The sequence below is a fragment of the Canis lupus genome, chromosome 8, assembly GCF_048164855.1.
Source record: "Canis lupus baileyi chromosome 8, mCanLup2.hap1, whole genome shotgun sequence".
Classification (NCBI taxonomy): Eukaryota; Metazoa; Chordata; class Mammalia; order Carnivora; family Canidae; genus Canis; species Canis lupus.
Window position 1 is genome coordinate 23,475,784 of NC_132845.1, and position 1,153,433 is coordinate 24,629,216.

Below are 1,153,433 nucleotides of genomic sequence, written 5' to 3' on the forward strand. Positions count from 1 at the left end.
GGTTCCAGTTCATGATAGCAATGTAGGAAGATCCTGAACTCACCTCCTCCCACAGAATACCACCTATGGAACAATCCCTCTTTAAAAAACCCAAAGTGTAGCTGAGTGATGACTACATTTTGGGCAAACGAGGAGAAAATCGCACTGAAGCGGATAGGAAAGCCTGGCACAGAATCTCACCATAAATCCCTCCATCCTCAGCATGTTGACTTACAACCAGAAGAAAACTCAAAGCCTGGAAAATTCAAAGCCTCCTCACCCCCAGAGACCAAGGGTTTGCACCCTCTAATCCGGTAACTTAACTTGTAAGACCTACACCTGAGAGATGGACCCCCAAAACATCAAACTCACCCAGCCCCAGACTTAGGTCAGAGGCAGCCAACTGCACCCAGGCTTAAATAAAGCTCATATTAAAGCATCTGCCTGAAGGCAAGATTTTATTTTATTTTATTTTATTTTATTTTATTTTATTTATTTTATTTATTTTTAAGATTTATTTATTCATGAGAGACACACAGAAAGAGGCGGAGTCACAGGCAGAAGGTGAAGCAGGCTCCCTCCCAGGAGCCCGTTGCAGGACTTGATCCAAAGACCTTCAGATCACGACCCTAGACAAAGGCAAAAGCTCAATCATTGAACCACCCAGGCACCCCTGAAGGGCAGGCATCTAATTTACACACACATGTAGGTGCCTGCTGGAAAATTCTCTGGGATGGACTTTAGTAGGTACCCCGTTTGCCCTACCCCCTTTCCAGGATCCAGAGCAGCAGCATCTCCTGGAAGTGTGCTTTACTGTGGCTGCAGCCCAGGGGCTGTCTTGGCCACCTGGCTTGGAAGCCAGGGCAGCTTGTGCTCCCATTGGATTATAGAAAGGAGCTCATACCCCTTTCTGGTATCTCAAGTTTTGCAGCTGCTGCCATGGGTCACTTCTGTTTTACCTGGCTCTGGCAGCCAACGGGCGTATGCTTGTGGGTCCTACAGGACTGTAACTGAGGAAGAAAGGCTTCTTAAACAGTACTACCCCCAGGGCACAGCAAGAGGTGACAGACCCAAGAGCTTGGTCTTTCTGTGAAGGAGGACTATGAAATAGCTAATGATCATAGTTGCAGCCTGAGGGGAAGGAGGTTTCTAATTAAACACCCATCTAGGCATAGATTATAATTGTTTCCACAGATTCTATCTCCAAGCTCTCCCTGTGCTGTGCTCCAAAGTACCAGTGTCTCCTGGAGGGAGGCTTTACATGCATCTGTTGCCTTAGTTTTTTTTTTTTTTTTTTTTTTTAAGATTTTATTTATTTATTCATGAAAGACACACAGAGACACACAGGCAGAGGGAGAAGCAGGCCCCATGCAAGGAGCCCGATGTGGGATCCCGGGTCTCCAGGATCACACCTCGGGCTGCAGGCGGCGCTAAACCGCTGTGCCACCGGGGCTGCCCTGTTGCCTTAGTTTTTATGACTGCCCTAGTTCTTATGACTGCTACCCAGGGAATACCACCTGATTGCTTAGCTTTGGTAGCCATGGGAGCTTGCATTTCGAGTCCCATAGGACTGTGGCAATCAGAGACCATTCTTGGTAGGCTACTACCCCCAAGGCCCTGCAAAGGCAGCAGAGTCTCTGTGTTGACATGTCTTATTTCCCTGGTCCATTCAGCTCTTGGAATACTTGGTTAATTCTCTTTCTAGCAGACTTTGGTCAGGACTCCTTGATAGACCCTTTACAGGTTTCCTACATTTGAATCATAGAAATTGGAGTATGGGGCTCTGATGTCTTCTCTGCAAGAAGGCACTAGGTTTCTTACAGGGACTGTGTCATCTCCTCCCTAATGACCAGCTCTACACACCAATGAAAGAAACAGAATTTGTTAAGACAAAAAAAAAAAAAAAAAAAGTCCCTTATTCCAGAGTGATGGGTGTCTACTCATCCTATATTTGCATAACTAAGAGGGTTACTCAAGTGACCCTTCTCCAGTCCAAGAAGCTCAAGTTCTATCAAGTTTAAAAAGGCAGAAATAAAAATAGTGAAGGGTAGATATCCTGTAATATTAGCAAAGGAAAAGAAAAGGTAAGAGGAGAACAGGAGAGACTGTGGTGAGGAAACTGGACATTTTATAGAAATGAGTGATCAATAATTTCATCTGTATCAGGTTACGTAAGTGAAGACTGAAAAGGACTCACTGGATTTGGATTCTGAGTCATTGTTGGTAGACACATGATTGCATTGGATTGAAGAATGAATGAGAAGTGAAGTAGAGACTGTTAAGTCTGCACTTTCCTTATAAGAACCTTGGCTGTGAAAGCAAAATGAGAGAGGATAACTGCATATGTGTGTATGTGTGTGTAGGGGGTGATCTTGGAGGTAAGCTTTCTCAGAACAAGGGTGGCTTCGAGGAATTGCAGTCTCATTTGTATTATCTGCTTCTTTAGGAATTTTGAGTTAACGGAGCCCTGCTGTTTCTTGTTGCAGAATCCCATCCAGGCTACATAACATTTAGTCATCATGTTTCCTTCAGCTCCTCTTCACTGTGAGGATTTTTCAGACTTTCTTAGTTTTAGATGACCTTGACAGTTTTGGTTGTTGTTGTTTTTTTTTTTAGTAGGCTCCATGCCCTCCGTGGGGCTTGAACTCACAACCCTGAGATCAAGAGTTGCGTGCTTTACTGACTGAGCCAGCCAGGCTCCCCATGACCTTGGCATTTTGAGGAGTATTAGGTATTTTTTGTGTAATATCCCTCAACTGGGATTTGTCTGGTGCTCTTCTCATGATTAGACTGAGGTTATGGCTTCTGGGAGGAAGACCTCAGAAAGTTATTTTAATCATATGACTAATCGCAATTGATGTTAAGCTTGATCACCTGGCTAAGGCAGTATTTGTCAAATTTCTCCACTGTAAAGTTACTTCCCTCCCTCCCCTTCTGTACTGTCATCTTTGGATAGAAGGCACTATGCAAAACCAACACTTAAGAAGTCAGGAGCTAGCTTCTATCTCCTCGAGTATTTACATAAATTATTTGGAATTTTCTGAACAGGAACTTTGTCTCTACTCTCCTGGATAAGTCAATTTTTAGTCCCCCTATGAAAGACTCAATGACTTCATGCCTTGCTTACTGAGATTAAACTCGTAGGATAAATTTCATCCAGGAAGTCAGCTATTTGATTCATATTTTTCAATACAAATTAACATGCTGACAGTAGCAGAAATTGAGAGCACTGAAGAGCCTCACAAAAATAATATTGAGAATGTTCACATATTTCTTTTGCTAGCGTTAACATTTCCATAGGCCAAGAAAAAAGTCATTTAATGGGAATGACCTGTAACTGATTTGAATAACATGAAGTTGAAATACCGAATCAACACTTTTGTCAGTTTTAATTTTCTAGTTTCTGAATCCATAAGACTTTTAAAAAATTAAAGTTATTGAGTTTCATATCCTGATAATTAGCACTGATAATGAAAGAGAAATTACTGAATAAAACTTGTTGTGTTAAGCAGCCATAATTTATCTAGGCTCTACCACTTACTAGTTGGTTGTGTGACCTACTGCAACTTAACTTCTGTAAGCAAACCTCCATTTCCTCACCTATAAATTAGAAAAAGAATAATGCCTACATAACAAATATTTGAGGATTAAGTGGGAAAAGATACATATATTTTAATTAAATTCCAGTTAACATACAGTGTAATATTAGTTTTGTAATATTAGTTTCAAGTGTACAATATATTGATTCGACACCTCCATACAACACCTGGTGCTCATTACAAGTGTACTCCTTAATCTCCATCACGTATTTCACCGATTCCCCCACCCACCAACCTCCCTTCTGATAATCATCAGTTTGTTCTCTACAGTCAAGAGTCTGTTTCGTGGTTTGCCTCTCACTTTCTCCCATCCTCCACCTTTGATCATTTGTTTCTTAAATTCCACATATAAGTGAAGATAATATATTTTAAAATGTATCTGTAACCTATAAAGTACACAGGCTCTGGTCGTGACACTCAACAAGGGTGCTTTGCTGTAGCCAGTGTGTTTATGCCTAATGTTAATTAGAGACTGGTCGGGGGCCAAGCTGCATCAGTGTTAAGTGCTTGGGACATCACTTCTGCTAGCTTCCTGGGAGACACACAGAGAGTCAGCTTCCTCCTGGCCCTCACAGCCAATTAATTTATGTACTATTGGAACTAGCACTGCATCTGGGCCTTACTACATATGAGTAACTAAGATGCCTCGATGCCTGGAGATATGGAGGTGAGGAGCCAGGGGTTCACCCTGATGGATTTTGAAAGGCACACCTTGTTCTTGCAGAAGATGTTCTTGCTATGCCTGAATCAGCAAGTCATGCTGGGAAGCCCTTCCTGGTGTAAGCACATATAGGTAGGCAGATATGCCCTTATTCATGCTTGTGGTTCTGTGGCTTCCGTCTGTTAATGTGAACAGTTCAGGCAGTAGAATAATTAATATTCAGTAAAGATAGTCTCATTCCTTTCCTTGATTTCCTTTTGTTAAAATGTTATCCACAGCAATGAACACAGGGGGCAAACTACTCCCTGAATAATGTCCTTCCTGAGTGTAAGCAAGTTAGACATCATAGAAAGTTATCAAACATTCCAACCCATATTTAATACTGAGGTAAGAAATAGCTGCTCCAGGTAATTATCCGACACCGGTAAACAAACAAACAAAAATATTCAGGAGGCTCTCCTCATATACATTATTAATTGAAGGCAGTTTATCGAATCAATTCCACTTCTGCTGGAAAAATAACGTACTGCTTTTGGAAGAAATACTTAATAATATCGTAATTTCCCAATCACATTCCATGTTTTGTTTTTCCAAGTCAGCATTTTCATTAGAGTATTTTTAATTTATAGAATTGTATTGATTACCTAAGATGGAATATATAGTTTTTTAAATAATTTCAAATCATTTATTAATATATATTTCAAAGGTCATCACTTTGGGGGGGGAAGTAATCATATATTCTATTTTGGTATTAAAATTTGAAATCAATAGTCTATAAGGAAAAACAGGACACTTCAGCCTCCTTCTTATTGCCTAATGTTAAAGAGCTGACTTCCATTTCAAGGATATATTCTGGGGTAAGAATGAGAACTCTGCAGAATTTGGCGGGTTTCCCTCCCTCCGAGTCACAAGTCTTGTGGTAAAAAAGGTATCTTCAGATGGTTTCTGGAGATAAGGTTTTTAGCATCAACTTATTTCTTCTATTTTATCCATGAATATTTTATAGTTGAAAAAAAATTCTTGGGCAGCCCGGGTGGCTCAGCGGTTTAGCGCCGCCTTCGGCCCAGGGCGTGATCCTGGTGTCCTGGGATCGAGTCCCACGTCGGGCTCCCTGTGAGGAGCCTGCTCCTTCCTCTGCCTGTGTCTCTGCCTCTCTCTCTCTCTCTCTCTGTGTCTCTCATGAATAAATAAAATCTTAAAAAAAAATTCTTACCACTGAGCAAAACTGTTGTAATTTTAAGCTTATCGCTTGAATCCTACTAAATCTGAATTCTACTAAATAAATGACATATTACCAAAGAAACTGGGGGTGGAACTGGCCAGGAAAGCGACCAGATTTCCTTACGCATCGTATGACTCACGCAATATGTGGATGGCTTTAATTTGTGCAGAAGCCACGAATTTTCAAACCAGCGAAGTTCTTCGAAATGGTCTTGTAATCTGCATCTTTTACAGTCGGGGAAATAAACGGGAGTTCTCAGAGGTAGGCAGGCAGCTTGCAGGGAAACAGCTGTTCCGAGGGAAACCCAGTAGGTTTGTGGTCCTGTGTTTTCGGTTTTTGTTTTAAAGATTTTATTTATGTATTTGAGGGAGAGTGGGCGGCGAGGGAGAGAGGAAGGGAATCAGCAGCGGACCGCCTGAGCACCGCGCCCCGGGCGGGCGGGGCTCCAGCTCCTGACCTCGAGGTCACAGGCTGAGGGGCCCACGCCTGAGGGGCCTGCGCCCTGTGCCCTGCGCTCTGTGCGCGCAGCTCGCTCTCCCCGCCGCGAGCTGCTGAGGGCAAAGGGCGGGCGCCCCTCGGCGGCGGGCCTGGATTCCGACACCCCCGAAGCCCCTACTCACCGCGCTTTTCCCAGCACAGACATTCCTGTGATAAAAAATATAATTTATGAATTAGGCACAAGAAGAGAGGTGACTAATAATAAGATGGAGCAGTTATAACGCGGGAGCCGCAAGAAAAGTGGCGCGCCTGCGACTCACCCTCAGGACCCTCCTGTGCCGGACTCACCGCGCCGGCGCCCACGGGACACGCGCGGCCGCCGCGCCGGGGGGTGGAGCCGGGGAGTGACGTCAGCGCGGACGCAGCGTCAGGTGACTCTGGACCGTCTGCTGATTCGTCAGGAGGAGGACCGCGTGCTTCCCGACCCAGGCTGGCCTGGGAGAGCGAAACTGCCGAGGGGAAACCGCAGGTAGGGGAGGCTGCTGTGGTTTCACGCCGCAGGTGCAGGTGGCTCCCGGCGGCGGGGCGGGCTGCGCCACCCGGTGCGGCTCAGACTCTGCTCCAGGGATGTGGGAAGTGCTGTCTTATCCAGTAAAATGCGTGCATGTAGGGGATCCCCGGGTGGCCCAGCGGTTTAGCGCCGCCTCCAGCCCGGGGCGTGATCCTGGGGTCTTGGGATCGAGCCCTGCATCGGGCCCTGTATCGGGCTCCTGCATGGAGCCTGCTTCTCCCTCTGCCTCTCTCCCTCTCTGTGTCTCTCATGAATAAATAAATAAAATCTCTTTAAAAAATGCGCGCATGTATTAAAACTGTGAGTTGTGACGGTAGTGACGGTAGTGTGCTCTTTGTTGCACGGGATGCAGTCCCAAAAGAACTGGCGAAGGCAAAGACGGTGGTGGTAGGATCCCGGGACGTCCCACACAGTTGCAGGAGGAGCTGCACTGCCAAGTCAGGGTAAAGCTCCAGAACAATCTGAACAGAGCTGAACGCTGCTAGGGCTCCAATGCCGCCCCCGCCCCCACACCCCGAAGCTTTCACTTTGAACTTCTGAGGATGGTGGGGTAAGGGTGTCAGCTGACGAGAACTGGTTCTAAACTCAGGTTGGGCTGCTTGCAGCTCCAAAATCAGCATTGGAGAGACAAGTGATAGTGGGAAAGAAAAGGTTGCTCTGTTCAGGAAGCTGGCAGCCGGAGAAGGTGGTGGACTAACATCTCAAAGACCATATTCTCTGTCCAGGGGAAGCCAGAGGGGTTTAAAGGGGAAGGCATGGGAAAAGGAGGGGAGCTACTGCAGGAGAAGCAGGTGCTCGCTCAGGCGGTTAGGTGTGTGTTGACACGACCGCGAACAGAGTTGGTGGCATCCGTGACAGCTGTCTTTGAATGTAGTCAGGCCTTATCTTCTGGAATAGTTTGGTCCTTCACTCCTTAAGGCCAGTGGTCTGCAAATCTCCAGGAAAATGAGTTAGTTGTGCTACAGACCAAGAGATTTAGGTCAGCAAGCAAGGAGCACATAAGCTTGAAGCAAGTTAACCCGTAAGGCTAGTTTGAGTGCTGGGGTGCCTGGCTGGCTCAGCCAGTAGAGCATGAGACTCTTGATCTCAGGGTTATAGGTTTGAGCCCTACATTAGGTGTAGAGATTACTTAAAAATTAAAACCTGGGCAACCTGGGTGGCTCAGTGGTTTGGTGCCGCCTTTGGTCCAGAGCATGATCCCGGAGACCTGGGATGGAGTCCCACGTCCGGCTCCCTGTGAGGAGCCTGCTTCTCCCTCTCTGCCTGTGTCTCTGCCTCTCTCTCTCTCTCTCTCTCTCTGTGTGTGTCTCATGAGTAAGTGAGTGAAATCTTAAAAAATAAATAAATAAAACCTTAAAAAAAAAAAAAGACTAGCTGGAGTGGTGTTCAGGGGTAGAGGCAGGGGAAGAAGTTACTACACAAAGGTCAAGAACTTTGGGGATCAGTCTAAACTAAGTTCAAATTCAGCTTTGCAAACATAACATAAGACATGTTATTTAATGGATCTGAACTGATAAAAGTCAGTTCAATGGTAACTTTCAGACTTTTTGGGGAGAATTACATGTAATGGTACACATAAGGCACTTAGCATAACACTGGCCTATAGTAACTACTCAATAAATAGTATTATTGTTACCATACACTTAAGATTCTTTCCTGATTGCTCTTTCATCTCCCCTGACTGAAAAACCAACACACAAAAATTGCAAAGATCAGCTTTAAGAGCATCTAAGATGCCATCAGTTGTAAGATAAGACATTATTTTATGTACCATTAAAAATAAAATATGGGGGGTCCCTGGGTGGCACAGGGGTTTGGCGCCTGCCTTTGGCCCAGGGCGCGATCCTGGAGACCCGGGATCGAATCCCACATCGGGCTTCCGGTGCATGGAGCCTGCTTCTCCCTCTGCCTGTGTCTCTGCCTCTCTCTCTGTGACTATCATAAATAAATAAACATTTAAAAAAAATAAATAAATAAAAATAAAATAAAATATGCTGCCAATTATACTATGGCTCATTCTCTTATCACTTGGAATTTTTAATGCTTCTTGAAAAAGCTTCTTTAGGCCATTTGGATGTTCATTATCAAATACTACTGTTGTGCATACATAAAAAGGAAGATATAAGCAAAAAATTGGTTAAAATATTCCTGAAACTCCCTCACATTCTGTGTCTGACAGCTGTGAATCTACGTATCAACTCACAGCGTGTCTATGTTTTTTCACATATATCATCCTTTATTCCATCAAGAGCATCCTTGAGACAGCATTTCTTTTAAATAAGTCATTCCACTAATGCTAGGATTCTAGATTTTCTCCAAATTACTAATGCCCACTCTGCCATTCTGCAAGTTTTGAGTCTGCTGCTTTCATGATCTCACCAGAATCATGTGATCAAGGAAAACATCCAGGTTAATGCATGTGCAAGCCATGTTGATGTCTGCTGTCTGGTCAATGGCCAATGCAAGGTGCCATCCATGGTAGAAAAATTCCCAGCTTCAGAGTTGTTAAAATGTGAAAATACGTGCATCTAAGGATTGATGTACAAATGGTAGACCGCCCACATCATTACAGATCTCTCACTTAGAAAAGAAGTCACCATAAAATTATTTGAAATAGTTTAGCACATTAAAAAGTATTTGAATAACCCCTCTTTAATCTGTATAAAATGAAGTATGCTTGTACCAATCATATTCCCCCCCCCCTTTCTTTTTTACATCAACAGGAAATGGTAGGCTAAAAACAACTGGTCCTAAATGAAGGAATGGTTTTCTTCAGTTCTGTTAAAATCCTACTCACACAGACAAGTTGGTGCCATTTGAAGATACTTGAGACCTGCAGCCTTTTATTGCCAGGATTTGTTATTATAACATAAAAATCACACAGCAGCAAGGCTTAAGGAATTTTAAAAGAACAACTTCCTTCAGTGTTCAAGTTGAGGACATCAGCTCAAAATCAGAAAAAAAAAAAAAAGGAATCTAATAAAAGTATTATGAACTTACTAATCTGTCTCTTCCCCCCAGTACTCTTTTTTTTTAATTGAGATATCCTCTATATAAAATAAAATGCATAGGTCTAAAAAGGTACAGTTAAGTGTCATAAACTCCTATAACTACCACCTCAATCAAGAAATAGAACATTTCCATCATGACAAAAAAATTCTCATCTCCTGGGCCCCCTTCAATATAATGTGGTCTTTTAACTTAAAACATGGGCCAACAACATATTGAAGTATCAAAAAAAAAAAAAAAAGAAGAAGAAAGAAAGAAAGAAAGAAAGAAAGAAAGAAAGAAAGAAAGAAAGAAAGAAAGAAAGAAACTTCTTAAGTGATTATGAGTTACAAGGTGAAAAATCTGTTTTATAACAATTTTAATTACTGTCGCTGTGTTATAGTATATATAACTACCTTGTCCTCAAGTGATTTTGTTATTTTTAAAATGATTAATATTAACCTGAATAGTAAATAAAATGTACACCCTAGTCACACACACTCACACAGGTGGAAATATGATATATTTTTTAGCCAGGCTGCATCAGGTACCATGTGGTGTCCTATTTCAGGTTAGGACATAAGCACTATATAGATTTACCTACCACATGACTTCCAGACTTAGCCCAACAGTCTTTAAACTTTATATTGTGTATTAGCTGTACTAATTACCTAAAATCTGTTTTTTCTTTGTATATAATAAAGTGAAGAGGCAACTGTGGAAGATTATTACTGAAATGTAAAAAGTTACTGTAAAGGTGACAACTTCCTTCTCCCTTTCACTCCCCTGTACGAAATCCTGGGGCTTTAGTAGGACTAATTCACTACTTTTTGCCCATTTGTACTTTCTTCATTACTCGGAATGTGATTCCAGGAAAGATATGGGTAATAATCTGCTTGCTTAATGTTGATGTGTATTAACATGTTCAAGGGTAATAAAATCTGGTCAGAATCAGAGTAAAGGTAATAAGAAAAAATGAATCACAGTCAATTTACTTTGACACTATAACTATGGGTTCACTCATTCTTGATTTATTCTACAAATATTGAGTTCCTTTTATATGCCAGTCACTCACTGTGCTAATGTTGGAGGTACAACCAAAGATAGAATAATCAAACCAGAACTGAAGACAGTTTTGGACCGAATGGGGGCTCATAAGTTGTCCACCCAGCAAGGAGTCAATCACTGTCCAAAAAGCTAGGACAAACCCAATGTCTATTACTCATCTCATGAAAGTCATACTCTACTGGGGTTATAGACACATAAGTAACTACAATACAGCTTGACAAGTGTGTAAATATGTTAAGTGGTGGGGAAATATAGGCAGGGTCCTCAACTCAGATTCAGATGGCAGGGTGGGATTCAGAGCTAAAGAATGAGTAAGAATTCACCAGGTAGGGCAGCCCAGGTGGCTCAGCGGTTTGGCGCCGCCTTCAGCCCAGGGCCTGATCCTGGAGACCTGGGATCGAATCCCACGTCGGGCTCCCTGCGTGGAGCCTGTTTCTCCCTCTGCCTGTGTCTCTGCCTCTCTCTCCCTCTTATGAGTGAATAAATAAAATCTTAAAAATAAAAAAAGAATTCACCAGGTAAAGAGCTGGGAAAGTATCTTATAAGAAAGGAGAAGGAGATGGGAGAGAGTATTTGGTAATATGATCCCAATAGTAGCAACTCGGGCCATGCCTCTTGAAGTATATATAATGTTCCTTTTAAAACAAATGAAGCCATCAGTGAAGAAATTACTGGCCAATCAAGCTTTCAAAGGGCCATGAGAATCACATAAATATAGCAGGATTTTATCTGAGACAACAGACCAAGTATTCCAGCTCAACCTTTCTATTCTAAAATAGTTTTTATATTCCTAGGGAAAGACAGAGACCCTTCTAAGTGATAAAAGTGCCACAAAGGAATTTTTTTTTTCTGTTTTCTTGGCTTGATTTTTCTCTTCACTGAAAACAGAATGAGACAAAAAATGAAAACAACAGGGAAATACAGAGAGCCTATCACAAAGGGACTATTGTCTTGATCCGGATTCTGTTAGAAAAACTGGCAAACCAGTGCTTCACTGTTCCAATTGCTGGGAAACACATCATCATCGTTATGAAATTCTTGGGATACAGGAAAGCAATTTCATCTACTTCCACGATTTCAACAGGCTGCTGATTACCAAATCAGCAAGACATTGTATGAAGAGTTTATAAACTTGAGTTTCCCCGACTACACTGCAACTTCCATCTGTGTCAAAAACCACAGTTTCCCCAGGGTCTGGTGTAATAGCTGGCACATAGTAAGGTGCTCAATAAATGCTTGTCGAATGAAAGTAGAGATTTATCTTTCCAGCCATCTTTTACTCCAGCTTTCCTCCTTGTACCCTGTGATGAGGAAACTCAAACATGATGGTCAAACCAGAATTCCTTGGCCTTCTCTGACAGCCCTCTGTTCATTTGGCAGAACATTTACCACCTGGCCCCAGGAAAGGCTAATGCCTTTCCCAAACTGGATTTGAAGCTTCTGAGGGATGGTGACTGTATCTTACTCAGTCATGGAATGCCTGAGATCTCATAAAGTCACTAGGATAAAGTAGGTGTTCCATAACTCTGCTGAATATGGCATTGTATGAAGAGTTTATAAACTTTGCAGTGAGTTTATTTGTATCAATAAATATTCAATGAATTCCAAATTCACTAGACACTGTCTTAGATGAGGAAGATATGGAGGTGAACAAGACTGATAAGGCCCCTGACTTCACAGAAGTTAAAATTCTAGTGGAGACAGACAATAAACTAGTCTGATTCTGTTTTTGATGTTTGACTGCTGACAACTTTCAACCTTCAGCCCTCCCTTTTCCCTTCTGCTCCACCTCTGGACAAGTGGGTAAGAAAGTCTGGGCACTCCCTCCCTTGCTCAGATCACAGAAATCCCAGTGAAGCCCAGGAGAATTCTAACCCCGGCACTATTCACAAACCACAATGAACACCAGAGCCATTTGTCCCAGACTCCAGTCAGGCCATTTTGAATTGCCCTATTCTTTCCAGAAAGCCTCAGCATGTGAGCAATAAACCCTTTTGGACCTTTCTGATACACGTGTGTCCTCATCACTCTGGACATCTGAACCACTTTGGTGGTGCTGGTGGAGGACTGATCCTGTTTTCTGTGGGGCAACCACAAGATACATGTAAACAAACAGTGATTTCAGGTAATGGTAAATGTTATGGGAAAAATAAAACAGGGCGAGACAAAGAGTGACGGGTAGTGGCAGTCAAGGGATGGGGCAAGGGTGAGCTCTTCGACAGAATTATGTATGTGACAACTTAATCTCTTGACTAAAACTATACTCAATGTAATGGAGACTGCCAGATGCCTCCTAATGTTTGCTCTTTCTCCATAATGGGAAAGGAATAATAATAATATTTCATTTCTTCCTCCAATATTAGCTGGGTATGCCGCCTCCCAGAATAAAAATACTGTTTTCTAACCCTCTGTTAGCTGGGAGTGGGCATGGGACTAAATTCTAGTCAATGGCATTGGCCTGAGTCCCATTCTCCTGACCAGATGTATAGACTTGGTGGCTGGAGTTCTAGTGACCACCCCGGAGCCTGGCAGGACAATGGGGATCTAAACTTACACAGCAAGCCACAGAGGGGAAGGATCATACATTTCAGGGCACCCCAACTCTGCCTGCCTCCTTCCTCTTTTTTTTCTTTTTTTAAAGATTTTACTTATTTATTCATGAGAGACACACACAGAGAGAGGCAGAGACACAGGCAGAGGGAGAAGCAGGCTCCATGCAGGGATCCCGACATGGGACTTGATCCTGGGTCTCCAGGATCACACCCTGGGCTGAAGGCGGCGCTAAACCGCTGAGCCACCAGGGCTGCCCTGCCTCCTTCCTCTTAAATCTCTAAGACAAAACCCCATGTATCTTGTTAAAAGTGCTGCAGTGTTGGGTTTTGTGCTTTTTGCACCTGAACGAATCCTAAGCCATACATTTGTTGAACATACCACTTTTGAACCTGTTATCTTCTATCTCTTAATACCTCTCACTGACTCTGTTGTCTCTATTTAGTCCTGCTTCTTTTCTTCTTTTCCTTTCCTTCCTATTTTCCCCTTTATTTCTGTTCTTTTCTCCTTATTGAACACTATGCAAAACTCAAATATCTTGATGTATTCTCTATTGAATATGTTTTAAAAAGTAACTTATAAAAAAAAATAAATAAAAAAAAATAAAAATAAAAAGTAACTTATAAAGAATGTAAAATATACAAAGTAGACAGAATAAAACACCAAATCCTTCTGCCTCACCGCTTATTAATCTATGGTCGACTCAGCCACATCCACACTCCAGCCTCTTGTTTTGTTTTTCCCTGCATTATTTTGAGGCAAATCTCAGATCTCATATTATTAACAAATAAAGTTCCAGGTCTCTCTATTGCTTAAAAAGCAGGTGAAGCAATATCTTTCTTCTAGAAGTAAAGCCAAAATTTTAACTCATGTTTTTCTTCACCTCATAAAACTCATCCTTTTCATATTATCTTCTGAACTGTTCACCTTCCTATCTCCCCACTTTTTGCCCCTCCTCCATTCCTTTTTCCTTCCTCATTCCCTTCCTCCCTCCCTCTTTCTGTATCTAATACAATTTTTGCCTAAAGTGCCCCCCCCAAAATTTTTTTAAAGGAAATCCAGGTCTAATTTTCCCAGTCATAGATGTGGTTCTTTGATGTACCTACCTCTTTGGATTTTCAACCACTGAGAATCTATTTTGCCAAAATGGGAGAGTTTCCTCATTTATAGTTTCTTCATGAGTCTGAAGCAAAGGAGTTTTAAAGTTACATAGTACCCAAAGTACCTTCCCCCATCCCATAATAAAAACTAGCTATACTAGTAGTACATTGTGAGAAAATATAATTAATAAAAGGAATCCAGTTAGAGTAATAACAAAAATTAAGTGTTGGATGTTATTTTAATTATATAAACTCTAAAACCCTACTGATACTAAAGACTTGTTTTTATAATATTGATAAGGGATTGAACTTTTATGCCATTGGACCTGGGCCATGTGGATGTTTTCCCACAATGCAGGCTGGAACTGTTTTGATATCACTCATGCATAAGAATCAAGCATGTTTCTCATAGGCAGAATGTAACTAATCTTTTGGAGTGAGTACAAATTATTTGAACTTCAAGCAGATCTTGCCACCACATGGTATGATTACTGAGTCACTCACTGTCAAATTCTCATAGGTTTTATTTGCTTTTATTTTGTTATCTTGATGAAAAATCAATTTATGACTTTCACACTGAAACAGAATAAAGAAAACAATGACCGAGCAACACAACTGTCTTTATGCACCTTTGGAAATGTACTATGTTCCTGAACATTGCAAACATATTTCTCCTCTGGGAAGTTGTGGGAGGTACGTGCTACTTCAGCACTCATTGCTTTCACCTATTACATTGACCTTCACATCAGTAAGGTGTGGTCAAAGAACTTGGAATTGTTGCTCATTGTGTTTACTTGCCTAACCCTAAACTAAAGTCTTTGAGAACAAGGGCTTGTTGCTTTCATCTCTGTATCTCAAAACACTCAGCTTGTAGGGTTAGAACAATCAACAGTCAGTGTGTGCCCAAGAACATTTTATGAAATGAGTAAATAGAGAAACTCTTTGGGTAAAACCAGTAGCACAGCTTATTGAAGTTCAGGTTGATTTAGCAAGGTGGTATTTAATGCCTCTTTTGTTCTTTACTCTTAGTGGTTCTCTCTTTAAATTCCAGTTAGTTAACATACAGTGTTATATTAATTTCAGGTATATAATACTCTTAGTAGTTTTTTTTTTAACTTATAGTCTTAACATGATCATTTTCCTTATTATGTCCCAGTACTTCAGTATTCTTAGCTTTTTTGATATGATACTAGTATCCAGCCAACCTCTTCTAATACTCTTAAAATTGTGTGTTCTCACTTCTATGCCCAAATGGGGTTTGACTTACATTTTCAGACACAGAGTAAGTATTTACGTCTACATACTACTCATGATAAAGTAAGTAAAAATGTTTTCTCAGAAAAGCTAAAAGAACTATTTTCTGAGCTGGTGGTTTAACTAGAGGTGAGATATTTAAAACTTCTCCTTATGGTCTTGGGAAAACAACTGTTTAGCAAGCTGCATGTATAAATAATATTCTAGCAAATCATACACTGTTTGAGAGAGGAGAAGTAGAGAGAGGAAGAGAAAGAGACTGTGCTCTAACTAGACATTCATCCACACGTCTAGACATTCATTCCACATTTAAATATTTAGAATTTTTAGTAGCCTGTGAATACAAGAAAATTTATTACATTAAGGTAGGCTTTAGATATTTGACATGTAGCTGATATTTTCATAGTGTGAGAAATATCAAGCTGACATTATGCTTCTTCTGTGATGATTACTTCCAAATGTCAGAGAGTAGAAACTTATTCATGGGATTTCAGGGCCTTAGGATAGTGTCAATTTAAAAGACATTCACATCGACTTCTTTTTTATTTAAACATGCTAAATGGAGGATGAAAAGCAGGTTGAAAAATCAACAGAGAAAGGAAGAGCAAAGAAGAAACCTATTGACAAGAAAATTTTAAATAGATTGATGTACTCTTACATCAATTTAATGGAATCCTAGCTGACAGGAGGCTTTGTGATTGCCTACTAATATTTCTGACAACTGGAGCCTTGCTGTTCATTTCATTTCGCTCATATCACTTATGTTGAACTTGGGAAATTAAAAATAAGATATGAACTATTTGACTTTTTGTAGACTGTCTTTAATAAGTCAAATAACTAATATTTGTATTTTCCTACTGATTTTGGACTTCAAACTAAAATCAAGTAATTTTCAATTAAAAATTTATTCTTTTGTTCACCGTACTCCTTTGTAGCTAATTATGGACCTATTGAACTGCTGCTATTTTGGAAATAAGTCAAAGAAATTTAAAAAATTATTATTAAACAAATTGGCCACATCAGAGATAATTATGGGCTTAAATAAACTTTTGTCTTTCCAATTTTGTGCACAGCAGTGCTCTTAATTACTTGGGGTCACTGAAATCCCATGGCATCCTGAGAAAAGCATTTTTCCTGCAGTCTATCTGGTTAGACTGCCTATCTGGTTTTTCAGAAGCCAGCATGTTTTCCTTCTTAAAAATCCCTCTTTAGGGACAGTGGGAATGATGTTGAGGATGGTAACATGGATTCAGGATCTTTACATTTATTTATTTATTTTTAAAGATGTTATTTATTTATTCATGAGAGACATAGAGAGAGGCAGAGACACAGGCAGAGGGAGAAGCAGGAGAAGCAGGTTCACCACTGGGGAGCCTGATGCAGGACTTGATCCTAGGACTGTGGGATCACGACCTGAGTGTAAGGCAGACGCTCAACCACTGAGCCACCTAGGAATCCCTGGATTCAGGATCTTAAAATCAGCCTTTCAAAAAGAAAAAAAGATTTTATTTATTCATAGAGACACAGAGAGAGAGAGAGAGGCAGAGGGAGAAGCAGGCTCCATGCTGGGAGCCCGACATGGGACTCGATCCCAGGTCTCCAGGATCACACCCGGGGCTGCAAGCGGCACTAAACTGCTGAGCCACCCAGGCTGCCCAAAATCAGCCCTTTTAGATGTGACTTCTGTAGGTCAATGACAGGAGTCACTGTGTAGCCATCTAAGTTTTCTCATTTATCTTACAAACTTTTTCCTGATACAAAGAAAAATTGTGGGACCTCGAGGAGCTAGACCAGTACTTCTTGGGGCTGCAAAATTTTAAATTGTTACGTAGAAAAACAAAAGGACAAGCCAAACATGCTGACTGATAGGACTATCACAGAGGATCATTGTAATCTTGTTCACTAAATCAAAGCTGGAACAGAATGGATGGATAATTCTGTTACCCTATTGATGGATGTTGCTCAAATTCTTAGATGGAAGCACTGGATTCAAGGACGATCCTTCCATTATTAAGCTTTGAGAGTCCCACTGTTTTGTATGCATCGAATGTCACAAAATGGGTAATATTGAAAAGCTGGAGTTTGCTGCCTTTACACCCTTGCATCCTCAAAGGCCAAAGAGTTTGGGCTGTCGGCAGGGGACAAACGGGGAAGATCAAGACTTTGCTCCCAGCACCCTGGCGCACAGCTCCCCACAAGACCCCAGTAACGTCCTTAGAACGGCAGGACCTGCAGGTCTCTGCTTTTGCTGGGTCAGGAGCAAGAAGTCCCAGAGATCCGGCTCGGGTCCGAGTCCCAGCGCCAGTCACAGCTCGGGGTGCTCCACACTGCGAGAGTCACTCCCAGCTTCACCAAGGACAGGGCGTCTCCTGCCCCGTTAACTGCGAGGTCCCCAACACCTAGGTCAGTTCTGAGCTGGGCCTCGGCTCACTTCCTCACGGGTCACTCTCCTGCTTGTTTCCTCTTCCTAGCCCGCAGGTTCCTTTCGCGCAGTCTGTCCTCCACCCCCGGGGGGGGGGGGGGGGGGGGGATGTGGGGGAGGATGTGTGTGTGGGGAGGAGGTGGGGGGGCAGGGGGAGGAGGTGGGGGGAGGAGGTGGGGGGGCAGGGGGAGGAGGTGGGGGGAGGAGGTGGGGGGGCGGGGGGAGGAGGTGGGGGGGCAAGGCCAAGATCCGGCGGGAATGGTGCGTTCAAAGCCTGCGCTAAGGTTAGGAGGTTTCAGACTTTGCAGGGAGCCTCCTTGTTCGGTCAGAAAGCAAACGGGTGCGCTGCACGGTCGCCTCCGGCCTCCGGGAAAAGTCTCCCCAAAGAGATGGAGCCTGGCGTCCAGAGTCAGCAAGCAGGAGCTCCTGGAAGGACGTCTGGAGCCTCCGTCCCCTCTGGGCCCGGCGCGCCGGGGAGACTCGGGGCACCCCCTAGTGGCCGCCGGGCCGCGCCGCTCCGGGCGGGTTGGGGAGAAGGCGGCGGCGGCAGGGGCGGGGCATCGGGGCGGGGCGGGGGCGGGGCATCGAGGCGGTGGGCGGGGCATCGAGGCGGTGGGCGGGGCGCCGGGGGCGGGGCGCCGGGGGCGGGGCGCCGGGGGCGGGGCACCGGGGCGGGGCACCGGGGCGGGGCACCGGGGCGGCCATGGCGGAGCCCGCGCGGGAGGAGCTCTCGGCCCTGGCCGCGATTTTCTGCGGGCCGGACGAGTGGGAAGTGCTGAGCCGCTCAGGTGACTGCCCCGCGCCGCAGGGCCCGGGCGTCCTTCCCCTCGGCCCCGGGACTGGGCGGACTGCAGGTCCACGACGGGAGCCCTCCTCCCACGCTCGCGGGGGGCGCGCGGCGGGGCCGGGCCGCGGGAGGCGGCGGGAGAGCGAGGCGACCGGGCGGGGCGGGGGGGCGGCCTGCTGCTCCCGGAGCCCCGCCCCGCCCCCCCCGCCCCCCCGCGGCCGTGATGCCTGCAGGGCGCACCGTGCACAGCGGCCTGCCCGCCCCCCGGGTTGGAACCCAGCCGCCCCGAGTTGCGTTTCGCCCTCCGTAGCTCGGCCGGGCGCCCTCTGTAGGTGTCCGGGGCGCGGTTCTCGGTCTCCGAGGGCGGCGCCCCCGCGAGTCACGGGCCCAGCACCCCGCTCCGCTCCGCTCCCGGGACCGTGCGTCTGCGGTCTGCGCGGCGCCCGCGGCGAGCCTCTGCTCCGTGACGTTTCCGGGGGGCTGCGCCTCTGGCGTCCTCTGCTCCGCCGAAAGGCCCTTGAGCTCCCGGGTCCGGATGCCCCGCAAACGCCCGTGCCCTCTAGGGGCTTACCGTCTAGCGGGCTTCTTTTGGCTCTTTTTTCAATGATAGTTAAAAGGTATTCTGGCCCTGCCTGTGACTTCCAGTAAGTAAAAACCAGGACTGCAGGTGATGGAAAAACGTGCGGTGATGCAGATAATTTTCCATTTTCACTTAGTTCTTAAATATGTTATGTAAACTTTTTGCAACGGGATTTAGCCTTTTGTTATTTTATTTATTTACTTATTATTTATTCATGAGAGACAGAGACACAGGCAGAGGGAGAAGCAGGCTCCACGCAGGGAGCCCGACGTGGGACTCGATCTCGGGTCTCCAGGATCGCGCCCTGGGCTGAAGGCCGCGCTAACCACTGGACCACCCGGGGCTGCCCTAGCCTTACGTTATGTTTCAGCAACTATTGAAATTGCCTTTTGACCATCCGTTGGTTGACCTTTAAGAAAGTAGTCTAAAAAATGTTCTGGGTGTTGTGAGAAAACTGTCTAGGACTTAGGTGGGTTTCATGGTATCATTTGGTTGCTTATTCACACAGGAAGCCAGATTTGGACCTTTTCATTGGTTCTTTCTTGCATCACCTGTGGTCATGTGACCACTGTTTTGTTCCAGACACTGCCAGCCAGTTCCAGTAATGGAGCTGTTTCTTTTTCACTGCCTAGCCTGTCAAATTGCCCTTGACAATCCATAGGAAAGAATTTATTTTTAGTGTTTTCTTGTCACCCCTCTTCTGATTGGATAGCATTCATAATTCTTCATCATCTTATTCACTGTCTCCATGTCTTTCTTTACTGATAATTACTTCTGCCTGAAGGCAGGCTATTTGGGAGATCATCAGTTTTTCTAAATTCTTTCATAACGGCTCAATTGGAATGTCTCGGAAAATTGCATGATTTCCCATTACACCTTAAAGAGGACGGAGTGGTAGTGAGCTGGGTCAGGAGTACATCGCTCAGCCTAAGATACTACTGAGGGGTCAGAGAAAAACCTAAACAAGTAACCCTAGAAAGAAAGAGAGCAGTTTCTTAATAGCGAGAACACTGTGGACCCTTTATCTGCTGTTAAATTGAGCGTGACTTTCAAGCCATGCCTCCTAATTAATTTAATTCAGCGTTCTGGCATCAATAAGTAATTGAATTATAAAAGAATTCAGTGTAACAACTTAGGACATTTTGTTGCTGAAAGGTTCATTGGAGAATAGAACAATTCAGTGATTGAAATAGGGTTGTTTGATGTTCACAACTGGGAATTAAGGGTAAGGTAAGGCCTTCTTTAATAGACCACAATAAACATACAGTGGGCTACTGGCTGCCATTCTCTGGGTCACTGTCGGCCTGGGGTGGAGGATAGGAAATTGATACCAGAACATTCTTAACACCATCAGTTCCTTTCTGGCCTCCCCACAAATAATGCATCTCCTTGTTCCTCCTGGAATCAGGAGAATATTGTGGGATATTGTAGGTTGGATTGTATTTCTGGTTTGAGGTTGCCCAGGAAGGGTTAGGCTGCCTGCCCAAAGGTCAGCTATTAAGGCCATAAGATTGAAGAGGCTGACTAATTAGAATCAGAGTTGGGCTAATTTGTGCTGGGAACTAAGCACATGGCCTCTTTACAATGGTTATAGTAAGCTTATAGTAAGAGGCATCCAGTATAACTGTCTCTTATGGGTACAAATTATGCAACCCCCCACACTGCTATCTACTAGGAAAGGCTGTGGGGTAGACCAAATCCAAAATATTTTACCCCCCCTCATACAGTGCAGTCAGGCCAGGTGCCAGGTTTAATGAGGTCACCTTCCATGTACCTGATACTTCATATGTATCTTACTTGATGAGGAGTACTCTTAGCTTTGTTTTATAGAGAAGTTAACAGATGCTCAGGCTGGTTAAGTAACCACCAGGAACAGAATGTATGGACCTTTGTACTGTATCATACTCCTTGATAGAGATGGGGCTGTTGTGTGAGGAAAAGAATTCTTAGCAAGGAAAACACTTGTGAAAGAGCATTAATGATCACTCAGAGAAAGGAGATGGGTATCACCCAACTTCTATTCAGAGTAATTCTGAAGGGGAGTGTGTGGACATGCTTACATATGCACACCTATCAGATGAAATTGATATTGTTATAAATCCTCACTTCCTTGATGAGGGAGTTGGGGGGGGTGTCACAGGTTATATTGCTGTAGTCAGTGCTCATTATCTGTGGAGTTGTATTTCTGGAAATTATCTTGCAGATCAAAAAGTTGTAAAATGGAAGGCATATAAGACTAAATATCATATAGTGTGTTTGCACAGTAGCTTCAGAGTGAGTTTTTGTATTCTGCTAACACTCATGTTCAGATTGGATTGGGCCCTCTTGCAAAATCAATCATGACTGTCACCCACTGACCCCTCTAAATCTGCTCAGCTCTGTTTCCTGCTGATTGTCAGTACTGTGCTCACCTGTGTAAAACCAATTCAGCCTTGAACTTGACTTCTAACGGATCGAATTGTCACTTTTTGCTTTACTTATTTTTAGTTTTCCTTTTGCTTTTTTTCCTCTAACCGCATTTTAAACACATATAAAAATCCAGCCATAACATAGAAACCAGCATGAGTGGATGCATACTCATGGTGAGCTGCCCGGGAGCAAGAGGAAAGAAAGCCCTATGCAAAAAAGTACAAGAGGGGATTGGGGCTTCTTCATGATTTTTTGAGCAAAGGCTTACTCTGATGATATCTAAACATTGCGAAAAACAAAACACAGAAAGCCCTAAAAAACAACAAAAAACCCAAAACCCAAACAAAACCCAAAAACACACAAGTAAAAGGAAAGTCCGTTGTATATGGTTTCTTAATGGATGCTAAATGAATCTTGAAGAATATGTTCTATTAAATTGTTTACATTTTCCAATATCTTCTGTTAATTGGAGAGCATTTATTAAGTTCCTCTTGTGTGACCATGAAGTAGGGGAAATCCTTAAAAATAACATTGCTGTGGAATTGGGGGTTCAGTTCAGTTTTTCTAGTTTGAATTTTTGTTGTGTGGAGTGTGGTTAAGTGTGTAATTTCTTTCATATACTTGCAAGGAAGAATAAGGTTTGAAACCTATTTTAGTTAGTGTTTTATTTATGAGTTTAATGCACTTATTATAAGGCAGAGTGACTTAAAAAAAAAAAAAAAACTAGGGAATTTATATGTGAATTTCAACCAGAAGCAAGATCTTTTGGTAAGATCTTTAGATTAAAATAATCTTGGAACTTATGAAATTTTAGTTTTCTAGGGCAAACAAGTTTTCTGGGGCTTAGATGTTTATTGACAAAGATGAATTTGTTAAGCTTAATGAGTTTTTTGAGGTCGGCGGGGGTGGGCAAAGATTAGCATTAGATTTAGAGCATGATTACTTTTGTTAATCACTCTTTCTAAGCCAATAATCTTAAAGCAGATAGAGGCAACTTTGTTTTTTGTGTGTGTGTGTGTGTTTTTTTTAATGAAAAAATCAGATTGACAGTGCATGTGGTTACATGAAAAATTCTGATGTGAGAAAGAGCCAGTTTAGTTGCATGTACAAACTAAGGCAGATATGAAATGGAAGCGTAATATACATACTTCTAGAGTTTTAGGGAGAAAATGAGTTTTTAAAAGAATGTATAGTTTTATTACCACATTAAATATCAGCAGAATGGGGTACGTTATTAGGCTTTTCATTTTCCTATAGAAATAGCATTATTTTTTGTAACGTTAGTTTGTAGCCTGTGTGTGTGTGTGTGTGTTGTGAAGGGGAAATGGGCAGAGAATCACTGTCTCGAAGACCAATTAGGAAGAATGTTAATCCTTCCCAATTCTTGAAAGAATCAAAGCAATTTTTCTTCTAAACATATAACTAATAATTTTGCAATTTTATTTTTTTTTAATTTTTATTTATTTATGATAGTCGCACAGAGAGAGAGAGAGAGAGAGAGGGGCAGAGACATAGGCAGAGGGAGAAGCAGGCTCCATGCACCGGGAGCCCAATGTGGGACTCGATCCCGGGTCTCCAGGATCGCGCCCTGGGCCAAAGGCAGGCGCCAAACCACTGCGCCACCCAGGGATCCCTAATTTTGCAATTTTCTAAGGCAAAAGTAAGGATCTCCCATTGATTTTTCTTTCTCTCTCTCTCTCTCTCTCTCTTTTTTTTTTTTTTTTTTTTTTTTGAGAGAGAGTGCAAGTGTGAGGGAAGGGAAAGGGAGAATGAGAATCCCAAGCAGGCTCCATACCCAGCATGAAGCTCAATGGGGAACTTGATCTCACCACCCCGAGATGATGACTTGAGCCAAAATACAGAGCTGGACACCCAACCAACTGAGCCACCCATGTGCCCCTCTCCCTTGTTTTCTATTTGTAGACTAGGACCAGAAAATTACTAAGAGAGAAAAATGATAATTGGCAAGAAATTGAAAGCCAGCTCAATAGCCTTTTCATACTTTCTCCCTGGACTGCCTGTTTCTGTCAGCTTGTTATCTGCACTGGGGAGGACCAGGTGGATACTTGAATGGCAGAGACTGGAAAACACTGTGGGTTTCAGGGTTTTGATCAGAAAGGGAGTCTTGCTTGAAGGGAAAAGTTTCCACTGTATTAGTTTCCTGTGGCTGCTATATCCAATTTCCAAAAATGTGGTGGCCTAAAATAACATGTATTTTCTCTCTTGTAGTCCTGAAGGTCAGAAACCTGAAATTGGTTCCACTGGGCTGAAAGCCAGTGGTCAGCAAGGCTGTGTTGCCCCTGGGGGCTCTGGGGGAGAATCTACTTCTTTGCCTTTTCCAGCTTCTAGAGCTGCATTTCTTGCACCCTTTTGCTCATGGTCCTTCTCTGTCTTCAAAGCTTGCAGCATAGCTTCTGACTTCAGAGATTACATTACTTTTTGTAGCACAGTCTCCCTCTGCCTTGCTCTTATAAGGACACTTGTGATTACATTTAGGGCCCATCTCAGAATCATTAACCTAATCACATCTGCAAAAGGCCCTTTTGCTGTGTTCTGGGGATTAGGACATCGTTGGGCCTTTATTTAGCTTACCACAGGTAGCAAGGACTTGTGCACCTGTGAGCCCCATAGTTACAAACTAGCTCTCAGAGCTGTAGAGCCATAAAATTGAAGTTTCTTATAACTTGTAAAATTGTTTCTTGGCTGTTATCTAAAAAGAAAATTGAGATATTCCAGTGGTGAAGAAAATAGTTCATTTGTTTCAGCCATAATACTTCTGATCTGAAAGTACCAGAAAATAAGTTCAAAGTACCATGGGAATCTCATAAGACAGATTTTAAAGAGGTGATGTTTGTTGAATGATGAATGTATAACAATACATTGGAGAAAGTGGGCTCCCTAAAGGATTTTTGGAGAGTTTATTCAGCCTAATGGTCATACGTTGTCTGTAGGTATATTTCTAATGCCCATTTCACAGTGAAATGTACTAATCTAACTTACATATAGGGGCCCTGTTTAATAATAAAATATTTTAAAAAATAAGGAACTGGATAGAAGAAAGAAGGGTTTTGAGAAACATGATGGATTGTAGAGGAGTGCACTAAGTAAGTTAGGTTTGGAAAATTTTTCTTTATACAGTACCCATTTTACTTCTGTAAACACATTTCAGTTGTATCATGTTAATATGGCCTTTAAAGTATGATGGTCACTGTGTTTCTGGATGGTGTCTTAAAATAGTGCTTTGCAGCTGATACTGAAGAGTCTGTTAAAAACACAACAACAAAAACCTTTTCATAGCAGATGTGTTTGGTCCTGTGAATCAATGTCTGTAAGAACAGCTTTTATATAAATGGAATCAGATGGCTAGAAAGCCATTTTGATGTTCTGTTTGGTTCTTTCAAGGGGGACACATTCAGGTTCCAGTTGTTGAGGCTGTTGAGCAGCAATCCAGGTATGAAAATGAGAAAGGTTTGCCTGCCTCTCTTGTGAAGGAGAATGGAACAAGGGCTTGTGGAGAAAGAAGTAGGGGTAGAGAGAGGCAAGTTAGCTTCAAAGAGATTCGTCTGCACCCAGTTCTGTTCTACTCTGCTCTTCTGATCTGTGTGCTTCTGCCCCCTGCAGAATGAATCAGCCTGACGTTTTATCAACTTTTTGAAAAGTGGGGTGAAGTGGTGTGGAACACATCAGAGGGGTGAAGTCGAGCAAATCTGAAAGAGAGCAGTGTTTCATCTCCTATCCTGTGTGTGCTTTCCCCCTCCTCCTCATGGAGCCAGAAAGGGCTGAATTGATGTCAGCCCCATTTTAGTTCATCTTGTTACCTTCATGTTACACTGATACTAATATATTTGAAGTAGAAAAGAGTGGGGCCAGGCAGTTACTGTCTCATGCACAGTCATCAGTTTCTCTGGCCCTGCAATCACACAGCATTCCAGTGTTTGCTTTGACTTGGATTTGCCACAAAATGACCTTCCTTAGATGTACTGTATAACTTTTAATTACTGATTGTATTTTTTGCAACACTCTGAACATTATTGTGAGTTCATTAAGAGTTTCCAGAATTAGAACTAAGTGTGGGTAGAAAAAAATTTTGTGATGAGAAATCGAGGGTCCCTGGGTGGGTTAGTCGGTTGTCTACCTTCAACTCAGGTCATGATCCCAGAGTCCTGGGATTGAACCCCTCGTTGAGCTTCCTGCTCAATAGGGAGTCTGCTTCTCCCTCTGCTCCTCACCCAGCTTGTGCTCTCTCTCTTGTTCTCTCTTTCAAGTAAATAAATAAAATCTTGAGAGAGAGAGAGAGAGAAAGCCTTCTGGTAAACCTGAATAGAAATGGGGCAAAAGTGCAAATGCTAAAGAAGCCCTGAGTGCTGGTATTTAGAAGCCCATGAATATGGGTAAGATTGAAGGAGATCTGTAAATCACGGCTCTCTTGGTATTATGTGTCTATTTGTAAGATATCTCCAGTTTTGTCATGAATTCTAAATTTTCATTGAAAACAAAAATCTTAACTTCTTGGTGTGCCATTCAAACTGAATTATGTATAGCTAATCATTATTTTTCGATGCTTTCCAGAAACAGATGGGACGGTATTCAGAATTCTCACAAAAGCCGAAGGACTTACGGGTGCGGATGTCCCTTTAGAATTGGTGTTCCATTTGCCGGTCAATTACCCTTCGTGTCTACCTGGTATCTCAGTTCACTCCAAACACTTGACCCGGGCCCAGTCCATGACTGTGAAAGAGAAATTACTTAAGCAAGCAGAGAACCTTTTGTCGGAACCTATGATTCACGAGTTGGTTCTTTGGATTCAGCAGAATCTCAGGCACATCCTCAACCAACTAGAAACTGGAAGTGGCAGTGAAAAGTGTACTTTTGCAACAGGCATGACCGTGGATGATGGACTGTGGATAACTCTTTTGCATTTAGATCACATGAGAGCAAAGACCAAGTATGTCAAAACTGTTGAGAAGTGGGCTTCCGATTTAAAGCTGACAGGAAGACTGATGTTCATGGGTAAAATAATACTGATTTTACTGCAAGGAGACAGAAGCAATATCAAGGTGCCAAAAATTTTAACATTGAATATGAATTTGGCTATTTTCTGTAAAATGGTGTGTCTATAAGTGTGTTTTGTGACCATGGGACAAATTAATCATTAAGATGTTAATGGATCTCTATTTTTTAAAGAATGTCTCTAACTTCTAATTATGACTACAAACCTGCAAAGCTTGAAGAATAAGTGGATATTTAAAAAATTATTCCACGTGATGAAAGTGATAGATCATAAGAAAATCTCTGTGGTGCATGAATGTTTGTTTCTGTAATTAGCTTTGAGCCTCAACTTTATAAATGTGCACTAAAAGTTCGTGCATATTTAGATTTTATTCCTCAAGAACAGCAAAGTATATCTTTTTATGAGTAGTATGTAAAAGTTTTAACTTTTTGTCAGTTAAAAACACATTCTGATGCTTTAATTTGGCTTCCATAATACCTGGAAAGAGGAGCTGGTTCCCCCTAACCAGGATTTAGTGTTAGTGGAAGTAGCATCATTAAGGCTGTCAGCTTGTCACCTCCTACCTAACTTTTGCTTTCCACCTGACTTGTCTCAGCAGCTGCTTTCAAAATCATCATCTTCAGATTCTCCAAGTTTGCATTCTCCACTCATCTAACCTGTTTTCTGTGGGACCAGACGAGGAAAGCTGCTTATTATATTTTAAATCTTGAAAGCACTACAAATCACTTAATAGGTTTTATGCTTTCAGATGGGTTGGGTCAAGAATACTTACAATTGAATTTATTCAAAACAGATTTAGCTTGCACAACCTATAATCTGAAAGATTTGTAGAATAACTAGCTTTTTCAGGATGGGCGCTTATCACAATACTTATTTGGCATTTGGTTAACCAGCTTAGTGTTGGGGTTATAGCTCTAGATGCCACAAATAATTAAAGTTTAAATCTTAGTTTGAGGTCTGACCAAAGTACCAGATATGCAAGGTGATTTATAGCGTATGTATAAAACTTGACATTTCGGGTAAACTACTGGCTAACAAAATGAATACAAATTAATTTCCTTGTTCATATTTCCCTGAAAGGCTCAGACTTTTCTTTAGGCCAGCTCAGGAATGGTAGGCTAAGTGCAGCTGTTTTGCAGATGTTGTTACTCAGATTGGATCCATCAGTTAATTAACAAGTATTTATTCATATGACTAGAACTTTGCTAATGTAGAGAAATTATACTTTTTATTTTTATTTATTTTATTTTTTAAAAATTTATTTATTCATAAAGACACAGAGAAAGAGAGAGGCAGAGGGAGAAGCAGGCTCCATGCAGGAAGCCCGATGTGGGTCTCGATCCCGGGACTCCAGGATCACGCCCTGGGCTGAAGGCAGATGCTCAACCGCTGAGCCACCCAGGCATCCCGAAATTACACTTTTTAAAGAGTTTTTTAAAAAAAGATTTTATTTATTTATTCATGAGAGACACAGAGAGAGAAGCAGAAGCATAGGCAGAGGGAGAAGCAGGCTCCCTGTGGAAAACCCAATGCAGGACTTTATCCCAGGACCCCCGGATCATGCCCTGAGCCAAAGGCAGATGCTCAACCACTGAGCGACCCAGGCATCCCTAATGTGTTTTCTTTTTTATGAGCTTTCCCTAAAATACTATTTAATGTAAATATCTTGGTTAGATTTTTAAAGATTGTATATCAGGATTGAGAATTGGAGGTACAAATTATAGATACCATCCAATTTGAATGGTAAGTGCTGTGTGCCTATTATCTTTTTTCAGGCACAGAAATAGTAATAATACTGCCAGTAGATGTACTATTTTTTTTTTAAGATTTTTATTCATTTATTCATGAGAGACACAGAGAGAGAGGCAGAGACACAGGCAGAGGGAGAAGCAGGCTACATGCAAGGAGCCCGATGTGGAACTCGATCCTAGGACTCCAGGATCACGCCCTGGGCCGAAGGCAAGAGCCAAACCACTGAGCTACCCAGGGATCCCCTGGCTGTACTATTAATTGTGCCATAGCACTCTGTGCCAGCCTGTCCTCTGAGTGCTTTGCATGTATTAACTCATTTAATCATCACAGCTTCCCATAAGGTGGGTGCCGTTCTGAGTACTGTTTTATGGATTAGGTTCCTGAGGCACAGAGGGCTTAGATAACCAGCCTGGAATCAGATTCAGGAGGCCACGCAGTCCAGATTTAAACCTGTGTAGTTTGATGGCCTCCTTCAACTAGCACATTCTTCTGCCTAGAATAGAAAGACACTGTAGCCCTCTTCCTGCTTGATTCAGAGAGTACTCCAGGCAGGAAAATAACCCTGCAGGCCCATGGCTCCTTTAAAACTAGGACTTGGAGATTCAGAGTAAGATATGTATCTAATGTACTGATTTATCATTTAGGAGTACCTGATTCTTCAGAAAACCTCCAAAGTAGATGTGGACTCAAGTGGAAAGAAATGCAAAGAGAAAATGATTAGTGTACTGTTTGAAACAAAAGTACAGACAGAACACAAAAGGTATAATTTAGTACGATTGCAGATGGAAAAGTAACTGAATCGATAATTATACTCTGACAAATCTAGGCATATTCATGAGTTTCTCTTGTATAATGCAGGTTTCTGGCATTTGAAGTCAAAGAGTATTCATCGTTGGATGAGTTACAAAAGGAATTTGAAACTGCAGGACTTAAGAAGCTTTTCTCCGAATTTGTTCTCGGGCTGGTAAAATGAAATGGAAGACAGGAATCTTTTAGTAAGACAGCAGTGGTTTTTTATTTTGTTTTGTTTTGTGTTTTACATTGGATTTTGGGAATGGCTAATTGAAATCCTTGTAAGGGAACAATTTTAAAGTTTCTCTGAAGCAAAATAATAGACACCGTTCTAACTTTGGGAACAAAGGCCCATTTTGTTTATGGACTATTAAACAGTAAAAACACCCAAGTATCCTAATTTTTGCCAGTAAAGGCTAGGTTCAATAGAAGGAGCGTTATTTGAAAGATAAATATAAAATGATGATGGTAAATGAGCTCTTGTGATTATATAGAGGATTTGTTTGGAACTGTGCAATTTTCTGGCCAATTTTCTTGTAATTAAATGAATTTTTTTAAAAATTTGTTTTCATGTTTACTTTTTTCATGTTTATATTTTTAGCTTTTGATCACGATTTTCCTCCATTCAGCTTATTATGTCTAATGTTTTAAGTTGAATGTTAAGAAAAATACAACACTGATTTCTTTGTGAAAGTGCATCAACTGTTAGTTTAAATACAAACCAAAAAAGTTCTATAGAACTTGATTTTTGGTCACTTTCTTTGGGGTCAGCTATAGGACTAGAGAGCTAATTTAAATAATAATACTTATAATAATAAATATTTATTATTATAAATATAATTTTTAAATTATTATTGTGGGAGGGACACAGAGGGAGAGGGAGAGAAAGAATCCTAAAGCAGGCTTCATGCCTAGCGTTTGTTTTTTTTTTTTTTTTTTATAATGAATAAATTTATTGTCTTACAAAAATCATTGTCTAGAAATATGGGAATACAAGAAAAAAGATATTTGCAGTCAGGTGTCTGGTGGTCAACAGCCAGTACAATTCATAAAGGGGGAAAACCAAAGATTCCAAACCCACGTGACAAATTCTTCCTAACAAATGTTAAAGCTTTTAACCCAAAAGGTTTGTGTTTTCAAGCACATTGCAAAGGATCAAGGATTTATAATTAACACTGATTCATTGTCACTGAATGTTTATAGTACCACTTCGACTAGAGAGGTACATGATACGAAGCACAGTTGAATTTGTTACAGAGGGGCTTGATGTTACTACTAATATCATGATCTGAGCCGAAATCGAGTCAGATGCTTAACCAACTGAGCCACCAGGTTCCCCTTAAAATAATTTTTGGAAAAACTTACCTTCTGATTTTACAAGGGAAGAAATGTTTTACATAAAATGAACTTGACTTGTTGGATGGAGGAAATGATATAGAGATTACTATTTTTTCTTTCTTTTTTTTATTTGAGAGAGAGAGAGTGAGCACAAATGGGGAGGAGGGGCAGAGGGAGAGGAAGAAGCATTCTCCCCGCTGAGCAGGGAACCTGATGTGGGGCTCCATCCCAGGACCCTGGGATCATGATCTGAGCCAAAGGCAGATGCATAACCGACTGAGCCACCCAGAGACCCTTAGATACTATTTTTTATTTCTTAGGAAATATGTTGAAGTATGATATCTTAAAATATATTTATTACAACCTAAGGAAGAAAGAAGCCATAAAATAAAAGCTTGTATTACAATCTGTAACAAAAATGTAAGGAGACATTTATGTTTGAGAAAGGGTATTTGTGTTCATAAAATCAATTGTGCTTCCAAAATAAAGGGCCAAGTGATGGAGGAAAGGCTATGCAAATCGCTTTCACTGCATTTATGAAGTACAATGAGGTCATTATAAAATCATAACTGATGGGAGACATAAGTGAGGAAATGTTGCAGCATGCTGGTAGTGTTTCTTGACTGTGCTGCTCTGGGGCCACAGTGGCTCAATCTGATTGTCTCACTTTCAGGCACCCTTATAATTTAATTATATCTACCTATTGATCATTTTATGGGGTTCTACTGAGGGAGATTTTTGGTTCATTTTACCTCATTCCAGAGTGTTAATGATTTTTTTCTTGGAGAACTGATAAATGAAGTTGGGTTGTTCTATGGGAATAGCATATGGCAAGGAGAATCTAGGCTACTAGTATGCTAAACTGAAAATAGGCTTGAAAATTTGGGGCTGGTCATTATTACCATTTCATTTAATTTACTAAACAGGGAGATTAAAAATTATTGCCATCAAGGCTGTAACAGTAGAAAAGAAGGAGGAGGCTGATCTGAATTTTATCACAACAGAACTGCTAGTCCTTTATTTATTTTATCTTGAATCTTCTCTGCTCAGATGTTTTCCACAGCATACTTTGTGGTTCTCCTCCAAACTTTCATCTTCAGATTTGATCCTGTACCCCTAGAGAAAAACTTGAATCAGGCAAAATTGAATGTTGGTAGTGACTTTCTCCAAATTAATTAAATTTCTGTTTGCTAAAATTATGTTTAAAAAGTATTGTTATGATTACTTTCTTGGATGAATACATCTGAGTCTTTCACAAATATACATATCAATGCAAAACTAAACTTGACAGAGACTTACATAAATTTAATTTGACCATCTCTGAATAAAAGATAATTTAAAATTATCAAAAAGTCTGTAAGAGTCTCTTTGGTATTTTATTAACTTTAGAGGGAGAGAATTGTTTTCATTGATATTTTTGCTTCAAACTCTCATGGTTTCTTTTCAGCTTGAGGAACTTATGAAAAGATAACTAGAACTTCTGGAAGATAGAAGAGGTGAGGCCAAAGGCTGGGACTCCTGAAGGATTATCATAAGAGTAAGACCGAAGTGTAAATAAACTAATTGTCCTAATACTACAGCTAAATGTTGATGATTCTGTTAGGTCCAGGAAGTCTTAAACTTTGATTTTGGATTAAGGTAATCCATAATTCTAATGCCCCCATATCCTCCACATCTTTGGAGGAAGGTAACATTATTCTAGGTGTCAAATTTTATCTGTGAGTAATTTTAAAATTCAATATCAAGCGAATAATCAGATATAATTGGACTCATGAAGAGAAGATACTATCAGTAAGAAACAACAGAAACAATAGACAATAGAAACAGACCCATGAGGACTCTACATGCTGAAATTATTAGACCTAGATCATGAAACAGTTATGCTTAGTATGTTTCAGTAGATAAAAGCCAAACTTGGAGCTGTTATTAGAAACTGTAAGAGGTGACATGGTATACTTATATTTGCAAAACAACAAAACAAAAAACAGAGATTCTGAAACTGAAAAATATAAAAATTAAAGGGATGGTTAATTACTTAAAGTCCATTTAGGAAATCAGAAACCAGCAAAGGTATTTCAGTGAATTTAATGCAGGAATTGGTTAGAAGGCTGGAAAAGCAAAAGGGAAAACGAATGACACTGTATGACAGGAAAACAAAAAAAAAGAGGGATGGGTGATTTCCTTAGAGTTCAGAAATTGCCAAAAGTATGTACCTGTTGCTGCACTTTAAAAACTGTTGTAATTGGTCCCAGATCTGCTAAAATGATACTCCCTGGACCAGAGCTAAAACTGTTTATAGGTACTATCCCTGGGCTGTTGAAGTTGCCACTTGCTACCACTGTAGCAAATACCAGCAACTATCACATCACAGTGCTGGAATCTGTGCTGTCTTCAGATTTCTCAGCAGTTACTCCTATTGACCAAACCCAACAGGAATTCAGCTGGCAAAGAAGTGTGGGAAATGTAGTTTGAATATTCCAACCCAGAAGAACCACAGAATATAGAAGGATGGGTGTGTGTGTGTGTGAAGTGAGAGGGGAAACACTTGAGTGCCTGTAGCAAGTAACCAGCACAATTTTCCCTTTTAGCTATTAAACATTCTCATATACTCCCTACTCATATTTAACTTTCTGTACAACTATAATTTTATGCTTTCATCTATGCAGATTTAACTATCTTTTTGTGTGCAAAGAGATTTTCACCTTTTTCCCCCAAAGGGGAAAAATAAAGTCCCATCAGTTATTATTATACACACTGCTAGTTCAGTCACAAATCCCACCTGAATAGTCTGTAACCTGAAATGAAACCATAAAAGTGTGCCAACACCAACATCTCCTATATGACTTGAGGGAAGGAAAGGGATGGACTTAAGGGAAGAGGGAAGAAGAAATAGTTAATATATACAAAGATATACAGAACATGCAATGAATAAAATTTTCATGTGTACTTTGGTACTTATTTCTATGCCTGACCATAAAGCTGCAGCTGATATTTATAACTTCTTCTTCTACTCCATTTTTCTTTGCTCATGGTCAGTACTTTCACTGGTTAAGGCTCTCTACCTACTAGGGTAGCCAAAGCTTCATTCTGGAAAGATCTAAGTCCTCAATAGTTGAGTTGCTTATTAATTTTGACTATTGGTCAAGAAATATTAAGAGGCAACCCAGAGAATTCCTGGACTCCTAACATAGTTCTTGTTGACCTCATTGTGTATCAGTAAGCCAATTTTGCTGTAATTATCTGGATCAATCACCACAGCCATTATGGGAACCTCTTTCTTTGCTTTTGGTTTAGTGTCATGAGGAGCCTAATATATGCAAGTGTCAGTCAACTTCTAATTCATTTGAATCATTTTGTGTGCCCTGGTAGAAATATTCTTTTCATGGGAACTAAGACTGCCAAACCAGTATAGCCCAAGTTTACATAAATGAGAATAAAAAAAAATCCGTGAGTGGATTGTTAAATATAATATGGACAGAAATCCATCCTCTTGTTTCCTTGATTTCTAGACCCTTGTATTCTGGTAGTGGGAGAAACACATCTTGTATTGATCACTGATTCAAAGTACTTCTTTATCTTGTATGATAGCACTTCAGCCTTTCAAAATCTTGTCTCCCAGCTGGCCAAATAACTGAGTCTTTTGTAGATGATTATTCTATCAAGCAAGCCACTTCTGGGTGATTTGGTACATGGAAAGACCTATGAATTTCATAGTCACAAGCCCATTGCTACATTTCTTTTGTAGTGAAATGAATTTCTCATTGTGCTCTCACAATGTCTATAATACTGTGATTGGTAGTATTACAGGAAGGGACTTCTGATTCATATCCAAGATAAGTATTTTTTTTTTAAACTCTATTGAGCATTTTATTTAGAGGGAGGTGGTTTTTTGTTTAATTTTATTTATTTATTTATGATAGTCAGAGAGAGAGAGAGAGAGAGAGAGAGAGGCAGAGACACAGGCAGAGGGATAAGCAGGCTCCATGCACCAGGAGCCCGATGTGGGATTTGATCCTGGGTCTCCAGGATCGCGCCCCAGGCCAAAGGCAGGCGCCAAACCACTGCGCCACCCAGGGATCCCCAAGATAAGTATTTTTATGAAGACAAATTGCTGGCCCTTCCAGTAGAGAAGAGGTCCAACGTGATTAGCCACTAGGCAGCTAGTATCTCCTAGGAAATGAGGCCCTACTGGTGATTCAGCATTGATCTCTGTTCGTAGCAGGTTAGGCACTCAACAGTGATAACAGCAAGGTCAATATTGGTAAGAGAAATTTTGTGTTGCTGAGCCCATGTATAGCTTCTATCCCTGCTGCCATATTTGCTTTGTAGAAGAACCCACTGAGCAACCACTGGGATGCTTAGGGAAAGAGGGTAACTGATGTCTATAGGATGAGTCAGCCTGTCCATTTGATCAATGAAGGCTTTCTCCACAGTGGTTGCCCTTTGATAAACATCACATGGGACACAAATATCCTCATATTTTGTGCTTGTCCTGAGGGGTCCATTCACATGTCTCTGCTTCAGATCTTGTCATTAGTCTTCTGATCTCATTCTTTCAAAGTGACTGAGTCCCTGGCCAATTCATTAGCCACTGCCCATGAAACACTGTAGATCTACACCATGGACATTTCCTTACCTAGACAAAGCAGACAACCAGAAGTACTGCTCAAAGTTCTGCCCCCTGAAAAGATTTTTTTTCACTTTCACCTTTCAGAGACACTCTAGACTGGAATGGTAATTGCTGAAGCATGTTGTGATGAACCAACTATATACCAGGCCTGAGTTCTTTCTTTCTCTGTTAACAAGTTATAGGTACTCCCCATGACAGGAAGAAGAAGCTGTGCAGTAGTTGCTAGAGGCATCTGAGCCACTGGATCATGTAGCTTGCCTGTGCCTTCAGGATCTGCTTCAGCTTGATCTTGTACAGGTCACTTCATTGTACATACTAAATTTAGGATTTCGTGGATGAAATAATACCCAGTTCATGCTATAGTCAATGAGCACAGTTAAGTGTTCAGTCTCATCTAAGATCCAGGAGTAAGGTAGGAGTTCTTTTTCAAGGGAAAGGTAATTATACATAAAAGAGAGCATGGCTTTGATTTAAAACCCTAAGTTACACTGTGCTTGTGAGGGGCTGTATATGGCATCACCACAGGCCATAATTATGTTGAGCTTCATTGGGTCTTCTGGGTTGCAAAGTCCATGTAAGTAAAGCAGCTTGTACTGTAGTTTGGATCTATAACCTTTTCTTGCTCTGGGACCCACTCAAAACAGGCAATTCCAAGGGTTATTCATCCAATGGGGCAGAAAATCACATTCCAATGCAAAATATATTGCCTCCAGAATCCAAAGATGCCTAAGAAGCATTATACTTTAATGGTAGAAGTACAGGGGGAGGCAACTTGGGATATCCTGGGATATACCTGGAAACACTGGAGCCCTAAAAACCTCATCATGCTGTTGGGCTTCTGAATTTTTATGGGTTTTTATCTCCTTCTTTTTGATAAGGTACTTAGAGCACTGACTACTTTATTTTCACCAGGTCTCATTAGCATGCTCAGAGGGATGTTAAAATGAATGAAGTCCTTGAATACCAACTTATGGTATCAGTAAAATATAGTCATGAAGTCAAAGTGTCAGGCTGTACTTGGTATAGGCAAAACCAAACTGCTTCTAGTAGGCTTTACAAACTGATATCGAGAAAAAGCATTTACCAGAACCAGAGCTGGATACCAAGTACCCAGGGCTATGTTGAGTTGCTGCAGGATAAGACCACATCTGGAATAACAATTATAATTGGAGTCAATTACCTACCTGAATTTGATATTCTACAGCCATTCTCTGAGACCCATCTGCCTCTGCCAAGCCCAATCGGTGAGTTAAATGGGATGTTATAGGAATCGCACTTGGAAAGGACAGAACATGGTCCTGGAACAATTGAGTACCTATATGGAGAAAAAGAAAATTAAATTTTGCTCCTACTTAACATCATAACCAAGATTAATTCCAGATGGATTAGAGACCAAAATGTGAACAGCGAAAATATTTTAGAAGAAAACACGGAAGCATATTTTCTTGATGTTCAGATCATGGTGTTAAACAGGACACAGAAACAACATCTTGATGGGAAAGATTGGTAAATTGGACTCATTAAAATAAAACACTACTGTTCATCATTAAAGCTATCATTAAAGATAACAGAAAGGCAAGCCACAGAATGGGCAAAGGCCTTTAACATTTAATTGATACAGGTCTCATTTTCATAATATTGATAAGAAATACAACCCGATAGAATGGGCAAAAGAATCTTGAATAGGTACTTCATAACCAAAATTATCCAAATGGATCAAAAAGTATGCAAAAGTGCTCAATGTCATTAGTAATCAGGGGAAATGCAAATTAAAACCATAATGATACCACTTGGCACCTACTAGAAGAGCTAAAACTTAAAAGATGGATAATAACAAGAGTGGACAAAGAAGTGAAGCAATGTGAACACTGACACACCTTTGGCAGGAGTATAAATTGACCTGACTACTTTGAACAAACAGCTTGATATAATCTAGATAAACTGACAATTCCATATCCCAGCATTTCTGCTCATAGATATATACTTCACAGAAACATGCTCATAAATGTGTGAGGTTACCCATACAAGAATGTCCATAATAATATCATTTTTAATAGCCCAAATGAAGCAATTCAAACATCCATTAACACAGAATGGATAAGTAAGTTGTGGTATACTCATGCAATGGAACACAATAGAGCAAACTAAGTGAATGAAGTATAACCATGTAGAACAACATGGATTCATTTTTAAAAAGCAATGTTGCACAAATGAAGTAAACAAAAGAATATGTGCCATATGACTTTAAAAGTTCAAAAGCAGGCTAATGACAGTTACAGATGCATACTGAAAGACAAACAAAGCAGTGGTTATAATAGAAGTCAGCATGACAGTCACCTATAGGGGGAAACCATGGGATTGTGGTTGGCGTTGCACCTAAAGTTTTTTTTTTTGTTGTTATTTTTGCAGGGGGAGATGGCTGTGTTTTACTTCCTGACCAGGTGCTCATTTCTCAGACATTTCATTATAGTAATTCATTAGGCTCTACACTTACTTTATTGTATATTTCTATATTTTTTCTTCTGTAAAAGTAGGCTTACTTTTAAAAAAAATGCCAGAGTTCTTACAATATTTTTAGTAAATAAGAAAAATATTGAAAGTACTTCTTAGATCTTTGTAATTAGTAGCAATTTCTCCAATCTTAAAGCTTGGCTCAGCCACATACAAAATTTGGAAGGTAGGTGCAGAAGGATAGGCTATTTTAAGTAGAGTCGTTAGGGAAATCTCTAAGGGGATGGCATTTGAAGCAATATTGAATGAAAGCGACCAAACCTGGGAAAAGTAGGCAGAGAATTCCAGGCAGCAAGAATTCTAAGTGAAGAACCCCTGAGGCCTGAAGGCACACAGACTGTTTGAAATGGATTCAACTGAGTGGAGATTGATTCTGAGACAGAAGCGGTACATCTCCCTGTCTTAGCATGCCCAATGATCTCTGTCTTCAGTTATGCTAACTTTATGAGACTTATTAGGCTTGTTAGCATTATTTTTGACCCCTTAATAAGGTATTTTCCACTTATTTTTATACAAAAGGGAAAATACAACATGCAAATACTTGTACAAAGAGAGCTACATAACTTGAAGATATTAACAGTTTTGAAATTGGGGTACGATAGCTTAATTTGTCTGTCATTTGGTGCACCACTATCTGAAATTGATAAATGATAAATGAAAAAATTGCTACTAATCAAGTTTCACTACTATACTGCATAGGGCAGAAAAATGAATTTGAAATAAACAGATTAAAACTAGGTGCAATCCCCTCATATCATGAAAAGCAGACAAAAACATCTAAAGATTGCAAAACTGCCAGTGACTTACAAAAATGATCCAGGAACAAGAAAAGTTGGGGAGTGAACTCTTCATTTTTGATCACTTTGTCGTTTCAGCTAATCTAATGCCTAAGTCAGTTTGCTTTCCACCGTTTGGTTTTGGACTAGGTTGCTTTTTTCCAAACAACCTGCATCATAGTTTTAATTTCTTCAGATCACCTGGAGTGATGTTTCTTTATTCCTTCCGTTCCTCTTGGATTAGTCAGGGTTCTCCAGAGAAACAGAGCCAACTCCTTATTTTAAGGAGTTGGAGGCTGGCAAACTCAAAATTTGTGGAATGGGACAGCAGGCTGGAGTCTCAGTAAGGGCGGATGTTGTCATTTACGTCGAAGGCTGTCAGTGTGAAGCCGTGGCGCAGAGCCAGTGATGCAGCTGCAGTCCGCAGGCAGGCCGCTGGCCGAGCCCTCTCTTGCTTGGGGGAGGTCCTTCTTTTGTTCTATTCACATTTTCAACTGATTGGATGAGGTCCACCCACATTATAAAGAGCAATCTGCTTTCCCAAAGTCCACTGATTTAAATGCAAACCTCACCCTGAAACACCCTCACAGGACCATCCAGAATGATGTTTGGCCAAATACGCGAACAACATGGCTCAGCCAAGTTGACACATACAATTAGCCATCACACTTCTCAAGAAGCCATCCGTAGCTTTGCTTTCAGAGGCAAGGAATGTGGCTTTCAGTTGGTAGCCGCTTACCCCACTCTGGTGTCTTCTTACCATATACCAAAGCTACAAAACATTAAAGACTGAAAGGAATCTGTAATAACATTGGTAAGAAAGATACCATTTACAAAACAAGTTAACAACTTGACAAACTGTACTTTTCTTTGGCCTGAATAGCTCCTCTTGAGTCAGAACTGACCCCAGTAATAAATTCCACAAAAAGCTACATTTCTACCAGCCTAGGAGTATAAAAAATGTAGACTCAAAGATGTGTATTGATTTTTTTAAAAATGTGAACTCACCTGTTTTGGGACAGCTTTCTAGAGCTCTAAACTTGTGTTTGCTCAGTTCATTGCTATAAAGTGTTATTAGAAGGGAATTCTAGAGTGGTACTCCTTTCTATGTGAACTCCAACCTAGTTTTTTTTTTTTTTTTCCTGATGTGTCTGACAATCCTGTTTTTCCATCACTGAGGAACTGTTAGCCTCTGCTAATCTTCAGCAATAGACCGTACATGCAAGCAGGAAAGCTATGCTGTAAAGTGGTAGTGATTTCCAGATTTCCATGCATGGAGTTTTTCACTTCTTTATTACTTGGGAATTTTATCCATTTGTGTATCTTCTCTCTGTAGCCGTGGTTCAAGTTTACACCTCAGGTCCTGGCTTTGCTCCTGAACTCTACACACCTGTTTCTAACTGCCTGATATTACAACCTAAATGTCCTGCCAACATCTTAAATCCACTAGGATTAAAACAAATGATCCCTTTTTGTTCTTGTTGATATTGTTACCAAAACTGTCACTTGACTCCCAGGATTAATCTTGGATTTTCCATTGACTTTTTCCTCACTTCTTTGTATCCAAATAGCTGCCAAGTCTAGTTCCTACTGAATCTTATATTCTCATATCTTTTCCATTTTCATGGACACACTGTATGCCAGGTTCTTATTTTTTCTGGTGAGGACTATTGGAAGTCTCCAACCTAATATTCTCATCTCTGTTCTCCCCCTGACCCATCCTATGTATTAATAATCCTTCATGTAAAACTTAGGGTCAGATGTGTTTCAGATTGCAGATTTTTCATTTCAGTTGTTGGAGTTTTAGAAAGGTAGGTAATGTGGAGAAGATACTTTATATTACAGAGTCCCCTAATGGATACTGGGGCAATGTCCTGTAGTCAGATCTTGTTTTTCTTCAGTGAAATATATGGATATTCACCTTAAGTAGGTAAATAAAAAATATAAGTGATCTTGTATTGTTCAAGTTAAACTTTAACACCAAATGAGTTCAAATAAGATTGGCTTTTGCCTCCAAATAAAGTATCAAAAAGGAACCAAAACAATGTCCTACACTTTTTATTTTTAGAACTTTTGCTTTTGGAATTATGGAAAAGGCCTGGTAGATCTGGAACTAGATAAATCTTCCTCAAATAACACTATCATTCCTGTTTCTCACTGGGTTAGTTGTAAACTCTTCACTCTATTTCAAATGCCTTCTCAGTTTGACCACAAAGCATTGTTTCCTGGTTTTATCTTTTACATATCCTTTTGACCTACCTAAACTGGTTAAATACTTCTTTTTTTTCCCCTTCTGCATATACTCAGGTTCATCCTTCTTCCTGAAATGTTCTTTCTTGTTTTCCATTCTTCTGCCAACTATCTATTGATCTGTTTTTCTGTTTTCAGAATGTTTCTTTCTATAAATGGTTTGATCCCCATTCTGGGATCAGTAATTGTTCTTTGGTCTAAATTCTTTTAGCCAGCTTCAATTTTTCCATATGTGAAATGAGAATAATCCTACTTCTTTTTTTTTTAAAGATTTTATTTATTTATTCATAGACACACAGAGAGAGGCAGAGACACAGGCAGAGGGAGAAACAGGCTCCATGCAGGGAGCCCGATGTGGGACTTGATCCCAGGTCTTCCAGGATCACACCCCAGGCTGCAGGCGGTGCCAAACCGCTGAGCCACCGGGGCTGCCCAATAATCCTACTTCTGTACCCCTTAGACTTGTCAGTGGATTAAATAATGTTACAAACGCACCTAGCATGGTGTTAGACCCATAGTAGAACTCAGTTGAGGTCCTTTTCTTCTGCTTTTTCTCCTTGCTTTTTCTTCGTATATTCTGTACTTTATGTTATAGGGGGGGGGTTTGTTTATTTTTTAACATTCTATTTATTTATTCATGAGAGACACAGAGACACAGAGAGAGGCAGAGACACAGGTAGAGGGAGAAGCAGGCTCCATGCAGGGAGCCTGACGTGGGACTCCATCCCAGGTCTCCAGGATCACGCCCCGGGCTAAAGGTGGCACTAAACCACTGAGCCACCTGGGCTGCCCTACGATATAGTTTTAAATGTACTTTTGTTGTTCTCACTATTAGATCAGAAGTTTTCAGAGGGTAGAAACTTGCTTATTAGAAGCTCAGTAAATATTGAGTTATATGAAATGAATACAAACAGTGTCACTAGAGATATTTCAACTCCACCTTTGGGTTCTGGAAAGACTGATTTGTGTCTCTACAAATATACATTTAAAAGCTCAGAAGAAAAACAAACCTATGACCCCAGTACCCACCTTGATGTTTAGTGTCGTAATTTCTGTTTCAGGAGAGTTCTGAATGTCCAGAGCCCTTGTGAAGGAGACCACCCAGATCATGGGAAGCCTCAGGGCCTGGAGGGTACACTTCTGGTATACTAACAGCCAGTCATTGGGACGCCTTTCCAGAAACTGGTGGGTGGGCTAAGACAGGTCTTTCTCACTATTGAGATATAGTGCTCACATGTATGGAGCCTGGATTGTGGGAGAGCGCAGGTTCAGTTCCTATGTATGCTGTTTCTTGAGGCTCCCTGGGGTATCCCTAGGCCTCCTCAGGGAGGGGGAGGTTTCTCATCACCACCTTTGCTTCTGTGCACTTGGTCCTTTCAGGTTGGTTCTGCTTATCTTTCGTGCTTTCTCCCAAAATATCTCCTCTAAAACCCCTTTCAGTGCCTCAGTCCTACCCTCTCTGGCCCGGAGAATATTATGTCACCTGGAGAGAGAAGAGCTACTGGTGGTAGAGGTCACTTGGTGTTTATCTAATTTCCATTCTAACTTCCTTTCTTAGTAAATTTTTCTTAATAATTTTCTAAGTGATTTCTTAGTAATTTTTACCTCGATACATTACTACCTAGAATAAAAACTGTATTTTGCAGCTCCCCTTGAAGCTAGTTATGGCCATAAGACTAAATCCGGGGCAAGAGAAAGTGCTGTGTGACTTCCAGGAAGGCTCTTCAAGGCACTGACTCACTCTGAGCGCCACCTTGGCCTTTCCTCCCTTTCCTGCCTGGAATGTAGACACAGTGTTGGAAAGGCCAGCAGCAATCTTGGATTACGAGGAGAGTTTGAGGGTAAAAATGGAGCAGAAAATAGGAGCTACCTTCAGAATGCTTTTTTAATGTGAAAGAATGTATCTTTTTGGCTTTCGGCCACATTTTAAGTTTTCTATCATATGCCATCCAATCCAGCCCAGATGGATCTGAATTTTGAGACCTAGTAAAATAATAGAAGCTAAAATGTTACTGTGAATTAGTCTAAATCCATTAGTTATGGTTTCAGTCTGTTGCCTGGAGTTCTTAGAAACCTAGATTTTCCCAATTTGATGTAAGATTGCAAAACAGGTGGTCTAAGAATTTCATTCTTTTCTTTCCCTGTGTTCAGTTTCAACAGCCATTTCCTTCCTTAGAGGAGGTGGGAAGCCTGAGCTGTTTGCGCTAGGGAAAGGATACAAGAACATGCAAGGGGAAATGTCTGTGGGAAATACCATCCACATCATATCCTATAGAGAAATATTCTCTGGCTGTTTTCAGGGAAATATCACCTCAGCACATTCATAGTTTATGTTTCCATGTTTCTAATAAAGTATACATCAATTTGGTGTGTTTTCCTTTTTGTTATCATCTTTCTGTTTCCCAGAATTATTACTAATAATTGCTGGAAATTTGCATGGTGCTAATATCTCCAGGTGAACTAAATGACTTAAGCTTTTTGCTTGGAGTTTTCCAGAAGACACAGATGCCTATGAAAGTAGCACACAGGGGGAAAAATGGATAGAAATCTGCAAATTTAATTTTTGCTCACTTCTTCGTTTTCTTTAAGCCCACGACTGGATTTATATCATTAGCCCACACAAATGTGAATTCCTGAGAAATCCAAGTAGAAAGAGAATAGAGAGAAGGGAAGAATGTATTTGATTTCTTTATGGCTAGAGCTTTGTTCTAGGCCCTCAAGTATGAAGTTCTTTATGTCTATTTATTTATCATCCATGCATATCTGTGCACAAACCCACTCTCCATGCACCAGGGAACATCTCAGTTAACTTGGATGAATAAGGCTCCCCATGATCCAAAGGTCAGTTCATTTATTAACAAGGCTCTTGCGGAAATACTTTAGAGATGAAAACCTTTTAAAGATGTTTTGCACTCATCTGATGAACAGAATGGATAGAACAAGATCTAAGCTCATTGCCTGGGGGTTGTCACTAACAGCCAGGACTCCACCTTCCTGCTGTATGAGAAAGTCCAGGCTGGTCTGTGAGGTGAATGAGCCTCAGCTTCTATTTCTACTGCATGGACCCTATTGCCTTCACATTCCAGCAAGTGTTGGTTCCACCTTTTTCTTTCTGCTATTTCTGCTCCATTTCCCCTCTTTTTCCTACTTACCATTTCTGATGCTTACCTTAATTTCTGCCGTTGCAGAGATTGACTGCTTATTGATTTTTTTCCTCTCCCACCTCCCCTCTTTTTTTTCTTTTTTGCCTTTCCCTCCTTTGCTGTCTCTTTTCTCCCTTTCTTACCACTTCTGAATTTTATGACATTAGGGTAGCAGGGCTTAGCTTTTCGAACCATCCTCATCCAATGAGACTGACTGCCAATCACAACATGTCTTCTTAAACTTCATCTCTTTTGTCTTTTTGTTATTCCCATTCATACTCACAACTGTAGACTTTACAAATTCTTTTTGGGTTCCTAGTTTGTTCCAGAAGATTGACAGGGTTTGACTGCTTGACTAGGGTATCATGTATGTAGAAGTCCTAGACCTTAAAACTAGGAAGTACTAAAAAGATAGTTTAATCTGGTTCCTTTTTTTTTTTTTAAGCAAGGTACTACTAGGAATTTACCCCAAAGATACAAATGTAGTGATCCAAAGAGATACATGCACACTGATGTTTATAGTAACATAGCAACATCCACAATAGACAAACTATGGAAAGAGCCCAGATGTCCATGAATAAAGAACATGTGGTTACACACACACACACACACACAAGCACTGGAATATTACTTAGCCATCCAAAATAATGAAATCTTGCCACTTGCAACAACATGGTCGGAACTAGAGGATATTATACTAAGTGAAGTAAGTCAATCAGAGAAAGTTATCATATGATCTCACTCATATGTGGAATTTAAGAAACAGAAGAGCATAGAGGAAGGCAGGGAAATCAGAGAAGGAGACAAACCATAAGAGACAATCATAGGAAACAAACTGAGGGTTGCTGGTGAGGAAGGGGTGAAGGAAGGGTGTAACTGGGTGTGGACATTAAGGAGGGCACATGATGTAATGACCACTGGGTATTATATAAGACTGGGGAATCACTGACCTCTGCCTCTGAAACTAGTAACACATTGTGTGTTAATTGAATTAAAAAATAAATTTGGCATAAAAAATAAAATTGTAATAAAAATAAATTCAGGCATAAAACATCTGAAAAAAAAAAAAAGCAGGGTACTGAAGTAACTTACCCAAGAGCATTCATACATCTGGTAGCAAAACCAGGACTAAGACATAGGCCTATACATCTTCATTTGGAAGAGAATTATGTTAGCTCCTTAGTCCTATATATAATGCAATGATACCTCCAGGAGCCAAGCTAACAATTATTGCCCAGTAGCTACAGTCTCCAGGGAAATACCTGCTCCATTCTTTTCAGGCACTTTAGAGAGGAGAGAAACTCTTCTTTATTCCTGATTTGTAAAATTATCCCTAAATGTATACTCTTTTATATATGGTAAGTTCATAGGGTTTCTTCACAAATCAAAGCTGTTTTCTTATGATTGCAATTATTTATGTATGAATAGAACATATGTGACCCAACGCCTGAAACTTGCTTCATACACATTGAATGTTTTAAATAGTTAAATGACTCTTTTTAGTTGGGAGTAAGCACTCTGAGTATCACAGAGTCTTTATTTAAAAAAGAAAAACTTCAAAACATTTGCTGTCAGAGAAATGAGTATATGACAAAAACTTTTTACATTGCATTTGTGTATCTCACCTTCTCTAGAAAAGTAGAATCTGAGACTTAGACAGAAACGTAGCATTTTAGTTCAACTCCTTATCCAGTGCAGGAATTTTAAAAAGTAATAACATAACTGACAGACACCCAACGTCTGCTTGAAAACCTCCAGAGACTGGTATCACCCTTATGAGGCAGCTGTTATTGTTACTGGACAGCACAAGTGGATAAAAAGTTTCTTCTTGCATTGAATCAGAATCTGCCTTCCTTAACTCCCAGCCTTTTATCCTAGTTCTGGCCTCTGGAGCAACACAGAATTAGTATACAATTCTCTCCCTGACAGCCCTTCAAATATTTGAAAGCAGATATTATACCTTTTCTTATTCTTTGCTTCCCAAGTTGCTTGAATAATTTATCAAAAATTATAGCTTCTCCTATTCACCTGGACATTTGCCTTTCATTACATCCTAATTGGTCAAAGTCCCTCTTAAAATGTGGCACCTGGAATTGAATTCTATATTATAGATGTGGTATAACTAGCTAGAAATCCAATAGAACTGTCATGGGTAGTGATCTGTGGGTAGTAATTTCTCACAGAAGCATCCTAAGTCCCTGAAAAGAAGGTGGCTTGTATGAAAATACTCAGTAAACTTTAAAGTGCTTGATAAATGAATAGCTTTGTTACATTCCATTTAAAAATACAAAAAATAATCAAAGGGATTTTTCCCCCCCTGTCATTAACAATGTTGATTTCAACCTTTGCATCTACAGAGTTAGCAAAAAAGCTGGTATTTTTTTCCTTGGTAGAAGTGTGAAAACAATTTTAAACTCAACTATCATGTTGTGGTACTGGTTGAACAAGTTTTAAATCGAATCTTTTTTGGAAAATGATTATTTTTTAAAAGTGTTTGATAAATGGAATTTTAAACCTGTGTATACTGATTCAATGAAACAAAAGCAAAATCTCCTATTGACAAGGCATTTTAATAAGTAGAACCATTTTCACAAAGTAAAGTTTTAAATACGTAATCTGTATTTCTTCCATTTTAAAAAATAAATTTTAAATTTCCATTCCAAACCATGCTTTTGAAAATTTTGAGTAAAGTGGTTTATGGTTTAATATTGTCATCTAACTATTCATTTTCATTTGCTTATTGAGTATTGATTATATGTTAAGAACTTGAAAAAGACATTAATAAATTATTTAACCTTCTTTCTTTGCTAACTTTAGAAGAGTTTTAGAAAGAATAACTTTTTACCTAAAAATCTGGACATGAATTTACATCTTAACATTCTAAGGGTTTAATGCACTGCTAAATGGAATAATCTCAAAATTAACTGTAGCTAATGTAAATATGTATAGGATAAATGTGTATAAATATAAATGCAAAATATAAATATGAAACCCAAATGGGATAAAGGTAATGATGGGGAGCCCAACACACTCCCTGGCACATAGCAGATTCTTAATCAATATTGGCCTCATGAATACTGCCTGTTAGGGGAGGATTATTCATAATCAGGCAGTGAGGCTGGTGTGACAGCTGGAGGTTGAGTCCTACAGATTGATGTGCCATTGCTCAAATGAGTAAGACACATTAGAGACTGTACTGCATTTTAACCTCATATCTCTTTTGTGGGGACATTATTTCTTGGTTAAGAGAAATTACTACATTTTCTAAAACATGACAATGTTGTGGTGGTTATAGTTTGATTTGCAACATATACCAAATACTCTAAAGAGCATAAATTACTTAAAAATATATAAATGCTCAGAATAAAAATCAGTTGTTCTGTCTGTCCATACTAAAAAGTTTATTTAAGAAAATAACCCAGTAAATCACTTCCAAGGATTACAGTATTCTGCTAGTATTCTGAAAAATCAGAATTCTGGAAAATTATCCATTTGTTAGTATACTTTTAAAAAATGTGTATAATTTAATTTAACTTAATTTTTTTTTTTTTTTTTTTTTTTTTTTTTTACAATCCTGGTGACTGAGGTTATGTAAATTGGCAAGGGACTGCTTTGTAAAATTGGATTTGGAGTCACATAATTTAAATTTATATCACTAGGTCCAAAATTTCTCTTTCTGTTGGATTTTCTTTCTTTTTAATAATAATAAAAATACAAATAGGTGATCCTTTCTAGAGAAAGACTGTGTTCTTTTTTTATTTTGTGCACTTAATCTTTCAAAGCTAGGTATTATTTGGTTAAACATACAATTTATATTTACACATAGACCGAAGAAAATAAATATTCTAATAGCATCTGATTGTCATTGTTTTTGGCTATATGGATACGTGGGCTTTTATATCAATATTAGTGTTTTCTACACTTCATAGTATTTTCCTCCAGCAATGAACTGCCTCTGCTGAGAAGGTAAAAAAAAAACCTTGCTTATAAAATGAGGCCATTTTGCATATTAATGAGGAGGTCTTTGAACTCTAAGAATAAAATCCGTTAATGCTTTGGGTATGGAACAATTATGCATTCAAGGACTTTGATTTTATGCTAATAATGCGACAAGCTTTACATTTTTCTTTGTTTTGTTTGCATTCCCTAAAGATAATTTAATGCAAATAATCCATCCATATACAGCATAGAGCGTGTCGGATGGTTTCCCTATAGTTAAGATTGTATCAGCGCTCCCATTATAAATCTCTATTACCCATGGTTTATAATTTAATTGAAAAAACCCACTGCAGGCAGAAACTCAACACTTAGGGTTTCAGGCTAAAAGCAATATTTCTCTTTTAAAAATTGCCTTCTCTCTTTAATTTCATAGTTAATGGAAATGTAAGAAGGATCATCCTGGAGCTGATTTTGAACAAAGCCAAACAGATCATTGTCTATAACTAAAATAATTTCTAAATAAAAGTAGTTGATATCTTATCATTGGCCTAATACTACAACATTTAACCAAACGAGAAAAGACAACAATGGAATCTGCTTATCCTTTCTCTACACACACAAAAAAATACAAACAAGGAGAACAAGAAAATTCTGTAACACCAGGTATCTATAAAATATATGTTTGACAATACAGTATGAGGCATAACATTTTTATTTGGTTTCAAACTGCACGCTTTACTCCTTTCAGTGGATCTGGGCAAAGGCTGTGGAATCTGATTTTTGTCAGACTGAGCTAGGAAGAGGGCACAGGGTGGAGAGCTGTGTGCTCTGGAATTCTTTACTTTGTCTGCCATATAAATCTTACCTTAAGTTTATGCTTCAATTATCTTGACAGGATTCAGGGGTTAATTAACAGGCACAGCATTTAAACCTGCTTACACGGAAGAAATGAAAAGATCAGTTTTTAGACACTTGGTGGTTTTGTCATCAGCTTTTGAACCCAAATCCGTAGTGTAGAAAGGTTAACCTGCCTGCCAGGTAATATGCAATCTCCAATCAAGACTTCCCTGTAGTTTTATCAACCCAGTGAGACAAAGAAACTGTGAGTTAGTTAGAATGAGATGTTCTCTCTTTCCTGCAACCCATCAACCTTTTCCTATTCAATTCCTAGTTGTAATGCTGCTTGTGAGATCCATGCCATGATTACTTAACCCTAAGCAGACATTAGAAACTTGCTTAAAGATGATCTGGTCTGTCTACACAGTGCATTGTGCTTCTAAATCAGTTGCCTTTGAGATCCTAAGGACAATTATTGAGGACAATAACACAAACTCCTATCTTACAGCACTTAGCAGTGCATGAAGGGCTTCAATAAAGTTAATAGACTGCTTGGAAGTAGAGAAAGCAGAAGCTAAGAGATTAAGTGGTGGTTAGCGCTCACATTCCATCTGTCTACTACTCGTTCTTCTGTGGCCCAGTGGCTCCTTAGGGGAACTCATGTTTTTAACTTTGAGAAATAGAGTCTAGTGACACCACGATCTAGAGAATCCCCTGTACTTACCTGACATCTATTGTCAGAGACCATAGGGAATTCACACAATTCCTGAGTCCAATTCTTAAAATATTGTATATTAGCTCGGATTCATAAATAAAAAACTTAGAGCCTAAATAAGATTCATACATATCTAAGCTACATACCAAGCTGGTGATGAAATAAAAGGAAGTCATGGATTTACTGTTCCATCTCTCTGATTGAAATTATTTTTAATGTTGATATTTTGATTATATTAGAAACATCGTTTGAGTATAAAGGTTATGAGAAATTATTTTCTGAACACACATGATTATACAGTCTTAAGAGATTTTTGAGAAAATAGTAGATAACTATTTTCCTAGGAAGATATAAATGTAGTACTGGTATAATGAAGCAGGGAACACAGGAGAAAACTCCCTAGGGTTGCTGTGAATCTGGCAGTCTGTATTTATTATGTATAGTGAAGAGCAGACTAGCTTCTGATATTTACGAACTGATTCAAAGTTTTTTAGTTTGCGTTATAAGAATTTTAATGGATCATTCTTTACTTCCCCCACTTTTTTTTTTTTTGCCTTAGAATGCAAGGCAAACAAACAAACAAACAAGGAGGTCTTGTCATGTAGGATTTACTCCCAAACTTTTTATAATAAAAAAAGTTTTCTGACCCCCCCTAGGTGTTGTGAATGATGTGTGATCTTGCTTTCAATAATTTATCTTAACATTTTATGTGAGTGAATGGCCACTCCATGTGCCACTGAGAACCAATAACCTCATCTCCTTCTCCTACTCTGTCCTGAGCAGGTGTCATTATTTGGTGCACTTGTACTTTACCTCCCACTCAAGTCTAACCAGGCCAAACCCTGCCTAGCTTCCCAGATCAGGTCAGTCTAGGTGGTATGGCCACAGACATATTTTGGTTCTTCATTGCTCTCCATCCCCCCAAGATGAACTTGTGTGTGGTCTTCTATTTTCTTGCATTGAAATACTCTTGATTGGGCCACTGGAGACCTCCTAGTGGCAGCATCCAATAATCTTTAGGCATTACCTGGATAGGTAGTGAAAAGTCCTTGACGGACAATGTATTTGGGATTTAGACCACAGTTGGCAAAACTTTTTCTGTAAAAAACCAGATAGTAAATAGTTAGGCTTCTCGGGCCACATGATCTCTCTCTCACCTCTACTCTGCCAATGCGGTGCTAAAGCAGTCACCAAGAAGATGTAAGTAAATGGGCAAGACTCTCTTCCAATAAAACATTATTGATGGACACTGAGATTTGAATTTCGCATAATTTTTAGTGTCATAAAATATTCTTTTCCTTTGTGTCCACAGCTAAAAACTGGAAAAATCATTCCCAGCTCGTGGGCCATAGAAAAACAGGTGGCAGGTGGGATTTGGCTCACAGGTTATAGCATGCAGACCTCTTCTTTAAACAGACCTAAGTTTACATAGCAGCTCTATTAGGTACAGGCTTTGTGTCCTTGGATAAATTAGATTACTTCTCTGAGTTTCAGTTTTGTGAGCATTAAATTTGATAATGTCTGCAAATTATATAGAGAAGGAATTCTTAGTTATAGGTGTTCTGTAAATTGTCAATATAAAAGTAATACAAATTTTAATTAATCACTAATTAGTGATTAACTTAACCTGACAGGTCTTCCTGAGTTAATGTTGTTGGCCTCTCTTTTTTTTCTCAAAATGGAAACAGATTTCTTATCATGATTAAAAGTAACACATGTTATTTTAAAAAATAAAGTAATATGGAGTGCCTGGGTGGCTCAGTTGGTTAAGCATCCAGCTCTTGATCTCAGCTCAGGTTTTTTTCCCTTTTTAATATTTATTTATTTATTTATTTATTTATTTATTTATTTATTTATTTATGAGAAAGCATGCACATGGTTGGAGGGGGGCAAAGAGAATCTCCAGCAGGCTCCCCACTGAGTGCAGAGCCCCACCTGGGCTTGATCCTGCGCCCCTGAGATCATGTGATCATAACCTGGGATGAGACAAAGAGTTGGATGCTTGACAGACTCAGCCATCCAGGTGCCCCTCAGCTCAGGTCTCGATCTCAGGGTTGTGAATTCAAGCCCTGGGTAAAAGCTCCATGCCGGGCATGGAGACTATTATTAAAAAAAAAAAAAAAAAGAATAATATGGAAAATACAGAGATAAACACAATAGTAAGAGAATAAGATCAACATAGGATTAACTCCACAATAATCCTCTAATACAGGCACCATCACCTCTTTTATTTCATATACGAGGAAACTGGGACTTGGAGGTGTTAAGTAATTTGTCCAAGGTTATCATTTATATAATATTTATTTGCCTTTTTATCGTCCAAAAGAAAATTTCTCTGTATGGGAGATTGTGTTTCTTCTATTCCAAACATGTGGTTGTGGTGGAGTGGTGGCTAATCAAAATTCTCATGTCATTTGGCCACAGAGTACAGCATTTGTACCAGAAAGGGCCAATCATCATGCCCTGGTCCTCTGGCTTACCATATGATTCCATCATGGTTGGCCATGTGATCCAGGCTTGTCCAAGCAGTGGCATTTTCTGGAAGAATTTCAACTGAAGCACCAGGGAAACTCTTTTCTCTCTGGCCTGTGGCTCAAAGAATATAGTTTTATCATTGCATTTGGCCATTGATTGAATTTATGGGAACCGCTGGCCTGAGAGAATAAAGCCAAGCAGAGGGAGTAGAGTTGGTAGTCTCAGGGAGGAGAGCAAGAGTGAATGGAGGGAAGAGAGAGAAAAACCTGATGAGGTTTGAGTCCCTGGATCTGGGTATTTCTGAAGGCAGACCTATCCCCCAGCTTCTCCATGGTTCGATGGTATGAGTCTTGATTAAAACTATCTTCTTCAAGTCAGTTTGATTTTCCTGTTTTCTTTATTTGCAGTAAAAAAAAAAAAAATACTGATTGAGCAGCTAGAGTCAGGATGCAAACCTACAATCTGGAGCTTCCTTCTTAACCCTCCTTGGAGACAACCTCTGCTAATGCTTTGATATTTTTCTCATCGTTTCTTTTTAATGACTAAATAAATACTATGGTATACGTAAATATTTAAATTTGTGATATATGCTGCCAAATTGTCAGTCATTCGGTTTGACTTTACTGATTTACATTTTCCTAACACTTATGAGTTAGATATCTTATGTTGTGCCTCTGGGGGTGCCCTCTACCCTTTTCTACTCTGTTTTGTGCTCTGAGAGGCTGACCTGGGAGTATAGGTCCCTTGCCTTCGGGCTTATGTTTGGGCTGGGTTGTCTGGGATGGGGGGTACCCGCAGAAGATAAGAAAGTAGGATGTTAAGAGGTACTACTTCTCCTGGCTCTCTTTGTGACTTTACTGAGGGCCAGTTGCCTTCCCAGACCTAAGGTTACATTCCTCTCTGCTCAGCTCTGTTTTTCTGCTTCTAGCCTTAGAGACTGCCCTCTGCCTTGTGAGTTCCCTCTACCCTACTTGACACCCTTATGAATAACCCTTTTATTAAATGCTCTTCAAATTACCCAATTTGAGTGTGTTCTTAATTTCCTGTCTGGACTCTGAGTAATACTACTCGGATAAGGGTGTCTTTTCCTTCCACATTTCATGTCAACATAGGGTATTGCCCACGTTTTTAATCATTTCAATTCTCATAAAAGGGAAAATGGTATCTTGTTTTAATTTATATTTTTTTGATTATTATTGAGTTTGAACATCTGTTCATATGTTAATTGGCTATTTGCATATTTCTCTTAATTGCTTATTAATATTCTTTGCCCATTTTTCTTTTGGGTGATCTCTCTCTTTTAAATTCCTATTATGAGTGGAATATTTTTTCCTATTATATTTTCCAACTGATTGTTAGTATAAGTGAAAATTATTGCTTTTATATTTTGTTATTCCTTTAAACTCTGTTAGTTTTAATAGATGTTCATTGATTCCTTTAGATTTTCTAATATCATTTACAAAGAATGACAATGCTCTCTGTGCCCTTCTAATATATGTCACATTTCTTTATCTCATTTTACTATAGTGACTAGATCCTCCAGAACACTCTTGGACAACAGGGGTGTCAGTAGGAATCTTTGTCTTATTACTGACTGTAACTCTGCTTTTCTTTTTAAAAATATTTTATTTATTTATTCATGAGAGACACAGAGAGAGAGGCAGAGACATAGGCAGAGGGAGAAGCAAGCTCCCGGAGGGGAGCCTGATGTGGGACTCGATCCAGGACCCTGAAATCACAACCTGAGCCAAAGGCAGGTGCTCAACCATTGAGCCACCCAGGCGCCCCTTTTCCCAGAGTGTGTTTCATAGAACACAAACACTGACAGATACCCCTTGAGAAAAGTTTAGACTGATGTGGGATGCACTACATATGTCCCAAATGCACATGAGCATGTTAAAGGCTCTAAGTCATCATCGACGTTGTTGTTGTTGTTTTGGTCTTTGCCTAATATAGCTCCAGTACTGAATTTTATGTACTACATTATCAGCTTGGTAATTTGCATAGGTCCTGGAGGACTAAAATACAAACAACATATTTTGTAATAATATAGTCAAACCACTGTGGTTTTATGCAAAAACTCTGAGTTATTCTAAGGCTTCTTTATTATGTCTCTTCTCAATGCATATTAGTGTAGAAACATAAGCCACTGTATTTTGAATGTAAGAGATTATATGAATCATCCACAACTTCGGTATGTTTTACTCTCAAAAGAAACAGTGGAGATTAAAAAACTAACAAATGGAAGGATGGGTGTCAGGAAATCTAGCTGGTCTCTCCTCCTCTCTTTCTTTGTTTTATGCACACACTCACACAACCAACCAACCAACCCACAAACCAACCAACCAACAGACCTCAAGTTACCATTTTCTTTCATGTACAGGCTTCTTTATTAACCTTGTATCCCTTCTTTCCAATACTGTTCCATCATTCCTTCCTGCCTCCTCTCCTTTCTTCCAGGGAGAGTGCATGTGTGTATGTGCATGTGTGTGAGAATTTGTTGTCTCCAAGAATATCTCCACTATCCCTCTTTTCCCCTTGCAAAAATCTGTTAAAAATTACTGTTATCATCATTGAAGAAAATCAAGTGAATATGAGAGAATACTTGCAACCAGAAAAGAAAAAAAGCACTCATTTTTTAAGCTCACCTCCACTGCATAATTAATACATGTTATGTTTTCACATGAAATTAAGACCTGATACAGAATTGGTGACAACAACCTCCAAAGACCTTGAAAAAGCTCAGAAGTCCCCTTCAGAATTCTCACAAATGTCTCATCTACATTTGCTTTCTCTTCCAATTAAGTCTATTATTCCCAGAGCATTTAAGAATAATAAACTATCTTTTATTCAATTTAACTTTCCATTTGCTTTAATTACTAGTATTGAAACAGTTTTGCTTTCTGCTATATTTCATTGCAAGTCTTTCAGCTACACTATAAAGCTAAATTAAGGCTTTTATAAATTTTTTTAAGGATGAACCTGATTCTTATTTATTGCTTCTAGGGTAATATTCATCTTAAGTTTTAAAAAACTGACATGTAAGTAAACTCTTAGAAAATAACTCACTCATAAATTGGCAATTTCCTGTGTGGTGAAAAAAAAATATGGATTCCTATTTTTACAAAATCTCTTTAGTTAGTTCAATCAGGCCATTCTTATCAGTGTGAATTTAAATCATATTTCAAGGTTAATTTAGATTTACAGAAATTTGGTCTTACCTCAACTTAATTGCTATGTTATTATTTTAGTCATCTGTTTATTTTTCATTTTTAGTAGAATTTCTTTGATTTCTGAAGTCAGAATTCCCATCTTTAAAAGAATAGATCCTTGATTTTATGTTAAATGAAATGGCATTCCGATTTTTGAAGGGGTGTGCATGGTAGTGGGTGGTATTTGGGAAAATGCCTTTTTCATTAAATAGACCTATAAGAAGAAAAATTCATTATTGCTAATGAACGCAGGGATTTTACTTGAAGTAGTCAACTGGTCTGGTACAAAATGCACATTGCATTATGAACCATAACATTGTGAGGTTTGTAATATAAGAACTGCTAATATATTTTGAATATCACAAAGACTGTGTTTCTTCCCCGGAGCACGCTCTTTGTTATACCCTGCCTCTCATATTCTTATCTTTTTCATGAGTAGTGAATCTCAATAAAATCTATGGATTGTGTTATGTTTAAAGGCTATTTACTGAACCAATATTTTCACAGATAAGATCAATAATATATGTGTAAACCTTTGAAATTTAGATTGGAGAGGAACTGCCTAATAAAACTCTGGTACTGAATTTTATGCAACATCTTACCAGCCTTTTAATTTTATATTCAGGTCCCGAAGGATCAGAAGACAAACTGAACACATCTGCAATTATCTGGATTTAGCCTCGATGGTTTTATGCAAAAACTCTGAATGCATTTAAGGTTTATGTATTGTGAAGACACTATGTAATGGTTACTCATTTCATTTCTTTGTTAAGAACCTTTGTCTAATGTTAAAATTTTGAATGAAAAGTTTTATGTTTATACCTATTTAGTTGGACCATTAGTTCAAGATATAAACTAAGGAAGTGCTATAGTTTTAAAGTATGTTTCATTCAGTGATTTTTTTTATAGAGTTGGTATCTAATGCTGTATTTGTAAGGCCATCAGTTATCAAACCACGTAAGTGTTAAATTCCTTTTGAAGCTTTCAAGAGGTATTTTAATTAAGTTTTCAAAATTGCTTTTGGATCATCTTCACAATTCTTTAGTGCTTTATTTCCATTAACAAAATAGTAATTAAAATTAAATTTTAAAGGAAATAACCACAGTAGGTCATACTTTTATTAACTTGAGATAGATAATGAACCTGTCCTATATAAAGACTGAGCTAAATCTGCTGAGAGGCTGGGGATAGTATATTTTAATTAAGGTAATCCTTGTTTGCATCTAACAAACAGCATTGCCACTTAGAAATTTAAGATCTTAGTGATGCATATTAGTACATTACCTCAACAATCTAATAGGGATTTAATACTTGTGTTTTAAAGAGCAATTTGTCATAAATTAAGAGCATTTGCATAGTAAATTTCAAGGATGTTATTCTTTGCAGAGTTTTCTATAATTAAGTAATGCATTAAACATTAAAATTTTATAATTTTTGTAGTACTAGGAAAGCTTGCTTTGTTATTAAACTGAGCCTTATTTTCAGCTGCACATAACCCTATGGAAAAGTCCAGCCTTAATAAAGACATAATGAATGTACTGTCACTAAGATTTCTTTCCCTCTTAAATCTTGAGTGAAGGCTTATGTGTTTAAAGGATGTTTTATCATGCAAAATGCAGCTCTGAAGATGTCTATTTACTTGGATGGAGAGTATTTAATGATTTAAAAAGTAGGCCAAAGAGACTTACCCCAACCACACTGCTAAATAGTTGTAAGTTACATCATATATAAATTAAGTGTTTTGTAATTGGGGGTATGCGTAGAATCTTTCTTTAGTCAGTTAAGTGTTTACAGTATTCATATCTACTTTAGTTAAAGGAATTAAAAAGACCATTTTAATTAAGAATGGCAACTTTATTCTCAAGTTTCCTTTTATTTTGATGGTTAACAAGGTATTTTAGCATTTGCATTTTATTGATCCAGAGAGAAGAATTTTATAAAATATAGTTTAGGATAAGGCTCAGCAGCCTGGTTCAGATGGATTTTTGACTTGTGATGAGAGTCACTTAGACATTTTTACCTGGGGATAATCTTAGGATATGAAGGGATGTGTTCTTCAGAGAAGGCATTCATACTTTATTCAGTTTATCTTAGATTGCTTCCTTCTCATTATCTTCTCCCATAAACTACCTGATTTCCTTTGTTTTTTTTCCAAACAGAAGAAAGGATCTGGACTCTGCCACCAGGAGCTACTGAGTTCATTGGCTTGAGCTTGTAGTAATTTTTTTTTTTTAAGTTTCCCCTTGGCAGGGAACACAAGTGTTTATTCAACATTCATTCAGTGAATGTCTTCTATCAGAGGACTATTTCAGGTTATATGGGTGTGACATTATGTGACTTATGATTTTTAACTCAGTACTGCATCAGTTCTAACAATAATTATAAACTATTTAGATTCTTAGTTTTATTGTATGTTGGAGCCAGTATGGAAGGTGATGTTTTACTGTTCTCGTAATTTAGATGCTGTCAATATATCATCATCATCATCAATATATAATTAGCTAGAAGAGTCTAATAGTAATGTGTTATAAGAAGTAATAGTAATGAAAGAAGATATTCCAATTCTTCCTTTTATTATAAGGGCAGGTTGAAGTGTAAATTATAGGTACCTGATGATAGTAGGTTGTAAGTTCAAATCTCAAAATTGTAATTATTGGCTGGGTGACCTTGGGCCTGAATTTCTACACTTGTACATTAGAATGTACAAATTCCATTCAGTTTCAGATCCCTCTTTCCTCAACTTTAAAAGACTATATTAACTTGAAATGTCTAGTGGTTTCATAGATAACATTTGTGGTGAAGATTCCTTCTTGTCCATCCAATTGCCCATCTGTACCCCCTCAGTATTTAAGAGTTGAAAAACTAAAGCCGAGAAAGAAAAAATATTTGACTGAGAGAAAACACTAAATAATTTAAAAATAAAAATGAATCGTGGTTGCAGATCAACTCATCCAGGCCACTCAGTCTTCAGGATGAATTGAGTGTTGCCATGGGGGTGGAGTGCTGAGTTTGTTTGTTTGTTTTTTAATTCAATTAGCTGACAACACATAGTGCTTGGTTTACCACTGGGATTTAGGAAGGAATTGCCAAACTGTCTGTGATGGCAAATAATCTATAACCTAAGGGCTTAGATGAAAACTACTTTCAGGCTGTTTTGTTATTGAGGTTGCACTGTATTAGATGCTCAGCAAAACCTGGTGATTCGAAGCTGGTCAGTGAAGATACTGAATTGTAGATGACCAAATCTCCACTGTGTTGTAGATGTAAGAGCTGGAGATACCATCCAACACTATTCAGCACTTTCTATGTCAGGCACGAAACATTCACATTTACTAACCTATTTAATTATCACTACCACCTCATGAGATTAGTATTGTTACCACCCCCATTTTACTTATGAGGAAAGTGAAGCACAAAGAAAGGAACATTGTCCATGCAAGGAAGCCAAAGGACTGGGAAGCTCATGTAGGCAATCTGATACCATAGCCTAACTGTTAAACACTTTGCTATTCTTGCTACTTATATTTTGTGGGCTCTCTAAGGAGAATTGGTACAAAGGTATGTATGGGGCCCAGATCTTTCCTTCTGTGATTGTTTTTAGGTTTGAAGTAGCTCTAACAGAGGACCCACATGGGAAAGGGTCTGAGAGAAGAGCGGCAGAATAGAAAGTAGTCATGTCACAGGGCTTTGGAGGTAGGAGATGCGACTTATATATATATATATATATATATATATATATATATATATATATATATATTTATTTATTTATTTAAAAGTGTGTGAGAGAGAGAGAGAGAATGTGTGTGTATGAGCGGGAGGGGCAGAGAGAGAGGGAGAGAGAATTTCAAGTAGACTCTGTACTGAGCAAGGAGCTGCCACGGGGCTCAATCCCAGGACTCTGAGATCATGACCTGAGCAGAAACCAAGAGTCTGATGCTTAGCTTAACAGCCTGCATCACCCAAGTGCCCTAGGAGATATGGCTTTTCACATTGCTTTACAACTCCCCAGGATGACCTCAGGTGAGCTACTGAAGCTCTCTTTATTTCCTGCTCTGTAAAGTAGTGATGCCAATGTCTATATGATGGGATTGTTGTCCCATGTCACCCATGTGACAGATGGCTGGTTCAGGACAAGGGCATTATCCACAGTAGTATTGTTAGTATTGTTAGGAGTTACCCGCTTATTATACTTAAAGAAATAAGGGATTGCAGTTGTACTCATTTGCCCGAAGTGTTGCTGTTCCTAAAGTCTGCCTCATTTTTGTTAGTCTTGGTGGCCTTTGTTTCTATGATATGGGTTTCTATGATATGGGTTTTACAATTGTACTTTTAAATAAATATAACTTTCCTGTCTGGTGCATCTATTTTTCCACATGACGGTAATAAACATTTGCATGAGATTGTAGGTTCACTGCAAAAATCCAAGATATTTTTATGAGACACTTATTTGCAGTTAATGTTTATGATAACACTTTGTGGGGATTAGTAGTGGTTAGATTGATTTTGGAAGAACAATCCTAACATAGTATGTTTTCATCTAGAAAGAGGAGAGGGAGTTTTATTTTTTCATTTCAGTAAATACAGAGTATCCAGATGTGCCAGATACTGTGCCTGGGTAGATTGAATACATTTCATTTTAAGAAATCACTGAGCAATTGATGGAAACTCATTGTTATGCTGTGTTGAGGTGGATCGTGATCCCAAGCAGGGAGGAAAATGTGCCAGCAGTTGAGAGGGAGGATGACCAGAATGGACCATATATTTTACTGCATATGATGTAACTACAACAATATGAGTAAAATCCAAACCCAAGTCATGTTGTCTTAGAATCTCCCTGTATTTATAAAATGTTTGAATATGTTGACTATTTTGGACTTTTTTCTATTATATCTAAATATAATTTGTATTATGCATAGATTACATGATCACTGGTATATTTTGCCTTACTCATAACATCATTTTATACTCACTTGGTATGATCAGCATACAGATAGGAGTTTATCTTTGAAGATAAATTATTAATTATTTTCATATATGTAACAAAGACATAAATCCTTCCCTTTTAGGAATTTGGAGTTTAAACTAGACAGTATTAAGACCAAAACACTCTTTAGTATCAAACAGGTACCTACACTGAGTAAAACATTTTGTATTTCCAGAAATGTCACTTACCTACCTTAATCAGCATGTATGCTTGTAATTTGTGCTTCTGTTTCTGCAAAAACAGAAAGAACTAATGATTCAGTCCTAATGGGGAAAGAGCAAAGATGTCACAAAATCATACAGTTCTTTAAATTAGTTTTTTTTCCATACTTCTTATTAGGATTATGCTCTTTATCTATGATTGCTGCTCTAAAATATGAACCTTTAAAAAATATGAATTCATTGCACCATCGGCCGGAGCTCTGTGATCTGCCCAATTACAGCATTCTGAATGTTTAGACATTATTGGGAATCCCCAGCGGGTCTACCTAAATTCCCTGAAGAGAAAGAAAATTTCCAATCATTGTTTCCCCTTCCTGCTTTTGTTCCCAGAGAGAACAGACCTGCTCATCAAGAGCAAACCCATGGAGGTGAGAGATCAGTGAAAGCTGAGGACAAGGCAGCCGAGTTCTGCTTTGTTGAGCAGGAGTGAGCCCTACAGCCTCCATGAGGTGTCTCGCTGTCTGCAGAGGATTTGTGTGAACTGTCAGTTGAAAGCATTGACAGTGTTCCATTAGTAATGAATTATGGGAGTAATTTCATTAATTTCTTTACCTCAGTTAGTACATGTTAGTCTAAGTTGCTCAACCAAACATCAAAAGAACCACTGCAATGTAACCTTTTAGTCTTTCACTGTGTAACCAGGAACAGCAAAGAAATAAATTAGCGTAACATTCCTTTTAAAAAAATGACTAGAGATAAGCAGTGGACATAATTTTTCCTGTTTTTAATTTAATAGCAGGTTTATGGTTTTATGCAAAACCATTCACATTACATTTGACCCTCTGGGAGCTGCCTGTTTTTTTTTTCTTCTGTGGGTATAATTTTGAGTCTTTAATAATCTGTTGTTAAATCCAGTCTGAGTTTGATTAATGAATTGTGATGAGCCAGTGCATTAATTTGCAGGTTTGGTCTAATGCCCTAAAAGGCTGCTTTGTTGTGGATGTTATTAACGCTAAACTCCTCAGGAGGAGCCATGGGATGGCAGTATGCCCCAAATAATGGACAAGCTACATCTTCGGGAAATCCCAATGGGGGAACTATAGCTCTAGAAGTGACTATGGAGCTATGGTTTTGAAGGAGAAAATCCTGATTGAGTTTAATTTCCTAGAACAGGGGACTGCAGAGCCCAAGGGTTCTCTGGATGGAATTCAGGGGAGCCTGTGGATTTAGATAATAAAAAAATTCTTTACTTTCATTAAGCTTTAACTGAAATTTCACATTCTATTCAATTATAAATAAGCAGCAGACCACAGAATTATTAATAGTATCTGTGACTTTGTCATCAATAAAAAATCACAGATATTTTTATGACTTATTATGGGGTTACAAGTAGCTCAACATGCCATTTGTGCTTATCACTGCTTCAAAATTATAGTTGTTATTAGGACAGATGCTAGATCTGGTTATTTCAGATATATATGAAAATTTTTTAAATGATAACAAATTTTTAAAATGATAACCATGTTTCAATATAATTGGTTGCATTTGTATTCTTATTTTAGACATTTAAATACATGATTCTGAGAAGGGGTCTATGGTCCCCAAATGGTTAAGGATTCCCCTTTCTAGAGCAGCTTTTGTCTGTGCTGCCATCTTTCTCTGGTAAATTGATACTTTACCTCTTCCTCAGAGCTCTATTTTCAGGAACAGGTCTAAGGTTCAGATGTGTTACCCGTGTGGCCAGATGATAGCAGTGACTTTGTGGTGCTAATGTTACCAACTTCTCATTCATTCATTCATTCATTCATTCATTCATTCATTCATTCATAAAGATTTTATTTATTCATGAGAGACACAAAGACAGAGAGAGAAGCAGAGACACAGGCAGAGGGAGAAGCAGGCTCCATGCAAGGAGCCTGATGTGGGACTCCATCCTGGGTCTCCGCCCTGGGCTGAAGGTGGCGCTGAACTGCTGAGCCACCGGGACTGCCCCCGACTTCTCATTTATTCCCCTACTTTCCTCCTCCTTGGCTCCTGAAAGCTTTGGACTGTTTATTTTATTCACTGTTAGTTTCCCAACCAGATATTATACTCTTTGACACATAGTAGGCACTTAGAAAATATTTAATGAATTATAGTTTAGGTGGAAATACATATATTGTCCCATTTGAATGAATCGGGTTTTAAAATCATTTTTTAAAGTGAAAAAAAATCTGATCACACTCTAAAGAGTTTATTGCATTATAAAAGGTATTTACAAGGCATTAGGGATGTTTATAGGAACTAATATTAACCAGTTTATTGTCCAGCAGTTCAGCTTATCAGAGAACTGTAGACTCTCACAACTGATTTTTAAAAGGTATTGTTATCACTAAACAAAGAGAACTGGAATTCTCCAAAGGCAAATATAGCTGCAAAGAGATAAGAAAATTAGATTAAGGAAAGAGATTAACATGTGTGTTGGGAGTGTGTATAAATTGTGGATGTGTTTTTGTGTGTCTGTGTGTGTAAAGAGACCCAGGCCACATGAGGGTCTTTAGAGCTGTAAGTTGCCTTGGAGATTATTTTTCAATTTAATTTAACAAGTAGTGAAACTGAAGCACAAAGAGGTTAAATGATCAGTGACCTCCTAATTGCTAAATCCAATAAAGCCTTCCCAGACCTTATCTTACTTGACCATGCTCTTGCATTTTATGTTGTTTACCTTTTACTTTTTCTGAAAGTCTGCACATATGCTGTTTGTGCCACTCAGAATGCCTTCCTTCCCTGCAACTTCCTATCTCTGCCCCCTACCCTTCTTCCAGAAGAACACATTGTTCACACCCATCTGGTCTCCATTCTTCAAGCAGAGCTTTGCTTTCTCTAGTTCTGTGGGTTTTTTTTTTTTTTTTTCATTCTTGCCATCCCTAAGTAGCCTTTTTAGACATTAAAAAAACCTTTCCCCATTCTCTCCTCCACTAACGTCTGGTGTAATTTTAGAATCACAGATACACTATAGATCTGTTTATATCCTGTAGCTTTTTGCGGAGTTACAAACCATTATATTATCTAAGATATTCTCACCTCCAAGAACCAATTTCGCCTCTCTGGGGGGTTGGATCCTCCCTGCTGAAAACGCATACTCGTATGGAATTCAAACGTTGTCCCCAGACCTTGGATTCAAAAGATGTTGTAAAGGGCACCAACTTCTAGTCATTTTGCTAACAGAAATTTCAATCTTTCCTATAGGATATCTTCCCTCCCCTAACTTTGCAGGAGTGTTTACCAATTCTGTATGAAAGTAGGTTTTGTTCTGTCTGCCTGTTTCTATCTATGGGAGGAACTGGGAACACAGTCATTATTTGAAGGATGGAATGGAAAAGAATTGTTCTCCATTTCATCTTTGCTCATAATGGTCAAACCCAGTGAAATGTGGCTGGTGGGTAGTGAATTTCAGAACTCTCTTGTTGCTGCCACAACTGCTTAGTGAGTGAGAAGATGGTCGCCTTCACTGTTCTTGATGCTGGCAGTAGATGCCCATATTTACTGGCCTTTGCCTAGGTCTCTGGTAGAATAATTGTTCGGTCAAGTGTCCTTTTTGTGGTGGTAATAACTCTTTTAACTCCCATCTTACACAATTATGTTCTCTGGGGTGCATCTGAGACATCAGGTCAACTCTGCAATTTTCTGAGTGTCCCACGGTCTCTATGTCCTCCACATTTGGCCCATGCTGGTCCATCATCCTGGAACTTTCTTCTCCTTTTCCACTAGGTAACTCTATTCTCAGTTACAATATTACAATCATTTCTTTCAGGAAGCTCCTCATATGCTTCTCCACAGTCTATGTGTGATATCCTAGTGCAAGCTTCCATGGTATCCTGTATTCCTAGAATTATTATATATAGACTGCTTGTTTTTCTGTATATCACATTATCATTTAGCCTCCTTACATGTAGAAGCATGAGGGTTATCAGACTTAGCAAATAAAAATACAAGATGCCTAGTTAAATTTGATTTTCAGGTAAATAATAAATAATTTTTAGTGTAATTATGCCCCATAATTGAATATTTGCATATGGGGCATACATATTTGAATATGGGACAGACATATACTAAGAATTATTCATTATTTATATACCATTCTGATGTAACTCACCATCCTGTTTTACCTGGCAGTCCCAAGAACATGTCATATTTTTTACTGTATTCCTGGAGCCTAGCACAGGTCCAATCTATTGGAGACAATCTATAAATCCTTATGTATGGGATAAATTTATTCTAGAAGCGGGTGATAGAGCAGTGAACAAAACAAAAGTCTTTGCCTTCTTGGAGATTATATTCTGGTAGGTGAATATAAATAATAAATAAATAAGTGAAATACATAGTATGTCAGTGTTGGTAAGAGCTATGGAGGAAAATGAAGCAGAAAAGAGGATAATAACATGTCTAACATAGGACTGATTTTTTTTTTCAAACTTGAGGTATGTTCATTCTTTCTCATTTCAGCTGTTGGCAACTCCATTTTTACAGTTGTTTAGATCAAACCCCTGGAAAGTCATCCTTCCTCTTTCTGTTACACTCTTAATCCAATATGTTAGGAAATATTATTTGTTCTACCTTCAAAATACATCCTGAATCTGATCACTTGTTCCCATCTTTCCTAAAAAGTCATTGGTCTAAACCACTATCAACTTCCACTTGGATTATTGCAATAATATCACTTCTTCTGCCTTTGTCTCTGTATGTCCCATTTTCAACATAGCAATAGAAAAAGATTTATTTAAATGTAACTCAGATCATGTCATTCCTTTCTTCAAAACATTCCAGTGGCTCCCTGTTTCCCTCATTTTAAAAGCCAGGGTCCTTAAGTGATCTTCATGCATCTTCATGATTTGGCCCCATTATCTCTTTGATTTTACTTCTTGCAACTCTTTCTCCCTGGGGTGAGCCACCAACAATCTCAGTTTGCCCTGGATGCCCTGAAAGTCACACATCCTAGGAAACTCTTGTGTCCCTGGCAAACTTGGACAGTTTCTCACTCTATCCACACCTCTAGCCGTATGTGCCTTTTTACTGTCCCTTCAACATACCAGGCACACTCCCATCTCTGACTTTTTCACTTCCTCTCCATGTTTTGAACATTCTTGTCCCTATATCTAAGTCACTAATTCCCTTCTTTTTCAAAAAATTTTGTTTGAATGTCATTCCTCTCAATAAAGCTTGCTCTGAACATCCTATATATAGTTTAAATTCCGTTTGCATGCCCTCCAAACAGCCTGACAAATGCTCCTTGACCTGCCACAATTTTATTTCCAAAGGATTTATCTACCTCCAACACACAGTATAATTAGGGTATCTATGCTTACCGTTTGTCTCTTCCTTCTAGAATCTAGGCCCCATGAAGGCAAGAAGCTTTGTTGTGTTTACTTATTTGTCCTGAACACCTAGGAACCTGGCTCCCATGGGCACTGGATAAATATCTGGTGAATTGAACTGAAATGGGATTGGAAGCTGTCGGTAATGGAAGGCAGTGCAATGATAAGGGTCAGGGATGAAGGTGATATTTACGCAGAGATTGAAGAAGTGAGAGAATGAGCCATGTGCATCTAGGTGAAGAAGCTCTCATTTCACTTACAATAGAAACCAAATAATGGTCATGACTGTGTCTCTACATCATCTGGATTGCCATCCCAACACCTACTTCATCTCCTGTCCCCCACATGTTAACCATGAGTATCTAGCCTTACTGCCTCCTTGCTCTTTGCACAACATGACAGGCACATTCCTGCCCAGTGACGTTTGTATTCATTCTTCCATCTGCCTGGAACCAGTGGAATTCTTAACCCATGTTAAACTTAACCCAGGTTAAGTTTAACTTTGAACTTTAACTTACTTTGAACTTTAACTTTGAACTTTAACTTTGAAGTTTAACTTTAACTTTTTAGTTAAAAAGTTTAACTTTTTTTTTTTTAAGAAAAATGTGAGATTTATTTTATTTTTTTTGGGATTTATTTTAAAAGAGTACCTTTTACTGTGCTTTAGTTTTCCCACGTGTGAAGTACTTTACGCAAGATACCTATAGACAAAACTTTACATTTTCTTTAAAGAAGCTGGTCTTATGTTATGTTCTCAAAACGCCAACAGCCCATTCCAAAGCTGGTGCCTTCTTGCAGTGGCCAGTTCAACTTTCACATCTGGGAGATCCAAGGTGGGGCAGAAGGCAGTCCTGGAGGGAAGCCTTTAAGGTACCACCTTTTGATACTGCGGCAGGCTGGAGTTCTGCAAGGTGGGACTTTAGAGCTCCCTGAATCCCCTAAATCACAAATGCAGGAAGACACTCTGATAGTCTGTACCCTCTTCTTTCAAAGTTAAACTTAACATGGGTTAAGTTTAACATGGGTTAAGAATTCCACTGGTTCCAGGCAGATGGAAGAATGAATACAAACGTCACTGGGCAGGAATGTGCCTGTCATGTTGTGCAAAGAGCAAGGAGGCAGTAAGGCTAGATACTCATGGTCAACATGTGGGGGACAGGAGATGAAGTAGGTGTTGGGATGGCAATCCAGATGATGTAGAGACACAGTCATGACCATTATTTGGTTTCTATTGTAAGTGAAATGAGAAGTCGATTGGACAATTTTGTGGAGAGTGGTGACATACTGTGATTCAGCTTTAACAGCTTACCTTAATGACTGTGTTGACAATCCGCTATAGGAAGCCAAGGCAGAAAAAGGAAGACTAGATATGAAATGGAAATGAATCAAGAAAGAGATGATGTTGGTTTATACAAGATTAGCAGCTGGAGGTAGTGAGAAATGACCAGATTCTGGATAAATTTTGAATTGAAGCTGACAGGTAATGTTGATGATCTGGATGTGAGGTGTGAGAAAAAGAAGAGTCAGGAATAATTTCTGATTTTCTTAAAGTAAATTTTTCCTTGCAGTATACAGAAACATGCTCAAATCGTTTAAGTGTAGAGCATTGTGAATCTTTCTTAAAGGGACAATACTCATGTAATCACCTGCTCCAGCAGGACATAGAACATTACCAGCCCCTGTTTATGCAGCTTCTCAGCCATCATCTGTCCTTGAATAACCATTGTCACTGAGTTAAGTGCAGCTTAACCCACGTTCACAAGTTTTGATGTTATGTTTTCATTATCATTTAGTTAAAAATATTTTCTTTTTTCTTTTTAAAATTTTTTTAAAAGATTATGTATGTATGTATGTATTTATTTATTCATGAGAGACACAGAGAGAGAGAGAGAGGCAGAGACACAGGTAGAGGGAAAAGCAAGCTCCATGCAGGGAGCCTGACATGGGACTCAATCCCCGGTCTCCAGGATTAGGTCCTGGGCTGAAGGCGGCGCTAAACCGCTGAGCCACCCGGGCTGCCCCAAATATTTTCTAACTTCTATTCTGACTTCTTCTTTGACAATTTCCAAATATTTGGTGGATGTTCTAGTTTTCATCTGGTTACTGATTTCTTGCTTAATTCCACTGATTCCAAGAATACATTAATGGTTTCAAAATTTTGAAATTTTAGGGAACTTGGGAACTCATTTTATGGCCCAGTATGTGGTCAGTTTTGGTAAATATCTCATGTTCCCTTATTACATGGAGAATTTCATATATGCCAATTAAATCAAGTTTATTAATATATTATTTAGTCTGATTATTCAATGAATAATTTTCAAAGTTTGTTGAAATCTCATACTATAATTGTGGGCTTATCGCTTTCTATACTTAGTATTTAGTAATGTTAATTTTTGCTTTACTTTTTAGGAGACTGTGGATTTAAATTGTCATATCTTTCTAGTAGATTAACTTTTTTTTACTATTTAAAATGTTCTTTTATTGTCAAATAAATCAAAAGAGATAATGTATCACACATATATACTTTAAAGAATAATAGAAGAAGAAGTAGAAGAAGAATAGAAGAATACTCTGTGAATCCACAACACAGCTTAAAGATACCCCTGTTCATTTATATTTTTTACCTAGTTCTCTCTCACACCACTATCCTGGATTTTTAAAAAAGATATATTTGTTTATTTGAGAGAGAGAGCAAGAATGAGAATGAGAGAGAGAGAAAGAGAAAGCACATGAGTAGGGGGAGGGGCAGAGGGATAGAATCTTCAAGCAGACTCCCTGCTGAGCTACAAGCAAGACTTGGGGCTTCATCTCATAACCCATGAGATCATGACCTGAGCCAAAACCAAGAGTCAGCACTCAACTGAACCACCCAGGCATCCCTATCCTGGATTTTTTGTTAGTTGTTCTTACTATTAAAAAGAGTCAGCATAATTATAAGCATCTCTAAATTATTGTTTAGTTTTATTATTTTTCATCTCCACATTTTGGCAGATTAACTTTTAAATATCACTATGAAATATCCTTTTTTATGTTTAATGATAGTGTTTACAGATGTGCTTATTTAGCAATGTACAGTTGAATTTTTATTTTTTCATTTAGTTGAACAAACTTTTTCTTTCAGTTCAAGTATTTAGTCCATTTACATTTAATGTAAGTAAGTGTAAGGATGTATTTGGGATTATATATACTGGATATAACAGCATGTATCTTTAGTTAATAGAGTCTAATACAAATCGCCACTTATTAGACAATGCTAGGATTTAATAAAATATTAATTCCATTTATCCCTTTTGGCTATAAGAGTTACTGCTCTTATGCATTTTAATCATGTATGTATTTTAAACTTCATAGTATATTATTTTTGCTTTGTACTCAACAGTCATTTATATTTATACTCATATTTACCTTTCTATTGCTTTTCATTCCTTCCTGAATCTCTGTCTTTCCATCTGGGATCATGTTCCTCCTGTCTAAAAATCCCTTCAGTATTTCTTTTAGTATGGGTCTGCTGACAACAAAGCCTCTTTTTTTTTTTTTTTATCCCTTTGTATTTGAAGGATGTTTTCACTGTGTATAGACTACTAAGTTGTCAACATTTCTTTCAGGACTTAAGATGTCATTCCATTTTCTTCTGGCTTCCAAGGTTTTTATTCAGAACTTGGTTGTCAATTGTCATTGACAATTACCATTGCCATGGTAGCTCCTTTGAAGGTAATATATTTTTTCATCTGGCTGTTCTTATGGCTTACTTTTTGTCTTTGCCATTTGGCAGTTTTACTATGATATGACTAGTAGCTTATTTATCCTGCTTGGAGTTTGATATCTTTCATCTCTTTTAGAAAATTCTCAAACATTATGTCTTCAAACATTGCTTTGGCCCCTATTCCTTCTCAAATGCACTTCTGGATACCCAGTTACACTTACATTACACTTTTGCCATCAACCATATATCTCTTGTACTGTTTTCTATATTTCCATTCTTTTTTTTTTATTGGACTGAATATTTTCTACTGAGCTATCTTAAAGTACTAATCCTCTTTTTACCTGTGTTAAATCTGCTTTTAAACCCTTCTGTTGACTTCTTAATTAAAAAAAAATATATTTACTTGTTCATGAGAGACACAGAGAGAGGGGGGCAGAGACATAGGCAGAGGGAGAAGTAGGCTCCATGCAGGGAACCCAATGTGGAACTCGATCCTGGGTCTCCAGGATCACACCCTGAGCCAAAGGCAGACGCTCAACTGCTCACCCACCTAGGCATCCTGACCTCTTAACTTTAATTATTGTATCTTTCAGTTCCAGAATTTCCACTTGATTATTTTTTAATGGATTCCATTTTTCTAGTGAAGCTATCTTGTAATCTATTTTTTGAATATATTTATCCATGTTTGATAACTTTAATATCTGAATTATCTATGGCACTATTTCTAATGTCTTGCTTTTTCTTTTTTTCTGATTTCTTGGTATGTTGGCTAATATTTTATTGAATGCCAGACACTTTGTATGAAAAATTGTAAAGGCTTTGGATGATGCTATTTTTCTCTAGAGAGGGTTAACTTTATACAATGGTAGGCAGCTGGAATAAGAGCAGAGCAACTCCAATCCAATCAGTGTATGACTGAAAATAATTGGGTTCAGAGCTTGTAAGGTTCTAGAGTCATCTGCTTGGGCTCACTTGGAGGCTGGGTAATCCTGACAAGTTCTTAATATTTCTATTCATCACTTTTTTCACTGATAATACAGGGAAAATAATAGTACTTTCCTCACAGGGTGGTTAAGAAAATTAAATGAGTTCATATATGAAAAGTACTTAGTACCATAGGAAGTGCTCAGTGAATCTTTGTTAGTGTAACTGTTAATTCTTGCCCTGATCAAACAAATGTCCAAGGCCAAGATCTTCTTCCATTCCTGCATTTAACAAATATTAATTGGAATGACCACTGATGGAACTCAATATGTGGAGAAAGATTAGACCTTGTTGGAGGATAGGATCTAGAAATAGGATGGAAAAATAAAACACTTAAAAGCTTTTGCTATGTTGATAATAGAGTCAAAAGATATAAGGTAAGCATCTCAGTGGTGGTCCATTGTTATTCCAGAGTACTCCCTACATGTAATTCAGTTAGTTCCCATAATGATAAATGGAGTTTCAAAGTGCAAGTCTTCTACTGTGGAGGTGATTTTAAAGATTAGTCAAGTTCTTATTTGTTGTTTCTCCAGTGGGAGTGAGTGGTGGTTAGAGAAAGCAAGGCTCAGGAAGAAGGAGTAAATAGTTTTTAACATTTTCCCCATTCTCTCTCCTGGACTTCATTTTACTTCCTTCTGGAGTGGTGCATTTTTGATGTAGGCTCCAGGTAAGATGTTCTATAGATCATGAATTAGACATAATTTCATTACAGAATTTCCCACTGTCCCAATGTTTCTTCTTCACTTTTATAAGAGTCATCCTAGTAGGATCATTCTAGTTTGATCAGATTCAAGGTACATGATTATGCCACAGCACTGTACATGAAGCAATCTGTGTTTTGACTGGTGATAAATTGATAATCACCTAGCTGGCTCAGCCAGTCCACAGAGAGGCAGTTAATATTGTGAAACTTCAATAAAGTCGGCTGTCAATGCGATAGATATTACAGGTGAACTCCTTGATCTCTCATTGTAATCCCTTGAATCTCTGTTATCCATCACTCTATAATACATTTGTTTAGGAGGAAAATAAGCTTCTAAAATCTCACCATCAAAGTAAGTCTACACAATAACATTTCTAAATCTGACACACAAGTCTCAACAACACTGACAGAACACTATTTAGCTATCAAATTCAGTGAGGTGATGTAAATTTACAGAAGGAGGGCAAGAGATTGAAAAAGTGTTCCCCTTTGTTTTCTTGGACAATAAAAAAGTTTTAGAAAAATATTCTTTTCCACTTCGCTTATCAATCACCCTTTGAGTAACAAGTCTAGGAATTAAATTCTGAAGTTTTCCTACTACTAGGTGTTACACAGTACAAAGAGTGAGTATTGGATTATGAAAGGTACAGCTTTATTCTTATGAATGGAAGCAAAACTCTAAAGAAGCAAAAAATATCAACAGATGTTTTTTTATTTAGGAAAAAGGATTAAATTCTTTTTTGTTTTAGTTATCTTGTACTTGGTCATTGTCAAAATGAGTTATCACCTCAGTAATTCTTCCCAGAGAATTTTTATCCCACAAAGGCCAAAACTCAAGGGTAAAACCAGCCATGACTCCACTTAGTATTTCTAGGTTGTTACCTTTTACGAAGAAGACATTTACTCTTCCCATGGTGTATTTTGAATTTATGTGAACATTCTAATGAATGATCTTATTGTGTGCGGTTTAGTCTCCCGAGGAAAGAATTTTCTTCTATTTAATCTCAGGAAATAGGATCAGCTCTGCCAAAGTATTATAGAGCCCAAGGAAACACTTCCTGTATTTAAATTAAGCAGCTTTAAAGTTGCTTAAAGGAGTCTTACTAATTAGAATTCCAGTGGAGAAAGCTTGGGAAGGTTTCAGAATGCTGTATCTGAATCCACTTCCCTTCCACTCCTGGTGGGAATTTTGAAGGGATTTCACATAGTTTCCCTAGGAGGTCAATTACAGACCTACTTTCCCCAATAATTTTTGAATTCATTATCCTCAAATATCAAATACACAAAGGCAAATATACTCTTTAAGCCATAGTGTGAGACATAGTGATTGAATCAAAGGTTTCATATTAGAAAAAAATTTGATTTTCTTCATTTTTATTCAGAATAGGCTGGGAGAAGTGTGGAATCAAATGCTTCTGAGGATATAGACTTCATGGCAGCAAGCTCCTTGAAGACAGGGACATGTATGGTACATCGTAACTATAGTCAGGCAACATACATGATAGTTTGTGCAAAAGTTAATCAGTGATTAAACGTACTGATTTATATTGCTTGGAAAAAGACTTCTCCCTTAGGTATTCTAGAGCAGCCTGATAGTTTTGGAAGAGATGGATCATACCAAGATGTGTTTCAAGCAACCTTTAGTGTGTTTTACTTGCAGTTTATCTCACCCTAGTTGGACTTCCCTGGTGGCAGTAGAATATTGCTAACTAATAAGATGTTTGCTTTGGTTTTGGACCCTATCATAACCAAGTTTATTAAAAGGCTGGAAAGCAAGGGAGGCAAGCATGAGATTAATTTTCTTTTTTACATATGATACATTATTATTTCCAAAAAGAAAGTTATATCTAACATTGTAATTAAAGCAGATTTTCATTGACTTATTGGAGGCATTGTATACTATTTTTAATCATAGTAATCAGTAAGTTGAAATGTTCAGAAAAGAAGTAGTAATAATAGCTAATATTTATTGACTACTTAGATGAGCCACGTTCTTAACCTTTAGGAACAGTGTTTTCCCAAATGGGGTCACATTTTCCATTTTTTATTCAACAACAAATTTGCCGATTGTATTTTAGGCCCATCTTAATTTCTTTCAATTCTAGGTTTGTAGAACTATGTTAATTTTCATGGTCATGTTAAAGGTTTTGGATCTTTTAATAACATTTCATGAGATGCTTCTAAAGACCTGACAGAAAATTCTGTGTCCCATTTACTTTGTGTCTTTAAGCCACATTCAGTTCTCCATTCTGGGACATCTTCAGTCATTGGACTCTGAGGAATTTGAAGAGCTCACCAAGGCGCTTCATTTTGTTAAATGCTCCCAGTGAGCCTTCCTGTGTTATGTGGAATTTCATTAATTTGGAACTCAATGTCATTGCATTCAGACAAGGCCAGTCTAGAGGGCAGAATTTTGGAGGAATTCATGGAAAGGAGGATGCTGGAATATTCAAAGGAGGAACAGAGAGGTAATATACCAATATTGTTATTTACCACACAGGAGGATGAGCTTCACGGGATTTTTTAAACCATTTTAAACCTCTTGAGATATATATAGATATAGATATAGATAGATAGATAGATAGATAGATAGATAGATAGATAGATAGATAAATTTGTTGGATTTGGGAAAGACATATGATTCCTGCATCATAACACACAGTGACAAAGTTGTGAGCAGATAGACAAGAGAGCAGAAAAACTCTCTCACTACTCTCTGAGGTTGGTGCATAGTAAGCTTCCAATTAACTTTGGTTGAGTTGATGAAAGAAATTGCTATGAAGGCAGATTTCTTAGGATACTAGACTAGAAGTCTTGGAACAAGATTCTCAAGATGGAATGGTCTTTGAGAGAGAGATCAATAGGCTGCCATGCCCTCAGCCTACATTTGTCTCTCTCTATTTTTCTCGGTTGAACAGGGATTTGCTTTTCCTTGCTTTAGGAATTACCCCATTGGGACAAGCAGTGGTTGAGTTATATGATGGGAAAGAAGGGTTATCAAGTTTATTGGTTTAAATTCTCACTTTTTGAAAGCAAAATTACTGGAATTACTTTAGATATCAGTTCTAAGTTTCATAAAGTTAAGCTTATTGAGTTTGGGGGCATTATTGCCAGTGAGTCTGGACTGTGTATGGAAAAATTAAGTCATTCCTTAAAAAATTATGCATAGCACTTTATTGTACATGGGAGCCTCATGGATTTTTAAAAATTTATTTTCAATAATTTTTAATCTAATTTGATTAAAACACATAAATTAGCTATATCCTCCAGTGAATTAGGAAACCCATAATACCGTTTACTTGGGACTAAGATAATCCCCAGTATACCTATCTGCTTCTTGGGTCATACTGCATCCAGTCATGCTGGAATACTAGTGGGACATCAGAGCTCTACCAAAGAATCAGAAACTACAACTGGGGATCCAAACAGAAATGCTCAGGTGGTCTCAGTAACAGAGTTCTTGGCATGCAAAAGATGTTCAATAAACATTTATCGAGAGAATAAAACTGAGGAAACTGCTAAACGTATGGTGGAGGTAAGGAGGTTTCTGGTAACATTATAAAGCATAGCAAAAGTAAACAGTTACTTCACGCAGGAAACCATAGCATAGAGGGATTGAGGTGAGTGGACTAGATGCCATGGATCTAGTTCAGCCTCTGCTACAAACTTGTGTATGTGAACAAGATATTTTAACTTCTATAGGCCTCAGTTTCCTCTCTGTAATAGGAAGTGATTTCCAAACTCAGGTTTTCCTTTTTCAAACTCAGTTTTCTGATAATATACACAATAAGAAAAGTAGACCCTCTTGGATTGAATCAAGGAAGGAAGACTGTAGCCCTGCCTGCTCGGTCACCTCCCAGGCGCCCCCAGCACACAGTTTGAAAGCGATTGGACTTCATCTGTGAGGTGCTCTCCCACCATGACATTTGTGGGCACTGTTCATAACCAGTGTTATAAGCAGCTGTGTGGAGGCCAGTGGAGGGCACCGACATATTTTGAAAAGTACTACTTCAGAGGGTCTTCTTCTCCCCTCAAACCAGCCACTGTGGTCTCTAAGTCCATTGATGGCATCACAGCCTACATTGTCTCCTCCACCTGAACCCCGGGAATTATCCAAGACTGCCCCCTCAGTGCCTATATCCATGAAGTCACCACCTGCTCTCAGTTTTCACCTGTGAATATTTCTGAAACCTACCATTTCTTCTCCAGCCACCTCCAGGATTCAAGTCTTTATCCTTCGTCTCTGGACAATCACAAAATACCCTGACTGATCTTTGGACCTTTAGTGTCAGTCCATCCCCATCTGTGTCACTCCTTAACCTAAGTCTTTTCATTGCCCTCCATGGCCTGCAGGACAACCCCAATCTTCTTCAGAAGGCAGGTGGGCTCTCCATGACTGGCCCTACCCAGCCTCTGCTCTCATTTGCCATCTTGTACTTTTTGCTCTGGCAGCATCAAAGTGCCCAAAGTTCTTCAGATATACTGTGTAGTTTTACACCTTCACCCTTGGGTCCTAGTGATTCTCCTCCTGTCTTGCCCTCTACCTTTCTTTCCTTTTTTTAAGATTTTATTTATTCATGAGAGACACAGAGAGAGAAGCAGAGACACAGGCAGAAGGAGAAGCAGGCTTCCTCTGCAGAACCTGATGCAGGACTCGAACCCAGGACCTCAGTATCATGACCTGAGCCAAAGGCAGACGCTCAACCACTGAGCTACCCAGGTGCCCCAGTCCTCTACCTTTCTTTTCTGCAACTCCTTTATCATCTTTCTTTAAGACTTTGTGCAAGTCTTATCCCTAGAGAAGGCCAGCTAAGGGCCCCGCTGTGTCTGTTAGGACTCTGCTTGCTGCTACCACATTCTATTAAAATTATCCAGATAGATACAGTTCCTCCACTAGATTGTAACTCATTGGAGACCAGTATTATTTCTTTTTATACTTCTTACTCCCCCGTGTCAAATACAGTGCCCATGAGCTTCACAGTAAGCAACCTGTCATGGGATTATCTGGTCTCAACACATCAGCTCACTGATTGGTTTCCCATGAGATTAGTCAAAAGATCTAAGTGAACTCAGGGGCAAGGGAAAGGCTAATGCAAAGTATAATACTTTTAAAATTAAAAAAATTAAAAATTTTAATATAAATGCTATTCTAGTATTTATCATAAAGCTATGTAAAGCTTTAGAGGTTCTATTTGCTTTTCATTTTAATAAACTGCATCATTTAAGAAGAGAAAAGTCAAAATACACAAGTTAAAGACGGTGAGTAAATTTACTCAAGTAAACCTTCAGATATTTTGAGTAAATTGTTCCTTTGTCTTAGCATGAGCCTCATGGAGGGGGAATGCCCCCAACCCTGGCACCCTTGAGAATCAAGAAAGCAAGCTTCTTGAGTATATAATTCTCTCTTTCCTTGTCTAGGACCAGGCCACCTCTGGCCTATAAAAAACAACCTCTCTGCAGGGATGCAGCCCTAAAGGCACAGGGTGTAGCAACAAAACCCTCACGTTATGCTGAGAGGAAGGTGATTGCCCTCTAGGCAGATGGCACCGTAGGAAGGGAAGCTGGATTTGAGCGCCTCCACCAGGCACCTTTACGAGGGGTGCAGATTTACCTTGCCGAGTGCAAAGAGCCACTTGTTTCCTCCTTGTCCTCAAATGATAATCTGTGGCTGCCAACTCAGTAGGAATAGTCATGGTCTCTCTGAAGACCATTTTGGTAGGTTTTCTTGTGAAGTCTAGCTTGCCATTTTGATGGGGCGAGATAGTGGCATTCTGTGGTGCTTTCTGAGCTGTGACCCAGAGAAATCCCTTCTCTGCATAGAATTGTCATTTTGTATAGCTCATTTTGCTAAGTGACAAAGCTGATTCTGTCACAACAGGAGCCAAACAAAATGGTGATCGCTGGCTCATGCGTGAGGGATCTCTTCGTTTCCACACACCCTGTGGTAAGCATTATTCACGAGCACTTAATTGTTGGTCTTCATGCATAAAATGAATGTGATATTTGAGACAGATGTTTATTGTTTGTTACATATATCTATATTTTTTCAAAACTCCAGCTACTGAAATTGGCCAAAATTACCATGACAAAGCACAGATTTTGTACATTTGGGGTTGTACTCTGATCTGTGACCTGTAGGAACAGCATGCAGGTGTTGGCGATATACACATGGACAGACTTTTCTTTTTATTGACAGGAGGGATAGAGTTTCTTGAACAACTGTGCTTAGGCTGAAACAACTGCTGAGTTCCACCAGGGGCTGCTGTTGAACTTCTAAAAAAAAATCATATTTTGGAGAAGAAAGGGGGTGGTGGTGGATGGGGAGGGAGGGATGGGAAGAGGGGAAGAGGAATAGAAAAAAAATCTTGGAAGAAAACCTGACATTTCTGTCTAAGGTGGAGGAGCATGCTTTGCTGATGCCACACGTGGAATGTTTCGGAAGTGTCAGTAATAAATACTTCTATCAGAAATCTCCTCATTCTATATCTCTGCATATTATACCCCAAGGAGAGTCATACAAAGACATAGCTGTCAGGGTCTAATTTTGGATCTGAAAACTATGGCGGTTGTCAGGCATCATTTCCCATGTGTGATATTTATCTCCTCTCACAAACAAACTGAGTGCAGGGTTTTTAATTAATTTCCAAGTGTCTCCCATGATAATTTCCCCCCTAATATATTAATACGATGATTTAAACCTTCATTCAGAGGCAGACTTTTGGTTGGAAATCACTAAAGGCTTAGATGGTGTTTAGTATTATCAATAAGTTACACGTTCGTTGGTTTGCAGGGAATCAATAAAGTTGCCCTTTCCTCATTTTTATTTTTAGAGGCATCAGTGGGATTGTATCTCTTTTAAGTATATTAAGGAAATCATGAGTGAGCTGATTTTGTTATTTTTCTTCTTGTGATTGGAGGCAGTTCTTAGGCTGTTCCTCCTAATGCTTGTGGTAGAGTTACTTTAAGAAAAGTTCTTGATTTGATGAGAAGGGAGTGAATTTTCTTCTGTAAAGTATTTCCTTCAGAGAAACTTGATTTTTTTTAAATAAAGGAACCAGAAATAGACCATGGAAAGGGGCATATCCCTGAAATGTACAAATCAATTGAGGACAGCAAGTGAATTCACCTCTTATTTCCCTGCCCAATCTCTCTCTCTCAATAGAAAATGGGGAATAAAAAGCATAACATCATAAAAATTCTAAGGACAGGAGTAGGATGGAGTTATAGTGTATGTTTCTTAAACAGCATATTTTTTAAATAAATGAAAATAAAACTTGTGTCTTCCATAGGAAGTCACATTTGGTAGAATTTTATTTATTTTGGGGCAATGCTTATATCTTTATTATTATTATTATTATACTCTTAGCTAAAAGGTTGCCCCAAATTTCACAAAGATTTTTTTCTCAATTCACCTTTAAGATATTTGATTACTGGGGTGATAGGGCAGTCCTTCAAGAAATATTTATTTTTCTCCGAAAAGGACATTCAAACACCATTGGAAATCATGACAATAAAAGGTAAAGTCCAAAATACTTATATACAGCTTCTAATTATTGGCAATCAAATATTAAATTCCTGGAAATGCCTGAAACTCTTTCTTATAGGACTGCAGCTTACATTTGTTACTTTTTTCTGTGTGAGGATTTATTTCTCTCCTCTCTCCCAACTCCCAGCACCTGCTATACAACTGCTTTCCCTAGGTCCCTTAGGAAAATTTAATAACCAAATACCTATCCAGTGAGAAAAGAATTTTTTAAGGTTCAATTGCTCTGTTAATAATTTGTATTTTTTTTTCTGTCTTGCAGTTTCTATGTAAGCACCACGAAAATCAACCTTTTAAGCACAGATTGATTCTGACAGTTTTTATTTTACGTGATTTCCAAGAATTGGTATAGAGATGCCTCTTAATTGAAATAGTTCTCCTTTTTGGCTTTTATTTTATTGTCCTTTACTTCTTGACATCTTGTACATTAAATCAGAGGCTGTTTTAGAGACATGAAATGACAGCTTTTTCAGAGCGCGATTCTGGATCCTGATAGATCTGCACTTCTCAAAGCAGACAGGCTGCTCTCCACAGCCTCTGAGAAGCTTCCTGCGCGATGGGCACGTCACCTGGAAACACAACCATAAACTGCAGGTTAATCACCAAGGACCGACTCGTGTCAATTCCCCACTGCCCTGCTTCCCATCTGAGAGGAATAAAGCCAAGAACTATTTTTTTTCTTTGCTATTTAATTTAACAGAATCTGGGCTCAACTTTAGTTGGAAATTATATTTCCTCTAGACCACAATGGAAAGGCTACTCACATAATTTAGTAGCTGTGTTGTAAAGAAAAATCAAAGCATCCTCATGGAATATTTTCCCCGATTGCATCTTCCTATGATGAGAGAACACATAAAGTGAATGAGATGTGACACAGGCATGAACAGAGAACCCATTTGTTACACTGAAATTGCGAGAAAAATGCTATTTGTGTTACTATGATGTTTTGGAGTTAGAAAAGGGTTATTTGGGAAAAAATGTGTATCTATATCAGAGTCAGTAGGAATAAAAATGAGACAGGATGCAAATATATGATAGCACAGGAAAGCACAGCTCCACAGACCAGACCAGTCCTGTTCGAGGTAGCAGGCAAACAACGGAAACGCTAACAAGATGAGCATTCTGGATTTGTTTTTCAGTTCTACCTAACTCTTTGTAACTTTACAATGCAAGATTCAGAAATTGGAGCCAATTACCATAATATGTGGTGGTTTGGTGGGAGCATGTTCTACATCAGACAGTTAAAAGGTTTTATTGCTATTAGGAGCATGTTAATGCCCTTGATAATGTCTCTACTTGCTTTGTAATGTCTCTCGTTGAAGTATAGAATTCTTTTATCTTCTTATTACATTATGCAAAAACTTGAATTGAAAAGATATTTGCAGGAACATTTAAAGTAGTGCATCAATCAGCTTCAAAGAAGAGAAAATGTTCTCGGAATAGCTTATAAAAGGATAACTGTCAGTTTTATTTTGGATGAACAAAGGCGGCAACGTAAAAAGCACTTTATTGTAAAAGCATACTGTGCAATTCAATAAATATGCCATATAAATATAAAAGAGAAGAAAGTTCATAATTATCTGATGACTTAAATGTAATTTAAGTAATACTTTTAAAATGCATCTAACAGTGAAGTACTCTTTTTCTTTTGGGTTCCGAGTTCTAGCCTCTAAGCCCCCATTAGGTGATAACTTAACTCTCTCTCTCTCTCTCTTTCTGATAACATAAGGACTTGAATGGATTAGTCATGGTCCTGTTTTTAATATATCTCAGAATGATACAGAAAAGAGTATGTGTGTGGAAAGCATTAGCAAAAATTTTAACAACCACTTAATGGTGCAAGCTTTTCAAAATGATTTGTTCTTGTCTGCCCGGTTTTCAATTGTTTCTCATCCTGTCATTGCTGCCATAAGACAATTTTGAATTTGAATGTAACTGTATTGTCACTTGAAATAGCATTTCCAAGTGTTTTGTGTTTGTTAGGTAAATCTATTAGCATTGTGATTGCCGGACTTTCTAAATCAGAGGTGGTTGTTACTTTGTTACTTTCTACATAAGGATATTTGCACTCTTCCTTATAACTAGAAAAAAATATATATATAACTAGAATATATATATATATATATGTATACACACACAATTTTAGAAAGTTGACTTTTAACTGTAAATGTTAAATATATAACCTTATTTTCAAGTGTGTTTCTCAGGTAATAAACTTTAGCCTGATAAATGCTCCATAGATGACTCTTTTTGACAAGGTTTAAAAATCTACACTGTGAACTGTCTATTAAAGAATATATTCAGATCCAGCACATGGAAAACATATGTAAATTTTCAGGATAGGAAAAAAGAATCTACAGAACTCTTTTTTTCCATAATTTCTGTTTCTACACATATCTATGTGTAGGACATAGGCATGGACAGTTAACTCCCTAGCACATAGAAGGCACTTGATAAATATTTGTTGATTAAGGTTAAAATATAAAAAGAAAAATACCCCAATCAGTAAAAATCTGTCTTCTGTCTTGTAACCTGACAAAGAGATACTAATCTCTTATTAAACACAGAAATCGGCATTTTTCCCAGACTCAGGCCTTTTTAAGATTCAGAAAAACTTCATTTGAAGTCAAATAACCAGGCTAATTCACTCCCCCACACTGTTGTCACTTATAAAATTATATTAATGTTCATAACATTTCTAAAAAATAATCTTCATTTATTTTAAAGTTGTAAATATGGCTGGCACCTTGTAATAAAAAATCAATTCATAACTTTATTTGTAACATCATTTTGATAGCGACTTATTTCTCATCACTATTGTACATGACGCCTAATTCATTAAAATAATGTTCTCATTTCAGTGGGTTTCATCCAGACTCTGTAGAAAACAGTCCTCCGTCTGCTGCTACTCTCTGATATACCCCATTTTCTCATCCCTCCTTTCTCTCGGCCTGTTTGGGAACACTCTCATTTTGAAAGTACAAGGAAAATTATCTCATAAAAGAAATTTAATAACAACAGAACTTCTGAGATTTCAAAAACGTAGAATTTTTAAGTTATTGAACTATGGGAAAAGCTGTAATTTATAACCAGCAAGTTAGTATGTTGTACACATCTGTGTACTGTTTCAGAAAATAAAGGTTGTTACTATAGCAACTGCCACATAATATGGAACATACGTTATTTGTGAGATGCCAGGCTTCGTGTTAAAAAAAAAAAAACAACAATTCCCTCCTCATGGCTGCTCATGGATGTTTCAAGGATTTCCACCTTTTCCTTTACTATTGTAAAGGATTCTCATTTTAATATTCTGTTATTTTAAATATTTTTCTTATTTTCAGTTTCTTATACTTTCGGAGTTTGTTGGTTAAATTAAAAGTTTGCAAAGTACTGCCAGATTTGGTGATCACTATTGAGACGTTCTTTCAATCTTTTGATTTTTACGAAATTGTAGTTAATTTTTTACATAGAGCAATAAGGGTATGATAAGAACACATATAGCTACTGTGAATACACAGTTGATACGCCTAGTAACATTTTATTTGGGTTGGCCCTCTCAGGATTTTATAATTCTGTATTGTACAACCATTGTTGTACAACCCCTTTTTAAAAATAAAAATGTCACAATGTATGTATCTACTTTATGGATATCATATTTCATCTGAAAATGTGTATGCCATACTTAATTTCATTTGAAACAACTGTTTAGACAGCGCTGATCATTTTTATAATGCGAAAACTTAACTCCTTTGTGAAGGGTAGATTTCCAGTCTTTCTTGGTAAGTGGTGTGTCAAAGAATAGGAAAGTTGACAAAAATTCTTAAATTTCAATTTTGGGAGAGACCTTTTTAGTTTTTATAGGCAGACTAATGAATTAGTAAAAGAGACAAGGTAATAATGCAACACAGGGGTTCCTTTGATATGGCGGGACAAGGCACCAGAATGTCCGACTGGTTTGAAATAAAAGTCTGAAAACAACTTGACACTTGGAACAACAGTTTTTGACTCTTGTTGGGTCCTCTTTGTGGTAGAGACTTTTGATATGTAAATGCGTCTGATATGATTGAATTTCTTGTGCATGGTGACTTTTTTAGTCCAGATTTAATATATAATTACAATCATTGACATATTTTGTCAGCTTAGAGGTTCTTGGGGAGCAGTATCTGAGTTTTCCTTTGTGCTAGAGGGGATGCTAGGTCCTAGTTCTCCTTAGACACAACTAACTCTGTATCTTCAGAATGTTCTCTGTCATCAAAAAATACTATTATCAACCCTAAAAACAAAACACTTCTTCTGGTGAAAATGGCAGAATGCATAATACCTTTCTTTTGTCGAAAAAAAAAATCCCAACTTGATGGTTTAATCAATAAACATTTATTAACCATCTACCGTGTGCCTGGCACAGTTTGGGGAATATAAAGATGAATAAGAGCTTCCTTGTCTCCAGGGGACTCACGAATCTAGTCAGGGAGAGAATCGAGTCATTAACCAGCCCAGGGAGGTCCATGCTGGGACCTAGTTCTCTCCGGGCCTCCAGCCAACAACAGCGACTCGACAGCAGAACAATAACAGCCAACATCTATTGAACACTTACTTTTTGACAGATACCTCAGGTGCATTTGTAATTTAATCCACAGTAGTGGTCTGAGGGTTTTACTGACAAGAAACTGAGTCTGAGAGCGTTGGAGTCACTTGCCTGCCATTACCCAGCTGAGTTGGGATTCTCATGCCTGTTACACCTGAGACCATACATCTTGACTCCTTGTCCCATCTGCACTGATAGCATCTTCATCCGCGGCACCTTCCTCTCTCACTGGGCTCAGCAGAGTCTGTCTAATTGGCGTCCCTGCTGCCACTTGGCCCCTGCAGCCTCCTCTCCACACAGCTCCCAGGATGGAGAACACGAATCAGATCAGCATCTCCCTTGCCTGGACTCCTCCAGGGGTTTCTATCACATGTGGGAAATCCAGGGTTGTAGTGTCCTGCAGTTTGCTGCCTGCCAGCACCCCTTAAACTCAGTTCCTACTGCTTCCACCCAGCTTGTTCACTTGGCTTCAGACCAGAGGTCGGCACACGTTCTGTAAAGGGCCAGCCAGTAAATCTTACAGGTTTTACAGGCCATACAGTCACTGTGGCAACTACCTACTCAGCTCTGCTATTATAGCTCGAAAGCTGCTGGAGGCGAAAGAATGAACAAGGCTGTGTTCTAATAAAACTTTATTTACATAAACAGGTAGCGGGCTGGATTTGGCCCCCACACCATAGTTTGCTGACCATTGTTTGGACTTGCTATCCTTCCTTTTGTTCCCCTAGTATGTCAAGTCTTCCTACCTTAGGGTCCCACCCTCTGTTCCCAATCTTCCCTGAGCTGCCTCTTCCTGGCTCTTAGCCCCCACTGTGAATGAGAGGCTTTAATTTGGCTGCCATATTTAAGTAGCCCTCTCAACCCCATCTCCACCATATCACCTGTTTTATTGCCTTTATTGCTCTTAAATAGGCAAGATCCCATTAATTTGTTTTCTTTTTTTTTTCCAATTAGTTTGTTTTCTTACTTGTTTGTTATCTGTGCCCTCCTCTCTAAGAGAGCTCTCTGTGAGGAGGAATCACAGTGGCCTTGTTCATTGTGGTATTGCCACTGACTAGAGCAGAACCTGAGGCATAGAATAGATGCCTAGTAAATACTTGCTGTTGAAGTACAAGCCTGTCTGAAACCAAAGCTTGTGCTTTTAATGATGTCTCAGTATTTCCTTTCTGTAAAAAATAAAGTCACACCAATGATAATTTGAGGACCGCTGGAGGACCTCTGTACCCTGGCAAAACCCATATCACAAGTATTTCTGGTTGACCTAGGGAATATTTCCACAGGCATGTGGATAAGTGTGATGCCACACCCTGTGGCGTCCACTGAGTACTGACCCTTCTTATGCTACCATCACTGCCCTTGCTGACACAGTTACCACGTCTACTGGGTAGCTTCTACTTCAACCAGGCTCCTCTGTCACTTACAATGCTCTGCACTTACTGGACATCTTGGATGTCTTGTGACATCATCTCTGGGTACCACAAAGGCCACACTGTGACAGCCACTGCTCCTGATGGTCACTTTGCTGTCTCTGCTGAGACTCAGTCTCTTTGAGAGCAGCTGCCTCTGTCAAGCACCGGAACCCTTCTGCTTCCAGTCCCCTTAGATGCCCCCACTTCTAAGTGCCCTGCTGCTTCTAATCAATGGTGTAGTTGGGAAGAACACCTATTTTGTGTTTTCCCTCAACTTAGTGGTTCCAAGTTAGTGCTGCATGTGCCCTAAGGCCTTCCAGCATTTTCAGTTTTTTACTTAACTCTCGTCTCTCTTCCTAAGTATAATAGCTGATACTTATTATATGATGCTTATTGTGTGACAGGCACTGTTGGGGAGCTTTGTATTCATTAACTTGTATAATTCTCATGACAGAACCATGAGGCAGGAATGCTATTATTACCATCTCCACTGAAGCTAAAGAGGTTAACTGACTCACTCAAGGCAACTAGTATGTAATAGAATCAAAATTTGAATGCAGGCACTGAGCTTTAGAATTCACACTCTCAATCCCAGTCAATATGACCTGGAAATGTATCCACGGGTCGAGGCTGGGGACAGGGGCAGGAGGCCAACCCCACACTATACTCCAATCCTTCCTTCCCCTGTCATCCTGGGGCTTGTGACCTACTCAGTGACCCCTCTCAGTGTCCCATGTGCACAATTCCTGGGTGCACACCATTGTTTTCTAGATCTGTGCACATACATCTGACTATAGGCTCAAGGGAGAACTGCTCTCCCCACACCCTTGTCGAATCAGGTGCTAAAGAAGATGCTTGAAATGTGTCTGTAACACAAAAAAGGAATCATGAACTCCTCAGGGAAGGAAGTGAATTTGAACTGGATTCTGAAAGATGAATATGATGTTGCCATTCAGAGACTTTGGATAAAAGGGCATAACCAGACCAAGCACAGACTGCGTGATGTATAAGGGACCAGGCAAAGGCATGGTGAGAGGTAATATAGGGAAAAGAGAGTGGGGTGGGTCTTGAAGGGGGCTTGATTCATGCTAGGAACTTTGGACATTAATTTGTAGGCAAGGATGGGGGTGGAAGGATGGCAGAAATAGCAGCAGCTTTAACACCTGAGTGCAGGAGAGAAGAGCTCCTGCTTATTTGTTCCCGTTGAGTGGAAGGTTTCAACATACGGTTTAAAGTCCACTTGAAGTCCGCTTGGTCTATGAACTAACTTTTATAACATTGATTGGGACGAGACTGTATCTGCATGGTTCTAATGTGAACTAAGTACTTGCAATGCCCTTTATCAAAATCAGTTCCATTTTGCTCATTCCTGTGATAAAGCTTCCTCTCATGCCTGTCCCACCTCTGCCTCGGCAAGGGTGGAGGTGATTCCTGAGTATTCTTTTCTTTTCTTTTCTTTTCTTTTCTTTTCTTTTCTTTTCTTTTCTTTTCTTTTCTTTTCTTTTCTTTTCTTCTTTTCTTTTCTTTTCTTTTCTTTCTTTTCTTTTCTTCTTCTTTTCTTTTCTTTTCGTTTCTTTCTTTCTTTTCTCTTTTCTTTCTTTTCTTTCTTTCTTTCTTTCTTTCTTTCTTTCTTTCTTTCTTTCTTTCTTTTCTTTTCTTTCAGATTTTACTTATCTGTTTGAGACAGAGAGAGAGAGAGTGAGAACGAGCTGGGGGAGAGTGAGAGGGAGAAGCAGACTCCCTGCTGAGTGTGGAGCCTGACACCGGGTTTGATCCCAGGACTCTGAGCTCATGACCTGAGCTGAAGGCAACTGGAGTCACTCAGGCACCCCTGAGTATTCTATTCTACTAGTATGGCCCCAAGAAGTTCTAGAATTACTGCTATAGAGGACTTCAACCATGTGGATGATGTCACACCTGATTGCCTTGAATGGCTTTATCCAGGTTAACCAGTCTTCTGGGGATCTACGTGGAATCTCCCAGCCACCTTCCTGCTGTGAAGGTTATGAAAGCATTAATTCTTAGTCTACAAGGCTGCCTGTTTCGCATGGTCATCTTTAATGACTTTGGAGACTCTTCAGTTTTCATGGACACCTAATTAGGCAGTTATTTGCACTTCATTTTACTTACTCTCATGACTCCCTTCTAACTGGCACACTAATGAAGTTCCTCTGTGACATCACAATGCTCCAACTGATGAAGTATGTCTTCCCTTTGGGAATCAAACGCCCATTTAAAATTAATGAGTCTCTGGTACCCAAACTACTTGTGAATTTTGTCAGCTCTAATATCTAATATTTGTAAGAAATATTTAGACTTGCCTGACTCTTGTCAGAACTGAGATCTTAGTTCTTTGGCAAATTTACATAAAACTGTAGGGAGAGTGACACAATCAATCTGATCTGCTCTATGTGTCCCTTCCACCCCACGAGAAGCAGTGGGTAGGGAGAATGGGAAACGATTTCCAAGGTCCCAGATGAGCAGGGTATAACTTAATGAGCCTTTTGAGGAATTAAAAAGAAATAATCAGTCTGAAGAAACATCACCATTCTTATAGTTGCTCTATTTTCCCAGTGTCAATCCAGGAACATGGATTTTTCTATTCCCCTGGTTTTCCAAGTTTTAGAAACAAGAGAAATGTTTTATTTAAAAAATGAAATAAAAAAAAAGAAATCTTCAGTGATTCCCATATATAAAACAGGTAACAATGGAGTTGCAGTGGTCCAAGGTGATGGTGGAGTCCCAATAGTTTGTCACATATTGCTTTTTGCCTTACCCTGCTGCTCCTTACCCCTTCCTCCAGCTACTGCAGAGCTCTGAAGGATTTGAAGTGAATACTCCTGCCTCTCTTCCATCCATTTATTCTAACATTTGCTCTAGGAGGTATAGCTCATATGGAAAAGGGTTTAAACAGATATTTTAGGAATAGTTTATTTTTCTCTTCATAGTGAGTGAATTACTCTGGATTTCCCTTGATTACCATTTGAAATGGCATGACTTCTTTAAAATACTACAAATAACACCAAAATATAGTGGTTCTCCAAAGCATCCCTCCTATAGGTCTTTGTTTTCTTCCAGTCCACTTATTATTCTTATATCACATTTATTACTTTTCCCACCAATGCGGGGTGGGTGGGGAAAGGATCCATTTACTTCAGTACTAATTATTGCTCTATTTTCAATGTTGGGGGCAAGAGAATCATACAAAATATATATCCTAGGACCATATATAAGTAAAAACCAACTTAGGGCTATTTTTAGACTAGCCTTTTTGGAGAACTGGGATTATAATACTTTAAAGTCATCTATACTTCAAACTCAGAAGAAAAGACAAAACACTTTATATAAAGACAATAAATAATGAAATAAAATGGATTTCGAGTCCATTCCATTGGTGAAAGACAGGAGGAAGGGGGCACCTTCGTATTGTAGTTGGTTGAGCCTCGGGCTCTTGGTTTTAGCTGAGGTCCTGATCTTAGGCTCCTGAGATCCATTCGATCATTGTGTTCCCACTAGCTCAGCTGGTCACATTAGGGCGAGATTGGGGTGATGCTAACCATCAGATGAGGGAGGGCCACCCACAAAAGAGACCCTGGATGGAGTCCCAGAGGTGGAAGCAGGCCAGCCATCCTCTTCTCTCCTGCTGCATGCACTCCACACATGCACTCCTTTCTCCCTCCTGTTCCTTCCCTGCCCTCCTGCTTTCTTCCTGCATTTTTTAACCTTTATTTCTGAGAGAGAGAGAGAGAGAGAGAGTAAGAGAGAGAGAGAGAGCATGAGTGGAGGAAGGGCAGGTGGAGAGGAAATCAAGCAGACTCCAACTGAGCACAGAGCCCCACACAACCCATACCGTGTCTACAACTTGGCTCCAGCTCTTCTTTATCCCTGCCTCTCTCGGCTTCTTATGAGGTGCTTTCTGGAAAAATTCCTGTATCTTCCTGAGAGTCCCTGCTCCGAATCGACTCCCTGCATTCAAGGAAAATCACTGTGCTGTGGTGCTTTTTTTCTTTTTGAGAAATATTTTCCATGCATACAGGAGAAAAGTAAAGATTAATATGGTTTGTTCTTTCTTGAGGTTTTAATTTTCTTTGAAAATTTTTGTGAGAAAGGACTTTCTTTTTAAAATTAAGAACTAGGCTCTGGTGGAGAAGTGATTTTCTATCATAGCGTTTCTTAAACTAAGTCATTTCTACACCTCTTTCATGACTTTGCTATGCCTGAATACCATCTGTGGTATCTTTTTCAACATTTTTCTTTAAATCAATTTAAAAGTCAATAATTTTAAGTAATAGAGTTGGTGAAATCAAGAGCTTGATGTGATGTTATATTTTAAAAAGCAGATAACAATGAAAATATTTGGATATGAGGCAATTAAAATTATCCCCCCAGTGGCAAATGTTCAACCATTTGGGAAATACCATTCATTCTAGTGAATGGTCTGCTTCTAGCTTATGACTTTGAATATAAACTTAGGGTCTGGCATAATATTCTACAGCAAGAAGAAAATGAAATGGTAAAGCTGGTAGATTGGGAGGTTGCCAGGAGCCTATAGGTCACAGTATAAAATTTATTAAGATCCTGGAATTTTTTTCAATATAAATAAAATGTATGTGTATTGAACATAAATAAAATATACACATGTATATGTATTTTTCAACTCGTACCCTAGTTTTGAGTGATAAAGTCATTCCAAGTCTGTGGCACAGAAGGTGACTAAGCACGAGAGCATCGTTTAGGTAAATTTCCTTGTTAGTTTCAGCCAGTCACGTAGCAGCGCATTGTCCCAAAGGTGGTGTGATGGCCCTCTCATTGTCCTGTATCTGTTATTCCATAAATAGACAGGGTTTCTGTAATTTTTTTAAAAAAATCATATTACTTATTAATACTCGCAATCAATGGGACACCTTCATAATTTCTCAGGAAAGAGATACAATAAGGTTAAATTTTTCTGTTTGCCATAGAATTTCCCTTTCTGATTCCAGGGCAAATAGAACAAAGGATCGTTTTTTTATAATTTTTTTTTCCAAGAGTATGTTCTGGTGTCTCATTATTTTGAGATTGCTGTGAAACCTAGGATCAAAAACATAGAAAGGTATAGTTAATTGTGTACTTCATAGTAATAGCGTTTTTTTCCTGTTCATGTGTCTTTTCACACGCATTTTTTTCTTCTGAGAAAGACTGAATGGAGTAATTTTCTCCCTTTTCTCTCTTTTTCAAAACTATCGATGTGATACAATGCATGTTATATAATAATCACAGTTGTCATGACTTTGGGAAGCAGGGTTTCAAGTACACATGCTGTACAAAGTATTTTATGAAAATTTTGATTCTCATGTTTGAGGATAATAAAAGGATTCCTTTGCTTCTTAGAAAGAAACCCCGAAAACAAACGAACAAACGGACTCAGTACTCGGACACCTAGCCGAGCGTGCGTCTGGGAAGAATGACATGCCTTCAGCATGAAGTAGCTACAAGGAAAAGACATGTAATTAAGGAGGGGAAAAAAAATCAGAAACCAGAGCCATTAAAGAGACTGTGATATGAGGAACACATTGTACAGGAGATGTGACCACAGATCTCAGATCTGAAAGCTGAAAGGAAATGAAACTAGTTAAAATTCCACTTGCTCCTTCACTCCACAAGAGAAATAACATTCCTGTTCGATGCCACTTGCCACTTCAGTTTTAGAAACAATTAAAAGATGCAAATATTTGTGGATTGCTGAGTGTGTTGTAATCCTGTTTTGAAAACAAACAGTGCCTCGTACCTCAGGTTCTCATTGCTGGTTGTGTCGGGATTCAGGGGTTAGAGCAAACCCTTCGGAATGAGTTCACCACTGCTACTCAGACAAAGGGATGCAACTCTGAGGCTGTGTTCTGTTCGCCTGCAAGCTGTTGCCTATGCCAAATGAGCATTTTAAAAACCATTCAAATTAAGTCGAAAATTTGTAATTATATTTTCCCTTTTAATTGTAACTTATGCAAATGTTATATTCCAGCTGTACAAATAATTTTCGCTTCAGACTACAACATCCACATTACATCTAGCATGTAACACCCTGATACAAGATTCTTCGCAAGCTGTAGTTGCAGATTTAGAAGGCTGGAGTTGGCGCTGTTAGTTATGGCTTTCATTGCTGCTACCCTGCAGTTAAGTATAGATTGCAAAGTGGCAATAGAGAAGAGAGACACCTTTGCTATAATTTGCTGGAGACAATTTATGAATAGAGCACGGAGAGAGAGAGAATAGGAAGGCAAACAAACAAACAAAAAAGCACCAAGTCTAAGAAACCTGGATGTTTGGTAAGTGGATATTGTATCCTTGCTGTAATGGATGAATCGGGCTTGCAGCACATTAGTTACAGGAAGAGGCTGCCTGTGACTCATTTGTTAATTGTCATGCATTTTAAACCACTTAGTGCAAACAGAAATTGAATATTTTCCATTTTCAATGGAAATTTCACTTGGGGAAATCATGTACAGAACCATTAAAATTTTTAACCGAGAGTGAAAGAAGCGTGGATTGTTTTAAGCACACACACACCCCCACACCCACCCATACACACACAAACACACATATGGGATCACACATATGTGAGAAATAAAAAAGAAAAATTCCCCCCAAATGCAGCATACTGTTCTGATTACTGAAGTGATTTCTTTACATAAGTTTGGGAAGGTTTTCATCTTCTTGGTGGGCAAACATGTAGAACCTTGATTTACTTCAATCCAGTTGACCATTGATCAGTTTTTGTGTTTAACTGTTCTGGAAGCAATGGAAGAGATGGAAGAAGGAAATTTTCTTCACATCCTCAAGTTATTCACAACCTCGTTGATAAACAAGGAAAACTCATGAAATGAGATGGACTATAATAAACGATACTGTGTGTTTAGAGAACTAGTGGAGAGATCAACACTTCATTTCTCAGTGGGGCAAACAGCTCTGGTGTGGCTTAGTGATTTGTTCAAGGTCGCATCTAATCGTCGTGAAAACATGTTTCAAACTTAGGTCTAACTTCTGTGTCCTTTGTTACTGTTTTTTTTTCCATCATTAAGGCATCTGTTAATTGAAAGCTGTACAACTAAAGAATCTATTTGCTAAATATGGGTCCTTCCTATACTTGCCCATGAAATGAGCTTCGACTCAGTTGGAAATAGTATAGGTTTTAAAATACTTTCAGAGGTCCTAGATAGAGATTGGAAGGTTTTGTTGATCTCTAATTAGCTCTGATTGTTAAGATTGATTTTTAAACTGGGAAAATCCAAGATAAAGATCCCATAGCCCTGAAAAGTATGCTGTAAATCCATACGCTTTAGGTCAAAGAGCAAATGATTAAAAGTCCTAATTGATTCTTGTGTAAAAGGGCAGTGCAAGGAAATGATAAAAAAGAATGTCCATGAACAAAAACCCTGGTTGTGTGTATCATTAGCCTGGGAATGTTAGTGGCTTAAGCCTCATTATTACTGCTCTTGGCACAGTCTCTTATAGAGGCAGCTGTGATGATGGCTATACCTTACTTGTGTAAAGCCTGGGGACTAATGTCTACAAAAAGGGCTGGTGATGTGTTGATGGGTTGGTGTGTTGCATGGTGTGTTACCTGCATACTATAGGCAAGTATGGATATGCTTAATTCTTTATACACTGATTCGTCATTCAACAGTTCATGTATTTACTGAAACATCCATCATGCATTTATGAGGCAGGTACCACGTGGCAGGCAATACTATGTTTAACACTGGGAATACCGACCGGCAAAGTAAAAATTAAATAATTATTTAATGAATATCCTCTACATGTAAGCTGCAGTCTGCTGGAACCAGAAATTCTTGACATCTGGTCTCGGCTCTCATCCAGAAAGTCAGTTGTGCTGCCCATGTCCAAAGCCAGGTTAGTATTCCTAGATCTCTCAGCATCTCCCATCTAGTCAAACTGAGTGTAGATCCATAGATGTAAACTCTTCCTCTTGCCCTTACCAGAAGAGTAGTTTTCACGCCTAATCTACTGAAGAGATCCAGCATCTTCTGTAGTAGAATTGTGTGTAAAAGCATGGACTTCAGAGTTAGATGTATATGGCTGTTTCCACTACTCACAAGATGAATGTCCTTACCATATATTTAGTTTTTGCATCAGTAAAATGAGTGTAATCTGGAAAGTTTGCAGTGAGGATTAAGTTTAAATAAAGTAATGCTTGACACTTAATAAGGCCTGACAAATGGCGGCTAACCAGTAGCATTTTGCTAACATTTATTCTTCTCTCAATATTCATTTCCATTTGCAAGTGATGTCTCTTGCCTGCCATGTATTAGTTTCATGTGCCCATGACATTTTGCTGTGTGAGTAGTAACTTAGACATCTGGAGTTTGCCAGAATTTTCTGGCTCCCTTTGACTACTTTGATGGGCTGCTAATTGCTTGATTTTCTAGTGGTAATCATGAGTGGGGCTGCTGAGCTCATCTATGTATACTTTCTGGAGGGCATCTGGAAGTGCAACCTAGAAGAATGCTAACTTATGCGGGCTTCCTTCCATAGGATTACAGTGATTTCTGGGATGTAAATTGCTTCAGAGTTCCTAGGTCTGTTCTCCCCCTCCTCTCCCCAACCTTCATTTTCTACTTTCGTTTCTCTCTCTTTTCCTCCTCTTTCCATCTAGTCTTTGAGACATTTACAAATACACATTAACTCCACAGTTTCTGACTAGGGCATTATCTTTATTAACGTTTGCAATTTGTGTAGATTATAGATCTTTCATGACCCGCAATGCCCCAGGATATGCCACTGCCATTTATTTGTATAGTCTTCTACTTTGATGAAATGCAGATAAATTGAAAAATCTGCCAAGAATCATTGTCCTCAGGATATTGGGAAACAAGCACTTCCATAGTTAATTGTGTGTGTGTGTTTAATCGTGGCCTAATAAATTGGTTTTTCTTTTTTATGCCTTTACATTCGCTCTCAGAAAAATCTCAGAATATTAACATTTTTTGCTTTGCATGTGGCCAACTGTTTATCCTCAGAGTACATGCCAAACTGGGGAGAGCAAACAATAAAATCAGGTGGAGGAGGCAGAGATTTTTTGTAAGTAGGAAGTAGGAGAAATTCTTTTCCTTTAAGCCTTGAAACCCTATGAGCTGAGGTAAGGAAAATTCACAAGCATTGTGATAGCAGCCCAGTGGACTAGGATTCACAACATGTTTTCCCCATCTTGCTAACTTTTTTTTTTTTTTTCTGGGCAAGAGGTCTCTATCTAGAGCTTCTCAGTCTTTAGGGCACAAAAGAATCACTGGAGAGGCTATTAAACATGCTGAGTCCCAAAGATTCTGAATCATTGGATGAATCGGGGCCTGGCAGCCTGTATCTAAAACCATGATGATGCACGGGGTCTGTTTTACTCTTTCCTTTGGTTTCTAATCTTGGCTCTGCCCATTTTTGCAGGCTTGGCTAAGAAGCCCTGTGCAAGAGGAGGTGCCTGGCAAAACAGATGCAGCCGTGTCAGAGCTGTTTATTCAGAGCTCCCAGCACTGCCTAATGCACAGTGCCATCAGGTTGTTGCTCAGGGAGACACCTATGATTCCATTAATTATTTAGGGATCCAAAGTAGCCACCATTAATGAATTTGAATGTATTACAATGATCCTAATCAGAGTAACAGATGCAAAATGACAATATGATACACACAATTTTCCCCCAGCGAGTTACACACTATTAAGGTCTGTTGCAGTCAATGAATCCAGATGCTTCCACACTCTTACTGACCATGAAAGATCCTGGTTTCATTACATGAGAGAAAATAAGTTCATCCTGTCATCTTGCAGCGTTAAAGCGGGATCCAATTCAGCAGCTGGTAAGGCATCATAAGTTGGTTTGCAATAATCCTGCTTCCATTTCAGGATTGACTGAGTGGAGGAATTCTATTGCATCTGGGCTTATCATTCCCTTTACATTATTTTTATGCTTTCCCAGATGAGATGGTTTACTCTAGCTAAGAACGCCTCCGATGGACTAAACAAGTTTTATACACATACTGAGTGAGAAAAAAGTGAACTATTTTTATCGAGGGTAAATTCATTAAAATCAGAGTAACAAAACCAAAGTCAACTGTGATAAAATGGGAAGCATAAAGCTTCTCAAGAGTATCTCTCGAATAATGTTGTCAGACTTCTGGTGTGCACGAGGCTGTGCATGACAGCACTTCCCCCCTTCTTGTCTTAGGGATCATACAAAAGGAAAAGAAAAAAAACAGAAAAGGAAGAGCCTCTGTCGTTTTCAACCAGGAGACAAATATAAACCACAGACTCTGCAACACCTGTGAGAACTGCCAAGAGAAGCTGAAACTGTGTAGTAGCTGTGGAGGACGAAACAAAAAGAAGCACCCCAGATGGTGGTGAGACATCCCAGGGATGGCGAATGCAGGGAATGCCAGCATAAATACTCTTCCTGAAGGGGGAGGGCTCTCTTGAAGTGCTAATGTTAACAAAATTGTTCAGGAATTCAGGTTAGCAGGGCTGGTGCTGGAGTGCTTCTCTCCTGCTTTGGCTCCAAGAAATATAGTCAAGGGCTGAACAAAGAATCCAAAGACACGAGACGTATGTGCTTGCAATAGCCTAGTTCTAGGGCAGCAGAGAAGGAGAATGAAGCCTGGAAGGTCACCATGGCCCCTCCCCAGTAAAAGATCCTCTTGAAAATAGTTGATTTGGGAAATTATAACTCATTCACTGATGATAAGTTAAAGAAAAAGGCATTGGTAGGAAGATCCTAGAATGAAAAAACATGGGAAAAAGCAACAAAACTAACCAGCAGATGGAGAGCACTCCCAAGTAGATAAAAATCTTGTCCTAACAATTTTCCATGAATTAAAATTTAAAAAAATACTCAATGAAGCAATTACCCTGATGAATGAAGACCACAAAGCAGAAATAGAAGAACACAGAAGGGAGATGGGGAGTCAATGGAAAACATGAAAGATGAGCTGAAATGCAGAATTACTTTGCTGAGTCCTCATGGGTAATAACTGACAAATTATTTTATTTAAAGCTGAGAGAGAAAGTAACAAAGGTGAAATGCTTATTTAGCAGTACAAAGGTAACAAACAGAAAAATAATAATATACCATTGGGGGGGGGGCGGGGAGACAGAAATGAGGAGTCGGACAAAGAAAGAAATTAAAAACAGCAGAGGTGACTTATCTGGAGGCCTCATCTGAATGGCTGGGGACTGGAAACATCTGGGAGATTCTTTACTCACATGGTTGGTTCATGGGCTGATATGATCCAAGGCTGGGTTCAGCTGGGACTTGACCAGAGCCCCAAGGTGTGATATCTCCACGTTGCCTGAGCTTGCTAACAGCATGGCAACTTCAGGATCACCAGACTTCTTACATTGGCAATCCAAGAGCAAATGTTCCCAGAAACAGGAGAAAGCTGCACAGCCCTTTATGAGCCAGCCCCAGAGTCACGTAGCATCACTTCTGGTGTGACGTAGCCGCAGGCCCACCCAGGCTCAAGAACGGAGGCACAGACCTCACTTCTCTAGAGGAAGGAGTGTCAAAGAATTTGTGCTCACATTTTAAATCTGCTACAGTGTTAGAGGGTTCAAATTTCAGTCTAAAAAAGCAGTTATGGATATTTGTGTACTCAATAATATAGGAAAAAATTAATACTTCCTTAAAGTGATAAAATATATTTGGCTCAGTAGAAATTCCAGAATCAAGTTGAATGGCAAATAATAGATTCATTCCTTTTAAGTACAAGAAAAAGTTAAGAACGTCTGCTATTGTTAATATTACTTGACATTACTTGTGAAGTACTAGCCAAAGCAGGTCCCTGAAAGGGAGGATATAAAGCTACCATTATTTGTAGATAATATATAATATTTTACCTGGATTTCCCAAGAGAATTAATTGAACCCCCCCCCCAAATAGAGAATTCAGTAATTAGTGGGAACATAACTAGTACAAAGAAATTAATAGCTGTCATATACAAACAGAAGATAGGATGGAAAAATTACCCTATATAATAGCAACTCATAATACTAAATACCTAAGAATACATGTTAAAATGATCTATTTAAACAATAATAAACATTACAACAAACTTTATTTTTTTTTGAAGATTTTACTTATTCATGAGAGACACACAGAGAGAGAGAGAGAGGCAGAGACACAGGCAGAGGGAGAAGCAGGCTCCATGCAGGGAGCCCGACGTGGGACTTGATCTCGGGGTTCCAGGATCACATCCTGGGTGGAAGGCAGCGCTAAACCACTGAGCCATCCGGGCTGCCCTACAACAAACTTTAAAACACTCCTCAGGAACTCAAAACAAGTCTGCTGGAAAACCTTAACAAGTTGATAGAAATACTTAATATCATAAAGATGTCATTTTTGTCTAAGTTAATTCTAATCAAAATAAGAATTTTGTTTTTGAAACTAGATAGTTCAATTTCAAAGTTCACACTAAAAATTAAGAATAGCCAACAAAACTCTGAGAAGGAAGAACAATAGTGGTGGTGGTAGGAGGGAAACGAGACAGGTGCTGCCATATAGCAAAACATATTTTAAAGCCTAAGTAGATGAAACAGTGTGGTAGGTAAATGAATAGAAATAGATTAATGAAACAAAGCAGACCCCAATATGTATGAGAATTATTCAAAAATTAGTGTTGGGCCAGCTGTATAGATATCTGAAAAAAAAGTTAGATTTTTCTCAACCATTCTGGTGGAATACATTCCAAATGGATAAAAAATTTAAGTTAGGAAAGGAAGTCTTGACAGTACTAGAAGAAAAGATGAGGACAAAGGGAAATCCCTTAAGTTCTTAGAACAGAAAATCTTTCTGATTATAACATGAAATCTAAAAGAAAAGCATGATAAATTTGACTACACTAAAAAAAACTTTTGCACGTATAAAACAACATAATCAGGGTCAAAAGACAACAGAAGTTGCAAAATTTTTCAACTTCTAAAGGATTAATCACTCTTATATATGAGTAAGAAATGGGTAAGAAACAGGCCAATGATATAGTCAAAAATGGAAAAAGGATATATGTAGACTAAAGAAAAAGAAATCCCAATGGCTCTTCAATATATAAAAACATTCTAGAATTTGTGCACGGAAAAATGCAAATTAAATCTGCTCTGAGATGACATTTTTAAACCTATCAGACTGGCAAAAATCCATATGTTTGATGACACACCATGTTGATGAAGTCGTAGGGAATCTCATCAATTGCTGGTGTTAGATGAATACAAATGTAATTTCTATTTGATTCTCATCTCAATGGCCAAGAAAAGAAACTCTATACTTTTCTCTTGATTTATTTATTTATTTTTTTAGTATTTTGAAGCCAGTTAAATTCTCAAGTTTTTATTAGCTCTTCTGTATTATGACAAATTGCTAACTTAGTCCTTAATACCAGAGTTGATTAAAACCCTAGACAGTGGAGTAAATATGACCTTTGCAAGTTCCTTAACTACTCTGGCTTCAGTTTCCTCATTTAGGAAATGGACATGGTAACCACTTTGTAAGTTTGTATTGAGAATTAGCAAGAGTTTTGACGCACAATAAGGATGAAATGAATACTAGCTAATAATATTATTTTTTATATATATGTATATATTTTTTTGAAGTTCGATTTGCCAAGTCAGTTATATAGTATAATACCAAGTGCTCATCCCATCAAGTGCCCGCCTTAGTGCCCGTCACCCAGTCACCCCATCCCCCCGCCCACCTCCCCTTCCACTTGTTCATTTCCCAGAGTTAGGAGTCTCTCATTTCAAACCGTGTATAGACACGAAAGAGTGAAGTTTTTTGAGGGGGGCAGGGTTTGAAATCTTACCAAAAATACCACTTAGAAGAGTTTTTTATTAATATAGACAAGGCTTTTTAAAAAGTTATTATATAAAAATTTTATGTGTAGTAATCCTCACATTTAAACAGCTATGGTAGAAAACATATGGAATGATAAAAATATTATTCTACTCCTCCTTAGCTGCCATTCTACCAATGGGTTATGTTGTGACTGGATAGACTAGAGGAAATGAATATTTTTCTATTAGATACCTTTTCTCTCTACCATTTTCAATCTCATCCTCTTCTCTCTTCCCTTTGGTCAAAAAAATCAATGTTCATGTCTTCCATGCCTTGGACAATATCCTCCCTTCTTCTCATTGTCTCATGGAGCTGTCTTTCTTTCCGACCTCACAAGCAAACTTTTTGGTAGAGTGTACTACCTTTGCCACAGGACCATCCCCTTATTTCTTGCTGCCCACTTTCTAGATCTCCTCTTCACACTCCAACTGCATCTGTGGACTCTCAGGACACAACCACCCAGTGACCGAATCAAAAACTCTTGGGGTTATCTTTATTCCAGATTACACCTGCAGTTAGCAGTTGATTATCCTTCTTTTGGTGCACACTTCATTGTCCTACTTCTCCCACCCTACTGCCCACTTCTTTCCAGTCTTTTTCTGGCTTTGCTTTCTTTTCATTTCTCATTCATCAGCCTATGCACATCCCAAAGTTTGCTCCTTATCTTTCTGTTCTTTTTGCCATTTTTTTCCTCAGAGATTTTACTCAGTCTCATCATTTCAACCCCTGAAACACTATAGAATATTCTCCACAAGAAATCAGCCTCTCTCTCCAAAACTATAAACCCTCCAAGTTAGAGGCAGGGAGAAGCACTTAAAAAACTTTCTTTCTTTTTAAGATTTTATTTATTTCTTTGACAGGGAGAGAGAAAGAGCACAAGCAGAGGGAGAGGTAGGCAGAGGGAGAAGGAGAAACAGACTCCCTGCTGAGCAGAGAGCCCGATGCAGGGCTCCTAGGACCCTGGAATCATGGCCTGAGCTGAAGGCAGATACTTAATCAACTGAGCCACCCTGGCACCCAAAAGGCAACTTTCTTTTGAGGTAGGGTAGATGTATACCTGTCCCTGACTCTTGTTCCTCTTTCCCGGTCTTTCTTCTCTTAAGTTTTCTCTAAATGTTTTCTTCTTCTTTAATCATATCCATAACTGGGTTTTTCCATGATAGGGGGAATTTTCAAGAAAAGATATTTGCAAAATTCCAAAAAGAAAAAAAAAAGAGAAAAATTATAGAAACTTTGTATGGCATAAGAAAAATCAATTTTAAAAGGACAAATTTCCCAATTTGATATTATATAAAAGAAGTATAGCCTTATTCAGATAGCTAGCCTTGGTTGAGATGGTGAGAACTGGCATTAAGACAGGAGAGAGGAGGGATCCCTGAGTGGCTCAGCGGTTTGGCGCCTGCCTTTGGCCCAGGGCGCGATCCTGGAGACCCGGGATAGAATCCCACATCGGGCTCCCGGTGCATGGAGCCTGCTTCTCCCTCTGCCTATGTCTCTGCCTCTCTCTCTCTCTCTCTCTCTCTCTCTCATGAATAAATAAATAAAATATTAAAAAAAAAAAAAAGACAGGAGAGAGGAAATAGTGAAGTAAGGGTGGGTTTGTGAGCTCTCTGTTGGGAGCAAAGCAAGGCTGTGATTGATTTGCTATGCCAGTGAGGGCAAAGGAGGAGTTGAAGGTGACTCCAACGTGACTCACTTGGGCAACTAAGTGAATGGTGATGATATTAATCAAAATGCAGGCCACGGTAAAAGCAACTCACTCTGCAGGGAGGACAATGCATTTGATTTAGGACATCTAGAGCTTAGGCTATCAGAAAGGTCTTTAGAAATATGAGTCTAGGGGTGATGTTACTAAAATATGTTTTTTAATTTTTTCCTTCTTGGGAGTAGAAGATCTCATTCATTTTCATAGCTTCAACTATTGTCTACTTGATGGTGATTCCTGTGGCAGTCATTAGCGCTGATTGTCCAATATTTGGGTTTCTGCTTCCCAGACATATGGAAGGATGCCCTTGTAGCTTTTTTGAAATTAGTTGTGATCATGTGGCTTGCTTTGCTAATAAAATCCAAGAAGTGACATGTGTAACTTCAGTGTGGAAACTTAAGAGACAATATGTTATTTTCCACATTTTCTCCTCAGTGCAAAGGGATGTTGAAAATACTTTCCAAGGCATAGCCTTCCTCAGCCAGGGGCCCTAGTGAGTATGACACAGAATGCTTGGGCATGTTGTGATTTTGGAAAATAAACCTTTGTGATTATAAACTGGCTGTTTGTTACCACACTGCAGCCTACCATTCCAACTAATAAAATTCCTAAATCTTTATCTCCAACCACTCCTCTACTCAGTGATCATAAATCTACTAATTTTTCAGAGCAGACCTCATTTTTTATCCTTTCAAAAAGGGTCAGTTACGAAATGTAAAAGTGGATGTGACTTGCTTTTTATATACCTTTATAAGATCTTAGAACACTGGCTTTAAAACTCTTTCAACTGTGATATATAGGAAGAAATAATTTTACTTTAGGACCTAGTAGACACATTAATTAGAAACAAAAACTTCATGAAACAATACTCAGTGTTACTATGTGTAAAGCAGTTTATTCTAGTTTATTTCACTTTAAAAACACTTATTGCAAGCCCCTAAGTAGATGTTATGACCCAGGAATGGATCTTCACCCATAGTTTGCAAAGCCCTGACTTAGGATATAAGCCTTGGGGTTGGAATATTCTAACTCCAGTCTTGCCTCCTCCACTTGTTAGTACTGCTGTGCAACATCCAGTAAGATGGACAACCAGTTAGCCTCAGTGATGTCTTCTATAAGGTGGGATCCTAATTTCTATGTAATCACTTATTTAATAATTAAATTGGATTAAATGAGAACACATATATATATGTAAGCATTTTGAATAGATATTCAAATATATAAATCACATTGTGTATATGTGTGTGTGTATATATATATATATATATATATATATATATATATAAATTTAAATTGCCAGGCATATTTCCCGAGACATTCTAAGTGGTCAGAGGCCCAAATCTTATTTTTGGTTGGGAAGATATATCCTGGCAAGACTGAAAGATCTGAGGATTCAAATTCTCAGGAGCCGTGGAGAGACACTTATATCCCTTGCTGACATATCTAACCCCCCTGGTCTACCTGTTGCCATGGCCCTTTGACCTCCCCTGTGTAGGCTCACTTAACACTTTCCTTTTTGCAAGTGCGGCTTGGGCTCCCTGTGGCCGTGGGGCTAGGGACCAGGGTTTGTAGCATCCTTGCGAATACTCCGCTCTTATGACCATATCATTCTTTTCTCAGCCTTCTTTTTGCCAGTCTCAGTGCCTTTGTTATGAAAGAACACCTCCTTGCCTCAGGACCTAGCTCAAATTATTAACCCTGGTACCAATCATCAACATCTTGTGTGGCTTTTTGATGGCCTGGTTGTCTCATGTCCCCACATGAATATCAGCTCATAGAAGTTGTTCACTAGGTGTTTACCGATGGGGTCTTCCTGTAATACTCTTTAGCTCCTATTTGTTTTCCTGGACACTGCCTATTAATCTTCTAGGTCTCTGCTTAAAAATCACTTCCTCTGTGTGCTCCTATCTTGAGCTCCCAAGGTCCCACTTTGTTTTCTTATCTTTTAATACTTTCCAAACAAGTATGAAATTCCTTGTTTGATTGGCTGCCTTTCCTGCTGGAGTACAAGTTTTAAGAGGGCAGCAGGTGTTCTGAGTGGTTATAACCTAGGGACCAACCACAGTACTTTTTATTAAAGAGCATTTTAATATTTATCATTCAAGATCAGATATCACATACTTGAATATCTGTATGGATGAGACAGTTCACATATGTGAGGCATGTCGGCGGGTAGCATTTGGGGAAGTGAAGATTGCAGGCCTTACCTAAAGGGATAGCTCATACTTTACATCAACAGAATGTTACCCAGAGGAAGTAGCCTCTCTTTGCTAAAAATATGCATTTTCTTCTCAAATTTGAAATCTCCTAGGTTTTAAATATTGGCAACTAAGGTTTTTCTAGGTAAAGCAAACAAACAAACACAATCAAACAAACAAAACCCCTATAGGCTACTAATTAACAATTTTATACCATATATAATGAATATATGCATATATTTAAAAAATATATTTTGGGGGCACCTGGATGGCTCAGTTGGCTAAATATCTGACTTTTGATTTTGGCTCAAATCATGATCTCAGGGTTGTGAGATCAAGCCCCATGTCTGGCTCCTCACTGGGTGTGGAGCCTGCTTAAGATTCTTTTTTTTTTTTTTAAAGATTTTATTTATTTATTCATGAGAGACACACAGAGGCAGAGACACAGGCAGAGGGAGAAGCAGGCTCCATGCAGGGAGCCTATGTGGGACTCGATCCCAGGTCTCCAGGATCACACCCCGGGCTGAAGGTGGCGCTAAACCCCTGAGCCACCCGGGCTGCCCTCTGCTTAAGATTCTCTCTCCTCTCTCCTCTCCTTCCACCCCTCACCCATCTCTCTCTTTCTCTCTCCCTGTCTTAAAAACCATATATATGTATTTTTTTAATCTGATTTTTAAAACTTCTTGGTGAGCATCTTTCTTATCAATCTTACGTGTAATTTTCAGTTCCTTTATTTGTCAGGTGGGGATAATAAGATATTATTTCATAGGATGTTGTGAAGATTAAGTGAAATTGTGCATGCAAAGCTCAGAGAGCAAAGCTAGGCCTACAGAAGGAAATCCATGAATGGGGTTGCTCTTCCCGCTCTTATTCAGTCTTCATGTCAGAGGATCAGTAACTCGAGAGTGGCTAAAGAGGGTGTGTGTGTTTCCTGTGAGCTCTGTGAAGTGTTAATAGATAGCAGGGTGGAGGGGGTTCTATGGGCAAATAAATTTGGAGATTGTGACCTGAACCAATTTAAGTGCATATCTTTACAAAAGACTTCTTAGAGACTTTAATATGCTAATGTGCCTCCTGACTTTTCAAAAAGGAAATAGAGATGCAATATTCCTTAAATTTAATTGACCTGAATGAGTGTCTTATGAAGCACACTCTGTAAAATGCTGAATCCTAATGCCTGAATCCACTGGAGTCTGGCTTTAAGGTTTCCTTGGCTGTAGTGGTCTGAGCCCAGGAAACTAGCTTCCACAGTGTGGGCCTGTGTTGCCCAGTTGCCTACTTCACTAGCCACCATGGGGTTGGCACTCGTAGTTCTACAGAGTAGGAAATTCCGGGGCCCCACAACAACTTCATTGATCCTGCAATGCTTTTGTAGCAAAGCCATAAACAAATGTACCCACTGAACAGCAGTAAGCTGATGCGGCCTAACGAAGCCACTCCTCTTGCTAGCATTGATTTTATCTTTAACTAGCTATTCTCCCAGAAGAACCAAAGGAGGCGATTTTATTTCTGTTGATTCCATTCTTGAGATCGTTATGTTGATTATGTGTATTCTCTTTTTTCGTGTAGATGTTTGAAATTTCCCTAGGAAACATTTTCTTCTGCCTGAGATTGCATAGAGCATCATTTTAACACATAGTAAATGTTGCTGAGTAGAAAAATGCATGCATTACCACGTATTTTTGCAAAGTAAGAGGTTTATATCTTTGTAATTATTTTCAATGTGTGTTTATTGATTTTTATAATACAGGGATATTAACTTGAAAGGGAACAAATTACATACAACAAATTAAGCACTTGCATGGATTAGAAAATGGAGGTAGTGCACTCAAGGCATGACTAATCCAAGAGTGTTGCACGATAGAAGAACTGCGTGGTTTCACATCGCATCTGGGAGAGTTTCATCCAGCCACTTGTCTGAAAGGATCTTTAACTGGAATGCAGGTGCAGGATGGCATGCATTTATGGAGTCATAGTATTGTAGAACTAGAAGAGGACCTTATCTAGGGAAACTGAGGACAAGATGAGTTAAGACCCATACACAAGACCCGTATCACAGAATATTGGAGACATGGCCAGAGTGAGAACCTACGTTCATGGACCCTGGCCATATGTTGACCTCCCAACCACATATCATGTCTCCCCAAGGCCCCGTGTTACCATTTATAAGTTCTGCATCCTTGGGCAAGTAACTCTTTCCTCATTTATAAAATAAGAGCAATACCTGACTGATGGGGTAATGTGCATGGGCACAGCACTAGGTTTAGCACAAATTGATGCCCTTTAAATAACAATTCATTCATTCATTTGAGATGGATTTATTGAGTCTCTACTAAGTTTCAGGCATTAGTTTCTGGAGAATAGATTTTTCCTTCCAGTATGGATTTTTACTGTAAGTTTTTTTTTTTTTAAGATTTTATTTATTCATGAGAGACACACAGAGAGGCAGAGACATAGGCAGAAGGAGAAGCAGGATCTCTGGGGGGAGCCTGATGCGGGACTTGATCCCAAGACCCCGGGGATCACGACCTGAGCCGAAGGCAGATGCTCAACCACTGAGCCAGGTGGTTGAGGTGTCCCTATTATAAATTTTAACATTACTTTGGCACATTTTTAAGTATGCAGGCATAATATTTCATGTTTGAGTAAAAAAACTACAAAGAGGATAAACTTAATAATCCCCAAATTCTAAAATCCAAAGACTTGTAATATGGTCTTAGAACTCACTAAAGTTGCTGTGTAAACTACCTTATTAATGTCATTAATATTGCCATCCCCTGATGTCTTTTTTAAGAGGACAATGATAAGTGACTCTCCCCCTCCTAAATAATGCATCAAAAGTTTCAGGAAGGTGGGAGTGCATCTATCCCAGCGGTGTAGTGCTTTCAAATGATGGAGTGGCCAAAAGGGTTTAGGTATCTCTTACTTGTCCTGTATCACAGGATTTTCCTTTCAACTAGTTTTCTTCCCAGTTCAGTGACCTTGTTTGATTTTTAGGTGAAGGCTTTGGGAAAGGTGATTTCAAAATGGGGGATAAAAATTCATCAGGATCTTAGAAACCTTCAGTTCATGGTGCCCATACCCTGGGTCTACTTCTCTGTAGAGGTTGGAGTTGAGTTTGTAGAAATAGAAGACATGGTGAGTAGCGGTCATGTGGGTCACCCATCTTTTGTTTGTCGGTGTTGGGCACCTCCACCAAAGATTTTCTTAGATCTGCTAGCAGTTTTTTAGAACTCAAAGGCGCGGTTGGAAGGAGTAGGGTGTGGGAAACAGTAATAGGTTTATTTGAACATCCTCTTCAGCAGGACCTGATGTGTCCTTTAATTTCAGATGAGTCCAAGACGTATCTTGGCTAGGGGAAGTTCTGCTCCAGGACTATAAAACACTGGGTGGGAGTCCTTGGAATTGCCTCACAGTTTCAGACTGAGAACTGGGGGGTTTCAAGCAGACCTCATCTACTCTTTAGGGGAATGTCATCTTTAGATGTCTCTGGTTAATTCCATTTTGGTTGATTACCTTTCTTTGTTCTAAATGCTGCAGAAATGGTGTTGGTTTCTAGAACATTTTTTTAAAGTTGTTTTAAGGAAGTGTCAAGTTTTTAATGAGTTGGCCAGATTTATTCTTCAGTTCATATTTGGCAACCCTGGTATTACAATAAAGTTTTCCACTTTCATAGTCAGTAATTATACGTTGGTACTTACTGTCACCTGACTCCTAGGTATGTTTTCCTTCCTTTCATCAAATATGAAAATACATTCTCTAAATTTTATTATATTTCCTCAAATTGTTTTTTTTAATGATTTTATTTATTTATTTATTTATTTATTTATTTATTTATTTATTTGAGGGAGAGAGCATGCACACACACATGAGCAGGATGGGGAGAGGGGCATAGGAAGAGGGAGACAGAGAATCTCAAGCTGACTACTCGCTGAGCCCAGAGCCCAACATGGGACTTGATCCCTCAGCCCTGAGATCAGGACCTGAGCTGAAAATAAAAGTCGGACGCTCAACTGACTGAGCTACCTAGGTGCCCCATTGCCTCAAATCTTAAATATTATATTGGTAAATATGATGTTTCTACAGGATAGTCTCAAACTTACAGATTATTTCTTCCCTATAAGTTTATTTTTTTAAATGCCTATTTGCATCTCAGAAAGCACTTTTCCCAATGAAATATCATAAATATTATGTTTTCCATACAATTCTTTTCATCTACAATGCACCTGAAATACATATATTTATATTGAAAAGTAGAGAAGAACACAATTACTGAAATAGGAAGTAAGACTAAAAAATGTAATGATGAAAAAAGAAACCAATATTTATTTTAATTGCTACATGTTGGGGAAAACAATTTTACTTAGCAGAGAATTTTTAAAACTTTGGAAAAGCACCTGAAAGGAGTTTTCAGGATCATTACAAGGGTTTGTTACATGGGCTTTTTAATACATCAGCTTTTGTTTTTTTAATTTTTTGGTACAAGTTGTACTGGTAACATTATTCCTACATAACCTCAGCTATGACCAGGTCAACTCTTTGGCTTCAGATATAAATTTAAGAGGTGGGGTGTGATAGGAATCAGTAAAAGAATTCCTGTTGAGCCTTGAATGTCCAGAACAGGATGTACATCAAGATTTAAAAATAGGGTGACTTCTGGGTGGCTTAGTGGTTGGGCGTCTGCCTTTGGCTCAGGGCGTGATCCTGGAGAGCCGGGATCGAGTCCTACATCGGGCTCTCTGCAGGGAGCCTGCTTCTCCCTCCGCCTGTGTCTCTGCCTCTCTCTCTTCGCGTCTGTCATGAATAAATAAATACAATCTTAAAAAAAAAAAAAGAATTAGAAATAGGGCTGCTACGGACTGATTGTATCTCCTTCCCCCTGCCTCCCTCACCCCGCTCCGTCCATTCTTATGTCGAAGCCCTAAACTCCAATATCATGGCATTTAGAGATGGGGCCTTTGGGCAATACTAAGGTTTAGATGAGGTCATGATTCTTTACTGTGATATTCATATTTGGAATTTGAAGCTTTATGTTTTGTTCTGGGTTTTTTTTTTTTTTTCAAGCAAAACCCATGGCTTTTAAATTTCTCTATTTTTTACATTAGAACATTATGAAATAGTTTTCAGGATCCCATAATAGGACACTGTGTGATGTGCAGTTCTTTTGTTTAATGGTATTTCTAAGCTTTGGTTGCTCTCTCTGAATAACTTTCATATTTGGAGCTTAAATGAGGCATCACAGAATCTTATGTCTAATAAGATTGTCTAATAAACTAGCCTTATTTAATTAATTTAATAAACCAGCTATTTGTATTACAAGAAAAGAAGTCAAAGCCATGGAATATTCATTGTAGTCAAATGTGAATATGTTGAATCCAGGACAAGATGTTGCTGAAACATATCCTTCCCACACCTCCCCCGCGGTTTTGAAGGGGAGTGACGTGGATGGGTTTTTCAGAATTTTTTCTCAACATTTTACAGATGTTCCCAAATGTCTTTTGCTGCTATAACACATGAATGCTTTTTTCCATTTGTCTCCTGAGGTTCTTTTAAGGATCAAGTGAGATAATGCTCTTGTAAGCACCTTGTAAATGGTCAAGTTCCATGCATGTGTTAATTCTTCTCTGCCTGGCTACTTAGATACAATGGCTCTGCTCAAACAAATGCAGTGAGGGCAACTTCCAGGACCACGAGCTACAGCTCTGCACTCTTTCCTGCTACACTCCTGGGCTTACTTCTTAGTGAATGCTAAATGCATGTGGCAGGATCCTGACCCCAAATCATTACAATGGATAGACTGTGCGCGCAGAGCTTAAACTATACGTGTGCTTGCTGCAACATGATGGATATAACTGCTTGCTGAGAATTTGATTTATTTTCCAATAGTTTAGCATCCCTCTGCTTTTATCTGATATGACTATTTTACAAGCGTGTGTACCAAGCATGGCTTCAAAATTGCAGGTTATGAAATACAGAAAATGGAACAATTGCCGTGCATAGCAGAAATCTTCCTGTTCAGTCTGTGTGCTGTATATTTTAAAGTAAGATGGACTGCTGAATGGTGATGGGGGCTGGCCTTGGGCTTCATCATTTTTCCCCCTACAGGTAAAAGGAAATGCAAGACTTTCTTCTTCATTTTCAACTTCATATTGTTAGTTGGTTTTTCACAGGTTGGTTTGTGATGATGGGTTTTTGCCTTATCATTTGTTGGCATAATAAAAATGACATGATGATGGGGAAGAGAGCAGCTCCCTTTTAGGATGGAACAGAGCAGCCGATACCAGCGATGAAAACGTAGCAGGCTGATGGGGATGCCTCCCCCTTTCCCATTTCACCGCAACCCAAATCTCTCTTTTTTCAATAATACACTTGCTCACTGAGAAATGCCCATCAGAAACTCACTGCTATTATGGATGTGCATATGTTTGTGTGTAGAATAGGCTAGCTAGTTGGCAGGCTGTGCAGCTGATGTACCAGAATAGGGACACAGTTCCTAGCAGGACAGCTTGCTTCGTTGGAGGTTGTATTTATTTCAGGGTTCTTACCTCAAATATCCCTCCTTTCCCCTCGGTCAAAATTGAGTCTGGGTTGTGAGTAATTGGCATCTAAGAACAGAGCAAATCGAGAGCTGGTTCGACTCTGATAACACCTCTAGTCTGCTGGAGGTTTCCTTTAGGTCAGCTGTGCGGAAGGGATTGCCGGGCGGTGTGAGACCCTGATTGGCATCATTCGGACGAGACTTAGGCAGAAGCCAAGCGTGACAGACCTGAGGAACGTGTGCTGGTGTAGCAGGGGGAAGGTACTGTGGTGATGAAGCGTGCACCTGCTCATTGGTTGTATCCGGGATGTCAGTCATCTGGGATCTCTCATCTGGCCTGAGTCTTCACCTTGCATAAAAATGCTTGCTGAAACCTCGGATTCAGACCTATGAACGGCTCCCACTTTCATGGTGAGAAAGCATCCCGTCAAGTTACATTCCTTCTATGCCTTGGCACGCCCGAGTTTTTCCATTCTGAGGACATTAGTATCTCTTTCCATTGCTCTGCTGTTTTCTTGGATGATTGATCACTTGATTACTTTAAGTAAGTTAAGTCTATACAGAGAACGAGCAGTTATTTTGGAGGAGCAGATAGTTTCCTATTTCTTTTTGATAATAGTTTCTTAAGTGGCTTTTTATATAAAATACATGCTTAAACTTTATTGAGCATTTACTATGTTTCAGGCAATATGCCAAGTCTTTTACATGGTCCTCGTAGATGCAATGATTATCCCCATTTACAGAAAGGAAACGTGGCCATAGAAAGGTTAAGTGACTTGTCTAAGGTCACACGCTGTGAATGGTACTAGAGGGATTTAAATCCAAGCATTTTGAACTCGGGGTCTGAGTTCTTAACCCCTACTTGATGCTCTTCAGCATGGCATTTTTCAGGCACAACAAATATTTGGCGAATGCTTCCAATTATACTAGATTCTGATTTAGGTTTGAGAGTTATACCTAAAGTAGGTCAAATATCTCATGGAATTGTCATTCTAGTGATATGGGGGAGGTCAGACATCAAACAAACAAACAAACAAGATAATTTTAAATAGGAATAAGAAAATATAAAAAGCCAGGATCAGGTACTTGAGTGACTGGTGGAAACGAGAATGAGTAGATAGGGTGGTTAGAGAAGATATTTCTCAGGAGGCGGCATTTGAACTTGGACCAAAATGAGAAGAAGCCAGACACACAACTTTTGTGGGCAAAAGGCGCTAACTGCAAAGGCAGGGGCCATGTGACGGGAACACACGTGCTGTGCTCAAACACCACCAAGCAGGTCACTGGGTGTACTGAGTGGAGGGGAAGCACTGAGAGATAAGCTGGAGATGAGCAGCAACAGATCTCTCTGTGGCATAAAAGTGTCTTCAGGCATACGCATGGCGTGTCCCCCGGCTCTGGATGCTGCATTTGGCATTTGATGCGATGCTTAGCTGCTGTGACTCCCCCGGCCCCACGCAGTTTCCCTTCTCTGCGGCTTGGCCTTTGCTTCTCCTCCTGGGACATCTTTTCCCAAAGTTTGACCCTGGCCAGCTTTCATTCTTCCCTTAACACTCGGCTCGGGTCCTCAGCTGTGGTGGATCTTCTCCCGTTGGGCCTGAGTTTTGCTCCTCCTCTGGATTTCCCTTCATTTCTGTCTAAATACTGAGCATGCCTTTATAGTTGTTCATTTACACGCTACTCTGAAAGAATAAGAGCTACCTGAGGGCAAAGAGCATGTCTTGCTCATCCTTGTATCTCCACTGGCCAGGCCTGTGTGTGACTTACACGAGGTAATAAATACGTGGTGAACTGACCTGAAGGCAAATGAAAGTGAAGAATCACAACATCCCAGGGTGAATGGAAGCCTAGCTAATTCAGTGGCGCTTGGAGTTACCAGACATGGACGTGTTCGATATGTTTGCTATTCTATCCCTGCTCCATTCTAAGCATTGGCTAGGGGTTCCCAGCTTCTTCATAAGGAGACATGACCTAGTCATTATGGCTAGTGTCCCATGGGCATCATCTCATTTAATTGTCACAACAACCAATGGGAAAGCCACTCTTACTTTTGCATTTGACTCTTGGGGTAACTGAGGATGAAGGAGATTTGGCAGTTTCCCCAAGGATGCGCAGCCATCTAGAGGTGGTGCTGGGGTTCAAGCTGAACTTAGACTCCCAAGCTCATTCTGTTGACCCTGACACAGTGGAGCCATTTCAGGCAAAAGCTGATTCAGCTGGTGTTTTCATCATGTGTGGCCTGATGGCTCTGGAGTCCCCTGCGATCACCCAGAGGATTTAAATGGGGGCAAAGTTGCTCAACAGCATCCATCACTTTGAAGGACAAAGGATTCTGGCCCCTTGGTCCTCACTTCCCGGCAGCCGGATGACCATCCTCCTGGATCGCTGCACATGCTCTGTGCATTTCTGCCTCAGTGGTCCTGCTCGGAGTGCTTCTCTTTCACATGCCTTCCCCAATTCCCTCCTCCTCCAAGGCTTTGCTCACTGGTGGCTTGAACTTCATGTGGCAGAGATAATTAATACTAACAACAGTCTAAAAAGAGCTAGCATTTACAGACGGCCTCATACATGTCAGACATCATCTCATTTAATGGGGCAGTGCTTTGGGAGGCTGGAGGTTGGACTGTGTTGCAGAGATGGGAAAAACGCAGGGAGCTGAGCTACAGGAATAGGACTATAATATGGCAGAGGGTTTTTTTCTCCTCTTCTCTCCACTCTCTTGTTGTGTCTCTCCTCCCTCTCTCCTCCCTCCCTTCCTCCCTTTCCTTTTTTCTCCTTCTCTCTTCCCTTTTTCCCTTTCTTCTCTCTTTCCCTCCCTCCCTCCCTCCCTTCTCCTCTTCTTATCTCTCTCTCTTCTTTCTCTACTAAGCACCACTGCGCTTTTCTGTAGCTAATAGTTAGTTCCCTGCTAGCATTTGGGATTCCTTTCCCCACGTTGGGTGCAGCCTTGGTGAGACTGTCAGTCAAGGGGCCTTCCACCCCTTCCCCCATGCTGTCACGGGCTCCAGCCTGCCAGTGATGTGTGACCCAGTCTGGGCCAATCAGTTTTTCTCTTGAGACACTAAACCATGGCGGAACGGTACCTGGATGGAAAAGCAGCTGGAGATGATTTATCCGAGCTGTGCCCTGTCAGGATATCAATCTGCTGCTGCTGCCTCAATTCCTGGAGCAACCTTTACTTTTGCCCCTTCTGCATCAGTTCTTAAGCTACTCTTTCAGTTCTGTGAGCCACACTCTAGCTTTGTGATAAATCCCCTTTTTGGTTGAGCTAGCCAGGGTGAAGTTCAATAATTTGTAACCAAAGAATCCCATCAGATATGAGTAGCAACACTGATGTCCATCCCATAGAGTGTGACAGACCTTCCTGGATCATCTTGAGCACCCCAGGATATCTCTTCCTTCAGAACTGCTTAAGGTACCTGGACCTATTCCCCATAATTGCCAAGTCTATTTCCTGTCAATGTAAGCTTTGGATCTCTTAATAACCGTTCAACATGTATATAATTGGAATCCCATTTTCATTCTTTTTTATTCAATAAGTGGTGGACATTGGGACTCATCCCTCCCCACCCTCCTCACCCACCCTGCCGAGCTCGGGGCCTAAACTCTCCTATAAGGAGGCATAACGTCTGCAGCAAACTGCAGTGTTTCTTTCTGCTTCCCCCAATTTTATACAGTGAGACTTCCTGGCTTCTCAGCTGAGGTTTGATCTTTGCTCTCATGCTGCTGTATATCAGAATCTGTTTTGACATGGCTGGTTTCAGATGTCTATTCCGTAGGCCTGAATTTAAAATTCTGTTAGTTATTGGATAGCTGAGTTGGCCTGTGGTCTGGTTGACCCACCAACAGTAAAGAGGGGATTTACATTAAAAGAATATTAGATTTAGATGATCATCAAGGACAACTTGGAGGAGAAAAGAAAGGAACCACAAAAAAGCCTTATTCTGCAGCCCGAGGGTGAGGAAGGTGAGTTGGAAAAGGAAGAAGAGTTTTCTATTTGGTTTTCTAGGAATGGTGGTGGGCTTTGGGGCTGGCTGTACGATCGTGGCCCCCAACAAGGAGAGTCTATCCTTTTCTAGCACGGCTAGGCGGTATACACTGTTTCCTTCCTCTCTTTACCAAAAGGTTCTGCAGAAATCTCCAGAACACTGAGTGTGGGACCCCTGACTAATTCTAGGGTCAGCGGGAAATGAGTAAGAGCTTGTGGGTGGGCTGATTGTCCATCTTCATTCACCTCCCTGTAGGGAGTTATTGTCTTTGTCCAGTACTTGCTCACTTTTTTTTTTTTCTGGCAACAACAACTTGACATCATTTGGGAACAGTTCACAGTTTATGTGGTTCGGTCTGAAACCTCACTATCAGCTCCTGGGTGGGCTCATGCTCTGGCCATTTTACCCTTGTGGGTCATGGCAATGATGTACAATCCTAAGACTTTCTTCTAAACTTCTTGGAAGAGTCCTTCTAAGTAGGTTATGGGATGCTAGAAAATGGATATGGAGCTGCTGGCAGCCTGCGTGGGGATGGCATTGAAAGAGGCAGCTCTCTGACGACAGTGTCGGAGCACGTGAAGCCAGCCTTTCCAGTCCTTGCAGCTTTTCACTGACATCAACCTATACATTTCCTTTTTGTCTCAAGCATTTTGGTTCCTAACAGATCCACCTACCAGGACTCCTAATTAACTTCAGGATCATTGCAGGGCACAGAACAGAAGGCCAGTAAATTCCAGAGACAGGAACTCTCCCAGCCTCCAAAGCGCGTCTTGTATCTTTCACTATGCAGCTCCAGTGGAGAATAGTCAGGGAAGGGATGAAATGACTCCTCTGTCAACTTGAACTAAAATAGAAAAGATCTGTGCAGGTGATGGAGGTGACAGCCCCTGCAGAAATGTCCCCATGGTGTGGGAGGAGCTTCAGGGCTTGGATTATCACAGCGGAGAAATACCTAGATTGTCAACAACAGTTGTATGAAGGAAAAGAAAAACATCTCTTTTCTCCCTCTCCCAGGTACTTCCTTTAAAATTTTTTTTGGATGTTGCAAATATTGCAAAATATTTATTGCAAAAAATAATCTGGGAGAACTTAAACTACCAAGAACAGGTTTTCCCACCAAACAGTAGGCAGCGGAGTTTCCGTAAGATCACATACTTTTATTTGGGCGGCTAAGAATGACCAGAAGCTAGCCTCGGAGGCAGTGATGCCCCCTTCTCAGTTATCACTGGTAGCGCTCCCTGTCCTTCCTTGATGAGGTCTCCCGGATCATGACCAGCCTCTCCAGAACCAGGGTCACTGTGTCCCGCAGAGTGAGTGCTCCAGAATATGACATCATTTGATTTATCCTAAGAAATCAACTTGTCACAAACCTAAATTCTTGTTGGTTGACTAGAGCGACAAACTGTAGAGCACTTCTTTGTAGTCCTTGATTTCCTCTGGACTCACAACATCAAAGAAGCACAGAGAAGTTTGACTGAAAGTTGAGTCACCTAGAGAGGCGTCTGAAGCCTGGATGAAAATGAAGATATAACCAAGAAAATGGAAATGCAGAGAAAGCCTGGCATGGAGGTGTACAGAGCCAGACGTGCTGACTGTGAGCGAAATGGAAAACATCAGGATGTTATTGGTGAGAGAAGATAATGGAGAAGGGGAAAAGCTCCAGGGAAATAAGACTTGACTTGCTTTCAGAACTCCTCTGGTGCTGGGGGTTGATTGGCTAAGGTCAGTCTAACACCTTGATGACATTTAAAGTAAGTGGCAGTTGTAGCTTTCTTAGGGGAGAGGAAAACAGGAGAGTGTACTGATTCTGTGGAGTTGTCTTAGGCAACTGCTAACTAACATTATATATTTAAAATGGGATGATGTTTAGATTTAGGAGTTAGGCAAAAGCAAGTGGGAGCCTTTCCTATGCCACGATTTCCCGTCACTTATTAACTCCTCTACACTTCTGGCATTAACTTAGCCTGTTTTTAAATTCACATCTATGTGTACGTATTTGCACAAATTTGCATTAGTCAAGGTGCTGTGATTAAAAATTAGTGGATTTTTCTTTTGGTCCTCGCGGCTCTACTTCAGGTGGAGGAGTGTAGCTCTAAAGTGGCAGCAAGGCACTGTGTGTAGAGGACCCTCTTGTAGTCACCATTTCATGGAAGCAGGGGATGAAACAGAATGGATTTGGGGGTGGGAATAAGCTGAATCTCAATACTGATTGGACCTAATTATTAGATACGTGATAACTTGGACAAATGACTTCTCAGAGTTTCCTCAAGTGTAAGGCAGGGATAATTATGTCTTTCTTCCAAGATTAAATGAGATGATGTATGCGCATCCCTAGCAAGGCTGCCAACTTGGACACAGACTGTGATGTGAATGGTGCCTTCCAGAGTTGTGCAGTGAAATTCCTGTCCCCACACCCTCCAGGTAAACAGAAGACAACTTGAACTATCATCCTTTGGATTGAGGCAAGATCAATGTCTTTTTCACATTTCCTGGGATTCTCTGGGGTACAGTTGGTGGGGACTCACATTTGTCTGTTTGTCTCTTGCTTTCAATTCTGGTTCCTGCTAAGATGTGGTTTGCCATCTTGTTTTCCACAGCTGCTGTTGCAGATGTAGTCCTTTCTCCTTCTTTTCCTAAAGATAATACCACACTCCTCCAGATTTTACTGAAGGTTTGGATAATGGAGCAGAGCCACAGCATGGAATAGGAAATATACTCCAAATAAAATATTTGTTTTTACCGGTCTTAAACTCCCATTCTGGCTCAGGAAATTCCTATTTGCTGTCTTGTTTCTTCAACTTTGGTAGCCCCTCATCTCTTGGGGTCCACTCCCATAGTCTCTTCCACCTCTATTCAGATGTTCATATTTCCAGGTCTCCTAAATCCCCATCTCCACATCTGCCACTGGAAAGCAGAAGCATTTCCTCACTCGCTTATGTAGTGCATTTAATTTAATTCCTTCATTTTACATGAGGCTCTAGAGTCCACTATTGTTGAATCTAAAAATGCAACTAGGAATCTATCTGTCCTGTAATGAACACCTGTCCCTCCTGTACTATGTGAAAGAGCTGTAGTCCTTTTTTTGGTAAAACAGTAATTGTTCTTCCACTCATTACAACTGCAAAATACTAAACCTATAGTAGATGCTCAGCAAACGAAAGCTAAGCTAGAATGAAAACAATAATACTAACAATAAAAACAAGACAGATACGGAGTTTGTCTCTAGTCTCTAGAATGTGCGGCTCCTATGCTAACATTGAGGGAAGGTTGCTGGATTCTGGGGTCGGTAGAAGAGGAGTTCATTCAACCACCTGGCACTGTTCCACATCTCAGTAAACAAAATGTCCTCAGATAAGATGTTCACATGGCTCAAGTTTGAGTCTTTGTGTTACTCACGGCACAGACGATACCTAGCCGACTATCCCAAAAGTGATTTAAGAGGGTAGTATTAGCAAATGAGGGAAATTCTGCAAGTATTCTGGATCTCAGATGTATAAAGACCAGCTACATGTAGAATTGGTCTGAACAATGTGGAGGGTGGACTTTATCCCTTCCTTCAGGTTTTTGGTGGAATTCACCTTCTCGTGGAGTAGGCCTTCCCTGGCCATGCTTTCTGATCTGCAACCCCCTCTCCTCAACGTTCCCTCTGCCCATTTTTCTTCTTTATTTTCCTCCAATGCACTCATCACCACTTGACAAGCTGTAGTTAGTATTTGTGCTGCCCTGTGTCTCTCTATTTCCATGCTAGTATGTAAGTGCCACATGGGGTGTGATTTTATTCATTGCTGGGTCCTGGAGCCTCGCACAGAGCCAGGCATATTGTGATCTCAATACATGTTTGTTGACTCCTTGACTGAGAAACTGGAGATGATAACAATGTCCTATTCTCCTATGTGCTTCTTTACTTTTTACAGAGAGCTTTCACACACGTCATCTTGCTTCACCGACTTGAGGGGACAAAAAAGGAAGGGAGGCTAGCATGGTGATGTGAGTTCCTGGGTCATCGGGCTTATAAATAGTCAGCCTGGGGGCTTGAACCCTTCTCTTCTGACTCCAAATCTCAATGTATACCAAGTCACAGAAGTGAAAGTGTTGTTTGCATAAAACATAACAAATACTTTGGGGTAGAAAGAGTGATGGAGGCATTTTGGGCTAAGCATCCCACAGCATCTCTGTTGTCCCATTATCCTAGTCTGAAATGCTTGGCTGAGTGGGTCTTGCCTGCCAAAGTGAGGCCAGGTACCATATACATCATAATGGCATCACACCAGCTGCAGTCTCAAATGTTGAGGCTCCATGCCAAGTTTAACAAAACCAAACCAGACTCACTGTAGGCCTTTCATGAATATATCTTCACTAGCCCAACCGCATGGGGGTGGGGGGCACAGGAAAGAGCAAACCCCTGAGAGAGGTTGGGCTTAGGGGCTCATGTTCATAATAATAAAGACATTTGTCAAAAGATTTACAGTCACCACATTTCTTTAACATTTACCATCGGATTTGATTTAAAAAATTTTTAAAGAAAGTCTCTTGATTAAAAAGGGAGGCAGACATGAATTTGTCTGCTTTACAGATGAGGAAGCTGAGGTCTGGACAGATTGTGCAATTAGTCTAATGCTAGATGATTCGTAAGGGACAGAATTGAATTTTCAACTCAGTTTTGAAGCTAAGAATGATCGGTTCTTCTTTTTATGACAGAGTGTTTCTCAAGGTTTAGCATAAATAAGAATCACATGGAGAGTCCAAATACCCCCACATATTTTGATTTGGTAGGTCTGGGTGACATCCAAGAATTTGCATTTCTTTGAATCTCCTAGGTGATGCTGATGCTGCTGATCTGCTGATTACACTCTGAGTAGCATTGACATAGACATTAGAGCAAACTTTACAATTTCCTATGCAATTAGGCTTTCTTCTAGCCACCTCCCTACCTCCCTCGTATTACACATTTGACAGAATTTCCTGCTGCACCCTCCTTGCTTACTCTACTCCAAGGAGCTGGCCCCACTGTTTTTGAATACTCCATGCATGATCCTACCTCAGGGTCTTTGCACTTGCTCTCTCTTCCACCTGGAATTCTTTTTATCCCTAGATGGCCATGGAAACTCACACTTTCTCTTCCTTGACCTGCTTAGATGTTACCTTTGCAGTGACATTTTCATGACCACTCCCACCCCTCACACTCTGTATCTATTACTTTCCATATTGTTTATCATCTTGTAATACATCAGGCAATTACTTATATAATTTGTTCATTGTTTATCTACCCATTCCTTTGTAAGAGTGTCAACTCTGAGGATGGATCTTCATCTTTTCACTACTATATCTCCAGCATGTAGGACAGTGCTTGCCATAGAGCAGGTCCTTAAAAAGTAGTTTCTGAAGGAATGGGGAGAAGGAGGGAAAGAGGGAGCAAAATCAAGGACTCTGCCATCTTGTAAACTCAGAATTTTTTTTGTTTGCTTACATGAGAAAATAAGAATATATTTTCAAACCTTTAATATATTTATTTAATTTTGAGGAGTTAAAAATTGCAGAAAATCATAAGGAAATGATCCAGGTATATATCACAATGAACAATTATTGCCATTTTGTTAGACTTACTTCAATATTTAATACAATAATAAATTGTATTAATGCAATACAAAAATAAATACAATAAATAAAATACATACAATACAATAAGTAAAACTGTGAAGTCCGCATGCCTGTGGTCTCATTCTCCTCCTTAGCTCCCCAGAAAAAAAAACTCTGGCTGAAGATTGAGTTTTTCTTCTAGTCAGTGCCGAGATCTATCTATATGCAGCATTATACACCTCAAAACTCACAACTTGATGTGAAAAGAAAGTTGCCAAATGAATTTTTAGAGTATAATGGACTTAATTGAAACACACACCCACAATAAAGTACTATATATTGTTCAGCCATTAGGTTAAAACTTCTTTAAGTAGAAGAGAGCACGTGAATTAAGTTTCAGAAAGCTCAGTGCTATTTAAGAATAACTCTCCATAAAGGAAATCTTTATAATGGAGGGAAAATAATGATCTACTGCTAATGTTTAAGATAATGACACTTTGATTTTACATGTTCTGTTAAGTTTGTGAGGATTTTTAAAAACTTTATGGTGATAAGATCTAGAGAAATACTAACATAGATGGGTTTGATTTTATTCATTGATATAATTGTACAGTTGCAAGAAGCCCTTGGAATGAATTAGATGCATGATTGATTAATGATTAACTTCATTCATTCTGGTGCATGGTACTTGGGGATAAAGCTTTCCATACTATGTTTGTTTGCAGAACTCTATTTAGCAAGCCTTTGGTCTTGGTGACTATATAAATTGGCAATTACATGCACTTTAAACAGAGGAATATTGTGTTGAATTAAATTGTACAGTGGTTTGGCTTGAACTTGGTTCATGCTAGCAAGTCTTCTGCTTATTAAATCTGTGCAGTAGCTATAAAATCTTTATATTATCTGAAGAGTTTTACTCTTTTACAAAACAAGCACATTATCAGATGGTTTCTCAGAATGTGAAAAGAATAAGAAATTAAAATGTATTTGAATTGTGAATCACATTTGATAGCATATGTTCTTTTCTCTTTGCTTCATTTACGCATAGGGCTCAGTACTCAGGTCTGAGGGCTGCTGTCAAAGTATCCCTCCTGTCCCAGGAAGGAGGAAGATGGCTCAAGGACTCTGGGGTTTTGCTCAATGCTGCCTCCTGCAGGCAGGAAATATTTCTTTGCATGTTCATATTTTTCTTTAAATTTCCCAAGATTGCATTCAGTTCTGAAATATTTTCATTTAAAATATACATATATTTAAAATTATTAATTAAATTAATTCAGTTTTCTACCCCCAAATCTTGACACAAAATAGATATTCCAAAGAAGATGAATCCTGTTTATCCTGGCATATTTAGTACTCTTTTGTGGGTGTGTGTTTCAACGATTTTCCTGGTTGACAAGGAACACTGGGGTGATAAACTGTGAAGTATTATGTTAAGTTTGAGGAAAAACTGTATTGTCATTGTTTATAATCTTCATTGCTTAATTAATTAATTATGCTTGGTTATCTTACTGGCAACAGATTTGAGATTTTCTTTTAAGCCATTTTTTTCCTCTATCTGCCTTGGTTGTCCAGTTATAAAATGGAATGAGAAAAATACTATGGGTTCCTTAGATTGAGGCAAACACACACAAAATTATATGAGCAATAGCTAACATTCACTGCATGTTGACCATGTGTCAGGCACTCTTCAATGGTTTGGTGTGCTGCCTGTGGATTTGTTTTTTCTGTTCCATGTGGCAGCCACTTTTATCATGTTCATGTTTGGAGTAAGAGTCCACAGTACTAGGAGGTCAGGAGATCACTTATTACAGTACAGATTTTTTCAGAAATTCTCATAATTGTGATCAAATAAGTTTTGGAAGTCCTCCTTATTATATGATACTGGAGAATCACAATGACAATATAATCTAAGCCCTGAAAAGTGTTGCAGTGGAAAAAAGAAAACAAAAATAGTCTTCCCTTAATTTTGTTTAATCGAAAATTTCCTAAAATAATTTGATCCCGGGGTCACTTTCCCTTGCTCCCTCCTGCAGAACAGCATTACTATATCCTAGAATTAGTGTCCTCAGAACAAACTTGGAGAACTAGCTGACACAGCTTCATGGATCTGATGAGGGACATGGGACCTCTGTGACTGGGGACAGGAATTCTTAATCATGATACTCCAAAAACTGAGGGAGCAGTTTGCTGGATCTTTGGCATCATTCTTTGGAGGGAAAGATAGTTAATTCAACACATATGAGAATCTATCCATGAATTAATGATAGCTGAGAATTAGTGGACATTTTTCAATTTAATCAAATAAACGTCGAGCACTTCCTATGTGCCAGATACTATTCTAGATGTTTGGAATATAACAATGAGTAAAACAGACATGTATCCCTGCCCTTATGGAGGAGATAAGCAATAAACAAAATAATTAAGTAAATTACCTATTACATGAGAAATAGAATTATCTAAAACCTAACTTTTTAGGTTTCTGATAAAATGCTTCCAGAATACTTCAGTAGATGAGAGCTGAAGAAGAGCAAGGGTAAAACAACCAGAAGATCCATCCCAGAGTAAGCAAAAATGGCATGCACTGTCCAGAGAGTAACAAAAAGCTGGTCTGCTTCTAATGATTACCATAGATTGGTACTTTTAAACAATGCCAGTGTTAGAATAGTCTTCCTAGAGAAAGCCTTTTTGTTGATCTAAGTACTAAACAATTATTTTGATTACTGTTCAGTGTCAATATACATATAAGCACAGAGGAGCACACATTCACTACCTATTCTTTAATAAACATTGTATTGCACATGAAGATTAATGCAGATAATTCCTATTTGTAAAGTGTCCTCCCCTGCCATCCTGAACAAGTAAACGCAGAATTATTAGGGTGTATTCAGGTGCAGTACATGACTTCTATCCCCAGCTCAGTATACGGGCTTGTGTGCAAATAGTAGGTTTGATGTAAACAACAAGAGCTCTGAGCAATTGTTAAGACAAAGATATAGAACTGAGGTTGTATCAATTCTGTCTTTCTTTATGACCACTTGAGGATATTATCTGTGTTTGCAATTTAAAACACCGAAACAGAGCGTGAAAAGGGATGCCCAAAAGTGGCATGGTTTTGCTAAGTGAAAACTTTAGCTCATACATGAGATACTCTAGTGCATTTGAATAGTATCTTTAAAATAGAAATTTGTCTTTTTGAAAATTCTTATTTGTTTATTTTTTATTGCATGGTGATCCAAAGTGTTCAGGGAAGGATCCTGTGCTTTGTTCTCAGTCATGGACTGACAGGAAATCCAGGTCACCTCCCGAGGGCCAGGTGATTGGAAGGTGTGGGTTGCCAGCCCTGCCCCTCACCTGCAGATGCACCATCACTGTGCTCAGGATGATTTCCAGTGCCCCCCTCATTTTAAGAAAATTCTTGTTATTTGTCATTAACTCTAATTTATTCACTTTTGAGGGAAATATTACGTGGGTATAGCTTTTTCTCTTTTTTTTCCAAAAATACATAAACGTGATGAAAGTTATTAACCCTTTAATTTCATTCATTTTTTGGCATTGTGATATTTATTTTATTTTTTTCTTTGTTCATTGTTAAATTGTATTACAGGCATGTATATGTATACAAAGATCAATGAAAGAAAAGGTTCAGAGTTTTTGATTCTCCTCTGGTCATTATTATTATTAATTTCATGATTATTCCTAAAACTAATTCTATTGTAGGGAGGAGAGAGAAAAAAATGATCTGCTCTGAGTGTTCAATATACTTTGTTATGTCACTGCACTTGAATGAGATTAAGGTCCCCTTTTGGGAAGTTAGATTTATCTGCTCAGCTAATCATCTGTCTTGTGACAGGCCTAATAACTTTTAACCAGACATCCTTTATTGTACCTAGTGTAACAATATTATCTAACCCCTTTCCCCTGTTGGAAATGTGTCTCACAAGAGAGAAATCTTGGAATTGGCTTTCTCCAGAGCCTTTTCCCTTGTGGGAGGTTTGAAATAACACTTGGGCCGGAGTTTACAACTAAGTAGTCTAAAAAGTATCTTTACATTTGTTTAATAAGACCTATTGTTAAAAAACAGCAAACAAATAAACAAACAAACAAAACAACCCAAAACAGAGAAGGGTAGGAGCATTGGCAGTGTGGGTGGAGGGTTGGCAGATTTCAGTTTAGGGCAGAGTGGTTAGAGCAGGTAACATTTAAGCAGAGATGTGAAAGAAGCGAGGGAGTTTGTCTTGTAAGTATCTGCAGGAAGAGCATCCCAAATAGAGGGAGTCACATGTGCTAATGCCATGTGACTGGCATTGCTGGGTAGCTTGAGAGAAAAGTGAGAGGCTGGCGTGGCTGGCATGGAAGGAGGGAGGGGTTTGGTAGAGATGTGGCTGGGGGGCCTTGTGGGCCACTGTCCTGCCTCTTCTCAGATGTTGTTCCTTGTTTAAGATCCTGTTTACTGCCTTGTGTTTTTCCTTCACTCCTGAGATGGTTTCTTCATTTAAATTCACATAGAGTTTTAGTCGCACCTTTTAATTTGTCCTAAATCATTGGTTTCTAGTCGTAGTCACCTTTCCTGGACTTTTGGCTGCCTAAGGGCACACCTATACTTTATCCTCCTTGTGATCTCACTCAGTCACTTGTCCATTGGAAATTTATTGAACATTTACTATGTGCCAGGAAGTGTGTTAGGCCCCTATTAAAGAGTATAATCTTGAAAGTTATGTTGCCCCAAAGTATGCCATCCCAAAACATGCTAATTTGGCATATTGATTGTACTGGGCTGTAGGTACTTGGCATATTGATTGTACTGAGTTTCTCGGAACATCCCTTTTCTGCCCAAAGACAGATTCATCCAAAAAGAACTCAGTTGTCATTAATGGCCTCTAAAGAGTTTCATCAACCAGAAAGGATTGCTTCTTGTCATGGGAGAGGAGACTGGGTGTTAACACCACACCCAAACAAACTTTGTCACAAAGAATCACACCTCCTATCTATTTTTCTGAGGGTCTGTTCATCTTCCCTAAAAACCATTTACTGTGCTCTAAGTTGCCTATAACCTCCCTTTTCCTTTCCCTGTTAGGATGATTTTTAAGCCTGAATTCTAAGCTACTTCTTTGAGTTACTCATTTTCCCCTTTGTGTCTCCCATGTCACATACCCCATGTTTACATGTTAATCAATGTTAATCAATACCTATTTGTTTTCTGTTATTAATCTGTTTTTTATTGGAGGAGTTTCAGCCAAAAACTCAGTGAGGCAGAGGGAAAATTATTTTTCCTTCCCTACAACCTTCTACTCTCAAGGAACTCATCATTTACCGGAAGACATATGAGTAAAACAAGTATTACAGCACAATATAAAAGGTATCATTGGAACATAGACAGGGCATCTAATGAGGGAACTAGAAAAGGGACAATTGTGATCAGGGTAGACTCTTAGGAGGAGATGATGATTGAACTGCACCTAGAGTCCATGGGGAACTCTCTCTTATTGAGATTGTGTTTTGAGGTAACTCTTTTGCAGTATAAGGATGCGGGTGGGGGAGGGAAGCTGCAGCCTTTTTGCTTTTGAATAAGGCTATTTTAAACTGTCAAAGACCTTTGTGAGCAGTTCAGGCTACTGCAGCCTTGAGTCCCCTTACTGGGAGGGACATAGTTACCAGCCTCAGCCCTTTCTTGGCTCAGTCCTTTCTTTTCTGGTTGGAATGTCCTTTTCTATTCAGCAGTCTGACTCTAATAACTTAGGGTGCTTTATTTCAGGGGACACACCATCCCAATAGTTTTGGAATGTCTTTGGTTCACAGTGAGATTTTTGTTCTAAAGGTAAGAAAGAATTTTGAGCCACATCTCATGAATATTCACAACCTTCCTGTGAAGCTAATAGCCAACTTAAAGTCATTTGAATGTAATGTTTTACTTTTATAGATGGGGAAAATGGAGGCACAGGTTGGGTAGATGCTTTTGCTAAGGTCCCCTGATAAGCTGATGACTGAGGTGGGAGCAGATTGGCAGATTCATAACTTGGGGGTCATTGTCCATCAGTCTGTGCTAGCTGGCCTGGAGCCAAAAACCTTGACTTGCAATAACTGCAATTCTAGACTTCTGTGTTTAAAATACAGAAAAGTAATGATGCATTAATTTGCATTACATGATTTGCATTACATAAAAAAGCAACATGTTTGCTTTTTTATGTATATGTGCATGTGTGTGCAGGTTTTTTGTTCTTGTTTTTGTTCTGTTTTGTTTTTTGGAGTGAAAAAAGAGGTCTCTGTTCTTGTAACATGCTTGACTTGGAGACACTACACTGAGGGCATTCATTTGAATGCCTGTATAATTACCCTATTCAGTGCTTTGAAAGTATTTATTTTGTCTTAATATTCAATCACCCATCACCCATAACACCTTCCTGCCAACAATAGGAAGTTACTTACTGTGTCATATATCTTAAAGTCCTTTGAAAATATTAACTTATTCTTCACTCTTCAGCTTTAAGGAAGATGATGGTATTGCTTATTTTCTTACGATCAGGGAAGCAAACCTTTGTAACTGAAACAGCCTGCCCCTAGTGCTCAGTGAAGAGCCTGGATAGTGCTTTGTAAGACCCAGGATGGTGTCCCTTCTGTGATAAAACATGTCACGGTAGAGTTCTCCAGTTTGTTGTAACTAAAAGGCTGTAACATGAAAAAACCAGGGGAAGACAAGAGTAGAGAATTATCTTCACTCTCCTTACTTGCTGGATGGTCTCTGCCTGGATTGAAACTCCTCTTATCCCTTGTAGGAACAAGATCTTGTCCAGGCTGACCTTTAAAAAATGCACTGTTTGGGGGAGAGAAGGTTTTATCTAGGATGGTCTTCAAAGTGTTATTGAGCAGGGTAAATTGATCTGATGAGAAAAAGATCTCCCAGTCAAGGGACATTATTTAAATGCCACCCAGGAGTTACACTCTTTAAATTTGAATTCAGCTTCTCTTGAGCTCTCTGACATGGGTACTCAAGAAATATCTGTAGATTTATTCATTTCTTTGGGTTAAGTGATTGCCCTCTCGATTTGGCCTCTTTAAAATGCAGGCTCCCTGGAGAGATCCCACATTAAGCTGTTAATATTTACACCTTAGCGACAGTAGATTTATAACATTCTTCTTCTCTGATGAGGGGCCATTCAAGCAGCAAAGGAGGACTGAATTGATTCTTGCAGTGAGAGGTGTTGAAAATGGGGGAAAACATTTAGTTTCTCCCCCAGTTTAGGGGCTGGGAGTAGTGGTGTGTGTAAAATGAGTGGATTGCTAGGTGCACTGATGCGGAAGTTGAATGCTGGGACTCTGAGCCTTGGAACATGAGACTAAGAGGCATAAGGGGAGAGAAAGAACTAGAACTAAGTAAGAGATGCTGTTTAGTCTGGGTCCTCTTAGGAGCAGATGCCAGGCTGGATTGGACAAACCAAAGATCGGTCAGAGGAAATGTTTATGAGGGCATGTGGGAGATCCAGCAGAACATGAGGCTGGTCTGCCCTCAGTGAATGAGAAAAGGAAATAAAGTTGGGTGGAAGAGTCTTAGGCCACTGGGGAGCCTATCAGGGAGTCCAGGAGTGGCCCTGCTTTAGCATCCCTGCTACAGTCAGTTGTGAGCTGCGAACAGGCAGTGGTAAGCATGGCTTCCGTGTGAATGCAGTGATGGATTTCAGAGAGCAGCCACTGGACTGTCACTCATTTTTGCATGTTGCCAGCAGCAGCAGAGATCTGAGGGGTGCATTATCATGGTCAGGGAAAGCTGCTTGGAGCTCTTCCTGGGTGCAGGCCATATGGTGTGGGGTGGAGCTGCCAGGGTCACAGCCTGCATTTGGAGTGGCCAAAAGGGAAATAAAGGGAAAACAGAGATCTCTGAACACATACACATGCTATTGTAGGATGCAATGCTGTGAGTGAATAGAATGCCAGTGCATGATCATTGGTCCAACTTTTAGCTCTGCTGCTTGTTGGCTGCATGGCCTTGAGAAAGATACTTCAGATTTTCTGTTTGCTCAATCCTTTGAGTTTTAAAATGTGCTTAAATATGCTTTTGAGATGACAAGAGCATGTTTGTAGAACCATCATTTGGTATATTTTGGAAGATGTCCCTTCATATGTAGGCATCTGTGCGGTCAGGCTGGCTGAGAACTCTAACATGTGAACAAGTTCATTTTCTGTATCAGCGTGCCTTAGGGTTGATTTGGTTTGGGATCACATGGAAATTTAGCAGAAGCCATCCTATTGGGTGACTAGTTCTTTTGACACAGGTTCATGGTATCTTCTAACATGTCAGGATGACCAAGTTGTCCCTGTAAGAGGAGTAGCATGGGGTAACAAAAAAGAGCAAGAATCAAAAGGTAATGACAAGTCATTTGCGTAAAATACTTCACAGTTTTTAAGGTACTTTTGCAAAAATTGGGCTTCAAGGTGTGATAGGTAATAGCATTCCATGCCACAGATATGAAAACTGAAGTGCAGGACGTCTCGATCTGCATAACAATGTCTGTGTTATGCATGCCTTGAAGGGCACATGAAGAAAGCCGGAATCATTACGAACACCCTCCCTGAAGCAAGGTAGTGTACTTTGCAGCACTTCAAGGGAATCACAGGCTTGAGGCTTGGTGTGGAGACAGAACACAATATTCTTTGGGGCTAGTCACCGGACCTGACCCTGAGGTTAGTGTATTCCCAAAATTTGCTTTGGAGGAAGCTAAAAAAGATAACAGTATGGAATACTACCTAATGTGGTTGTAAGCAGATTTGAAGGGCTTTTAAAGAGCTATTTCTTAGCAAATAAGGATAATGGCTATGCCAATCATTTGCACATTTGCTTTCAACTTTATTCCCTGCCCTTCTAAACCCTGACCTACATTGGAGGAAACTACTTTTCCCTGACTCCTGTGCCTATTAACTTGTAAAGAGGTTTTGATGCAGGCAGGTTGGTTCCGAAGACCCAGAGGGGGTCCCCCAGGACCAGCCAAGAGGGTCCTTGACTTCACACAGAATAGAAATCAAACACGAGCCAGCAGGAGATGAGAGCAGAGTTTATTAAAGACATAGAGATGGAGGCACCTGGGTGGCTCAGTCGGCTAAGCATCTGCCTTCAGCTCAGGTCATGATCCCAGGGTCCTGGGATGAAGTCCCACATCAGGCTCTCTGTTGAGCTTCTGTGTCTCCCTCTGCAGCTCCCCCTGGTTGTGCTCTCTCACTCTCTGTGTGTCAAATAAATAAATAAAATCTTAAAAAAAAAAGACATAGAGACAGCAGATACAAATGGACCATCATCCTTTCTGAGTTTTGGGAGACTTGGAAAAGAAAGGAGCATGAGTCTTATCTTTTTTGTGGACTGGGGGTTTTTACTGATGACTGTAGTCTGGTGCACATGTCCAGAACTGGTCAGAATGAGGACAAGGTCCAGCTGTTCATCATAAATCATTTATTCTCTGAGGCCAGGGGTCTTGGCATCGAGATGTTTAATAGTGGTCTGGAATACACATATAATAGCTTCGCAGGTCATTCTCACCTGGTCCTTCCTCAGAAGTTAGCTGTTCTAGAGGAACCATTAACTCCTTGTCACTTACCAGGAGGACAGACGCTATTTGCATTCTGAGGTGTGTGTAGAGTGGAGTGCAGGTGCAGGTCCTAGCAAGAACACAAGGTGGATAAGAAGCAAAGGGGAAAAAACACAGCTTTTTCTCTCATGAGGTCCCTTTGGCTTCCCTGTCTCATGGTTATTATGATTATTTACTCTGACTTGCTGCCAGGTGAACTGGGGAGACCCTGGGCCCTGGGCCCTCGACCCAGCCATGACCCAGGGAGACATGGAAGGTTATTGGGCTTGTAACGAGAATAAATTCAAGGAGAGACAGACAGACAGCACAGTGGACAAGTGACACAAGTGGAATAGCTTATTAAAGTGAAAATTACACTCTCGGTAGATGTGAGAGCAAATAAGCAAAAGAGAGAGAAAGAGTGAGAGAGAGAGGCATGCCCTGGGGATTGGGTTTCTGTCTTCTATTGACAGTTGTTAATTAGGCAGAAGAATATTCATTGCTTGCTTGGAAGCTTTTATGCTTTTTCTTCCTAATTTGGTCAGGGGTTTCCTGTCATAGCATCCGCCATCTTGGTCCTGTCTGATTTGAACTTGGGTTCCTGTGGGGTGCTGCCAAGATAGGCTTCTGACCTACCCGTAGCTGGCCATGACTTTCCCATAGCTGACCTCCAGGTACTCTGTTAGAACCTAACTAGCCACTTACTCTAACAGATTTACAGATGAGCAAGGAGACATCTGAAGTACTGAGGTATGATGCAATCAGTCCAAGGTCAAACAGCTAGCTAGGAGCTGGGCTGGGCTTTAAAGCTGGGTGCTCACATCGACTCTATGTTGCAGTGCCTCTTTATGACAGCCTCAAGGAGCTTCCCACCTGCCACTCAAGGGTTTGGACTTGTCCTTTAGAGGTAACATGGGCAAACTTGGAACTGTACGCTTCCTTTATAGTTTGTAACTTTGTTTCATTTCTTTTCCTTTTTCTTAACGTCTCACTTTTAAAAATTAATTAATTAATTAGTTAATTAATTAATTTAGAGATTGTGAACAGGGAGAGGGGCACAAGAAGAGGGAGAGAGAGAACCTCAGGCTGGCTCCATGTTGAGCAAGGAGCTGACTAGGGCCTCGATCCCATGACCCTGTGATCATGACTTGAGCCAAAATCAGGAGTCCCATGCTCAACCAACTGAGCCACCCAGGCACCCCTGTTTCATTTTTTATTTAAAAAGCAGTTTGGGGAGCGACTAGGTGGCTCAGTTGATTGAGCATCAGACTCTTGAGTTTGGCCCTGGGTCATGATCTCAGAGTCATGGGATCTAGCCCTGTGTTGGGCTCAATGGGGAGTCTGCTTGAGATTCTCTCTCTCCTTCTCCCTCTGCCCCTCCTCCTGCTTGTGTGCTCTTTCTCTCAATAAAATAAGTCTTAAAAAATAAAAAGCAATTTGAAGCCCTGGCAGAGATTTCAGAAATAATAAAAATAGAGGAAGAAAAAAAAATCACACCTAATAATACCTTCATCTAGCAATTGTTATCAATACTTGGGTAATTTTTTATTCCAGTATTTTTTCCTATGGAACAAAATACCTTTGAAACTGTTTTTATATAATTTGGAGAGAAAGTTGTCTATGATCAGGGATTATGTCTTGCAAATACAAGCATGTGAAAAGAGAAACTAATATATAATAAAAATGTTGTGCTCTATTGACTACATTGCCCTGAAAGTTGCTCGCATGAGGCACTATAGATATTTGGCCAGGTAGACCTAAGGTTAAAGAGGAAGTGTAAAATCAGCAAAACACGGGCTCTGTGCATACCCTGGAAATGTGCCTACTAAATCTTATTCAGTGTGTGTCAGACTCCTTACATTTCGGTTTTCCCAGAAGATGACTTTGGGATGAAATATTGGAGCTCTTTCAACTGGAACAAAACATTCTCTATTTGTTATACCAATAATGCTTTAACTTCTTGCATTTTACTAGTGCTCTCCACCTGAATTCTCCCTATCCACCTAAAAAAGCAAAACCCAGCAATAATTCAAACCCCTGAGGTACATTATGAAAAACATGTGCAGCAGAATGGCTGCATGCTAAGGTACGCACCAGGGATGAAATCCTGAGTTTTATTTCCTGAACTATCTCTGCTACTCTGTCATGCGGTGGGTGGTTCACTCCACTTTTTGCCATGCTTCAGTGTTTCCAATCAAAGAGAGGCAAGCAGATGACATATCTGGCAGGTTCTTTTGTCAAGGCATTGTGGGAATGTGGAGGATTATAGGAGGAACACTGTTTGATGCTTGTTGTGCCCTATATCAGGTTGGACTCGGGTTCTGTGTCCCAAAAATGAGCTACGAGAGGCTGTCTCTTGGGATGCTTTTGTGAGTTTAAAGGTTTGACTGGAGGTTCTCCCCAAATTACAAAGGTTTGTACCCATTTATCAGTCTTGAAGACTTCTTTGGAGCCGTCATTGTGCATAGGTAGATTTTCTTTATGTCTTGCAGTTTTTAGCTTCCTCCATGATTGCCCCGTTTACTCTGCTCCCTCCCCAAGGACTATCTCAACAATTACTTTGATGTAAGATGTGAGAAAAAAAATGTGATAAAGGTGGTTGGATGCACCTGCCTGGATGGGGTATGAATGGATTCTAACCAGTGACATAGGGAAATGGTAGAGCTGGTGAATGTTCCATTGGGAGGAAGAGAAGGAAAAAAGGAAAATGAAGGGGACCAGGGCCCAAAGGCATCATAGAAAACTGCAGGCGAGAGTCAGAGGCAATTCCTTGACCTGGACATAATCAAAAGAGACTGATGAAGATTGCCGTATGCTCTGTTCCAAGAGGCTGCTTAATTGAAATGATGAGATCAGGACTGGAAAAAAGAAAGAATCAGCTGCAGTCTCTTTGTGGCAAATAAAGATCCTATGAGGAAACGCAGTTAAGCCTGGGATCAAGGAATTGGAACAAGGAAAGGTCTTGATTCCAGCTTTTACTGTGTTGGCTCACTGCAATCTCTGGCACTAATAAGATCTCTGGCGGGGATATACATGCAAATAAAATGACTCTATCATTTCTGGGGGGCAGCGGAGGTAGAAACAGAAACCTGGTACTTTGTAAGACCGTAGGATAATCAAACAAGAATGTTCCTCAGGATGGTCCATCTGAACATATGAAACATTTTTTAAAACTACCATTTTTCCTGTTTTCCTGGAGATTTTTCATAATTTCATGTTCAGTTTTGTTGTGTATTTGTATCTCTTTTGTCTGTTTATAGTTTTTTTTTCATAAATAAGCGTTCCTTGGTGATGGTGTTGCATACTGATGTGTTATGCCCAGCACAATGGACACCTACTGTTTGGGACACTGAGAATGCCCTTTCTTCGATTCCCCTCACACTGTAAGGAGAACCTTACAGTAGAGACGGGACAGAAGAGGAAACCCATTTCCCCTTCCTCCTGTGCTCCTTGTGGAGAAGATTCATCCTACCAGAACTGTGTCATGAGCAAGAAATAAACTTTCATCATGTTAAATCACAGAGACATATAGGAGCTATCAGTTGCCAGTAATTAGTATTACCCTAACTTTAAATATCTTCTTTTTTGGGAAGTGCTTTTCTTCTCCATGCCTGTAGGCAAAGTCATGTTCTTAAAGTTGCCAGCTCATCCCTGCCCCCAGATAGACTTTATTGATTCAAAGGTGGCATCTGACCCAAACTGAGCCAACTAGTATCCTATCCCAGGTTTTAAGAAATCAAACCAAGAAAAATAGGTCTTCTCTAGTGGTGGAGGATGTTAAGTCAAAAATCATCAGGAGTAGGGCACCTTGGAGGCTCAGTCATTGAGAATCTGCCTTTGGCTCAGGTCTTGATCCTAAGGTCCTGGGATTGAGTCCTGCTTCGGGCTCCCCACCTGTTTCTCCTCTGCCTATGTCTCTGCCTCTCTCTCTGTCTCTCTCATGAATAAATAAATAAAATCTTTAAAAAAATCCAAACCATCAGGAGTGAATGTAAGGGAAAATGAACCAGAGAAAGCCAGAGAGAAGAAGAGGGCAACGGGGAGATGTATAGGGGAGATGGAAAGAAAAAGAGAGAGACTTCTTTTTGAGCCTGTGAATCCTCTTGAACTTTGTTTACCTTACATCTCCATCCTTTCCATGATTTAGATGTGGTGTTCTCTACTGTTTTTTCAATACATTCTCATTTGTTGCCCAAGCTAGTTTAGGTTGGTTTCTGCGATTTGCGACCAAAACTATAGTGGCCAACACATGTCATAGATGATTGTTTATTGAATTGTAATAAAATGTTAAGGTTTATTATAATAGATGCCCAGAGAATCAATCTCCAATGAGTGTTTAAATGCTCACAAAAATCACAAATAGGCATGTGTTTCTCCCACCTGCTGTGCTCTGCTCTGTGTATTCCTGTTCTCTGAAAACCCAGCTCGGCTGTCAGTCTCCTTCTTGGGGAGGGTTTTAAGCTGTTACCGAGGAGTGAATAGTTGATAGGGAGGGAGAACAGGGACTTTCAGCAGCCCAGTGACAGAGAAGGCGTGGGCAAAGGAATAGGGCAGTGAGAACAAGCAAGGATCAAAGCCGAGATTTTGCTGTGTTGGAGAGTAGAGAGAAGAACAACCCTCAAGTATTTCTGTGAGGTAAATATTTGTGATTTCAGCCCCATTTTGTTTTGAAGGTAAAGGGCTCACAACATGCTGGATACCAAGGAGGGGTCACACTGTAATTTATTCCAGCCAAGAGAAAAGCTGTAGCTATTCTTAGGTATCTGTAATAACCCATTTCTGTAGCACGGGAGGTTCAGCTCAGGACAGGGGGCCACCCGGATATACCTCAAATGTTTCTGCTAGAATTCAAATAATCACATTTGAAGACACTATACTGCTTCACATCAGGGGTGAGAAGTGTATGTGCAAAATAGTGTAAGCTCTGAAGGGCTGGGAGGAGTAGCTCCCCGGCAATGCCGAGGAGGGCCATAATGAGGAGTGTCTTCCTGCTGAGAAGCACCAGGATGCGTTTATTGATTGGAGGTGAATGCAGTGAATGTAAAGTTGGAGAGTTTTGCAGTTTAATCTGACATCTGTCATTCCTGGAAGAATGAACAGTTCAAAGTAAAACCTTATCCATATTGATGTGTGAGAAGAACTCCGGGTCAGGAAAAAACAGGGCCCTGGAGATCAGCACCGGGAGAGCCAGGACAGCACACCTGCCCTTCCGGTAGCTGCAACTTGCCCACCAAGCCAATTGCCCTGTTGGAAAGCAGCTAATAGAATGCCTGGCGCAAAACGGAGATTCCAGAAATGTTGGTTCTCTTCTCCTTTCCAAGAGTAGGGGAAGCTTTGAAAGCAGATTCCTGACTTCCAGAGAGGAGAAATGGGTTGGAAAAACACAGATACGTTGTTCTGATGCGCAGAGAAGTTGAGTTTCCATTCTGGGAGAGGAATTTGGAGGGGGGTGTGTGGGAGGTGAGGAGGAAGTGAGCATAGGGCGGTTGCATTATTTGTTTTAACCCTCAGCTTTCTTTGCAGGAAGTGGAGAGGCTACACAGACCCAGGCTCCCACGAACCCCCTGTGCCCCCTGGTTTTCGGCAATGTCGCTCTTTGGCCCAGCAGCCCAAGCCCCGGCCCAGGCATCCCGGCCCTGTTAGGTGCAGCTGGTCTCGGGCCCGTCTCAGGTAAGTAACGGGCACGTTGGGCTGCAATTTCTATTCCTGAATAGGCCTCCTATCTCAGAGTCATGCTTCAACAAACACTCAATTAAAAGGAAAAAACCTCTGGGTGATGGAAGGCACCCTATTACTGAGAAGCAGGGAATGTTTACTGAAGAAAGAGACTTCTCTCTAGTTACTAGTAGCCTAGCGAAGATTTATGAGCCAGTTTGTCCCACAGCAATCAAACTTGAAATGTGAAGTCTAAACTGGTGCGTTTTTTAATCAACAAAACAAACTAGGTCATGAGAGTTGCTTAGAATTAGGAATTAGGCAAAGCAGTGGAGTGTTAAGACTGTGTGGCCAAGGAGCTAGGCCTGAGGTGGTTGTGGGAGAAAAATTCACCCATTTTAGCATCAGACACCTACAAATGAGAGGTCGATATATATATATATATATATATATATATATATATATATATATATATATATATAATACCCACCCACAGCTCACAACCAGCTGAAAACATACATTTTTCTCTTTGGAATACAGGAGTAATCAGAATTTATTCATGAGGGCTGACTCTGAGAGTTCGGTGTCCAAGGGCAGTCCTGTCTGATTGATACCACTCAAATAGCAACATTGAAGAAATGTAGTTAGAGAGACGGCAATTTAAAGGCTGTAAAAAAAGTTACAGGCAAAGCTAGTGGAACATTCCATACTGATTTCTGACGTGGGATACTCCACAGCCCTGAATTGCAGTTGCTTCTCAGTTTGGTTTTCCAGAGATGGAGTATCTGAAAGGGAAGGGAGGAGGAAATGTGGCTTTCAGGTGTGTTAAATACACCACAGTTAACTTTTTTTCCCCCTGGAGTGCTCTTTGTGGTAAATTAGAGTTCTGGTATCTAAGACTCTGGAATGTTAACAAACCATGGTCACTTCTCTCACATGTGTTACTTTGAAAAAAAAAAAAAAAAAAAAAAACGTTGTCTTCCCTCAAGCAGGATTTCATGACTAGGGACTCTAGAGCAATCCTCTCTCCTTGGCCCCAAAGAGGGCTCTCCAAACAGAAAGTTGCCTGCATGTCACTGTGCATGTTTCTGAACAAGACATTCTCTTCACTGCTGTGTCTCAAGAGATCCAACACTGCCTGTGGCATGCCCTCTAAAAAAGGCTTAGGGGTTAAGAAATTAAAAAAAAAAAAATGGAGGTGGGTGGGTGGGAATTAAAACATTAAAATTGGTTCAGTCACTTTAAAATTATCAACATGTTTTCTCATTTAGCCAAAGCCAAAACAAAGTGACCTGCCACTGGTGGCTGTGCTAAAAATAAGGAGCCCACACACTACGCCCTTTGAGCAAGCAGGTCACGCAGCAGGAGATTTCTGTGGGGTGAAGCCTGGGAGATGAAGGGAAAGAGTCACGGAGGAGCTGAAAGCTGCACAACCGCAGTGAACCAGAGATGTAGGAATCCATGGTGAAGTTGCCAACTGAAAATTAAAATTGTCTTTTCAGAAGGCCTGGATGGGGGGCCACAACTGGGGAGTTACTACAGTAACAGAGAACACATCATCCTCATCCTTGTCTCTCCCGCTGACCTTGGATCACCCAGCAGTGCCACACTGGGTGCTGTGTTCCAGAGATAAGATGGAGAACACCCCCCCGCCCCACCACATTTCTCTCCTTAGGGGGCTTATGGTTTAAGGGAGAAGAAAGATAGACCCAAGTAAATAGCACCCAAAATAATTCCAGAGTGCAATGAAGTGCTATAGAGAAAACAATCAAAAGTCTGAGTTAGGGCATCCCATGAGGGATATGACTTTCATAAAGGCAGCAGGCTGTGGTCCTGGAGAGACTGACATACAAGCAGATATGCTGTAAGGAGGAGGGAGATTGCCGAATTTGCTGGGGTAGAGGTTGGCAAAGTATTGAAAAAAGGCAGTGTAGTTGGAGGACGGTATGCCTCTGGAATAATAAAACAAAATGGAATGAAAAGAAAAGAAAACCCAACTGTGGCCACAAGTTCCATTTTGGTCACTTCCCTTCTATCATCATAGTTCCCCTCACACTCCCTAGGCTTCCATTGGAAAGCCCTTTCAAGGAATCTGGCTTCTTTCAATTATGATTAATAGAAACCCAACCCAAACTAACTTGGGCAGTAAAGGGAGTTACTGAATTGTTAGGCAAGTCAGGGTGCAGCTGACTCCACGGGTGGCTGGAACCTGGGGGTAAGGGTCAATGGGGCTCCCTTTCTTATTCTCTCACATGAATCTCCTTCGTTTCCCTCCAGCAGACAGGCGTATCCCACAGATGACCAGGAAGTAATGTTTCCAATAGCAGCCTGAGAGTACCTACTTGTACTCTTCCCAGATTTGCCACCACAGAGGAAAGGGGGTGGTCTTCTCTTAGTTCCAGGTGACTTACTCTTGGGGAAGGCCCTGCTTTCCTTGGCTTAGGTCACATTCCTCCAAGGAGATGGGATGCTGTGAGGAGCAGACTGGGAGAAAGAGTATCTCCTCTACAGATGTGAGATGTGTACATGTTTGTATGATGCTCACATATGAGTATGTATGAATATGTGTGAGAAAGTGTAATCTGGGTATGTGAGTATGTATGTGTGTGTCAGTGCATTTTGAGAATACTTGGGTGTGTGTATGAGTATATGGGAGAGTTTGCTCTCCGGGAGCAATTCATATGCATGTTTGTAAATGAGTCTGTGTGAATGGGAGTTTGTGTATGTGATTGTGTATGTGTATGGGAGTACATATATGTGTGAATTTGTGAAGCTATATGTATATGTACATGTTATAAGTGTAATTGTGTCCCACCCCCAACTCCCTCAAATTCATACATTGAAGTCCTAAATACCAGTGCCTCAGAATGTGACCTTATTTGGAGATAGGGTCTTTATAACCAAATGAAAATGAGGTTATTAGGGTGGGCCCTAATCCAGTATGACCAGTATCCTTATAAAATGGGAAACTTTTGACTCAGTGACACTCAAAGAAGGAAGATACTGTGAAGAGATCCAGGGGGAAGATGGCCATCTCTAAGCCAGAAACAGATTCTTCCTCACAGACCACAGAAAGAGGTCTTCCCACACCTTGATTTCCAGCTTTTAGTTTCTAGAACTTGGAGACAATGTATTGCTGTTGTTTAAGTCACAGTCGTTTAAGTCTGTGGTGCTTAGTTATGGCAGCCCTAGCAAACTAATATGTGAGTATGTGTATGACTATGAGCATCTGAGTATCAGTGTGTGTGTGTGTGTGTGTGTGTGTGTGTGTGTGTAGATGGAGAGTTGACTCCAGTCACAAATCAAAAGGTATCCATAATGCCTCCTCCTATTCTTTGCTTATCTAATCCTACTCACATTTGACAGCACATCACAAATCCCCTTCCCCTTTGGCATCCTTCACAGGTTCTCATTTCTCTAGAAGCAGTGCATACTGCCCATCTACTAGTTGTGGTGAGTCATGGTAACCTTGAGGGAAAGAACCTTCCTTATTCATCGTTGAGTCCCTATATTTGCCATAGGACCCTGGACACAGTAGTTACTCAAATAATATTAATTTTGTTACTTAACCTTTTATTTGAAATTTTTACTGTGAAATAAGACAAATATAGAAAAATGTGCAAAACAAGACTTTATAGCCCAATGCCTGATCACAGAGTGATATCTATGTCACTACTGTATGGGATGAAAGACAGAGTACTGCCAGCATTCTAAGGGCCCCTCCCCTGCCACGTGCCCTCTTCTAGAAGTTTATCTTCCATTCCCCTAATGGAACCTTATTCCCCTGATTTTTATGATAGTTGCTCTGTTAGTTTTCTTTATAGTTCAACCACCTGAACTTGCACCCTAAATATCATAGTTGAATTTGTTTGGCCTGCAGTGAAGAGGTGTTAACCTCACCAGTAGTCAAGAAAATGCAAATTAAAAACATGATGTCATAATAGGACATACATAGCGATCTGGTGAAAACTAAAATGACTGGTAGTAGCCACAGAGAGATTAAAGACAGGAACTTGAAACATGGCTGAGAATGTTTATATATTCTCTGTTTATATATATAAACACTTTAGAAAAGTTTGGCATTTCCTCAACTTGAACTTCTGTAGGCCCTCCCTATGACTCCATAATTCCCAACAGAATTGCATGCACACATGTATTGAAGACATGCCTATAAATATTCGTGGCAACATACTTGGTAATAATGATGTGATGAGAAAAATGCATTTTCTTTTTTGTTTGGCACAACCCGATTACTAGTGAAGTTAAGTACCTTCTCATGGTTATTGGTCATCAATGTCATGGATTCTTTGATTGATCTCAAGTCTGCAGAGATTCCTGTTAGATATCCAAGTGGAGATGTCATGCAGGGAGTTGAATGTATGTGGATTATGGGAGAAGCCAGAGGATGCAGATTTGCACTTGGGCCATAGCACGTAGATAGTACTGAAAGCAAGAGAAGAGGAAGATCATTTGAGGGATAGAAGTGTTGATAGATAGAGAAGAGGTCTGAGGACTGTGCCTCAGTAGGAGTGAGGAAGCCAGTAAATGAAAATGGGAGGTGCCAGGGAGATAAGACGAAAACCAGAAACATATGATGTTCAAAGTACAGGGGAAAAAATGTTCCCGGAACAAGAGTGATGAATTATAAAATGATGCAGGAAAGCCAAATTAGATGAAGACCAAGACAAGACTCTCAAGTTCGGCAATACCAAGCTCATTGGAGACCTTAAAAGGAGTGGATTTGGTGTCTTGGAAGGAATATTAACCTGAGTGGAAGGGGTTTGAGAAAGAATAGGAAGTGAGAAATTGGGTATCAAGAGAATGCACGCTCTTTGAAATAATTTTGCTGTGGACAGGAGCCGAGAGATGGAGAGTGGCATTAACAGGACCAGGAGGAAGATGTGGGGCCAAGGGAGGGCTTCTTTTTCCAGAAGGAAACTATTTCAGTATGTTTGCTGATGTATGTGACCTGGTAGGCAGCCAAACATGCTTACTCAGGAGAGACTGGAAATAATTGCTGTGCCAAAGTCCTTGAACAGGCAGGAGGGGATGAGTCCATTGCATAAGGGGAGGAGGAGGTCTCTGATAGGACATACAGTTCAGTGACCACTATAGGAGGGCGGGTGAAATGTGCACACAGCAGGAGATAGGATGTAAAATTGGCTGCAGGTTGAGAATGTTCTCTTCCGAGTGTCTCTTTTTTCTCAGTAAAATAAGAAATGAAGTTATCACCTGAGAGAAGAATGCATAGGATGTGTTGGAGCTTTAAGTGAGGAAGAATGTGTGAGATATACTTGTCTCAGAGAGCAGGAGGATGAATTGACTAAGACAGTAAGCTGGAATTCCTGATTAATGTTGAGGGCATAGCTGACGTTTCTGGTCACGATTTTAAAGTGGGCTTAGTTAGAAGGGTTATAGTTTTGCTCTAACATTTAGTGTTGGTTTGGGTGTCAGCATGGAGCCGGCAGAAAGCTGAATTTAGCTAGGATTGCCATTTTGTCGGCTGAATACCTGGTGGGAAAGATGAGCAGGAGAGCTGGGAGATTTCATGGGGGAGGGGGGGTGGATTTTAAACATGGACCATAGAATTTAAGCTGCAGCATGGAAGGAAGTGAGAGCCTGATGAATGTACAAGAGTGATGAGACCAATGATTTGGATATCCTAAGGGAGACAAAGCATTTTTGGAGTTGCAGTAAAAAAAAATATTGAGCTGGAAAGATCATCAGTTATAATTAGCAAAGAGATGTCTGAAACCTAAAATTGGAGGTGAAAATTATTGGTGATGAAAAGAAAGATGGTGGGGTCATGAAAGTGAGTGGCAGAGGTGGGATACAGGATAATTCCAATGGCTGGTAAAAAAAAAAAATCAAGAATCTATGTGGCTATTGAACCCACTAAAAAATATTACAGAGGGATCCCTGGGTGGCGCAGCGGTTTAGCGCCTGCCTTTGGCCCAGGGCACGATCCTGGAGACCCGGGATCGAATCCCACGTCAGGCTCCTGGTGCATGGAGCCTGCTTCTCCCTCTGCCTGTGTCTCTGCCTCTCTCTCTCTCTCTGTGTGACTATCATAAATAAATAAAAAAATAAAAAATAAAAAAATATTACAGAAACGGAAGTGAAGAGAAAGAGAGTGAGCAAACAAAAGATTCTTTCAGTTGGCAGAGAGGAAAGTAGATCATTGCAATGAGAAGTGTAGAGTAGTGAAGCTGAAGTTTGCAAGGCAGAATCAGAAATATTTATCTGGATATGGTAATGAGAAATGAGATCTACCCCTTCCTTCAAGATAAATCAGAGAACAGATAACCACCACTGGAAGGAGCTGCAGAGAAAGCAGTACCTCTAGGATCTACTTGAGATAACCAGCTGGAGTGAGAAAGTAATATATTAAGGGAAGTCTTGACAGGCCATGACTTCTGGAAGACCCAAGGGAAGGGTCTGGGCAGTGATAAGGGAAAGGAGAGTGGGTTATATTGAGGAAAGGATAGAGACTACTCTTTGGGGCCAAGAAGACTCCTAAGGAAGGAGTGGATAATTAATTTTAAGCAGAGTCTCCTTGAACTGGCCTCTCTGTCAATGAGCAGTGGTCTGGAGGGGAAGTGGTGCATGAGTGTCCCACCAGGGCTCACTTCAAACCTGCTGTAAGTAGGTCCAGGCCAGGGGCGGGGGATTTTAACTTTTCAATCCTGCTAGTGAGATGTCAAGGCTGGGAGAGGGGCCAATCTTCCCCCATACAAAGTAATCTCATTGACACAGGGAGAAATAAATCATCTAGGTAAAGAAGGCTCTGGGTCAGCATACTTACTGATTTTTGTTTGCTGATCTCAGAAGAAAATACTAGGGCAAGGTCTTCTGTTGAAAAAAATTGTTTAAATCATAAGCAGATGAAAATGCTTTGACACTCAAAGAATATTCTCGTCTTAGATGTTTTTAGCAGCTTATATTTAACCAGCTATAATTCTTTTTAAGCACCATTTTGTTCAATCTTTTGAAACTGAAGATTAGTCTTTCAATGAGAAATCTGCATTTCATTGTAAAGATGGAACACAATGCCTTTGGCTCACTTAGTCTGTGGAGAAGCAAGCTTATTTTGGTAATATATCTTTAGCATATTGTAAAACAGTGATTGTAGCAAATTTATTTCAGGCAAGACAGACTGAGACACACACATGTATGGCTCAAGAGCCACGAGAGCTATAACCTTCATTTCCCATATTTCAAGTAATAAAATCCCAGAAGTGACGTTGGTCATCTTTGATTTCAAGTTGGGTGTCTGTGATGAAAGAACCAGTGCGGGGGTGGGGGAAGGAATTCACAATGCGAGATTATTGTAGTTAGAGTCAGCAGCAGATCTCTGTGGTATAGAGATGTTTCTTTACTTCCTACTTCCTTTGGGAAAATATAATATCTTAAGAATTTTCCCATTAGACCAGACCAGTGGTCATTTCTGCCTCAGGTTCTAAATATTGTACCTTAGTAGCAATGGTATGTATGGGAAAAGGTTCATGTCCTCTCCATGGCCTTGGCCTCATTCCCAGTCAATTTTCTGACAAAGAAGCATGGATAATTACATCCACCATCAGCCATGTAGCCCTGACGATTTGACCATCATTAAGCGACTTTGAATCTGTTCTCTTTGTACATTCCTGCTGCCCTTGTCCTAACTCAGGCCCTCGCTGTCTTTCAGCTGTCTAATTACTGTAACTGGAAAAAAAGTGGGTACGATGACTTCAGTTTGGATCAGTTATAAGCCTTTTTGAGAGGGTGGGGTTTGAATTAGTTATTCAAAAATAGTCAGAATTTTGGAAGGATATTCTAGGTGAGGCAGAAGTTTCAAGCAAAGGAATCAGGATGAGGAAGCACAGGGCCCATTCGGAAGGTGCTGAGCTGAGCAATTGACCTGAATTTCCCGTTAAGGAAGGTGAGATAGAAAGCTGGGTCAGGGCGGGATTTGACTGAACCCTGATTACCCAGTGGAGGAGACTGGGCTGCATATGGAGAGTTGAGAACCATTGCCCTCCTTTATTTTTGGTAAGAATGAGCTAAGTTTTAGCTCTCTGATGTCTTAGATCACCCTGAGGAAGAAATTGGGGCAGGCCTTAGAGAGGATGGTGGTTACAGTAAAAACCTCTCCTGGAAGAGAATCCTGCAAATAGTACCAATGGGGAGAGGGGACAGCAGCACCAGCTATTGTGCCTCTTAGTGCCTGTGGGAAGACACTTAGAAGTCAAGAGAGAACACTGCCTCTATTCGCCACCAGTGGGACTTTGGAATATTTTTTTTGTTATAATGAACTTTTTGTTGTAATTGCTGTAGAAAGATCTGGCCCGAGGACTCAATTTTGCTGCAATAAAATGTCATAATTTTTAAAAGCCCAAGCCTGATAGAAGCCTAAGTGGAAATGCAAGCTCTAACAGAAGTTCTAATTTTGCCCAGAAATAGGACAGCAACCAATCTCTACAAAAAAAGACTTTATGCTAATGAAGAAGATTGCTTTACAAGGTGAAGATGGCCAGTGGCACATTCAAAATGCTAAAATATAAAATCCCATTACCCACTTTACTATTTTCAGTATTGTGCCTAGTACCAAGCCTGATGGAGAATAGATAGATGCTTGAAAGAATGAGTATGAAATGTTATGGGCTTGGGAAGTGGTACTTAGAATATTTACTTGGTTTACAATTATCTTTTTATTGTCATGTACTAAGACTATAAAGTAGAAATAAAATAAAACAAAGAACACCCCACCATCTCCTCCAACTCTAGACCACAATGAGGAATAATTTGACTAAGAATCCATAAAGCAAACAGATTCCGGAAACTTGATTCTGGCAGAATTATCATAAATTTGTTGAAGGCATCATAGCAAGAAGCAAAGACAAGATACTATGATATATTCTGAGTTCGTAGGAGAATGTGGTTCTTGGTTACCACACAGTTCAATTTGATTTTAAAAATGCAAATGTTACAGCAGAGTGATTTGCATCTCACTGTTGGCCTTCCCTAGAACCTATTATCTTTCTGAGTTTCAAAGTCTTTTCGCTCTTGACAACGTTAATAGGATATACAAGGTCCAACCTTAGATCAGTATTTTGGCAGTGGATCAGGACTGAATCAGGGTAGAATTTCATATATTAGCAGCTACAGGCATTTGGGGTTTAAGGGTTTTACCCTAAAGTCACAATATACCCATGAAGAAATGGGGTTTGGGATATGAAACCAAATAGAGATGGTTCTCAGGCTGTAAATACTGTGTTGCTTGCAGGGCCCACAGTATTATAACAACATCCAGCAAAGCCAAAGGGCTGTACATAAAGGTTTGGTTCGACAAGGAACAGAGGCTCCTCTTTAGAAGGCTCAACTTGAACCTGCTAAAGTCTGATTGAAAGACAAAAGGCAACAGGGCTAAGTTGGGAGAATTTTCTCCCTTCAGTGCTTGGGAGAAAAAACTACTCATGCCCTCCAGCATACTGGAGAATGGAATTAAAAAAAAAAAACAACCCGAATTTGTAGTTACAAAAAGAAGTTGAAACTATATTGTCGTAGAAGGTATGCTGGGATTCTTCTCCTGGGAGAGAACGCTCCTACTTAGGTGAGGGGTGTACCTGGGATTACAGGTTGAAGGTGCAAAATGAGAAGAAACCTTTATCTGGTGGTTTCTTTATATCTCCTCCAGTGAATTCTGGCTTTCGATCAGAAAGAGAGGATGGATTTTCTTGCCTTACAGCTTCCGGGGAGACATGCTGTGGGAATCTCTCTGCTTCGAAATAATTCGTGGATGTTTTGTGAAACCTTTTGACCTGGCTGGGAGCCTGGGGCTTTTGAGCATTCAAGAATAATAGGCAGCATTGAAAAGGAGTGGATAGAATGTTTTATTAACTGTAGCTATTTTTATTAACTGGAGTCAGGGGAATATCAGAAAGGATCAAAATTTAGGAATTCTTTGAAAGCCTTTATTTTACATTGGTTTTATTTTACATTGCTTCGATGCTTTACTCCATGGTATAACAGACACTGCATTTTCTGCCCTAACAAATGAGAGGGCCAGGATGAAGCTTTGAATTTTTTATTTGTTGTTGAAAGTGGGGGGAACGTGGAGTGGAAGCGAGATAGAGGGAAAGGCGAAGAGGTAACGGACTTTTTTGAGAGCTGTTTCTTTCCTCCAAAGTTTCTACTGTTCAGAATAATGTTTCAGTGCCATTTATTTCTCTTTCCTAGTCATATTCACGTTGTTGTAAGTTTTATCTGTGTTTCAGCAAGTAAATTTTGAGGGTCAGCTATGTATTAAGTGTGTGCTGAGTGTGTAAGGATTTAGAAATAAGTAGTATAGAGCCTGGGTTCATGGTCTCTTGGTTAAGCTTCATTATCTGCCAATTGTAGGTTTATTACCTTCCTCACCCTTTGTCTCTCAATTCCCACACTCCAAGCCTGATCTTTGTTCTTACCACAGGAAACTGATAGCAATTCTGGTTATAAGCAATAGAAGCAAATGCTGGCTAATTTAAGCAAAAAAGAGAGGTATGAAAGTTGCTCATGAGATCAAAGAAGCAGGTTTGGAATACACAGGAGACATATAGGTCCAGAAGTTCTGGACAAAAGCAACCATCCAACTGTCTTGTTAGGGCGAAGGCCTACCTCAATAACAAAAGATTTCTAAGTATTTTACTATAATTCTCATGATTCAAACTCTAGGAAGGGAGCACTTGATTGGCCATTTAGGGTATTATGACTGCTCCTTTGGGGATAATGGAGCCTCTTGATAGACACAATGTACTGGGAGAGAAGTAGCTTGTCAAAAATTGGAATCTCTTACTAAATTAAGATGGAATAGATGCTGAGCAGTCAAAAAGCTAACAAAAACACGACATTAGAATAAGGTAGACCAGAGACTCTCTCCCCTAATTCCAACCTGTGTTAGGTTCTGACCTGGGTCACAGAAGTATAGGGCCTTGGAAAAGGATGATGCTAAATCAAGGAATAGGGGGAAAGCTGAACCCATCTTCTACTCCTTCACCCCTATCCCCATGAGAGACCATATCTACCCAGAGGAAGAGGCATTATCTCTAGAAATTGGAAAAGAGAATTCCTTGGTGGAGAGTCAGATGGTCTCTGACAAGGAAATGCACATTCTCAGTTTGAGGCACCATTTGTGGAGTGGGCCATACCCTGGAGAGGCAGCAAGCCAGGTATGCTGGGGCTGACCCAAGATCAAAGGGATTTCTGCTCTTCTGAAGTTGGATAGGTACAATTTAGAATAGTCCACAGTGCTAATGGACAGTACATCCCAAATCTTTTCTTCTGGAGCATATCTGGCTTTCCTACTCAGAATCCAGACAGATCATTCTGTGGCAATAGCTCCCATCTGGCCCATATCCAGATATGGTCTCTGAGGTGACTATTCCTGGGCTTCCAATCCTATTTCAGTGGGATGAACATCCCACACCTTCCCCTCACCATAGTCAATGATCCTGACTACCATGTAGAGATCAAGACAGAACCTGAAAGAAAATTTTGATATTTATGTGGTCTTAGCATTAAAAAATCCACTGATGGAGTAGTTCTAGGCTTGAAAGCCAAGTTTCCCAGGAATGGAGCCTCGTGCCTGCTTTATCTCTCTGTAACTGCCTCTAGACTCCTTAGAGACTGAATTTTCTGCTGTAATCTTCAGATTTTTATGGGTCACTGGTGCCTGCTTATAAAGACCCTCCAGTGGATATAATCTACTTGATTGGATCAATTGGTTGAATTTATTTTATACATATTTAGTGTGCATGTACAATGGAGAAATCCTGGGTTGAGTGAATTAAGGGTCATAGAAAACAGGGAGTAAGGATGGACAGTCAAGTTTGTGGCCCAGCTTCCATGGCCTATTGTAAGGGAAAACCATGGCACAAAAATAAATAAGGATATATATATATATATTATATATATATATAATATATATATATATATATAATGTGTAGAGCTTAAGTGACAAACTATACCATGCTGGGGTGAGCTATATTAAGACATTGTATAAACAACATGAATATTGGGGTTCATCCATGGTGCTTATGTCAGAAGAGGTTTGGTTAGAGAGGGATGAATGGGCTGTTTTTGAAGTAGTATAGCAAGAACTATAATGTTTTAAAAAATATATTTTGACTAAAACTCACAATAAAAAATACATTTTATCCTGGGATACAAATACCCCTCCACACTTTCCCACATACTCCTGGGACAAAAGTTTTATAAAATATACCTATTCTTCTATGTGTGATACACTCTGGTATTTTTCTAGTCTATTCAATTATACTCCATTCTACACTTGCCCATTTAATTTTCTAAAAAAATGCTGATTGTGAACCATTAGGCTGAATTCAGGGCCAACTAAAGGATCACAACATATAACCTGATAAGTGTTGCAAAGCAGTTGAATAAAGGTTCTGGAACCTTTTGACCCAGGTTCCAAGCTTGAGTCTTCTATTTCCTAATTGCCCTGAGTAACTTGATGTATTAGTCAATTTGGGTTGCCATAGCAAAATATCATAGACTGAATGGCTTACACAATAGATATTTAGTTTCTCACCTTTCTGGAGGAAATCTGTGATCAGGGCGCTAGCATGGTTGAGTTCCAGGGAGAACACATGGCTGCTGTATGGCTATGTTCTCACATGACCTTTTCTTGTGTATGTACACACACACACACACACACACACACACACACAACTCTCTCTCTCCCTCTTCTTGTAAGGCCACCAATCCTATTGGACTCTTATGATCTCATTTAACCTTAATAAACTCTTAAAAGCCCTATCTTTAAATTCAGTCATATTAAAGGTTAGGGCTTCAATATCTGAATTTTAGAGGAATATAATTCAGTCCATAACTCTTGAATGAGTTATTTAACCTCTCTACATCTCAATTTATCAGTAAAATGAGGGTAATAATACAGTGTGTATACTGTTCATTCATTAGCAGTATTTATTGTTTACCCAATATGTGCCAACCCCTGGACTAGAGAATAAAAAAGCAGAGAAAAATCCTCACCCTATAGAACTGCTGTAACAAATGAAATGATTGTAAAGTGCTTAGTAAAATGTAGTGCTCAACAAACATTAGTTGTTGTCATTGATAATTGGTACAAGACATACCTGGTTGAACTTGAATCCATCTCCTGGATGTAGAGGAGGTATCTCCTCTGTCGTGTTATGAGTGAGAGGCTGTATACTGTTGTTAATGTGGGTTCAATAAGCCTATCTGCATGGCTTGAATATGCCCTTCTGTGTATTCTTCACTCCACCCGGAGAGTGAGGCCCAGCTCTGTGGGGAACTAGTCTGTATCAAGATAAATGGCATGATTTTTCCATAACTAAGATGGATAGGAATCATAGGGCCTCATAATAGAGATGGATAGATAGACATAAACACAGCTCTAATGCATCAGATCAAGGCTATAATAAAGTTATGAACAAAGAGCTGTGGGAGCACAGAAAAAAAGAGACCAGTTCCGCTTGAGGGTGGGAAAGTCTTCTCAGAAAAGTAAGATTTGAGGTTTTCCCTCTTAATTTTCAGGTAAAAATTTAAAGGGCTGGTGAGGTTGTTTTATGCAGAGGAAAAAGCATGGACAAAGATGCATGCACATACCAGGGGAAGGACAAAGACCCCAGGGTGGCTGGAGCAAAGTCTGAATTCTGTCTTAGGAGATACAAAACCAAACTATCAGGGGTTTGAAGCAGTGAAGTGTCCAGCAGTTGGGAAGAAAGTGGCAGGCCTTTTAGCTCGGAGGCTGTTGTGATTCAGGAGAGAGATGATGAGAGTTGAGCAGGTGGTAGTGAGACGGGAGTGGGCACATGGCGGAGACATCTATGAAGTTGAAATCATGGGTCTCATTGACTTATCGGATGTGGTGGAGAAAGTTGGAGTCAAGATGACTTGAAGATCTTTCACGTTGGCATTCAGTGGGACCATAATCTGGACAGGAAGTATAGATGTAAGAATAAATTTGGGGAAAGAATGGGTTCATGCTGGACATGTTGGGTTTGAGTTCTCTAGACGGTTTGTGTAAGCAATAACTTCGTGGTAAGAAGAGAAATAACCAGACTGATTAATGGTAGGGTGCTCAGCTTCAATTAGCTGCTGATAAACTTGTTAATCCAACTTCTGAAAAAAATCTTCTCGGAAAAAGTTGAGTTTGAAAACTAATTTGAATGTCTGGCTGTGACTGCATTGCCAACAGACTGGGAGGCTAGAGCCTGACGAGTTGCCTGTTTCTGATGGTGCATACACTGTGTCTTTATTTAGAACCTCTTACCAGTATCAATTAAACCCCAGTTAAATTTGACATTTCTTAACCTTGCATTGGATCAAATTCATTGCTACAGCAGTACCCATATGGCACAGAGACAGTTGTAGACATCAGTTCATTGCCTATGTAGAGATATTGGCCTAGTGCCAACCAGTAATCACTGCTTTTTGTTAATAGACATGTTTGCTTTGCAGTCATTTCTATACTCAGGGCTCTGGATTAATTAGATTGAAATCTGTCATCCATCTAAGAAACCACAAGAACTCATTCTCTGTACTTCCAAGGGAAAGAGAACAGCAGATTTTGGCAAATTTTAAAAAATGTGTTTGCTTGTTTCCATAAGAACTTAGCAGACTATCTAAATAACCAGTGCATAAGAAATTGTTGATAATTAATAAGGAGCATAGAGTGGGTTGGGGAGTTGAAGAGATGAGCCCTCAAATGAATCAAGGTGAGATTATTCTCCGGATGTGAATTAGCTGACTTTTTAAAAAGCATATTTTGTTTTGGTATCTGCTTCCCTGAAAGTTGACAGACAGATTTTGTTTGGGTGTGCAGATTTACAAAGAGAGCCCCCACAACCCCCCTCCACCCAGCCATCAGGTCAAAGGTTTGTTCGAGTTGAAGAAATAGCCACCAGGTTTCTTTGCACTCAAGTTTGAGTGGGAAGAGAGGTGACCTTCCAGGTGATTCTGCAGCAGAATCCTGCTGTAACTCTGCCTTTGGGGTCTACAGCACTGGAGCTGCCTCAGGCTGAGATCCCTTTACCTTGAGCCCCTTCCGCTACAACGCTAATGAAATCCCCTTAGACATACCTTATGCTAACTTCTTCTCTGAAGTCAATATTTCCAGACCCAGTCTCTCTAACAGATAGTGTTTATTGTTTCTTGCGTGGAAGCAGATAAAGATTCAAGTAGTATCCCAGAATTTCCACCCTGTGTATATGAGTAATTTAGCCTAGTGCCTGATACAAGTTTGTTGAATGAATGGAAGAAGGAGGTAGAAAGCATCTTTCTATGATGCCTCTGTAATCTGAATTAGAAAAGGCCCCAATTTGCCATGTACATTTGGCTTCTTAATTTAGAGAACTGATCTACGCCATCCAGGATTTTTTTTAAAAAAAGGTAATTAGCCTGTTATTTAGATGACCCAGTTTGTTGCAAACACAAATCTTGCATTTCTAGCAACTCTCCATTCATTTTTTTCAACTACCACTTTATATTTATTGCTCACTCATTATCGGGTCACCATCTAGCTGTAGTGGGTACTCAGAGACTGGCAGGTTGAACTTGATGGGTCTTTGCCCACTTTCCTCAAACAGCGTAAACAGTCTGAGGTCCACATTGTCAGGGAGTTCTTCTAGGGACCCCAGTCTGTTTACCAGCCCTGATCACTGCTTCCCAACTTCCCCAGGGAGAAAGGAGGATCTCCGTTTATTTGCTCAATATCATATGCGACCTTAGTTGTGGTGTGAAGTTACAAGTGAAATTGGCTACGGGAGAAAAGCAGTAGATGTAGGACGGACGAGGCAGAGGCAGAGCAGAGGGGAGGAAAAATGATCAAAGACTTCATGCTTAAGAGAAGACAGGACAAAGATGACTTGGGTGCTGATCCCCAAAGGGGTCTCAGGGCCCGAAGATGCCTGCAGTGTGTCAGGGAAGGGAAGTAGAGCCAGGTGAGCAGGATCCTAATAGTTGGGTGTCTGTGGCTGCACCTTATTTCGAGTTAATTGATTGTCATAGACACAAGGGCGCACAGCCAAGTGGTACTCACCAAAGGCTGTGGGAGCAGTGCTCATTGGGGCAAGCTTCTGAGCTAGGGCAGTGGCAGTGTGCGGGTCTGTCACTGTCCCTGGCATTTCAGGGCACCACGCGGAGGTCTGGCAGGGCCAGGGGAGACTGTGCTTTGTGAGACGTACCAGCTGCTTAGGCAGGGAAGCCCTGGGCCCTCCCTTGACAGAATCAGTGGTGTGGATGTGACCGTGATGTGATGCAGCAGAGCTCTGGCTCCCGGTCTGTCTTGCCAGTTCAGTATTAGTGGTAGAGGGAGAACCAGGCCCTCCCCTGTGGGAGCAGGAAACAAGAGTTCCAAGCCTTGCAGGCGGAGATGTGTATCAGGGCAATCCAGGGGAAGGATTCAGCACACCCGTCTCTCCGATGCTAGTCTCTCCCTCGGCATATTGTGTGTGAGTCCAAGCTTGGGGCTGACCTGGATTGTCTTGGAGCTTCTTTCCTAGGAGGCCAGAATGAAGAGGATCAGTCCTGAGCAGTTTAACGCTTACTGCTCACCAGCTGATCCAGGCCTTGTCTTTGTAAGTTATCCGCATGTTCTAGGAAAGACAGAGACACAGAAATCATAGAAACCACCTTTTACTGAATGCCTACGATGTTCCAGACACCTTTGAACAAATTTCATTTATTTGTGAATAAGATCAGTAATTGATTTCACCCAACGTACAATACAGTAGCATTAAAGGTAAGGAGACTGAGATGATCAGAGATTAAGTATCTGGTTCAAGATCATTGAGCTGATCAACGACAGAGCTGGGACTTCTACTCAGAGAGCAAACTTCCATGCGCTCTGCTATTTCGCCTCATCAACTCTAGTGGCTTCTGTCCCGAGACTACAGCATCGGATTGTATGTTCTGGTTGTTCTGTTTTTGGGGAGAATCCTGACAGTTATGAAGCTTGGTAATAGATATCACATTAGGAATGTACTGGTATGCTATGTGAAATATAGAAAATACAGAAAACAAGCAAGTTACTTATTTAACCATTTTCACAAGCTCTTTCTCTGTGTTGGCTCTGTGCTAAACAGACTTTCCGTCTGCCTGCTTATCCCTTTGGTAGTTATTTTTAAATTTTAACATGAATACTTAACTTAAAAGTCCAAAACTAATCAACATCTTGTGAGCCTCCTGAATAGCATATGGAACTGAAAAAAAAATTTTACTGTTGGACTTTGCCTTCCTTGTTCCCACATAATTGTTACCTATATTTTCAATCTGTCGTGTTTTTAACTATCCAATATTAATCTTTTCAATTCTATTTCAGTCAGTGCTTATTTAGAATTACCAAACAATTTGCCCATTTCTTTGCTCACCCTTGTTTCTTGCAACACACTCATTTTTTAAAAAATTTTATTTATTTATTCATAGAGACAGAGAGAGAGGCAGAGACACAGGCAGAAGGAGAAGCAGGCATCATACAGAGAGCCTGACGTGGGACTCAATCCAGGGTCTCCAGGATCACACCCTGGGCTTCAGGCGCCGCTAAACCACTACACCACAAGGGCTGCCCCAACACACTCATTTTCCCTGGGTTTGACTTCCCTCTTAGGGAGGGACACCCTTTTGTCATTCTTTTACCAAAAAACCTTTTTCTTAGTCTTGATCTGAAATGCTTTCTTTGAGAGGCACCTGGGTGGCTAAGTGGCTGAGTGTCTGCCTTTGGCTCAAGTCATGATCCCAGAGTCCTGGGATCGAGTCCCACATCAGGCTCCCTGTGGGGAGCCTGCTTCTCCCTCTGCCTGTGTCTCTCTCTCTCTGTCTCTCATGAATAAACAAATTAAAGAAAATTTTAAAAAATGAAGTGCTTTCTTTGATCTTAATACTTAATGATAATTAGGCTGGATGTAAATTTTCTAAATTGACAGTTATTTTCTCTCAATAATTGTTCCCCAGCTTCTTAGAGATATAATTGACATATAACATTGTGTAAGTTTAAGGTGTCTGATGTGATGCTTTGGTATGCATATCTATTGGGAAGCCATTACCATAAATAATTAGTTAACACATCTATTGCTCTCATTTTTGTGGATATGGTGAGGATGTTTAAAATGTACCTTCTCGACAACTTTCATACACACAGTACAGCATGGCTAACTGTAGTCGCTGTGCCATATATTACATCCTCATAACTTACTTATCTCCCCACAACCACTCTTCTACCAACCCTAGGCAACTACTACTCTCTATCACTATAGAATACTTTGTATTTTTTCCCTACAGTTTCGTATAAATACGATTATCCAATACATACTCCTTTTGTCTGGGTTCTTCCATTCAGCAAAATAATTTTGAGATCCATCCATGTTTTTTGAGTGTGTCAATAAATTATCAATTTTTTGTTGCTGAGTAGTATTCCACTGCATGGTGTGATAGGTAGTTTTATGTATTGACTTGGATCAGAGGATGCCCAGAAATCTGGTGGGACATTATTTCTGGATATGTCTGTAAGTGTGTTCCAGAAGAGATTAGCATTTGAACTGGTGGGCTCAGTAAAGAGCCCTTCCCAATGTGGGTGGTGTTATCCTGTCTTCTGAGGGTGTGAATAGAACAGACATGTGGAGGGAGGAGCTATCTCCCTCTTTTCTTCATAGCCTCATTGTTTGAGCTGGAGCATCTCATCTTTTGCCCTCATCTTCTCCTGGCTGGTTTGGCTTTCAGGCTTTGGACTGATTTTGCAGACTGTGCAATTTCTCTGTCTCCACAACTGTGAAAGCAATTTCTTCATAATAAATCTCTTTTTATATTCTATTGGTTCTGTTTCTCTGGAATCCTAACAAAATAATAATCCTAACTAAAGCATTTATATATGTCACAATTTATTTATCCATTCATCTGTTGATGAACATCTTTGTTGTTTCCAATTTTTGGCTGTTACAAATGCAAGTGATATGTCATTTGTATACTAGCTTTTGTATGGAAATATGACCACATTTGGGTAAATACCCATGAGTGGAATCTCTGAGTCATCTGGTAGATGTGTTTAATATTTTAAGAAACTGCTTAGTTGTTTTTTAGTGGTAGTACCACTTTTCTGACCAACCATAAGTATATGAGGGTTCTAGTCCTTAAAATTCTCACCAATGTTTGGTATGGTCAGTGATCTTAATTTTGGACATTCTAATAGGTATAGTTGTACCTCACTGGGTTTTAATTTGCATTTCTTCAATGACTGATGGTTATAAACATTTTTTCATGCGCTTATTTGCTATTCTTATTTCTTTGGTAATATGTCTATCCAAACTTTGTATCCATTTTTAAAATTGGGTTGTTTGTTTTCTTATTATTTCTGTAAAGGATTCTTTTTGTATTCTGGATACAAGTTCTTTAACACATATGTGTTTTGCAAATATTTTCTTCCTGTCTTTACCTTGTGTTTTCATTCCTTTAACAGTGTCTTTTGAAAAGCAGATGTTCTTACTTTTGATGAAATCAGTTTATTAATATATTCCTTCATGGATCATTCTTTTTGTGCTCTATCAATGAAATCTTTTCCTAACTCAAGATCACAAACATTTGTTATCCTCTAGAAATTATATGGTCTTGATTTTACATTAAGATATAGGATTCATTTTTGATTAACTTTTGCATATTATGTAAGGGATAGTTGGAAATTATTTTTTTGCATAATGATATTCAATTAATTCCAATGACATTTATTAAAAAGACTCATTTTTCTTTTTATTTTTTATTTTTTATTTTTTTTTTTTTTTATTTATTTATGATAGTCACAGAGAGAGAGAGAGAGAGGCAGAGACACAGGCAGAGGGAGAAGCAGGCTCCATGCACTGGGAGCCTGACGTGGGATTCGATCCCGGGTCTCCAGGATCGCGCCCTGGGCTAAAGGCAGGCGCTAAACCACTGCGCCACCCAGGGATCCCTAAAAAGACTCATTTTTCTAATTGATTGCTTTTGTTCCTTTGTCAAAAATAAATTGATCCTATATAGAACACCTTGGATGGATCTTAAGAGAATTTTTTTTTATCTTAAGAGAATTTTATGCTCAGTGAAAAAGCTCAAAATATTACACACTGTATGAATACATTTATATAATACTTTTGAAATAAAAGAATTATAGAAATGGAGAAATCATTAGTGGTTCTCAGAGGTTAGAAAACAAAAGATGGAGAGAGTAATTGTGGCTATTAAGGGGTACCAAGAGGGAGCCTTAGTGATGGAACAGAGCTGTCACTTGAATGTGGTGTGATTCCATGAAGATATGCATGGGATCAAACTGCATAGAACTATATATACTCACACAAATGAGATTGTAAAACTCAGGATATCTAAATGAGCCCTGTGGATTGTATCAATGGCAATTTCCTGTTTGTGATATTGCACTCTAGTTTGCAAGTTGTTCCCGTTGCAGGAGGTTGAATGGAAGGCTCACAGGATCTCCCTGTGTATTTTCTTCAACTTTTTGGGAATCCATAACAATTTCAAAATAAGATTTTTAAAAAAAATCAAGTTCCCATATGCATATGGGTTTATTTCTGTGCTCTCAATTCTGTCCTATTGATTTATTCGTTATCTTGAGGCCAATGCCAGACTGTTTTATTTTATAATAAATTTTGAAGTCATTTAGTGTAAATCCTCTAATTTTATTCTTATTTTCAGAATTGTCTGATATTATATTTCTTCTGCATTTCTATGTGAATGTTAGAATTAGCTTTTTAGTTTCTACAAAAAAATCTTGCTGAATTTACTGAGTTTGTACTAAAATCTCTAGATCAATTTGGGTAAAATTGATATTGTTTAACATATTCAATTATAACATGACATATCTCTCCATTTGTTTAGATCTTTAATTACTCTAAGCAATGTTCTAATGCTTTCACTGTATAGGCTTTACATATATTTTGTCAGATTTATTCCTAAGTATTGCATTCTTTTGATGTTATTAAAATTATATTACCTTAAAAATATTAATTTCTGGTAGTTCATCATTAGTATACAGAAATACAATTGATTATTTACCTTGATCTTATATCCTACAACCTTGTAAAATTCCATTATTAGGTGTAATGGCTTTTAATTTATTTTTTATGTTTTTAAAGGTTTATTTATTCATGTAAGAGGGAGAGAACATGCGCACTAGTAGGAGAAAGAGCAGAGGGAGAGAATTCCTAAGCAGACTCCCTGCTGAGCATGGAGCCCAACATGGGGCTCAAATCCATAACCCATGAAATCACAAACTGAGCTGAAACCAAGGGTTGGATGCCCAACTGACTGAGCCACCCAGACACCCCAGTTTTAACAGCCTTTAAAATACTGCCTTGGGTTTTCTACATGGACAATTGTGTTCTCTAGGAGTAGAGACAATTTTGATTTTTTCCATTCTAATGTCAATGTCTTTTTTTTTTCCTCCCTTGCCTTATTGAGCTTTTTATAACCTTAAATGACTAGAGTGCAATATCACAAACAGGAAATTGCCATTGATACAATCCACAGGGCTCATTTAGATATCCCGAATTTTACAATCTCATTTGTGTGAGTATATATAGTTCTATGCAGTTTGATCCCATGCATATCTTCATGGAACCACACCACACTCAAGTGACAGCTCTGTTCCGTCACCAAGGCTCCCTCTTGCTACCCCTTAATAGCCACAATTACTCTCTCCACCTTTTGTTTTTCTAACCTCTGAGAACCACTGATTTCTCCATTTATAACCTTAAAAATAAATCAGAAATGACTGTTGGATTTTGTCAAATGCATTTTCTTCATCTGTTTAAATGACTGTATAGTTTTTTTTTCTTTAGTCTGTTGATATGGTGAAGTACATTGATTGATTTTCCTGTGTTAAACCACCCTTGCATGCTGGGGTAAATCCCATTGGTCACAACATATTATCCTTTAAATATACTGTTAGATTGGCTTTTATAAAATTTTGTTAAGAATTGCAGCTATGGGGGCGCCTGGATAGCTCAGTCCATTGAGTGTCTGCCTTCAGCTCAGGTCATGATCTCCGGGTCTTGGGACTAAGCCCCATATTGGGCTCCCTGCTCAGTGGAGAGCCTGCTTCTCCCTCTCCCTCTGCCTGCTGCTCTGCCTACCTATGCTCTCTCTCTGTCAAATAAATAAATAAAATATTTTTTAAAAAATAAAATAATTGCAGCTATATTCATGAGTAGATGAGTAGGTTTTTTTTCTTTTTGTTTGTTTGTTTTCTTCTCATGGTATCCTTGTCTGTTTTTTTTTATAAGAGTAATATGATAAAATGAGATAGGAAGTATTGTCTCCTCCTCAATTTTCTGGATGAGTATGTATAGAATTGGTATTTTTTCCTCCTTTAATACTTGGTATAACTTACCAATGAAACCTTCTGGGCCTGGAGTTTTCATTGTGGGAAGATTTTTAACTATAAATTAAATTTCTTGAACATATATAAGACTGTTTAGGTTATCCATTTTTTTCCTCAATAAACTTTAGTAGTCCATATTCTTAAGAAATCTGTACATTTTGGATGCCTGGGTGGCTCAGCAGTTAAGCATCTGCCTTTGGCTCAGGGCGAGATCCTGGTTTCCGAGGATCGAGTCCCACATCAGGCTCCCTGCATGGAGCCTGCTTCTCCCTCTGCCTCTCTATCTCTCTGTGTCTCCCATGAATAAATAAAATCTTAAAAAAAAAAAAAAGAAATCTGTCCATTTTATTGAAGCTGACAATTTTATTGGCATAAAAAAGCATACTTAAAATTGCAACTTTTGTTTATTTTTCAAAGCAGTTGATTTAGTATTTACAGTGTACATCTGTAACTTATCATAGTCTATCTTGTGATATTATACTAATCATGTAATAACATAAGAACCTTACAGCAGTAGACTTCCTCTTCTTCCCTCCCAGACATTGTGCTTTTGTCGTCATAATTTTACCTCTACATGGAGGAGTTAATTCTTGTTTAATGCTCCAAGTTTTTTCTCTTCATCTCATTTTTTTCTTACACACATGGATTTCTTTTCTTTTTTAGTTGGAATAGATATTTAAAATTTAATTAAGCTATTCTGTAGTTTATAGTAAGTGGGGATTGTCCATATCAGCACAAGCAACCATGTTGTTGGAAGGTCCTCAAAGAGCTTACAGTCTGATGGGAGAAACCAATAATAAATATAATTATAATTATTAGGTACAATGATGATATATTCTATGGAGAAATTATGGCAGGAGGGCTTCCTAACTTAGTCTTGGAAGTCTCTAAGGAAAGGACTTTTAAGCTGATACCCGAAGGGTGGTGAATAGTGATTGCATAGAAGAGATGACCTTGGAGTAGAGAAATTGTATTTCAGGTATTGAAGGGAATGTGTACAAACTTGCGTTCAGGGAGTGGATAGAAAATTAGCATGTTGATCAAGAGATAAATAAGTGAGAAATGATAATTTAAGAATTTTGAAAATTTCAATTTTAATTGTTAACTATTAGTGGTGAAGGGTTGGGACTTGGGGGAAAAAAAAAGAAGATTAAGGAAGAATAAGATGTGAAGTGCAAAGAGAAATATGCTGACCAGGAGTGGAAGCTGTTAACCCTGACCGGTGTACTATAGCTCAGATAGCCAGCTATTCATTACTTTATGCGTTTTTTTTTCACTTAACATTTATTGCATGTCTGTGCAACAGGAGCTGTGCTTTTGATATAATCTAAGAACAGGTATATAATTAAATGGTTAAAATGTTTGATAAGGAGAAAAATAATTTATTAATTTAGGTGTTAAAGTTGGCACCTTTTTGGATTATTTCTTTTTAATTCTTAGATTTTGGACTTAAAGGTAAGGGGTGTGGGAGCTCACAGTATTGAAGGCACATTTGAGAGAGTCCGGCTGTCAGCCCCACAGAGTGAAGGTAGGAAGGAGACAGTGAAGAAAATCATGTTCATGTTTAAGAGCTGTGGAGCCCGGGACAAAGCAAAATGTATTTCCATCTCCCTTATGCTTTCTATGCAAGTGAAATTTGGTTAAAAGAAGCACAGAAGGCATTCTTGATCAACAGGTATAGGAGGATCAAGGAGAGCACTTGGTGAATCCCAGAGGGGCCAGAAATAGATCTTGTGAATGGAAGATGGGGGAATTAGGTTCTTTTTTTCAGGCTGAGATCTTAGCTACCAGATACCAGTTCTTCATCTGTACCTCTTTTTGCTGTGGCAATGAATCCCTTCAAAATGCAGGACCTGGGGAATCACACCAATGAATCAGCTTCCGGTGATTGCTCTGCATAAGGTTGTGAGTGTCAGAAGGTAAAAGGGGGTGTAAGGGGAGAATAGTGGTAGGGTTTGGCCTTAGTGATGGGATGTGGTCTTGGAGATGAGTGTGATTAAGAATACCTATTAAGGCAGATAATCACTCTTTCTTTGAATTTGTTCAAATGACTCCTCCATATGACATCATAGACTCATTGAGATGGTCAAAACATAATATGTACTGGTGTTCATAATGAGAGTAGCAGCTTTTCTCTACTTTGGAATTTGTGCTTTATCTACTATTTTCTTAGGGTTTGATTGCCATAAAACTAAAGAAAAGTCTTCAGTAGATTTTACCGATGTGAAAAAAATGTGTATCCCTCCCTCCAAGTAAGTGGGGTGTGTGTGTGTGTGTGTGTGTGTGTGCGTGCATGTGTGCACGTACACACGTGATTGCCTCCCCTTATCATCATAGAGGGACAAAGTATTGTGTTTTGCAGAACCAGATGGGGAAACTGGGCTGATTGTGTGTTTGGATACTTGTGTCTGGAAGTTATAAGCCAGAACTAATTAGCAACACTTGCGGTTGCTGTGACAGGAACAAGTTTTATGGCTGCACAGTGAGGAGAAAATTTGCAGATACAGGCTCTGCTTGCTGGGAAACCATGTTCATGTCTGCACAGAGTATTTTTGTGAGGTTCTCCCTATACAGAACAGCATCTCCTATCAACATTTTAAGACTGAATATTTCTCACATGCAACGTGACTTGCTGCTTGTCTTATTAAATGCTGCAGGCCTGAAGGTTCCCATAGATTATGTCCATGGCCTGCCCTGGTGATATATGTGTAAATTACTATGCTCCAAACTCATTTTCTGGCCTGTTGTTGTCCTATAGAGGTTTTTAGTTTCTGCCACAAATAAAGGATCGATGGCTTACACAGTGTGCAGTGTTGCTGAGAATGAGAACCATGTCCCAGAATCTATGGTTGGCCAATGGTGTCCAATGTATGAAATATGTTCTAAGAGGTTCCCACCATGACACTGAGTATAAAAATATTTCCATAAGGACAAGATTTAATAACCATTTCAGATACCACTTAAAGGCCGCAAGGGAATTTGGCTTTAATGGGGCTGAGTGTGTGTGACTAATGTACTCAGACACCGTGGCCAGGAACTCGGGTGTTCAGAGCACAAGTGTAACTAGCTTAAGACCATATATATTTAATCATCAATTGTGTCAGTTATTCCTACCCTAAGTTCTGGGAAGTTAACTGCTTACAAATACATAGGATGGTAACCAGATTGTTCAATATGACAGAAACGGCACAAACCTACCAGTGCGTCTGGGAGAAATGATGTGACACGTGCGCACACATACATATACGCGTGCAGGTACCTATGTATGTATATATGGAGGTAGGTAGGGGTGGGAGAAAGAAATGCCAGTGGTTTTAAAGATTGTGAGGACTTTCTCTGGCTATCAATAGCATAGCCTTTCTTTATGTATGGATATAACATTATGATTCAACCAAAAGAAAGAGGTATTTAAAGTGAATACAGAAAACACTGTAATTATTTTTTCTTGATTAGAACAATAGAGCCAGATAAGCAGCTGAGAGATCAGAGCCCAGAGATCTACAGTGCATGGGAGACCTTGAAGAGGGTGTGGACTGGTTCAGCAGTCACGCTGAGTCCAGTGCTGGCCTGAGGTGGGTCTAGACAGTGACACAGGGGCAACAGTAACTAAAGAGGTCAGTAAGGACCCTAAAGCATATGTGACTAGTGGAGATGTGGCCGACACTGTGTTCTTTAAAACTAGACGCCGGTTTGATATCAGAGAACCGATTTAAAAAAATAAAATCATGTGTTGGGATGCTTGGGTGGCTCAGCGGTTGAGCGTCTGTCTGCCTTTGGCTCAGGGCGTGATCCCAGGATCCGGGATCCGGGATCTGGGATCAAGTACCACATTGGGCTCCTTGTGGGGAGCCTGCTTCTCTCTCTGCCTGTGTCTCTGCCTCTCTGTGTCTCTCATAAACAAATAAATAAAATCATTTAAAAATTTAAAAAATTTAAAAAATCATGTGTTATAAGACTCTCCCTTGATCATTTTCCCAGTGGTTGCAACTCATTTCTTTCCTCTATCTTCTTTCCATCTCAGGTCTGAGATAGAGAATGTTGAGATTTCAGCCATCAGCAGTAGAATTCCAATCAGGAAACTTTGCTTAGAGGGCTTGGAGACCTAAGGCAAAGGCAAATGACTAGAGAAAAAGGTTCTCTTAGAGCAAATAAACAGCCTAGTTTCCCTGGAGGCTCCCTGTCTCAAGCTCCATGGTTGGCTGCTGTCACCTTGACTGTCTTCCCCAAACCTCTACCTCATCCCTTCCCTGTTTTCATCAATAGTTGACACCAATTAGTGGAGAAAATAGAAGCCATCAAGTATAAACTCCCATAATTTCTTTGTTCTTTGTTCTAACTCCATCCATCCTTATCTTGCCTCTTGACATGGATTGGAAAAGCTAAAGTCACCCTACCCCATGTCCTGTTGATCTGCTCCGTTCAGTCCTCAGACTATGACATCCACTCTCCTGAAACTGGCTGGCCACTGTCACCAGTGACCTTATTTATAGATGCAAAAACCAATGGCTATTGTTTAGATCTCTTATTTTGTAACATTTCAGATGATTGATCATATTCTCATTTTCAAAATGTCTCTTTTGCATTGGATTTCATGGAGCTATTTTCTTCTTATTCACCTACCTCTTACTTTTGATTAATCCTTTTTAATTTTTTCTTCCTTTGAATGCTTTTAAATATCAGCATATTCAGCAATTTATTAATTACAAGGGAGAAAGAATAATTTCAGTGGAGAAGCCTAGCAGATACCAACTTAATTAAGTGATCAAAGAGAACATCAGTAATGAGACAAATCAAGATTGTGTGCCCCTTGATAGGACGCAATGAGAAGAACACAGCATCACTTCTGTGATATTCCTGTCAAAGATGTATAACCTTTTTCATGAGAAACATCAGAAAAATCTAAATTGAGGATTATTTACTAAATAACTGGCCCACAGTCTTCAAAAATGCCAAGGTCACAAGAGTCAAGAAAAGACTGAGTAGATTTTCCAGAATGAAGGAGGTAGGTGAGACATGACAGCTAAATACCCTGTGTGATTCTGAACTGCATCCATCTGATCTAGAAGACGTTATGAGGACAACTGATGGAACTTGAAGGGGATTCTGAGGATTAGATATTAGTAATGTATCAGTGTTAATGTCTTAATTTTTGTGGTTATGCAAGGGAATGTGTTGGAAACACACAGTAAAGTTTTTAAGGATGTTGGAGCATCAGGCCAGCAACTTAACTCTAAAATCATTCAAGGAAAAAGTTCTTTATATTTGCAACTTTTCTATAAGTTTCTGTTTTTTTCCAATTTAAATAGAATCATATAAAAAACATAACCTGTGGTTTGAATCAGATCTAGATCTAAAAACAGAGAAGAGGCTGATGAGAAATGTGGAGCACATGGGATGGGGCAAGACTGCTTAAATTTGAGTTGTAATAATTACATACTGAGAAAAATGCAGAAGGAATCTTAGTGACTTGACCCTGTATCCAACCATTGAGAATCAACAGAAAATCAAAAAGAAGGAAAAAGAAATAAATCCATACAAAACATGATCATGCAAGAAAGCCAGAACTAGGACTTTACCTTTTCACTGGCAATAACTAGAGATGGACATCTCTATCTCTTTCTCTTCTATCTCTATCCTTATGTTTCTGTGTCTATTTTTTCCTCCCCCAACTTTTTATTATTTTCTAAAATCTAATGTTAAAAAGACTCTTTACTGTGTATGTAAAAACCACATTCTTGAACTGTGGAGATTTGGCTGGTCATCCAATTACAATTTAAGTGTCTGAAATGATACTCTTCTTTTTGTTTTTTAGGAAATTATAAGTTACTTAAACATATTTCCTAAGGGGGCCTAAAATAGAGACAGTTTCCCGTCTAAGTCTATTGAGCAGAGCAAGTCTTTTAAACTCGCATCCCCCAGAGATTGTTCCCGTTCTTGATGGTCAGACAAGACTTAAGCTTGTCTTTCAGAGAGTGGGCCTGTAGTCTTCTTGCCTTATGAAGACCACTTTTTTTACTTAAAATGAGAATGCAGCCTTCTTGTGTCATATATGGCCTTAGGTCATATTGGTTCATTTCTGCTGAATGGATGTCTGCAGACACACAATTATATTTATCCAGCTATCATGTATCTATGTATTTATTTAAATTTCACACTGACAAATGGTCATAGTAAAAAAAGAAAGAAGAAAGAAAGAAAGAAAGAAAAAGAAAAGGAACAGACATAAACAAAACAACCAAATCATCTGAAATCCCATTCAGAGAAAACCACTGTGCACTTTTTTGTGCATCCTTTTAGACAATTTCCTGGGCAAATATATACATGCATATATATTTGTGTGTGTATGTATGTATGTTTATGTGTTAACAAAATAAGATTATACCAGAGTACTGCTCTGTAACCTTTTTTCTCACTTAATAGTATTATGTGATTACCTTCCTCTCTTAGTAATTGTAGACCTATATATTTTTTAACGTCTGCCTAATATTTCATTGTGCAGTGTTCCACACCATTAAATGCCTATAGTAGTTTCAGTTTTTGCTATTATAAACTTTAGGTCAATAGATATACATATATATTTGTGTATTTGTTTTATTATTTTCTTTGGATAAATTCCTAGAAGTAGGATTTCTGAGTCAGTGGTTTTGGGATGCTTTCAGTATATATTGCCAGATGGCACTCCAGAAAGGTTATATCAATGTATATGCCTGCCAACAACTTATGAAAAGTTTTTTTGAGGAATAAATTGTACAGAGTAAAGTGCACAAACCTGAAGTGTGTTGCCCAGTTTTTTAAAATGTATATATTTGTGTTAACCTCCATTCAGATCAAGTTATAGAACATTCCCATTACCCTAGAAAGTTCCCCTTTGAGGCAATCACTATCCTGAGTTTTGCTGTCATTGATTAGTTTTGTTCTCGAATGTCATATAAATGGAATCATATAATATATACTTTTGTGTGTCTGGATTCTTTTGCTCAACATTGTATTGTGGAGATTTATTTCTATTTTTGTCCATATCAGTGTAGTAGTCCCCTTTATTTGTAGGAGACACCTAGTGGATGCCTGAAACTTCAGGGAGTATTAAACCTCATATATTGTTTTTTCTTATTCATACCTATGTGTAATAAAGTCTAATTTATAAATTAGGCAGAGTAAGAGATAATCACCGATAACCAAGAATAAAACAGAACAATTATAATAATATACTGTAATAGAAGTTATGTGAATGTGATCTCTCTTCCTCTCTAAGATATTTCATTGTACTGTATTTTCCCTTCTTGTGATGATCCAAGATGATAAAATGCCTACAAGATGAAGTGAGGTGAATGTGTGACTCACTGTTAGGCTACTATTGGCCGGCTGACAGTACCTCAGAAGGAGCATCACCTGTTTCCAGACCACAGTTTACCAGGACAACTGAAACTGTAGAAAGTAAATCCAAGGATAAGGGGGACTGCTACATTCCCCTTCCACGCTTTAACAATTTTTTAAAAGATTTATTTATTCAGAAGGGGGTGGGGGCAGAGACACAGGCAGAGGGAGAAGCAGGCTCCATGCAGGGAGCCTGATGTGGGACTCAATCCCGGGTCTCCAGGATCACACCCCTGGCTGCAGGAGGCGCTAAACCACTGCGCCACCGGGGCTGCTCCCCTTGCACACTTTAAAAAAAATTCTAGCGTAGGGTACTTGGGTGGCTCAGTGGTTGAGTGTTTGCCTTTGGCTCAGGTCCTGACCACTCCCCGCACCCCCTCCCCGGTCCTGGGATTAAGTTCCATAACAGGCTTATCCCTCTGCTTTCTCTCTGCCTCTGTGTGTCTCTCATGAATAAATAAATAAAATCTTTAAAAAAAAAAATCTAGGGTAGTATTTCATTATATAAATGTTTAGATTTTAAATTTTTAATCCATTCTCCTTCTGAGGGATGTTGTGTTTGTGTTGTTTCAAATTTGAGGCTATTATGAATAAAGTTGCTGTGAGCTTGCTTTACATATTTTTTTGTGAACATATTCATTTGTTTCTACCGGGTATATGTTAAATAGTGGAATTGCTGGGGCCATGGGGTAGGTAGTTATTTAGCCTTGTTGGCTACTGGCAAGCAGTTTTCTATAGTTACTGAGACGGTTTACACTCCCATCAGCAATGTATTAAACATTCCAGTTGCTCTACATCCTCTTCAACACCTGGAAGTCCTTTTCTGGTCATCTATAGCCTTCACTGTTAAATATATGACGGGAAACATTGATTTCCTCCCCATCTTGGTTTAGATGCTTAATCCAGCTCTTACTAAAGAATTACTCATTCATTCCTTAATTCTTGTATTTAGTTAATAAATATTTATGAAGCAATTTTTATGTGCCTGGTAGTGTATTAAGCCTCGTGGATACAAAGATGAGTAAGAATAAGCTCTTAAGAAACTCATAGCCTAACAGAAAAGACACATAGAAGCACCCAATTAAAGTATGTGATGAATGCCACGGCATAAGCATTGCTTGCACAGAGGCACGTGGTCATGCAGAGAAGGAATAACTCAGGAATGAGAGAGGGGATGGCAAAGGACACCCTTGCGGTTCCAGTTCCACCCAAGAAGGGATAGTGATATGTAACATTAGCCAACACACATTGTTCTAGATACGATGACAAGTCCTTTACAGGTCATACCCTAGTTAGTCTTCAGTGGGGGTTATACTCTTAACTATGCTCGTTGACGGTTGAGTCAACTGAGGCACCCGGAAGTGAGGCAACGTGTCCATAGCCACACGACTACCAAGTGTGGAAGCTGGGATTTGAGCCCAGGAAGTCCGACTCTAGAGCAAACACTGGACCCCTGCCTAGATGGCGTGTAGGGCGACGGCGGGAAGGCATTGCAGGCCCTGAACAGGCCGTCGTGCGAGGCAGGAAGATGCAGCCCGGCAAATTCGAGAAACCTCCAGCGACAGACTCAGGCAACGTGGGAATGGGAGCGGGAAGAGACCCGGGATGAAAGCCGGCAGAGGCCGGATCTGGGGAGAAGGAAAACTAGAAGTTGCGTGAAGGCTTTTCACTGGGAGTCGCCAGTCCCTCTGCCCCATCCCCCAACTCCAAACAATATTTAAAACATTCCACCGTGCCGTGGAGCCAGCCAGGTGGGCACGCTCGCCAAACGAGTGAGCACTCCAGGGGCCGGATGGAGCGGAAAGCCCTGCGTGAACGTGGACCCGCAGCGCCCCCTGCCGGCTGCCGGCGCTGTCCTGCAACCGTGGGCGGAGGGTGGTGGCCCTCGGGTGGGCGGGGCCCTGCTCCTGTGCCCGTCGGGTGGGGGCCGCCCTCAGTTGGGGGTTGCGGCCCTCAGGTGGGCGGGGCCATGTCCTGTGCCCGTCCGCGGGGTTTGGAGGCCCTCGGGTGGGCGGGGCCGTGGTCCGGAGCCGGTCCGCGGGGCTGGCGGCCCTCAGGTGGGCGGGGCCATGTCCTGTGCCCGTCCTCGGGGGCGGCGGCCCTCGGGTGGGCGGGGCCGTGTCCTGTGCCCGTCCGCGAGACCGGCGGCCCTCAGGTGGGCGGGGCCGTGGTCCGGAGCCGGTCCGCGGGGCTGGCGGCCCTCAGGTGGGCGGGGCCGTGGTCCGGAGCCGGTCCGCGGGGTTTGGCGGCCCTCGGGTGGGCGGGGCCGTGTTCTGTGCCCGTCCGCGGGGGCGGCGGCCCTCAGGTGGGCGGGGCCGTGGTCCGGAGCCGGTCCGCGGGGCTGGCGGCCCTCAGGTGGGCGGGGCCATGTCCTGTGCCCGTCCTCGGGGGCGGCCGCCCTCGGGTGGGCGGGGCCGTGGTCCGGAGCCGGTCCGCGGGGTTTGGCGGCCCTCGGGTGGGCGGGGCCGTGTCCTGTGCCCGTCCGCGGGGGCGGCGGCCCTCAGGTGGGCGGGGCCGTGGTCCGGAGCCGGTCCGCGGGGTTTGGCGGCCCTCGGGTGGGCGGGGCCGTGTCCTGTGCCCGTCCGCGGGGGCGGCGGCCCTCAGGTGGGCGGGGCCGTGGTCCGGAGCCGGTCCGCGGGGTTTGGCGGCCCTCGGGTGGGCGGGGCCGTGTCCTGTGCCCGTCCGCGGGGTTTGGCGGCTCTCGGGTGGGCGGGGCCGTGGTCCGGAGCCGGTCCGCGGGGTTTGGCGGCCCTCGGGTGGGCGGGGCCGTGGTCTGGAGCCCGTCCGCGGAGGCGGCGGCCCTCGGGTGGGCGGGGCCGTGTCCTGTGCCCGTCCGCGGGGGTCCAGGCATAATAGGAGAAAACGCCCACGACGCTCCGATGTGCAGTGCGATGGGCGACGCCAGATTTTGCTAAAATGGGATTAAGTTAAAAAACGCACACTGTGAAGCATTTGTCTGGTTAAATAATTTAACAGGTCTTACATTCCTGCTTCAGTCGGTTTGAACAGAAATGCTTCTCCTGGGGCTTCTCCTTGCGAACATCATCAGACTAATCATGTGGAAGCCTGCCTGGTGCCAGTTGGACGGGGGGAGAGCGGGTGGGTGCCTGGTGGTCCTGGTGATGATGGGAAAGGAGGCAAGGCAAAGTAGACCTTTGGGGAAAATGCAAACTTTTCTTGCCCGCGGAGTGTGTGTGTTAGTATTCAGAGACTGTTGGCGCATTGTTTGCTGCTCCAGCTTTCTCAGCAGAATGCGCGGCAGATGGCTTACATTTGCATTAGCCTTCTGGAGAAGGGATTCGCTACCAACAACATAAGCTGTAGCTTTTCTTTTCAGAATTTACAACAAATTGGCCAGAATGGCAATTTAAAAAAAAAAAAAAAAACATTAGCATCACTATTTCCACATTCCCTTTCTGAATAGGGTAAATGATTCCCTCTCCAACTGTGTCATTTGCACTTTTTTCCCCCCAAATGTTTATTAAAATGATTTAGGTATTTCATTATGCAAAATGACTTTTATCAAAAGACCTTTCTTTTTGCCCCACAGTCACCCATAATTTCTTTTGTCACTCTATAACAGAGTGGAGTTATGTGAAGCTAGGACATATTATTTGTTCTAGTCTGTATTGGATAATTTATTACATTAAGAAACCAATAATTTTCAAATATAATCAGATTTAAGTTTTTAATAAGATTCATCTTCCCATTCACACTTGCTTAATTTAAGGATATTAAATCTGCTCAGGAACGAGCTGCCTCTCAAAGCCTTGTGTGCCCATTAAAGGGCTTTATTCCTGATGTGTTAATAGGATTTAATTACATTACCGTCTTCATGCAGAGTCACAGTGCAATAGTTAACTGTGATAAGCCAAGCAAACAACAGCCTGAAAAGGAAGTGGTGGATGGTAGTTGGTTTATCGGCTTAGAAAATCAAGACGATTATTATTTTAAAATTGATGGTTGCATGCATTTGCATCATGTTTGGTTCAAATGCTGGAGAGAACAAACTTTCTCTTTTCCTTTAAAAAGAAAATCACTTAAAAGGCCACCCACATAAAAGGTGAACAATAAACACTTAACAGAAACTACTTAATTGCCATTTATCTTTTGAATTGCAATGAGATTTTTACTATCGACTATAAAGAGATTTGTTTCAACAATTTACCCTGCTATTCTTTTGTCTTTTTGCCTATCACATCCGTGATTTGGGGTTTGGAATAATAGCTGTGTTCATTGTTAAAAAGTAACGATTTTAAAATTGCTCTTTTATCCTGTCTTAAACTTTTTTCCCCCACTTGCTCCTGCCCTTATCCCCTGCACCACTTCCTGGGTCCCCCCAATTAGTGTAATGACAGATAGCAGAGCTTTGGGATTCTGTGGCCTGACAAGAGGAGGCATCTGGATACATCCCTCAGTAAATCTTGTCAATTTCTCCATCAAGATCATTTGCATTGATTGGAAGTGTTGACTTCTGTGAATTTCCGTTTCATGTGAACTTGACAGAACTCAGTACTTTTGCTCATCACAGATGCCTGTGAAATAGAAGAATGATTTTTTTAGAGCATTCCAATGAATTAAAAAAAAAAAAAGAAAAAGTAAAAGAACCCAGCAATATGTTATCTGGTTGAACTTTTCACTTCCAGAGTGATTGACAACTTCTGCACATTTTCATGAGACATCACAGACCTGGCAAACAAAATTTGAGATGGTATACAGTCTTGTTTTACTCTGTTAAAAGTCATTATGTAGGTAGGTAGGGGGAAAAAAAAGGTATGAAAAGGCACCGGAGCTAATTTTTTTAAGCAGTAACTTTCTACCTCGGTCTGTCAGGAAGATGTTTCTGATGCCACTTTCTTCCCTGAGCTGTGCTGGTGGGAGGTGGAGAGAATGGGAAGAGAGCTATGCCCACACCATTGTTCTGCTTCTCTCAGAACCATCCACTTTCATCTCTTCTATGTATTGGGGTTTTGTATACATTTTTAAAGCAGCTCCACTTTTCAAAAACAGTTTGAAAATCGAAGAACACCACTTTCCGTTCGGCCCATTTATTTAACATTCCTTCAAATGTCCATTCCCGCATGTCCCTACCATGTTCTCAGACCCTGCGCTCTACAGCGAGAATACAAGAGTGGGCGAGGAATCTCTCAGCTTCAAACTCCTATAACTACGTTAGAACCAAGCTGGAGGGAGGGCAGATATGAATGCAGAATGCTCCACGATTCCTAGCTAGACAACAGAGTTTCTGCCATTCTAGCGGATAGCCCTCAATAAAATATTAATGCAGCTCATTTACATAGTTAATTATAAACACGCTTAACATTTTCTCAGAGTTCGCATGTAGTGAAACTAGTTTGAATGAATCCATAAGAGGACAATGAATAGCTGTCCACGCTCACTCAGCTTTCAGAAACTATGAGCAAATACTGTCAAAAGGCTCTCTCTGTGACCTGGTGGTTACTGGAAGACTACGTTGTCATCATTTTGAAAGTTGGAGACAGGGACGCCTGGGTGGCTCAGTTGGCTAAGTGTCTGCTTTCGGTTAGAGTGTGATCCCAGGGTCCTGGGATGGAGCCCCACATCTGGCTCCCTGCTCAGCGGGGAGTCTGCTTCTCCCTCTCCCTCTGCCCCTCCTCCTGCTTGCGCTCTCTTTCTCTCTCTCTGTCAAATAAAAATCAGTTAGTTAATTAATTAGATCGTTTTAAAAATAAAAAGAAAGTTAGAGGCAGACCCCACAGGACAAAGGGCACGTAGAGTCTGAGGCTGGCGTCCAGGTTCAGAGCTGCACCTTTTTCCTACCCCGTGTTCCTCCGTGTTGAGTACCGCCTGACCATTGTTCACATCCTAACATCTATTTGGGTGATTACCCTCCAGAATTTTACCCCCAGCTTTCAATCATGCTTTTCTTTCTTCTTTTCATCTTCATTTCCCTGGAGCTTCCTTTTAGTGTTGTAGTCCCTCGGTCACTCCTACTACGTTCAAGTAGCTTCTCTTCTAGAGTTTCTCATAGCCAGGGTGCATGTGCGTGCACCCACATATCGCACCCTGATAAAGGGGTAAAGAGAGGCCATGTCATGTGCGGCCGGTGAGAAGCTGTTGGGTGTGGCTGAGGTGCAGGGCGGTAGGGGAGAAAGGGCTGGAAGATGGCCCTGGGCCAGCCCCGGCAGTGGAGAGCAGGTGCATTGGCCTGCAGGCAGGAGAGAATTCTGGATTCACAGTATGAGAACAGGAGCTAAGCTGTACCTCGATTTTCAGAATAGGCATAGTTCCAGAAAAGTAAAGTGAAGTTCTCAATCTCTCTAAATAGTATTTCATTAAAAACAGTAGAGTCATTTCTTTGGAGAGAAATTTGACCTTGGTGTATTAAAAAAGGATCTTTAAAAGTCTGTTGGGGCGCCTGGGTGGCTCAGTGGTTGAGCGTCTGACTTCAGCTCAGGTTGTGATCCCAGGATCCTGGGATATAAGTCCTGCATTAGACTCACCGCAGAGAGCCTCCGTCTCCCTCTGCCTGTGTCTCTGCCTCTCTCTGTGTCTCTCATGAATAAATAAATAAAATCTTAAAAAAAAAAAGTCTATTGATAGCCACTTGTCCTTTTCTTCTTCAAGGCCCAGTTCTGTGCAAATCTCCAAACTTTTCTCAGCGTTGTTTGTTTCCCCTGAAACTTTGTGGTGCTAGTCAGGTGCCATCTTTGTAATTTTAAATATTTTAAAATAGTATTTAAGAAAACGATTTTAAAAAATTATCCCAAACCTATAAATTAGACTATGAGTATAACCGCATAACCATTCTTGAGTTTTTTTTTTTCTGAGAGAGTGTGCTGTTTTTTTTTTCTTTTTTAAAGATTTTATTTATTTATTCATGAGAGACACACAGAGAGAGACAGAGACAGAGGCAGTGGGAGAGGCAGGCTCCCTGCAGGGAGCCTGATGCGGGACTTGATCCCAGGACTCCAGGATCACGCCCTGAGCTGAAGGCAGACGCTCAACCGCTGAGCCACCCAGGTGCACCTGAGAGGGTGTACTGTCGATCGACTTTGTTATCTACTATTAATTAAGGGCTAGAATTATGTGAAGTTATATGTTGACTCTTAGAGTTGTATCTAGATATTTTAAAAAATATTTTATTTATTTGTCGGAGAGAGAAAGAGAGAGACAGAGAGCACAAGCAGGGGGAGCTGCAGGCAGAGGGAGAAGTAGACTCCCCGCTGAGCAGGGAGCCAGATGCAGGATTCCTGGGATCATGACCTGAACTGAAGGCAGATGCTCAACCGCTGAGCCACCTAGGCCTCCCTGTATCTAGATGTTTGGGTGGAAATCATTTTTGGTAGGCAGATAAGGTAACCATGAAGGTTTTGGGTTAGTGCCTTCTAGGACACTAACCAGTTCTGTATCTAATTTAACAAATTTATTTTAACAGTTCCTTATTAAATTTCCTATAAGTACCCAGCTCCACAAGTGCTCTGTCACCTTCTTACTGTTTTCCTCATTAGCTTATGAGCTCAATGAATCCTTTTACATGGATTTATTCTATTTTGTATGAGAGTCATGTTTTTGGCTTTTTGGCAGAACAGTATGCTTTGATAATATAATCATAAATACTTTATAGGCTTTAAAAGACTAAAATACTAAAATACTACATGCTTGTATACCATCAGTGCCATCAGAGCTGGTTGACGAGTCTTACACTATGATAGCTTTGATTCATTTTGATCTAAAATCATACACTATGATAGTTGGATCATTCTCTTAGGTTAGTAGATATCTTTGTATAGTATTTGTTTTTTTACCTCCCAAATCCAAACCTTTCAAAAGGATGGGAATTTGTTATTACCGAGGATATGTGGGAAAACGGCAGTGATATAGGATCTGAGGGAAGTTATAAAATAGGACAGTCTTAAATGCTTTCTTTAAAGGTGGCATTTGGGAATACATCTACAGCTTTCTAGACAACTATTCAGGGTTTAGTTCAATTCAACTAACTTTTATTGAGCATTTACCCTGGACCAGGCACTGTGAATGGGCCTGGGAATATAAAGATGAATGGGTTATAGTTGTGGGCTTCAGATATTTATAGCAGTATGTGATAAGGTGTATATATATACATTAATACCTAGAGATGGAACTAATCTGTGCTTCTTTCCAGGATAAATTGGTGTTCCTCAAGCTAGGGAATTGGGGGAAGCAAATGTCCAAGTGCAGTATTAAGGAGCTTGACATATATGGGGAATTGAATGTGATTAGCATTAGTGGAGCATAAAGTTCAAGGTGAAGAGATGAGAGGTAAGAGGGGTAAACTAAGAAGGAGCTGGCCCACCGATGACTTAGGAAGGACTTTTGAACAATGTTTTACCTCCTACTGTTGCTTTAACAAATCACCACAAATTCAGTGGCCGAGAGCAACAGATATATTCTCTTACAGCCTGGGGGTAAGAAGTTCAGACTTCCTAAGATGGGTTTGCAGGCCACCACCAACCCTGTAGTCTCCAGGGAAGAATCTGTGTCCTTACCTTTTCTGGCTTCTAGAGGCTGCCGCCCAACCCCCATCATTCCAATGCCCGGTTCAGTTGTCATGTTACCTTCTCTGACTCTGGGCCTCCTGCTTCCCTCTTGTGATTACCTTGGGCCTGCCTGGATAATTCAGGATAATCTCCCCATGTCAAGATCCTTAACTTAATCACATCTGCAAAGTCCCTTTTGCCTTGTGAAGTCAAGATATCAGAGACTGGGATGCGGGCATCTTTGAGAGGCCACTACTCAGCCTGCTACAAACAGTGTGTCATAGTTTTCAGAAAACTGTTTGAAGATCGTGAACAGATGATACACTGATCTAAGTGGTTCTCAAATTTTAGTGTGCGTGAAAACCAACTGGGGTGTTTATTAAAAATGCTGGTGATTCAGATTCACTATTTCTGGGGTGGGTCTGGCAGCTGCATTCCTAACAAGCATCCAGGTGATTCTGATGCAAATGGCTTCCGAATTATTCCTTGGGAGATGCAGTTCTGATGGCTGGATGGATAATGGACTAGAAAGAAAAAGAACAGCAAGACCTGCGGATAGACTAATGTGGTAACACACAGTAGAAGGTGAATACATTGTTAATGATTAACAAAATCCTTTCCAAACCCCTGGGAGACAGTGTAGTATGTTCGTTAAGGGGCATATGTGATGGAGTCAGACAGATCTAGTTCCATCGCTTACACCTGTCACCATGGCAAGTTACTTCATTTAAGTCTCAATTTCTTTATCTGAAAATGGAAATGATAATATCTATCTTTATGGTGGTTTTGAGGATTAAATATGATGTGTCAGAAAAAGCACTTGGCACAGTGCCTGGCAAACAGTAAGCACTCACAAATAATGGCTATTGTGTTAAGTATCATTATATTTAAAGGACAGATGTTATTTTTTAGGAAAATGCTCAATTTGATTCTAAAGTGAATGTAGACTATCTATGGACTGTTCATCTGTTACACCCTTACCTAAATTTCTACGGAAAACAGAAGAAAAACAGTAACAACAAAACCCAGGAAGAACCCCTGTGAACACAGAGTCGGCCCAACTTGCTTTTAAATTTATAAGCTATTCCTCAGGACATATTCCTTTCTGGCTCTGCAGATCCTGTTTTCTGGCACTTTGCAGGCCTGAAGGTGATGATCGGTCTAAAGGCACAGGATGTAGAAACAGCAGAGGCAAAGCATCAAATGCAACAGAGATGGAGTAGCCCCTAGGAGATACCACTTGTTAGAACACACATGTAGAAATAGTGGAAAATTCCACCTGCCAAAATATCGGAAGCAAAGAAACTTGATAAAATAGGATTCAGCTCAGACACTCTCCTGCTTGCAAACTTGCGGAGAATTTTAGGAACTTTCAGAGAAATAAGAACACAGTTTATCTCAGAAGAAAGATGTTCCAGCTGTGCCAGCTGGGTGACTTTACTGGTCACACATAGGCATTACAAAAATGGGAATAGAATGTTCCTCTGTGGCTATGAATACCTGGATTGAGGAATAAGATTTTTAGCACTAATCCGTGATCCAGTAGAGGAGCTTCCATATTCTGGTTCAAATGGGCTCCCTGTTTTATTAAGTGATGAAAAATTGTCCTTAAGAGAGTTTCTGTAATAATGAGGTAAACACATTTGCCTGCTGAATAAGGTCGTTGGGGGTTCAGATTGTGTCAGCGTGTGGAGGTGAGACAGGAGCGAAGTGAAGCCACTGGTGGCAGATGGTGGCACCTCTGTTCCTTCATTCTTGCAGTCAACCCTACAGATCAAGAATAGTGGGCATCACTGGGGCAGAATGGGTAAGAATGGGAAAGTGTGCAAGAAAACCCTGTAGATGCGTGCACTTAGCTTGGGCTGATGTTGATAGCCCACTTGGCAAAACATTGTTAGTTAGCCGAGCAAAGTGATCACCTCTGCCAGAGTCCAAGGGAATGTTTACCTCACTTAAAATAAAAAATTGCTTTCAGGTGTGAACTATCTGTAACCATTTGAATAATTGCCACGCTGCCTATTGACAACCGTGCTTAGCTAGTCATTAAACTTAGTCCTTAAAGGGCCAGCACTTGCCATTTTTTTTTGTTAATGCAGTTTCGAGACTGCATTTTGAACCATATTAAAGCTATTTTTGGAAAAATATTTCATAGTTCCATTTGAAATAATGTGATTGTACTGAATTGTCTCATTTTACAGGTGAAAAAAGTTGAAGAACTGACAACCTGCTCAAGATCCTATTTTGATCTTGATTCTATCAAGACCTCAAACTTTAGTTTGAGAGTAGTAGTAGTACCCCAGACAGGAAAAGGGAGACAATCCAAACAACATATTTTCTAGTAGAGAGCATGTCAGGACTTCAGCCAGGAACATCTATGAGTTAACATCGTTAAACCGTAGCAGAAATGGGGCTATACCTGTCTTTAATTGTCCAGTAAATGCTCCTCAAAGATTTTAAGGTACCATTCATGGTATTGAGCTTAGAAAAGACATCCAGAAAGAGAACATTCACCAAGATGTATTCTTAGTGAAAGGAGGGTACATTACAGTTTGGCAAATATGACCAACTGGCTCCTTGGGATTTCTGTTTCTGGTGAGTAGATTATCTCAGCCTTTAAGCAACCTTCTCTCTCTACCTCTGATGTTGCTTCTTGATATTTCTCTGTGCATTTACACTTCACCACAGGGCAGAGAAGGAAGATAAGGTGGAAATCAGTATTCATCATGGGTTAAACCTCTAATTGCAGCTCTTAGGGTGACTGGAGGAAGGGGTAAAACGAGGTCTGGGAGTTATTTGTTGCTCTGTGTCCTTGTTCCCAAACCCAGTGCTATCCATCAACTGTCCTTGGCTTGGCAAGGCCCCCAGAAGTGTAGCTGAGCTGATCTGAAATGTAAGTCAGACAAAGATGAGATGTCTCTTTTTTGACTTAAAAGTATTTTCCACTGGAAAATTGAATTCACACTGTAAAGGAAAAAATGTTTTAAACAGACTTAGTAATATTGTTTTAACTTGGCAAATGTTCTTGTGTGTGTATATGTACATACTTGTAACATGTTCTCTAAATATACTTTTAGTGATTTATGGGAACAGATAGAGATGATATCCAGATAGTCTTGTGTGGACAAATAGGCGTAAGACTTCAATTTTGGCCACCACTGCCCACTGCTGATTTTCCCCCTAATTAAGACTTTGATGGGAGTCAAGAATTAGCTGAACAGTATTTTTACTTCTAGAACTGGGAGGTACCTGCTGATCTTCGGTAAAGTCTCGCCTTCTTGTATCATTTTCCGTGGACAGGTGATGCCAAGGTTAGTTAATTTAAGTTGTTTGACAGTACTGTTACGAGGAGTTTGATGAGAAAAACAACAAACTCCGGATTGTCTAAACTGCCTGGAAAATAGCCCTCTTCTTTCCTTCCGCTGTTCCCTCCTTCCTTCTCCTCCTTCTTCCATAGACATTTAAGTATCTACTAAATGCCAAACGTGTACTGTGCACTGGTGATGCAATAATAAATAAGATAAATATGATTTCTGTCACCCTGGCATTTGCAGAAATTGATTATTTTATGTGCATAAGTGATTAATTAAATGAAATTATGACGTATGCTCTCAGGGGTTCTGGGGAGAATATAAGAGGGCAGAGCAGGGTCCTCCTATCTGGTCTTGGGGAGTCCTAAGAGATTTATGTTGTCACAAAGGAAGTGACATTTAAACTAGGTCTTAACAGAAGAGAAGGAATCTAGGTGAAGCTCTGCGGTGGCTGGCCAGACAGGCTGTGTGCAAGGAAGAGAGAGGCTGAGGGGTAAGGAATGGCCTATGCAGTCTCTGAGGTGGGAGAAAGTTTGAGGCGTCCAAGGAATGGAAATGGTGCAAAGATAGCGAGCAGGAGAGGACAGGCTGATGGAGTGGGGGGCGGGGGTCAGAGGCGCCTGAGCATGGTGGCTTTCTGCTCAGGTCCACTACACAGGCCTAGAGGATCTCGGGAGCTCTGGGGAGTCATGGAGGCCTCACACCAGACAGTGACAGCGCCTCTTGCTCTTAGAGCTGGGCCTGCTGCTCTGTGGAGAATGAATACGGAGACAGGCGGAAGAGAATTTAGGGGACCAGACAGGAAGCTCTTTAATTGCAGAGGGTGAGAGGGCACTGGCCAAAGAGGGTGGTGGTGAAGGTAGATAAAAAGGGAGTGACTGAATGCAAAATCCAGCTGGGCCCTGTGATTGCTCGAGTGGGTGCGTGAGGCTGGGTGGGTGCCCAGGACAACTCCAGCCTTGGTCCAGCATCCTGTCTTTGGACCTGAATGATCTCAGAGAACATCTGTTTCGTTGTCTCCTGCCTTACCCGCCTTCCTCTTTGTGGAAATAAGGAGTGGGGCGCCTTAGAGTTCTTTGGACAACCCCCTGTCCTGGCCACCTTCCTTGCTCTGACAGGGCACAGATGCCATCGTGGCCTCTTCATCTGGGGTTTCAACCATCCCTGGTCAGCTTCCTTGGCACCAGCTCTTTTACTTTCTCCTCTACCAGCATTTTCCCTCCTGCGTCCCCCTTCGTTAGTCTGGAGGCATCTGTTACACAGCTCTTCAATTTGGGCCATTTAAGTAGTGAATCCTCCAGGGGCCACATGTGCCTATTTGACCCCTTGCCTTGGGTCAGCCCCTTTGATTTCTTTCCTCCTCTTTTTCTGTGTCCTCCCCACATGGATACACCTTGCCTACAAAAGAGTGCATGCGTGTATCCCACTTTGGCCCACGGTCGTGGCCTTTCTCAGCAAACTTGTCTGGATTTACAGATTTTATTTATTCATTCATGAAAGACACACAGAGGGAGGCAGAGGGAGAAGCAGACTCCCTGCAGGGAGCCTGCTGTGGGACCCCATCCCAGGACTCTGGATCACGGCCTGAGCCAAAAGCAGACGCTCAACCACTGAGCCACCCAGGTGCCCCAGAAATCTATAGTTTTGAGGCATCCTTGTAAGGAATTGTTTTATAAAATGAACAATCCTTCTGCCCTAATCATTGGATTTCCCACTCTGCCCTGCCTCATCTCTTCCTCTGTCTGGAGTGTGAAGGCTCTGTGTCCCATGCTGGGATGTGTGGGAGAATCAATCACGGGTCTGGGTCCACAGGAAGCTGAGGGCTTAGTGCCGGCTCTGGTAGGGCAGCCCCACCATGTCCTGCACCTCCATGTTGGTAAGCTTGGCTCAGCATCTGAGGCATCAGGACAACACTGTCCCCAGCGGTTGTTGGTGGCATGCTTGCCAGCTTGGTGTTGGCAGAGAATCGAGGTGGCCGCAGAATGAGAGAGGGAGAAGTGGACACCAAACTTTAGGACACATGTGAGATACATGCAGAGAAATCCCAGAACCATCTGGAAGGAATTTGAGGAGTAAGTAGGAGTGGGTGGGGGCCGAGTCCAAGAGGTGCTGTTTGCTGACTGACACTACCCAATGGATGGGCCCAGGACACATGGTTTGTGGAAGACAAAATTACCAGTGGAAGAATAGTGAGCACAGACCAGATTATGCTCTAAAGACTTTCCAGGGTGGCATTTCTCAAATGGGATTCTGTGGTCAGTGTGGGTTCTGACTCTTTTGAGCTGGTGGTGGTTGGGGCAGGGGTGTTGCAATTTCACATTTTGGATGAGGTGCCAGATGATGCCAGTACTGCTGGTCCTTAGGCCTCACTTTGAGTAGTAAGGATCTAGTTAAAAAAGATAAATGGTATGTAGGGCGACTTGGTGGAAATCTTAGATCCGAAGCCTTAGATAGTAGAAACTTTAAGAGATTGCTTCTCATTTTTAAAAAATTAATTAATTAATTAATATTTTTCTTTTACTTATTTATAGGTTTTTAATTTTTTAAATAAATTAAATTCAGTTAATGGACATATAATGTATTTTTGTTTTCAGAGGTAGAGGTCAGTGATTCATCAGTCTGTTATTACAGCGCTGTGGGATACCAGAGTGTTTAGCCTTGGAGCTCATCTGGTCTGAACTTCAGATCTACCATTCAGGGGCTGCATGGCCTTTGGGAGTTATCTAAGCTTGTAAGGCCTTGGTCTCACCATCTGTAAAATGGCAACCTCCTCATAGTACTTATCTCATAGGGGTTGTTAGTTATATTATTCACTTTGAAGAATCTGGGTTGACTAGATTGAAGTTGGTATCTTCGCTGCAGGACTTTTCAGGACCCTTAATTTGCAAAAGTGATACTCCAAGAAGGAGATATGATAAGTGACATTTCCCAAACTGATTTGACTGTTGAATTTCTGATTTTCTTGGAGCATTTGGTGGGCCTCTGGAGCCCCCGTCTTAGGAGAATTGACTTGGTGGCAGACAAAAAGATGAGTTCACTTGGGAAAGACTGCGGCTGGGGCAATTCTCTGGGACCTGAGTCTGGAGGAAAGGGGTGCAGCCAAATGTCCGGATATTGAGTCATTGAAGCAGTGGTGTGGGGTAGAGAGGAAGAAGTGGTCAGAAAAAAAAATACTCTGAGGTTGAAACAGGCTGGAGGCTTAGAAAAGAGGGTTAGGAAGAAGGAAGAGTCATGTAAGATTCTTTCCCACCTAGAGAGAAACAGAAGGCCAGGGGGGAGTGCCATGTGTTTAATTTTCCATCCTGATTTAAATTCTGCTGCTTGTTGCCCACAAACTAACAGCATGCCTCTTGAGTCTCTAGGGCATTTTACAGTAAAGCCACATATTTTCTGAAGCTGGGTCAAGATTGAGCATATGAAATTCCTCAAGTGTGAAATTCCACTTAACCCCATTAATGCTTATAACCCTGAGTAGGTATTGTTTATAATTCACTTCTAGTTAACCAGTGGATATTTACATTTGCCAAATCTTTTCAGTTCTATCTCAAACTAAGTTTATTTTAGGGGAGAAAATTTGCCTTCCTGTCAAAAAGCTGAGAAGAACCAGCCTCCCCCTCCCACTCCTGTGGTTTGCACATTTAGCTGTAACTCGTGTTTGTGTGTGTGTGTGTGTGTGTGTGTGGTATTCTGAATTCCATAATACTTAGAATACTCAAACCTTCATTTATAAGAGCCTCTACAGTTTATCAAAGGTTTTGACATAATGATCTCATTTTATTTTGACAAACCATGAAATGGGTATTATTTAGCATATCTGTTTTTTTTCCCCTTACAAGGCAAAGAAAGTGGGGATGGGATACAGTTTCATAGGCTGATCTATAGATACTTTCCTGCCCCTGGGAATGTTCTACAGCTTTTATACAAAGCTTTCATACTTGGTTGGTACTGAAAATACCAAAGCAATTATTTGAATTACAAGGATAAACCCATTTATGTGTAAGTGCAGTTACTGAACCATGCTCCCAGTGTAAAAAGCCTAGTTGAAATGCAGCTGGAATCGTGTTAGCCCCCTCATTCCTGCTCCCAAATCAAATTGTATACAGTAGCTTCATTTAACACCCCACCCTCCCTTGCAAAACACACACATAAAAACACATGCTGATATTAAAGTCACACGAATCAGCATTCACTTTGGGTTTAAAAAAATTTTTAATGGCCTTTGACTTTCTCTAAAGTAATTACTCTAGTTAATATTTTAGAATCACTTGATAAAAGTCCAAGATATAAATCTTTTTGAGTGCCATTCAAGTGCACTCTAGGATGAATATGAAGCTCTACATTTTCTGCAGATAGGGAACTCTTCTGGCCACCACCTAGATTTTAATTAGTGAAAGTCTCTCATCCCACTTTACAACACTGGTTTTGAATTCAAGCTTTCAGATTTTGTTTAACAGTTAGCAGTAAAGGCTACCACTGGCGGCACATTTGCTCTGCGTTGAATCCTCAGAGTTCTTTTGTGAAGCCAGGATTCGTGCTCCATTTTCAGAAGAAGAAACTGTGGTGTGGAAGACTAAGAGGAGGAGTCCATTTCCACCTACCCCAGAGCCTGGGTCCCCACTGGCTTGTGGGGCTTACAAAGGTGGTTTGAGATTTTGTTTAGAGAGTTCATGTTACCTAGAAACTCGGAAATATTGCAAAGCATCCGATTTAACTTCCACTCTTCATAGTCTGTTTTTTTGTCTCATACAAAGGGAATGAGGAAAAAAAACAAGTGATGAGTTTTTGGCAATAATTTCATCTTTTAGTTTTAATGAGGCTGTGGCTTTTGATATGTAAACATAGTGGATGAATATTCACATTTAACAGCCAGGGTGTGGAATTGAAGGAAACTGTTGCTGGGATATATGTATAGGCAAGCACTGAGGTGTCCTGCCCAGATCACCTGTGAGGCTGGTGAGCGCATTTCCCACCTTTGAGAATGGGCTCCTTATGCTTACAGCATCCCCTTCTCAAGAGAAGCACTATCTGCCTCACCCTAAAGTCTCTCGCTCATCTCCAGGTTGGGCTGATACTGAGTATCTCATAAGTGATGAAGATCTTTGTCTGCTCAAGACTGTCCTACTTTTTACTTTTAATGCTGAATGTCCCATGTCTCTCTGTAAACCTCTTAATCCAAGGCAAACCAAGGCAAACCTCTTAATCCAAGGCAAATCCAAGGGAGATTGGTCAGCCCTTTGTCCCAAGGGGCCCCTCAACTCTGTGATGCAGTGAATGGGCCAGAGCTCACTGGGCTGAAGCTGATCTCCAAGCAAGATCCATTCTTAGAAAAGAGGTTGCAGAGCTCCATCACCCTTTTAGCCATGTGAAGTCACAGTGAGAAGATGGCTGTCTCTGAACCAAGAAGTGGCTTTTCACCACATATCAAATCTGCTGGCTTGGACCTTAGACTTCCTGACCTCCAGAAATATGAGAAATACATGTCTGTTGTTTATAAGCCACCCCATTTCTGGTATTTTTGTTATAGCAGCCCAAAGAAACTAAGACACATGTCAAACCAGTAACATTTTTATTTGAATTCTCAGCTGATGCTCAGGTGTGAAGTGAAAAATGGGTGTATGTCTCCATATATTTACAAACCTGGCTCAGTGTTCTAATCATAATTAAACTGTGGTTCATGTCAAGGAGTATTTCTGACTTGCAGAATGTAATGTAACGTGAGCCTCTCTGCATGTGTGAGGCTGTGGTGTATGTGTTTGTGTATGTGCTCTCACAGTGAGGCTCCGTTCGTCTTCCATGTTCTGAGGATGAGCAGGGTAATCCTCAGCTGGGGAGAACAGAGTGTCTGCAGCATTATGGAGGCAGCATGACAGGCTCACACCGTGGCTAGGAATCCTGCTTGCAGTCAGACTCAGATCCTGGCTCTGCTGCATGATCCAGAGCTGCATAATCTTGGGAAGTTGCTTAACTCTTTGGAACCTGTTGGCCCATCGTAAAATGGGACTAAATGTAGTATTTAGGATTCAATATAGCAACACATAGTGCCTTGTTGATGGTGAGTACTCTATAAATATTTGCTATTATGATTTTTCTTGTGGTAGGATAGTTGGCTGAATTTGTTTTATGCCCAATTTTGGAGTATTTTATGTAGATAACCTTACGAAGCACACTACTACTTTCCCCACCTTATACTTACATAAGGCTTTTGTTTCCCAGCAGGCTTTAAATGGGGTATCTCATCTGAAGTTTATAGCCACTCTATATAAAGTCATCAGAAAGGCATTTTAATCCCCTTGGTCAAGGCTACAGAGGTGACTTTCAGAAGTTCATATCTCCCACTCACTGGTGTTGCTTCCTAAGGTAAAATGGGCTTGTCTAAAAGAAGGAATGTTTCTTTTTCATCTGAGAACAATGAGTACAGCAATTTCTCAGGTTTTTCAGAACCTTCTGAACCCAAATTAATCCACACTATTCCTCTGAAAGGAACAAAGGCGAAAAATACATGCTCTCGTATTCATAAGGATTGCCAGTGCTCTTTTTTTTTTAATTAAATGAGGATGGATACCTTCACTCATCCACCCTCTTTTTAATTTCCTATGTTCAATTTGATTAAGATGTGTTTCTTGAAGATATGTGCTATCTGGTTCTTGTTGTATAAAAAGTTTAATATCTTTCCCCCTTTTATTGGACTAGTAAGGCATTTGACATTAAAAATAATAGCTTTGAATTTTCCTGTTGCTATCTGGATTCAGTAGGGGGAATATTAAGAATAGATGGGAAAATTCATTTAGTTCTTTCTCTGAAGGGTCCTTTCAAAGCATTATACTTAACATGATCTACTCTATAATCCACAGATGCACAGAATAAATAAAATAGAATGATAATATAAGTTCCTTAGTGTCTAATCCAGGAAATGAATGTTTGTTAAAGAAATATGTCTAGCAATCTTTTGAAAAGTCACTGAAAACTTATTTCTTCCCTTTGTGTTTAGCTGAAGTGAGCATGTGAATTTATTTCCAAGTAGGGGAATTGCAAGAGAACTTAAAAAAAAAATTCTGTTTTACTATTTAAACCTACCAAATTAGCACAATCTCGGAGGTGTGTTTTATTGTTCCACCCCAAGTCTTTGTTTTCAGACAAACACAAAGACTTGGTTTTGGACAGGACTTCTAATATCTAGAGACTGGGGGAAGGAAGGATGATAAACAGGTTGAGAGTCTTGCACTAAAGTACACCAGTGTGCTGATAAGACTTGCAGCCATGCTGGAGTCAAAGGTATTTGAGTAGAAACTCTCGAGTTGAAGCCAATATGTGGAGGGCTTTCAAACATGAAGGGTGGCCCACTAAGTCTGCATGTTTTATTCCGTATTGGCTTATAATAGCTCAGTTGTCCTAAAGGATTTAGGGCTCCAAATAGAATAACAACCTCTAGGTTTAAATCTTGATTTCTTTAGTATGAACTTTACTCTTTGTGCATCATTTTTTGTGTGTGAGTGTGATAGCCAGCTTCCAAGACCGCCTCTGATGATCCCTAACTTCTCATATTGACACCCACATGTAATCACCTTTCATATTTACCAGTTGGTCTGTGTAACTAATAAAATGTGCAGAGATGATGGTGTGTTACTTCTGAGATTAGGTTATAGAATACCAAAACCTCCATTTTAGTGGCTCTTGCACTTTAGAACACTTGTTCTGGGGGAAGCCAGCAGCAGTGTTGTGAACTACCTTACGAACTCATGTGGGAAAGACCTGAGGTCCTCTGTTAAAAGTCAAGTGAGTGAGCTTCGAAGTGGATCCTCTAGCCTCAGACAAATCTTCTCATGATTGCAGCCCCAACCAACATCTTAACTGCAACCTCATGAGATTCTAGGTCAGAACTCTGTAGTTAAGCTGCCACTGGATTTCTGACCCTCCTAAACTATATGAACTAATACATTTGCTGTTTTAAGTTGCTATGTTTGGGGGATAATTTATTATGCAGTAATAGATAACTAATAGAGTTTTCTTATTGACAAAGTGGGAATAATAATGATAATAGTCCTGGTACCTGCCAAGGTACTAAGTGACACAGCATATATAAATGGCACAGAGTTAAATGTTCAAAAAATAGTGGTAGCTGTTGTTACTAGCACTCCTGAGTTGACCATTTGACTCTTCTCTGATCTAGAAATAGTGTGTAAACTGTTAAGTGCTGGGACTTTTTCTAGTGCCACTCTTTGGATCTCCTTTGAGCAAATTTTCTTGTCTCTTTTTTAGCCAGTCCCGCCCTGCCTCATCACTGCTTCTAGTGGAGGGATAGGATTCAGCCAACTTATTAAATAGCATTTGTTGAGTCCCTGCCTTGGTGTGTCCCAGATGCTGGGTGAAATCAGCTTGGAAAATCAGCCCTGAGAACAAGAAGGGTGCTTTGGAGTGAGACATTTGAAATTAACTTTTCTTTTTTGACAACTTCTTCCATCTTGAGAGAAGATGGAGAATAGGTTGGACAATGGAAGGGATATGAGTGTTGAATAGAGTCGAGGTAATGATTCTAAATTTATTTTTTAGTAAAAATGCAAGAAAGCTTTTTGATTCTTTTATAGTTTATTTTAATTTGTTTTAGTGTGAGTATATATTTGTAACACAGTGATTATATAGAACTGATTTTCTTCTCCTAGGGAAGGAAAACAAAGCTACTCTCAAGTATTTACAAGAGAGGCGCCCCGGCTCTTTCGGGAAAGTCTTCTTGGTTCTAACTTCTAGTCCAGGAATTGTAGGAGAGGAAAGAGGCACCTACCTGGTGGGTCAGTATGAGAGAATAGACCTTGGCAATCAGTGAGAGAAATAAATGTCACACATGGATATCACAGACTGTTCTCACAGCCCAGTTCCTTTAGCATTCACAGTTGTATATGCTATGGATGGATCAATACCCTTTGATAAATGTGTTATTTTCCTCCATAGTTAAAGATTTTGGTCTAAAATGGTCTTTGCTGTGAGAGGTGTGGAAGATAATCAAAATAACTTCTCTCACAGTGGGGTAAACTGACCCACTGAACAATTATTTATCTCAAGATAGATAAAACCAAAAGCCAAGTTCTTAGCTTCCACAGTAATCTACAAATTGATACTGTTTCATTGTTATTGGTGTTGGTATTTTTAAATCAATGCAGCAAGCATCCAATGAATGCCACGGGTTGTGTAAATAATAGATTTGTTTTTGTGAAAGTGGTATCATTTTTAATTAGTTTACTTCAATTGAATATATTCAGATGAATCACTTAGATGTCTATGAATCTTTTAATTCCCTTTAGTCATCAAATCTTTGGATACCAAAGGTGTGCTGGAATAGTCTATGGGTTAAAAAAGAGCAGTAGATTTATCAAGGCTAGACCTATAGGGAAGAGATGTAAAATAGTAACCCAAGGAGGCAGAGTGGTTCTCTAACCTTTGTGTGGAGCTGTTGATGGAGCTAGAGCTTGATTGTTTGTTCTTGGAACAGTCTCAGCTATGTTTCAGTACAGCCTAAAGGCTCCTGCTTCCTTTCTCTTTTTCTGAGTCACTGCCCAGTTATTAGGAAGACATATGCCTTGGGGCCCAGGTCAAACAGGAATGAGAAGTGTGAACCTTTCACTTGTGTTAATCAGAGAACTGTAAATTTAATTGCTCCTAAATCATGCTGTGCTATAGCATATTAATTTGCTAACTATAAGTTGAATGTTATTTGAGAAATGGTTCTTGTTCTATCAGTACTTTTCCAGGTTATTTTAATTAACCAATTTTTTTCACTTAATGCAGTGGGCCACACTTTTCAAAGCATATTTACATATAATGCTTGACTGAATCTCATACAACATCTTTGTCCATATAGTTGTGCGTGTACTTTAGGGTATTTCTGAAAAGTCCCCGTCATTGTGATGATGCATTTAAATTTCTTTTCAGGGACTTTCACATGAAATGATCTGGCAAACGGGCTTGTACTCTTGAATAAATTACCAAGAGTGCTACCTCAAGTGGTTCCTCGACAGGGCAGATAAAGGGCAAATGTTTCTTATAGAATAACTAGCAACTTCTAGAAATCACTGATGAAATAATTGAATTAAATAAAATCAGAAGTGGAAGAGAAGACATTACAACCGACACCACAGAAATAGGAAGGATTTTCAGAGACTACTACGAACAATTTTACACCAGCAAATTGGACAAACTATAAGAAATGGATGGATTCCTAGAAACAAACAACCTACTATCAGTTACTCTGATACACCACATTAACAAAATGAAGGATAAAAATCATATGATCATCTCAATAGATGTAGAAGAGCATTGGACAAAATTAGACATCCTTTCATGATAAAAATTCTCATCATGATAAAAACTCTCAACAAAGTGGGTATGGAGAGAACATACCTCAACATAATAAAGGCCATATATGACAAGCCCATTGCTAACATCATACTCAATGGTGAAAAATTGAAAGCCTTTCCTATAAGATCAGGAACAAGTCAAGGTTGTCAACTCTTACCACTTTTATTGAACATAGAAATGAAAATTTTAGGCAGAGCTATTAGGCAAGAAATAGAGCATCCAAACTGGAAAGGAAGATATAAAGTTGAGTCTATTTGTAGATGGCATAATATTTAATATAGGAAACCTGAAAGATGCCACAAAAACTGTAAGAACCAATAAACAAATGCAGTAAAGTTGCAGGATATGAAATTGGTACACAAAAATCAATTGTATTTCCATACACTAAAAACAAACTATCAAAAAGAGAAACTAAGTAAATAATCCCATTTACAATAGCATCAAAAAGAATAAAATACCTAGGAATAAATTTAACTAAGGAAGTAAAAGACCTGTATACTGAAAACTATAAGACATTGACAAAATTTGATAAAATTAAGGAAGTTTACTTCTTTGTCTAAGAACTCTTTTTTTTAAAGATTTTATTTATTTGAAAGAAAGAACATGCACGTGACAGAGGAGAGGGAGAAGGAAGTTTACTTCTTTGTCTAAGAACTTTTTTTTTAAAGATTTTATTTATTTATTTGAAAGAAAGAACATGCACGTGACAGGGGAGAGGGAGAGCATGGCTGAGCAGGGAGCCCAATGTGGGACTTGATCCCAGGACCCTGAGATCAAATTGAAGAAGACATGAATAAATGGAAAAAGCATATGTGCTCATGGGTTGGAATAATTAATATTATTAAAATGCCCATACTACTTAAAGCAATCTACAGATTTAATGCAATCTTTTTTTAATGCAATCTTTATTAATATTTCAATGGCATTTTTCAGAGATAGAGCAAGCAATTCTAAAATCTTTATGGAAAAATTAAAATAAAATAAAATCTTTATGGAACCACAGAAGACCCCAATAGCCAAAGCAATCTGGAGAATGAGCAAAGCTAGAGGCATCACATTTCCTGATTTCAAACTATATTACAAAATTATAGTAATCAAAACAGTGTGATACTGAGATAAAAATAGACACATAGATCAATGGAATTAAATAGAGAGCCCAGAAATAAACTCACACATATATGATCAATTAGTTTATTATCAAGGAGCCAAAAATATACAATGAGAAAAGGACAGTCTCTTCAATAAATGGTGTTGGGAAAACTGGACAGCCATATGCAAAAGTATGACACTGGACCACTATCTTGCGCAGTGTTCAAAAATCAACTCAAAATGGTTTAAAGATTTGAATATAAGACCTGAAACAATAGAACTCCCAGAAGAAAACATAGGGGTTAAGCTTCTTAACATTGTCTCATTTAAAAAACTGATTAATAGAATCTCTTTAATTATTGTGAATATGAAACTATTAATGGTTACATGTGTTTTGAAAATCTTCTCTCATTTGTTACTTGTATATTCACTTTTGTAATGGTGTATTTGATAAATAGAGTTCTTAATTTTAATGTGGTCAAATTTATTAATATTTGTTATGGTAATGCCTTTTGTATCCTACTTAAGGAATATTTATCTATCCAAAGGTCATAGAGATGTTCTTTACTTTTTCCTTCCAGAAGATTTATTATTTTGTCTTTTCATATTTATATCCATGATAAATCTAGAATTAATTTTTTTGTGTATGGCATATAGTAGAGGTTAAGTGTTTCTAAAGTGGATATTTGACCCAAAGTCATTTACTAAAAAGAATATCTTTATCTTACGGTGTCTGTGGTACCAAACTGGGTTGTTAGTTAGGCAACTTTATATGTATGGTTAGATTTCTGGACTCTCTTCTGTTCCAACAATCTGTTTTTCTATTTTTGTACCCAATACCACACTGTCTTAATGTACCCTTAAGAATAAGTCCTGGTATCTGGGAGAGCAGTCCTAACTTTTCTTCTTTTTCTAAGATATCTTTGCTAGTTTTGGTTCATTGCATTTCACATAAAAGTTGAAATTTTCTTGTCAATTTCCATGAAATGTATCTTTTGGTAATTATACTGAGTTTGCATTAAATCCATATATAAATTTAAGGAGAATTATCACGATGTTGGATTAATTAATTCATTAATATGGTAAATGGTTTCATTTGTTTAGGTCTTCTTCAAATTTACCAAGTAATGTTTTATAGTTTTCTGTGTAGTAGTCTTATAGATCTTTTATTAGATTTACTCATATTTATTATATTTTTATAACATTATAAGTTTTATTCTTAATATGCCATTTTCAAACTGTTTTTGACTAACATATAAATAAAACTGTTTTTAAAATATTAAACTTTATCCAGGAAACCTGATACATTTATTTATTAATCCTAATAATTTACTTATACGTTCTTTATTAAAACAGAATAATATCATCTGCAAAATAATGAGAATTTTATACATTTTTTCCAATCCTATTGTTTTTTGTTTCCCTTTCTTACCTTAATGTACTGTCTAGGCCTTCAATCAATAGTGAATAGAAGTAATATTAGAGGTTTTCATATCTCATTCCTAATGTTGGGGAAAGTTTTCAACATCTAATATTTAAGTATCACATTTATTTGTTCACTGTGAGCTTTGATAAAATTACGGAAGTTTACTTCTTTGTCTAAGAATTTTTTAAAAAGATTTTATTTATTTATTTGCAAGAGAGAACATGCATGTGACAGGGGAGAGGCAGAGGAAGAAGCAAACTCCTGGCTGAGCAGGGAGCCCAATGTTGATCCCAGGACCCTGAGATCATGACAGGCACTGAAGTCAGATACTTCGACTGAACCACCCAGCTGCCTCTAAGACCTTTTTAAGAATAACTGTGAGTGAATTATGAATTTTATCAAACTTTTTCTGCATCTATCAAGTAATCTTATGATTTTCTCCTTTATTTCATTAATCTGGTTAACTACATTATTTTACATATCTATTGTAAATGGCATATACTTAAAAAAAATTAGCCTTTTTTTGTTCTTCAATTGGAACATTTATTCCCTAAATGTATGACGTGATTTCTAATATACTACATTTTTTCCTTTTTTTTTTTTTTTTTTTTTTTTTAGACTGAGAGAGAGAGAGCGTGTGCATGCACACATACACAACATATGCCCGTGAGCATGGGGAGGGGCAGAGGGAGAGGGAGAGAGAGAATCTTAAGCAGGTTCCATGCCCAGCATAGAGCCTGACTGGGCTCAATCTCAACACCCTGATATTATTATCTGAGCTGAAATTAAGAGTTGGACACAACCAACTAAGCCACCCAGGCACCCCTCAAATATAAATTTAAATCAATAATTAACATTTTTTTGGTCTCCCTGTTCTATGTATTTTTTCTCCTTTCTTATCTTTCTTTGTTTTTTTTTTCTTTTTTTATCTTCTTTTGGATTTATTATTTTTATTATTCCTTTTCTACCTCTATGCATGCAGTAGTAATATTAATATACTTTTTCTTTTATTGGTTCTTCTAGAGATTGCAAGGGTGTATTGTGTGAAATATGTCTACCATCTGATATTTCCTATTCTCCTGTGTCATTCTTTGTTGTGTTTAAAACTCCAAAAATGTTTACTGAAATGGTAGAAAAAAATCCTGATGTTGATAGCACAGTTAAAATCTAAAATGGGCATGTAGCTGCCTTCTTAATGCATGCTGGAATGTTCTCAGCCTACATCTCCTAAATGCCAGATAGCAAGGGAGAAAACGTGGTAGCCATCCCCACCATCACCATCACCATCACCCCCACTGTGTGGGCCCTTGGTCTCAACTATGATACCTGGGCCTCCTTGGCTCTGCTGTCCTGTTCCATCCCTCTCTGTCAAGGTAATATTTATAATAAAGGCAAACAGAATTATTGCTATTTTCCTGACAAAGATTTCACTCTTTTTGCCTTATTCTCACATATTTTCATTGGTGTAGCTCTGCATCTTTGCCTTTCACTTTTGAAAACGGTCATTTTTTATTATTTTCGATGTTTCCAAAAGTTATAAAAATGCCCTCAGGTGTTGAAATGAACTCTTAGGAAAGAAGTCAAAACAGTCTCCTCAGGCAGTTTGGTCAGACATATTTTATTTGGCCCACAGAGTATTTTTCAACATTATTTGAATTTTCCTGTTTTCTGTGAGCCATGCAGTCTCCATCCTCCCTGTTGCCTTAAGCCCACCTTCCAATATCACGTTATCCTTTTCTGGTCCCAAACATTTGGCAAGGTGTCTTATAAGAAACTGGCCTTGCTCCTGCACTCTTGCAGTGAGAGATTTGTCTCTTCAGCAGGACCAGAACCAACCTAAAACATTCTGAAAAGGACAATTTGATTTCTCTATGGTATTTTCTTAAAGAGAATCTGAAGATATATTACTGAAACACTGCATCTCCCCCACCCCTCCACTTGAGTGATGTTCATCTTTGCTCATGAAGATCTACGATGAATCCACTGGAGTGGGGACATGAATAGAGCTGTTAAAGTCACCTCCTTCGAGAGGTCTTTTCCATTCATATCCTGCAGGGTAGTTTCTCTTGTTACTCGGCTTCTCACCCCCCAGTTTCTTTCCTTCAAGTTTATTTATGACATTTGGTAGTTGTTTTACTTCATTATTTGCTTACTTGCTTGTCTGTCATTCCTTCTGGACCTGACAGTCCTCTCAGGTGTACGCTGTTGTGTCCTTGGCAGAGTAGCCGTGCTTTGCAAGAGGAGACACTCAGTAATGTTTGGCTTAAGTAATGAATGAAAACATGCTGGTGAGGCTGGCGTTCAGCCCCATGGTAATTTCCCCATTGGTGGCTGTGAGGAAAGCAATGAGAAATCTCTTAAAAATGAACCTTGCTATCTTTCCTGGGGAAGATATCTCTGTACGGCGTGCGTGGTATAAACAATAAGAAAATTGATTAGCTCACACACCTGGAAGTAGAGAGGTAGGGGAGGGATTTCAATGTTAGTAACTGATGATCTTATAAAAATCCAGATTCTCTCTGCAGCTCTGCTCTGTTGTCCTGTGCTCGGGCAGGAGCTCCTGGTGGATACAGAGCATAGGACTGGGAGTCCATGCTTTGTCTTTCACATCTGACTCTGTGTGTGTGTGTGTGTGTGTGTGTGTGTGTGTGTGTGTGACAGAGAGAGAGAGAGAGAGAGAGAGAGAAAGAGAGAGAGGAAGAGAGGAAGAGAGAGAGGAAGAGAGAGAGAGAGTGCATGCTAACCTCTTCCCTAGCCACTTAACAAAAGGCTTTTTCTTTCCTTTTAGCTCCATTGGACCAAATTGGGTCCCATGCCCATGTCTGAACCAATAATCCCCTCTGGCCTTTATTCAAATATCATCTTCTCAGTCAGATCTCCTCTGGCCAAGCACAACCCAACTTTGTGGCTTCATTCTGTCTAACTCACCATCATCTAACTTGTTATGCCTTTTACTTAACTTTTCCTTTGCTTCTTGTTTGTAATCTCCATAAGTGCAGAAATTTTGTATGTTCGATTTCCTGTGTTATATTCTTTGTCTAGAACAGTACATGACTTAGAAGTCATCTAATAAATATTTTTTTATTGAATTAGCAAATGAAGATGGCCAGGGGGATTTCATGGGACCGTTGGCTTTAGCCTTTTTTTTTTTTCTTTCTAGCAGCTTAATTGAAGTGTGATTCCCATACCATACAATTCACCAATCTGAAGTGTACAATTCACTGATTTTTTAGTATCTTCACAGAGTTGTGCATCCTTCACCACATTAGAACATTTTCATTACCCCCATAAGCAACTCCCATTCCTTTAGCCATTATCCCCTACTTCTTTCATTACCCTCAGCCTTAGGTAGCCACAGATCTGCCCTCTGCCTCTATAGATTTGTCTATTCTGGATGTTTCATGTAAGTGGAATCACACAATACATGATCATCCGTGACCAGTGTCTTTCTCTTACCATATTTTTAAGTTTCATCCATGTTATGTAGCCCATGTCAGTATTTTCTTTCTTCTTGTTGCCAAATAACATTCCAGAGCATGGATATATTGCACTGTATTTATTCATCTATCAGTTGATGCACTAGCTTTGGTTCTTAAACCAGTCACTATGGCGGGGGTGGGGGGACGGGTTTGCCGTGATTGATTTATAGCAATCACAGCCCCTCTTCCTTGTGTCAGTTCCTCCAACTGAAGCACTCCCTCGAATAAGGGGAGGGACATCATGGATGCTGGCGGTCAACCATCAGCAGATTGGTATCATGTCATACAAAGTTTCTTCTTTTTTCCTTCTGTCTGCATTGTCATATTTTCCTCCTTCCCGTCATTATTATTGCTTTACATTGGAGGGTCAATGGCTTGTGGCATCAAAACCATAGTAAGACAGAAGGTCAGCTGGCAACAGGGTGAATCATATTAGCTCTGTCTTCAGTTTAATTTTTTCATGAAAAATTTCTCATTTTTCAATGGACACTGAGGTGTTACTCTAGAGGACTGCAATAAAAAAATATCACCATTCACCTAGGATGTAAAATATTTTCCCAAGGCAGTCTCTTCTTAATTTCCTGTGTTCTGTCTATTGGAAGGCTCGCTGGTGCAAAGCCAATATGAGCTATGCTATATTTCAAACAAATGCCTTTTTGTTCTGGGGGACTGGGCATTCTTTTTTTCTTTTCCAAGTAATTAACTCAGTCAGGGAAAAATATCAAAAGTCATTTTGTCCATTTTTGTTTCCCTTTTCCTCTCTGGTCAAGGTTGGAACATTCTTCTCATCAAGAATATATCCAAAGACAACTTTGTGTAGCCAGGAAGGACATTGTCCACACTTTTTAATTCAGTGGCAGAGGCTTTGGGAAAACAGCAGGCTACTTGTAGTCCAAGCAAAAAGGTGTAAATGGCTTTATTGAAAATCAATATGCTCTTGTGAAGTGCTGCTCATTTCTGAGTTCTTCACCATTTGTCGTTTTGCACCGATGAGAGTTGGAAGGAGGTTTACAGCTGTGGGTCTCTGAGTTTGAAGTTTGATTTTTTTTTTCCTGTGTTTTCTACCATGAACATAAGGTTAAAGGATCATTTGGTGTTTTATTTCTTTACTCTTTGGAAGAAGAGATGTGTGCTTTTTTTTTTCCTCTTTGATCACAGGGGTCGACGAATTCCCTCCCACGAAGGAATATGGCTGTCATTCACAATGTGGTCTCCAAAGTAAGGTCAAATTTGGACAGACTTTGGACGGGTGTTTAGGGTTTCTTAAAAATTCTCTCAGGATGCTGTAGAAACTCTCCTTCATCCCAGAGAGTGAAAAGATGAGGCACTGAGTTCAGTCAGTACAGGAAGGCAAATGTCTTCATACTTTGTCATGAGTTCTCAGGTCCCTAAATTAGGTTTAATTGTGACCATTACTATAAGAACACAAACTGATTTTAATTGGTCACAGTTTTGGCGAAAGATTAGCCATGAGATGAGATTTATCAAAATTTATGTGCTCGTTGCGGTTAACATGGCAGCATCTGAGAAAGATCAGGGTCATTTGTAATGACTTCATTTGATTTGTACAGATTTCGATGACTTACAACATTTCTCCTGTGCTGAGAAACTAGATATTTCCTCATAAATTTCCAAAGACCCTTTAAAAAGTTTAACCTTCGTTTTAAGCCTAGAGATAACATAAATCTGAACAGTGAGGTATGGGTGACGGTAGCTGTGTCATAGCAAGGTCTTAATGAAATAGAGCCTAAGAGGGGTCCATAGGAGAGAGGACTGGAGGGTATGCCCTTGGACAATTTCTTAATGAATCAATGTCCAAGGGTCACTTTATTTATTTATTTATTTATTTATTTATTTAATGCCTTGCATGGTATTTGATGCATTTAATTTGAGACCTGAACTCAGTGGGATTTACGGAGAGAATGACACGTGACACAAAATAATTTGAGAACAAATTGTTTGAAAGAGGACAAAGTGTTTTACTTTTTGCTATTTTGAGCCAGGAATGGGGGTGAGGACAAGCCCAGGGGCAGTTAAATAGCTTTGTTTCTTAGCTTCACATTTTTTCCCTATAAAATTCCTACCTACCCCTAAGCAAATAATATTATCTTTGGCCTCATTTGCTACATCCCTTACTCAGACTGGTGCCTTCCTTTCTTTACAGTAACTTCTGAAACCTTTAAGCAATCCCAACAGGGCTTGCTATGTTCCTAGAGGAGGGCTCTTACTACAAAGTATCACTAATATTCCATACTGTAACTTAAACATTGCCTGCTGTACAATTTGATTAGTAGTTAATTAGGATTCTGTTTAATTTGATCAGAACCTCTGGAATTAAATCATTTTATATTAAAAAATCATAAAATTTCATTGTTCCAAGAAAAGATTATTAGAATGCCAATCAGATGGTTAGAAAAAAATTGTCATCAAATAATAAGACTAATTTTATAAACGAGTTGGAAAACAGCCAGAGAAGCTAGCCTAAGTTTGTTCTCAAAGTGTGTCCCCAGGGAACTTAGAGCCAGCAAAAATCTTCCTAATGGTTCTATGGGCTGACCTCTGATAGCTCAGATGGTTGTAATAAAACAGATGCTACAAGTTTGTTGTTACATGGATTGAAAATTTACTTGTGATATTTAGTAAAATAAAGCCTGAGTGTAACCACCATTGTTTTGACTCATTTAATGATGTTATTCATTTACTTACTTGTATGTGCATACCTTTATATCTCTGGTGATTCTTTAGGTGACATAAACTATATTACTCTTGAAAGATCTTCTGGAATATACTCTATTTTGCAAAGTTGAATCATTTATCTGGTAGTGTTTGGGCAACCAGATCATTTCTTTTCTTCTTGTCTGTCAGATTATAGGTGAGAGTTGATGCCATTTATTTAAGGTATATTGAGAGGAAATGGCATTGCAGGCATCTGTTAGTAAGATTTTTTTTTTTAATTTTTTTTTTTTATTTACTTATGATAGTCACAGAGAGAGAGAGAGAGAGAGGCAGAGACACAGGCAGAGGGAGAAGCAGGCTCCATGCACTGGGAGCCCGATGTGGGATTCGATCCCGGGTCTCCAGGATCGCGCCCTAGGCCGAAGGCAGGCGCCAAACCGCTGCGCCACCTAGGGATCCCTGTTAGTAAGATTTTAAAATAGTTTCCTGGGACGTTTGACTCATCTCAGTCTGGGTTGACCAGGTGAGAAGAGGCAAAAGGACAGCTAGCACCGGCCAGTGCGTTTGGTTGTCCCAGTTACACATAACTGAATGTCTCTATGGTGAGGGGACATGATCATGAATTTACTTTTTGTTTTCACAAAATATGACTAATTTTGGACATTTAAATACATATTATATGTTATTAAATAAATGAGGAATACCACATGGAGTTTTAAAAAAAATGATGAAGAAACTTCTAACTACTGAACAGTTTATTTGAGCATGTGGTCTAATACGCTACATTCAGTTTTCTTATGGAATTTCACAGAGCTAGCCAGTTTTGCTTATTCTCTACTGTATTGTGTTTTTGTTTGTTTGATTGGTTAGTTGTTCTCATAAACAAACCTTTTATCTCAGATGAAGGCCCCTATTAATCTAACTTTCTTTCAGAGAGATATTTTTCTATTGCTTCAATTCTCTCTTGCAAAACCTGATAGGTTTCCTCCACCTCTCAAAGACCATGTTTTGTTTCCTTTGTTATTTTTTGCCAAAATTTCACTTAAGGAAAAGAAAAATGAAGTGGATATTTTTTCACAGATATAAAAAGAGATCTTGGAAATTCTGTAGATCATTATTGTTAAGAAATATTGTTACTAGAATGTGTAATATTGTGGCTTTTGTGGAGAATGTATCTGTCCCACTGTCAGGTCCTGGAGATTATAAGGAAAAACACTCACTTATTGCCTCAATAGAGGAAGATTACTGGAAGGATATATCAATAGCTTGAGTATAAAAGAAGTTTTCTCCTGTATCAATTTTCCTGGACTCTGTAATATGCAGTTAGTTTCTTAAATACTAATAATATATCAATAACAGTGTGAAAATGTTAATAGCTAACATTTATTGAGAAGTTACTAGGTGGTACACATGTTATAGGGATTTGTAATCAAATCTTCAAAGCGGTTCTGTAAGTTAGGTATACTATCTTCATTTTACATATGAAATGTTGACTTGGAGAAGTTAAATAATTATCCAGAGTCACACTATTTTTAAGTGGGCTGGGACTACAGATAGATAGAATCCAGACCTTCAGCTATATTGTGTATGGGGTTCATATACATTTATAAATGGTTAAAATCTCATCCATTGGCTTAAAAATCTAAATGTAATGATCTTTTTTCCATCCTCATCTCTTCTGCGATTCCCAATCCCTCCAAACTGGTTAAGTCCTCTTATTAGTTTCTTTATAATTACCTGGAGTTTTCTTAATGCACATGTGAACAAATATAAATATAATATTCCCTCACTTTTTAAAACACCAATTGTAGCGTTTATACAAAAGACTGTGCATGTTTGTCTGTATCTTGTAGAGCCTAGCCCTTAACTCTCTTACTCTCTCCACCTTTCATGACCAGAATCTCTAAACTGTTTAAACTCTGTCTACACCAACCACCTGATTGATTGGTTTAAGCAATGGAAAGCCTGGTAGGGCAGAGTCTATGCCAGCCTTCTCAAAAGTGGCTGTCCCTCCTAATGTTCGGGCCAAACATGATTATCTTAATGGATTCCTCCACTGAGGCTGAGACTGACTCTATCTCTAGTGAGTGAGCAGCAGTGAGTTGGAAATGCTGCTCAGAAACTAAATGTAAATGACATAGGTACAGGCTTCCCTGGTTTCTCCGTATGTCCTTTTAGTATTTTATATATATATATATATATATATATATATATAGTTATAGTTATAGTTATAGTTATAGTTATATTTTAGAGAAGTTTTAAGTTCACAGAAAACATTGAGCAGAATGTACAGAGGGTTGCTGTAGACCCTCATCCCCATACATAACCTCCTCCACTATCAACATCCTATACCACAGTGGTACATTTTTTACATTAAGTTAGATTTTTTTTTTGCTTGCTTTTATAATATACTAACTCCTGAACAAGACTTATATTTAGTTGACAGTATATTGAAAGCATTTAGTTTCCTCAGGGCTCCATGTTGTCCAGGCACAGTAGTGAGTGAGAGGAGGATAAGCAGAAGTACTAAAGGCAAGTAAAGCATGGTGGTGAGTGCTCTCAGAAGCCCAAGTCAAGTTGGGAAATCAGACCACATACATAAACTGACTGGGGAATTCACTTCCTGAGAAAAAGTACATTAATAAGTGGAAAGTAATACCCCATAAAAGGCACATTTACTACTTCAGTAATATAGATCTTGAGATCATGTATGCATGGACTGGGTTGAAATTTACCTTCTATACCACTTAAGATAAAGGGTAGTACCAAGGGTGTAAATCAGTTTATGGAGGCCACACTTAGTCTATTTAAGGCAGTGAATCATTTTCTAGTATTTCCCAAACTACTTTAGCATCAACCACTTCAATGGCAACAATACGCTAGTAATTATTATAAATGGTTCTTAGTCATTTATTAAAACAGGCCCAATGAGAGCTTTACTTAACAATATTTGGCCTTTAGTCAACATTCTTTTTTTTTTTTTTTTTTTTTAGTCAGCATTTTTTGAACTACTTCTTTGTGACCACAAGAGGCAGCATGAGGCCGTGAAAAGAACATGGGTTCTGGTGTCAGACTGGCTTTTTTTTTTTTTTTAAGATTTTATTTATTTATTCATGAGAGACACAGAGGGAGGGAGAGAGGCAGAGACATAAGCAGAGGGAGAAGCAGGCTCCTTGCAGGAAGCCTGATGTGGGACTCAATCTCGGAACTCCGGGATCATGACCTGAGCTGAAGGCAGATGCTCAACCACTGAGCCACCCAAGCGTCCCATTTTTTTATTTTTTTACTTTTTTTGTACCTTAATCATATACTAGCCTGTGAGCTTGACCACATGACTTTGTCTTTCAAAGCTTAAGCACTTTATAATGTCGATGTGAGGGTGGATGAGACAACTCATTTCAAGTGCCCTGCAAGGTGACCAGAACATGGTGGGTTCAGCATGAATATATAACCTCTTTGTTCAAAAAATTGGAGAAACCAGACTCTCTTTATCAAACAAGATTTCCAGATCTTAACCATAAGGGAATATAACAAAATGACCTTAAAAATATACATATTATAATTGCAGTTGATCCACCCTCAAGTTATTGTAAATCACTGAGATTTTACTGTAGAATTGAATTCAGTGGGGTTGATGAAGAGCAATTAACTAATTGGGCATGTAGATAGGAAGGCCGTAAGAATCTGCTACATTTTTAGGCCTCGGATGACTCCTTGGGTACAGATATTCCCCATTTAAACATTCAGAGCCATTGTCAACAGCTTAGGCACTGCAGGGCTGCTATGTAGTAGTCCCTCTTGGGAAGCAACCTGTGGATCACCTGACTCTTGGATGATGTGTTTGTCTTTCAGCAGACAGGCAGTGGGGCCAGTTACTGATTACCCCCAGTGAAAGAAAGATACTTGTCCAGGAAGCAGTTGCCAAATCACTAGCCAAGCTTTTCTGTACTTGGAACATTTTATCCACACACTGCTTCCAATGTAGCCTATCTTCTAAAGAGATTTCTGTCCTTAGTTTTGGAGATAGGATTTCATTCTACCCTGCAGTCCCATTTTTTGACTGGTGGTCTTAAGAGGGTTATTACTTTGTTGGCTAAAGAGCACTAAAATTTTATGACATGCCATATGGAACTAAAGAATTAAGGAGGTGACTCCTTTGTATGGTATTATTAATTCTGATTGTCACCCATCTCCTGCTTTCAGCCATTTCTCTGGCCTCTGGATGAGGTATGTACCAGTGGTCTGAAATAATACTGTTTTGGCTTCCAAAAGCTGTAATTTCCCTGAGATGGCAGTTGTGGTAGAGCACTTTTTCTCTCTTTCCAATTTCCTGGATACATCCACACATGGAATTGAAATGGCCTCTCTCTACCTGCTGTGTGCATAGGACCTCTACACCTGTTCAGTCATGAAACCACTAATGAGGCCTCTCCTGTCCTATTCAGGATTTTGACGGAATATGAAATCTCATTACCCAGAGTCAATGAATGACATCTGTTCCCCATCCCCCTCCCAAAACCATCATTTCAGCTGCTTGGTGCTGTGAAAAAGATGTGCCGCTCAGAGAGAGAATTAGAGTCCAGAAAAGAAAGTCTTCCTTCTCTGTCAGCAACAGGGTGGATAGAGCTTTCTAGTGTTCTGGTTCCTATTTAGACCTTTGTCCTAAGAGAATTAACATAATGGAAAATTTCATTATTACAGGCTTTAAAAAAATTCTGACTATTTGCTTCTGAAACAAATCAAAACCAGGAAATATGAGGTTTTCCTGTTAAGGAAGATGTGGAAAGTATTAACCTGAAATCCAGCTCAGCGACTAAATGATTAAATTGATTAAATGTTAAGTTGTTTTTAAATGGGTATGAATACAAAGGTTATTTATATAATTTGGCCTCTCACAGATCCTTCTTTTAGGAAGAGGAGAGCTATAAATAAATAGACATGAATATAAAAAGTATATATATATACCATAAAGTTTTTTATTTGGGGGCTATTCATGCAGAGTGACCTATATGTAAGACAAAATCAACATAAAATACTGTACAATTAATTTATCCAAAATATTTCATTGTTTTCATTCATTATTCATTTATGAAAGTGGCCACTAAGTATTTATTAAACATCTATTATGTGCCAGGCATTATAATTGCTGCTGTGGATACAAAGATGAATAAAAGCTCAATGTTTAGAAAAGGAGATAAGATAAAGTTAATCATTATAGTCTTTGTGGGCTAAGTCCTACAGCTGATGGATTGGAGGAGTGGGATCATCCCTCCCTGGGGTGTGAAGGCCTGAGAGGGGTGGAATTGCTAGCTGGGTCTTAGGGGGCCAGGAGGACACAGGCAGGAAGACATTCAAGGCAGAGGGAGCGTGTACATGTGGGAAGGCAAGCAGGTAGGAAAAGGCATCCCAGGTTTGGAGTCTTACAAATACTTTGACCGATGGGAGACTATGCTCTAAGAGAAATGATGCTGGACAGATTCTTTCAGGGTCACATCACGGAGGGCCTTTGAGGCCAGTAGAAAGTTGGTGCTTTTTGCTGCGAGAGGAATTTTATTCTACTTTGTCAGGAGGAGACTCTCAATAAAAGTTTATTGAGCAAAGCTGAATTGCACTGAAGATTTTTTAATTTTTTATTTGTTTTGCAAAACTGTTATGTGCACATGGTAACAACCGAGCTATAATTGATTGCTTTATCATAAAACAAGCCTGCAATTCTACTCCTTCCCTCCCCAGATAAGGTCTCACTTCCCAGAGGCAAGCTCTTTCTCCTCTCGTCCTCCCCCTCCTCTTCTTCTTTCTCCTTCAGGCAGTTTTTGCCATATTTTAGATAAGATGTTTAGCTTTTATTTCTTGTTTGATCAATCTTAGGTAACACTTAGTGATGCCAGAGGTAAAATATGATGATTTAATTCACGTTTTTATGTCCCTTACTCTTTCTCTTTTGCTCTGAGTTAGATTCTCAAGGTCGTGATTATTTTTATTTCTTCCATTAATTACCATCATAACTTTGAATAACACACTCACATCTCTCGCTCTTGTTCAGGCAGATTTGGGAGTGTCTTTTGATTCACCACTTTATACAATGGTTACCTTTCCCCTATGCTTTCCTCCCCGCTTCTTCTCAGCTTTGCTTGCTCCGTCTTTGTTAGCTGCTCCTCTTTTATGTTTGCTTTGTCAAGGTGGTCAAGGTTGATGTCTTGCACTGCGAGTCCCTGTGAACGTCAACCACGTTAGTCAATAATGACAGGTGGCCGTGTGCTAGGACACTACTTTGATCTCTGTGAGCCCTGTGTTGTAAGTTAAGCCAGGCGATGCAGACTATTCTTAGTGTTAAGATCAAAGGCAAATGGATTCCTCTTGCTTTCATTCCATCAATTGCTTGAAGATGATTCATTTTCCTTGATAGTCGGAGTCTCACTTCTGTGTGCACTTTGTGTTGTTTTCCGGGAGTTCTATTGGCTTTGTATTGTTCTGGCACGGTTCTCACTGAAGGTAGCTTCAATTTCTTCTTTAAATTCTTAATGTTGCCTTCAATCCTCTTGAGAGATCATTCTAATATTTCTGGAATCCTCTCTCCTACAAGCCTCCTCTCTTCTACTGGAGCCTGGACTGGTGGCTTCCTGGGTGCACTGCACAGCCGCCTGCTGGGAGCTCTTCGAGTTGCTCCCCTGCGCTGCACCACTGTTTCCTGGTTCCTATGTCATCCTCTGGTTTGTATCCTTGTTTTGCTGGAAACTCTCCCCAAAATAACCTTCCTCTCATTTTTAAGTCTCTTCAGTCTTTATTCTCCAGTCCCTTTTCCATCCCCTTCTACTCAGGCAACAATTTTTATGTACTCATCATGCATCTTTTTTTGTGTGTATACGTTCTTGCAAAACGTTCTTTTGTTTGCATACTTGTTCTTTTTTTTTTTTTTTTTTTTTTTCATTTAGGTAAACAGCATTGTATTACTTTGCTGGTCATTTTGCCTGTTTCTTCTCAGACCCATTTCCTGAATTTTTCTTGCTGGGTTCTGTATCACACACCAGGGCATGACCTACACAAAGCACGTTTCCCACACATGCCTGGCTTTGGTTGGGTTTTGAAGAAAGCACTGGGGTGAGCTTTGAGGAAAGGAGGAAGGGAAAGGGTGGTGGATTCTCCTCCTCACCTCTGCCTCGTGGTGACTTGCACAGTGGCTTCACCTACTGCTGTGCTGCCAGCACCAACCAGGTGGCCCTGGCTTCCAAGCTCTAGTAGCATCCTCCTGACATCTTTTCCCTTTATTCCTCCAACACATGCGTCCTGGTGGGGGAAATTTTGCCTTCAAAGAAGCTAAAATGGTTCTTAAGGGAGGGGAATCTTACTTTGTTTTTTTTATATACACTGCATAAAGAGATATACAATGTATCATGATGGGGGGATGATTAGGGAAAATCAACCTAAAAAAATCTTCTCAGAGGAATGATAATGAAAAAGAAACACCACAGCAGTTGTTGATTTGTGCTTTGCCTTGTATTCCTCTGTCTTTCCTTTCAGCCCTTCTAAAATCTTCTTAGTTTTCCATATTAAATGCCATCTATTTAACTACCTGGCTTAAGTTCTGCTTTCTTGGAAGATCCTTACTGTCATAATTATATATTTAATTTTTTCCTCACATTTCCCCCCACTAAGCATTGTATCTGGTAGATTCGTCTATGTTGTTACATACATCTAACCCATTGCTTCTGATTTCTGTACAGTATTCTGTGGTGTTCCTCTGCTATGGTTAACATAACCTCTCTCTTATTATAGATGTTCAGATTGCTTCCAGTTCCCTGCTCTACAGAAAAGCTACACCAAGCATCATCATATACAAACCGCTAAGGACCCGTGAGAACTACTTGGAAGTGAAGATTCATGAGGGGAACTGCTGAGTCATGAGTAAAGTCATTCTGATTGCCAGATTGTTTTCCAGAAAGCCTGCATCATTGTATATTTTTACCCACTTTATAATTTTTGCCAGTCAAAAGATATGAAATGGTATCTCCTTGATATCTTAGTTTGAATTTCTCTATTTATGGTTTTTTAAAAAACCACTCTTCAAAAAAAAATCACTCTTCATTATATTTGTTGGTCTTTTGGGTTTCCTCTTTTGCAAATCGCCTATTTGGGTTTGCTTATTTTTCTTAGTGTGGTTGTTGTTCTTTTTCTTGTTATTTTGTAGGTGTTCCTTAAATATTCTGAGTAGTGACTGGTTTAGACATAGATAGGTATCTCAATCTTTCATGTGTCTGTTGACTTTTCAATGGTTTCAAATGGTAAATTGAACTTAAATTTTGAATGTAATGAAATTATGAAATTCTTTTTAGTTTTATTGTTCATGTTTTTTAGTTTATTGTTCCCTACAGAAGTAGGGATGAGATACAAGGGAAAACCTTGTAAAGAAAGAGTTTTAAATAAAACTCCCAAATTCCTTTTCAGCCTCTAAACAGTGAAGATACTTTCCCACATTTTTGCCTAAGTTTATGGTTTTCTTTCATTTTTAAGCCTTTAATTTACCTGGAATATATCTTTGTATGGAGTTTTAGGTAGGGATCAACAATTATTTTCTGCATAATGAGGTCATTGCCCCAGCATCATCTACTGAACACAATAGATGTCTCCATGCTATCTATTCTGTTTAATATTTTTATTAGTCTCTTCTTGCGTGAATACAACATGATTTGGATTACTATGATTTCATAGCATTCCTTAGGGAAACTTTCCCCTCCTTACATCTCATTTTGTTAAGGCCTATTTAGTTATTCATGATGTTTATTCTTTTTTTTGTAAATATTAGAGTATATCTATCAAGTTCCTCACAAAAATCCAAACTGGCATTTTGATTGGAATTATACTGAAGAAAAATAAATTTTTGAGTCTTCACCTGCCCTCAAACTTAATCGATAATTTGGCTTGGTACAGAACTCTTGGTTGAAGATAATTTTCCTTGAAAACTTGGAAAGCATTGGTCCATTGGTTTCTAGTGTCTGCTATATTGGTGAAAAGGTGTCCCTTACAGGTAACTTGTTTTGTTCTCTGGCAGCTTTCTGTTATATTCAGGTTTTGATATTTCACAATGATGTGTTTAGATATAGATTTTAAAAAATTCATCATGCTAGACATTTTGTTTGTACTTTTAATCTGAAGACACGTGTCTTGCTTTAGCCCTGGGAAATTCTCATATTTTTTTCAGTAATTTCCTTCTTTTCAAATTTTTTTTGTTTTCTCATTATGGAATGTTTATTGATTGGATGATTGTAGTCTGAGTTTTTCAAGAAATATTTTTCATGTCTTTGTCCTTTTGCTTCAATTTTAGGAAATTTGACTTTATTTTCTAGTTTTCTTTTAACAGTTTCAAGAATGATCTTAAATGTCCAATATCTTAAATTATAACTTTCACTACTTATTCCTTTGTCATAGCATCCTAATTTTGTTTTATGACTGTCATAGCTTTTTTACTCTTCTTGTCTATGGTAATTAGACTTCAAAAATTATCTTTTTTTTCTGTGATTTCTTGAGGTCAGTTTTTCTATTTCTCCTTCATACTTCTGGTTCTCCTCAGTTTTTAGTTATCAATGGTCATCACTTCATCTTTAAGAAAGTAAGATTGGAAGTTGTGATTAATTTCCTCTCCATGATAGAGGTAATGTCATTATTTATTTTATTTATTATTTTATGATGGGCCGAAGGAAGCACCTCATAGCCATGGGCTCCCTAATGTCAAGTAAGAAGGTCTTTGCTCTGGGAAACCAGAAAACATGCTGCAACTATTTGCTATTCCCATCTGTGCAATATCTTTAGAGATCTAATGGCTTTTGATCTAGGAGAAAATGGTCTCTGTCTATATTCTTCGTTAGTTGGGGAGGTGATAGCTTGCATTTTTATGAATAGAAGTTACCTTGTACATGGTTTTAGAAGCTCCCCAATGAAGACTGTGTCCATGTTCATGGGAAACAGATGGCACCCTCGATATGAAATAATTAGAGGAGGGATCCCTGGGTGGCGCAGCGGTTTGGCGCCTGCCTTTGGCCCAGGGCGCGATCCTGGAGACCCGGGATCGAATCCCACATCGGGCTCCCGGTGCATGGAGCCTGCTTCTCCCTCTGCCTGTGTCTCTGCCTCTCTCTCTCTCTCTGTGACTATCATAAATAAAAAAAAAAAAAAAAAAGAAATAATTAGAGGAGGTTTACTTACCAAGGGACTGTATGCTATAATATGAGTATAAGGAAAGTATAAGAAATGATGCAATAACTCAGTGTCTTAGTAGCACCTGAGTAGTTTCCATGCTAATGTACCAAGAAGGGGGGGAAGTTTTTGTAGAGCCAGGTTTGAATGGAGCAGTGACTTTTGATGGACAGATAACAAGCATCTGTCAGAAACCTTGTAAAGAAAGAGTCACCACCATTGTCCTTTCCATCTCTTTCAAGTGCTCCATTAGCTCAACCCAGGTGAAAGCAAGAGAGCATGTGAACCAGTTAATATGTTCCATCCAGATGATTTCCCAGGGCTGAGACTAAGGTGAAGAAGGACAGAAAGAGGTCTGTCAGGGCAACTGAAAAATAACGCAATAGGTCTACATTTTGAAGCTTACCTGTGGCTTCCATATATTTTGAGATGGCTTGGAACCTGAGGCTGCTTTTGTTTGTATACTGGAGATAGAAATGAATTAAGAGGCCTTCTAGCTTTGGGTGAATTTGATGCCACTATTTATTAACATGCCACAGAGGTAACCCATAGTGAGAGTATAGCAGGGTGAACCTAGTTGGACTTCAGGCCCTAAGTCCTGAAGTTGAACAAATATAGTTATTTAACCTGGTGAGATACATGACAGAAGTAGGGATGAGATATTTCTAGACACTAAAATGCAAATTGTTAGTGACTTTATTTCAGTAACTGGTAAGGAAATTTTAGGAAGCTGTGATGAGGAGATACATGGGCATTTGAAACATTTTAGCATTTAGAATTTTGAAGTTCCTAAGTCCAGGTTCTGCTTTGAGTTCTCTTGCCTAGAAAGCAGAACTTCAATGCAACTCCTTCTTCTCAGCCCTGGTCTGGTTGCAGTCTCTGGATTTTGAGCCCAGAGGATTTCTGAGATTAACACTCATATCTGAGGTTTGTCAGTTCAATGTTTGGACTGTTGTTGGCTCACTTCACTCTTCAAGTGCACATAGATGGCAACTTCTCAGATCATTGGGAAATAGGAAATGTTTTGTACCCTAATTCCATGACCCTGGAATAATGTGATGTTGAAGGCCTGAGGATGGAATCCTTTTGAAATTGATTGTCCTGATTTTCTCACACTCTAAAATGATGGAGTATGCAAAGACATAAATATTTTTTCTTTTTAAAAAAGATTTCATATATTTATTTGAGAGAGAGAAAGCACTTGCATGAGTGAGAGAGAGAGAGCATGCACCAGAGGGTGAGGGGCAGAGGGAGAAGCAGACTCCCCACTGGGGAGCCTGCATGGAACTGGTTGGATCCCAGGACTGGAGCTGAAGGCACATGCTTAACCGACTGAACTTCTCAAGTGCTCCAAAAATCTAAACGCATACTTCTTCCAGGATTCTTTTTCTCCATACCATTTGAAGGACTTTGTTTGATATATATATATATATATATATATATATATATATATATATATATATATGATAAAATATAATAAACCACTGCCACCTTTTCCTCTTTTCAATACCTTAGATTTGCTACATCATTTTCTTGGAGTTGTAATCTCCATGTGGGTACACAGAGATACTGCTCTGGTACTCTGCATGCTAAAAAGCACCCGTGCTTTAGAAAATTGGTTACTTAGTTTTCTTGTTGATACAGACCCTCCATGTCTGAGCTTGAGGTTAACAGACAGTAGGGAAAAAACGAAGCACCTTCCTAATTTCTTTCAGGCTATCGGGGGTACTCTGCTGGTAAACTTTAGAAGTTTTTTTTTTTTTCCCTAGGAAATTATCCACTATATTAAACTGGGAACAAAATAATCTGCTATGATTCCTTCAATTTTCTTTAGATCTGAGCTACTTTTCTCCTTTTATTTCTTATTTTGTATATTTACTTGATTTTACTGTTTTCTTAGAATTGATAATAATTTGTCTGTTTTTTGGTGTTTTTACCCAGTTTAAAATTTTTTCCTCTATTTTTTCCTCTTTAAATTCATTCATTTTTTCCTAATTTTTATTCTTTATATTGTTCTGCTTTTTAAAGGCTTATATTGAATTTTAAATTTGAATGCATAGTTTTCACATTTCCTCTTTTTCTTTCTGTATTCAGTGGTACTTGAGGTTGCTATCTTTCCTCTGAATTCTATTTTAGCTATTTTCCATAGGTTATCATGTGTTGGATTTTTATTATAATTATTTTCTAAGTATTCTTGAGTTTCTGTTTGAATTTTCTCTAGTATCATCAAGATACTTAAAATTAAAAAAAAAAATTTAACTTAGGTAATCTCTGTACCCAATATGGGGCTTGAACTCATGACCCCAAGATCAAGAGTCACATATTCTTCTGACTGAGCCAGCTAGGCCCCCCAAGAATATTTTATTAAAAGATTGAGAAAGGCAACATAAGGGAATTGTTTTAAATGACAATATTCTAAATAATCAAACTTGAGAAAATTTAAGTTCTTAGTGATGAAAGTCAATGACAATGTGTGAGAGTTGAAGTGATTTCTTCATCAATAGCAAACTGCCTTTCCATGTGGACTTAGAGCCAGCTAAGGCTGGAAGATTCTACTAGGACAACTAAAAGAAGAACTGGAGGGCAAGTTTAGAGAAAACTAAAAAGAAAAACCTTGTTGATGTGTCAGTACCTTAAGACAGTATCCCATCTCCTCAAGCCCTTAGGATTTCTGAATGTTTGACCCACACAGAGCAGCTCTTGACTACATCATGGGACTCTGAGAGCTCATGCATTACACTGCAAATTCCCTGAGGCCAGATATTGTCCTTTGCAGTAATCGTCCTAGTGTTCACTTGACTTTTTTGTACTACAGCTGATCATGGTTTGTGAGACCAAAGTTGTACCAACACTAAACAATTGAATGCCATTAAATGTATTTCAAAAATAAGTAAAACTTTTAGAAGGCATCTGTTTTGAATCTAACTTAGATTAATTGACATACACATCTGCTCTGGATCAATCACTGGTTTTAAGTATTTGGGAAATACTGCCTCCCTGTTATATACACTGATGCAGATTTTTCTCAAATGTCATAGTATTCAAAAGTGAGTTTTTAAAAAGTTTTCAAAGTGTTCCTTACTTTGAAATTATGTCTTCTGTACTTGTATATTCCTTTGTTTGTTTTTCTCAGGTCTCAGGAAAATGCTTGTGTTATTGTCTGACCTTTCCACAATTTATGGCAGTGCTTCATGGTGTTCTTTTCTGGGCTTGGTCTTCTCTCAGTATATAGATATCTGTATCACACTCAGAATGCTTCCTGGATCTGCCTGCTTGGGCTACAGAAGTAGGGGCAGTCATTGCTCTGGGTGTTTAGAAGGCAATGCAAGTGCAGACTGAATGTACCACAAGCACATACAAAGATAATTTATTGCACATTCATTTATATGAAGACGCATGCATAATGTTTAAAAATCCATAGTGGGCAAAACCACTGCATTTAGTGATTATTGCATCTCTTTCTCAATCAATAATAATAATTAATAATAGCAACAACAGCAATAACACTAATATAGCAATTATTATTTATGGAGTACTTAACTCTGCATCAGATATTGTTCTTAGCACTTTCCATGGACTGACTCACTAAATCTTCACCTCCATTGTATGATATAGCAACTTTTACTTTCCCCATTTTGCAGAAAAAGGAACTAATACACAGAGAGGTTAAATTCCCTAGGTCCCTGAACCAGTAAGTGGCAACTATGGAATTCAAACCCCAAGCAGTACAATTTATAGCCCTCAAATGTTACTATTACAAATTGCTGTGCTTTTTTTTTTCTTTTTTTTTGGATCTCAAAGAAAACTCTTTAATTTAACTTAATTTTCTTTTATCCCACTAGAGTTGACATATAGCATTATATTAGTTTCAGGTACACAATATAGTGATTCCACAATTCTTTACATTACTCAGTGCTCATCACAACAATTACCCCTTAGCCTATTTCCCCATCCCCCAATACACCTCCCCTCTGATAACTCTCAGTTTGTTCTCTGTAGTGAAGAGTCTGGTTTTGGTTTGTCTCTCTTTTTCTTTGTTCATTTGTTTTTTTTTTCTTAAATTCCACATATGAGTGAAATCATATGGTGTTTGTCTTTCTTTGACTGACTTATTTCACTTAGCACTATGCCCTCTAGATCCATCTATGTTGTTGCAATGGCAAGATTTCATCCTTTTTTTATGGCTAATTAATGTTTCACTACATATTTAGTAATATATATATTACATGTAACATATGTGATATTAGATGTAGTAATATATATATTACATTAGATGTATATGTATATTACATCTTCTCTATCCGTTAATCTATCAATGGATACTTAGGTTGCTTCCATATATTGGCTATTGTAAATAATGTTGCTGTAAACATAGGGGTGCATATATCTTTTCCAATTAGTGTTTTTATTTTCTCTAGGTATATATTCAGTAGTGGAATTACAAGATCATATGGTAGTTCTTGTTTTAATTTTTTGGGGTACCTCCATGATGTTTTTCACAATGGTTGTACCAGTTTCCATTCCCACCAACAGTGCACAGGTTTCCTTTTTCTTTACATCCCTGCCAAACACTTGCTGTTTCTTCTCTTTTTTGATTTTGGCCATTGTGACAAGTGTGAGGTGATATCTCATCATGATTTTGATTCACATTTCCTTGATGATTAGTGATGTTGAAAATATTTTTATGTGTCTGTTGTCTATCTGGATGTCTTCTTTGGAGAAATGTCTGTTTATGTCTTCTGCCCATTTTTTAATTGGATTGTTTTCTTGGTATTGAGTTGTATAAATTATTTATATATTTTGGATATTAACCTTTTATTGGATATGTCATTTGCAAATATCTTCTCTCATTCAGTGGGTTCTCTTTTAGTTTTATTGATTGTCTCCTTTGCTGTGCTGAAAATTTTATTTTGACATAGTCCCAATAGTTTAATTTTGCTTTTGTGTTCTTTGCCTTAGGAGACATATCTAGAAAAATGTTGCTATAGCTGATGTCAGAGAAAATATTGACTATGCTTTTATCTAAGATTTTTATGGTTTCATGTCTCACATTTAAATCTTTAACCTATTTTTAGTTTATTTTTGCATATGGTGTAAGAAAATGGTTCAGTTTCATTCTTTTGCATGTAGCTGAACAGTTTTCCCAACACCATTTGTTTAAGTGTTTGTCCTATGGAAATAGGACATGCCTATTTTTTGGTCATAGATTAATTGACCATATAAGCATGGGTTTATTTCTGGGTTCTGTATTTTTTTCCATTCATCTATGTGTTTATTTTTGGGCCAGTGTCATACTGTTCTGATTACTACAGCTTTGTAATACATCTTGAAATCTGGGATTATGATACTTTCAGTTTTGTTCATTTTTAAGATAGTTTTGGCCATTTGGTATCTTTTGTGATTCCATACAGATTTTAGGATGGTTTGTTCTAGTTATGTGAAAAATGCTGGTAGTATTTTGGTAGGGATCGCATTAAATGTCTAGACTGCTTTGGATAGTATGGACATTTTAACAATAGTAGTTCTCCCAATCCATGAGCATAGAATATCTTTCCATTTGCTTATGTCATCTTCAGTTACTTTCATCAGTGTTTTATCATTTTCACAGTACAGGTCTTTTACCTCCTTGGATAAGTTTACTTCTAGGTATTTTATTATTTTGGGTATAATTATAAATGGAATTGTTTTCATAATTTTTCTTTCTGCTTCTTTACTATTAGTGTATAGAAATGGAACAGATTTCTGTATATTGATTTTGTATCCTGTGACCTTACTGAATTAGTTTATCAGTTCCAGGAATTTTTTTTTTTTTTTTTTTTGGTGGAGTCCTTAGGGTTTTCTATATTTAGTATCATGTCATCTGTAAATAGTGAAAGTTTTGCTTCTTCCTTACCAATTTTGATGCCTTTTTTTTTCTTTTTCCTTGTCCAATTGCTATGGCTAAGACTTCCTATACTATGTTCAATAAAAGTGATGAGAGTGGACATCCTTGTCTTGTTTCTAACTTGAGGTGAAAAGCTCTCAGTTTTTCCTCATTGAGGATGATGTTAGCTATGGGTTTCACAAATGGCCTTTATTATGTTGAGGTATAGTCCCTCTAAATCTACTTTGTTGAGGAGTCTTATCATGAATGGATATTGGATTTGTGAAGTGCTTTTTCTGCATCTATTGAAATGATCATATGATTTTTATCTTTTCTGTTGTTGATGTGATGTATTGCACTGATTGATTTGCAAATATTGAACCACCCTTGCATCCCAGGAATAAATCCCACTTGATCATGGTGAATGATTTTTTTTAATATATTGTTGGATTTGGTTTGCTAATACTTTGTTGAGGATTTTTGCATTGCTGTTTATCTATATATTTTTGCTTTTTACACAAAAGTATTGCTTAAGTAAATATCTTTTCAGTGGCTTAGACATCACTAACAACAACAACCTTCAGTGAAATGAAACAATAGGGGTCAACTATTTAGTCCAATATTTTTTGTTTTCACATTAGAAATTGGAGGGCCAGAGGATTGGAACAGCAGAATCACAGAATTAGAAATGGATAGAACCAGGTTGTGAATTCAGATCTTCTGCCTCCCAGGGCAAATTATCTTTTCAATGATGTTATATTGTCTCTTCTTGGTTTTTATCACACATTGCCTTATCTAGGCAGTGGGAAATTTTGCTATTCTTATTTTTAGTTTCTAGTTGTGCAAAAAAGGATTAGGGACATAATATTTGTTGAGCATCTGTTATGTACTGGCTCTGTAATAATTCTGAGATGCAGATGCTACTATACTCTTTATCCAACTGAGGAAGCTGAGGCTCAATGATGTTAAAAAACTTACCCCAAATCCTAGAAATAGTAAGTGCTATTTTGAATTCTTATTCATTTAGCTTTGGAATTGACAGTCTTTATACTCACTAGGCTGCCCCCTGGTTAAGGACTTCAGAGTGCAAAGACTTCATCAACTATGTATTTTTAGCTCTAGCTATTTATCCATTTTTTCCTACTGCAAAGATCCTTGTGGCTTTTGGAGATGTGCTCTCATCCAATTTTGCAAATATGCCTGCTTTGTCTATCAGTGATGTGGTGAAAGATGAGGTTTATAGATCTCTTTGTCTTTCTGACTGATGTACCTCCTAAAGAAATCCTCCACTAGCGAGAAGCTCTTTCATTTGTAATTGCTTCTTAGGTAAGACTATCAGAGATCTCTCCCTAGCTGCAATATCTGAGTTATAAATTGTCTGCATTCTGTCTTGCTGGGATTTTGTGGTTTAATTTTTCCATGCTACTTAACAGGGAGCTGCATTTATGGTCACAAGAGCAGTTGACTAATGTTTAGCTGTCTTGAACCAGCTTGCACTCTTGATTATCTAGTATCCCAGAAAAAGGGTTTGTATCCAAGATAATCCTTCCTCTGGCTTGTTTTCTTTCTGTGTTTTGACCTCCCCAGAAGCAGAAGAGAGTCACTTTGCATCTTAGAAAAAGCAGAAGAAAAAAAAAAGAAAAAGCAGAGGAGGAGAAGGATTTTTGAATTGCCAAGTAGGATAGTATCTCTCACTCAACATTTTTCTTGTTGTGTGTGAGAAATTCTCTCACTACAGTCTTTGTTGGTGGATCACAGACTTCAAATGCATGGAATCTCATATCTGACAATCTCAAAGTCAATCCAGTGCATTAAGTAGTTTAATAAAAATGAGGTAGATTCACTGTGAAATGTCTGTAAAGATTTGGTGAGAAATTCTGATTTTGTTGTGGTGGCTGTTGCTCCAGCCATTAAAATACCTGGTGAGGCTAATGGTGCTTGTTCTTCATCTTTATTGATACTCTCTCTTTGATTCTTTATGAAATCTGTTCTGGAAGTCTGATGCAAAAAAGCACAGTGACCTCCTTTTTAACTCCAATGATTATGGTGGCAGTGGAGAGCTTGAGTAGGGACGGCTTAAATGATGAGGCAAAGGGTGAAAGCCTAGACCTAGTCCATTGATTTCCTTATTTCTCTCATTTATCCATTATCCATAAGGCCAGTGGTAGTCAATCAAGCAACAAGAGGGGGTCCCAGTCTTGTTTAATCTTCCTCATAAAAGCAATTAATTATAGGAGATGAGGAAGTAGCAGAGCTTATATGCTGTCTCTGGGTTCTGTTGCATCTAGCTGTCCTCAGTACCAAAAGGCCATTTCCACCTGAAGGACCCGTGCAGTTCTTTACAATGTACCATTATAGCAGAACTGCTTTCCTACTGCATGACAACCCAGATTAACATAATCTAATCCTAATGGGCCACACCATTTTCAACTTGCCAAATATGTTTAAAGTATATTTCTCAACAGCACTGTCATACCCAGTCAATCAGATAATCCATTTACCCACTCGCTCCTGACTGAAGGAAAGGTCATATGTCTGTCTTCTAATGCAAAAGAGAATTGTTACAGGCTGAGTCCTATTGTAGTGTGTTTCAAATGCCTTTGGCTACCTGAGTAGCCTTCAACTTGACTAAGCTCATGATAGGGGTGAAACTACAAAAAAAAAAACAGACAAAACAAAAACAAAAATGTTTCCACTCTTTGATGAAGGGCATTACTACAGCCTTTGTTTAGAAAAAGATGATTGTTATCCATGTTCAGGAAGTCTCTGTGAGTTGTTCAATGTGACATGGCAATAATCAAGAATGCGATGTGATGAAATATTGGAAAAGTAATTAGATTTTCCTCAGTTCATTGTTTAATTAGAGGGCAGGTTAAAGTCCAAAGTAATGAAATTAAAATCTAACCATGGTTAAGACTGTGATTTTTTTTTTTTTTTTTTTTGCTCAGTGCCACCAGAGTACTTAGCACCAAGGGAACATATGAGGAATCATAGGCCCTGAGGCTAGGAGTATAAGGCTTTAGGTAGAATTTGACAGGGTTTGATCTGAAACAGGGGAGGCTAAGAACGAATCTGCAAGATGCCAGAACATAAGTATAAATCCTTTGTAAAAAAAAAAAAAAAAGAAGAATATTAATGTATAGAAGTCCCAATTTGCTTAGCTTCCAGGTTATTCAAATTATGTTGATAAGACTAATGAAAGGTTACTTTTCCTTTCTTAATATAGTTCTTTAGGAGATGGGCCCATTTGTGGGAAATATGAACTTGCTAGTCACAGCAGTAGCTATGGCACCATTGGCAAATAATGAAATGTGTATAGATTAGAGAAAACCACAAGTTCAGCATGACAATTCTCAAAAGTCCCAGGACTGAGTCCATTACATTCTTAACAGAAGAATAAAAAAATAGAAGAAATACACTTTTACATGCACACATTTATAGATATGAATATACCATAGGATGGAGAGCCATAAATTATTAGCCCCTTTTCTGCCTGGATACCAAGAAAAGGTACATTTCAAGAGGATAGTTTCCTCAGGCAACCTTCCCATTCTCCCCTGGGTGGGCATTTTGATCTGGCAGTGACCAGCCAATGCTGAAAGCCCAAGAGAGCTTTTGTCTTTCTGGGAGGAAGTGGGCTTCAATATTTGGCTTCTTACCAGAGAAGACCTATATACAAAAGGAATAGCTACATTGGCCTGACAGGGCCAAATTAGACAGCACACACAGTTTTATGTCTCCAATATGGTCTGGGGTTGGTTTACTCAAGTGTTCACTTTTCCTTCTTCCATAGGTTTCTTCTCCTATAAAGATATAGGGAAACAGAGGGGTTATTTCATACCTGCTCCTAAATTGCCCACCCCATCATCATGTATTCCTTCTGTCCCTCAAGGTCTCCAGGCCCACCCACTCCTGCAGTTGTCCCTGACTGAAATTCCTGCTGGAATCTACCATGGTATTGGTATTTACCATGCCTCCCTACATGAGATGTAACTCCCTTGGCGAGACATCAAAGCAATGAGAATATGGCCAACCATGCTTCCTTTGCCTGCTCATCTCTTGTTTCTGCAGGACTGTTTCACAGGGTTGCAAGATACATGATTAACTACAGGGAATTTTAGGGTAGGAGGTCTATTTAAGCTGGGCTTGAATATGACCTTTCCCATATCATATTTCACGGAAAACCCATCTTTAAAAGAGAATTCTCTTGCTGGTCCCCAGCAACAAAGTTATTGGTTATTGGTTATTGGTCCCCAATAACAAAGTTATTAATTTTGTACTGTTTCTTTCTTTTTTTTTTTTAATTTTGTACTGTTTCTAAGTCAGCCATTTCAGCAAGAGTGTGTCCTTTTTCTAATCTCCACCACGTGACTCTCCATGCATCTTCCATCCGCAGAGATGGATCTTAATCTCCATCCCTAGTTCTTAAATGTGAATAACTCAGTTTGGACTAACAGTCCTCAGAAAGATCCTCCCGCTCTCACTCACAGCTCTGTATCTATAGAACTCTGAGTCTGTGTAGACAATCCAGAGTAGACTTGAGCATCCAACCTGGTCACCTAGGAGTTTGTCTTGTGGGTGGAGATGGAAACATATTTCTTTATTTTTCTCAAAATTCAAACTGTTGGAACATGTGTTCATACAGACAGATAGACAGACAGATATGCACACATACACACTTCCCAAGGACAACTATTAATTCTCAGAGATGGTATGGTTGAAACTCACAGCAAGAAATACTTTCCCACCTGCCCTAGTTTGTACCAACTAGTAGGGGTGTTCTGACGATGGTACCCCTTGCTTTCTTGTATGGCATAATGGGAGTTTAAGCTCCTGTTCTTTTTCTCTTCTCTCACATTCAAACTGTGTTTCTTTTGATCCAAAAGGAATAGAACAAAGAGCCTGCCCTGAGCCACGTATGTCTTGTGGTTGCTCGTCTAGCTGCAGGTAGAGCAAGAACCCATCAGGAGCCTTAGGAGGGCTCATTAAATGCTTAGCCCAAGTCATCTCCCATCCCAGGATGTGCCAAGGGAAGGGGGGGGGATGGGGGAGTGAGGTGTGCTCACATGGGGGTTTGCTCTTCCAGTCTCTTGAGTAAATGTTGACATCATCTCTTAAAGCATATGACACAAAGCATATCACATTTTAACCTCTGTCAACTCACTTTCCATTTAAAGCACATTTTATAAGATCAGTGGCAAATCTGCTATTTTACTTGATTTTTAAAATTCCCTTCTAGGTTGGCTGACTTGCTCCTTCTCACACTTACTGAGCTTAAATGTCACCTTTTCAGAGAGATCTTCTCTGACTACACATCTGAAAGTGGTTCTGTGTGTACCTTCCACTATAGTAGCCTGTTTATTTCTTTCATTGCTCTTGTATTTATGTATTTACCTGTTTGTTACTTGTTCTTCCTTTCTAGAATGAAAATTCCTTGAGGACAGGGCAGCATTTCGCTTCACCATTGTCAACATACCCAACATACAGCACATATTAGACAACCAATAAAATGTTGCTAATATGACAGAGCAGAACAGGATGGAGGTAAAGAGAGTGTCTCTGAGACATGTTGCCTGGGTATGAATCCTGGCTCTCCCCCTTCCTAGATATGTTCTATTCTTCTGGAAACTCAATGACTAGTGGAGCTCCCAATTCACAGATGCTGTTTCTGGGGTATTTCTCTGTGCCTCAATTTCCTCATTCATAGAACAGATAATAATAGGGCCCACATCAATGATGGAGCTACTGGGAGCATTCACAGTGAAACATAAAAGTACATGAAAAGTGAAGCAGATTAAATACTATTTGAGTTTGCTAGTATTTCTGAGTGATTTTATTTACATTGATCAAAAAGTGTATTCAGTGTCCTATGTGGCAGGCCCTATGCCAGCATAACCAATATGCTGAACAAGCATTCTTATGAGATGTAATCAGTAGGCACTTCTAGTTTTCCTGCTACTATTCCTTGAAATTTTTTAGCTATGGATGTTGTTTTCCTGCTACAGAGTAAAAACTCTGGCAAACTCCATGACTTTTGTAATCTTAGTTCCAAGACTAGAATGCTTGGTCCAATTAAAAAAACCTAACTCGGTTTTGAAGTAAACATTCTCCTTTTCCTCAGCTTGTGGTGGCTAGCGACCTGCCTTGTTACAGACTACAGTATACTTTCTTCTTTTTCTTTTTTTTCTTTCCCAAGTTACTAGTTGTGGGTTCTGACCCTTTACTCTTGGAGCACAAAGAGGCAGGTAGGAAAAGTGAGAATGGAAAGTTCTTACTTGACCGGTACTATCATAAGACAGTCTTGCATTTTCTGGCTCAGTTATTCAAAGCTGAGTCCCTTGGACTGGTTTCCATTGATTTTTAGGAGCGTCTCTGCTGGAATCTTGGAACTATAACCTTAAGAAGTACATTTTCTCCTGATAGCCAATATCTAGCTTTCTAGGCTTTCTGTGTAGATAAGACTCTCTCTATTGGCATCCTTTACCCTTGCCAAGGTGGTCCTCTTGGGGAGCACTTAAACTGGCTCCAGGCTATATCCCCCCATGTGGGAAACACTCATGTATTCGTTGCCTAGCCATTGGTGGGGGGGCACTTACTTCTCAAAGACAGCAGTCTATTGCACCTTAGCACCACCTTAGGCTGATAAGCACAGCCTCTCATTTCCGGATTCTTCGGATATGCATCAGGACCAGTCTCCTAAGCCTTGCACCAGGAGCATGTATACACATCAAGGCCTCCTTTCAATGGTTGAGTTAAAGCCCCTCTCACTAGGCTCGAGCTGAGAGATCACACAGTCCCTCTACCACCTTTGGAGGAAGGGAGAACATCAAACTCCAAAGTTTTCCCAAAGAATAACTTCTCATTCATCTTTTCAACTCCACTTTCTTGATGCACTGATATTCTCCTTGAGAGTTCTGGAGTTGTCTGTTTTTTGGCACCTGTTGTGGACTGAATTGTGTCCTCCCCACTGACCCAAAGTCATGTTGAAGTCCTAACCTCCAATGTGACTGTATTTGGAGATAGGGCCTTTAAAGAGATAATTAAGGTTAAATGAGATCATGAGGCTAGAGCCCTAATCCAACAGAACTGGTGTCCTTATGAAAAGAGAAAGAGATGCCAGGACTTTTTCCCCCTTGCTTCATGTACACAGAGGAAAGGCTTCGTAGGGACACAGTGAGGACACAGTAGAAGGTTGCCATCTACAAGATAGGAGAAGAGGTCTTGCCAGAAGCTAATGCTGATGGCACCTTGATCTTGAACATCTATCCTCCAGAACAGTGAGAAAATAAATTTCTCTTATTTAAGCCACCCAGCCTCTGGTATTCTGTTATGGCAGCATGAGCCGATTAATACAGCCCCACTTTGAAATTTCTGTGAGCTGCTATCTCATTCTGGCATTTTCCATCATATCATAGAGCCTCTTGAAAACTTCCCACATAACAATCACTATACCAGGAGCTGGGAACACAAAGTAAGCTGTAGCCCAGGCCTTTGGAAAGCTCCTGGTCTAGTGGAACTTCCAACTCATGGGCCCAGTTTCTGTCTGACATACATCAGACTTAATGGTCTCCCCACCTCTCTGTCTCTGATTATTGATGCACATACATTTTATTTTTCCTTGTGTTTTATTCTCCATGCTATTCTTGGCTTCTTCTTTCTCTCATCTTCCTTTTTGTTTTCCATCCTTTTCTTTCTCCTTCTTTACCTCCTTTCCTCCTTTCACACATGTGCCATGTATGTCATTACCAGGCTCAGAAATATCTGTTGATTTTATTATGTTTGTCCTTTTTATTCTTCCTTCTCAGCTTCTAAACAAATGGGCTACTTTGTTCCTACAACAATTTTGTTTTCTATAATAATTATCTCTTGATTATTCCAGTCTGACTTTTGTCCTCAATATTTGAAAGCTGTGTATTTTTTCAACCTTTGAAAGCTGCCTATTTTTTTTAGTTCTGTAAATATCTACATATAATTATTTGATGTCACAAAAACAAAGATCTGTACACTTCCTTCTAGTATACCTATTTACCTTGGCTTTTCTTTGGTAGTTCTTGATAAATTTGGTTTTGGGGATGCCCCTCCTCAAGGGCAGAGGAATACTTGCTTATTTTTATATCCAACTTGAACATCACAACAAAGCACCTGGTAAATATTTGGAATGGCTCAGTAAATGGATGCAAAGCTTACATTTGCACTATCTTTGTTATCCATTTATTTGTTAGCTCTTCTCAGCCATTTTATTGGGTTCTTATTATGTGCCAAATATTCTTCTGTGTAGTAGGGATCCAGAATAGCAGTAGTTCTTGTTTATATGGAGTGTATATTCTAATGGGAGGGGGAAAGGACATAGAAAAATAATTTAAAAATACTAATTTCAGATTGTTATCAATGTTATGAAAGAAAGAAAGTAGGAGGTTGTTACAGGGAGTGACCAGGAGAGAGAGAATTGGTAGGCTATTTTTGTTAGGTAGTCAAGGCAATTACTCTGGAGTGATTCCATCTAACCCAAGATTCATTTTGACCAGAAGAAATAAGCCATAGGAAGATTTGGAGAAAGAAAATTCTAAGTAGAATACATTGTTTATGCAACATTTGAAGTGAGATAAATCTCAGTATATTCAAAGAATAGAAGAAGAGCCAGCATGACTGGATTTTAATGAGGGAGAAAGATAAGCTCATTCAAGTCAGAGGCCAAATCATACAGGGCATTGAAGACAGTGTAAGAGGTTTGGGTGTTGTTCTAAGAAGGATAGAGAACCACTGGAAAATTTCAGACGACGGGGGAGGAGCATGATCTGATTAATATTTTAAAAGGTTTCTTTGGTAATCAGAAAAAACAATTAGGAGGCTATTGTATATTTCTGTGAGCTGCTATCTCATTGAAAGTTGAGCTCTCACTTCATGAGGTGAGAGATAAATGTGTCTTGGGCTAGGGTAGAGGGAATGGTAATGGAGATAAATGATGCATTTCAGATATTCTATGGGGTTAGATTACTGGACTTGATAATTTGATATAAAAGGTGATGAGAAAAAGAGGTTAAGGGTGAATCGTAGGTTTTGGCTTAGAAGCTGGGTTCATGATAATGCCATTTCTGAAACAAGGAAGCCTAAAAGAGGAGCAAGTTTAGGGGAGAAAATTAGGAGCTCTGCTTAGACACATTAAGGTTGACATTCTATTAGGCATTGATGTGGAAATGTCACCTAGGCCTTTGGATAGCTGATTAGAGTTTAAGGGAGATACTTGTACCAGAGATCTCCCTTGGAAGTCATCAGTATATGGATGGTATTTGAAGCCATAGGACTGGATGAGATCTCAATGGTGTAAGGGAAGATAGAAAGGAGAGAATTGCATTCAGTTATGGGACATGCCAGGGTTCAGAAGGAAGCCGAGGATGATGAATTGCAAATGAGACCAAGGGGACACCTGTGTTTAGTAGGAAAACCAAGATATCATAATGTCATAATGTCAAAAATGACAAAAGAAGAGTTTTTCAATGAGGTGGTGGTTGAGAAGTTGAGGTGAATGAGGTCAGAAATATAACCATTGTATTTGGTAACATGGAGTTCACTAGTGACTTGAAAAAAGCAGTTACTGTGCCATGGAAGTCTGATTAGGGTGAGGTGAAGAGACATTGGGGGTTAAGGAAGTAAAGATAGTCACTATTATTACTATTAATGTTTTGCTGTGAAATGGTGGCAGTAGCTGAACAGGCACATGGAAAGTTTTTGTTATTCAGTATGGGAGATTTGCAGTGCTCCTGGTAAAATATATATGTTTTTTGGAGCAAGAGATAGATTGGTGGTAGGAAAAAGATGTTATTATGTCTCCTGATCTCTTTATTATTCTTTTCTTCTAAATATTTCTCACACCTTGAATACGTAGTTATCTCTTTTACAATGATAACTATGACATATACCTCTCTTTTTTTTCCAGATCCTTAAGACTTTTTCTATTGCTTTTTTTTTTTGGTAAAGATTTTTTATTTATTCATTTGAGAGAGCACTTGTGCATGAGCAGGGGGCGGTGCAGATGGAGAGAGAGAAACAGGCTCCCTGCTCAGCAGGGAGCGGATGTGGGGCTTTATCTCAGGACTCTGGGATCATGACCCGAGCTGAAGGCAGAGGCTTAACCAACTGAGCCACCTAGGCACCCCAAGACTTCTTCTATTTCTCATGGCAAGCCACAGGACTTTTTTTTTTTTTTTAATTCATAGAGACAGAGAGAGAGAGGCAGAGACACAGGCAGAGGGAGAAGCAGGCATCATACAGAGAGCCTGACGTGGGAGTCCATCCAGAGCCTCCAGGATCACGCCCTGGGCTGCAGCGGCGCTAAACCACTGAGCCATGGGGGCTGCCCAAACCACAGGACTTTTCAAGGAAATATTTTTCTGCATGTTGGTTCATTTCCTCACAGTCAGCTTTGGGGCCGTAGAGCTTTGGGCCGAAAGATGTGATTCCATGTCCTTTTGGGACTGAGCTTACATCTGAGGCTGGAAGAATATTTTGACAATTGAATGCTGTTGGTTTCTGTCCATAAAATCCCGTTGGGCTAGTCATTACTGTGCCAAGCGACTCAGAGTTTCAAAAGGGGAGACTGTTGTCTGATTTTTTTTTTAAATGTAGGGATGTGCAAAGAATGGAATGCAATAGTACGATTTTCACAGCATCCATAGCTTGAGTATGAGAAATGTCTTAAAAGTCTATTTTCAAAAGAGGAACCTATTTTTGAGAGGACTTAAGGTTAGTGAGTTTTTCATATATTTGGAATAAAAGAAATGTCCTAATGGACTGGTGAGTAGTACCGTGGTTTATCCTGAGCAAGCCAAGGTGAATAGGTATTAATCTATTCTCTGCAGAACTGGGTTTTGTGCAGCAAATTGGAATTACCCGGGTTCCTCTCGACAGTCTGTGCAACATGAAAAGTCAGTATAGAAAATCCTTATTGACTTGATGATATGGCTGTGTGATGAAAGCAGTAATCATGTTTAGAACAGCTATGAAACAAAATGCAATCCTCACGCTCGCTCACTGCCTGTGATAGGATTATATTCTGATTGACTGAAAATGTGGTCAGCAGGAGGATCATTTGGCAGCAGAAGAGGCCGATTTTTCTGATGATCCAGAAATCAGATTTTGATTCTGATGATTACATATTTGGCTTACAGTCTTCTCACTCCTAAAGAATGCTACCAAGGTCAGTCTGTCTTATATACTTTAGAGAATGAATGAATAATGGTTTATTATAACAACAAATAAGTCAACTTAAGCCTTGTGACTCACTGCTGTTATCCTTCACCAAGCAAATTCAGCCCTCCTGTCTGGATGGGTAGTATGAGATTTACAGATGCTAGAGAACTGCTGTTTGGTTTTCATATTTGAGGAAAGAGTATAGACATTTATTTTTGAGTGGAATTTAATTTGAGAATATGACAAATATTGAAATACGTAGGGAATAGTCTTTTAAAATAAATTTCTGATATGATTCTTTAACTTGAAATTTAAATTGAGAATTTTTTATTGTAAATGTAGTATGTTTGAGTTGAAAATCAAACAGTATAGCAAAGTATAAAATAGAAGTCCCAGGCAAGCTCCAAGCCCAGCCCTACTTCCCAGAGAGAACCACTGTGAATTGCTTCTTGTGCAGAGTGCTAACTCTATGTTCAGTATTGTGCTAAGCAATTTACATGTCTATTTTGTTTAGTTTTCACAGCACTAGGTAAAGTACATAGTGTTATTCTCACCTTCAATATGTAGAGGTACAGAGTGGTCGAGTATTTCCACTTAAGGTCTTGAAGGTTTATGAGTAGGAAACCTGGTTGCAACGTAGGCTGTGTATTTTCAGACATCATGCCTTTATGATCAAGGATTATACTACATATTCTGCTCTGAAGTGATCAGCTGCCCCTGATCATTTACTATTTCCTAGTCATCTTTCTATAAAGATAGATGTAGATCCATCTTGTTCCTTCTCACATTGCATAATAGTCCATGGTATATTCATGTTATAATGCATTTATCAAAATCTCTATTGAAGGTTGTTCTCAGTGTTTTTGCTACTACAAATATCCTTCTACAGATACCTTTACACACATATCAATTATTTTTGTAGGGTAAATCCTTATAGTGAAATTTATTGGTCAAAGAGTATAGTATTTATAACTTGGATTAATATTGCCATAGTGGCCTCCAAAAAGTTTGTACTACTTTGTAATCTTGCCAACAGTGTATGAGATTCAAGATCAAGTATTATAAAACTATTAAAAAGCATTGTTAATCTATAAAATATGGTATCTCATTTTTGTTTTAATTTCATTTACTATGAGTGATATTGAACATCTTTTCATATATTTACTGATCATTAATATTTTCAGCTGTTGGTTTATGTCATTTCCCAATTTTTCTGTTGGATTATTTTTTCATATAAACAGTCTGTTATATGTATTATAATCTTTTTCCAAGTTTACAATTTTTATTTTGACTTTTTTTGTTTAAAGATTCCATTCATCTATTCACGAGAGACACAGAGAGAGAGAAGCAGGCACCATGCAGGGAACCTGATGTGGGACTCGATCCCGGGACTCCAGGATCACGCCCTGGGCCAAAGGCAGGCGCTAAACTGCTGAGCCACCCAGGGATCCCCTTATTTTGGCTTCCGTCAAAAAAAAAAAAAAAACTTTTTAGGATTTATGCATTAAAATTTAGCAATCTTTTTATGGCTATGGGCTTTATTTCATGTTTAGAATGGCCTTTACTCTTCTTGAATAATAATAAAAGAAGGTTATTCACATAGGTATTATTTTAGTATTTTTGTGCTTTCTTATTTATCTATTTGAGTTTTTGTTCCATCTGCAACTTATTTTTGTATAAGCAGTAATTTAATTTTGCAGATGGCTATTTAACTGATTCAATATTAAATATTAAATATTTGCACAATGTTTATTTATCTAGTTTATCCAATAAACATACTATTTAATATGCTATTTATTATTTACCTTACCATGTATCAAGTATCTATATTTATTAGGTCTGATTATACTAGCGTCAATGGCAAACTTTCTACTTAGCATAGCTTTACAATATATTTTCATATCTGATAAAGCTATAACTGCTCGTTCTCTCTGTTCTCACATGTTTATTTTTGCAGATGAACTTCTGTATCATTTTATCAACTTGAAAAAATATTTCTAGATTAATTTAAGGGGAACTGATATTTTTATAATACTCTTTTCCTATCCAAGAGTAATATATATTTTCTATTTATTCAAATCCTTTAAGTCTCTCAGGAGTCTTTTATGGTTGCTTTAAGCAGGTCCTGCTTATTTCATATTACTGGAATTCTAATTCTTAATGATAATCATAATATGGATCTTGTGGCAATGATCCACTTTGTTTCCCTTCTCTCTCTTGTGTTCTCCACTTAGTTGTCTCTCTTCTGTCCCATTTTCCCACTCTTCTGGCTCCCTATTTCTTGGTCTTCCCATCTGCTCTTCCTATTGCTTGTTTAGCTCAGAGGGAGGACATACTGCAATGGTAGAGAGATAGTAACAGACATTGATAATCTGTTTTTCTCTGACCATTGGCTTCCTGCAAAAGAAAGAAACTGTTCCTTTCTATGTTTCTTTTCCTTACTCCTTCAAATATGTTGAAGAATAAGAAATTGTTTTTTACCAGTGTTAAGGGAAATTTGGGGTTGGGGTATTTTGCAAAGTGTGGTCCAGGAAATTCCAGAAAAAAAAAAAAAACACCAGAGATGCTTGGTAAATTATAGCTCCCTCAGCCCATCCTGAGACCTGCAGAATCAGAATCTTTAGATGCAATGCCTAGAAATCTGCATCTTGAATAAGTACCTCAAGTTGGGGCTTCTTAAACTGAAATGTGCATGGGAATCCTGTTATAGTGCAGATGCTGATTCAGTGGGGTTGGGGTAGGGCTGAGATTCTGCATTTCTGACCAGCTCTCAGGTGCAACTGTTCTAGCCATACCTTGAATAGCAAGGCTATAGAAATTTTTTTTGCTCCTTAAATATGACAATCTTTGAATTACCTGGAATAGGGTGCTAAGGAAAGAAAGAAGACTTTCTCTTTAAAAAAAAAAACAAAAAAAACAAAAAACAGTCCTTTTGAATGTACATTCCCGTGTTGAATGTAGAACCCTGCCCCTGCTTCTTTTTCTCTGCTTCAAAAAGTTTGACTTATTTATCATGTCCACGTGATGGTTTAGTTTACCTTGATTCCTGAGCAAGTTCTAACAAAGGCAAAGGCTGTGGAAGATCTGGTACCCTTTCCCCTTCCATCTGGACAAACTGAGCTGGTGTGGGAAGTGCAGTGTGATTAGAGGGCCCCTGGCATTGGGATATTACTAGAATATTATATAGACTACATCTAATAAGCAGAATCACTAAAGGAAGACTAAGAGTCTCTTTTCATCTGTACTACTGACCATGAGGATGAAAACCTGAATGACCCATGCAGTTCTCTCTTCTATGGCTTTTGTCAGCCTTCAATGCCCTTCATCCTCCCACAGGCCTTGCCAGCACTGTTTTGTTATTGGCATCCCATATTTGAGATGGCTGGCCCATCCTACTGGGTTAGCAAATCTATATTCAGAGAATATCACTTGTTTTTAAAAAGATTTATTTACTTATTTTAGAGAAAGAGAGAGCATGATTATGGGGGAAGAACAGAGGGAGAGAATCTCAGGCAGACTCCACGCTGAGCAGGGAGCCTGATGCAGGGCATATTCCAAGGACCCTGAGATCATGACCTGAGCCAAAGGCAGATGCTTAACTCCCTGAGCCATCCAGGCACCCCTATAACTTTTTGTTCTTATATAGCACTTCGGTTTGTTTGGAGGCCACATCTGCCATCTTGCCCTCCATAAACTTTATGCTAACATTGTAAGTAAACAAGCTAATAATGCTCTCTTCAGCATTAAAAACTCCGTCCTGGGTATTAGCAGGGCTGCTGAATATGACTATGTATTGTGCAACTCCAGAGGATGTGATTCACATTTGCAAATAGCACTCCTGAGGTTCTTTGATATGGTGGCTCTGACTCTAAGATGTTTGTAAAGATCATGGAATTGGGAGGCTAATCTTTGTAGTAGGGGAATATTGGTTAGAGAAAAGATAATGGAAAGGAAAGGAACATATTGAGGCTACCCAAGTTTTTTTGAGGAAAGAGAGTATGTCCTCCCTTACAAATGGCCACAAAAATTGAGAACAAATGATAAGATTGTGTTAGGACTCTTATACAAAACAACAGAAACATAAATCAAGCCAATTTAGATAAAAGGGGAATTTATTGGCCTATGTAATCCAAGAAGGGATTGAGTAATGAAATGTGGGGAGAGCAGTGATACAGCTAGACCCAAAAACTATTGTAACCAGGGATTCAAATGCTTTTAACATTCTTCTTTTGTCTCTGAATGTTGGCTTTATTCTCTCTTAGAAGGCTACCTTCCAATGTGCAGTAGAAAACATGGCCTGCTGATAGCTCCTGAGTTTTACATTTTAAATTCTCCTTTCCTAGACACTGATTCTCTTTCTTGGTTCCAGTGTGCAAAATCCAAAGGGAAGGCTCTGGTTGGCCCGGCTTGGACCAACTGACTGTGGCCAGGTAGGGAGGCTCATTGAAAAAAATGGCAGCTCTCCCATAGTAATCACATAGTTAAAGTGGAGTTAGGTTTGGAAAAATCCCCAGAGGAAGGAATGTCTGCTGGGCAGGCTAAAGAGTAAATGTCCACTATGAAGCTCATTTGCCCTTCTACGTACACTGTAATCGCTGGGGATCGCTATAGACCACATGAAACCCCATCCATATTCAGTAAGAATGTAGCTCTCTTCCGGCCTGTGGTTCCACTAAAGGCTTTGCCCTAATGTTGTTAGAAGGGGCAGCTGTATCACAGCAATAGTTGCTTATTTATTCACTGTAGTGACAGTTACATTTCATGGAGCAGCTGTTGAAGCCAAAAATGTTCAGCAAGGGCAAAATGTGATAAAAGCTCAATGCAATTTGCTTGTGCATTATTAAGTTTTAATTTTTGGTTCAGGAATAAATTTTGTTTTCTGTAGCTATTTGCAACTTGTTTCTATAGCTGAAAAAGAAATGAATTACTCCCATTCCACCAATTAAACTGCTAGAAAACCCTCTTGGATTTAAGACCTGAATTAACTTTGAGTTGAAACACAGGCAAAGTAGAGTTTATTTGAGGATGGAAGTAGGGTCCCACTTGTGCTAGGCAATGAGTTTACGATGGAGTTCACCTTTCTGCATCACTGTATCATTACCTGTAAGATGAGAAGAGAATTAACACGTTCCTTATGGATCAAATGAAGTAATGAATGCATGGCACTTTGGATGTGCAGCACTCAATGTTAGCTAATGTCACTATATTGTTAATGCAACATTTTGTGTTAAATGAGCAATTCTTGAGTCAATAATTTTTATTTACAAATTCAAAAAGTAAGGTTTATTATAAAGCTACATTAGATAATATGGGCACAAAGGGCCTGAGATGAAGTATAGGGAAGCCTCAAATAGACAGGAATCAAAGATGGAAATAATCTCTTTTCCCGGGGCTATGTGGTTTCTTAACCTTCATTCTCTGTTTCTTTCCCATTCTCTTCTCCTCAGATCAGCTGCTTCTCTCTATTCATGTTTGCTGCTCTCATGACACATACTAGAACTTGCTCATGGCTTTGGTTTGGCACCAACTCCAACCTCACACCTACGTGGTTCTTAGTTCCAGAGCCCATCACAACTTGATGCATTTTCTGTGTCTTAGATTCATGTTAGAGAGGAGCTGACCAGTCCAGGCCTTGGATGAAAGGTTCCATCTTGGGATATCTCCTGAGCTGTGATCAAAGGGCAGAGCTGTTGAGTCTAACTACCTGGGACTGCCCCTTCAACAAGGGCTAAGGGCCAGGTAATTGCCAGAGAGGAGACTGTGGGCAAGAAAGATGTCTGAGACCATATATATTACAAATGGTTATGAGTGAAATGGTGAGTTCCTAAGGTCCTTCTGATGATAAATCATAAGAATGGGATTGTTTAGTGCTCTGGGGTTACCATGCTGCAAAGAGTGCCAAACACAGTGGTCTAGAGGTTGGTGCCAAGCCAGTCTCTAGACATAAACATCTAGGGTAGTTACATTAAAGGATGATCATTCAGGAGAATAGCTCTTTAACGTGTTTGAACCTCATTTTCATGTAGTAAGGTGACAAGGTCTACCTTATAGGGTATTAGGATTCAGTGAGAACAGACATCTTATATCTAATCCAAGACACTTGGAACCTAGTAGGTGCTCAATAAATGTTATTTTTCTTCTTTTTTATTTCCCTTCAACTTATGCATTGCCCACTGTGAAAATACATCCATCTAAAGGAGACAGTTGAAATGATTTTCCTATTTTGTTGTACTTGAAAATAAATTTAATTATTTGTAGGTAATTGATTTAAGTAATGTCTAGCCAAACAGCTTACTAGATTTTTCCTGTTTCAGATGGTAAAAGGAAAATCAGAGCCACTTAATACTTTTTATTGATTTCTTGAGATAAATGCTGGCGTGATTTTGCAAATACTGTTTGTGTATTGAATTTGTAATAACAGACTATTTCAGGAGTCTCTCCTGGCACGCAGCTCTCTCTTTGTAAGAGAGTGGTGGTATCTTTCAGATGCAGCCCATCTGGAGGGGCAAATGTTTCCTAGGCTGCTTCCTGACCTCATTCAAGACACCTAGTTCTTTTACTTTTCAAGCCCCCTGATAATGTGCTGTCTTCTGGGCCAAGGGGCCTTACTTCTCTGTGCAATTCCGCTCTTAATCCTCTCTTCCCCTTCCTCTGTGCCCTTCCGTCTGCTGAATTTTTCACCTCTCCCTGAGGCCACGAAGTACTTACCCTTGCCCTCATCTTAGGAAAGTCCTCTCAAGCCTGCTTCCTTTTCCAGCTACTCCTATTTCTTTCCTTCTCTGCCAAACTTCCACAAAGCATGGCATGGGCTGATTTCTCTTGTTTTTTTCATGCCTCGGTCACTCTCGAACTGACTGAGCACAATTTTCTCTCCCATCCACTCTACAGATTGTGCTCTCCAAAGCCATTAATGGCCATCTAGTGCTAAATCCTATAACATCCTAATATTGTTACCATCTCTTTCTTGCTGAGATTTGCCACTTCCTTGGATTCTATGACACAAGACTTCACTGCTTATTTTTCTACCTCTAAGTAGACCTCTTTTTCTGCTTGCCACCTCATATTCTATCTCTTCTTTTATAGAAATTGACATAATTTTTTAGCCTGTTTATCTAGTATGTGTCGCCACTAGACTATAAGCTAGTCTATAAGGCACAGCCCATGCCTATCTTGTTCACCATTGCCACCCACTGATATTACCTTTCTCCTGCTCTCTGAAAACCTGTTTGTCTTCTCCCCCTTACCGGCTCTGTCTACCCAGGCACTGAGGCCAATTTTACCTCCAAGGCATCTCTCAACTTGATCTGTCCTTTCCCATTTGTATTGCACAGCTTGAAGCCCTCACCATGGTTCAGCAGAGGCAGCTGAGGAATGAGTTGGTACGTTGCTATCCCTGCTTCCAGCCTGTTCTCATGCCCCTCCCTCCCTTGCACTGCTATCAAATTGACCTTCCTAAAAGCATAGCTTGGGTCATCTCACACCCTGTTGTAGACTTCCAATTCTTCATAATAGGTTATTGAATCAAGACTTGATTTTTTTTTTAAGATTTTATTTATTTATGTGTGTGTGAGAGAGAGATAGTGAGAGTGAGCACAAGCAGGGAAGAGAGGGAGAAGCAGCCTCCCTGCTAAGCATGTGGGTCTCAATCCCAGGACCCTGGGATCATGACCTGAGCCAAAGGCAGACATTTAACTGACTGAGCCACCCAGGTGCCCCTCAAGTCTGTATTCCTTTCCCTGCTTATGCCAATCTCAGTTTACCTCTGATGCTTTCTCTCCTGCTGCTCCCCATCCTGCCGACTTGTGTGTACATGAGAAACTGGGCTGTGGTGAGGCTGCCAGGGAGGAGTGATGGAGCCACCTGACACTTCTCTGCACTGGTGTCCATGCCATTCTAAGAGCTCCAGGATGCACCTACTCAATTGGGAAGGTAAGAAACTTAAATAGTATCTGTAGGACAAATTACAGAAAAACAATAGCTAAGCACAAGCAATATACTGTTTTATTCAACTTGGAACAAATACACTTGACTCTGATGGCAAGATTAAACCTAAATGTCTCAAGATAGAAAGAGACATTAAAGAATGGTGATTGAGCACACAGCCTCTGAAGCTAAACTGACTGGATTTGAGAAGCAGTTCTGCCATTTATTAGCCATGGGACTCTAAGCAAGACACTTAAGACCTCTGTGACTCAGTTTCCCCATATGTTATATGGGGATGATGGAATTGTGAAAATTACATAAGTAAATACATATAAGATGTTAAGAAGAGTATCTGGCACACAGTAAGCCCTATATAATTTTTAGGTATTAGTGGTGTTGATTCAACAAATACTCATCAAATATAGGGCATTATATAACTAACTACTGGTAGAAGTAGGAGGAAGAAAAGGGGGAAGGAGAAGGTGAAAGTGGGAAGAGAAAAGCCTAGGATAATCCTGACTTGCACAGTGAAATGGATACCGTTTACTAAGGGAAACGTAGAAAGAGTCACCAGGAGCAGAACCCTACGTGTTTAAGCTTTATGTTATAATTTCCACTGGTTTATTCTTAGACCTTTTCTAGTTGAAAAGGTCATTACTTTTCAGAATAGGGAACACACAAATATATATTATTTTAAAATAGCTTTAAGGACCAAGAAGAGCGTATCTTTAAGTAGATGAGAACAAGCTTTCAGAGATGGGAAGAAGGAAAGGTTTGGGTCCCATATTCCTTTTCCATACAATCCCCAAGAGAAACCATTGGTGAAATCAGGAAATGCTGCCAGAAGAGAACATGATAATGGGCTGCTCACTCTGCTTTCTTGAAGTAAGGTATGGAAGTGAGCACCTGCTTTCCCCCTTTCTCCACAGGCCCAGCCGGGATCACGGTCTAAGTCTGAGCTGCCCAGTCTTTTCTTTTTAAGTTAAAGCAACTGATGTTTAAAGAAAATTGAGGGCAGCCGGGGTGGCTCAGCGGTTTAGCATCGCCTTCAGCCCAGGGCGTGATCCTAAAGACCTGGGATCGTGTCCTGCGTCAGGCTCCCTGCATGGAGCCTGCTTCTCTCTCTGCCTGTGTCTCTGCCTCTCTCTCTCTCTCTCTCTCTCTGTGTCTCCCATGAATAAATAAATAAAGTCTTAAAAAAAAAGAAAATTGATATGATGATAATGGCAGATATGGGAAGTTTATATTGTTATTCGTGATGATAGCCATCACTTCCTCAGCACTTATGTGCCAAGTATTATAGCAGATATCATAGTACTTAATATGTATTAGTTAAGTAGGTGGAATTTAATTTATTCATAGAATATTAGGGCAAGATGGGGCCTCCCTCTCATTTTGCAGATTATCAAACTGGGGCCTCCAAGGAGGTGCAGGAGCATGCCTAAGGTCACAGCACCATACTGTGACTAACAAGCTGGCAGTACAACAAGGCTGACGAATATCCAACTGGACACTCTGAAACCACTCTGATTCCTCAATTTTTCTTCAGATATTGACAAAAACAAGTAATTTCTACACCGTGTGTCTTTGCCTCACAACTTCACTAACTCTGTACCTGACAGTCTTTTAAAAAGACAGAGTATAATCTTCAGAAACAGCAGCATGTCCTTTTGAACCCAACCCACTTAGGTTTTTGAAACACATGAACATTGCATGGAGCTGAATTATTCCTTTTTTTTTTCATTTGCTCCTTTTAATACCCCATTTAAAATAATTTAAATAGGAAAATTGTGATAGCATTTTGTCCGTGTGTATATGCGTGTGTGTTGGAAAGGAATTGACCTAAAGTTTCTCCCTCCTGAAACAATCCACTTGCTGCGCTCTGTGAGCACACACCTTGCCTCGCACTAAAGTTAGACACAAGAATCCCGGGGCTGGAGGTGGGGAGGGGAGGCCGCTGCCCTCCCGCGGGCTCTGGGTCCGCGCTCTCCCGGCCTCGCAGGCTCTGCGCCCTGCTTCTTGCAAACCCAGATGCTCTGGGCCCGGCTCGGCTCTGCCTAACATCTGATTTGAAACACTGCGCCGAAGCCATCTGCTGTACTTGGGGAATAAAGGCGTGGGGGCGAGCAGCTCTTTTTGCAAATGTGCCCAAATAGGGCAATCATGGGACGGACGGGGTGGGACGGGGGTGCCTGGTGGGTGCGGGCCCGCGCGGCCCCCGCGACTCTCCCGGAGCCGGGCCGCCCCACCCAGCCCCTGGGCCTCTTGCGGGCGCCTGACCAGCCGCCTAGCGGCTCTGGCCTCTGACCAAGCTGAGCCTTCTCCCCGGAAGCGAGGATGCGGAAGCTCAGAAACAGACTGCGGCGGTGGTGGTGGTGGGGGGGGGTGGCCCCTCTTGGAGGCGCTGAGCGCTCAGCACCCTGGCGCCCCGCGGGCCCCCACAGCTGGGAGGCTCGTTCCCCCTCCCCGTGGGCCCACTGCCAGCCCCGGGACCTCGGTGGGCTGTGCGCGGTTTCACCCAACACCTGCAGACCCAGCTCCGGCTGCTTGCAGCGCCCACGTCGTCGCTCTGGGTGCTGGCGGCGGGCCGGGGAGAGGCCCGGGAGAGGCCGGGGAGAGGATGGGGAGAGGCCGGGGAGAGGATGGGGAGAGGCCGGGGAGAGGATGGGGAGAGGCCTGGGAGAGGCCGGAGAGAGGCCCAGGAGAGGCCGCGGAGAGGACGGAGAGAGGCCGGAGAGAGGCCCGGGAGAGGCCCGGGAGAGGCCGGGGAGAGGCCGGGGAGAGGCCGGGGAGAGGATGGGGAGAGGCTGAAGAGAGGCCCAGGAGAGGCCGGAGAGAGGCCAGGGAGAGGCCTGGGAGAGGCCCGGGAGAGGCTGGGGAGAGGCTGGGGAGAGGCTGGGGAGAGGCTGGGGAGAGGATGGGGAGAGGCCTGGGAGAGGCCCAGGAGAGGCCCGGGAGAGGCCGGAGAGAGGCCGGAGAGAGGCCCGGGAGAGGCCCGGGAGAGGCCGGAGAGAGGCCGGAGAGAGGCCCGGGAGAGGCCCGGGAGAGGCCGGGGAGAGGCCGGGGAGAGGATGGGGAGAGGATGGGCAGAGGATGGGCAGAGGATGGGGAGAGGCCTGGGAGAGGCCGGAGAGAGGCCTGGGAGAGGATGGGGAGAGGCCGGGGAGGCGGCACGACCGGGTCCCGCCGCCGCCCTCGGGGCGCCCCCCCCCCCCCCCCGAGGCCGGGTCTGTGCACGGCCCAGGCTGTGGGGTTGGGGCTTGAGTGCGAGTTTTCCACGCCTCGGCTCCCGCTTGGTCAGCCCCCGGGCAGAGCGCACGGGTCCCCCCGCGACGAAAGCGTCTCGCGGGCCCCTCCCCCCTGGGTCTGGCCCCCACCCCAGCCCCCCGCGATGACTGCACCCGGCTCCCCTGCCTGTTTCCCTCAGTCTCGCTCAGGAGGGAGTGTTTGCTGATTTTTTTTTTTTTTTTTGGTAACCATTCTACAGACGTGCAATGCTCCCACAGTTTTTCACACAATCTGGGAAGTTCATATATTCTTCTCTAATCTTTGAAGACACCGATGGTCAATTTAGAACTTTAAAATCCCCAAATCTCAAGTCAAGAAAAAAGTTTTTCTTCTAAAAATACCCCATTAATCAATCTCTCAGGACATTTAAGCCTTCCCACCTCCCTCCATGGGCTAAGAAAGGACAATCACAAGAGTAAAAACTAAAGCTACTTTGGGCTGACCCTGGAGTTTTCTTGCTATAGAATAGCAAGAATAGATTAAAAATGCTTATGTTAATGGGTTTACATTGAGGGCCTCCTCCTCTGGCAGGAGTGCCCTGCGGAATTGTCCTTTGTTTTTGTATAAGTGGAGAAAAAATTCATTCCTCTCCTTCAAAGACCCCCACAGTGATGTTCAACTTAATAAATGGAAATAATACCACTAACGACTATTATTTACTGACTACCACTGTGGGCCAGACCCTTTATGAAAGCTGCCTTCAATCCCACAGCATCCGTTCAAGCCATTAGCATCATCCCCATTTTGAAAAATAGAAAATCGAGGCTCCAGGTGACATGAATTGATTAAGCTCATACAGCTGAAGTGTAACGGGGTTGGAATTTGAACTCAGCTTTCTCTGAACCTCAATCTCCTGATCTCTATTAATGTCTTTCTCTAGTATTAATTGCATTCTCTGCGAGGACTAAAAGTGTCGAGCACATTGTAGTTGGGAGACACTGGTAATTAGGGCAGTAGGGGTAGTGATCACAGCATTTGCTTATTAATTACGGAGCCACAGCTCACTAACAGCAGGAGCCGTTATATGCATGATCATCCTTAGTTCTCACGACAACTCTAGAGCCTGTCTTCTTCGACCTTTAAGTCACCCTAGCACAGTGATACACTTTGGAGTCCCTGCTAAGTGTCAGAACACGGTGCAGTCATCTACCAACATTGCCCGAGACCAGGCACCAGGACACACCGCCTTCATGCCTGACCGGCTTCTGCTTGGTTCTAGTCACTCAGTCCCAGCTCCAAAGAACATCCTTCTTCACTTTCAACCCTGCTTCTCTCTTTATGATTTATTAACTGTTATTGTTTGTCTCAACCCCAAAGACTTTGGTTGCCACACCGTCTGATGTTATTTGACAGATCTGCTAGGACAGCCCACCCAGAATCAAATTAAATTGGAAGGTCAGCTCAGCTGGGAAGTTGTCAGGGAGGAGGCCCCATCCAGACTCAGCTTAAACTGGCAGGTCAGCTGGGTCATTTCCTATATTGTCAATAATTTAGAGCGCTAGAATATCCTTGGGGTCTGAACTATCCCTGGAAATTTGAAAAGATGGAGAAAAATGACATTTCTGGAGCTCCTCTCAGGAACAATACTGTCTATATTATAAGAAAAACACAGAGAAGCTGGTTTGGAGGGAAGGTGCTAAGACACCCAAGGTAAATTCTTGAGTATTAATGGTTGGCAAGTGCTAAACTGCTAAGAAAAAAGGGGAGATGGAATTTGGTAGACAGAAGTTGTTCTTTCTCATCGCAGCCCTCAACATCTCCAGTAGATATTGTTGAACAGATATTAAAAAAAATACATAACAATACCTGATTAAAGACCACCGAATTGTTAGCTTGCTAGGTATCCAGGATGTCTTGGTCTGATGCTGACTCCACCAGTCCCAGAGCCTAGTGGTAGAACTAGGCTCATTGGCTACTCCTCAAGTGTCAAGCTCCTTTCTACTCTTGTGAAGTCAATTTAGACTGGTATATAGGTATTGTCATCATCATCACATTTTCGGGTGAGGTATTCTGAGAGGTTAAGTAAAATACGCAAGGTTTTTCATCCAGGAAAGAGTGATGGCTTCTAAAACTACACCTTGAAAGGCAAACCAACACTACTCAAAAAATCTAACAGTGGTCATGGAGGACTGGAACTGGTCTTCCATGTTTCCTGTGAAATGGGCTACTTCTGCATTTCTTTCTAGAATGTTTTTTTCATAAAAGCATCCTAACTAATGCCCAGAGAAAGTGAATTCTATTACTACTTGTTCTAGAACAGGTTCTCAAGGAATAATAATGAGCACATATGTATCTATGGTGACCACATTTAAGGGATGTTGTCGTATTTTTTCTCAATAGGCCGCTGCCATCATGCTTTCATCTGACCGAGAGTAATGTTGGGTTCCCTTGGTTCAGGAGCATTTCCATTAAAGTGTCCGCAGAGTTCTTTTCTCTAGGACCAGACAGCTGAGAGAGGAGGAAATCAAGATGACCTAGGAAATAAACCCTATATAGTACAGCAAGAGCGAACTTAAGTTTGAATATATCCTCAAAATTCAAACCATATTCAGGCATCCCTGTGGTGTGAGAGTTCTGATGCATTCCCACTGGAGCATTCTAGAAGCTCTAAATTGGAGGTGGTTTGGGGATGGTGATGCCCTTCTTCAGCCACTTTTTTTCTCTCTCCTCTGTGGCTGCGGCTCATTCACACGCACCCCACAGCTGCCTGGGCTGGAGGCAGCGTCCTGGGACCTCCTCTAGCAGCGCTGGTCCTGGTTGTTAGACAAGTGCCACCCGCTGAAATTGTTCGGGGAGAAGCCTATGGCCCCGCCAGACTGTGGGGCTGCTTGTGAAGTCACGGACCCACTGAGGCAATGTCACTCCCAGCTTGTCATTCTTTACCCAGAGAGTAAAGCGTGTCTGGAGCTGCTAGAACTGGAGGGGATGGGTGTCTCTCTTTGTTCCAATGGTTTAAAATGAACCAAGAGTAATAATCTGGGGAAGATTCTTTAAAAAATAAAAGCAAGAAAGAAAAGGGAAGGAAAGAAGAAAAAAGTCAGGAGGAGGCTAAAAAAAGCGGACCCAGGCCTTCCACCCTTGCTGCATCCGATGGGCTCTGTCATTATCCCGTCTTGTGTACTGGGGTTCTTATTCTGAATATGATTTTGATTGAAAAAAGGAGTCTACAACCAAGGGGAACAAATTAAAAACCATTCGTCTCGTTCAATCTCTTCGTTACACAGATGAGTAAAATGTGGTCTAAGCAGGTTTGAATAGCTAGGGAATATTGGAAATACCGCATATTGTCTTCTTTTTGGGGGAATTAGGAAAACACGTTGTGGGTTATTAACGATGACCTACTGTGACTGAGCTACGTTAAGGTTAGGTACAACCTATATCCGTACAGTCTTTTCAGAAAATGTTGCTCCCATCCCATGGCAGGAGTGCTCAATTCCCTCGTGCGGGTGAGAAAAATTTCTTGGGAATAATAATATCTTCTCCCTTCGAAGTGCTTCCTGTATTGCAAAGTTGCTGCCATATGGTTCCTATAAAGGTTCTGCCAAGATTCCCGTGGTTCTCACAAGAGCTTCTATCTCCTCTGTTCTTTTAATCTCCTGCTGCGGGCGGCAGACATGGGGGAGACAGACGAGCTGCAGAGGGAAGTCGATGAAATGAAATGAAAGCCCTACAACTGTGTTGGTGTCAGTGTAGACGCGCCCCCCCACCCTCGTTTTGCTCGCAGAGGTGGGTGTGAGAACCCATGGGAGCGTCTGGAAGAGATCCTGTGCAAGTCATTCTGCCCAGAGCTGGAGGAGAAGCAAAAGGCAAGTGTCAAGTCTCTGGAAGGCCTGGGGTGGGGGAGTAGGGGTGCAGGGGGCTTGGGGGTGGCCTTCCAAGGGGAAGAAGCTTCCTGGGATTTTTACTTCCTAGAGGAAAGAGAGCGGTGGCTGGAGGCTGGTCTGCATTTGTAAAACAACGTGACAACGTAGGGAAAGACACCACCATTCCTGGTATCTGTTCTGGCAGGCAGAGGAGAACCGGGCTTGGGGCCCATGTGGCGACTGGGGTTTCCTCCTTATAGGATTGCTTGCAGTCCCTTCTGCTTCTTGGTGAGCTGTGTTATGCTTGCTAGGTTGGGTGTGGAGTCATTTGTATACCCGTGTGTGCACTGGGTTGTTTTTTTTTTTTTAATCTTTAATAATAACTTACGTGGATCATCTGTTTCTATTTGGCTATCACTGTTCAAAGGAGGGGAGATGAAAGCAGAATTTGGGTGTCTGCGACTCAATGCAAAAATTAGGCTAAAGCAATAAAATCTCTAGTCCAGGCTCGCTGAGCCCCAATGGGGCTCAGGGTTCCGACCTAATGTCACTTCCTTCCCAGCTGTCCATGACGTGGACTCGGCCAGAGGAGGCTTGCCACACGTGTCGGGGAGCGGAGGGGTGAAGCAAAGGTCGCCAGGGAAGAGCCTGCACGCGGGTCTGTGGGTGTAAGTCCTGCGGGGGATCTGTGCCCACCTTGGCGAGTGGTTTTCACCGCGCTCCTATCCGAGGATCCCGCTCCTGCACCTGCTCGAAGTGTCGTGTCTCTGATGCCGCTGGTGGGCCTGGGGCTTCTGCTGGGTTGGACTGAGAGGGGGAATGGCTCTCCCTCCCCCCTGCCCCCCTCTCCCCTATTTGAATGGCCTTGCGTGCTTGGAGAGGAGGTAATTAAATACATCCTTGAAGGATCCGGAAAGCAATAACACTCCTCTCCTTGCCTGGTGCTGGGGGAGTGCAATCCCTTAAACCACCAGGTTGGCTTGTCCAATGAGTTATTGTTTTTCAAAATATAGCCTGAACGGCATCCTTTATAATTAAGGCTCCTGGCTTTCAGTTTAAAGTGATATTTGCCAGTAAAAGCCTGCCAAAAAATAAATAAATAAAAGCAGGCTTACCGTTAAATATTGATTTAAGCTTGGAGACTGGCTCCAAATTTTGTTATACCAGTCTTGATCTCCGTGGCCTCTGGGCATCTGTTTCAATTTGGTCAAATTGAAATGGGGAGGGACAGTGCCAGGCTAACAGCAAGGTGATCCAATATAGTAGGATGAGTTGTATTTGATGAAAAAGAGCCAGGCAGAGTCATCTACAGATCCCGGGGACAGGTGAACTGGGCTCAGATAAAATAAGAGCTGATGGGCATCTTAACTCATCCCCTGGGCTGACCTGAGCCAGTGCTGAGTTTTCTGAAATGTAAAAAAGGTGGAGTAATCTTTGGAGGGGGGGAGCAGTATGTGTTGTTTGTTTTGTGTGGTTGTTGTTGTTATTGTTGTTGTTGTTTGTGTTTCTGCATATCCTGCTAAATGCAGGCTTCTCCTCCAACTGGGCATTTTGCTCATGATCCTTTCATGTCACTGGCAGGGACGTTAAAAAAGCCCAAATACAAAACTTTTTCCCGTGAACTGAATTTCTCGCTCCCTAACTGGAGGTTTTCTTCTATCCCGGAAAAAGGGAAGGTCCTCAGAAGAATCTTCTTCTCCGGAATGTATTTACTTGAGACTTGTTATTATCCACCTCCGTCTGTGACAAGAGAAGGCAAACAGGATAGAGGAGGGTTAAAAGTTCCTGAACAAAAGGACTTTTGATGCAACTGAGCTCTATGGGTGCAAAGTGCCCGAGATCCATTCGTTTTGACAACCTCAGTTATCCCGGTGCCTCTCATCATCTGTAAAGTTAACAAGGGCTGATAAGACACGATGAGGCAGGGTACTGGTTTGTATTTCCAGCCTCATAAATATTTCACAATACCATTTTCTTACAATCAGATACATTAGTTTGCCGAGTGTGGATGCTGCTGCATGTTCACTCAGTGGCTGGTGCCTGACAAAAGCTCTGCTTTTAAACCAGCACATCTGGGGCCTCGAGGTGCACACTGCTTGCCACTGTACCTGGCTTTCAAATGCGTGTTCTAATTCGGGTGAGAGAGTTGGTGTTTGACCTCTAGAAACCGCGGCTGTCTACCTTGAAAAATATATTGTTATGCTCTACAGGCAAAAAAAAAAAAAAAGAAGAAAAAAAAAAAGAAAAATTCCATCTTAGCCAGGTTCTCCTATTCTTTCTCCTTCTCCAGCCCTGCGATGCCCTTGCGTTTCTTTGTACTTCACACTGTGGACAGTAGAAACAGGAGCCAAGGGGTGAATTTAATTTGGAACAGACCTCTGTCTTGGTGGAACCGCCTCGAACACAGCAACCTGCAGCTTCCTGAGGCCGGGCCTCAGCCGGGGCTCTCACAGGCTCCAGAAACGAAGTCCAGCCTCCACGCGTGTCAGAGCCCACCCAGCTGCCACCACCAGCCACAGTGGTGTGGGCTCCCGAGGCAGCCGGGGAGCGACGCTTCTCTCCCTGATGTAATCAAACTGAGTGCACGGATATCACTTGATTAACAGCTGCAGTATTAATTTCCCTTTTTGGTTGCTTGACTCACAGCGAGAATCATGTCAAGGCAGCAGAGAAGCAATTAAATTGATTTTAATCTTTGTCAGAGAAGATAACATGCCTCTTTCTCTTCTCATTTAAATAATTAAAGTTTCAGTAGGTATTATTTCTGGCTTTAAAGAAATTGGTATCTTAATGTAATAGAATCCTTGTAATTATATACTTAATGGTTCTTAATAAGTTAATCATGGTTTTTCATTTAAAATGTATTTTTTACTTATTAAATTTTTTTGTTATAGTATCTGCTTTTAAGGAGAAGGGGGAGACACAAAGAGCGATAGATATAAAACAGTTCTGTCATTTCTCATTATTAATTCTTTCAACAGCCATCTCCTCCTCCTTTTGTGGTGCGTTGGACTTAAGTTTGAAGCAATATTTTTACATTTCAGTGCATTTAAAAGAAGCCCACTTCTTTTAATGACAACATATTTAATTTTAATGATGATGGAGTTTTTGGCTTCTGTGAAAATTTCCTTATAGAGCCATCCTATGTATTTCAATTGTGTGGAGGCCTTGAAACTTAACATTTCATTAAGGCTTTAGAGAAATGTTGAGAAAATATTGCGAGTGGTTTCGTTCCTCTTTGGTATTCAGTCACACGTTATACAGTTATTTTACTCCTCACTCCAATATTGTGAAATGTCTTGTAAAGAAAATAGGGGTAGAAGTCACAGATCGAGTGGCCCTCCTCATTAGATGCTGCATTTCAGCTGTAATGCATGTGTAGCCCCCAGGATATTGAACATTACACAATTTAACTGTCATCGACCCCCGTCGCTACCACTGGGATGAGTGACTTCTCAAACAGAGGAAGTGTTATCCCAGAGAGATACTAGTTCTCCCTTCAGACCCCCAATCAAGAAATGAATTTTTTTTTTTTTTTTTCAAAAAAAGGTTTAAAAACCACCTCCTCTTTCAGGATGGTGAATGCTGATCGAGGAGAGAGAGACCATGGGCCCTCGACCAGAAACATCGAGATTAGGGAGATGCAAAGCCAGCATCCTAGAGCTGGCCCCTGTACCCCAAGTTTTGGAGGGATGTAGTCTTCTGTAGAAATTAATTGATAAAGAAGGAGTTCGTCACTTGGTATTTTGAAAGAGAGTTTCTACAAGCTTATATACTATAAATTGCCAAGTGGCACTGCCTCTAGGTGGACAGATTACAAAAGACCCTCTTCCTCCCAGTATGGCCAGCACAGGATAGGCTGGATTCCAGTCCTTACTCTTACCACTCCCCCACTCCCACCAAGCTGGGTGCTTCTCTGTAGTGCACAATCTGCACAACTGTACATGGTTTGAAAACATGTGTAAGCAAGAACTAATAGCTTCTGAAACACACTCTGAAGCAAGGATTGAATAGATCAATGCTGATGGCAAAAAAGGTGAGCAGTATAGACAGACAGAAGTATCACAGAGACTGCAAAAAGAATGCTCTAGACCAGCCCATAGTAGACATTTCTTGGCCAGGCTGATTGAGGATTATCACTGGTTACTTAGGACTTGGAAACTTAGAAACACGGTGAATATCCTTTCTAGTTTGTTATAGCATCTGTATATGCATTTCCTGTTATAGAGTGTAATTCAGTCGTTCCTATTTAATCTTGAGGCTGTTAATCCCTATATGACTGTTACATTGAAGATTCCAAAGCTCAGAATATTCAAAACCAGCATTCTTTTGAATGAAAGGATGGTTACACAAACATTGAGACGTGGAAGGGAGTTGGGGGGAAAAGGGAAGGCACATGTCATTCCAGGCAGAAGAAATCAGTTAGGCAAGGGTGTGGAGGTGCATTAAGAGTATATGGATTCTTTTAGGAAGTGTTATTTTGCACCTGATTAAATCTGAGTGTCCCTGGAGATACCGAGCTGATTATGGTACATTCCCTGCCCCGGAGGAGCTAGAAGTATTTTGACATCTACCCTATTTGATCTTCACAGAAATTCCATAAATTAAGTAGCAAAGATCTTATCAACTGAAAATCACTGGGGAAGATATTGGAGCCTAAAAAAGTACCCAGCACTTATGGTTACACACCTAATTCTAGGTAAGCTGGGACTGAAACCCAGCCTCCCACTCACCAGGGTGCGTCTTTCAAGTAGATCATTCAACTAGACCTGTCCAGGGTGGGTCTTTCAACTAGAGGGGAATAGCTGTTTCCTCCCTCCTGAGGATAGGCAGCAAACTTTTTCTAAGCATTGTTGTGATTATGATTATGATTATGATTTATCAGGCAGTAAGACAGAAGGAGGAGACTATCATCAGGTCCATTCACTTCTCTTTACTAGTAGTGAAAATTAAAGAAAAAATTCTTGTAAAGGGAGTTAGCAGGAGTAAATGCAGTAAAAAGTATATGTGTGAACAGAATAAAGTTGATTAAAGAGTCTTGAGTATTGCATGTCTTTAAGGCAATATTATTTATTATTATAATAAATAATAATTTATTATTTAAAAAATAAATATTTTTTATTTAAAAATAGAGTTAAAAAATAACTACTGATCATGATGAACCCTGATTCATGTATACAATTGTTGAATCAATATATTGTATAGCTGGATCTAATATAATACTGTATGTTAACTATACTGAAATTAAACTTAAAAATTTAATAAAAAAATGAACTTATCCTGCCAAATGAATCTCTTGCAAACAAACATATACCCCCTTCAAGAACACTGACCACAAGGCATATTTCTAACGGGATACTACCCCTGTTCAGGGGTCTGTCTTATTTACTCTTTTGCCCCTAGTCCCTAGCATAATGTCTGGGCTGCAGAATTCATTCATTCATTTAACAGATATTTATTGAGCACCTACTATATGGCAAATACTACTCTAGGAACTTAGGACAAGCAGTGAACAAAATGGATAACTAATGGATACACCAATAAAGCATTTATTCTGGTGAGATAATTTAATATTTACACAGTATGTCAACAACCAAGATGTATTATGAGGAAAATCAAACAGGGAACGGGGTAACAATTAGATGTGATTCAATTGAGTGTTGGGGGGACCTCTTTGAGGAAGTAATATTTGAAATGATATCTGTATATCAAGATTCAAACGTAAGAAAAAGCTTGATGAGTCTTTGAGATGGAAGGAAGGACAGTGTGGCTTGAACCTGGATGGGAGAAGGGGTGCAGGGATGAATGGGAGGAGTTCAAGGTGGTCATGTCAAAGAGTAGGGTGAGGGAGTTAGGCAATATCAGAAGCTGATTCATGCTTCTGGGGTGTTGGAAACACCATGTGACAAAATTTCTTTAAAACTTCATCAACATTAAAAACGTTTGTGCTCCAAAGGACACCACGAAGAAAGTGAAAAGATAGTCTAATGGGAAAAAATATTGGCAAATCATATATCCCATAAGGGACTTATATCCAGAATATAATAAAGAACTAATCAGAATATATAAAGAACTTGTACAACTCAATAATAAAAAGACAAATAACTCAATTAAAAATTAGGCATTTCTTAATTATGTTTTTTTTTTTTAAGATTTTATTAGAGAGAGAGTGAGAGAGATCACAGAAGGAGAGGAAGAGAGAGAAGCAGACTCACTGCTGAGCAGGGAGCTTGATGCAGGGCTCAATCTAAGGACCCTGGGATCATGACCTAAACTGAAGGCAGATGCTTAAGTGACTGAGCCACCCAGGTGCCCCTCAAAATAGGTATTTCTCCAAGGAAAGTATACAAATGGCCAATAAGCAAGTGAAAAGATGGTTGGCATCATTAATCACCAGAGAAATGCAAATCAGAATCATGAAATAGCCCTTCATATCTACTAGGATGGCTAGAATAAAAAAGTCAGATAATAACAAGTGTTGGCAAGAATGTAGAGAAATCAGGATCCTCATAAGCTTCTGGGAATGTAAATAGGAGCATAAAGTAGTATAGCCATTTTGGAAAACAGTCTGGCAGTTTTTCAAATGATGAAACACAGTTATCATATAGCCTAACAATTTTATTCTTAGGTATATAGCCAAAAGAAATGAAAGCATATGTCCACATAAAAACTTGCACTCAAATGTCTATAGTGGCATTATTTATAATAGCCAAAAGGTAGAAACAACTCAAATGTCCAGTTTGTCCAACTGACAGATGAATAAACAAAATGTGGTATATTCATACAATGAATTTTAATTTCACCATAAGAAAGAATGAAGCATTGACATGCTACAACATGGATGAGCCTTGAAATTATGCTAAGTGAAAGAAGACAGTCATGAAAGACCACATAGTATATAATGCATTCGTATTAAATTTCCACAACAGGGAAGTCTGTAGAAACTATAAGTAGATTAGTAGATGCCTAGAGGATGGGAGAATGGGAAGATACAGGAGGGATAACTAAAGGGTACAGGATTTCTTTTTGAGGTGATGAAAATATTCCCAAACTCATTATGGAGATGGCTGCACTTATCTATGAATATACTAAAAACCATTGAATTATGTGCACCTGAAATGAATGAATCATATGGTTTGTGAATTATATCTCAATAAAGCTGTTAAAAAAACCACTAAAACAATAACAAGAAAACAACTCAAAGGCCTAGGGATACACTTCACACTCACTGGGAGTTTCAGGCTTTTTAGATAGAATTTACTAGCGTGGATTAGAATATCTTTGTGCCCAAGGGACAATGATTAATGAAGCTATTCTTAGAATGCAAAGTTTTCCTTTCTAAAATACTGGAAAGGAGCAACACCTTGAACACCACAGGAAACCCATAAATATCTAATTTGCACCACTGCATGATAAAAGCAGCTTGCTTCTTCCACTCATTAGCAACACTCAAAAATATAGTCTAGCTTTTTGCCTGCTAAAAGTATATTTACATTTCCTTTTTGCATCAACTACATAAAGCCGGTTTATTCCCATGGTTTCTCTGCAGCTCTGGTCCACTTAAACTGTGTTTGGAAAGCTGGCAGAGAGAGCGCTGTTTTGGGACAAACACAGTGGTGAAAAGTGCAAGTGTTGTATGAGAAGTCATTTAAATTAATGCATTTGAAATCATGGATTTTTAAATGAATTAAATTTGGAAGCTGTTTCAGTTTTCTAGATGACAGGAAGTCAGCCATTGTATTCTACTGTGAGTAACAAGCTCTTTATCCTGCAGATGATAATTGCTTGCAGAGGCAAATTTTAGGTTCCTTAAGATAGGAAAAATCTTAGTCATCTTTGTACTTTCTACACATCAGTGCTTTTGTACCTAATATGTGTTTAGTAAAATTTTTAATTGAATTTGAATGAATAGATTACTAGGGTTTGAGAATAAGATCAAGAAATTTTTTCAGTGATTGAAACGATTAAAATTTGAACATATGATGGATGCTTTAGCCATATTAGGTCTGACTCAACCTGGGAGCTAGGTTATAAATATAATGCTATTGGAGCCAGGGAGTATCCAACTGCTAATCAGGAAGCTCTGGTAGTGATGGTGCTATTGTAAGTTTGACATAAAAAGAAAATGGAAAGTGAGACTTTCCCTGCAGGTTTTAGCCCAGCCTAGGAAAGTAGGACACTCCATCTGGTAGATACAAGCATTCAGTTCAGTGGACTGAGACTCTCTGTGGCAGAAGAGTTCACCAGGCTTTGCCACAGCCTACATGAGTTATCTAATTTTCTCTTTCACTATGAGACAGAGTTTCCAGGAGTTGGAATAAATGGGGTTGTATATTTGCCAGTCTTAGGAATCAAACTCCTCTCTTCCCTTTCTCTTGCCTCAATGTTGGCCAATAACAAGGGACTTCTCATGTGTGCAAAGCCTTTTGGCTTCCCTTTGAAAAAAAAATTAACGGTGATTCCAATCAGTTTCTCTCTAACCTTTTCTCTTTCATGCCATCTAGCAGACCAGGGCCTCTTTTCTCATCTTCCCTCTATCCATTCAGGTTACATGGATGAGTCTGAAATGTTCAAATCTCCTAAATGCATTTTTAAATGTAGGAGATGTGCTTTGAAATCCTAGGTGTAGGATACTGATGCCATCTTTACCACACATATGGCTCTTAGCACTTTACAGCTCAATTTTCTGCTTAAAAGGGTGCCGCTTTTAAACTAGCAAATACAGCAAGTGACTAATTAGCCAAATTAATGAGGGCTTGTTTACTCGAAGTCCCCAGTGCCCTTGGAACTTGGGATGTTTCATTATTACAATCTGCAAGTGGTTTCCTCCAATTAATTTTTAACATACGGCTCTTGCCTCTTCTCAGTAATATGTAATATCCTAATACTTCAGAGGAGCTTGCAAGCATTAACTCATTATTCCTCATAAGGGACTATTGGAAAACCAAAACAAAAAAGGAATCATAGTGCTTTTTTTGTCAAGACTGCTTTTTGGTATACTTTATTACAAAGTCTATAGGTCTAAAGCAAAATTAGTAAAGGGCAATTATTAAGGCCCATTGTCAGAAAAGGATGGAAAGGAAGAAACATATGTAAATATGAAAGAAATTTCTCTTCGACACAGAATAAATGATAAATAAGCTAAAAATAGTCATTCCTCTTACAGATCCTTGTCTTCTAACTGGAAATAAACTCAAATCTAATTGGGCATGTGAAAGCATGTATTTGGATGCACATTCAAAAGTGATATATGCATCTAGTTACATATAAAGAAAGAAGTGAGATGAACATCTAGAGCACATTCAGAAGTAATCTGTGCATCTAGAGCATTTACAGAAGTGAGGTCTGCATCTAGAACACATTCAGAAGTGAGGTGCGTGAGTGATGTCACAAGAGGAGTGAAGTAGAAAGCTCTAAGAATTGGTCCCTCCACTGAAGCAGCCATTAAACTGGTAAAGTCAGATAGAATCATGTTTTTCAGAACTCCAGAATCTAATAATAATAAAAAACAACAACCGGGGGAGAGCTTAAAGAAGAAAAAGATTGCAAAATTTCAGCATTTAGGGAAATCTCTGTGATATCACTGCTGAGAATGAAACAGATTTTAGGGATCACACATAACAAAGAATACAGTCACTGCAAAAGAAATTGTTTGGAAAAAGTCACTTAACAAATGGATGACTGAAAGCCTTAATAATCAATAATAGCAAACCCTGAAAGGAGAGAAAATATGATTTCCAGAGTTACTACATTGTAATGCCAAAATGTTAACAAAATCTTCAACAAAAATTACAAGGCATACAAAGACACAGGAAAGTATAGCTACTCACAGGAAAAAAATAAATTGACCAAGAACAGCTCTGAGCCAGCTCAGACATTAAACTTACTACACAAAAACTTTACATCTAGACATCTAAGTGAAATTATGGATAAAGAACTAAAGGAAACCAGCAAAACAATGAAGAAATAAAGAATATCAGTGAAAACAGAGACATTTTATAAAGAAATCAAATAGAAAGTCTGAAGCTGAAAAGTACAATAGCTGAAATCAAACATTTTCTAGAGAGATTTAGCAGTAGATCCAACCAGGCAAAGGAAAGAAATAGCAAACTTGAAGATAGGACAATTGAAATTGAGTCTAAGGGCAGGAAGAGAAAAAATAATGGAGAAAAATGACACAACCTAAAGGATTTGTGGGACTCTATCAGCTGTATAAACATATACATTATAGGAATTGCAGAGGATAAAGAGAGAGAGGAAGGGGAAGAAGTAATATTGAAGAAATAATGACTGAGAACTTTCCAAATTAGATGAAATACATGAATCTACACATCCAAGAATTTCAACAAACCTCAAGTAGGATAAACTTCAAAGAAATCCACATGAAGACATCTTATTACCAAACTCTCAAAAGCTAAACACAGAGAGAATCTTGAGAGCAGCAAGATAAAAGTGATTCATCATAGACAAATGATCCTTAATAAAGTTAACAGCTGACTTCATGTCAGAAAAGCATGGAGGGCAAAAGGCAATGGGTGACATGTTCAATGTGCTGATAAACAAAAAAAAGCCAAATAAAAATTCTATAACTGGAAAAATTGCTCCTCAAAAATGAAAAAGAAATTTAGACATTTCCCAATAAACAAAAGCTGGAAGAGCTCATCGCTAGTAGACGTACTCTATAAGAAATACTAAGCAGAGTCCTTAAGACCAGAATGAAAGGAAACTAGACAGTGAGTCGAGTCCATGTGAAGAAATGGAAAACTTTGGTAAAAGTAACTTACATAGGTAAATACAAAAGATACTAGTATTATTATATTTTGGGTTTGTAACTTTTAATTTTCCTGTATGATTTAAAAAACAAATGCATAAGATGTTCATTATAATCTATGTTAATGAGGACACAGTATATAAATATGTAATTTGTGATAATTAGAGTATAAAGGGAGAGGGAAATACAGGAGTAGAGTTTTGGGTATTAAAGCTACTAAAGCTTAGTTGGTATCAATCTAAACAAGATTGTTATAAACAGTCTTATAGATTTAGCATATTGATTGTAATGCCCATGATAATCACTAAGAAAATAACTTAAAAATGTACAGGAAAGGAAATGAGTAGGGAATCCAAATGTTACACTAGGGAAAAAAAAAAAAAGAATCAATCACAAAAGAAAGCAGTGTCAGAGGAACTAAAGAACAAAAAAGATATAACAAATAAAGAAAACAAATGGCAGAAGTAGTTCTTTCTTATTAGCAATCATTTTAATATAAATGGATTAAATATACCAATTAAAAGACAGACTATCAAAATAGATTAAAAAATTGTTCAACTATATTCTGCCTACAACAAAAGGTAGAAGTGGGGTGTGCCTCTAGAGCACATTCATAGTGAGGTGCACATGTAGAACGTGAATAGAACCAAGGTCCATCCCTAATAGCATATGCAGAAGTGAAGTGAGCATCTCCAGTCCATTCAGAAGGGAGATAATTGGCATTCATGATTAAATTCTAATTTATTCAAGATTATCATTTCCATTTTTACCTAAAACTTAAAAGAAATTAATCATTCTATTTTTGTATTTTGACAAATGATAATCTTATATATTCAGGTATTGAGTTTGGAATGAGTTTTAAAAAGAAAGGGAAAGGGATTTTTTTGATCACCAACTACAAGATAATAGTTCTAAAACATGACAATAAGGTTGGGATAACTTGCATTTGAGTCAATGGAGATTTCACAAAAAGGCATATTTGGCATCTTGAAATTTGTGGAAACATTAAGAGCAGGAGAAAAAAATTCAGCATGTGTACATGCCAGTTATTTACTTAGGATATAGAGAGAATGGGTTTTGAGGTTGTGTTTGATGAAAGATAGCCTGGTTGGTTGACTTGGTGAGGAAAAAGAATATTCCAGGTCAGGGAGGAGGTAAAATGCACGTTGAACAGAAAGTGGCTTTGAAGGCTAAGAAAACAAAGGAAACAATGAGTCCAAACCTTCCTTGAAGCAGCTGATAAATGCAGGTTCTTAGGAAAAGAAACAACAATTTCATCCTTAAATAAGTATAATATTTCAAGTATCATTCTTGACACAGAGAAAGATAGCAATGGACTATTAGTGGCCTCATATCTTTCTCTCCTCCAACCATTGGATGTATTATTTTTTAAAGATCTTCTCTTCTTAAAACACTCTGATAACTGGCTTTCCATTGATAAGAGTATAAAGTTCAAACTTCTTGGCTTGAATTCAAGGCCTCCCACAATCAGGCTCTTATCTGCCTTTCCACCCTTTCATTTTTTAATCTTCTACCTTCTCAGGTGGTAATTTAGCTAGATGACACAGGCTCTACATATTTTTGATAAATCCCCTGTTTTAAAAAACTAGGTATTTGGATCTTATGATTATATGAAGACAGAGGTAACTAAGAACATTCTGAGCCTTTCCCATACTCTCATCTGCAAGAAATGGGTTTTGGCTTTGCCTGCAGTTTCTTTTCCTTTCTTGCCTCTTGAGGCATGTTCTGCTATTGCCAGGCCAGATTCCTGGGGATTCATGATGCAAAATTAGAAAGATAGGTGGGGAAGGTAGAACAATCAGAGTGTTCAGACAAGACATGGAAGAGGAGATATTTTTATTTATTTTTTAAAAATTTTAAGATTTCATTTATGAGAGAGAGAGACAAAGAGAGAAGAGGAGAGAGGGCACATAAGCAGGGGAGAGGGAGAAGCTGGCTCCCCATTGAGCAAGGAGACCAATGCAGGGCTCAAGCCCAGGACCCTGGGATCATGACCTGAGCTGAAAGCAGAGGCTTAACCAATTGAGCTACCCAGGTGCCCCAGGGAGAAGATATTTTTAGTCTCAAGGACAGCTGCATGAGGAGTGTTCCAGGTTATGAAAAAAAATAAATGGGAGAAGAAAGTAAGGTTTTAAAAAACATAACTATGAATTGTAATTCTTCAACTGTAATCCAAAAGGATTGAGTGATTTCAAAATTACTCGGTGTTGAACCGCGTTTTGCTGTGTGCACTAGACTGAATCACATGGCTTCTGGCTTCAATAGGCTTACATGTATGACAGTCAAGTTCTGGAAACTAGTGAACATTAGGTGGAATTTGGATTAAAGGCACTGGTCCTTTTCCAATCCTATTTCTGAGACTCAAGTTTTTGTTTATTTATAGTTCTTTCAAAGTCATCTTTCAAGACTTAGCTCTAACATGACCTTCTTTGTGAAAGCTTTTCCTGATATTCTTCATTTCCTAATGGAATGGAATCCCTATCCTTCGGGTCTTTCTTCTCCTTTAGATAGATTTCTCTCACTTCAACTATGAAACTAAATTTATTTGTCTGTCTTACTAACTGTGAGTTCTTTGAGGGCAGACACTACCTTTGTATCTTTGGATCCTAGCATGGCACCTGGCACTTAGGCGTTTAGGGCACACTTGTTGACTAAGCAGCTTATTAGCCATTGTTCCTGCTAATTGTTTCTCCCCACTTCCATGCCTACATATCACTGACTGATGAGTATTCCTGAAGAACAGGATATACACAATGGCTCCACACTGTTAAAATGAGAGTTCAAATTCATTAGTGTAGCATTCAAAATTCTTGATAATCTGACTTTAAATTATTTTTAAGGCTTCTTCTCCCTTTTGAACCTCTTTGTTCTATCCAAATTGGATCACTTGTATAGTTTTTTTTTTTTTTCAAAATGGTTCTTTGTAGTGTGAAGGAAGAACTTTATAAAATATCCCAGCGCATTCCCTGCCAGCCTCAGAATTTGTACTTACAGTTGTTATAGTAAAGAGAGCTGGGACAAAAGGACAGGAGACAAAAGATGACACAGGAAAATGTAAGTTATTGTGAATGTTCCAATTTCTATGTTAGGCAATGGGATCACTGGTGTTTATATATTTTAAATAAGCAAGCAAGCAAACAAACAAATAAACAATAGCCGCATAGACCAATGATGAAAGTATGCCATAAAAATCAAGAGTAGGATGGATCCAATTCCATGAATTTGAAATAAACAGAAGGGTAGCTGGAGTTTGTAGGGTAATGAGGAAGAAGACTACAAGTAACATACCTAAAACTGACTGTCCCTTCTCTCACATGTCTGAGATTCTTTCTGCTTTCTCCCTGACACCTTCATTTGTGAAACAGTCACAAATAATAGTGGACAATTTTTTTAAAAAAATTTTGTGTCTAGGTACCAATATAGAAAAGATATTTAAATTTTATGCTGAGAATTTCTCCATGACTTTTTGTAGACAGTCGTACAAAGCTTTAGTATGCCTAAGTATAACCTGGAATTTTTTCTTAGTTTGACATTTTGAATTTCTGTACCAGCTTCCTAGAGGTTCTGATTCATTAGGTTTGGTTGTATGATCCAAGAATATCATTTTAAGTAATTTTTCTTGTGTCATTTTGATGCAGATGATCCAAGAAAAATATGTAATTATATGACTTTGGTCAGGCTTTTTTTTTTTTTTTTTTTTGACTATCGGGTGGAGCCAGACTTCTCAGTGGTGTAGAAATGTACAAAGACCCCGAAGACAGTTAAGAAGAACATCAGAAATGGTTAGAGTAATGGAAGGATTGATTTGAGGCATTTACCAGGTTTAAAGGATCTAAACGTGTCTAATCCTTAAAGCCTAGCTCAGTAACAACTAATGGGAGATGTGATAATGCTCTACAAATATTTGAATGGCGTAAACATCAAAGATGGAGAGAAATTACTTAGCTTGTTAGAAGAGAGTATGATTAAGAGTAACTAAAAATGACCTCTGGGCTGAATCTAGGATTAGCTTTATGGAAGTAAAGTGATTAGATTTCAGGGTAGACTTAACAGAAGTGATAAATCAATAGAGATAAATGTGAAGAAAAATTGATCTGTAAATAAGTTGATCTCACTTTTATTTAAAAGCTGGGAATGAGAGCTCCCAAATTTCCTCTAGTGTCCATTTCTTTTTTTAGTATCCATCTGGCCCTGTCTCCCATCTGCTTTCATGTTTGGCCTTGATAAATTTTGAGTTGTCCTTTTTCTTTTTTCTGGGGACATCACAATGATAGCCACACTTGATTTGACAGACAGTTGCAGGAGTCGCTTTCTTGCAATAAATACTTGTTTGTTTGTTTAGAGGTAGGGAGGGGCAGAGGGAGAGAGAGAGAGAGAGAGAGAGAGAGAGAGAGAGAGAGAATCTTAAGCAGCCTCCATGCCCAGCGTGGATCTCACAACCCTGAGATCATGACCTGAACCAAAATAAAGAGTCAGATGATTAACTGACTGAGCCACCCCAGGCACCCGTGATAAATATTTATTAATCATTTACTGTAAGTCTAGGCACTAGGTAACAAGAAAAACAGAGGCTTTAGGGAGCTTATATCCTAGAGGATTACTGATTATTATGTACTGAATGTTTTTGTCTCCCCAACATGTGTATCTTGAAATTGTGACCCCCCATCACTTTGCAGGCTTAAGATATGGGGCTTTTGGGAGGTGATTAGGTTGTAAAGATGGAGCCCTCATGAATGGGATTAGTGCTCTTACATAAGAGACCCCAGGAGCTCTTTAGCCCTCTTTCTCCGTACCATTTGAAGACACAGTGAGAAGTTGGCAGTCTCCAACCAGGAAGCACACTTTCACCAGACACCAAATCTATAGGTTCCAGCCTCTAGCATGTTAAGAAATAAATGTCTGGCTTTTAAACCAACAAATCCATAAGACTTTTGTTATAGCAGCTTGAAGCAAAACACTGATGATGCCCCACTTGATATGTTTCTAGCTGGAAGTGGTTGAGTTCTTTCTCCATTTCTGTTACACGGAGAGAACACAATAGCTCTCGGTTGTAGCTAACCCTATAAGACAGGTAGCTGGGAGAAAAACCATTAGAACAGAACAGAATATGAGCCTTCCTTCCTTCCTTCCTTCCTTCCTTCCTTCCTTCCTTCCTTCCTTCCTTCCTTCCTTCCTTCCTTCCTTCCTTCCTTTCTCTTTCATTCTTTTTCTAAAAAAATTGTATCATATTATCTAAACAAAAAAAATCCCATGTCTGTTTACACGTTTCTACCACCCCTCATCCCCCATCTATTGCAACCACTTATTCTGTTCTTTGAATCTATAAGCTTGACTTTTTTAAAAAAGATTTTATTTATTTATTCATGAGAGACACACACAGAGAGGCAGAGACACAGGCAGGGAGAAGCAGTCTCCCTGTGGGGAGCCCAATATGGAACTCCATCCCGGGATCCTGGGATCATGCCCTGAGCCGAAGGCAGATGCTCAACCACTGAGCCACCCAGGTGTCCCTTGATTTATTTTTTAATATTCCATGTAGTAGAGATCAAATCGTATGTCTTTCTTTATCTGGCTTATTTTGCTTAGCATAATGTCCTTAAGGTCCATCCATGTTGTTGCAGATGGTGATATTTTATCTTTTTTATGGCTGAATAATATTCCAATGTATATATACCACAATTTATTTATCTAGTCATGCATCCATGGACACTCAGGCTGTTTCCATATCTTGGCTATTTTAAATAATGTTGCCATGAACATGGGGGTGCATATATCTTTCTCAATTAGTGTTTTTGTTTTCTTTGGATAAATACCCAGAAGTAGATATTACAGTAGCTCTATTTTTAATTTTTTGAGAAACCTCTGTATTGTTTCCCACAGTGATTGCACCAATTTACATTTCCATCATAGTGCACGTTCTTTCCATTCTTGCCATTGTTTGTTGTTTTTTGTCTTTTTCATACTAGCTAGTCCAACAGGTGTGAGGTGATATTTCATTGTGGTTTTGATTTACATTTCCTTGATGATTAATGATGTTGAGCATCTTTTCATTTACTTGTTGGCCATCTATATGTCTTCAGAAAATTTCTACTAGATCTTTTACTTTTTTATTGGATTATTTGTGGGTTTTGCTATTAAATTGTATGAGTTCTTTGTATGTTTTGGATATTGTCCCCTTACCAGATGGATGATTGGCAACTATTTTCTCCCATTTAGTATGTTGCCTCTTCATTTTGTTGATGGTTTTCTCTGCTGTGCAGAAGTTTTTTAGTTTGATGTAGTCCCACTTGTTTGCTATTGTTGGTTTTACTTTTGATGTCAGAAAAACAAAAAAAAACAAAAAAAACCATCACCAAGACCTATATCAAGGAGCTCACTGACTAGGTTTTCTTCTAAGCATTTTATGTGTTCAGGTCTCATGTTCAAGTCTTTAATCCCTTTTCAGTTAATTTTTGTGTGTGGATTAAGGTAGTGGTCCAGCTTCATCTTTTACATGTGGCTGTCCACTTATCCCATCACCATTTATTAAAGAGCCTATCCTTTCTCCACTGTATATTCTTGGCTCCTTGGTCATATATTAATTGACCACATATGTGTAGGTTTATTTCTGGGTTCTTTTTTCTATTGATCTATGTGTCTGCTTTTATGCCAATACCATACCTTTTTTGTTACTATAGCTTTGTAACATAGTTTGAAATCAGAGAGTATAATGCATCCAGCTTTATTATTCTTTCTCAAGATTGCCTTGGCTATTCTGGGTCTTTTGTGGATCCATACAAATTTTAGGATTGTTCTATTTCTGTAAGAAAAAAAATGCCATTGGAATTTTGATAGGTATTGCACTGAATCTGTATATTGCTTTGAGTAGTTTGGACATTTTGACAATAGTACTTCTTTCAATCTATGAGTATAGAATATCTTCCAATTTAATTATGTCTTCTTTGTTTTTTTTCACCTAATGCCTTATGGTTTCCAATATACAGGTCTTTCACCTCTTTGGTTAAGTTTATTTCTAAGTATTTATTCTTTTTGCAACTGTAAATGGGATGGGTTTCTTAATTTATCTTCCTGTAGCTTGCTATTTGTGTAAAGAAATGCAACAGATTTTTGTGTATTGATATTGTATCCTGTAACTTTACTGAGTTAATTTATTAGTTGTAACATGGTTTTGATGGAGTCTTCAGGGTCTTCTATATACAACGTCATGCCATCTGCAAATAGTGACAGTTTTATCTCTTCCTTTCTAATATAGATGCCTTTTATTTGTTTTTCTTGCCTAATTGCTCTGGCTAGACATGGAGTAAGAGATGACTTTAAGGTAAAGTGGTGAACTTATTACCACTTCCCATCCTTCCTTCCCCCCAAAAAGGGACTATACTTTCTTCTTCTAGACTTTCTCTCCTTTCCATCTTAGACTGAAATTGTTCTTTTGTGATTAGCTCTTTTAAGGCTGGTATTCAGTTAAAATCAAAACACAAACATTTACTTAATCTTATCTATTTTTAAATGTTCTGGGGGGAAGGGCAGGACAGACAGATGAGAGATTTGGGCAGGGGTTTGTTGTGGGCTACACCACACATATCCATTCTCAGAAGTGTCCTGTGATTTAATCCAGGCAACCACTCCATTGGGTTTCATTTGGGTTATTCTAGTATGGCTTCTGCCTTGCTAACCTGAATCCAGTGAGACTTAAAGCTCTGGGGCAGGGACAGAGCCTTCTCGTTCTTTGGTAATTCCTTGCTAGGCTGATATTTAAAGGCTCTGATGCTTTTCACACATTATTTCCTTTAATTTTCAATACAATTCCATGGAGTACCTACCTCTCCCAGCTAGGTGAGAACACAGAACACTTACAGTCTTGTCTTCTCTGATCTCTGAGTTTTTTCCCTTCTTATAGGCAGATATAGCACAGGCCTAGTTATTGGACCCCAGGATTTATAAAGAAGTTTTTTTAAAAAAAATATGTTTTCAGGACTCCTGAGTGGCTCAGTGGTTGGGTGCCTACCTTTGGCTCAGGTTGTGATCCTGGGATCTGGGATCAAGTCCTGCATCAGGCTCCTTGCAAGGAGACTGCTTTTCCTTCTGCCTATGTCTCTGCCTCTCTCTCTCAGTCTGTGTCTCTCATGAATAAATAAATAAATCTTAAAAAATTAATTTAATTTAATTTAAAAATATGTTTCTGGGTTGAAGTTAGAATTGTGATCATCTCAATTGGATGAAAATACTCAGCTGCCCTCTGTGAAGAGGACACATGCAGATATTTCAGAGTGATTAATGAATTGTGGAGAGCCTTCCGAAGGATCATTGTCTCTGAATATTTTTATAAACTGCTAGCAGAGATTAACTATTGTCCTTTTCTAGGGAAAAGTCTAGAACTGTCTGTTGATTATGGTAGCCACTAGCCCTATGTGGTTATCAAGCAATTGAAATTCATCTAGTCTGAATTGAGATGTACACTAAGTATGAAATACCAGATTTAGAAAACTTAGTAGGAAAAAAGAATGTAAGATATTTAATCATTAATAAATTCTTATATTAATTTCAAGTAGAAATTATATTTTGGATACATTGGGTTAAAACATATTATTACAATTAAGCTTGCTTGTTTCTTTTTACTATTTAAAAATGTGGCCCCCAGAAAGTTTAAAATCACATATGTGCTTGCATATATTTCCATTGGACAGCGCTGGGCTAGAAGAAAGATATCTAGAAATATGTGCTTCTAATTAAGCACACCTTACATTTTTACACCTTTTTTTTTCTGCTGGGACTGCTTATATCTACCATTTAAACAAGCTTAGAATTAAACTGCCACCTTTGCTTTAAAAACATCTGGCATGTAACACCAAGACACAATTATTTTTCTGCTGCAGCCATGTTGCCATAGGAGCAAAGTTATGGTGTAATAAAGAACAACTTGAGCTAATAACTTGTATATGAAAATAGTTACATCTTCATTGTGAGAACCACGAGGCACCCATACTGTTTCATTGCACACACAAATCCCTTTTATAATGATGCTTTTTCATTCATTTGGCATGCTTTTATTATTATTAATACAACAGTGAAAACTCTATATATATCAGGGTAAAAGCATCTATTTTGGATAATCAAACCTATAAATCTTGTGGCTGCTCAGATATAGCCAATTAACTCCCCTTCCTCAGAACTGCAGTATACCAGATGGTGCAAAAAGGGTGGCCACATACTTTTTGCAGTGCTTTTGACTGAGTGACATAGTCACAAAAGCCATGGAAACTAGTGGGGAGGGACAAGTGTGTCAGTTGCCAAAGACGCACATTTTAAGCTCTGATAAGAAATGTTTCTATTTCTTAAAATGTTGACATCTTCATTAGCTAAGTAGATTAACAGAATCCTTCATGGTGCACTGGCAGGGCCTTTATACCTCTGATATTCTATTGTTTGAGATTTTTAAAAAAATAAATAAACAATGGGTAATACTTTATAAAGAACTCAGGTCATATTTCATAGCTATTCCGTGATATTGCTTTATTTCTTTGCTTATAACACCAGGTGATATTATTGTTTTATATTTGGGGGGTGGTGAGAAAGAGAAGTAGTCTGTATATAAAATGTAGTGCATGCAGTAGGTAAAGTAGGATTGTCATTGGTGATGCTCTTTTATTTTCATGAACTATTTTTTATATCTATATAAAAATTCCTGGTTACCATGTTTAAATGATTTGATTGACACTACCTAAATATTTATTGAATTAACCAGTTATATCACCAAGGTAAAATACACACTTTGAAATTTCAAAGATTAGGGAATCATGCTTCATGATCACATGAATTTTGACTATGTGTGTATATGAGTGTGTTTTTCCTGGGTTCAATCATTTAGGATATCTTGGATCTAGGTTTTATTGAATTAAAATTTGTCCCATGATTCTAATGTTTTTTTCTTAAGCTGTGTTTTTAGATAGCAGTTGCTTCTGAATTATTTGGAGCTTTTAATGGCAGACTTTTGAAGGGCTTAGACACAGTTTAAAAACTGAATAAAAATAGACTGAGAAAACTTTCATATTTGTACACTTCTCATTCAATATTGTTTCTTGCCTCCAAATCTCCAAAAATATTTCAGATTTCGGTTTCTGTTTGAGTTGTTCATCATTCCTACAAACTATATAGCTGACCTTTTCATAGATTTGATTTTGGATAAAAATGATGACTTAGAAGATATTTCACCAAGTGAAACCCTGCCAAGACTTGATAAGTGGGGTTCAAAAAACCCAATCCTATAAAGTGAAGGTCTAAGATGTTGTGAGGTTAACAAAATGAGGGGGTGAGCCATTCAGCTGGCTGCCACAAAGTTCCTGGGATTTGGGGGTGAGGGATCCAAATCTGTCTGCATCCCAGAGGCAGTGTGACCACCTAGCAATGGTTGTCCTCTGGCTTGAGTATTAGTGGCATTTGATCCAGCATCCTCTACAAGGCTGGTAATTCTACGACAGCAGCAGCAATTCCAGGAGTCTCCTGGTTAATTTGTGCCCATTTCATTGGTCTCATCTGTGGTGACTGAGCCAGAAGAACCCCAGGGACCAGAGATCCACTCTCTTCTGACTCTCAAGAAGACGCTGCCTGCCACTTTCAAGAAACTTCCCCTTCCCTTTTACATTCCTGTTCCATTCCTTCCTTCTCCATATAAGAACTCTGGTCCACCCACCAGATCTGAGAATAGGTTAAGACAGAGAGAAGGAGTCAATTACCCAAATCTTTGTCATTGCTGGGCCTGTTCGTGTGGGGTTGTGCTGCAATTTTGTTATGTTCAATGGGATACCATTAGGAATGAATTTGACAAAAGCTGCATCCTTCACTTACATGAGCAGTTTTAGATTTTAGTTCCCATATATTTTTAACTGCTGCCTCTAGATGATTATTACACACGTAGATTTTACTTATTTTAAAATTTTGGTTATATATTTAGCTGAGGAATGTTACCTTCATTAGGGCATGCAGATAGTGTTTTACTAAATTTCCGTTTTGTCCCCAAAAATGACTGTTTGAAACATTCCCCTCCAGCTTTGATTGGTATGAATGGGAATTAAGGGCTATTCATGTCATGATCACAGATGAAATAATATCTACTTTTTAAATGTAAGGTAAATCTAATGTGAAGGAGCCCTTCTGCTTTCTTAAATACCTACGGCATTTGATTTGAAACAATTGTACTGCATTTGCAAAACACACACAAAAATATACTGCGTTTGAGTCTTATCTCCTCTACTAGAATATGAAACATTATTCTTAATGACCTGATCCGATTCATCTTTATATATCTCACATTGCACACAGTAGGCTTTTAATAAATATTTTAAAAAGCAAAGAACATGCACATACACATGTACTTGTAAAATATTCTTCAAAAGACAAACACTAGAGACAAGGCATTAATCATTGCTTTTCAATGTCCTTCAGCTTGAGTGTATAAACAACTGGGAATGAAAGCTGTTAAATATTATGTAATCACACATAGCACATATGCGGCATGGAGAGCCAAAATGTTTTCCAACCTCCTTTGTAACTTAACTTATTTGAATATCTGATCTAGGCATTAGAGATTGAAATCAGCTGATTTCTTGGTGCTGTAAAAGAAATTGAGCTGTAGCCACAGCCTTAATAAGTTTTCATTCCGGCTGAATGATCCTATCCAGAGAGACAGCTTGCTTTTGATGGGAAGTTTACCCAATTCTCAGTAATTAAAACCTCCTATACTCCAGACAAAACTTTGGAAAGTTCTCAAAGAAATTCAAACACTTTGAGGTGCTGTGGGAAGGTCACCTTATATAGCAAGCCACTTAAGGTATGTGGGTTCTTGTTCCACAGTGAGGAACAAAAGGTAGTGATTTTGCTTAGTCTCTTCTTCCAAGAAGATTTAGGCAGTCACACAATGCTCAACAAGACAGAATCTTTTCTTAGAGCTAATGAAATTGTCTCTCCAAGTCCCAATTGTGTAATCATCATGAATTTAATTTTATGCCTGGATCCTTAGCTTGAGAGTGATGGAGAAAATATGCTACTCGGCTGTGCGGGGAGGAGGACGCTTTAGGAGTTGAAATGTGATTCCAAGCCTGGGTCCAGAGATGGGCTGCAAAAGAACACAGAATCCATCCATATCTTATGCAGAATTATTTGTGGATATGCATATATGCATTTTTGGGTGGATGCACAGCTTTTATCAGATTCTCAAAGGAGTTCAAGGCTAGCCTCAAAAGTAGAACTGCTAATTCAACGGACTCAGCAGGTTCATTCTGATGATTTGACAAATTTAAGAAGTAATGTCTCCAGGACACCTGGATGATTATAACAAACTCCTTGTGGATATTTTGACTAATCTAGAAAATAGGTAACATTAGGGCCTTTGTGTATAGTCATGCTCATTTAGAATAGTGCTCAGATCATGACTGTCATGAGCAAAGCCTTAGAGGGGGCAACCATCTGGGGAGTAAAGTTGGGTGGGAAAAGAGAAAATTTATGTGGACAGTCAAAAAAATGGAATACGGTCAGAGAATAGTATCTAGGGTAGTAGAGGGTCTAGAAATTATGGAACAGGTTAAGCACAACAGAGCAGAGAACATTTAGAAACAAAAAAGCTTTGCCTGAGGGAGGGAAAACATGAGAGCCATCTTCAAACATGGCGAAAGAGAAGCTGGAAGGTTTTTACTCTGGGTGTCAGAGAGGAAAAATCCAGGCAAGGGTGGGATTTGTAGGTTTGGAATAAGCATAAAAAAGCTCTCCTATTAGAACCCTTTAACTGAGATGCCCTGCGGGAATGAATGTGCTGAAGGAGGTTGGACAGTCATCTGCAGGCAATGTGTAGAAGGGACTCTTGGGGTCAGGAGACTTGCACTGGATGATTTCCAGATTCATTAGTTCACTGCCAAGTCCTCATCTCTACTTGGATGTCTGGAAGCCATCTTAAACTCATATCGACATCAAATTTATGCATTTCCTCTTCAAACCTGACCTTCTCTAGTTCTCTTTTTTTCATTTTATGGAGATTTATTTTGTTTTATTTTGGTTTTTTTAATTAAAAAATCAAGTTTTTATTATTTCCAGTATAGTTAACACATATTAGTGTCAGGTATATGACATGGTGATTCAAGAATTCTATACATTACTCAGTGCTCATCATGATAAATGAACTCTTGGTCTCCTTCACCAATTTCACCTATCCCCCTCACCCACCTCCCCTCTAATGACCATCAGTTTGTTCTCTATAGCTAAGAGTTTGGTTTTCGGTTTGTCTCTTTTTTTCTTCTTACGTTTGTTTTGTTTCTTCAATTCTACATGTGAGTGAAATCATAGGGTATTTGTCTTTCTCTAACTGACTTATTTCACCTAGTCTTATACCCTCTGGATCCATCCATCTTGCTGCAAATGACAAGACTTCATTCTTTTTATAGCTGAATAATATTCCATATATACCACATCTTCTCTATCCATTCATCTATCAGTGGACATTTGGGCTGCTTCAATATCTTGACTATTGTAAATAATGCTGCAGCAAACATAGGGGTGCATTTGTTTTTTCAAATCAGTGTTTTTGTATTCTTTTTTACCAAGTAGGAGAATTACTAGATCATATAGTAATTCTACTTTTAATTTTTTGAGGACCCTCCATACTGTTTTCACAGTGGAATGGCTGCACCAGTTTGCATTGTCATCAACAGTGCATAAGAGTTCATTTTTCTCTACATCCTCACCAAGTCTTCTTGTTTCTTGTGGTTTTGGTTTGCACTTCCCTGATGATGAGTGATTTTGACCATCTTTTCACTCTAGTTCTCTGTCTTAATGAATGATACCACCATCCACTCAGTTATGCATGCCAGAAACCTTTCTATTATCTCTCCTGCAATCCTCATTTCTGACCCTCACCAAGTCCCATTCATTTACCTCCTTTATCTCAAAACTGATCCCTTTGTTTTATTCCTATTGCCACTCCTGTATCATGCCACTAACATCTCTTCCAGGCCACTGCAGTAGCCTGCCTAGGGCTTTGTATGAATCCTTCCTTGCCCTTTCAGCCATTTTTCATACTTAGCCAGCATGGTCTTATAAAAAATCTGATTAAGTTCCTTCTCCAACCAACTCTCTCCTCTAGTTACTTCTTAACATGACAGTGACTTCCTACTGCTCTTTCTGGCCACAGAACCTGTGTACATGCAGTTTCCTCTGCGTGGGATGCTCTTCTCCACCCCTATGCCTCACCCTGTCTATACTCCTTTACTACTTACTATCTACTTTTTTTTTTTTTTCCAGAATTCAGTTCACCCATGACCTGTTCAGTTCATTTTCTGACCTTCCTATTAGGCAATTCTCTCACTGTACCTCTCATGGCAGCATGCTTTTCACAACATCTTCCACAAGTACCATTTGTTAGAGTGAGTCTTTGATTGACATTGTCTTCCCCAACAGACAGAATTTCTGTGGAGTTGGGGACTGTATATTTTTGTTGACACAGAGGTAATAGGTGCTCAGTAAGTAACTCTGGAATTTTATAATTCTGGTCCTGGAACTTGGGGATAGGGCTAATGTAGAGGAGCACTGAGTGAGCCAAGGCTTGGGGAAGGGGCCATGAAGAGTAGTAGTAGTCGAAGAAGCTGATGGCAAAACTGGCCCACTTCCCAGATTCATGGGGGCTCCTCAATAATAGCAGCCTCAGAATGATTATGATTCTAGTAATTCTTGAATCTGCTCTTTGATCCCTGATCCCATCAGGGGTTTAGTGCTATGGAAGGTGAGACCTTTCCTGTTACCCTGTTAACATACAGTGCAGCCCCACGTGGCCCCATTTAAGTTCTCCCAGACCCCAAGAAGAGAGGGTCTTTTGGCTGCCCTGGGTGTAGCCCTGAAAGATTCCCCTGGCCCAGCCCCACACGTCTGTTCCTCTTTTGATTGCTTGCCCCAGCCCAAGGCTTCTTTCTGCTACACATCTTCTTAGAGTCTTAGATTTCCTGTAGGCAAAACTTCCAGCCAGTGGTCTAGCCTGGTGGTCAGGACCCAGAATCATCCTGCCAGAGCCTATCACCAGCCCCTCTCCATTTCACTATATACCTTAGCCAGATGAAGATCCATGGCCATCCTTTCAAGTCAGCTCATATAAGGTGCTCATTCTGAGAAACATATTCCATTTAGACTTTGTTAATAAACAGGGACTTGAATGGGAGACTGGATCACTGGAGGCCACTGGGGGTACTGAGGTACACCGAGTTCCATTTGTTTTTTGAATGTTACTGTAGGATAGTAACAATTATGGTGAACTGCAGTCCCATTATTCATATCTTATTTTTGGGTTTAAAGTGAATCTTTCCCCAAATTTCACAATGCAGTGAAAATCTAGTACAGCACACTGGAAGTCATTCAATAGAATCTGTTGCTCACGTTGGAATGCTGGGAATTTTGGATTACATCACTCAGAAATGAAATGCCAGCCCTAGGGCAAGATTCCAAAGGCTCCGCTCTCTTAGAGGAGACTTTAGGGGAGTTTATTCCTCCCCTGCTGGCTGCATTTTCCCTTGCATCTGGTCTGATGGAATAATTGGCTTTGTCCTTGGAGAAGTAGGAATTTGACCAATAAAGGAGCATCTTTTGCTTCTCTGGGAGATCAGAGATGGTTCTTTGGAGTGAGGAGGAGCTCTGGTGTGGGTAGGACATAGCTATAATGCTGAGGCTCTAGGGTGATGTTCTCTTAACAACAGACCTGGAGACAGTGGTTTAAGTCAAGTAGTTCATTTAGGAGGCCATCCCAGGACATTCTATGAGGCAAGAAAGAAAAGTGAAAAAAGAGTCAGTACTGTGGACCCCTGGGGCTCAATCCCACTGGAGAGCCCCGAGACCCTGTAGACCGTCCTGTAACCTCTGACTCCTGCCCCTCTGCAGCTGAACCTCCCCCAGGCTGGCACACCCATGCGCACTTGCCTTCCATATCTTTGTGTGTGTCTAGGGCAAGACAACTGTAACACAGCAGCTGACAGAGACGGGATGTCTCACTGGGATGACATAACCTGGGCCCATGCTTCGGACCTCAGACTCTGTGGCAGGGGCAGTAACAGAGGAAGCAGGTGGGAGGACAGATTGGACTTAGGTGATGCTCTCAGGCAATGCTAAAGCGAAGGTCATGAATGGAGATGGAGCTTTGTCTCTCCAGCTCACTGCCATCATCTTGCTCCCGGGCACCAGGGAGGGGCTTGTGGCCTGGGGCCTCTTCCACACACCCCATCAGGTTGTACTTTTTGTAACTTTGCTCTTTATGGCCCTGATATTCCCTTTAGATTCCCGGAACTACCAGGTAGCCAGGGAACAAAGAATGGGTGATAAGGGTAGAAGCTGTTTTGTGCTTTACCACAAGCCTGCATCTGCCCTGCTGGGCATGGTCCTGCCTGTACTGAGCTCCCGGAGTTGACCTAATTGCATTTTATCCAGGGAGTTCCGGGCAAGAAAACAGGCATATGCTCGGCTGGATTCTGGTTTACCCATGTAGCAGGTCAGCTAACAGAGTTTATTCAAGCTCCTTAATAAATTTGTACTAACAACTACTTCCTCCTAAAATTTGGACTAGGAATCAAACCAGCTTCAAGTGGGCCTTGTCAGCAATGTTCATTTTTCTTGTTGCTGTGGGTTAAGTGTACAAGGTGAATCAAGGGGGTGGAATTGGCCACATTAGTTTCATCTGGACGGCCTTTATACTTTCCCCCCCTCTGGCCTCACACCTTGCCTCTCTCTTCATGTGCCTCCCTTCGCTCCATCCTTCATTTAGTGATCATTTCAAAGAAAATATTGCAAAAAAAGTGCTGACACATAAAGCTGGAATTCCGTGTCACTCCTCTCGCTCCACCAAAAATTCGGCTGCTCAATTCACTTAAAATTCAGCTAATAGCAAGTCAGCCCCCCACACAGAAGAATATAAAAATATTTCTCGACCCAGCTTTCATTCAGGTGAGTAACATAGGGTGGAATGGTCTTGAAAACTGGACAGAAATTCGAGTCATAAAAGCCAACCATGATTTTGCTTGTGTAATATGGCCTTCTAAATTTCAGTCCTTCTGACTGGCTTCATTTTAAGTAGCTGAGAAAAATAGAATCTGCCAAAAATGGTTTCCAGTGTTCAAAGTCAACCGAGACCGAGCCGGTGTTCAGTAATTACAGCTTCGCAATTTCTAGGAGATTCCGTCCCCACCAGACCTGCCATCTCATGTCCCCATTTGTAACATTGTTCATTATATTCAACCTGCTGCCATCACTCTAGAGCTTTCAAAGGTATTCTGGGGGCTATCTTGCTGTAGGACACGGATAATGAAATAGTTAGATGTGACTTGTATTATAATCGCCTCACCTAACCCCCATTTAGCTTGAAAAGTAGACTTAATAAAAGCAGGAGTGAAAGGCACTTTATGTTTTTAATAAGGAGTCTCATATGGTATTACCTGCTGTTTTTCATTGTGTGTCTCGTCTCGTGGTTTTCCTTTGAGATACATGACAGAAGAGAGCCAAGCACATCTCTTAATCTTAAAGCACTTTAAGAATCTATTGCAGTAATCTACCAAAATCGATCAATAACTTCAAGCTAACAGGGCTGATTTCTAAAGTACATATGTGTACTTATGGAGACAGGCTCATTCGTTCGCTAGCAAGTAAGGGCCATCTTCTGTCCAAGAAACGAGAGGATTCCACTGTATAATAATTTAATGTTCTGTTTGCAAAAGGTAATTATAAAACTCTCATTCCATCTCCTGCTCTGATGGGCTCAGGATGAATTTAAAATGGATTAAGAAGAAATGGATAAGACGTTCTGTATTGCTGAACTCTGCCCGGTGTCATGATATGCAAACAGTGAGCAGAGCGCGGAAACTACTAAATACACACCGAAGAGATGACAGGCTCAAATGCGAGAACGCCTGGATCTGCCGGAGGAAAGGGTTCCTAAAAATAGTGCTCACGATTTACAGAAGAGAAAATCTAGCTGTGGTGTAAAAATCTTTGAAGGCAGAGCTGCTTGGAGCTGGATGCTATAAACATATTCATGATGTTATGTTTGGAGAGGCATCTATTTTCTATGCATTAATCTCAGATGAGAAAGGGTAACGGCGTCTATGGGCCTGTAGTATGTGCTGGATAAAGGATGGGATGAACCTTTGCCACTAATGAGCTCTGGGACATGCAGCAAGCACAATACTTCTTTAGGCCTTACCTATAAAATGGGTCTGTTAAACTAATTCCTGGAGCTGTGCTGTGCTAAATGATGTGGGCAGACTGAATATTCAGGAGTTTTCTTAATTCTCGTCTATTTATATGATGCAAAATGGATGGTTAAAATCTTGGGACCACATTTCTCTAAAGCTGTTTGCATCTCCCCTTTTCTTCTATGTCATTATGAGTTTTAAAATCAGAAAATGAAGTATGCTCTTTGTAACAGGCCAATAATATAGAGATGTAGAAAGAAAAGGATTCAAACTGACTGTCCCTCCCAAATCTTCTTCTAGAACCACTTTCTTTTCTTTTCTTTTTTTTTTTAAAAACGTTTTATTTATTTATTCATGAGAGACACACACACAGAGAGAGAGAGAGAGAGAGAGAGAGGCAGAGACACAGGCAGAGGGAGAAGCAGGTTCCATGCGGGGAGCCGGAAGTGGAACTGGATCCTGGACTCCAGGATCATGCCCTGAGCCTAAGGCAGACGCTCAATCATTGATTAGCCCAGGCATCCCTAGAACCACCCTCTTTTACTCCACCTAAGGTAGTCAGTGATAACAGCTTAATATATATTATTCCATTGTTTTCACAGTGCTTTTAATATATGCTCATATGTAGGTTGTTCTTTAAATACTTTCTTTGATTAAAACGACATCATTGTTCTTGAAGATTAATTTATTTATTTGAAAGAGTGTGAGAGAGAGGAATAAGCATGCATGAGTGGGGGGGGGGGGAGTGAGCAAAAAAATCTTCAAGCCGACTCTGCTCGGAGCATGGAGCCCAACTCAGGGCTTGATTCCAGGATGCTGAGATCATGACCCGACCAAAATCAAGAGTTGGCCACTTAAACAACTGAGCCACCCAGGCATCCCTCATTCTTCTTTTAGTAAGGTATCATGGACATTTTTCTAGGTTAAGGGTAGGAAACTATGGTGCACAGGCCAAATCTGGCCATATTAAAGAAAAAGTTTGCCAACTCTTTTCAATATATGCAGTTCCATCTCCTTGCTTTTAGAAGGTTGCATAATATTCCATAGAATGGCTATGCATCATCGATTCAACTTGACTGGCTCAGGTAGTCGAAAAGTACAGAGGATTATATAGAGGCTTCAGGTCCTGTTAGATCCAGGGACTGAAATGATGTATTCAGGAGTCTGTCTCCCTCTGGTCCGAATGTCAGCTTTCTTCTCTTGTAATCTCAATGCTCAGACAGTCTTTCCTCGTTTAGTTTTGACAAAATGGACATCCTCAGTTCCAGTCTTAAACCTCATTCTATGGTGGTAAGAGAGCTTTTCTTTCCTGGTAGTTTTATCAGAAATCCTGGGTAGGACTTTCATGGGCCTGGTTGTTCAGCCCTGAACCAGGCTCTATGGCCAGGGGCCAGTATTCCATTGGCCAAGCATGGAGCACATACTCTTCTCTGGGTCCTGGAGTGTGAGGCTAGCTTTACCAAAACAAATAGAGTGAAAATGAACAAAGTGTGGTTGTCCAAAGGATAACTGGGGTACCATTGTTGAAAGAAGAGAGTGAATACCAGGAGCTTGAGAAAACAAATGCCCGCTATAAGCACAGATTCCCCACAGTCCTTTGCTGGGTTGGATTTTGTACTTTTAAGATTTCATTGACCACTGCAAGAGAAGTTTCCAGAAAGTTTGTTTTGGTTAATCATAGTCTCATCAGTGATCCTTAGAGTGTTGTGTTTTCTGTATTGTTACTTGCACTGGTTATTACACCAAAAAGTTTTTTTTATTGATGTTTAGAAAAGGTATCTCATCATTTAAATTTGTGTTCCAATGACTACTAGTGAAATTGGGTATCTTTTAAAAATAACCCTATTATTTGTGACATGTGTTTATTTTTATATGGAATGTTATTTTTACACCCTTTGCCCATTTTTCTATTGTTGCTTATCTTAACATATATGTAGAAGCTCTGAGTATATTAGGGATATGAATCTTTTGTCCATCATGTATGTTGGAAAAATGTTTTTTCATCAATTATCTCTTGACCTGATTTATGGCATCTTTTACTATATTTAGAAAAGTATATGTTAAGTTCTGTGAAGGAGTCTTTCCAAATGTAGAAATCAATCTCAAGGCCTGAGAGAGTTGAGTGAAACTACTATTCAAAGTTATGTTCATCTCTATAAACACATTTAAAATGCTCATATTCAGAAGTTACATGATGTAGGGCACAGAAATAGAGCACCACTTAGCTTGCTCTATTTGCTGTGTGATGTTCAGAAAGAGATCTGGGCTCAGATACTCAGTCCCTTTTACCCACATGGGGTCATCTGTGCCTGGCCTGCTCATCTCTTCCTTAATCCACTAACAGAAGCCAAGGAATGTTTTTGCTTAAAATTAAAGACTGGAGATCTCTCAGCTCTCATTCAGATTTTCAGTCCAAAGAAACAACTTCTAATTATGTAACATTTTTGCTTAATCATATTATAAGGCACTTTTCTTAAACTTATTTTTTCATATAACTGTGAATTAAAAACTGTAATAGAAAAGTGTGTTTGTGTGTTTTTGTATACTAGTAAACAGTTTTGAATCATTACTGTAAAGGTTCAACTAGAGCATTTCTGTGTGTAAAGTAGTTGTGCAATAACACATGATATATTTACTTTAAATCTGGACTGAGGGGCACTTGGGTGACTCAGTGGTTGAGCATCTGCCTTCAGCTCAGATGGTGATCCCGGTCATGGGATGGAGTCCCACATCAGGATCCCCACAGGGAGCCTACTTTTCCCTCTGTCTATGTCTCTGCCTCTCTCTCTGTGTCTCTCAAGAATAAATAAATAAAATATTTTTAAAAATCTGGACTGAACAACTGACGTCACTGAAAACACACAGCAAACTGACAGACAAAAGGATTGTGGATCATTTTATTTTTCTATTCTTAATGACCTAAATTTCAAGAGTCTTCAAGTAGTTTTAATTATCCAGCATAGTCCTACCATTTCGGTTTAGATTATAATCTTTGGGAGGTGACACAAGAACTTATTGAAGTATTTTTTTCCCCTAAGCAGTGCCCAACAATAGCTTATAATTAGATGTATCAAAAGATTTAGTTTTCCCTAAATAGATGAAGTCCTCTTTTATATTGGGTATTATTTTCCTTGATCAATTTTTTTCAGTTAAGCAACTTGGTCAAAATTGTGAGTGGACATTTTCTCTACTGAAAGGAAACACTGATTTGCCATCAATCCCAAACCAGCAAAGGACAACACACAGGGTAGCTGGCCAAAGGTCGGGTCTAGGTAGCTGTAATCAGCCATCGGTTAATTAATTAATTAAGTGATACATTGTATGTATTAAGTGAACTCTATGATGTACTATGACCAGAAATTAATGCTCTAGTCCATAGAATATCATATAAAGAAAGAATTATTGTACAAGATAATTGTGATTCATCTACTAGAAAGAACTTGGTAACTAAATTCTAAATGTGATAAATGTGAATACATTTTGCTTGATTCATAGCTGAGGGTCTCACGGTGTCTATCTCAGAGTCCTCATCAGCATAAACATCTGCATTTAGTGTACTTGCTGCAGGAGATGGTCAAAAGAAGATTCTGAATATTAGGATACTGAAGCTAAATGTGCCAATCTTCAATCAAATTACATTCCTCCAATGCACATGCCTTCTGCTTGAGGAATAGTAATAATAATAAATATATGAATACACACACACACACACACACACACACAATTAAACCCGCTAATCCTCTCAACAACTCCATAAGGGAAACACTGTTGTTTCCTCCTTTTTATGGACAAGGAAATGGAAGAGAAGATAGGTAAAGACAGGTAAAGCCCCTTGTCTAAGGACACCATCCCAATATGGAAAATCCAGGGTTCAAATCCAGGCAATCTAGCTCCAGGCAATTTTAATTCCTACATCAGGTTTGCCACACAAGTCACTGTAATGGTCTGGGATGGAGACTTAAGCTTGGCACTTTTAGGAATATTGTCTCTCTCCCTCCAACACACATTTGTTTTTGCTTCTGGTGGCGATGACACATTTACCTCTACTGCTGCCCTACTTTACAGATTGTGTGGATTGAAATATCACAACTGGTTGCTATACACACTGCTGCTCCTGACTTGCTAAACTGTTGGCAGCCTTAACCTTCATATTTAGTTCCACCTGTTTTCTCTTATTCTGTTCACAGTGGGAATGAAAAGCAGCCGAGTTTCTATTTTTGTCTATTAATGGTTCCATTACTTGGAAGCCATTTTTAAATAGACCTCCCTCCTTTTCCAAGTTCAGCAATCTGTTCGTTTCTGTCCTGGTCCAACCCTTTAATCATCATCATCAGGGATCACCTCCCAACTGCCTCTGACATCTCTATATTCCTGTGGAGCCCAGGATGGAATGAATATTCCAATAAGAGAATGGGACATCACTTCTGGCCCTCACAAACTACATGATTCTTTGCAGTATCCAGGCTTCCAGTTTGCATTCTTTTCCTGCCTCCGTCTTCTGTACCTATGGCATTCTTATTCAACAGTAGCCCTTTAACAATGAAATTAAGATTTGCTGCTTGGGACAGAAGTTGCTCTGCTCCTCAGTTCTCTACACAAACCAGATATAAACAGTGCCTACATTAGATCCTGAATTTTCCTAAAGAGGTTATCAGCAGAACATGTTTCAAAACAATAATTGGAACCCCAACTATTCTTTTTTCAAAAAAAAAAAAGTTTTTTTGAGGGAGAGAGAGAATCTTAAGCAGGCTCCATGCTCAGCGTAGAGCCTGACAGGGGCTCAATATCATGACCCTGAGATCATGATCTGAGCTGGAACCAGGAGTAGGGCCCAGAAACCACAACTATTTTAAAGTCAAAATTGGGATGTTCATGAATTTAGATTCTCTGTTAGGGTTTTTATAAGATTTTTAAATTTGAAATAGTTATTTTGAAAAAAAAGTGGCTAGATAAATGTGATTTATTTTTGCTTAAATTATCTAATTTGATAGCCAATAGTTATGTAAAAGGACTAAAGTTTAAACTCTTATTTTGTGGTTATAAAATTTCCTATTGTTACTTAAGTTTTGGGTTTTTGTGGGGAGGATGATCTATCATTGGTGAAATTGGTAAAACACTAGAATCTGTCTTTGTATAATCTAGGACAAAGTAATTAGCTTCAAATCCCGTCAGGAAAGTGTTCAGTGTAAATAAATAGCTACTTGGCTTAATGAAGGAGGTTTTTAATACCTGAGAAAGTTGAGTGGAAAGTCTGAGAAATTTAAGAGACAGTATGTAAAATTCTATGCCACAAGATGAATCTATACTTGTAGATAGCAGAATCTTTAGTACAGAACTAAAGAGACCAAACAGATTAAGGGATGATCATCAATCCACATAATTTAATATGATTCCCCATATATTGTCACTAATTTTTATTAATTGTCCTATATTTCATTTGAGAAATGAGAATATATATTTTCCTTCTCCTTACATTCACATCATTCTTGGTTGAAGGATCTGGAATTTACAACATCAGGTACTTAGAGATTAATGAGCAGTGCAAGATATATGGATCCTTTAAAATATCAAAGATAATCTCTTGATAATTATATTGGTTATTTGGCAACTATCCTGTAGATGACAGAGTAGATTGTGAATTTTTACAGAATAAAATAATTCAGCATTAAGGACAACTATAATGTTTCATGTCTTTAGAAACTATTTATTTTGAAAAATTTGCCTGTACAGTATAAAGCTACAATTACATTGATCAATTGTGTTAGCTTATCTGTGTTGGTTTAATTTAAAAATAGTCCATTGAAACAAAATAAAACAACACCTAGGTATAATTAAGTAAAAAAAGGAATTCCTCCCTTACTCTTTTAATTTAAATTGCCAAAATGAAAAAACCCACTAAAAACAGATTGATAATATCCACTGTAGAAGAAAAAGGACTATGCATCATTGGTGGCTATATAAATTGATGAAAACAATTTTGGAAATGGATTTGGCAAAAGAAAAAAGATCAAAACTTTAAATGTATGTACTGTTTGACCCAGAAATTTCACCTTAGTGATATATCTTACAGAAAATTCCAAGGATGTTCATTACAGCATTTGCAATAGAAAATAGACAGGGATACATGAAATATCTATCATGGAGTGATGTTACATAAATTAGAATATATTCCGAGAAAGATATATGGCTTTAAAACACATGGTAGGTTTCCATGTACAGATGTGATGAAACATCATGAGAAAAAAGTACCTAATTCATGGAATATGCTATACTTACTTTTTCTTTCTTGCACAACTCTTTGTTTTTCTCTTGGGTTAATAATTATCTTGATTTTTTGTTTTCTTGGTGTTCTGGGTCCTTACCCTTCCTCTGAGGAAACACATCAGGAGTCTATCAATTTCATATTTTGGGGGACATCTTCCCTGGGGCTTACTGGCCACCCCAACTCTCAGCTGGCTGCTGTTTAGTTATCATCTTCTCTCCATTTGCCAATATTCCTGTTCCTTGCACTTTGATGAAACCTTTGCATCTATAACTTTGTAACTGTACCACATGTTGTTGGTGCCCTCCCCAGATTCCTTCGATATTCAAAATTCTGTTATCTGTTGCTGGCTATGACTACAAGCACCTCAGACTCTCCACCTGAAGGTTTCTCTTGGTTTATACCCTAGGGATACTCTCAGCCAGTGAGGGCAATTTTAGTGCCTGTTCTAAATGTCTCTTGAATTTCTCAAAAGGATTGAGTCCCAGTTGTCTATGGAGATGACCAATCTGATAAAGCATTATTATTATTATTATTATTATTATTATTATTATTATTATTTTGCCTCCTTTCCTTCTTTGTCTTAGTCTACCACTATCCCCCCCCATCACCCTGGGATCACCTCCCAAATAAACTATTTGTACTAAAGTCCTTGTCTCAGAGATTGTTTCTGAGGAAACCCAAGTTAGAGATATTTTGCATGTTGGAAAAAAAAATCTTTAAGGTTAACCATCATGCTTACTTGCTAATTCAGCTTGATATAAAAATCTAGGTTGTAAGTCATTTTCTGAAAGTTGAAATCGTTGTTCCCTTATATTTCAGTTTTCATTATTTTTGAAAAACGGAATACCATTCTGATTCCTGATCCTTTGCATATGTAACTTGATTTTTTTCCTCTCTGGAACTTGTAGATCTTTCTCTTTGTTTCTAGTTTTCCAAAATTTCATAATAATATGCTGTAGTGTAAGGTTTTTTTTGTTTTTTGTTTGTTTGTTTGTTTTTTATGGTGGTAGGCATCAGATGAACTATTTCAATTCTTGAAACTCCTACCCTGCAAGTCTGGGATATTTTTATGTTTATTTATTTTATTGATAATATTCCTTGTTCTATTTTCTCTGTGGTATCTATCTGAAATCTATTATCTGATATTGAAGTACCTGACCCATCCTCTAATTTTCTTAATATTTTATATTTCTTTTTCATCTCTCTCTCTCTCTCTTACTTTGCTTTTATGGACATTTTCTTATTCCAACTATTCTATTGAGTTTGTTATTTGTTCTACTTGAGGTTTAATTTCAAAATTTTTTGAACTCTGATTTTTTCCTTTCAAAATTCTGAAATAGTATTTATTCTTAGTTTGTGGATGCTATTATCTTTCCACATATCTCTGAGGTTATACATGATACTTTTTTTTTGAAGCTTTCTTCTTCCATAGCCTCTTTCCTCCAATCAGTTTTTTTCCCTCTCTTTGTTTTGAGTTATGCATTTTACGTTAAAACATTTTCTCAACTATTTGATAATCCTCAGTTGTCTCCTTAGGGACACTCAAAAGTTGATTGAAAGCTTTCGGAGCATGAAGGGAGTTTTCACCTGTGTGTTTTAATGTAGTATCACAGGGTCAGGCCACTATATAATCTTTATGTTTACTACTTTTGATAACTGAAAAGTCTTTCATAGAGTAAATATAATAAATTAATAATTGATATCGAGCTACTGATTGATGTTGAGTATGGATTTAAAGTTGTTACTAGAAATGATTCTCAGATGTACATCTTTTTACATGTATTGAATGATTTCCTTAAAAGAGACTTTATTTTTCTGAGTTTGTCATGAAGATGCAGCAAAACAGGAAAGGATCCTCTCAGGCTCTATGATGGAAAAATTGTGGTAAGGTTATTGCATCTCCTCAGATTAAACATTCCTGTGAGCCCCAGTCAGAGGGTGTATGTCCAAGTCTCTTCAGACGTTTTCAGATGCGAAGCCCAAACTCATCTTAATTTGATGCATTGCAGTATCATCCTGTTGTTCAGCTTTAGAGAAAAAGATATTTTGCTACTTTTTTAGAATGCCTAGGAATGTCACTGATAGAGAAATTTTAATGTAGAATTCAATAGTTTCACATTATTGGAACCTAAACATTTGGTGAGTTGTAATGGTTATAAATGACATAGCACATAGATGTTATTTACCCTAGTCAGCTTTACTGAGGCAATAATGGGGTGTGTCTACAAGGCAATTGCCTGTTAATATTTTTGTCCTTAAGGAACTGGACTGGCATTACCAACTCACTCCTCTCAGCAACTGAACTCTGTGGTAACATATCTCTGATTTGTCTTTTTTATCTTGTTATGTGGGGAGAGTGGATAGCGGTTAACAGGTAAATGGATGGACTTGAAGCCATTCATTTGCTCTCCTGAAAAGATTATTCTAACCATTGTTATGGATTGAATTATGTCTCCCCAAAGAAGAAATGCTAGAGTTCTAACCCCAGGTACCTTAATACGTACCCTTATTTGGAGATTGGGTCTTTATAGTAGTAATCAAGTAACAATAAGTCATTAGGTGGGACTTGATCTATGATGAATGGTGTCTTTATAAAAAGGGAAAATTTAGGTACAGACATTCATAGAGACAAGATGATGTGGAAAGACACAGGGAGAGACACTCATCTGGAGGCAAGGCGAGAAGCTCTCACAAGGAACCAACCCTGCTGACATCTTGGACTATTAGCTTCCATAATTGCAAAATGATGAATTTATGTTGTTTGATCCATCTTATTTGTGGTGTTTAGTTAACGGTAGCCCAAGCAAATAAAACCACCATTTATTCCATTCCAGTTTGTGAATCCAGCTCTTTGTGCCATAGCCTCTGAGCACAATTTCATGGAAGAAAATCTTAGCTTTAGAAGAGTATCAGGTTCATTTATGCTAAACAGATAATAGTTTTGTAACCTCTAAGTATGAAGATATTTTGAAATGTAACTGTTGCTTTTTTTCCCTCCCCTTATTTCTGAATTTAGAAAAAATTATCTCATTAGAAATGTTGTTTTCAAATATTTTATCAAGCCAATTAAAATATAGGCTTCTGGGTTTTGCCTGGATTGTAATGATAATGCTAATTATGAACCCAACACCCCAACTTTCTAGGCTTCCTCTTCTGAAATCAAGCTGGCAGTTCTGTGATCGTAAAAGCACTGAATGGTCATTACCAGTGTGGGATGAAATCACCAATGAATGTTTGACAGTTCGTAAGGCAGAGTAATATTACTCAGATGTTTTGTTTCCTCCTTGTGATGTGAGCGAGATCATAATTACAGCATATTTCAAATCATCACTTACAAGGAAATGACTCACTCTATTATACAGTACTACATTGGGGCCCCTGCCATGGATATAGACAAATATTGTTCTGTTTATGGTTTTCTTTGAGATATGAGAAGACCAAACAGAGGCTTATGTTCTTGGAAATCTTACAGTATATTTTTCCTTTTAATAAGATGCCTGGTTAAATCCAAAACTAATATTTTACACTGATGCCGGGTATGCACTGACATGTCATCATGTCATACACATGCTAGTCAGGACTTATACAACCACAACACCAAAGCAATCCCAGAGTCTCCAGATAGCTATGAAATGAGCATTATGCATGAATAGGTGGAGCTTCTTTGCTTGTGCTCTTGACATTTTTTACTGACCTTGTTTGGAGCTGAACACTGCTGCAGGCACCCTTAAATTGATGCCTTATGACAGGTTCTCAGTTGGGTAGTCAAACAGCCAAATTTACTGTAAGTTCTTTTTCTATTCTTTCTGGGCCATTTGCCCAACTAATAATAGTTACTGTTATTCTTCGACTCTACTAGTGACTGAACAGTCACTTTTTATCCGTTTTTTTTTTTATTCAATAAAAAACTACCCAATTTATGGGAAAACTGATTGCATGAAGAAAGGAACTAAAATTTGATATTTTTATTATTCATTATGGTCAAAGGCCTATCATCATTTATATCATTATTAAGTGTTATATTTATGATGACATTGAAATTTACCATTCTGTGTGGCTGGTCTGCCATTAGAATTTTCAAGTTGGCCTCTCTTCTACCAACTTCTCACTTTCTAATGCTTCTAACACATGTCAAGCACTCCAAAATATTTTTGTCTTTTGGTGGGTCTCCAGCTTCAGAGGCTAGCATGGCTCCGATCACAATCATCTACTTCACCCAGCAACACCTTAAATATCAGAGTTCCCAAAGGTGTCCTCGTCTCTTCCTGTTTTTCCCTTTGTTCTCTCTGGGCAATTACAACCCTTTCCCTTGCCTCTAATAGATGTTGATGACTCCCACAACATTATCTCTGCTCCCCACTTCCTCCTAAACTCCAGACCTATCTCATGATTACAAAAAACATTATTGGAGCTCCTTCTGTGTCCCACAGATATGTCAAGCATAACACGTCCACACCAAATACGTTATGTTTTCCCCAAAACTCCTCTCCTCAAAAAGCATACCTCCATTAATAGCATCACTACTTCTCTAGTCTCCCACACTGGGGTAGCCAGCTCATCTTCACCACCTCTCTTTCTCTCACCCCCTCACATGCTTATCATAAAAAAATCTATTGATTCTTTTCCTTAAATCTCTGTTCTGTTCTTTCTCTTGGAAGCTCATCATGGCTGGCTTAGTTTCTGACCTTATTGCTTGCCTGGACAATTGCAGTGATCTCCTGTTTCATCTTTAGTCACTTTCTCTTTCAATCCTCCATCCACTGTGTCTCCAGAGTTATCTTTTTACATGAAAAGAGATCATGTCAATCTCCTGCTCTGAATCTGGCAGATTTTGCCTTTCAACCTGTTGCCTTAGCATCGACATTGAAAGGCATGTGCGATCTCAGCTTAGAGCAATGTCGAGTTTCATCTGCCCCCAAGTAGAGCTCCACTGCTTATTATGCTGAGTGAATCTGGTTCTATGCATGTGTGATTCATTTTTATTCGCAGTGATTTTGCAAATCCTGTGTCCCCTATCTCAGTTAATGGCACTGCTATATGTCCGTTGGTCAAAACTGGAAAGCCAATATTCATCATGATCCTCAGCTCTTATCTCTCTCTGTACTGAGCTCCAACCTAGATTACATCACTATTCTAGATATTTCCCAGACTTTCTATCTCTACTGTTGTTGCTGTCCTAGTAAGCAACATTGTCTTTCTCCTAGATCCCTAAAAAAGCTTCTGACCATATCTGCCTGTCTCTGGGTCTGCTTCTTTTCCATTCTCCTGTCTGGCCACACAAGCTGTCTTCTAGAATGTATAGTTTATCATGCTCTCCTCAAAAAAACAAAAACAAAAACAACATAAAAACAATTCAAAGGCCCTCCACAGACTTTAGGATAAAAACTACTCTATAGTTGACTCCTGCTCTTTCCCCAGGGGTGTGTTCCTCTACACTCCTTCTGGTCTTTCCTTCTCCATGCTTTAGCCATACTGGACTTCTTCCCTTTTTTTTTTTTTTTTTTAGCATCATACTCTCTCTCTTACTTGCATACACTCTCCATATAGGTGGGTCCTTTTCCCTGGAAACACCTTCCTTGTTCTTGTCACCTGGCTAGTTTCTATTGAGCTTTTATTTATTTATTTTTAAAGATTTTATTTATTTATTCATGAGAGTGGGAGAGACACAGGCAGAGGGAAAAGCAGGTTTCCCGTGGGGAGCTTGATGCGGGACTCAATCCCAGGACCCCAGGATCACGACCTGAGCCAAAGGCAGATGCTCCACCACGGAGCCACCCACGGAGCCCCCACTGATCTTTTAGATCCCAACTAAAGGCAACTTCTTCTGGGCAGTATTCATTCCTCCTCGTCCTTCAACCACATTAGGTGCCCTTGCTACGTTCTGGCGTAGCTCCCCCTGTCAGAACCCATGTCACAAGAGACTGCAATTGCTCGTATAATCAATTATCTCATGTTTCCCCAGCTAGAATGTAAGGTAAGGGAAGGATAGCTATATGCCCTGAGTCTCGCACAGTACCTTGCAGGTAGGAGGTGTTTGATAAATACTTTCTAGCCTTGTAGTGAGACGAATACACAGAGCACTTTAAGAAGATGCTTACACACACACAATAGATGTTGAAACAATGAGTAAAGAATTGATATTCTTTCTTTTAAGATTTTATTTATTTATTCATGAAAGAGAGAAAGAGAGGCAGAGACACTGGCAGAGGGAGAAGCAGGATCCATGCAGGGAGCCTGATGTGGGACTCGATCTTGGGTCTCCAGGATCACACCCTGGGCCAAAGGCAGGCGCCAAACCACTGAGCCACGGGGGATCCCCCAGGAATTGATATTCTTCTCCTTGATATATCTTTCTTTCCCTTACCTGTGTGGTAAATAATCCTTGAAGAATCTGCTCAAAAGTCATGTTTTTGTTTTAAAGGGATCTTGTCAGATCCCTTCATTTCTTATTTACACCCTGCCCTACATGCAAATTAACTCTTTTCTGCCTTGAATGTTTCTAGTAGCATGAATGTTTATAATAAACTATGAGTTTACCGTACCGGGATCATTTGTTTATGTGAACCCTACAAAAAGATGATATCTTAGATTAGTGATCATAATTCATTTATCTTTGCTTTCCAAGCATCTGGCTAGCAGAATTCTTGGCTTGTAATTCTTACTGAAGACATGATAAATGAATAAATGAATGAATGAATGAATGAAGAAGGATAAGTGTATTAATATTGATGCTTGAACTCCTTTGTTTGGCTTTTGCATCCCCCCTTCAATTGACTTTTCTTGCCCCTCTCAAGTATTTCTATTCTTTGTTGCTCCAACAAACAAATCAAATGTGGCTTTGCTCATGTGACTTGTTTATTTCCTCCTCTGCACCTTTACACATACTCTTTGCCACCCTTTCCTATTCTCCATGCCTCCTGGACACATTGGAATTCTTGCCTATATTTAACCACAAACATTGAAATTCTTGCCTATATTTAACCACAAACTTGTGATTATTCATTGATTTAGCCATTGCTTTGCTCTCTCGTTTTCTGCTTACATAATCTAAAATTTCCATTTATACTTAGTCCTTTTTAAGCTTTTTTTTTTCTTGGTGTGCTTTGTAGAGTTTTAAAATCTCTTCAGAGATTTAAACGGTCAGAGAAAGTTGTATCAGTCAGGATACAATTCCCAAGACTCAGTGACTTAAAGCAAAAGATAGTTTTTGTTTTTAATCATTCATACTGTGTATCTATTGCAGGTCATTTAGGAATTCTCCCCATTTGGTTTTGCTGTCTTGCTTTAAGACCTAAGTGAAAAAGCAGCTATTTGGATCACTGCTGATCAGTACCACCGAGGGAAAGAGAGTATTGCAGAGCAATACTGGCTCTTAAAACTTTACCTTGGAAGTGACCCTACTAATTTGTGAAGCAAGCCATTTTTCCACACCTCACTCCAAGGGGTGGAGGAATGCAATGTTACTGTGCACCTGGAAACAGTAGAAGTCTTTGATGAACAGCACTAATGATCATGTAAGATTTCTTTCTATTCCTTTTGAAGGTTTATGTAGGTTCTAGTTCAGAGCTTTGAATATAGGAGAGGATCAGTAAATGCTAACTAACTGTTTGCTTCACCTTAGGTGTGTTCATTCCATAGTTCTGCCTTGACTTAATTTTGAGTGGTGGTTCTCTTGGAGATGAAAGCTCTGCAAAAGCAAGAAAATGAACTGCACCCAAAATATAAAGGCAAAAGCCCATTTTAAATGCTTTAGCACTTTCTGAACTTGGCAGTGATAAAGACCTCACTAATAGTGTAGATGAACTTGATATTGTGGCCCTATTTAAAAGCACTAAATCCTCCCAGCTGGAGATAATTGATGAAATGGCTATATCTCAAAGTTTCTCTGGCCGCCACTAACAATGTTAAATTAGATAACTAGAGGCAGCATTTTGAGGAGATGGAAGCCATCTGATACCAGAGAATAGAAAATAGAAACAGATAAAAGCATCAGAATCCTGAAAGCTATTGTGTGAGTTTTCTGAAGTTCAAGCTGTACTGCTTTAAGAAGTTGGGTTGTAAAGGTAATGAACATGGAAAAGATGATATATATTGTATAGGCCTTTAATTGTGCTCCATGTGGGAGGATAAACATGGTGTGAATAGAAATCCCCAAAGATGTCTATCATGTTTTGTCCTCTAATGTGTCCATTAATAGCTAGTAAGTTGTGGTGAGAAAAATTGGGGCACTGTGGACAATGTGGTGTACTGTGGGGTTAACGTCCTCAATTCCATTGTTTGTAAAATGGAAAGATGTACCTTGGGAAAAGTATCTACCTCGTAGGGTTGCTGTGATGATGAAATAAGATAATGAATGTAAAGAATTTAGCTCTGTGCCCAACACTCATTAAATGTTACCTGTTATGATTACTGTACAACTATTTTCTTGTGCTGGTTATTGGTATTTGATTTTTTTTAAGATAGTGGCATTTGTTCTATTTCAGAGATGGAAAAAATAAATATTTTACCTTTGTTGGGGGAAAAAAGAGAAGAAGGCAATTTTATATTGCCACTCAAAGATCAGTGTTTTTTGAACTGTCATTTATGACCAGTTAGTGGGTCATGAAATTAGTAAGTCATGGCCAGTATTTAAAATAGGAAATAAAATAGGGGTACCTAGATGGCTCAGTTGGTTAAGCGACTGACTTGATTTTGGCTCAGGTCATGATCTCAGGGTTGTGCGATGAAGTCACATCTTGGGCTTTGAGCTGGGGAGCTGGGTGTGGAATCTGTTTAAGATTCTCTGTCTCTTTCTCTCCCCACCTCTATCCCTCACCCCTCCCTGTCTCTTTCTCTAAAACAAACAAACAAAAAAACCCAGGAAGCAGAATAAAAACATGAGAATGCATTTGACATTCATGAACAAATATTTTTTTCATGAAAATTTTATTTCATGTGTGGAGTATGTGGCTTTGTTAATGTGTATAAATACTGGGTTAAAATGTAAAATGTATTTCCAATTCTGGAATGTGGTCATAAAGTCTGAATGTCATAATTCTAAAGAAACGTGCATGGCTTTCAGCTTATTCTGAAAGACCCCATGCCCCAAGGCTACTTTTCTAAAAATGTTCTTAAAAACTACATTTGACTTGTGTAAGTGTAAAGTATTATAAATGATGACAATTCATTTTATAAGGTGTCTGAGGTCAAAAAAAGTTGAGGAATTTTTCCTTGTCCCCTTTCACATCCCCCAGTCCAGCGAGATTTCTTTCATAACAATGCAAACTGTTAACGCATTTCAAATATAAGAGTGTGAGCATCATTCTGAAACCCTGATAAAATCCACCTGGTTTAAAGCCTTGGCCTAGCCACCCAGCAAGCATGCTGGTCTAGTCCGCTTCCATCACTGGATGGTTTAATCACTGCCGGTGCCCCACGCTTCCATTTGAACACGCAATGCCCAAATATAAAACAAAAGCAAATGAAATGAAAAAGTGATGTGTCACAACTGGCCCCTGACTTGCCATGATCTTTCACTGTGCTTGCAAGACTGGACGTTCAGGCTTCAAATTTTCCATGGCTTCTCTTCCTCAGAGTCTGAAAAGCAGGAGAAAAGGAGTCTCAAATGGCTTTGGGGTCTTCTAGCATGTTCGAATGCACACTGAGTGGTGGAAAGCATCGTGAAGCACCATTTAGTGGAGACATCCTGCCAACCCATGAAAGGCTCTTCATGCAGAGAGAACACAATGGTCCATCGTTAACAAATCTGCTGTTTTCCTCTGAAGGTGCTGCTTCCTCTGCAGTCTACCATTTGGTGTTTGTTTTCTCTCACACACCTTTCCTATGCACTTGTATTTTCATTGCTGTTGGCAAACCATTCTTACCCCTCAGGAAAGGAAAGCTCTGGATCTCATGTCATCAGACTCTACCTCCTGCCCCCAAGTGTCTGGTTGTCTCCTGAGTCCCGGGTCCTTGTGTGTCTTTAGTTCCTGACTCCCTCTCAGTCTGCCAGCACTCCTCTTGCCTTCCTTCTTTGCAAATGGATGATTTATAATAGAATCTTCCCAGTCAATTGGGCTCTTAGTTGCTTGCCTTCTCTTTTCCAACCATCTGGTCCTTGGTGTCATCCTGGCCATTCACCCTGTGACCACATCCTGGACTTTGTCTTTACTGTGACCATCCATCATCAGCCACCTCCCCCTAGCTCTACTGAGGTACAACTGATGAGTAGAAATTGTGTATATTTAAGGTATAGGACACAATAGTTTGATGTATGTTTACACTGTGTATACATTGTGGTAGTGCAACCAAGTTTATTAACACATAAATCACCTCACATAGTTGCTTTTTTTTTTTTTGGTGTGTGGTGATAACACTAGGGACCTGCTCTCTCAGCATTATAGTTTTAAATGGCCCACTCACTGACTCACACTTTTTTTTTTAAGATTTTAAAAATTTATTCATGAGAGACATGAGAGACATGAGAGAGAGTCAGAGACATAGGCAGAAGGAGAAGCAGACTCCCTGTGGGGAACTTGATTTGGAACTCAATCCCAGGGCCCCAGGATCACAACCTGAGCCCAAGGCACCCAGGCATCCCTAACTCATACTGTTGATACCTGCTTCATGATATTCATGTTTAAATAATCACAGTTGATAAAGGGTGTTTCTGATATCTATCAAACATAGGTTTTTTGTGTTTACATAATCAAACTTTTCCCTTGTGCTTCTTTAGTTGTGTTTCACAGATACCTTATTAGCTCAAAGTTAAACTATAGAAGACTTTCCTGAGACCACTATTTGGTTTGCTGATTCACAAACCAAATGTCCCTCACTTTATATAATTTTTTATCCATCTATCTGAAGTTTTACCTCCTTGAATTGGAGACTGAAGTGCCCCTGCAGCCGTCATTACATTTGAAGACTTATTTATTTTGGTTGATTTGTGGGATTTGGATTTATTACATTAGCTGTTTGCTGCAGCATATGCATGTAAACTTCACCTGATAAATGCTTCTTCTTTTGTAGCAAATAAGGAAATTACCAATTCATTGTATCATTAAACATTTCCTACATGTTTTTGTTCTCTTAAGAAAAATGAGAGCATGCTTATGTTTTGCAGTCTTTACCATTGCTTTTGCATTCAATAATAAAACAAATATTGAAATTCACTAACTCAGCTATTATTTGGAGTAACCAATTATGGGTTCATTGTATTGCAGTTATTTTAATAAAAATATAATCAGTTCAAAAAAACTTGGCTTGATCTTTTCATTGAGGAAAGAGGTTATTTTTCACTCTGGTAGCTGCATTAATTTGCCTTTGCTACTAGAATATAATTAAGTAAATTAATTCCTTCAAGTTTTTCTCAAACAACTCGTTGCAAGTGAAGGTGCTAAGAAAGCAAAGATGTTTAAGCCATGTTTTCTGTCCTACAGCTACTTGCAAGCTGAATGATGAGATAGAGCTGAGCCAGTGGTTAACTGCTCTGCAAATGTTTCATATTTTTGTCCTTAAGCCTTTAGCTAGCACTCTAATTGTGACCAACTGGCTAGCTGTCCACCGAACCAGTTTCCCCTACCCTCTTTAGCGATTGGCTAGATTGTATTTTCCAGATTTGCTTTATAATAAGCATGAATATGACTGTGTCCAGGCCAATGGAATGTAGGTAGAAGTCATGAACCCTACTTCTATATCTGTCCTTTATTCTCTCTTAATGCCATCTATTGACGGAATATATACTCTACACCTGAGGCTACCTGAAAGTCAAGTATTAAATGAAGATGATAGAACCTGTTAGCTTAGGTCCCTGAATGAAGCTGAACTGTCTCTGCCATCATTCCCTGCTGAGCAAGCAATAAATCTTTGTTGGGCCAATGAGATTATGGGGTTTATTTATTATAAATTCTAGAGTTACAATAATTAATATGCTAATGGACTTAAAGAGGTGATCCCGCTCATCAGAGTCAAGACTGTTCCTTTATATTGTGAGAAAATGAGGCTCCAAATATATTTGAGAAACATCATTCTGGAAGCTAAGAATGGACTGGTTGTACAATTGAAGACTGCTATGAAATCTAGGAATCACAGATTATTTGTTATTGTTTACTAGAGATTCTGAAAAAAATGAAGAGAGTGAAGTAATCTAAGAGTCTTGGGAGTAAATGGGAACATTAGACATGTACTAAATTATTTCCATAATGATGTTTCTGTATGTTCAAATACCCATAGTTGGGGCTCCCTGGTGGCTTGGATCTACTCTTGGCTGCTCTTATTCATTGTAAGAGAGGGTGGAATTAATGAGCTTTAAAACCTTTAATCAATAACTCAAAGGATGCTTAATTAAATAAATGTCATTGCCAGGCCCCAGCTGACTCTCTTTCTGAGTTCTGATACCTTTACTTCTGTATTACTTTTATATTATTAAGATTTCAAAACATTTACCTTCTGGTCTATAACTATAATTAAATTTTCTATGTGCTGTATATAAGTCGATTTGAAAACTGAATGCCAGTAAGTAGCATTCACAATTTTATTATGATATGCATACTATTCACTGAAGAACCAAGTTTGATTATATACCAAATGAAGAAAATGTAATCCCATGTCATGAAGCATGTGCATTTAATGGTAAATGCCCCAAGCATAAAGGAAAAGATAACCTACAGAATGGGAGAAGATATTTGCAAATGACCTATCAGATAAAGGGCTAGTATCCAAGATCTATAAAGAATTTATTAAACTCAAGAGCAAAGAAACAAACAATCCAATCATGAAATGGGCAAAAGACATGAACAGAAATTTCACAGAGGAAGACATAGACATGGCCAACAAGCACATGAGAAAATGCTCTGCATCACTTGTCATCAGGGAAATACAAATCAAAAGCACAATGAGATCCCACCTCACACCAGTGAGAATGGGGAAAATTAACAAGACAGGAAACAACAAATGTTGGAGAGGATGTGGAGAAAGGGGAACCCTCCTGCACTGTTGGTGGGAATGTGAACTGGTGCAGCCACTCTGGAAAACTGTGTGAAGGTTCCTCAAAGAGTTAAAAATAGAATTGCCCTACAACCCAGCAGTTGCACTGCTGGAGATTTACCCCAAAGATACAGGTGCAGTGAAATGCCGAGACACCTGTACCCCGATGTTTATAGCAGCAATATCCACAATAGCCAAACTGTGGAAGGTGCCTCTGTGTCATTGAAAGATGAATGGATAAGAAGATGTGGTCTATGTATACAATGGAATATTACTCAGCCATTAGAAGAGACAAATACCCACCATTTGCTTCTACGTGGATGGAACTGGAGGGTATTATGCTGAGTGAAATAAGTCAATCAAATAAGGGCAAACATTATATGGTTTTATTCATTCAGGGAATATAAAAAATAGTGAAGGGGATTAAAGAGGAAAGGAGAGAAAATTAGTGGGAAATATCAGTGAGGGTAATGGAACATGAGAGACTCCTACCTCTGGGAAACGAACAAGGGGTAGTAGAAGGGGAGGTGGGCTGGGGAGGGGTGACTGGGTGAAGGGCACTGAGGGGGGCACTTGACGGGATGAACACTCGGTGTTACGCTATATGTTGGCAAGTCAAACTCCAATAAAAAATATACAGAAAAAGGAAGAGTGGCATCTTTTTTCTTGAACTCGGGCAATAATTCAAAATCATGCTATATTATAGTTTTATTCATACTTGAATGACTTTTAGATAAAGCATTTTGTTTCCCTTTCTAACTATTCTCCTTTTTCTGGTTATTGACAGAAGAGGCATATGCTTTTAGCATGGCATATTTTTACAGAAATGCATATGCAAGTAATTTTTTTAAAAAAAGAATGTATGTGGGTGGTAGCTTTTAAATTTCCTGCATGTCAGAAAATGTCTTGGTTTTGCCATTACACTTGATTGATAATTAACTAGTTATAGAAATATAGGTTCAAAATAATTTCCCTAGGAATCTCGAAGGAATTGTGACATTGTTTTGAGCATTCAGAGTTCATTTGTGTAGAAAACTGCTCCCATCCCAATTCCCAAATTTTAGGTTTTCTTATTTTGGATTCGGATTTATGAAACTTTATCAGAGTATTTCTAATTATGGATCTTTACTCTGTGCTTGGCACTAAGATGAAATATTTTAATATGAAAACTTAAGTGTGTGTGTGTGTGTGTGTGTTTAAGCTCAGAGAAATTACCTTATTTCAGTGCCTTTCCCCTCCTATTCATTTATCACTTTGCTTTGCTCTTTTTGTAACTCTCTTAAATAGTTCTTGGGTTTTCTGGGTTTGTTCATATTCTTAACTTATTTTTTATCATATGTTTTCATTTCATCTTTTTGCTTCATGTTTTGGGAAATTTCCTTGTCTTTATCTGCTGTCATTCATAATGATTTTGTCTATTAAGCCCTTCTATTTTAGTTTTTAATTTCAGCAAACCTCTCTAATGTCTGAACTCTCTTTCTTGTTTTTGGATTGCTCCCTTTTCATAGTAGCCTATTCTTGTTTTATTAATTCCAGATCCTCTTGAATGTCTGAGATTAAAATGATCCTAAAATTTTTTTCTGTTATTACATCATTTTTGTTTTCTAAAGGACCAGTCATTATGTTTATTCATCTTGAATTTTTTTTTTCTTTTATGCTCTTGGTTTTCTACAAAAACTAGCATTTTTGGTTCCATATATATCATATATATATATGTCATATATATATATATGGTATATATATGTATATAGCTGTGTTGACTTTAATAATTCAAAATGTACTTCTTGTGCTTGGTTTTAGTCTGTTCACTCAAAGTCCTCTCCAATGAGTGGAAAGACTGCCTGCAGACTCTGTGTATGTGGGTGGAGTGAGTCAGAAGATAGTAGAGGACAGAGAATATATTGAAATACTAGAAAGTCCCATAATAGCTAAAGGAAGACTTTATTCTGGAGGGGGAAGTGCATTCACGCATTTCACTCCTGGATAGTGTGACCATACTTCTCAATTGTTATATCATAGCTACTCACAGTGCCCCCCCCTTCTGTACTGATTTAGATGATAACTTGTACAGTCACCCTGTCCCTAAGTAGAATGGTCTCTTCCCCCTCTTCCCAGTCTCTGGGGAGATCTGGAGTTACCACAGGCTCTGCTGCTATGTATCTTTCCCTATTTCTGGCACATCATCTTGGGCCCTTTCTAAATAAAATATCACTCTGTTAAAAAACTATTTCTGATGGTAGCTGGGAAAAATGCTGCTACTAGCTGCCTTATGTACACAGAGGAAGGGGAGAGAAGCCCTGGCCCAGCTTTCTCATAGACATTGCTCTATAGCCACTCCTGATTTCAGCCCCTCAGCTCTCTCCTGTTCTCTATATATTTATTGATTTCAAATTTGGAATCTCTCTGAGATTTTTCCAGGGTAACAGTTTCCTATTTCTTTGCAGCCATCTTCAGTGCCTATTCTGGGTCTCGGCTGTCATTATTCTGTTTTTCATCAATATGTTTGACAGCAGCCTGTATTCTTGTATTAGTTTTCTGTTGCTGCATAACAGATTACCAAAATGTTAATATCTTAAAATCATATCCATTTATTATCTCAATTTTTGTGGATCCAAAGTCTGGACTCTGGGCTAAAATCAAGACTAAATTAAGGTATTATTTAGGTTGTGTTCACCCTGAAAGCTTGATTAGAGAAGAATCTATTTCTGAGCTCATTTAGGTTGCCAGCAGGATACAATTCCTCATGGCTATGGAACAGGGGTCCCTGCTTTCTTCCGGAATGTTGGCTGAGAGTTGTTCTTGGCTTAGGGGCTGCCTTCAGGTCTTAGCCACATGAATGTGCCACAACATGGCAGCTATCTTCTTCAAAGCAAACATCAGGACATCTCTTTCAAGGACCCACCTGATTAAGTCAGGCCCACCCAAGGTAATCTTCCTTCTGATTAATTTAGAAAGAACTGACTGTCTGACATCTCTTTCAGATGTAACTAAGTGACCTTAATTACATCTGGAAAAATCCTTTACCTTTGCCATGTGGTGTAACCTAATCATAACAGTGATATCCCATCACATTCACAAGTTCTTTTAGCACTCAGCAGGAGGGGATTTTACAAGGTATGCACATTAGGTGGCAGAAATCTTGGGGAGCCTCTTAGAATTCTGCTTATCACAGATACCTAGAAAGTAGAACTCTGAAAAAGAGAAAGAAAGAAATAAGAAAGAAAAAAAGGAAGGAAGAGAAAAAGAAAGGAAAGAAAGGAAAAGAAAAGAAAAGAACAAAACTAGACTCTGGGACAGGAATCCTCATGCAGGAAGTTCACTCCCAAGTGCTGGAAAGATTAACATTTGTGGAGCACTGAGTGAGGGGAGAAGTTGGCTATGTTATAATCATAAGACCTTGGCCAACAGCATGGGGGGTGGTTGCATAAGCTGGGATGGCCCTTTAGTTGTACTGAAGTGGGGGAAAGTCTGTGTTTTTATACCCTGTCCTTGGCTAGTCACTGGATACAAGCTGTCCTGTCCTGATTGTGTACAATTGAGAGTGGAGTGTACAGCCTTTGCAACAGCTGGTGGAATAAGGTTTCAGTCCTAACAGGGTTTTGCGGTCTGAATGTGTTCCATAAAGTTCATGTGTTGAAATTCTAATGCCCATTGATAGATGGTCTTAGGAGGTGGGGCCTTTGGGAGGTGATTAGTCGTGAAGGCATTAAGTAAGATTAACACCCTTATAGAAGAGGCTGGAGGGAGTTTCCTTGCCCCTTTGGCTATGTGAGGATATGAGAAGTCCCCATGCTGGAGGCAGGTCCTTATCTGACCATGCTGGCACATTGATTTTGGACTTCCAGCCCCAGAAGGATGAGAATAAATTTCTGTTGTTTATAAGCTACTTAATCTGTAGAATTTTGTCCTAGCAGCCTGAATAGACTAAGATACAGGGGGATCTGGGCTGTGCAGTACGACATCCATAGCTTAATCCTATTAGTTTCATTGTCTTCATGGCAGTTATCCTTATGATCTTACCTAATTTATTCATTTATGTCTATTTAATTCCTGTGACCTTCACTAAAATATAACCTTTACGAGAACAGGATTCTTATTTGTTTTGTATTGCTCAAGCCTCAAATCCTATAACAGAGGCTGGCACTTAGTAGATGTTCAATAAATGTTTGTTGATTGCACAAATGAATTGGCTTTCTATGGTTCAGTTCAGAATTTATTAGAACTCGGTGGTCTTTGGGTCTTTTTTTTTTTTTTTTTTTAACATGTCTTTCTTTTCATTTCACAGAACATGAGAGTATAGGAAAACAGTGAGTCAGCTATCTTGACCTAGCCCCTGGCCCCTCTTTCCAGAGCTCTGTGATGCTGCCACCAGCCTGTTCATGGTCTCTGACTTCCATGGACTGGGTTCCTCCTGCCTCCCATCACCTGTAGCTGAGTCCAACCTCAAGAACTGGATTCTCCCCAGCATACTTGCTCAATTGATAGACCTAGGCTCCTCCTCATAATTCCTGCTTAGATCTTATCATAACATGATGATTTTGTACCCTAATTTCTAGAAATGAATACTTTTGTTGTTGTTGTTGTTGCCTAGGCCTAAGGAGTCATTTGGAAAACCTGCCTGAAGTTCCAAAATACTAGATAATGTGGCTGTACTTGTTATCACTTATTGAGAGCTACCTAGAGAATTGGCTTTGCGGTAAATTGTTCCATAAATCATTTCTGGTTTTTATAAAAAACCTCTCAAAGAATGGCTCATGAAGAAATGGAGGCTTGGAAGGTTTTTGTAGAGTTTAATATGACTTCTTCAAGTCGAACAGGTAAAAAGTGTTGATGCTTCAAACCTCAGTTTAACTGACCCCCATACCAAGAGTCTTACTCTGCTGTTTCAGCTCTATTGGCTCCGCCAGAGTCTGAAAGTCTGCTGCTCACTACCTGCCATGAAACACATTCTTACAATTTCATGCTTATCAATGATCAGATGCGCAGATATAGCTGAACACCGTTCCTCCTCTGTGGAGGAAGAAAGCGTGGATCTGTTAATGACACCAACCCCTGCGGCCCTGTGTAAGAGCTGTTGTTTATGAATGCCATCATTATGAAAGGAGCTAAAGTTCCTTTTTGAGGGATCCTAAGTGGCTGAAAGTTCAGGAACCTTTTTTCCATGTTGAGCCAGTATCACTAACTCCTAATACTTAACATTTCAGTGTATCATACTGATTTGTACACAGGTGCCTATTTTGCATTGTAAATCCAAGATCTCAGACATTTGATGGAAGCTTCTCCAATTCCAATTGAAACGAACAGTAGAGTAGCTCAGCAATAGATGATAGTAGAACTTTTTATGAGAGCAGAGATTTAACATATAAATTGTACCATGAAAAATTAATTGTTTAGGTAATAAAGATAAATGGAGACTAATTTCTGAATGGCCTCCCTTCCTTGCTCCACCCCCATGTCGTGGAAACACACATTAGTAAGAGCATCTATTTGTCAAATTTGCTTGGTGTGTTGCTTCAGAGCTACAACAGTATTACCAACATTCTGAAAAAGCTCATTGATTGAAATTGATTTAATCTTAGTTTTCTTTTTTCTTTTTTAAAGATTTTATCTATTTATTCATGAGAGAAAGAGAGAGAGAGAGAGAGAGGCAGAGACACAAGCAGAGGGAGAAGCAGGCTCCATGCAGGGAGCCTGATGTGGGACTTGATCCCGGGTCTCCAGGATCACTCCCTGGGCCAAAGGCAGCGCTAAACCACTGAGCCACCCGGGCTGCCCTCTTTTTTTTTTTTTTTTTTTTTAAGATTTTATTTATTTATTTGAGCAAGCACGAGGTGGGGAAGGGGCATGAGCTGAGGGAGGAGCAGAGGGAGAGGAGAAGCAGACTCCCCACTGAGCAGGGAGCCTGACCTGGGGTTCCATCCCTGTATCCTGGGATCATGATCCAAGCCAAAGGCAGATACTTAACAACTGAGCTACACAGGCACCTTCTAATTTCTTAGTTTTATCATAAATAGTTCTAAAGCAGTGATAGACACTGCTTTATCCAGCATACTGATACATCTGAGTTTAGTATTTGGTAAAAGAAATGACTATCATAAACCGAAAGACATATTTTATGGGGACTTTTTTGATTCTACAGTAAATTAGTGTGATCGCTGTGGGAAAAATGGCCAATGTCCCTCTCTGTAGTTTACATCAAAAAATGGTTACACTGGGCAACCCTGGTGCCTTAGCGGTTTAGCACCGCTTGCAGCCGGGGGTGTGATCCTGGAGACCTGGATCGAGTCCCACATCGGGCTCCCTGCATGGAGCCTGCTTCTCCCTCTGCCTGTGCCTCTGCCTCTCTCTCTCTCTCTCTCTGAATAAATAAATAAAATCTTAAAAAAAATGGTTACACTGAGAGTGTAAGCAAATATGATCAGCTGTTCAGATGTCAGCAGCATTTTACTCCTAGGATGCTTGTCACAATGTAGAACATGATTTGCAATGTTTTTTCTGGAAAGTGCAAGCCTTTTCTTAACCTATCTACCTAACAAACACCACTATATATACAGTAATTCTCATGAAATAATAAAAACTTATTTTGGAGTCAAATAAAAAAAATAAAAAGATCTGAGAAAGTATCAGCAATTAATTAATTAGAAAATATAAGATGTAAATGAGTGCGTGCATGAAACGTTTAAGTTGGTAGCTGCGATCTGTACTGTGAGCCATCTTACTTAGAAAATGAAAACAGTGATTCATGATGTGGTTTTGGCAAGTACTCAAGCTGATACAAAATGTTCCAGAATGTAGTCAAAGTTGAAAAGGCAGTTTGAGCAAATACACAGGAAACCTTGAATTTTCTATTGGCAGTATGATCTGGAAAAAATCCAGGAACCTGAACACACACTTCTTCCACATTCTTGATTAGGAACTTAAGAAGTTATTCAGCACAGCTCTTTCAAATGTTGGGTTTGCATTGTAATTGGCTGTCTAGTCTTGCTTTATTTCCACATCAGTCAATAAATAAAAACCTTGAGTTTTTCGAAAAAACTGTTCTGAACATGTTAGTTACCGTTTTCTCTTTTGGTTTTCGGGGCATTTTCTGGGCATTCAGATTTTTGTTATATGCCCAGCTCATTTCTTTGGGTAGCATGCAAGTAGGCGAAGGGCTATGAGGAAGGTCATAGTAAGACCATGCAGCACCTTGACCCGGGAGCAAAATGCACAAATTGTAACTGCCTGAGCAGCTGCAAGGGAGAGGGCATTTGACAGTGGATCTCACGTTTATTTCAATTAAGGTTTTTATTGAGAATTTATTACAGAATTTAGTGATTCCATTTCTGCCCAAATTTAGTTATATAAGCCTATGAACTTTATGGATTTGCTACTGAATCTGGACTTACTGTGGAAGTCAGTTCTAATGGTTCTCCATGCACACCCTGGGGTAGGAAACAGGTCAATGCTTGGATTTCTTTAAGAGAGCATCAGCCCAAATGCCGACCTCTGCCTACCTCTGGGAATCCATAAAGCATTTGTTTGTGACAACCATATATGAGTTTATATACTATGCCAGAGTGGACCTCCCACATCTGGGACCAAATCTCTACTCTCTGGATTTAAGCAACAGAGGATGTTTTCTAATCATAAATGTTTCTGTCAATATAACTTACCGTTTAACTGACATCTGCATGTTGGTGCATCCACCAAGGTGTGACCAATGAAAGCACATACTCTTGTTTTCCCACGGGACTAAGGGTCCTGCTCAGCTCCAGCCCATGAGGAGAAAGTAAGCCTGGTAGATATGATGACTGCCAATGCTTGGTCTTCTAGCAGCAGCTTCATTTTTCATTAACGATTGCTTTGGTGTAAATGGTTGAAGGAACCCCAGTGTCTCATGTGATGTGTCTCACTCTCAGAAGGCAAAGTGTGGTAAATCTAAGCAATCTGCTCACTTAGAACTTTGACTTGTATTCGTGCAACACATCTCATGTTCTTCTGAAGAAATAAGCCTTAAAAGTTTTTTAAAAGTAACAAAGTAAAGTCTGATTTCTAAATCTATGTTGCTGGCTCAGACTTTGTTGACAAGTAAAATTAGTTTTCTGAGGAGAAAGTAGCTAAAAGACTCTATTTGTGATTATTAAAAATTAAATTATATATGAAGTGATTCACCTTGGAATCAAACTTTATTCCCAGGTCATCCAAACAACTCTCTAAAATTGCCAAAGGAACACGATAATACAAGTTCTTGGAGAGTGTCATTTGGCAAGCTGACCAATAAATGAAATGAAATGTCAGGAGTTTAGAGCAGTAATAAGGATATCAATATATTTCAGATTGTATAAAAACTTGCCAGGAACTTTCACTGGACAGAAGCCAAAACAAAGGAAGAACCATGATATTAGGCAGCACAATGTCTTATAAAAGACTGACAGACAAGAAAGCAAGACCTGTAGTAGGAAGTTTCAAAGGTCTTCCAAGAAACTCAATAACTTTAATAAAGAAGTATTTTCAGGATTTAAGGCAAACATAAGGTCTGCAAAGCATTCTTTTATGATTTCTTATAAGACACTGAGTTCTGTACCAATTACACTTCCATTCTTTTACTTATTTCTTCACTTATTAAATTTGTATTGTGTTTAGGGGACTGTGACAAGGATAAGTGATACATAGTCTTGGCAATCAGGGGTTCACAGTGCTGTGCAGAAGACATATGAATTATGATTTTGTGTTTTTTAAAGTATAGTTTACATAAGATGAAATTCACCATTTTTTTATTTGAATGTAGTTGACACCAATGTTGCATTATTTTCAGGTGTGCAACATAATGATTCGATAAGTTTATACATTATGCTATATTCACAAGTGTAGCTACCATCTGTCCCCATACGTGAAATTCGCCAATTTTAAATGTACAATATAAGCTAACAAATGTATACAGCTGGTAACCATCACTAAAATCATATTAGTCACATTTTTATCACCCCAAAAGTTCTCTAGCTCCTCCACACAGTCAATCCTACCCCGCTCACCCTATGCCCATAGCACTCACTATTCGACTTTTTCTCACAATAGTTTTGAGTTTTTAAAAATTTTATATACAGAGAATAATATAATTCATAGTCTTTCATATCTGGCTTTTTGTACTCAGCGTAAGGTTTTTGAGATTCATCTATTTTATTGCAAATATCAGTAGATATTTTTATCTATTGTAGAGCAGTGTTGTTTAAATGGATGTGCCAAAATTTGTTTATCTACTCATCAATTTATAGGCAATCAAGGTTGTTCACAGTTTGGGGCTGTTATGAATAGAATTGTTACAAACATTCTCATATGGGTCTTTGTATGAAAATATGTTTTCATTTCTTTTGGGCAAATACCTAAAAGTAATCATTTATGGAAATTTTTTTTCATGGAGTTGCTGGAGTTTATTGTACTGCCCTCAAGTTTCATTTACTCCCCATTTAATCTCCACGTTTTACACTCAACCTTCCTCACTCACACCGTGTCTGTGAGTCAGAGCTCTTTAGACCTCTGCAGGGTAGGTCAGCTCCCCACTTACCTCTAATTCCCTCTGTGCTTACCCTGTAATGTGGCTTGCTTGGGCCCTTTTCCTCAGGGATCACTTCTCTGTGCCCTTTTCTAGTCATATCCAAGGATCAGCTGGAGTCTTTTGACTATCAATTTTTCCTTTCCCTTGCTTATGAAAAACTCACCTCAATTAGCCTCCTCTGACTACCCATCCAATATTAAATTTTCCTCATCACTGACATGTTTTCCATCTCTCAAGATACTTGTAACTTTTGAGATGATTTTGTTTGTTCACACATTTCTTACCTATCTCTCCCATCAGAATGTAAGCTTCAGGAGGGCAGGACTTTATAATGTTCACTTTATGCTCCTAGCACTTAGAACTGTGCCTCACACATAGTAAATACTGCATTGATATTTCTGATGATTCAGAGGTGTGTGGATCCTCAACCTGAGAGTAAGAATGCATCAGAATCCAGTGTCCCTTAATCTCTCTAGTGTGAATTCCTGGATTCCCTTCAAGTTCATATTCTTACTGGATTTTACCATGAATCATGATTTCAAAACATATATATACTTTGTTTTTCTTTCTATATAGTAAAATTATACTTATCCTTCAAGGCCTGACTCAAGTCTTCTGCATCAAGTTTTCCATGAAGATAACATTGCTTTTCTGCTTCCTGGATATGTTGACTGTAGAGATGGTCTAAGTAACGGTTTCATGATTTACTTTATATTTCTCTATTCTCTAATTATCTTATAATTTATTTTTGCCTCCCTAACAGAATTATAGCTCCTCAAAGCCAGGATCCCCTTTTATATCTGCTAAGAAGAGTTGATCCAAATTAGGCATTAAGAAAACTTATGATGCTCAGTATCTATGTAGATATATGAAGATTATGGATTACTTTTCCTAGGTAAAGCTATACAGGTAAGAGACTACTTTATTTATTTTTTTTAAGAGGCTACTTTAAAAGCATCATCCATCCATTCATTCCACAAATATTTATTCAGTGCCTTCTATGTGTCAAGTAGTGCTTTACATTTTGAGGATACATAAGTGAATAAAACAATGATAAAAACAAAAATCCCTGACCAGTTTGAACTTATGTGTTTTGAGAGTTAACAGATAAAAACAATTAAATAAGTAAAATATATTATATGTTAAGTAGCCATGTGTAAAACAGGACCTTCAAATTTAAAGGAGCAAAAGAACTCAATAACTTAATTAAAATGTAATCATTAGGCCCTCAAAATCTTATAAAAGACATTTGCCTTATCTTCTATTTAGAATGGATTCTCTGTCCTATTTTAAAACAATGAAGAATAACCAAGTGGAGTCAAAAGAGAAAGAATATGATTGCATTTGCTTCAATGTGGAGTAATTTGCAAACAATGAAGTCTTCTAACTTGATCTGAATTATCTTTGCTTCATTGTGGGTCACAAAAGTCGACTTAATGTAACCCTGAAAACTGCTAAGTGGAAATTTGATTCTTGACTCTAAGTCAACACATCATCAGGAGAGAAAGTTTGTATCTTGAATTGCTTGGGGTACTTCGGTTTAGGTCATTGCTTTCTGTGTCCCCAGCCCATTCTCTCCTAAATCTCTTAAATATAAAATATCAAAATAGGGATCCCTGCGTGGCGCAGCGGTTTGGCACCTGCCTTTGGCCCAGGGCGCGATCCTGGAGACCCAGGATCGAATCCCACATCGGGCTCTCGGTGCATGGAGCCTGCCTCTCTCTCTCTGCCTATGTCTCTGCCTCTCTCTCTCTCTCTCTCTCTCTGTGACTATCATAAATAAATAAAAAATTAAAAAAAAATAAAATATCAAAATAATCCTCTTAGTGTCTTCTTTTCCAAAATTCCACTCAGAGTGGGGCACATGAGCATACTTCCTTGTGGAATATCTCAATCTCTTCTCTGGACCTCTGTCCATTAAGGCCTGTTAACAAGCATGTAGCCAGTAGGTGTGCAGGTAAAACTTTTGGTCCAGCAGTAATGTTTATATAATTACACATTTCTGATCATTTACATTGCTTAAATATCCTATGGCTTCTCTAACCCTACCCTCTCAACAGCTTGCTACAAATTCCTAGAGTATAATGTTTATTTTCAGAAAGTAGCCCTTGGAAGAAGTTTAAAAATTGAGTATTAAAATTTTTTTTATAGTACAGGCAAAGACTGAAAAAAGAGTATTATTAGATTAGCAAATATATTGGTTGCAGAAATATTAATGATTATCAAATATAAACATCCATTGATAGAAAAATTCTAAATTATGAAGTAGTAATGGATTTTAAAGCTAAACATTATATGAACTTTTAAAATGTATGATGTAAATATAGTCCATGAACATTTATAGGATTCATATTTTAAAGATGGGATTAATTTCTATTTGTTTTTAATTTTTGTAAATGTCAAAGTATAATGTATTATGAACAATGCAGAGAATAGAATTTTTGAAATATCCTAGGGCATTCATAATTTATCAGGGCTGTCTGTCTTCTCCCAAAACACTTTGGTATTTTTGAAATAAAATTATAATATAGAGTGTATTCACGATCTAGGTAAATGATGGCCTGGGATAAGGAAGGAATATTTGAAGGCTACATACTGTATCTCTCTGATGTTTCTCATTTCATGGTGTGTTTTTTTTTTAAATTAATCAATTAATTAATTAATTAATTTATTTATTTATTTTTAATAGGCTCCATACCCGATGTGGAGTCCAATGTGGGGCTTAAACTCATGACCCTGAGACCAAAACGTTACCTGAGAGCAAGAGTTGGACACAACCAATGGAGCTACTCAGGTACCCCTTCATTTCATGTTTTTAACATGATTGCATATCCATTTATTCATTCAGCAGATATTTACTGATCTGTTGTATGCCAAACACCATTCTAAGGGATAAAGATATTGTAATGAAAAAATTATTCCTGTTCTTGCAGAGTTTATATAGTCCAGCAGGGGAGATATACAATGGAACAAAAAGGTAAACTCTACGATATGTTAGATAGCAATATGTACTGAGGTTGGAAGACAAATAAAGCAGGGAAGTGGGTTGAACTTTTAGTTTGGCTGACCAGGGAGGGCTTCACTGGGAAAGTGACTTGAAATACTTGAAGGAATTAGAGAGCAAATTATCTGGGGAAAGAGTGTTCATGGTGAAGAAACAGCAAATGTAAAAATCTTAGGTGGGGACATGTTTGGTGTGTGAACAGGCAGAAGGAGGCCAGTGTGACTGGGATAGAGTGATTGTGTCAGTGAAACATTGACCTTTCTCCTCTGCCTGTATGGCTATAGGAACATGAGCAATCTAAGAAGTAATATTTTCCCACCATTCATTCGTGGTTCCCTGTCTAGGGCAATTGAAAACAATGTATGATCGATCAGTTCAGGCCAGTGTTTACTTTTTATATATTCATTTTTTAAAGACTAAAATTTTAAGATTAGTTTTAGGTTTAAAATAACATTGAGAGGGAAGTCAAGAGATTTCCCACTCACCCCTACCCCACACCTACATAGCCTCCCCTGTTACCAATATCACATGCCAGAATGGAATTTGTTTGTTTGTTTGTTTGTTTGTTTGTTTTCTAGCCAAGAATAAACCTACACCAACATGTATAAACATTCAAATTCCATATTTACCTTAGGGTTCACTCTGGATGTTCTACATTCTATGAGTTTAGACAAATGTGTAATAATATGTATCCATCATTGCAATATCATACAGAGTATTTTCACTGCCCTAAAAATCAGGCATGCTGTATCTATTCATCTCCCCGGTCCCTGCTATTAACATTGATTTATTTACTGTCTCCATAGTTTTGCCTTTTTCAGAATTCCATTATAGTTGGAATCAAAAAGTATGTAGTCTTTTTAGACTGGCTTCTTTCACTTTACTAATATGCACTTAAAGCTCCTCTATGTCAAAAAAAAAAAAAAAAGTTCCTCTATGTCCTTTTATGTCTTGATAGCTCATTTATTTTTAGTGCTGAATAATATTCCATTGTCTGGATATACCACAGTTTATTTATCCATTCACCTACTGAAGGACATCTTGGTTGCTTCCAAGTTTTGGCAATTATGAGTAAAGCTGCTATAAACATCCTCGTGCAGGTTTTTGTGTGAACATAAATTTTCAGCTCTTTTGGGTAAATATCAGAGTGTGATTGCTGGATCATATGGTAAGAATATGTTTAGTTTTCTAAGAAACCGCCAAACTGTCTTCCAAAGTGGCTGTACCATTTTACAATCCCACCAGAAATGTATGAGAGTTCCTATTGCTCCACACCCTTGCCAGCATTTGGTGTTGCTTACTTACTTTTTATTTCTGAGAGAAATGTTGCTTCTGATATGAGTTAGCATAGAATTAATTCGTCAGTCTATTCCTTGGCTTTGATTAAAGAAAGGATTTGGGGAAATGAAAAGCTCTAATGTCTTTGCTAAATTAATTGAAATATGTAAAAATTTAAAAAGCAAAACTGAAAAAAGTTTAATTGACATTTTGCCAATTCCAATTTAATTCAACACGTTTATTGAGATCCTCTAATGTGAAAAGTTTGCTGCTTGTTCCTTTGGGGGATATGATTAGCAAAAAGCCATGGACGACAACTTTCTCAGTTTTGGGGCTCTTTAGCAAAAGAAACTAATAATCTGTTCTAATAATATTGTTCCATTTATCTGTCGCTTTGCTCTGAGGGTCTTGCTCAACTTGCTTGCAAGCTGTGTTTTCTTAATATAGAAACTTACTATGGCTCTGTGAAGTAGATGGATATTAAATACTACTATGTTCTGTTTCGTTTTCAGAATAGTAGAAATATTTCCAGTGTTTGTCCTTAGATGTCTGTGAACTCCCAGTTCTGCGTCGCAGAGTGGGTGCTTGTAGACAGCCCCTTTGCCCCTGTAGCATTAGGCAAACTGATGCATAACTCACATAGCTTCTTCAGAATACGGTTCCTCTATCCCAGAAGCACTTTAGTGTTAGGCCGATGAGCTTTCTTCAGAAGGAATTCTCTGTATTCACTATTAGAGCTAACAGATATCTGTGATAGTTCTTCCCCTGCCTACTCTGGATACTATGGATCTTTTCCTTTTTCACTCAGATACATTTAGATTTCACTTCCTACTCTTCACTTTTCTCCTGCTTCCCCTCATTTAGTTTTTATGATTTCTAGCTAGCTAGCGGCCTTATGCCTGGATTCCCTCTGTTTTGACAGAAAGATTTATTTCTACAATGGATTGGTGAAGATTATTTGTGATGCTGTGTTTGGAAGGATTCTGAGACTGAGTCCAAGTTCAGTAGGAGAGGGTGTTGGGATTAATTAGATTAATTAGCAGTGAGAGAGAGTGAGGATGTAGTAGTTGTGGCAGGACCTCACTGTCTGGACTGTTGGCTCACATGGATGGTACAGTCCCCTTGTACCAGACGTACCATTCTAATCTTCCTCCTTAATCCCACAGATTACAGCATGAGGTCACATCATGCATAGTCCAGGTCCTTGAACTACCGTATCTCAGCAACTGTTTGATATTTGGAAGGAACTACTTGCTCACTTTGCATACAGAAGATACTCAAAACATGCAGATTTGTGATATATGAATTTTAACAGGATGAAGCCTTTAATAGTTGAAATCACTTGGCATCATCTGTTTTGGACCTTCTGCTTGATGGATTATCCAATAGTCAATGGTACCAGCAGGCAGGCTGGGTATCTAAAAAACACCATTAAGTTGCAGGTCCCTAAAAACTTGGGTATACTTCCCACTTTCTGGAATGCATGCTACTAAGGCATTTAAAGTTCCTACTAGTTCCTGTTCATAAGGCTCAGTAAGCATGATGTCATCAGATGTTTGACACGATATTCCATGAAATTCCAAGATGATCAAGATTTTTGGGTGTTAGATTTTGTCAGGCAATGGAACAGTTGATTTAGCCCTGAAGCAAGAGTGTGAAGATGTGTTGCTGTCCCTGCTTCTGGTGGGATTTGCAATTTGTTATAGACAAAAAGGCATTTGTCAAATCAATAGCTGCATACCAGGATCTAGAGGTTGTACTAATTTGCCCCTTTAAAAATTCTATGTCTGGAGTAACTGCTGCAATGGGAATAATGACCTGCATAGCTTTATAACAACTCACGATCCATCTGTCTTTTGCATAGGCCAAAAAAGAGAATTACACTGGAAGGTGATATGAGATATCATCCTTTTGTTCTTCAAATTTTTGATGAAGCCAATGATCTCTGTACTTCCACCAGGGGTCAGTTGTGGCTTACCACTCTGGTTGAGAGAGGAAGCTTTAGAGCCATGACCTCATCATGGCTCTAACATAACAACCCTACCTCCAGAGGTAAGAAGTGTCGTACAGTGATTCTGTAAGTTTCTAAGCATGACTATTCAAATTATATATGCAAGATCTGAGGATATAGCTAGAGGCCCAAAAATCCACTTTATCAATTGACCTCCATAAGTCCCACATTGTCTGGTGGGCCATGGTGGCATTATAACCTCAGAGGAGCTAGCATCTAGTAATCTCAAATTAGGCCTGGATGTTTTCCTTTTCCAGAACATGATCACCCTATTTATATAAGCACCTTATAGAAGGCTTAGAAAATATTTCAGAATATATTGTGGTGATGCTGAATGAGCCCCCTGCACTCTGAGCCTAGGAGTTTGCTTAAGGCTGCAAGGGTAAGAAGATGTGCTCCACTGTTGTGGTGATCCAAGTCAGATTTCTGTCCTCTTGGCCTAGAATTTTTTAATTACAGTTGCATACATATATAATTATTTATTAGGCTGCCTATTTGTTTCATGAAACACTGTGATCAGGTTAGCCTTATAGCAGATACCTGCAGGTCAGACATAACTGATTGTGGTAATTATGCATACTTTGTCTTTAGAGGTTAAGTTGGCCCCTAATATTCCAGAATTTCACTGTCTATTTTAAAATCAGGAACCTCATTTCAGTGGTGGCATTTCTCATCATCATCCCTCGCTTATAAAAGACAGCCATCCACCATAGAGCTCTTCTAAGCATATAGTGACCCCATTGTTAATGTATTTCTCAGTGTTTTATTGAAGAGAGAGCACTCTGGACTCTCAAGGGAATTATTTGTATGGATATTCAGGTTTACTCCAACATTCCTATCTTTCTAAGCCTTTTGGTTTTGTCTCCTATTTTATGCCAAGGAAGTTCCGGCATTTCATCCTGATTGAATTAGGTCACGTTGGTGTCCATGTTTTAGTAATCATCCAAGCAAACTCTTGAAACTTCTCATAGTTACATAATTCTCTGTTAAGTTAAATCATAATAATATATTTGTTTTAATCCAATGTTGTATTAGATTTTTGGTCTAATATCCATTGAGAGTACTCCCATATCTATTCTCCAAGTTTCTGCCAATGTATACTTCCAAAATCTTGCTGTTCTTTTGGAATATAAACTCTCTTCTCCCAAGCATGTTTTGGCACTTGCCTCCCTGGGGTGTGTTGAGATACAACCCTATTTGCAGGTTTTGAGGCAGTGAATGATGCTGAGGAGAATAAACATTCTTTTTGAAGGCAGGAGTTTATAGGGTCTTCGAGTAAGGCTACTCTCCTTAAAACATAAGAAGCTGCTTCTGCTGGCAAGTGGCTCAGAGATATTAGATTAAAAATATTCAACTTTGTCTAAGCTGAACAAAATTTCTTCCTTCCAAGTTCAAGCATCCATTTCTTCCAAACAATTCCTAAACTTTTACATAAGAAACTCTGTAAATTCATCTTATATTGTAATTATGCAACTCACAAAAATATTTTGATTAGTCATACCTGCCTTATGTCTCCAAGAAATAAGAGGTTCTTTCATAACTACTGAAGATGCTTTCTGGTTTTCTATGACTTGATGTCAGAGAAAGCTCATTCCCAGTTCTTATTACCATAACTGTCACGTACTTCAGCAACTTTGTTACTTAAAGTCTTACCTTCCATAGATAATTCATCCCAACCAGCCACAGGGAATAATTTAAGTCATTTTGCTCTGTTGCCTGTTACAGATTACCAGCATCCCAATTGTCGTTGGCAAGAAAGTTATCACTGTGTTCAGAGTCGAAGAGGTAAGCAACTCAGTTACAGAGTCCTATCTTTGAGGGTCAGTTTCCTGGGTCCACTCATGCTGCCAAGTCTTCTACCAATCAAGATCCAGCAATAAACCATGATATATATTTCAAATGGAGAACTTTAATGTAAAGAATTGGTTACTTGGATTTTTAATTATCTGTTGTAACCAATAATTTAGTAGCTCGAAACCAGATACATTTAATATCTCACATTGCTTCTGAGGTTCAGGAATCCAGGAGAAGCTTAGGATCTCCTATGAGATTGCAGTCAAACTGTCAAGATGGGATTGCAGTTATCTGAAGGCTTGGCTGAAGATGGAGGATCTGCTTCCAAGATGGCGCACTTACGTAGCTATTGGCAGGAGGCCTCAGCTTCTCTCTGGTAGTTGGCAAAAAGTTTCAGTTTCTCACCACAGGGGCCTCTCCACGAGGCCATTTGAGTGTCCTCATGACATAGCAGTTGGCTTCTTTCAGAGAGTTATCTAAGAGAGAGAACATGATGAGGCTGTGATACCTTTTATGACCTAGCCACACACCATCATGTGTGTCATGGTCTACTCATTTGAAGCAAGTTATTAAGTCCAGCCCACAATCAAGGGGAGATGAATTAGAGTCCACCTTTTAGAGAGAAGAGTGTTGAGGAATCTGTGACATATTTAAAAATCATCACACACCAGTATTAGAAGCCTGAAAGAACAGAAAAGGAATGACAAGCTAAGTCCAATATTAGTATGTGTGAATGCAGCTACTACTCTTGGTGTCAAAGAACAAAAGGGCACTGGTTTATGTAGTGGCTCAGAGGACTGGTCTCTGTCGCTGGTGCTTTGAATGATGAATACCATGTGGCTGTTGTGTGAATCTTCGGGAAGGCTACCACTTGGCTATTGTCCAACTCTCTGAGGAAGAGACGCTATGGGAATGGTGCTCCTTGAAAAGTGCATGGTGTCGCTGGTACTCTGCCACTGAAAAGGTATAGCCAGCCCTGAGGGGCTGAAGCATTGTTGGTATGGTATTTGTTTTCTGCTGCTGGAAGAAAACTTATAGGAACTGTAAATAGAAAAAGAGTTCATTCTTCCCTCCTCCTGTCTTTCAATTTCACACTAGTGTCTTTCACTGACAGAAACTAACAGGAATCCATCTGGCAAGGGAATATTGAAAATATAGTGCAAAGAAGCAGAGTGCGGATGGGTCGACTTGGCACTGAGAGATAATAGGTAACTAACTGGCATAGCCTGATTTTGGCTTATGTTTTTCTTACAGGTACTAACTCCTCAGATCACCCTTCTTAATTCTTTACATTCAACTATGAAGGTCCTCATATCTGGTCCAAATCCTTGTCTAACCTCTTCCCAGTAAGTGGCTGGTATCTGCATGAATTGGATACTCTGTATTTTAAAAGCACTTAAGAAGATTTGTGGTAGGTGGGTTTTAATAGGAAAAGTCTTGAAAAGTTGAAATCATTTGAGATCATCATCTATTTTAGGCCTCTAGCAGCCAGTTGTGAATGGAGGCTATACATAGTTTGGATATCTAGAAGTCTCTAGCAGGCCACCAATAATGGTCCAGTGTCTCTCTCTTTCCCTCTTTCATGTCCTCCTGGCAAATATGGTAAATATGCCCCAGTTTACAGTCCTCCTATACGGTTTGCTTCGGGCCAGAGCTGGACCTAGTGACCTCCTGAAGGTTTGTAGCTTTGGAGAAGATTGTGAATTGGTCACAATTTTAGATCTCTGCAAAAGAATGCTGTCATTGCATGAGTAGCTCAGAAACTTGCCCCTTCCCAGGTATTCTTTGAATAAGGTGCCCCAAATGGGTAAGTTCTTTCTACTTGCTTTGCCAAGCACCATCCAATCCCAGCTGCTTTTCATATCCCGAACAGGTTTTATTCCCAATCTAGATTCTAGGAGCTGCCACCAGGAACTCTAAGTTGCTCTGGCATTTGGTATCCACAGAGTTTCTGTAGTCCATGTGAGTAGAACAGTTCAAATAGATTTCTACTATCTTATTTTGCACCATTCTCTCTTTACATTCTCATTGCACAACTCCTAAAGAATGTTTAATATTAAAATAAATCTAATAGACACAATCAGGAACTTAATGGAAAAATGAACATTAGAAACTAGTGACTAGGGGATCCCTGGGTGGCTTAGTGGTTTAGCGCCTGCCTTCGGCCCAGGGCGTGATCCTGGAGTTCCCTGCATGGAGCCTGCTTCTCCCTCTGCCTGTGTCTCTGCCTCTCTCTGTGTGTGTCTCTCATGAATAAATAAATAAAATCTTAAAAAAAAAAAAAAAGAAACTAGCGACTGAATAACATTATGCAATTTCTCTTCTGGTTTATGAGCTTTCATTTGGTCTGGCCACCCACTTCCTGTCCAAACAACGAGGAAGGCAGAATTTATCATAGTCTCAGCCTTTCTCTTCCTTCTAGACCTCTCTGCCTCCTTCCCTCCCAGGGAAGGAGCTATTTTATGCCCCCCTCTAATGATGCCTTTGTGATTGGATGACCTCATATAATTCATAGCGTCCCTGTATATACATTTTCTCATCTGATTATTTAACTTAGTCAACTCCTCCCTTTGGATGTCCACTAGGTATTTCACACTTAAGATGCCCCAACTGCCTCCTGATCATACCAACTCCCCCAAACACACACTATCCTCAGTCTTTCTACTTCAGTTGATGAAAACATCATCCTCCCAGTTAGTTGCTCAGGCCAAAAAGTCTCCGCTTTTCTTATCTGTTTTCTTTCTTCCATTCCTCATAATCAGTACATTAGCACGTCCTATTGGCTCTACTATCAAAATGTATCCAGAATCTGTCCACTTCTCACCATCCACTACCACTACCACTGGTCCATACCACTGTCACCTCTCACCTTGACCAGTTCAACAGCCTCCCACCTGGTTTATCTGCTCCTGTCCTTGCCTCAATTTAGTCTTTTCTCAACATAGAAGCAGCATGGTCCTTTACAACAGAGCATGTCGCTCTTCTGCTTGAACCCTCCAGCTGCTTCTTATTTCACTCAGCCTAAACTTGTCTTTAAAATGTCCACCAGGGTTCTGTAATAACTCGGCCCCTCGCTAATCCTCTGACTTCATCTTGTACTTCTCTTCCCTTCGTTCTCTCCATAGGAACCACACTTTCTCCCTAGGAGCCACCACTGGGTGGCTCAGTGGTTGAGCATCTGCCTTGGGCTCAGGTCGTGATCCTGGGGTCCTAGGACTGAGTCCCATATTGGGCTCCCCGTGGGGAGCCTCCTTCTCCCTCTGCCTATGTCTCCACTTCTCTCTGTGTCTCTCATGAATAAATAAAATCTTTAAAAAAAAAACTAACTTTATTCTTTTTCCTCTTTTTCTTTTAACAAATCATACAAATTCCTCCCTCATGATGTTTGGACTAGCTTTTCCCTCTGCTTGGAAATTCCTCTTGCTCTGGTATTTGCATTGTTTGCTCCACCTCTCCACCAGTCTTCTTACAAATATTACCTTTTCAATGATGACTTCCCGAATCACTGAATTTAAATTGGAAGATACCTTGGCTTTCTGCCTGGCATGTTCTCTCCCTCTTCCCTATTTTATTTTTACTCACTAATCACTATTTGGCAAACCCAGGCACCCAAGAGAAAAATACATTTACTGATGTATTGCTGATTGTCTACCTGTCCCCAATATAACATAGCCATATGAGGTCTTGGATTTTTGTCTATTTTGTTCATTTCTGTGTCCCAAGTTCCTAAAGGAGTGGTTGGCACATAGTAGGCCTTCAGCAAATATTGCTTGAATGAATAAATATATAAGTATATGCATGAAAAAATAAATCTCAGAAACAGAATGTGGGGGGGTGGGGAACTAGATGATCTATAAAGCCCTTTCATTTCTAAATCTACAAAAATGAGGCTCACAGTTGGGTTCCTTCTGGGTTGCAGTATAGGCAATACATTTAACATCTGGGAATATAGTAGCACTGAATAATGAAAGCCATTGTCAGACACAAACGACCACCCTGGCCTTATTGATCATGCATATAGGCTAGATACCAACCCTGCTTCCACCCAGGAGTATCTGCATTTTATTTTATTTTTTTTATTTATTTATTTTTTTTTTTGAGTATCTGCATTTTAAAAGGATTCTCTTAAAGATTGAGAAGCCAAAGGTTATCATTTTGTAATAGAAATTTCAACATTCTAGGGTGCCAGTGGTAGTAAATTTTTGGCAGTTCATTGCACCTCTGGAAAGTATGTCTATTCTGCACACTTAAAAGGTTAACTCTGAATTTTTATGTAAGTGTCAGAGATCTAAACACACTAGGAATTGAATTTGTATGATGTTTTCTCCCTGGGTTAGTAGAATTTTTCCTGCCTTGGTTTTGTGGTTGTTCAGCAGTTGAGTAGAAAAACAAAGTAGTTTTTGTTTTGTTTTGCTTTTTTTAATTTTGAGTCCTTAGGAGTATATTTGAGGAGGTTGACACTAAGAAGAAAGCCCCCAAAGAGCTTTCAGTAGTGAAACAATTAGCCAGCAAGGTTATTTCCAATCTGTGTCAGCATTTGATAGTGGTGTAATGTACACTGCTTTGGCCTGCTGTAGGCATTGTCATATAAGAGAAAAAATATGTATGGAGAAGGATGACCTAAAAAAAAAACAGTGACCAGATTTCCAGTTCAATGACAAAATATGATAGGATTTGTTCATTCATTCATTCATTCATTCAACAAATATTTATTGACTGCTTAGAATATGCAAGCCACTTTTTCAGTCTTTTGTGACATTCTTTTTGGTAGAACGGGTTTCCTATTTTATTCATTCACTCGCACAACATCAATTGAGTGTCAATCATGTGTCAGATACTGTCTGAGGTTCTGGGTATACAAAGTAAGCCTATGTGGACCTTGTCATTGGGAGCTTTCTTTCCAGAAGAAAGGAGACATGCTTTAGATATCTGGGCAAGGTGCAGGAGGAGGGCACAAAGGAAGGGGTAGTCAATTCTTTCTTAAAGTTCTGGTAAGATAAATAAAGAGTTCCTAGAGAAGGGAATGTCTGGAATGAGTCTTGGCAAATGAGGAGGTGTTTGGACAGGAGGCTGAAGACAGGAGGCAGACTTTTCAGGCACAGAGATTCAGTAAGAGCAAAGGCAGGGAGTTATGAAACCACATAGAAGAGTCAGAGTTATAAGAATCGTGAGGTCAAGACAACTGTGAGGACAGATGATTTAGGGTCTTCTATGTCATTTTAAGAATTTTGCTCTTTGTTCTGTAAACTATGGAGAGCCTTTGAAGGATTTTAAGAAAGAGGGTTATATGATCTTCCTTAGCTTTTAAAGATCACTACCACTTTGGTAGTATTTGGAGAATGAATTATAGGAAGTGAGATTAGACACAGGGAGACAGTTAGGGGGCTCTTTCCAGACTGAGATAAAGGGTGATGCCACTGAACTCTGGCAATCAAAGGAGGAAGGAGAGGAGGGTATAGGTATGAAAAATGGTAAGGACACGGGATTGACAGGGTTAGTCAATGGATCGGAGGGAGATGACATAAAGGGAGAAGAAAAGAAGAATTTCTTGCTTTCTTGCTAGAGTAAAGGAGTAAGTAGTGATATCATCTACAGAGACAAGAAACTCAGGAGGAGAGCAGTTCTCAGTCTCAAAGAGAAGTCTGGTTTTGGAGTTGCCTGCATGGTCTGGCTAGAGATCCACACATAGCACCCACCAGTAGCCAGTGGTAATCTCACTCAGGTGTTTGCAGGCGAGACAAGTTTGGGGATTGCTGGGGAAGAGTCTGCTCAACACTGTCTCTGCAGGACTTCTCAAACCTCTAAACCAGATAGAGGTTCATCGTCTGATGTGGATTATTTTCGGTTAATATATTTGATACAAGATCCAAAAAACGTAGTTAATAAATGGTATAAAATTGGGGTGCCTGGGTGGCTCAGTTGGGTAAGTGGCTCACTTCAGCTCAGGTCATGATCCTGGGATCCTGGGGTTGAGCCCCATGTCTGGCTCCTTGCTCTACAGGGGATCTACTTCTTCCTCTCCCTTTGTACTCCACCCTGCCCACCCCACTGCTGTGCTCTCTCAAATAAATAAATAAATAAATAAATAAACAAACAAACAAACAAACAAACAGACTCAAGATGGTTCTAACCATTCAATTCCATGGTTAGAATCAGAGAATCTGCATAAACTGCAGTGATTATGTCCATGTGACTTGGAGGCCCTGGGAAGGAGCTGACTAGGACATGATGGTCTTTTTAAAGCGTATATATATATATATTTTTAATATATGTATAATATATAAAATATATATAAATATATATATATAAATATAAATATAAACCAACAAAGTTTCCATGACTTACCTCCAGAATATTTAATTGCTTCCATATCTGTAGCTCCATAACACTTGTTAATACTCTATTATGGTTCTAATCTTATACTCTTAATATTACACTTCCCATGATACTCTGTTAGACCGTGTCTCCAAGTGCAGGGGACTCAACACATTCATCACTGTATCCAGCCTCAAGTGCGGTAGATATTCAGTTACATTTTCAAGGGCATGAACAGCCACTTAGGGAAATAGTAACTGGTCCCTGAAGTTTCAAAGCACTTTAATTCATTTCTTTTGTGACTGTAACATGTGTACCCTCGTTGGGAAGGAAGTCATTTTATTATCTCTATTTTACATCTGAGGAATGGTGCTGAAGAGGTTAAGTGTATTGGACAAAGTTACCCAGTCAGGAAGAGATGGGACCCGAACCTGGATTTTCTTTCTCGCCCAATCTCCTTTCCTTTGCTTTCTGCATTGCTGTGCCTGCACAAGAAGAGGTTTTAAAAGAGCACTGGGCCCTTCAGAGAAGTATGGGGTAAATGAGATTTCGTCTCAGAACATGGAAGCTGGGAATAGAGGTGAAAAACTACATCCACTGCCAATTTTGTCTAGAGTAGCCTTGAAAGCTAACATTTTATAAAGACACCACTGAGCTCAGATTTCCACAGAGGGCAGGTCGGCAGTAATCCTGGCATTATGTGCTCTCAGGCCTGTGACCACAGCATAATGCTGGGGAAAGAAATCTCACAGTCAGCTTGTGAACTCCATTTGAAAAAGCAAAAAGCAGGTGTGGTTGTAGAGAGCCGGGGACACAGGGAGTGCGAGTTAGAGGCAGATGTTACATATTCACCTCCAGGAAGGATCACTGGGGTATATAATGGTATTGACTAGACTCTAGTTTTATTTTCTTGGTGCAGGAAAAGACTTCTGTTGCTGCAGAACTCCAAGTGCAAGATTGAAAATTTCTGTGTTAAAGGGAAATAGGCATTATTCATGGTGTCAGAATTTAGTACACTTAGGGTAAGTGCTGCGATGGTTAAATTTGTCTAAAAGGGGATGTGCCCCCTACCATTTCTAGGGCAAGAGCTTTTTCACTTAGGGTCTGTGGGGTGAAGTGTAATGGCCAGGCTTAAAAAGGAAGGAAGGGAGGGAGGGAGGTTGGGTGAAGGGAGGGAGGGAGGGAGGGAGGTTGGGAGAAGGGAGGGAGGGAGGTTGGGAGGGCGGGAAGGAGGGAGGAAGGAAGGGATGGAGGGAGGGACGGAGGGATGGAAGAGGGAAGGAAGGGAGGGAGAAGGGAGGAAGGGAGGTTGAGAGGGAGGGAAGGAGGCAGGGAGGATGGAGGAAGGGAGGATGGAGGGAGGGAAGGAGGGAGAGAGGGAAGGAGGGGAGGGAGGGAGGAACGGAGGGAGGAAGGAAGGGAGGGAGAGAGGGAGGGAGGGAGAGAGGGGAGGAGGGAGGAAGGCAGGGACAGAGGGAGGGAGGGAGAATGTGGTGGGAGCACTTCAGCTCCCCCGACGGAGGGCCTTTGGCCTGTTGGCTCCGGCGCCCGCCGAGGGCCATCGATCGCACGGGCTGTGACTGTGACGCAGGAGGGTTTCGATGGCGGAGCCGCGTGCACACCTTGCCGTCCTGCAGCCTCTGAGGAGCCGGCATCCCGCCCTGCTTCCCGGCGTGTCGGCGCGGGGGCTCGGAGGGGGCCTCTGTGATCTCTCTGCGAGAAGGCAATTTGTTACAGCCCCGTGCATCCGGCTCTTCAGTTACATGTCCCGGTGCAGACCCTTCCTTTCAGAGACCCCTGGGAAGGCGGATGCCACCACGCGCAGTCATTATCCTCCTACAAGGAGTCCCCGAACGGTGTCACCCCATTTCTTCCCGCTGCCCCCCCCCCCCGCGGCGTCCCCCCGCCCCCCCCCCCGACTGCGCTTTCCGGGCACGCACCTGCGCTCCCTTCCCTGCTCTGGCTCCTGCGTGTTGGGCCACGCGACCCCTCCGCGGTCTCAGCGTCTCGCCCGGTTCCCTTCTGCGGTGACGGGGGGTCCTCGAAGGCAGGTGCCGTGCTCACCCGCAATCTATACTCAAGACCGGGCAGCTTTAGGAGTTTTACTAAATTTTACGCACGAAGCGTCAGATCCGGGGTGGTTTGAGGGAACGGCCTCCGAAAGACTTTATCCCCCCCCCTTTTTTTTTTTTGTTTTGTTAATGTTTTCCTTTCCCAGTGGCTGGTGAAAATCGGAAGAGGTGGGGTTAGTCATCTGGATGGGGAAAGACATTTCTCTAAATGTCAATACTTATGAAACACCATCTTAAACCTTTATAAATGATTATCTTCCCCAGTACTGATGAGGCTGTTTCACATGCTGCTCAATTTATTTACTCAGGAGACCAATTTATTCCACTACCTCTGTACTAACTGTTTGCACTGACATCTAGGTCTGCTTCGAGCAAGCAACTGTGACAAGTTGTTTATTGAACTGTAAACAGGTATTGTCTGAATCTAAACAATGGCTTTATCTAATTAGGAGACCCTGGGCATCATCCCAGCCCCATGTGGCTATTCTAACCCAGTCTAGCATCTCCTGCAGATTTCCCATGCCTTTTAAAAATCCTCATGCTCACGTTAAAACCCTTCATCCCAAAGTGAAGAATAATCCTTATTTTGTCCCATAACTTTACATACTGGCGCTTTGTGCAAAAAAGGCCTGGCTATAATAAGCCAAACAAGGATGGCCCAATTTAGAACGGTTGAATAAGAAAAGGAAGACATGAATGAGACATAAAAAGAAAGAAAAGGATGAATAAAGATGAACTGGGTCTGTTACTTAGGCTGTAAAAATATCTTGTAGAAATTAGAAAACATTTTCCTACCAAAAGGGGACTCACTGAAATGATGGCTATCTGAGCGTTTCAGACAAAAATACAGGTACGATTCTGGAAAGCATGGTGGGAGAGCCGAGGGGGGAAAAGTTAATTTCCCCGGGCTCAGATTGAAATAGAACACGCTGGAAAGCACTAGGGGACCCTCATCTTACCCGCCATTGCTTTGTGCCTGAAGATGCTAATTGGGTGCAGCAATCAATGTCTTTTGTTTTCAGCTGTCAGCACTTTTCTGAAAGGCTTTGCCCAATAGTGGAGAGAGGAGCTCTTAACGAAGCTTCCCTTTTCGGTTGCTATGATTATTACAGTTTCCTCTTGGAAGGGGAGAATTAATTGCAATTTTGAAAAAAAAAATGTCACCACGGTGAAGCTTTCAAATGTGAGGCCAAACATAGATATCTTTCTAAAAAAAAAAAAAAAAAAAAAAAAAATTGACAGGGGGGATGCCCCACTGGCACGCATTAAAAAGAAAAAGCTGTATCAAAGCGAGCAGGGACAGGAGATTTCTGTTTCAGTCACTGCATAGATACTCTGCGTATCTTATCAGAAAGCCAGACTTGCACGTTCTTTTTGTCTCCTCCCAGGCGTCCAGAGTTGCTGTCTTGGTCGCCTCCTTAACGACTTGTGTAATTGGTTTCACTCGCTGAGGCCCAATCGGTGGGTTCATTGTGAGCGCCTCATGAAATATGAATCTCTTTAAAAATTAATCGTAAATCAATATTAATTCAATAAAATATTTTAATCTGAGCCATGAATATTTCATACGTTTCACCCAGACATGCAGATTCCAAAGGCCGGTGTCACGTTTCTGACAGGCTGTCCGCTTCGGCCCCGACGACGCCGAGGCGCGGGCCGGGCTCTCCGGGGCTCTCCAGGGTCCTCCGGGGCTCTCGGGGGTTCCCCGGGGTTCTCTGGGGGCTCTCCGGGTTCTATGGGGCGGATCTCCCGCGCTCTCCGTGGATCTCGGGGACTCTTCGTGGTTCTCCGGGGCTCTCCTGGGCTCTCTGGGCTTCTCCGGGTTCTCTGGGAGCTCTCTGGGGGCTCTCCAGGTTCTTCAGGGATCTCGGGGTTCTTGGGGTTCTCTGGGCTCTCCGGGGCTCTCTGGGGTTCTCTGGGCTCTCCGGGACTCTCCGGGGCTCTCCAGGATTCTCAGGGTTCTCTGGGCTCTCTGAGGCTCTCCGGGGCTCTCTAGGACTCTCCGGGGTTCTCCCAGGTTCTTGGGGTTCTCTGGGTTCTCTGGGGTTCTCTGGGCTCTCCAGGGTTCTCAGGGTTCTCTGGGCTCTCCGGGGCTCTCTGGGGCTCTCTGGGACTCTCCAGGGTTCTCTGGGCTCTCCGGGGTTCTCCGGGTTTCTCCAGGGTTCTCCGGGCTCACCGGGGCTCTCCAGGGCTCTCTGGGGTTCTCCGGGCTCTCTGGGCTCTCCGGGGTTCTTGGGGTTCTCTGGCTCTCTGGGGTTCTCTGGGGTTCTCCGGACTCTCTGGGGATCTCCAGGGCTCTCTGGGGTTCTCCGGGTTCTCTGTGACTCTCCGGGGCTCTCCGGGGTTCTCTGGGATCTCCGGGCTCTCCGAGCTCTCCGGGGCTCTCTGGGCTCTCCGGGGTTCTTGGGGTTCTCTGAGCTCTCCGGGTTTCTCTGGGACTCTCCGGGGTTCCCCGGGGTTCTCCGGGCCTCTCCAGGGTTCTCGGGGTTCTCTGGGTACTCCGGGCTCTCCGAGGCTCTCCGGGGCTCTCCGCGGTTCTCCGCGGTTCTCCGGGGTTCTCGGGGTTCTCTGGGCTCTCCGGGGTTCCCCGGGGTTCTCCGGGCCTCTCCGGGGTTCTCGGGGTTCCCCGCGGCTCTCCGCGGCTCTCCGGGGCTCTCGGGTCCGCCGAGGTGTTCCGCCAAGCCGCGGGCCCCGGAGCGTTGCCGGGGCTTGTTTCCCGGGGTCCCCCCCAGAGTCCCCCCCCCGCCCCCCGCCGGGCTGGACACGGGCCCCTGGCGGCTCCCGCTGCGGGCGCTGTGCGGCTCCGGCCCCGCCTCCCGGCCGGGTGAGACCCCGCCACCCGCCGCCCGCCGCGGGTCAAAGCTGCGAGTTCCTGGAGCACAGGCCGCAGCTTCGCGGCGCTGCTCTCTCTACCGAAACCCCGGGTGTCGCCTGCGTCTGTCGTCGGCCCTGCCGGGCATCATCAGCCGCGTGAGCGCCGCGGGACAGGGCGACGTCGCCCAACAGGCGGGAGTGCGCTGCTCTGGGCCGTGGCCGGGCCCGCGTGTCCCCCGTGAGTTCTCAGAGGGCGGCTGCCGCTGCAGGTGCAGAAGGAAGCCGAAGGCCCTGGGCTCAGCTAGTGATGGTGAACCAGGAGGCGAGGCGGCCCCAGGCCCCATGCAAGGCCAGACAAGGGAGGGGATGGCCCGGACCATACTTTTCTCCCCGTTGGGGTTTCCGCCCTCATTTGTCTTCAGTATGTCTCGCTACCTGACGCCTAAGCTGTGTCGGTGGCCAGAAATAAGCTCCCAGGGAAGAAAATGTAAGCTGGATGCATTCGACACTCCTTGGCTATGGCTCTTCTTCGGGGAGCGATGGTAAATGAGGCAATTGAATTACTGAATGTTTTCTGTGCATGGCCCGCACCCTGGAGAGCAAGTCTATATAGGTTAGAATAGCCCCGAACTAGGAAGTGGATATTATGAACACAGTGGAGGGTTTAAATAAGATGCCCAGCAGGAAAGAACCGAGTCCTCGGCGTCGCTGTGGGTCCCCAGCGCCCGCGCGGACACCAGTGTGCAGTGGGCCCCACAGACGCTGCCCAAGGAATGAATATGTATGTAGTCATTTTGGACAGTTATTTGATTTGCCTTCGCAGTGTTCTCTGGACACCAAACGGAGCCCCGGAATGATATATATGCTTAAGTGTTCAGTAATTTACTATTGTATTTTCCTGTTAGGAGAGAAGTTTGAGGCTTTGTAAAAATGTATTGCTGCTGTATATTGAAGCTCGGGGAATGTCACACACCAATCAGTCCTCATGACAGGGCTCTCTCTCTTCCGTGTGTGGGAGGGCGCTGGCAATAAATGTTCCTTCTGAGGTGTCTCCTGGCACCGAAATTACTTTCCTCTTCCATTTTCCTCCTATTTGATTGGCTGGTTTATTTCTGAGTGTACCTAAGTAGGATTCCTTGTCCTCCTTCTTAAACCTGTTGAATAGGGGGGTGTGGATCGGTGCACCCCGAGGGCCCGGGTCTGCTGTGAAGTCTAGAGATGGCCTCGATAGGCTAGCCAGCTGTTTGGGTTTACCCAAGACTGTCTCAGTCTTAGCTGTGACGTTGGTTCATCCTGGGAAGCTCCTCAATCCTGGGTAAAAAAGAGTCAGTAGGTCACGCTAGCCTTGGTACTTGGGATATTGAGTCTTTGACTTTTATGTTGTTGTGGGTTTCGGATGAATGCTGAGCTTCTGGAAGTTACCAGGGTTGGAAGATTGAGAAGCTCTCAATCTTGGATCCATAATGATACACGTTATGATTTCGCTACTAATAATGTGTAAAATAGCAGTCGTGTAGTGGGAAATCACCCAACTGGTGATCCTTTGGACCTCCATTCAGGACCTCCATTCTAACCACATTTAGAGTCAGTTTATGAGGAGGACCAAGCTTAGGAACCACAGCTTGGTAGCAGAGTGGGGTCAGCAGTACTCGCCCACGGAGGGCCAGACAGCTCCTCTGGTAGAGCCGGGGTCCAACCCAACCTCCTTGCTTCCAACCTCTCTGCTGAGGCCACTCTGTGGTTAACAGATTAAAAATATCAATTGTAGTGTGCTTACTATCAATTGAGTGTGTAGAGTTATTTATTGGTATTTTCCCACTACACTGTGACTTCCTTAAGGGGAAGGATCTGGCCTTTTTCAGCCTTACAGTCTCCCCCAGACCTTGTGGCTTTGTGGGGTGGGGCAGTGTTGGATTCTTCAGGAGGTTGTGTCCTCACTTGGCAGTGGGCTGGTGTGTAAGAGCCTCACATTTTTTTTTAAAGACCTTATTTATTTATTCAGGAGAGATGAAGAGAGAGAGGCAGAGACATAGGCAGAAGGAGAAGCAGGATCCCCATGGGGAGCCTGATGTGGAACTTAATCCCAGGACTCCGGGATCATGACCTGACCAAAGGCAGATGCTCAACCACTGAGCCACCCAGGTGCCCCAGAGCCTCACACTTGAAGTGCTTGCCATTCTCCCGTCGTCTCTGCTTCATCTTTCCCCACTCCACCATTGGGGTTTACTTTGTTTCTCATCCCAGGTAAGTTGATGGGGGAAATCTGTGTCACTCATATAAGGATGAAAAATCATCTTCCTGATTCTTGTTGTGTGCATAGGTATTTGTGTGTGTGTGTGTGTGTGTGTGCGCGTGTTTGTATATAAATGAGAAGAGGGACACATGGCGGCCCTGTTCATACTCATGTATCTTTGCATACAGACAGATTTTAATACCCAGACATTTGTCTATTTCTTCCAAACCCTTCAGATTTACTGGGAGTTAAAAAAAAAATATCATCATTCTGTTGCTTGAAAGCAACCGTTCCAGCTGTTTGGAGAGAGGGCGTATATAAATATCCCAAAGGTATGACACTTTAAAGGATGACACTTTATTTAATAGTTAATGTTTTGATTTCCAAGAATTTAATTTCTTTGTTGTTGAAAGCAGTGTGGCATATTAGGGAAAACCACAGTGGGTGCAAATGCTAGCTTTGTTGTGATCTTAGGCAGGTAAATGAAACTTTCTGAGCTTTATTCTTCTCAATTAGGAAGTGGGATAATGTCTAACTTGTAGGGTTTTTGTGAGGCTTAGATGGAAGTACTGTATGAAATGATAATCTTTGGCATGTCATGATAGCTCTATAAATGATAGCTATTAAAAGTAAGAGAGAGAATTTAGTTCAGCCTTAGAAAGTGCTTTCAAATATTAACACTGTCTAGCAATGAAATGGCTGCCTTGGGAGCTGGTGAGCTCCACATCATTGAAGGCACTGAAAACAAGGCTGGATCATTATCTTTCTGGGATGTAATAAAGGGAGTTTCTATACAATGTTGATTTCTATTATTTAGTAAACCACATTAAGAGTTTGGTCATTCTCACCTAAAGTTCTTTTAATAAAAACACTGGAATTAAAAGAAACACTTTATGATAGTTTTCAATGTAAATATATGAAGTTGGTAGACTCATGGGGCAAGAACCTGTTTCCCAGAGTGGGGAGACCAGGCAAGTAGCACTCTTTATAGAATGACATTTTGTATCCTACTTGTCTAGGCTATGTTAGGAGGAGGTGGAGAACAGAAGACCAGAGAACCTCGGATGGCTCACTTCCAGTTTGTCCCCATGGCCTCCTGACCTCTTCAGGTCTATCAGAAGGCTTGTGAAGGACTTTCAGAAAGGAAGTCTCCAAGGAGTATGTGGTCATTTAGCCATATAGCCTAGGAAGCACCTGGTGAAGTGAGTGGTTATTCTAGAAAGGTTGAGAAAAAGCTTCAGCAAGAATGAGTAATAACTGCCAATACTTAAATCATTGAAAGTTACTAACAGAACACTGTTAGCTCAGCTATGACAGTGTTCAAGTGACTTCTAATCATTGTCTTCTTATAGGGGGCTCAAGATAATTCCATGTTGGTTGGCTTTTGAGTGTTTGTGTATGATGTGGGGAAAAAAGTGAGTTTCACTGAAATTTGAAGAACAGTGTTTTGCTAATTTTGATATTCTGCATCCACTGGACTATAAGCAATTGGGTTGTTGGCTTAATGTTACCTGCAGGTTTGTGTGTGTGTGTGTGTGTTTAATATTAATTTATATAAAATGTAACTTCCTTTTATTTTTTTAGATTTTATTTATTTATTCATGAGAGAACAGAGAGAGAGAGAGGCAGAGAGAGAAGCAGGATCCATGCAGGGAGACCGACGTGGGACTCGATCCCGGGACCCCAGGATCATGCCCTGAGCCGAAGGCAGGTGCTAAAACGCTGAGCCACCCAGGTGTCCCTGTAACTTCCTTTTAAATGATGATGCTTTAAAGATTGTCAAGAAACTCAAGACCTCTTATCTACGGAAGACATTGAGGGTTTTTTTTAATTGTTGACATATAGCATATTAGTTTCAGGTGTACCACACAACAATTTGATACTTGTATATATTGAGATTAAAGTTTTTAACATAAAAATTTAGCATATACGAGAATTTTGTTTAAAACATCTACAGTGTTTAAATTTTTTTGAGTAAAGTTGACACACGATGTTACATTAGTTTCAGGTGTTCAACATAGTGTGAATCATCATCTTTGTATATTATGCTCGCCATAAATATAGTTATCATTTGTCACCATACAACACCATTACAATACGATTGACTATATTCCCTATACTGTATCTTCCATCCCCATGACTTATTCACTCCATAGTTGGAAACATGTGTCTCCCACTCCCCTTCCCCATTTTGCCCATCCCCCATCCCCTTTATTCTGGCTACCATCAGTTTGTTCTCTGCATTTATATGTCCAATTCCGATTTTCATTTGTTTATTCATTTGCTTTATAAAACATCTAGATTCTTAAATATTCAGAAAATTTTGGAAGGACAAAAGCTTTTTGCTATTTGGCTAAATCCAAAGTATTTGAAATTACTCAGGACTAATAACTTTCTACTTGAAATAATATATTAGTTTCTCTGATATAAGATGCAATAGAGTCTTAAATCTGGGCTTTCCAATTTGCTCCCAGATTCTCTTTCCCATTTATCCTGTGACTTCCATTTTAAGATTTTAATTTGTAATGGAATTTTTATTAAAATATGAACTAGAACTACGTTTCTTTCACATTTAAAAAAAAAGTGCAGAATGGAATTCCAAATAAATATTGCAGGTTGAAGGGATAGAACAGCTACTTTACACCAAGGATTTAGGGTATTTCAAATATTGTTTACTTTAAAAGATTTATTCGTTGAACATTTTGGATTTTTCCAGATATATTAAGTAGGGTCCAGTCAGGAAGAAGTAAGCCTCTCTAAGTGTTTCAACAGAGAGAGTTTATATTGAAAATTGCTTAAGATGATGGCAGGGCTCGAAAACCATGTAGGGAATGTACAGCATCCCAGACAAAATAAGACAAGAAGCCAGTATCATCCCTGGAGCTGGAATAATAAGAGAAGTGGGTGTTGTTAAAATCTACAAATTGGGCTGTGTGGTGGGAAAGGGAACCACAGCAGAAAAAAAAAAAAGTGCTCTTTGGTAAAATCTAGCTTTTAGGACTTATTCCTGATGCCATCCAAAGGAATCTGGGAAATATGGCTTACTGTGATTCAAAGCAGAACAGGAGAGGAGTGGCCAATTTATCTCAGAATATACAGGCTAATAACCAGGACAATGAATGGGATTCCGTGTAGATATTGTTTCACACATGAAGGTATCTGACTTTTTTGGTACCAGAGATGAGACAGCAGGCCTATCATCATCTTACACCATCTCCAGATTGGTATCTGATTTGTACTGGTTACTCCTTCCTCACTCCATATTTTGTAAAGGTGCAATGTAACCCATCCATAATGAGCATGAAATAATTAAAGAGTTTAAGCCCACATGGCTGTAGCCAAGTGTGGGACAAAGTGTAAAAGTGTAAGACACCAAGTATTATGCTCAGTATAGATAATGCTCTCCTCATTCCAATAATGTGAATATTAAAAAATCCGCTGAGTAGCAAGCATATTTATTCCACCAAGGTATAGGCCAAATGGACTCAAAAAGAGACGTGTGACTCAGGGAAATGGACAAACTCCATTTGTAGCTGAAAAAGGCAACGGACATCTGAAGAGAGACAGCAGGGGAGAAAGTCTCATATTTCAGCACTGTGTAGATCTGAACAAGAGCCGGTAGGAACCAGATATGCCAAATCTACAGAGATACAGTTATTAAAGACTTGACACTTCAAGTGTAAACGCTGAGCAATTGCTGACAGAGGGGCTCAGAAGTCTTTACAGTTGTAATAAAAGCTCTCATGAAAGAAAACAGCAATTCCAATTTTTGATAGTATAGGATGCAAAAGAGGGCCTGTGGATAATTTAGAAAAATGATGAAAGATAAATAATCCAAACAGATTCATCAGTTCCCTGGTGGGAAGAAGGAGGAAGGAAATGTCTGAACAATGCCATACATTTTGTTTATATTTTTAAAGATAATTTAACTACTTGGTTCATTTATACATTCAACAACTGTTAAACACCTATTATGTGCCGGAATAAAATGATAAACTGGATTAGCATGGTCCATGTCCTCTGGGAGCTTATAGTCTAGAGGAAGATGCTAACTAGCGAGCAGAAAACTCCAGAAAAACTTTAAGTGTCATTAGAGAGGAAATGAGGGTTCTGGGGAAGAACCTCAGAGGAGCACCTAATCCAGGTGGGATAGAAAGCAGGGCAGGGGGATGATGGGGAGAGGAAGCCAACAAAATCGAGCCCTCAAGGATGAATAGGAGGTGTTTGGGAGAAAGATAATTGGGGAATGTAGCATGTATTATAAATGAAATGACTCAAAATAACCGGTGGGTACATGATTTTGTAGAAGATATCAGAAAGATAAGCAGGCTCCATTCAGGTCCTTATAAGTCATATGAGGAATTTAGATTTAATCCATCCATCCATTCATTCTTTTATCCATTCCACAAATAGTTTTTAGCTACTCTTATGGGGCCTATATGCTAGGTGCTTGACATAAAATGTAAAAGTAAACATGCCTTCTACATTCACAGAACCTAATAGTCTATCCAGGGAAATCCTGAAAAAAACATTTTTAATCAGGTATGAATAGTTCTGTGAGGCAGCTATGCTAACATGTGGGGTTGCCATGCAAACACGAAGTAGAGGTGCTTAATCTGATTTTGTCATCAGACATGGTGGTGAGGGTGGTGGCAGAGGAAAGAAGGAAGATGTTCTGGGAGAAATGACGTTTAACCTAAAGTCTAAAGAATTATTAGGAGTTAGGGAAGGAAGACAGAGGTAGCAATGTTCTAAGCATAGGAAAGAGCAAGTGTTAAGAGCTCAAAGAGAGCCAGAATGCACCTTTTCTAAAGACGTAAAAGAATTTCCATATGGCTAAAGAGTAAAATGTTTGAAAACATGTTAAGGAGTTTGGATATATCCTAAATGCATTGGCAAGAAATATTTAGAGCATTCAACAAAATTACTGGATATAAATTTGCATAGATGAATAGATATCCTATGTATTACTAATAATCATCTAAAATGTAATAAAAAATGTCAACAATAATATTAATAGTAATAGCAAATACATATGAAGTCCAGTGACTGGCACCAAAGCCTCTACTCTGAAGCTCTCTGCAGGAAATATAAATCTCCTAGTCCAGTGCTCTTCACTGCCCTGCACTGTTTCAATAAACTTCGCTGTGCAATTCATATCTGCATTGGATAGTTTTCTCATCCAGTAGCTTCTCGGTCCACCTTCCCTCTTTCAGTGGGGAGACAGGCACGTAGCTCTGCACCTGCACAGACACAGCCTGGTGGCATGTGGTGAGGCAGCATCTCTCAGCACAGTTCCTCGGGTTAGGGTCTGGGGCCTGTCCTCATGCCCTGTCTTCAAGCCTGCTGGCTTCCTTTCCAGTGTATTTTTCCTACCTGCCCTCATTCTTGCTATTTACAATTCTCCCCCATTCAAAAGCTCATTTGCTTCCCATTGTTCCTGGATCCTTTCCATTCTGCACATAATATGTTGGCCAACATATTGACATTTTAAAATACAATTTTATGATTCTATGGACATTCTATGGACAATTTTATGATTCCCGTCATGCTGGCCTCGATGAACACATTTCCAACAGTAAAGGCAAGGTTCGTGGACAGCCCAGATGTTAGCTAGTTGAAGAAGCTCTCAAAACCTTAAATGACCTAACATGCTACTTTGGAATTACCATGATGCCTTTGGGAAAGATATTCATCTGACTATGTTTAATTTTCAATGGCAATAGCAAAACAAAAAACAAAACAAAACAAAACAAAACAAAAAAACAAAAAACAAAAACAAAAACCCAACCTGGGAGGATTTATTTGCTTAATACTTTCTGTGGTGATATTTTTATTTTGTATTAAACAGACGCACTATATAAATTCAGTGCTTCCACATTTTATCATAGTTTAGGTATATTTAAAACATCACATACTATCAGCATAAGCGTGAAACTTGTTTACTGGATTTCTTCCTGAGCTGAGTCCAGACACTCCTTAACTTAGAACAAATCACACATACAAAATGAAGATAAAATGCCAACATCCAGAGCAAGGCGAGTAAACATTGTCATGAGCACCGGGCTTGGAGTAAGGAAAACAGGGTTTGTTACTTGGCTTTTCTCATTAGTAGCAGTGGGACCTCAGCTAAAGCCGAGCCTTGCTTCCCTCATACAAAATTAGGACAGTGGATCGTGCCTTGCTTCCTTTTATTTGTTTACTTATGAGTTCATTACTCATGAAACCAACATTTCCTGAGTGCCTACTATGGGGCAGGTGGTTTTGGTGGCTAAACACTCTCAGTCCCTACCCTTACAGGTTGTTATAAAGGCAAATGAGACAATCATAGCAAGTGCTACCATTCATCATGTGCCAACTATGTGCCGTGGACCTGACATTATTATCTCTACTGTACTGCATTCCAGGGACTCCATATATTACCTGGCAGCCTCACTTAAACCTTTTCTGATAGTTCTTACCTCCAGGTACATGGGAGGTAACTGATGCTCAATTGAGAAATTTAGATATTTTTCAAAGTTAGATACTCATAGAGGTCTGACTGAGATTTGAATCAAGATGGGTCTCATTCAAAGGATCCTGATTTTGCAGTAAAGCCTATCAATATTGAAAGGTCTTTACAACATAAAGCATCATATTAAAAGAAATATTATTTTCTTCTATTGTTATTCATATCATTATGTGATGCTGTAAAAACAGACCAGAACCAAAACCTAAACAGGAAGCGAGTTTACTCATGTTACTATGGGAATTCTCATTATGGTTCTTTAGATTCCTAGTTTTATAGTCTGAAATGTCTTATTCTTTCTTCCCCTGTGGGCACACTGTCCCCTTGCTACTGTCCCTTTTCTGTCGACAGACTATGGCTGGGCTCTTGGTAAGCACAGTATTTTGAAAGAAAGGAATAGTTTTGCTGGAGAATCACTGTGTCAAGAAGGTTGTGTACCTCCTTGATGATGAAAATGCCAATTTCTTATAAAAAGGCAAAAATTCTCATTTTAAAAGGTTGAATATAATGTTACTTTGCTAATTTCAAATGACTACTTTTAGGTCACTGAAAAAGTCTAAATATAAGAATAATCTCTAGGGTCTGTAACATTTTCATTTGATTCAAGAGGGGATAAATTTTAATTCATTTTAACCTCTTGCCTTTTGGTATTTGGCTCTTCTGACAGGAAGCATCCATCGTCTACTGTGAGGTTTGTGTCCTTACTATGATAGCCTGCCTTAACCAGGAATCTGTTTTCACATATCTTTAAAAGGTAAATACGATCCTAAGTTTCCTGACACAAAGTACATATGCTGTTTCAATAGCTATATTGAAATTGTAATTGAAATATGGCATACATAGAAAATTACAAAAATTGTAATTCTATTTTTACAAAATAGAACATTATGAATACCTCAAAAGCATAATGCATGCCATCTTTCAAGTATTCAGTGCCCCAAGGTAACCACTATTCTGATTTCTATTACAAGAAAGTATTAGTCTTGTCTGCTTTTCAGCTTTATATGAATGGCGATGGACTCCTATAACATATACCTTTTTGTCTCTGACTTCACTCACTCAACATATTTCATGAGATTCATCTATATTATTCTGTGTAGTAGAATTTTGTTCATCTTTCCTGCTGAATAATAGTCCTTGTGTCAATATACCATAATTTATTTCACTAGATGTAGGCATTTAGTTTCTAGTTTGTGACTTTTAAAATTACTGCTGCTTTGAATATGTCATTTGGTGCATGTATGTATGCACTTCTCGTGAGTGTAGATCTAGGAATGGAAGTTTTGGGTGTTAGAGTATCAATATTTTATGTTTTAGTTTTCCAAAGTGGTTGCATTAATTAAAAAGATCTCACTAGCAATATATGAGAACTCCTGTTTTTCTACATCTCTACCAGACTTCTTAATATTAGCCATTCTGGAGAGGTATAGCGGTATATCATTGTAACTTTAACTTACATTTTCTGAAAGAATTATGAGGTTGAACACCTTTTCACACTTTTATTGGCTATTTCTATGTCCTTTTTAATGATGTGTTTTGTAGGAGGTAGAAGAGATCTCCCTAAGGATCTATAATTAGGATATGTGTATATGTCTGTATCCTAATTCCTGGAATCTGTAAATATATTAGGTTGCATAGCACCGGGGACTTAAGGCCACAGATAGAATTAAGTTTGCTGATCAGCTGGTCTTAAAATAGGGAGATTATCCTGGAATATCTAGATTATCCCAATGTAATCACAAGAACTCATAAGAGTAGAAGATGGAGTTGAAAGAGAGAGCTAGAGATGGCAGTGGGAAGGACTGGCCCTGAAGTGTTGCTGGCTTTGAAGATGGAGGAACAGTGCCAATGGGCCAAGGAATGCTGACAGCCTTTAGAAACTGGAAAAGGCTAGGAAGCATTCTGCCCTAGAACCTCCTGAAGAAATGTAGCCCGATTTACACCTTCATTTTAGCATGGGGAGACCCATTTCTTACTTCTAAACGATATGACTGTAAGATAATAAAGTTGTATTGTTTTTGTCAATGAATATTGTGGCAATTTGTTACAATAGTAGTAGGAAATTAATACTTGTGTGTTCAAGTCTTTTGACTATATTTCTATTGGGTCTATCTTTGATTTGTAGAGGTTATTGATATATTATGGATATTAGTGCTTTGGTTTGCTTAGTATTTCTTACCTATGTTTTAAGAGAGAGTCACATAATTTTCTTTTCTGCCAACATCCTCATCAAGTTTTGGTTACAAAGTTTTCCTGGCCAAATGAAAATCACTTTAGGATTGTGGCCTCTCCTTTCTCATTCTGTCATAGAATAAGTGTAAGATCACTGTGCTGTGTTTCTTAAATGGTGGACTTTATCAATGAAGCCATATGGGTCTGGGATCCAGGTTTTCTTTCTGATAAAATTTTTTAATTAAAGGATTCTATTTGCTTAGTAGATATAAGATTATTCAGATTTTCTATTTCTTATTTTAGCTTGATAAACTATATTTTTCAAGGAAAATCTTTTAATTTCTCACATTTATCTGCATAAAGTTGCTCATAATATCTTCTTTTTTAAATGTTTGTAGGGAGACACCTGGGTGACTCAGTTGGTTAAGTGTCTGGCTTTGGTTTCCACTCAGGTTGTGATCTCAAGATTGTGAGATCGAGCTCCATATTGGCTCCATGCTCAGTACAGAGTCTGCTTTGGATTCACTCTCCCTCTGCTTCTCCCCCTGCTTATGCCTTCTATCAAATAAATAAAATATTAAAAAAAATGTTTACAGGATCTGTACTGATGCCCCCTCTTCATTCTTGAATTTGGTAGCACTTTCCTTCTTTCTCTCTCTTTTATCTTGATGAGTCTTGGTAGAAATTTACTAGTTTTAATTTTTTTGAAGGATAAACTTTTGGGATTTTTTTTAAAAGATTTATTTATTTATTCATGAGAGGCACAGAGAGAGAGAGGCAGAGACATAGGCAGAGGGAGAAGCAGGCTCCCCGCAGGGAGCCCAGTATGGGACTCGATCCAGATCCTGGGATCACGCCCTGAGCCAAAGACAGATGCTCAACTGCTGAGCCACCCAGGCATCCCTGTTTTTTTTTTTTTATTGTCATTATTGTATGTGAATTTTCTATTTCATTAATTTCTTCTCTTTAAAATTTCCTTTCTTCTAATTTCTCTGCATTTAACTTGCTTTTTTTATTTTTATTTTTTAACTTGCTGTTTTTTAAAAGGTTACTTAAATCATTTAGTATTTTAGTCTTTATTCTCTAATATATATGATTTTTAATGCTAAACATACTCTTCTAATCACTTTTGCTACAAATCACAAGTTTTGATATTTTTATTTCACTCAGTTAAATTTTTTTCTAATTTTCTTTCTTTTTTAACTTAATTAAAAAAAATTAAATTTAAATTCAATTTGCCAACCTATAGTATAACACCCAGTGCTTATCCCATAAAGTGCCCTCTTTAGTGCCCGTCACCCAGGCACCCCATTCCCCCACCTTCCTCTGCTCCCACAACCCCTTGTTTGTTTCCCAGAGTTAGGAGTCTCTCATGGTTTGTCTTCCTCTCTAATTTTCCCCCACTCAGCTTCCCTCCTTTCCCTTATAGTCCCTTTTACTATTTCTTATTTTCCACATATGAGTGGAACCATATGATGATTGTCCTTTACCGAATGACTTATTTCACTAAGAATAATACCCTCCACTTCCATCCATGTCTGTGTAAATGGTAGGTATTCATCCTTTCTGATGACTGAGTAATATTCCATTATATCTATATACCACATCTTCTTTATCCATTCATCTGTTGAAGGACATCGTGGCTCCTTCCATAGTTTGGCTATTGTGGACATTGCTGCTATAAACACTGGGGTGCAGGTGTCCCAGTATTTCACTACATCAGTATCTTTGGGGTAAATACCCAGTAGTGCAATTGCTGGGTGATGTCTTCTTTCATCCATGGATCAGTTACAAGTACAATCCTTAATTTTCAAGTATTTGAGAATTTTCTAATTATCTATTGTTATTGATTTCTAAAACAATTCCACTGTATTCGGAGTAAAGATTCTCTTTGATTTCAGTCCTTTGAGATGTGTTGAGATATGCTTTGTAGCCAAGCATGTTGGCTTGGCTTATTTATGGTGAATGTTTATTTTACATCAAAGGATATGCATTTTGTAGTTATTGTGAACAGTGTTGTACATAGGTCTAGTTTGTTAACCAGATTGTTCAAATCTGTGTCTCTGTAATATTTCAACATCTGCTTGTTCAATCAGATATTGAAGGAAGTGTGTTAAAATCTACTATGACCATATATTATACGACTTTTTCATTCTATTGGTTTTATTCAGCTTTTTGAGACTATGTTAAGTATGTACAATTATAGATTATAGTATTTTCCTTGGGGATTGACCTTTTTAACATTACAAAATACCCCTCTTTATCCTTAATAATCCTTCTTACTTTAAATCTACTGTGTCTGGTACTAGTTTCACTATGTTAGCTTTCTTTGGTTAGTGTTTGCATGGTATATTGGATACCCCTTGTGCATGGCCTCACATTCTTTTGGCTTTACATCTGATTCCAGTATTAATTCTGATTCTGGAAATAATTATACAGAAATGAAATTTTAAAAATTCTTTCTGTTATAAAGATTTGAATCAGCATATCAATTGGTCTCATATACTAGGAAAATATTGATAGAGTAATTAATACCAGTATACGTCCTGCTGAAGTTACTAAACCTGAAGGCTGAAAAGTAAATTGGGCATCAAGACATAATTCAAGTCATGTACAAAAAGGAAAAATAGCAGCTTGATATTAGATTCTTCCCTATATAATCAATGCTAGAAAACAGTATGTTGCCTTCTGGGGGGAGTATATCCTAATAGTTTTTGCATAAGCAAGTTGTCCTTGAAACATAATGAATAAACATGATTGTATTCACAATCTTTAGGAATCCAGAACTTACAAAACAAATAATCCAAATTAATTGGATTTACATAAGCAGAATTTAAAGTTTTGAAATGATGAAAATATAATTTAAAAATACTAATGATTAATCCACCAAATATAGAACTAAAATCTGAAATATGCCTCAGTTAATAGAATGTGAATACTATAAACCTTAACAATATACAAACAAAATCAAATGATCAGAAGGGGGAGGAAGTGTGTGTCAAATCCATGCTACCATTTGGGGATGGTAGGTTTTGGCTGATTTTTAAAAATTTTTCATTGTTCAGGCTGCATGGATGCCTCAGTCAGTTGGGCATCCGACTCTTGGTTTCAGCTCAGGTTGTGATCTTGGGGTCATGGATCAAGCCCTGGGTAGTGCTCTGAGCACAGAGTCTGCTTGGGATTTTCTCTCCTCTTCCTCTACTTGCATGCATTTGCAAGTTCTCTCTCTCTCTCTCTCTCAAATTTTTTTTTTTTTTACTTTGCCTTCTTTTATAGTGAACATGGGCCATTTTTACAAAATCTATAAAGTCATTTTTCTAAAAAAAATTAAAGAGAGACAGCAATAGAGCCATCTATAGGTGAATTTTTCTCACCTTTTTCTAAATTACTTTCAGGAAGAAACTTTATATTTTATATTTAAAGACACTACGGACTGAATTATTCTTTGTTATGGTGAGCCTAATGTGATCAATTTTTATTTGGGTATCACTAATGAAGAGTGAATCCTTTTTCTCTGCCACTCCTAGCATTCTCTATCATTCAGGATAACCTTTCATATCCCAGCCTTCCCTGTTTTAAGTCAAGTCTGTCATCTCTTCTTCTTAGATCTAGGAACAGACAGCATCACCCAAAAGGACACTCTCTCAGGAGCAGGATGGCGGTGGGGTGCTACTGGTTTGAAAGCTCATCAGATTGACAGCCATCCTGCCATGTTCTACAATAGAGTAAAAAATTAAAATGCAGAGTGTCCTATTTTAAGATCAAGGATGAAGAGGACAGGAAAAATTGGCTCACAATTATTGAGCACCTGATGTATTCTGGGCATGGTCGGAGCAACCCTGTAAGTTAGGTGTTCCCGGTCTCACTGTATAAGTGAGGAAGCAAACTTGGGGAGGGCAGATGAATGACTTGTGGTCATGGGGCTGTCAGGGAAAAACCGTGTTCCCCGGTGCCCTTCTCTCTCTTTCTACTGCCATGGTGGAAATGCTTCCATCAGCCCATTAAAAATTATACAATTTTGTTTACTGCACTTAAAACAATCTTAAAGTTTCACTTTTGAGACATAGAGTAAATTTTTGCTCCAAGTTGCTTTTATTTTAACAATGTCTACAAAGACAGTAGAAGCAGACGATTCCAGCCAGAATCAGAATTTCAGGGTGAAACAAGATCAAGCACGCAAAGAGTTAATTGTTCTAGCTCTAATTAAGTGTAGTCTTCTTAAAAAAAAAAAAAAAAAAAAAAAGCCTGCTTTATCCTGGCAAGAAGCCTGTAAAAAAGGGACGATCTGTCACAGACTCACAGAACACAGTAATTAAGGGCTGAAACGCTTCCCAATCAAAGAACGGGAAGAGTTCACTCAGAGTTAACTGTTTAAACAGCATCCCTTGTGAAATGGCATTGCCACTGTATGTTTTTAGATTGAATTGATTTAATTTCTTACTGTTTGCTTCTAAGTAGGAATTAGAGCCTCCATCAGGACTGGCTAACGGGACTCATCCTAGACTGAGTCCCCCGGGACAGGAGCAGAAGGGCTGCAGAGCAGGGTGCGTGCTGGGTGCGCTGCGGCCGGGCCTGGTCGCGGGGCTCATGTTTGCAGCAGGCAGCAATAATGAACAATTAATGAACCCACATTGTGTTTACACGTCTCATTTCGAAACCAATCATTTCTATGCTCTAAGTAAGATGTTATGCTTTCACAAAAGCATTAAAATTCACAAGTAAATGAAAATGTGTGTATTGTTCCAAAAGTATGCTTAAATTTCACATGTTTCGTTTCACAGCAGAGCCCTAGTCAGTCAACACATTCATGTAGTGACACCTGTAACTCACACATGGTGGCTTAATTTATAACAGTTGATTTCCTTTCATAATCAAACAATCACCTGCACCCAGCTTCACGTATTGGTCCATTGTTCTTCCTTCCTTGCTGTCACCGTTAGCCCGTATGTAGGCTTCACCCAGGACATCTACTCCGCTTAGAAAGTAGAGCAAATGAGCAAAAATGTTGAAATTGTCATTTTCTTCTTACCAGGGACAGGAGGGTGGCCATTTTTCTCAACTCACCGGGAATTTGTGTTTATATGCACATCACGCAGTCATTTGTTGCTCATATTAAGGGACAGATTTGGTAAATCCTATTTAGGTCTAATGTGACTTGTGAACAAAATGTGTTATTCACTTTTTAAAAGCAGTTAACTATTTCAGCTACCTGATAAAAATCATAGCTGTTATTTGTTGCGATTTTATTTTTTTATCAGCTACTAAGCCCTTTTGTGCACTGCCTTTGAAAAATATTTTCAAGAACCGTATGAAGAAAGTATTTTAACTATTCCTGTTTTACATGGAATAAATAAGTCGCCCAAGGTCACGTAGGCCGGGGTTTCTCACCCAATAGCTTAACCACGAAGACTTGATTGCTGTACTGTATGTCCTTTTTAGAGATACGAATGGCAGATGCTCTTAGTTTGTGCACCAGAAGACTGTTTAATGATTAGAAAGGAGTAGAGAACCTTTTGAGAGTCTAACATTATGTCTGGATGGTGGCAGATTAACTAGGAGGATATATCTCACGTCTATACTAGCAAAATTCTGAATCATTTAGATCAGTGAAATGAGAGCAAGATACTTTGGGTTTTCGAACTCTTAATCTTCTCACTTCCAGCTCCTGGAATGTTTTGTAGAAGCAGAGCAAACAGAAAAGCCAGCCATTTATGAAGCCAGATGGATATCCTCTTCCTCCATCTCATTCCCCCTTCGTTCTGCTACTCTTATAAATTTATTAAAAATCTCATCACCTGGGGCGCCTGGGTGGTTCAACTGGTTAAGCCGTCGACTCTTGGTTTTGGCTCAGGTCATGATCTTAGGGTCCTGGGACTGAGCCCCAAGTCTGGCTCTGTGCTCAGTGCTCAGACTTTCTCCCTTTGTCTCCCTCCCCTTCTGCTGCTTCCCCTGCACATACACACACCATTTTTAAAAAAAATAAATAAATAAAATCTTTTTAAAGAATCTCATCACCTAACTATGGATTTATCATGTTACTAACGCATGCAATCCATTTTCCATTCAAAAAAGGTTTCTTACACTGGAGACATTGTGACAGTCGATGGACCAAGACCACAAACCATTTTATACTTTTCAGTATGATCCAAACTCTTTGGAGAAACTCTGGCCCCTGGCACAATATTTTCACAGCCATAAGAGTTTGGTTTCCTGTGATCTCAGTGGTATTTAACAATAAATCCTGAACTACATGTTTAGCAAAGCAAAGGGTAAATGGATGTCAAGTCCATTAATCACAGATAAAAAAAATTTTCTGGGTTGGAATGTCAACCAGGCATTAGCTGTGCCTTGCACTATAAAATCTATTCAAATGACCTCCTGATTAGGTCAGCTTGTCCTCTTGCCCTGAGATATTTTAAAAACAGAAACTGGCAGTTAGAGCTATAATCCTCATGATACTTCAGGCTGTACATAGTAGATATTTGGTCATAAGGACAACCATAAGCAACTTCTCTGTAGCATTTCGCTTGTAGCTGTCAGCTTGACCAAATCACATACAAAATCGATATCAAACTGCATGTTCTGTAAAGTAAATATGACCATTAGATGAGAAGTGTTTCAAGGTAATTCTAAATAGTCTGAAAATACACATTTGTAACTGAAGGATTTATTTAAGATTGATTTTGGGAAAAGTAAAAGTAAGCAAAACGGTGTTTACTTCTTACATTCTAGATAAAAGGGAGCACGAAAAAAATCTGAATTGTACCTCTCAAAATTGATATGGTGGAGAATCTGATGTTGGCAATTGTGACTATATTAGAAAGGGAGTGGTATTAACGGCCAACCATTTGCAAGTTGCAAATGCCCATTTAAAAATTCCTAGTGTAAATGCACAGCCGTACAATCAAGTGCATTTACAACCTGTGAATTACTAAAGACTTGGGAGGCAGCCCCTTGTCCCTGGCAGATGCTATCCACATTCCTCAGCTCTCCTGGTGGCGTTCAGAAACACAGGCTGCTTCTGGAGAAAAGGAGAATAAAGACTCCAAAAGGCTTAGATTAGAGCAGCTTTGAAATGGAATGCATTTTAAAAATGTGCTTTAGTGTTGCTGTAAGATGATGCTATTGTTGTGTTTGTCATACTTCTGTTAAAAATGAGGCCATTTATACAGCGTTAGAGACAGTGAGGTGGGAGGGAGAATTGGGAGATGCTGGAGTGTTTGATGATATTCTTTTCCTTCCTGGGCGCCGGGAAATTGTGCAGTTGTCATTCACATTAGCAGAATGTAGAACATTAGCTGAGTGATACCAGGATGACCTCCTGGGAGGAACCAAGGCCACTTTGCCCATCATGTTAACCTATTGAGTGCCACATCACTGAAGGGTTTAATGTGCATGAAAGAGTTAAAGAAAACCATTTAGTGGGAGATGCGATTCTACGAAACAAAATGGATAAATCCAAAGGATAGGAATGTTATAATGTCAGAAGACAGCCTCTGTGGTCCAGCAATCCTGGTAGCCAGAACACATCTGTTTCACTTCCTGCTTTGTATATTCCAGCCTGAAAATGAGTCTGCCTATGTCCCCACCATTCCCAACACTCCCATCCTCCTCTACCCTCCTCTACGTGCACCCTCGGAAGAAACCTTTGGGAGACAGAGAACTCCACAGCCAACCTATTCTGATCCATGCATTCAATGAGTGTAGTTTTACTGTTTACCTCAAGACCCATTTCTTTCAGATTTTTAACTCTTAGGTATATCCTATGCATATCCTTGAACTCTTAAGTTTGAAAATGGATGGACTTTATTTGAGGGGTGTATGATTTGCTAGTAATTATTTTTAAAAATACATCAGGGATTAGGGTGCCTGGGTGGCTCAGCCCATTAAACAGCTGGCTCTTGATTTCAGCTCAGGTTGTGATCTCAGGATCCTGGGATCCAGCCCCATGTTGGCTCTATGCTCAGTGGGAAGTCTGATTAAGGATTCTCTCACCCTCTCCCTCTGCTCCTCCTCTCCCCACTCCTGCCCTTGCATGCATGTACTCGCTCTAAAATAGATAAATAAATCCTTAAAAATATATATATATATTGGGCATCTCCAGGGAACAAGAGCTTTGGGTAGAGTACAGCATGAACAAAGTACAATTTCTGTCTTCCAAGATCTTACACTGCAGCTTATTTAAGTTAAGCATATTTGTTTGCAAAGCAATATGTACAATCCTTCCTTCCCTTTCCCCCAAATTAGCAGAAAAATATGTAGGACACTCCATTCTCTACCCCAAGGATCATACATAGAAGTATTTTAAAAATAAAATTTTGATTAGGAATTGAGAACAGAAAGTTGTTTCTGTAAAAAAAAAATAGCTCAGATTGAGCACAGTCTTATTCTGTTTAAGAGAAAATTCATATTTAAAGAATCCAACCTCCTCACCTTATGCATTCTCTCTTCTTTCTTAATTTGAAACTGTTTAGCCCATAGGTATGTCAATTTACTTATCAAGTTTTCTTGAATTTTTGTTGTCCCCGAAATCAAGAACCCCACCATCTAATGGAGGAGAAAGATATAAATGGAAAATTATAGCACTAGTTAGTTTCTATCAGAGAAGTAGGAAGAAAGTGCTGTTGAGGCAAAGAGGAGGCACAAATTAACATGGCTTGGTTAGGAAGGGAGAGGATGTCTTTTCGGAGGAGATGATAGGAGTTTTCCAAGTAAGGGAAACCAAGGAAAGTATAAACTAAGCAGCAGGAACAGCAGATACAAAGACACGGAAGCTAAAGTAGTCTTGCAAGGTTGAGGATATGCAGTTGGTTATTCAGAGGCTTCTTGAGAATCAGGCTACAGTGAGGTAAAAGGAGTGGGAAAGTAGGTAGGAATGTGAGCTAAAGCATCTTATATGGCAGACAAATGAATCTGGATGGCTCTTTTTGGAAAGAGGGAGTTATGGTAGGCTTTTAAGCAAGAGCATGGCAGGATCAGTGTAACATTACAAAGATCACTTCATAAAAAGAAAGGCATTAAACTGAAATAAAAAGAGTTGCCATCTTTGTGATGTTTGGGAAGTAATGGATGACCAGCTGTGATCTCATGAGGATAACCTGGAGAAGAGATGGCCAGATCCTAAACAGGACAGTGGTATTGAGGCTGCAGAAGAGGAAGCACATTGGACAGGCTGTCAGTCAATATATTAAATAAAAAGTGGTGACTAACTTGATATGAGACAAGATGGAGAAGACAAGAAGGATTCTAGATTTATCAGATTACTCAATCGGTAGCTGGTGGCACAAGGCAAAAGAACAAAACAAGACAAACCAACCAAAAACCACAACTGTCAAAAGGAGCATGTGTTGGAGACGAGGTAATGAACTTGGCTTGGGATATGTTGAGTTCTGAGTGTCTGCTGGGATCTCTAAACATCTGCCTAAACCAAACTTGAAACAGGGAGTCTGTCACTATATCCCAACGCATAATGCCAGCCAGCTGAGCACTCTCTTGCTTTCTGTATGCTTCTATGTTGCCTCTTGTTCCAGACCTGTGTAGCAAGATGAGGGAGAAGTAGAAGCACACCATGAGGGGTGAGAAAAGAGGCTGACCATGGCTTCCTTTTGCTTTCAAGCTGCACTAACTCTCAGGTAAGAGAGGTGAGAAACCAATACTCCAAATAGAGTTTGGAGCATCAAATAGTAGACAACATCAGATATTTTGATTATAAATATGGCTGAGTTTTTCTATTTCAGTGACTTTGGGACTTTTTGGTGGCTAAGAGTAACAAGAGGATAACTGGAAGGTCATCCAGTGGCAGGGAAAGAACTAGTGGTGAGGAGGAAGTTGAAAGGGCAATGAGTGACAAAAATAGAGTGCATCATAATCACCACTTCCAAGTCAGGAGTCAACACAGAGGAAGAAGAGAAGGCTTTATACTGAAGCATGAATAACACCAACATTTATGGCAGAAGAAGAGCCATCTCTGGAGGAGAAATTGCTGGGGAACAACACCCTCTACTTTGTTATGGATTGAAACCTCACAACAATGACTTTTTTTTAAAATTACCAATCATCTTTCCAGATAAGTAAACTGAAACGTGTAGAGGGAAAAATTAGCCCTAAGGTCACATAACTCGCATGTGGCAGAGCTAGGGCCCAGAGCCTGAGTGATTGATCTCAAGACCACTGTGCTAACTATACCCTAAATCTTCAAAAAATCACCACTTTAGAATTACAAGGGGAACATGAATAAAGACCTGAGCAATACTAGAACCAATAATAAAGTGTCGAACCTTTCAAAGACAAGGTTGGTAAGAATGTGATGCTGGGTCACAGCATTGCAAATAAAATTGGCATATGATTCAAGATACTGTAAATCTTCAATACCAAACCGTAAACCCTAATAATAAACGTGTCTTCTCTCTGAGCTTTCCCACACCATAGGCAGATGCTCAACTCAATTCAATGACTGAGGTTAGCTAGAGATCCTGACCAGTGTTAGTGACCTGCTGTTCCTCAGGGGCCCTAGAGGAGCCCCAGGGAGACCTGCTCCTTGTTCCTCCCTGCACCAACACCTCCGTAGTAGGCTTTGTTGTTATTGTTGTGACTCATCATTACGGAAAATCCTCATTAAAAATAATCTTACATTTGGGTTTCAATTATGTACTGAATGACATTCTTTAAGGAATGTATTCACTAAAAAGCCTGGCTTTTATGGGTTACTTCGCCTATTTATTTACTTATGTATTTTATTTTTAAGATTTTATTTCTTTGAGAGCACTAGCGGGGGTGGGGTGGGCAGAGGAAGAGGGAGAAGCAGACTCCCCACTGAGCAGAGAGCTGGATTTGGGGCTGGATCCCAGGACCCTGGGATCATGACCTGAGCCCAAGGCAAACGCTTAGCCCACTGAGCCACCCAGGTGTTCCCACTTTAGCTACTTAAAAATATGTTTATAAGTGAAGCTCTAAACTGATTTGAGAAACCTAAGATTCACTTACTGTTTTAGTTTTCGAACAATGATACGTAATAAGAATAAGGACATGCCCCTAACTGAAAAGGTGCCCTGGTGAGATGGATTATGGTTTGAGACCAGGAGGCTCCAGCAAATGTTCAGCAGTGGGAGCCATTGTTGGCAGAGGCTGTCATGCAGTTAGCATGATTGTTTTTTTCTTCTTGAAGACTTTCTTTTTGCTTGACCTAGTCTTCACTTAAGCTTTAATTTTGGAATTTTTTTCTGATAGAAACAACATATAGAACAATAAAAATAAGATTAAATTGTTCTTTTTGAAGGAAGGCTGATTGCTGAAGTGAGAGAGGCCAGCCACAGTCCAGAACTGCAGAATTATACTATTCAACTGTAAATAAAAATCTGTAACATCCTGGTTTTCTGTTCTCTAGTATTACATGTCCATCCTTTCTACTCTTGCAACTTTGCAAATGCCATCTTATTCTAAAAGAGTGCCTTATCGATAGAGCAATTTTCCAGTAAATTGATATCTTCCCTCTCCTTTTTAATCTTCTCTTTCTCTCTCTCCTTCTCTCTCTCTCTCTTTCAAACACACACACACACACACACACACACACGCACACACACACATACAGACATACACAACAGTATTAATAGTATAGAAAGTCTGCTTTGCCTGCCATTTGCCCTGGGTATAGACCTGACCACTGAAGGAAGACTCTGTCCTGACCCTAGTGATACTTGTTATTTGATTTCTTAAATTAATTTTTTATTTGTAATCTCAGGTTTTGTTGACCTTGGAGAACTCTCTGAAAGAGCAATCTGAGAACCGATTTCAGTGTGTAGACAGGACTATGGAGAATAAGAAATAATGGTGTAGTCTGATAGGTCAAATTTTGGATTCACATTTCAAAGGTCAGAAGTGCAAATTTCATTAAGGTTGTATTTATGATAAAATTTCCTTTTAACCATATTTTTTAATCTGTAGTTTGAAAATTGAGAAGATGATCTATGATTCAGAATATTTCCTATGTTGGGAAAAAAGGCTGAGTTATAAAAATAAATATAATGATTATGGCTAAAAATAAGATCTTATTACACCAGACCTTTACTGATGTCAATATGAGACAGGGGTTCAGAGGTGAATGGACAAATTTGCCATTGAAAATTCTCCTTTGGAAAAAATTTGGACCCTAATATCATCAACAGAATTTCTGCTAGATTTTTGACATGATAGACTGGTTTGGGTTTGCACACACTCTGGGATGTGGGTGTGAATTGGCTCAGGCAGTCCAGGATGTGGAACGGTAGCTACGTTAGTTCATAACAATGGAGTCCATAGCGCTCTGCCCCTGGCCCCCCAAATTCGTAGCCTTTTTTACATACAAAATATAGCCATTCCATCCCAACAGCCCCCAGTTTTGCAACTCTTTCCAGCACCCACTATAGAATCTAAAGTCCAAAGTCTCATCTAAGTAACATCTGAAACGAGTATGGGTGAGGGGTGTGTGGTAGGATTCATGCAGAGGCAGAAATCCTCTCCAGCTGCAGATCTGTGAAACCAGAAAAATGATGTGCTTTGTCTGGGGCAGGTATAAAATGGGTATTGTCATTCCAAGGAGAGAAATTGTAAAGGAGAAAGGGGTGATGCATTCCGAGCAAGTCCAAAATCCAGCAAGGCAAATTCCACTGGATCTTACAGCTTGAGAATTTTCCTTTTCAGCTCGATGTCTTATTTTCTGGGCCTACTGGGGTGGCAACTCCACTTCTGCTCTGCCGGGCAACGCCGCCCTTCAGCTTAGTGGGATGCCATCCCTGAGGCACTAGATGTGGGGAGCCCTGGCCCCAGAAGCAGAAGAAGCCCCCTTATCTTTTGAAGTCCAGCCCTGCCCCCGGACCTTGGTGAGGGAAACAATGTTATGACCTCTGAATCCCTTTCAGGCTCGCTCTTCCCTTCCTTAAGGAATAGTGCACATTCATAGCTGAAGAGCCTTATGGTCTCGTCTTGTAAAATCTAAGAATTCTGATAGATTTCCTTCATTCTGTCCTGCTTCTCTGTCTCCCTTAGTTCAAGTTGGCAGTGTCTTTGCTGGTATAATCCTGTTTTCTTTTTATTGAACCAGGCTGGTGGTGTTCTGTTCTTTCTTTCTTTTCCTCTTCCTCTTTTTTTTTTTTTTTCAATTTAGACAAGCTGAGAATTTTCCAAACCTTTAGGTTCCTTTTTGCTTAACACTTCCTTCTTCACTTCCTCTTCATTTCTCTCTTCTCACATTTTACTTTAAGCAGTCAAGAGGCTCCAAGTAGCTTCTTCAACACTTTGCTTAGAAACATCCGAAGCTAAATATCCAATTTCATTGCCTGCAAATTCTACCGTCCACGAAACAGGGGAATGCACTTTGTAACAGAGACTGCCTTTCCTTCCATTGCGATTAACATGTCCCTCTTTTCCATCTGAGACCTCACCAAATTGCCTTTATTGTCCATATTTCTAGCATGCACCTCAAAACTTGTGCAGGCTCTACCCACCACCCAGTTCCAAAGCTGCTCCCACGTGCCTCGGTGCTTGTTACAGCAGCTTTCCACTTCTGGGTAGCAAATCTGCTGCAACCTCATCAAAACCTGATTATCTTTCAAAGGCCCATCTCCAAGTATATCAGATTAGGGGTTAGGCCTTCAACATATGGATTTGGGGGCATGGGGTGGAGGGACCTGGCTCAATCCATAGCAATAGAGAAAAGAAAGGGAAAGAAGCACTTTTTCCTTTGGCTGTGGCTTTCCTGTCTCAGCTCTAGTTGACTCCCATCATCTGTGGAGGAGGAAGAGATTCAGAGAGTCCTGAGCTCACACATCTCCACTCCTAACTCCTATTCTCATAAACACATGCTTTGTTCATTCTATCACACTGTAATCTTGAACAAATTATTAAATGGGCCTAAGGCTCAGTTTTCAGGAGTTTTGGGGGCTGAGTGAACAATGTCAAAGGCCAGGTGGATAATAATAACAGGGCGAAGCTAGACCATAAAGGCTGTGGCAAATCTGATAGAACATGACCCAAGTAAGCCTATTTCAAGTGGCATCCATTCATTTTAAATGTCAGAGGCCAAATCTAATATGCTAGGCAAGAACTGGCCACAACTGGACTAGCTCTCTAAATTATCTTCAAGATTGAACTATGTGAATTAGCTGTTGATACCAAGTACATTTTCTCCTACTCTTTCCATTCCCTAAGACTCAGTGAAGATTAGGAGATTTGTCCCATCCTGTTTCCCTTAAAATATTTATTCAAGATTCTCTACAGTTGTGGTCAATGAGCTTGGATTCTTTTCTCCCACAGAAACTTCTTTGAGATAGTGAGACCATGTTGAGACAGATCAGATTTGGGAATATGATAAGTCAAAAGCACCAACTGAGTCATTCAACTCTAATGAAGTCATGGCATTTAAAAAATGTTATTATAGTTAACTGGCCGGCTGTATGTCTTCTGGAATACTATCTTCTTTCGTTCTCCAATCAAGGTGTGATGATCACATTCTGCTGTTGTCACTTTTTTTTTTTTTTTTTTTTTTTTGTAGGAGGCTCTTCATGTGGGAAAGAGAAGGAAACCCATCTGAAGGTCATTTGTATATTCTAAACTATCAGACATTATTGAAAATCAAAGGACCAGATTATTGATGTCCAAATTGATCAGCTTTACTGGCATCATGATTCCAAAGACACTAAACTGATAAACACAAAAGGGTATTTAATATTATATGTGAACATTTTATGCAGAATCAGATGATACATGAAATGTAGGCTCATTGTCTCTTTAAAAGGCTGTGGGATTATTTCACAAGATTTCAGGTCATCTTTTAGGATTTTATCTGCAGTTAGGCCTCTTGTTTGGGTATTTTTATGCCATATATAAACCTAAAATCTGGGGCATCTGGGTGGCTCAGTGGTTGAGCATCTTCCTTGGGCTCAGGTCATGATCCCGGGGTCTTGGGGATAGAGTCCTGCATCAGACCCTCCGGGGAGCCTGCTTCTCCCTCTGCCTATAACTCTGCCTCTCTCTGTGTCTCTCATGAATAAATAAAACAAAACAAAGCAAACCCTAAAACTTGGATCAGTTTAGTTCCTTATGAGTGGTGTGTGTATCTGTGTGTGTGTGTGTGTGTGCGTGTGTGTGTGTGTGTGTGTGTGTGTGTTGATGGTGGTAACCAGATCCTTACAAGAGTCAAGGTATTTTCCTATTGACGTGTCGACTGTGACCTCCTGGGGGCAGGATTGTGCTTCTCAGGTTTTTGGTTCCCTTGGACTTGGTGGTAATTTAGTGATGACCCTACTGTTTTTTTCTGAGTTATAGCAGAACCTTGAAAAGAGGGATTCACTGAAGAAAAGGGGATCCAGACATTAAACTCTGAATCATATTTCTTAATCAGGGGCTTGCTGAACCTCAGCTCCATGCATCTCTCCTCTGGATCAGTCTTCCTTGGAGAGTCCCTATAAGGATAAGGATTGTGTGAGCATTTTTGTCATGTTAGCTTCTTCTGGTCGTCCCTGCTGCCCTCTGGCACAACAGCCCTTCATCCCATGGCTCACCAGTATCACAAGGCCCTGAAGCCTCTGGCTGTGACTGTGAACCCTAAGTGGCTTTGGGACATCCCCAATTGCCAGGGGTTTACTACTTTCTATCTTAATGATTGCCTCCTAAAAGGAGAAGATGCTCCTTTTCTCTTCAATACTTCTCATTCCTTAGGTCACAATACAGACAGAATTTGCTCCCTGAGTTCTGTTCACTGGCCCTAATGGAGTATTACTTCATTTTATTTGAAGTTTGGACAATTTCCCTTAACTGAGTTTGGGAGAAAAATCAAAGGATTCCATACAGCACAACACACATATCATTCCTCCCAACCAGTGTCCTTTAGAAGGGTCCTTGATAGAGTGCAGACCCTCAATCTTTCTTCTGTCGAGTTGATTTATGGTGCCATCCCCCTCCCCTTTCCCTTTCCTCCCTCTCCTCCTTTTTCTCTCCTTTGCTTCCTTCTTCCCTTATCTCATCCTTCTTGATTACTGATGGATCTGTGGAGTCCAGACCTTGAGGAAACAGTTGAGAACTGGCCCCTTGTTTGGGGGCAGGTGGGGAGAACGAAGACTAGGAAGTCGCAAAGAAGCATTGAGGGACATTTACTTGGCCAAACTGCCTCCTAAGAGAGTCACCCACTAATCTCCCCAAGGTCGGGCTCACAAGTATTTGGCTTCATCCCTTCATACTTGGGAGACTGGAGGCTTGGAGGTAGTTTTCTCACTGCCAGACAGGATACTTTTGGAACATAAACTCGAGGGAGGCATCAATAAGAGAGGGGGTTGGGGTAAGAACTGTTTCGTTTATTTATTTTTTTCTCCTGCAAATAACCCAGAACAGGGTGTGTAATATAAGATGAGGAACTAAGGACAAAATGTCAGCCCTGTTTAATTTACCTGTTTGTCTTTGTGGGTTTCCGTTAACCCTTATTATTGAGTCCTCGTAGTACTATTTTCTAATTAAAACATATATGTGGCTAATGAGTTTTCAGAATAATAAAGCATTTATAATACTCTAATGAAGGGCATTCTTTTCATCTTTATTTACTTAGCAGCATAATCAAGACCAACTTAGAAAGGTTAGATGTGGTCAAAAGAAATTTATGAAGAGTGGCTATTAAGAGACAGAGCATATGTATGCAGGCTGTGGTTAAATAGCGGTAAGTAGGACGTGTTTATTAAAATGATGCAGGGATTTTATCCCTTCATTCTTGATGTCTCTTAGTACCTGACATTATACTGCTATGGTTTCCATGGAAACAGCACACACTCTTCCTTTCAGCTGTCCTGAAGTTCAAGCCCTGCTGTTGCAATAGAAATTCTCAGAAACACCTCCACTTTTATTAAAAACAAAAATACTAAATCTATGCAAAAAGTAAAAGCAAAAAAAGAGGGCCAAAAAAAAATCCATTGACTATATTGCAGACAAGAAATGAGAATGTGCGATATTTTCATTAAGAGGGAATCAAGAAACAATTTACTATGCTGGAGGTCGAGAGCGTCTGTCATTTCCTTCCCCTAAATTACCTTAGAATTGATCCTCCTGAGCCTGCCTTAACATCTGCACCTTTCATTTCTAATGCAACATATTCTACTATTTTTAGTTTTCTGGAAGTATCTCTTTTACTGATTTAAGAAGTCGTTTCTCTGTGACTCATAAAAAATGTTGATTTTTGTCTATGAATTGTGACTTTAATAAAGAGAGGTTAAATTTAGAATAGGAAACCCGGAACAAGACATTTCACATGTGTTCGTGAGGTGGGTCTCCAGTCCATAGCAGCCTCTTGTCTGGTTTATTAGCTAAGATGCTTTGGGTTGCAAGTAACAAAAAACTTAACTTCAATTGGTCTGTGTTGGAAATGGATTCGTTGACTTATGCTAACAAAGTGTCCAGAGGTATGATTTGATCTGGGCCCCAGGTCTGGCCCTCTGGGATTTTTCTTAACTCTGACCTCTGTGTGCTGATAGAGTCCTTAGCCTGGCTGCTTCACTGCTAAATGCCTAGGGCAGTTACCCAGATTACATCAGGTATGGCCTGATGCCATACAAGAGCCAGGAAATGAGGTCATCTTTTTTAGGATCCACCTACAAAATAGCTCCTTTAGATTTATAGTTCTGATTGAGTCAAGGACACGCCCTTGAGTCAATAACTGGGCAGGACAGAGAGTTACATTGATTGTCCTTAGGTCTGAGGCATGTGTTGCCTTTCTGGGCCAGAAGGGCTGGATGGCAGAGGTATGGGCATCAATGTAAAACCTGGGAAAGTTACTGAGAGGAAAATGAAGAGATGCTGGGGAAACAGCCACTGTCCCCAGTGGTTTGGAAGAGAGATGCTTAGAGCACAATCTCACCTTCTTTCCTATTCCCAATTTAACCTTCCTGATTTATTTTGATTTAATACTGCAGCCAGCTCTCCTAATCACACTATCTTGTATTACTCTGCTTTTTCCCTTGCATAGTACTTAGGACTTTTACCATACTATAAAATTAATGTTTATGGTGCTTACTGTTACTACGCTTGCTGTTTGTTTTGTTCACTGGTGCATCCCAAGCACTTAGCGAGTATCTGGCTTTATAAATATTTGTTGAATAAATGAATGAGTTGGATAAATGAATAATTGAATCTGGCAGATACTTTCTGGCCATTTATTGAGCCAATTTGTTTGCTCTGATTTGTGACAATTGGAGAGAGTGCCCCAGTCCCTAGTTCTAAGATATCATTCCCCAGGGATTTTCGTTCCTACAGGCTGTTGTGCTCCTGTAAGCAGGTGGCAGTAACACCAGCCTGACTGCGACATCCTGAGAGAGATCGGTTCCTTGATCTCTGAAACCCCTTTGCTGGGTTGGGAATCAGAATGGTGGGATACGTGAATGACCTGGTTCCATGATAAGAGCTGTGTGTGTATCTCTGCTTCAAGCAGCCAAGATCACTTTGGTCTTGAGAGTGCCTTAGAGGAGTTCTCATCTGGCCACTTAAGGCACCAGTGGGGGTCTGGAAGCACTTGCCTTCAAGCCTCTCTGGACAATTTGAAGTTTAATATCAACTTGAAAGCAAGATGTTGTCTTCAGTTGGGGGTAAAATCCATCTCTTTTCTCTACAGTGGCTTTTCAGCCTGGGTAGCGTGGTTCATGAGTCACCTAGGCAGTTTCTTCACAAAGCAAACATTGAGAGCACCAGACACAGAGGCAAGTTGGGGAAGGGCCCTGGCACGTAAATATTCTGCTCTCAATGACCTAGGAGAACAGGAATGAAAAATCATACTGCCCTCCTATGAGAAAGGCTAACACTGCCACTTAGTTTGTTACTGACCCTTGCTTGGCACATTTTGATGCTAAGGGCACAAATAGCTTTCAGTTCAGCCCTGTCTGTTGGCCTGTCAGACTTATACCGGTGTCATGCTGTGGGTCCCACTTCAGTACCTCGACTCAATTCTCCACCACTGGGGTGTCAGAGTAAAGGATTGAGGAGACCATCCACTGGAGACTGTGTCCGCACATCCAGACATAACTTCATCTAGTTATTCCGAACAAATGCCTGTTCTGTGAGCTCTCTTGCCATACACCTGAAGTCCCAGTGACTTCCAGAGATGATAACCACACTAATCAAAATGACCATTGTGTTAGATGTAGCACTCCCTGCAGAATCAGTCTCACTGTGATGATTATATAAGAGGTTCTGTTTAGATGGTTTTCCCACCACAATCCTTACCTCTAGGGTTAGATAGCTACCTGAACAGTTCCCCTTACTCAGGTAACTGTATGTGAGAATCATCTGAGGCCAGGGTGGTATTAAACATGTTTCATACACTACCCGGCACGGACACCAGGCAATCTGAAGGGAGGCTGGCCAGTGAACATCTCAGCCCTGTCAAAGAACTACCTATGCGAGCTATAATATCAGCCTCCAGTTCCCCTTCACTATCTGCGGATTAAATGATCACTTTTCAGAGCTTTCATCTGTCATCTCATCGTCTATTTCTCCAGGTTAGACATTTTTTTCTAAGTGTGGTGAGTGACTTGCTTAAAGCCATATAGGTTATCCAAATGTAATCCAAATAAATTCTGGAACCCCATGTGGTCCAATCTGTGTATGTTGTCTCATACAAAAAAACACACTCCCGCCCCCAAAAAAAGAAACACAACCCAGAAATCAGAAGTAATTATATATATTTCAAATCTTTTCAGTCTTTCCCAGGAAATGACAAAGAAGAAAGTATTTTTTTCAAAGATTTTATTTATTTATTTGAGAGAGAGAAAGCATGTGCACATGCAGGAGGGAGGGGAGGGAGGGATGGAGAGGGAGTCCAAAGCAGATTCCCCACTGAGTACAGAGCCAATGTGGGGCTGGATCTCAGGACCCCAAGATCATGACCTAAGCTGAAACTAAGAGCCAGACACTCAACCAACTGCACCACCTAGGCGCCCCAAAAGTGTATTCTTAATAAATGGTTAAGGTCACCTTTTGTCTCCACTGCTTTCTTCCTTAGCCCATTTTATATCCATTGCAGCTGCTACTCTACAGGCCTCTCTCTTTTCCTCCTGTCACTCTCTCTGAAAGTCTTCCACAATTCCCATATAGTGGGCTGAACCATTCCCCTTCCACTGCTGAAGGGAGCACAGTGAGGTCTTGTACCGTGGCTGTCTTGGCTGGGCTGTGGGAGGGACTGAGGGACCAGAAGCCTTATTCCCTGTGACCCCCAACCTAGACATTCTTATTTGTTATGAAAGCATCTGGAGCCCACTGAGAAATGCAATTTTGCAATCTGGCAGATCTCGTGACAATCATTTTTGGAAGTTTCAGTTGAATAAAATTCTGAACCTCTTTGTACATATATCCACAAGAGCTAGAGCCCAGACCAAACCCCACAGTTTCTGGGGTATGTGCAGATGGAGAGTATGTCTCATTTACACCCAGAACACAGTCAGTACACAGTAAATATGTATTAAACAAATGAATAAACCAAGGATAAATTGAGAAATAATTTAGGAAGAAAATGACATTAAGAGGGATGAGGTGCTGGATAGTTTTTGCCCGCCTGTCTGCCTGCCAGCCTGCCTGTTTTTTTTCCCTACCAGAATGATTTGAATTGACCATCTACATTGAAAAAATTCATTGATTGATGGTTTCATTCTTCCATTCGCTTTGTTCAGGCCCTTTGTAATTTACTTTTATGTTCAGTTTCTGTTTTCTCTTCCTGTCACTTTGCCCCTCTCTTTTTCACTGTATGCATGAGAGTAATTTTCCATTATATTGTTATAGCCAAAGGTCTCTGACAGGGTGGCAGTAAAATGACACAGCTAAGTGATACAGATTTTAATGACTTAATGCTATAATAATTCCTAACAGGAACATAAGTAGAGACAGGGGTGATGTTTTAAAAGACATCAGAATGGGAAGTGGTCCATGGAAAAGTCCTGTATGAGAAATGACTATGGCAAAGAAGGAATCGAAACAGGTGTAGACAAGTGGGTGGAGGTGGGCCCAGAGAATAGACGCTGTTAGCAAAGGGGAACAGTTACAGCAGAGAAAAATTGCATTTTGAAGGTATTTGGCAAAGAGAAAAAAAGGATGACAAAAAGAAAATGTGGACTGGCTTCTTAACAGGGAAAAAGAGCAAATAGGAAATTACAGAAAAAGGACAGAAGGCTTGGCCTGTCTTAGGAGCAGGCTTGGTGACAAAAGTAATAGCAAGAAGAATACTTCCGGTAATAATAGGCAATGAGGAAAGAGCACGGAGAAGCAATGCATCTCAGAATGCCCAGGGTAGGAAAATCGCTGCAGAGCACAAAAGGAGAGAATGGAGGGAGTGCAAGCCAGCTGGCAATTATTTTTGAAACCTCGTGGAAGACTATTAGGTTCCTCGGAGTTTGAAAAGGGAAAGATACCAAATTTTTTTTTGACAGCATGATGAAAATGTGTTAAATGGGTCACAGAGAATCTGAATTTGGTAGGCTTCTTCGGTACGAAGATAAACTCTTAGTAAAAATGAACAAAAGGGCTAAATGATAAGTGCCCAGCTAACTTGCCCATTGGCCCACATACATGAGTGTCAGATGTACACCTGTTTCCATCCCCGCCCCTCTTTGTGTAAGATCTCATCGTCTGTTATTCTGAAGTTGACTACAAATGCACCTGTGGTAGACGTAAGCACTGTTCACAATCGTTCCGGTTCCCTTTCCTTCTGGGCGCACAAGGAAGGACTATACCTCCTCATCGTGGTACAGATGGACGTGAACTTGTCTGGATGGAAGCATTCAAGGGCTGAGGTATGTTTTGTCATGTTTTTTCTTCCCCTGTGTTTTAAAATATAGTGTATTAACAGAAAATTTGAGATAGACTAAGGCCAACAGATAAGGAAAGGATCACTTGTAGTAAAGGAAATTTACTATTTCCAGTTTCCAGGAGAAAGAGGCATATGTCGTGTCATACAGGATCACACAGGAAGCCCCAGGGTGCATCACAGGGCAGAGGGAGAGGAAGGATTATGGACAAGAACCTTTTTTGTGGTTCCTATAGGAAGGAATGAGCAAGGCAGCAAAGGCGGGCCTACTGTGGGCTGGTCTGAATTATTTCAGCAGATCCTAGGGCATAGGAGCTGTCCTTTGTTGTCTGGCTCCTAGCCTTGGAGTGATTAGGGCAAGTGGATAGTGGTCCTGGGTGTGAGAGCCCAGACAGCAGAGGTGGTTGTGGTGTTATTTAGTTGGTTTTTAAATGAGAATGCGTCCTCGGAAGGAGGACTCTTCCCAAGGAGAGGGTGACAAGAGAGACAGGAGGCCAAAGCAATGTGACTCAGGCATATCACTGGGTTGCCCAGAACAAGGCATGTCCAGCATATGCCTGTAGGGCAGGTGTTAAGATACCAAGTTTACAGAAGCTAGAAACATGGTTAGTGTGGCCTGCCTCAGGGACCATGGTTGCATGTTCCCAAACAGTCAAAGCAGCGTGGAGTGCTGCTGCCAGTGGCTCCTACCCATCAAGTGACCTCGTGTGAGTAAGAAATAAACCTGTATTTTATTTAAACCTGTAGAACCTGTAGTTCTGTAGTTACGAAGCCACTGAGATCTGGGAGTGATTTCTACCACAGCATGACCTACATTGTCCTGACAATGGACCACCACGCCACTTGTGGTGGGAATTCAGCGAGGTGACACAGGTAAAACACTTCCCAACATAGTCTCAACAGTGTTAGCTATTATTATCATTCTTGGCTAATATGCTTCTGCTAAGTCTGCTCTCTTACTTGTTTTCTGTCATCGGAGAAATTAATATGTATCTCAAATAAGATGAGCTGGCTTGTTATGATACGTGGGTATGTGCTTTACATTCCTGATCATGTTTATTCCCAGAATAAAAGAGTAAGGCAGTTATTACTGTAATGACTCATAATAACAACATTAATAATTATGTTGTTGCTATTTTTTCACTTTAAAGATGAGGAAACTGAAGACCAGAGAAGGTACGTAGCTTGCCCATGGTCACACGGCTGAGATGAGATTTGTTCCTCCTGCCAGATTCCAATGCCTGGTCCTAACCACCGAGTTACACCACGTCACACTTCCAGGATGCCTTAGATCAGGGAGATTCAATACAGCGAGATATTTAGCTGAAAAATAAAGAACCCTCTTGGCACAGAAACAGCTTTCCATCAGCTTCACTGTCCAGCTTGCGTGTAGCCTACTCTCTAGTCCCCAGCCTTGGGAGAAATCGAACATCGACCCTGAGGCTGGGACAAGATTGGAAAGTTCTCCTCCCCCAACACACTGCCATGTTCAATGTGGCTGCTTCCACCTCTTTCTCATGCTGCAACCTCCCTCCCACCCAGCTTCAGTCTCTCCCTTGCACACTATTAATTGACTCCTTCCTTTGGCCATTCCTGCTTCTGCTAGAGAAGACGCAAGGTCGATAACCACTTGCTCAATCTCCCTGAAAGCTAGTGGTGGCCGTGAGAAAGAGCGCTGGACCGTGGGACACGAGTGGGGTCTTTTGGGAAAGACGTTTCACTTCTGGCAAAAGAGACAAGCACAAGAGGAGACATTTCTGATACCACCATTTTCCCCTTGTCCCTGCCCTGAAAACAGATGTGGTCACCTGAAGCCACAGAAGTCATCTTCCTACTATGAGGGGATGAGCACAAGAATAAAAAGCCAAGGCTTGTCAGTGACACACTGAGCCACCCGAAAGAGCCAGAGTTCTGATGTTCTCACTGAGCAGCTGTGCTAAAAATAGCAACCACTGGCCCCCTGGCCTCTTGTTATGTAAGAAGAACAAATCTCTTTTGGCTAAAGCTACTGTTGGTCAGGTTTTTCTGTTATTGGCAGCTACGTGTGTTCCCAAATTATATACCATATCATCATAAATCTTCATATACATCATAAAATACCATACTTGGAATTTATTCTAATTTGCATATCTAGTTCTCAATTTTGGAGAATTTAGATTATACCATTTTAACTACTTTAAATAATCCCATGTTGAACATCTTTGTATATAAAGCCTTTTCCATATTTATGATTACTTTCTTTACTCAGGATAGAACTTCCTGGAGTAACTTCAGGCTCTTGACACATATTAACAAAAAGCTTTACGAAAAGTTTGTGTACCAGGGGCACTTGGGTGGTTCAGTTGGTTAAGTATCTGTCTTCTGCTCAGGTCATGATCCCAGTGCCTGGGGATGGAGCCCTGAAGCATCAGGCTCTCTGCTCAGCGGGGAGCCTGCTTCTCCTTCTCCCTCTGCCCATCACTCCCCCTGCTTGTGCTTTCTCTCTCTGTCAAAGAAATAAACTCTTATAAAAAAAAGTTTGCACCAATTCTTAACACTTTGTGTCTTGTAAAATATTGTATTATATGAACTCTGCCCTTGTTTCACAAATATTTTTTAAAAGTGGACAGTCTAAGCAAGTCAGAAAGAAGCCCTACATTCTAAATTTTGTGTATTTTCTTCTTAGAAAAAGAAACTTGATGTGTATTTTCAACTTGTTTGAAAAGTATAAAAAAATCTTTCTATAAAATAAAGCATTAATATTATATATCATGGTTGTCTATGAATGGGTTTTTCTTATATTTACCAAGGTGGATGCCCTGATGAGGGGTTGCCAATGCATTAGAGTAAAAAACTAGAATGGAATCTCACAGCTTTTGTGTGGAATCAGACGTTGGCACACTATTTGAAGCACATAGGAAGGGAACAGGTGAAATGAGCTGGGAGACATGGGCCTGGTGCATGTACCTTCAAGGCTTCTTCCCATGCATTATCTCACTTTAGTGTTTAAATGATCTCGTTATTGGTTCCATTGTACAGATAAAGAAATGGTAGCTTGGCAATTTAAATGTCTTGCCAAACTCACATAAACAGAGGCATTGCTAAGACCTAGCGTAAGTGTCTCTGATTCTCGCGTCTCTGCACATCCTATGCTTCCTCATCTCTAAAAATGCAGAGAACAGTGCATGGAGAGGTGGCATGACTTGCCCCATGCAGAGATGGGTCTAGAACCCAGTACTCCATGCGCTTTACATTCCATGTTTGACCTCTGAGGAGAAGCAGTGAAAACATAGTGAATGAGATTTAGCAAAGGCACAGCCAATCCTGATATTTTTCTTCTAAATGACATTGATGCTGTTACATTGTAGTGGTTAGGTCACATGTCCCTTACCCAGTTTGGGGGATAAAGTTAACCTGATGAAACATCATTTATGATGATGAAAGATTTTCTTTTTTTAAAAAAGATTTTATCTATTTATTCATGAGAGACACACACAGAGAGGCAGAGACCCAGGCAGAGGGAGAAGCAGGCCCCACGCAGGAAGCTCCACGTGGGACTCGATCCCAGGACTCCAGGATCACGCCCTGAGCCAAAGGCAGACGCTCAACCCCTGAGCCACCCAGGCGTCCCAATGAAGGATTTTCTCAAGGAAAAGATACCTGAAGGAGATACTACTGTGAGGCCGCAGGGTTAAAAGTGCAGTCTCAAGTCCAGCAGCTCTGGACTCAAGTCTTAGCTTCACTCTGTGTTAGCCATCGGACCCTGCACAAATTTTTAAAATTTCTCTGTGTCTCAATTCTTCCAGCTGAAAAATTGGCAAAAATAATGGCGTAACACAGGAGGTTTTTGTGAGGATTAAATGCAACAAAAAATACAACCGCCGGCCTGGACATAGTAAGTGCTCACTAAATCAGACAAGTCCTTGATTTTAATGATTTTTTAATTTTTTATTTTATTTTTTTATTTTTATTTTTTTGATTTTAATGATTTTGTGATTGCCTTTCCCTTCTTCATTTTCGCAGTGAGCTTTGTCCCTGTGCTGCATGTGTCCTTCACTTCTCTGGCCACCATCTGGCTGAATGCCTTGAATCTAGGTTCCGTTCAACAGACTGAATGGAGCTTAGAAGTTCTGATTCCAAATGCTGTATTTGGACAAAGGCGTTTCACACAGAAGTTTTAAAGTAGATCAGTACAGTGGACTTCTAGTTTGCCAGCCTCCCTTGCAGTGGGTTGGGGTCATTTCTACCTTAAAGATACAACGCAAGGTTTCAGCAGAGACTTGTTGGTCATTACCCTTGCTTCAGATTCAATTCAAATACCTTCAGGAGGGCAGCCCAGGTGGCTCAGGGGTTTAGCGCCGCCTTCAGCCCAGGGTGTGATCCTGGAGACTCGGGATCGAGTCCCACGTCGGGCTCCCTGCATGGAGCCTGCCTCTCCCTCTGCCTGTGTCTCTGGTTCTCTGTGTGTGTGTCTCTCATGAATGAATAAAATCTTTAAAAAAAAATATCTTCAGCGGTTTCTAATTGCCTGAAACCACTTAAGGTTCTTTTTCATACATCCAGTCACCAAACACTTCTGGCACATGAATCATGAGTAGAAAGGATATGTGCGCTTCTGGATCACAGCAGTTAGGAGCCAGCTAGGTGCCCCTTCCCTTGTAGAGATGAAGCCACATGTTCCAGATTGTATAGCTGAAAGATGCACAAGACCTGTCCAGGCCACAGTGGGCTTTATGTTAGTAAAAACAAATATTCATTGCGTTAAGTCATTGAGAATTTGGGGTTCATTTGTTACCAAAGATTAAGAACGTGGTTCGCAAAGTGTGGATCAGGAACCCCCTAGGTATCCCTAAGGCCCTTTCAAGGGGTTTGGCAGGTATAAATAATTTTCATAATAATATTAAGATACCATTTTTCTTTTTCACTCTCATTCTTTCATGATTGCAGCGCAGAGCTTTCCACATGCTATGTGTGATGATGTCATTGCTCTGATGTCTAATGGAATGTGCCTTTGTGTATTCTTGTATTAAAAATGTCTCCGTTTTAACTTCTAATATGGCATATATTGACAGGTATAACCCACACTGATGAAGAATGTTAAAGGCTCCTGGACCAAAGAGTTTGAGGACCACTGGATTAGTCTACTTTGCCTAATACAGATATTATATGGGCAATTTGGAGTGGGCTGTGGTAATCCCAACCCTTTTTCTCCTTAAATTTGATTTTCAAAGTTTTATTTATGAAGAAAATACAGAATAAAATTGAATGAACTTTTAATTCAACAAAGTACTTGATAAAACCAGGGACTGAAAAAAATTGGGAGTTGATGGGATAGTCAGAGATAGGTGCAGAATTTGAAAGCGTGGATCATAGAAAAATTAATGAAACATAGCAGAAGGAATTGTATAGCAGGCACATTTTATTCCTGAGCATGTTAGTCAAATGTTGGTTGATAATTTCTACTCATAACATTAGGAAGAATTTTAGTGAATATGAAAAAAATTGGCAGGTAAGTTTAAGAGGCTGGCTCTGCTCTAATTAATTATTAAATCAAAGGAACTAAGATTTTATAAATACTGCTCTCCACTAGATATTTTATATACATTTAAATTTTTTGATATTTTATATACATTAATAATAATTATTAATCCTTAAAACCCATAAAAAGAATTTTAATTGCAATTTCATTTTATAGATGAAATCAACACTATTATAATCAGAAATTTAACTTTGATATTTTTTAAATCTAATGTCCTTACTTTTTCCATAATGCCAAGCTGTCTTGATAAAATTATCAAGCCAGAGAAAACAGAGATGCAATTATCATGGGGTAAGGGAAGAAGTCATGGCATTTTTTCTGACATTTTCTTTTTGAACAGTTGCCCCTGAAATGCCATTTCTACCCCAAAGACACAATGCAAGTTTTTGGCAAAGGCTTGTGGCTAATTTCTCTTTCTTCAGACCTCAAACATCTTCGGTGTTTTGTCACTGCCTAAAACCACATAAGGTCCTTCCTTGTACATTCAGTCACCAAATATTTATTGAGTTCATATTACATAAGAGACACTGATTTGGATGCTAGAGATACAGAGTGAATAAAACCCACAAACATCTCTGCCCTCTTGGAGCTTACATCAAAGAGGGAGGCTGAAAAGAAACATGATAAATATATAAATACATATGATAAGTTGCAAAAAAGAAAAAAAGAAATCAAAGAGGATGCCATTCTCGACAGGGTGGCCAGGGTAGGCCTCGATGGAAAAGTGACCTGTAAGCAAAGGGTATGAGAAAGCAAGGGAGCTGTGGATATCTAGAAGAAGAGCCTCCAGGGCAGATTGAATGATGACACAAAGGCCATGAGGTGCTGCAAGAGCAGCAAAGAGGCAGCATTGATTGAAGTTGAGGGAATGAAAACTTGTCCCTCCATTGGAAGAATTTGGGGCTCTCCTGTGAGCAAGAGGACAGCTTTTTCACTACTGTGAATGGAAGAAAGACATGATCTGCCTTGGATTTTAATGGAATCATTATGGCTTCTGCCCTGAGAATCCTATGTGTACAGGACGGGAAGGTAGAAGCTGAAAGGTCTATTAGGAGGATGTTGGAACCCAGGTGAGAGATGACATGGCTCAGTCTAGAGTGTAGCAGAGAAGTTGATACAAAGGGGTGGCCAAACTCTGGCTGAATTCTGAAAGGAGAGTCAACAGGATTTTCTAGTAATTGTGGATGTGAGATAAAAGGGGTGAAGGATGACGCCAAGATTTTTTGCTTGAGCATCTGGAAGGAAATCAACTAGAAGGGGAAGGTTGAAGGAGGAGTAGACCTAGCAAAGAACACCAGGCAGATTTAGGGCTCATAACATTGTGATGCCCATTAGACTTTTTGGTAGAGATGCTCTATGGGCCATAGGATATGCAAGTATGGAGTCCAAGGAGATACAAACCAGAGAGTCATCAGAATAAGGGTAGTACTCAAAGTCATGAGAGTGGGTAAGCTCATAAAAGGTATGAGTAGGAAGTAGAAAACGTCCAAGGAATGAGCCCTGGGCTCCATTATTTAAGGTGGGGGCAGGAGATGAGGAGGAAAAAAGGCTATGGAGTATGAGATGGAGCAGCCAGTGAGGAAAGAGCTCAACCCATCTTTCTCAGAATCTCATCATCCCGTCTACTTGTCCATAGGTCCCCTGTGATCTGGTTACATGATGCAAACTACTTATAGTGGTTCCAGCCTTCACACCTCATTAACGTGGTTCCTATGTGTAGCCTGATGCCAATCAGCTCTTTCTTGACATGACTGTCCTGGTCCATCTTTTTAATTTTTAAAATTTTTAAAAAACATTTTATTTATTTATTTGAGAGAGAGTGAGAGCACAAGCAGGAGGGAAGAGGCAGAGGGAGAGGGCGAAGCAGGCTCTCTGTTGAGCAGGGAACCCGGTGTGGGGCTCGATCCCAGGACCCTGGGATCATGACCTGAGCTGAAGGCAGCTGCTTACTCGACTGCGCCATGCAGATGCCTTTGTCCTGGTCCTTCTTCAAGGATCATTTTAAATGCCTTTCTTATATCACCGAATGTCTCCCTTTTATTTGTAACCATTACCACATTTTAAAAACAGCTTGTGTAGCAATTCCATATTCCTCCTATTATGTGTCTTTTGTGTGCCTGTATATTACTTGTCTGAACTCTGATCTTTTTGTAGGTAAGGGCCATGCCTTCCCCGAGACTGAGGAAGACTGAGCAGGATTGCATTTCATTGAACAATCACTGGGTAGGTACAGACAGAAGGAAGATGTAAAGAAGCAATGGAGGTTTTATACTAAATAATACCTTCATTGTTATTATGTGTTGCTGTGGGAACAAAGAGATTATGCTTCCATAATAATAGAAAATCTAAGTAGTGACTCATCTGCTTTTAGTATAGGATGGACCTTACTGCTGTACTGCCTTTTGATTTAAAAATTCTCCTCATATCAGGTGATCAAAAAGGAATTTTAAAAATCCTCCCAAAGCAGACATACTACTGAAACATAATAATTCTAATAAAACGGGAGATACAATTCAGTTTTCTATAGATGAAGACTTCTTTAAAATAATTCTGAAATAAGATCATGAACTGGTGATCTGCAAATTCAGCTTACAGATAGATATGCATTTGCTTTGTTTGCAGGATTCTGTGCCCTCCAGTTGATGACAGGACCCTCTGCTTCATACTGTTTCGTCCAGGGCCGGTTTGCACGCTGACCTTACCTATTGCAGCACCACTGCGTTTTCCAGCTCCATATAGTTATTAATCCCAGCCCACAACTAACGTGGAATGCAGCATGAGGGAGCAGTGCCTTGCCATTGTGTGATGCAATAGGCTGTCAGTTTGTCTCCTGAAGGCATTTGAGTGGGTGACCTTTGTTTAAGTTAATAAATAACATAAAACTATTTTAATTTTTTAAAAAATCAAGTCCTACCATCGCCCTGTAAATAATGCATCTTCGTAGTTAGCTGGGCTAGAAAAACCACTAAAAATGAACAAGAAGATTCTGACCAGATGTAAGTAGACTCAAAACAAATAAATAAAAAAGGACAAACGTAAAACTTTAAAAGAGGGTTATTTAGGAACGAATGTTTTTAGTTTTGATCTTCATTACTGACTGGCTTGATTTTCTTGTTTCCACTTTAGGCTCTTTCTTGCCCTGGAGACTCAATGATTTTATGTCTGAAGGTTCATAAGTCACAAGATATCTGGAATTAGGTGGTGAGTCTTTTTCTTTCTTTAGTGTGAGCCTATAAAACCTCAGCAGTTTGTATTTTAAGGCAATCAAAATTAAATGGAGTCTTGCATAATTGGCTCCCTCTTTCTAATGTTTCCATAAAAGCAAAATACTATAGACAACCCCTGAAAATGTAGAGACTTTTTTCTTCCTGAGTGTAAATGGAATGAAAATTATAATGGGTACAATCTTTCTACTTTGGTATATATACAAATATATACACACACAAATATATACCTTGTATATATACACAAATATATTTCATTACATGGAATATACACACACATGTATGCACGCAAATATATGACAAATACCACTTTTGGTTTTGTGCACCTACTATAGTGATCAGAAATTTAGAGAATAATTGGAGTAATTACTCTTCTTAAAGACGAAATGCCAATGGAAGACTTTTGAATAGCTTGAGCTTTAGAGCACCAAACTGATGATGGATCATTACTATTGTATGAACTCCCTTCAAAATATCTCAGAAAATAAAAGGGATGGGAGATAAGACCAGCAAAGCTTCAGAACTTTTATTAAATCACCCATCTTTTCATTTTTATATCTTAAGAAGAGTCAGCTCTTTTGCTGCTAGCACAAAATGACCCATATGATGTATGCAATGGAGTTTCTTATCCTTTTTTTTTATAAGAAATATCTACCCTTGCTTTTCACCTTCTGCAGGCTTTTGGCCCTAGAACTTATAGAAAACTGGAAAGAAATACCTGAAGGAGCAATGGAAGTTGACTTGGCAGATCTGGCCATGGTTTGGGTGAAAGGCTCTGACACTGAGTTCAGGATTTTTATATTGAAGGGAGATATTACTTTTAGAATCAAATACATTACTTTAGAAGAAGTGGAAACACATAGTGTCTTTCTCCTAAAGTGATGGCACTGGGATTAGGCCAGGACAGCATTCATGGGAGAGGCTTGGAAAATGCAACTGGATAGGAAAAATCAGCAGGACATAACTCCTAGCAGAAGTGGGCTTCCAGAATCTAGTTGAAGATGAAGATGGAGCGAGTGAGGGTAGGAGATTATTCTAAACATAGGGAGGCAGCCCAATGTAAGGCACAGAGTACAGACCTCAGGAGCCCAATGGAAGTTGTTGATGGGAAATAAAAATGACAGAGGAAGGTCAAGTGTAACATGTATGGAAGAAAATAAGGAGGAGGAGGAAATGAGGAGGAATTAAAAAGACTTACACCTGGAGAAGGCAAAACAATTAAATGACTTGGGAAAATAAGTGACTTATCCTAATGAAATGGCTACCGCTTGAAGCATCATGTCTGTATTTTCTGGAATTGTCTGCTATGCAGAGAAGGGATCATATAATATAACATAGCATGTTGACTTAATTTTTCACACCATTTTGCTTAGTTATTAAGTTAAAATAACTCAGAGGTCTTTACCTCTGAGTGAAGTGCCTTGGGCCAGGGAGCATTAAGGTTGTCTGCTATGTACAAATTTTACATTGGAAAGATTAAGAAGAGGGGACCATTTGGCTAGCTCAGTTGGTTAAGTGTCCCACTCTTGGTTTTGGCTCAGGTCACGATCTCAGGGTTGTGAAATTGAGCCCCATGTCCGGCTCTGCGCTCAGTGGGGGTGACTGGTTGAGGATTCTCTCTCTCTCTCTCTCTCTCTCTCTCTCTCACCTTCTGCCCCTCTCCCCACTCACACACTCTCTCTGTCTCTAAAATAAATAGATTTTTTAAAACTCCGCACACATTATGAAGAGGATTTTTGTGAAAATGCCTAGAATATGAAAATAAACCCAGTTAAGTTATGGCTTAAATATCTGGAATATATATGAGGGAAAAAAGATTATTTATAAACTTGTCAAAGTGACAATATTACTGGAATAGAAATGAAAATTTCCTGTATTTTCAAAAGTAGGTGTTATTAGTACCTGAAAAAGACCAAGAAGAGGCTCAAGATAGAACAAGGGAAGAGAAAGGTATGATTTTAAGTCTAATTGGTACATGTATGATTTGGCCATTAGGAGAGAAATTGATAAAATTTAATCATCTATCTATAACAGAAATAATGCAAATAGGACTTAATTAAATTAATTTAAAGGGCTCAAATGGACACAGCATAATTGTGGAATACTTTCTGAAATGAATAAATTTAGCACAATTGCATACATAAAGTGGAGAAATTTAAAACTAATGAAGATGTGACTTACAAGGCCCCCAAATCACATTAATCCATTTGCTTATTATAATTGGTAGAAATACTCCTTGTCTAAACAAGAATGGGGCTAGAAGTTACAAAGCCTATGAAGCCAATAGGTGGCATTTTAACTTCATGATGTCCGTTTGAAAACATAAGACCCCCTGTATTTGCAGTGTGTTGAAACAGGTCCATATTATATCTGCAAAGCTCTTGGCATTGGGTGGAATTTTTCCTTCTCTCTCCATATTAGAAATTTTTCTAGCAAAGTTTCAGATTAAAGAGATAGAATTTAATACTAAAAATTGGTATGAAAGTTTTACACTTAAGCTGATGAATATTTAATGTCTGGATGCTGTTTACACTGATATGTTGGGAGATTCTTCAAAATACAACAGAAAAGCTTAATGACTATACTGCTAAAAATATTTGAAATTTTCAACATTACTAACTTTTAGGTGAATAAATATTTTTTAAAAAATGAATGCCTATAACTATTGGCCTCTCTTCTAAGGAGTTTTTTTCCATTCAATTGTTACTTCTTGCTCCAAAGGGGTTGGGAGCTCAGTGACGTTCACTAGAAACCCTATGAAAGAGTCAAATATTTTTATTCTCCCCAGTGTCTCCAAGACAACTCTGGCCATGGCCAGAGCCCACAGGGCCTCTTCTCCTAAGTCCTTGACTTGTTGTGCCCCTGCTATCCAAAGCTGGAAGCTACCCAGCCAGTCCTTCTTACAACTAGTGATGAAACCACCTTGGGGTGGGGTGGGGGGGTGGTATGAAAGACTGAGTAAATCTGAATCCTGGAAGAATAGCAGAGGAGAAAGGCAAAGACTGGTGAGAGAGAATGAAAAGTGTGATTAGTGAAGTTCCTGTCCCTCTAATCCCTGCCCTTTCCACACTATGTAAAGTAGCTGCATGTGGCTCTCATCCCTACACCTGGCTCCCCTTCTCTTCCTTGCTCTTACCTCCACTCTGGCCATTATAGATGTATCCATCTCCTCCTCCACAAGACTTGTCTTGTTCACTGCCCTATGTGGATGGCCTAAGGCATTGCCTGGCAAGTAGTAAGTGTTAAATTATTGTTATTGTTACTATTATTTTTTGATAAATGAATGAGTGAATGAATTAGGCAGCTGATATCAGATCTTAGAGTAGAAGGATGGCTTCCATGCTTTAGGCTACGGCCTTAAATATCCTGTCAGGGAGATAAAACCTTGTTTCAAATATACAGAGTATCTGTATTTGATGCCAATGGATATTTACTAGACTTATTATGGTGATTATTTCACACTATATGAATAAATTGAATCATTATGTTGTACCTGAAACTAATATAATGATGTATGTCATTTATGTCTCAATTTTTAAAATGTGAAATTGAAAGAATAAAGTAAAATTTAACAACAACAAAAAAATACACAGCATCCCCTTTTTCTGCCAAGCAAAATATCCCATGGTATTATATACTATTAAATAATAGATGCTCAAACATATTAATGTGTTTGAACGAATTTATTGAAGGTGACAAAATTAAAGGAGGAATAGGAGGTGATTAGGTGGGATACCAGAAGAAAGGAAAATGTGTATCTGTGTGAAACTAAGGGACCCATGGCCAGGGGAAAAGCTGATGAGAGAAACACGTAGCAGAGGTTGTAATGCATTGTTCCCTCCATGTGAGTCTAGGCTGAGACTCTCTCAGGTAGCAAATATTTGTCTCACCTTCAAATAATTTTTTTTAAATGTGTATTTGGTATCTATTTGGAAGCCAGGCTGAGGACTCAGGGTGGAAGGATCAAAAGGGAGGTGTGGCCTTGGTGGCAGCCTTCAGGTGTCCTCTGCTGCCCAGCTCCAGCCCTAGACTTGCATCTCCATAAAACATGGGCTCTGGGGAGCCACCCACCTCTGGAGGCAGCTTACTGAGGCCATGTGATCTTCTTACCTCCTCCCTATGTCTCCGTACATCACGTCCCAAATAGCTTATGAAAACATCTGCCAACCACATGCTCTATCCATCTCATCACCCCTCCAGGGATGTTTGGGGTTCACTATAAGTTGTGTTACCAAGCAGCTGTCTGGCTTCCATTCATCCTGACTCTTAAACTTAGCAATGCCTTTTTTTAAGAGTTGTGTGGAAAATGAATTAACTGCAAATATTTGGGAGGAGATTTCAGGAGCGTTAGCAAAGAATATTACTAAGTGTGGTTATGTGCTAGGTAATATATATTTAACACAAAAGGAAGCCATATCTTTAGAACCTGACCATGTAACACTTGTCAGGCTAGGACATGACATACGTTATTATCTCATGACCGCCTGATGTAAAAACAGATATCGATGTTATTCAGGAGGCAACTGAGGTTTAGAGAGGGTAGAGAACTTTCTCAAAGTTAGAGTGCTGGTTAGTGAAGGAGTCAAGCCTTAAACTGAGACCTCTGCTCTCTCAGTGGGAATTTATTCTTAACGAGAGAAAGGATGGATATAGATAGACATCAAAGAAGTAAGCATATCACTGAGGAATTGGTATGGGCTGGTGCCAGTAGTTACAGAAATGGGGTAAAGAACTGCATGGTCGGGACATATCTCTGTCCTGTTTCCGCTGATAGTTTCCAAATCACATCCTGGAATCATTTATATGTTCTCAAATTTTAGTAGCTATTCTGAGTCAGGTGTCATTTCTGAACTTGGTATACAGTGGTGAAGAGAGCAGAGAGAGAGCTGCTGAGATTATTCATATAACTTCAGCTTTGCTATCCTGTGGGAAACAGAGCTCTTTGTGTGGCCTACAGCCTCAACCTTACCAGCCCCTTGGTCCGATGAACACACCCCAATCCACACCCCCACCCCCCACCCCGCTTTTCCCTTCTTCCCTCTGACACCCAGCTGGCTCCTGCCACTCACCTTGTGGCAGCTACTCACTTTATGGTCCTATGGGAAGGGTCTAGGCAGGGCCACATAATCAATTCATAGGATCTAGCTGCTTCTGCCTTAGTGGACCTTTTGCTCCATTAAAATTAAAAGTAAAAATTTTATTTTAGGGCTGCCATGGTATCTAGATGAATGTGATAATATTATATATTAAAACATTGTCTTTGATCTAAAAGTTTATTTTTCCCTGTGCTTCTAAAATAAATGAAAACATTGTCCTAGACCCTTAAAAGTACCACAGGTCCTGGGTGCTATGCCCACTGTGCCTCATGCAGATTTTGATCATGGGCTAAAACTCCATTTGCTGAAAAGCTATCAGGAAAAATATATATATATATATCGTCTTTGGTTTATTGTGATCTGACCATGAGGGACTTTCCTGGGATTTAAGACTCTTGCCCTTTTGCTTTGATGCCATCATCATCACTCAGTTATCACTTGGTAATTGCCTGATTATATTATTTGGTGTTAAGTGAAGTTTTTAAGCCAAAAATCCTTCTAAACAGCTGTGATTGGATTTGTTTTTGATACCTTATTTAATTTACCATTGCATTTGTAAAATCACAATTAATCTAATTTATTTAACGACCCCCCCCCCCAACACAGGCTGTAGGATATTTTTTTGAGGGTGTTTCACAATTACACATGAATCGACACCATCATTTTAGAGGAGTTTCAGTGAAACAAACACATAATTCTCACTGTTGGTGGATTTTGTAATTTTCCCCCCACAGTGAAAAGGTTCTTAATGAATATAAAATGTTTTTTCAAAAGGTTGAATTCACTTAGTAATTTAGAGATATATCTTTCTCTTTTAAAGTTTTGGAATCTCGTACCTGACCTTTTCTATTCTGTACCCAGGATAAATATATTTCTTTGGATAAAGTTAATGATGTTATAACTGATCCTGAACAAAAGGTTAAGTTCTTATAAGAACCACAATTGAATTTTTGGCTAACCTGTTCAAAGTGGTTTCATCTGCATTTTTGTTTTTCCTCTAAATGTGGGGATATCTCTTAATTAGCCTTTAGAGCAAATTTGTTATTTCTCACTCTTTGGGAGACTATGATGGTGCTATTTGGAAGAACCTAAGTAGGGAGGAGAAAAGCTCTATTATTTTTGTCTACTTTGCTAACAACTAAGAGTTCTGAAAAGTCTGGATTACACTATGAAAAGTTTGTGTGCTTAGTGAAATGTTGTTCAATTGGCCAATCCACTTGGTCTTGGGAAATGTCCTAGAAGCTTGGCAAGAAAATGTTCTCAAGAGAGCCCAAGTGCTGCCAATTTCCAATTGGCCAAGACACATTACAAGGACAACCTTCTCCCAGCAACCTGGCATTTCCACTCCAGTTGGAATCTTCTGCAACACAAAGATGCACGCGGGAGAAAGACTAAATAAACAAACCTTTCAGATTTCCGCTCCAGGTGAGTCTTTCATTCTGGTCTATCTGGTGAATCTTTCATTTTACATCTGGTCAGCTCCAATCTTCTTTTGATCACTGACCATTGCAAATATTAGGGAACAGTGGGAGCCTATTACAGGTTGGTTTCAGAAATGCGAAAGAGCCAGGGCAAATGCAGGAAGAGCGAACAGATCTATTTTTATACATATACACAACACGTTGAGCCTGCCTGAACAGTCCAAATTGTTGCTAATAAAATTTTAGATTTGCTATGCGAGGAAACCTGCCTGTCATATTGGCCCTTGCTCAAGGAGCTCCCAAGCTCTCGGTGCCTGTGTGGGAAATGATGACAGCTGTGCTCTTTGCCTGGCTGCTTCCATTTATGAAAACATGGGGGTAAATGGAAGCCACCCCCACAGGTCCCTTTACCGTGAATCTTCTTTTGTAGCTGCAGCCAAGAGTAAAGGCCCCCAACAGAACTGAATAGCATTCAAGCCCTACCTCAAATAGGTTTAATTTGCTTTTTACAAAAAGGAATTTAGGAGACTGGGGGAAAAAGATATTTACCAAATTGGAATTTCTAAACTATATATATATATTTTTTTTGCTCGTAAAACAACACTCACTTTTTGTTATTTTAACACAATCGCTTGTGATAGTTTAGGTAAGCAGGACAAAGATATCCAATTATGCCAAGTAAAATTTTCTCCTGAAGTTTATTTTTGGGTGTGGCTGAGGAGGGATTCGAAGGCTTGGAAGCCCACACATGTCCCTTGGCAAATCTGGCCTTATTCTGCTTTTAAGCACTGTCAATGATGTCACCTCTGAAAACAGAGCCTAGTAGCAGATTAGTTGAGATGGTTCCTTCATGGGTTAACTTTTCCTTGTCTCTAGATTTCTGGTTTCCTTTATCACTGCACTCCTCAGTCCCTATGTCTTTCAAAGTGCTTCTGGGATGTGGTCATGCCCTGTGGCTCTATCTGCCTGTCTACAGACAGCACAGAAGGGAAGCCGAGGGTACTCAGAAGCAAGCCCAGCCCCACCCCTTACATTAGCCTCTTAGACCATGTTCCTATAACCTGAGAGCCATTCTCTGAAGACCTCCTCCATACTTGCCTCTTCAGTTTCTATTCTAGTCACATCATTGTAAATCCCTTGGCCACTGTAGAAATTCTAGTCTATAAGGGTGTTAGCTACTGAAGGTCTTTATCAGATGACTGGAAGTCAGTAGAGATTTTGTGTATCCTTCCTATTTGGTCTCATTACTGGTATCAGAGATGTGACTCCACCCTCTGTAGGGATGCCTGGGGCAGAGCTGTCTTAAACGTCATAAATGATGAGTAAATGAGTGGAAGGAGAATCCCAAGGGACACATACTTTCATGCCTTCCATGAATGCCTAGGAGGCCTTCCCTGGTTTTCCACAGATTTTCATTCCAGTGTTTTATCACTCGATTTATTCGTTTCCATCAATACATATTTTTGCACCCCTCCTTGGTGCCAGGCATTGTTACAAAGGCAAACTACAGTCCCATAACCCGGTGTTTTGGGCATCAGCAATCAAGTTGAAGAGAAGGCAGCTCAGTAGACATTTAAAGCAGGTGGAAAGTGCTTTGATAGGGACATCCACAGGGTGTGGTGGGAGTGTGGAAGGAGCACCCAACCCTGACTAAAGGGGTTAGCAGTCTGCCTGGAAGAGAAAAAATTTGTCGGCATTAGTGTAGTCAACTCCTTCATTTTACCCAAATAAAACATCTGCTGTCTTCCTACAGCCATTTCCTTTTGCTGAATCATCTTTGGAGATGAAGATTCACTGTCCAGCGCTTCCCACATAATCATCTTCATATTTCTGTAATCAGTTCCGGGCCCTGTATTTTAAGAGAGAGATGGGAAGGGTGACGATTGCTAAGAAGAAAGAAAACAATGTTGTGAGAGAACTTAAAACTTGGGTTACCAAGTATATTCCTGAAGGAGCTGGTGGTGTTTGGCCTGAAAAAATGAAAATTCAAAGGGCTCCAAATTTTTTAAGGGTTCTCATTTAGAAGATGGATTCATCAAGCTTTGACAACCCCTCCTGGTGCTGCCATGTTTCCTGTCAGATGTCAATGATTAACTAAGCTCCAAGTGCAGCCTCAGGACCCCACGAATGTGGTCCCGTCAGCAGTCATTACTATGTAGGACTCTGGATGAATATTCTGATGCTGGACATTGTCAGTGTGCTGCTGAGGGTTCAATGGAGACCAATGGGTAAAAGACAGGGACTCAACTTTAAACACAGTCATAGGAGTCAGTGATGGAATAGGTTGCTCCCAGAGGTGGCAAGTCTCCCAACATGAGACATTTTCAGAGGTTTGCTTTAGGAAAAATTTCAACTTATCAATTCCTGTGATGGCTCTACCCTCCCACCCCTACCCCTATGGTGAAAAATGCAGAAGAAACTATCTCTGAGAAATGGCAAAGGCAGAGATCAGGCCAGGGGTTGGTGGGGGGGCTTCTTTGGGTCATGAAGGCTTTGGACTCCATGAAGGAAGATGCTCTAAGGAAGCCTGGACCCCAAGCAAGGCGTTTCTACCACAGCATTCACGTAGGACACGTCAAGAGCCCCCATCTTGCAGGGAATACTGGTGGCTTGGAAATTTGGGCCCTTAGGGGCAAATGTGACAAGCTGGAGAGTAGTGAGCTTCCAACCATTATGCCTCCCAAATTCTAAAGTGACTCTGAGAGTGGAAAGGGACCTCTCAGAGTGTCCATTTCTCACAATTTGCAAGGGTCTCTCTGGACACTTGCCTGGGGAACTGTCACACAGATACAACAGAACTCTATTTTAGCTAAGGTTGTGTTTACTTAGATACACCCTCACCTGCCAGGTTTTCGGTATTCCACCCCCAAACCTAACAAATCCAGTAAATCCTTGACGGGACATGGCCAACAGCTCAGAGTTGATAGAGGCACCTCCCACCTGTGAGAAGAGGAGGGTCCTGTTTCGCAGCATCTGGGCTATAGAGGGCCTTCATTGTGCTTAAAAAAAAAAAAGAATAGGTTTTCTTATCAGTTTCTTAAGGTTGCTTTGGCAAGCAACTAGGGAGCAGGCTTGTAATATTTCTTACATACTATGCTCGAATCGCTAATGCAAAATCAATTATCCCACCATCATTTTAGACACTGTGTGAAAAGTACAAGAGTTATACTAATGATTCAGAGAATACAATTTGCCCCCATGGAAGTGGTACTGCTTTATCACTGATAGTTCTCACCCTGTGCTTAACCTTGAACGATTTTCCTTTTCCAACCAGTATCCCAGTGCCATGATGTCACCCACAACTGTTTAGATCCGCCCGCCAGGTCTACATTAGCAAATACTCCAGGGCCAGTAAAGTCACTTGGTTGCCAGCAGCTGCAGTTATTGCTGCATTGGCCAGCCGGCGCTTTGCTTATCATCAAACCCAGTCCAGAGTAAGCTTTAGAAAAAGCCCAGGTATTGCCCGTCATTGCAAGACACAAAGACTGTTTCCCACGGCCAGGTGTTTTTCCAGGGCCCTAGTCAGACTGCTACGACAAAAAAGTCCTAGGACAATGTCACGGGATGAGGAAAATGTCCTGTATAAGCACTGAGAATTAATACTTAGTTGCATTTTTTTTTCTAAAGGCGGCACAGCACTAAATGACTGCTAGTCTTCAGCACTTTTACGACTGATACTGTGGGAGCTAGCGTATTTTGAGGGCTTTCTATCTGCCAAGCTCTATGATACAGAATTTTTTGCATTATCTTATTAAATCCTCATCACCTGATGAGGCATCAATTTTTTCCCCATTATAGAAATGTGGTACGGAGTGTTTAAGAAATTTGCCAAAGTCATAAAGCCAGTCATTTTGGAAGGAGTGGATGAAAGGTCAAAAAAGATTTGGTGAGTTCTGGCTTCCAGAATCATTTAATTTAATCCAATTTTGTAGCAATTGTAAGACTACCTATGCTTGAATCCTGGATCCACAGTTCACTTAGATTGTTTTGACTCAGCTTCTTTGTTGACCAAATGGGTCCAATAACAGCATTTACATCAAAGGGTTGCAAAACTTAAAGGGACGATAATAACATTAGTTAATATTTATGGATGCTTATCATGTGCCAGGCACTGCTTCTGAGTTCATTGAACATATCTGCTTATTTATTTCTTTTTTAAAAAGATTTATTTATTTATTTTAGAGAGAGAATGAGTGCTCATGCAAACACGCACAAGAGAAAGGGTAGAGGAAGAGAATCCTCAGACGCACCACTGAACGTGGAGCCCAATGTGAGGCTCAGTCCCCTGGCCCATGAGCTCAGGACCTGAGCTGAAACAAAGAGTCAGATACTCAACTGACTGAACCACCCAGGTGCCCCTCTACTTATTTATTTCTGACCACAAATTGTGAAGTTGATAGAATACTATCTCCTTTTAGAGATGGGGATGCTGAACCACATAGAAGTTAAGTAACTTTCCCAAGATTATGTATGAAGTCAATGGTAGAGCTGGGATATAAACCCAGGAAGCCTGTGCTTGGAGCCACCACCCTGTTACCTTCAGGAATGTAGGTAACCCACCACATGGCAACTGATCAATAAATGTTCATCATTTAAGAACATAACTATGCTAGATGCTATGCTAGCACTTCATAAATAATTTCAAAAAATTCTCATGAACCTCTTATAAGGTAGCCATGAACCCACTTTTGCATATTTGGACACTTACAGATGAAGTACTTTACCCAAGATTACATCTCTTTTTAACATCACGTGTGAGTAACTCTACTGGGATACAGACCTTTTGCCTCTTGAATCGCAAAACATATGGTTTTGATCGTAGCCAAATAGCCAGACTACTGTCTGGCTTTAGGAATAACAACCCCAGATAATAGCATATTTTTATGCAAGCCTTCTGCATTTTCTGTGTCGCTCAAATGGCTCCCATGTAATCTCTCCGATGTTTATTTAGGTTTGGTTTCTGGAGTTATGAAATTGATCATCTTTTGCTACAACTTTTTTTTTCTTTCTCCCCTCTGCTTTAACACACAAAGTCTCCACATTCAGTGAAGCATTGGCACTGCATGATCCATTTCACATTCTAGGACTCTGCTGCTCCTCACTTTGGGGTGATATATCAGACAATCAGTCACAGCAAGATGCTAAATGCCAGATGTTGCTTTGTCAGCTAGGATCATCCTTTGAACATCTGTCTCCAGTCCTGAGAGGGGAAATGCCCTAATGTGCCAAAAACATGGCTATTTATAAGGAAGTGTCTGGCTGTTAATTAGGTATCAGGAGTGATCCAAAGAAGTAAAGTTACCCCAAAGGAAACTTGCCACATTCTGTAAACTCTGATCATCTCAGTGGGTGAGCATCGTAGGGATATTGGCATACTGTAAGGAAGAACTTACTCGGCACCCTTTTCTTGCCTTCTTTCCATCCCAGTGGTTATGCAGTGTTCCTAGGATCTTCTTTGTTGTTGATTAATTAAGTAAAAGAATGTTTAGACAAGGCTTGTTTTAGGCAAGCCACTGTGCGATGTACTGGAGACATGTTATTAAAGGTCTTTGCCCTTAAAGCATTACTGTTAAACACAATCTGGTCTGTCTTTGTATAATTGAAACTATTTTGATTCCTTTATTTATCCATTCACTGAAAAGTGGTATTGAGTACATAGCATATCTTTAAAGTTAATTAGAATCATAACAATCTTAAAATAAATGTTTGGTTTTTAAACATTTTTTTTTGGCTTTGTCTTTAGTACAACAAGCCTAGGGGTTACCAGGGAAAACTTTCTCTTCTCTTAATTTCTTATTGCTGCTCTAACAAATTACCATAAACCTAATGGCTTAATACAACAAACACTTACCATTATCCTACGATTCTAGAGGTGAGTTTCCAAAATGAGTTTCAAACCAGACCATGAAACCTTCATGGGCTCTAGACAGGAACCTATTTCTTTGACTTTTCCAGTTGCAAGGGGCCTGCTGCTTCCTTGTCTTATAGCCCCTTCCTCCATCTTTAAAGCTGGTAGCATATTATCTTCAGATCTTGTACAAATCTCTTTTTAATGACTCTGGCCCTCTGCTTCCCTCATCATATGTCTCCTTCTTTTCATGACTCTGTCCTCTCTCTCATAAAATCTCCCTCTTACAAGGACCCTTGGGACCCTTGTGATTAAGTTGGGTCTACCCCGGTAATTTTAAGATAAGCTTCCCACCTCATGACCCTTAATCACATTTGCCAAGTACCTTTACCATGTGTATTAGTGTCTTAGGGCTGCTGTAACTACGACGAACTTGGTGGCTTAAAACAACAGAAACGTACTATTCTAGAAACCAGAATTTCAAAATCAAGATGTCAACAAGGCCATGTTGCTCTGAGATTCTCAATAGAAGTCTTCCTAGCCTCTTCCTAGCTTTTGGAGGTGGGTATACCCCTCAGCATTCCTTGGCTTGTGGCGCTAACCTGCTGTGGTGGGCATGTGGTTCTCCCTGGATCTCTCCATCTTTGCACAGCATTTTCTTCTTCTTATGAAGACTCCAGTCATATTAGATTAGGGCCCACCCTGATGACCTCATCTTAATTTGATTACATCTGCAAAGATCCTATTTCCAAAGTAGGCCATGTTCATAGGCACAGGGGCATTAGGACTTCAACGTGCCTTTTTGGAGGTTACAATTCAACCCATAATACCATGTAAGATAATCATATGCCACAAATCCCTAGGTTACAGATAATAAAATTAATTACCCGAGTATAAAGGGCTTCCTTGAGCTCCAGTGAGGGTCTGAGCTGAGTCTAGAATCCAGATCTGTGGCTTTTCCAGCCTATGCAACTTCTACCTGGGTAGGTAAGTGCTTATTCTAGTATCACATTAAAGAGTCATTGAAACAGAAATTGTGTTCGTCATTGACAAGGACAAAGGTTTAGAGGTTCTGATAGCTATTTTTAGGGAATGCAATGGCCTGGCTTTATGGGCTTGAGGAAATCACCTTTTAAATTTGACCTTAGTCACCTGAACTTTGAAACAGGATTATTGTACAAATTTAAATTGAAATTGACCGGTGACTAATTAAAGGATCCTAACAAACCCAGTGAGTAGGGAGCTCCACAGAAGCAAGGAGCGGTGCCTTGTGTTAAAAGCCTACAGGCACAGCATAGGCATGGGCGTGGGATCAAACACAGGAGCTGGACAAAGTTTTTGCCGACTGGCCCCTGAACCCTTCCTCTGCATGTCAAACCACTTAGAAGCTACCTTCTTCCCTTCGATGATAGCATTTAAAATCTAAAGCCCATATTCCTTCTTTAGCATCAATTATTAAAGAGAAAAAATAGAACATCTCAGCTATTTTAGCCCTTCCTGAATTTCGTCTACTTTTCATCTGTTCTTAAAACTCTCAAGACTCTAAGATGAAAACTTTTCCTTTAATTAATAAAGACGGTCGGAAATACTTCACACGCCCCATTGTCAAAGCCATGGTTTAACTTGGAAAGATGAAAAAAAAAAAAAAAAAAAGTGAGATTTGGAATCTCCCCAAGCCCCAATTAGGTCAAGTGGAACTACATTTTAGAGAAAGAATGAGGAAAGCCTCCATCACGGATCTGTATCTCTAAATAGATTGGGGATTTGCTAACGCTCTGGGTTAATCATGATGAGAAGGGAAACGGCTAGCTTCGCTGTCACTTAATACACAGGCAGCAGGAAGAGTTTGGAAATGTGAACTTGATATTTTTCTTCGGTATGCCATGTGTATGTGATATAAGGGGCATACTTCTACAGAGAGCCCACATTTTCTTCTGAAAGTTTTTTCTGTGCAAAGCGGGAGATAATGTTGGACACATTCATGCACACGTGCAGGTGCACTTCCAATCAGCTCTGCCCTCCCCACCCCATTTCCTGGGTGACCTGGGGAATCAGTTGACCCCTCTTGCCATTCGATTCCTTACCTACAACTAAAGGATTGGGTTAATCTTTGAGGAACCTATCATTCTATGGTGTTCAAAGAATCAGCTCTTCATTATTATCTATATCCAAGGACATCTGTGGAAAACCGAAAATATCACCCCTGCACAAGTGGTTCACTGTGGATTTGCATTGCCTCGTGGGCCCTAATAAGAAATATATTGTATGAGAAATGATGCAGGAAGGAAGTCCAAATCCTTTGAATGGTATGCTAGGTGGAGCTACCTTCTAAATGGCTCATGGAAACAGGGAGCTTGATGATGAGAATCTTCAGAATTTCCCTAAGTATTCTCCCTAGAAGAGGAATTCCAGAGGATCTAACAGTTATGATGGTGTTCTGCTGCAAAGAACAGAAAACCCTATTACCTTACTACTCCATGTGTGATTAATGGACGAGCATCTGCATCACCGGGTAGGTGGGTAGGGGCCCCAACCCAAATCTACCAAATCAGAATTTGCATTGTAACAAATCTCTAGATGATTTGTACCCATATTAAAGTCTGAGAAGTATACTGCCATAAACAGAAAGTGTTTATGTGTTTGATCTGGTAAGAAGTCCAGGAGTAGGCAACTCTGGCTTAGAGCAGTGTTTTCGTGATGTAGTCGGGGACCCAGACTTTTGCCATCTTTGCGCTCTACTCTCCCCAACATATTAGGCTTTGCCCTCATTCACTGGCCCTGGAAGCACAAGGTCTGGCCAAGAGGAAGAGGGGAGGGCAAAGGCAGCCAGGAAAGAATGCTTGTTTATTCTGGAAGGGCACCTGCCTCTAGGAGTTCTACATCTTACTGGCCAGAACTATGGTACAAGGCTAAGGTTAGACACAAGGCAGGCTGAACTATAAAGTATGTAATATTGCAACCTCTGCACTGCAGAAACACAAAGTGGGCTCTGAGTTGCCTTGGGTGGCCAATCCATCGCATTTGCCATATCTGTTAATACGTGTTCATAGAGAAAAAAAAATTCGGTTTGGGAAATGAATCTAAATAGGTTTCCTTTATACGAAACTTCTTAAAGTCTTTCATATGCCAAGATGCATTTTAAATCTCCCAGAAGAGAATAAAGTATGTAGTGTTTTCCACTTATCTGATCACAGAACTTTTCCTAGGAATCCGTTTTCTGCCGACCAACCACCACCCCGCCCCCACCTGCCAAATGGCAAAAGAAGAAAAAAAGGAAAAGGTAGATTGTTATCATGTGATTATTTTAAAGCAGGGGTCATCAAACTTTTCTGTAAAGGGCCAGATAGTGAATATTTCTGACTTTGCGAGCCATATTTTCCCTGTCCTACTACATAACCTATTGTTAGAGCATAAAAGCCTTGGACAATACATAAATGGATTTGGCCCTCTGTGGGCTGGATTTTGCCAATGGGCCATCATTTGTTGACCTCTATTTTAGAGCTAACTGGAACAAAAACAAGATTAAAAGCAATACAGCCACAATAGCATCTACTAATACTGTAATGGTGCCCTAGGTTCTATAAAACATTTCAACATAAACATATTTATATCACATTTTTATATTTAATATAAATAAATTTATGTATAACATGAAATATGCATATGTTTACACACATGAACTACACACATAATCTTTTCTGATTCTAACAAACCTGTGAAAGAGATTATCACCATTGTATGGTCTCCTGAAAAAAATGAGAAGGTCATGGCATCCATTTCCCTAAAACCTGAAAGTATTCACCAGGGCTCTCGCTGTCTTTTTTAGGTAACTGTATAACCACTACACTGTTTTGAATTTATACTTTTTTCCCCTCAGTATGCTCAGAGAATTTCTTCCATTTAATCTTCATATTTATTCTTTGAGGGAGTCCAGAACCCATCTATTTATTCACATGGGCCTTTGAAAAGAAAGTATTGCATGTACTTTGGATTTAGTATTGGGTTCTTAAATTTCTAGACCATAAATCCCTCCTCCATCTCCCTTTCCAACCATACTGGACATTTTTAGGCAGTTCAGCTTCCTGCTATTACTGCTGTTCCGTGCTACTGTATGCTACATTTGTGGAACTATTTCGGCGGTGTCTTTCGTGCTTTAGTGCATTTGCTTATTTAAATGCTGAAGTGTCTCCCCCTGAGCAACAGTAAGCCACTTGAGGACCAGGCCTGTGTGTGCTCTATCTGTCGCTGTGCACTCAGTGCAAAGCAGAGTGTGGTCAGTGAACACTGTTGAGCCAAGCGTGCCCTGTGACAGCAGGGGCCTGGGGGGCGACGTCACCGCTGCTGGGCGGCCCCAGGGCTTTCAGAGCCCACATCTCCTGCCCTCACTGCCGCACCGTCTCTGCCACTGCAGTTCTTCATCCATTCAGGCTCTGCTGGCATTTCCTGTCACATCTCGGCAATGAGAACAGATCCCGAGGCGACCACAACGATGTACCTGTGGATTGAGTTCAGGCCATTAAATTGCCATCATGCGACCTATCTAATGTCATTATGGTCCAGTTCCAGCAAAGCAGAGAAATAGAGAAAAAAAAAAAATGACACAATCACCAATGGACATATTCTCAGACTTTTAAACGAGCCTGAAGGAAGAAGCGGCTGTAATAGGTGGAGTGGTACATACCCAGGCACACGCACACACGCACACACACACACACACACACACACACACAGTCGCCCCTTTGGAGGGGAAGTTTGGAGAGCACAGGAGGAAGGCGACTACCAAACTGAGGCTTCACTTGCATGTGAGCCGAGTGCAGTGTCTCTGGGAAAGCTCTAGAGCCAGTCTGTTTTCCAGGGGCTCATGAAAGAATGTTGCAAATTCAGAAGGGAGGCTTTTGAAAAGCTGAGACCCTTAACTCGGGCTCTGTATTCACCTGGTGACATATGTTGCTTTGCATTTTACTTGGGGTCAAAAAGAAGAGAGAACAACCAGCATCGCTGAACCACAAAATTGGGTGAAAGCACATGGTCAACGGCATTTAATAGGCCCCTGTATGATTTTATATCGAATCCCCTGCCGGTGCTAACCACAGAGTGAGTCTCAGGGACGCTGCGATGGTGGCTCTGATTAGGGCCTTTCCCCCTGAAAGGGTGCTTTAGGGTCATTCGGGTAGCTTCTGGCCCGCAGGTTTCCCAAGGCCCGCTCCGCACGGCGCGCTGTGGGCTCTCCTGTTCACACGCCCTCTCTTCTTTGTTTGGTCGTGGTCGTACCTGGCTCCCGTCTCAGGGAAAGACTTGTGCAAAATGTCCGCTTCTCTTGGCTTCTCGTACTTTCTGGATGAATCTCTCTCTCGTCACCTGGTCTCACAAGCAGGCCTGGGAACTTTGGAGTTCTCGTGCCTTAATATCATTTAAAAAATGCCTCCCGCCTCCTCTCTAATTAGCTGTAATCAGGAAGGCTAGTTGGTGGACACATGGTGTCGTCGCTCTGTGAAATGCCGCCTGATGGCTATAAACACGGCCATATGTTCTCGGTGAGGGATGCTGTAATCACCAGCAACACGAACAGCTGATGGAAGATGAAGGCTCAGCCCTTCACTTCCTCCTGCTTTATACTCAAAACCTGTGAGGCACTTCGCAGATCAGCTTAATATTTTCTCTTCGCCTTCACCGCTTCTGCGAAAATTTCCTTTGTATTTTAGCTTCAGTTCCCTGCGATACACATTTGAGCTTGAAATTGCAGTTATCAAAGGACTATGTTTAGCACCTTCCGGTTTAACATCACAACACTTTAATTAGGATGGCCTCTCTTTAAATCCTGCACTACGCGCATTACGCGGGTTTCTAAAACTAAGTGGTTATCAAGAAAGAGGATAAAACCATCAAAATTTTCACAGTGAATGAACAAGAATTTCTCAGCAGAGTTCAATAGATTTGCCCTGAACTGGTGCAGCTTATAAAACCCTTGAGCCTAATTGCTTTCCTGTATTTTGGCAAGAAAAATAGCTGACTTGCAACGGAGTAGAAAGAGAGGTTTGGAAGAAAGTGTCTTTTAAGAAAAGCTTCCAATGAAAATTTCAATCAATATTTTTAATCCCAGAAGACTAGATAAAATATGATATTATGTTCCGTGTGCTAAGAGATGGTGGATAGGCTTGTTTTTCAGAGGCGGGAGGGGAGCAGTTGGAGGACAGAGAGGCCAGGGCCCCACTTCCCGCTGCCCAGGGCCTTGCGGCCCGGCCTGGTGTCGGAGGTCAAGGGCGGTGGCCCTCGGAGACCCCATCCTCACGCAGCCCGAGGGGACTCCTGGTTTGGGGGCCCGCTGCGAGGACAGATGTCTGGCTTTCCCGTGAAACAGGGTGAGGGGAGCCGTGCAAGAGACGCGCAAGGTACTGGACGTCTCTGCACTGAGCCTCACCTGGCTGCGAGCGAGAGCAACCAGAGTGGAGGCATCGATTGCTTTCAGGCCTTCACGTTCCCATTTAGAAATGTTTTAGATTACGAAGTTCGATATCAATTTTTCCACCTTTAAGATTTCATATCTTGCATATATATATTATCAAAGGCTTCTTTTATGGCCCTTTTAATGCTTTTAGGGCTTTGTTAAAACAAGGCTCTCACCCTTTACCCTTTTTTGCTTTTTTTTTTTTACTTCGGATGTACTGTGTGGGCTATTAAACTGTGTGCAGGTGATTGATCTCTTTAATAAAAGCAAGTTCTTTAGTAAGCAAAGAGTGATAAAGATAAACAAATGTACTGGTTTGTCCAGTGCTTTGGAGATTATGGTAACACGAGGGCATCAAGAAAGCCTATTAACAGATAAGTTAGATGAAACACATCAATTCTGATCTCAGTTAAGTCGGGAAACCATTCCCTTTAAGTTAATTTTATCCATGTTTTCTCTTCATTTGTAATACTTTGTGGGTTTTAACAGGAAATATTTAATAGTGTGCAGTGCAGTCCATAGATAAACGATGTTGGCAATTTCTCCACCTAACTGCTTGTCAGGCCCTTCAGCGAGGTACACAACGCCCTGCAGTTTATCATCTCACTTTCTAGATTGTTTTGGAAGATCATTGAGAGGGCTGAGACTCCCCAGAGTCCTGTGCTCTAATCCTGTCATATTTTTTAAAAAGCTGGAAGGTATAAGGTTACATGGTAAGATGGTTTTACATAGGCATTTCTTCAGCTCGTCACCATGGCACGTCCTTTCCATGGTAACCACTGTTTCCATGGCACATTCTGTAAGCTCCTCCAGAGTGGCTGAGGGGTTTATGAAGATGCTCACCCACCCACAAGTGTGCACACACACTTGCCTTCTTTCTGTCTCACAGGCACAGATTCAGCCCGCCATGGATGTGACTTTAGGCACATTTTCTAACAGATTCACTAAATGGAGCAAAGCTCACGTTAAAATAAAATCTGCTTTTCTCTCTGCTATGTGATGAGACGAGTAACTACCGATGTGGCCTTTTCAAATGATGTGAAAATATAACAAAAGACTGGCGTTGTCCTCAATGACATGGAGTAACAGGATAAAATCTTGGAGGCAAAATCTGACAGAAAAGACAGTCAGCCCTGGACCAGATTTTCTAAATTTATCTCCATTTCTTAGATCCTGAGCTAAGTCTATACTCAGCACCATGTTAGATCCTGTGGAGCATAAAAGAAATTTATGTCCACAGGGACCTTGCATTTTCTGCAGGCTTGGGGGCAATGAGATTTAGACACACGTAATAATTAGAAAACAATATAACACTGTAAATAATGACAATACATTTTTCATTGTGGGATAACTTCAACATTTTTAGGTTTGGGGGCAAACAACACAGCTGTTATTTATTTTTAAAAATTCCCATCACTCCTATTCTTAGGACTGGAGAAACCAAAATGTTTTAGGAAAATGTACTGGCTCAGGTAAATATAATGGTAAATGTCTTTTTGGGGTGCTGATTAATATTCAAGGCTAAACAACAGTTCTGTTCTCTTGTCACTGATTTCATGATTGGTATCTTATCCCTTCTTGGTATAGGTGGTTGCTTCTGAAATTAACCTCCAAACGCTGGAAGTCAGATGTGTTCTCATCTGGTCCATGCAAATCCAGTGAAGCCTAATCCTCATCCTAATGGCTATCTTCCCATCAGCCTTTTGCTCTGATAGAGCAGAACATAGCTTTGGGGTTAAACAATTGCATTTGAATTCTGGATCTTTCACTTGTTGACTTGTGGCCTTGGCCATATTAACTGACCTCTGAACCAGAGCGGCAAAATGTTATTGATATGAGGGTGAGTATATATGTTCCTCTTATGGCAAGTGTGAGGGTTAAATGAGATATTGATACGTTCAATCAATGGTGGCTTATTTGTTCACCAATATGCACTAATGTTACAGGCATTGTGTTGATGTTGTGGATAAAACAAGATTACTTTCTGGCCTTTAGGGATCTTGCACACAGATACTGAAGTGGGAAAATATGACAACATGTGATCCACTGGAATGGAAGCTCCTTGAATGCATGGTGGTGCTTTTTTCCGTTTTTGTTCACTACTATATCACAAGCCCTTAGAACAAAGCCTGCACATAGTAGGCACTGGACAAATATTTGTTGAAACATTAAATACAATAAGAGAAAAATACAAAAGTGGCCAAACCTTGGATATAAAGGAATGTTAACCAGAGTAATTGATATATATATAACAACACCCTAAGGCATAAGCGAGTTAGCCTGGAAAAGTAAGGAGATTTGATTTTATGAGTATGAGCGAGTTACTCTTCGCTTGCCTTTTAGTTGAGGTTTGTACTTTTACCATGATGTCTTGATGGCTAAATTCTTTCATATTTATTTGTGTTTCTGACAAATCAATGTGCCATAAGCATGGAGCTTTATTTAGCACTTGCAATATCCAAACTGGAATTCTTAACTGAGGGAAATACTAACTTTTTACTATTTAGGTCTCCTAAGATCCAGGTCCTAGGCTTGCTTACTTAAAGGTGTCACTATGTATGTATGCACGCATGTACTCATTCAGTAGACACATATTTATTCAGCACCTATCATGTACCAGACAGTAGCTATGTCCTAAGGTGGGAACAAAGGCTGATCAGCAAGTGGATCTGTCCTCAAGGAATTGACAGTTCCTCAGATTTGGGAGTTCGTGTAGGGAATTGATAGAAGAATAGGGTCTCTAACAGCTGTGGGCTGTGCCCAGTCCATAAGCAAGTGATTTTGGCATAAAAGGCATAGAAGTTAGCAGATCATGCATTCAGATCTTTCTCTCCTACAGTTGAATCAAATTATCTGTTAAAGTGAGCCCTACTTGAATATGGTTCTTGGAAACTGTTCTTGGTAAAGAAAAGTATAAGTATTCATTACTTTTTTCAAGGAACATTTATTTATTTCCCAAATGTGTCTAACACTTTCCATAAAGAGTTTTCATTTCTCTCGGCAAGAAAAATAAGATAACTATGTGAAGCAACTAAGGAAGAACTGAAGCCTGGAGTCCCCTTGGAGATACAGAATAACGACAATAGAAATTGTGGGTTGAAATGAAACTAAGATAATGTTCTAAAAGTGCTATGTCTCCAATTGTACCTCAAAACAACAGCATCAACAACAATAATGCAGGATTGGGTGGGTAGGGAGGAAGGGGAAAGGTATAACAGAGAACCTACAAAGGATGAAGGGAGAAGTGAGTCTAGTACGCTATGTTAAGTGAAAGAAGCCACATACAAAAGACCAGGTATCTTATAGTTCCACTTATATAAAATGTCTGGAAAAGTCAAATCTATGGAGACAGACGATAGAGCTGCAGATAGGAATGCGGTTAACTATAAATGAGCACAAAGGATCTTCTTGAAGTGATAGAAATAGCCTAAGACTAGATTATAGTGATGGTTGTATGACTTGGTAAACTTACTAAAAAAAATCAATGAATTATAAACTTGAAGTAGGTGAATTTCATATTACATAGGTTATGCCCTACCTATGTGTTTTTAAAAAATATAGCTGGAAGAAATGAGTGTAGCATGAGTAGGGGTTGGCAAAGAAATTGATAAGGTTGAAGTAGCGGGGGGTCAGAGTCTCAGAGCAGGAAAATAAATTGACCAAAGTCACATAGCTGATAAGAGGTAGACCTTGGTAGAAGGTAGAGCTCCCTGATAAGATTGGATAAGTGAAGTGGTGCCAATCAGGGGACAATATTAGATTAATTGGGAGAAGAAGATGGGTTTTATTTGAAAAGCTATCTGGGACATTTTTGACTCTTCAGTAGAAAAGAAGCATGCCCAAAGTGCCATTTTAGGAAGCTTAATTTAGTGGCAGCATTCATAGATGGAATATATTTTAATGAGTGTAGTTATCCAGGAGAGGTGAATCTAGGTAAAAGCTATAGGTAAGGAAAGGCTGAGGGACATGTTGATGGAAAATTGTCGGGTTATGGTGACTGATCCCATAGGATTAATTGTATATGAAAGTGCTTTATAAACTAACAAGTGTTAAAACATGTAAATAATGAATCTTTGCTATCAGGCATACTGAAAGCCAGAATCCAATAAGCTTAGAAGCTCAAGATGTTGGAGAGAAAAGTGGTAAGCATAGGAATAATGTCTTTGGAGGCATTATGGGTAGAGAGGGAGGGGTTCTTCAAAGAAGGTGGCAGAGAAATTAAAGCAGCATACCATGCACATGTGATACTGTGTGTGTCAGGACCCTGCTGGATACTGCAGATGTTTCTTAGAAGTTTTGGTTGCATGTGACAGAAACCCAATTCAAACCAACAGAAGAAAAATGGCCCATATATCTTCACAAAACTAGAAACTCCAGGGATTAGGTGCTTGAGTAGTGTGAGACTTGTGCCTATTTAAATCTTTTAGCTCTACTTTTCCTCTGTTTTGACTCCATTCTTAGACTGGCTCTCCTCTTTCTATGCAAAAATAACCACTAACAACTCTAGATTTGCATATTCCTTATAGTTAGCAATCCCAGAAATTATAAGAAGTTTCTGTCCCAGTCATTATCAGATGAGCCACAGGGTGGACTCTGATCAGCCCCACTTGGATTATGTCCTCGAGCCAACTCCTGTGGTTAAAAGGTGTTGGTTCTACTATTGGCCAGGCCAGGGCCTTTTGTCCCACCCCACGAGGACAGTCAGCCTCATTTGATCCACAAGGAGAGTGTGGTTTTATTGCTGAAGATGGAAAAAGGACCAGACGAAACTTCCAAAATGTGTCCACTACAAGATGTTGTGTTGGAATCACATAGACTCTTTGCAATAGGCTTTGTTCTTTACTTTTTAAAGATGTGGAGACCAGAACCTGGAAAAGCTAAGAAATTTGCCTAAGGGTATATAGCTACAAATAAAATTGTAAAGCTGAGATTTGAATTCAGGTCCCTTTGTTCCAAAGCTTTGCCCTTTTGAAGAGAATAGTTGATATAGAGCAGGTATATATATAAATATATATATATATGAAAGAAAAAAAATGAAAAGAGATGAACAGAAATGAAAAGAGAACATATGAAACTCTCTCCTTTGAAACGTTAAACACAAATACAAATCAATGTGAATCAGGAGGCAGAGTTGAGGAAGGGAGAGGTGGGAAAATCCAGGGGGCGGGGAGAGAGAATTAGTCGTTTAGCTACTAGTTGTTAGAGGAGAAGGTTTGGAATGCACTTCAGGTCATAAACCAGGATTTCAGTGACAGTTGGTAATAGACTTGCCAAGTAACAGAAAAGCCAAATTGTAGTTGGAGCTGGTTATTCAAGTTATGGGGTTATTTCAGGAAGCACTCTCTTGCCTAGAGACAACATAAAAGTAGAAACAGTGGACATTTTAAATGACCAAGTTACGATACTTTTTCACAGGGAAAGAGCCATGAGCTTGGCTCTGTGGCAGACGCTAATCCTTGAGGATGAAATGGCAGGTACAGTTTGGCCAACACCGTGGGAGGCAGCGGGACAGGTTTTGATGGCAGGTCTAATGCAATCTGACCACAGGTACATGCCGGACGGGGTGGAGCTGAAGAGCCTGCATGGAAGGTGGCCACTGATAGCAAGAAAGTTTGCTGAACCAGGGGTATAAATACAATGAGTAGAGCACCTGGGTGGCTCAGTGGTGGAGCATCTGCCTTCGGCTCAGGTCGTGATCCTGAGGTCCTGGGATCAGGGCTCCCCACAGGGAGCCTGCTTCTCCCTCTGCCTGTGCCTGTGCCTCTCTGTGTCTCTCATGAACAAACAAATAAATAAATCTTTTTAAAAAATACTATGAGTAAATGATTGGAGTTCAAAGAGCTGCTGAGGAAGGAGAGTGGAAATCAGGAAATGGAAGCAAAGTGCAAGACAACCCATACTCATCTGAGTGAGTTGTAAGGGTAAAACATGGTGAAAGATGTCAGGTAATCTGACACAAGCCCGGTCTTTTTCCAGGTAAGGACATAGAAAAACTTCTGATGGATAGAAGTGTGTTTTGCCCAACTGATGATTTAGACAATTACAAAGAACATGGACTTTGGAGTCAGCTAGACCTCGGTCTAATGCTGCTCTGTTATTTGCTACTTGTATAACCATTGGTAAGGTATCATCTGAATGTGAGTTTTCTCATCTATAAAATGGAGATAAGTATATATGTACATGAGAGAGAGAGAGAGAGAGAGAGAGGATGCCTAGAATTCACAGATAGGAAATAAATGGTAGCTTGTCATAATAACAGCAAATTGTAGGATGCCTTGCCCTTAAAAAACTTCGTTTTATTCTGAGGTAAATAAAGAATAAAACCCTGAGTTCTGGTTTGGCCTGAGAAGTCAGAAGTGGGCTGTCCTCAAACCAGATTAACTAGCCTAAGTTATTTTATCCCTTCTTCAAATAACCTAAATTATTTAACATATTTTTAACATAAAAACGTCCAAGCTCCCTTTAAGTTGTAGAATGCCATATTAGAGGTGCAGGTACTGCGAGGATTTATTGGATAGTTTATGTTGGGTAGTCTTGCATTGCCTGGGTCTCCATCTTTGAGTCCACCTTGGCTCTGCTTAGGGGAATGGCTACCACTTTATATCCAGTGAACTGATTGTGTCCCACAAATATCCAACCATCCTTCTATCCTCCTTGACCTTATGAATATCTGATTTTCATGCTTAAGAAGCATGAGCCATATCTTCTTGTTAAAAATCTTCTCATACTTGGGGTGCCTGGGTGGCTAAGTCTGTTGAGTGTTGACTCTTAATTTCAGCTTGAGTTGGGATCTCAGGGCCATGCAATTGAGTCCTGAGTGGGGCTCTGTGCTCAGAGTAAATCTGTTTCTCTTTATCTCTCCCCCCTCCCCTTACTCCTCCCCCTGCCCTCCTGCTCACACCCACTTACTCTCTAAAATAAATAAATGTTTAAAAAAAATTTTTGGTACATTACATCCAGTCTGTATTTGCACAGTAGATGACTGATGTGGATGCAAAGAGAACAACAATCATTGAGATTCATTCACTGATTGTTCATTCATTCATTCATTCATTCAACAAAATTTTTTTGAAACTTCTTTTTTGTTTCTTTTTCTTTTATTTTTTTCTCATTTGAAACTTCTTATGCAAAGCATACCAAGGTGCTATAAGAAATACACATGAGAGGAATACATGTTCCAAGGCCTTAAGGACCTGAGAGTCTAGCTTATTGCCTGGGAGATATTAAGCCTTGTACAGCAATAGGGAGAATGTTTCTCCCTTCAACTGGGCTCTGCAGTGTATGCTGAACAATAGTTCTTTCCTTAATCAGCTTTAGAGGGAAAAAAGTCAACTGGGCCTTTCCCTTCTTTGATATTTGAGATATTCTTGGAATGGTATTTCATTGCCCTTTGGTGGAATAGCTCACAAAAGCCAAATAATACTTTGTGTAAACTACAGACTTCCCTGAAAGAGTGTGTTTGAAATTTTTGACTCAGCTAAGTTTTTGTCAAGTTAAACACCCAATGTCAGGAAGGAAGTTAAGCTTTTGTAGAAAATTCTAACAAATTAAGGAAAAATTAAAGAAAGTTCATTATGGTTAACAAGCTTGTGGGAGCTTTGTTTTATTAAATGTACTCCCCAAACTGATTTTTTTCAGTTTTATTGAGATATAATTGGCATGCAACATTTTATAAGTGTAAGATGTGCAGCATAATGAAAACATACATCTATATTGTGAAATGATTGTGACATTTAAGGTTAGCTGACATCCATCACCTCATATTGTTATAAACATTTTTCCCTTGTGATGAGAACTTTTAGCATTTTAATCTCTTAGCATCTTCCAAATATACCTTACAACATATAGTCATCATGTTGTACATTACATCCCCAATCCTTATTTATCTTGTAACTGGACATTTGTACCTTTTGACCACCCTCACCCAATTCCCCCACCTCTTACCCCCTGCTTCTGGCAAGCACAAATCTGATCTTTTTTTTCTATGACTCTGTTTTTTTGTTTGATTCCACATATAAGTGAGATCATACAGTATTTGTCTTTTTTCTCTCTGACTCATTTTACTTAGCATAATGCCCTCAAGATCCATCCATGTTGTTGCAAATGTCAGGATTTCCTTCTTTTTTCATAGCTAAATAGTATTCTGTATATATATATATAATATATACATATTATATATATATATATACAGAATATTCATTTTCTTTATACATTCATCTGTCAGTGAATACTTAGGTGGTTTCCATGCCTTGGCTGTTGTAAATAATGCTTCAGTGAACATGTGGGCACAGATATCTCTTCAACACAGTGATTTTGTTTCTTTCAAATATATACTCAGCAATGGATTTGTTGGGTCATATAGTATATGAGGAAAAGATTTAATGTTTTGAGGAAACCCCATACTGTTTATCTATCTATGATGATTGTATTGATTTACATTCCTACCACTAGTGTACAAGGGTTCCCTTTTTTGCACATTTTCACCTCTAGACATTCTAACAGGCCTGAGGTGATACCTCATTTTACTTTTGATTTCATTTCCCTATTGATTGGTGATGTTGTGCACATTTTCATGTACCTGTTAGCCACTTGACCATCTTCTTGGAAAAATGTCTATTCAGGCCCTTTTTTCATTTTTAAACTGAACTAATTTTTTGGTTTTGGTTTTCATGTTTTGTTTTTTTGCCATCAAATTATATTAATTCTTTATATATTATGAATATCCAAACTGATCTTTAAATTATTATTGATTTGGATTACACGATGCTCACCCCAATTTTGTATTTCTGGCTCCCTACATACTATGGAGGCATAATGTGTATAGGCCTCTTCCATAAGTTCTCTCTCTCTATCTCAAATCAGCTTAAAGGGCTTATTTAATACATAGTGTTCAGGTGCATTAAGTGTTTTTCCTCAAATTCAGAGGAGGAAGTTGAGAAATAGAATGGTCTAGAAACCATATCAAAACAGTATACACAGTAGCAGTATCAGAATGCAAAACCAGGTCTCAACTCATTTTTATTGGACATTCCTGGATCATTTGTCTTTAATTTCCTAGCAATTTATAATTTATTTGTCAAACTATACCCTCCCCAGTACTAAGAGAGGAATCCTATTTTTTTCCCATTCACCTACTTGCCCACCAGTCACTCTTCAAATATACATGAATTTTGGAAAGTATTTCTAAAAGATTAGCTCTTAAGTTTCACCAAATTTCCACCAGTTCCCTTTAGCCCTTTCTGATGAATCAGAATGTTATAAAGATTTAGAGCAGGAGTTTTTAAAAAACAAAACAAAACTGGGTTTTGGTTCCAGTTCTTTTATTTATTATTTATTTGTTAGTGACCAGAGCAAGTTATTCAATATTATGGTAGATTGCATTGGTGCTCTGTAGAGCTTCACTTTTTTCCACTTCTTCCATGGGGTCTATGTTTTTCCACAAGAAAGATGTCAGTTTTGGCTGTGTCATTTACTTTGTTCAGCTATGTCATCAAGAAGAAGCCTTGATTGAATGTTATCAACACAAAGTATCATAAATGTACTTAATGTTGGTTTGATGTATTGTACTTGTGCCATTGGCCATGAGCAGCTATTGGTCCCAGAAGAAAGAAGGCTTGAGCAGATTTAAACCCAAACTGCAGCTTGTAGCCTGGGGCCTAGTTTGCTAATCTTAGTTTAGCCCACAGAGTCATTTTAGCCAACTTATAAACTTACTAGTAGGAAAACTGAATGTTTGTAAGTCATTGACATTTTTGGATTGCTTGTTATGCATCATCATCATAGTAATAGCTGACTAACACAATTTCTGTGTCTCAAATTCCTGATCTATAATGTGGGGTAATATTTATACTATATTTACTTCTTTAATGTTTGAATATTCATTGAGATGATAGATATATAACATGTTTAGAACATTGTCACACTGTAGAAATACCTGCCATTATTATATATTTTTTAGTAACTATGCTCACCCCCAGGTAAGTGCATCAATAAATATATGTTAGTATGCTTATATCACTTTGATATAACAGAGTAGCACCTGCCAATAAAGAAGTCCAAGCAAACACTATGAGAGAGCTGAACTCATCAGCATTAGTTTCACCTCTCCCCCAATTCCCTAAATCCTTGCTTAGATAATGGGCAGCATGAGCCCTTTGGTGGGTAGTGGGTCTCTTCATTCTAAAAAATACCTTAGCACTTGTGGCTGTGTCTACTACTCCTAGAGCAGATTAAGAATGTATTGGTGGCTAAAGCAGGTACCCTTGCTGCTCAGCTGACATGCTCTAGGCTCATGTCTTAATTGCATGCACAATGAAAGCTTTCTGCCTCAGAGACTTGTATATCTCTACTTCTCAACCTGAGAACTTTCTCTGGTGCCAGGTCAGCATGGTTAGCAAGGTAGCCAAGAAGTGCCTCTGGGGCAGTCTTTAAGCCATGAGAGACGGCAGTTAGCTGATTAGTTCTCTAATTTTCCTGTTCCTCTATGAGACATTTGAGTAATATTTTACTAGATTCCAGCAGGATTGCACCCCAGTTTCCAAAAATGGTAACCTGCTTACTGGCATACCATTTCTTGGGTTTTTTTCCCTTTCCTGTCTCACTGCCCTCCTCTCTCACTTGTACTTCCATTGATCACAGCTCAAGAAAATTGCGTGAACTCAGATCTCTTTCTCAGAATGTGCTTTTTTGGGTAATACATTCAGGTATGAACCCACCTTTCCTTCTTTTATGTATCCTGCCTGTTCATGGCCCAGAAGGACCACAGCAGACATCTACATTTAGGTTGATAAATTAGTAATCAGTTTTAAGTATCTTCTCCTTAATTCTGCAGCTAATAGATGTCCATGTTTTTGTATGGGTAGGGTTGTTACCTCAGTGGAAGAAAGCTGTTTCACCCAAGGCTGTGTGCTCTTCCTTGGGGCAGTCCACATCAAATAACTGATTGATGCAGGGGTTCAAAACTTGGCTGCCCTCGCCTCAATTTGATACACCGCTGATTCCTCTCTACCCAGCCGCCCATAGAACTGGGGTGGCTTAGGCATATAACAATTGCATTACAACTCAACTTCTCATTCTGTCTATTTCTGCTTCTCTTTCTTTCCCATAGCGGTCATTCCCGAGAGCACTTTCCAGTAAACCTCCTGCTTACAAATCTCGGTTTCAGTGTCTACTTGGTGCCAGGAGTGACCCTTGGAAATAGACTTTAAAATGGAATTTTGGAGCTGGGGCATCCACTGGCCAGCTGACAACTGAGTACTCCATCACAGATAGGAAGTGGGGTACTGATTGCCCTTGACCTGCTATTGTGATGCAGGTGTTGTAAGTGGTAATGAACTGTGATGGGACACCAGTGGAAGAGAATGCCTTGGCTGGTGCAATATCTCAGGGATTTGAGAGGTGTGGGGAAGTGGCCACTACAGACTACAGAGTCAGGTACTGTTAGCTTTGAACTGTTCCTGATTTAATGAATGGAACAGAACACAGACTTCAGAAATAGACCAACATTTATAAGTCAATAGATTTTCAACAAGGATGCCAAAACAACTAATGAAAAAAAAATGGTTAAAACAACAGCTTCTGGAGATGTGGATTCCAGGTAGAAAACCACATACTTTGGCCCTATTTCATAACACACACAAAAATTAATTCAATATGAATCTTAGACTTTATTTTTTAAAGCGCTTTATTTATTTATTTATTTATTTATTTATTTATTTATAAATAAGAGTGCACAGAGGGAAAAAGAGGGAGAAGCAGACTCCTCACTTAGCAGAGAGCCCAATGTGGGGCTTGACTTGAACAGAAGGCAAACAATTAATTTATCTAGTAAGCCACCCAGGTACCCCTTGAATCTTAGACTTTAATGTAAAATCCAAAACTACAAAACTTCTAGTAGATAATACAGAAGAAAAACAGGATAGGAAAATATTTTGTAAGCAGGATAAACAGCAATAATAATTTTTTAAAAATTATAAATACTTTATTAAAATGAAAAACTTCTGCTTATGAAAAGATACCAGCAAGAAAAATATTAGACAAGCCATAGACTATAGTAAAATATTATATACGTTACACATTAAAATATTATATTAAACAATTTAATAAAATGAGTATCATTAGGTAAAGTCTTCAAATACAGATCCACAAAAAAAATTCCTTCCACTCAATAATAAAACAGTTGGCAAAAGATTTGAAGAGTTCAGACATTTTACAAGGAAATATGGTCAATAAGTACCAGAAAAATTGCTTGACATTATTAGTCACAAGGGAAATGAAAACACGGTCAGAATTAATTACCACTTCATACCCACTAGAATGGCTAAAATTAAAAAGACTATAAACATTAAATGTTGGTGAGGGGCTAAAGCATCTGAAACCCATACCTCTGCTAGAGGGAGTGTAAAGCACCTAGAATATAGTTTGGCAGTTTCTCATAAAGTTAAGCATAACCTACCATGACTCGGAAATTACATTCCTAAGTATTTGCCCAAGAAAAGGGAAATGGTATGTCTGAAAAGACTTAACTGTAATTTCATAGCAGCTTTATTTACAAAAGTCAAAAACTAGAAACAACTCAAGTTGCTACCAACAGGAGAATGGCTAGACTAATTTTAGTTTATTAGTCTAATTTAGTTTATTTAGACTATTTTGGTTGATTGAGAACGCTACTCAACAGTAAAAAGGAGCTAAATCCTAACACAGGCAGCAATATGAAGGAATCTCAAACATGGAGCTGAAGGAAAGAAGCAAGACATGAGAGAACACATTGAACATCGAGAACACGCAAAACAAACCTATAGCGGGAAAGAACACAATAGTAGTTTCTTCTGGGCAATGGAGGCTGCCCTGAGAAGGGGCCCTTAGGAACTTTCTAGGGTGATGTCAATATTCTATAAAGTGATAGGAATTGATAGGGGTATGATATATGGATATAGTCATTGGCCAAAACTCATCAAACAATAACGCTTAAAACCAGAGCATTCACTGTGTGTAATACATACTTGAATAAAAGAAAGAGATTAAAAAATAAAAGCCAGTACACTAAGGATTTTACCCAAACTTTAGATACAGGCTGTTTTGAGCTTGATTAGGTCGGTTTCATATTCTCTCCTTTAAATTATTTGTTGAGGGAATAATCTTGTTGGAGACTGTTTTTACATAAATAAATTGCTGTCACAAATTCCTAACCTAGAAATCCTTTCTGGGAACACAATCAGAAGTATGGACCAAGGGACGCCTGGGGGGCTCAGCAGTTGAGAGCCTGCCTTTAGCTCCAGGAGCTAGTCCCACATCAGGCTCCCCACATGGAGCCTGCTTCTCCCTCTGCCTATGTCTCTGTCCCTCTCTCTCTCTGTCTCTCATAAATAAATAAATAAAATCTTAAAAAAAAAAGAAATATGGACCAAAATTATAATGTAAAGTTGTTTATTGAGGCGTTTGAAATTATACTTAGAGATAAAATATTTAATGAATGCAAAATGTTCAAAAAATTATAGCATGTGGGATCCCTGGGTGGCTCAGCGGTTTGGCGCCTGCCTTCAGCCCAGGATGTGATCCTGGAGACCTGGGATCGAGTCCCACATTGGGCTCCCTGCATGGAGCCTGCTTTTCTCTCTGCCTGTGTCTTTACCTCTCTCTCTGTGTCTCTCATGAATAACTAAATAAAATCTTTTAAAAAAAATATGGCACGTTTGTATGATGAGTTATTTCGTAGCTAAAAATATTAAATACAGGTATTTGCCATTTTTCAAGAATTCACATTACACCATTTCAGGTTTACCCAAGATCTACATTAGCACCATTTTTGCTAACCAAAAGTTATCCAAAGAGGATTTTTTTACTGAAGAAGAAGAAGAAGAAGAAGAAGAAGAAGAAGAAGAAGAAGAAGAAGAAGAAGAAGAAGAAGAAGAAGAAGAAGAAGAAGATATCCAAAGAGGATTTTTTTTACTTGAAGAAGAAGAAGAAGAAGAAGAAGAAGAAGAAGAAGAAGAAGAAGAAGAAGAAGAAACAAAAAGAGCATTCAGTGTGTTGTGCAGTGAGCCCTCGCAGAGGCAGCTCCCAGCAGCAGAGCAGCCCCACAGCCTCCTTCCCGGGAACTACTCTCAGCAGAGGGGTGTCAAGCCACCATAGCTTTGAACTGTGTCTGTGAGCATCATCTGTGCTTTATCTGGATTTATTTTTTGCATCTGTTAGCAAGATGTGTCCTAAGGTATTAGAAAAGCCGAAAAGAGGTTATTTTTGGGGTCTGGGAACTCTCACAAAATTTTTCCATATGAATTAACGGTAACTACTTTTCTGCTTTATACCATTTCAGCTTACAAAAGTTTTCACGGGAATGCTCTCCTTTCAGACAGAAAGGGGCACCTGTAACTGGTATATAATGAGGAGGTACTGGTAAATCACCGGGGAACAATTAGAATATAGAACCAAATAGGTACCATGATTTCATCCTTACAAATAATATGTGAGTGGAAAAATCCTAGACAAATACACACCAGATTATTAATAATGGTTATTCTGGGATTGTGGATGACTTTTATTTTATTCTTTTTCAACTTTATTATCTGTATTTCTACTTACCCTTTTCTAATCTGCAATGAATCACAAGAGTTATAAAGTTTTAACAGTAAAACAAAAGTAAAACCTAATAAAGCCCAGAGCTTTTTTCCTTTGCTCTTCTGCAGCCACGCAGTAAATCATCTATAGAAGCACATGGGAAACCCACCACGCTTTCTCAGAAAACAGCTGCTCAGTTCTTGCATAAAGATGATACTAAATTAGATTTTTTTTTTAAAAAACCTTCCTGATGAAACCACCTCTCCTCTCTCCTCTGGCTTTCTCCCTCATCTCCCCTCTCCATTCAGCTCCAATTCTGCTAGCCTCTGAACCATGAAGAGCAGTGATGCTCTTTAGGAGATTCTAGCAAACACTGATATCACCAACTTCCATGCCATTCTAGAAATACATTTAATTTGGCTCCATTTCCTAGTCTGCAAACTTGTTTTAATCAAAATTGGAATCAGTGCGATAAGAAGTCATGTACATCTCAGCCCCACTGTTGGGTATTTTGCTGAAATTAAGTAAGCTCAGGATTCTGTAAGAGATCGTCCCGCACTGGAAGCATTCGTACAAGCTTGCAGACGTTGGGCACGGTGATTATTATAAAAAAAAAAAAAAAAAAAAAAAAAAAAAAAAACACTTTTCAGCAATACATCAGGTCATTAAAACCACGGGAATGAATAATTGCATATGTGAAGAGGTGAAAAGGGACTGAGGGAAGAAGAAGGAATATCAAAAATCTCTCCACAAGGTTTTATTTATCCAAAAGCAAATCCAAAGGTTACCACAGGACAGTGCTCATAAAACAGGTCTGCAAAGAGAATCTCCTACAAAAAATGCTGCCTGGCCCGCTTCACTGCCAGTTGAGTTCACAGTAGAAATACATTCAATTCCACATAGTAATAGTGCTTTAATAACAGATGAAAATATGTTTTATGGCGTGTGTTGATAACTAAATGCTTATCCTATATATAGAAATTCAAATAATTGGAATTTCTCATAGCCAGCATCCAGTTGAGACCACTGGAGAATACCTTGATATAGAAGGTTAAAATCAATAGACTGTGTTTTGGTTATTTTTCAGAAGATGTCTGCTGTATGTTTAATATACTATATTTGTATTATGGGCTCTGGTTCCTGTAAATCTGAGGTCTCTCTTTCTTGAATGAATGAGGAGATAAGCAATTGAATTTGAAAGATACTTTATGCAACAGAAAAGCAATTTTGTTCCTGGTTATCAGAGGGCAAGAAGTGAACTAGCAATTGAATGCTAAATATTTTTAACCCATGCGATTCTGGTTTACTCTTGAGTTCAATCTATCCTGGCTATAATGTTCCTTATAATGGAGGAGGATTTAGCTGAAAGTTTAGTCCATTTGAATTATCTTCTACTGTTAATGGATATGAATTTATCTTAAAGAATCTCAAATTACCATTTTGAGAAAGGAAGAAAAGGAGAAAGATTTGCATTTCTTCCAATGAGGACCCATGAAGCATAGAATACTGTTTTGCTCTACTTTGTGATGAACTGGTGTTGGTTTTAAACATCATTTGTGACGGTCTTTGAAGGTTTTGGTGCTTGGGAGGTGAATGGGGTTGGTATTTTCCTACCACACTTCATGTTGAAAATCTCATTGTTCAGCTCTATTTGTTCTCAAAAAAAATGCTTAAAGAAGTATATGACTTAAAAAGTGCTTGTTTGAGGGCACCTCTGTGGCAAAGTCGGTTAAATGTCTGACTCTTGGTTTTGACTCAGGTCCTGTGATGTCATGGTCCTGGAGTCGAGCCCCACCCACCTCAGGTTCCACGCTTAGCAGGGAGTCTGCTCAAGATTCTTTTTCCCTCTCCCTCGGCACCCTTCCCCCTGCTCTCTCTCTCTCTCTCTGTCTCTCTCTCTCTCAAATCTTTTTTTTTTAAATAACTTGTTTTAAATTCTTTACTTCTCAATCTTAGATAATAATGGTACTACGTTGATTATTTATGGATATATCTGGTGCTTGTTTTTGCTCAGTGTTTCTGAAAATTGTATTATGTTAAAGGGTGATATTGTTTGGGTTGTCAGTTTATATCACGCTTGTGATATCCAGCCTCCGAAGTGAAGACCAATGATCTTCCCCTCCTTGGAAGTGATGTCTTTGTGTAGTTCCCACCCACACTGCATCAGAGTCAGCCTTTGTAGTGGGCAGTAGTGTCAATGTATGTCTTCTGAAGCTAGATCATGTAAGACATTGTTACTTCTGTCTTGTTCTCTTGGATCACTTACCATGGCGTGAAGACACTCAGTATCTCTTTTTTTTTTTTTTTTTTTAATTTTTTTTTTTTAATTTTTATTTATTTATGATAGTCACAGAGAGAGAGAGAGAGAGGCAGAGACACAGGCAGAGGGAGAAGCAGGCTCCATGCACCGGGAGCCTGATGTGGGATTCGATCCTGGGTCTCCAGGATCGCGCCCTGGGCCAAAGGCAGGTGCCAAACCGCTGCGCCACCCAGGGATCCCGACACTCAGTATCTCAATGGACAGGTTGGTGTGACTATGAACTGAGTGAGACCTCTTACAACAACTAGCACCATGAGAGTGAGGCATCTTAGAAGTAGATCCCTGAGCTCCAGTCAGATCCTCTAATAACTGCTGCTCTGGCCAAAATCATGAGTGTAGCCTCCTGGAAGATCCAGATCCAGGACCACTCAGCCAAGCCACAGTTAGGTTTCTGTCCCATAGAAACTTCGAGAGATAAACAAACAAATAAAAAAACTTGTTCCAAACTCTGTCGGGGGTAATTTGCAAATGTAAGCATTGCTTTTAGTACATTAATTGCTAGGGTCAAAAGCCTCCATGGGTTGGCTGACATGCACCTGCCACTTAGCTTATGCAAGTATATTTGCCTCAACATTTTAACGACCATCAGAGTGTGATAGGGGCTCCAGCAGTCATTAAAGAGACAAATAAGTGTTGAACTATGTGGTGAGTTCCTCCTGACTTTTGAATAAGAGAAGGAGGAACCACAAATGGTAGACTCCCAAGAATTATGATACAGGAGGGTAGGATGTAACGAATAGTGTCTACTTCACAAATTCAGCTCTCCTCACACTGACGAGCTTTTCCTGCCTGGAAAAGCAGCCTGCTGACCTGTCAATCTTAGAAGAAACAGAAAATCTATAAGAAATGATACACACACATACACACAATATATATGTCTCAACAGCCCAACTGAGTGTGCATTTATTGAGCCCTTGCTGTGTGCAGTTCACTCTGTTGTGAATTCCAATTAATAGAAGACATAGAACCTGATTCCTGGCCCATTCTGTTCTATGACCTTTAAGATTCTCACAAGTAATCTCGGAAAAGCCTACAATCCTTCCTACCCTAACCCTCTGTCATTCAATTTATTCATAGATCTCTTGAGTTCCTCCAACTTAGGTCTGAAGCCATCTGTTTGGAGATGTGATATAAGCATTTACTAGTTGTCCTACCATAGGACTACATTTTTTGTTTCTAAAATTTCTCACCCTTGGTCACTTAGTCCTTTTATCTTCCTAGTATTTACTATTGGCATACTCGACCATCTACTCTGGTTTCTTAATTACTGATTGACTTTCTTCCTTCTTAGTTCTCTTATTTCTGCTCTAATTTATTGAAATGCATTCTATTAATAGGACAAGATCTCTACCTTAAAGAAGCTTATAATTAAGTAGAGTACAAGATGTGACAGAGGAATGCACAAACTCTCCATTTTGATCCCCACTCCTATAGATACCAATTGTCCATGAAGCCACTCTGTTTTCTATTCCTGGGGCACTAGGGGAGAAATCTTAACTATCTACAATCAACCAAACATAACCCTTCAGGTCCAGTTGGTTCAAAAGTAATTGTTCAGTTCTCATACCTGATTTCATGAGATTTATAATTTACTTAAAGAGGCAAGACCAAATGAGAAAAAAATTAAATAGTAGGGGACTTCAAAACTATAACAGTAGAATAGATCTAATGAGACACAGAATGTGGTTATTATTGAGTGATGTGCATGGGCATTGATTGTTGTAGTGTACAAAGGAAGGTAAGACTTCTCCAGATGGGTCATCAGTGAAGGCTTTTCAGGGGAAGTAATATTTTGATTTTGGTCTTAGCTGCCATGTAGGATTTGGGTATGTCAACCTGAGGAGGAAATTTTAACTGTATGAAGATGAGGAGCACAGAAAACGTTTCAAAGCCGGTAGTACATAAGGTCTGGTAGGGACCCTGAGCTGGGTAAAGGAAGAGTTGAAGAGAAGCCTGCAAAGGCAGTTTGGGGCATGTTGGGATCAGCGAATGAGATAATATATGGGAAAGAGCTCCGTAAACTTTAAGGCACCATAGAAATATGTGGAAGTACAATTACAATAGCAGAAAATGTGGTAGTTGTGCCAGTAAAATAATATTTGACTTAAGCCTTTGTTATTTTTTTCAAAGAAAATATTTTTGAAGATCATGCTTTGAATCGCTCTTCCCCATGTTCCATTGCCTGTAGCTATCTTTCTTTCTTATTGACTTCTTTTAAGCCACCTTTAGTGCAAATGGTGAAATGGTAGAAAAACTTCAAGGCTTTGCTCTCCACTTCCTTTAAAGGTTCTTCATCTCTTTAAGAGCTTAGGCTTCTTTTTATAACTGTAGCAGCTGCAACTCCCAGAGGTCCTGCTTAGCCCCAAGGTTTGTTTACCACTCAGCAGGGATTTGTTTACCACCTGATAGGAGAAGAGTCAAGAAGATAAAAGCCAATCAGGGAAGTAGAAAGACAGAACCAGGCAGAAAATACCAAGAAGACAAGATTAGAAACACTAGACTCAAGTGGAGTTGACTTTAGCAATATGGTGACCCTGGGAAGCCTGCTGAATGAACATGTTAAATCACTTTACTGTGTAGGTTGCTAGAGACATGGTACATCTTCCAAAATCACTTTGTGTCTGTGAACATGCACCACCATTTTAGATTTTTATGTTAACAAAATCCCCAATCACTTCATTTTCTTTTAAGTTCCCAAATATTGCATGTTTCTGGCTCTCAAATTTTAGACTGGCTGCTCATATTGTATTTGGGGAGAAGTCTTACTTGGTCTAATAAATCATTGATAAAGTATCATTCATCTTGAAATACCAACAAGGTTTTTCTTTAATACAGTTTGTCTTTAATAAAGTTCCCACTGATAGAGTTGAGATACCATGATATCCTAAAGCAAACTCTGAATCCGCAAATGATTTTAAACCAAGCATAAGTATATTTTATTCTCTTTCTTTGGAAATTGGTGATCTGGTGTGATTATGGTTACAGTTATGACCATTGGTTCTGATGTGAGTATAATTTTTTTCACTAATTAGAATAGCCAGTGAGTCAGAAATTCTGGTTTTCAAAAAGTCTGGAAATGCAAGGTTTCAGTGTAGGAGTATTTTATAGGTTAATGCATACTATTTCTACTTTTGGTGAAGAGAAGATTATTAAATTATTTTGCTCATGAAATCATTTCATATATATATTTTTATAATCTTTTTTTAGCCACTTAGAGATGCTACATATGATACTTCTGATCTTGCTAATTCACTTGAAATGATTTTTAAGTATTTAAGAACTAGAATTTAAAATCATTGATTGAATTAGTTGATTATAGCTAGAAGCAATTTTTTCTTAGAGATTGGGTATTTATTGTATATGAATCATATTAAGAATAAATAGGGTATGTAATTCAGAATACTTTAAACTGAAATTTGAGACTATCCAACAGCATTAAAACATATTAGTGAATCACTCATTCAACAGACATTTATTAAGCACCTACAAGTTTTTTTTTTTTTTTTAATTTTTATTTATTTATGATAGTTACAGAGAGAGAGAGAGAGAGGCAGAGACACAGGCAGAGGGAGAAGCAGGCTCCATGCACCGGGAGCCCGATGTGGGATTCGATCCCGGGTCTCCAGGATCACGCCCTGGGCCAAAGGCAGGCGCCAAACCGCTGCGCCACCAGGGATCCCCAAGTTTTTTAAGAACTATGTTAGCCAGAGGTGTTTTGCAAATATCAGCATCTAGAAATTAGGTAAAGAACAATGAACTCATTGCTACAAATTGAGCGGCAGGTAGAAAAATATCTACCTGCATCTTTCTAGAAAAATAATGCAGTATTATTTGTTTTGATGGGAGAAACATCTCTTTTTATTGGGAGTTCAAAATAAATGTCATTCCAATGGTGAGTCAAGAGCAGTCTGGGACAAATCATGGAGAAAGCAGACACACGTTGAAAGCAAGGAGGAGGCTCACACTTAGTAGCTGTTCTTGAACTATTTTATTAACCATTGCTACACTTCAAAACCTGACAGCTGCTGGGCAAACTGTGGGTATTTCAAAGATTCTAGGTAGAACCAGCAGAAAGGTAATTGTATCCTGTGGAGCTTGTTGGAGGAGGTAGGAAGGATTATTAGAGTTTATTAACCATCCTAAGGGATGTCCTACACACTTTTCTTAAGGACTCTGAATTTTGTCTTTTACTCTTCACTGACCCCTTTAACCTTTAGCCTTTTCTTTCTTCCAATTAATTTTAAGTGTTTCTACAAGAAACCATATTACCAAGCTTCTACTTTGACTAAAATATTGAAATGACTTCCCAATACACTGTGGATTTGACCTTAGGCATCTGAGTTTTTTCCAACCAATTTTTATTATTTGCTAGTAATTTCTACCCCTGTCAGGTAGACAGGGCACACCTTTCCTTTATATAGCCATTGACCCCTTCTACCTGGAGAGTCATTCATTCATTCTACACAAGTCTGTGGCTACTCACTTTTTGTACCATGCCAGCCTGGGTGCTTGTGATACCAAAACATTGATTTAGATTTCATCAATCTCAAAGAGGAGCCCGTAGCCTAAAAAGAACATAGGCACATGAGTAATTACAAAAGCATAAATACTGCCATATGTTTGTGATGAACAAAGGCACGGGAGCACAGGGGAGGGAGTTATTAACTTTTTCTGAGGGCTCCCAGGAAGGCTTCACAGGAAAGATGATGCTCCAACTGTATTATGAAAGGTGAATATATATTTTCCATATGAAAATAATAGAGAAATAACAAAAAATAAATAAATAAAAGCATAATTTGGGAGACAGCAGATAACTTAATAGAGTTAGAGAGCTTGCTGTGATAAACAAGGCATAGAGAAGTAAATAATCAAAGCACCTTTAAGCACACTTTTGAGTAGAAATAAATTCAGAGATTCTTTTCAAGAGGGCAAAATGAACTGATGTATGAGAAGTTCCCAGTCCAAGCTAAGTAAACAGAGTGTTTGTAAAAATACCTTTCCGAGCACAGTAATGAGAAAGGAAGACTCTAGTGCCAGGGGTGAAAATGGATCCCACGGTGGTGAAGGCACCTTGACGTGCCATGATCTGTAAAGGTGGCTCATCTGAAGGGCTGAGGCTGGGACTTGAATCATTTTTATGTCAAAGAAACACACACACACACACACACACACACACACACTGGTTCCAGCACAAAGTCAGGAGAAATTCCATGTACTGATGCTAAAATAAGGCATAGAAGCATCCCATAGATGTCGCCCCATAGTTCTATCACTGTCATTGCTTTCTGAATTATCTATATTTTTGGTTTTGATTTCCTCCTTACCCCATAACTTGTTTAGGAAAAGAGGTGTCATACTGCTTGGTGGGATTTCCTATGGGTGTGACAAGAATTTGTTTTCTGGGTTTAGGGGCACCTTATTTCTTCCTCATGGTTGCCATAATGTGTTTCCAGTCACAGAATGTTCTCTGACAGTCTTTGGTGTCAGAGGTCTTACTTTAGAAAACTGAACAGGCTTTGATGTTCTGCGAATGTGTGGGTCTTGGGGGGGCAGGACTGTCCTGGATACAGTTGCTCTTTTGCCAGTTCTACCTGGATTCTTTGAAATATCCACACAGTTCTCCGGCCAACTCTTATCATCCTCTTTGTCTATGTTGCTTCTATTGTCAGTTTGTTCCCACTTACTTCTTACGTCTCCTACAAATTCCTCACTATTTGTTTTTCTGGCAACTTCGCTCCACTCCACTTATTTCTTAGCTTCCCAGTGCTGTTTTGGATCTATGTTTGGATTCATTCTGTGATTTCACTGGAATTTTGCAAGGCCGAGAGGGTAAACTGGGTGTTTGGCTGGCTTTTATGAGGATGACAACGATCTCTTCTCTCTGTTGTCTGGTTCACATCCCTAATTCTTTAAAAACCCAGGGAAACTGTATTATTTATTAAGGTTGCTCCACAGCCACTGAGAAAAAGTTAAATTGCTTTAAGTACTGGAGAATAGGAAACAGTTGTTTTCTCTACACTTACTTGATATTTCAGGATAGCACTAATCCCTCAGGAGTAAGCTCTAGAATATCATAGTGTCCCTTTGTCTTAGAGATTCCATCTGCTAAACTGCTCCGTCCTCCCACATCTGCCGTCTTAGTGAGCTACTTCAAGGATAGCTTCACTGATCGTGACTTAAAGGTAATTTTGTCAGTTTAGCAAAGGGAGGGCTTTTGTAGTAGCCTATGAGACAACTTCGATTGGGATGGCTGTGTAACACTATCTTTAAATATCTTTTTTTTCCATCTAAGTCCAGAGGAAAAAAAAATTCAAAGACATTACTTAGCTTTATGAGTGGTTCTTGGAATCAGGGAGCCTGGTAAATTTGATTCAAAGCTGAAAAAAAAAATCTATAGATTGGAGACTAGTTCAAGTGACCTATGGCAGCAGAGCAGGGGGCTGTGTTTGAGAAGGGACTGCTTTTCCCCTGACAGCAGTTCACCAGTTGCTGTTTCCCAGGGACCAGATAAGCAATCCATAGTATAAATGTCTGTTTTGGGTCCTTTAAAAACGAAGCCCGAGAGGGCTTCTGCATTTCTGCAAGGACTGAAGGAACCTCAGCCAACATAGGCTGCCATGTTCTGTTCAGGTGCAGAAGCTGAGGGGGAGCCATGGGCTGCGAGCCAAAGGAGGGAGGCTGCCCGTGTTATGTGTGCCATCCGAGCACGCAGGGGAGAGCACTTCTATTTTTTTTTTTAAGATTTATTTGTTTATTTGTGAGAAAGAGAAAGAAAGCAGGGGGAGGGATGGAGAGAAAGGGCAAATCTCAAGACTTCACACTGAGAATGGAGCCTATGGTGGCTGGGCTCGATCTCACGACCCTGAGATCATGACCCAAGCCTAAATCAAGAGCCAGGCACTCAACCGAGACACTCAGGCGCCCGGGACTTTAAATCAAGAGTCTGAGGAAACCAACATAGATAATACTGGTGCCAGTAAAGTGGGATTTCCTTCACAACATCTTTTCTCCTTCCTCCGTGCCCCTTGACCCTTGGGGATGCCACTGGCCACCCACCCGGTGGCGCTAGTGGAATAGAATTTTAGAAAGAGAAATAGCGAAGTCACTTGTGCTCCTCTCCTCTGCTGTAGGTTTCCAACCTGAAAAAACAGACATGAGCTGGAGAAATGGGGAGAAGCTTGAAATCTAAATGCAGTACAGAGCTCGGAATATTACACGGTACTTGGTAATTTAATTATCACTAGACATCCTGGAGATTCATGTGTCCAGAGGACATCTGAATAGTCAAGAGTGTCCACAGAGTCTTTGGGACCTGCCTGAGATTTCCTTGAGGCAAAAAGAATGAAAAAAAAAAAAACACAGGTTGTTTTATGAGTGCATCTTTCTTGTTATTTCAATATCTTACTTGTTCAAAGCAGCATCATTACAGATGCAAGCCCCGCCCTGCCCCAGGGTTGGCATTACTCTGCTCTGAGCCCCTCTGATCTCTCTCTGGTGGAATTTTCTTGGACAGAACTGAGGGCATGATAATCTGGAGTCCTGGTCCCACCATGTTCTGTTGTCACAGCTTTAAATTTTTGATCTATTACCTGGTGCCTTATCATTCTCATTAGTTCAGGAATCTGAACTAATATGTCATTTTTCTAACATTAAACCCTAGGTATGAGGGAAGAAAAGGGGACCATCAGTGGTTTTTAAAGTAAGTTCCCTGGGCCAGCAGCAGCAGCATTACCTGGGAACTTGTTATGAATGCAAATTCTGTGATTTACTGAATAAGAAAAGCCATGCCTGAGATCCAACAATCTGTATTTTAACAAGCCCATTTGGTGTTTTCCCTAACACACTAAAGTTTGAGAGCCATAGATACTCAACAGAACTTCATTTTATTAACCTATATTACAATGTCAGTATTTCTAAAATTTTTTTTATACCTTTAAAAACTGAAGGATATTGTTTGGCACACTATAAGCCATTTGGGAAAACCACTGCATATGACTCCTTTCTCATTTTGGATGAGTTTATTAAAATATCCCTCGAGTTCATTGAGTACAGAATTTCTGAGACATGTTGCTTGAGCAGAGGTGAGTCTCTGGAACTCTGAATTCTAGCTGAAGTATCTCCCAGTGATCCCGATGGAGCCGAGTCACCAAGACCTGTTTTTAAGTCCTGTTTTTAAGTCCTGTTATGTGCCTCCTCCTAGTTGTATGACCTTGAGTAAAGTATTCAAAATATAATGAATACTTGGTTTCATAAATGTTGAGACTGGGTTTCCACTAAAAGTACTAACCTTATAATGACTGTTGAAAGGATTAAATGCTATGCTGTATATTTAATGTCAGTAAAGCACTGAATTCAGCACCTGATGCAGAACAGGCTTTCGACAGATGGCAGTAGTTATTACTGTAACTGGGATGTCCTCCTCACAGCTTGGGCTGCACCTCAGGTATCCTAGTCTGGCTCCAGGAAAGAAGATTTGCCACAGATCCGCCACTATCCAAGAAGCCCAGAAGTCCCCTAGTTTATTCTGCTTCAAGGCCACAACTGTCCCAGAGCTTCCCAGAACTCATGAAGATCTTCAATCAGAAGTTGACTTTTCTTCTGTAATGTGTGTGTGTCTGTGTGTATGAGTGTGTGTGTGTGTGTGTGTGTGTGAGAGATAGAGAGAGATAGAGAGAGAGACACACACACACAGAGAGAGAGAGAGAGAGAGAGAGAGAGAGAGACTGAGTGGAAGCCAGCCTCAGTGAGATGTCTGAAAATGGAAACTGAGCAACCTTCTTGCCCTTCCCAGCAGCTATGAGTGTTGGAGAGACACAATCCCCTGGCTAGTCTTTGGGGACAGGCCATCCTTGGCTAATTTTCTAATAAGAAATATTACCAAACAAAACACTTAGTTTCTCAGTCTAAAAGCATCTGCATTCTAGTTAATTATTATAGAGTTCCCTCCTAGAATAGGAAGTACAAATTGCATTGCATTTGGGTTACTAAATGGGCCATTTAGGTGATTTTCTCAGGACAAAGAAAGTATTCAGCTTTTCTGTGTGAGAAAAAAATTGCCTCCAACTTTAAAATGAGTCTTTCTAGTTGTTATCAGTCCCATCAAAGTTAAGAAATATAACAAGCTAGTAGAGTAATTCAGAACAATGGGTTGAAAACACCCATCATCAAATTGTAGCTCTGCCTCATGCAACTTGTTTGATGTGGGAAGGTCTGTAAACCTCCACTGCATCATCTGCAAAGTGAAGAGAGGGCAAAGGGCAGCTCCTTCATTGCCGTTGGGAGGGTTCTAGGAGAAATCAAAAGTGAAGCACGTAGCTAGATGTCTGGTACATGGAAAGACTTAAGTTTTAGTTGCTGTGTTGGGTCTTCTGAGAAGCAGACATCAAGAGAGGATTAAATGGACAGGAGATTAATTGGGAGATATAGCTGGAGGAGGAAGCCAGTGAAGGCAGGGAGAGCTCATCTGAACCCTGGAGAAGGAAGGAAAGGAAGGACTGGCAGGAGGGTCTCCTTCTACAGCACAGTTCGAAGGGAGTTGGATCAGGCTAATGGCAAATCTTCCAACCACACTTATCCTTTGGAGGGGTACTACCTCATATAGGGATAGGTCAAGACTAGTACCCTGTCATGTTTAGTTGTTGAAGAGACAGCTAGGAGAAGTGTAGCCTCGGCACAAATATGATACCTGGGGCTGTCGATACGCTACATTTTCTGAAGGATGAGAGCCGAACAGTATATTTTCATGGCCACCACAGTTGTGTTGGTTGTTATTTAGGACAGATGAGAACAGCCTCAGACAACTGTGCGTGCTGGGCCCTGCCAGAGGGAGGGGGTCCCGGGGTGAACAGAGGGTGGCAGTCGAGCCCTTGCTCCAGTTGCCAAGCTGCGTACCTACAGAACAGAGCCTGCTGCTGGGGGCACCTGTGTCCAATGCACACACACGTGTATCCGTGCAGGGAGGTCTGGCCGGGGCACTTCATGCCACCTTGCACCAGGGGACCTTTAAGGTGACTAGTATACACGCGGGCATGGAGGGTTGAGCAGGAGAGGGGCGCTCTGATGAGACTCCCCAGGGAACTGGCACCGTAAGCCAGGAAGCCATTAGCGTAGCGTTACCTTAGTCTCTGGGGGAAGGGGAAGATGTGTCTGGAGGATCCCTTATGACCAAAACCGTGAGTTTTGGTAATTAATCATTTGAATATAAGAATGTCTCTTCAATTGAAAGCAATCAAACTCATCACCTAGTGAAAGGGGTCAAGTTCTAAAGGCTTCATTTATCTCAAGGCCTTTGTACTCAGCAGCATCTGTGCAAATTGCTTATAGAGTGAAAGGCGTGGGGGGAAAGGCACGTGGAAGGTTTCTGAGGAAAGCTTTGTTTTAACTCTAGGCATTTTCTCCAGTTATTATCAGAGGGAACTTACATCAAATATTCCTGAGCTGGAAACAATGATTAAAAGCACCCATTTCATTTGATTCCGAAAAACAAAAGAATGTAAGCCATCACAACACACGCACACACACCCCTCAATCCGTGCCAGGCCTCCCGACCCCGAGGAAGGGACCGGGCACAGCACATGACGTCGGGACCTGGGTGCCAGCTGTGGTTCTGTGTGCCTCGGACACCTGGAGCAGGTCCATCCAGGCTGGGACCACACACCCCGGTGACGAATTAGTTAACGGTCTACATAATCTTCACGTGTTGCAGCTAAGATTTCAGGTATTTTAAATCTAAATGAAGGCACTTTGCTTATCCTGTGTAAATGGAACTTACAAACAGAACTGCAATTTCGTTTAATAGCTATAAACCATTACTCTAATGGTTTGACAAATACCTGTGAGGATAGACTGCAATATTTCATCCAAGAAGGAACGGAATATTAAATAAATGTAACCTCCCAATGGGTTCTGCTTTAACCCCCTACTAATTTTGGAGGGTGGATTTAAAAGCTGAAAGCATTTCAGAGTAAATGTTAGGGATGGCTGCCGCAGGTTCTGTGGTGCAGATTAGCACTTTATCCCGGTAATCACAAATCCTCTTTGCATCTTCCATTATCACTTCAAACTCATCATTGGAAAGTGCAGAACTTAACTCAGAAGTTGGAAACACCATCGCCTCCTGTCTAGCATCCTGCTGGGGGACTGAAGCAATTAACTAATTTCTCTGCTCATGCTTATTATTTTTCTGGGGACAAAACCCCTAACAGTACTTTTAAGATCCCATCTAGGTTGCTATCTGTGGAGTCAAAAGGGCAGGCCTCAGTAAAAGGGAGAGAAGAGTCGCCCTTCTGCAGTCAGAGAATACATCAAAGGCACCATCTCTTGACTCAAAGGATAAAGTGTCATCAGGGGACTTTCAAAGAAGAGGCCTCATAAGTTGGAAAATGTGAATGGAGTCTAGAACCAGAAAAAAAGTTTCTATAATTATCTTCTGTAATTAAAGATACCTTTGATGTTGGCTGATTGGAGAGTGAGAGAAAATAGGACAATGCCCCAAGGACAATGTGTTCAAGGAGAAATCTGATAAGAAAAAAGGGACAGTTTCCATGTTGAGCACAATACAGATGGAGTTTCATTTGATTCATAAACTTTTTGTCTTCTGAAGACCCACCACTTAGAGGCACCACAAATGAACTTTTATCCTGATGATCAGGGCAAAAATGTGGGGGACTCACAAAATTGATCACGTTGGTAATGAACCGAGCAAAATGAAAGTGGCTACGAACCCTTCAGTTATAACTGGCTTTAAAAAAGCAAACAAACAAACAAAAAAAACCTGCAGCTGCTCTAAATGGCTGCTTTCATTCTGTTGTTTTGTGTTTGACAAGAGAAAAAAAAAAAAAAACCTGCTGGAAGCCTCTGATTACCTAATAGCAATTACCAGAAAACCAATCAAAAGGCAATTGGATTTTTAGAAAAGTGTGACTTATCAATTTATCCAATAGAGTTTTTCTTTTTTTTCTTTTTAAGCTAATTGGATGGTTTTTTTTTTTTTTTTTATTCCTTTTACAGGAACACAGATTTTTACTAGTCGTGTAGCCTGATAAGCCAGACCTGAGACAAATCTCAGTGTGGGAGAGACACCCCCCCTCCGCCTCCGCACCCACCCATTCTGTGACCCTCATCGGTTCCCAGATTCCCCAATATTCAGCTGCTGCCCCTGCAGCCTCGTCAGAACCTGCTGTGAGGAGACCTGTTTCCAACCACAGATCAGGCAAGGGGTGCAGCTCTGCCTTCTGATGAAAAAATAACCTCTATGAATTTTCTAAATTGCATAATGTTTCTCCAAATGACAGGAAAATGATACAAATACATATAATGAACTGATTTGAGGCATAAATTAGCCTCCTTCGTGGCATGATGGTGCTTCACAAAAAAGTATGTGAAGCAGGAGCGTCTGTCCTCCCCTCAGCTCTCCCCGCCCACTCCTACCCCTACCCCCACCCCCACCTCCACCCACCTAAGCTCAACAGCACATCCCATTTGTCTGCAGAGGGAACAGCAGCCGCCACCCAGAAGCCCCTAGTGTCTGTTGTGTGTCTGCTGTGTGTGTGTGTGTGCGTGTGTATGCTAGTGTGAATATATAAATACGCTCAGGTGTTGAAACAGCTTTCCTCACATAGGAAGCTTGCGATGCATGTGAGCACGCGAACACACACATACACACACACATAAAGAGGAGTGGAAGGGGGTTCTTTTAGATTGAGACTACATGTTCTCTTCAAATTTTGGAATGGACTGCTATAGACAGTCTCTCTTTTTTTTTAATTCATTGTATTCACAGGTGTGATTCCTAATAGTGAGTTGTTCAAGAGAGGATGGGTTGTGGTACCTGCAAGTTGAACCAGCTCTACCTTGGGAGGGAAAAAGAAAGAAAAAGCAGCCTCTGCTCTATTGAAACTTGCTTTTCATTGGAAAGATGCTGAAGGCAGAAGTGTACAATTGCTTGCCTTTCAATATTCCATTTGCAAGAACATCTTTTCATTGATCTCTGTCTATATGTCCTGAAAGTGTGTGGTGTTAATTTGTTTTTTGAGATATAGATCACATAGTGTTACCGACACTTACGCTTCCCATTAAGGTTCTTGTTACGTGGTCTCTTCTGACTTCTTTTGCAGCAAACTCACATCTACCATTGTAGACAGAACTCTCTACAAATCCAAACAAAACAAAACAACCAGTTCCGTGAAGGCCGAAGTCCAAGTACCTCTGATGGCAGTTTATTTCACAGTGGAAATATGCTTTGTCATGACGTGTGTGGATGCTTTAGTGATCACTGAAAGGTAGTTTTATAGACAACTTCAGGGTAACACATTTGTTTCTCATTCACTGAATGCCAAAGAAAAATGGAATTTTCACATTGATGTGCTTTGCTAAATTTTAAAATGTAAGGTGATTTTAAAATTAAAATTCTATTACCCCATCTATTCAAGTATAACAAGTCTTAATAGATGAAAAGGACTTTTCTTTTTTTTTTTTCTTTTTTTAAAAGATCTTTGTTTATTTGAGAGAGAAAGGTAGAGACAGAGCACAAGTGGTGAGGGGAAGGAAAAGGGGGAAAGAGGAGGCATAGGAAAAGGGGGAGGAGGAAGGGGAGGGGCAGAGGGAGAGGGAGAAGCAGGCTTCCCACTTGAGCAGGGAGCTCTATGTGGGGCTCAAACCCAGGACCCTGAGATCATGACCTGAGCTGAAGGCAGACGCTTAACCAACTGAGCCACCCAGATGCCCCTGAAAAGGACTTTTCAAATTACTTTGTTAATGCTACTGTTTTTGAGTGCTTCTACCATGCAGCTAGCCCATGTGTCAAGAACTTTATTAACACGGTTGCATTTCACCCTGTCAACGAGCCACTCAAATGTGTATTTCCCCATTTCATATTGATGTGGAAACTAAGGCTCGGAGATCTTTGGTAGTTCACCCGGAGTCAGGACATAATACAATGCCAGCCCACTGGCTCAGTATTTATTCAAAATAATTCCGAATGCTTCAGGTAAAAGAAGGTCATGATTTTAAATCTCACTGGGCTGATAAAACAGGCATTACACTGAGGGTTTATATTACGATTTCCATGGCACTAGAACTTCATATGCATAAAGTGTTATTTTGTGACATTATGTAGCTTGATTTATTTTTATGGTAAGTCCATTGTAGGGTTTGATACATATTTAAACAAGAAAAAGGAAATTAAATCTTAAAAGATCATTTATATAAGATTAGAGAGGCTATCCTAAATACACACATGTGGATAAGGGAAATGTTAACTAAACTGCATTTCATATCTGAGTCGTATTCTCTTCTTGATCTTTTCTGTCTGAATGAAAAGTTTTTCAATCACTATGTTTTTACTGAGGGAAAAAGGCATTTGGCTCATCCTTTTCAGTAGGCCTTGAAATACTGGCAATGTTAGACTTCTGTGAAAAACGGTTAATTTATTTAAAGGTATCCAAGGAAGGTCTTGCTGTTTAAGAGCTTGAGAGGTACCTGATAGATATGGGCACTTGACAAAAACTTTTTTTTTCCTTTTTGTCAAATCGAGTATGTCTCAGACTTTCAGAGCAAGATTCAGAGAGCAAATGGTTCTCTTTTTGGTTACCTATACCCACCACCCCCTCCCCCCATCCTCACCCTGACCTTATGGCTGCTCTAAGTCCCGCCTGCCTGCCCTGGAAACTCCTGAGATCTGGGCACACATATAATGTCTTAGCTCTGGTCCTTCCAAATCGGTTGGGAACTCTGGTTCTATTTGATAAGCACGACTGACCTTCCAGAGTGCAGGCCAGAGAGTCTACATGACAGCTTGCCCCTTTAGAGCAAGCACTGCCTGACTTTGACTGCCCCTTCGTCTACATTTTACTGAACAATAACATTTATTTTATCATCTCAACATTTTAGTTGTGCTATGGGCCTATGTGGCAATTCTTGAGAAGGAATCGGGAAACTTCATTCCTGATTTTTTTAATATTTGGGATTTTGACTTCTATTTGCAGTAAGAGGTTATGGATTGGAGTCATAGAATTATGGCAGAAAAGTTAGAACGATGAAGTTGGTAAGATTTTTATTTTTTCTTTCTTTGCCTTTGGTCTTTAGAGACTATTTTCAGCGATCAAAAATAATTTTTTTCTGCAAATGTTAAAGGTGTATCCCCATGAAAGCCCCAAACATACTGATACTTGAAAAATAGTGGTTGAATAAGACAACAAATGTTCTGGGTGCTCCTGCACCAGCTCAGATGCAACATACAAAAAAAGAACACATCATGCCTCCCCATGCAGCCTCTCACATCCTGCATTTCTCGGGCACCATCACCCTCTCAGGGTAGAAGGATCTCACATCACAGTCTTGCTGGACTTTTCTCCATCCTTCCTATTCCATCAGCCACCGGGCCTATTGATCATTCCTTTCTATTCTCTCTGCTGCTACTTAGCCTGTTCCTCATCACCTGCTGACCTGCTGTCCTAATTTCCTGCCCTTTTCTGGATCTGCATTTCATATCCCTGCACACATACCCAAGATGGACCCCCATTCCCCATGCTCAATATGACATTCAAGAATCCCCAACATCTACTTCACTTTTTCCTCGCTGGCCATGGCTTCCCATTGCCCATCCATCTGGTCATCTGACTGCCTCCTCATCTCACTTTTTCTTAATACATACTGTGGTCAATCCTGATTTATTGTTATTAATAATCTTTCCTACACATAGAAGCCATTCATTCATACAACCAGCATTTATTAAATGTCTACTACACTTAGAGAGTATACTAGAAGCTGGGGACACAGTGAGCCAGATGGACACAATTTCCAACCCCAAGAAACTTCTTATCCAATCTCTTCCCTCTCTGAGTCTCAATCCTATTCACACTATTTACCTCCATGAGGCACCTTCCTTCCCTTCAGCTTATAGCAATCAACCTTTCTTTGAATTTCCTCAGCACTTACTGTTCTTATCTCCTGTTTTGACAATTGGTCCATTCAGTCAACAAACTTTTTTTTTTTAAAGCACTCACTTCATGCCAGAGACTTTGCTATTTTCCATGGATACATGACATTGTAAAATACATAATTTCTTACTTTGAGCCAGTTACAATATTTACATAACTGACAATAGTAACAAAAGGGGGCCGTGTAACAGGGGCAAAGAGTGCATGTCACTACAGCACTCATGCACTGAGTGTCCTCTCTATGTGATTTTCACTTTAGTGCTACCTAAGGACACACGGTAGGCAGGAGAGCTAGGATTTGAACTGTGTCCACCTCATTACAAAGTCTGACTCCCTGTTCACATAGTTGGAGGCAGCCCGGGTCTGTATCATCTCTCTGTATTCTCCTGAGTGCCTAAAACTAATTGGGACTTGAGAAATATTTGTTGAATAAAAGAATTTAGTCTTGTCTTCATAATATCTTGGCCCAAACATCAAATAAGCCTTCTCAATGGGAGCAGAGGAGGCAACTGGTCTCCAGAAGGTGCAGTGGCCTCTGGGTTACCGAGTAGAGATTTGTTGGGGGCAGAAACGTCTTATCTGCTCAATAAAGGGACATGGCAAAGAGACGGTTAGAAAATACCATATTCAGTTCCAATTGTAGACCATCTGAGCTGGTGAGATCTTGCTATAAAATGATAATAAATTTAGAGATCCTTCTGGGCTGAGGCTTGCTTAAAAGGGTAGAGTCAAAAGGTGAAGCTCAAACAATCTGAGTGTTGAAAAGCTTTTTTTGGTTGCCTAGGATGTAAAATTTCACAAAGATCATTTTATTCAATAAAACAGACGTATAAAGAGCACCTACTTAAAATACACACACATACACACACATACTTTTAGGCATGGTCAGAGGGTCAAAAAAAGAAAAATAATAAAATATTCACTAGCATTACAAAGCAGCTATCAACAAAAATAATAATATAAAGTACTCTAAAGTATAAGGGTGTATTATAGACTGAGAAATTAATTCCAGCTGAGGAAGTTTGGATGACTTAATGGCCAGGGTAGGTTTTAAGTTGAGTGTAAAATACAGCTAACTATCATGGCTAACATTTCTTTGAAGATGTGTCAAGTAGAGAAAATAACCAGAACAAAAGGCATTGCATCCAGAGCCAAGAAGGGACATAGTATCCTCTTTGTAGGAGGAGCGAAGAAGTCACCTGACATTTAAGGGCCCCAACCAGAAAGATGTCAAATGGGATAACTCTGATGAGTGATTAAGACAGAGTGTCCTTTGTAGTTAGGGGATGGAAAAACATGGAAACCTCCATATTGGCAAGGTCACAGCACAATGGCCACGCTTCTAGGATGATGGCAGGGTATGCAGTATACTCCTAGATCACTATATCATTATTGCTGTTAGAATTAAAATATGTCAAGCAGTGCAGCCCGGGTGGCTCAGTGGTTTAGCGCCACCTGCAGCCCAGGCCGTGATCCTGGAGACCCGGGATCGAGTCCCCCATTGAGCTCCCTGCATGGAGCCTACTTCTCCCTCTGCCTGTGTCTCTGCCTCTGTGTGTGTGTGTGTGTCTCATGAATAAATAAATAAAATCTTTTAAAAATATGTCAAAAAATAATAAAAAATTAAAAAATATGTCAAGCATTTTCCAAGATAATTTATCAGATCCTCTCAACTTAAATTTTTCCATTATCTTCTACATTTCCTCCTAGCACTCCTAAAACTGTGAAAGATGTGTTTTATTGTATTAGCTCATCTTTTAATTGTATTTTACACTTTTTAAATGATTTGCAACCACTAATAGTTTGTGATGACTACATAGTCATCTGGAACCATTATTTATTTTTAGCGTTACAAAATCAGAGCACAGAGATATTTTTGCAATGAACCGAAAGGTTCCTATACATGGAAACTTCTTTAGGAAAACAACAAGATGTCAGAGTGAAAACCAAGCTTTCTTTCAGATAAAGTTAGAGAGATGACATTATGCTTGGATGTCTCTTCCACGAATCTGCTATTTGACTAGTATATGTTTGGTTGTTTTTGTTTGTTTGTTTTTTAAATCTACAAAAATGCCAAGAATTGGTCTCTCTGCTCTCTACGGCCTCATCTACCCCTAAAATCTGTTACTAGCATAAAGACACTTGAGATTTAGAATTCAGCTTTTCTTAGAAATAATACTACATTATTTTTCCTTCATATAATATTTGTAAATTAAGTCTTATATTAACTATATTGAAAGATGCTTACAAAACATGACAGCACAGCATTTTTTATTTTAAGAAAGAGGCATACCTTTACAATATAAACTTGAATTAAAATTCCCTAAAATAGGGCAGCCCAGGTGGCTCAGCGGTTTAACGCCCCCTTCAGCCCAAGGCGTGATCCTGGAGACCCGGGATCGAGTCCCATATTGGGCTCCCTGCATGGAGCCTGCTTCTCCCTCTGCCTATGTCTCTGCCTCTCTCTCTCTCTCTCTCTGTGTGTCTCTCATGAATAAATAAATAAAATCGTTAAAAAAATAAAATAAAATTCCTTAAAATAAAGTGGGAGACTGTTGAATCACTCAGACCTGAGTTTGTGTCTCTAATCTGTCACTTACTAGTTTTGCAACTTGGACCAAGATATTCAACCTTCCTAAATCATAGTTTTTTTCATATATAAAATGGAGGTAATAATAAGATTGTGTACAGATTTATTAAGTTAATTAAAATAAAATATGCAGGGACGTCTGAGTGGCTCAGTGGTTGAGCGTCTGCCTTTGGCTCAGGTCGTGATCTCAGGGTCCTGGGATTGAGTCCCGCATCAGGCTCCCACAGGGAGACATTTATTCATGTCTCTCATGAATAAATAAATAGAATCTTTAAAAAAAGAAACAAAATATGCAAAGTCATAGCATAATATTTTCTTATATAGTAAGCACTCTGATATTACCTGCTATTCTAATAACTACCTGACAATGCTGTAAAAATGAATTAGGCATGGTCCCAGCCCTTAAGAAAACAAGGGTGGACAAGGAGAAGAGGCATACCAACAACCCTTCTATACAGGAAGGAGAAATACTTTTGTTATCATGGTAACAACGAGAGAGAAGACTGGGAATTCGGAAGTGGTATCTGCATGTTTCCTATTTAGTATTTGTACCCTTGACCTTCAGCCAGTGGCTGAACAGCTTGCTTTCTGACAGCTTTGTATTATTTCTTGCTTCTTGCTCAGAAGATGCTCAGGAGAGGATACTCCCCAGAGCATGCTTGAGGCCTGGGTGCAAAAACAACTCTTGCCATAACTTCTCTGGTGGTGACCTGCTGCTGTAGGAAGGTGATAGGGCAATGGGATTTGGAGGATCTCAGGGTTTATCCTCCCAACTGCTACAAGGCCGAAGGATTCTACCGTTAAAAGAGATAGTTCTTCAGAATGAAACTTTGCATCTCTACGAATCTTTCCTCCACTCGTAAAAATATACTATTCCCTTGATTCTAACATACAGAAGGCATACAACTGTCTTTTTTTTTTAATTTTTATTTATTTATGATAGTCACAGAGAGAGAGAGAGAGGCGCAGAGACACAGGCAGAGGGAGAAGCAGGCTCCATGCACCGGGAGCCCGACGTGGGATTCAATCCCTGGTCTCCAGGATCGCGCCCTGGGCCAAAGGCAGGTGCCAAACCGCTGCGCCACCCAGGGATCCCCATACAACTGTCTTAATAACAGTTTATGTGTGGCAAAGAAGAGAGATGAAGAACCGGTTACATTAAAGTATATATCCCTTTGTCAAAAACATCTGAATTTCAAAAATGTTAAGATGTATATCATAAATATGCTTCTAAGAACTGAGAAGTGTTCTGTTATCAATAAGCCATTAGGACGCACTACACTTAAGTACAGAGTAAGTCTAAAGTTCCTTCATTCACACACCCAGTCATTCAACGACTCATTGAGCATTTGATATGTAATCTTCAGGACTGTGAATGAGGTTGGTTAAGGCATAGTTCATGCAGACAGGAGCTCTGTATGCCAGTCACAACATAGTGAGGTTAAGTGTTGATACAGGTAGACACAGAGGGATGCCCCAACACCAAGGATGCAGTAGCCAATTGCCCAGGCCACAGGACTGGAGAGGGCTTTGGGAATCCTTGTACAGGAAGTGATCACTGAAGGACCACGGGTCTGTGTGTCCACAGATGGAAACCAAACGGACTAAGAGCACAACTGTGCTGTGGAAGCCCAGTGTGATGTCTCTGTTTCCAGAATCTGGCTGGACCAATGATCATTTCAATCATTCTGACCCACAAATCTTTTCTCTTGTGTCCACAACCTCTCTCTGCTATTAAAGCTCTCAAGGCTCATCTCAGATTCTCTTTTTCAGACACCATCTAGGACCATAGATTCTTGCTCCAACTCCAGCTTTTCCCCTCACCTGCATTTAATCTCTTATTCCATTCTTCATGTTTAGGTAAAACCCACACATACTTTCTGCTATATGCTGAAGTGACCCAGTATCACTCTTCTCTCTTGTGATAGGGGAGAGTAGAAAATCTAAAATACTTCAGTTTGGGAGGATTGGCAGAGAAGGGAAGGGAGGAAAGAATTCTAAGCAAACAGAGGAGCAATGAGGAAGAGCTGCAGGGTTTTATACTTTCCTTGATCTGTAACAGTGGAGATGATTATACCTCACTTATAAGGCACAGTGAGATGGAAATGAATGAGCGAGAGTATATAAAGAGTATATACTCAATGCTAGGGCATTGATGGCACATAATAAATATTTTTTTAAAGATTTTATTTATTCATGAGAGAGAGAGAGAGAAAGGGGGGGGGCAGAGACACAGGCAGAGGGAGAAGCAGGCTTCCTGCAGGGAGCCCAATGTGGGACTCAATCCCAGGTCTCCAGGATCACACCCTGGGCCGACGGCAGACGCTCAACTGCTGAGCCACCCAGGCATCCTGGCACATAATAAATATTAAATAAATGTCTTTTCTTCCCAAACCTATGTGATAGGCAGTTTCTGTAAGAGAAGTTCTGTTGTCTCCAGTAGAAGCCACAGAAGACTTCTGCAGGTTTGTCCGGATCTGGCCTCCAGAATGTTATCTGGGTAACTGGCCCAATGGTAACTGAAAATGTCTTCATGATTTCATGAGTATCTGACTTAACTGCCTACTCCCAACACACCTGGACAGAGTTCAAGCATGAGGCTTGTTCTGAGAAGCTCCTGTTACGTGGAGAGCTGTCATATACTCTGGCTCACGAAATCTTTGGGACTGAGAATTCTTACTAAATAATGTGTGTGTGTGCCTGTGTCTGTGTGTGCACACATGCTTGCATGCAAGTGTGTGAATGTGAATGTGTGTGTGTGTGGGGGGGGGGGGGTTTAGGTAGACTATTTGGGTAAAAGGAAGCCAGAAGGAGGGAGGAAAATAAAGGATCATGCTAATAATTCTCAAAATTTCTGTATGGTGTAGGTCAGAGCTGAATAGAATATATTATCTTTGAACATTACTTTTATTTTTAAATTATTTTTAATCTATTAAACATGTTCTGCATAAACTAGAGTATATATAAGTTCTTATGCCAATGTCTAGTTCATGGGATTAGGAGAAGCTCGGCCCTGTATGCACTGTAGTGTGGTCAATTCCTGCCACTAGAATGGATTCACTGGCATATCTACCCAAAGCAGCCTGAAGAAGACCTAGTTGAAGGAGTGAGCTGTAACCCAGAATGGAAACTGAGGTTAGTATCATGGAACTAGTACTAGATGTCAGGTCCAATGGCATGCACAAAACAGTAAAGAATGGACAAAAGGCAAGAGGCCAAAAAGCTGAGGACATCAGAGACACCGTGGAAAGTAGTCATCAGGTATGATTTTATTATTTTAAGAAAGTGTCAGGCACCTAGGCACGCATATATGGTCCTTAACGGACTATAGTTTTAGAATGTTTTCTCTGGGATTTTGAAAATGGCACAAGTACTTTGCTTGAATATAAATGTTCTTGATTTATTTTGAATCAAAAAATAATTAAATCATAGATCTCCAGGGTTTGGAGAAGGGGCATTTGAATTCAATTAACAGAACTACTGCTGGTGCTCAATCTATTCTTGAGCATCTGAACAATTGACTAATTTGTATAGAAGGAAACTTGCTCCTTCTTGAAATAAACTATTATACCTTCCTTTGACTCTGAGGGAATGTGAGACTATCTCATTTCACATTTCATCTAATTCCATTGACTTCATGTTTCCATCCAATAACTCTAGATTTCCTCTCTAAGTCATGAGGACAATTCTTGTTAATCTTGTGTGGAAACTATGTAATACATTATGTGTCATATAACTTCATTATGTTTATCAACATAGTTCAAGTAGAGCTTTGGGGATGAGATACGGAAAATTTGGTGAAAACTCAAGTTTATTCACCTATCACAATGTATGTGATATGCCTATAATAAATGAAGGACACTGGCTAATTATAAAGTTGGTCTCATTAGTTCAGCATAATTCTATATACACAGGACAAACTCACATGGGAAATGACAACTACCTCTTTGATGAAACGATTACGAAAAATTCTGAATCAAAATCAACTATCATTTCTGTCATCTACCATCGAATTCAGAGAATTTCCAAGTTGAGTTGACTTCCTTGGGTTATAGATTCCGTGAGGCTGGATTTATAATTGCCCTGCCTTAAATTTGGAAGTAGTTAATTGCGACTGGATTCATTGTGTATGTCCATTTTGAATGCCTTCATCTACAAATCTCTGTGACGGGCTAGCCGCCTTTCGTAAATAATTCCCTATGCAGAGGTATGTATTAAAAACAGCTTGTCAGATTGACTAAGAGGGAAACTCGATGTTGCCCAGTCCATCTCCCTACACAGACACATTTTGACACAGTGTATTTGAGTGCTAATAATGACATTAGAAGATGTTGGAAAGAGATCTAATTCAGCATGCAGAAGTGACTTTGCTGTCATCTCCTATTTTCTGCGCAATTGACAGCAGATACTTGGGGCTGAATTTTTATTTCAGGTCAAATTTCCAAGGCATGAGGCTGTCTGTTAGAAACAGATAAGACCAAAACCAATACGAAAGCACTTGTTGGAAGTGTCAGTGGTGCTGAGAATTTGAAAGGGATGCTTCAGTTTTCTGTTTAGGACATGACACAACAACATATGTTTTAGCATCAAGAAAAACCAACCAGCAGCTCCCTGTCATTTTTCCATGGTTCCTACTGGGAAGATTTCAGAAGAGAAGTCTGATTTCTTTGGGAGATGAGATGATTTTTTTTTTTTTTTAAACCCATAGCCTCTTTTGTCATTTTATTTTCTCCTTGCCAATATTTCCCAGAATATTTCAAGTAAATCCAACTGACCGGTATTTTTTTTTAACACAAAGACCAATAAGCCATACTTTAAGACTTCTATAATCAAACAACAGTGTTTGCCTAACTGTTTCTAATGGAAAAAGGGTTAGAAATCAATGAAGTTGAAGATGTATCATCATTCAGATGTGCTGACTCATTGAATTAAATGGCAGTGTGTCTTAAAGGCTATTTTGTACCCGTTCTGGGTTAGTTTCTGCCTAATTCAGGTTCCCCTGTCTGGAAAACACACTCCTGCTTCCTTCAGTCTGAACACGCTGAGTTAACATTCACCCAGCCAAGCTATAGCTAATGCCACTACTTTATTGCTAAGAGCTATTGATGCCTGCGTACATTTTATCACTTTAAGTTTAAATTTGAACCACTTCCACAAAAGTCAAGAGTTTATCATTGGACCAGAAGCTTCAACATCAGAGTCAAAATCTGAACATGTTCACAATCCTAAATCGACAGAGTTCTCTCTCCTCTGCTGAACAGAATCCCAAGAGCATCCTGTGTTTCTTACATACACCTCAAATGAGACTCCAAGGGTGTGCTTCTCTCTTCCCTTTTTGTGCCTGCCTTATTTCTATTAGTGTTACTACTTAAACATTTCCTGTGGCATCGAATTAAAATTTGTCATTTTATTTTTCTCCTCAAGAAAGAGTGATTTAAAACCCAACCATGCACATAAAGATATGATTTGATGTAGTACCCTCGACCATTTGTCATCATAGATGGTTCGTTCTTCGAAATAGAAGCCTTGGGGAGCCCTAAATTCCATACCTGAAACTACCTCACAGGAGACCTGATTTGCAATTTGTAACAAAAGTGAACCCTCCTGGACTCATTAATCTCGGGAGACTCACGCCTCATATTGTTCCCATTTCCCAGCAGCTTTGCCTGAGGGACAAGCACTTGCCTTCTTTTTTGCATTTCTTCTGTGTGGTTGGATTTCTTTGCAATACTCTACATAAACAGTAGATTTTACAGCATCATTGCCACAAGGTCTTTCTATGAACAGATCTCATTCACGAGGGCTGTGAAATTCTCATCACTTTGATCTGTATTTATGCAACTTGAAGAAGGTAAAGCCATAAAGCTACAGTCCTTTTTACTTTTAAATAGCAAACATTTTTCCTACAAATGAATGTTGTCTTTCAAAACTGATCTCTTTTGGAGGCCATGTACCAATTCCAGGAAAACTGCCATTGTTCAAACTTTTTCAGAAATTTCTCCATTTGAATTTCCTTTGGAGTCAGTGTACTGTTTCTAAGAAAATGTTTCATTGTTGTTTAAATTATCTGCTCAAAATTTATTGTTTTTTTAAACCATTGTTTGCCAATAACACTATTATCTTTTCTTATTAATTATATGGTTATAAAATTGACTGCACCATTGACTGACCATTTCAAAATAATAAAACCTGCCCTCAAAGGCAGAGTAACCATACTGTGGTAGATAGTTAAAAGAATGGATCCCCATCTCTAGACACAGTTCTGAAAAAGGAGATCCTAAATTATTTTCATCTGTGGTATTACCAGAAGAAGTGAGCTACCTCTCATGATCCTTTGTGTATCTGAAATTCGATGTTATTATATAAACTTTATATATCTAATAATATGACTACACTTTATTGTCGATGTAACATTTTTTTCCTTTGTTGATGTTTTACCTGCCGGTGAACACTCAGAGCAGTTAGGGGCTTATAGGTTACTTGGTTTTCTTAGTTCCATTGGAAATGTTTTGCATGAATCAGTTATTCCCAAAGTAGATCCAGATGAAAGCATACATGCACCCGTGTGCACATGCATACATGCATATAAAAAACATTCTTTTCATCAATAAATTCTTTAATGCCTTTTAAGCCAATTTCTGTATATTCATATAGCTGACACGTATGTCTTCCATTTAATGTGGTTTTTCCCTGGAGCTCCTCCATCACTAAATTGTGGGAGGCCACTTCTATGCTTGCACAGGAAGCAGAAATTCCAGAAAATCCAGGAAGTTCATCATTGGAGAATTTCTTTTGTTCTAGGAGCTTGGTGCAATCATTTGCAGGATGAGTCTGGATTATTTAAGTCATTCAATGGTGCACTTTAAAATATCATCACTTGAAGACAAGACAAGCTACTCTTTTTTTTTTTTTTTTTGAGAAGAGTAAGATGGAATACCCTTTATTGTGTGAGGCAATGGTTTACAAAGCATTCTCTAAATAGTTATAATGGGATGTTCTAGCTACTACATAGAGTATAACATGACCTTCTTCCATTTTTTTCCCTCCAAGACCTGGTGAGGGAGGAGGGGCAGATTAATTATCCATTCTAGTATGACTGTTTCCCCAAGTGACAAGGAGGAGCAAACAGTGCACAGATTATTTGAGCGCGTTGCCAAGTCATCTTCTCACTAAAACTATTTGGAAATCTCTGGATGTCTTAAACACTGCTGAGCCAGAGATTAAGTCAGGAGGGATTTCTGTGTCTCAGATTCAATACTTGTAGGCACAGAAAGGATAAACCTAGCAAGAAGGGAAGTGTAGCCATGTAGAGAGAGGCACAGAAAGGATAAACCTAGCAAGAAGGGAAGTGTAGCCATGTAGAGAGAGGCACAGAAAGGATAAACCTAGCAAGAAGGGAAGTGTAGCCATGTAGAGAGAGGTCAAATATCCCTGAACGAATCCCTTCTCTACCACACACTGTCTTTGCCACAAAGAAATTCCTTTGTCCTGAGTAGGGTATCTGCTACTTTTACCCCAATATTAAACCTATGAGAAAATCTGATTTAGTTCAAGAAACTCTACTGCCCACGGAGACACTGTGAAAGCATAAACCTTAAACAACTGATGCCAGTTGTGATTTTTAACCAGCTAGAGTGGTTTCTTTCAAAAGTTAATATTTATCTTGCCATAATATTTACCTTCACACAGTAAGTGCTATTTTCCCATGACTGCAATGAAGAATTGTGGTAAGATAAACTCACCTCTATAAGATAAATGTCAGATATTTAATGAAAATCACTGGATGAGCATCTCAGGTTTACTTTGAATTTGCTGAGGTTCTGGACTTCCAGTAAAATTTAGCTCACAAAATTTTCCAAATATGAGTCCTTGTGATCAAAACTGGGGGTTGCAAGAAATAAATTCTGAGAAGACATGTACCTTAGCAAACAGATGGCTGGTCTCTGGTCTAGCAAGGCAGAGATGTGAATTCTCTTCACTGTTCAAGTACCAATTGGTTGGGAGATTCTCTTGGCCTTCATTTCATCTTTTAAACGAGTGGATTTAACCGGGTGAACTCCAAGATCCTGTCCTATTCTAAAATTCTGTGATTCTATGTTAATATATGCTCATTAACCATCATAAATTTCATATTCCAATATTTCAGGTATAAGACATTGGAAATGATTTTAAAGATAAAAGAGACGTGAGGTGTGTCATCTACTGGCAAGAAATCACAACATATTTGAGAGAAAGGGGTAGACACATGAAGAGCTAAGAACAGTACACTTTTTGTTAAACTTAGGTAATTTTCCCGGAAGAAATTGAAAAGAGATGGAGTGCTTGGTTGGTGCTGGATAATTTGATTGATGATTACAAATATTTAGGGCTGTTTTCCATAAAGTGCTCTGATGGCCCTCTTGTGACTCTCATTGAAGAGGTAGTGTGCAGTTGAAGTCCTGGAGTGGAGTGAAGAGCCTCTCACCTCAGCTTGAAGGAGAACTACTCCATTTTCACCTGTTTAATGTATGGGCTTCCTTGTTAAATCTAATTTGAAGGTAAGAGTCTACTTCTCTAAAAAGTTTGAGAGCCTTTGGCCTAGTCAATCCAATTTCTCGTGATATTAAACACACCTCAACTAACACCTCACCTTCCACTTAATCAAGATCTTTCCTTTCTTTATTGAAAACCTCCCATAAAGCGTGCTTCTTGTAGAACTGCTGTGGACTGAATTGTGTTCTCCCAAAATTCACCTGTTGAAGCCCAATGTTCATTTGAATTTGGAGAGTTTTAATGAGGTAATTAAGATTAGATGAGATCATAAGCATAAGACCCTGATTTAATAGGATTAGTGTTCTCAGAAGAAGAGATACTAGACAGCTTGCCCTCTCTTCTTTCCTCAGGAGTACACATTCAAAAAGGCTACAGGGGAACATAGCAAGAGGCAGCTGTCTAGAAGCCAGAAAAAGAGTTCTCACCAGAAAAGGAACCAGGTGGATCTTGAACTTCTAGCCTCTGGAACTGTGAGAAAATAAACTTTTGTGGTTTAAGCCCCCCCAGTCTATAATATTTTGTTATGGCAGCCTGCACAGACTAAGACAAAATTCTAACCTGGGCCAGACGAAGGGCAGAAGTTTCTCTTGAAATCACTTCCTAGGCATAGGTTTTTCCCTAGGGCAACGAGTCCAATATGAAGAACTGAAATGAAAACATAATGCGGTGTGTAACTAACTTTCAGCAACCACTGCTGTGTGTGCACGTACTATGCTGGCGTGCTCAAGATTGAGTTGTTAGGAAGTGGCTGTGGGAATATAAACTCTGTAGATGTAAATAGCCACACGAAAACTACGATGCATGTGCCCTGTGCATATTAGCTCACCTATGAACTTCACCTCTAGAGAGCAGTTTTGTGCACTCACCAGCACATTATGGGAATGCAAGGAAAAAAAAAAAAAGAAATAACAAAATCACTAAGAGGTAGGTAGCCAAATGTTATTATTATCATTTTATAGAGGAGTAGCCAAAAGGTCAAGTATCTTGTTCAAAGTGACACAGAACAGTAGAGTTGAGCCCTGGAATTATTAACTTCTGTTTTCTAATCTAGTGAACCTGAGGTTATAGAATCCAACGGGGAAGGTCAAAACTATCAGTTTTATGTCATGCAGTAGTTATGAGGTGCTACACGCATCGCTCCTGTTCTTTTGTCCCCTCACTAGGGAGTCACTTGATGACTGTAGCCGCAGCGACTTCCCCCCATCCTGGGAAACCTGAACCTGAAACCAGAGACTATATTAAAAATCAGGACTGCTGGCTGACTGTGGATTTCAGCTCTCCTGCTCTCGGCCGTTCAACAGCGGTGTCTAATCAGAATCCCTTTCGCTCAAAATGTGTTTCCTTTGTTGGAAAAAGGCCTGGTGATCTCTTGAGAAGAGTCCTGGGGCTTCTGGTGGGGAGCCCCTGCGAAACCTGTTCCAAGACTAAATACTGGAAGTGGTCAGCCTGGCCACACTCTGCAGCCAGCCCACAGCTTCGGAAATAGGGGTTCCTGTTAAGATCTCCATTTGAGAAAGAGACTTGATAAAAGGATGCCTCCTGTAAAAAGGCTTTGTAATAATTCATCAGTGGTCACCTTCTTTTGCCTCCCCAAGTATTTGGCACTGTTGATCATGCTTTCCCTCAAGTTCTCTCTCTCTCTCTCTCTTTCTCTCTTTCTCTCTCTCTCTCTCTAGCTCAGGGACATTAGGCTGACTTCTACAATAGCCACTCCTGTCCTTCATTCACTTCTGTTTGATACCTTCCCTCCTCAAATGTGGAGGGGATTCTCAAATTTGGGGGTCTGTGAAGATTACATGATGAGGCTGAGGGCAACAGGATTCACCTCCTGAAGTTCAAGCTTCATGCCATGCAATTTCAAGTTAAATGAGGCACAATCCATACAACATAACAAAAAGGGCACGTAGTAGAGCTCTGGTGTCAACTTTCAATTCCTTCTTCCTGGGATCTGTGAAGAAACTTTATCTTTTGTGACTAAAGGAATAAGCGTTTTTTTTATTCTGGTTCAGTTTGTGATTATTATTCTAGATTTTGATGATCCTTTCTACGTGTATCTTTATGTATGTTGCCGAATTTGTTACCTCTTTGCTTCAGTGTCATTACTATTCCCTCATGAATCTCAAATTCTATGTTAGGTGATTGTTAAGAGTTAGGGAACGGAATCTATTTCTGTTGTTTTCGACCTCAATTCCCTGATACCAACTGGAAATCTTACAGTCCAGTTAAATTCTGACGCTAACCACCTGAAGTTAGCGCAGACTCCACAGGTTAATGGGTTCAGACCGCCCTTGGTTCAGCTGCCATCTGCAAGCACCAGGTGTCTCCAGCACTTCTGTGCACCCATACTTCTGCTCAGTCAACTACAAATTTGGGGGTTCTCATAATCTCTCAGGCTTAAAAATTCCCTAGAATGGCTCATAGAACTCAGGAAAGTGCTATGCTTACAATTACAGTGTTATTAGGAAGTATACAACTCAGGACTAGCCAGATGCAAGAGATGGATAGGTCAAGGAATAGCGGGGTGGAGCTCAGAGCTTCTGTGCCTTCTCGGGGCATGCCCTTCTCCTAACACATCAATGTGTCCGCCAACCCAGAGACTCCCCAGACTCATTGTTCAAGAGCTTCTATGGAGGTTTTATTACTCAATCAGGATTGACTAAATCACTGGCCTTTGGTAAGTGAACCTAGTCTCTAGATCCTTCCCAGAGGCTACCTGTGGGCCAGACTGGAGTTGCCTCATTAGCATATCAAAGGCATTCTTGTAATTCAGAAAATTCCAAGGGGTTTGAAGCTCTTGTGCCAGGAATGGGGACAAAGACCAAATATGTATTTTTTTATACATATACATATACATATACATATACATATACATACACTTAATTATTTTTCTCCCCTCTTACATGCTCAAGACACTGAGAGTTCATTATTCTAAGCTATTGAGTTTTTTAGTGAGGTAAGCAGAATTCTAAGGTGGCCCTCAATATTCCTGTCCCCTGGTGTATTCTTGTTATATCAACACCTCCCCTGAGTGTGGACAAGACCTGGGAATATGATGGAATTTCACTCCTATGATAAGGTTATATTATATGGCAAAGGTGAAGGCACTTTGAAGATGTAAATGAGGTGCTTCATCAATTGACCTTGAGTTAATTGAAGGGAGATTATCCTGAGTGGGCCTGAGAGAACCAGGTACACCCTTAAAAGACAGTCTAGAGAATAGAAATACCCTCCTACTGGACTTGAAGGGACAAGCTGACATGTTTCACAGCTGAAAGTGAATAAATTCATCCAGTGACTACATGAGCTTCAAAGAGGATCCCAGCAGCCCCAGGTGACAATACACCAGGGCTGAGACTCAAGTCCTGTGATACATTAATATCTCCCTTCAGTAATTTCACTTTAGTGTCTGGACTTCCAATCATATCTCAACCATATCAGAATCCCTAATCGATTGAACTTATGGTCTTTTTAAGGAAGACTCGTTATAAGACTATTTGGTAATCTGGGTGAGAAATAATGGTGATTCAGAACAGGGTGTAAGAAGTGAAAAGGAAGAGGAGTGGTCACATTCCGAGTGCACATGGATGGAGGAGCAAAGCATCTCCTGATGCTGAGTAGGAAGGAAAAAGTAAAGTCAAGGTTTCAAGACTAAGAGATCCGAAAGACAGAGTTGCCAGCAACTGGATTCAGAAAAGCTGGGCTGGGAGCAGGTTAGGAGGCAGGAGGATGGTCAGAGTCCAGTCATGGATATATTGAATCTGAGATGCCTAAAGACATCTAAAAGAGGTCCAGAGACAACACCCTGGGAAAGTGCAATGTTTAAGAAATCAAGGAGAAGAGGAAGGAAACTAAGAAATGATGACTAGTGGCATAGGAGGAAAACCAAAGAGACCTGATTTCCTGCAAGCCAAGTAAAGAAAATGTATGGAGGAAGGAGTGGCCATCTCTTCAATGTTGCTTAGCAGGTCCAATAAATATGAGCCAGAATTAACTACTTGATATAAGAATGCGGATGGCATTGGTGACCATTACAAAAGCAATTTTGGTGAACAAATGTAATGACTTTAACAAAGAATGGAGAACAAATTAGAGAAAAATATCCACAGTTGTTCCAAGGAATTTTGCTTCTGGAGCAGGAACTGTTAGGGCAAGTGGAGTAAAGAAAGTTATTTTTTTTTAAATATGGAAAAAACTGGCAATATTTGTTTGTTGGTGGAAATAATCTTGTTGAGAAGGAAATAGGATGTAGGAGATCATGGGGAGAATAGCGGCAGCATTGTGTTTAGGGTGAGAGTAGATGGACCCTAATCACAAATGGAAATATTGGCGTAAGTTATGAACATGGGAGTTCATGAAGGTGGGAAGGCAGGTTGTGGTAGGCGGGAAAACGTAATGGTGGGAATCTGCAGAACTTCATTTCTCACTGCTCCTATTTTTTAGTACAGTAAAAAGCTGGAGTCAATAGTCAAGAATGAGGATAGTGAAGGAGACGTTGGAGTTTCCAGATAAAAGTGAAGGTATGAAATAGTCATCTAGAGGAGTGGATGAGTGTATGCACTAGGGTATATAATATGATTGAGGTATATGCTTTTAAAATATAATCTATGGTGTGATAAGATATATATTCTGATACATAATACAATCATGTATAATAATATGATTGCCTAGCAGCTTTAAGCAGCCACTTGAAACTCATAAATTAGTAGTGAGACCCATCAAGGTGGTTACATAGTTTGTTCCAGCCACATTCCACTTAATGAGTACAGGGATGGAGCAGTTGGTGCAGTTTTGTTAGGGGAGTATGTCAAAGCAAGGAGTCAAAAACAAAGGAGTATAAACAATTCACAACAGAGTGGTGGGTGAGGGAGTTTAAAGTCAATAAGGAGAGAAGTGAAGACATTAAGAGGTGAAAGTCATTGAAAGGTTATAAGACCATCACTATTAGAGGTCGTGGTGGAATCAATGAATTGTTGGGGTTGTGATACTAAAAGGAATGAACTGGAAAGGTTGGAGATGGTCAGCAGAGGGAGGAGCATAAAGCAGGGCCAACAGAAAGCTTTCCCTGTTGGTGATGACAGGGTCTACGATATGACACTAGGGACAGGGGAAAGTTAGGGGGGAGCACCAAGTGAGTGGAGGAGAGAAACCCAAAGCACTAAGAGGTCCAGTTCTTACAGGGATCATTTACATAATCATGAAGAAAAGCAGGTAAGTACTAGAGTGAGGGACTATGAGCTGGGAGAAAGAGAGGAGAAATGACCTGGGTGTGTGTGGTGGGGGTGGGGAAAGTTGTCATTGGATGACAGCAATAAGGAAGGGTAGGTGACAGTATGCTGAGATTCAAAGCTGGGGCGTTTTCTTAGAGGGAAGGAGAACCGTCTGAGAGCATCAAGGAAGAACACAGAGATCGTTCATCCATGGATGACCTGGTGGTACAAGAGCCATGTGAGAAAACCGCTGACATCATTTAAGAGGGTGGCCGTGAAAGCAGCATCCCTCTGGGGAAAAAACAGATTCCAGTGGAGCAAGAATGTGAAAGGAATGTCCAGAGAGAGAATAACTTCCGATTACCAACTGGACTTCCTGGTGACCTTCCTTATAGTATGCAAGGAGAAAGGCCAGCACAGCCTATGCATTTAGAAGGCAATCACCTAGGGCAGCCCGGGTGGCTCAGTGGTTTAGTGTTGCCTTCAGCCCAGGGTGTGATCCTGGAGACCTGGGATCGAGTCCCACGTTGGGCTCCCTGCATGGAGCCTGCTTCTCCCTCTGCCTGTGTCTCTCCCTCTCTCTCTGTGTCTCTCATGAATAAATAAATAAAATTTTTAAGGGGAAAAAAAAAAGAAGGTGATCATCCTCCAAATTATTTATTTCATCTGCTATTTTGTTTGTATCCATAATACTAGCTGCAAGAGGATATTTATCCTTGGGACATTTTCTTCTTACACATTCTGGCTGAAATGGGCCATGGAAATGGTGTTTATGTAGCTAAGATTTTGACTGTGCAAATGATCTTTAACACCTTAATTGCCTTTGATAGATCAAAAGTAGGAAAAAACAATCTGCATGCTGGGCTGTGACTTTACAGGTTTATATATTTGGGAGGTGTTAGTAGGGTAGGAAACTAAAGCTTGTGGATTACTTGATATGTTATTATCAAGGTAAGAAATAGACATTGTGAAGGAGTAATGGGTTATGTAAACCTAAGAGTTTCCTGAGTGGTTAAAAGTAGTTTAAAAACACAAACAAAAGGAAGGACTAGCCTTGTAACTTGTGAGTGTTTGTTTATTTCGTTAATTTCTTTGTGTAATAAAATGCCTTTCATTTGGTCAGCCAGTATTTAAAGTTTTAGCTTTCTTCCAATTGATATGCCAAGGGCAATAAATTATGCACAGTGCTGCTAAAAACAAGCCAGTTTGGGGGGGTATGGGAGGGGAGAAAAAAGAAGCAATAATTACCAAAGACCAGAATTACAGTCAACATTAAAACAGATAATGCTGGCCCACAGCTCTTCCCCTGCCTCTGTTGCTACCACAATGGCAATTGGTATTTATAAGCTGCATAACATGCCCCCAAATTATTGGCTTTAATGTGCCAAGAACCTTGAAGAAAATAAAATGCTAGAGTAAACCATACTACTCCCTCACCCCTTCCATCTTCCACAATCCAGGGTTCTGATTGCCCTATGCCTGATTTCTGTCTTCCTACTCTAATTCCCACACATCTGTCTGTCTTCTTGCCTTTAACTGGAATAGCCCAACTCTGTTTTCCAAATTTCATGAGATGGTAATGTCCCCAAAGCTCATTTTTCCTATTGTCATTCTTTATTTTGTGTAAATGGGGAATATGAAAGTGAAGTTAAGGTCAATTATAAGGCAGAGATTGAATAGCTTAATGTGAGGCACTGGATAACCTAAACTGGACCCACTGATAATTTCGCAGTCCAATCTTCTTGTGCCCCTGGGTAGAAAGTGGTCGAAAACACCTCTCACAGTCCCCATTTACTCATCTAAGATAGAGCCAGCTGGCTGTGATCTGCACTTCCTCTTGTCTCTGTACTTTTACAGGCTCCATTGTGATTAGAGTATAGTTGGGTAGTTAGAGATGAGGCTCTTTGACTTTGAACTATTTACTAACTGGATAAATAAACTTTTTTGCTTATCTTCTTTACCAGGTGGAAGCACATATAGATATAAATGGTGTTCTTACCACCAAGGACTTGAGACAACTGTATCCATTTGGAAGTATTTATGGTGAAATACTATGATGCCAGTAGCCCACAGAAAGAATATAGGAGTCCCCAAGAAGAGAATTACAAAAATCTCCAACCTCCCATTCTTCACAGCCTCTTTCTTGCATCGGTGAGGTAATTGAGGTAGTAGTATACTGAGAGAGAAGGGTCTTTGCCTTTCTGTAGCTAAAGAAAGTTTCCTTTTGTAAGCAGGGCTTGAAATGTTACGGTGTTTGCCCTAATGGTTTCAGTGGAAATGTGAGGTAGTAAAAGACTCTTCAACCATTTGGTCTTAATTCTAACAAACAAGTTTGAGTGCATTTATTACATTATCTTGACATTATAGGGAAATTACAGTAATACAGAAGTCACGGTAAAAGATTATAGGCTAATGGAAATTTTAGTTGTTTTGAGATTGAACAACGATAATAAGCATACACCCAAACTACTTTTGAGGTTAGCTTCAAGGTCTCACTTCAGAACAAGACTAGCATGAAGTCTTTAAATATAAAATCACGGATTACCTAATCTCTGGAAGGATCTGAAACCCAAGTTGGGGAACCGTTTGGTGGAAAACCTCAAATAAATAGAATGTTCAGGGAATAAGGGTATTCCAGTCAATTAAACTGAAATGAGTACTGACTCACTACAATTTCAAACATAAAATAGTTGACCTTCTTTTCACAGTGTCTTTAGTGTCTACAACAGAATCTACTTGATGATTAATTGTGGCCAAGTTCTCAAAGTCCTCATGCTGAACATCATTCTTCACTGAGGATATAGTTCTTCACTATTGAGGTGTAGTTTCTAAGCCTTTCAAAGAGCATTCACATCTACCTCATTTGATTGTCAATAAGGTTAAGACTGCTCTTTGTAGTCCAACTGTAGGTACAAACTTAATAGGAAATTATACTGAATATGTCCCTGTCTCTAGCTTCCTCTTTTTTATCCCTCTTTTTAAAAAAACTATTGGTATCAACTTATTTCCTCAGCATATACCACCAGCACATGAGCATATACTGTTTTCTTTACAATTACCCCAGCTTTTGATGTACATGTCTATAATGGTTTTCATATTGATAGGAAGAAAACAGACTTGGCCTCAGATGAAACTCCAAGAAAGGAAGAATATAATAAATTTATGCTTGTTAAGGTAACCAGATAAATTTTAAATTGTCAAGTAATTTATTCAGTGTCTTTTAGGTGTCTCCTTCTCTTATAGATACTATGAGAATTATATAAGAAATGCAAATTGTGGTCTTTTCTCCAAAATGCATTAAGATGTAACATATACACATGAACCAAATGACCTATGTATGGTTACAAATGCTAAAGGTATTGAAATTAGTGGTATATACCACTGGATGCTCGTGGAGAAAGCCTGAGATTCTACGTTTTTAATGACCTGTCAGGTCAAATGATTTTGGCCTGTGGACCACACTTTGAGATGGAAGGATGTAGATTAGTACTATGCAATAGAAATATAATTTAAGCTAGGCATGTGAGCCATACATGTAATTTTAAATTTTCTAGTGGTCATATTAAAAAAGTAAAAAGATATAGGTGAAATTAATTTAATACTTTTTGATATAAAATATTTCAACAAGTAATAAAAATTATTAATATATTTATATATAGTTGATAGATTTTATGTTCATTTTTCACCTTAAGTCTTCAAAACCCAGTGTTTGTTTTATACTTACAGAACATCTCAATTCAAACTAACTATGTCTCAGGTGTTGAAAGCACATGTGACTGGTGGCTGCGGATGGGACAGAACAGATACAATATATGCCATGGGACTATAAACAGGACAAAGGAAAATCAATGATCACAGCAAAGGAAGTGGCAGGAAGCTTGACAGTGGAGGCTGGACATGATTTGCAAAAAAATGCTGGTGGGATTTAGAGCAGAACAGCTTCAAATGAGAGTATCTGATAGATTTAGCTCATTCAGAAGTTTAGTGATCCCCAGACTTCACAGTTTTCAAGGGAAGTGAACTAGATTTATGTTAGAGCCCAAACCCCACTGGGACAGGTAGGGTCTCGCCTTACTTCTGCCTTGAACTGTGGATGAGGTATTACAAAGCAGTGGTGTCTTAATTTGTCAGCATATGAGGAATGGAAACAATTTATGATGTTGACTTTTAATATGCAAATGGAAGGTCCATCTGGCTCTGTATCTAAATAGAATGAGCCAATGCCCAAGAGATGTCTCTGAGATCTTCTCGCTGTTCCATAAAAGTTTAGGTCTCCACCAGTTCTGTCAAATTCCATTGCCCTTTTTAGAGCATATATTTCTAGAAAGCAATTTGTTGGAAAGAGGACTTGATGGATCCTGAGCTCTGTGGCCATCAATGAAGGTGATGTCCTTTAAACTGAGGGTTCTAGTGAAAATGTAAGGTCATATATATATATGAGGAATAAAGGGCCTAGCACATAACAGATAACCAGTGGGTGATTGATGCTATGACTATGATCACTCTTGTTGGTACCATTATGGTGACATTAAAATTTGTTAGAGCGCAATTGCATTAAATGGCACAGTGCCTGGGTGTATGGTGCACACCAAAAAGTACACTCAAGTGCTACAGCCTTACCTGCGGCAGGCAAAGCTTTCTCTCACTCTCATTTACTGTTAATGAAGATTGAATCCTGTTTCCTGAATGCCCTAAATCTACAAAGATTCTTCACATGGTTGGTTCTCCCAGAAGTCATTCCTGGAATTCAAAGATGCCCAAGCTGACTCCAACAGACCTCCCAGCAGGGTTTACTATTCCAGAGAAATTGCTTTGAGGCTAATATGATTTTAATGGCAGGTTTTTGGGTTTTTTTTAGGATTTTATTTATTTATTCATGAAAGACAGAGAGAGAGAGAGAGGCACAAACACAGGCAGAGAGAGAAGCAGGCTCCATGCAGGAAGCCCGGCATGGACTCGATCCCAGGACCCCAGGATCATGCCCTGGGCTGAAGGTGGCACTAAACCACTGAGCCACCCTGGCATCCCTAATGGCAGTTTTTGATTTGTGGTCACAGAGTTTCTCACTGACTATTGATTGTTCCTAGGAATGTGTTTTTGAAGAGGGGGACCCATAAAGATCTGCATAGAGTATTTTGTGGCCCCCTTTTCTTAAATTTTCTTATATCCACAGTGATGTTACTATGGGGCAGCTGAATGACTTTCTCCCTTTCTTAATAAAAATCCTGGACTAATTCTTACCAGACTGTATTCTCACCATCTGTAGTTGGTGTGTCTTGTATTCAGACTTTCGAGCTAATGCTCTTACCTCTCCAGCTTACGTTCAGAGTGACTTACCATTAGCAGTGTTAGTGCTCAAGATTGTTGAAAAAGAGATTCAAGTTACCTATTAAATCAGAGGACGATTTAGGCGAAAATAGGAATTGCACACTTCATTGAAGAGCTGACTTACAAAAGCATCAGTTATGTTTACTCCATTGAACTGCTCTAGGAAATGTCACTAGGGCACCAGAACTGGGCAGTTTTCGGCTCCCATACAGGACAAAATTCCTTTCTTCACCAACATGTCTATACAGTTTCAAGCAAGCAGCCAAATGTCAACTGCTTTCACCATCTCTGTACAATGTTTTAATTAACCCCTTCATTGGGAGAAGGCCGACCCTTTCACACACATTCCCGGATAGTATTTTTCTAATGGTGAGAAAATGGGCCACTCTGTTCCCTGAGCTGTGAGAGGTGCCTGACTCCGCCCAGGTGTGACCCAGGCACCCGATGGCTATCCTCTGTCACATCCTTCACTTTCCTTACGAAGCGTGACCACCTGCGTCCTTACTTCCTGCTAACATGCCTTCTCCTCTTGCTTTCGTGACTTTCTGCACTAATAGGCTCCACATTCTTATGAATTTCTTAAATCACAGCGATGACAAACAGTTGAATAAGAAGCTCATCTTAGCTGGCAATGAAGATCTCTTACGTGTGTGTTCTGTTTACTTACGTTGGTTTCTCTTTTAGATTACATATTGTTGGAACTCCCTGCAACATGTGGCTGAGGGCAGTTTTGAACAAAGAAACAAGAGCTCCATTTTTTCCCTAGTTGATTTTTTAAAAAAGATTATTTATTAATGAGAGACACACACACACACACAGAGAGAGAGAGAGAGAGGCAGAGACACAGGCAGAGGGAGAAGCAGGCTTCATGTAGGGAGCCTGACGTGGGACTTGATCCCTGGTCTCCAGGATCACACCCTGGGCTGAAGGCATCGCTAAACCGCTGAGCCACCCAGGCTGCCCATCCCCAGTTGATTTTAAAATGATTTCTTACTCAACTATGTACAACTCTGCTAGATACAGCGGAAGATATAAAAGAAATATAAGATAGAGCACTGGCATCAGGGAGCGACCAGAGAGGTCAACAGTTTTGAGCACCTGCCGTCTGCCGAGCACTGCGAAAGAGATAAAGAAATAAAACACAGAAATATACAAGGAATATTTATATTAAAATGATAAACGACATGTGATTACATATTCAGTGAATGATACAAATGATCAGAGACGAGGTGATTCTGAGCGAGGAGAGAATATTGTAGGATGGAAGAGGACCCAAGAAGGGACATCTGGAATGATCTTTCCAAAATGCCAGTCTGCCATCAGCCTGTCCCACTCCATTGAAAATCCATCCCAGGAATCAGTAATTTTTTTCCAGCTCTACTTCTGCAGCCTCATCTCTTGGACTCTTTCTCTAGAATTTGATGCTCCAGCCATACTGAAAATTGATCTCAGTTTATCAAAAGTTCTAGTTTGTATACCTCAGAACTTTTACTTAGACTTTCCTTCTGCCTGGGGGATTAAAAAAACAATTTCTTGCCTTACTAATCCTTACAGATTCTTAGAGCATTTCTGAGATATGCCCTGGGTTCCATATCTGGGTCAGGAGCTTCCTTGTCCTCCTGTATTAATTTTTCTGTAATGACTGTAACATCCTTGTTCCCCCCTTAGACTCTGTTCACTGAGAGGTGAGAAGCCCATCAGCTGCTTCACGGTCCATCCCAGGACAGTGACTGAGGTTGGGTAGAGCAGGGCTTTGCAGGTTTGTGGGATTCTCACAACCCAAAAGGAGCAGGTGGGGCTGGAACAAGGCAGGGAATGACTGACATTTTCCTAGCACCTTCCTTGGCCTTGTGACAGGGACCCTGAAGCCATCACCTCTTCGTATCTTCATGTGAACTCTGCGAAATCATTACTTTTATCTGCATTTTAGAGAAGAAGAAACTGAGGGTGAGAAAGTTTAACTTCCTAATTTGAGATGACATAGCTGGTCAGTTGTGAAACTAGAATTTAAATCTGGGTCTCCTTGACCCTCAGGGTTTGTTTGGGGAAATGTTTATTCATATATTGAAATTTTTTTCATCATATCAATAAATTGAAATTTTAAGTTGATGTGATGCTAAGCACTCAGGATGGATATACACACAAATACTAGATGGGAGGTACCATATTTATGCTTGTCTCACAGGGAAGGATACTGAGGCTCAGATAATTTGGCCAGTCCAAAGCCAGCCCACTAGCAGGGGAAGGGTGCGCAGGGCATGAATCCTGGCAACATGACTTGGGGCTCTAGGCTCTGGAGGAGGGTTAATCACCCAGCCTCGCAGGTCAGCTGCCTGGATTTCAGCCCTGACTCTTAGAATTCGTACAGCTCTGGGTAAGATACTTCACCTCTCTGAGCACCTATGTCCTTATCTGTGGTTTGGAGGACTAAATATAAAATCCTTTGGACAGAGTCTGATGTAGAGTAAATAATAAATGTTAGCGTTTATGTCTGTCTTATTAGTTATTATTGTTCAAGGTCTCATTTCATCGAAGATCAAATCTTTGCTGCCTCTTTTATATATCACAATATTTTGGGGAGCAGCTTTATTATTAAATAAATTTTGAGTTAAATTTTATAAAGAATGTTCCAAGGAATCAGAACCTGCAACAACCATTACTCGATTTTGTGATGAATTTCATTTCAAGTGAAATTTCAGAGGCCATGAATTGAGATAGTGGGAGAGAAATATGCTGTTTTCAATTAGGAATGTATTAACAGGTTTACACAAAGCCTTGGAGAAAAATCTAGACAGCAGCTGCAGGGGTAAGGAACGGAGTAAGGGCCCATGTCTTGCTTTCTTCACAATTGAATTTTTGCATACGTGTTGGTAGGACTATTCAGCTGGCTTCATCACCTTGTCTGTAGCAATTTGAGTACCCGCCTCCCCTAATTCTTGATTTGACTTAATGAGATGTGTTTGGGATTTTTCTGCTTGGTCTTGGAGCTCTGTGTACTACGGCATCAATACAAACCAGGTAAGCAGAAAAGTCTCAGTTCAAAATCGGCTTCTATTGAACATAACTATCTGTAAGCGACTATCATAGTTTCAGGTGAATTTTACCTTTGTTTTAATATGAGATATTAAAATCTGTTACCATACTAACTGGTGAAATCTCTTGAATTTCATGTAATTAAAAGATTACAGGACTGAGACCCAGAGATGTTTCATCTTCTTTCTAATACAGAACAGCAGTAGAAATACTCTCACCTTTCTGGGCTTTAGTTTTCTCACATACAAAATGAGTGAAACGGACAGGATTAGAGGTCAGCAAACAGCAGACCACATCTTTCCTGTACATATTGCAAGATGGCCCATTGGTGTAGGCAATATCTCTGGCTCCTTTGGTGATGCAAGAGCAGGGTTGAGTAGTTGCAACACAAAGCCTGAAATTTTTATGGTCTGGTCCTTTACAGAAAAAGTTTGCTGAGCCCTGTGTTGGATTATCTCTAAGAGAATTTCAAACACACCTCCACTGTTTATCAGTGGAGTAACCTTGCACAAGTCACTTAAACTTTCTGGGTCTCCGTTCCTTCATGTGTAAAGAGGAAGGATAGTAAGAGAAATGACTTCATAGTCTTGTAGATTAGCTTAATTGAGATAATCCATGGAAAGAGCATAGTGCAGTCCAAGTACATCATAAAGACATCCCAAAACGTAGCCATCCATCGTCATCATCTTCCTTCTTACTAAAAGTGGTGCTAAAAAAAAAAAAAAAAAAAGTGGTGCTATCATTTTCTACTTTATTAAAAAAATAACAATATATTTCAAGTTACATGTAATCTACACAGTTTTATTTTAATATTTTTGGGGCTTATATCTCATGGTAAATTTAAAGCTATGACCAGGAATCTCTAGAACCGCTGCAGTAATGTCACTCCAACATGCTGGGCCCACCTCCCATTGACAGTTCTGAGGCTTCCTCCAATCTCTGCACAATGACTGGAAAGAGTTTATATAACAGGAAAGCAGCGACCTCTCCACATATTTTACATAGTTAAACAGAGCCACCATTCTATGGGTTTGAGCAGGGAAATGGCATAATCACAAAGCTTCTACCCTGATATTCAATCCATAAAGCCCCATGTGATAGATAAGGAGGATGTTACTTCAATAGCTCAGTTGTCTACGGGCTTAATCTTGACGGCAATAAATCTCGTTGTCCTTTACAGTTGAAATTCATTTTCCCCAAGCACAAGAAGGTGCAGGGACACTCTTCTTCGTTCTATTTTAGCTTCTTTGACCAAACACAACCACAGATCTCTGGGGGTGGAACTGGCTTGTTGAGTCAAGAATCCAGGTACCTGGCAGCTCCAGTATTTTTCTCTGTGTGCCCAAGGTCTGGGGAGGGGCTACAACTGCTCCAGGGCCACCCCAGGAAAAGCTCCTCCACTTTCATAGAGGAAAGCAAAATACTCCCCTGCTTGTCTTCCATCTCAGAGTCAACTGCTGAATGCTAGTCGGTGCTCATCTCTAGAGCTGTGTTACATCTGCCTCCATAGACAGAGCTACTGTTTGCATCAGAATAGATGCTAAAATCCTTTCCAAAAGAGCAAAATGATAATGAGCCCAGATATAAATGAAGTGCAATATCCAACACATGATTTTATGTCAGTGTTACTCAGTTATGAGGCTGTAAAGAAATGAATTCTGTTGTGGTGAATGTCAATACTTTACACTGAAGGTTCAAAAAACCCACAGTTTTTGAAGTGTTTCAAACCATAGGGAATAAAAATGGAAGTTTCCAGTAGCTTGTCTCTGCAACGAAGAAGTGGAAATTGAAATAAAGAGAGCAGGCAATTGGGACTCCTGACGCAACCAGGCTTATGTTCCTGATTCTCAGTGCCTTATTCAATTTTAATCAGACAAAACAAGTTCTTCAAATGTGAGTCAATAGCATTAGCTTCTTAATTGCTTCTAAATTATTTTTCTTTTTTCTCCTAGACACTCTTATTTGATGTCATGTTGAACCATGGTTTTGTTTTTCAGAAATATATTTATGCAGACAGCTCACCACGGTGGTACAAATGTTGCTGCGACTACAAACTGGATGTCTAGATGTACACATACACAAAATGTCCTTATGTAGAATCTGATCTGCTGGATGAACAAGCACTGTGGTATTTGGCCAGATGAAGGGAGACTAGGGATGATTCACATGTGAATGAGGCACACATTCACCTTTTGGTGAATCTCTTTACCTTTTGATTTAATCTCTGATCTGCAATGGATGTTCCCTCTCACGCCTTTTGCTCTCTTCTGTGGCTGTGATCAATTTACATGATGGTGAGTGGTCAGAAGCTGAAACTGGTCACACTATCGTAAAAACAAAACACAACAAATACACAAAGAAAGTATGGATACCATTTAATACCCACTGGGTTTGAGAATAGTTTCCTTCTTATTATTTCTTATGATAATTAAGTATCTGATTGGAAATTTAATTTGGTCATTTAGTCATTCACTCAGCAGAATTCCACTGTGGCCTACATTATCTTGACCACTGTGGATACAGAGAATATGAGAGGTCCATTTCCCTGTCCTCACAGATTTTATAGGTCAGAAGTAAAAGCAGGCATAGAGACAGGTAGAAAAACAAAACAAAACAAAAGACATAGAGAGAGGTCCTTAGTGAAGAAAGTGGAGAAAGAAGATTCAAGACTGAAATAGGCTTTTTCTACAATTATTTTCCAAAAAATAAAGTATAATATAATGGGATCTCAGTGTCCCTCCTTCTCTCCCTTACCTTCACCACTACATACACAAAAATTCTGTTATTTCTTTTCAATACCTGATTCTACCATAAAAGTTTTATTGCTGTGGCTTCAATCATAAGAGCTTTATTGCTTTGGCTTACAGCTTTACCTATACAAATGCTGCATATCTGAGTGTACGTGTATAGGCATCAGAGAAAGAAGGACTCCTTAGGTTGTTATATGACTTTTAATTATGAATGAGATCCAACTCCTTTCTCAAAGGATTAGATTAAAAAATAGGAAAGAGAGCAATGATATCTGCCATGCAGGGAAGAGTTGGTGAAGGAGAATATAGAACTCTTCTGCAGAAATTGGGCAAGGGATTTCTACCCTCCACCTTTCTCTATTCTCAGGATCTTCTCTTGAACAACTGAGGGTTCAGAAGAAGTCTTTCTTCATATCTTTAAAGTTTCATTCCCAGCATAAGACCCATATTCTGAAGTGATTAGCCTATAACATTAACTGCATTAGCCTCTAGAGCTTCTTTCTATTACAGCATTAGAGAGCCCTGAACCTTACTTCATAGACTTCATTTATTTCAGCCCCCTTCTCTTTCAGCTTTAGTGTCAAGGGCAAATGGCAGCTTGAGCATCATTCTTACAGTTGCATGAAACAAAATTTTCCAGTAAGCCATGTTGCTCTTTCATGCTATGAAGCTGGCTGTGCAGTATTGGGTCCAGACTTGTCCAAATGGAACTTCCATCGTGGGCCAAGGTCACAATTTCTTAGACTGGATCCTACTTTCTAAGGTGGGTTTACCAAGTTGCTTCCTACACACATATTCAGAAGACTGTGGCTAGAGCTTCTTGGACATGGTTGCTGACTCATTTTTTCCTAATATTCGTATGGGAAATCCTAGAAGAAGAGCACAAATTGTAATTGCCTCCATTATATCCAAGTTAACTGTATATATTAGACTTTTAGCAATGTACTGTGGTCCAAAGAAAGTACTTCTAACAGGTTTTCAGAAATGTATAATATCGTTTTCTTTTTTTTTTTTTTAAGGTTTATTTATTTATGATAGACATAGAGAGAGAGGCAGAGACACAGGAGGAGGGAGAAGCAGGCTCCATGCTGGGAGCCTGACGTGGGACTCGATCCCGGGACTCCAGGATCGTGCCCTGGGCCAAAGGCAGGCGCTAAACCACTGAGCCAACCAGGGATCCCCTAATATCGTTTTCATGTGTTTACTCAGACTTACAAAGAAATTTGTTTTGCTTTTGGGTTTTTTTTGAGAATTTTCAATCGGGATGTAGGTGACTAGTTGTTTTTCCATCATAGTACTAAGAATTAATCACAAGTGTCTTGGAGAGTGGCCTTATCCCCACTGTATGCACATCACAGTGACAATTTCACCTCTCCATGACCTCTGGAAGTCGTTATTAGAAAGTGGATAGTTTTGCCAGTCATTTTTGTGTGTTATATCTAAGGAGAAATAAAATGGAACAATTTTTTACTTCTGTGGATTGTGACCATTAATACCTGCAGTAAATATTACCTTATGCCCTGAGTCAATCACATTCTGAAGGTGGTACTTGTAGCTGTCCCTTGAACTTCTTCATAACAATGCATAGCCCCAGGGCCTCAGGTCAAGAGGTCAGCAGAGAAAAGAGGATATAATTAATTTTAAAATACCTATGGCTTCTGATATATATATTTTTAATGTCTGAAAAGCCCAGGTGTTAGTAGTTGCAATCTTACTGAATACACCCCAAAATGTACTTGATTGAAATAAGAAACAAGGCAATTCATTTCAAAAACTGAAGTCATACTTAAAATGAAAAATAAGTCCAAAAGGTATAACAAATAAATAATATATGAAAAAGTTGTTAGACTTCTGTATGATTTAAATATCTCAAACCAAAAAAAAAAAAAGTCAATGGCTTTATCCTTTAATGGCATGTAAATCTCAAGATTTCCTCGGAGTAGAAAGTTGCTACCATTAATGGTAAGAACAAAATACCCCATATAAAAAGGGAGGTAATGTAGCTTAATTTTTCCTTAAAAGTATGAGTCAAAAAGCTAGAGCAAAAGTGCCACAAATATTTTAACAACCTGCATATATATAAAATACAAATGGGAACAAATTAAGCTCTCCTTCATAAAGGTGTCTCTGGACAATTACTTGCAAGTCAATTTGTGAAGGACATAGAAATATTGCTTTCTGGTTTAGGTCTTTCTGGAAGCCACAGTTTTGTTAGTAATTTTGAGTAATTGTGAAGACTGCTTCATAATATCTAGTTTAGTGTGGCAACTTCTAAGAGGCCACCATCGTTACACAAGCTGAACTTTGCCTAGAAGGGAGCTAGGAGCTAGTTCCTCTCTTAAGATTAAGCTTTGCCAAAGTGGTATATTCTCCCCACCACATGCATTTTATATTTGCCTCTCTTTCATTTATCTCAAACCATCATTATCAACCTTACTATTAATTCAACTACCAATGTCACAAATATTGGCTGCCCCAATTTATGGTCACAACTTTCTGGTTAGCAGCACCCCCTACCCCACCATTTAGTCTTGATATGCTCCCAGAGGTGACAAGCACTTAAGTAGAATTGCAGGTAAAGGGCATGGGTGAGAGGGAATTGGGTTTAATTCTCAATCTTGCAACTTGCTATTTAAATGACTTCGAAGAGTCTGTGCCACTGTTTGCTCATCCATAAAATGGAGTTAAAAAATCTTCCCAAAGGATTGTGAAAATTAAATAATACAATAAATGCACATAAAGTACTTGACTCTGTGCCTGAAAAGAGTAAGGACTAGATAAAGAGTAGTCAGATTAGATATTTTCGTTGCTCTTGCTGTTATCATAGGCTACCTGAGGTCCAGGACCTTCCTTTTCATATCCTTTCCCCCGTTCTACCTGAGTCTAGCAGCTATGACCTTATCAGAAAGCTTTTAAATCTGTGGACCCTAGGATATCCTCACCCGGCAGCAGAAAAATAGCTCAGAGTTATCTTGAAGCTACTGACTTGGTAAAAATCCACCTTCAGAAGGAAAACTCCAAGGCACAATCAAGTCAAGGAGGTAAATGTCAGGATGCTGAATCTTGGGGCAATAAATCTCGTATCCTTAGTGAGTAGACATTCCAAGGTTGTGGCTGGCTCACCTATATCTGAGTGTTTTACTGGTCTTGGACGCAATTGAAAAACTGCCCCCCCCCCCCACTGTCTCCATCCAATTCTCATATGCCCACACTGAGAACTTGGCACCATGGGCCTTATCCTCAGCCATAGGACCTGAGCACTGGGTATGTCCTGAGGGGAGCCTGGTTCTAGGGTGGGAACCTGAGGATGAGGCTGGGAAAGGCCTCTCCTATAGTTTAGGTGCGAGGTAAGCAAGTCAAAAAAGGTAGCACCCTTTCATTAATTTCTTTGTAAATTGTCTAGTTTCAGTTTCACTTTCTTTTCTCATGAACTCTAATAAGGTCAATATATTGTCTTATTTTTTTTAAGGCTCCACTTTTTGAGAGTGTGTTAAGAGAGAGGGATTATGTCTCACTTCCTAATAGCTAAGCTTTTGAAGCCCCCACAGGATTTAAGGGGAACTATCTGAAAATGGACATCAACAAGGCTGTCCCTTCTCCCCTGGGGTTTCAGAACAAGGGCAAAGAGAAACAGCTGCTGGTAAGCTATGACTTTTCCAGGTCCATCTGTGTAATTCTCTTGATTCAGCCCTAGGAGACCCAGGACAACCCTTCATTCTCTGGTCTCTGCTAACACCTATTACCCCACTGTCTTGGTCGTGTAAGTGGAAGCCTAACACTTATCATGTCATATCCAAAGCCCACACCAAGTATATCTGTTAGAATCTAGGGGAGATTTCCAGAGTTTCCCCAGCAGTGTTTCCTTTCCACAAAATTTAGAGGGGAGGAGCTACTTCTGATTTTCCAGTTAGCAGAGGATTTAAAATCAGGCAAGGCATTTATAAGGGAGGAAGAGGTGGATTTACCACTGTCACATTCCAGTGTGAGAGCTGAGTGTTGCTAGGGGACCCTTCATCTGGATTGGACACCAGCCCATTGGCAATGAATGGGCTTGTGGCATGGAAAGGCAGGATATAGAGCAGTAGAGGCTTGCACTACCAAAGGCTCAAAATTAAAGGCCCTGGGCCACTCTGGGAAATATAGCATTCCCTGTGGGCTGCAAATCTCATGCATAGTCTACAATTTCTTTAAATCACTGGATCAACTGCAGTAGACAAAATTCACAATATTAATTCAAACATTTTTTTAAAAAAGATTTTACTTATTTCTTTGTGAGAGAGAAAGTGTGTGTGTGGAAGTGTGAGAGTGAGAGAGAGATAAGAGAGGGAGCAGGAAAGGGAGAGGGAGAAGCAGACTCCCCACTGAGCAGGGAACCCAACACGGGGCTCAATCCTCAGATCTTGGTATCATGACCTGAGCCAAAAGCAGACGCTTAACCAACCGAACCACCCAGGTGCCCCTATTTCAAAATCTTGAATGTACCACAGGTGTTTACTCTTACTTTCATTAACTTAAATTATCAACATGGTTTAAAATAATAAGATTTTTTTCCTTCTTAATGCTTTTCCTTATCATAGACAATGGTTTGAAATAAAATATCATGGCTGCTATGTGACTAAAATCTACTTTTAAACAGTCATACTGAATTCCTGAAAACTCTAACAAACTGAGTTGCCTTCCAGATTTAGCCTTCACTATTGAATTGTGAACAGCATGACTTTGCCATTGCTAATAATACACACACTCAGACACACACACACAGACACACACACACACACACCGGTGTATACATATATATTTATGAATGATATTATATATTGCTTTAAGATCTTATCTAAGAAATTGGAAATCCTTTGTAACTTGCTCCTTTGCTTTTTTGGCATTCTGACATTTTTACAGATGAACAATTGCTCAATATGTAAAGTTTAAATGGCTCTCTTTATTCAATAAAGTATTGTATTATTGAATGAATTACAAAGAGGCAGTATCCTTTGCACATTAACTTTGAATCTGCTGCTTAGAGCAAAATCCTGGTTTTCTTTCAGATGCTAATAACATACTGTCCAGGCAAAGGAAAGTTATTCTCTAAAAGGATTTGGTAAGACTTGGTTTGCTTTCATTTTTTATTTTGCTTCATAATGATTTCTTAACAATAACAGAGTAACTTTTTTCCTTACTGTCCATTATGGTAATTTTAACTCGGTGCTTTTCTGCCTTGGGTAAGTTAAAATATTATTGATTGTGAAATAATTCAATGAAGAATATAATCCTCTTCTGATGGGTCCTGTTGATGGAGATTTTATTTTTTTTATAAAGAGAATGAAACAAGTTAGTCCTTTCTTTGTGCCCTGATTAACTATGGTGACTGTAGAGGGTTTTGGAAGATGAAGTTTGAAGAAATCTGAATCACTGTTAATAGGTTAGAATAATGAATAATATGAGTGCAAATGAAAGGGAGTCTGATCATCACCCTTTAGGAATCTTCTGGAATTAATTATAGGAATACTCATTCACTCTTCCCTATCAAAGTGCTGTTTGTGGTGAAAAATAGCAGACCAGTGAAGGTAAATCACACATGGTATGTCAGCAAGAGCCAAGTCTTGAAAACTGAAACCACAGTATGTATGTCAAGAGTGGGAATTTAATACAAGGAGATGGCTACACAAGTGTTGAAGGAATAAAAGCACAGGGTGAAACACTGAGAAAATACAAAGACAGCTGTGGACAGCCTCAACTCCTGGGCTTAGGGAACAAAGGGAAAAGGACAGACTTGCCAGAGCTAGCAGCTTTGAAGAACTGGAGCTCTGACTTCTGAGGATGGGATGTGCAGAGCTTGTGGGAGTACCTCTGAGGTAGCAATATAGGACCAGTTCCTAGATTATCAAAAATACCTAGAGGTTGAAAGAACTGCTGCTTTTGGAATAAAGTATATTGCTGAGGGAATACTAATGGGAATAGCAAGAAAGCAGGGAAAAAGAAATCCCTGTACTCCTCTTCCACTCCTCCATTCTCTTTTTATTTGCTCCCTACTCATGGAAAGCTGGGGAAACTATAGGCAAAGGAAAAATGTAGTTCTCAGAGTCCCAAATCCCACATCATGAGAGTCTGCAAAGGAGGATCTGGAGTTGAGTGGCAGTAGCTTAATCACTAGTCCACATGGTTTCATAGAAAGGTAGCTTGTGCCTAGTCTCAGGCTTAGGGTCATAAATAGTGTTGGGGGAGAAGGAAGCATGGCAAAGTGACTGGAACCTACACATCTTTCCCTCATTGTGGCAGTGCTAATAACTCCTGACACAATGTGCCCAATCAAATGTGATTCAGTCTTGAAGCTCCAAATACTTAAGGAACACATGGGTCCTTTCCTCTGTGTGTCCCTTTCATTTTAGTCTCTAATGTCCATCTCAAGCTGTCAGAAAATGCAAGAGGAGATGAGATGTAAATTTAAAAAGTCACCTTAAGTTGGCTTTTCACTTCCCTGAAGCTTTGCGCCATGGCTCCATGTTGATGTATCTTAAGATAAAAGAGTTTCAGAACTAGAAGTGAGCTAAAGTTCTGGACCAGACATTTTTATAGATGGAAATCTGAGTGATAAGCAAGTTACGTAACAAGAATATATTTGTTAGCAAAGTTAATATTGGCTTCTTGGATTCCTAATTCTTAGGCTCTGGCTCATTGTACGCTACCACACCACCAGCTACGACAAGTTATTTCATGCAAGTTTGTACATGTATTCGCTGACCTCAGACAGTATAATGAAATCACACAAAACTGTATTATGATTATTGCCGTGTTGCCAGTCGCTATCATTTCCAAAGAAGATATCAAACCTAGACCCATGTCTCTTTGTCATCTTATTGTGCTATTACTTTTGGCCATGATTTTTATTGAATTCCAGGTCTCTATAGGTAGTAAAATGATATATTGTGCCTCACCAGCTGAGAAAACAATGTTCATTGCTACTAGAGCCGAATATGAAATATAATTTTGCTAAACTAGGGCCAGCTGGCCAAATCAATTCTGCTGTTGTCCTAAATATTACAAAGAATATGGTTGACTCTTTTTACACTTTAAAAAATGTTGTCTGAATTTGTTTATGTATTGCTGTTTTGCTGTGTGTGTGTTTTTTTTTTTAAGATTTTATTTATTTATTCTTGAGAGACAGAGAGAGAGAGAGAGGCAGAGACACAGGCAAAGGGAGAAGCAGGCTCCATGCAGGGAGCCCGATGCGGGACTTGATCCCGAGACTCCAGGATCACACCCTGGGCCGAAGGCAGACACTCAACTGCTGAGCCACCCAGGTGTCCCTGTGTTTTTATAGTGTATATTTAAAATAATTTTTTGTTCTTCCTTCCAATATGTATACTTACAGAAACTATAGCAGAAACTTTCATAAGACCAATACGTATAAAAATTTATTGCATTTAAAAGTATTAGCATTTGATTAGGTTTCTAGCCCTTCAGTTTCCTATAATTTGGTTCAATAAATTCTTATAAATTACTTATTTTAAAGTAGCCTAGAATTATTATTATTACCAAAAGCAATGGTGAAATGTGAGCAAAATTATCTTTGTCTCAGAGTAGATAATAGTTTCACAAGGTTGTTCACATTCAATTTCTATTTGTTATGTAAGAATTTCTACCCATCCCATGACCAGCTAAAACTTTTCCTCCACAACATCAGCATTCTTCATCACCCTGAACATAAAGGGTGTAATAATTAGCTTTGGGAAAGTTTTCACAAAAAAGATGGCCTTTGAATCGTGTTTTGAAACAATGGAGAGAAGCATCTGTAGCAGGGGAATCAGCATGTACAATGCTCAGAAAGAGGATACTGCTCTGAAATTAAGGAACCGCATTGGTGGGGTGGAGATTCAGGCAGAGACGTCTATAACCAATTGGGTAAATACACCTGAAGCACATGAGAATGCAGACTCAAGATGAAGATCTGGCACTTAAGATGCCATTAAAATCAAGGGAGTAGGGGTACCTGGGTGGCTTAGTTGGTTAAGCATCTGCCTTTGGCTCAGGTCATGATCCTTGGGTCCTGGGATCGAGCTCCGCACTAGGCTTCCTGCCCAGTGAGGAGCCTTCTTTTTCCTTTCCTTCTGTTGTTCCCCCTGCTTATGCTCTCTGGCTCTCTTTCTCTCCATTAAATAAATAAATAAATAAAACCTTAAGAAAAATCAAAAACAAAATAAAATAAAAGGAGCAGATATAATCACCAAAGGGGAATAAAAAGAAAAGAGGCCAAAGACAAAAGCCTGAAAACCATCAACATACTGGGTGACAAGAGGAAGAGAAACCAGCCAAAGAATCCGTGAATAATGGTTGCAGGAGGAGGACTAGACCTGGCACATCCCCGGGTAGAACTGGGAAGATGGCCATTATTATATGGTATGGTACATCTGGAATGCTATATCCTACCAACCTAGAAAGGAAAGTGGAGGCCAAAGTTCTCCTCATCAAGGCAAGAAGAAAACTGAGAAACTGACTCAACTATCACAGCTCTGGAAGGATGGCAGCATGTGTATTAAACAAAGTATAAGAAGAATACAATATTCTCTATGCTAATTCTGGAAATGGTGTTTAACCTATTTGGCTAAGATTGAACAACATCCTGACATTAGTCAATATTTGGAAGACAAGTGACCTCATAAGTATCCTTAAGAATTTTATCCATGGGTAACAAAACCCTAGCAGAGAACCAGGGACAAAGGAACAGGCTATATCTCTTGAGAACTTAGAGAAAAGTAGGTGGGAACCCAGCACATCAAACAATGAACTAGGGTTCCTGAAAGGGACTCAACATGGCGAAGAGAGTGAGGAATATCACAAGGCATTGACCAGCATTAAGACCAGGTCTGAGGCCGTCTCATAACCAGGCATGTGTGGGAAAAGAAGACTGACATTTTATTCTGTGGATGCTCAATTGATATTTATTTAATGTAAACTTCACCAGTAAGCTTTAAAAAAAAACCTGAATTTAATGCAGTCTAGCTAATTATATTGATAACAGTGCTTTACTACTACCAAATTTATGAAGTATGATGTTTATACTTCTCCTTTAGCTCAAAAATGACTTTCTTTAAAATAAACACATGTAAAGGAAATAAGCTGGAGGCCTCAGAAAAAACAGTTGGATGCATGAAGGTAAAGTCACTCATGGTACCTTGTTTAGGTGTGATTTTCTTAATTATCCTTGGAGAGACTCAGTTTATACTCAGAGGGAAAAAAGCTTCAGTTCTAGTGGAAACATGAAAGTGTTAATAAAGAAAAGAAGAAAACAATTTATTTGAATATATTCAAGTAGAAAGATATGTTAGTTGAAGGCAAACCATTTTGATTAAAAATTTCAAGATTAAAGTCAGATAAATTGGCACGGGGAGGAAAAGACCTTTTTAAAAAGCCAAATAAACAAGAGTTTACTCTTTGAACAGGAACCTGTCAGGTACAAAGAGGACATTTTGAGGCCAACCTGTTTACATCAGAAGAAATGTTGATCAAGTTTGCCCTAGAAGGTAAGAGGAAAATTGCTGATTTTATCCTGCCTGCTACACCCCCAGCTAATACAAATATTATTATCAAGTCTCTTAGGTGGACTAAGAAAATTATGAATGTGTATTAAAATTTCAAAGAAGAATCTAGCCCCACTTCCCCAAATTAGTAAGTTCTTTGATTTCTAAAATAAGCTAAACAAAAGATAGGTGAGGAGATACATCTATCATTATGATAACAGAAATTTGTAGGTAAAAAAAGAAAATGAAGTCTGTGAAGCAAAGATACCTCCCTTGACTTTTATCTGTCTGCTTTCTGCCCTCTTGTCCTCATGTCTGCTACATACTCATGGAAAAGAATATCCTTTGAGCCACATTGTACCTTATATGCCAGGTTCAGTGAGGGAAAGAAGTTATCTGCATCTGACCAGACAAGGAAGAACCATATTGTTTTATTACAGCAAAGCTCATTTGGGTCCTAATGGGTAGAGTACCAATGGTGCTTCCACTAGAAAGTTCTGTATTTTTTGGTGATGAACTCAGCAGTGGTACTTTGCTTCACCTTTATTCAGAACTTAATACCTAACAACCACACAAGTGCTGTCCTTAAATCTTAAAACATAACATTCTGTTTAAATACTTTTGCAGTGGTATGAGAAGTAAAACATAAATTCATCTATGGTACTAAAATAAGAATTAAAAGCACAGTATCATCCTCTACTTTTGGCAATATGTTCACTCACATTCATTCATTCATTCATTCATTGTCTACAATGAACTACTCTTCAAGGTGCCAAGGGCATAGCAGCGAACAAAACAGAAAAAAACAAAAAAACAAAAAAAAACCGTGCAATAAGCTTACCTTTTAGAGGGAGAGGGAGAGATAAATAATAATCAAAATAAGTAAATTGAAAAATATATTAGAAGGTGATAAATGCTTTGGAAAGAATTAAAATGGGAGTGCAAGAGAGAACATTTAGGAATTGCCAGGGCCCCGGGTCTGGCTCCAATTTTAAAAAGACTTCAGGAAAGGCCTGAGAATATTTGATTCGAGGAGATAAGGGAGCAAACCATGCAGATATCTGGAGGAAGAGCAAATCTGACATAAGTGTTCCTGATGTTTTTGAAAAACAGCTAGTTGGGCAGCGTGATTGGAATGGAGTTTTTGGAAGAATAAGAAACCAGGTCAGAGAAGTAAGACGGACCATGTACATTTTTATTCTGAATGCATTAATAACAAATTGGAGGAATAGTAGCGAAAGAAGAAAAGCTAGTTAGGAGGCTGTTGTAACAGTCCAGGTGACAGATGATGGTGCTAGCAAGAGAGGTGGTGAGAAGTTGTTGGAAAAAAAATCTATTTGACAGCAGAGCCAAAAGGATTTCCTGAAAGAATAAATGTGGAATAAAGCAAGGTATTTTGCATGAGCAACTGACAGAATGAAGTTATCACTCACTCACAGGAGGAAAGCTGTGAATGGAGCAGTTTGGAAAGGTGAGAGATACCAAGGATTCTATTTTGGGGCATGTTAAATTTAAACTTTCTATGAAACAAATGTAGAGATGTGGCACATATATTTGGATATGGGAATTCAAGGCTGAGATCCAGGCTGGACATGTACATTGGAAATTATCAATATTTGGACGACTAATTCAAGTAATAGTACTGGATGAGACAGCCAAAGGTGTGGACTTAGATAAAGAGAGGGGGTCCAAGGGACACCTGGGGGTCTCAGCAGCTGGGCGTCTGCCTTCGGTTCAGGGAGTGATGCCCGTCACAGGATCGAGTCCCGCCTCGGGCTCCCTGCAAGGAGCCTGCTTCTCCCTCTGCCTGTGTCTCTGCCTCTCTCTCTGTCTCTCATGAATAAATAAATAAAAATCTTAAAAAAAAAAAAAAAAGAGGAGGTCCAAGAACTAGGACATTCTACCATTCAGATATTGGGTTGACAGAAGCAAAATAGAAGAAGTGGCCAGTGCCGTAGAGGGAAATATGGAAGCCATGTGAAGAGAACTTTTCCAGGAAGACGGAATGATCAATTTGTCAAGTGTTGCCAAGAGCTCTTGGAAGGTGGGAATGGACAACTAATGAACTTAGCCACATGTACTAGAAATTTCCATGTGACAAGGATTGCTTCAGATCTCAAAAACCAGGTGTTATGATTAAATAACCCTGTTTAGCCACTGCCAGGTTGCCATGATATAGGAATGTTGTGGTGATATATTTTAGGAATAGAGTTTTTCCGGTTGTACAAGGTTAACTATTTCATTTTAAGTTGCCTCTTTTTATTTTGTTATAGCTTTATGAGCTATAATTGATGCAAAATAAAGTATATATATATAAAATATAGTAAAATAAAGTATATATATATAAAATAAAGTATACGTTTTACATAGTAAAGGGAGTAAATATTACTATGTAATATTCCACTTTACTATGTAAAACGTATACTTTATTTTATATATATACTTTATACTATATATATATACTTTATTATATATAATTATAGGGCACTATATATTTATATAGTGCATGATGTGATAGGTTTTGACATATACTATATATACCTGTGAGACTATCACCACAATTAAGACAATAACATATCTATTTGCCCCAAAGTTTTTCTTATAACAAGTCTATACCCACCCCATGCCCAACAACCCATAGATCTGATTCCTGGCACTTTTATGTTTACCCAAATATTTTTTCCAGCTTTATTGAGATATGGTTGACAAAAATTTTATATATTTAGGATGTACAATGTGATTTTTAAAAAATTCTATTTAAATTCAATTAATTGACATATAATGTATTACTGGTTTCAGTGATGGAGGTCAGTGATTCCTGTCTTATATAACACCCAGTGCTCATTACATCACGTGCCCTCCTTAATGTCCATCACCCAGTTACACCATCCCCCTCACCACTCCCTTCCAGCAACCCTCAATTTGTTTCCTATGATAAAGAGTCTTTTATGGTTTGTCTCCCTCTCTGATTTCATCTTGTTTTATTTCTTCCTCTCTTCCCCTTATGATCCTCTGTTTTGTTTCTTAAATTCCACATATAAATGAAATCATATGATAATTGTCTTTCTTTGATTGACTTATTTCACTAAGCACAATATCCTCTAGTTCCATCCACATCATGTAGAGTGTGATTTTTAAAAGTCTACAATGTGATACATATACTTGGTGAAATGATTTTCACAATCAAATTAATTAACACTTCATTATCTTACATAATTACCATTTTTTTCTTTTCTGGTGAGAACACTTGAGATCTACTCTTTTAGCAAATTTCAAGTACAAAACACAGTATTATTAACTATGATCACCACGCCGTACATTAAATCTCCAAAACTTATTTATCTTATAGCTGAAAGTTTATACCCTCTGATCAGTATTTTCCCATTCCCTGCTCCCCACCCTGCTTTTATCCCTAGGAACTATCATTCTATTTTCTGATTCTTACGAATTCAATTTTTTTTAGATTCCACATATAAGTGGAATCACTCAATGTTTGTCCTTTTTCATCTGGTTTATTTCACTCAGCATAATGTCCTCCAGATTTATCCACATTGTTGCACATGACGGGATTTCTGGGTATTCTTTTTTATGGCTGAATAATATTCCGTTATATTTATATAATCACATTTTCTTTATCTATTCATCCACTGACAGACACAGGTTGTTTCCACATATTGGCTATTATGAATAATACTGCAGCAATGAACATGAGGGCATAAATATCTCTTTGAGATACTGATTTCACTCCTTTGGATATATACTCTGAAATGGGATTCTGGAGATATACTGGTTCTTTTTAAAATTTTTTTGAGGAAACTCTATACTGTTTTCCATAGTGGCTATAACAATTTATATTCCCATTGATAGTGTACAAGGGTTCCCTTTTCTCCACATCCTTGCCAATACCTGTTTTCTCTTGTCTTTTTATAATAGCTATCCTAACAGGTGTGAGGTGGTATCTCATTGTGGTTCAGGTTTGTATTTCCCTGATGATTAGTTATGTTGAGCACTTTTTCATGTACCCGTTCACCACTTATATGTCATACTGTATACCATACTGTTATATGCATACATCATTATATACATATATAAATACACACACATATATACATATCATACAGTATATATGCTGTATACATCAAGGTACACCACCAAAATACCCAGAACTCTCTTTGGATGTAGAAATATTGTAATAATCAAGTATCATCCCTTACTAAAGATGTAAGGGCCTCTAGAGTTGTTATGCAGCATATTACACTCCCCTGGAAACCATGGGCTCCAAAAATTCACAAGAATGATTCAAGAAGTCTGATCATATGGCCTGTGTGAGATTAGTCCAGGGCGTTGAGACCCATTCCCAATAAATGTGCAGTGGGACTTTTACATGCCAGTAAGGAAAGAAGAGACAAAGGCAGGCCTGTTTTATAAAATCAAACTTGTTGACGCTTGATTTCTAGGAATTAAGAGGGGATAAGGTATCTATAATCACAGTGATCTTAAGTAATTTGAGAAACTTAAGCCATAAAATATATTTATTGAATTATGAATTCATATAAAGATTGATAAAGTGGAAGCATTTCTTTCCTAAATGATTTTGCTTGTAGAGCTTATCAGCTTCTAATGATAACTAGCTTTACCTGTAAGCTGAAAATTGCATTGCAGAAACCTACAACCCAGTGAGTTAAATGTATTTCATTTAGAACTGTTCAGTGAGCAAGGAAAGACCCAGGGGCATTTAGGAGTCAGAAAACCTGCCTTTCTCCTGGATGTCGTAATTGTAACTACAGTACAAAGAATAAATGATAAATGAGACAATGATAGATGAGTATGGTATGAATTATATTTAGAAACTCAAATATAAACACATCATATTATTTTGTGCCAGGATTTTTTTTTCCAGCCCAGAGAAAGGAGCCTATTCTTACAAAGCAAATTGAAGAAGAAAAATTGAAGACACTAACAAATGAAAAAAAAAAATGCTTGTGGAATTCAAATATGCAAACGATAACTATTCCTTTTGTACACACCGTGGATGGGAGAACAGAGTACATGATCACAGCTGGAATTCACACTGGGATCTTATACAATGTGATATTAGCAGCCACCTTCAGATGGGGCACACCCAGCTGTTCACTTTACAGAGCTTGCCTCCTCCTTTTCCTCTCCTGTCCCCTGCAGTAACCCTTCACACTAGCTTTCCTTGTTTTTTTTTTTTTTTTAAAGGCAGAAATGAAGCTAAAACCTTTTGTGTAAAGAAAAAATGTGATAAAATGGAAGGCAAACCCTAAGCAGTTATTTTTAAAAAAAAAAGATTTTGCTTTAATAATTAGAAATTCTTTCCCTCCAAACTGGTACCACTTCAAAACACTTATTCTGCATTTCAAAGACAGCCATTGTCTTCTGTGCCTGCTGGAGCAGCTGATATGACCCTAATGTTTTAGTGGATGAATAACAGGATAAAAACTTTTGCATTGTTTAATCTCCCCTCTCTTATGCTTGATTTTTGCATTTTGTTTGAATAAATGTATATCTAGTTACGCTATCACAGGAGGAGCATGCTTTGCAAATTTTACAGAAGTATCTCCTATAAAAATACTTCCTCTTCCTAATATTTAATTGATTTGCTAGTATAAGCAACATTGTTTCTTCCCATGTGTAGCGAGGTGGACAATGTCCTCCAGAAAGATATGTCCAGGTCCTAATCTCTGGACTTGTGAATATTATTACTTTATTGGCAAATGATGTGATTGTTTTGAGAGGAAGAGCGTGTCCTGGATTGTGCTCTAAGTGCAATCATATGCATCTTTATAAGAAAGAAACACAGAGAGTTTTGAAGGGTTGGAGGCGATGTGACCACAGAGGCAAAGATTAGAGTAATGTGGCTATAAACCAAGGAACTCCTGAAGCCACTGGTAGCTGGAAGACACAAGGAAGAGATTCTCTGCTAGAATGTTCGGGAAGACTGCAAATCTGCTAACAGGTCGATTTTGGATTTCTGGCTTTCAGAGCTGTTAGTGAATTCATTTCTGTTGTTTTAAGACAACCAGCTTCTAGTAATTTGTAAAAGCAGCCACAGGAAGCTGATACATTTGGATTCCTGAAAATAATGTTATTAGTTAGCTAAAGTTTGTGTCTTTGCCTAGATCCTATAGAAAACAGAGCAGAGGATAAGGATTAAAGTGTGGATGCTTATGTAAAGCATACAAGCAGGGCAAAGAGAAAAGAAAGTGAGGCATGGAAGAATGGAAGCAATGTAATATGATCTGTTACCCTACTGGCTACTGTATGACTGACTGCTAAGAGGAGGATACTTGCCAATCAGCTCAACATTTGGACTTCTCTGAAGAGCTGCAAGGAGGAACCTTGTGGTAGTTCATGGAAAGGTGAAAGGAAGGAACAGGTATCTGCCTGGCTCTATCTCATCTCCTGTTTCCTTTGGTCAAATCACACTGGTAACAGCGTAGTTCTGTGTTGAGTGATCCAGCCCCTCGGTGGTGGCTCAAAAGCCAGATCCCACGGTATGCACTATGGTATTTCACACATGGCCAGGAGTATGCATCGACTTGGCATGTGGGGCACGGAGGCTATGCAGGCTGGGTCTTTAATTTGGAGACATGGTGGCCACATGGGTGGCGGATGACTGTGGTGGCCTGGGTCTGAGAAACGGAGGAAGAAATCTGAGGAGAATACAAGGTTTGTGCCTGGGACTCTCTCTGACACCTGGGGCAAACTGCTAGAACTCGTGATCATTACGGAAAGTGATAGACGCATAGTTGTGATATATTTGACACTTAGACTGAGGTCAGAAGAAGGTATATCTTAGGCTGCTTTCCAGCATGAAAAAGCAAGAAATAAAAATAAAATTATTTGGGGATCTCTGGGTGGCTCGGCGGCTTAACGCCTGCCTTTGGCCCAGGACATGATCCTGCAGTCCCAGGATCTAGTGCCGCGTTGGGCTCCCGGTGCATGGAGCCTGCTTCTCCCTCTGCCTGTGTCTTTCTCTCTGTCTCTCTCTATGTCTATCATGAATAAATAACTAAAATCTAAATAAATAAATAAATAAATAAATAAAATTATTGATGGATAGAGGTTATCACTCAACAAGCACTGTTTTTCCATTTATCTTTTCAATCTCGTTATTGTCATTAAAAGATGGTGGTGTGATGATACATGATGATAGCTCTTTTCCAAAATGTATTATCTATACATATGCGACTTCATCATAAATTTTACTGATATAAGGAATGCATCGCACATATATTACAAATAATAATTACATATACTCTTTACTATAATACTCTATATAGCCAATTGATTCCCACAGAATGCTTTCTTTGATTTTTGCCAACTGTTGTAGAGTGGTTGATCTGTGGTTGATAAATGACTGTAGTTCTGTCATGGAATGTTATTTGATACTTTCATTTATGTCAATGAGTAAGACAAAAATGAAACAATGAAGACATATATCGGAACATCACTCATTCATCAATGGTGAGCGACTTCTTCCCTGAGGGGCATAAGAGCTTACAAGTACTAGAAAAATACTTCCTCAAGTCTTTGTTCAATTCACAGCATATGGCTATAGACATGACACACATTTAAGTTTGATCTTCATTATTAACATTTTCTCCATCATTGTCTTCAGTCTAGTCTATTAACACAGCAATGAATCAAGCCATGATTTGTAGCGTTTGCCAGTTATAGCGGTGTAAACACTCTCATCATGGCTGATTTCAAGCTATCAATATGATGCCACTGAAGGCAGAGTTGTCAGCACACTATTATGTGGCATTTCCACTACAGAGATGCAATAAACGTACGTAAACTCAAGAGCAGAGACTACGGTAAAATGCATAAAATAATTAGGAAGTGATGGGTTCTGGGTATTTATGAACATCTTAATAAAATTTATCTATTTCTAAGTTTTACATATGATTTGTATAATTTAGTTTTTAATATTGTCTGTGCTTAAAAAAAGCTTGCAAAATTCAAAAAAAATTCACTGTTGGCTCTAACTGAGTGAGCTGGTTCTAAGTAGACTACTGGAGATACCACTGAATTAAAGGAAAACTGCTAATGGCACCTCCCTGGGTGGTTGTGAGAATTAGTAAAGATATTTTAAACGAAAATATTTTGACACATAGAAAGGTGCTAAATAAATGCAATATATTCTTACTGAGAATAATTATCAAAGGCCCAATTCAAGTATGTTAAGAAGTAAATATTTGGTTTTGGCTCTTCAGGGAAAGAAGTATGGATCAAATTGAAACAAAAATTTGAACTCTACTCACTCCATCCACACAGAGAAAATTCAATACCTAGAATTTCCCATATTTACTGAAAAATAGAACATTAGATATTTTCAACTTTCTTGAAAGTAATTGTTACTTTTTGTTCGGCTGAGTTTATTAAAAGTAGTCATTTATTATAGATTGGACAGGAAAGGGTGGGAAGATAAAATCACAGATTTAGTTTTGGTGACCTAAGTATGAACTGCTCAGTTGTATCATCTTTTTGTTTACTTTTTAGTATCTATTTTTTATTATTTTGATTAACGCTTGTAATAACCACTCATATTTCTATATCCTTCTCATATATTAAACACCTTATTTACATAATAGGTACTGGTTAAACAGTTATTAAGTATATATGCTATTTCAATTAGGAATCATAATAACTTTGGTGGAATAGACAGAGAGTGTGCACATTCTTAACAGCTGAGAAAAACACTGATAGTAGTTAAGTGATTTTTCTCCAAAGTCAGAACAGAACTTAAAAAGAACTGACCACCTGTCTCCCAATCCTGTAATTCTAATAGCTTCCATGTTAAGATTGAAATTTAGTGTTGCAGTAAGGTAGATTGTGTTGAATTGCAGAGACCTTTTAATGCCAACATGAAAATTTTATTAACTTTAGTTAGATTATCTTTCTGATTAGAAAAACCATACCATAGGCCCTGGTTTAAAAATATGTATACACACATACACACACACACATATACACACACATATACATACTTAGGAGAAAAGCATTAACAACAACAACAATCACAAATCAGCTTCTTTACCCAAATACCTCTGCATAATCCATAATGAAGATTTGAATGTCTTTCCTTTCACACACAATACATACACTCAAATATGCATATCCATATTATATGATTGGCATTGCTGTACTTATTATTTATATACCACCTTTTATATAATCAGTATAAAACAAATATTTTATGCTTCCATATATGCTTCAAAAGCACTGCTTATATACTTACATAATTCATTGTGTAACAGTAACATAAATTAATTTAGCTGGACATGAGGTTATTTCCAATGTTTCATTATTATAAGTAATAACAATGAAAATCTCTACTAAATATTTGTCAAAACATTTGATTATTTCCTCATACTATTTCTGGGAAAGAGATTTTAAGTCCACAGGGCAGGAAGTTTTAGAGGACTATTGATACCTATTTCCAATTTTTTTTTTTCTGAAAGCATGAACCAAATTGCTCTCCCCAACAGTCCTATATAGAAACGTGTATTTCCTGCATTCTTGCCAACACTGAACATTAATTTTTTAAATTTTGCTATTTGATAGTTAAAAGATAGACCCTGGATTTTGATTTGATATTCTTTGATTACTAATAAGCTTGATTTTTATATGATTATTTGTTCTTTCTATGTCTTTTCCAGTTATTATTTCATTACCTCGGTCCATTTTATTTCTTTCAAGGGGCTATTGAGATATTTCCATTTTTCTCCCCTATTCTGAGACCTATAGAAAAATTTTGAGCAAGGAGGTGATATACGATCAGATCTGTTTTCTCTTTCGACTGAACAGTGTAAAACATTTTGAACAAAACATATGGGGATAGATTTAAGCATATTTACATAGTACTAATCTCACATGTACTGCATTTCTCCCTTTTTAAAATTAAATTAAATTAAATTTTTTAAGCTGCCAAGTGGCACAGACTGGCAATATACATACTCCTTAAGTTACACAACAGTCAAGCAGCTAAAGTCACGATTTATGTATGTGTGCCCAATTAGAAAAGAGGCTAGTGCCAAGATAATCACAAATTTGCCATAAACTAAAGTTTATTACCATTACACACGAAGAGATATTGGAAGAACTTCTTTTATTTGTTCCAGTTGTCCTGAAAAAAGAAAAAGATTATGTGAAACACAATTCAGATAAAGGTACAGGTGACATTTATTGGGTGTTGGCTAGGCATGTAGGCACTTCGAAATGTTTCACATGTATTAATTTAATTTTAAATTAAGTTAAACAAATGAATTTAATCTTTACAACAACCTAAGATAGCCCTTATCTTCAACCCCATTTTATGGATTTGGAAACTGAGGCACACATTCAGGTGACTTTCACGGGATGACTAAGTATGAAATTTGATCCCAGACAGTCAGGCCCAGGAGGTTATGTGTGTCACCGTCCCTGTTAGAAGTGGAAGAAATGTTTCAATTACATGTAACTACATTTACTTAACATCTGCAGTATACTAACCATTTGTTTAATACATAGTGTATTTGATATATGGGGATAAAAAAATAAGATATGGTTCCTGACTCCTAAAGTGCACAGGTAAATGAAGACACATGAGCATAGAGAGTGATAACTACTGAAAAAAGAAGAGTTCTGTGGAAGCACAAGGAAGTGTACTTAGCTCTGTCTCTGGGGATGAAACCTGAGCTGAGGCTTGAAGAATCAGGAGAGGTTACTAGGTGAGGAAGGAGGGATGAACTGTCTGGGGGAAATGGAACACTTCAAGCAAAAACACAGAGGCATAAAATAGTTGTAGCTACTCCTTTGAGGGTTTGGTGGAACTATGACATGTTTGGTATTATTGGTACGTGAAATACCAGGTGTCCAGTGCTAGGAAATGAGCCCATGGAGGTAGGTAACTAACAAATACATAGTCAGCACCTCTCATGAGTTAGCTTTCTGCTGAAAACTGAAAATATTACCAAACAAATCAGAAACGTTCTCTGCATGAAAGCAGAATGTATCAATCCTACAAATAAATAAGAAATGAACAAAATATAGGTTGTGGAAGATACTGTGAATGAAGCAAACAGGGAAATAGGGTGTTGGAGAGCGAATAACTGGGAATGTGTTTTAAGTGGGATGTTCAGGGAAAGACTAGGAACCAGTCATGTGAAGATTAGGAGAACTTTCCAGGTAGAAGGAAAAGCAAGTATCAAAGCCCTGAGTTAGGAAGGAACTCCATATGTTTTAGAAAATGAACACAAGCCCAAGAGACTGCATCATACTGAGCAAGAAGGAAGATGGCAGATGTTAAGTTTGAGAAGTAGGCAAAGCCGAATCTTGCAGCCTCTGTAGTTCACGGTCGGAAGACTGTATTTTGTCTGATGTGCAATAGAAAGTTATTAATAGGCTTTTAAGTCATGGCCATGGCTTTGTCTCATTTCTCACTCAGACTGTTGTGGGGAGAATGGTTGAAGCAGGACACAAGAAGAAGCTGCTAGATCCTCAAGGAGTTTCTGATTAGTGGTGCAGCTGAGAGATAAGGAGGGATCGGAAGTCACTGTAAGGACCTTGGGCTTTCTCTTAGAAGTGAGAGAGTGTTGAAGGGTATTTTTGAAGAGTATTTTTGCTGGGGAGTCATGTGGTGAAATTTGGGGTTTAGATGTATCACTTTAGTTAGGTTATAGAAAACAGGGAAAGAAAATCACTTGTCAGGAAATTTTTTTCAATATGTGTGTAGGAGTAACTACAAGTCTCTATGTGTGAATATAAATATGTATATTCTTTTCTCAAATGTAAATTCTTCCTGGAAATACAGAGGACTCTCAAAAGACATTATGAACTGTTTGATCCTTTGACTTTTTTCTCTTTCCTGAGGGTGTGGGGCTCCATGGCATACTTCCAAAATAGATTTTCGATCATCTCTGAGCAGATTATCTAGACTTCTACCTCAGAGAGGAGCTGATGTTATTCCATAGGAGGAAAACCAGTGAAAGAAGATGTTAATACATTTGTTCCCTGAGTAGTGGACAATTGGCGATGATCCTCCCTCTCATGGCTCATGAGGCCCTTGACAGTTGTCACCATTATCTTTCATTTGGTGATGGGATTCCTAGAAGTGCCCTATTACCTTGCATCCCTGACCTGGACCCCTGGTTAGAGGGCCCCACATGTTCAACTTGTCAGATCATTCCTTGCAGGTAGCATGAATGCTGTAGAGTTTTTCACAATAAAGTACTGTTTCCCAGGAATTCTGAGCATCCGTTTGCCTGCTTCTCTTTCAGATTCAGCTTATAATTCTGGAAGCACTCATAGAAGATGGTGTTGTGTTCACCACAGTTGTATACAGCAATAGAGGAACATTACTCTTAAATTTGTTATCTATAGACAGGTGTAGCATGCATGCAGCATGACACATGTTTTGTATTGACAAATAGATGGACATGAAACCAGAGTTGTCAATAGTTTCATTTTGTGAAAATATTTAATAAGATTTATTATTAAAATCTAAAATTATTTTTAAAGTTAAAATTATTAATTTTAATTAAAATGGTAATTTGAATAACATTTAGCGTTAAATACATTTCATGAGAATATTTTTTAAAATCAAATAAAATTTGCAACTTTAAATATTTTGAGTTACAATTTAATGTTTCCTAATAATGATTTTAATTTTAATAAATAAAATTTTTAAAGATTTTATATATTTATTTGACACAGAGAAAGAGAAAGAGAGCAAAAGCAGGGGAAGCAGCAGAGGGCAAGAGAGAAAGCAGGCTACTCATGGAGCAGGTGGCCTGATGCGGGGCTCAATCCCAGGACCCTAAGATCATGACCTGAGCTGAAGGCAGATGCTTAACCAACTGAGCCACCCAGACACCCCTAATAAATGATTTTTAATATTTTAAAAAGAAATAATTTAGAAACATTTGCTAATAATTTTTTCAGTCTGCATTTTTGATGAAAATACATTTCATTTTTTAAACTTAGAGTACAGTTGCATTTAATTTTTTACTTTTTAAGTTATTAATGGAATGAATGCAAATATGTAAAAATCTTGTTCACGACATTGTGAATTTGCTGAATTGAAAGCGTAAATGTCATGAAAGATATATAAAGTAATTTATTGTCTTTATTTTTTTGCTATTGTTTCTATTTTTATTTTGCCTCTTCCCCAGAAATATTCGACAATAATTAAAGCTAGTTGCCTTTACTATTTTGCCAACTTTTAGCTATAAAAAAAACCCCATAGCTTTACACATATATTTCTATTTTATTGTCATGAAGATATGTTTTCAGGGTAGGAAATAGAATTGCGTATTTCAATCTTTTAAGCTTGATTTATAATTTTTAAATATTTAGACATATGATATAGGGGCCTCCATCTGTATCCTTGTCCTAGACCCTGCAAATGTTGGAGGAGGGTCTGTTGATCCCCGCACAATCTCTCCTGTGTAAAGTCTTCACAGCTGCCTGCCCACCCCGTTTCCCTCTGCTTGGCTCACTCTCTCCTCATCCTTCCAGACTCAGCCCCAAGGTCAGTATTCTGTGATCCCTCTATCTATACTTAATCACTCCCTCTCAAGGTTCCCACTGCACTTTCCATGTTTTCTTATGATTATGCATTTACATGGATGGGCCGTCTCTTCTACTGCAAACTCATTGAGGCCAGGGATTCCTTAGTCATCTCAGTATTATTAATGTTTGCCACAGAGCCTGGCCTGTAGCCTGTGCCCTCTCTGTTTGATGAGAAAACACTCGCTCCCACTCTCCATGTGCAGAGCAGTGCTTGTGTCCACATACTGCATTTTCTTGTGTGTGATGGGACATAGAGAGGCACATGCCCAAATACACGTACTCTGACAACAGATACAGAGTTCTTGGAGTCTGCTTCCCAAATCGAACAATATGTTGTGCTATATAGATTTTTTAAATTATGATCTTATTTCCTTTGTAGGGCAAATTCAAACTTGCCTCTTCCTGCTTTTAGAATGGCAGATATAAAGTTGGCATTATCATCTGTTCTTAAAGTTGAAAGTACTTGCCTTCATTTTTTGCTACTTTTGCTATTAACAGCTTACACTTACTTTTGTTGCAACTTAGCTCGTTAACACTATACAATAAAAATTTAAATTTAAAAAAATTTTTATTTTAAATTTAAATTTTGCAGTGTTGGTTAGATTTAATTCAAAGACATTTATTAAGAAAGAGTCTTTAAATGTGAATATTTCAGGACTTTTCTCTATACCAATGAACACCAAGACCAAACCTACCTTGCTTCCCTGTGTTAAACAATTCTTTGACCAAGCTTACTTTCCTATTCCCATGCCAAACAATACTGGAGCCAGGCAAAAATAATTTAACTACTTGCTCCAGGAAATACCTGCTCCTGGAAGATAAGACTTGAACCAACTAAAAGAGATTACTTATCAAGACTAGCAGCTTGCTCATCAGGGCCTGTTTCAAAACTCTTACCTCACTGTACCCACCAATCCAAATCTATTATATCATAAAATCTGCAGAATCCCAACTAATATGCCTCCTTGCAAGACTTCCCTTAAAATCACCTCATAAACCTTATAAATATCCTTCTCTGACACCCTCCTTCTTAGTGTAGACTAAGACTCTATCAAGGAGACGGTCATTACTGAGATACACCTAATAAGTTTAGCTCTGTTTCATCAACAGGTTTTTCAGGCCATCTTTTGGGGATTCAACAGTAAAAATATATACAAAATATGGCATCTCAAGATTCCAGAATTGAAATAGCATACTTCTAGGAGACTCCCTTTAAGCTTCGTGTCTAGGGTCTCTCTGTGATGGGTGCTATGTTCCACAGTGGGCCAGAGCTGTGATTCATTTATTTTCATCTTCCAAATGTCTACTAGGAATAAGAAGTCCTTGTTTAGGAATCCTTTGCTCCTCTGATCAGATTGAAAACTCTTTTCCTTGGAAAAAAAAAGATATCTTGTGACTAAAAAATACTACTGTGTGTCTCTCTGTCCTCAACACTTTCTTTTGCAAGTATGTTAAGATGATCAAAGGAAGAAGGTGGGTGTAGGCCTGATATGTCCATCTCTGGAGAAGTTCACACCAGGCTCCTTATAAGACAAAATTTACCTTGGGTTATCTGTGAAAGTCTCATGAGATCCTTTTTTTTCTCATGAGATCTTGACTCAGCCTTGGTCTTGACTTATTCATGAGAATCTGGTTCAGGGTAGATTCTTTATTCCAAACCTTCTATCTACATTTGAGATGGCTAATGAATAGGTTAGGGACTATAGTAGACTGAATGACTGTGTCACCTCAAAATTCATAGGTTGAAATCCTAAACCCAATATGACTGTATTTGGAGATAAAAGCCTTTTTGGAAATAGTTAGGGTTAAATGAGGTCACAGGGTAGATCCCTGATCCAACTGGATTAGTGTCCTTATATGAAGAGACAGGAGACAATTTGTTCTCTCTATCTCTCTCTCTGCCATGTGAGGACACAGTAAGAAGGTGGTCATCTGCAAATGAGGAGAGCTCTCACCAGGAATCAGATTGGATGGTGCCTTGATCTTGGACTTACTAGCCCCCAGAACTGTGAGAAAATAAATTTTTGTTGTTTAAGCCACAAAGCCTATGATATTTTGTTATGGCAGCCTGAGATGATTAATACAGGAGCCTAAAATACAAAGTGCACAAGCAACATATTCAGAAGATCAATGTTTTCATGATGGTGTCTCAGTCCCATTCCATGTCCCCTTGCAGTCAGAGAGACCTGAGAATGACAGGCTCAAGGGACTTCTGGAGAGAATGTTGTGCCAAATCAAGGTCTTTGAGCTCTTGGATCTTGGCAGAACTTTTGGAATTTTTTTTTCTAATTTTTTTATTTTCACTATAATTCATTTATTTATCCATTTCAGTAGCATAGTTTTGCCAAGGATAATTTAGAATTACAGTGGTTACTTTGGCCAAATTTCGCTTGAAAAAATTATTCATTTGAGAAGCACTTTACAAGGAAAATGGTCTTTATTTTTCATTAGCGTACAGAACCTTCCAAAAGAAATCCAGTTTCCAAAATTAATGCTTTCAAAAGATTCTTTAGACAGTCAAATGGGAAGTATAAAGAATTTGAAATCATCTCTCTTAGATTCTTCTAAACTGTAATTTGAATATAACAGCCTTGATTCCTTTAGTCCTCCTCCTCTTTCTTAGGATCCTATATTACCCATATTACTACCTTTCTTTCTGACTCATCTCCTTTCCCTTCTAGTCAACAAGAAACTCCCAAGTCTCAAATGTTGCTTAATGTTAAACCCACTTCAGAAGAGATCGAGTTATTTCATGGTAAGATGTGAAACCCTGGTCTTTGAATTGGGAGCCATTTTTAAGCACTTTCTAAAACCTACACTCACAGAAATTTACAAAAGAATTGAGAGTTGTTCGAAAAACAGATTATTTGGGAATCTCAGATTGAAATCAGTTGGCTCATATATTAGTAGGAATCTCAGATGCCAAAAATTGGATGAAAAAGAGTGGAAAGTCAGATTCTGAGAATAACCTAATAGACCCTGACTTGCAGAGATTAGAAAGCTACAGATGTTGAGCAAGAGCTGTAAGAGGCCATCCTCAAAGTCTGTTCTGTGAAAATAGATTGCACTGTAATCTTGTCCTGCAAGCTAAGAAAGGATGAGTCTATCAGTGACTTCAGGAATAGGATCTTTAACCCTTTAGACAGCACTCAAGAATAGATCCTGAAGCAGATGTGACCCCCAGCTCACTTTCTTTGAAAGCTTCCAGGCAGAACCATGGGATTTAACATGAAAGCAAAAACAGGAATGAGAAACAGCTCTGTTGCCACATCTTCAACTATACAATACAAATCCTGATGTAGCCTTAAAACAAAATCAGAATAAAGTCTAGAATAAATTAGTGGTCTTCCAGATAAAGCAATTGGATGCTCTCACCCTAATCAAAGAATGTGCGTAGAGTTCATCGATAAAGACACTCATAGGCAATAGAAGCAGAAAGAACAATGAAAATTATTTAAATTACGCTAGTGAAGAAACTATAGAAAAAATTAAAATGGGTGGGCATGACAATGTTCCCAAAGGGAAATCTCATGTTCATTTTCCCATTTTTTTCTCTCAAAATCACATGGTGAAATTTCTGCAAATATTAAAGGACAGTCTGTCAAATTGTTTGTTCATACCACAGACTGCCACCATCACCCAACATTTCTCTTAGGACTAAGAAACTAATAATCTCTAGATGTTTCTACATCTCAGTCTATAACCATCACCTTTGACTTTTAACCAAAGAACATTTTTTTTCCTCCTTTGTAATATCACACCTGTGAACTTAGTAAGGAGGGGTCTAGTGGGAAAATGGAATTCTTAGATTAAAGGTTCTACTGTTCACCTCTTTCATGAAATCTTGAGGAACATCTTACTTATAAGCAGATAATAGATAACTTGAATATTAATATATTGGAGTTTATGTGTTTTAAGTAAAGTCCTAATTGAAAATCTTCTCAAGATATAGGACTACTTGTGGTAAAAGTAAATTTAAAAATATATAAATATTTGCTGTCCTTAATATATATATATATATATATATAAATTCTTCTTGTGCAGGCAAAATTATTGGTGCCAAACTCATCAGATCAGATTGACCCATACAAAAAGCTCTATCCAAGCTTGCACAATCCTGTTTAAAACGCGAAACTAAGCAAGAATAAATCAGTGGTTGAAAGACTACTAGGGAAAAGACTCATCATACTTAGTATCAACCTTTGTAACTCTCCTAAACTTCCAGATATTAAACCCAATGGGAAAGGATGCAGACTTGTTCAGAACTTCAAGACATAAATAAAGTAATCCTTCCCTCTTTTATTCCTTGTGGTATCAAATACATCTATTTATTTTGTCTTTGGTATCCCTTCAGGCTTTTTTTTTTTTTTTTTTTTTTTTTTTGACAGTTGTAGATTTGCGTTTTGCTTTTTTGGATTGTCTTTAGCTCAAGATAGTTAGTACCTGTTTGCCTCTTCCTGGAAAGTCAAAAATATACCTAGGCCTTTCAATTTCTGGTAAAGATGAAGTAGCCCCACTCCTGCTAGGTCCTCCTTCCTACTAAAAATCTGTGAACATTACAAAACAAACAAATGTAGAAAGACTAAAAGGTGGAAAGAAGGTAGACCGTTTAGGTATATCTCTACATGAGGAAGGATGCGGTGGCTTGTCACCTGGGTTTCCATATTGCCTCCTGTAGATCTCACACGGGAAGTTGCAAAAGCCCCCAACCCAGAACCATTAACAGACACAGACAAAACAATTAAAAAAAAAAAAAAAAAAAAAAAGATCATTGCCCCTAACCCAAGTTTCAGGAAAAAGGCAGCCTAACAATGAAAGAACCTTTTTGGCAATTCCTGCCCTCTACCGGGCCACTGACCGACACAAATTAACATTCTTCACTGCAGTTCCAGCAGGACTGAGCAGACAGCTGATCTTCCATGCCACCCTCCAACCCTGGGGAAAGAAGTGATATTCAGATTCCCCTGGGTGAAGTATGAGCAGACCAAGGGGAAGCTAATCTATCCCCTTCGCAGTGGAAGTAAATGATGGCCCTCCAACTCTCCTGCTGGGGTGGTATCAAAGGGGCTGAGGGGATGACTGTCTGACAGAGGTAGGCAACACTCTATTTCCCCTCTAGGCAGTGCCCTCGGGTCCAGGGGCAAGCTGAGATCAAGTGAGAAGATGCAAGACGGCTAGTCACCATTATGTTTCACCATCCATCTCCAGCATCATCAGGGCCCAGCCAGGAGCTGAGCCTCCACCCACTCCTGGCATCCAGGAGACCAAGCAAGGTGCTGTGAATGGGGGCTAATCCCCACAGCATTCCACTTTCATTCCACCTCTGGTGTTAGTGGGTCCTGCTGGGGCCCTAAATGTCTACACCCACCTGGAGGCAATGCAACTCAACAAGGCAGAGTAAAGCAGGGCTAATCAGCACTCTGGTTCCCTGTCCTATCCCAGTGCCTGCAGGTCCCAGGCACTCCTCCACCCCCATGTGGCATCAGAGGCTGATGGAGGCCGCACACATGAAGTGGGGGTCAGTTCTCCGCCTCATCACCCTGTGTGGAGCTGAGTATCCATGGCCACCCTGATCAAGACAAAGTCAGATGATAGGAGGTGAGGCTAGCTGGCATCCATGGGTATGGTTTTGTGCCAGAAACTTTTAGAGTGGCTTATTAAGTAACAATAGATAATGGAAATAGAATTTGGATGCTGGAAGCAGGGTGCAGCTATACTAAATTGTAAACTATGAGACATTGATTTTGTGAGTAGGTATCAGGCAAAAGCCTGGCAACTCAAGAAGGCTGCCAGTGGGGGCAGGAAGGCATGAAGACATTGGTAGAAACTGTCACTTGCAGTAGCAAAGAAAGTAGGAAATATCCCTGATGAACTAACTCCATGGCAGTGGTAAGGAGATTTCTAAGCAGTGTTGGAGGTACTGTGTGTCTTCTTCTAGCTGCTTTTAATAAACCATGAGAGGAGAGAAATGAAGAAGTACTCAATTTTCAAGTAAGATTTAGAGAAAATCTGGCGGCTGCAGATACTCTTTACAGCCAGCAGGTTCTCAAAGTCAGAAATAGCCTATGGCAAAGATACATTTCAGGGTGCCATCAGGAAAAAAGAAAGCCAAGAATATGACTAACAAAACCCCTTGTTAAGACCTCAGAAATATTTAAGCCCGAACATCAAAGACCCTTTACACTAGACAAAATGGCTTCCAAGGGTCTTAATTGTAGGCCTTGCACATCTTCTCCGTTAAATCATAGGATTTCTAGGCATCTCAAGGGCATTGTTCCATAGCTTCAAAAAAGATCCAGGGAGAAAAGGGCCTATTCTGCAAAGATTTGAAGGTGTACTTTTGTCTAATGGTGTGGATTATAAATGGAAATGTAAGAAACCGACAAAGTGGTTGGGCCTAAGGTCACCTGGAGAGCTTGTGTGTGCCAGCCTGGCACCCTGCCCCCGCCCCAGTCACCAGCCCCTCCGCCGTCTCCAAAGACCACATCATCCACACCATCTCCATGCCTTGTGGCTGACTGTCAGAGGCTCAGTGGACACACCCTAGTGCTCCTCAAAGGGGTACAGGCTCCCTGCTTTTATTATTAAAAAAACCCAAAAGGTAATAAACACTCAGCTCTCTGTTTGTGTGCAGTGACTGACTCTCATTTAGCTTGATTTACCCAATTTATTCATATCAATTAATTGGATAATGAGTCACCAGCAATCTTTAGGTTTTGCAGAACCATTATCCTCATTTCCTAATTTACTTCAAGGGAAATGATGTATGTAAACATTTTCTGAAATATTAGGAGAGTATATCCATTTTTCAACACACATAAATTATTACTTTTTTTCACTTCAATTCCCATCTCAAAATATGCAAAAGTGTTTTGTAAAATCCTTTTAGGACTGTTGTCTATTTATAGCTCCCCTTCCGCCATCCTTTTAACACTGTTTTGATGTGCTCTTTCTAAAATGCAAATCTGATTCCCTCATCTTCACTTCCTGGCTTAAAAGCCTTCATGGCTTCCCATTACCTTCAGGATAAGGATCCTAAATGTCCTCCCTGCTCTGTGTTCTGCCCAGGTCCGTCCATCACTTAATATCCAATTCCAAACTTCTGGCATTTTTCTGAACTGCATTTTCTCTCCTGTCTTTCTTTTACAAAAGTAGCTTCCATTGTTTGGATGGCTTTTCACGGTGTTTCTGGCACAGTCTTTGCTTGAGCCCAACTTCTTAGAAGGAATTCCTGATACCTCTTCTTTCTACCTTCTACCTAGGTATCCCTCTTCTGAATTGACACACAATGTGGCTCTCATTTTTCCCAACTGTCCCAATTTACAGGGAGTGCTTTGAGGACAGGACCTGCCTTTCATTTGTAAATGCTCAGAACTCCAACTATTGCCTGGCATCTAAGGGGGCTCTCAGCTTCTTTTCTGAATGAGCAGAATGAAGGTATGAACACTTGATGGGATGAGCACTGGGTGTTATTCTATATGTTGGTAAATTGAACACCAATAAAAAATGAATTAAAAAAAAGTGTAGATTTTCACAAGTGACATCTTGTGAAAGGACAGGAGGTCCTCATTCATCTTTTAGAGAGGGGAGGGAACTGTCTGTTTCCTTACTTTTGGAGAAATCTTCAGGCATCAAACTTCAGATATTTCCAAGGAAGGGTTTTTTAGGAAGACATATCCTATTGGAGCCTAGAAAGCTGCAAGAGGTGATAGGGCTGCCAGAGAAAGGTCATCTTTTCAGGAGATCATATGGGATCACCACTGCTCCTGGTAGAGAGGCATGAAATGATTGTTTCTTTGACTCCTTTTCAGTGAAAATTTATTAATTTAACATAGAATTTTTGAGCACTGACTATGTGCCTGGTGCTGGGGATTCAATCATGAATAAGATGTTTGATCTATTCTCACCAAATTAAAGTGGATCATAGGAGAAAAACACACAAAAAAAATTGCAAACAAATGACCACTAAATTCCAGTCATTTGAGATAAAGGCCATGAAACAATTAGCTACATTTGTTCATTCAAGGAAATGTTTGATGCAATTTAACTTCATCTGTGGAGGCAGTAAAAGCTTCCCCAAGAAGTCTGAGGGTTTAGAATAGTGGGTGGGCAAAATGAATTCAGGAACAGCATGCACAGAAGCCTTGCAAAACAGAAGAATGGAAAGAAGGCTATTATCAACAGACTGTGGTAAGCAAGGAAAAGTAGCCCTAGATCAGATTGGAGAGGGAGGCATGGGTTGAACTGACCCCTGCCTTTAACCACTCCATGAACAAATTCTGGTCTTTTGAACTTTCGTTGCCTTTGCGACAGTCTTACAAATTTAATCCACAGAGGAAATAGAAAGGCTCTGAAGATTTCTGATAGTTAAGTTTGAAGTTCACATTTATGCTCATGCCGAAGTATCATTCTGGCTATTGTGAGAATAGTTTGGAATGGAGCAGCAGGAGGTGTGGGCAAGTCATGAGAGAGAAAATTTATCTAGGCAAACCAGTGAACATCTCTGTGATTGCCCTTGGCAAACAATGGCAAACTTTCTGTCCTGGATCCTCAGCGGTTTTCTATGTAGTTCTTACACTAGAGGTAATTCAGTAGCTGAATGCCAAGTAACAGAGCCAGTGGGGGAAGTGGATACATGTTAGAGCTGGGTTTCTTGGTGCCCAAGGCTACATTCTTCACCTGCTAGGCCTTGGTATCATTTACAAGACAGGATATCATAGGAAGAAGGGCAATGTCAGTGAGCCAACTCAATCACCCATGAACAGCCATTTGGAGATTCCTGAGTTGATGGTATCTACATAGAAAAAAGTGTTAATAATCAAGTCAAATTCTACCTTGAACAATTAGATTTTGAGAAAGGGAAACCAAAGAGATGCCATGAAAGAAAAAACTTGGGGATTTTTTTCTTTTGCTTCTTTCCTTGCATTTTTTTTTTTTTTTTTCCGAGAGAGCGAGAGAGTATATGTGGGGGGCAGGGAGAGAGAGAATCTTAAGCTGGCTCCATGCTCAGGGCAGAGCCCAATGCTGGGCTTGATTTCATGACCCTGAGATCATGACCTTGAGATCATGACCTGAGCTGGAATCAAGAGTTGGATGCTTAACCTACTGAGCCAAAAGGGGTCCCTTCCTCCTATTCTTGTTAGGGCCTACACCTCCACCTTACACATGCCTTAATATATATCCTCCTTGTAAAGGTCAAGGAATTAATGATTTCTTTGGAGTCTTCCAGTACAATAGACAACATCTAAGGAGTGACCGGGAGGGGTCATCATGAATGTTCTCCAAAACCAATCACTCCAAACACCTTGATGCAAGACCTCTGGCTCTGGGGCATAAGGAACTTATGGAAGACACCTGAGCTCTTGTCTCTGTTCATTCAGTTCCTGGATGCCTGAGAGGACATGTACACTAGACATCGTCCTCAATAAAATCTCTAGATCCCAAGCAAAGATGAAACTCATGCTCCCTTTCCTTTCCAAGTCTCCCAGACGCTCTGTCTATATCAGCTCTAAGTCTTCCATAAACTCTGCTCTCACTTCCTGCTGGCTCGAGTTTCATTTCCATCCTGCATGAAACAGAGGACCCTTTTGGCTGGGACCCCCTCTGGGTCCTCAGGCTTGATCTGCCTGCACCAATCCAACTTAAGTAGTTCTCCCTATGTTTAAGAGGCTGTCTCATTCTGCTGAAATTTTGGCAATCGAGTGGAAAGGAATCTCACCAAATGGCCCCTGCTCATTGCAAGTGTCTGAAAGAGGAATGCAAGTTTTTTTCTTTTTTTTTCTTTAATTTCCCGAACAGCAGGTCCTTATTCATCTTTGTGTTCCTAGCACCTAGAAATGCTTGAAGCTTAGTAAGTCCCCAATAAATAGAAAGCCTTACAGCATAGTTAAGAGCTTGGGATTTGCCAGCAAATGAGGGTTCAAGAAAGAATCCACTACTTCTCAAGAGTTTCTGGGGCAAGTTAATTAACCTTTCCAAGCCTCAAATTTTCTATCAACAAGATGATGATTCAGTATTAACTTCTTAGCTCATCACCTAGCAAATATGAAGGACTTCATATATTTTAGCACTTATTATTAATGTTTGTTGAATGCATGAATGAACTCATGATGAAACAATTAAACCATTTATGAAACTGATGATGAAAAAGAGCAAAATGTGCTACCCTTAGGGGCTCATCACATTTAATAGGTTCTTCAAGGTCTGTAGCTGTTGTGTTTCTGGGATAAGATGTGATGTTTTTAATGTATTAATTTACATAATAAAAAAGCTTTTGTGGTCGTCAGGATATGGCCAGGATGGAAACCCAACCAGGTGCCTACAGCCTTCTAGAGTCTGGCTGAGGAGCCAAACTTCTGCTGCTTGGATCCAGATATGGTTACTGGGGTAGCCATGGCTTTGGAGGAATGGAATGGTCCAATCAGATGGGAAAGGCATTCAGCCAGCATAGACAGTATGTATTGGGAGAGACACTGATGATGGGTCTACCAGAAATTTCAAAATTAAACACAATTAGATTTTCTGCGACCTATGTTATTGTCTACCATGCGGAGAAGCAATTAAGCCTAGATTTCCTAAGAGACAACAAAGCTTTAAGTCAGAGATTATTGCAAAATTTTCACATCTGAATAATTTTCAATAAGTTTGGCTAAGGCACCTGCATACATTGCATCATTAATGTTTTGTATCTGCTTTTTTATAAGTTTCTAAAACTATATGTTTTCAACTTTTATAAACTAAGCACAATAAAATCACCTATAATCCCATCATCTTAACACAACCTTGGCCAATATTGGCATTTGGATATATTTCTTTTTAAAATCTTTTTCTTGGGATCCCTGGGTGGCTCAGTGGTTTAGCGCCTGCCTTTGGCCCAGGGCGCAATCCTGGGGTCCCAGGATCGAGTCCCACATCGGGCTCCCGGCATGGAGCCTGCTTCTCCCTCTGCCTGTTTCTTTGCCTCTCTCTCTCTCTCCCTGTGTCTATCATAAACAAATAAATAAATCTTAAAAAAATAAATAAAATAAAATAAAATAAAATAAAATAAAAAATAAAATAAAATATTTTTCCTAGCTACTCTTTTCATTTACTTGTAGCCAATGTATACATAAATGGTTATATCCTATCTTTCTACTTGGCATTTATTATAAATATTTTCTCCCATTATTTTATAGTAATCATAAGCATCATTTTATTTTTATTTCTATAAAAGCTTATTCCCACTAAAAAAAATGCATCTGGTGCTGAATGATTTTATTTTGTTTTATTTGTAAAGATCTTATTTGAGAGAGAGAGAAAGAAAGACAGCTTGAGCAGGGGGAGAGGCAGAGGGAGAGGGAGAAGCAGGCTCCCCACTGAGCAGAGAGCCCAGTGTGAGCTAATATCATTTCCCTCAGGTCTCAGGATCCTGAGATCATGACCTGAGCTGAAATCAGATACTTAACCAACTGAGTCACCTGGGTGCCCTACCAAACAATTAAATTAGAGTTATAGCTTCCATGAGTTTAAGTTCTAAAGCCAGAATACAAGTAAGAAATTACTTTTAGATGAATTATTCTTGGGACTTTTTTAAGACTGCAAAGTGAGCATACTAAACATGAACTTCCTCAGCTAATACCTTTCTATAACTCTCAATTAATTCTTCAATTTCATCCCCAAGGATGTTGACAAAATCATACTTTTTTATTTATCTAATTACAGCAATATTTGAAGTTACATTCACAGGGAAGAATTTAAAAACATGCACACAAATTTTCCCTAAGTTTCCATGTAGCAACATTGGTTATCTCAGGCATGATTGTGTCTCCTGCTGGAAGGAAAGGTTCACTGAGAGAAATGGCTGGAAAAATTACCAGTATTAATCAAATATCTTCCCCTTACCCCCTGCTCCTGGAAAGTTGAGGTAGACTTTATGTGACTTAAAGAGAAGTACTACAAAACTCTGTCATTGAAAATATTGCCTACCTTTCCACCCTCTGTCTGGATCTAAGAAGTAACCCAGAAGTAACCACCTTTGAACGTTTCTAATATGTAGCCCTGGCTTTTAAGACCCCAACAATCATTTCATATATAGTTAAGGATCTAACAACTAATTGAACTACTCTGTATGCTTTTCACATAGTATTTTCTGCAAATGCAGTAAATGGTGTCCATAACAAATAACAGTAATGACTATAATAATAACACAGTTCCTGAGGCCTTCTTCTGTATCAAGTTCTGGACTGGTCATTTTACATGCATTATTTTGCATCTTCTTCACAAGGACGTAATGAGGTAAATATTATTACAAGAGGGTAGTAATTTGCTCAACATTGTGGAGCTAATAGTTGGTAGAGATGAGTTTATAATCCTTATAATCCTAAGTCAGTCTGACTTCTAAGAGCAGTATGCTAACCCTTCTTATTAATATCACTGTACACTTAGATAATATGCTCATACTTCTAAGTTCTTTTTAATCTATTTTTATTGAGATATAATTGACCTATAATATTGTATTAGCTTTAAGTGTATGATATAATGATTTAACATATGTATATACTGTGAAATAATTACACAAGCTTAGTTAACATCCATCACCAGACATAATTAAAATTTTTTTTTCTATCTTTTTCATATGATGAGAACTTTTAGGATCTAATCTCTTAGCAACTTTCAAATACACACTATAGTATTATTAATTGCAGTCATCCTGCTGGACTTATTTATCTTGTAACCAGAAGTTTGTGCCTTTTGACCACCTTCATCCTTTTGCCCGCTCCTCTGGTACTCACCTTTGGCAACCACCAATCTGCTCTACATACCTATGAGTTCATTTTTTAGATTCCACATATAAATGAGCTCACACAGTATTTGTCCTTCTCTAACTTATTTCACTTAGCATGATTGGTCCATCCAATAAATATCTTATTTCTTGATTCAGATTTTTTTTTTTTTTTTAAGGACTCCTTGCTATTAAATCTGAGAAATTTAACTTGTTTCTACGCCGAAGGTACCCAACTTGCCCAGGTTTGTCTGGGACTTTCTCTGCATCCCAGAAAACTCATCAATCCAAGGCAAACTGCTTCTTGGCACATCTGCTCCACATTCTAACTATTACTAAGCCTGTGCTACTTACAGGAGTTTGTTCCTTAAAGCGGTTGGTTTCTTGAAGCATCTAAATCAGGTGTAGTCATTTTCTCTGTCAGTTAATGGTTCAATTTGTGCTACATTTCCATTTGTTTCATTTGGAAAATTACTTTATTGCTCAAATTTTTGTTTTTGTTTTCTGCGGAATTCCTAATTGTCTTTCTTTTCCTTTATTGGAAAAAAAAAGGCATATGCCTCTCTCAACTTATCACTGGTATCTCACAGCTTCCCAAACAATCTATCTGAGGCACTGAGTCTATAATGTTCTTGATGAGGCGACCAGGGCCTCAGATGGCCGCCTTCCTGTTCCGATTGAGCTGACTGTGCTATAGGGTGTGGAGCATGGGATCCCTGGGCGGCTCAGTGGTTTAGCGCCTGTCTTTGGCCCAGGGTGTGAGCCTGGAGACCGGGGATTGAGTCCCGCCTTGGGCTCCCAGCATGGAGCCTGCTTCTCCCTCTGCCTGTGTCTCTGTCTCTCTCTCTGTCTCTCATGAATAAATAAAATCTTATTTATTTATTTATTTATTTATTTATTTATTTATTTTTTTTATTTATTTTTTTTTAATAAAATCTTTAAAAAAAAAAAAAAGGAGTGTGGAGCAGCTTCCTAAAAATGCATTTTGAAGTCCTTCTAGATTTGTTCTTGCTGTTTGTTTCTTTACTTTGCATGTTCTCCATACAATTTCATCTCTGTCTTCATTTTGCTAAACTTTAGGTAATATTTCAGAACATGTACATAGAGGTAAGAATCTCTTATTTCTTGACTAGCTTAAAATGTTTATTTTCACCGGTCCCTTTAATTGACAGTTTGAATGAGAATGAAACCTAAATTCAAACACATTTTCCTCAAGACCTTCAAAGACCACGTTACCATTGCTGATAATATCATCAATATCATTCCTTTTAAGATAGCTTTGTTTCTGCTGCCTTCTTACCCCTCCACCCCAATATTATTTTCATCTAATGTAATTTTCCTGTTTGATCTCAAGATGTTTATGTTTTTGAGTATTTTTAAATGTCACTTTGCTTAAAGAGCTTGAAGAGAATATATATACATCTTCTATATATATATGTATATATACACACAGACATGCACTCATCCTCATACATGTACGATTTTTTTCCTGTCAACTAGGATAAAATGTTCAGTAAAGTTTTCCTTTAGTGAGATCTAGTTTCAGAAGACTATTCCCATGCATGGCTTCAGACACTATTCTAAATAAAGCTATGCCCTCCTCTTCTCTCATCTCTGCACCCTTGTGGGTTTATCATACACTCATATTTCAACATGTATTTTATGACTGTAACACTACAACTGGCAGGGTGCTCTATTTTTCTTCCCTTTATGTACCATACTTTTTAAAAACATTTGGAAGGATACTAATCATTCAACTTCTCATGACATTTTTGATGAGTGATATAAAGAAAGTAGAAAGAGATGTCTTTCAAATGGAGAGAGGTAGAGATGTGTGTGTGTGTGTGTGTGTGTGTGAATGTTTTAATACAATTTCTCCCACACCCTTCCCCATATCCTCACAATTTTCCTAGAGTAATGACATGGATATAAAGGCTCTCCTAGATGTAGCAATTTTAAGAGAATACTTACATTGTGAGATTGGAATGGCCTGGAGCAATGCCTTTATTTCCTTGTCAAATCTCATAAACTGAAAAGGTATTAAAGAAATGGTGTTGGGGACTTTGAGAGAAGAGTGTCTTCTTTTTTTCTTTTTCTTTTTTTCTTCCTATTCCCTCAATACTGTTCTGGTGGGCATGAGACCAACACAGGGGTTGGTCTTTGAAAAGCTAGGCAAGTGATAGTCCCCTTCCACAGACATGCTTGAGGTAGGTGTTCTGAGAGACTACATGGCTTTCTTATGGCCAGAAGGCTTGACCATTCTGCTGCCTTAGAATTGGGGATTAGCATACAATTTCTCTGAGAGAATAGGATAGAAAATGTGCCAATAGCTCTCATGAGATGAGGAGAAATCTGATACATTAAGCAATGATGATAATAATAATAATAATAATGGTAATAACAATGGTAATAATAATTATTATTAACTCCATGGAACACTTCTTGTGTGCCAGCAACAATGCTAAGTATTTGACATCTATAATTTTACATAATTTTTATAATAATGTTATGGGGTTAATGGCAATTATGGTCCTCACAGAAAAAAATCTAGTTTAGAGATGTCAACAAACTTGCCCAAGGCCACAGATAACAAGTGATGTAGCAGTGATTCAAAGGGAGTCACTGAATCACAGATCCTGAGCTCATAAGCCCTACTGTGTCATTTTCAAATGCTTACTACTATTTATCCAATTAGTTCACCGGATAATTACATTAGGAAAAAATATATTTTTTAAGATTTTATTTATTTGAGAGAGAGAAAGCATGAGAGAAAGAGAGATTATGAGCTGTGGGAAGTAGACTGAGAAGCAGATTCCCCACTGAGTAGGGAGCCTGATACAGGACTCCATTCCAGAACCCTGAAATCATGACCAGAGCCAAAGGCAGATGCTTGACTGACTGAGGCACCCAAGTGCCCAGAAAAAATTTTAATAACAAGATTTATGCCAAGAATTAGAAGTCTAAGCCATCAGATTATGATCACTACTTTCTGAGAAAGCCAAAAAGAAAAACAAAAAACAAACAAAAACTTTCCTCAGAGCCATTCTGATGTAAAATCTAGCAATATTTGTTACTCCTCCAACCCTTGAATATCTTAACAGGCAAGAATGCTTTTAAGCATTTTTACTTTTGGAGATCTCCCCACCCCTAATCATATCAAATGTATTCTAATGTATTCACATCCTAGGCTCAATTTAACTTCTATATAAAAAATAAGAATTGAGTTGAGGAAAAGTTGAACAACAAGCTGAGTAGTTGACATGTTACATTTCACTGGCATTTAATTAGTTTTTTATTTTGTTGAGATTTTTTTCTTTTTTTTTAGCTAAAATTTCCAATCAGTACATGTTTTTTAGATTCAAATACCTTCAGGCACCTCTGCATAGCTCATAGGATTGAGACTATAAGAAAAAGAGACAAAAGCAGGCACTCTGGGGGTGGGGGTGGGGGGGCGCATATTGAGCAGGACAGGCGATGGCGTGCCATGGTTACAAGCTCTGTCTATTCTTAGCTGGAGCCTTAAGGAAATCAGATTAACCTCTCTGTGCCTCAGTTCCTGTGCTAAAAATGAAAGGCAGATATTCAGATAATTAGAATGATAGTCACATTAATAATTGAAAACTGTTTTTCTACTCAAAGACATCTTTATTGAGGACTTACTATTAGGCACCAGGCACAACTCTAATGTTGCGATGCAGCAGCTCTCCGTGACAAGTGGGAGGAGGAGGACTACAAAAAGCCTGCCCTCTGGGACATTACACCCCAGGGGAGGAAACATTAGTCAACACTGTATGCACACTCAGGCAGTAATAGGCCTGGAAATAAAAGTGAACTCATTGAAGGGGATAGAGAATGAAAGGAGTCATTGTTTCAGAGAGATGGTCATAGAAGTCCCCTTTAAGAAGGTGACATTTGAGTCAAGGTAGTCAAACCCGTGTGCCTAATATTTCTCTAGAGGACAAGGGAGGATATAAAGATTGGAAGTAGTGAGAGGGGTATTATGGCAGCATGACACAGACATGACACAGATGTTTCTAGAACTTCATGCCATTTTTCTGACTCCCCAGGCTGGCTCTGTTCTGAGTGCTTAGGAACTAAAATAGCACAGAATCCCATTTGGTGTCCATATTCTCCTCAAGAAATGTGTTAGAAAATTACAGAATTACAGTCCTGTGCAAAAGAGTTTTTTTTAAAAAAAGTTTACCTGATGCAAATTCAAGTCTGTGAATTTACAGTAAATGCCAATCTAAGTTTGCAGTAAATTATTATGGAAGCCATAAAGTAGTACATAATAAGGCTGAAAAAGACATGAAGTGATGATTTAATTTACCTCTACTGTACGGTAGGGTTGTAGATAAATGTCATCAACCCTATTGCATGGATGACGCCCAAGGCCACACGGATATTAAGTGAAAGACACTGAGTTGTGATCTTGGCCTCACCCCAGCACAGAGTGTTCAACCTTGCACCTTAGCCGCTTTTCAAAACATATACTTTGGTTTTATATGCAGACTTTAAAAAAATTGAACATCACTATGAGTGTGAGTCACTTACTGACAGAGGCAACCAGGATAAGGTTCCCTAAGGGAATCCAAAGAATGCGTCAGCTAATAACTGTTTGTGACAGCTCCAGCCAGTGAATAGAGGTGGCAGAGATATGGGAAGAAAGGGTCCAAGTCCTCAGGGAGCAAAGAAAAAAAGGAAAGTTCAGCAATAACAAAAAAATCACACATGAATAAGTATCCGGAGTATTTCTCTTCTTCTGCCCCTTAGGGAAAATTCTGGCTTTAAATGCTTCGCATTTCCTCACTTCCAGCCCCTGAACTTTATTATAATATTTGGCATGGAAAGAATAAAAGAAGCTAGCCTTTCCCCTAACCAGTGGTTCTTAACCTATTGGAATCACCCCGGGAACTTTGAAAAATCCTGATGCTCATGCAGCACTCTCGACCAATTACTTCAGGATGTCTGGTGTGGACCCAAGGAATCCGTGTTTTTAAAGTACTCCCATAGATTTCCAATTTGCATCTATGTTGGGGAAAAACTGAACAAACAAAAGAAAAACAAAAAATATATATATAAGAAAAGGGAAAGGGGTTAGACTGGTGGACTAAAGGACCTGACAGTTTGGGTTTAGGAAATTTTGAAGATTGAAAGAATATGGTGGCATAAAGAAAGAATTTAGGAGAGCGTCTGCCATCCATAAGGATGATCTTGAGAACAGCAGAGCTGGATAGAGATAGGAATTTGAAGATGTTTGGCTCCACAGTAATAACATATTCTCTCTTCTAAATCCAAATCCTCCAGCAGTTTTTCAAGAATTTAAATAAAAATCAAGATTCTAAGTTGTTTTGTTTTTCCCCTTCTCTCTCCTATAAGATTGCTTTTTTCTTTTCATACCATGCAGAGGACACATGATGCCTCATTTATTTTGGGGTTACAGAAATTTGAGGGGGTAAATAAAAGTGAACTAAAAATAAATAGTTATGTAAAGGCCTATTTGCTTCCTGATTTTTTTTTTTTTGCTTCCTGATTATATGAGAATGAATGATTAGGAATGATAATAATGATAATCATAGATAGAGTTATTGAGCGGTGAGCTTGCCAGTATTCTTCTATTAAACATACTAGCCTAAGTTGTATGTCCCAATAACTATATTAGTTCTACTTTCAAAGGAGAAAATGAAGCAAAGAGAGATTTAAAAAAAAAATCTCTCCAGATCAAACAGAAAGTAGTAGAGCCTAAATTCAAGTCCAGACAGTTTCATTTCCAGTAACTGCTTTTAAACATCAAGCTCTCTGCCATGAGAGAGAGAGAACCATGATAACTCAGGAAGAGAGTATTTTTGGAGGATGGATAGGAGCCATTCAGGAAAACAAAGTTCGGAGACCTGCAGGGGAATGGGGTTTAGGAGTAAGAGGATCAAGAGCTGGGAGGCAGCAAGAATCTGTGGAATGGAGAACCTACAGTGGAGGCTCCAGGCAGAGTCTCGTGGTGGGGCAATTAGGACGAATTCATAAAGTGAACAAAGAGGGACAGCCCAGGTGGCTCAGCAGTTTCAGTGCCACCTTTAGCCCAGGGTGTGATCCTAGAGACCCGGGATCGAGTCCCATGTCGGGGTCCCTGCATGGAGCCTGTTTTTCCCTCTGCCTGTGTCTCTGCCTTTCTCTCTCTCGGTCTCTTATGAATAAATAAATAAAATATTTAAAAAAATAAAGCAAACAAAGAAACTGAAAGTTATTCTTGCCACTATCTCAAGTCATTAATTCCATCAACTTTTTTTTTTCCCCCATCAACTTCTGATAATGAAACAGTGACCTTGGGTCCAAGGAGTTTAGGAATTTAAAAAGAAAACACGAAACATAACATGCTATAGAAATTAAGTGAGAGAGAAGTTTAGAGAATGCTACTCAGCCTTCTTTAACAAAATGAACACTGCAGATAAAACCAGATAGGTCATACCTTTCTGCATTACTCGTCCATCTATCTATCATTCAGGGGAGAGAGGAGCCTAGAAATGTATCTACTGTTACGCAGAATTTATTTGATATCAAAAAAAGAACTAAAGAGTTTAAATCATCAGTAACACTCTTAGTTTATTTTTAAAAAGAAGATAAATACTTTATGGCCATCCTGAAATTATTTAGAGTATAATTAAAAGTATGCATTACATTGAGTTCCTTTCGAAATTGACTGAGGTATTATCTCATTTACAGTGGGTTGTCTCTGAATTACATGAATAAAAAAATATATTCACGCATACAGTGAGCAATGAAAAATGAATAATGAAGTAAATTCTTTCTGACTCAGGACATCAGTTACCTTGTTTGTAAAATTAAGTGGCTGATCGTTCTCTTTCTGATCTCGAATGCTCTTAGCTTATGTTTATCAGTATCTTTTACCTTTATTACATACAGCTCAAAATATTCTGAGCCACAGGTAAACAAAACACAAGTCAATAAGCAATCAGATGCCTTTTTATTTACAAGAGGCGATTTTTGATTTCCAAATTTTATTCCAGGTGCTTCAGAGAACCTGTGCATTGTGTATTTCATTTTCATTGTTTTAATACATATTATTAAAAAATGCAATGAACAGCAAACATGTGGGCTTGAATGATGACACCTAACTCGCTCATCTGGTTAACCAGATAGTCTGCTGTCCTTGGCTGAACTGCCTCATGACATTCTTCTGCATTTGAGTCATTTGTTGAGTCACTATGAGGCTGCTTACACTCGGCCTGTATATGCCGCTTCAGGTAACACTGTCCACAGGAGGCCTCAGGACAGCACTTGTTCATCCCAGCTCTTGGAGATGCTCACTGGGTTCAGAGGCTCGGCCTCCACCGACGCCTCTCCTGGGTGTGGCCTGGGCAGAGAAAGCGAGCAAGGACCACCGCAACACAGTAATTCTGCCCTGGGGAGAGTTTTAGCTCTTGTTCTTGTTTTGAGGGCTTCCTGTAGGATTTCTATTGTACTAAGTATATGGGAATCCATAAAGAATGATTTATTGTGATTTATTTATTTATTTTAAAGATTTATTTTAGAAGGGGGGGGGGTGTGCAGCAGGAGGGGCCCAGGGAGAGAGAGAGAATCCTCAGCGGACTCCCCTGATGAGTGCAGAGCCCCGAGCAGGGCTTGAACCCAGGCCTCGGAGATCATGATCTTAGGCTAGTCAAGAGTTGGCTGCTTACCCAACTAAGCCACCCACGTGCTCCATGAGTGGGCTTTACAATCAGTGAAACCTGGGGGCACTGCGGGGCTTAACTGGTTAAGCCACTGACTTGATTTCGGCTCAGGCCATGATCTCAGGGTCATGAGATCAAGCTCCACATTGGGCTCCATGCCGGGCATGGAACTGGCTTAGGATTCTCTCTTTCCCTCTCCTGCTAATCCTCCTCCTCCTCACTCCCTCCCTTTCTAAATAATAATAATAATAATAATAATAATAATAATAATAAAAGAATTAGCAAAACTTGTAATTCAGGTTCTGTGTCCTTGGGGAGCTTCTATAACCTCTTCTGCACAACAGGGATAAGGGCAGTGTTGAAATATTTCAAAAGGCAGTAAGTTGTAAGATGGAGACTATTTCCTTCTATGAGAAGGAGCGACCATGAGAAGCCTCTTCTGTGATCAGCATTCATCAGGCTTTTATGGGAGTACAGGGTCCAATTTGAGGCCCTTTGTTTGAGGCAAGATGTAGAAAACTTGGGGAGAGCTCAAAAGAGAGTGTCTAAAATGATTAGTTTAGAAAATGGGTCCTTTGAGGAAAAGCTAAAGAGATTTAGGTTATTTCTCATGAAGAAAAGTATCGTGGGAGGTGGGGAGAGGGGTGGGGAAATGCGAACACAGTGGATTTTATTTAAATTTTTATTTAAATCATTAGGCACAAAAACTACACTTTAAAATGTGATTCTTATGAAAAGCCAACTCCTGTAAGCTCATGTTGTTTACAATGTAGAAGGATGCCTAAATGCCGAGTTTTTTCTCAGAAGATATGCGCTGTACATTTTAAAGCAGTAATTTATTTTTTTCATGTTACTCTTGCAGTTACGAAGAAAATGGAGTAGTGTGGGTTTTTTTTTTTTTCCTTTTTTGAGAAATTATTAAAATCGATTGAAACAGACTTTTAAGTTCTCTGGGAGGAAAGGCAAGTTATGTCTTAATTCAGAGGTTGTTTTCCCCTGGTGTATTAAGATGTATTAACAACCATCTCCCAAAATAAGGCATGCAAAATGTTTATTAAACAAAAAATAACAAGCTTTATATATTAGGTGTACATTTGTTTTTGTCAGCAAATGACATCTTTAATTACTTCTTAGCAAAATAAGTATGTATATTTATTATTTTAGTAACACTTGGGAATTGTGCTTTTTAAGAAACAAAGTAAAATAGACATCATTTAGTCAGGTCAGTGAAGAAAAAGTTGAAATATTAAGCTGCATGCTGTAGTCTTGGTCTCCTCCTCCTTTTTATTCCTGTCCTGGGAAAACAGGAGCCTCTTTGTTTTTTCAATTCCTAAATGTTTTCTCAATTTACAACAAATTAGTTCAATGGAAGTAAACATTCTTCCTACACCTGTGAAGGAGTTGCCACAGCTAAAAAGTAGCTTATTGCTTTATAGATCTGGGGTGAGTTCAGGTGTTTAAACACTTTTCCCTCATCTACTGTATAAGTTCCTTTCAAATCTGATCAACACATCCCGGTCTTAAAGGGTTCACCCTCAGTCATGAAGAGCATTCTCCTTGATTTCAGAGACTTGTGTTCCATTTTCCTCTCCTAGTCAGTTCTGCTCACAAGGAATGGTTAGCAAGAAAGGAGATGGAGAGAGTGGGAGGCACCTTAAGACCTATTAGAATAATTTTTTGCAAAAGGTACATGAATAAATTATACTTTATAATCTCAGTTCCAAGAGAATAATCTAATTTTGACTCCTTTTTGATAGAAATTGGTTTTGCATAGGTCTAATTTATTTTTAAAGAACAAAGAAAAAATCAACGAAATCTCAAAATCACGATATGATTTTTAAAAAATAGCATTTTAATTCACCCCAAGCTTTAACAATATGATCGTAAGTATTCATTTACTGGATTCCAGTGAAAATAAGAAAAATGAACACTTATAATCATAAGTTTAATTAGATCTTAGCTAGAGTCGTCTTTTCATATCCTGTAATATGTTAGAGGGAGGGAGTGCTCTTTCTAAGCTTTCTGTGACCTGGTGACTCAGCAAAGGCAAGGGGTTGGAGTGCTTTGCAGCTAGTTAGGGGGTAGGGCAGGTGTGGTATCTCAGAGTAGTGGGAATTCACTGGGAAATATTCTTCCTACCACCCAACACCTTTGCTCCAGTAGAGGCTGCAAACTGAGTCTCATTAGATTTGAAAGAAAATGAGGGATGCTCTGCTACACTGGGAATGAATTTTTGTGATTGACCAAGGTGGTTGATACAAGCTCCTTGGCATTAGCTTAGGTGGTACTTTCTCCAAGAGGCCCAGGATAGGACCTAATTTGGGCCTGAATGTACTGGAACTCTCCTCCCATCTCTGTTTTGGGGAGCTGAAACTGCTCTTTGACGAACAAGCTTTAACTTGTCAACACTGCAAATGCCTACAGAGCTTTAAAACCAGCCGCTGTAGAGGGTTTTAGCAGTTGAGTCAGGTGTAAAAAAAAAAAGCAATCGAAGTCTGTCATTTCTGGTATCTACCCACACAATGAGAGCTATTAAAAATTCACAGAAACATAAATAAAACCATCTCCTTGAAGTAAATAATTAAAGGTGGATTATGATTTGAAACCTTCTAAACCATACAGGTGGCACATTTGCAAATTAATATATTGGGCTCACTTTGGTAAATTCCACAGAATAATTGAGAACCAGACTTTCAATGAGGTGAGGCTGTGTAGTGTATTAGAGTTCTCCAGGGAAAGAGAACTAGTAGGATATATATATATATATATATGAAAAGAATAATTATGAGGAATTGGCTCACACAATTATGGAAGTCGAGAAGTCCCACAATCTGCCATCTGCATGCTAGGGACCCAGGAAATCCAGTGATGGAATTTAGTGCAAGTTCAGAGACCTGAGAACTAGAGGGACCGATATTATGAATCCCAGTACAAGGATAGAAAGATGTCCCAGCTCAACAGGCAGGGAGGAAGCAAGAGGAGCAAATTCTTCCTTTCTCTGCTTTTCTGTTCTATTGATGCTTTTGAGAGATTGGGATGTGCCCAGCCACACTGTGGAGGGCAATCTACTTTACTGAGCCCACTGAATCAAATGTTAATCTCATCTGGAAACACTGCTACAGACACACCCCAAAATAATGTTTATTCTGGCAACCCCTTGGCTACGTCGAGTTGAAACATTAAAATTAGTCATCTCCTGTAGTAAGAAAACGGATGCTAAGGATGGAATCTTCCTGCAGGAGAGAAAGGAAGACTTCTCCTTTAGTGTTTACAAGTGTCTGATAAAAATATAGAGAATCTTCAAGGCAACTAAACTAACTTGCTAAGTGCAATGAGCATTAATTATATATTTTGCCATTTAAATGCTGTCATATTTAAAATTAGAATATTTATTATTAGGATAATTTATTATTAATCTTGTTTGATTTTACTGTCAGAGCTTCCCTTCCCCTAATTTCTTTCCTCACATATACTATCCAATCAGCGAACCTATATTTATTGAATATTTGTATCCCTGTATATGAGAAATTTCTCATTTAAGTATTTGATGTTGAAGTCCATAAAAAGACCATTAAAAGTTCACCAATATTGTGATGCATTTGTGAGGTGTATATTGGGGAGCATCTTACCAGTGGCACATGCATGTTTCCTCTAATTTCTCGCAAAGGAGTTATCATAGCCACACAAAAGGAAAAAGATGGGTACAGTTTTAGAAACTTTATCCTTTCCCAAAGTTAATGAAGAAGACTGCTTTATAAGACAGGATCGAGATATGCCAAGATGCCATTAGACTTTTATTTTAAAAATCTTTCTATTTTTATTACTCTTCAGATTATTTGAAAGAAATATTCCCCTTTCATACTTTTGTTTTCTTCTTTGAAATTAAAGAATTTTTTAATTCTTTAATTGATTCTATTGTTTCAAGCCTGCAGCCATTTAAATTAATTTTTATATACTGTACTCAGTTTAGTAAAATATTTAGTGTTTTTATAATGATGTAAACCATTAGGCTGTAATTACACTAACCTGGTACAGAGACTAATAGTTCTATTGGAATACAGCAGTGATGCATGATGGCCTTATTAATATAATAGTCCTGAAACACTAAGAATATTAAAAAAATTAATCATTGTTACAGTCTGTATTTAGTTACAGGTTATAAAGAAAACTACTTAGAATTTTACTGCTGTTCTTACAGCCTCTTGGAGAGGCCCTAAACAATTTCAGTAAAGGTTCAGAAAGTTTTGCGCATGGCTTCAGTACACCTCGATGATCTGGCTGTAATTTAGTGAATTTCAAAGCATCAATAATATTACAAATAGGAGCCAGGCTACTTGAGTAATGACTTAGCGTTGATCTAGGCAGTCAAATATATCACCTCATGGCTCCTATATGGCTGTGAATGAGGCAGATGGCTATCAGTAGGAGCTGAATTCTGTACCCTACTTTGATCTCTATCCCCACTAGGTTCTAGGCTTTGATGAGGTCCGGATACTTTCAGTGTCTTCTTCACCTGGAGCATGCGATCCACGGGGGGGGGGGGCGGGGGGGGGGTTCATGTGTTATATGAATAAACATGTATTATATGAATAAATGCTCAGAACCCAATACATTAGTCAGGCCATGCTTTTAGTATGATCACTGCATATTCGATGTCTTCCTCTCCCTTTGTTGCTTCCTACTTCTTCTGCTCTGCTGACCCAGGCACCTTAACTTTCCTTTTTCTGTTGACATCTTTCCAGCAGATAGTGAAAATGGTAAAACTCCAAGACTTCTATTTTGGATATTGAGGGAAGTATGCACATCCATTTTACTTGATTAGAACTTTTTACTGGAGTGTTTAACATTCTCTATGCTATTAATAAAGTGAAACTGGTTCTTAGTAGTAATTCTAAGTAGTTTTTGCAGGTGGCCAGATTTGACTCACTAGACACCCTGTCATCCTGCTAAAACCATCTGCCAATTGCATAGTTTTTGGACTTGTTAGCACCACCACGTGTGCAGATGACCCACCTGCTTCTCTGAAAATCTCCCTTCTCTTATCTAACCCTCTTGTCCTGCCTTCCTATTTCTGTCTGAACTCAGTATGTTTTGGGTTTGACAGTTCTAGCCCATATGATTAGGGAGGATTTATGTTTCTAGGGAAGAGAACCAATGCTTATTTCTCCCCTTTGCACTATTGTATATAGGAACTAGTGCCTTTTCTGATTTTAGCTTTTAGCTGTCATTAATGTGGGCTAACTGATTCTTGAAGTTTTGATCAGGGTTCTTTTTTTTTTTTTTTTTTTTTTTGATTAGGGTTCTAAATGAGAGAATCAGACCTTGAGGATTTAGAGTTTAAATAGCCTGGGATACACCAGTTATTGTATTCAGCATCTAAATTATTTTTTCTAGAATCACTATATAAAACCCATCTACTGGATCCCTGGGTGGCGCAGCGGTTTAGCGCCTGCCTTTGGCCCGGGGCACGATCCTGGAGACCCGGGATCGAATCCCACGTCAGGCTCCGGGTGCATGGAGCCTGCTTCTCCTTCTGCCTGTGTCTCTGCCTCTCTCTCTCTCTGTGTGACTATCATAAATAAATAAAAAATTAAAAAAAAAAAAACATCTACTAACTACTTGTAGCAACTAATAAATGTAAAATAAAACAGCATAAAATATCATAAGCCTCATTATTACCTCAAAGACACCTGACATCAGGGCGTTACCAGCAAGGATAGGTAAACTGGATGGTTTTCTGGAGAATAACCTGCTGATGGATACAGAAATGTATGTTTAATTATTTAAACATAGACTATTGAGCTACTGCTGTGAATAAGGTGCAAATTTGCTGGAGATTAAAGGTAAATAATGATGAATCTGAGAGTGATCTCATCATTAAGGACTCTCAATCTAGAGGAGGAAGGAGGTATATTCGTTAGTATAAAAATATGTACAGTCTGATAAAATAAAGCCTATTAGATGATAGCAGTTGCCTTGAAGTAAAATATAGAAATCCAGGATTGGACAGAATTTAAAATTTAGTTCATCCATTCTCCCCTTAACCTCCCCATCATGTGGCTATCCAGCCTTGACTTAAAAATCATAGGAGATAGGAAATACGCTTCATCCCCCAAGGCAGTCTTTTCCAATTGTATGTCTTAGAGTTCAAATCTGTCTTCCTGTGATTTCCACTATGGATCCTACTTTAATTTATAGGATCTATCCAAGGTTAAATCTGACTTCTGACAATTCCCAGTATTTGCCAATAGATTAGGATACTATGCTAATATTAATTGAGCAAAGAAAACAAAGACATTGTTTAAAGCCTTCATGTGTGTTAAATTGACTTAACTTTCATAATAACTCATGAAATAAAAATTACTTTTACTGCCATTTTACAGATGAAGACATGGAAGCATAAGGAGCTTAAGTGAACTGCCCAGTATTGTCCCCTGGGTGAGTACTGGGCAGAGATTTGAAGCCAGACATGTGGCTTCAGAGCCTGCACCACCTCCCTTCCTTCTGAGTTATTTTTCAAGAGAAATATCCCTCATTTTTCTATGGCATGTTTTTAATTCCCTCATTATCCTATTGCTACTATCAGAGTTTTTTTTTCCTATGTAATTTGAAGTTTAAAGGCATAGTTTAAAATCTAAGAACTAATCTTTACATAATTTGCCTTAAAAAGTTCCACAATGTGTTTAAAATACAAAAGCTTCTCTTTGAAACTATGATTAACTACATACCATACTTTTTGGTTGAAGCTAGGGTGCTGATCAATATTTAATAATGATTTTATGGTAAATGGGTGGGTATGCTCATTAGAACAGTGAGAAAAAGATGCATTTTAATGAAGAATTAACAAATGGAGCTAGAGGGCAGGGGATATTTGCTTTAGAGATTTGTTGAAGTTTAAAATAAGGTGTCTTAAATATAGCATTCCATGCATTTCTTTTAAATGACAAATTGTGTCCTAGATCTAAAAGTGTTATCATTATTATGATGGATGTGATCTGAGATGAGGGCTGAACAGCTTAAATAAATTAACATTGTGAAAACATGGCTCAAAACAATTTGGAATGGCTTCAGCTTTTAATTCATTCAGAAACAAGATGTATTTCCTACGTTCTTAAATTCAGCAGCATAATTAAAAGTCTAGAATTTTAAGTAAAACTTTTGGTAAGTCCTCTACTTTTTTTTCTCCTTTCTTTTTCATGGAGTAAAGTTAGCTCAAGATCTCCTTCCCCTTGGCTACAAATTCAACCTTGAGAAGGTCTTCTTAGATCTAAAGAAGATCTCCACTGGTCAAAATAAAAAAAATAAATAAAAAAAAAAAAAAAAAAAAAAGGAACCACTGTAATACTCTGGCAAACCAAAAGAGCAGGCTTGACCAGTCATCACTGTATAGCACAGTAGCACATGCTGAGTAACAATAGTTGATCTGAAAACAAAATCCACATTCCGTGTGAAACCACAAAGACTCTGAAGGAGAGACTGAAAGTGTACAGACTATTGAGAGCCTGAATTAGCTTCTATCTATTAACTTGCGGATAAGTACAGCCTAGTTAGAATGGACAACTCTGAAGGCAAAAGGATCCCTATCACATGGAAAGCAAATTGTCCCCAAGGTGCAACCAGAGACAAAATGGACCTTGAGCCCAAGATCATGTTTATATTTTTAAATGCTGGAATAATAAATATGAAAGGAAAAATGATTTACTTTATCTTCATTTTGCTTTATTTTGTTCATTTTTGTTCTAAGTGAAAGAAAAGTGGTTGAACTACTTTCATTTGCAATATTTGCTGTGTCTAAACAAAAAATTAGTACATATAGATTAAATTTCTAATAGCGAGTCATCTATTTTTTATTATTATTTATTTAAGAGAGAGAGAACACAAGCAGGAGGGGCAAAGAGAGAGGAGGAGAATCTGAAGTAGACTGTCCACTGAGCATGGAGCTGGACAAAGGGCTCAATCTCACAACTCTAAGATCCCGACCTGAGCCAGAACTAAGAGTCAGCAGCTTTACCAGCTGTGCCACCCAGGTGGCCTACAAGTCATTCTAGACATCATTTTTAAATCTAAGCAGATATATCTACCAAGATCTTATGATCTGTTATTTTTATTTGTGACCAAGATTGTTTAATTTAAAGTACAATTATGTTGTTTTATTTACAGTCAAATAAATTTAGGAAGAACTACACAGCTGTTGGTATAATTCTCAAATCAGTAAAAATGTTTAAGGACTTTCTGGGTGTCAAGAAAGTATGACATAATAGAAAGAGTTCAGGGATTATGTGGACTGTGGTTCAAATCCCAGGTCTACCACTCATAAGTGTGCAATCTTGGAAAATCACAATCCTCTGTAGCCTCAGTTTCCCTGTCTGTAAATGGGGATAATCACATTAACATAGCAGAACTGCTGAAATAAATGTGGGAGGAATTGTCAGCTAGTGTGTCAATTTTACATGGATATTTCATGTTAACTGTATCAGAGCCTGGAGTAGAATAAATTGGTGAAGACCCTACTTCATTCATACAGAAGAAGAGTCAGAGGAGTGAAGGAATGTTTTGGCAAAAAAAAAAAAATCCCTGAAAAACAAAAGCATGTTTGAATTTTTCTCAGGCAGGAGCAGGTCACCACTTCTTCCCCACATCTCAAGCCTTTGACTATGATAGCGTGCAGAGAAAGTAATGGCAGACGTTTGCTGTGAGGGAGCAGGCTCTGGGATAAACCTTCCATCTCCAGGCTTCTGGAAAGAAGCGAGGTCAAAAACTGACCAATCCCATTTGGACTCTGTTATGGGCTGATTGCACCACCTCAAAATTTACATGCTGAAGCCCCAATTCCTAGTATCTTAGAATGTAACTGTACTTGGAGATAGGCCCTCTAAAAACTGATTTAAGTTAAAATTAGGGTGGCCCTAACCTAATCTGATTGGTGTCTTTATAAGATAGGAAATCAAGACTTACCATGGGTGTGTGTATAGAAGAATGAGCACCCAGTGAGAAGGAAGCCATATGTAGGCCAAGGAAAGAGGCCTGAGAACCTCAGAACCAAACTGCCAACACTTTGATCTTGGACCTCTAGCTTTCAGGGCTGTGAGAAAACACATTCTGTTGTTTAAGCCACCTAGTATGTAGTATATTGTTACAGCTGCCTTGCAAACTAATAAAGACTCCAAGTGTTGATACCTCTCCTCAGCACACTTGAAACTTCACCTACTAGCATAATGAAAAATAAAACAAATTTGACCCTGGACTCTGACTGATGCATGAGGGAGAGTGTAATGAGAAAGAAGGGAAAAAAGAAATTGTCTCTCTAACCCAGGAAGTAAGGGGAAGTCTTCTGAAGGAAATCATGCCTGAATTAAGTCATGATGGATGAATAAGTTTTAGCGCTATGAGTAAATATGGAAAGGTCATTATAGACAGAGGCACCTGAGTGAACTCACAGAAGTAAGAAATAACGTGATTATTTGACAGACAAAACTATCTGTAATTTGATATTAATAGACAATAAAAGCATGAGACAGGAGAGATAGGAGAGCCTGGAGAAGGAGGTAGAGGCAGTTGCTAGAGGATTTTCTTCTAAGCTATAGGAAACTGCATCCGAGTTTTCAGCCAGAGACACAGGTGTGCAACACCTGTGTGTCTCAGAGAGAGCTCTCTGGCTGCTAGGATGGATTCAGAGTGGGCATGGTTAGTAGAGAATGACTTAGGCATCTCCTGCAATCGGACACACTAATGAGGCCTCAGTTGGGCAGTGATGCCACCTGTGGAGTAGAGGTCATGTATTCCAGCCATGCTTCCAGAGAGGCCTGAAGAACCTGCTGTAGTACAGGAGCTGTGAGGCTGCATCCTGCCACTGACAGAGGAAAATGTTTAAAGGAGCAGTTGACTTATTTTGAAGCTAATATGTTGAGTTCTCCATTTCTTCCTTTCTTTTTATTTTGTTAAATTTGATAATTTTTTTTCAGATGTTTAAAATTTTATTCCGTCATCAAATATATCCAAATTTCTTTAAACTTTGTATCGGCACACTTCATAAGCATACTTTCTAGGTCATCATTGAAATCATTGATTTCTCTTTGAGTGAGAGAGGGCTGCACGCACACTGATCTGTTTCATACTGCCTTAACCCTTTTCAGGTGATATTGATTCAGTAGTGTACACTCTTTGGATATAAACCAATTAACCATAATATTTCCCAGCTCAGAGTTTCCTTTCCTATCAATGTCCTGCTGAAATCCAGGTAACTATACCTTTGGTAATCTTCCCTTCATCCCTCCACCTCCCACCCCTCCTGCAAAATCTGAGTAATCTCATGACCTTATTTACAAAAGAAATTGTTCATGTACTATACTGTGTCTTACAGACAACTGTGAAAGACATTTATGTCTAGCCTATAGCTGAAAAGATAGTTTGTTAGTAATTATGTCCATTTCAATAACTGGAAACAGAGAAAAATATTTATATCTTTATGATCAGACTTTAAATATATATTGGTAAGAGCTCCATTTGGAAAAAAATATCACAACTATCTCTACATGATTAATTCTGTAATTCTGTGTGAAATAGCTTTGCTATTAAATAGGTAAGGATTTCTTTAAAAAGTATCTTGTCTTATGAACCAATATAGCATGAAAATAGTTTTGCTTCCATGGGACATCTAATAAGGTCTGGAGACCTTTTTGATTGTCATGACTGGGTGGGAGTACTACTGGTATCTAGTAGGTAGAGGCTAGGGATACTGTCTAACATCCTATGATGCATACAACACCTTCCAACAATAAAGAATTATCTTAAAAAAAAAGAATTATCTGGCCTACAATGTCATTCTTGTAGAAGTTGAGAAGCCCCACTATAGAGGTGCCTGATTATTGTGTACTGCTTTGCAGGGTGTAGTGCTAAAAACCACATCTATGCTACCATAACACACTTTTCTTAAAAACAAGTTACTAACCCATAGCCTAGAGCATCTGATTGCTTTCCAATGGAAATGCCTATTTACTTAAAGGCTGTACTGTAGTTTTCTACTAAGTCTTTTTTTATTCAATCTTATAATCATTTTTCTTAAAAATGCTTTAGTTTCAATTCTATGAATCGTTCTATCAATTGATAACTTAAATTTTACGTAATTATATAATTATTGTTTTGTTAGAATCAAAACAACCCAACTGCTCTAATCCCACCCCCAAACTTTATTTTTGTTATTGCTGTCCAAGCTTAGTCCTAAGTCAGGTTTTTCAGAAGTAAGCCATGAAGGCAGATTCCTGTGCAAATGATTTATTGAGGAAGTGCTCCTTGGAGAAACTAGCAAAGTAGGAGTTGGAAAAGAACAGGGGAAAAGGGAAGCAGCCAAGAAAAGAGGCAATTTCAGGACAAGTACTGCGGAGGGTTGTTTCTGTCTCTTCTGGTAGTGGCATCTCTGGAGTGTAAGCTCTGCATCAGTTATCCCCCTGCAACAGCCCAGAGCTGAGCTTTCATCTGGCCTCACAGATCGGCCATTGGCTCAGAGCCTCCTTCATGGTTATAAATTCCCAGCACTCCCACTCTCTGTGCCTGTGGGCAAAGCTACTCCACTGGCATGAGAAGCCCCTCAACAAGAAAGGGAAAATGCAGGGAAGGCAGGAGGGAGGTTCCTAAAAATCGTAAGAAGGTGCAAAAGATATCTGGGAGGACTACCGACAGTGCTTCCTACATCTGGAAGTAACCATATGGGGAAAGGTTAATCCACATGGGAGTGCCAGGTACTCTCCATGTGGGACAAATATCTGTATAAATGTGTAGACTCACAAGGTAATAGCTTCTGAGAAAAGTTAGCTTAAATTTTACTGCACGACTTGCTGTCACTTTATAATAATTGCATTTTATATCATAGTTTTAATATGAATTTCACATTTCCTATTTCTCTTCTTATATGTTCTTAATCATAATAACCATAACTTCTGTACTTCAGTGGGATTAGTATTCCCCCATGAGCTAGAACTATTAAATTGTTAACAGTCTCTCTATGATTTTTCTACTCGACTTGTTATGACATGTTAATAATTTCATCAGAGTTTAGGCATTGTGAAATGTTACAATTTATACTGCTGGGCTTAAAACATAATGCATCAATAAAACAAATTGTTCACCGAAAATAAAATATTAAGTAAGTTAGTACCACATGAATTATTCTATATTACTTATTTATTTTTTAATTTTAATTTTTAAGTTTTCTTGTTACTTGGTTGCACAGAAATTGTGACGATATCCTAGATGCTTTTTGTAAGATTATTTTTGATTCTTATATTTTATATAAACATCTTTTTGTTGCTCTGACCAGTATTTGCTTCAAATATTACATAAGTTGAAAATTAACTTACAAGCCATGTACATTTCAGCTTTGATTCTATCACTTGTAAGAGTTTAATACATCTGGGGAACAAAAAGTGATTGGCTTTTGCAACCATGCAAGGCTCCAAATGGCTAGATTCCAAGTCTGCTTCTACCGGAGGCCATAGACAAAAAGCTCTTTTAACTTTTTTCTCAAAGTTCTCTTCTACTTGTAGACTGAATTGTTCTATCCTGAATTTATCTCTTTTCTAAAGAACTTTGCTGAGAGTGAGGAAAAATTGTAACCACCACCATTTTGAATCTTCCCTATATTTCTTCTTTGTGCTACATCCTTAAGAATACTGTCTACCTTCTAAGATATGGCTAAAGTTGAAAAAAATTTTTAGCAGCAAAAGATTCATCATCTTTCCATGTTCTGATATTTGAGATCTTCTGATCACCTTATATTTTCAGGTTTATTAAGAGAGCTACCCTAGTATAGTTATCAAATTGTATAATAGTATATAAGTTTGGCAGAAAATAGAGATCCCAAATCACTGGATGGGGGGTGAACAATACAGAAATATTTTTCTTTCTCTGTATCTCTCTCTTTCTGATAATAATCTAATAATTAGTCCAGGGCTAATATATTCCACATTGTTCCATAAGGATGAATAAGGATCCAAGCTCCTCCCATCTTGTTACTTTCCCTTAAGTTCAAGCAACAGTATGTTAGAAAGGAGGAAATGAGAGTATCTTTTCTCTTTAAAGATAAAAGGGGAAGTTATGCTCATTTCATTTACTACCCATTTGTCAAAACTTTACCAAATGTTGACACTTAAATTGAAAAGTCCCTGGGAAATGTATACTTTATTCTGGGCCACACACCAAACGAAACATTCTTTACTGTGGAAGAAAGGGAATATAGTTCTCAGAGGATCTTAAACAGCCCTCACCACACTATAGCCATACCATAATGGTATATAGTTCCATTAAACAGGAGTCCATAATAATAATAAGCTATACAACTAATCACATGGCTTCCAAATATATAATAGAAAATTGAAGAGAACTAGAAGAATAGATAAATGAAAACATCCTCATAAGGGGAAATGTTTTATTACAGTTCAACTTACACACGTTTAAAGTGTACAATTTGAAAAAGTTTTGATACATATATATTCCATGAAATCATTATCACTATTAAGATAATAAATATATCCATTGTCCCCAATGTTTCTTCATGCCCCTAACTGCCACCCCTCCTGTCTATTACACACCTACCTTGGTCCAGGCAGACATTACTCTCTGTCACTACAAATTAGCTTTCATTTCCTAGAATTTTATATAAATGAAAACATACAATATACATTTTTAAAAATCCAGCTTCTTACATTCAGTATGATTATTTTGAGTTTCATCTATATTGTTGCATAGATCGGTGAGTTAATTCCACTTTGCTAAATAGTGATTACCTTGGTCTGTTCATCCATTCGCCTACTGCTGGGTCTAAGAGTTGTTTCAGTTCTTGGCTATTACAAGTAAAGCTGTTATGAGCATTTATGAACAAGTCTTTGTAAGGACATATGCTTTGCCTTCTCTCTAGTAAATCTCTAAAAGTAGGATGGCTGTATATGTGGCAGACTGTAAGTTTAACTCCATAAGAAACTAAACAAACAAACAAAAAAACCTTCTCCATTTTACATTCTCACCAGTAATATATAAATATTCCAGCTCTTCCATATCTTCACCTGCTATTGGTATGGTCAGCCTTTTTAATTTTAGCCATTCTAACAGGTTTCTAGTGGTATCTCATAGTGGTTTTAATTTAAATTTCTGTAATGACAAATGAAGATGAATGTTTTTCAAGTGCTTAATAGCTAACATATGTCTTCTTTATTGAAGTTTCTGTCCATATTTTTACTCTATTTTTTCGTTTGTTTTCTTCTTGAATTTTGAGAATTCTTCATATATATATATATATATTTCTCTCCCAGGAGGTATAAGTGAATTTTTATTGGGAAGGGAGGTTGTTAATTAAATTAAACAGCAGCAAATGAAGAATGAATAAGGAAACTTCCTGTTGTCACAGATAGACAAGACCTCCATTATGTATGATAGAGGAGGCATTTCAATTTGTGAACCCCAGTGCTGAAATGCCAAAGGCTTTTCCATTCAATCTAATTCTTCTGGATTCCTACCAAAAAGGAATACATTGAGAACATAGGAAAATTGCTTACTGAAAGGAAAACCTTTGAAGAATAGGGGAGGGAATGTAGAAAATAAGAAGTTATGGGGAATACTTTTTAAATTGTAATGACTACATTTACATATCTTCACAGTAATACAAATCGCGGTCACTTGCAGAACTGGTTCAGATTATTTAAATACCAGATACACTTTTAGTCCTCTATATAACTGTTTGGAAGTTAACTTATGTTTATATGAAATGAAGTCATTAATACTTTCCTACAAGTTCTTTATCAGATATCTGATTCACAAATATTTTCTTCAAGATTATGCCTTGTCTTTTCATTCTTTTAACAATGTCTTTTAGCAAACATTTTTTCTTTTATAGATCTTGTTTTGGGTGTACATCTAAGAAATATTTGCCTAATTCAAGATCACAAAGATTTTTTTTTCTAGAAAGCTTACAATTTTAGTTTTTACATTTAAGCTTAAAATCCACTTTGAGTTCCTTTCTTATATGATGTGAAGTATAGATTGAACTTCTGCTGTTTCTTCTTGCATATATATGTATTCAATTTTTCAGGACCATTTATTGAAAAAACTATTACTTTTACAACTGAATTGCCTTTCACTGTTGTCAAAAATCAACTGGCTTGATTGTGATTCTATTTGTGAATTCTATTTTGTTCCATCAGTCTATTTGTCTATCTTGACCCCAACTCCATGCTGTTTTTACTATTGTTTGTAGGTTTATAAGTAAATAAACTACAATAAATAAGCCTTATAAGTATATAGGTTTCAAGACTTTAGATAAATCTTGTAGTGCATTAAAGTCCTCCAACTCAATGTATTTTTTGGCTTTTCTATTTCCTTTGCTTTTCCATGGAATTTTTATTTATTTTTATTTTTATTTATTTTAAAGATTTTTTTTTTTATCCATTCATGAGACACAGAGAAAGAGAGAGAGAGAGAGACAGACAGACAGAAATACAGGCAGAGGGAGGAGCAGGCTCTCTCTGCAGGGAGCCAAGTGTGGGACTCAATCCCCAGACTCCAGGATCACGTCCTAGGTGGAAGGCAGGCGCTAAACTGCTAAGCCACCCAGGGATCTGCACCATGGAATTTTTACATTTTAAAATCAGCTTTTCAACAAAAGGCTGCTAGGTTTTTGATTGGAATTGCATTTAATCTATAGATCAATTTGGAAAGAACTAATATCTTAGCAATATTAACCCTTTCAATTCATGAAAACAATAAAATATCTTTTATTCTAGATCTTTAATATCCCTCAAAAACTTTTACAGTTTTTGTTCAACATGTCTTTCATATTTTCGTATTTATGACTAAGTATTTCATTTTTTAAAAATCGGAAATGGATATAAATTTTGTCAACTAGATTTTTTGCATCTACTGAGAGAGTCCTATCAATCTTCCCTTTTAGTCTGCTGATATGGTAAATTATATTGATTGATTTTCAAATGTTAAATCAATTTCAAATGTTTTGATTCCTGGGAAGAATCCGATTTGGTCATGATGTAATAGACTTTTCATGTATTGTTGGATTGAATTTGCTAACATTTTGTAAGATGTTTGTATCTTTGTTCATGAAAGATACTAGTCTAGTTTCTTTCTGTTGTTTTTGTCTAGTTTTGAAATGAAAGTAATGCTGGCCTTGCAGGATGAGTTGAAAGTATTATCTCCTCCTTGATTGCAAGAGTTTGTGTAGACTTTATATTACTCCTTCTTTATGTTTGGTAGAATTTACCAGTAAAGGCATCTGCAGCTTTCTTTGTCAGAAAATTTTTACCAATTCACTTTAAAAATATGTATAAGTCTATTAGGTTATTTACTCCTTCTTTTTTTTTTATTTATTTTTATTTTATTTTATTTTTTATTTATTTATTTTTTATTATTTTTATTTATTTTTTTTTTTATTTACTCCTTCTTGAGTGAGTTTGGTAATTTGTCTCATTCAGAGAATTTGTCTACTTTGTCTCAGTTATTGAACTGACTGGCACAAAGTTGTTCATAATATTGTCTCATCAGTCTTTTAAAATCTGTAATGATGTTACTGCTCGTTTACAATACTGGTAACCTTTTCTCTTTTTTCCTAATCAGCTTGAGCAGAAATATGTCAATTTTATTGATTTTATTTTAAAAAAAACTACCAGCTTTTGGTTTCACTGATTTTATCTATTGTCTTTTCTATTTTATGGATTTGTGCTCTGATCTTTATAATCTCTTGAGCTTACTTTGTGTTTTCAATCCCAATAATTTAAGTTCCACCTAAAATAAATGGGAACCCCCTGTTTATTTTAGATGTAACTTAAGTTATTGATTTTAGACCTTCCTTTTTGCTAATACTGGCTTATAGTGCTAAAAGTTTCCCTCTTGGTATTCTTTAGCTATATCTTGCAAATTTTGATATGCTGGTTTTTCATTTTCTTTCAGTTAAAAATATAGTAAAAAGAAAACAAGGGAACAATAATAATAGAATTCAGATGAATGATTACTTTGGGGTAAGGAGAAGTAAGGTCATGATTTAAGGGGAACATATTCTTCACATTCAAGTTTTATAAGGAAGTAGTTTGAACTAACCAGATAAAAGTAAGTAGGCATGAACAAATCATAATGATGAGAGTGTATCATTAACCAAGGATGTGGTTAATTACATTCTATATAATATAGGTGGAAAAAAACAGAGCCAACAATTTCACTGTTAGATACATATTCTAAAGAAATTCTTGAACATAAAAAAAAGAAAGTACTAGAATGTTCAGAGCCCCATTATTCATAATAGCAAGAAAATAGAAACAACTTAAATATCCAGTAAGCACAAGAATGTTCAGAGCACCATTATTCATAATAGCAAGAAAATAGAAACAACTTAAATATCCATAAACAATAGGTACAATATGCTATGTTCACCTAGGAGAATTCTTTATACTAATGAATACTCTATACAATTGCAGTTATAGAATCTGTAATTATGATTTCCTGGGAAAACTAGTAGCTTAAGAATATATAGAGTATGACACCATTGATTTGAAGTGCAAAGCTTTGTAAAAAAAATTTGTATACATTTTTGAGCGATTAGCATATATGTAGTCGAAGGAAAATAAATTAATGGAAATTATAAACACCAAATTCAGGAGGGGGGTTATCTCAGAGAGAAATGGGAAGAGAAAAAGAACTCAGAAGGCATGAACTATTTAGCAGTAATTTATTTCTTAAACTGCTTTATATGAACAGAAAGTCTGGAAGGTTACTCCTAAAACTACTTTATCTTTCTGCCATACCCATTCAAACCTGCCCCCAAGAGTTCATTTATCTCTGATCTTAGGGTAAAATCTAAAGTGAGTGCTATGACTTTTTTGGTCAGAGATAAAAAAATCTTCCTGTTACTTCTAAACACTAAAAAGGTGTCTCTTTATTAATTGGTATATCTAGTTCAGTGCAATAATAAAGTACCGACTTTATGTGAGGATCAAATGTCTTCCCTCCCCTTGCTGGGGTCTGCTTCAGGTTAGTGTTCTGCAGGGAGTGACTGAGATAAGCGAGACTTCTCATTGCCTTATTAAGTACAGGTTCTCCTCTTCCAGAGACCAGGTTGCTTTTGGGTTCTCTAGGATTGAATTGTTCTTGTGGGTGGGAAAGGAGGGAAGAGTAATAACTTACTGGATTGAAACAGTTGCTGTGATCTAGTGTTGGAACTCTCTGGGATTGAACTGTGATTGAAGCTGACTTTCTTGAGGCCCTTTTGTGTTTCTGTTGGTTGGACAGACTGCTCTTCAGTTCCACTACTGGGAATCTTTGACTTTCAATTACTTTGTGTGAAGGAACTCTCTTATCCCTTAGGCATCCTATGGGACACACCCAGCTTCTTTCAATCCTGCTGTCCTGGGCTTTGGTCAGGCTCTCAGGGTCTCTCAACTTCCCAGCTGGTTTCTCTGCCTTCACCTTGTCCAGCTTCCAATAATTTCTCCATATTTCCATCAGTGTTAGGATTATGCCATTTTTCTATTTAAAATTTGAAGGCTACTTCTTGCTGTATAATATTGCCCATATTTTTAGGATAACATACAGCGACATTCACAATCTACAAAGAACTTAACCTTTTTCCAATTTTATCTCTTATCCCTGTATACCACGCACACTCCACTCTAGCCACACTGGCTTCTTACACATTTACTTTCATGAATGCACATGCTTATACATGCTGGGATTTAATTGTCTTCTATTTTCTGTATCTCACAACTAATGCTGCCTTATGTAACACACATTCATTAAAGTGTTATCTCAGAAATATTTTATATATTCATGCTCCTACCTTCTTTATATCTATCTATCATCTATCTATCTATCTATCTATCTATCTATCTATCTATCTATCATTTAATGTATCGATGTGACTGATGACTAATCTAGCCTCTCAGTCAATGAGCAGTAAGGAGCCTTCCACAAGATGCTTCAGTTTAATGATGCTATGCTGTTTTACTTTTATTTTATTTTTTAAAAGATTTTATTGATTTATTTGAGAGAGAGGAAGAGAGAGAGAATACAAGTGGGGGAGAGGGCACAGGGGGAGGGAGAGGGAGAGAAAGAGAATCCCAAGCAGATTCTATGCTGAGAGCAGAGCCTGATGTGGGGCTCAGTCTCACAACCCTGAGACCATGACCTGAGGCAAAACCAAGAGTTGGATGCTCAACTGACTGAGCCACCCACTCACCCCTATACCCCTATCTGTTTTATTTTTAATTCCACCTTTACTACTCCCCAGTCTCTCTTTCTACGTCTATTTCACCTTTTGGTAAACAGTTCTGACCATTCATAGCTGACAATGAAGTGGTACTACTAGAGGTACTGCAAAATTGCCAAAAAACTGTATCATGAAGTTTTATATATTCTGTGATACATTCAAAGTAATAGTCAATTAATTAGAAAGCAAAGATCAGCAAAAGTTAAAGACTGGGATAAGTACTTTTACCTTATAAAAAACATATAGATCCCCACAGCTTGGGAGGATTGCTCTACTATTGTATGAACAGCATGTGAATAAAATTATAGCTTGAAATTTGCCATGCTTGAGGGCATTTAAAGAGAATTCCACAGCTGGTTTGTGTATGATGCATTTCCATGGGGACCATGACACAAAGACAGCTCATATTGCTTAATCATTCATTAGTTCATTCATTTCCAGAAACATATAACCTCCACTAAAAGGAGGTATGCCCATATTATCTTCTCGATTTTTCCAGGTCCCATTAAAAGTGCCCTTTCTTCTCTGCAACCTCTGTTCCTGACTAGCCTAGGCAAAGCCAACAATTGCATCTTTTCTATTACCATACCATCTCCATATACCTTTACTGTAGCGTTTACCATATTGAAGTGGGTATTTGTGTCTCCCTAAATGTGTTTTGAGCCCCTTTGGGGCAGGGATCATGGCTTATTCATCTTTGTGTCTCTAACACCTAGCATAGAGCTTGACACATAGCAGATGCTCGATAAATATTTGTTGAAACAAAATAAAATATTTACTATAGTTTTTCATTGAAACTCATAAAATTTGCACTCCCTTCCTCCCCAGACACTTAACCATCTATATGAAGGGAAAACTTGATTCAGAATAATAAATAGGCAATATTATACTATGTAGAGCTGGCCCTGAAATAAAAGACAGCTCCCTGGCTTCCACTTTTTTTTTTTTTTTTTTTTTTTTTTTTACTTCTCTATGGCTGTCATCAAAATCATGTAGGACTTAAATTTTGAATATAATGATAAAGATTTTCCAGCTCTGGTCCTACCTTCCCACTCTGCCATATTGACACAGTTAACTGTTATATTTGCTTGCTCTTGAGTTCTTTGTCTTTCAAAATTCTTTCCTGTCATGATTTCCTTAATGTTGTTCTGCTCTGGGTTGTTTTTGTTTTATTTTGTTTTGTTTCTTTCTAACTCTTTTACTGCCCCTTCTTACTGTCTTCTCACTGTCCTTCATTGTTTTGCACTCATCTCATCTACACAAGCTTTGCTGGGAAATCATTCCTGCTTGGGTTTTAATTATTATCTATATTTTGATCCCTCTCAAATCACTTTCTGTAGCCTAAATCTCTCTAATGAGCTCCAGAATTATATAATTACCATTTATCTCTACTTTCAAAGAGAACTCCAATATAACATCTTCTCCAAGAAAGAGAAAAACTTCCCACAGTATTTTATATCCCTGTTTAGTTCTACCAAGGCGGAACTCTTTATCACTGGAGGCAGTGATAAATCCTTGCATCCCCCTCATGTGATCTTTCTTACTTGTTGAAAGACCCTTTTCTCTCTACTTTCACATCCATGGCCTCTGTGCATCATGGCAACTTCTACTTCACTCTCCCTTCACCTATGCTCCACCACTGTGACAGACCAGTCCCTCCAGAATGTGAACTGACAATGTCACTCTTCTGCTTGCAGTCTGTTCATGGATCCTTGTTGTAAACAGAAACAAATCAAAATTCCTTAGCACAATATAAAGATTCTTTGTAGTTTAGGCCATTCCCTATCTAGTCTTACCTCTAGGCTTCCTCATGTCTTGCTCTAAGTTTCTTCCAAGCCGAAATACTGGTGACTCCTTAAAGTGCTCCCCTCATCTCCTGCCTTTGAAGATGCTGCTTGTCCACTTGGAGCATCCTTATCTCACTAGCATTGCCTTTCTAAAATTCATCGATCATTCACATTTATTCAACACAGATTTATTATGTGTTTGAGACACAGACATCTAGAGATAACTGCTGAACAGATTTAGTTTCTTTTTTATGAAGCTAATGTTTTAACAAGGGAGACAGTAATTAAACAGATAATTGTACTAATAAATATGTAATTGCAAGCTGAGGTAAAAGTCATAAGGAAAAGTAAAGAGTTTGATGAAAAATGACCATAGTAGATTTCTTTTCCAACAATAGTTATCACATTGCATTGAAATTGTTTATTTGTCAAGATCCCTAACTAGGTTATGAGCTCCTTGAGGGCAGGACTTCTTCATTATTTATCTTTATATTTGTACTTCTTAAAAAGGATTTGGGTCCTAGATGGTGATGAGTGGTTATTCCTTGGACTAATGAAACCAGACTTGTACCTGCTGAAATAAAAGTTGACAGGGAGCTGGCTGTCTCTGGAAATATCAAGCATTGTGGCATAAGTGGACAGTCTACTGCTTATGAGTCAATAAAATCAATTCCCATATTTTGGAAGACATGAATGAACTGATCTCCAAGCTCTCTTCCAAATCTAAATATTATGAAATGTTAATGACCCATGGTGTAAAAAATAACTTAGAGGAAGGAACTTGCTTTGTGTATGTTACTGATGCAATATCTAGGACAGGCTTCCTATGAGCAAACCTTTACTCTGTAGGATAGGAGATTACAGATGCCTGGTTTTTTAAGATCCATTGTTAACTTCAGGATAATTCAGAATACAAGGAGGTAGTCCACAAATAGACTCAGATGTGATGTGGTTTGGCAAGCTAAATAATAGCTTAAGAGCTCAGCAGCTATTATTATTTTTAATATTTTAATGTTTTCTTTGTTAATTATAATATTTGCTCAATTCACAGCTCTAAACTGCCTAAGGGGATTGTGCTTTACATGATATAAAATATTAAAGCAAAAAAAGAGGCAAATTGCAATATTCTGGGCAGACACCAAAGTGCAAAACTAGGTGACATTTAATAAGCCAGCTCGTTTTCTTCTTCCTTTGCTGCTTCCCTCACCATGGAAGCACAGGCCTGCTTTCTGAAATTGACAAGAATTGAACACCCTTTGTTAGAGCATGAGACGCCTGATCCTATTCCAAGATTTTCTGTCTTGATGCCATAATACCCACCCCTCTTTTCTTTGAATGGCACTTAACACAATGCATTTGTGACTTGCCATGTTCGGGCATGGAAATGACTATTGCCTGGTGGAGGGAAAAATTACTTTTCAGTGGTTTTTGTTTTTACTTGTTATGGCTCTGAATTTTTCCTGCTTTGCCATGACGGCTAAAATGTGCACAGCATTTCTGTGCCATCCGCAAACATATTTTCAGCATGCCTGTTTTCATGAAGAAAGTGAAGGAAGCATAAGCTTGGCACGACACTAAGTATGGGGTGTGTACATGGCGACCATCTGTTCCACATACACTCTGCTCTGCTCTGACATGCAGTAGAAAAGAAATCTGTGAAATCGGAAGGTGGATTTTTTTTAAGGTGTTAACCACCGAATAATTTGGGTAATGGGTTTAGGGACACTACTACGGTTATTTATTGGGAGCTCTTCCTCCCTGTCAACTTCAATCCCATTTCAGTTAGTCATGGTCAGATCAATATTTACCCATTAGGTCAATACTTCTTAAGACAAAAACCGTGTCATTATTTCTATGCGGGGATTGGAAGAGAGAGGGATGCAGAGTGCTAGTTGTAACATATTTTAGTTTAAAAATGTGTCAGTTAGCCATGCCATTAGGAAGAGGTATTGCTGCTTTTTTTTTCTATGCCTCTCCTGGAGCTAGGTGTTTATAACCCACACTCTGGAACCTGACTTGCTGCATCTGAAAAAGATGCCTCAGTTTCTTTTTGGGGACTGGAATTCTGGGGCTGCTGCCAGATGCCACCAGAAGTGACACTTCTCATTGACTTCTTCCTATGGGAAATAGTACTCATTCCACAAAACTACAGGACTGGTCTCAAGCAGGACAATGAAGATTTGTATCCTACTTATCAATACTAAACATGGTGAGGAGCCAACACAAGGTGTTCCTGAAACTGGTTTCTCTAAGCATTGGCTTAATATTAGTAGTCCCAACTTAATATTTGTGATTCAAATGAGAGTCCTCATTCTTCTGGGCTAATTCTTGATCCTGATATAAAAATAGAACTGAAGCTCAATGAAAGAGAAAAAGAGAGAAAATTGCACCCCCATGAGGATCTTGTGTGATGTAAATGGAGGCCTGATTAAAACCTTTTTCCTTTTGTTTTTTGCAGACAGGAAAACAGTGGGGCTGAAATCAAAGGGACTCCTACCAGGCTCCTGGTCACAGAAATTATGATCAGATGACTACCAACCATCACCACTTTCTCTAGGGAGTCAGTTTAGGAAATGGATAACTGGCTGATTTGCATGAACCAAGACTGAAGCAAGCACACATGGGGCTGTCGTCTGTGGAGAGTCAGATCCACTGGGCTGGACTCGACATTGCAGAACTGCCAATGACATCTTAACACCTCTGAGAAGTAGGGGCACCTGGGTGGCTCAATCGGTTAAGCATCTGCCTTTGGCTCAGGTCATAATCCCAGGGTCTGGGATCTAGCCCCACATGGGGATCTCTGTTCAAGGGGGAGCCTGCTTCTCCATCTTCATCTGCTTGCTGCTCCCCCTGTTTGTGCTCTCTCTATCAAATAAAATCTTTAAAAAAAAGTCTGAGAAATAACAGGGCTGCCCCCTGAGATGCCTGGACACTGCTCTCTTGCCTCATTTAGCAGCTTTTTTCTTCTTCTGTAGGAGTTGGATTTTTGTTGCATTCCTGAGCTCACCCACAGCTCTTTTTTGAGAAAAAATATGACTTAAATACAAAGAGGCAAACTGATAAGTCAGAGTCTGTCCCCAGCAACCCATAATTTGGAACATTATACTAAACTATTACCAAAATCTATGTCTACAATCCTAATGCAGGTGGAGAACTTACCAAGTAAATGTCAAGGGTGAAGAATGGGCCCTATCAATTGGATTGAATCAACAAGCACTTTTTTTTTCCTTTGGCTAAGAAAGGAACTGGTATCAAATATAATATAAAGAGAAAAAAAAAGCAACTCTTTAGCTCACTAAGAAATGTATGCTTTGGAGCATCTATTGTGTATTGGCTGTTCAGGATGAAAAGATGAAAAATTAAGGTCGTCTTTAAATTAATTAATAGTCTTTCAAATAACTGTCTATTATGAACTGGCTGGAATAGATGCATTCTCAAGATACCAAGGGTGCAGATAGGAGAGAGCACTGAAGTCTGCCTGGTTGAAGAATTTTCTGGAAGAAAGAGTGTCTGGGTCACATCAGAGGACCAGAAATATAGGGTAGTGGAGGGGCAGGGTAGCAGGTAAGAGGTAAAACAGGTAGGTTTTCTTCGGAACCAGTAAGTGCCCACCACAGAGGAAAGCAGGGTTGATCTGTTTGGAATTGTAGGAGCTGATAAGGGGGAGAAAAATGAAACTGAAGAGAGACATCCAGTGGCCACATCACACTGGCCTCTCATGACTATTCAAAGCTCAAAATCTCCTTAAAAATGGAAATAACAGACATCTCTATGTGGGGATGCTGGTCTGAAGGACTGTATACTCCTTGAGTCCATGGCTCTTCTCTTCTTCACTCTAAGATGTTGAACTGTTGCAAGAAAGCAGAAAGAAAAGGAAAATTATGCCCCAATTCCTGTTTCCTCCCCTTTTGACTGCTCCCCCTTGAGAACTAATCCTGAATGGCACTTCAATGCTCTGATTTTTACACAGAGCTTTGTTAAAAAACAAAATTCAGCTGAGTAAATTTGAAAATCTAATTGGCTGTATTCAAAGATTCATGACTCAGGCAGCATCCCATGTAGCAGACAGAAAGAAGCTCTGAGAAGCTGAGCAAAATACTGGGCAGAAGGGGGTAAAGAATGGATTGTTTCAGGCATGGTCACCTTCCTCCAAGGGATGAAAAAGGTCTAGAAAGTGGATTACTTCCTTGGTACTGACCAGGAAATTTGAGACTGACCAGTTAGGATTATATTCCCAGAGGAGGTTGAAACTTCAATTAGGTTAGGTATTAAGTCTTGGTCTGGGCTTGGCATGGATGACTCCATTTTGGGCCTGTTATCTCTTTCTAACAGCTTCAACCTACAGCAACTGTTACTGGGGAGAGGGCGGGATGGCATCTCTTGAGCAAATATCCTTAAGAGTGTGAACCCATGGAAAGGGACATCACAGATGTCCTTTTTAGGTCTGGCTACCAGAAATAAGCCAGTAATAATAACTTTCTACAATCAGTGCAGAACGGTGTGGGATATTCTCTATCCCTCTTATTAATTCCACTGTCTCCTTCTCCTACCTCAGTGCTTCATCATTTGAGGATTTAGTGAAAGGCATAGATTCCAGACAAAGTAAGTTTTTGCATTTTATTTTCCCCGTTGTTGCCTGACTGACATTGGGGATGCAGATCAAGCAAGAGAGAGTGCCTCTCTTTTCCCCTCTGCACTCTCCATCATCCTGCAATCCTATTATCTTTAAAGGAAAAGAAATGATTTCTTTGCCTAGGTACTCATCCCGTATCTCTCCGACATGGGACAAGTAGGCCTTCTATTTTCTGGCAGATTAATGAAGAGGAAGCATCTTGTTCAGCAGGCGTCCCTGATTGGAGGTTGGTTACTGAATGTGCTTATTCACATTTTCACTGTGCTGGCTGGGCTGCCTGCTGTCCTACATTCTGTTTCTATCACTAGTTTCCTTTTGCCTTTAGCTCCTTCATTTGGCTTTATCTGTCTGTTTTAGCTGCTCTCTATTTCTCCTCTATATCCAGTATAGATTGCAAATTATATTTGTGATGAGGGGAGTTTTCATTTTGATGGTTTTGATTTTATTTCACAACAGAACTGAAGCAAAATGGCCTTTTCTGCACCCCCCCCCCCTTTTTGGATTATTGATTCAAACTAACTTCAGAAGTAACCTGTTTGGTATGATCTAGCCACATCACACATTCTAGCTTATCAGAATTCAAGACTCATGACTAAATGCAATAAAAATGTTCAAATATATCCAAACAGAGTTAGGTTTCGAATTTAGATGAAAACCTTATGGTGTCAATCAAATATACATGACATATGTAACTTAAATCCTTAGCTATTTCAGACACTTAGAGAAAAGAAATCAAGGATCATGTTAGTTTCTACTGACCTCTACCTGGGGCGAGGCTTATAGAACCTATAATTGCATCACTCATGTTTCTATCATGAAATGGAAGAACATAATTTTAATATTTGAACAAAGGCATTGCATCTATGATCTAGAATTATTTAGTAGGTTTCAACAGTCACAGACAGTCACAGAATATTGCCAGGGTTTCACATGGTTTCACATCATTTCTCTTGATGTGTGATGTGGGGTTAATCATGTGTTAATATTCAATGAAAATTCACTGGTGGAAAGAAATCTTTACCAATTAATGACTAAGCTAACGATTTCCTAATCTCTATGCGAATACAAGAAAGCCATGGAAAGAGTGCACAATTAGGCTTACAGGAGAACCTGTAATACTCTGAAGACAAGTTAATTGTATCTTACAGTATGTCTAAATTTTACCGACTATTTGATATTGATGTTTTAAGCTTCTGATATATGGATAACCTTTTCAAAAGCATTTCATCTTTATCACTCTAAAAATTTCTTTTGTTCATTCACCAAAGGTCTATACCTTAATCTTAAAGCATCCTTTTTTCTTTGAATACAGTACAAACTTAGAAATTCACTGATTTAGTTCAGGTATTAATGCTTTTATTTTCAGTTAATAAAGGTATTGGGGGATTTAATAGTGATAGATATTATATAATGATGACTTTGAGAATAACTACACTAATAAGCGTAACACGGGGACTCTGTGCCATGCTATATCTTGACTTTTTCTTTTTGCTTGCTCTATAGTACAATCAATAGAGAGGCTTATACAAGCCGCAGGTAACAGAGGGCTGACTTAAGGAGGAGGTTATTTTTCTATAATTAGGAGCCTGGAAAACAGGGTGCTGCTGGCATTGGTTGAGAAGTCCAACCATGGGAGAGCCACTGTCTCTGTATCTCTTGGCCTTCTCCGCAGGTGTCAGTTCATGGTCACAAAAAGATGGCTGCTGCACTTCTTCTGCTGATGATGGTATTTACAGTCCATGCAGGGAAGATGGGTGTGGCTGAAAGAGCTTGCCTCTAGGGGCAGGCCACTAGAGTCTTTTTATTTAAAAAGACTTTTATCCTAGAAGCCTCACTCAGATATTTCTGCTTTTACATCTTATTGGCCCTGATGGCCTTCCAGATCAGAAGGGCATCCCTAGGACAACCATTGAAACTGACTTGGGGGGTTAGGGATGGGGTCTAGGATCAGTTACCAACAGCATCTCTCATGCACTGTGCTCAGCACAAGCACAGTGGTATGATTTATTTATGATAGAGAAAGGGAGTGGGAGCCATCTAGCTGGTCTTTCCTAGGTCCCCCTTTAATGTGCTACATCTGTCAGCATCTCTCATGATGGTTCTTTGGTATCTGGGTTGAGCTTAACCAAACATTCATTACATTAAGTATAGAAATCAATACAAGGTGTGCTACATAGTTCAGTGTGACATGCTGTGATTATAGTCAACTACTGCTGCATGCCAAAAATGCTGTATAACAAACTTCTAAAACTCAGAGGATTAAGACTAGCATCATTTACTCTCAGGTGTCTGTGTGCAGCCGATTAGCCTGGGCTACCTTAGGAGCTCTGCTGTGCCCGGCTTCTCTCCAGCCTCCTGCTGGGGCCAGCCAGCAATCCCAGGCATGTTCTTCCAGGCTGAAAACTAGGCTCAAGCAGCACTCCCGTCACAAAAGCATTCTTTGAGCCTCTGCTTGTACCCTGCCTCCTAACATCTCCCTGGCCAAAGCAAGCGCCACAGCCAAGTCACGAATTAAGGAGGCTGAGAAATAAATCTACCCATAGAATAAACCTTTTTTTTTTAAAGATTTTCTTTATTTATTTGACAGAGAGAGGGAGAGAGAGAGAACAAACAGGGGGAGCAGTAGAGGGAGGAGAAGCAGGCTCCCTACTGAGCAGGGAGCCCTGATGTGGGGCTTGATCCCATTACTTGAGTTGCAGGCAGACGCTTAACCACCTGAGCCACCCAGGTGCCCCAGAGTGAATTATTTTTTTTTCAGAGTGAATGCTTTTGAAGACAGACCTTATCTGCCACAATCTTTCCACCAGCTTTGGGCACAATGACTGTAGCAAACAGTGATTGTTCTCGCATATCCAGAATAGTATAGCACCATTTTCATCATGTATTTGAAAAACAGTGGTAAAAGGATTGCTTCATATTCTAACCTTCTATTCTTAATAAATTATATATTTTAAACAATGGAGGTAATAATAAAACCTACTATCCTGCCCAGAGTCACTATAAAGTATTAACAGCAACTTGCCTGGCTGACATACACTGACTCCAATGAAGTTGGCAGAGTCCCAGACCTCTTAAGGGAGGAGCCCCCAGAAATGCCACTCTCAAGGCAGATACATATTTCCAAATCCTTGTGCAGGAAAGATCCGGCTTGGAAAAATAAGTTCAATATTATATAAATCTGCAAATGTCATGAAGAGTTCTTTATTTTCCAAAGGTTAGGGCACATATCTAAACAGGGAATGACCCTGAAACATCACGCTGACAAGATCTGCGATATTTCATGACCTCAGTGATCCTGTCATAAGGAGCTTTGTCTTGTACTTTAAAATTCTTACTCTCCTATAATCACCGGCCTCTTACACAGCCCATAACCCATTATTGCAGATATGATGACCTGGAGCATCCAGTCTAGATGCTCCTTATCGTTTCCTCATGCAGAGTAGGGCCACTATGCTTGGGGACACATTTCAAGATGGACAGCAAATTAATAATAACAATAAGAGTAAGAATCAAAATAATAGATAACATTTATCCAACACTTCAGATACTTTATTACGTGGGATAAATGGTATTGTTTCCCCCCTTGTGATAGATAAAGAAATGGCTGCTTTGTATATTTAAGCTACTTGCCTAAGGCCATACAGTGGGTTTTATTTACTTAAAAACTAGAAAGAGTCTATAGGTTTTTAAGTTCAAGCTAGAAATAAAGGATAATTAATGTATTTTACCGTGTATTGAATGAAAAATATTAGCATTGAGGATGATAGACATGTTCTTTATTACGAATAGATTAACTACATCTGGTACACAATACCACCTACATCACATAAATAAAGGAAAAAATTATCATTGACCTTTCTGGTGCTTCGTGAGGAATAGAAATGCCAGTGAAGAGGTCTTCGATGTGATCTTGAAAGAAGATGAACAATTTTAGAAAGGAAATGTAGCCCAGAAATACTTTCAAAACACTGCAATGCAAATCACAGCACTGGTTCATGCACTCATTTGAGGAGGAGGTGGTCTCTGCAAGATGATGGGATTGACCTGAAGAATTACGACAGAAAGAGTTCACAGTATTAAACTACTTTTGCAAGTGGAGGAGAGACAGAACTCCATTTTCTGGAGAATTGATGTGCACAGTGCACTGAGTGAATATCATCCATAAAGTCAAGAGGAGCTGAGCTGGTTGAACGGATAGGGCACATATTAAATTGATAGTGATTAATTAGTTTTATGTCACTTTGGCGCTTTTCGACTTGTTCATGGTGTGGTTTTCAATTATTTTAGTATTATTGGAAGAGCCAAGATTAGACCATAGTTATTAGAATTAGATGAGTTACCTTATTTGCAGAGTAGGATAACCTTTGCTATTTTCCTTTCACGTGATCAGTGCCATTTGCAAAGAAAAAAAAATGAGGTAGTGTGAACATATACAAAGGCTTAGCAGAGGACTAGATTTTTTAAAAACAGGATCAGATAAATCATGTGCTCGATTCAAAAGCATATTTAAGATAAGTCGTTTAAAATTCGTATTGTCACTTGCTATCATTTTTAAAGTTGGTCATAGTAAGATGCAAAAAGACAAGCAGGAACTGGACATCTCAATTTCTGAGAAACAATTAGATTATGAAAACATCCTGAAATCCTCACATTTAATTAAAAAAATAGCTTCCCTGTGAAGTCACACAAGAGACTAGGCTTGCAGATCTCTCTCTATCGATTTCTATCTCTATCTTAATCTATCTGAGAGACTCTTAATGAGACTCTCAGAATTACCAAAGGGATCAAATGGTGTACAAAGCTGGAAGTCATGTTTGTTACCAAGCTTTATTCTATCACATTGTCAGTTGAGGGTGAGATCAAAAGGGTCAATAATCCTTTGGATGTTATTAACAAATGTGGCAACATAATATCATGCTCCACATAGACAGAAGGTCCGAGAGATTGTGTACATGCCAAGAGGGTGGGCAGGGTCTGAGGGAGGGAAATAGACTGGAAAGTGACTAGTATAGAAATCTTTCTATCATAGTAAACCCTGGTGAGGGACAGTTCAATCTCCTGATGTGAATTCTATCCCCTGTCACTTCTTCTGAATTCTCATTCCACTAATTGATCTATTGTCTTCTGTACAAACTCTTTCCCCTTAGCATTTAAATAATATCTCTTATTTTAAAGAAAAATAAAGGCCTGCCATGGATCTCATGACTTGCATCTCCCTTCTTTTCAGAGGCACTTTTCTGGAAAGATTATTCTCTGCTTCCATGTTTCCATACAGTGAAAAATGTCTGTATGTTTCAGTCAAGATTATTGTTGGTTTCTGAATCCATCTTTTAACTCTTATATTAAACTCACTCTGCCTTTCTCCCATTAGAATGTAAGCTCCAAGAGGGCAAGCATCTTTGTTTGTTTGTTCTCTCATGTATCCTTAGATTATGGAATGGTGCCTGGTACATATGGTGCTCAAACCAAATCTATTGAGTAAATGAGTAAATTAATGAGAAGGGAGATGTGCCCTGTTTAAGTTGCTAATGCTGTTACTGTCTCTCTTTCCCATCTGATGTTCTCTGAGTAACAAATATCCAATGACTGGCTATTTCTCTCATGGAGTGCTTTGGTATGTTCTTTACAGACCCTATTAGAACCCTCTACAGTTCACCATCTGCAGACGTGGATAATGCATTGTCTGGTGAATTGGGCAAAATCCTTTCATGACAGCTCTAATCTGGCTGCTAGTTCTAGACATAGGAATTCATAAACCCTTGCACCCTCTCACTCAAGTCAAGAAAGGAAAAAAAATATAATTTTGCTAGAATAAAGTGAAGAGAAAATTGATCATTAAAAAGAACTGAGAAATTATAAGAATAAGTTTATCCTCTAAATATTCAGCTTTAAAACCTACACATGAGTCAGAATAGAGATAAGCAGACTCACCTAACTCACAGGCCAGTGAATGAAGGTATTAACATATCTGAAAAAATAATATGCTACAGAGCTATAGGAATGGAAATACAGAAAGAGTCACATGCAAAATTTGGCAGTAAACATCCAAGGGTGAGCAATTTTATTTCCTTCCTTGATCAATGAACATTTTCTCCTAAAAGCTTAAGTGCCTTTGAAATGAGAACAATACAGTGTCATTTCTTTTTAAAAAGTCAAAGAGCTTAAAACAACAGACATTTCTATGAACATCAGAAACAAACAAAGATAGTGTGGCAGGTCAAAGAAAGTAAATAGAAATCATATATATCATTTCAAGTCTAAAAATCCTCCCACGGTCTTGTCTAGTTTTTCTCTTTCTTCCTCATCTGCCTCCCCAGTACAGGACTCTGAAATATTGGGGAAAGTAAAACCTTCAGTCTTTGAGTCATACCTTGGAAGAAAGCTGTGCACAAACAGCCACATTATACAAGGGCCTTTTTTGAATTTTTGAATTTTTCTTACAGCCCTTAGACCAACCTGAACACAGAAATTGTGAGCTTGAAGGGATCCCTGGGTGGCTCAGCGGTTGACTGTCTGCCTTCGGCTCAGGGTGTGATCCTGGAGTCCTGGGATCAAGTCCCACATCGAGTTCCCTGCATGGAGCCTACTTCTCCCTCTGCCTGCGTCTCTGCTTCTCTCTCTCTCTCTCATGAATAAATAAATAAATCTTAAAAAAAAAAAGACATTGTGACCTTGAAGTGAAGTATTAATGTAACAAAAGGCTTAAGATTTGTAACATTACCTTAGAACTAGTTAGCAAAAAATAGTTGGAAAGTTGAAAAGATGGAAAGTCATGTTATGTAATGGTAAACATTTCATACTATCCCCCATAATAAGTCAGAAAGCAGACAATGTACATTCTGAGCTGATCTCTCTAGATTAAGATTTCTCCACAAAAGCACAACTGACATGTTAGGCTAGGTAATTCTTTGCTGTGGGTGGCTGTCTTATTAATAGTAGGATGTTCGGTAGCATCTCTGGGGTCCACTAATAGATGCCATCACATCTTCCTAGTCATGACACTGCCAAATGCCCCCAGAGGGAGTAAACTGATCCTGATTGAGAACCACTGCTTTAGAAAAAGTGATTGGAAATAATAAGACTGTTTATATTGGCCACTTCCCCTTTGGTGAAGTATTAAAATAGATCAACTCAAGGAAGAATTGACTGGTTTATAAGCAGAAATAAGAGGGAATAGAGAGACTATACATTTGGAGTTTCCAAGGCTAGGAAAGGTGAATTGTTCCCGGACTTCAGACAGTAAGAGATAAGTTTGAAAAATACTTTGAGCATCAAAGTCTCAGTAAAACTTCTCAGAGAACAAAGAGAGTTAGTCCTACAAAAGAGATCAGATAGAGTATGATCTTTCCACCTTTTATTTCAGATGGCCTAAAGGTATTCATCATTATATTAAAAGAGAGGGGCAGGGAGGCTAGAAGAAAATAAATCAATTTGGTTTCAGAATTATGTCTAAGAATAAACTCTGAGTGTGTTTCCTGGCACATGAATTGACTGGAAGCAAATAGATCAGGAACCTGCTGAGGGTTTTTTTTTTTTTTCTTCCAGGCTTTATGAAGACGATATTTTACTGGAGGAAAACAGATAAGAAGTTATCAAATAGCAAATAAATAATAAAACATCACCAAAATTAAATATTATTTTATACTCCGTTGTTTGGCAAAAATTAAGGAGTCTTATGATGCTGTTAGATACAGTGTGGGCTGAAAGAATATCTTAACTATGGCTGGTTCGAGTATAAATAGGAAGATATTTTGTTTTTGCCTCATAAAGTTGAATATAACCGAAGACCCAGCAATTCTATTCCTACATACCTACTCAAGATAAACTCTTGCACATTTGCACCAGGAAATATATACAGAAATGTGCACACCAAGACTGTCAGTAATAGCAGAATATTGGAACTTACCATAGAAAAGAGGGGGAAATTTGGGCCCCTGGGTGGCTCAGTTGGTTAAGTGTCTGACTCTTGATTTCGGTTCAAGTCATGATTTCAGGGTCATGGGTTGGAGCCCCAACCTGGGATCACTCAGTGGGGAGTCTGCTTGAAGATTTTCTCTCCCTCTCCCTTTGCCCCTCCCCTCACTGGCATATTTTTTTCTAAAATAAACACATAAATCCCTAAAAAAAAAAAAAAGAAAAAGGGAGCACTTGGCATATTTACTCTATGAAATATTACATGATGTAGGAAACAAATAACTACAGGCACCTACAACAACATGATTAGGCTGTACTTGAGAACCAGAAATGAGCCACAGATTATATTCAGTGTAAAGATCTTTCAGAAAATTAAAAACAATTTTAATAAAAAATCACTGTTTAAACATGTGTGTGTATATGTGTATGTGTAGGTAAGATGAAAAGAAAAAAAAAAAAAAAAAAAAAAAAAAAAAAGAAAAGAAAAAGAAGAAAGAAAGAAAGAAAAAGAAAGAAAGAAAAAGAAAGAAAGAAAGAAAGAAAAAAAGAAAGAAAGAAAGAAAAAGAGAGAAAGGTACTAAGTTTTGATTGAATTCTATTGCCCCAAACACCCAAAAGTCCAGACTAAATCGACCTGCTGGCTCTCAAGCTTGCTCCAGCAGAAAGCAGGCTAAGCAAGCTATTGTGTCCCCAGAAAGGAAATGCTTCCCAACATTCACTTCAAAGGTAACCAAGGAGAATGACAGATAAGGAAAGGTAATAATAATAATGATGATGAACAAAGGAGAAGCTAGACCCAGGAACCATGAAGAAAAATGGACGAGAGCATCTAGAAAGAGAAATCAGGGTTTAATTGAAAGGAGAATTCTTATTCCATCTTTATATAATAATATTCCATTTAATATAAAATATACATATGTGAGACACATACATGTATGTTGAGCACACATACACATACTCACTCATATACTTCTATACCTACTAATTTTAAATTTAGCAACCTTTAAAGATAGTAACCATGATCTTTTTTTCTTTTTATTTTTTTAAGATTTTTATTCATTCAAAAAAAAAAAAAAAAAAAAGATTTTTATTCATTCATGAGAGACACAGAGAGAGAGAGAGAGAGGCAGAGACACAGGCAGAGGGAGAAGCAGACTCCCCTCAAGGAGCCCGATGTGGGACTCGATCCCAGATCCTCAGGATCACGTCCTGGGCCGAAGGCAGATGCTCAACCACTAAGCCACCCGGGCGTCCCAGTAACCATGATTCTTAAGAGTACTGGTACATTGGCCCTGCACGGATGATTTTGGTTGTCATGTAATGTCACTTTAAGTTTAGTCATGATGCCATTTATTAATAAATACTACATCATGTTTGTTTTGTTTTAAGAAGTTTTATTGTTAATTTAATTTTGATGAAGAGAAAAAATAAGATAAAAATATTTTTGAAAAAAATTTTAGCGTAGAAAGAAACAAGACAAACCAGAAGCACTGTCAATATTTACGGTTCTTGTGAAATTTAATTTTATATGCATGTTTATACATTTGTATTTTGTACAGTACCACTTTATTTCAGTGTATAGTCATAAAGTGCAAAACTGATATATGCACATTGAAACAAATGAAATGATATGAATAAATAAAAAGATATTTCCCTCTCCAACTCCTCTTAAATTCTAATGTTTCTTGTTTAAATCAGTATCAATAATTTTGTGGTTTTCCACAGAAGTCATTTCTTCAGGTTCATAAAAATATATTAAGATAGATAAAACAAATAAGAGAGAGAGAGCACCCGGGAGAGAGATTTCTGGGGTTCTGTTTTGGTTTGCTTTTGCTTTTTTGTGTGTCCCTTTTGTGTGCTGGTGTTCGACAGAGTGCTATCTGGGCGGATGGTTTTACACTTGTCACTGTGACCATCATACATTCTTCCTTTGACTCTGTCTACTGGGAGGCTGATCTGTGATGATGGCTTTGCCAGGGTGTGGCTTGCGGGAGGTGCTGGAAGAATATTGGAAGAAGAACTTATACCCCTTTGTCACTCTTCTCCCAAATGGTCCCTTCCTCCATTGGTGCCAGGCAGCTGAGGCTGTGTTCTTAGGTTTGGGTTTTCTCATTCACATCTGAGAGGCGGCAGTGGCTTCCTGCTGTGCTACACCAGATGCCCCATCGTGCTTTGTGGACTCCCTCACCCCTGCCCCCTCCTAGGTGAATAGTCCCTCATATCATACTCATCAATTAAACCTTACATTGTGCTCTTTCTCGTGGGTCCCTGACTAATAGACACACCTACAGTATGTTATATCCTGGGTCATTTTTTTCCCCATATAATCTATCATGGTCATCTCTCTAAGTCAGCATTTATATCTTTAATTCATTGTTTATAGCAGTTGTATTTTGTTAACACTTGTCTGTTAAGTCTTATTCCGATTATTCCTTTAAATGTTTCTGAATCTTTTGGTGCTGGAAATGTCATTTTTTTAAAGGATTTTATTTATTCATGAGAGATGCACAGAGAGAAGCGGAGACATAGGCAGAGGGAGAAGTAGGCTCCCTCTGGGGAGCCTGACGCAGGACTGGATCCCAGGACCTCGGGATCAACCTGAGCCAAAGGCAGATGCTCAACCACTGAGCCACCCAGGCATCCCGGAAATATCATTTTAGATGGCATAAAATGGATATTTAAAATTTAATCTGACAATCTTTGGTTTTTCATTAGAATATTTAGTGTACTTATATTTATTTAATTTTTGGACTCAAGTTTATTGAGATATGAGTTATAATCAAGAAAATGCACATATTTTAAGTATATAGTTCGACAAAAGCACATACCCATTTAACCACCACCACAATCACGATAAAAGTCATTTCCATCATCCCAAAAGATTCCTTTGTGCCCCTGCTTAGTCAATCTCCACCCCTACCCCAACTCAAACCCAGGAAACCACTGGTCTTCTTTCTGTCACCACATATTAGAGTTGCCTTTCTTAGTATTTTATATAAATGAAAATCTTTATGCTACTCACTCTTTTGCATCTGGCCCATTTTGCTCATCATAATATTTTTGAGACTCATTAATGGTTTTTGGATGTATTAGCAGCTTATTCTTTTTATGGTGAGTAAGACCCCATTTTATTGATAAGCTACAATTTATTTTTCTTTTCAAAGAAAAGAAACTGGATTGTTTCCAGTTTGGGCTGAAACCTGTCCAGCAGCAAGATCTAGCTACCCATCCCAAGTGCAGATTTCTATTATATGGATGATGACAGAGACTGTACCACTGCCCACCACCAGAAGTAAGAGCCCACACACCTGATTCAATTCATCTTCTATAGGTTTGGAGTCACCAAGGAGGATTCACACATTAGGCATTGATTGTAACAAAATATATTCACAGAAAGAAGAGACACAGTGAGATCAGCGTCTGTAGGTTACACTGGTCTCTTGTGACCGGCAAGTCCTTTCCAATAGCTGATATAGGCAAAGGCCTGGTTTCCTCCTTCTGCAGGTGACAGATATACTTGTGGAAATGGGTAGGTGCCATGTGATGCATAGACTTTAAAAATGCATGGAAGTTCACAACATACTCAGAACAGGGAAAAATTTCTCTTAATAAAGAAGAAGAATATGGGGCCAAGTAATATCTTGCACATGTCTTCCATGTAGAAGAATGTTCCAAACCCAGGGAATGGATGAACAATCCCGAAGAAGGGTGACTGGTCCCACAGTGACTTCTTCCCCAATACCTCTCATGAACGTTCTTATACAAGTCTTTGTGTGCACAAATGTTTTAATTTATCTTAGGTATATACCTACGAGAATTGCAGGGTCATATGTTAAGTGTTTATTTAATGCCTTAAGAAACTGCCAACCTGTTTTCCAAAGTTGTTGTGCTATGTACATTTCTACCAACATGGTATGAGAATTCCAGTTGTTCCGTATCCTTACTAAGAATGGTATAATCATTGTTCTAATTTTAGTTACTTTTTTTGTGTGTGTCGTTGTATTGTGATACATTGCAGTTTTAATTTGCACTGACCTAATGGTTAATGATGCTGACCATCTTTTCCTGTTTTTACTGACCTTTCATATATCATATTTTGTGCAATGTCTGTTCAAATCTCCTGTTCATTTTTTAGGTGGAAATATGCAGTTTAGTAAGTTGTAAGAAATACATACTTAGAGCGAAGATCCTTGTCATATATATATATGACACACGTATTGCAAGTATTTTCTACTTGGTTGGGTCTTGCCTTTTCATTTCTTTAATTCAGTCTTTCAAATAGCAGACACTTTAAGTTCAGTGATTCCATTTTAAACTTTTTTCTTTTATAGTTCATACTTTTAAAGTATTTAAGAAAATTATTCTTTCACTATGATTGCAAATGGTTTCTCCTATGTTTTCTTTTAGTTTATAAGAAGTATTACAGTTTATCTTTTACCCTTGGGTCAATGGTTCATTTTGAGTTCATTTTTGTGAATGGTGTGAGGTAAAAAGTAAGGTTCTTTAGGTTCAAAAATTATAAGTTCTTTTTTTTTTTTCCATGTGGCTATTCATTTGATACAGCCCTATATGTTAAAAAGACTTTCTTTTTCTCATGGAATTACCTTAGTCTCTTGTCAAAAATTCTCTACTGTTTGAGCCCTGAAACGTCTGCAGACCTGGCTAACATCTTCCTTGCAAGCTTATAAGGGACCCTTGTAAGCCAGAAATATCAGTTATACTTCCCTTGAATTCCTGATCCACAGAAACTGAAATAATCAATAATTTTTCCAGCCATTAAGTTTTAGGGAAACTTGTTATGCAGCAATAGATACCTGATACACTGACCTTATAAAATAAGTATTAATTATTTTATAGCTATTATTTTATAGCTATTATTATATAGCTATAAAATAAGTACGTAAGTATTCCATCTTTTTCTATTTTCTAAAAGAGTCTGTATATGGTTAAATAATAGAATTCACTACTGAAGTCACTGGGCCTAGAGTTTCCTTAATGTAAAGATTTTTAATGATAAATTCAATATATTTAATAACTATAGCATTACTTGGGTTTTCTATTTTTTTCTTGAATAAGATTTGGCAATTTGTGTCATTAAAGAAATTTGTGCACTTCATCTGAAATCCCTGATATATTAACATTTAACATGAAAGTTATTCATAATATCATTTTATTATTCTCTTAATGGTTGCAGTTTCTATGGTGATGACCTCTTTTCATTTTGAATATTGGCACTATGGATTGAATTGTTTCCCCCCAAATTCATACCTTAAAGACCTAACCCCAATGTGATAATACATGGAGATGGGGCTTTAGGGAGGTATTTAGCTTTATTTAGAAGAAATTTTAAAGGTGGGGCCCTTAGGATGAGATTGGTGCCCTTATAAGAAGAGATAGTTAAGAGCTTACTTACATTCTTTCTCTACTCCGTGTGAGGACAAAGTGAGAAAGCACTGTCTGCAAGCCAGGAAAAGGTTCTTAACCAGGAATTGACCATGACTATGCTGGTGCCCTGATCTCAGACTTTCCAGCCTCTGGAACAATGGAAAATAAACTCCTGTTGTTTAAAGCACCCAGGTTATGATACAGGAGACACCTTAGAGTGTGCCTTAGTATTACCATACTCTGTGATTAAGGTCAATGGAAAACTACAAGAACCCAATTCAAGTAGAGCTACTAATAGTCCAGAGAGTTCAGGCATGAAGTTTCGGATCACTCCACTGGGTCTTTACCAGCCACAACCAGTTGATGTACTTGCTGAAGGAAAGGGAATATAGAACAAGTAAAGGAAGAAGGTAGTTATAAATACCGGCTATAAATACATGACCATTTATAGAAACGAGGACTGTAATTTTCATGAATATCTCCTCCCTATTTTGTTATGTTGGATCATATGGCAAGAGTAAGTTTAGTTTTCTAAGATACTGCCATATATATATATATGTCAGAAACTTCAACAGTAATATTATAAGTAAAAGGAAGAAATACTACAATTATAGGCTTTCTGGGCTTCTCATTCTAGGGTCATGCCTTATGAAATATATTTTATTTTTTTCAGAAATTTATTGACCAAATTCACCTCTTAAATTGAAGGCAAAATGTGTGCATATTATTATTGTGGGATTCCAGGTTAATTCTATACTATTTAAGAAGTTTATGGCAGTATCTTTTTGCAAGACAATGGGCTTTGATACTTTAGGGTTTTTGTTTGCTTTTTTTTTTTAATGTAGAGAACTTAGGAGGATAGTGTCTTTCTTCTCTCTCTCAGACAGAAACTCATAAGGATGCTATGGCAAGGTGCACTGTCAAAGAAAGGGGCTCAGCTTGCCTTTGATGTAAGCACAGCTCTTTTGGGAAGGTATTAGTTCCCTTAATACATAGAGAAATAGAGCATGAAGAAGCAAAGTTTCATTTCCAGAGTAGAGTATAGTGAATTTAAGTTTCAAAGGGGAAATCTTAAACCCAGATGAGAGGAGGACAGGCAGCAGGGGAGGCAAGTGGGGCCCAAAGTACTTAGATATGAAGTAGTCAGGGATAAATAGTTCAATGCTCTGAGAATTTTTCCTTATGGTTTTTCTATATATAAATGTTCAAACCACAGTCAGCAGTGTCTGCTAAGAAACCCACTGGACTTTAAGTTAGAAGATAGAATTCTAAAAGTGGATCTGTGACAAATTGTGTGATATGAAGGAAGTCAATTAGCTCAAATGTGTCTCCAAGATGGAGATGCTGACTATTGCCCCATCTCTGGCCCACTGGGTAAGTGGGAGCCTGAGAAGCAATGCTGCAGGTTGCTTCAAAAAAGGCAATATACATGACATTACTTTTTCCATAGTGGACTTTTCAATGGAATGAGCCTTTGAACTGTACAAAATAAAGGTTTCTTCTGATGAAACATGGCCATTATTTAAGGCTTTGAGAGCTTTGAGAAGTAGAAGTAAAGCAATGTCTGCCAAGCAATTTATTACTGGAAATTTATTATTAACCAAGGAAACAATTTATTATACTAGACTGTCAGGAAAAACCTTAAGACTAAATGTTACCAAACCAATTCTAGCCTTTTATAGGGCCAGGGAAACTGTGGAAAAAAGTTACTGAGCAGAAATATTATATTAAGACAGTATCTAGACTGAATATTATGCTCTCAAAAAATCTATTTTCTTTCTTTGAATCTTAAATTTCACTTCACTTTACCTGTTTATTGATTGCCTTTCTTCTGGTATCTGGATCATCTTTTTTCTAAGTTACAATCTATACAAAAAGTGTTGTGGCAAGTTTACTAGAATTAGAACAGGAGATAGAATTTTGTGACTGTTTTGCAAAATGCACATTAATCCCACAGAATGAGAAGGCTTATCATAGCAAATCTTTCATAGACCAATTTATTTATCTTTAATATTACAAAATGTAAGTAAAGTATAAGTTAACTTATTTTGTATGCATCTACCCTCTCGCCTCCCAGTAAACACATCTAAGCCCTAGCCATATAGTAAGATCTAGCTCAAGATTGACCCTTCCTCTAAGCTTTCCTTGATCTCTCTCTGGCCAAGCTGATTCTTAACTCCCAGGACACTAACGACTCATATAGTCTTTACCACTTTCTAACTCCTATGTTGTTTGTCACCCATTCCTACTCAACCTTACAGGAAACATTACATTTTATCATTCTTTTCCTTTTTTCGCCCTTCAGTGTTTGGTACATAGTAGATGAGTGACTATTAACTAAATGATTTTTAAATAAATAAATATCAAACCCATCTATAATTTAAATTTATTGATGCCTTTTTCTAAATTAAAAGAAAAAAATTCTGGGACGCCTGGGTGGGTCAGTGGTTGAGCGTCTGCCTTCAGCTCAGGGCATGATCCTGGGATCGAGTCCCACATCAGGCTCCCTGTGGGGAGCCTGTTTCTCCCTCTGCCTGTGTCTCTGCCTCTCTCTGTGTGTCTCAAATAAATAAATAAATAAATAAATAAATAAATAAATAAATCTAAAAAAAATTCACATCAACAATTTAAGTATTAATTTAATATCTACTTTGGAACTTGTAGAAATTCCATGAAATATAAGCTGCTATTATCAATTTTTGCTAACTACTTAATAGTATTTTCCTTTTTGTAAAAAAGTCTTTATTATGATGTAATTCACATACCATAAAATTTACTCATTTACAGGGTACAATATTCAGATTTGTGCAATCATCACCACTATTTAAGTTTAAAACATTTTTATCATCCTCAAAAGAAAACCAGCACTCATTTGCAGTCACTTCCCATCTCCCCCACATCCCTGCACATCTTCATCCCCCAAGCCCTAGTCAATCATTAATCTACTCTCTATCTCCATAGATATGCCTATTCTTGACATTTCATATAAATGGAATACAAACATGTGATCCTGTGTAACTGCTTTCTTTCACTTATCACAATGCTTTCATGGTTCATCTGTGTATCAGTGCTTCATTTTTTTATTGTTGAAAAGTATTCCCTTCTATAAATATATCACATTTTATTTATCCATTTATTAGTTGATAAATATTTGTTTTATTGTCAATTTAGGGCTTTTATAAATAATGCTGTTATGAACATTCATAAAAGTTTTTCTGTAGGTGTGTGTTTTCATTTTTCCTAGGAACAGAAATGCTAGGTCGTGTGGGAGCTCTAGGTTTTCACGTTTGAGGAACTGCCAACTTGTTTTCCAAAAGAGTTGCACAACTTAACATTTTCACCAACAGCATATGGGATTCTAATTTCTCTACATCCTCATCAACACTGGATATTATCTTTTTGGTTTTAGCTATCCTAGTGGTTGTGAAGTGGGATCTCATGTTATTCTGATTTGCATTTCTTTAATGGCTAATGATGTTGAGCATTTTTCTTTCGCTTATTAGCCATTTGTAATTCTGTTTTTAGAAAATATCTGTTCAAATCCTTTGTCAATTTTTAAAAATAGATTTATTGAGGTATAATTGATATTATAAAAAAGCTGTACATATTTAATAGTATATAATTTGGTGAGTCTGGATATATGCATACATCTGTGATACTATCATTGTGATCAATGGATAATAAACATACCCATTAACTTTGAAAGTTTCCTTGTATCACCTGTGTGTGTATGTGTGTGTGTATGTGTGTGTGTGTGGTAAGAACCTGAGATCTATCTTTTTAACACATTTTATGTGCACAATACTGTGTTGTTAGTAGTAGGCCCCATTGTTGTACCACGTCTACAGAATGCATTTATCTTATATAACAGAAAATTTGTACCCATTGAACGATAGCTCCACATTTCCTCCTGTCCCCAGCCCTTGGTATCCACCATCCTATTCTCTGCTTCTAGGAGTCTGAATATTTTAGATACCTCATAAAAGTGGAATCATATAGTATTTCACCTTCTGAGACTGTTTATTTTACCTAACATGATGTCCTCTAGATTCATCCATGTTGCCATAAATGGTAGGATTCTTTTTTTTTTTTAAGGCTGGATAATATTTCATTGTATGTATATACCACATTTTATCTTTTCACCTATTGATGAGAATTTAAGCTGTTTCTGTATCTTGAAATCTTTTAATTTTTTGAGCAACCAACATACTGCTTTCCATAGCAGCTGTACCATTTTACATTCTCACCAACAGTGTTTAAGGGTTCCAATTTCTCCTTATTTTCACCGATGCTTATCTTTATCTTTATATATATATATAAAGTGGTATCTCATTGTGGTTTTGGTTTGCATTTCTTAGTTTGCATTACCTAATGATAAGTGATGCTGAGCACCTTTTCATACACCTGGAGGTATGTTTTCTTTGGAAAAATGTCTATTCAGGTCCTTTGTCTACTTTTTTTTTTTTTTTAATTTTTTTTTTAATTTTATTTATTTATGATAGTCACACAGAGAGAGAGAGAGGCAGAGACACAGGCAGAGGGAGAAGCAGGCTCCATGCACCGGGAGCCTGACGTGAGATTCGATCCCGGGTTTCCAGGATCGCGCCCTGGGCCAAAGGCAGGCACCAAACCGCTGCGCCACCCAGGGATCCCCTTTGTCTACTTTTGAATCAGTTATTTGTTTTTTTTTTTCTATTGGGTTGTAGAAGTTTCTTATATATTTAAGATATTAACCATTTATCAGGTAGATGCTTTGCAAATATTTCTCCCATTCCAAAGCTTTCCTTTTCACTCTTTTGATATTTCCTTTTTTGTACAAAAGATTTTTAACTTGATATAGTCCTCCTTGTCTATTTTTGCTTCGTTGCTTATACTTTCGATGTTCTACCTAAGAAATCTTTGTCAACACCAATGTCCAGAAACTTTTCTCCTATGTTTTCTTCTAGTAATTTTATAATTTCAAGTCTTATGTTTAAGTAAAATTATCTGTAGATAACATGGCCTTATATGCAGAAAACACTAGACTCCACACAAAAAAGACCTGTTAGAAACAACAAACCAATTCAGTAAAGTTGCAAGAGATAAAATCAGCTTACAAAAATTAGTTATATTTCTATATGCTAACAGTAAAACTACCTGAAAAGGAAATTTTTTAAAAATTCCAAAAAATAAAAATAAATAAAAAAAATAAAAATTCCATTTACACTAGGTCCAAAAATATAAAATACTTAGGAACAATCCTAGCCAAGGAGATGAAAGACTGTACACGGAAGACTACAAAATATTTGATGGAAGAAGTTAAAGAAGACACAAATAATAGAATGATATCCTGTGTCATGAATGCCTATACCACCCAAACAGATCTCCATATTCAATACTCTCCCCAGGAAAATCCTAATGGTTTTTTTTTTTTAGAGACAGAAAAAACAAACCTAGGAACCATAAAAGACCCAGAATAGCCAAAGTGATCTTGAGAAAGAAGAATAAAGCTGGAAGAATCATACTTTCTGATTTCAATGTACATTACAAATGTACAGCAATTAAAATAGTATATAGTACTGTCATTAAGACCAACATATAGACTAGTGATACAAAATAGCCCAGAAATAAATCCACATATATGTGGGCAAGTAATCTTCAACATGGGTGCCAAGAAAACCATGAGGAAAGGCCAGTCTCTTCAACAATGGTATTCAGAAAACTCAGTGTCCTTACTCTATTTTTAAATTGGGTTATATGTCTTCTTATTGAGTTGTGTGTTTATATATTCTGAATATCAATCCTTTATGAGATATATGATTTGCAGATATTTTCTCCCATTTTGTGGGTTGTACCATTTGTGACAATTATGATTTTCTTAAGTTATACTGAAACTGCTATTCAGAAGATAATCAAGTTCTGATTACAGTCAACAGATATTTTAAAGTTGCCATTATTGACTTCCAACATAAAGCAAGACAAAGTCCTTACTTTCCAGAGTTTTCAAACTGAGGGAAAATCAGAAAATTACTTTTTGAAAGTTTTTTATTTTTTTTTTTTAAGATTTTACTTATTTATTCATGAGAGACACAGAGAGAGAAAGGCAGAGACATAGGCAGAGAGAGAAGCAGGCTCCATGCAGGGAGCCTGATGTGGGACTCGATCCGGAGACTCCATGATCATACCCTGGGCTGAAGGAGATGCTCAACCACTGAGCCACCCAGGCAACCCAGATGTCCACTGCATCTTTACAAGGATACAAAAACTCCAAAAAAATGGTGAGAGAAGGAGAGAAATGACACTATGAAGGCAAAACTTTGGTGTAGATGACAGCAACCAGAATTTGTAAGGAGAGCTCTTATATGATGGCATAAACTTAAAAAGATCTCAAAGGTTTAAAGAGCAAATAGGTATAGTTGAGCAATACAAGGGGAAAGAGGAAGGGAGACAGAGGCTTCCAGGAAGAGGAGATACCATATACAGGCTCATGGAGGCCCAAGAGAAAGAGTGACCCTTTCGAGAAAAAATATGGAAATAGCTTCAAATGACTGGAAAAATGAGAAGTGGAGTGCTTAACACACTCACAACCGTTTCAAGTTCATTAACACACTCAAGTCCACCAATAGCCACCATATGTACCAAAAACAACCAGTTCAAATATATGATGGGAAAAATGAGTCTGTTCACAACAGCAATGGGAAAACATAAAACATTTCTGTTTAAATTTCCAAAAATGTACAAGCTATATGAAGAAACTCTAAAACTTCCATAAGTGACACAAAAGAACAAACTTGTTTTCAGAAAGGACAAACTTGTTTTTAGAAAGGACAATTCAATACCATAATGATGTCAATTCTATTTAAGCTATTTTATAAATTTAGCATTATCCCAGTAAAAATATCAGAATTTTTATTTGTTTGTTTAATCAATCATTCATTCATTCATTCATTCATTCCTGAGAGACACAGAGAGAAAGGGGCAGAGACAGAGGCAAAGGGAGAAGCAGGGTTCCTGTGGGGAGCCCGAGGTGGGACTTGATCCCAGGACACTGGGATCATGACTTGAGCCAAAGGTTTAAAAAAAAAAAAAAGATATATCTGAAGTTCACAGAAATTTTAAAAACCTATAAAATCTAAAGAAATAAGGAATAATGAGAGAAGACAAACATCATGAAACATTCAAATGTATTATAAACCTATATTACTTAAAACATACTCAGAAACTGCCAAACAAAAGTACTGATAGTTCAGATCACACTGAAATAGTTTATTTGATGATGATGGCATTTCAAATCATCAGAGGAAAGATGAAGTCATTCAAAAAATGGTGTTGGACCAACTGGATAGCCATTTGGGAAAAAATAAAGTTGCATTCCTATTTACATATTTTACTAAAAGAAATTTTGGGTGTATGAAATACATAAATGGTAAAATATATATATATATATATACTGAAAACCTAAATTTCTAAAACCATGGGAAAAATTTTTTTAAATCTCAGCATAAGGAAAGTCCTTTTAAGAAATACATCATGACCTGAAGTCATACTATTAAAGATTGATAAGTTCCATTACATAAAAATATCTTGATTGTAAACACCATCAGAAACTTAATCAAAAGATAGATGGCCAGTATAAAAATATATGTAACTCATCTCAGAAAAAGACATAATTAACTTTGATATATAAATAGTGCCTGTATGGAAGTAACAATAAGTTTTAATAATGTGATAAACTGTAGGCAAATGATTTGAACAGTTTTTTCAAACAATTGGGGGAGCAAGTTCTTAACCTCCAAGATGACCAAGCTTACTCATATTAGGAGTAATGCAGGCTAAAATTAAGAGATGTGTTTTGTCACTTAGACTGGCAAATACCCAAAGTTTATGTTAGCCATAGAGTGGGAAAACAGGCAAACTTTAAATATAGAAGAGAGTGAAAAATATTTCAAGCTGTATGAAAAGGACATTGGGAATACTTATCAAAATTTAAATGTATATATCTTTTTTTTTTTTTAAGGAGGCTGCACAACCAGTGTGGGACCAAACATAAGGCTTGAACTCATGACCCAAAGATCAAGACCTGAAATCAAGAGTCAGACTCTTAACCGATTAAGTCACCCATTTAATGTATATATCATTTTATCCAGCAACCTCATAGCTAGTTTTTATATATTTTGGTTGCATCTATTTTTAGATATTTTAACTTTTTCCTTGCCACTCCAAAAGTAAGTTTGTTTCTATTGCATCATCTAACTCTTGATTTTATATAAGGAAGTGTACTTAAATCATTGCATAATTATTCATGTGAAATTATCCAGTTATTTATAATGGCAAAGTATTAGGTGCAAACTATATCTTTATAGGAGCAGATATTAATGACATATAATATATAACCATTCAAAAGAATGAAATTTTTTTCACGTACTAACATAAGGCAATCTCTAAAAGATATTTTTTATTAAAAATAAACATGCAAGGGACACCTGACTGGCTAGTGGTTGAGCATCTGCCTTTGGCTCAGGGTGTGATCCTGGGGTCCTGCGATTAAGTCACACATCGGGTTTCCCGTGGGGATCCTGCTTCTCCCTCTGCTTATGTCTCTCTCTGTTTCTCTCTTGTGAATAAATAAACAAAATCTTAAAAAAAAAAAAAAGATGCAAAAGAGTAGTTGCAACTTGTATACACAGAATATCTCTGGAAATGTATCCCTCCCTAAAATGTAGAGATGTTTACCACAAAATTCTGCATAAGTTCTGTCATCTTTTAATCAATGTTAACTTTTGTTAACTGAATATCCTGTTACAGAAACATAAGTCAGTATAGGAAGGGATATAGGAAAGTGATAAGGATGTAGGCTTAAAATTATCTGGATTTGAACACTGCTTCACCACTAACTAGCTATGAGTCTTAGACAATATATTTGTTGTATGATTGTGTTGTCATATCGAATGAGAGAAAACAAGAACACAACTCATTGAATTCTAGTGAGAAGGCATACAAAATTCTTCAGGAACTGACACATAGTAGGCATTCAACATATGTTGATAGCTTTCATCGTACTAGAAAACGGAGATGAGCAAATTAAACAGCGGTAGACTGTAGATACAATTTTTCTGTGAATAAAAGTGATCTGGGGTTTTCTGGAATAGATAAAACTTTGCTACTCAAAACGACACCACGCAAAAGAGCAACATAGTAAATTATGTGATGATGTGGATGTTCCTACACACGGAGCTATAATTAACCTTAGTCACATAAATACAAATGTAGTACGGTTTGGAGACCCATATTTTTTGGTCTCTAGTTTTGCCAACAAATTCTAGTTTCAAATCGTGTTTTATGATATACAATAGTGAGGGATCCTGACATACAACTCGCACTTTTAATCCTATTTAATGACTTTTGCTTTCAATTCCTAAATTCTTCATCTTATTATTGTAATCATAGCATGGTCTTTCATCCCCATCTTATTTCCTCCTCCTCTTTCATTTTGTTTTCCTTGATATGCGTTTTCCCGTATTTTTTTTTTTTTTTTGACATTTCTGGTTTATGTGTTACTTTTACAGGACAGAGTAAGATTTGGCCTTTGCATTAACCAGGGAGATGACTTTTTATATAGCTATTTATTGCTTTTACTCATTTAATTCTATTTCAATACTTAGTTTAATATTATCTAAAAAATGTTTCTTTACCATTACCTGTTTTTTCAAGATCTCTTGCAACGCATGCTTATTTTTACTTATTTATCTTGTTTTTATTTTTTATGTTCTCATTTCACTTTTTAGACTTTTTAGTTTATAAAAGGCAACTACAGAATGTAAGAAGATATTTACAAATGACATATCTGATAAAAAGGGTTAGTATTCAAAATAAAGAACTTTGTAAAAACTCAACACCCTAAAAAATGAATAATTCAATTAAAAAATTAGCAGAAACTGTTGGTGGGAATGCACGCTGATGCAGCCACTCTGGAAAACAATGTGGAGGTTCCTCAAGAAGTTAAAAATAGGGCTCCCTATCACCCAGCAACTGCACTACTGGGTATTTACCCCAAAGATACTGATGTAGTAAAACAATGGGACACCTGCATCCCAATGTTCATAACAACAATGTCCACAATATCCAAACTGTGTAAGGAGCCACAACGTCCTTTTTTTTCCCAGAGTACAGTAGTAATAATTTCTCCATATTTAAGAATATCTTTCTGTTGTCTTTATACATAAGGATAACTTGCATTTAATCTTCATTTGTTACTACTTTTTATAATGCAAAGGTTTGCAGATATTTCCCTTTGTGTTCTGGCCACTGACATATGGATTATAGAATACACAGTATTTCTCTAAGTTGTTTGGCACTGAAATGGTATCTTTGTGGAATACACTTTAGCAACATTGATCTAATTAATTCACTCTACTCTAGTCACAACTACATTTGAATCATCTGCAGTTTATGTGTGAACCAAGCTGGTTTAAGTGCCATTATGGTTGATTCCATCAAAAAGCCCTAATTTTAAGTTTTGGACTAACTAGATTCTTCTGTGTCTAATTCTTGAAGATGACTAAATAAACTGCAGTAAGCATTTTCTAATATTTATTCTTTTTTTTATTTTTGAGGAGTTAGAGGTTGGCTACAACTATGATATAGTAGAGAAATCAGAGCATCCAAATGAGAAATAACTTCACATGTATATACATATGTTCGTGTGTGTGTGTGTGTCTAGCAACTTGTGATGCTCTCTTAATGAGTTTTTAGAAAGATCTGCATTTGTGTCTAGAAACACTAGCAGTCACTATCAAGAGTGCAATGTCTGTGAAATATCTGTCCCAGACATGTCCCTGAGTCTGAATATGACTAGAAATGTTCATAGGATATTAAAATCAAGAAGAAAATGGAAGATTGATATTATCTTAATGAAGCTTATTTATAGTGAATTCTCTTGTTTTTGACTCTTAATTAATTTTCCTTTTTTTCTGTGTTGATAATGCACATTGGTTTACAAGTTAAAAATCTCAGAGCCCTTTCTTTTCTTTTTTTCTTTTTTTCATATTCTCCCTGAGACACAGCACAGAATCAGTCCTTATCAAGCACTCAACCAATTTGGTAGTAAACAGCATAGAATTTGTTGGTTTAATTATTTGGTTATTTGTTTTCCTTTTAGAAGGTATAAACAGATGGTAGCTTCATATTGTATGTGACATATGTTTATTATGCAAAAGATATTTCTAAATTTAGAGAAATGAAACACATAACTCTAGGACAAAATACCTTTTATTCATTCTTCTTTGTAATTTTATTATTTATTTATTTATTTATTTATTTATTTATTTATTTATTTTCTCTCCCCACACCCATAGCTTTTCTCCTTCTTTTTTCTTCCTTTTTTTACTTTCAACCATTCTATTCTCCAACCAGTTTCCCCTCCCTCTGGCATTTTTTGCAATTGTTTTCTAAGTGTGAAATAAGGTCTCTCTCCTGCTGCAGCTGCTACTCCATCCCCTGCTGCACTAAATTGACACTTGGGCAAGCAATGGCTCTCGTCAGGCACTCTGAAGCTGCTACTTCCAGAAGTGTCGATTTAGTGCAGCAGGGGATGAGGTGCCAGCTGCAGAGGTAGGGCACAGAAAACCTCAACAAAAAGCTCTGCCTCCCCTTATTGTATGTGATATTTAGTAAGAGGAAGAGGAGGAAGATCACCAGGATCAGAGATTAAAAAGTGCAATAATAATAAGACCCTGGAACAGACACCAGAACTTAAAAACAAGCAACTATAGCTGATTTATGGAAGAAGGCAAAGAAAAGTCTAAATTGAGGTTAACTTCCTTTTACTTGGTTTTAAAACTAGCTGAAAATACTGAAAAATCTGATGTCTGATCCTTCTTGGATAACACGTATTCATTGGTCATGGTGATTTCCTTAGTCATCCCTAAAAGGACACAAACATCCTACTGACTCGATTGAGAAATGAACAGTCTGCAATGGGAAATGTGTGAAAGCTCTTAACTTTCCTTGGCAAGTCTTGCTTTTCATTTCCTGTTGACATAAATACCTACTCTGCTTAATTAAAAGTCCTCTGTGAACATTAACACTCCAGGCATCTCAGTTAACTGTAAACTCCATAGGGTAACCCTTCCACCGACTATAGTAAAGTGGAGCTATATGTAGGTGTACATATTCTAAACACAGAGAAAGAGGCTAATCTTTTAGGAATATCCTTACCTCTGTTCCTCTCTGTTAGTTCAGATAATTTTCTCTATTTGTGTGAACATAGTATCTTTTCTACCATGACCAATCATAGAATATAGGGGATGAATTCCAAAATGCTACGTGCAAGGTATTTTCATTGCATATATTGGGATTTTTTTTTAAGCAACCATTTTAAAGAAAGGCTTGTTTCAAAAGTGACACTGCAGAGGGAAAAAATGCAAACGTTACTTATAGTGGATTTTGACCATTGTATTCATTATGCACTCTTCGAGGTCAATTGCTATGGTAATTTGCTTTTCATAAGAAATGCAAAATGAAAGTGTCTTTTGTGTCAGGGAGTTCTGATATTGCTCCTTTGGAAGGACCCAGTATCTAGGTCAGTTGGCTTCCTTAAACCTGAAATAAATGAGGGCTTTGATAATGTAGTATCACAACTGCAGGACATAGATTAAAAAAGAAAGAGGCTTTTGCTGAGACAATTGGGAAAAAGAAAAACTTTCTACAAGGACTTATTTTTATCTTTTCACATTAGGAAAGACTCAGGATGATTTTACCGAAGTGCTCCTTCTCCTCTATGACTCTTTTATTTGTAAAATATTTTAAAATACTTTAAGTAGACAAAATTGCTCTTAACCACATTCTAATAGAGAATATAAAAGAAAACAGTGGCAGATTCATCCATCAATTTGGGAAAGTATAAGTGAATCTATGAACAGATAGGGTTAATTAGAAAATATTTCTTGAAAACAGGTGGACTCTGGAGAATGCTTTACACTTAAAAGAGCAGAAAGAGTTGGCCTCTGGAAGAAAAAATGCAGGTTGTGGAAGCTCTCAAAATCAAATGCGAGGGGACTGGCAAACTGTATGACTTCCTAGAAGAGGAGAGACAGGAAAGATAAATATCTGGCTGAGATGGGGATAAGAAAAGACAGACACACTGATAACAGTCCCTAAAACTAGGCCTCAGAGCTAACCTGCCTTTTAGATGGTGAGGAACCCAATTCAACAGGAGAGATGTGGAAGAAGCAGATGGAAATCATAATCTAGGAGAATTATCTTAATTTTTCCACCTACTCATTAATATTGGTCTTCTTTAGGGATTCTATTCTTGGCCTTCTTTTCTTCTTACTCTACATCAAAGCATTTAACTTGCATTCCATGGATAGACCCCAGGGGATCTATCAGCCTCTTGAATTGTCCTTGAATTTTATAATGAGTTTTCCTAGCAAAGAAAGTGAATGGCCTCCTTCAGATGCTTAAAGGGGTCTGTGATCCCTAAATTTAATAATAGTATTTAACATGTGTTAAGTGCTTATTATATTCCAGGCAAAGTTCTAAGTGATATGCAGTATTAATTCACTGAATCATAAGAACATTAGGTATGAAGCACTACTATAGTTTCCATTTATAAACAAGACTACTGAGGCAAAAATAGGTTATTTATGTCTGAGGTCAGAAGCTAATAATGGGTGGAGCTGGAATTTGAACCCAAATATTATGGATTGAAAGCCATACTGGGTCATACAATATCATGTTGGTTTTACATTTAATTGCACTTCTATTTCTCCATAGGTATGTATCACATTTATTTTAGGAGCCATTCTCTAAATAGACTTTCTAGAAAATCTCATCCAGAATTAGGGTTTCAGTTACCACCCCTTCTGGTAATTCTCACATTCATAACATCAGTCTCATGCTTGTTTATTAACTTGAGAACATTAGTTCCAAAGTGTTACTGGACAGCTCCATTTGGCCATCCCACAGGTATGTCAAATTCAGCCTGGTTGACATTTACCTGACGATTCTCTTAACTTCTTCATAAGAATACTACTCTTTCTGTCTTCTTGAGATGCTGAAATAATGGCAACAACTCATGGACCAATAATCTAGTTAAAAAGCTCTTTTCTCTCTTAATACTTTTATCCAAACAGCCATAGAATCTCCTGTTGAATCTACTTATTTAATAAGTCCTCTCCATTCTCTTTTCCACTGTGTCAATACAGGTCTTTAGGTCTTTCTTTCCTCCCTACTTCCCTCATTTCCTTTTTCCTCCTTCCCCTAGTTCTTCCTCCGCCCCCATCTCCTTTTCTTCCTCTATGTACTCTCATTTTTATTATTACACTAACCTCTATCTTGCCTCAATCAAACATTTCCCAATGTGTTATCCAAACTAACCTCAGGGTGATCCATCTCTCCCTCCTTCTTTTCCTTCCTTCTTCTTTTCCTTTCTTATTTTTCTTTTTCCTCTTTTCCTTTCTTCCTCCTTCCCTCCCTTCCTTCTCTCTCTCTCCTTCCTTCTCTTATTGAAATTTGAGAAATAACAAAATAGAAGAAAATAGCAATAACCCATACCTTTATCCCAAAAGAAATTGTTGTTAATATTTAGGCATATTTGCTTTTATTCTTTCCCTTTTTTATCACACTTTTTTTAAAAGGTTTTATTTATTCATGAGAGACACAGAGAGAAAGAGGCAGAGACACAGGCGGAGGGAGAAGCAAGCTCCATGCGGGGAGCCCGATGTGGGACTTGATCCCAGGTCCCCAGGATCACACCCCGAGCTTAAGGCAGCGCTAAACCGCTGAGCCACCCAGGCTGCCCAATTCTTTCCCTTTTTTGTATAGACATTGCTTCAGTTGTTCTCCCCTCAACTACTTCCTGCCATTCATTGGTACAATTCTGGCTATCTTTAGCCTTTCTTCAGACTTTGCCTGCTTTTATAATTTCCTTTTAAAGAATCCACTTATTAACATATTAATTGTTTAAAATAATATTTTGGAATTTCCAAATGCATGAAGATTTGGGTAGGAGACTAAAACAACATATATTTTTAGATCACAGTTTCTACGAGTCAGAATCGAGGGAGGCATGGCTCAGCAAGGTCCTCTGCAAGATCACAAAATGACACTTGACTAGGAAACGATGCCCTTCCAAATTCTTTGTGGCATCATTCAGGTTCCTGCAGGCTGGAGGACTAAGTCCACAATCCCCTGCTTGCTGTCAGCTGGAGGTCCCCTCAATTCTTTGTCATGTGGCTCTCTCCATAGGGAAGCTTATCATTTGGCAGCTTGCTTCTTCAAAGCCAGCAAGGGGGAGAAACTCAGTGTAAGATACTGGTTGCAATCTTAAGCAACATAATCAAGCACTTCCTGTCATTTTGCCATACTTTATTGGCCAGAAGCAACTCACAAGTCCCATTCCCCCCTCAAGGGAAGGAGACCACACAAGGACATGAACACCAGGAGGCAAGGATCATATAGGACCACATGAGAGTCCACATATTTATATTTATGCAAATTACATATTTATGCAAATGACAATCCCTGTAAGCAAAACCTCCTGAGAATTTCTCTCCAGGTTCTCTTCATCTTCTTGCTTAAGGAAAACCTGACTTCTCCCTGGGACACTGATTCCCTTTCCCTTTCCCATATAGTGGCAACTGTTTTCTTTTTGACATTTTTAATTTATTCAAGACAGAAAGTGAGAAAGTGAGCAAGAGTATGAGCAGGAGGGAGGGTTGGAGAGAGAGGGATAAGCAGACTCCCCACTGAGCCTGATGTGGGTCTTGATCCCTGGATCCTAGGATCATGACCTGAGCTAAAGGCAGATGCTTAACCAAATGAACCAGCCAGGTGCCCCTGTGTTTTTAACCATAAACTTCCTAGACTGTGCTTGGAGGTGAGTGAGGTAAGTGTCCTCCTACTCAATAGATCATTCCCCTCTCTCTCTCTACTAACCTGTAGCTTTTAAATCTTGTTATCCAGTACCCCTCATTTTTGCTCTCATCCCCTTCATTTTTTCACCATTTGCTCCCGGCAGTCACTCCAGTACCACTTCTGTCTTAACTGTAGATGCTCATAATGTACATGTAGATGATCTTCCTAACACTCTGACCTCTCAGCTCCCTAACTTCTCTAAGGATCTTGTCCTACCCTAACTCAGCCACTTACTCCCAAGAGCATAATCACAGGAGACTTATCAAACCTGGCAACTTCATTATATTCACAATTTCAAACATCTCACACTCTGAATACTACCTCATATTTCCATATATCCTTGTAGTACTCTAACTCTAGAAATTATTCAATCTACATATATCCACTCTTGCCCATCCTTACCAAGCTTAAAACCCTGGCCAATCATCATAATCATTCCCAATCCCATACTCTCCTCTTCCTTTGTTGTACTTTCTGGGCTGAACCACAATCCTGATTGAAGCCAGCTCTCTACCTACTGCGTATCAGCACCCATGCAGTTGAATGTGGGTCGGGAAAAACACAATATCATTGCTTAGTTTCACTTTAATTTCATCTCTGTGAACCTGCAACAGGCCCGTAGTTCTGCCCAGGAATCCCACTTCCCTCCTCCATTCTTCTGGATTTCATACCTTTCTGTTTGCTAACATAACCTCCTTCCCTTTCATCCTCATTCTCATTAATAGCTTTGCTTCCTATTTCATTGAGAAAATTGAAGCAATGAGATGAAAATTTTCACAGAATCCCACCATGTCATCTATCCATATCCACATACCAGCATCTATAATCTCTTCTCCACTTTCCCCTCCATTGTGTACTTGAATTTCTTAAGCTCCTAGCTAAAGCCAGTCCATTCTGCTAAGACAACAAATCCCAATCTTGCCTTGCCTAATCAAGATCATCACCAGCACTCCAGCAATTACCCCCCTCTTCTATGTTATTAGTGTTTCCCTCTCTACTGGGCCATTCCTATCAGCTTACAAGTAGCTGTTATTTTTCGTTGACCCATTTCCACTGCCAGCTACTGCCCCTTTTCTCTACTTAAACTCCAAGGAGGGATCCCTGGGTGGCGCAGTGGTTTGGCACCTGCCTTTGGCCCAGGGCACAATCCTGGAGACCCGGGATCGAATCCCACATCGGACTCCTGGTGCATGGAGCCTGCTTCTCCCTCTGCCTGTGTCTCTGCCTCTCTCTCTCTCTCTCTGTGTGACTATCATAAATAAATAAAGAAAGAAAAAAAATAATTAAACTCCAAGGAAACTTCTAAAGGAGTTTTTTATACTTCTACAGTTCTTTTCCCATTCTGCAGCAGCAGACTACATGTTCTAGGATACAGTTCATATAAAGTTACAAAACATGCCAAATACAGTGCTTGTAAGTCATTATATGTAATATATATAATAGAACCATAACAATGCACAGAATTTACATCTGTGGCATATTTTAGGTATCTGTTGAATAGGTTTTCCATCTGCTCTTAAAACAACTCCATTGATGCTTTCATCCTTATCACTATCAGAATACTCTTGTCAAGGACAATGAACTTCATATGATCTCAGTCCAATGATCTAGTCTTAATTCTCATTCTCGCCCCGCCCCGCAGTTTTTATTTATTTAATTTTGAAATTCCAGTAAAATTAACAATTAACAATATTAGGTTAGCTTTAGATGTACAATATAGTGATTAAAAAATTCTATGCATTACTCAGTGCTCATCACAATAAGCGTACTCTTAATCCCCCTCACCTATTTCACCCATTCCCCCACCCACCTTCCCTTGGGTAACCATCAGTTTGTTCTTTGCAGCTAAGAATCTGGGGTGTTTTTGGTCTTTTTTCTTGTTTGTTTCTTCTGTTTCTTAAATTCCACATCTAAGTGAAATCATATGGTATTTGTCTTTCTCTGACTTCTTTCACTTAGCATAATACTCTCTAGATCCATCAATGCTGTTGCAAATGGTAAGATTTCATTCTTTTTATGGCTGAATAATATTCATATGTATGAATATTACTCATATTTTTGTATATATATATGTATATAAATATACCACTCCTTTATCCATTCATTTATCAATGAACACTTGGGTTGCTTCTGTAATTTGGGTATTGTAAATAATGCTGCAATAAATAAGAGTGTATATATTTTTCCAAGTAGTATTTTTGTATTCTTTAGGTAAATACCAAGTATGGAAGTACTGGATCATATGTTAATCCTATCTTTAATTTTTTGAGGAAACTCCATACTATTTTCACAGTGGAGTGCCTGCGCCAGTTTCATTCCAGCCAACAGTGTATGAGGATTCCTTTTTCTCCACATCATTGCCAATACTTGTTATTCCATGTTTTTTTTTTTTTTTATTTTAGCCATTCTGAGAGATGTGAGGTGATATCTCATTGTAGTTTTGATATGCATATCCCTAATGATTAGTGATGCTGCGCATCTTCTGTGTTTGTTGGTTGTCTGCATGTCTTTGGAGAAATGTTTATTCATGTCTTCTACCCATTTTGCAATTTTTTTTTTTTTGGTGTTGAGTTATATAAGTTCTTTATATATTTTGAACACCAGTCTCTTGTCAATATGTCATTTGTAAATATCTTCTCCCATTAAGAAAGTTGCCTTTTTGTTTTATTGATTATTTCTTTTGCCATGAAGAAGATTGTTATTTTGATGGAGTCCCAATAGTTTATCTTTGCTTTTGTTTCCCTTGTCTCAGGAGACATGTCTAGAAAATTTTGCCACACTGATGTCAGAGAAATTACTGCCCATGCTCTGTCCTAAAACTTTTATGGTTTTAGGTCACACCATTTTCATCTTTAATTCATTTTGAGTGTATTTTGTACATATTGTCAGGAAGTGGTCCAGTTTCATTCTTTCGCATGTAGTTGTCCAGTTTTCCCAGCACCAATTGTTGAAGAGTTTATCTTTTTTTCCATTGCATATTCTTGCCTCCTTTGTTGAAGATTAATTGGCAATATATTCATGGGTTTATTTCTGGGTTCTCTATTCTGTTCTATTGCTCTATGTGCCTGTTTTTGTGCCTGTACCATACTGTTTTGATTACTACAGCTTTGTAGAATATCTTGGAATTTGGGAACGTGATACTTATAGCTTTGTTTCTTTTTCAAGATTGCTTTGCTATTTGGGATCTTCTGTGGTTCAATAGAAGATCTAGGATTGTTTCTTCTTGCTATTGGTATTTTGATAGGGATTGCATTGAATCTGTAGATTGCTTTGGGAGTATGGGCATTTCAACAATATTAGCTACAACAGTCCATGAGCATGGAATGTCTTACTATTTGTTTGTTTCGCCTTCAGTTTCTTTCATCAATGTTTGTAGTTTTCAAAGTATAGGTCTTTCACTTCATTGGTTAAGTTTATTCCTAGGTGTTTTATTATTTTTGGTGCAATTGTAAATGAGACTGTTTTCTTAATTTCTCCTTCTGCTATGTTATTCCTAGTGTATAGAAATGGAATGGATTTCTGTATATTCTGTATCCTATAAATTTAGTAAATTCATTTATTAGTTCTAGTACTTTTTGTTGGAATCTTTAGAGTTTTCTTTATGTAGTATTATATCATCTGCAAATAGTGAAAGTTTTATTTTTCCCCTACCAGTTTGGATGCCTTTTATTTATTTTTAAATCTAGTTGCTGTACCTAGGACTTTCAGTACTATGTTGAAAGAAAGTGGTGAGAATAGACATCTTTGTCTTGTTCCTGATCTTAGGGGGAAAGATCTGTTTTTCCCCATTTAGTCTGATGTTAGCTGTGGGCTTTTCACATATGGCCTTTATTAGGTTGAGGTATGTTCACTCCACACCTACTTTGTTGAGAGTTTTTATTATGAATGGATGTTGTACTTCATCAAATGCTTTTTCTGTATCTATTGAAATGATCCTATGGTTCTTATCCTTTCTTTTGTTGATTTGATGTATCATGTTGACTCATTCGCAAATATTGAATCACCCTTGTATCCCAGGAATGAATCTCAATCATGGTGAATGATGTTTTTAATATATTGTTTAATTTGGTTTGTTAATATGTTGTTGAGGATTTTTGCATGTATATTTTTCAGAGATAGTGGCCTGTAGTTCTCTTTTTAGTGTACTGTTTTTATCTGGTTTTGGTATCAGGGTAATGTTGACCTCATAGAATGAATTTGGAAGCTTACCTTCTTCTTCTTCTATTTTTTTGGAATAGTTTGAGAATAGGTATTAATTCTTCTTTAAACGTTTGGTAGAATTCCCCTGTGAAGTCTTCTGGTCCTGGACTTGTTTTTTGATTACTGATTGAATTTCATTACTGGTAATCAGTCCGTTCAAATTGTCTATTTCTTCCTGACTCAGTGTTGGGAGGTTATATGTTTCTAGGAACTTATCCATTTCTTCAAGGTTGTCTAATTCACTGACATATAATTTTTCATAATATTCTTTTATAATCCTTTTTATTTCTGTGGTGTTGGTTATTCTCCTTTTTCTGATTTTGTTTATTTGAGCCTTCTCTCTTTATTTTTGATGAGTTTGGCTAAAGGTTTATTAATTTTATTGATCTTTTCAAAGAAATAGTTCCCCATTTCTTTGCTTTGTTCTACTGTTTTTTTAGTTTCTATTTTGTTTATTTCTGCTCTAATTATTCTCCTCCTTCTACTGGTTTGGAGCTTTGTTTGTTCTTCTTTTTCTAGCTCTTTTAGGCTTATATTGCTGTATACTTCCCTCTTACAACAGCTTTTGCTGTACCCCAAAGATTTTGGTCTGTTGTGTTTTCATTCTCATTTGTCTCCATTATTTTTTTAATTTCCACTTTGGTTTTTGGTTGACCCATTCATTGGTGTATTTGGTGTTCTCTCTAGATTTTTTCTTGTGTTTGCTGTCTAGTTGCATAGCATTATGGTCTGAGAAGATGCATGGTATGACTTTAATCCTTTTGAATTTATTGAGGCTTGTTTTGTGGCCTAATATATGACCTATTTTATAGAATGTCCCATATGCACTTGAAAAAAAATGTATATTGTGCTATTTTAGGATGAAATCTTCTGAGTATATTTGTTAAATCCATCTATCAAATGTGATTCAAGGCCACTGTTTCCTTATTGATTTTCTGTTTGGATGGTCTATTCACTGATGTAAGTGGGGTTTCAAGTCCCTACTATTGTATTATTATAGATTATTTCCTTTATATTTTTATCAGCTGCTTTCTTTATTTGGGTGCATAAATATTTATAATAGTTTTATCTTCTTGTTGGTTTATCCCCTTAATGATAATATCGTGTCCTTTGTCTGTTGTTGCAATCTTTGTTTTATGGTCCATTTTGTCCAACACAATTATTGCTACCTTGGCTTTCTTTCCTTTTCTTTTCTTTTTTTTTTTTTTAACTTTTTTTATTGGAGTTCAATTTCCTAACATTTAACATAACACTCAGTGCTCATCCCACCAATGGATTTCTTTTCACTGCCATTTGCATGATAAATGCTTTTCCATCCCATTCACTTTCAATCTGCATTTGTCTTTAGGTCTGAAATTAGTCTTTTATAGATGGTATATAGATGGGTCTTAATTTTTTAATCCATTCTATCACCCTATGCCTTTTGATTGGAGCAGTTAGTCCATTTACATTCAAAGTAATTATTGATAAATATGGACTTACTGTCATTTCGTTACTTGTTTTATAGTTGTTTCTGTAGTTCTTTCTGTTCCTTTCTTCTCTCATGGTTTGTTGGCTTTAGTGATATACTTGGATTGCTTTCTCTTTATGTTTTTGCATTCTAGTACCAGTTTTTGATTTGTGGTTACCATTAGGTTTATATATAATATCTTCTGCATATGGCAATCTATATTAAGTTGATGGTCACTTAAGTTGGAACCTATTCTAAAACCACTAAATTTTTATTTTTCTCCCCACCACATTTTAGGTATATGATGTCCTACTTTATTTCCCTTTTATTTTATGAAGCTCTTGACTGATTTTTATAGATATACTTAATTTTACTGCTTTTGTGCTTCCTTCTTCTTTTTTAAAAATCCTATTTATGTTCTTACCTTTCCACTCAGTGTCCCCTATAACATTTCTTGTACGCCTGGTTTAGTAGTCATGAATTCCTTTAACTTATTCCTTTAACTTCTATTTGTCTAGGAAACTGTTATCTCTCCTTCTATTCTGAATGATACCCTTGCTGGATAGAGTATTCCTGGTTCCAGTTTTTTTTTTTTTTCTTTCAGCACTTTGAATATATCATGCCCTTCTCTTCTGGCCTTCAAAGTTTCTGTTGAAAATAAACTGATAGTTTTATGAGTTTTCCCTTGTGTATATGTATATATGTGTTTTCTTTACTCTTGCTGCTTTAAAAACTCTCTTTTTCACTACTTTTTGTCATTTGAATCACTATGTGCCTTGGTACCTCTTTGGCTTGATTTTGTTGGGAGGCTCTTTGTGTCTCCTGGATCTAGATTTTAGTTTGTTCCTCCAGATTCAGAAAGTTTTCAGGTATTATTTCTTCAAATAAATTGTCTGCCCCCTTTTTTCTCTATTCTTCTTTGGGGTCCCTATAAGGTAAATGCTATTATAATTGATGGTGTCATTGAGTTTCTTAAGTCTGTTTTCATTTTTACTTTATTTTCTTTCTCCTTCAGTTTGATTGCTTTCCATTATTTTGCCCTCCAGGTCATTGATCCATTCTTCTTGATTCCTCTAGTTTGCTATTTACTCCTTCTAGTGTATTTTTAATTTAATTATTAATTTATTCACCTTTGACTGATTCTTTTTTATGTTTTCCATCTCTTTGTTGAGGGTCTCCATTCTTTCCTCAAGTTCAGTGAGTATCTTTATGACCAATACTTCAAATTCTCTCAGACATATTGGTTATCTCCATTTAATTTAACTCTCTTATTGTGATTTTGTTTTATCTTTATGGGTACTAATTGATGTTATATTCATAATGGAAATTGTAAATCATGTGATGAAGATTATTTACTTAATTATCATTAAGTAAATGTGAGACATAAGAGAGAGAAATTTTTAAAATTGCATAATGCATGGAATTGCAGCAACCTCAGTGACAATTATGGGGAAGATAAAAGAAACATCCATTAATTTAGAAGGAAAATAAGAATGAGGAGAGTGTTAATTCATGTCTTACCTATCCATAAGATGGTAGCTGATTGGTAGGATATTTGAGACATATGAATAATTAGGATCAAAATATAAAGAAAGCTATATGTATTAAAGGTGAAGTGAGAGGTTGACATGTATTTACTAGGCATGAATACAAAATAATGCAATAGTTTTGAAACAAACATCAAAATTTACATAGGTAAACATCATATTTTGTCCACCCTGTTGAGTTGTAATTTGTCTTTTTTCAAATGCTTGATTCTTCCACTCAACTGAGTTCTTCTATTCCTGGAGTAATATCAAAATTTTCTCTCCAGTACTAAACTACTGCTCAGATATTTTTTTATTTACTTATTTTCATTCATTTTAGAGAGAGAGAGCATGAGCAGGGGGGAAGTTCCAGAGGGAGAAGCAGACACACCCCCTAAACTGGGAGCCTGGTGTTGGGGCTTGATCCAGGTCCTCTGGACCTGAGCCGACAGCAAACACTTAACCAACTGAGCTACCCACTACTGCTCAAATACTTATTGAATAAAGATAGAAAGAGAGAGAAAACAGTGGAGGGAAGGAAAGGGGGAGAAAGAAGGGAATTGGGATTGCTCTTTAAAGCAGTTATACAGCAGGATAAGGTAGTCTTTTGAATGATGCTGCATTGTTCAGAATATTTTGAGAACTTTCTTTTGGAGACTCCCTTAAAAACAAAGATTTATGGGACGCCTGGGTGGCTCAGTGGTTTGGCACCTGCCTTCAGCCCAGGTTGTGATCCTGGAGACCTGGGATTGAGTCCTGCGTCACACTCCCTGATCCCTTCTCTCTCTGCCTGTCTCTGCCTCTCTCTCTGTGTCTCTCATGAATAAATAAATTTTTTAAAAATCTTTAAAAAAACCAAAGAACAAAAAACAAAGATTTAAAACAAGTTCTCAGTGGCAGAACAACTTTATATTTCAAAACTGCATTTGCTTTTGGTAATACTGAGAATTTGGCTGCAGCCACATCTGTAGAAAAAGTAGGATCAGCCTTTTCAATAATAGCATGTGGGATTAGGATATTAGGTGCGACTAAAAGATAAGAACACTGGTTTTCTTCTGTGGTTTATAAACTGTTTCCTGAAGGCAATACTAAACAAGGAGCCACAAATATATTTAATTTTTTTTGAGCAAATGGCATACAATTGGATTAAGTGCATAGATCCTCAGGGTCATTGTTTCAGAGATGAATACTCATTTACAGATATGAATTTGGGTATGTTAAAAAGTCATCTTTCTTATTTGTTTTCAGCATTTTAGTATGAAAAATTTCAAGCATATAGAAAATGTGAAAGAATTTTGCATTGTGTTTTTATTCACCCACCATGTAGATTTTACCATTATTTATTTTATCTCCTCACATACTTACTCATTTAAATATTAAATATCCATATATCTATCTATAAATCCACTTTATTTTGTGACACATTTCACAGTAAATTTTAGACATTAGTACATATCCTCTTAAATATTTCAACATGCATGTGATTAATTAGAAGTCAGTATTAGCAATTTTTTCTTTTGGTATAAGATTTACATACAATGAAATAAATAGTGTATTTCAAAAAAGTGTAAAGCCACTGTGTTTTGACAAATTTATACACTTGTGTGAACCAAATCCCTCTCAAGAACACCTCCACAACCCCAGAAGATTTCTTACTATTTATTTCTAGTCCATCTGCACCCTCAACCCTAGTACCTGCACCAGAGGCACTTCTGATTTTTTCCCATCATAAATTAGTTTGACTTCTTTTAGGTCCAAGATGGTGGAGGAATAGGAGACCTTAGTTTCATTTGGCCCCAGGAATTCAGCTAGATAGCTATTAAATCATTCTGAACATCTGTGAACTCAACCAGAGATCTAAGAAAAGAATAGCCGCAACTCTACAAATAGAAAAGTGACCATTTTCTGCCAGGTAGGAGGTGTGAGGAAGTGAATCCAAGGTGATATATTGAAAGACAAACCATAGTAGAAGGGAGCCTCCATAAGCTGGTTACTAGAAAGTGATATAGCAGTGGAGTACAAAATCAGAACTTTTGGAAGTCTGGTCTGGTGAGGGACATCCCTACCTGAAAGGTGCTCAGGTGGCAAAGCAGGGCATAATCCTAGGTAGGACATCGTGGTCTCAGGATCCTTGGAGTCACAGGAAAACCAGGGGTGTCTGAGTGTGGTGAGTTCCCAACCATCCGAGTGAGGACCCTGGCTGCAATCACCAAGCCCAGGAGTGGGTTCTTAGCTCAAGGTTGCCATCAACTGCAAACTGGGGCATGCTCAGGCCACCACTCTGAGCAGGGGCCCAGCAAGTGCCAGAGCCTCAGAGAGACTCCCCTTCCTTCCCCAGGAGGAGTGGCATGAGTGCATGCTGCAAGAGTCTGGAGGGTTGGGAGACTTGAAAAGGGGTTGCATGCCTGAGACAGGAATGCTGAGTCATAAGCTAGGTAAGCCTAGAGTTCCAGCAGAGACCAGGGAGACAGGAGTATTGACTGTTCTTCCCTGAGAGTGCAGTGAGGAGTGGAAACCCAAGCTTTCTGCTCTGGGGCTGGAGATTAGAAGGCTACCATTTTCATTCTCATTCTCTAAAGCACCATGGAAAGCCTTCAGGGAACAAAAGCCACATAGAGCAATCTGGAGCAGACTACATAGCATGGCCCCCTTGAAAAGGCAATGCAATTCCATCCTAGGACAAAGACACTTGAGAATCAGTGCAACAGGCCCCTCCCCCAGAAGATCAACAGGAACATCTGGCTAAGACCAAGATTACTGATCACACAGAACTGCAAAACTCCAGGAGTAGGGGAAAATGGTTACAGAATTGATGGAGGTTCTAACTGCTATGATAAATGAAGCAGAAGAGAATTAGTGATATAGAAGACAAAATGATGGTGAATAAATAAGCTGAAAAAAAGAGAGATAAATAACTACTGGATCACAAGGGGAGAGTTCGAGAAATAAATGATACCATGAAGTGAGACAACATTAGAATAATTAGGATTCCAAAAGAAGAGAAAAGGGGTGGGGGCAGAAGGTATATTGGAACAAATTATAGTGAAGAACTTCCCTAATCTGGAGAAGGAAACAGGCATTCAAGTCAGAAGGCACAGAGAACCCCCCTCAAAATCAATAAAAATAGGTCAACACCCCAACATATAATAGTGAAACTTGCAAATCTCAGACACAAAGAGAAAATCCTGAAAGCAGCTTGGGACAAGAGGTCCATAAACTACAAGGGTATAAACATTAGACTGGCAGCAGACCTATCCACAGAGACCTGGTAGGCTAGAAAGCACTGACATGATACATTCAGGGTCCTAAATGAGAAAAATATGCAGCCAAGAATAGTTTACCCAGCTAGAATGTCATTCAAAATAGAAGGAGAGAAAAAAAACTTCCAGGACAAACAGAAACTAAAAGAAATTGTGGGGATCCCTGGGTGGCGCAGCGGTTTGGCGCCTGCCTTTGGCCCAGGGCGCGATCCTGGAGACCCGGGATCGAGTCCCACGTCGGGCTCCCGGTGCATGGAGTCTGCTTCTCCCTCTGCCTGTGTCTCTGCCTCTCTCTCTCTCTCTGTGACTATCATGAATAAATAAATAAAATCTTTAAAAAAAAAAAAAAAAAAAAAAAAAAAAAAGAAATTGTGATCACTAAGCCAGACCTACAAGAAATATTAAAAGGGATCCATCCTTTAAGTGAAGAGAAAGCTCAAAAGTAACACAGGCCAGAAAGGAACAGAGATAATATACAAAAACAGTGATTTTACTATGATACTAAATTTGTATCTTTCAATGGTTACTATGAATTTAAATGGGTTAAATGCTCCAATTAAAAGACACAAGGTATCAGATTGGATTTTTAAAAAGCAAGACTCATAAATATGCTGTCTGCAAGAGATCACATTTTAGACTCAAGGACACCTCCAGATTTAAAGTGAGGGAGTGGAAAACAATCTATCATGTTAATGGACATCAGATGAAAGCTGGGGTGGCAATCCTTATATTTGACAAATTAGATTTTAAACTAAAGACTATAATAAGAAATGAAGCACTATATCATAAGTAAAGGGTCTATCCAAAAAGAAGATCTAACAATTGTAAATATTTATGCCCCTAACATGGGAGCAGCCAATTATATAGGCCAGTTAATAACAAAATTAAAGAAACACATCAATAATAACACAATAACTGTAGGGGACTTTAACACCCCACTCACTGTAGTGGACAGATCATCTAAGCAGAAGATCAACAAAGAAACAAGCATTTTGAATGACACACTGGACCAGATGGACTTCACAGATATATCTAGAGCATTCCATCCTAAAGCAACCAAATACACATTTTTCTCAAAGTCCACACAGAACATTCTCCAGAATAGATCACATAGTGGGTCACAAATCAGGCCTCAACGAGTACCAAAAGATTAGCATCTTTCCCTGCATATTTTCAGACCACAGTGCTTTGAAACAGGAACTCAATCACAAGAAGAAATTTGGAAAGAACTCAAATACATGAGGCTAAAAAGCATCCCACTAAAGAATGAATGAGTTAACCAGGAAATTAAAGAAGAATTTTAAAACTTCATAGAAACAAATGAAAATGAAACACAACTGTTCAAAGCCTTTGAAATGCAGCAAAGGCAGTCCCAAGAGGGAAGTATATAGCAATACATGCCTTTCTCAAGAAACAAGAAAGGTCTCAATTACACAACCTAACCTTAAACCTAAAGGAGCTGGAGAAAGAACAGCAAATAAAGCCTAAATCCAGTAGGAGAAGAGGATTAATAAAGATTAGAGCAGAAATCAATGAAACTAAGAGCTAGTTCTTTGTAAGAATTAATAAGATAGATAAACCTCTGGCCAGACTTAACAAAAAGAAAAGAGAAAGGACCCAAATAAATAAAATCATGAATGAAATAAGAGAGATCACAACCAATACAGAAGAAATACAAACAATTATAAGAACATATTTTGAGCAACTATATGCCAACAAACTAGGCAGTCTGGAAGAAATGGATGCATTCCTAGAGATGTATAAACTACCAAAACTGAAACAGAGAGGAATAGAAAACCTGAACAGACCCATAACCAGCAAGGAAATTGAAGCAGTCATCAAAAAATTTCCCAAAAAACAAGAGTCCAGAGCCAGATGGCTTCCCAGGGAAATTCTACAAAACATTTAAAGAAGAACTAGGGATCCCTGGGTGGCTCAGTGGTTTAACACCTGCCTTCAGCCCAGGGCGTGATCCTGGAGTTCCAGGATCGAGTCCCTCATCAGGCTTCTGCATGGAGCCTGCTTCTCCCTCTGCCTGTGTCTCTGCCTCTCTCTTTCTCTCTCTGTCTCTCATGTATAAATAAATAAATAAATAAATAAATAAATAAATAAATAAATAAATAATTTTTAAAAAATAAAGAAGAACTGATGCCTCTAAGCTGTTTCAAAAAATAGAAATAAAACAAACAAAAAAAAAACAAACAAAAACAAAAAACAAAAAATAGAAATAGGAGGAAAACTTCCAAACTTGTTCTATGAGGCCAGTATTGTCTTGATCCCAAAAGCAGACAAAAAGCCCATCAAAAAGGAGGATTACAGATCAAATATCCCTGATGAACATGGATGCAAAAATTTTCACCGAATTTTGGTGAAATAGGATCCAACAGTACATTAAAAGAATTAGGATCCAACAGTACATTAAAAGAATTATTCACCACGACCAAGTGGGATTTATCCCTGGACTTCAAGGATGATTCAAATTCCACATATTAATCAATATGATACACTACATTATTAGAAGAAAGGACAAGAACCATGTGATCCTCTCAATAGACACAGAAAAAGCATTTGGCAAAGTACAGTATCTTTTCTCGATTAAAACTCTTCCCAGAGTAGGGATAAAGGGAACATATCTCAATATCATAAAAACCATCTATGAAAAGCCCACAGTGAATATTGTTCTCAATGGAGAAAAGCTGAGAGCTTTTTCCCTAAGGTCAGAAACATGGCAGGGAGGTCCACTATCATCACTGCCATTCGACAAAATATTAGAAGTCCTTCCTTCAGCAATCAGGCAACAAAAAGAAATAAAAGACATCCAAATCAGCAAAGAAGAAGACAAACTCTCATTCCTCATAGAGAACATGATACTCTATGTGGAAAACCAAAAGACTCCATGCCAAAATTCCTAGAACTCATACAGGAACTCAGCAAAGTGGCAGGATATAAAAATCAATGCACAGAAATCAGTTGCATTTCTATACATTAAGAATGAGAGAAGAAAGAGAAATTAAGGAATTGATCTCATTGACAATTGTACCAAAAACAAGATACCTAGGAATAAACCTAACCAAAAAGGTAAAGGATCTATACTCTAAAAACTTAGAATACTTATGAAAGAAATTGAAAAAGGCACAAAGAAATGGAAAAATATTCTATGCTCATAGATTGGAAGAACAGATATTGTTAAAATGTCTCTGCTACCTAGAGTAATCTATACATTCAATTCAATCCCTACCAAAATGCCATCAACTTTTTTCACAGAGCTGGAACAATCCTAAATATTATATGGGACCAGAAAAGATCCAAAATCACCAAAGGAACGTTGAAAAAGAAAACCAAAGCTGGAGGCATCACAAGCTCTATTACAAGCTGTAATACAATACAGTATGGTACTGGCACAAAAACAGACACACAGATCAATAGAGAATGGAGAACCCAGAAATGGACTCTCAATTCTATGGTCAACTAATCTTTACAAAGCAGGAAAGAATATCCCATGGAAAAAAGACCATCTCTTCAATATATGTTGTTGGGATATTGGACAGCCACATACAAAAGAATGAAACTGGACCATATCCTTACACCATACACAAAAATAGACTCAAAATGGATGAAAGACCTAAATGTGTAAAAGGAATCCATCAAAATCCTAGAGAAGAACACAGGCAGCAACCTCTGTGGCCTCAGCCACAGCAACTTCTTGGTAGACACGTCTCCAAAGGCAAGGGAAACAAAGGTGAAGATGAACTATTGGGATTTCATCAAGATAAAAAGCTTTTGCACAGCAAAGGAAACAGACCACAAAGCCAAAAGACACCCGTTAGAATGGGAGAAGATATTTGCAAAGGTCTTATCAGATAACGGGCTAGTATTAAAATCTTAAAGAACTTATCAATACCCCCAAAAAAAATCCAATCAAGAAATGGGTAGAAAAAAAAAAAAAAAGAAATGGGTAGGAGACATGATCAGACATTTCTCCAAAGAAGACATACAAATGGTCAACAGACACATGAAAAAATGCTCAACAGCACTCAGCATCAGGGAAATACAAATCAAAACCACAATGAGATACCACCTCACACCAGTCTGACTTGTTAAGTCAGGAAACGACAGATATTGGTGAGGATGTGAAGAAAGGGGAACCCTCTCACATTGTTCATAGGAATGCAACCTGGTGCAACCACCCTGAAAAACAGTATGGAGGTTCTTCAAAATGTTGAAAATAGAGCTACCCCATGACCCAGCAATTGCACCAGTGGGTATTTATCCCAAAGATACAAATGCACTTGCACTCCAATGTTTATAGCAGCAATGGCCACAATAGCCAAACTATGGAAAGAGCCCAGGTGTCCACTGACAAATGGATAGAGAAGATGTGGTATGTATATACAATGGAATACTACTCAGCCATCAAAAAAATGAAACCTTGCCATTTGCAACAACATGGATGGAACTAAAGGGTATTATGCTGAGTGAAGTAAATCAATCAGAGAAAGACAGTTATCATGTGATCTCACTCATATGTGGAATTTAAGAAACAAAACAGAGGATCATAGGAGAAGAGAGGAAAAAATAAAACAATACAAAATCAGACAGGGAGACAAACCATAAAAGACTCTTAATCATAGGAAACAAACTGAAGTTTGCTGGGGAGGGGTTGGCAGGGGGAAGGGTGTAACTAGGTGATGGACAATAAGGAGGGCACATGATATAATGAGCACTGAGTATTATATAAGATTGATGAATCATTGACCTCTACCTCTGAAACTATTAATACATAATATGTTAATTGAATTTAAATTTAAAAATGTATAATCAAAAATTTTGTAATTGTTTTAAAAAGAAATAAAATAATGTAACTTCTTTTAGAATTTCATGTAAATTAAATAATATGGTTTGTATTTTTGTGTAAGTTTTCTTTCACTTACAATAATATTTTTGAGATTCATGTTATGAGTTGTATGTATAGTAACTTTTCTTAAACTGCTGAGTTTGATTACATTCTATAATTATGTCAGAGTCTCTTTATCCATTCTTCTGTTGATTGATACCTGTCCCTTTTCCAGTTTGCTTATAATGAACTCAGTTGCTACACAACCGTTTGTCTCTTGCCTAAATACCTAGGAGTGGAATTGCTGGGTCAACTGTCTAAACATACACTGAGTTTTATAACAAACTGCCAGAACATTTTATTCTATTTTACATTACTACTAAAATGTATGAATTCTACTTATTCCACAACCTCACCATTATTTTTTGTTGTCAGCCTTTTCAATTTCTGTCATTTTGATTGTCTTATAATGATTTTTCATTATAGGTTTAATTTATTTTCCCCTGATGACTAATGTTGTTGAGCACACTCTCATGTGTTTATTATCCATTCATATACGGTCAATTTTGTTATCTGTTGTGTTCTATAAAGTCACTGCAAACACTGAATTTCTCCCTGGTCCTAGGAAAAATAAAGTGTTAGGTTCCTATAAACTTCTGGCTGCAACATTTTCATCAGCCAATCAATACATTATTTAATACATATCGCTGCTTCATAAACATCAAACTCTGCCAACCCCACTATAACTCATGCCTGAATGAAGTATATCTAATACATGTATTTTCTCCATAAGACACCATGATCAACATCATATGAATACACACACCATATGTAATTGTCAATAATTTGCATTATCTGCTTGTCGGTTATGTGTTCCATAAATATCAGTTAAATAAGGCAGGTTGATACTTTTCAGATCACTTATATCTTTTCAAAGTTTTTAATTGTTCACTTAATTGCTGAGAGGAATATTAGAATTTTGAATTTTATTTTATTTTATTTTTAATTTTTTTTTATTTATTTATGATAGTCACACACAGAGAGAAAGAGAGGCAGAGACACAGGCAGAGGGAGAAGCAGGCTCCATGCACCGGGATCCCGACGTGGGATTCGATCCCGGGTCTCCAGGATCGCGCCCTGGGCCAAAGGCAGGCGCCAAACCGCTGCGCCACCCAGGGATCCCCTAGAATTCTGAATTTTAATGTTGACATTGTCCATTTTTCTCTTTATATCTTTCAATTTCGATTTAAGATTATATGCATTCCTGATAAATTCACTTTTTAATCATTTTGAAATGATTAGTCATCTCTGATAATATTCTTATTTTTAAGCCTATTTTATCTGATACTAATATAGCCATTCTAGCTATTTTATGATTACTATTTGCATGGTATATCTTTTTTCAGACCCTTTCCTTTTCACCTTTGTGTCTATATTTTAAGTGCATTTTCTTTAGACAGTATTGAATTTGGTTTTGGATTTTCACTTGTTCTGACAATTCCTGCATTTTTATTGGAATGATTTAATTTCATTAACATCATTGTAATTTATATTATAAACAAATTCATATTTATATAATTCACATTACTATACTACTTATATTATTAAATTTTACTATTATTTATATATGGTTATATATTGTTCTTCCTTAGCAATCACAAAATTTTAGTAGGTCATCGTATATAATGTGTATACAATGCTTTCTAGTTTCTTTTTTCTTTCTAGTTTCTTTAAGATCCAACTAAGGTGTCACTGTCTCTCAGATTTCTTTTCATACTCCATCATCTCAGGCTCTTGCTCCTTTTAAACATTATAAGTATACCTCTTAGTATACTCCTTCATTTATATATGAGTATATTTACTCACTTACCACAGTGTGTTACAATAAATTTATGCGTCCTTTTTTCCACTAGTCTAAAAAGTCCTTAAGGAAGAGAGCTATGTCCATATTGCCAGGGTGATGCCAGGCATAATGACTGCATGTTGGATTGCGCTTCACAGCTTAAATGGCATCTGTTGTCTTTCCCATAGAAACCCTCTGAACATGCAGGGTGCATGTTATCATCCTTATTTACAGATGAGGAAAATGAGACTCTGAGCCATTTGAGGACTTGCTCAAGGTCATACAGCAACAAAGTGGCAGAGCCAAGTCTGTGTTTTGTGCAGGGAGCTGAAAAAGTAGATTGTATTTAACTAGTACAAAGGATTTTCTTGCTTTCTGAGCAAGTATAATTAGTACTAATCCCTACCACATGCATGTTATTTTAATTGATCTAAATATAGTGTTTGCTTTAAGTAAAAACAAATGTATGATATGTGCTTTTCAAACATTTGATTAGTCTTCTTAAATTTCGTTGGATGAAACACATGCTTCAAAACTAAACAAATGTGTTAAAGCAATGCTATAGACTGTGCGTATAGCATCTACTTTTTTCTTGTGACTTCGTTTTTTCCTGCTGTTAAATATTCAAAGTCCAGTTTTTATTGCTACTGATACTAGAGAGAATCTAGTCCACCTAGGAACGCTATGTCCATCTGTTCCTAGCATGCATTATTAAATTGAAGGCAACTAGAAGGTAGGTGAACACTTGCCAGATGCAAACTAAATTCTCCCGAGCTTTGGTACAGTCTATACATTTCCTCGAGTTCACTGCCAGTTTTTGACTGTAGGGAATTTTAGGTTTGGGATATTTGTATGTTGACAAGTTGCATTGAAATTCACTACTGTTTCATTATCCTCAATTTGTAATCTTTGGACACAGTTTCCTAAATCCCTGGAGTCTTTTAAACCACATGGATCGGGTTTTTGTTGTTGTTGTTTTGTTTTGGGGGTTTTCTGTATCAGTCTTTCTAGCTCTACTTGTTTTTCAAGAAACAAATAAGCCACATTACCTGTGAGCAGGAGAATGGGGTTCTGATGAGCACCCTTTGCATGTATTTTTGGAGCCCACAGGAATTAGTTTGACTATTTACAGATTATAACAGTTGGTAGTTGAATGTTTTATTTTCATTCCCAGTTGGTGCAATATGTTCACAGCTGATGCAATGGCTGGCCCATTTGATTTCACATATGGTCCACTATTTGGGGCCCTCGAAGGCTTTCTTTTGTAGTTAGTCTTCTCTAACGCTATCATGTATTTAGTTTTGCTTTTGTCTGCTGGTCAAATAAAGAAAAAAAAAAAAAACCCTCAGAACCTTGGCAGCTGCAGAGGAAATCAGCAACTCGGTTGATGAAAATTCAAAGAACTGGGTCAAAATGTCCCAGGAAGAAGATTTTCGTTAAACACTGCAAACAAACAAAATGCTTCTCTACATTGCATGAAACTGAGAGCACACACACAGACCCAGCATTCTCTTTTGTTTTTCTTTCACTTTGAAGCTGTGCCTAAGCTGTTCTTCCGTGTTTTCAGCACGGTTCAGTGTCAGAGAGACCATGCCGTCCTAGACATCCATTTACATCGGAAAACCTCGTGCCACAAGTCCTTTAGAAAATATCTCCTTTGGGGCAGTTTTTACAACTTAATTTTCTTTGCTGCTAAAATTCACCAAGAAAGATGGCATTAAAGTGAGCTGGAGTCACTTTGCCAAGACTGATTCCACAAAGCATATTAGACAAGAGGAGTAGAACTACAAAATTAATAACATTGAAAACCCAAACGCAAGCACCCTCCAGCAGTCATTATAATGCGATACATAATCAGTGTTTATCCTGACTCTAAACTATAACTGATAAAGCCACAATCTCATAAAAAGATTATTTTCAAGACTATTGCATTACCCTCTGAGAGCTAAAATACTCATTTATTCATAGTAGCAGATTGTAATAGCTCTAATTCCCTGAGAAGTGGGCATTGTATGATAATTGAGTGGGCTGGGATGTTAATTGTCCTCCACTTCACCTCTAGATGTTTAACTGCTTATCTCTTCAACCAGCAAACAATAATGCACTCTTACTTGCACCTTCCTGTTCAGATAATTTTGTGAGCTGAGTAATTTATTTGTAATAAAGAGGAAAAAGTATCTGTGCAGGAGAAATATTTAAATTGTGCCATGTTCCATATTAAAACCAGTTGGAGATAGTGGTGTGTACTTAGGGAGCTTTCCAACAGAGTTGCTTTTGCAGTACCTGGAATGGAGTAATTGGAAATGCAAGAATATGACCAAAAAACAGAATGACATTAACAGGTATCACTAAATGAATAATACTTGGTTAGTTTTCTGTACTATTTTCTATCAGGGACAACTTGTCTCAAACCCACATGGTGAAAGTAGCCTTTTACTAATCTGGGAGTTATGTTGGCGTTCCTTGTTGCTTCTTGTCAAACATTGAGAAGCAGAGGACTGTAGATTATCCAGACTTGTTACCATTGCTGCTGTTATCATGATACTTTCCTTTTGGACCTTTGTAATCACACAAAGGAATTAGCTAGGGGATAATGGAGAAAGCCCAATATCAGACACTTAGCTATCATGTGTTGAGTATCTGCTGTGCACCAGATATTGAGTTGCCCTTAATTTGCACATTATTTTTTTGGATTTTACTGTAATCATATTTTGTAAAGGAATATAAGAAAAATCACCCAAACTTGGAACTACAGAGGGAAAAAGGAGACTTATCTTCTACCCCCTTTGGTCCGGTACCCGGAGGCCTCAAAACTGAACCAAGAGAAACCAGATTAACAGGGAAAAAAGGTATATTTGCTGCTATTGATGTTAATATCATTATGTGCATGGGAGTTTCACAGAAAAGAAGTAAGAACTCAGAGTGGTTGGACTTGGGGCTCATATACCATTTTAACAAAGGGCAATAAATTGTGGAGAAGTAACTAGATAACAGGAAAAAGAGTTGGGGCTTTAGGGATGGTAAAAGGTGGGATGGTGACTAGGAAATTTTGGGGATGCTGATGGAATCTAAGGGTTATTTTAGGTCTGATTATGCAGACTTACTTCAGCATCAGCTCCTCATCTCCAGTGATGAGAGTCAAGTCTTTTTTTTTTTTTCCTGGTACCAGGAAGGTTCCTTTCTCATGAGAAATTTATGCCCCTCCTCCAGGAAGGTATAGGGAGGGCACAGTGCTCTTTCTCTTTCTGTATGCTCTTTCTCAGTTGCCTTTAGCTCAAAATAATGCTCATGCCAAAGTGGCTTATTTTGCAGTGGCATATCCTAATCCCCTCAGAAATAAGGCAAAGAATAACTACACTTACTTTCAAAGCCATATGGAGCATTTCCCAATAAGATCAACCAAGAATTTAATTCTCTGAGGACTATACTTTTTATAGTTTTGCTATGCTCTATTGATTAAGAAACTGTTTTTGTGCAAATACATGTTAACCTGGAGATAATTGTCCAGTAGAAATGCAAATTATTTCTGTCCAGTAAATGAGATAAATGACCCCAAGGGTTAAAGCCTTGTTTCCCTGTAGATGCTAAATTGCTTCATCTCTAATTTAGAGAATTTATTTCAGCATTCTTTGCCTAACAAAGTTCATAATTCTGTTCCTTAAATTCTCCTTTTGACCAGTATTGCTATCCTATTCTTTCCCTCATTAATGGCACAAATCTTTAACTTGCTTGCTTTCATTTCTAGGAGAGTTATTTTTTAACTTTCCCAAAATTATACTTTGGTAGGATTCAAATGAGTCTCAGAATTGATTTTCCCAAGTTGACATGGCTATTGAGAAATTGTGTTAAAATTCAGGTTTGCAATTCCAAATAACTTGATATTTCTATTTCACTATTCCTCATCCAAACCTCCATCTTCTTAGAGGAAGGAAGGTTTCAAGTATGATTAAAATATAGCGGTTTTTCTTCTAGACCTTGAACAGCATCAAGGCTTATCTTTCACCCAATTTCACCCAGACTTACTGTCTCTGTAGCCTAAGTAACTAACACACTGTATAGTCAGTCCATAGTAGGAAAACAATAATTACTTGTTGACTAAATGTATAAACAAGTGAAAGAAGGAAAGAAAAATAAGTAATTCACCATATGCCTAATTGACTAACATTCTACTTTATAGCAAACAGATCCAAGGAGGAAAAAAAAAAGATAAATTAAAAATATTTTAGGGTAGGGTGGTTGAGGTAACATGCAAAATCCACATATAAGATATATATGTCCATCTCATTTCTAGATCAAATTTAAATATAGTAGGATCCTATGATAAGATTAAGAAAACCTAAATCTTACCACCTTCAATCATTGGCTTTGAACCTTTGGCAAACCTCTTGGGGTTATCTCCACAATTGCTGAAATAATATCACATTTATCTCATCAACTGATGATTTCTTGAATTCCTCAAACCTTTGGGTTTATGGTTTTATGCTATTATTCCCTAGCAAACCAAAAGGATCTCCTCCCTTACTCTCTTGTCTTAGCTTTCTTGTTGATAACAACACTACAGCACTGTAAGAGAATAAGAAAGTCGGTCAAAATATTAAGTGCCTACTGCTGAGTCTCAGTTTCCTTTTGAGTATAATGAAGATAGAAATGCCCATCCTTCAGGACTGTCATAATAGTAAAGTGGGATGATGTATGCAAGCCTCCAAGGATGTGTCCAGCACGCAGAGTTTGCATTTTTGGAAAAGTTTGTGAAACCCTCCCTCTGTTTAGAACTCCAGTAACAATACATCTTTCCACTACCTTAAACCACTGAGCAATTCAAGCCTCACTTTCAGACTTGTCATTTTACCACCATGAACTTTCAATGCCATGTTGGTACTTTGGAAGCTGTGGTGAACAGCCAACGACCAGGCAGCAATGGGCGAAATGAAAACATGGGATCTTAGAAAAATCTGCACTGGGAATAAGGCTGTAATTCTCTGGGCCTTGTCCTTCTATAAGGAAATCCCAAGTAGTAGCTATGTGAGTCCTCAGGAAACTCCCCAACTAAGAAAGCAAACAGTGTGGATTCGGGATCTATCTGCATTCTACTGAACATCTGGAGGATGGAGAATTTCTTTGAAGTAGAGAGACAAAAGGAGCCCTCAAGAGTAGCTGAGTTTAAACCATACTCCAGACTCCTGGAAGTAGCTTAACTGGATCCTTGACCAAAACTTCTTGACTAGTCTCCTACTCTCTGAATGTGGACCTTAGTTTTGGATCAGAACCACCTAGAAATAATGCAGTAATCTTAGGCCTGACTCTCTGCCCCCAGGAGAGGCCTCATGACCTTACACTTGCTTCCTCATATCATTGCCTTGCTAGATCTGAGTGTTGTCCCTGTTGGTTCAAAGTGACCCCACCTGTGTCTCCAGGTCAGAGTGTTTTTCCTCAAGGAGATAGGGAGCCTGAGTTGATAGTGGGTATAATATCAAGCATCCTGTCTGGTATAGCCTGCAGACAATCAATTTGTGTTTTGACTTATCAGTGAAAGACTGGTTCAACTCTTTTATTATGTTAATTTTGTGCCTGCTGGCTTCCACTCTTCCTGCCTGACTCTTGACTGCAAAGTTACTTTGGACAAAAAGGTGCTTGGACTTGCAATCAATGAATTTCTTTACATTTGCTTTCCAGAAATGGCAGAAGTAAAATGGTATCATAAGAAAATTGACATTGGGATAATTAAAGACACTCTATCCTCATTAAAAGAAAGAAGAAGGGTTTAACATTCCCTGACTCTTGGTAATGTGACCATAAATCTCTTTGGCTTCTAGCCTCAGAAAAATGTTGCCCACTACTTTTTTTTTTTTTTTAATTGGTTGTCATATCATGAATCCACAAATTTTAGCCACTTTGTCATAGTTTTATCATGCATGAAATATGTTACTCTAGTACATTTGGGGCTGTCTTGTCTCACATATAGATAGATGAATTTGAATGTACTATGTTGTTGACTCATTAACACCGAACTCATGGCCAAGAGCACTAGAACTTATGCCTAAATGAAGCCTATCTAACATGTATGTTCTCTGTAAGGCACATTACAACTGTCTTCCATTTAGGAACACCATACAGCACTCCAGCACTCTATTCAGAAGCCATTTTAAACACACAATCATCAACAACAACAACAAAAACACACAAAATGTGAAAAACATGGCACTAAATAGACCAGAAAAAAGACACTCGCTTACATTACAGAAACTGAAACAAGGCAGAGTATAGTTTTCTTCCATTTCAGCTAGGAACATGTGTGTCAATGACTCAAACTTTTTCCAACTCTGTGCATGTTCACAAATGGCTATGAAAGTGAAACTAGCATTGATTTGGGGGTTACAGATAAATTTTAGTAAGTGCATTTACAAAAATGGAATCCACAAATAATGAAGAGCTACTGTAGTTGATAATTTCCTAAATGTGAAAGTGTTAAAAAGAAGAGGAAGATTTAAAGAAGTCTAAAGTTTCTAAAAAGAACAGTTGCTATTATCAGCAAATTAGGTAATAGGTTTTAGATAAACAAAAGCATCAAACATTCCATTAAAGAATGTTTCTCAAATTTTAATGGGTAAAATTATCAAGATACTTTGCTGCAAACACAAATTCTGCTTCAGTTTGAATTCTTAATTTCTCATAAATTACCAAATGGGGGGATCCCTGGGTGGCTCAGTGGTTTAGCACCTGCCTTTGGCCCAGGGCGTGATCCCGGAGTCCTGGGATCGAGTTCCGAGTTGGGCTCCCTGCATGGAGCCTGCTTCTCCCTCTGCCTGTGTCTCTGCCTCTTTCTCTCTGTGTGTGTCTCTCATGAATAAATAAATAAAAATCTTTAAAAAATAAAAATAAAAAAATAAGGGCAAAAGTTAAAAAAAAATGCCAAATGGCACCAAGACATTGGTTTATGAGCACACCATGCGTAGCAAGTTTTTTTAATTTTTTTTTTTTTTATTTATGATAGTCACACACAGAGAGAGAGAGAGGCAGAGACATAGGCAGAGGGAGAAGCAGGCTCCATGCACCGGGAGCCTGACGTGGGATTCGATCCCGGGTCTCCAGGATCGCTCCCTGGGCCAAAGGCAGGTGCCAAACCGCTGCGCCACCCAGGGATCCCGAGTAGCAAGTTTTGATAGGCTGTTTACCATGTTCCTGATTCAGGCAATATACTTAATCCCAGTCACCTCATCTATGAAGTAGATAATATCTACACTGGTTTATTGTAGGACTTAAAAAAAAAAACAATGCATATAAAGCTCTTAAAACTGTGTATGCTACATAGTAAGCTCTCAATAAAGGTTATTGATGATAGTGATGATGAAACAGTACTTCCACTTCTCACATTCTAAAAACAAGCATACATACATAATGACAAGAGATTCTTATTTAATTTTGTTTTCTCTTCTTTTAATATCTAAGTTTGAGAGTAGTTTATTACCATTCTCTCAATTTCTTAAGCTGCTCTTCATTCCTTAGCTTCTGTCCGTACCACTCTCTAAGATATGCTCCCACAAGCATTATCAAAAATCACATTTTAGATCAATAAGATGGAGTCTGCTCAGTCTTATGTAATTATATTATGAGATCTCCTTGTAATAGCCGGCCCAGCTGATCTTTCCCTCTTTGAAACTATTTCCTTTGTGTAGAATAGATCATTGCTCCTAATTCTTCCTTCCTTCTTTGAATTAGAAGTATATATCTAAGCCTTCTATCATGGGACTTTGCAGACCCTCCCGCTAGAGTGGGTAAAATATACTTCCTGTCACACTGATCTTGGGTTGGATCACATGACTTGCTTTGGCTGATGAAATGTTGACAGAGCCTCGCTCTGTTCTACAGCACTGTCTTATGAGGCAATGCGTGTCTTTACTCAGAACCCTGAGTTCCTATAATCTTCCATTATAAAAACATCCCAAAGGCAGTAGTAACCCTCAGACTGATCCCCAGAATGAAGATATGTGGGTGGATCTGAAACCACCAAGAGGCTTGGGGTCCAACCTGGTGCAACTTAGCACTGCTTAGATAAACTGAAGTAGAGCCAGCCTGCAGACCCATAAGCATAAAAATAAATTGGTTTCATTGTAATATTTTCCAATTGCTACAGAAGAAAACATCAACAACAAAAACTATAGTAAATATACTCAATTTCTGTTGTTTCACCCTCTCTTAGTTCTTAGATTTTCTTCTCAGTCTCTGCTTTGGGTGTGCTTCCTTCTAAAAAAAAAAAAAAAAAAAAAAAAAAAACTAAAAATATCTAAAAATATTTGTGACCTTTAGGATTTGTTCTTAGGACATCACTTTTCACACTTTAAATTATCCTAGACAATCTCAGCAACTCATGTTTAAAACTGCCACTTAAAAAAAACAAAACAAAACAAAAAACAAACAAAAAAACTGCCACTTACAGGGAAGTAAGCCAAAGTGTGTATCCCTTATCTCACCTGTGCCTCTCCTCGGGGACTTCAGACCCCTGCCTCCTGTTGTTAACTCAGTTTCTTCCCTGGATATCTTATGGGTATCTCAAATTAAAGGTTTCCACAACCAAAGCATATTTTTCCCTATTCCCTTAACCTTGTTTCTTTTTAGAAATGAATGCCAAGCTCTGTCCTGCCTTGAGGACTTTTTGTCATCACTATTTCTTCTTCTGAGAGAACACTGCACATGCCGTAGGCAGCTCATTCTCACCCATTGGGCCTCAGCCCAGAAACCTCTTTAAGAGGATCCTTCACTGATTGCCCTGTAGGAAGGAGCCCTCTTTCCTTATTCACTTCTTTAGAAATTACATCTCTTTGTTTATTTGCTTCCTAGTACCTAAAAGCATTCATACTTACTTATGAGCTCATTTTTCCAAATAGAATGTAATGTCCACAAGGGCAGCAAACTTTTTGACCTATTGACCATATATATTCAGTGCCTAGCCTAAAGCTATCAAGGAATTGTTTCCCAATAAATATTTTCTAGAATGAATAAATAAATTTGTTTTCTATTCAACAGTCATATGAATGGCTCTATCATTCATCTAATTATCTATTCCAGAATTTTATTTTATTTTTATTATTTTTTAAAGTATAATGATTGTATTTATTTATTCATGACACACACACACACACACACACACAGAGAGAGAGAGAGAGAGAAAGAGGCAGAGACATAGGGAGAGGAAAAAACAGACTTCATGCTAGGAGCCTGATGCAGGACTTGATTCTGGCACCTCAGGATCACATCCTGAGCCAAAGGCAGACACTCAACCGCTGAGACACCCAGGCATCCTATTTCAGAAATGTAAAAGCCATCCTTAAATTATTTTTCTTATCACTGCCCTACCATCAATAGTCAAACTTAGACTTTTATTCTAAAATTTTTTTTTAAATTTCCACCTCCATCTTCTTTGTTCTCATCTCTACTCTCACTGCTGTATTCAAGTCTTGATCAGTTTATAGACACAAATTTTGGATTGATCTTCCTGTATTGTTTTTTTTTCCCTCTCTATATTAATCTGATTTCACTTGTGATAATGCTGCATAACAAGTAAGCCCTAATCTCAATGATTTAAGTAACAAATATGTATGTTATGCTCATTAATTTGTTACCTGTGTTCAGCTGAGCTTGGATTGGTTCCAAGGCTTTGAGTCAGGTTAATCAATCTGGACCTCAGACTTAAAGAAGAATGGCTAATTGGTACCTGTTCTCGCTGCAGGGGAAGGCAACTGAAGAGGGCTGGAAAAAACTTGCAGTGCCTCATAGAGCCTTGGTTGGGAACTGAAACATTGTAATTCTTGCCCATACCCAAGCCTGACATCAACAGGGTGGGAAAATTATAGACTCTAGCAGGAGGCACTGCAATTCACATAGTAAAGGATAGGAGTATCTAATTTTGTTATAAGGAAATAATAAAGAGCTGAGAATGATAATATAGTCAATCACACTCAAAATCCTTTCTTTACACAAGTCCCAAAGAGATCTTGGTGAAAGGCAAAACTTCATGTCACTTCCTTTAATTACCTCTTTTATTATAAGATAAAACTCAAACCATCCGTACCTACTATTCAAGCCTCCTCTCCTCTTCACATTTTATGCTCCAGCAACAGCAAACTGCTTGTAGTTCCCGGCTGTTCACACCAAGCTGTTTCATGCCTCTTTGCCTTTGCTCATGACATTTCTGCATGGAAATGCTTTTCTCACTCTGCATTCCATTTCCTACTGGCTAATTCCTACTCATTCTTCAAGATTCAGCTCATGCATGACCTACTGGATGAGTCTTCCTCGACCCTTCTCTCAGCTCAGTGTATCCACAATGCCTTGTGCATTTTCTTATCATGGCATTTATCAGGTTGAATGGAAATTATCCATTGGTGTATATTTGAATATGTCTTCTTATAGACCATAATTTTCTAAGTGTAAAACAAACTTTTTAAAAATTAAAAAAAATGTATTTATGTTCCCAGCATCTAGAACAATATGAGACATGTAGTAGTAGTCACTCTATCAATTCTGTGGAGTGAGACTACAATAATTCCTCTTTTATTGCACCAGAGTTTATTATTCTAAGCTTTAAAAAGTTAAAAAGTCTAACTTTAAAAATTTCAACTTTCTGTTGAACAAGTCTGTGATCACCCAGGTCATACACTGTAATTTTAGAAAATTAAACTATATTTCCTCTTAGCTTGCAACCCCAACAGCACCCCCCCCACTCTGCCCGAACACCCTCTCTAAAGAAATTCACCAAAGCAAGGCCTGCAAGTCAATAGGTCCTGGAATATTACATTTATTGCAGTGAATTTTACCATGCACTTTTTTTTTTTTTTTTTTTGCTTGGTCTTCTTTTGGTTGCATTTCTAGGATTATTAGTCAAGATCCCATGAGAGATGTGAGCAGAGGGTGAGGGGTCAACAGGAAAAGACAAATGTGACTTTAGGGTAAGAAAAAGTAAAGTGAGAAATGATGAAAAAGAAGGAAAATCCCTCTGTCTCTTGGAATCATTGATTATGTTGCAACAATCAAAGGACAAAAAGACCCTGTCTTTTGTTTTTTTTCCTTCTGGAATGAGAAGTGGCAGGCAGAATTTAAACTAAAGACTCTAATGGCTTGATGACTTCAGGTAATCACTGGAAAGATAGCATTGAGGAAAAGTCTAATCATCTTACGGGCAGGAGTCATGAATGAGAATAAAGAATTCTTCCTTAATTGACATCATTACATTACTTACCGCCCTAAGGCAACAGGTAAGCAAGCCTTGAATTGTCAGTTGCTTTCATTTGCCTTTGTTAATTTCATTGGCTCATAACTCACCCAGTGGCAGTAAATAGAATAATTTTTAAATTTTGTTTTGTTCTGTTCAAGGGGCAGAACCCAGAACTGACATTTTGTAGTGAAAGCTACTGTAATAGTCAATGTGTTCTTATTCATGTTTGCATGTTCTTATTAAGGCGGGGGGGGGGGGAGGGGGGAGGAGTAACTGCTTGTTCCTGTGCTCTCTTTTGCTTTATAAAACGATATTTAGTTTTGAATGTCTTAAGAGCTATTAACTTTAGGTAGCAATGCTGACTGCCTAGAACTGTGAAGTTTATGACAGATATGCTTCTCTTTTAAGGTATTGTCTACTTATTTATTCATCAATCCCTCCATTTTTTTTTTTGTTTTGTTTTTTTGTTTTGTTTTTTTCTTATCCCACATTTGCTAGCTTTCTCCCTGGTCTGTCGGAAGTTTACATTTTAATGCAAGCTGGTGTTCAGGTCATTTCAGATTCATCTATTACAATTTTTCTTACCCTTTCTAAACCTAGCCATTCTCTGATCCATTATGCTCAAAATCTCTTATTTTTGAGACATTTTCTTTTTTTTTAAGAAAAAGATTTTATTTATTTATTCGCAAGAGACACACACACACAGAGGCAGAGACATAGGCAGAGGAAGGAGAAGCAGGCTCCATGCAAGGAACCTGATGTGGGACTCAGTCCCAGGACTCTGGGATCATGCCCTGAGCTGAAGGCAGACACTCAACCACTGAGCCACCCAGACATCCTGAGACCTTTTCTTAATATTTTTCTACTTTACCTAGTGAAATTCAAAGCCTATGTCCACAAAGTCACCTGAAACATTCAGTTCTTGTGTCTACCACTCTTCTCTTATTCTCACCTCTCCTCACCTGCCAGGTTCTCCAAAAGCCCCTATTGTTACCTGCCCTCCCATTTGCATCTTACTTCTTGCCACTTTACTCACATTCAGGAGTGGAATAGTTCCTCAGTATGGAAAGTACCCTTCTTGTTCTTCTCCAAATCTCTCCTGAAATCTACTTCCTCCTGGCACTGGGGCTTTATCGTTTTCAAAAGCAGCACCTCTATGATTCATGTCTTTTGAACCTTTCTACCTGGCATTCGATGACAACACAAAATACTGAAAACAGAAATAATAACGGTCAGTATTTATTAACCCTTTAGTATATGATAGGTGCTGACTTCAGTGCATTATCTCAATTAATCCCCCCAACAGTCCTGTGCAGTGGGTATTATACTATTTCCATTTGTCTGATGAAAAAAAGTGAGTCATAGTGAAGTTAAGTAACTCATCCAACGACTCTGATAGAGTGGAGTCACTTATAAACTGAGTGACTTATATACAACAAACATTTATTTCTCACAGTTCTAGAGCTTGAGTAGTCCAAGATCAAGCCACTGTCAGATTCAGTGTCTCATAAGGACCCACTTTCTAATTCATAGATGACTGTCTCTTCACTATGAACTTACATGGCCAGAAGAGTAGAGAGAGCTCTCCAGGGTCTCTTTTATAACAGCACTAATCCCATTCATGAATGCTCTGCCCTCATCACCTAATCACCTCCCAAAATTACCACCTCCAAACACCATCACTTTAGGGATTGGGTTTTGACTAATGAACTTGGGTGGGACACTCAGTCTATAGCAACACTCCTAGGATAAGGACTCAGATTGAGATCTTTATGGAACCTAAACACTGAAAAGGTTATTGTATCCATTTATTAATGTGATTATTATTTCCAAATAATAGTTCAAAAATAAATCTAAGAAATTTAACAAACAACAAAATTCTCATTTTGTTATGATGTTATGATGACTACTTGCTTCTTTCTAGGAAATATCCTATTATTGTAAAAAGTCTATTGTTCATGACCCTGTGTTAGTTAATCCCGTCAATATATGCTTAATCAGACTATTAAGTAGCCTGTTACTTTATAAAGAGTGAAAACAAACAATGAGAGGCAACATATAAGTCATTGGCATCCAAAAAAATGTAGTCCCCTGGAGACGTGAGTCACATACTTTTTGCTCAGATTAGAAGCAGCTCCAGAAGGTAGATACGTATCTTTCTTTTGGACCCCATTCTGGCCACTGCCTTTCCTAGAGCAAGAAGTTCCTCAAAATTCAGAGCAGTTGTTTACTCCTTTATAGGACCAACCACTGGGTGTTTTCATAGACACAGTAGCCCAGGATATGATCAAAGAGCAGACTTGAAAGACAGTCACTAATATAAACTCACAACAGCTCTCAAATATATCAGTTTCAGTCTATATAAGTATGAACCAACTATTAGTGTCTTGAACTTGACTTTGACCCACATCAATATTCCTCATCTTCAGGGTTAGAGCACAAGTCCAATAAGATAGTTTTGAGCTTCCTTGGAGCAAAATCTGGTTTGTGTGTTCTGTGTGCTGTGTGTGTGTGTGTGTGTGTGTGTGGATATAACTTTCTCAAAGTGAAGGAGTTTCAAATCCAAAAAGCATTTTAAATCATTGTCCTATTTTTCAGTCATTACCCTAAAAAAATATATTTAGTTGCACTAGGCTAAAGAAAAACTGTTCAATTTTAATTCAGCTGGTGAGATAGACTTCAGTAGTTCTTTGTCTTAGCTCTTATTCAGAATCTGTTCCAGAGGCTCAAAACTTCTTTTTCTTTCTCTTTTTTTAAAAAATATTTTATTTATTTATTCATGAGATACACAGAAAGAGTGGCAGAGACATAGGCAAAGGGAGAAGCAGGCTCCATGGAGGGAGCCTGACATGGGGCTCGATCCCGGGACTCCAGGATCACAACCTGAGCCAAAGACAGATGCTCAACCACTGAGCCACCCAGGTGCCCCAAGAGTCAGGACTTCTGCATGGTGTGTTTTACCAGATACATTTCAATAAGAAGGAACTATTTTAGAGGATTTTTAAGATGGCAGCATAGGAAAATCCTGAACTCACTTCCTCCCACAGACACAACAAATCTACGCTACATATAGAAAAAATCTCTCTGAAAAGGACCTGAAAGCTAGCTGAATGGCTCCTTCACAACAACAGAGAAAGGGGGTACCTCTAGATGAGCAGGAGAGGCAGAGACCTGGTCTCACCAAAAACCCCACTCTTGGTATAGTGATCCATAACTGGAAGGTATTTCACAAGTCAAACCTCTTCCCTGAGGAATGAGGGGTTTGTGCCCCACATTCCAACAATTGGATGCTGAGCTGGAGAGATGAACCCTCAAAATGTCTGGCTTTGAAAACCAATCGCACTTACATTCAGGGGAATCATAGGGCTGGAGGGAACAGAGATTCTATTCTTAAGGGGATCATGTATGGACTCACTTGCCCCAGGACCCAGCACAAAAAGCAGTGTGTTGTCCTAAATTTGATTCTAATGCTTTATCTGGTTCTTTGAAGCAGTACAAAAAAAGGGAGAGAGATAATGTAGGGATATCATTTACTCAAATTTACAGCCATTTGTCCTGAAAACACAATTAGGAGTACCAGACCACAAGAAAAAAAAATTCCTTCTTTTTTTTCAAGTATAATTGACATAAAACATTATGCTAGTTTCAAGTGTACAACATAATGATTTGATATTTGTACATATTGAGAAATGAGCACCACAATAAATGTACTTATCATCCATCACCATACAGAGTTAAAAAATTTCCTTCCTTCCTTCCTTAATTTCTTTCTTTTTGAAATTATTGATGCTAGAAGTAGCTAGTGGGACAGACAGATGCCTGGGAAATAGATGATCTGGGTTATAGTCCTGGTATTGCTTCCAATTTATTGTTTACATCTGGATAATTCACTTATCATTTTTGTTTTTTTTCTTTTCTCATAAAGTAATATGTTTGCTTTATTTACTTCACAGGATACTTAATATCAATTAAAATATTAAACGTTAAAGTGTTGGAATAACTAATAGTGCATAAGTATGTTAGGTTATTCTAGTTAGAAACATAGAAGTTAATCAGTAACTTGTCACTTTCCTTTAGTTATTACAGGCAAGACTACTCCAAGATTTGTGAAGTCCATTTACTGAATAGTATTTGAATTAATCTCCTAATTTCTATCCCCTATACTTGGCTTTAGATACCTGGAATACATGATTTATTAGTTAAAAACATGAATTTTGAAGTCACTTTATTATAATTTTAGTTGACTATTGATATGATTTGTAAACTCAGGCTGGTAACTTGGTCTCTTTCTCATCACTAAAATGAGGATAAGATGCCTGCCTGAAATATGGCATTTTTATAAAGTCTAAATAACTGCCTGGAAAATTCATTCATACATTTACTCATTCTATTCATTAGACAATTTTTAGTTTTTCTAAATGCTAGAGATAATGTGCTTTCCCTGCCTTCATGAATGTTATATGCATGATAGATACTAAGGAAGTAAACACTTACTAATGAATTAAAGTTTGGTGATTTGTGTTAAGAATCAACAAAAGTGAGTAATGGGTTGGAGAATGCCTGGTTGGGTCCAATGTAGGTGATGTGCTCAAAGAAGTCTTCATTGTTTGAGTAGCATCTAGAACTGGGACTTAAATAATGAGAAGAGGCTAGTCATGGAATGACCTTGCTGGTGCATTATCTGTGGCTGCTTTCCTGCTGTAATAGCAGAGTTAGGTTGCTGTGACAGAAGCCATATTTCCCACCAGCCTAAAATATTTATTTATCTCTTTAAGAAAAATTTTGCTGACCCCTTCAGGATGGCCCTGGTTTCCTCTGAAATTTATTTCATCCACAGCAAGCACTGTGTGGATGAAGTGGCTTCAGCCATGCTGCACTGCCCAGTATGACAGTCAGTAGGCACATGTGGCCACTGAGTTCTTTCAGCGTAACTATTCCCAGTTGAGATGCCCTACACGTGTAAAATACACACTGAATTTCAAATACTTAACATGACAAAAGCGTTAAGAATCTTATTAATATTTACACTGACTATATATTGAAATGATATTCTGGATATAATGAGTTACACAAAATACATTATTATAATTATTTCCACCTTTATTCTTATTTTTTACGATGTGGCTGCTAAATAATTTTAAGTTATGTATGTGGCTCATATTTGTGGCTCACTTTTTTCTATTGGACAGTGCCGATCTAGAAGAGGAGTATGCCAGTAAATGGGAACAGCAAGTGCCAATGTCCGGAGTATGAAAGTAGTTCTGATTACAATTATTTGGATGATATGAATAAGCCCTTTACTTGGCTACACTGTCAACATAATGTTCAAGATTGTTTTCTCAGAATTGGAAAAAGACTTCTTTTTCTGTGTATATTAGCTCTGAATATTTAAAAATTATGATTACATAGGAATGTTCACAAAAATCAGGAAATTTTGTTAAATAGTCTAAGGCAAAAAATTTGGTTTACCATTCCATATAGCATAGTACTCGAGATATGGAGAGTTTCTGTGTCTGAGCACTTGGGTTCAAATCTAGCTAGTATATTCTGAATAAACTTGGGTATATTAGTTAACATCTCTGTATCTCAATAGATTCTTCTGTAGAATGTGATAAATTTGAATGATTATGACATTAATAAATAAGAAGTGGATTGTATTTTAATTTCCATACTTATCCTTTGTTTTATATATTCATAATTTATTTCATTGTAATTTTCCTATGGAATCTTGTCGTTCTCCTTAATTCCAGTGCTGAAATCTTAGCTTCATCCTGGTTCCATCTCAAATACCTTATTTTTAATACAATACTTTCTGATCCTCTTTTCCTTGATGCCAGATGGGGTATCCCTTTATTAACTTAACACATATTTCTTTCTTTAAAAGAATTATCATGAAACATTTTAGTCAAACAAAAAGTCTGGAGAATAATATAATGAGTATCTGTGTACTCACTGCCTATCTTAAGGATATAAAACATTATTATATTATACTTATAAATCATCCATGCAGGAACATGTTGCTTTACTTAACTCACTCATTACTGAATAATGCCCCTTCATATAATGATATCACAACTTATTTATCTGCTCTATTTATGGATAATTTCCTTTTTTGGTAACTTTCTGTCATCATAAACAACAGTTTTTATGAACATACTTATACATAGGTCTTTGTGAATATGAGTAAATAATTATCTGACATATATTCCTAAGAGCGTATTAATGCCCAATTGTTCTCCATAATGACTTCATAAATTTACACTCTTGGTGACAGTTTCTTCTTCTTCATTGACATTTGATACTGTCAAACTTATAAATTTTTGTCAATCTGATGGGTATAAAGTGGCAACATAACACTGTAGTGTTTAATTTGTCTAGTTAGCAGCAGGTTTGAGCATATTTTCACATATATATTTTGTCCAGCCAAATTCCTTTTTCCTGAGTTGCCTGTTAGAGACTTTCATCCAATTTTCTCTGATGCTGCTTTGTTTTTCTCTTATCTACTTATAGGAGTTCTTTATATATTCCAGATGCTAACATTTTATTGTGTGTATGCATCTCAAAGAACTTGTTCCAGTGGTTAGCTTGGCTTTTCATTTTTTAAATGGTTACTCAAAATGCACCAGAGAATTTTAACACATAGATTCTTGAATTTTAATATATAGAAACTTGACAATCTCTCCTTCATGTCTCAGCTAATTTGACTTGTCTCAGAAAAGCTTCCTCATCCTAAGGTCATAATATTATTTTCTGCTTTCTCTAAAAAATTTTTTTACCTTGTTTCTAATTACTTTAAATGTATTTTTGTTAATATGGTTAGATTAACAGTCCATTTTTTTAAAACTACAGGGATAATCAATTGTGTTAGGTTAGATTCCCCAAGAAACAGACTCTGAGATGGAGATTTGTACCTACGTAGTTTACTGAGAAGATCCAAAATTTTAAAATACATAGTGGAAAGGAAAGAAAAATACAAATACAACAGAGATTTTAAAACAATAAAATAAGTGTATTTGAAAATTTAGATGAAGTTGAGTATTATTTGGAAAATTAGAAAATACCAAAATCATTACAAGGACAAAATCTGACTAAAGAAAATAAACCTACTAAAGAAAATAAAATGTTTACCTAAAAGCCTTCCTCTAAAAAATCTCCTGACTCAGACTCCTTTAAAAGTAAACAGATTTTCACAGAGCAGATAATGTTTTCTTCTGCAATTTTTCCCAAAATATAAAAAAATAAATGCAGTCTAATTCATCTTATGAGACTAGTATAACACTGATTACATAGCAATGTGGAATAGTCCAAATAGAGAAAAGTTCCATTTTACAGAAAAGCCACTGATGTAAAAATCCTAGGTCAAATATTAGCTAAGCAAATGCAGTAGGGCATTACCTAAGATTACATCGGACATCCATGCAGTCCTGATGGTGTTAGTGTTACTCAAATTATAATTTCATCATAACCAAGAAACCAAGAAAATAAAATCAAACAACCTTTTTTTCAGATTTAGCACAGCATATGATCCCTGAGAGTAGGTAAAGAAATGAAACAAACCTCACTATCTTCCCTTCTTTCTTCCTGGAGGCACTTTCCAAACTAAGATGCAGGGAGAATAAACCCAAGCAGAAAACACAGGTTTCTTTGAATTCAGGAGAAAGATTAGAGTTTGAGGAGACTGAGACAACTGGAAAAGGTAGGTATCTATATATCTCTAAGATTTCTGCTTCTCTTAATGATGGAGGAACAAGGATTGGATTTATATGGCATCCTAAATAGTGAAAAAACTGAACAAAGTATATGAGATAAACGTTCAGAATTTCACACAGAGAGAACTCGTGAGATCTGCAGAGATGTCCTTTCAAGTCTTGGACTGAGTACTCATGGCACATGTGTGGGATGAACCCCACGATGCTGGGGAAAGGAACACTGGAAAGCAAACAACTCTCTGAGCTCACACAGTGTTGAGAATGTTTGTGCTCACATAGGCATACTGAAGCTGTCTCAGGAAACATGGAGAATTAGGTAGATTTTTTTTTTTAATGGAGCTAAATTAGCCCCACAGCTCCCTTGGACTAACCCAGGCTAACTTGAAAGTAAGCACTACAAAGATTAAACTGATTTCCACTATACTAAATGCATCCAGAACATTTTCCAACACTCATTTTTAAAAATCCAAATAATGAACAGCATGAAATTAACCATGTTTTGCGTCTAAAAAATGCTATCAGGCATGCACAAAAGCAGGAAACTAGGACCCACAAGAAGGAAAAATACCAATCAATGACAGAAATAATATAATTAGCAGGAGGAGATGTTAAAACAGCTATCTTAATATGTTCCATATATTAAAAAATGTGAAAATATAACAAGGAGGGGATTGCTGGATTCATAAGATGAAATATATTCAACAATAAAAAGGAATGAATTACTTATATTCTCAATATCAATGAAATAAAAAACATGTTCATCAAAAGAAGGCATATGTAAGGGGCACCTGGGTGGCTCAGTGGTTGAGCACCTGCCTTTGGCTCAGGTTGTGATCCTGGGCTCCTGGGATCGAATCCCACATCAGGCTCCCCACCAGGAGCCTGCTTCTCCCTCTGCCTATGTTTCTGCCTCTCTCTCTGTGTCTCTCTAATGAGTAAATAAAATCTTAAAAAAAAAAAGAAGACATACACAAAAGTGAAGGTAGTATATGACCTAATTTATGTGAAACTCTAAAAAGGCAAAACTAATCTATGGTAGCACAAGGCAGATTATTTATTTCCAGATTTTAGAGATTGGGATAAAATGACTACAAAGGAATAAACATAATTTTTTTGGTGATAGAAATGATCTGTGTCTTGACCAGGATAGGAGTTCAGATATATTGCCAGAACTCATTGCACTCTACATTTAAAATGGACTTACTTACTTCAAAGTATATAATACTTTGTACACCAAAAAAGTTGATTTAGAGAGAAAACTACATTATGTTCTAATGACATTTATTTTAAGAATGAAATGATGGCCGATTTTAGACAATATATTTATTTCTGATAAAACTGGTAAAACATATCATTAAACTAAAAACAGAAGAGAATGTCCTTAACTTTATCAAATGATAAAGATGAATAAAACCCAAACTTGTATGAAACATATTTAATGAAGAAACTTTATAGAGGTATTCCCATAAAAGCGAGGATCAGTATTAAGATGCCCACCATCATTGCTATTATTTAATACAATGATGGAGATCCTAGCCAACTTTCTAATTATTTCTCTAAAGAGAAATAAACTTTAATAACTGGAAAGAAATAAACTGCCTTTATATACAGATAATATATTTATCAATATAAAAAAAAAACAACCTTTACATACAACCAATACTCCAAATTCCTCTAATTAGAGAGTTCAGCAAATTTGCTGCATAAAGAAATGAATATTATTCCTCTATAGCAAGGGGTTGACAAACTATTGCCTGCTAGACAAATCTGGCCATCACCTGTTTTGTAAATAAACTTTTATTGGAATGTAACCATGCCCATTTGTTTATATATTGCCTTTAGGGTTTCTTTCTTGCTACTATGGCAGAGTTGAATGTTACAATAGAGACTGTCTGGCCCACAAAGTCTAAATTATTTACTACTTGGTATCTTACAGGAAAAGTTTGCCAACCCCTGCTCTAAAGCAACAATAATCAAATAGAAAATATAATAAAAAAATAAGATGCAATTTACAAAAGTAACAAAAATTGGTACATATATATAAATTAATCAAACAATAATAATAATTAATGCCTTTATTAAGGGACTTAAAACAGATTTATTTAAGTGGGAAAATATTCTGTATTTATGGATGGGGCAACTTATCATTATAAGATAAAAATTTCCCTTAATTAATCTATAAATTTAAAGCAACCCCGAGAAAAATTGCAGATGAATCTTCTTAGGAACTTGGCAAACTCCTTTTAAATTTCACATAGGAGAATAAAGACTCATAAAAAGAAGAGTGAAGAGAGTTTCCCTTCCAGATATTTAGATGAACCTCAAAGCCATTTAGTGAAAGATAACACGGTGTTCACTAAAAAATGAATATTCCAAAGGAATGTAACTCAGAAAGAGGTCTATTTATATATGGGGAAAATGATAAATACAGCACTACAAATTCATGTATGCAGTATTTAGAAAAGTGTGTTTGGAAACTGCTTACTACTTATTAAAAAATTAATAAACCAGGATCACTAAATTTGCCCTGCATACAAGCTTGCAGTTCTGATGTAACATGTATCTAAATTTAAAAGGTAAACTATAAAACTATTGGAAGAAAAGGAGGAAAGCTACCCTGTTACTTGGAGCATGGGTGGGGAAAGTCTTCAATAAAATTCTCCAAAGCAAAATTCGTGGTACAAAAAAAAATTTTACAAAAGAATAGATTTTGCTCTATGTAATTAACTACTGTTACATAATGAAGGATGCTGTAGCATATAGTACATGGTATTAATTAATTAATAGTACATACTATTCAATTATATAACATATAACATATTATACTCATACATAATATATAATAATATATGTATGAAAGGAATTCCTGCAATCACAACTAAAATGACAAAAAATAAATTCAAAACATGCAAAGATTCTATATTTATAATTCATGGAAAGATAAGCTCAAACTGATCACAAGTATCTTAAAAGTTAGTAATTAGTAATAGGATAAAGACCATAAAAATGAAATAATAATTTACTCCCATGAGAAGGGCAAAAAATTATGAATGAAGTAAAATTTGTAGGTAATATGAGGGGAAGGGGACACCGGCATTGCGGGTAAATTGCAGCTATTTTAAACAACCATCTGTAGCAGTTATGAAATTAAGAACATCCTCAAACTTAGGGGTAATATGTACTGAGTGTATGTACCTCTTGAGTGTAAATCCTGTGTATGTGGGCATCTTGATTATGGAGTTTCTGCTGAAACTCTGAGGATATTCTTAATGAGTATGTCTTTCTCCTTCCTGAGAATGTGCACATCTCTATATCCTTGCCATGTATGTAAACATGCTTTGAGCATGGATTCATCCTAGTGCCATGTGTTTATCCTTGCTGAGTATGTGTGCATGCTCTCTGAATGGGACTCAGGAAACCTACTCTTGTAATATATCCTAAAGAAATTCTTTCATAGGTTCATAAGAGGACATATGAGTTTTCATCGTGTAGCATAGCAGGGAGTTGGGGAATACTTAAGTAAATGTGGGAGATGCGCACTTTAGAATACAGTGCTGCAGTGAGAAGCTACAAACTAATGGTGTCGCAGATAAAAGGATGCATATAAAAATTGTATTGAGGAATAAAGTAGGAGAAAGTGATATTATCTATATACGCTCAGAACACATACATAGGAAGCACTGTATTTTAAAAGTCTACATACACAAAGACACAAGTAAATACACTAAAATGGTACATGGTAAGGGACAGGAAGAGGAATAGGGATCAGGACTAGGATGGAGGAGGAAAAGGGGTAAAATAAGAGGCCTCACATCAACATGATGGCTTATGCATATATAAACAAATGCTCTGCATAGGCAATAAGGTGAATATACCCACTAAATTTATGAAGTGTTGTAACCCTGACGATGAGGAATACAACTAACTGAACTTTCTGTTATCTACCCAAAGAGAGAACTGAAATCATAGATGAATGAGAGAATTGAATTTCTAACGCATGGACATTCACAAGTAGCATACATTCAGCTTATCTGAAAGTAGATTATAAAGCTTTCTGAAGGTATTTTAGCAAGTCTTTACCAAAAATTGTATGAGATAATTCAGTTTATCCTGACTAAATACTTTATTTTGTTTGTATTTAGTTAGAATGATCTCATCATAATTTCTAATCTAATTTAAATATATTTTTTCCAAATTGCAGTAAATACACTTTGCAAAGTCATTGTTCCTAGATGGAATTAAATTACTTACCTTGGTAATGGAGAGTTACCAGAAGGATGTAAATGAGTTGTTAACATGGCACTTCATTGCCACAATAATTTAGAGCCACTAGCTAGCTTGATGTGTCTGCAATAAATGTTTTATTATTTAGGAAAAATACACTATACAAGTTGCAATGTGCCATGCTCATTCATGCTGTAAATCAACAAAGATCAGCAGACTGAATAGAAAAATGAAAAGCTTATTTAGAAACTGACATAAGCTTTCAGATGAGCAGGGATGGTTGAAGTTAACTGCATTCATTTTTCTTTGCTTGTCATAGTTGCCACTTGAATTTCACTGCTAAAGATAGAAGATAGTTTTGCTTTATGAAATTATATCTACAGAAACAGTGTTTGCATTTATATAGATATAGTCATAATAAAGTGGAATATAAAGAAGCCACACTAAAGTAATAGTAGCCCCAAATTTATGAAGTGTGGGATGGAATTTGCTACCTTACGTCTCTAGACTCAGTGAAATCCTTCTATGGAGATCAAAGCTCATGTTAGAAACCATGGCATGACTTTATGCCCTGGGACTGTATAGTAATTTCCAGACAATACAGTATAAAACATCATACACTTAGCATTTGTAAAGCATCTGGCAATTTTTTCCTTATTTGCTTTGTTATTTTGACAAGCTCAAAATCCCAGAAAAATTATCACTCTGCTCGCAAACCACATAGTGCCAGCCATAGTGGCAATAGATAAACATCAATTTCTGAAGCACAGTCCTCACCGTGACAAGCCCCCACCCTCCCTGAAGTGACCTAGAAATTGCCACAACTGATATAGATGATATAGATGTTCTATACTGGAACAGTGAAGAACCAAGTTCGCTGTTGCCTCTCTTTCTGCTATGAGGAGACAGTGTCCTAGGCTACCAAATGCCAAATCCTTTTGTGTGAAAGAATCACATATAAATGACATCCACCTGTCTTAGCGTTACCTTCATAATATTATTAGTCATGTTAAGTTCATCGGCCTCACGAATGTTACTTTATAACATAATAGTGACCCTTCTCTATATAAAATGTGTTGGGCGAGTGGTAACCTGCTAACTACCATACTAAAATTAACTCTTTTTGGAGACAGACCTGACACAGATATCAGGATCTGAAACCTAACTTAAAAACAAAAAACAAAAAACAAAAAAACCCAAACAAACAACTTCTGTTATTGGTTTATTTATGATGGTGAAAAGAAATAAGAATCCTAGAAAAATATTGTTTAAGTAATAAGGGAAATATAGCTAGATGAGAAAGACCTATCAGTAGAAAATAGTTGTGGGGTGAGTTCACATGAAGCTCATCTTATGGAAACACAGGGAAAGGCCCCAGAAATCACAGCAAGGCATAGAGGCTATCAAGGAAACTCTAGTGATAAGAGTGCAGAAGTAGCCTGAAGCAATATTTTGGGGGGAGGGCAGGATGTAATTTACACATACATAGTCTTAAAAGTATATACACTTGCGGCACCTGAATGCCTCAGTAGGTTAAAAGTCCCACTCCTGATCTTAGCTCAGGTCTTGATCTCAGGGTCGTGAGTTCAAGCTCCACGTTGGCCTCCATCCCAAGCATGGAGCCTGCTAAAAACAAACAAACAAACAAACAAACAAACAAACAAACAAAACAACTATATGCCTCAGGCTCCTTTTTCTGAGGGAGACGTATTCCAGGACCACTAGTGGTGCCTGAAACATGGATAGTACCAACCCTTATTTATACTATGTTTTCTTCTATACATATATGCCTATGAAAAGTTTAATTTATACATTTAGGCATAGTAAACCATAGTAAGTTATCAACAATAACTACTAATAAAATAGAACAATTATAACAATAAGCTGTAATATATAGTCTGTAAATAGAGTCTCTCTCTCTCATTCACTCTTCTTCTATGATGATGTGAGATGATAAAATGCCTACATGATGAGATGAAGTGAAGTGAATGACACAGGTATTGGGATGGGGTGTGAGGCTGCTATGGACCTCTGACAATTCATGAGAAGAGACCACAGTTGACCGAGGGTAACTCAGACCATGGGAAGCAAAACTGCAGTTAAAGGGGGACTACTGTAGTTTAATGAATCTAGGAAGATATATACATCCATATACCATCACACCCCTAACAAAATCTAGAAAATGGCTGTTACTATAAGGAAGTTCCCTATACCTCTTCCGAATAAAATCACTCCTTATCATAGGCAACCAATATTTTACATTCTATCACCAAAGATTACTTCTGTATGTTTTTGAACTTTATATCAATAGAAACATAGATTATGCACACTCATGTCTAGCTTCTTTCATTCAAGTTAATATTTTTAAGTTTCAGCCCAGATATTGGCAGTATAACTAATACATTCCTTTATTTTTTGGAGAAGTATTGTATTGTGTATAGACACCACAATTTGTTTACTCTTTCTCAAAAAATTAATGAATACATGAGTTGATTCCAATTTTTGGCTCTTATGAATAAAGTTGCTATAACATTTTTCACATAATTCTTTAGGGGGGCATATGTTTTCATTTCTTTTGGGTAAATATCTAAGAGTGGAGTTGATGGACATGTATATGTTTAATCGCCAAACTATGTTCCTAAATGTCCCCACCAGCAATGCATGAGAGTGCTGGTTGCTTCACATCCTCACCAACACTTGGTATTGTCAGTTAAAAATATAGATTTTAACCTAAAAACAATTGAGACAGAAGTAATTCACAATTTAAAATAATTTACAATTATTCACACTATGCCAGTAGGTTTCAAAGCATTATTATAAGCTATAAATATAGAGGTATGCTTTCCAAAATTAGTATTAATCATACAGTGAAATGACATTTTTTTTTCGTGAAATGACTTTTGTTGGCATTCATCCTTACCTGCCTTTGATAAGTCAGTGTCTATATTTTCATCACCTCAATGAAATATCACGAATTGATATTAGCTCGCTAAGATGAATACCAACATCTTTAGGATGCTGAACTATAAGTGTATTTAAAATTAATACAGAGCTTGGAAAAAAACCTATCTTTGTCTAATATTTGTTGCACTCAATGTCTTAGATCTTGCAAGAACTCTGGAGACATAGAAAACGAATGTTGAATAATTTGAAAAAAATGTATTCTTGCTGGATTCTATTTTTCCTTTTGAAACTAGAAACAATGTTAAAGAGAGGATGAGGGAGAAGATGAGGGAAAGATGAAGGGGGAGGGGAGAGATTAATCCGGGATTCATGGCAGTCTAGTGAGTCTGTGTAGGTCATCATAAAGTCTGTGGTCATTCTAAAATATTATGTGATATTTAGAGTGTATAGTGAGTGCATCAGAATTTGTAGGGTGGGGGAAAGAATGTGCTTAAAAACGTTTATGAGCCAATGACTTAAAAGAGCTTTCTTCATCCTGGTACTTTCTAGATGGTTCTGCTAAGAGAGGCTCTGCTTGCCCTCTGCAATGAACTCCTTTAGCTGAGTTAGGCCAGCTGCTGTGAACTTATGCTACTAGAAACAGCTCATGAGCATGTAACCAGCAGGCATTACTTTATTACTTCATGTGATTTCAGCCAAAATTTTTTGAAAATCATTCCTTATAAGCAGAATAGACTTAAGTCTGGCAGTCCAAAGTGGATGACGCTGTTGGTACTTATTAGGAAGAAGAAAAATCATTGTGTTCTATTTCTACTTTGATAATAAAAGACAGTCTTCCTGCCACAACTATTTTGTGAAAATAAAGTTGAATGCCTAAACACATCAGAGAACACTCTCAGGTAAGGTTTATGAACCATGACTAACCTTGTCTCTGTGCATTTTAGCACATCTTCCCAAGATGACCCAACGCACATGCTGCCCCAGTTTAATCTGAAATTAACCTTCACGATGCCATTTGCTGTGTGGCACCTGCCTTTGAGTGGTGTCGTTGTCACACAGTGATTTGGTTCACTAGTTCATAGTGTTCATTTGGACAAGTTACCACTAATGTGTCTATGCTTCAGTATCCTCAACTGTGAAGGAGAAATGACCCTGTTAACAGCATGCTTCCCTGAGGTGCTGTGATGGACAGCCAATACAATTATTGTGGAACATTTTACCTGATGCAAAAAAAGGAGTTTTTATGGGAAAGTTATATGACCTTCTCCCTGGCATTACATAATGGTTCAGAGAGCCTGGTTATTGCTTTATGAAAACGTTTATTTAGAAAATGCCCTGACAACCTTAAACAACCAGTGTTTTATAGTATAAAATATTAAGACTACTTTTATTACTTTTGCTGCCATCAATTATTATTGCTTTTTTTTTTTACCACTGGAAAAATGTGAAAGAAGACCCACAATTGTGGACAGAGTAGGATGTTCAAAAGTATAATGAACCAGATGAGCCATAATGCATTATTATAGACCTCCCATTAACTCAACCATCCTGAAATCTCCACAGGTCTTTATAATAGATGTGGGATAATCTTTAAGAATCTCTCCAACCACACAAGAATAAAAGACAATTAAATGAAAGCTATGAATTTGATTTCAACCTAAGATACATTAGGTAGCTGGATTAGAGTCCAATACCCTATTGATAGAGTGATGTGATGCTACTGTCCAAACCACAATGACTTTGAATGATTAGAAAAGAACTAAAACTGGAACTTTAATTAACTAGACTTCCCCAACTCCCTTTTAGAGCAGAAGTTCATTTAAAAATTAATATCTATAATTTAGGGAAAAATTAAATAAATAAGCAAATCCAAGTTCTTGAGGTTCTAGAAAGAAAGTTGTATGATAATGAGGGTAGTGGTGATAAACTGATGATAAATTGAATTCTGGAGTATTTACCTTCCTTAGACACTGCATTAGCTCCTTTAAAGACATGATTCTTCTTCTTCTTTTTTTTTTTAAAGATTATTTATTTCAAAGAGGCAGAGTAAGAGCACAAGCAAGGGGGAGAGGCAGAGGCAGAGGGAGAAGCAGACTCCCCGCTGAGCAGGGAACCCCATTCAGATCTCAATCCCAGGACCTCAGGATCATGACCTAAGTAGAAGGCAGACACTTAACCAACTGAGCTACCTGAGCACCCCATAATCTCTAATTCTTACAAGAACACTTTTATGTTATAATGCTGACTCAATGGGTGAGAATATTGAGAATCAAAGAGCTTATTAAAACTTATATATGGTCATTGTTAGTTAAGTCACCAACTCAGGATTCAAATCCAATTCTGTCAGCTCCATTGCTTATGGGCCTTTCCACAAGAGCAGCAGCATGCCCCATTCCCAGTTCTTAGGAAGTTGACATAAATAAATTATAAAAACAATAATTTCTCTACTCAGATATATTAGTTCTTTTTGCTACTTCAGAAATTTTAATAATATGCTTTATGACATTATAAGAGGTGGCTATAATAGGCAATATTTTTCAAACATGATTATAGAACACTTATTTAGAGAAAAGAGAGGGAAGCGATCTTGCAGGATCAGCATTCCATGGAACCCAACTGAGAAATATTTCACTACATCCATCTTTACTTGCATCTGCAAATTTATGCTCAAAGTAATGAATCTGAGCACTAGAAGATTCAGTATTAATAAAAACAAAATTTAAATACATTCACTATGTTGTACTTATTAGTAAAGAAGGAGATTCTAAGGGGTCTAAGAAAGATTTTTAATAAAATTCTAAGCAAAATACTTTTCTAGCTAACCAGAAAATACAGTTAACTAGAATGCATCGTGCTTTGATTATGCTAATTTAGGTTGCTTGGAGCAAACTTGATAGCCCCATTATATTAAGAATTATTGTTTTCAACTTAAAATTTAGTGTGAGACAGTGACAGGCACTGTAGACTGGATAACTCAGTAGCCATTCCCCATTCTCTTTGGCCTTGCCCCTTTCTACCACAGAATGGGAAAGAATTCCATTATTCCTGTTCACTTTCTTTGTCTTCTTTGAAACTAAAGATGGGTACAGAGTGCACATTGGACACTGAAGCATAACTGTAAAGCTTGAAAATGAATTCTGTGGAGGACTAAAGGCATAAATAAGAGCCTAAAGAATTCTCTTTTAAAGATATATGGTCAGTTTTTAAAAATAAAACTTACTAGGATATGATTCACGTACAATATATGTCATCAATTTAGGTGCACAGGGGATCCCTGGGTGGCGCAGCAGTTTAGCGCCTGCCTTTGGCCTAGGGCGCGATCCTGGAGACCCGGGATCGAATCCCACGTCAGGCTCCCGGTGCATGGAGCCTGCTTCTCCCTCTGCCTATGTCTCTGCCTCTCTCTCTCTCTCTCTCTCTGTGACTATCATAAATTAAAAAAAAAATAATTAAAAAAAACAACTTTAGGTGCACAATTTGATGAATTTTGAAAAAATGTACATACTCATATGACCACCACCACACGTAAGATAGAAAATTTACAACATTCCAAAAAACTCCCTTATGCAGAACCTCTTTCCTCATCTTTTCCCATTACCAAGCACTGATCTACATTCTTTTGTTGTACTTTTGCCTTTTCTCGAATTTCATATAAATGGAATCATATAGTATATGGTCTTTGGTCTAGCTTCTTATCCTTAGCATAACGCTTTTGAGATTTGTCCATGTTTTATTGTGTATCCATAGCTCCTTTCTTTTCTTTATTTCTTTGTGTTGACATACAATAATTATTTCATCAATTCACCAGTTGATAGACAGTGGATTGTTTGGTTGTTAAGAATAAAGCTTCTGTGACCATTCAAGCATGCATCTTGTGTGGATGTATGTTTTTCTTTCTTTTCAGTGAAATACCTAGTAATTGGATTATCTGGGATCGTTTTGATACTCTAAACAATACTTTCATACTGAAGACTACCCAATGGCCTCATATTCACAAGTTCCTTTTTTCTTTCTTTTTTTTTTTTTTAAGATTTTATTTATTTATTCATGAGAGATAGAGAGAGGCAGAGACATAGGCAGAGGGAGAAGCAGGCTCCATGTGAGGACCCTGATGCAGGACTTGATCCCAGAACCCTGAGATCATGTCCTGAGCTGAAGGCAGATACTCAACCACTGGGCCACCCAGGGGTCCCTCAAGTTTCTTTTTTTCTGGCTGGTAGGACTACCAACTATTTCCAGCTTTCTGTGAACTCTAGATGAATCTTGGTGTACTACTTTCTGGTGGCTTTTTCCTCAGCCTCATAGATATTTCCACCTAATGCACAGATCCTGACTCAGCTAAAGGTTGAGGGGACTTCTATGTGGTTCTCCAGAGCAAACAAACTTCAATATACAGCTCCTTCCTTGCTCATTTTCTGACCTGCCAATCTAAATGACTCTGTGTTTATGAATTCTGTATTCTCAACTCACTGAGACTGCCATGTTCTGTGTGGGTCCCTTCACTCTATGCTGTGACCTGTGAACTGCTTCTGGGAGGTAAACTGGTAGAGTTATGGGGCCCACTTTGTTTACTTTCTCTCATGATCGGTGTCTTGTATTTCCTGTTGTCTGATGCCTTGCTGGTTATAATGAGAGCCTAATTACCTAGCAGCTAAGCCTTCATCACAGAAGTGTAAGTTCATGTTTCAGTTTTTAAATTAACTATGATACTGGGGTAGAGAAATGACTCAGATAGTAAAAATATGTTTATGAAATAAACATATACCAAGAAATAGACAACAGCATTGTATTTCCTTCCTAATAATAATATGAAATGCTGAGTGATTTGTAGGGAGAACTGTTTCCAGTGCACTCTCGGTAAGAGCAAAATCAAAGTGTCATAATTAATTTAAAAATTGATGATTTATACATCTTAATAATAGTCCATAATGTATGTATAATAATAGTATATTTTATATGCATTATCTTGACTGAGGCTCCTCACAACCTTAGCCTCACCATCATCTTGATCTTCATATTGCAGATGTAGAGGATGAGATTCAATGATATGTACTGACCCAGGATCACAATATAGCAGACAGTGGACACAGCTTACTTAATCAATTAACTCAATCCACAAATATTTGCTAAGCATCTAGTTTATGGTGGGCACTGGTTTGAATTGAATATGTAAAGATTTATAAAATAATTTCTACTCTTAATAAATCAACATCTTGTAAAGAAAGATTCACAACAAAACAGGATGCTAATTGGTTTTAGAGGACAGATATCTAACATAGACCTAGAGAAGAGGTTAAGAGGAGGTAGCATCTACACAATTTAGGAGAATAAGGGGAATCAGATTTAAAAAAAGAGAAAAGAGAAAAAGCAATCCAACCTAATGAAATCTCACACCATGGCTCCTCCTTAACTCTTTTCCAATGTAGCTTCAAATTTCTCTCCTTCTTGCCATACTATTGAGAATAAGAAATTATCCTGGTTCTAATGACTTCCAACGCTGGGCTAATAATACAAAAATTTGGTCCCCTCCCCGCCGCCCTCTCTTTTAAAGTGGATAATGTTCATTTACCTTGAATTTTAATAACTAAAATGATGGTATGTCATTGTACTTTGCTGATAATTCTTCTTTCACAGAATCATGTTATGCTTTTTTCCAAGTCCCTGTCCAGGTTTAACAATTTTTATGATCCAATTTCATAAACAATCTTGGTTCTCTTTTGATACTAGACATTGTGCTAAGTGCTTCAGGGGATACAAATATGATTAAAATACATTTCCTCTCTATAAAGTACTGATAATCCAGAGGGTGACTTAAATAAGTACATGACTGGCTATACTACCAGTGAAGGCTAGTCTGTTAGGAAAAACACAGTGTTCAAAGGGAGTTCAAAGAAAGGAGATATTAAAACTGCTGAGGTAAGATCTGAAAAATCTTTACAGAGGAAAAGGCTTCACTGAGCTTTAAGGAATGGGCAATCTTGATAGGGAGAAAGAGGGGGAGAACATTCCAAGTATAATAAAGTATGTAAATGGAGCACCGATTATGGACTGAATGTGTCCTCCCTAAATTCATATATTGAAGCCCTAAGCTCCAATGTGATGATATGTGGCAGGTGGGGCTTTGGGTAGATGATTAAGTTAGATGAGGTCATTAGGGTCAGGCCTTCCTGTTGAGACTAGGGTCCTCATCAGAAAAGTAACAGAGTAAACTAGTAGAGATAAGACCAGAACCTTGAAACCTGGATGAAGAACTTAGTATGCATTTTGGTAGATAGTAAAAAAACACAAGATTTTCCAGAAGTGATGTGAAGAGAGAGGATCTCAGGAAGATCATTTTGGCTACAGGATGTATGATATACTGGAATTGGGAGAGATATTTAGAATATGATGAAAGCTGGAAGGCAAAGTAGGAGTTATTATAGCTTAATAATAAAAAACAATGAAAAGATACTGTACAAGAATTGTGGTTGTAGGGATGAGAAGGAGGGCCAGGTAGCTATGAAAGTCATTCCCAATCAAGTGGATGTTTGAAAACCAAGTGGATAATTACAGATTGTAATGCATAAGGAGAAGGAAGAAAAGAACAAAACTGTTACGTGTACTGAATGAATGATGATTCCATTTATGGGAACAAGGAAGTCTAGAGAAACTGGGCATTTAGGGGCATAAAGCATTGATAAGGCATCCAGGTGGAGACTTATAACAAGTTGTTGGAAATGTGGCATTGGAACTTTGGAGAAAATGGCCCTGTGAAGAAAATATATAGAGTTCTTAGAGGCAAGGATTGAGAGAAATGAAAAGATCTAAAAAGCACCAATGACTGTTTCATTGACAATGCCTAACGTTCTAGAATTTCTCAGCTTTCTGTGTATAAACTGGTGACAAAAAATATAAATGTAGGGGCGCTTGGGTGGCTCAGTCGGGTAAGTGTCTCACTCTTGATTTTGGCTCAGGTCATGATCTCAGGATAATGAAATTGAGCCCAGGGTCAGACTCTGCACTGGGCATGGAGCCTGCTTAAGATTCTCTCTCTCCTTCTCCTTCTGCCCCTCCCCACTTTCTCTCATGCACTGTCTCCCTTCCTCTAAAAAAGGAAAAAAAATATATATATATGTAAACTCTCATATATTTTAATTGATTCTTAGATGTTCTACATTGAAACTATTATTTGATATAGCCTAGTAAGAAAAGTTAAAATGACTCTGACTCAGTCTTTATATAAAGTTGTAAAGGTTCCGAGCCTCATAAGCCTGGCTTTTCATCTGTCAAATGGAGTGCTATATCTAGGATTTTTAGAATGATTGAATGAGCTAATGGTTGCAAAGGACTTACCACATTGCCTATAGCACGGCAAGAGTTAGATAATTATAGTATTACTGGCAGTTGTACAGTAGTATGTGTTATAAGATGGTAAATAAATATCCTTGATTGCATGAGACTGAAAAAAAAAAGAAAATCTCTTAAATTTACTTGCTCTTGGACAAGGCAAATATGAAAAACCAATCTAAGCACCACAAACAACACACTGAAAACAATCTAACAAGAAATCTTAATTGAGAGTAATATGAATTATTAACAAAAAATACTGCACAATTTTCTTCCTAAATCTTTTTAAGGAATAGCGTTGATAAGCAGCTGCTTTTATTATTTGTTAGACTTCCCAGGGGTTTCAGATAGCTCCATGCTTTCTATAAGTTTCATTTTTGTGGGTATTGTAATGACCTGCTGACTTAGAGTAATGAGATGATTTGGAACCTTTGGGTGATTATACTGCAAATGAAGGTTAAATGATTTGCTACAAAATTCCATCCATTTGGAAGTATAAACCATTTGGAGAAATGATTTTAAAATGAAAGAGTGATTCTTTCATAATTGCTTTGTCTTTAATTGTGTGCTATTTATAAGACACTGCATATCTTGAATAAAAAAGTAAGTGTAAATGTATTTAAGAAGGTAGATAGGTAAGTGCATATGTATGTGTGTGTGAGTGTGAATATGTGTACATGTATAAATGGGAAATTAAGCCTTAACTCATAGACACAAAGCAATGCAAATGGCATTTTTCTGGGAGAAAATATCTTACCATACATTGTACTCTTGAGTGCTGCTATTGTTGTCATAGAAAATTACTGAACAAATATTAGTGCAGTCTATGCTTGGGAGCATAAACATTAAATGTTCCCCCAAAGTATTTTCCAATTATCAATCAGTATATTTAAAACAAGGACATCATCTTTTACACACACACACCCAAACACACATACACACACAAGTTCTTCTCAGAGGTTAAAAAAATGACATATGTAACAACCAAAAGACAGGTTGCCTTCAAAAAGTGATTCACGACATTGGAGAATGTATAATTGATGTGTGTGGTTGTCTGGATGGTAAAATAACAATGCCATCCATTAGAGATGAGAGCTCTAACAACTCAGGCAGGGAGGCAGTACGTATTTTATAGGTCATCTGGGTTCCATTTGGATCTACAGGTTGCTATTCCTTCTCCATACTTGAAAGCATTTAATGGATTATTATAAAAAGAAAAAGATGGTATGCAATAATGGTTTAAATTGAAGCTCCGTGTGTATATCACCACTGTGTGACTCCTAAATGAGAGCTTCATTTTTAAAATTCTCATATGGCATGCTTGAAAGTTTGCCAGCACATGAAGGAATCAAAACAATGAATTCAGCAGCAGGAAAGAAGGACATAGAATGCTGGGGAGAAGTGGGGTTTCTTTCTTCCTTTCTTCCTCTCTTTTGGCATCCATGATTATAAATAGTGAAAGTTCATCAGAAAAGGAAAGTGCAGATATTTCTGAACTTCAAATGAGCAGTAATTGGGCAGTGTTTTTAGAAAACACACTGATTCAGAAAATGGGGTATAAGGACAAAGCTTAAAACCACACAAAACAAGCTGGGGGAAAAAGATCTTGATAGTAATTGTGGGTGAAAATCAAATCAAACAGCAACTCATCTGGAAAATACCTCCTCCTTTCTGAAATTGAGATAAGCTGCAGGGTGGAGACTCTTTTCTGCATTGTTAGCCATGAGTATAAAAGTTTATTTCTGCTTTTAATGAGTAGTATTTTAGAAGTGTAATGGAAGATAATTTTACTGGATTTCCCCGAGGAAAAGCCTTAGCCCAATTATATAGGCAGTCCCAGCCATTCTAGTATAATGCACACAATATACATGCATAGAAACGAGTATTTCCAGTTAAAATAAAATGCAATGGAATCTGAATAATCAAAAGCAATGAAGGCACAGAAGGTAGATCAGGAATGATGAAGTATTATTAAGATATTTTCAGTTTATGATGATGTATGTTCTAGAATGAGGCTCTCTTCCCTTTGGACTATCCTGGCGTCTCTAAGAACAAACATACCTCTCTGTAATTTAGAAGGGGATGGTAGGGTGCAGAAAGGAGAGTGTAGTGTAATTAGCTATTTCCTTAGTTCACATATCAACCAGGCTCCATACAAAATACCTTCTGTCAAACTATGGTGTTGGCACATTCTGCATTTAGCAATTATAGATTGGTAACTCAGGCCTTAACACCAAAACACGGAAGGCCTAACTCTCAGTCCTTTAAGGAAGTGTGCCTTTCATAGGTACAGTTAGTGGCTCTTAGATGATTTTTGGTGGAAGAACTTATTATTTTTTCCTCGTGTATGACATTCACGAATGATATTTTTCAAAAAGTATTTAACGATCTCACCTTCTGAACTAAGCACTGTACCTGACACTGAGAATACAAAGGTGAATGAAATAAGATTCCTGTCTTATCCTCAAGTTGTTCAGAGCCTACTGGAGATTGACATGCTAAGTACAATATTATGGGATAAGTGATCTTATGTCTCAGATGTGGTAGGGCATAAAAGAGTGACTCAGTCACTGTGCCAGGGTCTTCTACAAAGGATGGGGAATCCTGAGAGCTGAGTCTTGAAGGATGAGTAGGGATTCAGCAAGTGAAGCAGGGACATTCCAGATGAGGAAAGCCTGGGATGCTCCAACATACCCAGTGTGAGAGAGTGTGGAGTACACATGGAACAGCAAGTGATTCAGAGTGAGGGACTATTTTCAGAAGTGACACCAAATCATGGGGCTGGAGAAGCATGGGTGCTTGAGTGCTGAGGAGCTATGTGATTTGCTGAAACATCTGTGGGTGATGTAGACACTAGTTGAAGAGTTCTGGCAAATGATTCCATTTTGTTTTATAAAAATCTTTTATGGAGGTTAGCTACCAGAGGACAGCTGAAGAAGAAAAGGGTAAAGAGTAGAGAAGAAGAGGGAATGTACTGAAAAAGATTAACTGAATATTGTTAATCCTGAAGAGGAGAAAGGAATATCAGATGATACACAGGTTCTTAGTTTTTTTGTTTTGCAGATTTTCCTGTGAGGTCTGTTTGAAAAGGGTGGGCCAGGTAATTCTTAGCAAGGTAATAATGTATAGAAAAGCAAGAGACAGCTCCAGAAAAGAACCTTGTCAACCTCCACCCCCCAAGGATTCCCTTCTGAACTCTCCCTTTCAGTGGGGGTGTACATTTAGAATTTTGTCATCTTGACGGTATCCTGCATCATACTTCTTGCTGAAACCATCTGTAGCACCTCTGTCAAGCATGATGATAGTCTCTACAGCTCAAAGACAGAATTCTTCACCCCGCAGCACATCACAGCCAACCAATGCTCATCTTAAATGAGGAGAAATTTGACATACACTACATAAGAGATATGAGCGCTAAGGAGTGTAGGAATTGGTGGCTCTTTCATGACTACTTTGTCCAAAGTATTGCACTTTAGGGGAAGCTAATTTATGTGGAATCTGTTTAAAGTAGGTACAAATTCACAACCCCTTATCTTAAATGCGTGGGACTGGAAGAGTCTAGAATTTAATGGTTTTTTTTTCATATTATGTTATATTATGTCATACCATGTGCTATGTTATGTAATATTCCAGCAGGTTCTGAAGTAGCAACTATTATCAAATGCATTAATATCTCTGTGGAGAAGCATATGGATATCTATGCTAAGTGATATAAACAAAAACAATGAAGAGCCTCCTCTCAATTAGGATCAGGCTATAGTGATGAAATTTGAGTCAAATTTATTTAAAATCTTAGTTTTTAGAACTTGCAAGATTCGAGAATTACAGAAGAAGAATTGTGGACTCTTTTTCACTCTCCTATCTGGTTAGCCTGACAATTTTCAACTGGTGAAATAGAAAGGTGTCAAATCAGTTTAATTTCTATGAACAGCTTTGAGCTGGAAATGTTGATGGGGATATTAGAACTAAATATGTGTCCAGAAGGTCTCATTACCAATGCCAAAAGTTTAGAGGTACAAATATACTGAAACCCAAGTGTGATTTCTGTGTCTATAATCTTACCCAAGAAGTTAAAACTAACTGCATATATGGACATTTTGTTCTGTACTCAAATATTCTGAGACATTCTGGACCAGAGGAATAATTACAGTGAATTTATCCAAGCCTCTATATGAAACTGTCATAAAAGCTAAAGCAAGACCAATGTTTTTACAGGAAACAATTCAATGGAAAGAAAAGAGCAACGGATATTGAAGAGATACAAATAATAGTAATAAATAACTAAGGGTAGAAATATTGGTGTGAAGTAAATTGATGAGTCGAATAAGAATAAATCAAGGATCTCATTAACCATATCTAATTTAATTTAGCATCTAACACATTTGAGTGTATGTGGTATGTGTGCATGTATGTGTGTGTGCATGTGTGCATGCTTACACAATTTTCCCAATTGCTACACCTCAGAATTGCTGGTTCTTAAATGAACTCAGTGCTCTTGAACTTCAGATTCCAAAGGGAATAACAAATGATATTCAGGATGAACCCAAGTTTCCTTGAAATACAATGTAGTCTGACTGGTCACACTCATTCTTTTCATGTATATGTAGACTTTGAGTCTACTCCTTTCAGGTTTTCTTTGAAATGAATGGGTGTGCTGGGAACAAGACAGGCACCTACTAGATTATTCCATAAGATGGCATCCAATTGTCTCATTTTTTATTAGTCTAGCCTTAAAGAAAATCATTTCTATAGAGGATTCTCTTCAGATCTGATACAGTGGAATGTACTTTAACATAAATCTCTAAGACTTAGGGTTCCCCCCACCACTATGATGCATTTGAAAGTAATACAGAGAAGGTTGAAATATGGCATCTCCCTTCAGAATACTCATGTGATCATATCACTCCCCTCTCACAGTCTAGTGTCTATGTTCAGCAGGCATTGGTTAAAAGAAAACTGAGTTCTGTGTAATTTTAAAATATTCTTATCTCTAGATAGTCCTAGAGATAGGTTGAACTGCAGAAAAGCTTTCACATTCCTCTTTTTCTGCAGTATTGAATGGATGGCAAGCAAAATGGAAATTTCCTCTTCATTTTTGGTTCAGTCGCCGCAATGAATTTAAACCAGTGATTCTACTTGTTCATCTGATTCTCTAAGTCAGCTTTAGTGTGGAAACCAGAGTTCATGGAATTGTGGCGTTGAAAGGGCAAAAGAGAGTTGTTTTGAGAACTTTCAGGAGAAAGCCCTTACTGGCAGGGGAGTCTTCCTTCTTGTTCCATGTTCTCAGAATAGCTGCCTTATCAGACATCTGCTTTACTGATGATGCAGATGGCACTAAAGAACAAGGGGACAAGATCTACTTCTTTAAGGAGTCTGGCTATTAATTTCTGTTCTCCTGCAAGGTAGGAGAACAATGGATGGAATGACAGGAATAATTAAGAGATAGAGCATAAATTTAAATACTGCATAATGCAATCATTCAACATTGTTTCGCTAGCTATGGATCCTTCCCTTGTAGCCTCTCCTATTTTCCAATATTATTCACTACCATCATTTACTGTGTTTGGGCCTCCAGAATTATCAGTTTCCTCCTTTATAATTCACAGAAGTTTCATGTGCTTGCCTATTCTCTTTTTGCTTGAAGCAAAATTGAGCAAAGTTACTGAGACTACTAACAGCAAATAATTAGACCTTTTGCCCTGGACTTTCAACGATATTGCACATATATTTTGTGAATATATGTAACATAGCCAAATAGTCACACAATTCTTTTCTGCTAGAGGAGTGTTTTTCAGACATGCTTATTTTAATGTCTAAATCCTGTTTAAAATATTTGAAAGTAAGAGACACATTCATTAATATAAACATGTATTAATAAATACATGTCTCATTATTTATCACCCATAGAATGGAAAGTTTATAAAACCTGTAGATAATCCCTAGTAATAGTTCATGGAATTTCAGGTTTCTCTTCTGCCAAGCCAAGTCAAGGTCAGAGTTTTTATTTTACCCCTTCCACATTCCCAGTTCCTGAATAAGATTGGGTGTGAATTTACTAAAAGAAAATACTATGATTTGTGTCTAGGAAAATAAAAATCACAAAATCTTCTGAACAGGCTTTGCATGTAGGAGGTACTTAAAAGTGAGGAGATAGCAATGCATTCAGCAGAACTCAGTATTTTTGACTCTGGGAAATTACTTTATGTGATTTATCTCTTTGCCCAGATATTTTCAGACCTCTACTATGTAAGCGAATCCATACCAGGTGGCTTCATTTGCTCTGTGCAGTGATAACTGAAAGTGGGATGGCTGGATTATATACAGACTCAATAGCAACAGTGTCTACACTAAGGCATAGGGATGCTTTTCTGAGATGTATACATTCTTCTGTTCCTGTAGCTGCCTGAATTCTGTGTCAGAATACCTAATATTTGTCACCTGTAAGGGTTAATACAGTGCTCAAAAAATGTGTACTGATTTGCACACATCAGCTAGAGCTACAGTTAGATCCCAAGACACATTTAGAACAGTGGTTCACAAACTTTAATGTACATAAGAATAAGCTGATTTGCTTGCTAAAATTGCCCCTCAGGCCCCACCTAGGCACAAACTAGGACCCATGGCAGAAATTGTGATTCACTGGGTCTGCAGCCACTTAAAAATTTGCATTTTAATAGACATCTCCAGGTAATTCTCCTGTAGCTTGTCCCTGGATAATACTCTGTGAAACACCGCTTTAGAGCTCAGAGGCTACAAATAATCATTTGTTTCTTTATCCTTTCAAAAGAGTTTTTCATATTTGTATTCGAATGTCTTTGCACATATGTGTATATAACAATTATAAACACATCCTCATACAATAGAGGTATGAGAGGGCTCTGGAACTGAAAGAAATAAATCACTGTGACCCAAATGAGCATGTGGCTACATCCAAGCCTAAATTGTTATATATGGGCTTTTTTTTTTTTTTTTTTTCATTTTTGTTTTTTAAAGGATTGCTATTCCCCCTACCCTAGGGACTTTTAACTAATGATACCATTTTTAGAAGGTAGACGGCAGGAGTCAGTACCCACTAAAAAGAGATACTCTGTTGGTTTTGCATTCCTTGGGGGACAAGCACTCACTCCACTTTCCTACTCCTTGCTTGGGGATGGGCAATAATTTCACCTGTGATTTAATAAAAACTGCCCTCAAATCAAAGCGTTAGAGGATGTAATCATGCATTTCATTTGATCCACTCATTAGTTTTTCGCCTAAGAGCTTCAGGTTCTGTCATTCCCAAGGTGAAAGACCAATGTTTCTTTCTGCTTCTTCTGTCCTCCCTCAACCCAGAAAACTTGGGAGTCTTATCAGTTCTGAGTGACTCACAAGGAAAATCTCCTGCAAGGTGTACTGCAAGAGTATCCTTCTAGCTTTGATAGGTCCCTTAACCCTTACTACCCTTTGCAACTCCTTTCTCTGACTACTCCTTTCCTTTTTTCCACCATCCTCACTATAGAAGCTGTATTTGAAAGAAATAATGAAAGAAAGATCAAAACAAAAGGTCCTGTAAATTCAACAATAGATTATTCACTTTCTCAGTCAGTAGTTTATACCAGATGGAGCTCAGTACCTCTGTGAATATTTTCTTCTTTTTATCATGAGCAGAGATTTGCACATTCCTACCTTTGAGATGTGAAATACCAGTGAGCTTTTGCAGGCTTTTCTAGGCAAATAAAGCAAACTCTCACCAAAAAAAAAAAAAAAAAAAGAAAAGAAACAAACAGAAAACAACAACAACAACAAAACACCCACAAAAACAACAACAACAAAAAAACAGTCCTTTTCACAGGTATAGAGAATTATTTTTAAATAAATCAAAGGAGAATTCAAAGTGGGAGGGGGAAACGAGCCTATTAATTAATGACTATTTTTTTCTAATTTTCAGAACTGATGTTAAAATTCAAAGATTCTTCACAAGAGACTGTATTACTATGACTTATATTTCCAGAGGTAGCAACAAATTGAGAAAGGATGGGAGACAATTTCTAAACAATAGAATTTTTTATCACAAGGTGAACATACAACATTTTTTTATTTAAACTTGACTGTTCTCTTTGTAATTACAAAGGTTTTGCATCTTTTGTGAGAGAGGCTGCAAGCTTTGCCAGAGTAGCCATGCTGCAGTGAAAACAAACTTGAAGGCATTAAATTTCTCCTGTATTTCATTTTATTAATGGTACTTTCATGGATGCACAGTTTGGGACTACCAATTATTATTATGCCTTTGGTCTCTAAAATAATGCCTGAAACCAAGCATTTTCTAGGAGCAAGATCTAATGGCAATTAATAATGCTATTTTATGACTAAATTAAATTGTTTTCCAGGGAACTTAAAGAAGTCCAGCATCACTTTTTATTTTATTAAAACTCATGGGTAGCTACTCTTTCATATGGAATTAATCATTCTTAACCACCTTCCTATAATTCTCATGTAAGAGTCAAAATAATTTAGTGTAGTAGTTCTTAATATCCACAATATAGGTCTGAGGAAACTAGGCTCAAAGAACTTCAGAGGAGGAAAAACTCTTCCTCTATTCTCTTAGGTTCAGTTATAGAGTGCTGCAAATTAAACTGACAAAAGACAGAATAACAGAAGAAAAAGGACTTCTACATACAACTCACATGTGGAAAAATGCAGGGAGTAATGGGTAACTCAGAGGAATGGTTAGAATTTGAGGCTTCTATACCATCTTAAAAAGTGAAAAGGAGGAAGAAGAAAGGCACATATGGTAAACCAAAAGATTTTTTTGGCTAGATATGTGGATTTTCAGGATAACAAACAGGAGATAACGTTTGTGATAATGTTTGTGTATAGAGGTATGAGTGGTCTTTCCATCTCCTTCAGGGCCATGAAATCCCTCTGGAGAAAAGATTGGTGGTGGGTGTTTTTCACATTTTCCATTCTGGGAGGAGATCTGCCCATAAGAGGAATTTATGGCAGCATTACTTCCCAGAAATTTCTCCTTTTAGTCAGGTAAGGGAAGCTCTGAGGTTTCTTTCTTTCTCTCTCCTTTCTTTTTTTCTTTCTTGCTTGCTTGCTTGCAGTTGTTGAGTCTCAAATGTTTTCAGCTTAAAATAATCTGTATGCCGAAGTGGCTATTTTGGGGTGGCATACTCTGATGCCCTTCACAAGTAAATTGTTTGAGATTAAAAAGCAAATTCATAACAAATTAAACCACAAATAGGTCTACTGTCTTATGGTCTAAAATTCTTTCCATATCCTAAATAGCAAGTAAGAAAGGGTAAAACCAAGAAAAAAGACTGCAGGTGGCAGAAATTTTGCTAGCATAGTAACAAACAACAAAACATTCTCATAAGAATAAAACTTTCAGGGGTTCCTGGCTGGCTCAGTTGGAAGAGTTTGTGACTCTTGATCTTGGGGTTGTGAGTTTGACCCCCTGCTGGGTGTAGAGATTACTTAAAAATAAATAAATAAACTTTTTAAAAAAGAATAAAACTTTCAATCTTCAATTTCATGAATGTGTTTCTTAAAATTAATTTGAATGTTGACCACTCAGAGTTGCAAAATAGACCCCTGTTGTAAGACAATGTTCTGTTCCTCGAAAGCCATAAGGTACAAAGTTGTAATGGTGATACCCCTACTTGGGTAATCAGACAGACAGGTAAAAAATTTCAAGCCTTTCTGAACCTATGATCCTGGCCTTCCAGTAGTTTTCTCATTGGATATGGAAAATCCAGATAGGCTGTGTGAGAAGAATTGAAGGGTAGCCCCCATATTGAAACCTCTCCTCCCAAGAGCCTTATTTATTTGGAACACATGACTGAGCAGACTTTTTATTTTTTTAAAGATTATATTTATTTATTTATTCATGAGAGACACACAGAGAGAGGCAGAGACACAGACAGAAGGAGAAGCAGGCTCCCTGTGGGGAGCCCGATGTGAGACTTGATCCCAGGACCCTGGGACCACACTCTGAGCCAAAGTCAGATGACTCAACCACTGACCCAGATGTCCTGAGTGAGAAGACTTTTAAAACCTCTTTAGAGTTTACTATAATCCTCCTCAAACATATGCAAGGCTGTTGTTGGCTCTACCCCCATTGCTACAGAGAAAATGAGGACAAATGAAGACTTCAAGGAGGTTAGACTGGCAAAGTGGCATCAGCTGGTACTGAGGCTGGACTGCGTAGAGAAGCTTATAAAGCCCAGTTATCCACTGGCTTCTAGAAGAGTGGCACTCATGGAAAAGGGCATGTTCTCACATTGCAAACACTCTCCTCTAGGGGTGTGTTGAGCATAAAGTACAAGCCAAAAAGCAACAACTTGCTGTAGATAAATGTAATCATTGATCAGATGGTGAATAAAACATTGAATCTGATGTAGGAAGAATGACTTAGGGATGTTGTCTATTCGACTGTCTCCTGGGCTCCAGGCTATTCCTGCCTTTGTGATCAGCATAGATCTGATTACTTCTACATAGAATGCTCTTTTCCCAGATATTCACTTGGATAACTATTACATCATATCTATGAACTATTACATCACATTTATTCGGCTTTTACCTTCAGGGCGGCCTGACCACTCTTAAAAATTCTAATTCCCATTCAGCTAATTTAGGACTCTCAGTCGATCTTATTTTCATCTACATTTTCTTTTTTCTATACTAGCTACCATGTAACATTCTATCTATCCACTTATTTTTTAAGTGTCTTTTCTTAATGTCTATAACCCCCTAGGAAATGAGCTAAATGAGATTGTTACCTTTTAAAGTCACTTGCTGTATTTTAAGTACTTTAAGTGTTCAATAAATATTTTGTTGAATTAATCAAACCATGAAAAAAGAAGTTGTGAATTTGACAAATATTTGAATAACTAAGACCACCTGTATATTAACACAGAACAATAATTTATGTTTATAATGCTAATCCTAAAGCACATGAGTGCTTAAGAGGCTTTGAATTTTTTTTTTATGAAATGTTTAATATTTTTTAAATTGACATTTTACCTCATCTGGAAAAATAACTTCCATATTGTATTGGAGCTATCCTTTGACAATGATATTAGCTTATAAAACCACAATGATAATGTGATACAATGGAGTATGAATTGAAATTGACAGGACTGCATTTAAATTTGTTGTCTATTACTCTAGGAATAACTTATGTTGGACAAATCTTCCTTTTTTCTTTTTCTATCCTTTCTTCTTCCCCTCCTTTTACTTTCTAATCTATTTCGTTTCTAAAAAAACTTTATGGTTGCTTACAAAAATACCTAAAATTCAATAAGATTGTAGATTATTAGATCAATATTTCAATAGATAGATAAATCAGTGTAAAATGTTTTTAAAGAGTAATGGAAAAATAAAATTAGGATAGCCAGGCACGATAAAAGAGAAAGTCACTGCACAGAAAGATAGGTCTTACAGCCCTATTCTGACTAAGATGGGGCATTACAAAATATTAGATTTGAGTTGCCAAAAATTGAAAGCATGATTAGATATACATTATACATTTGCTAAAAGCAGTTCCAACTCTTAACACTCATGGATCCCAGGGCAAGACTATGCACAGAAGCCCATATGTGTTCAAATAAATAAAAGTTAAAATCAATCCAGCATTTTAAGTGAATTTTATCTCCTAATTTGAAAACACTCTCAAGTAACAAAGCTGAAAATTTTTTTTAAGATGTTATTTATTTATTCATGAGAGACACAGAGAGAGAGAGGCAAAGACATAGGCAGAGAGAGAAGCAGGCTCCATGAAGGGAGCCTGATGTAGGACTCGATCCCCAGACTTCAGGATCACACCCTGGGCTGAAGGCAGGCGCTAAACTGCTCAGCCACCCAGGAGTCTCCAAAGCTGAAAATTTTTAAGATGCTACATCTACATAGATTAACATTGCAAAAATATTCCTAAGTCACCAGATGTAACAGTTGTGATTACTCTGCTAATTCACCCATTTCTCAAGAACTATGAATTGGAACATGAAGAGAAAAAGGAAAATGTGAATTCTTAGTACAACTGGGAAATGCTATTTTTCTATGTAAGAATCTACTGCTTATATTTAAGTGTCAAAGCTCACTATGCCAATGCTGAATTTGGATCATGAGTGACACAGACATCAAATACTCTTTAGAAATTTATCATTTGTGTTGAGATATGAATGGCTCACTGAAACATGGGGCCCAGGGCTCAGGCCTCTCTTGCTAGGTTTAATGACCATACTTGATTAAAGATATCAATATCTCAGGAGAGGAAAATCCAGATTAGAGAGAGACTTCTACTTTAAGTCTTCAAAAGGACATCCTGAATGGTACTATCTAGTGATTTCCAACCTCATCATTCAAATAGCCTAAGAGATTCAGATTCAGTAGATCTGGGGTAGCACTTAGGAGTCCGTGGTTTAAATCTCTTCAAAGATGATTCTGACAAGTTGCAGATACAGTAGAGGCCAGTGTCCTCCCTGATATTCCCGAATAATACATTTAATAGTTACCTTGATAGAGTCATTTTTTCTCATGCAGAAATTAGGGATAATAATGCTACTTTTTATGTGGGCAGGGTTTTAAATATTATGTTCACAAAAGAAGGGTGTGTAACAAGAGCAGACATTCTACAAAAGTTAGTTAAGTCTGTGTCTGAAGCATGTCAATCTCATTAGATTTTAGGATATGGATTATTACCTTTTCTTTTGGTGATTGACAAAAATTAGTTTTAGACCCTTTTGTATATTCCTGCTTACAGGAAAAGTTTCTTCTTTTGAAAAGTTGGAACAGAACATAAAAATTCCACTTTAGACCATCTTTAATATTTACTTCTTTTATTGAAATATTAATCCTAGTTACTCACTCCTAAACTCTGAATACCCATATAACTTTATAATTTAATCTTATTTTAATATGTTCAATAAAATGTTCTTATTATAGATTGATATTTGTTGTAGAAACTTAGATGAAACATATCATCAAAGAGAAGAAAGGATAGATCCTGAATAATCTCACTCTTCAGAGATAATCACTGATGTATTTGGATAAATCATTCTAAATTCTTTTCTGTAAAATATTTATTACATAGACATGTTTATTTTTTTTAAAGGAATCATAGGGACGCCTGGGTGGTTCAGTGGTTTAGTGTCTGTCTTCGGCTCAGGGCTTGATCCCCAGATCCAGAATCGAGTCCCACATCGGGCTCCCCACATGGAGCCTGCTTCTCCCTCTGCCTGTGTCTCTGCCACTCTTTCTGTTCTCTCATGAATAAATAAATAAATAAATAAATAAATAAATAAATAAATAAAATCTTTAAAAAATTTTTTTAAATAAAGGAATACAATATACATGTTTTTGGAAAATATTTTCTGTTTAATAGAACATTAATATACATTCTATGTGTATACATTTATATAGTTTGCATGATCATTTTTTAAAGGATTTTACTTATTTATTTGAAAGTAAGATCATTTTTTTTATTTTTTAAAGTTTTAATTTATTTATTCATGAAAGACATACAGAGAGGCAGAGACATAGGCAGAGGGAGAAGTAGGCACTTCACAGGGAGCCTGATGCAGGACTCAATCCCCCAACTGGGATCACACCCTGAGTCAAAAGGCTGATGCTCAACCACTGAGCCACCCAGGTGTCCCAGTGAGGTCATTTTTTAAAAGGATTTTATGTATTTATTTGAGAGTGGGGTATGCACTGGAGTGTACAAGCAGGGGGAGGGCCAGAGGGAGAAGCAGACTCCTTGTTCAGTAGGGAGCCTGCAGGGCGCAGGGCTGGATTCCAAGACCCTGAGATTCTGGCCTGAGCTAAAGGCAGCCATTTAATGGACTGAGCCACCCAGGTGCTCCTGCATGATCATTTTTTTAATGGCTACATGATATTCAACTATATAGATACTCTAAAATGTATTCAAATAATACCAAACTATTGGATATTTAGATTTTTGTTTTTCTAAACAATGCTAGTTGAACATGTATATATACATACACATTTATTTGTCCAATTATTTTCATAAGCTGAACAACAAAAGAAATTGCTGCTACAGTATTCAATTGTTTTCAAAAAGTCATGTTTATTTAAATTTACAATATATGACTTTGAGAATTCTTTTTTGTGTGATAAGCAACAGATGAAATGTCTTTGATCTGCATTTCTTTAATGGCTAATAGAATAGCATTTTTCTTAATTTATCAATCATTCTTTTATTTTTCCTTTTGTGAATTAACTCATATCTTTTCTTCATAAAAAAAGTTTATTACTTAGTGTTTTTTTCTTATTTCTAAGATAATTCCTTATATGTAAAACTGCTTAAGTTTTGTAGGAAATGGCAAACTCTAGATAGACTATCAAAACCCCAAGTGATACATGACCTAAGGGCTCTTTTTTTTTTTTTAAGATTTATATATTTATTTATTTGAGAGAGAGAAAGAGAGAGCAGAGGGAGAGTCAGGGGAGACAGGCAGACTCCCCAATGACTGAGGATCCTAGCACAGAGTTCCCTTCTAGGAACCTGAGAGTATGACCTGAGCCAAAATCAAGAGTCAGATGCTTAACCCCCTGAGCCACCTAGGCACCTCTAGCCTAAGGGTATTTATTTATTTATTTATTTATTTTATTTTATTTTTTTATTTATTAGATTTTATTTATTCATGACAGACACAGGGAGAGAGAGAGAGAGTGTGAGAGACAGAGACAGACACAGGCAGAGGGAGAAGCAGGCTCCTTGCAGAAAGCCCAACGTGGGACTCGATCCTGGGACTCCAGGATCACACCCTGGGGTGAAGGCGGTGCTACACCGCTGGGCTACCCGGGCTGCCCGTCTAAGAGCTTTTAAAATAGAATATCTATTTCTCTGAAGCTTATAGTCATGGCTTCCTAAAATTTAGTAAGTGCAGCTTTAATTGGTTACTTTTTTGTTGTTGTTGTTATTCAGTTTAGTCCATTATTTCGGCTTTCCTTTTCTTCTACATTTCGCATTCCTATAGCTTATTCATCTGATGGTGGTTCTGCTGACTCAGTACCACCCTCAGCAGTCCTTGCTGTCAATCATTGACACTTCCAAAGAAAAGCTGACTTGGTGGAAGATAAAAATGCTTCCTTAGGTGGTTAGATCTCACTACAGTATGGGGGTAGGGATTGAAATCAATTAGAATATGTGCACAAAATAAGATGGAAGTAATGAAATTTGAACTGAGTCTTGGAAAGAGAAAATCTGCAATCTTGAGAAAAGGAAAATTAAGAGTTGAGGTGTAATTGTTGAAAAAGAGGAAAATAAAATAGAAGAAATAGGATAATGAAAGGAACAAAAAATAAGAAGAAAAAATCCTATTAGCAATATTGTTAAGTGGAATGGGGGATCTTTAGGAGTTTTGGTTGGAGGGACACTTAAGATTCATGAGGCTTTATTTTTTTCTACATTGAAATAAAGTCATTGGAATACTTTGTTAAGTCAAAATAGCACCAAAAGGTTGTAACCTCTGATCAATAGAAAACTAGTTTTCCATAAAACAGGTTTTCTATTGATTGGTGACATCATTCTCATTAATAAATAAGCAGGGCGTTTACTCACTGTGCATCAACATACACTCAGAGTAGTTTATGTTTTGTAGTGGACACCCTTGGCCTATGGGTAAAATGAAACCACAAATACCTTCTCATTTGCTTCAATAAGTCCCAGAGGGAGACAGTGGTCCAGAAAAGCCCCAGACTCTTGTTAGTGCTTAAGAGTGCACATTAGCAATTGTAGTATGGAATAAACCTTGTTTCCAACATGCTCTAGGATAATTCACAGTTAGGTAAAACAATAATCCCTGCCCTTTGTCTCTGGTGTTTAACTCAGAAGGTGTGAATAATTTTATGATAACTCACTGGATGCCATGTCTGGGCACAGTGTAAATACAATCTTTCATATAATAAGTTCATACTTGTACTTGGCTATGCTTCTTGGTAACTAATACCACATAGCAGGGGGAAAAGAATAATAATAATACGGACATTTGGTAAAATAGTAATTATCATGATTTTTTGTTAGGAAAGGGTGATACAGGATTGCCTGGGTGGTTCAGTGGTTGAGTGTCTGCCTTCGGCTTAGGGCGTGATCCTGGGGTCCCAGGATGGAGTCCCACATCGGGCTCCCTGCATGGAGCCTGCTTCTCCCTCTGCCTGTGTCTCTGCCTCTCTCTCTCTCTCTCTGTCTGTCTCTCATGAATAAATAAATAAAATCTTTAAAAAAAAAGAAAGAAAAAGGCGATACACATGCTATTTATCATTTATTTAAACATAATGCATAGTTCTGCAGAGGCTTCCTATGGCATCAGTCATCTAGAAGTGTGGAACAGAAAAGGGAATAAGTATCTCATATATGTGTGCTCAAATGCTGCATGCTTTGTTCTTAAGTGGCAACGTATAATCTGTTGTACATTCCTTTCTAAACTGGAAAAGTTCTCTACTCTAGGTTTACTTTAGATGGAGTGAACCAGTTGCCAAAGTTTCCTGCCATGGGGTTTAGCCTCAAATGCTGCTGAACATACTGCATGAAGTCAGTGCACAGAGCTGGTAACAAATATTTGCAAATTTAATAATGCTTTGTATGTACTTCTTAATTTGTATTTATTTATTTGTATTTATTTATTTATTTTTACCTGCAAGCTCTTGGAGGAGAAATGGCTCCTAAGCAGTTTTCTAACACAGCTTTAGATCCCAACAGTATTATGCAATGCTGCAGTATTTTTACAGAATTTGTATCAGTGTTGTTACACTTGTTCCTGACACCATCTCCAATGTTTTAATTTTTAATCCTTTGGGAATGCTAGTAAAATAGTCCCCAAAATAAACAGCCCAGGTATTTTTTATTAGTTATTTTTTAAGTATTTTATTTCAGTCTTTGGTAACAGAAAAATTTTCAACATAAAGTTGACCTAGATCTTCAAGGAACTCCACTTCCTTGTGAATTTAAATGGAGGAATCAAGTAGGGAGAAGGTGGCCACCAATCCAGGATACAGGCAAAGGCAGAGAAGGTATTATTCACTATCCACTAAACCCGAAATTGTAGTCACTCTTGTGTACTTGGATCACTTACAAAGACGGGGGATATGGTCCAAGCAATGTGCCACAGGATCATATATTGTAAAATTGCATAAGTAAGGGTTTTTGGTATCCTTTTTCATTAAGAAGATTCTCCAAATTGTATAAACTCCAAGCCTTAAAGGACCTGTATTTACCTACAGGCAGGTGTTCTTTTCTTTGTGCCCAGGAAGGCAGTTTGCTTATGTAAGCTTGTATTAGGCAGAGTTCTTCAGAGAAACAAAACCAATAACATATAAAAGGTTATTTGTTATGAGGAATTGGCTCACATGATTATAGAGGCTGAGAAGTCCCATGATCTGACATCTGCAAACTAGAAACCTAAGAAAGCTGATGCTGTAAATTCAGTCTGAGTTCAAAGACCTGACAACCAGGTCAGCTGAGGGTATAAATTCCAGCCCAATGGTAGAGGAAGACTGAGGTTCTAGCGGGCAGGTAGAAAGGGAATGAGTCCTCCCTCCCTCTGGTGGTTGTTCTAATCAGGCCCTCAATAAACTGCATGATGCCCATTCACATTGCGGAGGACAATGTACTGAGTGACCTGGAAACATGCTCCCCGACCCATGCAGAAGTAATGTTTAATCTGGACACCTCATGGCCCAGTTAAGTTGACTCATAAAATTTACCACCACAATTCTAAGGGAAATGAAAAAAAAATCATACCATGGCTTAGTAACCTTTCAAAAACATGCAGCTTGTTTCCAGAAGAATTTTCAAGCTTCTGGAATTGTCATTTTAATGGTTTGCTGGTTTTCTGTTTTTAACTTTTAGTTTCATTTCTTATTTTCTGTTTCCGAGTGATTATTTTTGACTTAATGGAAGTTGGTGTTGTTTATATCAGTGACGGCCACATGCTTGAGTTGAATCAATTTAGAAATATCATTAATGATGAATTTGTACTAGATGTTTACTATACCTTAATATCTGCAAATGACAATACCTGCAAATAATTGGGGAAATTCATGCATCTACACTACAGTAATCTACATATCTACTACACATCTATAATAATCACATTTTTTGTACTGCTAGAAATGTGTGATCAAAGAAGTTGAAAAAAAAAAAACAAAAAAAAACACAAAAACCAAAGAAGTTGAAAGCTGTTGAACTCCTGGATAGAGTCTAAGCATTTTTCCATGACAGGTCAGTCCCTCCATGCTCTTGCCTGTCTTGTCTCATCTGCACTTCCTACATTCCTCACAGTCAATGCATCCATGATATTGTACTACCTGAAGTGCCCTGAAAATGCTAAGGAGGCTTAACACCTTCACTGCTTTCACATGGTGTTTTCCTTTGCCTCCAATTCCTTTCACTTTCTTATTTGCCTGGTAATCTTGCATCCATTATTGAAAATCTTGCTTCCTAAAAATTTCCCTTTTTTCTTGAGCCCTTGGAGTTATGAACTCTCTCTGCTCCTTCTGTCCCTCGTATGTACTCCTAACACTGCCAATACAGAAATTATTTCTTTATGGGGGTACTCTTCACCTGTAGCCTGAAAACTCCTGGATGGCAGAACCAGGGTCATAGTGATCAGTTTCACCTGAAACAGGTGGACACTTCAATAATGCTTATTGAACAGAATCACTTGGATAAAGGTGTTTATAAAACAGAATCTCTTTCTGTCTCTTTGTTTCTTCACTTCCAAAACTAGAATCCGAAACCCTCAGTATATACGTGTAGAATCAGCTGCTTTTTATTGCCTTTTAGAGATTGTTTAAATTTAGAGATTACTAATTTGGGTTCAGAGAGGTATCTTAGATGATGGTTGGAGAGCTTTCACCATCATTTAAATAATTAAATCAGAATTGCTGCTAATGTAAATTGGAGGCCTTTGTAATAAAGTGCTCTTTTTTCTTCTCTTTCTTTCTTTCTTTCTTTCTTTCTTTCTTTCTTTCTTTCTTTCTTTCTTTCTTTCTTTCTTTCTTATATTTGGCTGCTGAAAGCTTTTTCAAGGGTCGCTCTCCCTTCTTTCCCTTTCTGCCCCACCTCTGGGTAAGTGGGTAAGAGAGGCCAGGTGCTCCTTCCTTTGGCATCTGTGGAAAGTTCAAACAATGTCTGGAACTCCCAGCCTGGCCATGCCTCCTAAACACCACGAAAAACCCAACTCTGTCTCTTTTCCCTGCCCTAAAAAGCCAGGGACTTGCTTAGACTTGTTTATGAATCACTTTGCTTACTACATAAAGCCTCATTATGAGAGTTATTAACTTCTTCATACCTTTTGATGTGTGTGTGGTGTTCTCAGTCTTGACAAACTGAATTTGGGGTGAAAATCCATCCTAATTCCACGGGGCTTAGGGGGATTCCTAATTCCATGGGGGACACAACAGAATACTTCTAGATTACAATAAATTTCAAGGACAAAGGCCCTGGTAAATGATACTCACCAATTTTACATTTTACTTCCCATTGTCCTTTTCATTTCCTTCATGTTTCTCTTGAGCAGGGTAATAGGGTGGTGTGCTTTAGATGCAGTTCAAAATAATGACATGGATTATAACAACTTCCTGTCTGTCAAGCAGGGTCACACAATTGACCATATGCTCTTGGATTAAATCATGTGGTCATGTTGCTACACATTAAAACATCCAATTACAGCTGTTAACTGTCTTTCATAATCATCCTTATTTCCAAAGGGGAAAATATATTATCACTGAATAAGCCCCAATAAGCATTTTTATGCTTGAATTTATTAGCCTCCATGAAATAATATAATTTTTGGTAAAATTCTAACATTCTGGTATTTTATATTAAACAAATCACTCTTTTCCCACTTTTATGTTTTCAAAGGAGAGGAAAAAACACTTTGAATACTTTATGTAATGTTTAAAATGTATTTTTCCTGAGGTTAATTTTTTCCCTAAATTACAATTCTTTATCTATTTCAGTTTCTTGGATTTGATTCAAATCTCATTTACATTAAGTGCGTACCTTGTGCTGTGCTCTATCACACATATATTATTTTATTAATTTCCTTGTTTGAAATTGAATTCAATGTGATGTGGATATTAAGGAGTGATATTAATTAGTCTCCATATCCATCTCCAAAATGTCCTCTCCTTTCCACATCACTTTCTTAGAGATATGAATCTACAGTAGGATTTCTCAATAACATATAATTTCCTTAGGAGGACAATTTTTTAAATTTGAACGATTCTTGTGGCTAGAACGGGATCTTTTTTTTTTTTTTTTTTTTTTTAGAACGGGATCTTAAGGTCAAAGGAGTACAGATAATTTGGAGGAAAAAATGTAGCCAGGAAGCTAGATTTCATAGTCCACAACTACAAAGTATCAGTCTGCCTTGTTTTAAATTAGGGGACAGTCCCATTAGGTATGAGCTCCAACCAGGACCTGACATATAAGCCAGAGCAGCAGGAATTGCTCTGAGCTTTCCAAGGAGAAAATTATAAACCAGCAGCAGAGAGCAGTATGGAGCCATTTTTAAAACCAGAGAACCAGGAAGGAGCACCAAAGAGCCCAGAAAGGGCTGGGGGAGGGGGAGAAAAGATCCAAAAGCTGTCCAAGGTCTTGATTATGCTTTTCTCTTTCTATAAGCTCTTTTCCTATACAAATAGCAGGTCCATGCTTTGGATGCAAACCTATATATGTATTTTTCCCTTCTGCTCGTCTTGCTTGCTTTTTCTTCAGTCACGTATTTTTTTGAGGATACGTGTATATATATATATATATATAAATTTTGTAACTAGTCTTCAACCCTGTTTAAGAAGAATGAATATTGAACTACGTTGTGTTGGCTGCAATGCAATTCCATGCAGGATATATTAATCTATATTTCATATGCAGCCTGGATATTCACAGCTTTCACATTCTTAGATAAGCTTATAGATACAGTGTATCTACATGCTGATTTCCTCTAATATTTTCTCTTCAATTCCCCTTGGTAACTCTTTGAGTTAGAGGATGTTATTATATTGTTGATCTCAGTTTGGTTAAATTTCTATCCAATTTAAGTCTGGATCAAATACAGTGTTTGGAGAGTAAGCAGTGTATGTGAACACAGAAAGCACTCTCTCTGGCCCCGTCATATTGTCTGTAGATGAGTGTGCCTTCATTTAATTAAATGTTCTTTTTTTATATATATAAACAGAAACATTTATTTATGCCAGTGCCCTGCAAATGACACAATCTGCCGCTCTTGCTTCCCTGCCATCATCATAAAATGCCAACCTTTGAGTCACATTAGCCTTGGGCATCCAATATAGGTGATCTTTTCAAAAAGCCAGGGCTTTTCTTTCCTGTTTTCAAAGTCTGTCTGGATGATTGCCTCTGTGTGTTCTGTGTGTGCACAGGAACGAGGAGGGTTCATGTCAAAAAAAATGGGGCTCTAAGAAACTAGATTAAGCATTTTCATAATGGAACTCTCCTGTCTGGTGTTCAGTTTATTACTCTGTTGATTACTGGGCATTGTCTGGTAAGGGATGGGTAGAAAGAGTTGCTGGGCTTGTCATTTCCACGGGGGAATCTTAAATAACAGCCTGAATTTCTCAGCGATGGGAGTGAATTAAAAGGTTATGCCACTCCTTACGGCCACCTTCTGACCATATAAGCACTGGACAGCTTTTCCAACAAGTGAATTTTGAGAACAAAAACAGATCATCTCTTCAGGCACATATACTTGGATTTTAAAGAAAGATGCAATGGCATTTTTCTATCAAGAAGGTTAAACTCATAGGATTGGATGAAAACACTCATTTTACCCCTGCTAACCTGTAAAGATTCCATTTTGCTTCATTTATCTTCTCTCTTACCCTATGCTAAACCATCCCTGGCTTCGATGAAAGAATCATGTCTCCATTCATTTCCTATCTTGCTGAATTGCCTTCACATTTCCTATCATCTGCACATAATCCTATTCTCTCCATTATTGTCTTAATACCAAGAACAGCACAAGATAATGGATAGGCACTGTAATAACAGCGTGGCCTGTAGGAACCCCTCGAGGGAAATATCTTTGATGCTGGTGGAATATTAATGCATCCTAGGTCCCTGATCTTCCTCTTTCACTTCATCTTCTGTTTTCTAAACTACATAATGACTTTCATATACATGACAAAAGCATTAGAACAGAAAAAGCCTCGCAGATGAGCAGCAGAGCTGTGTGATATTAAGAAGTCCTATTCTTACTTCTTTGTACAATTTTTGACCACCATCTGAGACTGTATATGCAGGTAATTTCTGATTTGAAAAGATACTAGTGGAACGAAGCATAATCATATTGTGTTAATGCAAATGCCCCTCAAAAGCACTGCATGAAGATAAATTAAAATATAATTCTTCAATAATGCATATGTCCATAGGATGATTTTGGACAGATTAAAAACAAACACCTTGATATCACTTAGACAAGTGAGTGGATTGTTTTCAGGGAGGCTAATCATCAGCAGATTATGAATGGGCCAGTAAATCAAAGCCGCCTACATAAAACCTTGTAGATTAGGTTATAGTTACAATTTGTTGTACATAATTTTTCAATAAAAGGGAAAGAATTGATTTTTTTCTAAGCATAAATAATACAGCCTAGGAAAATTCAGCAGCAAATGATAAGAACCAGAGTGCTAGAGGAAAACAACTTGGTAGCAGAGTGGCAATAGCCTTTGATTGTTTTGAGTATCCTCAACAACTTGCACAAAACACTTAACTTTCAAAACTCTAGCTTTTTTCCCATTTGTTTACCCCTATCGCTTTGTGTTAGTGGTCATTGTATTTCCTGTAAAAATGTTTATGAGTAAGAAGCTTATAAAACGTGTATGCATCTAAGCTATTTTGAAAAGGGATAAATAAAAAATGCCCCTGACATTTCCTTGAGCCTTCAAAGGAAAGATCATAGGTTTTCTGTATGAAGAAAGTTGTTTGTAGAGGCTTCTTCTTTTATAGATGATTTTCCTTCTATTTAAATGACATAAGAAGGGATGAGATCTGAATTTCTGTCTATTGAGCATACTATTTTTAGTAATTCCATACAAAAGCCACTGGGCAGGGTTGTGGGTTTGGGGGTTTTGTGTGTGTGTCAGCAAACGTTTATTATGGGTTATTTTGTTCCAAGTACACTGTTAGGCTGCTGGTTGCAACGGTGATCAATACAGACATGTTTCTCCTGCACTTAGGCAGCTCACAGTCTAGAATCTAATGGATAAAAGCTACATTCATTCATTTATTGGACAGGAAATCTGCCACGTGGCAGAAGCTGTGTTAGACGTGGTGGAGGACACCAAGTTAAGCAAGACATGGTTCCTCCTCCAAAGGCATTTCCAGTTGGTAAAAGAGGCACTTGTCTACCTCTATAGTCTTAATTGATGTTAAACATAAAAAGTGTTATAAAGAGAGATAGATACAAGTAAAATGTTAGGAGGTTCAGAGGAAAAGAGAATAACTTCCAGCCTGAGGAATTAGTGACAGGATAGGATTGAGGAAATAAGGTGGCATTAAGTATCTATAGGATTTAAACCAAAAGTATTTAGGTGAAGGAAAGAGCATGAGAAGAAACATGAAATTCACATTTCAGAAATTCATCTAAATGGTTAAGAAGGTAGAAGATAGTGGGAAATATAATTATTTGATGCCAGATGATTAGAACAGCAAAGATTTTTGTATATTTTCAGTGAAGGTGAATTACTCAAGGATTTTGTCCACTGGAGTGTGATTAGCAAATGATTGATGTGACATTGTTGTGTAGTTTTTGCAGAAAATAAAAGAGAGACTTGAGATGGGTTAACCAGTTAGGAAGTCTCCAAAATAATGCAGGTAAGAAACCCAAAAAAGCTCTAATAGTAGTGATTCAGTAGTAGAGTTAAATGCAATTATGCCAAGAGAATAGCAATCAGAAAGATGCTTCACTATTTTGTAATGAAAATGTGAATAAGAGGAAGGTCAACTAGGACTCTCAGAAAATAATATTAAAGGCAACAGTTCTTGAATTTCTGTGAGAGTTGTTCTTGAAAGAGTGAAAATCAGCATCAGGGTGAATAGGGTTTGTGCCCTCAGAGAGCACTGTGGTATATTTTCTCATCAGCAGGTGTAAATCTCTTTGTAAAAGGGAGAAACTTTCCTTGTTTCTTTTCCCAGGAGTGCTGGTCTCAGAAAAGCTGTGTCTTAATTCAGTTTACAAAGTTTCATCCAAACCCAGCTTGGTAGCTACGAAAGGGGTTCTATCTCCAGGGAATAGAACAGAATTAATCTACCATGATCAACTCCAAAGAGAAAACTAATGCCTAAGTGAACCTATCACATAGCTCTCTGACCATTTTCACTCATTTAAAAAGAGCACAACACTTGTTGTTTAGTACGTTTCAGAGTACAGAAGAGATTAATGATGGACTGAGATAGTGAGCTTCTTTACAACCCATCTTAAGGAAGAAAAATGATTTCACATGCAACTTCATGGCACTGAACTCTAGAAACTGGAGTCCATTGCTTTAAAATCCATTAGGGACAACATTATTGCATTTACTTGATATTTTTCCCTTTACAAGTCCAGACTTGTGACCTAGACACATCATTTGTAATGTGGGTAATAATGAAACTAAATGCTTAAGACTGTGCATGGTATTTTCAACCAGGCTTGGGGAAAATGTTTCAGAACGGTTTCATTTTCAATGCTAAATGGTTTGAGTTTTGGATAGCTTGGCTTCTCCTGCTTCCACAGAGTTAGTGGTAAGAAGGTCTGGCCACTCCGTCTTGAGGTGAGAGGACACAAGTCTAGTTTCCCCTCTTCTTCTTTCCTCTCCTTCCTGCCTTGAGCCTGGAGAAGTAAGGCATGACCTTGAGCCTGCTCCATGTGAAAGAAGCCCTATTCTTTCTTCTTCCTCTCTCTCTTCTTTAGAGATACCTTCTTCCACCCAGCAGCTGGCTTTGGAGGACACACTGTTCAATGTTTGTGTACTAATCCTCAATCATCATCATAATCCTATGAGTGATCCTTACCTTTATTATCATCCTTATTTTAAAGATGAGGAACCTGAAGTAAGAAGAGATAAAATCACTGAAGTGACTGAACTTGCATGATCCAGAATCTCTGGCTCCAATGACTGCACTCTGAACTACCTCCTCAAATTGAACCATATATTTATTTAATGAACCACTCTAGGATCATGACCTACAGTTTGAAAAATAATGAACTAGAATATACTCAGGGGAAGGTGAAGTTGATGAATGAGATGATTAGAATCTACATCATTTGGATAATGACTAAAGGAATGGGAAGTATTAACTCATGAGTGATTTGCAACTTTCTTCAAATATTTGAAGGCTTGTTTGGGAGTGAGAAAAGAAGTTTGGAATTGTTCTTTGTGATTTAGAAAGTAGCAACAGTTCTGTAGGCAGGAAAGGTCCATAGAAAGCAACAAGTTTTAACTCAGTATTACAGAATTTTCTAATCATTAGACCTGTCTAAAAGGACAATGGGGTCGCTTATGAGATCATAAGTTCTTCTTTAATTATTAATTACTGAACATCAAACAGATATAAGGCACTTTTCTAGGATAGAGCCATGAACAAACAGAGCCAGCAAATCCTATATTCTCATGCATTTCCATTCTGGAGAGTAAGACAGTTCATAAATATAATTAGGTATATATGTGTGTGTATAAGATCTATAAATAAACATATAACAAATTTTATGTTACAAATAAATGTGTAATATAAGTGTATATATACATACAAGTGTATAATAATGTGTGCTTATATACTTATATAAAATGTTTATTCAATATTCATATTTATATATAAATTATAAATAAATATATATTATATATCTTAAATAAATACATATAAATACATAAGTATACTATATAAACTGATATATAAAGGAAGTATAAATCAATAAATAAATTGGTTTATTTATTAATTAATTTATTTAGCACTGCTACTCTGCTAAAGGCTATGAAGAGAAGCAAAGGAACACAAGGTGATAGAGAGTGATTTAGGGAGAGTGCTAATTTATGGAGAATTTAATAAAAACTTCTTGGAAAGCTAACATTTGAGTAGAATCTTTGTAAAAGTGAGAAACAGAATCTTGTGTTATTTGGGAGGGCAGTAATATAAGTAAAGGGAACAGCAAGTACAAAGGCCTTGACGTACATGCAATTGGTGGACTTGAAGAATATGAAGTGGCCAATAACTGCGTTGCAATGATCAAGAGGGAAAGTAGAAGATAATGTTAGACAGTTGCAGAAAGGAGGCATAGTAGATTATGTAGGACCTTCTAGGTAAGACTTTAGGATTACTTGAGTAAGAACAGAAGGAGTTGGGGCAGAGGAATGACTTGATTCGCCTTAACTTTGAAAAGAATCACTTTGCCGGATGTGTAGGAAATTGTGGAGGGTAGATTAATTAGCACATCATTGTGCCACTACAGTTGTGCAAGACAGTCTTAGATCATTACTTATTCGGGACATGATCAAGGAGATGCATTGCTTTATATCTTAAAAATTAGACAAGAGCACTTCTAGAGTCTCTTCTGACTTTAGGGTTTGTGATCCTGTGCTTCATTTTACATTTCAAATTCTTTCCAGTGCTAAAAGGTCATGTCCATAGCATCTAATGTTGTTAGAGACATAAAAATAGCCATAACAAAAGGAAGACTCCTAAAAAAATAATTTTTTTACCTTGTAATCCAATGTTTGTAACTGGAATAAAAACAAACTCAAACTGATTGGTCTCTACCATGTAATTTAAAAGCAATCAAGTCTCTGGAAACACTTAGCTCTACCTTCTTAGTCAGGATCACTGAGGCTGTGCCCCTACTCTCCATTGAGTAAGAAAAAAGTTAAATGTTTTTGAGATTCTGTATGGTTTAAAACGTGTTTGTTCATTTGTTTGTTTGTTTTGAGAGAGAGAGAGAGAGAGAGAGAGAGAGGAGGGAGCAGAGGCAGAGAGAGAGAAGAGAGAGAATCTTAAGCAGGCTCCATGCCCAGTGTGGAGCCCCATCCAGGGCTTAATCTCATGAGCTCAGCCAAAATCAAGAGTTGGACCAACTGAGTCATCCAGGTGCCCCTAAAAGCATGTTTTAACTGAAAAAGTTTTCTAGACTTTTTAGTAGAAAGCACCAAACTGTGTAAACTCTGATTTGGTCTTTGTTGTACTTTATGTTTTCAAGACTTTATTCTTTCATTTCTAGGGCAGCATATATAAAAGTCCATATCTATCTGAAGGTATAAGAATTCAGTTAATTTTATAAAATTCAGTAAATTTTATAAGTGACATGATGCCAAAATTATTTGTATTTATGTAGTTCAAAATTTTATATTTTCAAATTAATTTCATGTCTATTGATCTTCAAAGCAATACCATAAGTTAGGTAGGGTATCTCATAGTATTCCTATTTTTAGGAGAGGGTTTGGATATTCTAGCTTTTTTTGGATATTCTACCTTAAAAATAATTTTTAAGTTACTTCCTATATTCTTGTTTGCTTTATGAAAGTATAAATTCCTTCAGATGAAGGTTCATATGCAAATATATTTTCCATGCCTGCTCGGAGCTAGAGAGAATGTACTAGGCATTTAATAAATACTGTTCGATAGAAGCCTAGGAAGTCTGAATTTCTCTCCTGGTGCCATCCTGTTTTCCCATGTTACTAGAAACTCACAACCCCACAGTTGTTAACTCTACTCTGTAATTTCTTGGCTGAGACTCCTAGGAATCAACAGTAAATGTGTAAAGAAGAAAGAATAGTAAGTTTTTTTCTACCTGAGAAAGTGTGGATGGGGAGTTGGCTAGGTGGGAAATCTTCCAGGTCAAAGAGTACTCTGTAATAAAGGGTGATTTCCTTATTCTAATGGTTGAGTGGCTTCAACTAGGCATTTATAAAAGCCACTGGTAAGTTTAATTCATTCATTTATTCTTTTATTTTTCAATGTATAATGGTAAGAACCACCCCCCCCCAAAAAAAAACCCTACATGATATAGTTTCCCTCTACAAAGAGTATACATATAAGATGGGGAGAAAGTATGAGCACATGAAAGATGTGAACACTCTGTCAGCATAGTGGGGGAGAAAGAAGCCAGTGTGGGCGTGAGTTGTGCACAAGTTGATAACTCATTCAAGAGCTTTTAATGGTAAATGAATCACCAAGAAAGCTTTTAGAGTCACAAGTTACATAGGTTTTCTCAAGACTGGAGATGTGCATCTTGGAAGCAGATGGAAAACAATGGGGAGATATTGGAGAAGAATATGAATACTGGATCAAAAGAACACCAAAACTAGAAAGAATTTAGATCTATATGACACCTTGCAGAAAAGGAGAGTCATGTTTGCTTCTGAGAAGAGAAAATGGACTATAAGAAAAACACGCATCTTACTTTTCCCAAATGAAAGCTGTCCCTTGCCCCTTGAAAACAATGTGAACCTGTGACTTCTTAACATACGAAGGGTACTCATTCGTTCGTTTTGCATATTCTCTTAGGACTTTAAAGAACTTCTAATTTGACAGCAAAACAATTTTATTTACAGCCCATACTTCTCATATGTATTACCTTGCCAAAAAGATCTGAATTACTAGGTGAATCTGCTATTTGACTCTTCAGTGGTTAGTACAGTCTATTGCAATTTTTTTCAAGAGACATAACCTTGTTTACTGAACTTCAAAAATAAATGTGACCTCTGTAGATAGTTTCAACACATCCAAGTGTGATCTGGTTGAGGCAGATGGACTGAGAGGGAAAAGGCTCATGAGATAAAAGGTTACTTCTCACTACTTCTCACTCACATTTTGCTTTCATCATTTTTCATTCCTTAATGAATCCATAGAACCCCTGCTGCATGCAGGAAAACTTTTTAAGAAAAATACCATATGCTTCTGATAACCCCACTAAACTTCTTTGTACTTTTAACATATTTTCCTTGTAACTATTGCTGTAACATTTGAAGTTCATTGGTGTGCTGTCTAGCCAATGTCTCCAAATGTATCACAATCACAGTATCGTAGCTCATCCTCAATGAGGAACCTCACGAACAAACAAATCTCAATTATGCAATCAGTTTATCAGGGCTGAAAAAGAAACTAATTTTGGAGTACATTTTTTTCTCCTAATATATACATATATCGTTAGAATTGACAAAAGATGTAAGTTATACATATGCCAGGTACATAGGAATGTGGCTTGAAAGTTCTCCACCTTTTCCAGGCTGTCTTAAAATGACTTTCTGCTATTTCTGTAGGTAGGTCACACATTAACTCATTTTACTTTCAGATATGTAAAAAAATATATATATGCATGAACAAGTCCTCTAGGTTATAATGTAACATAACAATTGAGGGATAGTGTATTTTAAACTGATAATGAGAAGTCTTTCTTTTCAAACAAACTCTTCAACCATCCAGTTTCACACCGCTGATGGAAGACAATTCTAGAGAATATGCAAGTAAGTGAATAAGCTTTTTCTTGGACTCCAATATTTTTCCAGTGAATATTTAGTTCATCAAAAAGTGTTTTTTAAAATCTCTAGTTATCACCCAGCACTGTGCTAGGTAACAGAAAATATACCTAAAGGACTTAAAATCTAACTGAGAAGACTACTGAATAATTCAAAATGGTATATAACCAAGCAGTCAGTAAGTGACACAAAAATCATGGATTTTCTAGAGTTTAACAATTTTCTATTCCCTTCCTCCTTGAATTACAGAAGAAGAAATTAAAGTTCCATGAGGTGATATGATCTTCCCACAATCACACCTTATTGGGGGTGAGTGTGGAACTAGAACCTACTGATTTTTAACCCACTGTACAGTGCTTATCTCTCAAATGCTAAGAAAGGAAATACAGGTGTTGCTTGGGTTAGCTGGAAATAGACATATAAAGGAGCTGAAAGCTGAAATCAAATACTTGTATTGAATACTTCAAACTGGAAATTGTATTTTATTCATGAATGCTTTCCAAATTTTGATAACTACACGATGCAAGGTATTGACAACTAATGCATTTATCATATATGCTGTGTTCATAATTGATGTCTTAATGCACTTGCAGTTTTTCACCTGAATTTATATGAAAATAAGTGAGAAACCAGTTCTATTGCTTTAGAGTGCTTTCATTTATCATCCTACAAATTTATCTCTGTGTTCCTGGTTCTCTCAACTTTTGGAAAAATAATCTTTCATACCAGTTATCTATGTTCTAAAGAAATTTGTTCTCTTTTGATTATTTTGTCCTTTCATTTCTATGGGGCATATTCAACTTCAGAGTGATCAGATATTTCTCTGATAATTTTCCAATGATTTCTGATGCTTGGTTTTAAAATTTCATATGGAATATAATTCTAAAATTATTTTGATGTAAAATGCTATCTTTTGCATTATTACATGTTTAACAACCACCTTTTTTTAAGATTTTATTTATTCATGAGAGACACAGAGAGGGAGAAACATAGACACAGGCAGAGGGAGAAACAGGCTTCATGCAGGGAGCCCGATGTGGGACTCGATCCTGGAACTCCAGGATCACTCTCTGAGCTGAAGGCAGACGCCCAACCACTGAGCCACCCAGGAGTCCCTAACAATCACCTTTAAATATAAAATACTTTCTGCTACATGTTCTTTACCCTTTTCCTGCCAGAGTTCTAAGTTAACACTTGGATTAATTTATTTTAAATGATAAGAGATTGGGATTTGTTTAGCATAGTACATATATATTTGGATTTATTATTGTCTACTTTGTCAAAGTACATTGAAAGATCCTCCTTATAAAGTCTTTCATACTCAGTTCTATACCACATTATTGTATAATATCTAAACTATAAACGTATTGACAAACATATAACATTTGGTGATATCCATTTTATTGCTCATAAGAGTTTTCCATGAGCATTCTTTCATGTAATGTCTTTCAGACTCATAACTTCACTTAAAAGATTCCAGAAACATTTCTTTATGAATTAGTTAACAGGCTAATATCTATTTGACATACTTATTTCAATTATTTTCTCAGATATCATGTATACATACAGTTTTAATGTCCTTAAAGCTTATTTGTAAATCAGGATATAGAACTACTATTAGCAGGAGATGTCTAATCTCATGACTGTTTTAAGCCATGACACTTTCTGCTGTTCCATATAGATCAAGTGGACCCTCAATACTGGTTCATTCATTGGTCTTGACCTTGGTTCTGAACCCCTTTTCTAAAGCCATTGTATGACACTTCTCTGTTCCTCCAGCTTCTAACCTTGTGATTAAATTTACCTTTTAAGACATTGACTTTTTCTCTGAAACCTGTTTCTCTCCCTAAGTATGCTTTCAATTCTCCCTTGAAAATCCTATCCAATTCAATTAGATGTTGTTCCCTCCGGTAGGGTTTGCCCACACCAAAAGAGGAGGGAATGAGACTCATTTAAGGTAAACTTTAAACCTCGGGGTCTGACTGTGGTATCATGTTAGTGTCACTGAATGAGATATTGGGATTGTTATTTTCTTTGGCCTCTATTTTGTTTTCCTCACATAGAGGAAAAAAATTCCAGTCATGCCAAAGGCTATATGTGGTACTGAAATTATCCTCTGGGAGGATATGGCATTTGAAGTCAGTGATTTCTATGTGTAGGTCTTGCCTGAGTTCCCCAAAGGTCTTGAATTATGACATTTTCTACTTCTTCTATCACCCCCAGAAAAGTAACTTATAAATAAAAAGTGCTTTGTAACTATTGTTCTTATTTGTTGACACAGCTTTGTGCAAAAGAGAAAATTATTTTACAAATATCACCAAAAATTCTGACAATATCTTGCAACAGTAGCTAGAAAAAGAGGTTGTTCAAATATCAAAGTAATGCACAAGGGTCTTAACTTAGCTGAAGAACACAGTCCAACTGAAGAACATACATGAAAGCCCCTGTATCCAGTTTCTCTTCTTCCCAAATGTTGAACATCTGCATCAACTACTTCCAGACCCCCTGTAAGAGTCTTAAGAAACAGTTTGAAATGTCTCTAAACTTTACATGACTGGCTAGCCCTTTCAGCCGTTAAGGTCAATTTTTAAAATCTTGCTACAGATTCTCAGGGCTGACCACACATACCCCACTGGTTTTGGCAAAGATCCAGTGAGTCCTGTTGTGCCCACAATCCCACACGTATTTGTCTTGTCAGTGACTCGGGCCCTATCAAATTCTGCACAGAAGGAACCAAAGTATTCATTAAACTTTAAAAATAGGGATCCCTGGGTGGTGCAGCGGTTTGGCGCCTGCCTTTGGCCCAGGGCGCGATCCTGGAGACCCTGGATCGAATCCCACGTCGGGCTCCTGGTGCATGGAGCCTGCTTCTCCCTCTGCCTGTGTCTCTGCCTCTCTCTCTCTCTCTCTCTGTGACTATCATAAATAAATAAAAATTAAAAAAAAATTAATAAACTTTAAAAATAAATAAATAAATACTTTAACATTTATGTCTCAAGTAAGTATTTTCATTTATTTTTGAGGAGAAAAATACAAAGGTTGAGCTAAAATATTACTATTTAGAAAGAGCCACTGAAATTCAGAGCTTCATTAACATTTGGAATGGAAAGCAGGGTTCTAAAACATTTCAAGCAGGCAAAAGTGAAGGTTGTTTTCCAAAAAAGCTAAACATTGTGTAAGTACTGAACACTCCTCTTAAAAACCCAAAGTCTCATTTCCTTATTTGGTCCCCTGCTGTTTGAGGCCTTAGAGCCTCTTATAAACATATACTTGTGAGTTTTGCCCTCGAACCCTTCAAACCTTGTTACTATTCTCTTACTGCTCAAACTATTCTCCTGCTTCCTCCCTAAATGTCCTCTTATCTAAAAAATTTTTTCTCTCCCTCAGAGAAGTACTAGAATTGAGGATTCAAATATTAATCTTTGTCCACTGCATTTCACCAAAATCTTTTTTAGTTTATCATAAATTTCTCTTTTGCTTTTCAGAATAAAACACAGTGGAGGAGTACTCGTCATTGACTCCTTGAGACAGTGGTTTACAGTATTATTATTTTTAAAAAGAAAAGAAAATGACACAAAATTTATCTGGTGCATTGGTTTAAAATAGCAGGAAACTACTTCAATTCATATATGGTTTATTTCATATTATGTGTTTCCAATCCATCTCATTTGAGTACTAGTAGAACACCTTCTTTTTATTTATTAATCTTCAGCATGCGTTGATTAAAAAAAATAAATTTTAAACACTAAAAAGAACATTCCTCCTGCAGTTAATTCCTCCCAACATCCCTAAATTATGCAATTATAAAAACAAACTGATAAAAGGAATATTATATTGTAAGAAAACAAACCTATAGATCTATAAAGTGAATTACAAGATAAGGTTTCTGTATTCCCAAAGGCAAATGATGCTGGGGAATTTTTTTCAATCGAAATTACACTTAAATAATTCACATTACCTGCTTTTAGGGGATTTCAGCTCAGGTATAAAGTATTAATTTTTGATGCTTCAAGTTGTATTTCCACGTATCATATTATGACAAAATATTTTATACCATATGAGGTGGATTCATACTGTTTTTAAGTATTGGCTTGAATGGATAAATTTCTTTAGTGATTTTTCACTTTATAATAAAAAATAGAACTTCTTCATAGGCAATGAAACACTTTCATCCTGAAATTTGTGTTACCATCACCAAATACTTGACTTTCAAAATATCCACTTATGCCCTTCTGGATTAGATAGTGGCCTTTCTCATTTTCTTTTAAGGATATGTTTAAGAGACAGCATAGCAATATAGAAAAATCATTGAACTAAGCGTCAGAAGACCTGGTTTCTATTCTAGATTCTTCCACTCATTAGAGAATCCAATATTTAACATATTTCTTCATGTTATCATCTAAGGGGATTGGGTCAGCTATTCCCAAATACTGTTTTCAATTTTAAAATAACATGGCTCTAAAAGTATTCCCCATCTCACTATACCTAAAAATACAGTGAAATAATCTCAACCAGCTTTCCTATCATTTAATTCGTCACCATTCACATCTACTTAACCTCTAGATCCTACAATATTTTCCTAAGTATCATATATCAAATGCTGACAACCCGCAAATTTCTTTTGCCAGATTTTTCTCCTGCTGCCAAATCTCTCTTCAAAGAGGCAGAGGGTTGGACTTTGGACCAAATACTAACTGCTTTCCAGGGAATATGATTAATTTCAATTTTGTGATTAATCCAAACATGCATCTTATGATAAACATTCAATTCAATTAAGTAAAAATTTCATTAGCTTTTTCCATGAATCCAACACTGCTCTTGACATTTGCATCATCCTTCATTTTAAAGCACCAGCACATGCATTTTGTTGTATGCATATATCTACCTTTACTTTTTCCATGATGAAACTTCACAAACCCAGAGCACTTGGACTTGGCGGGAGGGGGGAGGGCATAGTGTCTTCAAATGTAGAATGATATGAATAGTAGAATACTGTCATTTCCAGTAGTTCTAGGGTGAAAAAGAGAGTACCAGGAAGTTGGCTATTTCCCAAGCAATCAAGTGAAACATGTCAGCATTAAGTAGAAGACTCAGAAACCACATAAACATTCTTGTCCATTCTGTAGACTGACTGAGAAATTGCTTCCCGTGACTAGGAAGAGGCCCATTTAGTCCACTCACATTCCACTTCCTTTTAATCAGTTTTTTTGAGGTATAATTTGAAAACAATAAAATGTACCCATTTTAATTGTATACTTTGATGAGTTTGACGAATATAAACTCTCATGTTCCTACCATGCAGTCAATATAAAGATCATTTTCATCACTCTCCCAAATTAATGTATGCCTCTACCCATTCAGTCCCTTTTCCTCACCTCCTAACCCAGGCAATTTGCCTTCCATGTAACAATTACAATTTGTCTTTCTTGGGTTTCATATAAAAAGAATCATACGGTATGTTCCTTTTTGTGTTCCTAGATTCTTTTGTTCTCTGTAATACTTTGAAATTCAAGCAAGTTGCTGTGTTTACTGCAGTTCCTTTCAATGCTAAATAGCATTCCATTGTATGGATGTACCACAACTTCTTTATCCATTCACCAATTGATGGGACAGGAGTTGTTTCCAATGTTTATACTATAGCAAATTAAACTCTTATAAACATTCACACACAAGTCTTTGTGTGAATATGTTTTCATTTCTCATGAGTAAATAACCAAGGGTAGAATTACCAGATCATATGTAAGTACACTTTTAACTTTATAAGAAAATGCCAAACTGTTTTCCAAAAAAAGTAGTACCATTATATAGCCGCAAGCAATATGTGAAAGTTCTTTCAGTTACCAAGATAGTAGTGCTGAAGACTCTAATTATGTTTCACTTCTATTTATAATCTAACTTATTTGTATTTGCAAATGACTGCAATATAGTGCAATGGTGAAGACCATAAACTTAGAAGCCAAACTAGAGAATTTGAGTGTTTGGAATAGAAAATATTAAAACAAAGTAAACTCTATTAAAAATTTCATAATGACATTACTATTTATATTTGCCACAAAAAAGATAGTACATTGCACATACACTCTTTCCACAAGTATGTTTTGAAAAAAACTTTTCCCGTTAAGTAATCAATAAATTACCTGCTTCTTAAGATATGCTTTATAGTCAGTACAAAGATTCTCCTCATTTCAGTATTTTAGAAACAAGAGGTAGCTATTTTTAATATGCTTACACTCTTAAAGTTTAACTTATATAAATGTAAAAATCTTCCGGCAGCCCAGGTGGCTCAGCAGTTTAGCGCTTCCTTCAAACCAGGGCATGATCCTGGAGACACGGGATCGAGTCATGCATCGGGCTCCCTGCATGGAGCCTGCTTCTCCCTCTGCCTGTGTCTCTGCCTCTCTCTCTCTCTCTCTCTCTCTCTCTGTCTCTCATGAATAAATAAATAAAGTCTTTAAAAAAAAATCTTCCTCCTTAGGAAAAAAGAACTAGTACGCATAAAGAATTCTACTTCCACATTAGCTTGTGACCACCTCTGGGGCAATATCCATATAATTCCTCATTTTTTCTCTTTGGGATAAGATGTGGGACAGGAAGCAAAGGTTCATTAAATGACTTAATAATGAATGAATGAATGAATGAATGGGGCTCCTTTTGTATCCTGTACCACTTTCTATTTTATATTGTCTTCGAGTATTTCGTCTCTCTTCCTGAATTAACAAATCTTTCAGGGCAAAAACAATATGATCTATTTTTACATCCTTTACCACAGCCTATCCCAATGTTTATTGTTGAAATAAATGAGTAAAACTCTTTTAAAAAGCTTTTGAATTCTACCTAGGCTTTTGTGGAAATGAGAAGTTTCAAATAAGGAATATCCACTATTTCATTATCAAAAAAATCTACAAGCATGTCAGACCTTAGGTACACCTCATCATTTATAGTTCCCCCCACACACACAAAAAAATGACTGGAGCATTCTGTCTATAAAAATGCATGTGCCACAGGAAGGGGCATTGTTTGTTGTGTTCACTGCTTTCTACTTAGTGTCTGAGCACTTGATTTATACCCCTTAAATGAATGAATCCAGAGATCAGCCTTCCAACATCTGTTTAACAATCTTTTAATGGATATTTTATCTCTAATTATGTGCCAAGTGTTGTCCTAAGCACTGAGGAAACAATGATAGATTTATTCTCTGCCCCCATGAAGCTTATATTCTACTAATAGAAACACAGAACATATATTCTAGTAGGTGGATAACTAACCAAGCAGAAGGTGGTAGTGCTTTAAAAAAATTAGGTTACCAAGGAGAAAACATCAAGGGTCAGAAGGCAAGAAGGTTAAAATATAGTTTCATCAGTGGAGGTCTCTCTTTTAATGAATGCAATATCTGAGCAGAGAGACTTAGAGAAAAAAGGGAGATCTTCATGATTTTGCTCAAGAAGGAGCCCTCTGGGCAGAAGGAATAACACATGGAAAGGCCCTGATGTAGAGGTGCATTTGGTAGATTCCAGAAATGACAAGGGGGCCTGTGTGGTTGGTCCAGTGAAAGAAACTGAGTAGGAGAGGAAGAAGGGTATTTTAAAGCTTTTATTAGGACTCTTTTTACCCTGAGTGAGATGGAAAGCCATTAGAGAGTTTTGAGCAGAAAGAAATGATCTGAAAATATCACAAAAATTTATGACCATGTGACCACACTGTTTAGTCTTAGACCCTTCTCATGGCCTTGGAAGTGACCTGTTTCAGGAAGAAACAGGTTTCATTAGTTCCACTATAAATATGCCTCTAGATTTCCCTCATTTTAACAGGTTCCCTCCCTGGATGCTTTACAAATAATTTATAGGGAGGTCAAGGATAGAGGCATGAAATATTGCTAGACAACTGCAATATAGGCAAGGGATGATGGTGGCTCAAACCAGATAAGGGTGGTAGCAGTAAATGTGGTGAGAAATGAGTGGTTGCTTAGATACATGTGAAAAGTGAGTTGATAGAATTTGTTGATGGATTAAAATATAGGTTTTGGGAGGAAAAAAATAGTCAAGGATGACAACAAGGTTCATAACTGAGTAACAAGAAAATGGAAGTGCTGTTTAGTTAGCAGTAGAGTGAAAAAACTATAGGGTAGTAGGACTGCCAGGTACTACTAAAAACTCACTTGATGTTTATGTTTATGTATTCTAAGTAAGAATATATTATTATTTTCCTTTGTTCATTTATTTTGTTTCTTAGTGAAATCATATGGTGTTTACCTTTCTCTTATTTCACTTAGCACATATCATCAAGGTCCATCCATGTTGTTGCAAATGGCAAGATCTCATTCTTTTTTATGGCTGAATAATATTCCATTGCACATAGATATCACATCTTCTTTATCCATTCATCTATTAATGGATACTCAGGCTGTTTCCATACTTTGGCTTTTGAAAAGCTGCAATAAACATAGGGGTGCATGTATCCCTTTGAATTAGTGTATTTTGGGGGGTAAATATCCAGTAGTGCAATTATTAGCTAAGAGGGTACTTTTATTTTTAACTTCTATAAGAACCTCCATACTGATTTCTACAGTGGCTGCACCAGTTTGCATTCCCACCAATAGGGTAGAGAGAATTCCTTTATCTCCACATCTTTGCCAACACTTCTTGTTTCTAGCCAATCTGACAGGTGTGAGGTAATATCTCATTGTAGTTTTGAAAAAAAACCTCACTGTAGTTTTGACTTTCATTTCCCCGATGATGATCTTTTCATGTGCCTGAGTATTTCTGCATGGTTTGCCTTCCATAAACCTTAGTTTATTTTCACCCATGATATTCCCTAATGCTGTAATAGTCTGGAGAATTTGATACACAGAAATTCCACACAAGCAGTTGTCAGCATAGAGGACACTGGAATTGGCACTATCATTTCTTCATTTATTCTATTGGACATGAATTTAGCATCTACTATGTGCCATGAATTTTATTATGCCCTATGCACATAAAGATCCTGCCCTTGAGATCCTTTAACTCATAATTCCAACTTAATAAAATGGCTGCTATGATGGAATTATGTAGACAGCACTCTAGAGATCCAAAAGAGGGTATGCCTAAGACTTCCCAGAGGTGAGGAAGACACCCCTAGGGAAAAGAGCATTTTAACTGTATCTTAAAGGGTTAGTTATAGCAGTTTTCCAGGCATACAACATGATAGACAAGCATTTCCAAAGAGAGCAACAGCAGCAAGTTCAAAGGCATAGGAACATTTAAAAGCCTGGCAATGGAGGAGACAGATGAGAGTTGCCAGATGTTAAGAAAGTACATACAACTGAGAAGAAAAATGGGTCAGGGGGCTGAAAAGGTGAAGAAGGGACAGATCAGATTGTGATTGATCTGCAGGGCTCTAGGATGGATGGATTTTTTTTTAATATTATTCATTTGTTTGAGAGAGATAGAGAGCATGGAGGGAGGGGCAGAGGGGGAAGGAAGAGAGAATCTCAAGCAGGCTCCCACTGAGTGCAGAGCCAGGTGTGGGGCTTGATCTCAAGACCCTGAGACCATGACCTAAGCCAAAACCAAAAGTCAGATGCTCAACTGACTGAGCCACCAGGCAACCCAAGGATAGATTTTATTTATCAGGCAAAGAATATGATTTGTAAGTGTGTGTACAGTGTGGAAGAAAGAAGAATAATAGAAATAGGGCCTTGCCTCTGCCTAACCCATCTTTTCATTTTCATTTCCATCCCCTTCATTTAAGATAGACACTTTGCTCAAAACTAAAATGTGGACCATGCCTCTGCTTGGATTATGAATTGAGAAAGAGACTCAGTCTTTCATTTCTCCATGCCTGGTACTTGGTAGCACTGCTGCCCACTGAAGCGGACCCATACCGTCTCGTCAGTATTTGTTGGGCATGATGGGAAATATTCACATTTCAACCCTATGCAGCAGAAGGGAACTATGACAATCGAGAAATTATGGAGGCAAATGCTGATTATGACAGCCATGCATTTCTCTGCATATTTTTTGTCACTATTTCCCAGAACTGGAGATTTCTCTTTCTTTAAAGAGAGAGTTTGTGAGAGCTCACTAGTTTTGTAAGAGTCATTTCTGTGTATATGTTTGTTTTAGTCAGGATAAAGAACCCACTTCTGAGGCCCTGAGAAGTGTTTCTTACACTCTCTGGTAGGTTCTAAGCTACCTTGAACTTCATCTATTATTCTTCAATAACAACTTTCCATCTCATGAGAGTGGAAAGCAGGAAGGCTCACTAGAATCAATGACCAGGTAATTGAACCATCAGGACCTCTGTTTTGCATGATGCTCTAGCTTTGAGAATACTTGTTAGCAAATTTGCTTTTGCTAAAAGAAACCAAAGTGATTCATAAAATGAAATTCTGGAGGGTCATGCATAGAGGCCAAAGTGGTTTGGATTTTATGTTTTCCGTCTCCCAGGTATATTAGCAAAGTTGTTGACAAAAAGTGAACACTTAAACCAGAAAGGAAATTTAATATGAAGCTGTCTTAGATGCAAAGGCACAATAGCTAAATAATATCTTGTGCAGCTATAGGTCTTTTAATGCAGCCCTCTTTATTGAAAAAATAAAATGTTTTTCTCTAAGAATGTTTGTGTGGCACAAATATTGTATTTTGTGGTACATTTAGGTCACATCAGAAATTACTGTTTTATTCTGAAAATGAAAACTGAATGAATCTCAGCTGGTCATTTGTGTAAGAAGAAAACAAAGCACCATTTTTTTAATCTTTTTAATGGAGAGCACCACATCGTCAATTTTTCTGCAGAATATATGAAATAGTTTATTACTTGTATGCTTCTGAGAGCAGATCAGGGAGAAGTAAGATTTGATAACTCAACTTTATGTGAACCAATCTGCCTTGCCTAGACAGAGGGAAGCAGAGTTTTATAGGATTTTCCATGGGCTGCTACCAAGTGGAGTCACTCACGAGTGCTTTCTGACCTGTAATAATTTATGAAATTTATTGCTACTTAAGTTTGCCGGGACAAGTTTTGGCCATTAGAAGAGTAAATAATTTATTTGCAGATTATAGCAAGGTCATCTTAAATACTTCATCAGGAGAAGGAGATGTGATTGCATCATCTCTCTGACCAAACTGCACATCCTGTTGGGTGAAGCCCGGGGCTCCTCCAGAAAGGGGCTGCAGCACTGTAGCAGATTAGTAGAAGTGATGCAGTCTGAGTTGAGTAGACCAGGTTATGCCATTAACCAAATGATACCAGTGATGTTCCTAGAACACAGCTCTCCTCTGCCAGGTAGCATGAGCTTGAAACTACCTGCAGGGAGAAACTAGACTTGGGCTGGGCCTCCCCGGCAAGGCTCAAGACTACACCTCTCAGCTTTGCTCAGGACTAACTGAGAATGTGTCTGGTGAAGAAAAAGCCTGGAAATGAAGGGAATGAAGAGAAATCCATAGCCAACTAGTGGGAGTTTCCTTCTGACAGGCAGAAAACAAACTGAGTCTCAGAATCAAGGTTTCTTCAGCCAGGAGGTGAACTGGGAAGCACTCTGGAGATCAGGAGGCATGACGGGAACTAGCCTCTTTATCATGAAGAGTGGAAAGCAGTAGTTGGGGAGGTAGCTGCTCTCTTTAGCAGCCCCCCAGACCCTACAAGCAATTATAAGATGATTTCAGCAAATATTGGTGATGGTAGCCTTTATTTCTTTTGAAGGTAACTACATCTTTTGACATATCTTAAATCATGAGAGAGGTTTACGTCCTATCACTTTTTCTGTATCTCAGCAGTTCCCTAATGCTGGACTCTCTCTCTCTCCCCGCCCCCCCTTTTTTTTTATGTTGGATTCAATACAAAAACACTGATGGCTCAGTAAATGCATGAGTTACTTTTGGTAACAGGTGAAGATTATTCTCCTGGTGCACAGATAAATTTAATAGTTTCTATTTGAACTTTCTCTTTTTTGCTTTTGTTAGTTATATGCTGTTATAATTTTCATCAACTTATTCACAACCTTTTCTTACACTGCATTTAATATAACATTACAATTCTTAAGGAATAGAAATCCAGAAATTACAAAAATCATATAATTTGAATCTAATTTCACTACTGTATATATTGACAGCATATCAAGATTTAGTTATTTTTTAAACTAAAATCAGTAAAGCCTCACCCTTGGGTTCTGATAATAATTTGTTAAAGGTTGAAAGGAATATTTTCACATTTTATCAAGAAATACAGGCACAAAGAATCAGTTAATCCTCTTTGAAACTATATCACTTAACATTATAATTAAATTCAGATTCATTTTAATTCATTTATTCAACAAGCATTTATTAAACCCCTATTGTGTGCTTGTTACTCTGCTGGCATTGAAATATTTTTAAAATTATACATAATAATCCCATCAAGAAACTTTTAGTTTATTAGAGGGTTATAAGACATGAGCATAATTAATTTTGAGACAAAGTAGAAAGTGATGTGTTATAAGCAAGTATAAGTAAATGCCAATGGGAATGAAGAGAGAGAATATTTGCAGCCAGAGAAAGCTTTATAGGAGATGTAACTTTGAGTTGGACTTTGAAGGATGAATAAGGGCAAAGGCACTCCAGGTAAAGGGATGAACATGAGCAAAGACACAGATGGGAAGTTATGGGTTGTGTTCACTGCTAGGGTAGAAAGTAAGGCAGATTTTATGTATACTCTGTCTTCATGGCTGAGTTTCTCCAGTTACTGGCAAATTCTTTGTATTAGGCAATTTTGAGGTGAGACTTAAGATGGTGGTCATATGCCAAAGTAATTTCTTATTAAGATATTAATTAGTGTAGTTATATCCTTTCCTGTGGAGCTTTGGTTTTGCCAAGAGACTTTAGGTGTGTAAGTAGGAAAAGCAGAGTTACTATGAATGAGGGAAGATGGAACACACCCAAAGAATAGAGAAAAAAGATATGATAGCACAAACAATGCACAGAGCTTATTTTTACCTTTTCTTTTGTGATACCTAGAAAAACACATACATTTCAAATGCAAATTTAGTTCTGCTCTAGTACTGACACTTTGTACTGATGTGTTATATTATCTTAGGTGATCCTTTCTATGCAGAATTTCTATTTGTCTATTTTGCTTGATAACTCCAAACTCTACTGAGGCTTTCAAGTTTCAGAGTTTTTTTTTCCTCCTCCATTTGAACCAAGAAATAAATTTTGCTAGGAAAAGTGAGAACTCATTTTATATTGATTTTTTTTTCTTTAAAATCACATTCTTCTTTTCATAGCTCTCAGGAAATTAGGATAACGATAGCTTGCATCTCATCAACTAGCTCTTGGGTAAGTTGGCCAAATCAGGAATATGTTGGCACAGAATTACTAAGGATTTTATTACCTATGAATTTCATAGGAAAGGATTTCTTTGACAATAATATTTTGAATAACAAGAACCACTATCACCACCGACAGCAAATGCTATTTGTACAATACATTAGAATAAATAAATTGAAGCTATGATCATGTATGTTCCCAGCAGAAAGATGAAAATGGCCATTGATAAAAATCCTTAAAGACAGGTAGTTATGTAAAATATGAACAGTAAGTAGATGGTATCCAATTAAAGTATGTTTTAAAGCCCAAAGGGAAATCTGACTGCCTAAAATGAGGAAATGGAATTAAATACTCCACTAGCCAAATTTTATAGAAAAATCTTAAAGAAAGATGTTTGCGTAATAGTAATATAATTCAAGCTATTAACTAGCAATAAGGTTCACTTCACTGTTTTTGGTTATTCAAAAATGTCCTAAGTTTAGTCACCGAAGTTGACAGGCTTATTTGTCCATGTGATTCTAGCTTATGTTAGGAAATGTGATTTTAATTTTCTCTTCCATTTCTGTGACTTCTCTCCTCTTACAAATCTCTTCTTTTTTTTTAAAGATTTTATTCATTTATTCATGAAAGACACACAGAGAGAGGCAGAGACACAGGGAGAGGGAGAAGCAGGCTCCCTGCAGGAGCCCCATGCAGGACTTCATCCCAGGACTCCAGAATCACGACCTGAGCCAAAGGCAGATGCTCAACCACTGAGCTACCTAGGCACCCAATCTCTTTCCATTCTTCTGTCTCCCCTCCCCTTCTTTAACATTCAAACTCATTTTCCTAGGTCTTCACTCTCACAGAAAAAATTAGTTGAAGAAGTTCATTTAATATGTCTTAGTACTCTTTCTAGGAATGTTTGCATTTTGTATACAATAAAAATGTCTGTGTGTGTGTCTGTGTGTGTGTGTGTATGTTTTGGTCTGTTTTGAAACTTCAGCCATTAATGATGGTAGGGAGTCTTCATAGGTAGTCTTCTGTATGCTTTCAGACCATACCCATAGGAAGTGCCTTGCCCATTTGGTGGATGAGGCCAATTGTTCTAGTGTGTGGCTAGAATTTTGAGGAAGACAGGTGAGCACAGATAAAATATCAACCAGGTAGTTTTTCTTCAACATCATTGACTAAGAAAATTCTGGATTTCCTATGGAAAAAAAAGGCACTATCCATCCTATGTCTTATTCCCTTGAGGCCTCCACCAATAGCAGTTTTCTCTAGGAAAACACAACTTAGAGTACTTCCAACCCCCAAATTGCACCATCTAATTAGGTTTACATCCTCCAAAGGCAAAGACCTATTGCTGGCAGCAATTTCTCAGGGTGCAACTGTTTCAACAGGAATGTGGAGTTGTTGGTGAGACACTATATATAGCAGCTCGGTGCATTTTGACCTGTCACCCCTGCTTCAGTTCAAGGATTACTTGATAAAATTGTTTGTTGACACCTATGGGACTACTCATGGGAATTTCAGCTTTTAACATTAAAACTCTGGAATTAGTTAAAATGTATAGAATGCTTATTCTATAGATGAGCAAAGAGAAGTAAAATAGGAATGAAACATAATTGGCTAGCAGTAAGAATGAGGTAACATAAGGGTTATGAACAGGGACCTTGGTATTGGGGGTTTAGTTCTTATTCCTACTTTTTAGCTATTGACATTCAGTAAGCAGCACTACTGTGAGGATAAAATTAGGTAATGCACTTTATACATTAGAATATCTGGCACATAGAAGGCATACAATAAGTGGCACTCTATTGTAATGTTCTTTTACATTTTATAAGTTGCTTTTAATTGAACATTTATTCATATGTTTTGGAAAAGAACTGCCTTTCATTCTAATGAAAATCCTAGATTTCTACTTCTCAAAAATGGCTGTGTATTCTAAATTTGATATTTTTCAGCGTTTTCATGAACTTTCCTAAATATACCAAATATGATGTTTAATCATGTATGTTAACTTGGCTACGCTGTGGTACTCAGCTCTTTGGTCAAACATTAGTTTACGTGTTGCTGTGAAGGTGTTTTTTAGATGTGATTAATACTAAATCAGGAGACTATAAGTAAAGCAGATTAATTTCCATAATGTGGTGGACCTCATGCAACCAGTTAAAAGCCCTAAGAGAAAAGATTGAGGTCTCCTGAAGAAGAAGAAATTTTGCCTTCAGACTATCTTCAGACTCAAGACTGCAACAATGACTCCTGCAGGAATTCCAACCTGCCAGACTGCCCCATGGATTTTGGACCAGCCAGGTCCCACAGTCCTATGAGCCAATTCCTTAAAATACCATATTTTCTCTCTTTCTACCTCTGCCTCTCTGTCTCTCTCAGTCTCAATAGACAGAGAGATAGAGACACAGTCAGATCTATTTATCTACCTCTCTACATCCTATTAGTTCTGTTTCTCTGGAGAACCCTTATATCCCCAAGAACTCATTAGGAGGAGGGAGTTCACACACACACACACACACACACACACACACACACCACTTGGAATTCTCTGGAGAAGACATTCTGAAAACAACTTGATCCAAGTGCCTCATCATTAAACCGTGAACTTCTCACAGGATAGTTCTACTTCTCGTGGTAGTTAATCAGGAGATAAAAAGGTGACTACTCAGTGTTAAAAAAGTAAACACTTCTGATAGGTATTGAATAAAAGTTTCTCACTTTACTCTTTAAATTCCAGAGGTGATTACAAAAGTTAATCACGTTTTTGGAAGGGTTCAAAATCCCTTCACCTGCTGGTTGGGACAAGGCTCCATTGTTGCTCAAATAGGTCCACCATTATCTCACAAGGACTGTTATACTTATTTTAACCATCTCAAGTGTGCAGGTGAGAATATCTTAATAGAGTCTTGGAAGAAGCCTGAGTGAAGGAAATATAAAAATAAAATATTATTTTTCCATCATGCATGTATATTGTAAGGACTATCTGTTTGATTTTTTCATTTTTCTAAAGGGCTATGTGAAATTTTATAAAAGTCAAGATGAAATGTTTGCAAATGTTTAGAAGAACAATCTAAGCAAACCCCTAAAAGCTTCAATAATAAAGGATAAAAAGAGTAGAAAAAATGGGAATTAATTTTAGATGAAATTTCTGGGCACTATCACCTGCATGTTAGCTTAGCACTTTCCTTGAAGATGTGTACTAAGAATCTGTGAGACCTATAGTCTCCAGTGCAAGAACCTTACTCAAAGGGAACTCTTGTAATCACATGAAGTACATGATAAATGGATGACTAAGCCATTGGTAAGACTACTTTTACAGTTCTTTGGAAGGACAATTCCACTCAACTATTTATTCAGAAAAGAAAAATGTTGCTGACACTGCGTTGGTCACAGGGACGAGAATCTTCTCCACGTGCCCCATTCTTTTACCCTTTGTCCAGCATTGCCTCTGACATAATTCATGACCAATTTGTGACAGGTTCTATCTGTGAAGTGGAAATAATATCTGGTTCTCTCACAGAAACATTGTGAGAATAAATGAGATAAATAATTTGAAGTGTTTTGGGCTCTACTGATGATGAGTGCTATATTTCAAAGCATTATTTACTTCATAAGTGACTTGTCACCATTCCTAATCTGTGGAAAGCACTTTGAATTCCTTAGAGAAAGACTTGATATGGAGTGAAATTTTAATACAAGTGGATAATATGCAGTACATACAATCTGTTCTGTTAGAGACCCCATTACTATTGTGCGGGGGAAAATAATGCCTGCTGTAGCATGGTAGATAAGAAGAAATGTCAGGGAATACTTAATTTTTTAAACTTGTTTTCTCATAAGACCTCCCAAACCAGCCTAAGAAACTTATTTATGTTAGAGACAGAGCATATAAGTGTATACTTGGTCAATGTCACATTGGTCCTTAAAACTCCTCATCTTGGGCAGCCCCGGTGGCCCAGCGGTTTAGCACCTGCCTTTGCCCAGGGTGTGATCCTGGAGACCCGGGATCGAGTCCCACGTCGGGCTCCCTGCATGGAGCCTGCTTCTCTCTCTGCCTGTGTCTCTGCCTCTCTCTCTCTCTCTCTGTCTCTGTCTCTCATGAATAAATAAATAAAATCTTAAAAAAAATAAATTGGGAACAACAAAAAAAACCTCATCTTATTTTAGTAGTCCATACAAAAAATAAATTGACATATCAAATATTTACTGAGCATTTACTGTTTGCCACTGGACTAGATTCTAGAGATTAAATAAAATAGTCAAAGTAAGAAAAAGCCTGGTAGACAATGAAATAAATCATATATAAAGAAAAGTGGGGTAAGCCATCTAATCTCTTAAATTAGAAATACCAGTATGATATCCTGACCTTAAAATGACCTTTTATTTATTTATTTATTTTGACCGTTTAAATAAAGTTTAACACTACTAAAGCTTCCCGACAGAGGACAAAGTAGCAGTAGTTCTAGACTTTACCCATTGCCAACTGTTAAGGGCACCCCTGATATCAAGATCTTGGTCTCTGCTACTACACTCCACTATAAAACATCAGGACTACTTGGAAGGGAGTTACTTGCATGCCTTATATCAGGAGAAAATTATAATGGGCCTGGGATTTTTTGTTGTTGCCATTAATCAAGAATGTTTATAAGGGTAATAGAAACTGTGCTATAAAGAACAAAAGAACAATATTGAAAGGAGTTCCAGATGGCCATGCTGAAATAGTTTGATTATATAAGAAAAGTTATAGTAATACTACAGTTAATTGGAACAAACTGAATTTGTGAAAGGACAAGAATTCTTACTGATATTCAAATTTAAATGCACTGTACTTAAATCCAGTCCTTCATTCAACCTGTATGTATTTATTGCCTACTATGAGGCACTCACTAGAGCATCTAAGAAAGCCATATAGAAAGAGAAGTAAGATTTACAAATAAATAAGCTAAATACTATACATCAATAGTAATGAGTACTAAAGAGTTCTCTCTATAAATCAGAAAAAAAGGCTAAGAAAAGGCATAGAGGAGAAGCTGCAAAGAAAAGACAGAACCAGGAGAAAGAATGGTCTAAGCAGAGTAAAGAATGTTGGAGATGAGGTCAGAGATGTCTAGAAAATATCCAGAGATGGCTCATGTAGAGCCTTACAGGCCACTGGAAAGAGTTTGGCTCTTCACTCAGTGAAATGTGCAGCCATCTGTGGCTAAGTGGTCAATGGACTGTGGGTGGGGCAAGAGCAGGAGTGAAACACCACCTGGGAGGTGTTATGCCATCGTCAATCATCACATTAGCTTAAAAAAGTGATCAGATTCTATATTTCCAAGTCAACAGTAACAGGATTTTCTTTCTTTTTTTTTTAAATTTATTTATGATAGTCACAGAGAGAGAGAGAGAGAGAGAGAGAGAGAGAGAGAAGCAGGCTCCATGCACCAGAAGCCCGACGTGGGATTTGATCCCAGGTCTCCAGGATCACTCCCTGGGCCAAAGGCAGGCACCAAACTGCTGCACCACCCAGGGATCCCAACAGTAACAGGATTTTCTAAAGGATTTGATGTGGGGTATGAGAGACAGAAAGGCACAAAGGGTAGTGCCATAACTGTGGCTTGAAGACCTGGAAGAATGGAGTTGGCATTTACAACATTGGGGAAAAATGTGAGAGAAACAGGTTTAAAGAGGAAAACCAGAAGCACGGTACTGAGTTTATTCGATTTGAGTTGCCTACTAGGCATGCAAGAGATGGAGAGTAAGTGTGAATATTTGAGGCTGGCAGTCTGGTACGTTTGTCATCTGTGTGTGTGTGTGTGTGTGTGTGTATGCACGTGTACACTGGGGCATGTGTACAGATTGATGAAATGACTCATGAAAGCTTTTTCCTGAATTTAAGTGAAGACAGTGCTTCAAAGGTAATTGTAACAATAAAGAAAAGTGAAAAACAATGAGGTGTATAATTTTTAAGGATGTTAATAAACAAGTTCTTGATAGATTGAGTTTATTATATCATTTATTTATGAAGTTTCTGTGTGTAATTCAAGTCATCCTGGAAAATGTAGCAGTATTCCAAGAATAGTAAGGGATGATAAATGTTGAGGGTCACTCATAACCACCAGATAAAAAGTGGCTCCAACTATTTGTAACATGTATGTCTACAAAATCCAAGTCGAAAGAAAGTTCCAAAGTATTTTAAAATGATTGATTAGCCAAAAAACTGAAGAGGAGAGCTAACAATGCAGCCTCAGTCTCCACCTCTAGGTGGCTTCTGAATTAAAATAAAATATTAATAAGAAATTCATGATGTCAGAACAGATTACTGCACTGCAAAGACATTTCAATGAGCTAAGTATTGCAGGCTATTTGAAACTTAGTTTACTGGAAAGACAAGAACTTATAGAAATAAAAATATACAACAGTATGTAAGGGGAGGGGGAAAGGGAGGGAGGAAGGAAGGGAGGAAGGGAGGGAGAGGAAAAGAGAGAGACAGAGACCAAATATGTAACAAGTGAACATTACCATTAAAAGGGATTCAGCTAGGCTGCCTGAGTGGCTCAGTAGGTTAAGCTGTCGACTTTTTTTTTTTTTAGCTGTCGACTTTTGATTTCAGCTCAGGTAATGATCTTAGGGTCCTGGAATCAAGTCTCGTGTTGGGCTCCATGGTCAGTGGGGAGTCTGCTTCAGAATTTTTTCCTCTCTTTCCCTCTCGCCCCTCCTCTTGCTCTCTCTCTCTCTCAAATAAATACATCTTTGGGGGACAAAAGGGATTCAGCCAAGTAAAGGGTCATTAGAATTTAATTCCCTTGAATGGCAGGATCAGAGAAGATCCTCAGTTAACTGATTGATAACCAGATCCTGCAACATCTGCTGTTCTGAGGAGAAAGACGATCTGTATGATCAATAAAATTCCAGGATGGGATCAATATAATACTTTCTAAAACCACAGGAAAATATCAAAACAAGTATTAAAATAACCGAGGAAGATATAAAATTTGGTAAAGAAATAAAAAATAACTGAAGTAAATCTGTGGTGTTGATTCTTTTAGACAAGAAGTTAAATGTGAATGTCATTATAAATTTTGTAATTATTGCATTTGTTTATATTTTATTTGTTGTTTAAGGTATTTGCAAATGTGTTATTGTTATATAAATTATTGAAGAGAAATTAGTCAAAATTGTAACTGGCATTTATATATTTAAGAAAAATTAACTTTCACAGTTTTAACCTTTAGGAATGAGTTCAATATATTAACCATTAAATTATAAAGGGAGGTGAATGTCCATCTTTCCCATAAAAGCTCCTTGGATACTGAAGAATCAAACACAAAGCTTCATGAAAACCAGCCTAGTCTTTAAGGATACACGTGCAGGATTACAGAGACACAACAACATGTGTTTATAAGGCTGTGTGGTACATAAAACTGAGGTATGCATCAGGAAGATGGTTCTCGATTTTTTTTGATCTGAGAACCCTTTTATACTCTTAAAATTACTGAGGACCTAGACATGTTTCATTTATGTGTGATAAATCTACCAATACTTACTGTGCTAAAAATTAAAAATGAGGTATTTTAAAATACTTATTAATTCATATAAAAATAATAAATCCTTTACATGTTAACATATTTTTGTGAAATATGCTCTAAAATACAAATTTTAGTGACAATAATGGCATTGTATTTCATTTCTGCAAATTTATTTAATGTCTAGCTTAGGAGGAGGTATATGGATTTCCATATGCTTCTGAACTTCTCTGTTGTAATACGTTTTTTTGATAGGTGTATATGAAAAATATCTGGCCTTCCACTGGTATGTAGTTGGAAAAAGGAAGAGAATTTTAGTAATCTCTTAAGATAATTCTTTTATATTACACCAACACTCAACAAGCAGTTTCTTAAAGATTAGTATTAAAGTGGGATCTGAAATAATACAAACTTATCATGTTATATATAAATATTCATTTGTCTCTCATATGAATGGGTCTTTTAGTCATGAATAGTTTTATAAAATCATCATTTGACATTTGAAAAATATTGATTATACAAATCCTACAAAATTTGACACATTTTATTGTATAATATCAAAAAATCACATTTGTTAACATCAATACTGATCTCAAGAAAAGATTTTATTATTGGGAGAGATATAAAGCTCATAATGGCTGGTAAGAGCTTTCCACAAAGTAATTTACATTTAAAAGCTCAGATTGTATCATTAGTAACTACAAATACTATAAATTGTTATTCTTGAAGTGACAGATTCCACTTATTTTCAGAAAAATGTCTGCCAAATTAGATCTAAATACACAGAATTTTCAGGTTTTTTTTTTAAGTAAAAACAGTACCTCATTTAAAAGCAACTAATTGAGCTTATAGCAAAAATGTTTTTGTGTATTTTCCATATCATTACACAAAATATTAAAAAGATATATTCTCAAGGGTCAAGATGAAATTAAATTTTTGTTGCTTTGTTAAGAAATTCTTAAATGGCCTTTTTTTTTTTCTCCTTCCAAATGTGAGGCTGTGAAATAATAACTTCTAGGACTTTTTGGTGTGCCTGCCTCCTTTTGTGCTAAGGTGCTGGCATCAAACCCCCTATGGCTTTTGTACTATTTGTTCTAATGTCAACACAGTGAACAAGGCACATGTCATCTTCATATTACTGTGAAAGCAATTTTGAACTCACAGCATCCCACAAGGTTTGGAAACCCCAAATATCTGTGAAGTATACTTTAACAACCACTGCATTAGGCTGTCATGTGAGCACAGCAAAGTAGTACCCACCCCAAGCAGTGTATTAGGAATTAGAGACAGGGAACACTTCTTAGAGAATAGATACATGCGCTGGGCCTAAGGGAGAAGTAATTAGTATGTAGCTGAAAGAAAACACAAGGAAAGTTGTGAGGGCAAGGCACAGCATGATGTGGGCAGAAACCTCAGTAAGTTAATGATGCTGCAGTATTAGAACCCTGGCCAAATGGAAAGTGTCAGATAAAATTGGACAGGTAGAAAGTGTTGGATCAAAGAAGGAGAAATGTGCCACATTAAAGATCCTAGGCTTTTATTCTTTAGTCAAAAGAATGCAAGTTTTAAGAAGAGTGGATTTGTCACAGTTGCATTGTAGAAAGATCAGTTATATGAAGAATAGATTTGAGAACAAAAATGGAAGCATGGAGATGGCTTAGAGGATATTTCTTCTTGCAATGCACTAAATGTTTGTCCCCTCCCAGACTCACACGTTGAGAACCTAACTCCTAAAGTGATGGTCTTTGGAAGTCTTCGGGAGATGATTAGATCATGAGGTGAACTCCTCGTGGGTGATGTTAGTACCCATATAAAAGAGACCCAAGAGAGTTTCTTTCCCCTTCCATTATGGGAGAATACAGCAAGAAGATAGCCATCTATAAACTAAGAAGAGGGTCCTCACCAGATGCTGCATCTGTCAGCACCTTGATTTTGAACTTCTCAGCCTCCAGATTTATTTATTATTCATTTGAGAAAGAGAGAGAGTACAAGCGGGAGAGCCAGAGGGAGAGGGAGGGAATCTAAAGCAGACTTTGCATGGAGCATGGAGCCCAACATAAGGCTCAATCCCAGGACCCTGAGATCATGACTTGAGCTGAAAGCAAGAGTCAGGTGTTTCACCAACTGAGCCATTCAAGTGCCACCACCTCCTCCTCCTCCTTCTTCTTTCTTCTTCTTCTTTTCATTCTCCTTCTTCATTTCTATTTGTTAATTCCACAAAACAAACATATGCATGTTACAAAAAGTAAAATAAAATAGAAGACAGTATAGAAAAGGAAAGCTAATCTCTTTGTCTCCCTTCAGCCCTATGTCCTGGAGGTAACCAATTACAGGCTGGTATGCATTCTTCAGAGGATAGATGATTCTTACAGTTTCTTTGTGATTTTGAAGTAGTTTATCTGTTCAGTAGGCCACTGGATATGAAATCGAAGCACACAGAAAGGTCACACAGACATGTGGAATACCATCCTATGAGGAGTGGTTAAACCATGAGTGTGGGTGATATCATCTCGGGATATCAAACAAAAAGAATATCAGTGAAGGGCACCTGGGTGGCTCAGTGGTTGAGCATCTGCCTTTGGATCAGGTCATGATCCCTGGGTCCTGGGGATCAGGCTTCCCGCAGGGAGCTTGCTTCTCCTCTGCCTGTGTCTCTGTCTCTCTCTACGTCTCTATGTCTCTTATGAATAAATAAATAAAGTCTTTAAAAAAAAGAAAAAGAAAATCAATGCACTGCAACCTGACCTGTGGGGATCATCAAAGGGAAGAAGCATGCAGCGGCCCACAAGGAAAAGAAAAGATGATGGGTTTTTAGCAGGAAAATCCTGATAATAACTTTAGTTTAAAACATTGAAGATATGCCTTTACAATAAGAATATGCTAAATAAATGTCCTGAAGGAAGTTGGTGGGTTTTAATAGAAATTGAAAAGAGAGGCTTTATGAGACTATAATAATTTTCCTGTGGTTTTATGCACATTATATACATATAATGTAATTAATCTTTGGTCAGGTTTTCAAGGATGTTCTCAGAAGACCAGTACCCTGAGAAATAAGTGAAGGATGGGATTTATTACATATTTGATATTAAACAAATGGATAGATATTAGTATGCCCTACTAGGAAAAAAAAGAAAAGAGGATTATTTGTTAATCCAGTTCTAAAATGTTAAGGAAACTGCAAAATTTCCAGGAAATATTAGAAAAAGGAAGACACTGAGAAAGCAGTGACTTCAGTTTATGAAGGGTTGAGAAAATATCCAATAAAAAAAAATAGGAGTTTGAGATGAGGAGGACAGGTACATGATGACTTTCTAATAGTTAACCCACAGAAATACATATAGTGTGTGTGTGTGTGTGTGTGTGTATACATGTATACATATATATATCAAATTTAAGTAATGCATATTTTGGCATTTAGAAGTATTGCTTTACTTAGTTTTATTCAAGTGAAAATAAATAGCATTCTGGAGCCCTCAGAATGGGATCAGAATGGGTATGAATTTGAAATCTGCAAGCACTTACAGTTGTCACAATGAGCGGATACTGATGTGAGTGCATATTTTCCCATGCAATATTCTGTACTTACTACAGCACATCCAACAAAATTGACTTTTCCTAACATCTATATATAAGATACTCTGATAGGTACTAGGGATATGCAGATTATAAAATATTGTTTTTCTCTTAAAGAATTTGCATTCTCCCTAACATACCATATACCTAAACCACTAACAACGACTATATTATGATAAATATGGTGCAGGAATTGCCTTTTAACAAGTCTAGTAAAATCAGCTCTACCATACCTTCTTAGATGGTAGAAAAGTGTTTAAGCTTTTTATCTTTTTTCTGTTCCCCAAGTACAAGAGAAAATAACCTTCTTACATCTGATCTAAATATTTCCTATATAGGAAGTGCTGTAAAATTAGAGTCCAGTTGTCCGAAATTATGAAATACAATTCAGCACCCTATGTGCTTCTACTGCACAAAATGAAATTGCAATTTATTTAGCCAAATTTGATGACATGTACAGAGATGTACTAATTGTTAAGTGGCTAGTCCAGAGTTCTCTGCAGTAGGTGGACTGTATAGGCTGGCTTTATTTGAAATGCTAATTATCTTAGAGCAGATTTTTTTTTCCTGTATGGATGTTATATTTCAGGACACATGGTTTGTACAGTTTGTTGAAATCCGTGTAGTGATGAGCCATTTAGTGGTAAGAGTACTATTTGTGTAACATATACTGTTTTTCACACAAATCTACTAGGTCTAACAAACTGACACTTTCTTTCCTTAGAAATAATTCCTCTGTAGAGGACTAACTCATCAAACCGGGTCTAATTAGAACAAGAGCTGGGTATCCTTACAGTTAGTTCTGTTCAAAGAGTAATATGACCAACTGGGTGACTAAATTTGGCTTAGGCAAAAATCTACCAGAATGTAGAAACAGTCCTGCATTCATGAGGACTAGGTACTTTAAAAAAAAATCCTCAGCCTTCTGTTTTTTCAGCCCCCTCCCCCAAATAAAAGCACTAGGACATTTTTAGAATCCTGTAGGCAAAACTATAAAACTAGAATTTAACACAGGAGAAAATTCAGATGACTTGTGTCTGGTGATGACTTTTTTAAGATTTTATTTTTTAAACTCTACACCTAATGTGGAGCTTGAACTCAAGAGCCCAAGATCAAGAGTTGCATGCTACACAAACTAAGCCAACCAGGCACCCCTTGGAAATGACTTTTTAGATATAACAGTAAGGGCATGATACATGAAAGAACGAAATGATAATCTGGACTTCATTAAAATTAAAAGCATCTTCTCTGTGAAAGACACTGTTAAGAAAATGAGAGGACAGTACACAGACTGGGAGAAAATATTTGCAAAAGACATATCTGATAAAGGACTGTTATCTAAATATACACAGAACTCTTAAAAATCAACAGTAAAAAAAAACAAGTGTACTAAAAAACAATATGGCCAAAAATCTGAACATACACTTCACCAAAAATGATAAGCTGATGATAAATAAGCATATGAAAAGATGCTCCACATCATGTATCATCAGGGAAATGTAAATTAGAACAATGAGATACTACTTCACACCCATTAGAATGGCCCAAATCCAGAACGCTAACTACTACAAATGCTGGCAAAGAGGTGGAACAACAGGAATTCTCTCACGCATTGCTGGTGGGAATGCAAAATGGTACAGTCAATTTGGGGAGACAGTTTTGTGGTTTCTTATCAAACGAAACATACTCCTTCCATACAAGCCAATTATCATGCTCCTCGATATTTACCCATAGGGATTTAAAACCTTAAATCCACACAAAGACCTATACACAGATCTCTACAGAAGTTTTATTCACAGTGGTCAAACTTGGAAGCAACAAGATGGCTTTCACTAGGTGAATGGGTAGATAAATAGATTAGTACAGCCAGACAATGGAATGTTATTCAGCAATAAAAAATGAGCGATCAAACCATGAGAAGACAAGAAAGAATCTTCAGTGAAAGAAACCAATCTGAGAAGGCTAGACACCATACGAATTCAACCATATGACATTCTAGAGAGGCAAAACCATGGGGATGGTATAATAATCCATGGTGGCCAGGGTTTGGGAGGAGGGCAAGATGAATGGGCGGAGTACAGGGAATTTTTAGGGCAGTGAAACTATTTTGCATGATCCTGTAAGGGTACATTCATATCATTATACATTTGTCAAAACCTATAGAAGGTACATCACTGAGACTGAACCCTAATGTAGACTATGTACTCAAGATGGTAATGATGTGTCAGTGTAGGTTCGTTGATTATAAGAAATGTACAACTCTGGTTCCAGATACTGGGAGGCAGGCTGTGCATGGGGGCGAGGGGTGGGTAAGGAATATATAGAAACCCTTTGTACTTCCTACTCAATTTTGCCATAAACCTAAAACTACTTTAAAAATTAAAATGTTTGGGCAGCCCGGGTGGCTCAGTGGCTTAGCACCGCCTTCAGGCAGGGCCTGATCCTGGAGACCTGGGATGGAGTCCCCCATCAGGCTCTCTGCATGGAGCCTGCTTCTCCTTCTGCCTGTGCCTCTCTCTCTCTCTCTCTCTCTCTGTCTCTCATGAATAAATAAATAAAATCTTTTTAAAAAATTAAAATGTTTATAAGTGAGTTGTTTGCGAAGATCATCATCATGTTAATAGAAAGAGTGAACATTTTTTTAAAAGATTTTATTTATTTATTCATGGGTGACACAGAGAGAGAGAGAGAGAGAGAGAGAGAGAGGCAGAGACACAGGCAGGGGGAGAAGCAGGCTCCCTGTGGGTAGCCTGATGCAGGAGCTGATCCCAAGACCCCAAGGTCATGACCTGAGCCACCTAAGCCAAAGGCAGACACTCAACCGCTGAGCCACCCAGGTGCCCCTGGAAAGAGTGAAATTTTAAGGTACTTATGAAAGGCATAAGATCATAATGCTTTGTTCATACAAAATCTAGCTTCTTTGGTTTGCAATGCAGGAATCCAGAAGGTAGAAAATAACCCTCATTAAAGAGGAATCCAGTGAGTCAAAATATGTTTTGCAGACAACATGGCAGGTGTATATTTTCAAGGCAGCCTTCGGAGGTCACAATTATCTTCTCTATTAACCACTGGTTATTTTCATAGTGACCCAGCAGAACACCTTATAATATCCTAGATTTTTTAGGAGATATTTAAGAAATGGAGAAATTGTCTGTGTTAAACTTTATAGAAGGCAGAAGAGCCTTGACTTAGCTAGGATTTAAACTTTCACACATGGCTTTTCCAAAGAGCTTTGATTCAGCTCTCGTAGTAAGCCTGAGGAACGGTTACTGGTATACATGGTGAACATTCCCTTATTCCTTTCATTGGTTCCCGCTTTGCCTATCTTCAGAGAATGTGAAAGCACTTGCCTTTCCGTTAGTAACTTTTCTAAGGGTGTCAACACAGAGAGTTCCTTATTTTGGGAATGAGTGTTTATGATTTTCGATTTTTTTTTTTCTCTATACTGTTCCAGCAGTGAACAGACTTTTAACAAATCTCCAAAATAAACTCATTTATCAAGGCTTTCTCATATTTGTCATTTTGAAAGACTGAACAAACATCAGTAAAAGAAGCAATCCAAGTTCTCATGCCAAATGTGTGCATGTCCAAGACCAGGATTTCTTCATGCTTAAATGTGGATTTGGAACTTCAACTGTTAGGTATTTTTAATTTTCTTTCTAACTTATTTTTGTTTCTCCTCCTTCACTTGCTCCAGTTTTGATGGACCTTAAAGGTAGGACTACTTGCTACTTAGAAAAAGATGTGTTCTAGCAGACGGAAGGCTGAACTACCTTCTATTTTATTTGGAAGAAGACTTGATTTCAGGCCAATGAGTCACTAATTGTGGCTCAGAGAATGTTTTCCAGATGACTGTAGGTTAGTCCAAAACACAAAAGGACCCAGTTGGTCTAAAGTCTGAATGACAGTCCCAGAGAGAGTTAAACAAAGGTTGGAGGGGATTATTTTTGTTGCTGGAAACACATCTGTAGTATCTGCAGAGCTAGGCTAAAATGAGCAAGCAAGAAGAGAGGACAGAGTCCATCTTTGGATGGCTCCATTCTTTCTACTTTTTCTTTTTCAGGGGAAGCAATATAAGGATTTGAACTCAACTGTTCTCACTGTAACTTTTTATTAGTGGAGATACATGGCTAGCCATCGAGTTCAGGCCTCCTACCTACCATCCTCTTATCTATGTGCATGTCACTATTTCATCTTCATCTCCCCATTTTCCAGACTCCCTAATTTCTCTTTCTATTTCTATTGCTCTCTCATTCTAACCTTTAATGTCATTTTCTTTGTATAAAACCTAAACACTTTCAGAGGCTAGACAAGCCATCTAAATATGTTAAGTGACAGGGCAGTGCATCAAAGAGTTGTGGAGACTCAATAAACTAAAATGCATGACCTATCCAAAGGTGGTCAAATTCTAATGTGAATTTATTGGCTAATAAACAAAATCCAAATGCCAGACCCCCCACTGGTCATCACTTTGCAAATGCTGCTCTATTTCATTTATATCGACCTTCTTTTCTTTCATCTTTCTAAAAAATTTCAGGGTGAGGATGGAGTTCATAATTTTCAAATTCTGGTTCTGCCTTACTTTGCCAATTCACAAGTTTATTTATAATTTTACTTATAAGTTATGAATAATGATTTATAATTAATTGATTGGTTAATTGAATGTATTAGTTAATTCAAATTAATCTCTCTGTACCTCAGTTTCCTCATCTCAAAAAACGGGATGATAATGGTACTTATTAATTAAGTTGTTATGAAGATTATGCATAGGTAGGACACAGATGTACTATGTAAATGTTTTAAAAATAAATGTTAGATTTTATTACAGCCCAGAAAAGCTGCCCAAACCCTGAATTTCACTTTTCTGCCTGCCTCCATTACCTCCTTCCTCTCTGTGTTCCTGAGGAGAATGCTTATCAGGAATCAACAAGGAGATAAGGCACAGATTATGATTTGATTGATTCATCAATGATTGGTTATTTGGTTGAAACATGCTGCTTAGTCTTGAAACCTAAACAATTTCCTCACTACTCTTAAGTTTAAATCTTGATAGCTTGTCAGCAGAATCAGATGTTAGAGCTTCAAAGGAAGTCAGCATGATCTTTGTATTATAATGTTTTCACACGATTTGCAAAAGTATGAAACTCTACAATTAGTCCTTTTTCTTACTGACTCCCCACTCCCCAACCCTTTCCCTCAACACATTTCCTCACTCATAAAGAGGCATTCATGTCCCTGTGGGCATTTAGGGGGAACTGACTCCAGGAAAATAGAAGGAATAGTTAGCTTGAATTTCTGGGGCTATATTTATGAGGTTTGTAGTCACCTTTTATAGTTCAATTATAGTTAACTGTCTCCGGGTAAAAAAAAAGCTTCTAAGAATGCTTCTAGTGTTTTTCAATTCAACTTTTAAATGTTTCCAAGAGTATTTTAGACTAGTCACTACACAAGAACACTTAAAATGTCCTGAAGCTTACAGCCCATATATGGAAGAACTTGAATGAGATTTTTTTAAAAATCAGTAACAATCTTAAGAACATATATGACATTATAAACAACTCATTATAAATTCAGTGTATCATATAACATATATAAACTTTTTTTTAAAAAGGTATGGGAATCTGTTTTTTCTCTTTCAGGACCCAATCTAATTCTAGAATAGTACTGGTCATTAATTTTTTTGTTCAAATTGTGCCACACTGCACTTAGTTATCCTGTCTCCCTAGTGTCCTCTGGTCTGTGGCAATTTCTTTAATTTGCTAGAGCAGCTCACAAAACTCAGAAAAACATTTTACTTACTAGATTACCAGTTTATCATAAAAGGACATAATTCAGAAATAGCCAGATGGGAGAGATGTGTATAGCAAGGTATGGGGAAAGGGCTCAGAGCTTCCATGTTCTCTAGGCAAGCCATCTTTTCTGCATCCTCTTGTGTTTAACAACCTGAAAGCTCTGTATCTTCTTGCTTGTGGGCTTTTGCCGAGGCTTAATTATGTAGGCATGAGTGATTAAGTCATTGGCCATTGGCAATTGATTCAACCTCCAGTCCCTCTCCCCTTTTCAGGGATCAGGGAGATGGATCTGAAAGTCCCAACCCTCTAATCACTTGGTCTTTCCGGTAACCAGGCACATCCCAAATCTGCCTGGGGCCCCACCCTAATTTACCTGATTAGCATAAACTCAGGAGTGCTTAAAAGTGACACCTAAAGAATTATCAAAAGACATTCCTATTATTTAGAAAATTCCAAGGGTTCTGGGAGTTCTGTGCCAGAAATTGAGGACAAAGACCATATATATTTCTTACTGCACCTCAATTTTGGTTTTTCTGATATTTTTTTCATGATTAGACTAGGATTATGGGTTTTTAGAAGAATACTGAAGAGGTGAAGTGTCCTCATCATACATATTCATGGGTAATGGCTGTGCCCAATACTGCTGCTAGCTTTCATCTTACAGCTGAGGCAATGTTTGTCAGGGTGTGTGTGTGTGTGTGTGTGTGTGTGTGTATGTTTTAAACTATTTTTCCGTATTAATGCACTAATCTTTTGGAAGTGAGTCACTAGGTCTAACTCATTCTCAAAAGTTAGAAGTATTGGGAAATTAAGCTCCAAACTCTTGATAGAGCTTAGTTACTTGCAATTGTCATGGAAGGAAGAACAGTCTTCATTTATTTGAATCAGTATGGACTCTTGAATATTTATTTTGTATTACATTATTTACTTTGTTGCTCAAATTGTTCCATATTTTCTTATTGGGAGCTCTTTCAGTTGGCTTCTATGTCCCTTTGACATTTTTTTTTTTTTTATCATTTCCTTACTTTCTGACACTATAAAATATTCCACACTCATCTTGTATTTTTCCTGCTCCAGCCCCAGAATCAATTATGTCTCCAATGACACCTAGTTAATTTGATTAAAATGGTATTTAGAAACCAAGATCTAGGTATATGTGCGCTCATCACTAGTGGGTTATTGTTGCTTCTAGGATCTCTCAAGAGAGCTAAGTAATACATACACGTATATATACTAACATAATTATGCATATACACATGTGTATGATTGCTTCTATATCTACTAACTGATATATACACATGTCTGTGATTGTTTCTATAGCTACCATCTGTATCGATATTAAGTTAAACATGAGTTCACCCTGATGTCTCCAACTCTGATCCACCACCATGAAATTTATTCTAGTTGTCCTCTCTTATCTGTAACTTATTTCTCCAACAGTAAGGAACCGGGCACCCACTATCCAGCTTCCTTTTACTTACTTATCAACCTCAATACAGATGTAAAGCCTTTCATTATTACTAACTTGTCCTCCCATGAAAAAAAATTGCCAACTAGAGTACAGTGTTTATGTACAATTCCTTTCTGTCTTTAGATTTATAGCTTCTTTATTTTTGTCTTTAACTTTAAAATTTAATTTTACAGCCAGAATACTATTTTTCAAAGTTACATACGTCAGCTCTTCTTCCCCTTATCTTCTTCAGTGCTGATATGTCCTACTTTTGTAACAAAGTTTAATCCATTTGCTCTTCGACATCCTGGTCAGTGCTTTCTTTTTCTTAGTTTGCATATATTAAAGGTCACTCTTTTTGAAACACAATTCTATGGGATTTGACAAATACATGTATTCACCACCCAGTTCAACTCCTTTTTGAACTCTATAAGGTTAAGTTCAGGTTCTGACCTGTACCCAAAAGTTCTGCCATCAGAAAACATCTCATTACTTCCTATCCACACATCAAATGCCTTCATGTGACCCTTCAATGACCTTCATGTATACTAGATTCTTCTTTTTTCTCCAAATATTCCAACTGCAGAGCTTTTGAGTTGGTTGTGCTACCAAAGGCCTGAAACTTTGGAGAAACCTGAATAATACAAAAAATTATGTCTATGTCTAAAATATTTCCTTGGGTATGATATTTTGTAAAAAGGATTAATCTTAACATTTAATATTGTGTGTATTTGTTCCATCTTTGGGTTTTTTTTTTCCTTTTTATCAACATATTTTTCAGATTAGGATCAATAATAGATCCTAAAATGTTTTCACAATTGTTATCTAGTTTTTATCATTTATACCCAATTTAATTCTTAAAGTTTGCAAACTCAAAAGAATTTTATTTTACAGAAAATACACCATTAATAGCACATCTCATTATCATCTATATAAACCACATAAATAATTTCAGTAGTAATGTCTTGATCAACCTTTTAGTATATAATTCCTTTTTTGTTAATGTAGCATATTTTTTGTTAAAATATTTTTCTAATTGTTTAACTTTGTCTTGGCTTCTTTAACAGGTTTTGAATCTGAATAATTATCACATTTCATTTAATTTTTTCTTTTGGAGATGTAGAATACATGGTTGCAATACCTTATGAATCTCTTTTTAAATTGATGAAATTTATCTTTTTGGGCAGCCTGGGTGGCTCAACAGTTCAGCGCTGCCTTCAGCCCAGGGTATGATCCTGGAGACCCAGGATTGAGTCCCACATTGGGCTCCCTGCATGGAGCCTGCTTCTCCCTTTGCCTGTGTCTCTACCTCTCTCTCTCCCTCTCTCTCTCTCTCTCCGCTTCTCATGAATAAATAAAATCTTAAAAAAAATTAAGAACTAAAATTTATCTTTTCCTGGATTTCTATGAAGATTAACAGGAGATGATTGAAAATGCATTTGCTGAAAGCTGACCTGGAACACAGAACTCTCAGATCTGCACATTTAAGTATTTTGCTTTGCTTTCAAGGTTGTCAACATGATATGTGGGCTTCTGCTTTTGCAATTATTTTAAATGTGGTTATTAAATCCCTTTGGGAAATTGTTTTCCAATTCTTGCATTTTCTTATGTACTCTCCTTTTATTTAGTCAAGGTATTAAAAGTATGTTTCTTTTGAGAAATATACTTGCTTTTCATTAAGAAATGAAAAGAGATAGAAAGTACAGGGAGGCTGGCAGAGGATAGAAAATTGGACTCAGAGAAAAGAGAAACTATTATTGTTAGCCTGAATTTCAATTTTAAAATGAAAACTTGAAGGTCAGAAGAGAGAAACTAGTATTTTATCCCAAAGTAAAATTTAAGGTAAGCCCAACTTTAACTAAAAAAAAATATTCAGTCATTTATTAATAAACTAATTATTCATTCATCCATAATTAGTTTCTAGTTTCAAAATAAAATTGGGGTAATCATTTCCAAATTGTTTTATTAGAAGATGGGATTCCTATGAAATTTAATAACTTCAATTGAGTATCTTCTGAGGAAATCAAAATATGTGCATTTTTATTCTTGTCAAATTTAGGGTAATCAACAATATGATTAAAGGCTTTTAATTTAGTTGTCACCAAAGACATAAACCAAAGATGGCAAACACCCAGCATAAACAGCAACTCTAGACACATCCAAGGCAGACATCAATAATCAATTACAGTGACTGTGCCACTATGTCAATAAGGCAAGATCCCGAATCCTTACCATAGCACTGCTAGACATCCAGTGTCAAGCATATAAAGACAAAGGAAAAATTAAACTTAGTTACCATTAACCAAATAACTATAAACTTCTCACCTCCCTGAGATATCAAATGCATGACAAAGGATACTCCTTATGTGTAGGTAGTTGTACAGGTTGTACGATTTCTTGACTGACCCCAATAACACTCTTTTTAAAATGTCATGCAATTTTCTGGATTTATTCTAGTAGATTTTATTTCCACATACATAATATTACAAATTAACAAAAAACTCTTACTTGCTTACTTACTTGAGAATATGAAAAATTTACAAAAGATCTGTTCTCATAGATACATTCTTTCCGTATACAGGATTTGCTTATTGCCATGGACATGGAGATTAACTGATAAAGTCACTTAACAAAACAGTCAAATACATAACATCTATTTTAATGAAACTTAGAGAATATGAAGATTATGAGTGGAATTAATACAGTAAAATAATGAACAGGATTTACATTTACTGGGAGCTATATAAAAAACAACAAATCAATCTACACTAAGTTCATTTAGCCTCAGTTTTACATCTCCTAGGACAGGAATTGTGTAGCCTACAAAACAATTTATATTTTATCTGTACCATCTAATTAATTAAATGGCCCCAGAGTACCAGACTCACAAATCTCGTTAATAGCTGAATACTGAAATAAAGGCTGTTCACCCCTACTAGAATAATATTTGCATATCCCCACCTGTGATGGGTAATAAGTACCTGCCACAAATCAGAATTATGAATTTTGTACGCCTAACAAAACCGCAGGGGAAATTATACCTCAGACATTCCATAATAATTGCAGCTAAGCTGTTTAGTGCCATCCACTTATTCTGCCTGAAGTGTTTAAAGCAGCAACAGTTGTAAATGAATTCAGGCACATATTCAAGGGAATTTTTTTTTTTTCAAAAAGTTTTTCTGTCTTGCCATATGTAATTATCTTTACGGAAGTATTCAACTGCAAGTTATAACGCATTCACATTTAAAGAAGCAAATTAGAAAAAATAAAGAGAGTTCTTTCCATCAGCCTATTAGGTGTATATTAGAATTCTGTTATTGAAACTCTGGAATAGCTCGAGATGGATTTCGAGGTATTGACATTCTGAAACTTAGGTAGGCTACATAGGCTGGGATTCTAATTCTGCAATCTATAAATTGGATAAATGATATTCAGGGTAGAAAGCCAGGAAATTGTGATATTATGATGAAGCAAACGCTGGACAAGTAACCCCAGGTTTCAAGATTGCATAAGGTGGTCCAGCTCTAAAATGGCTTGTCTGAGCTATGGAGTCCATAGTCCCCTAGGAGAAATCTAGCCTAAGACCACCACAATCCTGGACCATTAGCTGGGAACAATGAGAGCTGCAAGGGGCATAGGTATCTCTTCTAAGTGTTAAGCTCCAACATGGGAAGTGTCATTGTAGTACTCAGCACAGAGTATCACACAGGAAGAAATAACAAATACCTTAGTATTCACTATTAAATACCAGTTACCATGTTATGATGAGTTAAACTATCTCATTACATGAGAAATAAGTACAAAAGGGGCAAGAGATGACCTGTTTAGGAAGTATGGACATTGTTTAACAATTTAAATGGCAGTGAGGTACACTGGAGAGGTAAGTTAACTAAACATTGAAAGACCCAGTTTCAGCTCTTGCCAGGAATTAACCTTGAGAGCTTGACCAAGTCAGTTTCTCTGGGTTTCCCTTCCCTCATCTATAAAATGTTAACAAAAATAGTTTCATCTCTGTAGCAATGTACTGACCAAATTACCTACTGCTTAGGATGGCTGTGTAGCTCTGCAGCTATACTGTACACACCTTAGCATCTCACTGTGACTGCCACTATTTATTTTTCTTCCATTAGGGATTTGGCTGATTGGCTGCCTGCCTTCTAATGCAAGTTTCTGTACCTAAGAGACTTTACTGCAAAAGGGAAGGAGGGGCACTCTAGAGAATATATGAAAATAATCCAATCCTTTGGAGACAAAGAGTCTCTTCCTACCTATTTTTTCTGTGTATGCTTAGCCTGAGTGTGTACAAGAAATCAACCTCATTTTCTAGAAAAGGCTCTAAAAATAACTAGGATTTATATATTTTCAAAAGAGTGGGCAGGGCACAATGAGTCACTAAGAGGTGATTAAGTCAGGTTGTTTGAGGTTCCCTGAGGTGACAGGATGGTCTGTAGGCTTTAAAAATAAAGCTTATATAGCCTATTACCATGATGAAGTGAAATTCAAAATTACATTTTATATTTGTAAAGGACTAACAGGCAAGGTCCCTATGGATTGTCAAATACTACATAAAATGCTATAAAAACTAGACCATAATCTCTCACTAACTTACACATTAGCCTGAGGCAGTAAAGATGGTTTTTATTGGAACTAGATTTTGTGAGGGGAAAAAGAAAGTTACGCACAGTTTATCCTGGCTTTTCAGGCACTTTGCTTCTTCCTTGAGTTAACATGACGTATTCTAAGTGATTAAATAAACTTGTCTAGCAACTCTTCTCATGCACTTGAAAGGAAGCAAAGTAAAGAAGGATTTACTCTGAAGAGAGGTCTTAATTCTACTACTGAAAAGTGTCCCTACTTTAGTCTAATCATCACTACAGAAACCAAGAAAGGCAAGAAAAATGAAAGCTTCTAAAATAGCTGATTGTAGAGACCCACTTATACTCCATGTATGATTTCACTTATCACATCATACCTCTGCAAATCTAAAGTAATATGCAGGGGAAGAATTCAGGAAATGGAGGAGGGATCACTGTCAGCATATGACCCAGGTAAGGTAATAGTTGATATTTTAGTTCATTTATTATTATTTTTTAAAGATTTTATTTATTTATTTATGAGAGACACAGAGAGAGAGAGAGAGAGAGAGAGAGAGAGAGGCAGAGACACAGGCAGAGGAAGAAGCAGGCTCCATGCAGGGAGCCTGATGTGGGACTCAATCCCGGATCCAGGGATCATGCCCTGAGCTGGAGGCAGATGCTCAACACTGAGCCACCCAGGTGTCCCTAGTTCATTCATTATAACTGAAGTTCTGGGCAAGGCTTTTCAAACATTTGGGGGAATTAGTCATTTTTTCTTATGTTCAAGATAAAACTTTGTTACTTCAAGAGTAACTTTGAACAGCTTACAGTCAGATTTACAATATGTGGCAGATTTATCAATGATCTCTACTCAAGCAGTTGAGCAATGTGCATATTGGTGTCTTTTGTTTCCTTTTTTTTTTTTTTTTGGTGTCTTTTTCATTTGCCTTTCAAGAGTTGGGAATGTGCAGAATCCTGGAAGCTTGGACTAAACTTTAATGGGGACAAACTGCTGGCTATTTAAATCTGGCCTCCCCTAATATTTAGACTGGTCCAATTGAGGATTAACCTTCCATAACTTAGGTAAAATGGAGAGGAGGGTAGTGAACCTGAGTCTTGAAACTCTCAGGTAAAAGGCCCATGTTTAATCTCATGCCTTATGAGCTCCTGAAAAGGTCAGATGTGGTAGGAAGCATGTTTGACCTTTGCTGTCAGAATGACCCCTGTCTTAATCCCACACCAATCATTTATTACCTCTATGACTTGGTAGCTAAATTACCTCCTCTGAACTTCAGTTTTGTTTTTATTTTTCCCCCATCAGTAAAATGGGAACAATGACAACCATCTCAAATATTGCTTGGAAGATTAAATGAAATCTCATATATGGCTCAGGGTTACCTTACTGGAACTAGATTCAGGGTTCCAGCAAAGGAGGAGCCCTGAGTCTGGAACATAGTGACCAAAGAAAGAAAATGCTCTAAAAAAGGGAGAAGAGATTAGTGTTCATTGCTATAGAAAGATCTAATAAAATACAGCTTAAAACAATCCCTTTCTCCTTGTATCTTCCAAACCACTGTCTCTATTCTGTCCTTTGTTAGTATCTTCCTTCACTTTACTAAACTGTTTTCATCAAGATTCTCAATGAATTCCTGTTGCTAAACGCAAAACTCACTTTGGTCCTTTTTTATTAAGGTAAAACCAGTACAGTTTGGAGACTTGGAAAGGAAGAATTATAGGTGCAAAGAGCTTGCCTGGATTCAGAGTGAGAGCCTGAATGGCAAATTGCCATTTTAGTAAATGCGTCAACTTGAGCAAGCTATTTGACTATTCTGAGCTTGTTTTCCTTCTCTATTATTAGAAGGAAAGGAAAAAAAAAAAAACTCTACTTACCAAGTTCTGATAAAGACTAAGATCTGATAATAATACACAGAAGTATATGGTACCCTGCTTGGAATGTGATAAGTGCCCAGCAAACATTTTGCTTTTCCCTTCCCCTGATAGAAAATATTACCACATAGCAGCCATCATTTTCTTCTACCCTTTATCATGCAAGCTTCTCCTAAAATAGGTTAGGAAACCTATTTTAATTATCTGTGCATCCATAATACCCAGCACACTATCTGAAACATAGTGCATGTTCAGTAAATTCATATTGGTTGAATGAAAACGAAAAACAGCATGAATAATGACATAGGGGAGTTCCTATAGAAGAAATGTTTGATGGTGCTGACACCAGTTTCCTAGTGCAAGTTTCTTTTAGAGGGTCTATTGAGAGATCAAGTATAATGATCATGCATAATAAAAAGACTACAGATAACAATCAGTAACATTTTATAAGAATATCTTATGTGAGAAGCCTGGGTGGCTCAGTGGTTTAGCGCCACCTTCACCCCATGGCGTGATCCTGGGGACTGGGATCGAGTCCCACGTTGGGCTCCCTGCATGGAGCCTGCTTCTCCCTCTGCCTGTCTTTGCCTCTCTCTCTCTCTCTTTCTCTCATGAATAAATAAGTAAAATCTTAAAAAAAAAAAGTATTAATAAAAAGAAGATCTTATGTGTGTCTCATGATAAGTGCATTATATGTGTTACCTTAATCATCACACAAGCTTTTTTTTTTTTTTTTTTTTCATCACACGAGCTTTAAGAAAACTGCCCTGTGTCCATTTTACAGAAGAAACAATTGCTTACACAATTAAGCAACTATCCAAGATCATACACCAGCTGAGAGTGGAGCTGTGTTTTGAATCTAGACCTGCTTGGAGAGTCTCTGTTCTTAAGCCCTATGCTATGTGCCTGATTCCCCACCAAATGTGTGTTGTGAATACATGACTGACAAGGCCTTCCCTGATGTAGCCACCCCCTATCTCCAGGCTTTTCACATGCTCCTCCCTGCAATCTTTTCCCATTCCATTTTCCTTCTTTAAACATTCAATGATCTTTCTCACCGTTGGGTCTTACCACAAAGTTTCCTCATCTCCTTCCAGAAGTTCCCTCTACCCAAGTTGTCTTGAATGTGTTTCCTCTTCCTGCCACTGAACTATCCTTGATTTTAACATTTTGATGGAAGGCAGTGTGGCAATGTTTAAATGGAGGATGAGCCTGAAGCCAGATGAAACCTGGTTACAACATGTATGACTCTGAGCAACTTAGCTTTTTCAATGAGGCAATAACCATATGTACTTCACAGGACGTTCAAAGGACTAAATGAGAAAATGCATGCAAAGCACTTGCTTTAGTAAGTACTTAATACATGGCATCTATTATTAAGATGATGAATACTTTTACTCTTGCCTTAAAATTCCTTACTTAAGTCATGGTCTAAAAGTTTTTCAAATCTTTTAAGTTCATTTCAGTTATACCTAAAATAAATGCTTATTAATATATTTCCTTATATATTACATGTTCAAAATAGAAGAAAGACATGAATATCAGTAATTGAGCTTGGTATGTGAATGAAGAGAACTTTCTCAGGGGTTTCTGGTGAAAAAAGTTTCACATGAAACATTGACTTATTTGTTTCTGTGTAAGACCAGAAAAATATGATGATTGATTTTTGAGACTAAAATCAAAGTAGATATTAACTTATATTTGAGTATGATTTTGCCCTAGACTGAAATTATTGTACTTAACTGTTCCAGTTTTAATTTAGGGCTAATTCAAAGTAAGTAATACATTTCTCTCATTGCTATTTAAATTAGAGACAAGTTGCATGTATTTTATGTATTTGTACATATGTACAATGTGTGTTATTAGGCTTTGGAGAATATTATGAATTCACAATAAAGATTATTTTAAAACTACAATAAAAATACCGTTTTCTATTCCCAAAACCATATTCTACAGTTTATAAAATATGACTGTTTAATAAATGCTGGAGTTCTCCCATAATTCTCTTGGGTAATTTGTTTACCCAAGGTTTTTATATGCTTATGACTAAATCAGGAATTACGAAAACTGTGATATATTCAAGCAAAACCTTCATAACCAATTGGGTTATGCATTGTCTATTTAAATATCTTTGATTTCTGCAAAACGTATACCAATGCATACTCTTAAAGCTATGCTTAAGGCTGGTTAAAGCTAAATTAAAGAAATATATAAAAGGTGATTTTTATGTCTATGCACAGGCTAAGTAGACCTGTGAAAAGTTATCTTGGGTTTTTGTTTTTTAATCTGTTCTTTTCATCTCTACAAAACGTTTCTTCTGATCTCCTTTCTCTATTTCCCCAGATTCATCCTCAATGATGTCATTTCTATTATCAAAGATCTTTAGTGTCTCTTTAAGATTTACCAAATGAAAGTAATTAGTACAACCTTCTTATCTCAGTATTTAAGAACATCCAGATACCCAGATTACCCTGTAGTTGGCACAGAAACAAAAATCAGAGGGAAAGAAAAAAAAAAAAAAAAGAAGAAACAAAAATGGGAGTAGACATTTAGGAGACACAAATCCATTTTGTGTCATCTCCCTGGCATATCACCTTGCATAAATAATTTCATCTTTTCTAAGTCTTTGCTATCTCAACTGTAGGATGAAAAAGTTAAACTATAGTTTCCTAAAGTTTGCCATAGCTCTAGAAGTCCATGTGTCTTTGATTTAATCCTTCCAGACATATTTTGTATGAGGTCCCTACATATTTCATTAGTTCCAAGTAAGCCACACTATATACTGATTCATGCACACACCCATCTGCTTTTTTGGCTTCTTTTGGTATTACTGACTTCTTTCAACAAAACGTTCTCTTCATTTCTGTCAGTTCAAATTCTTACAGTTCTTCAAGATTCCTTTCATATCTCTCGCTCCATCAAACCTTCCCTGACATCTTTCAACTCATGGCATTATGGTCTCTGAAATTTTGCTTGAAACTCTTCAATATATGCTGCCTACAGACTTTTATTAGACAGTAGTCTCTTCTTACCCATGGTTTCACTTTTCGTGGTTTCAGTTATCTGCAGTCAAATGTGGTCTGGGAGCAAATGCTCCTCCTTCTGACATGTGGTCAGAAGGTCAAAGTGGCCTAACTCTACATCCTAATGCCTAGATCATTCACCTCACTTCATCTCATCACTTAAGCACTTTATCATCTCACATCATCATAAGAAGGAAGGTGAATACAGTATATTTTGAGATACCACATTCACACAGCTTTTATTAGAATATATTGTTATAATTGCATTATTTGATTATTGTTAATCTCTTATTGTGCCTATAAATTAAATTTTATCATAGATATGTATATATAGGAAAAACATAGAATATATTGGGTTCAGTACTAATTGTGGTTCAGGCATCCACTAGAAGTCTTGGAACATACTCCTGCAGATAAGAGGGGGACTGCTGTATTGTTTCTGATTTGGTCTTATCTATTAGACTTGGAACAAAGGCATTCTCTTACTAACTTCTGCATGTTTCTGGAGCACCTAACAGTGCATGGCACATGATAGGCACTCAATAAAACCCCTGTGAAATAAAAAGTCTGATGTACCATTCTAATATATTGTAAATGGTAAAGTTATCTCCTGTTACAGAAAATGCTGTTAGTCTTTTATTTGAATTCCATTTTGTGTATTGTTTTTGATTGTTCAAAGATGCAGTTTAATACTGTTTTTTTATTATACCATATGAGTATTAGCTCTCCCCTGACACTAAGACAGGCAGAAAGATGATGCAGTTTACCTCTTTCTTTTCTCCAAGCCATTATGCAGAGAATAAGCTCTGTGTGATGAGGTCATACCCCTGTGTCTAACAAAGAAACAGGTTGCTTCTTAGAGTTAAACATCTCAGACCATTCCCTGTAATCAGTTAACAATTTCAGCTTGATTAAAATGTGTACAATCTTCCAGTTGTCTAATTTTTTTTAATTTGAATTTTGGATCAAACTAAGAAATTTTGTATGTCTCTTCTCTCCTTCAAAAACATTTTTCCATCATAAATGAACCTGTAATTGGAATTTAAAGGTCATTCCCCAGTGATAAATGTTATGTGGATGTTAAAGCAAAGACAGCTCAGGTTTTCTTCTATCCTTTCACCCTTGTTATTATGATGGAGGCTGCATAGATCCAGTGGAATTTGGCAGGTAAAGGGACTTGGTTGAATCATCTCAAAGCCCTGGAGTTTGGGGCCTCTGGCTATTATGGCTGAGTAGCTGCGAGTATACAGAAATTGTTGCTTTGTTTGCCCTGAATCCCTGAGCCATCTGCACCACACAGAAAAGCACTGTGAACTCAGTCATTCAAAATGAATATTTAAGAGTTCACTTTTGATATGCTCTTTTTTATTTTTTATTTGTTATTTGTTGCTTCTTAAATCTCTTGATCCCAACTGTCCTGTTTCTTCTCTGCTGGCATCATTCTGTATTCCCCTTAGTAGGATCAGAGATTGCAGATTATCAAAGGGAAGCTATCTTTTAACCCTTGAATTATTTCCATGATAAACAATCAGGACGGTCTCATATTCTGTCAAGATTTTGCTCATCTCTGTTCACTAAAAACTATAAATACGTAGGAGGTATTTTATGCTGTCTTCTATTTTTTGTTTTTGTTAGTTTTGTATGCTTTAAACCACTTACTTTTCAGAAATTGTACCCACGTGATAAGAGCTAAAATTAATGTCCTTTCATAGATTGTTTACTAAATGTCTATAACAATTCCAAACAACTCCCAAAGTGATAGTATATATGAACTTTCTCCATAGGTCTTCCAGATTAGAGACATTTGTCGCCATGCAATGATTAGACTGTAATATGTAACACCTATAAGCAGTTTTTACTAAGGTGAATGGCTGTTACTGGTCTCAAGGCTGAGAAAAATTCTATGGAACTAGTCTTTATAGCAAAAATTCATGATAGTGCAATCTTTTCAGTTTTACACACTAAAATGCAAAAATTTAGAGCTTTCAGCCTCCCAAACTTGGTAAAAGGCCAACAGGAAGATGTCGGAAAGAGATCTTTCACACTCTTGAATACCATATGTGACTTTTTAGGATCTGGTCCTGCTATATAATAAAAAGCCTCTAACTACAACCTGTTGAAATTCTACTTTTGTCCAGGATTTCTCAACCTTACTATATTGATATTTAGTGCAGGATAATTTTATTGTGTGGCCTGCATCTTGTGCATTATAGGATACTTAGCAGTATCCTTCATCTTTACTCCTTAGATGCCAGATACTAGTAGCCTCTCCTGATTAATGGAAAAAAAAAACAAAAAAACAAACAAACAAAAAAAACCAAAAACCAAGTCTCCACATGTTGCCAAATGTCCCCTGGGGAATGATGTTGCCTCCCCACCTCCAGAAACTCACATGACCTTTTATAATCCCTGTTTATATTATGCCCATCAGTCTGAATTTTTAATGTAGTTTCTAGATGTTTTAACAGAAAGGAACTCAGTTTGCAGTTTGCAACAGTAGGAATGACCAGAGGAAAGAAATTCAGGAGAACCCATCAGACTGCAGAATTGTAAGTGTGTCCCACTTGCACCTGTGAGTCAGTTTAAGGAACCACCTACTACTCCTGCATCACCATGGCTGTCTCACACCCAGAAAGCTTATGACCAGACTCAGAAAATCAGAGAATGTATTTCTCCCCACCTAACTACCAGGACAAAGAGAAGCAACAACATGCCCAATCACACACTTTTTAAAAAAATAATTAATTTATTTATAATAAACAAATTTATTATTTATTTATTTTTTAATCACACACTTTTTAAACCTCACATGCCTGTATGTCATTCATTGACTGAAATCTAACTCATAAACAGACTTCTAGCTTCAAGGAAGTTTGGGAAGTATTATTTATTCCTTTCTAGCTCCTGCAATACACATAGAAGGTAAAAATCTGCTATGGCTAAAATACCATATTTAGCATGCCATACTATGGCACACCTGCTTGTTTTGGGGTCACTGTGCCCTCTGCAGAGATAGGCTTCATCTGTTCATTAATTAATTCATCCGATCATCAGCCAATTTTTCAACAAGTTATTGAATAATATGTTAGGACTCTCCCAGATGCCAATAACTTGAATTAGTTTATTGAAACATGTTAGTGGGGGAGGCAAGAAGTTGAGAGGGTATTGAAGATGACAGACCTGGCCTTATAGGTGCCTTTGAGACTCTCTCTCTCTCTCTCTTTCCTTCTCTATCTCTCAACATCCTTTTCCTAGAATGGGCTTCTTCATGAGGTGGTGAAATGAATTACGTGAAGTTCCACATTCACCCTCTAACAGCTTCCTCACCATATAATCATTTTTTCAACAAATACATATTGAGAATCCACTAAATATATATCTCTGTTAGGTGCTAGGTATGGGCTGTGAGAATCCAAAGGAAAGGCTTTCTTCTTCCAACTAAAGTTAAAAAAGAATAAGTGAGTAACAGAGAAGAATCCTAGTTTATCCAACTTGGGTCATGTGCTTCTTGAACTAAGCAGTGAATAGTGTATTATGATCAGCCCAATAGGAGTAAAATGTTTATTCATTTGGATCACTCAGCTAAGAAAGAAGTAGTAGATGGTGGAAGTTAAGGTAGGAGAATTGTATGACTTGACTACCAAAGGAATCTCTGTGAGGCAGAAAGCTATTGTACCTCTGGCAACTACAATTGCCTGCTATGTACTTGATGGTAGGCCAGGGGCTGAGAATATTGCAGTAAATAATACAACTTTCCCTGGAAAGGCTTTACTGTGAAACCTGATCCTGTTACCACCTACTAATCACCAGCAGAGGTAACCACTACCTCTTCTGGGGTACTAGTCATTTGCAGATATTAAGTTGCTATTTTTTGTATCTATCTTCCCCAGTAGGCCATAAAATCTTGGAATGGAAGCCTCTGGCATCTTACCTTAATACTGTGCTAGGCATGCAGATGTGATCCCATAGAATATTTGTTTGGCTAAATGTTGAAAGAGTGAAAAGAACAAATGATTGATTGGTTAAATGAATTAATTAATGCCTTCCCCTTATACTGAGACAACTGTAGATGAGGGCCTTTCTCCTTTCCTAAAGCAACCTTACCAGAGAGGCGAATCTGGCTCACTGGAAGGGTGATGGAAGGGCAGCTGATCTACTCTGACATGTTTCAATTTAAGCTTATCTTTCTTTTGCTCCTTTGCTGTAAGTCTATCTTTTTGGCTATAAGATTTTTATTGAATTTTTGATGTGTGAATGAATCACCATGTAAAATGTAAGCTCTTTCTTGAATAAAATTACACAAACAAAATACTCCTGGAAAAATGAGGCAAATAAGTCTCTTCAGAGGTGGTTATTTATTAAGCCCCGTCCACATTTAAAATGCTCTCATTTCAATAGCCTTAAGTGTCTCTAGTTGGAATTTTAGTGAGAAAGACATATGATCTGTGAGAAGTGGCACTTTATCTTGGCTGACTATGAAAGCATTTAAAAAGTTATAATGACTAAAAGTATTTTAAGTTGTCATATAAAATGTCTTCAGATTTCTTTTATCTTTTTTATGGGGAGGGGCCCCCGGAGAGAATGAGGTGGTTATGACTATGATTAAAATCAATGAAGACCATTGCTGGTTTTAACACATGATGACAATATTGTACACCACAGTGGCACATAAAATGATATCACCCATAAATCCTTTGCCCTTTCTGATGCTTCTAAGAAAACACATGAAATCATTTTGACTGATTAACAAGGCTATGCTCTGCAGGCACTACTGACCCTAAAGTTATTGGTATTACCTAAAGTATTTGAAGCTATAAATCAGAAGCAGTTTGCATTATTAGCAGCAGGAAGAGGTTTCCTAGGAAGAAAGAAGAAGGTAATAATTATTTAGGGTTATTTGTGATGTGTTTCCACTATATTATGTTTTGGATGATATAAGAAAAGGTGTGATACTCAATTCTTGCAAATGAGGTTACTGAAAATTAAAGGAGGCATCCCAGATACAGAGGAAGGCAAACTCTCCACAAATTAGGTTTTACCTTTTGGAACGGCTGTTTGTAGTCGCTTAGATGGAACAGACATGACCAAATGGGACTACTGATTTTTTATATCTCTTATTCTCACTTACAGTTGCCTACCTACCTCACTCTTACCCCTCCAGTCAAAACAGTCAATTTGTTTATGGGTTTGCGGTTGTAGTGCAGTGCTGAGAGAGAATGTAGAGGAACATTGAATAATTTGTAATTAAAAAAAAAATGAAACATTGGTACATTTGCCAAAATATAATGCCTAGGGGCACCTGGATGGCACAATTAGTTAAGCATCCTACTACTCTTGGTTTCCGCTCAGTCATGATCCCAGAGTCATGAGATTGAGCCTGGAGTCGGGCTCCACAGTCAGCCTGCGGTCTGCATAAGACTCTTTCTCCTCTGCACCTCCACCACACATTATCTCTCTCAAATAAATAAATAAGTCTTTATTTTTTAATTTTTATTTTTAAATAAATCTTTAAAAAATAAAGTCAACAAATATTATACGCATTAGATGAGGTCTGTTATTTAAAATCACAAAACAACCAACAGGCTGTGTTATGTAAATTGAAGATATGGAGGCCCATTCTCACCACCAATCATATATGCACCTCTCAAAGTATTTCTCATTCCTCTATCAAAACCTTCTCCTGAGACAAGCAAACACCAGCTGGGCTTGTGGGTTCCAACACCAAAATTTATGTAATGTTTAGCATTACTAAAGTATTATATTGGCGTCATTCTGGATACTCTCTGTTGTTGAGAAACATGTTAATAAATATTAGATGCAAGTTTACCAAAAAACTGTTCATTAGATCTATTTAGCATTATTTTAATTTATTTTATTTTATTTTATTTTATTTTATTATTTTATTTTATTTTATTTTATTTTCAGAAATTCTTTTGGTTGCGAACAGCAATGAACTCCAATTAACTTAATTACAATATCAGATTTTTAGCTTCATCTGAATTGGACTCCAGTATGCATATCTTTTTTTCCTTTATGTATCTATATTCTTTACTTTTAATCCATTTCTCAAGCCAGCTGGTTTAATGTGACAAGAGAGAATAAGGGACAAGTTTTATACCATAGGCTCTATAGTTTATTAGTCATGTGATTACTGGTATTTAAAGTATCCATTTAATTCATCTGTACAGCAAAGTTAATAATAATATCTGTATCTCCTGAGATTCCTTTTTTTAAATTTTTTTTTATTTATTAAATTTTTATTTATTTATGATAGTCACACAGAGAGAGAGGATGGGGGAGAGAGAGAGAGGCAGAGACATAGGCAGAGGGAGAAGCAGGCTCCATGCACCGGGAGCCCGACGTGGGATTCGATCCCAGGTTTCCAGGATCGCGCCCTGGACCAAAGGCAGGCGCTAAACCGCTGCGCCACCCAGGGATCCCCTCTCCTGAGATTCCTGATAGGATTTTAAAATAAGTGGTATGAAAGCACTTTGTAAACTGTAGGACATCGAACAAGTATATCTATGTTTCCTTACTTTTAATTTCATAGTCTAAATAACTGCACTCTGGGACCTTAACAAAAAGAAACTTTGATTTTTCAAAGAATGCTTGTTGAGCTCAAAAAATCAAAGGAAAAAGAATGATCTCATACAAAGTAGAGGGATCACGATGGCTGTGGGGACTTAAAGCTCTAAAAAATATAAGGCACTGCCTTCCCTATATATAATTTAAAACTTATATAGTTTTACTACACATCTATGTATTGACCCATAGATCCTTATCAGTAACAGAGCTTAAAGAAGCTCAATAAAATTCTCATTTTTCTTGTTACTACCTTAATTTTTGGAAATATAAAAATTTCAAATATTTAATATTTTGATTGACTTTGATTTGCAATATCACACATTTTTCCATTTTTTCACTACCTCTGCATTGCTGGTACTTTAAGCAGATGCTTAGTCTGTCACTTGGCACTGGCATTAATATGATTCAATCCCAATGACTTTCAGATTCCGTTTCTCTGCCTTTGGGTTTCAAGTATGGGTCAATTATCTATCCTTGCATATCAAGGAGTATAGGAACAAGGAGTGTAGACAAGGCTACTGAGGCCCCACCCTTTTCACTAAGACCATTTCCATAGAAGACAGAACACCGTAAGTGGGGAAATTCATACCCCTCCATCTTTTTTTGGCCTATCTGATATGGGAGAGTTGGTTCTTGTCTCACAGAGTGGAAGAATGAATCTCGCGGACCCAGAACAGTGAGTAAAGTGATAGGAATTTATTAAGTAAAGATAAGAGAAAGCTCTGAGGAGTGAGGGGGTCCCAACAGGGTTGCCATTGAGGGCTTGCAGGGTTGGTCTTTTATTGAGAGCCTAATCAGGGAACCTAAATCCTTTTAACATTATCTATTGACATCACCATTGAGTAAGGACTATTGATAACATCTTTAATGGCTTACTTCTTCTTTGGGGTCTGGTTATTCTTTGTTGGTCACAAGTAGCTGTTGTAACAAGACACTCTCCCCACCAACACCTTAGGGCAGAGTGGTCTGGCTTGCTCCCTTATCTCTGGTTTCCTTACACCTCAGCATTTTGGGGATTTCTATGAGCTTAATTCCGTGGCCCCCTACCTAGTCCTGCCTAGCCCTGTTTGTCCCTAAGTCATATCCACTTTGTTTTATCTACAAGCTGAGGCTGTTCATGTCCTCATCTCCAGCTACCTGGTCCCTCATTACTTAAAACTTCCTATTTAAACCTGACATTACGAGGGGTGCCTGCATGGCTCAGTCCATTAAGGATCAACTCTTGGTTTCGGCTCAGGTCATGATCTCAGAGTGGTAAGATCAAGTTCTGTATCGGGCACCATGCTCCATGCAGAGTCTGCTTGAGATTCTCTCTCTTTCCTTCTGCCCCTCCTCTCACTTGCACTCATTCTCTCTCTCTAAAAATAACTAACTAAATAAAATCTTTAAAAAATAAAAATAAAACTGAAATTACAAACTACTTAATAATACAAAAAATGTGTAAAAACTGATTAGGTATTCATTCTGCTACATGGTCCATGTAAAAGTATATTGATAAAAATTCACAAAAGGGAGAAAGAAAAATCTTCACCCAGGAGATACAAGATACCAGAGATTTCCTCATCTTTATGATGGGTATGACCTCCATTTCACTTGTAATTCAGACCTCAGTTCTCACAAGAAGAAATCTTGAAATCCTTCTTCACATCTACTCAAAAGTGAGCCATCAGCCTTTTTGTGTGACATCTGCCATTTTCTTCCCTTTGCTTTCATGAACATCTAGTGCTGCCTGTTGCCAATGCCTCTGATATATTGTTAGCATTAAGATTCTTCACTTCTTGTTCTAGTATTCACACATTAGTTTTATTCATTATGCCCTATTTCCTACTCGGACCTGAATATCTTACTCTACATCAAGAAGCAGTCATTGCTGATGCCTTAAACATTCTTGAAAGACCAAAGATGGCAGAGACCTCTCTGGAGCCTTCAATGCCCAGGTGCGCAGATGGCTGTTCTGTGTACAAAGAAAAAAAAATGTTTCTCCTTGTTAATACTGCACATTCCCATACACATATGAGAATAGGGATGCTTGTCTCAAGCTTCTCACTCACACTCTGACACGTGCCCTTTCCATTTCTCTTATTCATGAATGTTGAAAAGCTAGATTAGGAAACCAAATGTGCTGCACAACAAATAGCTCATCTTCTACTGGCCATTGTCAGTGATGTGATGACAGAAACTTTTCCCCATGAGGGAAGATAAGCTTATATGCTGAAGAAGACAGATTGGAAAGATGGAAAGAATAGGAGTTCTTAAAGACTTTAATGGCCTATAGAATTCACCAAGCCTAGAAACTTCCTACTCATAGACTTCTTTGTTTTTGAAATATGACATAGCCTTTGTTTTTTAAGGCTGCTGACATGTCTTATTTTCTTACATAGACCTGAAAAGACCATAAGTCATGATCTTATAGCAAAAATGCATAATGAAGATAGTAATTAGAAAATTCTATTTACTAATTTGTCTTTTTCTTTCATATTTCCATCTCAGCAGACTCAGCTGGGCACTGAATAATTTACCAGCCTCTAATGGTCTCTAGCTCTTTGGTACAATATTAATTTTAATTAAAGAAATGAGTATATACTTGATTTAGGATAATACCACTAATTCCATCTAAGTGTTTCTTTTAAATTTTTTTTCATAAGGTACATTTCACAAGGTATATTTTTCATGTCTAGTACATTAAAATACTTTTTTAAATGAAAAGAGAAGACACCATTCAAGCAAATTTCATTTTGTTTCCCATAGTTGTAACAAATGGATGAAACTTTTTACATAGCATAAGTTCTTTAGTTAGAAAGGTCTCTGAAGGTTTTTTTTCTCCTCACTTTCCATGAAGAGTAGTACATGACTGCAGCCAAGATGAAACTATATCATTACAATCTAATTTTATTATTTAATATAGAGGAATTTTAAAAACAAGAAATATTTTTCAAATGGCAGAGTAAATATATGTTTCTCTTCTATCTCTCTTCATACATGACTTCAAGTAAAGCAAAAGGGATATATAAAGGCATAAACCAAAAAACAATGGGAGTAAAGGAAGTATGCATCAATCTAGTTGCTCTATAGGACTATTTCTTCTGAAAAAACAAACAACAATGACATAAAGCATATTGAGGACTGTTGACTAATAAGGCAAAATGAGGATAAAGTGAAGGACACTTTATAAAATTTTCAGCAAAGGTTAAAACAGATTTTTCTCTACAGAAACTCAGTAGGCCTTGCAAGTTGGAAATCCTATACCTAAAACACTAGGAATAGGAAATAATTAAAAGTCTGTAGAAGAAACAGTTGATTTCCTTGTCTCCCTCCTATATCTGTACACAGCTGGCATGAAGGATTTAGCCCACATGAAGAAAAACAAAATGGCAAAAAATTCAAGTAATGCTTTTCAAATAAACTGAACCATCTTTTGCAAGAAGAACTAAGGTAACTAATATGAGAGATCGCACCCAGGATTAAGTGATGCATATTTTGTATTTAGGGATCTGTAAACTTACCTGCCAGCTCTTTGCCCCCTCGTAGTAAGGGGTGTCTGCCAAGCCCCACAGTGTCCACGGTCAGACTTGTGGTAGTCTTTTAGTTAAATGAAGAATATGCAACATTAGGGAAAATTTTATGCAAAAAATAAAAACTCAAATAGTGATTAACAGAGAGAGAATCCTCTCCATGGGAAAAAAGAGATATTTTGAAGCATAGAAGAATACTTAGAAGGTATTCTAATTAGTGTTCCTAGTTGTATCTGGAAGATATTGCCTTAATAAAATAAAAGCTGCCTTACTTGAAAAGGAAGAAATACCAAACACATACAGGAAAGCATCCTGGAATTTGAATATATATTCCAACAAACCTACTGTATTCAATGTCAGACTGTTAAATATTTCAGAAAAGCACTGAAAATTCCAGAATTATAGCTTAACTACTAAACTAGAAAGCTGACAGGAGTGAAAGGATTAGGAAAAATTAATTGGATGTATCATACAACATAAGAGGGAAGTTGAAAATATGGTAGAACTTTGTGGAGTATAAAAGCTCATGGAACTTGACCCTAGGAGTATTCTTCATGAGTGTAAAAGTGGGTGGAATACTAAATCATGGGAGAAGAAGATCCTAGTACATACTTAGCTCTTCAGTAAACAATTGTTACATAGCCATAATAATACAAGTACAATTTATTGGTTTTTAACTTTTAGAAGTCATTTATAAGCAAATTGTATAAAAGACTTCATTCACTAAGCTCCTAAAACATGTTAGAGCATCCAGCTTTGATACAGAAATTTGCAACACACCTGCTATGTTACTCCTACTATAATTTGAGAAAATACAAAAACCAAGTTATCTGTTTTTTTTAACACTGTTGGATAAATGTGGACATAAAGAAGCCTAAAAAAACTCCATCTGAAGGAAAAGATATTTCTAAGTAAATAGGAATCATCTGCTACTTTCCTCTTTGGATGCTCTGCCAAGTCTGGGTATACGCAAGCTAAAAATCAGGCCTGCCAAAAGGCAGAGGCCCCTATCTGAGGTAAGGAGAAGCAAGAGATTCAATAACATTGTGTCCTGGCTGACATATTAGATCTACAGGATCCCCAAACATGTAGCTAATTCTCTCTGCTTGTGGATTTTTTTTTTCCACACAGGACTTTTGTAGAGTGCTTGGCTGGGGTATCATGGAAGACAAGAGTTTTGGCTAGAAAGCAAAAAGAGCTCTCACAGTTCTTAGATCTTGCAAGAGGGAAGAGATTGCAATGTATGCAGAAAGCCCTCACCCTGAAAATATTTGAAATAAGAGGTAATTTGAAACTAACTAAAGCTGTAACCTAACCTCAAGCTACTTCAACTACCATTTGGATTGAAGTGATCATTTTCTTATACCAGTTGCCTAGTCACTAAGTTCCCACTTGAGCAGCAACATTTTCTTCAGTTTGTAAGGTTTTAAAAAATATTGTGTTGGCACACAATAAACAAATAAGAGCTATGGGAAGAAGCAAGATAAAGCAAATGTTAGTCAACAGAAAAAAACAGTCATAGAAATAGACTTAGATGTTGGAATTAGTAGACAGAAACACTAAAATAGCTATCATAAATATGTTAGAAGAACACATGAACAGTGGACAAAGAGTAGGAGAATTTGAACACAGAAACTGAGTCTACAAAAGTGGATGAAATGGACATTTTAAAACAAGAGGATATAAAACTTGAAATTAAAAAATTAATTGGATGGTTAAACATCTGGGAAAATGGAGTAGGTCTACTTTTACATATTATTCTCACTAAGTACAATTTAAAATCCCGGACAAGAAACCCCTGGGTGGCTCAGTGGTTGAGCGTCTGCCTTTGGCTCAGGGTGTGATGCCTCAGGGTGAGTCCCACATCAGGCATCCTGCATGGAGCCTGCTTCTGTCTCTGCCTTTCTGTCTCTCATGAATAAATAAATAAAATCTTTAAAAAAAATCCTGGACTTTAAGTAGAAGGGGACTAAGAAAGGTAAAGAAAAGAGGGCAGACCAACTGAAACTTCAGGACTCAAGAATAAAATACTAGTGAGTTTCTTGGGTGGTTTTTTTTTATTTTAATTTATTTTTTTGTCTCCTATGTCCCAGATTTAGGGCTAAAGAAACCAACAGCCTGGAAACACCAACAGGTATAGACAAAAAAAGCCACAACAGAGAATGTTTTCTCTAGCCAAAGAACCAGGAAAGTGCCAGTCTACCAAGACAGTAACCACCCTCCTCCAGTCAAAGAGCACAGAAAACACAGAGGACCCAACCCCATCCATGCAAACAAAGCTGAATAGTGGGTGAGGCTGCACTGAGGCACCTTCTAGGGTGATAACAGAGAAGGTAAAATAGGGAGTTTGGATTTTCACCTGTACCTAGCAGTAATGAGGTTCCCCCCACAACTTGGGTGGTGTCAAAGGAGGCCTTGTGGTAGAATCAGGATCTTCACTATGCCCAAATGGTAATGAAGCAACAGAAGGAGCTCAACTTTCCATGCCTGCCTCATACTAACAAGGAACCTCCCACCTCAAGAGTGTCAGCCATGGTTCGGTACCGAATGTGGACCTCTAGGTCCTCAGGGCAGTAATGAGGCAGTGCCATCCTCACCTCCAGGCCCCACTGGAGTGATGTTAGAGAAATCCAGGTAAAACAGAAGGTTTTGATATGGTTTAGAATCTCAGAACATAGTGCAAAATTGTACAGATGCTAATCAAAAATCACTCATACCAAACACGAAACAGATCTCAAACTGAATGAAAAAGACAAACAATAGATGCCAGCAGTGACATAACAGGATGTTAGAATTATCTGGCAAAGATTTTTGAGGCAGTCATGATTTTAAAAAATAACAACAACAACAAAATAAAACTTCAGTGAACTTTTACAAATACATTTGAAACAAGTAAAAAATTCAAAGCCTCAACAAAGAAAATCCAACAAGAAAACATAAGATAAAAAAAAAGATAAAAAAAACAGAAGATATAAAGAATCAAGTGGAAAATTTGAAACTGACAAATACAACAATTGAAATAAAAAGCACAGAGGATGGGCTCAACAGTAGGTTGAAGGGAACAGGGGGGAAAAGTAGAATAGAATTTACCCAACTAAACAAGAGAAAAAAATAACACAGCTTCAAGGATCTGTGGGACTATAACAAAAGATCTAAATTTTGTGTCATTGGAGTACTGGGGGAAGAGAAAGAGGATGAGGCTGAAAAAATACTTGACAAAATAATGGCTGAAAGCACATTTGGCAAGAGATAAAGACATAAAGATTCAAGAAGCTGAGAGAACCCTCAAGAGGATGAATTCAAAGATACCTATGATGAGACACATCATCAAATTCTGAAAACTAAGACAAAGAAAATATTTTAAAAGCAGCTAGAGAAAAATGACACCTTACAGGGTAAAAGCAATGTGAATAACAGAGGATTCCCCTCAGAAACCACACAAGCCAGAAGAAAGTGGCACAATATTTTTCAACTGCTGAAAGAAAAACCTATCAACCCAGAATCTTTATACCCATCAAATATATTCTTTAGTAATGAAGGAAAAATCAACAATTCTCAGATGAAGGAAAACTAAGAGGATCTGTCACCAGGAACCATCTGTCCTAAAAGAATGGTTAAAAGAAGTTCACACACACAAAAAAAAGAAGAAGTTCACAAAACAGAAGGGAAACAGTGAGAGAGGAACCTTGCAATGCCAGAAAGGAAGCAAGAGCGCTATAAGCAAAAGTATGAGTAAATATTTTTGGTTTCTCTTCTCTTCTTGAATTTTCTAAATTATACTTGATGGTTAAAGCAAACAATCATAACACTACCTGATGTGACTTGAATGTATTTATAGGAAATATTTCAGACAACTATATGATGAACAGAGATGTATAAGGGAATGTAAAGGGAGATAAGTTTTCTATACTTCACTCAAACTGGTACAGTGAAAACACCTGTAGACTGTGATATGTTATGTAATGTAATGTAGAACAAACACTAAAAAAGTAAAAAAAAAAAAAAAAAAAAAAAGATGCACCCTCAAAAAACACTACTGGTAAAGAGGAATTCTAAAAAATATACAAGTAACCTGTAGGAAGGCAGGAATTATAGACTAATAGGTCTTTACTGGGGAATTTTATCAACATTTAGAAAAGAAATATTCCCACCCTTGCAAAATTCTTTGCAATAGAGACCCACATAAGCCTAATACTAAACCCCAACAAAGAAATTACAAGAAAAGTATGAAACATGTTGTTTTATGAACATAGTCACAAAAATCCCAAATATATTAGCCAGTCAATTTCAGTTCTACAAAAAATGGATAAATCAATCAGACCAAGAGAGATTTTTTTATGAATGTAACATTAAGTTAAGCCTTTAAAAAATGAATAAGTATAATTCACCATAGATGAAAGAAATAATATAAATGTCTCAACTGATGCAGGAAAAAGTAATATCCAAACCCACTTAAATAAAACAAATTGTTTTTTTCAATTTTAGTTTTAAAATATTTACCAAAAAGCCTACAACCAGTAGTATATTTAATGATAAAATATTGAGAGTACTCTGTGCAAGGTCATAAACATGACCAATATTTCTGCTATCACCATTGCTACTCACCATTACACTAGAGGTCCTAGCTCGTGTGTTAAGGTAAGAGAAAAATGTATAAGATACAAATATCAGAAAGGAAGAAGAAGTAAAAGTGTTTTTATTTGTACATTGTATGATATACACATAGAAAATCCAAGGAAATCTACAAACAAGGAGAATTTAGCAAGTTCACAAGACAAGATCAATTTCCAAAATCATTTGTCCCTCCTCATGCTAACAGCAAACAATTAGAAAATTAAATAAATAAATTCTACCCTAGCACAAAAATTATTCAATTCCTGAGGCTCCTGGATGGCATACATGGTTAAGCATCTGACTCTTGGTTTCAGCTCAGGTCATGATCTTGGGGTCATGGGATTGAGTCCCAGGTCAGACTCCACACTCAGTACCAAGTTGACTTCACATTCTTTCTCCCTCTCCCTCCGACCCTCCTACTCATGCTCTCTCTCTCAAATAAATAAGTAAATAAACCTTCGAAAAAATTATTCAGTTCCTAAGAGTATGTGTACCAAAAAGTATGTATCTTTATCCTAAAGAGTGTTGAGTGTGGAGGCCGAGAAAATTAAGGTCATTCCACCTTAAATTCAGTGTTAGCACAAGTACAGCCATCTCAGGCCCCTGTGAATAAGAGCTGAACTTTACCTTACTTCAGTTACAGGAAAAAAAAAAAAAAAACAGCTTAATGCCCTTGAAAGCCCCATATCAGAATGAGAACAGAGCTTAATGCCCTTGAAAGCCCCATATCAGAATGTAAACAGAACTTGAGAAATTCCTCCACCCCTTCTGGAGGTCCCCTAGACCAGCCCATAAAACTAAGCTGGAACCCACCTCGGGGGTCCAAGTCCCTGCTCCGCTCTGTTGGGTATACTTGGACCCAAGCTTGAGCTTGTAAATAAACCCTCGTGTGTTTGCATCGGTGTCGGCTCCTTGGTGGTTTCTCAGATACGTAATCTTGGGCACAACATTGAGAAAATTAATCTATAGAGTCAAACCAATCCAGTGTGCTTTATCTGTGGAAATTGAAAAGCTGCTTCTAGAATTTATATGCAAAAGAACTAGAAAAAATAAAACAAGCAAAGAAAACTCAGAATGATAGAATTACAAACTTTGACAACATAAAGGTCAAATAGTTTTGACAGACATAATAAAAATGGAAGTATATAAGAAGAGGAAGAAGAAAATTCTACTTTTGGAATCATAAGTGCTGTGTGAACACTGACCAAGACTTAAGATCAAATAAATTTTGAATTATGTTGTCTGAGGTTAAAGATAAGATCAGTGGAGACACTATTAATAATGATAAAAACTATACAGGTTGGTCATAAATTAGGAAAGGAAGAAGTAGTATATATGAACTATTTTCTCATCTGTTATGAAAGTAAATCAATAGACATGTCTAAAACTAGAAAAAAAAAGGAAAAAGGCAAGGAGGGGAATAAGAGAGAAAATCCCAATTAATAAAAGTTAAGAGGAAAAAAAAAAAAAAAAAAAAAAGTTAAGAGGAATTGCTCTGCGTAACAGGACTAAAAGTGAGGAGAGGTGGTGAGATGGAAGATTGCTCCCTTTTATTATATCATTTAAATCCTTTGTATATCTTACTATGATAAAACTTTTATAACAATATGAATCTATAAATTAAAAAGGAAACTGCATAAATTCAAAATACGATATCCCCGTGGAGAATGTGCATTAAGATGAACTCTATCATGAAGTGAAAGTAGGTTATGAGTCAACTTGGGGTGTAAAGAGCAAGGGACTTTGATACTGAGGTGTTACTGAATGGCTTTATATATTTTTACTTTATTTTTCCTTTTGAAAATCTTTTCTCTTGAAAAGAGAATGACTATATTAATGTTTAGTAAACATGATACTCGCTGTATCTTTTATTGTTTTATTTTAAAAAGCCCAACAGAAAATTACACATAAAAAGTAAAAAATTTCTTTAATTTCATCTTTCTCTATTATAGGCATGATCCTATTCAATGACTCTGTGAGCTATTGCTATAAAGTTAGATGGGTGAGTGGTGAGGTAGACAAAGAGAAAAATATTTCAAAGTAGCATCAAGCATTACTACTATTTTAAACAAAATAATTACATTGTATTTACTTGAGTTTTCCAAAGAAAACTTTCATAGGAAATAAGAGAAAGGACTGCTGAACTTCAAAAAAATATTTCTTTGCTTCAAAAATATATTTCAAAATAAAGTTCTCTACTACTAAGAAACCAGGAAAAACAGAGCATTTAAATTGCCATCTGTAACTACATGTTTCATCTTTGGTCAGTATCAATTCATCTCAACTATGAGAGATGGTAGATATTAGCTTAATTTATACTTGCTCCTAGTTTCTCTCTACCTGTCAAATTTTTGATTAGTCATATTATAATACTTAAGATCTATTAAAATTACATATTATGTTTTTATTATGTTGACCTTTATAACTCTAATTATTATAGAAAATATTGATTTTATTCATATAATTTCTATTTCAGTTCTTTTAAGGGGCTTCTCCATTTTGAGCTATTTAACTCTTGAATTTTGAGAGAAGTGTTCGTCAGATCTTTATGGAGAATATGGGAATTTTGATTTTGTTTTTCTCTGTGGAATAGATACAGAAACATGTTTGAGAATATTTTTGGTTGCCATTTCACTTGACTTCTATCTTGTCTAAGTCTAATATTTTGGGCCATACACTTCCTCAGAACCCTATAGAAATTGCTCCCTTTATTTTTGACATTGAATGTGGCTTTGAAGAAGTCTGAAGTCAGCCTAAAGCCTCTTCTGCTGTAATTTAATGTGCCATTTTAAACCAGAATTACTGAAGACTGCCTCATTTTTGGATTTCAACGTTAATCAAAATTTGTCTCATGGATGGTTCTTTGTGTAAGATTTGTCTTTGCAAAGCAGGTCATTTCTGCTGTATTTCCATTAGTTTCTCTCCACCCTCCACACGCTCATCTATTTTATTCTCTTTCATCAAAATTAGTCCACTTGTATGTACAAACTTTTTGGAATACTGTCCTTTATACTACTAATCACAAAAAAGATAGAGTCAGAGGTGTACTGATTATTCCTATAAAAATAAATGTTAGCAAAGAATTGTGCAAAAAGAGCACAATAGTACATTACTTCTAGTAAACACCACACATTTAGAAATAAACACATAAATCAGTGGCTGCTTTTATCCATAGCAGCCTCTTAAAAGCACAACCTGTGAGGCATTGTATCTGGGATACATGGGGGCTTGTCTAATTTTGAGATATACTGTTGCCCTCTGACTATCATCTAGCAGTCAGGGTAATTTCAATAGTGAGTTAAGGCTAATCTGTTCAGATTTCTTAAGGAGAAAAAATACAAGTCTCTCACAATGTACCGAATGGTTTATTTAACCATTTGTTTAAACCATTGAAATTAATGGGGCTGGTCTTTTGTTTAAGAAAACTTCTTTAATGTTTATGATTTAACATCCTATCCTACATTGACCAGGCATTTGCTGACATAAATTTAGTGCAAAATTGCCAGTTATTTTAATTTATGAATTGCTAGTACTAGCAGAATGTGAAGCACAGCTGTTACTCAATATTAGAAGGACATTTTTAACATAATTTTTCTACATGATTAAAGACTATTGTAGAAGCAGAAGCTTAAAGCTTGGTTCCACGAGTAATTTTGTGTCCTCATTGTTACACTATGATATTTGAAAAAAGGTGATCTGAAGGTATCAGATGTGTATTGGTCACTAATTTCCTTTTTTAAAAACAATATTGCATTCTAAGCTCCTTGGAACATGGTTTGCCTTTTTCTTTTTAAAAGGTATGTTGCAGATGCAGTGCAATAACAAAAATATATTACACACTCTGTTCCAGCAACTAGCCTTGGACACTGATATCACAGATAAATGTTACCTTAGAGCCCATTTGTATGAAAGAGGAAAACAATAGATTTTTAAGGGATTTCATAAAATTACAGAAAATATTTAGACATGCATGGTGAATCTAATACAAGCTCCTTATTTAACAAAATTGGAATATTTTTCTCCATACTATGGAAAGCCTAATATAAGTTTTTAACATAGGGCAAAAGCAATGACTCACTGAGTCCTTTCTTCAATAAATGGAAAACAAAGATTAACTGGGTTTGTAACATTATAGTAACCTAGCTTCTCATCCCAATTTCTTTTTACTTTACACTTAAGTCTCTATGTCTGTAGTTTATAATGGCATTTATCAGAAGCTTCACACAACTGATATTTTAGCAAGTAATCCTAATGCTGTTCCCTGTAGGACAGGCTGAAGAATAGCAACCACTGATTCTATGCAATGTATTATATCAAAAAGCTTATCGTCAACTTACACGTTCATTAAGAGGCCAGATGTGAGTTTGGTTTCTTCATTTATTGGGATCCTTTTTGGGAATGTCTACCCCAGTAGTGAGCCTAGGAAATGATTTTCCGCTGCTTGGTTGTTTTATGTCTGTTTTGTTTGAAAGAGAAGGAGAGAGTATACTTTCTAGGATTCTGAAAGGACTAAAATGTGATAATTTCCTCCAGGGCCTCAATTCTGTTCAATGCAGTTTGAGCAGGAAAAAAAAAGGGGGGGGGGGTCCTGGCTTTGCCTTTGGGAAATGTATATATATAGTTTCTACCAGACGTTTGCCTGTTGCCAGATAAGCATAAGTAGATCAGTTTCATTTGAACTGCAAACTGCAAGCTTTATAAAGAGCGAGAAGAGAATCTTTACTTTGCAAGACAATCAAGTGATGGTTAAAGATGATAAGCATTTGGCAAAACACCAAATTTGATAAGATCTTAGAATAAGGTTTTCCACAATCTGTTTCACATGTTTCCAGGATAAAGAAATTGTTTTGTTTAGATGCATCATTGGCCATAAAGTCTCTGGACCCTGTTTCTAGGACAATGCAAATTCTACATTCTTCCTCACAAGGAGATATGAGCTGTTTAATACACAATCCCCTACCTTTCAAGGTTGTACTTCCGCGATAACAGTCTCAACTACAACATTCACTTGGAGAATACAGGAGGAGGTAGCAATGTATATTCACCCATTCATTCTTTGTTCTTTCAACAAATGTTTATTGAATGCCTACTATGGACCAGGTACATTCACATATAAATGAACTAGAATATGTTCCTTGCACTCAAATAGTTCATAGTCCAGCCTCAACAGGATACCTGTAACTAATTCCAAGTAACAGGTGCTAAGAAAATGCTTTCTCAAGTACTCTTTATCTTGACTCTGGATGATCTTTACATTATAAAGACCCTTTTACAGTATGGTGACACCTTTTGAACTAAGAAGAGAAAATGCTCATTTTTTCAAGTCCTCTAAGATATTGGACAGTTAGATTACAGTTTTGTAATTTTTTTTTTTTTAATTTATGATAGTCAACAGAGAGAGAGAGGCAGAGACACAGGCAGAGGGAGAAGCAGGCTCCATGCACCTGGAGCCCGACGTGGGATTCCATCCCGGGTCTCCAGGATCGCACCCTGGGCCAAAGGCAGGGGCTAAACCGCTGCGCCACCCACGGATCCCAGATTACAGTTTTGATATGTTCTAAATGAAAAATGAGGTTATACGGAAGTTAATTCAGCTTCCAGTGTTGTCTAACTAGCTCACATGTGAATGAGGTTTATACCATGAGACAGGTCTATGAGAATGAGGTTCAGAGCAAAAGATCTTACGCAAATCCTCAATCCCAACCTTGTCTTAAGAGTAAAGAACCAAGCTACCTTGGTCAGTGCTTCAGGTACTGTGCTCTGGCAAAAACTCAGAAAACACATTCAGCAACTTAATTAAGCCCTCACAGGGAAGACACGTCCAAAACTAGGCAATTTCTGGACAGCGAGATTTCCTTCCCTGTTGGATTCTAACTCACCACTATCTCTTCGGCTACTTCAGTAGCAGGAAGATGAAAATTTGGTACTTTTGGCTCCCACTTAAGTGTTCAACACAGACAGCTAAGCGAGGTAGCTATTTTTTAAAAATCAGTCCCAGAATACACAAGAGAGAAATCGTCATTTCTCAAAAGTCTAAAAGGAAGTCTGCTAACACTGAGTTTTTGAGAGAGAAAGAAACAAAATCAATGAGGAGAAAAAATTCTGAGATTACTGTTTGAGTGAAATGTTCTGATTAACACTAAAAATGTAATCCACTATACAGTAACATTTCAGACTGAAGGGTGATTTCACCAGAGAGGTTTCTAAAGCACAGAGTGAGTAAGGCAATCAATTTTTTTTAATTCTCTAAATATGAAAAGAAATTTTAATCTGGAAGTTTATTATCTCTCTCGAATTTCACAACACAACAGCAGCACACTTGTGCCTCAGATTGCTGAGATGCAGTTACAATGTCAGTGAAATTTCCTCATCTCCCCAGACTCCGCATGCGCCCTTCGACATCATTAATTCAAACCGGCCCACATTTGCATGTAGCTCCTTAATTTAGCAATTCTAGTGCTGGTCTTGGTTTTGTTTTGCTGTCAAGTATTCTACTATGGTGTCTTCTTCACTGAAGTATTTCCACATTACATTGCCCAGGACAAAGCTATTTTGTATGCGAAGGAACTCACTTCAGGACTTTAAACTATTTTCTATTCTACAGTGGTTAATTTTTCATTTATGTAGCACCTTACTGAAGAGTAGTCAACACAGTTAACAATACATTGTGTAACAATAAATATTTTACTGGGTGTATAATCTCCACAATTTAAAAGTTTTATTTTCTATGTGGATCTGTATAAAGCTAGAATTGTTAACATTTTGCAAATGCACATTTTTTAATAATACGCTCTATAATCACTATCAAACAAATGACCTGCACTTTAATAGGCACTCCAGACATTAGCTGCCATTTCTGCCAAACTCAGTAAATTCTAATAAAGGTATTTTATGAGCAGAAGGTTTATTTTTTTTAGAAGATATATTACATAGATTTCATCAGCACATAAAAATGTTATCCTGGGAACACTGGATGATTCATCTATTTCTAAATTATGGCACATTCCTGTCACTTTCACATGAGATCATTCTAATTTTTAAAAAAATATATAATAGTTTGGATTGGGTCATGTTTCACACTTTATTCCATTTGAATTAATGATGTTATTTACTTGGAACTTGATTGTGTACTTGTCTCACATTCTACGAGGTAGTTCATAAAAGGCAGCCAACATAATAAAGAAGGAAAATGTTATTTACTCTCTTTCTCAATTCTCAGGAGCTTGGTGTAAATTCTACCCAATAAAACGTGTTTAGTTTGTTTCTGTATTCCTTTAAGGCTCAATATACAGGAGCAGGCAGCGGGAGTGCTTAGAGTCACAGCCTTTGTAGGATTTTACTCCTGAGCACCTGCAGTGCTTGCCCTTGATCTGGGAAACAAACGTATTCTCAGCTCTGGAACTCCTTGATCCAAGAAACAAAACTGTCTCATGCCATGGAGCTTCAGGAGTTCAGCTTTTGCCTCCCTACACCCAAGAGGCCAACAATATCACATAGCAAGAACTGGAGTGAGTTGGGCACAATAAATATTTTCTTTAAGCAGCTATCTGCATTAAATGGGAAATATGTACCAAACAAAAATCCCTCTATTTCTAGAAATAATTCGGCGTCCATCAAGTAAATCTAAACCCAGACCTGAGCCTAGTCCAAGGATAGAGGGCCCATATTTTTGGTGGGAGTAGCTATACAATCCAAAGGGTCAGAAGGAAAACAACTACTGGCAACAGAGTCAGGCTCCTCCTGGTATGCATTTCAACTTTAAGAGTTCCCTACTATAATTTTGTCATCAAAGGAAACAAGTTGAGCAACAAGGCCAGCGTGCCAGGCACCTCAGGCCATGGTTATTTAAAATGTCAAGAAGCTTGGGGATCTATGTTTATTATGACTCATGAGTTTGAAGAAGAAGGCATTCCAGTGCCCTCTGGCTTTGCCTCAGTTCTGGGGCCCTAATAGCATTTTAAGCTAGCATTTCAAGCTAGGATTTCAAGTACCTACAAGCCATATGCAGGTGGCTATACTCCAGAGGCTGCAAATGATCAATGTGAGGTTTAAAATCAGCATCTTATAATGGGGGAAAGCCATGAAAATCAGCAAACCTGAATTGTGCTGAACTGTGCTGAATCCTAAGCAACCCACTGGAACAATTTGGGTCTCAATTTCTCCATTTTATACAATCCAGATGCAAACAGAAATACTCTAACCTTTAAGATTCAAACAAAATATGGTCAAATTAGGTTTGCTACAGTCTGGATGTTTGTGTCTCCTCAAATTCATATGTTGAAATCCTAATGCCAAAGGTGATGGTATTGGGAAATATGACCTTTTGGAAGTCATCAGGGAATGAAGATAGAGCCCTCATGAATGGAGTTAGTGACATTATAAAGAGGTCCCAGGGATCCAGCTCTTTCGTCCCATCATGAGAAAATGAGACAAGAAGTCTGCGACCCAAAAAGGCCCTCATGAAACCATGCTGTCACCCTGACGTTGGACTTCCCGGCCTCCAGAATTGTGAGAAATAAATTTCTGCTGCTTATAAGCTACTCAATCTATGGTATTTTGTTATGAAGCCAAATAGACTATGACAGGGCTATACTAACCTATTGGCTATCACTCTTTCTTGATATTTTGGGGAAGACAGAGTAGCTTACATTGTCCTTTGAATCCTGTTTACCTGGTTGTCTATAATTATCTACTATTTATCTGAGCTGTCACTGTTCTATACTGAACCAGATATGAAATTCTATCACAAAATAACCATAAATACAGTCCAAAACCAAACAAAATTAAATAATTACCCCCTATCTCCAACAAAAAACCAAAACTAACAAATAAATGCAAAGAAATAAAAATATCTTGTTGTGGAGAGCAGAATTTAGTGAATGCATTGAGAGATAAAAGAGGACTTAGGTATAAGCAACACACCACTTAAGATTGATTATTAGGGTCTTCCTATTCTTAAGAAATCCCTCAGCAGCCACTGATGCCGATCTGAGTTCCAGATCTTGGCAATGTTGTTTTTGCTTTCCTCAATCCAACTTGTCCCTGCCTGCTCTCGAGTATAATTTATAAAAACAAGAACATGCAGACCTATACAAAACCTAAGCTCAGTGTCCTGGAGAATACCCAAAAATTTTATAATATTTCCCTCCTAACAATGATCGATATGTTCCAGGTCTCATTATTTCTTCTGCCTCAAGTGGGAAGAAAGAGACATATTTATTTATTTCTATAATGACTTGATTTTAAATGCTCTTCTACTCTTTTCCCGATACTGAATTATTTTTAAGGTTCTTACCTATACTAGGAATAGAAATATTTCAACATTGTAGAGATCTGAAATACTTGAGGATCGGTCAAATCTTTATGCTCATGATAAAGAGACATTGATAGCTCCAAGAGCTAACAGAAGAATGGCTCAAGGATGATGAAGATTTGACGTGATTATGTCACTATGCAGTGGGCAGGATGAAGGTCAAGAGGCCCTTCCTCAAATTTGGTCATAGGAGACACTTGCACAGACTAATAATAGATTTCATTCTCAGGATTTTTTTTTTCATGAAATTTAGTCTGAATTTTCTGTCTTTCTTCCTTTCTTTCCAATTTCATTTTATTTTTTTAATATTTCATTTATTTATTCATGAGACACACAGAGAGAGAGAGAGAGAGAGAGAGAGAGAAAGGCAGAGACACAGGCAGAGGAAGAAGCAGGGTCTATGCAGGGAGCCCAATGTGGGACTCGATCCCAGGACCCCAGGACCATGACCTGGGCCGAAGGCAGGCACTAAACCGCTGAGCCACCTAGCTGCCTTGGTATTTGTACTTTCATGCTATAACAGAAAGCAGATGTTAAAGCATGCTGTAACAGAAAGATTAAGTGATTTGCCTGAGTGTAAGAGGCACAATATAAACCGGAGCCTCCTGCCTCTGAAACCAGCAGCACTGCTGCCAGGCACTGGCCTTGTTGGCTGAGCGAGTTCAGATGCCCACTGGGGGTTAATGACCCTCCAGAATTTCAACAGACATATCTTGCAACCTAGAACACCCAAGCTGGATGGGGCCAGTAGAAGCAAACCCCCAACACCAAAGGGCATTGTCCTAGCTAGCAAAGAATGATCATGATCTGTTTCTATCACATTCCAAGCAAGTATTATCATTTGCAAGTGGCATTCACTGCACTAAGTCATGAGTGTGGATGCCATCCTTCATGGGCATGCTTCAAGTGAAGATACTATCACTATAACAAAACAGATGGCCAGCTCTTTGTTTTCATCACCAAGGGGAAGAAATGAGCTGTTTTCCAGCCCAAGAAGTAGGTTTTGGAGCGTAGGTCTCAGTTTGAAGCTAAACCCAAGTGGAGAAAAACAAATACAGCTTTCACAAAATTTCTAACCCACCTTCCTAAATCAGATTTCATTTTTATTCATCCCACAACCTTCTCAACTGCCTTCTTACCTTGCTGCCTTGCTTCACATGCCCACTGATTTTAAAATGTTTTCAGCTATTGAAAGCGACCATCCTTCTGAACTAGGAAGACTGCTCTCGAAGCTCTTTTAGGAGTGACATAAGTTCTGCAATTCCTCCATAGTATCAGAGAACACCCTAGGTTTTCAAGAGCCCCTCTGTAAGAAGCCTCCAGAGAGGCCCACAAATTTCATCTTATTACTTATAGTCATATCATCTTGTAGATTGCTAAATAATTTCTCTGATGCTTTGCTGTTTACATCATCAAATATCAGAAGGCAGTTGGTTGCTTCACCAACTGATGTATATTTAATTCTGTTTATCTCTCCTCATGAATCACCTCAGATCTCCAACATTTTCTTGTGAATCTGTTAGCACTTTCCAAATACATCTATAACATTCTGATAACAGGGCACCCAGAATGAAACACTATTTCCCTGTGTCTTAGGCAGGATACAGAGAAAATCATTTATTTTGGGCCTTAAATGATATACTTTCACTTCATGTAAAATAGATAAATTCAGGGTAAATTGTGTACAAACCAATGGTCATATATTAAATGGTATTTTAAATTCAGCTGCTCTGTAAAGAACTCTTTTTGTAAAGCCAAACAAAATTTGCTTTTTCTGGGATGCCTGGGTGGCTCAGTGGTTGAGCATATGCCTTTGGCTCAGGGCATGATCCCAGAGTCCCAGGATCGAGTCCCATATTGGGCTTCCTGCACGGAGCCTGTTTCTCCCTCTACCTATGTCTCTGCCTCTCTCTGTGTGTCTCTCATAAGTAAATAAATAAAATCTTTTTTAAAATTTTGCCTTTTCTGTATGTGGGGGGGGAGAGGATTGAAGATTCTCTTCATTTAAGTATTCTGGAAACCAGATGTGGTCAAGATCATTGGAAAATATCCATGATTCATCACAATATCTAACATTTGTAGAGTTTGCAAAACATTTTTGTATACTTTTTCTCATTTTTCTTTCTCAATCCTACATGAGATAGGTAATACTATCTCCTTTTTATGAAGAAGAAAACCAAATTTCAGTTCCATGGATTTGCTTTGGATGAAATGGGGGCAATGGCAGAACAAAATCTTACCAATGTCCATTGCTTCCAAATTTAGCAATTTTAAAAATAGAAATCCTGGTATATAAGACTTGGGAACAGAATTTGGGGTAACATAGAACTGTGTGGAGTTCTGGTTCTTCCATTGACGCTTGCTACCATGAGAAAATTGAATAATCTTCATGAACCTGAATTTTCCCATTTCAAAATGGATTGGATATTCCACTCTCCCAAGACAGAATATTTTACATAAGATAACCAATGAAAAATTTAACTAACTAGGTAGAAGTACACATGACTTATCCTTCCTCTCTTATTTCCACTGCCCACTGCAATGGATATATAAATTTAGATTTTTTAAAAAGATTTTTTTTTTTTTTTTAAGATTTTATTTATTTATTCATGAGAGACAGAAAGGCAGAGACATAGGCAGAGGGAGAAGCAGGCTCCCCACAAGGAGCCTGATGAGAGACTCGATTCTGGGGACCACATCCTGAGCTGAAGGACCACATCCTCAGCTTAACCACTGAGCCATGCTGGCATCCCTAAATTTAGAGTTCCTGAGACTTAGTCATGGCTGTGTTCTACGGTCTTGATAACCATATCTAACAGAGAGGTTTTTGCAGTGTATTATACATCTCCAATGTCCCATGACCTATTAGTAGGTGTTCCTTAAAAGAAAGAGGCATAGTTACAGGGAACATATTTGTTATTGTCTATTCCATCATCTGATGCTTTTGAAATTAAAGAATAATAACAAAAATATCAGATAAATTTTACTCAGCAAAATCACTAGTAATCTAAAACAGTATTTATTACACTAAGAGACTAAGACTAAGACACTAGTTATGCAAAGACTTTCCTGGGAGTAATCCAATCATGAATAGCTTTAAGTAGCTCTCCCACTTCACAGAAGGAAGGCAGAGCCCACATTCATTACAGATCATATATTGCCATGAAACACAAAACTTTCCAGAGCCTGCTAACGTGAGACATATGGAAATACTGGTTAGGAGATGCCCCCTCAATACAACTCAAGGAACCTTAAATTAATATTACTTCCTATATTTAGTTCGGGAAACGTTGGCTGAGACTGGGGTGCTCTGAATTCATAATAGTATAGATTAACGACATGTAATCGTATTAACATAACAGAAATATTCTGTTATGATAATGTTAAACTTTATCTGAGCCTTGTAATTCTAGAAAACAGCTATGGTGAAAGAAATCTCCCCACCTTCTGTGTTTTGGGAAGCAGTTTATTGCCAAGAACCACTCTTTCACGTATGACTCAGATAACTGTTATGGATAATCCTTCTTGTTTTCCTAGCATGAGTCAGACCCAGACCCTCCAAAATTCCATTCTTTGCCTCACAAGTGACTATCTGAACTTTTTATCCCCACTAAACAATCAGAACAAAATCACTATTAACTTGACCTGACTAAACTTCTATAGTTTAACTTCTCTTCCACACTGTACCTTGAACTTTGACCCACCCTCTCCCTGAGCCAGCATCAGGAAAAAAAAAACAGCTTCTTTTAATGAGGGCTCCCCAAACTCATTACAAAGAGCAATATCCCCTGATCAACTGTCCAATTCAGGTTCTTTCTAGCCTTGTTTACATTTCTTTGTGAAATAAAAGCCCTTTTCTAACTGAGCCTAGAGACATTTGCCAGATCACATGCTCTTGTTATTGCAATAGTCTTTTCAAATAGTCTATCCTTCCATAAGTCCAGATTTGTCTATATTTGATAAAATATCAAATAAAATAGATAAAATTTTATAAGATTTCTGTCAGACTTGGTCAGTTTTATTTAATTACATACTTAATATATATTTATCAAATTGTATTAAGAAATATTTATTCCATTTACAGTGAATGCTCACTATCAAGAAATGAACTTATTTAAACTTGTAATAAATATTCATGTCAGCTTAAAATGTGCAAGAGGGTACATAGTGTTTCAAAAATTATTGCAAGAGTTACATGAGGAAAAGAATTTAAGGACTTCTGCTCTAACAAATGGAATCTAGAGAAGAAAATCATTGAGAAGATATGATTATATTTCAAGTTTGCTTCCTGAAACCCACTGATTTATTACTTCTCCTTGTAAAAAATGAAAAGAACATTTGTATTCACACCTTTTCAATAGATGTTTGAAAAAAAGGTTATTCGAATCTCCCTTCTGACTGAGTGGGTAGTGTGTGTGTGTGTGTGTGTGTGTGTGTGTGTACGCCCACGTGGGAGGTTAGATCTTGCAAGCTGGCAGTTGGGGTTCTGGCAGCCAAGACTGGACAGTGGGCAGGACAGTCCTATAGCTTCAGAACACAGAGGAATGTAGAACTCAAAACAGACTTGCACTAAAGTAAGTGGTCTGGGGAAGCCTAAGAACAGCCTAAGAGAACATAATGTGCAATCTCACGACAGAAAATGTAAAACAGAAATACTGACAGAGCCAGAAAAGTGGTTTGGTCAGCAGGGAGTGGGAATCTCATCCATGGGTCAGTCTTCCCCAAGGAAACAGGAGGATTTAAACTCAATAGTATATGCTTGAGATCAAAGGTAGGAGTTAAGTATTTAGAAACCGCCTTTGCATACTAGCTCATAATGACTCTTCTTGCTTATCCACGCCCTGAAGCTTCATTTTACCAGATACAAATTTTAAAGGGTTGTTACTACTACTTTCTAGGGTTTTTTGTTTCAGTTTTGCTTTCCAATTAATCTCCCTAATAAATATTTTGCAGCTTATTAGCTTGAAATGCATTTAGTTAATGTTGGTTGCCTTCTTACCCCTCTAAATTTTACTTTTGCTAAAACACTGGTATTCTTAGGTCTTTCTTGTTTCAAAGTCAGGAGATGTTGGTGAAAAAGTATCTAAAGAAGCAAGGGCGAGGTAAGGGAACAAATAAGAAATGCCAGGTGCAAGAACCTAGGAGCAATAGGGAGTCATTACTATCCCTAAGTATGAGGTGATCAGGATTGGGGAGAGCCTGACCAACACCCAGTGAGAAGGAAAAAAATAATGGAAGGGCTGAAAGAGTGGAGTGCAGGAATCAGAAGCTGTGAGAGGCATAGGATCCACGAGAGATACAGCCCCCAAACATGTGAGAGCAGTAACATGAAGACAATATGGCCTTTCTCACCACCTGCTTTTTGATTTCCTGCTGGGGTGCCTCCCACTGGCCCACAAACTGGAAGCCAATAGGCAAGAGAGTCCAGGGGAGGTAATTCATAAGGCCCTGACCTCTAGTCACAGAGAAGGCAAAGAAGAGTGGAGAATGTCTGAGGAGGCAGACCAGGGGAGCCTAACCATCACAGTACTTCTTAAGGTTGGATGTCTCATGTATTTTACTAACTTTTTTTGATGTATGTATGATGGGAAATGGGAACAATTCTCATTTAAAAATTCCTCCTTCACCATATACAATTTGAGCATTCCCCTCATTTTGTTTCACTTTTATGTAGCAAGCTTCTGTATATATCAATTTTTATTAATTTGGTAAGACATGATGCTGAATATAAATAATTATGACAAAATATCAAAATTTTTATTAAAATAAACATAGAAATTGATTTGGTAGAGCTACTCATCTACTAATCTTTTAGCTTTATTAAATAATCAAAAATTCTGCCATTGATTTGTTCTTTAAAAATTGTATCTATTACTTCTGATTGAATTAACTTATTGATATTTCAATTAAAAAAAAAAAGATAAATTCCAGAATTGATTTTGTTTACTCCTATGAAATTAAGCACTGTTTTTCTGTTCTCTATCTCCCCTTTCATATTTGTATTCTACAGTCTTTTCAAAAACAGTTTTTGTAGTTCAGGATGATTATAGTCAACTGAAATTTTATAGATATCTAGATTTGTAAGCATGTCTTTTATTAACATATTTCAATAAATACTTTTTCATAGTCATTATCTTCAAATAATGTTGATCCATCACAGATAAACTTGAAACATGAATTTAGTATCTCATTATGTTTTTATTCAACAACTATCCGCTGAGTATCCATGCTATAAAAGATATTAATGGCTGATATTTACTGGGTATTTAATATGTGCTAGTGAATTAAAGGGATTATTTCACTTGACCCTCACAATAACTCTCTGAAGCAGGTTTCATTATTATCACAGTTTTTCGAGAAAAACTATCAGGTACTGAGCAGTTAAGTGACTTGCTCACAGTCCCAAAGCTAGTGAGTAATAGCTGGCATTTAAATTCAGAGTCAAATACAGAGGCTGTGTTTTTAATTATTATGTACCTGATACTGTTTACAAAGAATTGTAAAGCACAGCTCTGCCCTAAATGAATTTAGACTATTGGCATAAATCTGGGATCAACAATCTGTAACTCATGGTCCCAAACTGACCTGCTACTAGTTTCATAAATAAGGTTTTATTTGAATGCAGCCACTTGTTTGTGCTACAAAGGCAGAGTTGAGTAGTTATGACAAAGATTGCACACCTGAAAGACCTATACTATGTACTATCTGGCCCTTTACAGAAAAGTTGGCTGACCCCTGGCACAGATGCCTACAAAACTATGATGAAAGCAGCATTTGTTAAGCGTTATTTGACCAAAAACATGCAATTGGACTGCACTGCAAGTATTAATTGCAGCTTAAAAATATAAGGAATGGGAAATTTTTATGAAAATGGTATTATATCCTGATCATTGAAAGTGAGTAGCCCACTAACCCAGCACCTTAGAGTGAAGACCAGATACTGTTAATCTCTTCCCCTATTTTTTTAATTTTTTTTTTAGATTTTATGTATTTATTCATGAGACACACACACACACACACACACACACACACACACACACACAGATGCAGAGACACAGGCAGAGGGAGAAGCAGGCTCCACACAGGAAGCCTGATGTAGGACTCGATCCCGGGTCTCCAGGACCAAGCCCTGAGCTGAAGGCGGCGCTAAACCGCTGAGCCCTGGGCTGCCCTCTCTTCCCCTATTTTAAGATTAAGGCAGCTCTGTTTTCATTTCCCCCACCTTCCAGATCAATAGTCTCAAAGTATTCAAGTCCTCTCTCTTCAAGACCAAGAATTTCTACCCATACAATGTCTCATTGTCCTTACCAAAGTATTTCACAGATGCGCAGGCAAATAAGGCTCTTCTCCCTCTACTGAAGATCCCAATACTATCAGCATGAAAGTGAAACGACCCTTCTGCTCCTAAAATTATGTTTTTGTCTAATTCTACATCACTGATTATACTTCTAGTACATACACATCTTCTGTTTCTCACTATGCTGAAGACTGGCACCCTGCTGGGGGCTGGATCTCAAAATGATCTTCCCCATTCTCTTGAGAATTAATGACAATCCAATTGTTTTTGGTTAACTGGTTAAAGTCCTTTTAATACTCAGATTGTTTCTCTCTCTCTTTTTTTAAAAAACTCAGATTGTTTTTTTTTTTTTAAAGATTTTATTTATTTATTCATAGACACAGAGAGAGAGGGGCAGAGACACAGACAGAGGGAGAAGCAGGCTCCACGCAGGGAGCCCGATGTGGGACTCGATCCGGGTCTCCAGGATCACACCCCAGGCTGCAGGCGGCGCCAAACCATTGCGCCACCAGGGCTGCCCCACTCAGATTGTTTCTTAAGGAATATATCTCTTTGGAAGTCTCAAACATTTATGAACATACAGTGCAAGATAAAGTGGGCAGAAGGTACACACAGAAAAGTCATTACCAGAATTACTACCTTAGTAATATGAAACCCTAAGAGAGTCAGATGTCAGAATAAGGAGGCAATAAAGTGTGAAACCACGGAGGCCAGAAAAGGCATGGATCTCTGTAATTCTCCTAAGATCTTACTTGGAGTGTTTACTTGCTCAGAGTGTATACTTAATTATGCAGCCTTGACCTCTTCCATTTGTTTTATTACTTGTGTATTTCCAGTTCATGGGATGTTACGGAATATGCAACACAGCCCTGATTTCCTAAAAGGAGTTATTACTTACAATTTAAACCAGAGCTATGTGAAATCAAAAATGAAATACTTTGTTGAAAGGGAATGAGAATTAACAGGAACTAGAAGGTGAAGGAGAAAGCTGAATTGTCAGCAGGAGGGGAACTTGGCCTCTAAGTCCAATCAAATTCTACTTCTCTGAAAACAAAAGTAGGGTTGGCACAGAAGCAGTTTCAATTAGGGATAAAGCATAGAAAAGTGTGATATGAACTTGGATCCCTGCCGTATTACAAAAGATTTGGGGAATTAGAGCACATTTTCTTGACTTCTATATATTCATTCCATAAATTGAGTAAACCTAAGTAACTGATTGGCACTATGGAAATGTAAATACAACTGTAAATCTCAAATTTATTTGTTAGCTCTTGCTAAAGCTGTTTTAATCTTTAGCCATTAATTATGTACAAATCAATGAAAGATGATTTTTATTATAGCCATAATAGTTTAAATCAAAGAATAAAAGAAAAAGGACCACATGCCTGCTAAGTGGGGCTGAGACTATAAGAACCAATTCTAGACCTTGAAGTGAAGGACCCAAGCTTTCTCCTCTGACCTCCACTGTAACCTTTGAAAAAGCAGTGGTTAGTGAAATGTTGCCTTCAGTTGTCCCTCTGTCCCATCTCCTTTTTTCTCTACCACCTTCTAAGCTAATTCTGAAAGATCTGGGAAAAGAGAGATAGCAGAAGCCTTAATCATCCTCAAATGTGGGAGCCCTAATTTGTATTTCTATTTGTAACTGCTATGTTTTGCTGAATTTTTTGATAAAGTTATGCTTACAGCAAATGCTTCCCTAAACTTTGATTCCCTATACTCATGGAGACTCTTAGTTGCCTGCCAAATTTTATACCCTCCATCTTCTATAGCAGTAGACTTGTAGCTAGGCACTTGGCTGCTCAAGGAACCCAGCCTCACCCCTGCCTGTAGAGGTGGCTAGGGGACTAAGCCAATGGAATATGAACACAACTGATATAAAAATGTTTCTCATCTCACTTCTCTCTCTGGCCCTAGGCTTCAACTCTACCTTTCTAGCTCGCTTCAACAATGATGTTCAGAGAAACATGGCTACCATGCATTAAAGTTGGCAAAGATGCTGTCAGCCTGAGTTTCTGAATGACTGCTTAGCCACCTTCTAACCTGGAATATTCACCTCATTCTGTTAGGGGAGAGAGAATAAGCAACTTTGTTCTTATGCCACCTCTGTCTAGGTCTTGTGGCAGCAGCTTAACCTTTTACACAAATTTATGCTATATCCATTCACATTTAATGAAGAAAAATTAAAACTTTTTATAATACATATTTTAATATACTATTTTAATATATGTAAATATACTTTAAAATATATTTTTTCTCTTAACTGAAAAATGCTGTCAATTTTTGCTGACTGAAACAGATGCCTTCAGAACAGTAAAACTTAGCTGAAACTTAGTTCCTTTCTCAGCCTTTCCAAAGCCTAAATCCTACACTTAGCTTTTAATAATGACATTCATGTATCATTTTCAAATTTACTCCAAGCTTAAGGCAAACTCAAAACTTCTACAACTTCTCTCTCCCTAGGCCTCCTGTGTGAGGATCCATAGGAATAACCACAGCTTCTTATGTCCTCAGTTCCTACCTGTCCCACATACAGTCCTCAGAAGGCCCCAGTCACTGTCCCTAGAGGTCCTCAGCCATTATTCATCTTGTCAAAGAGAACTTCCTCTCTTCCCCTTATTATTAAATTCTTAACAAACAAAATTCTAGCAATAGATTGCTTTTTTATAAAAGTTTTAAAAAATAAAAAACAATTTTACAAAAGTCTTTCATTTTTATAGTTGAAGTGGATTACAGAAATAACAAAGGTTGCAACTTTTATCAGCAGCATTGGTATACTAAATAACTACAGAAAACCATTCCCTTTATTTATTTGTCTTCCATGATAAACTACCTGAAGTCAAGGACTAGGTCTGTCTCTTCATCACTTATTCTCAGATACCTAGCATAGATATTGGCCATTATAGATACTCACTAAATGTTTATTAAATGAATAAATAAATGCTAATTTTTTTTCTCAAGAATAAGACTCAGTAGCCATTTTTATTAATGTTTAGTCCTTGAGAAGGTGTTCAGTACATATTTCTTTGTCCTGGCAATAGATACCAGGTATGTGGCAATGGATGTGATATGAATATAGAATGTGCTTTGGACTTATATGTGAATGCTCATGATTGATTACTACTTCCAAAGGTTGCTTCCTGAGACACAGTGAGAAACACAGGTGAAAATCCAATCAACACTTCCTGAATTTTTTTAGGTACTAGTTATTGTGCTTATATTTTTTTTTATTGTCTGTTACCTGCCCAATTGCAGTCAATTCAAACTCCAGGCTTAGCACAGATGGCTAGCACATCCAAAGAAAGTTTAGATAGGATCAGCATCTCTTCAAAGGTGTTGGTTTTTCCCCCCTCTACAAACACTGCCAAAATGTGGCCCAGTGATTGACATGAACATTGTGTTCCACAAGAAAATCAGTTACTCATGAAACTGGTAGTAAACTCTATTTTAACTAGCATCAGAATAACAGTAGCTCCAATGAATTCAGTCCCTTTAAAAACAAAACAAAACAAAATAAAATAAAATAAAATAAAATAAAATAAAATAAAATAAAATAAAATAAAATAAATAAAATAAAATAAAATAAAAGACTGTCTTGAATTGTTTCTGCCTAGTTATGATCTGTGGTTTGCATTTTGCTTTTTTTCTCTACCTTTCCCTTGGCTCTCAAAAAGAGAGTGACGTTAAAGGTCCATGACAATAAAATAAAAATAAAATAGAGTTGTGATAAAAGACACATCCATAAAGCAGGGACCAGGCTAAGGTACTGACTGGCAAAACAAGACCACACTGACAATGCCAGTTCCTGATCTGGGCTGGTGGGCTTGGATTTCTCCTCTCTTTCCTTGCAGCTACACTGATGCTTGCTATCAACCAGATACACAATTGTATTTATACCGTGTGATTCATCTTCACTCACCATCTTGGATCTCTCTGCTACAACACCATGTCTTAGGCAAAGGATTGTGAGTTAAGAAAGCTCTAGCATATCAAACCCAATTAAGAGAGAAAATTAATGGAGAAGCAAATGGGATTAGTTGGAAATCAAGTTACAGATCCTGAAGTTTGTGCTGAAACATCTTTATGAAGACGGATTAAGTATTGGGGTCTCCCCTTGCTCATTTCCAGAAAGCAAATATCAGACTGGCTCAGCAGTCTTGTAGTTCAAAAGCTCTTTAACCTTCTCCTTCCCAAATTCATACTGCCAGCAATTTGCCCAATGCTAAGGTATCACTTTCTACCTAGAGGGGATTCGCCACAGACTTTAAAATAATGTAGGTCACATGGCAGATTAGTAAATGCTAGCTATTATCATTAGTATTGTTATTAATTTTAGCCAGGTATTTACCAACGTGTACAGAGAGGAACCAGTTTTGGGCTGAGATCCAAATACCAACTGTGACGATTATCAAACACAAAATATTATGATAGCCTATGTACAAGACACCCTTTAAAAGGAATTGAGCCTTTCTTTTATGTCTGTTGTCTTATCTCCCGCAGACAGACTAATTTCTCTGTGGCCAATTTGGGAGAAAATTACAATTGAAAATACAAGAATTGTATGCTTCCATTTAATAATAAAAAAGTATATCTTCTCAAAGAGTTTGATGGTATTCAAATACATTTGGGGATTTTATTTGTCTTTCATCTAAATTTTGTTAGAATCTGTCTTCATAAAATCAGATGATTCAGAAACTGTGGAGAAAAAAAAGGGAGAAAGACAAATAACTGTAAGTGTGTACAAGTAGACGTTCAACTCATTAGCAAGTAATATCCAGAAAAGACAGTTACCATATGGACTGCTCTTACTGAAAAACTTCTTGCTTCCATCAAGAGGCTCAGGGATAGTTGTTAGAATGAAACCTCACGCTTATTGCTTCTCTCCAGAGCAAGTTTTTTTTCTCCCTGGCTGACAAAGGCTGCTGCCTTTAAGGCTTCATTTTCTTTGTGAGCCTTTTTGAATGTTAATGTCTTTGCGACTCATTAACCTGGGGTAGTTGTTTTGCACTCTGAGCACCAAGACATCTCATCAGGATGAACTGGGGCAAGGCAGCCTCCAGAAACACACCTGGGTCTCTGGGCAGTCATCTGCAGGTGATTGCCTCCAGGTGTTTGCCAGTGGGAACCCATTGAAAGTCAATGCAATTTAGAGCAATTTCTCTGGCAGTGGAAATTAACCTGCAGGAATCTGCCCGCAACAGGTGTATTTTAGGGCATTCATACCAGCGTCCTGCACTGAGAAGACAGGACCTTGACTACCAGGTGTAGTGCAGGAGGCTGGATAATTGGAGGAAGCAGGAAATCAGTGCAGAGAAGATGGCCAAATTGCTAGTCCTATGGGTTGGTATAATTATTGGTTAACCCTCTCCTACCCATTAACTAAAAACTATTTGTATGCTTGAGAAACCAGGAAATCTTCACTGAAGGGAAAATAATTGTCACTCGCTGCTCAAACAGGCTGAATTTTTTGATAACTGAGGTTTTCTGCAAATTGTCTTTAGTTTAGTCCCCAGTACTCGGAATATATGGCTGTTAGGAACACACAGCTATTCCGGAGGGCACAAGTAGTGAATTTTGAGTGTGTGGAAGCCTCCTTCCTCAGAAACAAACATAATTTTACTAGTGTGTTTCACCTTTTCCACTTCTTTCCAAAAGACCGATGAGGAATATTCAGATGCAGGAAGGCCATTCATGCTACCTTCTCTTCTGGATTTGTATCTCTATCTGTATCTTCCCCTTTAAGATCTTATATTTTGATTCCTTGGTATAATTCTCTTTTCCTAGGCCTGTTACTGCCTTTTGTCATTCCACAGAACTTAATTGTCTTAAATAGCTATACAATTAAGCAAAGCCAAAATCCTGAACTACTCAAATTTCTAACCACACCTGAATGTTCACCCAAATCTTAATATTGATAGAATAACCATGTCATACACCAGTGGAATTTATGTGGTAAAGGCTTTTAGTTTTCTGATACAACATTTATGCCATTTTCAAGAATGAAGTAGAAATGTACATTTATAATTGCCAAAATAATGTGCTGCCATAATTAATAATTATTGTGAAAGTAACTGACTTTATTACAAAAACAATTATTTGGCATTTCCAAGGAATCAAATAGAGTAAATGATGGTTCTTATGAATACTAATAAACTTATAGATAACTTTAGGAGAAACATCCTTTTTAAATAAAGTTTAAATATTAAAAGGCAGAATAATTGAGATTAGAATTATTTTATTTTATTTTATTTTTTGAATAATTTTAATCTTTATAAAATTGTTTGGCATAATATTTTAAACATTATAGAAGAATTGTATTTAGGTACTGTATTTAGTATTTAGCTAACTAATTCTATTTATGCCATGATATCCTTCAAGAAAAATTCCAAATAGGAGTTTTTTGAGGAATTTAGGAATGATTTTTGAGGATGAATTGAAAATGGACATCAACTTTACCACTTCAAAATTTTCAGGAGGAGGAAAATTTCCCAAATCATTTAAACAATAGCCAGAATCAATATTTGAGCCAACCAAAATAAAGAAAATGACATGAAGGTACTAAGAAATTACTCCACACATTCTGTTCTCACTAATCAAACTTCAAAGCAATAGACATTGCAAGGACACTTAAAAACAGTTACTTGTAATTTTGAGTCTTTAGAGGGTGAATATGGTGTTCGGGTTTTGTCAAATTGAATGTTCCTGTCCAGTACTTCTCAAAGTGTTATCCCTGAATCAGTGGGTCTGAATAATCTGTGAGTATGAGGCCCACAGCGGGTTTTATTAGGAATCTTCCAATGACCCAGGGTTGCAGCAAAGCTTGAAAATCACTGTTCTAGACTGCTAACCATTTTCAGTAGTTGAAGAATTTTTGAAAGTCACTCAAGCTATACATCAGAGGCACACAGTTTCTTCTAGAAAAGAAATTACTGAAAAACACGTTTCTGAGTTTCTGCTGAAAGTAAAAAGGTTGTTAATATTACTAAATGTGCTCATTCAAAATAAGCATATTTTAGTATCACAAATATACAATGTAGTGATGGTGTGTTGTGCCCAAGATTGTGAATCCGAGAAACCACCGAGGAGCCAACACCGATGCAAGTACACGAGGGTTTATTAACAAGCTTGAGCTTGGGTCCAAGTATACCCGACACGAACGGAGCAGGGACTTGGACCCTGAGGTGGGTTCCAGCCTAGTTTAATGGGCTGGTCTAGGGGACCTCCAGAAGGGGTGGAGGAATTTCTCAAGTTCTGTTTACATTCTGATATGGGGCTTTCAAGGGCATTAAGCTCTGTTCTCATTCTGATATGGGACTTTTGCCATGGGCAGTGAGCTCTGTTCTCCTTCTAATATGGGACTTTCAAGGGCGTTAAGCTGTTTTTTCCTGTAACTAAAGAAAGGTAAAGTTCACCTCTTAATCACAGGGGCCTGAGATGGCTGTACTTAGCTAACGATGAACTTAAGGTAGAAAGGCCTTAATTTTCTTGGCCTCCACAAGTGAATACAATTTAGCAGCCAATCTTAAAATTACTGTTCTTGCACAGTAATTTCAAACTTTTAAAATTTGACTATCACAAGTTTAAATAATAAAATTGCAGTCATAATAAAAATTTTAGTGTAACTATAAATTTGTTCTTTCTTCCATGAGTTATCTTCATGATGGTAACATTTGCCTTCAGTTGACTACTGATGTTAAAAACTGAACATTCTCCATTGGACCAAAAGATGTATTTGGTTTACATGTAGTGTGAAATTTTAGTTCCCTCAGAAATATAATTGGGAAGATATCCTCTTGGTTTTTTTTTTTTCCATTCATTTATATAGATCCCTTTGTTTCTCTATCTTGACTCCTTACTTGTTTTCTTCATTGCAAATTTTGCAATTTAAAATTATTTTATTTATTCATTTGTTTAATGGATTGTTTCTTTCTCCTATTTGACTATCAACCACATATTTGATGTTTTATCCCTAATGTCTACAATAGTACCAGTTTCAAAGTCAGTATTCAGTATTTGTTGAATAAATGAACGCATACATGAATGTGTTAGTATATTCAATTAGAATGTACTGAATACTTGACATATGAACCACCTGTCAAAATACATGGTAAATGCCCAAGAAATGCTCCTTAATTATATTTGGTTTCTAGTTCTTCAATATGAAAAAAAAAGGGTTAAACTAGCTCTAAAATTTATAGATAGAAGAATTCTCACATGTAGTTCTCTAGGCATACATTTAATATAGGATTATTATCACTGAAGATGACACAAATGGAAAGCTATTCTCTGCTTATGGAATAGGAGAACTAATACTGTGAAAATATCCGTACCAGGGATCCCTGGGTGGCGCAGCGGTTTGGCGCCTGCCTTTGGCCCAGGGCGCGATCCTGGAGACCCGGGATCGAATCCCATGTCGGGCTCCCGGTGCATGGAGCCTGCTTCTCCCTCTGCCTGTGTCTCTGCCTCATTCTCTCTCTCTCTCTGTGACTATCACAAATAAATAAAAATTAAAAAAAAAAAAGCAATCTACAGATTTAATGCAATCCCTATCAAAATACCAACAGTATTTTTCACAGAACTAGGTATAAATCACAAAAGACCCAAATAGCAAAGCAATCCTGAGAAAGAGGCAGTATTACATATCAGGTTTCAAAATATACTACAAAGTCATAGTAATCAAAACAGTATGGTACCAGCACAAATATAGATACATGGGTCAGGGATCCCTGGGTGGCGCAGCATGGAGGGTCCTCAAAAAATTATCATATGATCCAGTAATTCCACTACTGGGTATTTACCCAAAAAATGCAAAAACCTAATTCAAAAAGTGTTTGCACCCCTGTGATTATTGCAGCATTATTTACAACAGCCAAGATATCGAAGCAATACAAGGGCTTATCAAAATATGAATGATATATATATATATGTGTGTGTGTGTGTATATATATATACACACACACATACACACACACACACATATATAGACAATGGAATATTGCTCAGCCATAAAAGAGAATGAAATCTTGCCATATGCTACAACATGGATGGATCTAGAGGGCATAATACTAATAAAGTCAATCAGAGAAAGACCAATACCATGCTATTTCTCTCAAATGTAGAATTTAAGAAACAACAAGCAAACAAAGAAAAAAAAAGACAAATAAAAAACAGACTCAAATACAGGGAACAAACTGGTGGTTACTAGAAGGGAGGTGGGTGGGGGGATGAGTGTAATAAAGGGGAATAAGAGTACACTGACCTTATGAGCACTGAAAGATATATAGAATTGTTGAATCATTATATTGTACACCTGAAACTAGTATAACATTATGTTAATTATACTTCAATAAAAAAAATTCATGATTGTTCTAATTTTTATTCCAATTGTCATCTCTGTTATTTTGAAGTGATAATCCTTTGCCCTTAGAAAAGCTCTGTTTATATCCCTTCTGAACAAGTACATAATATAGCTGATGAGCCATTTCTCTCCCTCTTAAATTAAAAGTTCCCTTAGGGCAAAAGAATTGCTATTTTATTTATATTGAATCCTCTGACATTTGGTGTATTGTCATGATGTATACACAGAAAGAAAGAATTAAAGTTGGTAGCTTCAAGAATCCATGCCAAGATCTCCTTTCTCCTTTGTCTTCAATCTCATTGTTAGCTGTGGTGAGCAGAGTAAATCATAAATCTAAGATAGAAGCCTGTGAAGAACTGGTATTCTGACAGTTGGGAGAGACATGGACAAGGAGGAGAGTTCAGAATCCCCAGTCACAAAAGGAATCAATGAAGTCCACATTGGTAAACTAATAAGTGAGTCTCTTGAGATCAGGGAAAAGTCTGATTAAAGCGACCACCCCGTCTTTCAAAAACATCCATAGCCAGCTAGACATGTAAATCTAAAAGCTTCCTAGGCATCAGGAAAAGACTGGAGCCCCTCTTGGTATGTTCTCCTTCATAATGTGCTTGGAGAGCAAGCAAGTACTCTGACACTCATTAGCTGTGAGGTTTTAGTCAATGTGATTTAGACTCATGAATTGAAGATCCTTAGGTATCATATTCCCAGTGTCTTCATCTGACCTTCTTAGGACCTACTTTTTCTGAAGGGTTTACTCTAGGTTTACTTTCTTTTGTTCATTTCACAAACTTTTTTGAACCTTTTTGAAAGACATCATTGTCTTGTATAGCGCTTAAAAGTGTGGGCTCTGGTACCAGATTACATGGATTCAAATCTTGAATCTGTTTTTATTAATTATGTAAATTGAACAGGTTATTTCCTGTACTTCAGACCTGTAAACTGGGCTTAACAAAAGCCCCTGTGGTTGACATGAGCACTAAAAAACTGGATAATCAAAAGTATATAGTATCACATCTGGAAGACAGTAAGAGATCAGTAAATGTCAGCTGTTATTACATATATGGGAGAAACTCCCAAAGTTTGTGTCCTATAGCTTAAATCAGGACAGAGACAAGACATAGCACAGTGCCTGTCCCAAAAGTTCAAGCTCACACATTCTGGCAGAGAGCTCAAATAAAATAACTAACAATTACACTTCAGGTAACAGTGCTACACACAGGGTCTCAAAGGAGCCCAAGAGTTAGGCATCAAATTTTACTTTATAAAGAGCAACAATTTTTTTCTAAAAGGAGCAGTCACTTAGCTCTTTCTTGAAGGACACACTGGTATAATCCTGGCATAAGGGAGAAAAGGTAACTACTGACAGAAGGACTGACTACAATATAGAAGGTCTACAAGGTTTTGCAGGTCACTCTGCCTTCAGAGCTAACTGCCCTAAAGTTGTTTTAGTATGAATCTCTGTGCTGTAATCCCCAACCAGTACAAAGGACTTCATGATCCTTTACTAATATCATGGAGATTTCTGAAATATTATTGGGAAAAGTATTTAAAATGATAATGAAGTAATAGATCTTTTAGAACAGAATAAATAGGGATTCAGGAGTTAGATCTGGATTCAAATTATGATTCCATGTCTATGAATTTGAGCTGATTATCTACCTTCCCAGGGCTTTTCTCCTTTGATAAAATTAGACACAATCACACCTACCTCATGAGTTAAGTAGGATCACCTGTGAGCAAGTGCATGGCACATAGTGACAGCTCCTTAATCATGGATTATTCCCGTCTATGAAGAGCTTTCAAAAGCAAGATTATTTGAAATGGAAAGACTTACAAAGATTGCTTATCAATTAAATAATTTATCTCATCTTGGTAATAATGATTGCAAATATGGTTCCCAGAGACCTTTTTGTAGTATTTTAATCACAGAGATTAGAATTTAACAGAAGAGAACATAAAGGAGGAGAAGAAAGGGGCACCTGGGTGGCACAGTTGGTTAAGGATTGGACTCTTCATTTTCACTTAGGTCATGATTTCCGGGTCGCGGGATTAAGCCCCACGTTGGACTCTGTGCTCAGCAGAGTCTGCTTGAGAGTTTCTCTCCCTCTGCCCCTCCCCCACCATACTCTCTCGCTCATGCTCTCTCAATAAATAAATAAATCTTTTTAAAAAATTCTTTTTTAAAAAGGAGGAGGCGGAAGAGGGGGAGGGAGAGGAGTAGCCAGAAATATTCTAAATGAACGGGTCTTGTTCCATTTTTGCTTAGGTAATGGCTTTTCCTGACATTTCATCTCACTATAATGGTAATACCATAAACAGTTTTCAGTTTTTGAGGCTTTTCCAAATCTACATTGACCTAAGTCAAAATAGATCCTTTTCCATTTTGATCACCTTCTGCTTATTTTCAGAAACCTTTAAAGCCAGGCATCTGCCAGAAGCAAGCCCAGAGCACTTGGACAAATACACATTTCCATTAAAAGGAAAAGACAACATAAACTCAGAGAAGCTGCAAAACACATTACGTTTAGTCCAGGGACCCTGGCCTATTTTTCTGGCACCCTAATGCACAGTATCTACCAGGCCCTTCCGTATTTCTCTACGACACGGAAGCAAGACATACTTTTCTGTGTCCCTTCGAGTACAGACTTATTCCCATTACAATGAATTTAATTGCTGAAATAGAAGTGGTAGACAGCCCAGCTGTAATCTGCTATCTTGCTAAAGGAAGCCAGTTTCAGGAATATCTCTCAATGGCTTAAGCATTATATTTCATTTCCCTACTCCTATCCAGTCCATAGACAGTCTTTCTCCCAAGCTATGCCAAGAGACATTTGTATCACAAGATAGCAGGCTCAGCTGCAGGAACTTGCTACAATACCTTCATTTTTATCATAGCAGTGATTTTACAACCCCTCTTCTTTTCCTAGAAGTGCATGCACATTCTCAGTGTTGTGCTTAGTTAAAAATAATTGTGGAATGAGCTCAAAGCAAAGAAAGTAGAAGGTGTGATTTGCATGCACAGAATTCTTCTTAGAAGCATCAAAACTTGTGGAGGAAGACTGCACTCCCTCTATCAAGTGTTTCTTGTCATACCAGTTCAATAAACTAGTCTTACTTTCAAAAATAATAACAAGAGGGACAATGATATATTTTTTAAAAACAAAAGAAAACAAAAGCCCTGGCTTGATCTCTCTCTTTGGCTACGTTTGTCAGTTTTCTGACTAGCCTCGGTGGCAGACAATTAGCACAAAGCACTTTCTATTCGGATGAGATATCACTGTGGTGGAAAACACGAGGAAACGTGAAAAGCGTTAAGACAGTGCTGGGCTAGTAGGGTGAATTGCTGCAGAGAGAGCAGCCCAGGCAGCTTGTTATTATGAAATGTCCCTGGATGAGATAGAACAGTCAAACAAAGGGTATTCCTTTTCTTTCTTAATTAACAACTTGAAAATAAATAATTTTCTTCTTAAGCTCAAATCAGGATCAAGCAAAAACCGCTGTGTCCTTTGACTTCCCAAAGCTGCTGCAGGAAGCACCACAGCCAGCCATTTTTTTAACCTCCTTCTGATTTATTAACTTAAGATAAATGGCTTTGCTATCATAACCTGTCAGTGCCATGCAATGAAAAGGAAATCAGGTGGTAACCATGTGCGAAGCTGCTCAGCATTGCCAGCCTTAGACACTGGAGTCCAACTTTCCATAACTCCACCTCCCCCTGCAGGAAACAGCCCACCAGCACGTTCCTCATTCATTAACTTTCTAAAGACATCTGTCTTTGCAGAATCTCCGAGGCAGCCAAACATGATGTATGAAATAAAGAATCCTGCCCACTTCATGCACAAAGAGAGCGAAAAGAAGCAGTGCTTGGTGGAAGCAGTAATATTGTGTATGGCAGCTTCAGCGGACCCAACTGGCAAAGATGCGCCCATGAGGATTCAAGGAAAGGGCTCATTTCCCTTGAGTAGGAGTCACCTCTGGAGGCAGCCAATGAGGTACAATTTATTAGTAATAGTGATAATAGAAAATAAAAAAAATCCCTCCTAAGATAATACTCTATGTCAAGCCTCATCTTCTGTCAATAAGCTTGCAACATATTTACATATAATGAATGACTCATCAACACACCTGCCCTGCCCCTCTCTTTGGGATTTAGAAAGAAAGAAACAAACAAAAAACCCTCAGAAGCCGGCAAGCCAGCATGGTACTTAGACAAAAATAGAGGGTTTTGTTGGGATTTTCATTCAGATGGTAGGTCATTCTATAAGCCCTTGGATATCATTTGCAATATTTATAACATTTAGAGTAATACAATCTCAATGTATGTAGAGATTTTTTTTCATTTACCATGGGATTTGGTCTTTCTCTTGTCTGTCATAACTGGATATCTATAAAAGTAGATGCCAGACTGTGGACAACTTTTTTTCTTTTATCACCTGCAGTTTCTGAGGTCTTTCCAAAAGGAAGTTAGCCAGAGGCTTTTAGCTTACCCCAGGTAGGATGTAAAGGGGAAACATGTTCCCTTTTAAGAAGGGTATTCCTTCTTCAGAGATATGGCTGCCATCTATACCCAATGGCTGCAAAGTGACGGTTTCATAGTCTATGCTCATCTGTAGCAATTTCTAGAATTTGCTACCAAAATGATCCAGAAAGTGAACTTTGAGAGAAACAACCCACTCTGGCTTGTCTGACCTCTCCGATAATCTATCAATATAACTGACCCTATCTCAGTCTTTTTTTTTTTTTTTTTTGAGAGAATCTTTAACAGGCTCCACACCTACTGCAGAGCCCCACAAAGTGGGACTTGATTTCACAACCCTGAGATCATGACCTGAGCCAAAATCAAGAGTCAGATGCTTAACTGACTATGTCACCCAAGCGCCCCAACCCTATCTCAGTCTTAATGATGCTATTCTTCACAAAAAGATACTGATTGTCATGTAGCATTTGTTCTAAGGTAGTAAAAGCAGGAAGGACCAAGTTTTATCTGTAGCACAGGTTTTCAGAGATGTCATAATTTTTATTAATGTTGGCTGCAATGATGTTTCCTAGGTTTATAATGAGATTTCAAAGTTGACAAAATCTGTCTTGAGCTCCTACTTGAATCATTAGCATAATGTACATTTGATGCCTTCATGGTTGACAAGGGCAATGAAGAAGAAGTTAGAAGCCCTGGCAATAGTCACTTGTTTTTTCTTGATTCTGTTTCTTTTAGTGATATAATTAATGACAAGTCACTTGACTCATCTGAGGTCTATATTCCTTTTCTGTTAAACATAAGTGTTTGTGTGGATTGAACAAAGCAGTGTGTACAAAAACATTTCAAATGTTGCACAATGCCTCATAAATGACAGGCATTATAAACATTTATTTGAGAAAATTAATTAATGCATTCCTTAAAATTAAGCCAACCACAATACTAATTAATATGCTATGAATAGCATAATGATAAATCTCAAGTTAGGAGTACTGCCTGTAGGGTCTATCTCCCTGGGTCCAAATTTTGGCTCCTTCAGTTCATATAGGTGACAATGGACAATTTCCTTAACATTTCCATGTGTCAATCTTCTTAGCTATAAGGTGGTGCTAATTAAAGCATCTGTCTTAAAGGGCAATTTAGAGGACTTAATAATTGATATATCTGAAGTGCTTAGACTATTTTCTGGCATAGAGTAATTGCTCATTGAAAGTTAGCTATTAACCTCATCATTGTCATCATCTGAGGTGATATTTGAAGTATGAATACGAATGATAAAGTTATTTACAGGAGAGCATTGATTTCACCTTGAGGTTTATTCCTCTATGCTTTCTAGAACACAGTGGCTGCATGCATTACATTACTACTATTTTTATTAACTATTATCCCCACATGAGACACTTGAGGGCTTAAACAAGAATGTTGTTGATTGTAACAGAATTCCAGAATATCTTTCTTCTAATAATGTAAATCTCTTTATTTTTTTATAAGGTTTATTCATTTATTCATGAGAGACACAGAGATAGAGAGAGAGGCAGAGGCACAGGCAAATGGAGAAGCAGGCTTCTCACAGGGAGCCTGGTGTGGGGCTCAATCCCAGATCCTGGGATTACTCTCTGAGCTGAAGGCAGATGCTCAACCACTGAGCCACCCAGGCGTCCCTAAAAATCTCTTTCTTTTCAAAACTAACTAGCTTAAATATGAACTTCTATAACTCTAGTCAAATTTTGTAATTCAGCAAAACCAATCTACAAAGAATTTAGGCATTGGGAATCTCCACTTCTGACTGTGAAATCTGTTTAAAACAATGGAGCTTGTTTGGGCATTAAAGTCTTGATAAGTAAATATTATTCCTGAATAATTATTACCCAGTTTCTTTCAACAGCTATAATTACCCAATTTGGGAATAAGTTAGGACTTCTTAGCCCAAGCTGAACTTAAGTTGACCAAAATCATGAGCATGTTTCTTCACTTCTTGATTTTCTTCAAATCAACATACTTTGGAGAAGCTGATATATGTTTATACTCCTCCTGGTACAATAAGATAAAAAACTAAACTGATTTTAAAATCTTGTTTTTTGAGACTATATAAAGCTCTAAGATATATTCATGATGTGGCATGAAATGAAAAAAAATCAAGTAAAATAATATCGTAATATTGTTAAGATTATTTAAATAGAAAAAGCACTTATGATGGTCATTAAAATAAGTGATCAACTGAGTTCCAAATTCTGAACCGTTTTTATTTTCCTTACACATGACAATAATTTCAAAATTTCCCTTAAAAGATATGAATTACTATTATTATATGGAACAGAAAACACATATATGATAACAATTGTAATAAAATCTTTTTCCAGGTTAGCTGAGAAAAGTAAACAAAAAAATGAAAACTCCACAGGTGAAAAGAATTTTGAAGAGGTCAAGATTTTCAGAGAAATGTTCCTGGGGAAAATGCCCTTTGGGATTTGGAGGAGCTTTCTGGTATTACTTGAATAGGGAGAAGGAATACATTTAAAAGGAGAAATGGAGAACTGGAGAAGAGATAAAAGTTACTGGTGTATAAAAATACTCAGAGACAGACTTGGCCCGCCTCAATCTTCCATCTTTTCCTCTTCTAACATTCTCTAACCACGCATAATACTAACATGCTTTGCAAAGCAACAAGATTCTTCACTGCTCAGGCTATAAAATCTGTTTTTCTTTGCCTTTAATCTCTAGGACTGGGCCCTGGTTCTGGGTTCCACTTTGCTAGGCCTTCCCTAGCCTTCCTTTGGATATACAGAGGGCCATCCAGGATCACCAGCTCTTCAAAGGCAGAAAAATTTTCTTTATCCTTCTCACTCCCTGCTGGGTTCTCCTAAGTATCCTGAGTATTGTAGAGTTTCAGTAAATAGAAATTCTGGGCCACAGTTGGTGGACTGTACCTCTGGAAGCAAAAGTGTAATAAGAACAATGTGAAAGAGAGGGAAGGAAAGCAATGCCATTTCATTAATTCTTCATTACTCTGATTGGTTGAGTCCCCACTAGGTACAAAACACTGCAGGAGGTGGTGTAGGGAACATAAGAGGGATAAGGACAGTTCTGTTTTGGTAAGACAAAGTAAGCTCCCAGAGAATTAATCTTCTCATAGATAACAACTATAAACTCTCAACAAAAATTGCAAAAAAACAACTATGCAAAGGCACTGGAGACTGAACAAAAGGAACAGATTTTGGGGAGAGAGCCAAAACTAAAAATGACACCACATAGGGCGCTTTTCCCATTTCTGCAGTTTTCACCCAAGTGTGGTCTATAGTCCTGACGTAGTATGGGTATGGGTGCTGAGGTTCCAACAAAAATTGGCCATCTTTCTGACCTGAAGAGCACAGAGTCCAGGACAACTCCTGCTGCTGGCAATTGAGAGCATACCCTTGAAAGGAGAGAGCTAGAGCAGGGGAGACTCTGATTCTGTGTACAAAACCCACTACAGCCTCTGACTGACCCGTGGGCCCTGCGGGCACAGAGTGAACTGCAGACTGCCTAGTTAGGGGAAAAATTTAAAAGGGCCTCAACAGAAACTTGAGCTCTTAGCCTCATCAGGCAAGACAAAATTAGCAGCTAGAGGAACAGGGCTGTGGCTATTCCCTTCCCATCTCTGTGCAGACAGCGATGGAATATGTTCCCTCTCCAAGAGAGGGGATATATTCCAAGAGACACAATCCCAGGGACTGTGAGGGAACAAGCCCTCTTAAGGGAGAAGCAATACCCCATCTCTCAGTTAAATGTCTGCTTATGTGATGGATTTTCTTTTCTTTTTTTGAAGATTTTATTTACTTATTTGAGAGAGAGAGAGTGAGCAAGAGAGACAGAGAATGAGCAGGGGGAGAGGGAGAAGCAGACTCCCCACTGAGCAAGAAGCCTTATGCAGGACTCTATCCCAGGACCTTGGGATTATGATCTGAGCCAAAGGCAGATGCTTACCCAGTTGAGCTACCCAGGCACCCCTGGATTTTCTAATCACACATGTGTGTATATTTGAGCAAGGGAGAAGAAGTTGGAGAGAAAAAGACCAGCAACATGAGGAGGCAGTGTGGGAATGCTGTACTCTCTGTGTTTGGCATGAACACACAGATGAGTTGGGTGAATAAATTTCCTGAGGATCAATAATCAGGTTTGAGCTATCTGGCTGGTACCACACCCATGAATGCTTTGATGGGCAAGAGACTAAAGTGGGTACATCAAGTGGTAAAAATTAAGGAGGATGACATGAAGGTGTCATCTTATGCCCCTACAAGGATCCAGCACTAAATGCTGTCATGTACCAAGTATTGTCAGCCAATTAAAATCTCAGAGCATGGGACACCTGGGTGGCTAAGTCGGTTAAGCGTCTGACTCTTGATTTTGGCTCAGGTCATAGTCTCAGGGTCGTGGGATTGAGCCCTAGTTAGGACTCCATGCTCAGAGTAAAGTGTGTTCTTCTCCCTCTTCCTCTGCCTACCCCTGCCTCCAACCCCCCCTGCCCTGCACACTTGTGCACATGCACACTCTCTGTAAAATAAATAAATCTTTAAAAATAAATAATATAAAATCTCAAAGAAGCATCAGTTAAGAAAAAAACCTTTTTAACTCCTTTCTTCATCCGAACCTCAGCTTCAACTACCTGAGTATTGAAGGTCTTAAGACAGACAAGCAGCAGGAGTATGAGAATAGCCGCTGCTCTGCTCCCCATTACAAACCCTTGAGCCAAGAGTCAGGCCTGAGCTCTGATGAGAGGAAGAGCTTCTGTGAAGACAAGTAGGAGTGTTCAGTAATTTAAATTATCCTGCAAGCTGTCTTGAGGTTGCCTGATAATGGGCTAACAGATACTGGGGTCTTCCCCTCTCCATTCCCTCAGGAAAAGCTGCCTTCCAAGTCAACTTCTCATGGGCCCAGGGTCTCCAGATGCAGAGAGCTGACATTTTCCAATACTCTCCTAAACATCTGCCACCAAAGCTAAGAATGCTTGGTTCCTGAGCCCCAGATGTTTATTCATCCCTGTAAAGCCATGTGTATGGTTGTCCTGTTAAAAGAACAGAGGGCAGCCCGGGTGGCTCAGTGGTTTAGCACCATCTTCGGCCCAGGGTGTGATCCTGGAGACCTGGGATCAAGTCCCATGTTGGGTTCCCTGCAGGGAGCCTGCTTCTCCCTCTGCCTGTGTCTCTGCTTTTTTTTTTTTCTCTCTCTCTGTCTCTCATGAATAAATAAATAAAATCTTAAAAAAAAAAAAAAAAAAAAGCGGAAAAGAGGTTCCTTCCCTTCCTGAAGTAGAGTCCCACAGTGAATCTAGCAATGCCCTGTCTCAAACATGCCTCTTTTTCAGTAGGATGCTCAAAAAACAAATAGGGATATATGCATTTGCTGAAACTTATCTCTGAGTTTCTGCCTGAACCAGTGATACTTTTCTATCATTTCCAACTACATTAAAGTAAATGTGAGATTCAAATTTTAAATTGGGCTATAATGTAATGAATTGAACTTGACTGGGATTCTTTTTTAGGCAACAAAATGACTGGAAAACTATGGGATCCACCCAAGATGTTAAGACATGGCCAAAGAAGACACAACATATTACAAATAGACCGAGACAAAATAATAAGCATCCTACAGATTACTCTTCTGGATAGGCCCTGCTTGGACGGAGATCACCTGACTGGGTACCTATGAAGTTGCCATGGATGGTTTTAGGACTTAAGAAGTCCCAATCCAAGAGATTGAGAAATCTTGAATACATACTGTCATAGGTGAGGGGCTGAAACTTCCATGTAAATGAGTTTTAGTAAAAACAACAGATAATCTTAGAATTATTTTTGTTTCTCTATGCAGAGTGGTTATGATGGGAATCAGAAAGCAGAGGAGTCAGGGCAAGGAAGAATGACTGCCACAGTAAAAAAAAAAAAAAAAAAACCTTGAAGATGTGAATTTGGACAGTGTGCCCGGGATGGAGAGGACAAGTAGGAGAGGGCTATAGGGAGCCAAATCCAGCTGGCTGATTTCATACAGGTCTACTCAGTTTCTCTCCATTCACAGCCTGCCCCTATCCCAAGACAAACAGAAGGTATGGACAAAGGTCTGTTTCACCCTCCATAACCTCAATACTCTTTTTAAATGGCTACAGAGGTCTCAGCAAAAGAATTTACTTAACCATATTAGTAACATCTTAAATGATGCAATTTTATCTTGTTAGGGAAACAGTTGCAATTAAACAAATTATGTTTTTCCATTCATAGCTTCATTCAGATAGCATATCTGATAGATTGTTTTAAAGTGTTAACTTTTATCAGTCTTGTTTTATTTCCAAATGAATTCATGTTTCTAGCATAGTATTTAGAAAATTCTAGTGCAGGGCAAGTCCACATTTGTGTAGTTCCCCACTGTGTCTCCAGTATCCATTTAGGTGCCAGCACTGAGGATATGAAACCACCCCTAACTTCCATACTTATAGAGAACTACCTTTACTTTTTGATACCTATTTTTCCAGTCACATGTGTGTAAGTGTACACAAATAAAGTGTATGTAGGTGTGTGTAAAATGTGTGTTTAGATAGTTATACAAAGCACAAAGTCAGATGGCTATTACAGGGCACCAGTGGGTAATGCCATATGACAATGAGGCAAAACCCTGGGACCATTGCTCTTACTAGTCCCAATATTTGACCTTTCCACAGCAGCAGAATAAATGGCTTCTGCAAAATGCTTACTTAAATCTCCTTTCCTTTTTTGAAGTATCCTACTCTCTTGGTTTTATTACTGTATTTAATTAGAGAGAAATACCTCTTTATGTACAAATAAGATTAAAAATGATTGTAACTGCATTTCAACATGCGCTCTGGATTTTTCTACCTGGGAAAAGGAAGAAAAAAATCAAAATGCCTCCTTCTCTTATTAGACTGTTCACTAAATGGTCTTTAGGCTTTCCTGTAGGCTGTAGATGAGGCCTGTCTAGTATCAGTCTCCCAATCAGACTCAGAAAACACCATCTGGGGTCAGGAATATTCAGACAGTTGAAGATTTCCACTTTCAAAGATAGCAGTTCATCCCTCTGAGTGTCCAGGGGAATAATGAATGCACTGTGGTATATTTATACATTCAGATACGCCCGTTGAAAACCACACTTGAGTTCTATGTAGAAACATGGATAAAATCCCAAATGCAGAATTTTAAGAGAAAAGGCAAATGGCAGAATTAGAGAGGTGCAGTATAATACCATGTATACAAAGTTTAAAAACAAAAATGTGAAATAAACCTTTTATAGATACATTCATTGGTAGTAAAAATTAAAAATATGCATGAGAATGATACAAATTTTAGGAGATTCATTAGCTTAGAGTAAAAAGGAAATGACATCACAAGGGGTGCAAGATTTGAATTCAATCTGTGATACCATGGTCCTTAAGCTGAGTCCAATACTCAAAACCATTTTTGCTGCCTGAAATATTATAAAATTTTAAAAAATAGATAATATAATTGACATCTTCAGATACCTGAAGATCTGGCATGCTAATGATGTAATGTATCCCACGACTTGTGAGCAAAGCTATCATAAAGATAAATTTTAGGTTATTCTTTGGAAAAACCTAAGAGGTTTGTGTAAAAAGTGAATAGCATCTCCTATTTGACTAAGGAGTGAAATGGAGCTCAGGCTTTCAGGATTAGCAAATCACAGTGGACTCAGAGCTTATATGTTTTTATTTTAAGAATAAACATTTCTTTTTCCTGTAAAATTCCTAGGATGTATCCTGATAGAGCTTCACATTATTTTATATTATTATTACTTTCATTATTCTTCCTTCACAGTGTATCCCTGGAAGACCCTCAATCCTACTGAAGTTCAGCTTCTCAGATTGGGTTTCCTGCTTCCTCTGTTTGACACTGCCATCTGACACTGATTGGAAATGTTACCCAGATTCTCTTCCCAGCTGCTCTATTGTCACCCTCCATGTCAGCTGTAAAGACTCACTAGCACCCCTGTGATATTAGGAGTTCCCTGTCTGGAGATATTAAAAAAGAGGTAGATGGTTGGGGAACTAGAGAAGGGAGTCAGTGGGACCTAGTACCATGGAGCAGACAACCTCTGTGTATTTATTTCTATATTAACCCAATCCAGAAAATCTTTGATGTTTACTTTGTGTTTACTTTGTGCAAAGCACCTTGCGTGTTCAATTTCTATAATTCTAGGCTATGTCTTTGCAAATATGTCTCTGTTTTCACAAAAATGGATATTGGGACACAAAGGGAGAAGAAACTTATTTAAGTAAATAACAAGCAGGCAAGCAGGCAGGCTGTGGTCTACAGATCCAACACTTTCAGTCTCGTTGCCAGGAGTACTATGAGAGTTGCAGGAACGTTTTGGAGATAATGGCTAAATTCACAGGCTCATAGACATCTCACCATGGAAGAGACCCTAGAGGTCATGTAATTCAAATACTTCATTTTACAGATGAGGAAACAAAAAGGAGGTTCAGTGTCTAACTGATTGCAGAACCTATTCTCAGATAGAGTATTTCCTTTCCTACCTTGAAGGTTATGTTTCTGAAAATCCCCATGGAAAGAAGAAATTATGTTTGAGGAACTTATGACCTTTAGAGGAAAACAGTTTGGGGAGTATGATGGTGAGTGAATCTGAGAAAGTTATATAACTGTTTTACATATCCCAACATGAAATAACACAGGTGCCAATGATATTCACTTTATTTTATGCTAAACAAATTTGTAATGATGAGCCCATTAAAACTGACTTTTATTTAGTTTTCAGAATTCCTTATTATCAACTCTGTAATTCCCTTTTGCAAATAATAGTTACAATGGATAGTTTTCTGTTTCAGGTCCAAAGGTTTTTACTGTTTTGTGCCTTTGATATGGTCATTCTTATGCTCTCTTACCTTGACTGCAGGACAACTCCATTTCTTCCTGATTTTTCTTCCCCACCTTTAGCTGTTCCTTCTCTGTTGCATTTTAAATGCAGCTACGCACCAAGATCATCCTGTAAACTTTCACCTCCTTTCACTGTTTAGTTTCCCTATCACTATTTGATAACTAGGGCCTGTCAAATAAATGTTCTGAATCCCTTTCTGATCTGTGTTTCCTCCTCTATTCCTGCTGCTACTGCCTTGATTCAGGATATGATCATCTCCCACCTGGACCACTGCAATAGTCTCCTTATTGATTTGTCACTAGTTTGTCTCTCTCAAATGCATGATCTGCCATGTAGTCTGTGTAACATTTTTCTTAGGACTGTCTACAGCTTTTAGTGGTGCCATACTGCCTACAGAACACCATCCTAACTCTTAGCTCTTGCTCCTTTGCTCCAGCTGTATTAATGTATTGAATCTAGTTCAATGTTGCCTAATGCACTAGGACTCTTTTTCATCTTTGGTGATTTTGTCAACAGATGACTCTTCATCAAATGCCCTTCACTCTGCCCCATTTTTCCTCCCATGCACCACAACTTGCCTGGTGAACAGCTCTTTTTCTTTAAAGACTTTGTCTGGGGCACCTGGGTAGCTCAGTGGTTGAGTGTCTGCCTTTGGCTCAGGGCATGATCCCAGGGTCCTGGGATCAAGTCCTGCATAGGGCTCCCTGTGGGGAGCCTGCTTCTCCCTCTGCCTATGTCTCTGCCTCTCTCTCTCTCTGTATGTCTCCCATGAATAAATAGATAAAGTCTTAAAAAAATACTCTGCTCTACCATCACCTTTCCTTGAAGCCACCCCCTCCTCTCTTTCTGCATACTTCATTGAGAAGAATAGGAGCTGTCTACTGGAAAATCTGAAAGCACTATCTACAATTCCTATTGTGTACTTCTATCTTTACAATTGAATGTGTCCTCTTTTGTTCAAAAGCTGTCCTTTATTTGTGCTTGGGATTCCATTCCTCTTACCTTCTCAGGAACTTCAAGCTTCTGTCACACCTTCTCTACTAAGTTAGTCCCACCAGTATATAATATAATCTACAATGACCATCCTAAAAAATGAAATTAAAGAGTTCTATATCAATCCACTTCTTCCAGCTACCATCTCATTCTTCTATTTCACAATAAAATCCCATAAAATAGTTGTGTATACACAGTGCCTTCACCTTTTTCACTTCATGTCCATTTCACAATTCACTTGAAACTAGCATTCATCCTTGTAACCCAATTTGTCACTAATGGCCTCCATATTACGAAATCCACATTTTCACCTCATTAGAACTTTCAACAACATTCAATAATTGATCTACTATTCTCTCAAAGTTCTGTCTGTTCTCAGCTTACATGATTCCATGTTTTCCTGTGTTTTCTCTGCTTTTCTATCCATTCCTTCTAAGTCTTCTTTGTATCTCCTCTATCACATCTCTAAAAACTGATTTTTTTAGTACTCTTATTTTTTTAGTACTCCCAAGCATAATGTTTCCATAAATTATCTTATTCATCATCATGACTGAAAATACTAGTTCAGGCCAACAACACTTATATTTGTATCTCTAGTCCTACTGTAACCCTTCCTCTGACATCTTGATTCATATACCTATCTATATAACACACTCTCATGGATGCTTCATGGTCAACTCACATAAATATATCCAAGACCTAGTTCTTATTTACGTCTGAAAACCTTTTTCCATCCTGCCTGTCTTTGGCACCATCATCTACATGATTGCTCAAACATGAAACCTGGGAATCACTCCTAATTCCTCTCTCTCTTCCTCTACATCTAATTGATCACTAAATCCAATTATCTCTGTCTTCTCAAAATATTTCAAGGTGAATTTCACTGTCACAACTTCAGTGTCCAAGTTATCATGTTCTTAAACTTAGCTTCTGCAATACCCCCAAATTTATCTCCATGTGCACAGGCCATAGCCCTACCCATCCCTAATTGATCCTCTACACAACCATAGGAATAATCTTTCCTGAAACACAGATCTCAGCATGACACTTCTGAAATAAAATCTCACTTTGTACTTTGTCTTAAGTCCAGGCTTACTGATGTGGCTATAAGCCCTGCTGGTCAACCTCCTCCCCAAATCCCCAAGCTCAGCCTAAACCAATATTCCTTTGCTCTCTACACTCTAGACTCACGGACTCCTGATATTTTCTCAAGCATGTTGGTTTCATTCTCATCTCAATCCTTCACACAGTGTTTCCTTTGCTTAGAACTCCACTCTCCCTGATGTTCTCACGAAGGACTTAATATGTCCTTTAGGTCCTGGCTTAATGTCATCTTTTTAGGGAAATCTTCCCTGGTGACCTAACTTTGTCAATTTCCCATTCATTCTTTATCTCTGTGTCCTGTTTCTCTAATTTGTAATTATATATTTATCTACTCATTTTGTTGCTATTTGTTTCTTGTTATTTCTTCTACTTGGCTCTGTAGAAGGCTCTGCATAATTGACCAAAATATATCCAGTGCCTGTCAGAGTGCTTGTCACCTAGTAGCACTAAATAATTATTTGTTGAATAACTTAATGATTTTTGCAGGCATATAAGTGTTTTTTTGATTGACTGAAAATAGATTGCCTGAGGTGACATGTAGGATCAAAGAGTGAGCCGTAGAAGATAGCACCACTCTGGGATAAAATTTCACTTCAAAGTCAGTAATACTTCAAGAAACAGTTACCAGTATTCTTGGGACTATTATGCCATTATCTACTCTAGCCTACTTTGGCACATTAGCATCTCTACTTACTGACCTTTTGCATAAGAATAGAATAGAATAGAAAGTGGCTTGAAACCATGAATACCTGAAGTATGACATTTAAAAATTCATTCTCAGAAGAAATAATATCCTGATTATCTTTGATTGTGCTAAAAGAGTCTAACATTGTATTTCATTTTGAATACTCTATTAGGGTTCTCCAAAGAAACAGGATATATATATATATATATATATATATATATATATATATATATATATAGCTTAAGAACATGATAACTTGGACACTGAAGTTGTGAAGTGAAATTCACCTTCAAATATTTTAAGGAGACAGAGATAATTGAATTTAATGATCAATTAGATGTAGAGGAAGAGAAAGAGGAATTAGGAGTGATTCCCAGGTTTCATGTCTGAGCAACCATGTAGATGATGGTGCCAAAGACAGGGAGGATGGAAGAAAGTTTTCAGAAGTAAATAAGAACTGGGTCTTAGATATATTTATGTGAGTTGACCATGAAGCATCCATGAGAATGTGTTATATAGATAGGTATATGAGTCAAGATGTCAGAGGAAGGGTTACGGTAGGACTAGAGATACAAGTATGTGTGTGTGTGTGTGTGTGTGTATACACACACACACACACACACACACACACACACACACACTCTTTAAGAGCTTTCTTAAAGAGCTGTCTTGTATGTCTGCAGCTTTACAGCCAGTGGCTCCCAGATGCCCAGTTCTTTTATGTCTACCAAGGTACCTGTCTCACCGTTTACACCCCATGTCTCACAGTTCTCCTGAGTGTGCTTGGCCCGAAGGGAGGTAAACAGACGAGTAGTGCTGGCCCCATAAGGGTGTGAGGGATGACCTCTAAGGTCTGGGCAACATCCCTGTATGGCCACTGTTCCACACCAGTCATGGCCTTGGATTTTTCTGTCAAGGCATGGGCCACAGTCATTTCAGAGGCCCCACCTCCTGGAACCAGCTGGTGGTCCAAGAGGACATTGCGGCACACCTGCATGGCATCCTGGAGATTCATATATATATCTTCAGTTTATATATATCCATATATATGTATATATATCTTCAGTTTATAATATACATATATATATATTTTTTAAGGATTTTATTTTTTATTCATGAGAGACAGAAAGGGAGAGAGGCAAAGACGGCAAAGACATAGGCAGAGAGAGAAGCAGGCTCTATGCAGGGAGCCTGATGTGGGACTCTATCCCAGGACTCCAGGATCATGCCCTGGGCCGAAGGCAGACGCTCAACTGCTGAGCCACTCAGGAATCCCTATACATACATTTTTAAAGATTTTATTTATTTTGAAAGAGACAGAAAGAGCTAGCAGGGGGAGGGACAGAGGCAGAGACAGGGAGAGAATCTCAAGCAGACTCCCGACTGAGCACAGAGCCCAAAGCAGGGCTCAGTCTTATGACCCTGAGATCATAATCTGAGCTGAAATCAAGAGTCAGATGCTCGGGATCCCTGGGTGGCGCAGCGGTTTGGCGCCTGCCTTTGGCCCAGGGCGCGATCCTGGAGACCCGGGATCGAATCCCACGTCGGGCTCCTGGTGCATGGAGCCTGCTTCTCCCTCTGCCTATGTCTCTGCCTCTCTCTCTTTCTCTCTCTGTAACTATCATAAATAAATAAAAATTTAAAAAAGAAATAAAAAAAAAAGAGTCAGATGCTCAACAAACTGAGCCACCCAGGCACCCTATTATATATATATATATATATATATATATATATATATATATATATATATATATATATATATATCTTCTTCCACTTCAAGAGCTTTCTTAAATTATTTATTCTTTCTATTTTTTTTTTCTTTTTGGTCTTCTTTTGGGGAAATTTACTAATGCACAAAATGGATTTTCTTTGTCTTCTATATTCCCCATTTTTTTTCTCTATGACTATGCTTTAATTTTTTTCCTCATTCCTGTTTCACTTTGCTTTTCTATTTTCTACCCTTGTCTCTTAGTCTCTGCAATGTCTATTTCCTCACACTAATTATTAGCCTTCATTTCTGAGGTAACTTTATTTTATCCATTTCTTTCTTGAATCCTACCAGTACTTGCTTTACTTTCTCATATTTTTTTCTTTCTCATATTTTTGATACCTTGATTATAATCAATACTTCCTTGATATATTTCTTTTAGTGGTTTTCTTTTATAACAGTAATTGTTTCAGGAGAGTTTTAATATTGAATTATGATTTTCAACTGCTTTGTGGATAATTTTCTTCCTGTTGAAATTGCATTTGCAGAAAAGTTTTGCTAAATTTCAAAAGCATTTTTCCTTATGTCTTTGTATATGTGCTGTGCTTATTCTTTATTTGATACTTATATTGAATGAGTTGGATTCTTCTGGATTTGGTAATAGCTGGAGTTTCTTAGAGAAAGAAGTGACAGTATATTCCTCAAGGCTTTAGAGGTCAAACACTTTTGGTTACTACAGAGATGAATATTTTCTTTAAAATATGGTGCAATTCTTCTAGAACCAAATTTAATTCAGGAGGATTTATTCATCCAGTCCTACATTTGCCTGGTTCTTTTACCAGCTACTGCTCTTTTCATACCCATATGGGTATAGGCCTTGCTTTCCAAAATTATCCACTCTTTTGGTACCTTTATTGATTTATTGATTTACTTATTTACTTATATGTTTGTTTGTGCTGTAGTATTCCAAAACCTATCTTTGGGCCCACTGCATACTTTTCTCACCTCTAAATAGGCTTCTTCTTGTTAAATTTCAGCCTACTTCCCAGGAGTTCCTGCTTGGGATAGAGTTTTGTCTTTTTAGTAATAGATGTTTTCTGGGGAATCTGTGAGTTCTGTATCCACTCAGCCTCTCAATCTGCCCACACCTTCTTACTACTCTGTCTTGGTGTTCTATAGGGCAGTCTGATAGTATATATATACTATACATTTTTGAAAGTATATATATATATATATATACTTTTTTTTCTGTTTCCTAGTTTCAATGGAAATAGATTTTGTGACCATTGTTATATATTCTCTTATTGCTCATTTGTTTTTAAGGAAGAAACACAGAAATATTCAGAACTAAACTACTGTTGCTTTTCTGCACAAAAACCCTATGAAAACATTCTGTTGCCTCAGGCCTGCACCTAACATTTTTAGTTTCAGGAACAAAAGTACACATGTAGGCCAACATACCATATGTCAAAATCTTTAAGGGTTATAAATCAGGCTAACAAAACTAGTAAGTGAGACATGTTCTATTCTCCTTCCTTAACAAATACATCATCATAATGACCTGGATGGCCAGATTCAAATACATTATTTTCAGACTCTGTTGAATTCTTCTCCTGTCCTCATCCTGCTGCCCACTTCACTTCTCTTACCACCTTAAGCTGTGTCTCACAACATAAGAGCCTCATGAGTACCTATGTGGACATTCCAGCCTGACTGTGAAAGTTTTCTCCATATCATCTATAGTCAGCTGTCCCTTGGGTACCATGCAGACCTGAAGATGTACCCAAACTACAATGCAACCCTCCCTTGGAATGCCCACGGAAGATGTGAGGGCTTTGACGGTGGATTCTGGACAGAGAATTCTGACTCCTGGTTGCTTGGAACATGGTCTACAAGTAGGCTGGGGTGCTTTCCCTTGGTTCTGTGATTTCCTTACCCAGGGGTGAGGAGCATTAGCCAAATGAGGCCAGAAGAAGGCTATTAAAAGTGAGGTACCATGTATTTTTCCAGTGATATTTGAATTTCTACCATTAATATCTATTTTGTCATAAAAATGCTTATTATTATTATTTTTTTAACTGGGGAGTTCTAAATGAATCAAAGTTTTTTTTTTTTTCATTTTAAAAATATTTTCTAACTTTATTATGAGAAATTTAAAAGCTAAGTAGGTGAAAAGTCAGATTACTGATCATTTCCTTCTTTACCCTTTCCTATAGCTGTGGATTTTCTACTCTAAATATGTATTATTTTCATAATCTGAAAAGAAACTTAATAAAAATGAAAAAAAGAAGATTATGAAAATAAATAGTGAAAGCCCTAAAAGGGAGTCTAATACTAATATTTACAGGTGAAAAAAAAAAAAAAAGAAAAAGAACTTCCATTTTTTTCTAGTGTGTCATGGCATATTTTCCAAAGGCTTTTCTCCCAACACACACATATACACACACACACACATACATATATTTCCATATCTTAAATGTGTTAAAATGTCCCTCACCAAGACAACAGATTTGCCCTTGGATCTTAAGACATAAGGTGCCTGGGTGGGTGTCTGTAGCTATGGCCCTTGTGCAGTGTCTTCTTTAATGTTCAAGTGAATGGTCAGCAAAGAGAACATGTACAGAGAGTAGCCAACTCCTCCCCACTGGCCTTCTTTCACCTGCCAGAGTATCTGCATGACCATTTCTATTTGTGTGCATATAATAACTTCCTGCAGGGGTTCCAGACAGGAAATGAAGGGTATGAAGCTGCCAATGTCAAAGAAACACTAGATCCAGAATTCCTCAGCATCACTCCAAAGTGGAGGTTTTCCAGTATTTGATTTATGGCCCTTTGGGCCCCACGTTTCTCATTTTGGAAAGCTTTTAGAACTTTTCCTCAGAACATTTTCCCTCTCCAACCATTAGGACTCCTGATTGGATAAAACTGAGAGTATTATTAAACTTTTGTTTTGTTAACTCCCAATATTTATATGGAATACAAACAAGATTTTATTTTTTCTGTCTATAATAACAAATGTATGATTAGAGTAATACTTCACCGTTGGTTTTTTTTTTTTTTTTTGGCTTGGAACTAGGGGTAGGACACCAATTTAATTCACCTCAAGTTCCACTATTTTCCAATTTCCCTAATTTATCACTTGTTCTTCATATATAGGATTTTTTTTCTTAAGTCAAGCCTCTTTGGGGACTCACATGGCAAAAGACCTAGACAAGAATATTTATGGTTTTAAATAATTTTTGTAGGCTTTGAATTAATAGGGTTTGATGAAAAGGTCATTTCTTTTCTCTGAGAAGTGCAACTCCATTTCTGAAACTATGTCCTTATGATCTGTGGTTTCTTCGCATCACACTCATGGCCAGATAGCTTCTATTCATCCCACAGGTATATCTTTTACTCTGCTAAGTGCTCTGCAAAGCATCCAAAAGTTTGTTTTCCATGTTGGTATTTTTTGTGTGTATTCTTTTGGCTTTGTTTTCTTTTCCTAGAACATTCCTTTAGAAAATTGATCTTCAACTTTTATATTTTTATGTTTTTCTTTATTTTTTTATTTTATATAGTTTTTAAATGTACATTACATAAAAATTAGGAAGACTAAGTCAAAAAAAAAAAAAGGAAAGAAGAAAAAAACTATCTATGATTCTACTATCCAAGATAATCATTGTTACTATCCTCATTTTAGTGCACAATGAAAAATGGAGGGTTTTTTTCCTCCTTTCCAAATCCACTGCTATACATAATGGAAGCTTCTCCAAGGATAACCCTATTCATAAGCAATTATTCTAAAGTGTTTCATTTCTAAATATAGAATCTAGATTCTGAGAATTTACTAAATGCAAGGATGACATCATATAAACATATCCAAATCTCTTATGCCATATTTGTGAAAGTGCTCATTTCTGTGTTTGAAGATGTATGGCTCTTATCTTTTTATACCATGTTTTGCCTGAATTTTATTTCTCCTTTCTACATGATCCAGCCAGCCATACTGCCTGTGTAAATACAACTCAGGCTTCTTTCTTTTTGATACTCAGAAATCCATCTTCAACATTTTTGATCAGTGTGCAGTGCATTAAATACTACAGCAGATGGTGCTTTTTGATGATGTGTTTCTACATGAAGCAACATTTTGTCCTGTATGCTGCATTATCAAAAAATCAAACATGTAATTATGCAAATATGTATGCCTTTATAATAATCAAGTTTTATTGTAAATGGTTGATGCACATCAATTTGATCCTGTAGTGCTGTTTTAAGTGCGGTTTAAGTGGCTTTTCAGTGTACCCAGAGGCAACACAAATGCATCTCTGGAATATTAATAAAATCCTGAATCTTTGAGACCCCAACTGGAATCTCATTGCTTGTACTGATTGAAACAAAATGCTAATCCTTTCCTTTAAAAAAATCCCCTTTGTTATTTAAAACACTGATATTAGTATGATATGAAGGGCCATTTTATTTTAAATTGTATTTTAATGTAGTTGTTAAAATAATGCCTAATCATACTATATTCAGTCTTCACAATGTAAATTTGATGAGACATGAATCCAATCATCTTGCAACAATGAATGCAGTCATGTATTTTAACCAGTCCGGTTTCTCTAATTCCATAAATTTCTATTGCTGGTGGCTGTTTACTGGTTTCACTTTTGGATGCATTAGCTGTCTTTTGTGGGGACATGTATTGTGAATATTCATTGCAGAAACAATTGACTTCTTAAAAAAAAAGGAAGGGGAATTCTTTAAGTTGAATTCCTATGAGCATTTTCAAGCAGGATTATAACATAGACAGTGGGATTTATTACTGAACAGAATCTGAGTTTTATACATTAGATTGTTTCATTGGTGCATAATAGTGCCCGCTCGTCTCTCCCCAAATACAAACACTCTCGCACATTCTGTTGTGGTTAAACTAACCAGATGGACTGTGGGTACTGATAATCTATGATTGTAAATTATTTTTGCTTGTTTCTTCCTCTTGAAGAGAAATAAAAGGATGAGAAAAGCAGAATACAAAAGGAAGAGCTTTAAAAGGAATGTAGCTTTTAAGGGAAGAAAATAACCACGTAATTTCCTTTTTCTATTTCCAGTCCTCCTTCTCTTTATATTTGCTTTGTTTATTGGGTTTACTATAATTATGGGTTATGTTTTCAATGGCTGCCACTCCCTGGCACAATGAAATATGCACTTTTTCCCTTTGCTCTCATGCCTAGCTCCCCCTGCACTATCCTTCATCTTACCATAGAGCATGACTTTCTTCCAAATATGTAGATTCACTTGATGTTTTCTCTCTTTTTCACCTATTGTTTATACACTGCCATTAAATCTCTGGTTATTTTTATTTGCTTTTTGTATAACTTTCTGATTCATAGTCCCTCCCTAATGCATCAGGGTCTAGATTTACTTTATTTTGATCTCTTTGGGGGTTGTGCAACCTGCAGTGTACATTTCTTTGTCAAAATTACATCATTTCATCTCTTCCCAATTTTTTAAATCTCCATTTACCCGTTTCTCTGATTCACCAAGATCAAGATAGTTAGATATATTGATAGGTAGATTTGGGGAGCAGGGATGAAAGGCATGCGGGACTGGAGATTTTTGTTGCTTAGATGTCTATCTATAACCACATGTTGAAATAAAATGTCAAGGATTCATATCTGAATATTTAAAAATAATTTTAATGCACTATCACTTTCTGAGAATCTTTAAGCTTAAAATTTCCCTATAATTTAATTACTCTCATAGGTATCAATTATCCCTGTTCATTTTGTTTCCTCCAGGCCACATCAGTTCTGTTCTTGATGGCCGAAGCTGTGCTGTTTGGGTAAGTCATTAAAGTGCAATGGGTTTTGTTTCTTATTACTGTACTGGGAGTTTTAATATAAAAATGGCATGGTACATGGCCTATTTAAATTGCAAACACACACACACATACACACCTACATTACTGTAGTGGTCATTTGTAAAGGTCAAGGCAAGCTCTGGACTGTTTTCATGTTGCAATCTATGTGATTTCCTTTTCTGTCCATAATCAGAGCCTAGTGATAGCTTCTGAATCAAGAGGAAGTGAGCCTGCATTAATGTTTGAGTTCCTGTTGTATACAGATTTTTCTAATCAACTAGGTGTGAGTGTGTCAGGGCTGACCTGGAGATCTTATAAAAACTAAGATCCTTAAACCATGTATGACTAAAAAAGTTATTTCATTCTGACGTTATAACCTTATAACTTTTATATATATATAAATATATATATATATATAAACAAGAATCAATTCATTTCTTGGGTTTTTCCCCAATAATCACTTTTGTTTTTGCAAGGTGATATTCATTCGTAATCTGAAATGTATGTTGATGTTTCTTTCAATCAGCCTCTTAATCTTTATTAGGAAAATCAATAGTGTCCCTGGCCTTTTGACGGCTTTTTAAACATGCAAATGTACCATAATACTTTTTTTTCGGCTTTTGAATTTAACTTTAGATGACATGACATTTCAAGCTCAGTTTAGAGATAAAAACACGACAGTAACATACACAACTGCAGCATTGATTTTAATAGAGTAACAAGAAATGTAGTCACATATTCTGCTTAAGTTTCCCCAGCAGAAATTGCTTCTGCTTCAGAGCCTATTACAAATGCAATTCACTAGGGTCTTATGGGTGACAAAGCTTTAATTAGCATCACATTGTTTTCTAATGTGATTTTGCACTTGTAAAAACAGGATTAGGAATCAAAATATACTTTTATAAATGCCAATTTTAATTGCATTACTGATGGTTTGCAGGTCTTTAAGCACCCCACGCAGCTTCTCACATAATACCTCTATTTGAAGGATTAAGTGTAAAACATAAAGAAATGATGGCATATATTGTCTAATAAAACACTTCTAAATCCGAAGAGGAAATACAGTCATTTATAGTATACGACATTTCATCTGACATCAGCACCTTCCTAAGTCTATGCCCCCAAAGTAATTGGTGCCCATAAAATAGGTAATGCTTAGTAATTGTCTGCTGTTTTATTCCATAGCAGAGAAATTAGAGCAGCAGGGCACATTGGTGTGCCTTCGTGAGAATGCACCTCAAGACCCGCTAATTTCTTTCTTGGCCCTCCTGCATTTTTTGTTTGTTTGTTTTTTCTTTTCATTTTTCATTTCATTTTCTTGTCATCTTTATTTTACTTTTGTGTTTGTTATATGTGATCCATTTAAGGAAAGAGCCATCTTCTTTTGTTGAGAGAATTTTCTAGAAGATCATAAGTAGGTTTGATCCTTGAATTAAAGATCTGCCTTAAAAATCACACTCTTTCATCTTTCCATTATATCTCTGTTCTAAGTGCTTAATAGACCTGTGTCCATTCACCTGCACCATACATTTTCTACAGGTAGGCAACAACTTTTCCTCACCTTTTAAACAGAGGCAGATCCAAAGACACAGTGGGGTGAAACAATTTATCAAAGGTTAGGCAACATTTTAGTTGGAGAAATATACCAAAGTGTGTGTTTCTATTTCCTAGCTTGCAGCTATAATCACTAGATCTGAGAAAGATAATAACTGGACATCATATGAAGGGTTCTCGTTTAAAAAAAATCATAATAACTTTTGTTCAGTTTATTTTACTTTTGTGGATGAATGCTGCTTCTAAGCTTTGGTTATTTGAACAGGGGTTAGAACTGAAATGATCTTAACTGAAAGTGACAGTTTTAATTTTGAAATGTTGTCTCTGTGCCACAAATGAGATGATTTGGGAAACAGATTCTTATTCTATAGCAGCTCTAGAGTCAGAGCTATTTTTACTTTATCACAAACTATGTTGGTGTCCACTGAGCTATTTGTTTAAATCAGTGGAAAGACATTTTATATTCCAATATAAATGTAATTATGTTATTTGTTGTTTGAGTTTTAAAACCTTAAAATTCTTTATATTTTTACTGTTTTTTCCACTAATTTAAGAATTTTCAAATTAACAGAAAGAATGCAAGAACAGTAAATGAGTTTCACTGTTTTTGAATTTTTGATTTTCTAAGAGGAAAAAAACCTACTGCTAGATCAATGTAAATTTTAAAGTTTTTTTCATTTCTCTTTAATTGCTTCTTAATTTCTTATTGATCCACTAACCAAAGGATTATTGTTTGATTCACTGAGTGAGCTGGCAAGATTGCCTGGGTGAAATTAAATCAGTTGACCCAGCCTCTTCTGCTGGAAATTGGGTTGTGCAATTGTAATAGTTCTATGCACTCAATAAGGCGAAGTGAGAAAGGACAGCCTAGCTAGGAAGCTCCATAATATGCCTCCTATTTTAATTCATTACCGCTCCTCTGTTGTACCCCTTAAGCAGAGGACCTTGCAAGAGAAACCCAGATGGGAATAACTTTAGGTCACTCTCAAAGCCCAACTGTGGCTCAACTGCCATAAAACTTTTATTTATTCTTGGTTTATGGTATGAAAATAACAAAATCGAAAGGCCAATCCTTAAACTGTTCCCTATTCCTTGTCCAACTTTCATCCATACTTTTCAATATCAATTTTTGGTTTATTCTCAGCTCTCTCCTTTCTGTCCCTTTATTGATTTCAACTTTAGCCCATCCCTATACTCACTGTTATCTGTCTTAATTCCTATTGTTTCTCTCACTTGTATTTCATTCAATTAATGCAGAAACGTTTAGCATTTTTTCTGCTTGTCTAAAGACCTTGAGTACCGATGAATATCAGCACAAGTCCTGCAGACTCTGGAAAGCCTAAACTGATGTTGCCACCCTGTACATGACACTCCCTTCTATAACTCTTCTGTTGCTTATGTCATTTTGTGCATATGAACATCTTACAAACTTACTCTATTATCTCATTGTTTTATATATGTCTCTTTGGTATGCATTACATTGGTAAACATCTCCATGTCAGTAGGTCTTCCTTTTTTTGTATCTTTTTTTGGGACATCTTCCCCCACCTTTGCATAGAAATAGATTTTATCACACAAATGTGATTTTATCACATGAGTGTGTGGGGAAATGAGGCATTGCCTGAGATCTCAGGTAAAAGGCAGGCAAATAGATTAGAAAGGACCAGATCCTAACAAGGAAGGGGTTCAGCACAGTATACAAGGGGTTAAGGACTCAGCCTAAAAGTATAGCATGAAGAAAGTCAGGATCTGAACAGAGTCACATGGGTGATATTTCAGGATCAAAATTGGGTAAGTACTAAGAAGTGTCTGCACCTTCTATGATTACAAGTTTGTAGAGATTAGCCTCCTGACTGATCTCAAGGTATGGGTAGTTCTTGGAATCAGGTGGAAACATGAGAGAGGTATGAGGGAGCAAGAGCCTAACAGTTTCTAGATGGAACATAAATAGTGCTTAATAAATGCTGGTTCATGGATAAAAGTACATTCAAAAGAGCACTAATGTAGCTCCTCTACCCCCGGATGCTAGCTCAAACTTTTGACAAGTAGATCATATTCAAATTAAAATGTACTAACATATATTTCCCTGAAGTCTACCAATCTAAATTTTTTTCCTACTTGCCAAGTTTTCACGTATTGTATACTAAGAACTACTGATCGACTATCTTCAGGGACAGGAATAAAAATTTTATATGCAGCTTCTTTCAATAGATTATCCCAAATTTTTTAATTACTAAATTTCTCTTCTCAACAAACAGCTCTATCCTATATACCAGGATATATAGTATATATATATACTATATATATACTAGTTGAGGATTCGTAAGAATACTCTGGTAGTCAAAGCCAATTTCTAGTCATGAGAGAAAAATGTCTTTTAATTATTTGTATGAGCTATGGTCCTATAAATGTGTACTGGCCTCCCTATATCTCCCCTACAGATGTTATTGGCTGGTGTTTCTGATATCTCTATGGTAATATTTCAAACACCTCCCACATGTTTCCTGCCCTGGAGAACTTTCAGTTAATGTTAGATTCTAAGACCTCTGTCTCTGACATTAAAAACAAGTTCTGGCACTCATTTTTATCTCCATTTCTCATACAGAAGAATAATGGTAGATGTAAGTAGAGGAAAGAATATCAGCCTGGTTGCCAAGAGGCCTTGGTTCTAATTCTGTCTCTACTGCCAACCTTCCCTTTGGTCTTGAACACTTTCCTTCTTTTGTAACCTCTGAACCTTCTGGGCCCCAGTTCTCTCATCAGTAGCAGAAGGGACTCAATCTATATTGATTAAGGCTCTATGTATTCAATTTTCTGTTTCCTTCCCTGGAGAGAATACAAAATATTAGATGTTGTAATATATATATATATAGAGAGAGAGATATCTATCTATCATCTATCTATCTATCTATCTATCGAGAGATTCATGAGGACAAATTAAAATGCAGACAGAATGTATACAAAGTTACTTGATATGTCTTTGTAACTTGCTGGTAGTTTTGATACTGACATTTTTCTCATGCAAGTTTAGTGGTCTCCTGGTGGTTGAATTAGTCCTTGTTATGGAACATTCATTATTGCCTATGTAATCCTTGACTATCTGAGGTTATGCTTAATAGGTCTTAACTTTTATTCTCACAAGTTAGTGACAATAATATTAAGTCAACATTTTGGAGTACTTATGATGTGTTCAGCAGCATTCTAAGTGCTTTATATCTATTTATTCATTTAATACTGAAAACATGAGTGCTATTACCTGTCCATCCCCAGACTAGGATACAAAGGCACATACAGCTAAAAATGTTGTTTCAGATTACCTAGAGAGAAGTTAGAGATTTTCAATTGGAGACAGGCAGCACACATCCAGCATCTATATTCTTGAATGATTATACTGTTTTGCCTATTCTCCTTCAAAGTACTTGAGGAGAAAGCACAACCTTAGCTAATGTTTTCAGCGTAGGTGAAACTTTCCACATATGCTGTATGATCACAAGTTACTGGCAGGGTAGCTGTTAGCACTACAAAACAGTTGGTTAAATTTTCATACTTTACCATGCACACTAGCCAACAGGGACTGAATAAAAATGCTGATGCTCTGAGAATGCCACCCCATTTGGAATTCGAGGGAATAAATCATAACAATCAACAGGGACACAGAACATCCCCACATCAAAGAGGTGAAGTTAGTCACAAGTGACAATCCAGTGTTAAATAATTAAATTGTCTTAGTTGTTAACTGTAAGCGAATGTTGTTTTTAATTGCACTTTAATAATGCCATGCCCTTTATAACCAAAATTAATGTTTTCTGTCACTCTGTTTTTGAAGTATGCACCAGTTTAATTAAACTATTAATGGTGGGGATTTTAAGTACTGTATATTCTTCATTAAATTGTATCTGTTCAACAAGCATAAACAGGAAAATGGAGTCGGTGAGGAGCAGATTCACATTCTGCCGGACAAATCACTCATCATCAGATAAGATGAGCGGTATGCTTATTTAGGTGCTTACTCCCATGGTAAACAAATCCAATTCACAGCTCTCGTTTAAAAATAATGGTGATTGTGCCTTTTAAAGATATGGGTTTACTGAGCTTTTGTGAGACAGACAAGCAAAATGCAGGACCTGAAGAACTATGGTGACAAGGGCTTCAGTTCACTTGGGATCATGGGCCCCTTTCTGCCATCTAACTCAGACAATTCAGGAAGAAAGACCCTAAGAGGCGTAGGCTTCCTCTTCTTTATCCCCTCTGGATTGCCTAATTATAGCCAAGTCTCCTGCAGAACACATGAAACCAACCTAACATAAAACAGCCATTTGTTTTTATTGCCAGAAATGACAATTGATAAAGTAAACACTGTGCACACCCCAAGCATCTCCTGGATTCAATTCAAGAGAATCGATTGAGTCTGGCTTAAAGATCAGGAAGGGCTAGGGCAGGATAATTTCTTGTCTCTTCAGCCCATTGATGACATATGCAAATAGAAAGGGGACCCTAATTGGCAAATGCTTAAAAAAGCAGGACAGTAGCGAAATTACACTTCTCTAGCAAGAGGAATGGTGGGGCAACATCTGCTGCTTATAGTTGAAGATGTAACATGTTATAATAGAGACAAGTGTGTCTTTCCTTTGTGTGGCAGATCAATCAATAGCTTTTCATGTGATCTTGTTCACTATTATGTTAGTAATGAAACCCTCGTGTGATGTGACAACTGTGGAATAACATTTGGTCACAAAGCTGGTGTTAACAAGCACAACTGGCACTCTGGTAATTAGACTGATTTCTGGTCTCTTCTTTCACAAATTGTCGATAAGTGCAGTAAACAGGCCGCTGATTCCTTTCTGAACAGCTATATTAAGCTTCATATTCTTGGAAATTCATCTAGGTTTGTTTGTGGGGGGTGAAGCAATAGAAGAGAAAAGATCATATGACAATCTTTCTCTCCTGGCCAGCCCCTGCATATGTAAACACATGCATGTCTATCTTTGCTATAGAATTGTGTCAGTAAAATTTAAAGCATATACTAACATACTTAGTTTTCATTAACTATCAGTTGGCTGAGAACAAGAGCCAGATAAACAAGGACTCGGTGCAGATCCTTGGGTTTAAGATTCACTAAATGAAGCAGAGAGATGGACCTTAAATGGGAGACAAAACGCATAAAAAACTAACCATATCTTTCACACTTTTTTACAAGAAGAGCTGTATTTGAAACTATAATTCATTTACGAGCTTAGCCCTGGGAAGAAGCTTAAATATATGAATCTAATATCCTCCTTATTATCCATTCTGACAATTATTTTTGGCCTTAATGTTTTCTCCTGCTATATGGATTTTCTGAAGAGAGACAGTAGAAGCTCTTAAATATAGAGCAACATGAAAATCTGATCCACCTATAGACAATCAATGGGCTTGTCTCTGAGGATTCCCCCATTGTTAACAAAAGGTGCTAATTGCATTTAAATGTGAGTGGCTCTGAGTGCTAGGTGAAAAAGTTTATCCAGATGGGACCTCTGCTTCAGGGAAGCTCTGATCTGAGCCAGCAACCCTAAGAAGGCCTGACACGCTTTCTGCTAGTAAAAAAGACAACTTTAAGTAAATCACCATTATATGATCATGGGAAGCATTTGGAAGCCAAAATGAAATGCCGGGTAGAATCAGGTCCTTCATGAAGATTCTGTTTTAAGCCCCTCTGTGTTTCAGTCCATCCCTGTCCCAGACATTTGTTTGCTGCTTGGTACACAGATGCTTAGAGACAAAAATACATTTGGTCATGTCAAGTTTTTCTTTTTTTTCCTCCTGGACTTGGAATTTCATTCTCTGACAGGTTTTTAGATATGTTTTGTTGTTGTTAAGTTCTAGTGGATGTTGAAGTATTTCAATCATCTCCCTCCACAGAGATATGATTCTTTCTTTAGTCCTCATGTAGCTTTTCCCTAGCTTTCTCCACTTTTAAAATACTAGCTGAGAGGCTGGAGTGCCATCTCCAGTAATAAATATGACCAGTTAAGAAGGCTTCATGGGAGTCAGACCCAAGCCCACCAAGTAATCTCATAGGCTTATTAGCTCATATGGCGATTCCCCAAAGTTATATACAAAACACTTCAGCAAACTTTTACTGAGTGGTTAGTCACCTGATAATGAGGGTACAGAGATGACAAAACATGGACCCTGGAATCCTTTCACAACGTATATGTATATACTTTTAATATCTTACAATTTTATTTGGCACTTAAAGCTCAATAAATGGAAAAAAAAAAAAAGACACAGCCTCTGTCCTCACTGTGCTCACAGTCTTAATAGAAGCTTTGCTGCGAGTCATTTTCAGAGATTTGGCTTCATTCAGAAATCAATGATGGGACAATAAAGAAATTAAGCCAGGAGAAATATATAAGTATGAAGGATAGTAAGGTAAGGAATCCATAATATTTGGCACCAAGTTGATTTATTAACTAAGTGAATATTTAATTTTTTTCTATGGCTCTCATGTTTTTCAAAAGTGGGAATAGCAAATAGAAATAAGACACTGTTACTCCAAAGCCACATAGCTGGTATGGTCTAATTAAAGGCGCAAAAGACTGTGCCACAGAGCAACAGAAGCTCTGAGGGAAGAAGGGCCAGAGTACAAACAAGGATAGAGGATGTACTTGCTGCTTATCCCTAAATGTTAATGTTCTGAGGCACCCTGAATCCATGCTCTAGTAAGCTGACTTAAACACAGCCCTACATGAAATATTGCTTAACCTTCCCAGTAATATTTTGAGGCAGTTGTTACTGTCCAGTGGATGAATAGAATTGAAATGCAGAGGAGGTCATTTACTTGCCCCAAGTAATATAGTTAGTAAGGAATGGTTGTAAAATGAGGACAAAAGTCAGTTAAAGTTAAAGCCCAAATACACTTTCTACAACACCAAAATTTTCAGGGACTCATAAGGTATTTTGTACCATGTAGGCCACCTACTTGGCATTCTCAGGACAAAGGTAAGCCACCACCCTATACATTTCAATTATCTTAGTCATGGAAGGTTAGACCTAAACTGGTAGAGTCTGAGCACTAGGGAAGGTCAGAACTTTGAATTTCAGGCCAGGAAATAGTCTAAATTTATGGATATTTAATTAAGAGTTAAAACAACCAAATCTAAATAGCCAGCAGTATATCCCCACATAAAAGCTTAGACCTAGCTTTCAGACAACTGCAAATCCCTAGCTCTTGAAAGGCTAATGAAACAAAAGACACCAATATGCTCACTGCTTGACTGTGGAATCTAGAGATCATTTATAAATCTGCCAACTGTTATAAATCTGATTGTAAAGACTCTGTGTTGAAGAGCTGGAACTTTACCTTGAAAAATATGGTTGTCTTTTGTCCACATTATTCATGGCCCTTTATCCATAGCTGTCCCTCCCAAACTCTCCTACTAGCCATTAACAGCTACAATAGGAATCTATCTCATGCTAGGCAATGTATATTTTCTGAATTATTCTTGATAATTACCCAATGAATTTATTAAAAGGAAAGTTGAACCTCAGAAACATTGTTCTAGGTTATGTTGTTATTTGGGCTGGAGTCAGAATTCAAACCCAGCCCCTTTTAGTTCTTCATACTACCAATCCTCTCGCAGATATGAAAAAGTAACAAGGGATAACAGATTTTGTCCCAGGATATCAGCTGGGAATGCTCTCCACGTCCTCTCAGCTGCCGTCTGAAGCTTATCCCCACTGTTCCCTGATATCTGGCTTTGGACATCTGCTCTTAGTCCTTGAATCTGGTGGCCACATATATTTCCCCTGTATATGTCCCACTTGTATCTGTTTTTTACATGCTCTTGGATATTATCATCTCCTCTCTACAAGACTATCTTTATCAGATTCAAGTCAACAGAGTTGGAATGTTCATGCCTTCATAAACACTTCTTGAAAAGGGAGAAAAATTTAAATGCCATATAAAGATGTTAATAAGGTAATGATGAGATTGAAGATAATTTTTTTAAAGAATGTTGGTTGCAGCATGGAGAATGAATTATAGGGAGGCAAAAGTGGACACAGAGAGACTAATTAAATGGCTATTGCAGTAATACAGATGAAGAAATGGCCTTAGCTTGCACCAGGGTAGTTCCAGTAAACAGTAATGATTAAGAACACAGGTTCTGGAGTCAAACTGCCCAGGTCTGATTCCCAGTTTAGCCATTCTATGTGGCCTCGGGCAAGCTACCTAACTTCTTCATAATTCAGTCCTCTCACTTGAAAAACGAGGTTAATAATAATAATAGTACTTGCCTCCTAAGGTTATGAATATTAAATGAATTAACATAAATAGAAGTGGCTAGTACATAGTAAGCGCCATAGAGATGTTAGCTATTATTGAGGCAGTGAAAACTGAGTGAAGAAAAACAAGATGTAAGGCAGTAAAATATACATACAGTTGATTTGTGGTTGGAAAAGAATGATTCCTAGATTTCTATCATGAAGCATTGCTTTCTGAGTTTCAGTTCCCAAAAGCACAATTTTGTAAGGAGGAAAAATCAGAATAGGAAGAGTCTTGGGTTTGAGCACATTGGAAGCGTGTGTTTACTTAGGGGTTAGCTAGACTCACTCACTAATTAACGTACCCATGTTACTACAAGCACAAGGCCTTAGAGATTTTTTCCTCATAGTAGAAACCATGAATGTTAGATCTATGGATTCCTTTCATTTACTGTATCATTTTCATTTTCCAACCAAATAGGCTGAAGTTCAGAGAAATGACTTGCTAAATTCAAGTTGCTACAAAGAGATGGCATAACCTTCCCCTGACTCTAGGGCCTGCGTTGTTTCACTGTTGCCCAATGCCCCACAGGCCACAGACTGATACACTAACGGTGTCAAACTAAGGGGCTAGAGATAGCCAATGAAGGGAAAGCATCGGGTTAGGGATGCAAGATGATGAATGATGAGGAATATAGTTCAGAGGGTGCATTTTAATAGGGTAATGCACAGAACACTAATTTGGTACTATGACGCTTGAGGTATTTTATTATTTATTTTGTTCTTACTTCCATGCAATATAATTAAATTTAGGAGATAAGGCTTATTAGAACTATCTTATCTTTAGAATGGTTTGTGTTATCTGCTCTTTGGGAGTTTTGGTTGTTTTTTAACTGTATGGTATTTTAAGTTAAAAATCAAGTGGGCTGCTTCTCCATATGTAATGTAATGGAGATTTAGAAAAGTCATAGTTGACCGTATTCAGGGAAAATAAACCATTTGTTTTAAAAATCAATAAACTAGGATATATAAAAGATACAAAACATCATAAACACGAGGCAAATTCTAAGTCCATACTAGAGAGCAAGCATGATTCTTTTTAAGTTTTAAAAATTGTTTTATTAATTAAACATAATCCTCTAGACAATCATTGTTTATATCCCTTTCAAGATGTTTTTATCTTGAAACATCTATCTGCCATTTTATAAAAATAGATGATGTCATTCCTTTATTTATTCATTGAATACCTGCTGTGTTCTAGGCACTAATCTGGACATTGGGATACAATAGTGAACAAAATCAAGTCCCTGCTCTCATTAAGCTTTGGTTCTAGTGAGGACACAAACAACAAATAACTCAATAAATGAGTAATATGATGATACCATATTTCCGTATGTATTAGAACAAGGTCTCATAGCAACCACTCTCCTCTCTCTGCAACAAGTAACTTAAATCATGCTTTTCTCTTATAATAGCCCAACACGCCTGATTGGTGAGCACCTTAATCCCTGGGTAGATTATGGGATGCTCCTTCCACATATCTGCTCCTATGGCATTGTCATTGTGGGCTGGTCAAGCTGGATCACCATTATATCCAGGTTCAGGTGATAAGATGAGACACCAGTCACTTCCCTGCTCACTCTATTGGAGTGACTTTAGACACTAAGGGATACAGAGAAGTGTACACTGTACAACCATGAAGTAAGTTTTTTTTTTTAAGGTTTTATTTATTTATTTGAGAGAGAGACACAGAGATAACAACAGAAATAGTGAGAGAGAACATGAGCGGCAGGAGAAGGAGAAGCAGACTCCCTGATGAGCAGGGAGCCCGACATGGGGCTTGATCCATCACCAGGACCTCGAGACCATGACCTGAGCTGAAGGCAGATGCTTAACTAACTGAGCCACCAAGGTGCCCTTCCTTTTCTTTGAAAAGAAACGAAAGTGGAAGTCCTGGGAGGCTCAGCAGTTGAGGATCTGCCTTCAGCTCAGGGAATGATCCCCGGTCCTGGGATAGAGTCCCATATTGGGCTCCCTGCAGGGAGCCTGCTTCTCCCTCTGCCTATGCCTCTGCTTTCAATCTGTGTCTCTCATAAATAAATAAATAAAAATCTTTAAAAAAAAGAAAGAAAAGAAAATTTTTATGGACTTCTAGTGGTCTCTGCATAGTTCTGTACTTCAATTTGATATAGGAAATATTTACGGTAAATTGTCATAAAAGTTTCTTCATTAGTCTTGATTAACCATTCTCCTGGGGCATATATTTTGTATCTACCTTTGTATTATTATAGACAAAAGAACCATTAATAGCTTATGGTTATTTTTTTAGATTATTCCTTAAGATATATTCCTAGAAATATAATTACTGATACTTGAAAAATTTTGTTGTTTATTATAAATCGTTTTCCAAAAGCATTATAGGCATGTTTAATTTACTTGCTGAGTTTCTTTCATACTTTTACTGCAAAAGAATATGAAAGTTGTTATTCCTTGTTAATATGAAGGAGAAAAACACTATCTTACTATTTTTATGTGCATTTCTTTGTTATTTAAGTCTGTGTTCCACCTCCTCCAATTTTTTAGTTAATTGTATTTTTTTCATTTATTTCTTATAGTATTTGCATTGAATGGAATACATTTTTATACATAAAAGGATTAATTTTTGTCGTATTTGTTATCAAAATATGTTTTTCCTAAGTATTTCTAAATACTATTATCAGAAAATATTAACAGTTGGTATATTGATAGTATACAACTATGTTCCAATAATAACCCTCATTAAAACTTTTGGATCTTCTGGGTGCCTGGGTGGTTCAGTCGGTTAAGTGTCTGATTTCAGCTCAGGTCTAGTTCTCAGAGTCCCTAGTAGGGCTCCATGCTCAGCAGGGAGTCGGCTTATCCCTTTCCTCTGCCTCTTCCCCTGGCTCATGCTCTGTCTCTCTCTCAAATAAATAAACACAATCTTTAAGAAACAAATAAACAAAAACAAACAAAAAACCTGGCTTCTTTGGTCAATGATTCCAGCAGTCACCCCTTCTACTGCTTGCCCCTAGAGCTTTTAGGCATACAACTCAACACAAGCCTAAGTAACTGCATATTATACATCCCCCGTCTGTTTACTGTGATTGAGTCATGGTTTGGGAAGTGGTATGGCATTCTGGGAAAAGACGCATCTTGCTTTTTTCTTTTTCTTCAGAGCATAACCTCAAGTATATAATCTTAGATAATGTTGGTCCATCCTTAATCATTTTACCATCGAGCGAAATTTGAAAGAGGTAGGTGCAGAGTAGTATGAGATCTCATTGTTTTGTTTCCTTCATGTTTAGTTGTCTCATTCATTCTCATCATTATATTCCAATATCACAATATGTATTACACATTGTTTAATAATACACAGTATGTATTACACAATGTGTAATAATTTCACTATATATATATTTTAATATTTTATTTATTTATTCATGAGAAACACAGAGAGAGAGAGGCAGAAACACAGGCAGAGGGAGAAGCAGGCTCCATGCAGGGAGCCCAACGTGGGACTCGATCCAGGGTCTCCAGGATCCGGCCCTGGGCTGCAGGCAGTGCTAAACCACTGAGCCACCCGGGCTGCCCATTTCACAATATATATTAAGATATATATCTCATATTATATATATGTGTGTCTTGTATTATATATATCTTAATACATATTGTATATAATATATAGTATACATCTTCTTAATAGATGAACTTAATTACTGAGTTCATAGTAATTATTTAAACATGAAAACACATGAGAATTCTATTTATCAAAACTATATAATGGCATTTTTAAAAAAATAATTACTTCTAAATATATCAGTCAGCTTTTGCTAAGTTATATTGTGATAACCCTAAATCAGAGTGATTTTTCAAATTCTCTGAAGCAAAATGTTTTCCTTAAAAATTAGAGAAAAAGTGAAATATAAATAGTTCAAGAATGAAAAAAGTCACCTTTCAATAAAACCTACTCTGCAGGCACCTGGATGGTTTAGTTGGTTCAGAGTCTGACACTTGATTTCTGCTCAGGTAATGATCTCAGGGTCATGAGATCAAGCCCAGCGAAAGGCTCCATGCTGAGCTTGGAAGCCTGCTTGAGATTCTCTCTCACTCCTTCTCCCTCTGCCCCTCCCTGCTTGCTTGCTCTCTCTCTCTCTTCCTCTCTCTCTCACAAAAAAAACCCCAAAACAAAAAAGCAAACAAAAAACCCACTCTGACCACCCTATTTACAAAAGAAACCATTATCTCCCATTTACTCATGTTCTTTGCTGATTAATTTTCCTCCATCATATTATTTCTTTCTACCATGCTATATTATTTACTTTTTAAAAAAATTGCATCTCCCCAGTAGAATATAAATTCCACGAGAGGTCAAGAATTTTGTCTGCTTCACTTATGCATCCACAGTGTCTAGAACGGTGCCTAGAACATAGGAGATACTCAAAGAAGAATTGTTAAATGAATAAGAAAAAAAAAATCAATGGCTTACAACAACAACAAAATTTCCCTATTCGTGTAACATGTCTTTCAAGGATTGGAGGCATCTATGGTCTTCTCATTCTGAGATGCAAATGACAAAACCACTGTACTTTTGAAACACTAGCCTCACTGGAGACAGAAAAATTGATGATAGAATTCAGGACAGTTCTTAGACCTTCAGCTGGAAGCACAGATCACTACCACTAACATTCCTTTAGCCAAGGCAATCATTTTGGCCAGGCAGTGTATCAAGGGGTAGGGAATATACAATCATCCTATAGGGACAGCAGTGGATATTTGAAATAATAATATGACCTATGACACTAGTGTCCTCATTTTCCTTCCCTACAACATGTATAAAAAAGTATCACCTGAAAGCAAAGTCTTCATAGTATATTTATGTTCTCCTGAAAGAACATAGTACAAAAAAAAAAAAAAAAAAGAAAAGAAAGAAAGAAAAAAAAAAGAAAAAAGAAAAAAAAACCACAAGTGATAATGGGGCCTAATCTATAGTTTGGGGGTAACTAAGTGAGAATAATTGCTTTAAAAGAGATGAAATTAGAAGTAAATTTGGGTTCTTCTAATTGTGCAAACCCATGTTCCCTCTCTCCTTTTCTTTCTTGTTCTTATAATATATTCCATTCATAGGTAGTTACTTTTTGAAATATAATAATTATAATATTGCCTGCTTTAGATACTAACAGAATTCTCAATGCAATCTTTAAAATGAGAATTGGTTATACATGTAACCATTCTATGAGGCTTTAGAAACTCCAAACCAAGCAGACCGCAAAATTTAATTTAAAAAAATAACTTTCTACGTGACAAAGGCAAAAACTATGAAAGTTTAGGATCATAACTCAAAACTAAAGTAATTTTGAATATCAAAAGAGAATGCCTGGCACAATTTCTAACCAAGTAGCAAACAGATTTTCCAGGGGCTTCAAGAATTGGCTGAGCTTTCAAGAGAAAGGGGAAACACGTGTATCCAACCTTAAGCACAGATATAAAACTTGCCTAAACAGTTTAGTCATGCTCAGTTGATTTTGATGCTGTATAGAATACCCAAATAGATGCTTACTATTAATTTGACCTGAACGCTTCAGATCCATAGTGGCTATAAATGCCCTTCCATATACTTATTCACTAACAAGATTTCTGATAAGCCATTTTTCATTTTGACTTTCTCCCTTCTTACTGTTATTTTCCTTTTTCCTTTGAATTTGCCCCTAGTTCACCAAGAAGTATGCTTGGAGCTAAGAACATATAAGATATGTTCCCTTGCCCATAAGGAGTTTATTGTCTGGTAGCAAAAATCGACAGTTAAAAAGATACTAAGTACTTTCATAGAGACATTTATGTGGCAGTAGAGCAGAGGAACACCAACTCAGTATAGAGCGGACAGGAATTCAAATGAGAAGGAGGAAAAAGTGGGCTAAGAAGTTGTAACATTTAGATGGAACCAGGTGTGCAGAGTTAGAGACATCTGGGTGTGTCCAGCCCAGGGTACCTGAAGTATAGCATGTGCACTGGAGAGCACTAGAGGGGGACTACAACACCAATTCTCAAAGAGGAGTGGGGGGTCGGGTGGGGAGAAGGGGAGGAATATTGCCCCCCAAGGAACATTTTGCCATGTCTGGAGACAGTTTTTTTTGGTTCTCACAGCCTGAGGGAGTTGCTACTGGCATCTAGTGGGTAGAAGCCAGAAATGCTGCTAACCAGCCTATTATACACAGGACATCTCCCCACCCCCTGCCCCTGACCCCCATCCCACGCCTACCTCCAACAAATTATTTGAGCCACAATGTCAGTAGTACCTAGGTTAAGAAATCCTAGGCTAGAGAATATTAGAAGTCATGATCCTCCTACATATTCCTCTTAAGTTTTTAGAATATAGAGCCTAAAAGAAAAACCCTTTAATACCAATGTTCTTCTTAGCATTTGCTTGGCAGAGATGGTATTGCTTGAAGAATACACGATAAATGCAGTTACCCCATTTTATTGATTCTAGGGCCTACTGAAGAATTTCTGGACTCTTACAAAGATCTTGCCATAGACTTGCTATTTATTTGGGGAAAAATCCGTGATGAATATAACATCTATAGTGGATCAAATCAGTGATTTTGTGTTGAATTCAACAGATGAGTTAACTGGTTTTTTTTGGAATTCTAAATGAATAGTGCTGCTCTGTGGTAACACACAATAAAGCTACCAGGCTCAGTAGACCCTTTAGATTTTATCCCTCAATCTTACCTTCTTTCCTAGCATTGCATGTTTGAATTCTTTCTTCTCTAAAAGAAAATAGAAAAAAAAAAAAAAACTTTATTCCAGAAATAAAGGAAAAAACCCATCCATTTTAAGAAGGAGAATGAATCTTAGCACCCCATATTATCTAATCATTCCTCACCCTTCCATCAAGACAAATTACTGTTTCTCTTGTAGGATTTTTGTCTAAAGTTATGATGCATATTGAATGCATAAATGAGCAAATTAATTACATTAGAGTTTTGTATTAGCCACAGTTGAACCACTTAGTCTGGTCAAAGGTAAAACTACTCTAAGCTTCTCTGGGTCATATAGATCTAAGTTATATTATTAACACTCCAGAATTATGCTATCTATAGTTATTACGTATTACACACAACATACGTTATTATATTTAATTATATAATCACAAATCTCATAAAGCAAGGACAGTGGAAAACCCCTTACTATTAGAGTCTGTTTTCTACTCATTGTCAGGATTAACACTGAAACTCTGGGATATTTTAGGTCATCTGAAATCATTCAGTAGAATCATCATTTGTACGTATGCCCTCTCTCTGCCTTAGCTATGATTTCCATCTTTCATATTGAAACTCGAGACAAAAATCAGAAGACACACACAATTATGTGGCAGTTTTCCAGTGTAATTTTCCTTTTCTAGTATAAAGAAAATCCTGTTTTGCCAAACATTCTATTGAAATTGGTTAAATTTACCCCCAATTGTTGTTTGTTGTTTGCCGATTAGTTTTGCTAATGAATTAACTAGTGCAACCGACCACTTGCAGAGCTATTCTCAGTATAATGAATGTAATTATTTAGCACTAAACCAGGACAGCATCTTTCTTTTTCTGTGACAAGCATAATTCTTTATTCTCCCATTAGCCAGGTGCCCTGGTCTCTGTAAACTAGTTATTGACCTGCTCATTTAAGGAGCTTCACTCTCAATGCTTCTTCCCTTATTTAACTCAAGTAAGCTCCTATAATTTCTCCTCACCATACGAGGTTAGCATGTAAAGAGTTCATTGTTCATTTATTGTGAGTAAAGCAAGGCGTCAGGGAGCTATTCTTAGATAGATGCTCAGACTCCTGAGCCCTGCTTACTTGTCCCTGGTTATAATGGATACAAAACCGTATGGGGCTGAGCGAGCATCATGTAAGCTCCGTAGGAAATCTGAGGCAATGAATCATGGAGCCGGACTCCTGCTGAGGACTGTGTGCCTGAACAGACTACAAATAGACAGAAAAGCAGCTTAAGCAAGTGGCTTTCATATGACAGGAATGCATATATTAGGCATAAGAGGAAGACTATTTGGATAAGGATGTTTATATATAAAGGGCAATAATAATTCTTCTAGCCAGACTCTGAGAAAGCAAATTGTTAGAGAAGAACAATGCCCCTTGGGTCCACGTTGACGTGTTTCAGCCATATCTTCTGCCACCATTTAATATCCTTTTTTAAAAAAAATGTCACACGATATTGGATCACCTTGGCCTGATTTATTGTGTCAGGGCACAGGCAATGAGACATAGTGAGATGTGACTGGCGAAGCCTAAAGTAAAGATTAGATGTCACAAATTAAAGAAAAAGCCACTGCCATCATTCACAATTGAACTCTCCTTTGAAACTGAGGAAAAATTAAAAGAGTTTAAAATTACATAGGAAAGAAAGTTGTGTGTATAATGTCTGAGGGATAGTGTTCTTTTCCTCCCACATTTTCTTTAAATTGCAGGTGCTATAAGTTATACCTGACCTCTATCTGTAGAAATGTAATTGTGCTGTTAAAAAAAAAAGAAAGTAAGTAATAAACACCCCCACCTTAGGGAAACCTTGTTAACATTTTTATTAAATTTTTATGTTTGAATAATGATACTTTAATATATCTTTCTCTTGACTGCAATTCCCAGAGTCCTTTTAAGAGTAACTTGGCTTGACAGCGAAGGAATTTTGAGATAAAGAAAAGACAAATTAAGACCAGGTCTATTGGGGGAAACAAGATTATATTGGAAAGTTTATGGTGTGAAGAGAGCAGGAACAGAATCTATTGGTTTTCTTTCAAGGCTGTTTATGTATATGTATGGTAAGTGAGAATAGTCATACAAACATACATAAACATGTTTACATTTGTCCTCATGCATGCTCTCTTGACTTTTTAAGCTAACCATACAAATATAAATATGGATGGCAACACATGGTTTCTTTCAGAATAACAAATTTGATTCAAGCTGGGAATTTGCCCAATGGAGTAAACACTAAATTAAGAATATTACCAAGCAAGAGAATGAGCTAACCAGAAAAGGACAGACTTACAGCAAATTACGAATTACAGGGCAGGTATTTCGAATCTTTTGTCAGAGCTGTTCTGTGGTGGGTTTGGTTAGCATGTGGCATTACTGGGCATTGTAAATAAAATAATGCTTCCATCAAATAAAAGTTAGGCAATACCTCATCATGTTCTCAAGACATACAAACTGAGCCCCAAAACTCACTGGTCTGAAATCAAAACTGAAATCAAAGATGGTTGCCATCTTTAAAAAAAGAATTTAAGGCTTCAGAAATAATATGCATATCCTTGAGGATGTTAACTAGAACCACTAAAGGCAATAAGGCTGGGTGGAAGGCCATGTAAATCAGGTTTGTTAGTGCACTGCCTTCTATGTATACCACAAAGCCATCGACATTGAATATATTTAATAAATGAAATTGCACAGTATGTTAGCTGACTTGTCTTGCTCATTGGATAGTAAAAGAAAATGACACAAGAAGTTAAGGTACAGAAGTCTAACATAAATACTGGAAGCTAAATACCACATTTTTTCCATTATACTTTCAATATTATTTAATACATAGACATTTTTAATTTAGATGAGATCAAATGTGCCATTTTTTTCTCTTTAATGGCTTATATTTTTATGCCTTACCTGAAGTTCATTAAGATCTTGTCTAGTATTACTTTATTTTGATGCCCAAACACTTCTTTTTTTTATCAGTAAGACTGACATACAACAACAGTTTCAGGTATATTATATAATGATATGATATGTATATATATTGTGAAATGATCACCACAATAGATCTAGTTAACATCAATCACCATGTAAACTTACAGGATTTTTTTTTTTGTATGTTGATGAGATCATCTGAATTTACTCCTAGAAACATTTAAATATACAATACAGTATTATTACCTATAGTCGACAGGCTACACATTTTATCCCCGTGACTTATTTTATAACTTGATGTTTGTATCTTTTAACACCCTTCACAAATTTTGCCCACCCCCATTCCCCACCTCTGGCAACCACCAATCACTTCTGTGTATCTGTGAGTTGTTTTTAATTCCTCATACAGGATAGATCTCATGGTATTTTTATTTTTCTTTCTGATTGATTTCTTTTAGCATAATGCCCTCAAGGTCCATCCATGATACTGTAAATGACAGATTTCTTTATTTTTATTATTTACTTCTTATTAAGTTTTTATTTTAATTCCAATCAAATGGAATTTGATTCCTGTATGTTCTTAGTTAACATACAGTGTTTAATTAGTTTCAGGTATACAATATGATGATTCAGCACTTCCATAATTAAGTATTATGTGTTTTATTCTTTTCATATTTAGATCTGATATCTACTTGGAATTAGTTTTTATAATTTATGTGAGGTAGAGATATAATAAATGCATAATCGATTATCCTATTAAGTTTTTGTTAATCCCTTCTCCTATACAATACCACTTCTGGAATATAGTAATTAGTTATTACTACATTATTTTTATAGTAAGTTTGAGGGACCTGTTTTTAGGCAATCTATACTGTCCCAAAATACTTTTCTGTGCCAGTACCACAATATTTTATAATTATAATTTTATGGTGATAATTCTGAAAGCTTGATATGACAAATCTTCCTACCTTGTACTTTTTCAAAATTTTCTTGGCTAGTATTGATTGACCTTTGGATTTCCACATGATTTTTAGAAAAAGTTTGTCAATTTCATGAAAAATTGTTTTTAAAATTATATTTGAATTTAACATATTAACTTCAGGAAATTAAATGTTTTAATATTATTGAGGCTCTCCAGCCATGAACACATAAGTTGCTTCATTTCTTTGGTCCATTAAGTCTTCCAATATAGCTTTATTATTTTCCACAAGAGGTTAAACATCTTTTGGGACATTTGTTACAATGTTCATTCCAGCTTCTCTGTCCCTTTATATGATGATTTGGGATTATATTTTTGATTCACTTTTGTATATTGAATTTTTGTCCAGAATACTTACTTGCTTAATGCTTTTATTGATTCAAATAGTTTGTAAGTTATCTTGGGTTCCCTATACAGACAATCATATTGTCCCTGAAAAATGAGATTTTGATTTTTTTATTTTCCTATCTGAATATATGTATGTTTTTCCTTATTTCTTTGTGTTAACTAGGTCTTTAAGAACACTATGAATTAGAAGCAGTCATAGTACGTAACATGTCTTGATCCTGACTTTGAAAATAAAAAGCTTCTAATTATGTTTGTTTGCTATAGCTTTAGTAAATACTACTGAAGGGGTGCAGGATGAGACACCCTAAAATATGCCACTTTAGCATAAAGACTATGTCAAGTTAAAAGTAACAAGAATCCAGCAGATGCAAGAGAAGTTCTCTGTTCCCCCCATAACTGCCTGATTTACATTGGAAAGGAGAGCCTACAACAGAAAGAGAAATATTAATAGACCCTCTTTACCTAAGGAATTCATCTACATAGGACAACCCATGGATGTTTTCCAAACATCTCCTTTCACCTTCTTGCTAATGAGCTTTCTGTCCTTTGCATCCTGACACCCTACCCCTTCTACTTAGCTCATAAAAGCTTCATGTTGCCTCATTGTCTTTGGAATCTTGTGCCTGTGTGGATTCCCTGTAATACACCTATTAAATTTGATTTTCTCCGGATAATCTGTCTCATGTCAATTTGATTCTAAGTCTAGCTAAAAAGAGCACAGGGCAGAGAAAGGTCTTCTCGACACTACTTCGGTAGGTTAAGGAATTTTCTTTCTATTCCTATTCCAATTATGGTTTTATATTATCATTAATGTACACTAAATTTTTCTGTATCTATGGGTACATTTATGTTTCTTTCATCTTTATTTGCTAAAGAGAAATTTCATTAATGTATATGGTATAGTATTAAACCTTGAGTACACCCAATTTGATGGCAGTCAATAATTTACTTTTCTTCTAATAGCAATTTTTCTTCTTTTTCCATTTTTGGAGCATTTTACATAAAATTGGAATTATCTATATTTTAAATATAGATTTAATATAAGCATTGGTAGAATTATTTTAAGCTGCCTAGGTCTGTAATTTGTGGATGTATAGACAGGGTATATATTTATTTATTTTAAAGATTTTATTTATTTATTTATTCATGAGAGACACAGAGAGAGAGAGAGAGAAAGAGAGAGAGAGAGAGGCAGAGACACAGGCAGAGGGAGAAGCAGGCTCCATGCAGGGAGCCTGACGTAGGACTCGATCCCAGGTCTCCAGGATCAGGCCCTGGGCTGAACGTGGCACTAAACCGCTGAGCCACCCGGGATGCCCAACAGGGTATATATTTAAATAGTGAATACATTTATTTAATAATTACAGGTCTGTTCATATCTTTAATTTATTTACAAGTCATTTTTGGCATATTATATTCTTTTGGAAACTTCACATAAACTTTCAAATTTATAAATTTATTTACAAGCAAATATATAAATATTTCAAATTTAAAGTTTACATTGTAGTATACTATTTTATTTATTTATTTATTTAAGAGAGGGAGGGGGAGAATGGGAGGAGCAGCAGAGGAAAAAGGCGAGAGAATATCAGACTCTGCCAAGCATAGAGCCCAATGCCTCCATCTCACCACTCTGACATCACAAAGTCCCCCATACTATAGTTTTTATTTTTTTAATTTATTTTTCTTAAGATTTTATTTATTTATTCATGAGAGACATACAGAGAGAGGCAGAGACAGGCAGAGGGAGAAGCAGGCTCCCTGTGGGGAGCCCAATGTAGGACTCCATCCCAGGGCCCTGGAATGATGATGCCCTGAGCCCAAGGCAGATGCTCAAGCACTGAACCACTCAGGTGTCTCACCATACTTATTTTTAAAAAATCTTTGACTCCAGTTGTCTTCTTTGTTTCTTTTCTAATAGTTACTTTATTTCTTTTTCTTTACCTTTAGTCAATTATATTATTTTTAGAATTCTAAGAATGTAACTTATTTTAATAGTCTTTCTGCCATAGAACCACCTTTATTTTTGCTTATTCACTCTCCTATTTTTGTTTTTTCTACTTCTATTTTCTACTCTTATGCGAATATTCCCTTCATTACACTTAGGTGGTTTAACTTATTTTTTTTCAATTCTTTAAATTAGTGACTCTGATGACACTGATTTTAATTCTTCTTTTCTAACAAATATTTAGAGATAAAAATCTCCGTCTAAATCATGTTGGCATTACCCTACAAGTTTGATATGTAATCTTTTCATCTTCAAATCATTTTATTTTTTTCATTTTCACTCAATTTTAAAATGGATAAAAACTTATTGTAATTTTTTGACTCATGGGTTACTTAAACATTTGTGTTTGAATGTCCATGGAAATGTTTGTGTTATCATTGTTATTGATTTAAATAATGATGTAATGGCTTTGGTGTTTTTGTTATTGATTTCGATGACAATGCAATGATTCAACTGCATTTTCATTAGAAAACATGGTCTATATCTTATTGATATCAGGAAGATACGCTTTGAATTGTAGTCAATTTTTATAAATGTTCTATTTGTACTTCAGAATAATGCCCAGGGTTATATATAGAAATCTATTAGAATAAGCTTGGATAACTAGGCTGTTCAGATTTCTATACATTTACAAATATATTTTCTGCATAATCTACTAATTATTCAGAGTGTTTTGTTCAATTAAATCAATAAGATCGTAAATTAATCTATTACTCTTTATAATTCTATCAGTTTGTTTCCTAATATATTTTGAAGCTATCTTATTAGGTACTGGAAAATGTAGACTTTCTAGATTTTTCTTGGTGAATTATTCATTTTTCATTATATTCTGACTCTTTTTATCTCTCATAATATCTTCAATTCTATTTGATATTAATAGATCTGCCACAGCTTTTATTTTCATTGGAATTTGCTTGTTGCATTTTTCCCCTCTTTTTTTAACTTTTTGGGTGTGCCTTTATGCAAATGACAAGAAGATTTTTTTAATTGTTCTGAAAAATCTCTTTTATTGTTAGATTTTTTTTTATATTGTTTACTGACAAAATCTAGACATGCTTCCAACATCTTAGATTTTGCTTATTTATCATGTCTTTGGAGGGGAAAGAGGTTATTTTCTTTTCTGGATTCTAGCTATTATAGATTTATGCTTTTACCTTCCTTCTCTATTGATCTTTTTTACCTTCCTTCTCTACTGATCTCTTTTACCTTCCTTCTCTACTGATCTCTTCCTTCTCTACTGATTTAGAAACTACATATTTCATTTCTATTCTATTAGTAGTTAGCCTTCAAATTTTACACTTTAATGCGTAACTTTTCTAAGTCTAATTGTAATCCTTATCTACTCAAACAATTTAAAGGACTTGATGCATCAACTTAAAATTCCTTCAGTGTTACTTGTATTGTTGCTCAATACTTCATTTCCACAATGAACGGTGATTACAATTACTAATTTTATGCCATCAATAATTACTTAGCTATACTTGTGTTTTACCAATTTGCTTACTATCGTTTCTTGCATCTCACTCCTTCCTTTTAGGTTTCTTCTTCCTTAGGTACTTCTTTTAGAATCTCTTTCAGTGAGGATCTATGAATGAGATTATATTCTAACAGTCTTTAGTAAGAATGTTTTACATTACCCTAAGTCTTAAATGAGAACTTAATGATGCAAAGTTTATATTTACAGCTACTTTTCTCTCAGAGCCTTAAAATGATTATTTTAACACCTTCTGACTATTATTGCTTTTTATTTGGTATGCTGTAATTTTACTATGATGTATCTGTATGCAGATTTATTTATTCATTCATTAGCTTATTCATTTATTTAATTCTACTCTGATGATAATGTTTGCTACTATATATTACATTATAAATAAAAATAAAGTTGGTTCTAGGGAAAATATGATACGATGTTTATCATTATATTTTATGAAATCTGAAAAATTCTTAGCCACAACTTCTTGTGGTATGCTGATTAACGGCCCCCAAAGGAATCCATGTCCTAATTCTCAGAACCTGAGGGATGTTACTTTGTATGTCAAAAAGAACTTTCATCACATCTATTTTCCATTTCTCTTCTTGCTCTCTTTAGGAGTTTGCAAAATGCTGTGTAAAATGCTCTCTACCTGATTTTTTAATTTCACTGACTATATTGTTCTTTTATAGATGCTCTATTCAAATATTTTTCATATCTGCCTCCTGTTCCTTTCTAATAGCATTTTATTGTATTTTGAAATTTTATATGTCCTTCTTCCATATTTTATTAAATTTTAAATACATTTATAATTTCTTAGGTCTATATCTAATGTTCATAAGGATTTAATACTAATGTTTAATATGCCTGCTGATTCTCTCTCATTGTGAATTTTCTCCTTGTTTGTTCAAAATGTTGAATTGTGAAGTTATTATTCAGCAGGACTATATCTGTGAGAGTTCTGAGTAGCCCTTCTAAGACCTGAATTTTTGGGCAAGTCTCAGTTCTCATTCTCTATCTTCAATAGGTCCATAATCTGGCCTCCTATTCCTACCCAGAAGTTAGTCCAAGAATTTACACACCCAATGGAAAAGATCTTTTAGCAAAGCTCCAGCATCAGATTCATTTACTTTCAGCTCTTTTTTGTTTGTTTTCTTCTTCATTTCTTGTCACTAGAGATTTTCCCAGTTTTCTGAAGAATTTAGCTTTTATAAGGATGATTGCTATATTTTATCATGCATGTGTTGGGTTTTGTAGTTAGAAAGAATTTCATCTTGCTTTACTTATAACTTTGCTAGAATTCAAAGTCCAGGAGAGATTTTTTAAGGTAATATTTTAAATCAAATCCATCTTGAGACAAAGCTGCTTTTTTCTTGCTTACACTAGTAGGAAGTATTCAAGCAGAGTTGGATATGCCATTTATGTAGATGTTCAAACAGCCTCTCCTTTGAGGGAAGTTGGAGATCATTTGTAAGCTTGCCCTAAGTCTGGGATTTAGTTTTTCGTACTCAATCACTTATCTTGAAACTTCAGTCTTCTTTTGTAGATGTTCTTGATTTAACTTAATTTAAAGGCTGAGTTATTTAATGAAGATAGTCACTAGCTATAGTTTTCTTCACACAAGTACTGTCAATACCCTAATAACCATAGATCTCCTATTTTAAGAAATGATAATCTAAAACATAAAGTTGTTAGCTTGTGGAATTAATATAAATTACCTATGATTGAAATATTATATTTAATGAAATTTGATTCAGTCTCTGAGCTATATAAGCTTATTTTTTCCTTTGTTATTTTTTGTTCTTTTTTTTTTTAAGATTTTATTTATTTATTCATGAGAGACACAGAGAGAAAGGCAGAGACACAGGCAGAGAGAGGAGAAGCAGGCTCCATGCAGGGAGCCCGATGTGGGACTCGATCCCAGGACTCCAGGATCATGCCCTGAGCCAAAAGTAGACGCTCAACCACTGAGCTACCCAGGCGTCCCTTGTTCTCTTTTCCTAATAAAAGAATTAGGATGTTAATTAATCTGTGTGGATAGTAAAGGAAAAATGATAATAATCATATAGTTTGCCACTGTCTATTAAATGATTACTGTAAACAGATATTATTATAAATATCCCATATAATATTATCTAATTCATTCTTAGAATAATCTTATAATATTCATATAACTTCACCTATTTTTCAGATTAAGAAAGTAAAGCTTTGTAACTTGCTCAATTAAGGTCATCCTGTAGATAAGCAATGGATCCAGGATTTGAACACAGGTCTATCTGACTTAAAAACATGTGCTCTTTCTCCTGTGGGAGCATCTAGCCTATAAAGACCCAGAGACAACTAATAATTTCTAGTAAGTACATACTAGTGTGTAATAAAGTATTTAATCTTGTCTAGAAAGAGGTCTGACTTTTGTCTTTGGCATCTGGGAGGCAATCTCTAAGCCTCTGGAATGTCATACTTGATAGGAATGTCTTTGTTTGCCTGAGATCATGCTGCATAGTCTAGCAGTATCATTTCAGATAGAAGCTAACTATGCCAGAAAAACCAACAAACAATGTGGTTTAATGTGAGAGCTTTGGGTCACCTGGAGATCCACCATATTGGCAATGATCAATCAATCAATTATATGTAGATCATGGAGCACCAATAAAAACTCTGAAAAAAAAAAAAAAGAAGAAAACTCTGGACTCTAGAACTCAGGGGAACTTCCTAGATTAGTAATGCTCCATGCATATTGTCATACACTGATGTCAGAAAAGTAACATGTCCTGACTCGAAAGGGAGAGAACAAGGGAAGCTCTATTTCTGATATTTTTCTAGATTCTGTCTCATTTGCTTCTTCCTTTGGCTGATTATAATTTGCATCCTTTCTCTGTAATAAACCATAACCTCAAATGCAGCAGCTTTCAATGAATTCTGTGAGTACTTCTGGAATTATTGAAACACCTGGTGTTTTGGGGAACCCTTAGAATGTGCAGATAGTGTCAAAATTCAGTGTGGTTTTGTGTGGATTGTGTTCCTTCTACCTGTAGTTAGTTAACTCTAAGCAGATAGAAAGTCATGAAAAGTGGGCTGTAGAAATGTGAAAAACTAAGAGGGAAGAAATGTCTGACCAAGTCAGAAAATCCTGAGTTTATCTAGAAGTTAAGGAAAGAACATTATTCTAGGAAAAATGAACAAAGGCAAGGAATCAGGAAGCAAATATCATATTCCACTTAACCAAATACACCATGTAAGTGGTACCAAAATAAAACTGAACAAATAAAGCTACCAATTAAATTATCATATGCCACTAATTGGAAGATCCATCCTTCATATTAGAGATGTTAAAAATATCTTAATAAAATCAATAAAATATGGTGGACTACTTAAGAACTGGCGCCACACTAAGTGTGGCCAATACATTAGATATTTCAAGGCTATGAGTGGAGGGAAACATGTAGATGGGAGGGGTAACAAGAAATGATGTTAAGGAAGTAACTCAGAGGCAGACTGTGAAGTTTAGGTGAAACATAAATATTCCTTATATGCCATTCCTTCTGATAAGAGCCTTATGTAAAGTATGTCTTTCGATGGTCAGAATGACTTAAAGTATATTATACAGATAGAGAAATGGAAGCTCAGAGAAGCTACAAAGTTAAGCAAGGTCAGAAGCCTATTAAGCTGGGAGGCTAACTTTAAAGCAAGTGTTTCTGATTCTAAAATATACAGTGAAGTGCTTAGATTTTACCTGTAGCAGGGGCCGTAAGGAGAGTAATGACATTTTCTTTGAGAATGTAACTCTGGTAATACTGGGAAAACACTGGCCACAAAGAGACAGTAGGCTTTTGCAATAGTCTGAGCTGATGTTTTACGGTCATAAGCTAAGGAAAGATGAAAGTTTCAATGGCAAAAGGAACACTTAGGGAAACAACAAGGATGACTCTGAGGTATCTAGATTGCAAAGTTATGATTATTAGAGTCACAAAACATTTGGAGGGAAAGTGAATTATGACTTAAAATTCAAATTTAAGTTCCAGGTACTTGCTAAGTATCTCAATTGGCCAGTATGCCCCATGTATCAGACAGGGCAAACTGATGCACATTTAGATGTCTGAATACATACAAGTTTAGAATATGCAAATGAGTGAAATCACCCAAGGACATCATATATAGATAGAGAAAATGTTTAAAGCCAGATCCCTAAACAATCCCAACATATAAGGGGCATTCAGAAGAAATAACTAGATCTGTCAATAGAGAAACAAAAGGCTGTCCTGCTGTCTTGTAAGAAAGAAGTTAACAACATTGCAGCAGAGAAGGAATGTAGGATAAAAACTACAATTAGTTCATTAAAATTGGCAACAGTAGTCACTATTTAATGATCATGACTAAGTAAGTTGGTTGATGAAGACCAAAACTACATTGTAATGAGTTAAAAAGGGAGTATTAGTTTTTGCGTGCTTTAAAACTACCACCATTTGGGGTGCCTGGGTAGCTCAGTTGGTTAAGCAGCTGACTTTTGATTTTGCCTTAGGTCATAATCTCTGAGTCCTGCGATCAAGCCCCGCATTGGGCTCCATACTCAGCATGGAGTCTGCTTGAGGATACTCTCTTCCTTCTGCTCCTCCCCTGCTCACATGCATGTGTGCTCTCTCTCTCTCTCTCTCAAATAAATAAATAAATCTTTAAATAAAATAAATAAACCAACTGTTCAGTTAACTTGCAATTCTGTGAGACAGTAATTTAGGCCAGGCTCAGGTGGGTGATTTTTCAGGACTCAGTTGGACTTATTCTTCCTACTTTTAGTCAGCTGCCAGTCAGCTTCTGGAGGTTATCTGGCTGTCAGTTGGGGTGATAATGGCATTTGGGCCATGTGTCTCTCATCACCCAGCAGGCTAACCCAGATTTGCTCACATCGCAGCTCTGAAAGAATCCAAGAGGGTGAGCAGAAGCATGAAAAGACTCCTGAGATGAAAGCACAGACTGACATACTATCACTGCTTTCCCCCCCTCTACTGGCTGAAGCCAATCACAAGGGCAACCAGATTTAACAGGGGAGAAAATGGACATCACCTCCTGATGGGAGGAATGGCAAACATACTTCAAAAGGATTTAGAAATAAAGAATTGTGGATATTTTTGCAATCTACCACAAAGAACAACATAAGGAAGAGCAAACAGAAAATAGTACCTGACTTTGTCAATAAAGTAATGATGAGAAAATGATACAGAACACCTTAGTGGAAAAGGTGGCATAGCAGGTTTTCTATTCCATAAGCAGGAAAATTAAGCTAAACTTTAAGGCTGCTGTGTCTCCAACTCTTTTGGTGCTATTGTTTATCATCTGCATCCATTTTGTTTTCAATTGCAAGTTACTGCCAAAACCATCCGTCCCCAAGTTTGAAATGCTTGAATGTGGATATTGATTTGAAGACATAAATCAGAATGAGACATTTGATCTGATCTGCTAAGATTTGTTTCTGTCAAATTCCATTTTACAATTAGCTATTGGAGTAATCTTTCTAAACTGCCTTTTCTAACTGTGTTTGTTCAGGTCCTTACTGGAGCAGACACCAAAAAGAAATTATAATTGCAAGAGAATTATCAGGGAAATGCTCAACCTAGGATTTTTTTACATATAATTTAATAAATTATCACAGCAATATAGATTGTGTTTTATCACCCTTGAGCAACATTTCAGTTTGATCACTGTAGACATCTAAACTAGCTGTTGGCACAAAAATCACCTAAGTCTTGATGTTTGAGAACACTATTCTGTGAGCTGACAAGTGGTTTGGCATAAGAGATCTAGAGCAACAAGGATCCAGTTCTTTCTTCATACAGCTGGTTAGTGTTCAAGTACAGGGTTTTGTTTATGATGTCATTATAAACATCATTCTCTGTTAAGAGAATTTAATGATACTTGCTGTGATAAAAATTTAATGCTACTTATTGAAGAATGACAAATTTGTATCATCAGGAGGATGAGATCTCTCACATAGGCCAACACCATAATATTGCTAATAATAACCACAACAGTAATAACAACAATGGCTAAAGTTGTGTTATAAATGAATATTATATGCTTTGCTCCAGTACTCAAGCAGAAGGAAGAGTTGGTTTCATCATGCTGTAAGATGATTGTTAATTTTTAATACTGTTAATGTTTATTAGTGACAGATGACTGGCTTTAAGTGTCTTATGAATAATAAATAAACTAGGTGGGTGTCTGGTGTCTGTCACAAATGTGCATTCAAGGCCAACGGAGCTGCCCTTTATTTGGCTTTGGAGACCTTGCATGCATAGATGATAACAGAATGTACCTTCAGGAATTGGGGCCAAGTTTTCACATTTTAGCACTGAAAACAGTGGGGGAATTCTTGGCACTTTTTCAAGTCTCTGAGAGTCTACTGAAGTCCTGAGACATAGGAAAGTTCATCTCAGATGTTTTAGCAAATAGAAAACTGCTGGAAAATGTTTCTCTTGTTCCCTGGCCCTGTTGAATTCATAACACTTAAACACCTGTGTCCATCAAATAGAACACACAGGATCACAGCTAGAGCTGTTCTTGACTTTGCAATTTCATTGACTGACAGTTTAATATCTATTTATTTTCACATCTGACACCAGTAAAGACAGGCTGGCATCATGAATGTCAAGACATTATGCTGACAACTGTATTTTTTTTTTTTTTATCATTTGGGGGGATAGAGGAAGGTTCAACATTCCCAAGAAAAGTATTCTTTTCAAGCACTGCAGCTCCAATAAAGACCAAATTATAGTTCAGATATAATTGGCAGTAACTATTGATAGGTTACCTGTACATGTTTATATAGGAACGAGTACATTCAATTTGAGATTTGCTAGTAAACTAACTGTTACTGTTATACTCTGGAATGAAATGTGTAATTATACTATTTAAATAGCTGAAACAGCTGCCATTACTGTGGACCGTGTAAACAGTGTTTTCTGTGCTAAAATTGAATGTTTAGAATATGGTCCCTTATTTTCAGCAGCTCTTGTTTAGTCTCTGAAATACAAACAAGAGGTCTAGCTCCATTCCAGTTCCATAGTATCAGAATAACACTCTAGATAAGAAGCATTCACAAAACGAAAGTGAGATGGATTTTTAAAATCTTAAGCAAGACCGAAGTGTTGCTCAAAATTAACCACAATGTACTGAACATAACGTTCACATTGGGAACTGTGTAAAATACATTTTCGTTTCCATATGCTGAAGCAGCTCAGGAGAAAGCCTTTTGTCTCTCTCATTTACACCAACTATCTAAACACAAAATAATTCAATTTTACTGTACCTCTATGTATGGCTGGGGAAATATTATTATGATGCTGCAATCACTGAACTTTTCAGTCTGCTATCTTGAGAATTTTCTCATGGCTAGCGGTAAGGTCTGATAATTCACAAAACTAGTTTCACTGTGCAACCGTTAAGGAGCTGCCTTATAATCAGGCAGTACTGAATGGACTGACTTTATTGCCTTTATAGTTTAGGATTGAAGTATACTATTACATCTTACAATTCTCCTCCCCAGTGTCATTTTGCCAAGTACTCTAAGAATGAAATATGCTCTCTAAACTGAAATTTTGTTCAGAGTGCATTCATTCACAGAAATTAGGCCTGAGATTGATTGTGGATTTCCACAAAATCACATTAATTTCAGTTCTTGGCAATTACAGTATAATTAGTGTTATTGATGTAGCAGCCTCATAAATAAATATTTTGTAGCCATATAGAGGGCTTTTGTTTGTTTCTTGTTTTATGTGTTTGTTTAGGCATCATTTATGGCTGAAATTAGGCCTGGGTGCCTTTGCTCCTATTACGGAGGGAAGCATACAGGGAGGGGTAAAGAGAAGGAAGGAATCAGAATCCTCTCCTCCAATTTACTGAATCTATTTCAATGGCACATTCATATAAGCTTAATCATGATTCCCTCTATCCTGAGTTCTCCATATCCCAGGTCCCCAGCCCACAGTCAATTTACTTTTGTCTATCAATATCAATCCTCTTCTTTGGCCCCTATACCATTATGACCTCACATACAATGTTCTTAGGTCTTTTCTCCAATACTCCTAGTAGTTTCCTATACCTGTTTTGCTTTCACATCATCCTTTAATATTTTGTAAATCTGTCATGATTTTCAAGGTGCACTGGATTTGGAATCAGGAGCACTGGACTTAAGTCCAGCCTCTGGAACTAATATATATGTTAATTGAGTAAATATTCATTTCTAAAATGAGAGTGATACTAATTTATTCATTCAGCAAATGTTTACTGAACAATGATTATGTGTCAGAGACTATTTCAGGTACTAGGACATAGCAATGAAAATTAAATCAGCCAAGGCCACTCCCTCATGGGCCTTACATTCTAAAGTCATCTACCTTTAAAGGATCAAAGAGAAAATATATGTGAAAGTTTGTTATAAACTATAAATATAGCTAATGTATTTTATGCAACAATAACAACAACAACAAAAAAACGATTGTTTTTGCTTTTGTTTTGCCTAACCCAGAAAAAAAAATCAGTTTGCCATCGTATAAAGCCTAGTTTCCTAAAGTTGGTGAAAAGGAAAAGAAACAGAAAATATTTGCAAAAATGGAATGTACATGAAGTTATTGTGGAAAAAGAGGGAAATGTAGAAAAAAATACAAATGATCAAACTGACAGTACTGAGTGTGCCCACACACAAAGTATATGGTGTTTAAGAAGAGGGGCCAATGCTGATTTATCAACCAGGACAGAACAGTGCAGCAGTCAGAGCCAAGATTGGGCATATAGAGACTGTGTATCTATTCCCCTTCTGTTCTGTGATCTATATGATCTTGGTCCAGTCACTCTACCTGTCTGGGCTTCATTTTCCTAGTCTATGAAAAGAGAAGGTGGACTTCTTGGTTTCCAAAAATGCCTTTCAGCTGTTGTCTTCTGTGACTGAAAAGCAGGAGTTTGTGTCTTTGAGTTGAGTCTTCAACTAGAACCCTCCAAAATGCTTGCCCCAAGGGAGACCCAGGATATTTTTTCTGTAATAGAGGAAGTATTTAGTTCACTTTTTTTTTTCAAAGTCGTGGTAAAATATACAAAACAAAGTTTATCATATTAGCCATATTTAAGAATACAGTTCAACATGGTTAAGTACATTCCTACTGTTATGCCTATTTCACTTAAAAAAAAGGATTTTATTTTAGAGAGAGAGCACAGTAGAGAGGGGCAGAGGGAGAGGGAGAGAATCTCAAGAAGACTCCCTTCTGAGTGTGGAGCTGGCCTCAGCCTCAGGGCTCCATCTTATGACTCTGAGATGATGACCTGAGCTGGAATCAAGAGTTGGACACTTAACCCACTGAGTCACCCAGGCACTCCACCTATATCACTCTTAAGTGCTAAAAATAAATGACAAAGTATATTGTCTCTTCATTAAAAAATTGGCAGACATTTAATCTAATAAATGCTCAATCTTTGGACTTTTTAGGAACATATATTTTATCTAGCTATGTATAGTTTCCACCAGTCTTAGTTTTGATTAAGGAAACAACCTCAAAAACCAAATTTCTAGGGGCAGAGGGAGAGGGAGAGAATCTCAAGAAGACTCCCTTCTGAGCGTGGAGCTGGCCACACACAGCTGGGTGGTGCAGTCAGATGAGCATCCAACTCTTGGTTTTGGCTCAGGTTGTGGTCTCAGGTCATGAGATCAAGCTTTGCTCAGCATGGAGCCCACTTAAGACTCTCTCTAACTCTCCCTCTCCCCATCTCTGCTTCCATGCTCTCTCTCTAAAATAAATAAATAAATCTTTAAAAAAAACCACTAAATTTCTAGAGTCAATAAATACAATTCAAATTACTTTTATGTATTAGTCTTAAAGGTATTCTTGACATTTTTTCCTGTTTTCTGAGACTCTATAAAGGCATTCAGAGGGGAGGATAGTTTTAGATTCCCACTCAGACTTACCAGTGGATTTAAAAGTAAATAGGGACAAATGGACTCTCATATTTGTGATATGCAACAAAGAAAACTTAAGCCTCTCTTGACTCCACATCATGTCTCTTGTCCCCCCAAAACTCCAAAATGACAATACTCATCTAATTATGAATACAAAGAGACATCATATTCCAGAAATAACAAAATTTAAGTAGATAATATTTTTCACATTTTAGGTCCTGTGGGAAAATCTTTATCTTTATTGAATGGAGGAGAACTTACATAGGTAATGATCAAGTGACCTAACCCAAATCCCATCCCTGCTGTCTGCTTTCTCAGTGAACAGTGACTGTTCTTGCTCCTTTCCACAGAAGATTGTGTCATTTTCCAGATTGAGCACTTCAGGCCATACTCATGGGTCTCCAAAAGCCATGAGCCTTGATATGCTGTTGCCCCCCTGATATTACACTGAGTGCTCATAGTAGAATGGGAAGATGAGACGATCATATGATCATAATGTCATTGTTTATATTCCCATAAAAAAAGAACAGTTTTAAAGGCTAATGTGATTTTCCATTATTATGTCACCCTTAATAACACTGCTATTTTGCTAAGAGATAAGCAAAGAGAATGGAAAATGAGACAAAGCCATAAAGCAAGTATTCCATTTGGGCACTCAAAAATATTACCAGATGATATTTACTAACTTTTGACAACTCAAAAGGACTACTTCTTTTCTTCTTTCTTTTTTTCTTTTTTTTCTTTTTTTTTTTTTTTTAGGACTACTTCTTTGGATATGAGGTTTGTAGGATTTCTCATTAACTCTTCCCTCCATAGCCAATGCCTAATGTGAGTGGTGTAAGAGACAATACTCCATTAGTGACAAGGTCTTCCCAAAGTAGAAGCAAAAATTAATGAAAGGTCTATCTCAGCATGTCTCTGTGTGAAAAACCCATACTGCCTTTTCAAACAATAACTCAGTTCAAATAACTCAGTTCAACTAAAGGCATTCTTAAATCACCACCTCTGGTTTTAATTTGGGGAACTGAAAATTTGCCACCAGGCTTATCATTACTATTTCAAAATGACACTCATCACTGGGTCATATTTATAAGAATTTTATTTGTTCATGTGAACACAATTCTTAACATTGTCATAGTATAATAATAGTGATTCTTCAATAGTGATTCTACAAAGCATTTAAATGTTCAAGGTATTTCTACCCAGATGATGTATTATACTCTCTATAAAGTGCTATTAAACCAGCAGTCAAACAATAAATACCACAAACACAGACATTTGGAATGTGGAAAGTTCTGTAATATCCTTATAAATTCAAAATGTCTCACTTGCTAATCAAATGTCTCAAATATGATCATTGCCTAGAGTTGATGATAATGAAGTTACTAGTAGTTCTGAAAACCTATAGGAGAGATTCATCTGCTTTTCTTCTGACAGATTATAAATTTAGCTCTCAAAATACCAAAATTTTGTTCCTCTCAAGTATTTTACTTGTTGAGATGCCTGGGTGGCTCAGTGGTTGAGCATCTGCCTTTGGCTCAGGGAGTAATCCCAGGCCTAGGGATCTAGCCCTGCTTCGGGCTCCCTGCGAGAAGCCTGTTTCTTCCTCTTGCTGTCTCTGCCTATCTTTGTCTCTCATGAATAAATAAATACAATCTTTAAAAAAAAAGTATTTTACTTGTGATATGTCTCTGAAGGTGGCTCATGGTGTCAGCATTAGGGAATCTATTCAAGCCATGCAGATGGTAGACATAAGAACAAATATTCCTTAAAATTAATAGGATACTTGTTCTACAATTAGCTTATGGGTTGCAAGGTCATATAAAAGGGAATCTGTTGACAAATGAGCACCACCTAAACCTCAGTATTTTCTGGCACTAATTAAATTACACATTTAGCTTGATTACTTCAAATAGTTTCCTTCTTTTCAGGGGACATCATTGCATCATACTGCTTAGCCATAACTGGCTGCTTAGATTGAAAACTTCATTTTCATAGTTGATATGGAGTGTGAAAGGTAAGAAAGCCTTTGTGTATAGTTTTAAGTATCCAACACAGGGAAAAAGTCTGCACTGTGGTGTGATATCTGTTGTTGGATGTAAAAAGCGTCTCAACTTCAGAGCCATGTGAAAGAAAGCCTCTTTCACAAAGAAAATATTTCACAAGAAAGAATGCTTATCTCCAACTTATTGGGCTGACAGAAAAACAAGCATTTAAATATAGAAGTCAACATACGGGCAGCCCAGGTGGCTCAGTGGTTTAGCGCCTGCCTTCAGCCCAGGGCCTGATCCTGGAGACCCAGGATCGAGTCCCACATCGGGCTCCCTGCATGGAGCCTGCTTCTCCCTCTGCCTGTGTCTTGGCCTCTCTCTGTCTCTCATGAATTTAAAAAAAAAAGTCAACATGCAATTGGAAATACTTAAATATACATTATATTTTGGTCTTTTTACATGATATAATCCTTAATTCAATTCTTTTTTAATTTTTGATTATTTATTTTTTTAATTTAATTTTTTAAAGATTTTTATTTTTTTATTCATAGAGACAGAGAGAGAGAGAGAGAGAGAGAGAGAGGCAGAGACACAGGCAGAGGGAGAAGCAGGCTCCATGCAGAGAGCCTGACATGGGACTCGATCCTTAATTCAATTCTTAATTGTTGTCAGGTATGCATAGGTAAGTGTAGTCTTTCTGGGTTATGATCTCTAATAGAATAGACTTGTCTCTTTGAGGGCTAAATGCAGAATATTATGTGGATGGTAGTATAAAACCAAAGACATTTTCCCTTTTAAAAAATAAACAAATATACTTATCAAAGTTTTAGCCTTAGATTAGCCTGATGTATTGGGTTCATATTTTCACCTCCACATAATGAAGAATACCATTTCTGAAAGGTAAAAAATAATGAAAGACCTTGGGTGTTTTTATTAAAACAACAATACATTTTTTACCTAAAATCTTGTCCTCGTATACTTCCTGCAGCTATATAAGGAGTATCGAAAACTCAACATGTCTTTCTTTGCATTGTCAAAGGGCTGCATTTTCAGTGTGTGTGTGTGTGTGTGTGTGTGTGTGTGTGTGTAGGTATGTTTCCAGATCATGCTCATGACCTATGTAGCTTCCCAAAGTCAAGGAAGAAAAAGATTCATAGAAATCAGAAAATCAGAGAGGTGGAAAAGTCTAGGTCTTTTCTGCTTGAGGAAACTGGCTTCATATTGTTAAATAATATGGTCAAAGTTAGCAGCAGATTCACTCAAACGTTATGATCCTGAGTAGCCCACTTGTATATTTTCCATTGCATCATCTCTCCTTACAGTGAGCTTCTTTAAAATAAAGTTTATTTTAATGTTTATTACATTCATACCATCATAGTGTTTAAAACACAGGGCAGGGGATCCCTGGGTGGCTCAGCGGTTTAGCACCTGCCTTTGGCCCAGGATGTAATCCTGGATACCTGGGATCGAGTCCCACGTTGGGCTCCCTGCATGGAGCCTACTTCTCTCACTGCCTGTGTCTCTCATGAATAAATAAAATCTTAAAAAAAAAAAAAAACAAACAGGCAAATAATAATGGAAAAAAAAATTCCCTTTCCTCACCCCCAGTATTGCTTTCCAGGGACTCCACATATGAACATTTCTGGTTTTGTTCACCTGATGTTATACCTCTCCTCCACCTCTCCCAATACAACACTCATATTGACATTTTTTACTTAACTACTTTAAATATTGTCTCTTACCTTGAGCTCTGATGGATGAGAATTTAATGCATCTATACCACTTCCCACTTTCTCTCTCCTCAATCATGCAAAATATTTAAAACATTCTTCTCAGTTTCTCCATTGGTCATTTTTCTAATTTCAAATAGTTTTTAAATCTCCTTTTATTATCCCATAGTAGTAGCTCTTCATTCTCAACTTTTAAAACAATGACATTAACCTTCCTACACTCTCCATCCTCTGTAATGTGAGGCATCAAACTTTCTGTGTCCATACACAGTGATCTTTATTTTTCTCTTATACTTAATTGATTGCTCATTGGATATGTGTAATTCTAGGGAGGGGAGAAGTGAAGCGAAGAACTCTTGTTTAGCTCCATTATCCTGAATTTTGCTTATCAGAAGCCCGTTACCAGTTTGATAATATTCCTTTACAGATGATCTCATGGTTCTCTCTGGAAGCTTTTAGGATCTTCTCCTTCTCCCCACTATTTATAAAGTTTCAAAATGATGCACTTGGGATTAGGTCTTTCTATGTTAATTGTGGCAAATACTCAGTATATCCTTTTACTCTGAAGACATGAAGGCTTCTGCTTCTCTTGCATTATTCCTTTGATAATTTTTTTCTGTCTACAATTACTCCATTCTCTCTTTCTGCAGATCATTAAACATATTAGATAGATCTTCTATGTCTCTGACCTATATTTTATGCTTCCCTTTCTCATTCTATGTCCCAGATGAGTGACACGTATTTAAATCCTAACAATTCTGTTGAATTTGGTATAACAATGTCATTATTTATATTCTCTAAGAAATCTCTCATTCTCAATTGTTTCCTTGCCTAATGTCTCATACCTGATTTTTGTTTGTTTGATTTGCAGTTGTTTTTCAAGTTTCTTTGAATTATAATTAAAAGTATTATTTTGTGAAGGTTTTATTACTTCATTTAAGGGGCATTTGGTGGGGGGAGGTGATATTTTCACTTTCATGTCACCAGCTTTCCTAAAATGATGATCCGTGACCAGATTCTGAGCAATTATGTTTAAAAACACTGCTTATGAGCAGGATTTGATGACTATCTGGGCACTGTTACACTGGGGCTCCCAAATGCCATGGCTTTTTCTGGGGTTCCAATGTTCACCTTAGATACACAAATTCTCATCATTTAATTTCTTTTGAGAAGAAATTTCCAGTCTTCTGCCTGGAAAAAACATCTATCTACCAGGCATTCCATGCAATGAATGGACATGGTGCTGGTGATGGAGTTCAAATGCTCTGTAGCCAGACTTTAATTAACACCTCTGCTTTCTGGTTTACTTCCCTTCACACCTAGCATTTTGGAGTCTTGAGTTACTTGGGGTCTATACAGCGAGTAGGCCCCCTTTCTGGGCTAATTCTCTCTTCTGTTACCATTCAGCAGTTTTTTGTTTTTGTTTTTGTTTTGCCCCAGAAAGTTGTTTTTGCCATGTCTCCTCAGAATTTCCTTCTCACACGGGAATTTGAGGGAGGTAAAACTGGTTGGAGAGAAAAAATGCACATGATCAATCCATATTTTTAAACCAAAAGCTACCTGAAATGCATCTTAATCCTAGGTGTCTCCCCTCACAATGTTCCCCCTTAAATAGTAGGCATCCTGTACTACATAACCATTAAAGATAAATGAGTGTAGGATGAGCCACTTAAGGTATGCTTCTTGAATGCATATAAACATTTCCATAAAAAGACTAATCTACCCACTAATCCCAATCAACCACCCACTGCAAAGTGATAGAAATAAAATGACAGGTATTTAATGCCACTAAAATGGCTAATTCCACAGTGTCTTGTTGGATAATGCTCTGCTCAAAGTAATTCTGATTGTGCCTGTTGTTATTACGCTGTTAATATTACTAAATTTAATATCAATACCCACAGAGAGACAATGGTTACTTTTCATGTAAACTCCATGGTTCCAATTTGTACCAACTGGATATTAAATAACTCACAAAAATAACTCATAACAAAGGGCAGGACGAAATAATTTATGTATCATAAATTGGATAATGTTATGATGAAAGCTAAAAACTATGTTTAATTTTTATGAAAGAAAGCTGTGTCCTGAAACTCAACTAGTTTGGCTAAATTCAGTTAAAATAATAAAAAAAACACAGGTGGAGATGCGGGGATGGGAATGAAATTGTGCAAATTTCTATGTATCTGTCTCCAAATAAATAGACTTGACTGAAGTATCTCTTTTCAAGCAGTTGTGTATCTAAAAATAATCTTCCCTTTAAGAAGACCTCCATATATAGTTGTTCTGTAGGAAGCCCTGGGGGCAAAGAGAAGACCTTTTCTTAAGTGAAAAGCTAGCCTGAGAATTGCCTTTAGGCAAAAGCCATTATACACTTCTCTTCCAACCTTTACACAAGCAAAAAGCAGAGCTTCCCACTGATACAAATCAGCTCACAACTTGGCTCTCATTAGCTCTAAATCTATGGAAATCTTTAGAAGCTGGGTTCATCCCACCAAGCTCATTAGGTGTTTAAAATTAGGCATTCTTTTCATAAGAAGCAACAGGAGTTCTTCCTGTAGCACAGGTATATATATAATGTCCCCCCTAGGCTTTGTTAGGTTAACAAAGTGCACTGAAAGTGCTCACTAGGCCTCCTTGGCTGTACTTGTTAGTTCAGATTTCACTCTTAGCACTAAAATAGAGCAGTGATTGGTATGCCCAAATCCATTTAGGTTCTAAGGGCTGGATATCTTATCTTTTTTCATATACTTTTAATCCTAAATGCATCCATTTGTTTACTTGTATTTCTGAGAGTGTGTAGGGGAAAAACATTGTTACTAGTGTCAAGTATTCTAAAGTCATGTAGAAAAATATTCCTGCAAGGGATAAAGGATTCAGGAATATACCTCCAATTGAATTCTGCTTTATAACAAGGCCTATGCTTTTCAACTTCCATGAGACTAGAAAGTGAAATTGCCTGTGTTCATTTTGATGTAATATAGCCATAAGGTGTCCAAAGTCTTTTTATTTATGTCAAATTAAGGCAGATATCCAAAGCACCGAGCACCGAGCTTGCTGAAATGGTTTTGTTTAATGTGTTCCATATGACTTGTAAGATTCTGGGAAACAATGGAGGCAACTGGGGAGGCCAGATGTGTTCAAGTGTAGTAAAAAGATGTCTTAAAGAAAAACCCTAGCTGGCAGATTCACAGCTCTGGATCATGGGTCAGCCAGTGTCTGCAACCTTGATAACTCCCTGTTGCTTTGCGCCCACTACTTCCCAAACTATCAAGACAATGTAGAAAAGCGTTTCTCCTCATTATAAAACAATGCTGTGGTACATAAAATGTCAGTCAGCTGTCCCATTACTTCATACATTACAGGTGTAAATCTGGAAGAGGGCATAGAGTTCAACTTGCCTTTAGCATGGAAAAGAAGTAATTACTTAGCTGTTAAGAAAAATCCTAATATCATTACCAGATAACCCTAATAGCCACCTGGACATCTAGCTATTATTTTAGATGGATTTAAAACACATTTTAAAATCTCAAATTCAAATCATATGGAAATAATAACATAAGTTATCATAAAGGTGTTTTGAGATAATGCTAAATGTCAATTTAGCATATTTTCCTATATTGGCTTTCTAGAGTGAATGAATAGCTTCTTTTACGAGGTAAATGTCCTTTGGTCAAATGAAAGGGACAATCATATTTAAAGGTCAGTTAATATAGTGAAGAAGATGTAGTCACTAGTGTTCAAATCTCACTATATTATCTTTAAACAAGGGTACCCACTATTTTGACTAAAGCTATGCCCAACAGCTTGGGCTGCTTATTTTCTTTTGTTCTCATGTTTTCCTACTAAGTTGATCTAGTATTTCTTTTTTTTAGCTCCAGCCATTTTTGTCTAGTGTGTCTCACAATCTAGTGACAATAATCTAATTGTCTTTGCTTTGTTTTGTTTTGTTTTTTTTTTTTTTTTTGGTACAATGAGGCCTACCACCACATATATTTCAATGACAACCGTTTCTGTAATTCAAAAGAACTTCATTCCAGAACTGAATTCTTTTTTTTTTTTTTTTTTTTTCAGAAAGATTCCTCTTAGAATCAGGGAACTCAGCCTTCTTAAAAAACAGAAAGTCTGACAATTCAGACATATGCTTCTAGTCCTAGGACCATGTTTCTTTTCTCAAGACTTTACCTGTGTAAAGGCACCATAACAACCATTTAAACTGAACAAACCTTCCTGCTTACCAAACAAGGTTCTATTATAGTAAAAAACAATTTGCTTTTCTCCCCACTCTACCATTAATCAGTGCATACCCAGAAACAGTCATGCATATCTCTGACTAGTTGTTACCCTGAATTAACCCAAAGCAACTCTACAGAGGTTACAGAATTGACCTCTTTTGGGAAAAAGTATTTCAATAATTCTAGTTTTTGAACTGGAAATAAAAAGTAGTTATTTTATAAGCATTTGCAATTAAAACCATGAAGATACAATTACTAAGAATTTACTTAGGTCTCTCCCCAGTGTAAACATCCTCTATGAGATTAACAACTATCATGACAACTGAGTTATCAGTAAAGTGAAAAGTTTGAGTACAATGGTCATATGCTCAAGAACTTTTAAGGCCTAATTTTTGTGTGTTTAAATATCTGCATTAATGGTATGTCATCTTGGCCTGAGTATCCCAATTCACAGGTGCTACCAGAACAAAAAGGAATCTGAAGGCTAGAGGGCACCATGTATTTTTAATCTTCATCAGAAGTCAACAGAAATATTTAAAAATAACAAAATTCACAATACTTACATATTTTACTGTGATATTCTCCTCCATGACTATGCTTTCAAAATTGACACTCAAGTACTGGAATATTTTAGGTTTGCAGTCTTTGAATAATATAATTCAAGTTGTAATATAGTTTCTTAAATAAGCATTAATAGAAGTTGATAAAAAGGATTTCTTTCACTGGTGGATATGGTTTTAGAAAGCTAACATAACTGATAGTTACTCATATATAAACGAACCAGTAAAAACTTTTTTCAAGAAACAAACGAGAATTTCATTAAAAAAGAAAAACAGGCTTTGGGCTGATGAGGGAGACATACCCTGAGGTGACCCCAATGAGACACATGTTTGACTAATTTCCTCCCCTTACTTAAGGCAGAACCTGGGACTTGCTTCTAGCCAATAATATATAGCAAAGGAGAAAGGATTTTTTCAAATGTCATTTAGGTCCCAAATAAGTTGACTGAGAGTTAATCAAAAGAAATATTATCCTGTGTGATCCCTACTTAATCAGGTGAAAGTCCTTAAGAGAGGGACTGTGTCTCCCTAACGTCAGAGGCTCTCTCCTGCTTTGAAGAAGCAAGCCACCATGAGTGGTACAGTGGCAAAGCCAGCAACTATGTGAACTTGGAAGAAGACCCCGGGCCTCAGGTGACAACACAGCCCCCAGATGACATCTGGAGTGCAGACTAGTTAAGACTCTGAAGCAAGTAACATAACTAAATCATGCCTGGATATGTGACCTACAGACTCTGTAAGATAATACATGTGTGTTATTTTGAATCACTGAGTTTGTGGTAATTTGTTACATAGCAAAAGAAAACTAATACAGTTGAGCAATATAATATTTTCATATGGACCAAAGGGAGGACAATTTGTATTATATATGAGGCTGGGAATGGGAATGAATTTGGGCATTTTTATTTGGGAGTTTAAGTGGATTTGGGGGGTTTAATTTGCTTAAAATTGATGAAAAAAGAGAATATATTTCCCAAACTGATGCTTAAGGAACACTGTGATATCTCACAGCCTCATCCACCTTACCCCTACCCTTATCAAAATGATTCGTGAAGGAAAAATCTATGGTCAAATATTTTTGGCAGACATCCCACTTACCACCACCACTTTCTCCACCAGCACCACCACTGGTACCCTATTCTTGCAGGTTCACAATGCAAAAGTTTTTCAGTCTATAGTAAAAAAAACTCAGTTTTTTCAAAAACTATGTGACAAACTGTATAACAGAGTTCAGTAGAACACACTTTAGAAAGCAGGGTGATAGGGAGTTCCAGTGAGCAGAGGCTGTGCTAACTGGAAACTGGAATGACATGAGTGAGGATCACCATTACCCTCAAAAGTAATAGCTATTTCGGGAAAGACGGTGTTTAGGATGGAGAATGATTCAAATGGAAGACAGCAGTAGGTAACAAGTTATTTCAGAAACCAGATTGTTTTAGGACATATCCATCTATAGCTCCTTCATAAGAGGGCAATTATTCACATGAAACTTACTTTCATTTTTATTTTTTTTAATTTCACCTCAGTGTGACACTGGATAAGCTGCTAAATGTGAATTGGTAACAAAAAAGGAACCAGTGGCAATGATGAGATTGGATCTTGTTTCTTATTGTTTTATTTTGACCCAGGACTAGCAAACCTGCCACTGAAGAAAACAGTGAGATTTTTGACCTTCAGTGCTCTCAGACCTCATGTTTCTTCACTGTGGCTCCACAAGATGCCCTGTATTGTTTTCCTATCCTTAGATGCCACATCCTCCTACTTTATTCCTATTCTCAGGACCATCTTTTCCTTGGTAGGTCTTTTCCTTCAGATTTCTCTCTTTAACCTCTTCCTGTCTGAACTGACCTATTATGTAGTCTTAGCTCTCAGTCAATCATTATTCTTGTTTGAAAAATAATTACGTATCTTTGTTAATAGCTATTAAAAAGTACTATTGGTAAAAAAAAAAAAAAAGTTCTATTGGCTTTCTTAACTCCAGTCATGGCTGCCTAACCATAAAACAATAAGCAAAGAGAATTATGGATTAGGCTCAAATATAAAACCAAAATATTTTTAATAGAAAAACTTAAATTTCACAATAAAAAGAAAAATTAGCACTCACAGGCCAAGAATCTTTCTATTCCTATTTCGTCTATCCTTTCTTGATACTTATAGATCTTTTTCTCTGCCCATCAGAACCATTACGCCAACCACACTCCATTATATATGCTTAACACACTATAATCCCTCTGTACTTACTGGACCTAGAAACATTATACTCTTGTCATGTGCATTTGTGTCATTGCTGTGGCCTTGTCAGCAGAACAGTAGATGACTACCCAATACTGATAAATATCAAGGAAAGGATAGAACTACTGAAGTCCTACAAAGGGCAGTCAATGGATGGAACCCTAAAGTTAGGCTGGCTCTCTATTTTAGATCTGTATAATACACAATATTATTCAGGGAGACAAAATACATGAAGCGTCATAACATCAAACACACTGTAACTGATAGATACATGTGCAACATAAATAATCTCTGATTAAGTAGGGAAAGAGGGATTGGTCTGGTTAGCTAGATGAAAGGATATTTGTTTGTGGTTAGCTAATGAAGTTTGCAAATAACTTGTGTAGCAAGTTTAGGGTGTGAAGCCATTATCTGTACTTGTCAGCAGGACTGGCATAGGGTGAGGTGAGTGAGATGAATGAGGCACTTGCCTCAGTGGAAATTTAAGAGTAGAGAATGCCAAAAATCAAAATAAATTATTCCAGCATAGTATTTTTAAAAGTCTAATGCGAAAAGTCATAATAAAGTATCAAATGGTTAACAAAGGCAGAATTAATAATTCCGAGCCAAGCCATATTGGAACCTAACGCCAAAGGAAAAATTAGCAGTATTAATCTGTCTTTACTTAAAATTTTGATATTTTGTTCATCATAGATTTTTTTTCCTTTTTAAGAATTTTTAAAAAAATATTGCCTTTGGCACTTCTCTTAATTTAGTGCCTACAACAAGTGCCTCACTTGCCTCACTCTAGTCCTGGCCCTTCATTAGATCTTTTTATTTTTTTTTTTTTAATGTTCAGGCTAACTCCTAGAAAATATTTTCTCATTCCTTTTAGTCTCTCATAGTTTGGGGTCAAAAGTCCTTATGAGATATTTATGGTCAATTAGTTTTCGACAAGGATGCCAAGAATTTCCAATGGAGAAGGAATAATCTTTTTAACAAATAGTACTGGAAGTTAGATATCTTCCTTACACATATGTGAAAATTAACTCAAAATGGATCGTAGACCTAATATTAGAGCCAGAACTACAAACCTCTTAAGATAAAAATATAGGAGTAAATTTTGTAACCTCTAGTTAGGTGCAGCCATCTTAGTTTTGACACCAAAAAACAAAAATGACAAAAGAATAGATAAAATAGACTTCCTCATAATTAGAAATGTTTGTGCTTCAGAAGAAAGTATCAAGAAAGTAAAAAGACAACCTGCAAAATGGGAGAAAATATTTGCAAATCATATTTAACAAGAGACTGGATCTAGAACATACAAAGAACTTTTACAACTCAACAATAAAAAGTAAATAACCCAATTTAAAAATTGGCAAATGATTTGAATAGACACTTCTACAAAGAAGCTGAATGAATGGTCAATAAGCACATGAAAAAATGCTTAACATCATTAGTGATTAGGAAAATATAAATCAAACCACAATAGATGCCACTTCATCCCCACTGGGATGCTATAATCAAAAAGACAGAAACTGTTGGCATGAATATAGAGAGATTGGATGAAAATGTTGCAGCCATGTTACAAACAGTTTGGCAGTTTCTTAAAAATGTTCAGGGATGCCTGGGTGGTTCAGCAGTTGGGCAGCTGCCTTGGGCTCAGGTCGTGATCCCAGGATCCAGGATCGACTCACGCACTGGGCTCCTGTGAAGAGCCTGCTTCTCCTTCTGCCTATGTCTCTCTCTCTCTCTCTGTGTGTGTCTCATAATGAATAAAAAATAAATAAAATAAATCTAAAAAATAAAAAATAAAAATAAAATAAATCTAAAAAAAAAAGTTCAACATAGAGTTACCATATCACCCAGAAATTCTGGGAGAAGTGAAAACATATATCTATACAAAAACTTGTACACAAATATTCAAATCAGAATTACTCAAACAATCAAAATGTGGAAATAAATGGTTTAGATTTCTTCACCTCACCCTCCCAGAATTCAGCATTCATTAATACCAAATCAAGACAGTTAAAAGCACAAAATGCTAGTATTGGTATAGTGGGTGTGTGTGTGTGTGGGGGGGGGGGTGGTGCTTAAAAGATACAAATTTCTTCCAACATTTCTCTCTTGAATTTCCTGAATTTATTTAAGACATGGAAAGATGGGACGCCTGGGTTGGCTCAGCAGTTGAGTATCTGCCTTTGGCTCGGGTCGTGACCCTGATCCCTGGATCGAGTTCCACATCAGGCTGCTTGTGAGGAGCCTGCTTCTCTCTCTGCCTATGTCTCTGCCTCTCTCTCTGTCATGAATAAATAAAATCTTTAAAAAAAAAAGGACATAGAAAGGCTTATGAACATATTATAAGAGGCAGCATTAATGAAATGCAGAAAACCTGTTAATGAGCTAATGGAGAATAGGGATATGGCCACTGCCTTCAAATTTTATAGGGTACTGGAGAGAGAGCGGAGTGTTCTTTGCAGCTCTGTAAAAGGGAAAACCGGTATCAAAGAGTAAATATTATCAATGCCAGTTTTTTATTCACCTCATTACGAAAGAGAACTCTTAATAGTAAGTAGATGGACCAGAGCTTCCTTCTACCCATTCTCAGGCACTGGAAGTGTTCACCCTGAAACCGATAAACTCTGTTTCTTAAATAATGTAGAAGGGTATTAAAATCTATTCCCCCTGAGATTCCATAATCATTTTATCACCCAGTGATATCACTCATTTAGGTTAATATTCCTTTGTAAAGTGTAAAAAATAATAACCATCTCCCACTCGTTAAACCATAATATTCATTAGTTTTTTTTTAAATTTTAGTATCCAAATAAATTGTTTTGAAGAGTTATGATAGATTTGTTTAGTTTTGTATTAGAGGATGGAGAGAAAGATTGGAGCATGACATAGTAAGTTTAGAAGCCGAACTGGAAGTCTTTTGGGTCCATCAGAAACCAGCATAAGGTCAAGGGACTCCTTGGAGAGGGGGGCACACAAGAGGGGGCAACAAGAGGGGTGGGTGGAAGGTCCCCATTCTCAAAAGTTACCTACCTTTCTCAGAGGATAGGGGCAAGATCCAAAAAGAACTTTCCTCTTCTAGTATCTGTCCCACCTTTAATGCCTGCTGGCTATGTCATGGAAGTATCAATGCTTTTTCCCCTGGGCAAGAAAGCATGGTTTAGAGAGGTCCCATTAGCTCTCTGCTGGAAACCATATACTTTTTTTTTAAAAGATCTTTCTCATTTACTTCTTTACTTGAGATACTAAGAAAGAGAAAGTTGAGAATTCATCTAATAAATTACATGGTATATGAGTACCAAATCATTGCTAGCTATTACCCTATCTTAATTCATTTTTTTTAAAGCACACACAGGTAAGGAGATTTTAGAATGGAGAACATTTTCTATCCATTTCCATAAACTATAAAGAAAACAGCTGTGGGCAGGTCTGGGGTTGAATTTGAGATATTGTTTAAGGCAAAAAGCAAAGTCCAAATGTCAGGGATCCAACAGGGTTGTTGCTTTGCAGCACAACATAAGGAAAAACAGAACTAAGGAACATCTATATTCATTATCCCTCTATAACCACTATGCCACATACTCCAAAATGGCTCCACAGAAAATATGCTGAAGAAGACAGCTGAAACATTCATTGGTAAGTTATTGGCTTTGTATAATATACATTTAAAGGGAGCTACAAAAGTAAAGGCAGATGTGTAATATATGGCTGGCACAGTTTTTATTTTCTTATACATCTTGCTACTGTCTGGGGGCAATGCTCTAGCGACTACTGAAATATAATAGCTGCTTTCTCTCTCAGTACACAATTTGACAGCATTTATTCTTTCCTTCAGTGAACATAATTACTTCACATATGGAACCTGTGATAGCCTACAGGCATCTGAGAGAAACCAGAATCATGCAATCTGTCCCCTTTGTGAGCTTAATTTACATTCACAAGTGTCATTTTATTAGGGCTGGCATCATGTAGGATAAAAATTACAGGTCAGCTATGGCATGTCACTGGGAGTGTGCTTAAGTCAATAATGTGGTATTATTACATTTGGGATAATTTTACAAGGGAGATCTCACAGGAGGAATCTGACCCTTATTTCTTCGTTTTCAGCTCTACTATTACCCACAAGGTAATTCATTTAGAAATGAATAGTTTAGCCTGCTGTAAATATTTGTGCCGAGTGTCCTAAACTTCAATATAACTTTGCAGCATCATCTACAATCTTAATGGACATGGAAGATTTACCTCACTAACTATTAAATGTGGGCATGTTCAAATTTGTGTAATCAAAATAGCATCAGTCAGAAGAAGCCTGTGCCCTTTATTTAGGCCTGCTTGAGAGTAGAAATTAAGAAGATTGTGTTACTGACCCTTTCCATCATAAGCAAAACAACATTGTTGGTTTAATAGATGTTCCCTGGGAATGGGAAGTGTAAGGCAAGCTGTAGGCACTATCATTGGTGATTGTTTCTCTGTTTGAACAGCAAGATAGATGGTCTTGAGGTAATGCTTCCTATTTGGCTCCCTTCTCTGTTGATGAGGTCAGATACAAATTTTAATATGAGAAATTAGACATGGTCAGTAAAGTCTAAACCATGATTTCTTCATGATGCCATATTCTTTTATGAAATATATGGTCTAATAAGTAACTAAACATAATTCTCAGATATATGGATGGTGCAGGCTGAAAGAGATGACCAAGCCAGAACAAACCTCCAGACAGTTGCTAAAAACTCTCAGCTTCATCCCAGTAGGGGTGTTCAAGGTCTAAGGATCAGTGGATCAAAGTAAAACCAAACCTGAGTCTATGGAAGGCCAAAGTTAAGGACTAGGGTTCAGATACTGAACAAAAAGCAGAATCACTGAAGGCCAGACAAACAAGAGAAAAACATCATAGTGAAGGTCTGGATAAGTAGGGTACAAGAGTCACGCAAATTAGAATAAGTATCTGGAATTAGGTTTGTTTACCAAAATGCTCTTTCTTAAGTCTGATTTAAAAAAAAAAAAAAAACACACACACACTGATTTAAGTGTCACTGAATTTTAAAACTGCCTTATTTCCATAATACATTTAATTTTTTAAATCAAATTAGTCCATAAATATGATCAAAAAATCCAATGGCAGATAGCTAATTTTGAGAAACTATTATACCCATATCTCATACATTCACATGTTTATTACCTAGAAGCAACTCCTTTTAAACCTTCAGTTTTAGTTATAGCTATAACCTACATATTACTTAAATATATGCCTATAGTGACATTTTTCCCAACTCTATTGAGGTATAATTAACAAGTGAAAATTGCAAATCATTCAGTGTAGAACATAATCATTTGATACGTGTATACATTGTAAAGGATTACCCCTTCAAGTTGAATAACACATCCATTTCTTCATATATTTATCGTTTGTGTTTTCATTTAAGTTTTATTTAGAAAAAGTGTCTATTTAGGTCCTCTGACCATTCTTTAACTGGGTTGTTTTTATGCTATTGAGTTATAAGAGCTCCTTGATTTTAACGTCTGATTAGATACGTGGTTTGCAAATATTTTCTCCCATTCCACTGGTTGTCTTTCTTTTTCTTTTCTTTCTTTTTTTCTCTTTCTTCTTTCTTTTCTTTATTTTCTTTCTTTCTGTCTTTCTTTCTTTCTTTCTTTCTTTCTTTGGATAGCTTCCTTTGGTGTGCTGAAGCTTTTTTAGTTTGATGTAGTTCTACTTGTTTATTTTTGCTTTGTTTTTGCTTTTGGTTTCAAATCCAAAAACATCATTGCCAAGACCAATGGCAAGGAGTTTATCACCTATGTTTTCTTCTAGGACTGTTATGGTTTCAGGTCTTACATTCAAGTAAGTCTGTAATCCATTTTGAGTTGATTTTGTGTATGGTATAATATAGTGGTTCAGTTTTATTTTTTGAAATGTGGCTCTCCAGTTTTCCCAGCACCATTTATTGAAGGGACTATCCTTTCCTCATTGTATATTCTTGGCTCCTCTGTTATAAATTAATTGACCGTATAAGTGTGGGTTTATTTCTAAGCTGTCTATTCTGTTCCATTGATCTAGGAGTCTGTTTTTATGGCAATACCATACTGTTTTGATTACTATAGCTTTGTAATATAGTTTGAAATCAGGATGTTTGCTGTGGGCTTATCATACATGTCTTTTACTATGTTCTCTTTCTGATAATTTATTATTAGTATAAACAACTGATTTTTGTAAATTGATTTTGTATCCTGCAACTTTACTGAATTTTTAAGTTCTAAGTGTGTTTTGGTAGAATGTTTAGGGTTTCCTATATATTGTATTACCTCATCTGCAAAAATAGAATTAGTCTACTTCTTCCTTTTTGGTTTGGATGACATTCATTTCTTTTTCTTGAATAACTCCTCTAGCTGGGACTTCCAAAACTATGTTGAATAAAAATGGCAAGAATGGGCATCCTTCTCTTCTTCCTGATCTGAGAAAGAAAGCTTTGAGCTTTTCTCTACTGAGTCTGATGTTACTTATGGGCTTGACACAGAAGGCCTTTATTATGTCTACATATGTTCCCTCTATACCCACTTTGTTAGAATTTTTATCATGGGGACACCTGGGTGGCTCAGTGGTTGAGCATCTGCCTTTGGTTCAGGGCGTGATCCCTGGGCCAAGGATGACATTCATACGATGTATGTATGGAGTTCCATGCCATTTAATTATGTATGCAGATTCAAGCAACCATCACTGCAATCAAGATATAGAACTGTCCCATCGCTAGCCCTTATAGTCATAGCCATTCCTCCCTTCACCCCATCCCTAACCTCTGGCTGATTTATTCTCCATCTCTATAGTTTTTCATTTTAAGAATGTTATATTAATAATGAAATCATATTGTGACCTTTTACATTGGCTTTTTTTCACTGAGCATAATTGTATTGCGATTCATTGAAGCTGTATATCATTTGTATCATTAAGTAGTATTTTACTGTGTGAACACATCACAATTTGTTTAACCACTCTGGGTGGTTTTTTCTAAGGGCCTGAACTGGCTCAGAAATGGAAGCAGGAGGGAGAATCTTGTCTACCTACAAGGAATCTTTCTGGTATTCAGGGTTTTTTCTCATGAAGGAAGTAACTAATGAGAGGAGAAGGTAAAGTTAAGCATGATTAAATGCAGTTTTCAAATTGAATATAAGAATGCTATGGAAGAGAGATTTCTGGAAGATGGCTTAGGTTCTGATTTTCTATTTGAATAGCTTGTTTTAGAAGTCAAATTTTACACAAGTCCATAATTAAACCAATCAAGCCAAATGGCAAACCAAGAACCAACTCACAGACCTAAAACCAAATCTATCTTTAAAATCCTGGTAGTTCATCACTAAAGATATATGTTCTCACAAAGCTTTCAGAATACTTTATTTTTAATCTGTGACTTTCTTTCTAAAATATATAATCCTGATCAAAAGTGTGATAGAAAAATAAAATTAATTACATCTGCACCCCTGGCTTTCCTTGTTGTGCTTATTTTCAGTCATATTTCCTTATAGTTTTGTATGAAATTTGGTTGGCAACTAAAAGTCCTAGTCATTGCTCTCCTGATTAATATCTCATCCTCTGATTTTCATTCTGATTGCTAGCAGGTTTATGGAGTTAATTATCCTTTTTATTGCTATTTATAACTTATAAGACTAATATGAAAATCTTTAGTGAAACAATTAAGACTTGTCTTGTCATAAGAATTATGGAATATCTTATTTTCAAATTGGAGTTTTCCTATTGTTATGAATTATTTTAAAAATAACTTACTTGATGTAAATGTCAAAATGTGTCCATATTACATACTATATCAATGATGGGTAGAACTCATTTTTGTGATTCTAAAAATTAATATATAATAAATAAAAGACTTGCTATCTAACATTTAAAGAGCTCTTACAGATCAACAAAATTCAGTTTTTGCCCAAAAAAAATCTGCTTTACTAATAAACATAAATGGTTAATAAACATTTTAAATGTTTAATCTCAATGGTAATAAAGAAGGTAGTCAAAATAACATTAAGATAATATACCATATTTTCAAAGATTTTTTCTTCTATTTTTAGTAACAATACCCAGAATTGGACGGTATGCAGGTAAATAAGGCAAATTATCACTCATGCTCAGCTGAAATGTAATTTGGCAATGTGTCCAAACCCTTTACCCTGCAATTTTATCATGAGGAAATCATACTGGGTATGTTAAACATTTATGTACAACATTCTCACTACATTTTTAATATGAAAAATTATGGGAAAATATATGACCAAAGACTGGAGATTGGTTAAATAAATTGGTTAAATAAATTATGGTATACTTATATATTAAATCCTATGCAGTAATTAAAAATTTATGTTCTAAGAAAACATAATTGATGTGAATATACACATATATATTTTTTAAGTAATTTATATAGCAGTTTTAGTTTGAGATGCCTGTGTGTATATGCATGTGTCTCCATATTTGTTCATGCTAATACTGTTTCATGCTGACTATTCATAGACCATGGGGAAAAAAGACTGGGGAGAGAATATGCCAAAATAACAGCAGCTATCGCACTTCAAATATTTTTCCTATCTTTTGGAGTCATCTTTTTAAATTTATACAATCATTATGTATTATTATCATAATCAGTATTAGAAAAAAAAACAAAGTTATTTTAAGAAGAAGCCAGAGGAAGGTATATTTTTTACCTTTATATTTACCATTTTTCTTAGTGAATTTGAAAAGAATGATAATTCTAAGATGAGAATTCAGAGACTCCAGTTACACACTGTGAATTGTTATAAAGAGAGCAACTAATTTAACTAAAAAAAAATAATAATGTTTATTCTATAATGGTGACTAGACACATAATGACTCATATATTTACTAAGCACAAATGTGAAGCCAGGAGACCAGAAGAGCTCAGTGGTTCTCAGACTTTTTTATTTCATTGGGGATGAAAGTCTCTCTCTCCTTATGCTCCATGTTCTAACATGCGATTCATCTAGCAGATCCCTCTACAAACACTTAGATCTTTGACTTAATAACTGATAAGCTGACCAACTATCAAGTGCCTTGGTAAATCTGTATCTACTGCTTCTGCTTATGGGAATTCTAACTCTCGACTTCCATTCTCTTGTGATTCCAGAATGTATTTGTCCTATGTATGTATTTGCTGAAGGGTCTCGTAAAATTGGAGTAAAGAAGGCAACATAGAAGGGGGCTCTTCCTATATAGGGTCTATGAGTCAGGTTACTTAACAATTCCTACTCAAATATTCTGCACATTCAAGAAAACAATTCCATTTGTAATAAACCTTCATGACTACACAAACTGTACATTCCAAATATATTAGTGTATTCCTGGTTCCCAAGCAACTCCACGCACTTTCACCAACCCATGCCTTTGTTCATGCTTATTTCTCAGTCTAGTATATCCTTGCCTTTTGCATCCTTCTGTTAAAATCCAATTAATCCTAGTGCCTAAGAAGCAGTTCTATTAATCCATTTTTGACTCTTTCTTTTTCCATATTACTGTTTATTTTTTTTTAAGATTTTATTTATTTATTCATGAGAGACACAGAGAGACACAGGCAGAGGGAGAAGCAGGCTCCATGCAGGGAGCCCGATGTGGGCTCAATCCCACGACTCCAGAATCACGCCCTAAGCCAAAGGCAGACCTCAACTGCTGAGCCACCCACGCGTCCCTGTATTACTTTGTTTTAGGGTGAATTCAGTGCTATCTTTGGCTTTCTCTGAAGAATAATAGGTCTTTTTCATTTTTTATTTACCTAACATGGTACTAAGGGCCTTTTACTCAGTAAACACTCAGAAAACATTCGGTGAACTAATATGGCCTATTAATCTCACCCTACAGATGCTTTTCATATTCTCTCAGATATGAAAAAGTAATTTAGAATGATGATGGATATCTGAATTTTAGAATATTTTAAAAGACCTGTAGTACTGCAGCTCCTGCAATACCTTTGAGTTCATATTCCACCACACACAGAGAAAATCTACCTTTTTTGAATAACACATAATGATCAATTTAATGACTTCTAAGTACTTTTTAGTCCCCATGAAAAATTATTATCTCTGAAGTGTTTGAAAGCAATTTTTTGCTATTCTTTCTTCTTTTAATCCTATTTGTATTAATAATTTGTTTAGCAAATTAGAGTAATCATAGATCCCAAGAAGTGGGCTTGACTCATTGAACATACATTTACTGATCACCTGCTATCTGTGAAATACAGGTGTTAATAGCAGTTAGCTCCATCTCCTTGCCCAAACACATACACAGCCTTGCCCTCATGGAGCTTACCTTCTAGTAGGGACAATCAGACAATGATAAAAACAAGTAAAATATATACCATGTATATATTACTGTGATAAATACTATGAAGAAAAGTAAAACAATGGAAGGATATTATAATTTGGTGGCAAAATAAATACCAATGACTTGGGCTTTACTATATGTCTCCTTTAATTCATTGTTTATTCTGTTTCTTGTACCTTGTGTCATTCTAGAATCTCTACATTTATTAAGTTATAAGACAAAACATGATGAAGCCTAAACTGAACTGAAAGCACAAGATTTTAATGCTGCAATATGGCCAAGACCATCTGAAGAACTTAGAAAAATAATGAGGAACACCTCACATGCTTGAAGAGGTAAATTCATGTAGCTTACTGGAGTCAATAAAGTAAAAGTCAGACAATAATTGTTTTTTTTTAATTAGTTTTCTTTTTGACAGAACAACATTAAATAAACATTTTAGGAATAAATATTTAAGTTCAATAATATAGGACTTATATTATAATGCTATTTAGGGATTAAATATCACTGAGATACATTAGTTTTGCAGACAATTTTTCCACCATGACCATTCCCTTTCTTTCCCTTTAAACCCTGAACCTATCCTGTCAATGACTAACACTACATAATAGGAAGCATCCTGACTTTTGTAGTGAACCTGTTACTTAAAGAGTCCTTGGGTAAACTGTGGATTCCTGAAAAAAAAATGATCCATGCCTTTATTAGGTATTTCTGAGAGGAGAAAGGAAAAAGTGAGGGAGAAAGCAGGAAAAGAGAGAGGGGACAACAGAGAGAAGAAAGAGAACAGAAAAAGAGGGAGGGACAAGGAAGGAGAGAAAACATCAGAAGTAGAAAGAGAAGGAAATATAATAATAGAATTGCATTGAAATCTAAAAGAAATAACATACCAGGATGTAATATTACCAAGTACTACATAAATAACTTTTGACTTTGTTTGTTTACAAGAAAATTCTAATTTTCTTTTTTACAAAGTTTCTGGTCATTGACAGTGCCCTGGGTTTAAGTCTATCTTTGACTTCTGTAAACTATGTTCCTCTTTGGCATTAGCTGTTACAGAAATTGTATCTGGATATTTGTTTCCAGAATTATTTTTTACTTTAGCATTTATTGCCTAATGTTGTTTTTAGTTCTCTCTTACCCCTTCTTTATATTAAATAGATATGTGGCATCTATTAAAAATTTTGACTGCCAAAGTTCTTGATATTTTATTTTTTTAAGGTCTTGATATTTTAAAGCTTCTAAAGCTCTTTCCTGAATTAGTTTTAAAGCTTTTACACAATAGTTTCTCCACACTACTCAACGGAGCCATAATATTCACATTTCATTGATGTGGGGATGATTATATGTGCAGTACAACACTTGTTTCTCAGTTGCTCTTGAGATCCAGTGGGCTGACTGATAATAAATGGGTCATTTTGACATTAGTAACCCATATTTGGCTTGTCTAATCCAGTTCCAACCTGCTATTAGAAAGTCCTCGAGCATTGTGAACATTTCTTCAGCACTTAAGAACTTCTGGAACTCCCCAAGGGCTTCTAGCATGTGCTTGGAAATAAGATTCGTCAAGCACAGTATGGCTTCTGACAGGCACTGCTGCCATTCCTTGAGTCCCACTTGCATGATCCACTATTCAAGTCCGCACAATAGGGCTGCCTACGCCAGACTCTCCAGCTTCATCCTCTGGTGCTGCTGCCACCTCTTTTACTGGAGCTGTTCAAGTACGGGAAGTGTTTATGAAGCTGAAGTGCCGATGAATTCTGTGGCAAAATAGAGGAAAATGCTTCCTTCCTTCCTTCATCCCTACTCCATGACTCCTCTCCTCCCCTTTCCTTACCTCCCCCCTCCTCTCCGTCCTTTATTGCAATATCTTGCAACAGGCACCCAAGCTGTACTACTTGTTCCTTAATCATGACAGTTTCTAGTGAACACAGATCTGTTTTTATTCACAAACTTCCTTCTCCCTAGACTCCAGATATGAAACTAAAGGAATGACAGAGACTGCTATGGTTAGAATCCCTCCAACATTGATATGGTAATAAGTGGGTAAATCCAGGCTGCCTGACTCCCTCTTTCCTAAGGAGGGGCTGGTTCTACCAATCTCTGCAGCGCCTTGAATCAATAGATCCCTGATTTGTCTCAGACAGGCTGCGAGACATGCCCACAAGGGTCTTCCTCCCAGCAGCAGACACTATTTAGGCATAAACTAGGAGCACCATCTCACAAGATAATCGAAGTTTTTATCTTCCCATTTCCTGTCTTTTGGCCACTTCACCAGTTGAGCCTTTGACCACCTCGCAATTTTACATGTTCTACTTCTTGCTAATCTTGCTAAGGTAATTTTCCAATGCAGTGATTTCACCATTTACTTAATTCCAAGGGGGATTATGTTGAGAAAAAGAAAAAGATTATTTGAGAAATATCTAATGGGTGTCAATAACCCATGCTACTCATATCTTCCATTTTAAAAGCTAATGGATAATTGACTCACTTGGCAATTAAATCTGAATTACACTACTTGTTTGCTATTTAACAATACTTCATTTTGACTAGTTAATATGTTTCCAAAATGGAATTGCATCCTATTACACACAATCAGCTTTATTATTTTCATACTTAAAACTAAATCATGACAAAGCAGACTTCAGCCAAAAATGTGTTCATTTGCCAATCCTTTCCTCTGATATATCCCCACGGTTAGCAGGGTGCCTGGGACATGTGCTGAACATGCTGGATGACTGAGTGAGTGAGTGAATGAATGAATGAATGAGTGAATGAATGCCTCAACCAATCATTCAATCAGGTTTTCCTAGAATACACTACAATCTTGTTAATTCAGTCTTCACTCATCCCCATGATTTATTCAGATCTGTTAATCTCACACAATTCTACAAGAGGATTTCCCTAGCATCTACTCTTATTTATATGTAACATGTAGGGATTGGCCTCCACTCTTGGATGTTCCATTCCACATGCTAGTAGTTGTTTCTAAGGAAGAGTTAGTTCACTGGTTTCCTTCCATAATATTTGACCACACCTTATCCTTTGCTCCCATTCGTGCTTTCTCCCTTCTCTATACCTCGTCTGGCTCTCTACTGCTTCTGCTTTACATGTCCAGTTCTCATGACCATTTACAACTCTGGGCCTTAATCTCTGGCTCTATTCTTTTGGATTCCTAGTACGAATTCTTTCTTTTGATGGGCTATTTCCTCAGAAATATCTACACAAATCAGGTAAGTCTGAGACTCCCTCTCCCTATGAGTTGCCCTCACCAGGCCAGCCTGGTCCCAGAGGCAGACAGATGGATGATAGGGTGTACTGTCTTTCAACAGAAGATCTAGGAATCTGCTGATTCAGAATTACCTGCAATGATTTAAAAGTGAAGATTCTCACCTTCTTATTCCCAAGAAACATGTAACTGGTAAAACTGAAAATTACATCTAAATGCATAAGAACATAACTTTGTTTTTTTTCTTTCTTTAAACTGTGCTTTATCCTGGTTGATATGTATATAATAATACCCTCAAACTTCTTTAGGTCCAGTACTAGTAGGGTTAATTTCAAATTAATAATTTCAACTTGCGTGTAAGAAAGCACGCAAGCTGAAATAACTGGCTTACTTTGTAAAGCCCATCTCCACATTTGGGAATTCCTATGAACAAAATATAAGAATTCTCTGTATGTATGTGTATCCTTGGGTGTAATTATGTATATAAACCATTCTTAAGCTGTCAAAGTGCTTCATGGGTCAGAATTTTGTCAGGTTTATAAAAACTTCTCCCCTAAATAACTTGAGGCAGCGTTTTGCTAACATATTTTGATACACATATTTAAGTTCTATTGTCACTCTATGTCTTGAACCAAGTTTTCCTGGATTTCCCTAAGAGTGGTATTTTCCAGCCCAAAATCCCATAGCATTCTGTTTATCTCTAAGTGTACTTATGTTTTATCTTGAATTACATTTGTTTTCATTTATTTTATCTTGATGGCATTTCAGGGCAAACCACTACTACCTATCAGCAAAATGTGAGGGTAATGAAGCTGAAAATCAAGGGAGGGTCAGGAATTGGATATTGAAGAATTATTATCAGAATGCAAAACTCATTCATGTTCCTTTCATGGAAGCAGAGTTGAAGATGTGGCTAATGGAACAAGGCACATTAAATCTATATAGGGCATGTGCAAGAATCAAAGTCCATGGGGAAACATGAGGTCACAGTAGGAGGAAGCTAATAAAAAGGCACATGTGGAAAGTAATGGTGGTGTTCACTTGTTCCACTCAGATTTATTGTCATAGATGAACTCTCATTACCATTTTGAGTTTTCTTTCTAAGGTCCAGGGCCTCTCATACTTTAGTCAGTCTTAATGAAGTGGTCTGCTTCATATAACAAGTAAAGAATCCTATTTCCTGTATTCCTATAACTCCACTGGTTATTCCTTTTCTTTTTTTTTTTTTTTAACCTCCACAGCATTTAACACACACATCTAAGGTGATAAATTTGAATGAATGAATACATTTTTCACTTTTAAGGGTTAACTAAAATTTGTCACCGACAGTGGTATTTGGTTGTACATACTAGTATAATTTTCTGTGGTTGAGGTAGCAAGTTCTCCAATTATACTTTCTATTGCCTCATTAGTCTTTACCTATTAGCAAGTAAGTTTTCCTTAATGGGGTATTTAGGATCATTTTAGCAATGGTCATTTATAATAAAAAGAAGAGACTACAGTAAACTCTTGCACTGAGCTTTAATGTATTATTTAATTCTTACTCCATCTGCAAGTGTTTATTTTCTTTTATTAACTGTATCAGAAGAAGCTAATTTGTATAGCGTTTACATGTTATTTTCCCCAGTGAGGTGTCTGCTGTCATGCTTCTATGGCTCTATTATACCAGAAAATGATACTGCATTGCTTTCAATTGCTTTAATATAAAAATCAATAAAAAGAATTATATGAGGGGGAGAAATCCCCTTACAACTGAGAATATGTAATAAACAGGAATGAAGAAAAATCTTGTACATATTTAGTCAAACTTTTTTCTTCTTTTTTTTACCTTTCTTCTTAAAAATAAAAAGTTACCTCCTTTATGTCTCAGAGGCACAGCTGTGTTACTGGTGTGCCACTGCTGAGTCATCTGTGTCAGTCACTGTGTGCCAGTTAATTCTGCACAGTACAGGGTAGGAAAAGGACCCATCAGAGAGAGTCTACAGCATAATTAAGAAACACTCTTCTCATCCCACTGCTCTCCAGTATCTCTTCTTCTCACCTTGCCCTGTTTTTCTTCTTTATGAAATAGTAGTAGTTTTTCCGTCTCAGTGAGAAAATAACAATTCAGCTAACCCCAAATGACTTGTGCACCAAGTTCCAGATATGTGGCCTGAGAGAGATCTTGCCTAGTCATTTTCAGGCCAAATTTGAGGCATATAAAAGCAAGCCTACACAAATATATGAGGTCAAAAATTGTTAGCTGAATTCATTAAAGAAACTGGATACTATTTGGTTAATTAGAGGCTTTTTATCCAAAATAGGGCTTTTTTTCCTCACTGTCTCCAGAGATTTTTGTCTTCATAAACCAAGCATTTTGCTTAAAGTAATCTCTACACCCAATGTGGGGCTGGAACTCATGACCCTGAGATGAAGAGTCACATGTTCTACTGACCGAGACAGCCCGGGGCCCCTAAACTAAGCATTTTTGGTAAAGCATTTCTAGTAGAGCTTTTTTTTTTGGGGGGGGGGGGCGGGAGGTCGGGGGGTAATACCCACACCAAGCCATGACTTGAAGTGAAATGAGATTTCACTTAAATCCCACTTCGTTTCAAGGTCTCCAAGCTGGCAATCAGTCCGATTATCAACATATGACAAATATTTACTTCTGTGTGTGTTTGTGTGTGTGTGTAGCAACGTTACTGGTACATAGTATGGTAGGCTTACAGATGTATAAGCACAAAGATTTTTAAGATTGATATGACTTGACTAATAAAGCAAAGATTATTAAGTGAAATCGTATATATATGAAAAAGTATTATAAACTATAATTATATAAATATAAGGTATGAATATTTTTTTAAGTTTGCAACTGGACACACTTTTGTGGTGTTTGTTTCCCCTAACTTCTATTTATCTAATTGGCCTCTTTTTTGTTCTTCATAGAGCATAATGGAGTTATTTTAGAAGTCAGATTTGAGAGAAAACAGCAAAAAGATTTTGTCATACTCTAAACAGGGAGAAAAGTCATGTTTATCTTAAAAAAAAAAAAATCAGATCAGGATGGCTAACCAAAAAAAAAAAAGGCGGGGGAAGAGGCTTATTCTAAGGCCACTTGGGAACCATTCATGTGGGTGGTGGCCATTTACTTCTCAATAAAACATGACTACTTACCATAGCAACCAGATAGTAGATGGTATATATGCTGCCTATGAGATACAGTACTTTAATAAAGAAATACTTGCAGTGAAGAGTGAACAAACACATAGGCACATTTTTATAATCTCATAAAAGAAAACAATATCTTTTGCAAAAGCATTTATATTTTCCTGATTTTTAATACCCAGCTACTGTGTGATAATCAATACAATATGCTATAAGCCATTTGTCTTTCTTTGTGACTACCTTGCCTTTGAAAGTGATGGTTTTTATTTGTGTGCTTGTTTCAACAGGTTGAATGTTACATTTCAGAAGGCATCAAGTTGCAATGGGAAGGTAGCTTTTCTTTTTCTAGAGAAGAGAGTACAAAATGACTGAAATTCCTGCAAGGTGATACACCGGTTCCTGCAATTTTTCTAGGAGATAATATGTGAGTCATATTATCTCCTAATTTCCTTCAAGTTTCACACAGGAAGGAGGAGCCTGAGTGGTTTTAATGAACATAGGAGCTAGGTTGCAGTGGTCTACTGAGGAGGATGCTTTTGGCTACAAATTAGATCCCCGTGCTTTTTTCATAGCTCATTTATGTACTTTGGCTACATGTTTACACTTTACAATACCCTAAGCTTTGCATCTGAAAGAATCTTGTATTACCTTGTTATGATACTACTCCCTGTGAGCTGTTTCAAATTTTTACAATAATGTTTATTTTGCATGTGTGGGATTATTCATGTATTATTATAAGTAGGTATAGTCCATATTTTATAAAAGTTAAATTTTTACTTGGAAATCATAGCCAAGGAACACTTTTTTTTTCCAATGAAAGTAATTTAAATTGAAGTAAGACCCTCTAATACCACCATCTGTACAAGTAAACTACTTTCAGAGTAATTAAATATGCATATCTGATCCCTGTACTGTACAGATGAATGATGTTTTATTGAAGCAATATGCTATATAAATCCCCTAGGTATTAAAGATGAGGTACCAATAGCATTTTATATTCATGCAGATACAAATAAGCACAAAGAAGATATTTGAGCAGTTTCATCTTTTCTAGAAATACATCTTACCAACTTTTCCTAGTTAATATATTTTACCAAATAGTGTGATCAACATTTTTATTGGTCTAATGTTCTGCATTGATTTCAAGCTTCACCAGCTATTTTCATGTTGTATATATGTCTGAATTTATGATAGGTGCCCATTTACTTATCTTTTGCAGGTTCCCAGGGAGCTGAGCAATGCAGTGAAACTGAAATCATTATGTCGTCTGAATTCATTACAGTTGGACTTGCCCCTCCATGAAACAGCACTGCACAGCCAATAGGAATTCACGGCCCCTGCCCTTTATCCCATCATCATGGTTTATAGTCCATAACAAATACAAATACAGAAAAGAACCACAACAATATAATACATCTGACCTGCCAGCCTACTTTCCAGGGCTTTGCCTGACAAACTTTCATTTTTACTGCACAGGGCAGAAGCAAATGGAACACACTCTGTTGTTACCCCCTTGTAAGGCTGGACCTTGGGTTCTTAGTCCACATCTCTGACCATGTCATCACCACCAACTGTCATTGCAGCCAGTCTCAATTGGGAAATGCAGTCACTTAGTAAGATCTTCCAGTAATAAGTACTGGTGAGCGTTTATGGATAGCAATTTAAAAGTGGCTTACCAGTGCAGTGAAACATCTCAGTTGCTTTTATAAAGCACTACTATCTTCCAGTATCATTAGAGCTGACAGGTGAACTGGGCCTTAGAAATAGTCTGGATCAACCTAGGGATACTAAAGGAAGACTCTATCAAAGACATTTTCATTTCAGATCCTTAGGAATAGAATGTCTTTTTCTCAAATTGTTGTTAAGCCTTAGGAATTTGATAATCAGTTTTATTTTCCTTCACATCAATAATTCCCATTACAGTCAAATTATTTGTTTGCTGGAAAAGTGTTGGAACTCCCGCTTCTCTTTAGCGTCTTCTCATATTTGTGACCATATTCAAAGCGGGTAAAATTTGCAAGTGATATGGAATATTTATTTTATAATTTATACTTAATCATCCTTTAACAAACAGCTCAAGGAACTAAATGAATAATTTCTTAAACAAAGGAAATTCCAAATTGCCTTTAGAACAGAAGCACGTGGGATGCTCTACATATCTTACCAGTACTTTTTTTTGTTTTGGGGCATTTGACTTTTCTGTTTATTTGTAATAAGTTAAAAGGACACAAAATATAATACTTTATGCATCAGATTAAGTTCCCTATAAGATTTTATTGAAGATGTGTTAAAACTATGGTATTAGAAACATGGAATTGTCCTCTAAATATTTTCTCTTTGCCAATAAAGTTGTTGTTCAAAACTGACTACAGATTTCAAAGTCAAGCAGCAGTAGCAAAACAGAGTCCCACATACCTCAGAAAACTTTAATCACGGAATCTTACAAAAATTTATATCATACGGTTTGTCTATTCTCATCTACTCTGTATAAACATGTTTTTCTGTCAAGTGGCATTTAAGGCTCAAAGAACTGTTTGCAGAGAAAAGGTTTAGGATTTACTGGGGACTGCTTATGAAGTTCCAGATTCTCCCAGTCTGAAGCCTGTCAGATCTGATACACAACAGCCACTGCAGAGATTCCATAAAATTTAAACGACTCAATAAGAAAGGATAACTGGATAGTCTGTATACCATCATGCCCTGCTTGGAAAAAGTTGGGTTAGATGGGAGAGAAAGAGTGAACTCTGAATTTCCATATTTTCTTTACTGTCTGCAATGATTTTATATTACCTTTTTTAGATAAAAATAATGTATAGTTTTAAAAATAGTTGCCCTTGGCTTTAGGCTGACTGTGTGTTATAATTTTAGAACTCTACAGTGCACCATAATACACACAACTAGGTCTTCCTGATTCTTCTGTAAATACAGTATAATCACAGTGATCATCATCTTGTTATATAATGAGAGGGGTCTCACACAGAGTTGTTTTTTTACACTGTCTAGTGTCCTGGGACTAGGAGGATTCATGAGGACTGATAAGAGTATGGAAATGGAGCAGCCTTCAGAAGAAATTAAAAGCCGAACTATTACAGGAGGGTCAGGCAGGTTGAAATAAGCAGCAGATAAGCAGCTCTCTCAGAAATGTTTTCTTTCTCAAGGCATTTCAACCAAATATGAAAGCAGCTCATACTACCTTTAGTCTAAATGTAGAGTACCAAGTGAATGAACATATCTCTACTTTGCACATTTTCTGTCATCAAATTTCCAAATACTTCTCAGTGAAAATCTGAGTAGTAGAAACTTTTCCTGAAAACTTTGTCTCTTTAGAAAGTACATACTTTCTTATCATGGATTTCAAATACATGGTTTCTGAATGCCCTTTGAAGTAATCTTCAAATTCTTTATGCAACTCTAAATTAAGGATTCTTCACCATAATGTACTTTTATATATTCACATAAATAAACCTATACTGCTTTTGAGCACTTCTCTCACCATTATCCAAAATCATGGACCAACCCAAAAACTCATTAGTAATCAACATTATAAAACTAAAAAATTTTTGACCCATGAGTGTGAAAAGAAATTTGTAATTCAATATGGAAAATTATTTCAGATGTCTGACCAGCTTGCTTCTCCATATTTTCTGTTAGTTTTGTTTGTTTGTTTTGTCTGTTTTTGTTAATATTTCTGAGTGTGGAATTTTTGTTTCATCTTACTATTATTAGCATTGACATTATTATTATTATGCTTTTACTGAGATCTTGTTGGACCATTGCTTTTGTTACTAAAGGGATCTGAAAGATGAAGTCAAATGAGCCTTCTTAATGAATTGACTTATGCTGTAGTCCGAAAAGCGTCCAAAAGCATTTGCCCCCATCCTTCAACACAAATAAGGTTTTACCTCGTTTTTTCACACAATCTAACTTGGATATTTTCTATTTTGTTCTACTCCAGGAAATGTGCAGCTACTTGAAACTTTTAGGTCCTCTTTAGTTTTCTACCTTAGAGAAAGATGGTATGGTGTGAGCGATATTGAAACTATGCATGACTGAAAGCTTTCTCTTGTACCTAAATGTATATATTTATACATGTTCATGACCTTGGAAAGCAAAACTGTGTACACTTTCTAAAATTACTTCAGGACCTAAATAAAGTAGATTTCAAGAATAGTATTTTTTTATAATAAGGAAAATAACAATGATCCTATGTTTACAATTCTCCCTCAGCAGATTTACAGATAGAATTTTAAAACAGATTGTCTATGAAAGATAGTATTCATTTAAATTGTATTAGCATGAGATGATGCCACAATATATTGTAATCTATTTAAAATAGTTTCTTAGTCTCCTGAGATATTTTAAAATAGTTAAACTAAACTAGAGTTTCTACTGGGGAACAATTGAAACTCTAGAATTTTTAAATTATTATTATTCAATATTCTGCAAGGCAAAAGAAAACTTACACATTTGGGGGGACAGCCTAGGGAGCATCTCCTCAGACATTGAGGCACCATTTGGTGCCTAAAATCTAATATCAACTATGGTGTTGAAAATGCATTTAGTTTTAGATCTCTGGAAGAATATAATAAAGGCCAGATGTAAAATAGCATCTCTCGCTTAATTCTCAATTTTCTTATTCTGGAAGTAAGAATTAGAATAAAAACTATTTAAATGGGAAATATGTAGACATTAAATTAAAAGAGAGGTTTGGAAATTAGCTAGTATATACCCAAAATAGAGATTATTTAGCCTCCCTAAACAAGAGCCTTGGTAGGCTTAACCACAATCTCACAATAGAAAAAAACTAACAAAAACATATACAGATTTTGAGCTAAAACTGACTTTTTTTTGCACATAAATGTTTATAGCAGCTTTACTTGTAATAGTCAAAAATGCAAATGTCCATCAATTAGTGAACAGTGGGTGTATGGTATATCCATACAATGAAATATACTCATCAACAAAAAGAAATGAATAACTGATACGTAAGTGAATCTCCATATTCTGCAGAGTGAAAGAAGCCAGATAAAAAAGTACATGCTATATGACTCATTTGTGTAAACTGTAGAAAAGGCAACTGATCTACATTGATAGAAAGCAAATCGTAGGTTTCCTGAAGACAGTCAAGTGTAGGAGGGAGGAATTAAAAACTAGTACAAGAAAACTTTTGGAATGATGGATATGTTTGCTGTCCTGGTTGCTGTAATGGTTTTATTGGTTAATGTATGTCAAAACTTACAAATCACAAACTTTAAATGTGGCATACTGTTTGTCAATCAAACCCCAATAAAGCGGTTAAAGAAAAAAAATCACCAATTAAGACAAACTTGGCTTCCTGACTATCCAATATTTGTTCTCCCTTTCTTTAGCTTAATGGAACCCCAATTTTGTCTGTGGTGGTAGTCTGAATGGATCATCATTTATGCCACTCATAATAATCCTATTACCCTCTCTCTATCTGCCTCTTTAGCAGTTGTGAAAGGCCATATGATCTGAGACCAAAGAAACTTAAGCTCATGTCTGCTGGTAATGGTTCTGGGAAAGTTTTGACTTTTTCAATAAAAGATAGGGGCTCCTGGGTGGCTCAGGCAATTGAGCATCCAACTTTTGATTTTGGCTCGGGTCATGACCTCAGTTGTGGGATAGAGTCCCATGTGGGGCTCCAGGCCGGCCATGCAGCCTGCTTGGGATACTCTCTCTCTCCCCCTTCACCCTTTCCCCAACTCACTCACACTTTCTCTCTAAAATAAATAAAAATTGTTAAAGCGTGGGGGGGCTAAGATAGCTGGTTTAGCCTTTCCCTTTCTGTCTTCTTCCTTAAAATTAACCTCCTTTATTAAGAATTATCAAATCCAAACTATGGCTAAGATGAGGAAACTGTATCTAAATGGTAATGAGAGCAATATCAATAAAAACAACAAAAACTAATTGAAAACTATACAATGTATCTTCTGTTTCTGACATGAAAGAGGAAGTGGATACAAGTTTACCCTCTCACTATAAACAACTAGAAAACTGAACAAAATATATAAAGCAACAGTTTTTAGAAACTGAACACTGAACATCACAGAACTATGATTCCTCCCAAGAAAGAGAAAAAAATAAATTAAATAAGCCTTATAATCACCCCCAGGTATCTGCTTAGACACACTTTCCAGACCATGGTGCATGGAGGGAGAACCCAAACAAACAATAGAAGTCTTCCCAAAATGAGAAGACAGGAATCAGCTTTTGGTAAGGCCAAGGAGACTAGAATTTTCAAAGGAGAGTACAAAAAAGGAGGGAGATATATACAGAAAATGCTTCAGAAATCTGCACACAGTCCTCTTGAGTATGTTAATAAATACTAACCTGCACACACCTATGTAGAAACTCTATGAAGCCAAGCAAAAAGCAACTTTTAGAAAAAGAACAATTATGGGATAGCTACAAAACAAATGATTCCTAGAGCTGACACAAAGCAGGAAATCATTCAAATCCCAAAAAGCCAGATTGAGGAGACCTCACTGACTATATGGAACATTCATTAGAGAACTCAGAAGGTTGACAATTTATTAATAGGGCTAAACATGGTCTAGAATAAATCCTACTATATACCTACCTTAAAAAACTAAAAATAAGACTCAGAAGGATCAAAGTGATTCTCAAGTAACTTGACTATTCTTTAAAAAAAAAAAAAACCGACAATGTCCGATGCTTAAAAATGTGAAATTCATAATGTTTGATTTGTAATCAAATATTATTAGATATAAAGAGCAACAGGAAAAACTGACACATAATCAGGAAAGACATCAATTGATAAAAGCATAATCAGAAATGACAGAGATAGTGGAAGTAGCCAAAAAAGATGTTTACCAGTATGCTCTAAAAATTAAAGAAAAATATCACCATAATGTGGAGAACAGAAGATTTTACAAAGGCCCAAATGGAGTATAAAATAACTGAAATTAAAATTTCACTAAATAGTGTTAACAGCACAGCAGATACTGCAGGAAAAAAATCAGTGAGCTTCACAAAACAGCCATAGAAACTTTTCAAATGAAGCTCAAAATGAAAAAATATATCTGAACGAGAACAAGTCCAGAAACTCAGTAACCTATGGAACAAAATCAAGTACTCTAACATATGTATAACTGAACTTGCCAAAGGAAAGAAAAACGTGAGGACAGAAAGAATGCTTGAAAAAACCAGTGGCTAAATTTTTTTAACTTTAGTGACAAGATAAACTTATAGATCCAGGAAAACATTTAAGTTCGAGGATGAACAAAAATAAAGCCACACTGAAGCACACATCAACTTCCTGAAAACCACTGATCAGAAGTTCTTTAAAAAGACCAATAAAAAAGATACACTATATACAGAAAAAAAAGAATGGCAACAGATTTTTGTCAGAATCTTAGCAATCCAGGAAATAATGGAATGTAATCTTTAAATTGCTAAAGAAAAATAAATAACCTGTGAATATAATAATGAACAATTTTTAAATACTTGAAAAATGAAGATGAAATAAAAACTCTTCAGACCAACAAAAACTAAGAGTATTTATTGTCAGCAGGTTTTCATTTCAAGAAATGTTATAGGATATTCTTGAAACAGAAAATATTAACAAGTGAAAACTTGAAGCTATACAGTAGAATGAAGAAAGAAATGGTAAACCTGTGGGTAAATGTAAAAGAGTTTTGTTTCTCCATTTAAAAATTTCTTTAAAAAAATTCTTCAAGCATAATTAACCAATTAAATCAGAAATTATAATCAATGTCTTTGTGGAATTGTAACATACATAGAAAAAATATGATAACAATAGGCATTAAGGATATGAGGGGAAAATGAAAGTAAACTGTTATAAGGTTCCTATGTTTCACATAATGAAGTATCATGTGTGAAGGTACACTGTAACAAATTAAACATGCAACTTTTAAGTCTTGGAGCAATCACTAAAAGTATAAAACCAAGAGTTATAGATGACAAACCAACAGTGGAAATAAAAGAGATTCATAAAAATACTTAAAAATAAAAGGGAGAAAAAGACAAAAAGGAAAAAAGAAAAAGAAAAAATATAAGTAGAATAGAAAAAATAAGTTTGCAGATTTAAACCTAGCCAGACCAATCTTACTTCTACTAAATGTAAAAGGAAAAAACATTGCAATTAAAAGGAAGAGATTATTAAACAGACTAAGAAGAAAGTAAGACCCACCTATATTCTATCTGTAATAGAACCTGACTTTAAGTACAGATGTAAGTAGGTATAGATATAAGCATAGATGTAAAAATATATACTATGAAACACTCATTGTAAGAAAGCTAGAGTGGCCATAATAATATAAATGTAGACTTCAAGATAAGAAATGTAATCAGGGATAGAGACACTTCATAATGATAAAGAAGACATAAAAATCCTAAATATACATACATTCAGATACAAAGCTTCAAGTGCCTGTAAGAAAACCTGACAAAACTTAAGGAAGAAATAAATAAATTCACAATTGCAATTGCCATTTCAACATTCTCACTCAGTAATTAATAGACAGAAAGTAAATAGAAATATATATGTGATTTTAAAACATTATCAATGAAATTACCTAACATTCATAGAACACTACACCAATAGCTGGTAAGTACAGATTCAAGTGCACATCGAATATTCCCAAAGATAAAATGTATGCTGGGCCATAAAAGAAGCTCTCAATTATTAAAGGAGTAAAATAATACAGATTATGTTATCTTATCATGATAGAATTTATTCAGGGATTAATAACAGAAACTTATCTGTAAAATCCCCCAAATATTTGGAAGTTAAATACCACAGGTGAATATTGTACTGGAAATCCTAGTTAATGCAAGAAAATAAGACAAATAAATACTACATATACATTAGAATGTATATATAAATAATACAGTTGCATGTACAGATAATTCTGGACAAACTAAATTAATCATTAGACTATTACAAAGGTTCAAGATTTCTGCACATAAGGTCAATATACAAAATTTAAAAGCATTCTACATAGTCATGATAAATTATAATATTTAATGGAAATAAAGGATTTCATTTTTTTTAAGATTTTATTTATTCATGAGAGACACAGAGAGAAAGAGGTAGAGACATAGGCAGAGAGAGAAGCATGCTCCATGCAGGGACCCCGATGTGAGACTCAATCTTGGGACTCCAGGATCATGCCCTGGGCTCAAGACAGGTGCTAAACTCCTGAGCCACCCCGGCGTCCCTATAAAGGATTTCATTAAAAAAAAGAAATGAGTATTTTTCAAATCAATTTCCTAACAAAATATCCTGTGAAAAACTAATACTAAAATTTATACGTGTAATTAAAGAACCAAGAATAGCTACGACAATTCTAAAAAAGAATTCATGTAAACAAACTTTTTACACTTCCATAATTAAGACAATATAATATGGATGCAGTGACAGGTAGACAAACTAAAAGGGAAAGAAAGCCCCAAAATAGACTCATGTACAAACAAAAATTAAATATATCTGTGGTGACATTATAAATAGTAAAAAAGATATAGTCTGTTAAACAAATGGAATAGGGAAAATTGGTCAAATATGCAAAAAGTAGAAACTGGATCCCTGCTTCATATTATACACAAAAATTCAAATAGAAATTAGTAATTTCCTGAATTGTATTTGAATTTGCCAAATGTTACATATGTAGAACACAGGACTGAGTAGAATTTCTTAAACATTACACAAAACAATACAAACCATAAAGTATAATATTAACATTTTTTCCAAGTGTTTAGAATAAAAATCTTTGAGTAAAGTAAAAATAAATAAATAAATAAAATAGCCAAAGTTGGAACAATTTGAGAAACAATGTAAATGGAGTAGTAGTGGATTAGAATCTAAAGTATAAAATAAATACTCGTAACTCCATATGGCTATAAATAAATGATTAAATAAATAAATGGGACAGAATAGACATATGTCCCACTCAAAGGAATTCTAAATAATTTATGTATACATATCATCTCTAAAGAGGTGGAATATAGCTTCCTACTACTTAACTGTGGACTGCCTATAGTGACTTCCTTCAAAAGAATGCAATATGGCAACGGAAAAAAATGAATTACTTTATAATGGAGAAACCTGACAAATACTACCTGAGTCAGGTGATTGATGTCAATATCAATAATAGTAAGTCATGTTGATAGTATGTATCCTTCATCTGATGTAATGAGAATGGCATTTCTCATCTGTGATTTTCCTTCCCAGAACCCTTAACCTCTGTATAACTATGAGAAAAATATCACATAAATTCCAGCTGAGGAATACTTCATCAGTATTCCTCAAATTATTAAGGTCATCAAAAACAAGGGAAAACTGAAAAACTGTCACAGCCAAGAGAAGCCTAAAGAGACATGATGACTAAATTAATGTGATATCCTGGATGGGATCCTGGAAAAGGGGGAAAAGAACATTAGGTAAGGAAATTTGAATAAAGTATGGACTTTATTTAATAATACCCTATATTTGTTCATTAATTGTGACACACTAATGTAAGATCTTAATAAGGCAAACTGAGTTTGGGGTATATAGGAATTTTCTGTACTACCTTTGCAACTTTTTGTAAATCTAAAACTATTTTAATCTAAAGGTTTTCTTAAAAAAGAGAGAAAGCCATAGTCTGGGAGAAAGTCTTTGCAGTATGCATAACAAATAACAATTAACATTGAGGATATATAAAATAAGTAAAAAGCATGTAATCTAAAAGAAAAATCATTAAAGAATTTAAACTTTCAATTCACAGAACGGGTAATCTTAATGGCCATAAACATACACAGAGAAATTCAACATCATAATTCATGAGGGAAATACATATTTAAAGTAGCACATGAAATAAAATCTGATAATGTAGAAGAGGAAGTGGAACAGTGGCAATTCTCATGCTCTAATTATAGAGTAAAAATTATACCAAACAAAAAAATAGCCCTACACTGAAAACAATCCTGAAATCTGTCAACAGTAGAATGAATTATGATATATTCATAAAATGGAATACTATATTCCAATGAGAATGAACTGCAGCCAAATGCAATATCATGCAAATCTCACCAACATAATATTAATCCAAAAACTACACACAGAAGTACATACTCTACAATTCCATTTAGATAAAGTTCAAAAATAGACAAATCTAACCTTCGGCATTAGAAATGAGATAATGGTTACTCTCAGGAAAAAAGACAATGACTAAAAGAGGCCTCAAGGAAACTTCTGAAGTCATAATTACAGTCTGTTTCTGAATCTGGATGCTTGTTATTTCAGTGTGTCAACTTACAAAGTATACATCTGTGATCTCTGCACTTTCCATAGATATGTAACACTTCAGTATAATTGCAAAAAACCAGAACAAGACAAAACACACAAACATGTACTTGAGGAAACTGGGAGGGAATGCTTAAAGATGAATTAGGTTCTATTTTTAAGTTAAAACTTTAATAAATAAAAATTAAAAAATTTAAACAATTAAAAAAATAGTAACAGAGTTCCAAGCATGAAATTCACTAGGAAGAAAGAAGTCTAGTAAGAAAAGCCAGAGCGGGGGCACCTGGGTGGCTCAGCTGGTTAAGTGTTTGACTTTTGGCTCAGATCATGATCTCAGGGTCCTGGGATCCAGCCTTGCCCAGCATCAGGCTCCCGCTCAGTGGGGAGTCTGCTTGTCCCTCTGCCCCTCCCCTCACTCATACATGCACCCACACACTTGCACTCTTTCCCTCTCAAATAAATAAAATCTTAAAAAAAAAAAAAAAGCCACAGCAGATACAAGTCCTGACTGTAGGCAATGAATAATGCCCACTGTGATGGGCATAAAGCAGCACATTCTAAAGTAACTCCCTGAGTGTGATATAACCCTTCTGTTAGTTTGATAGGGTTGTCACAAAAAATGCAACAGACTAAGTGACTTAAACAGCAGACATTTATTTTATCATCTTGGAGGCTAGAAGTTCAAAATCAAGGTATTACCACCTTTAGTTTTTCCTTGGCTTGTAGTTGGCCACCTTCTCCCTAGATTGTCACATGGTTTCTCTTCTGCATGTGCCTATACCTGATGCATGTGTGTGTGTGTGTTTCTAGTTTTTTTAAAAATGGATTTTATTTTTTAGAGCTGTTTCAGGTCCATAGAAAAACTGCAGAAAGTAATTTCCCATATTTCTCCTCCCCATACATATATAGCCTCCCTCATTATCAACATCTCCATCAAAGTGGTACATTTGTTACAATTGATAAACCTACATTGAGATCTCACTATTATCCAAAGTTCATAATTTACATTAGGACTCACTCTTGGGGTTGTACATTCTATGGGTTTGGAAAAATGTATAAGGATATATATCCATCATTATGATATCATACACAGTATTTTCACTGCCTAAAAACCTGTGTTCCATCTACTCATACCTCCCTTACCTCTCATCTCTGGCAATCACTTTCGTATTGTCACCATAGTTTGGCCTTCTCTAGAATTAGTTGGAATCATATAGTATGTAGCCTTTTCAAAATGACTTCTTTCACTTATTAGTAACATGAATTTCAAGGTTCCTCCATGTCTTTTCATGGCTTAAGATCATTTCTACTTAGTGCTGAATAATATCCCATCTTCTGGATGTTTCTTTATTCATTCACCTACTAAAGGATACCTGGCTTGTTTCCAAGTTTTAGTAATTATGAATAAAGCTACTATAAACATCCATGCATAAGGTTTTTTTGGTGGACATAAGTTTTAAATTCTTTAGATAAATATGAAAAAGCATGGTTGCTGGCTCATATGGTAAGAGTATATTTAGGGACAGACCGGCTCTTTAGCATTTAGAGTTAATAGGAGCTATAACTACTTCCAGAAACTACAATGCAAAAACAAGGAAGATTTGACCAGTCCATGTCAGACTAGAAGTTGTTCCACAATCCATAATACTTTTTTCACCTCCACTCCCTTTTTCCATGTCCACATCTCTTTTACTTCTATTTTTTCTTCTTTCCTATTTGTATCTGCCAAGTACTTTCTTCTTTTAATGTCTGTTGATAAGTACTCCCATTACTGTGGGTATATTTCTTCCCTCACTGTTTGTCCTCTTTCCCTTTTTTTTATCTCTCTTCCTCTCTTTTCTGTCTTTCTACTTTATCTTTTTTTCACAAACTACACCTTTCCCCACTTACATCAGTCATTGTGTAGAAATCAAGTGGATATTTTAAAAACTATGCTATATTTAAGTAAAATTTGTTACTTCTTGATTTTAAAAGCAGTCCAAATATTAATGTATACAATTTTAAGGGAACTATAAATTAGTTTTATCCCAAAAACCAGAGGAATGGCCTCCTCAGTGTCAAGGTCAACTCTACTTCTTCAGGAAAATCCTTAACCTCTAGATTAAATTAACACCCTCATCCTGCCTAGCATGTACTAAGAAACTTAATAAAATTCAACTATTATTTTCCTTCTTATTTAACGACTTTTTTCTGCTAACATATAAATCCTGTAAAGTCGGGGATTATACTGTTCTGTAGACCCTATAAGCGCCAGTACCTAGCTGAGTATTTGGAGCACAGAAGGCGATTAAATGACGTTGAATGAATGAATAAAGTAATGAATAAAAAAATTCAGCCCATCTCCATTTCCATCTTGTCAAAAATACCCCAACTTTCTCAATCTTTGTAACTCATCTTTAAATTGTCTACTCATTCCACAGTTCCGTGAAATTATGAAGACTAGAAGAGAACTGTGGAGAAGGTGATAATGAAGCCATTCTCATAGGCAGTGGGTTCTGAGATAAATTCTGTAAATTTAAAAAGTTTCTTGTTGTGGTCTCATCTTTAAACTGTAACATGCCACACAATTTTCTCTTTTCCCATTACCCCTTGATGCTCCAGAAACAACTACTCTAACATTGCCTCACTTTCTACCTCTTAGCCTTTCTACTTATTAACCACAACGGGCCTCTTTTCCTTACAGTTTAGTATCTAGTGTTTCTTATTCCCATCCTGCAGTGTGTGTGCCTGTTTTTTTTTTTTTTTTTTTTCCTAAAAGGGTAAAACACCAATAAATGAAGATAAATTATTGGCTTTGTTCCAAAACAAGCTTGTTGTTTTAGGACCCCAAACTGTCTCAAACATCATTAAGAAGCAGCAGGCCACCCAAGGTTGTGCATCAATTAGCAATTAGGTCACACATTGGGTGGTTGGAGGCACTCAGCCTTTGGCCTTGTTCCTTGCAGCACACCCAAGCAGGGCACCAGTATCCAAACAATGCCCACCCTGCTGTATCTTGTTCCTTAATTGGGATAACTTAGAGATGCTAATGTGCACAGGCAGGCCCTGTCGCTCCAATTAGGCCTCATTAGTGGCTCTGCCAGTGGTGACCACTGCAAAGTGATATTTGCTCTTGGGAAGGCTTTGTGAGGTGCTCCGGGTTCCTGCAGAGAAGCAGTAAGGACATGTTTTACACTCTATCCAGCAGCAAACTCCTTCCCTCGATCTTCTCCAGCCCCTGTCAGTTTAGAGAGTATTACTTTTCGCGGTTCAGTTTTACGACCATTACTACTGCTGCCTGGGGCAATAGGTGGAAATTCTGACAGACACCCACTTGGAGAGGACTGGTGTATGCGTCCTCCTTTCCCTCCACCCCTCATTGATTTTTAATGAAATATAGAAAATTTCTTCAGAGACTGGCTTCTGAAACCCAAAGACAATTCCTCCTTGAACCCCAAAGTATCCCATAAATAATTTTTAGCTGTCTAAAAGCAAAAACTAGAAGACAATCATCTTGAAAAATGCATAGGGAATGAAGAATACAATTTGTTTTAAAGTGAGAGAGAATTCAAAATGACAAATTTTGAGAATGATGCTGTTAAATTCTCCACAATGGGAAACTGGTCATTGGTCTAACCAAACCTTAGAGAGAGGCACATGTCCACACTAACAGAGGACTGTAGACATTTTAGTCCTTGCAAATTTAGTTTAAAAGGAGAGACACAATGTGATCCTTCATGAGGGTCATTGACACTATTCCATCTAGTTTATAACCACTTTTAGAGTTTAGCTCACAATCCTTGCAGACAAGAGCTCCTTAAAGACAAGGATGGCAAAACAATAATTCCCTGCATTGGGATGGGGCAAGACTGGGTGGACATGTGATTAGAGCCTCCTGCTCTATCCCCTCAATTCACTAAAATGTCATTAGAGTTCTTGTTTTAATATTTTCAATTTTTTTCTTAAGAAAAGGAGGGAGTGAAATAAATACACCTAATGGATAAGACTAGAGACAGACTGATCAATAACAGATGACATTAAAAAATGGCAGATCTAACAGTGTCACTTCCTTGCAATTAGTTATTTTTAAAAATCCTTTTTCTCTTTTTCTTTCTTTCTTTCATTCTTTTTTCTGACTATTCACATTCCAGCAGCTGCCTGAACTCCTGGTATTGTAGTATGTATCAAGACATTCACAACCTAAAGAGCTGTTAGGAGAATCATAAGAGTAGAGCTTTCCTAGTGGCCATTTCCATCATGTGATTTTTCCTCCTAGTTACTTGCATCCTTCTTCCTGCCCCTTGACTTGTATGAGCAGTTGCTGCAGAGATGGCAGGATGTCAATGCCCCCAAAATTGAACCTGTGATTTGTTTTTCTTTGATTTATGTTCTTGTAGTCAATAAACTTTATAAAGGAAAGTATCAGACTGAACAATCAATCAAAGATAAACAGATTCCTGTCCTTTAAAAGCATTTCAGCCCAGTAGGTGAGTGCCTCATTCATCTTTTGCAGGCATGCTTTTGGCCTTTCCACTGAGACACAACCGACTGCTCACTACAGGCAGCTTTTCTACCAAAGGGCTGCTGCAGTTGAGCTGAGATTCATCAATTTCATGGCACCAGTGGTCCTGATATGGTATCATTTTCAGGATCTAAATGGTTAAGCATGCTGTTTGCATGCTGAGACCTGGCCTTTCCATCTACCGGTGAAAGGGGAGAGAAATGAGTAGTTTTAAACACCTAGGTTTACACTGTATAGCTCTATAAAAATTCTTATGTACTTTTCTTTTTATTTTAAAAAGCCAAATTCCTTCCTTGCAAAAGAGAATTCCCTCTTCGTTCTATTAGTGGTTTCTGAATCTTCCTTCGAATAAGGCAAATGTCATCCTGCATTTTTTGCTTCTCCACAGCACAGATGGTGTGCATATGCAGATTGGTGATTTTCTAATCAATACAGTGGCACTTGGGAATATCTGTAAGTATTGTAATAATGCATTAGTCAGGAGTGATGTTGTAACACACTGAGATCATACACATAAATCTAAGACACCATGTCTAGACACTCCAGGGAAGATGGCATGGCATGGGTTAGAGCAGGCATTAAGGGAGGGCAATATTTCAAATATGATGGGAAAATAATGCAATTTGCAGACTTTAATAAAACCACTGGGGAATTAATTTCAGTAGGGGTACATTCTCTCCCCAAACATTCTCATTCTTATGTTTGCTTCATGGACACTTGTAATGAGATACTTTTCACCTGTTATCTCAGGCATAAACACAGAATGGGATCTGCGAATTGAGCTAGATTTTTAATGTGCTGAATATGAAAATAATCCCTTTTAGGTAGTGCTTTAGCTGTACAAAAGTGCATTATGCAAACAACACATAGACAGAATAAACCTTAGAGATTCAGAGTTAGAAGAGCTTATAAATTAATCTCCTACACATACCTTGAGCGTGCACAGAGTCCACTCAATCATAAAACTTGACCAACTGAACCAGCAAAGTTTTAATAGGGATGGGTTTGATGATGAAAAGTGAAAACAATATTAAATATACATCCATTTTAACACTTCCCAAAAGTTACAGGCTGGTTATAGTCTCTGCTACCTTCAAGCCATTTGCTCTTGAGTCCTTTATTTTAATCAACCAAACTCAGTTTAAATTCTTCAGGCTGATGACGGACCTGATGTCATACACTCGCCTTAACAGAAATGCTGTGATAAAAATGTTAAATCAAATGTAGCCAGAAATGAAAACTGTATTTTCAAGCCAAACACAAGTATAGAATGCACAGACTGGCCCCAGACCCCCTGCCTGTTCAAGCAGTAACACAACAGGCCCCTGGTTCCACACACTGCTTAGCCTGTCCTCTGGTTGTCATTTTGGTCCCCTGCTGCCCAAGCGAAGTCCCCTCAAGTCTAAGGCCAGTTCGGTGCTTCTAACACTCTGAAGGCTTTTCAATTAAAATGCGAGAGAAGTGAAGGCTAGTTGGAATCAACCCAATTATCTCTGTAGCCATAGAAATGCACATGATAAATGAACTCCAACCTTTTCCTTTCTGATGACAACTTGGGCTCTGAATAGAGGTGTGATTTTTTCTTTTTTTTTTTTTCTTTTCCCTTTTTTTTTTTTGAATGTGAGGAAGAATGTGGTTTTCTTTAGTAGAGAGTGAAACACCACTTCCTTGGCAAAATATCTCAAGGCATAAGTTTCCAACACCTGTATAATTTGGTTTTATAAAGGCATAGGCTTAGAAAAAAAATTTTTGTGGTCTCACACTGTCCCTGCTGTCCTGAGGGAAAGTACTTTGTAGCATCTTATTTGCAGAAGTCTCTTCTGCAGCCTTATTGATTCATTTCCTTATTATGCTAATTTTAAATTAGTGTTTCTAAATATTTTCCTCTGTATCTTTCTTTCAAAAATCGTTTTTAAAGGGGGAATAAGAATACACACAGAACATAATAAATCTGTCTCATTTCCTAAGCCCTGACCTACTTCCCTCTTGGTGAAAAGCCCTTTTATTTACATTGCTACTACTGGACATAAATTTTGTGGGAAAGGTAATTAAAAAGCTCAGTAAGAGCAGAGGTCAGCCTACAGTTTTCCATATTCCTTGGTTCTCCTCCCATTCACACTCACCCAGAGGTCCCTCAGTCCATGTTGCTCAGTGCATAGAATGGCCACAGAGTACTTCAGGAACACCTCAGTAAGTAACATCCACTGCAAACACAAGACACAGTTGCTCTCCCTTTCACATTGAGGAAAACTAGAAAATTCCATCCTAATATTTCTTCTATAGCTCTTATTTTATCCCACTATTTTCTTTTTAACTTTATCAATCTTTCTGTCAAGTGAAGAGTACATGAGTCCTTGTCCTTTTTTGTCAGTCTGCCTATAGTTCAAAATCCTACTGGACTTTATCCCATTTGAATTCTTAGTCATACTATAATCAAAACTTAAATCATCATGATCTTTTCGCTATCTTTTTCTGTCTTATTCTCAGGACCACTTTAATTCCCTAGTTGACATTTAAACATTTTATGATAGCTATCACCAAAATATGTGTAAGACTGTGTCCTTGCAAACACTAACAATTTGACTCACTTTTTATAATCCACTTCACCAATGATCTGATTATCCACTGTCAGTTTCTCCTGGCTCCAGAGAAATTTGAGATGATCATATGATCACAGAGATAATGAGTATTCACTTTTGTTTAATATTTTGTAGTTTACAAAAGTGCATTTGGGAACATGAAAAATAGTAGTCCTGGTTGGGGAAAAGAAGAAAAAGGAATAATTATTAAACAGCATGTATGCATGATCCTTCTCGTGAGTCAATGCTAAGGATATCAGCCTGAAGTTGATGGTTGAAAGGTGTTTATGAGGGGTTGAGCATTGTTATCAGAAGGAAGAGATCTCAAAAAAGAGACATTACACTGTCCCTCAGAATGGGGTCAATGAAGGGACAGCCACAAAATCATAGAATTCTTCATATCAAGATCAATCACAGGTAAAATTATTTTTCAGGAGACCAAGTTCATTTCTACATTTTAACTTAATCTCTTATTGTGGCCATTTCTTCCCCAAGACCATCAAAGCTGTTTGAATTATATAATAACAACCTTGAGGCTTACACTCCATGATCTTGTCCAGCATTGGATCCCACATGTGACAGAAGTTCAGAGGGAAGACTGCACTAAAATATCTGTGAGAAAAACTGATTTCTTTGGCTTAAGGCTTTGTTTGCCTGATAAAATGCAAATATCCCTGTGGAAGATAACATTTTGTTAATCACTTATATTTCAGTATTAATGATATTATTAGATCTTTACCTAATAACAAGTATTAATGCACAGTTCTTAGAAGCTTATGGCAGAGAATATCTCAGAGAAATGAAGAGTGTGTCACCCAACTGGGGAAGGAGGTTGGGGAGAAGTGAGAATAGTGAGAAAGTCATAACAACTGAAATCTAGTGACACTGAAAACTCATTTCTTGCTAATCATTATGCCCTGAACTGTCCCTACCTGATGTTGCAACTATGGAACAGGTATTTCTAAAATAATAAACAAGTATTGCTAAAATAAACAGTTCTCTGTCTACTCTCCATTTGACTCAAAATTGAAAACAGGCACTAATTACCATTTCCCCAGAATGCAACATTATGCCCAGAGATATGGAGCATGGGGTAAAAATGCAGATTTCCATTTTGTGGTGTTTACCAGGAATGCTGGGCTCCCTCAGTCTCCTCATTCTTAGTCCCCTCCTATTTTCTACAGCAGATCAATTTATCATCAGATGGCAGATTACTGATTAAACCAGTCTTAGAATCAGTTTAAGTCTGAGTCCTCTAGAGACAGAATCTGGCATTTCAAGGGCTATGGGTTTCATTCTCTCTCTCCCTTCCTCCAATCATTTTAAACAAATGACAACATAAAGTTCTTAGAACAATGCTGAAAGTAATTTGAATTATTCACAAAATATTATTTCTCTATACTATTTTTATTCTTTTTTGCAACTACATTTTTTTTTACCAATTGTGCATGAAAATAAGAGGACTATTTTTTTCTTCGTTTCTCTTCTGACATTATTGAGATAATTATTATGTAATATTTTATATCAATAATGCCATATAGGGATGCCTGGGCAGCTCAGCGGCTGAGCGTCTGCCTTCAGCTTGGGGTGTGATCCCGGGATCTGGGATCAAGTCCCACTTTGGGCTCCTTATGGGGAGTCTACTTCTCCCTCTGCCTCTGCCTCTCTCTCTGTGTCTCTCATGAATAAATAAATAAAATCTTTGAAAAAAATAATGCCATACAAAAATAAAATGCCATTTCAAAGTATCTGCATTAAATTAAATTGCCTGAACAGTCTGGTAAAGTGGATGAGCACCGGATCTGTAAGTCAAAGTAGACCCAGTCCCAGTTCTGGCCTCCCTTGGCAACTCTCACAGCCGATCTAGGACCCAGGATCCTCTTGTAAGATAAAGGGGCTGGACCCTTTAGCAACAACAGGATTATTCCATCTTGTCTGCCAACCCAGACCAGTTTGCTAGTTGATTATTTGAACTGCTGTGTTAAGAAGGACTACAATTCCCAGTCCTTGTTCTTCCACTGACCGGCAACATCTGTCAGAAGCAAAGTGGTAGAGTGTAGTAGGACCTGGACCAGATTCTGCTGCACTGGAGCTAGATGATCTTAAAATGGTCCTCTTACCTCTGGAAACTCCACTCTCAACTACAGAGTAATTTATTTTTGTTGTTTTTAAAAAAATGTACAGAGGTATAAAACTGAAAATTATCAATTTATATTTTAAAGAAAGCTGAATATTATCAATAAGTTATATATTTAAAAGTAAAATAAGTTATTAATAGGGCCAGGTAAGCTTTATATTTATATAAAAAAATTGTCTAGTATCAACAAATTCTGCCGTACTATTTTAATCTATTTTGTCGACACCCAGTGCTTAAGATAAAAAAAGTCATATAGTTCAATTCTTTTTCTTAGTGCTGCTGGCACTGGGGTGAAGTAATTCCACCCGAAAAAAAAATATTTATGGGATTTCATATAGCCTCATATGTTTCAGATGAACCATACTTTTCATCTAAAAGTACATGATTCTTGTCAGGAACTGTGACAGGCAGTGTTTAAGTCTCATTTTATACCAGCATATTCAATATGAAAAGATTATAATCTATGGTTGATATTAAATTAGGAAATCCCATGTGATCACACCGTATCACAAGTTGGGAATAACTTTATTATCATCTTGTCTTTTTTTTTTTTAAAGAAAAAAAAGTCTTTCTTTTCCTTAATCGGCAATATACCCTGTAAATAATGTTGTTCCCTTCACACTGAAAACCATTTAATTCCCCATTATCTCACTTCATTAGCCAAATGTCCTGTTTAGGCAAACTCTGAATATAAAGCACATTATAATGTAGTAGGAAATAATATTTAGAAACAGCCTTTAACTGAAAAGAAAAACTCAACAAAACAGAAGTCAATGCAGATGATATGTATTCATTACATTCCAGGCTATTTATTTCAGAGATCTAGTTCTATTATGATTGACCTTGAAAATCAACCGGGAGAAATTTCCACATGTTATACTAAGTTAAACATGAATTCTGGGACAGGCAAAAGTAACAAAAGTTAGAAATTAATTTTTGGTAAAAATTTTGAATATAAAAAAGACCTTGGACCAAACTAGAAGGGCATTAGGGACCAGGAAAATCCTGCGTATCACCAGCCCATATCCCCATCCATCAGGAAAATCCTTTGAAATGTAGAGGCATATGAAGGAGTACCTTTAATAGAAAAAAATGGTTACAAAGAAGAGTTTGCACTGCGTGTATAAAGGAAGAAGGCCATCCCCAAGAGAGAGGTATGGGAGAGGCCATGGGCCACAAGCAAACAAACACTTCAGACATGTTAGCCTCTGCTGGTAAAACCACTTTCTTCATCCTCTCAGATTTCCATTCTCAGTTCACTGCTCACTCACTAAGACCAGGAACCTTTCCTTAAAATAATGGGACCTAAGACAGTCAACCAAACAGAAATGAGCCTTCATTGTTAAACTCAAGTAGTCACCTTAACTAGGAGCAGAGCTGCAAAGAACTGCTTTCCTCTCGAAGCTCAGAAAATGAGACATAGCAAATATCAGGTAGGCCTTCCTGCTTCAGTTACTTCTTCACACTAACTAAAGGAGCTGTTTTAGATCCTTTTCAAGGATGAAAAAAAAGATCCCTGAAAAGCACAACCCATATATACTATGAAATAAATTTTCCATTCTTTACTTAGTACTGTAGTAGATGATAATATAGTATCATTATCGTAATGCTACTCCTCCCTTGCTAGGAATACCTCCAAGGGAGGATTACGTCTCTTATCCCATTGATGTCAGACTTAGTCATGTCTTCTTTGGCCAATGAGAAGCAGAAGTATCAAGTGCCACATCTGAGTAGAAGATTTGAAAGCCTTCATAATGTCACATGATTTCTCTTTTTCTCCATTTATGGGCCTGGCAAAGTGTTGCTAGAAAAAAAAAAAAAGTACATGCAGTTAAATTTGAATTACATAAACACCAAATAACTTTTTTGTACATGTATACCACAAATACTATATGGAACACATTTACACACATAAAAATCATTTATTGCTTATCTGAAATTCAAACTCAACTGGGTGTTTTATATTTTCATTTGCTATGTTTGGCAATCCTTATTCTGTAGGATCCCAGAGAGTAAGTATTCTATTGGTCTGTGTTCCAGAATAAAGAGCAGGTGCAATAAGACCTCAATGGATTTGAAGCCAACCAGAAATGCAATCAAGCTTTGTGGTCTCAAGCCACTTAGAGTTGGAGGTCACTGTTTCTGAAGTGCAACCTAGAGAAACATGACAGATAAAATCACCATACATTCCTCACTAAGATACTAATGAAGCCCTTAACTAGGAGAAGCTAGGGAACGTCCCTCTGGTTCTAGTCTGAATCCTTTCTATGATACTCTTCACATCAGCTTCTATGTCCATTGCTTATCTGCACTGGTTCAGTCCAATGCTCTTCTTTGTTGGTTTGTTCACTTCTTTTTATTAGAACCCCCTCAGTCTTCCTAATTGCATCTACTGTGAATTTGGTCTCCATGACACAGAGGTTTTACTCCCCTGACTATATGCATTTCATCAAAAGTATTTCTAATATTTTACCAATATTGATCAGTCCCTGGTTGCCACTACAGAAACTGGGTACAAATTCTGGAAATGCTAGAAAGTATATACAATCTCTGCAGAAATACTCACTACAAAATGTATTCTGGTTATGCAATGGTGGTTCCTACTAGTGACTGAATTCCACTAGACAGAGAGCCAGGGGACTGGCTTTACTGTGATGGACAGAGTAGATATGACAATTGGCCTCATGGAGTTTACAGTCTAAAAGGTTAGATAATTTCCCTTGACTTAAGAAAAATAAATATATTAAGTAAGGTTTGACTATTTTCTCCTCTTTAATCATCATGCCTCCAAATTTACTCACATGCTCTCTTGCTTTCAGTTTTATATCAGAATTCTCATATGTCCCTGTATCTGCAGTAGCTGCTGGTTAAACCTTTTTACCGTCTGCTAATATGAGCTTTATAATTTAATTTTTAATGCTCTTTTAAGTAAATTTATAGTTGGTTCCTTTAGAGAATAGGCCACATTTTACTCTTGTATGTGTTAATTCAAATATAGCACTCTACCAAATGCTCACTTTCAGTGGATGCAGGGCAAGAGGAGGGTGCAGTAAAAAAGAAAGAAAAGAAAAAAAAAAAAAACAGTCTTTACCTTCAAAGAGCTTATACTTCCAGAAAGAATTAAAGCTCATATCTCTAAAATAATTAACTATATATGGCACAAATAGTAAATGTTAAGAAAATGATTAAAATAATAACAGCTATAAGATTTCAGAGAATGAAGAGCCCTCTGCAGGCTCAAGAACTTGAGAAATGGGAATTAAATGTAGCTGTGAAGAATAAGCAAAAGTCTCATTGGGCGTAGAGAAAGAGGGCAGGGTCCTATAGGCAGGATACATGGCAAAAGAACTTAGGTGAGAATCAGCAAAGAGGGACTTTACAGAAATGATGAAGTGTCCCTGCCACAGGTATCCTAGGGGCAGCTTGTAACAGATCCAGAACACCAGACTCAAGAGTTTATATCCTAATGACAATGGATACAAATAAAAGTTTTGAACGAAATAATGACATAATAAATTCTAATTTGCCTCTTCTTAACAATATATTTGTCGCCTTTATTTTTTACATTAGATAGAGTCTAGACCACATATTTTTGGATCTGTGTGGGCATATATGTGTGTGAACACAGGTATATATGTGTGTATATCAATGCGACTGTTAACCATTCATGGCCCTAAGACTGCTTTCTGTTCAAAACTACATTTTCCTCTCATGGAACTGCAAAGGCAGAAGGTATTCATGACACATATTTTAATTGCAAGTGACAAAAACAAAACAACTTGAAAGGCTCACAGAAATAGGATTTATTGGGAGAATAATGAAATATCCCATGGAATTCAAGAAAAATCTCAAATGGAAGGGTCAATAATGTAGCAGGGCTAAGGCACTACCAGAACCACCAGGAAATGGAAGACTATCTCCAGTTAATGTACCTTTTTATTCATCTTTCCATTTCTCTTTCTCTTTGTGTAAACCAGTTGGTTCCATGTCATGGCATAAACTTGGCCACTAAAGGAGCTCTAAGATTAATTTACATTTAACATCTTTAATTACAAGAGAGATTGCCAAAACTCTCACCCTAAAATTCAAAATTTCACTAAGTAAAAAAAAAAAATCAGAGAAAGGCAAATACCACATGATTTCACTTATATGTGGAATCTAAAAAATAAAACAAATGCACAAACAAAAAGCCAAAACAGACCTATAAATATAGACAATAAATTGAGAGCTGCCATAGGGGAAAGGGTGGAACTATGGGCAAAATGAGTAAAGATGGGTAGGAGGTATAGGCTTCCAGTTATGGAATAGACAAGTCATGGGGATTATAAGTACAGTACAGGGAATAAGGTCAATAGTACCATAATAGCACTCTATAGTGACAGATGCTAGCTACACTTATGGTGTAGTGCAGCATAACATACAGACTTGATGAATATATTATACACTTGAAACTAATATAACATTATGTGTCAACTATACCTCAATAAAAATTAATTAAAAATTCAAAAATTGAAAATTTCAGGCAAGAGGTTCAGTGGCCCAGTTTGAATAGGATTCTAACTATTGAGTCAGTCAACTGTGGCTCCCAAGAGCAAAGTCCTATTGTATAAAATGGTCATTCTCATAAAAAATGTGGATGCCAAGAGTGGATATCCATAGAAATGTTGGAAATAGGCTACACACAGAAAAAGGTATCTTATCACAGAAGTCATAATTACAACCATCTTTTACATAGAGTGAATGTATAATTTTAACTAAAAGGACACCTATTACATAGAAATGCTAAATCATTACCCAAAGCTTAAAACAAACTGAGGTAATTCTATAGGCCACCAGAGTTTCAATTGTTCTACACTACTATATTTAAGGGCCTGGGCTTCATCTCTAATATAAAGACCAAAAAGGAAACCCAGAAGACAGGACACTGATGGAGAGGTGACCTGTGAATAAATAGCTCCAAATAAATACTGGTGTGACCACTAGTTTCTGAAAAACTAGAAGGGTCCCTTCAAAATGGCCCTGACCATGAATTATAATTGCCCCTTCAAATCTGCAAAGAGAAGATGGTGACATCAGCTACTACTATACAATTGTTTGCTGCCATTGTAAAATCGGTTGCTGTTAACAAGTACACATGGGAAAGAACAGTGTTGAGATTATCTCAAATGGGATTTTAACATCTTCAAACTTTTTATTAAGATTTATCTTTAAACTGATATTTTGAGAGGATATATCATCTCAGGAATTTGAAGTGCAAAATGTCAAGCTGCTATATGTACCTATTTGCATGTATGTGTGCTTCTGCACTGAACTTTTTAGTTTACTGCAATGTGCATTTCAACTGAAATAAGGGCCCTATCTAAAATTTCTTTGGCTACAGATCCCCTTCTCCTCATGCTCCACCTCACCACCTCTGCCTAGAATTTGCCTTGACTCAGGAATTGTTCAACTAATATTTATTAATAGATTCATGACATAAAACTGTAGAATCCCAAATGGTTGCATGCAAGATAGGCTGGGTAGTAGATGGAAAAAAAAAGATTAGATGTGGCAAAATAAATTTGGCATGGCTTATTAGTCTACATACATACTCTGTAGTGTGATGTCAATAAACATGAAAAGAAATAATTTTTTTCAAAAATGTTATGAGGCAAAGGAATTGATAGGGCTTGAAATTGAAAAACAAGAAATAAAAAGAAATAAGTAAAGGTCAATGTGAGTTTTTAAACTAGGAAAATCATTGAGTTAGGTGAATCTGGAGAGGTATTTGGGAAAGAATAAGTTTTAGAAGATAAAGAAATACTTAAATGAAAATATCTAATAATATTTTATTACTTATAGTTATAATATCTTCCAAAAAATAAACATGTTGAACATGCCTTGTACTGAATATAGGATCAAATCCAGGCAGATTATCGTCTGAGATGATAATCAAAACCATAAGGTCTTAGGCTTAAAAAATTTGAGGCAAATTTTATCTACACTGTCACCAACCTTTAAATTTACATATACAGAGGAGAGGAGGTAAGATGGCAGAAGAGTAGGAGTCCTTGATTCATCTGGTCCCCCAAACCTACCTAGAAAACGTTCAAGACATCCTGAAGACTTAGGATTCTAACCTGAGATGCAAAAGAACAGCTGGAACGCTACAGGGAGAAAAGTGATTGCTTCTGACAAGCCATTCTGCACTGGGCAAAATGACTACAATGAAGAATTCACTAGAAAAGAAAGAACCAGAAGTAATTCTCTGCCACAGACTTACTTGATATGGATTTAGGTAGCATGTCAAAGATACAATTCAGAAGTACAATCATAAAATTACTGGTAGCTCTGGAAAAAAAGTATAAAGTATTCTAGAGATTCTCTTACTGCAGAATTGAGATCTAATCAATCTGAAATTAAAAATACTTTAACTGAGATGCAGTCTAAACTGGATGCTCTAACTGCTAGGGTTAATGAGGTGGAAGAGAGAGTAACATCGAAGACAAGTCGGTGGCAAGGAAGGAAGCTGAGGAAAAAAGAGAAAAACAATTAAGAACCCACAAGGAAAGGCGTTGGGAAATAAATGATAGCTTGAGAATGAATAATATTCTTCTTACTGAGATCAAAAGAGATAGAGAGAGAGGGAGGGAGACAGGAACACAAAGTATATTTGAACAAATCATAACTGAGAACTTCCCTAATCTGGGGAAGGAAACAGGCATTCAGACCCAAGAGATAGAGAGGACCTCCCTGCAAAATAAACAAAAACTGATTAACACCTAAACATGTAATAGTGAAACTTGCAAATTTCAAATATAAAGAGAAAATTCTAAAAGCATCTCAAGACAAGAGATGCTTAACTTATATGGGGAGAAATATCAGATTAGCAGTGGACTTATCCACAGAGACCTGGCAAGACCAGAAACGGCTGGCATGATATATTCAGGATACTAAACAAGAAAAACATGCAGCCAAGGATACTTTATCCAGCTAGGTTATCATTTAGAATAGAAGGAGAGATATAGAGCTTCCAGGATACACAGAAACTGAAAGAATATGTAACCACCAAACTGACTCTGTAAGAAATATTAAGGGGGGCGGGGGCCTGTAAGACAAGGAGGGAGGCCAAAGAAACAATCTACAGAAACAGGGTCTGTATCAGTAATACTATGACACTAAATTCACATCTTTCAATAGTTACTCTGAACGTGAATGGGCTAAATGACCCCATCAAAAAATGCAGGGTATCAGACTGGATAAAAAAGCAAGACCCATCTATATGCTGTCTACAAGAAACTCATTTTAGACTTAAGGACACTTCCAAACTGAAAATGAAGCGGTAAAGAACCATTTGCCGTTTAAATGGTCCTCAAAAGAAAGCTAGGGTAGCAATCTTCATATCAGATAAATTAGATTTTATATCAAAGACTGTAGTAAGACATGAAGAGGGACACTATATCATACTTAAAAGGTCTATCCAACAAGGCGATCTAACAATTATGAATATTTATGCCCCTAATGTGGGAGCAGCCAAGTATATCAATTAATAACCAAAGTAAAGAGATACATAGATAATAATACAATAGTAGTAAGAGACTCAAATACAGCACTCTCAGCAAAAGACAGATCTTCTAAGCAGAATATCACCAAAGAAACAAGGGCTTTGAATGATATACTGGAACAAATGGATTTCACAAATATATACAGAACATTCCATCCTAATGGAACTGAATACACATTCTTCTTAAGTGAACATGGAAACTTCTCCATAATAGACCACATACTGGGTCACAAATCAGGTTTCACTCAATACCAAAAGATGGGGATTGTCCCCTGCATATTTTCAGACTACAATGCTTTGAAGCTAGAACTCAATCACAAAAAGAAATTTGGAAGAAACTAAAACACCTGGAGGCTAAAGAGCATCTTACTAAAAGATGAATGGGTCAACCAGAATATTAGAGAAGAATTAAAAAGATTCACAGAACCTAATGAAAATGAAAATACAGTTATTCAAAATCTTTGGGATACAGTGAAAGCGGTCCTAAGAGGGAAATACACTGAAATACAAGCCTCCCTCATAAAATTGGAAAAAACTTAAATACACAAGCTAATCTTGCACCCAAAGAAACTGGAGAAAGAAGAGCAAATAAAGCCTAAACCAAGCAGAAGAAGAGAGATCATAAAGATTCGAGCAGAACTCAATGAAATAGAAACCAGAAGAACTGTAGAACAGATCAACAAAACCAGGAGCTGGTTCTTTGAAAGAATTAATAAGATAGATAACCTCTTAGCCAGTCTTATTTAAAAAAAGAGAGAGAGAGAGAAAGGACTCAAATTAATAAAATTATGAGTGAAAGAGGTGAGATCACAACCAATACAAAGGACACCAATACAAATGATTTTTAAAATGCATTATGAGCAACTATAGGCCAACAAACTAGGCAATCTGAGAGAAATGGATGCATTTCTGGAAACCTACAAATTACCAAAACTGAAACAGGAAGAAATAGAACACCTGAACAGGCCAATAACCAGGGAGGAAATTGAAGCAGTCATCAAAAACCTCCCAAGAAACAAAAATCCAGGGCCAGATGGCTTCCCAAGGGAATTCTACCAAACATTTAAAGAAGAACTAATACCTATTCTACTAAAGCTGTTTCAAGGGATAGAAATGAAGGGAATACTTCCAAACTCATTCTATGTGGGCAGCATTACCTTGGCTACTTTGGAGTTAGCTGCACATCCATGGGGCCAGTTGTGTGTCAGCTTTCTTTACTTTTCTTTTCTTTACTGGTATCTGACTATTCTCATCATTGAATAACTTTAATATCTTTACAGAAACTTAATTTGGGGCCTTTTGTCAATATGTCAAGGTGTGTTTTTTTTCCTCAGAGCACTGAAGAGTAGTCAAAGATAGTAAATTGAACTGTTAATGGATTTTATGTAAGTGACACAGTCTTGATTTGGTCCTTATAAATAGTGCTAGATGTGCCTTCTACCTGTAATACTCCAAGAGTTAACGGCAGCAGAGGGGTTCAGAAAGAACATTTTTTTTACAGTCAGCTAATTTACCATGTATAATTGCTGTAAATGATAATGTGTACAGATTTTTTGTTCAAATATTCAATTGTAAATTTCTTGTTAAGACTGTTATGTTTCTACTGCTTTTGTATGGAATGATATTACAAAAATAAAAAGAAAAGAACCTTTAAAAAAAAACAGATCTCAAAACCAGAAAAAGACCCCACCATAAAGGAGAATTACAGACCAATATCCCTGATAAACATGGATGCAAAAATTCTCACCAAGATACTAGCCAATAGGATCCAACCGTACAATAAGAGGATTATTCACTATGACCAAGTAGGATTTATCCCTGGGATGCAAGGATCATTCAAGATTCATAAAACGATCAACATTATAGCTCACATCAATAAAATAAAAGACAAGAACCATATGATCCTCTCAATGAGGGAAACCATTTGACAAAATATAGCATCCATTCCTGATTAAAACTCTTAGAAGTGTAAGGATAGAGGGAACATTCCTCAATATCATAAAAGCCATTTATGAAAAGCCCACAGCGAATATCATTTTCAATGGGGAAAAACTGAGAGCCTTTCCCTTAACATCAGAAACATGACAGAGATGCCCACTCTCACCACTGTTATTCAACATAGTAGTAGAAGTCCTAGCCTCAGCAATCAGACAATAAAAAGAAATAGATGGCATTAAAACTGGCAAAGAAGAAGTCAAACTCTCACTCTTCACAGATGATATGATACTGTATATAGAAAACCCAAAAGACTCCATCCCAAGATTGCCAGAACTCATATAGCAATTCAGCAATATGGCAGTATACAAAATCAATGCACAGAAATCAGTGGCATTTCTATACACTAACAATGAGACTGAAGAAAGAAAAATCAAGGAATCAATCCCATTTATAATTGCACCCAAAACCATAAGATATCTAGAAATAAACCTAACCAAAGAGGTAAAAGATCTGTACTCCAAAAACTACAGAACACTTATGCAGAAATTGAAGATGTATAGAGATGGAAAAACATTCCATTGCTCATGGATTAGAAGAATAAATATTGTGAAAATATCTATTCTACCCAGAGCAATTTACATGTTCAATGCAATCCCTATCAAAATACCATGGACTTTCTTCACAGAGTTGGAACAAATAATCTTAAGATTTGTATGGAACCAGAAAAGACCCTAAATAGCCAGAGGAATATTGAAAAAGAAAATCAAAGCTGGGCACATCACAATACCTGATTTCAAGCTATATTACAAAGCTGTGATCAAGACAGTATGGTACCAGCACAAAAACAGATACATAGATCAATGGAACAGAACAGAGTCCAGAAATGGACCCTCAACTCTATGGTCAACTCATCTTCGACAAAGCAGGAAAGAATACCCACTGGAAAAAGGACAGTCTCTTCAATAAATGGTGCTGGGAAAATTGGACAGCTATATGTGGAAGAATGAAACTGGACCATTATCTTAACACCATACATGAAGATAAACTCAAAGTGGTTGAAAGATCTAAATATGAGACAAGAATCCATCAAAATACTAGAGGAGAACACAGGTAACACCCTTTTTGAACTTGGCTGCAGCAACGTCTTGCAAGACACATCTATGAAGTCCAGGGAAACAAGCAAAAATGAACTACTGAGACTTAAGATAAAAAGTTTCTGCACAGCAAAAACAAAAAACAAAACAAAAGAAACAACAAAAAAACTAGTCAACAAAACTAAAAGACAACTTATAGAATGTGGGAAGATATTAGCAAATGACATCAGATAAAGGGCTAGTATCCAAGATCTATAAAAAACTTATCAAACTCAATACCCAAGAAACAAACAATCCAGTCATGAAATGGGCAGAAGACATGAACAGACATTTCTCCAAGAAGACCTACGTATGGCCAACAAGCACATGAAAAAATGCTCCACACCACTTGTCATCAGGGAAATACAATTCAAAACCACAAGGAGATACCACCTCACACCAGCGAAAATGGGGAAAATTAACAAGGCAGGAAACAACAAATGTTGGAGAGGATGTGGAGAAAGGGGAACCCTCTTGCACTGTTGGTGGGAATGTGAACTGCTGCAGCCACTCTGGAAAACTGTGTGGAGGTTCCTCAAGAAGTTAAAAATAGAGCTCCCTATGACCCAGCAACTGCACTACTGGGTATTTACCCCAAAGATCCTGATGTAGTGAAATGTCAGGACACTTGTACCCCAATGTTCATAGCAGCAATGTCCACAATAGCCAAACTGTGGAAGGAGCCATGATGTCCTTTGACAGATAAGTGGATAAAGAAGCCATCAGAAAGGATGAATACCTACCATTTGCTTTGATGTGGATGGAACTGTAGGGTATTATGCTGAGTGAAATAAGTCAATCAGAGGACAATCACTTATATATGGAATATAAGAAATAGTGAAAGGGACTATACGGAAAAGGAGAGAAACTGAGTGGGGAAAAATTAGAGAGGAAGACAAACCATGAGAGATTCCTAACTCTGGAAAACAAAGGGTTACAGAAATGGAGGAGGATGGGGGGATGGGGTGACTGGGTGACAGGCACTAAGGAGGGCACTTGCTGGGATGAGCACTGAGTGTTACACTATATGCTGACAAATTGAATTTAAATTTAAAAATTAAACAAATAAATAATAAAAAATAAAATGGCAAAAAAAAATTAGAGACAATAAATAAATAAATAAATAAATAAATAAATAAATAAATAAATAAAAAATATTTACTGGGTTTGGGAAAAGTTCCATGTGTAACTCAATCTACCATAATAAAAAGACCTACAGTGAGTCTAGGGCAAAAAATCTGGAATTGGAGTTCAAGGTTTGGATTCTTCTTTCTGCCGCTACGTAGCTATGTGACGTTGGGCAAGTCACACATCCTTGCTAGATTCATTGCCCATCTATAAAAAAGAGGATGTTTGCATAGATGCTCTTCAAGTTTCCTTCCAGCTCTAAAATTCTAAGATTCTACTCTCTGGACTTGTAGACTTGCCTTTTAATGGCTGCCATTCTGTTTTCACTGAAGAGACAGTTGTTGATTCAGTCTGATACCCAGAGGTTTTATGGAATTAGGGTTTAATTCATAAGCAGAATAAAGAACTCTGTCAGGGATTAGAAATTATCTTTTTGCCTATGGTAATTCAAAATGGCCATCAATTGACCCAGCCTATCATGACTAGAGCAATAGATGATTTTCCAATATATCTTGATATTTTACCTACAATAGTCTATCTTGGTATGATAATTCTATCCCCTGTGAGACATTTGGCAATGTCTGGAGATAGTTTTGGTTGTCAGACTGGGAAGGGATACCACCAGCATTCTGTAGGTCAGAGGCCAGCGATTCTGATAAATATCCTACAATACACAAAAGAACGCCTCCTCATCAGCAATAAAGAATTATCCACCCAAAATGGCAGCAGTGCTGAGCTTGAGAAATCATTTCTTTTTCATCTTTTGTAAGTCCATTACAAATTAGCAGAAACATCCTAAAATATAGCTATTTCATGGATGTCCTGTTCACATAATCTCGTATTTCCAGCTTTGCAAAGTTGAAGGCACGCAATCCTGTTTTTCCTAATCTCTGGGAGATGGGGAAGGATCAAAAAATGGACCTGCAAGATGATTTTACAGCTGTGTCTACACTCACAAACTAAGTGATTAAATTATATTTGCAAAAGAAGTCAGGAGTCAGTAACACAACGGGCGTCATTTTTTGGTTCACTACTGCATTTTTCACTTTTGATCAGGTTATTTTGGCCCTCAGAAACTAAGACTTGTAGGAGAAGCTAATGAATTTATTCAGGAAGCACAATGTAAATTAAGTAGCAGAGTTTTAAAAAATTAACTCTCTTAGAGGAAGCTTATAAAAATTGATTAACAAGCTAGTAGTGACTATTGAAAGAACATGCTTTCACATCTTTTAGAAAACTGCTTTAAATTATTATGGAAGCTTATACATATACTGAATTAACATACATTTAAGTATTTTAGTGTTCTTTTCTCTCCTAATGTCCCATTATCAGTTTCTTCACATTTGATTCACAATTTTTTTATCTGGAAAACAGAAAAAAGTATGCAACAGCAAACTTCGGCTGGTGTTACCTGGCTTCATTTTTTTTTCCTTTTTGTTATTATTTGTTGGCATTTTGCCCCTGGCAAGACATAGGTTTTAAATGTGGGTTTCATGATGTTGTGAGTCAATCTAGAGAAGGTAAAGTATTTCAAGGACAACACAAAAGATAAGTATTTCTGAATTTTAATTTTAAGCATTTTAGCATACATGTGCAATGGAGGTTTATTTATTGAATTTGAAAAATTAATTCCTTACAGCCTTGAGTGTATTTTGCTTTGTCTGCCCCTGGGTTTGTACATATTGGTATTTTTTTTCCTTTTTAATATTTCAACAGGTGAGGTTAGCAAGACGGCTGATGATGCTGTTTTACACCTAGAGGTCTTATGGAACCAAGACTGCATCCATAAGTGGAACAAACAACTTTGGGGGATGGTTTAATAATTGCCTTTGGTAGGACTTGTCTCATATTCATTAAAAAGTCTAGGTGAGACTGCTTCCTTGATCTTCATTTCTTTTCAGTTGCCAAGCAAACAAACAAACAAAAATTCTTTCCTGAAAGTTGTTTAGTTATCTAACCTAAAATATCTTTGACTGAAGTAGAAGTTACACATCTCAAATATCTCCACGTTTAGATGTTAGAACTTGGCAGACATTTGCTAGAATGCGTGACTAGTCTGCTTTTCTTGCTTTTGAAAGCATTTAAAGTAGTCTAGAATTTTAACCTTTACAGAATACCATCATATAAGAGCTTTCACTCTTAAAAATATTTTTGTGTTTCTTTCTTTGGTGACTAAAAAATACCACGTTGTCTAATTATCTTTGATGTAGGAAATGACTAGACAATAATTAATACAAAAGATTATGATTTTTATTATTTAGGAAATGATAAGGGAATACTAAAGCTCTCCAGTTTATAATTACAGATATTTGAACTCATCTATCTTCTTTCCTCATTTAGTTTTATAACTAAATCTGAACTTAGGCTTATGAAAGTGACAATATATACAAAGCCCACAGAAATGTATCTTGTATAGAAAACAGACAGCAAGTATTCACTTTTACCTGTCAAGGAAATGCCCATAAGAATTGTTGGTAGGTGTCTAAATGTGGAGGTAAGTAATAAGCAGGTATTGACTTCTGTTGAGATCAATATCAAGATTTGTTGACCCAAAGAGGTTAAAATTGACTGAAGAGTGGAACAATAAATCTTGTTATTGACTAGAAAGCAGAAGTCAATATATGTATTATTATAAACATTTTTCTTTTCTTGTAGATGATAGGGGTGGAGTCATTTTTAAGACCTCAGATGCATATAGCCACATATTGTTTATATCACGGTGGTGGCCAACATAGGCTCCTTGGCTTACTAAAAACGCGTTTACTCAGATGATATCAATAACATTCTTAGATCATTGTTCGTGATGTCAACCATTCTTCTCCCTGTACTTGAGGTACTTTCATCCTGATTAATTTCAAATTGAAATGTGGAATGCCCAAGCTTGTATGATGAAATTTTTTTTGAAAGGGGAAAAAGCAGAAAAAAACACTTAAAAATTTTTTCCTCTACAATGTATTAGGTGCTCTCCAGATCTCTGATTACTGCTCCCGTTGTTTGTGTGTGTGCACATGCACACATGTTTTTGTGGACACATGCACATGTTATGTGTGCCCACCTAACATTCTTATATTTTCAGGTAACAGAAATGCTTCCCTCCAAGTTGCCCATTGCTAAGAGGACTCTGCGCTTCAATTGAGATATTATATTTACTAGCTAATCTTAAAAGCACATGTCAAGATAAAGACACTTTATAAAAAGTATATTTAAAATTAAGTTTTCTGAAACCACAAAATACATGTAAGTGGGTGTTATCAGGTCATTTTTCAGGTTTTTTTTTTTTTTTATTCACACCAACCACCCATTCACACTAAGCCAAATAGAGATTTTATTTTACCATAGTTGAGAGACGTTGAAATGGAAAACAATTTTCCATTGTTCCAAATAGCTCTCACGTTGATAAGAAATCAAACTCTGTACATTCAAGCTGAACAGAGCGTGCTGGGTTACACTGTTTGTCTAGTAGTTTCGCCTGAACTAAGGTCTATACACATGGATCATGAATGCATGAAATCCTGAAGGAATATTCGGCCAGGACTTCAATGTTTCAGACTACTAACCAAAAATTCTTTCATGCGATATGAATTCATCCTCATACCTCCGTCCCCAGCCTTAAGGTAGTAACAAAGGAAAAACACATAAAGTTTCTTTCCTTTCTAACCACCTCCCCAAAGGTGGTGCTTTATAAGGAATATTCAAATCCATAAATTCTCTGTAATCTGCAAGTTAGGAATGAAACATGAGAGATACCTTCAATGTGTCACACTACAGGATGCCTCCAATTCCTCAATACACCCCATTGTGCCTCACGGCTGGAGAAAGCTCTGCACAACCCATTTCCTCCTTTAACTGTGAATTTCCTCGCTTCTATGGGTTTAGATTTTAATGGTTGAATTACATTTACATCTACTTTTGCATTTGCCATCAGCAGCCAAGTTCCTGCCTAAAGCCTTTACTAACTTTGAGAACAAGTTTCTCATAAACAGCCTCATTTAGTTTATCTATATAAATTCACATAAGCTTTCTTAACCCCTCTGTGACACCTCTCTGTACTAAATGTCAGGTCTTCTTAGTTATCTGTTGGGTTTAAGTACTTCACAATAATCATAGCTCAAGACAAATCAGTAATTAGGCTGAAATGATTTCAGAACCACTGAAAACGTGGCAAAATGTTGGTTAGTCAGAAGTACTGAACAATTAAATTAAGTCTTAGAATTCGTGGTCTTTAGTGAGAAGGAACTAGTTCTGTGATGAGAACACATCCAAATGGTACTGAAGAGTCATCTAATATAATAGTATATTGATAACACTACAGAAACACATCCACTTCATAACCAAAATATCTGCATTTCATCATAAACATAAGATAGCACAGCATGAGGCAAGCATGTAGTTAGGGCATGGCTCTGAGTTACACCCCACAAAAAATTATGTTTTTAGGTATACCTGGGTGGATCAGTCAGTTAAGAATATGACTCTTGGTTTCAGCTCATCAAGCCTCATTTCAGACTCCAGCTCGATGGGGAGTTTGCTTGAAGATTCTCTCCCTCTGCCATTCCCCCTACTCTCATGCGCCCATGCTCTTTCTCTCTCAAATTGTTTTAATTATATTTTTAATCTAACAAACCCTGTTATACAAATTCTATTTATACATCTTCATATGCATGTGAATTTTCTACAAAAATTAAGAAATTCCATTTGTTATTATGATAATATGCAATCTTGCCCTTTGCTTCACATATATTCTGTACATAAAGATGAGAAAATGAAATTATATAAACCCTTTTTCTTCTTGTAGTAATAGGTTTACAGGAGCCACCTAGACTTTCTCACTTGTTCTACTATGTAGCAACTTAGATGGGGAAACAGACATTCTTGAGTAGATGAAGGTCAGGATATTCAGGTTATGAGACCAACTTTTTAAAAAAGTTTTGATGTCTATGACATCACATAATGACTATGACTAGGCTCTATATATCCCAATTGGTCACTAGAAATGATTCATTCAATTTGCTAACCCATATCTGTTGATGTTTAATTTTGACTAAGAAATTATCCCCCTTCACTGCTTAAGAGGATATAATTGTTTCATTGATAGATAAGCATTTTTTTAACTTCAAAGTTTAGAATTAATTACAGGAATTTAAGAGAACCAAAGACATAGTGTTAATATTTATGTGTTAAGGAAGCATGATTAACTTTTGAGTATTTATAATGTTTAAGATATTTTAGTTTATTAGAGAACAGGTAAAATTAGTGATTCAACTTAAAATGCGTGATTAAGCAATTGATTTAGGCCCGTGAATTTAAGTAGAAATTTAATTTAGTTTATATAGTAATTACAGTAAAGATATAAAGTGTTAAAACATTTAAGAGAACTTGAGGTTCACAATATTTCTAGGTTTAATTTATTAGAGCCATTAGAGGTATTTTAAGTATTCTGCAAAGTTTGTTTTTAATCACACATTTGAAGTATCTAAATAAGAAGTCACATATATTTAATTTATAAATTTAGTTTAAAGTGTTTGAAGGAGTTTAATTAACTTAGTTTATACATGGGTCTAAACATTAATCAAAGGCTTCATAAAAGTGATTGCTAAATTTGCTAGACTTACAAATATAAGATTATGGAAGAGCTAAGTTTTCAAATTTTTACAACTAATAATTCAAATGTATTTTTAACCAAACTCAACCTTTGTATAAGCTTTCCTGTGCACAAAATCTGCCCTTGAAAATACTAACATTGACAAAGCAAAATAGGCATGTTTGAAGCAAAAAATTGACATTGACAAAGGTGCCATATAAGATAAAGAAACATTAAATTATTGTGCAAGTAAAGACCTCCTACAACTACTGCCTACTGCAAATGTCTTCTAACACTCTCAGCTCCTGGCATGTTTGATGGTATTAGTACTGAGAAGTAGAACAGAGCAGTAGTCACAAACTCAGGTCCTGGATTCAGATCTACGTGGTTTGGACCCAAGGTGCTCTATGTACTAGCTGTGAAATTCTGAGTGAGTGCTAAACTTTCTAAGATTCACTTTCCTTATTTGAAAACTGGAAATATCATTAGTGCATAAATCATTGAGAAACATGAATGAGGTAATGCTTACAAGTATTCAGCAGAGCACCTGGCATCAAAATAAAGGCTAAGTAGTTGTTAACTAGTAGTGGAATAAGGGAGAATTTTCTCCTATAGGAACTATAATCCCCCTGGTTTTTAAACAGGTGCCCTTAGAAACAATTTTTTTTTCTGGTGAATAGAAACCACAATAATCAAGAATTTAAAAAGATATTGTTTATCAACAATAAGCAACTCTTATTTGTCTTCTGATAAAAACTTACATAGTCTTATAATAAGTGCACCCAAGTGTATGACTGATTTAGCCCCTTGCCCAAGTGTACCATTATAAAATGAACTAAGAAAATAATATCAGTACTAAAAATTATACATTTTAAAATATTTAATGCTATACTGTTTATAATTATAGGAAAGAATGGAAACCAACTTACCTTTATAACAATACCTAATTTACTAAATAAATGATAATACATTTAGAAATGGATATGCTATTCAGCTTTTAAAATTAATTATGGAAATTTATTTATGTTATCAGGGAAATGTATTTAAAATATACTGATGAATGAACTTTACAAGCAAGATGCAAAGCAATATATACAAAATAGTTCATTTTTTGTTAAAAAAGGGGAGGACTATCCCTTTTTTACCTATGTATACTATAAATATCTGTAAGTATATATAAATGCATAGAAAGAATCTAGTTATATATGGTTATGTGCATTGTTGACAAAGTTTTTTTTTAATATTTTATTTATTTATTCATTAGAGACACAGAGAGAGGCAGAGACACAGGCAGAGGGAGAAGCAGGCTCCATGCAGGGAGCCTGATGTAGGACTTGATCCCAGGACTCCAGGGTCACGCCCTGAGCCAAAGGCAGATGCTCAACCGCTGAGCCACCCAGGCATCCCGTTGGCAAAGATTTTAACATCTATGTCTGAGGTTGTGAAAAAAAGTCTCCCCTACATTATTTGCTAATAAAGGAATCACTACAACCAATCAGAAAAGGAATAGGACAGTTTTCACTGACATGTTAAATGAGGAATCCTACTTTTGAGAGTCTAAATAAATAAAAGTGCTAGCATAAACAAAAAGATGTATTTTTAGCCTCTTCTTCTGTTGACTAAAAGGGGGAATAATTTAGATGCTCATTAGTGATACCATAGAAATGATGCTGTGAAACATCCATGGCTATGTCATAAAAAGCACTGAATCCTCCACCTTGTTCTCTGTTGGATTACTTACCCATGGGAAAGCCAACTGCCAGACATAAGGATACTTTAAAAAATACATGCAGAAGTCAATCTGTAAAGAAATAAAGTCTTCCTTCCAACATCCAGGAAGGAGTTGAGGTCTCCAGCCAACAGCCAGCTGCTTTGGAAACCAATCCTCCCACCCCAGTCAAGCCTCCAGATGACTGCAACACCTTCACTGTATCCTCATGAGAAACCCTAAGCCAGAATAACTCAACTAAACTACTACATCCCTGACACTCAGAAACTGTGAGGCAACAATTATTTTAAGTGACTATAAAAATTGTGCAGGGTTATTTAATATTACAGTTTGTAATTAAAAAAGAATGATTTTTTTTTATTTTTTTTTAAATATTTTATTTATTTATTCATGAGAGACACAGAGAGAGAGGCAGAGACACAGGCAGAGGGAGAAACAGGCTCCATGCAGGGAGCCCAACGTGGGACTCGATCCCGGGACCCCAGGATCATGCCGTGGGCTGAAGGCAGGCACCAAACCGCTGAGCCACCCAGGGATCCCCAAAAGAATGATTTAGATATATAGATTATACTGTTACTTGAAAAAGAATGAGTTATATACATACATAAGTATATTAACATATTTAAATTTAACATAATAGTATCAAAAATATGATTATATAATAATGCATATAGTATAAGTCAATATTTGTTTAAAAAATCTAAAGTTATCTACATTTTTGTTTATGTTTGAGTACAGAGGAAAGTACCAAAACGACTCATACCAAACTACTAATATTGGTTACTTCAGTAATGTGTGAAAGAGAAGATTAAAAGCTTTTTCTTAATATACTTTTGTACTATTTGCATCATATGAAGATGATGTGTTACTTTTACAATTTTTAAAAATACAATAAACTAAAGAAAAATGGGAAATAACAGTAGCTGTATCTGGGTACTAGGATTTTGAATTTTTTTTAATTATTTTTTTCTTTCCTTGTGTGTCTAACTTTTGTAATGACCATAAATAAATTAAATAAATATAGTTTTTAAATGTTTTAAATAAACTTTAAAAATTGAAAGTCAACTATGAAAGAGGCAGTCACAGAAAAATGAAAAGGATCACCCAGGGCTATCCAATAAACTGGGAATAGGGCACATCTCTCCATGTCTGTGCCAGTCAGTTGACATCTTATTCCTACCAACACAAATTGGTACAACTGAAAGAAATATTTGTATACTTAAACACATCTAGGATAAATCAAACAAAGACAAAACCTCATTGTTTGGTTGCTTCATATCAGTCAATTGTTTGTAGTTTGGCAGTCAACATGCACAAAGTCCAACAGCTATCATTTTGACAACAGGCTGATGAGCTACAATTCTGCTTATTCCATGGCAAACTACAGCTTTTACCTAGTAAACCACATGATGGGACTTAATTGTCTCATGTTTCTATTTTTGTCTTGGCAAAGTTAGATTCTTCTAGTCAACTTAATGCAGCAAACTGAACTTTAAAGATACAAGCACACTTGATTTCTTAAATGAAAAACTTGTTTTAAAGAAGGTGAGAGGACAGAATCATCAACCTTGATCATCTCTTCTGAGCCAAGATATTTAATTCACAGCAGTAGCTACTAAAGTTACAGGAAAGATATGAATAAGAAGGAAATGCATACATTCCAATCTCACTGTAAAAATGTTCTCAAATATCATGTCCCTAACCAATAAATATATTTTTAATGAAATCTTGCAATTTTTTTTCTAAAAATAGAAAGAAATCGGCTTTATTTTTCCTTTTCAATGAGTTCATTGCTGAGACTGATTCAAACTCATGTTCTTCTTAGGCTTCAGTTGACAAAGCCTTTTTTGCTTTAGATGACAAATCACTTCCATATCTGTGATTTGTCTGATTCTCACAACATTTTAAAGTTGTCCATCAGTCCTCTTTAATAGAGGCAACAGATCAAGAGAAAAAAAACTGAGTGACTAATTCATAACCATTCCATGCCATTGACTGGACTCAAAATCAGGTCCTCTCTCACTCTCTAAATGCTATATACTTTTCCTCCTCTGCATCTGCTTTCCATGCTACTGCCTCTGTTGCACGCTTTGAATGCTTCACAAGAATAACTCAGCCCTACTTTGCTTCTAAACATCATCCTCCAAAGCCTAAAATGGGAAAGCCAACACATCAGAATTAGTGATTCTAATAAACATTGAGTTATAATGCTGATTATTGGCAACCTGCCCACACCTTTGATATGTGAGCAATTATTCAGCCTACACCCATCACCTAAGAGAGGGACTCATGGGAAACTGGTGACTCATTCCATGACGAGTTTGGGCAAATAGAAAGGCCGAGGAAGCACCTGCACATAATAATCAGGAGGTATTGACTTCTGCTGAGGTCAGGAACAGGATATATTAACCTAAGAGATAAATATTGACTGAAAATTTGGACAGTTCTTCTTTTTCTTCCCAGAGACCTGGTAAATTACTCAGACTGCCACTCAGACACTAAAAGCTTAGATTTTTTCCTCCAGTTTTATGTCCATCTTTAGTTATAGACCTCCTAGGGGAGGAAAAATCTTTGTACTATATTTTAGATAGATATTTAAAATCCTGCTAATTATTGCTTCATATTTATCTATTCTAAGACTCATTGGCCAGAGCCTTTTATTATATAGTAATAGGTTTTCACATCCTTAGGGATTTTTTTTCTATGGTCTTCAGTGTCTGGCTGTGAGTCCGAATTTCTATTCATCTCATATGGTAGCTTCTATTCTTTCCCCCTCTAGTTTTGTCATCCTTAAGAAGTGGTTTGCCTCTGTGGAAACCCCTCCTAGGCCCACAAATTGTGCAAGTGATGCCTTAGGAAAGTTGTATTCTGCAAGCCCCTTGTTGTAACATGCTTATCACTAAGTCAGAGCAAACTCTTTCCTCCTCAGATAAGTTATTCACAGATGTCTCGATCCAGAGGGCCTGGTTTGAACTGTCAAACATCCAGGTCTCTGTCCTTTTGTTCCATGGCTTGGATTGGTTTGCATGTGTCTTCAGATGTTGGTCACATTTATTCTCTTCTCATTTTTGAGAATGCGTAATAATCACCTCGGATAACCTGATTTCCTTTTCAGACCCTTTTCCTTAATATTTCTTTCTTTTCCTGGAGATCTTCACCTTTCAGTACATTTAGAGGTATATCCCCACATTATATTAAAAGCTTCACAATTGTAAATCTGTGAAGCTTCAAAAATGTACTCTCCTCATTTAAATGTACTCTTTCTTGATCAGAAAAATCAACACCTTCCACAGACTGTTCTTGCTAAGAATATGTATGTTTAAAGCTCTTATCTCCTTGATTCCAATAAATTACTAAAAAGTATTCACTCTACTTTGAAATATCTTAGAAACATTTGTGGCATTAACACAGTGTACTGCAGCTCTTGAAGTTTTATTGCTTTTCAGTTCTTTTTATTATTATATATTTAAACTCCAATCCCCTTTCTTTTTTGAGATGACTGTTTGACAAAGACCTGCAAAGAAGTATGCCTATCTTCATATACATGTTCCTCTCCCATCTCATTCCTTCAGAGATTGTTATGAATTTATAACTTCAGATGTTACTAACATGTTTTCTAATTCTTTCTGAGAATTTCTACTATACTTTGACATGACTGGAGCCCAAAGGCACTAAGTCCAGTGTGATGCCCAGGTAGGAGGTGGGAAATCCTGATAGAAATGCTTAATTGTGGCTTGGGAAAGACCCACTTTCTAGTAGTAACACATTTTCACAGCAAGTAACATTTGAGTAAGTGACAACCATGCTGTGTCCTAAAATAGGTTTTAGGTTATGTTGAGCTGAGGTTTGTATGGCATTCCTTCTTGCTTCAATATTTTACATAGTGCTTGTGGCCCCTAAGGTTGGGAAAACAAAGCTGAAGAATGGGGTAAACTGGCCACCAGCTATAATGTACTTAATGTGCCCTCCTAAACTTGTGAATGGAGAATATTCCTAGATACAAAAAGAGGTGATTCACAGGGCTAAATTTATGTTAGAGTCCCTGCCTCAGGAAAGAGTTGGGAATAATCAACAGCAAGAAACCCCTTGAAATTATCAAGCACTAGTTCCAAAGAGGCTGAAAAATCAACCAGCAGCCACAAGGTGGCGTAATCACATTGATGTCCTTACTGCTCTGATTTCCCCATAGAAACCTTTTAATGTCAACTATCTGAGGACAAAGGTATCATTTTTACATTTAAATAAAAGCCACTTATCACTAAGATTTACAAAGCATTTCAGTGCATCCAGACAGCTATCTGCATATACTGGATAGTGTAGGAAGAGGTAAGGTTGAGGCTGCTGAATAAAAAGAGAACCTGTGCTTTCCCTACATTTCATGACCATTTTCTTTCTGGATGTAGTCGATCTCATATGATTATAGCATCTCTTGAAAAATGTAATTTAAAGATTAAGAATAGAAAGCATTTAGAATATATTTTAGAGCATATCACAAAACTTTTGTAAAGTGCAATTTACCTTAGATGTAGAGAAAATATTAAAGAAAATGTCTTAAGTGTCATCACAGGAGGAAAAAAGAGCAGCATCTGGATGCAGTCACGACCATGTATCCTGCTGCTACTGCTCACTGGGACATGGGTTCTATTCTGACTGGTGTTTTCAAATCCTGGCACATTCGCTTGTATTCTTGGGGATTTCATTAAATTCTCTGTGCAACAATTGCCTCATATTTGAAAATATTTGAAAACGATACTCCAAAGCACTGCTGTGGGGATGAAATGGATGAATTCATATAAACAGTGCTGCTAGTAGCCAGCAGCACATCGTGGAAATTATATAAAGGTGCCCTTCGGGATGAACACATCCCCCGTCGAGGGTGCACAGCCCAACAAAAAAAGCTCCTACTAGATTTCAGCCTACTCACCCCCTTACCTGGGCACTTGTGTTCAGGAAACACCTTGTACAACTGTAATGTCTGGGTTCTGCATATAAAGCACTTAAAATAAGGGCTGGCCCAAATAACATAAACTCTCTCAAAATGTTTGCTGTTGGGGCACTTGGGTGGCTCGGTTAGTTGAGAATCTGACTCTTGGTTTTGGCTCAGGTCATGATCTTGGGGTTGTGGGATTGAGCTCCCCAACCTGTGCTAAGCACAGAGCCTGCTAAAGATTCTCTCTCTCTCCCCCTCCTCATGGGCTCTCTCACTCTCACTTTCAAATTAAAAGATAAATAAATAAAAATTTTTGCTGTCATTGTCATCATCAGTATTATGATCTCCTCTGTGGCTTTCTCTTTATAGCCTTACTATGTTTAATTTATTCTATAGATATGTCAGAAATGTACCTATAGGTGGGATAAGGTAGGGAAACAATATTTATTAATAATTTTGTAAACTAACTGTTGACCTCATGGTGAAAACTGTGATGAATCAAATTTATTAGTGGTGGTAGGGTGGGAGAAAGACCATGAAAGAATAGAGAAGTTCCAAGGGTGGCACCTGGTTCTCCAATCATGCCACAGTACAGTTCTCACTTCTAGCCCTAGTCCCCCTGCCTGGCCTAATGCTCACTCCAATGGGTATTGAGACCTGACTACTCTTTTAAAATAGGCTTTTTGCTGTATTTAGTGCTTTGGGGAACACCAGATCTCTCAGACCCAATACCATCACATGACCTCTTAGATGATGACCATTCTGCAGGGTCTGATGTGTCAGCTTGTCCAAATCAGTTCAGAATGACTACTATACTAACTGGTGGAGGATTACATGGCATCCCTGAATGTCATTAGTGAGTATGCAGAGGATACTGGGCAAGGAACCAGTTGGCAGACTCAAGCCTTAACAAACCACAGGGTTTCAAGGTGCCTTTTTATTAAAAGAGCATTGTTATTTGCTTTGACTATGGCATTAGAAGCAGTGCCAATAATTTGCATTCAAGAGAGTGCATAATATAGGTGAGATGCCTGACCAAGGATCTTTCAGTCTAAATAAAACAAGTATTAACAGAGCGAAGGTGAAGAATGAGATGGTCTTACAGTTTGCATCTAGTTCAGAGGACCTTGGCTCCTTTTCAGAAGAGGAATAAAGAGTATTCATGCCATGTCATAGGCATCTTGACATGAATTCTGTTTTACTGATTTATTCTCAGAATGCAGTTGGTGAAATATGTATATTTATACTGCAAAATGAGGATTTCTAAAATATTGATAGAACGCTGTGTGGGGGAGAGGGCTAGCTTAGAACTTAAACATGAATAATATATTTTAATGATATAGCAATTAAGTCAGTTTTGTTGTTTTAGAAGTGCTAATTTTCTCCTAATTCATGGGAGAAGGGGGCTTTTATTTTCTAAAACAAAAATTTTCAATCTGTCAGGTTTTATGCTACAGGCTGCAAGCCCTTTGACATCTTTTTGTGAGGCACTTTTGAAGTAAATGTGTTATTAGTGCAAGAAAATTATGATTATTGTAAACAATAACTAGTAGTTTTTGTTGTATTTGTCTGACACATGGTTATGGAGTTGTGGCTGCACTAAGCCACTTGAAAAGTCATTGATCCAAAGCACAGTATTTTCAGGGCAGCTATTGTAAATTCTTCCATAACAGAGTCATATTGGGTAGTTTATGACAAGCTCTGAAGCAGTCACTGGTTATAATCTGGAAACATTCACAGGGCAAAAGGAGAAACACTATTATATAGGAGCACCATCCTGTGGACAGCATGGTACCAACGTGAAGCTGTACTAGGGGATCTCCCAGAGGGATATTCGGGCCCCCAAATCAGCACAGGGAACTGTTGACATGGTACTTTAGTGACATGGTGTTCACTGTACTTGGAACAGCAGCCTGGAGAGGTAATGGGGTAGTAATATTTGGGGGCCAAAGTGAAGTTCCAGGATCTTTACCCAAACTTTAGAAAAGCAGATTTGAATATCTGTTTTACATATTGGACTTCTAAGCAAAACTATGTTTAAAGAGTTACTAATTTTTTAAAATTGTTGTTTGTTTGTTTGTTTGTTTTTTAACTGATTTAATGGAAAGAGTTAGTGCTGGGAAAACTGAGAAAGGGAGTTGAAAAGAGGATGCAATTAACTCAAAACAAGAGGCATAATTCACACTGAGTTCTTGGGGCATCTTCCTGAGAAGTAGATGAGCATGGGATATAGAAACCAGGTCAGAATGTCCTAATAGCTCTGCTGGGCTCAAGGATAGAATTTGGATGATGAAGAGCAGGAACAGAAAAAACAAAAAACAAAAAACATAAAAAAACAAAATCTCTCCTGAATGGAACTTTTAATCCTAGATACACCAACCTAAGAATTTAGATAGTCTATTTCATCTATTTCTTTTTTTCTTAGAAGAAACATTTAATTTATTCAGTTGACATGGTTAATTTTATATGTTAGCCTGGCTAGGTTATGATGTCCAGATGTTTGGTCAAATGCTAATCTAGATATTACTGTTGAAGGTGTTTTGTAGATGGGATTAACATTTACAATCAGTTAACCTTAAGTAAAGCAAATCAGCCCCCATAATGTAGACAGTCTCATCCAATTAGTTGAAGGACTGATGAACAAAAGAAACTGAGGTTTTCAGAAGAAATTCTGCCTCAGTAACAGACATCCTGCCTCAATTTCCAGCCTGCAAGTCTACCCTACCAATTTCAGAGTTGCCAGCCCCCATTATAAATACAAAGACACATACATACATCAATAAATGTATCCTATTTATTCTGTTTATTTGGAAAACCCTAAAATGCCAGTCATCCCATTGAGGTTCTGGTCACACTCTAGCCTTATACTAAGAGGTCATGACTTCACAGGCCATGCAGCCCAGATTCAAACTCCAGCTCTGTCAATTCCTAGCAAATTTCTACGTAAATTACTCAATCTCAGAGCACTTGGCTGGCTCAATCAGTGGAGAAGCATGCAACTCTTGATTTCAGGGTTGTAAGTTTGAGCCCATTGTTGGATATAGAGACTTAAAAAATAAATAAATAAAATTTTAAATTACCCAATCTATTTTATTCCCAGCTATAAAATATCAATAATGTTCCTTATCTTCCTGGAATTGCTCTTAGGAGAATTAAATGGAAAAATAAATATGAAAATAGACAAAACAATATTTGGCATTTAGTAGGTAATCACAAATGACAAAATTTGGATTATATATTTTATCTAATATACTGAAAAAACATTCAGATTACTTTACCAGCTATTCAGGTATACGTACACTAACCCTATCTCACTCCCTACTTCTAAACAGTCAATTAAAATAGTTTTTAGAAGGGCAGCCCGGGTGGCTCAGCGGTTTAGTGCCACCTTCAGCCCAGTCCCTGCCTGGAGACCTGGGATCAAGTCCCACATCGGGCTTCCTGCATGGAGCCTGCTTCTCCCTCTGCCTCTCTCTCTCTCTCTGTGTCTCTCATGAATAAATAAATAAAATATTTTAAAAAAAAGAAAAAAGAGTACACTTAATGATAAGAAAAAAATAGTCTTCAGTATATATAAAAATGTCCTAATTTGGATTCCAGAAAAAAATAGTGCCATGAAATTACTGAAGACAAAAGGGTCCCAAATTCAAATAAGAACAACAGCCTGCATATTGTAACACCCTTTGGGAGATTTGCATTTTATATTAGTATGTTAAAGACTGAGAAATTTTGCAGTCTCATTTAACTTTGTGTAATCTAATTACAGTAGTCAGTAGGCCTGTTTACAAATATCCAAGTTTCCCTCTGCTTCCCTAGGAGTATGGTAAGTTTTACTTGCACACTCTTCAAAATTAGATGGGGTCATGTGATTTACTTTGGACAAAAAACTGTCAATGAAGTGACATGCAACACTTCTGGGTGGAATGATCAAAGCCATTTCTTTTTTTTCATGGGCACTGCAAAAGCATGAGTTAGGTAGAACTTCTATCAGCCTGTTGCTGAGTGACAATGAGCAGTGCACCCCAGTCTCCTGACCTGCTTTGGACATGGTACACATGACTGAGAAATCAATTTTTTGTTGCTCTAAGCCAAATTTTGAGGTTGTTTGTTGCTGCAGTGTAAGTTGGCTGATGTCATGTCATACAGAATTTTTGGGGAAAAAAAGTTAGGTGCTGCTGTAAGAAAACCCTAAAATATATGGCATGTGTTAGCAGTTAGGTTGCAAAGATTAAGAAAACTGTTAGCAGAATCTGAAAGGATAGCAAAATGTTTTGCAATATCAAAATGTATATGACCACAGAATCATCTGTTTTGGAATCTCTACTGGGCAATATACATCAGAAAATGCTAATCCAAAAGGGTTCAGGGCAATCCTTTCCTTTCTCTTTGCATTTGAATTATTGCCAAAATAACTAAATAAATATCTAACTAAATAAATACATTTGTACTGAAATTTATATGGATGGAAAATGATTATCTAATATTTCTTCATAGGCTAATTTTTATGTCTCCTACTATCTACTCAAATTGCAATGCTTTTCCTCCATAGTTTCCCCTCACCCCATCTTATCCTTCATAGTTTAGTTCAGAAAGTACTTCTCGATAAAACCTTACCAGATTCAACATTTTGATTAACTGCTCACTCCTATACATTCTGAATTGTACCTCATTTCTAGCATTTGCTATACTCTTCCTAATTACATGGTTAGTTTATATATGTATCTCATCCCCATCAGATTGGAATCTCCTCTAAACCTGGAACCTTAAAATATCTTAATATTTGCTATAGGACTCAGCACAGGATTTTACATTCAGATTAAACTCAATGAATGTTCACTGAATAGAATTATGCTAAGAGCTAAGTACTGATATAATTATCAACAATAACAGTAACAATAACGAAGTTTTTTAGCACTACCATGTGACAGAAACTATAATAATACATTTATCAAATTATTTTATTTTTCATATTATGCTTATGTGGTAGGTATTGTTATCCACATTTTATAGATAAGAAAGTTGAGGCTGAGAGAAGTTAAGCAATCTGACCAAGTTCACACAGCTGATAAGCAACTGCCAATTTGGCAAATGTAAACCTAGATATTGGCCTCAGATGCAGAAAGATATTTACAATTATATCTGTTTTAATTATAAATATGTGTCGGCATGCACTTATATTTCTTTTATCCAATTTAAGATAGCCCCATAGTGTGGCAGATTTCGCGTGGAACAACAAAAATATAAGATTTGGGCTGTAGAAAAAGAAAAGAATAAAAAGTGAAATTATAAGGGGCATACTCTGTAAAAACAGGCAGAAAAAGCAAATCCAAAACTATAAACAAAGTATTGCCAACATGGGCAGAGAAACTTCAATTTGTGAAAATTAAAGGAAAAAAAAACAGTTAAACCATAAGCCATACATACTGGACTATTGACTTTCCCTCAGTGTCCAGGGCTTTGATGGTGAGAAGCCAGGAGAGAAGTGCACAGGCTTCAGAATGAAGACAGAAGAGAATTCTAGAAGGTGATAAGATAAGCTTTATCCAAAGAGGTTCACAAATCCCATTTTATACATAAAACTGAGTCCCAAGGATATAAACCAATTTGTCACTTGCTATACAGATAAATATCCTGAAGTTAAAACACAAACCATCAGAACCCTAAAACTATCTTCTCGGTTCTGCTTTTCTCCACATTACTCAGCTTCCCCTGCCACAGTCAGGAAATGGCTAAGATAGCACCCAGGAAAGACAGGGTAGTAGATATCTACCAACATGTCTCACTTGAACCTTCACGTCCTCAATAATAGCTCAAAGGGTTATCACATTTGCAGAGCAACAGCAATTCACCCCTGGTAACCATTCTGCCCCCAGTGACTCTCCCCTCCGGCCAAGGTTCCTGAGCTGGAAAGGTACTGGACACAGCTGAGATGATCAGTGATCCTCCGAGATCTCTTATTCTTTGACCCCACTTGATTTTTTCAGATATGTTCAGCCCCTTAACCAAACCGAGTCAGAAAAAGAAAGTCAGCCAAACTAGTAGGCCTTTACTACGTGGGAACTGTCAGGTCTACATGTTCTGCAATATGTACCAATTATTCAATCAAAGGCTATCTTCAGAGAGAAAATACAAACCATAAAGGGGTAGATTCAGTGCATTTGGCAGGCCCAAATGTGCCCCTACCCTGGACTCCATAAGACACCCACTCCATAAGACATCCTATGATAATTATGAATTCTCCCATTCTGCTTAAGCCAACCCGATGGATTTCAGTCACTTGCAATAAAAATAATTGGACTCAAGACCTTGGGTTGATCTTGGTGGTGATCTGAGATGTAATATTTAGAAAACTGGCTGATAACCAGAGGGGTTTAGAGAAATAAGACAAATGGTGAGATGCTGAAAAAGTGACATGGCTTAGGAACTTATGGTTCAAACATGGAATAAGTTTTCTTTTATACTGCCTCTGACACAGCAACAGACTTCATGAGCAGGTAGATTTGGTAGAAAATGTGCTTCTGATCTGATCAATAGCAGATTGTCATGTGTTCAGCAGAGGTCTCCCCTCGATCGAGAAGAATTTCGAATGGGCAAGATGCTTATTGTGACAGCTAATGACAGCATAAATGTTGAAGAGTAGCAGAATTATTTTGAACAAAAGGTAATTGATAAAATTGATTAAAAAAAAAAGTACACATAAGCAAAGCCCTCTGTCCTCCCCCTAACTGCATATACCCTCTAAGCAGCACATAATTTTGTAAAGGCTTTCTCTACTCTGCTCTCTACCAGGAAGGACAAAAGTTAATCACCAAAGACAACTCTTGATCCTTACCCATTCAAAGATAACACCAAAGAAATCAATATACCAAATGTTACTAACTAGCCCTTACCTTCCATTAGTTTCCCCATATCTATCTGCCTTCCCATGATTTGCCATCTTAGAAATGCAAAGTCCTTTTCCTTTGTGTTTTGCCATTTGTCTAAAAATGTATTGTTCTTTTCTTAAGATACTACACAAGCCCAAGTTCTAACCACCTCTTTGAGTTATTCATTGCTAAGTGCTCCCATGTTTATAAGCAATGCATATGTAAAGAAACTTGTTTGTTTTTCTGTCAATCTTTTGTCAGTCTAATTTATAGCACCCCATGCAGAGAAACTAAAATGAGTAGGGGAAAGGATTTTTTACCTTTTTCTACAGTTTAGACAGAATTTTAACTATGGTTGAGAAAGTTATTCCTTAAGTGGAATGGAGATGAGGTGAGACAATAAAAAGATTACAAATTTATTTATTTATTTTAGATTACAAATTTAAATATGCAAATGGGAAGAGATAGGAACTCCTTATGCAGTTTGTTACTATAAATAGTTCAGGGCTAACAGTATGGATGGAAAATAGCAGGTTGGCAGCTATTCATTGTTGTGTTATACAGTTTGCACTTTTGAAACCATATGTCATAACGACTAAAGAGCATAGAGACCAGAGTCTTTAGCTTTGGAACCACTGGCTAGTTATTACACCACTCAGTACCTCAGTTCCTCATTTATAAAATGATTGTGTAACTTAGTCATGGCTATGTAACATAACAAACCCAAAGCTCATTGGCCTAAGACAAACAGCACTCATTCTTGCCCATAGTTACATAGTTCAGTTGGATTTTTTTTATAGTCTCAAATTCAGTGCTCCTTCTGATCTCAGCTGACCTATTCATGAATCTGTCTCCCACATCCATATTCTTAGACCATTATGCTATATGATTTCACAGCTATAAACCATATAATCTGCTGATCTTAGCTTGTTTCTCTCACATATTTTGGATGAAAGCTAATCTAGGATGGCATTGGCTGGCACAGATCTCCTGTTTGTAGTCTCTCACCCTTATGTGGGCTAGCTCAGGCTTATGCACATGGTGCTCGCAGGGTTCTGAGAGGTAGAGCAGAAATATGCAAGGTCACTCACTGAGTGCTGCACTCAGAAATGCCATAACATCACTCCCAATGCACTCTACTGATCAATGCAAATCATAAGATCAACACAAATTCAGAGGGTAAAAATACAGACTTTACCAGTTGATAAAAGAATCTACAATGCCATATTATAAGGGGTGTTTACTATGAAGGACTATTTAAGTGAGAGAGTATTTTGCATTCAGTCTATCACAATGAGGATAATAGTATATCTATCAGACAGTGTTGCTATCAGAATTAAATGGGTTGGTTCAGCACAGTACTTGGCCAATGATCAGTGCTACATAAAAATTAACTTTTATTATTATCTTAATACCAGAAAGGAACTTGGCAGAACAACACATATGCCACCTTCTTAGCATGGGACAACAATGCTACAATCATGGAGGGGAGGTTGTGGTTAATCAGATTTTAAAATTCAAGTCAAAGTGTATATTCATTATTGAACAGAGTAATCGTCTCCCAGTGTTTAAAACTGTAGAAGGCAAAAGGCCTAATCTCCATTTCCATTTTGCCATTGCTTCACAGTGATTTTGGGCAGGATACCACAAATGCCCAGGCTTCCATGTCTTTCAGTTGTAAAGTGAGGTGTTTGGACTGGATAATCTTAAGTATCTCTGTTAACTGTTGATAAATTATTCTAAGGATATTCTCCCGAATTTTATTCCAACAACAGGAAAGGATGAGTCTTCCTGTTGCATCAATGACTTTTAACAAGACAGAATCCAGGGGGAAATGGGTTGCTGGGAGTAACCAAGAGCTCAAAGTGAATTGTCAAAAACAAATTGACCTAAAACAATTTTCTCAAAGTCAAATTGTTGGAAAGAATAAATTGGTCAAAAAGTATTATCTGATATGGATTTTTCATCTTAGTAATTTTGATGCACTTGAAGAAGCTTGTGAGTTTTCATGAGTCATTAAGCCTTTCTGTCATTTTTTTTTTTTCAGAATTTTTTGGAAGAACAAAAGTTCCTTTTCTTCCTCATTCCTAATTCACATAAAGTCAATTATGTCTGTTCTGCTCATTTGTCTGAAAGGTAATTGTTCTAGAATCAATGTTTCCAACTACCAGTTAACATTATTTTATAACTTTTTGAATCTTGGTATTAATTTTTACAACTTTCATCCATAATTTTTATTGAAAATCTTACTTCTTTCTATATAATTTTGCTTTTTAAAATGTTTAGGTTCATTTTTAGCCAATGATGTTAACTTCATTTATTGAATCCTATTTTGTGTTCCATTTTGTTTGTACTTTTTGTGTATTTCACAAATTTTACAGAAAAGTATTTTTTACTACTCAATGTTGCTGTCAGAATTGAAGCTATAATGAAAAAGATGCACAGCCTCAATGTGGCTTCTCAGACAGCTCAAGGTCAAGTTTAAATTTATCAATCTAACAATGTATAAAATGATGTATGAATAAAACTCTTGATAGCAGAAGACTCTGAGCCACTGATATCTTCACTACAGAAAGGGGAGAAGAGAAGTATATGCCAGCTTTCCTAAGCCAGTTAATCCTTACATAATTCTGATAACAGAAAGACTTTAAGACAAAAATAAAAGTCTCAGAAAGTTCTAGGTAAATATAGTGATTAATACAAACTTCAATGACATCCAATAACTTTATTCTCTATAGCCAACCTTTGCTATATCATGTCTTTCATTTTGCAGATTCCCTGGGGTGTTTAATAAAAGAACAAATGACTAATTAAAACAGATTTTAGACTGGCTTGTTTTGGACAATCTGGTACAAAATCATTAAAGGTCTGCTAAGGAAAGTAAACATGATTGGATGAAAATGCATCATGAATTAAAACTAAAAGTTTAAAGGCTGAAGAAAAATCCCCAAAATTCAGAAAAATGCTTTATTACATGAAAATTCTAAACACCTTCTCCAATGCTTCTACATTAATAATATATAAATAACCAATTACAAAAAGAGTCACATATACTGATTTTTACAAGTTTGGTTTTAGGCAAATTGTTTCACCAAGATGGCTAACAAATAGAAGTAATCAGAGCCAAGATCCTTCATATGTGGCTAAGGCTAGTTCATGGTGCCACATCCAACAAGGCACAATTTGGTGTGAATTTGTTGACATGATTTCTAAGTCCTCAACTTTCTCTCTGGTTCATAGAGTTTTCAGTTCTGACTTCCTCACATGTGTCTGATCTTGGGATTCTGGTCCCTGGTATGCCTATTCCTTAATTTATATATAGTGAGAACTAGTTCATGTTCTCAGCTCTCTTTTTATCTTTAGTTTTGTTTATTGACTCCTTTTCTTTGGAGGGTAACTAAAATGGGCCAAGATGCTCACCAAGATTTCTCCTCTGGGTTATTTCTAGCCATCACCCAGTATAAGAGGCTGCTGTCTCAAGAGTTCCCTCAATTCCCTCTGGCTCCTATAATTAAATCCAGGCCACAGAGTACTGGTCTCCAAGATCTGTCTCCCGGCTTCCAGGTGGCCTAACATTCTTATCTCTTCCTCCAGAGACACAACCAGCAGCCAGGTTTGTATTAGATGAACCAACCTTCCTGATCATACATTATTGGACCAAAAGTGAGCACTTAAAAAAAAAAAAAAAAAAAACTGGGTCAGATTTCTAGAATTTGGAAGATTATTATAGTCTTTTTAGGTGAATATATATAAAATACATATTTTTATATATAAAGTAAATATATAAAATATATAAAGTCAAATCCCAAGGATGGGACAACATTTTGCATTATGTCAACAAGCAAACCAGGGAAAGCAGGGTTGTTGTTTTTTTAACTTTGGGAAGATATTTCATTCTTTATTAAGCAATATTCCCTCACCAAAAATCAATGTTGGACAATTTAACATTCATTGTTACCACCAATGTCTGGTTCTCATTCAGTTGTATGCAATATGTGTCCACTAGTTAGCATCATTCTCTTGCATAGTAAATCCATGTGCACTATTACCAAATTAAATTACCTACAACTATTTATCTTTTAAGAATTGTGGTAAAATATATAAAATTTATCATTTTAACCATTTTTAAGTGTACTTTTCTTAGTGTTAGGTAACTTCTTATTGTGTGACCAATCTTCAGAATTTTTCATGTTCCTTAACTGAAACTCTATATGCATTAAATAACAACTCCCCATTTTCCTCCTCCTCCATCCTTGGCAAAAACCATTTTACTTTCTGTCCTTATGAATTTGACTACTCCAAGTACCTCATATAAGTGAAATCTTAAAGTATTACTCCAAGTACCTCATATAAGTGAAATCTTAAAGTATTTCTTTTGCAACTGGCTTATTTCACTTGGCCTAATATTCTCAAAGTTCATTCTTTTTGTATTGTATGTCTGAATTTCCTTCCTTTTAAGGCTGAATAATATATAACTATATGTAAGTACCACATTTTCTTTATTCCATTCACCTGTTGATGGACACTGGGTTTTTTCTCTACCTTTTGTCTATTGTAATTATGCTGCTATGAACATGGTATACAAATAAAACTCAGTTTTAAAATAGAGAGAAGTTAAAAAAAAAAACATGAAGAGAAAATAAGAGACAATAAGTAGAGGTTTCTCATACTTTTCCTATTCCTAGTTTCATTATCTATTGAAATCCACCTGAATTTCTGCTCTCGGGTTATAAAAGTCACCTCTGTATTCTTATACAATAAATTCTCCTTTTTCACTTAAGATGGCCCAGGCTACTTTCAGTATTTACAACCAAAGAGCCTTGACTAATATATGGGTAGGAGAATTAAATAAAGACAAGTTCAAGTCACAACATATATTTCTTTTAATTCTGTAAATAAGAAATATGAGAATATTTCAGTACTGACAAAGGTATTAAAAACTCTAAATATCAGTATATGTCAAAACACCAGTGAACTTCCAGACCTTTAGTAAACAAGAAAAATGAAGGAAAAGTTTCTAGATGAAACCTAAAAAGGAAGGTCAATGAAATTTGAAATTTTATTATTAGTTTTTGTTTTAATTTTTCACTGTCTGCAAAGCCAGGACATCCAACAGGGATGGAATTCTCTATGAAGAGTTTGTCCTTCATGAATCACAAATAAATGAACCATCAAGAGAAAAACAGATGATGCTATCACTTTTCCAAGTTTCAAACAGTCCTCCCAAAGAGTCATTGCAAGCTTCAATTTTTGTTAATCCCTTAACTTCATCAACTTTGTAATTACTGCTATAAAAGTTAAGATAAAACATATTACTAGTGTCCATGGTGTCCAAACAGAAGAGCTGCTCTCATCCTACATCTCACAGAAACAGCTGAAACAAAACAAACAAATCCCAACATAGACTCTTACTCCTGTCTCATGTTTTTTATAACTGCATTAGCTCGGAAATTTCGTGGAGTTTGAAAAATGCTGAGTGATCTCTTCTAAAAAATGGCAGTAAATTTCCCTTTTCAAGAGAAAATTAATTTCTATATGTATTTGGCATAGTCTTCTATCCATTTTCTCCAAAGTAATTTCAGGATTCAGACCTTGACTCCCAACCCCCACATAATTCTTGGTGTTTCTGCCTCTTGCTTTCCCATCACTCCTCTAATTTTCTCAGATGACCAGCGTCTTTTTCTCATCATACTTCAGCTTTGTATTTTCTTTAGCCTTTTTTTCATTTTTTTTCAACTGTCTGGATAGCTTCTTTTAAGGACTTGATTTCTAAGAGACAGTGCTAAAGGAAGTGTATATGAAAGAGAGAAGAGAAGAGACATATTTTTCAATGTTTCTACGTGCTTGTGCTAGTATTCTCTGTGCTGAGTTGCAGCAACCTGAATTTATGGCATATTTAGAATTTTATATTGAGAAAGTATAAAAACCTATAGAAAATCATCCCAAAAGTCTCCTCAAGAAATTTATACATGCTGACATAGTTGAGCAAGTCAGACATCTAGGAAAACTGGACTCTTGAAAAATTTTCTTCAAGTTAGAACCCTTGTCTGACTAAATTTCTTATATTAAATCAATGTTAGAAAATGCAACACGGAACTGAATAACTTCTCTTAAATGACTTTTCCCTAAAACAACCACTAAAGAATTACTAAAGATAGACCTACTTTTAGCCTTATACAGATTACTTTAATTCAACAATAAAGTGTCCTACTTAGTTATATTTTCATATATATTCATGCTCTCCGAAGGCCAGGAGAAAAAAAAATAGACTTCTGTAGATTTAAAACACAGCTGCCTAAACAAAAGCAAAAATAAACAAGTGGAACTGCATCAAACTAAACTTCAGCAAAGCAAACAATCAACAAAATGAAAAGGCAACCCATAGAATGGGAGATATTTGCAAACCACATATCCAATAAGCTGTTAACATCCAAAATATATAAAAAACTCACATAACTCAAGAGCACAAAAATGAACAACCTAATGGGCAGAGGACCCCAAACAGACGTTTCCCACAGAAGACATAAAATGGGCAACAAGTACATTGTTGCTCAACATTGCTAATCAAGAAATGCAAACCAAAACCACAATGAGATATCATCTCACATCTATTAGGATAGCTATTATAAAAATGACAAGAGATGAACACTAGTGAGGATATGGAGACGAGGACCCTTGTACACTGTTGGGTAGAATTTAAACTGATGCAGCATTATGGAAAATAGTATGGAGGTTCCACAAGAAATTAAAAAATAGAATTGCCATATGACCCAGCAATCCCACTTCTAGACATACACCCAAAGGAAGCAAAGCCAATTATCTTAAATAGATGACATATCTCTACACCTATGTTAATTGCACCATTATTCGCAAGAGCCAAAATATGGGAACAACCTAAGTGTCCATCAATAGGTGAATGGATAAAGAAAATGTGGTATACATAGATATGGATATATAGATACAATGAGATATTGTCCTAAAAAAGAAGAAAATCTTGTCATTTGTAACAATATGGATGAACCTAGAGGGGCATTATGCTAAATGAAATAAGCCAGATAAATATTGCATTATTTCACTTTTATATGTAGAATCAAAAAAATTCAAACTCTTAGAATAGAAAAGTGGTTGCCACATTCTGGGGGGTATGGGAAATAGGAAGATGTTGGTAAAAGGATGTAAACTTTCAATTATAAAATAACTAAATGGAATTAGGATCTAATGTATAATATGGCAACTAGTTGATAACACTACAGTGTATAAATGAATTTTCTCTGAGATTATAACTTGAAGTTCTCACCAAAAAAGGGGGCAGAGGAGGGAGTAAACATATGAAGAAATAGATATGTTAATTTGAGGTCAAGAGAAATCCTTTAACAATGTATATGTAGAGCAAATCATCACATTACACACTTTAAATATGTTATAATTTTATTTGTTAATTATAGTTCAATGAAGATAAAAAAACAGCTATCTAAATCATATAAAAATTACTTTGATTTTTATTTTATATTATTATTACATAATACATAGCAATGATAGCATAATAATATAGTAATACATAATAGCAATACATAGCAATTGATAGCATATTGTGTAGGTAATAGTTTCCATTTTAGTATGAACGTGTAAAAGTAAATGCTGAATCTCAGACATCACAGCCTCTGTCAAAGCTAAAATGCATAGTAAATATATGAAATTTGTTGTTTAATCAAATGTTTATCAATACCTATTACGAGTATTGTAGGGAAGAGATCCATACAAGACATGGGCAACTTCTCTCAAGGGATTCATTAGCTTAGTTGGAGAGACAACATACATACACGAAAAGATTATTTAAAATGCAATGTATATTTAAAAAATGCAATGTATAAACTGATGAATATAAAAATTTCAAATGAAAATTATGAACAAATTCTTAGAGAGATCCAGACAAAGGAAATATTTATTGATATGGATGGCATAGAAGTTTCCGTATGAGGTGGAGGCTAAGCTTACTTTGGAAGCATTTGTAGAGATCAGAGAAGTAAAAACTTAGAGCAGTGCATAATAGGTACATTGCTATAGGATGGATAATATGAGTGATGTCAAAAGCAAAATCATTCCCAGGCTGTTCAGAGGAGGAAAATAAAAGAATAGAGCAATGTGTTGAGACAAGAGAGTTTTCAAGGGAAAGAACGAAATCTATCTGACTTCTCCAGTAAAGGAGAAAAAAACTTTTTCAACAAGCGAACTAGTTACAGAGGTACAAGTATTGTAACTTGATTCTGTTTTATTCAGAAAATGAAACAGGTATCTAACCGAAGCAATCTTAATGACTTCCAACAAATATCCCAGTCACTCCTATGTTCACAGTTTCTAAGTTGAGATCATTTAATGAGAAAGGCACTTAACAAAAAATCAAAATAAAGCAAATTCCTCTGTAGTGTATCTTTGGAAATTTTCTTTAAGATAATATACATATATTTCCTTGAAAATAAAACATACAGATACACATGAATATATGTCAAAGTTAAATACATATAAAGATCATATTGCTGGTATCTTATTTGCTTCTTTATGAGCCAAAGACTGAGATCTGTGAATCTCAGTTTTTAGACTTTAAAATCTTTAAAAATCAAGAAGCAAAATTTAACCAGTAAGAAAGTTGAAAAATATTTCTTGTGCATCTTCATTAATGATTAGGCATGAGACTGCCCTTATGGAGTATAAAGAAGGGTATTTCCTGCAATTGACGTACTTTATTTTCATAGAGGTCTTCTCAGATTGAATTATGTGCACACCTCAGGGTATGTGGTCATGTGCTGGGTGCACAATGCCATGAGATAAATACAGCGCATCTTCCTAGGGTTACAATTTCACCTGATGATTTAGAGGTAGGATGGACCAAGTAATTTAATAGCAAATAATTGAGAACATAGTTTTTACGTTAAAGCATATACAGAAAAGTAATAGTGCAGAATGCAAAATGCTTCTGAAACTTCATGAAAAAAATATGAGACATCAAATAAATTTCCTCCATGTTTCATTGCATAAGCTATTTCCCCAATGGCGAGAAAAGCAAAGAAGCTACTTAGAGGGGTTTAGGGCACATTTACTCCTTTAGAAGTACTTTGGGAGAAATTTACAGTATCATTGTTCTAATATCTTATTTATTTTTCCCATATCAATGCAGTGTACTTTCCACTCAATATTACTGGAAGAGTAGAAAGATGATAGTTACATAAGGTTGTTTTCCAGGTTTTAAGGACAAGTATAGTAGCCCATTCTACTTTTAGCAAGGTCCTTTCATTCCTTTGGCATGGCCTCTGGAGCTGGAGGCTGGTGAAAATACCTCCAACCCTATCTCCATCCTGTTTAGTTGGTCCTGGGTCCCAAACATTGTTCCCTAGGGCTTTGGGTAATGCCAGACAATCAGTTCAGTCTGCACCATTAACCTCCAGGGATTAGTAGCTCTCCCTGCAATTGAATGTTCCCAGATTAGTCCCTGTGGTGAGCCACCTGCCAGGACTCAGCACATCACAGGCAAGCTAAGAAGCTGGTAAAAGATTTAAAGCTCAAACTTGAGCTGAGCAATCAGGATATTTTTCTCCCACAATTTACAGCCACTGTGGCATGACCTAATTTTTGATTCCCAATTTGGCTTTTTTTTTTCTTTAAGTTTTATAGCCTGATTTACCTGATAGAATTTGCTATCAGAAGGAAATTAATGGAAATAATTTTCCCAACAGAAAATTGGACAACATACTGCAATCCGACATATCCTTTAACCTTCATTAAGTTCCCATTGTGAACCCTAGATATGTATTAAAATAAGAGTTCTTGGGGATCCCTGAGTGGCTCAGCAGTTTAGCGCCTGCCTTTGGCCCAGGGCGCGATCCTGGAGTCCCAGGATCGAGTCCCACGTTGGGCTCCCGGCATGGAGCCTGCTTCTCCCTCCTCCTGTGTCTCTGCCTCTCTCTCTCTCTCTCCCCCTATCATGAATAAATAAATAAATAAATCTTTAAAAAAAATTAAGAGTTCTTGATCTCATGCAAGTTAAGGGCTAGACTTTCTTTTGTGAGATAGAGACACTCAGCCACTAACAGAAAAACATACAGGAAGCTCCAGGTCTGCAGAGTGTATCCAAAGTGTACAAATCATAAAACTCAGGCTTGACTTCCCACTGCTGATACATTGATATAAAGTGGTATAAGGTCATCAATTTGTATGCTTAAAAACGGATAACTGTTTTGCTATCAACTGAAATGGAGTAAGGAACAGATGCCCTCTACTCCCGCCTGAAATAATGAAAATAAAACAGACAAAATATATAATAAAGCAGTTTTTATGATGTTAGCCAATGAAGGGCAATAAATTCTGAGATATGTAAAACAAGCAAGGAGTACTGTGATTCTCCAGCTTACTTCCTGAAGTGTCCTGAGGCCACAGACCACAGTTCACAAAGAGGACTCTCAAGTAAAGCCTATAAATTCTGAGTAGAATAGACAGAGCTCAAGATTTGAGGAAGAACAAAGTAGCTACTGTTGCCAGACAGAATCCTGGAAAAGAGACAGTTTACACAAAGAGAAAATCCCAGAGTCTTAGAGCATCCACCTCAGCTACTACTGATCAGTGCTACTGATATGTGGAGAAACTCCCCAACACTAGATAGAATCCTCTCACAGGAATAGAGGGAACTATGCTCCATGAATAGGAATAGTGCCTCTTTCCATGACCCAGACCAGAAAACTTAACAATTCATGGCACACTGGGTCTTGCCTCAGCAGTGGAGAATAATTAGCCCTAAACTAAATGCTGCTCTATTCCTATATTTAGAGGGATACAAATCCTTTAAAAATCTTAAAAGAAAGACCAAAATGGATCAAACTATTTCTTAATAAGAAACTGTTTCAGAATAAAGCTCATAATAGTTACAGAAATACAAAAATATCTAACCCTGAATGAAGGGAGAGTCATATCTTATATCTAATCAAAGATTATCAGGCATGCAGAGGCAGGAAAATACATGAGGAGGAAAATCAATCTTTTGAAACCAATTCAGAACTAACAGAGATATTGGAATTAACCAAAGACATTAAAATAGTAATTATAACCATACTGCAGATGTTAAAAAGACACAAATTGAACATCTAAGGATGAAAACTATAAGATCTAATATGAACAATAATCTGGATAGGATTAATAGCAGATCAAATATTACCAGAGAAAATGTTAGTAAACCTGAAGACATAGCAAGAGAAACTATTCAAAATGAAACTAAGAGGGAAATAAATGAAAGAGCATCAGTGATGTATGTAACAACTTCTAACGGCTTACTATAAATGTTACTGGAGTTTCCAGGACACAGTAGTAAAACTATTTGAAGAAATAATGGCTAAAAGTATTCCAAATTGATTTGAAAACATATGTATGTAAATATTATATTAATTATATATGGATTATAAGAATTACATATAAATTTTTATACATAATAAACTCTTAAGTCCAAGAAGCTCAATGTATCCCAAGCATTAGACACATGAATAAAACATCAAAGTACTTCACAATCAAATTAAAAAAAAAAAAAAGAAAAAGATAAAAATACCTTAAAAGCAACTGGAGAAAAAACAAACATTAAATACATAGGACTAAGGTAAGAGTAATGGCAGATTTCTCATCAAAAACAAGGCAAGAGAGAAAAATACAGCAACATCATTAAAGCAGTCACAGAGAAAAAATACCTGTTTACTCAAGAACTCTATACCTAGAAAAAATATCTTCAAAAATGAACATGAAATAAAGGATTTATTTTCAGGTATACAAAAACTGAAAGAATTAATTACTACTAGATTCAAACCAAAAGATATGTTAAAGAAAGTACTCTAGGCAGAAAAAAAAAATAACATCAATTTAAAATAGTTATTTACATAAAGGAATGAAGAGAATCAGAAATAGTGAGGACATGAATACAAAAGGTTTTTTATTTTATTTTATTTTTAGCTTACTTTATAAAAAAAAATTTAATTCCAGTATCATTAACATGCAGTGTTATATTAGTTTCAGGTATATAATACAGTGATTCAATAATTCCATATATTACCAATGCTCATCATGACAAGTGCACTCCCTAATCCCTATCACCTACTTAACCCATCCCTCCACCCACCTTCCTTCTGGTAAACAAAAGTTTGTTCTCTGTAGTTAGGAATCTGTTTCTTGGCTTTTCTTTCTCTCTCTCTTCATTTGCTTTGTTTCTTAAATTTCACATATGAGTGAAATCATAGGGTATTTGACTTTTACTGACTTATTTCACTTAGTTCCATCCATACTGTTGCAAATGTCAAGATTTCATTCTATTTTATCATTGAAAAATATTCCATTGTGTATAAAAATATACATCTTCTTTATCCATTCACTTGTCCATGGACATTTGGGCTGCTTTCATAGTTTGGCTATTGTAAATAATGCTGCTATAAACATGGAGTTGCATGTATCCCTTTTATGTTTTGGATAAATACCCCACAGTGCAATTAATGGGTCATAGGGTAGTGCTATTTTTAACTTTTTGAGGAACCTCCATAATATTTTCCATAGTGGCTGCACTAGTCTGCATCTATTCCCATCAATAGCATACATCCTTGCCAACATTTGTTGTTTCTTGTGTTTTTTATTTTAGCCTTTCTGACAGATGTGAGGTAATATTTCATTGTACTTTTGATTTCCATTTCCCTGATGATGAGTGATGTTGAGCAACTTTTCAAATGTCTGCTGGCCATCTGGATGCCTTCTTTGAAGAAATGTCTGTTTACGTCTTCTGCCCATTTTTTAATGGGGCTGTTTTTTTGGTATTTAGTTGTATAAGGTGTTTGTACATTTTGGATACTAAACCTTTATTAGATATGTAATTTGCAAAGATCTCCTAATCAGTAAATTGCTTTTTAGTTTTGTTATTTCCCTCACTCTTCAGATGCTTTATTATTTTGATGTAGTCCCAACAGTTTATCTTTGCTTTTATTTCCCCTGTCTCAGGAGACATGTCTAAAAAAATGTTGCTATCGCCAATGTCAGAAAAATTACTGCCTGTGCTCTCTTTAGGATGTTTATGATTTCAGGTCTCATATTTAGGTCTTTAATTCATTTTGAATTTATTTTTGTGTATGGTGTAAAAAAGTGGCCAGTTTCATTCTGGATATTGCTGAACAGTTTTCTGCATATCGCTGACCAGTTTTCCGCACAACACCACTTGTTAAAGAGATTGTCTTTTTTTCCACTGGATATTCTTTACTTCTGTGTCAAAGATCAACTGACCACATAATTGTCAAAAGGTCTTTTCTTAATATTTAAATCTTTTTAAAAGAACTGACTACATAAACAAAAGTAATAATATTGTACTGAGAGTTTGTAATAAATATTAATAAAATGTACCACAATAGCAGCATAGGGGAAATGGAAGCACACCATTATAAAATTGTTACACATAGTGGTATAATCTCATTTGAAGGTATTCTGTGATAAATTAAAGATGTATAATAAAAGGGCTATAATTAATAAGTTAATAAAGAAGATGAAATGAAAATATTCAATGTAAAAGGAGGCTCAAAATGAATTAATAAAGAACAGATGGAAAAACAGAAATCAAATAGCAAGATGATAGATTTATACTAAACCTATATATAATCACATTAAGTTGAAATGGTCTTAATGCTCAAGTTAAGAGACAGTGTCAAATTGGAAAAACTGAAGAGAAGGGAATACTTTCCAACTCATTCTATGAGGATAGCATAATCCTGATACCAAACTTAGACACTGAGGAAAAAACAATTACAAACTAGTATTTCTTATAAACAAAATTTTCATAAATCAAATCCTAAAATGCATAAAAAAGGAAGCATGGAGTGTATGCCAAGAAAGCAAAGTCCATTTAACATCTAAAAATCAATGTACTTTTCCATATTAATCAATTTAAAAAGGAAAACCACATGATAATTCAATAGATGCAGAAAAAGCATTTGACAAAACCAATGTCCATGCTAATAAATACTCTCATCAAACTAAGAATAGAAGAATATTTCCTTAACATACAAAAGGCAAAAACCTACAGTTAACTTTTTTAAAAAGATTTATTTATTTATCTTTAGAAAGAGAGAGCACAGTGAGAGGGGCAAGGGAGAGAAAGAATCTCAAGCAGACTCTGCACTGAAGGTGGAGCCTGACAAGGGCTTAGTCTCACCTAGACTGAGATTACAACCTGAACCAAAACCAAGAGTCAGATGCTTAACCAACTGTGCCACCTAGGCACCCCAGTTAACTTCATTTTTAGTGGTGAGAGATGGAATGCTTTTCTCCTAAAATCAGGAACAAGCTAAGGTTGTTCACTCTTAGGGATTCTAACTCAATGCCGTGTTGGAAGTTCTAGTTACTGGATTAAGGCAAAAAAGGGGGGGGGGGGTGGGCATTGGAAAGGAGGATGAAACCTCTTTGTTCAAAAACAATATGGTCATCATATGGTTAGAAAATATAATGGAACCTATGTAAGCTACTAGAACTAATAGGTGAATCTGGCAATTTTGGGGGATACAAAATCAAAATAAAATATCAACTGTATTTCCAAATATTAGCAATGAACTATCAGAAATTAAAGATAAAATATTATTTATAATATTATACAAATACTATGACAAATAATTGCAAGATTTTTACAGTGGAAACTAAAATCCGCCAAAAGAAATTCAAGACTTAAATAAACGTCCATGGGTCGGAAGACTCAGCACTCTTATATCCATTCTCTTCAACTTGATCTCTAGATTCAAAGCATCCCTAAGAAACCACAAGAAGACTTGTAGAATTTGACAAACTGACTCTAGAACTCATATTGAAACATAAACGAGTTGTTATAACTTAAACTTTGAAAAAGAAGAACATTGGAGGGTTAATGCTTCCATTCTCATGACTCATTATAAAGTTGCAGTAATCAAGATAGTGTAGTTATTAGTGTCACAAGAAATAAATGGATAAAAGAACACAATTGAAAGCCTAGAAATAAACCCACACATAAATGAACAAAAGTGGAAAGGAAAGTCACTGGAGAAAGGACAGTCTTTTCAACAAATGGCACTGTAATAACTGATTATTCACATGTTGAAAAAAATGAAGACCAATCCAAACTTTATACAAAAATTAATTCAAAATGGATCATAGACACAGTGCAAGGCCTAAAACTGTAAAACTTTTTAAAATAACACATGAGAGATCTTAGTGACCTTGGGTTAGCAAAAGATCTCTTAGCTATGACACCAAAAGAACATTCCATAAAAACAAAAATTGAAAATTGATAATTTGGACTTAATTCAAATTTAAAACTTCCGTTACTGAAAGACATTACTAACTGGATGAAAAGATAAGCTTATTACTAATTTGAAAACAAAAAACTCTATTAAAAATGAGCCAGAATCCTTAACAGGCACCTCACCAAAGAAGATATACAAATGTCAAATAAGCATATGAAAAAATACTCCAAATCGTATATGACCAGGGAAATACAAATTAGAATAGCAAAGAGTTACCACAAGACACCTATTAGAATGGCCAAAACCCGGAATACTGACAGTACCAAATGCTGACAAAGGTGTGAAACAAGAGAAGTTTCCATGTATTGTTTATGGGAATGCAAAAACGATTCAACCACTTTGGAAGACAATTTGGTTGTTACTTATAAAACAAAACATACCACCCACAATCATGTTCCTTGGTATTTATCCAAAGAAGTTCAAAATGTATATCCACACAGAAACTGTACAGAGATGTTTATAGTAGCTTTTTTCATAACTGCCAAAACTGGAAGCAACCAAGATGTCCTTCAGTAGATAAATAGATAAACTGCAGTACATCTATACAATAAAATATTATCCAGTGCTAAAAAGAGGTATGCTATCAAGCCATGAAAAAACATAGAGGAAACTTACTAAAAGCAAAGGGCTATCTGAAAAGGCTACATAAATTTGAACTACATAATATTCTGGAAAAGGGCAAACTATGGAGACAACAAACAGATCAGGAGTAGGAGTAGGGTGCATAGATGAATACGCAGATCACAAAGGATTTTTGGAGAGTGAAAATACTTTACATGGTATTATAGTGATGGATATGTATCATTATACTTTCGTCTAAACCCACAGAATATAACACCAAGCATGAAACCCAAGTTCAATTATGGACTTTGAGTGATTTCGAAGTGTCAATGTAGATTTATCCCTGGTTAAAAAAAAATGCATATTTTGGTGAGTGGCATTGATAATGGAGGAGGCTATGCATGTGTGGAGTTAGGAGGTACATGGGAAATCTCTGTAACTTCCTCTCCATTTTTTTGTAAAAGGGAAACCACTTTTAAAAATATAGTCCCTTAAAAAACAAGATAATCATACTGGGAGAAAATATTTGCAAAGCATATGTCTGATAAAAGGTTTATAGCCAGAACGTACAAAGAGTTCTCGAAACTCACAACTCAATAAACAACTCAATAAAAAACTGAGCAAAATATTTGAATGGATACTTTTCCAAAGAAAATATAAAGACATATGGATGGCAAACAAGCAGACAGAAATGTATATGGAATTAGTCATTAGGGAAATGGAAATTAAACCACAATGTTACCCACCATTAAATACCTCTGAAAATGACTGAAATTAAAAGAACAGACCATAGAAAGCCTTAATAAGAACTTGGAAAAAAAAAATCAGTCTCAGACACTTTGCTGGTGAAATTTTTTAATGACATCACAACTTTGGAAAACAATATGGCAGTTTCTTAAAAAGTTAAACATACAGTTACTATATGGTCCAACTATTTTACTCCTGAGTAGTAACCCAGGAGAAAAGAAAGCATATGTCCTTAACAAAGACTTATACACAAATATGCAACCAAAATGCCCACCAAAAGGTGAATGGACAAACAAATCATACTATATACTTACAACAGAATACTATTCAGTAATAACTAGGCTGAATGAAAGAAGCCAGACTAAAAAAGAATACATTTTATATGACACCATTTATATAAAACCATAAAACATGAAAAGTAATCTATAGTAATAGTGGAATAGTAGTTGGCTGAGGAAAGATGAAGAGAGTGGCAGTAGAGAAGAGTTTTACAAAGGGCATGAAGAAACTTTCACAGGTAAACAGTATGTTCATTACCTTATTTTGGTGATATTTTCATAGGTTTATACATATGTCAAAACAAAATATGTTCAGTGTATTATATGCCAATTATAAAGCTTTTTTAAAAGAGTAAGTCATCTCTATGAAAAGTATAATCCTATCTATATATCATATCTTTTTCTATCCTTGGATGTGTGAATCAAATACAATCATTTGTATCTGTCACTGTTAGTTCCCTAAAACCACAGTGCCTATCTACATAGTTCATCCAATAAAGTATGTTCATATACATGCCAACTGTTCACAGGTTGAAGATTTAGATCTTTGGGTTTTCCTTTATTCTAACCTATTTTGTCACTCCTGAATATAAACCTTGATGCTTGTTTCATCTTAATTTTTAGATGACCTCCTTAATTTTCAGTTTGAGTCTGTCTTTCTGGTTATAACTATAGATCATCTCTAGACAATGATTTTGGATCCTTATCTCAGCTACATTTCCATAAACTGCCTTAGACCTAGTCCTCCTAAAGGCTTTACCCCCTGGGCCTAAAGTCAAAAAAACTTTCTAAGGATGATTATGAACCTGTGCTTCGTCTAACCAATAAGCTATGAAATGATTAACCTGTACACATTTGGGTTTCAATAAAGCCCCACCCCCATCCCACCCTAATATATAAAAAAGGTAGCATACCTCTGGAAATGTAAAACAACTCAATTAAATACAGTAACAATGCTAAACAACAGATTTAACTATATTTGGCAAGTTTTATTTTAAATGACTACATTGATTACTTGACATGACTACATTGATTACTTGACCTGGCAGCTTGGGCAAGGAAGATAAACTGTGGGGTGACAGATGCAGATTATGCACAAAATCTTGATACAGTCAATGTTATCAACAGTATATTATAGACTTCACAACAAAAATTCAAATAATTGTTTTTAAGTTTTCTGTTGTTATAAAAATAACAGAAAGAATATAGAATAACTGTTGTTGTTATAGAATAACTCTAAAATTAGGGAATCCCTGGGTGGCTCAGTGGTTTAGCGCCTGCTTTGGCCCAGGGCCTGATTCTGGAGACTTGGGATCAAGTCCCATAGCAGGCTCCCTGCATGGAGCCTGCTTCTCCCTCTGCCTGTGTCTCTGCCTCTCTCTCTGTGTCTCTCATGAATAAATAAATAAAATCTTAAAAAAAATAAAGAATAACTCTAAAATTAGATCAATTAAGAATTAACAGGGCATGCTCGGGTGGCTCAGTAGTTTAAGCATCTGTCTTTGGCTCAGGTCATGATGTTAGGGTCCTGGGATCAAGCCCTGCATCAGGCTCCTTGCTTAGCAGAGAGCCTGCTTTTCCCTCTCCCTCTGCCTCATACTCATGCTCTTGCATGTGTGCTCTCTCTCTCTCTCTAATAAATAAATAAATAAATCTTAAAAAAAAGAATCAACTTAGATTTTCCTTTTTATATACAGTACTTAATCTATTTTTGCTCTATGGGGCAGAGGGGAAAACGAAAGAACAGACTGAGGGGAAAGTGGATAGTTAAAACTAGGAAACTGGAGGTTACTGATTCTATGTGAAAGGACAAAGACAAAACAACCCAGTGAAATATGCTTATTACCCACTTCTAAGTAGAATAAGTAAAAAATATATATTTACATCACATTAGAAATCACTAAATTCCACAGGTTTTTATTTTCCCAAAGAAATAATTTAGGAAATATGAATAGCTATTGGCTTTATCTTAGTGGATTTTTGAAAGAATACATGGCAGTACATCAGGGCAACACCTGCCAGTATAGCAAAGGCCAACAACTTAATTTGAGTCACCAAAGTAGTGTGAGCAATTTCAACTCTCTATCCACAATGCAAGAGCCATTTACTGCCCTTTGCAGGGTAATAAATTGATTTTGCTCCCTTTAAAAAAAGAAGACATTTTACTTAAATTGTGCAAACACAATTTGCAATAATTAGCAGCAGTGTGATTCTTAGACAATTGGGCCAGCTCAAAATGGACAACTCACAAACCACAATTTCTAACCCAGCAGGTGGGAAAGAATCCAAAATTTTATATACACTTTTATACCCTTTGTTTTTTTCTAATATATATAATACAAAATATTTTAATATAAAAATATTGAAAACAAAAATGTCCTAATATATATGAAATATACATATATTTGAAAAAACAATGTCAACATTTGACCTATTATTATGGGTATCAATTTTAACACACTTGCTTTCCTTCCTTTTATTGCACCCCTGGAATGTTAATGGCAAAGAGATAGAGTCTGATATGCTCTGCCATTGCAAAAGACATTACCCAGAGCATTTTGCTGAACTGTGGCACCCCTCACATCAATGGAAGAAAATCAAAGACTCCATAATTTGTAACCTATTTTTTAAAGGGCCTTCATGAATTACTTCCCGCATGGTTGAGTGGCAAACACTGAGGACTGAAACATCCCCATAAATATATTCTGACATGGCCATCACCATACAGACATGAAACAGCTGCTTGAAATTGCACAATAAGGATTCTCTCCTTGGCTAGGTATTGAGATCCCTATAGGATAATATATTTTTTTAAGTAAACCTTATTTTTGTCTGTTTTTTGTTTTATTATTAGTTTATTTTAGTTTCTTTTTATTCAGTAGTTAATTTTATTTCATTTTAGATACACAGGAAAACTGAAAACATAAGAGTTTTCATTTACCCCAGTACCTAGTTTCTATTATTAACATCTTATATCAGTATGGTACATTTGTTACACTTCATGCATCAACATTGATACATTATTATTAACTAATGTGCATACTTTGTTCATATATCCTTTGTTTTTATCTAATATTCTTTCTCTATTCCAGGATCCCATCCATGATGGTATATTACAATTAGATTAGCCATCTGTCTAGTTAGGCTCCTGTTGGCTGTCAAAGTTTCTCAGTCTCCTTCTTTTTTGGCATATTACAGATGCCCTTCCATTGGGATTTGTTTGATGTTTTCCTTTTTTTTTTTAATTTTTATTTATTTATGATAGTCACACAGAGAGAGAGAGAGGCAGAGACATAGGCAGAGGGAGAAGCAGGCTCCATGCACCGGGAGCCCGACATGGGATTAGATCCCAGGTCTCCAGGATCGCGCCGTGGGCCAAAGGCAGGCGCTAAACCGCTGCGCCACCCAGGGATCCCTGTTTGATGTTTTTCTAATAATGAAACTATATTATGGTTTTTTGGAGAACGACCCAGAGACAAAATGCCCTTCTCATTATATCATATCATGGGTATACTGTTGATGTTCACCTTGATCACACTGGCAAAGGTAATAGGTATTGGAATTCTCAACTTTAGAGTTACTTTTTCTTCACATTTCTCACACTTAAAGGAACAGAACTCAGTCATGATGAACCTAATGACCAGGGAGTTATGCTTCATCTCCTTGAAAGCAGAATACTACATAACTTTTTTGAATTCTTCTGGTGAGAAAATTATCTCCTCTATTCATTTATTTTTTTCAATCATTAATTTATATCAGTATAGGCCCATGTACATTTATTTTATAACCTGAATTATTTTTAAAAAGCTGCTTTATTTTTATTATTTTATTTTCTTGCTCAAATTTCTTAAGCTTTGTCCTCTAGGCAGCTCAGTTGGTTAAGCATCCAACTCTTGATTTCGGCTCAGGTCATGATCTCAGGGTCATGAGATCAAGCCCCGAGATGGGCTCTACTCAGCACAGAGCCTGCTTGTCCCTCTCCTCCCCTTCTGCTCTTGCCCTCTCTTCTAAATAAATAAAATCGTTAAAAAGATAGTTCCATAAAGATTCACTCTTTGTGTTATAAAGTCCTATGCCAAAGGCATAGTGTCATGTACCCACTGTTACAGTATAATACAGGATCATCTCACTGCCCTAAAAAAATCCCCTGTGTTTCAACTTGTAAATACTAATCTTTTGGTTTTCCTTTTCTAGAATATCATTTAATTGGAGTCATATACTAGTTGACATTCAGGTTGGCTTCTTTCACTTTCGATATGCATTTAAGATTCACCCATGTGTTTTCATAACTTAATAGTTCATTTCTTTCTATTGCTGAATAATATTCTATCATATACATGTACCACAGTTTGTTTATTCATTCACCTGTTGAAGGACATCTTGGTTGATTCCAGTTTCTGGCAATTTGTGAACATAACTAGGAGTATGATCGTTTCATCAAATTATTAGAATATGCTCATTAGCTTTGAAAAAAAAACCCTGCCAAACTGTCTTCCAATGTGGCTATATCATTTTCCATTTCAACCAGCAACTAATGAGAGTTCTTGTCATTCTTCTAATTTCATCATTGATTAGCATTCAATTTCTGTTTAATTACATTGTAGTCTGAGAACATATATGGTATGACTTCTAAATTTGTGAAAATGTGTTTTATGGTCCAGATTGTGGTCCATCTTGATGAATGTGTTATTTGAGCTTGAAGGAATGTATATTCTCCTGTTGTTGGATGGAATAATCCATAAATGTCAATTAGATCTAATTGATCAATAGTGCTGTTCAGGTCAAATCCACCCTTACTCATTTTCTGCATGCATAATCTATCAATTACTTAAAAAGTAGTGTTGAAACCACCAGCTCTAACAGTGGACTTGTCCATTGCTACTTTCAATTCTATAAATTTTTCCCTCACATATTTTGATATTTTGTTATTGGGTGCATATGCATTTAGGGATTGTTTTGTCTTCTCAGAGAATTGATTCTTTTACCATTATGCAATGCTCCTCTTTATCCCTGATAATTGTCACTGCTTTGAAGGCTGCTTTATCTCAAATTAATATAGCTACTTCAGTTTTCTTTTGATGAATGTTAGCACAGTACGTCTTTTTCTATCCATTTACTTGTAACCTGTGTCTCTATGTTTAAAGGGGACTTCTTGCAAACAATATATAGTTATGGACTACTTGGGTTCTTTTTTGTCCACTGCAGCAATCCACATCTTTAACTGGTGTATCTAGACCACTCACATATAAAGTGATTATTGATATATGATATAGCTGGATCGATATCTACCACATTTACAACTTTCTTCTATTAGCTGCATTTGTTCCTTGTTTCTTTCTAATCTTCTTTGTCTGCTTTTACTGGTTTTAACTGAGAATTCCATTTTATCTGTATGACTCCATTTTATCTCCTGTCAGCATATCTTTTGAAAAAAATTTAGTGGTTACCCTAGAGTCTGCAATATGCATTTTTTTTGAAATATGCATTTTTAATTAATTTAAGGCTACCTTCAAATAAAACCACAGCATTAAATCACAGTGCAGGTACCTTATACCAAAGAACTTCCAAAGTCATACCAAACCCTACTTACCTCTAATAATACTGTCAGGATTCATGTCATTTACAATATATGCTATAATTAGACAATACATTGTTACTATTATCATTCTAACAGTTGTCTTTTAAATTGATCAATAAGAAAAAAAATTACATTTTACCTTCATTTATTCCTTCTCCAACACTCCTCCTTTCTTTGTGTAGATCTGGGTTTCTAACCCTTATCACCCTCTCTACCTAAAGAACTTCTAACATTTCTTGCAGGGTAAATCTGCTGGTGATGAATTAATTCTCTCAGGTTTCTTTGTCTGAAAAGGATCTTATTTTCCTTCACTTTTGAAAGATAATTTCATTGAATATAAACTTCTGGGTTGATGATTTTCTTCTTTCAGCACTTTGCTTAATTCTACTCTTCCTACTTGCACAGTTTCTGAATACAAGTCTGTTCTAACTGTTCCTTGTTTCTCTCTAAGTAAAGTTAGTTTGGGTTTTGTTTTGTGCTAGGTTTTTTTCCTGATTTCTTTCAAGATTCTGTTTTTGGTTTTCTGTAGTTGAATATGATATGCCTGGGTATAGATTTTTGGTATTTATCAAGATCTTCATATTGTCTGAGCTTCCTAGATTTATGGTTTGGTGAGTAACTTTTTTAATCCACTGTTGGATTTGATTTGTTAGTATCTTGATGAGAATTTTGCATCTATGTTAATCAAAGATATTGGCCTGTAATTCTCCTTATTAGTGAGGTCTTTGGTTTGGAATCAAGATCATGTTGGTCTCATAGAATGTGTTTGGAAGTTTCCCTTCCATTTGTATTTTTTTGTAACAATTTGAGAAGAATAATATTAACTTTTCTTTAAATGTTTGGTAGAATTTCCCTGGGAAGCCATCTGGTCCTGGACTTTTGTTTGTTGGTAGATTTTTATTACTGATTCAATTTCTTTGCTATTTATCAGTCTTTTCAAATTTTCTATTTCTACCTATTTCACTTTTGGCATTTTATCTGTGTCTGAGAATTTATCCATTTCTTCCAGATTGCCCAATATGTTGGTATATAATTTTCACAATATTTTCTTATAATCGTTTGCATTTCTGTGGAGTCAGTTGTGATTTTTCCTCTCTCAGTCATGATTTTATTTATTTGGGACCTTTATCTTTTCTTTTTGATAAATCTGGCTAGGAGTTATCAATTTTATTAATTTTTTTAAAGAACAAGCTCCTAGTTTTACTGATCTGTTCTGGTTTTTCTGTTTCTATATCATCTACTTCTGCTCTAATCTTTATTTATTTCCATTCTTCTGCTGGCTCTAGGCTCCATTTGCTGTCTTTTTCCTAGCTCCTTTAGATATAAGATTTGGATGTGTATTTGAAATTATTCTTGCTTCTTGAGGTAGTCCTGTTTTGCTATACACTTCCCTCTTAATGACCACTTCTTCTGCATCCCAAAGGTTCTGGACCATCGTGGTTTCATTTTCACTTGTTTCCATGTATTTTTTGTTTCTTCTTTAATTTTCTCATTAACCTATTTTGTTTGTTAGTAGGATGTTCTTTAACATCCATGTATTTGTGGCCTTTCCAAATTTTTTCTTGTGGTTGACTTCAAGTTTCATAGCATTTTGGTTGGAAATTATGCATGGTATAATCTCAATCTTTTTGTATTTGTTGAGGCTTGATTTGTGACCCAGTATGTGATCTATTCTCTGGAGAATGTCCCATGTGCACTTGAAAAGAATACATATTCTGCTGCTTTAGGATGAAATGTTCTGAATATATCTGTTAAGTCCATCTGATTCACCGTGTCATTCAAAGCCATTCTTTTTTTTTAAGATTTTATTTATTTATTTGAGACAGAGAGAGAGAGAGAGAGAGAGAGAGAGCATGAGCAGAGGGAGGGACAGAGGGAGAGGGAGAAGCAGGATCTCTGCTGAGCAGGTAGCCTGATGCAGAGATTTATCCTAGAACTCTGGGATCATGACCTGTGCCTTTGTTGATTTTCTGCTTAGATGATCTTTCCATTGCTGTAAGTGGGGTGTTAAAGTCTGCTACTATTATTGTACTATTATCAATGAGTTTCCTTATATTTGTTATTAATTGATTTATATATTTGTGTGCTCCCAAGTTGGGGTCATAAATACTTACAATTGTTAGATCTTCTTGATGGACAGACCCCTATATTATGATACAGTATCCTTCTTCATCTCTTGTTACAGTTTTTATTTTAAAATCTAATTTGTCTAAGTATGGCTACTCTGGCTTTCTTTTGACATCCTTTAGTATCACAGATGGTTCTCCATCCCCACACTTTGAATCTGTAGGTGTCTGTAGGTCTGAAAGGAATCTCTTATAGGAAGCATATAGATGGTTTTTTATTTTTATCCATTCTTATACTCTATGTCTTTTGATTGGAGCATTTAGTCCATTTAATTCAGCATGATCATTGATAGATATAAATTTAGTGCAAGTATTACTTGTTAAGTCATTATTTCTGGGGATTTTCTCTGTTCCTTTCTAGTCTTTGTCACTTTTGGCCTTTCTTTCCCATTCAGATACCCCTTTAATATTTCTTGCAGGGCTGATTTAGTGGTCACAAACTCCTTCAGGTTTTTTGTATTTTTGATTTTTGGCTTTTGTCTGGGAAATAATTTATCTCTGCTTTCTATGCTGAATGACAGCCTTGCTGGATAAGTTTTCTTCGCTGCATATTTTTCCCATTCAGCATGTTGAATATATTCTGCACTCCCTCCTGGCCTAACAGCCAGTTTGTATGGATAGGTCTGCTGTTAACCTTATTTGCCTTTCCCTGTAAGTTAGAAATTTCCTTCCCCTTGCTGCTTTTAAGATTTCTTCCTTGTCTCTGTATTTTGCAGATTTTACTATGATATGTCTTAGTGTTGGCCTGCTTTTGTTAATTTTGATGGGGGTTCTCTATGCCTCCTGGATCTGGATGTCTGCTTCCTTCTCCAGATTATGGAACTTTTCAGCTATCATTTGCTCAAATAAACCTTCTGCCCCTTTATCATTCTCTTCTTCTTCTGGAACTCCTAAGATACAAATGTGATTATGCTTTATGGAGTTAATGAGTTCCCTAAGTCTACATTTGTGACCCAATATTATTTTCCTTCTTCTTCTTAGCTTCATTATTTTCCTTAACTTTATCTTCTGTATCAGTTATTTGTTCCTCTGCTTCTTCCATCCTTGTGCTCATTACACCCAGTTGTTTTTGCAGCTTTTAGCATTTTTCAATTTCTAGTTTTTAGATCATTTATCTCTGTAGTAAGAGTCTCCCTGGTGTCTTCTATGCTTTTTTCAAGCCCAGCTAGTATCCTTATGATTGTTGTTTTAAATTCTGGGTCAGGCATATTACTTCTATCTGTTTTGATTAGGTCCCTGGCTGTGACCTTTTCTTGTCTTTCTTTTGGGATGAATTCCTCTATCTTGGCAGTCTGTCTAGGTTTCTGTACTCCCTGTGTTAGGAAAGCCTGTTAATGTGTCTTGCTTCTGAGAGTAATGGCTTTATGAAGAGGTCATATACTTTCCAGGGCCTGATGCTTCAGGGAAGTGTTTCTGGTAACTGCTGTGTGTGCACTCTGCTGTTGTGTTTTGGCTGTTCTTTCTCTCAGGTCAATCCTCTGCAGTTTCTCCTTGCCTGCAGTGTTTGGATCTTGTCCAGAGTATGGCGAGTTTTAACTAGGAGTGCTCTGGTCTGCTCATTAAAAGAGGCCAGATCCTATTTCCACTAGAGCTGAGGCTTTGCAGTCAGTAGACTCTATAGTCAGTAGACTTGGTGTATGTGTGTGCATGCAGGTTTGTGCTGGTCTTCTAGAGGAGGAGCCCACTCTGGTTCTCAGGCACACATGTTCTAGTAAAGAAGCATCCACAGAACACGGGGAAATGGGGCTTTGTGTAAGCGCTGTAGGCCTCCACTTTGCTGCCCAATGAAATCTAGACTATGCTGATGGGCAGGGGAGAAAAATGGTGCCAGTCCTTTCCCTTAGCTCCGCATCAGGGAGTTTGCAACAGCCACTGTCTGGGAAGACCTCAGAAGAGTTAACAATTTCCCTCTGTGTGTCCCATGGATCCCTCAGATCCCTGTCTATACCCTGTGTCCAGGCCATCTGCCTGACTGGCAGTGCAGTGCACATGTGTTTTATCTCAGGCATGCTGGCCGAGTTTCAAATCTCCCCAGCACCGTGCTGGAGCCAGTGCTGGTTTGTCCCAGGAGGATAGTCGCACCAATGTGCAGGAGCTTGGGGTTTAGAATAAAGTACAGCAAAAAAGCTGGTGTCTAGGTTAGGTGCCCTTGGCAGGTGTCTCTGCCCTTCTGCTAGGGAATGGGGCAGTGCAATGGTGCCCATTGGCTCTTTTTTCCCCTGAGAGGCAATGCCACCTCTCCAAGTTATACTCCAAGAAGAGAGAAATGTCTCTCCCAATGTGTCCCAGGCAATTCTCAGATCATGCACTTGCCTCCCAGTCTCTGCCCTCCTTCTCCATAGGAGCACTGCACTGCCCACCAGTCTCCACACAACGACGGCACAGACTTCTAAAACTCCAGCTTTTGAACTCTGTTGGTTGTAAAAACTCACAATAATCAGCTCCTCTTGTTTCCCACTCAGTGGTTTCAGGAAGTATTTTTCTCGTGTGATTCCCTATGCACTGTTCTCTCTCTCTCTCTCTCCTCTTTCCATGATCAAGGCTCCCTCCCCTCCACCGCACCCACAATCCTCTTCTCTAAATCACATCTCCATACCTCCTATCTTCCATGATGTGGCTTCTTATACCCCTTGAGTTGTGCAATTTGTTCTCTCAGTCCTCAGATTGATTTCTTAGGTATTCAGAATAATTTGATATTTATCTAGCTGTGTCCCAGGGATGATGCCAGCATAGGATCCTCCTAGTATTCCACCATCTTAATTCCCCTTGCCTTGTAATTTTTTTTTTTTTTTAAAAGCTAGCTATGATGTACAGGGTAATAGGAACTAAGGTAAACAGGCCTTTAGTGTGAGATTTTATGTCTATCCAACTGTAGCTATAGGTTCCAGAGACTTTAAATTAATCTAGTATTTTTGTTTTTGTCTCCTCTTTTGACCTAAGTTTTCTCTAAACACTTCTCAGAGATCATCTGTGTCTCGCAGCTCTTTCGTTTGTAATCCACTATGTAAATCTGAACACCATTGGTGTGGTGGTAAGGTGTAGAGGAGAGAAAGCATTCCATAATTTTATGATTAAAACTCAGTTGACTCACATACGTGGACCAGAAACACAAGTGTTTCTTAGGGCTTTTTACCACTGCTTAGGTAAAACAGGAGGGCTAGAAGGGACTAGATGAGAAAAAAATGCCCTTCCCTCAAGTGGTACTATTTTCCCTTGGAGAATAGACTTTTGTTATGGAGAAGCTGCTGGGAACACATTGTTAACAGTTACTCTAACCTTGCCAGAGTTCTAAGGAGGAGATCTTCAGGTCCTCAAAAGGAGAATTTGGTGGGGCTTCTGGAGGTAAAAATCCGTGAAACTGTTGCAGTCCCCTAACACTGTGGTCTCAGGAGTTTCTCACACTCACACTTGTCCACACTTAGCTTTCAACGGTTCATCAAAATATGGCTCCTGTGGTTTCATCTCATCTCTGACTCTTATTTTACCTGTCTGAATCAGACTTCAGGGTACAGTTTGCCCCATGACCTCAGATCTCTGGTGGATCAAGAAAAGTTGTTAATTTTCAGTTTGTTCAACTTGTGCTTGTTTTAAGAATGGGAATAATGACTTCCTAGCTCTTTTTATGTTGGGGCAGATTCCAGAAGTCTACGTAAGGTACTATTTTAAAAAGCAATGTTCTAAAAAAATAACACGATAAATCCTTACAATTAACATGCACTGGGTGATGTATTATATCTTTTATATATGGTCTATTATTTAAAAGATACAAAAAAATCTATCAAATGTTATCAAGAGATCTAGTTTCCAGTACTGCATGCTTTCCACAAATTTTATGTTTCCTTATGTTTCAGAAACCTTGGTCACTCACATTTAAATGGAAAAAATTATGGGAAAATATTTCATTCAGTAGAAAATATTTTGTTCAGCAGTATTAAACTGTATTAATTACTGAAACACTGTTTGACAAGAAGGCTGCACATTGAGAAAAGGCCTTGAGGCTTCTATCAAACCCTCTTTTTTCTTCTGTTTGGTCTTTAAATGAATTACATTTTATTCATACACCTCTAGAATAAAAATAGGATATACTTTTTCCAAAATGAAACATCAGGATTTTTTTTCAGAAAGGTCAGTTCTGAGATTGGAGAAAATTTGCTTCTTTAAAAGTATTTTTCAAATAAAGGGAATTTTGATAGGACAATTGTCAAGACAGACAAATCCTTAATAACATACAAGAACTATGCAAAAAAATATTGCAACATATGGCACTGTATTTTCTTTAGGAAAGCAAGCCTCCTGGGACCCAATTCTTTGATACTAATCACAGCAGTAATTAGAGATGATGTTGGTTAGTGTTCACAACTGCTCTCCATGTTAAGTGCAAATATACAACCAAAGTATCTTCCTTCTCTCACTCAATTGGTGGCCTGACAAGTCCATCTCTGAGATTGGTTTCACTATTGCTGATTCTGGAAACTCATCACACACATTTTCAAGGACAAAATCAGAAAACCACTTATTTTGAGGCAAGTGAAAGCTTCTCTTTAATTATAGTTGTTTAGCCTCTAAATAATAGGTCTGAGATTTGAAATAGGAGGCAGTCCTAAAGCAAATTTGAGCACATAAAATTAGGTTTATCAAGTAAGCATTTAAATAAAAGAATGCCCATTGAGTCCCACAGAATTTTTTACCATCATATTTATGTGAATTGCATCACAAATTTAAGAGCAAGGAGAACATCTAAGCAAAAAAATTATATTAAGAAACACTGTTGGGATCCCTCGGTGGCGCAGTGGTTTAGTGCCTGCCTTTGGCCCAGGGCGCAATCCTGGAGACCCGGGATCGAATCCCACGTCGGGCTCCCGATGCATGGAGCCTGCTTCTCCCTCTGCCTGTGTCTCTGCCTCTCTCTCTCTCTGTGACTATCATAAATAAAAAAAAAAAAAGAGGAAAGAAACACTGTTATTACAGTGTTATACAGAATAAACCTACACTGTGACCAGGTTGTTTTCAAGTACCATGGAAGATTTTAATCAGGACAGTATGGCATTATAGCTGGCAAAATTTGGTACTGGAAATGCAGAGGCCTATCTAAGCAGGCTGATGGCACAAAATGTGGAGATAGATTAGAAATAAGGAAATAAAGAGGAGAAATTTCTCTAATAGTTCTTTTTTCTTTCTTTCTTTCTTTTTTTTTCTTTTAGAGAGAGAGAGGAAGAGAGGGCATGACCAAGGGAAGGGGCAGAGGGAAAGGTAAAGAATCTCAAGCAGGCTCCATACTCAGTGGAGCCCGATTTCATGACCCTGAGATCATGACCTGAGCTGAAATCAAGTCAGATGCCTAATTGACTGAGCTACCCAGCCACCCCTCTAATATTTCTAAAAGATGGTGGGACCAGGGGGAAAAGTAGCATTAGATGACATAGTACTTTTTTTTTAAATTGAGAGTTATTTGTAGTAATTTCTTTTGGGAGGTCTGTTGTATTCTTCTTACCTCTATCATTATTCACCTGTGAGAAGGTTAATGGCACTTCTGAGTTTTACATGGAAGGGAGGAGTTACAGAATTTTCCCCTGCTTAATGCAAGGAAGGCTAGCAAGTCATGGGGAAACTCACTAGGCTAAGCTGCAGAACAAACTTACAGAGCCACTCTGACCATTGGGTTGAGCAGTCTCCAAGGAACAGGGTCAAAAATACAGAAAAAGCAGACTTCTGTTGTACTGCAAGGTTGAGCAAGCTGTAGAGTAGGCAAAATGATTGCTACAAACAAGGAAAAAAGGAGTCTTATTCTGAGAAGGGTGTATGTCAAATCTTCTAAAGGTTGTTTGTAATTTTTTTCCATTGGAGAAATCATGTTTCTAACATTTACGGAAGGTGAAATTTTAACCTGGTTAAACATGCTTTGCTTCTTTCCTTTCCTAGCTGTCACCAGGCCTTTATAACTAGCATCAAAACAAGTTCACAAGAAACTTTCTGAAATATCTATTATTATGGATGTTCCTCAGAAGGTTGATTACTGTGAAGCTAGAAATGTACTAAGGTTGATTCTTGATTGTATGCATGAGCAGAGAGGAACAAACAATCTAAAACACAAAAATGCTTTCTATGACATTCTCCAGAGCACATACTTTTATAATTTTGCTTAGTTTCCCTCTTTAAAGGCCTGTCAGTTGTTCCTATAACTTACAGAACACAGTCCAAAATCCCTAGTATGGCTTTAGTGACCTATGACCTATATTTCCATAGGTCTCTGTTTCCCATCACAGTAAATTATTTGCAGTTTCTTTCATCTCCGTAGTTTTTATCTATAGACTAAAGTGTAGTTGAAACTCCCTACTTTTTTCCCACTTGACAAATTTTTACTCTCCTTACCATAATAAACTCAAACTGTCCTCTGAATGTTTTTCCTCCTTCTGACTCAATTCACTGGAAGATACTAATAAGCTCTACTTTCTCTCAGAATTTGGTTACCACCTCAGAATTTATGGTACCATAGAATAATTATCTACTTATGTAGACAAAAATGTGAGATACTTAGTGCCAGGAACCAGTCAGAATTCCCAGGGATCTCAAATAGCAATATGATAATGGTAAATGACTGAGGGACCGAGTTATAAAAGAAAATGTAGATCAGAAGACTTCAGGAAGAGAGATACTCTGGGATTTGTCTTTTATGGGAGATAATCCACACAGTACAAAATTTCCCCAGCATGAATTCATAATTAACATTTTATTGTGCATGTATCACCACCTCCTAGATTCATGGAGACCAGAGAGAACATTTATACAATTATCCTGTCCAAACAGAGTTCAGTTTTCCAACACACCTGACAAGTGACTTCCAGAAAGGAAGAATTCACTCTCTCACAAGGAAAACCATACCATTCATGAATGCTTCTGATTATTAGAAAGCTTTTGGTTGTCTGTTTGTTCTAAATACCAAGCGAAAATCTTTTTCCTGTTAATCTAGTTCTTCTCTCTTGAGAGTTAGAATTTGCATTGATAGAAACATAATTTCACATATAAAAAAATCATGAAATATTGAAATCTGAGATCTGAGGAAGATCTGTCTGAGATCTATATTCCCTGAGACTCAGGTTTTTTTTCTTTTTTTTTTCTTTTCTTTCATTTTTTTTTTTTTTTTTTTACAATCTTTCAATGGAACCATTATAACACAACCTTACAGGGTTATAGTGAGGATCAAATGAAATGAGGCAATGAAACATGAAATGCAGCTATTTTGCTATTATGATTTTATTGTTATTATTTGACTATTCCTATTATATCCCCTTTCTCTTTCTCCAGTTAAATAGCTCCTGGTTCTTTCAACCATTAATCATATAAAATTTCCTCCAGCATCCTGACCGCCCTCTTTGTGATACACTCCTGTTTGTAAAAGTCCCATTGGTAATAGTGTCCACAACAGTACACATTATAACAAAAGTGGATGGACCAGCACAGACTCCAGTGGAATTATTTCAATCCTTGATGAGACACTTTTCCACAGGAGCAATATTTACAACATTAGCTTTTTTGCAGCTCCATTAACACTATTGATTTATATCGAGTTTACAGTTGACTAAAACTCCTCAGCCACTTGTGAATGAAATGCTCTAATCCAGGTTTCTGCCACTTTAATCTCGCACAGTCGGTCATTTTGAACAAATGTGTCAAATTTTAATTTCAATCACTTATATTTCTTCTTCTTAAGTTTACTTAATAGCTCCTCAAAGTACAAATTCAACATAACATTAGCAATTGTTTTGTGCTTTTGTCTGACCTGGATTGTAGAAAGAATTAAGTGACACAGCATATGTAAAATTTAAATCATATTGCCTAGAACATAGTAAGTGCTTAATAAAATATACTTTCCCTGTATGTAATATTCAAATTTGATAATCAACACCTTATATATTCCAGAAGAGGACCAAAAGAGACTACTTCTCAGCAAGAAAAATGAAACAGACATTAGTCAACCATTAATACTGTTTATGGATGGCTTTACAAACACCTATGGTATTACATGTATTTTCTGATTATCTTACACTGATGTTATAACCACCTTTCATGGTGCTGTCCTTTACAAAATGACTCTTCAATAATTAGAGTATATTTTATGAGCTCCCCTGCTTTCACTGATGATAACTGTGGGGGCGGGGGAGGTGTGCATGCACATGTGCACAGGTTTCCCAGAAGACTGTCCAAGGCTACAAGCTTTGGGAGAATGTACTCTTCTAAAGAACTAATTTTCTTCAGGCCGCTCTCCTCTCTGCAGGGCCTTTATCTTCTCCTTAAGCTTCTCCTTCAGCTTAAACTATGCCACTTTTCTATATAAGGCATTGCCTTGGGCGACATTTACCGATTCTGTTAAAATGTTACTAACAGATTCAGGTTTTAATCCTTCTGGAAATATTTTCATTTTAATAAAAGACCACTGAATCTTTCATGATTCAAAATGCTGATCATAATCTGATAGGATTCCAGGTGGTTTAATTTTGGCAAGGTCTTCCTCACCACATCCAAAAGAGCACCACAGATCTAACAGTCCATTGATAGAATGAATAAAGCAAACTATCTACCACATTAATTCATGCATTCAACAAATGCTTATTGATTACATATTACATGTGCCAGACACTAAAGATAAATGATGAACAGGACAGATATGGCCCCTACCTCATTATGCTCCCAACCTATTGAGGAAGATGGGGCAATAAACAAATTAGCCCAACACTGGTTGTGATGATACTTTGCAGTCTAATATTTTAAGATATTAGTCTTTTTTAACCTTTTCCTTCCTCAATAGTGTCCAGGAGAAGTCTGTGGCAGGAAGAAAAGCTAAAATTAAGCTAATTCCTAGCTTTTTTTCCAAATGCCAAATGTAATTGAGAAAATTATGCTAGGTGTTCTAGAAAGAGAGTTGTTTTGCTTGAAAATAAAAGCAATACCCGGAGGTGCAAAGGAGAGAAGATTGCAGGAGGGGAGACAGCACCTTAAAAAGGAAGCCAGTCCTCAGAGAGGAGAGGCCATTTAGTCTTCCCACCTCTGGAATGGAGCAGATGGTTTGCCATGATGGCAGGGCCTCCAGAGTACCTTGAATCTTTCCACTAACCTGAAAGGCTAAGGTCCCAGGATTGACTGAATTTTAAATTCTCTCCATCCTAGGAAGATGAGTTAAAATTTAAATTTTAAAATTAAAATGCATAGTTCAGGCATGTTCAAGTTCTTATAACAAAATGAATTAATTCTTAAAATACTCTAAATAAAATAAATAGGGTACTATGATAGAAAGCAAGTGGTCAGAACAGACCTTTGTGAGAACATATTTAACCCTACACATGAAGAATATGAATAGTCAGAACAACAGTAAGCAGGGGGCCATCGACTAAAAAAGAGCTGGACACACTTAAGCACCTGAAAAAAGAGCAGTGTGGCCAAGATATAGTGAGTTAAGGAGAGAGTGGCAAGCGGTAAAGAGGCAAAGATCAATCTATGTAGGGCTTTGTAGACTGTGTTAAGGAATTTGGATTTTACTCTGAATACAATGGCAAGCCATACCCACACCAACAAAGGGCAAATGCCCATTCAGAGCACTATACTTATATATATTAACAGAAAGGTTTGCTTTGGATAGCTTATATTACATTAGATTAAGTCTGTATTTGAAACCTTTTATTGTGGGAACTAATTCTTCAATAAATAGAAGTAATAAGATCAGCTCCCAAATTATCACATCTATGCTGACGGAGATTATGAAAAATGTTCTCAGACAACCTTGAAACCTACTTCAAACAATTAGGGATACCATAAAACACTTAAATACTTGAGACTAAAACTCACCTGACAAGTCTGGGCAGAATATCTACAATGAATTTGGGAACTGTCATCATATAAATAGTTTTAAGAGCTATGTGACTCAATGAAATCAACAGGGAGAGAGGGAAGAAAAATGCAACTTCTGGATTCAAAGTGGTTCAGTGAGAACCTTTTGGTATCACCCCTCTTCACACCAACCATGCTGCAGCCAAACCAAGCCCAGAAAAAAATAAAAAATATATATGCTAATTAACATAAAATCATGACTGGAAAAAAGAAAAAGAAATTTCCTTGAGTCAAGATTTGTAACAAAATATCAGAAATACGCTTATAATCTTGGAAGAAGAAAAGTGTGTTTCATACAACATATACACACAAACACACACACACCATAAACTATAATGGGAAAGATTGGTACTTGTGGCTTCATAATTAAAATCTCATAGACAATTGAAGGACTCATCTAGAAATTATACAGAACTCTTATAAATCTGTAAGAAAAGGGCAAAAAATGATAGGTAAAAGATTAAGAGACCTCAACAGATACTTCACTAAAAAATTATATCAAGAAGGCTAATAAATGAAAGAAAAAAGTGCTCAACTTCATCAGTCATCAGGAAAATGCAAATAAAAACCACAATATGATAATATTAAACATTTAGCCAAAAAAATTAGAAGCCAAATAATACTACATGTTTATGAGATAATGGAGCAACTGGAATTCTCACATACTAATAAGAATGTAAATTAGTATAACTACCTTAGGAAAACATAAGCTTACCCTATTATCAAGAAATTCCACTCTCCTGTATAGATACCTATATTAGTATATAGGTATTTAGAGAGTGAGTGAGCGAGTGAGAGAGGGAGAGAGGGGGGAGAGACTGATTTATATGAGGAATAATTGGCTCATGAAATTATAGAGGCTGAGAAGTCTCATGATCTGTCATTTGCAAAGTAGAGACCCAGAAAAGTCAGTGGTATAGTTCAGCCAAAGTCCAAAGGCTTGAGTGCCAGGAGGGCCAATAATGTAAACCCCAGTATAAGGGTAGAAGAATATGGGATTAGATGTCCAGTTCAGTCAGTGAGACAGCAAAAAAGATCTGAAATCCTTCTACCTTTCATTCTATTCAGGTCCTTCAAGGAATGGACAATGCTTGCCCATGTTGAGAAGGGGGCAATCTACTTTACTAAGTCACTGATTCAAATACTAATCTCATCTGAAAAGAACCTCACAGACACACCTAGAAACAATGTTTATTTTGGGTACCCATCAGACACACAACTTGACACAGAAAATTAACCATCACAATACCCAAAAGGAACGTTATACATGTACAACAAATATTCATAGAACTATTCACACTTGGCTAAAAATGGAAACATCCATCAAGAATAAAAGGGATAGAAAGGAATAAAACATGAGGTTCAAGAGAGTAGTTACAATAGGTGAAGGAAGACAAGGGGAAAGAAAGATAGGGAACTATACATATAATTGTAAGTTATAGTCAATTTTCTAGTTTTAAGTTTGGGAATTTGTTTTATAGGGAAAGAAAGAGAGAAGGAAGTCAGGAGAAAGGAGGAAAAAGAGGGCCTTTTATATCCAATGATGAGAGTCAGGAGCCAAATATATCAATATCAAAGGAAATCGATATGCCATCTGGAAATTATTAAAAATTTTAGGGTTTGTGTATGAGAATCATGTAAATGCAATTATGCCATGTCTTTAATACCTCATTTGAAATTTAAATTATTTGTAATTAGCATATCCACAACCACAAATTCAATTAGCATCTATAAGCCAATGACTCAAAAAATCTATATCTCCTGTCCAAATTTTGCTCTATTAGTTTGTTGGGCTCCTTAATCTGTATATGGAGAGAATGACACACAGTAGTCTGGAGTTTAATTTGGGTTGTGTTTCATATCCTGCCACCTACTGGTTTTATCATCTAATTTAACTTTCTTAAAAATCACTTATTTCCCCTTTAAAATCTACTTTGATTTCTGTATTCCCTTATCTATTTAAAAGGATTATAGTTCTCTAATTGTCAGATCCAGGAACCTGTCTTTTAAAAGCAAGTAGTGTCAATAATCTACTGATTTCCTTTCCTAAAACATCATATGCCTACCATTTCCTCTTTCTCAATGACTTATTTCAAAATTAGTAAATAAAATTAAACTAATTTGGTAATTTTATTGAAAAATCTCACTATATTTCTGCAACAGAACTGGGAGAACATAGTAACTATCTGTATTTATACTTACCTATCAAAATAATTAAAACAAATGATGACAAAAATTCTACAAAAATGGGTAAGATATTTTAAAATTTAAATCTAAATATTTTGTCTTCTGAGACAATTCTATTGATTTAGGTATAACATAAACATTTTTCTCTACTTTTCATCATATTAAATTTATAGTGAAAAACACTTTTGAGAGACTACAGAGAGAATAATCAAATATGAATACATTAAAAATTAATAATACATTAAAAAGCAAAAAATATCAAGTTATAATTGTTTGACAAATTATGCTTCATCAGTGTTTCCATTAAGGCAAGAAAGGCATTTAAGCTTCAGATTGGAGTTTAATGTATATGAAACACCTTCACTGTTGTGGTAACAATGAAAATATAAACAAAATAAAAACAATGCTTTTCTATGGGGATTTCAAAGAATGGTAAGTGCAAGAAAGTCTTAGTCTCTGGAATTAAATTCCAGAGAGATGAGTCCTTCATACAGGTGCCATACTTGGGAAAAGGTATCTGTTCTCTGTACAGCTGGATGAAGGAATAGGCCTGCTATTCATGGACACACAGTACTGGGACAAAGAGACAAGATTAGACAGAGAACTTGAGCAACTTTTCTGTAAGAAAAATGGTACAAATTACATATGAAATGACCTAGACCAAGAGCAAAGAAGGTTGGGTGGAAAAATAATGCACCTTTCTGCAGCACCAGAAGAGGGCACCTATATAAATAGGTCTTGACAAAGTATTATGAGTTGTAATAGCAAGGGAGATGGGCATACAAGAAACACAAAAATGCTCCAAAGCATACCTCACAGCCACTCCAAATAAGGCATTTTCATTGCCAGATGCAATAGCACTCGCCAAACTGGACTGGGGTATGGTCATCAGCCAAAGGATCATAAAGATAGTGAGGCTTTGAGGAGGCTACCAGAACAGGTTTGCAGTTGAAATACTAAGAAAATGAGCTATGGGTATTTCCAGAATTACTTTGGAAGATATATCATCATATCAGTTATATACTAAGCACCTCAACAGCTATACTTAAGAGATAAAGAACTGTTCATTCAGCAAATATTTGAGGGCCTCCTGCATACACTCCAGTTAAGAATATCTGGTGACAATCACATGGATTTGAATCTCAATTCCACTATTTACAAGTAGGTGTGTGACTTGACTTCTCTGTGATTCTGCTCCTTCATCTATTAAAAAATCCCTCACACAATTGCTGTGAAGACTAAATAACCTAATTGTTAGTTAATCTCATCATTAGAAAACATAGGCAATCCCAAATTGAACAACATTCTAACAAAAACTTGACCTGTCCCCTTTGAAAATACACGCTATGAAAGACAAAGAAAGATTGGGTACTATTCCAGATCAAAGGAATTAAAGCAGCACGACAGGATGTCTGGATGGTTCAGTTAGTTAAGCCTCCAACTCTTGATTTCCAGTCAGGTCATGATATTAGGGTCATGGGAGCCCTGCATTGGGCTCCATGCTCAGTGGGGAATCTGCTTGAGATTCTCTCTTCTCCCTCTCCCCCTCCCCCTCCTCCCTCTGCCCCTCCCTTCACTTCATGCTCCCTCGCTCTCTCTGACTCTCTCTCTCTCCCTCAAATAAATAAATCTTTTTTTTTTTTTTTTTTAAAGTGACAAAGACATGGAAAGGATTCTGGATCAGAAAAATGTCTTTGTTTTTCTTTTGCTATAAAAAGCACCAGTAGAACAATTAGCAATACTTGAAAAACTATAGATTTGGTAATAACATTGCACCATTGTTAATTTCTTGATTTTGTACCTGTACTGGTTATACAAAACAATGTTGTTTTAGGAAATACACACTGACTTACATAGTGGTAAAGGTTTTGTGTTACCAAGTTCCTCTCAAACAGTAAATTTTAATATGTTTATTATACTTAAAATCTAGTGTTAGCAGTTCTTTTCTTTAAAAATGAACATTTCTACATTTCTTTTTTTAAAGATTTTATTTATTTATTCATGAGAGACACAGAAAGAGAGTCAGCATAGGCAGAGGAGAGGCAGGCTCCTCACAGGCAGCCTGATGTGGAACTCAATCCCAGGACCGGGGATCACACCCTAAGCCAAAGGAAGATGCTCCACCATTGAGCCCCCAGGTGTCCCTGCATTTCAACACTTCTGAATGATACACATATTTCAAAAATCTTAAACTCTAGTAATTCCAATTCCATCTTGTCTGTCATTGTTAGCCATTATCAGCCCAAAAAGTAAACATTACTATTACCGTTTACACAATGACTATTTGTTTAGAATGCTTTACTTATTTTTTACATTTATTCATCATTCTTTCTTTCATGTTACATTGCTTTTCCTGATCATTTTCCTTTTTTCCTTAACTATCACCTTGAGAATTTCCTCTAATCGGTATATGGCAAATTCTAGTCTGAAAATGTCTTCATCTCAACCACATTCTGGAATGATAATTTTGCATAATGCAGAATTTTACATTGAGAGTGATTCTCTCTCAGATATTATTTCCCTTTCATATGACTTCTGATAACTATAAGAAAGTCAGCTTCTACTATAATTGTTCTTTTTTGTTAGATTATTTCTCTTTTTCCTGCTATGGCTAATTCTAAGATTTTCTAATGTCACTGATCTTCTACAGTTTCATTCTAATGTATCTAAATGTAAATATCCTTTTATTCATCTTTGGGTTTCATTTTTGCTTCTTGATTCTGATCATTCAATCTGGAATCAGGCCCTATGTCTTCATTACTATCTTTCTCCCATTCTCTCTACTTTTTTCTTTTGGAAATCCAAGTAGATGTATCTTCGAAAAAGTACTCTTATCTCCATGCCTCTCATATCTCTCTCATATTTTCTGCCACCTTTATTTCTTTATTTGACAATTTTTTTTTTCTGGTCAATCTGCCACTTAACTAATTTGTTCTTCAACTATCTCTAATTGCTGTCTAAGCCACTGATTTCATGTTCAGTTTCAATTATTCTATATATCTTTTCATTTCTAGGAGTTCCATTTGATGTCTTTTACAAAGGTAATACCCATTTTTATGGTCTTTTAATTATTACTTGTATTTTGGACCCATATTTTGTCTCCTGAGTAATTTTTAATATAATCACTTTGTGTTCTTTAATTATTCAAAAATTATTCAAAAATCTGAACTCTGGAGGTTTAGTTATCTTTTATATGTTTTTCTTGAACTCTTTCTCTTATTTGGTTTCTCCATGTAATTTTAATTCTGGTTTGTATAAGTGACTTTAATCTGCAAGTATCCAGAGGAGTGTGAATTGAGGAATAACCTCAAGTTCAAATGCCACATCTTCATAAGTACAGTACTATGGCTACAGATTCTCTATTTGCAGGTGAATGGATTTTTGTAGCCCTCTTTTTCACCAAAGTTTTTGACTTTCAAGGGTTCATATTTTATGAGTTCCTAAACTATATATAGGTGGATGCAAGGCCTTGCCTCCATTACATTTTTTTATTTTATTTTTTGAGATAAAGACTTAAGATAAAGAGCAAGGTGGGTGACTGAGAGAGAGAGTAGGAGCAGGGGAGCAGGTTGGAGAGGGAGAAGCAGGCTCCCCACTGAGCAGGGAGCTCAATATGGGGCTCCATCAAAAGACTCAGGATCATGACCTGAGCAGAAGGCAGATGCTTAACCATTGACTAAGCTAGCCAGGTGTCCCTCCTTTACATTTTTTTTAAACCTCAAAATGTTCTTCAAGGCAGGCCTAGCATTAGTTTATGCTCATCAAACTGGTGGCCATTTCTCTCCACACATTTTGCCTGCTGTTCTTTTTTTCCAAACTCAGCGGGAATATTTGACTTTTCATTCTAGTACTTTTAGCCGTTTGGTAATAAAACTTTTTCAAAATATCTAAACCACCTTATTATTAGAAGCACGACTCAATTGTTTTAATTGCAGTTATATTTATACTAGGTGTAGAGAACTTGTTCTCTCCAACTAGTTTATGACTATCTTAGTCAGTTTGGGATTCTACAACAAATTACCATAGACTGGGTAGCTCAAACAATAAATAATATTTATTTCTCATGACTCTGGAGATTGGAAGTCTGGGTGCCAAAACAGTTGGGTTCTTGATGAAGGCCCTGATTCTGGCTATGGCCTCACATAGTGAAGAGAGAGATCATCTCTCTCATGTCTTTTCTTGTTTATAAGGGCACTAATCCCATTTATAAGAGATCCACCCAAAATCGAATTACTTCCCAAAGCCTCAAATCCAAATATCACCATAGTGGGAATTAGGGCCTCAACATATATAAATCTAGAGGGTTGGGTACAGGGGACACAAACATCCAATATAGCAATGATCCAAAATCAGCATTTTCTAACAAAAGGTCCTATTTTGAGTTATTTATTCTTTCATTTATTTATCTCCTTTCATTCTCATTCTGAACTTCAAATTTCTTCTTTCCCAAAGGCCATTCATTTTAAAGTGTTTAATGTATAACCTTTCACCTTTAGGTGTACTTGTAAAACATGCAACTTTTTTTTTAAGGTTTTATTTATTTATATGAGAGAGAGAGAGAGAGAGAATGTACAAGCAGAGGGAGTAGTAGGCAGAGGAAGAGGGAGAAGCAGGGAGTCGAGCAGGGAGCCCAACGTGGGGCTTGATCGCAAGACCCTGTGATCATGACCTGAGCCAAAGGCAGACATTTAACCAACTAAGTCACCCAGGCACCCAACATGCAACATTATTTTACATGCATATGTTTTTAACTGACATTAATGCTATTACACTCAACTGACTTGATTTTTACTATGTCAACCCAAGCTGTTTTTATGGTCTATCATGTCAGCATACTTCCATCTGTTCCTTTGCCTCCAATTGCCGAACAGCATTTTACAGTGAGCACTATTAGTAGCAGTTACCTAGACTGCCTCCAACTCCCTGTTACCACAAACAATATTGTAGTGACTACTCTAAGTGCATGTTTTTTAATGGACACATGCGAGAATTTCCCTGAAACGTATATTTAGGAGGGACACTGCTGGGTCACATTTATTTATATTTCCAATTTAGCTAACTACTAACAGATTGCTCTTTAGAATGCCTGTGCAAGTCTACACTCCCAGAATGTGTATCTTTACACCTTCAAAGATTTGAGGGAAGCATCCTGTCTTATTCATCTATCTCTTAGAATTTGCTCAGCACCTGTCATATACTCTTAGTTAAATATATTTATAAACTTCAACCAGAAACCTAGTCCACAGAAATATGAAAAAAATTATTCCTAAATGTTTAATACCTATGCCAATACCTAAGACTAATAGTAAAGTAACACTTTTCATAAAATAAGAACATAGTATGAGCATTTTTGCAGTTTTATTTCCTTGTAAGCTTAATAATTTTTAGCTCACATTCTAAAGTAGAGAAATTACTATCACTATTGTTTTCTTTCCTCTATCATAATTCTGTGGATGAATTACCAATATAACAAAAGTTTTATTCATATTATATCCAGTTAAAAATAGTTTTTAACTGAGTTTTCAGCTCAGTTTTCAAACTCCCTGACTCCTACTAATCTTTATGTTTTATTATGATGACTTAGTTCTTCAAAGAACTTTGGATTCTTCACTTGGAACCAGGTGTATTGAAGTTGAAACTGTATTATGTAAGAAGAAATATTATAAATTCAACTTATTAACAATGTAACCTCTAGTCTTGACAGCATTTCTTGAAATACTGTACTTTCGAAAACTTGCAGCTGTTACTGGGAAAGCTAACTTTTTCCCTTCTCTAGATTGGTACAATGTATTTTAGGTTTGGGGCAATGAACATAAACATCCTTGTTTCAAAACTATTGTTGTTATTATGAATTGATATTTAATAAGATGTTCCGTATTCAAATACCCCATTTTATAAAGTTTCAAACCATAATGCTCCGAACAATAATGTTTGACTTCAAGACTGGCAGAGATAATTTGTAGAAAGAGCAGTTTACCATTCACTTCTATTTCCTTTAAGATATATGCTTTCACTTTGTTTCTAGATGATTTTTTTCTGTGTAATTGCTAAAGTCATCTTTAATTTTACAATCTTTGTCACAAAGTAAATGCATTGTGATATCTTGTGCTTTTATGTATGTGGTAGATGCATTGTGATATCTTGTGCTTTTATGTATGTGGTAGTTTTAGAACTTTTTATAAACACGAACTAATGTATACCCCCTGTGATTAATAGCTGGTTCTCACTCAAAATAGCTGATTAAGTTTCTGTTGGTAAAATAATATTTTTGTTGATCATAGTTTTATCCCCAGCTTAATAATAATTATTATTTCAATAAAACCAAGAGATCAAAATGCTTCTTGAAATTACTCAAGTTTTTCTTTTTCAATATAAAGAAGGGATCCAGGGCACCTGGGTGGCTCAGTCAGTTAAGCATCTGCATTTTGTTTTGTTTTTTTAAGATTTTATTTATTATTCATGAGAAAGGGGGGGAGCAGAGACATAAGCAGAGGGAGCAGCAGACTCCATGCAGGAAGTCTGATGTGGTACTCAATCTCGGGACTCCAGGATCACACCCTGAGCCAAGGGCAGACGCTCAACCGCTGAGCCACCCAGGCATCCCAAGCATCTGCCTCAGGTCATGATCCTGGAGTCTTGGATGGGGCCCCACGTCATCCACTCCCTGCTTAGTGGGGAGTCTGCTTCCTCTTCTCCCTCTACTCCCTCTACTTCTGCTCTTTCTCTCAAATAATTTTTTTCTAAAAAAAGGGATCCATCTGTACCTTGTTGCCATTGCTTTAAGTATGTCAGAGTACATAATGATATTGAAAATAGGTTCAATGGGCCACTGAATTAGAATATAGATTCGCCTGCTGGTTTAGAAACCCAAAATAAAAATTATTTAAATACAACAGAACTTTACTTCTCTCTCATGTAACAAACCAGATGGGAGTATCCCAGTGCTGGTATGAAACCCCAGGAGTGTCGGAGACCAGACTTCTACCTTGTTACTCTGTCATCCCTAGAATCCTGCTTTCATCCATGTCATCCAAGAGTAGACATCATGATCTCTATGGCAGGAGGGGGGAAAGAAGGAGGAAGGAGTGAAAAGGCATGCATCTTCCTTTGGAGGTCATGATTCAGAGGCTGAATATATTCAATAAAATCCCTTTGACCAAGTTTAGTCATGTAGCCATACATAACTCTAAGATAGACTTGAAAATATAGTCTTTTCTTTATTCTGTGTGGTCATCTACCCAGCTAAGATTCAGGCATTCTATTAGGACAGAAAAAGAGAACTGATATTGGGAAGTAAGCACCCATATTCCCTCAACACTGTAACTTAATTTCAACTTATATTCCCCATTCAGAATGGATAACACTTAAAGATGTATGAAAACAATCCTAACATTTTATTTACAGATGATTAAATAACGAGCTTTCCATTTATGTGAAGATGCCATATGCCAGTCACACACCTTCCAGATTTCCAACATAGGAGTTAACAGAGATAAGTTTCTATCTGCAGAAAAATTCAAGTAGACTCAAAACTCTCAATTTTTATCTTCCAATGTTATCTTTACATTACCTAAAAAGAAGTCTCTACCTTTAAAATATAATTGCTGTCGCTATTCCTTATTTATGGGTGAAATAGCTTCTAATTTGGGTCCAATGAGCAACATGCAGAAAAGGAAGTCTATGTGTTTCTAGACAAGTCTTGAGTGGAAACAAAGCTCAAAAATGCCATTGGCAGGATGGGGGAAGTAAGCTGAGTTCTAACTATATAGTATAATATAGGCAAGAGAACTGATGATTAAAAATTCCTCAATTTTTTTTACAGCTAATGTTGTTAGTGCTCACCAAAACTCCCTTAATGGCCTAATAAATCCACACCCTAACTGCTGCAGGCACTGACTGCTGAAGCTCACAACTGCACCTTCTCCAGAAGATTGCCCTTAGTTGATAACAGCTGCCTTACTTGGAGATGCCTAGGATTTATCCCATACCATGGCCAATGAGTAGCAGGGGATTTAAAGGCCCAGCCCCTTGCCTCCAGGTGGACCAAACTGTAAGGTGATATACTCTCCAGAGCTTCCATAAGATTACCCTCAAGACTAGACAACCCCTAGAACCATAACCTTCTTCAGCTACTTTCCTTCCCTCCAATAAATCCCTGAGATCCACTCCTTCAATAATCCCTCACATAAGAATTTTCATCTCAGTCTCTGCTTCTAAAGAGGCCAAATACAGAATTTTTCTTTAAGTAGGCTTAATTTTCTGTTAATGTGAGATATAATCAGACAGACACGGATACCATGCTCAGTCCATGTCATCACCAACTATCATTCTGAAGAGAAACATCCACATATTTTCACTAATGATTTGCTCATTCAGATAATAATGGATGTGGACATTATAGTACAGATAAACATAGCATATTTAATCTTTTCAAGAAATGTTTTTAGCGGGGATCCCTGGGTGGCTCAGCGGTTTAGCGCCTGCCTTTGGCCCAGGGCGCGATTCCGGAGTCCCGGGATCGAGTCCCATGTCGGGCTCCTGGCATGGAGCCCGCCTGTGTCTCTGCCTCTCTCTCCTCTATGACTATCGTGAATAAATAATAATAAAAAAAAATTTTTAAAGAAATGTTTTTAGCCATAAAAGATGTAGTTATAGGACTAATTCTAGTTAATAAATAACTTCGATAAACATATATAGTAGAATTTTACCATAATGTTATAAGGAGAAAAAATTAATTACATAAAATACACAGTGATCTTATCAGGAGACTAATGAAATGACACAGGTGAGCCCACTACCAAGAACGGGGACTAATAATCTCTGATTATGCTACTGTATATACAAATTTGTATTATTGGAAGGGTTATTATTACAAGTTGCCACTCTATGTGACTACTTGAACATTCTTAAGGTCTACAAGATAAATTTGGTCCTAGAACACCTCAATTCTGACTCTTGCATTACATCTAATGTTCAGTTTCAAGATTACCAGTTTATAGGGAAAAATGTATTTTTCAAAAGCCCATAAGATTGTCCAGACTTTAACTACATAGCCCAAAATTTTAGAATAATTCTAAGAAATATATATGTATTTATAAAACACTACTCAGTACTTTTCATTGGGCATTTTTAGTTTTAAACAAAATCAGTTTCACTTGAAACTAAGACATATTGACTCAACAGATACTTGTTAATTCTTGAGATTTGCAGTCCAAAGGCAAACACAATAATTTAAAGTATGATTCTGGTTACTACTCACATCTCTCCTAAAAGTCCTATTTTCCTGTCACTACACACTGGGAAACTTCATCTACTTCTTGGTTTTATATTCCATCTCTGTGTTTTTGACTGTCATGTCATTTGTGTAGTTTCCCTTTTTGCCTGCAACACCATTAACATAATTACTCATTTGTTCAATCCTATAATACATAAAAAATAATTTTAGAATTGCTACACCCATAGGATTACCAAAAACAAACCATGTAAGCAAAGTTCATAATTTCTCTGCAATTCTTTTGATCCTTTAGAATATATACCTCTCATGATGTATAGTCAGGTACAGCATCCCAAAGTTATATGTATTATTTTTTCTTCTTTGTGTTTAATGAGATACAAAGTTAAGTTTATTTGGCTTGGCTTGTCTTCAGTGCCAAGTCCCTTCTCTTCACCAACTTTGTTAATTATTTTTTAATTTGTAAAAACACAGGGCTCAAAATCAAAACTATATAAAATGTATATTCAGAGAAATCACAGATCCCTACTCCTTCTACCTAGTTTACTCTTTCTTGATTTATTTCATTAGCTAGAAACTTCTATATTGTTGATTAGAAGTGGCAATGGGCATTTCATGGGAAATATTTCTATATTTTACTATTAAGTAAAATGGCAATTATTTGTAGATAGACTTCACCAATTTAAAAAAAATTCATCCATTCCTAGTTTAAACAACTTTTATTATGAGTGAAATTTGACTTTTATCAATAATTTTTTCTATGTATTAAGGTGATCTTGAGATTTTGTTCTTTCATTCTTTTAATGAAGAGAGGTATATTGACTGATATTTTTACCTCTCATTTTCTAAAATTTCAAGCTTACCAAAAAGTTGCAAGGACAACAAAGGAACTCTTACATATACTTTTTAATGAGATTCACCTCATCATTTATATTTTTTCCCATTCATTCTATTATTCTTTTACTCACTTTTACTCCCACTTATTCTAAAATGCATACTCTTTTTCTGAATCATTCCAGAGTAAGTTGGAGACATCATGTTCCTTTACCACTAAAAGTTCAATCTGTATTTCCTAAGAACAAAAACATTCTTATATAAAACCAAGTAAAAAACACACATTAGGGATCCCTGGGTGGCGCAGCGGTTTGGCACCTGCCTTTGGCCCAGGGCGTGATCCTGGAGACCCGGGATCGAATCCCACGTCGGGCTCCCGGTGCATGGAGCCTGCTTCTCCCTCTGCCTATGTCTCTGCCTTTCTCTCTCTCACTGTGTGCCTATCATGAATAAATAAAAATTTAAAAAAAAAAAAAAAAACACACATTAAATGCATATTAAATTGGACACATCAATTGTCCAAATAATGATTTTAGCTTTTCCTTTCCTAGTATAAGATTCAATGAATAATCTGAAATACACTGCTAATCCTAATTGCATTGAATTTAAAGTCTTTTTTGTATATATTAATTTACATATGCACCTACATTTTTTATTTTCTTGACCTAGATACTTTTGGAGAATTCTGACTAGTTATTTTGTAAAATGCTCCATAACTGAGGTTTGTCTAATATTCTCTCATGATGAGAGACTCATCCTATGCACTTTTGATGAGAATACCATTGTGTCCTTCTCAATGCAATGGGAGATACATGATGTTAGTCTGTCCCAGTAAATAACATTAATTTTGATTCCTTAGTTAAAATGGAGTTTGTCAAGTTTTCTACTATAAAATTAGAATTTCGCTAATTTTTTAATACTAAACAAATATATATTTCAGTAAAAAGTCCAATAAGCAAGTAATGTATTATATTTTATAGACATTCCTGAATCTGACATTGTATTTTAAGATACTCCCTCCACATTTATAACAAAGATTGACTGGCAACTTCTGGTTTTATCAAGTTTTGTACCAAGGTTATGCTGGCCTGAATGATTAGTCAGAAATCATTCTTTCTTTTGTTTTTTTTTGAAAAAATGTTTTGTAGATATGATTCTGATTTCATTTTATCTAAACTTTTAACTTGGGAGGCAAAAAATATTTATAATATTTATTATGTTTTAATGTTTTGTAGGCTTCATTACAATGTCCCTTCATTTATTTCTAATATTATTCACTTGTCCCTTTCTATTTTTTTTTTTTTTTTTGGTAAGTCTTTCTATTTATCGATTTTTGCCATTTGGAAATAAACAACTTTTGGTTTTGCTGATTTTCTCTATTTTTCTTTTTTATTTCATTAAATTCTTTTATTATTTCTCTCATTCTACCTTATGTAGATTTAAATTACTGCTTTTGCGCTAGCTCTTCAGATAGATCCATATAAATCATTAATTAGTTTTCAAGCCTTCAAATATATACTTTGAGGACTAAAAAGAACTGTCTTTAAAGATGGGTTTAGGGATCCCTGGGTGGCGCAGCGGTTTGGCGCCTGCCTTTGGCCCAGGGCGCGATCCTGGAGACCCGGGATCGAATCCCATGTCGGGCTCCCGGTGCATGGAGCCTGCTTCTCCCTCTGCCTGTGTCTCTGCCTCTCTCTCTCTCTCTCTGTGTGTGACTATCATAAATAAATAAAAATTAAAAAAAAAAAAAGATGGGTTTAACTCCATACTACAAATTTTATATATTCTCTATTCATTATACTTTAAATGAAAATCTCAAAATATTTTCTAATATTTTTTGACAATTCTTCTTTTATTTATGTTATTTTTAAAATTATGCTAGCAAAATAAGTCAGAGAAAAACAAATGCCATATGATTTTACTCATATGTGGAATTTAAGGTTAAATTTTAGATTTAAAGAATTTTCTAATTTCTTTAGTTACTGATTTAAACTTAAATCTACTATAGTCAGAAAACACATTCTATAATATTTTAATTATTTGAAATCTGTTGAAATTGTTTTATGTAAATGTAGTCAAGCATATAAAATTTTTAAAAAATATTCTATGCACACTTATGTATATTCGTATTATGTATATGCTCTATATTGTCAATTAAGGCAAGGTTTATTAATTTTTCTTTCCACATAGTCTGCTTTTATTCTTTTTGCCTGCTTTTCCTATATAACTCTCTGGAAATTTTCTGTTAAAGATTTTTCATTGTGATAGTAGCTTTATTTATCTATTAATTCAGTTTTTGTTTTATAACCTATATAATTAGGTGCATACAAATTTAACATTGCTATGCATTCCTAATAAATTTACCCTTTTATAATTACGAAATGCCTCTCTTTACCTCCAAGAATGCTTCCTGTCTTAAAGTCTGTGTATTATTTTTGATGATGGCATAGTCTACATAAAGTTTATTTTAGTTACTGTTTCAATGTTACACCCTTTTTCATTTACATTACTTTCCAAATTCTCTTGTCTTTATATTTAAGTTTTCATCTCTTGTAATAAGCAGCATATAATTGGCATTAATGGTCCATTCTGACAATCATTGACTATTAATTAGATAATTGAATAACTTTATTAATTTAATTAATTATTGATACATTTGGGTTTAAATCTACCATCTTAATATTTTATTCCATTTATACTACATTTTCTTGCTTTCCTTTTCTGTCTTGTCTTCTTTTGGATTTATCAAGTATTCTTTAATTATATTTTTCTTCTCTTAAAGAAAAAGATGTACACTCATTAACTTTTAAAAATTTGTGGTTTTGGTTGTTCTTCTATGGATTCCCTCACTTCTTGAGTCTTGTACATATATTTTCATTCCCAGACAATGCAAAGATATTTAAATACTTTAACATCCCTTCTCATTTTGTGTTATTCTTATCATATACACTGATTAAATGCCATAGTATATTATTGATTTTTATCGTCACTGTTTATTTGAATGTATTCACATTTTAACCACTTACATTGCTTTTCTTTCCTCTCTCCAAATCCAGTTCACCCTTATGAGATGATATTCCTTCTACATAAGCAAATCTTGTAGCATTCCCTCCTAGTGAGGTTCTGCTGGTATAAGATCTTTTGTTTTTAAAAAATCTTTACTTGTAAGTAAATCTCTTTTGTCAATTTCAAGTGGCTATTTCCACTAAGGGAAGAATTCTAGTATAGCAACTATTTTTTCCCCAGCATTTAAAAGTTTTTGTGTCAGATTCTTCTGCTTCCATTGTTTTGCTTAAGAAATAAGAATTATACAATTGTGCCTTTCAAAGTAAGTTGCTTTTTTTCTCTGGCTGCCTCTAAGATTTTTTTCTTTATCATTACTTTTAATTAATTTTACCATATTGTGCCTGAGTCTTCTTTGTTCTCAGCTGGTTTAGGCTATTTCTTGAATCTGTGACCTAATATCTTTCATCTTTTTGGATAATTTTTGGTTTTTCTTGGGTCTTTCTTCCAGTCTTAAGAGTCTATTTGTCACAAATATAGATTCTCTATATATTAGATATTATATAATAGATCTCTTGTTTTCTTTTCTATATTTTAAGTCTTTTTAGATATTGTTTCCTGACTTATCTTTTAGAATCACTAACCCTCTCTCTTGCACCTCTTTGTAGCCGTTTAGTGTAGAAGCCGATCACCTTAATGCATTTAGGGATTTAGCTATTTATAACTGCTTTTAGGCTTGGTGTTCTAATTTGCTATTATTCCTGGTATGTAGTCCTTCAGGAGATTTAAAGATACCTAGAAGGTTTAATGTAATCTTTCCTCTTGGTTTGACTTTTAACTCAATTTTTTAATCTCCAAATATCACTGTATTTCACTTTCTTTTCGCATCTGTCTGCTTTTAGCTTCAGAGTCTTTCCACCCACATTGCATATGCATTAACTAATGACTCAAAGGGAAAGGCTGCCAAGAGTAACACACTTAACTAGTTTTCCTTCTCTCTGGAATCCAAGGTCTCCAAGTTTTGGTTGCCTTGATTGCTTTCTGGTGTGTTCCAACAATTTTAAATTTTTATCCAGCTTTTAATTTTGCTCTCAGTAGGAGGGTAGTCTGCGATGAACTAGTTCTTCCTAGCTGGAGTATGAAGTTCTAGATATTTTTATAAGTCTATGTTAATGATAACTCCTCCATGAAACTTTTTTCTTACCATCTCATCAGAGATAATCTCTCCCTCCACTAAATTCCTATGAATGTAGTGGTTAATAGGACAGAATCTAGGGCCATTTGAATCAACCTCCACCATGACTTTGGACAAGTTATCTATTTTGTTTTGCCTTAGCTTTCTCATTTATAAGATGAAGATAAAATATGTATTTATGTCACAGTGTTGTTATAAAAATTAAATAAGATAGTATATGTAAAATACATAATAAGCACATAGCAAGAGTTACAGAAGTATTACATATTGTTACTAATATTATTAGTAATATTATGGCACCTTTAATACTTTGTTATTTGAGTGCATAAATACCTGATTAGACTGCACATTCCCTGATAGAGTACAATGTCTTCCTCACATTCATTTATTTCCCTGTCGTAAGATATTCCCAAACAAAATATCTATTCATTGAATTTATGTGTGAATGTAAAATTAATTGAGTACATTCAGATTGTCTAATTCAATGAAATGAAATGGTAGTTTGTTTTGAAAGACCCATGGAAGGGGAAAGAAGTTTAGCTATTGCAAATGAGAACTGGATCTATAGATTTTCTATATTTTTTTTAGCTCCCTGAAAGAATAAAATTGTTTTTATTTCATGTCTTCATCTCAGCACTTAGTTCAATCTTTGTTAAAGAAACACTCAATCAGTGTTTACTGAATGAAAAAATTATCTTTTTGGCATATTTATTACTACTGATTACCTAAAATCATCTTTTACAGATACTTGTTTATTTGGGTTTCAATTTATCATATCTTCTCCAAAATTAAAAAAAAGTTCTAATTTTTTCTTTTAAAAGTCAGTCTTATTTCTCTTTTTCAGTGAGTTGTATTTTCCACTGACTATTTTTAAAGTTGATCTGCATCAGGCAGGTATGTTTCTGCTATGCTGAACTCTTAAAATGCAAGTGTGGTTCAGAAGTCCATAAACCAGCACACCAAATAATTTAAACACCTCACATACTACAGGAAGCAATGGAAGATTTTCTATATTTTTCTTTTAAGCCAAGATTGTCCTTTTAAACTTTTGATCCTAATCTTTTTCATAACATTAGCCAAAGTCTTACGGATTTTATTTTCTATATGTTGCTTTCCCATATATCCTTTGATGAAGAGAAGAACATGTTCAAAGACTCAGTCTGGACAACAGAGCATCACACAGCTGTGTTGTTCCTTCTCCCCCCACCTCCAGCTTGATCTTACCCTGAAGAAAGTATTCCTCTCGGCTCAAACTCCTGAAAGTGTCTTTAGGTTAAGAAGTATTCCTCTGGGCTCAAAATCCTGAAGTGTCTCTTAGAATAAACTTTGGTCATAGAAAAAAATATATTTAAATTCTATTCCAAGTACAACCTCTCTTTATTTTATAGATTAAAGTGGAAGGTACAACTGAGAAGGAAAGGGGGATCGTGAGTATTTAAAGTTTATCACAAATGAGAAGTTTGTGAACAAAGCCTGCCCATGAGACTGGAGTTTGTGTTACATCACCTCTTGAAATCAATCTGCAAAAAGGAGTGTGCACCAGACAATTGCACCAAAAAAAGAAAAATCTAGTACATGCCTCATTATCAACCTGAGAAATGCCAACACTAGTGGTCTTTTTTAACCTCTTGATCACCTTTTGACATTTTTCCTTTAAGTCACATAGGCTTTGGTAGCTCACACAACAGAAAAAGTATTTTTTTAGTCAATTATAATTGATTTTTCTTTTCTTTCTCACAGGTTTTTTAAATGAAGAAAATACAAGAGAAAGATATTTCTTATATTAAGACAAGGCAAAGGAAATACCTGCCATAAAATGATTTACTGCTAATGTTATTATTTTACTAGAAAGGAGAACCAGTAGCTTTTGAATAAAAGTTTATACTAACAATATTAACCATTTATCTATCAACAAACAAATTAAAATATGCTATGTGCCAGACACCACAAAATGGTAATTGAATTTATACTTGCCATGATGCCAAGTTGATCCAAATTTCTATAGTCATATACCAAGTTCTAATCAGTGCGCAAACCATAAAACAATGCTATTGGGTGAGATTACATAAACCCTATAGTATAACTCCACTCCCAAGTACTTGTCACTTGCATTGCTTTTACATTTCTACACATTCAAATCATGGGTTCTAATTGTGAATAAAAGATATGTAATTCATTCTTCTAATTGTCATTTAAAACAAAACATCCATTCAGTAATTGATTCATTCATTTAACAAACACTGTAATTCTACTGTATGCAAGGACAACCTACATGAATCTTACACTCCACTTCAGCATACTTTATATTGTTGAAGTTATTGGATCTAAGACCGGGATCAGCACATTTTCTGTAAAAGACCAAGTAGTAAATATTTGGGTGCTGCAGATAACACACCTCTCTCCTAAAGGTGCTGCTGCACCTTCTTTATATTCTTCACCACCGCCTCCCCCAATCCCTGCCTTTCCTCCACTTCTCCAATCCTTTAAAAATGTGAAAATCATTTTTAGTTCATAAATTTTACAAAAACAGGCCTCGAGTTGGATTTATGAGCAGATCATAGTTGGCCAGCCCCTGGTCTAAGGGAATGTCTTTATCAAAATATCCAGTTTAGTTTAACACTCTTAATTCCAGCTGCTTCAGGATCCTCAGTTACTGTAAGGGGAATATTGGCCTATATGCTTCTCTTCCCATCATTAGGTTTCTGCCTCAGTCCTCAGAAGGTAACTGATTAAACAAAGAAACACACGTTTATGTTTCAAAGTCATTTTTCTAGAGAAACATAATCTCCATGGTTGCAATTCCACTCAAACCAAAGACACCTTCAAAATTATCATGCAGAATGGCTCTTCTCCTATTGATTTAAATCTCTAACAAAATCCAGAATTTTTATTTTCTTTCTAACAATACAGAGTTCATTAAGGTGATCAAAATACAATTCTTAAGAAACAAAGCACTGTTTTTTTTTTAATGTCAATGTATAACCTCTAGTCTGTTCTCTAAGATTCCAAAATAGCATTAACTCAAGGCTTGGAAAATATAGTCATACACAGACACACAGACAGGCAGACTAAGAAAACACACATGCACATAAAGAAGAGACATACCCTCAATATTGTGACAATGAAGAAATCACAATAAATTTTGCATTATGGCACTTGGAATCAGTATCATTTGTTTAGTGTTATATCTAATATGTATACATTTGGCTATGCTATATTACATTAGAATTAGAAATACTAAGTGACTATATTAATGGGGATACATGGTTACATGTAAAAGATGCCCAAAATAACAATGGTTTAAATAAGACTGGCATTTAATTTTGTTCCCACATAAAAGTCCTGATATAATTAGTTTCATGACTGATAATGATAGATAGCTCCATAGATACATAGGACCTGGATAATAACTGTCCTGCTCTTTATCCTCAGAATGGGTCCCTCAACCTCATGGTCCAAGATGTGACTTCACCTCACAGGAAACAGAAGAAAGCCCATAACCTTTTCATTAAGAAATTCCAGAAGCAGCATATATCATAGTCTCTCACATTCCTGAGGCCAAAACCTAAATCTTAAGGCCAAAACTAGCTACAGAGTGGGCTGACAAATACAATGTTCCAATAGGCATGAAAATGATGTGTTCAAGAAAAAGAGATCTTAAGAGGCAAACCAACTGTGATCAGAAAATTTTAAGACCATTTAGGGACATTTAATAGTAATAAAATGAAAAAAATAAAATAAAACTAATAAAATTATGGTGAAGTACGTGAAGGGAATTAAGGGTACACTTACCATGTGATGAGGAGTGAATAATGTACAGAATTATTGAATCACTATAACGTACATCTGAAACTGTATGTTAATTAAGCTTCAATAAAAATAATTATAAAAATTTTAAAAATTAATGTCTTATAATTAAAAAGATGGAATAATCTATAAAGAAGAAAACCTAGAGATACTTCTGACATATTAAGTAGAATAAACATCTCATTAAAAGCTATTTGGAAATATTCAGTAAAGACTTAAGAATCTTAATTAGGAGGCACTAAATAGCAAATAAAATCATATAATACATTTTTACATCAAGACCATTTCTGATATTTTTATCATTAAAAGATAATTGTAGCTGTGGATTGTCCCCTCCATTACTTTCATGTCTGGTTAGCAGCATGCCCAGTTTCCTTTGGAAAACTCACTTCTATTCCACTGTGTGTGGTCTTGGTGTGACCAACAATAAGTACTCTGCCAAATTGATGGGTGTGGGGACTCAGTTAAGCATATAAGGTTCTCTTTTGGGACACTTAAACCCAATCAAAATGACACCAAGTTGGGAAAAGAGGTTGAATAGGTTCATTCCTGTTACCTTCTGAAGACCTATTGACCCCATAGCTTCCTCAGTTCCTTTTTTTATTTAAATTCAATTTGCCAACATGTACTATAACAATCAGTGCTCATCACATCACATGCCCTCCTTAATGGCCATCATCCAGTTACCCTATCCCTCCATGGGCCTCCCCGTCTGCAACGCTTTGTTTTCAGAGTTAGGAGTCTTTCATGGTTTGTCTTCCTGTCTATTTTTCCCCACTCAGTTCCACTTCCCCCTTCCCTATGGTCCCTTTCACTATTTCTTATATTCCACATGAGTTAAACCATAATATAATAGTCTTTCTCTGACTTATTTCACTCAGCACAATACCTTCCAGTTCTATTCACATCAATGTAAATGGTAGGTATCCATCCTTTCTGATGGCTGAGTAATATTCCATTGTGTATATATACCACAACTTCTTTATCCATTCCTCGTTGATAGACATCTTGACTCCTTCCACAGTTTAGCTATTGTGGACATTACTGCTATGAACATTAGGGTGCAGGTGCCCCTTCAGACCACTCTATCTGTATCTTTCGGGTAAATACTCGGTAGTTCAATTGCTGGGTCATAGGGAAGCTCTATTTTTAACTTCTTAAGGAACCTCCATACTGTCTTCCAGAGTGGCTGCACCAGCTTGCGTTCACACCAACAGTGTAAAAGGGTTCCCCTGTTCCACATCCTCATCAACATTTGTTGTTTCCTGTCTTGTTAATTTTAGCCATTCTGACTGGTGTAAGGTGGTATCTCATTGTGGTTTTGATTTGGATTTCCCTGATGACACGTGATGTGAAGTATTTTTTCATGTGCTTGTTGGTCATGTGTAGGTCTTTTGGAGAAATGTCCACTGATGTCTTCTGCCCATTTCTTGACTGGATTATTTGTTCTTTGGGTTGACTTTGATATGTTCTCTCTAGATCTTGGATACTAAGTGCCCTTTATCTGATAGGTCATTTGCAAATATCTTTTCCCATTCTGTAGGGTGTCTTTTAGTTTTGTGGACTTGTTTCCTTTGCTATGCAGAAGCTCTTTCTCTTGATGAAGTCCCAGTAGTTCATTTCTGCTTTTGTTTCCCTTGGCTTTGGAGACCTGTCTAGCAAGAAACTGCTGTGATTGAGGTCAAAGAGGTTGCTGCCTGTGTTCTCCTCTAGGATTTTGATGGATTCCTATCACACATTTAGGTCTTTCATCCATTTGGAGTTTATCTTTGTGTATGGTGTTAAGAGAAGGGTCTGGTTTCATTCTTCTACATGTGGCTGTACTATTTTCTCAACACCATTTATTGAAAAGACTGTCTTTTTTCCACTGGATATTCTTTCCTGCTTTGCCAAAGATTAGTTGGCCATAGAGTTGAGGGCCTATTTCTAGGTTCACTATTCTTTTGCATTGATCTATGTGTCTGTTTTTGTGATGGTACCATACTGTCTTGATGATCACAGCTTTGTAATACAGCTTGAAGTCAGGTACTGTGATGCCCCTAGCTTTGGTTGTCTTTTTTTCAACCTTCCTCTGGCTATTTAGGGTCTTTGCTGGTTCCATACAAATTTTAGGATTATTTGTTCCAGCTCTGTGAAAAATGTTAATGGCATTTTGATAGGGATTGCACTGAATATGTAGATTGCTCTGGACAGCACAGATATTTTCACAATATTTAGTCTTCCAATCCTTGAGCATAGAATGTTTTTCCATTTCTTTGTGTTTTCCTCCCTTTCTTTCATAAATGTTCTGGAGTTATTAGAGTACAGATTTTTTACCTCTTTGGTTAGGTGTATTCCTAGGTATCTTATGGTTTGTGGTATACTTATAAATGGATTGATTCCTTAATTTCTCTTTCTTCAGTCCCATTGTTAGTGTATAGAAATCCAACTGACTTCTGTGCATTGATTTTGTATCCTGACACATTAGTGAATTGCTGTATGAGTTCTAGCAATTTTAGAGTGGAATGTTTTGGGTTTTCCACAAAAATATCATGTCATGGGGATCCCTGGGTGGCTCAGCGGTTGAGCACCTGCCCTCAGCCCAGGGAGTGATCCTTGAGTCCTGGGATCGAGTCCCACATCGGGCTCCCTGCGTGGAGCCTGCTTCTCCTTCTGCCTGTGTTTCTGCTTCTCTCTCTCTATGTGTGTCTCTCATGAATAAATAAATAAAATCTTTAAAAAAATATATGTCATCAGCAAAGAGTGAGAGTTTTCTTCTTTGCCAATTTGAATGCCTTTTATTTCTTTTTGTTATCTGATTGCTGAGGCTAAGACTTCTAGTACTACGTTGAACAACAGTGGTGAGAGTGGACATCCCTGTCATGTTCCTGATCTTAGGCGAAAAGCTCTGTTTTTCCCCATTGAGAATGATATTCAGCATGGATTTTTCATAAACACCTTTTATGATATTGAGGTATGTTCCCTCTATCCCTACGTACACTGTGGAGAGTTTTATTCAAAAAAATATGCTGTATTTTGTCAAAGGCTTTTTATGCATCAATTGAGAAGATCATATGGTCCTTGTCTTTTCTTTTGTTAATGTGATGTATCACATTGATTGATTTGTGAATGTTGAACCACCCTTGCAGTCCAGGGATAAACTCTACTTGGTTGTGGTGAATAATCCTTTTAATGTACTGTTGGATCCTGTTGGCTAGTATCTTGGTGAGTGTTTTGGCATTCATGTTCAACAGGGATATTGGTAGGTTCATCAGGGATATTCTCCTTTTCAATGGAGTCTTTTCTGGTTTGGGGGTCAAGGTAATGCTGGCCTAATAGAATGAGTTTGGATGTTTTCCTTCCATTTCCATATTTTGATACAGCTTCAGTAGAATAGGTATTATTTCTTCTTTAAATGCTTGCTAGAATTCCCCTGGAAAGCCATCTGGCCCTGGACTTTGGTTTCTTGGGACATTTTTGATGACTGCTTCAATTTCCTTGCTGGTTACTGGTTTTGTTCAGGTTTCTATTTCTTCTTGTTTCAGTTTTGGTAATATATAGGTTTACAGGAATGCTCCATTTTTTCCAGATTGTCTATTTGTTGGCATGTATTTGCTCATAATACATTCTTAAAATCACTTGTATTTCCTTGGTTGGTTGTGATCTGTCCTCTTTCATTCATGATTTTGTTAATTTGAGTCTTTTTTTCTTTTTAATAAGTCTGGCTACGGGTTTATCTATCTTACTAATTCTTTCAAAGAACCAGCTCCTACTTTCGTTGATCTGTTCTATTCTTCTGGCCTCTATTTTATTGAGCTCTGCTCTAATCTTTATTTATCTTCTCCTACTTAGTTTAGGCTTTGTTATTCTTTCTTCAATTCCTTTATGTGTAAGGTCAGGTGTGTATTTGAGATTTTCCCAATTTTCTGAGAGATGCTTGTACTGAAATGTACTTCCCTCTTAGGACCACCTGTGATTTTGAATAGCTGTGCTTTCATTTTTGTTAGTTTGCATGAATCTTTTTAATTGTTCTGTAATTTCCTGGTTGACACATTCATTTTTTGGTAGAATACTCTTTAACCTCCAAGTATTTGAGTTCCTCCCAAATTTCTTCTTGTGATTGAGTTTTAATTTCAAAGCATTGTGGTCTCCAAATATGTAGGAAATAATCCCAATCCTTTGATATAGATTGAGACCTGATTTGTGACCCAGTATGTGGTTCACTTTGGAGAAAGTCTCATATACAGTTGAGAAGAATGTGTTCTGTTGCATTAGGATGGAAAGTTCTGTACCTATTTGTAAAGTGAATCTGGTAAGTTAGTCATTTAAAGCCCTTGTTTCTGGAACGCCTTGGTGGCTCAGAGGTTAAGTATCCACCTTCGGCTCAGGGCATGATCTCAGTGTCCCAGGAATGGAATCCTGCATCGGGCTCCCTCTGCCCACATCTCTGCCTCTCTTTCTATGTCTCGCATGAATAAATAAATAATCTTTTAAAAATAAATAAATAAAGCCCTTACTTCTTTGTTGATCTTCTGCTTAGAAATCTGTCCTTTGCTGAGTGGAGTGTTGAAATCTCCTACGATAGTGTATTATTATCTATGTGTTTCTTTCCTTTGGTTACTAATTGGTTGATACAACTTGCTCCTCCAACATTAGGGGCATAAATATTCATAAATTTTAGGTCTTGTTGGATAGATCCTTTAAGTATTATTTAGTGTCCTTCTTCATCTCTTACTACAGTCTTTGGTTTAAAATCTAATTTATCTGATATGAGGATTGCTACCCCAGCTTTCTTTTGAGGACCATTTGTATGGTAAATGGTTTTCCTCCCCTTCATTTTCAGTCTGAAGATGTCCTTAAGTCTAAAATGAGTCTCTTGTAGACAGCATATAGATGAGTCTGGCTTTTTTATCCAGTGTGATACCCTGTGTCTTTTGACTGGTGCATTTAGCCCATTTACATTCAGGGTAACTAGGGAAAGATATGAATTTACTGTCATTGTATTACCAGTACCATCTCTGTTTCTGCAGAATATCTCTGTTCTTTGGCCTCCTTCTTTGCTTACAGGATCCCCCTTAATATTTCTTGCAGGGCTGGGTTGGTGGTCACATATTCTTACAGTTTCTGTCTGTCCTTGAAGCTCTTTCTCTCTCCTTCCATTCTGAATGACAGCTTTGCTGGATAAAGTATTCTTGGATGCATGTTGTTCTTATTTAGTACTCTGAATATATGACGCCAGCCCTTTCTGGCCTGCCAGGTCCCTGTGCATAGGCCTGTTGTTTTTTCTGTTCTTTCTGCAGTAAGAGATTCTCTAGAGTCTCTTATGCTTTTTTCAAGTTCACTAGTAACTTTATAATTGTAATCCTGAACCCTATCTCTGAAATTTACTTAAATCTATATCCATTAGATCTGGGGCAGAGAATATTACCTCTGGTTCTTTCTTTTGTGGTGATTTCTTCCTTCTAGTCATTTTGTCTAGTGCAGAATGGCTGTACAAGTGAACAGAGTCAAAAGTATCAACCAAGACCCAAGTGAAGTAAACACTAGACAATTCCAAAGAGGTGAGGTACTAGAAAATAAAAGAAAAAAGAAAAAGAAAAGAAAAAGAAATTTTAAAAAGAGGGGATGAGGGAAATGGTGGGGGAGAGAGAATATATATATATATCTCTCTCTCACAGATTGGACCAAGATGGTGGTCCACCTGGTTCTGAGTGTATTTTGGTCTGTATGTTAGAAAGTACTAAATTCCAAAATTACAAAAAAAAAAAAAAAAAAAGATACGTGTGTGTATGTGTGTGTATATACACATATGTGTGTGTTTGTGCACATATAATAATTGAATAATGTAAAAGGAAGCAAAAAATGAAGAATAATATATCTATAACATAATTGTAAAACATGAACGTTAAAAAAACAACAACAAACAACAACCCAGGCAGCCCCGGTGGCGCAGCAGTTTAGCACCACCTGCAGCCCAGGGTGTGATCCTGGGGACCCAGGATCGAGTCCCACATCAGGCTCCTTGCATGGAGCCTGCTTCTCCCTCTGCCTGTGTCTCTGCCTCTCTCTCTCTCTCTGTGCCTCTCATGAATAAATAAAATCTTTAAAAAAAAGAAAAAGAAAAAACCTAAAAACAAAGAGTTGATAAGATATTATAAACATCTTTTGAAATATAAACAAATCATAAGAAAAAAACCTTGAATTCTATATACTATTTTCCTCTAGTCCTGGGGTTTTTGTCATATTTGATCGGTAAACTTGCTGTTCCCGTTCTTCTAGCTGGTCTTCTGGGGAAGGGGCCTTGCTGCACTGATTCTCAGGTGTCTGTGTCTGGGTGGAGCTGCACTGCCCTTTGCCAGGTGGCTGGCTCAGTGTAAGCAGTTAAATGTATGAGGTCTTTGTTCCTGGAGGCCATACCTCTCTTGAGGGTGAGAGGAGAAAAAAAAATGGCTGCACCCAGATCTCCAGCCCCAGAGCTGAAAGATCCTGGCATGTGCCAAACTGCAGACTTCTATAGTCCCCACTCCCACAGATCCTCCTGAGAGCAGTTGGAGGGGGGACATTGATTTGTGCAATTTGCAGGGCCCCAGCAGGGAGTTTTGCCCATTTGTGCATACATTTGCTCTGCCCCTCCTGGAGAAATCAGAGGGTCATCTCACTTCTGTCCATTGCAGGGCCCTGGCACAGGAAGAGACCCCGTCAAGTGTGTACCCAATCAGCTTCTTCAAGATGAAAGTGGAGGGTTGTTATGTTCCAGTCCTTTGCAGGCACTCAGCACGAGGAGCAGTCTCTCAATTTGACTGCCTTTTGCAGTTTATGGCACATTAAGCTGAGCCTTCCCTCAGGTTTGCTGACCTGAACTTGTTTCCCCGCTCCAAGGCTCGGGAACTGTACTGGGTCAGGTGCTCACGTTCTTTCTGTGCCTCTGGGAATACTGAGACACCACTGTCCCTCCTGTGATTCTGCCGTTTCACCACTAAGCACCTTCCAGACAGGGAAGTCTCTCACAGGAGCAGATTCCTGATTTTGAGCTGTATCACTTCCCGCAGATGGCTTACGAAGGCTCCCTCCCTCTGCTGTTTATTTTCCCATATATCCATTTGTCTTCGCACTCACACCTTGCAAGAAGTGGTCACTTTTCTATTTGTAGAGTTCCCAGTCATTCTTTCTTTACAACTCAGACTGAATTCATAGTTGTTCAGGATGGTTTAAAAGTTATCTAGCTAAATTTGGGGGATCAGATGAAATGAGGACCCCTACTCTTCTGCTTAAAAAACCCAAGTTTCTATTTGGATCCTACATCTATATATCAATTTCTTTATTTCATTGTGCCACCCCAAATCATTTCAAGTAATTTTATTTCTGCTTATGCTAGGAAGTATTATACCTGCTACTTACAAACAACAACAAAAATCTAGCTGTATCTTAACAATACATTCTGTACTGGAGGTGAGTATCTCACACACACACACACACACACACACACACACACAATAGAACTCATTAAAAAAAGAACAGAATATACTCTATTACTTTCTTTTTTATGTGTTCTTGGTCTATTTTGTATTTCTGGACATATAAGCTGAAGGATGAAATATCCTACTATAGTCATATGAGAAACAAATGGAGAAAATATTGATAGCTAGGAGAGAAAACAGATGCTTTGGTAGATGGGTAAAGGTAAAATGAAGCATTTTTAGGCCAGATGGAATATCTACCCAGCAGCTTAATGATCTCAAGAAAGTGATTTTTCTAGGTTACATACAAGCCTAATATTTTTAAGGCTCTTGTTCATAAGGATAAAATCATGCAATACAAATGAAAACACAATGTATGTATTAAATGCCTCTGGTTATATGAATACTGAAGGCTTTTTTAATATATATGTGTGTCTTTATTATTGCTCTTCTATTGTCATTTCAAAAAAGGATTTCTAATAGAGCCCTCCTAAAAGGTACTTCAGGCTTAATGGCTATAGCATTTGTGAAAGTGTTCATAGGGTCAAATTGATTCAATTATTTTCATTTGGATGAAAGGAACAAACATTTTTGAGAGTCTACTATGTTGGTTCTTAACCCTGGTTAAATATTAGATTCACCAGGGAGCTTTTTAAAACGCAGATTTCCAGAACAGTTAAAGCCCTCCTCCCCATCCCTATATTTTGATATATCTAGTAGGTGCTAAGGATTTTGTTATATTCTTTATATGCAATATCACACAGGGTAGTGCAGCAATTAAACAGCCAGGCTATAGACCAAGATTCCATTCAAATCCTGCTTGATCACAAATTGGCTATATAACTTTGGGCAATTTACTTAGCCTCATTGTGCTTCCAGTTCTGCTATAAAGTGAGGACAGTATGAGTACTTACTTCATTTGGTCGTACCTTCTATGTAGTTAACATCTATTATTGTGAATTACATAATAATTGATTTTAAAGCCTTATAAAAACCTATCAAGGGGGGGCCTCAGTGGCATAGTGAATGGAGTGTCTGGCTCTTGGTTTCGTCTTAGGTCATGATCTCACAGTTGTGGGATCAAGCCCCACATCAGACTCCAAGCTGAGCTTGAGTTTCTCTCTCCTTCTTTCTCTGCCCCTCCTCCCCTCCCCTCACCTCCATGCACTCTCTGTCTCTAAAAAGAAATAGGGCAGCCCGGGTGGCTCAGTAGTTTAGCACTGCCTTCAGCCCAGGGTGTGATCCTGGAGACCCAGGATCGAGTCTCACATCAGGCTCCCTGCATGAAGCCTGCTTCTCCCTCTGCCTGTGTCTCTGCCTCTCTCTCTCTCTCTCTCTCTCTCTCTCTGTGTGTGTGTGTGTGTGTCTCGTGAATAAATAGTAAAAAAATAAAATCTTAAAAATAAATAAATAAATGTTATAGAAAACTATTAAAATTACTATTATTTTTACCTTACCTATATGGAAACTGAGTCTTAGAGATGAAAAATAACTTTCCCAAAGTCATCTAGTTGCCACCAAGCTAAAATATGGTGTGTTTAGCAATGTGGGGGAATATATGATAAAAAAAAAATTACTGGGAGTAGTTTTGGTCATAGTGACTTTGAAATGGTTTCAGAGCAGGTAGGTAGAGATACCTAGTAATAAATCAATTGTGTAACATGGCTCTAGGTCTCAGCAGAGTGGTCATGGCACAAGAATATTCATTAGGAATCTCTGATATATAGTGATTAAATCCATGAGTAAGAATGAGTCCAGACAGGAATAATAATAAAGAATAGCATAAAGTTGAGGGCATAGCCCTTGAGAACCCCAACATTTTATAGGACAAGTAGTCATGTCGAGATTAAAGGAAGACTAAGAAGCCAGAGGCAATAGTAAACTCTGAGAAAGTGTTAACATTTAGAGAGAAAGGAGTTTCAGAAAGGAAGTGTTGGTTAAAAGTGTTAAATAACCTAACAGTTCAAGGAAAAAAGGTGTCATATGGCTTGGGAAAGTAACCTAAGGCACAACAGTTTCATTAGAATAAATAAGTGGACATAGCAAGTATGTACTCCTCTTAGGAAGTTTGGTAATAAAGAGAAAAAAAAAGAGAATTATACAAAGACAAAAACAGAAGGTTTTCAATGGGAAATAAAGGTAATGGACTTGGGGCTAACTGATCTTAATTTTCTCTGGCCACTTATTTTGAATTGAACCGCTTCTGAATAAGTATGTTATGTGTGAACATGTGTAAATATACACACATAAGTCAGAGGTATACATATTTTGAGGACTTTGTTCAATAGACTTATAAAACTTGACCTCCTTCAGTCATAAAATTTTTCAAATCAAATTACTCATACCAGTCAAAACTGAGTTGGAAGATACTTAGGATATGATGAACATTACCAACTAAAAACAAAGGACGTTTATATTTTCATTATAAGGTTAAATGCACGTAGGAGAAAACTGAAGTTTTTTTCTTTTTATTTAATTCCCAATAGACTAAGGATCAAACAAATTTTGGCAAGAAATTTCTATCATCTTACAATGTCTTCAAGTACACTTTCTTCATTATGGTATTTTTGGAGATTTAAAAATTCAATACTTATATATTAATATGCCAAACATTCAAATTTCTAAATAAACAATTAATGATTCTTTTTTCCAAAATTAATGTTTGGAAGTGAAAGCAAAAAGAATTAGTGTCTGAAGAATATTTATCAAGTTTTAAAGATCATATACCATACCTCAAAGACACAGGAAAATCCCAGTTTCCTTACTCTTTTTTTGTTTTTGTTTTTTAGTTTCTTTTAGTTTTTTTAGTTTCCTTACTCTTAAAGTGAGTATCAAAGTATCACATGTAAACAATTTCTTTTACATATAATCTTTTTTATATTAAAAACATATCTCTATGAGACATGCCTCTGTGGAAATAAAACTCAACATATAGTTTCATTCTATTTTATGACATAATTAGAATCATTGTATTTCCTTTCAGTTCTGTGAATGATTTTAATCCAAAAGTGGTGAAGCTGGATTTGATGTTTGAACTATTTCTTTAAGGGAAAGTTTTAACTGTCAGTCAAACATACGGTTTCACTCATCATGTCACAAAGCTTTTTTTATCACAATGTTGAGAACCCAATTACTTAAGTGTTTCTTGAAGAGATTTAAAAAGCAGTCTCTTTGTAGATGAACAACTATGAATGACCTCCAGTGAAAAACATATTACCTAAAGGTAGAGTAAAGAAAATGATAAGGGTACCACTCCAATTACTATATGGCAAGACAGTGGGGTGGAAGGCCTCTGGAACTAGCTTCACATAATAGAAGCTGATTGTCTCCACAAATGACATTACAATGAAGAATCTGCAAATAAATAAAGGAAAGCCATCTACCAAAATGGATGTAATTGCATCTCATAAAACATGTGTGCAAAAGAAAACATTTTATGTAGGAATAGTTGAATGACTGGATCAAACAAATACTTGTTAAGTCTCCTACTCAAGGACAAAGGTTCTGATTAAGTACTTGGTAAGAGACAAATACAAAGCTAAACACAACGATAGAGATTAATACAAATCTAAAACTAAACTCCTGGCATCTTCCTATTGAGTTGTATATCCTCTGAGGGGAGAAACTGATTCATTCTTGGATTCCCTGGAGTGCTCAGAAAGTCACTTGCTAATATTCCATGCTTAATACATTTTTGTTATCTGAGAAAATGTGGGCATTGTAAGCTTAAAAAATGTGTCTATCCTTACCTCACTAAATGTTAGACATGTATTAGTAAGTTCCTTCAGCATTCAGAGATCAATTTCCCTCATTTCCAAATAACAATATAGAGACTGAAAGTTTGTTGTAAGAAGTAAATATTATAACAATTATGATAGAATGCCTTAGCATCATTTGGCATAATGTTCAATATTCATATTGCTGAATAAACATTAGTTCTATTCTTCCCCCCCCCCTTTGTTTTTTTTTAAGATTTATTTATTTATTCATGAGAGAGGCAGAGACACAGGCAGAAGGAGAAGCAGGCTCTATGCAGGGAGGCAAATGTGGGACTTGATCCTGGGACTCCAGGATCATGACCTGAGCCAAAGGCAGACACCCAACTGCTGAGCCACCCAGGCGTCCCTTTTCCCCCCTTTATGATTCCTTTTTGTACTCAATTATTTATTTCCTCTGAAAACTCAGAAACTTTCACCAATAGCTCTCTTCTCTGACTCTGACCCAGGAAAATCCTCTGTTACTAATTCTTGGTTTCTGACTCCTGACCCTACCTAACCAGGTTGTCTCACATACTTCCAGAGTACACAAAATCCATTCTCCCAACTACCCACCATCAGGTCCCTCAATCCCAGGACCACTCACTCAAAGAGTTCTTATACCACTCTATCATCACTTTACCCACACGCCTCTACAGTCTTGACCTAACTCTCTGGGTACTGACATTAACTCCAGGTCCTGGCTTTAACTTCTATTTCTCACACTGCTTAGTGCCTTATCTCACATCACAGCCCCCTCTGGGATGTATTTCTTCACCATCAACTCCATTCACTTTCATAACTTTCCTCAAAGTTCAGTTCAAATAATACCTCTTCCAGAAAAGCTATTCTGGTCTAAGAAACAAGGAGCAATTTAATCCTAAATTGTCATCTGGAGGGTGCTCCATTCGCAAGTCTTATATGTCAGTTTTATTCTGATAGGCTGCATTGCATTGAGGACACAGCATAACCCAATGGAGATCACATAGATCTTTGAAGGTTGGAAGATTTGGGACTGGATCAAGGATCAACAAACCTGTGTAACACTGGGTTAGTTACTTCATCTCTTAGTGCCTTTCATTATTACTAAAATGGGATTAACACTTACCTCAAAGTCTCTCTGTAGACATAGGCACAGCATATAGCAAAATTCCTGGGATATTAGTGTTTTTTCAATGGCTATTGTTGTTAATAGATCTATGCATCTGTGCGTTATGTTTTATTATTTCTTAAATTACCTTGCAGCTGTCTGTGATGTTTAATGAATGTTCAACTTGTCATAATTTCTCAAAAAAATAAGAATTTGGGATGCCTGGGTGACTTAACAATTGAGTGTCTGCTTTTGGCTCAGGGCGTGATCCTGAAATGCTGGGATGGAGTCTTAAATCAGGCTTCCCGCATGGAGCCTGCTTCTCCCTCTATGTCTCTGCCTCTCTCTCTCTCTCCCTCTCTCTTTCTCTCTCATAAATAAATAAAATCTTTAAAAAATAAAAAAGAAAAGACTTTATAAATGTCTTTTTTTGTAAATCCAACTTTTGGCTTTCCTGATTAAATACCTAATTTCTTGCCATGCATAAATTAAAGCTGAGTAATTCAATGATGGATAAGCGAATGATCCAGTTCACATCTATAAATGAAATTACTTTTCTATTTTTTTATTGGAGTTCGATTTGCCAACATATAGTGTAACATCCAGTGCTCATCCTGCCAAGTGCCCCGTCATCCAGTCACCCCATCCCCCGCCCACCTCCCCTTCCATTACCCCTTATTCATTTCCCAGAGGTGGGAGTCTCTCATGTTCCATCACCCTCTCTGATATTTCCCACTCATTTTTTCTCCTTTCCCCTTTATTCCCTTTCACTATTTTTTATATTCCCCTAATGAATGAGACCATATGATGTTTGTCCTTCTCTGACTGACTTACTTCACTCAGCATAATACCCTCCAGTTCCATCCACATGAAAGCAAATGGTGAGTCTTCATCTCTTCTAATGGCTGAATAATACCATTGTATATATAGACCACATCTTCTTTATACATTCATCTTTCGATGGACACAGAAGCTCCTTCCACAGTTTGGCTATTATGGACATTGCTACTATAAATATTGAGGTGTAGGTATCTCAGCTTTTCACTGCATCTGTATCTTTGGAGTATATCCCCAGTAGTGCAATTGCTGGGTCATAGGGTAGCTCTATTTTTAACTCTTTGAGGAACCTCTACACTGTTTTGCAGAGTGGCGATACCAGTTCACATTCCCACCAACAGTGCAAGAGGGTTCCCCTTTCTCCATACCCTCTCCAACATTTGTTGTTTCCTGTCTTGTTAATTTTCACCATTCTCACTGGTGTGAGGGGGTATCTCATTGTGGTTTGGATTTCTATTTCCCTGATGGCTAGTGATGCGGAGCATTTTCTCATGTGCTTGTTGGCCATGTCTATGTCTTCCTCTGTGAAATTTCTGTTGTATTTTGCCCATTTCGTGATTGGATTGTTTGTTTCTTTGCTGTTGGGTTTAATAAATTCTTTATAGATCTTGGATACTAGCCCTTTATCTGATATGTCATTTGCAAATATCTTCTCCCATCCTGTAGGTTGTCTTTTAGTTTTATTGTTTCTTTTGCTGTGCAGAAGTTTTTATCTTGATTAAATCCCAATAGTTCATTTTTGCTTTTGTTTCCCTTGCCTTCATAGATGTATCTTGCAAGAAGTTGCTATGGCCAAGTTCGAAAAGGGTGTTGCCTATGTTCTCCTCTAGGATTTTGATAGATTCTTGTCTCACACTTATATTTTTCATCCATTTTGAGTTTATCTTTGTGTATGGCGTAAGAGAATGGTCCAGTTTCATTCTTCTGCATGTGGCTGTTCAATTTTCCCAGCACCATTTATTGAAGAGACTGTCTTTTTTCCAAGGGATATTCTTTCCTGCTTTGTTAAAAATTAGTTGACCATAGAGGGCCCATTTCTCTATTCTATTCCATTTATCTATGTGTTTTTGTGTCAGTACCACACTGTCTTGATGATCACAGTTTTGTAGTACAACTTGGAATCCAGCATTGTGATGCCCCCAGCTCTGGTTTCCTTTTTCAATATTCCCCTGGGTATTTGGGGTCTTTTCTGATTCCACACAAATCTTAGGATTATTTCTTCCAACTCTCTGAATAAAAGTCCATGGTATTTTGATAGGGATTGCATTGAGGCTCTTTAGCCTCCAAGTGTTTTAGTTTCTTCCAAATTTCTTCTTGTGATGAGTTCTAGTTTCAAAGCATAGTGGTCTGAAAATATGCAAGGGACAATCCCAGTCTTTTGGTATTGGCTGAGACCTGATTTGTGACCCAGTATATGGTCTATTCTGAAGAAAGTTCCATGTACACTTGAGAAGAATGTGGATTCCATTGCGTTCAGATGGAAAGTTCTGTATATAACTGTGAAATCCATCTGGTCCAGCGTATCACTTAAAGCCCTTGTTTCTTTGGTGATGTTGTGCGTAGATCTGTCATTTGCAGAAAGTGCCATGTTGAAGTCTCCTACTATTAATGTATTATTATTTAAGTATGTCTCTACTTTGGTTATTAATTGATATACTTGGCAGCTCTCACATTAGGGGCATAAATATTCATGACTGTTAGGTCTTCTTGTTGGATAGACTCTTTAAGTATGATATAGTGTCCCTCTTCATCTCTTACTAGTCTTTGGGATAAACTTTAATTTATCTAATATGAGGATTGCTACCCCAGCTTCCTTTTGAGGACCATTTGAATGGCAAATGGTTCTCCAACCTTTCAGTTTCAGGCTGGAGGTGTCCTTAGGTCTAAAATGAGTCTCTTATAGACAGCAAATAGATGGGTCTTGCTTTTTTATCCAATCTGAAACCCTGTATCTTTTGATGGGATCATTTAGAGTATCTACTGAAAGATATGAATTTAGTGTCATCGTAATATCTATTCAGTCCCTGTTTCTGTGGATTATTTCTTTGGGCTTCCTCTTCCTTTTACAGGGTCCCCATTAATATTTCTTGTAGACCTGGTTTGGTGGTCACATATTCTTTCAGTTTCTGCCTATCTTGGAAGCTCTTTATCTCTCCTTCTATTCTGAATGACATTGCTGGATAAAGTATTCTTGGCTGCATGTTCTTCTTAGTACCCTGTAAATATCATGTCAGCCCTTTCTGGCCTGCCAGGTCTCTGTGGAGAGGTCTGCTGTTAATATAATATTTCTACCTATATAAGTCAAGAATCTCGTTTCTCTCTGCTTTAAGGATTTTCTCTTTATCTTTGGAATTTGCAAGTTTCACTATGAAATGTCGAGGTGTTGAGCGGTTTTTATTGATTTTTGGGGGGGAACCTTTCTATCTCCTGGATCTGAATGCCTATTTCCCTCCCCAAATTAGGGAAGTTCTCAGCTATGATCTATTCAAATATGCTTTCTGGCCCTCTGTCCCTCTTGGTGCTTTCTGGAACCCCAATTATAGATAGATTCTTCCTTCTGAGGCTATCATTTATTATTAACCTTTCCTCATGGTCTTTTGCTTTTCTCTTTTTACCTCAGCTTCCTTCCTTGCCATCAACTTTTCTTCTGTGTTACTCACTCTTTCTCCCATCTCATTAACCCTCATCTTCAGGACCTCCAGTTTGGATTGCATCTCATTTAATTGATTTTTAGTTTCAGCCTGATTAGATCTAAATTCCGAGTCATGAAGTCTCTTGAATCCTTTATGCTTTGTTCCAGAGCCATCAGTAGCTTTATAATTGTGCTTCTGAATTGGCTTTCTGACATCGAATTTTAATCCATATTCTGTAACTCTGTGGCAGAGAGTACGGTTTCTGATTCATTCTTTTGTGGTTTTTCCTTCTAGTCATTTTGCTCAGTGCAAAGTGGTTGTATGAGCAGGCTGAGTCAAGAATATCAACCACGACCTAAGTAAATTTCACTGTAGATGATTCTGAGGGGTCCTAGAGAGTAATTTTCTTGGTTCTGAGTGTATCAAGCTCTGTATGTTAGAATATGCTCAGTCTCAAATTTATATAATCCAGCAATACCTGTAGAAAGCCCCAATATTGAGCACTAAAATATAAATGAGGTAAGAGAGGGAGACAGAATTGGAATGAAGAAAGAACATAATCTCACAGAATGAACCAGCATGGTATACCACGTGGTTATGGGTGCATGCTGGTCATGTTTTAGAAGGTACTAACTTTTGCCATTGTAGAATAAAATAAGGCAGAGAAAACACAAAGCAAAACAAAACAAATACCTTGTATATCTCCCAAAATTAAATTGAGCATGTTGAAGGGAATCTAGAAGTGGAAAATAGATCTAAGACATGTAATTGTAAAAATATGAAAGTCAAATAGGAAGAAATTTAAAAATGAAGAGGTGGTAAAATATTGTAGTTAAGGGGGGAAGAGGAAAAAAATACTGGAAATTTTTAGTCTGATATAAAAATGAGTTGTACTGGAAAAAGGGGAGGGAAAAAGGAAGAAGGAACCCTCTAGTCTATATACTATAAATCCCTCGACTTCCCCTGGAGCTTTCCAGAGCTGCTCGGCCAAGAACTTGCTCCTCCCATTCTTCCAGCTGGTCTTCTGGGGGAGGGTCTGCTGTGCTGACTTTCAGGTGTGTGTACCTGGGGGAGCTGCCCCCCCCCCCGCCAGGTGCCAGGCTCAGTGGGAGCTGTTGACCCCATGAGGCCCTTGCTCCCTGGCAGCCCTGTCCCTCCCAGGCACAGGGTGACACCAGGAGGAACACCACCACTGGCGATGGCCAGGTCCCCAGCCCTGGAGTCAGCTCCCACAGTAACTACCGCAGTCTCCCAGTCTGTACTGGCCTGGGTGCTCCCGGGGTGGGGGGCGCTGATCCGCACAGCTTGGGGGGCGCCCGGCAGCAGGAGCGCCCTCACCGTCCTGTGCCCACTCCCCTCCATCTCCCCCCAGCACCCAGTGGCAGGAGCGTCCTCGCTGTCCTGTGCCCTCCTGGCCTCCGCCTGATCCGGGTGGAGCGCAGGATCCTGGGCTGTGTCCCCCGGCGCCCTGGAATCCGGAGCCTGCACTGCTGGAATCACACTCCCGGGCTGCAGTTCCCTCCGCCCTGAGCCCCCATCTGACCCACCGGCTGCTCCCGAGGCCCCCCTGGCGCTCCAGCCCTTCACCGAGACTGGCCCACAGTCTGTGGGGCGCTCTCCCCCGGGCGCCCCTCCTGTCCTAGTGACTCCGGGAGACTGGAGGCGTCCCTGCCCCTCCTGCACTTCTGCCCAATTTCCCTGCTGAACGCCTTTCCATCCTGGAAGAATCCGGGCAGATTTTTAAAGTTTCTGCTTCTCCAGGGCGGGGCTTTCCTGTCCAGAAGCTCTCACCAACCTGCCTTAGTCCTGTTCTTTGCGGGCCCCTCCCCCACTTGATTTTTTTTTTTTTTCTTTTTTTCCACCTTCCTATCTTGTTAGAAGTGAAAACTCTTCTCTCTGTAGCATTCCGGCTGTTCTCTCTTTAAATCTCAGCTCAAATTCGTAGGTGTTCAGGATGATCTGAAAGTTATCCAGATAAATTGGTGGGGCTCTGTGAGGTAAGAACCCTGCTCCTCCACCAGCTTGCCCTGTCCTTGAAATTACTACTTTTGTAGTCATGTGTAAGTACCACCACTTAGGGCTCATAAAATGTACACCTACCAAAACTAAACATGAAATCTTGAGTCAATATTAAGATAGCTTTGGGGATTAAGATGTATTTACATCTGATTTTTACTTCCACTTTGATATTGTCTGTATTTATTAATATTTTATTGGACATTTCAAAGCACTTTGTAACAATTTTAATAACTTAATTTTAAAAAATTAGGTAAGATATATGTAAAACTTCATATTTTTATACATACACAATATATACACATACATATATATTTGCAATAGTATTAAAAATAAAGTTTTGAATTTGTTCATTTCTTCATTTGAATCCAGCCTCATCCAAACACCTGTTAAAAATGCAAAAGGACACACATATACACACATTATCACTGGGCAATAAGTATAAAAATGAAAGGAGCTGTAATTTCCCTCATATACTCCACCAATCCCATCTGTTATACAGTATTCAGAAAAATAAGCCTTTGCATTCAGGTGCTAATGTTTTAGTAGGAAAAGTTGTAAATTTCTTGACACAGAAAATAGAGATAGTGGGTTTTCTACATAGTATACATATCTATACATTATGTGTATCTTAATTCCATTATTGTTCTTGAGTCAGTTGTTAGTGAATGACCATATGACTTTCATCTGTCTTTACTAGATCAATTCTCCTATTTCACACTCTGAACTCAAGTCATAGCAGGAAACCTATACGACAGGTAAAAATCAAACTGCATTTTTATTGTAGTAGAAGAAAATATTAAATTGATACATCTTATAATTGTTTATTATGTGAAACAAAATGGTAAAATAATGGATGTCAAATACTAAGCAGCAAAGAACAAACAACCACAATAGTTCTCACTAAACTTTATATTTGTATGAATTTTAAGTCACATGATTAGGCTCATTTGGTGGGGAACAGCCTATCCTTGCAACTGGGTGTTTAAAATTGGTCTTCACCCTAAAGACATGACCTGTTCCAACATGAAAGCTAGTAATTCCTAAGCATCCACACAGTTCAACCATAGACTCCAACTTCTCTACCCGAACACTGCCCTTCTTTATGCCCCTTCTATTGCAAATCGCTCCCACAATCCATCCCTCTCTTTACCCTTTTCTTAAATGTTCCAGTAGCTTCTAAGTTAAAAGCTCAACCTACAGATATTTTCATCTTGTCACTTGTCTTATCAAAGGGAAGCTACCTGTAATCTTTGTCTCCTGAGGAGTCTTAGACAGCAGGTCTGGTCACTTGACTATGATTATGCATTTGATGGAATACCCAAGTGTCCTAATTGGAAATTGTATCTAAGGAAAAGTAATACTAATTATTGTAATGTATCCAAATGTCTTAGAATCTATACCTAATTGCTATGCAAGACAATAACATTTATGCATATCTTTAAGCATGTCAGATTCATTTTATTAGACATTTGGTTTATTATTAATATTAAATGCAGATCATGCTTATTTTATCTTTATGGTTTGTACACACTCAGCTCAGCACAAAATTTGAAACAATTAAAAGTGAACAATGATCAGGAGACCAGAGCTCTGCTCTGAACTCCACCAGTAAGGAACTGTTGACCTCGGCCAGAGCACTCAATTTCTTTGAGCATCAGCTTCCACAGTCCTGAAAAATAAATAAGACCTTGCCCACATAATTCACAACACTGTTATAAGTTAAATTAAGAGCATAGTTATCATAGCTTTATACAAATTGCTCTACAAGTAAAAGTACCCTGTGGCATAAAAAATCCAAGACTAAGGATTAATTCATTCACTCATTCAATCAACAAATTTAGCTAAAACTCATCTCGTCAATGTTTCAAACCATTAAAATAATGTTTAATTGTTGCATTTTGCACAAAGCACTTTTATTGCTGGATCTAATTCCCTTATTGAATTATACTGTGCTGGATGTTGTATGCAGATACTAATCACATATATGGAGCTGTGTCACCATTAAATTGCCAATGTGAAATGTTTCAACATTGCCAAGGGCTGACTAGATAGTTTCCAATGGTTCCATAGCAGGACAATAACATACTGTTAATCTTTTTGAAATATGTCAGAACAACCAAAGAAAACCATTTCAAGTTAGTTCCTCATCAAATTAATAAGACAAAAAGTACTGACATCATTCCATATTACAGCCTCGCACACTGGAAAACTGCCATTAGAGAAATACATTCAGCACTGGTATCAATTAATGCTGAAGTGCTATAATAACAAAAATTCATGAAATCTACTGGCAAGTTTTGGATTTCATACCTACTAAATTATCTGAGTTGGAAATGTGACCCTAATGAGCAGATTCTTATGAATCATCCTTTCTTCTTAAAGAATATACTTTACCTATTGATAAAGCATCACCTGAGAGATGCAATTTTCTCCATGTGCTGTTAAATAAACTATGAAAATTTTAAAATATTTATTAAAGAAAATATATCTATACCATCCAAATGTATACTTGGCATATACCTCAGTGAGTCCATGCTCCAAGACAGAAAAAAAAAAAAAAAAGAGAGATCCTAAAGAAAATTCTTTTTTCAGTCCTCTGAAATTTTTCCACTATTTAACCTCCATTTTCCAATCTATTAAATGAAATATCTATTTACTGTATTATGGTCCTAAACTTAACCACATAATATATGTAAAACATCCAGCATCCTGTCTGGCACATACTGTAGTGTTTGATTGTTAGTTTCATTCTTACAGTAGTGTTTGATATTAGTTTTATTCTTATACCTCATTTATCTCTGGGTTCCTCATAAGAAGTCAATTAGCTGTGTAAAGCCTTTCAAAATGCCAAAAACTTTTATTCATTCCTTCAGAAACGTTCATTAGTTCTCTAAGGATGAAATCACTAAACTAATACTTGCTTAGATTCATTCAACAGTAAAAGACATTATAATTCTTAGAAGAACTTAAAAGGGCACAGAAATTACTGTAGAATATTTTTAGCTACCACTTGAGATAGGGTATAAACTATACACACAGACTGGTCATGACTTACAAGCATTCTGTGTTTCATAAACTTTGTGGCAATATCAACAGTTTATATTTAAGAACACATTTTCCAGAAGAAATATTATGTATGGAGGTTAAGGCCACACACCAATTCGCATGGACCTAATTATTTCAGTTTTTTTCAACAAACATTTAATAAGTATCTGCTATGTGTAAGGCAACAGGTAGCCTCTGCAATATAAATGTGAAAAAAAGAAATATGAAAAAGTGAGCCATTATGTAAATTAACCTATAGACCCAACTAATTCATATGTAAATACATAGTGTAATAAGTCCTATAGAGAAAAACAACAGTGTGCTAAGAGTGAAGACAGTTGAGGCTTTTTACAATTTTGTATTTAGAGCTTTAGGAAAACTTCTTTGGGGAAACAGCACTGTGAGCTATGAAACAAAAGATGAGTTAGCCAATTGAAGGGTTAGGAGGTATGAGACATCTTTGCCCCATCTACCCTTCTCCTCTGTGTTCTGGGTAGCAGAAGGCTGAGCCATCGGATTGCATTAGTGGGTTTCCTTATCTGCTAGCTTCTGGTTTGGTTTGGGCAATGCGAGAGAAAATATAATAAAATGGAACAGATGAGTTTAGGTATTTATTTTCCTAATTTTATCCTCTGTTGTATTACGGTGGACGACTCTGTCCCTCTGCTAAAGACTACAGCTCTTGCCAGTTACCCTTTTCTACACAACAGTCCTTTCTAGTTCTAGTAACCATTCCCTCCCATTGCCTTTTCAGGCCTAGTAGTAGTAATAGCCTCCCACTTTTAGTAGTCTCCAGGTACTTACTTAATATGGTGACATGGGAGGAAGTACAACAGGAGAACACACATTGGGAGAACAAATGGCTGTGTCAGTTGATTACTGTGACATCAATAATGATTATAATGATTATGAGATCAGCTGGATGCTTCAGATGACCCCACAGAGATTACCCAGGGAAAAAAAAAATTGACAGTCATGAATTCCTAATTCAGAATCAGGGCTGAAAATCATAAAGCCCTAATGATAGCTCTGAAGGGTCTTTCATCTTCTGTCGTCTCAGGGGAGAATGGATGTAAACTAAGCCCAAAGCCTGGTTATAAGGGTTGTAGAATGGCAGTACAGATTGAGTGATTAAATGTCCTGTGCTAAAATCAGGTACTAGTGGGAAGGAGTAGAAACTCAGTGAAATCTATTATAGTAGAAAATGACAAATGAAAACCCACAGAACTCCCCACCTTTCTCCACATCTGTCAAGAAAAGTAAACCAAAAGCAATTTTGCATTCTTAGAGCCATTACAGAGGTTAGTAAAACTATCAAAGACTTTAAATATTCCTATAATATCCCAATTTCTTACAGCTGTATGTGTAGTTCACAAACCAAATGGGTCGTGGAAAATGAAAGTAGATTATCACAGACTTAATCAGGTGGAGATACCAATCACAGGTGCATTTCTAGAAGTGATATCTTTAATGGAGCAAATCAACCCAGCCCCTGGCAGCTAGCATCCAGCAATTGACCTGATTGACCTGGCTTTTTTTCTTATACCCTTCAGCAAAGATAATCAGAAGCAGTTTGCCTTCACAGGTACAACAGTATACTTTTATGGTCTTGCCTCAGGGTTATGTCAACTCCTGTGCTGTCATAATATAGTTTGAGGCCCCCTGATCTGATATCCCATAGAACATGATACTGGTTCATTACATTTGTGACATTATGCTAACTGGATCTAATGAACAGGAAGTAGCAAGCACTTGAGATGCCTTAGTAAGACATATGCATGCCAGGGAGTAGGAAATAAAAGCCTACAACAGTTCAGGAATATACCATATTCTAAGGGTCCAATCAGGATATCCTTCCCATAGTAAAAAACAAGTTACTGAAGATTGTAGTGACTATCGTGAAGAAGTATAACTTGTTGAGTTTCTTTTTGAGAAGGAACATAAAGCATATTTGGCAACCATTATGCTTCCCAGTTTTTTCTGTGCACAAATTGCCCTTTTCATTGGCATTGTAACCTTCTAGACCCAGTTCTTATCTATGTCTTTCCTACAACTACAGCTCTCTCTCCAACTCCAGATTCTTTTAATCTTTCACTCCTTTGCTCCTTCATATCTATAGGTCACATTAAATTTTATGCATATGTGGACAATTGATTTAAGACATGTGAAGTATGGCTAAATAATGTGAGAAAGATGCTTTCTCAATCATGCTTCATTGATTAAATATCTATATGGAGAAAACAAAACTCTTACCTGAATATATTAAAACTCCTATAAACCTAAGATAAAAATAGATAATCCCATGGAAAAATAGGCAGGGGACCCAATAGGCACTTTTCAAAAGAGGCAATCTAAATGACAAATAATATAAAAAGAACTTTAACTTTGCTGTGATAAATGCAAATTAAAACCAGAACATGAGGGATGCCTGGGCTCAGCCTTTGGCTCAGGTCGTGATCCTGGGGTCCTGGGATTGAGTCCCATACTGGGCTCCCTGCATGGAGCCTGCTTCTCCCTCTGCCTATATCTCTGCCTTTCTCTCTGTGTCTCTTATGAGCAAATAAATAAAATATCTTAAAAAAAAAAAACAGAACATGATACCATTGTACCCAAACTAGTATAACTAAAGATTTTTTTTTTTTTTAAAGTATAAAACTAAGTTTCGGCAAGGAAGCAGGGCAATGGAAAATACTGCTAACAAGAGTCTCAGCTGATTTAACCACACTGAAAATTCTTTGGCTTTATCAAGTAAGCTGAGCAGACACAAACCTTATATCCTGGTAAATAATTCCTATGTATAAACCAATACAACCACATGCTTGCACGCAACAACACGTGTTCAAGGACATTAACAGCAGTGATTTTTATAATATTAAAACAAAACAAAAAAAAGAAAATAACCAAATGTCCCTAAATAAACTGTGGTATAGACATTGGATAGACTAGTATATACATCAATGAAATGAACAAATTACAGGTACAGGGATGAATTTTACAAACAAAAAAAATGAGCAAGAGAAGCCTGACAAGAATATATGCTATATGGGATCCCTGGGTGGTGCAGCGGTTTGGCGCCTGCCTTTGGCCCAGGGCGCGATCCTGGAGACCCAGGATCGAATCCCACGTCGGGCTCCAGGTGCATGGAGCCTGCTTCTCTCTCTGCCTCTCTCTCTCTATCATAAATAAATAAAAATTAAAAAAATTAAAAAAAAAGAATATATGCTATATGATTCTACTTGTTTAAAAATCAGAGAATATTTAACTTGACAGTCTAGTGTTTAGAAATACAGGTTTAAGGATGTGTTTACCCTGTGAGGCATGACAATGACTACAATGAAAGGATAGTGATTCAAAGTGGTGTCACTACCAAACTTACAGAAATAAAAAGTAGCACAAGAAACCCTGTAATCAATTGTATACAAACGAATCAGATAATTTAGAGGAAATGGACAAATTCCAGAAACAAATTACTGAAGTGACGCAAAAGGAAACAGAAAATCGGAGATCTATAACAAATAAAGATTTAAGTGGTAATTTTAAAACTCCCCACAGGGCCGCCCCGGTGGCTCAGCGGTTTAGCGCCGCCTTCAGCCCAGGGCGTGACCCTGGAGACCCGGGGTCGAGTCCCAAGTCAGGCTCCCTGCATGGGACCTGCTTCTCCCTCTGCCTCTCTCTCTCTCTCTCTCTCTCTCTCTCACACACACACAGGAATAAATCAATAAAATCTTTTTAAAAAATAAATAAAATAAAACTCCCCACAAAGCCAAGCCCTGAACCAGACCAGACGACCTCACTGATGAATTCTCACCAACATTTAAATGTGAACTAATACCAACCCTTCACAGACTTAAAAAAAAAAAAAAAAAAAAAAAAAAACCGGAAAAGGCAACATTTTCCAATTCATTTTATAAACCCAGCTACCCTGATACCAAAACGAAAGATGTCACAAGAAAACAAAACTCGCACACTTACTTTTATCTGCCGGAGACCCGCAGCAGAGCGGCGGCCACTGGCTGCTCCATCGAAGTTCCGAGCGGGAGCGCCTGCTTGCGTCAGCGCGGCGGTGCGTCCGTACGTCAGTGCGTCCGCGCGCCAGACGCAAGGGCGCGAGGGAGGACAGCCCGGCCTCTCGCCTCGCCCGGCTCCTCGTCAGCCTCCTCAGCTTCCCGCCTCCCGCGCGGAGAACCGCAGCGCCGGTGCGCTGTCTGCGGCCCTGCGGGTCCCCGGAGCCTGAGCGGTGACGGAGCTGCAGAGAGCCGCTAACGTCGCCAGGCAAGCTCACCGTGCCCGCAGGAACAGGAGAGGCCAGGTAGTGCGGGCCAGTGGGGGCTTTCCGGTTGTGTGGTTTAACGGGCAGGCCTGTGTGGAGCGGGGAAGACCACGGTGAACATGGCTTCGGAGGAGTATTGGTTCGCCCTCAGCTTCCACGCTATACTTGGAGTGATGACAGCAGCCACCAAGGTGTCAATAAAATCTTGGCTTCAGCCCTGAAGACATAGAAGAGACTATTCCATGCATTGCAGAAGTCGGTAAACTGCTTGCAGATGCAGGCTTGGTTGACTCGCAAGTTTTCTACAGCCTTATACTCGGAAGAGCAATAACGCAAGGCAGCTTCACGAGAGTTTACTTTTTTTTCACTTTTTTGTTTGAATTCTAATTGGTTAACATACATGCAATATTGATTTTGAGAGTAGAATTTAATGGTTTACCTTTTTTTTTTGAAGTATTTGTTCATGCTCCTCTGCGTGTTTGTTATGCAGAGATGTCAAAGGACTCAAAAAAAAAAAAAAAAAAAGACAGGGCTGGGGGAATTAAGGTTTCACTGGAATGGATTCTGAATATAAAAGAACAGAGGCGCCATAATTGGTGCTGAAAACAGACTCCTGTGAGGTAAATGACCATGTCCAACAAGTTATGGAACTTCTACAGGAACTGGATACTGTACCTGTGCATGCCACTTACCAAGTAAAAGAACTGGAAATGCCAGAAAATAAACTTAATTTGGCAAAAACAGTTGCAGAAATATTACCAGCATTGAAAATAAAATGGATATACAGTGGGTGCAAGTTTTAGCAGAAGGCTGGGCAACCCCACTGAATGATTTTATGAGAGAGGGAGTCCTCGCAGTGCCTTCATTTCCATTGTCTTATGGATGGAGGTATCATTAACTTGTCATTGCCTGCAGCTCTGACAACTAGTCAGGAGGGAAAGAGATGCTGGATGGCTGGTCTACATTTGTTCTGATGTAGGACCGCTGTGTGGCTATTCCTCACAATACAAAGTTTGTTGAGCACAGAAAGGAGGGTTCTGGTGCCAGACAGTGGGGAACAACATGTGAGAACCACCCTTACATCAGGAAAGTTATGGAACAAGGAGGTTGGCTGGTTGGAAATTTTCTGGCCTTGGACTGAATTTATTGGAACAATGGTCTTGATGAGTTTTGTTTTACTCCTATTGAGCTATAACAGATGTTTAAAAATATGAATGCTGATGCTGTCATTGCATTTCAATTATACAACCCAGTGCATGCTAGGTTGGGTCTAATCTAGTACTGTGGACATGCTTTATTAATAGAGGATACCTATAAGCAACTTCTAGAGAGTGGCTACAGGCACCTTGCCCTTCTCCTTCACTCTCTTGGTACCTGCACAAAGGACAATGATGCTGCTTTGATGTGTATGAAGCTGCATCCTTCAGTGCCAGAGGAGGGAGTTCCATATCCTAAAACAACAGTAGTGGCCATCTTCCCATCTCCTACCGTGTATGCTAAACTAGCTGGAGTCCAGTGGCATTAGAGAGCATGGATGGTTGCAGGAGACAATGTTAACATTGTCATTGTTGGACAAGAGCCTGCTGGCAGACCTCTTTCAGAAACGGTGAACCATCCTTATGAGCCAACTCATGGCGCCAAAGTACTGACAATGGCCTCTGGCCTAATCACCTTGGAAATAGTTCCCTTCTGAGTTGCAACTTACAAGGAAAAGAAGCATACAGACTACTGTGACCCTGAACACCATGAAGACTTTGAATTTATTTCAGGAACTTGAATGTGCAAACTAGCCAAAGAAGGCCAGAAATCTGAAGGTGTCATGGCTCCCAAGCCCTGAACTGTGCTGACGCAATACTACAAATCCTTGGAGAAAGCTTAAGCTGTAAGCCCAGTCACTTCACCTTTGACACTTCACTGAGTAACAAGAGGAACCACATAGTTATTGTTAGCATTTCTTCGAAGTAATGTTTGTCTAGACACGCTTCCTACAAACAGACCATTTTCCTTAACTAATAAAGCTTTGGTCTGCCTTATGAGTTCTTTTTGAACCAGTGTAACACACTGCTTGGTTTGAGTTCCACTTATTATAGCTAATATTCCTATAATAAAATTTTAAGTCTTGTCTTTTTATATTATATTTATGCTCCTATCTCATGATTTTCTTAAGCTGTTATAGTGTTGTAACCAGTAAGATATACATTGAACCTCACTTTTCATCCCTTGAAAACAGAAATAAAAGTCCACTAAACAGTAAATTTCGCTAGACCTAGTTTGTTGAATTGTATAAAGACATCTCTTACAATTAGATTATTTTTCTGCATTAAAAATAAACTGCTTTCTTTCTTCCTTCTTTCTGATCAACTATTGACCTTCAGCTATTACAATCTAAAGTAGTCCTGTGATCTGAGGTAAGCCCCAAAGAAACTTTTTTATTCAATAAAATTGAACTTTTTGGCTTCTAAAAAAAGAAAAGAAAGAAGGGAGGGAAGGAGGAAGGAAGAAAACAAAGATCAATATCCTCTATGAATATAGATGCAAAATCCTCAATAAAAGACTAGAAACTAAATACAATAAATGAAAAGAATTAGATACCATAACCAAATAAAATGTAATGTATCCTAAGAATGAAAGATTGTTTTAACATCAAAATCAATTAACATAAAACATCACATTAATATCATAAAGAGAGAGGCTCGAGGTCCCATTAAGCAAGGTGAAAAGCTTTTCCTTCTCTTGGCTGTTTGGTTCCATCTCTACAAGTCTTTCCAATAATTCCTAATCTATAATTTGTATCTTCCTGTTCCTTGAAACCAAAGAATCTTTCAATAAGAATTAAAATATTTGTCCCTCTTTAGTCTGTCAAACACAAAATATCCCTGTAGTACTTGTGATAGAAATGTTTCAGTAATAAGTAACAAAAAAAAAATGAAATAAATACAAAGTTCTAAACTCAAAATGACTTTAAACAGTAAAGGAGGTATTGACTTATGTAACAGAAAAGTCCAAATGAAGCTTCATCTTGCACCTCAGATGAGATCTCCAAGGACCTTTTTTCTCATATTCTCTCTATTCTACATGCTATCCCAGTAGCCCTCTGGGAGTTCCAAGTTCTTTCTGGTAATTTCAGCAAAATGTTTGCTGCAATTCCAGATGTCCTTTCCTTATAGGAAAACACTCTGGAAAGCTAGAGTCTCTTAGAGTAGCTGCTATACATGTCCTGGGAATCAGTTTCCCTTCACTGATAATTGGAACTCATGTCCTTCCCTGAGCAGGTCACTGTGACAAGGTTACAATACTCTCCGATTGGCTTTTAGACAGGGAAGATCCACCCGAAGGCAGCACACACATTCAGTCTCACCCAAACTGCAAGGCTGAGAAAATGGAAGGAGCAAATTTCCTCCCCAAATGTAAAAATACCCTTGGTTACAGCAAACAAAAAACCTAAGTGGGAGAGAGGTGAAATAGATGCCAGGAAAACAATAAAAAAATAATCTTCAAAATGGTTTCCAGGCACTATTCTATAACATGGCATTAAAATCATTCTATGTAGACCAGAAATCTCAAAAATTATTTTCAATTACTTTTTGCCTTTGAATCAATGAAAAAGTTAACATCATAATAAAGCCTTCCAGGCTAAAACAAAAAAGAAAGAAAGATAGTATTTTGTATTTTCCTATATTGCATGATGGAGCCAAGGCTTGAAATTGTGATGATTGTTACCATGCAACGTCAGTGCACTGAATATATCGTCTATTCCCATCTTTCATTCAAATTCCTTGCATATATTAGTAAGGGTCACTCAGAAGCACCTACGTTAATCAAAAAAGAAAAACTGGTGTTGCATGCTGCAAACAGCCTCTATTCCTGGATGAATAAATAACATTTAAAGTTGCTTGCCTTCCTTTATGTAGCCAATATCCTTCAGGTATTTTAAGGGAATAGTGTTCCTGAGACAGCCACAGAAAAATATTAATGAAAATATGGTGATGCATCTTATTAGTCTATGAAAAAGATAGTTTTTGCATTTTCAAATTAGTAGAATATTTAAAACTACCTCCAAATAAGTACATTAATGAAATTGCTTTGTTACTTAAAAGGGAAAAGGAATACAATTATGAATTACACTCTTATCTTCATTTTCTCACTTCAAATGTACAAAGTATTTATACCTGACTCCTGTATGCAATCAAATGAACAGAAAATCCCATATTTGTAAAACTACAGACTATATAAAAATAGGGTTGACTTTTCAATCATATTTCAGTCAAGTTTGTCATTAACAATTATATTAAAATGTTGGCAAAAGGATGATATCAAAAATATTATATTCCAGTCTTCAATTTTATATATATAAATAGGGTCCTAGATCAAGAGGATTAAGAGTAATTGCTATAAACGTTCTGTAATACTGTATTCCAAATCTAGAACTTGATGTAAGTATATTTTAATTCATCATTTATATGAGTTATTCAGTGAGTTTTATTTTTTTAAATAGGCTCATTTAAAACACAAATTTTATTATTCTTTTAAAATAAAACTAAACTTTCCCCCTATTAGTTGAATGCACATTTCAAACTCATTTTCCCCATGTATTTTTTTAGAGAAAGAAAATACAATACCTGAGGTTTGAAGAACTCTACCTATTAAAAGTCTGTTTTAAAATTACTTGGCTTGGGATCCCTGGGTGGCGCAGCGGTTTAGCGCCTGCCTTTGGCCCAGGGCGCGATCCTGGAGACCCGGGATCGAATCCCATGTTGGGTTCCCAGTGCATGAAGCCTGCTTCTCCCTCTGCCTGTGTCTCTGCCCCCCCCCCCCCGTGACTATCATAAATAAATAAAAATTAAAAAAAATAAAATTACTTGGCTTGAGTTATGAAATGTTATTGATCCTTTGAACAATAGTATTTTACTCAAGGGAAGAAAAAAATGTGACCCACCAAGTCTTCGTATACATAACATAGAAAAACGAGTTCAGGGAAAAAGTAGTAACAAAATTATTACATTAGTAAAAATTATTGGGCCATCCTAATATTTGAATTCATATTACCAAGTAAACAAATGACTGACTACAATTTACACTTTTCCTTATTCTGAAGTTGTAAATATAATCTCTTATAATTTCCTTCAAAACATTTTAAATTATTGCTGTCTATCACAATTAGATCTTTAATCCACACAAAATTACTTAACAGCGTTTGGTTAGAGACAGAGCTTCTCAATCTTTTTTTCTCCATATTGATAACCAAAGTTCTGAACACTAATCAATAGCCCATCCTTCACTGGTAGGCAGTGTCGCCTCTGCCATATATCAGGTTTCCATCTGTGCATTGATCTATTTCAAATCTCTGTTCAGTTCCATTGGTCTATTTATCTTTCCTAGAACGATGCACGGTGCTTTTGTTGTTCATAGCTTTATATTATTTATAGTTTGTAATAAGTGTTTATGGTAAAGAGATCGTCTTATATTGTACTTGTTCAAAATTATCTTGGCTATTTAAGCCCTTTGCACTTCCACACATTTTATAATTGCCTTGTCAATTTTCATAGAGGTAAAACTAAAAAAGAAAGAAAAACCCTTTGAGATTTTTATTGGAATCTTGTCTTATTTCACTGGTTCACATAGCCAGGTTTGATGGGGTTTGGGAGGGTGAGGCTTAGATGTTAACCATCAACTCATTTTATTAATAATTTAGGATTAGTGAGGTTTTTAATTTCTTCTTGAATTATTATTGGCTAGTTCTATTTCTCTCAAACATTTATCTTAAGTTTTCAAATTTAATGACTTAAAATTGTTTATAATATCTTCTTTTAAAAAACTCATGTTTCTGGGGCTATGATACTATTCTTTCACTGCCAATATTCTTCTTTCTTCCTTCTCTCTTTTTTTTCTTGCTCAATCTTGCCAGGGAGTTTCTATTTTATTAGACTTTTCAAAAAGTGAATGTTTGGCTCATCTCTTATCTTTTTTTCCACTTAATTTTCTCCTCTTATTATTTTCAGTATTTAAATTTACTTTGAGTTTATTCTGTTATTTTTATAACCCCTTTAATTTGGAAACTTAGATGACCAGTTTTTAAAAATTATTTTAAGTAATGTTTTACCAATATCCCCTAAATTTTAGAATGCCATGTTTTCATCAATTTTCACTCCTAAATATTTTCTAATGTCCACTGGTATTTGTATTTAGACCCAAAGATTATTTTGAAGTGTCTTTTATTATAATTTCCAAATCAATTTTTAAATTAGCATTTTTAATTATTTCTGAACTAGGTACATTTTAACAGAAAAAAATCACCTGTTTAGCAATTCTTTGACTCTTTTTAATAGCGCCTTAATAGTGTAGAATGTGCTCAGTTCTAATGAAAGTTCCACGTATACATTCTCTAATTGTTGGATATAGAGCTCTATATGTGCCCATTACATCAGACTTGCTAATTTTGTTGTTCAATTCTTCCATATCTCTACTAATATTTTGTTTGCTCTATCAACTACTATGAATGAGTTAAAAATTGTCTATTGTGCATATTAACTTATTAATTTTACTTTACAATTCTGTCAGCTTTGCTATATATGTATTAAAAATATATTACAGGGCAGCCTAGGTGGCTCAGCGGTTTAGCGCCGCCTTTGGTCCAGGGCCTGATCCTGAAGACCTGGGATCGAGTTCCATGTCAGGCTCCCTGCATGGAGCCTGCTTCTCTCTCTGCCTGTGTCTCTGCCTCTCTCTGAGTTTCTCATGAATAAATAAATAAAATATTTAAATATATATATATATATATATAACACATATATAATGTATACATATATAAAGACTATGCTTTTGGGTGCTTATAAATTTAGATTTTTTTAGTCTTTCTGTGAGAATTGGACCTTCTTTTATTAAATATTATAATACTTAATTAAATTGAATATTCTACACCCCTAAAGTATTTTTACTTTGAAATCAATTTTGTCTAATAGAAACTTACATAGCTATATTTACATATTTACACAGATATATTACCAAATTATTTTGTTTAGTGTTTGCCTAACATATTTATCCTTTAACTTTCTAATTTTTATGTGATAACTGTTTAAGGAGTGTTTTGTTATTTATCCAAACTTGAAAATATTTGTACTTTGACTTGCGTGTTTACTCTATTGGTGTTTATTATGATTACTAGTACATTTTGATTTAGTTCCACAACTTTATGTTTTATATTTATCCTGCTTTTTCTCTGCTTTTTTTTTTCTTTTCTCTTTCCCTGCTTGCTTTTGAATTGATCAGGTATTTTACATTAATTTTCCCCTCTACCAATGGCTAGAAAGTTATATATGTATTATGTAGGGTAAACTAGGTTTTGTAGTAAGTCCCGTATGTTATTGGCTTCATACAATACTGTACAGCTTTCCTGGAGCTGGAGCAAATAATCAGTGGGAACGGGAATGGTAATTGATAAGTTGCTGAAGACTGTGGACTAACTTGGGAGTTAAAACTCCTCAGAGGCTAGTCTTAGGTAGGCCCCCTACACTTCCAGGAGTTCTACTTCCAGTAGCCCAGAGAAGAGGAAAAAAAAAAAAAAACCTCTGTTTTGAAAAGGCAGAAGGGAAAAGTAACCATTTTGAAATATACCCAGAGCATTCTGCTCTTCATAACAAAGCTCCGCCCTCAAGAGAAATTACTCTAGCAAGTATAAACAGAGACATAATATAAAGAAGTCAATTTTCCAAGAAGACCTACCAATATAAAATGTGTGTATGCATTTATATATGTATGGGTATACTCACACACACGTGTATGTGTGTGTACCAACTAATGTGTATGTGTACATACACTCATGTGGTTATGTGCAGGTACATTTATATGTGTGTGTACCATCTAAGTACACACACACATTTGATAGTGTATCAAATTTGGTTTGTCAATCTTAACATACACTAACTCAATATGTTAATAATAGGGGAAGCTAGAATGAGGATGGGAAGAGTATACATGAGAATTCTTTGTACTATTGCTCAATTTTTCTGTAGACCTAAAAATGTTATAAAATATAAAGTCTATTAAAAAAAACAATATTCTTAGGTCTCAGGCCTTGGAAATTCAGACTGTAGGCCAGATTTGGCCTACAAGCACTAGTTCCTTGAACTTTGATCTAAGAAACTTTCTTTCTTGTGTCTATCCCCATCTTCTTCCAAAAGAAATGTCTTCAGTGAGGTATGACAAACTCCATTGGTGGTAAAATCTCATTTTCCTTTGTCTGAAAACATCTTGACTTTATTCTTTTTTTTTTTAATTATAATTTAATGGAAAATTCAATTTTATATCAACAGCAAATTCTTCAAACATTTTAAAGGTAGTATACTTCTGTCCCTTTTCATTCTTGAGAAATCTGCCCTAGTTTTTCTTTTCTCTCACATTACTTGTAACACTCCTGTTTGTCTCCAATGTTTTGCATTTTCTGGAATATGCCTAATTGTGTGTTCAGTGGATTTCCTGTTATTTCTGCGTGAGATTTGGGAATGATTCTCAACTTTGCAGTTTTATATCTTTTAATAATTATGGAAAATTCTCAGCCATTATTTCTTGGAATATTTCCTCTATTCCATGTTCTCTGTTCATTTATTTTGGATTCCATTTAAATATATTTTAAAACTTTTCACTCCAAACGTGATATTTCTTAACTGCTTTCATATTTTCTACCATTTATCCCTTTGCATTTCATTTTGTATAATTTTTTTATATTTATTTTATTTCACTAAGTCTCTTTTTAGCTGTCTCTATTTAACTCATCCACTCAGACTGAGGTATCTTTTTGTTCCTCCTCAATGTTCTATTCAGTTTACTTTAAAGTCCTGCTGCTTATTTATTTTCCTAATAGTTCCATGGTTTTTGAAAATATTTTTATTGCAGTCTTTATTTCTTTAAACATTCTGAGCAGTCAAATTCTGATATTCCTGCTTATAACCCTTTGACATTCACCTCTATAAGCCAAAGTCTATTACTGGACGCCTGCAGCTCTCTGCCTGATTAGTTTTTCCTGACCCCAGAGCATACCCAGCCCACACACAAGGCAAATCCAAAGGCTGGGAGAGTTAATGTTCCCAGAAGCATCCTTCATCTGATGATTGATGAGAAGTCAATGTCTAAGTCAGCTTCCTTGTCTCTCATTTGGGATAACACTGAGGTATGTTCTATCTTTTCTAGGAAAGTTCCTAGTGAAACTGGGATCCAGTTGCCCAAAATAGAAACTGGTTTATAACTTTTTGTCTACTGACTGTTTTCCCTTTTCTATCCAATTTTTTCAATCTCCTACTAGTATATCCTGGGACCATCTACTACATAAACTACTGCATTTGAATTCTTCCTGTAGAATTTGCTTTGGGTAGGGATGGAGGGAACTCAAAATTTTCTATTTACCATTTGATATTCTTGTTATGTGGAGCTCTTGGTGGATACATCTGCTGGATTTTCTTTTCCTCCTGACTCATGAGGGGAAAAAATGAATTATGCAAAAAAAAGGTATACAAAAATATTTTGTATTATGGCTTATTTGTGTATGTGTGTATTGCTTGCTATTTTTTTGAATTGTGAATTTGTCTTGCATGACTTATCTCTGGAAATCTTACAAGATTTGGGTCATGGTCTCTTACCTCTGCTATATTTGCCAGAGTGTTACAAACCAATAGTCCAATTATGATCTTTTTTTAACTTGAATTTCCCAAACAAGCGTGGCACTTTATTTGAATCCATAAGTGGTTGGAGGAGCCAGAGTGTCTCCTTGAGTGCAGTTAAGTTGGGTCTGGTCTCCAGAATGGCTATAGCCTCCATGGAAAGCATAGAAACCATTACAGATGCTAACAGATAAGATGGTGGCAACTGCAGCTGATCCAACAGAGGCCATAGGTGGTGATGTCCATGATGAAACAGCTGAAGGCTCCAGAGATGTGAGAGGCCAACCATATTTGAGAAGGCACATAAACTGTGTTCAGTGCATTGGGTATGAGATACAAATTGTCATAAAAGAAGTTTCTTTTATCTTGAGCCCAGCCTAGTATAGACAATTTACTTTTTTTTTTTTTCTTCCTAGTTTACCTTTCCATCGAGGGTAAGGACTTTCATGTAACCTTTCTTTTTTTTCTCTCTAAAATCTTTACTTATTTATTATGAAAGACACAGAGACATAGGTGGAGGGATAAGCAGCCTGATGTGGGACTTGATCCCAGGACCCCTGGATCACGACCTAAGCCAAAGGCAGATAGATGCTCAACCACTGAGTCACCCAGGTGCCCCCTCATGTCACCTTTCTTTATTAGGGGTCCTGGTTCCAAGACTTCATCTTGCATAGGTCTAGCACCTTTTCTCTATTAGAAGTTGGGCCATTACTACCCAATCCTGGCCCAACTGTAGCCTTAGAAATAACACTAGCCTACAAATGTGTCTTTCAGCTCTCTCTTCATTTTTTATTTCTGACAAGTTCTATCATGTTCTCGGACACTCTTCTATGCATTCCAAAAGGCTTTTAGCTAGTACTCCTAGCTATTGTACTGAGCCTTTCAGGTTTCAATCACATTGTTGGGAAATGATAAGTAAGTATCTTTTCTTTTGAAGAAACATTTATTTGCAGTTCAGCACATCTTGGGTTTCACTTGTTTTCCTTCTACTAAATGAATTAAAATTCAATTCATTACATGTTATTAAAATGAACATTATCATTAATTTTCTAATTGTCCTATATATTTACATTTTACAAATTTCCTATTATGAATATATCTTTATTGAGATGTCTAGGTGGCTCAGTTAAGTGTCTGCTTTAGCCTCAAGTCATGATCACAGGATCCTGGGTTCAAGCCCTACATCCAGCTCCCTGCTCAGCGGGGAGTCTGTTTCTCCCTCTCTTTCCATAGCTCCCTATGCTTGTGCACTCTCTCTCTCAAATAAATAAACAAAATATTTTTAAGTAATATATCTTTATCTATAATTCAAAAATATTTAAAATTATAAATAACTGTATAAGGAACAAATATATACATCACCTAAGAACTATAAGCCAATTTACACTAATGATGGTTACCTTAATCTGAAATGTTGATTTACATCAGTAGTTCTCAGCCTTGGCCACACCTTAGAATTGACTGGGGAAACTTTTAAGAAATAGTAATGTTAGGGTTTCATCTCCAAGGAGTGATTTTATTGGTGTGAGGTTAAGTCCACACATGGATAGTTTTGTGAGCTCCTCAGGTGCTTCTAATGAGCAGTCACAGCTAAAAAAACCACTGATGTACATCTGTTTAGAGAAAGACTTCTCTGTAAGGAAAGAGAGGGGACTAAACTTGGAAAGGACAGATTTAACTATGGTGGAGAATGTTCACAGTGTGAATGAGCATGTGCATGCTGACTGTGAGGTCCAGTGCTCTATCCTCCACAGCTGGCAGCTCTGTTCTCTCACTAGCACCACCAGTGTGAGCTTTGGAAGGAAGCATGACCTAGGTCCTGTGTCCCAGTTCAAGAAACCAGCTCATTTCTTGCTCCTACAACTTTGTCTCTACTTAAACCTCCTATTCAAGGAAAGGGAGTTCTGTTACCAAACCTTCAGATCAGTTTCCTGCCTTAAGAACCAGGATTCTATCTGAGTTTTCTCTGATTGGGGCTGTTTTCCTCTTACTAAATCCTTTGAGGGTTCCTACTTTGTAGGCATTAAGAGCTTCAGTTCCAGAGTCTCACCAACCCGAGTTTAAGTCTCAGTTCTGTCGCATGCCATGACTTTAGGCAACTAACTTGACTTTACGTTTTTGTCCATAAAATGGCTATGGTAAGAGTGCCCACATTACAGAGTTAATATGATAATGAAATGTAATAATGAACGTAGTGAAGTGTTCTGCTTAACACCTAGCAAACAATAAGCTTATCATTGTTAACAATATTATTATCCTTATTATTTAAGGACTCCTGCAAAAACTTAATTCTCCTGCTGCCTGCTCTTAGTCAAGGTGACTTTCAAGCCAGTCACTGCATCCTGCTCGCTTTAAGACGTTCTGATACCACTCTCTCCCTGCCTGCTCTGGCACCACTGGGCACTCCCTGACTTAGACCACTCATTTGTTTCTTCACTTAGTATTTATCGAGTGCCTAATATGTGCTAGTACCTTTGCTGGATGAGCAAAAATTGTCACAGCCTGAAATGTTACTTCCCACATCTTACCTTATGTTCTATAATAAAAGACCAAGTTGTGTTAATTCCTTAAGTGTCCCCTAGTTTCTGCTGAGTGATGCCTGCTCACTTCATCCCTCACCACACACACACACACACACACACACACACACACACCCCATCAGGGATTATTGGTCCAGCAGAACATTTTCTCCTGTTCTCTTTGCTAACTCAGCCCTCTAAATGCTGGTTTAATTATAGTGAACAAGTCTTTCCTTAGCATCTCCATCAGGCCCTTTTAAGATCTAAGATTCTAGGCACATCATAGACATAATATCAAACATCTTAAAATATGCCCACATCACACAGTAAATACATAATATAGTAACTCTATATAAATTGGGCTGAGCTGCAGTTGGAGCCAAAATTATTTTTTCACATCTCAAACTCTATCATAGTTCTTGCATTTTTGCACACCTGAGACACTGAGCCTACATGTCATTATCCTTGCCCCACTCACTTTACCATTCTCTCAATCCTCCTATTCTGACCCGGCTCTCTGGAGAACATGGGAAAGAAGAACTGGGTAGACAAAGTATTCACATGGAAATTAGGAAGATTCAAATTTTGTCTCTTTTGCAATTTTGTCTAAGTCCCTGATAGTAACTGATATCAAATGCCTACATAAAAATAGCCAATTATATTTAGAAGGGGGAAAACCTACATTTTCTTTCTTAAATGAGCCCAATCTAGTGGGAACAATTTTTAGCATTTATATAGTGATTGATATATAGTGCATCCTCACTTTCTTTTATTTACCCCCTAATGTTATAAACCAAATATAATTATAATCCCCTATTATATATGGCACAATTGAAAATCACAGAAGGACTATAACTTGACCAGGATAACACAGAGAGTAAGGGAGAGAGTCAGGACCTGGATCCACATGTGGTGTTTTGATACCAAGTCTTTATTCCACAACCAACTTCCTATGTAATACAGTGTTGCCTGGTGGAATAGGATACCTCCTTCAGTGAGACCAGGAATGTATGCATATATGCTCTCAGAGTACCACTTCTGGCTTCTCAGAGATTTTCAAATGTATCCCTAAAATGCAAATGTCTACTGGTTCTAAACCCTGAATGGATAGAATTGTATACACATGTCTGTTTAGTGACAGGGCATGATGTGGCTCTCCCATCTTTAGTGCAATCCAAGAACAATGACCTCCAATCCCATCTCAAATCTTCACTGCATCAAGGTCAGCCTTCCTCTTTTACCAAAGTCATAAATGCATTCTCCACAGTTTTAAACCAAATAATAACCATCCCATACAGACTGGGTCTGACTTCAACATTATTGCTTTCTTTTTGCTTTTTTTTTTTTTTTTTTTTTTTAGGTCCATAACTGCCTTAAATTACTGTCCCCTCCAGCATTGGCAATGCTGTAAAAATTTCAGGGACAAGACTTTACTGCCTACCACCGCTTCCTACTTTATTGTCAGTGGCAATTTCAATTCATTTCTGTGTCACTGTCACTCCAACTTCTATCTTCAGCTCTATGTGGTGTCCTAAAGTTCAGAGTTAATGTAGAAACCTTTGCTTTAATAGAAAAATAATGTTCTTTGACTTTTTCTCTAACATTAATAAAGAGCCAGCCAAGGCCAGTCTCCAAATTCAGCAAAAATAAAATTCCTTCCAAATGCCAAGGGGCTCTTCACTGTCTTTGTTTGAGTTATAGTGAGGCAAGGATTGTCATTTACCTGCAACAAATAAGAAAACAGAAGGTTTAAGGAATCAGTGGACTAGATTTTCCAAGGCCTGGCTTCAGTTTTGTGTTATCACAATGAATGAACCTATGATTTCAAGCGAAGGTCTTAATCTTTTTAAGCTTCTCCCTCTCTTTTCCTCTCCCCTTGCCCCCTTGTAAAAATTGAGATACAGCTATTGCCATTTATTTTCCATTCAGAGATGCTTTAAGTTTTAGCCCAGTGGAAAAAAGCTTGGTACAAATTGTTACTACTGACAATGGATCTGATCTTGTATTGAGCTAAGATGAACAAAATGCTCTCTGGGGAAGAGGAAGGCTCACCTATGTGAGGTAAATGAATTCCTCTGTGGCTCTAGGGAATGGTGTGATTGCTGTACAGTATATGGATGCCCCAAAGAGTTTATTATCTTCAGCCTGTTTGTGGATAACTTGCCTGACTTGATATAGAACCAAGTCAATAATAATGTTTTTTCTGGATTTACACAAAAATTGGATAATATGTGTAGTGCTTTGTTTTTATCTTGGTATCAATAAGTATGTTATATCAGAGATATAAACGAAGGGGTGGCTATTTCTTAGAGCCAACATCTGTCCCTATCTTGCTCCCCACCCCAGACTAATATTGTGGGAAGACAGTAACTGATTTGGCACCTAAAATTGGAAAAAAGAGATGAGGAGGTGGGAAACAGAAAGCAGACAGGATTTAAATGTCTATGACACAATTTTCTGATCCCCAGTTGTCTATCCCTTGCTTTCTCTCTCCATAGGGAAAATGTACTGGAAAGAGGTAAATCATAAAAAACATGAGTGATTTACAAAACTCTGGTTATTTCTGAGCAGCTGATAGAGTTTCTGGTAATAAACCATTGAAGGGATGAGTCATGTGACATATAGTCTTCGCACTATATGATCCTTGAGTCACTGAGGTGAACTGAATGAATCAATCCATATTAGAAATAGGGTCTTTCCAGGAAAACCTGTTTGAGAATGAAAACTTATTAATCCTGGCTTCTACCTCTCTTTTCATGCAGCAGATATGTTAAACAAATAATTATGTCATGCTAATAATAGGCTAGCCACTTTCCCAAGCACTTGGAAAATTATGAATTAGTCATTGGTGAAATGACTTTTAATAAGAGTTCCCTGAGTCTTCAAAGTTGTCCATTCTTCATTTAACTTGTAAGCAAATAGCTTTTCTTTTCAGACTCCATAATTTCCACAATAAAATTTAAAAGCATTATGTCATTTTTTCTTTAATCTTAGAGACATCATTTTGTTATTCGTTCTCGATATATGTTGAAATTTTAGATTTTCCCACTTTCTATTGCATTCATTTCAAAAGTATGCCATTTCCAGATGAGACAGAAATATATACTACCTTACCTTAAACAGATTTAAATGTTATTTTATTATTTTATGTTCTTAACTTTAAAGTATATAGCAAAATAGGAAAAAAAAGAGCAGCAACAGAACATTTGGAAAATTGTTTTTCTATTAGCAATATTCTGCACTAAAAGTAAGCAAGTGTGAATAGTAATTGGGACTAATTAGTCAAGATTTTTGGGCTACAAATTACATAAAACTCCAATTGAACTTATTAAATCACTGAAAATTATATTTTATAACGAAAGTTTGGCAGTAGACTGTTCTAGACTTAATTCAGCAACTCCACAATCTCAGGTTTCTCTGTGATTCTCTTGGATTTTGCTTATAGTCATTAGATGGCTTCAACAGCTCCAAGTATCACATCTTATACAACAAGATTCAAAAGTAAAAACACAAGCTTTTATTCAGCATTCCTGTTTTAGGGCAGGGAAAATTTTTCATGGTGCTTCCAAGGGATGGACTTCATCTACTATTTTGTTGGCCAGTGCATCTTTATATGTTTATGTCTTTTGCTAACATAACAATGAAATTATGACCGACTTTAGCATTCATCCCTCTAGGTTTGGGAAGTGACTCATCAAGAACTTGAAATCCCAGTTCTTGAATAAGATCAAGATGCTATTAGGAAGAATGAGGGTGGGAGCTATTTACCAAAGGAGAGGCTATGATTGAGGAAAAGCATCAAGGAAAGAGGCAGTACTCTGAAGATGTTTCCATGCTATGAAGCATGGACGACCTGGCAGGAGCTGTGGCCTTCCAGAGAGCAAGGCAGCCAGTTCACTGCAAGCCTAGTGGGAGAAGCCAGGGAAATAAATACCTTAATCTAACTCTCTTCTCCCTCTTTAGTCTCCTCTATTGTCAGAACCTACCCAAGAGCCAGAGTATGGGAACCAATAACTTGTGCTATGAGTCATCTTCCTGGGACACAAAGCTGCACTGTAGAGTTCAAGGAGTCTAAAGTGTGGTTCAAGAGAGACAGAACATATCTATTATAACTGTCATTAATGAAGCATTTAATGCTGTGTCAAACATTATGGTAAGTGATATATATGCATAAAACAGTGATTCAATATGGCAATGTTAACTGCAATAAACACACTTTTTACCATACACCCAGGAAAGAAATAGAGGTATTGTTTGTAAAGACCCTCTGAGGGAAAATTATGGGACAAATGCCCAAGGTTCAGTGGTAGAGGTATGGAGGGAGGGAGGTTAAAAATTGTGAACCTGATAAGGGGGAGATCCCCCAAGCCTGGGAAGGGATGTTTCAGCTGATTTTGCAAATAGCAAAGATCCATACCCAACTCTTTTAGCTTCTCAGAAAGTGTGTTATACACTTAAGAGCTCTCTCTCAGGACCTCGGAAAGAAATGGTTTATCCTGTACCTAAGAGTACTGAAAGCCTAAGCTCCCAGCCTTAGCAAAACCCTCACACCTAAGCTTGACACAGAGATAACAGAACCTCTCCTATTTTAGTGGATCAAATGGACCTAGATAGAGAGCACAACAGGTTGAGGAGTTAAGACTTTCTTCTTTCCAGCCACAAAATACAACTGAGACTTTTAGGCAATATTTATGTGTGACTAGAAGTAGAAAAGAGCAAATCTGAATGATGAGTGCCTCAACATCCTGGTAAATGGCTTCTCAGAGATTTAATTTTCATTTTAAAAACATTTCTTAAGCTGATTCATAAAATAGAACTGGAAGGAAACATCCAAACTCATTCTATGGGGCCAGTTTTACCTTGATCCTAAAACCAGACAAAGACCCCATCAAAAAGTAGAATTACAAACTAATATCCCTGATGAACAAGGATGCTAAAATTCTCATCAAGATACTAGCCAATAGGATCCAACAGTACATTAAAAGGATTATTCACCACAACCAAGTAGAATTTATCTGCAAGGTGGTTCAACATTCACAAATCAATCAATGTGATACATCACATTAACAAAAGAAAAAACAAGGACCATATGATCTTCTCAATTGATGCATAAAAAGCCTTTGACAAAATACAGCATATTTTTTTGAATAAAACTCTCCACAGTGTACGTAGGGATAGAGGGAACATACCTCAATATCATAAAAGGTGTTTATGAAAAATCCATGCTGAATATCATTCTCAATGGGGAAAAACAGAGCTTTTCGCCTAAGATCAGGAACATGACAGGGATGTCCACTCTCACCACTGTTGTTCAACGTAGTACTAGAAGTCTTAGCCTCAGCAATCAGATAACAAAAAGAAATAAAAGGCATTCAAATTGGCAAAGAAGAAAACTCTCACTCTTTGCTGATGACATATATTTTTTTAAAGATTTTATTTATTCATTCATGAGAGACACATAGAGAGAGAGAGAAGCAGAAACACAGGCAGAAGGTGAAGCAGGCTCCACGCAGGGAGCCCAATGTGGGACTCGATCCCAGGACTCCAGGATCACTCCCTGGGTCAAGGGCAGGTGCTCAACTGCTGAGCCACCCAGGGATCCCCATGACATGATATTTTTGTGGAAAACCCAAAACATTCCACTCTAAAATTGCTAGAACTCATACAGCAATTCACTAATGTGTCAGGATACAAAATCAATGCACAGAAGTCAGTTGGATTTCTATACACTAACAATGGGACTGAAGAAAGAGAAATTAAGGAATCAATCCATTTACAAGTATACCACAAACCATAAGATACCTAGGAATACACCTAACCAAAGAGGTAAAAAATCTGTACTCTAATAACTCCTATCAAAATGCCATTAACATTTTTCACAGAGCTGGAACAAATAATCCTAAAATTTGTATGGAACCAGCAAAGACCCTAAATAGCCAGAGGAAGGTTGAAAAAAAGACAACCAAAGCTAGGGGCATCACAATACCTGACTTCAAGCTGTATTACAAAGCTGTGATCATCAAGACAGTATGGTACCATCACAAAAACAGACACATAGATCAATGCAAAAGAATAGTGAACCTAGAAATAGGCCCTCAACTCTATGGCCAACTAATCTTTGGCAAAGCAGGAAAGAATATCCAGTGGAAAAAAGACAGTCTTTTCAATAAATGGTGTTGAGAAAATAGTACAGCCACATGTAGAAGAATGAAACCAGACCCTTCTCTTAACACCATACACAAAGATAAACTCCAAATGGATGAAAGACCTAAATGTGTGATAGGAATCCATCAAAATCCTAGAGGAGAACACAGGCAGCAACCTCTTTGACCTCAATCACAGCAGTTTCTTGCTAGACAGGTCTCCAAAGCCAAGGGAAACAAAAGCAGATATGAACTACTGGGACTTCATCAAGAGAAAGAGCTTCTGCATAGCAAAGGAAACAAGTCCACAAAACTAAAAGACACCCTATAGAATGGGAAAAGATATTTGCAAATGACCTATCAGATAAAGGGCACTTAGTATCCAAGATCTAGAGAGAACATATCAAACTCAACCCAAAGAACAAATAATCCAGTCAAGAAATGGGCAGAAGACATGAACGGACATTTCTCCAAGAAGACTTACACATGACCAACAAGCACATGAAAAAGTACTTCACATCACATGTCATTGTCATCAGGGAAATCCAAATCAAAACCACAATGAGATACCACCTTACACCAGTCAGAATGGCTAAAATTAACAAGACAGGAAACAACAAATATTGATGAGGATGTGGAAAAAGGGGAACCAAACCCTTTTACACTGTTGGTGTGAACGCAAGCTGGTGCAGCCACTCTGGAAAACAGTATGGAGGTTCCTTAAGAAGTTAAAAATAGAGCTTCCCTATGACCCAGCAATTGTGCTACTAGGTTTTACCCCAAAGATACAAAGGTAGTGATCTGAAGGGGCACCTGCACCTGCATCCTAATGTTCATAGCAGTAATGTCCACAATAGCCAAACTGTGAAAGGAGTCAAGATGTCCACTGACAGATAAATGGATAAAGAAGATGTAACATATACATATGTGTGTGTTTATGTATATAATGGAATATTATTCAGCTATCAGAAATGAATACTTACCATTTATATCAACATGGATGGAACTGAAGAGTATTATGCTGACTTTAATAACTCAGTCAGAGAAAGACAATTATGTGGTTTCATTCATATATGGAATATAAGAAACCGCCCAGAGTGTCATAAGGGAGGGAAAAATGAATGGAAATAAATTAGAGAGTGAGACAAACCAAAAGAGACTCTTCTCTCTGGGAAACAAACTGAGGGTTGCTGGAGGGGTTGTGGGTGGGAGGACGGGATAACTGGGTGATGGGCATTAAGGGGACATATGATGGGATGAGCACTGGTATTATACACAACTGATAAATCATTGAACACTACACCTGAAACTAATGATGTACTATATGTTGGATAATTGAATTTAAATTTAAAAAAAAGAAAACAAATACATTTCTTATACACAAATATGGTGGAGTAATTATTTTATCAATAATAGGTTTGAAGAGGTTTAAAGAGTTCCAATAACTTGTCTATGATCATATCACCAATAAGTGGCTGATCTAGGGCTTGTACTTAGGTCAATGTGCTCCAGTGTCTCTGCTATCAATGATCTTCCATTTTACACAAAATTATCTGGGATGGAGATGTGGTCATCTTATCCAGGTATCATGAAGCATTCTGCATAACAGAGCAGATAATTCCATCGGATTAAACTCACTGCTACTGTGCTTTAAGTAAATAGCAACCCAAGAGAGTTTCATTGAATCTTTGTAACCACTATCCGTCTTGATCATTACATTTTGTTCCTGCAAAGCAGCCAGAACGTTACCACCATCACCATAACCCATCCCCATTTTAGGTGAGGAAACTAAAGTTTAAAATAAGAAAGGGAGGAAGGAAGAGAGGAAGAAAAGTCACTTAACTTAACTACCAAAACTTTTTGGCTCCTGGTTTTGTATTCTAACCCCTTGCTGCTTCAAATACAACAAATTTTTAAAATCAGAAAACAAAACATTTGTTTCTCCTTCCCAGAATACAGACAGTGATTTGGTGTTTGTGTGTTGAAACTGAAAAAGCAAAGAAGTCTGTATGTATCAGTGTGGGAATGCCAATAGACTGCCAATGGAAGCTGGAGAAAATGGGTAAATGTCAAACAAGGATCAGTGACTCTTTGAAGATCATTACCTTTTCAATATGGATCAAAATCCTTAGTACAAAATGTTAATATGCCACATCTGCCATATTACCCCTCAGTTCCATCAACAATATCAACAGGTGGTAAGTCTCCCAATCCTGCTAGGACTACAGCTCCAGTCTTAAATACTGCATCTATGACATAAGATTTTTCTTCTGGACCATATTATTTCAGCCTCAGAAATCTTTTCTTCTCTCCATCTCTGGTGTTTTTCTTCTTGGATTGATTGATCTTGATTGTCTTGATTGAGGCCATCATAATTTCCTCAGTTTCCCAAGAACAAATTTGAGTAATCACTCTTAAAACCATTTTTCATGATTCTTCAGAGCCATTGTCAGCTCTATCCTATTTTTGAAATGCCTGTTAAATCTTACTCTATCCCCACCACAATAATAGTTATCCTCTTAGTCCAGTCTTACCTTTATTGCCTGACCACTGCCCAGCCTTTCTCTGATCTTACCAAAAGTCTCTCGCACTCCACTTTATTATAGTTGCTTTCATTAAAAACAAATAAACAAACCTTTTTTTATCACTTCACTTCTCTGCTTAAAAATGTATTCAGTGTTAATCACCTGTTTTTAAAACCTAAGTTCCTCAGAATGGTCCAGAAGGCCTTCACAATCTGATGCCTGCTTCCCTAACTAGCCCCTCTCTTCCTATTCTACCTCCTATGCTTTTATTCTCATCCTACTAAATTTCCTTTAAGTCCCTAATTTATCAGATTATATCATTCTGTGCCTTTGCACATGCCATTCCCTCTGCCTTTACTTCCCTCTCTTAAATTTTTCATTTCCCTACCTCAAATTCTGCAACTTATCCTTTTAAATAAGCTTGAATATCATGTCCCATGCATGCATAAGTCCTTAAGCATGGCTAATCAGTTCTGTGTCAGGATTATAGCAGTACTCTGGCATGGAACTAGGGGTCACAGCTGGAGCTTAAGCTGTTTATGGCGGGATCCAGCTATATCTAGGCAAGGCTGGCAGCTTGGAGGGAAAAGCTCTGTAGAACCTCTTTGTATGAGGAGCGAGGTGCCTTCTAAGTGTCAAATCCAGACACTGACCATATCCAATTCTGTGGGAGGTGATGTTATACACACAGCACTAGGTCTACTTCTCAGACTTCCCCCTTGCCCACCACCACCCTAAACTCCCATTTAAACCCTTGGGAATTAAGGTTGCATAAAATACAAACATTTATTTCACTGATAGTTCTGTGGGCCACTAAAATTGTGACTCACAGATTGTTTGATCATAGCCATGAAAAACAAAAGGCATTTTCCTTAGGGTTATATGGAAATAGCTCCATGGCCTATATGGATTTGTTGACCTAAACTCTAGAAAGCTAGAGGCATCTTTGAAAATGGCAATGCTAGCAATGTCCATTGTATGCCTCTCTGTGGTAAGGGGTGGGGGCATAGGAAGAGAAAAGATGGGCTGGAAAAACCCATCCCATGTAGCTGAAGAGTTTTCAGCTAAGGGCATCCCTGAGGGGGACTGAAGAAAGAGAAAGGTGATAATTGCCACAAGATAGTTTTTAAAATGTATCAATGAACCCAAATAAGAAACACCTTAGGGATTTTGTGCATTAATTTAATCCTTATTCATGAGAGTATGTATGAGTATGTACTCATGGTATTAAATGCTAAGGACATGGAAGAGAACAAGGTAGGCACAGAAAGGTGAAGAGAGGTAATAAACAAGTCCACAGTGAAAGGAAAAGGCCATTGCAGGTATCAGTAAGTGCAATAAAAAAACAAAATGAACTGATATGGTGGAGTTGGGGATAGGGTTAGGTCTTGTTGAGATGTCACCTGTGCTGAGACCTGAAAAACATAAAAGAATCAGCCACATAAGATCCTGGAGAAGAACATCCCAAGTAGAGTGAATAGCTGGTGCAGAAGGCTTAAGAGAGTAATAGGCTTAGCATTGCAAAGACCTGAAAGAAGGTCATTGTGAAAGCCACAGTGAGCAGTGAAAGCGGTAGGAGATGATTCATGGAGACAAACAGGTGTTGAGTCAGGTGGAAAGTTTTAGAACCCTGCTCAGCGGTTTGGACTGTATTCCATGTGTAATGGGAAGCTACTGGAGCTTTTATCTAGGAATTGACATGACCTGAATTTTGTTCTTAAAGCTTCACCATAGCTGCTCTGAGGAGAGTGGAAGGTGGAGGGAAGGGGCACAGAGAGACCAGCTTACAGGCTATTGCAGTATTTCAGGCAAATAATAGTGGGTGCACAGACAAAGAAAACAGTGGAAAACAGGGAAAATGTGGCTAACTTGGAATGTATTTTTGCAGTAATGGACGGGATATGCTGACACATTGGATATTAGGGTGAAGAGGAGAACAGAATTAGAAAACACTGCATGGTTTCTGGATAGAACAGCTCTTAGAGAAATGACTGTTGAAAAGGGGAGAACTAAGAAGAGGTGTGTATTGGGGTCAGGGGCGCAATGGGCTATTAATTTCATGCCCTATTAAAAATCTAGCGGATTTGCCAGGCAGGCAATTGGATAAAAATTCTGAAGGTCAGGAGAGAGGTCATGGTTACAGAATTAAATTGAGGAGACATCAGAAGATTGTGGGTGTTTAAAGTGGTGGGAGCAGTTCCAGAAATAAGTAGGGGAGCCTGGAGGAAGCAAATTGAGGTCCCACAATCTTATATGGAAGTGTTATTTGTTAGATAATATTAACATTCTCCTTAATAGGGGAATGCTCCTCAAGAATGGTGTGAGCTACATGAGGCACCAGGTCTGAATCCAGAAAAATACTTGTCAAATATGCATTGATCTTTTTTCTTTCTTTTGCTTCCCTAACCTGTCATTTTAATAGCTCCTAAATATCCTGCATGCCTTTCCTTGAAGATGCAGAACTTCCTTTGGCCTTTGAACTCCTGTGGCATCTTCTTTTGTGATTACAGTAATATCTGGGTAGAACTGGAAACAATCACATTTTTTAATTTAATAAACAATATTTATGTCATTTGAGAAAGATATATTAAAATGGCAAAGTGTCTGACAAAGGGACTAGTTTCCAGAGTCAAATAAGGGAAAATTTCAGGGTTGAAGAAGGGGAGGTGGTTAGGGGGATGGGATAACTGGGTGACGGGCACTAAGGAGGGCACTTGATGGGATGAGCAGTGGGTGTTATACTGTATGTTGGCAAATTGAATTTAAATAAAAGATTTTTTAAAAAATAAAAAATAAAGTTAATTAGGTACAAAAAAGGCAAAATTTCAATAACCAAAAATTATTCTTGAAAATCTTTTAAGTGGTTGAGCGTCTGCCTTCAGCTCAGGACGTGATCCTGGAGTTCCAGGATCGAGTCCTGCATCAGGCTCCAGCATGGGGCCTGCTTCTCCTCCCTCTGCCTATGTCTCTGCCTCTCTCTCATGAATAAATAAGTAAAATCTTTAAGAAAATCTTTTAAATCATCTATAAAGCAAAAATACATGACTTCAAACCTATAAAGACAAAGATCTCTCAGGAAGTCCAAAGCATCCTGCTTTTCTTCCAGGATTAACAGATGAAGCCATGGATTGTACCAGAAAATAGTAGCAGGTAGAGACGAATTTCTGAATGTTCAGAAGATGTATGAAGTGTCTCCATGTTATATCTAATACTAATCTCAGCATCTCCATGGCCAAATATCCAGATTATAACGGAGATATTTCCAGTAATAATGGAGGGGAGCTTTATGGACTAAGGTGTCAAGAGTGCTAAGCACACAGAGGTGAGTCTTCTGAGAATATGTCTCTGATTCAAAGATTGAACTTGCTAATACAGAACACAGGTATAGTAAGATGTGAGAATTTGTAAGCCACAACACAGTAGTAATGTCATATTTGCTTATAATCTTCTAAAACAAATTTTATATTTTGAGTCTCCACTGACCAAAAAAAAAAAAAAAAAGTCAATCTTCCTTATCTCTCAGGCTGCTACTCAAAAGTCTGGAGTTCTGTGTGGCCAAACTCTGTGAGGATCTTCTGGTTTCCTGCTCAGAAGGTTCACTTCCCATTTGCTTATTGTTAAGAGAGCAGGAGCTCTTGAGAGTTAGGGCTCTAATACAGCTCTGTCTAGCACAAAGTATCCATATTCCTGGAGGCACCAGGAAGGGACTCTCCTCAGAGATTCTATCACCACTCTAGGCAGGTACTGTACACAATTCCTCTTTCTTGGCCCCTCCCTACACGAGAGTAGTGCTTCTCCTTGTAAGCCCCACTCCCAACTCCATTTGTATTACTACCACCTCCAGGGAAGATCAGCAAAGTCTCTTCATTTAGGTTGGACTTTTTAAAAACAAAGGAACTTTTCTTGTGTCCACAATGCAAAAGAACCTCTGACAGGGAATTACAAAGCCTTGGTATATAAGAAGGAAAATTCATAAATTTTTTCTACTATCATGTTTATGGTAGAGTGAAACCACTTTACTGAATGAGGATTCCAAAGTATTTGATAATACGAACAAAAGATATAATCTATTAAAACTACAGACACTACAAATTCAACAGCTTTCTCCAAATTTAGTCCTTTGAGTCAGGCTCGAGTTGGCAAATTTCCTATTCCCACTCCTAAACGGTACCATCCAAGTCAAAAATTCTTCTAAGCCTAGTTTCAAGTTAGAATGTCTTTGTTTTCACTACACTACCCTGGAAACAAGGGGCTGCAGATATTAAAAGAATACTGGTGCTGGCAAGAATCTAAGCTCATTTTCTTGCTGAATTTGGTGAAAAACAGGATGCATTCCAGCCTGCATGCAGTCTGGTGGAAGAGACAGATTTGCAGATAGGACACATAGTATGTTGCCGCATATTTTATCTGTCTGCAAATCTGTCTGTCCCACCAGAATATAACTCCCTGTATACTTAGACTAGCAGCCTGACATACAGAGGACACTTAATAAATGAATTACAGGTCATCACCAGGAAAAGGCTTTTCCCACTTAGTTTTCTATTTATTTGTCATGACACCTCTCCTGTAACTTGAGGCCCTCACTTATTTCTTAGATTCTATGATCCATTTACCTACTGATCTGATGGGGCAATTTCTTTGGAGCTCTCCATGACAAAGTCACTTGTGCCTCAGCCCCTTGGCCTTTCTCCCGGCAGGGCTATTCCAGAAGCTACAGAGGATACTTTTTTATCTTAGGTCCACTGCTGTTCTCTAGTTGACTCTGGTTTAAGAATGCTTTTATAATCCCATTAGGATCAGCTCTACTCCCTCTGTTCTTTATCACAAATCACTGTTAGATGAAAGACAAGAAATCCTATCACTTCAGTTAACTGGGTCACTAACAACCATAGCATTCCTATGTTCCTGCCCTGAAAGCATAATTAAAGCCTTGACTAATTAGTATTAAAGTAACCTTAATTAACCAACCTAACTTACCACTAATCAAGGCAATGGGTCTTCTGAGGGATCATGGATCATTTTCCAGGCAGTATACAATATAAGGTAATATACATATATACCCCTAGGGATGCACTCATTTAAAAAAAATTAAAACTCTTCATTATTAGCACTGTAAGTTGGAGGTTACTCGCTTACTTGCTTATTTATTTATACTCTGCCTCTTCCCACAAAGAACTGGGCTCAGAGGACATTAGCTTGCATTTGTACTGCAGAGCTCTTGCCATAATTATGAGACAAGAAGGTATTTAGCATTCTCCTTACTTGCTCTGGGTTATTAGTATGCCCATGATAATTATTTTAGCCGAGTAATGCAGAGGCTGCTATATCTGATTTCCACATTACAGATACTTACTAGTTATCTATGTGACTTAGGACACGTCATTTCACTTCCCTGGACCTCAGCCTCCCTGTCTGTAAAATGAGGCCAATATATTAAGACCCCTGCTAACTTTAATATGATCTTCTCTATGAGAGTAAAGTTTCTTTTGATCCCTAAGTCCTCTGTCTTACAAGTCAAATAGATGTGATGTCTATTCTGCAACACACAGTCATTTTTGTGTCATACCATTTCCAAAACTGCTCAATGAGAAGGCAAAGTAATAACCTGTCTCTATTAAGTGACTTCTGGAACACAGGAGAAAATCCACCAAAATAGCTACCTTAGTCAGCTATAACATCTGAAGTTCTACACTCCCATTTCTACAATGTAAGGCTCTATGCATCTATCATCTGGCATCGATATAAATGAGTTTCCAAAACCATTCCTTAACCCAGATTTGGAGTTAGAGGGAGCCAAAGAAACAAAACAAAACAAAACAGAAACAAAAACAACACATTATGATGTTGGTTTGGAGATAGCAGTGAAAGAAACCAGACTAAGAAAAGGGGAACGAGTATCATCAGCTTCTTAATATTTCTTTTTTTTAATTATTTTTTTATTTTATTTATTCATTCATTTATTTATGTGAGAGAGAGAGAGAGAGAGAGAGAAAGGCAGAGACACAGGCAGAGGGAGAAGCAGGCTCCATGCAGTGAGCCTGATGTGGGACTCGACCCCAGGTCTCCAGGATCATATCCTGGGCTGAAGGCAGCGCTAAACCACTGAGCCACCCGGGTTGCCCAGCTTCTTAATATTTCTAAAGTAGGCACCATAGTTTTGCCCCAGGCCAGCCCTGCTTTTTCCATGATAAGAATCTATATCTGTTGTTGACACTCAGGAACTTGTAGTGGAAAAAGCAGCAGTAAGCACTAGATCTAATATATAAAGGTGGCTATGAAATCTCTTGTCCTAAATAGGCTTAAGAATAAGTTAGTTTTCTTTTAGTCTGGGATTGTTTAAAAGAAATCTGCAAAAAGCCTAGAGGTGGAGATGCCTATAGGCATCCCTGCCAGCACAGTATTTCTCTGGTTCTTGAAAAGCATCAGCTGCCGATTCATCATCTGACAGCCACAAATAATACCTAAGAACATACCATACCCATTCTACCTTTGAAAATAGATTCCACAAATTCTTCAAGTTGTTTCATTACGTCCTAGTCTTTGTCACCTGTTTGTAGTAAATGAATGAATGAATAAGTAAGTGAACAAATGAATAACCAGGTAAATTAAAGTGGTTTCTTCCTTCTCACCTGAATAATTATGTTTCACTCATCTGTGTAATAAATATGAAAATTAGACAAGAAAAGGCTTTTTTTCAAGCACCACTAAGTGATTATCAAATGTTAGTGTCTATAAGTATCACTCAGAAAACTTATCAAATATGCAGATTCCTGAGCCCTTGCAGTACAGATTCTGAGTCAACAGATCGGGCATGAGCACAGAAATATAAATAGTAATCCCACACACACATACACACTCCCACTTCAAATTTGTTTTTGATATGGGTGGTCCACAGGCCACACTTGGAGGAGAATTGCTACATAAGGACTGCAGATCCTCTGACCTGTTACTCTGATAGAATCTTCAAAATTGTGAGTTGCAACTATCCCACCTTTGGGACAAGGGTCAAATGGATGCAAGTAACACCCAAGTGAGAGAATTCCAGAGATTTGCCGAAGTGCAAATGGGCATTACAGTGTCTAATAACTTACTATAAAGATACAGTAACAAGAAAGCATGGCATAGACAGATTACTAGATCAATGGAAAAGAATGGAGTCAAGAAATAGATCCATACATATATGGGTAATTGATTTTCAACAAAGGTGAAACGAACTCATTGATGAATGAATAGTCTTCAACAAATGATGCTTGAACAATTGGCTATCTGTATATATAAAATGTACTTCTATCCACCATATTAAAAAAACTTCAAGATGGATAATAAACCTAAGTGTTAAACTGAAAGCTATAGAAACTTTAGAAGAAACAATAGAAGGAAATCTTTGTGATTGTGTGTTAAGCAAAGAATTCTTAGATGCAATATCAAAACCACAATCCAAAAAGTGAAAGTACAATGGATTTTACCAAAATCAAGATATTCTCTGCTTTGAAAAACATTTTAAGAAAGTGAAAAGAAAAGAAAGAAAAAAAGAAAGTGAAAAAATGAACCACAGAAAGATAATACTTGCAAATCACAAAACGATACTTGCAAATCATAAATCGATAAAGGACTTGTATCCATAATATATAAATAACTCTAAAAACTCAATAATAAAAAAAATTTTCAAATGGACAAAAGCTTTAAAAAGATTACCAGCAAATATATATGGATAGCAAAGAAGCCCATGAGAAGATGCTCAACATCATTAGTCATGAAGAAATTAAATAATAATCACAAAGATACCACAGCATACCTACTGGAATGGTATAATTTAAAAGACTGAATAAACCAAATATTCTCAGGGTTCTGGAGAAACTGGAATACTACTCCACAATAAAAGGAATGAACTGTTACTACATGCAACATAGATGAGTCATAACATAATTATACTAAGTGACAAAAACCAGACAAAAAAGTACAGATTGTAAGATTCCATTTATATAAATTCCAGAAAATGAAATTCAATCTATAGTGACAGAAAGTAGATTAGTAATTTCCTGAGATGTAGGGAAGGGAATGATAGGAGGGAGGAAGGGATTAAAGTGGGGGGCAAACAATACTTAGAGGTTGATGGATATGTTCATTATCTTTTTTGTGGCCTCATTTCATAGGTCTGTGATATAAATGTCAAAGCTTATCAAATTATACACTTAATGTGCAAATTACTGTACACCAATTATATCTTAATAAGACTGTTTAAAAAGTGAAAGGTAAATATTTAGAAAGATAAGGAAAAGAAGTAATTGAGGAAATAGAAATCTTCAAAAATTTCAAAAGTAATGCAAGTAAAAAGATACAATCACAGTACACTCCAGATCTCCCTCAATTTATGACAGAGTTGCATCCTGATAAATCCATCATAACTGAAAATATTATGAGTTGAAAATGCATTTAATACATTCACTTACCAAACATCATAGCTTAGCCTAGCCTACCTTAAATGTGCTCAGAGAACACTAACATTAGCCTAGAATTGGACAAAATCGTCTGACATGAAGCCTATTTTATAATAAAGTGTTGAAGATCTCATGATATTTATTGAATATTATAATAAAAATGAAAGAACAGTTGTATGGGTACAGAATGGTTGTCAGTGTATCAGTTGTTTACCTTCATGGTCACATGGCTGACTGGGAGCTCTGGCTCACTGCTGCCCAGCATCACAAGAGAGTACTGTACCACATACTGCTGGCTGAAGAAAAAATCAAAATTCAAAATTCAAAGTACAGCTTCTACTGAGTGTGTATTGCTTTCACAGTTGAAAAATCCCAACTAAGTAGAATGATCGTAAGTTGGGAACCATCTATATTTGACTAACCAGTGAATAATATTCCTATAGTTCTGGACATGTAAACACTGAATATTTATTTTACCCAAATGATGATATAGCTTTATCCAGAAGAAAGTAAAGGTAAATACCAGGTGAGGGGCAGAGTGGAGGAGCATGTAAGAGTGTTGATTATCTTGATCTTCTATAAGAAGTCAAGAGATAATGAATAAAGTAGTTATATCAAGAAATATGGGGGGATCCCTGGGTGGCTCAGCGGTTTCATGCTTGCCTTCGGCCCAGGGCGCCATCCTGGAGTCCCAGGATCAAGTCCCATGGTGGGCTCCCTGTGTGGAGCCTACTTCTCCCTCTGCCTGTGTCTCTGCTTCTCTCTATATATATGTCTATCATAAAAAAATAAATCTTAAAAAAAAGAAAAAAAAAGAAATGTGGGATATGCAGATCATATAGAGTTATGGAGGTAAATACCAGGAAAAAAAGAAAACAGGAAGAAAGAAAAAAAGAAAGAAGAAAGAAAGAAGAAAGAAAGAAAGAAAGAAAGAAAGAAAGAAAGAACGAAAGAAAGAAAGAGAGGGAGGGAGGGAGGGAGGGAGGGAGGGAGGAAGGAAGGAAGGAAGGAAGGAAGGAAGGAAGGAAGGAAGAAAGAAAGAAAGAAAGAAAGAAAGAAAGAAAGAAAGAATAACTAGAAGAGTTAAAGAAACATTTACTTCTTAGGAATAGTACTGGGTGACAGTAGGTAGTAACACAGAGATTGTTGGTTTTATACATACATGTATAATTTATGGTGCCATTTTACCATTTAACTGAAACAATTGTTGGCAGGCAATGTTCCATGAATATTTTCATATTTCTGTATAGCCTAGACTTTAGAGGTGAATGGCAAACACACCTTGGAAGTTAAAGAAAGTAAATTGCTCTGGATAAGATTTAGAGATTTAGGGGGATCCCTGAGTGGCTCAGCGGTTCAGCGCCTGCCTTTGGCCCAGGTTGTGATCCTGGGGTCACAGGATCCAGTCCTACATCGGGCTACCCGCGGGGAGCCTGCTTCTTTCTGCCTGTGTCTCTGCCTCTGTGTGTCTCTCATGAATAAATAAATAAATAAACAAGTAAATAAATAAATAAATAAATTTAGAGATTTATCTCCCCTAGAGCCAAATGTTTATATTCTAAGAGTAATAAAACCCAGAGACAACTTTCCTCTGTTATCCAGAGATATTTGCTTACAATATAGGGTACTCTTCTCTCCTTTGAGAGTATTTGTTTACATTAGGCAGAAAGTTCTGTCTGTTTGTCAGAAGGAGAGGAAAAATAGATATACATTTGCCTAATATAACTTTCAAGTCTCCTAATTTGGTGATTCCTTTCCTGTGGTGCAAAACCTCCATACATGCCAGTAAACATCTGAGCTACTTTGACTTGCCTTATGGTACACTGGGGCATGGATAACCATCTTAACCATGGATTATATTCTTTGTGAATGATATATATATATAATGTGTATATATATATATATACACACAATGTATATATATATACATAATATATAATATATAATACTATATATAATATATAATGATATATATATTGGTGTATATATATATCATTCACAAAGAATATATCATTGAAATTATATATATATATCAGATCCGTGGGCCAGAGAATACACATATAGAGAAAAATATGCATAGGCATACATAGAAATGAAGCTATAGTAGGTCACTTCTCATAAGCTAAGTTCTTAGCTTGCAAGTAAAATAACATATTACATCTTTCACAGTTTGGGGACTTAATAATGTGAATATATTATTTCTATATAGTAAGTAGGGAAGCTTAAATTTAAATAAAGTGACAAAAATTTTTAAAAATAAATAAATATTTATTTATTAAAAAGCCAGAAAATATTGTCACTAGTAACAATGTGTGAGCACTAGAACTCTCAATTCTCTCATTTTCTTCCTGTTGAAGTAAACATTCTTATAATTACTTTGATTATCTTGTCAAAGTTATCAAATAAAAAATGTGCATAACCTATGTATTAATTTTCTATTGGCATGTAACAAGTTCCCACATATTTACCACCACTTTAAAATGGCAGAAATGTGTGATCTTGTCATTTCTAGAAGTCTGAGTAGGATTAGCTGAGTCCCCTGCTCAAGGTGTCACTGGCTCAAATCAAGGCTTCAGTTCAGGGCTACAGTTCAGAGTCCTTTTCCAGGATCACTGGTTGTTGACCACATTGAACTACTTGTGGTTGTATTATCTTCCGGCTGGTGGTTGACCAAGTACTACTATCAGTTTCTGGGGGCTGCCTCCAAGTTCTTTCTATCTGACTCATCCATAAGCACTTCAGCACATGGGCATTTGTTTCTACAAGGCCAGCAGGAAAATCTCCTTCATGCTTCAAATCTCTTTTCAAGAAGGGCCCAGTTCCTTTTAAGGATTCACCTGATTAAGTTAGGTCTACCCAAAAGAGTCCCCCTTTTATTAACCTAAATTCAATTGATTTTAACTACACTTGAAAAATTATTTCATCTTTGTCATATAATGTGTCCCAATTATGGGACTGAAATCTCTCCTATTCGTAGTGTTGTCTGTACCCAAGAGAGAGGATTATACGGACTGTGCACACTAGGGGACAAGGAACTTGGAAGTCGTTCTTAGAATTTTATCTAACATGTTATTACCCAGCATACCAAAGACAGATGCAAGTATAAGGATGCTCATCACAGCATTGTTGGCAACATGAGAACTTATTGCCTACTATCCAAATGTCCAGAATAAATACATAAATAAATATATAATAAAATGAGGAATACTCTTAAGTTGGAATAAAAGTTCAGCAATAAAAAAATGAATAAGTAGGTAATAAAATATATGCATCTTAACATGTATGTTCCTTCTTTCACTGAATGTGATGGTGAGGGGAAAAATAAAGTTAGATATGTAAGTTTTAAAATGCATACATTATATCTTATTTATGCACACATACTTTTTTATTTCTATATTTCTAATGCTTTGATATCAGAGGCCTTGCTGCCCTAGAGACACTGCCCCACACAGGGCTAGCCAATTTCTAGAGACAGTAAATGACTATGAACTGCCTTTCATTACAAACCAACCAATTCTGAACCCACATCTCAACCATCCTCTGTGTTGGGCTCTTCTACTCAGGGCCACTGTTCCTCTGCTCTGATCATCCCAGAGTCAGGTATCAGACAGCTAAGGACTATCCATAGGCTCTTAAGCCTCCTGAAATTATTTAAACTAGCCAATCTTAAAACCTGCTTACCCTGCCTTTCCCATTGTTTACATGGAAGCCTGTGTGGCCTGTGTTTTGTGATGTGCTTCTTTCTCTTGGGAACTGTGATGAACTGTCTTCTCAGTGGCAATTGTTTCCTGATCTGTTGGCTTCACCATACCTGAATAATAATAAAACCTACCTTTTAAAACATTTTTTCGTGGATACATATGTATGTTAAAATATTTTTTTAGAGCCTTGGTAGTATATACACTAAATCTATCAAATGACTGCCTCTGGGAATTGAGGAGGGGAATGAGGTTGGGGAGTTGGGATATCAGAGGTTCATAACTTCACAGATGCAGCACACTTTCATAAAGTGAGAGACTTGAAGCAAATATAGCAAAGTTTAAAATTTTCCATCCTATGTGGTATATTGTATGATTTTTTTAAATCTCTTTTTTATTTTTAGAACTTTCAAAAATAAAAATTACTTTAAAAAGTTAATATTACATATAACATTCAAAAGATATGGTGCTTAATAGTTGTGTTGGTCTGAGCTGGGCTCAGCAAGACTTACTCATGTGTCTATAGCTAATGTAGGCAATTAAATGATGACCATGATTGAGTTCTCTCACTGTCTGTGCCATCTCAGCTCATTTGCATGTGACTTCTCCAGCAAGCTAGCCCAGCCTTATACTTAGGGGAGGAGAGAGGAGCAAGAGAGAAGATGAAGTGCATAGAGCCTCTTAAGACCTAGGCTCAGAACTGGCACACTCAACCCCACAAGTTATATTTACCAAGGCAAAAATAGACTCAACCTCTTTGATAGAAGGACTAAAAAAAATCAAGTCCACTACTGTTATCAATCTACCATGGTTATATAAGAACTATTCTGTGTATAGTTTCTCCAGTGTACTTCATTCATTAGGAGTTACTGGACAGAGCAGGGATTAACTCTGGTGAGGGTTTTGTTTTGTTTTGTTTTTTAAATGGGTCTTTATGTGTTCCTGCTTGAGACAATACCTTAATATATCAATATCTTGACTAGGCCCTATTCTACATACATAGAAAGCCAGTAAGATGCCTAGTACAGCAGCCACCATGCAAGCCAGTATGTGAAGAAGAAAGCCTCACACTATGCTAAGGAGGATGCTGGGGAATGAGGGAAGAAGTCTGACTGCAAGTGGCATCCCAAACTACCATTCCTTTCTGGATGCATTTATTTTCCTGCATGAGAAAAACAAACCCCTGCTTATTTATTTGTTTGTTTGTTTGTTTATTGAGAGAGAGAAAGAGTCCAGGGAGAAGTAGAGGGAGAGGGACAAACAGACTCTGTGCTGAGTGTAGAGTCCAATGCGGGGCTCAGTCCCATAACCCTGAGATCATGATCTGAACCAAAATCAAGAGTCCACATTCAACCGGCTAAGCCACCCAGGTGTCTTAAACCCGTATTCGTTTATAAGTACACATTCAGGTTTCCATCACATATAGCCAAATACAAATCTAAGTGATACGTGGATTCTAAGAATTTCTGCATTTAAATACATATGTCAATCTTCCTCAAACTTATTTCCAAACACTTTTAGAAATGTTTTTATTTCATATAACATTCCACGAGTGTTCCATACAATTCTTGTTTGGTAAATACAGTTTCATTTTCTATTTTAAAAATACTTTAATATGGGCATCTGGGTTGGTTCAGTCACTTGAGCATTTGCCTTTGGCTCAGGTCATGATCCCAGAGTCCTGGGATTGAGCCCAGCATCCACCTCCCTGCTGCTGCAGAGGACCTGCTTCTTCCTCTCTCCCTGCCTGCTGCTCTGCCTACTTGTGCTCTTCCTCTCTCTGTCAAATAAATACAATCTTTAAAAATATATAAAAATAAAAATATTTTTATAATAACCAATCTGTTCTGTTGCTTAAAATACTGAAATAATGAGGTCAAGGCATACAACTAACTGCTCTCTATATGGACAAACTAGTTTCACCTTGTAACACTATCTTAGAAAAGATGCTGTTGGCTTACCTATGAGTCCATTCATCACCAAAATATTTACTGGTCACCTGATAGGTTCCAAGATCTCTGCTAGGTTCTGCAGATACAAAGATAATTTAATCTTGTACCCAAGTCTTGGTTGGTTTAAGGTTTAATAAATGTGACCAAGAAAATTATAGTGTAATGTATATAACATTCTATTAATACAATTTAAGGACAATTCTAAACATCCAGAACACATAGTCATAATTCTTCTGAATCATGAATATTGACCTACACATTGTCAGGCTGATTTCCTTTATTAGGAAGGTATCTGAACCAACTATCTAGCACTGACATTTCAACTCAACTTTGATTTTCTTTATTTATCCTCAGACACACAATGATTCATGTCAAATGACTAAAATGTCAATTCTTTGTGAAGTCTGTAAACAGTTAATGCTGCTGATAGAAGTTCAAATACCTGATGTGGTAAGAAGAGAAGGATGTCATCATAACTAAAAGGAGGGGTTTAGGTTAAAGAGATGGATCACTTAGTAGGATGAGGGACGTAAGTGTGTTTTCAGGATGCAGGGGAATTTATAGTAGAAAAGCACATGAAGGAGCCAAAAAAGAGGGGTTTGTTGATGGAGCAGAGTTTCATGGAAGATAGGAGGGGTTAGAATAAAAAATACTGAATTAATTTGAACAGAAAGAAAATCCTATCCTGTGATATAAAAGGAGGTGAGTAAGATAAGAGTGAATATAGTAAGTGTGTAGATAAAAGAGAGATTGTTTTAAGTTGAATTGTTTTTTCCCAAAATACATGTTGAAGTTCTTACCCTACCTACTACCTAAGAATGTGACCTTATTTAGAAATAGGGCCATTGCAGATATAATTAGTAAAGATGAAACCACACTGGATTGGGGGTGGGTGCTAATCCAATTACAACTGGAGTCCTTAAAAAGAGAAAGAGGGAAATTAGGAGACAATTTCTGTGTGAAACAATTAGACACGCAGGAGGAAGACAGCCATGTGACTGACAACCAAGACAGAGATTGAAGTAATGCATCTATTAATCAAGGAACACCAGGGATTGCCAAGAATTTCAGAAAGCTAGGAAGAGGCAATGACGGATTCTCATCTACAGGTTTCAGAGGGAACATGGCCCTGCTGATGACTTGATCGTAGAGTTCTAGTCTCCAGAACTGTGAGACAATAAATTTCTACTGTCATAAACCACCAAGTTTGTGGTACTTTATTTCAGCAGCCATACAAAATTAATACAGGGATGCTGGAAAAAATCCCACTGTGGCCTTATCTTATTGATGAAGAGGGAGTTACGGGAGTAGCATGAAGGTTTAGAAGGGGGCATTGAGCTGTAGTGAAGTTCTAATACCTGAAGGGAATAGAAATGGAAGCCAAGCATGAAGATATAAAAATGAGTAATAAGAACCTGGCTGAAGTCAGTGACTATGAATTTATGGCAACACTAATATGATAAAAACCCCAGACACAAATATGAATTTAGCACATGATAAAGGTAGTATTTCAAGTCAATGAATAAATTATGGATCCAGTTCAATACAAGTGACAATTTGGAGGAAATAATAAGGCTAAATATCTACAGACAGAATTGCCCATTCTCTTGAATCTAAACAGTGATCTTAAACAACTGCTTATAATAATAGTAAAAAAAAGAAAAAGAAAAAAATCCTAAATATTCAATTACTGAAAATAGCATATAAATGATATTTGGTTTTTAACAAATTTTCCATAGTGAGAATATATTATTTTTGTATTTAAAAACGTCAATACATATGATTTTCAATTCTTGTTATAGTCTTATATGTACATGCTATGTATATAGGAAATAGTGGAATTCTATAAAAAAGTAAATGATGAAACTGTAATACAAATGATGAAACTGTAATGTAATACATTTAGAAATGTTATTTCTAAATGATAGAATTACAGGCTTTCTTTCTTTATAATTCTCTTATTTTTAAAATTACACAATTAATATATGGCTTTCATTATTTTTAACTTTATTTAGAAAACAAAGGACTAAAACAACTGTGATTCCAGAATCTTAGGGCTTTATATATGATTGTGAATTTATAACACATAAGACCCAGTCACTGACTCAGAAAATGGTGGCTTGCATTTCTTCTCCATAACATGTAACCCTTGAGAAAAGTTAACAAGAAAAATAATTTGCCTGAAAGGAATATATGCATGTTTGTGTATCTCTATAAACATACATCTCTGCATGCATATTCAAGTGCAACATCTATAAGAATGTAAAAAAAAAAAATTCACATCTATTATGTCACTTTCACATCCCCAGATTCAATGAAAATAGAAGTTCTGCTGAAAATAAAATGTTCTAAAAAGAAGAAACAGGTCAGTTTAAGAACAATTAGGCTCAAAGAAATTTTGAGTATTATCTTCCTAGTGGGCTCAGTTGTGCAATATAGTCAAGAAAAAGCACAAATTTGTAGAATATTCTCAGAGATGAGTTTTTGAGATGTTTTATTTCAGTGCTTTCATTTTCTATAATGAAATGAGATAATAAATCCCTATTTGTGTCTGAGTATTCCAAAATAGCTTGTAAGAATAGAAAAATCTGACAGTTGCTGAGAAAAAAGAAAAAAAAAACATGAAAATAGCTGAATCTGTCCAATCTTGTATTTATCCATTCAGGCTAAAAATGGTGTTATTGTTGAAAAGAAGTTAAGAAATTTTCTTCAGAGGAAAAAACTTTTTGTGGAGAAAAATGGCATTTGTTGCCCACTAAATACAAATGTGCAAAATTAATTTGATTCTCTTTTATTGGTAACTAAGTAAAAACATAATAGTGGGTTATCATTCATTCATTCTGCAAATCTTACAAATCCCAGCCTGGGCTAGACCCAAGGCACAGTACTAATGGAAATGAACTCCAGTAGGAATAAAATGTAGTCTCTTCCCTCAAAGAACCTTATAATCTTCACAAATTAAAATCATGACAAAGGGCATGAACAGGCAATTCACAAAAGAAGAAAAACTAATTGTCTAGAAACATATATAAAATATTCATCTCCACTAGTAACTAAGAAATGCAACTTTAAAATAAAAATGAGATTCTGGTTTTCATCAACCAACTTAGAAAAGACTTTATAACAATAATACAAAGACTGGTGCATAAAAATAGGCCCTCTAATTAATTATTAGTTGAATGTAGATTTGAAAATCTTTCTGGAATATAATCTGGCACTATGTATCAAAAGAATTAAAAGCATTCATATTGAATGACACAAATCCAGCACAGGAATTTCAACTAAGGGAAAAGATTATTGAAGTTCTCATAAATGGAAATGAGAATGTTTATCATTCAATTTTTAATAGTTTTTGATAGCTAAAAACAAAAACAAACAAACACCTCCCCCCAAAAACATTAACAATCAATGTACCATGAAATGGAAGATCTGTCAAAAAATATGGCACCTTCTCATCATATAATACTACACTGCTATTAAAAATTAAACAGAGGTACCTGGGTGGTATAGTCGGTTAAGTGTCCAACTCTTGGTTTTGGTTTAGGTCATGAACTCAGGGTCATGAGATCCAGCCCTGCTTAAGATTCTCTCTCTCCCTCTCCCTCTGCCCCTCTGGCTTATGCTCACTCTCTCTTTCTGAAATAAATAAATAAATCTTTTTAAAAAATTAAACAGTAGAATAATCCTGACATCAAGAATTTTATGGTATAATCAGTGAAAAAATAAAACACAAAAACTCTGTATAGCATGATGCCATTGCACATAATGCACATAATGCATATGTATATATTTTTAAAAGAGATAGACACAAGTGGCAGGATACATACCAATAAGATAGATTAGTTATAACACGAAATAAGATTATAGGTAATTTTTATTTTTATTTTTTCTTTTCTTGTTTTTGTTTCTTTGAACACAGTAATTTTTTATATGGAACACTTAACCTTTCTTCTGTTAAAAATTAACTTTTAAATAAAAAACTTTAATCTGTCTAAGGTTTGGACTCAAATCTTATGTGCTTTCACAGATTCCACTGACTGCCTCTTTTTCTCTCAGTTGACTGCCCACCTTCATCAAATTTCCCTCCACTTTTCCATTTGAATGAAACACCATATGGTGGAGCATGAGACCTAGCTTCTTGAGAAGCTACTGAGGAGCCAAATGAAAAATTAGTTATTTCCCATAGGATAAGCCTTGCCCAATAATAAAAAAGAGATGAGAGAAAAATCTGACAAATTAATTGTTTTTTCTTTCTCTCATCCATACATCACTCTGAGGCTTGATTCCTCTTTGAAATCTGTCTGGTGAGGGACATTCATTTGAGTGGCTCAGCGGTTGAGTGCCTGCCTTCAGCTTAGGTCGTGATCCTGGAGTCCCAGCACTGAGTCCCACATCGGGCTCCCTGCATAGAGCCTGCTTCTCTCTCTGCCTATGTCTCTGCCTCTCTCTGTGTGTCTCATAAATAAATAAAATCTTTCAAAAACCTGTGTCTGGTGAAGTCTCAAGTGCCAAGTACACACGTGAGCTGAGAAATCTGCTGTCTCTCATTATGAAGTAGTAGATTCACATTAACATATCTTTCCTTGATTGTCTTCTCTTTTGCTTCATTTTTTACTGCCATAGGCCTGCACCACACAGATAAAATAACATCTTAAAATTTTCCCTAGATTCTCTTTTTTTTTAAGTTTGTTTGTTTTTTTTTTTTTAATTTATTTATTCAGAGAGAGAGAGGGAGACTGAGAGGCAGAGACACAGGCAGAGGGAGAAGCGGGCTCCATGCAGGGAGCCTGATGCGGGACTCGATCCTCGGTCTCCAGGATCAGACCCCGGGCTGCAGGCGGCGCTAAACTGCTGCGCCACCGGGGGTGCCCTAGATTCTCTTTTCTAGAGAACTCAAGCTATTATAGTCAAAATGGAAAAAGAGAATTATATAAAGATACATCTGAATTCCGAGTAAGAGATGTTAATTGAGCATCAGAGCAAATATGGTAAGAAGAGGTCAGTCCCAATAGGGATTTTGAGAAATTCTCTTAAAAAGATCACTTAAGTTGGACCTTACAATATGAGTATGATTTTTGACAATGGAAATGCATGTAATGAAAAGTAAAGGACAGTATTGAGCCAAACTCTCATACAACCAAAACTAGGATTTTTCATTCAGCTGCATGTAAAAGTAAAGCAAAATAGCAATTACTTACCTAAATAGATATATATATTTCCTATTAAGTTTGCAAGTAGACAGTTTCTGGCATTGGGGTTGAGTGGTTCAAGGATTAAGAGACAAGGTATCAGCAATTCTCTTCTTCATGGTACAAAGAAGTAGCTTCAGCTCCAGCTATTATATCATATTCCAGGAAGGTGGTGGTGAGTACAAAATAGCTTATCTTAACTAAAATGTCCACATTTTAGGAAACTTTACTCAAAACTCCTTCTAACAACATCCAACCTTGACTTATTTCTGATCAGGAAAGTGACATGTGGCCACTTGTTTATGGACCTGGAACTAAGGAAAGAAGGTGGTTGTTTTTTCTTAAGATTTTATTTATTTATTTTAGAGAGAGAGGAGAGAGCATGAGTGAGGACAGACGCTCCCTTCTATACTATAAAAGTGTGAATTTTGTCATATGCAAATTATATCTCAATAAAGCTATTACTTAAAAAATGTTCATAAGAGGTATATCTTAAAAGTTCTCAACATAAGAAAAAATTGTAACTGTGTGGTGATGGCTATTCACTAGACTCAATGAAGTAATCGTTTCATGATCAAGTCATTCTGTTGTACACCTGAAACTAATATAATGCTAATTATATGTATGCTAATTATACTTTCATTTTTAAAAAGCTATTATTAAAAATATTGTGAAGACCAAATGTGATTATCTATATAAAGTGCTAGATATGATATCTGGTACATAGCACTCAATAAGTATTAGCTATTATATTTTAGACTGATTGAATTTATGAAGCTTTGTGTGCCAATAAAGTCTCTGGGGAAAAATATCAGATGAGTCAAGTTGCTTTTGTAAATTAGAAAGTGATCACAACCATGATGTGGAGTACTATGTTCTATTGTAGTCATGGCAGCTATGAAATTCCATCTTCCTGAGGCCAGTTGAAGTGGATGATGTCTTGGTAACAGAGGGTGGGACAGGATTAGAGCCCAGACGTGGAACATTTCAGGCCTGTGTCTGTCTGGTATGGATAAGACTTTCCAGAGCCTTAAGGCTGGAACAGAGAAGCAAAGCCTTCACCAGAGCCAATCTTGATGATGAGAAATTACAAATGAGGGGAAAACTTCCCATAGAACATCAGATGTTTTGACCAATGTCATGAACACAATTTCTGCTACTTAAAGAGGAAGGTGAGATTAAGTAGAGAAGAACTACATTAAAGCTGAGTTTTCCACAGTCTGGATCTATATAATCCAATAAAAGGGCTTAATGTTTTTGCAGTATGTTCAGAAGGAGCCACTTTACTGTGACAAGATGGTTTATTATATGCACAGGCCCCTGAAGATGCACACAACTGATTGGTTAGCTGCTAAATGTGTTCTTTTACTGACTTTTCTTTTTCAGAGAAGGGGAGAATACCTGAAGAAAGACTTGTAAGACAGACAATTTCTTTCTTTCTTTCTTTCTTTCTTTCTTTCTTTCTTTCTTTCTTTCTTTCTTTCTTTCTTTCTTTCTTTCTTTCTTTCTTTCTTTCTTTCTTTCTTTCTTTCTTTCTTCCTTCCTTCTCTTTCTTCCTTTCTTTTTCTTTCTTTCTTTCTTTCTTTCTTTCTTTCTTTCTTTCTTTCTTTCTTTCTTTCTTTTCTTTCTTTCTTTCTTCCTTTCTCTTCTCTTTCTCTTTCTTTCTTTCTTTCTTTCTTTCTTTCTTTCTTTCTTTCTTTCTTTCTTTCTTTCTTTCACCTGAGATGCTCCAAACCCACTGTTAAGAAATGCCATGTTGAATTTTAACATTTAAAGATCCAAACAATTTAGGGGTGCTTGGGTGGCTCAGCTGCCAGCTAAGTATCAGACTCTTGATTTTGGCTCAGGTCATGATCTCAAGATTGTGACATCAAGCCCCATGTAGGAAACTGCTTGGGATTCTCTCCCTCCCTCTTCCTCTGCCCCTCCCAACATATCACTCTTTTTTTCTCTCTCTCTCTCTTTCTTTAAAAAAAAAAATACCATTAAAACTCTTAAGCAACACAAGAAGGACCAAATATTTACCTAGCATTTCCAATGTGCCTTTCATTGTGAAAATCCTTACAAATGTGGAAAAATTAATTTCTAAAGATACTCTACAAAAATCCAATGCTAGGATTTATATCAGAAATGGGGTTTTCATAAACTAAATCTCTCATTCAATTAAATCAATTGTAATCATGATCCAAAAGTATATTATAAAAAGTACCCTATAAATGTCAAAAGGCTATAATAATAAAGATGTATTAGAATGACATTAATAATAATAGACTGTGCTACTTTTTCACTTTGAGTTTTGAGGATTGACAATAATGCCTGTCTAAAGACCACATAGGATTTGAGTTCCAGATAGAGAGCATTTAAATTGCACTGAGCACACACAAACATACATGTGGATTTATTACATGTCTAACATATGTATTCAATGCCAATGTATATTCCCAATTCTTGACACTCCTTGTTCCATTCAGCCAACTTTTATAGAAGCCTACTGTACATTTGTCCCTGGGCTAGGTATTAGGAGAAATACAAAGATATTGAGCATATGATGCTAGATGTCAAGAACTGGCAATCTCACAGTGAAATTTCAACAAGAGCACCAACCTTTCCATTCTGAAGCCTAATGCCAGTGCCAATAATAAAAGGAAGAGTTATGGGACCATTGACAAAGACTAGTTGTTGGAGTGGGGATTAGTGAAGAGTTGGAGGTAAGCAGATATTTGAACAGACTCTGTTATAGTGAAAATGACAATGAACTGAGGGGGGAAGAATAGCTCCACTTATCTATTCTAAGAGAATCCATCTTCATTCTTTATCTCCTCCAAAATGGTGATTCTATGTTGTCTTGCTTATGTCCCAAATGATTGGACCAGAACAATACATGTGACTCAAGGTGGACCAATGAGCTTCTTCTCTCTAGATTTTGCTCTAAGAAGAACAGAGGTCAGGGAGGTACAGACTGCAGTCATTGGTCATGTAAATTAAGACTTGGAAGCCATTTTTAGACATGAGCACAGTGAGAGAAACAGACAATGTGGAGAGAAGCATGAGAGTTACTAAGAAGCAGGAGAGTTAGTGGAAGAAGCAGAGGCAAGGGTCCATGAAGATTGTATGAGAAAGGGAGGTTGTTTTTGACCTTTCAGTTCCCAGTTTGGACTTAGTTCTATTCCTGGTTATTGAGTTCCTTGAGTTTGGGTTCATCATTGTTTCAGGCAGTATGAATTAATGTCTGCTCCTTAAAACCAAACCATTACTAATTCCCAGTAAAGCCTCACAGATTGAGGCTTTATCTGCATGTGGCCTCTTCTAAGAAAACTTAGAAATTTGATGTTATGAATTTTGCCAAGAAGCACTCACCACATTCCCACTGAGAAACTATGTTCCAGCCACATTGAAAAACATCCAATAGCTCACCTCACCTTCTGGGTACTAAGAGAGAGGTAGGACAGCCTGCCGCAGGTTTGTGAGTAGACACTGCTCAACTTTCTGAGGCAGTCTAGCCCAGCGTAAGTAAGAATATAGGCTCTGGTAACAATCTACCTGAATTTGCTTCCCAATTCTAACACTTGGCTATGTTACCTAGGTCAAGTGCTGTAACCCTTAAGGTTGTTTATCTGAAAATGGGGGTAATGGTGGTACCTAACCCATATGCTGTGTAAAGATGAAATGAGATTATGTATGTATTATAGTTAAACAGCTCTTCATATATGCAAGGCCTCAAGAAATATTAGTCATTATTTTTCAATTATTTATAACTCTTCATTTCTTACCAACCATCAAGTTCTCTTAATTCTACTTCCAAGATTGCTTAATTCTACCAGCAAGATTGCCATTATACTAGCCCAGGTCTCTGTTAGCACTTTCTACTCTCTGTAAGTGGTTACACTTATCTATTCCCCCTCGTCTTAGTCTTACCTACTTCAAATGAATTTGTATACAGAACTAGAGTGGTTTTCCTACAGTTCAAATCAATTAGTATCTCCCCTGCTTAATAGCCTCAATGACTCTTTTTGGCCTCAAAATTAAATGCTGTCCCTTCATGGTATCTAAGGCCCTTCTTGATGGGAATGATACTTAGATGTCCAGTCTCATCTCTTGCCACTTACTCTCCCTGATCCAGTTTCTGCTTTTGAAAAATTCCTATGTTGGGCCTTGGTACACTATGGAACACTCTTCCCCCCTTTCTTTTCTCCACATTTTGCTTTTCCTTTAGTTATCAGCTTAGATAGTTCTTCCTCTGAGGATAACTTTTGACACTACAAGATTTATCTTTATCCTCAACTATATTGTAAGCAATTCAATTTTGGGCAAGGAATATCATTACTCATTCTCTCTTCAATACCTAATATAGTCTGTGACACTATTTTTAAGTGAATGAATAGATGGAAGGGTGAAAAAAAATGAATGAATGCAACTTTGTAGTGCATGAAGCCAGTTGGAATACAGGAAGTCATATGCAAGAGAGAAGCCAACAATGAAGTCAAGTTGATACATCTAAAACTGAGTTATCAGTCGTAGTGACCAACAGAGTGAAGGTCAAGCAAGGAATCAAAGCAAGAGCTGAGTACCCAAGAAAGTTCAAGGAGCAGGTGCAAGGAAATACAGAAGAAGGATTGTGCAAGGATTCACAAGGTACAGTGGCGCCACTCATCATGACTTTTCAAGAGGTCCCTGAACTGCCTTGACCAGTATACGGAGTTCATTTAAAAAGGGATTCTAAAAGAGTGGACAGTAAGCAATGGGAGGATATCGACAGATATTAAACAGAAATATACATGATAAACCTTGTTTTGGAGAAAGAATTTTCAGCATTATGGAAGATAGTTTGAAGAAGCAGGACTAAGGACTATTGGTAGAGACACTAGTTAAAAAGCAATGCCAAAAACCAAATGGAAGATAGTAACATTCTGAACCAAGGCAGTAAGGATTGAAAAAAGAAAGATTGAGGTGACTGTGATCAAACACATTTGAGCATGCTCAGGGTATAATTAAGATTTAATTTGCAGAGGAAATTGTAGAAACTACCTTTACAAAGGCAAAGCAAATATAGGAAAATATAGGATAATTGTATCTTCTAAAATTTTCAGTTTGGATTTAAAGTGAGAAGCTAGCCATCTCCTCTTCAGGCGTGTGGAACTACAATTCCAATAGGTTAAAACAAACAAAAAATAAAAAGATTCTACCTGAGGTGAATTTAGAAACAGGATTTTCCCAGACCCTGATCAGATCTAGAACACTAGGGTAAATATATTTGCCTTGAGATTTTCTTCCTGAAGACTTCCTGCCAATCCCTTCCAACAATCAGTTCCTGATGGCTATGGGCTCCTGTCTGAAGCACAACAGCTCTGTCATCCACCCACAGTGCCATCCAGAACAGATTGTGAAAGCTGCCAGCTTCCCATTTCACTGAAGTCGGCATGCTTTTCATGCTACTGACAACAATTCAGCCATTATGCCCTGGGTGAGGAGACACCTTACCCTGGAAAGTGATCAGTACAAGAAAAATGTGTTTGAGTTGTCTCTGAAACGCAAGGAGCTAATTCAGCTTGCTTTTGTGGGACTTTCCTTCTCTAAATTTTAAACAAATGATTTTTGATGGAAACACCAGTTGAGGTGTCACAGTTAAAATTATCTAACACTTGTTGGGGAAATTATCTCAGAAGGTTACATAGCAAATCTTGAACATAAAATATCAAAGAATTGTTCACAGTTCCTGCTCTCTGCTTCATCCTCTTTCCTACTACCTTCCCCTTTTAAAAAAATGTCTTGAGACTAAACAGAGTAATCACAGTTGTATTTTGTTTTTGTTTTCTGTTGTTGCGGGGGCGGGGGGGAGGGGTTGAGCCCAGGAAAAAAAGGTGCTGAGAAGGGGAAGCATGACTTGAGCCCTCTGAGGTGTCACAAGACTGCTGCAAGGTGAGAAGCTGAGCTCTGAGAGCTTGTGCTAACCTGCCTGACAGCCAAGGTCTTGTTCCTTTCAAAGTAATCTCCCCTGAGCACTCCAAGACAGGCTGGCTTAAGCGGGCTCAATCCAATTTAATGGATGATTTGACAATGGAAAATTGAAGAAAGAAGGAAATGATACATGCCAGATATCAGCCCAGACGAAGCTGAAAGGGTGTGATACCTGTCATTCATTTACCAAGTAGGAAGTATCTGGACGAGTAAGGGCTCAGTATGGGGGCAAATTCTAGCAGTGTCTAGGGAGAAAGAATGCCCTTCCATTCTCTAATCCCCCTTCCTAGTATTCAGACTTTGGGATCATTACTTGGCAATCTCTGACAGTCCAACTCTGCCCAATTTGGCACACTCCTTTTAGGACCTTCCTTTTCCCAGTGTGAGAGCATCAGTAATTGTGGCCTCAGCAATAATCTATCCTCATTGCCGATGTCTCTTGCTAGCTCTCCTCCTCCTCCTCCACTTCTGTTTTTGTTTATCACCATCAGCTCTAATTCCCAGTTGATAATTCCCAGGTTCCATTGGTAACAAATGACCTTTAAATTGGCTGCCTTGGAACCTCTACTCTCATGAGGTATTCTCATAGGCATCCCTTCTGGGCATAATACAACCCAAGGGAACTCAAGGCAATCCCCTTCTTAAAGTATATTTCTTATTATCCACATTTCAGATGGCATTACAGTCTGCCAGTGCAGTAACATGAATAGAGAAGGAAATGAATTAACTAGTTGTAGCTTTCACTGTCTTTTTTTTTTTTTTAATCACTTTTATGTTATTGCTTACTGCCACTCTTCAAGGGTAGAACAGATGTCAGTGTTTGCTTTTAAGAGCTAGATCTCCCAGAGAAGATCAGCATAGTGCTCTGGAAAACTTCTGGATTCATTTTAGAGATCCTAATGATTTCTTTCATGGCACTTTAAAATTACTCATTTCAAACCTATTATTATATACCTCTACAAGCAGCATTGTAGGACCTCTTGGCATTATTTACTTTGCTTCAGTGGTATCAATGGGAGGAGGTTGATACCTGAATTTTCCTTCAGAAAGACAATCATTCATCTATCTTTGCCCTAAGGCTTATGTTTGAACAACCACCTTCCCTATCTACAGTTAGAATGCTGGTTAGAAAAAGACCAATCTGGAAATACCCTCGAAAGGACAATTCTCCACTGTACTTCACAGAATGCAATTTATAGAATAGGTAACAACAGTATCTATCATTAAAGAGCACTTATTGTATGCTAGAACAGCTAGGTGGTTTACATAGATTATCTCATTGATTCCTCACATTTAAATTAGTAAAGAGATGCTATAATTATCCCTAATTTACACATTTTTCTTTTTAAAAATTTTTTTACTTAAATTCAATTTAGTTAGCATATACTGTATTAGTTTCAGGGATAGAATTTAGTGATTCATCAGTTACATATAATACCCAATGCTCATTACATCAAGTGCCCTCTTTAATGCCCATCACCCAATTACCCCATCCCCCTACCCACCTTCCCTCCAGCAACCCTCAGTTTGTTTCCTACAGTTAAAAGTCTCTTATGGTTTGCCTCCCTCTCTGTTTTCAATTTATGTTATTTTTCCTTCCTTTCCCTTGTGTTCATCTGTTTCATTTCTTAAATTTTGCATACAAGTGAAATCATATGGTATTTGTCTTTCTCTGACTGACTTATTTCACTTAGCCTAATACCCTCTAGGTCCATTCATGGTGTTGCAAATGGCAAGATTTCATTCTTTTGTTGGCTGAGTAATATTCTATTCTCTCTCTCTCTCTCTCTCTCTATATATATATATATATATCACATCTTCTTTATCCGTTCATCTGTTGATGGATGTCTGGACTCTTCCCATAATGTGGCTGTGTTGATCATGCTGCTATAAACATTGGGGTGCATGTGCCCCTTTGAATCACTTTGTTTGTATCCTTTGGATAAATACCTAGTAGTGCAATTGCTGGTTAACTTTTGAGAAACCTGCATACTGTTTTCCAGAGTAACTCTACCAGCTTGCATTCCTATCAACAGTATAATAGGGTTTCCCTTTCTCTACACCGTCGCCAGCATCCTAAGTTGTTCATTTAGCCATTCTGACTGGCATTAGGTGGTATCTCATTGTGGTTTTGATTTGTATTTTCCTTTGTATTCCCCTGATGCCAAGTGATGTGGAGCATTTTTTCATGTGTCTATTAGCCATATTCCTAATTTATATTTAAAGAAACTAAGCACCTAAATAATTTTCCCAAAATGAGATAGCAAATAAGTCATAGGACCCAAATATAAGTTCTATCTATTTCCACAACCTCTGTTACACTTCCCCAAAGGTATCCATTCCATATACTGGAGATAGAAAGATGCTTTCCCTTTGTGGCCCCAGCCATCACCCCTGACTTTGGATTTCTGGTACTCTATTCCAGTAAGTTTTCCTCTGTTTGACTTGTGCCAAAGTTATCTCAGGAGTTGCAGTTTCCTATTGCCCAAGGAGTTTCTGTCATGCTGCAAAGACCTGACTTTTAAATTAGGTTGCCACATTTCCAAAAGCAATGAATCAGACCTTGAAGTCATGTAAAAAGTTTAGGTGTTATTTCTACATGATGATCACTATCAGACACTTTTCTATTTTTATACCAGATCTCACTCAGTTCCTATCAGTATCATGGATTGTGACCCCAAAGCAAGAAACTTTTTTAAGTACACCTTTATTGTTGTTGTTACCTACAGGCTAGGAGGAGAAAATGAATAAAGAATGATTTTTAATATCTAATTTAGCATGGTTCAATTCAGCCACTATTTTTTCTCCATGTCTATGATATGCAAGACACAGTGCTTTATGCTGGGCTAAATCCACAGAGGACAAGAACACACAAGGCTTCAGCTCACAGCAGCTGAGAATCTACTGGGGAAAAATATACATCCACACATATTAATAGAAATCATCTTGGGTAGGTTGTTCCACAGTAAGACACAAATTTACATACCAGAAAATTATGGTTAAAACGTGCAAGTTGCACACTCTCCACATTTATTAATTCTTATTCTATTCTATTTCTTATTCAGCAAGATAGATTATGAATAGAAAAAAATGTCAAAGAGGAAAAGTAATCCAAACTCAACAATGTAGTTTATATTTATCCTCTCAAGTAAATAATATCAATTTCTACTGCAAACTCCTTAGGCACATTAAGCAAACACTAACCCTTGTTAATAAGCTACAGGGAAATCTACTTATTTGTGTTTTCTCACTTTGATTATTTATAATTTCTTCCTAATGACCAATTCTAAATGTTTCTTAAACCATATTATTAATGGTCATGGTAATTTGAGCTCTAAACATTTCTTTAGCAAGATTCACTATATTTCATCAGTCCTTACATTACAGCCTGACCATTAAAACTTTTATATTTAAGTTTTGTGGTGCTTTTGAAAATATGTATACTTGAAAGTAATTAGGTTGGCTTAGAGTTGCATTATGATTAACTGCAAAGGCAATGATTATGTTACAGAAATAAAATCCAATACATGGTGTAATCTTTTATGTCACATAAATAACCATATTTATAAGTACAGTATATAGAACAAGACTTTTCTAATAAGAGAGATAAAACAATCCTCAAGATTTAGCAGTAAGCAACTAAACAGGGTACATAACTGTGTCTATTATTCTACCACTATTTATTTATTTATTTATTTATTTATTTATTTATTTATTTAGGGGGGATCAGGGCAGAGGGAGAGAGAGAGAAAGAATTTTAAGCAGAATCTATGTCCAGCATGGAGCCCAAGGCAGGGCTCAATCTCATGACCTTGAGATCATGGCCTGATCCAAAATGAAGAGTTAGACCCTTAACTGATTAAGCCACCCAGATGCCACCCTACCACTTATTTAAATAATAAAAAAAAATAGGTACAAAATAATAGGTACATTTAATATGTATGTATATGCATCCATGCATATACACACACACATTAAATTTCTTCTGTGGTAGCTACTGAGATTTTTGTAATCACATTCTGAATTTTGTTTTTAATTTCTAAGAATTTTGTTACAAACAGTTTCTCCTTCTTTAATTTACACCTGTCCTTTGTTTCTATAGGTTTAGGTGAATTTTCAAGCCTTTGCTTAGTGGTTTTCATCGGAATACATCTGCTAAGCCTTTGCTACTGAGAATGAAATACTGTGCCATACCAAAAGTGTCCCTTCCAACAACTCAGAGGCTAGAGTCAATGCAGGAGGGCTCTCTCACATCACTCTGCAATACCTGAAGAGATACTTCAGGGCAATAGCACAGGCATCAGTAGGTGCTGATGGATGTTTGGCAGTTTGCCCTCAAAGTTGTGATCTCCACTCAACTTACTCATTATTATGGGTCTTAAAGAAGGCAAGTTGAGAGGTAAGGCTAGCATCGCCTTAGGTATCCGGAGGACACAGACATGTTATCACCTGCTTTTGCTGAAAAATTTAAAGGATTACATTATCTTCTCCTAGCTAGAATAATTTGGGGCTGAGTTTTCACTTTAACAATTGTCTGGTAATGGGGAATGTGGCTTCCATAAAGCTTCAGAGGGAGGCAACCACATTGAGGGGGAAGAAGCAGTTGAAAGCACAGACATATTGGAGAAGGCACAAAGTCAATGTAAGACATGCTCATGCCACTTGGTCATGTTCCAGCTCTGTCTGTAGCTGTAGCTGGGGCAACTCCAGCATTTCTAAGTAGGGAGGGCTTTGTGGCAGTAATCTGGTCAAAAAGTGAAGTGGACAGAGAGGAGACTTGCACTTAAACTGCAGTGCCTAGCAAGGCTAATGCTTTTACTTAGTTTTCACGTGCCTTTTGTGTCTATGTCAAATGGCTTGAAGATGCATTATCCTAGCAAGTACACAATTGTTACTAAGCTTAGTAAGATTGTGTGTTTATTTGGAGTGATAAGACCACTAATAGAGATTGTAGGAAGGAGAAAACTCCTGCCAACCACACCGCCATCTCCACTAAGCAGTATAGTCTGCAGTAACAAGTAGAAATTTATCAGCAGAGCTGGCAGCAAGAGCTGTCACCTCTGAGACAGCTACCAGGTGCAGGTACTTGTTCTTCAAATGAAAACTTTACCCCCACTTATAAGATAGCCACAGTGCCCCCGTGGTGGCATAACTAGAACAGTACAGTTGAACTCTCAAAAAGAGAAAGAGAGCAGAGAGATGAACTCACCACATTTCTTCAAGCTGTTTCAGCTGGATGAAATGTATCTGTGATTACAACTCTTACAGGTCCAAATACTCCAAAAAATTATTTTACATATAATTGTCAGCTTTACTGGCTTTAAAGCAGCAAATGGATTTATATATGAAAAAGTTTTTTTTAAAAGTTTTGACTTCCCCATACAGCAGAATGCCATTCGCTACATCAGAGTTCAGCAGCTGCTACCCATCTTTTGATTTACTGGTGTTCAGAAATATCTGAAATCAGAATCCCTAAAATGAAGCATGTCAATGTCTTAGGTTAGATTTTCCAAAAGCAGATCTAGAGACAAGAATTTGAATGCAAGTAGTTAATTTGAGTGTTAACCCCAGTAGGAGAATCAGGAAGTAAAAACATAGGCAGGAAGGAAGACCATGAAGTGTGCATTATAGCCGAGTACTCACTAAGGCTCAGTCCCACAAGGAAAACTATCAGAGATGGTGTGAGAAATGTCCCAGATTTATCCCCTACTGAGAGCTGAGGAGGCTGGGCTACTTACTCTACACATGACATTTGCCATAGACTGATGTCTGCCCCTGAGGACACGTCAGACCTGCTGAGGTAGAACCCTCAGGAGGAGAGTAGCAGGAGCTTAGAATAAACACCACTGACATGTGGTAGAATGGTAAGAGCCATGGAGGTTTGGATGGGGCCACATCTGCCATAGTTGGGATCCCAGAGGGGTTCAGCTGTTCAGTCCAACATCTCCAGAAGTGGAGCCAAAGGACAGAGGTTAAGCAGCACCTAAACTGAACTGCCATCTCTACTTCCCCTCAATCTGGCCAGACAGATGGCTTGGGACAAGAGCTTTCCCTATAAAAACTCCTGTGTAAAATCTTGATGCTAAAGATTGGAAAACCGAAAATAAGATGTCAACTGGATTTAACTATTGTGTCCCATCTTAGTTCCTCACTGGGAGGGTGGGTGGAGGGCCACACATTACATCTGGTACTTGAGAATGAGGCTGTGGGAGGGGATCGGAGTAGGCCAGTAAAAACTTCTATCTATCCAGAACTAGGAGTTAGAGCTCACAAGCCCAAGGCAGAAGGGTACTTACTTTAAAGCCCAACTATATACAAAATTAAAAGCTAAGGAGATGAGTTCAGAGGTAAGATCACTAAAACTAACAGGCCAGAGGATAGTCATTAAAATTAGCTGCCTCAGTCAAAGTAAAACTCTGTGCTATCACCCATAATCCCAATTCTCAGTAGTTTTGTGCAAGCCAGAACTATTTCTCCCTCATGTAAAATCCCCAGTTCTTCTCAACTATGACTCATGTTCCTCCTGACTGTGGCTTTATTCCTTACACATGCCTTGGATTTGCTGAATCCTCTGATTCTGGCCAACAGGTTGGGAAAATAAAGAGTAGAAGCCTGAGTGGAAGAGTATTATAGGACAGGCCTGGAAATGGCATGCATTACACTGCCCCACAAACCATTGACAGAAACTTAGTCACATTTCCCTCCCATAAATGCAGAGGGACTGGGAAAAAATAGTTCCTGATTGAAAAGAAACTATCTAGCAAACAGTCTCCACTATGAAAGAGGAGCATGGCTCTTTGATAGAAAGTTAGCCACCTCTACTGAGAAGCCAAATCTAAACAGCTCGATAAGACAAGGCATTACTGGAAGTGGAGTTCAATGAGCTTGGAGAAAATGGACAATGGACAATGTGCCAGTTCTAAAGCCAGCCAGAGACCAGATGCCTCTGTAGAGTCATTCCTGCCAGTTAGGGCATGGCCCGGTTGATTAAATTACCAGGTGGAGCGAACAATGTTGAAAAACTGATCAATTAGAGAACAAATCCCAGCTTGAAACCCAGGATTTTTTTTTTTCTGTGCTTTCCTCTCATCCCGAGATGGGCTGCCTGGCCCAAAATTCCATCCAAATTTGAATTCTACTTAATATCACCAAAAGATTTTTTTCACTGGGTTTGTTCTGCATCCAGTGATAAAAGCAGCATACAATTATTTTCGATTGGACCAATGAGATTGCACTGAGACGTCTCTGAAGATGGTCTGCTGAGTGCCAGTTGTTAATGAATCCCATTTGTCTTTCTTGATTAAGTCTGCTATTACCCCCGTTTAGTCCTGTCACCGACCCGTTAGCAAGAATTTTCATATCACTGTTTCGATGAGAAATTAGCCTATGAGAGCAGCACTCATCAATCAGAAGGCAGTTTATTTAATACAGTTTACAGTTTATGAGTTCAAAAACTGTAGCCTCCTACATTAGAAATGGATCACTGTCCTAGGCAGAGACAATCAGGGGGTTCAGTTCACTTGACAGGCATGGAGAAATGACTCTGAATTTGAGATTTGCACTTAGAGAAGGCCTGCAGTATCGCAAGCCTGCAGCTGAGTACCAGGAGGCTTTCTCTTCTGATTAGAAAATCCCCTTTGGTTTAAGCAAGGGCTCCATTTTAGGTACTTAACCACGCCTTCCTCCAGGACTACAACCAGAAAATCCCAAATGAAATTTTAGAATCGACTCACTTCTTTATAATATTAAGTCTTTTTTCTTGTTGGCAATATTTTTAAAAGAGCTCATGTAGAATATCTTATCTGTTCCTTGGCATCATATAGAACAAATGTCTATGAAAATTTTAATTTTGCAAAGAACAGTGCAGTTTCCGTTCTGTGGCCACTTCTATACAGCACAGAAGAAAATGGAGCAGATACCTGACAGAGTGAGGTAGAGATGTGGGCATGCAAACTGGATGATTCTGGCCCCGAAAGAACTTTAGGAAGCCCATGTTGGCAGGATGTGTTGCTTATCTGATAGTATGAAAGACCAGTAGTTTTAAGAATTCTATTTCACATCATAATGAAATAGGCCAAGCTTACAGAACTGTTTCCCATAATATTATTTCACGTAGAGCCATAGTTCTCAGTTTATTTTACCTGTGGCTCCCCCTTATTTTCCAAATCAATGCTTTACCAAGAAAGAATGTCATTTGTATACTTGGTTAGATTTAGAGAAGTAATGGCTGGCAAACATTTGCCAGGAGCCCTCAACTCCTGCTTCCCACTTGCTATGGTCTTAAATCTCAGTAGGAGAAATGCCTTAAGAGGACTTAGTCAGGGAAAACTAGCTATTATCAGAGCATATAAAGTTTGCCATTACCATCAGTCTTTGATGACTATTTGGAGATATATAACTGCAACTTCTGTGATCTCTTCAAAAGTATTAAGGACTCCATATGATATTTAAAGAATAGTTTTCCCCTCAGAGTGATGTATTTTATATGTTAGATTGGGGTATGCATGCCAAAAAATGTTTCATTGCAGTCATCCATCAACTATCATTCAGTCTTTAATTGCCTTCGTTGTTATCTCACATAAAGAATATATGCTTGTTGTAAAAAAGAAATGAAACAACATAGAAATATATGAAGTAAAAAACCAGTCTGTCAACTCTTTATTCCCACTTGCCAAGTGTAAGCACTTTTTAGGTTGATGTGTATCCTTGAAACCATGTTTATGCATGTCCAAACCCTATTTGTAATTCTTAACCAAAAAAATGAGATTACACCATATGTTATCCTACAACTTTCTTACTCTGTTTATACAATGTTGTATTAGTTGGTGTTCTACAGAGGAAAAAATCTCTATCTATCTATCTACTTATCTATCAAGAGATTTATTATAAGGAATTGGCTTATGCAAGTATGGAGGCTGAGAAGTCCCCATGATTTGCCATCTGCAAGCTGGAGACACAATAAAGTCATTGGCATAAATTTTAGTCTTAGTCCACAGTCCTGTGAAGGAGAGCACTAACTGTGTAAGTCCCAGTTCAAGGGCAGAAAGAGACTGATATTCCAGTTCCTACAGTCTCCAGAGAGAGAGAATTCAACCTTCCTCCACGTATTTGTTCTATTCAGGCCCTCAATGAATTGAATGATGCTCATCTCACTGGGGGGTCAGGATGTTTTCCTCAGTCCACCAATTCAAATGTTAAATCTCATCTGGAAATACCCTCAGAGATACATCCAGAAATAATGTTTATCTGACCACTCAGTGTCTCAGTCAAGTTGACATACAAAACTAACGATAAACATATCACAAGCAATCTTCCATTTCAGTGTATTCATATATATCATGTTCTTCATATTGGCTGCTAAATGGATGTACAGACTTAACTAAACCATTACTCTATTGAAAGGCACTTATGTGGTCTCCAATATTTCTGGTAGAACAAAACAAAATTTGCACATTTAAAAAATTTTTTCCTTTGACCATTTGCGTGCAATATATCTTTGCTGAAATGAAAACTATGCATTTTTAAACTTCAAGTGTTACCGACAAATCTCCCCCAAGATAAAATAGAACTTAACAACTCTTAATTCTCACACACTATAAAATTCAGTTTTTTACAAGCTGACGTTGTTGAGATAGATTCATCTCACTCATGGTTGACAGATTCAAATACTGCAAAAAACAAAAATATAAGTAAAAATACATGCAATAAGTCAACTGCTGCATATTTCTACCGTGCTAAACTAAGCTGTTCTGGAGCTGAGTCAAAGGATAATTTATATCAATGTTTTATGAGATTGGACAATGTTCACAATACTTTGGAAAATGCACAGAAGTAAATCAAAGAGCATATTCAGTTTTGAACCTATCTTTCACTATTATCAGGATGAGTTAAGTTATGCCACAATAACCAATTAATCTGGTCAGCCATACCTTTTACACAACAATTTATTTCCTAAAAAATAAAATAAATAAATAAAAATTAAAAAATAAAAAAAATAAAACAATTTACTTCCTAGTTATACTACATGTACATAGTATGGTCATTATACTGTTCGGGGGCAGGGGGGGAGCCTCTGTTCTACATTGTCCCTTGGGGACTCAGGCTGCTAAGGGCTCCTTTATTAATTGCACTTTCAGGAATCCATGGCTCCCTCAATCACTGTATCAGGGGAAGAGTGGGCACAGACACTTTTGGTTCTGTGCTATCACCACTAGGTAAGGTCAGTAACATTTACTTTAATACCAGAATTATAGCTCTGAAGGCTGTAGTTGTCCCCAGTACTTCTAGCTCCACGCCAGAGGTAGATCATCAGTACCTCTGATAGCATTGCTGAAATCCTACAGTGTGCAAAAATGGGACCTGACTGGGCCACTTTCTTTTGCTGTCCTATTCTTACCATCTTTGCCCCCATCACTGCTGACTGCAACTGATAGATCAAGATCTCTATTTATTTCTCTAGTTCTAAGAGATAAGCTTCTTGTCTCAGAATCATACTCAGAATTAGAAACAGAATGAATACTCCAATATTTTAGGTCAAGAACAATGCAACTGATCCAATCTTGATTGATTTACATAAATAATCACAAGGATTATTCCTTAATTTTTAGTATTTCTTCAACTTTATATTTAAATACTGCACACCTAGCTGATATGAGATTCTACAGTTCATCATGCTCCTGTTACAATATGTTGGGTAATTTCCTTTTCAAAAGAACTCCTAAATCATCTGATATATTTCAAATTCACAGACAGGTGCAAGATTTATGGTGATATTTGGTCAAAAACTTTATGGTTTTTGTAAAGATTTATTACTATTTAAAAAAGAAAAAAATTGGAACTCTTTAAAGAGCAAACAGCAGGTTAAAATAGGTGTAGCTTTTTTTCCCAGTAAGAAATTCCTGTTGCTGGCTTGGTTCTGTGGCAGAGACTCAGACTTACCGCAGAGGCTCTCAAGATAAGATGCCAAAAATCTGCCGGGAAAAAAAAAGTGAGATTTATGCTCAAACCTCCCCAATGATGCCTCATCACCCAGAATTCTGGATGGTTGTATTCTCTCACCATTCATATCTCCTGAATATTTATCCAAAAACAATTCTTGGACAATATTAAATGTCTCATTCAGTGCTTGGCAATAAAATTACTAAAAATACCCCAAAACGTGAGTCTTGCCTTCAAGAAGCTCACACTTGTTTAGACACAGCCACAGTGAATGATTTTTTAAAAATAAATAAAAAGTAACAGTAAAAGGAATAGATCTCCCAAGATTAAGTCTTGACCAGAATTCTCAATGCTACTTCCAAGGCAGATGTTCCTTCAAGCCGTGAATGTTGGATTGTTCCTAATGAGAACATGACACTGAATATAGGTCAGTGGCAGGATTTGTGGCCACATCAGGAGATAAATGACTCCTGAACAGAACTTGATCGAAGGAAAATGGATTATGAAAACCCTCATGCTGGGATGAACATAAGGTTCTGAAAGTAGAGAGCAGATAAAACAAGGCAGGTGTGGAGACCAAAAAAGAATCCGGGATTTCAGAGAGCACAAAGTGGGTGAGGCAAACACACAGTGCAGCTTTCCATTAGCAGCTGGATTTCCAGTTGGGTCCAGTGAACTTTCTCACTAGTTTATCTACCAAGGGGGAAAATGTGGGTTAATGCATAACAGGGAACTCTCTGACTTCAGATTTGTCAAGAAACTGGACACAGAATAATCAGAATATGAACTCTCAACCAAGGTACAGAATCTATTTATTGAGACAGTCACCTTGGTATCATTAGTCACTTCCCTCTTTCTCTATAGAGCCTTCCAGTTGCTTCTTAAAGACAAAACTATCAAGAACTTATTTGTGCTAAAGCAGTCCAAGATAGGGAAAAGAATAAACAGAAAGTCAGAAGTCGTGGGTGCTGATTTTGGTTCTGTTTATAATTAGCATATACCGTAACCAACAGCACTTATCTTTGTGCCTCAGTTTGTTCTCATCTGTAAAATGAGGATCTGTAAGCCCCCTCCCAGTTCTACTCTTCCTGCTAGTTTCTGTAGTTCTATTTTTCCTATTTCATCTGTCAACAAAGTGAAAAGCAAATTTTACCTACTATTGCATTTAATTTACTATTTACATTTCCTGAATATTTGATTGTTAATGGACTGGAAGAAAGAAAATTGTAGAAGGTTTCTTGTTAGAGTCATTTGAATATCATTACTAAATCTACAGCTCTTATCAAAGCAAACTGTGACAATTGCTCCTAAGCCTTCCTTTCGGAGTCACTCACAAATGAACACATTTTATTTTAATAGAAAACAAGAACATTTTAATTGCCTGAGCTAGGTACTTTTATTTTGTTTTATGTGTGCAGTCAGAATCAGACCCTTGTGGATAATGTTAAAAGATGGATATTCTTTTCCCTGAGCTTTTTTCTTTTTTGTGTAAATTACAACAATTGCTTGGGGGATTGGGCATTTGGACAAGCCATAAAATAATCAAAATTTTAATGCTGTTTGGTGGCAGCCTAGGACTCTTTGAATTAGTGGCTAGATTAACCATTCACAGGTATAAGCATCCCATTCCTAGCTGGATTTAATAGTCCTGGTCGTTGGGGGAATAAATTCTCTCAGTTGGTTCAAAGGCTTAACAAAATAATTTCTTGAACACAAGAAAGTGACCCCAGCATTTGTCACTAGATTTTCCTTAGGTCTAATGCTATGTCTATAGTCAGCCAAAATAACATTTAAAAGTGAATGACTCATCATCCTTTACTAAAAATATACGAGTCCAACCCCAAATCATTCAACTGCTTTTGCCAAATTGTGTGTGTTTATGTATGTTTCTAACCACTATCTCAAGAAAACTACCTTCAGAAATAGCTATAAAGATGTGGTCATAGATCATTCAAACAACAAATATCTTTGATTTGGTCTTGGTCACTGTTGGGAATTTCAAATGCAATCTCAGATGAAACAAGCCCTAGCTAGATTTTTAGTTTGATTAGTTTCTCTCTCTCTCTCTCTCTCTCTCTCTGTCTTAATTACTTTAAATCTAGCCTGTCACTTTAACATTTCAACCTCAACTGTTTTTATGACTGTGAAATATTGTCACAATATATTATGCTAATGGACCTAATTAATTTCTTGGGAAACTTTCCTACGGATTGTGGTAGAGTATATGATAAAGCCACCAGTTCTTGATAGTGAGCAGATTTTTTTTTTCAAACTTGACATTTACAACTGTGCTGTATGATTTAATTTCTGATATCAGAAAGCTAGTGAGCATATTTTAATGGCTCCAATGCATTAAATTCTTCCTCAAACTGCTAGTTACCAAAGTGCAAATTATCACTTGCTTACCATCAAGGCAAATATGAGAAACTCAGCAATTAATTGTCATGGTTGTTGGTCTGTCTAGACTTCAAGCTTCCATGGAAAAAAATCCTTAAAAAACACTCGGCCTACTCAGGACTTCCCATCTTACAGTACTTAACACGCAGAAATTGGGGGAAAGAGGTGACATATTGGAGAAGCCCCTGACATTCAACTTGGAACTCTTTATAGTAAATGATTCTTTATTCCCCAAAGTAGAATCCAAACTGTGATTCTGAGCTTTGCCAAGTCCTACTGTGCTCCAGTAAAGATATAAAATAGACTGTTCCTCAAGGCTAATGATACTTTAAAGGAAAGCAAATGTTCAAGCCGGAGCTAAGAAGCTAGAGAAAATGAGTAGGGTTAGTTGGCCCAAGAATATAAGCTCTAGGCCATCCACAGAACACCCATACTGGTTGCCAGGAGTTTGAATCCTGACTCTGGCATTTAATAGATATGAAATATTGAATATTTTAAGCTTCAGTTTTCTGAACTGGACATAATAATAGCTACCTCAAAGTGTTGTTAATAAGCTAACAAACAAAAGCCTAATAATTTGTGGCAAAAAGTAGGCACTCAATACATGTTATTTCCATCTTCTCCAAAAACCTTAACTCTTCTGCTTCATAGAGTTTCTCCCTTCTTCATGCTTAGTAGAATTTCTTATCTGTGCATCACATTTGGGCACACAATCAGGCAATACTTGAAAGAAATAGCTCTTCATTTTATGTGACTGTATCTTCTTTTCTGAAAAGATGTTGTTAATTTATTTGAGGTCAGGAACCCCATCTTATCCTTTTACTGCTCTTTCTACCACCTATCCCCACAAGTATATCAGGTACCATGTACTGATAAATGCTTGTTAAATTGAATTAACTGTTTCCCTCATCCTTTTCTCCTCCTCCTCCTGCTATTTTTTGACTACTAACTTATGCATGCATTTTCGGCCCAGGTGACATTTTAAAATATATAGTATAGCCTTGCCTAATTATAAACTGAAGATTTGTATCTACAACTACACACATTGTATAATTGTAAACAATTGAGTGATACTAAATTAAAACAGCAACAATAGGGGATCCCTGGGTGGCTCAGCAGTTTGGCGCCTGCCTTTGGCCCAGGGTGTGATCCTGGGGTCCCGGGATAGAGTCCCGCGTCGGGCTCCCAGCATGGGACCTGCTTCTCCCTCTGCCTGTATCTCTGCCTCTCTCTCTCTCTCTCTCTCTCTGTGTGTGTGTGTGTGTGTGTCAGTCATGAATGAATAAATAAAATCTTTATAAAAAATAATAAAAAATTAAAAATAAATAAAACAGCAACAATATATTTACAGGAAAATATATCAGTAGTATTGAGCACTAATAGCCTGTGAGGCATCCAACATAGCAGGACAACTACTACCTTCTCAACAAACTTTCTATAAAGTGATGAACTCACTCTGTTCTTCACTCGATTTTTCTAGATAGGCTAACAGAAATATCCTTTAAAAAATGATTTGTGAGGATCCCTGGGTGGCTCAGTGGTTTGGCGCCTGCCTTGGGCTCAGGTCATGATCCTGGAGTCCCGGGATCGAGTCCCACATCAGGCTCCCTGCATGGAGCCTGCTTCTCCCTCTGCCTGTGTCTCTGCTCTCTCTCTGTGTCTCTCATGAATAAATAAAAAAAATCTTTAAGAAAAAAATAAATAAAAAATAAATAATGATTTGTGTAATTTGGTACAAATAACTCCCACTATTTCGTTGAAACCAACCAATCAAGAGCATCAAAAATAATTTTCTTAAAAAAATAATTTTTACTCCCATCACATAATGCCAACATGCTTGGGCAATATGACACTGAACAGTAGCACTGAAATCAGGCCCTGGAGTTCAGGATACAAGTCTGAGATAGTTATATACACCATGTTAGCTTAGATGGGACACCAACAAACTGGGCCCACATACACAGAGGCTAAGGTGAGGGCCAGTCAGGGGTTATTTAAAGAATAGGACCGCCTATAGAAGCGGTTCTCACTTCTAACACTTGGCAGAGATCAACAACAGTCCTCACATTCCCAACTTCAATAGACACTCCAGTTTTAATCTTAATCTAGCAGAGATGGTGGTCCACCAAAACGTGTGCCCTCTTTTCCAGAGTTTAGAGTTGTTTCTGGGAAATGAACTATATATCTCAGCCTCCCTTGTATCTAGGTGGACCCATACAATTGGTTCTCTCCAGGGGAAGTTGAGTGGAACTGTTGTGTAATACATCTGGACCAACATAGTTAAGAAGCAAGTGTGTACTATCTTCTCTTTGCCTACCTGCTAGATGGATGCCAAAGGCTCTGAGATAATAGGGAATGCACAGGCCATATAATGGGTAGGTTCTGCATGTCTGGATCACCAGGGTGGAGGAAAGTTACCTGATCACCAGGATTATCCAGTTTAAATGATTAGGGTTAATAACTGCTGTTTTTAGTTACTAAAATGTGGGTTTTCATTTTTTAAAGCACTCTATCTTACTCGAATACATTTATTTGATTATTCAATTTTTATTTATTAAATCTCTGTGCTGCATTTTACACTGCTTATTTTGTCTTTTTTTGATATTTACTACTGCAGGTAGAAATTTCCTCCTTTCTTTGATCCCCCTGCAGTCCTGAATCCTTTTTCTCCACCGATCTCTTTTCAAGTTGTCATCCTTAGCCCACTGCCTGTCTTGTCTGCCTCTCAACCTCCAGGCAATCCCATGATAGCTTTCAGGCATATTGTTCATTTCCAGATTTTACCTCTTGTCTAATTTTTAGCCTGGCATATTCAAATACCCACTCAACTTCTTTTCCTAGGCATCTAACATCCCAAACTTAATTTATCTGAAACTGAAATCAGAATTTTTCTCTCTCCCTTCCTCTCTACCCGAAGTGCACCCCCTACTGCATTCTCTCGGTAAATGGCACCATTATTCTCTCAGCAAAGAGCACTGAAAATCATCCCAGACTCCTCTTATTCCCTCATTTTCCAATATTCAGTGCATTTTTCCAGGAGGTTTTACTGACCAAATAGTTTGTGAATCTATTCTCTCATCTGCACCCTAAATTATACTGTCCTGGCTCTGGGTCCCATTATTTTTCACCCAGTCTGTTCCAGAATACAGTCACAGGGACTTCAGAATCAGACAGATCTTTGTTAAAGTTTGAACTCTATCTATGTGATCTAGGGAAACTAACTCAGTGCTTAAACTCCTTCTCATCTGTGAAATAGAAACCTTTCTATTTCACAATAGAAATATACTACTAGTACATTCTAGAATAGAAATATACTACTAGTACTTTCCAAATGGGGTGTTATAAACAATGAAAGAAATTAGGTATAGAGAGACCATAAAACAGCCTGGAAGAGAGTAAGAGCACCATAATGTTAAGCTATTTTGATTGGAAACTCAATGCTTCTGAATTAATCTCCATGACTCCACCCTTCATAAGGGAGTGATTGCTCTTAAATATGAATTCGGCCATCTTCCACTCCCATAATGTGGATGGAAACAAAGAGGCTGGGTATGAGAAATATTCAGAGGTAGAACTAGTAGGAGATGGAAACTGATTAGGGTGATAACTGGTAGATACATAGAAATGTCTATATAAGAAGACATAAATTGGATAAATTTGCCTTCGTGAGTAAATTCAATGTATAAAAAAATCCTTTATTTCTTTTTATCTTCTCTGTATTGGGTCTGCGCATTAAAAAGTACTAAATTGGTAATTATCTAAATTTAGCATAAACCCTACTCATCGCATAATGGCCAACCCATTTGTTTATTTACAGTACATTCATGACAGCTTAAAAATAGGAAATTCAGATTAACCAAAATTTCCTACTAAGAGAACATAATATGAGGAAAGCTCCAAGTATAGTATTTTTAATTCTCATTACCACTCTTTCCACACACATCTCATCTCAGTAACATTTTCCTCTCCTTTTTTTATCTCATCCACGGAGTATCCTGAACAGACAATGAGAGAGCATTTGGAAGATAAGAAATACATGGGTGATTAGAGTGGAAATAAATGAGGAGGGATAAAATCAGGAGTGACTATGCATCTAGCATGTGCCAGACAATGGGGATGTCCTTCACATATGTTGTCTCAATTCTCAGAACAAAAAATAAATAATGAAATAAAATAAAATAAAATACATAGTACATATGTACCACATAACATATATATGGTATATTATATACCATATATATATATATATATATAATTCCTATTTTACAGAAGAAAATCTCAGTGAAGTTAAGCTACTTGCCTAAGTCATACAGGAAAAGTATTTATTTGCCAGGATTTTAAACTACTTTCATTTGACACCAAAGCCCACCAGTATTGTACTGTTTTATCCTAGATATTCAAACTATTTTTAAAAATCTACAAAACTATGTATTTGACTACTCTGTTCCCCATTAGTGTGTATATGAACAACAAAAAAAGAAAAAGTATAGTTTGTAGATAGCCACTTCTCACATTGTCACATTGTTTGTGCCTACATGGGAGCTGAAGCTATGAAACACAGAAACTTCTCTGAGGAAGAAACCAGTCACAAAAGGCACCAAAAGCACCAATAATATACACACATATCCCAGTGGGAACATCCTCCATTCTTCGCACCCTTCCCACTGGATGAAATAAACATCCCCCAGCTTCCTGTAATTTGGGCTTCATACTCTTAGGAGAGTAAATTCACATTCTTCTATATCTGTGCCATAGGGGAAAGGAGTTCTATAAAGCAGGAGAAAACAAATGATTGGTGAATAATTTTTTTAAATCAGATTCTTTCTGAGACACTGATCTCATTATTTGTTCACCAGACGAGCTCCCACTAAATCTATTCACAATTAAAAAAAAAAAAAAAAAAGATTACCCAGCTAGTAGTATTGAACTGTGCCTTAATTAGGGCAGCCAAGAATGTCTTGTATAATTAACTGGGCTTTGTTTATAATTATTTCCTTGTGGTTAGAACTGTTTTCTGCATGTAACTGGGGCAATGCTAATAGTAACGCTAACCTTTGATTTTCATACGAGAATAACTGAAGGACAAGCAGAAGAAACAAGGCCAGACCTGGGAAAGCAAAACCAAAAGACATGAAACACAGGATTTCTTTTTACCTTCTGTTTTGCCTCAGGATAAACACAGTCTCCCTAGCCTCTCACCCAATCCGAAGTCTAGATGCTGACATCTGGGCTCCTTTATCATCTGTCAAGTTAAAGAAATTATTCATTCCCTTCTGGAAAGTGGAAAAATACCTTTTCTTATCAAAGTCCATGTACTAGATCTGCCCCTCTAGATTCACTGTCTGATCTCCCAGATCCAGCTCTGTAACCTGTTGGATGACATCAACATCCTTTGACTTCCCATTAATTTGGCCAATAGAGAACCCTAGCAAGAGATCTGGAAGGAGAAAAGAAGGGAGGGATAGAAGAGAGTGATGTCTCAGTATTTATTCCCCAAGCCTTCTTTCAGTTATCTTGGGCAGACTGTATCTAATCCTTAAGCTAATATCTTAGTTCCTATAAACAGCCTTCTCTAAGTAGCCACTCTGCCTATGGACTCTAGCAATCACTTTTGTATAACTTATCTCGAAGTTTGGTAACAGAACACTGTTGTTACACTTGTTGAAGAGACAATACTATCTCTTATGGTTACCCTATACACTACCAAAACTTTGTAAATAGTTCCTATTAAACTCTTCAAATTTTCATAATTTGAGTTAACCTCTTTTCCTCTCTAGCAAAACAGACATGACCTGCATTTGTAACACCAGGTACACCCGTCCACACCCACCCCTTTATGTTCTAAAAGACCTCAAGAATGATAAGAATTTTGGTTATAAGGAATTTAGAAATTCATTGAATGAGTCATTAATCAACAGTATTCAATGTTACTGGAGTGTGGTTGGGTAAACTCAGGCCCTTGGCCAAATGTGATAGTCCAGGTCACGACAAATAACAACAGGAATTTTATAGATTCTGGCAAAGTAGAAATTATTTTTATTTTTCCTATAAATCTTGCTCATTGTGGCTGGTGCAGTTAGCACATGAATCTAAAAACTCTATAAATCCTTATCACATTTTAGGGTGCCTGGGTAGCTCAGTCCATTGGGCATCTATCTGCCTGCGGCTTGAGTCACGATTCCAGGACCCTGGGATCAGCCCCTAGTCAGGTTACCTTCTCAGTGGGGAGTCACTTCTCCCTCTCCCTCTACTCCTCACCCCACACATGCTCTGTCTCAAAAAATTAAATAAAATCTTTTAAAAAATTCTTATCACTTTTCTTCTGATTGATATTTCAGATACACTTTCCTAGAAAAAGATTAAGGAAAAAGAATTAGAATAGAAATAATGATGAATGAACTTTATTAAATGCATTACTGTTTGATTATTATAGGATGTGAGGGACAATTTATTAGGTATCTAGGTTCCTTCCTGCAGGTAACTCACAGCCCATTGGGGAAGACAGACCACTATAGGGTATAAAAGAGAGCACAATTAATTTTTTTAAGTAGCAAAAGTAGCCTTAAATGGCTTGACAGAGAGGTTAGCTAGCCATGAAGGCAAATCTGGAGGGATCCTGTCAGGTAGACCAAGTAAAGGACAGGAGTTCCAGACAGAAGAGCAATGTCAAAGAAAAGGAGGCATAAAAAATTGCAATGTATAAGAATTATGAGTAGTTTATTGCACGATAAAAGACAGTGGAAATTTAATAGAGCATTAGATTCAAGAACGAGAGTGTCTAAGGATGAGACTAGAAAACTCCAAGATGGTGAAATAATAAAGCTCCTACCAAACCAGCACAGCTTAATGAAGTCTTCAAAGAGATCCAGATATTATTCTGTAGGCAATGATGAACCTGAGGTTATTTTTAACAGAATATTTATGTGGCTAAATTCATTTTTAAGAAATATAACTTTAGGGAAAGCATATTAGGACCAAGAAAACAATCATAAATATAATTAAATAGTCATTAGCCTAGCCCAAGTTAAGAGTTCTTGAAAGGACTAAATAAATTGTTATACATCTAGAAGACTGACTAATGGAAAATGAAAAAAGACAAATTACCAATATCAGTAACGAAATGGGGAGAAAATTAAAAATTTCCTGAAGATATTAAAAAGATCAAGGAGGACATTTTTAAAGTCTTCATCCAATATGAAAGAGAGAAATTACTTGAAAATTGATATCAGATGGATGCCTAGGTGGCTCAGCAGTTGAGCATCTACCTTTGGCTCAGGGCATGACCCCAGGGTCCTGGGATAGAGTCCCACGTGGAGCTCCCTGCTTGGAGCCTGCTTCTCTCTCTGCCTATGTCTCTGCCCCTCTCTCTGTGTCTCTCATGAATGAATAAATAAACTCTTAAAAAAATAAAATAAAATAAAATTGGTATCAGAAGAAAGAGAAAATCTGAGTAGTCTCATTCTGTGAAAGAAATTGATTTCATATTTGAAAATTTTCCCACAGGCAAATCTTTAAGCCAAGATAGCTTTACTGGTAAATATTTCCAGGCAGTTAATGAAAAAAAAAATAACACAAATTGTACACAAATGCTTACAATTTTTTTTTAAACTATCAGTGCAGTGAGACAAGAAGAAAAGATATAAGAATTAAAAAGTAATAACAATTGTCATTATTCAAAAATTACATATTGTTGATCATAGAAACTCAAAAATAACCTTCATAAACTATTACACTTATTAAGTAAAATTAGTAGGGTCAATATGTAAATATTAATTGTATCTCTACAAACTAGCCCTCCAAAAAAGAATATTTTTGATGATACTATTAATAATAGCATCAGAAACACCATATTTATAAAACTAAATCTAACAAAATTATGTAAGACTGATTTACAGAAATCAGGGTAGTCAAAAAAAATATAAAGTTACAATTAAGATGTGGTATATAGACAAGGTGAGTGAATTAGTCCAATAAAACTGAATTTGAAAAAAAAAAAAAAAACTGAATTTGAGTCCAGGAATAGATTGCTGAGTCAATTGGATATTTCCATGAGGAAAATATTTATTTCAACTTTTTCCCTATACCAAACACAAAAGTCAATAGCAGATGATTGCAGATAAAAATGGAAGGCTAAAATGCAAACACTTCTAGAAGATAATAAAAGAGAATATTTTTATGACTTTAGGCTAGGAAAAGATTTCTTAAGCAGAACACAAAAATTTCTAACTAAAAAGGAAAAAACTGGTATGTTGAGCTACATTTAAGTTAATAACTTCCATTTATCAAATATACCACTAAGATAATGAAAATTCAAGTCACAGAGTAGGAGAAGATATTTTCAAAACATATATTCATCAAAGAACTCATACCTGGAATATATAAAAAACTACTACTTATCAATAAAGAAAATACAGGGGCAGCTCAGTTGGTTAGGTGTCCAACTCTTGATTTCAGCTCAGGTCATGATCACAGGATCTCAGGATTGTGGGATCAAACGCTATAATGGGCTCCATGCTCAGTGGGGAATCTGCTTGGGATTCTCCTTCTCCCTCTCCCTTGGGCCCTTCCCCCATTCATGCTCATGTGCACTTTCTCTCTTAAATAAGTACATAAATAAATAAATATAAAGAAAATACAGACAGACCAGTAGAAAAATAAGCAAAAGATTACAAAATGGATATGCAGATGTCAATTGGTACCTGAAAAAATGCTCAGCTTTAATAGTTACTGAGGACACATAAAACCACGATGGGATATCTTTACAGCTAGAATAGTTGAAATATAAGGGACTGAGTTGTCAAGGGTCTGGAGGAACTGGAACTCTCATAAAATGCTAGTGAGTGTGTTAATTGGCACAATCACTTTGAAAATGGATAACATCAACTGAAGTTGATCATACATATACCTTGTAATTCAGTAATTCTATTCTTAGGGTTCACTCATAAAAATTACATGCATATATACATGAAAGGACATATATAACTATGTTCCTAGCAGCACTATTTATAATAGCCAAAACCTGCAAACACTCAAATACCCATCGGCAGTAGAAGGGATAAATAAAGCATAGCATATTCATAAAATGGAATCATAGAAAGCAATGAAAATACATGCGATATTGCCTCATGCACCAACAAAGATAAATTTCACAAACATACTACTGAGCAAAGAAGCTAGATACCAAAGAAAGCATTGCATAATTCCATTATATAAAGATCAAAAAGCAGATAAAATCTATGGTAATGAAAGTCAAGATAGTTTCTTTCAGAGCAGTGGTCACAAAAAGCTATGAAGAATGCTTCTGTTATAGGTAGTTGTGGATCATTTCATGATCTGGATAGTTTTACATGAATTTGTTGACATCGTAAAAATTCATTAAGCAGTGAACTAGTGATTCACATTAAGTGAATATATGTGATACTTCAGTAAAAATGTCTATTAAATAGATGCAGGAATTAATCAATCAATATGTAAGTAACAATTGGTTCAGGAGAAGGAAAACCTATAGTAAGTGGTATCATGAAATCAAGGGAGAAGTGAATTTCAAGAATGAGCAGGTGGTTAACAATGCCAATTGCTAAAAATTCAAGAGAAGTCACTTTCAAGGGGCACTGTCCATGGTATGGAGGACAGTGTTTCCCTCTGGACAGGGCATTAGTTTGTATGGGCTCCAGATTTAGGATGAGATAGTTTCACTCTCACACCACTGCTTGCTGCTCTGAATAAGGGATAAAGGTTATGACAGAGTTTTCGGGGTGCCATCAGATTTTTTTTGTTCACTTTTTGTGGGGTTTTTAAAAAAATGGAATTACCAATTAAATTAATCCAATAGTTAACTGTTCCTTTACTTACTACAGTCCTCAAAAGGTTTGGATTAAAATGTATCTGACAAGTTCTATCATTTTGGTAAATGAAATGATTTTAGGTTGCTATTCTTATTCTTAGGCTCAGAAAGTAATGAAAAGGATGGCTGCATTGTAATTCAATGCAAACAAATCAACTTGCTTAACTTTAGCTAACTTTTTATAGCTCTGTTTCCTTATTTCCTAAGAGTAAGATTATAAACTACCTTTATACTCGGCTGAGCAAATTAAGCCCATTACTAATGGAATTAAGATGATAACAGTTCTAGTTAGTTTGTTCTATAAAGGTCTTCTGGAGGAGCCCCCAAAATTTCAAAGCTCTTTAATGCATTGACTCTATCTCCAAGCTTTGTTCATGCAACAAATATATGTGGAGTGAGCACTACATGTCCTTAGAACCTATAATACACTTTTAGACCCTTTTCTAAAAGTACTGAAAACTTCAGCCAACAATTACTTCGTACTGTGCTCTCCTTACCTTTTAACAACTTTGTTCTCTCAATATCTACATAAATTTTTAAAGTGGAGAGGGAGGAGTGAATCCTTATTAGGTTTATGCATACCTATTATTCCAAAGTACTCTGTTAATATTCTGAAACCAAATCACTGCAATAGGTAAAGGTTTAAATATAGGTTTAATTCTACTTTGAAAAAGACCTTCTCCTTATCTCATTCCTCTTTAAACAGAAGCATAATTAAATTGTTGATATCATGAACAGACGACTGATGGTGGATGATGTACAATGCATTATGGTACAATTCTACTCACTAGTGTATTTAAGAGTTCAATGTCTTTAAGTAAGGGCTCGAGATCACACAGATCTGATTTGGATTCTCACTACTGTCACATGATTACGTGACCTTGTGCAAATTACATAACATCTCAAAGTCTCATTTTTTTCCCATATGCTGAATGGGAATAACAACTACTTTTAAAGTTCTTAAAAGAAATTCACAGTATAGGTGTAAGAAGCTTTTAGCAAAGTATCCAGCATGTAATAAGCACTAAATAAATGAAAGCTATTCATAAGATTTAAAAAATTTATCTAGGGATCCCTGGGTGGCGCAGCGGTTTGGCGCGGGCCTTTGGCCCAGGGCGCGATCCTAGAGACTCGGGATCGAATCCCACGTCGGGCTCCCGGTGCATGGAGCCTGCTTCTCCCTCTGCCTATGTCTCTGCCTCTCTCTCTCTCTCTGTGACTATCATAAATAAATAAAAATTAAAAAAAAATTAAACAATAAAATAAAAAAAAATAAAAAATTTATCTAGATACTTGAAATACTAATAAAAATTTTTCCTCAATAATGCTCACAATTTATGAAAAAGAATGCACATATATCTACATTATTTTTCATCTTTCTTCCCTTCTACTATTTTGAAAGGTCAGGTGAGTTCTAATTATTTGTTGACAATTTTTCATGGAGGAAAGAAGAGAAAGAATGGAAAAACAAAGAAAAAAAGAAAGAGCTTTCAAGCATAACCCAATCTGCTTCTTTGTGACATTAATGTCCCAGTGCCATACTCTGATAATTCCACTTTGCGTCCAAGTCTTCTGGCCCCTAAATAGTGTCCATTGTCTAAACAATGCTAGTGCTATGTGGTTGTATGTGGTTTTTCCTCACTGCATCTAGAACAGAAATTTAGTGAGATGAAAGAGGCAGTCTCCTGGTAGAGATGCTGAAGTGCAGACCATGCTCATTTGACTTATTCTGGGTTATCTCATGCACTTCCTGCATCAATTTACTTAATTTTACTTTATAACAATATTCACAAAAAGACTATTACAGCTATTGTTCCTTTAGATTCATATCCAAATTACTTGTAAGTGTTCATTTTAGATTTTGCTGATGTTCTTTGGAAAAGAAATAGTCAGGGGATGCTTTCTGTATTTAAAAGAAATTGATTCACATACAAAGGAATAAATTTTCTCCACGAATATGCAACATTTGAAAAAATTAGGTAAGAAAATTAAATGAAATCTACTTTGGTACCACTAAGGATTTAATACAAAACTGAATCAAATGATTTGCAGGTGAAAAACATGCCAAATTTAAATATATCTAACTTTCAGAAACTCACCTTATTGTCTGAGGGCAATGGTACTGACAGAGACTAAGAAAAGGAGCTTTGGTCATGGATTTGCTGGGACTGACCAGGGTCCACACACCACAGTTCAAGAAAAGCTATTGTTTTTCCTGATAAATCTCTGCTCTTTGCTTTGGTAACTTCAGTTTATTCTTTTCTATGTTTTTAAGTATTGGAACAAAACAAATTGAAAAACAAAATGGCCTATTAACTGATCTATTATTTTATATAACAATTATCGGAAAACGATTTGACTATTTGTTTCTCTAATGTAACTGATCTGATGAGTGTTCTATCATTATGCAAACATAGCCCAAATGCAGTAGATTATAACAACTGATTGTCAAGTTAGTGATCATTTAATGAGGAATTCATATCGGATGTAGACTAGTTTTTTTAATAAACTGCCCTGATGACTATGGCCAAGTCATTCACTCATTCATATTCAACAAACGCCGAGTGCCTAGGTGCACCAGCCACTGTAACAATTGGATATGGACGTTTCTTGAAAGAACTGTAAAAATTAATAAAGGGACACCTCACTAAAATGGAGCCAGGAGGCCCGGCAGGGGGAGCTCTCACACCCTACTACTCATTGTCAATTGCAAAGCCAACTGGAAGAGACCAGGCCCTTGCATGTGGCTACTACTTTTTTATCCTAGGAGGAGGAAGAAGGGCTTATCTCCTCCTCCTTCTGCAATGGTGTAGCCATGAGAGGCTGCCACAACTCAGCCAATAAGAAGTCTCTATACTTTCAATCCCTGTTTATTCCAATGGACTTTTTGTTTATAACAGCCTTCCCAACTTGTTGCTTTCCTCTATAAAAGAGCGTTCTTCTGTTCTGATGAGTGCACTTGCCTATAGTTTTTACCGTAGCTTGTTTGTCCTGGATTGCAATCGTCTGCTATCCATAAATAAGCCCATTTTTTGCTGGTAAAATAACAGGTTTTATTTCTAAGGTTAACGGGACAAACTGTTTTTTCTACCTTGATATCTCTGGTACCTTGTAACCTAACCTCATATTGGCAATCTGTAAAGATTTGTTATGATTACTTTCATAATTACTTACTGTTACTGCTGCTGATGATGACGAAAATAGGTAAAATAAGAAATTGGCACAACAGTGGAATTCATCAGACCTGTATATGTTTACGTAATTTGGGAGATTTTATCTCTAAATGGAGTTCCTTGTCCCAGGGGCAAAGGAAAATCCAAATAAAAAAAATCCTTCAGATGGTAATGCTTCTCTGGAAAGCGGCTACGTCACTTTCTAAGTTAAAAAATATTAGTCCCACATTCTGGAAATACTGCCTTGCTCATTATATCAAACAATTTCTGGTCCTTTTAATCACTGCTAAAACACTAACGGCTCTCTTTAATGTCTAGTCAATAAGCAGATTAAAACATAAATGCCACTAAATATGCTTTAAATATCAGCTCCATTGAAATATTTCTAAATTCTGTATCCTCTTAAAATAATCCCCATTCAAAATTGAGAGGAAATGTCACCCATATGAGTTTCTTCAAAATTTAAGCTCTGATTATACAAGGAATTATGTACTATAGCTTTAGAAATCGGATAATTAAAGAAGCACCAGACTCTGTCGATGACATTTTTAAGCCTAGAAAGTTTTTATCAGTGCTACAGTAAAGTTTCATTTTTAAGTAATGTTGCACATGGTGAGTATATTTCTAACCCCAATTAAAGCTAGCTACCTTAAGAGGGAAGTATGAAGGCAAAGATGCATAATCACACCAGAAAATCCAAAGACCCTGGCAAGAAGGCCATTTGCTTTGAGCAAGTCTTAGTAGGAGGGAAAGTAGGAGAAGTATGGAATTATATATAAAAAAAAACCAGACACAAACAAACAACCTCTAACTTTCAAGGAAATAACGGTCTGCTAAAGAAATTGAATTGGTTCAATTGTGAATTGACTGGCTCTCTCCAGATATTATTTTTTAATCTCCATTTTCAAATATGATATGTAAACAAGAAGTCTTTTATAGGCCCTCAAATAAATCTGATTCTTTATTGGATGAATGTAGACAAAAGTGGCCGAAATATATGTTCACATCTAATGCAGGCTAAAGACATTTGACACTAGTTTTCCTATTATCAGAGACTTTAGGAGTACTTTCTCTAAAAGGATCCATCTTTATCCTCTTATCAGTTTCATTGAAATATTTAATTCCAATAACCAGGGACAAGCAACTAAAATAAACATTTTACTAAAGTCTTTCAAATGCAGTATATTCAACTTCAGCCTGCTAATTAACCCACTGATATTTGCCAGTATTTGCATCTCACAAATATATAACAAACCTCTATTCTTCTTAATAACTTCCTTGATTAAGAAAATATATCATCTACCTATAATCCTATTGAGTACCTACAATCCAAACCCTAATATTTAGAATCACCCACATTGCTTTCCTTCTAGACCTATAACTTTCTTTCCCTCTTGTTCTATCTTCTTTCCCTCTAACAAGATGCAGAAACTCATGAATCATCTTCCCCATTAAAATGGAGATTTCTTACCGTTCAGTCACAGACCATGGTGTATAAAATTGGAGGGTACCAGAGATCATCTATTCTTTTATTTTGCAGGTGAAGAAACTGAGCCACAGACAGGTTAAGAGTCTTGCTTCAAGTCACACACCAGTGTCAGAGTTTGGACTGCTTGTTGTGTAACCTCAAGCTGCCACTAAGATGGAAACTTTCCCACTCAGAGATGCTCCTGGAAGAGAAGGACAAAACATCATCAGAAAGGCACCTTTTGGAGCAGCTTGATTGAAAGGACAAGAGGGGGCTTTAGAAGTCTCCTGAGAGCACTGACATCTGGGATTTCTGAAACTGAATTAGTTGAACCTGAGAGCAACTCAAGAGGAAAGGTCACACAGGTTTGGGTGAGAAATTCATGATTTGCAAATGTCAGCTAAGATTTGGATAAGCATCTGGCTTTTGGTTATATATCTGAAAATGAATAAACACTGAAATCTGGACGATTCATACTCACTGGACCTAATCCACCCAGGATTTAACAGCCAGAAAAGAAATGCTGGTTATGGCATGGATTCCACAAACTTTTAAATCATTTACACACAAAAACAAAGAAGCACATATGTATATGTCTGTATACATATGTAAACATGTCTATACATAACCCACACACACAAATATGTGTATATTTCTACGCATTTCATGTATATATGCATGTAGGTTTGTGTGTGTGTGAGTGTGTGTGTGAGTGTGTGTGTGTGTTTAAATATTCCAAAACATTGGGCCAGTTGGCCATGCATCTAGTTTCTCTTGGAAAAGATTTGCTTCATATCTAATAGAAATATACAATCTGGTTAAATGTTGCTGGTAAAATGTCTAACACATGGGTGGATTGAGATTGTGAACAAGTAGAGAATACTAAAGCAGCCTGATGGAGATAGGCCCTTGGAAGGGAGGCCAGAAAACATTCCATTCCAAAGAGAGAGGATACGCATCTATTGTTTCTCCAGCTGGCTAAGCAACGGCAGGGATGTTTCCTACTAAACAGCCTCATTAACATAAGCATAACTACAGGGTAAGTTTTCAAGCTCATTCCAAGTGAATTCAAAGGGGTGGGGGAAGAAAGATGCCGTTAATATGCACAACTCATGCAGACAATGATATGAAGCTAATTCATTTCATCATATTATCACCATAGCATATTAACTTAAAAGAAATAATAAGACAACATGGAAATGTTTGCATATTAGAGAGAATTCTCGTTGTACCCTATTAGCACCATATCCTATTAGTATTGCATTAGGCTACCATGCTGCAATGCTAAAATGATGAAATCCCACTGTGAAAACTGATATTGAATTCTTGTAATGTTTCAGAATCATTTTTAGCACTGCATATAAATAATTCATGTGAGCAGATCTAATGAATTGATGGAAGAAAAAAACATCCCTTGGCATTGTGAGCGTATTTATGAATGTAAAGTCACGAGCAAGTCGCTTTCTCATGGAAGGTGGGCAGGGACTGAAGTGTGACATCTATTCCAGAGCTGGTTATTAATATAATGAGGAATTCTAGGTCAAGTCCCGTTGAAATATTCCTGAAAGCACATTTCCTTCTAGGAAAGGTGGCACAATATTGGCTGGCACTCTCCTGTCCTTTCTGAATCTAGATTGTAGATCAACTGAGGTAGAGACCCTCACTTAAAGACGCTAGCTGCACAGAATCCAAATTCAATAAGCTGAGAATCCAAGTAAACTAGTGTCTTTTTGCTCCCAGTGTCTTTGTTCAAGCCTTATCAAACTGTGTTATAATTATCTGAGTCCTCACTATCCCTCCCACTATACTGCACACTCCTTGAAGTTGGAGATCATAATTTATTCATATTTGTAATCCTAATTCCCAGCACAATGCCATGGCTCTAATGGGTACTCAAACACTGAATGAATGGATGGATGAATGAATGAATATATTTATTCAATTCCAAAGATTCCAATTAAAAAGTTGGAAAAAGGGGGGGGATGGGCCATTTACATTTAAATCTGATTGTTTTGCTAAATTGAATCTTTATTTGCAATGTTGAATTCAGTCAAAGCGCTTTCAGTGTAGAAAGGCATTCTAATGCAATGGAATTCTTCCTGAGTTAGACGCAATTGTTTAAGTTCCTGCTTCAGATTAATGGCTTTTTGGTTTCTCATACACATATTGCATATTGGTGTCAGTGTGCTTGCCGAGAAGTAATCCTAATGCAATTTCAACTCCCCAGGATGGAGATTTCCTGCAAAGAGAGCTGTCGTACAAAGCGTGTTCCCCTATGTAGAAATATCGCTGGCAGTTACAGTGAATTGCAGGGCAGAAGCCAATGACCTGGTTTTGGTTCTCTGTGTTACTGGCTTGTGGGCACTGTGATTCTTTGCTACTACTCTCTGGAGTTCACTACACTTAAGATCCAGATCCCTCATGGCCTATTTCCTGCATTCTGCTCAGAAGACAGATCACACAGAGCCCCTAGTTCCGTAATTACTTGTTTTAGAGACGAAGAAACTGGGAAAAAGTAACTAATAGATTTCCTGGAAGAAAAAAACTTTATTTCTTTTTCTCTTTTCCATGCCAAAGAGAATATTCTAATGTGAGATTGAAGGAGATCACTTCACTGTTCAACACCAGCCCTGCTGTGTCTATATGCATGCACTCACATGTGCACGCACACCCAGCTCTTCAGCTATGGTTGTGTGTTTGTTCAAGTCTCAGAGTCATTCACCCGGAAGAGTGTCTTTTTCATTAGCCCAAAAGGCCAAAGAGTAAGTTAGAAATGTAAGCCTCATAAACAATGGCTATGTTGAGAAAATAAAAGGTCATTTGTCCTCCAGCAGACAGCTTCCTGCAGCAGAGCTAGATGAGCAAGACACTAAGAGAGTCCCTTAGATGCTTTTCTGTGCTTTTCTTGCTTTTAACTTCCCAAGGGTTTTATGTGGTGGACTCTCATTAGTCAACACTGAGGAAAATAAAGGTTCCTTCGTGCAGGGTGACAGTATTGGAAACAGGACCCAGTGGGGCACCACTACCCCAATGCCTTTCAGGTGAGTTAACAAAGCCAATATTTTTCACACTCGTCCCCACCAACCCAGGGTTTGCACATGGGTTGACAGTTTGAAGTTGATCGTGTAGTAACATACATGTGGTATTGAGATGCATTGATAAGGCATAAGAAACAAAATGAAAACTCACTATCTTGTTTCACCGATGAAAAAAGCCATTTTATAACGAGGCATCTCAAGATGCAAATGGAAAGTGTGAAGTTGATTTTGAGAGAGTTTGAATTAAGGAAATGATCTGCAAGCTGAGGTGGTGTTCTTAGGCAACAGTGTTTCACTGGTGGATAGATTTGAGTTTCTGCTGTCCTGTAGTGGTTCCCAGATCACTGCAGGCCACCTACTGAAGTTGTTTCCAGGCCATGAAATACAAGTCAGAAAAACCTAATTGTGAGATTTAAAAGGCTCATATTTTTTCTTTTTTGCCTGAACAGATAATGGTGAAAGGCATTCTCTCCTATTTTTCATTTCTATGTATTTATTGAGCACCTGCTATTTGTACTATGTATTCATTATTTATTTCATCCCCATTTTTCAGATTAGAAAACAGACTCAGAGAGGTTTAGTAACTTATTCTGTGAGAGGAAAAGAATTGATATGAATCAAAGTTGATGTGATTCCAAAGCCCGTGCTCTTAACTCTTTCCTCAGAACTTAAGAACCAAGCCCTACACATGGCCCATAGGATCTGAAGACTAATACGGCCTAACACTAATGAAATAAATACCAATTTCCATCCAGATTCTGCAAATAACTAGCCTGAGCCTGCACTGTTTCCATAACTCAGTGAAGAACGATGAAATGGACAAAATGGGTCAGAGATCTCCCTATGTGTTAAGAAAGTCAGGTGGATCCCAAGTAAACCTATTTCCTTTCTTAGGAGGTAGCCTGTCATAGGGAAGAGCATGGATTTATTTACTGACTCAAAATTTGTTTTACATCTCAACTTTGGTAATTACTAAATGTATGAATCTGGACATGTGTCTTAGTTTCTCTAGATTCCTAATCTGTAAAACAGAGGAAATGCCTAATTCATAGAATTGTGGCAAATAAGGGGGATCATCGTAGCGGCTGACACAGAATGGTACCTACCTCGCAATTGTTACTTCTCTTTTCTTTCACTTGGCTGGAAGCTGACCTGGGTCCAAGCACAAAGATAGCTTTTCCCTACTCTGCAGCCCCCACATCTGTGCCTACAAACTCTCCAAACAGCTCTGGGTCTCAGATGCATTTTGCCAGTCCAGAATTTCATCACCACGGTCTTAGGATTCCTAGAGGAGCTGGGTTCAAAATGTAGACTTCTGCTGTCAAGTGGTATCATGTGCACAGCCAAAGGGTATTACCTAAGTAATGTTCAAGTGTAAGTAATTCTTTTTTTTTTTTTTTTTTAGTAATTCTTATAATAAATATCTCCGCAGGAGCTATAAAACCCACTGATATATTTTTCAATGTACCTGTCCCATAAAATGCCCAATTTTCTTTTTTTCCTATTTCCCATTCCAGCTAATTTCAGTTATTCTGACTTAGCAACAAATCTCAGGGTGCCTGGGTGGCTGAGGTTAAGTGTATGCCTTCAGCTCAGGTCATGATCCCAGGGTCCTAGGATGGAACCTCGAGTCGCCTGTAGTCAGGTTCCCTGCTCCGTGGGGAGCCTGCTTCTCTCTCTGCCCCTTGGCCCTACTCATGCTCTCTCTGTCTCTCTCAAATAAACAAATAAAAAATCTTTTTTTTAAAAAAAGAAAAGAAACAAATCTCATACTGAGCAAAATCTATAAGTACGGGACCCTGATCACCTTCGCAAGATTTCTGAGCTGCCTTAGAGCTAGTTCTCTTCTGGATCAGTCAATAGCATATGCTCCAGGTCACTCCAGCCCTGCTTAGCACAGGGTTGATTCCAGAGCCTGGGAGAGTACAATGTGAGTATGAGCTAATGTGGAAATTCAAGTAGTGTCTTAGGAACCAACAGGGCCCTAAACCTCACCAGAAATTCAACATAGTCTCACTCTTGAAAGGACTACTAGAGGAGGCTCAGCACACCTTGCCTGCGCTGAGCAAGCCAGGTCTTACCAGACAGCTGGGTACTGAATGTATACTTCAGTGTGAGCACCGAACCTACTTCCATGTTGCTGAAATCCAAAAATTCGCTGAGGGACGTTCACAGAACCTGTAAGGCCTTGGATAGTGCAAGCCATTCTCCTGTATTTCTTGCTCACTGCAAGCCATCTAAAATTATACACTAACCCTTAAACTGAGACTATCTGGGAGTTATATATGACATAATTTTAAACTATCGTGGCAACCGCAAATTTTTAAAATGCCTTTTTAAAGGCTTATTAAATCTCTCTTCTTAATTAAGCATTTCCTCAAAGAAGATTCGTAGCTTCCATTGTTTCTCTGAGCTAATAAAATATTCAGGACACCTTTCTTGTAAAATCAGGACATAGCAGGGTGACCCCCCACACCATCACAATTTCTCAAGGTATTTCACCTTTCAATTAACCAAGACAGATCTATGTTCATCACAGCAAGAAATTCTGCTTTTAATTGGATGCATGAGTATTACAGTAGCTAAAACGTAGAGTTATTGCTCTAGATTGTTTACATTTCCAATAACAGTTTCAACTCAATGTCTTCATGAAAATGTCAAATTTATTTCTGACGTAACAAAACACATTCAGTGGCTAATTATGTATTCATTAATATCTCGTGTTGCCATCATGTCATTATTGGGTCTAATAATACCTAATTGCAATAATAAATACCTAATTTTGGGGATTTATTTATTTTCTAATTAGTCATTTTTCACATTTCTATTCTGTAATTATTCATGAGTAATTATTGTGAGTCACAAAATAGAATTATCGTTAAGCCTGTATAAACTGCAGCCAGCTTCTTATTGAAAAAAGGAATTAAACTTTTCCCGCTTTATGTTCTAATTAACTTTTTTCTCTATTTTGTGGAATTGCTCGGAACGATGTTGAGGGGAAATGTAAAGTAGAGGCTGATAACTCGAGACATTTTCATAATTATAAACTTGCTGAAGGGAAGTTTAAAGAATCATATAATTGGGGTTTTATTCCCACACCCCCACTTGGAACCAAATAAGCTCTTGTCAAAAGACTTGATTTGTCAGGTAGGAGCCTGGGGCTTGGTCACCTAAAGCTTCCTTCTCCAATCTTTGAGGTACTGGGCAAACAGCCACAGCTGGAAAGCCAGTCCAGGCCTGGCTTCAGTCTTCTCCTCCTCCATCATCTCCTCACTGGCCATAAACACATTACATCCCACCTACACAGAATGTTAGCTGTTTTCCATAGGAAACACGTCCTACCTGCATGCACATTGTTCTTTCTTCTTGGAACAACAGCCTTTCTCTTTTCAATCTCGAGGACTCACACTCATCAATTCAAGTAACAATTCCTTCATGAAGATTTCCTGATGCCCTTAGAGAAATTACATTATAAACTGACCTTTCCCGTTACCACTCACCCCTGGATTTTAAATATGGCATTTCTTGACTACCTCGCCCACTAAATTTGGTCTCCTCGCAGAGGCCACACGTGTGTTCCTTTTCAACCTTGCTCTTCAAAGTGCAAGGGGCTCAGCACTGCCCACAGGCTTCACCAGTGAGGATGGGAGCTGATGGGGATTACTTGCCTAGAGGGTCCCCAGTGGGACTGAGCTCCAGGTGCCCACCGGAGAACCAGTTCAATAATGTGCCTTAGTAATAAATAAATAAATAAATAAATAAATAAATAAATAAATAAAAATTAAAATTAAAATTAAAATTAAAATTAAAATTAAAATTAAAATTAAAAATGTGCCTTAGTTCCCTCTCATTCCCTGTTTTGTTCTCCCAATCCCCAATTCCTTTCCCTTGGTGCATCAGTTTTTTATTGCTGCTGGAACCAATTACCGCAATTAGCGGCTTAAAATGATACAGTTTTACTCTCTTACCAACCTGGAGGTCAGAAGTCCCAAGTCGGCTTCACTGGCCTAGAGCTAGTCAGCAGGCTGGTTTCTGCAGGAGACACTAGGGGAGAGTTTACTTCCTTGCTCTTTCTAGCTTCTGGGGGATGCCTGCATTCTGTGCCTCCTTACCCTTCCTTGTGTCCCTCCAACTTCTGGTTTCCTTGATCACGTCTCCTACTTCCTCCTTACACCTTCTTGCCTCCCTCTTTAAAAAAGACCCTTTTGATTTACATTTAAAGCCCACCCAGATAACCTAGGATCATCTCCCCATCTAACGATCCTTAATTTAATAATATCTGCAAAGTCCTCTTTGCTACATAAGGTAACAGGTCCTGGGGGCTGGGAGGCAGATATCTGGCTTGGGGGGAGAGGGTTGGGGCGTGTGCATGGCAATGATCCAGCTTACCACCTCTGAGATCACTTCCAAAACTGATCTACCACAAGTATGCTCATATTTCAAGCTCTGCATTTGGGGGATATTTAGGCGAAGACAGAATCCAAAGGGAATTAGAAGAATATCAAGATGGGAATAGTTATTATTATTAAAAGCTGCAGATCGGCGAGATATGGTTTAGAAAGATAATACCAGGTTTGCAACGAAGAAGCCCTTGGTAGACTTGATGAGGACAGTTTCAGGGGGTAATTGCTAAATGCATTGGATTTAGAATGAATTCTCAGAGTTGCCCAAAGATATAAATATAAAGAGGGCTCGACATCAGCTTGTTCATGAGAAATGACGAGTATCTCGCAGCCCGGGTGGCTCAGCGGTTCAGCGCCTGCCTTTGGCCCAGGGCGTGATCCTGGAGACTCGGGATGGAGTCCCACGTCGGGCTTCCTGCATGGAGCCTGCTTCTCCCTCTGCCTGTGTCTCTGCCCCCTCTCTCTCTCTTTCTCACGAATGAATAAATAAAATCTTAAAAAAAAAAAGAAAAAGAAAAAGAAATCATGAGTATCTATAACTATAAAACCAGCTCAATGTTTTTACAAGAGACAGTAGTAATAAAGCTTAAACTTCGTTTTTCAGGGAGGGGTTTGCTGGCCTAGTTGATCTCCTTGCTGACTACGGGGGGCTTTCACAACTCTCAAGGTTTCCTCTGTCCTCATATGCATCACCCTGTGTGAGAACCTTGTTGGTACCTGGCTTTCCCAGCCACTGAAGCCCTGTGATGGTAGGTGCCAGGTCATCCTCAGCCCCTCACCTGATTCCTGCCGCAACATACATGATCGAGAAGTAATTATTAAATAAAAGAGGAAGCCAGCAAAATCTGTAGCTGTGCCTGAATGAAATCACCGTGTATGTACCGTGAGGCGGAGCGGAAAGGGGGCTGGGAGGCCTGCTTAGGGGCAGCACCTGGGGATGCCGCTAAAGCGAGGGTCGGGCTGTGCGAGGTGGGTCCCGGAGCCTGCACTGCGATCCAGCTCCCCAGGGCGTCGGTCCCGCTGCTTCTCAGACACCTGTCTGAAGATCCTAGTCCGGTGGTTCTAGAGCTTACCTGCTGCGACTGAAGGAAGCATCTTGGCAGCTTTACAAATGGATCCTAATGCCAGAGCCCTGCGCACAGATTCTGATTTAACTGATGGAGAGTGGAGCTCCAGGGTTCGTTTTTTGTTCTTTTTTTTTTTTTTTTTTTTTTTTTTTTTTAAAGATCCGCAGACAATTCTAACGGGTGCCAGGGCTGGGGACCACTGGGCTAGTCCGACTTCTCCCCCGCCCCCGAAGGAACCCAAGCGCCGAGAGGTCCGCTAAGGGCCCCGGGGGACCAGCAGGGCCCGGGGGAGCTGGGACTGCAATTCTGCAGGGTTTTCTCTGCTGCGCAAGGAATTCAGGACGCTGCGGGGGCGCCCTGGCTGCGCTCCATAGGGGAGGGGGGAGAGGGGGGAGGGGGGCCTGAGAACCCGGACCCCGCCATCCCTCCGCCCCGGGCCGACCCCGGGTCACCCCCCCCCACCCACCCCACCCACCCCGGGCCGACCCCGGGTCACCCCCCCCCACCCACCCCCCCCACCCTCGTCAGACCCGGCCTGCGACGTGCATCCGCGGCGGGGGGTGTGGGGAGGGAGGGTGGGCATCTCCAAGAACCTATCCCGGCTGACCTACTTCAGTTAAAACAGCTCCTTGGGGGGCCCCAGGGGGCTCAGCGGTTGAGCACCTGCCTTAGGCCCAGGGCGTTGATCCTGGGGTCCCAGGATCGAGTCCCGCGTCGGGCTCCCTGAGTGGGGCCTGCTTCTCCCTCTGCCTGTGTCTCTGCCTCTCTCTCTCTCTCTCTCTCTCATGAATAAATAAATACAATCTTAAAGGGGGGGGTAAACCCCAGCTCCTTCCCCCCGGGTGCCGTGAGATTGCAGGTCTCAGGGCGTTGGCCTTGAGCAGGTGCTGGGCACCGGGCAGGTGTTCTTAGCGGAGAAAATAGAAATAAAGGTGGGGGTGCTGGGCGGCGCTGTCTGCGGGGTGCTCCCCGGGAGACACAGACCCTCTGCGGACCCCCCCCCGTCCGCCGTCCTATCCCCCCAGCCCCCCACCCCCCACACACACACAGCGCATCCCGCCGCCAGGCCGAGGCTGGCCTCCTCCCGCCCATCGCTTCCCAATTCCAGTATGAATTTACTCTTTCGAAAATCCGGGCTGCTCCCTGGAAGGAGCGGAGGGATCCGAACGACAAACGGCGTGTCGCGATCCAGGTGTGCGGACCTGGGCACAGGCCTCGGAGCCGAGGCTGGCGGTGAGCAGGTGCCTGGGCCGCCCCGGGGGAGGGGGGAGGGGGGAGGGGGATCCCAGGGCCCCGGCTGGCAGGGACGAGGGGAGGCGGCTCTGACCAGGGGCCTGGAGGACGCGAGAGAATAAATCTGGACAAGGACAATGGCCAGCTCTCTGTGACAAGGGCGGGAAGGTTCCTGAAACTCCTTGAAAATTCTTAACCTGAGGAAGATCCAGGTCCTTCAGGTCAGCAACTTCTCGGCATGGTGGCTGTCACCTTGAGGGTGCACGTGGTGCTGAACCCTCTATTTTTCTCACTTAACAGCAGGTGTCACGGCCGTGTTGCTTTCTGCCAGAGGTTCCCTTTAGAAGCTCTTCTATTCCAAAATTTTAATGTACCTGCGAATCGCCTAAGGATTTTTTTTTTTTTTTGTAATGCAGATTCTGATTCTCTGGGTCTGGAGTGAGGCCTGGAGCTCCTGTATTTCTAACAGGTTCTTTGGGTGATGCTAATGCCGCACTCAAAGCAGCAAGGTGATACTTTGCTTCAGGCCTTCCAGCCTTCCCCGGTGAGGCTACCTGTGCAGGGCCCGGTGCCTGCGCGGAGCTGAAGTGCCAGAGATGCCTCGGGAGCACAGCAAGAGACACCTAAAGTTACAGGGCAGAAAAGGACAGGAGCATCTAGTCTTGTCCACACAGCTCTCCCTTCCCACACTCCGGAGCATATACTGACCACAAGGATCTTAACCATCCCCTAAGTGGGACTAAACTTTGGGCTTCCTATGGACTCTAAGCCCCTGACCTCTCTTTTGCTAGAACCGTCACTTAAAAAAAAACTTTTCATTGTAAATGCTTTCTCTGCCCTTTGGGATGTGAATCTTTTTAAAAGCCTCTTTCCAATTTGGCAACCCAAGACTATTTTTCTCAGGGAACTGGGAGCCATCTCTTTGGAACGTGAACATCCAGGGAAATAGCACCCCTATTTCCCACTTTCTAGGGGAGGAAAAGGTGAGCAACATAGTGCAGGCATGACTTCCTCCAAGTTGCAAAAGTACCTCCTGTCATGAAGATCCAAGGAAGCTTACTTTTCCTTTGGATAAGGCCAATCAGCAAATGCAAGTGGCCAGGATCATCCCTACCCCAACTCTTAAAATCTGTCCTATGCTTTGTTTCAGCAGAATTCGGTTCAGACTGCATTCTGGTCTCTCTCCCCTACTGCTACAGCCCTGAATAAAGTCTTTCTTCTTTGCCTGGTTAACTTGGTCCGGTGCAATGTTTGCTTTGATGAAAACACACACACAGAGTTTGTATGTATGTATGTATGTCCTTATGCACATATATATTTTCTGGGGAAACTGAACCTCAGAGAGGGTAAAAAACTTGTCCACTGGTCCCAGTTGGTAGGGTTTTCGATGACAAATCTTCCATATGTGTGATGTTTTCTCCTTGTTTTTCTTCTTCCCAAGACCTGAACATCAAAAGTCCTGACACCTAACTATATCCACTATTCAGTGATAACTTAGAGAAAGATAGTGGAACTCTTATTATACTTCAAAGAGTTTATATTAAAATCCAAAGTATGCATACTATATAAGGTCACATATTCAAATTAAGAGACAATGAAATTACAAACAAGTCCTCTAACCTTTCACCAACAATTACTTTGTGCATTTGGTGAGTGTTCACCTTTTTCTGCGTTCCCAGTATCTTTGCCTCTTAAAAGAGTCCTTTAGTTTGTCTAAAGGGAAGTCAGGAAAGGATTCTTGGAAGAGTATTTAAGGAAAGTGAACACTGTGGAGCTAGCCCAGTCGTGTGAGGGCACAAGCAGGAGTTCATCATTGGGATGTTCTAACATTTCTCTAGAAATGAAAAGTGAAAGAAAAAACATAAGTTTGACTTTAAAAAGGAATGTTTGTGAATAAATATCGACACTCTGATTATATATCTTATATCTGAAAGTAGCATTTAGAGACGATTTAAGTGAAAAGGATCAAAATAACCACAACACCTGTCCATTTGGGGAAGGCAGGCATATTAGTGGAGGGAAATGTGTCTCTATATGTAACAACCCACCTGGGAAGGTGCATGACGATCTGTGCCTCGCATAAGGGACAGATGACCATTGCCCATATTAAGATAGCTGTTTAAGGCCCTTCAAAACCAGCGATTGAAATGTCAACATACTTTCAAAAAAAAAGATTTTTAATGATGCAAATTCCAAATTGCCCCCTGACTTGCTCTAAGCAGAATAAACAAAGTAATAAACCCATTAGAAGGTACTTGTGAGACATTTAGGTTTTAAGAGCCTTGCTCCTTGCTCTGATGACTATGAAAATAGAGCTAGTTCCCACTTGGGAAAGGCTTTTGTTATTCTGTTTAGTTTAAATCACAGCTAACAATCCTGTCATGCAAAAGAATTGCAATTATTGCAATTATTCCCTGCCTTCCAGTAGGACCCAAGCTTTTCCAAATAAACATGTTTTAAGTGTTTATCTGCAAGTGGGCAGAGAACTATTTATGAAAGACAACAGGTGTCCCTTCAACATACATACTTGTGTGTACCTTCGCTCTTTGTTCTGCTCTCCTCATTTCAACTATCAGACCCTCAGAGAGCCAAAGGACCACTTCTCTTAAACTCCAGATCAAAATGGCTGATGTTCCCAGTGAATTTTGGTCATTCTCTAGAGAGCAAAAAAAACAAAAAAACAAACAAACACAGAGGTTTGAGTTTCTCCCATCCTATTCAGTTGGGAAGTCAAGCAGCTGCCCTTCTCTTGCAGCCAACAATGTATCTAAACATTTAGATTCCTTAAGCCTTTTTCTTAAGGAATTTAAGGCTTTTAAGGCTTAAGGAATCATTTTCTTTTTTCTGAACTGAGTCAGACCTTTTATCTACAACAATTGTTTTATCAGTAAATGATTCAACCATGCACGGAAAAGAAAAGTTTGAATGAATACATCGATACTATCAAATGCTTTGGAAAACTGAAAGTGTATTGACAGAATTGGAGTGGCCTCAGCTTCCTCGCTTGTCCCCGCAGGAGACGAACTCCTGCTAAGGTAAGGAAACTTAGGGGACCCACACAAAGGACTGCTTTTTTGCTGCCTCTATTCTTGCTAGGACCTGCACCTCCACCTGCCACAAGTCTTCCAGTAGTGATAATGTACATTCTCTTTGTGAAGGTCAAGGAGTTAATGATTCCTCTGGAGTCTTCCAGCACAAGCGATGACATCGAAGGAGTGACTGGTGGGGTCATCTTGTTAAGTTCTCTAAGACAACTGACTCTAGATGCCTTGACCCGAACAGTCTTGACTCAAGGGCTTAGGTGAACATATGGAGGACACCTGAGTACCGTCCTTGTTTGACAAGTTTCTGGATGCCTGAGAGGACACGTACACCAGACCATCATCCTCAATAAAAAGCCCAGACTCATTCTTCATTCTTTTTTTTTTTTTTTCAGACTCATTCTTCATTCTTTTTTTTTTTTTTCCTGAGTCTCCTGGACGCTCTGTCAGTATATGCACTCACTCTCTATAACTTCAGTAAACTGTGGTCTCATTTTCTCTTGGCTCATATTTAATTTCTATCCCACACAAAAGCCAAGGACCCTCTTGGCTGGTCCTTCGGGACCCTCTCTGGGTCCTTGGACCCAGCCAGCTTACACGACTACTTCACTGAATCACTATGGGAATAGAAGGAGAGGTAGGATCTGGAGCTCTCAGCATGTTGTCTAGCACACGGTTAAGTGCTCCATCAATGGAAGTTGTAAATGCAAAGCAGAATTTACACCACACCAGTTAGGACTAGTGCCAAATTGTGGCCTTGCCTCAACACACTTAAAAAGTGTGAATTGTGTTGTCCTTTGGCTTTCTGGTTTTACAACCCTCTTTGAATTGGCTCTAGTACAACACTGAGATTCCAGGGTGAAAAGCTTCTAGAAACTACACACCCTTGAGGGCAAAAAGAGTCAGTTATAATAATCATCCTTGTCAGCACAGCAGGATCCCTGTCTCACACATCTGCCTGAGTGCAATGCTCAGGACAGCATTAGACAAGTATCATTTTGTCAATTAACCTTTCTCCATTCTTAGTTTATTAGGGCCTAAGCAAATGCTTTTACTAAACTGAGAGGGGCTTTTATTTTTTTGACATGGTACTTGCAGTTTTAAACACAGCCTACCTGCACTTTCCCCTTACAACAGACTCGGTTGCACCTCTCTGGCAAATTGGATAACCCTGTGTCATGCTGCATAAGGAAATCATTTTAATTTATGGAAGGCCTTGGTTTATTTAACATAAAGAGCAGTAGATGTCATGGTGTTTAACTCTGCTTTTCATATCCAGCCGGTAGGAGAAAGCAGAGGATGTAGGTGTTGCCAGTGATCAGTGACTGCCTCCTCCTGCACCTGTAACCCCCTTGGCCCCCCCTCCCCAGTGGGGGCCAGGGACAGATGCTGTGATGTACATGCCTACAGTGCTACCTGACATAAAATTTAAAATTAATCGTAATCTCCTACCTGTTTCTTCGATCTTACGTGAACCCCACCAAGCGCAATCTTTATAAGGAGTATATAATAACAGGTATTTAACTAGTCCCTTATACTGTGCCAGGTTGTGCTAAGTGCTTCTCAATTACCATTGCATTTTAATTTCCCAACAATCTTGTGAGGTAGGTATTATTACTTCCATTTTACAAAGGAAGAAATTCTTAAAAGCACGATAAGTAGCTAGTTATCAGGCCAAGGTTGGAGTCAGGTTGCCCTAATCATCATACACCACATAACTCCAATTCATGGAAGTAGCTTGGATCATAACTCCCAACCTATAAAAATACAAGTAAGAAGAAGTGTGATCCTTCCACTAAATAACCCGAATTTTAATTAAATGTGATACCAACTAAGAGCTGATGCCACAGCTAATAAAAATAGTCAAGGATAAGTCTGGTTGTACCATACTCTTTGGGAGTGAACAGCAGGCAGCATTGAGCATGACGCTAAAACATGCGAAATTTCTTACAGCACGTGTATACTCAGATAAAGAAGTTGAAATTATATACCTATGTTTAATCTAAGAGGAAAAAAAAGTTTGAATTAGAGCAAGCCAATAGATGCCAATTCAGTCTTCTAGTTATGAAAGATGACATCACTAGTAATTCCTCTCCAGCCTGGCACAACAAGGCCCCATTTCTCCTGCCTCTCCTTTCTCTCTACTTGGGATTCCCTCACCCCGTTAGAGGGTGCCTCTGTTTCCTTCCTTCTGCATGGCTTGGTACTCAGATTATCTATCTGTTGCTGTGGCCACACTGCAATCCTCTTTGTGTCTTCTGCTTCCTGCCCCTCCCTCCCACGTTATCACGGTAGCTTTCCCCCCCTTCCCCCCTGTTACATCCCGGGCATTCCTCCCCTCCTGATGGCGTGTAGTTACTCCATTTCTTTCTTTCTTTCTTTCTTTCTTTCTTTCTTTCTTTCTTTCTTTCTTTCTTTCTTTCTTTCTTTCTTTTTCTTTCTTTCTTTCTTTCTTTCTTTCTTTCTTTCTTTCTTTCTTTCTTTCTTTCTTTCTTTTTTCTCCATTTCTTTCATTCTCTCCTGTGTAGGTCACTGTGGAATGAGAGCCTCAATTTGAAAATACAAACTTTGATAAAGTCTGGGAAGAAAGCACACACTGGCATTAAAAAAAGCCTTTCCTCTTTCTTCATTAGAAATAAGTTTATCACTGAGAATTTGAGAAAATTAAGATTAAGTGTGCTGTTGCAGAAACACACACACATTCTCACACACACACACACACACACATATACGTACACAAAATACATACACAAATGACGGTCTGCAGGCTTCTTGCTCTTTTCATGGCTTCTGAAGCAACAGTTAAATGAATCTCCCCACTCTAGCTGTGTTGATTTCACCAGTGATTCTGGTAAGACAAACAAGAAGACTAAAGGGAAGGCATTTAATTCTAAGGTCTGTAAGGAAAAAAAAACACACATGAAAACATTAATGTTTGCCAAGTAGACACAGTCAGAAGGAACAGGGGAACATGGAATTCATTTCCAAGATTGGAAGAAGTATAAACCCTGGAATAGAGTTAAAGGAGTTCTTTTCATCTGAGCTTTGGGTGTTACTGCAAGGCATTCTAATCATCAAGTTATCATTATTAGTATTATTATTGTTATTACCGATAATAAACATGTGTTGGCTGCCAACAGGATGCCAGGCTCTGCCTCAGAGAGAATTAGACTCTGTCCCTGCAGTGCAGGCTTACAACAGATTATAATTGCAATAGAAAATCATATGAATAGAAATTCAATATTTTATTAGAAAAATAGCATTGTTTCTCTCCTCTCTTTGGGTTTCCTACCACCACAAAAAACACGGACTCTAAGCATGGTGGTTCTGGTCATAAAGCCAATAAATCTCCTGCTAAGAATTCACCCTCTGCAATTTCCCAACGTCAAACACTTTGCTCCTGCTTTTATATGATCCAGTGGAATCATCCTATATTCATGGAGTTGCAGCCCTTTGGATCAAATGAATTCTCTGATTTATGCTGAGTTAAGATGACAACAATCATCTCAAGCAAGGGTTTTCAAAATGCAGGTTACAGCTCATTAGTGGGTCTTGGAATCCATTTAGAGGCTCACACCATGATTCTAATAAAAATAATAGAATCTAAAAGAATAGAAAAGAACTCAAATGTAACATATTTAGTAAGAGTATTTTTTTCCGAAACTTTTGTTATACTTTTATGTGTGTATTTGTGTGGGGTTTTAATGGGTTGTAAAATTAAAAGTATTTATTGCCACCGTTTGCAATCAAAAAAGTTGAAAAGGCACAAAAAAGTATGAAGAATACTTTTCACTTAATATGAAGTTCAGGTTACCACCCAAACTGCAAACATGTCAGACGGTGAACACAATTTTCAAGAGAATGCAAATATTCAAGTATTCATTGTACCTCAAAATCAACTAATATTTATTATGGTTACAATGACCTCACATCTCAAAATTAATGCTAAACTCAAATATTCTTTTCCATTAACACCATAAATATATCCAGACTTGTTAGACCTCCAAGTCCTGACTATTGGTTTATAAAATATACTCACCATCTGATGTCATTTATACAGCTGTTCATTTTATGCTGTATTTTTTCTGGATGCCATAGGCTCGCCTCTCCCATACCACTTGTTGATGACCTCCACTGGAATGACCAATCCCTCCTAATGTACACCTTGCTAAACCTACAGTAGAACTTATGTTTCTCTACACCTTCCCCCCATAAAATTTTGAGAAAGCTTTCCAATCTCATTTCTAGAATTTAGCCGTATAATTAACATATTACAAGAAAAGTTCCCATCTGCCTCCAGCACATAAGTGACACCATTTATCACATCTTCTTGGTAAGATTTCCTTTGCTTTTATTCTAGCTAGAATTCCTATGCCTTTCCTGTACTGATATTATTACATCTTTTTATGTTTGTATAAGTTAAAGAATAAGTTATATGCTTTTACACACTCTCCTCTCATTTTAAATTTAATCTGAGTAAAAATATTTGAACTGAAGATGGAGAGAAGGAAGCATGACTGAATTATCAAGATAATCTTCTGGAAAAGATGCTGTAGGAGACTGAAGAAGCCAGAGTAGCAAAATACGTAGCAAGTACCATTAATATGAAGAGGCTTGCCTGGTGATGTTTCAAACAAAGACAAACACTGCTTTGGGAGAGGTTTTACAGATCCACAATTCCAAGGATGCTTCTAATTGTTCTACTCATACTAACTAGACACTTTCTACTGCTCATGGAAAATGCCCTGACATTTTTATATTCCAAGTTCGCATACATCTCTTGATGCCAATGTCAGCCATAAATACAAAATATAGAATTATATTCTTGCTTAGAAGAAAGCTACTTGTTGATGAATTTATTTGTTTATAATTTTTACTATCACAAACATCTGAAAGGATCTAAGGGTGGACATAGGGTGTTTTAAAATGCCATGCAAGGTAAGGTATTGAAGGATAAAACAGAACAAAGCTCTTCTCATAGAAGGAGGGAGAAGAGATGCTTTTAGTCACTCAAGCTGAGCAAATTATAACACTTGAATAATAAATCTGGACCTAAATTTTGTGACAGCGGTGGTAAAAAAGAAAACCTAAAAATTATCTGAATGGATACAATCTTTCTTGGAATTGAACCCAAACAGAAATATTCCATATTGTCCTTGCTTAAGAAGCATTGGATGTGGTCTGGGTATCACCTGTGTCTAGCCACCAGGGCCACTGTAGGCCCTGCTTCCATTACTGTATTGCCCCAGACCAAATCTTTCACCTTTAAATTCTCTCTATGGGATGGGGCAGTGGACAGGAGAGCTTCAAACTAGAGAGTGGCTGGGGTCCTTTAAAAAATTAGAATCCAGGGGCACCAGGGTGGCTCAGTGGTTGAGCATCTGCCTTCAGCTCGCTCAGGTCTGATCCCGGAGGCCTGGGATAAGAGTCCCATGATGGGCTCCCTGCAGAAAACTTCTCCCTCTGCCTCTGTCTCTGCCTCTCTCTGTGTCTCTCATGAATAAATAAATAAAATCTTTTAAAAAAGAATAAAAATCCAGATTCTATGACACGGAGAGTTTGAAGAAGTAGGGATCTTTTAAGCCAAGAGCTATATTAACCACTGAACAATATGGAAGTTGAAAACCAGCATTTTTGAAAAATTCTCCAATTGCTATTTTTCCATATGGAAATAGCAGAGTCATCATCCATCCTTTTATGCATGATTCCAAAATCTATTGTTTAATTTCAAAACAAATTTCATTCCCAGCACCGAATCGGTCATAGAGTCACAGATTCTATTTGCTCTCTTGAGTTTACCCACCTGTTTCTCTTTCTCTCCCCACTGCAACTATGTGCTGCAGAGTCCCTGCCTTTTGTCTCCCTGCCTCTGGCTTTCACCCTCTGTCTGTCACACTGCCACCATAGGGACTTTTAAAAGGTGAATATGGTTCATAGTACCCTTCAGTGACTACTCAACACCTGCAGGATAGGGTCCAAACTCCTCAAGTCCCCATCCAGTGAGCCCCTGACTTTGATCCTGTCCATGTGTCCAGGTTACTTTGATCCTGTCCATGTGTCCAGTCCCCTTGAGTTCTAACGCTCCATCCAGCCATTCAAAACTACTCACAGATCCCCCTGAGAACCCATGTCTTCCTACCTTCACACATCCTGTTTTCCCCCTTACATATATTTCTTTTCCCATCTTACTTCCCCAGTTAACTTGGCAAAAGCTTCCATATCTTTTAAGGTCCTGGTAAATTATTGCCCCTATTATGAAATCATAACTGGCATTCTTCTCTAGAATTTTAACGGCTCTTTTCCTCCACAAGTTCTATCATAGCGCTCATGACATTTTATTGCTTATATGTCTGTTTTTTCCCTCCTTGAACTTTACCAGCAGGAGGCATGAAACGTTTGCTATTTTTATTCCTGGCATTCAAAGCATGTTTATGGAATGTTGGAATGTTGGGTCCTTTCCCTAATTTCTAACTCCTAAAAAGCTGAACAATGTCCTTCTTTGTCTTTTTTCTGCTATTCATCATTTCAGTCTATCCCCATATTGACTCCTCTCATAATTACATCTTTTGTTCTCCTTCCCCTACTCAGTGGCGTGTTAGCCAGGACAGCCTGTGAATTTAATAGCTTACTTACTTCCTTCACCTTCTTTACACTTATTTCTTTAACTGACTCATCCATATTCTGTCCTACTTCATATATTTCTCCTCGCCAGATTCCTCTTAGCGATTTTTTTGTGTGTCTATTAAATCTTTTGCTCATTTCTGGCACTCCATAAATACTAAATGTGCTTGTTGAAAAGCAGTAGTGTTTGCTGAATTGATTTTTGCTGTCAGGTGAAATCTAGAAGTATCTTCTTAAAAAACAAAACAGAGGCAGGATAGCATAGTAGATAACAGAGTCAGCAGAGCAGAGCAGAGTGGTTCATGGTCTTGGCTTCACAGTCAGATGGTCCTGGGTTGGAGCACTGCCTCCAGTCCCAACCCACTGGATGACCTTGGGCATGTGGCTCAGCGTCTGAATTGGGTTGCTCATTCGTGAAAGGGAATAATCACACCTACATACTTGCATTATTGTGAGGACTAAATAAGGTAACTCAGCAGTATATGTACCCAATAGCAAAAAATGAACAAATGATAATTGTTACAATTGTTACAGTTTACTTGTTATTATTATCAATGGTTATTATTATTATTATTATTATTATTATTATTACTATTGATTCCACACATTTCTGGTGCAACACTGAAGAAAATCTAGGGACTATTTCTATTTTGGGTTTGGAGTGTGACTCAAAGTGTGTTTGTCAAACTGGCTTTTATTTTTAATGAATATTAGGTTCACTGAAGATCTTTGCTGTCCACTGGTTTTCTAACCACGGCTCATCCTAATAGAAAATTATTCCACAGTGATCCCATCTGGAGTGGATGTTGAGACCGACCCAGCATCAGCAACTCCTGTGTGATCGTTAGTCTAGAAAGCTACACTCTGAAGACACTGTGACAAAGTGGAAAGCCCCAGCAGCTTTTCTGATTGGCTTTTCCAGGGTCGTTCCATTATTGCTGGAGTTGTTGTTTTTTATTATTATTCTCCTTTTCTTTTTTAACAAAGAGCTGAGAACCACTAAAAGAACAAGAAAAAGACCCAGTAGCTTCAATAATGTGATTAAGTGTCACTGGGCAGCAGGAATTTGCACAAACTCACTGCTGACCCAGGTAACAGCTCATGACTTCATCTTGGACAAAGGAAATCACTCTGTTTGATGAACACTTTGGGATGATTTTCAGCTTCTGATATTCTCTTCCTCTTAGACAGCTACTGTAACAAAAGCCTGTAGGGAGAGCTAAAGCTTCGCCTATTTACAATACCCACATGCTGACTCTCTATTTAATTTTAAAAAACAAACCCAGAGCTCCGAATCATTCTCATGTGTAGTATTTTGTCTTAAAATAGCTCTCTATTTTATTTTGCTTTTTAAAAACTAAAGCATAGCTTTATAGGATGGGCAGCAGGAAAAATGGAGAGGGAGAGAGAGAGAGAGAGAAAGAAAAAAAATAGTGATATCGGGAATGGATTTAACAGAAGCTCATTTCTTCCCCTTTGGAGGCAAAGAAGGTGGCAACAGCTATGGCATTATTTCTTGCATGCCAGTTAGAGCCCAGAACAATATGATATACCATCATTTTCAATAATGCCTGCGTGTTCTTGAGGAAATACACACACATATGCACATGCACATAGCCACACTTCAATAAATTCTACAAGAAGCCACTTGTCCATTAAATATGATTACACAAATGTGGTTTAAGAGACTTTCCGAGTTTTCCTTCTCATTCTTTTTTTGTAGATAAATTGGGAGCCACCTGTGGATTCCAGACCATGTTATGACCCCTTTCCTGGCTTCTTTCCAGACTCAAAACCTGTAGCATGATTGCAAGTCTGGGTTCAAGCCTTTCTCACCTCCTGAATAAGTTACCGGCCAGTGAAATGCTATACAAAAGTATCTGCAAATTATATAACTTGGTGGATCACTTCAACACCTCTCTCTGGCTTTTTGCAGGCTGGACGTCCCGCTGCGTGCCACAGCATGCTGGTTGTGTTCAGCCATTATGCAATGATGTTCTATGTTGCCAGTTAACCATGGTTTTATGCCACGGTTCAGTATAGCAGCTCCATTTAGCTTTATTTATTGGATTTTTAAACCTTCTTGTATAGTAGATCTCTCCTGAAGTTGTGATTATAGCTTTAACTATTGACACTTCTATCATAGCCAATTCCTCCATTCTTTGCTCTCACGCTGACATGAAATGGTAATTCTTGCCACACTGCAGTCTGAACCCATGACCCCCAGCCCCACACACTTTGCCACATGAACACAATACGAAGTACATGGATGCCGATTAGCTCGTTTCCTTAGCAATTTGGAGTCTTCAAGTTGCCTTTCCTTGCTGTATTGCTCCTTTAAGGAGTTCCAGACTGGAGACCAAAGCTTGACCAGAAGCACTGCAACTGCTCTGGGACCCATTTACATCCAAAAAAGCTGCCTTTTTCCAGTTCACAAATTTGGTGTTTGCCATTATTCACCTAGAACACTGTCTGTTGAGTTCTTAAAATAGTTGACAGTGAGCACTTACTTAGAAGAAATTTACCTTTCTGTTTGTTGCCTAATCTCGGAGATATACTTTGTAAGTTCTAGCAGTTTGAGTATAATTAGAAAGAAGCTTCATTAAAAATCAAAACATCCAAGTATGAACAGAAACTCAGCCATTAATTGGTTGTGTGCCTTTGAGCACAAGTAACTTAACTCCTCCGAGCCTCAGCTACCTCATCCTTAAGATGAGAAAAACTTAAGCCTCCTTCTAGCTTTATTGTGAAACTCACATGAGGAGATGTGTGTGGAAATCTCTGACACACAGTGAAATGTCAGTCAGTCTTCCTTTCGTTTCTACTTTTGCCCTTTGTTCTACCAGGTTCACAAGACCAAGTGTTGCTTATGAAAGACTAGATAATCATCTGTCATAGATCTTCACCCTAGTATAGGTCAGAGTAAGGTGCTTGACCTTATCATTTGAGCTTGTCCAACTTACGCTTCCTCTCCTGGCCTTGCTTTGGTGCTTGGGATTCTTCTATTATGTACTCCTTTTGATGGAAGCAATGATAGAGTGATGCAATGAGCCTTGATGAGTTTTTTTTTTTTTTTTTAAGATTTAAACATTTATTTGAGAGAGAGCATGTACATACACACACATGTGCTTATGCAAGTGGGGGGAGGAGCAGAGGAAGAGAATCCCCAAGCAGACCTTTCCAGCAACTGTGAAACCCATCATGGGGCTCGATCACACAGCCCATGAGATCACGACCTGACCAGTAACCAAGAGTTGGACGCTGAACCAACTGAGCCACCCAGGCGCCCTGAGCTTTTGATGAGTTTTTCACCTCTTAGTTGATCAAGGAACTTTCAGTTCTAACATTTGTTTACATTAGCTTAAAAAATAGAATGCTCCAAATAGGTCCAGCATCTTTGTAAAACATTCGTACAGAATTCTTACTAGAGAAATATGTAAGCTTTGCATAGAACATCCTATGCCTTTGGCAAAGGAAGTTCTACTGAATGTAACATCATTTCAAGAACGAAATACCTAGAAGACTGATGGGAAATGCATTAGCCTTATTCCAATTTTTAAGAGTTAAGTAGATTATCACAGTATCTTGGTTTGAAAGGGTCAACCTGTTGCAAAAACAGTTCGTATACTGCTTGTAAAAAGGCCTAAAGCTGCTGTCTCTTTCTTCTTGCTTTTGAAATGTGGAAAAGGAGGACAAGAACTATTTAGAAAGCAAGAAAGAATGTACAAGATATCAGCTAGATAACAGATTGTCAAAGTTACTTGCTGTGGCTTTCCTAAACACCACAAGAGATTGAAGTTTCTAGAATCTAGATAAAGGCCAAGTACCTTTTCAGTTTTATCATTCATAGAATCATGCATCTCGGAGTTGGGAGGCACTTCAGAAACTATCCAGTTTACAAATACTCATTGCTGTCTTAGAAAGGTGAGCACCGGGTTTTATTTGGATATTCTGGAGCAGAGAACACATTCCCTTGCAAGAAACTCTATTTCACTTTGAACAGATCTAACTGTGAGGAAATTAGATCTGTTACTTATTTTTGAATCGAACCTCTCTTTCCATTACTTCTATGCATTTCTCCTTATTTTACCATCTGGAGTCACAAAGATAAATCTGAACCTTCAAAAATATGAAGGCAGCTGTCATCTCCCACAGGTGTGCTATTCTCTCACATAAATATTCCCAGTTTCTTTAACCATTCTTCTAATAACAAAGTTTAGTTTTCCTCAACACTCTCATTACTCTATTTTGAATATGTAATGGTTTTCCAAAGTGTATATAAATTACAGCTCTCAGAAGGGAACACAATATTAGACATGCATTTTTGGCCAATTACAAGAGAGCAATACTGTCCCTTCCATGTTTTTCATATTTAGATATGTTTACATATTTAGATGGATCTATCATTTGCTATAGGTGTCAGGCACTGTTCAACATGGTGTGTGTATACATTAACACGTTTAATCTCATCACAAACCTGCGAGATAGGTACTTTTTATTTTTTTACTGAGGAAACAACAGTGTTGTCTACATCAGTGCTTTTCCAGCTTTGATGTACATACAAACCATGTGGGGTTTTTATTAAAATTCCAGTTCTAATTTCATAGGATTTCTATAGGTCCTGATATGCTGCATGTTTAACAAGCCCCCCAGGTGATATTGGTTACTGCTGGTCCAGGGAACATAATTAAAGTGAGAAGGGTCTGTATAACACAATAAAATAATAGAAAATGATAAATCAGAAAAACCTCAAGCTGCAGTGGCAAAGGGCATCTTGAGTGGCATTATGGGAAGTTTCAGAGAATCTATGTTTATTTAATTAGAGAACTGTTTTTAGCTGACAACCTAATTTGAAAGCTGTTCTTCCTACCAACAAGAGCTGGTTTATATAACCTCTTCAACCAGTGATGTCTGAAATAACCACAGTAACTGGCATTTATTAAGCACTTGCCATGTGTCAGGTCTTGCTCGAAGAAACTTACACATCTTCTCATGTAATGTTTCCAACAGTCCTAAGAGGTAAATCCTACCATTATCTCGTTTTGGAGATGAGAAAACTCAAGCAAATAGGAGGGCAGAACTAATATCTCTAAACTTCTGTTTAATGGAAACACAAAGACCAAGTAAATAGACCAAGATCACACAGCTAGTAAGTGGCAGAGTTGGAGGCAAATCCACCTGACCCCAGGGTCCATGTGGTGAAGCTGCATCATGTGCCTACGCTCACTTCACCGAAAATAAAGGCAGCTGTCCAAGAGATTCTGGGGCAGAGAAGCTGCCAAGGCCAGTGAGTGGAAAGTGATCACTTCTCAGGTAGGGCAGTTGCTATGCAGCAGGCATTTCCTCAAATCAACCTGTGTTAGACCCTATGTTAAAGATGATAAAAGCAAACATTGATCAAGTACATAGAGAGAGGCTTCAGGTTTTCAGTAGTTAATAATAAGGACCTTAATGTTTAAAGTACCAGATCTGGCTCAGATCCTGTGCTAGGTGCAAATGTGTACATGCGAGTCCTGCCTGCCATGGGTTCCTAGTCTAGCTGGGGAACCATGTATAAACAAATGATTCTCTAATAGAATATAGCAGATGCTATAGTAATAATGGAGTAGGATGGGGTGGTTAAGGGAGAAAACAGTGAAGGTGTACAGCAGATAGATTGATGCCAAGCAGCATCCTGGTAGAGAAAACCAGAAGAGCAAAGGGAGGTAGAACCTAATCTTCCTACTTCTTAGGTAGTTGCAATGGTACGTAGAATGATGTTTTTTATTTAAATATCCGCTCCAAAAGGGTGACTCATTTTCATGATTCTTAAATTATGCTCCTAAGGAGGACTGCTCTTATATAAAAATAACAGAATCTCTCAGTTTTAAGTTTGATTTTCCTATATCTTTTTCTTAAACCCGTTGGCAATTACTTTTGTTGGCTATTAAGAAATATCAAGCAGATATTAAAGAAGCCATTAAAAGCAGATGTTTGAGTCTGGTTTAATAGCTTGGATGGTAAAATTATTCCTAGATTCTTTTCATCAATGAATTAATATAAATCAATTTGCATGGTATTGTCAAACATGATAGTTTTCAGGAGCTATGCTGTGTGAACAAGTGCTCTTGTCTATTAAAAATTGTCAAATTCATCTGTTTTGACCAGGTTTATATTTTAGAAGTTTGTTATGTACCTTAGGCCAGCATACACAATATGGCAAAGGTAGACTTGTCCTATACACCAGTGATACAAGCAAGTTCAAGTCCTCTGGCTTTTTATGGGACACATGAGAGTATAAATAATACCAAAAAAATAAATAGTTTCAGTTGGGGAATTTATTCTTGAAAGTATGTAAAAGAAGATGGATCAAGAAGCTTCATGTGGATTACAGGCACAGCATATGGCTTGTGGTTTGGACACTGTGACCAAGACATTTACCACCAGCTGGTAGCAGTGTAACTAGTTGCAAGAAAATATCCAGGAGTAGCAGACACTTTCAGTGCTGAAAGCTCTACCATCCTTATTTTGCTAACATATAACAAATGTCATTTGGCTAGAAATTCTATACCTATTTGGGAAGGAGAGTGACATAACAGGAAAGAAGAGGCAAAAAAGAAGGTTGGCAAATATTGCCCACCTCACCACTCTTCAGCAATGGCATCCTATAACCTCTTTTAAGGTGTGCTGCTTCAGAGCTACCCTACACCCAAGACTTGGGACATTTCCTCCCTATTGAAGATATCTGCTTATTCATTTGGTAGGATGCCCTGAATCCATTGGTTGTCACCGCTAGGGGCTGGGGACATACATGACTCATGCTTCCTGTCAAAGCAGCTTGTAGGAGAGAGGGGCAGACGTGTAAAGAAAGATAATTAGTAAAACATTAGGTGCTGCACTGGGTACAATGGAGACAATGGAGCATAGCCATTTTTACCTAAACCAAGTGAAGAGAGAAGAAGGTCTGAAGAGGGATGGGAAATACTTCACTTGAAAGAAATTGACCCCTGATTCGAATATAAAAAAAAATATGAATGTAGAACTTTCAGAGGACTAAACAGACAGAGCTTTATGGAAAGGAAAAGAACTGAATACACAAAGGCATGGGGATTTGAATGAATAGGGCCTGTGTAAGAAACCAAAAAGAATTTGGTATGGCTGGAGATTAGCGTGGTAATTCTTACTACACAGCTCTCTGCTGTGGTGGATCTTGGAGACAAGGAGATGAAATCCAGCTCTATTGTAGTAATTCAAACGCAAGATGAAAGTCTGACTCGAATGGAGAAATAGAAAGGACGACTAGATGGGTCTGACTAAACCGAGCAAACTTAGTCACCAGTTGTCTACTGGTGAGACACAATGAGAATGGTTCTCTGGATCCAGGTTGGGAGTGTATGTTGGAAAAAACCTACCATTCTCCTCCTGTGTCTTTCTTTTTGCTTTCAGAGCACACCACACATTTGACACATCGGCCACCGGATGTGTGGTGGTTTTTCCCCCACCAAGCAATTCTCTGACACAGCTGACTAGCCTACAATTTAACTCAGTTCTGAGACTATCTACCTGGAGATAGCATCAGATTCTGCAGGTTAAGGATTCAATGCCAAGAAACTGCCCTTCACGTCAGATGCCAATCACAAGTAGGAGGTCCCCAGGTTACTCCCAGCTTCTCTGTGACTTCACTATAAATCATAAGTTCCCACCACCTCCTCCCCCTTGGATTTGTTTGCCAGAGTGGCTTCAGAATCAAGGACATACTTACTTACGTTCATCAGTTTGTTCAAAGATATGATAACAGGTACAGATAAAAAACTAGATCAAGAAATACATAGGCTGAGGTCTGGGAGGGTCCTAAGCACAGGATCTTTTTTCCCTGTTGAGTTGGGATACATGATGTGTTTACCCACCTGGAATCTCTCCAAACCCCATACTATTGGAATTTTAAGGAAGCTTCCTTGTGTAGGCATGATCAATTATTAACTCAATTTCCAGGCCCCTCTCCTCTCAGGAGAATGGGGTGAGGTGGGGGAGGAGAGCTTCTAATAATGGTGTGGTCTTTCTGGTGATGACCATCCCCCTTCCAGGTGCCCACCCAGAGTCACTTCATTAGAATAAAAGATGTTCCCAGTCTTCTTATCACTTAGAAATTTACAAGTATCTTAGGAGTCTTGTGTCAGGGATGGGATCAAAGACCAAATATCAGAACAAGAGATGCTCTTATCACTTTGGAAATTACAAGGGTTTTAGGAACTCTGTGCCAGGAACTGGGGGCAGAGACCAACATATACATCTTCTTTTATGTTATCAGTTGTATGAATGGTGATGTCATTTGATATATACATGGGATATGTATCAACTTTTGGAAATTTCTATTATAGGTCGTTTGGTGAGCTTCCTTCAAATGAAAGAAAAGGATTAGGAAAGGACTCCTTATATTGTTTTGTCTAGCTAAGTTCTATGAGTATTTGAATGATGCCACATGGTCTTTGGGCTAGAATGAGACACTCTATGTTGTTTTATTGTACCACATTATTATAATATTTCTTTTCATTCGGGATGTGGCAATCCCTTTGGAAACAGCCTGGAAAAATGAATCACAAGCAGTTAAAAATGTAAGTGAGAAGCATCAAATTATTAGGCAAGGCTTTGAAAAGATAAATGGATTGTGAAGAAAAATGTAATTAACAGGTTACACTGTATATGTTTGCAAAATGCCTGTGATGCATGAAAATGTTTTTGTCTACTTAATTTTCCTAACATTGTGTGTTTATATTTAAATTAATTAAAGGCAAACAGCCTTGTGCTCTTAAATAACTCTGTGGTAACTGATACGTGCAGTAGCCAAATTGATGGCATGTTATTAAAAAAAATAACCCAGAAGCTTGTGGTCCAAGAAGCCATGCTCAATGATGAGAGCCTGGGGACAGTTGTTCACAGAGTCAGCTATTGTCCTTAAGGGGAAAGAATCTTAAAACCTCAGTGTGCAGCAAAAAGGGTCTTTCCACACAAACAGAGATTTGCAAATCATTAAGAGAGAGTCAAAAATATACATACCTTCAGAGTGGATGTCTTCATCTAACTTGTTCACTGACACACTCTGAGTGCTTGGAACAGCCTAGGTGTTTAATAAGTATTTTTTTAATTACTGGATTGATTAATTAATTAATTTCCTCAGCAGTTTGGTAACATGATATGAGAACAAGAATTCGACATCAGGAATCCTGGATTTTACCCCTTATTGGTAGTGTGATCCTGAGTAACCTGAGTAACTCACTTTACTTTGAGCTTTAGTTTCCTCATCAGTAAAATGGAGACAAGAGTTATGAAAATGAGATTGCGAGAGACAGTTTATGTGAAAGCACATTATAAGCATTAAAGAGTTGATGTGTTCATTTATCTCTTCAAAGGCAGATTCTGCTTATGCATTACTAGTAATTTTCAATCCCCACTGCTTATGTATTACTTATTTTTCAATCCCCCAATGCATGATCAGTTCATAATAAATATTTATTAAAATGTCTTGAATTCACCATGGCTGTTACATTTTACATTGGGAAGTGGAGGAAAAAGCAATTGACATGAGTGAGAAGAGCTTGTTGCCACAGAGTGCCCTAAGTTGGGTCATTTGGGTTTCTAGCAACTGGGTTTCTTTCTCAGTCTGGAGGCTCTCACTTAATCTGATTTCTAGGAACACTGTGATTATGACAATTATTCCCATTCCCCCATTTAGAATGACTACATTATATGACAGAGTGAGCTACATCTATTGGCTCTTTGCAACGTGTATCTATTCCTGACAATGGCAGGAATATTGTCCAAGTCTACAAATACCGTTTATAGATATGGCAATATGTATGGTTCCATGCCCAGGAAAAACTCTCAGAGTACATATAATATATACACACACAGACCTATAACAACAGGTACTCTGAGTAATATATATATATATATTTGAGAGAGAGAGAGAGAGAGCACACACATGATTGAGGGGGGTGGTGGGGAAGGGACAGAGGGAGAGGAGGAAGGTGAGGGTGGTGGTGGTGGGGGAACAGAGGGAGAGGAGGGAGAGAATCTCAAACAGGCTCCACACTCAGTGTGGAGCCCAACACGGGGCTCAATCTCAGGACTGCAAGATCATGACCTAAGCTGAAACCAAAAATCAGACAGACAGTTATATGTATATATTTAAATAAGTCCTTGTCTCATGGACAGATTAGTTTTCAAAATTTCACTTGTGAGAACTTTGTTCAAGAATTTGTTAAATAAACATTAAATCCTTATTGTTCTGGACTCTATATTAAGCACTGTAAGACAAAAATGTCTAATATGTCATCTTTACCACTTCTGGTGACTCTCATTTTCTAGATGCTTAGAGAACAGAGAGATAGCTGTTTGGTAAGGTGAACAAAAGATGCTTTGGTGGCAGTGCAGATTTGGAAAAAGGCTTAAAATAGTAAGATATTTAGAAGGCGAATTGACAGGACTGGGTGGGTGGTTGGATATGAGAATAGTTGAAGTAGATATAGTCTAAGATGGCTCTCTGGATTTATGGCTTTAATCATTGGGTAAATGATTCTAATGTTTGCCAAAAGAGAGACACCCAAAGAATAAGCAATTTTAAGGCAGGACAAAATTATCCTAACTATGTATAGTTCTAGCATGACTCTGGAGTTCAACAGATCACCAGCATCTTGCATATACTAGGCACTTAATATGTGTTAAATGAACCAATCAATGAAGCTCTGCTCTACCACTTACTAGCTGTGTGATCTTGGGTCAGTCACTTAATCTCTCTAAATCTCATTTTTTTTCAACTATAGAGATAACAATACGTGCTTCATAAGATAATTAATTGTTTTAGGGCAGCCCCGGTGGCTCAGCAGTTTAGCACCACCTTCGGCCCAGGGCATGATCCTGGAGACCCCGGATCGAGTCCCAAGTCAGGCTCCCAGCATGGAGCCTGCTTCTTCCTCTGCCTGTGTCTCTGCCTTTCTCTCTCTCTCTCTCTCTCTCTCTCTCTGTCTGTCACTCTGTCTCAAATAAATAAAAATCTAAAAATAAAAAAAAATTTTAAAAGATAATTGTTTTTAAAAATAGAATGAAAAGCTGTATCTAAAGTAGGTAGCACAATATCAGGTACATCATAAGCTTTCAATACATGGTGGCCATTTTATCCATCCTGTCTTTCAGGGATTTTGTCTCTTGGACAGGACAGAAAAGAAAAGAGATGTCAATAATCATTAATTTTATTAATAGTATTAGCATTTTTTTTAACAGTTGCTTACAGAGCCTCTCTTAAAGCAGAATATACAGCCTTATGTGATTTTGCAGGAACGTGGCACTCTGATGAACTGGACCTAGTGCTCTCCAACTTAGGGCATGGCTCAAATCCCTTCAGCACTGTACCCTCTGCTAGCCCAGTCCCTATGCATCTTGCCTTCTCCTTTCCCACAAAATTGCTAGATCAATGACAGAGGATGAGTAAGAAAGAAGAGGCAAGAAAAAGTAAGAACTGATTCCCTCCAGCCTACTAATGGAAAGTTTAATATTGTGCGTAATGGCAGGCCTTACTGTCGACATAATTATATGCATAGTACGTGTGGATATGCAAAAACATGTAAATCATACCACTTTAAATGCAAATATATACATGGTCTTTTTGATTATCTGTGCCACTTGGATATGACCCTCAGGATAACCTTAGTAGAAACTACTGCCCTAGGTACCATTTTTTAACTGAATCACTGATCTGAGATTTTTTTTAAAAAGGAACTCAGAAATGAAAAAGAAATACATTTTACAGTTCACATCTGCTTGGGTTAAACCACCTGCTATGATTCTGTAGATTGTACTCCTTTTACTGCCTTGTCCTATTAGTTAGTTTTTATATGTACATGTTTTCTCTCCCACCACTCCCTACCCCAGATTGTCAATTCCTTGAAAGAAGGTACTATGTATTATAATCCATCACGTCCCACTCTAATTCTGGCAATAAAGTCTTTAAAAATGGAGGATTGCCCTGACACAGGAATGATGCCATCTTTTCTGTTTCTCACTCTTCACTCCATTTCCTTCACTGCTCACTTTCACATTTTTATCCCTTTCTTCCCTTGCCAGTCCTCCTTCCCTCCCTTGTCTCAGGACTGAGCTTTTGTCTTTCTTCCTTTGCTCAGCATTTTCCTGGATGGCCTACATAGTAGCAATCCCCCTACTTTACCTGGGTCCCCTCAAGTCTGCTGTCTGTTCCCTCCTCTTTAAAGCAATCCCCCCCCCCCAATAAAATAGAGCAATCTCCCACCATTTCTCTCCCATCTTGTGTTGGAGCACACTCATCCAGATTTTTAAGCCTCTTTCAGATCCTACATGAATCTTTACATCTGGTTTGAAACCATCCAGACACCTAGAGTATTTAGGGTTGCTAAAAGACAAAATTCAACTGAGCAAATTTTAAAGATATTCCCAGGTTTATTCAAAGATTCATGAATCAGGCAACATCCAATCTAGCAGATAAAAAGGAGCTCTGAAGAGCTGAACAAAATGAGACTTTCATAGGCAGAAGGGAGCAGGAGCAAGGAACTTATACTAGACAAAAAGGCAGATTGGTTATTGCAAGGCCACTTTCCTTTAGGGGATACCAGGTGTCTATTGGGCAGATTACCTAACTAGTGCTGATCAGGTGATTTCTGATTGACTGCTTTAAGGTTCCATTTCTAGGAAAGCCAAAACTGTAATTAAGTCTTGCCTTGGTGATGTGCAGCTTATCATAAGTGACTTCATTGGCTGCCTGTTGTCTTATTTTTCACAGGGTTCAGATAATATTAGGTCCTTGGAGGGATATTATTGTTTTCTCCCTTAGTGAGACAAAATGAACTAGTTACTCCTCAGGTACCCTAACAAAAAAGACCTTCACCCATCTTTCCCACAGCCGTGTCTCACATTGTGGAAGTGTGGGGTGTAGGTCTATATGTAAGAAGAAATTGCTAAGAGTAATGCCCTGTCCAGGAGATCCTTAAGTTCCTTCTGGTGCAGACATCCTTATTTTGCACTTCCCTTAAGTGTTCTGAGATTTCCATTTCATCTAGGAATTCTGCATACCCAAGTTCACGTTTGTCGGCTATTACTCTTTTTTCATTCCCATGCATTTGCCCAAGTCCCAGGTCCATATGCACTGGGCTTGTCAATGGTTTTCATCGGGTTTAGGCATATATTGCCTACTCAAATAGCTTCCAGGGTCCACTGGGAAATGAGCAATTTATTGTTACTCTGTCAGCACAACCCCAGAGAGGGTAGCTTAAGACTGTGTCTCTGCCTCTTAAGGAGATAGCTCTTTTAAGGAACAGTTCTGCTATGTATGCCAGGGAGGTCCAATGTCTTTGAGATTTTGTACCTGCAAAAAATAAAAATCAAGATAATTTGAAGCAATTAAAAACTCTTTCTGCAAGCCTGCTACTTTCTGCTTTGGTAACCCCTTCCTAGACAGCAGGTTTCAACAAACTTTTTCTGTAAAGGGTCAGATTGTCAATATTTTAGACTTTGTTGGCCTTAGAATGGCTTAACTCTGCCACTGTAAGGCAAAAGTAGCCACAAATGAATGGAGTGTGACTGTCACAAGGCAGGAAAGGAGAAAGTGAGAGAGGGAAAAAGGAAAACTGGAGAGTGTAAAGGAGAAGGTAAAAGGTTTGCTTTGTTCTCTAATCGGTGGAGAGCACCTAATACAGCTAATATTTTGATCCCCAAAGGTGATCCATTCTTTCTGTCTATATTCAAGTCAGTATTATGGAGTAGAAGAGTAATAAGTGGTAGGATTCAAATATCCACTCCTTATATTATCATCAGTTAATGATCTGGCTCCTTGGAGCACAGAAAATGGATCTGTTTTCTGACCCAAATAATGAAAGTAACAGTAAGTACATTACTGCTGTTAAATTAATTTAGTAAGGAGGCCACTGAATTGAGGTGGCTCTCGTGCCTGCATGACACACATAAGCAAATCAGATTGTACACCTGTAAATGCCGTGAGGCTAGAAAATTGAAACCTAAAGACAACCAGTCACAAGCAGACAACTAGGATTTAAGTTATAACCAATCAAATAATTTCCTTTCTTTGTTTCTATACCTTCTCTAGAGTAGTCTTGCCCTGGACTTCAAAAGGTCGAAACTCACTTGACCACTTCCAATTTGGTGCGGGCTGATTTGAATCAATTTTTATTCAGACAAATTCTTAAAATGTTTAATATGCCTCAATTTATCTTTTAATACTGGTTATAGAACACAACAGTTTCTAATGTATGTAGAAAGCTTCAAATGTGAGCTTTTCTTGTAATTATGGCTCAGATATTTAAAATCTCAAATAAAATAGCCTAATAAAAGCATATACCAACTCTGCAAGTATACCAGTTGCCCATCATTGCAATTTAAGAAAATTATTTGTTGACATATTTACTAGAGCAAATAGACATATTCATATTTACTATGCATCATATAGTAAATGGTGAAGCCCTCCAGAAACTCTTTTTCACTAACTCAAAACTGTTTTTTTATAATGGCCCACTGTCTAGCTAACAAGATATTGTTTTTCTATACATAACAACAAAAGGAATAGCCCCTTTCAAGCTTAAAATTTTTCCTATGATTATAAAAGTTTCCATTAATTATACATTTTAGGAAAATAGAAGACACACGCAAAGAAGAAATTTAAGACCATGTTTATAGTAATTACCCAGAGATAAAAATTTTTTTAATATTTTGGCATTTATATTTTCTGTCCTTTTTTTGAGCATACACAACCCCTTTATATTTGAGTTTGTATTTCACATGATAAAATCCTATGAACTATTCTTTCCCTTTTTTTTTTTAAGATTTTATTTATTTATTCATGAGAGTCACAGAGAGAGAGAGGCAGAGACACAGGCAGAGAGAGAAGCAGGCTCCATGCAGGGAGTCCCGTGTGGGACTCCATCCTGGGACTCCAAGATCATGCCCTGGGCCAAAGGCAGGCTCAACCACTGAGCCACCCAGGCATCCCTATTCTTTCCCCTTAACCAAAAGAAAGGTAAGAATTTCTTGCATCTTATTAAATATTATGTGAAAAGCCTTTATATGCCTTTATAGAATGCAATTATATAGATATCCCTACTTTAATTAATTTCCAGTTTAGGATATTTGGATTATTTTCAATTCTTTAATATCATGTTATGTCATGATAAACTTCCTTTTACATGCTTCTGATTATTTGTATAGAAAAAAATACATAGCAAGTTAAAGTTTAAATGTATGTGTGTAGGGCAGCCCGGTGGCTCAGCGGTTTAGCGCCGCCTTCAGTCCAAGGTGTGGTCCTGGAGACCTGGGATTGAATCCCACGTCAGGCTCCTTGCATGGAGCCTGCTTCTCCCTCTGTCTGTGTCTGTGCCTCTCTCTCGCGCGCGCTCTCTCTCTCTCTCTCTCTCTGTCCTTCATGAATAGATAAATAAAATCTTAAATAAATAAATAAACTTTTAAAAAATGTTTATTAACAAAAAGTTTTAATAATTTGTACCTCTATTTTTCCAAAAATCTGCCAGTAAAATAGTTTTATATTTTTATTAAATTAGTAAGTGAAAGTAGTATTATATTGTCTTAACTTACATTCATTTTAGTACTGGTGTGGGTAAGTACATTGTCACGAGTTGATCAATCGTTCACAGTTTGCCTTTCTTTCTGTTGAGTTGCTCATGTTTTAAAATATATTTTGAGAAAGCAAATTTTTAGTTTTTCACCATTTATTGCAAATATCTTTTTCTTATTTGACATTCGTCTTTTAAATTTTTATTTATCATTTATTATATCAAAAGTTTACTTTTATACATTTAATATAATCAAATCAATTAGTCTTTGTCTTTATTGTTTCTATCTTTTTTTGTTATTTTTTAAAAGATTTTATTTGTTTATTTGAGAAAGAGAGAGAAAGATAGCAAGAGAGAACAAGAGTGGGGAGAGGGAGAAGCAGGTTCCCAGCTGCCAAACATGGGGCTTGATCCCCAAATCCCAGAATCATGACCTGAGTCGAGAGCAAATGCTTAACCAACTGAGCCACCCAGACACTCCATCTATCTTTGTTTTTACGCTTATCTTTCCCAGCCAGATCAAATTGATTTTTAGTCAATTTCTCCTTCCTTCCTCCTTTTCTTCATTTCTATATTTCACTGTTTCATCTATCTCGAATTTGATTCTGAGCTTGCCATGACATAAGGATTTAACTTTTGAGCTTCAAAGTAATTAACTAAGTATCCCTAAACCATTGAACTATTACCTTTATTCATATTTATACATGCACATTAAAACCCAAACACCCGGGACATCACATCACTTTGTTTGCTTATCCTTATACTTTAACCATGTGTTAATTACTGTAGTTCTGAATATACTTACATTTATCTGATAGTACAAGTCACTCCTTGTTAATCGTTTTCACAATTTTCATGGTTGTTCTTAGGCAGTTATGAATAGTGCATCATCTTGGAGTCAGTTACAGCCAGGAGCCATTATCACTTCTAGGCCAGAAGTTGCAAAGAGCTATGTTGACATCTACCTGAGAGTAGAGGGTTCATCCAACCCAAGGTGGTCCTATAGGAGGCTCCTAAAGGAGGAAGGAGTTGGAATAAATGCTACCACCTCCTACCCTCTACACACACATATAAATAACCCTGCTCCTGCCCTTCAATCTAACTCATCCTGAAACCAGAATATAAGGGAGCCCTCTGATACTCTTATATTCTTATATTCCTTCCAGGTCAGCCTTGCAGGGCACAGCAAAGTGGAAGAGAGTCAGGGGGTGAGAAGGGGGCATTCAGCACCTAACCACCTTGGTTAATTAATATTAAGCAATCTCCCACAAATGTTTAATGATACTAAATTAGATTTATGACTCAATTAACATCATTATAATTCTGAACATTGAAATCTTAGAACATGGCATGCATTTTCTTTTTCTTATTTATTTTTTTAAAGATTTTATTTATTTATTTGAGAGAGAGAGTGCAAGCATGCTGGCACAAATGAAGGAAGGAGTGGGAGAGGGAGAGGGAGAGGGAGAGGGAGAGGGAGAAGCAGACTCCCCGCTGATCAGTGAGCCCGATGTGGGGCTCAATCCCAGGACCCTGGGATCTCAACCTGAGCTAAAGGCAGACGCTTAACCCACTGAGCCACCCAGGAGCCCCAACATGCATTTTCTTTTAATTAAGTCTTCTTTTTAGTCCTTCAAAAATATCCTGCTAATATCTTAAATTTACTGTCTTGTTCTTTCCTTCTTCCTTTTTCCTCCTTCCTGCTTTCCTTCTTTCCTTCCTTCTCTCCTTTCTTTCTGCCCTCCTTTTTTTCTTCTTATGCTACCTTGCAAGGCTTCTCTCTTATTTACTTTTTTATCCACTTGAAACCTTCTTCCCCATTCCATGTCCTTCCTTACCCTCAAATGTAACTATCTTCATTTGTTTTTATCTTTTTCAAGTCTTCATATGTGTTTCTGTGAAATGTATATTACTCTTATACATGAATTGTTAATTTACACAGATGCTATTGTGTGTTGTAAATCTCATTCTTTCTGGCTTTTTCCATTCCACCCAAGTTTTTAAAAATGTATCCATGTTGCTGTTAGTACACGTCTACACATTGTTCATTGATCCTAACCAATATGTTTTTCCATAGCATGCAATCACAATATTTATAGTTCCATTCCTCCAGTGATGGATAATTGGATGGCCTCCAACTTTCTGCCATCACAAACAATGCTTCAAGTAGCATCCTCATTCATTTCCACCTATAGTTCTCTAAAGAGTGGAATGACTGGTCATACTGCACACCCTTACTTAGTTTGAGTAGGTCCTGCCAGTTGCTTGGTCATCTACATTATTCTCTACTCCAACCAGCACTGTCTGAGTATTCTGATATTTCTTCCTCCCACCAACACTTAACAGTGTCAGCTAATGTTTTATCTACCTGACAGGTCTTCAGGGAGATGTCATTGTTATTTTAATTTGCATTCATCTAATTTCTAGTGGTTTTGAGCATAAGTGTATTAGTCCATAGGGTTTCCTCTTCTATGAATTGCCTCTACATATATTCCTGGGCCATTTTACAACTGGGATTCTTACCCGTTTCTTGTTCATTTGTATGAAGCTCATGTATATTCCAGATATTAATCCCAATGGTATCCAAAATTGAATAAAAATCTTTAGTGTAATATAATCAAATTCAGCAATTTTCCACCTCATGATTCTGGAGTGTGGTATTTTTCCACAATTAGGGTACCAAGATATTCCTCTGCATTATTTTTTATTAGCTTTATGGTTTTGCCTTCACTTTTAGATCTTTAATTTATCTGGAGTCTTTCTCTATTCAGCATGTTTTACTTGTCTTTATACTATAAGGCATTTTTCCCAAAACCATCTACTAACAATCTGTCTCTTTTCTGTTAATATCTTGGGCCTCCTCTATTGTATGTTAATTTTCCACATAAACTTGGGTCTGCTTCTGATCTCTGTGGTCTATTTTCCTTTGCAACGATTCTATAACTGTAGCTTTATAACATATGATATCTAATAAGACAAAATCTCTTCTCTTTTTTTTCAAAATGGATTTAGTTCTCTTTGGATATTGATTCATCCATATAGATTTTAAAATTACTGAGTTCCTTTCTTCTTATTATTTATATATAGATTTTATGTTTTTAAGGTGATTAATGCTTCATTTAATTTGCATTCTGATTATTGATAATATATAGAAACATTAATTTGTCGATATTTCATTTACATTTTACATTTTCATTGAACTATATCTTATCAGTTTTTCTGTTGACTTTATTGGGATTTCCACATAATTCATATCATATGGAAATCTCTTCTCTTATAATGCTTATCTATCTGAATTATTTTTCTTGACATGTTGCATTGGCTAAAACTTCCTGAATAATATTAAATAATAACAATGATAATAGACATCTTTGTCTTATTCTTTATTTAATGGGAATGGTTTATGAATATTCTATTAAGTATGACAGACATGCCATACCATCATAAGGGAGTATTCTATTATTAATTCTATAGACTGAACAACTAGAGTTCAAATGTTACTAAATGTCTTTTATTGTTTATGGATCAAAGTACAGCCTTTCTCATTTTATTTATTAATCTGATTGCTATTCTACTGAATTTACTAAAATAAGTCAATAAGGCATGTTGACTTTGCCTATGATTACAGCTTTGACTGGATCCCTTTCTTATGTTTTGATATGTTCTATTCTCAGTATCCCTATTTTCTAATTTTTAAAACTGCAGGTTTGATTCCTGTTTTAATCCAGCAATTACTGAGGAAAACTGTGGTAGTTGTTTAATTCCCCAATGGCTGGAACAAGGGAGTTCTTTAATATATTTAATTAACTTCTTCCAGGGGGGTCAGAAACAATGAGTCCTGCACACTTTTTGTGACTTTACATTTACATGAGTTCTTTGGTCTAATATACTTCTAAATTTTAAAAAATATTCATTGCTTCCCTGAATAAATATAAAATATATTATCTGTGATTTACGAAACAGAGTATTAGTTAAGTGTTAAATCATCTGTTTCAAAGCCATTTGAATCTTTTATATCCTCATTTGTATTTGGCCATTTATCCTTGAAATATAGAGAGATATTTCTGTCTCCTACAATGATCGTATATTGGTCAGCTTTAAGGCATTACTAACTGTTTCAGTATGAAATTAACCTCTTTATTAAAAGTACATTTAAAGTTCTTTTGCAATATATATACTTTAATAATTTGTCTTTATGTTTGTTTTCTTCTGCTTTAAATATTATTGCCTATCTTGTTACTTTTAAACTTTCTGAAATGGAGGGGGAAAATTGCTTTCTTTTTTTTTTTTGGAAAATTGCTTTTGTAGACAGTATAGAATTAGGTTTGTTTTTGGTTCTGTTTCATTTCTTCACTCAATATAAGCCTTTTTTAAAAAAAAGGGGGGGGGGAGTTTTACTTAATTGTCTTTATCGTCTTCATTAGTATGGCTAGTCTTAATTATGCCAGTCTTAGAAATTGTACCTTTCATGATTCATTGCTCTTTCCTTTGTTTTTTCTTGTTATTTAAATTTTTTTGTCTTTAGCTATATTGAAAAAAATATTTTATAAAATGAGGAAAATATAAGCACTTACATTGAAATTTGCTGGGGGGTTTTAATTACCTATGTAAACGCATATGGCATAGTACCTGATGCATCAAATGGTCAGGAAGTGTTTGTATTATTTTTATTGTCATTCAGCAGCAGTAGCAGCAGCATTATTTGTCATTTAAAGTTATCAAAGAAAATTCAGAGACCTGCTTGACTTTTATTCCTCTCTAAATGTCCGACAGGATGATGATGGAAATCATTTTTGAATCTTTGAAATCCATAAACTTCCCAATATGTCTAGATGTCCCATTCTGAAATCTCAAAAAGTCACTTCCATTTTAAACCTTGATTGTTACTTCTATTTTTTCTTTCTCTCTTCTTCAAGAGCATCAAATATCTATGGGTTGGATTTCCTCACTGAGTTCTACACATCCACTACTTGTTGCCATCCTTTCTAAGTTTCGTAAGCTTCCCCCAATTCGCTAGCTGACACGATTTTCTTCAGTGCTCATTCTGCTTCCTTCTAGCGCTCACATTGATTCTCCCATCACAGTACTGTTATATTATTTCCTCATCTTGTTATTTATGCAGGTAAGACAATTCCTATCTTCTCTCATCTCTCATTTCATTTTTCATCTCTTCTTTGCCTGAAGTTCATATGGCCTAAACTTTTATGAGGTGCCCAAAGTAAATGTTATAAATTTGCTTGTGTTTCGTTTCAAAAAGTTGTTTTAAAATTTTTTCCCTTAACTTTTAAGTATTATATTTTCCTTGTAATTTTATATTGCAAAGCCTTCTTTGGTTGCCCCTTATTGTTTAGCTTTGAGTGAAAATTCTGGTCTCCTGACCTCATATTTGCCTAGGAGCAGAAGAGTGGATTATCACCCAATTTCCATTTTATCTTGTTGGTGAGAAACCTTTTTCCAGACTTCATGCATGAGGGCGACAAGAGCAGGATATATTGAGATATAACCACCCAAGGGATGAAAAAGTGCCTAAGCCCTGGGAATTCCAAGTTGGTCTCCAGGCAGATGTTTAGGAGAGTTGCCCCACTTGGCTATACCCAGCCTTCTATTGTCACATTCCCCATATTACTTACCTTGTGTGGCTGTCCAGGCCTGGGGCTGCCCTGAGGTTGGGAAAATAACCACTAGGATTCAGCTAGCATCCTGTTTTACTACTGCAGTATCTATGGTGTGCTCATTTGCATAAACCTCCACAACCTCCCATTGCAGCCACACCTACACATGTTATCCTTCAAAGTAAAAGAGATTCTAAAAAAATGTTCCCGTTTGTTCCATGGTCCACTATATTTAAGAAGTGTTAATTGGGTTCTATCAGGTACTTCCTTGTTTTCCAGAATGCTTCACTGCTATTCTAGAAGAGAGTTGTATAACAATCTGCAATGGCTTCTTTTGATTTCATTCCATCTATACTATAGTTAGTACAGTCAAAGTACCTGGCAGGGAAATGGTAGTTGATGCAGATCTTCCCTGTTGGTTTTTTTTTTTTTTTTCAATTGCATTTTATTTTTTGGTGATCTCAACATACTTCTAAGGCAGAATTGTGAGGACAATGAGGGAATAAATTCCATGCATACTCAAGTTGTCACAGAGCCTGTAAGTACAGAGAAACAAGTATATACTATCCATATTGCAAAAGTCTGGAAGTTCTTGACAACCATCTATGAATTCTGCTATTACCAGAATGTATGCCATTGAAATCTACACTTACATTCATACACATTTGCCATGTTCAGAATGTGAAAGTTTGCACCACTTAAGAGTATTCAGAAAACTTCAGAAGAAATGTCACCAGAGGTCATGGCAAGTCATATCATCTGGCACTGGAATGTTTACCTCACAATCATGACAAATAAGCCTGAGAATTCATGGGAAGGTTCAGAGGGTTCATGGGAAGATATTTGAGAATACTGCAGTCTTTTACACAGAATTAGAAAATGACCAGAGTGCCAGATGGGAGTCAATACCAGCTCTGCTGTGTCAGTCAGTAAAAATACCAACAATGAGGCTTTTTGCCAGTGGGTGGAGGCCATAATGCACTTCTCAAGATTGTAATCATTATACAGATGGTATCCCTACAAGCTACAGGCTAAATATGCTGCATAGCTCCTGTAGAGAGAAATCTTCCACCAACTCTGAAGGGGACATTAGAAGCCTCTTAATAGGGAACTAGGCTCTACCACAAGAGTCTGTAACCATGGTATTTATACTACTAGAACAGCCTGACCATAGGCATTGGTCAACAGACTCTTTGCAGTAACCTCCATGGATTCTATCTGAAAAACATTCATTTTAAAGATTCTTTTTGCTCCAAAGAAATATTTTTAATTGTTTAAGTATATAATCCAAAAAATTATAACAAATAGACTATAATAAATAAACTCTTTGAAAGAGGCATAAAGGCTTTTGACTACTTTAGGCAAAGACACTGGGTAACATAGTCAAGACTTAAAAAGACTAACACCCTTTCCCAAGAGTACCTGATTCATACTAGGAAGTAATTTTTTCATTTGGTAGAAGCCAACCTAATAACCATTTTGGACAGTATAGCAGTTGATCAGAATGCTGAATTGGTGGTGTCCAACAATTCTTTGGCTTCATCTTCTATAAAAGGCTTTAGAATTATGACAGGAACAAGCTAAATGATATATGGCAATCTTATAAATAGATCCATAACTCTAAAATATATCCAAGGCTGAATATCTCAAATGGCCCAGCTCCCATTAGTCAATTGCCTTAGCACCTCAAGTGTATTACAGTCTCGCAATTCTTCCAGCACCATCTATTATCTTACTTATCATTGACATGAAATCACCTTTACAGAATTCAACACATGAACATTCTGGTTTATTTTCAAGTGGAATAGGGCTTGCTGGATGTGGTAAAAAAAAATGTGATGCCTACTTTAAAGTCTTTCAGAATTTGCTATATTCAACAAGTTAAATGCGTGGCAAGATAATATAGGAAGACCTTGACTAATTCTCCTGTTTGGGTCTCCAAAAACATCAAAATAATACAAGTTCAAAGGCTCAGCTGGACTGTTGGCTCCCTCCTGGGAGGAAGATAATTCTCCCGTGTCCTTCCTTGAAGCAGGGTGCCACATACGCTCCACTCCCAAGCTAAAGGTACAATGCAAGCAAAACGCTCCTCCAGTTACACAGCCTGTGGATTACCATTGTGTCTCTTCAGTTATCTGCTGACACATCTGGAGAAGAATGAAGGCAGGGGAACAAACCCCATTTTCCTTTCTTGACAGTCTGTCTTTCTCATGTTAATAGAAAATTTTAATATTATTGGGAACTTTATTTCATTTAATCCTCACAGAAATTCAGAGAAATAGCTTCCATTACTCTTGCTATTTCCCAGATGAAGAAACTAAGGTCTATAGATTAAATAACATGTCAGAGGTTACACAGCTCATAAAAAGTAGAGCCTAGGATTCACAACAAAGCCTTGGGACTTAACTCCTCTGCTCTGCTCTACTGCCATCGATTGTAATTTGCAGAGTAGATGCAAGTTTCCTACTGTACGAAGGACCCTGGAGGCACAAAGCTGTAAATATTGAGAGCCAGTGACAAGTGTGGGCTTCTAGGTCTCAGTTGCTCCGGCATGAGCTCAAATCCAGCAGTCTGTTCCCGGTGTTCCTGCTTAGGTTCCTTCTCTCTCTCTCTCACCCAACCACCCCTCCTAAGACCCCATCTTGGCTTTTTTTTTTTTTTAACTAGAGAGCCTTCTGGTTCAGCCCCTTGAACAGGTTTCTTAATTCTGAGGACTCACTTGATATTCACTCTTCCTAAATTGACTTCTCATATAAACAGCTTTTCCTGGTTTCTGTTGCCTCACCCTTCTTCCTGCACCCCACCCTCCCGCCCTCACTGTCACCATCTAATCTTGTTTCTTTTCTATTTGGGCTCTCCTACACTTCCTCCTAATCCTTTTCAAATTGCTGTTTCCTCAGGCCCTTAACCTGGGCTCTGTTCCTCTCTGTTCCGCTAAGCCTCCTTCTGGCTTCTCTCTGTAAACACACAGGTTCCCTAAAGCACTCTTTCCTTTCTAAAACTCTCTTTCAGCAAGCCCCCGGTCAGGGCATTCCAACCCTCTCTCCTGTCCCCCAGTAAGAGTGAGCACATCTCTCTTTCAAGGTGTCCTGTCACTTAATAAATGCCCCTTGGCAGGTTGAAGGACAGCCACCATCTGGCTGTGGTAAAGTCCATCAGCAAACATCCTGACAAACATTAAAATTATTTATATTTGATAACATTTACTTCACCTTTCCAGAACTTTTAATCCACATTCACTTTTTGGTTATGGATGCTGTGCTACTGTGTTCCTACAGGGCAATTGTCTCACATGCTGGAACTTTTTATACAAATATCTTCAATGTTTCCAAGGTATGATAAGCAATATATGTTATAGACAGGGCTTGGTAGAGGGTAGGACAAAATAAACTCATATCTTGGTTTTTCAAAGTTTTGCCTATTTGTTGTTAGCAAATTATGTTCTGACCACAGTTACAGACACAGAGGGCAGGACACATTCCCAGCAGCAGGAAATCGGCAGGAGAAAGTCCAGGCAGATGGCAAATGTGCATCAGGGGAGAGTCAGTAGTGAGCAACAGGTGTGCTGGCAGAGAAGGCAAATGCAGCATCAGGAGCTGGGTTGGCAGCGGGCAGAGTTGATATCAGGGAAATCTGGCAACAGGTAAAGGCGCCAACCATAAGCAGTAAGGTTTCGCCCCACAAAATGACCCAGGAGGCAGGACAGGATCATAGTAGTGGAGGGATAGGATATCAGGCAGAGGCTGACAGTATACACCGAGCACCAGAGGGTTCCCCCCAGTTACTGGAGTTGAGATTCAAGATGGAGTTTTATTCACAAGGAAGGTGATAGGTAGGGTAGAAAGTCAACAAGACTGGAGGCTGAGCTGCTGAGCAGTTGCCTTCCACTCATTTCCACCTGTGTGGGACCAGGACTGATCCAGAGGTTGAATATGGAATTAAACTTCCAGGTGGGAATCAAGCAGCCTAAGCAGTCCAGTTTAGGCATTAATAGCAGCATGGACAATTTCTGGGTCCCCTGGGTTGACAAAAAATCCTTATCCCGTAGAGGAATTTGTCTGGCACAGATTCTAGCTCCCAATGGAGACCTGCCTACCTGCCCCCTGGGCAGATCTCAGGGGGCGCCTGCTACAAATCCATAAGTCCAAGGCATACAGTAACAGCCCCTGTTCTACACACTAGAAACAGACAAAATTTGCCTTGATAGGATCATCTCACATGCACTTGACAGATACATTAAGATTAGAGAACTCTTTGTTGGACGTGCCAGCGAGAGAAAGCAACATGACTTCCAGAATACCTTTTGGTCAGAGCAGGAACTTGGTAAATATTTGGAGAATTGGTTAATCTTGCCCTTATGTTTAGACTGCCAGAAAAGTAGAAACTTGATTCTAACCAAGTCCCCAGCCACTCTCATTTACCCAGGAGCCAAAATATGAGTAATCTTGACCTCGATGTATTCTTTGGTGATGCTCAAGTGTTAAGTACTGCATAAAGGAATAATTCCCTAAATGCACGGAGAGCTGCTGTAGAGGTTTTCTGACTACAGTGTCTACAACTCAAAATGCAAAATATCTACTGTCTGGGAAATTGTCCAGATTTTCAGAGCTGGCAAGTTGCTGAGTTGCCCAGGTAAATACTTTTGTTTAAATACAAAGAATGGTGTGTATAGATGTGTACCACCTATTTGAACACTGCTTCAGAATCAATGCACCTTTAATAACTATTACTTGTATATTTCTCAATGAAGTCACTTTGCCAAATAAATCATACCCTAATTGAACATGGCAGAAACTTGTACCTTTTGCTGTCACGAGCAGTTTTAAAGATCCTTATTTTCCCTGCCACAGAGCAAATACCGATACCATTCAGCCATTCAAGCATGTGCAGGGTGACCAATAAATGCCGGAAATGGCTCTAGTTTGACTGTCCAAGCAGGAGGTAGAAAGAAGTAATCCATTTCATTTAAAGTTGTGAGTATCATCTTGGCATCAAAATGACAAATGGTCCTTCTCCATGTGTGAAGCATGCTGGAGTTAGTGGGCTATGTACCAGGGCTATAAAAACTTGGAAATGTCAACGGCATTTCCGAGCATCTGCTCTCTCTAGCCCCACATTTCTGGGCAACTGCAAAAATTCTTCAGGATGATGCATTCAAGCCCCAGTTTCCAGCATAAACTGTCAGGAGAAATTTTAAATTTACATCAGAGAAATTAGGTGAATCATCCTACTCTCCCCTGTTACTGCTCCATGGGGGGTCTCTGGGATGAAATGAAATTGTGGTTACATTTCCAAATGGGTTATAAACCTAGTACAGCTCTCCTTAGAGACTCACAATTTACACTTCTCCATTTCCTGATACACTACTGCGTCTCAAAAACTACTCCATATATACTTGGTGTAGCAGTGAGTCTTACAGAAAAGACAAAAATAGGGAAGAGAGTCCTGATGATGGATGGTTGAAAGCTTTGTGGACCTGATTAAATGTGTGTGTATGCATGTGTGCACACGCACATGCACGTTCACACGCACGTGCACACACACACACACACACACAGTCTCTAGCCCTGCATCACTGTTTCCTGGACAACTCTGTCCCATTATATGCTGGTATAATGGCATACTAACAAATAGCTAAATAACAACTCTCCACCCTGACAGAGAATTTACACCCTGTGAAACCTCCTTTATTTTTGTGGCTACTGAGCTTTCAATGGGGCTTCCCTTCGAAGCTTTCAAAGACAGTGTTTTTTGGGGGTAGTGACACCTTAAATATAACTAGACATTTTAGCTAAAGTTTTTGAGTAGATAATTATGCTAGCCAGAGGAGGATTTCCAGTTGGAGGCAAAATCATCTTATTTTGACAAGACCTATCTCTTGCCTTCGCCCAGAAACCACGGTAAGAACCCCAAAATGGCAAACTCGGGCAGCCTTCCTCATGCCCTGTTTCAGCTTCCAGGGAATTACCAAGATACACAGAGCTTTCTCCAGGTATTTTTAGAAAACAGACAATAACCAAGAAATAAACACATTGACTAAGTGCACACGTCACTGAGATGATTGCTAATTTAGAAATACACTTCTAGCAACTCATTTTCTCCTACTGTTTCCAGGCACAGTACCAGCAAGAAATTAATTACTTAGGAGAAAGGGGGAGGGAGTAAAATCGAATCAAATAAACTTCTCTTTAAAAAATAGCACATATGGAATTTTAAGAACATTTTAAAGTTGCCCAGTTAACGGAATGGCCAGGCTCCACTTCAGGAGGCAGAGACTAAAGTCGATGCACAAAATGCACGTTTCCCAGTGTGTGGCAGTGGCACCTCTCTGGCAGTTTCTGTGATATATGCACACTTCTACTCATCTTGAAGTTTTTGATTAATGTGCAGTTAATCTTTCTTCTTGCTAATAGACCAAAATATTTCTCATCAAGGAATAAATGATCAGACTACTGATACAAGTGGCTTTTGAGAAGTCCATTTATAATGCAGCACCTTCAGCAAAAATTCTTGATTTCAAAAAAGAAGAAAAACTAAAATTGATGTCTTCAGACTCTTACAACTCTTTCCCATTCCTTGTCTTGGACAGGGGCTTTTTAGTAGCACAAATGGCAGGAGGAAGGAGAGAAAGAAAGCAAAATAGCATTCACTGGGGACTCACAAAGTGCCAAGCTTCATACTGGGCACCGAAGTAGCACATTATCTCATTTGATTCCCAAATCAACCTTTCTGAGGAGGTGTCCTTGTCCCCATTTTACTAATGAGTAAACTGAGCTTCACTTGATGTTAGGTTGTCCAAAGTCATGCAACTAGCAAGTGGTGAGAACTAGTTTCAAACCATTATCCATCCAACCATAAAAGCCATGCAGTCAACACCTCATAATACTGAACTTCCACAAGCTGAGCACAAAGTGTATAATCCTGTGCATTAGAGATGTTAATTTTAAGCTAACTCCAATAAAATGATACAATGTTTCTTGATTAGCTGAATTAAGGGTGCCAAGCTTTCACATAGATATTAAAACAGAAAATAATGCCCAGGGCTTATCTCCCCACAAAGGCACGAGAGCCTCAAAGAGACAAAAATCACCAGCCAGAGGATCTGAAGGGTTTTAATCATAGGACCAACACTGACATGGAAAAGGACACGTTAAAAATCTGTTGTCTAAGTTGACCTCATCCCATATGAAGGAGTAATCATTAATTCTAGGTCAGATAATAGAGGCAGCAAAAGTTTCTGGCATGAAGGCCAGACTTTGGGACCAATTCTGGGAAGAACACAAGTTGACATAGGTATTGTGGCCAACCCGGCCTTTGAGAAGGACATAAAATATTTAGAGGTTGGTGCATCGCTGACATTATATAAGCCTGCAGTCAGGAGATCCACTTGATGTGAATTCTGGTCCTAGTTCTTATTTATGGCAACAGTCTATAAACAAGTCACTAACCCTCTCTGGGCTTGAGCTTCCTCACCTCTTATATAAGAGTTTTATATCAACTATCTTCAAGGTTCCTTGCAGACCATTTTAGCTTCTTTGTTCAATAAAGTGGAGCTAAGAGAGAATTCAGAGTTGGGGCATAGAGAAGGTGATGCTGATGTACAGACTTGCATGCGACCAAGAGTGTGGACAAGACTTGAAAATCTCCTTGTTCCCAGCCAAGCAAGGACAATGAAGAGAAAGCTAAAATCCAAGCAAAAGATAGCATCAGGGTGACAAGACACCAACAGCAAAAATGTTCTAAAGAATGGTCCACTAAGTTTTAATGCCAGGCTTTCTTTCCTAAGAAACTTCAAAATTAACATGGCAGTTAGAAGTCATGGGATACCTGGTCTGAATGAGAAGTAGCCCCAAAGAAAAGTCTCTAACTAGCTCCTACATATTGACACACTGCTTTTATTGTCTCTAAATACAATTTTGACTAGCCAAGCACTTAGTATTGGTCTCAGTCCTGTTAGTGATTCCCATATTCTTCAAGGAGCAGAACTAAAGAAATCAATAAACCACAGAGACATTTTAATAACATCCTTCTAATAAAGGAATTCGAATCCTTAGGTTTTTCCTTGAGGGAGGTTGGTTTAATTGACTTAGAGTAATAGCGGCTTGATTCATAGAGAATTTTTTTTAATCTTCACTACATTTTAAATCAGTTTTGCTAATAGCTACCACCTCACTTACCCAGCTTTAAATAACACAGCCTCAGCCAAGTGATAAAAAAAAGTGTGGTTTTATTTATGTTACGATTGTATAATTTTTTGGAAAAGATGAGTAGGTAATTTGAGGATTTCTTTGGGTTTGCAAACTGCCTTCAAAGTCAAGTGGGATAGTCTTCTGACTATGGGAAGAAATACATACATATATAATACATATATCAGTATATATTAATTACATTGTATAATTCTTAATTTTATATAATATATTGATGATATTAATATGTATGTGCATGTGTATCAGATCATGTGCTTGGACTTCTAGATCTAAAAGAAAAACATGGAATTCTGGGTTAATAAATACAGTTAACAAATAAACATATGCAAGAATGAATTTTGTAGCAATCATTTTTATAGGGAGAAACTGTTAATAATCCAAATATTAATAAAGTATGGATTGATTAAATAAACTATTGTTAAGCCTTACAGCAAATACTATATAGCTGTTCAAAAATACAGATGTGGATTTATATACACAGGCATGAAAAGACAATAAAAATATATCATCAAGTTATTTTGGCATTGCAGCACATCACTATTCATGTGTTGCCACGTTGGTGTACACATAAGAAAGTTGGAACAGTACGCATCATATTATTGCTAATGCTTCTCTCTGGACAGAGAACTTTTGTTATACTGAATATATCTGGGCAGAGGATGATATATTTTCTGTTATATTGCTATTATAATAAGAAAAAAAAGCTCCAAGGAAAGACACAAGCTAATTCAAAGATAAAGTGCAAGCAGGCTGCCCATAGACATCTATACTCCCTGACATCTTCATCGAAGTTAACCATCAGGGAGGAGTTTGGCAGTCTGACATTAAGTCTCATTTCAAAAGACTCATTAAGTTTCAAATTTGTGTTTACAATATATCTCACATATGTATCACTCAGGAATCTCTTGATGAAGAAGAAGAAGACAACAACAGGAGTGATCTTGGCTTTCAAAACATATTTGAACACATTATTTCAGAGGGGAGCCAAGATAGGGAGCTGTGATTGATAAAATCTTGTATGTGTTTAAGCCCCAGCAATACCAAATATTTCCCATAACTCAAACCAACATGCAATTTTCAGTGTATTAATGAATACAAATAGGAAAAAATAGAGGAGTTGTTAGAAACCTCTATGGTATTTCACAGTCAATAAATATAGTTACCTAGCCCTGTGCTGTGTACTTCAAAACCTAAACTGTTTGCTGTTTTCGTTGCTTTTAATGTGTTCCACAGATGACAACAGAGCACAGTGCATTAAGAAGATCCTGGCCTGCAAGTCTGAAGACCTGAAATCTATACCCAACTCCACCAATGACAGACAAGCTGCACGATGCAGGCCAACCTGCTTACCCTCCTCAGTCCCAATTTCCTAATAGGGATTACACTGCATTTTCTCTATAGTCGCTTCCAGCAAGCCTATTTCACGTCACAAGCAAAAAGTCTGAACAGCCTGTGCTGTTGACTGCTGCTGCTTCTCTGGCCTCTAGAATGGTGTTCGCTCCATAGGTGATGTTGAACAAATACACGGTGAAAGGGTGAAGTCTATAGTGGTTCACTCTGAGGAATTTTTTATGGGTGGCTTTCAGCACAACCTGGAATAAAAAAGTGGAAGAGCAGCAAATAAAGATGAGGATCTGTTTCTTGGATGAAACAACTTCTTTGCCTGGAAACCAAAAACAAACAAAACTGAAAAGCCCATGGCAAAGCTTGTCTCTGAGTCTCATTGTGCGGCACAGATCCCATCTGAGGCCTGCACAGGGCCTGCTGGGAAGGTGACACAAACAAAGCGGAGCCCACTTAGAGTCTCACTCAGAGCTCCAGTGATCGGCCCCCTCCCCTTTGCCTTCCTCTCCTCCCTCTTTGACTGTCGCTGAAACCTGCCCTATAAATCAGATTTAATTATCTATAAAATTTGGTGTAGAAAAGGATTTACTCATTAAAAATGTTCATCAACTTGCTACCCACGTCCCAGACTAATAGAAGCGGAAAAGGAACACCATGGAAACACCAGACGGGCTGGAGAGATAAGCAAGCTTTGAAATACCTGAACCTCAATTAAATAGCAAGTTCCAGTTTCTGTATTTGCCTTTTAAAATATCATGTGGGGAATAAGTAAATGTCACCAAATAAGCTGCCTATTTTCCCATCTTTTCTCTAGGTTACTTGCTTCAACAAGTGCGTTCTCCTGGTTGACCTCCCTGGCCTGCGTGCGACCCAAAAGTCTCCCACTCACGTGTGCGTGTGTTTGCAAAATGTCATAATCCTCTCGATGGCCAAGCACAGGGGCTCACGTTTAGTCACAGAGTGAGGAGCAGTTAATGAGTGAGCGCCAAGGGAGGCAGTAAGGAAGCTGGAGACTAACGTGGCCAGTAGAAGATCGGAGGGGGACTGTCTGAAGTGGGCCCAAGATGAATCCACAGTCCTCGGAGGCAGCCCTGGGACAGAGGACGTGCATTCCACGTGGCTACTTGTGTGCGTGTTGGGAGGAGAGTTGGTCATTTTTGTTTGTTAAGCTGGTAGAAGCAGGTGGGGGGGCGGGGGGGGAACTTAGGAGAATGTCAAGGCAACTTCAACAAAGGCAGAGCTCCTCTCTAAAATTGCACATCAATTTCCATGAAACTCTTCATTTGTGAAAAAGGCAAAGATCTAAAACTTTTTCTCCTTTTCCAGCACATGACAGGATTTTTGTCGTGACTTTCCTCAATTCTCGCTGTGCCAAGAAAGAAAGTGCCCACAGGAGTGGGAGGGAAAGACACATGGAGTGGCAGCGAGGAAACCTGCCCAGGGAGCCAGCCTTGCCTTCTGGCCCCTCGCTTCCTTCCAGAGAGAACGTCTTTCCTTGACAGTGCCTGCCTCCTGTCGTTTCTTCCCCACACTCTGCCCAACCCTGGAAATCTGGATTTTCTTTTTAAAGAAAGATGTCTAGAGAGAAAAATAGACCATGAACAGCCAATAGAAAATACAGCAGAGCTTGTTGATGTGGTCCTGTCAGATATTTCAAGTGTTAGTGGTAAAGCTCACTTCTTATTTCTAGAAACTTGTTTCATTTCACTCGGTATGTGCTTTTTGTTTATTTGTCTCTAGTGTACATAGTCTTCTGTTATTTGTCCCTTCAATCTATTGCTGAGCCTTCCATGCTGTGACATATCTAATCTCACAAACACACCAAAACTGACCCAAAGTAAGGTTTAGGATGTCTTAACTAAGTTTTGGAAAAGCAGGCTGCTTCAAGTATTACCTACTCACTAATGCAATAGGTCCATGTTCTAGCTCAGATATGATCTTCAGAGACTCATGTTCTTGACCATACAACTCTGAGAACATTCCTCAGCTACACCACCCAGACTGATGGTCTGAGTAAGGAGACTTGGTGTTTGGTCTAGTATTCGCCCCATGAGACTATGGAATTAAAAAAAAAGAGAGAGTGAGATACTTTAGATTTCGCTTTGTGATGCCTTTTTTCCTCCATTTTTTTGGTGACTAGACTGCCTAGATGGCTTTCCTAGATTATGAGCAACTCATAGACCATAATCTTATTTTATTCGTTTCATAGCATTAATGTCTAAGACAGTGTCTAACATTTGGAAAGATTTTAATACTGTGAAATGAATGAGTGAACAAATCACCTTTTTGGCAGTAGAGCTGTTGAACCATCTTATTCAAATACAAAGATGAAAATTTTAAAACCCATAGCATTTTGTTGACCTTCTGGGTTCACCCCATTACTCAGAGTGCAAGACACTATGAGCGATGGTCCTGGTATTTCCCATGGGCCCTGTGTTCTCTATTTCTTTCTGTTCCTTTTTTGTCATTATCCTTGCTTCTGTCCCAAATAGTCATAAAAGGCATCTATTCAAATCACTGTGCTGTCAGTAAAGAAAATCTTTGGATTTTATTCAAATTAATATCTACTAAATCTAAAACTCTGTGCCACTCCACTGTTGCCGGCAGTGTAAGTGCAGTCATTGGAGGTAGGGTAGAGCACAGTTGCAAATGAGGGGACAGAGAAGGGTATGAAGGGGAGAATAAAAGAGAGTGGTGTTCATTCAATCACTATTTATCATGTTCTTTCTCCAGGCCCAGTACCGAGCTATTCTCTTGCAAGACAGTGGTAAACAGGACAGAGTCCCTGTTCTCAAGGAGTTAAAAATTTAGTGGAGCCAGTTGTATATGAACCTCCTGACTTCACTGCCCTGAAAATCATACCATATAAATGGTCGTTAGACCTTAGGCTGTTCTCCTGGTGTTGAGGATAACTGATAATGGATGAAATTTCCCAGAACTTGGGCCATGAGCTTGACTGTTAGTTATGCATTGTTGAGTTCTATGATCATTCTTCCATGCCAATAGGCTAACTGCCACTGCCCAAGTGAATGCTGAATATACTCCTTAGGCAGTGGAATCTGATGAAATCCAACACAGGACCAGTTAGAAACAGAAGGCAGCCATCACTGTCTTTCCAAATTTTGCAAATATAGCAGTTGGCATTCATAGGCAGAAAAGACTGACACCCCCATCAAATGGCTGAAGGAACCTCAAAATCCATCCTGTCCTAAAAATATGCCCCTTAAACTAGCCAGGAAATTCTTAATGCCCCCTCCAGGAATGACACTTTGATTAAATCATCATATTCTTGAAAAGAAAAACTCATGGTCAGATCTTACCCACTATCAGGAAATTTGTTATTTAATTAACCCATCACTCTTTCTTCCTCTTAACCTCATATGTTTATTCCCACCCATTCCCCCTTCAATCCCTGCTCAGGTAGCTCTAAGTCCCAAACTGGGAGGCGGTGTGGGGTGGTTGTGACTAATCCTTGATGGGAAATACAGTATCTGCTTTTTTCAAAAGGCTTTGATGTATCTCAGTGATGGTGGGGGGAGGTCTCACTGTGGCTGTGGGGATCTGGGTAAAAAATACAGGGAAACGGAAAGAAATGCCAAAAACAAATTTCCCCATGTCACAGTTTTGTGAGCTATCTGATCGGCAAGTGATAGCTCTTCTCCTCAAATCTCAACCCTGGTTCAGAGCTCTCTAGAATGTCTGCTACAGGCACAAAACCCCCATTAAGATGCTTGACAATCTAACCCATGCAGTTCCCCTCTCAGTTGCAGCTACGTTAAGTGACATCCAAACGTTGGTAATGAGGAGACATCTGCATACACACTGGTTTTGAAACATAAAGCACTGGAGGAGTTATGAGCTGTCAATCACTTCAGCTCTTCTCGGCCCTGTGTTTATTCAGAAATAATTTTCAAGGCTGCAGGAAGTGTTGTTACTGACTGATGAGCAAGTTTGAACACTAAGAATGAAGAATGATTGATGTTCTTTTAGGTAAGCTGGGAGAGTCTTCATCCGCTAGAGGCAGTCACAGCTCGGGATGCTGATAAGGTACTGCCACGGAGAGTGAGTGATGAGTGGTGTGTAATGTCTGCTGAAAATGAGAAGCGATGACAACAACATGAGGAGAAATCCTCCGATCACAAATCTTACGGCTCCACACAAGCAAGGTAATAGCTCTAAGATCTGGACTTGATCTATGGGAGAAGCCCCACTTGGGATCACTTTTCCTTTACTGTCAGGAGAGACTATAGAAGCAAAGACTCATTAATTGGTTATGAAAAATCCCCCTTAATTTACTGATTGGCTGGTAGTTTTGGAATTTTTTCATCTAAATGCTTAATTCAGAATATTTCCAATTCATCATATGTTGCAGCACTACTAGAGAAAAGGACAGGAACTTTTAGGAACATTAAAACTATTCGAATCTGGAAAATGTGGATCCTATCTTGGGATTCATGTCAAGAAGTCGACAACCCTGAAATATCACCCAGCTAGCTTTATTGAACTTTGATGTTGGAACTCAGAATGTGACTCAATATAAACCCATGTTTTCTGAGAACTGCAGAAAATTTTTTGATCATCGGCCAATTGACTGTCTGGCCCACAAGCTATGGCAATGCCCCACCATTTTTCTCCTCAAACTCCCACCCTTACTTGCAGCAGCTGCACATATATATGCTCTGAAGAACACGTAGCTGGGGCATCTTCTGTGCCAGGTGTGTTGCTGGTTCCATACAGCAGTGGATAAAACAAAATGGTCCCTTTTCCATCGGAGTCCACTGAGCAGCAGAAGTCAGGGACACTGAATGCAAAATATGCATTTTGGTCAGTGTTCTGAAAGAGAAGTCGCACAGAGTGGGTGGGAGAGAATAACAAGGGATCTAACAGAGTCATGGAAGGCCTCTCTGAGGTAGTTGTATGTAGGCTGACATGTGACGCTTGAACAGGAGAAGGACAGGCAAAAGATAGGGGTGGGTGAGTCGGGAAGCATTCTAGGCAGAGGGAACTGCATATGCTCAGACCCCACGGCAGGGTAGAGGAAGAGAACAGCACATTAATGCACCTTGGACAATGGAAGTCATTCAAATTCAGTAAATACCATCTCTATTTTAAAATATAAAGGCTCTAAATTTATTATAAATAGCCAAGTATTATAAATCTTGTCCCTCTCACTTGTTCTGGATTCTCAACACTTATTAACCAGCATATTGGGGCTCCTTCCTCTGGCTTCATCCTCATTCCTTCAAAGATTTCTATATCTTTTCTAGTAACAGTGGGAATGAGATAGGATAATCTGTTAGGATACTATTTTGTGACATGGACTCACTGCCATGGAAGACTTGAAAGATTAGAAAGGTGGTAGAAGCAGGAAGTGGGGGACTTGAAGGGGGTGTCGGGGTAACTTTAATGAGACGAAGCTTCCCTCTCACTCTCCCCCTTCAAGGCAAGGAAAGCTGGGCCTTATCTTCTAAGGTCTTTTTTTTTTTTTTTTCCAGTTAGTAGACAATTCACAGCTTACTTTTGCATCAGAGGCCCTCTGAAGGTTCATCATCATGCAAAATGTCAATCAAAATGCCTATCAAGAGATAGGGCTTTAAGTTGAGGAGGAGGAGAGATGATACGCTTTGTTGGCAACTCGTGAACATGTCTTTGCCATTCTCTTACTCAGGAACCTATAACCGGTCACCATGGTCTATAAAATTCAGCCCAGCTCAACAACTACTTTCTGCTGCATTGCATCTGACATCTCCTCCCCGACTATTCCCCTCCATGGCCAGATTCATTCTCAATGCCAAGTTCTAGCCCATCAATTCTATCTCTTCTATAATAGATCTCAAGTCTCCTTTCCTCTGTTATCTGCTCTATCCACTTTGCACTTCACCCTATTTCAATCTCTCATTTTCCTAATGTTCCACAATGCTTATTGCCTGTACTATGCATGCTGTTATGAATCACATCCTCTTGCATACAAAACAATTAGAGGCAATGCATGTACTTTTTCCTCCTCAACTAATTTGCAGAATCCTTAATTACAGAAATGAAGTCTTACATTTCCTTGACTCTCTTCCAATGCTGGTACAAAGCTGGATCTGTGGCAAGCTCTCAAAATTAAAAACAATAATAATAAAATAAAATCATTTGGCCTTCCATCTATGTGCAAGGCCGTGCTAGGAGCTAAGGATTTGTAAAGGACATGTTAGCCTGGCCAACTCCTTCTCATCTCTCCAACCTCAGTTTATATATACTACTTTTCTCTTGGTAGCTTCTCCAAATCTAAGTACAAATTAGATGCTCCTCTAATGTGTCACTAAAGTAACCAGTACTCCCCATAGTATAGCTGCTTTACAGAGTGAGCTGCTTTATGTAAGAGTTCATTTACAAGACTTGCCTCCAGGCTGAAAGCACCATGGGGATAGGGACCAGATTTGGCTTATTCATCATTTAGCCCCAATGCCTACTTGTCCCATGGTAGACACTCTGCAAATATTTATTGAATAAATAAATGAAAAATGTACTGACTTCAAGGCATAAATGATCTAGTTATTGAAACAGAATAAATGCTTAAATATATATATAATGTATATACATACAAATTATGTATGTTCATATGCGCTAACGCATCTGTTTAATCGTTTGCCTGAAAGACCAACAATTGTGGTTTGTATCCACCTTTGAAATGGTAAGAGCTCCTCATAATGGCAGTTGATAAACCGAAAGGTTGAAAACAGTAATTATTAACACGATATATAGATCTGTAGATTTGCTGTGGATAATAGCAGATCATAAAACTTAGCCAGGTACTCACCACCAGGCCCTATACAAACTCTCACCCTTCATTGTTCTCATCTTTCTGACCACTCTTTATTCCTCACTGGGACCCCCACCTGAGTGAAACATATTCATTCTTGAATTAAGTACCAACACCAATGAGAATAATTTTTATCCTTGAGTTTTTGTAAGTTCAAAGTTTTGTAAAAAGTGAATTAAGATGGAAGAGGTTTTTTTGAGCCCCCATAACTTTTTCTCTACTTCAAAACCAGACTGCGTCAAAATCTGTATTCCAAAAAGCACAAATACTGAATATAGTTTAAAATACTTGTAATGACTAACATTCCTGACTAAACTTCTCCCACCATTTACCTTCCATCTTTATAGCTGGGTTATAGATACTAATCACTGTTGAACATGGCCAAACACTTTCTAGCTGTCTTCAAAGTAGATAGCATTTGAAATTTACTAAGTCTCACCTAAGGTTGGTAAGAACAGATACGTATTTGGGGACCGTAGTAGTTCATTCATTCATTCTTGCATGGAACAAATATTTAAGGAGCACCTGCTATGTACCAGGCATGGTACAAGGTGCCAGGAATTTAGCAGTGGGCAAATAAAAAAAGGATTTTCTTCCTGAGGTCTCCATTCCAAAGTAGAGAAACAATCTGGTTTCTCTTTCTTTAGACTCTTTGGCAGTGTTGTCTAAGTTCCTCAGGATCTATATGATTATGAATGTGAATATGAGGCTTAAGGGACAAAATGAAATGGCATCATTACATTTGAATTCCTCTAACTTACTATCTTTTTTTTTTTTTAGTAGGCTCTACACCCAACATGGGGCTTGAACTCACAACACCTAAGATCAAGAGTTGTATGCTCTATTGATGGAGACAGCCAGGCGCCCCCGAATTCCACTAACTTATGTTTGATATGCTAATTTAGAATATCTTACATGTTACCCGTACTATTAATCATAATTTAGGTATCTGTTTTATCTGCCTAAAGAGATTATAAACTCCCGAGGACAGCAGCCTTGATTAAGACTTCGTTGTGTCACCAAAGCAGTCTGCCTTGCTCACAGGAAGAAAATACTACCTATTTTGCAGATTTTTTATTTTGAACTTCCTTTCAGGAGCCATTCTGAAGACACCTGCTGCAACTATAATGCATCAGCAGGAGTTCACCCTGATTGAATAAATTATTTTTTATGAACCATAAAAATAAAAATGAGGAAGTCTTATTTCCAACTGATCCCATTAAATCCCACTCCTGGAATTTCAACACATTTCAACAGCAAATAGTGTGTCTGTGGGGGGAACTATCCACTTCAAAGTACCAATCAAGAATCACCTTAAAGAAATAGAAAATGAGGAATATTCATAACCCAATGGAAAGACTACAGGAACATGATTGGGGAAATGTATAAGCCAGAGATCAAACCTCAGATAGAGAATCTGTGCATACAAGCCAAGGTATGTGCTAGAACCAGGCCACAAGGAAGATCAAGATGAGAGATCTGCCCTTTCAGGACTAAATGAGCTGCCTTAGGACTACCCTGCACAATTAGTGCACATGGGCCACAGAAGGAATGGCACAACCAAGGACTTTTGACCCTCAGCACCCAGAATTTTTCATAGCCAACCTATTAAGGAAGGAGTGTTCTTTACTGTGAAATTGTAGAGGATATTCCCAGCAACTCTGTGATTGGGAAATGAGTGTTTTGGGCTATAAAGGAAGGACTGAATTAATTATTAATATCGGCATATATCCAAAAGGTCAGCTTTACTTGTTCTCTCTTTTAGTGAGGAAGCACTGTTAAAATGTTACTTCAACATATGATTGTTTTAAGCTGGGCCTTAAAACAATGCTCCTGGGAGCCCTCCGATTCTGTCAATGTGCCGCAGGGGCCGGGGGGTTGTGTGATAATCCATAGCCTTTGGGGAGTGTCTAAGAGATTCTCCAGTCTTCCCACCCCTACCTCTACTTGAGAAACTCCACGTATTATTATTATTTTTAATATTAGAGCTTAGTGGGGAGTAGCATTTTGAGGGTCAGGGGAAGAAGACTCTTGCAGCTTTATACTGTGTACAAACTGATGGCTTGAGCAACGAAAAACTGCGTTATATGCACATGGTCTTTACCAATTTCTGTCTGAGGAGCACAATGAATCTCAACGATGTGCCCAGAATGTGAGGGACAGTTCTTCATAGATTTCTGTTTGTTTGGCCTGTATTTATGCAAGTTAGTGTCATGAAAATTACTTCTCTAGTAGGTCAGAGGGCTAAGTGATACCGTGGAATAAACATTTAGGAAATGCAAAGTTACTTGTCAAGACAACTTAATCTCGTGACTCAGTTTTCTCCAAGAAGATCCAATGGAACTCGGCATCGCTATCAAATGTTGTTTCCTAGCACTGGAAGGCGAGCCCACGTTGAAGTAAAACATATACCAATTTTGACAGGAAGCCTAAATATAGAGAGTGCTTATGTAAGATAAAGACGTGTTGGTTTCCAAAGGTAGTCTTAAAATTCGACCAAACTAAAATGCCATACTCGTCAGTATTTGAATTCTCTCCTACATTTTTACCTCCTCCCAGTGCCCACTGAAAACTATTGCTACAGGGTGTAATTCCCATTAACAATGTGACAGAAACAGCAGCTGTGTAACTAATTCCCCACATTGTGTGTGTCTTCTGCTCACACTTCATGGAACATACTCCCTCATGAGTCTGAAAGGAAGCAAACAGGGCACCACCCCTTTGAAGAGTGGAGCATGTGGAGAAATTCCGGGGATTGTGTTCAGCACAAGAGCCAGAGTCGAGTCTTGGACACTATGTGTGCTGTGCGCTGTGTGTTGGAGCCATTATCTCTATGCAGGCACAGGACACGGATGCTGACATCTAATTAGCATCACGAAACTGATTAACTCTCAATAAAGTCAGCACAAAGTACAGAAATATGTCTTGATGCAATCTATTAGGTCACTTATTTAATAAATTAAAATACTTAAGGAAGGAAAGTCAGTCTGGCATTTTCTCCAGTCTATTCTCTTCGGTGGATGACTGAATTGCAGAGAAAATTCAAAGAGTGGATGCAACACTACATTAAAAGCCCCATAATCAAAACAGAGAGCATAAAAACACTTGAGCATTGTCTAATGGACAATTTATCATCCAAACAGATGCATTCATTAAGGGAAAAATTACCTTCAAATATCAGTAAAATAAATTGAGTCTCTTCTGATTTCTTATTTCTGCAACAAGGGTGTTCCAAACTATAGAAACGAGTATATAAAAGATGCTTCAGTGCACGAGCAGGACATTTTAGGCATTTAAGTTTATTGTGCAAAGCTGTTTGAACTGCTTGAAGATGGTAAATCAAGCAAATATGGAACATTCCAACTGATAATGTCTTTCTGGGCCAATTACTTTTCCCCTATATTTCAAAGACAGAGACTGTTTTGTTACTTCATGGCTATTGTTATTATTAATGCGACAAGTACTACTAATAAGAAATCATTTTCTGCTCTGCCTTAGCAATGTGGACTCCAATCGCTCACCACAGCTTCCCCTTTCGTGGCAGAGAAACAACACATCCCTCAAGCGCGGAGCAGAAAGACCAGCCCCCTGGTGCCGTCTCTCCTGTGAATTCTTGGTGCTGAGCTCACAGTCAGATGGCAGAGGGAATCACTCTGTGCAGCTGGTGACCTGAGCCTCCTGCTCCACCAGTTTGCTGCTCTGCTCTGAAATAAACACCAGGAAGCAGCTCTGTTGTTGCCCCACGGCCGAATCTAGCCGCTAAATGGAATCAAGAACTTTCATAAATAAACAGGCTAAGCAGTAGCTCACTGAGCTACAACCCCAGGGCACATAGAAAGTTCTTCCTTTCCCTATGAATGAACTTACAGAGAACTTCTCTCGACTTCTGGGCAAATGATGACAGTTATGATGCTGCTGTGGTTACTTACAGAGCACCTACTATGCACAAGCACATGCTAGAAACTTCCCTGCATTACTCCTAATCCTCGCAACCATTCTACCTAGGGTATTAATACCATTTTACAGATCAGGAAACTGAGGTTCAGCATCAGATACCAAAGTCTTTCCATTGTATAAACTTCCTCTCTGCTTACTGATCCCTTATTATAGAATTTTTAATGCTGATAGTAGTCTAATGAACATCTGGGTCATTTTATTTCTGCACATGAGAAAACAGAGGTAAAGGTAGCAAAGTGTAAAGTTACACACCATCAATTTGCATCTAACCAGGCAGAAGTTTAGATAAACCACATGTAGTTTTAATTCACTGAGCCAGTCTGCCTCTTGTTAGAGATCAAGGCATTACAGTGACAAGGGCAAGAAAGGACTTCGGGGTCAGTCCAACCTGTGTGATCTCTGGGAAGCTAGTTAACTTTTCTGACCTTCATTTCTTCACTTGTGAAATAGTGGTAGTGGCCAAAATTTATTGAGCACTTACTATGGTGGAAATGCTTTTGTAAACCCTTTACAATATATAAAATCATTTAATCCCCAGAACAGCTGTATTATTAAGTCCAAGTGATAAGCCTGAGTTTCAAAGAGGTTAAATGATTTGTCCAGGGTGCTAAGGCTAAGAAGTGCCACAACACAGGTTTTAACTCCTCTATTCTGACTCTACGTCCCAGGGCGGTAGCTAGCTTGTGCTTCCCCGCTCACATGGCTGTGTGAAGGATCCGAGCCTATATACAGTATATGAACTACTTGTTCATTTGTGATATAATTTATTGAGGTGTGGCCACCTTTTAAAGAGTGTTAAATGCTAACATATCACACATAATGATAACAACGTTGTTATAATTGTTTAGTGTAAACTGACTTTGCAAGTGAGACCAGGTATGCCCTATGGAAATTTGCCAAGTTATGAAAGAAACAACAAGCTTCCTAAAAGATCTCTTTATTTAAAATGTACAAATAACAACAATTAAATGGTAAGTTTGAGGAGAAAATGCGGTGTCTGAGGCATCTTGTTGGTTTAGCAAGCTATACTTGGCATTTAGAAAACACTCAGCAAAGTAACTCAAATTGTATTGCAATAGGAAAAGAATCAGCAGAACCATTGGGTCTATATTTTAGTCATAACTTCAGTCAACTACGCCGCAAGCCCTGAGCAAGACTCTGGGGACACCAAGATGCATTTAACATGGTTCCTGTCCCTGGGGAATCTGTCATCCAGTAGGTCCTAACACAAATCTTCTCTGAGTTATACTTTGGTAATGAACAGTTTCAAAATCTCAAACACCAAAATTTCAAATCTTAGCAAACACAAAAAAAGCTGCTTGCTCACACCCGGCTACACGTCTCTCGTGGGTAATTTTTGGAGACTCTGAGCAACATAGTCCCTCGCATCCAGGCTAACGGGAGCTCTGTGGTTTGAAGCTGCGCCATCTGGAACAAGGGGCTTCTCATCACCAACACAGAGAAAGACGGTGCTGAAGGGTTTTTGCACAGGCAAGTAAATGCCTGGACCCGGAAATGGGATCTGTCACTACTTCTCAAGGCCACACAGCCACATGTCCCTCTTTCCTACAGGAAGGCAGAGAAGTGCCTCGCTTCCCTGTGCTCAGGAGCCCAGAACAGGAAATGGGTGAGCACTTGAGGCCTCTAGGATCTGAGGCAAGCCAAGGAACTATATTGGGGCATCTAGAACATCCTGCGCTCCCAGCCTTATAGGGGAGAGATTGAGAAGTAGGTGGACAAAGCTAACTAGCAAGGCAGAGTGAACACGATCTGTTCTCTTCATCTCCCCATAGTCCTTTTAAGGGGAAAAAATCCAAACTATCTGAAATAATTACAGTATCAGCTCGTAGTTTCAAGAGCAGACTCCCAGTCCCCATTTGTTTTGTTTTAGGAGGGCTCATTTAAGACAAACAAACAAAAACAGATAGGCACCTTCCAATGAGCAAAGTTTTTTTTTTTTTTTTTGTATAGGTTCCTTATACCTAAAGTCCATTACTAAACTTGAAGCTTTTATTCAGTACTAGAGCCAAATCACATTTTAGCAATAGCTACATTGCATCACACAAAATGCTTTGATTTCTCCCATCTAAGTTGAAAAAGTTGTCACAAAACACCAACAAATTCAAAACAGCTCTCAAAATGACTTTTGTTAAAGGCAGATTCCTGAACTATTCATCTGTGTTAAAATGCATTTTGCCTTGAATCATATGTCATGTTGCCAGCAAAGAGTTGTTTCCATGCCAACTCGTTTGCAACACGGGGGAAAAAAATCAAAGCTACTAACATCTGGAAGATGTCAGTACTGATGTAAGCCACTTGCAATGAAAAACACGGGACTGCAAGTATCTGCCAAAGAGACCCTATATATGGGGTAACATTGTATAATATAATTACCTAACAGTGCATTATTACGCCTTTCTTGGGTGTTTTCTTGATCCAAACTCTATTCTAGAAAAGGGTTACAGCAATAAATAAATAAATAGGTAGGTAGGTAGGTAGGTAGGTAGGTAGGTAGAATAAAAAAATAGATAAATATTAAAATGTGCTTCATACACAGTGTTTTTGTTTTTGTTTTTAGGAAGCCAGAGCATTTTTTTTTTTTTTTTGACATGAGCCTTTTAGCAAGGCACTTAATTTTAGGCTCAGTCTTAAAAGTGGAACAAGAAACAATTGTCTCACTTTCTATACCTTTTCCTTTCCATCTGTGGTCCTCCAAAGTCCCTCCTTCAATAAACATGATCAGTGAGATAAATGAGACATAGTGTCGCAAACAGTGAATCTCATGACCAGCAGTCTACATACTTAATTCTCTTTCTACATATTTCTCTGTTTTTCTTTATCTGTGTGTGCATGCTCATGTGCATAAATGCGTGGATATCTAAATATGTCTTTAAATACAATGAATTTGTTTATTTATTTCCTAAGTAATAAAGAATATCACAGACCAGAGCGGCTTCTTGGAATAGCATTCTTTGATCAAAGAACCTCAGGACACTAAATTTTGAGGTGATGCTTAATGTCACAATAGCTTGGGTCTTTTACAGGTACGAAGGAGCCTGACTACACTTAATTGATATAGAAAAGCACTGGTGTGGGGCACCTGGGTGGCTCAGTGGTTGAGTGTCTGCCTTCAGCTCAGGGCGTGATCCTGGGGTCCTGGGTTCGAGTCCCTCTGCCTATGGCTCTGTTTCTCTCTGTGTGTCTCTCATGAATAAATAAATAAAATTAAAAAAAAAAAAGAAGCCCAAGTGTTCCATGTTCTGACTTAAACATGGAACGAAAGTTTGTACTAAGCCTTTAGCAGATTGTAAGCACACAGGGGGTCATGTTAACAGAAACAGTTTATGTTCCTGACTCCTGCTTACTCAAGCAGGACCTCAGATTCTCCTCCCCAGTATTTCTGGATTTCAGCAAAGTGTACCTCATCCATGATCTCAGGAAAACTCTGCTCAGCTGTACTGCCAACAATGTCTTTCTTCTGTTGCCTTGCTCACCTTCCCCCTAAGACACCAGCTCTGCCGCCAACAGGTTAAGGACTCCTGTGTGTCTAAGCCACACCAGTGAATATTACAAGCTGGGAAGAATCTCCTTGTTTAGTGTCTTTCCCCCCTCTGCCCCGGCCGAGAATATATTCAAACAGTAGTTTTAGGGCCCAGAATATTTAATGAAACAACATTTAAGGGCTTGTTTTAGAAAAAACCGTCTGCTTTCCACAGGACTCATACATGAATCAGTGGGATGTGGGTCAGTGCTAATTCATGAGATTCTAGGACAGTCACTGTATGGTGTCTTCCCTCCCTGCTGGCATTCAGCTTCTCTTACTGAGTCAAGGGAGTCTTGTCTGGCTCTTCTTCATTTGAAAGGAGTTCTTTCCCAAGAAGCTTATCAGTCCCTCTCACAAAAAGATATCTGGCAGGCCCATCCCATCAGTTCCCAAGTCATGCCTAGGCAGGTCTGAATGCCTGTTGGAATGCGAGGGGACAATTAACCACAAAGTGGTCAGAATATCTATTGCTTTTCAGAGGCCCAAGGTCTTGAGTCATTTTCAGAGAGGACTCTTTCTAAGGGGCAGCCCATGATCCTTCTTTCAGCTCTCACTGTCTGCAGAAGCTCATAGACCTGGTTCCTGATGTTCTCAACACAAATATGTTTTTAATTCACTGAAAAGATCAGTGGCCTCATGAGCCTCCCCGCACTCTTGACGTTTTGGCCTTCCTGGGCCCTTTGGCTCACAGCTGAATTGTAGCTAGCTTGCAGGCTCTTCCCCTGTTTTAAGCTTTCGGGCTAAGACTACTCTGATTGTTGAGTAGAAAGAGAGCCCTAATTCAATAACTGAAGCGAGCGTGTCAGGCCATCTATTCCAACACTGTGTCTGTTCCACATCTGAAACAAGTAACTGCCTTGCTGTTCAAGTTCATGTCTGTCTTGCTCCTCCCAGTCCCTTTACCTCTCAGGAATCTTGCTGCTAAGCATATGTCAACAGGCCTTAGAGACAGACATCTATCACCTCCTCCCTGCTACACAGACTCCCTGTCCACTGTCTGCTCTCATTATCCCACCCCTCCCATCTATTATGCCTTGCTGAACTCCTGACATGCCCTGAGTGACTCTCTGGGATACGCATCTCAACAGCTGCTAAGGCTGCATGGGCTTACTGCTTCACCCTTGGGGCTGCACCTCATTTCCAGTTATCAGCCCCAATATGAAGTCTGTCCCACAGCCTCCTGAGCTTAGAATACAGGTTCAGATAATGGAGTCCTTCAGATTCCAATCCTGGTACTGGAGAATCTCAATCTTAGCTGATTATGGCATTGGAGTACCTCAGAGAAGCCAGACCTAGAAGAAAAATCACACAAGCCATTGGACCACATTCAACTGGCAGAGAGACTTTATTTCATCCCTGTGGTGTCTTAAAAATACTTGTGTCAATCTTGAAATTTGGTAAATCTCACATAAATCCCCAGATCTCCAGTTTTTCTTGAGAAATCAGAAACTCTCATGTATTGGCTCAAATTTTGTCATGGTAACAGTTGCTGGAGCTGAGCTGTGGCTCCCCCCAAGGACACATGTCCCACAGTACACAACAGTACTCAGTGTTCCCTATGATGTAAAGGGTGTTTAACATTACCCTGGCAGTGATGATTTTCTAACTGTAACAAACCATTTCTCTGTGTTCCCATCTCTATGAAAAGTAAGAAAATGAACTAAAGAGAAGTCTGTGTATTTGATGAAATATGCAAGAGAGAGACTCTCGTGCTTATGTGTGCCCATAGGTGTGTGTCAAGGAAGAACAGTCTCACACATTTAATAAGTAGAATGCATGTGTGTTGATATTTCTATCCACTGGCCACTTTGCCCGTTTATAGCTATCTTGATCCAGCCCCTAGCCTGAAAGATTCATGGGGCGTCTCAGTCCAGGTCTAGCTCTAAAAATGCTTCAAATAAATAGTTACCTATACACTATGATTTAAGAACCAATGAAAGTTGGCCTTATTTATCGAGAATCTCCTGACGGCTGGGTCATGCCTCACCTCCCCCTCCCCTGCTCCACGACTACCAACAGCACAGGTGCAATTGCTGCTATTAACGCTATTAAACTCATTCAACCACTCGGTACTAAGCTCCTCTATGTGCTTGGCGCAGAGCTGTGCAGAGCTGTGCACTTTACGTAATTATATTTACAATCATTTATGGTGGGCCTACTGTGTACGGGGCTCTCTACCAGTACCTTTCCGGATACGGTATTATTTATAACCCTCCAAGGTAATGATTATCCCCATATTATAGGAAGGCAGCCATGCTCAGGAAGCTACACAAGTGGCCCACAGACACCCATTGAAACTGGGGTGCCAAGACTCAGACCCAGGCCAGTGTCAGTTTAAATGTCCTTATCTTTCAGGAGAATAGAATATCATCATCTGACTACTGTTTGCTGAGACGGCTAAGTCTCTCTCTATTGCTGAAAGCTGAATATTACTCCCCTCGATCAGAAGAGATAGCTCGGTCTAAATCTGCACGTTCCTTTCACTTTCCCTTGCATTAACTCGGAAGAGATTCACTTACAAAGAACAATTGTCTCACTGGACAGAACCCAGCCTGGTTGTTAAAAAGGCTTTATTTTTAATTTCTAAAATACCCTCAGCATGTTACAGTACTGGAAAGAAGCTGGGTTTTGTTAAATAACCTGACTTCCAACTGCATTCTCCACTGCAGGGCGGCACTTAGCCTTCCATAATGTTATGATGGGCATTTTACACAAACTTTAACCTCGGCATGTTAATAAATAGCAGCAGAAACCCATATGTAGTAGCACAATGAAAAAAAGTAATAAAGCTGTTCATTACCCTTGACTCCTCTGCTCCTTTGCCCTTGTTTTCTCTCTGCACGTGGTCAGAAATTGAATTGATATTGAATTTGCTTCACTTGTGTAATACTATTCATACATGCTTTTGTAATTCATTCACTTCACTCACATTTCACCTTTTGTCATTTCAATCACTTTAAATCTGCTTTGGCCTCTTTCACATTCAGTCTACTAAGTTCCTGGGCATGAGCAGAAGATTTATTAACTTTACTTTCTGGGCTCTGGTTCCAGTAGGAATAATCTCATCAGGAGACAGTTTTAGAGACTGACAACACTGTTGGCCTGAAATAAGGCCCAGGGAGTAGAGAGAGGCCGTCCTCCTGCGGCGGACCCTCCAAAGCAGGCAGCACTTTGTGACAATATCCCCGAGGGCCTAGGTGTGCAGGCTCTGTAGGCAGATGGACAGAGTTCAGGTCCCGGAGTGCCATTTTCTGGGAACTTTTGCAAGTTACTTAGGTTCTGAGAGCCTCAGTTTCCTCACCTGCAAAATGCATACCAAAATAGTATCAACCACATGGGAGGGTTTTGAAAATTCAATGAAAAAATGTACATCAAGTGCTTAGCTCACAACAGGCATTCAATAAATATGGGCTATTATTATTACAGCAAAGCCAAAAAAATGTAGAGTTAATGTCTTTACTTTTGGAATGGACTGCTGAAAACATGAGAAAAGACCTAAAAAACTCAATACTTCAACAATGTAATGACCATTAAAACAACAAAAATGTGTCATTGGAACCAATTGTTTATTCAGCCTGTCAACAGTTGTATTTAGTAAACAGACCTGGTTGCCTTTCAATATCATCTTCGAATGTTACAAATGCCGTATACGATAAATTTCCTTCGGCGGCATAAAGGATCAATCCTTCTTTACCTGACTCAAGCTTTTTTGGGGCTTTCTTTATTCCTGTTCTGTGTAACTCTGGGATCATACTATTCCTTGGGCTACCTGCTATGAAAGGGGTATAATTTTTACTCTCCTAGTTCTTACATTTTAGAGACTTGGTGAATGAATCACAGTAATATAGATGCATCCATATCTTACTTTCCCTTTCTCTTTGCAGAGAAATAAAAGTGCTACTATCTCTGTGTTGGGCACAAAGGCAAAGTTGAGTGACCAAAGATGTCAATGAACCAAAGCAGATCAAGGCCAAGGCAATGTCATAGAAAGACATGGTTGACTTCCTGGGATTAAAAATGACAGTGACATTGATGTGGATATAATTGACCCAAGTAGTGCTTACAGTAGGAATAACAGATGAGGAAATGCTGAGTCTAGATGGAGGTATGTTTCAGAATTAAGCCTGGTTTAGCAAACTGGTGGATTAAAAAATAGAATCTAGGTGGAAAAATCCTAAAAGTACCTGGTTGCTCTTAAGTAGACTTGATTATTTGGAGGGAATCTAGGTGTTTTCCCTCTTAAGAGACAAGCATCAGTTACTGCAGGCCTGAGTCTTTAAAGGCAGAAGTGATCTCCTCATTCACTCAGGGTGAGTGATGACTGTATCTGTGATAAAGCTGCACATGCCAACCAGGCCCTGGGATCTTTTGCCACCCAGTTGCAAGGATCTCTCGGGAATGAAGCCCAATAGAAGCTACCCCCTTGGAGTTCTCACAATCTATTTACCAGAATCTTGTTTCTTTATACCCTATTATAGATGTTTCCCCAGTGGCAAAGGCTTCTAAATGAGCCCTGATGGTAGTCATTTTAGTTTGTTCTCATTGAAGCTATTCCAGCACCTTTATCAACCCCAAACTGCCCATCTCTGGCCCCTTTCCCGGTCAGTTATAGCTTTCTGGAAGTGTAGTGACTAGAACATGTTCTTCCTCAAGGGTAACATAATACTTTCTATTTTCATTCTAATACACCTCTTGGTAATGCCAAGAACACTCTGGCCTTTTTTTCCCCTGCAGCTACATACAAAGTCTTCAAGACCTGATACTCCACAGTCCCTTAGAAGCAGTTCAATCCAGCCACTATTTATTGAGATCCTATAGAGGACAGCAAAAGAGGCAAAAGACTCAGTCTTGTCTTCAAGTAGCTGTAGTCTTTCTGGAGCCAAATATTATTAAGTATCATAGATGAGATTGTAAATATCATAGAAATTCAAAAAAATCCCAGTACTTTTATTTTAAAGCAAGTCTATTGCTGGGGTATAGTAATGGTAATATCATTATTCAATAAATGGGACATAATAAAATAAATTAGGTGATTATCTCTTCTAGTTGTCACTCAATGGTAATGTATTTGACCAGGATCTTATTGTTATTACACATTCTCAAGGGACACTCAAACGAAGACAGACATCAATATTAACTAGAACTTTGGCACTCCTGGCCCTGGGGAGGTGGGCTATCTCACACATGAGTTGGAGGAATTTCTTTTGCATTTCTAGCCTAAGTCAGAGCTGGCAAATACAGACCACATGTATTCCTCCATCTCCTAAAATAAACATCACTACTAGATCACGGGCTTTTTTCTCACTGAGCTCAGAAATGGCCATAGAATTTTTCTCAGTTCAGCCCTCCTGATGGCCATCACCACCAAACAGAAATTAGCCTTGAAAACTGATACCTCTTTGTCAACCTGACCTCAGGGCCGAGCATGTCTTAAGTCACACTGCAGCCTGGATATTGGGGCAAAACATCTACCATGTCCTAATAAATTCTTGGGAAGCCTTCCATCTTTATAACTCTAACAACCTCAAGTCAGGAACCATTACAGACACTTAATTATAGTAGATTTTCATTTCCAAATAGAAGTGGAAGTCATGAGTATAGTTTCAGTGCAATAAGCCAGCTGCAATGAGAAATATATGATGGGCCCTGATAATAAGAAAGGTGTTTATTATGGTAACCATATGCTAAAGGGCGCTGTATTAGTCAAGTTTCTCCAGATAAACAGAAAAAATAGGATATGCATATATAATGAGAGATTTAGTTTAAGGAATTGGCTCCTATGATTATGGAAACCAGCAAGTTCTATATCTGCAGAGTAGCCTAGCAGACTGAAGACCTAGGGAAAAGCCAATGTTGCAGCTCCAGTCTTAAGGGCACCTACTAGCAGAATTCCTTCTTGCTCAGGGGAGGTCAGTCTTCATTCTGCTAAGGTCTTCATCTGATTGGAGGAAGACATCTGGGTTATGGAGGGTAATCTGCTTGACTAGAAGTCCACTAATTTAAATGTTAATCTCAGGGCACCTGGGTGGCTCAGTGGTTGAGCGGCTGCCTTTGGCTCAGGGCGTGATCCTGGGGTCCTGGGATGGAACCCCACAGCAGGCTCCCCACAGGGTGCCTGCTTCTCCTTCTGCCTGTGTCTCTTGCCTCTCTCTTCATGTCTCTCATGAATAAAAAAAATAAAATCTTTTTTAAAAAAAAGGAAAAATAATGTAAAAGATGTAAAAAGGAAAATTTACACAAAAGGGCTAATACTCTCTCAGTGAGACAATCTCTTGTTGTTGAGGGAAATGAAAATGAAAACCCCAGTGAAATACCATTACATACGGGAAATATTGTCAAAATTTTAAAATTTTGAATGGTGTCAAATGATACAAAGAATGCAGAGCAGCAGGGGCCCTCCTTTGAGGAAAACCACATTGGAGAGCAATTAGCTAAATGGAACGAAGTCGAAGCAACACATACCTTCCCCCTAAGCAAACTTAGTTCTGAAGAAACTCTTACATATACGCACAAAGAGATATGCGAAAATATTTGCAATGACATTTTAATTTTTTTTAATAGTCAAAATATCTTTCCTCCTATTGCTACTCCTGGGAGTAGGAGAACGGTACGTAAAATGTGGCATGTTTATACTTTGGAATACTACACAGCAACTCATTAAATGGGCTAAATCCATGTGTCCATATTTTTTAACCTCAAAAATATGCTAAAAAAAAGGCAACCATGAAAGAAATATTTTTAACATGCATAACTCTATATTCTTAATGCATGTGTTATAAATGGGGAAAGAATAGACATCTAATTTACTGGGAAGAGGAGAGAAAGAATGAGATCAGGTTAGGGCCCAAAGGGGCTTCAACTAAAACTGCATTTTCCTTTTTAATTTGATTTAATTTTTTTTAGATTTTATTTATTTATTCATGAGAGACAAAGAGAGGCAGACAACACAGGCAGAAGGAGAAGCAGGGTCCCCATGGGTACCCCAATGAGGGACTCGATTCCAAGACCCTGGGATCATGCCCTGAGCAGAAGGCAGATGCTCAACCACTGAGTCACCCAGGTGCACTTATTTTTTAATTTAATTTTTATATTTATTTATTTATTTATTTATTTATTTATTTATTTATTTATGATAGTCACACAGAGAGAGAGAGGCAGAGACATAGGCAGAGGGAGAAGCAGGCTCCATGCACCAGGAGCCCGACGTGGGATTCAATCCCGGGTCTCCAGGATCACGCCCTGGGCCAAAGGCAGGCGCCAAACCACTGCGCCACCCAGGGATACCTTCTTTTTTAATTTTAAAAAAAGAAGTGAAACAAATGTGGAAAATGTTAATATATGCTGAGTCTGGGTACACACGTGATTATTCAAATACTCTGTATTTTTCTAAAATGTAAAATATTTTATAAGTTTTTCCAAATGATTTTTAAAGTTTCATAAGATTTCTCCTCAGGGTTTATGTGTTGGTTTGTTTTATATTGTCATGGCAACTTTTATCAAATAGAGTCAAATACAGAAAATGTACTTTTTGGGGGAATTTTGTGGATCAACCATCAGTCCAAACAAATAAGGCCATTGCTGACCTTCTCGAAGCTGGACAATAATAATTTGTCCCCTTCAGATCTCCTTTCCTACTAGAACCAAGGAACTCTTTTGGTGTTTGTTTTAATTGTTCCAAACGTCTGCCTTTAAAGTCACCTGTTTTCTCCCCGGCCCAGTGGTGGTTGTACTTTCCCTCCCATGGCTTCCTGCAGCTCACTGCATTACTTTACACTCCTTGCTGTTGGGTTGATATCAAGATCCAAGACTTGACTGGGTACATAGTAAGAAAACTTGGATTCCAGCCTTCGATTTTACTGCACTGACTGCAGATGACTTGTTCAGCTATTCATATTCTTGCGTTACACTTAGGTGCCTCAGTTTCCAAATGTGCACTCAGGAAATAATGTCACTTCTAAATGTACAAGGTGGCTCGGGACATTCAGAGAATAAAAGAAATGAATTTGTGGTAAAAGTACCAAATAAGCCAATCTACATTTTCTCATTATTCCTTGATTTTGTTCAGTCCATCCCATCGACTCATTCATTAATTCATTCATTAAACACATTTTCATTCTGTGCCCACAACATGCAAAAAAAAAAAAACCTGTTAAGAATTAAGGAACTCTCAAACCCACCAGGTCATTTTTTTCACACAGTATATAAACTAATGGAAAAAAACATGAATTCTTCAGTAGGAATGAAATACATTCTAAGAATACAATTCAAACACATAGACTTTAACCATAGTCTATAGTCTAAACCATAGACTTTAACCTCATGGGATTGGGCACCTGGATGGCTCAGCTGGTTAAGTGCCTGCCTTTGGCTTGGGTCATGATACCAGGGTCCTGGAATGGAGCTTCCTGCTCAGCGGGGAGCCTGCTTCTCCCTCTACTCCTCTCCCCTGCTTGTGCTCTTTCCCTCTCAAATAAATAAATAAAATCTTAAAAAAAAATAAGACCACATGGGATTATAAACAGAGAAAAAATTTAAAGCTTATGGCAAGTGTTGTCCAGAGAACTAACAAGTTAAGGACAACGTTGTCTGGTAGAGAAGGCAGCATATTGCATTCTTCGCTTGATAGCAAAGTGGTCAGACTTTGTGATTAAATAAACCAAAGAAATTCCCCTCCCATATTGTACATAATGCAAAATTTTATTTTCCAAATAAAATCATTAAACAAACAAATAAATCCTTCCATAGTCTATTACCAAATTTATTTAGAAGCAAGTACATAAATAATGTCTTAGCCCATTCGGGCTGCTGTAACAGAACGCTGTAACTAGGCAGTTTATGAAACACAGAAATTTATTTCCCGGTTATGGAGGCTGGAAGCCTGAGATCAGGGTGCTATCATGGTCAGATGAGGCCCTCTCCTGGGTCTCAGATTTCTTCTGGTGTCCTTAACACGGTGGAAAGGGTCTAGAGAGCTCTGTGGAGACTCTTTTATAAAAGAGTCTAATACCTGCACCTTGGGGATTTCAATATAAGAATTTAGGGGTGCAGGGGGAGACACAAACATTCAAACTATAGCACTTATAGAATAAAAGCAATCTTTGCAATGAATGAGTGTTTTCTCATTTTGCCGTGATTTGGGAAACTCTACTATAATGTCACCCAAACGATGCAGCATTTAGTCAATAACTATGCCTATCATGTTCCAGAAAGTACTTTGGGAATTTTGACACGCATCTGTGAACAAAATTAAGGTTCTTGCTCTCTTTTTAAATTATGAAAAAAAAAAGTTTTTAATCATTAACTTAGCCTGAAATGCAAAACTTGCTTTCCACTTTGAATCTAAAAATTTCTTCTAAAAGTAAATGTAGGTCTTAGAGGAGAGCAAACAAACCTGCTACATATTTGAAAAATACTGTCTACTAAAATTAAAAGGAAACCCTGATGCTTTATTGCAAGTGCCAAATTTAAGGCTGAAGATAGCAAACAATCTTCTACTGACTGAATATGTAAATAGAAGATTTTTTTGTAATATTAAAATCTGCATTATTTCCATTTCCTTGTGTAGTTAATATGTATATTTCTGGCTGAGAGGGTTTAATGATTCAGTTGTTGTTAATATTTCTATTGAAACTGGAATGGGCCACTTTCTGATGCACCTCCATGATCAAAATAAATTTTTCATTATTATTATTCTTATTTCATCTTTTGGTCAGATTGGAAACTTATTTTTTTAAAGATTTTATTTATTATTTTAGAGAGAGAGAGTGAGTGTGCACTCACAGGCTCAGGCTTGTATACATGAGGAGCAGAAGGAGAGCAAGAATCCTAAGTTCTGAGCACAGAGCCTGACACGGGACTTGATCTCACAACCCTGAGATCATGACCTGAGCTAAAAGCCAGAGTCAGATGCTTAACCGACTGAGCCACCCAGACACCCCAGGAAACGTTTTTTATTAACCATGTCAGTTTTCTGAGGCTAACATTTTCTAATGATCTTCATTTAGATTTCATTTTTCCAAGTAGTCTTGAGTCAAGCTATATCTTATCTAAAAATTATTGAATCAGACTTATGTGCTCTATTAAAGTATATGTATCAGAATTTCCTTAGTTTTCCTAAAATTTATGAATTACCAAGGAACCAATATGTGGCATGTGTTAAGAATATACCTAGACATTTAGCAACCCTTGAATTCTAGGCTTTCACTTGTCATCAATAAAGCTTTTCTCCATCTGCTTCATTCAAAGGAGATGTGCCTAATTCTCTAGTGCAATTCTTAATACTTTTACTTTAGTCTTAAACCAGAGAAACACACTGAAATGCCCATAGCAGCCAGAAAGATGAGAGAAACGAGCTGTTCATGAACTTAGCCTATAAGATAGTAGGACATTATGAGGACTACAGAGCACATATGCCCTTCTAAAGATATTCGAATATGTACCATTTTTTTAAAGCACTGTGCATGACCAAATCAAACACATCTGCAGATACAGCCTGCAAGTCTGCGCTGTGCAGCCCGTGTCTTAAGCACTGCTTGCCTAGATTACTGTAATATACTTAGCATACGTCAGCCTGACATAAATCCCCAGGTTCCAATTATTGTTACATAAAATGAGTACTATTAAATAACCAATAAAGATCTAGTACTATGCTAGCTACTATGATTAATCAAAAGAAGTATAACGTATGGCTTTTCCCCCTAAGGAATGAAAATAGAAGGGAGCAATTATTTGGCACCTGCTATGTGCAAAGTATTATATGAGTATAAAAGAAATTGTATATCTTTTTAACCTTCACAACTTCACAATTAGCTATTATTCATTGCAGTTATTCATTCATTCAACAAATATTTATTAAGTGCAACTACACAGCTAGTGCTTTGCTAAGGACTGGAATTTTAAAGATGAAGGAAATGAAAAGCAGAAGGATTAGGAAATTTACCCAAGGGCCAGCCAGGGTTCAGCTTCATACCTCTCTGAGCCCGCGATCTTTCCCCCAGAGGAAAGCACAGAGGAAGAGTATGGGCTCTGAGTAAATCTGACATGATTTTGATTTCTACCCAAGCACTTTATAGCTACATCTCTTTCTTTCTGTGTTGCACTTTTTACTGTCTCTCTCAAAGTATTGTGGCATTGGAAAGGGCTTTATAACCAGTCCTGGCTTTTTGATGGATAGAGAAAACCTTCCAAGCTGAATTCTAACTGAAATTGTTTTCCCACTGTGCAAAAGTCATTGATTCTATGATACTTCCTGTGTAGCCATATCAAAGAACTGCCTGCCTTCAGAGACTGAGGTTTTGCTATTTAATTGTTCCTAGAATATGTGGGTTAGGCTGATAATCTGTATCCTCAGAAGTCCTCTCATATTTACATATGTATGTACACATAAACACATACATATACACATATATGCACACAGGCGTGTGCACACACATGTATGTGCTGGTCACTGTTCAACAGGCATTCAATAGTTTTATTCTTGAGGTTATTGTTTCATGGTTGACATAGTAGAGTCAGCTGTTTTTATCAGAGCTATCTACATATTTTGGAGTATATTAACGATCAAGCATCAAACAGTTTCATTTATACCTTAAATTTCTACCCAAGCACTTTATAGCTACATCTCTTTAGAAATATTAACTAGAGACCAAAAGTTCTTTAAGGACAGAAGCTAGAACTCCTCTCATTTATTTACTTATTTTTTTCATCCCTCCCAGCCCAGGGAGAACAGTTGATGAATGAGCAAGTGGGGGCGTAGATAAAGAGGCTAGTCCTTCTCCAGATGGTCTCCAAATCTGAACAAGTCATTTTTTAAGGGAAGCCCGTATCTCAGGGATTCATTTGCTCTCCTGTTTGACAAATTTCAAATGTTTCAGGACATGATGCAGTGTCCTGGCATTCAATCAAGTTTTGATGGATGGAGAGAGGTGGGTTTACCTTTGCAATAGAAACGTTTGTAACTGAATGTTGTGTTACTGTTAGCAAAGTTCTGTGGCCTAGGTAGCAAAGAAAATGCATAAATATAAAGATATTAGCACCAAAGTGTCACTTAAGGAAATTATCCAAAAACTTTTTCTAGGAGAAAGAAGGATCCGTTGCTATTTTCCCTGGAACTTGTAAGCACTTACACTTCCATTTTTATCAGTCATTACTTTCTTGATCACACTTCTATTTCTCCACGTAGCATCCAGTTGATGTCCTCAAGGGTACATTTCATCTGGTTTATATTGAGCTAATTGGCAATTTTACTCTGTGTTGACCTTACTTCTCATCTGCAGCGATTATTTGCAACTACCTCTTTGATCTCGAAGCTGTTTGAATAGTGACCCTGATTTTGTCTATTAGCCTCTCACATAGAGGGAAATTGACATTATTGCACCAGGGAAAGTATAACTGCCCTCCGCCTGTTGTGGTTTCTGGAGGCCTCGTACAAGGCACTTGATTCATTTTTTTGTTCTGGCTTTGCCTCTCCAGGGTGAGCCCTTAACAGATAATTTTCCCTGAGCTAGTTGAGCACCAGCACTGCTAGGAACTTTCACATCTTCTATTTCAGTTAGCTGTGGCCCCACAGTAGGCTTTATATCTTTTTTCCCCATATGTACACTGCAGCTAGACTGATGTACATGGCTTCTTCCAAAACACACCAAGCAATTTCCCAAGATAATAACTAACATCATGAAATACTTATCATGAGCCGAACGCTGTTCCTGGTGTACTGTAATCTGTCCAACTACCCATAGAGGCGGTTATTATTATTATTATTATTGTCCCTATTTCACAGATGAAGAACCATGTTCTTAACCATTATTGTGCTTACTGATTTGCTGTTTCAAGCCATGGTACCTTTACACGTATTCCTTCTGTTTTTCCATCAGTTCTGCCTTATTCCCCCTCTACAACCTTGCAAGCTCTGCTGAACCTCCAAGACCCATCTGTTACAGCTTTATCTGTAAACTTTTTGAATCCACCCAAAAGATCTGATCATTATTTTTTTGTGTGTCAAACCATGCTCCCAATCACAAAATTTCAGTGTTATTCATCTCATACTTTGTAACAGTTTGTCTTTGTTTCTGTTTCTGGTTTACATATCTGCTTCCCTTACCAAATTCTAAGGACTTCGAGAGCAGGAACTTGAATCATTGACCTTTAAATCTTTGTCTCCTGTGCCAAATAATTGGCCCATCTCAGGGTTAGTTTCTAACTACTGCTTTGCTTCTTGACTGTGAATCATAATTCCCCTATTTCTTTGTATGTCCAGTAAGTTTTTTTTTTTTTTTTTTTTCCAGTAAGTTTTTTATTGAATACTGGGCATTATCACTATTACACTGTAGAGAAGCTTATTCCATCATCTTCTGAAGAGTATGGATTCCAGTTGACAGACAGTTCAGCCGGTGGCTGGTCACTGTGTCCTGGAGTAGCTTGGTTTGTGCTTCGCAATCTAGATCCAGGCAGAGTAGAATGTGTTTCCTGATTATTTCAATATCTGAATTCCATCTTCTCAGAAGATATAATAGATTTTGTTTGCAGGCTTTGTTAGGGAGAGGGTACTGTAGCCTTACTTGGGTTGTGGCCCTTCTTCCTAAGGTGTGGCCTTTCTAGTGTCTCAACCGAGTGGAAGCTCTTATTGAGGGAAAATGATCTCTCCATTCTGGCAGAGCCAGAATTTCCACATTTCCTAGCACTGCTCCCACCGCAGATGTTCATCCTCTCATGTCCCTCTCCTGCTCTCCAGTGAGTCTTGGTGGGTCCACCCTGCATACGTATAGCTCCATCCTCAGCTATGAACTTTTATAAGGGTACCACCCCATATTCTGGGACCCTTACTCCACATAATTCCCTATCTCTGATACCTCATCCTGCAGAACCCAGCCATGGCAGCTGACTCAAACTTTGATTTCAGTCTCTTTAGCTCAGTGAGGTCACCATGCTTTTCTCAGACACCAGCCTTCTGCACTATTATCAGGAAATTATCCCCAGGCAGAGTTAGACAATCATGAGGCTCATCTTTTATTTCCCTTGTCTCCAGGATTGCAGTGTCGTGCTGGCTGTTGTCCAATGCCTAGAAATAGTTACCTCATTTATTCCAGTCTTACAGTTGATTATGGCAGGGGAAGTAGGCTGGTATCAGTTATAATAGCATAGCCAGATGCAGAAACCTACTCTCTTATTTATCTTTATATCCCCAGCACTTATAAGTATCTAGCAAATAGTAAGTCTCCAATAATCAGTAAATCTTTATTTAACAAAGGACTGAAAGAATATGCTTTTCAATGAGTTATACTATTCTAGCTAAGTAATATTTTTATGATCCTATGAGATCACCAAAATAGATCTCATTCTGACATAAAATTAATTTACTGAAATTAATGGGGAGTAAGAAGAGAATTTTCTATGGTGGTTTTCAGTTGCTTCCATTTATTTATAACTAACACAATTTTCTAGTCCTTTGATGGTAGACAGATAAATACATAGGCAAATTAAACTTAAAAATCTAGGTTAACAGGAGTGCCTCTGAGAATGGAATTTTCTGTTAATGTAATCTTCCTACCCGGTGAGGGTTAACAGAAAATCCTTCAGTTTTGTTACTTATTATTAAAAATGTCTATGAAATTTTTTTAAAATGTATTTTCCTTTAGAAGAAGCCCTTTAACATATGGCAAATTTGAGGGTGATGACTCTTCCTTCAATGACTCTAAATACCAATGCACATTGTCCAGCCCAGATAGGCCCTAACACCAGGAACATGTTCAAGAAAGGGAAGAAACCATCCAGGCGACTCCTCTAAATTACAGCTACACCAAATTCTGATCATACATGGTATGTGAGCTCAAGGGAAATGAGTATGACTTCCCGAGTTCAACTGTGATTCCAGAGACAAAGGAATATTCTCTCACAACTCCTCCTATATGCAAAACACAGTCTCTCACCCCAGCTCTTTGTAGAACAAAGAGGGAACACACACTTGCTCTCCCTTTTTCCTTCCAAGATCAAAAGAAAAGCAATATCCTGGCCCTCCAGAGTCCCTGAACTCCTCATGATGGAGAGTTGCTCCTGAAGGAATCCTGGATCAGGTCCTGGGAGAAGCATCCCCTCACTGTGGCACTTTGTTTCTTCTCAGTGACATCCCTGAATACAAGATCACCAGCCAGTCACTTTGCTGGCTGAGGAATAAAACTTGCTCCCCTTCTTCTTTCTCTTTCTAAAAAATGTATACTACTTAAGTATACATTTATGTATACTTAAGCTCTTGAACCTGTCAATTGTATCTTTCATTGCTTCTGAAAGTCCTCAATCATTATTCTCTTCAAATATGGCCCTTGCGACATTTTGTTTCTCCTCTCCTATTCTCCAGAAGTCTTCATTTCTCTATTTCCCGTGTATTTCTATTTCCTGAATGGAGTCTGAATCGTTTCCTCTGACCTACCATCTAGCTTATTAATTCTGTCTTCAGCTGATTTACACTGTGTTCAAACCCATCCACTGGGTATTTGTGTTGATAGCAGTGTTACTCAAAATGTAATCTTCAGGGCCATGGCACTGGAATCACCGATGAGCATGTTAGACATGAAAATTCTAATCTAGCCTGATCTCAAACTGACTAAGTCAGAATCTATGAGAGCAGGGTCCAGGAATCTGTGTTTTGAAAAACTCTCCAGCTAATTTTTATGCATGTTAAACTATAAGAAGCACGGATTTACAGTATTATTTTTCAATTTTATAAATTCTATTTTTTAAATATGATAATCCCTTGTCTTCTGTTTCCTAGAACATTTTTTATCTTTTATTCTTTCAACCTAATAACCATACTTGTTTTCTATTCCAATATCTCAAGTTTCTAAGGACCTGTTTCTGCTTTATGCTGTTTTTGCTGGTCTTACAGTACCATGTTTCTTTCTGTACCTAATGGGTTTTTCTTATTGCAAAATGTTCATTCTTCTTTAAAAATTGCTTGCGGGTATGCTTTGAGGCCCGAGACAAAGGTGTACTCCCCAGAGATAATTGGCATTTTCTTATATCAAGTGTAGAGGTACTTGAGATTTACAGAGTCTTTTGAACCACTCATGCGGGCTATCAATTCATTTGGGGGCCTAGCTAGTAGTTAAAACTTCTCCAAAGCAATTTTGGTTTTCCTCCTCATCTGATTAGCTTAATGTCAAATTTCCATTTAGTCCCCAGAGACTGAAAGAGGGTTGGAATTACTGTTGAGTACATCAAAGTCTAGCTTTTGGGTCTCATTTTAGGGATAGAATTCTCCATCTTGTGTGGGCTAGAGCTTAGTCTCCCATTGCTTAAGCTCAGGAGACCACATAGTTCAAAGCTCAAAGTCACCAGCTTCAGCAAGTGACCTCTAAGCAGCATCAATGTTTAACTTTATTTAGATTTTAGTCTGATAAGATAAACAATTTGTCAGCACTTCCATACATTTAAGGTCACATATATATGATACACACTTATACACAGTGGTGTGCTGGAGCTGACTTCTAATGGCTTTCAAAGTTGAATTGTTAATGTCTCTTCATAACTATATATTTAGTGACATAGCATGGTACCTCAAAATCAGCTATGATGGTAGTTTTTATACCATGAAATTTGACAAATACAAGAAATTAGAGCACTTTTTTCCCCAGAAAGTTGATTATTAAGTATTTGATGGCACATAGCAATACATATATCCAATCCAACATTTTCACTCATGTTCTTCAGAAGGATCAGTCTAGCTATTGAACAAATATAACTCTCTTTGCTTCCTCACTTCCCACTACGATAGAGGTTGTTTTCACTAGAGACACATTATATATATTCAAGATAAAGCTGGTTTTCTTTTGCTTCTCCTGGTTCTTCATTCAACCATGAATAATTATTCCAAATAATTCAACTCCAGATTGAGACTCTCCTTTTTTTGGTTTTCCAATAACTTAATTGTAGCCTTCAAAAATACCCTGTAAGGTTATATTGTTATTTCTCTGTTTGTATATAAAGGAACTGAGGCTCAGAAAGGTGATGTAAGTTGATGAAGTTCACAGACCTAGTAAGGGCTAGAAGTGAGTTTATACTCAAGTCTGTCTAAATCTGAAGCCATCCTGCCTCAACTGACCATATCACTTCTAGTCCGAAAAACTGACTTCCTCAAAATCAGTTCCTTCCTCCCTTACTAATCTTTTCTTCCTCCATAGTCTTCTATTGCACTTACCATTTCTTCTCTCAGCTTTAAAAGGAAAACTTCCCCAAGTGTGTTTCATAAAAAATAAAGGATTGGGAAGATGTTCAGGAGTCAATTTAGTTTTAGAAATGTTAGATATTACAGCCTCCTTTTTGGAGATCCATAGGTACAATAACATATCAAGAACTCTGAAGAGTACCACAATTAAAAATAATTTTAACTATTTTTAATTCAGCATTTTTGAGATTTAATTTTACCACAGAACCTCATTTTTTTAAACATTTATTAAAATTTCTGTTTCCACACATATTTTGAAAAGTGAAATAATATAGAAAGGTATCTTCCTGGTCAGTTATCCTGTTAAACTCAAAATTAACTATATGGAATCTTCTTTTAATTTTATCTTATTTGCCACAATGCGTTTCTGGAAACAGTTATAAAGCAGCTTGGAATAATGTTATGATTTGAATGCCATATTCTTTTTTTGTATTTTTTTTAAGATTTTATTTATTTATTGATGAGAGACACAAAGAGAGGCAGAGACATAAGTAGGGGGAGAAGTAGGCTCCCTGTGAGGAGCCTGATGTGGGACTTGATCGCAGGACCCCAGGATCACGACCTGAGCTGAAGGCAGACACTCACCCACTGAGCCACCATGGTGCCCCTTGAATGCCATGTTCCTAATGAAGGACTTACTATCAAATAAATTATAACTATGAACAATAATCTTTTTAAAAAGAAAAGGTACCAACATGAGACTTTATTGGATTTTAAAATAACTGAAATAGTACAAATAGACTGCATATTTGATTATTGAAGATAAACCATTGTACTATAAGAAGTCACATCTCATAAAATATGTAATCCTGCTGTCTCATAAATTTGATCTGAAACTAATATTCTGCTGTAGTAAACATGATTAAGCTTTCAAGGAGTCATTGACTTCTAGGATATTAGAGGGACTTTAGACATTAATGGAAACACCCAAATCAATCATGAAATCAAACACATTTACCTGTGTTAATATGAAACTCAAAGATGGTGAATATTGCCTTTACTTAATTTATATTTTAACTATTGGTATTGCAACCCTATAATTTTTTAATTATAAACGTGAAGCATATCATCTGTTCAGGTCTTTTGTGAGCTTGATATTCAAACCATTGCAATATTATACTGACGCTTTTGAAAAATATACTCTGAATTTCAAATAATCAAATGAGAGATGAATATTGAAATCTGACACTTTGGAGCTGATTATACCCATATAAAGAAGGAGGGGCTGATTAGCCTAAATGCATATTGGTATGTATAATTATATATATTCCTGGAAGTTATATGCCTGAAAGTTATCCTTTTCTATTAAAACTTTTACCTTGGAATTATAGGTGACTCTGGTTAACTAAAACTATCATTCAATTAACATTTTACTCTATGTTGAAATATTGCAAATGGACCTAACATTTTGAGAAACTGCTAAGATTACCTATCTTTCATCTCCTCAGACTCTTACAGGATATTATTTCCTTACCCATGTTTCAATTATTTGGCTTTGTTATGTGGTCAACTGACTAACCGAGGATTGCTTGTCTCAGAAAATCTTTATCACTCCTTGTTTTCCGTAGGACAATTTTGCAGGGTACAGAATTATAGGTTGGTGGTTTCTTCTTTCAACACTTTAAGTATTTCACACCACTTTCTTTTTGCTTGCACAGTTGCTGAGAAGAAGTTGGATGTAATTCTTATTTTTGCTCCTTTATTGAGAAGGCATTTTATCCCTCTGGCTCCTTTTGGAACTTTTTCTTTATCTTTGTTTTTCTGTAGTTTGAAAATTACAAGCTCAAGTATAGTATTTCTGTCATTTTTTCCCTGATTGGTATTCTCTAAGCTTCCTGGTTCTGTGGTTTGATGTTTGACACTAATTCAGAGGAAATTTTCAGTCATTATTGTTTCAAATATTTCTTGGTTTTTGTTTGCTCATTTCTCCTTCTGGTATTACCATTATGTCTATGTTACATTTTTTTACAATTGTCCCACACTTCTTGGATACTCCATTCTGATTTGTTTTTTAGCCTTTTCTCTTTTTCTTTTTCAGTTTTGGAAGTTTCTATTGAGATATCTTCAAGCTGAAAAATTCTTTCCTTATTGTGTCCTGTCTATGAATAAACCCCTAAAGGCATTTTTAATTTATTGTACATTATTTTTAATCATTTATTTTTGTTTTTTTTTTCCTTAGAATTTCTACCTCTCTGTTTACATCTGCCCATCTGCTCTTGTATTTTGTCTACTTTATCTATTATAGCCCTTAGCATCTTAATCATAGTGGTTTTAAATTCCTGGTTTGATCATTCCAACATCTCTGCTATATGTGAGTCTGATTTGGATGTTTATCTTTTCCAACTGTGTTTTTTTTTTTGTTTTGTTTTGTTTTGTTTTTTAGTATGTCCTGTGGTATTTTCTTGGTAGAGGGACATACTGTACTAGATAAAAGGAACTGCTATAAATAGGCCTTTAGTAATGTGGTAGTAAGTAGTAGGGGGAGAGGAAGCATTCTAGAGTTGTATGGTAAGGTCTCAGGTTTTTAGCATGCCTGTATCTTTGCATTGTGAGCTTGATAAGTGTTTTCTAGATTCCTTCCTCTTTCCACTTTTTAGGTGGGACAGGATGGCTAGACTGGGTTGGAATTAGGTATTTCGCTTCTCTTGGGTCAGTTAGGCTCTAATAAAACCCCAGATTGTTAGGTTCTGGTTAGACAATTTCTCCCAAGTGCAGACTTTGTTAAGAACAGAGTGTTCTGACATATCTCGTATTTCTCCTCCTTCTGCCAGAAGTACAGGAGGATTTTTTTTCCAGTGTTCACTGTGAAAATCAGGGCAAGTTAAGGGTAAAACTTACAAAAGTGTGGGGACCTCTTTATAACTGGATCCACTTGGAGTTTTTAACCCTGAGTTGTACACATTGAGCCTCCAACAATTTGTCAATTACATTTTAGGTTTCCCTACCCTAATAGGTACTGGTTCCCATGTAGGTTGCTTCTCATGCATTTCTCCATTGGTAAGGTTTGATTCTCTGTATTTGCCTGTAGGTCTCTCCAGTTGGGGGAAAACAGTTTGCCCTGTGATTTACTTCTCTTATGGATCTAAGAAGAGTTGTTGATTTTTCAGTTGTTCAGCTTTTCCTTGTTGTTAGGACAAAATGGAGACTCACAAGCTTCTTACATGCCAGACTGAAAATTTTCTTTTGGGATCTGGGGATTGTTGACAGAGTCTAGACTTGTGTTGACTTGAATACTCTTCAAATCTTTTTTTGGTTTATAAGTATCTTTGCAAAGGAGAAACATTCTGTTGGTTCATTTATTGAAGAGTTTAGCTGGATTCACTTTTTTTTCAAAATTTTGTTAAACTTAAAACATCTTTGGAATTTAGGAGTATTTCTTTTATCTCTACCAGTCCATTTGCCTGGTGAATTTTCTACATTCGAAAGTATAAACTGATGGGACTTAAGATAATATCGCATGTTAGGATTCTAGTGTTACATTTCTGGCTCTTTGTCTTTTTTATCTTTTTCATTTATTCTTTTCCTAGGGTCTCAGAGGGTGCTATCTTTGCTCTTATTGTCAAGGTCAGGCAGACTTCTTGTCTCCCTGACCTTGTCCTTTTGGGTTTTCTCTATAAAATTCTTTCTTTTTCCTTTCTTATCTTATAGCAGATAATGTCTCATATTCTCTAATTTCTTGGATTTTTCCATGCAATTTTAGTTATCTGTTGATCACTTCTATTATATGAAAAGAGAAAAAGTTAGTATAAGAATCTGAGAAAGATTCTCTATTGGACTAATCAGTCATTACCTATCAGATTCAAATTGTGGAGACTGAGTTCTCTTTACTTACAGACTCACAAATCAGTGAACCCAATTCAACCCAGATACAGTGTAACTCCTTCATAAATTACAATATTTAAAAATCTAGTGAAAATATAGTTACAAAATTAAATGATTTATCATCAGTTGCCACCTGGATTCTTCTCACGAGAGAACTGAAGCTTTCATCATAATAGAATGCTTTGCTATTGATTAGCTATTCTTAAATTTCAGATTAAATATATACATATAAAGCATCTTTCAATATGGTTCTAATAGCTGTTTTCCTGGGTTTTGTTTATTGGAGTTTTCTTGTTCTGTCATCTTGTGTTAGGGTTTCTCAATGTTGTGAGGTGGCACTTTTTAGATATTTGGGTACCCACTGATGTTTGGTAATTTTTAAAATTTTAATTATCATTGATATGCTGGTGATATCAAATATGAAGAGGCTTTCTCACTTTTTATAAAGATGTATGCCATCACATCTTTCTATTTTCAAATGCTATGGCCTATTATAATTCAGTGTCATTGACCATATTTTATTCCTGACCTTTAAATTCTTAATAATTTCCCTTTTCCTTAAAGTACAATTTTAGACATGAATCATGAATGTTTACCCAGACTACCTAGAAAACAGCATGATTAATATCCATTCCTTCAAGTACTTTAAATATTTCGTAAATTGCTACCAATAGTTTTATTCTTTATTTATGATTTAATTCTTAAAATTATGTCCCTTCGAAGTCTCTAGTTGAAGTAAATGTGACACTTAGCTGTGCTGTCTGAATTATATTCACAGTGATGATAACTCTTTTTGAGTGCCCATGCTTATGTGACAGTAATCCTACATATATTTAATCCTTTCTTTAAGAAAACTGTTTTACAGATAAGGAGGCTCATATGAGCTAAAGCTCATAGAGATTAATTAATTTGCTCAAAATCAGCTACGATATGGAAGATTCATGGTCTGAACCGGAGTTTTGCAACTCCAAAGCCTGTGTCCTTTCCTCCAACCTGCATTACCTCTCCATTACACAGGTGAGCCGTCTCTTTAGTGATCACAATGTCTGATTAATATCTCAAGTCTGTACCTCATTTTTCCTGTATAGATTATTAATATGTGGCAGAACTAATGAACTTGGCACGGTAAATCCATTTATTTACTCTCTAAGTGACTGATATAGATCACTGAATGGTCATTAATGCCATAGCCATTAATATACATTGTAAAGATGGCTGAAATGAATGAATCAGCTCCAAGAGGGGGTACAGGGCACAGTGTTTCCCAGCCTTCCATGGTGATGAAACTCAGAGCACTAGGCTTGGGGTCACAGCTTGAATTGAGACTCTGCTTAACTACTTCTTGGATGTGTGACATTGTGCAACCCACTTAACCTCTCTGAACCTCTTTTTTTCACATCTATTAAATAGGGGTATTGACCCCATAGCACTGTCAAGAGGATTAAATGAGATAATGTGTGTGAAAGGGTATTATATTCTGAAGAGCACTCTTTAAATTGAAGCTATGATTATTATTTTATTAGAGCAGTATTCACAGATAAATTCTTATGATACCGAGACTACTTGGGAAAAAGAGAAAATGTGTTGCATGTTACTGTTCTATTATTTAAATCTTTTCACACTTGGACTCCTACATTGCTTTACAGTCTGGATCGTGCTTAACTTTGTGTTTGCAACTTAGCATCCTGCAAATGATTTATCACTTGCTTTACCATCTGTGCCTTCTATAAAATCTAGGTTACATTATAGGAGTTTTGTGTATTTAGTGTCCTAGGAAGATTTGACTAAATATTTTTGGGATCTTCTAATGCATATTTAGGTCTTCATTCTTCCTTCTATAATATTCCTCAATATTTTGCTATGAGTGGAAGGGAGTATATAAATGAATCAATAATTATTAATAAACTTTTGACTGTGACATATGCTAAATACAATCAAGTCCCGAAGGGCAACACATACAGCATGTTACAAGTCTGTCACAATATGTATGATTTATGTATGTAAATACTAGGTCATAATCAATCTTCACTCGATGAAATCACATGTTTATAAAACAAAATAAGTCAGCATTTAATATTACCTCTGTCATCAGCAATGTTGTTTGAAGCTCTCCTACTCTACTGTATCATTAGAATAATGTATTATGGTATTTATCAAGAATAACATTTCATACCGGTGTTTCAAAGTAAGGTGGAAATAAAATAGGGGATTACTTCTTTTGAAACATTATATTTTCCCTTATTCCAAGTGAAATACACAACGAACAATAATTAAGGGAGCAATCTGATGGTCCATGACAGATTTTAGTGGGTCCATTACCCATGGAAAGTATACATAGTTGAAATACGCAAAAATCTCTCTGTGTGTTTTAATTAGTGAGATTTGATAATATTCATTATAATAAATTATTTCAGCTGTAATGTTAGAACAAAGATGTAGCACACAAAGCAAAATTGAACAAAGGTCCAAATGGGATATTATTAAAATGTCAAAGTGAGTAAGCAGATGGGGTTTGTATGGCTCAGTGGATTAGTCACCAGGCCCCATTACCTTGGGGACTCTAGTGAAATCCAGTCTCAGTAGAATGATCAGAAAGTAAAAATAAAGGGTATGTACAGAAGCAAGTAAATCATTTCGTTTGTGTTCCCAACTAAAACCCAGAGGTTTTTGTTTTTTTTCTTTAATCACAAGACTACATGAAGATTATATTACTGCTACATTTGTTTTTATCAAAGATTTTTTTCCTCTAAGGTGGTATAAAAGGAAATAGAAGGAGAGATTGGAAACTATGCAGATTTGTCATGCTCTTCACATAACAGCGCGTGCAATGCAGTGGCTGGATGAAAGCACGCACTCTCTCTAATGGAGCTTCAGCACAATGCACTAGTGTGTGGGAAGGCGCCACTCAAAGGCAGTGACTTTGTAACAATCCCATAAAGAAGAAATTAAAATTTTTTACCGTTTTTACCATCTTTCATCCTGGTCAGCTCCCTAAAGCAATTACTAGTACCGACTCTTTTCAGCCACAAATTGAAATGTAGCCATTTACATTTCCTCCGAATTTTGACAAATCACTCTGACTTTTATTACGGCTCTACAGTTTAACACACATCAACCTCATGATCTGTATGGGTAAGTTAAGATTTGGAACACGAACATACATCCTACCGGAAAAATTAGAGTTGGTACAAAGTCCTTTCCCTCAATCAGATAAAAGCCTTGCTCCGATATTTCATGATAAAAAGAATGTAATTGCATGTTACACACTAGACTGTGTGAAGTGTGCTTTCTGAATGACTTTTTGGTAAGAGCTCAGAAATGTTTGGGTGGCACTCTACTACAAAAAATAAACACTTGCTGAATGCAGATTCCCCATATAAGTAGCTCTTGAGACAGCAGCTGCAGAGTGTTCACGGACCCATTATCACTCTAGAGACGAGAGGTCAAAGCCAGCTGACAGAGTAAGATGACACAACCCAGTCTACTCAGAGTACTGTGTTGATTTGCTTTGGGTTTTGGGGGGGAGTTGTTTGTTTATTTGTTTTTGAGAGGGGGCGGCATGAGTAACAGATAAGCGCAGACTTCTATTAAAATTTAGTCTGCTCTTTGAGGATTCTTTGAGCCCATTAGTGCTAAGAATATGTATGCATGAGTGTGGGTGTGTGTAGACAGGGCTTCCCACAGAACCAGAACCAACAGAAATTCATATGTATATATACATATAGTTCTAACTACATATGACAATATATATAATCAAGATATTGCAATAAAGGACTAAATTGAAAGTAAAATAGGAGTGCCTATCGCTACACCATGCCAATTATATCACTACATTGTTTCCTCACCGCAAGACTGAGACTCTACAAGACTCAGAGCCCGAGGGACTTGCACATGTCTGGTGAAAATTGGGAATCAATAGGAGTCTATAATCACAAGCAAACGGCATCATTTTCATGGAGGTAAAAGATGACAGGTATCATAGAGCCTGTACAGGACTGTGGCACACAGGGCCAAATGCCACTCTTTTTCCTCTGCCTGCCTTGAGTGTTCCTAGGTTGGATGATGGGTTTTCATTTGTTTGTTTGTTAACACGGCTCTTGCTTATAAAAGAAAAGCAAATTATTCTTTAATTTCAGGCAACAAAAGAATGGCAAACCTTTTCACTGAACTCATACTAATTAGATAATGAATATTTTTCTGAATTTACTAGAGATGGGAAAGAATTCATCATCTTAATTTGGCTCTCCTGCTTATCTGCACTCCTGGTATCAAATGTGCAAATGTTTCCAGGCTTTCTCACGACTCACCACAAATTCATCTCAATTCTGGCTTGAGGTGAACTCCATTTCCAAAGCTCAGAGGTAATTTAGTCTCCAGGGTCATTTGGTTCTGCCTCCTGTTTGAGCAAAGTCTACCAATTTAACATGAAAATGAACATTACTATCCACTAGGGGCCAAGCTAAACCAAACATTTAATTTTGTTACAAAAGACTATTTTATTCCAGTTGAAATTACAAAATTCTTTTTTGTTGTTGTTCTCAATTTTTAGCCTATTACATGATGTGTCCTATTCAAAACTGTCCTTGAGTTCTCTAGCTGAGACAGAAAGACACAGTTCAGCCATACAAATGTGCAGTCGTTATGAAAGACTTGACTGCATCTACTCATAGAAAGGCAAGTAGTGCACTCGATGACCGCCTCTCCAAGACAGACACAGAAAGAGATGTCACTCCTCAGACAACAGTGCCTTCAAAAGATTTTCAAAAGGTAAACTAAAGTTGGCTTCACAATATTCATGACTACCCTTGTCCACTTTTTGAGCAAAGGAAGATGGGTTGAATTTGATAGGTGCCTAGGTCAGTTCTCAAAAGATAATGCCTTGCCTTATGTCAGTTTATTTCTAACCTTTCTGAAGATATAAAATGTCCTAGGATGCCACCTTATTAGTGGAAAGTGCGTAAAGGTTGTAAGTGTTGTCCGTGTGGGATGGCAAATGCATGCCTGGATTTGAGGGCATTTTTGAGGGTGGAGTGGTTTCTATCTTGGAGCTTCTATAAATGAGCATAATAGTTTTCAGAGAAATCAGGACTTACCTTGTCGAATGAGACATAGCATTATACAGTCCACAAAATTCAGATCAAAGAGAAAATGATTTTTATTACAAATGGATTTTTTCTATCCCTTCTACACTTCAGGTAAATTAGTTCATTAAAAGGAAATACTGACTCAAAATAGAGATGGAACAAAAAAAGAATACGTGGGACAAGGTTTTACATAGATGACATGGTAAATAAGTGTTTTCTGAAAGGCATACAGAAATTTTCAGAGTTAGACAGATACCGTACCTTTCAGCACCTTGAACTCATGCAACCTGACTTCTCCTTTAGAGAAAGCTGTTTCTTCCTGCCATGAATTCAGAATATTTTCTCAAGTGTACAAATTCCACAAGCACAGGCTCGTTCTGTACATAAGTAGACTGCACATCAACTTATGGACTCTGATTTCATAAGAACCCAAGAACTTCTCTCCTGAGGCTTTCAGAACTGACTTGAGCTTCCCTCTGGGCTGATTGTATTCTCTTGTGGAGTTCTTGCCTCACTTTAATCCAATAGAGCTGTCATTCTCAACAAATCTCTGACCAGTTTGCCTTTTCTTGCACTCACCTGTGGTTTGTCCATTGCAGGATGTGGGGTGGAGGGAGTCGGAATATTTTAGGCACTTTAGAATGCCCTTGACAGGCTTCACCATACCTCCCTAATTTTATTTCTCCTACATCTCAGCAGCAGCAAGGTAAACAAAGGTCTTACACTGGTGTCCATCCAAGTCATTCACCACTCTCCACAGTTTGGCTTAACAAATCCCAACCCCATAAATCAGGCCCCTCACAGGCTGGCACACAGTATATACACTATATTCATTGATGAATGAAGGCATCAGGGGGACTCAGAAGACAGTGGTCTTCATGGCACCCACTTCTGACTGATGCCCACAGGGCATCCCCTGGAACTTAGAATCTTACAAAATCCCCTTCCCTCTTGTTCCTGAGAACACTTCTTGAAAAAGTTGGCAAAATATATCCATTTTACAGCTATGAAATTTGTGATATAAAAATTTTTTTCAATTCCTTCTTTTCATCGAAAAGGGGTGCTTTTTCTTTTCTTTTTTTTAATATTTATTTATTTACTTATGATAGACATAGAAAGAGAGAGAGAGAGAGAGGCAGAGACACAGGAGGAGGGAGAAGCAGGCTCCATGCCAGGAGCCTGACATGGGACTCGAACCTGGGACTCCAGGATCGCGCCCTGGGCCAAAGGCAGGCGCCAAACCGCTGAGCCACCCAGGGATCCCCAGGGGTGCTTTTTCTTATACAAAGTAACATCTGATGTGTTTTGATATACCATTGTTTAATCTTCTATCTTTACCAGATGGATTCTCAAATATCCTTGGTTTTGTGTGCTCAGTATGTTTGTGAAAGCGGTTTCTAGAAAGAATCTCTTTTTGCCCTAGGGAAAAGGTAAAATATCAATGTTTGTGTAAAATTCAACATGTAGGAGTATCTTTTTGTCTGGTTTTATTTCTGCTTTTTATTGAAGACAAATAGTCACACACACACACACCCTTTTAAAAAAAGTTTGAGACTAGTTTTCTTCAATAAGAGTATTAGTTAATTCTGCGGCTTATTAAGATTTCTTTAGTTATTACTCATTCCTCATGCTCACTGTTCAACTAGTATATTATCATACATATAACAATATGTTTAGTCAGTGCCAAGCTGATTACAAAAGTACTACACTAAAAATAAACTTGTTATTTGGTGACTGGTTTTCTTTATAAATTTCTGTGTTTGGCATCTTCAGACTTTCCAAAATATATGTGTGTATCAGAAAAGCCATTATCCTAAGTGTCTTTTTTAGTGTGACTTCCTTTTAATATTGTACATATGTTGCATCTTTGTTTTATGAAAAATAAGTACTTTTAAAAATAGACATAAAATGTATTTTTATCACCTTATTTTTTTTTAATTAATGAAATAGGATATCCTAACAGAAAGGCAAGAGTACCAGGCAAGAGACTGTCTCACATTTTAGTTCATTAGTCTTTGGCAGAGCCCAACCAAGGCCAAATTCACTTAGGATAACCAATAGCTATGAGCATCTCCACAGAGTCAAGTAATCAATGGATATGCTGGATTAAAGTTTTAAAAATTTTAATATTGTAAAAGGTGTTTATTTATAGGTACCATTGTGAAGTGAGGGATCACTTTAAAATATATCAAATAAAAAATAATAGTTTGGCTTCATTCTATTTGATGTTTATAACTAATCATGATTTTGTAAACTTGCTTGTAAAACTGTGTGCTTTCAAATCCAGAAGGCAAAGCTTAGCTAGAGTAGAAAACTATCTCTACCCACAACTTTCCTGCACATACAGATTTTTCCAATAGGCAGCAATATTTGTGAACATGCTTTGAACTTCAATAAAGCTGCATGATATTTTATTTTCCGTGAAAACTTTTACACTCTCTTAGGAAGCTTCACCAGAAAAAAGCATCTATGTATGGCCCAATTCTAACTGCTGATTTGGTTATGAGTACTAAATTTTTGACCCAAAGTTTGGTGATTTTGAGTTGAAATCTTGACCTAAATAGTATATCAATGACCACTAATATAAAAACATATTGGGGATCCCTGGGTGGCTCAGCAGTTAACACCTGCCTTTGGCCCAGGGGGTGATCCTGGAGACCCCAGATCAAGTCTTACCTCACACTCCCTGCAGGGAGCCTGCTTCTCCCTCTGCCTGCATCTCTGCCTCTCTCTCTTTGTGTATCTCTCATGAATAAATAAACAAAATCTTTTTAAAAATTAAAAAAAAATTAAGCAAGGTAACTTTATAAAATAGGGTTCCATTAAAAATATATATTGACAATTATATTTGTGTTTTGGGCATAAAAAAGCATGTTGAACTTTACAATGTGTGTATAGTCTGAACAAATTAGTCTGCAAGAGTATGCTTAATAAGAAAACTTTTTAAAATTCAAATGCTATGTTAACATTAACCAAAATGAGGTGACTAAATCTTGCTATTTGAAAAATTCTAGGTGTTAATATTGCTTTCCAAGATACCAAGAGAGTTCTTTTCAGTTAAAATAGAACTATGACTTGAGAACCGCGGAGTTTGCGAGTTTTGATTATGAATGTGATAGTGGCATTTATTTAATTTACTTTAAATACAAAAACCTGCCTCACTGAACATCGCAGAATTTTCTGCTCTAAAGGTAGCGTCCTTTTTTTGGTGTCCGTAAGGCAGAAACGAAAATGATGAGGGAGGGCAGCGGCTTAGCGCCGCCTTCGGCCCAGGGCCTGACCCTGGAGACCCCGGATCGAGTCCCACGTCGGGCTCCCTGCATGGAGCCTGCTTCTCCCTCTGCCTGTGTCTCTGCCGCTCTGTGTGTGTGTGTGTGTGTGCGTGTGTGTGTCTCATGAATGAGTAAATAAAATCTTAAAAAAAAAAAAAAAACCTTTAAAAAAAATGATGCGGGAGTCTGTGATGGGAAGGAGCTGTGTCCCTCAGAGCCCTCCGGCGGACAGGCCTTGGGTTAGGAGACCTTGGATGGCTGTTCGGTCACTATCACTCTGTGGCTCACTATCGCCGCCTCGGCCTGCGGCTTCCCAGCAGCCTCCTGACTCCAGCAGCGTCCTTGCTCCCCAAGAGCCCCCCTGCCCCCCAGCAGCCCACCTGCTCCCCAGCAGCGCCCCTGCCCCCCAGCAGTCCCCCTGTCCCCAGCAGCCCCCTGCCTCCCAGCAGCTCCCCTGCTCCCCAGCAGCCCCCCTGTTCCCAGCGCCCCTGCCCTCAGCAGCGACCCGTTCCCCAGCAACCCCCTGCTCCCCAACAGACCCCCTGCCCCCCAGCAGCGCCCCTGCTCCCCAGCAGTCCCCTTGTCCCCAGCAGCCCCCTTGCCCCCCAACAGCTCCCTGCCCCCCAGCAGCCCCTGTCCCCCAGCAGCTCCCTGCCCCCCAGCAGCCCCCTCCCCCCAGCAGCCCCCCTCCCCCCAGCAGCTCCCCTTCCCCCAGCAGCCCCCCTGCTCCCAGCAGCCCCCTGCTCCCCAGCAGCCCCCATCCCCCCAGCAGCCCCCTGCCCCCCAGCAGCCCCCACCCCCCCAGCAGACCCCCACCCCCCCAGCAGCCCCCCGCCCCCCAGCAGCCCCCTGACCCCCAGCAGCCCCCTGACCCCCAGCAGCGCTCGCGCTCCCGCCTCTGCTGCCTGGTCACGGTCACTGTCCCCGGCGCCACAGGTCTTGGTCTCGCTGGTGCCGCAGAAGGAAGGAGGCCCTGGCGTGAGCCGGAGGCCGAGGGCTGAGCCCCCGAGGAGCGCCCCCAGCCCTGACCCCCCTCCCGGTTCCACGCTCCCCGCTCCCCGCCGGCGGCCTCCGGGTGGGCAGCGGGCAGCGCAGGGGCCGTGGGGCGGGCGCGGGGGACGAGGGGGCGCCGAGGAGGCTCCCCGCGGGCTGGCCCAGGTCCAGCTGCTCCGCCGAGTGGACCGGGGACCCCACGCGCCGGGCGCCCGCCGGCCCGGCTGCACCCTGGGGACCGGGGCGCGGGGGTCCCCAGGGGCCTGCGACGTGGGGCGTGCGCATGCACGGGCGGCTCGCTGCCTCCAGCCCGCGGGGCCCTCGGTGCCCTCGGCTCCTCCCAGCCGCCGCCGCCTCTTCCTTCGCAGCCTGCCGGCTAGTCCCCGGGCCTGCCCCCCCAGCTCCCCGGGGTGCCCTCCTCCCTCCCGCCCCGACGTTCCTGGGCCAGGGTCCCCGGAAGCCCCTCCTGCCCACCCCAAGCCTTGCCCGACTTAGAGGTCTCCAGACTCGAGCACCCCACTGCTCGCGAACCCTGACCCCGGGCCCGGTTCTGGTCTCTGGCCTACGTCACCCCGGTCTAGGCCCTCGCTGTGCACCGCCCCCCCCCCCCCCCCCCCCCCCCCGTTCCCCTACAGGAGTGGCAGCAGCTTCAGTTACTCCCTTCCCTGCTGTGTCCCCACTCCCACCGTCCTGGTGACTGCGGGGGGCTCGATCTCGTTGGGAGAGCTCCGGATTGCAGGGACTGCCGGGGCCCAATCTCTCTGTGTATAAACTGTAGGGACCATGAAAAGAAAATCACTCCGATTGAATTTTCCACTAAGCCAGCAACAGAGATTTGAATTGGAAATTAAATGGATTTTTCCAAAAGTGAATGTATTTCTTGGCCACCTAAATTTGAGGACGGAGATTCAGGCTCCCCACATAGGGAAGCCAGGAAAGATTTCTTTCACATTAGAAGATGAGTTCTAGGCAGGAGGGACGATGTTTGTTTTGTGCCCTGTTTCCACAGTGGCATAAAATAGGCAGTCAATTAATAATGGTTAAATAAATGAGTGACCGGATCAACACATTAGCACAAATGTCATTATTAAATTAGCCAGTTGTTATCCAGCAGAAGGCAGAGTAAGAACAAATACATTTTGAGCCCAGGAAAGAAAATCTCCCAAACATCGGATGACAGGAGATAACCCGGCAGCGCACTGCTTACCCTGGGCTGCAATTGTGCAGTGTTGGGGGGGGGGGGGCATGGGGGGCAGGAACCTTCTTTGAACCTGCTGTTGGATATGGAGGTGGCCGGGGAAAGGCGGCATGGGGTAAGGATGCCAAAGACAGATTTGCTCTAAACTCTTACCAATTTGATGCAAGGAACGCATGGAAAGAGGGCTACAAAAGGAGACCTTGGAATTTTAGCCTTGTAAAGATTAATAACTTGGAAAACGTGTCCAGGTTTGCAAAAGTCTGTCTCTTCAGCTGAAGCGCTCCCATCTCCTCCCCTTCCTTCCATTTGTTCTCACTCGTTCCTCTTTTGAGCCGATGTGAGCTCAGAGGTTCTCCATCGTGCACGGGAATCTAGTTGGGCAGTTGTAGCTGGTAAAGCTTCTAGGAAAAGCCCAGAAAAAGATGAATAGAAAAGAAGGGCTCTGTCTTTCGTGCCTCCCAGGCCCTAGGGGGCCTGCTACAAACCCTTTGTGCCCAGTGCTGTCCGCATTCTTGCAACTGCTCAGCCAGCTGAGACAAGGACCTTTCCAGAACTTGTCCTAGAAGGTCATCTGAAGGCCCTGAAATAATGTCACAGTGCTGATCTTCTTCCTTTCCATGCGCTCAGACCCTCCTCCATCCTGACCCCCACCCCTTCCTAGGGAAACCCACCAATATCTTCTCTTTCATGAAAGGGCAACAAATGATCAAATAATTCACAAGACAAGCTACAGCTTGCAAGGAGGTATAATTAAAAGGTGTCACATATTTACCAACTGGCTCACCTGTAGCTTAGCATATGGGACTGGAAAAATCCTTCACTCTGCTGGAAGACTCCAGCCGCCTGCTGAGAAAACCGTGTCAGCCTGACAGCGCCTGGCTTAATTACTTCAAACTTAAAATAATTAATAAGTTCCTCATTTCCAACAGGAAAGCACTTAACGCTGTTCAATAAAATAATTCATAGCCTACATAACTTGATACAGCTAGAAGGAATTGCTTTTGGGTTTGTTTGTTTTGTTTTTTCCTGTAACTTTGGGTAGGTTATCTGCTGCACATTGAAATAATATGTTCTTGCTGAGCCTCCCACAAGAATGTGAGTTCTGATCATTACATTTCTTCTAGCAAACCCAGTCGTCCTCAAATGCACCAGGGAGAGCCTTGCTTTCTCCCCACCCTCCCCTTGGCTAATCCTTCTGAGTCAGGTTTCATTGTGAAAGGTCAGAGACTTTCAGCCTCAAAATCTAAATATATGCTCAAAATAAATGCAGAAAGAGGGTGTGAGAAGGTGATTGAATGAAAGAAAAGATGTATGCTAAGGAGGAGAAACCCCAAAAAAGGAATCCTAGTAAAAAAAAAAAAAAAAAAACAGCAATGAAGGATGGGCCAAATGGGCCTAAATTTCACTTTCTTCTATGGGCTCAATGGGCTTTCCATCGGGCTTTCCATTAGGTATCTCTACAAGTGGCTGTATGGGTGCCACGGAGGCGCAAGGCAGCAAATCTAATTTTAAAAATTGTTTATAAAGAGCTTTTTTAGGCTGTAAGTGAAATTTCTTTCAAGGAGAAAAATCTTGCTTGAAAATGCACAATGGAGAGCAAGAGAGGAAACTGTGGTTTCTCAAGGGTTATATTTTTGATGTCTGCCTTAAGTATTTATTCCAACCAGAGCGGGTTATTTTTAACACAAAAGTTATTATTCGGAATTCCATAAGGCTATTAAAAGTTGGAGGGTAGGGCAGGAATAAAAGGGGAGGTGTCAGCAGGGCTGGCACCTGCGACCAGCGGAGAGGGCCTCTGTCCACTGGAACGGGGCTGTTTCCAGTGACTTGGGCACAGTGGGGTCCAGGAAGTGGCCTGAGAAGCCCTGGCCCTGCAGCTCAGAGGAGGCAAATGAGATTAACAAACGGTTATTATTATTAAGTGTTCTTAAGCAAGAAGGCAACAGTTTCTAGTGCCTCTTCCCAAAAGATCAGCAATCAGTCAGCAGCGAGGCAGAGACCATGACTTTGAAAATCCTTACTTAAACCTGATTTGTTTCAAAACTCTGCTAGCTCCTTCGGGGAAACAAATAAACTGAGCAAAAGCTCTCCTTTTTATTCCAAGGAATATTTTTTTTTAAGTTGAGATGGATCCACAGATCTTGCCCAGGAAAGGTATTCTTACTGCCCCTGCCTTTGAGTTGGATGTAGTGCCTGGTTGCCCTCCTGGGGGCCTGACCGCAGACCGTCAGAGGAGCCCCCTGGTGTCCCTGCACATCCACAGGCACCACCACAGCACGGTCCCGAGGCCGTCCACACAGGCGAGGAATGCCACCTTCCACTGACGGATGAAAGCACAGAGGGCAACATCGGAGTCTGGCCTGGCATTGTTTCAGACAGCAAGTTGGGGGGGTGGGCGGGGAAGCTGACTCATCTCAGTCTCTGGATACCTTTTGCATTATGATCAAAACATCAAAGCCCAGACTCTTGCCTCGAGAGGGGAGAAATGTCTACTTTCGACAGATCCATGTATTAATAATAATAATAAGTGTGCTTCAAATTGTCCAGGGAAGCAAAAGTTTACCCCTTGCTGTAGTCTAGGGTTCAAACACCAGGGCTTCAGCAACAAACAGCTCAAGGTTGAAGCCCAGCCCTGGCCCTCACTACCTGCATGATTTGGGCCATCTCGCTTACTTTGCTCAAGGTCATTTTCTTTACCAATAAATTAAAAATACCAATGGGACCTAGTGCTGTTAAGAGGACTAAATGAGATAGTTTGGTAGAGTACCTGGTATAAGATAAGGGAAATGCAAAAATGCTAGTTATCCTCACCACCCTATAAATCCATGGGGCAGGATCTATGTCTTTACTGTTTTTCATTGTAATTCTGGTACAGACCCTGGCATATGGTTCATGTTCCATAAATACTTTTGGGATGAAAAGAAGAAGGAAAAGGGGAAGAAGGAAGAAAGGTAGAAAGGAAAGAAAAAAGGAAGGACAGACTTTGGAAAAGAAAACAACTCTAGTTCCAAGGCAAAAAGTGAGAAGCATTCACAAATTGTATGTTGGCCTAGACTATGTATTAGTAACAGATAATATATACACGCTTATTTCTTAATCACAAAACCCCCCTTGCACATGCAAGCAGCAGGTCAAGAATCCATTCAGATGCCGTGAGGTGGTACTGTCCTCTGAGCATGTGTCTTCTAGAGCATTCGTGGAAAAGAAAACAGAGCTGGGGAGCCGTGTGTCACCCTAGGAGTGACGTACAGTGCTTCCACTCAGATCCAGGGGCTAGGACCAGTCACATGACCTACCCAGGTGCCAGGGGAGGAGGGAACGGAATTTGGCACGTACTGAGGGAGGAGAGGGGAACCAGACATCGGGAAGCACCAGTAATGTCTACCACACCATGGATCCTGGTACCAAAGTCTAAGAAAAGGCAACTGGCAAAAAGGATGTATAGGTAAATATATTCTGGAATGAATCAACAAAAATAAATATGTTAAATGATCTTGATTTTTAATTTTTAAAACAATTTTTAATTTAAATTTTATTTTTTCAGAGGTGGGGAGGGTCAAAGGGAGAGTGGGAGACAATCTTAAGCAGGCTCCGTGCCCAGCACAGAGCCTGACATGGGCTCACACCCTTGAGATCGTGATCTGAACCAAAATGGGGAATCAGACGCTTAACCTGCTGAGCCACCCAAGCACCCCAACCTTGGTTTTGTTTTGTTTTGTTTTGTTTTTAGCTTTTTTGCTTAATATCGTAAGGCTTTTCACTTGATATTTGGTATGTGCAGGTGCATAGTAGAGATCTTAAAAAATACTTTACAGTGTGAATTGCATTAAACCCTTAGCTTCCATCCCTCCCTCCTTCCTTCTCTCTCTTACACACACACACATTATAGCACACACACTTTCTCATACTTTAGTTTATATAAGAATCCTCTCTACTCATGTAAACCTGGACCCTAAGACAGTGACAAATGTTTGTTGAAATCTAACATATACTGACTGACAGGCAATAGCATGTTAACTGCCCTGAAGAAAGCCTTCATTCTCACTCCACTGGCTAAACAAAACCTGGAAGCTTTGACCTTGAGCTATCAGTTGACTCGGACCAGGTCAGTATATCTAAGATAATTGAATTATGACAGAGTTTTTTCTTTCAGTGACCTAAATTCAATGAAGATAGGTACACGATTAATTCACTAAAATTTACCAGTATCCAAATTTGGCCAGAATAACCCAGATGTAATCTGCTCACAGTCCATCTCAAGACTGTTGCATAACTTTACTTTGTAGGATTCTTGGACTAGAACTAGTCTCTTTTTTTGGTCATAAATTTCTAAGCAGACTGTCAGAACTTTTAATGTCTCAGATTAACATACTGTAGTCAAACTCCACACAAAGAGTTTTAGCTGGCCTCACTGTGGTGAATAAACAACTTCCAAAATCTCAGCGACTTACAACAACAAACGTGTTGGCAGGCGTTGGCCGCTGCAGGTCGTCTGATAGGACTTTGTTCAATCTTCTCATGCCAGGACTCAGTGGAGGGTTAGGGTTATGTTTTGAGTTAGAAGCAGCTTTTGGTTGAGACATGCTATTCTCACATGCTATTCTCATGCTATTCTCACATGCTATTCTTAAGCAAAGAGGGCAAGAGTGCTGATGCAAACACCGATGCTTCTTAAATGTTCTGCTCAGACGTAACAAGCGTCATGCCCATTCACGTGCCATTGGCCAAAGCCAGTCACACAGCCACGGGATAGAGAGGTATATTCCCCTGCCTCAGGACACGCTGCAAGGAACACACACAGTTCTCTTGTTATAGGAAGGGGAGTGAATATTTGAGAACAACAATACAATCTACCATGGTAAGTAACCAATACTGAATATTTCTCATCTTAATATCCCTAGGGCCTAGCACAGGTGTCCAATGAATATTTATCGAATCGCATTGAATATTCATTGTATTGAATGAATATATCATTTCGGTGTAAGTCAGTCATCTGAAAGAAAGAGTATTTTATCATTACATCTATCACCTCTATTATCACCAAATGATACTTTTTAATTACCCTGTATACCTAGCATTTACGCCGAGCATTCTACAAGTAACCACAATAGATTTTATTGATTACTTTTAGTAGTTCAACAATCTGAAAAAGAAAAAATGATAGAAAATAATGCTAAGGTAGACATTAGCATACATACTCATTTATTAACATATAAACTCACAATTTCCTTCTTGAAAATACTGTTGATGATGCCAATCAAACCCTGAAAAGGGGGGAGACTTGTTCCTTGGAGCATTGTCTCTGAGATTTAAAATTCTATTTCTTCTGTAACAGTTTTGGAGAAAACACTAGAAATAATAGGAAAGATATGAATGATTCCCTCTCCATAATGAATTTTGGAATTCGAAGTTGTCTTGAATCCGTTGATTTTGAAGGCAGTCACTGAAATGGTTATGAGGTTCAAGTACAAAATGAAGATTGCGTGCTCAGCCTGAATGAACCCAAAATAGAATAAAAGTTTGGCATAAATTTGGAGAAGGGTTGGTTATGCTGCTTTGGGATAAAAGTTCAGGCAAAATGAAATTCTGAGGCTCTGGCAACCTGTCTTAAGGATCTGGGTACAGAGGCTACGCTACAGCACACTTCACTATCTCAGAAATCACTCATTTCAATTTGCATCCGTTTCAGGAGCTGGTCACGGGCAAATTCACACATCCAGAACCTGGCTTTTCCTCCAAGATACCAGTATGCTACACATTACATTACAAGAATCGGGACTAATACCTTTATCCTGTAAAACAATGCAATCCCTTCCTAATTGTAACTGGAAATTGTACCAAAGTTATCATTTGTGCTCAGTGAGTTTGTGAATTAATTCATTATGCTGTTAAAATCCCAGCGTCTCTTATCACCTGGCGCTTTGAAGACTCCGGTTGCATTACCAGCGCTGCCCCATCAGCTGCCAACTGCATGAGCTGGAGGCGGCTAAGAAGTGAATCCTTGAGCTGAGAAATTCCACCTAGGGGAGGAGACGCAGCTTTGACTTGCAAACATGGCCCAGGAACCCAGCAGAGCTATCTGGAGAACCACCTGAATCATCGATCCATAAAACCATCATGAAAGTCAATGTCTCCTCCAGCACAGATCAGAGTCAGGCTTAGATGAAATGCCGTCGGTAATGATAGCCCTGTTCTCTGAGCGTGGACAAGACTAAGGGATCAGTTGTACCTTATGTGAAGGAAGCCTTGTGCAAACACTAACCTGAAAATAGTAGTCAGAAAAGCCAAGCCAGCCCTTTGTTTTGAAATCCTTTCCTAAATATATGTGACTTCTGCATTTAAAGTTTGATGTTACCTTTGAGGAAATAAGCCAGCATCGCTGATTAAAAGAATATTTATTTTCCACAATGCCACCATAAGCCGCATACATTTGCCTGGCTGCCAAGCGATAATTAATTTCCTAGTGTGCACTGCCTGTCTCGAGACTTCCACGGAGCCACCTAGTATTTCTCATTAAAATGAATCCTGAAGGCACTTTGTTATTGTTTAGTCTCAGAAAAATATTGACAAGGGTTTTCTTTTTCCCTCCATCAACATCATTGTTTTATAAATGTTAAGCGTGAAAGAATTTTTTGCACACCTTTGAAGTATTCCTTATCAATAATTCATTCAAAATCACAAAGGAGCAAAATAGCTGGGTGGTCGAAACCGTAGCAATGTTAGGAAAATCACAACTGCTTTTAAATCATCATAGTGCTGAGATAAAGCTTCGTTGAAGGCACAGTAACATTCACAAATCCATGGGTTTCTCTTTGTACTCAACTCAGCTGTGCTTTTTAACTGAGCTTGAGAGGGACGGTGTTTTACCAGCATTCCAGATGACAGCACCGAGGTGTGGGCACTCTCACATCCATTTTTGTGTATTAAAATGCCATCTGAAAAGGCGGAGTGCTTATGTAGTTTTCTACCCTTGCCTCATGTCATGGGTAATTATCTCTTAATCTTGGGGTTTTGTTTACCTTATTTTTATACTATGCCCACTGGGAAGGGATTATTTCTTCTGTATGATATTCAAAGCAGAGCTGAAACTATTGCCAGTGCTAAATAAATGTTCAATAGTAAGAGTCATATCACCCCTGAAATGAAGAACATCTGTTTAAGAAGAGAAGAATAAAATTGAAACCTATTGCACATTTGCAGAACACATTCTCTACAAAACTCAGATATAAAAAGTTAGACTCCGTTTCCCTTTCGATGTCACATAAAAAGGCCGTGCTATTTAATTGTTCCAACCATAGGTTAAAGAAAACAGCCATTAGCTCTTTGGTTAAAACATTCTTCTACTCTCTTCATTGACTTGAAAGTTAATAATGACAGTGGTTTTCCATGTCACCGCACTGAGTTTTTAAATTACTGAGCCTTATTCCTGAAGTCTAAAGTGACAGGAAAATGTTACATAAAATGCATGTAATAAACCAAGATATATTTTCTTGAGGTTATGGAATATCTTTGAGATAACGTGATTGTAGAAAGCACAAAAGGAGAAACAAAAACATTGGTTGAGTCTGGCTTACAAACTTATATCTGAGAAGTTATCTCTTGGCACACTGGGAAACCCATTCAAACTTCCCCTGGGGATGGCAAGAACATTCTCCAGCATGTCTACTTTTTAATCAAGAGCAATACAATCTTTTTAAAATGTTTTATTTTTTAAATTTAAATTCAATTAATTAACATACAGTGTATTCTTAGTTTCAGAGGTAGAGGTCAGTGACTCATCAGTCTTATATAACACCCCGTGCTCATTACATCACGAGCCCTCCTCAATGTCCATCACCCAACCACCCCATCCCCCCACTCCCCTCCCTTCCAGCAACCCTCAGTCTGTAAGATTTTATCTAATCTGAAATAAATCTTCAGTATCTCTTTAACCTCCCTCCACAACAAAACATGACATGGTGCAAAATTAGCTATTGAATTAAAAAAATGTCAATTCTATCTCATGATTCACTTTCTTGCCCTTCACAAAATCTTCCAGTTTCTTTTATTTGACTTTTTACCAGCATTGAGGGCTTTCTGCCTCATTTCATTTAACTTGACACGGAAACAAAGTTTTTGAGAACTTTCAGAAAGTAAGTGGCCACTAAAGAAAACTGAAACCAGGTTGACTTTCCACAAATACAGGCCTGAGTAAAAGCTTACCTCCTCAACTACTAATTTATTTCTCAGTCCTCCACAATGGCAGGCAGTACTTGTAGTACCCCAAACTCTAGAATCAGAAAAGCAAGGTTTTACTTTATTTTGTACAGAAACACAAAAACATCACAAACTGAGAACACCAGTAGATTACAACTGTTTATTAGATTAGATTATTCGAAGAATAAGACATAAATGTAAATATATCATCAATAATCCACAAAGTAAACCAAGCCAAATACACTTCATCACTTAATTTGATCAGGTATTAGTCTGATATAGAAAGACATGTATTAAATTCTCTCACAATATCCTCATGGATAACAAAATTAATAATAATAGCTATCATTTGTTGAATAATTATTGTTCGTCAGGTACTATTCTAGAAGAGATTATATATATATATATGTTATACATACATATGCCCACTAATGCGCATATATATACACATATATATGTATATATAGAGATAGATAGATGATAGATAGATAGATAGATATAAAATCTCAATCTTTACAAAAATATTAGTATTATCACCCCCATTTTTCAGTGAAAGAAACCAAGTTTTAAAAATGTTATATTGGGGGGGCCTGGTTAAGCATCTGCCTTCTGCTCAGGTCATGATCCCAGGGTCTTGGGATTGAGCCCCAGCATCCAGCTCCCTGCTCAGTGGGAAGTCTGCTTCTCTGTCTGCCTCTGCCCCTCCCCACCACTTGTGTGAGCACTCTCTCTTTCTCAAATAAATCAATAAAATCTTTCTTAAAAAATTAAAAAATAAAATAGTATATTATTTAGCCAAAACAGCAGGGCTGGGATGTGCACCTATGCTTGTCTGACTCAAAACATGCATCCTTAAACATTATTAAGTAATACGGTTGTCAGAAATCTTAATCGTTGACTAATCAGCCACATCCAAAGGATATAGAGAGATGTGATTATTTAGTATTCTCCCAGAGGGAGGCTTCATACACAAATTTTCATATTTGGCCCAACCTGATTCCCTTTCCTTCCATTCCTCCCTCCTTCCTTCTCTCTCTCTCTTTCCATCATATTTCAGCTTTATTAAGGTCTACTTTTCAAGTTTACATATGATACAAATCTGGGAGGCATAGAGAGCTAATATACTGGATTACAAAATCCATATTGAAAAAGAATTCAACACACAGGAATAACAAATGCAAACTTGATACATTTAATACAGAGAATCGGAAAAGGGAAGGACCTATTTTTACCTTGGCCACAGTAAGGGGGGAAACATACTACAGATTTGAAATGGCCACAGCATGAAAATGAGAGCTGCCCACAAATTAAAGATAAGGTACATTATCTAGATAGAAGAAAACAGTTCTAACGTTGTACTTTGTAATTGTCAGGTCCTACCTACAACATGAGCGTTTTTCCAAGGACAGGAGATCACTTGTTGAGGGTGTGGAGAAGAAATCTCTCTTGGGCAGCTTTCAACCAGACTAGAGACAATATCAGGTTCAGCTGTGGAAGCTTCCTAAAACTACACAGGCCTGGGCTCCTTTGTCCTGAAAGCCCCTCACTCCACCCACCTTGGTATGGCACATTTGTTCAGACACTTCAGCTGATGTATTTTTTTTAAGATGTTGTTTATTTATTCATGAGAGACACAGAGAGAGAGGCAGAGATATAGGCAGAGGGAGAAGCAGGCTCCCCATGAGGAGCCCAATGCAGGACTTTATCCCAGGACCCAGGGATCACGACCTGAGCCAAAGGCAACACTCGACCATTGAGCCACCCAGGTGCCCCTTCAGTTGATGTATTTTGAAAATGGTTTCACAGTGATCCTGGTTCATTTCTATATACCTTGCACCTTCTTCTCCAGCCATGCCTATACTACCCTCAACCTTTTTTCAATATTCCAAGTAAAAGCCATCTATCTGCATATTATGAAAACTGCAAACTAGAAATAGGCACATAAAATTTATGAGGTGGGAGAAAGAAGCCAATATATCTTTTGTGTACAGTGGTCAGAATTAAGTAACACAGCAGCTTAAATATCCTAACATCAAATCAAAAAATTAGAAACCATGGTTAAAAGAAACATTTTAATAAAGTGGTGATTTTTAGAGTCAAATCTCATTTGAACTTCTGCATCATCATTTACCAGGCTTTTGACCTTGGGGCAGTTTCTTAGCCTTTCAAAGCCCCAGAGTTCTCATCTGCAAAATGGGGTCATAGTTGTTCCTCTGCTTGAATTCCAGCTCCTCTACTTCTGGCCATGCAACCTTGGGTAAATTGTTCACCCTCTCAGTGTATTCATTTCTTCATCTGCAAAATGGCACAATAATAGCATCTATTTCTTAGGGCTGTGGAGAAGAATAAATGAGTTAATACATGTGAAATGTTCAATGTATGGCTTATAGTTGCCCCTCAATAAATCTTAGCTATTATTTAAACTTCTTCCACAATAGAGATTATATAACCTGCCCTATCTGTTTCACACGACTCTTACAGGAACCCTATCATGATGAATGAACTGAATTCCATAAACTGAAACTCCAACTGAATATTCACTGGTATTTTTATTCTTATCAGCTAGGAGTCCACAAAGCATTCGTATAAATTTAAACTTAAATTTTAATTATAATTCTAGTTGTGTGTAGTTAAATCATTTATCAGGCGTGTTTGGGGACTTGCAATGAATCTCAAAATATGTTGCCCAGAATTTTGCATACATATTACCAATATATACTTACACATTCACATTTGCAGGAGACTTTGGGCAGAATCCAAAAGTTGTGAATTTCAAAACAACTTTTTTAACGAACTTCATTTCAGGCTTCCCAAGGAGAAAGCACACAGTTGTTTTTGGTGTGAATTTTGTTTTTCCCAGCCAGACCTGGGATTGTTTTTAATTGACTTTATATCCTAACCTTAGAAAGAAATCATTTGTTCACCGACAGAAACAGCCCATGAGGTCCCCAAACCACCACTAGCAGATCTCACTTGCTGGCCACAGGATGGCTGAGTCATCTTCAAAAACATGGCTTCAAGTTGCACTTTTCAAGTTGATCTCGCTATTTTTTCAATTTCTGAAGTGAATTTCTCTGGATCTGCCATTTAATAAGCAGCATTTCAAATTCGTGTTTGAACTCCCCTTAGCCTGTCAATAACAAATCAACTGCGTTAGTTTGTCTTGCTTTCTCTTCTGCTGTTCCACATAAAAAACTCAAAAGCTGAAATTGCATGATACAACTAGAATACTTGGGGGCTAATATTATCAAACCATTTTATGTATAGAATGGGTTTTCTAAACTTAGCAAAAGAAAGTCTTGTACCAAAAGCATCTTTAAAAGACTTTATTTTTCATATTTTATCTTAGTCCTTAGCCAATGAAAAGTCATGCTGCCTCAAAATTTATTGGATTTACTGAACTGTGTCTTCAAAGAAAAGGTTATTTTATGAAGGAAAAAACTAGTTTGTTTTTTTTTCCTGATCAGAAGATTATCTAGTTTGAAGTGAACTGTTATCTCAAAATAAATGAGAAGCAGCAATAGAAGCTAAGTGAAAACCCAGGAGACAATGCTTGCTTTGAACTGAAAGTGGAGGCCGCATTACGCCATGTGTAAATGTCTAGCAAGACCAGCCGATGTGAGGCTCCTTCAGCTCTATGAAGCATGGTAAATCCGCAACCTATTTGCTAGCTATCAAAACCTCCAAAAAGGAAATTTGTTTTCAAATGCCCTGGAGTGTTGATGATACCCTTAATTTCACAGAAACCAAACAGAGGGAGAAAGTAAAACTTCTTTTTTGTTTTTCAGATGTACAAATGCAGTTACATTTCTCACATTCACCTTGTAGTAGATTAAAAAATAATCAACTCTTCACTGGGAAAACAATTAAGTGTAGAGGAATATTTAGAACTATCTCTCAAGTGGACAATTTATTTTTTTTTTTTTTTTTTTTTTTTTTTAAATTTTTTTTTTTTTTATTTATTTATGATAGTCACAGAGAGAGAGCGCGGCAGAGACACAGGCAGCGGGAGGAACAGGCTCCATGCACCGGGAGCCCGACGTGGGATTCGATCCCGGGTCTCCAGGATCACGCCCTGGGCCAAAGGCAGGCGCCAAACCGCCGCGCCACCCAGGGATCCCTCAAGTGGACAATTTAAAGGAAGGAACAATCATGAACCAAAGGCTCACCAAGATATTTTTTTAACCATGAGAAGGTAGGTATTTGGGATGTTTAGTCTACTTTTAAAACAGTGTTCACATAGTTACTCTAGGATAAACTAAATGAAAAAAGAAAAAGAAAAGAAATTTTAGACCATCTTCATTGGAGATAGATTGTGCCACTTAAATTTGCCAAACCTTTACTACCACAGAAATGAGTCCAGTTATTCCTGAAAAGGAAGGGATAAAAGAAAAAGTCACAACTACTCCAAACCCATATATCCTGCCTTTCCCTAACAGCCACCCTAAAAGCCTACCTATTACTCTGGACCCAAGTTATGCCCAGGAGTTAGATCTTGTGGCTTTACAAGAAAATTAAAAAGTCCTCAATATTGTCTTTTTTTAAATAAACACAAAGTGCTGATTAAGTAAAAAAAAGATTTCTAGGGCACTGGTTGGCTCAATCGGTTGAGTGTGGGACTCTTAATTTCAGCTCAGGTCATGGTCTCAGGGTTTTGAGATTGAATCCTACATCAGGCTCCACAGTGGGCATGGAAGCTGCTTGGAAGTCTCTCTCTCTATCCCTCTGCCCCTTCCCACCTCAGCCCCAGCTCTCTCAGGCACGCACACCCTCAAAAAAAAAAAAAAAGACTCCATTACTCAAAAAAGGAGTTAGCATCCTAAATTTACACCCCACCCCCACTCCTCTGTAAGCAAGAGAATAAACTTTGCGCTTAAGGTAAAAGTATTCTGTAATTGGACCCAACTTGGACTTCCAACATTTTTTTTAAGATTTTATTTATTTATTCATGAGAGACACACAGAGAGAGAAAGAGGCAGAGATACAGGCAGAGGGAGAAGCAGGCTCCATGCAGGGAGCCCAACCTGATCCCGGGTCTCCAGGATCACACCCTAGGCTGAAGGCGGCGCTAAACTGCTGAGCCACCCGGGCTGTTCACTTCCAACATTTTTGCTCCGGGAAATAATATGTTAAAGAACAGGAAGGATGTCAATTTAAGACATCAACATTTAATTCTCATTACCCAAAATATAATCATAGAAGGGAGGGCTTCAAAAATCAGAACCTTAGATAACTATTGAGCTGAACTCATCTTCAAAGGCAGTACTAAGCATTTAATTAGGCTATTCCTGCAAGGAAAGAGCTGGTAAATCAATATGATCTAATAAGCTTTTGGCCAGGGCAAGGAAGAGTGATCACAATTGCTTGCCATGTGTTTACTCTTCAGGCCTTTTATTGGGTAACTTCCTCTAAAGAACAATACAATCAAAGGGAAAAGAGTTGAGAGATTTTTTTTTTAATAGAAGAATTCTGGCTTCAGGATACTATTTTATATATTGAAGATATATAAACCTTCTTTGGAAATTCTCCCTAACTATATAGTTTGAGCTTCATAAGTTTGATAAATGGCTGTTTTTTCTCCAACCTATTAAACAGAGAGAACAGGATGACCAGAACATTCATGGGTTTAAAGGACAGTATGTGGATCTGGGAAAGTTAGCCGCTATTCTGATTTGATTCACTGTAGTACAAAAAGGAATTGGCTTACATTGCAAAAAGAAGAAAATATCTTTAAATAACTTGCTCAGCTTTTCGGCTGCCATTTTTATCACTCCTAAAACCAAAGGATTAGGTTAAATGTTTCTTAACCTTCTCTGTGTATGAGAATTTGGCTCCTATATATGTATAATGTTAAAGAGGAAACTATTCTGACACTTGTAAAAATGGTAAGGAAGGCTCTACTCAGTACTGTTGCAATAGGGTCAGGGCTCTTACAATAGAGGATGTGACTCCCTCCACTCCAAGTGTAGCAAAGGCAGATGGAGGTGACGGCCAACGAAGAGGATGAAGGGGTCAGTGGACAGAAAATTACTAAGACAAGACATCAAGGGTAGAGGAGACTGTTGCTAAACAGACTTAGCAGGATTCTTGCTGAAAGTATGTTAGAGTGATCAGATCATGGGGGATGAGAAATTTGACCTGATATCACCCAGTGTGGGGGATTCTTACTAACCTGACTCAGCAGGATTCTTGCTACCATTGGGCTATGCAGGCCAGCAAGCACAGGGTCAAGATTGAAGCCGGCTGGAGAAGAGGGCTTGAAGGAGCCTGACTAAAGTCTAAACAAGGGGAGAGTTTGTCAATACGGATGTTGGAACACTGAACCAGACACAAAGAGATTGGAATTGGAAGCAGCAACAAGTGTTCTTCAGAATTAGAAACAGATTAGGATGGCACCACCCGAGACGTTGACTGCAAACAGAGTATTTTTTTCAGGCATCTGAACAAAGGACAAAAATTGGGATGAATTCAAAAGTCAAATCAAAGGATGCAGATATGAATGCATTCAAGTCTGACCTCAAAGCAGAGCTAAGGAACCAAAAAAAAAGTGTTCTTTGTTCTGGGTTTATGGATTCTAGAAGAGGTCTGAGGGCTATAGAAGAAACTTTTACTCTCTTTTCTATGCTCTGTGCAAACAAATGACTGAAAGCCCTCCAGGTTATCTCCGGACAGAGACTCCAGATGGTGAGAGGAAGCTCAACCCCTTCACCAGTGTGACCTAGGTGTAGACCTTCCCCTTTCCCGGCCAAGCTATCCAGGTCCCACCAGGTCTGCCCCAATGGGCCATTACCCCAGAGAAAGTTCGGTCTTATTGTAGTCCTCGTGGGACTTCCTTGAAACCACTGATACATGAGGACCAACAGAGAACAAAGCCTCACTGAGCTGCAGATGCTGCATCTTGAGCCAGACTCACTCTGAACAACTCAGTGCCTGACTGCACGTCACACTCGACTTGCAGTACAAATTCCAGCTCTGGTAATCTTGAAATTGTACTTGTCATGGACCTTCAGCGACTGTCTATACCAGAGAGTCGCAACAGCTACTGAATGACAGGGCTGCTTTTATAGAATGCAAAGTCATAGGCCCCCACTCCCTGAAATTCTGATTAGGTCAGTCTTGGTTGGGACCCAGGAATATGCATTTGTAACGAGGCTTCCGGGAATATCCACATTTACGATGGCTCCCAGATCTTGCCGTATTCTTTGAGAAACCCCGTCTAGTCAAAATCACAACTGTCAAAAGGCCTTGAGTTCCAATAACCTACTATCTGGGCCAAACGGAAAACATCAGACCTATGAGAGACGGCACAAAATTGAAAAGCAAATAATCCCATGAGACTAAACCAAGCTAAGGAATCTCTATATCACGAAGATGCGGAAATACAATTTACTTATAAATGTCTTTTTTGGGGGTCAGATTTAAGTTTGGGGACTTTTCTTTAGACTAAAACCTCTTGTCATAATTGGAGGGAAGGAATGTTGTTGTAAAGTCAAACATCGCTTCCTCAGCTAAGTACCACTATAGTAAGGTCCCTGATTCACTGCAGCCAAATGTATTTTTCAACTCCCCAAATTAAGACAATCTATAAAGAAATGTTCATTTATTAGCAACTTGTGTTTGACAGTTTATTTCATGTCAGCCTCCAGCTTTCCTTTGCAAGCTTATTTGCATAATGTGTTATTATGTCTAAATGGAACACTAAATGCTTCCATGTGGTCTTTAAATGACAAGTGCTTGTCAGCTTCATGCAATATTCAGAAGTAATAGATCCAAATCACAACAGCACTCACTGAGATGTTAAAAAAAACTTGTTGTGTATCCTTCCTTGACAAATTTACACTTTGGTACAGAATTGTCAATTAGACATTCCATGTGTTAAACAGTTTAGTTCAACTGTGAAGGAATTTACTGTAGCTTTATTCTACAATGTTCTAAGTAATTACAATTCACATTACAATTTTTTTTTATTTCGAACAAAGTAGCTCAGGGAATAATCTCCAAATGACCTTGGCATGAAATCTCTAAGAATTTGTGTTTAATTATTTTAGAATATATGGAAGTTTTATGATAATGTTTTTAAGAATTCTGAAAAATCCATTGTGGGAATCTAAAAATTTTTTGGCTTTAGACCTGATGTTTAGAACCAGCAAAATGGTGCTAATTTTTGCTATTTAACAAGAAGAAACTATTTTAAAGGAGTTTTTATGGCTTCATGGTCTTCCCTTTCATACATTTAGAATAGTTCTTATTTTAACATACTGATTCTACATTAACATTTGATTTAACATTAGCACCCACAACTGAATGCCTGAAGCTTCCTCCACATAAGCCACTGAAAAGAAGTCATTTTGTCTCAAGGGCCTTTTCAATTGAGAGACAACAAAGATAATGCAGTGGCAAAATATCCATTCATGCAGCTACCCCAACTCCTTGCTGTCTTCATCCCCTCCCACACTGGATGCTGTTCCAAAAAATGCTCAAGCCTGAAGTTGAATGCCCCTCAGGGGATCTGGCCCTGAAAGATCCCCATCAGAGGAAAACATACAAAGGAAACAGAGGCTTGAGACCCATGGTTTGGGATCCTGAAGATCCTGAAGCAAAACAGGGCAGGACTGAGTTTCCCACCGGGATTCAAGACTGACCTGGCCTCTAAGGAAAGTAAAGAGAAGGAGGCCTGGTTTAATCTATATGCGCCACACAGATCCTCTCCATAAACTGAATGGGCAGGGATGGAATGACAGAGCTGACAATGTGAATGATTTCCCAAGTGGATCCCCCAGGACTCAGTTGATGTGGGACACTGAGTGATGAGAGTCTGTTCACCAAGTGCTAGTTGGTGGGAAATGTGCTTTTAGGGATGTTTGACCCTCAGTCTGACCCTTGAAAGTGATGATTTGTTCAAGAGGTTTTGTTTGGGAGGTCTGGAGACTGGTGATGGATGGCAAATGAGTGGGGAGAAGCTGACCTCAGAATAACAACAAGGACCCAGTGAACCCAGATAATGGCCTATTGAAGTCAGTTCCTAAGAGACCACAAATGTAGCCACAGAGAAAGAATTCAAAACAGTGTGATAAAAGTAAGCAGTTAGGTTGATTTATAAAGGAGAAAAGTAATTGATCCAGAACTGTGGGAATCCTGGAACACTGAATAAAGAAGGTACCTGAAAGACATGCTAGTCTAGTCTTGTTTTATTTTACAAATGACAAAAGAGAAGCCCAGAAAAATGAGTTACATGTTGATTTACCCAGCTGTTAATGGCAGAGTTGGACCTGGATTTGGGTCATCTAGCACTTAGTCATGGCTGCTTTCACTCTGTCCACATTGGAGAAAATATCAGTTTACCCAGGCTCTCGCCAACTCTTTAGTCATAAAGCAAAATAGAGTTAATGGACAGATAATAAATCTAATCCTGTTTCATTTACTGTCCAAGATGTTCTTGGCAGTTCACATTCTTTTGTTATTTTTACTAATATTAATAATATTATCTATGATAATCGTAGTATCAGGAAGAAGAAATTATAGACCAAATGGCGAGTGAAATTGCTCTTTTTGGAATCCTATTAAACCATTCTGATTACACTACATATCTGCTCAAATCTCCTCTTAGCAGAACAAGAACATAGTATTCATAATATTCATGTATTAAAAATTAAGCCAATAAAAATCACAATGTATTTTTTAGCACCTGCTCCATTCATTTCTGCAACAAAAATATATTTATCACCTGTGAGATCCCATGCTTTGTTCTAGAAACTTGAAATATTGCAGCAGACAAAACATAGGAAACCCCTGCATTCGTAGTGTTTATGCTCTAGAGGAAGCAACAGTGATTACACAAAATAATAAGTAAAAATAATCTCAGCAGTGGTAAGTGCCGTGTAGAACAAGGAAGCCAACCCAGTGGATGGAGAGCATTAGCCTACTCTGTGAGCACTGCTAAGTAAATTATTTGGCCATAATGGCAGTGCTAACTCATGGAAGAGCTTTAGAGGACTAGACCTGCATTTTACAATATGTGACCCATATAATACTAGTCCTTTCAGGTAATTATGGGTGTTTTGCACAAAAACAAACAGAAAAGAAACCCTATGGTTAAGTAACTTTAAGAGATCTTGGCTTGAATGAGGTAAAATAAATATATTTCTGTGCAGCTCTTCAGAGGGTGTGGAATACTAATTTACACTGGGGCTGTACAATACAGAATATTACATCGAGTATTTGCCTATCTTGACAATAGAACTTGCTGAGTGAGTTCTCTGTGGAAAGTATGTAGAAAAAAGTGCAGTTTGATAGATTTTTATAGAATGGGGGTTGGAATTTACATCTGCAAATATTTGCGCTATTTACATCTGCAAATATTTGCAGATGTAAATTCCAACCCCCATTCTATAAAAATTCTACACCCTTAGTGACCCAAATATCCATTGTGTTTACTAACATAGTGGGTTCAGTGCTGAATTTTAGGAAGTGACTGAGGCAGCCAACTTTGAAAATTGGTACCTAAAGAAACATCTGTTGCACATTTGCACTAGAGAAAAAAACATTATTTTTAACTATAAAACTTATAGTTAACTCGTAAAGTGTAAGATGGGCATCACAAGAAGGAAAGCTTCTATGGTCCATATAAAATACTCAGATTTGTCTATATCCTACCTACTCAGTGTACTAAGAAGACACCAGCTAAGTCTGTCTTGATGATGATTCATGGTACGGTCCTTGGCAAATGGTACACAAACAACGAATATGTGTTATATAAATGAATGAATCAATAAATAAATGAGGGTACCACACAGAATTCCATATTACCATGGTTACCTTATCCTATGATGGATTGCAATTTTTTTTGTTATTGAAGTCAAATTTACATAACATAAAATTAATCATTAACTTTAAAAAGTGAGCAATTCAATCTACTGAATTGTAAATTAATGTATTTACAATGTTGTGCAACCACCTTCTCTGGCTTGAAAATACTTCATAATTACACCCCAAATAATTTTTCCTGCTCTTTGCTATTTTCCCAGCACCTTAGACAATGACTGGCACATAGTAGGTGCTCAATAAATATTTATGGCCTGTTTCTTTAATTATGGAACACAAATAGCTTATGCTTATTAAAACAACTTCAGACATCAACAGACTGGTGTGTGTGTAGATGAGAGATAGTTATTTAAAGAGGAGGGAAATACTGAAATACTACTATCCTAGATAGCCACTTACTCTATGCACAAACAAGTCTGCTAAGTGGACACCACAGTGCCCCTGGCCATACAGCTGGCCAGTGTGCTCCTAACAATTTACAAAAGTGTACAAAGTTTGGGATCTTCCAGGTTTCATTTAGAAAAAGAAACTATGGTGGCTACTATTCTCTAAAGTGATCGTGATTTATATGTATTGCTCCCCAGGTATTAAAGAGAAAATGAACCCTAAGATGTCTGAAGCCAACAGGAATTAAAAAAACTTCCTAATGCATCTGTACATAAGCTACCAAATAGATTTAATTTAATTACCTAGATGGCAATCAGACTGTCTCTCCAGGTAAGAAAAAATTAAAGGTAATAGGAAATTATATAAATACTGCTATTCATTTTTTAATCTATTATAAAACTGGGGAGAGAACAAATACAATCCTTCACCCTTCTTGGGCATCCTTATTTGGGAATAATTATGCATGTAGAGATTGGTTGCAACCTTCAAGGCAACTGCGGTAGATTTCAGTGGTTGATAAGGTCCACTGGTAATAAAATGAAGCGGGACCCTCAAGACAGCGTGGTGGGGGGCAATTATGACCCATTACTGTGTGAATCACACACTGTGATTAAACTCGTAGGAGGCACTCAGCATCCGCACTTGTTGTGAAAAGGGTCCTGATTAGCATTTGTACTATGCATTTTGGTAATCAGAAATCATTATAGAGAATGCAACATTAAATGAAGGAATATGGCAATCTCCCATGCATTAAATAGGCTAATTTTTAAAAAGAAATGACTTTATATCTAAAGCAAATAACATCATTTCTTTGCCTGCAAAGCATTAACACTTGGTCAGATGTTCTCTGCTACAGTTCTGTAAGTATTGCCACAGTGAACATTTGATTAGCAAATATTCCACTCTGCATGATATAGAGGCTGTTTTCATCTAAATGTTGATATGTAAGAGCTATTTTTGCTATGTGTCTTTAGTCTTGGAGGGAGCTAAATGATGAATTAAACTGGCCAGAGACAGAAACAGCAAGTTTTATATTCTTAAATCATTCCAACAAATTAGGTCAAGATTCAAGAAAGCTTCTGACAGAAACATCAGAAATATTTTCCATTCTATAAAATATTAACAGGGATGAAAGCTGCTAATATAATGTTTCTGGCATATTTTGACACCTGATCTATTCAAGAGACTTGCCTCCACCCATGGTATTAAAGTCTTAAACAATTGTGTCAGACCATTCTGTGTATGAATTTCAAAGGCTTTTTCACAGCTTTATATCTGTAAGTAAACACACTCCAAGAAATCCTTTTTGTATCAAATCTTTGCAAGATCATATCCCACCCACAAGTATTCAATTCCATTTGTTTTAATTATATAGATCCCTTTGTAAAATGTTCAGAAAAAGAGGCATTGTCAAGAATTGAAAGGGACAGTCAAACTCTGCATTTACTCAAAAGAAATTTTAAATACTTTATTGTTAGCAGGTAAAATTCAAACTAATTATTAAATAACCATTTACTCATTATTTTATGCCATATGTTTAAAAGAGCTTTTTACCTTGTCTATAATGTTACCAAGTTAACTTGCCTAAATGTTCACTGCTGTATTTTTAAATATCTCTCCACTGGCAAGCCATTTGAATTGATTAACCAAAGTGCTAAGGTTGGCTAATAATAAAGTAATTACCACTTATTTCAAAGTGCATTAGACAACAGCTAAATAAGGAACTTCATTAACATTTATTATAAAAAGATAAAAATATGATGATTATCCAACATTTCCCCTTGCTTTGTTTTATCTGGCAATACTCCAAAATTATTCTGTGGATAATGTAATGTTCGCTAAAATGAATTTAGTGGCATACCCCAAATTGTAATAATCTGGTTATTTTTATTGAGATGTTTACTCCAATTTGTTTTTCCGTGTTCTATCCATACCCTATATCACTGTCCCACTTTGTGACTAGAAGCATTATTTCTGCAAAGTTATCCAGCCTTAGTCATTCACATAAAACAGAGAGCTGGTGACATAGTCTCATGGTGAGATGTAATGGTCTCGAAAATGCTATGCTTGGTCCCTTAATGTTTGCCTTGACATAGCCTGATTCTTAAAACTATGTCTTCTAACAAAGTCCTATTTGGGGCAGCCCTGGTGGCTCAGCGGTTGAGTGCCGCCTTCAGCCCAGGGCCTGATCCTGGAGACCTGGGGTCGAGTCTCAGGTCGGGCTCCCTGCATAGAGCCTGCTTCCCTCTGCCTGTGTCTCTGCCTCTCTCTCTCTCTCTCTCTCTCTCTCTCTGTGTGTGTGTGTGTGTGTGTGTCTCATGAATAAATAAATAAAATCTTTAAAAAACAACAACAACAAAGTCCTATTTGGATATTAGAGCTGAACACTAACCATTTTTCTCAACATTCTATTCTGATACTACCATTTCCAAGGCAGGTATATACCTTGGGTTGACTAGACTAGTCAGTAAAAATACTGTCAAAGCATAAATATCATTACTACATTTCAAATTATCATTCCCATTACACATACAATATGTTATCCCTTTAAGGCAATGACTATTTCTCAATCTCAGATGCACTTCAGAATCATCAGCAAAACTGTCAAAAAAATAATATCCGGTACCTAACCAAGTCGACTTAGATAACTTAGAATCCCCAAACACCATCTATAACTTAAAAAAATCCAAACACCTCTTTAGATAATTCTGATCTGCAATTAAGGTGAAAAGCCACTGCTGTTGGATGATAGAAGAATGCATAAAATATATACTTTGAAAAAAGTTGGACCTGGATTCTAATTCTCATTCCACTTATTACTTGAATGACCTTGGTGAAATCATTTAATTTCTGCTAAGACTCACTTTTTTCAAAGTAGGGGTAAAATTAGTAACTACAGAGTTGCTATGAGTATAAAATGAGATAATGCATATACAATGTTTACAAACAGTAAATGTTAACTATCATTAATGTTCCCATTTTACAGGTGAGAAAATAAATTCTCAGGGAAGTTATAAAAGTCCCATAATCCACAGCTAATGTGTAACAAAGTCAGTGCCTGAATCGCTGTACCTCTGACTCTAAAAACCATGAATGAGTAAATGAATGACTATATTAGGATTCAGACTTAAGGGTATCTAACTTCAAAACTCACATGTTTTCCATTTCCCAATACTATTTATCAAATGCAGGTGGAGAAAAAAATCAAGGTAGATAGAATTAAAATGGAAGAAGAAATAATTATCTCCAAGTGACACAGTCCTGGCAGAAATGACTAGGAGTGGGGGGACATTTAACAGGTGTACAGTATTAAATATTCGCCTATGTGCACAAGTTTCTGAGTGAATTTGTCAGAGTAACTGGGAACCTAAGGGCTCAAACAACGTCCCTTGATATTTGTTGCCAGTAAGGCTCTTAATCTAATCTTCACTAGAGTATATTGCTTCAGTCTCAAATAGCAACGACAACCATTTTTCCAAAAGAATTAAATTAAAATTCATCACATAACAGCTGCTATTTTGTATCTTCAATTTTAAACCTTCCTATTTGCCAGGTGTTTGTATTCTTTTATGAGATGGTCAGTCAGGTGTGGCCATAAAAGGAGACAAAGGAGAGGCTCAGGAAAATGAAGTTTGTTATGATCACAGGTCCTAGAGATGGGAGCGAGGGCACACAGTGGTACATGGAAAGACATGGAGTAGTAGGGAGCAGAAGACAGGAGTGAGGGTATAGTTGAGGCTAGAGCTTTAGTGGGGTTTCCATGGGAGAGGCAAGGCAGGGTAAACAGCTTAGTTTGAATAATTTCTGTGGGCTTTTGACTAAAGGAGTGGTTCCCAGTTGCCTGGGACCTAGCCCTGGAATGATTGTTGGAAGGCAGAGGAATACTGCTTCCCGGGGTGAACAGGCCGTACAGAGGAGGCACAGCTCTGAGTTGGTTAGCTTGTATATCCAAAGCATGTTCCTAGCTGAGCCCCTTTATCTATAACAATTGGCCTGCCCTGGGAGAGGCAGTCTCCCCCCACAGTCAGAAAGACTTTTTTAGGGTGTCAAAATATCATAATATACAGAATGTACACACACAATACAGTAAGTTTCTTTTTTAGGTACATGTTCATAATTTTTTCATATGTGTGAGAAAGATATCTTGCAATGTAGTTTCCCATGAATCAGGTGGATTTAACGGGCTACCCATAGAGTAGTCTGAAATTGTATACTAAGCTAATTTCCAATGACAAAAACTGAATGATTTGGGTATATTTCTTTGACGAAAAGTTATGAAACCTCTTCTAATTACAATCTTTTTACATATGCCTTATTTTATTCTTAGTATTGCTACTATATAAATATTGAGATGAGGTGGGCAGGCTTCCCTTCATACGGGCCATGTGAAATGAGACAGCCTTTTCTCCCCCTGTGGGCTAGCGGTGATCAGGACCCCATGCATCAGGTGCCCGCTGATGATCATATCTCACCGACTATTCCACCTTTCCTTTATTGAGACAGGTTCCGTCAAAGCAGCTGCTGTTCAAGGGTGACGGAACGTGACCTCCACAAAACGCAGGAGAATTCAAGACAAATTGAAATTTCAGGTAATTTATTTCAAGTCAGAAATGTAACAAAAACCCTGTGCTCATAAAGAGGCTCTCGTGCAGGATCAGAGCCATTAATCTCTAAGACCCAACTGAACAAAAAGTACTATTCACCTAAAATGCAGTATTCTATTAATGATGGGGAAAATATTCAAGTTGGTTAAAATAGTAGATTCAGCAGTCATCCAAACCATGATTATTGAAAATATACCCATTTATTGAATAATTACTAGGTCTAATGCTCTAAACTCGGTAAGGTAAGGGATAGAGAGATGCGTTAATCATGGTCTTTGCTCTCAAAATACTGGTAATATAAAAAGGGAAAGACCAAGAAGAAAGGATAGAATTATTTGTATTTTTCTTGGTCTGGAAAGACCTCTAGATCCCCCAACTCCACCACACTCCTTATCCCCATTTCTCTGGCACAGAAGCTCTGACTCAGTTTCCAAAATTCCCTTTCTCTTTGAAATCCTCCCCAGATCTCCCAGGCATAAAGCAATGCCCTGTGTGGTGCCCCTCTACAAATTCTGAGAATTTGTACTCACTTCTCCCAGAGTACTCATTATGTCATATTGTAGTGTTTATCTCCCCTTCCATTCTTTCCCAATTAGAACATGAGCTCTTGAATCATACTTCTCCTTTGGATTGCTTCCCCCACCGCCTGCAACCCCATAGACACCTTATAGCACACATCCTGGCATAGACTCACACTAACCATCAAATACAGATAACTGGCTAGAAGGCACACAGAACTATATGCGTACAGACTATTCTACTCAATGAAATGGATCTTAGTCTTAGTGGTAGCCTGAATGTGTCTGTAGCATTTTGCTTGCACCTCAGTTTTTCCCAATTTCTGAGCATGACAAATTGCCCCTGGCTAGATTGCTTTAGCTGGCCAAGTGAAGAAAGACACGCCAGCTGCCCTCCAAAATTTTATCCAAGAACAGAATTGAAACAAGACCAACTTCTCAGAAATCGAGGGGTTTTGTACTAGAGGGGACAATTTTCTGATACTTTAGTTTTTAAATGATTTGCCTTGGCTAGAGTGGCAAAAAAAAAAAAAGAAGAAAGAAAGAAAGAAAGAAAGAAAGAAAGAAAGAAAGAAAGAAAGAAAGAAAGAAAGAAAGAAAGAAAGAAAGACAGGCTCCACCAAAGTACTTATGCTGAAAGCTTAGCTTTCAAGCCAACAGAATTTCAGTGTTCAAATTTCAACCTTGGTTGGCTTGACACACTGTCTACCTAAATGTTTTGGCTATTCATTGAACAGCTTGCATAGCCCATATGGTTACCATGGAGCCCATGGTTAGACTGAATGCCACTTAAATCTTCTAAATCCCTCTGTTAAAGGATTTCATCTCACTCTCTCTGCTACCTCCGACAAAATAAAATTTGAACCAAGGCAGTCAGTAGGTAACTCAGAACAAGCTATCGATTTTACAATTTCTCAATTTGTAAAATGGAAATGTGATTTCTTTTCACATAACATTTTGTTAAGAATCTTACCAGTAATTAGGTTTTTATGTCCATAAAATACACTGGATTCCTTAGAATTAAAGCTATCTGGCAATTCTCTCTAATTTGAAAAAGTTTAATTAATTTTAAATATCTGTAATGAAACACACCAATAATTTCTGGTAATTCTACTAAATGTGTACATCTTTTAAACCTTTTTAATTTAAAAAGAAAGTAAATTAGACAGGGAAATCCTGATTTCTTCCCCTCCAGATTAGAAAGGACAGTTTTCTGTTGTTATTGCAGTTCTTTCTTTGGCCTTAATCATTGATTCATCTTTAATTTATCAGGTGGCATTTTCCCAAGGGATCTAAGCAACTGCTATTTTTGGTGTAAGAGATTTGTAATTTGGTCTTTATACTTTTAAAAATATGCAATTATTCACACAAACTAATAAGAAATGTCGTACTGGTACACATTTCAGCTTTACTGGCTGGAGAATTCTGTCTCTAAAAACGGTATAAACAAATGGTTTGTGGGAGGGCATGTTTGCTCTCCATTATGTTAACAGCAGAATGCCAAGACATTTTCCTCGAGAACTCATCAGAAATCTATCATCCAAGCGTGTATCTAAACCTTTTAAAACACATTCTTATTTCAACCTATATTGAATCCTGAAGTAATACATTTCCATAATTTCAATATCCGTTATGTAAAGTTCTAGTACCATTTACTTGTTTTACATTTTTCTTCTTTTAAATCCCAAAGGATGCCCCCTTCCCAGTTCTACAGGAGGCAGCGAACAAGTCTGTATGAGTTACCCTTTTTGGATCTTTCATATTATAAATTTTGATTAAAACCTCTCTTACCTTTGGACTGACATGTTCTACTTACTTAATACGTTTTATAGTCATTATCATGGAAGGCCTGATAAATATTAAGACTTTAGCCCTTTTCAGTTATTGTTCTTTTTATTTCTCTGCCTCATATGACACTGTTGATCATATTCTATTTCTTTATATTCTCTCCTACCTTGGCAACTCTGACACACTATGTTACCTTAATGTCTGCGCTGCTTTTTGCTCTTCATTCTGTGCATATTCTCTTGTTCTTTCCTTGACTCTGGTTCTTCCTCAGTGTGATCTAGATTTACTTGACCACCATTCTTAGCCACCCCATCCCGTCTAATATATTTTTTAATTGACTTCAGGAGTCATTCTAGAATTACTTTTTTACTAGAGTTAAGAAAAACCTGGGATCCCTGGGTGGCGCAGCGGTTTGGCGCCTGCCTTTGGCCCAGGGTGTGATCCTGGAGACCCGGGATCGAATCCCACATCGGGCTCCCGGTGCATGGAGCCTGCTTCTCCCTCTGTCTGTGTCTCTGCCTCTCTCTCTCTCTCTCTCTCTCTCTCTATGTGACTATCATAAATAAATAAAATTAAAAAAAAAAAGAAAAAAAAAAAAAGAAAAACCTTGAACCAAAATGAGAGATTTCAGATTTTTTTAAAAATGTGGGTATATTATTTCCTGATATCCCCCCACCCCATGTCTCTACTGAAAAGTGAAACATTTTATCACAGTTTCAGTGGGTCTCTCCAGAGTTTATGTGCAAGCCTATCTTTCCATATTTGCTTAAGTTGAGTGATCACCACAGAATATTACCCTTTTTCTGGGTCATTTACAAATGTGTTAAATAAAATAAATTCCAGTCCTTAGGAAGCCTCACAGCTTGCATGTCTGCAAGTTATAGCTGCGTTCTAAAAGCAGAGATGCAAAATTCAGCAAGCTTCATTTGTTATTTAGTTGATTTCCTTGGGCACGTGACACTAACACGCAGACCTCTCCTAAGACTGTCCATTTTCTCTCTAGAGATGCCCACTTTCCTGCAATGTTCTGATTATACTTATTACAGGATAGATACGTTACATGGAGACTTTTAAAAAATACAATATCTTGTTTATTTCTTGTGTGTGTATTTGAAGTTCATTGTAAAAGGAAATACAATGACAACATTAATAAGAATTATAAAACTTCTAAAGAATTTTAATGGTGGGGATCCCTGGATGGTTCAGCGAGCGGTTTAGTGCCTGCCTTCAGCCCAGGACATGATTCTGGAGTCCCAGGATCAAGTCCCACATCAGGCTCCCTGCATTGAGCCTGCTTCTTCCTCTGCCTGTGTCTCTGCCTCTCTCTCTCTATGTCGCTCATGAATAAATAAATAAAATCTTTAAAAAAAAAGAATTTAATGGCTACTACAATATTATTATGCATAAGAGTAATAAAATTCAGTTTATTTACATTCAATCTAAGTTATACTAAAATGGAAATAACCAACCTATATTAAGTGATCAAGTCACCCTTAGTGAGGCAGAATGACAGGATCTATAAAGCATGGGGGGTTGGGGGCAGCTTAGAACATTCATGAATTTCAAAGAATATCGAATCTCTCTCCAAAACTACTTAAATAATTTTATATCCTTTCTAGAAAGGAATGTCTAACTTAACATTTGATGAAGTGATCGTTATAATCTGGAGAAATAGTTTTATATTTGTGCCATCTCTTTCTTTTCTATTCCAAATCCTAATTACAGCTTAAATTGCTTGGGAGAATACCAAGAAATAAAAGTATTTTTACTTTGTTTTTTTCATTTTGACAATTAAAAAACGATTGTTCATTCCCAATAAAAACACTAGTAGTGTGTGTATGTGTATTGACAAACTGATTCTGAACTTTAACTTGAAATGTGAATAGTCGATAACAATGATAATTATGAAATAGAACAAAGTTAATTGACTTACACTATTATATATGAAGATTTATTATAAGGTTATAGTAATTAAAACAATGTGGAACTAGTACAAGAATAGACAGATGGAACAAAATAAAAAACTCAGAAAAAGACCCATCTATAAATACCTGCTTTATTTATCTATGACAAAAGTGTCACTACAATGCTCTGAGGAAAGGGTAATCATTTCAATAAATGGTGCTGGGTTAATTTATATTCATATGGGCAAAAATGAAACTTGACTCCTATTTTATACCATACATAAAAGTCAATGTCAAAAAAAAAAAAGTCAATGTCAGATAGGTCATATACTTAAATGTGAAGAGTAAGACAATAAAGTTTATAGAAGAAAATATAAAAGAATTTCTTCATGCCCTCAGAGTAGGCAATGACTTTTGAGAAATCACAAAAAGTAAAGAATCACAAAATACAAAAAACACTAATCATAAAAAAGATATTGGCAGGCAGGACTTCATTAACATTAAGAACTTCTGTTTACTGAGGCATCATCAACAAATTACCAAGGCGAGACATAGAGTAAGAGAAAATATTTGCAATACACACATCTAACAAATAATTCATATCCAGAATATATAAAAATATATATATAAAAATGCCTACAAATCAGTTAATTAAAGAGGGAAAACCCATTTTTAAAACATGGGCAACATACTTGAACAAGCACTTAACCAAACAGTGTATACAAATGGCCAACAGATATAGAAATATGTCATTAGTTATCAAGGAAATACAAATTGGAACTACAACAGATACCTTCCACACCCACCAAAATAGCTAAAATTAAAAAGACCTATGATATAAACTATTGGTGTGAATCTAGAGCAATCAGATCTCCTAGACTCTGGTGATAGGACTATAAATCAGAACCACTGCTTTATAAACATTTTTAGCAGTATCTACTAGAGTTAAACCTATGCCTACCATATGACCCAGCAATCCTATTTCCAGTTATATGCCCAAGAGAAATGAGTGCCTATGTCCAACTATGTCCAACCAAAAGACATGTCAAAAATATTAGTTTTATTCATAATGGTCAAAATGGAAAAACTCTAAATTCTCTCAATAGTAGACTGGATAAGTATGTTGTGGTAAGTTAATATGATGAAACCCTATGCAGCAATTCAAAAGAATATGTATAGCTACATACAAAAACATGGATTAATTTTGTAGACATAATGTAGTACCAAAAAGTCAGACATAAAAGACTTTCTATCCAGTTCAAGATAAGAAAAACCACCCTTCAGAGACTGGACTCTGAATGGTGATTGCTTTTTGGCAAGAAGATGTTGAAAAAATACAAGGGAATCTTCAGGGTACTAGATCTTTCAAGGATCTAGATTTTGATCTAGGTTATGTTTACCTGAGTGTGTATATATTAAAAAATTCATTGAGCTATACACTAAAGATTTGAGTACATTATTGTATGTTTTTTCTACTCAAAAATGGGAGAAAGAAGAGCAGTACTGGGGGGAGAGGGACAGGGAAGAAAGAGAGGAGAAAGAGAAACAGGAGCAAAAACAATCCTGTGAAAACTTATGAATTCAAACTGCTACAAAATAATTACACTTATTGGAATATAGATATTTACTTTATAGAACCATCTTAGATGACCTGATTTGGATTGCTTTAATCACAAAAAAAGAAATTTAACTTGGGAAAAAACCCTTTTCCTTCTTTGATTGAAAAAAAAAAAAAGGTAAAGCTAATTTTCCATAGTGATTTCATTTGCTGTTTTCTGTATTTCTATTAAAAGTATTTTATGGTTTTTCTTATTATTTTACCATCACCCCATGTATCAGGCTATTTAAATTTTTTTCTATAATTACTAAACTTTAAAAAAACTTTATGGTTTCAAAGATTATAGGGTATAGTTACACACATATATATAGGACATTATTAGAGAAAACAATATGCAAATTATAAATTGTCTTTTTTTAATTAAATTATACTGTTTTCTAGAAGTGAACATTTATCAGTATTTTATTCAGACTTACTTGTATTACTAAAATCCTATTAAATCAGTTACAGATAAAACAAACTAATTATAGTAATACCTTCCTGAAATATTAGTTCAACATTAAAACAGTGCACCCTTAGTATAACATGCTATTAATGATTCTGCCTTAGAGAATAACAAATCATCTGAATGGCATTGTTTAACAAAATGCCTCATTTTTTTAATTGAAGTATAATTGACATACAATATCATATGAGTTTCGGGTATATATCAGAGTGATTTGATATTTTTATTCATTACACAATGATACCCACAATAAGTCTAATTATCATCTGTCATTGCACAAAGTTATTAAAGTATTATTGACTATATTCTCTATTTTCATCCCTGTGATTTCTTTTATAACTGAAAGATTCTACTTCTTAATCCCCTTCACTTATTTCACCTGAACCCCCAACACTTGCCCTGCTGGTAACCAACAGTTTATTTCCTCTATCTATGAGCTTGTTTCTGTTTTGTTTTGTTGTTTGTTTTGTTTTCAGATTCCACTTATAAGTGAAATCATATGGAATTTGTCTTTCTCTGACTTATTCACTTATCATAACACCCTCTAGGTCAATCTCTGTTGTTGCAAATGGCAAGACTTCATTTTTTTTAAATGGCTAAGTTATATATCATTGTATATACAGGCGTACCCCCCATTTTATTGCACTTCAACTTACTGTGCTTTGCAAGTATCGTTGTGTTCTTTGCAAAATTGAAGGTTTGTGGCAACCAACCATGCACTGAAGAAGTCTATTAATACTATTCTTCCGATAGTCCTTTTGCTCATTTTATGTTTCTGTGTCACATTTTAGTTAAGTCTCACAATATTTTAACCCTTTTCATTATTATTTTATTATGGTGATCTGTGATCAGTTATTATGATTTTCTGAAATCTTAGGTGATAGTTAACATTTTTAAACAATACGGTATTTTTAAAGTATGTACTTTTTAAAGACATAAGCTATTGCACACTTAATAGATTATAGTATATACATAGCTTTTATATGCACTGCAAAACCAAAGAATTCATTCGATTCATTTTATTGCATTATTCTGTTTATTGTGGTGGTCTGGAACCAAACCCACAATATCTCCAAGGTATGCCTATATGTACCACATCTTCTTTATCCATTTATCTATCAGTAGACACTTAGGTTGCTTCCATATCTTGATTATGCTACAATACACAGAGGGCATTTGATTTGTGTTTTCATTTTCTATGGATAAATATCGAGAAGTGGGATTGTCAACTTGTATGGTAGTTCTATTTTTAATTTTTTGAGGAAACTCTGTAGTGGTTGCACCAATTTACATTCCCCCCAACAGTGTGTGAGGGTTCCCTTTTTTCCATGTCCTTGCCAATGCTCATTATTTTTTGTCTTTTTGACAATAGCCAATCTGACAGGTGTGAGGTTATACCTCATTGTTGTTTTGATTTTTATTTTCTTGGTGATTAGTAATTTGGGGCATCTGTTCATATGCCTGTTGACCATCTGTATGTCTTCTTTGGAAAAATGTCCATTTAAGTCCTCTGCCCATTTTTTAATCAAGTTGTTCGGGTTTTTTTTTACATTAAGTTGTGAATATGATACCTAATTTGACGTATACTTTTAATGTATTCTTTATATTAACTTATTTTTCAAGGTGTTTAAGATTATTTACTTGTAGAATCAAATCTATATAGCCACATCTACTGGAGCTTTCCATGTAAAAAGTTGCTGGCAGTTCCATTAAATATCTGCACTTGAAATTTTGAAAATAGACGGGAAAAATTTCTTCGTGAAGAGTGAATATTATATACTAATTTTTATTTTTTTATTTTTTTTATATACTAATTTTTAAATAAATCAGGAAACCTGAAGTGGTAAGAGCAGTCAGTTAAATCTAGCTCCTATCTTTTAAAATATTTTAATTTCTTAGGAAGAACAATGTGGCCATTGAGTTAAATAGTACATATACTGACTATCTTTGTTCTGGACTTTCTCCTTAAGCATGTTTGTATGGTAAACACCCTTAGACCTGATGGCCTCCCTATGGGGTGGAGGGCAGATTTGTTGACTGTCTGGTGTAATAAAGATAATGTCTCCCTTCAGGGCAAAGTTCTGTCAGGCCTATTTTCATTTTATTAAAAAAGATCTGGGTCCCCTAGCTCAGGGTTCTTCGCACAATCCCACTGCATGCCCAGCATCTACGTGGGTGTCTCACAGTACAGGGTGAATGTAAATCTCATATTAATTTCTGTGCTGTGAATAAAGAGTCTTTTTGTCTCTGACACAGGAGTCTCCTGTCTCCATTTTGTGTCTTTATGTATAAAACTGTGCCAGGCTAACAAGTAGTGTTCTTGACAATCCATAGCTTGTCATTAAGAGGCATTACAAAATCAAGGATAAGCTCCTACTTCATTAAACTTTTCATTATTCCTTGGATGTATGTCATCAGCCTTCGAACTACTAGGAACCTCTGCACATGCTTTCCTTTCCTCTATAATGCCCTGCTCCACCCTGGTCAGAAATAGAGACTTGCCAGGGGCCAGTTGGTACTCTAATTGTGGACAAGACAAACAGTTCCTACCCTCATGGAGAATATAATCTGGAGTGTCCTCTCCAGATATAGTCTGCTAAAACTCTGCTTTGCCCTCTAACATTTAGCTCAAATCTCATTCTGCTGAGAAGTCTTTCCATTCTTCTCTAAAGTGTACTTGGTTATTCCATGTTCCCATAGGGCTTTGACCCATATCATGACGTCACTCTATCTCACTGCAGACACCACATCTCATTTTTTTTAATTTTTTTTTTTTTTTTTTTTATGATAGTCACACAGAGAGAGAGAGAGGCAGAGACACAGGCAGAGGGAGAAGCAGGCTCCATACAGGGAGCCCGACGTGGGACTCGATCCCGGGTCTCCAGGATCACGCCCTGGGCCAAAGGCAGGCGCTAAACCGCTGCGCCACCCAGAGATCCCTCATTTTTTAAAAAAATTCTCATTATGTTCCTCAGTGCCCAGCACATACTTGGTACTTAATGTTTGGCATAGAAAGGAAGAAGAGTAAGTTAACAAACAAGCAAAGAAGCATATAGATGTCATACACTGTTTGGTCTGCTCACATGCTAAGGAAAACATAAGGATGAGGCTTTGACTCACATTTTATTCCATTTGTTTATACTTTGTCTCCTAAATTAACCAGAGGTAAGTTTCCATGTCAGCACACATCCTTATTTTTTACCCAGAGTTAGATAACCTTTGATTAGGAGACCCAGTCTTATATATAAAGAAAGACTATATGCTTTCACAGGAGCTTCTGGAAACCCGGGCCCACAGTAAAGTGCCCTGGGACTTAGAATAAGGAACACTAAAATATCAATAAAAATGTAAAAAGATGGAGAGAATTGTTTTTCCCAGGATTCTTCTCTGGAAAAAATACTATAAAAGTTTGGGAAGAATTCTGCAATATGTCAGGGATGACAAAGGAGCAACAAAATAGCTGATAACAATTACCAGCTTTCTCAGAAAGTGGAACCTATAAACTTTGGGGCTCTGATTTCCACAAGGGCGTATAGATTTGAAGCCAAAGAGGAAAAAGCTGGGCACTGCTAAATAGGGATCATTCTTCTCCATTTTCCTTCCCCCTAATCTCTCAGCATCTCTGTTAAGTAAATGTCAAATAAAAAGTTTAAAAGTGTCAGTTCAGGGGATCCCTGGGTGGCTCAGTGGTTTGGTGCCTGCCTTCGGCCCAGGGCCTAATCCTGGAGTCCCGGGATTGAGTCCCACACCAGGCTCTCTGCATGGAGCCTGCTTCTCCCTCTGCCCGTGTCTCTGTTTCTCTCTCTCTTTCATGAATAAATGAATGGAATCTTCAAATAAATAAATAAATGTGTCAGTTCAGTGGCACAGGTAGAGAAGAACAAAGCAGGTGTTTTATTCTGGCTTTGTATATTGGAGTGACCCAGACCTGGGTTCAAATCTTAATTTTGGAAAAGGGGGTTACCCTCTCCAGGCAGGACCAGCTACAAAATTTGTGGGGCCCAGTACAAGATAAAACGTGAATCCTCCTTGGATAACTGTAATAATTCTAGAGCTATTCCATGGCAAAGGGCCCTGCATCCCCTCCTGTGGGATAAAATGCATTTATCAGATGAAAACCAACCTGTCAGCCTCCCCCTTGCCACGAGCGGACCCCACCGGCAGCTTTGGGCCTCTGGATAACCTCAGACTGATTACACACTTCATGCCCTGTAATAGAATCTTCCATAGTCATAAAAATATGTGGAGCCCCTTTTGAAAAAATTAAGAATTTCAAGACAGTGAGGGTGAAGCATTAAGCCAAGCCATGGGAGTCCTTCTAAGTGTGGGCTCTGTCAACTGCAGAGTTCACATGCCCTATCACTAGGCGTCAGATTCCTTACGTGAAAACTGTTGACAAAAATAATGCCCTTGCAGAGATCTTGCAAGGGTTACATGAATTACCAGGTTAAAAGTGCCTAGTCTGTTGTGAGCATTCAGTATTACTGGTTCCCTTTCCCTTCCCCTGCCCCTTCCTTCTCTTTCTTTCCCCCACACCCTTCATTATAAAAGGGATAGTATATTAAATACACCTGTGCTATTGGTTAAATTAACTGTCAAAGAAATAAATACAACATACATGCAGATAATGTTAGAGATAATTTTCTGTAATAACAAAGATAGTACAGGAAGATTGAAATCCATGAATTATCTCAAATCACATCCTAAGTCATAACATAAAATTTCTCCCTATCAATTACTTTTTAATGAGAATTAATAGCAATCAATTTTTCTAGTGCCATAATTTACAATTACACAATATAGTGCTGAAATTAGAATAAAGATCTTTTCTTGGTTCAATTTCATATACATTAGAGCACTATGCTTTAGTTATCTTATAATTCACTGTACAATCACAAAAGAATGGTGTCTCCTGTGTGTAGATTTTTAACAGTATAAATCAGAAGAATTGTTTTTATTTTGGCTATTTTTTTAATAGTCAGTCTGGACAACAGCAGAAATACGCAGCATGCCAAGTGTCCTGAATATGAAACTGAAATATTTTATATGAAATTCCCTCCTGAAAATACTGAGAAAATGCCAAAGCGTCTGTTATGTAAATTAAATATCAGCCTTGGGCAGCTATGAGTTATGGGTCATTCACATTATACAGTAAAATGTTTTACTTTTTCTTAACTAGCACAAATTCCCTCTAGACCTGAAGTCAGAGTGGCTCACAATCACACACTTAAGTACAGAATATGCAAATGACAGTGCTTCTGAAACCCAGTCATGACACCAAGGAAAACGTACAATCAATGAAAATTATATTTGCACATAAATTTTCTAATATTTTTGTTTTAATTGTCAAAAGAGTTGATGCTTTTCCTTCAAAATGTTTATGCCTAGAAAAATGTTATAAAATTGAATTAAGTTTTAACAGAATAAGAAAATATCCAATGTATTTTTTTTTTTTTTAATTCATGAGAGACACAGAGAGAGGCAGAGACATAGGCAGAGGGAGAAGCAGGTTCCCTGCAGGGAGCCCGATGCAGGACTCGCCAGGACCCCGGGGACCATGATCTGAGTAAAAGGCAGACATTTAACCACTGAGCCACCCAGGCACCCCTATCCAACATATCTTACAAGCATGTTCATCATTTCAATTTATAACATGGTTCATTCACCAAAAGATTCACTTTCTTTTCTTCATAAAACTTAACAAAAACGTTATATACATATTTAAAGAATGTGTGTGTGCCTAAGAGAAGAAAAGACCCTTGGTCTTTTTCTACTTACTGTTTATTGAAATTTAAATAGCCCCAAAAGGCAGGTAATCTTTTGTTCTCCTCTGGTGTTATTATATAATAAAGCCTTTGTTGCTAACTTCATCACAAGCAGGAGCTGAGCGGTATAAGAGCTTCCAAAAACCCTATAAATATAAATGCAATCACATCAGTCTGTGTAATTTAAAATGAGGATAATAATTCCTATTCTGACTATCTCTGAAGGTTGTGATGAGGATCACTGGAGATAAGGCATAAGAAAGCTTTCTTCAAGCTCTAAAGCTTTTTGTAAGTGTAGGAATATGGTAAAAGGGTGACATTGTCATTTCCAAGTATTGTCAAACACCACTTATTAAATGCATGATTGCTTGTAACACTGTGTTAAGTGTGAACTGCTGGACTGAGACAGTGGCACCACTGTTGTGTTTGCAAGTTATGATGATATAGTTTACTTCAGAAACCATGAATCCCCCATGGACTGTAATGATTATTCTCCCAATATTCAAAGGAATATCTGTTACTAATATTAGTGGCTGGAAAAGTATTTATTTTGTTTTACTTATCACTTGGAGCTAGGCCTATAGATTTTGTCATGGACTGGTTAACAACAGTTTTTTAAAATTCAAAAAGAACTCACTGCTATGCAATAAGTATCATAGTGATTTTTCCCTAATGTTTCTAAATGTCTATGTTGTTAACAAAAATAGTAACAAAAATTATTCACAAATAGTTTTCATTTACTTGTAATTTGTTTTATATGCTTTACCTAGAAATATTAGAAATTTGAGAATTCTGAACCATGTCCTAGATGTGCACAAAAGTTTTAAGTCATATACGTCCAATGTTAAATATTATAATGAAAGTGCCTTAAGAAATATATACATATACACATTTAGAAAGTGCCCCTAGGAGTATGTCATGTGTAATAATCATTTATGTAGTTATTATCTTGCTACTTAAATGTGTTTTCCACCTAATATGTTTTATTAATTAAAACAGTAAAAATATTGCATTTTAGAATATTTTCAATGTTCTTCTCCACCAGAGTGTTTTGGCATATATGTGACCAAGTTAGTCTAAATGTATAGGAATACTACAGCCATTTCCTGGCTACTTCTGATTTTTATATTTTGTTTAGCATATTTCCATATAAAGATATATTTATCAGGAAGCATATTTTTGAAAATTTTCATCCTCAAGTAGGTATCTAACTAATGACTAATTAGAAGGCACACATGATTTATAGTGACATAGTGAACATTGTGGTATAATCTTATTTATATATGTGGATAATTATCTCTGAGTTTGGTAATACACAAATATGGATATTCAGGAAAATAAAACTATATCCTGAAGTTAATATTTCTGAAACAAATAAACAAACAAAAAGACTGAGGGTATTAGAGACTTCATCTCCTCCTGAATTTACTCTCTGCCTCTCTAGAATAAGAGTATTTTTTAGAGGGAGAAGGGCAGATGGAAAGGGAGAGAGAGAATCCTAAGCAAGCTCCACACCCGGAACAGAGCCCTGCACGGGGCTGGATCTCACAACACTGAGATCACAGCCTGAGCCAAAATCAACAGACACTGAACTGACTGAACCACCCAGGTGCCCCGAGAATAAACATTTTTGAAGGATATTCCAGTCTTGACATTCGCTAATGGAATGACTCTACCAAGGCTTTGCCAGTGGATTTTGACAACTCAAACAAAAAATGCTGCTTTATAAAATCACATCAGGACTTTCTGGTCTAAAACTTCAAGTGTCTGGGGGCACTTGAAGTGGCTCACCTGAGTGGCTCACCTGAACTTTTGATTTTGGTTCAGGTCATGATAGGGTCATGAGGTGGGGTTCCAAGCTGGATGTGAATCCTGCTTGAAATTCTCTCTCTGCCTCTCCTTCTGCCCCTGCCCAGCCCCTCGCACTCTAAATAAATAAATATATATAAATAAATAAATGAAAACTTCAAGTCTCTGGATTGGTCATCTGTTGAACACAATACAAATCACCATGAAACACTGATTTTTGAATAACAAACAAGTGATACAGAGGAGAGAGAAATGGAAAAGGATTTAATCTGTATGGAGTGTCTACTATAAATTAGGGATTATATTAATTGATTTATATTAGATATTTTATTAAAAGGGAATGAGGCCCCCAAATTTCTGAGAGCTAGAATGCACACTACCAAGGAGTTGCTTCACAGCTTAAGATGGATACAAATACATATGTGACAGTGCTATTTAGTGAGTTCTTACCTAAGAAATTATGAATAATAAAGAAATGTCTGTAGTAATCAAGAAAGTGTGGTATTGGAGACAGGATGAACACATAAATCAATGGAACAGAATCGATCAACCAGAAATGGATCCATTAAGTATACTCAACTGATTTTTGACAAAGGTGCAAAAACAATTCAATGGAGAAAGGACAGTCGTTTCAGTAAATGTTCTTGGAAAAATTGAACATAAGATAGGAGGGAAAAAAGAACCTTGACCTTTATAAACTTTACTTTTTATAAAACTATTAACTCAAAATAGATCATAGATCTAAATGCAAAATGAAAAACTAAAAACTTTTATTTATGACCTCCAGTTAGACCAAGAGTTCTGAAATATGACAACAAAAGCAAGGGAAAAATCAACAAACTCAACTTCAAAAAAATTTAAAACTTTTGCTTTGTGAAAGACTATGTTAAGATGAAAAACAAACCATTGACTAGGTAAAAATGTTTGCAAATCACTTACCTAACAAAAGATTTGCAAGTCAAATATATAAAGAACTCTCTAAACTCAACATTAAGAATACAAACAATCCAATTAGGAAATGGGCAAAAGACTTGAGCAGACAATTTACCAAAGAGCATATACAGATGGAAAATAAGCAAATGAAAAGATTTTTCAATATCACTAGCCATTAGGGAAATGCAGATTAAAGCCACTATGAGCCACCATCACACACCTATCAGAATGACTAAAATGAAGGATACTGATAATACCCAGTGCTACCATGGATATGAAGCTACTAGGTCTCTCATACATTGCTACTGAGAATGTAAAATAGTACAATTACTCTAGAAATCAGTTGGGCAGATTCTTATGAAGTTAAACATTCACTTAATGACAGATCTCAGCAATTGCACTTTAGGGTACTTGTCATAGAGAAACGAAAATGAATACACACAATAACCTGTATGTAAATACTCCATAGCAGCTTTATTTGTAATAGCCCAAAGCTGGAAATAACCCAAATGTCCGTCTATGGGTGAAGAGATAAGGAGCTGTCCATTCAATGAAATAAGAAAGGAACAAACCATTAACACATGAAACAACATGGATGGATCTCAAGGGCATTGTGCTGCCTGAGAAAAGCCAGTCTCAGAAGCTTATATACTGTAGGATTCCATTTAACACTCAATGGCAAAATCAGAGTGACAAAGAATAGATGAATGTTGGCCACAGGTTAGGATTCGAAAGAGGTTGTGATGATAAAAGGTAAGCTTGAGGGGCTTCTTTGTGGTAACAGAACACTATTCTTATTGGAAAGGTGGTTATATGAATCAATACATGTGACAAAATTGCATAGACCTACATATAGGCACAAACATAAACGAATGCATGTAAAAGCTGGTGAAATCTGAACAAGTTCTGTAATTTAGTTGAAAACATTACACAAGCAACAAATGCCTGATTTGATAAATAAGTATGATTACTTAGATGTTATTGAGGAAGCAGGGTGAAGTGTGCACAGGAAATCTTTGTACTGTTTTTGCAACTTCTTGTGAGTCTTACATTATTTCAAAATAAAAAGTTTTTAAAAATTAACATAAGATGTGACTGGAATGTAAATTTACTTCCACCTGCAACTTCAAATCTGTATGAATATCTATATTGGCTGAAAAGAAGAAAACCTTGGCACATCTAAAATATTCAAATCCATACTATAACAAATATGAAAAGAACTTAGATTTCCGAGTGATTTCTCTAGTAATAATGTATTCTAGAAATAATATTTATATAACTGGAAAAGATAATGATTTATGGGCCTGGCAAGAACTTTGGAAATGTAAAAAGGAAGAAGTAAAGAGATTTGAAGCTAACACCAGAGGCTACCATGGGAGATAAATTCAGGGAAAATAAACACTGGAAAATTGGAGTTATCAGAAAAAAATCAGTGATGAGCTTACCTAACATAGAGTTTCATTTAGTGATGTTAAGACAAAGGTTACAATCTTGACTTCAAATTGCTGTTTCTGTTACTTACTGTCATTTTAAGCTAATGATCGAATTACTTTGGAATTTAAAGTTCTGCAAATGCGCAAAAGACTTGAACAGACAATTCACCAAAGAGGATACACAGATGGAAAATAAGCACTTGAAAAGCTTTTCATGTGCTTATTTGGAAATTCTTGGAAATTCTTATCTATTTCATAATGTGACAAAGTTTATAAGTTATGCCAACATTTATCTCTAAAACTGCCTCTCAAAATTCAAGGAGTTCTTTTGAAGTTGAAAGTATTCTGTGATCATTGTGAGGTCTTCATTCACGAGATGTTTACAAATTATCTCATCATCTTGGAAATATAATTGACCTTGGCCTACAATTTCAAAAGACTCTCTTACCTAAAGAGGGTAAATTTCTCCAAAGTTACAATAGGAAAGGCTACAATCTCTCTATGTAACTTTTTTTTTCTGAAGAGAATTTGCTAACATTTTACATCTTTCCTCTAAATTAAAGATAAGGCGACAACATCAGGAAATGGGGTATTTGTGATATGGAAGACAAGCATCAGTTCTTGGATGAATATCCAATGCACCAGATTATAGACACTGATGCAGCCACCATTGCAGCAAATGGACTGCAACTACATATTTTGAATTATTGAAGCAGTGGCTTGAAACTATTCAGTAGATCGGATGTATTGCCTTCCTTCATGAGATTGATGAGAATTCAGTTCTGCTTGCTACACTCCAGTGCAGAGGACTGGAGGGTATTTAGCACGCTGAGAAAGGTCAAAGTAAGACTGTATTGGTTTCTGAACCTAAAAAATTCCTAACTCTTTACTCCCCATTAAAATAAATGAAGAAAAGCTATGTTTTGATGGGTAGCATCTCAAAGACTTGCTTGAGGCATAAAGGAAAGAAACTACTGTGGCTAAGACCAGGAAATGCTTATTTACCACCTTCTAGAGCATATAAAGGAGCACAGTGCTACACACTATCTTGTAGTGTGCTATTATAACATTATCATCTCAAAAGTTATATGCTGCCTAAATAATGGAGTTTCCCAACAAGGAAAATGCATTACTAAGGGGAAAAGAAGAGAGAGGAGCAAACTAAGAAGCCAACTCTTAACTTTAGAGAACAAACTGATGATGGTTCCAGGGCAGATGGGGGAAATAAGGGATGGGGGTTACGAGGGCACTTGTGATTAGCACAGGGTGATGCTTTCAAGTGCTGAATCACTATACTGTATACCTGAAACTAATATTTCACTGTGCGTCAACTAACTGTAATTTAATAAGACCTTAAAAAATACATTACTATATTTGGGTCTTCTTTTTGGCAGATATTCCAGGAACAAAACATTAATTTTGCGATTCCAATTGATTGCAAAATGGATTTTTCATACAAAAGCTGCAATCAGATTTCACTACAGGCAGAAGTTTAAAAGTTTAGGAAAAGTAGTAGTTATGCAGAGTATTAGATTCCCAAGAAAATGCTGCACTAATGACCAAATATATTTAACTCTTAAGTTGAGTTCAACACTTGGACTAAACCACAACAGCTCCAAATTGTACAACATGTTTTAGGAGGTGAGGAATACCCTCAGCCAAACATGTTCAATGGAAATGTTAAGAGGAAACAATTGCTCTTTGAGCTGAAATAGTGGGGATTTGATACAATGGTTTGTTTCCTGCTTATGTGCTTCTTGTTAGCATATCAGATTGATCAGAACTAGAATTCTCCCAGTCTCTCCCACAATTTCCCCACTCCTCTGACTCTCCCCAGCATCAGAGATCACAAAGAGCTTGACACATCTATTGAAAATTTTTGGAAGAAGTAAATGTGATAAGTAATGTGCTTGTGTGTGTGTGTGCATGCGCACACACACACAGTTTCTTCTCTTTGAGGTTTTTGCTGAAATTTTTTGTATTATTCTTAACCAAATAAAATAACAAGGATCCAAATACAATTTTCCTTTTAGATCCCATGATTGGTAATCTCCTGGAGAAAAGAAAAGCACTATTTGCTATCAGTAATTTAGAATGCTGTGGTAACAAAAAGGGATACATATGTTCATCAATTAGGTTTCTATTCCATCCTTTTTTTAAAAAAAAAGATTTTATTTATTTATTCATGAGAGGCACAGAGAGAGAAAGAGAGAGAGGCAGAGACACAGGCAGAGGGAGAAGCAGGCTCCATGCAGGGAGCATGGACTCCATCCCAGGTCTCCAGGGTCACACCTTGGGCTGAAGGTGGCACTAAATCGCTGGGCCATTGGGGCTGCCTATTCCATCCTTTTTATTAACATTTGACACATATATAAGAATATATGTAACATAAATTATTTCAGACACAAATTGAACAGTTACTAACCTACCCTCAACTGAAGAATATTGCCAATAATGTTGCATCTATCTGTGTATCTCTTCCCCTTACCACTTCTTTGCCTCTCTATGCCCCCAAGAGGTACCAATATTATGAAATTTGTGTTTATACTTCTTTCCCCCTTCCCATAGTTTTATCACAAACATATTTAGGTCTAAACAATATACTGTTTGATTTCTTGCTTTGAAGATTATAAAAACAATAACCTACTGTACATATTTTTCTGTGATTTTCCTTGTTTAAGCAACACTGTTTCATTCATGTTGTTGCCTACAAGTGTAGATCATTCATTTTCACTGCTGCATGAAATCAAATTGTGTGACTATTCTACAATTTGATGATCCATGATGCTATCAACAGACATTTGAGACATTCTAACTGCCACCCAGTTTTCTAAGCCCTTATCGTCACCCATTTCAGGTTGGGTAATTCTGACTATCAATAAACTCAAAGGTTTCATCAGTTAGAACAGGATTAGCACCATGGCAAATTATAGCCATTTGTAAGGAATAATCCAAGAAGGCCCTTTAGATCTTCTGATCATGGGCTGCTTAGGCCTAGAATAAATCATCCAACTGATTTTAATATTCATTCCTTCACTTTATGGTACACAGGTTTTGTAATACTATATTCTGCTTCATGATTACTTTGAATAAACATGGTCTGAATTTTGAAAACTTAAATGGAAAAACATTTTCCATAATGCAAAGAGCCTGTGCTTTGGATTCAGTCATATTTGCATTGAAATCCTGATTCTGTCATTTTCTAGCTATGAGAGCTTGAATAATTTATTTAAGTTCCCCAAGTCTCAGTTTCTCTTTCAATAAAATGGAAACAATAATACATATTCATAAGTTGATATCACTATTATTAAATAAGGTAATATATTCATGGCTAGCATAATGTCTAGAATATAGAAGGTATTTAATAAACGTGTAGGGAATAAAGGACCAAAGAATGAGTAGTCAAAGGGGTGAGCAAGGAAGCAACATACATAGCTGCAGAGCACAGAAGATAACAAAGCTGTGTGAGTAGAGTGTGAGAAAATACTTAGTGGTGGGTCCCTTTCAAAGGAGAGAACACATGCCCCTTATTCATGGGGCTGCTACATTACACACGGGTGGTGCTCTCTGGAATTGTGCAACATGGCAGCCTTGTTTTAAGACATTTATATTCTTTTTTAAAAATATAATATGCTGGTCAAACAAAATATATCTGCAAGTGATTGGCCTGGATAACTACTATTCAATCCTTGATTTATAGCAGTGTCATCCAGGGATGTAGGAATTATCAAATAGGTGGCAAAACCAAAGCTAGTATCTTTTGTGTGCCTACTATACGTCATGTATCTTCTGAGACGCGAAAAGAGGAAAGTGCTATTGAAAACACCTCATTCTGGGATGCCTGGGTAGCTCAGTGGTTGAATGCCTCCTTTTGGCCTAGGGGGTGATCCTGGAGTCCCAGGATCAAGTCCCACATTGGGCTCCTACATGGAGCCTGCTTCTCCCTCTGCCTATGTCTCTGCCTCTATCTGTGTCTCTCATGAATAAATAAATAAAATCTTTAAAAAAGGAAAATGAAAAAACACCTCATCCCTTTGCCCAAGAACCTAAAATTTGCACCTTCTGTCGTGTGACAGTCTCCTGACACTGCCTGTTTGCTTGGGGGAGTCTAGGCCTTGTGGAATCAGTCCAGGACAAAGGGCTTCAAACACCTAAGATACCCTTCAGACTGCAAAGAACATATACATATAAGACAAAAGAAGCTTGTCAGCTTCTCCAGAGCAAGGATACACTGGATGTTCATGTCTACCTCCTTCATCCTTCCTGTTCTCCAGCCCCTTTCTAGTATTTCCAATTTCTGTCATCTTTTCTTCAAAGCTCTACTCCCTAACACAAAGATGTTCTGGGCAGTCTTTCTCTAATTCCCTTTATTCACCTCATCCTGGGAATAACTCTAAGGAAACAATCATTTTGCTTGACTAATTTGATGTAGCTCAAGTTCTTGGTTGGTTTTATACGTATTATCTACAGCATTAGTGCTGTGAAAACTTTCTCTCCCATCCCATTATTAATTAAAGGAAGTTATAGACAACCATACAAAATTTAAAACATAGCTGAGACTGTTTCAAGGCCAAAATTTCCTGTAAGAATAGTAGTTACATACTACTAAATTCTGACTTGTAAAGTACAGATGGAACTTGAAAAGTACTAGTCATTCTGGCCTTTTTCCACCCCTTTGAAAACCTGGTCTACACTGGGTGTTACACTATATGTTGGCAAATTGGACTCCAATTAAAAAAAATATGTTAAAAAAAAAGAAAAGAAAAAGAAAACCCGGTCTTACATACATTGCCCACTATTGCTGCTGGGCGATTATCCTAGGCTTGTGATCAATCTGACCTGCTTGCCTTGAATGCCTTTATGATTTCATTTTATTTTGCCTAACTCTACCATATATTGCCTGACAATTTCAAATATCATCCCTGACAACTTTTCTCTTTTCACCACTATGTCAGAGCTCTCTGAAACACAGAACAGGTATAGTCTGACCTGCCCATTCTATAGCATTATGACCAGATTAATAAGAAAAAAATAATTAATACTCAAACATTATCTGATAGATGACATGTACAAGTAGCAAAATTCCAATCTTTAGGACACACTGGCTTCATGCATAATGACTGGGAAGTGAAGAGTTCTAATCTGGCTTTCCAGCTTGCCTCTGCCGCATGCCTTGTGATGTAATATTCATTCTTTCTTCTCTGGCTCCTTGTATGTCAGCATTACCCCAGGTCTTTCCAGAATCATAAGCAACCTCTGGCCTATCACTTATTCTCAGTCCTGAGCTCCATTCTCCAGACTACAATGATAACCATGAGGAATAATTCTTGTGAGGAGGGGCTAAGGTAAAACTCATTTCCTTTCTGAGAACAAGTCTGTTAGTGTCACTCCTCTTTTGTGTTGCTAGTAGCTCAGCTGCTCACTACAGCAGCATGCTTCAATAGGAAGAGCTTACTTCTCATCTTTTTTTTTTTTTTAATTTTTATTTATTTATGATAGTCACAGAGAGAGAGAGACAGAGACAGAGACACAGGCAGAGGGAGAAGCAGGCTCCATGCACCGGGAGCCCGATGTGGGATTCGATCCTGGGTCTCCAGGATCGCGCCCTGGGCCAAAGGCAGGCGCCAAACCGCTGCGCCACCCAGGGATCCCTTACTTCTCATCTTTATGCCCTTGGGAGACTCTCTCCCAGGGGAGACCAGCAGAGCAAAAGCCATTTGCTGTCTGTTTAATTCTGGACCAGAATTCATTCAACTAAAATGGAAAGAAATATTACCAATACTGGCCTAAGCAAACAGGAGTTTTTTTTCTCTTCAAAAAACCACGGATTTAGAGGCAGGAAGTCTACTACAGCTACTCTACAATGCCATCACAGACTAAGGCTCACCTAAGTTATCTTTCTGCTCTGTGTACTATGCATGTAGTTTTTGTCTTCATATTTACAAAATGGCTACTGCACCTCCATACATCACATGTGTGTTCCAGGCAGGAAGAAAGCAGAGGATCCTTGGCCATTTTATCAATTTCTTCTGGGCTTCCCTTCTCAAGCAGTCTCTGTTTATGCTCCTATCATTGACCAAAAAACTGTGTCTTAGAGCCAATCCAGTCTACAATCATGGCTGAGAAATCAAACGTTTTAACTTTCTAGCCCTTAGAGTAGAAGACACAAATTTTACAAACATAATACTCCTTCCATTGAAGGTTAAATCAGTGAATTTGTTTTAAAGTTTAGGGAAATTGTATTCATGAAATATATATTTCTCTATGTATATCTGTTACATTTTATTGCAATTTTGATGAGGGTGCTTAAGGCACTACATAAGTAACTCTCAAATGATAGACATTGTGCAAAATAACTAATATCTTAAACATTATACTCCAGGGCCAAAGTATGTGAAATAAATAGGAGAAGATAACAGGGAGGGGACAATAAAAAAAAAAAAAAAGCAGATTAAGATTTGGAAGAGGAGACAAAACTAAATTAAATCTGATAACAATAAGTGAGCAACTGTCCTAAGTGCTTGTTTCTCAAAGTCAAAATCAACTTGCACTCAATATCATCTTCCCAGGGTGTCTAGGAGGGTGCTGCAAGAGAGAAAACAAAACAAAACAAAACAAAACAGATGCTTCAGTGCCTTTGCAAAAACATATGTAATAATTTTCAAATACAGAAAAAAATATTATGTTATGTAAAAATATTAGACCACAAGCTTTAAAAATGTTGTTTCTATCTTAGGAATTCAAAACAATTATTAGTCTTTAAAGAGTACCCAAAGAAATTTGCAAACAATACACTATATTACTGTGTAAAATTATAGTGAATCAAAGATCCTTTTCTCACTTTCTTTTTTCTCTTAATCCCTTCTTTTATATTCTCTCTCTTTCCCTTGCTCTCCTTTTCCCTATACACACATGTATGATCACACACAAATTTATCCAAATAATATTGTATTTCCCTAAAGTGTTTTAGTAAAATACACATTTTAATAACAAATGCATATTTGTAAATAAGATAAGTTATTAGAATATTAAAGCATATGATATAATTTAAGAGAACAAATGTTTCAAATGTTCCCTTTAGTTATCTTTTTTTTTCAATTAGGCAAGATAGGCTAGTAATAACGTCTTCCATTGTCTGGTCTTCTCCTCTATCCTAGGCTATACCCTTGTACCTAAAAATGCAAATACAATTTGCTACCCATTTATTATGGAGCCTGGAAATAGTTGCAAAAAAATGTTTTTTATGTTTAGCTTATATCTCTCCAATATCTTAGTATAATAATAATAGTTTTCATTTTCAATAACACTTTAAACTCCTCTTTTAATATTTGTAGATATATCTTGATTCTACAATTATGCATTTATCTGTGACCATATTGTAATTAGTACACTAAATAGAAATCTCATGTATAGTATTTAATGTTTTATCACAGTAAGGATAAATAGTTGCACTTTAAATTCATTAGTTCATTTGACGTAACGTTTTTGAGATCTGTTACGTACCAACTATCATGATTTGCTTCTTTTCCTCTTGGTAGCCTGTGGTTAAAGACTGGAAACTAAGCATGGGTCTGTCTTCTTCTCCACTTAGTTGCTAGCGTCTAACTTTGTGTCTGGCACATAGCAAGTGTTGAATGCATAAATAGACGTTCATCTTCAAAGTCTGTTTCTGTTTTATGGTCCACTTTTTAGTCATCCTGAATCTAAACTTTTCTTTCCAAAAGAATAATCCTGTTCCTTGTAGCAGAATTTCAGGCTTGAATGATTGTTACATTTGTTTCCCAGCCATCTACACATGTGCCAAACTGCTTGAAGCAGTACTTGAGTGATTTCTTAAAGCATCTCTCTTTGCTTTTCCCACTCACTGTTACCTGAATTCAGATCATTAGCCAGGAACTTCTTGAGTGTCTTCTCAGAGGCATCCCGTTGTGAAAATCAAGCGCTTTTAAATAGAAGCATCATTGATGCATCCAAAAGACTGTCCAACCAAAATTATCCTCCGTACAGAGGGCAAAACTAATATGAACATCTTTTTTAGGTTCATTTTCTCGAAACGTAGAAGTTAAATTTCAATAGTCTTAAAATAAATAGTGTTATCAGATTGCTTTCCTTTCTTTTTAAAAAGATTTTATTTATTTATTCATGAGAGACATACAGAGAGAGGCAGAGAAGTAGGCAGAGGGAGAAGCAGGCTCCCTGCAGGGACCCTGATGCGGGACTCTATCCCAGGACCCCGGGATCATGACCTGAGCCAAAGGCAGATGCTCAACCACTGAGCCACCCAGGTGCCCAGATTGTTTTCTTTTCTGAGAGAAAATATTCGGGGCATGTTAAGACTACTGGAATTTTCCACATAGATTTCAGAGATTCTGGACCCACCTTGTACATTTAACAGTAAGCTACAATAGTTTGTGTAAACTGTTTTTGTAAGGTTAATGGTCATACAAAATAAGGCTTTCAATTGTGAATGTCTTCTTTCTAAGAAAAAATTTTTGTGTGTTAAAACACATTTACCAGATTATTAAGGTTACAGTTGTGACATGTCAAGACTGCAGGTTTCTGCTGCATATTATACATATTTTATTAATGACTTTGTGAGTTATTTCAGAGAAGTATCACAGAGCAAAAAATTTAAAATATATTAAAAATGTCTAATTCCGTATTTAGAAACAACTGCCAAACCACTATGACCCAGGGCCTAATTTTATGACTAATTATGAAGCAGCTGGGGTATGAATTATCTCTCATCAAAAACCATTCCAGGTCAAGGAACTTCTAAATAGTTCCTGGAGCTACCTCCATGCTCCCTCATGCAATTACATAGGAACCCATACATTTAGATACCTACAAATGTTCTCAGAAGCTGTGAATTCTAATCCTGTTCTATCACTAAATTGCTCTATAATTCTATGTTGCTTTTCTACTCCATGTTTTTTTCACCACTATATCACTGAATATGAACACAATACTTTTCTCTGGAGGACATGGTGAGGTATGATTAATTAATGTATGTAGTACATTCTGGGAAACTCAGAGGAGAGCTATACTGTATAAGTTATTGTATAAGTATAGAATATTGCACTAAAATCTCTAAACTGAATTATACAACAATGTACACTTTCAATATGGATATTTTGGCACTATATTTTCTGTGCCAATATTATAATTTAAAATAATTATAGTAGCTTCACTTTTCAAAAAAAAAAAAAAGACATCTTTTTCTTAGAATACCAAATGCTACTAGTCTTTTAGCTATGGTTACAACAATAGCCTTAGTCAATTTCTATTAGAAGCCAGAAGTCATATATAAGAAATTCAGTGAGAATGAAAAAAATGACTGCCACAGTTGGTCTGGGTTATGGATGTTTATAATGACATGCTGAAACCGTTAGAGATGCATTAGTGTTCTAAGGATGGGCTTACCGTGGTTCTACATAGAGAGCCAAATTTGAATTTAAAGCAAAACTTGATTAAATAGTGTCTATGTAGCAAAAGGCAACAATGTTAAGGGGTGGGGAAAACTCTGAATGTCACAATGACATCCCTAAATTTTCTTTTGTTTGTTCTACCAAATTGAAAGCAATAACAACCCATCATCCACCTATTATGCGTTAAGTCCCATAACTTGTCAGCTGCTGAAATAATTGCCCAACCACTTAAATATTTCCAATATATGCCAGCAAGCAATGACAGTGTCAAATTCCTCCAAAGTATAGAATTTATGATCTTAGAATCCACTTCCTTTTCTTACCGAATCCCCATCTATATATATTTAATAAATATATATTTAAATATTTATATGATATAGATATATTTGAAACTCTACTTCCAATAACAGAATTATTTGAATTTATCATGCCTGTCATCTGTTATTCTCAAAGTACTTAACTAATAATAAATAATCTGTGAAATTTGTCTGTGACATGAGTATTACTACTTCTATTTCAGCAGCATGTTCCTGACCCTGGTCCCATCTAGTATTGCCAAGATGTCTGACTAGAGGAATTAGAAGTGGAACTGGAGACCAGAGCCAGATTGCAAGGTGGGTGGCTGGTGGTTCTACTGCTTTTTTGTCCTGTATGTGTCAAAAAATTTCCAGCTGTGGTTCCACACAGGGATCAGTTTCAAAGTCAGACTCCCTAACAAAATAGCAGTGCAGTGAAGCCCAGCACAGCAATGGCAGGCCCAGGACAAAAATATTGCCCCGATCCACACCTGTTCAAAGTTCTTGCAACTGCACTTGATTCCCTGCTCCTTGCTAGTGTTTCAGGTTCCCCCTCCCAAGAAACCAGCAGAAGACCAGAGTGACTGTTCACTTTTTCTGAAATGGTCAAGTGGATCTCGTAACAATTTCAGAGCATTGGCATCTGGAGTGGTGTGTCTTGTAATCTGTTTCCTATAGTAAAAATATGCAAAAATAAAGTTGCAAGGATAATAAATGCATACGGGGTGGCTTTGAATGTTCGAGTGATCCCCATAAAACAACTTAATAAAGATTTGTCATTTCAAATATTGTATAATACAAATTCTCTTTAGTTTTCTTGTGATTTTTAAACCTCTGGTCCTAAGTACCTAAAAATTTTAATTTATTACTCTCTCCATATTAGTATTTGTGGATAATACCTGAGTAACACTATCACCCTTTAATTTGTCTTAATAAATTTCCAACCTGCTTGGATATTTTTTATAAACTTTCACTAACCATTTATGCAGATAGGGAAATGTGAGTCTTGTATGGAGATGGAAATTCTTCAGATTTGTAAAGATGTTGAGTGTCATAAGCATATTCAGAGGTTCCAAAATAAATATTAGACCTGGTGTGCAGTTTTTCTTTTTTTAATCAAAATGTGAAAGATCTTGGAGTAATTGACATCATTTAAATTGTCAAATAAAACTGCTGAGCTTACGTTTTTATATCCATTCTTTCCTGAATTCTACCTAGAGAAATAAAAAGATCCATATCAGCACTGAAAGTGGCTAAAAATCCTGTTTGCAGATTGCCTTTTTCAATACATTCCAGAAATAACATGGATGAGCTCATATTCAGAGTGCTAACCACATAGCACCTTTGCAAAAATTAGGGAAGGACACTTCCTGAAAGGATAGGGACCTGAAAGCACATTCACATCTCTCTAAATATTGAAGAGCCCCAACATTTATTTCTTGATCTTTCTTCCCCACCCTTACTCATTAGAAAATTCTTTTGCCTTTAAATATCATCTTAATGTTGACAGCCAGATTTGTATTTCGGCCCCATTTGCCTGCCTTAGCTCTTGATTCATGTACCTGTTGTCTACTCAGCATACCCATCTTGATATCCAATTGGTCTCCCAAAGTTAAAATGGCAAAAAAATAACTCTTGGTTCCCTTACCCTCACTCAAACCTGATCTTTCCTAAGTCTTTCCCATTCCAATTAGAAACACTACACTTCATATGTATATTTAGCCCAAATTCCTAGAAATCACCCTCAATTCCTTTCCCATCTCCTACTGTAATCCTGAAGCATATTCTGTGGGCTCTATTTTTACTTTAAATCCTGATTCAAGCCATTCTCATACCCTCTACCGTCACTAGCTAGTACAAGCCACTATAATTTCTCATCACCACGCCTCTAACAGCCTCCTAACATTTCTGTTCTTTATTCTTGCTTCCTATACAATTCATTCTTTACACAGAAGTTATTTTTTTTAAGATTTATTTATTTATTTATTTATTTATTTATTTATTTATTTATGAATGATAGACAGAGAGAGAGGGGCAGAGACCCAGGCATAGGGAGAAGCAAGCTCCATGCAGGGAGCCCGACGCCGGACTCGATTCCGGGATTCCAGGATCGGCCCGGGCCAAAGGCAGGCGCCAAACCGCTGAGCCACCCAGGGATCCCCAGAATTTATCTTTTTGAGTTGTAAGTCAGACCATGGCATTGCACTGTTCAGATCCCACTGGTAATCCCCTATCAGAGTTAGGATAAAATCCAAACTTGTTATCATGGTGAAAAAGGCTCTATATCTCTGCTCACTCTCTAGCTCTCAGACTGCATCCAAAACATTCTACCTCTTGTTCTCAGCCCTCCTGATATTCGTGTGTTGGTTCTTTCTCGAAAATGTCAGGCTTGTTTCTGCTTTAGGGCCATGATACTGCTCTGGTCTCCCATGCACTCATGCTTCTCATTTTTATTGAGCACCTATCATAGGATCGTTGTTTTATGCAATGAGAAAACAGCAATGACAACAAAACCTGCCCTCAAGGGGTTTACATTCTTGTGCCTAAGAGAATATTTTATTATCTCTTATCAAGGCTCCTAAAATAGCCTCCTAACCCTTTCCTTTGCTCTATTACTGCTCACTTTAAATTCCACTCTTCACACAGCAATACAAGTGTGGCAGGCTCCACAGAAAGGCTTTTTCTGAAGATTCTATATAAAACAGTGCTTCTCTGTCCACTCCAGGTCCCTATCATTTTTTGTTCTTTATTTTCTTCATGCCTCTTTTAATGATCAAAAATGATATTATGGACTTAGTTGCTTTCTTTTCTATTATCTGTCTTGTTCACTGAACTATAAGGTTCAAAACAACAGAGGTTTTGTTTTTCATACCTGTATTTCCAACTTATCCAACAGCACTTGACACATAGTATAGATTCACTAAATACTTGTAGAGTGAATATATTCAAAGGATGTCACAATACACAACATGCACAGGAAAGAGCTTAAATTGTGGAGTTCATTCCTTCTGGAAGTGCATATGATAGGTTTCAAACTTGGAATATGTGGAATGGAAAGGGCCATAGAAGGGAATGTAGGTTATTTACTAAGGGACTGTCTATAAAATATCTGAAAGGGTAAACCCCCATCCTTTAATTGCCCCATACAGAATGATTTGCACAGTCTTTGTCCCAAGACTAAGATCAGAGTTATCCTTTAAAGATAGTGAACACTTCTGGAAATAAACAAAACTGTTAAAGTAGCTGTTAATACTGTAAAGAGAGGAAAGCAGAGACTGGAGTAAATGAGGACCTTCAGAGCAAAGGGGAAAAAGAGACAGGGAAGGCAACTTTGCCTGAAAAAAATACCTTAAATGAAGCCTGCCTGCTCCTTCCTGCATATATGTCTCCATTCTGCTGCTCCTCAGCCTCATTTCCTTGATTTGAAGTCTGCTTATCTGCAGGCCATGATTGTTTACACAGAGCCAGAAGTCAGTGATCCAAATCAGGAGAAGAAGAAGAAGAAGAAGAAGAAGAAGAAGAAGAAGAAGAAGAAGAAGAAGAAGAAGAAGTAGTTGTTGTTGTTTGGATACAGATCTGCTCAATTGTAGTTAGAATTAGCATTTGTGAAATACTTGACATGTGCCAGGCACTGTTATACATGCTTTAAATATGTTAATTTATTTAATTCTAACAACTCCTCCATGAGATAGGTACAATTATTCTTCTCATTTTACAGACTATGTACAGAAATGTTGAAGTGACCAGCCTACACCCTTACAGCTTTTTAATTACTTAGTAGAAGCTCTAAACCTGGAAGCCTTTCTCCATGGTCAACACACTTCTTTACTCTCTTTATAGAAAAAACCCATGTCATTGCCCTATGTTAATAAACTTTGTTCTCTGTGCATTAATATAAATGAAAACTGAGAAAAACGAGACACTTAAGATAAATATACAATGCAAAAAAGAACCAAAGGAGAAAACAGGACAATTAACACTATGGGAAACAAAATTAATTTAGGATATTAGTAAAATTCCAGTAGTATCCTTTAAGGGATTTGAGAAGCTCTTGTATCAATAAGACATGATCAGAATGTTTTGAAACAAAGGCAATCAGGAACGTAAAATATTGTTGCTAAATTTTTTTTTTTTGCTAATTTTTTTTTAATAATAGATTTGAAGGATACAAAGAACACTACAGAAGACCAACCAATCATATAGGAGATAAAGATAAAAAAATTTCAAGAAACATAATTCAAAAAAAAATAAATAGATTAAAATATGATAAAACTAATTAATAAAAAAAATTGATCCAGGAGGTCCAGCATCCAACTATTCAGAGCTCAAGAAAGAAATAAAGCAGGAGTAAGAAAAGAAGTCAAGACAGGAGGGAAAAGAGGAAATGAAATAAAGAATGAAGGAAAATGGAAGAAAAGATATATTATTAATGGAAGATAACTGGAGAAATGGCATAATCAAGCAGATTATGATTGATCTCAATCAGAATAGATTGAGAATTGAATTTACATTGGAAAAAGTTGAGTTTTAGTAAGAGAAAATGTTTTAAAGACATATGTGGAAGAAAATTCACAAAATACAAAAAACTCCAAATACTAAGAGAAAATCTAATATTTTAAAGACAGAAAAAGTAGGTGACTACAAAGAAGTGAGAATCTGAATTGCATTAATAACTTTGGATATTAGAGAACAATAGAAGAGATCTTGACAAAGTCTAAAATTAGAAACCAGAATTCTAAATCTAACCAAAGACTGGATACACAAAAGAAACTCAAAACCTTTACCTCCCACAAATGTTTTTGCAAAAGTAGTGAAAAATACATTTCACAAAACAAAGTAAGTATATTATAAATGTGCCTTGAGGAGCTATGGAATTAATACAGAATATAAAAGTAAGAAAATTACAGATGCCATCTATGCAGCAAAACTAGAAACTACTGGTCCAAATTAAAACAGAAGTCAAGAGGGCCCTGTGAAGTTTTCACTTCAAAAAGATAGCAGATTTCTTTCACAAAAATGTGACTGAAAAATGTGAATTTCTTCTGCCAGTAAGGAAAAGGAAAGGCAATTAGAAACTCAGGGAAACACAAAAAGCTGTACAAGGAAGCTGTAGTTTAGAATGAGAATAGAAAATATGGCATGATTTTTATTTTTTATTTTAATTTTACTTTTTAAAAAATTCTATTTATTTAGTTGAGAGAGAGAGAGAGAGAGAGATAGCTACAGAAAGTACAAGGAGGGGGAGAGGAAGAAGCAGGCTCCTCACTAAGCAGGGAGCCCAATGTGGGGCTCTATCCTAGGACCCTAGGATCATGATGTGAGCTGAAGGCAGTCACTTAACCCACCGAACCACCCAGGTGCCCCATGATTTTTAGTAATTTATGTTCAATAAGAAAAAAACACATTTGATTTAATCTTAAAACAATGTTGAACATTATGGTTTTAATCACTTATGATTACATTTCCTGTTTACAACATAAATGACACAATTTGGATCTCAGTGAATGATGTTTTATTATTATTATAAATACTGATTTTAGTTTCTTATTTTTTAGATTGACTATTGTCAAAGATCCAAAGGCTTTGATTATACTACAGAATTATTTAAGTTAGCATGTGAAAGAAATTACAAAAATGACAGAAACTGGAAGATGGCATGACAAGAGGTAGAGGAACATGTGAAGAAGCTAACTTGTCATATTACATAGAGAGAACTCAATAGAATCTGCCTAAAATTGATGAATTAAGATATTTAATATTATAATAATAATCACTTGAGTAATTAAAATCAGAAACAGAGTGATAGAGGAAGGAAGAAGGGAAATTAGAAGATAGTGTAACTGTGATCACTTTCTTCTTGCAACACTGATTCAGCCAATATCTTCTAAATCAATAAGCACCTGCACATATATATCAGATAGAAATATAATGGCAACCTCCAGAAGAACCAATTTTTACCATTTTTATCAGAATTAATGAGTCATAATGAAAATTAGAAATTCTTGGTATCAAGTGACACACTGGCTAAAATAGTTTCCAGACAAGTTAATTGGTCTTCATGTCATCTGGCAGAAAAATAATAAAGCATTATTACAAAGTGAAAGTATATATTCTTTAAAAAAATGAAGTATATGAGATGTGCAAATTAATCTGTAATGTGAATTATAACCATTTCTTAGTTCAACTAAAGGGCAAGGAATTTAAGGTAAACAATGATGAATAAATAAAATGTAAAATGTATTTAAACAAACACATTAGTTTTTGCTGAATAAAACCCACCCAAAATATCTCAGTGGCATTCAACAATAAATTTTTGTTATTATTATTATTTTGCTTACTGGACTGCAGGTCAGCTAGGACAACTTCCTCAGCTTTTAGTCTGCTGTGATGATTCAGCTCCATGGTCCTATTCAGGAGCCCAGGTTGATCATGGCAATAGTTTTCTGAAAAATGATTTCTCATGATAAAAGTTGGAAGTTTCTACAGGGATGCATGAAAACACATGTTGCCTCTTAAGGCCTAATTTCAAAATTTACACATTCCCTTCTACCTTCATACCACTAGGCAAAGCCTATCACATGCCCAATCTCAACATCAATGAGGCAGAAAATATACTTCTCATATTCGCTGAACAGTAATCTAAGCTACCACATAGACACAGATGAAATCATTCATTTCTATTGAGCACTACTGATTTCATTCAGAAATACATTTTAGGAAATTATTATTCCAACCAGACTTTACCTATATTTGTTTTTCAAATATAAAAAGGCCAATAAAAGCTTTGCAAGTCAAGCTGCCAATAAAACTAAGTTAATAGAGTAATATATAACCAAGCCATTATTTATCATCTCACTATAAGCAGACACTAAAGCAAACTGCATGGTAAATTATTCTCAAAAAGGAAAAGTTTCATTTGTTCATTGTCTTGGCATACACATTTATGTATACATTATATTAATTCTAGAAACATAACATTTATCTTCTGTGTGAATAGAATATGTATAGCATTTGATAGGAAATACTCATTTTGTTCTGCTCAATAGCACTATCATTTAGAATATTAAAAACAAATTAGCACATTGGACACAACACAGGCTGGTGAAGGTTGACTAAAAGTAACAGTTCTCAAATGAAGTTCTTAGGATATATTTAAAAGCTCTTTAAACATAGAAGCATTACTTTCAACCACAAAAAACATATCATATTGTGACTTATCTCCTCTATGATCTAAAAGGAGAAGCTTTATAGTCTTCTAAGATAAACATTGATTCGAATTTCACAAATGAAGTATGGCTAACCATTAAGATTTTTTTATTATTTAGAGACTGCTAAAAAGAACATTAATTTTAGTCTTAGAGACATATGGATTTGGTTGATTGGCCAGCATGTTCAACAATCTAAATTCATTTTAGAAGCATTTTAAATGAATCAGCTGGTAAAACTCCAAGCAGAAACAACAAGCTAACTGAGAAGTAGGCCATTTTTCTCTTGATGTTCTTTGTAATCTTCTTTCTCCATTTCCAGTCCAGGAAATAAAGTAAGTCCTCATGCAAATATAGCTGAATAGTTTTTACAGTTCTGCCCTAGCACTACCAACTCGCTAAAATTTCTGGACTGTTAAGACCTATACATATTTAATGATTATTTACCTATACTGGAAAGAATGAGCCTTACGAAGACTTGCATGATCCTCAAACTCTAGAAAACCTATTAAAGGAAAAAGAAATCAATAATATTTCCTCTGAACTGAATAACTCAGCAAAGTCCTTTGCTGCAAGTATAGGATAGATGGATAAGTAGAGGATAGACAGACAAATGAAAAGAAAAGAAGAGAGGGGGATAGACATATAGAGATAGAGATATATATGTACATATATGTTATATATATGCATACACATATGTATGTATATGTGTTTATATATCCTAATAAGCCTATGTAGATTCAGTGCACTATTTTCATGATGTTATTGCATAAACATCTCACTAAACCTACCTTGAATGACTTATATATAATAATAAATCAATAACTTAGGGCATCAGTATCTGTGGGGTAAAAAAGATTATCCAAGAAATATATACAAAAATTATAAATTTCTGTTTAATTTTCTTGAGGAAGGAATTAAATTCAGACATTTACTTTCTCTTTTACTAAGTGATCTTTCTATTTTTTGAGCAAAATTTTTGTCTTCAGTGGTCTACTGGTCAAATCTCTCATTCCTTTAGTTGCAACCTTTTAAATAAGTAAATAATTTAGACTCTTCATTAATTCAAATTGGCCCATGTCTTCCACAACCAAGCCAGATTGGTGATATTCCTGGTACATACATAGGGAAAGTAAAATGCTTAGCAAACTAGGATGACACTTAGTAGGTACTCGCTAAATCTTGGTTGAATGATTCAATGAATGAATTCTATAAAACCAGGAACTAAAAGACAAATTTGCATCATTTTTCTTTATTTCACAAAATTTCAACTCGAAAACATTGGAAATGTCATTTAATGAAGGAGAAAGTGCGTATCTGTATTTAATTCCTTCTGCATGAATGCTTAAAAGATTTAAATACAGATTTATAAGATGATTTGTCCTGGATATATTTCTTGAACAACCTTTTTTTCCCACAGGCACCAATGCTAAATTATTGATTTGTCATTAATGTATAAGTCAGGAACACATTTAAAGTAGGTTTAGTGAAAAAAAAATGTTAATTAACTGAATTTAAATAAAATAAGATAAAACCCTGCAGTTTACTCCAATTTAATTTTTTAAATTTTCACTAGAATGGCAGCAATGCTTCAGATGTGCTTTGTCTATCCAATGTGACTGTTCTTTTTTTTTCATAATTTTATATCAAGCATGTTTCATTGAATTACTTTATTTTTTTTACTATAAACATGAAAATAATTTTGAAAAGATGTCTGGAAGAGAAGAGCAATAAGTTGTATAACCTGTAAAAACATTAAAACATAACATAAAAACTACAATATATCAATACTTGCTTGACAAAACAGAAAAAAAAACATTATTTGAAGTCATTATAATTGTATACCTGCAAAAAAGCAAGACCATCAAAAAAATTATTTTAGTATGAATTATCATAGGACACTACTGTGACATCTGTAAGACATCTAAGAAAAGAATAAAATGGTGCTGAGAATTTTGAAAGAATATTTGAATAAATGGAGAGGCCAGCTAGCATTGCTTTAGAATGAGCATGGGGTTTTCTGGCCTATAGAGGAAGTCACTGCAAAGACCCAAAGTTCTAAGTCCCAGCCACATCAGTTTCTATGTCTCAAGTACCTAGTTGGGTTTCCTTGTCCCAACAGGAGTGTCCTTTGGAGGATATGCAATCATGACTATCATGACTATATCATAAATGTGCCCACTCAATACCTCTTCATGGCCATGAAACCACAGTAGGTGGGGGGAGTTATGACACAGGTTAGCCACATCCCCCTCCAAAGATTACTGGCAAAGATAAACCTTGTATTTCAATCAGAAGATCCATCATTTATTAATATATTTCCCTCATTGTAAATTGGTTGTCTCCCCCAAAACCACTCCCAAGAGAGTAGAAACTCTTCAGGGACAGGTGTCTTTGCAGATTTTGTTCACTTATGGGCCTGAGCACCAAGAATAGTGACAGGTACAGAGTAAGTACTCAAAAAATAACTATATTGAATGAATAGATCTCCTCCCTAGGGAGACTGTTAGACCCTCAAGAGTAAGAATCATATTTAATCAGACTTTGTAAATCCACCATCCGGTTCACTGATTGAGACCTTTTCAGAATCAATGAATACATGTTGAATTAATTGATTGATTATTTGGAAGTAGAACTAATAGGAAAAAACTTTTATATTTACAGAAGAGTTGTAAAAATAGTACAGATAGTCCCATATACCCTTTACCCAGGTCCCCCAAGGCGACATCTTATATAAAAATGGTAGTTTAGCCAACACTATAAAATTAACATGGTACACTATTAACTGAGTTACAGACTGTATATGCGTTTTGCCACTTTTTCACTAATGTTCTTTTTTTATTCCAGGATCCAATCCAGAATATCATGCTGCATATAATCATTATGTCTTCTTAGTCCCCTCTAACCTGTGACAATTTCTCAGCTCTTCATTGTTTTTCATAATCTTGACTGACAGATGCTTTTGAAGATACGTGGTCAAGTATTCTACAGAATGTCCCTGAATTTGTGTGTATCTATTGTGTCATGATTAGACTAAGACTGTAGATTTGGGGAAAGAACAGCACAAAGGTAAAGTGTATCTGTCCATTAATTTTTTAAAGGTCTTTTTAAAGATTTTTTTAAAATTTATTTATGAGAGAATGAGTGCAGGGTGGGGGAGCAGAGGGAGAGAGACAAGTAGACTCCACACTAGGTGGGAAGCCAACATGGGTCTCAGTCTCAGGACCTTGAGATCATGACCTGAGCCAAAACCAAGAATCAGACACTTGGGTGACTGAGCCACTCAAGCACCCTAATTTTTTAAAGTTTTTATTTAATTTTTTTTTACTATTACAAATGATAATGATATTTTACAAGGCTATGTGAGCATTTTGTATCACATGCAACATGTGTCAAAATTGATGCCAGTTTCAATTTTGTGCTAAGCCTAGGAATCCTGATAGATAGCTTTTTTTGTATACCAAAACAATCCAAGACATATTCTGGTTGTCCTAAAGTCGGCTGGGCCTCTGGTCTGGAGTAGAAGTCAAGGCCTAAATTAAATGGTTGGGTGGAAACACCTGCCCCTGTTTTGGTCCTTCTGGTTACTGATCTCAGCAGCTGCTGGAAAAGAAAAAATAAGAGACTATTTGGTGGGCATATGTCAAGTTACTTACATTGATCTTATGGGGATGACATGGTATGATACTTGACACATAGTAACTGTAATAAATATTTGTTGAATTAATAAGTAAATGAATAAATGGCCAAGTCACAAAAGCACATCTCCTGGTACCATTGACAGAATATTGGGCTTTAAGACAATGGATCTGACCCAATATATCTGCAATTTTTCTCTTCAGGGGTCAAAGTAACCTGAAAAATTAGCTTTATAACAGGTAGTTGAAGAGAAATAGAGAGTAAGATCTCATCAAATGTTACATTGAGTCTAAAAGCTAGAAGTTGAGACTCACATAAGTTTCTTCTTGCTTTCTTTTTGAACTAAAAGGAAGATTCTGGAAAACACTCTTTGTTTCCTTTATTTTAATTAGAACTATGTATCTAACAACCTTAAGTTAAAGCCTTTACATGTTTGACATTGAAATAAAGTGCATTGTGGTCAGTGCTGACCAGAATTTTCTCTCTCTTGCTAAACCTAACTGTTGTATATATTATTGGTAGTGTTTTATTTTTATTATTTTTAGTGTTTCGCTTGGAGGAATCTAAAAATGCACACATCACCGAAAAGGCAGTTTTTCTATTTCTGAAATAATTCCTCCTTAAAGAATGTTCCTGGCTTAAAGAAAATTTGGAAAAGGTTTTCTCTTTGAAAAAACTCATATGATTGAAGAGATTTCACCTTCAAAGAGTTTTACTCCAGAGGGAGCCCCCTTTGAGAATTTTAAGCATTGCATGGGAAATGTATGCTTTGAAGATTTTCATGTTAAAAAACAGTTGCATGACTTGGGTATCCTCTTTGAAGTTTTTTTAAAAACAATATTGAAAGGATTTCCCCCTTTGAATGCTTTCTTGTTACTAAGTACTGCTCTTCTGAAAACTGTTACTCTCCACTCAAGTGGTTTGCTTCTCTTTTTATTTTTCCACGTTGTTATCCTACCTTTTATTATTTTAGTCTAATAAGAGGGATAGAAGATGCACTCTACCAGGGCTCTTCCTCCATACTATAAAGCTAGAATTGGATTTCCTAGCCTCACCCTGCATCATATCGGAATCAGATGTACTATGAAAATTACTACCCCATATAAGGAACTAACTTGGAAATATGACCTCAGATAGCAGATTTTATAAGAATTGGTGATGTCTGGATGAATTATTCAAGAACATTATAAATTGGTTATAGGTAATAGAGAACACCTCAATGAATAATCTCTTTATAATATCCTTAAATCAGATACAGCTAAAGAAGAGATAAATCTTTTGAGGTAGGTCAGATGAGGCATATCATGACCAATATCAGGTTTCCTTCACTGGACTAACTTCCAGTGAGACTCTACCACAACCTAGGTGCCAAAGAGGACATGGAATAAACAAGACATCAACGTTACTCCAAGGTAGTTTACAATCTTATGAGAAGGTATAAATGCACAAAAGTAGCTATGACCTCTTGTCTTGTGTTAATAAGTGCATCGATAGCAAAAAGTCCTCATTATACTTTAGAGAAAGGAAAGGCTGTTGGTGATTGGGGGGATAACAGTCCTCACACAGGAAGGGACATTTCAGATAAGCATTAAAGCTGTGTTTTCAATTGGAGAATAGTAACCCGTAATTGGGTCAAGACTCAATCCGATGGGATAACACTAGCATTTTCTTTTAATGAAATAAAATGGTAGAGAACAGAATACAGTGCAATAAAAAAGAAATTTTACACCACTCAAAGTAAGGGAAAATGTGCTTTCATGAAAATTGTGTTGTATTTTATTTTTATGCACATACATGTGCTTGTATTAGTTACACTGTACAATAACATTTCTTACAGTGAGTCTCAGTATAACAAAACAAAACAAACAAAAACTACTTGAGAGCCACTACATTATCTGGCAACCCTAACAAGTGTTCACTGATGTTAGATGAATGAGTGAATGCTTATACATGGGGTTTCTTATTGTGACAAAATATATGTAACATAAAATGTACCATTTTAACCATTTTAAATGTACAACTCTGTGGCATTTAGTACACTCACATTGTTGTCTAATGATCACTGCAACCCACTACCAGATTTGTTCATCATCCCAAACCGAAAGAACCTCTATACCCGTTAAACAATAACTCCCTATTACCCCTTCCCTCAGCTCCTGGTAATCACTATTCTACTTTCAGTCTCTGTGAATTTGTCTATTCTAGATCTCTCACATAAGGGAAATCGTACAATATTTATCCTTTTGCATCTGGCTTATTTCACTTAGCATAATGTTTTCCAGGTTCACCTATGTTGTATCAGAATTTCCTTCCTTTGTAAGGCTGAATGTATGTGTTTTTATTAGAGCATCTTAGAATGCTGGCCTGGAGACTACCTTGTAATCTTCATACAGCCTTTCAAGCTTTGCCCCAATTCTAGCAGTGTGAGGGCCAGTGGAGATTGTTTCTGTTGCCTATTTACAGCTCAAAAGCTTCCCATTCCCTGCCAGAAGCACAAAGCGGGGTCAGAGGTCAACACCACTTGTAACAGAAGCACTCAACAAACTTATTCCCTTCTTCTGCCCCTGAGTGTTCCTGCCTTCAGCAATCATACCTTCTCCATTTCCTAGACTGTAGCTTATCACCCCAATCCTTCCAGATGAACCACCTGTGTTTTCTAGCTTGGCTGAATTTCCTGAACCTCTGACATATTGTCTGACCATAGATCCCTAACAACCTTTTTTCCAACAGCTACTCTGTACTGGGAGTGATAGCCCATTACAATATATGTTCAGTAAATGATTTTAGCAAATATTTGCTAGCATCAGTTGAATTCTTTTTTATTATTTTAAAAAATTTACAGTCATGGACACATCATTGGCCATTTGAAATGACGTTTGCATGACTATTCATTTAATTCCATGAAAGAACTTTTTAAAATCTTTGGAAATATGTTTATATAATAATATTTTGATATAGCTGAGACTTGTTTAATTTTCAGCTGTATTAAAGCAATTTTGTACCATTCTCCATATATATGAGATGGTTGCTAAGGAACTATTCAATGTAAATATCAAGTAATTCAGGTTTGTGCTTCAAAGGGCAAAGAGCTAAATTTGAGAGATCAGAGGAAGATAATAGTGGTTTTCTTTCTCTTTTTTTTTTTTTTCCACTTGAAAATGCAGAGAGATATTGCAAAGTCTCCTTTTGTTCCTGTACAAGATGAATCAAACATGGCACCCCATACCTTGCCTCTCATGATTGTTTAACAGCTCTCCTATGGGCAAGGCTATATATATGCTACATGGGGACTACCTTGTGTTCCCTCTTGCTTCCTCCTCAGTTCCCTGGGCCTAACACATAGCCAGGCCTATTGTAGGCTCTCCATAAATACTTCTTGTTTAAGTCAATAAAGGCATAGACTGGCTAGACAAATATAGCAGCTTCTTTGCTCTATTTTTCTTTCATCTAAAAGCAACAATGCTGGCAATCTAAATCTGGGCAATGGTCATCGTGACCCTCACCCTAAGAGTGATTAGCTCAGGAATGGGAATGTGACCCAGATGTGGCCAAATCACAACAAGTTTTGGATTTTTGCTGGAACCTCTAGAATAAGAGACATCTTCTTCTGTCCAGGTCATTAAACTAAGGAATTGTAAGCCTAGAGCTTCCAGGGGCCTCCCTATGAATAAAGCCAACATAGAGGGGAGTAGAGTTGACAAAGAGAAAGGCTGAGACTTCCTGAATCCAACTCTGCCTGCCCTTTTCTATCCCTGTACTTTTCAGTTTCTTTCTTTCTTTCTTTCTTTCTTTCTTTCTTTCTTTCTTTCTTTCTTTCTTTCTTTTTCTTTCTTTTCTTCTTTCTTTCTTTTTTTTTTTTTGTACTTTTCAGTTTCGTGAGCCAATGCATCCCCTTTCACTGTTAAGAGTTTGAGTTTTCTGTCACATGCAAACAAGGATCTTGCCTGAAGTAGCAAGTTTAAGGTTGATGGCCCATTTGGAAAACCACAGTAGTTATGAGCAAAATTTCTCATTGTGGAGGTAATTTTAAATATCTCTCAAATTTGCCTGTTGTTGTTAATCCTACAGTAGACATTGTTAGTGTCCTCTCCCACTGGGAATTAGCCAAGCATTTGAGTACAATCAACTTTACCTCCTGCTGTGGTAATCTAAGCCCTTGAAATTCCTGGCTCACAGCGAATAGTTTAAGTATAGGCATGTGGCCTTAGCTGATTCAATCAGACTGAAAACCAGAACTTTAATTCAATGGTGGTAGAAAGAAAATTTCCCTTCTGAACAGATGTGTGCAACCATGACCTGGGTTTGCTGCAGCCATTTTGCCACTATGAGGAAAACCGGCCTAAGGAAAGAGTCAACACATAGAGGAAGACAAAGCTGTGAAAATTAGAAGTAATGTCTAATCTTTAATCAATTTAGTCTATCTCTGGTCTTTTTAATTCATGAACCAGTATGTTCTATTTATTGTTGAAGCCAGTTGAATTTAGTTCTCTGCTATTTCAGTTTGAAAGCATTCTGTTAAAATGTCTTAATTAAACCACCAGTCAACTAACAAGAAAATTCACTGCAAAGTGCCTTATTTTGCTAAAATACCTCTTTTGAGGAGCCAAAAGTAAAACATGTGAAAGCACCTAGCAAAGATCGTGGCACATAGGAGTACAAGAAATGTTGATTGAATTGGTAAGTATTATTTTTTAATAATAGCAATCAATTTAGTTATACCATGCAATGCTAAGGATTTGACATGCACTTCTTCGTTTAATCCTCACATCAAATTAGAATAATTGTAATGATAGGTTCAGGGATGGACATATGACCCAAGCCATCTAGAGTGACTCTCAAAACTTTCGTAGGAGCTATAGAAAAAGAGACTGACTTTTCCCCAGTGGATATGAAGTTGGAAGAGTACAGGCCAGAATCATCTTCACACACCTGATAAAGATCCTCTTTAAAATATATATATATATATATATATATATATATATATATATATATTGATTTATTTGAGAGAGAGTGTGTGTACAAGAGAGGGAAGGAGCAGAGAAAGAAGGAGAAGCAGACTCCCCTCTGAGCTGGGAGCCTGAGGAGGGAGCCTGAGGCAGGGCTCCATTCCAGGACCCTAGGACCATAACCTGACCCAAACGCAGACACTTAACTGACTCAGACACCCAGGTACCCTAATGAATGTCCTCTCTAAGAATGGGACTGACATAGAAGAAACAGACCTAAGAGTTAAAGAAAAAGCTGGTCTTACTGTAATTGTTTAAAATTCTATGCTCAAAGTTTTCACATGTTCTGTATCACTTATCTGCTGCTATGTAAAACAAAACAAACTCCAAAACTCAGAGACTTAAAACAATAAGTATGTATATTTGTTCATGAGTCTATGTGTCAGCTGAGTAGTTATGTTAATCTGGTCAGGCTGGTTCATTTTGATTAGGCTTACTTATATGTATGTGGTCATCTGGGAACTGACTGGTATATGATGGCTTCATTTACATACCTGATGGTGAGTTGTCTGTAGGCTGGGGCTAAATAGAACTACAACTGATCTTTCATCATCTGACAGGCTAGTCCATGTTGGCTCACATGGAAATGACAGTCTTTCAAGAGAGGGAGCAGAATGTACAAGGACTGTTTACTCTTGTGTAAGAACTATCATTTCTGCAAAATGTCACTGGCCAAAATAAGTCATAAAAGAAGCCCAGATTCAAGTGGGAGGGAATTGACATCTTGATAGAAGTCCCATTAGAATGTGGATACAAGGAGGCACGAAGAGTTAGAGACAGTTTTTAAATCAATCTACCACATGAGCCTAATTGAGTTCTCCTTTTAGACGTCTCAGTTATATGAAGCAATAAATTCATTTTTAAATCAAGCTTATTTAAGTGTAATTTCCTATCTCTCGTGTCTATCAGAGTTTTAACTGATAACAATGATTATTTTCCCTTTGTAGCCATATTTTGGGCTCCTATAGGGTGAGAGTCATATATGTTTATGTCCCTCAAAGTTACTCTTATTAGGTGCTCAAAAATTTTACTATTTTAGGCTACTGTAGTGGAGGATGTATTATACCAGGACTGTCCAATAGTAGCCACTAGTTATATTTGGTTATTGAGCACTGAAATGTGGCTAATTTGTACAACAAACTGACTTTTTAAAAATATTTTTTAATTTATATTTAAATAGCTGCATGTGGCTAATGATTAGCCTAACAGCACAGGTGTAGATTGATAATCTCACCTATGCCCCCAGGCCAGCTGAATGACTATGGATCAGTCGTATAAGCCTTCTAGTCTTAGGTCCCTTACCTATTTGATGAAGTGATCCGACAAAATGTTTTCAAAAAACTTTTAACTTTAATATTCTATGATCTTAAGTAATTCGTAATTTTTGCCAGAAGGATAAAAAATTCTGTAGGGGGATCCCTGGGTGGTGCAGCGTTTTGGCGCCTGCCTTTGGCCCAGGGCGCGATCCTGGAGACCCAGGATCGAATCCCACATCAGGCTCCCGGTGCATGGAGCCTGCTTCTCCCTCTGCCTGTGTCTCTGCCCCTCTCTCTCTCTCTCTGTGTGACTATCATAAATAAATAAAAATTTAAAAAAAATTCTGTAGGAAGTTTGATATTTTGTGAGGTAGTATGAAATGAAATGGTATGAAAGATTTTTCTTTTTTTTTTAAATAGTATTTATAGCACTTTTCCCTGCATGAAGAGTAATATGTAAGTGCTAGGCAAACTGTCCATAAAGGAAAGAGGAGGGCAGCTCGGGTGGCTCAGCGGTTTAGCACCACCTTCAGCCCAGGGTGTGATCCTGGAGACCCGGGATTGAGTCCCATGTCGGGTTCCAGCATGGAACTTGCTTCTCTGCCTCTCTCTCTCTCTCTCTCTCTCTCTCCCTCTGCCTCTCATGAATAAATAAATAAAATCTTTAAAAAGAGGAAAATAAAAGTCGACCATAACTGGATAATTTACTGTCCAAACAGAGACACTTTTGAGAGAGAAAAAGACACTAATGACAATTACAGTGGGACAAGTGGAACCCAGAACTGTCCCAGACAAACTAGGCTATATGGCCACTCTATGTATAATTCACAATGTTCCTTAATATAAACTAACATAACATGAGGCTAACAATGTGTCCAGGTATATATGTTTTCTGATGTCTGTCATACTACAGGAATAGATTTTATGTATATAAAGAAAGAAATGGATGACAGGGACGCCTGGGTGGCTCAGTGGTTGAGTGTCTGCCTTTGGCCCAGGGCATGATCCCGGGGTCCCAGGATCAAGTCCTGCGTCGGGCTCTTTGCATGGAGCCTGCTTCTCCCTCTGCCTGTGTCTCTGCCCCTCTCTCTCTCTCTCTCTCTCTCTCTCTCTCTCTGTGTGTGTGTCTGTCATGGATAAATAGATAAAAATTAAAGAAAAAAAAGAAAGAAATGGATGACATGGCTTTCAGTCAATTCTTCAAAAATAATTATTTCCTCTGGCTAGAGCTTCAAAAAATACTGAACAACAATGAATTAAAGATCAGGATATTAGGAGAGAACCTCTATAAAATCTTGCAGACTAAAACCAGATCCATGTCTTTTAACAGCCAGTCAAACCCAGGGTAGAATTTGCCTCATCAATTACTTATAATTAATAGTTTCTTGAAGAATATACTTACTATTGCTTTAATTCTAGGAAAATAGAAAACAAATAATTTCTCAACCTAACTGTATCTTTACATTTAAAATGTTTCTGGAGGGCAGTATATATTTTTATGTCACCATATAGTTGGTTCAGTATTTTTATGACACCATATAGTTGGTTCTGCTTTTTATCCAGAAACTGATAATATCTGCCTTTTAGTTGAACTGTTTCGGCCATTAATATTTAATGTTAGTATTGATAAAATTGAGTTTAAATTTATGACCTTAGTTTTTTTTGTTTTTTTTTTTTTTATGACCTTAGTTTTGCTTCCTCTTTATCCTATCTGCTTTATTATTTCCTTTTTCTTTTTCTTGCCTTCTTTTTGGTTTTTGTTTCAAGTTTTTATGTAAATTCCAGTTAGTTAACATATGGTATAATATTCGTTTCACATGTGCAATATAGTGATTCAATACTTCCATACAACACCCAATGCTCATCACAAGTGTACTCCTTAACCTGCATCCCTAGTTCACCAGTCTTCCCCCCAACACAGAACTCTCCTCTGGTAACCATCAGTTTGTCCTTATAGTTAAGAGTCTGTTTCTTGGTTTGCCTCCCTCTTTCTCTTTTATTTACCCTTGCTTATTCATTTTGTTTCCCAAATTCCACATTTGAGTGAAATTGTATGGTATTTGTCTTTTTCTGACTGGCTTATTTCACTTAGCATAATATTCTCTAGCTCCCTCCACATAGTTGCAAATGGCAAGATTTCATTCTTTTTTATATGTATGTATATAAAAAGATTTCATTCTTTTTTATATGTATGTATATATATGTATGTATATGCATGTATCTCATATCTTCTTTATCCATTTATTTATATTCTTTATCCATTTATTGGTCCATGGGCACTTGGGCTATCTCCATATAATTTGGCTATTGTGGATAATGCTTCTATCAATATCAGGATGCATGTATCCCTTTAAATGAGTATTTTGTATTCTTTGGATAAATACCTAGTAGAGCAATTGCTGGATCATAGGGTCGTTCCATTTTTCTTTTTTAAGATTTTATTTACTTACGAGAGAGAGAGAGAGAGAGAATGAATGAGGCTGAGTAGAGGAACAGACAGAGGGAGAAGCAAACTCCTTGCTGAGCAGGGAGCCCAACACAGGGCTCAATCCCAAGACCCATAAGATCATGACCTGAGCCAAAGGTAGCCACTTAACCAACTGATCCACCCATATGCCCTAGGGTAGTTCTATTTTTAACTTTTTGAGGAACCTCCATACTATTTTCTGAAGTAGCTGCACCATTTTGCATTCCCACCACACTGCAAAGGGGTTTCCTTTCCTCCACACCCTTGCCAACATCTGTTGTTTCTTGTATTGGTGAATTTAGCCATTCTGATAGATGTGAGGTGATATCTTATTGTAGTTTTGATTTGTATTTCCCTGATGATGAGTGATGTTGAGCATCTTTTCATGTCTGCTGGCCATCTTTATGTCTTCTTTGGAAAAATGTCTATTCATGTCTTCGGCCCATTTTAAAAAATTGGATTACTTATTTTGGGGGATGTTGAGCTTTACAAGGTCTTTGTTCAATTTGGATAGTATATCTTTATCAGGTATGTCATTTACAAATGTCTTCTTCCTTTCCATACGTTGTCTTTTAGTTTTCTTGCCTTCTGGATTGAGTATTTTTATGACACCATTTCATCTTTTCTATTGACCTTTTGGTTAAAATTCTTTGTTATATCTGTATAGTAGTGGCTGTAGGTTTTAAAATATGCATCTTTGATCAACAATGTCCCTTTAAATATCATACCACTTCATGCATAATATAAAAAGCTCACATTATTCTTCCATTCCTCCCCTTCCATTCCATATGTTATTGTTGTGATACATTTACTTCTACATATGATATTTTTTCATTACAACATTGAAAACAATTTTACTTTGAAAATAAAATACACGAAAAGACCAAATTTAATCATTTTATACAATATTTCAACCAATATTAATAACTTTCTTTTCTTTTAACTCACAGTAAGTTGCTATTAATTTCTGCTTTAAGTGGTTAATTATCTTTAGAAGAAATTCTAAAAATAGAAAAATTTAAACATACCCATGTATTTATCTTTTCCAAAAATATCTTTTATTCCTTTATTGAGACTCAATTTCCATCTAGTATAATTTCCTTTTATTTGAGAAACATTTATTCTTGTTGTGCAGATTGGCTGATAAATTTTTTCAACCTTGCCTAAAAAAGAGTTTCTTTTTCTTTAATTTTTGAAAGATGTTTTCTCTGGATGTTGAATTCTAGTTTGACAGCAATTTTTTTTCAACCCTTTAAAGATGTCATCGCATTTCTGAATTGCAATTTTTTTTCCCAGTGAGAAGTCTGCAGTCATTATTTCCCTGGCTGCTTTTAAGATTTTGTCTTTATCATTAATTTTTAGCAACTTGTTTATGATGTATCTTTATGTGGGTTTTTGTGTGTTTATCTTGCTTGTGTTTGTTGAGTTCTTAGACTTGTGTAGACTTGTGGTTTTACAGTTTCTATAAAATTTGGAAAAACTTTTAGTCATTAAGATTGCCATCTTCCAAAAAAAAAAAAAAGATTGCCATCTTCCTCTCCAAGTTGAAACTTCAATTACACATGATTCAAATCATTTATTATTGTACCATGAGTCCCTGAAGCTCTTCATTTTTTCAGTCTTTTCTTCCTTTTTGTGTATCAGTTTGGATAGTTTCTATTGATTTCTATGTCTTCAAGTTCATTGATCTTTTCTTCTGCAATCTCTAAAAACTTCATTAAGCCGATCTACCAGATTTTTTCATTTTATTTTTATTTTATTTTATTTTATTTTTTCATTTTAAATATTACCTTTTTCTGGGCTAAAAGTTCCATGTGATTTTTTTATTTCTTGGTTATATATGTTATATAATGATAATAATCTTATACATAATAATTTTTATACTTTTATTTCTGTCATTACATTTATATTTTTTCTTTAAACACTTGAATTTATTTATAATAGTTATAAAATATGTGCTAAAACTCCTCGTTGCTACAGTTTCTGGGCATATTCCTATTGATTGATCTCTCTTGATAGAACTCCCATTTTTCTGCTTGTTTAGCATGTTTTGTAAGTTTGTATTGAGTTCTAGACAGCAAATTTTATGTTGCTGTGTGTCTGTGTTCTGTTGTCTTTAAAGAGTGTTGAATTCAGTTTGGTAGGCATTTAAGTTATTTTTGGATCAATGTGAGAGACTCTTTCATGATTTTCTTTTTGTAACTTGGTCAGGGATGGTCAGGAGCATTCTTAACACCAGTGCTAATTAGCCTTACTGTTAAGGTATTACCTTTCTGGGGTTTCTGTTGCATGTCCAAGGAGTTCAACAGGGGCCCTGTACTATGGCTTATTAGAACCCAAATGTCTCCCACTCCTGTGTATCTCCTGGCCCTGTGTGAATAAAGGACATTGCTCAGCTTATAGCATCTCAGTCTTCTTTTTTTAAGATTTTATTTATTCATGAGAGACACAGAGAGAAAGAGAGAGAGAGATACAGAGACACAGGCAGAGGGAGAAGCAGGATCCATGCAAGGATCCCGGAGTGGGACTCCATCCTGGGACTCCAGGATCACATCCTGGGCCGAAGGCAGGCTCTAAACCACTGAGCCATCCAGGGATCCCTCCTCAATCATTTTTGACCAGCCTTATGGAATTTCACCCCATGCATATGTATTTACCAGTAGACTCATAAATGACTCTTGCAGTTTTTTGGAGCTCTTTCTCTGTTTTTTTTTTTTTTTTTCTTTCCTTTCCAGTTCTCATCAGTTCAAATTTCAAGTGTTTAGTCTTTCTTAAGTCTCACATCTGTCACCTCAACTAATTGAGAGTGTCATATTCTACTTTGCTTACCTCTCTCCTTACCATATTCCAGGAAGGGTCTTCAGGCACAAAGCTGAAGAGATCATAAGGTTCACCTCATTTATTTTCTTTTTCCTCAGTTATGCACTGCCTGTTGTCCAATGTATGACAACAGTTGTTTCTTTATTTTTTTTCAAGTTTTGTTCTTTTTATTTTTTATTTTTTTTTCAAGTTTTGTTCTTTTTAATGTAGGAGGGTAAATCAGGTCCCAGTTACTCTTTAATGGCTAAGGATGCAAATAGGCCTAGTCCATATTCTTATCTGTGGTTGACATGTCTTGACATGTCTTGTTTGGGAAGTTTCTTTTTTCCCCTGTATGCTGCCATATTAACTGAGAACCTTGATTTTAACATATAGAAATATGTTTGATTTGATTTACTCCTGAGAGCTGGAGTTTTAGAAAAAAAGAAAACAGAGTGGCCTACTCCCTGTGGCCATTATTTCTGCTGTTGCTTAAGGATCTTGTCCCCAGTGCAGCTAAGTCAGATGCCCAGACTGGTGAACTTTGTTGCTACCAAGGACTCACTCAAGATTTTGGCCATTATTT

General features: G+C 37.9%; 1 protein-coding gene, 13 long non-coding RNA genes and 1 pseudogene across 27 annotated transcripts; 7 read left to right on the top strand and 8 right to left on the bottom strand.

The window, feature by feature from the left end:
• Nucleotides 1–381: 381 nt before the first annotated feature.
• LOC140638007 (uncharacterized) lies at nucleotides 382–6,280 on the bottom strand. Its single transcript, XR_012035123.1, has 4 exons — nucleotides 6,220–6,280; nucleotides 6,082–6,106; nucleotides 5,601–5,749; nucleotides 382–608 (listed from the first exon to the last, which is right to left on the bottom strand). It is a non-coding gene; the product is annotated as an uncharacterized lncRNA (long non-coding RNA).
• A 10,377-nt stretch (nucleotides 6,281–16,657) lies between these two features.
• Nucleotides 16,658–17,948, bottom strand: LOC140637561 (uncharacterized). Its single transcript, XR_012034648.1, has 2 exons — nucleotides 17,375–17,948; nucleotides 16,658–16,913 (listed from the first exon to the last, which is right to left on the bottom strand). It is a non-coding gene; the product is annotated as an uncharacterized lncRNA (long non-coding RNA).
• A 564-nt stretch (nucleotides 17,949–18,512) lies between these two features.
• RWDD3 (RWD domain containing 3) lies at nucleotides 18,513–32,098 on the top strand. Of its 5 annotated transcripts, none has more exons than XM_072834616.1 (5): nucleotides 18,513–18,640; nucleotides 26,198–26,685; nucleotides 29,036–29,151; nucleotides 29,250–29,386; nucleotides 31,969–32,098. In XM_072834616.1, exons 1-4 carry the CDS (start codon nucleotides 18,556–18,558, stop codon nucleotides 29,362–29,364), a joined length of 804 nt encoding a protein of 267 aa, XP_072690717.1. In that variant the 5' UTR covers nucleotides 18,513–18,555; the 3' UTR covers nucleotides 29,365–29,386; nucleotides 31,969–32,098. The 5 variants fall into 5 exon arrangements, with proteins under 5 accessions (XP_072690717.1, XP_072690718.1, XP_072690719.1 ...); XM_072834618.1 differs by having other exon boundaries at nucleotides 18,540–18,640; nucleotides 26,204–26,685; XM_072834617.1 differs by lacking the exon at nucleotides 31,969–32,098 and having other exon boundaries at nucleotides 18,532–18,640; nucleotides 26,204–26,685; nucleotides 29,250–29,744.
• LOC140638008 (uncharacterized) lies at nucleotides 30,921–39,191 on the bottom strand. Its single transcript, XR_012035124.1, has 3 exons — nucleotides 38,470–39,191; nucleotides 36,336–36,466; nucleotides 30,921–31,637 (listed from the first exon to the last, which is right to left on the bottom strand). It is a non-coding gene; the product is annotated as an uncharacterized lncRNA (long non-coding RNA).
• Nucleotides 39,192–78,745: 39,554 nt separating this feature from the next.
• On the bottom strand, nucleotides 78,746–85,898 carry LOC140638006 (uncharacterized). Its single transcript, XR_012035122.1, has 3 exons — nucleotides 84,358–85,898; nucleotides 79,206–79,276; nucleotides 78,746–79,010 (listed from the first exon to the last, which is right to left on the bottom strand). It is a non-coding gene; the product is annotated as an uncharacterized lncRNA (long non-coding RNA).
• A 207,113-nt stretch (nucleotides 85,899–293,011) lies between these two features.
• On the bottom strand, nucleotides 293,012–310,638 carry LOC140638010 (uncharacterized). Its single transcript, XR_012035126.1, has 2 exons — nucleotides 310,433–310,638; nucleotides 293,012–302,653 (listed from the first exon to the last, which is right to left on the bottom strand). It is a non-coding gene; the product is annotated as an uncharacterized lncRNA (long non-coding RNA).
• A 50,578-nt stretch (nucleotides 310,639–361,216) lies between these two features.
• On the top strand, nucleotides 361,217–366,928 carry LOC140637562 (uncharacterized). Its single transcript, XR_012034649.1, has 2 exons — nucleotides 361,217–361,353; nucleotides 363,103–366,928. It is a non-coding gene; the product is annotated as an uncharacterized lncRNA (long non-coding RNA).
• Nucleotides 366,929–428,879: 61,951 nt separating this feature from the next.
• Nucleotides 428,880–910,565, bottom strand: LOC140638013 (uncharacterized). The gene is made up of 16 exons (XR_012035131.1): nucleotides 910,304–910,565; nucleotides 801,549–801,719; nucleotides 798,308–798,452; nucleotides 797,788–797,952; nucleotides 797,323–797,403; nucleotides 781,088–781,198; nucleotides 765,745–765,852; nucleotides 734,275–734,312; nucleotides 722,537–722,597; nucleotides 658,149–658,210; nucleotides 657,284–657,334; nucleotides 651,401–651,541; nucleotides 617,151–617,275; nucleotides 453,516–453,567; nucleotides 433,356–433,470; nucleotides 428,880–431,855 (listed from the first exon to the last, which is right to left on the bottom strand). It is a non-coding gene; the product is annotated as an uncharacterized lncRNA (long non-coding RNA).
• LOC140638011 (uncharacterized) lies at nucleotides 477,024–510,173 on the top strand. Its single transcript, XR_012035127.1, has 5 exons — nucleotides 477,024–477,158; nucleotides 483,824–483,878; nucleotides 500,938–503,081; nucleotides 503,236–503,338; nucleotides 509,556–510,173. It is a non-coding gene; the product is annotated as an uncharacterized lncRNA (long non-coding RNA).
• On the top strand, nucleotides 739,203–781,777 carry LOC140638012 (uncharacterized). Of its 3 annotated transcripts, XR_012035129.1 has the most exons (5): nucleotides 739,209–739,305; nucleotides 770,785–770,914; nucleotides 773,233–773,376; nucleotides 779,699–779,835; nucleotides 780,631–781,777. It is a non-coding gene; the product is annotated as an uncharacterized lncRNA (long non-coding RNA). The 3 variants fall into 3 exon arrangements; XR_012035128.1 differs by lacking the exon at nucleotides 770,785–770,914 and having other exon boundaries at nucleotides 739,203–739,305; XR_012035130.1 differs by lacking the exons at nucleotides 739,209–739,305; nucleotides 770,785–770,914 and adding an exon at nucleotides 754,519–754,642.
• Nucleotides 910,566–910,568: 3 nt separating the features above from the next.
• Nucleotides 910,569–912,733, top strand: LOC140639160 (bifunctional 3'-phosphoadenosine 5'-phosphosulfate synthase 1 pseudogene; annotated as a pseudogene).
• A 10,934-nt stretch (nucleotides 912,734–923,667) lies between these two features.
• LOC140637563 (uncharacterized) lies at nucleotides 923,668–949,163 on the bottom strand. Its single transcript, XR_012034650.1, has 5 exons — nucleotides 949,024–949,163; nucleotides 945,536–945,602; nucleotides 943,558–943,687; nucleotides 940,091–940,172; nucleotides 923,668–924,493 (listed from the first exon to the last, which is right to left on the bottom strand). It is a non-coding gene; the product is annotated as an uncharacterized lncRNA (long non-coding RNA).
• A 2,450-nt stretch (nucleotides 949,164–951,613) lies between these two features.
• Nucleotides 951,614–984,957, top strand: LOC140638014 (uncharacterized). The gene is made up of 2 exons (XR_012035132.1): nucleotides 951,614–951,887; nucleotides 984,563–984,957. It is a non-coding gene; the product is annotated as an uncharacterized lncRNA (long non-coding RNA).
• A 7,072-nt stretch (nucleotides 984,958–992,029) lies between these two features.
• Nucleotides 992,030–1,003,533, bottom strand: LOC140638015 (uncharacterized). 8 transcript variants are annotated; one of them, XR_012035137.1, is made up of 6 exons: nucleotides 1,003,412–1,003,514; nucleotides 1,000,022–1,000,120; nucleotides 996,759–996,887; nucleotides 995,893–996,065; nucleotides 994,429–994,831; nucleotides 992,030–992,424 (listed from the first exon to the last, which is right to left on the bottom strand). It is a non-coding gene; the product is annotated as an uncharacterized lncRNA (long non-coding RNA). The 8 variants fall into 8 exon arrangements; XR_012035138.1 differs by having other exon boundaries at nucleotides 995,852–996,065; XR_012035140.1 differs by having other exon boundaries at nucleotides 994,429–994,854; nucleotides 995,852–996,065.
• A 71,077-nt stretch (nucleotides 1,003,534–1,074,610) lies between these two features.
• On the top strand, nucleotides 1,074,611–1,087,799 carry LOC140637564 (uncharacterized). The gene is made up of 3 exons (XR_012034651.1): nucleotides 1,074,611–1,074,750; nucleotides 1,083,795–1,083,975; nucleotides 1,086,220–1,087,799. It is a non-coding gene; the product is annotated as an uncharacterized lncRNA (long non-coding RNA).
• The last annotated feature ends 65,634 nt before the right edge of the window (nucleotides 1,087,800–1,153,433 follow it).

What these genes read in the sequence shown, in the direction of transcription:
- RWDD3 (XM_072834616.1), top strand. Translation starts at nt 18,556, where the DNA reads ATGGCGGAGCCCGCGCGGGAGGAGCTCTCGGCCCTGGCCGCGATTTTC. An exon ending in GGAAGTGCTGAGCCGCTCAG is followed by an intron (nt 18,641 to 26,197) that starts GTGACTGCCCCG and finishes GATGCTTTCCAG; the next exon opens with AAACAGATGGGACGGTATTC. An exon ending in GTACAGACAGAACACAAAAG is followed by an intron (nt 29,152 to 29,249) that starts GTATAATTTAGT and finishes TGTATAATGCAG; the next exon opens with GTTTCTGGCATTTGAAGTCA.